The 1,138,832-nt window shown below is 39.9% G+C and overlaps 3 protein-coding genes, 6 long non-coding RNA genes and 2 pseudogenes across 14 annotated transcripts; 5 read left to right on the top strand and 6 right to left on the bottom strand.

Annotated features, from left to right (window-relative positions):
* Positions 1-146,989: 146,989 nt before the first annotated feature.
* On the bottom strand, positions 146,990-152,042 carry DKK1 (dickkopf Wnt signaling pathway inhibitor 1). 2 transcript variants are annotated; one of them, XM_078391348.1, is made up of 5 exons: positions 151,799-152,042; positions 149,860-151,373; positions 149,525-149,690; positions 148,322-148,459; positions 146,990-147,605 (listed from the first exon to the last, which is right to left on the bottom strand). In XM_078391348.1, exons 2-5 carry the CDS (start codon positions 150,079-150,081, stop codon positions 147,355-147,357), a joined length of 777 nt encoding a protein of 258 aa, XP_078247474.1. In that variant the 5' UTR covers positions 150,082-151,373; positions 151,799-152,042; the 3' UTR covers positions 146,990-147,354. The 2 variants fall into 2 exon arrangements, with proteins under 2 accessions (XP_078247474.1, XP_078247475.1); XM_078391349.1 differs by having other exon boundaries at positions 149,525-149,687; positions 151,799-152,039.
* Positions 152,043-181,927: 29,885 nt separating this feature from the next.
* On the bottom strand, positions 181,928-1,015,715 carry PRKG1 (protein kinase cGMP-dependent 1). 3 transcript variants are annotated; one of them, XM_072995266.2, is made up of 18 exons: positions 1,015,450-1,015,715; positions 859,219-859,385; positions 650,526-650,639; positions 465,820-465,925; positions 404,324-404,387; positions 362,256-362,333; positions 360,295-360,389; positions 294,995-295,060; positions 280,004-280,078; positions 242,160-242,256; positions 214,044-214,183; positions 211,072-211,161; positions 205,757-205,898; positions 204,000-204,163; positions 200,370-200,492; positions 199,536-199,598; positions 196,152-196,218; positions 181,928-188,851 (listed from the first exon to the last, which is right to left on the bottom strand). In XM_072995266.2, the coding sequence occupies exons 1-18, from the start codon at positions 1,015,713-1,015,715 to the stop codon at positions 188,753-188,755; spliced, it is 2,016 nt and encodes a 671-aa protein (XP_072851367.1). In that variant the 3' UTR covers positions 181,928-188,752. The 3 variants fall into 3 exon arrangements, with proteins under 3 accessions (XP_072851367.1, XP_072851366.1, XP_072851368.1); XM_072995265.2 differs by lacking the exon at positions 1,015,450-1,015,715 and adding an exon at positions 921,725-922,085; XM_072995267.2 differs by lacking the exons at positions 181,928-188,851; positions 196,152-196,218; positions 199,536-199,598; ... (7 more) ...; positions 294,995-295,060; positions 1,015,450-1,015,715 and adding an exon at positions 921,725-922,085 and having other exon boundaries at positions 360,291-360,389.
* LOC140706210 (U1 spliceosomal RNA) lies at positions 244,841-244,995 on the bottom strand (annotated as a pseudogene).
* On the bottom strand, positions 306,881-309,488 carry LOC144588423 (uncharacterized). The gene is made up of 2 exons (XR_013543990.1): positions 309,254-309,488; positions 306,881-309,217 (listed from the first exon to the last, which is right to left on the bottom strand). It is a non-coding gene; the product is annotated as an uncharacterized LOC144588423 (long non-coding RNA).
* Positions 442,073-450,590, bottom strand: LOC144588424 (uncharacterized). The gene is made up of 2 exons (XR_013543991.1): positions 444,343-450,590; positions 442,073-444,020 (listed from the first exon to the last, which is right to left on the bottom strand). It is a non-coding gene; the product is annotated as an uncharacterized LOC144588424 (long non-coding RNA).
* Positions 801,673-832,534, top strand: LOC144588425 (uncharacterized). The gene is made up of 2 exons (XR_013543992.1): positions 801,673-819,198; positions 819,255-832,534. It is a non-coding gene; the product is annotated as an uncharacterized LOC144588425 (long non-coding RNA).
* On the top strand, positions 922,117-928,620 carry LOC110083119 (uncharacterized). Its single transcript, XR_002301229.3, has 3 exons — positions 922,117-922,806; positions 924,911-925,014; positions 926,071-928,620. It is a non-coding gene; the product is annotated as an uncharacterized LOC110083119 (long non-coding RNA).
* A 57-nt stretch (positions 1,015,716-1,015,772) lies between the features above and the next one.
* LOC140705914 (uncharacterized) lies at positions 1,015,773-1,023,956 on the top strand. Its single transcript, XR_012085519.2, has 2 exons — positions 1,015,773-1,015,898; positions 1,023,797-1,023,956. It is a non-coding gene; the product is annotated as an uncharacterized LOC140705914 (long non-coding RNA).
* Positions 1,023,957-1,035,107: 11,151 nt separating this feature from the next.
* On the top strand, positions 1,035,108-1,053,892 carry LOC144588427 (uncharacterized). Its single transcript, XR_013543994.1, has 2 exons — positions 1,035,108-1,035,234; positions 1,041,413-1,053,892. It is a non-coding gene; the product is annotated as an uncharacterized LOC144588427 (long non-coding RNA).
* A 28,953-nt stretch (positions 1,053,893-1,082,845) lies between these two features.
* Positions 1,082,846-1,137,217, top strand: A1CF (APOBEC1 complementation factor). 3 transcript variants are annotated; one of them, XM_072995269.2, is made up of 12 exons: positions 1,082,846-1,082,944; positions 1,098,156-1,098,299; positions 1,099,081-1,099,215; positions 1,105,142-1,105,272; positions 1,105,705-1,105,943; positions 1,107,256-1,107,420; positions 1,112,191-1,112,288; positions 1,121,916-1,122,186; positions 1,125,468-1,125,652; positions 1,126,515-1,126,651; positions 1,127,982-1,128,115; positions 1,130,906-1,137,217. In XM_072995269.2, the coding sequence occupies exons 2-12, from the start codon at positions 1,098,201-1,098,203 to the stop codon at positions 1,131,052-1,131,054; spliced, it is 1,743 nt and encodes a 580-aa protein (XP_072851370.2). In that variant the 5' UTR covers positions 1,082,846-1,082,944; positions 1,098,156-1,098,200; the 3' UTR covers positions 1,131,055-1,137,217. The 3 variants fall into 3 exon arrangements, with proteins under 3 accessions (XP_072851370.2, XP_072851369.2, XP_072851371.2); XM_072995268.2 differs by having other exon boundaries at positions 1,125,444-1,125,652; XM_072995270.2 differs by lacking the exons at positions 1,098,156-1,098,299; positions 1,099,081-1,099,215 and having other exon boundaries at positions 1,082,855-1,082,944; positions 1,125,444-1,125,652.
* LOC144588527 (U2 spliceosomal RNA) lies at positions 1,094,026-1,094,166 on the bottom strand (annotated as a pseudogene).
* Positions 1,137,218-1,138,832: the final 1,615 nt, after the last annotated feature.

Raw genomic sequence — 1,138,832 nt, 5'->3', positions numbered from 1 at the left:
AGACAACAGAAGAAATCTGCCTAAGGAAAGATTTAAGGTGCCTGAGGCATAAGCTGGTTTGCCAGGCTCTGATGCTTGCCACAGAGACAATCCACACCAAATTTCAGAACAAATCATGATGATTTTGTTAACATCCAGGCCCTCCAGGAGGAGCCTCAGTTATGCCAGATCAGCTTCCAGAACATGAGGCTCCTTCCCTTCGGATCCATTCTCCAGCCCTCAGATTCAGGAGTGGCAGAGGCTGATGGATTTCACTTCAAATTTGTTGGTGAACCTTTTGACAAACTATGAAGGGATATATAATTAACGCAATAAAAGTTGGTGAAACCACAGTTTGGTCACAAAGATTTTTCTTAAATGGTTTCCCAACTGATTCATGTCCACTAAGCAAGAGTGAGCCCACATCTATCCTGTGCACACACAGCTTGAAAAAACTGCCCCCTAGCCAGCCAGCCTCTGCCACTCTGTTTCTATAATGGTGATGTCTGGTTGATGTTTTGCATGCTGTGTTAACTTTGTTTGTATAACACTCTAGACGGCATTTTGGGTGGAAGCAGGTTTCAGAAATCTTAAAACTACATAATTAAACAATGATTTGAAAAGGAAAACATCTCGCTAGCTATTCACAGTGGGCCAACTGTGAAAACTTTAGCTAGATGGAGCATTTATGTATGGAGGGTTTTTGTTTGTTCGTTTGTTTCTAACTTAATTGCATGGTAGAGATCAGGATATGGTGTTCTACCCTGTAGAAATTAGAAGGATTCTTCCTTCCCCAGCCAAAATCTGTCTTGACAATTGCTCCCTTAACCCAGGGAGGGGACTTACTGATGCAACTGCAAGGACATAGTAAATGGAGTACTGCAGACTTGGTACATTTCACATTAGAAAACAAAAGTGATGATTCAGCCAAATGGGTCTTTCAGGCTGAACTTTCCATTTGCTTGCTAATGAATGATTCAGTATCTATTTTTCTCCCTGTGTCTTTATAGCCAACATCCCTTTAAGGAGATGTTCCATTCCACAGCCCTGGCAAAAAAAATTCAATCTTACTTGATGCTAGTGTAAAATATAGACCCAGGATGGAGCCTGACAGCTGAGGCTTGAGGGCACAAAGAGTAAATGTAAAGATTATGTGGTACAAAATATGTAAACAAAAGCTGGCACCTAAGATAGATTTTGCAACTTGAATATTTCACAAGGCTGCCAAAGGGCTGTAATGGTCTGTATCATACTGAATAAGTAAATATAATAAATGAATGATGAGGAGATATGTAAAACTGGATAAGTGATGGCTCCTAAACTTTTGTTTGATCTCCATCTTGCACAAAATGTGACTTTTGTTGGGGAGATGAATTGTTTATACATCTGTAAATACTTGGGGATGTTTCCATTTCCACTCTTCTGATGATGATTCTGTTATTTCCAGATGGGCATGTTAGCACCAAAAAAGAGAAAAGAAAGAAATACAAAAAGGGGAGACACACTGCTGTACCTGTGGCATACTGGTACACCTTTCCTATATAATGATCCCAATCCATTATATGCACCATATGGATCTTATCAAAGAAATCAACATGGTTGGCTTGGACATCATGGCTCTTGGAGTCAGATATTCTAACTGACTGAATGTGAGCCCCTGATACTCACATGGAGATGCCCTTAAGTCTGTCCCAATAGATTGAAATGTAAGAGGATGATAAAGAGGTGCAATGAACTAAAAAGTACTATTTAGTGGGGAGTGTATTATATTGGACAAATCCTAACTAGGAGAAGAACCATCAGACATAAAAGCAAAACTTATGTTTGTCTAGTACGAACCCAATCTTTTTCCAAGTGTATACTTAGAAGCAGTGAAATGTATACCTAGGTATATGTATAGGGGTGTAACCATGCACAATCCCACCAGTGAGGCTAGGAAGATCCACAGGTGGATGAACTACCTCATCCAAAACCCTGCTTATTTTGGAAGGAGCCGTGCTTATTTTTCCTTCCTCTTTTTCCTTCCTCATGAGACTGAAGAATCTGCTTGGATGAGTAGCGAAACATTTCAACCTAACAAGAAAGAAGTCCAGTTGCCGTGATGCAACGTCCAGATAACCACACCTGGACGACTGAGAATCTTCATAGATTTGCATATAATTTGCTGACTTATTATTTTGTTGTGTATAATTAACCTACAAAAAGACAGCTGGAAGTCTAGTATTGAAATGCAAGTTTGAACAATGATCTGGAACTCATTTTATATTCTGGAAAGATGTTTCCAGAGTAGATTGAACAGTACTCTCTTTTGCCTTTTTATGCCCGTTAATTTATTCCAACTCTTGGAAACTATTTTAAATGGTAACTGAGAGTACATTTGCAATAGTTCTACTCCTCTTTCCTGTGCTTTCCTGTGAAAGAGAACGGAACTTACTAGCATTTGCGAGCTTCCATTTAAAAGCCACTTCTTTTATTTTTAAGTAAACTGCTTATCTTTAGGTCATTTTATAGAATTCTGTTAAGAAGAGTAAGGAACTCCACTTTTCTCACAAAGTTTCCCTTCTAGAATTATTGTTGCTGAAGCTTTGAAAAAGAACGCTCTCGCCAGAGCAACACTGAACAACTTGGAAGCACCATCATGTCATAGCAAGGGACCTCTGCCTGGATCATCATCATCTTAGAACAGCAGATCTAGAAGGGGCCATTGAGCCCAGCCCCTGTCAAGGAGGCTCCCAACCTCTGGCTCTGCAGCCAAAATCACTGAGCTCACTAGCAGTAATGCAGCACACGTGCATCTGCCAGAATGTGCCATCTCCCTGGGTCCACATTACTTATGAGGGAGGAGAAGAGGAAGGTACGTTTGTCATCATTTTTGTCTGCCCTCCAGACACCAAAGGCTGTGTGTTTATTAGCTGCATGTCTATCCGTGGATGAATTCAATAAGCAATGTCAGTTTGCATCTGAGAAATATCAGACATGTCATGCACAGTCCTGCCCCTTATTCTCTTGAGAAGAAAAGTGGAACTACCTTGATTATTTTCACAAATCCATGATCAAAAGCCAGAGTTATCCTCCTTGTTATGACTTTGGCTGTCTTAAATCACATTGGACTCCTTAGCTTCAAAATTGCCTTGGTCTGATGTGACAAGGAGAAAGGGGGTAGCTCTGTCTTCTGCCACCCGTCAGAGATGGCTGCCCTTTCTTAAGTGATCCTCAACCCACTTGGTGGTATCGGTATCCCTTCTGCACTACAGATAAGCTATGCATAGAACAGACAAAAGTCATAAAACTATTGTTCCTTGTGAAACTCTCCCAAGTCAGGCTCAGATAAGAACTCTGAGGACTTGCGAAAGTTTGCCTTAAATGAGAAAGCATCTTTTCAGTCTCCCCACTTATTTACACTTTATTCAACTATCCAAGCCAGAGTGTATGCTGACAGTTTCCGCCCTCAGATTACCCTGCCTCATATCCCAACTCTTACTTGGAAAGTGATGGTAGAGGAAGCAGTTTGCCACATTAAGTCTTGTAGCTCATATGTAAGGAGTGTGTGCACATTTATCTGTTTCCATCATAGTTCTGAGAACATAAAGTCTAGATACCTGCAACATGGAGTACATACTTAGGGAGCCCCAAGCATATACAGTTTAAGGTTATTCCATTTAACAATTTGATACTGTACATTAATTGTAATTAAAAACTGTATGTAGTTTGCAGTACCATGTCTTGAGTCACTAAGGTGGTAGATAGCAGTCTTAGAGTTATAAGGCATTTCAAGAGAAAGACTTCTTTAAAAAGCAGGAAGCCTTGATTTTTATTCCAGTTAGCTGTAGCTGGTTTCAGGAGGGACTAGAATTAGCCTATTTAAATTTGCCTTTGAAGCACTCCATTTCACTTGTCTATTCTTTGTGTTTAGAGATTTAGAAAAGAATGTAGTTTGAATTCCTTTTGCCTGATAATGGGAGAAGGTAGAAACACAAGGAAAGGGGGAAGCTGAATGAATGGTGCAGGCAGAAGAAGTAAAATAACTGTAACATAAAAAAGGAATGGAAGGCATAGTTACTTTTTTTTATCTAGCTGGCTGGATTTTACTTCAATTCTAGCCATGCCACCTGGTGCCTGTTTTAGTTAGCCTGGTTCCCTGGCTTTCATTAAAATAGAAAGCAAAGGTGTACCTACGGAGTTTTCTATGTAGAGAGTACTCCGAAGTGTTTTAGCGTACCTTTTTTCTGGGGGGTAATAGGGATTATAGAGAGAAGGGACATTTCAGTGGTGGAGACCTACAAAGTGTGTACAATGTTCGACATTGTGCCTGAGAACAACACAACGTATACATTCAGCAAGTGCAAACTGGTATCACTGTTGGAAGAAACAGTGAAAGACCTGGAGCACTGAGGGGTGAAGCTTAAGGTTACAGAGGAAGATGAATATATAGAATTCTCAAGCAGCAGATGCCAAAGGAAGAACTGGAGGTGGAAAAACAGCATGACAAAGCACAGGAGGAGAATACTTAGAAGTATTCTTTTTTCCCCTTTTGATGATAGGGACAATGCTCCAACATTGGAGCCATTCAAGAAAAACTTGGATAATCACCTGGCAGATGTGCTTTGATTGCATTCCTGCATTGAGCAGTGGGTTGGACTTGATGGCCTTGTAGGCCCCTTCCAACTTCACTTTTCTGTGATTGTATGATAGTGAAGGAAGCATGAGGGAAAAGAGTAACAGTTAGGAGCAAAAAACCCCACAAACAAAACCCAGAAGACACTCTTCAGCAGTGGAATTGCAAAACCACTTTCTGATTCTTGAAGAGGAGTCTGGTAGACAGCATGTAAAGGAAGACCCCGATGGCAGGACATGAGAGAGGCTGAAACTCAGCCAAGCAGAGTCATTGAACCCACCCACATCTTACAAAAAGAAGAGTTGTAGCAGAGGACACCCTACTGCATGGGATTGAAACTGAAATATGCCAGGAAGATCCATGGACCCACCAGCTATACTGTCTCCCTGGAGAAGGGATTATGGAGGTGATAGAAGAATTGTCATCACCCATAAAACCTACAGATGCATATCCCTTCTTCTCATCCATAAGACAAAATGACACAGCCAAGAGGAATTATGAAGAAATCACATTAGAGTTTGAAGGTCTGGGAAGGAAACTCAAGGACTTTAGGGGTCAGATTGTCCATTCTACCAGTACTCAGAAGAGGAATAGAAAGGGAAATCTTCCAGGTGAATGGCTGGCTACAGATTTGAAGCCAACTTGAGGGATTTGGATTTTGGGACCATGGGCTATGCTTCCTGGAAGATGGACTGCTAGCAAGTAATAGGTTGCACCTCACAAGGATTGGGAAGAATATGTTTGGTTGCAACATGAAGAACTTGGTGGAAGAAGTTGCAATAAGTGGAACTCTGGGGCAATGTGACCATTTTCTATTTCAGTTCTTGATTTCAAAGGAAACAAAAGCAGAGAGTAGTTGCAGATATATGCTGAATTTTATGAAAGCCAATATTAATAATCTCAGAACAATGATAAGTAAGGTCCCATGGCAGGAGATCCTAAAAGGAAAAGGAGTCCAAGATGGGTGGGAGTTTCATAAAAAGGAAATTCTAAATACAGAAGTACAATTCCAACAAGAAACAAAAAGATAGAAGATAGAAAAAAAGAGACCACTATGTCTTCACAAAAATCTCAGAGAGGAACAGGAGTAGGGGGAAGGACACATATAGGAAGTGGAAGGAAGGACAGGCCACAAAGGAAGAGTAAAGACAAGTAGCAAAGATGGCGAAAGCTGAGAATGAGATAAAAGAAACAAAAAGCGTTCTTCAGGTACCTTTGTGGTAGAAGACAAAGAAATAATAATAATGGTTTAACTATTATTTAACTACAGTGGGGTCTTGACTTGAGAACTTAATCCGTATTGGAAGGCGGTTCTCAAGCCAAAAAGTCTGTAAGTCAAGTCTCCATTGACTTACAGTGCATTGAAAACCGATTAATCCCGTAACAGGCCGTTTTTGTTCTATTTTGGTTTTTTTCTGGTCTGTAAGTCAAATCTCAGTCTGCAAGTCAAACCTAAATTTTGCGGCCAGAGAAGTCTGTAACTCAAAAAGTCTGTAAGTCAAGCCGTCTGTAAGTCAAGTGTCTACTGTATTCAGTGGGGATGGGGAAATGATAACAGAGGACAAAGAAAAGGCAGAAGTGCTCAATTCCTACTTTAGCTTGTTCTATCCCCAAAAGACAGTCTATGACACTCCTGCCATATGTGAAGTACACAACCAAATGCAAAGTTACAAAATGGGGTACTTTGGACTCAGTAACGCTATGAGCAAGAAGGATCTGAGCATGTTTGAGAAAAGAAGACCGAGGGGAGGTATGATAGCACTTTTCAAATACAGGAAAGATTGTCATAGAGAGGAGGGACAGAATCTGTTCTTAATCATTCCAGAGTGCAGGACATGTAAAAATGGGCTTAAGTTACAGGAAGTCCAGATTTTGGCTGAATATAGTAGAAAAAAAACAAACTCTGAACTGTTAGAGCAGTACAACAATGGAACCAATTACCTCAGGAGGTGCTGGTGGCATTCAATCATCTGTCAGATTTGCTTTGATTTAAATTCCTTAATTGAGCAGGAGGTTGAACTTGATGGTCTTATAGCCCCATTCCAACTCCATTATTCTATGATTCTATGAACTTAGTGAAAACAATCCCTGTGCAGCAAATGCACATTAGCACTGTAAAACTTGGGGTTTTTAAAGAACCAGCTGTTTCATGAATAACAAAAAAGAAAACTGTTTCAGGTCCTTTAAACCTAATAGTATTTTCTTTTCTTTTTTTAAATTTTCTTTATGCTGACATAGACTAATACCTCTTGGAGGATTGCTATTTTGTGGAGACAGATATTTTTCTTTGTTCAGAGCAGTATGTTTCATGTCCACAAGAGGTCAATACAGGACAAGGAACTAGTCAAATCACCCAGGAAAACCCATATAGGAATTCTGTTGCCATACTAAGACTATAGCTTGAATTGTTTCTAACTCTGGATTTCTATTTAAGAATGTATATGCATGTACAGTATATATACCCTGGTTCAGTCGTTAATCAAAATGGAGACTGTAATAAAGAAATCAGAAGAGACTCAGAAGGGCAGAGATTCAGGAATTCGAAAAGATGATGAAGTGTAAGGATTGTCACTAGAGACCAAGATCATTCACAACTTTGTATTTCTGATCACTATATATGGCTGTGAAAGCTGTACAGTAAAGAAATCTGGGGGGGGGATGAAATGTGATGCTGGATGAGAGCTTTGTGAATACCCTGGACTGCCAGAAAAACAAATACCGGTAAGTGTGTGTCCTAGATCAAATCCAGCCTGAACTATCTCTGGCAGCCAAAATGATGAAACTGAGGCTGTCCTACTTTGTTCACATCACGAGAAGACAGGAGTCACTGGAAAAGATAATAATGCTGGGAAAGTTGGCAGGCAGCAGGAAAAGAAGAAGATCACGTATGAGATGGACTGACTCCCTAAAGAAACCACAAGCTTGAGTCTACAAGAGCTGAGCAGGATTGTTGAGGACAACAGATTTTGGAGATCGCTCATTCATAAGGTTGTCATAAGTCAGAAGTGACTTAACGGCACACAAAAACAACACCAAACAACACATAAGGGTTTTTCCTTGGTTGTTTGATTAGTTGTGTGTCCTGCATTGACCTCTTGTGGACATGAAACATACATGAGCCAGATACAATAAATATCTGTCTCCATAAAATAGCAATTCTCCAGAAAACAGCAATATATATATATAGTTTATTAGCAGACTGTTAACACTATTGTGCTTACCGTTTGACAGCCTCCTATATAGTGCAGAGGAGCAGCTGTTGTGTCTGATTTTGTAGGTTTCTACACAACAATGAATTGGATAATAAATTGTATTATTGTAATAAATTGTATTACTGATCGGTCATAACTAAGCTGAAGAGTGATTTTGTGCATCAGTTGAAAGCATTCCTAAGAAAAACATCCTGTTTTGATCTTGCCTACTGGTTGTTTGTGTGGTCTTTAGTTTTTAAAAAAATGGTCTCCCAATCTTTTTGTGCTTTAAAAAGGCCTCCCCCATCACCTCTTCTGTCCAAGATTAAATTTAATCAACAGATCATATGTGGTACAGTGGACTCTTGACTTACAGACGGTTTGACTTACAGACTTTTTGAGTTACAGACTTCTCTGGCCGCAAAATTTAGGTTTGACTTGCAGACTGAGATTTGACTTACAGACCAGAAAAAAACCAAAATGGAACAAAAACGGCCTGTTACGGGATTAATCGGTTTTCAATGCACTGTAGGTCAATGGAGACTTGACTTACAGACTTTTTGACTTGAGAACCGCCTTCCAATACGGATTAAGTTCTCAAGTCAAGACCCCACTGTATACAAAGGTAATCGTCATGTTCTTATTTACATAAGACATTCCAGTTATCAATTTACCCTCTTGAGATATGCTCCATTGGTTTCAATGATGTTTGTCCTAGTGGAAGAGTCCAAGGAATAACTGAACTATTTGCATAAAATCGGGGAGGGGGGGTAAAAAAAATTCTTTAATAGCATGTCTGTCTTCTCAACAATATGTTTAATAATATGCTGTGATGGAACTGCCTATGCCAAAATTTTAGCCTATTGTTTGAAATGGGTATTATCTCCTCTGTATAGCTAAGCAAGCTTCCCCATTCATTTCAATAAGAATGAACAAATATTTATACCTAAAACCAGACTGCATGTTTGTCTCCCTCTCTGACATTACTCTGTCATATCTTCTTTGAGTTCACCACAGAGAGCAGAGGCACCAATAACCACATCCTTATCTCAGGTAAAACAAATTAGCACCTCAAGGCTGTGATGACTTTCTGCTTTGAATGGCAATTTATGACAGTAAGCAGGTTAAGTATTTCAAATAGTGCACTGTAATGCAGGAGTTAGCCATGTCTTTTAGCATGAAAAGAAGAGGCATGGCTGATTTTGACCTGACTTTGATGCAGTAGATCATAGAAGTAAATACTGTACACCCCCTCACATTTCATAAATATTTCAGTATGTCTTTTCATGTGATAACACTGAAGAAATGACACTTGGCTACAATGTAAGGCAGTGAGTATACAGCTTGCATAACAGTGTTAATGTGCTGTCCCCTCAAAATAATGCAACACACAGCCATTAATGGCTGAACCACTGGCAACAAAAGTGAGTACACCCCTAAGTGACAATGTCCAAATTGGGCCCAAGTAGCTGTTTTCTCTCCCTGGTGTCATGAGACCTGTTAGTGGCACAAGTCTCAGGTGTGAAGGGGGAGCAGGTGTTATCTTTCTCACTCTCTCAGACCGGTCACTGGAAGTTCCACATGGCACCTCATGGTAATGAACCATCTAAGGATCTGAAAAAAATGGATTGTTGCTCTACATAAAGATGGCCTAGACTATCAGAAGATTGCCAAAACCCTGAAACTGAGCTGCAGCACAGTGGCCAAGACCATACAGTGGTTTAACAGGATAGGTTCCACTCAGAACAGGCCTCACCATGGTCAACCAAAGAGGTTGAGTGCCCATGCCATGGATATGAGTGTCCATATCCAAAGTTTGGCTTTGGGAAATAGACGTATGAGTGCTGTAGAGGTTGAAGGGGTGAGGGGTCATTGCTCAGATCGTATGCCGCACACTGCATCAAATTGGTCTCCAGAGCTGTCATTCCAGAAGGAAGCCTCTTCTAAAGATGATGCACAAGAAAGCCTGCATACGGTTTGCTGCAGACAAGCAGACTATGGACATGGATTTCTGGAATCATGTCCTGTGGTGTGATGAGACCAAGATAAATTATTTGGTTTAGATGGTGTCAAGCATGTGTGGCAGCAACCAGGTGATTAGTACAAAGACACGTGTGTCAGGCGTACAGTCAAGCATGATGGTAGAAATGTCATGGTCTGGGGCTGCAGGAGAGCTGCCGGCACTGGGCAGCTACAGTTCATTGAGGGAACCATGAAAGCCAACATGTACTATGACATACTGAAGCAGTGCATGATCCCCTCCCTTTGAAGACTGGGCTCCAGGGCAGTATTCCAACATCATAACAACCCCAAACATACTTCCAAAATGACCACTGTCTTGCTAAAGAAGCTGAGGGTAAAGGTGATGGACTAGCCAAGCATGTCTCCAGACCAAAACCCTATTGAGCATCTCTAGGACATCCTGAAATGGAAGGTGGAGGTGCACAAGGTCTCTAACATCCACCATCTGTGATGTCATCATGGAGGAGTCGAAGAGGACTCCAGTGGCAACTTGTGAAGCTTTGGTGAACTCTATGCCCAAGAGGGTTACGGCAGTGCTGGAAAATTATGGTGGCCACACAAAATATGGACACTTTGTGCCCAATTTGGACATTGTCACTTAGGGGTGTACTCACTTTTGTTGCCAACGTTTTAGACATTAATGGCTGTGTGTTGTGTATTTTGAGGGGACAGCACATTTATACGAGCTGTTATACGAGCTGTATACTCACTGCTTTACATTGCAGCCAAGTATCATTTCTCCAGTGTTGTCTCATGTAAAGATATACTAAAATATTTATGAAATGTGAGGGGGTGTACTCATTTCTGTGATATACTGTATATTCTCCATTCGACTTTGAAGTGTCACTATGAAGGCAATGGGGATATGTCATCTCATAAGACCACTGCCTTGAAAAATGTATGAGTACATGTATAAACCCACAAGACATCTTATTGCTTAAGCAATGGAAGCAGGGCAAGCCTTATCATTAGGTAACATGAGGCACCTGTTTAATGCAGCAGATTTTGGGTTTCGTAAAGTGATCCACAGGTTGCTTACTTTGTTATTGTTGCATTGTTACAGCCACAGTTAGGGAAAGATGTTTCTAAGAACGGCTCTCTTATGTGCCAAAAAGCTTTATTACACATCTTGATTCAAGTGCCATTTACTACTTTGCCTCAGGGAGCAAAATGTCTTGGGCCATTCCTCATTAGAAGGCAGCTGTAGAGAAGCAACAATATCACACCCTACAATTTGCTAAACAAGAGTTTAATTTAATATTTCTTCTGTTTTATTTTTTTAAAAAATCAAAATGTTTCCTTTAAAAATAGACCAGAGAAGATGGAGATGGGTTGGAAATCAGTGGCGGTATTACATCTGTACCTCCATAAGTTGTTTTCAGGTGACAGTTCATGAAACCCATGATTGCCCTTATTCTGAAACAGAAATACCTCCTTGTTTGGCATATTTAATCCTGCTACTAGCAATCCTGCTTCTGTTGCAGTGCTTCACTTTGTATTTACAGCCATCCCAAACGGTCTGCAGTTTCAGCTTGTACTTAGTGGTTTTGCAGACCTAGTTGTCGTAACCTTTCCAGAGCCACACTTTTCCTAACAAAACCCTGTCTTATTTTTATCCTCTGATGAACAGCAAGTTGTTGTGTATTCTCACTGGAGAATACACAAACTGCAGAAGCTGTCTTTTTCTTCCACTGCGAGTTTATAGCTGTAGGTATTACACATCAAACAGGAAAGCAATGACATTTGTCTTTAAATATCAAGCAGTCCGTAATCTCCTCAGTCTGAAAGTTAATGAGACACAGATACCAAGTCCTGGAACTAGTTATTTTCTCACCAGTGGCAACTGAGTGTTTATTTGCCTGGCTCCAATCTAGCTGTTGTGGTTTCTGTGGGATCAGCTTGTGAGTCTGAGGAGCCTGGACACCTTTAGCGATGTTCCTCTGGTTCATATTTTATCTATGAAAATGTGTGGGATGGGGTGAAAAGGTGAGGCATTTACTGACAGCTCCATTTGAAAATAAACTTAGAAGCTTTGTTTCTTTATGGCTAAAATAAAACAAATGTACTTGTCAGGATACGTTTTCTAAATTTACTAGTGATAAGTCAAATTGATTAAATCTGACACAGTGTCCCAAATCCTGTTGCTTAATATAGTTGTTGTTGTTGTTTAGTCATTAAGTCGTGTCCGACTCTTCGTGACCCCATTGACCAGAAATTGTACTAAAACAGTCCCATTGAATCCAATGGGGATAGTTACAGGTAGAGTAGGCCCACTTGAATCAATGGAACTTGCAGAGTAGTTGACTTACCAAATGCCAGTGGATTCAATGGGCCTACGCTAGTGTGATTTACTATCCCAAGCAGCATGATTTTGGCTAGCATATGTCAAAAAGAATAGGAACTGTGGAGTAGGCAAAGTTTTGCTCAGTCAGCATTTCCAACTCAGGAAGTTATTAGTAACTGCTTTGAGCAACCCTATAGATCCTCACCATCCACTAATTAGCTGTTGCTTTTTTCTGTCCTAGTCTTCATGGAGCTACTTCTCCCAGATGAGAAAAGTACTGGAGACACAAATTTTACCACCTTCTCTTCCGGTACATTGCCACATGTTTTGTGCCTTTCGTGTTCCTTAGAACTTTTCAATGCCATCTGTCAAATCGCTGCTGCTAATCTATTGCAAATTCCACATTTGTTCATATTTTCTGCCCAGTCTACTTGTGCAGAACTTAAAACAACACCCCCTGTCTTTTCTTATTTGCTTATGAGCTCGACAACTGACACTTTCATTATCTGTTGACATTTCTGTTAATCTGGATCACCCTAGCAGAGCTTGGGTACTTTGTTCCGAATTTCATTTTTGTGGCTTTTCTTTCATCTGATGCCCATTGTCTTATGAAAGTGCTTTTGATTTTTTGTTCTCTTCCTAATAACTTGATTATCTTCTTTTGACAATATCTCCTCCTTTTCTTTCCTTAGGTGGTCTTTAAACCTAAGGAAAGCTGCCTTGATAAAGATACTTGAAAAGATCACATTTTTCCAAACCTGCTTCAGATCTTGCTCTTGTCAGTCTTTTCTACTTCTGAACTTTCTTCCATTCATCTTTTCCAGGAACAATACCAACAGCAGGAACAACAACAACAACAACAACAACAACCTTGTTTTTCTTTACCATTTTCCTGGACTTTTCTTCTTCTTCTTACCCCTTACGTTCTGAATATTAAGGACTGAATGTTACGTTTCACATTCCATTTCTTCTTTCTTCTCCATTACCATGTTTTCTCTCTGGTACTTTCAATGAAAATTTTAACTTCTTTTCCCTGATTTGTGAGGTATTATTCCAATCATCATTTTCTCAGTAGGTCTTCTGATCCATGATCATGTCCATATAGATTACAATGTGCTTTATTAACTTCCATATTGATATATATTAGCATATTGACTTACACACTACAGTTCTTATTTTTAGTTTCAGCTGTTATTTCTTTGACACTAACCTTATAAATTTTACCTGAATCTCTATGTCTTATTTGTCTGTTCTCAGAACTTTCTGTGAATATTTTTCCATGAACTGATTGCTCACTTCTTTTTATGAAGCAACCTAAGGGATTGCTTGGAATGACAACATAATAAGGATAAGCTAGACAAATAAAGATAAACTAGTGATGTACGTATATGACAGGATATGATATTCCATGGTAAATCATGGAGACTGAGATGATGGTCACTAGTACCTGGTCTGTGCTCTTTACACTAGAGATGAGCATGAATAAAAAGATGAATCCACAAATTTGTTCCAAAATTGCTAATTCATTGGTTTGTATTTTTATGAATCAGTGCCCTGACAAATATGAATCAATTCATTTTTAGTGATTTTTGATTTGTCAATTCATTGGGCTATAAAATGCACCTCAGCACCTAGAGATACCAGAATTGCAGGGAAGCTTCCTCTGACTCTCCTCTACAATCTGTCCAAGTTTGATGAAAATTGGGTTTCAGTTGTTCGAGTTATACACCCGCAAATGGGCCATTCAGGAAAGTGCCCTCACACACACACCCCCCCCTAGAGACACTAAAATTACAGAGAAACTTCTCATGAGTCTCCTCTACAATATTTCCCAGTTTGGTGGAGACTGGGTTTCCCTGAAACAGCTGCTAAAGGGCACTTTCCTGAGGGACCCACTTTGTGGCTGCATAACTTGTATGTCTGAGATCCAATCTTCACCAAACTTGAAGGAAGTGTAGAGAAGAGCCAGTGGAAGATTCTCATATTGCCTGCCCCCCTTTCTAACAAAAAAAATAGAGGGGGGGAAGTTGGGTTCAAGACTGGGTATGAGTCTCAATGGTGCCAAGTATGGATAGGTATGGCCCCAGGACCCCTAGTAGTGGCCCATCTTTGTAGTCTCAAAATTCTACGTAGAGTGTCTGAGGAAGTGGATTATAACTCACAAAAGTCCACATGACAATAAACACATTTGTGTGGCAGCTCCCCTTTCTCGTTTTTGTTATACATAAATGGCTCCCTCAAAAATTCTTCCAGTGGACAGGTGATATGAGTTGGTGATGCTCATTATGAAACTGTTGTCCCCACAGAGGTCTCTTGGAAGAAGAAATGTGACCCAACCTTTAGTCTGGGGATTCCTAGGATCCCAGGTGGAGTCTGGGCTGCCCAGAGGTACACAAAGTTTATTGTTGTAGGGTGAGAAGCAAATGAACTATGGGCCACGCATACTATGTACATACACCTGTTATCTCAATACTGCTGTTCATATGTCTGCCCACTGAAGTATGTCAGCAAGACTGTGGAAGAATATATTGCCTGCCAGCAAATGCTGAAATAGTCTTTCAAATTTAGTGATAACAAGTACAAAGAACTGCAAATCAGTGATGATGGATTAGATAATGTTTTTATGTTTTTTAAAATTGTTTTTGATATTCTGTAAGCCACCCAGAGTGGTAGAATATACCAGATGGGCGGGATATAAATCGAACAAATAAAATAAATAAAAATAAATAGATGTCATTGGAAAGATGAGTAAATTAGAATTAAATGCAACAGAAAATAATCCATTCAATCAAATCAAATAATCAAACTGGTGATGATGGTAACAGGCAGCATTTGTTCCAGTTAAGATCTAAAAGCAACTCTGAAGTAGAAGTTTTTAACACAGATAAATTATAGTGCCACATTTTCAAAGCTAGCCATTCCCATCACTGACAGCTGAAGCTTTCTATAAAAGTTCCTTACTGTCTCTACTTGTTTTAGTTATGAACTATTTTCACTTTTTGATGGTGAAATTTAAAAAAAAACAGGGAGAAAACTCTTTAAAATTTTATTAGTATTGACTTATTCCGATAGTATTCACCCTTGAAAGAATTTCATGTACTGTGAAAGTGTTTGAAATGGGCATATCTATCACAGTTGAGTGCTTCCAGAGTTGGTAGACTTTTTTCTTCTTCTTCATGATATTGTTAGAAAGAATATAGTTTATTCTAACTCAGAGTGGATAGACTTTAGTCAATAGTAATAAGATTTTGCTAGCATCCAAAAATATTAAATTTAGGACATGATTCAAAAGCCTGGACTTATAGCTGAATTTTCCTCTGCTCCTCCTGATGAACTACAGCTACTGTGATTTTATCTTTAGAGGAAATAAGTTAACTCAGAGATGTAAAAAAAAAACTGACTTTTTTTGACTGTAACGTCCAGAATATTCCAGCCAGCCTGGCCATTAACTTTCCTGAGTTAAACAAAATGTTATAACATGACACCTGGCCATGGGACATCTTCAAGCAAAAAGAAGGCTGAGCCTGGTATTGTGCCTCTTAATTGCAGCTTACTGAGCAGAATGGGTATGCTAAGGTGCCCATTTGCACCTAAGCAACCCCAGCAAAATGAAGGGCATCACCCTAAAAGAGAATGAAGAGGATACAGATTTGTGCAAAAGTGCATGTGCTAAGTTGCATATATAGATGCAAATTTAGAAATGCTTCTCCAGTCATTTTTAAAGACACAGCTACTGGGCCTGATTCAAAAGACCATAACTCTGATCTTTATTAGTATTGGAAGTACAGTCATTTCCCACAGGAAAAATCCCCAATAAGGAGCTAGGACTGTCATTTTGACTCCCCAGTCAGATCATCTGTTTGAAGAATGAGAAGGATTAATTCCAGTCCTCCACTCCTTAGCTGTTCACCACTTGGTCAATGTTAATGTTCAAAACCTTACAGGTACTCAGACTGTTTCTTTGGCACCTGACACTTGTATTGTGTCATTCCGAAATCAAGTCAGTAGAGGGTGTAGCCTGCATTTCTTATAAGTTTCCCTATGAGCTGTGTTTCAACACAGACTCTTTCAATAAACTAGGAGGGATCTCATTTGAAATTTTCTGTTCATTTCACTTGTCGCTTATTTACACTTCTAGTAGTATTGTCAGTTTCCCCTGGAATTGCACTGAAATTGGAAGTCTCATACCAAAATCTACATGCTTTAAAGGTCAGGGGAAACCACAGATCCTTTAAGAGTGGAACAGTTAGTATCATATTATAATCTTATGTTGGATGTTAAATGGGCAGCCCTTGGAAGCCTGGTGGTGGTGGTGGGTGGTGGTGGGATCTGGAGGCCTTGATGGCTTTATTAATGTCAAAACAGTTATGAAGCTGTAATCCAGACAAGCACGCTGTGAATGTGGCCTGACCTGCACAATAAAGCAGAATGCATGCTGTCAGCCAAGGGTGGCAGCCTGCCAAGGGCTTGACTGACCATCTGTTTTTAAACCTCCAAATGTGGTTTATTGACTGCCTGCTGGGCCACCGATTGTGACTAGGGCCATGGGATATGTCCCGCTTGATAGGTCATAATTTTAGTGGGCTTGCCGTAGTGTCATGTGCCAGCTGTAGTATTATGACAGGCTAGATGAATATAAGTATCTGTTCACAATAAATTTATACCCCATCTTTCAGTAAAAATATGTATAAAGAGAATCATAAAGTTGAAAGAACTGGAGCAATAAATTCAATTAAATCTTAATGTCACAACAATAAAAACAGAGCAGGAATGGAACACATTTAAAACATAGGCAATGTATTTCTGGTAAAATTCTCTTTGAACTTTGAATTTCTGGTAAAATTCTATTTTTTCTACTACTTCCCCCTGCTGTTAATCTCTTACATAATCCTGCCTCTTTTAATTTGGACGTTGTGGTGTCTCCAAACCATTTCCCTCAGGTTCTTTAGCCCACAGGTTCTCCTTCCTACACTTCTTTTCCTATTTATTTTACTTTCAATGGTTGGGTGCAATAATTTGTACTTTTTGTTTCTCAACACATGACCTAAATATTCGTGCTTTCTGCATTGTGTGTAGTTTATGACTTATCGGTATCTATTTGTTCACGTAATTTGTTTTTGCTTTCGTACTTCTTCAATATGTTACATACCATATAAACACTGTAACAGTAGAATAAGATTCTGGAAGTTATCACTTTACCCCCATGCCTGTTTCTTGGGAATACAATAGAACTGTTGCAGAGCTTTGAATTTCTGTTAAAATTCTCTTTTTGCATAGTAGAAGTACAGAGATCCACAGAGGAAAATAGCTGCAAGTTTCCCAGAATACACACCTTTCTTGTTAAGTGGCACTTAAAGTCTCAGTAACTGACTCTGACACAGTTGTAGGAAAAGGAATAAAAATGTTTCTTTAGTTACAGTTGTTTGAAATTGTTGTTGTTGTGTAGTCGTTTAGTCATGTCCGACTCTTCGTGACCCCATGGATACAGCACGCCAGGCCCTCCTGTCTTCCACTGCCTCCCGGAGCTGGGCCAAATTCATGTTGATCGCTTTGATGACACTGTCCAACCATCTCATCCTCTGTCATCCCCTTCTCCTCTTGCCTTCACACTTGCCCAACATCAGGGTCTTTTACAGGGAGTCTTCTCTTCTCATGAGATGGCCAAAGTACTGGAGCCTCAGCTTCAGGATCTGTCCTTCCAGTGAGCACTCAGGCTTGACTTCCTTTAGAGTGGATAGGTTTGTTCTCCTTGCAGTCCAGGGGACTCTCAAGAGTCTTCTCCAGCACCAGAATTCAAAAGCATCAATTCTTCGGCAGTCAGCCTTCCTTATGGTCCAGCTCTCACTTCCGTACATCACTACAGGAAAAACCTTAGCTTTGACTATTCGGACTTTTGTCGGCAAGGTGATGTCTCTGCTCTTTAAGATGCTGTCAAGGTTTGTCATTGCTTTCCTCCCAAGAAGCAAGCGTCTTTTAATTTCGGGGCTGCTGTCTCCATCTGCAGTGATCATGGAGCCTAAGAAAGTAAAATCTGTCACTGCCTCCATATCTTCCCCTTCTATTTGCCAGGACGTGATGGGACCAGTGGCCATGATCTTAGTTTTTTTGATGTTGAGCTTCAGACCATTTTTTGCGCTCTCCTCTTTCACCCTCATTACAAGGTTCCTTAATTCCTCCTCACTTTCTGCCATCAGAGTGGTATCATCTGCATATCGGAGGTTGTTGATATTTCTTCCGGCAATCTTAATTCCGGCTTGGGATTCCTCCAGTCCTGCCTTTCGCATGATGTATTCTGCATATAAGTTAAATAAGCAGGGGGACAATATACAGCCTTGTTGTACTCGTTTCCCAATTTTGAACCAATCAGTGTTTCCGTATCCAGTTCTAACTGTTGCTTCCTGTCCCACGTATAGGTTTCTCAGGAGATAGATAAGGTGGTCAGGCACTCCCATTTCTTTAAGGATTTGCCATAGTTTGTTGTGGTCGACACAGTCAAAGGCTTTTGCATAGTCAATGAAGCAGAAGTAGATGTTTTTCTGGAACTCTCTGGCTTTCTCCATAATCCAGCACATGTTAGCAATTTGGTCTCGAGTTCCTCTGCCCCTTCAAAATCCAGCTTGCACTTCTGGGAGTTTGAAATTACAGACTTGCATATACTACTTTCTTTACTGCACACAATTTAACAATCAACTGAACAGATCATCAGCAAAAACAACTGCCACCAACTGACAATAGGGAGGGATAGAACACAACAGAGAGGCAGGGCTGTCTTTGAATTTCAAAGGGTGGAAGGAATGATTAGGTAGTGCTGGATGAACAGACAATCATCACAACCCAAAAAAAGTCCTTCCTGGTCACTCAAAGTATAGACAGCATGCACTGTTGTAAATAAAACTCCAGCAAGAACTTCCATCTGAGCAAGCATGGACAGAATGACAGCAGTGCAAAAAGCCCTTCACCTAATATAAGAATGGTACTGAAACTGGTGAGATTCCCACTTCAGGAATCATAACTCAAAGGCCTTTATCCCATTTATTCTCTGTCTTGATCCAGACAAATGGGTATCCCCAGAGAAGATTTTTTTACCAAATCTCCTCCATGGATATCCATTTGACCGAATCAAGGCAGAAGATAAGTGTGGGGTGGGTCTTTTCAGGTGTGACTCCTGCACTGGGAAGGCACTTCCTAAGGATCTCAGGCAGGTTGAGTGGGAGTAGGAAATGGCTTTCCAGGTGATGTCCCCAGCCAGGTTCAACTTTACAGGTAAGTACCAATGCAGAGATTTGCACTCAGAAACAGATTGGAAGTAAGTGATAGCGTTTAAGCATTGCTTAACAAGCAATATTCAAATGATGGCAGAATAATCTGTTTCCGGTTGTTCGGCATCCAAAGTTTTTTTTTTTTTAATCTCAAATTCTTTTTGTTCTGAATAAATTTGTAGCTCTTGTTAAATTCTTTAAAAATGAACTGGAATGAAACTCCCCCCCCCACATCTGTACCAGCCAAATCAGTTAGGCTCAGCTGTTCCACGCATGGAGAAAGCCATGTGCCAACTCTAACTCAGCCCTAATTTGGCTGAATACATTGGGATCCAAACTCAGACTTTTAAGAGGACTCACTCTAAATGCTGTGCTTTGATTAACGAAACTGTCGGTTTAGTTTCTCCCACTTTTTAAAATATGTTTTCTATGAGTTCTTCCTTTGCAAAAACATGAAATAAATCAACGAGTCTTGGAAAATTGTCATCAAAAGCAAATTACAATTAAATTCTTTCATCAGTCCAAATCAACTGCCTCTGGGACCCTGCAGTTACCTAGGAAAATTTGGGGAGACAGGAATAACCAAGCCTGGGCTGCTTGTGTCCAGGATGGACATAATAGTCTCAGCTGGCAATGACACTTATGTTATCTGAACCTTCAATAAGAAATCAGAGAAACTTCCAGACCAGAGCTGAGAAATGTTTAGAAAAAACCAGGACAATGCCATACGGTCCTCAAAACAATACAAATGCAGGAACAGGCGATACCTTTATTGGACCATTAAGAAAATAAAACAAAAATTAAAACAAGTTAAACTGAATGTGGTTTCATTTAGACATAGAAAACCTGGAGACAAGAGGGAACATGCAGAATCCTGGAACATAAATGATAAAGGATTGTGCAGTGGTCTGACATCACATCCTGTGCAAGTTACTGCCCAGCTAGGAGAAGAATCATCATCATTATAGTCTGTCTCAGATTCTCAAACCAGACAGTCTCTCCTGAAAAATACCTTGACTGATGGTAGTAAAAGCTCCTGAGAGACCCAGTAAGACTGAATTAGTCTGGGCTTTTTCCACCTGGGCTTGGGGGAGGTAAAAGTTGTGCTTGTGTTGGAACCAGACTAAAACAGAAAATCATGTGTCCAGACACTTTGTCCAAGACTAGAATACTTGTAGCTAGCTGATAGTTGGTGCAATTCTTGGAAACTGAGGAGGATTTCTTCAGGAATGGTTTCACAGCCACCTCCTCGGTGTTTACTCTTACGTGAGTTCTTTAGCGAAATATTTTATTTATCCTCTGAATAAAGCCTTTGAAGTATGTTCCAGAGCTTGTTAGCTAACAGTTCCATTCTAGGCAGATCTACTCAGAAGACCCACTGAGTTTAATACAGCATAAGGTCAGTTATATCTCTATGCTACAATTTCATTAACATTTATTGGTGGTTGGTCCCATGGAATGCAATGGAGTTTACTCCTTGGCGAGCATGTATAGAATCATACTTTTAAACATAGACAAAACCATCCCTCCATGAGGAAAGAGGAAGTCTATAGTGGGGAATTTGCCACTTCCCCTTCCTTTGTCCTTTCCTCCAACTGCTTCTTCAGCTGGCACAGTTTCTTGGTCTGTTTGGGACGTGCCAGGAGACAAAAGTGGATCAGAAATCTGCAGATCATTGCTTTCCCCACCATCCCTCAAAGAGACCCATTGTTTGCTTCCCCACCAGCTTAATGCCACCAGTGGAGTTGCCATGAAAGTGTAACATTTTGGTGCTGTCTAGCAAGAGGTTCACCCCACAGTCTTCAGCTGCCTTGCAAACTGAGTGCTGTTTCCTCAGTACGTTCTTCTTGAGGTTATAAAAGAAAGTGAGAGCATATAAGTATTGCAAATAGTTAGCAGAAGTTCCTGGTTAGGGCATAAGTAGTTCTTAATGTTAAGCACCTCACTCTTACTGAAACTCACTGAATGACATGAAACTAAGTAGAAAAACGTGTTAGTGTCAACAGTGGCTCTCAGTGATACTCTCATTGATTGCAATGAAACTACATGTAGCAGATCGAAGTTTGTTAATATTAACCTAACCCATTTCTCTCTCTGAAACTGAACTGCTAAATTGCACAGTCAAACCAGGCAACCAACGTTTTGTTTAACTTTTTTGAAGCATTTTTTTCTTAAGTTGTGTTGTTGTTGCGCTACATCCAGATCGAATACCCTCTTTTGTACCCAAGTAAGGTTTTATATAAGGATAAGACTTGAATTCCCAGGCTTCCACACTAAACCCTTCTCTTAATGCTGCAGAACTTCTTGTACCCTAGGCGTTCTATTATCAGTACATCTGGTACATATGCAAGGATTCCTAATCTCAAAGCAACGTCTGTACTCTTCTATGGAAAGCATACCAATGGGAGTTCAAAGCCAATAACCAGCGGGTACAACGAAATGCCTGACTATTTTTAAGAGGGCATCTAGAAACCCCTGATACTCACTGCTTCGTCATGTGTGTGCATGTTCACCTTTTCAAGAACAATAGGAAAGAAAACTAATTAACTGAAATGAATATCATGAAAGGACAGTCTGATCTAGTGAGGATTTGTGTGATGAAGTAACTTGCAGTTCACGGTTGATACTTTCAGAGCCATTGCATTTGTCTTGCAAACTGCCACTCATTATCAAGGTGCTAGTTGTGTTCCTGGATGTGTGCTTGGACATGCAATCGGAATGCAACAGGACCTTGTTGATAAATAGCAGTTTGCCATTAAAAAGTGTGAAGTGGCTTCCTTTGTACAAGCATATAGGATTCCTGCCATTGTATGTCTACCATGAAAGTGGGGACTATGCTTACAGATATTCTTAGCCGACAGCTCCCATCAGCCATAACAACTGTAACCAGAAACATCCAGAAAACCACAGCTACCCATGTCTGGTCTTTAGAGTAGTCACATCACTGCATGGGCTTTTCTCTGTCTTGTTTATGTTTAATGTACTGCATTGTAAAGTACTATTATGATTGTCCAGTATCTGTGTTGTAAACCAGTTATAAAATGTTTTTATAATTTTTAAAACAAACTTAAAATTATTTTTAAAGCATTAACAACCACTGCTTTCTTGCTTTCTGAATGCATTTTTTTTAAAATAGTCTTTTCTTGATTCACCTGTGGTGCTGGTTAGCGAAGCCCTCTAGTGCCATATCTGCTTAGGATCAAACTTGGGAGAGAACAATGAAAGTTGCCCTAGAAGAACTTGTAAGAACTTGTAAAAGAACTTGTAAAATATAACTTTTTCACTGAAATTCCAAAATTACTCCAGCCAATATGGCCAATGCAAAGAAATTCTGGAAGCAACTGTCCACTGTACAATTCAGGACTAAAATTCATTGTACCAAAGTGAGAGGCTGCATCCTCTGTTGATTGGAAGGAATTAATAATGCAGACAAAATGTGACAATAAATTATTCAGATAGCCCAATCTTCTTCTCTGATGTGAAGGGTCTCTTTATTCGGGTTATTATGATGTGGGAAGATGCAGGCAAAGTGAGGTATCTTTTTCTGATGCAAGCTGTAACTGAAATCAGGCCAGACACAAGTACTGCTAGAAACAAGAAAAGTGATGCTTAATACCCCAAATTCTTTGAAATTTATTATGATGCAATTCTTTGGACAGCATCCTTCAAAGGCTTTAAACTTACAAAAGGCATTTAAACTGAATAGAGGTAGGACCTAAACTGATTGATTATGAGATGAAAAGGGTTGATCTAATGAAATCCCAAAAGAAAACAGCTTGTAATACCTTTGTAGTCCGTGCATTGCTGGGATTCTCTGAAAACTCCTCTTATCATCACAGTTCTCGGTCAGTGACTAACAATCAAAGGCATCTGGCTTCTGAGAGGGAAAAGCATCTGTACAAGGAATTGCTGAAAATATTGTGCAGTATATTAAAATGACTGAATGCCAGTATCACAAGAGAGGCTGTACCTTCTGCTGGTTGTGAGGAATTTATTCTTGTTTTTGTTCATATAGGGACATCATTGCTCGTAGCTCTGCACAGAAAAAATTAAAATGGAGTAGGAAATCTTTACTCCAAAGGGTGTACAACCTAAAACAGCAGTACAGCAAATACAGTAGAGGAAAGGATAGGGGGTAGTATTCATAGCAATTAGTACAAATGAGGTAATAATGTAAAGTACACAATTAAAACAAATATAAGAGCTTTATATAATAATAATAATAATAATAATAATAATAATAATAATAATAATAATAATAATAATAATAATAATAATAATAATAATAATAATAATAATAATAATAAAAATAAAAACAAGAAGAATCAGGAACATCAGAAAATGAGCAAGTTCTTAGAAGCAACTTAAACATATTAAGTGAGGAGGCAGCTCATAAGCATTCAGGAAGATGGTATGGAACAAGAAGAGAGAAAGAGGGAGGGTACATTAAAGAGCATAGCTGGCTGGAAAACTCACTGAGTTAAGCATCTGCTCCAGAATCAGAGGTTGAGAGTTTGACTCCCCACTGTGTCTCCTGCAAGTAGAGCCAGCCTATGTGACTTTGGACAAGCTGCACAGTCCTAAAATGCTCCCAGAAGACAGGAATGGTAAACCACTTTGGAGTATTCTCTACCTGGTAAACTCTGAAAACGGTTGTCATAAATCAGAATTGACCTGATAGCATACAAATCCACATTAAAGAGCAGGAAACCCTCAGGCCTGTAAGAAGCACGGAATTGAAGCACGGAAACAACTGGGCCTGCTACAAGAAACCAAGATTGAAAAGTAGAGGGAAACATACTGTGAAGAGCTTTAAAAGTAATAACAAGAAACTTGTAATGAATCCTGGAATTAATACACAGTCAATGAAGAGTCTTAAGAATGGAATAAATATTGTATGAATGACAGTCCCCCCCCCCCAAAGAAAATGTTTCGATACTGAATTTTGGATGGAAACAAGAAGATTAATATAAGTTTGTGGAAGACCAACCAAAAGAGGATTGCAGTAATCTGAATAAGAAATCACCAAGGCATGACTCAAAGATTCTGCAGCAAAAACAGAAGAGGCAAGAGGACACATTTCTGGCAACAGCTTTTAAAAAAAAAAAACAACTGGAGTGTGAGGAACAAATTAAAGAGATGAATCCCAAATAAAACCAAGACTGTGGATAGTAACATTGCCTACAGTTTCAAAAATGTGTATGAAAAAAGAATACTTCCTAGGAGGAAAAATAAGCAATTCATGTCAGCCAGATTAGGTTTGGAATATCCAAATTGGAATGTCAGGCAAACAATGTGAAATAAAGTTTTGAACACCTGGAGAAGGGTCTGGGGTCAAAAAGTTACCTATCATCATCATACAAATGATGCTGAAACCTATGGGACCTCAAGGGAAAATAGCAGGGAGTTCAGTACTCACTTCAACTGCAAGAGGGAAAGTAGCACACACACAAAAAAGGCCTCCCAAACATATACTGAACAGCCCAAGAAATAAGTTACAAACCAATTTAGGGCAGAGTCACAAAATCCCAGATTACTAAGGAACCTAACAACAACAAAAACAGGATGAACCATATCAAAGATGAAGGTTGACAAGCATAAGTGTGGAATATAAATATTTTGACTTGGCAATGAAAAGATTAATGATCTTACCAAAAATTAACTTAGTGGAATGTAGAAGACAGAACCCAGATAGCAACAAATCCAGGGTTAAGCAAGATGAAAGTCCAAACAGTGGCTGAAATCCAGTAGTAAGTCACAAGTTGAGTAGGCTCATTGCATCAGTGGAACTTACAGAGGAGCTGACTCACCAAATCTCCCACTGATTCAATACTTACGACTTACTCCCAAATTTCAGACTGTGAGAATAGATGACAATAAAGAAGCAGGACAACAATTTGAGAGAGAGACAAAGAACGAAATGGCTTTTTAAGAATAGGAGATACTGTGGGGAACAAACCAGAAGAAAAAGGAATGTTCACAAGAAAAGGAATATGACAACAAGAGCAACAGTAGACAGAAGATAGGACCAGAATGAGAAGAAAAGTAGAAGGATTCAAGGACAATAAATGGGGAAAAAAAATCCTCCGCTGAAGAGAAGAAGTTGACAAAAGTGAAGAAGAAGGAGAAGAAGAAGAAGAAGAAGAAGAAGAAGAAGAAGAAGAAGAAGAAGAAGAAGAAGAAGAAGAAGAAGAAGAAGAAGAAGAAGAAGAAGAAGAAGAAGAAGAAGAAGAAGAAGAAGAAGAAGAAGGGGCATGTAAGCTGGTAGAGGAAAGGGAACAACAGGTACAAGGTTAGAATGCATGAGGACAGATATATTTATTTTAAAAAGCAGCAAAATCATAAGCTGAAAGGGAAGAAAGGGGGAATGATAGAGTTGGCCTAAAGAGTGAATTGAATGCAGTAAAGTAACACTAAGGATTCGTACAGCTAGTGTGGATTAATGAACAACACTGCTATTGTTTAACTAAAGAAACAGGGGGAAACCCCTGTAATGAATACCATCAGCCCATATCTTAGTCCTCCTTCAGAGATGCTTAGCTGTCTGAGGACAGGCACAAAGATATTAAATACAGGTAGTAGAGATAGGCATGAATCTGAAAAATGGTGGTTTGTGATGATTCATTAGCCACGAACCACAACCTACGACCCACCATGAACCAACTAAAATACTGAACTGGTTTATGGTTTGGTTTTCAGTTTCTGCCTGGGGGGGGCTACCTGCTCCTGTCATGCTGCCACCATCATGCTCAGCATGTGGGAGATGGGCACATCCTCAGAGGCAGTGACCAGCTTCCCTGCAAGGAACCCAGGCACTGCCTCTGTGCATGGCACCTGAGCATCTGAGCACCCAGGAAGGCGGTGGCGATGGTGACGGAAGAAGGTAAGCGAGGCAACCAGAGCAATGGGAAGGGACAGGGGAGACCATCTTGTTTTGCTGAATGAAGTGCCAATGCAAAAAGGTTTGGTGTCTCATTTTACTTTGGCAAAATGGGATTGCTGTACCAAGTCATAAACCAAACCTCAAACCAACCTGCTTCGTTTTTTCTGGTTCACTGTTTGATTTGTGCCCATCTCTAATGGGGAGTAAGCAAGGGCTGAGGGTGAACAGGTAAGACAGTGCATGTAGAAAGTGGTGCAGAACAATGAAGGAGAGAGGAAAGAATGGAATTAAATAAAGAAACAGCAGAGGTCAAAGAACAGGAAGGGATAACAGAAGATAGTAAAGAAGGCAATACATCTGAAATGCCTCTACATCAGCAGAAATAGAACACCAATGAGGTGGAATGGATTATGAGCAACATTAAGAAATATAACAATCTAACAAGGGCTCTGTAGCAGGAAGATTGGAAACTGAACAATTTTAAGAGAAAGCAAGCTCAAGGGAGTGTCAACCAATATGAGTAAAAACATCAATCCAGTATATTAGATGGGAAGAAGCAATAAGGGGAGGAAAAAGAAAATCAGCAGAATCAGAGGAATCACCCACATCGATATCAAAATCCCCTAGCACTAAGGCAGGGTTATTACAGGAAAAAAAAGACCGTAATCAAAGTCAGATTTAAAAGTTTTTAAAGGGCCTGATGGATGACAAATAACTGTAAATCCACAAATACAGCACGGTGTAAAGCCTCGCTGTCTTAATCTCAAAAAGAGAGGAACAGTGCAGTAAGACAACAGAGAGAAAGGCAATGGCGCAACAGAATGCCCCACCCACAGATCTCTTGTGTTGAATCTTGCATTTGTACATCCAGGTTAGAAATAGAAAAAGAGGAAAGAAAAACTCTGGAAGTTGCTACAGTTAAGAAATATCTAGACTCAGTGGGCAGGCTGAGTGAATTGCTCTCAGGTATTTTAAAAAATATTGGCCTGTGGTCAATTCATTATCCCTATAATTTGTTTTTGCTGGAATATGCTGTTTTTTGCTTTATACGGGAATGATGTCACTGGCTGCAGCAGATTGTTGCTGATTAAAAAGATCCTCCTTTGATTTCAAGGTGTGTGTGATTTCGTCTCATTGCCTGTGAGTCATTCACACTCCGAAATTGAAGCATGAAATGATAATTAACCATCTGCTGGTGGTGGTGGTGTCTTTTCCATTGCAAAGATGGAGCTACACAATACGATTTGGGTCACTGTTTTTAACTTCCCTTAGTTTTCCTGTAAGAAGTTTCATCATTTGTCTGCATGAAAGATATGGACATAATAATACCACAAATAAGAATAGCATTAACCCCCAATAATTTTTAGGGTCACAGTCTTATAGAGGACCCACAACCATTTGGTAGAGAGGACAACTGCTGTGCAGTTAGAGATGAAATATGGAAAATTTGAGGAAAATATTTACTAATGAGTGTTTCTTTTTTAATTGTTGTTGTTGTTTACTCATTTAATCATGTCTGACTCCTCGTGACCCCATGTACCAGAGAACGCCAGGCCCTCCTGTCTTCCACTGCCTCCCGGATTTGGGTCAAATTCATGTTGGTAGCTTTGATGACAATGTCCAACCATCTTGTCCTCTGTCGTCCCCTTCTTCTGCCTTCACACTTTCCCAACATCAGGGTCTTTTCCAGGGAATCTTCTCTTCTCATGAGATGGCCAAAGTATTGGAGCCTCAGTTTCAGGATCTGTCCTTCCAGTGAGCACTCAGGGTTGATTTCCTTTAGAATAGATACGTTTGTTCTCCTTGCAATCCAGGGGACTCTCAAGAGTCTCCTCCAGCACCACAATTCAAAAGCATCAATTCTTTGGCAGTTAGCTTTCTTTATCGTCCAGCTCTCATTTCCGTACATCACTACAGGGAAAACCATAGCTTTGACTATTCGGACCTTTGTTGGCAAGGTGATGTCTCTGCTTTTTAAGATGTTGTCGAGATTTGTAATCGCTTTCCTCCCAAGAAGCAGGCATCTTTTAATTTCAGGGCTGCTGTCACCATCTGCAGTGATCATGGAGCCCAAGAAAGTAAAATCTGTCAGTGCCTCTATATCTTCCCCTTCTATTTGCCAGGAGGTAATGGGACCAGTGGCCATGATCTTAGTTTTTTTTATGTTGAGCTTCAAACCGTTTTTTGCACTCTCCACTTTCACCCTCATTACAAGGTTCCTTAATTCCTCCTCACTTTCTGCCATCAGAGTGGTATCATCTGCATATCGGAGGTTGTTGATTTTTCTTCGAGCAATCTTAATTCTGGCTTGGGATTCCTCCAGTCCAGCCTTTCGCATGATGTATTGTGCATATGCAGTGGTGCCCCGCATGACAACGATAATCCATCTCATAGAAATTGCTGTTTAACGGAAACATCGTCTAGCGAATACCGTTTCCCCATTGGAATGTATTGAAACCCATTTCATGTGTTCCAATGGGGAAAAATCCTCGTTGTTCTGCGAAGATCGCCCATAGGGAAGCCATTTTGCGAAGTGCCAATCAGCTGTTAAAATGGCTGCCCTGAGAAACATTGGTCCCAAAAATACCGGTTTTGCGAAATGCTGATCAGTGGCAAAATCATTGTCTTGCAAAAATCGGTTTGTGAAGCAATGACCTAAACATCGTACAGCGAAAATCGCCCATTGGAATCACTCTTTTGCAAATCGCTATAGCGAGCGCAAAACCTCATCGTCATGCAGATTCGTCGTTTTGCAAGGTCGACTAGCGAGGTACCACTGTAAGTTAAATAAGCCGGGGGCCAATATACAGCCTTTTCGTAATCCTTTCCAAATTTTGAACCATTCAGTTGTTCCATATCCAGTTCTAACTGCTGCTTCTTGTCCCATATATAGGTTTCTCAGGAGATAGATAAGGTGGTCAGGCACTCCCGTTTCTTTAAGAATTTGCCATAGTTTGCTGTGGTCCACACAGTCAAAGGCTTTTGCGTAGTCAATGAAGCAGAAGTAGATGTTTTTCTGGAACTCTCTGGCTTTCTCCATAATCCAGTGCATGTTAGCAATTTAGTCTCGAGTTCCTCTGCCCCTTTGAAATCCAGCTTGTACTTCTGGGAGTTCTCAGTCCACATACTTCTGAAGCCTACCTTGATTTTGAGCATAACCTTGCTAGCGTGTGAAATCAGTGCAATTGTACGGTAGTTGGAGCACTGCCCTTCTTTGGGATTGGGATGTAGACTGATCTTTTCCAGTCCTCTGGCCACTGTTGAGTTTTCCAAACTTGCTGGCATATTGAATGTAGCACCTTAATAGCGTCATCTTTTACGATTTTAAATAGTTCCACTGGAATGCCATCACCTCCACTGGCCTTGTTGTTAGACAAGCTTTCTAAGGTCCACTTGACTTCACTCTCCAGGATGTCTGGCTCTAGGTCAGCAACCACACTATTTGGGTTGTCCTGGATATCCAAATCTTTCTGATACAATTCCTCTGTGTATTCTTGCCACCTCTTCTTGATGTCTTCTACTTCTGTTAGGTCCCTCCCATTTTTGTCCTTTATCATGTACATCTTGGCACAAAATGTTCCTCTAATATCTCCAATTTTCCTGAACAGATCTCTGGTTCTTCCTTTTCTGTTATTTTCCTCTATTTCCTTGCATTGTTCATTTAAGAAGGCCCTCTTGTCTCTCCTTGCTATTCTTTGGAAGTCTGCATTCAATTTTCTGTAACTTTCCTTATCTCCCTTGCATTTTGCTTCCCTTCCCTTCTCTGCTCTGCTATTTGTAAGGCCTCGTTGGACAGCCACTTTGCTTTCTTGCATTTCCTTTTCTTTGGGATGGTTTTTGTTGCTGCCTCCTGTATAATGTTACGAGCCTCTATCCAAAGTTCTTCAGGCACTCTGTCCACCAAATCAAGTTCCTTAAATCTGTTCTTCACTTCCACTGTGTATTCATAAGGGATTTGGTTTAGATTATACCTGACTAGCCCAGTGGTTTTTCCTACTCTCTTCAGTTTAAGCTTGAATTTTGCTATAAGGAGCTGATAATCAGAGCCACAGTCAGGCCCAGGTCTTGTTTTTGCTGACTGTATAGAGCTTCTCCAACTTTGGCTGCAGAGGATATAATCTGATTACGGTATTGCCCACCTGGTGATGGGCAATATCTTCTTTGAATTACTCAAGCCCCTTCGCCATGACAAGGCAGCAATCCATGAAGGGTTTTTTAATTGTAGTACCTTTTAATATATAAAACGAGTGACTCTTGATAAGGTACAAGAGCAACTAAAATCATATCCTAACAACTTATTTTTATCTCCAGTGTATATAAAAGAAGAAATAAACTATTTTTACAAAATGTTATTTTTAAAAGTGTTAGCATTGTATCTGGAATTTGCTTACCTTCTGTTGTTCATGATAGAGTAATGATCCCACCCTAAGCTAAACATTACATCACAAAACTGAAAAAACAGTGGTGCCTCGTATAACGAGTGCACTGTTGAACGATGAATCTGCATTGCGATGCGGATTTCCCCATCGCTAATGCGAGGGCATGCTCGCATTACGATGGGGGAACAGCTGTTCTGTGGCTCCAAAATGGCCGCCGGAACACAAAAATGGGTGCTGGTACACCCAAGATGGCCGCCGGAACAAAAAATGGCCGCCGGAACACCCAAGATGGCCGCGGGAACAAAAAAATGGCTACTGGTACACCCAAGATGGCCGCCAGAACAGAAAAAATGGGCACCAGTACACCCAAAATGGCCACCGGGATGCTCAAAATGGCCACCGCTACACCCAAGATGGCCACCGGAACAAGGGAAAACATCGGAGAACGGTGAGTTTTGGGCCCATTTGGAACCCAAATGGGGTTTTTGATCCGTTTTACGATGTTTTCCCATAGCGAAGGTTAATCCGGAATGGATTAACCTCGCTATGCAGGGCACCACTGTACTGCACTAAAATGGCACTTTTTCATAATTTCCTCTCATATTAGCTAGCTAATTATATGTTCATCCTGGCATTTATTAGTAGCATTCACATTTTCAAATATCTTACAGCTGGGATTTTCCTGAACTCAACATGCCTTGAAATACACTTTGTGTGCCAAGTCTCAACAGGTTGAAAAACAACATGTGAATTGAAAATTAGACAAGTGTTTTCAAGAAATGGGTATACAATGGTGCCTCGCAATTGCCTCGGGGGACGAAAGAACAGCAAGTTTTTTGCGATCCCTATATGGTGCCTCGCAAGACTTTTTTTTCAACACCGATACTTTGCAAGACAAATAAATTTCATTCGTTTTGCGAGGTTCCCATAGGGAACCATAGGTTTTTGGGTTTTGTTTTTTTAGCTCTAATGGTATGATTTCAGAGATCTGCAACTGCTTATAGTACTGTGTGAAATTTCTTGATATTGTTCCCAAAGCCCCAATGACTACAGGGACCACTGAAGTGTGGTTCTTCAATAGGTGAGATGTTTCACTTGCCAGCTCTCTCTGCATTTTGTTAGTTTTTCCAATTCTTTATTTTCAACTCTTGCATCCCTCAGAATTGCAATGTCAATAATCCAGACATTTCTTTGTTTTGTTACTGCTGTGTCTGGTTTCTTATGTTCAAGGTGTCTATCAGTTTGGATGCGGAAATCCCACAAGATCATCATTTTCTGACACCTTCTCTACTTGATGTTCCCATTGGTTTTTGGACACTGGAAAGTTATATTTTTTTTTGCATAATGACCTCTGTATCCTAATTTTGCCACTCCTATCTAATTTTTTAATCTCTCTGTGCAATCTTTGGACATTCTTTGGACGTTGGCAGAGTCAACATTTGCTGCTAGTACTAATTCCTTGAATCTTAGCTTTCATCACATTGGTTTGGAGTGCTTGTTCTTGTGGAGCAAAAATCAAGCCTTCCGTTTGTTTCTTAATAGTTCTCAGTTTTAGCTATGTCTGGTGTGTTTTGTTCAAGGTGTCTATCTGTTCGGATTCAGAAATCCCACAAGATCGGGATGTCATCATTTTCTGACATCTTCTCTGCCTGATGTTTGGAAGCCGGTAAGTTATATTTTTTGCATAATGACCAGTACACTAACTTTGCCACTCTATCATATTTAACTTGTTTAATCTGTTTAATCTGTATCTTTGGAAATTCACAGATGAGGTGTGACACAGTTTCATCTTTTAATTGGCAGAGGCGACATTTGCTGTTAGCACTAACTCCTTGGATCTTGGTTTTCACCACATTGGTTTGGAGTGCTTGTTCTTGTGCAGCAAAGATCAAGCCTTCTGTTTCCTTCCTATCGGTCCCCAGTTTTAGCCATGCCCATGTTGAAATATGATCAAGCTTTCCATCAATATTTCTCAGCTGTTGTCCATGTAGTGGTTATTTTTCCAGATGTTTAATTTATTTTCAAATTGTTGTTTCTTATATTGAATCTTTGTTTCTGTTGTTTTCAAAATATTTTCCATTTTCACTGCTTTCAGTAATTTTTCTCTGCTTGTACTGATATAATCATGTAGGTTTCTTTTTTTCCTGCTCTGCTACCTGCTGTATTTGCAGTAATCCACAGCCTCAGATTTTTGGTGGTAAATATAATCTTTCCACATCACTTTTTGGATGTAGTGCATGATGCATGTTCATTAATTTCCATGTTTTTCTATCCAATTCTTCTAATTCATTTTGAGTCCAATCTATTATTACAGCTGGGTATCTAATCACTGGAACTGCCCGTGTGTTTATGGCTTTGATTGTATTTCCACCATTTAATTTTGATTTTAAGATTTTCCAAAGTCTTTTGATTTATTCTCTTTCTGTCAGTTCTTTAACTTTTGTGTGCAGAAAGTTATCTGCTTCTAGTATTCCAAGGTACAGTGGTCCCTGCATAGCGATGTTAATCTGTTCCAGGATTAATGTCGCTATCCGGATTCGTCGTTATGCGGGGGTGAAAACCCATAGGAACGCATTATACTCCATTTAATGCTTTCCTATTGGGGAAAAACTCACTGCTATGCGGGGAATCCTCAATTCGGCCGCCATTTTCGCCACCCAGTAAGCGAGGGCAGGGCACAAAAATGCTGCGGGTGGCCATTTTCTGCACCCGGTGGCCATTTTGGAACCGCCAATCAGCTGTTCCCCAAACATCGCAATGCGAAGATCGGTAAGCGAAACGCTTACCGATCATCGCAATGCGATGTTTTGCCTATTAAAACATTGCAATGTGATCGCATTAGCGATGGCAAAAAACCCGTCACTGTGCGGATTCATCATTAAATGGTGCGCTCGTTAAGCGAGGCACCACTGTATTGATAATTTTCATCACTTTATAGTGATTTTATAATATTGCCATTTTAACTCTATTCCATCTAGTTTTTGGATCTTGCCACAGTGTATAGACAGAGCTGCAGATCTGTCAATTCCAAATTTTATTTGTATATCTTCACTAAATATTTGCACTGTGTTTAGCAGTGATTCTATCTCTATGGAAATGTTGCATATACTTTTAGATCATCCATGTATAAGAGATGATTGATTTTTCCTGCTTGTTCTGAATTTTTTCCTGCTTGTTCTAAATTTCTTACCAGTTGACTTGCAAATTGCACACTATTATTATTATTATTATTATTATTATTATTATTATTATTATTATTATTATTATTATTATTATTATTATTATTATTATTATTATTATTATTATTATTATTATTATTATTATTAGCTGATCAACCATCACTTAATGTGTTGAATCAGTTAGATTAAATGTAAATATTTTTTTTCCTTGTGTGTAGATTAAGAAACTGCCCAGAGGGTCATACTTGTGAAGTAAGCCATATTTGTACAGTGGTGCCCTGCATGACGACGATAATTCATTCCATTAAAATCGCTGTACTGCGAAATCGTCGTCATGCGGGAAAAGAAAACCATTGGAATCCATTGAAAACTGGTTAATGCTTTCCAATGGGGAAAATACCTGATTGTCCTGTGAAGATCCTCTGTAGGGCAGCCATTTTGCGATCGCTGTCTTGTGAAAATCGGTCGGGAAAACAGCAGGGAGCAATTTTGCGAACCGCCGATCAACTGTTTTAAATCGTCGTCTTGTGTACAATCGGTTCACAAAGCACAGACCTTTCATTTCATCGTTGTTTAAACGAAAATCCCCCATAGGAAACATTGTTTTGCGATCGCTTTAAGTATCTTGTGGGGCACCGCTGTATTCTCAAAAGCTTTCATGGCTGGGATCTGATGGCTGTTTTAGGTTTTTTTGGGCTGTTTGTCCATGTCCTGGGTTTTTCTTCCTAAAGTTTCACCAGTATCTGTGGCTGGCATCTTCAGAAGACAGGAGTTAAAACTCTGTCTGTGTTCTAGTGAAGTGTGTGGGATAGCTGAGTATTCGTAGCTGTTGAATCAGCTTTTTGTCCTTTTCAGGACATTGGGTGATTATGGTGATCAGGGTGTTTTTTGTTATGGGTGTACAGTTGTGATAAGGGGGGAAGATGATCTGTCACTGTGTTTGATGGGTGTTGTTGGTTAGTCTTTTGTGTGCAGTAATCACCGGCCCTTGTGGCTGAGCAGAGTTTGATGACCTTATTGCAGGCTGTATTTTTCAGTGCTTTCAGAGGCTTTTCTGGCTTCTACTCTCAGGGCTAAATTCTGCTTTTAGAGTCCACCAGACATGGCTCAGAAAGCAGAGGAACCTTAAACTATGTTATCATTCTGTCCAATTATATCCTCAAACTAAACAAGTAACAGAATAGTTGAGGATAAAAATGCAATGGCTTCCTTAAGGCCACAAACTGGGGCTTGTGATAATAGCAAGACTCTTATCATGAACTTTACAGGTTACCACTTTGGCCAAGTATCAGCATCAACTATTTTGAGCATCTTATGGGGCCCCAGCAGAGCTCCTCAGCATTGAGATGGGATTGACTTACTCACTCATATTTGGACTTAACTGGTGGTACATGTTCCATAGCTAGCCACCATAAATTTCAATGCCATTGCAACCAAGGTTGATAGGCATGCCAGAGGATGACAGTTAAAGTAAGGGATCATTAAAAAGGTAAAGGTTCCCCTTGACATTTTAGTCAGTTGTGTTCGACTCTAGGGGGCAGTGCTCATCCCCGTTTCTAAGCCGTAGAGCCAGCATTTGTCCGAAGACAGTTTCCGTTGTCACGTGGCCAGCACAACTTAGACACGGAATGCTGGGGAAGCACTTAATTTGGAGACCCCCAAATCTACAGTTGGTCCTGATGATACACCAGTAACCCAAAGTTGTTTATTCCATGCAGACTATTCAGTGGTCATACCTGAGAAATGGCATATTTTCTTCCTGACTCTACTCCCAGGGCAGTTTTAGAAAACTTCATATCAGAGTGTGGAAGAGGTTTTTCTTTGGATTCTCCTCTCAGAGTCCACCAGCCATTGTCCATGCTAGCTGAGGCATTTTGGGAGTCACAGGGTAAAACTCTGTTCCATAGTACTATTCAGTTTTGACATAATACTTTCCCCTTCATTTGCAAAAAATGCCTTCCTTGGAATCTCTGTAAAAGCGCTCCTGTGGTAGACATATGTAACATCAGTTAGGGACCTTAAACACCATTGATCAGGAAAGACAATGACAGAAATTGACATTTTATTAATATGGAGATGAATGTGCTGGTCCTAGTAAAACAGGGAGTTCTGAAAGCTGAGCCTTGAGCTTGTCAGCAGTAGCTAAAAAGCCTTTGGAACATACCGGGCAACCTGCCACTGATACTCATTTTCTAACCCCATGTAACAGATTTGACACTGTCGTTCTTACTGCTTGTTGGCCACACATCAATATCTGAGGCATGCCTTTGATCTCTGAATCACATCTATACAAATGGGGACTCCATATTTGGGATGAAATGCGTGGGGGGGTTTGAATGGAGTGGTCTGGTGCCTCTGGTTCAAATACTACTAACCCAAGTCTGGAGAAACAAAACTTGTGGTGACTGATGTGGTCTGTGACATAAGCAGGCTGTTGTCTCCATGGGTATTAGTGTAGACAAACAGCCTGGAGCAGGACAGGGAGGCAGGGCTCTCTTGTTGCTGCACCCTTACTAGAAAGCAGAAGAGCATAACTGGAGGAATGTGTCTTCTATTACCATGGGAGATGTTAGGCAACAATTTTGCCATGCTTAAATGACTGACAGCCCCTCATCACTTGGAAAGCATCACTCTTATGGCTCATTTCTATAGCAGCAAAGAGATTGGTTCCTCTGCCGCTGTCTGACACAAACGTTACCATGATAACATTTCCCCCCTTTATCTATCTTCCAAATGATTGGGCTTTTTTTCCCTTCTGTATCAAATCTGCTACTGGAGATCGTCACGCAGCATATATGTGCTGCCTCACTTAATATGATAATCTTTAGTCAATTACTTCAACCAGACTGAACTGTCTTCATTATTTTCATTCAATATATATATATAATACATCCAAGAATATCATGAATTTCTTGACAGAAAATGGCCAAAATCTTATTGGATAGTATAAATGCAATGCACAGATTACAGTGTCAAACAGCGACTGGTTATAAAGCCTGGTTTGTAGTCATCCCTGCTCACCAATCACATGAGTTAGTCCATGTTGAGAGGTGTTAGGCAACTCATTAATCAGCAGCAGTTCACCATTGATATTTATGCTAATGCTTTTGCATTATTGTAACTAACCAACATGATTCCGGCCATTATTTCCTAACACAAAAAGGCCAAGAACAAACACAGAGCTACAAAATTTCTCCAGGGAAGTTTCACTTTGTTAGTATGTCTGGTGCAGTGTACTCTGTTCTGCCTAGGATTGCTTCCCAACTTTGGGTCCCCAGATGTGCTTGAACTAGAACTCCCAAATATCCTGGCCAGCATGAAGAAACAGCAGCACATTTCCTCTTACCTAGTTACAATGGCATAGTGTAACTTTCGAGGGGAAACTGTTCCAAGTTAAGAAATCACTTTAGACATTATCAATTGCTTACTGAGTTGTCATGACTCACTGCAACTGATAATGTCCACAGTGAGTTCTTAATTTGATGCAATTTGCTTCCAAAAGTTATCCCAGTTTGTATCTGTGCAACAGGATTTTGGCAAATGGATCTGCTGAATCTTCCCATTGAGAGAATTCCAGACTAGTGGTGCCACCTCTGAAAAGGTCCTGCATCTGCTAACTATGAATAGTGGGATAAAAAGAGGTAGATCCAAGAGCAGGTTCTCCAAAGCTGATTGGGGAGCTGAGACAGATTAATGGATTGGGGGGGTGATACAAAATTAAGTGCTAGACATTATGGTGATGCGCAATAGTTTATGAAAGGTTTATACAAATGTATATAGGACAGAACTGTCAACAATTACAAATTATGATAGTTGAAGGGAATCTGTCTGCATAGTGGTGGCATATCACACTATTCAGATTATGCAGCAGACAGCGTATTATTGAATTCGTAGCTTGCTTCACAAGGGAATTTATGTACAGGGTAAATGGACCCTTTAGGCTCATCTGGAAGTTCACTTCTAAACTCCTGGTACCATTTGTTTACTCGTGCTCTAGCTTCTATGGTTGTTAGTTTCCAAAACTAGTGGAAAACAAAGTTTAGGTATTTGTGCTTAATCAGAGTAGCAGACAGGAGTGGTTGATGCCAATACCACTTATTTGCAGAGAAAATCTTCACTGAGCCTAGCTAGAAATCCCCAGCCTTTAGGCCTGTCAATCTAGCACCTTTCTGAAGCACTACTCTAATTAAAACTAAAATCTTCCCTTTTGAACCTAAGTGCATAATCAAGCTCTTAACAGAAGAACCATCCTAATGCAGGGTCATCCACAAAGGAGACACAACAAGCTTTATCTGAACTCCTTGGCAAAGGAAAATTAAGGATTTTTGTTGTTGTTTTGCTTTGTTTTCTAACTTGCCTCTACTAATTAAGTAGCAGTTTAGTCACTTGCACTTTGAAGTTTCCTTCAATACCTGTCCTACATTAAGTCAACAAAAGGGGAACTCTTAAGGCAGTGAGTGGCTGGCTAACCCTTCTTGGCTGCCTAATTAAATGTAATTACTTTATTTTGTACCAGAGTTCGTTCTTGTAACACTGCCTTGTAATAATTTAAATTGCATGCGTGCTTCAGAGGGACTGTTTGACGCCAATGAGGAGACATTCCTTCTGTCCCTCCCTTGTCCTAGCATCAAAGTCAAAAGTACAAGGATGTCATCCGCCTATCTGCTTATTAACCCCACTACCAGAGAAACTTACCAGAGGTGTTGTTTCAGCTTAAGTGGACAGGATGTGTATACTGACCCTGTATTGCTAAATGGGGGGGGGGGCACGGGGTACCATTTCTGGGATTTAACTGAACCTAGAAAGTTTATCAAGAGACCAGCTGAAGCAATGAAATATTGTAACTGGTTCATTTGCTTCCTTTTTGGTAATGGTTTGAGCAATTAGCAAGTAAAATACTGTATCAGAATAAATGTGGCATTTTGAAGATACAGATATAGATATGTGCTCTCTCTATAACATTGTAAAATTGGGACATACTCTTAAATACTCCCCCCCCCCTTTTACATCAATATGTAAACAAGATTGTCCATACGGGGATATTGCAACACTATTTCTAATCTATTAATTAATAAAAACCACCATGAAGAGAGAAGTAAACTGCATTTAAAACTTCTAATTGCTTCTGGGGAGGAAGCTGCCTTGCCTTTTTATTGGCATATCAGTTTTGCAGAGTCTCTATTTTATTAAAAAGCACGAAAAGCATACGATTTTTACAAGCAAGATAAAAAGAATATTCGTCTTTTCTTCTGAATGGGCTTGGGAAATGGTTGTAGACTTGCTCCCTGCACACTCACTTTACATCCTTAGATGTTAGCAAGAAATATTAAATCAAAGAAATGTACTGATTATCATCAAAACAGTAAATTACAAGTCCTATTAAAAAGATGGATTTAATGAGCTCTGAAAAAACTCTCAGTAGCCAGCCAAAATTTTGATTCTGAGTTCAGTGATTTATCATACAGTCAATCAGTGTCTGACCAGCACTAATAATAGGGCTTGCTATTTAGTCTTTGTTGGCTAGTGAAATAAATAGCATCTTCTCTGAGTGTCAGAGCCCTCCCCTTTTGTTCGTGGTGCCAGCACGTCTGCCATGCTAGCAGTTAAAGCTAATATGAGACCCCAGTCTCTCAAACAGCATTCAAGTTTAAAGTGCAAGGGAAAGTGGAGAGGAGAGAGCCACATGCCTTGACTTGAGACACACCAGTAACTTGTGTAACACTGTGGAAAATAAAGAAAAACACTGGGTCAGTTTAATTCAAGGAACAAAAACGTTCCTTTCCCCATTGATGAGCAATGGTCATCCTGATCCTGGGTTACAGACTGGAGCCATATGTTACAGAAACATACTCCTTAAGTTAACATCAGGAATATAAACTGTGATGTAGTTCGTCCTCATGAAGCCATTAAGAGCATGTAATTTTTAAAAATCCTCGGACTGTGGGACTTTGGAAGGGGTCAGTCTCAAAATTTCTGCATTTGCAGCACCAATTTTTGAGCATTTCTGTAATATGACAACTGCTGTCTTGTTGCATGGATTACTTAAAAATGTAGATGTAAATGAAGTGGTTTTTAGCATTTTTGTAAGCAATCAGCTGGTCCTATTTTGCTTGCTGTGAGTCCATTTAGTGTCCCAAGACAAGAAGGCACTGGAAACATTCTGTACAAATTGCACGCAGCATGAAAAAAAAAGCATTTGATGTTTTGCTGTCACAGTTGAAGCGAAATTTCTCATAGAGGCTTGAGCATCTTAGACTCTCTCACCATCTTTTAAACATAAAGGAGAAATAAGTGGGGCTTCTCCCCCATGTGCTTACTTAAACCTATAAGCCATAAATGGGATCAGCCCTCTATTAAATGCATAAATATTGTTTTATATTCAATCCCATTGGTTATATAGAATTTTTCATTCCTAAGAGAACATTTGGAATACAGTGGGGTCTCGACTTACAAATTTAATCCGTATTGGAAGGCAGTTTGTAAGTCGAAAAGTTTGTAAGTCGAATCAGCATTTCCCATAGGAATGCACTGAAAACCAATTAATCTGTTCCGGCTGTTTTTGGTTCTTAGGTTGAGGGGCATTTCCCATAGGAACTAAGGCAAAGCCAGTTAATCCGTTCCTACCACTAGGGGCAGAATTTCTTTCTTTTTTTCCTTTTAACCTAAGATGACTTAGGTTTAAAAAAAGGAAAGAAATGAGGGAGAGAAGGAGGGAACAGACACCTTTTCAACAGAACACCCTGAAAAGCACATTTTCAGCCAAGACAAGTACCTTCTGGAAAAAACCAAGCACCTTTCAGACAACAGATCACCTTGAAAAGCACCTTTTAAATCAAGACAAGCCAATACAAGCACCTTTTGGGGAAAGGGGGGGCAGCAAAGGAGGGAGGGAACACCTTTTAAAAATCCAAAAATCAAAAATTAAAAAAGCGCCAAAAAATAAAAATACAGTCCGTACTGCACTGTACCAGGCAATACCAGGCAGTCTGAAGACTGTCTCCAAATCCACTCTCAAAACGCTGGGAAGAGCGAGGAAGCAGATAAGCACCCTCTTCACTGGCCAACGGTTAACTGAAAGTTCAAACTTCATGCTTTCCCCACCTCAAACACGTTTTTTTTGGTTTGTAACTCGAATCTAAGTGTGCAAGTCGAGTCAATATTTTTCTATCAGAGTGGTTTGTAAGTCGAAATGTTTGTAACTCGAGCCGTTTGTAAGTCGAGGGTTGACTGTATATGCTTAAATGATCTGGTGCAAGTATGCTTTCGTCCTATGAGGAGAGGTGACATTGTGGAAGCCACTGTAGCTACTTGATGAGGTCCTGGCATGTGCCAACCATATGACCAGACATATGGTTGGCACATCAACATGTAACCTCATCAATTAGCCACAACTTTCATCCTTTCCCTTCTACCCATGGCAAAAAGCAACAGTATTCTGGCCTTTATGTTGCTAGATAGATGATTTATTGTGTTACATACATAGTAATTATATACTTAGTTAATTCATCCCAGCTGGAGAAGAACCAAATAACTTTGAGCAAAATTTGGGAGGGGAGGGTTCTGAAATATATGCAGGGCAGGGTAATATGAGTGAGGTGGAAAAATATGACTGGGGTATTGGGCATTTTGCAAAAAGATTGTTTGCCCAAGCATTCTGTACACCATCATACTAGGTAGCAAGATATTTTCTGTTTTTCTTTTTAAAGAGTTCAGTATTTCTGCAGAAGAAACCAGGAAAGTACCCCAAATACTCTCTATCATGAATTCCGGACATGTAGAAATCCTAGAGGCTCTTTGAACTAAAGATAATTACATTATTTGAAAAATCTCTAGTTTATGAATGTGGGATATTGTGCTTCTGTATCCATGATTCGGAATGCCAAGAAATAGCCTGATGAGGCCCTCTTATGCTCATTACCATTTACAAAGTGACACAAAGCAAGGGAAAATCTCAGAAGCTGACTCCTTTTTTTTTCATCAGTTAACCACTTCTCACCCAAACGCAAAACAATTTTCAGGTCTGTTTTTTGACAAGTATGAATGGTAATGAGCACAATAGGATATATAGACTACCTTGACTGCAGGCATTGGTATTGGGCCATATCCTGGAATTTTGAATTGTAGATACAGAAGCACAATATTCCACATTCATAAACCTAAGGCTTTTTGAATAATTGCATTTCCTGGCTTTTTAAAAGTGAAAAATGCACTACACATAAACTTGATGTACCTGATATAGAATTGCCAGAGGATAGAGGATCACAGAAGATGAACACATTAACTGTACTATGGTTGCTAGGAGAGGACAGAAACAAGAACAGATAGGATATGGCTAGAGTCCCGCTGTGCCAAAATATCTGAAGTGCTGTTTTGGTGTATTCTCGAAGGCTTTCACGGCCAGGATATGATGGTTGTTGTGGGTTTTTCGGGCTCTTTGGCTATGTTCTGAACAACCTTCAGAACATGGCCAAAGAGCCCAAAAAACCCACAACAACCATGCTGTTTTGGTGTTGGAAGAGAAGCATATAGACACCATAGACAACCAGAAAGGCAGAAAAGTCAAACTTAAACTCTTACTAGAGCAACAATGAGTAAACTGAGGCTATTCCACCATGCAGATATATTGAAAATACAGAACTGAGCAGAGAAGACAATATTAGTGGGAAGAGTGGGAGAGGGCAGTAAGAAGAGATAAAGACCTAACATGAGACAGACTGTCTCAATAAAGGAAGCCACAGCTGTTAGTTTGCAAGACCTGAGCAGAATTTACTAAAAAATACAGTGGTGCCTTGCTTAACGGGTGCCCCGTTTAATGACAAATCCGCATAGCGACGAATTTTTTGCGATCGTTTTTGCGATGTTTCTAATGGGAAAAAATCACTTTGCAATGATCTGTAAGCTGTTTCGCTTACCGATTTTCGCATAACGATGATTTCCCAACAGCTGATCGGTGGTTCCAAAATGGCCGCTGGGTAAAAAAAATGGCCGCCCGCTGTGTTTTCGCCCGGATTCCTCGCTTACCGGGCAGCGAAAATGGCGTCCGTATGGAGGATTTTCGCATAAAGGTGAGTTTTTTGCCCATAGGAACGCATAAAACGGGTTTTAATGCATTCCTATGGGCTTTTTTATTTCGCATAGCGACGAATCCGTATAGCGACAATTTTGGCTGCACGGATTATCATCGCTATGCGAGGCACCACTGTACAATATTGCTAGGAAAGGGAGCAGTATGGGAAAAAAACAACCTAACATAGCGTGAGATGTTATCAGTTTGCAAGATGTGAGCAGAATTGTTAGTGATAAGACCTTTTGAAGATCATCAGTCATGTAGTCACCACACATCAAAAATGACTTAATTGCATAGAGTTTTATTTTTCTTAATTACCAGATAATTGTATAGTGGAATGGTTAAAATTATGACATGATATAGACATCAAAACTCTGTTAACACTGAATAAAACCATGTTGTTGTTGTTGTTGTTGTTGTTGTTGTTGTTGTTGTTGTTTAGTCGTGAAGTCGTGTCTGACTCTTTGTGACCCCATGGAGCAGAGCACGCCAGGCCCTCCTGTCTTCCACTGTCTCCCGGAGTTGGGTCAAATTCATGTTGGTCGCTTCGATGACACTGCCCAACCATCTCGTCCTCTGTCATCCCCTTCTCCTCTTGCCTTCACACTTTCCCAACACCAGGGTCTTTTCCAGGGAGTCTTCTCTTCTCATGAGAGAATAAGACCATCCCCAGCCACAAAGCAAAAGCAGTAATTTCACAGCTTAAACTAGTGAGCTTCTGACTATTTGCTCTCTATCATTATTTATATGTATGTTTCACCAGGAAAGAGTTAAAAAGTTCTCCTCCTGAAAATCAATTAATTTGATCCTGACTCACAGGGCCGAAAATTCAGATTATCCTTGACCTGGAGCTGATTTCCCTTTTGAAGAACTGTTTCAGAAGTCTGGTCTTAGAAAGATAAGCAGGATTGGTCTTTTCAATTTGTATGAGCTATTTTAAATCTGGGTATTTTTTGGAATGCTTGTTTCTAAAAAGGGAAGAAGAGAACAGTTTTACTACTTAAAAATCATGAAATTCCTTTGCCCGAACTTCCCCAAATTTAGCACAGAACAAGAGCAGAATGTCTGCTACATATGTGTCAAATTTGATTTGAAGTCCAGTTTCAAAGTTCTCACAGAAGCTTCTTCTTTGCTCGTAAGAAAGTCAGCCTAAAGATATCTGCACCTAGTGACTGAAGATACCACTGTAGTTTATAGGCACATTAAATTAACTAAAATTGATCAATCCATTATAGAAACAAACAAACCACTTTGGTTCTCCTGGTGTCACTGTCACACCAAGTTTCAGGCTTTTTGACTTCACAATGCTGGAGTTATGGCAAAGATAACTGCACATCTGTACAGAAACACTTATCTACTTCAAAAGAGCTTCCAGGGTTGTTTACAAAGTGCCAAAAATGAAAAACAGGATATAATATATTATACAATCTGAAACTCAAAATTAAAAGGCTAGAGATGTTCATCTCTAGCTTGTAATATTAAACTGGACATTTGCTGTTGCTGTCGTTGCTGAATCAAGCCTATTTTTATGTGATGGTCTATTTATTAAACAATATGTGGTAGTAATTCTTATGGACTTCTCTGCTCCTATAATAATCAAAGAAACAAATTAGCTAAATGCTGCTATGTAGAAGAAGACTGGTAGACTGTGGTCAAGACATGGATTTATGGATTTTTCCCTTAAGCTGCTTTCTTGGGGAAGCTTTGGTAAAGAACATATGGTCTCAATTATCATTAACTCTGTGTGGTTCCCACACTGGGATCGCCAAGAGTTAAGAAAGGAGAGAAGTCGCACTATTGAAGTCTTTCATGTGTATCTTTAAAAGCCTTGTGGCAGAAAGCAGAATATAAATGTAACACAAATGTGTAAACATGCATGTGTGTTTGTTTGTACACATGCATATTTACACATGGTCATGGACACACAGGAACCAACATAAATCAACACAGATAATATATTATAGGCATATAATATTATATATGTTGCATACTTTAAACACACATACAGTATGCTACATATATGATATATGGTCATATCGACCAGATAGGTGGGATATAAATAAATAAATAAATAAATAAATAAATAAATAAATAAATAAATAAATAAATAAATAAATATACACACACCTTGTGTATGTGTGTGTGAGAGAGAGGGGGCATGGAGAGATAGAAAGTGAGACTTCCCTGGAAACGTGTAAGGCAAGATTGGGAACCATTGGACTAGACCAACAATCTAGCATCTTGGAATACTTCCAGAAGACTGCTTTGCTAGTACTTTGCTTCAGTGAAGCTAAAGAAAACCCAACATAGCAAACATACAGCTATACACAAGAACAAAACAAAAGTCAGAGTCAGCAGTTCTGGAGATTCATGACTTTCATTTGCCCTTCACCCCCTGGGCCTTGAAAAGCTGAAACTTCCCTTCTAGCTCTCTCTTTTGCTTTGGCACTTCTACCTTTTGTTGTTGTTGAAACAAGTCCTTTTTTCAGTTTTGTCCCAAGGGTCCTAAAGCACAGTTCACCAATAGGGATGATCCACCAATACCAGGTTTAGCCTGTAGGGACCTTTTTCAAAACCAGAAGTAGACCTGCTATTCTATTGAGTTTCAAGGGAGGGAGGAATAAGTCCTTTACAGCCCTAATTCACATTGGAAGTGTGAAAATTTCCTAAAACTGTTTAAGTTTGCTCACTTCTAGTTAACCTTCTTCCCAATGAAATCTGGGGTACTTCTGAAATATCAATTAGAAGCAAGAAGCATAATTCTTCATGTTTAGTGTTTGATCTAGTTTGGCACTAAAATATTTTTAAATTGATAGCTGGAACTGATGGTTGTTGTAGTTTTTTTCAGGCTGTTTGGCCATGTTCTGGAGGTTTTTCTTCCTAACGTTTCACCAGTCACTGTGGCCAGCATCTTCAGAGGACAGGAGATAGAACTCTGTGTTCTGGTGTAGTGTGTGGGATTGTTGAGTATTTGCAGCTGTGGGATCAGGGTTTTTTTGTTCTTTCCGGAGATTGGGTGTTTCCTGTGATCAGGATGTTTTTTTTGTTATGGGTGTTCTGTTGTGATAAGGGGGGAGATTATCTGTCACTGTGGTTGATGGGTGTCATTAGCTAGTCTTTTGTGTGTGGTGATTACAGGTTCTTGTGGCTGGGTAGAGTTCATTGACCTTTTAGTAGGCTGCATTTTTCAGTGCTGGGAGCCAGGCTTTGTTGATTTTTAGACTTTCTTGAAAAGAACAAAAACCTGATCCCACAGCTACAAATACTCCACAATCCCACACACTACACCAGAACACAGAGTTCTATCTCCTGTCCTCTGAAGATGCCAGCCACAGAGACTGGCGAAACATTAGGAAGAAAAACCTCCAAAAACACGGCCAAACAGCCTGAAAAACCTACAACAACCATTGGTTCCCAGTCGTGAAAGCCTTCGAGAATAAAAAGCCAGAATTCTTTAGAACATGGCAAAAGCTTGTATACAGAGTTTTGCTAAGAACAACAAGAACAAGAACAACACAGAAACACAGTAGCAATAAAAACATTAGCTGGTGCAGTCAATGTTTTTGTCTTTTTTTACAGTGTTTCATATTTTAAAGTATTTTTATAACGCAGTGATTATAATTATTAGCAATTATATTTGAGATAGTAATAAACCTTGCTTTTCAGTATTATAAATATAAATCTATAGTCATAATGAAGTCCTCACGTGTCTGTGTGTGTGTGTGTGTGTGTGTGTGTGTGTGTAAAATACATCCCACTTTCTTTCTCAGTGTGACTTTAACATTCAAATAAGCAAAGCAAATGTTAAAGTCTTTACCCAGAACAGTCTCTTTGGTTTAAAGCTTATATTAGTCAGCACACATGGTCCAGTGCTTTTACTTAAATTCATATCTATTGACTTGCTAAATTTTACCCTTTTAAATTTCAATTGCAGTGTAAATGGGACTCATTTCACCAGGATCCTTTTATCACGCAGCACAAGCTTCTGCAGTAGTCGGGCATCACTTACCCAATAGTAATTTTCAGCACCACTAAATAACAGTTTGGAGTACTTATTATGGCAAACTGTTTCCATATCTTTCCTCTTTCCCCTGTGCTTTTATTAATCAATTTGTCATAGTACAATGAGGTAGTTTGAAATTAATGTTTGAAAACTTATGGAAATACTCATATAAGAAGGTGATAGGAAGTTCTCCCAATAAAAAAATACTGTGTGCAATTTAACCCTATTACATAAAATTCTACACTGTATAGATACCCTAAATTGAAAATCAAATAGGTTTTAGGAGTTGAGTTCAAATTCTTTCCTGGTGTTACACAACAACTCCTACATGTGTACATGAATGTTGACAATTCTAAATAGTATGAATGCTGAAATGTCCACAATAAGATTCATAGATGGTACAACATTATTGGTATAAAACTGGTATGAAATGAAACAATTACCAGTGAATGTTGAAGACAAAAACACAAAACCAGGATTCTAGCTGAACATTCAGAAAACAAAAACAATGCCTGCAGAAGAATGTTAAAACTTTATTGTGGACAATGAGAAAATCAAAATATTAAAGTTTTTTTTATACAGTATCTCATTTCAGTATTTAACCAAGATGAAAACTGTAACTAAAAACTTCAAAAGCAGGCTGAAATTTGCCTTTCTAGGAACTAGGAAAGAACATTAGCAGTAAAAATATGTGACTAGAAAACAAAAGTTTTTTTAAAAAAAAATAAACTACAATATTTCCAGATGCAGATGTTGGACACTGAAGAAAGATGACAAAGAAAAAATGATTCAGTTGAAATGGGTGATGTAAGAGAGTTTTATAGATGCCATGGCCTACCAAATACAAGGGTTCCAGATCAAGGCAAAACTGAACACTTACTAGAAGCTCTAGTGATTAACTGAGGCTGGCATACTTCAGGCATATCATGAGAAGACGAGACTCACTGGAAAAGACAATAATGTTAGAAAAGATAAAGACAGTAGGAAAAGAGGAAGGCCTAGTATAAGATGGAGTGACTCGATAAATGAAACCCACAGGCCTTAGAATGCAAGGCCTGAGCATAGCTATTAATGACAGAAATGTTTGGAAGCAATTAATTCATACCGTTGCCATTAATTGGAGGCAACTCGAGAGCACACAACATAAACATCATAGGTAGCATTCATCGCCAAGGGAAAATGTTTATATTTTCCAACATTCACCATCATCTAGGACCTTTGCCAGTGTTCTCATATTAATATCAATATTCAGTTTAAATATATACTGGTCACAATCCTGACTGGCATGTACACAGAACAGTGGGGATCTACTTGCTTTATTTACAGTGATGTTTTAGAAGGTGCCTGTGAAAACTGTCCATAAAACTCCCCTGAGACAGATACATTGCTGCCTCAAGTTATGACAATTTCAAGTTACGACCAGCTCTGCTGCAAAATTTTGCTTCGACTTGCGGCTGGAGCTTCCAGTTACAAACAGAAAAAGCAGGAAAAAAGGCAGGAAATTCAAATTTTTAAAAACTGTTCTGGGAGGGTTCTGCAGTGTGGTTTTGGGCTGGGTAGTGGGATTATGTTTCTATGCTATGATGGTTCTTTGTTTTTTGGTGTGTGTTTTCCCATTTCCGATGGGTCTTGGGGGCTTTGTTTGCTTTTTGGATTTTCCCCCCATTTCCAATGGGCCTTGGGGGGTTCCCTTGGCTTTGGGGTCCCCCCATTTATGATGAGTCTTTGGGGTTTGCCTGCTTTTTGGGTTTTTTTACCCCCATTCCCAATGGTTCTTGGGGGTTTGCTTGCTTTTTTGGTTTTTTTTCCATTTCTGATGGGTCCTGCGAGGTTTGCTTGCTTTTTGCTTTTCTTTTCTTGCATTTCCTATGGGTCTTGCATGCTTTGCTTTTTTGCAGTTCTGATGGTTCTTTCATGCTTCATTTGCTTTCTTTTTTGCTTTTTGCATTTTTGATGGGTCTTGCATGCTTTGCTTGCTCCCCCCCCCCGGTAGGAATGGATTAATCACATTTCCAATGGGTTTTGCAGTGATTTGTGTGTGTGTGTGTTTGTGTGTGTGATTTTTTTTCTTCAGCCAGAACAGATTAATTGCATTTCAATGCATTTCAATGGGAAATGGTACTTCGATCTACGACCATTTTGAGTTACGACCGGAGTTCCGGAACAATTAAGTCCGTAAGTCGAGGCACCACTGTGCTCTCTCACACTGGTGTTTGTACACACACACACACACACACACACACACACACACACACACACACACACACACACACACACACACACACACACACACACAAATTTTAGATTTGTTGTGAACATCAAAGGAGAGCGACTGCAAATGTAAGATAAAAGCTCTTCCTATTCACTAAGCATGCTCCAATTAAAAATAAAATAAAATGTGAATCTCTTTCCTGCAGAAGGTATGCCTTGGAGGCCCTTATTTCACAGCTTTTATTAAAGTTTACATGCTGTGTTCTCTGACATACCAGGATTAGTAAAGAGTCCAATCAAGTAATCCTCAGATTCCTAAGCACTTAATGCATCTGTTATTTCAAGATTGCAATTCCAAAAATGGCAATTTTGTGAGAAGCGCTGGAAAAGCAAAGCAATGAGAGTAACAGTGTGAAAAAAGTTTAAGCAATAGTTAAGCCCTTTAATAAAGCTTTAAGTACGGATGTGCACAGGGAGAGCGTTTGGAGTTCATTCATGTTGGGCTCTTTTGGAGGGACTCATTCGTTTTCAGGTCTTTCAGGTACTAGTCCTTTGGTTAAACTTGAAAGGGGCCTACTCTTTTGGATACTCTCGTTTCTAGTTTCCCCATCTGGGCTTTGTCTGGCATTCACCCAAGAGCCTTAAAGAACACTTCTTCAACAAAGAATCAGTTCAAAAGCCCTAAAGAACTCTTTAAAACTTCTTCATTAAGTTCCAGTTAGAATAGGCCCATTTGAAACAATGGAACCTATGAAGGAGTTGATTCACCAATTTCCCCATTGATTCAATGGGTCTGCTCTGGTGTGATTTACTACCATAACTGACAGGATTTTGGCCATTCTCTTCTTTTCCATTCTCTTCTTTTCCTTGAGTCCACCATCAGCAGGCAGCAATGCATCAAGCTGTGAAGGACACAGCAGAACATGGGGAGAATTTGGCTGCAATCGTAAGCATATATAGGAACACTAGTTCTGCAAAACAGTGGTGCCTCGATTTACAACCATAATCCGTTCCAGAAGATGGACGTAATTCGAAATGGTCATAAGTCGAAGCACTATTTCCCATAGGAATGCACTGAAATGCAATTAATCCGTTCCGGCTGAAGAAAAAAAATCACCAAAAAAAGAGTGCAAGACTGATTGGAAACGCGATTAATCCCTTCCGGCCGAAGGGGTGGAGAGAGAAATCAAGTGCGCAAGACCCATTGGAAATGCACAAAAAACAAACTGAGCAGATCAGAAATGTACAGAGAACAAAGGGGGCAGGTCAGAAATGCAAAGAAAACAAAGGAAAAAGCAAGGGAAGCATGCAGGACCATCAGAAATGGGGAACCCCCAAAAAAGCAACCAACCTCCCAAGACCCATCGGAAATGGGGGGAAATCCAAAAAGCAAACAACCCCCCAAGACCCATTGAAAATGGGGAAAAAACCCCAAAAAGCAACCAAGCCCCCAAGACCCATCGGAAATGGGGAAAACCCCCCAAAAAAGCAACCAAGCCCCCAAGACCCATCGGAAATGGGGAAAAAAACCCAAAAAGCAGACAAACCCTCCAAGATCCATCGGAAATGGGGGAAAAACTCCAAAAAGCTACAAAAAACCCCCAAGACCCATTGGAAATGGGGAAAAAACCAACCAACAAACAAACCCCCCAAGACCCAGCACAGCACAGAAACATAACCCCCCCAGCTCAAAACCACGCTGCAAAAACACCCAGAACAGCAGAAAACAGCCCCTTACCTTACCAGGCAGCCCAAAGTCTCCCTGCAAACACATGCACATACTCACTCAGAAGCGGAAGGAGGCAGTCCCAAGCCTCTGACAACGATGCACACTCTCTAACTGCTGGGGCAAAAGAACTACAAAGCAGCAGCCTCGTCACCACCTACAGTTAGAAATTTGAAATTCCCGCCTTTTTCCCCTGCATTTTTCTGCTAGTAAGTGGAAACTTCGGTTGCAAGTAGAAGCAAAATTTTGCAGCCGGAGCTGGTCGTAACTCAAAATGGTCTAAAGTACGAATGTTTGTAAGTCAAGGCACCACTGTATCACATCTTTTCAGGAAGGTCATTTATTTGCAGTCTCTATTATCATTTCTTTCTATAATAAACAAGCACTTATGCATCACCCAAACATGTTCCTTCCACATGTGACAGGAGTTCTCATATACACTGTATGAGTCTTTTCAGTTTTTAAGATCTTAAGATCTTAATGTCTCAGTCCAACCACCTTCACACGGATGCCTGATGAGAAGGCCTTCTCCGTGGCTGCTCCCAGATTGTGGCATGCTGTCCCTCAGGAGACTAGATACCCTGTTCCCCAGAAATAAGACCTAATCTGAAAATAAGACCTAGTAGGATTTTTCAGGATGCTCGTAATATAAGCCCTACCTGCAAAATAAGCCCCAGTTAAGTGAAACCCCACTCTCCAATATTGTGCAGCATTGTGCAGCAACCAGAAGAAGATGACATGACTGTATTTGAATAAACGTAGATTGTTGTACATGAAAAAAATAATTCCTGAAAATAATCCCTAATGCTTTTTTTTGGGGGGGGGAGCAAAAATTAATATAAGACTCTGTGTTATTTTCTGGGAAACATGATAGGTCCCTTCCTCTTGTCCTTCCAGCCACTGATGAAAACCAACTTTTTAAGAGGGGCTTTGAACAACTAATTGGGCAATTTTTAATCTTGAGTTCTGGACACTATCTTTCTGTGTATTTTATACAGTTATAACTGATTGTTTCAATACTAGTATATGTTTAATGGTTTTTAGTGTCATAATTTATTGTGTCAGTTTGTTTTTAATAACTTGTGAGCAGCCTTGACTCCCTTAACTGGGAGAAAGGCAGCATATGAATGACTGAATGACTGAATGACTGAATGACTGAATGAATGAATATCAGCCCTATTTAATAATATTTTGCTCAAGCATTCTTGGAGTATCAAACAATTTCTGAAATGTACTTGAGACATGCAGCAAATGACTGTATCAACAAGACTTCATCAACATAATGCTTTTGACACACACACCCAGAAGAGCAAGCAAACTTGACCATTCACTATCAACTGTTATTCATATTCTCAAAACTGGAATTCGTGGAAAGTTCTATACAGTCCAGAAGCTTAGGCATTGGCCCCCTCCATGTATTATTGTAATTATTCTATATTTTCTGTGTAAAGACTTGTAAATATATGCAACATTTCTTGGACTTCTTTAACCTTGCAGCATGATAGAGCTCATTTTGGTAGCTTTCCGCTTGTATGGTACAGTACTGAAGGACCACACCTATGCAATTTAGTGTATTGCATATATATATATTATAGATATCTTAAAATTCCTACTGTGATAAGTTCATCACAGTAGGAATTTTTAAGATAGCTATGATTATACCTTACAAAAACATGAGTGACAAAATTGATGTCTTCTTGAAATACACAGCATCACCATTTACTTGGTAATAATATTCTTGCTTTGTTACTTGACTTGATACTCAGTTGCACAGGTCAGTTGTAATTGATATTGCTGTGCAATAAAACTTCAATGGTGGGAAGACGCCTTTTGTATTCAGACTCAGCCTTTTAATTTTCTATGGTAAGAACTAAGACAGATCATTAACCAAGAGTTGCCAGCTGTGGTTTCTACAAGAAGGCAAACAAGCTCCTGATGCTAAACATTCTTTGGTGGGCTTGTGTTTAGTAACTCTCTGAATGGATTTTCATGAACTCATACAGAGCTGAGATTTCCTCTTAAATTTCTCTTGGAATGACACAAACCGCACAGCAAGGTTAAATTACTATAATTGGATTTAGACAAAATGAATTATGGAGAAAGTGGTGATACAGTGGAATAAGTTAAGAATAGGCCTTGATGTGTTGCTTTGATCAAATATCAAATCAAATCTGTGAAAACTGAAGCCATAACAACTCTCCTGAGATCCTAAAACATGATTTGCAGAAGTGGTGCTTTTGGATGAACACTTAATAATGAACTCTTTCTAATTTCCATGGTGGAATAAACAATCACTTTGAACAACATCGAGATGATTGTTGGACATCTGAGAATGAAATCATCTATTGTTAGTTATATTTGTCCAGCAGAGTTCATGTAAAAATATTTCTTCGCAGTAAAAGAGTCCAGTTATTGCCAAGTGTCCAGTAAATCAGATACAGAGTGCACTAGTCAAGCTCTCTCTCCTCAGAAGAACTTGACTAAATGTCCGTTGACAAAACATTTCCTGCTTTGCTGAATCTTTGTGGGTTTACCTCACAATAATACTTCGAAAAGAGGAACCTCTGCCTCTTAAGCAGCAGCAAAGAGTCACCATTTCAATTTCCAGCAGTGCCCCTGCTGTTGTGCTGCACCAGAGCATTGAGTTCAGTTAACTGCTTTGTTGAACAATTTCCTCTTGAAAAATTAAAGAACTGCCAAAGATCTTAGAATCAAGAAATGCTTGATGGAGATACAATGGTTACCTATCATGTTTTTCTATAACCATGACTTTATGGAGCTTCATGCAATACTTGGCCCTCCTTCTCTTCCCCTTTTCTCTCTTCCTCTCTTAAATCCATTGGACCTCCAGAGACAATTTGGTGTATGTGGGAGAAGGTGCAGTAGGAATCCATTCCAGTACTGGTGGGCATTCTGCCTCAGGCAGATATGGTTGAAAATGACCCATATATTTCCTTTTCTTGTGAATGGATGCATCCCCTTGAGACACCACCTTTTAATATACAAAATATATGCATGCTTCAAGAAGCAAACCAATTTTAAAATTTATCATAATCAGTGTAAAAATAAATCATAGATTATTTACCCAAACATTGTTCCCAAAGCATTTCCTTTTCTGTGCCTTTCTTTCCATCCCACTGCTTCACACATGTGTGGCTTTCAAGTTAATCTTGGCTGGTCCTGTTGGATCAAGTTAAATAATAATGGTGACAACTCAGTGATGCAAGAACATCTAGACTTTTTCCCAGTGTGTCTCCTGTAGCTTGAAATTCAATGAGTATGGTTCTTCTCCTTGGTGTTCCCAAGTCATAAACACGTGGTTTTCTTTTTGTGGTCGCAGGCCAGATGAAAGCCATGTGCTTGTAGTGGGAATAGCTAGGAAAAACAATTTTCTCATGGCATTCTATCAAAGGAGAGAAATCTGAAGATTAGCAAGGGAGTCTCAGACAAACATTTAGATTTGTTTTATTTTAGCTTATGAATGTGGGACTTATTTTTATACAGTTGTGCATTGAGCATGGCTGAATATAAGAAACACTCGGGCACTTGAGGAGTGAGTGAGTCAGCTCTCTATTTTTTCCTTCTGAAATGCAGAACTGGGGCTGAAAAACTGAATGTATCCTGAAGATAGTGGGTTTGAATCAACAACATTTCTCTTCCTTTCATCAGAGGAGCTTTGATTTCCAAAACAATACCGATATGTTACGAAAATGACTTTACTACATGCCATACCCTCCAATAATCTGCAGACAAAAATAGTGACACATGGGGGAATGTGCAAAAGGTGTGGTTGCACAACATGAGGATGTGGTCAAATGAGTGTGACCAGACACTCCAAAAGTGTGGTCAAATGTGAAAGTTGTTCATAAGGTTAGGGTTTGTTTGTTTGTTTTTTAAAGACAGTGTGAGGTCGAGAGCAGAATACTCATTTGATGTCTCTCCTAATTATCTTCAAAGAACCATCTATCAATGCCATTTTTCCTATCACCTAGGGGGGAAAGGAAGTATGAAATGAATAAAACATTTTAATTCAGAGGACAGAGAATTCCCATTAAAATGGGTATGTTTCAACATACCCTGCTTTGGTGAAGAATGGCCCACTCTTGAGTTCCCTGGAGAAAGAAAAGCAAGTTATAACGTTACATATTAAAGAATGTTGGGCTGAGACTACTATTACAATTGTGCGCTGCTGTGACTATTTTACTCATGTTGTGACATAAAGGACAGTACCAGCCACAGCAGACTTTGTGTCATGATTTTCCCCCCATTAGGTTTATGGATCTCAAGTTAATGGCATTCTGAAAGAAAAACAGTTGGCAACAGTACTTCAGTGTCAATCTTGATGCCATCTCCTCTGTGTGTGATTACCCTGTTTGTGAGGCCTGGGGCAGTGGTTCCCAACCTTAGGTCCCCAGATGTTCTTGGACTAAAACTCCCAGAAGCTTTCACCGCTAGCTATACTGGCCAGGATTTCAGGGGGTTGTAGTCCAAGGACATCTGGGGACCCAGGATTGGGAACCACTGACCTAGGACAACTACCCCTCAAATAAATAAAATTAAAAATAAAAAAGGCTCTGATATGGAAAAACACACAAAACTACAGAAATCTCTGAATGTTTTTAGTGCTTTAGAGAAGGCTGAAAAAGAAGGCCCCAAATCAATTTTCTGCATGTGCCTAGAATGTTAACAGCAAACACAGCATTATATAATCGTCATCATTTAGTCGTGTCCGACTCTTCGTGACCCCATGGACCAGAGCACGCCAGGCCCTCCTATCTTCCACTGCCTCCCGGAGTTGGGTCAAATTCATGTTGGTTGCTTCGATGACACTGTCCAACCATCTCATCCTCTGTCGTCCCCTTCTCCTCTTGCCGTCACACTTTCCTAACATCAAGGTCTTTTCCAAGGAGTCTTCTCTTCTCATGAAATGGCCAAAGTACTGGAGCCTCAACTTCAGGATCTGTCCTTCCAGTGAGCACTCAGGGTTGATTTCCTTTAGAATTGATAGGTTGTTCTCCTTACAGTCCAGAGGACTCTCAAGAGCCTCCTCCAGCACCACAATTCAAAGGCATCTATTCTTCGGCGGTCAGCTTTCTTTATGGTCCAGCTCACACTTCCACACATAACTACAGGAAAAACCATAGCTTTGTTTATTCGGACTTTTGTCAGCAAAGTGATGTCTCTGCTTTTTAAGATGCTGTCAAGGTTTTTCATTGCTTTCCTCCCAAGAAGCAGGCATATTTTAATTTCGTGGCTGCTATCTCCATCTGCACTGATCATGGAGCCCAAGAAAGCATTATATAATACATGATAATAAATAAATACAAATGGTTGAAAAGTCATTATTACAAACAAGCATGCAACCTATACAGAGCCTCTAAGTCTCTTATGAAGTACAACTCCTATCGGGGTTTACAGAAGGATTAGGAGAGTTGCCACAGTTGATTGACAAGATGCTGGTCATGTATTGGTGTTGTGCCTGGTCATCCATCTGGCACACACTCCAGCACCTTGTCAGTTAGTTAGCTGTGGCATGATTTCCGTTTGAGACCACAACAGAACTGTGGCACATACATATTAAGGATTTCTTGTGTTTCTGCCATTTCTATGTGTTTACTAATTGACAGATTTCCATTCCTATCCACAACATTTTATGTCCCCCCAGTCTCTGGAATACTGTCCCTGACCTCTTTAATAATCTCCTGATGACATCTCTGAGGCTCCTTCTCATCCTCTGTAAGGTGCATCCCAATTCTTGACAGAAATCTTTCTTCATGGAAGCACACACAATGGTCCAAGAAGCCAAAAGTTCCCCCAGTGTTTCCATCTCTGTTTCCTGTTGTTCATTTACAGTACTCGTGTCTTTCTCGAGGCTCATGACCTTCAACAGGCATGAGTGAAAAAATAGCAACGTGTGCCCAGAGTTCCTCCACCTTCTTATCCAGAACCTCATTGACATAAAATATATTATATGAAGAGTGTTTTAAAGACTTCTTGTGTTGCCACCATATTTATTTGTCTACCAGTTGAACTGCATGGAGAGTAGGGGATAAGGAAGCAACAGAAGTTTTGGAACAATACTGTTCCACAAAAGTAGCAGCTCCTAACAACTGAAATATGTGGTAAATAAATATAAATACTCAAATTGTTTCCTTTGGCGAGGTAGCAGCAGGAAACTATACCAGCAAGCTATGCCAAAGCCTGGGAAAAAAACACATTTTTTTATATTTCTAAAGAGCATATTTGCCAAACAACAGAGAAGGGGAATGTTATTTTCTGGACTACACCTGGCAGAATACCCCAGCTAGCATGGGCAATGGCCAATTTAAACCGGGATATTCTGTGAGTTCTGCTCCAAAACAAATAAGGTTTCCTTCCTCTTATCTACCAATATAGATCTAATACAGACAGAATTTCCTGGGATTTACTAATGAGGAAGAGAAATATCTCTAGAAGAAGTTCAAGCAATGTAGTAAATAGGTGGAAAGAAATTAATAAGACTTATGTTGTTTAGCTCGAAGAGACCAGCTGTATGAAGGAGCAGTTGAGGCCTGTATTTAAGATGCTTTAGCTCCTGGGCCTTCAAGGCTGTCTCCTTCACAAAATTGATAATTATAGTTCTCTGCCTAATGCTATGCTATCCTGAGCAATTACAGGTATTGAAGTCCCCATTAAGTTGCTTTATCATAAGTACGGGCCTGATAAGGGGTACATAAGTAATACTTAATGTCAAAATGCCATGTCACATTATGAATAATGTAGGTGAAATGCTTATCTATCCAATGTATGAACAAACAAGCAATATAATTATTCCCTTTGTTTATAAACTATGACTTTTCAGATCAAAGGCATCAGTCAATTCTCAGCTTATGTACTCAAGCAACCTTTCCTTTTCTCCATTTCCCACTAAATCTGTCATGGATCTGAACTGGCTTAAAGCCAACAACAGTGGTTCTAAAAGGACAGGGCAAATTATCTCTGGGACTTGGAGAATGCCATGCAGGAGCCTTCCATCAGCTGGAACAATTTATGGATTCAAGATCTTATTGGCTGTATAGTTTTCCTCCTATCCTGGGTGACAAGGATGACCCATAATGTCAGATGGAAGTTGTTGTTGGGTATCAAAAGCTAAATTGAAACAGCATGTATGTTTCATTATTGTATATCACTCAGAGATGGCCTGAATGAATGCCTTTGGGAGAACAAGACTTAGTTAAATAAATGATCACAAAATTTCTTGCTGCAATGCAATATTAAGGGCAAGACAAGCTCTCGTACTGCTCAACCTTCACACCACTTGAAAATCCATGCATCTTACTTTGATGCCTAGGGAGAACACCAACAATGATTAAAACTGTTTCCCCACACATCTGTACAATGTGATACGGTTATGTTATTTTGTATCATTGTGCTCTCTAGAATTTAGTCTTTATCTATGACTCTGTGGAAGTCTAGGGTTCAGGCTCTTAATTTCTTGATAGCCCCAGGAACATGCCGTGAAGCCTGCAAGTCCATTAGCTGGGGCTATTGGACAAGAAAGGGGGTGGCAGTAATTATCTTCCTAGTGTGGTTGTTGTTTCCTCATAAGGTCAGCCATACCTAGCACAGCTATGGGTTCTGTCTGTCAGGTCCACAGCATCTCCATAATATCCATCCAGTCTTATGCCAAAGAGTCAAAGTACTGACCAGTGGTTTTTACCTCCATTGTAAAAATGACATATCTGGTTTGGGTCCTGTGAATGACCAAAGCCACCAGTATCACCTTACAGTTGACCCACTGCACCCACTTTCTAAGGCTCCACAATTATTGCTCTTAAAGTAGTTGTATGGGAAAAGAGGGTCTGTTAGAACTTATAGCCATCTTATATTCACATAACTTGCCCTGCTTGCCGTTTGCTTAAATAATTTCATGTTTTAGTCAATTTTGCAATATTTCATAAGTATTTTTTTTCTTTGCCTCCATAGAACTTTACATTATAACTGTCCCAATGGATAAGTTTTAACCATCATTTACCATCATTATGTTTATCATCATCATTCAACTTGTGTTTATCGTGACTAGAGATGAGCTATTTGTATTCCTAGCCCTGGGAAGACAAATACAAACAGTGGCGCCACAGGTGCCATGGAGCTCCATTCTCTCCTACCAGAACTGGCCAGTCCATTCACCACTTGGTGCACAGTGCACTGCTCCATTGCCATTATGCCAATTGTAGAAGAAGAGTGGCTGGCTCTTCCCCGCCTCTCGACAGCCAACCCACTCCAGTAGTCAGCTATGCAGAGAGGCAGAAAAGAGCTGGCCGGGTTCCTTCTGCAAATGATGCGATGCCAAAATGTATCTAATGATCTAATGATGCGATGACGACAACAGAGCCGAGTCCCACATGCTGAACGGTGAGGGTACCAGCTGGTTCTGGGGGGAGGGAATGGACTTCTGTGGCACCAGTGGTGCCTCTATTCGTTTTTATATTCCTAGGGATATGAATAAAAATAGCCCATCTTTAATTGTGACACATCTTTTAATAATTTTGAATGGAATAGGATATATTAATCATTTATGTGAACAAGCCAAGTTAAATGCAATCTGCCTGATTATGAGCTGGTTTCACTCCTTTAAAATGGCTCTGCGTTCTGTGGTCTGTAGCACAGCAATCGGTTATTTTGTTGCTGTTGTTACGTGTCATCAAAGTGACCTCTGAATCATGGCAACCCTATGAATGAGCAATCTCCAGAATGTCTTGCCCTTAACTGCCCTGATGAGCTCTTGTAAGCAAGCCTGTACGTTTCTTTATGGAGTCAGTCCATCTTGTATTTGGTCTTCCTCTTTTCTTGCTGCCTTTTATCTTCCCCAACATTATTGTTTTTTCCAGAGAATGTTCTCATCTTATGCCCAAAGTAGGACAGCCTCAGTGTCAACATTTTTGCCTCCAGATATTGTTCAGACTTGATTTGATCTAGGACCTACTTGTCTTTCTGGCTTTCCAAGGCATCCACAAAGCTCTCCTCCAGCATTAAATTTCAATCAGAGAATCAGAGAATAATGGAGCTGGAAGGGGACTCAAGGCCATCAAGTCCAACCCCCATTCAGTGCAGGAGTACAAATCAAAGTATATCTGACAGATGGTTGTCTAATTTTCTCTTGAATGCACTCACCACCTCTTTCTTAGGTAACTGATTCCATTGTCTTACTACTTTAATACTTAAGAAGTTTTTCCTGCTGTTCAACCAAAATCTAGCTTCCTGAAACCTGAGCCCATTATTACGTGTCCTGCACTCTGGAAAGATTGCGAACAGATCCTGCCCTTCCTCTGTATGTCAACATTTCAAATATTTGTAAAGCTCTATCACAGTGGTGTCGAACTGTGGCCCTCCAGATCTTCTTGGCCTTCAACTCCCAGAAATCCTGGCCAGCAGAGGTGGTGGTGAAGGCTTCTGGGAGTTGAAGTCCAAGAACATCTGGAGGGCCACAGTTCGACACCACTGCTCTATCACATGTCCTCTCAATCTTCTTTACTCAAGGCTTAAGAAACCCAGATCTTCCAATCTTTCCTCATAGGACTTGGTTTCTAATCCCTTGATCATCCTTGTTGCACTTCTCTGAACTTGTTCCAGTTTGTCTGCATCCTTCTTAAAGTGCAGTTTCCAGCAATGGATACAGAACTGAAGGTACAGCCTAACCAGAGCTGGATAGAGTAAGTTCTCAAAAGCCCAGTTGAATAAAAAGTCTTTTTCACTGGCAAAACAACAAAGCTGGGACAGCCTAGACACCCTTGGAGAGTGTTCCACAGCACAGGGTGGAGGAAGACATCATCCATATGTATGAAAGTGTACCAGTGATCCAGAGATTATGCTTCATAGTATCAAAGCCTCTAATATATTTAGGACAATTTTAAAAAATCCTATTCCTTTCCCCTGCTTTGCTGGTTTTTTAAAAACAGAATTTCTCTAAACGTGAGCATCACCCAATGATTTATTCATCCTGAACTTTGCCTAGAAAATATGCCAAAATGTATCTAATGATCTAAACCACTCCATAGTTCGTGGCCTTTAAGGAGAAACCTTATGGGAGTGAAGACTTCAAAAGGTAAGCCAGCAGACCTAGGATGTTAAGGGTAACACATAGCCTAGCTTTGAATTCATAGCCACAGCCAGAATTCATAATTCAGGCATAGATACCAGAAGTTGCTCAACTAATCTAAATGGAGTACAGATCTCTAGTGACATACTGTAGAAGATGACAGTGCATGAGCTGTCTGCCTTTCCCAAGTCAATGGACAGCTCCCCAGGGATCTAAGTCAGGCTTTTGTCTGCACAGCGAGATGAGACTGTAAATGGTACCTTGACATCTCTACCTCAATTTGAATCTGCAAGCTTTAGCTTGCTTTACCAGCAGTCTGCATTCAAGAACATCACATCTGGCTCAGCTTTTTAGACAATTTGCTTCCTCTCCTGCCCCCAAGTTTTATAACTTCATCTTTGAGTGATGAAGAGTTCTAGAAGAACTTGAGAGCTTGCCTTGCTTGTAATTTTTTAGTGGTTCAATAAATGTATTACTTGACCCTGGAGTTTGCTTCTACAGATGGCTCAAGCAAGTACTCCCCGCTTTTTATGGAGAATATATCTTACATGTTTTAGTTAAATTCATGTATTAGCTACATTAACACACACTGATGGAGTAGCATGATGAATCAGAGCAGAATTATATTAGCAGCTACTTTACAGAGGCTAAAATCTTGTCGTTTAGTATAGTAAATAGGCCCATTGAATAAATGGGGATTTACTAAGTCAGCTTCTCTGTAAGTTCCATTAATTCAAATGAGCCTATTCTAATTTGATTTATTATGCTTAAGTCACAGTTACAGTAGGTCCATTTGAATCAGTGGAACATACAGAGGAGTTGACTCTCTAAATCCCAACTGATTCAACAGGCCTATTCTAGTGTGATATACTACACTAGGCAACAGGATTTTGGCCAAGTGTCTTTGAATGGATAAACATTGGTACAATGCTAACTCAAAGTAGTTAAGATTAGCATAGTTAAATTCAGCTTTGATACTCAACTTGGACTCAACAGAATTGAATCCACCTTTCAAATCTAGCTTTTCAAGACTATTTTCTTATAAGCACAACAGAATTTGACCTCCAATTAGTGAGCTAGGGGGAGAAAAACAAACAGAAAGACATCCTGTCGAAACTGAAAATAGCCTTTCAGGAAGTGATCTGACCAACTGATTACACTAGGCTCCAGAACTTAAAAGAGGATGGGGTGATTAGCAGCAAATACTGCACAGTGTTTTAATTCTGTTTTGTGTCCTTTGCTTTTATGAACTTGTAGAAAATATCTTGAAAGAAGTGGATTGTCTTGGGATTGGCATTCTTATCATTTAATGATTGCACTCGCTAAGATTAAAGGAGATGTCTCTATTAAGCATAGAAAGCATTTCTCCTGTTATGCATATGGAAACACTTATTTTCCATCCTATCGTTATGTTAGCTACAAATTTATACTGAAAGTGCCATACAGATAAGTCATTGGAACAAGAAAATTACTGCAGGTAGTATAAATCTTCAGCACGGGACTTTTCCAAAGATTATCACACCTATTGTTCAATAGTTAACAAACAACTGAAAACAATGAAAAACTTGCAAGATAATTCCTTTTCTTTTATATAATGAATTCTTCTCCACCACTGCTTCTGGAAAAATGCAAAACATATTGGAAATAACAAGCCAGAGGGAAATTAAGGCAATATAGATATTGCTTTTTATAGCTATTTTAGCATTTTATGGGCTTCTCTTTATTGTCCTTCAGCATTGGGACACATATGATAAAAACTGAACAACAAACAGCAGAAATATTAAAGCACTTAACATCAAAGTCTGTAGCTTTCATGATCTTTTCTTCTTTATCACTTTTTGAGATCTTTATTTTGAAAACTAGTGTTACAGTATTTATTTATTTTTATAACCTTACAAAAACCAGTTTAAATTCTCAGCTTAATCTATTAAGAAACTGGATACTAAATAAACATTATGCAGAGTGCACCATCTCCTCTATTTGGATCTAAAGGAACAGATAATTCTGATTCAAAGGCTTTTCAGCTGTGATACACATTTTCTTTTTTGTCACATTTTTCTGCATCCTATCCTAAGTTAGACCACATACCTAACCAGATATTTGCTTAAGTTCCATGCAGTTTCTCAGACATTATCACTTAGTATGCCATCATATGTCAGCGTGAACCAGTCTGTAATCTGGTACTAAGCTAACATCTGGCAGAAACTTTAGCTTTAGTGGCAGTACTTCTAGCTTCTGAGGTGACAGGACTTGCTGCTGTAGGTATATAGTGTTCTTTTGCTCTGGACAAGTTCACAGGACAATAAATATGTATTTCAGCAGACTTGATATAGCTGGATTCTCCGTCATTTCTCAGACCACAGGAAGTTAAGAGTGATAGCAGAATGAGGCTGTTATATAGAAGAAACCTCAACAACCCCAAAAAGTCAACTAGACTGGAGAATGAGAATTAAAAGTAGAAGCACCGAATTGAGAAGTACCAATATAGTCAAACAAAGACTGAATTGTCAATTAGGAAGACTAAACCCTGACCCAAAAACTTATATAGTTATTTAGGCCATAAATTACTAATGATCCAGAATAAGGAAAGCTATGTGGGAGGGAGGGTAATATGAATCCTTCAGCCTAAAATAATTCATTGTTGGATAGCAGCACAATTCTCAAGCCTTGCTCTAATCTCAGACAAGTCTTCAGCAAGTATCTTAAAAATTCATTGGCTTAACATGTCTGAGATGCATATTTGACTGTGCCAAGTTATTTTCCAGCCATTTCCTCACCAGTATTTTAACATGTGTAAGTGAAAAGTAATGTACGAAGTAGCTGTACATGCCATGAATTAAGACAACAGCACACCAATCTGGAATGAATCACAAAGAAACAAGTACCATTAATTTCAATTTGACAGTTCCACAAAGTGTATTCAGAATTGAATCAATAGCTTCCGAAGTGCATCAGTCCCATTTCAGCATATGACTTCAATGTGCCTCCAGACTTAGATGGACCGCCGTATGATTTTTGTGCCTCCGGAGCCTTAAAAAGGCTGTGGAACTTCTGAGCTCTTGAATATTTCCTGTGCTTCTACCCCTCCATCAATAGTGTTATTAGTGCCATAGACAAAATATGTATGCATCTAATGATGCATGGTAAACTGCGGATGTTTTTGGAGCAGACTGGTGCCATGCATCCCCAGATGTCATTTACGAAAACCAGATGTGCTTTGTATCAGTAAGACTTCTAACAACATCTATGTGAAGTTAAACTAAGAATAACTGAAGCCAGATAGGCATGCTTTGATTTAAATAAATCAAAGCCCATCACAGGCATAGTAATTAATAACCTAGGATGAGAGAAAACAGGAACAATAAGAGAAGTCCATTTAGCATACCATGAAGAAGTTAAAGCTATCAAAGAAGTCTCTAAACTAACAGAAGCAGCATGCCTTTTGTTGAAATGCATTGACTCTCAGTAGAAAGATAGGAACAAATTGGTGAGCACTGAAAATTAAGACCCCAAACAGTCAGCATAAATCAAGAATCAAAATTGCAATTATCATGGCATTTTCATCATGACAGCTTCAAAAAAGCAATTTTTCACTGGAATCAGTGTGAGCACAAATGCAACTGCTTTAGATAATGACATAGGACAAGGTCCTGAGCTGTATTAAGTTTCTTACAGTGTGGATCAAGCAGCAGTATTAATGAATCAAAGCTCCAGCAATTATAGCTAGAGAGAAAGAGGGCTTTGAAAAGTCCACTTGAAAATGCGGGAGGAGAGAGACATATCTGCTAATGTGTTTACTGAAATTCAAGTTTGAGATAGAAGCGAAAATTCTTATTGGCTTAAAAATAATGGCCTAATTGATAGTCCCAGCTAGAGTAGATCTAAAGAATCAATTGGATTTACAAAAGTGTAAATTCACCATTTAGTAGTTGGTTTAATGAGTCTTCAGTTAGTGGTACCAACTGAATATAGGTTGTTATGATTCAGATGATATAATTACAATGAGGCAAGATATTAACTGAAAAGTCTTATGAACATATTGAGTCATTGGTTCTGTAAATTTCTGTGTGCAGTTATGGAACCAGAGTAGCATTTTCCTCCGTTTTTGTTTCGGAGAGAAGAGTGGTAAGTGGGAGAGAAATATCCCCATATTTTAGTAATTTTGGTTGGTGTCGGCTTTGTATGTTTTGCCTTTATTTGCATGCTTGCTTTTCTTGATTTTGGGGAGAAAAGGCTATGCATGTGTTTTTTATTTTGCTATTTCCCCCATGTGTGTATGTGGGTGCTTTCTCTGTTTGACTGTTTTTTTTTTAAAAAAAACTCATTTGGTTAATTCATTGTTTGGGATTTTCTGAGGGGACTGTTTTGTTTGCTTCTGTGTGGGTGTGAGCTTTGTGAATGTGATAAACTAGTACCCGCGTAGATCTTATGTTGGTTTTTCCTTTTCATGTACTCTTGCCTGGTTTTGGAATAGATTATCGGTTGCCTTTTCCTTTCTTTCTGGAGTAGTTTTCAAGGGTTCTTTTAAGGGTTCTTCAGAGTTGTTTGGAGAAAACATTAATAGGAAACCAAAACTGAATGAGGCTTTTCCTTTCACTTACGATGAAAGGACCAGTGCATTACATTAAAAATATGAAAAATGAAAGAGCCACTCTTTAAAAAACCTAAAACAAAATAAATATGAAACTTTTCACCCCGCACATCTGTGCAGTGGTGCCTCACTTAGCGATGTTAATCCATTCCAGAAAAAAAATCGCTAAGTGATTTAATCGCTAAGTGATATTAAAAAGCCCATAGGAACGTATTAAAACGCGTTTAATACGTTTCTATGGGCTAAAAACTTACCTTAAAGTGAAATTCCTCCATAGCGGTGGCCATTTTGGGTGCCTCTAAAGCGAGGCAAAACAGTGGTGGCCATTTTGTTTTTCCGGTGGCCATTTTGGAACCGCTGATCAGCTGTTTAAAAGTTTGCTTTGCCATGATTGCTTCCCCGCAATCATCACAAAGCGAATTTTAGCCATAGGGGACGTCGCTAAGCGATCGCTCCAGCAATGGCCAAAAGTCCATCGCAAAGCGATTTCATCGCTCAACGGAGCAATCGCTAAGCGAGGTACCACTGTACTTAGAAGCACTGAGAAGTATCTAATGTAGTGTTATATTGTAATAAGTGCTGCTTCCACTGTTAGTCAATGATGAAATATAATTCTAAAGAAGCATAAATAAGAGAATCCAAGTAGAACCATGTCTGAGAATAATTATAGATAAATGATTTCAGGATTGAGTCTTACTGGTGAAACAGACATGTAAATAAAGCCAAGGTCTGCTTTATTTGTTCCTTTCTCTTCTTGTATGTGAGAAGTAAACAGATATCTGGACATATACATCTTCATGATATGGATTATGATTCTTAAACAAAAGCCCAGACGTTTGTTGATGCAGTGATGGTTCTTGGTCTAAGTAAGAAATGAGTGCTCACCCCACCTTTTTGGGATAAAACTCCCTCCTTGATCCAGTGTTGAGCAACCTATCTGCTTATGTAATCTGTCAATGTTTTCCTTGAGGTGTCTCAAGTGCACAAAAATTTTGCTGCCTGGGCTAAGGTATAAGATTATTCCCCTTCCCACTTTTATATAAAGACACTGGACAGAGTAGAACATGAATCAAAATAGTGGACACAAGTAGAAGCCCAGCATCCTTCAGTGCAGTTGAGAATTTCAGCCTACTTTATGGATTGGAAGGTAGACCTTATGTTTACAGTTTAAAATCAGAATACTTCAAAATCGAAATACTTTGATCAGTCAACTAGTGATGCAATAATGCAGTGATAAAAATTTTAATAGACTAATCAGTTGTGACAATGGTTAATCCAATAGTTTATTGTGACAATGGTTAATCCAACAGAGAAAGCCAGTTGTTTATTCTACTGTCAATAATATGGTAATAAACACTTTTGCTTAAATATGGTTTTAATGAACTTAAGTGCATGTAAAGTCTATATCAGTGGTTCTTAACCTTTTTGAAAGGAACGCCCCCTTGAGCCATTGAGGAAGTTATTATCGCCCCCTCCCCACGCTGATATCTTATTTATTTATTTATTTATTTATTTATTTATTTATTTATTTATTTATTTATTTATTTATTTATTTATTTATTAATTATTATTATATCCAATGACCCCTGAAAACAAAATTAAATTCCAAGAAAATGAAATGCCCCCCAAAAAGTAACATTTAGTTGCAAGTGAATTTTAAGACGCAAAAAGAAATATAAAAAGAGCATAAAAACAAACTGCAATGCAGGAACTAAAAATTTCAAGACGAAAACTCTGAAACTAAATTAAGATTGGAGGAAAATATTCATGCACACTGTAAAAAGGCTGCAGCCATCTTCACAGGTTTGGCTTGCTCCAGCGCCCCCCTACCGCCCCCCTTCTGCTCCAGCGCTCCCACGCTGCCCCTTTTTGTTTTACTGCCCCCCTGAAAAATGAAATCGCCCCCTGGGGGGCATTATCGCCCACGTTAAGAACCATTGGTCTATATAATGGATGCTACCGGTCAGGATACAGTTGCTGCTGAAGTGGTAGCTTTCTCACCGTTATAATATGTATATACCACTGGAATCAGTCTCACAGGAACCTCTGCTACAAGGTTATGCCTCTTGACACTCATGTATGCCATTGTAATTCTCTGTTGATACATATGGTGTGTCTCCTTCCTAGCAACACTGGGAGGACCCAAGGGAATAATGAAGCAGCAGCTTTTCTCTGCTTTTCAGTGGACACTTTGAAGTCTGTTACTTGTAATCTTTCAGAGCAGAAATAAAGGCACACATTTCCACAAGCACCTTAAAGGTCTGAGATGACAACAGATGATGTGATTTGGGTCAGTAAAGCAAAGAGATCAAAATGACAAAGCTATGGTATATTTTATGGTGATAGTGCTATGTGCTGCTGTTGGTAAAGGCTCACTTCAGTATTATATACTGGATTTGTCAGGCAATAATTTTAAGATGCAAACTTGCTAACCTTTGTGGAAAGCAAAAGAAAAATACTTTCAAGTTTGGAGTTGGTAAATTCAAAGAAGATCCATCAAATCCTATTTAGAAACTCATTGGCAATATCAGTGTATCCCTTCTCCTCCCATGGCATCCATAAGCAGGGTAACTCAACCTCAGATTATCTGTCCTGTGCCACTCACCGACATTGTGGGGGCAACACTGGCAGAGTGCTGCTATTCATCATTGTTTGTGGTTTTTAATGGGAGGAATGTGAAATGGAAATAATACTTTGATAGCAGACTGGCATTCTAACATCAGTCAGTAAGCAGAGCATCATTGCATCACTGTTTTACATGTTTAAACATTCAAATGTTTTATGGATGTTATTATGTTCTATAATGCTAGTATTTGCTTTTATATTAATATTGATGTGTTGGTTTATTGCGTAGACTTTATGTTTGCTCATTGTTTACTGTCTTATGTTGAAAACCAATCAGAGTGGTCTATAGTTAGCTGGGCAGTAAACAAACAAATAAGCTGGATCAGTCAAAGCTATGGTTTTTCCTGTAGTGATGTACGGAAGTGAGAACTGGACCATAAAGCAAGCTGACCGCCGAAGAATTGATGCTTTTGAATTGTGGTGTTGGAGGAGGCTCTTGAGAGTCCCCTGGACTGCAAGGAGAACTAACTTATCAGTTCTAAAGGAAATCAACCCTGAGTGCTCACTGGAAGGACAGATCCTGAAACTGAGGCTCCAATACTTCGGCCATCTCATGAGAAGAGAAGACTCCTTGGAAAAGACCCTGATGTTAGGAAAGTGTGACGGCAAGAGGAGAAGGGGACGACAGAGGATGAGATGGTTGGACAATGTCATCGAAGCTACCAGAATGAATTTGACACAACTCTGGGAGGCAGTGGAAGATAGGTGGGCCTGGCGTGCTCTGGTCCACGGGGTCACGAAGAGTCGGACACGACTAAACGAACGATGGTGGGAAAGAGAAGGCACCTATTTCTGAAGTGCCTCTAAAGGAAGAAACCCTATGGTTCTTTGTTCTCAAAACCCAGGGAAGGAGGCAAACTATTATCAAATTCATCCTCTCATCAAGCAACACATGAAGCTGCATCATAGGGAGTATTTGGTTCATTTAACCTCAACCAACTGACAGTAGTTCTTCAATAACTCCTGCAGCTATTTTTCTCTGCTCACTTACCCATTATTAAGGAAAGAAAAATCCATCAATTTTGCTTTCTCCTGCGTGTGGTTCTTTTTAAGTTTAAGTTCTTTGCATTCCACATGTGACATTTGTGAAAGCAGGAGTAAACTTTCCAAAAAAATCGAAATGAAATTGTCCTCTTATCTGTACTGGCCACATTCCGTAATGAACAGGACCATGTTCTTCTCGCCTGCTCTAAAGGTGTTAAAATTCAGCATATTGAGGATCTGAATACCTAAGCATTCAAATACGAACTTTTAAGAATTAAACACTTAAAGCTTGGGCCTAGATAGGCAAATCTGTAACTTTCAATTTTTTTTTCTAAAACATCATAGATTCTTCCCATCTTCCCATGACACAATATGTCAATTTAAAATATTTCTCAAAAACGAACTGACTCACAATGCTCTCCCATTGCTACTTACCACCATGGTGACTTGAGGTACCAAGGCTTTTTCATATTGCATAGAGACTCTCAAGGTTTACAAAGACACTTACCTGAAAACCTGAGCAAATATACCCTGCCTTACAAGTGTATTCATACTCTCAGATAACCTGTGCAGCTTTGTGTGGAGTAAGGGTGTTTGGCTGATTTTCAGAAAGCTCCCAAGATGGGGAACCCTGTCATATTTTTTGACCTTCCAGTCATGGACACTTGGTATACTTATTCAACTAAATGTATTTATAAAAACTTCTTCAGACCTTCATAATAAATGCACAAGGATTTTCAAAACAATCATGTGATGCTCAAATGCACACCTTAGCCCTCTCTGTAGTTTAGAGCTAAAGCAAAGCAAAGTGTGCTGTTTATATACTGCCCCATAGTGCTTCAAGCACTCTCTGAGCTGTTCACAAGTTAATTACACATTGCCCCCCCCCCCGCGAGCTGGGTACTCGTTTTACTGACCTCAGAAGGATAGAAGGCTGAGTCAACCTTGAGCTTGCTACCTGGGATTGAACCCCAGGTCGTGAGCACAGTTTTGGCTGCAGTACAGCAATTTAACCACTGCACCACGAGGCTCATTGCATTCCACATGTGGCATTTATCTATATAGTGTATAGTGTCATCTATATAGTGTATAGTCTATAGTTTAGATCTTCATAGACCTAACTCTCAGACAGTTGTGCCATTCTGTTATGAAAAGCATAGAGGCAGGTTTTTGTAATATGTAGAAAATAGCTGATGCTGACATTTGAAATTTGGCCATTCTTTGTAGTTTAAAGAAGGGTGAAAATTTAGTTTTATGTTTTAAAACTGGTGTTTGCCATCATATTTTCATTCATTCAAAAAGTAGAGGAATTCGAAAAAGGACCTTATGAAATATTCAGTTATTGCGTGTAGGTCTAGGAATTGCTTTAGATACCTGGTTTCAAACCATAAAACATTATTTTCCATTATTTGTGGCAGGTGAAATATGAAACAATATTTTAGTCAGCATTTTAGGAGACACAAATTTTCACAATGGGCTATTTGCTGCCACCTAGGGTGACTAGAAACTTACCTTTAAAAGAATTCCTAGTGGAGGTTTTCTTGCAAAGCTTCCCTGCCCCATCTTCCCAATGTGTTAAGCAAGCATACTTCCTATCTCATAATCTTTCTGTAATCTTCTGTAAGGTAGGCTACTTAATTTTATTTTTAAAAAGTGTCATGAATGCTTAGTTGCTCCATCTTTGCAGTGTTCAGTAAGCAGGCAAAGACTTTTGTCTTCAGGCAAGTCTTCCCTCAGTGTTTGACCCGAGTGTGATTTTTAGATGGATTGTTATTCATTACTCCATTTCTCAGAGCAGTATTGTTTGTTCCTTTTTAATACTTTTGTACTCATTGTTCTTAGCTTTAAATATTGTCTTTTAGTGATGTAAAAACCACTGATGTATACTCATAGTTTTCAGCTTTAAATATTATCTTTCAGTGATGTAAGCCACCTTCAGTGCCTTTAAGGAAAAAGGTGGGGTAAAAATAATTTAAATAAAGTTTTAAAAGTTCTCTAAATTATAGTGGCTGTTCAAGAGATCGGAGATCAGAAAAGTTTAGATATTATCCGTGATTTGGGGGCTAAATGCTTGCATATCCAGACTTATTATCTTTCTGGATTGGAAAAGCTCCTAAATTTAAAAGACATTCACTGTTTTTAATAATAATGACAATAATGTATATTTATATTGTGCTCTACACCAGAGTGTATCACAATAAAATCAGTAATGTACTAACATGCAACACAACATTTAATCACAACTAGAGATGGGGGTATTGGTATACAAATACCCCAGCACAGCTGGACATAATGAGGGTCCAGCCCCCTGAGACCGGACCATCCACTCACACATCCACTGCTGCCACCAGCTCCTCTTTCCCTTCCAATCACTCTGGAGCTCACGGTCAGCTATCCACTCATCAGCCTGGAGTGGATAGCCAACCGCGAGCTCCGGAATAATTGGAAGGGTGCCGGACCCTATCTCTAGTCACAACTTTTATATTGTGTGTGTGTGTGTGTGTGTGTGTGTGCGCGCGCCCGCGTGCAGTATATATAAGAACTTGTACATGAACATAAAACTCCTCAAAATAAGAAGTAACCAAAGAGAATTGACCAATTGCTAAAAACCATTTAAAAAGTTCAAATAAAATAATACAAAATAAGCTGCTATTAGCAGGGATCAGCTGGATGACAGGACCAGGCCTACCATGAGGCCTGATGAAGTGATTCCCTCAGGGAGTGGAGTGTATAGGATGACAGATTTGCTGGACACAACCCGCCCACCCACTCTGTCATTGTAGGCTTGAATTGGAGAACTTCCACTACCAGCAGTTCAGAGCAATCTATGTAATAGCCAGCTGGAGGGGGGGTTGTCCTCATAGCCAAAGCACAATGGGAGGAGCTGTCTGATTTCCCTGAGCACATCCACCATGGCACTCAGCTTTACGGACTCCTCAGAGCCAAGCATTATACACACTGATATCTCTGGCTGCTGGTAGGTACCGTATTTTTCGCTCCATAAGACGCACCTTTCCATAAGACGCACCAATTTTTTAGGAGAAGAAAACAGGAAAATATAATCTGTTTTCTTCGCTCCATAAGACGCACAGACTTTCCACCCCCCTTTTCTGTGGGAAAAAAGTGTGTCTTATGGTGCGAAAAATACGGTAAATTGTAACATTTCTTTATACAGAAGAAACTTCTTTGTGACCATCTGATCTATTTATTATACAACCTCCATTTTTGAAACTGATATCATTTAAAATAATTCATCCAATTGCCAAAAGCAGATTAAAGTGGGTTATCTTTTGCAGTTTCAGTTTCAGAACCCTTATTGGCAAACGGTACAAGAGAGTGAGATACAGTAAAATGTTAAAAAGCATATATGCCAGGGAATACCCAGATGACATTGTTAGGACTCAATGGTGTGTGACAGCATAATGCGACACCTCTGCAGGATGGAATGGATATATCTGGCTATTGTCTGGGTAAGTTCCTTATTAGCGCCAAGCAACAGGTGCCGGATTTTATCCAGGTCACCCCAGCTAGAGTGGGAGAAAGGGAAGGGGCTCAAGTATTACAGGCAGATATCCTGATACCACATAGAAAAAACAACATGTGCTGCAATGAATCAGTCGCTCCCTGGCCACAAGGGCACACTCTCAGCTCTGGATTATCCCCTAAATCTCCCCTGCACCAAACTGGATGGTACAGCATTGCACCTTGCAAGGGTAAACACCCAGTGGTCCTGGGGATGATCTAAAAAATAAAGATAATCCGGTCTCCTGATATGAGAGAGAGAGGAAGCTGGAAGTATAGCAGAGAGCAAATCTTTGGTGCAGCACTATGGTAAGTGTAGATAAAGCTCCTTCCCCTCTGCTTGAATCTTTCGAGTCACCACCACCATATTCTCCTCCTCCTCCTCTTCATTCAGCGGATTCAATGGGGAGATAGGCACACTGTCACGTCTGCAATTTCTCCCTCGAGTAGGACAAGGTAGTGTGAGAGGCTGACTGTGAGCACACACTACCACGCTTGTGAGAGTGGTGCAGGTGGCAACAGTGGCACTCTGCTTATCACCCCCAGCAGCAGAACATGTTTGACCGCCTTGGTGGGATAGATTTTAAGATACTAAATTTGTCTACCTGGATGGGATGTGAGTCTGGATAAAGCCTCTCCCAGCATCAAGGAACAGCAGTCTTGATTTCTACTTCCTCAGTGACGGTTTGGTTAACTGGACAGCAGAGAACACAGATTTCCCTGGGTTTCTGCAGGCCATATAGATAGCAGTCAAAAACTACATCTGCTATTTGACCCATGAGTTTCTCATCTATGATGTAAGTCAGAGGGCCAACACACAGATCACAAGCCATGTGTCATCCCCCAGGGCTTCTTCGGGGCCTTCAAGGCACTTTCACAAACTGTACCAACTGAAATTTGGCAGCAAATTGTACCACCAGCTTTCAGCAAACACAAGGTATGGGGAGAGTCAAGGCAAGGATTTTGCTTCCTTAAACAGCTTGTAACAGTTTACCATTGGATTTTAGCAGCAAACAGGAAAACACTATTTATTTTAAAAACAAACAAGTTCTTGTTATGTATGGGTTTCCCTTCCACTTTGCTGCCAGCTTTTAGAGATGGAGAGATTGCAATCCACAACAAAGCTTTCTGGGCAGGGACATAGCAAAAATCATTCACCCTGACTGAAGTGAGAACGAGGGCTCAATGGATTAAAGAGTTGGGCACTAGTGTAATATGTCACTTGTGCGTGCTCATTTCCCATAATGGTGTGGCATATTACTTGCTCACACTAAGGGTCCAAAGGGAATAGGGCTCCATGGAACATTGTGACACCCCTTCTAATGTACTTGGAACTATTCTAAATTTCAACGTGCAATTGATATCAGTTTGGGCACAATTAAAAGGCATATAGGAAGAGCTTTCCTAAATACAGAGATGTATTCCAGGCAAGAGGGAACAACAGCAGAGCTATGCACAGTGGTAATATTAATAGTGACTGTCATAAGCAACGGATCTAACTTTTAATCCTTAGTGCCCATATCGATAGGTAGACTATCCGTATGCTGTAGGAACAGGCTGATCACCATTAAAGGATTGCAGCAATATTACCAACAAAATCAGTTAAATTATGGCCTACTTCCTGGTTATATGTTATCCATATGGTGGTGGAAGAACATGTGTGATTTAATACTTCTATTGGTATGAATGGAAGACCAACGGAAGGAAACATTACTAGATTGTTGTAGGTTGTTGCATGCAACAATGAACTAAAAACATCAATGACAAAACAGATAATGTGTATGCCTTGCATAAAGAGTAATACACACATTCAAAATTTCTCATTATTATTGCCAGCAGAAGAGGGGGCAAAATATAACAATATATTTCATGTTCATCTGCACAAATTAAGGAACAAGTATGAAATTATGATGCAAACAATCTTTAAAAGACCATATGCTATGTGTGCTACTTCCTTAAACATTTATAGATCTGTTTCAAGCAGACCACTGAAGTAATATATTTAAGGAACAGGATCTGCATTGATATAGTTAAGCAATGCTCTTGCTATGGATGAAGATTTTAATGTAGTTTAGCGTATACTCAGGAGTCCATCAGTCACTGTCCAGCCAATCAATTATTGGAATGAAGCTAATAAGTCACTTTCATTTGGAGCTTATTACTGACTCAATAACATACATACTGAATTCTTGTCTCTCTGCCAAAAAATGGTAAATAAAATAGTCATTGGATAGATGATAATTATTTTCCAAGCAGCTTCTTTAAAAATGCACATAAACATGAGAGCAACTACATGCATCATCTTAATAGCAGCAAATACAATTCTTTAAAAATATTATTGGTTAAATATATGGAAGGAAAGAAGGAAGAAGACAGACATCCATCGGTTTCTCTCTCTGTGTGTGTGTCAACATGTCAACTGCAGACCCCTCTTCAAATATTGTAGCTCCTGTTCTTTCCAATTGGTATTTTAAAAGTTTTTTAAATGCACCTGATAAATTTAGCATAACATTTTATTTGGACCTCATTTGATCTCAGGCGTGCTTTAAAAAAGTATGTAAAAAAAGAAGCATCAATCTCTTAAACCTATCTATATAATAAAGCAGGTAGACCTAAATACATAGCAAAAGGATTCCAACAGTGGAAGCAATACATAACTTTAAAACACAGTATGATGAATGAGGACACTGCTTCACCTATTTCATGTGTGAGTTTCATCTGGAAAGCTTCAGGCTTGCTTTATTCTTTTCTGCTAAATCCTTATTCACTCATTTTCCCAGACAAACTACAGCCTTCTGAGTCAAGGTGCTGGAGGCTTCTAGGAATGAAAACAGGCATTTCAAATGGCTGCCTTTGAAGAAGATTTGGCAACTTCCACTAGTTTAAAACACAGCCACCAAACTGTTGGCTGGGGGCATGTAATGCTTTGCTGCAGCAACTACATGGGCTCCCAGTTTGTTTCTGGGCTCAGTTCAAAGTGCTGGCTATTACCTACAAAGCCCTATATAGCTTGGGTTCAGACTATTTGGAGGAGCGTATCTCCCCTACGAGCCTTCTGGTCTTAAGATCTTCTGAGGAAAAGCCATTCCTCTCGTTCCCCTTACCATCACAGGCAAGGTTTTCCTTTAGAATTCTTCTTGCATTGAATTCTTCTTCCCATCACCCACCTCAGAACACATTCCCTCATTTGCAAAGTTTCAAAGGTCTTTTAACTATCAAAGATACACAACATTCATGTGGAATTCAGTAGTTTAGTTTAGTGGTTTAGTTTTTCATTTTACATGCTATTTGTTCTGTCTTACTGTCAAAGTTTTACTTTCTTGAAAACCACAAATAATGTCAATAAATGGACTTTTCCAAAATTACATTCAGTGTAACCATTCTTCTCCCTATAAACATATTTAAATATCCCCCATTTTAGCATATGACATTGCATAGGAAAACCCCAAAGCATGTGGTTGGAAATGGCTCCTCATATTTTTTTTCTCTTTTAGAAGCTTTTTGTCACCAAGTAACACACTGAACTCCTTATGCTACTGAGATACAACACACACACAGAGACACACACACACACACAAATAACTCAGTATGCCTACTGGGATTTCTTAACTTGGGGCAATTTGTCTCCAAAAAGTTAGGCTCTTTGTGCTATGCCAGCATTACTAGGTAAGAGGATTTAGGACATTGTTTCATGTTAACATCTTACAAATCGCTTGTTTTGTATGACAGGAAACACACAATTTTCTTCACCTTGTATGACAGGTTTTCAAGTGTAAAATAAAAGGTTTGCACCACACAGACACAAACTCCTGGAGGATTTTATCTTTGTTTTCTTTTGTTGTGCTGGTTTACTTGCCCCCTTACAGGAGTGAAAAATCTAAGCAGTTGAACAGGGTATTGGAGGGGGGGAGAAGTTAGTAAGGTGTCCCATTGTATGAAGACACCCTTTTTCATCAAGGCAGTGGCCTTTGTTCTTCATCTGAGGCAGCAAAAGGCTTCAGCTGGCCCTGGCTATCCATTATTGACAGCAACAGCCTCAACTGGCATGGCAGCCATGGCACCTGGGGATTTAAGGAGAGTGCTCTGAAGAACAACTGTCACTTAGCAGTCCTTTTGCCACCTCCACTATTCAGAAAAACACATCCCTGAGCCACCTGATACTATCAACAGCACCTGGATCTGCTAAGGGTATGCCCTGTTGTTTCCAGAGAAATGAGAACAGTCAATGAAGGGCCTGTTTGGTTGCTTTCGTGAATAAAAAGGCAATAGACAGGAAAATAATCTCTTGGGGGAATTAGATAAGTGAACTAATTCAGTGCCATTTGTGCCACCCTTTTTATCCCAGGTTTGATTCCCCAACCAAAGCTTCCTCCATTAGTCCTGGACAGGTGTGACAGAAAGTATTTAGAGAAATGAGTGAAAATTAGCATTTAACATAGTCTATTTAGTTGGACACATTCTAAAAATAAATAAATCACAATATTCTTTCTCCACAAACCTCTACTAGGGAAGGGATATGCTGGAAAATATGAAGGAAAATCTCTTGAGTCATAATGTGGTTCCTTGTGATTTTATATCTCTCTTTTCTCTTCAGAGCTTGCTTGCAGAACTGTACAAAGAAAAGGCACCATTTTGATTCCCCCCCCCCCCACGGGCATTTAAGCTTTCATTTAGCTAGATTTTGTTTGACCTCTTTTGTTACACACCTTTTCCTCTCCACCCTTGGCCATTTGGAAGACCAGTCTTTCTATTTACCTTGAATAATCATTGCTTTTGGGAGACACCTTGAGGTAGTGTGATGGAACAGGTTTAAAATTTAGCCGAGGTAATCCTGTGATATAATACTGGAAGTCTAGATGTTTCTTGTCAGTTTAATGAAAAACTGAGAAGAGAAGAATCATTAAAATAAATGGAAATTTAAAAAGGGGTGGAGGAATATTTTCTGATTAAATTCTTACAGTTCTGACTAATGGGAAATGAAGTGAATAAAAATATAGAAATTAAAGCAAATGGAGTAACGAAAAATGTTCTTCTTGAAGACTCACATTTTGAATCCAACTTTGTTAGTGTAAATGTCTCTGGTTATAGTGTGCAAATGTAAAATGTATACTTTTTGTTATAAAAATTGAATCGTGGAGTTTTTTCAGTATCTATGGTATATTGCAAGAAGATACACAAAATGAAACAAGAAGCTTGATGAAGGGAGTGGGAGATGAAAGGAACACCTAACTCTGAAAGATGCCAATACTAGGGCATCATACATTTGTAAAGTAGCATCAAATATGAGTCAAATTAAGGTGCATGTACTTTAAATCTTTTCAAAACGTTCATATAAATTAAGAAAGTGAGATACCTATAGGCGGTTAGGGGTTTATATTTATGAGGGGTAAAGGTATGGAGAGAAAAAAAACTGAATATTAAACTCAAACAAAATGATAACCTTGTTGGAACTCAAGGATTACTCTGAACACCTGAGATTAGATACATATCAACATTCCTCATTAAAAAATTGGATAGACAATTCTGTCTTATAACATTCCAGAAAGAAGTTGCATATCAAAAGACCACTACCTCCCTAGAAATATCAGTAATACTAAGGAGACCCGCTGCCTAGTTTGAGATAAGAAGTGTAGGCAGGGTTTCTAGAAGCAGTAAAAGCATTCTGAAGAAGAAGAAAGCTAAACTGAGTTGTCATTTGGGATAAAGTGCTGGACACAATGAAAGGCAGAGCAACCTCCAATTCCCCCTTCCACTCTCCATGCGCTGCCTTTAATTCAGTCACCAAAAATGTCCTCAACCGGATGTTCGTAGATACTGCGACTTAATGAGACTGATGTAATATTTTTTCTTAATGTGGCTAATCTCCTGGCTCTGGCAATTATACAGACACAGAGGGGGAGGCTAAGGGACCACAGAAGAATTAAATCAAGACAGCTACCAGCAAGCTTCCCAATGAAAAGAACTCAACACGTGATCTAGTGCAATGTAAATGAACACTTCCGGGCAATTTTTAAAAACTCCTTAAATAGGCTGCTTCATGTCCGACTGTTAATTCAATAGTAAAGGAAGTGTGACAGCACACAGTAAAGAAGAAGGGGGGGTGCTGCCTCCTTTTGACCTCACATGATCAATGCTGGATGCCAAACAAAATGTTGTCTATGAAGAAATCATAGAGAAACACATGGCCAAGTAATTGTTAGCATCTCTGTTAACATACTGAGCACAGACAATTGGATGGATCTCTCCCAGTTCTAAACTTCAAGCGCAAGTTTATTAAACCCAATTTGCATTTTCTAATCTGGAATAGGTGATGCTTGTACTTGTTGTCACCTACCCCCTTAAGGCTACAAGGTCTTTAGTTTGGTATGTATGCCTAAAATACAGATATTGCTATAATTTGACCAAATGAATAATGATGCAACACATTTTGCCTCTATGCTTTTCATAACAGACTGAAATGGAAAGTACCTGGTACCCTTGTTTTGGCCTGCAACTCTCACAGTCCTTGACCATTGGGCCAAGCTGTCCAGGGCTCATGGTAGTTATCTTAAAAGACATGTGGAGGGTACCAGCTTGTGTACCTCGAGCAGCAATGACCCACCATTGATATGCAGCCAACTCTGAAATAACAACTGCTGGTTCTAGCTCAACCAAAGGCCCAAGGGGGGGTGGCTTATGTGTTCATCTGAAGAAAAGCCATTTAAAAAATAATTAAAAATATCGGGCTGTTGGTCTAGTGGCCCAGGGCGTTAGGGGCTACATTTACATGCTCAGGGCCTAAAAGTGGCCCAAATGATGCCCATTGCCCACCCTGACCTAAATAGGCTGAAATTAATGAAGACAAACTTTTCAGACATGCTAAGTAATCCCAGTTTCCTTGTCCATTTATCTGGATTATTAGTTTAAATTACTTTTTGTCCCAAACAAGCAATTGGCAAATTCTGAATTCTGGCAAATTCTTCAGAAACGAACTGATCGAAGTTTTAATCCGTTTGCACTGGCCAGATTCCACAACTATAGTTAATTTGCAGCATTGCAAGAACCATGTTGTATCTACCTGCCATGAAGCTGAAGAGTTGCTCAGAAAAATAAGTGGCAAACCTAATTCGTCAGTTTCATGAATGAACATGCAGGGATGAAAACTAAACTTCAAGTTGAACCGCCAATTGTCCTGGGTCTGGATATAAAAATCTTGCAGTTTGACTTATCTCGCATTTAAATTTTTTTCACTTTATTTTTTTTCCTATTCCAAACATGAAGGAATCTGCAAATTTTATTACATTCTTATCAAAAATGAACTGAAACAAAATTCTCACCCATCTCTACCTAATATCTTTGTGACTGGAGATGCTGGAACCTGGGAGGGCTTGGATGAAAATGAAATTCGCTGTGACATGAGATTCTCCCACAGCTTTACCCTGTACCCATTTAGAAGGATAAACAGGATAAACTGAATGTAAATAATCAGCAACCCCTAACGTACAATAGAGAACAAAAATTAAAAAGACATGCTTTCACATCTAGCCATGAGTCTCTAAAACAGCAAAAGCTTGCTAATGAGGGAGAAGTGAAAGGATAAAAAAGAAGAAAATATTGGGTATCCCTGTAAGAAAGACCTTTGAAAGACACACAGTGCAACCCCTCCTTTTTTAAAAAAAAAAAGTTCAATGAGGTTTCCAGTTCCGGAGTTCTCTTCTCTTTTCTGTGGGTAGCCTGCAGGTAAAGGGGCAGACACCAAGTTCTTAAAATCTTGCTTGTGTCTCCTTTAGCAACAGCAGACACACAGTCCCAGAGGCCTGCCTCTCAGTGGGAGATGTCAGCCAGCACTGCTTCCTGGCTGCAGACATAAAGGCTGGCTGGCTCCTGTCTCAGCAGTAGGCCTTAGGACCGGCACCAAGCCCAGAGACCACTTAGAGCAGCAGGCTCCATCTTTGTGTCATGGGATTAGGTTTTACAAATAAAACCATTAACTAGTTCTATCGTATTTTAAAGCATAGGAGTTTAGGTGGGGGGAAAATGCCTAACTTCCTTCTCTTCCCAAGACATCCAGTTCAAACTTGTTCCCATTAGACTGGACTCTGTATTTCTATATCTCATTTTGACGTTATTTGATAAATAACCTCCCTTTTTCCCCCCACAGCTCCAGGAGGCTTATTTCTCATCTTCCATGGAACACTAGATTTGATTTTCTTTCCCCAGCTGTACACACGTCAATTTGCCTTATCTTATTTGTTTCAGCCCACCCAATGCCATATTGTCAATTTGTTTCTCTTTCCCTCTGAGAGGAACTCCACAAAGCATGTTAATTTTCCACGCCTGCATTACCTTTTTTCATAATACATACACATTTGGGTACTACCTCATTAGTCAACAACTTTTAAATTCTGCACGGCTGCTTTTCTGTTGTTTGTTCGATATTACGAAAAATACACCCAGAGAAGTTTCACTAATTGGAAACAAACATATAAAAAAGCTTTGGAGATTTGAATATGTAAAAATGACACCTAGGATCCCAAGGGGTGGTTCCTCTTCCCTGCTGTACCCCCATAGATCACAAAAAATTGCTCTGGCGGACATTCGAGGGCGGGGGGGATTAAATTTATGTTATACAGGCAACTGTCCATCAGTGCAGAGGTTAAAATATATAGAATGGAATGTCATTAGGTTACTGTATCCACTTTTTAAAAGCAGGGTGGATTTGATTTAAATCTTTGTTTAACATTTATAATTGGATTTTTTGACCTTTTAAATTTAAATTTTGATTTTTAAAATTTAAACTATAATTTAAATCAATTTGATTGATTTGGCTATGGCCAAATGTGCCTTTTTCCATCTGAGGCAGATTGTACATCTCAGCTCCCTTCTCAACCAGAAGTCCCTAATAACATTGGTTTACGTGTTGGTCATCTCAAGGAGTGACTAGTGCAGTGCTCTCTACATGGGGCTGCCCTTGAAGATGGTACAGAAGCTGCAGCAAGTGCAAAATGCGGCAGCCAGGTTGGTCGCTGATACAGTTAAATCAGACCATATTTCACTTGTCATGGCCCACCTGCACTAGCTGCCAGTAGGCTTCCGGGCCAAATTCAAGTTACTGATGTTAACTTATGAAGCCCTTTACGGTTCAGGACCTCACTACCTGTCAGAGCGCCTCTTCCTCAGGTCATTCTCCCATCCCACTCAAACCTCCCAACCCTTGAATCCTGTGGGTGGTCACCCTGAGAGAGGCCCAGAAGTCGCCAACCAGAAGCTAGGCCTTCTCGGTAGTGGCTGTCCCACTATGGAACTCTCTCCCTATGGAGGTGTGATTGGCCCTAACCTCCTGAGCTTCCAAAAGCAAGTGAAAACCTGACACTTTATGCAGGCCTTTACAAACTTCACCCATTTGTAATATTAATTTTGTAGTGAGTTTATACTGGCCCATGGTTCACTTGTTTTTTTGTTTTTATATGTTCATTTTTTAAAACTGCTGTATATTTTTGTTGTTTCCTGGAAACCACCCAGAGTAGTGGCTTGTCCACTAAATGGGTGGAGTATAAGTTTAAACAAGCAAGCACACACACTTGGCTATAGCTTGTAAGGAAAATAAAATTTGATGAGAGCTGCATTTAATTATATCAGTTTCAATTGATGAATCAGTCTCTCAATTAAATTTTCACACACTTGTATATAAGTAACATATTGGTTTGCTAAGCTCTGCCAATGCACCAAAGCTGAATTCCCAAAGTTGGTGTTGTGCAATGCTAAATCACTGCTGTAACTGTCAGGTGGTCACGTGAGCAAGGAGATACCGCATGCATGAGCGAGAACAAAAATCCAGTGATTGCTGCCACAGTCTGTTGCATGAGCAGATCCTGGCCTCTGTTCCTCAGAAGGCATGTGTGTGTCAATAGCAGGCATCCTTTTCAGTGAAACATACCTTCTTACAAGAGAGAGAGAAGAGGGTGTGCCTCCTCAAAGATGTTGTTTTCCATCCGTGTTCTGTATTTGCATTTAAAATATTTCTTTAAAAGTGTGCCCTGCACTCCTTAGTCCACAGAATCCTACAACTATCTACTTAGAAGTAAGATGCACTATCTTCACTGGAACATACTCTCAGGTAGATCAGTACAGACCTACAACCTTCAAAGTTTTTAATCAATTAAGCTTACTGTCCAGTACAATTTTACCTAGAAGCAGCTGTATTGAACTTCATGTGACTTGATGCTAAGCAGACATGCATAGCATTGCAGCATAAGAAAAGCAGTTTCAGAGCTTGGAAGAGTGATGTTAATCTGGCAGCTGAAGAATCTCACAAGTGGCATAGCCATTAGCCACACTACCTGAAAAATTCCAAGAGAACAATATAAAATAAATACTGTACATACAATTGTAGTTTTGTAAAATTTAGCAGAATTATAAAAAATTACATTAAAAACATGATAAAACAACCCCTTCTTTCCAGTTAATAACATTGTATATCTTTAAAATAAGTAAAACCTCAGCCAGTGTTATATTAAAAGCATTATATTATCCATCTTAAAGCGCAACCCAAACATCTGGTCGCGAATAACTATTGCTGCAGCACAGAATTTGGCCACTTGTCTTGTAATATAAGGGGTACTGTCAGAGAGTAGCAACTGTACATAATCCTCCTCTGATCTCCCGGGAGATTTACAGATAATAGGAAGTAAAAGCTCCATACATAAATACCAATAGCAAGTACAATAAAGGAGAACTTGACCAACTGATTCGACTTTGTCACTATTACAAGGGCAGAGACAATCTGATGGAGGCAAACCTCGAAATCTTCCCTCCAGAAGCTTAGAAGGTAATACATTGAGATGAGATAGTACTGGCTAAATACGAGGAGGTGATACACTCAATGTATGCACAGCTCGATGTACGTACTTTTCGAGGTACGGACTTCTCCAGCTGCAAGATTTCCAATCGACTTGCGGCTGGAGAATCGACCTATGGACCAGAAAGGGGAGGCGGGGAAAGCACCAAATTCAAATTTGGCGCTTCCCCCGCTTCCCCTTCCAGTCCGTAGGCTGCCGATCATGCCTCTGGATGCCTTCCAGGGCTTCTCTGCCACCATGGGAGGCATCTCGGAGGTGCCCCCCTAACGATCATGCTTCGGAGGCATGATCAGCATCCGGGGGGGGGGCTCCGAGATGCCTCCTATGGCAGCAGAGAAGCCCTGGAGGGAATCCGGAGGTCCCCCTCGCTGCCGATCGTGCCTCCGGAGCTTCCCCCCTGCTGCTAAAGGCCTCTCAGAGGTCCCTGGTAGACGGGACCAGGCAGGGGAGGGCTTCCCCCAGAAGGACCGGTCTACCAGGTTTTCCCGGGCAGTAGACTGGGCCTACTGGGGGAAGCCCTCCCCTGGTAGGCCTGGTCCACCCTGGGAAAGCCTGCATCAGCAGGGGTGGGGGACCTCTGAGAGGCCTCTGGCAGCGGTGGGGAAGCCCTCGGAGGCCTCAGGCACCAGCGATGGTGGTGGCAGGGGACCCCTGGAAGGCTTTGGACAGGCAAGGTGTCTTTATTTTAATTTTTTGTGGGGGGGTTTCTTGAGCCGGTTACAGATTAATGGGTTTTTAATGCATTCCTATGGGAAATGGACCCTTGACCAACAGACTTTTTGACCTGCGTCCACTGTTCCAATACGGATTAATTCCGTAGGTTGAGGGTCCGCTGTAAAAGCAGATTTCTAAAGAAAGTTAGATTTCCCTAGCTGGCCAACATGGTCCTGTAGTTCAAAGGATGGGGAATGAGTGAAAATACCAAATCTGCAGTCCTTCTCCTCCTATTGTCATCGGTTGATAACAGTCATTAACAGTGGTCTTTGTGGTGGGTATGGCTCTGATCTTTCTGGGGACAGATAAAAGGGCAGCATGATAAATATGAGAGTGTACCTAAGGCCTCCACCCCTGTTGAATGAGGGATTTTTCTATATGCATATGTATGGCCTCCCTGACCCCTCTCTCAAAATTGCAGATGACACAAAATTGGGTGGAATATCTAATGCCCTGGAAGACAGAAACAAAATTCAAAATTATCTAGATAGGCTTGATTACTGGAATGAAAACAATAGAATGGAATTCAACAGGGATAAGTGCAAAGTACCGCACCTAGGAAAAGGAAACCAAACACAGTTACAAGATTCCTGCCTCAGCAATACTACAAGCAAGCAAGATCTTGAAATTGTCATAGATCACAAGTTGAGTATGAGCCAACAGTGCAATGTGGCTACAAAAAAGGCAAATGCTGTTTTAGGCTGCATTAACAGAAGTCTACTCCAAATCTTGCGAGGTACCAGTTACCCTCTATTCGGCACTGGTTAGACCTCATCTTGACTACTGTGTCCAGTTCTGGACACTGCACTTCAAAAAGGATGCTGACAAACTGGAACAAGTTCAGAGGACAACAACAAGGATTATCCGGGGACTAGAAACCAAGTCCTATGAGGAAAGACTGAAAGAATTGGGCATGTTTAGCCTTAAGAAAAGAAGACTGAGGGGAGATATGTTAGCACGTTTCAAATATTTGAAAAGCTGTCATACAGAGGAGGGGCAGGATTTGTTCTCTTGATCATCTGAGAGTGCAGGACACACAACAATGGGCTCACTTTACAGGAAGCCAGGTTTTGGTTGACTATAATGAAAAACCTTCTAACTGTTAGAGCAGTACAACAGTGGAGCCAATTACCTGACGGGGTGGTGGTGAGTTCTCCAACACTGGAGAATTTCAAGAGAAATTTGGACAACCACCTGACAGATATCCTTTGATTTCTACTCCTGCATTCAGCAGGGGGCTCAACTCGATGGCCTTAAAGGCCCATTTCAACTTCATGATTCTATTATTCTATGATATGTTATGTAAACAGAGTTTTTAAAAATGGATTTCAAGTGTGCTAAGTCTGATGCAAACCCAGGAGTATTTTGACATGCAACTGACCCCACAGACAGAGAGAGAAAAAGAGAGTGATGTGGCAGGAAGAGAGAGAGAAATAAAACTCTGCAAGATAGTGAGACACCTGTGGCCCTCAAGAGAAAAATAGTTGCCCAATTTTAAATCAATGATTGATTACAAATGTACTGTTGTTATGGAGTAAAGCGAAGAAAGTGGTCCCTTTTATACTCACTCTGGGGGGGAAAAACTAGCTACTGTGCTGTTTTGAAGTGGAACTGGGAGAGGGATGTTCTTAGCCTGACTGTCAGTCCAAATGCACTCATGGACTGCTTCCATCCATGTGTTTTTCCAGTTGTGGCCACTACTGCTGCTAAACGGCTATCATTTTGTACACAAACTTGTCTATCCTAATTTACTCATTCAGTCACTTGAGAAACCACATAATTTGAAGTCAAAGAATAGTTCAGCCTACGTATGTTGCTGCTGCTTGTTGCTGATGCATGTTGTTTTTGAAAATAAACCAGTTTCTAAAATTAAGATAATCATCTTGGATGAAAATGTCAGCAAGGACCTCCTACATCTTTATTCAAGGGGGAGTGGGGAGCATATTGCAGTTAAAGAATATGCAAATATATCATGAAGAGGCTGCTGCAGTTCTTTCCCCGAAGTTTTGTACATATCACGGCCTACATACAATATATATTAAAAATCAGGAGCACTCTGTCAAGCCACCACTTAGAGATCAATTCATGGTGGTCTCAAGCAATGTTTTTTTGTTCTGGAAGATTAAATAGACTAAAGACATATGTATAAATTTAAAACATCCTTTTCAGTTCTCTATACATATGAGCCAACTGAGAAATTTGAACTATTTCAAAGGCCTAGGAAGAGGAATTGTAGATACATCCTTTGTTTAGGCATATATTTTTAATTATCCTGCCTTTTACTATTCTTCTCCAGTTGAGTATGATCAGACAAAATAGATCCTGCTGGGCATTGTCATGCTTAATAAAAGTAAGGCTGAACATCTGCAAATTTGGCGACAGTGTGGCGCATATGATGCACCAGTGGCTCTGCTGCAGTCTTATTTAATTATAACACCACATGCAGCTGTAATAATGTAATTCTTTGTTTACATTAGTTGTAGCGCTTCTGCTATACTTTTGCTAGGCCAGGGTGCTAAGAATTTGCAACATGTAGCTCTCTCTATGATTAGGGAAACTCAAGTGTGAATGCTGGGGTGGGGTGGGGGTGGAGCAGATTAAATATACTTACTTCCAAGGAATTCAAACTTTCAGGAAAAGCTCCACTATTGAACCTGATAGGACCACACTAGCCTTACTCAGGTGATCAAATAAAAGGTTACTCTGGGCATGTGAAGAAGAGAGGGTGTGCTGCCCCTTTCTCCTAGTGGGGACCAACAGTTTGAATAGGAAACTGTGTGCTATGGATGACACCTCTGGAAATACCTGGGTTCCAGATCACATCAAGAACCCTCTACATGTTGAGGGAACTTTTTACACCTTTGCTTTCCACAGATGGAAAATGACAACAAGCAGAGGGGCAAGGCCTCTCATTCTGTTTTCAGATTAATGCTCTTTTGAACACCTAAATAAGATTACTTGTAAGCCAGGGTGAGAACAATGACATTAAGCCTGTGTAAGCCAAAGAAAGATAGAAGTCCTCTGAAGATGCCGATCACAGAGATTGGCGAAACCTTAGGAAGAACAACCTTCAGAACACGGCCAAAGAGCCCGAAAAACCCAGAACAACCAAAGATAGAAGTCCTGCTCTCTTTCTTCATATTAATATTACTGGCACAACTTTTAGGAGTAAGTCAGGCAGGTCCGTAGCCTCAAATACCACTGAATGTAGAATGAACTGATGGACACCTACTCAGAAGGAAGTCCCATTGAGCAAATACTGATTCCTAAGTAAGTGTGTGTAGGATTTCAGGTTTCTCATCAGAGGATTTCAGGTTACTGAATGATACAAACCACCTGTGTGTGTCCTGGAACTGCAAACATACCATACCAGTGAGAAAACATGTGTGCGTCCTCTCAGATTGCTTGTCTGAAATAGTGATGTAGTGCTAGCAGTGCTCACAGGATCCGAGTGTGGGAAATTCCGTGATCGCCTACATCAGAGCACTAACATATTTTGTTTGTCAAGAATGACAACCTAATCTGACCTTCACACCAATAAGGCTCTCCTCTTCCCTAAAGATGTAGCTACAATCCTTACTATAGCTGAAGAAGGAAATAAATTTGTTAGCTATATACATGGTAGAGAGTGATGAACTCTCTGTCTTATTTTCTTCTTTGGGGTGGTTTGTTTTGAATAGCCAATTAAGACTCATTAACTTTTCAAACTCTCTACCCCTAGTAGAAATGAAAACTACCAGAACTGAGTTGTTGAGTTTGGAATGCAACGTGCCCATAAGGATGAACTTTGAATCTGCAGTTGGCATTCTGGAATTTGGTGCTGGTTTACAGAGAGCTAAAGGTCATCAAGACAGGAGACAACAGCATGTTTGTCCTTATTGGCTCAAGACATTCTAGGTAAAAATGCTCCTCTGCTGCATATCACTCTGTCCCTCATGTGCTCAGGCTCTGTTTTGACATTATGGGTAACATGGCTATTATAGTCCTGGTCTGCCATTTTGTTTTACAGTTAACTGTTTCAATTCTAGTTTGTAAATGGAGCTATTTATTTTTTCCATTTCTCAGAAGTAATTGCAGTAGTTTCTAAAATCTAAATTCTATAACGCACTGTACAAAAAACAGTCTCTCCCCACCTCCCTTGAGGTCACCATGCAGAATTACAGTACCAGCATTAGCATAATGAGCAGCATGAGCTAGCATCAGCTGATACTACAATAATGTGATGCATCTCTTCCAACCCCTCCCCAAACCTAATTACGTGTAACTACTTACTACTAAAGATGTGATGAAATCTGTAATCAACACAACTGCCTGATTTTTTTTCCTAAATGCTTTTTTGGGTCACAGCCATGGGGACTGATGATAAGTGCCTGCACATCATGCCACTGCACCTGAATGTAGACATAACCAGTCTCTGATGATGTCATTCTGAATCACAGTTTTTACTTAGGTGCAGCTTCCACAATAGTAATAGCCAAGGCTTTTAACTCTCAGAGAACATTCTGTCTTGTACTGAAATACAAGCTGCAAGACCAATCCATCATGTTTTAAATATTTAATACCTGTAAGTTCCATAACAAAACTAGATTAAAAAGTATGACGTTACGGGTCAGTGATCACTGGGGCCTACTAAAAGGCAACATACAGGAATTTCTTTCACAGATTTGGAAACAGCCGTACATTCATTGGTAAATACTGACAGACCCAATGTATTTAATTTTGCTTGGGCAGGTATACTGCTCACCTGCTATCCAAACTATTGATTGATTTATTGAAAATATTTTTGCCCCACCTTTCTCCTTAAAAGGACAGATATCTTGAGTTCAGTTATTAAATTTGATCATTGAGTTTAAGAAAACCGATTCTCTGTTTTGCTGTTCATGCAAATGTGCAAGTCTGTATCTAATACAACACCTACTTAGACTGCACCTAAGGATCTTAATTTTATTACACTTTGGGCTGAGCTTTTTGTAAAAATAGACTGTTGCACAAGACTAGCTTGTACTATTATTATCCAGACCCTTTTACAAGTGTTGGAAATATGTACCCTGTGGAGGTCACTGTAAATGTGCAGCATGGTTTGCTGGTATAGTCTGGCCATTCCCTAATGTGCTACATGAACATGCAAGAGGTTTTGAACACCCCCTTCTTGACTTGAAGATGAATGAATTGGCTCAGCTTTAGGAATAAATGTGAACATTCTGTCCAGATATGGGAAAAGTTACTTTTTGGTACTGTAATTCCCAGAATGATCATGCTGGAAATAACTCTTCCCATCACTGATGGGAAAGTAGGAACAAGTAACTCTTCCCATTGTGGATTCTATGTACCTAGGTTACGATGCTTGAAATATTCAGATCTTTGACAGATTCTTATTCCTACTTGATGCTGAGATAATGAACATGTCATGACAAATGATAACGTCTGGCTCAGAGGCCTGAAACGCACTGCTAGATCCTTCTGGAGTAACATCCTTGAATCAATCTGTTGAATCACCATTGGGCAATTGTTTCAATGGATCTACTGTGATTCAGACTGCCAGTTGGATTTAGCCCATAATGTCCATGGCTTCTAATACAATACTTTCTACGCATCATTTTTGTATGATGCTATGTATGCAGGCTAGATAGCTCTGCAGTTAGGTTTTTGGCTACAGAACAAGAGGCTCAGAGTTAAATTCGCCACTGGGCCTCCTGGAGGAAGAGCCAGCCTGTATAGCCATGGGCAAGCTGCTGTCATAGAGTGTCCCAAGAAGAAGGGAATGGTAAACTACTTCTGAGTATTTTCTGCCGGAAAAACTCTGGAAAGGGTCACCACGAGTTCAAAATTGACTTGATGATGATGATGATGGTGGTGGTGGTGGTGGTGGTTGCTGTTGTTGTTGTTGTTGTTGTTGTTGTTGTTGTTGTTGTTGTTGTTGTTGTTGTTGTTGTTGTTGTTGTTGTTGTTATTATTATTATTATTATTATTATTATTATTATTATTATTATTATTATTATTATTATTATTATTACATATACATGCTGTTATGAATGAAACTGGATAAGCATCAGCTAGCATGGGTTCAAAGGGGAGATGTCTCCTGGCTTCAACCAAATGTGCCAAAACAGATGGGTTTGGGTTTAGCTGTGCAATTTGAGGGTAGTTGTGGGATGGAGCGAAGAGTCACTGGTCACTACTGGGGAGCAACAACACCCCATGGATCCTTTGTATTCTATTTGGCATTTATGAAATTATTATTATTTTTTAAAGATGATCAGTGATATGAATTGAGGAAAGCGGAAATCAGAACTAAGAGTGGACCGAGTTGCTAGCACCAAACATGAACCCTGCCAAGCCCAGGATCTCTCCTGGGCACTTCAGCCATTTAGGTAGCAGCTTGACTTGCAGAGGACCCAGTGATGAGTGCCAGTTCAAAGCTCATGGGAGAAGAAGATCCAGGAAAGAGTGAGAGCTAAGGGCCAAAGGTTGTCTGGCTTCCAGTGGGGGAAGGAATTGACCTTAGCAGCAGCTTTCCTACCATAGGAAATCTGTTGAAGGATGGGAGCCAGAGAAGTTTCCTGGAGGGTCAGGAGAATTGTGACTTTAGAAGATGAAACTTTGCCAAGGTGGGGGCTGGAGGGAAGTGAGAAGCACTTATTCTCCAATATATCACACTAGGCCCGATACGAAAGGCTACTATTTCTCTAGAATTGATGACATTATTGCTACCCCATGTTGGCCCATAGCAGCTTGTGTTTCCCCGTTCAGTGGAATGGTTCACCCACTGCCATACAGCAATCTGGAAATGCACAAATAATGCCCCTAACCCAGACAAGGATGAGGTTGGAGCATCCCCCAAGGGCCTGGGAAGGTTCAGATCCGTTTATTTGATCATGGACGGGTAGAGAAGGCTTCCATACATGCCTTCAAAGCTTATGCAAGGGAGCTAGCAAAGGCAAGTAATCCTCTTGAAAAGCTGTTTTTCAAACCTGAAAATAACCTGCAGAAGTAGTAATATTGCTTGCAAAGTCCCATGCAGCTCATGAAGGGTGTGACTACATTGACATACAATGTGAGAAATACTCTGGGATAAGGACAGTCTGATTCAGATTGTTTTTGTTGTTGTTGACCACATAACATAAAGCCTCCCATCCACCTGCCATCCATAGTTTCTACCTTCACTGCTGGAGCTTCTGAACTTTTTTTGTTAGCAGGTCCATTCAGGTGGTGTGATTGCTTGAGACAATGTGGACGGGATTGTCGCCATCATATTTCAAGCCATTCCAGCTGGCTCTGACTACAATAAGAGAGGTAGGGCAACAACGAAAGGGGCTGCCAGTTGAATCCTTTCCTCCCCATACATGCTGCCAGAGTTTGCTTTCATCATTCCTTCATTTTCCCTTCCTCCCTTGGCTTGCTAATCTAGCACTGGAGCAGCTAGTCAACCAAAGGAATGGGAGGAAGAGGGGAGGAAGTTTTAAAGCAGCTCTGCTCTAACTGTGCCTGCTGCAAATCTAAATAGCCAGAGCAAAATAGAGCTAACTTAAGAAGCTGCAAAGAAGTATGAAGTAAAAAATCCTGTCTCTGTGCCAATCTTCTTCTTTTCCCCCTTTGGTCAGCCCACTGGCCTAGTGCTAGGCCAGCAAGCCTTTAAAAGAAAAAGGGTGGAGTAGAGAGAAAGAAAAAAAATGGAATGGGAATTAAGGAGACGAACAAACAGACCCAGGCACCAGGTATGGAGAGGACAGGATGCAAACAGTTAACAAGCTGCAAACAAGGCTCATTTCCTCCCGTCTCTACTGACTCCTGACAAACTCTACTTCCCAGATGCAACTTCACAGCAGATCCATTTGCATCTTTCCTTCTGTAGTTACATCCTAACTCCTTTTGACAGTGGTGAATTTTGTGACTATTTATAACAACCTGCAGTCTTTAGAAGTACAGCTGACTGTCATTATAGGAAAGCCTCTCTTCGTATATGCATCATATATAAGTAAGCTGATCAAGCAAACAGCCCTGTCCTCTTCACAAAATGTGACCATAAAACACAAACATGACTTCTTGCTTTTCTCTCTGATAGCATATTTTACATCCACTAATTATTGAGAGTAGAGATGGGCATGAACCACTGGTTCAGCTGATGACTACACAGCTGATCTGCAGTTTTGACACCCTGCCCCCTCTAGCAGGTGCCCATTCAAAGGCAGTGCCCCAGCTTCCCTGCCCTTCCTCCTCTGGGAGCTGCCTCCAAATGGGTGCCCAATGGAGGAGATGTGGCACTGAACCATGGATCAGCTGTGTGACCATTGGCTGAACCACCGAACTGGCAGTTTGTGCCCATCTCCAGTTGAGTTTCCACATAATTTTTTAAAAATAGTTTATAAATCTTTGATTATGTACAGAAGCACACAACAAATTCACTGCATTTTCAGCAGTGTGCTCTTTTTAAAGGGTAAACAAAAAAAACTTTCTTTTCTTTAGCTGTACATTTTACTTTTTTCTGACAATCATATTTCACCTGTAACAGCACTGTGGGAAGGTTATGGTAACTATGAAGCACCTTGAAATAATATAGACAAAAGGACCCTGGTACACTTGTTCTCTCCAGCTGTCCACTCAATCTCTGCTTGGGAAGCAGAAAGAATGGAAACAGATGCCACAATTTTAAGAAGGTGAATTTGTAGACTGATTTCTTCAGCCAGGGAAGAAATTTCTTTCACTCAGGGAAAAAAAACACACGTCAAGAAGTAATCTGGGGAGGTGGGGAAGAAAAACATGTCAGTCCTTTATTAATAGAAGCATACGCTATAGGCCAGGTTCTTCCAGATGAAACTGTGGTGTTTCAGGTCTAGAATACAACTCCCATGATCACTTACAATTAGCCATACTGCTGGGCACTGGGCAGTTTTAGTTGCAACTTAACATGCTATCTGTAGTTTGTGTGACTGGTAGGGCCTTTACTGGGCTGAAGTATTTGTATATCTATCCAGCACCAACCAATCGTTCTTTCCGGCCTTTGAATTGAAAGACAGTCCTGCCTCTTTGCTGAATGTTTCTTTCCCTCTCTTTCCTTGGTTGGTAGCAGTTGTTTGTTTGCAGTTGGTCTGTTTGGTTGGCTGCTAAGTATGTGTGCTAAGAAAGCAGCAATATATAATTTCAAGCAACAGTAAGTAATTTTTATTGTTTTTACTACAAATGTCTCAGAGTGAGTTATTGAGATTTTAAATGTCAATTAATGAGAAAGGGGTGGACTCTGGGGAACATATAGCTATTCTCCTCTGTGAGTCTTTATTCTTTTACTGCATAGCAAAAAGGAATTTTACCAGAAATTCAAAACTCTGCAACACAGACAGGTTTGGAATCCAATATCATTTGGAAGGTTACCAGTTACCCCTCAAAACACACACACACATGCGCACCAACACCATATGATGCATCTACAAAGAGTTTGGATGCATTCAAAGCATTACAGATTTTTAGTAGTTATCTGGATAAACTATGGTTACAACTGTTAGCCAGGATTGAGACATGCCAAATAATCACAGATAGCTGAAAATAGAAGCAAATGCTTTCGGTTTCCCTCTTGGGGATGGACTAGAAGAAGACACGAGGCAGGGGTGAATGGCACTACGGCTTGTTCCCACCGCACGATCTGTAGCGTAGTGTTACTTGCATATAAACACAGCCGTTATAGCAGCTCAGGGTATTATGGGGTATTCAACTTGGGCTTGTTTCCTCGCTCCCTTTGGTGCCATCTTAATTTTCTTGCCTTTTGGGGTTAATCATGCAACATCTTTGTCCCGAATTTACATGCCTCATTTCCCAATGTGTGACACCTAAAACTCCCACTTATCAAGTGGGTTTTTAAAGCATGAGTGATATTCTGTATGATATTTCCTAGCAACCAATTATCGTACATTTAGAATTAATTACAATTTTGGCCTGTGAATGTTGCGGCAAAAATAAATGGAATTTCATCAGTTATCATGAGATAACACATGCAAAGGATAGCTCTGCGGCTTCTGTAGGGATGGATCAATGTTAGTAAATGTCTACTGGGTTATAAGTATGCAAAGCTGGGTGCATTGCTAGAATTGTTAATGGAGAGCATCTGACACAATTGTTAAGCTTGCCATCAAAAAAAGACCATAAATTGACTGTACTGCATTTGCTTTCACAGGCCTCTCTGCATTATTATGAAGTCATATGGCTAGACACCTTCAATTGTCCTTGTGACACAATACAGAAGCATAGCCATAGGGGATTTTGTGTTGTTGTTTTTTTTTAAAAAAACAAACTTCTAAGTCTTTTACCCAAGGAAATACAAACTAAAATGTGTCCATGACATTCTAGCTCTTTGCTAGAATTCATTTTTATTTTACGTTTCAAATCACTGTTATGGTTTTGGTTAATCTTTTCCTTGAAGCTCAATAACACTCCGTCCTGTTTCAACCACCTGGTGGTGTATGCTGAGGCACAGGCAACAGAAAGAAATGCAGAATGAAATTGAAACAAAGACACAGATAAATCAAAAACAGGTAGATGCTATTGCAGTGCAGAGCCATCTGGCTAGTGCAGTTCTCATCTGAAACACTTTTACAAAAAACCACAATTTTCTGCTACATGTGTTTGCCAATTTTTAAATTGTACATTTCATCCTTCTAGTTCTTATAGCACTTCACTCTATGTCCTTTCTTTAGAAATGCTGAAGCAAAAAATGTAGACCTGAAACCGTTTGGTGTTATATCAGTGGAGCGCCAAACTTGTTGTTGTTGTTGTTACAGAGCAATCATTTCCCTGAAAACTACCCTTTTCAGAAACATGGCTTTCCCAAAATGTTTGTTGTATGCTTCCATTGCATACAGTTGTTAATTCAAAGTTATTTTTTTTAAAAAAGCACTGAAATGGTTTTTAGTATATCCATACAGTGCAAAACTTGTTTAGTTACTGCCAACTGATTTAGCACTAGAATTGTTGTGATGTTTTTAATGCAAATGACAGCTATTATTTTCATGGCAGTGCAAAGCAATGGAAGGAAAGAGGCAAACATGTTCACTCCCACATCATGCTTCACACTGTACGTTTTGATTTATGCTCTTATGACACACCCAGTAATGTTCCAAAAGGAGCACAGAAACCATTTACACAATGCAATTAAGAGCAAAAGAAGTATAAAAGGAAACAGAACAACAACAACAACAAAACTGAGCACTGAAGGCAGAACAAAATGTGCTGGATGCTGATGCAAAAGGATTGGCCCTACCTGGGATTAGCAATAACGCAATACAGTATGATTGTGGGAGAAAATATCAAAATAATCAGTGAGGAACATGGGATAAACAGCAGGACAAGTGTCTTTTTGACCATGTCCTAAGCCAACTTGCCTTTAAGATGCACACTGCCCTAAAAATACACTGCATTCAATCCAGTGTTATTTACTTCTAAGTTAACCTGTGCTGTTAGTCTCAGAAACACAAAAATAATGAATAGTGTGGCCTCTCTAAAGAATGCAGTAAGGCCTTGCTGACAGAGGTCGGCATATATCATATGGGAAAGATGACTAGATGAGATGAGACCCCAACATTGTGGGTGACCTTCACAGATCTTCTAATAACATGTGCAGTCTGGGCCACCTCATCCCTCCCCTCCACTGTGGCATGCAGCCTCACACATATCCAGACCATGAGCTAGTGGTGTATAATATTGCTTCCAGGACAGGAAAAGCATCTGAGTTTGTTGCATGGTCGGGTCCTTGCATCCAGAAGTATTACACATTATACTTCTTAATAGCTGTACAGTGTATCAGACAGTTGGGTAAAACTGTCCACATGCATTTATACCTGATTTGTGCACAGGTGCTCAAATCCTACTTATCCCCTAGATACAGGCCATTTATATAGCTCTACTAGGGCTGAATGAATACACGTGTACTTAAGAAACTGATGAATACGTATTAACTCTCCAGAAGGATCTAAAGCATACCCTGCTACAGGATGCCTCGAATATGAACTATTTGGGTGTTATAGTGGTGACACAGGAGAGTCTAAGATATTTCTGTGAGGGAAGCTTGGAAGAGCATAGAAAAATGGGAGCTGAAAGAGACTCCAAAAATCTTCAACTAATGAAGACTGTGTGTGGGAGAAGTTGCATCCAAATTATTCATACACAGCATTCATTCAGCAATAGCCTTGAGGCTGAAGAAGGGCAGACTAAAACCTACAACCACCTCCTAGGTCTATGTACCAACAGATAGCCCTGAGATGAGGGTTCTTTATTTACTAGACTCTATTCCCTCCATTTTTGCTGTTGTTTAGAAGAGGAGTGGGAAGCCACAGTCCTGAGAGACCGCACGCTGGCTCCCTACGACCCCTGGAGAGCAGATGAACACTGTCCCCATCACAGCTGCTGCCAGTGAAATTGAACAGCAATTGTAATAACTCCATGATGCAAAAGAACATCACAGCATCCTTCTGCACCAAAGACCTCTGCAGTACAGCATTTCCCCCCCTTGGGCTGCAAAGAGAAGCAAATAAGTGGGGGAAAACCCACTGCAAGATCAGTAGTCATTTTGAAGTTACGTGCACCAGTAATGGATTCTGCAGACTAATAAAATAAAATTAAAAAAAATAAAAAATAAAAAATAAAAGGAGATGAGAAAAACAAAAAAGAGCATTGATTATCATGATGATTTATTACACTACTAGGTAGTGCTCAATCATAAAACCTAATAAAAACTACAGTAAAAACACTGCATAAATCCTAGGCAGCTGTAAATAAGTAAATGGTCTGACTCTCTTCCTGTTAATCTCTTTCCAAGATTCTATAAAAAGCTAGAGCTTGTCAAGTTGAATCCTGAAAACCTTCTAACTACCTTTCCACATCCTAAGGGATATAAGGTGTGAATTGCCTAAATGAATGTGCACATACATGTATCACACATGTATTATTTTAAGGCAGTAATGCAGTAATTTGTGATATAGCATAAAGTCTGTTGTCTAAAGAGAAACAAATAAAAATGCCACTTAGTAAAACAGATCTTGAGTACCTTTCATATCTTCTATTCCAGCAACGACGTTTCGCTAAAAAGACAAAGACCAATCAAAATATTCCAGCACTCATCAAAATACTAGATGGAATCAAAATAAATAATTAGATTTCAGATAAAATGATTTGGTTATTACCAGGTGATCTAGCACAAAACTAGTACATCTATACTTATGATAAGGTGATCTAGGGCTAATGACATATATGTAAATATATGAGATATATCAGAGGACGATGGGGGGCAGAATGGGCGGGTGTTCTCATGGTCCTGAACATCATGCCTCAACTGCCTATGTCACTAAAACACCATCTACACACATACCTTCCCATCGTTACAAGAATTAATCAACTGATCACACTGGGGAAAAATCCATTCGAATCATTTCAGCTTAAAAAAAGTAAAAGTCTCCAGCAGTGGGTGGGGGGGTGGGGGATGAGAGAAGCTGCATTGGGAGCAAAAAAGACTCATTCAAATTGGCCTTTGCATCATATGAACAGAGTTTTTTTTTAATCAACCTGTAGTATAACTGTGCAAATCCCATGGTATTTGATTGTGTAGTCACAGCCTAAAATAATGAAAAAGACACTGGTGCCCACGAAAATGTATAAATGGGACATTCTGAAGTCTTGTGAATGAACCCCAAACTCTAGATTTGCCAAGGTGACAGCATCCCATTCCCTGACATACAAATCCTGAGACCCAGAAGATGGCGTCCAGAACCATCAGAACCCAAATCCAAGACATCTGTCTTTACAGCACTGGGAAATAATGGCCAAAATCCTCTTACTTGGTTGCAATGGTGTAGCACAAATGGCATAACATTTGGGGTCGTACTACTGTTGAGAAATAATCACAGGCACAGTCAGTTGCATATTGAGTTGGTTGACTCAATATGCAACTAATAATGTTCAAGGTGATTTCTTAACTTACAGAGTTTGCCTCCGAATGCTACACCATTTGTGTAGATATTCAAGAAGATTTTGACCAATACAGATTTTAACATGTTGCTGTTCAACTCTCCGTCTTGTACTATGCTTGTTACTAGTCCATAGCATGCAAAGGAACCCTCCCATTCGCTGCAATGTCCTTCACGTTGTCTGTAGGCCAGTGAGTAGGGTGGGTGAGGGCACACAGTTCTCTACTGAGCCCTGTTAAAACCCATTCTTCATCACTGTATCTATACCAAAGAGTGAACTATATTGGGATACTGTAGATGTGTTAAAAACAATTAGAAGTTATTGGGCTTGTTTGTTTGTTTGTTTTTGTATTATTTTCAGAAGCTTAGAATGGGGTTCTATTTTAATTAGTTATCGGCCATCAAGTCAAAACTCACTTACAGGGACCTTAATTGAGCTCTTAAAGAAAGTGAGATATTTAAGGAGTGGGCTTTCCAGTCCCAATCCCACACTGAATTTCCCCGGCCAAGTGGGGAATTCAAATTTTATCTTCAGAGTCCAAGTCCTTCACTCTATCCACTATACCACCTGGGTATCTATTTTAGTACACAGCAAAAATAACAAGAAATTTTCTGTTATCTTAAAAACCAAGAAACTCTCCATTGCGCCTGAGGATAAGACAAGAACCAATGGGTGGAAACTTGGCAGAGGGAGATCCAACCTGGAAATAAAGAGGAATTTCCTGATGGAAACCATTAAGCAGTGGAACAGCTTGCCTCCCAATGTTGTGGGTGCCACATCACTGGAGGTTTTCAAGAAAAGATTGAACAGCCATCTGTCTGGGATGGTATGAGGTCCGGGATGCTATGAGGTCTCCTACCTTGGGCAGGGGGTTAGACTAGAAGACCTTCAAGCTCCTTCCAACCCTATGATGATTCTATGGTTAAGTTTTATTTGGCAGAAGCTTTCAGGGTATGAAGCCCACTTTTCAAGTGCTTCTGAAGAAATTACCTAAGGCCCACTGACGTGTATGGTGAATAAAACTTCTTAAACTTTAAGGTGCCCCAAGGCTCATCAATATTTCTGAGGCTTACTTCTGCTTGCTAATTCTTCATTGGTATTTAGAACACCGTCTAGATTTCTCAGGAGGCGGAGCTTGGTCGCAGTGAAGCCAGCAGCTTCTGGGAACAGCTCCCGGGAAAAGCTGGAACCACCCAGTCTAGGGTCCCTCTAGAAAGGGGGGGAACCAAAGGGGAGACCAGGAGAGGTCTCCCTAAAGCAGTTGGTGAGCCCCAGATGGGTAGAAGATTGGGCAGCAACTGGATTTTCTTCCCTCTGAAAATTCACCCGAGCATGGATCAGAGACGGGAGGCCATTTTATGGCAGAAAGCTGTGAGAAATTCCACCCCCAAATTCCCCGAGGAGAAGAGAACAAAATACGGTGGAAAATACACAATAACAAAGTAAGCCTTGATTTATGAATAACTTCATTAAGATGTAAAAGAAACTAGAGTGAAATATCTGACTGAAAGAAGAGAAAGGAGTGGTGAGTCGTGCTTGTCAGCCTGCCTCTTCAAAGCAAAACTGACTCTTAAACAGCAAGTTCCTAAACAGCAGGCTGACTCAAGGTCACAGATAGGCAGTGAGATGGAAAAAATTTGTGTTTCTGGAAAAAAAATCCCAGAGGAAATACTATTGAACAGACTTTAAGGGACTGAAATTTTGTGAATGCTGTTTAGTCTGGATTTTTCTCCCTAGTTTGTGTGGGACTTTGAAAATAAAACCTTGTCTTCAAAGCAGGAGAAATAAGCTTTTGGGAATAAAAAAGAGATGGTGAATCATCAGTGTGACTGACGACTGTGTGGATTTTGATAATATTGCCATAATATCTGGGCAAGGAAGGGAGGACACATTCAGGGGAGGTATATGACGATGGGTTTCGTTTGTTGACAAAATACTGTAATCTAAAAAATATTATTTATACAAACCATAAGTATTGGAAAGATGGAAATGACCTCCAAAAATTTTAAATATCGACTGTTGGGAATTTTGCCAGATAAAGAATGGCAGGTTACCATGCAAATGACAATAATAACAGGATTCCAGCAGGTAAATGAGCGCCTCAACCAGGTGGAAGACCTGATGAAAGGGAAAACATCAGAGGTTAAACAACAGTTAACGGAAACTGTACTAACTCCAGAACAGTCTTTATTAAGAGCGATGCCAGGTAACATAGACAAGATTAAGAGTTACCCTGTGAGCTATTTAGCTACAATAGTCAGAAAAGGTGATGTTAAAAATCAGATTACTGTCCTGGATCAAATTTTATATCCCCAAAACTGGAAGAAAATAGAGTCACAGAAACAAGAGAAGGGTACTGAGAAAATATGGAAAGTGGTAGAAATGGATACTTTTTCAGGCATGCTGAACGTGTGTCCAAGACAGAAGGAAATTGAAAGAGGGGATGTATTTTATAATTGTTCTTGATTTCCTGATACAGTTGGAATAACTTAGATTTAAATTAAAACATGAATATAAACTGATATTTAGGGGATAATCAAACAGTAAAACAAAGTATGAAGTTGTGGTTTTTTGCATTGAAAAATGAATAGATTAGATGCTTGTATACTTAACATGAATAGATTGGAAGATTGTATACTTTGTGTTCTCCTATCCTTAAAACCCTTTTCCCATCCTTTCCACTCCCTTTTACCTTCTGTATTCCCTACCCCTTTCCTAGTAGTTTAAAAATAAAATATTAATTTTAAAAAAAGAACACTGTCTAGATTTCTCAACAGATGAACCACACCCCTGTAAATTCTCCACGGCCTCCCCAATTCCCCAGTTCTGTGGTTGCCCAGAAAAGCTTCTGTAACTGGGCAGCTTCTGGCAGAATCAAAATTAGTGGTTAGTGAGTGGCCACAAATTGAAGACAGCAGGACAATATAAACCACAAACAAGAGATTAAAAATAATAAAGTACATAAGGGAATTTTTTAAAAAACCAACAACAGAGAAGCTGATGTGTAGGTGGTCTGCAAGTGTATTAAATTTCTTAGAGAACAAAAATGAGTGCAAAACTGATGGTGGTGATGGTAAGACAAGCAGGCCATATTGTTCTCCACTGAACCTCTTTGGAAGATTCTATTTGCATTATGCAAATTAGAGAAGAACACAAAAAAGAACCTATTGAGGACTTACATGAGAGCAACTGGCTCCTTTCCAACTGAGGCTGTCCCATCATGACATGGAGATAATTACGTATATAGATGCGGTGTGAAAAACTTGCTGGGATTTTAGGAAATTCCAAATCCTGTGCTCTGCTTTCATGACGCATGTTACAAAACTAAGACTCCTTTGCGTACAGCCAAGATGTATGCCTTACTGCTCCAATTTCCAGATTAGGGTTTGACTTGAAATGTCCTGATGTCTTTGATGGAACAACTAAAATCTCTCAGGCTGATGATGAAAGTACAGGAGACGGGCTATTGCGTTCTTGGCTTAGGAACCTTTTCTGTTGGTTCTCTGTCCTGCTTGATCAGGTACCCCAACAAGCTCCACACCCAGACATATGAGACGCCATTCTTAATAGCGCAAGCTCTGTCACCCTAATCCAGCTCTTGTTAGAAAGTTCTATTTTGAGTAATGAATACATCAATGAATACATTGAATTACTTAAAAGTTACAAACAAGGCAAGGTTTTGAGTTCTTGAGAACTCTTCATGATATTAAAAATAGTATAAAATTTAGGGCTAGGGGAAGGGGAAAACAACTCTTCAGAAATGGTCTGAATGCGATGCCTATTGATCGCAGAGGCACACTGTTATCCATGCTAGATAGAGTTTGCAGATACAGTATAACATGAGGGAAAATGTCAAGGTATCAGCTTACAGTTTTGTCTCTATGTAGACAAAAGCCCGGCTGGGACCCCTGCAGATCTGTACTTTTCAATGGGTGAGGCACACAGGTTCCCTTTGCTGGGTTACAGCAAACTATGCAAGAGAAAGTGAGAGCAGTCTTTGTGTCAGCAGAGTAGAAGCTCAAACGTAGGCATCACACTTGGTTAAAAAATTGATGATAGCCATATTGGTAATCATATCTGGTGGCCAGAAGCAATTGAATGCTCCCTGAAATGCACCCTAACATGGAAAAGCTTCCATCCATGACAATAAAATTTGTCCCAGCCAGCTTTTCATGGTTTTTAAAATAACAAATGAAGAGAAGTAGTGGTCTGGCCAATATTTGGACTATTTGCTCCTCCTGCTTCCCCCTCAAATTTTGCACCATCCTTGCTGGATGAAGAGTTCTGGAGAAAGGTCATTTGTTCCTAACTTTGTGGTGATCCAGCCATGGTGTTACTTAAGCAGCTACTTGGTAATTCCAGATAAATTGCATGCCCAATTCTTCTCCCCATCCGTAGGAAGGCACCTGAGTGCAGCCCAAGCTTTATGTTCCATCCCTAAACAGAAGTCTTTGGTTGCTAAGCTGTTCTAGTTGATGATTCTTATACTGTTGTGTCTGGCCAGCACTGAATAATTCAAGAGACAGCAGTGAATTTTCTAAATTTGATATTTCTGACACTTTTTGAATTAACTTATCTAGGTAACTTGAAACGTGATGGTACACTTCAGTGGACTTTCATCAATTTAGATGTGATGTGTTTCTGAAGGTCAGACTCTAGTAACATACAGGAATTATTTGCTGTTATAAAATGCAATCCATTTAACAATAGCAGTGATCTACTACTAAGTAATACCTCTTATTTGCCAACAGACAAAAAAAAACCCTCTTAATGTTCAGGACAGGCTTGCTTATTCTCGAATCTGAGGATCCCCATGAAAACACTGTCCATTTTCACATATGACTGCAGTTCTTGTGCTCCACCGGATGGACAGATGATTTACTCTTTACTCATAAAGTGTACAACCTGTTCATTATCCACAAGGACAGTATAAGTAGATAATGGAATACCACTGCAAAAAAAGCCTCTGAAATAGACTTTCAGAGGAGGTGGAAACGATGGAAATATTGCAAAGTTTTGAATTTCTGGTAAAATTTCTTTTTGATATGCAGCAGAAAAACAGAGACTCACAGAGAAGAATAACTACAAGTTCCTCAGAATCCACCCCTTTTTCATTAACTGACATTTGTAGAAGAAAGAATTTAAAAAAAATCTTTACTTACAATTGCTTGAAATTGCAGACTTGTGCATGCTGCTTTCTTTACTGCTCATTTACTTAGCAATCAACTGAAGAGTTCAACAATAACGTTAGAAAGAGCGAGGCAAACTACCCTCCCATAAGTTAAACAGGGGGATTGAAAGAAGCAAGAAGACTGAATAAGTGTATATAGCACTGTGTATAGTAAGGGCACTACACTGTTCTTCTGGGTGCAGTGGAATACACTGTCCTGTTCTCATTTAGCATAAGATTCAGTTGGCTGCCAATCTGTTTGGCTCCTGTGTATAAGATGTGGTGGAATCCCATGTTTTTAGTCAGTAAAGCAGTTGAAAAGGATAATGGTATTGATGATCTGTAGCTTTATACACCACACTTCTCCATGTCTTCTTCCTACTTAACTGGGGCTATTTGTGTGTAGAAGAAACACACTGTGTGAATTTGCTCAAAGCTTTGCCTAAGGATTCACATAATTATACTCCACATGGGACGGGGGTGGTAACAGTAAAGTACTTTTCAAAACCACATTGAATTGATTTATACTTACTAAATCATAAACAGGTCCATGGCTGGCAAACTTCACATTTGATCATAGGTTCCTCACCATGCATATGCATAAATACATACATATACATAACACTTAAAATATTGTGTTAGATCGTTATTCTGTCTTTACTTTTGAACTGTTTATGAAACAAAGAATTTGGAAGCCAGTTTCCAACCATTGTGAATAGAAGATAAAATTATATATATTTCACTTTTTGGCAGCTGAAGTTGGCAGGGGAAAGTACTGACCTAAGCCTTAAACACTTAATGTATCATTACCTAGAATTTCAGGTGTATGGGGCCGTGGTGGCGCTGCGGGCTAAACCGCAGAAGCCTGTGCTGCAGGGTCAGAAGACCAAGCAGTTGTAAGATCGAATACACGCGACGGAGTGAGCTCCCGTCGCTTTGTCCCAGCTCCCGCCAACCTAGCGGTTCGAAAGCATGTAAAAATGCGAGTAGATAAATAGGTACCACTTCGGTGGGAAGGCAACAGCGTTCCGTGTCTAAGTCGCACTGGCCATGTGACCACGGAAGATTGTCTTCGGACAAACGCTGGCTCTATGGCTTGGAAACGGGGATGAGCACCGCCCCCTAGAGTCGAACACGACTGGACAAAATTTGTCAAGGGGAACCTTTACCTTTACCTTTACCTATACAATACTTAGTTTGGGTGAGATTATGAAAGCTTGGTATCAAATCCTAACCAGGTCACTGTCAACATATGTTGCTGGGTTTCTGGTTTTTCCAACATTTATCAAACAACAAGCAAAACAATATATACAAATGCAAAAAATGCAAGTCTTGTGTGGCACCTTAAAGACTGACAAATATTACTTTGATGCATGCTTACTTGTGGATTTCAGCTTACTTCATCAGATGCAGGATAAGATACCTCTATTGACAGATTATCATATGCACACTTAGCCAATGGACATAGCACTTCATGCACCTGCGGGCCATGAAAGCTTCTGAAAGTCTTTAATCTTTAAGGTGCTAAAAGACTACCATCTTTGCTGCAGAGGATCAACACAGCCACCTAGCTGGACTTATCCAAAAGCTGTTGCCATTTTCAAGAACCACCGAGATTCCGTGGTTCATTTTATTTCATTCCTGTTGCTCACAGGTTTGAATGCATCTGTGTGACTTGAAGGAATAGATAGAGGCAGGATGTGGCTTCCAAGGGGTGAGATCCACCATTTGCCCTCTTTGAGAAAAGGCTTCAGCCAAGCCAAGACTTTAGGAGTGTCTCCTTTGGCTCCACCGTACAAGCCAATAATTGCAGAAAGAAAAAGAAAAAAGAAAACTTTGATCTCAGTGAGGTGCTAATTTGTAAGATCTGGAGGCTGTTAAGAACTTAGGAAGCAAGAAATCAGTACATAAACAAGGACCTTTATCTGAAAGGCTATTACTGATGCATTACTCTCTGGACACATTCATTTACGCAAGTATTTGAAGACAAGACAATGTGTCAATAAAGGAATTAGACCAGACACCTTGAGTCCATCAGGTTTATCTCAGTTTGCTGACAGGAACAGTAGGTGACATTAAATCACTGAAAATACTTCAAAGTTTCCTGGGCCTTAAGTTTCCCACAGAAGCCAAACAACATTTACAGCTTTGGTAGAAACAAACAATGTCTAGGGAGAGGCAACTGGAAGATGAAAGCCTAGTCCATTTAGCAAACACAAAGCTATAACATCCAGTATTCTTTACCCAGTCTTCATTCAATTGTTGCTGGCTTTTGAAAATTAAAATGATTTCTAACTTTCATCTTGACCATTTTGAAAGAAATTTCCCCATCCCCACCCCTGGAAACAAAGGATATGGCAAGTAAGGAAATGAATACGTTTAAAGCTACCCAAATTTCAGGGCTTTGTTGACTTGTTGTTTCTACAAACACTGTGTGTGTGGAAGGACATAAAAGGAGTGGATCGTTTTACAGGGGAAGAACTAGTATTTTCTTTAATAGTTCAGATTTCTGCAGATAATCCAACATTCCACCTAAGGCTCCCTTTTCTCCAATATACACTTCAGAATGCTTTGTGGCAATGCAGTAACTTGGGATAACACTCAAAACTCTCCACTATCAAGGTGCAATGCAATATCTCAGATAACTAAGAAAAGACAAATTGAATAATGAATTTGGCCTGGAGTAAGACCTTGTTTTCCCTAATGTCGTTGGTTCATGAAATTGGTAGCTTGTGTATTTATGTCTTACTAGCCAAAGTACCTCACTTAGAATACAGTGGTTCTTATAGTGTGTGACATACACAAACCTTCTAGTACTCTTGTGGGGCTTTCACAGAATCACAGAGTTGGAAGAGACCACAGGGGCCATCAAATCCAACCCCCTGCCATGCAGAAACACCATCAAAGCACTCCTGACAGATGGCCATCCAGCTTCTGCTTAAAAACCTCCAAAGAAGGAGACTCCACCACACTCCGAGGCAGCATATTCCACTGCCAACCAGCTCTGACTGTCAGGAACTTCTTCCTGAGTTTCAGGTGGAATCTCTTTTCCTGTAGTTTGAAACCATTGCTCCTTGTCCTAGTGTCTGAAGCCACGGAAAACAAACCTGTCCCTTCCTCGACATGACATCCCTTCAAATATTTAAACATGGCTATCATGTTCCCTCTTAACCTTCTTTTTGTAAGGCTAAACATTCCCAGCTGACTAAGCCGCTCCTCACAGGATATGGCTTCCATATTTAATCAGCATACTCTCTATTCCTTCATCCAAGTCATTGATAAAGAGGTTGAATAGCACAGGGCCCAGAACACAACCCTGGGGCATCCCACTAGTTACCTCTCTCCAGGATGAAGAGAAGCCATTGGGGAGCACCCTTTGGGTTCAGTCAGTCAACCAATTACAAATCCTCTGTAGGTGCTTCTTTCCAACCCCCTGTATGCCTGTAGCTGCCTCAGCCTGAAGTTGATCCATCTGTACTTAATGGATCAGAACCATAAAACAAGAGTAGATTGTGTAAGAAACTGAATAACCATTTCCAGAATGTATGACCACCACTATTCTGGTTAAGGTTCTGACAGGTATAAAGCAACCTTTTCCAAGCTTTTCTAAGGACATCATCATCATCCTTATCATAACAGAATGCCATCAAATCAGTTCCTGCTTATGGTGACCCTTTCCAGGATTTTCTAGGTACTGTACACAGTACCCAGAAGTGGTTTGCCATTCCATTCTTTGGTGGCCTTTCTGGAACTGTGCAGCTTGCCCAAAGCTACACAGGCTAGCTTTTCTCACAGGAGGCACAGTGGAAAATCAAACTCCCAACTTCTGGCTTCACAGCCAGAACATACACACCATTTATTATTATTATTATTATTATTATTATTATTATTATTATTATTATTATTATTATTATTATTATTATTATTATTATTATTATTATTATTATTATTATTATTATTATTATTATTATTATTATAGGCTAATAATAGAACTGCCCTGATTCACAAGATTTAGAGCCAGAAGCTGGGAGTTTGATTCCCCATTGTGCCTTCTGTGACAAATGTCAGCCTACAGCAATAATTTCCTTCCTGGCAGTAGTAACTCTTACTACTCTGTTTGTTTGCTTCCTGCCTTGCATGTTTCACCTCTGGAGTATCAGCTGCTCTGGACGCAGCCTTGGCCATTCTGTCTGCTGCTCTCTGGTCTCCAGCTGCAGTTTTTTTCCTAGCCACTCTTTCATAGGCTGGCTTTTAAAGCAATCCTTTCTTTCAATATAGAAGTTCTTTCTTTCTTTCAATATACAGTAATAGTTACAAACAAATATAATGACTAGTCTTTAAGGTGCCACAATATATTTGTCTTTTTTGTTTGTTTTTGCCTGATTTTCTTTCAAAAGCAACCATTGTCTTAAATACTAGGGATAACATGATTAGAAAGAACTGCTGCTTAGTGACGAGATGGCACTGTAGGCCAATGGTGATCAGCCTTTGATTTTCCAGATATTTCAGAAGCCCTAGCCAACAAGACTAATGGTAAGAGATTCTGTAAAATGAAAATCTGAAGAAGCTACTGCTGGACGCTGCAGACACATTTAAATTGATCAGTCTACCACTTAGCAACTGAAGTCGTACTACAGATTGCAGCTGGATTTTAATTGGTTATAATTAATTAACATCTGTTTTTTTAAAAAATGAATGACTGAGATGCAACCCTCTAGGGTCTCCTTAATGCCTATGCCTTATTTCAGGTGTCTAGACTTCTTGATCAAGGTGCTACAGTGGAGACACATACACATCATCATTATTATTATACATAGACTGATAACAGAATTGTCCTGATTCACAAGACTTAGAAATCTCTTACTCCCACAGCTCATGCTGCTGTTCCTTTCTTTTTGTTTTCTGCTCTTTCAATTGTCCTTCCCCTTTCCACTCCTCCTACCCCATCCCCAGATTTTTCTTTTCATCCATCAGGAGCATTCCAAGCTCACTCACAGCATGTGAGAAGAAGAGCAAGGCCCCATTGCATGAGGCCATCATCAACCCTCCACACTTTGCATCTCCACCATATTGTGAACATCATACACACATGCATTGCTGGCTAACATGGCATTGCAACAGGACATAAAAGTTAGGATGGGAAGGTACAGCAACATCTACACATTCCACAAAAGGAGGAAGACGAGGTGGTGGTCATGAAAATGGAGTTGGTATAATGCCATATCCTTTTCTTGGATGCTTGGCTCTTGTGCGGGGGGGGGGGGGATCCTCAAAACCTTGGCACTATGGGACTGATCATCTATACTATAGTACCTTGGCTATGAGCCCTCTCTAGAGATAGCCATTTAAGAAAGGAATCCAGTTCTATGTAGAGATGACTCTTCTCTTGTGGGAGTGTCACTGTCTCTGTTTTCTTTTCCTGTGGTGTCCTGTGCACGTTAAAAAAGACAGAAAGAATACAAGCTCATTTAGGAGAACTGACCATAGCAACAGTCCTGCAGAAGTATATAGGTGGGGAAATGGTGCATCCCCAGTGCCCTGTCTTGTGAGGCAACAACTTCACTGCATACATATGGAAGGCCAGCCCTGCCATCCATCCTGATTCTTGTTCTATCTTTCTCTCTGCTCTTCCTTCCTTGTATGTTTTGTTCAGTTTCCAGGTTAGCAGAGTTCAAGCAAAGAACAAAAGTTTAGGCAAAGGTGCTTAAGAAACAATCTGCACAGGCTTCCTTGAGCTGGCATCAGCCATCTTGGCTGCCGATCTTGGTTTCAGAGTCAATGCTTTGTGAATACCTTCAATGCTAAAGTGTTAAGAACTAGTTAAAAAGAAACATTAATTCAGATGCTTTTTTTAAAAGGTCAAGCCCCCCCCCCCGCCAAAAAATTCCTCAAAATCTTGAACACCTTGGAAAATTCTTCAACTGCCAACAGCTTGTAGTCCCAGCTGAAGATATTCAAATCTACCTAAGAACCATTAAAATTGATTTTGAAAGATTCTCAGTTCTTAGTGCATTATGATCATAAGATTTTCCTTCTTTAGATTAAAAGTTATGAGAAATTACTGCATAAAAATAGCTTTCCATCTTGGTCACCAACTTAGAAATGGGATGGAAAAGATACACCTTGAAAAGATAAACCTTTGATCTCAGTAAAACTCTGATGCCTTTTTTATTTTTTATTTTTTGGTAGAACACACCCAATTTCTATGAGAGCAGAGTTTCCTCTCCCCTGGCTGTGACATCACGTTCTATGTATGATAAGCTTCCCAGGCACATCTGGCTGGCCAGACAGAATGCTGGATTAGCTCCAGCATGAAGACTACGTTCTTAGACTATGAAACAGATAAACCCTATGATTTCATGCCTATTCCTATCCACCTACCCACCTTGGGCTTGTTTACTCTTGCAACATCTCTGTTTTCATTGTCTTTGCTTATGATCAGAGGCCTTAAAACAAAGGGAATAAAGGGAAAGGCGTTTCTTTGACTTGTGCCTTCCATTATGAAGAGTTTCGATACTGTTTTTTTTCTCCCTTGCTCACAAGTTCATGATGAAAGAGTTTTTAATAAGTGCTAAAAAATTAGAATTACAAATATATTGGTCTGACTGCAGTTCTAAAGGATCATTGTTACCCAATTGCACTATTAATTTAAAAAAAATTTTTTGCTGGATCTTGTCCAGGAATACTGTGTCACACTAATGACTAATGATTCGTAAGACTAAGGCTGCCATCCTATGTGAACTTCCTTGAGAAAAAGCCCCATTAACTCTGTACTACTTTGTTTCCATTCTTCCATTGAAAGATTGCCCACTAAAAAGAAGACATATCAAGGAGTGGTTATACCTCTGTCTGCCCCATCCTTAAAATGTAAATACGATGGGTTAACATGTAACTATAAAAACCTCTCACTCTCCCCCACATCTCCCAGAGATCTGCAGGTTTGTGATTGTGGACTACAACTTCCAGAAGCCCTTCGTGGCCATGCTGTCTAGGGAATTCTGGGAGCTGTGGTATAAAAACATGAATTTGCACTCCTCTACTGTGAACAGATATATTCACTCACCAGTATAGTTTCCCTTTTTTTCATTAAAATAAATCTAATAACTGCATTGGGCATTATTTTGCCCTCTGGTGTAAACATGGTGATTAAGCTGCAAACATGGAAGCCATCACTTGTTGCTAGTCAGTGAAGGATGAGGATGCATGTAAGAGAGTAATGAGAGATTGATACACGGGATGTGGCTGTGCTTCAGCACTTAATATAATGTTCAAAACACAAGGACATGCCTTAGTAGTAGAACCGATATTCCATACAGAGAGGAGCACTATTCAGTTGTTTTTAAAGTGTGCAAAGCTTATATATGTTGATGGAACACATTATCCCCACTTCCTTCATTATCTCTTTAATAATGGAAACATGATTGTCTGAAGTGGGAGAGGCTGTTGCACCTAAGTAGCCTGGGTACAATCTAGAACTCCAACAGGAGGGGAGATTGGCTCATGTGAGGCAACTAGCTAAGTACAGCAGTCTCCTCATCTTTATTCAGTAACTTACTGTGATTTGTGAAACAACAGAAAGGGCAGGGCCAGCATGCTCCCCTCAAAGGATATGGCCAACACATGCTTTATGCATGAAAGAGTAGGGCTAAAGTCTTGGTGCAGTCTATAGCAAGTTCTGGACAATAGGTAATTGCCCAGAACAGTTTAGGACCTTGATACATGGCGAAATGCCTTCTCCCACCAAGATCTACAGTACCCTAGTCACCCGTTTTAGCCAGGAAAGACGGCTGAGGGGCCTAACACTGAGAGAGGGCCAGAAAGAAAGAACAAGAAACCGGGCCTTCTCAGCAGTGGCCCCTCGATTATGGAACACCTTGCCACCGGAAATTACCCTGACACCCTCACTGGGTGTTTTTAAGAGTTTTTAATAGTCATTTAAAGACTTGGCTCTTTAGGCAGGCATTCCCTCCAGTCAACACTTCATTCTCTTTTCTCTTTAGTTCTCTTTTTCCTCCACCTTGAACATTTAAATTTATTGATTTAACCATGTGATTGTTTTACGATATACAGTGATGCCTCGCATAACGGGCGCCCCGTTTAACGACGAATCCGCATAGCGACAATGTTTTTGTGATCGCTTTTGCGATCGCATAATGATATTTCCTACGGGGGAAATCGCTTTGCAACGATTGATAAGCTGTTTCGCTTACTGATTTTCGTATAGCGATGATTTTTCCCCAGCTGATCGGTGGTTCCAAAATGGCCACCGGGTAAAACAGGGACGGATTCCTTGCTTACCGGGCAGCTGAAATGGCTACCATATGGAGGATCTTCGCTTAAAAGGCAAGTTTTAAGCCCATAGGAACGCATTGAAGGGGTTTCAGTGCATTCCTATGGGCTTTTAAATTTGGCATAGCTTTGCAGCAATTTTTGCTGCACGGATTATCGTTGCTATGCAGGGCACCACTGTATTTTGATAGTCATAATGATGATTTTATATGATTATATTTATGATGTTTTATAGCTGTTTGTAAGCTGCCTCGAGTATACTCTGTCTAGAGGGGTGGGGTAGAAGTCAAATAATAAATAAATAATAAATAAATAAATATGACAACCCTTATTCTACCTGAGTGACTCTGGAGAGACACTGCCTGTTGGAGCAGACCAAAGAAAGCACAATGGACAAATGATCTGTCCTAGTATATGCCCCTGTTTAGTGGTCCTTAGTCTTGTAGGGGAGAATGACAAATAATATAGTCATAAACAAACAAACAAAATAATCATAGTCCCTAATTTATCTCCCCCATTTTACTTTCCAAGGTGCAATCTTCTAATTCTAAACAGCTATGGCTGTTTTCAACTATATTGTGGACTACATATTTGAAAAGTGAGGTCTGCCTATCTTTTTAAGGGAGGGAAAAATAGTAGAAATCATTGATATATGAATCTCAGAATTGACATTTTCTGAAATTATTGGTACAGGCCTGAAAATTGTCTTGGCGTCAACCTCATTCTGTTTAACAGCAAGCTTAGGAAGTGAGGGCCCCCATGACTGCAGTCAAAATAGCAGTACAGGGAAGCAAGTATTAACATACCTGGGAAACACCGATGTTGCATAAGTATTAAAGAGAGAGAGAAAGAGAGAAAATACTCTCTACCCACCCACGTGAACAGGCAGTGCATGAAGACTTAGCATGTTCTGTAGCTACAGTACACAATGGAGGCTAAGAATTGGAACAGAAAAGCAGAACGTGGGTGTCGGCAGGTGGGGTGGAATGGAACAGAATGCCTTGCTTTGCTAGGATGACTGGCAAAAATGTGAACAAGAATAGCGACATTTTTCAAGAGAGTGGCTAGACCTTGTTGCTGGCTCCAGCTGTATTACTACAGTAAAGAACTGGATGTGATTGCAAGAAATGGTTCACTTCAAATCACTGTAAAAATGAATGAATGCTTAATTTTCCTTGCTCCTCTTCCATGAAGTCCTTCAGGGTTGATACATTTGTAGTCAGATATCTCACCATGTCACCAAATAGATGAGCATGGTTGAAGCGTGGTATCTCCCACCTAAACAAAGATAATAGACTGCAATACCTTCACAGCATGCAACTGAATATACACAAATCTGGTGTGACACAGGTTTCCTACCACTTTTGTCTGTTCTTTTAGCATATGTATAATTCCTATTTTTTTAACCAGGCTTGACTAGGACGTTCGTAGAGGACTATGCCTACTAGCCCAACCGCGCTCACTTTTTAATGGCTTTTTTTAATGGCAGTCATGGCTCCCGAGAAAGGGAAGCCCCAAATGAGGAAAAAGACAAAGCAAAAAGGGCAGGCACTGAAACATTACTTGAAACAGACAACCAGCACAAGCAGATCTTAAGCCACTGTCCAAACATTAACACCAGATTGCTATCTTACTGAAGGAGGGTTTGAAGGAATGATCCAACAGTTCAGTAGGGAGGCACAGTTCAAGGACCAGGCACTCAGGAAGCAAGTATAACAAGTAAGCACATGGTGCCCAGCAGCTTGCAGTCCCACTGAAGGCTTTTTAAAGCTGTGCTTCTGGAATCCTGCCTAGCATTTAGCTGTAGGTATTTGGGTAGGGGGGGGGGAGAGAACTCACTTGCAAGATTTGCCCCTTGCGTCCCCCTAGGAGGAAGAGCTCCCTCCCAAGAATATCACCTACTCTTGGGGAGGCTACTCTTGAGGAGTCCCTTGCTTCAGCTGAGCATATTGTGTTGGGGCTTTAAGACAGCCTTGCACTTTCAGTCTTCTCTACTCAGACTGGACAGGCGTCGCGCCTCCTCTTCTGACTCAGCGCCCAATTCTCTGTCATACACAAAGTTGAGCTCCTGGCTTCCCTATCATCTGGGGCCGTTGCCATTTCTTCCGCCCAGTTGGGTTCTGGAGTGTTAGGTTTGTCCTTGAGGGAGTCATGACAGGAGGCAAACGTGAGATTAATTCAAGCACTCAACTCTGACGAAAACAAACAGCCGGAAGACAGATGTACTATCATTTTCTAAATAGAACCTAGGTGTCCTGTTTGGTTTGACCCTCAAAGTCAAGGGACTTAAGCTTTTGTCACTCACACCCACAGATTTCTCCCAAGGCTGAGGACAATCATCACACTGTCTCTGATCTCACAGCTGACCTCAACAAGGATGATGTATCTTTTACTCTTGCGGGTTTCTTTTAATTATAATGATATGTGTTGGTTATTAAGGTGCCACAGGAGTCTTTGTTACAGATTTCCACAGATGCCCCTTTATCCTTCAGGAAACAGATTCTGGATTTATCCAGCATCTTGTTGTTTCTCTTCTAGAAGCAGTTGCAACAGCGATTTTTTCACTTTACTAATGGGTGGGAAAGTTTGTGGCTACCTTCCCCCCAGGGTTGCACTATTACTCCTGCAATCCATTACTATTGAGCATAATGGGCAGGGCTGATGGAAGCTGTAGGTCAAAACTCCTGCAGACTCAACTGCTGCTCACCCCACTCTGAACCGCACAGCCCAAAATTGCAGGAACATTGTCTCACGTGGAAAAAAGAACTGCTTGTACATTTTTTAAGTATCCTGCCTTATGCTCTTTCCATGGTTTTCAGCTCCAAATAAGACTATCTGTTTGCAATATTAAATGATATAAAAGTGACTAATGACCTGCCTTGGGAATTGTGACGATAATGTTTCCGAGCCATTTTAATGTTGAACTGTCTGGTTCAAACACTTTAGCTTTACTGTAAGGGCTTCCAATTTTTAGCAAAAGAGCTAATTAAACCCAAACGGCAAATATTTTAAAATGTTTCTTTTATTTTCCTAATAAGCCAATCTATGGGTTCCTATCCAGAGTTAAAATTAGCTGAGATACCCTCAAGAAGCAGATGGAAACTCCATAAAATCTGCCATAATAATTCAGTACTTCATAAAGGCACAGCATGTGACACAGGACTATCACGTACAACATGAATTTCCTACACAGAGCATAAGAATACTGTGTATAATCTATGATATATTATCACTAGAGATGGGTATGAACTGGAAAAATGATGAATCGGGGTGGTTTTATGGGTAGCCACAAACCACCCGTGAACCCTTGAAAAATGAACCGGTTGGCAGTTTGTTTTTCTGATTTGTGCTGGGGGGGAGGGGGACCTAATGCCTCCGCTTCCTCTGCCACCTGCTCACCACCTTTCTCCTCCTCCACCCCTCACCTTCCTACCCAGCTTTGCCTCCTCATCTCTCCCTCCTCCACTGCCGCCATCTTCAGAGACAGAAGCCCATCTTCCCTTTCAGGAGCCAGACCATCTGTTTCTGTACATGTACACACCTATCAGCTGCTGGGCCGCTGTCTCTGAAGACGGCAGAGAAAGAGGAGGAGGCGGCTGCAGGACCAGGTAGGGAAGCCGTGGGACAGCAGGGAGGGGGACAGAGGCATCCATTTTGTCAAAGCAAAAAGAAGGTTTGGCGCTTCGTTTCGTTTCAGCAAAATGGCTTGTATGAACCGAAACACGAACTGAATCATGAACCAGCCCAGTTTGTGGTTTTTTCCCCCATTCATCATTCGGTTCATGCCCATATCTAAATGTTACTACATCTATATGTGATTAATTACCCATATGTGTATTCCTCATGTGGGGATGACATGTGATTTCATGCATGCTTCCCATATAGAAATGATATCTATGAGTGAGCAACCCGAAAGGGGCTATCAGTTGGGTATGTGAGATGCTCATGGAATGATTTGTCAAAGTGTTTCAATGGCCAAGCAAGGGTTTTAAACTAGGTCTCCTGTGCCCTAGTTTGATCTTCTATCTGCTATACCATAGTGTTGTTCTCCTCTTCCCTGCCGATACCCCATTGGCTTAACTGCCAGCAAATATGGCACGCCCACTGCCATAGTTCTCTGGGTCCCTTCCCCTTTTCTCTCTCAGCCATAGACACTCCATGTCTTCAAGGGACAATACAGAGAATACAATATGAGCAGATGGGTCACATGCTCAATACATTTCCTGTTGGCTGGCTCTAAGGAAGACAGCGAGGCAAAGCTTCCAGGCCCTGGTCGCCCCTGCCCTACTATCAAATACCAATCTAATCTGGCTCATCCATGTTTGCACGCAGATTCCAGGTTTGTTGGTTTTCCCGCTAGGTAGTCTGCCATACTGAAAGCCCACAGGGTCTGCATAGTTTCAAAGCAGAGGATGCAAAGTATTTCCACAGAGCGGAACAGGTGTGCCTTTTCCACATGACTTGGCAGTGTTAAAACATGGTTTATGACTGCAGTGGAGGGAGACTAAGGCTTCACTGATGTAAGAACTAAAACACCGTTGCGTTCCTGATACGATGAGGAAATCAGCAGTCTATAACTGGCTGGGGCAATGGGATGTGGTGGTGGTGGGGAAACCTCACAATAATCTATGTGTGCTTTATAAAGGTATGCATGTATTTGCTGCATCTGTGTCATGGGAGTGAATGGAGTGAGTGGGAGTCAATGGATTTCAGCCTGGATGGACTGTGGGTGGAGTGGACCTCTAGGTGGACTAAGTATGAGGAAAATGGGCCTCTGTGTGGAATGACTGTGGGGTAAATGCCTGGAGTAACTGAGACCAGTATGATAGGAATGGCAAGGGGTTTCTTAGTCTGAGAGCCAGCCAGCCAGTCATCATGGGATGGAATTTAGCTGAAGTTTCAAAAGCTAGTGGTTTCTGAGACAGACTACTGAGCTAGCAACATTTTACTATGCAACATGTGGAAGACGTTCAAAACATGAGACATACATTTGCAAAATATTCCAATAAAGCAAGCCAACAAATACTAGGGCAGCCCGCTGAAGGGCAGCAGAAAGCATCTCAGGAGATCCCTTGTTTCAGAACCAAATAGATGTTCCTTTAATGTACAGCAGGCAGCAATGTTACCTTTTTTTAAAAAAAAAGTGAAATAATTACAGGATGGGGTGATTCTTACTGGGAAAAGAGCGTCTAGGGAAGGCAGGCTTAACTTTTTATTTCCTCGCTGTGGCCTGATCTGATGTGGATTGTGATGTTTGAAAAACCTTGGTAAAATAGCTTTGTAGATTTCATTACAAATTATTCCTAATCATCACTGAGTCAGATATTATAAGGAAGACAAAACACTTTTCTTTTAAAAAGAAAAGAAAAGAACCACTGACCAGTTCAGAATCTGACCTTGGTTCTTGAGCAGCCAGCAAACCCAAAATGCTGCTCTTTCATCGTATCAGATACTATGATATCATTTTAATTTGTGCATGTATGAGGGATATGAGACCACCAACAGAGATCCAGGTGCATTTGATTGCTGCTGGGAAGTAGCAGGCAGAATCAAAGAGCAATCAAAAAATGCCACAATTTATAAGTGTTGGGAGGCAGTGAAAAACAGGACTGCAATAAACCAAAATGGCAGAAGCCTTGCCTATACATCTAGATTCAAGCTCTGAATTATTTTAGAGAATAAAATTATGAGAAGGAGGTGGAACTCAAACTAAATAGGGAAGTGGTCAGGAACAGAAATATAGGTAAATGACACTGCCAGGTTAAAGGCACATGCACACACATACATTTTCTTTGGGGTATGGTGGAACTGAGCAACCATGTGTGACCCCCATGAAATAGTGGTTCAGCCAAAAAGAGTGGGACTAAGAATGAGCAGAGCTGTGAGTAAGACATTTGAATCAGAGAGAGTGGGAAAGCCGAAGAGGCCAGAGCTACTGTTGCCACTTAGGCCCTTGCCAATTTGATCTAGAGTTTTGAAGACTCTGCACATGGAGCTGATTCTTCCATTTTATGAATAATCAACCCAGCTGAGGAAGATATCTTGATTTTTTTGTCTGAATTTGTATTCAAAAGGACACTTGAACTTTGCAATTCTACAAACAACTTCTGTCTTGGTGCTGTTGCTAAGGACTTGGATGCACAAATCATAGCATTTTGTTGTTTTTATAACTCCTCATGTTGTCTGTCACATAACCACAAGAAGAAACTGTTTTTGTGAAATTGTGTTTGCAAGGTTCATCGATAAATATTTCAACAAACAGTTCCATGGAACTTAAAAGTGATACATATGATAATAATAATACTTTATTACAATCAACAGATCAGATGTGAATAACACAGAACAACTGCACAAGAATAAACAGAATCAATACAACTATAATATACATTATGTGTGGCAGACTCTTAGGGAAACAAATTCCATATATAATTGTTAGGAGCATACCCCTACCCCCAGTTCATACATATTCATATATGCATACATACCTGTATATATCTACAGGATTAAGGCACCATTTCTCGCCTGCAGACTAGTGCTGCGCCACAGAAGCTGGCCACTTTAATTGTTACTGATGGTCTGCCAGCAGATAACATGTATAGTACTCATCATCTCTACCTGGGATGCTTTGCAAAATTGGACGAATAAAAGTGTCACGGAATATGAGCTGGGAAAGGAACAAATGGGAATCAGTGCAGACAGAAAGATGAAGCCACATCATTGACATACTAGAATCTATGGAATACATGGGTACCAACTATTTATTGTTAGCACAAATAGGATCCAAGTAATACTATTCTAGCTGGGAAGACAAAATGCCAAAAAGGTTAGATCTGCAAACAACAATGTCAAGAAGATAGGGATTCTAGTTAGGGCACTGGGGCCTGAGCTAGCCTCACAGCCTGCCCATGATAGATGAATACAGAGTGTTAAGGAAGAATGCTAACTTCTTATTTCATCCGCACAGTCTCTCATTTCAATGGATCCCTAAATATACTGTGCACACGAAGAGAGGAGCAACCTACTATCAAGGGTCCTCTGGTCTCTTGTTGTGCTTAGAAAATTGAGGGTGCCTGGCACCTTAGAGGAGATGCCCAGCACTTTGCACTGTCAGCCCATAAATAAGGCATGTGGCTATTCCAGGTTCAGTAAACTTAAAACTATGGGTCCATTCAGTTCAAACCAGTCTTTACCCTATGTTATTTGCAATGTGCTATCTTTAACTCAAGATCACAGTTTTTAGTGAGTTGGACCAGAAAGCCATTCAAGCAGGTTGGAATTTTGCTGGCAGCTGGCAAGCTTTGGGTAGTCATTTCCTGTTCCTGTTGTTTAGCTATTTCGCCAACTGCAATAGAACTAGGATGGTAGGGGAGAGCATTCCCCTCCCCTCTGGAGTGTTGCACTAGGACTCTTAGAAGATTCCAGTTCCATGTCCCTTTCATCCACAAAACTCACCTGTGGTTCTGAGGCAGTTTCTCTCTTTGAATGGGGAAGAAGAGAGCCATGTACATTCCAGCCATTCTCAACCTTTTTTGTTTGTTTGTTTGTTTGTTTTTTGGTCACAACCATAAACACATCATGAAAGATATATAGGCCGAATCAAGATTGCATAAGTCACATAAGAAACCTTATACGGTGGTGCGTGAAGAACTGTTTCCAGTCTATGGCCCCCTTCAAACATTCCAGGACCCCCCAGGGGACCATATGACCCTGTTGAGAATTACTGAATGCCTCCTTGAACTCAGTGAAAGAAACGCAGGATACAAATGTAAGTAATAGCTCAGTGGTTTGAAGCACAGCGGTGAGGAGTTCAATTCCTCACTGTGCTTGGAGGAGAAAAACCAGCCTGTATAGCCTTGGGCAAACTGCACAAACCAGGACCCCCGTAGAAGATGGAAATGGGAAACCACCACTTCTGAGCTCTGTGCTCCTTGAAAACCTGGCAAGAGATCACCATCAGTTATAATCAACTTGACAGAACGTACTGATGTTATCATTGTTGTTGATGCTTCTGCTACTACTACTTACTACTACTACTACTACTACTACTACTAAATAAGCAGGGTTTGCCCATGTTTATAGAGGAATCACAGTTGCTAGAGAAGTTCATGGGTATGAAAAATTATGCCAATGTGATACACATGTACCAGATTAAACTGGCTACATACTCGCTTCACTTCATGCCTAAAATGTACCGTGGCAAGTTGACCTCTAAATTGTAATCCTTTCTAGATATTTTAAAAATACAAAACAGAATGCTATCAGTTATTTGCATCAGTGTAAGTACAATGGCATAAATCACAATGGCAAACTGTTGCTAGTTCACAAGTTGCTACTTATATTTCCCACCTTGTCCATAACTAGCAGCAACTCACTGCTAAGATTTAAGCTATTACATTTATGCTGGTTTAAATAATCAATAGGACTCTGACCATTCATTTTAATTGTCAGTGCTCCTGTGGAGATAACCTAATACTCATGTAATACAGGGGAAAGTTAACCTTTGTTCCTACTTCCCTGCCTCCTTGCTGCTTGGCTAGTGTTTCTCTATGGGGCTTCTGGAGGTGAAGTTTAAAGGGACAAATTTTCCTTACTTCAAACCCATAACTGAGAGTCCTATGGCAATAAATCAACCTATTTATCATCTGGCTTTGTTGTCCCTCTTTTACACAGCCATCTGTGTTTTTATCACCAAATCCAATCCTGTCAGCACAGCCATAAACCCCCCATCCACAGGACTGGTATCTGCAGTTTATCCAAAAATATTTTTAAAATTAAAGGAAAAACTCACAAATACATATTTCCACAATGTAGTTACCAGAACTGACCACTAGAGAAAGACAGATACCATGCTATGTACAGTACAGTATAGGGTTAGCTATACATAGGTTTCACAGTCTGCAGGGGTGTGTGTCTTGGAACTGTTCTCTCATGGATACAGAGGTCCTACTATACCAGTGAAAGTTCCTATTAAAAAAATTGGTCTAAGCTAAGATCCTATATTTAGAGAAATCCCCCCAAGTACTCAGTTCAGTATCCCAAGCACCCTCCTGTACTACTCTGGTTTTGATTCGCAAGAGTAATACTATGCGAGTCAACATGGAACCATCTCAAACTGATCTAACTCATATAATTCAAGGCGAGGAGCATCCAAGCCAGAGAGATTTCCAGGCTACCAATACCAACAGTGCACTGGTCAATTCAAAACCACAACCTTTACAGCCACATCCATCTAAGGCTTCATCAACAACTTACATCCTTCAGTTTCAAGCAATATGGAACCAAGCTACTAGCCCAAGGATACATTTCAGAAATTAAGTTCAGCATGTTCAGTGAGGCTTCTTCCTAGGGGAAAAATTATACAAAGGATGCTGTAAAAACATGCTCACAATTGCTAATTTGCACAAATCATTTGCAATTTTAACAGTCCCACTTGGATCACAACTCACCCCCTCCCCGTACATTCATGGGCCATAAATCAACAGAGTCAGTTCTTAGCTGAGGAAGAACCACAAGCCAATTAGAAGTTAAACTGTTGGGCAACCCACATCTAATTTAAGTCTCTACATTTTCAACGCTTTATTTTTACCATTTGAAGAAAACTGTAGTTTCACATAGGGTATAATCATGTTTATTTAAGGGCAACATATACCTCTGTGTGTATGTTGCGGGTGAGGAGAGACAGCTAGCTGGCAACTGGTTCAGCTAAAAGCATGCGGATATGACCCAAGAGAGATGGTTAGGCCAGTGAAATTAATGTACCAGGCTCTTCCGGATAATAGGTAGAGATAGATGCTACATGGATGCAAAACAGAGAACCTGGAATATAGACTTCCAAACATGTGCGTACAACTTGAAGGCCAATAGGGAGGGAATAAGCTTCAAAGGCCACCATACTGAAATACATACAGCCCAATTGTCCCAAAGGACTGGCCCATGACATTTTGCTGCCTGAGGCAAAGGACAAGATGGTACATTCATGCCATTGACAAAAGGCAACCATGAACCTTACTTCAACACTGCCAATGGGACAGCACCGCTGACTGCACTTGGCAGTATGAGAAGAGTTTGTGGAGCCTAAGCAAGACACAGTTCTTGTCTCCACAGGACTCAATTGCGTCCACACAAACACCAAAATACAATACACTGCTCAGCTTGTCATGCTGTTTCCTACATGTCACTGGAACAATTGCTAAAATATTGCAATACTATTATATTGTTGTAGTGCTTATTGAACTGTTCAGTGGCTGTGATTAACAGAGCAACAGTAAATTTGCTTAGTCAGAAGTAATTCTTAGTGAGTTCAGTTGCACTTACTCCTGTGCAAAGACTGAGAAAGAAACTTTAGGGGAAAAAACTACAACTCCCATAATCCCCTTTCTAGGATGGACCTAAAACCTGTGCATAGGATTTCAATCTAAGAATTGTGTAGTATAGCTCTTCACAAACCAGGATGTAGCAGTGTGAAATCAGCCTAGGTCTTAGGTTCTGTTTGATGCTTGATTGTGACAGCTATCGGAATAGTTTTATTCATAGTTGTGTACAGTATTGCATTCAAGGCAGATTCTTTACAAAAAAACTGAAGTGCCACTGATTTCAGCCTGGGGGCTTTTGTTTCTGTCCATCTTTTGAATAGAATTTCATCAGCATGGGCGAAATTGTATCTCCATTTATTCTCAATCCTGCATGGCACACAAAAGTGACACATGACCCCCTTATCCAGAAGACACATGCGTTCTAAGTCAGAAAAGCTGGACATAGCTTGATAAAGAAATAGTGAAAAGGACATGGGAAAACTAACTAACATAGTTATTGAATTACTTGTACCGTTGATAGAATTACATAGTTAATAACTTATATGGTTTTTAAAAGACTTCAAAACCACCGTTTGGTCCTAGAAAGAGTGCCAAGAGTGATGGGTTTATGACTGTCCTATCATCTTGACATGCATATGTTGTACACTGGGCTTTGTAGTAATCTTTCCTTCAAACAGTTAAGCCTATCCTATCAATGGATGTTGTTCTGTGCTGCTGAATGTGTATTGACAGTCTCATCTGTTCTCTGCTTTGCCTTTGAAATACATCTGAAGCTTCCTGTGTTGAACACCTGAGTCACTAATAATGGCAAGCCGCTGGATTTAGTTAAGAAGATTCTGCCATGAATATTTTTCTTCCATGCAAAGACTTAAGAACATCAGACCAAAATAAATGCCCTATTGTATACTGAGTTCCCCCCTCCGCCAGCAAAAGCTGTGACACCGTCTTCAAAGCAAGTATTCCCTTGATAAGAAGACAATCTGTTCTGAAGGCGACTTCAAACATGTTTCCTTCCCACTAGACTCCCAGCACCAAATTTTTGGCCCTCTTGGTTTTTGGACTTCTGTTCTCCTGTCTATTGGCCACACTGGCCAGCACTTTTGGGAACTGCAGTCCACAACCAAAGGTTAAGAATCACAGCTCCAAACAGTCATCATTTTCTTGAGAAAACAACATGCAAGCCCTGTAAAGACTATACTCAACTTTGAACAATGATGGCAGAATGGCTGCATTGTTACATCTCCTGTCTTTGGATTCTGAAGCCCATGGTGGATTGGGGACAGTTGCTTCTATCTTGATGCTGGTGTTGCATTATGATGTCGTATAGTGGCGAAGAGGCTGAGGTACAAACACAGAAGCCCCCAGGTTGAACCACACTGAAACATTTTCACACAGTCAATGCAATACCAAAATTCTGTACATATGTTGAGAATTATTATTGATTGAACTCAGCCTTGGGGTTAAACTTCATGCTACATTGCAAAATACAGCTGACATTTAAAAATTGCATAGGACTCGGCCAGAATCCAGCACTCTCTCTCTCTCTCTCTCTGTGTGTGTGTGTGTGTGTGTGTGTGTGTGTGTGTGTGTGTGTGTGTATGTGTGTTTTGTGGGGTGTGGGATCTTCACAAGTAATTCCCTCTACATTTTCTCTGGTTTAAAGTGCAAGGGAAGTGAAATCTTAATGTGTACTTCTATGGCAGAATTTAGAAAGAGATGAAAAAGTTGGAGCAAGAGAAATGGGGGCGGAGGGCAGGGAATAGCAAGATTGCAGTGCCAGCACAGTCCTACACATGCCTAATCTGAAGCGCGTCTCTCTGTGTTCAGTGGGCCTTATTTCCCAGAGAATCCTGCCTTAAGCTGTCTGCAAAATGGAGGGAGGGGGTAACCAGAAGGAAAAACAGATGTGGTGGGAGAATAATGCAGAGATAAATGGATATGAGATAAAGGTGGAGAGATACCTGTGGAAAGATAAGAACAGAGAGAAAAGTAAGAGAGATTTGCAGAGCGCAAATTACAAAAAAGAGAATATAACAAGAGGTGAGGTGCAGGCCTGTTGTGGAGGAGAAAGAAGGGCGCAGAGATAGAAAAGAAAACATTATGGGCTGAAAATTATATGAAGCATGAAGGAAAGAAGATTAACAGACATGTTCAGTATGGCTTCTAATAGCACCAAGAGCACAGAGGTAGACTGGGGACCGGGTAACACTGAATGGGTTAAAAATTTTGCTATGATGAATTTAATGGATAATGTAAATATATTATTGGCTTAACACAGCAGCACAGGCCTCTTGAAGTGGCCAAAGTGGCCTCCAGAGTGATTTGAGTTGTGTATTCTTTCTCCCTCCCGCTGGTTAACACAGCATCCTCAGCTAGGGTTGCGAGATACATGGGTACCAAAAGGAAGACATAAAAAGACAAAAAAGAGGACAGAGGAGGATGTATTGAATGTTTCATTTGAATCATTCCGGATTAAACCCGCAATCAATACAATTTTATTACAATAGCTGCCAATAAATGTTTCTTAGTAAACCGACCAAGAAACAGTCATGTTAAAAAAAAATGGAGGTGTTTTTTCAAAATACCAAAAAATAAAAGTTATTTAAACAGCCAATTGTACCCGAACCCACCCCGGCCTGGCTGCGGGATCCCCCAGCCGCTTACACTCTGCACAGGCTCAGAGGCAACCTTGCTAATCTGGATGCCCAAACAAGGCTCCGACACAGGCAGGGGGAAAGCAGCGCCGGCAAAACTGAATGAGGCAGCCTTGCCTCCCCCAAGGGGCATAGGTTCAAGGCTGGAGAGTGTGGGAGTTGGAGTTTCCGAAAGGGACTTTGAACACACAAAGTCTGGGCGCTCGCCTCCCCATTGATGCACTGGGGCGCTGCTTGCTCCCGCCTCACTCAGCGGGTGGCTTGTGCTGCTTGTGCTGCCTTTCTGGGCTCCACATGGGCTGGGCAGGCATGGCGGATCGCCGAACAGGCGTAGCAGCAGCAGGAGGGGCGAGGGCTGCGCTCCAGCACCAGCAGCAGGTAACAGGGGTGGGGGTGGGGGGAAGACAGGGGGAGGGGGAGTCATTCCACCTGTCCCCGTCCCATCCAAAATTAAAACATAAAATATACAAAAGCCTGACTTTTTAAAGGTTTTTATCTTTGCCTGCTGGATGGAGAACATTAAGCTAAAAAAGAGGACATGTCCTCCTTTTGCCTGATGTCTGGCAACCCTATCCTCAGCTTAACAGTATTTTTCTGCTCTGCCTGTATCACTAGGTTCCTTCTGTCTCCAGAGACAGCGAACTCTTTAACTCATCATCATTCTTGCACATGCATAATCTGTCAGACCTGAACTTTCATTTCCTCTTCAATCCCTTTGCGTTTCTACAGCCCCAGGTCTTGTCCACTCATAAAAGAAAACTAAATTAGGTTTACAGAATTCATGCCTTCTACGTATGCAGCTAATGCACCCTGTCTCTCACAAACCAGACAGTTGCTGTCTCCAGCCATAATACTTTAGTTCCGTTCATTACTCCTTGTCAGCCAACCTGCTCCTTCCTTCTGTGTTCTTCCAGTTTGCCCTTCAAGACACACTCCATTTATGTTTATAATTATATCTGCAATGAGCAAATGCAGAAGGCCTAGACAACTGCTTCTCACTATGTTGTATACACCAGATTTCTAAATTTAACATCAGCAGAATCTAGAGAATCTTAGTGTTTAAGGAAAACTAAGTTCCCAGCCCCTATTGTTCCTTTCTCGATGCCAAAGCTAAAGATTCAGGACTAACTCCCTATGTCCTTGTACATTTGTTTGCTCCCAAATATTTAAAATCAACATAGTTAAATACACGACTGGACAAAAATTGTCAAGGGGAACCTTTACCTTTACCTTTACCTAGTTAAATTATGGGACTACTCATTATAAATATGTGTGAATGTGTTTGGTGTGTGTTTATATATATTTTATATATATAATTTTTATATATAAAAATTTTGCTCAACTTTGCACATAAAATCAAAACTACTACTAGTAGTATTCTAATATTACGTATGATGATGATTCCTATAACTCTTGGGGTACTTTAATTCCCATTTAACTCTATTGGATTTAAACAATGTGTGTGTTAGAGAGAGAACTCTATACCTGGAATTGTTGAGTACAAATTCATATCTTTGTTTTGATATGTTATCTACCAGTTCTTATTGACAGTGTAAAAATAGTGTTCAGATGGGTTATTCTTGTTTGGAGAAGGCTAAAAAAACCCCAGCATAATATTATGGGCTTCACCTAACATATTTGAAATATCGGATGTTCTAAATGTTGCATTTAATTTGCAATGAAATGCAATGGTTGAAATCTAGCACTAAGTTGCAACTAGAGTAGGCCCACTGAATAGTGGGGATTTGGTGAGTCAACTCCTCTAAATTCCATTTATTCCAATGGCCCTACTCTAACCTTGGTTTACTGTGTTAAGTTAGAATAGGCCCATTTGAATCAATTAGAACTCACAGAGGAGATGACTCACCAAATGTCAATTGATTCAATGGGCCTACTCTAGTAAACAAATGCTAGCCAAACTCAAACCACAGTATTTTGGTGAGTGTTTGGTTATAATTCCTATAATAATTTCTCTCCCAAATAGTCCTTTACTGTACTCCCTCACATAATTTCTCTATAATGGGAACTACAGCCCGTTTTCCATCTTAAACAGGGCCAGAAAGGTTTGATTTAGTTGTTGACATTGCTTTAACCCCACTCTCCATTTCTGTTGTTTCAGAGAGTAACAACAGGCAGTACAGGTGTTTCTGTTCCTATTTTGCCCACCTCAATATTATTTTACGAAACCTTTAATTATGGGAAGAAATCAAGTACATTGTACACACACACACACACACACACACACACACACACCCATGTTGAATTACTCAGAATGTAGTATTTTTATGGAAGAAGAAATGGGATTTAACAAACTGTATTTCTGCTGTCTCTTTAGAACTATGGTTTTCCTTTGGAAATTAAATAATTAGATATTTGACCACCTGGATGCATTCTCCCACCTTAAATGGGATCAAGATTCTATTACACAGCCTGTGGCCAATTTAAAAGAGCTAAAAGAACAGCTTAAGCAGGTGGGTTACCTTTGGTTATTCATATTGTTTATAGTCTTCCTTCTACAAAGTAATTCACCTGCTTCTGCTTCTTTTTTCTTGAGTGAAATATTCTTTGAAAATTGTATATTTATTCAATGTGCTAAGAAACTGTGGCAGACATAACAGCAACAGCCTGAAGAAAGTTCAGCCTTGTCTCCTTGATCCCACACTCTGAGGGCAAGATGCAGTTTAAAATGTGCATTGTGCAAGTCTATCATAGGTTAGGAAATACTTATTTTAAAAGGGAAACCATTTACCACTTGTTCGTGAAATGAACATCACAACTGACATAATTAAGATTGCAGTCCTATTGATCACAGTGGTACTTGCTTTTAAAGAAATATGCATATGAACAGGATCCATGCCAGGAAGACCTTCCCTATTACTGCTCTTAAGGTCTGTCTGCTTATGTGCCATTCCTTTCAAGGTATCCTATGATGAAGAACCTGAAATTTTAGAAAGTGAACTGTAAACTGCTCTTAAAACATTTGGAAAAATTAAATCACCCAGAGTAGATACCAATAGAACTAATCCAATTTATGGTGACTGAATCTGCCAAAATCCTAATAAGAATATGCCAACAAATACTGGAAAACAGAATAATGGCCCACAGACTAGAAACTACAATATACATTCCAGTTCTCAGTAAAAGAGATTCCATGGAGTACAGTAGTTATGGTACCATTGCATTAATTTCATTGCAAGCAAGGTGATTCTCAATATATTGCAATATAGATTTTTTTTACACTATAAGGAAGAGATAGTAGAGAGTATATTGCTTTGGCTGCTCATTTCTACAGTGATGAGCAGGCTGTTTTTTAAACCCTATGTCGAAGGTTGATTTCTATCACCAAAATACTGTTAGACTTGGTGTAGGATAAAGTTAAGCCTGCAAAAACGTGCACAGAATTATGTCCCAGAAGTATGCATAACAGATTCTACAACTAGTTGTACAAGTGGCTGCGCTATTGATTGCACAACTGTGCCTTGGGAACTGCTTACTGGATAGGACTTCTGTTTTGGTTTGAATTTTGCAATGGCTTGCATTAGAGTTAGAAGGCTAATTCGGAAATACAGTGGTGCCTCGCATAACGTTTGCTTCGTTTAACGTTTTTTTCGCTTAACGTTTATTTTTTCAGAGTCAGATTGTGCTACATATAACGTTTTTCCCTATGGGCGATTTTCACATAGCGATTTTGGGACCATGCTTCGCTTAACGTTTTTGGTTTTAGGTCCCCTGCTTCACTTAACGATGTTCATTTTTTCAATTACAAAAGTGTCTTAACATGTTGAAAAATGGTTTTAAATGCTTGGAATCGTTAGTGCACCTTCTAAAATGTGTGCATACTTAATTTGGCATTGATCTGACTTTTCGTTAATTTTTTGTGAAGTTTTTTCTCCCCCATAGGAAACAATGGAGCTGTTAGATTTTGACAGCTGTCAAAAGTTGGGGGGGGGGGGGGAAATTCAGCATAAATTAACGAAAAGTCAGATCAAAGCCAAATTAACTTTTGCATCCGTTTTAGAGGGTGCAGAAGCTAATCCAAGCATTTAAAACCTTTTTTGACCCTTTTATGACACACTTAAATTTGCAAAAATTGACTTTGCAAAGCCATTGAAATGTATTGAGTCGGCTTCAATACATTCCAATGGAGGAAACATTGTATCGTTTAACAATGTTTCCTATGGGTTTTTTCGCTTAAGGACGCCAATCCGTGCCTATTGGAACGGATTAACCAGTTTCCAATGCATTCCTATGGGAAATGGTGTTTCGCATAAAGTTTTTTTCGCATAAGGTTTTTTTTTTTGGAACCAATTAAAAACGTTATGCGAGGCACCACTGTACTCTTTCTTCCATTGTATTTCAATAAGAATAATCTTTGAAATTTGAAGCTGATCTCCAGACTCCCATATAACAGGTATGTAGACTGCAGATTGCTTATCCTTAAAGCATTACCCCTGACAATTAGCTGGCCTAGTATAGGAAATCTGATGGTGTTTTTAAAATGCACTGCTGAAAGGTTTATGCTTATGCAAAAGTATGTCCCTCCTGAGAAGTGTCATTTTTTACCTACCACCAGGGACCTAACTCTAGTTTACAAGCAAACAAAAATTTTCATATGCATAATGGAATTCATACATTGATCTCATAATTTAATCTATTAATGCTCAAAAGGCGACTCCATTGATAAAAACCTAGGGGTTTGGAGATAACTTATGTCACATTTAATCCTAAAATTTATATCCTACTGTGTTCAGTAGGGCTTTCTCTCAGAGAAGACCACATAGGATTGTAGTCTTGGCTAAAAATGTGCACAGTGAATGTTTGTATTTTGTTCATTTCAGGTTCTTTTTCAAGTGTTTCTTGTTTTTTGTGTTTTTCATGCAGAGGTCATTTCATTTAACGTGAAAGGAAAAGCTTCTTTCAGGATCTTTCTTTTTGAGTTTTCCGTTACTAGTCCAAAATAAATCCTACAGAATCCTTAACAACTGTTCAAAAAATAAAAAATTGAGAGAAGTAAGGCAACAGAGAAGCTATCTACAATACATGAGAAAGAAAAATAATTATTGTCAGACCTATGCAGGCACTAGTTTATAGAGAAAGGAAGCATCTGGCAGAGTCGGTGCCCCAGTGCACACACTGCAGAGGTCACAGAAAGATTCTCCTCCAGTCAAGATGCCCTAGCACTACCAGTTCTAAGCACAGAGGGGGGAAAAGCCTTACTCACCTGTCAATCAATTCAAAGATCATGATACAAAAAATTAGGAACAAGAAAACAACAGTATGAGTCCAGAGGCAATGCTACCGATGCACATATGGGCCTGGGACAACAAAACAAAACAATCCCCTGCTCAAAACCAGACCAAAATATATGTTTTTAATAGAATAAATGCACAGTAAATTAGCCAAATAACACTTTTTAAAAACTGATAAAACAGGGAAGGCAGACATAGAAAAAAAACAGCAAAATGGAAATACACACACACAGTCTCCTTTCTCCAAAACCATGAAAAGCAAGTTTAAAAAAAGGAAAAAAATATAATCAAAACCCCTTCATCAAAACTACTGGAATCTGAGGCAGCTTCCCCTACCACTTGATACATTATCTTGTCTTCTGTCCTCTGAGTCCACCAGACAGCAGCAAAGAAAAATAATGCTACTAGAAAAAGATAAATGATAAAATAAAGAAAAGGATCCAAGTTGGAGGCACAAAGTTATAGTCAGAGAGGCAGCTTAATACAAGATGGAGGGAACAAGAGCTCATCAGCACACAGTAATCCAACCCACAGGAACCACTGAAGCAAAAGAGCACTCATCACTGGGTTCCAACCAATCCAGCCTCTTTTACAAATACAAGCGATATAAATACAAGTAAGTTTATTGTGGTCATATGATCCATACAGAAAAAGAGTGTAAAGTAAAAACGAGGACTATGCCGAAATAGGTGCATTGAGAGTTTTGGTAATCAAGACAAACTCCGCGCTCTTATGCATTACAGCTAGGAAAAAACTTTGCTACCTGCGCAAAGGGTTATGGTGTAGTAGGCAGTATTTTACTAACCAACTGGAAGGATAGCCGTGGAACTTGTTCAGCAATGGGCAGATTAGGTTATTCCTTATTTGTTCATAAAATGGGCAGTATAAAAGCATATAAACAAGAAATTCAGGGGACCTTTTTCCACATGGGCAGAATCTTTCTTGGTGTGGGATTCCTTTAAGTCTACCCTAAAGAAGGGCAGCCTCTTTTACAGATTCAAAAATCCTACTCAGGGGGGACATTCTGGACATTCTGATTGGCTGCTGAATGCAGTGCTCACAGTGTTATTAGATGAAAAATTTATCAGGTGATTAGACAGATAACAGTCGAAGGAAAACAAAAACAAAAGAGGGAAACACAAAAGAACACCAAACTTTCATGTATCCCTCTTTTGTTAATATGAAACACTTATGTTTTAGAGGTTCTAAAACCTCTAAAGGAATCAATGAAAAACATGAAAATGAAGAGGGGAAAAGAGGTTTGTATTTTCTTTCCTTTCATTAAAACATAAAAGGCGCCTAATCTTGGACCCTCACTAGCACAGTTTTTTCTTGGGAGAATTAATTCAGAAGATTATTTTGTTGCAGAGCAGAAATCTACAAACACTTACTTCAGAGGAGATTCATAACAAATGTAATGTAAGTGACTTCAGATTGGGTATGCATGTGATCTTAGGGAAACTGTATTTTGAAGCTAATTTTATTTGTTACCTTAGGTCCATAAAACAGTTTTGAAGTCATGTGGTTAATGGTACTGTACTATGTAAGTACAAAGGACTATTATTATAGGTTGTTTTGATTTGTTGTCTTTACTTTATCAAAGTAGTCTTTTAAGAAGAGCTACTTGTATGAAAATAAATGTAAAGGAGACGCCACACCCTCCCACAAAACCCCTCAAGAAAACTGAGGATAAACGATCTTTATAGCAGGGGAATAAATATATTAGGTATTTATAATTATAATAAAGGAAGCCCATATCTGGAATCAGAGGCAACCTCAAACATTTTCATGATGATATACACAACTATATTGCTATTAAAGCACTATATACATCCATTGAGTGAAAAGTTCAACAAAACCTAACATTTAAGTCCTAACGCAATCCCTAACAATGTCTTTAAAATCCAGTGAGAATGCATTCAATACAATTCACTGCAGAGATGTTAACATTAATATTTTAAGGTTAATGTTAACTGCCTTAGACAAAACTGCCCAGCTGCATTAGACAAAACTAAACTGAACCAAAACTATTTAGTTTGCTGCCTAGGCTTGGAAATATTTTTGAACTTTAGCTTTCCATGTTGGCTGGGTTATTATGGGAACTGTAGTTCAAACGACTGATTTTTTTTTTCAAGCACTCCCCAACAATAGCCAAGCTGATGGTTCCGGAAAGTCCATAAGTAGAGTATGAAAGGGATTGGTCTTCTGCACTGTTGATTCCTTATATGTAGTATTAAGTAGCAAATCATGGAAATTTGCATTGTCCCCTTGTGTTGACAGTGCGCATGGGGAGCTCATGGGTCAACAAAGACTAGCCCTGTCTCCTACTGGTGGTGTCACAAACAAGACCCATTGATACCTAAGGTAGAAATGCCTCCCCAGCATCTGTACATTTGGTTAAGATGAGGAAAGGCTGTAGTTACAGACCTGGTCTACTAAGAGTAAACACCTACAGGTAGATGCCTTCCTCACACGAGCCAAACACTGAAAAGGCTTGGATTGTTATTGTTTTCCCATTGTAGAACACAGTTGTGGGTGTGAATGTATATTGATGTTACCACCTTTATATAAAAATATACCTATCTTATTGCAATTTCAAAACAGTAATGTAGGAAACAACTAAGGGTATTTGCTTCAGATGTACTCGGCAGCAGGCATGTGAAGTGGGAAGATAAAAAGCAGGGAGTTTCTCCTATTGCCTAATTAGAGCTGCAGGGTGAGGCACAATGCCAATGTGGGCTGGATAGGGGTTACCGAAGCACACAAAAACACAGGCAACTCAACAAGGTACAAGAATCACCTGCTAACAACATTGCTTCTAGCTTTGATCATTTTGCCTTTGGATTACTCTCAGTAATACTTTGTTTTCTAATAACCTCCCTTTCCATTTCTGTTTAGAATTCTACTTGGTTTTCTTTTATTGTGTCAGTTCTTTTCTGTTTGCTCCACTTTGGCTCCTGAGCACCTTCCCTTTTCTTAATCCTTACAGTTCAAACAGATATTACATTACTCATGCTTTTCTTAAAAAAAGTTTTAGAAGAGCATGAGTTTTAGAAGTTTTAGAAGAGATAGCCATGCTAGTCTGTGCTAGCATATCAGGCAAAAAATAATAATATTTTAAAAAATAAAGAATACAAAAACATATCTGAGGAAATGACTTGTTCACAAAAGTTCACATTAAAATATAACAGTCTTTAAGGTGCCAGATGTTTTTGTCTTCTTTTTTTTACTTTTCTTTTTCTTTTTTTAAAAAATATATCTAATGCTGCTTATTTTGAAGAAAAATTAAAAAATGGATAGGGCCCCAGATTTTAAAAAAAAAACTATGTACCCAATCCAGATTTGGGTTCTCTCTCAGCTTCCTCTCCTATACACTGAGAGGTGTCCGCAGAGGTGCTAATTTATTGAAAACATGGAATCTGAATTTCAATTGTAGTGAAACAGATGAAGGAGAACTAGAACATCCCCAACACAATAACGCCGTGTTTCCTGAAAATATATCGGGATATGGTGCATGGGTGGGTGAAATAGTGGGCAACTTAATACAAGTGGAGGATTGTGAGTCTTTATTTTTATATAAGGAAAAGGGAGGAAGCAAAAAGCAACTCAGGGAAATATGCAATTCAGGTTAAGTCTGTAAACAAGTTTAAGTCTGTAAATTTGTGGAATCCCACAAATAGTTACCCACAGGTGAGCAGGTCTCACAAATTGTCTCTGCTTACACACATCAGGGTGGGATGTAGAGATCTCCATTCATCAGACTGTTGGACTGCAGTGCTCACTATCACTGGCAGGTGTGATTAATGGTGAGGAATGAGGTGTATTTCAGTCTAAGATCATCTAGTACCCTTCTTGTCCCTTCTTTAATTAATGTGAAGTCAGGAAACAAAAAGAATCAGACACCGTTCTCCACCCTCTCAAACTCCTTCCATGCATTGATTGTATCCAGAGGTTTCAAGAGAAGTGTGCAAATGGGGCAGTTCTCAAGGTTAAGTGATTCCTTGGCTGCATCTCCTATTGCCCATGACACTGAACATAGGCAATGTCTATACATGTAGACCTCTACAACTACACTGCAAGGAAACTCCCCCTAAACAGGGTGTGTGCCCAAAGGATTTTTTAGAATTCCTTCACAAACGTTTAAATCAGTTTAGATTTGAGCTACCTCTATCAATTTTACAGGAAAACCTGGTAAGTGTGACATGACCACTAACATTGGGACATCCTTCATTGTAGCTTCATTTGATTTTCACCCCTATGAATTAATGTCACCATTTGCTATTGTGTTACTCTTTATTTTTTCTTTATTCATTTTTACTCTCTTCCATCTTGTAGAATTTGTCATTTAATGTAATAATTTTGTATTATATTTATTTGTCGTTTTTATGTATGTATCTGGAAGCCGCCTAGAGTGGTCACAAGACCAGATAGGCAGGATATAAATAAAATAAAATAAAAATAAATACTCTGTTGTTTTTTGTTTTTGTTTTTTTGTAAACCGCCCAGAGTGGCCTTGGCTGCCAGATGGGTGGTATATAAATCAAATAAATAAAATAAATATAAAATAGTAGCTAACACGGGGAAGAATTTTCACCTCCAAATAGGTGCACATATGGCAACAACAAAACTTGAAAAGGTCTATATGAATAAATTCTCACTAACTTGTATATTACTAACCTACTAAGGAAAGGTGCCTCTAAGTATTCAAGTTTTTAGGGGGGAAACTCCTTGTTGCTGTAGCATACACAGCACAATCTACTCTGAAGCAAATCCTGTTGAATTCAATGGGCCATACTCTCAAGTACATGTGCTGCTACTCTTATGTAACCAGGGACTAAAACAATATTTATGCATACTCAAAGTTGAAGCTAATGATTGGTGAAGATACATCTGGCATTTCAACCACTTGCTTAATTCTTTGTGGGAAGGAAAACATAAATCTGTATTAATCTTTAGATAAGCAACATTGGCCAAAATGTTCTTTAGGATTAGTGTTGTTTTGCCTTACCTCCTGCTCTAATTCAGTATACAATAATTACAATATCATCGCTCACTGTCGCATAGGAAGAAGATGCTTGCATACACATATTTTTGGAGAACATGCCTATCCTTCTTCGCTAACACTGAATGAAACTTGCTTGTATAGTGGTGTGTAATTTATTATGCCTGCACCACTCTGGGTCAAGGAATGATTTGGTGTAGGGGACGATTTTGTGTATGCTTCCCAAAAAGGAAAGGGTTAAATCCAAGACCTGTGTTCTATGGGCAGAGATGTTTACCTGTGGAAGAGGGTTATCACCTGGTAAGGGATTCCCTTGACACCACAAGTCATCCCATCAATCAGGGTCCCATTCCTCCCCTTTTAAACATTTCTCATTTTTATTAAACTTACACCCTCCCCAAACAACATAAACCGAACACCACAATAAAACACAATTACATAATACACCAGTGCCACATCACCTTCAAGGCTAGCATTAATAATGCAGTATTTTAAATTTCATTCAGTGCATTTTCTCTCCAAAACTTCATTGTTTCTTCCCTCGATGTATACCCCTTCCCTCTCCAAAATACATATTCCAAGATTACATTCCATATTTTCTTAGAATCATTATTTTTATAGGCCTCTTCTTATTTTCATATCACATGTCAATTTTTCATTAATTGCCATATCCCATAGTTTTCTGTACCATTCCTCTAAATTGAGTTGGTTGTCATTTTTCCAGTTGCTTACAAAAATTGACCTTGCTGCCATAATCATTAATATTATTAATTCCTTATTTTCTTTCAATGATTGATCCTTCTTGACCAAATTCAATAGAGCCATTGATGGGGACATTTGAATATTTCGTCCAGTTATTTCCCTTATTTCTTTAAAGATTTACTTCCTTGTTGCAGTAACATACACAGCACAATCTACTCTGAGTGCTGCCCTCTGAAGATGCCGGCCACAGATACTGGCGAAATGTCAGGAAGAACAACCTTCAGAACATGGCCAAAGAGCCCGAAAAACCCACAACAACCATTAGATCCCGGCCATGAAAGCATTCGCGAATATATTTGCTTCCATTCTTGCTTTCTTATTTCACATGACCACCACATATGTATATACATCCCCTTCTCTTTTTTACACCTCCAGCATAGTGATGATACATTTTTATTTATTATATTCAGTTTTACCGGTGTTAAGTATTACCTTATACTGTAACAATTTTCTCTTATCCTTACAGATATATTCTTCATAATTCTTTGATCCCACATTTTTTCCCATTCTTCAGGGTCCCGTTTTCAGAGAGCTGAAGTCTGATCCAAAGCACGGATACCTAAATCTGGAGACAATCCAGCTAACAGTTGCATGAATAAATATGTTGAGCTCCCTGAAATCAATGGCACATAAGCTGAGAAGCATTCACTGTATTTGACAGGGGAAGTAAGAACTGTAAATGATTTATATCGCACACAAAAACTGACTGGATAGCTCAGGTATTTGACTGTGGGGCCATAGGTTGGAAGTTCAATTCCACTGGTGCCTCCCTTGGGTAGAGGCAGCCTGTGTAGCCTTGGGTACATTACACAGACCCAGGGCACCGCCAGAAGAAGGGGATGGTAAACCACTTCTGAGCACTTCCTACCTAGAAAACCCTGAAAAGGGTAGCCATAAGTCAGAATTGACTTGACAGCACACAATTATTACTATATGACACAAAAATTTCTAAAATAGATGAAGCACTTACAAAAGAAGTCATCTTGAGGGAAGCAGTTCGGGGCTTCCTGGAGCTCAGGCATTACTGTCTATTGTTTTGACTGGCAATATGATCTGATTTTACCCAGGTTTTATTACATGTTAAGGGGAAATGTCAAGGTGTAAATAGTCACAAAGGAAGTCAAGTAACAGTGTGTATTGCTTGAAGCCTGCAGAGCTATCAAGCAGGATGCCCCTATAAAAAGTTGTAACTGCCTTCAAAAAGACACCACAGCTGCGAAATAGCCCACACAATGTTCTAATATGGTTTGCACAACAAGGATAACTTATATCGGCTACTGGGGGGGGGGAACTGCATTTGAAAATATGCTGTTGTTACATGCTGTCAAGTCACTCTCAGCTTATGGCAATTAATGACCTCCAAAATATCTTTTCCTGTGAATCCTGACTTTTCAAGATATATCTAAATTACGCTAGCCTTAGTTTAGTTATTGCAGCTTCTAGTGAGCTCAGAGCTGATACGAACTAGAAGCCACTTGTTTGTCTTTTCTGTGGTATGTAGAATTCATGAAGCTCTTTCTAGCATCACATTTTGATCAAATCTGGGTTTTTCCCTATCATTTTTCTTTATTGTCCAGTTTTCTCATCCATATATAGTGCTTGAGAATATCATGGTATGGATGATTGTGTCCTTCGTCTCTAGTGATACATCCCAACACTGAAATATATTTTGTAGGTCTTTCATAACTATCCTTCCAAATCTTAAATATTCCAATTTCTGGCCTGCAGTCTACATTTTGATTGATGATTAAACCAAGGTATAGAAAATTCTTATCAATTCAGTTTCTTCATTGACAACATTAAAGTTTTGTGATCCTTCTGTAAACATTATTGTTGTATTCTTAATGTTCAACTGTAATCTTGCTTTGGTTTATCCTTCTTTAAACTTCATCAAGGGTCATTTCCACTCATTGCTATCTTCTGAAATAATATGGTGTCATTTGACATTTCCTGTTAGCCCTGCTAGCATGGCCAATGACCAGCAATGTTGGTAATTTTACAACATATAACAACATTGACAACATGGAAATCAACAGGATTCCTATTCCTAGTTTAAGTGAAGTGAAGTTTCAAGGCAATGTATCTCAAGCCATCCATAGAATTTAAGAATTCTGGGCAATGAAGAGGACTAAGCCCATTCCTTTCACTGGGCAGGCATCACTACAGGACTGGGTTGCTGTAGTATGCAAACTGAGTGTCCCATTGAATTCACTGGGCTGACTTCTGAACAAACACGAATAGGATTGGAGCTTTTGAACAGCACTTTTTTGGATCTCCTAGATTAGAATCTCTCAGCTGGTGTTACCAAGCTGTGTGTAGGATCAGAAGAGGACCAAAGCCTTCTTCATTCTCCCACATAGATGCTACACACAATGGTGCGTATTCAGTGAATTCTGTACTTCGTTATAACTCAACACAAGTTCTGAAGATGAACAGCCTGAAAGTCTGAAAGGGAGAAGAACATTAGACTTTTATCCAGATGCTATCATGCTGCAACCAAAGACATCTGTGGGATAAAATCATCACACCCCCACATATACCTGCAGCATTTTCCTACTAGCTGTTATGAAACATGGATAACTGAACGTTTGTTCATTTGTTCCTCCTGCTACTTATTTTTCTTTCCATTTCCATGCCAGTTTTCCAGTAATAATTAGCGTTCAGGGTGGCTTGTGTGTGTGTGATGTGCTGTCAAGTCAGAACCAACATATAACAGGGATGTTGGCAAGTCTTTGGGTCCAAGTTCCAACTCTGAATCCAAATCTTTGGTACCGAGTCCCGAGCCTGAAGCCCCATGTCTGAGTCCCTATTCAAAATAAGCTATTTTCCCCAGAAAAAAAGAGAGGAGATTGGATTCTAAGTCACAAGTTGAATCCAAGTCATGGGGGAGGGGACCAAGTTGAGTCTATGTTGAGTCACCAGTGTGTTTTAAATCCAACTTGACAGCGAGTCTCACAACTCAAGTCCCCATTCCTGACTTACAGTGACCCTAACAGGGCTTCCAAACTGAGATATTTAAAGAGTGGCCTCACCAGTTTCACACCCCATTGAGCTTCAGTGGCTGAGCAGGGATTTGAACCCCTGAATCTTAGCCCATTGCTCCATACACTATACCACAATGGGTATCCTAAGGTAGCTTATAAACTTAAACGAATAAAAATGGATAAAAATCACATTTAGCTAAAAAATAATAAAATCATAGAAACCTATTTTAGCTTCCTCCACTGCATTTAGGTATTATGAACAAAGGCTATTTATTTTTATTTTATTTTTTTGCATACAAGTCATCCCGAAGCTGTGTTCTTAAGTTTCTGTTCGAGCAAGCATCATGCTCTTACTTAAGAAGCTCAAGGATGTACAGGTGAATCTGATCTGCAGGCTTCAGTCCTGGCAACAGGCGAAAAGAGGATGTGGTTAGAAAAGGGATCACTTAATAGCTTTTCTGCCTGGAAGGAGCTGACAGTCACCACCCTTGAAATGATCTGTTTGCTTCCTTCTGTAGCAAGTGGTTTCCTGCTTCCTCTCTTCTGTTGTGTCTTCCTGGCACTCCAGCCACAGATCACTGGGAGAGGAATGGCATCTTCCCAAGACAGATAAAGGCCTGCAAAGGGAGGGGGGGCAGAGGAACCCTTCCACTTCAAGGCGGTGTCCTAACAATCACATTTCCTGCCCTTTGATTTCACCCTGACAAATGCTTGTGCAGCAAAGCCATTCGAATGAAATGAAACTGGATTCACTGGAGGAGCCTGCAAATGAAGCAGCAGCAGGGCTTCTCTGGAAAAGAATGTCAGTGTTACATAACAGCACTGATGTTACCTGTCTGTCATGGGTTTGGAGGGAAAGTTCCATCCTATGGGGAGTGGAAGGCGGGACATCAGGAGGAGGGGCTGTACTGTATAAATATGTGATGCCTGTGTGGTGAAGTGAGATGCTGAGACAGACTGTGAGACACTGGGTTGGGACGAAGCAGCAGCTGGGGAAGAAGAAGCTGTTGTGGGAGTCTGGGTGTCTGACAGGGTACTACTGTGTGTCAGAGTACCAACCTGATAAGTTCAGGTGTCTGTGGGTTAGCCAGAACTGATGGGTTCAGGGTCTGTGCTTTAAGTTAAAGGTTCTAGGTGAACCAAACTGTATGCTTGTGTGTGTGAGAATAAGCCACGTTACTTTATTTTATTCACCCGATTGTTTTATTTACCCTGTTTGTATTTAAAATAAACCTTATTCGTTTATTGTTTAAAAATCCATCCCTGGTCTGTGTGACTTATTATAGGGAATGGTTGGTGGCAGCTTAGTAACTGTGTGATAGATCCCAGTAGGTCTGGGTTTGTCACATTGATTGGTGTCCAGCGTGTGGGATACGACTGGTCCAGTTGTCCAGCGGTCCAGCAAAGCCTTGGCAAGTGTGCCCAGAGCAAGGGGGGTCTAGTCAGGGACAGTCTGAGGCGCGTAGGTAATCTTCTAGGTGTACCTCACGGGGAGGTGCACTAGTAGAAGAACGTGCCAACTGGGGAGACTTAGATTAAGGTGCTCTGAGGCAGCCTAGTTTTGGCGGGAAAAAGCTGAGGAAAATCTGCGTAGCAACAGTGAGCTAGCTTGCCAGCTGAGAGGCCCAGCAGAGGGGGGTAGGCTCTGACTCGATACTGTTGCAAATTTAGTGCTGAAGAACAGCAGCAATCTCTAGGAGAGCTGGTTCTGAGGCAAGAAGGAAAAAAAGTGGTCGTTTTATTCTGAGGCTTGACTTTTTAAAGCAGCCTGTTCTGAGGGGGGATTATGCCCTTGACTCGAAGCCAAGTAGCAGACATGAGTGAAGTGAAAGACCCCCAGATTGACCAAGGTTCTGAGGATGAATTTGGCTCAGTGCAAGGTGACAGCACAGGAGAGCAGGACCCAGAACTCAGAAAATTGCTCATAGCCCAACAGCATGAACTGAGGATGAGGCAATTGGAAAAAGAAGAAAGATTAGAGAGAGAGAAAATTGCTCTGGAAAAAGAAAGAATGGCGTTTGAATTAAGAAAACTGGAAATGATGAACCAGAACAATAATAACAATAAGGATTCTGAGGGAGGCCAATTGTCTAAGGCTGACCTGAAGAAATTCCCTGTGTACCACAAGGGAGATTGTCCTGAGGTGTTCTTTTCCTTAGTGGAAAGAGCGTTTGTGGACTTCTCAGTGAGGGAAACTGAGAAGATGACCATCATGCGATCTTTAATCAGTGGTAGCCTTGCTGAAGTTTATGCCGAGATGCCTGAGGAACTGATGAAAGATTTTGCAGAGTTCAAAAAACTGGTGTTTGCAAGACATGGGATAAATGCAGAGCAGCTGAGACAAAGATTCAGGTCCCTTACCAAGAAGCCAGAACAGACTTTTACCCAAGTGGGGGCCCAATTGGTGAGGCTGCTTGAGAAATGGCTATCGCAGGAGGGGACAGAGACCTATGAACAGCTTAAAGACTTGATAGCCCTGGAACAGTTCTATTCAGTTCTGCAGGGGGAATTGAAATTCCAGGTGAGGGAAAGGAAACCGAAATCTGTGGCAGCAGCCGCAGAAATCGCAGATTTTATCTCCCAAATAAGAAAGCCCTTGGGTGAGGGGAAATCTGTAGGTAAACCCAAAGAAACCTACAGCAAGTACTCTCAGGGACCAGGGAAAAGCCAGCAAGGGGGAGGGGCCCATGGTGAAGGGAAGCCCTCAGGCATGAAACCAAGCCCTCAGAATTTGGAGGGAAAACCGAAACAAGAGGAGAGAGAATCCAAATACACTAGAAAATGCTATTTCTGTCAGGGAAAGGGTCATCTGATCTCAGAGTGTGAGAAATTAAAGCAGCTAAAAGGAATGGTGCCTCAGAATTCTAGTGGGACCAAGCCAAAAGCTGTGTTCTGTGTCCAGAAAGAGCAAAGCTCATTGTCACAGAGGGAGCCTGTTGCCATGACTACTCAGTCTGGAACAGCTACCTATGCTGATCAGGCTGAGGAAAATGGTCCTCTTGGGGAGGTAAAGCGCTGCTTGCTGGTAAAAACAGATTCTCAGTTGTTTGAGACAGCCGGGGTGGACGTAGGAATACTTGACCGTCAGTATAGGGGGCTGCGGGACACTTGTTCCCAGGTAACCCTGTGCCATCCAGATATTATTCCTAGGGAGTTTATAATCCCAAATGAGAGCATGAAGGTGGCAGGGATTGAGGGGCAGATAATCTCTCTGCCAGTAGCAGAGGTACCTGTCAACTTTCAAGGCTGGAGGGGAGATTGGCGGATAGCGATTTCATCGACTCTGCCAGCAGCCGTGCTCGTGGGAAATGACCTGGCTGAACATGTGAAACGGGTGCTAGTGATTACACGCTCACAAGCCACCACAGGGACAGTTCAGGGGGGTAATGATGAGCCAGAGACGGAAGCAGGTGGGGGAAGTTCAGAAGCTGTGGTGGAAACCTTAACCACAGACAGCAGATTTGGACAGGAGCAAAAGGCAGACGCCACTCTCCAAAAGTGTTTTGAACAGGTGACTGACGCCCAGCTAACACCTGAGACCCCAGTGAGATTTCTGGAGAAAAAGGGGATTTTATATAGAGAAACCCTGAGGAATATCTCAAAAGGGGGAGATGGGATCAGGAGTCAGCTAGTGGTACCTGAAAAGTATCGCCCCATGATCTTACAAAGGGGTCACTCTGACATGTTTGCTGCACACTTAGGAGTGAACAAAACACAGCAGAGAATCACACAGAATTTCTACTGGCCTGACATAGGGAAGCAGATCAGGGAGTTCTGTAAACAATGTGATGTGTGTCAAAGGCAGGGGAATAACCGCGACAGGACCAAAGCAAAGCTGTGCCCTTTGCCTGTGATTGACACTCCGTTCAAAGGCATAGGGGTGGATATTGTGGGACCTTTGCCCAAGGCCACAAAGAGGGGGAATAGGTTCATTCTAACAATTGTGGACCATGCCACAAGGTATCCTGAAGCCATACCCTTGACAAACATCGAAACTAACACAGTGGCCGATGCTTTGGTGGGGTACATGTCCAGGATGGGATTTGCCTCAGAGATAATCACAGATTTGGGCACATCGTTCACGTCAAAGCTCATGAAACGCTTATGGCAAATCTGTGGAATTAAGCTCAGGGAAGCCACTGCCTATCATCCTGAAAGTGATGGGGTAACTGAGAAGTTCAATGGGACTCTAATGCGCATGATTAGGGCTTTCTTGGCAGAGAATCCAAACAATTGGGACCAGAAGCTGCAATCCCTTTTGGTTGCTTATCGATCAGTGCCACAAGCCAGTACCGGGTTCAGTCCATTTGAACTTTTATTTGGGAAAGGGGTGAAGGGGCCCCTTGATTTGATCGAGCAGGGTTGGGGGCAGATCGCCCAGGGTGACCCACAAGACGTTGTGACTTACATAGACACCTTGATGAATGACCTAAGGAGAAACCTAGAGCTAGCAGCAGAGACCCTGCCAGCTCAAAAGGTCAGAAAGAAAGCTTGGGATGACCAGGAAGGCAGGGAGAGGCGCTTTAACCCAGGGGAGGAAGTGCTTTGGCCTAGGCTCTGCAGAGAGAGCAAACTGCAGCTGGGTATCCCAGAAAGAAAATACTTGGGTCACAAGGTAGGGGGAGGAATGATAAAACCCCTGGAGGACAAAATAGAAGCTGTTCGTGATTGGCCCAGACCCAACACCAAGAAAAAAGTCAAATCATTTCTTGGGTTGGTGGGCTACTACAGAAAGTTCATCCCAAGGTTTAGCGAGATTGCGGCTCCGCTGACCGATCTGACGAGGAAGAAGGCTGATGACCGCATCCCGTGGACCAGCGACTGTGAGGCGGCGTTCCAGAGGTTGAAGAAGGCGTTAATCAACTATCCTGTCCTGCGTGCTCCAGACTTCGACCGGGAGTTTATCATCTACACCGACGCGTCTAACAGCGGGGTAGGAGCAGTTCTGTGCCAGGAGGATGAGAATGGTGACCAGCATCCAGTGTCCTACCTGAGTAGGAAACTTCAAAAAGGTGAGAGACATTTGGCAACCGTGGAGAAGGAGTGTTTGGCCATAGTCTACGCGATCCAGAAGGCCAAGCCTTACATCTGGGGAAGACATTTTGTTCTGTGTACTGACCATTCACCATTACAATGGTTAAAGACAATGAAAACCCACAATAGCAAACTTATGAGGTGGGCTTTGAACTTACAGGACTATGACTTTGAAGTGAAGGTGGTCAGAGGGTCAGTGAACTGTGTTGCTGACGCCTTATCAAGAAGACCTGAAGACTGAAGACGGCGAAAGAACATGGACTATATGTATATAATGAAAACAAAAAGTTAAAATGTACCTGGTTTTGAATTTGGTTGGTATTAATAAAGGTAAATTGATGTACTGTATATGGTAAAATGTTTAAATGCATATTTGCTATGGTTAACTTGGAGTGTAAGTATATGTAAGTATTATATGGTATGTATAAATGTTGTTGTGTATTTTATGCAGGTTGTTTTTTTGGTGAAAAGCACTTTTAGCTTTCCCCCTACAAAACAACTTATAAAGAGGGGAGGTGTTACATAACAGCACTGATGTTACCTGTCTGTCATGGGTTTGGAGGGAAAGTTCCATCCTATGGGGAGTGGAAGGCGGGACATCAGGAGGAGGGGCTGTACTGTATAAATATGTGATGCCTGTGTGGTGAAGTGAGATGCTGAGACAGACTGTGAGACACTGGGTTGGGACGAAGCAGCAGCTGGGGAAGAAGAAGCTGTTGTGGGAGTCTGGGTGTCTGACAGGGTACTACTGTGTGTCAGAGTACCAACCTGATAAGTTCAGGTGTCTGTGGGTTAGCCAGAACTGATGGGTTCAGGGTCTGTGCTTTAAGTTAAAGGTTCTAGGTGAACCAAACTGTATGCTTGTGTGTGTGAGAATAAGCCACGTTACTTTATTTTATTCACCCGATTGTTTTATTTACCCTGTTTGTATTTAAAATAAACCTTATTCGTTTATTGTTTAAAAATCCATCCCTGGTCTGTGTGACTTATTATAGGGAATGGTTGGTGGCAGCTTAGTAACTGTGTGATAGATCCCAGTAGGTCTGGGTTTGTCACAGTCAGGGCTATAGAAACAAAGACCCTGAGCAGCTGTCTTCACCTTTAACATGCTGTCAAAAGCACATCCTTCCAGCCCAAGTGTCACTCAGCTGAGTCATCAGCATAAGAAGTGCCCGGGAAAGAGTGAGGGACAAGAAAGGTGGAATCCATCTGGAAGGAGGTAGTAAGATCCCCATTGAAATACTTTTTGCTAGGTTTAGAGATTTTACAAAGGCAAAGTTCAGTGATAAACTGGAAGGTGCTACCTACCTCCACATCAAACTCCATCACAATTACTTTCAATAAAAAATAAAAGAGGTTTTTTATGTTAAGTGCTGTCAAGCTGCATCCAACTTACACTTATTATATTCATTCATTCAATTAGTATCCCACTCCCATTAGCGTCACAGCACTACTCTGGGTGTGTTACAACTTGTAAAATAGAAAACAAAAATAAAAATAGAAATATTAAAAGCAGCACCCTGTTTCTCTCAAATTAAGACCTAACCTAAAAATAAGCCCTAGTATGATTTTTCATAATATAAGCCCTACCCCAAAAGTAAGCCCTAGTTAAGTGAAAGCCCACCCTCCACCCTTGTGCAGCAACCAGAAGATGACATGACTGTATTTGAATAAATTGTCGTATATGGAAAATAATAAAACATCCCCTGAAAATAAGCTCTAATGCAAGGTTTTTTTGGAGCAAGAATTAATATAAGACCATGTCTTATTTTCGGGGAAACACGGTAGCAATAATTCTTAAAAAAAACAGATGGCACTGACTAATACCAGAGTGGATGGAGGAAAAGAGGAGCGGGAAGAAGAGGAGGGGAAAGAAAAAAAAAGGGGGTGAGGAGGGAACCTGATAGCTGGGCTTGGCGCAGAAAGCAATCTTATAGCAATCCTAATAGAGTTTTCAAGGTACAAGATGTATTTAAGGAGCAGTTTTATCACTGCCAGTTGGCTGGATAGCTCAGTGGTTTAGGTATCTAGCTGTGGAGTCAGAGGTTGGGAGTTCAATTCCCCTCTGGGCCTCATGTGAGCGGAGCCAGCTTATGTGGCCTTGGGAATGGAAAATCCCTACAGTACTGAGTACTCTCTACCTAGGAAACGTTGGAAAGGGTCAGCATAAGTCAGAATTGACTTGACGGCAGATGATTATTATTTATCACTGGCGCACACACCCCTCAGTAAATCACCATGGTTGAATGGGGACTCAACCCCAGGTCTCTTGATTCCCAGCCCATCACTCTTATCTGCTACACCATGCTGGGGACAAATTAGCTGGTTAAACTATATTCTGTCTCGGTAACACAACAGCAGAAGAGAGGTTAAGAATTCAAAATTATAACAAAGCACAGGATCCCTGAAGGCCTCAGAAGAAGCTGTACTTCTACAGCTGCTATATTTTTCCAAGTTAACAAGAGGTCTTCTCACCTTAAAGAAAAACAGAAAAAGATTTGCACCATAATACACTTCTAAATTCTATTATGGCATAACAGGTTGTTGGTTCATTTTTAAGAACATATAAGGCAATTTTGTTACAGTAGGCTAGCCCTTTAAAAACCTGATCTCCAAAATAGTAAATCTGTGACCCAATGTACACACCTTATAAGTTACTTATAATAGCAGGACGTAACGAGAGCCCCCATTTATAAGGCACCCTTAAGTTCTCTAAAACTCTAAACATGTGTGATAGCATCCTGTAAGAGCCTCAAATTACAGCCCCGGTGGAACATAAAGCTATGAGGAGTGTTTAAATGTGTCTATAGGCTCTAAACCACAATTGACACAGATAAGAGTGATTATGAGTCAAGCCGCAACTTCCAGTGCTCCTATACTCGAAATGATGCTTCAGTCTAAATGTTCGAAAATGTTCACTTCTACTGTCTCATGATTCCTCTTGCTTTACCAGACTTGATAGTGATTCTTGAACTGACTTAAGTTTTAAAAGACAGCCTTAATTGTAAAGTTTCTACTATGAATAAAGAGGGGCTTCTATTAAGAAATATTCTTCCTTAGTCTTGGAAATTTATGGAATATTTGCACAATCCTACAAAAGTGTAGGACAGGCTGGGAATTGCTGTTGTCAGGTGTAACACCTGTGGCAGAGATGCCTTTAAACCTGCTCACCCGTTTTTGTCAGATTTTACTACAGTATATTATCCTGGCACACTTAGGAGTTCTAGTACTCCTCCCTGCTGTTATAATCAAAACTAAAAAGTGTAATGAGCTTTAGTTAGAATTTTCCTAGCATGCAAATATAACTCTGCGTATTTGCAATTCCCATGTTCCTACTTACATGCTCATGAGGTAACATGAGAATCAATACTGTTTTACTGGTAGCATACATTATGGTTCCAGTTATCCCAACAATTGGAAGAACTATCAGGTATCAAGTATATTCAAAAAGGAATTTTATTTTGATTTCAAAAAGGTAATAAAACCAGTGTGTACAACATGTCACAATAGACTAAGATCATGCAGCACTCCAGGAAAAATTAAAATCCTGTATCGTGTACAATTAAGTGCCACACCCGAGAATTTACAGACACAGTAATTTACTGCAATTAGTCATTTGAAAAAAAAAATAGTTCCCTAAAGAAACATGCCTCATACTCCAGTTACAGAGACGGGAGGTTGCTGGAGTACTTTGGTGTAAACTCTGCAATGGGTCAGTCCTTGGAGGTGAATTTGCATATAAAATGTCCCACACCTCATTACAGTCTCTCAAGTTCATCAGGTTTTGCAAAAGGCTTCAGCAGCTAATGTCTCTGGCAGGTATGTAACCTGGATGAGTTGTTGTTTGTGTGATCTTTCTGAAGGCGACAAGTCAATCCATCCCCACAGTTACATCGCTGGAAGATCTCTAAGCCATGAGCACCTTTCTTGCGGTGTTTCGTGCACACCTGGCCTTCCTTGAGAACAGGTTTGCAGATCTTTGACCAGAAGTGACGGGCACAGCACAGCCCTTCAGCGCAGTCTGAGGAGCGGAGGCACACAGCACCTTCTTGCCCTTAGGAAAGAAGAAAAGAGAGATTACGCATTTCCTTATCCCCAGTCCTATTCCTTTTTTCCCCTTGAGTGACAGTGTAAGAAAGGAAGACTCAGCCAATGGTTTTTCAGAACATTTCTCCTGAGAAACAGCCTCATCTTTACTACCACATTCTAGAAGAATACACAGAATCTGTAAATAAGAGTGCTTGATTCATGCGAAAGACTGGTAGGACCCACAAGTCCTGGACAGGGTAACACAAAGCCAAGTGACAGCCATCTGTAACGCGCAGGACTTGTTGTGTCAAATGCTTGGAGTGCCTTCGCGAAGAGGCTAAACGTTGCGTATAGGGAAAAGGTATGTCGTATTGAATTGAACAAGCAATGCATGGTGCTACTCAAGAGTAGGTGGCATGAGCACACCACTCATTACAAACACAACCTTGTTGGAAAGGCACACCCACCAACTGCTTGGGTGTCCAAATACTGTAGCAGAAATATGGGAATATTTCCAAGGAGCTAACATACAGCTAAATGAACTCTTAAGCATGACTTAACCATCGGCAGTGAAACTGATACCATTATTGCTTCATAAGCCCTTCCTGCATAATCTAAGGCTAGCTGCTCCACAGGCATCTGCACCAGTTGAGACCTACCATGCTTTTTCAGCTCTCAACAACTGAACCACAAAAAACGTCTCCCTACCCCATTTTTAAAAACACAGCTGTTTCCTGTTACCTTTCAAATGGTGCAGCCGAGAGGAAGATGTTGTCCTTTTAGGGTGGAAGTCTGTGGCACCATGATCAAAATTCTCCATAATGTTCTCTTCAATCTCTCCAAGATAAAAATGATCATGTTCCAGAGGTACACACATTCCTATTTTTTTGGGGGGGGGGGGGGGAAGAGACACAACAAACACACATGAACATATTTTAACAATATGCCAAGATAACACTTAAAGATAACACTTTCCAAGCTCTGTTGATTTACAGCCTGTATTTACTGCAAACCTGTATTCTATCAAAGGTTTGTGCCTCTTGTCTGGACTTTTTTTTTTATTTGTGACACTGTTAAAAGTCACTTGAGAATGTTTTGAGGCTTCTCCTAATTCTGCATTCTTCCACCTGAATGCTCGCCACCTACAACTCAAGCCGACACCCATAAAGAGAAAGCCAGGGTAGAGAAGATGACTTAAAGACTCCCAGATTTCTTTCAAAAGCTGAATTTGAAACCAAGATCCATTCTTGATCCAACTACAGTGAGAAACCCTTGAATGGAAAGACAGAAGCTCCCAAATTCTACTGTCCCCTGTGTCCAATTAAGAGGATCAGGCCAAGACCTCTCCTAAAATCCTAGACAGCCACCACCCTTGGGCGCTAGCAAGACACAACAGACTGGCTGCCAGTTCCTTAAACACGACACCATCACCTATTTCTATCATTCCCGAAGCAGCATAGGGCACCTTTCTAAAGAGACACAACCTCCCCTTCACTCCTGACTTTGCTACAGAGAGAAAGAGGGCAGGTAAAGGGGTATCCAGATGATAAGAGCAGGTGGCCAGGCAGACTTTGCTTTATTCTGGCTCCCGAGAATCTCCCTTTAGGACTGCAGCCTGCTTTTCTTTCTCAGTTCCTGCCAGGGCTCCCTTGAACCTTCCTTAGCAGGAGCACGTGAAACAAAAAGAGGCAGCGGCGCAGAAAACTTCCCCAGCCCCGAAGTATGTGTGTGTGGGGACTTCACCTCCCCCGGAGAGGATACAGGACAGCAGAACGGGGGGGGTGGGGGGGGACCATGACTTCTATCCCAAAGCTATCGATAGGTCTAACTAGCAGAGGCAAGTTGCCATCTGACAGCACCGGAGCGTCCCGGGCGCTCTTCTGCTCAGCCGAGGTGGCCCTTCGGTCCTGGGTGCGAGACCCGCGCGCAGCAAGGAAGACTCACCGTTATAGCAGTAATTGCCCGGGCAGCACATGGCGTCGCGGAAGCAGCGCTTGCGGCGTCTCCGGCAGGCCAAGCAGGCGGGGGTGCCGTGGACGCCCCCGCGGGCCGAGTTGGGGCAAAACTCTTCGATGTTGCAGTCCTCGTCGCCGGAGCACGTCGAAAACTGCTTTGGGCGGGGGGGGGGGGAACGGAAGAAGCGAAAAAGGCAGGTGAGGAGTGGCCGCCACTGCTGTTGCCGCCGCCGCCCGAGAGACCAGAAGGCCCCCGCCCCATAGACCCCCCCCGTCCCCCGCCTCGGGACCCTTTCCCGGCCCACCAGCCGGCCCCCTCCCTACCTGGTGCGGCTCGCCGGCCGGGTGCTTGCCGCCGGGCGACGCGCTCACCGACGCCACGGAGCTGTCGGGCAGCGGGATCTTGATGGCGTTGGAGTGGACGGCGTTCAGGTTGGTGTGGAAAGCCGGGCTCGCCGGCGCGGGCGCCGCTGCCTCGGCCCAACAAGAGGCGGCCGCTAGCAGTGCGACGACGCGGCAAAATCCCTTGGCGCACCCCACGAGCATCTTGTGGCGCTGAACGGCGGGCCGCGGGTTCGAATTTCCCTCCGCGACGTAGGCAGCGAGCCGCCCTAGTCCTCGACGGCAGCGGGTCCTTTAATCCTGCACGGAATGTATCCCCTCGGTTAAGCGTCCCAGTCCCTTGGCGGCCGCCCTTCGCTCTGCCTTTATGTCCCCGGGGTCCCTGGGTGTTCCCGCCCCTCGTGGGAAGGGGGGGCCCAGGACACGCCCCGGGGGCGAGAAATGGGATTACGGAGGGCTCCTCAAACCGGGAGGAAGGCTTCAGCGGCTTCCCCCCCCCCCCCCGCAAAGCCCTTTGCTCATTAGACGGCAAGGGATTTTTTTCCTCACTCTTTCCGCCTCAAGGAAGGAAGGAAGGAAGGAAGGAAGGAAGGAATCGCCGGGCTCAGCGGAGTCCGCTTTGATTTAAACGCGCACACGCGCGATTCCACCCTGACAGCAACTTCTTTTCTCTCTCTCTCCCCCCCCCACCCAGCTTCTTTAAGCTATGCTCCGACGTACGTGTCTTGGAATGAAAAAGTCTCCGCAGGAATTTTTCCGGGGGTGGGGTGATGTAGGTGCGTCTGGTTGCCTAATCCGGGCGCAGACTGCGACCCACGCCGCCACAGCGCGGTTACCTGTGCACCGTAATAACAAATCGATGCTTCATGGGGGGGAGGATAAGAGCCCCCACACACACACACTCGACATAAGTCCCATCGATGCCGATGGGAGTTATATCGGAGTAAACACTCCTAGGACCTCAACTCTCGCCGTATGTAAAGTACTACAATCTGCTCCACCCCCATTTAACTTCCACCTCACACCGTGATCTTGGGCCGACTTGGGAGTAACTACTAGCCAACACACTGTGGTTGACCTCCAATTAAAATGGAGACGAGCGGCGCTTCTGATTCTCTAGGAATCGCCCATCCCTTCCTCGTAGTCCTAGCCTATGGGTATATTTTCTACAGACAATTCAATGGGGCCCAAGAGGGGATTACTATTTCCTACTAAGTGTGCCTTGGTTTACAATCAGAATATCTTTAAAAGAGTTGGGTGAAGGGACAAGTTTTCTTCTCGGTCAACAGTGTGTTGTTACGTGTGAGGTCAACCCTATGAAAGAGAAATCCCCCAAATGTCCGCTTCACAACAGCCCTGCTCAGCTCTTGCAAACTGAAGCCTGTGGTTTCCTTTAGGGAGCCAGTCCATCTCGCGTGTGGTCTTCCTCTTTTCCTGATGCCTCCAACCTTTCCCGGCATTGTCTTTTCCAGATAATATTTGTCAGCAAAAAGTGACTGCAAATAACGCAACAGGGTTAGAAAAGCAAGAAATTAAAGCTCTCGATGAACCGAGATGCGCCACGTCCGAGTGTGTGTGTGTGTGTGTGTGTGTGTGTGTGTGTGTGTGTGTGTGTGTGTGTGTGTGTGTGTGTGTTTTACACTGGGGTGGCCCTAAGGTCAGAGGCGGCAATGCCTTTTTTGCGCCTTCTGGCATAAACGGCTTGCCGCTCGCAGCTTCAGTAAAGGGGATCGAGAAGGGGCCCGCCCGCCCCCGCCTTCCGGTTCGCTTTGTGAGGCTGTGCTGTTGGTTAGCAGAACCGAACGATGAAACGGCCCCGCGAATGGGCCACTGCTAGGTTGCTCTGGCGTTTTGACAGCTAGCCTCTCTCCCCCCCCCCCCTTTATTTTTTATTTTATTTATTTATTTGTTCCACCCTTACCTTCAGCCGGGGGAACAGATTCACAACGGGGCTCGATTTCCACATCAAAAGAGCCAGGCCAGTGGGAGCAGAGGCTTCTAATTGCTCTTTGATCGGCGATTTAATGGCGAGGAGGAGAACAGGCGATAGACTGGCATTTGTTAATTGCTGATTAGAGAGGGCCTGAGTTGCTCTGTGGAATTTGAAAAGAAAAGGAGAAAAAAAAAATTAAAGGCACGATTGACCTGGCCTCTTGCCGGCTCCTCTCACTCCCCCATGACTCTTTTTTTTTTCCTGACCAAGATTTTTTTTTTTTAATTGTCATCATTGAAGCGGCGGGTTAAGATCAAAAGAGCGCAAGCTGCCTTGAACAAGAACCATTGTCACCCTTCAAGTCCTCTCAAACCGTGGAGCTTGATTAGCTCAGGTCGATAAGGAGATCCCTCTGCCCGGCAGCTTCGCTTGGAGGCGTGAGGAGCCGCTAATTGTTCTTAGCTGCGAGCCGAGATCTTTAGCGAAGTTTGGTTCGGCCGGGAGTTCAAAGAGGGGCAACTCTAATCGGCGCTAGCCACGCGATCCACAAACCGCTCTGGTCGTCCTTTCGGTTCCGACACTGGCGGGGGCCGGTTCCTCCTTTCCAAACCTTGGTCTCGCCTGTCTACCAGAGAGGGCCATCATCCCTGTCACGTGACATTGAACACCCACGTTACTCTTTCCTCTGTCTCAGTAGAAAGGGTCGTTCCTGGGGTGGCGAGGAAGAAACAAAAGCCTAGAAATGTATACTCTGGAGTAAGCCTACCGGGCAGGATCCAGTGGGAGATTTCTGCCGGTGGACTAATGGATTCCAGCAGTTTCCACTCTTCCCGTAAGCCACCACGATTCTCATCGGTTAACCTCCCATCCATCACCCATGAGCAGATTTGGGGGAGCTACTGGGGGATGGTGGGACGTGGGGACGCTGCGGGTTAAACCGCAGAAGCATATGTGCTGCATGGTCGGAAGACCAGCAGTAGTAAGATCAAATCCATGCAACGGAGTGAGCTCCTGTCGCTTGTCCCAGCTCCCGCCAACCTAGTGGTTCGAAAGAATGCAAAAATGCAAGTAGATAAATAGGGACCACCTCGGTGGGAAGGTAACAGTGTTCCGTGTCTAGTCGGACTGGCCACGTGATCATGGAAACTGTCTATGGACAAATGCTGGCTCTACAGCTTGGAGACAGGGATGAGCACTGCGCCCTAGAGCTGGACAGGACTGGACTAAATGTCAAGGGGAACCTTTTTACTGGAGGGAGAGGCGGAGGAGAAAATCTTGGAAACTCCGCAACTGGGACATTGGAATTCACTCCCCCACCCCTGGAGGGATTCGCTCCCAGGAAAGCAGGATCAGGATTGCGAGGTGTTAGGAGAAGCACCAGTCCAATATTTTGTAAAATGCAGATATTTAGATACTACCTTTGTATTTTTAGCCCTGGAGAAAAAGGGATAAGTCATAAAACGTAATTTAAATACACTTCTTTCTTCAGTGACACTGGAGGTTAGGGACGCCGGACCCCCATGTAATAAAAAAAATCTGTGTATCACTCTTATGCCCGCCAAAACGTAACTACAAATCATAAACAGTTGATTAAGACACACAGAGATAGCTGGCTGGATAGCTCTGTGTCTTAGGTAACTGGTTGTGGAGGGAGGGGTTGGAAGTTTGATTCCTCACAGGGTCTCCTAGGAGAAGAGCCAGTTTGTGTGGCCTTGGACAAGCTGGAAAGTCCCAGGATGACCTCAGAAGAAGGGACTAGTAAACCACTTCTGTGTATTCTCTACCTGGAAAAATCCGAAAAGGGTCACCATAAGTCACAATTGACTTGATGGCATGATTATTCGCCCACACACAAAGAACAGTTCTCTCTGTCAGGGTTCTCTTCCATAGAGTTGACCATCTTTTCCATACAGCGCCATGTGTAATGAGTCTTAAAGGTCCTTATGGACCTCTAGAGGCTGAATTAGAGCTGTTGTGTTTCCGGCCAAGTAAACCACTTCAGTGCATTTGGTACTGAACTCATGTTCACGGTTTTGGGTGGACAGGGAACACCATATTTATTGAAGATTGATTGACTGATTGAAAAAAAAAATCTCTGTATAACAAAACCATGCAGTTCAGACACATGCAGTTCAAGGGAGAAATGTATGCTGTTGTTCCAACATGAAGCCTGTTTGAGTTTCTCACTGAAAACTGGAGAGCCGAAAAGATTTGAACAGCTTATCCTGAAAGCACTTAACCTGGGATTGAACCCTGTTAGAATTAATTATGAACAGGATTGCACTCTGAGCCCACTTAAGGGCATGATATTTGAAAAATCATGGGGAGGGGGCCTTCAGCTAATGACGAGGGACTACTGGAGTGACAGTCCAAAATATAGGGTTGGGGAGCAAAGATTCCACAGCCACTCCACCAAGTTTTGGTCAGATGTGTAAATACCTTTAGGATTAGTATCTACTGAGTCACAGGAATGGCAACATTGCTTATACTTTTATTGGTGTATCATAAAAATTCATGAAGATAAGATATATGCCAATAAGGGTTTTAGTAACAATGGGTTGCTTTGAAGTCAAGTTTTGGGCAACCCTGAAGACCCAGTGAGGTGAAGAATCAAAATGTTCTACTTTCACTAATATATTAATACCTCTAAAAATATTCCTAGCATGGAATCAACATTATGAGAAAGTGTATCTTTCTTAGCAGAAAAGGAACTCACTCATTTTTAATGATCTATTCTCCCTCTAGACTACAGCACAAGTGCACCTTCAGCGCCAGAGAATTTGCGATCTATGTTTTGTTTTTTAAGTGTAGTACATGAGCTGGCTGGATAGCCCTGTGGTTTAGGTATTTGGCTGTGGAGTCAGAGGTTGGAAGTTCAATTCCACACTACATCTGCTCTGAAAAGAGCCAGCCTGTGTAAGTGCACAGTGCCAGGATGCCCCCAGAAGAAAGGAATGGTAAACCACTTCTGAGTATTCTGTTCCTAGAAAACTCTGGAAAGGGTCTCCATAAGTTAGAACCAACTTGATGGTGTGTGCGCACGCACAAACACACACACACATAGTGTGTGGGGTAGGGTAGTTACATGGGGAAAAAGTTTACAATATTTTTCAAAATTATATGGAAGAGTGAATTTCAGCAGGTAAGCTTGCATGACAAGGATGACTTAATAAATCCTGCTAATTAATGAACATTGAAAATAGATCCCCCCCCCAGCTATCATAATTCCTTAGGATCGAGATATGGCAACCTTATGTTGGAATTCATTTAGAAAGAACAGCTTATTAATGGTACCACCAAGGTGCTGGATTCCCCCACCCATCACGTGATGTTGTGTTTGTTATTGTCCATAGTAAATTTGGGGTATGTTTATGCCTTATGGCCACTAGTTATGGCCCCAGGCCAGGTTGACATGCACTTATACAGACCTTTTCAAGGAAGTAGTCCTGTTAAGAAGAGCCTCATGGCGCAGTGGTTAAACCGCTATACTACAGCAAAAACTGTGCTCACGACCTGGGGTTCAATCCCAGGTAGCTGGCTCAAGGTTGGCTCAGCCTTCTATCCTTCCAAGGTCAGTAAAATCATTGATCAAATGACTGAATAAGGCTGGCTTTTAGACACAGAGGTAGTTTACCAAGTCTCCACTTCTAGTGGTATTCTGGCACCCTGCATTTTGCCCATGGCTGGCCACATGAGGCTATCAGCTGCACACACTCTTGCCTAGTCCCTCTGTTGACACAGTGAGGATTTGAACTCCCAGCCTCTGGCTCCACAGCCAGGCACTCTGTAGTGCACTACAGTCTGTTGTACACATGCTAGAGCAGTGGTTCTTAACCTGGGCGATATCGCCTCTCAGGGGGCGATTTCATTTTTCAGGGAGCAATGGAATGAAAAGGGGTGATGTGGAGTGAAGCAAAAGAAAGGGGGGCAGTAGGGGGGCGATGGAGCGAGCCGCTGCCAGCTGGAGAACTGCCTCTTTCATTGGTAGGTTCTTTCATTCTTTCCTCCTTGGGCATTTGATGCACACTGAGGCTGGCTTCGCCAGGTGTGTGCATCTGTGCACTCCCAGTCTCTTTCTCATTGTCTCCCTCTAGCTTCCACCGCTGCCCCGCCCCTCCCGCTCCCGCCCCGCCTTGCCGGGGGGGGGGAGAGCTTTCCTTCCAAACCCTCACTGCCATCTGGCACCATTCTGTCTCTCCAGCAAAAAGAAAAAAAGAGCTGGTCTTTGACACCAGAGGAGGACCCAGGAGAGACCCTCTGCTCATAAAAAAGTTCAGTGGAAGCTTGCATGACTTGCAGATCCTTTCTCACGCTTCCTCTTGATTCCCATCGGAGTCCCCAAATGCTGCTTCATCCACTGCTCTTTGGTGAGGAGAGCGTGGGACCCTCAAAAACCAGGGAGAAGGCTCTTCATCTCTCCCACACACACCCTGAGCCGCAGTACAGTTGGCCAGGAAGAGATCCCACCTCAGTTCTGCAACGGTGGTGTGCATGCGCTCACATGTGCTGTGTTCATCGGCTCTTCTTGCTCCATGCTGCCCCCTCCCCTTCCTAATGCCCCCATGGCTCTCTTGGGAAAATGAGGACCTTCCCAGCTCAAGGGGAAAAACCCAAAGCCCAGAAATTGGGGCCAGACCCACTTTTAGGCCACACTGCCCCCACCCTATGAAGAAACTTCCTCTTGGGAAGCTTCCTGTCTGCAACTGTCCCATTCTGGATCCCACAGATTGCACAGATCAGCTCCTCTTCCTGCCCATGTCAGCAAGCAGGGGCCCTTTTCCTCACCCCATTTCTCATCCTCCTCCTCCTGCTGCCTTCAAGCAACAGCCAGCCTCTCATCCCGTCCGTCCTCCTCCAAGGAATTCCCCTTTCCTTCAATATTAAAGTTTGTGGAAAGGGTCACTACTTCCCTAGACTCCCTTTGTATGAGGTCTCAGTGGCACCAATGTGTCCCTTCCTTTATTTCTATCTTAAAAACATTTTAAACTTCATCCCAGCCTCTGGAACTCCCTGCCACTGGCGGCCAGGCTGGCCCCCATTCATTGCTTTCCTTCCGTGACCAGGCAAGGCCTTCCCTCAGTAAACCAGCTATCTCTGTGTGATTTTTAGATAGCTTGGTATTCATTACTGTTTTGATTGGATTTTTAGTACTGCCGCACCACCGCCCAATGGGCCCAAAACTCACCATTCTGCGATGTTTCCCCATAGCGGCAGCCATTTTCATGCCCTCAGTAAGCGAGGGCAGGGCGTGAAAACGCTGCGCGCGGCCATTTTGGGTCTTCCGGCGGCCATTTTGGAACCGCCGATCAGCTGATATTAAAAAAACGCTATGCGAAGATCGGTAAGCGAAAAGCTTACCAATCATCGCTAAGCGATTTTTGCCCATTGGAACCGTCAGTATGCCTTCGCATTAGCGATCCCAAAAAATGGATCGCTATGTGAATTCGTCGTTATACGGTGCGCTCGTTAAGCGAGGCACCACTGTATTTGTATTTATATTGAGGAAGGCTCTGTTGCATTCCATCGCAATGGTCTATGTCTAAAAGCAATAAATACACAGACTGAAACTTTTTACATGAGAAATGCTTGCTTTCAAGGTGAAGTCATAACTCCAAACTGGAATTCCAGGCAGAAACTTCCCTGTGGTGGGTTGTCTGTGTTGGTTTCTTAGTGGCAGGATGAGGAATATACACAATGCATGCCATTTATTATTTCATCTGCTCCAGGGCTGAAAAGAAAAAAAGCCCTGATTTTCAGAGGCCTCTCAAACCTGCTAGAAATAACTGTGTGACATAGTCTCCCAGCTTGTTGAGTGTTCATAAGCCTAACAAGCCTAGCTGAAGAGTTGCTCCTGCTTAAATAATTACAGCCACGAGCACTGTCTGTATCGAGGGCAGAAAATTTCCCTAGCGAAGGAAGACATATATAGTAGGCACCTACATGCTCAGCCAAGTCTTCGAGAGAACTTTTTGCCCAGAGGCTACCAAGAAATAGGTTGCTGCACTGGAACTTCTTGATGTAAAAAAAAAGGAAGCACTTTAATGCCATCTAGCTTCTTCACAACAGTCAGAACAAATTACTACCGTAGCAGGCAAATGAAGTGGGGAGCAGCGGCCACGAGACTACGCAAGTTGATTTATAGATCAAGTACTCCGAAGCAAAAGTAAATCCCTGGGAAGCTATTTATATTGCAGGAGAAAGAGTTGGGCAACAAGATAATTGGACAGAATTGTCTATTGTTTGCATATGCTAAACTATACAATATATCAATATCTATATCAGGACAACACAATCCACTATCCAACATAGGCCACACAGCTTCACAGTGCGGTTGAAAGCTATGGCTGTACACAAGGGTGGGCAATGCGTGGCTCTCCAGATGTTGTTGAACCCTCACCACTAGTTTTGTTGGCCAGGGCTGATGGGGGTTATTGGGCTCCAATACCCGGAGGACCACAAGTAGCAAAAACAGCTGAGAGTTGTATTGTACATTACAGATAAATGGGCGAAATCTTGTTGTGCATAGCTAGAATACCCTCACTGAATCAATGCTTGTTTTGCTTCATTCCTCATTGTTTCCCCCCATTTCTTTAGATTATTTTAGCTACTGCCTTCTTGAGATTATTTGTTGGGATTCTCCCTTCCCATCTTTTAAATCTTTTTCTTTATTGGATTATTTTTGCTGCCACCTGATGTATTCAAAGAGAAGAGGAGCCATCAAGCAGCAGAGGGAACTGAATTCTCCCAATATTCTTGTAGTTTTGGTAGGTGGCAAGGTTGTAATTTTTGCATCTATTTCCTTGCTTGCTTTTCTTTTCTTTTCTTTTTTTATTGGAGGGGGGTTCTGCCTCCCCCCCCCCCATTTTTATCCCTGTGTAGGTGAGAGAAATGTTTTCCCTGTTTCTTGCTGTGGCATTTCAGATGGTCATAAAGATGTGCCATATAGCAAGGTCCAAAGTTCTACCTTTGATTTATTTAAGATGACACATTTGTTACAATTATTTTCTTTTCTGTGCCTCATAACTACTGTAATTACATCAACAGAAGATAATTACTGTAAAATGTTAATGATATTAAGAGCCTCGTGGCGCAGTGGTTAAAACGCTGTACTGCAGCTAAAACTGTGCTCACGACCTGGGGTTCAAATCCCAGGTAGCCGGCTCAAGGTTGACTCAGCCTTCCATCCTTCCGAGGTCAGTAAAATGAGTACCCAGCTTGCTGGGGGGGCAATGTGTAGCCTTTATAATTAAAATTGTAAACCGCCCGGAGAGTGCTTGTAGCGCTATGGGGCGGTATATAAATCCAATAAATAAATAAATAAATAAATATTTAGATACTGTTATAAGAGCAAACAGTGCTATTAGAAGGGCAAATAGGTGTATTCTTTCTGGTTGAGTCACTATCTTTTCCTAACAAAGGCTACACATATTTTAGAGCTTCTTTGTGCTCTGAGTGTAATTGTGCATAGAATGGAACTTGAATTATAGTGTGTCTTCTTCTACATTTTGCAGTGAGCTCATGGATGTTTAAATGTAGGCACAGTGCAGGTATGTGATGATACGTGTCACTCTTGTTGAAGAGTTTTAAATGTTGGTTAAACTTCTCTAACTGTACAGCTTCAAATTCCCCAGTTCAATCCACCCTTCTTTCTCATTAACTGGCACTTCTGAAATCCAGATGCAGTAGTTACATTATCAGAATAGACAACTGGATGAAGGCAAGGCCAAAACAATTGCTAGAGAAATGATGTATCAAAAGAGATGGCCCACAACACTTTTAAATCAAATGCAGCCTCTTCTGTGGATCCTCCATAGTCTTTACTCTTCTGTCTTTTTCTCCCAGTCATCTTTGCTAGTAAACAGCGCTGACCCACTCTGCTACTAAAGGTGAAATGTTGATGCCATTTGGAAAGACAAAGTGGTACCTCTGTTCCATTTTATGTATCAAAGTCAACCATGTCTGCCACGGGAATCCTATTTCAACTTAGGTGACAGGATAGTGTCATTGGCTGCACATAAAAGCAGCAAGATAACTTACGGCAAGACTTATAGACCTTTGTGACAGAGTTACAGTATTACCAGGATGCACTAGGTGGCACTAACCAGAATTCCCCAGAGAGATGAAGACACCAGGCAATAAGACAGGGTTGATAGCAGAAAAGTTGTATTAACTCTGTTTGTAGAATATATACATACACATACAGCTTTGTCCTTGTTTCCAGTCCCGTAGTCATACACAGCAGTTCCAACAGAGTTCAGGCATAAATCAGGTTAAAGTCCTTGTAAATCAATTCAGCAGTCATATACCATATATTCAGTCCAGCAGTCAGAGTCCTTCTCCAGTATTCTCCATGACGACACAGCACCTTCCACGACCACTCCACCACAACAACACCACGACACCATGGAGTATGTGTGCTGGGTCTGCTTGCTTTATCCCAGGGTTAGCCAATCCTGGGATTTCTTCCTCAGCTGATACGAGTCTTTGTATTAACCCAGCTGCATAAATTCTTGCTTTACATAGCAATGATCCTTACAATTACTTATATTCTCTGACTGTTTTATACAAAACTGGATAAACAATTTCTCCAGGTTTATCTCAAACCTGTCACTTTGGTCCTCTAAACCTCTTGAATTAGGGTTTCGGTAAACCTTCACCTTTGGCCATGTTGGCTGGGACTGAATGTGCTGGAGGTCAAAATATTGGAGGGTCAACTTCCCCCACTTTTAGTTTACCAGGTGCAGGGCAGGCTTGCACATACGTCTCCATCCTCCGGTGTCTTTCCATGATTTCCACCCCACAGCGTCTGTCACCTGAGACACCTCCTTCACTCTCCAAATGGTAAGGGAGGTGGGATTAAAATCTCTTTTGAAGTGAAATCAAGTTGATACTATGTCCCCAAGAAGTGTTAAAAATCTATTGCTGGAATGAATGGGGACTATGAGGGACACATTTTTTAAAAAATAATCTTTGAATACTTGAGGTCTGAAACTATGGGCAGCTAAGGACTGGCCCTCTGGTTTTCTTGGATTACAACTCCCAACACTCCTTATCATCAATGGCATGGATGTTTATGGCTCAAAAGATTTGCAGGCCTAAATCTAGAGAGCTGGTTTGTCCTGTCCTCAATTCATGTATTTCTCTGTATACTCTGGGAGTTCAGTACAGTTTGAATTACTCACTTTCCTGAAACAGACAGTGGAGTGGGAATGGGGAAGGCACAGCATCAGTACGAGGATGTGACTCCAAGTACCCTTATTCCTGTATATGCTAACTGCTACCTACCCCTTCTTGGATACACACCTTAGTGTGTTGAAGGGGATTGAGTGTGTCAGTGAAGATACCATGATGATGCTGGACTCCTAGCAGGGTCACCTGAGGCAGAATGGTCACAGCTGAGACACCAGGTGAAGATGCATCCATCCTCTTCAAAGGTAATAGCCACATCAGCAGAAAAAAATGGATAGTTCCAGTGGTGATGGGCAGCAGCAGTAGCTGAAATGACACTGGGTGGAGGAGGCAACGGTGGTGACACTCAAGCTAACTTTTGTTAGTTCTGTGCAGGAGAAGGCAATGATGAACCACTCTGAACTTCTCTTACCTTGAAAGTAGGAGGCAATGGCAAGCCACTGCTGAACCTTCCTTATCATGAAAACCCTAGGATGACACAGTCCAAAATGAAAAAGAGATAGTGTTGAAAGATGAGACTTTCAGGTCAGAAAGTGCTTGATCAGCTACTAGAGAAGAACTGAGGGCAAGTCTGAATGACACAACTAAATTAAAACTGAAAGGACATCTAGTGGCGGGCATGCACAGAAGTGGAAACAATGCCTGATGCTGCACAACACATACAATTGGAACATGGAATGTGAGAACCATGAATCAAAGTAAATTGAAAACTGTAAAGCAAGAAATTGAACTTATAAGTATTGCAGTGCATGGTGTCAGTGAACTAAAGTGGACTTGAACAGGATATTTTAAGTCAGACAACTACAAAGAGTTCTACTCTGAAAATGACGAACTCAGAAGGAATGGAATGGCTCTAATACCGAGGCAAAATGCAGTACAGGCAGTTAGGAGCTATAATGCAAGGTCCAATCAAATAATATCAATCAGGCTCCATGGAAAACCTATAAACAACCATCATTCAAGTCTATGCTCCAACTACAGATGCTGGAAAAGATTAAATTGAAAGCTTTCATGCAAGCATCTAGGAGGAAACTGATCACACACCAAAACAATACATGCTTATAATCATAGGTGACTGTAGCACAAAAGAAGGAAACGAAGCAGAACCAAATGTTGGAGGATTTGGTCTAAGGGACAGAAATAAAGTGGGAGAATGACTTTTAGAATTCTGTGAAGCCAACAATCATGTATTTATTCCAAATATATGCTTGAAGCAACCAAAAAGACTATACACATGGATATCACCAGATGGTCAATCTAGAAATCAATTAGACTACATAACTGGAAACAACAGGTGGAAAAGCTCTATTCACTCTCATAAAACAAGACCAGGAGCAGCTTGTGGTACTGATTATGAATTATTAATATCCACTGTTAGAGTAAATCTGAAAAAACCACACCTAAAAACATAGTGCCAAAATATAATTTAAATAACGTTCCTAATGAATTTAAAGTCCACATAAAGAACTGATTTGCATTACTAAACTCAGCTGACTGTGAAGCAGAAAAACTGTCAAAATAAACCACCAGGAGGGGTTGAGATACCAAAAGAAATATTTCAGGCCACAGACACTGAACCTTCAAAATTCTTACAAGAATATGCCAACAAATATGGAAAACAAAACAGTGGCCCACAGACGAGTAACATTCAATATACTGTACATATTGATTCCCAAGAAAGAAAATGCTGAGGATGGCAGTAACTATGGGACCATCGCTCTACAGTAATTTCCCATGCAAGCAAAGTGTTGTGCAGTGTGTTGCAACAGAGGCTTCAACCTTATATGGAGAAGTGCCTGGTGTTCAAGCTGGACTCTGAAAAAGAAGAGGCACTCAAGGTCATATTGCAAATATCCACTGGATATTGGAGGGCACCAAATAATTTCAGATCAGTCTTTGCTTTATAAATTACATCAAAGCCTTTGACTGTGTGGATCACAAGAAACTATGGGCGGTTCTGAAAGTACAGTAATGGATGCACCTCAACACTTGATTTTTCCTAATGTATGACCTATACTGTGGACAAGAAGCTACTGTTAGAACAGACTATGGAGAGGCAGAATGGTTTCCTATAGGCAAAGATGTCAGACCAGGGTGCATTTCATCCCTTTACCTGCCCAGTCTGTGTGTGGAACATTTATAGACAACTGCAGTAGTTTCAGATGAAGGAAGAGTGAAAATTGGTGGAAGAAACATCAACAATCTAACATGCAGGTGACACCATCTCACTGGCAGAAAGCAGCCTGTACGGCCTTCGGCAAGCTGCACAGTCCCAGGACACTCCCATGAGAAGGGAATTGTAGACCACTTCTGTGCACTTTCTACCTAAAAAACCCTGAAAAGGATTGCCACAAATCAGAATTGACCTGACAGCATGCAATTATTATTCATTTGTACAGGTGTGAAATCTGGACAGTAAAACAAGATGTGCGAATACATTTGAAATGCAGTGCTGGAAGAGTTCTGTGGATATCCTGAACTGCCAGAAAGATGAACGAGTGGGTCCTAGAACTTATCAAGCCTGAGCTTCCTCTCAACACAGCTTTGTGCACTGGAGGGAATATCCTTCAGGATGTGGGCTATCAAAGTAACCTCTTCTGTTATAGTTTACCGTCCCACTGAACCTATATTGAGAATCCGATTAGAGAGAGTGTGTGTGTTTGCCGTGTGTAAAACCCGTTCCAACGACCCCTCCAGAAATTTGGAGAGAAACGTTGATTTAAGAAGAGAAAATCTCCAGCGCCAGGCGAGGAAGCTGGCAAGCCTTGCACTCAACTGAACCCTCACGGAGGATTTCCCCTCCGGCTTTGCTATGTAAACACAAGCCCGGGGCGCTGAGGCGAAGTCGAGGAGCGTAGCCATCACCCCTGGTATGAATATTCAGCAGTGTTATTTGCGTGTACCAATGAGACTCGTGTGAGCTCTGGTGTTTGGTGAAACAAGCAGGGGCCACGGGGCAAACGTCACAAGGAGAAAACGCCCTCTGCTGAATCAGGCCAGCTGCCAAGCTAGCGGCCCCCGAGCCCGGGCCACGGGCAAAAGGCAACCGGTGCGCGCGTCTGGCTCCCCGGGAAAGCCGAAGAAGCAGATGCGGCGCGCTGGCCGCCTGGAAGCCGCGGTGTGGCCGCCGCCGCTTCCCTCAATGCCTTTGGCGTCCGCGCCGTGTTTTCTCAAGCCCTCTCCGGGCCAGCGAGCGGTGCCCAATGAAGCTTGCCGGGGCCTCCCTTTGAAGCGCGGGAGATCAAACAGCTCAGCGACCCCCCAGGCCTTAATCAACCACTGAGCGCGGCTGGCGTTTCCACAAACGCGCTCCCGCGCTCGCGGGACTCGGCTCGCGGCCGCAGACGCCGTGCTCAGCACATTCGAGCCCGCCTGAAAAAGCCCTTCACACGGCTGTCAGCTCTGTTGCTTTGCCCCGGGTCGGCGCTCGGGCAGATGGGTCGGGTTTGAATGAAAAAGCGAGGCAGAGGAAAGCGACCCCGGCGCCTCTCCGCCACTCCCCTCGAGAGCCGGGAGGGCAGGAGCGCGGAAACCGTGCTCGCTTGGCGCCCTCTTGTGGGCAGAGTTCAAGGCCTGGTTCACACGTACGGCAGGTGGCCAAGGTTTTCCACTAGCGGGTTAAGCAGAGCCTTGTGGTGTGTGGCCATATACGGGGCAGCGGCCTTTCAAGGCAGACTCAGGGATTATGCAGTCTCAGGTGGAGGAGCAAATGGTAGCCTCAACTCACCCATGTCTGGAAGCCTTCTCGGGCGCATGAGGCAAAGAACAATAAGCCCCAAGCATCTCTCCCATTCTTGAGAGTCATGATAAAGTGAATGGCTAACAGTTTCTGTTCACCGATACCCCATTTGTGCTACCTGAGGCCACACTCGCCCAGTTGGCATATGCTTTCCCTCCGTTTCACGTGGTCCGCCAACAATTTCACCCTGCGCAATAAGGCTGAGCAGTATGACAACCTTGAGAAATCAGGCAGAGATTTAGCGTGAGTTACTTTTACGGGTTTCTGCTCCTGTGCCTTGATCTGCAGAAACAGCAGGTGAAGGCTTTGAAGGCATGCAGGAAAGCATGATCAGTTGCTCACATCTGAAGAGATAGCTGCTCTTAAAGGAATAAGACCAGGTTGTATAGTGGCCATTTGATGCAGGCCCCCCCAAAAAAGGACATGTATCTTGGTCCTGTGAGCTGGGCTCAAAGTGAGGTGGCAGTCTTATAAGGGATTAGAAGCAATCTGATCACCATGGACCCTGACATTTGGAATCCTAGTTAAAAACATGCCACTGTTTTGCAATAGTTTTCCATATTTTGCAAAACTAACCTTCGTTTCGTTTAGTCGTTTAGTCGTGTCCAGCTCTTCGTGACCCCATGGACCAGAGCATGCCAGGCCCTCCTATCTTCCACTGCCTCCTGGAGTTCTGTCAATTTCATGTTGGTTGCTTCGCAGACACTGTCCAGCCATCTTGTCCTCGGTCGTCCCCTTCTCCTCTTGCCATCACACTTTCCCAACATCAGGGTCTTTTCCAGGGAGTCTTCTCTTCTCATCAGATGGCCAAAGTACTGGAGCCTCAGCTTCAGGATCTGTCCCTCCAGTGAGCACTCAGGGTTGATTTTCTTTAGAATGGATAAGTTTGTTCTCCTTGCAGTCCAGGGGACTCCCAAGAGCCTCCTCCAGCACCACAATTCAAAAGCATCAATTCTTCGGCGGTCTGCTTTCTTTATGGTCCAGCTCTCACATTCATACATCACGACAGGAAAAACCATAGCTTTGACTATTCGGACTTTTGTTGGCAAGGTGATGTCTCTGCTTTTTAAGATGCTGTCAAGGTTTGTCAGTGCTTTCCTCCCCAGAAGCAGGCGTCTTTTAATTTCGTGGCTGCTGTCTCCATCTGCAGTGATCATGGAGCCCAAGAAAGTAAAATCTGTCACTGTCTCCATATCTTCCCCTTCTATTTGCCAGGAGGTGATGGGACCAGTGGCCATTATCTTAGTTTTTTTGATGTTGAGTTTCAGGCCGTTTTTTGCACTCTCCTCTTTCACCCTCATTACAAGGTTCTTTAATTCCTCCTCACTAAACTAACCTTATGTTGTGCTATGTTCTCCTCCACAAACGTGTAACTGATAGATCAAACCAGGGTTCCTTGCTAGTGCTCTAAAAGCTAACACCTATGTCAATATTTTGCAATTATTTTTGTAGCATCTCCCCCAAAATGCATAACTTGCCCACCTGGGGGGGGGGCTAATGACAACCAGGCTCTCTCTGGACCTGCTTTTGAAAAGCATTTGGAAGCTGGACTCTTGTGCTTGAGGTGGTGTATAAACCTGCCCTGAACCAATTTTGCTGGCTTTCAGTTTGCTTCCAAGGTGTCCTGGCCTGAATGGTTGAGGCCAGGATATATGAAAGCCCATACTGCAATTTGTATGTCTGCACTGTGAGATCCTCAGAAAGATCTGTTGTGTTATATCACTATCCCTGGAGCCAGGGGGAGTGGGTATCCAAGACAGGACTTCCTGTGAAGCAGCACTGCAATTAGTGAACTGGTAGTCTGGTTCCATCTAGTTGAATGTCTCATGAGCAGCTATAACTGTATTGTACTGTTCCAAATAGTAACTGTTCTCAGTGAATTTTTAAAAACATCTGGTTTTTTGGTGAGGCATAGATCTGCTTTTAAGGGATGTGGCGGTGCTGCAGGTAAAACCGCAAACGCAACGGACTGAGCTCCTGTCGCTTGCCCCAGCTCCTGCCAACCTAGCAGCTTGAAAGCACATTAAAAATGCAAGTAGATAAATAGGTACCACCTCGGTGGGAAGGTAACGTGTCTAGTCATGCTGGCCACGTGACCACGGAAACTATGGACAAATGCTGGTTCTGGTTTGGAAACAGGGATGAGCACTGCCCCCTAGAGTTGGACACAACTGGACAAAATGTCAGGGGGGACCTTTACCTAGATCTGCTTTTAAAATAATTGCTTTAATTTGTCTTTAAAAATTTTAATCTAGTGTAAATAGATTCAGGAGCAGAAAAGTAATAAATAAATGAAATGTATATATGTAATGAAATAAATTATTGCTGCAATACTGCATCATTATTTGGAAAATGGCTCTCTTCTTTCTTGATGTGTTAATATTCTAGAGCACTCTGCAGGTTCTCTGTGTTGTCCTTCATTAGCTGCTTTAGCAATTAGTTGCAAAGATTCATACTAAATACACTATATCAATTAAGACAAAAGTGGCAAAATTCCCTAGGCTAGTGTTCTCCAAATGTTGTGGAGAGCAATTCCAGTCATTCCTACTTTTGATCATATTGCCTGGGGTTGCTTGGTGCTGTAGTCAAAAATATCTTTGGAGCACTTTGTCAGAGACAGCTGATCTGTTGAGGTGTTTGGAAAGCCACAAATTTGTTGCAGAGGTACTGTTGGAAATCACCATGGCAGTTGTAATCATGATGTGTCCTGGTTAAGAGTGGAAAGAGGCCGGTGTTCTGGGGTGATAGTAATTGTAGTCCAACAACATATGTAGACCGACCAGTCTTCCTATTCTAAGATTTTGAGCTGATGGAAAAAAATAATAAGCAGCTAGCCATCTTCATACGCCTTCATGAACACATCTGTCCATCAAAATGTTAAAGCCATAGGAACACGAACTGGCTGATCAGGGGGCAAAACTCATCACCAGAACAGCTGGCAAACCTACACTTAGTTTGGAAAGATATAATGTACATAATGTTCCTTAGTAAGTGAAGATGCTGTTAATTGGAATATTTGCAAGTAATGCAGTGATCATCATTTGCAATAAATCATTTAACAAGTTTATGAATGAAGATGCTTGCCCTGTGCAGAATTACTGATCTTTCTATACTAATTTACCTGGGAGGGAGTTTAACTGAATTCAGCTGGCTTATTTCTGGACAGATATGTAAATAATTACACTAAACAAATGTCAAGAGGGGGAAGCTTAAGAAAACATACAGTTAAACTGCTCCAGTGAAGCCCTGCCTCGTTAGATCTGAGCCTCAGAATCATGGGCAATTTTTTTACTTTTATGTTGGGCAGAGTTAGGTCATCTGATCTTGTCTCTCCTAAACACATTGTGTGGATATCACTGATCCTTGGAGTCTCAGACAAAATGACATCCTATGGCTAGGTATCGTGGGGCATGTAGCCCTTTAAGGGGATTCCCAGGGTGGTGTAGTGGATAGAGTGACAGACTAGGACTCTGGCAAATAGAATCTCTGCTCAGCCATGGAAACTCACTGAGGGAGCGGAACTGGTAAAACTCCTTAAAATATCTCACTTACGTACCTTGAAAGTCCTTTTAAGAGTTGCTATAAGATGGTTCTGACTTGACGGCACAGATTACACAGAAAGTCTTTTGAGAGCGATGCCTTGTAACATCCTGATCTTGAACATGTTACATGGATGAAAATTCATTTCAGTCCACCATTACCTCTGTTTTCAAAATCAGCTGGTGATCCTTATTATCTGGATGAGACAGGGCGGTGGGGATTTGTGTTTGTTTCTGATTTAGCAGCACATCTCCTTCTAAACTGCATATTAAGCTCTGCAGCTTCAAATGTTGTTTGCAGTTTTTGGGAAAGGGGCAGAGGGAGAGCAGGCAAGCTGCGAAGTCCCAGGTGAAACGGACTGTTTGGGTTCATGTGCTCATCAAGGAATCCATTGGGTCAAAGCCAGCTTGTTCCAGCTGTAGGTGTTCATGCGAAAAATAAGAATGGTGGGGGAGAGAAACTTAAGATGCTGGGGCAGTTTAAGTCTCCACATCTCTTAGCTCAAGGTCTTTATTTCTAGTATTCCCTGTGCACCCTGGCTGATTCAGCAGAGCTGTGATTTGAGTACAGCCAATTGAAGAGAGCCCCCTGAACATATCTTCCATGTTTGTTCTCTTCTGGATATTATAGAATTCCCCCATTTCAACTGAAACATAGGGAAGAGAAATGAGATGTAGAATATGGAAATGTAAGCCTATTTCCTGAAAGCCTTACTTACAGAGCCATGGATTGATTTTTGTTTCATTTGTGCAGCCCCTATCCTATTCTTGTTACTCTGAAACAACCCAGTAAGGGTGCGCAAATTTGCAGTGGTCCAGTCTGATTCTGTGTCATGTTAAGACACCCCAAAATTTCTGAAATCACACTGGTCTAATACAAGTCAATTGCAGAATTCCTGATGAGTTATCTAAGATATTTTGCTTCAGATCATATGCTCCTTTCTGGCATCATTACAAGATGCAGCAGGCACCTAATCTATAAGGAGGGAAGGGTGCCACACCGTGGTGCTGAGATAAATGCATTCATAGCTAGGGGGTTCCATCAGGTCTTAATTTCCCTTGCACTGAGCCATGTTGCTTAATTCATTCCGATTCCTTTGAACAGTTTCTCAATATTCCCAGAGAGCACAGGCAATTCATTTTACTGATTTCCTTCAGTGAAGAAAGATAAAAATATCATTAAGCTTATCATCCACATGAAAATGGGTTTGAAAGCAGAAAAAAGGCAAACAATAAAACCCACAAAATTGCACCAGTACCCACTTCATCGAAGCAGTACAGATTATAAATGTTAATTTCCCTTAAGAGCTGGGTGTTTATTTCAAGAAATGCATTCCTTTAATTATCAAACTGTAATAACTGGCCACCTATATTGAACATTATTGTGAGTAGAATATCCTCAGATTCTGCAAGGAATGAAAGGCCAGCTAGCATCAAATAATTGGTGGAGACAAGAAGTCATTTTAATGTCACAACTGGTAGGAGGTACAGTGGTTCCTCATTTAGCGATGTTAATCCGTGCAGGAAAAAATGTCGCTAAATGATTTAATCGCTAAGCGATTTTAAAAAGCCCATAGGAACACATTAAAATGCGTTTAATGCGTTCCTATGTACTAAAAACTTACCTGTAAGCGAAAATCCTCCATAGCGGCGGCCATTTGGGGTGCCTCTAAAGCGAGGCAAAACAGAGGTCGCCATTTTGTTTTTCTGGTGGTCGTTTTGGAACCGCCGATCAGCTGTTAAAAATGGGCACTTTGCCATGATCGTGTCCCCGCGATCATCGCAAAGCGATTTTTACCCATAGGGGCCATCGCTAAGCGATCGCTCTGGCGATGGCAAAGTCCATCACTAAGTGATTTTGCCGTAAAACGGAGTGATCACTAATCGAGGCACCACTGTATGTGTCCCTGGATTGCCACACAACAGATTTGCTCCATTATGTCTTGGAAGAGGCATTGCAAGAAGAAATTTTTAGAGATAAGTAGAAATCACCTTCCTCCCGATTTCTAAAATGATTTGAAATCTAGGTAGTAATTTCATTATTTCAGTGCCTCCTTCTCTTTTTCAATATTCTAAATTGTCCTGTTGGTGCTGCATTCAGTGTTTATTAATATAAACAGGTATAGTGGTGCCTTGCTTGACGACGTTAATTCATTCCAGTAAAATCGCTGTAGAGTGAAAACGTCGTAAAGCGAAATAAAAAAGCCCATTGAAATGCATTGGAAACCATTCAATGCGTTCCAATGGGCTGAAAACTCACCATCCAGCGAAAATCCTCCATAGGGGTGGCCATTTTCCATGCCTGTGCAGTGAGGAATCCGTCCCTAAGCACAGCGGGGGGCATTTTCTTCAGTCGGTGGCCATTTTGAAACCCAATGATCAGCTGTTTTTGATCATCGTAAAGCGAAAATCGGTTCTCAAAGCAGGGAACCGATCATCGCAAAGCGGAAAACCCCCATTCAAACAATCGTTTTGCGATCGCAAAAGCAATTGCAAAAACCTCACCGTCAAGCGGATTCGTTGTTAAACGGAGTAATCGTAAAGCGGGGCATGACTTTACTGACAAAAGAACTGTATTCCAGTATCCTGTCACTGCAGGGGCCAATTAGATACTACAGGACACCCACAAGTAGAATATGAGTGAAATAATGTTTGCCTCTAGCAGTGAGGTGAGCTACATATGGGACCACCTGGTGGGGGCCCAACTTCCCATATCCGGTCCATTTAGTCCTGCCTTTTTCTTTTGGCACTGAGTGAAACCTGTTCACTTGCCCTGAACTTTAATTGTTGATGTAATGATTCTGGCATTTTATTTCACTGTTCTGTTGCTTCAGGTTTTGTTGCTTCGTGTTCTGTTGTGAACTTGAAACATTTAGCTGGTGTAATAGCTGAGACCACTCAGTGGATTGAGCCAAGTGTCAGAAATTCAGATCCTTTACTGCCCTCTGGGTAGAGGAGCTAGCCGAGATCACCCAAAGTGTATTTGATGGGGTTGATGTGCTCTGGCACCCCTGTAGCCCTGGGCAAGTTGTGTGGTCCCAGACTGCTACCAGAAAGGGGGTTGTAAGCCTTTTCTGAGTGTTTTATATCTAGAAAGTCCTGGGAGGGTAAAAGTCAGCATGAACTCAATGGCACAAAATTATCCTTAAACAGTTATTGTTCTAATTGTTTTAATTAATTGTGATTATCGTATTTTGTTGTAAACTGCTCTGACACCGTTTGATGTATAATTGACTATATATATTCTATATAAATACATTTAAGTACCAGTTCCTCAACAAATCATGCCTCCTGTCTGAAAAATCCTCACACCACTACCTCTCCTTTACTAGCCTATAACCCCTTTTGATAAAAGTTCAATTTGTAATTAAAAATCAGCATAAAAGGTAAAGGTAAAAGTTCCCCTTGACAATTTTTGTTCAGTCGTAAATCAGCATAACAGATACTTAAACTTATTTTAATTTTAAGCAGGCACAAATCATTTAGCTTGTCACAAAAAGTGAAAATGTCATTGACATTTTAAAAAAATAGCAGGAACTGGAATTTCTTGACACATCAGTGAGGGGGGGGGCATGTCCTCCTTAGGGAACCAATGGCAGGAAGCCTGATGACAATTGAAAACATGTTAGTGTTAGCAGCTGATTAGCAAGGTGCAAGTAGCATTACAAAATGCATGCCTAATCACAGGATTAGGCATATGCCCAGAAATGCAGTCAGCACCTTGTTAATGAGTGGCAAATGGTTGCCAAGACTTATGTGATTCCCTTCACACAGGCATAAATTGCCAGTAGGATTTAATGCATTACAAAGGAGGGTGTTGACTTATGTATTACAAGAGCAATATGTCTGTCTATGTGGGATCTTTTCCAGCTGAGGAGTGTTAGGAACACAGAAGCAGGCTTTGCCTTTCTATCAATAGTGCGGCCAAATGGACCATTCTATATTATCACTTTACAAGAATGCAATGATGTTATTGTGCCGGCAGAGCAGATCAACATACTCTAAGGCAATTCTTAAAATGTGGACAGCCCAAACAAACATTATAACTTTAAAACTGGACTTTGTATCAACACCAAATTTGGCACAGGTGTAGCAGACAGTCTGCTCTTGCACTGTGCCAAATTTGGGGATTTGGGGCAAAAAGTTTTTGAGTTCTCCAGGTCTGGAGAAGCAAGCGGGAAGTATGAGTCCCAATTTGGGGCACAGTCCTTTTAGGGAGGGCTAGTAAAGGAAGGTGATAGGTCCCAGGCTGCACAACATTGCTTCTCCTGGAGCCTCCTTAGCCATATTTATTATTTATTTTATTTATTTTATTTCCATACTGCCCATTTGGCTACCAAGGCCATTCAGAGCAGTTCACAACAGAAAATAGGACAATAATCAACATCAATAAACTAAAATAAAATGACATCAAACTATATAAAAGAATAGACATACACTACACATTATAAATCAATTATAAGCATTATGAACTTAAATATAACTCAGATACCTGTTGGTGCTGTTGGACTGGGGTAGGCTCCGAAGCTCCCAGTGGGTGGCCAAGACATCAAGGTTGTGATGATGTTGGTGTTACAAACAGCTATGATGTCACCTGTCCTTCAAGGTTTAGGCTGGAGTGTTAACATCCAATGGTGGTCGGAAGGCGGGACATCAGGGGGAGGAGCGGGGATATATAGGGGTGTGAATGTGTGTGAGGGGCAGATCAGGATCTGTGAGTGTTGAGAGGAGATAGTGATCAGATTGTGTGGAGATATGAGTCTGTGTGAGCTAGAGCCTTTCTTTATGTGATTACCTGATTTATTTGTTATACCAATCTTAATGTACCAATCAATAAACTTTAGTTATTTTGTTTGAAATCCATTCCGGCCTGAGGATACTTATTGCAGGGGATGGTTGGTGGCAGACTACTAGAAGAGTAACAGTGGAGTGACGTAGCGACCTTCCTTGGTGAGGTAGAAGGAGGCCGTTACAAAATTTTGGTGCCAGCTTGTGGGATACGAAGAGATCCAGTGAAGCCTTGGCTGAATCGCGCCCAGAGCAAGGGTATTTTAGTCAGGGACGTCCGAGTGGACGCGTGGGTGACCTTCTAGGACTTGTCTCAATGGAAGAAAGTCTAGTAGAGGGGCGCTGAAACTCAGACTGGGGACTACGATAGGGAAGCTCTGAGGTGACCATCTTTGTGGGAAGAGTGACCCAAAAGGCAGAGGCTGTGGTGGGGCTGGCCTGTCCTGAGTTTAGTGGAACTCTGAGGGGACAGAGCGGAAGCCAAAAGACAGCAACGCTGAGGGAACTCTCCATTTAGACAGCAGAGCCTGAGGAGAGGCAGAGCTGTGTGAATTAAGATTGGTACCAGAGACAGAGTAAAGAGAATACACTCTGTTTAGTAAGAGGCCTAGCGAAAGGGGCAGGAGCCCAGTTACTGTTTCTATCTGTCAGTGCTGGAAAGGACAGCGACAGTATATCTCACAGACTCAGAGTAGAGAAAAAAAAATAGTGTTCTTTTAAACTGAGGCTTGAAAGTAGAAAACAACCTTTTGGGTGAAAGATTATGCCCTTGACAAGGAGAAAAATGACTGAACAAAGCCAGTTTGAGGAGGCAGTTGTCTCTGAGGAACAGTTTAGTGAGGAGGATGGAAGAATTCTCTCAGTTCAGGGGCTTCAAGTGAAGAATTAGGAGACCTCAGAAGAATTGAGTTAGCGCAGGCTCATGAACTGAGAGTGAGGGAAATTGAGGCACAAATAGAAAGAGAGAAAATGGAAATGGAAGAGAGATTACAGAGAGAGAAAATGGTGTTTGAGCTACGCAGAATTGAGTTGATGAATCAAAATAATAATAACAATATGAATTCAAGTACTGTTGAGGGTCAATTGTCAAAAGCTGACCTAAAGAAATTTCCAGTCTATAAGAAGGGAGATTGTCCCGAAATTTTCTTTTCCCTTTATGAGAGAACGTGTACAGATTTTTCTATAAAGGAGTCAGAAAAAATGACAATTTTGAGATCATTAATTAGTGGAAGCCTGGCTGAGGTGTACACTGAAATGCCTATTGAGTTAATAAAGGATTATTCTGAGTATAAAAAGCTTGTATTTGCCCGTCATGGCATCAATGCTGAACAGCTTAGGCAAAGATTCAGATCACTCACCAAAAAACCAGATGAAACATTCACACAGTTAGGAGCAAATTTAGCTAGATATTTGGATAAATGGTTGGCACAGGAGGAAGTGCAGACATTTCAAGAATTGAAAGATATTATAGGGCTAGAGCAGTTTTATTCTCTTCTACAGGGAGAATTAAAATTTCAAGTCAAGGAAAGGCAACCTAAAAACTTGAAAGAAGCCACAGAGATTGCAGATTTTATAACACAGATCAGAAAACCAATATATTCTGAGGGGGAAATGTGAGGAAGACAGGGGAAAATTATAATAGATTATCTCAGGGACACGTTAGGAGCCAGCAGGGTGGAGGTAGCCATTTTGGAGGGAAGCCCTCAGAGCAGAAACAACAGAGAACTCAAAATTTGGAGGGAAAGGGAAAATTTGATGAGAAATACTCTTGGAACAGCAAAAAATGTTATTACTGCCAAGAAAAAGGACATTTGGTCTCAAATTGTGAAAAACTAAAACACAGGAAGGAAAATTTACCTCAGAATATGAGTGTAAACAAGCCAAAAGCTGTTTATTGTGTTCAGAAGGAACAGAGAACTCCCCCGCTGGAAGGGACCGTTGCCATAGCAACACCAGCACAACTTGATACAACAGCTGAGTGCTGTGATGAAAGTATCCCTCTGGCTGAAATAAAATACAGTGGTGCCTCGCATAGCGATCGCTCCGTTTAACGATGAAATCGCATTGCGATGGACTAAAGTCCATCGCAAGAGCGATCGCTTTGCGATGGCCCCTATGGGGACAACTCCCTTTGCGATGATCGCAGGGGAGCGCTCCCCCACGATCATGGCAAAGCCCCCGCTGGTCAGCTGTTCCAAAAAAATGGGCTTTCCGCTGCTCGCGGGGAAGCACTTCCCCGGGAGCAGCGCAAAGGCTCGCTTTTTAGAACAGCTGACTGTCGGGCGTTTGGGCTGCTAGCAGAGAAGCGCTTCTCCGGGAGCAGCCCAAACTCCCGCCCCTCAGCTGTTCCAAAAGACGGCGATTTGGGCTGCTCCAGGAGAAGGGCTTCTGCCGGTGCAGCCCAATCCCCTGCCTTTTGGAACAGCTGAGGGGCGGTGGTTTGAAGCCCAGACGCCCGCCCCTCAGCTGTTCCAAAAGGCAGGGGATTGGGCTGCACCGGCAGAAGCCCTTCTCCTGGAGCAGCCCAAACCGCCGTCTTTTGGAACAGATGAGGGGCGTGCGTTTGAGCTTCAAACCACTGCCCCTCAGCTGTTCCAAAAGGTGTGGGTTTGGGCTGCTCCAGGAGAAGGGCTTCTGCCCGTGCAGCCCAATCCCCTGCCTTTTGGAACAGCTGAGGGGCGGTGGTTTGAAGCCCAGACGCCCGCCCCTCAGCTGTTCCAAAAGGCAGGGGATTGGGCTGCACCGGCAGAAGCCCTTCTCCTGGAGCAGCCCAAACCGCCGTCTTTTGGAACAGATGAGGGGCGTGCGTTTGAGCTTCAAACCACTGCCCCTCAGCTGTTCCAAAAGGTGTGGGTTTGGGCTGCTCCAGGAGAAGGGCTTCTGCCCGTGCAGCCCAATCCCCTGCCTTTTGGAACAGCTGAGGGGCGGTGGTTTGAAGCCCAGACACCCGCCCCTCAGCTGTTTCAAAAGGCAGGGGATTGGGCTGCACCGGCAGAAGCCCTTCTCCTGGAGCAGCCCAAACCGCCGTCTTTTGGAACAGATGAGGGGCGTGCGTTTGAGCTTCAAACCACCGCCCCTCAGCTGTTCCAAAAGGTGTGGGTTTGGGCTGCTCCAGGAGAAGGGCTTCTGCCGGTGCAGCCCAATCCCCTGCCTTTTGGAACAGCTGAGGGGCGGTGGTTTGAAGCCCAGACGCCCGCCCCTCAGCTGTTCCAAAAGGTGTGGGTTTGGGCTGCTCCGGGAGAAGGGCTTCTGCCAGTGCAGCCCAAACCCCTGCCTTTTGGAACAGCTGAGGGGCGGGCGTCTGGGCTTCAAACCACCGCCCCTCAGCTGTTCCAGGGAGTCCCAGCATGGCTGGGATAGGCGGGCGGTGCAGCTCCCGGTGGCGGCGGGGGCAGGGGGATCTGGATGGCTTCCAGGCAAAGCACTGGAATCCATCCGGACCCCCCCCCACTCTCCCTGCCCCCGCTGCTGCTTGGAGCTGCCCTGCGCCTGGTTTCCCAGCCATGCTCGGACTCCTGGAGTGGGGAATCAGCTGTTTGGCGGTTCCAAAATGGCCGCCGGACACCTGAAATGGCCCCGCGCAGCATTTTCGCGCCCTGCCCTCGCTTACCGAGGGCGCGAAAATGGCTGCCGTTATGGGGAAACATCGCAGAACGGTGAGTTTTGTGCCCATTAGGAACACATTAAACGAAGTTTAATGTGTTCCAATGGGTTTTCCCGTTCCGTATAGCGATGTTTCCCCATAACGAAGGTTAATCCGGAACGGATTAACCTCGCTATGCGGGGCACCACTGTACTGTCTTCTGGTTAGAACAAATTCTCAACTTTTTGAGGCAGCTGGAGATAATATTGGGATTTTTGATCACAACCATTTAGCCCTAAGGGACACTTGCTCACAGGTGACCTTGTGTCATCCTGATATCATACCCCAGGAGTATATATTACCTCAGGAGAGTCTGACAATCAAAGGAATAGGGGAAGAGTTAATCGTTTTGCCAGTAGCTGAAGTTTTTGTGCGTTATAAAGGATGGCAGGGAAATTGGAGAGTGGGGATTTCTTCGCAACTGCCAGCCGCTGTTCTTGTGGGAACAGACTTGGCTGAACATGTTAAGAGGGTGTTAGTTCTTACACGTTCACAGGACCAAACAGAGACAGCTAAGGAAGTTACTGATGTTCAGGAGGTGAGAGAAAATGAGGGTAGACAAGAAGCAGAAGCAGTTACACTTGAGTTACCTAAAAGCAGTATATTTTCACAAGAACAAAAAGAAGATCTTACTTTAAAAAGTTGTTTTGAGAAAGTGACAGAAGTGCAGTTAACCCCTGAAACTCCAGAGAGGTTCCACATCAAGCAGGGAATATTATACAGAGAGACACTGACGAATATCTCAAAAGGGGGAGATGGGATTCGAAGTCAGATAGTGGTGCCTGTAAAATATCGCCAGATGATCTTAGAAAGGGGGCACTCTGACATATTTGCTGCACACTTAGGAGTAAACAAGACCAAGCAAAGGATCACACAAAACTTTTATTGGCCTGAGATAGGGAAGCAAATTAAAAACTTCTGCCAAAGATGCAATGTTTGCCAGAGACAGGGTAACAACCGTGACAGAACCAAAGCCAAGTTATGCCCATTACCCGTGATCTCTACTCCATTTAAATGCATAGGTGTGGACATTGTAGGGCCATTGCCTAAGGTCACAAAGAGGGGAAACAGATTTATTCTCACTATTGTGGACCACGCCACTAGATATCCTGAGGCTATTCCCTTAAGTAACATAGAGACCAACACAGTAGCTGATGCCTTAGTAAGTTATATGTCTCGGATGGGCTTTGCTTCAGAAATAATAACAGATTTAGGAGCATCTTTTACTTCTAAGCTCATGAAACGATTATGGCAAATCTGTGGGATTAAACATTTAGAAACTACCGCCTATCATCCTCAGAGCAATGGGTTAACTGAAAAGTTTAATGGGACCCTAATGAGAATGATCAGAGCTCACTTGGCAGAAAATCCAAACAACTGGGATCAGAAATTGCAATCACTATTATTCGCTTATAGATCAGTGCCACAAGCCAGTACACGTTTTAGCCCATTTGAACTTTTATTTGGGAGGAAAGTGAAGGGACCACTTGAGTTAATTAAACAGAATTGGGAACAGATCACAGAAGATGATCCACAAGATGTAGTTACCTACATAGACATGCTAATGAATGACCTGAAAAGGAATTTAGAGTTAGCTTCAGAAAATCTACATGCACAGAAAACTAGACAGAAAACCTGGTACGATAAAAAGGCGAGGGAAAGACAGTTTAGCTCTGGAGATGAGGTACTTTGGTTAAAACCTTTCAAAGGGAACAAGCTACAATTAAATTGGGCAGGACCATATAGGATTATTTCAAAAATGAATGACCTAAACTACATTATTGAGGAAGAAGAACACCAAGGCAGGAGGGTAGTTCATGTTAACGCTCTGAAACCTTACTATAGGGAGGAACAGAGAGTTTTATTCGCAATGAAAGCTGCTGATAGGGAGGAACATGACTTGCCTTATTGGGAAGGTAGGGGTGAAGTTAGGTACAACCCAGAGGAGGTGAGAATCAGCCCTGCACTCACCCTAGATCAGCAGAGAAAACTGAAATCGCTAGTTACCAAATATTATAAGGTCTTTTCAAACAAGCCTGGGTTAGCTAAGGGAGTGATGCATAGGATCCATACTGGAGATGCACCCCCGCAGGCAGTAACCCCATACAGAGTAACAGGACCATATAAGGACAAGGTGTGCAAGGAGTTGGATGAAATGCTCAAGGAGAATATCATTGTACCATCTTCTAGCCCTTGGTCCGCTCCGATAATTCTGGTTGATAAGCTGGATAGAAGTGTTAGGTTCTGTGTTGACTATAGGAAACTAAACCTTGTGACCAAACCTGATGCTTACCCTATGCCCAGACTGGACAACCTGATTGAAACTATAGGGGGTTGTCGATACATCTCTTCATTAGACCTAGTTAAGGGTTTTTGGCAGATGAGGATTGATCCCAGAGATCAAGAGAAGACCGCTTTTTGTAGCCCTTTCGGCTTATTTGAGTTTCGAGTCCTCAGTTTCGGCCTAAGGAATTCGCCAGCCACGTTCCAAAGGCTGATGGACCAGACTTTACAAGGGCTCAGTGATTTTACAGTAGCCTACATAGATGACATAGGTATCTTCAGTAACACCTGGGAAGATCACCTAAGACACCTAGAAGTAGTACTGCACAGGTTAAGTACGGTAGGGCTAACCGTGAAAGCAAGCAAATGCCAGCTGAGTAGCCCAGAAATAAAGTATTTGGGTCATGTTGTAGGGGGAGGAGTAATCAAGCCCCTGGAAGCAAAGGTAGAGGCAGTACGTGATTGGCCTAGACCCAATACCAAGAAAAGAGTAAGATCATTTCTTGGTCTGATAGGCTACTATAGGAAATTTATTCCTAGGTTCAGCGAGATGGCAGCGCCGCTGACCGAGCTGATGAGGAAGAAGACTGATGACCACATCCCATGGACCAGTGACTATGAGGAGGCGTTCCAGAAGTTGAAGGAGGCGCTAATCCACTATCCAGTGTTGCGTGCCCCAGACTTCGACCGAGAGTTTATCGTGTACACAGATGCATCCAACGCCGGGGTAGGAGCTGTCTTGTGTCAAGCTGATGACAACGGAGACCAGCATCCAGTGTCCTACCTTAGTAAAAAGCTTCAGAAAGGAGAGAGACACTTAGCTACCATGGAGAAAGAGTGTCTTGCCATTGTTTATGCGGTTCAGAAGTTATCGCCATACATCTGGGGGAGACATTTTATCCTTTGTACGGACCACTCCCCACTGAGGTGGTTAAAGACTATGAAAACCCACAATAGTAAACTGATGAGGTGGGCCTTGCTGTTATAGGATTTCGACTTCGAGGTTAAGGTAGTCAAAGGGACGATGAACTGTGTGGCTGACGCCTTATCCCGAAGACCAGAAGAGTGAAGACGACCAGATGGACTTTGTAAATTGGCTAAAGTGGTTTAACTGTTTATGAATATGGGTTTGTTGAAATGTTGTTCTGTATATGTATATGGAAATGAGTTATTGTGTGTAAGTATTTTTTGATGAACAGAACAATTTAAGTGTATGTTGAATATTGTTGATAAGTATTTGAAATGGAAGAAATGCTGTAATGTGTTGTGATGTTCTAGAGTGAAAAGATGATTAATGTGGTAAGTATTTGGGTAATGTAATTTTATGGAAATGTGTTGACTCTACTCCTAGTTGTTTTGGGAGAAAAGCAATCTAGCTTTCCCCCACAAAACAACTTATAAAGGGGGGAGGTATGTTACGAACAGCTATGATGTCACCTGTCCTTCAAGGTTTAGGCTGGAGTGTTAACATCCAATGGTGGTCGGAAGGCGGGACATCAGGGGGAGGAGCTGGGATATATAGGGGTGTGAATGTGTGTGAGGGGCAGATCAGGATCTGTGAGTGTTGAGATGAGATAGTGATCAGATTGTGTGGAGATATGTGTCTGTGTGAGCTAGAGCCTTTCTTTATGTGATTACCTGATTTATTTGTTATACCAATCTTAATGTACCAATCAATAAACTTTAGTTATTTTGTTTGAAATCCATTCCGGCCTGAGGATACTTATTGCAGGGGATGGTTGGTGGCAGACTACTAGAAGAGTAACAGTGGAGTGACGTAGCGACCTTCCTTGATGAGGTAGAAGGAGGCCGTTACAGTTGGGTCACTTGGGGGTTGCATTGCCAGATCTCAGTCCCCCGACCTCTTAGATGGTCAAACAAGGCTGGGAGGGAGGAGATGTGTCCCTTTGTCCTCCATCCTTGTTCGCACCTCTGCAGAGGCACAGAACATGGGGTCACAGTACTTGAGCGCCTCTTCCCTTGTCTCCCCTTCATCTGGCGTGGTTGACGATGACCCTGAGCCCTGCAATTCCTGACCTCTTATTCCCATAGTCACATACTCCTCAAATTGTCCACCTGTGGCAGCACGTCCCTGCTGGATAGGAAACCAGAAGACTCATTCTCTATGGGGCTTCCCTATGCTTCTGGGGCAAGGCCAGATGGCCTGCTAGGTGCACTCAAGGTGACGCCTTCACAAATAGTATAACCATGTCATTTTTACTTTCTTCCATATTTGAATTTTTGATGATCTTTTTCTCCTCACCATATCTCTGAAGAAATAGGCAGATTTAGGTAAGTCTGCATATATAGAAAAAGGAACCAAAAAACATTTACACCCACCTAGCCCTGACCGGTTTAGGGCCTTGATACTTGGTGGAACACTTACTCCCACCTAGTTCTACCCGTATCACTCATGCGGGTCAGGAGATGACGCCGAGGGAGGCCCAGAAGAAAAAACCCAGAAACCAGGTCTTCTCAGTGGTGGCTCCTCGCCTCTGGAACAGTCTGCCTCCAGAGATTCGCGCAGCTCCCTTGCTGGGTATTTTTAAAAACCAACTAAAAATGTGGCCTTCCCCCCAGTTAATTCCTGACTTCCTTCCCTTCTTTCTCTATTATGATTTATTTTGTTTGCTCTCTATCTTGTAGAATTCTCTAATTGTGTAAAAATTCCTTATATTTTTCTTGTATTTTGTGTTGTAAGCCACCGCCTAGAGTGGTTGCAATGGCCAGATAGGCGGGGTATAAATGGAATAAATAAATAAATAAATAGATTTACAGATGGATAACTGCCTCTAAACCAAGAGACAAAACTGACCTTTTGGCATACAACTACTCTCTCTGTATGTGTGTGATGGGGAACAAAATAAAGGGATACTGGGATTCCCATTTCAATGATAATGATCCAGAAGCCAGAAATGTGACATAAAGCAGCAACATTCAAAAGTAATTTTTTAATTTCAACTCTATAAAGTATACAACAGGCACTCGGCAATTACAGCTGCAGGGAAAATACAGAGCAAAACAAAAGCAGTTAATTTTATGATAAAAAGGTTTTTTTTCTTCAGTCTACATCAAAAGAGTGCAACTGGTCAATGACCATTTGATGAAAGTGTACCTTGGACAAATAAAATTAAATTCTTCTCTTTTATGTAGAATCTTCAGTAAGAAGAAAGCCAAAGGAAAAAAAGAGCCAGTAATATTATAAAGGAAACCACCAGTGTAAAAACAGCATATGTTGAAATATGTACGCTAGTAGGCAACTTTAAACTGAGTTCCCTTTGCTATTAAAGTCTGAAACATCAGTGTCTCAGTACTGTGGAGTGGACTGTTTGCAGAGGAAAAGGACTAAGAACACATTTTCAGTGTTTTGCTTTCCAGATATACTACTGAGAGTTTGTCTCAGAAACAGTTTGCATATACAAGAATGAATAGAGTTGGATCCAGATTTAGTTATACTTTCAGTAGATCCACTGAATTAATGGGACTTACATCTAAGTTCCACTTAGTTCAGTGGGTCTACTGTAAGAGTAAGTAAATCCACATCCCACCCATAGAAAGCACTGGTCCTGTTTTGTTCAGTGGTGCAACAAGAATCACCCCTTTTGCAGTCATTGGTTTCATAATGAGAAGAATATTGTTTGTGTTTGATGTCAGTCGTACAGTCAATATGCAAATCCTTGGTCTGTCTGGAACATTTTTGCAATGGAATCTATTATAAAATGTGTTATGTTAGAACTTTTACTGCACTACAGTTTTAAAATTTGCACAGCTTAGCAAAACAGGAATACCTGTATACAGACTGATAGTATGTCATATATTAATTTGACCTGCACATACATTTATACATTTCACAGAAATGACGCTGTATCTCATTAACAGATACACAGCTCTGGTACATTTATAACAGAAATAAGAGAACGACTTCATCATTTCTGTAATTCATCAATATTATATAATAAAGGCTTATAAACTGTTAGCCGAAAGAACTGTAAAACGCAGCAAGCTAAGAAAGGACAACATTTTGAGGTGTGTTTGTCTTTGTCATGCAGCATAACACCAAATTTTGTATTTTTTTAATAGGATGCCGTGAATTTAAGGCACTTGCAACAATGCCAAATAACCAGATGATGTCCTAAACTATGGGACAGATGGACAACGGTACAGTTGACATAAGTTTCAGTAATACTGACAAATATGACATTAATTCAAGTCTACGTTGATCTAAAAACATTACCGTACAAATAAGAAAATGAATGAATAATGCAGTGAAGTTCTAAATAAAAAGCTATATGTATACCACAAAATATCAACACGAAAAAATATCTATTTACATAAATATTTGCTTGTGGTCCTATTATTAAATAAGAGTTTTCTGTGGATAATGCAGCACTGTAATAAGCTACAGCTCAACTGTACCTTTAGAACCCAGTTGTAGCAAAGGTGTCCTAAATATGACAGCAATTTATTTTTATGCAAGTTCACCATCATCCCATATATTAAAGGACAGCTGAGGTCCCAATCCCAAAAACATTAGGGCGTCTACTCTACCAAAATGAATGGGTCTTACTCATGAGCGAGGTTCTCTAAGGACTGCAGCTTTAAATAATAGGTTGTCCACATACTTCTTTCTCTAGGAAGATTCTGCGAAAAGCAGACATGGTAGCTTTACTTCTCCCAGCTATAATGTGAAGCTCATTATACCTGGATTAGATTTCTTTCTGTGCTTGCCAGTGGCAACTGGTGAGTGTGGTGGGGTTAAGGACATTTACAACACTGCAACCTTAATTCACGTGTTCAATGTTAGTTCACATTACAGCTGGGGATAAAAAACTAAACCATAGGATCCCACTTCTGGACTGAGCAGAAAAAGTAAGAGGTGGATCAGTTGGAAGAAATCGTACATATGAATGTGTCAGTGATTTTATATATATTTGTATATGTGTGTGTGCGTGTGTGTGTAAAAATAAAATATATTACTTATAAATGCAGGTTTTACTAATATACATATGCTAGTTTAAGTTATTTAAAATACATTTGTTAAAGAAGATGCAGGCGAGTCATTATGAGAAAATAAATTTGTATTAAGTGCACACCACACTGTTATTCAGTGCGGCTCAAGGACAAACAGGAGGGATCAAGCATTATAATTCATACCAAGCTTACTCTAAAACTTTCCTTGCATAAATATTTTTTAATTAGTCTGTATGATCATTCTTTTTGGGGAGGGAATTGGGATGGCCCCATTATCTTCAGAACTGCTTTAGTGTACAGACAGCATGTGGTTTTGTATATAACCAGGAATGGACAACCGCAATGAACATGTTTTGCAATTTAGTTCACTCATAGGATACAAATCACTTGTCTTAGGTGAGATGCAGAAAGTGCTTTGTGGAAGAGATTTCAACTGTAATACAGAAAGGTGAGTTCTGATCATGATTGTTTCAGCCCTGATATCATCTGCCTCTATCAGATAGCACATAAATGTTTAGATTGTACATTTAGAATGATGTATTAAATTTGTTGTACACAACTAATTCAGAAACATAGCAAATGCTGTGTCACACATAATTAACAAGCAGCAGAAGTGATCAAGAAGTGGTGCAGCGCTTCTTGTTTCTTATTGATACAAAATTTAAAAGCTGTGAAACTAATTTTTAGGGACCTGAACTAACAGAGGTTGTGTATCCTAGAAAACAGCAAATGCATTTACTTATTGGACAAACTATTGCATTTTATTCAAGCTGTGGGTAACACCACAAATGTGAGGAACTGTCAGACCAAACTGAAACAGGATAGCTCTGAAATGGAGTACATATTGTATATGCTTCCCTGCACCTTTAAGCAAAGTAAGAATGATGAACAAATTTAGGGTAAAAGAGAAAGAAAGGGTTTAGTATGTGAAATCAAAGTAAATTTTCTTGTTATTTTTACACAGAGGACCCCAAGCCTTAAATATTTTAAGTTAGTATCCTGTTCAGTATTTACATGTACGAGGAGCTCCAGCTGTGGAAGTTGTTATAACAACCAGATGAGTTTCTGATTCCTTGCTACCAGCCACTCAGCCAGCATTTCATCAGCTCACAACAGCTGCTTCTGTAGCTGGAGAGACATGTCCATAAATATTGAACAGGATTCTGGGCACTGAATCCTTTATTCTTGTTTAACTTTTTACTAGACGTAATTTTTTAAAGATACTTTAAAAATGCTAATGTTTATTAAGCAAATATTCATTTAAGCTTATTTAGCTTGACCAGAATCCAGAAATTAAAATAAAACCATTTGTCCTGCACCCCCATCCTGGCCTACAAAAGCTTCATAGCTCCTGCTTATTTCAGCATTGGCCCAAACAATGCTAAACAGCTCATGAGAATCTGTGTGAGAGAAGTTGTGTGTCTGTGTGCTCATGTGTGTTTGCAAGTCAATACTTGGAAATGCTAAAGCACACTCTAAGTAGTGCTACAATGCTTGCTTTATAGCTGGATCCCAATAGCACTACAGACATCAAAACCTGACTCTACACACTGGAGGCCAAGAGCTAATCCTGGGCTGTTTCGTTGTGTGTGGTCATCTACACCAGTGGTTCTTAACCTTTGTTACTCTGATGTTTTTGAACTGCAACTCCCAGAAACCCCAGCCAGCACAGTTGGTGGTGAAGGCTTCTGCAAATTGCAGTCCAAAACTCCTGAGTAACCCAAGGTTAAGAACCAGTGATCTACACTGCTGGTTGGCATTTCATCATAATTTCATTTGGCCAATAGCATCACCGGTAATTATAATAACACAATTGTCTTGATACTTTTTTATCAGGAGTAAAGGGGGGCCAAAACATGCTCTAAACCAGGACTGAACAGACTGTGGCTCTTTAAGTCTTGTTGGCCCGTAGCTCCCTTACTATGGGCCATGATGCTTAGGGTTGATGGAAATGGTCACCCAAGAAGATCTGGAAGGCCACAGGTTCTCCATCCCTGTTCTTATATATACCAGTGTCAAATTTTAATGACTTCACTACCAAATGGATGTAAGTGCAAGGAAAGCCATGATCTGTCTTCTTCTCCAGAAAATTTACATTTCCTTTCCTAACATGCTACGACAGAAGCCTATTTGTATGGGGCAGGCAATGGAAAATATTGATTTGGGAACAACAACAACAACAAAACAAAAACAAAACACACACACACAAACAAAAAACAAAAAGTCAATTTAAAAAAGTAGCTAACTAGACTGAGGGTATATATAGTTTCTTGGAATAAACTCCAGTGAACATAGGGTTAATTCTGCTTAAGTATGATTAGGACTGTTGTGTAATGTTGTGAAACCAACATAAGTCAATCATGACTTACTTCCCACTGATTTCAAACCTCCCTTATAACCCAGTTGTATACATCAGTGGTCCCCAACCTTGGATCTCCAGATGTTATTAGACTAACTACCCAGAAGTCTTCAGCACTAGAAGCAGATTTCTGGGAGTTGTCGACAAGAACATCTGAGGACCCAAGGTTGGGAACTACAGGTACAAATGACTATCTCGCATTAAACCACATTGGGTTTTATGGGACTTATTCTCAGGTAAGTATTAGAGGATTGTCACCTATGTGCAACTATGGGTGTGATCTGGCAGCAATATAGAATTGGGGATGACCATCCTGAAAAAGATCCCTTTGCTAGCAGTGATCTCCCTTGAAACGACTTTTCCATGCATATAGGAATCTCTTCAGCCCAGCTCCAAAAAAGAGGAGATCTGGATCTGGACCGGGCACAGAGCAGTGTTGGGCTACTTCATGATTTCTTGTATATCCTCTGATTGCCAGAAAGCAGCTTGGGCTGGACTGTGCCGCAAATCGTCCAAAACACAAGTTATATCTCTATCTAATCACACCCTAACTCTGGATTCCACCCATTAAAAGCTCAGATACTGGAAGAGGCCAAACAAATAGCAAGGAAGCAGAAGCCAGGAGAACTTTGAATTCAATAGGTCTAAATTGTAAAGGGGAAAACTAGGGATGAAACTTGCTTTTGTTGGGTTCAAAAGAATGAGAAGGTTGTGACTTTTTAGTAATCATGTTTTTGAACATAATGAGAATGATGAAGGACTAGACAGATGGGATCACTGTCAGTGGCATTGAATATTATGTGACAACATATTGGAAGCATGGGTTGTTTGGTATTTTTGTTGAGCTAATAAAAAGATTTAATATATACAATATGGTTATTTTTTATAGTTTGTGTAAGGTGGAACTATATTGGAAATGGGCAGTTGATGGTAGGTATGGAACCCTTCACTGAGATTGCTGCCATTGCTTCACATTTTTATGATCTATTATTGTCAAAGTAGTGCAAACAGTATGTTGGAAGACACATGCCTAATGGGTATGGTTTACCAACAGTGGACCATTGTTTTCAATAGGGTATATTTAAGCATGTGCTTAATTTTCCCTTTGCAATGAACTGGGATTTTGAAGGGCTAAGTCTCACTTACATTGCACCCCTTATTTTAAGTTGATTGACACTTTTACAGAGAGAGTTGATATACTTAATTTTTGAAAGAAATTTATAGTCAGATAACAATGTTATGAAGAGGGTCTGTAAAAAAGAAGAAAAACAAAATGGCAGCAATGCTGTGAAGGAGTGTGTGTTTGTGTGTGTGTGTGTGTGAGAGAGAGAGAGAGAGAGAGAGAGAGGAGGTGTGCATTTGGATTTTAGTTGACAATATCTCTTGCTACATTTTTTCCTGAAAAATGACATTGGATGTATGATTATGTTGCAGATGAAAAATGTACATAGCACCTATATAATATGCAGTGAATCTTGCATGTTCCCTCATTGGGCTTTGAAAGATAAATATTATTTTTAAACTCAGTGTTAATGCCTATTAGACCAGTTGGCTGCTGTCATTTCCTATCTAGGACCTTTTTGACAAACATATTTTTTCTTTACATATCATTAATATATATGTGTAAAATGAATAGTTTTACAAATAACTTTCTACATGCTCTTATGTAGCTGTACCAACAAAATTAAATGTTAGATAAATCTTGTTCTCAGGTACATGTGAGAACTGGCCGACCCAGACTTGCTTTAACAGTTCAACAGAAACTGTAGCAGTTGTGCTTTTGTTTTCAGTTGAAGGGGTAAAAGCACATCAGAATTTTTTTTTAAAAAAAATGGAAGAAGGTAACATTCATTCTTGTCATGAATACGGCCTAAAAAGAAAGACAACATGTAGCATTGCTTTGACATGAGCTCCTTGATCTAGCTCTATGGTCCTCCTTGGTTTAATATGTTGGCCTACTTTAAAAGGCTCAATACGCTCATTTTGCAGTTGGGGAGTACCCCAGTTTCCATACTGTAGCCTCTACTGGGTAGAATAAGCTACAGTACTTAACACTCTAGAATAGAATTAGCAGTAAAGAAAATGGTCTTGCTGTTAGAACGATGTGCATCGTATTCTACCAACTTTCAAATTACAACGGGAGCATAGCAAGTTCATTACAGTGATAGAAAACACATTTAATTACCGATGAAAAAGGCTTTGCTTCAGGACCACCATGTCAACTGCTATGTTAAGTTCAAACAGAAAACATGTGAAGAGCACTATTATCATCTAAGCAAGAAGTCCTAATGCCACTGTAGTTACTGTAGCAGCATCAATCAAGGCATCATGGTGACCCCGAGCACTAATCCTTCCCAATTCCTTCAGGTCTGCTGGCAGCCATGTCTTAGGAAGCTGTCTTCAGCAAGGCAGAAGCAGGTAGAGAAATACATTAAAAGTCTATATCCCATCCTGAGTTGTCATCAGGTGGTGGTTCATCATTGTCCTCAGGGAAGCTATCAAAATTGCTTGTATCTGTTGGCGATGCAACCTGCCCAATAAAGAAAATTAAAACTGTTGGTACCATTTGCTGATGATGATTCACATGTAAGGTGCTGTATATAGGACCTTTAGACAGTTTCAAAACTATGGCTTCATTTTGCCACATATATCCAGACAGTTGTGAGTTTATTCTTTGCAGTCAGACATAAAAACAAAAGTATTAATATGGATAACATTTAACATATTACAACTTTATGTAGCTTTGTGAGCCTTTCTTCTTGATTTCTGTGATTTCATGGGTTTTTCCTCATATTTTCAGATTTGATGAAATAATGTACATTTCCTAATGGGTGTTGATGATCCTCTGACTAGAACATGCTTTCCTATGGCAGGAACATGAATCAAGATTGTCTGTGAGATACAGCAGCTTATCATGATAGTTAACAGCTTAGAAACACCAGCAATGTAGAAAGGATGAGCGAAATAGTGGGCTCATCAAGATACAGAACACGTTTTCCTCGTATGTAGTGGAAGGTGTAAGTAAGCACTAAAATTCAATGAAAGGGATAATAAATGAACATTCTCATTACATCTTGGAAATGAACCAAGTGCTGTGTTCATTTAATTGCGTAAAAATAGCCAGAACTAGTTTTATATATAATAGTGCTTGCAAAACTATTGAAGATGTATCAAGAACTATGAGAATATAACTAATCAGAAAAAATTGATATGGTTGGAAATAGTTGAGCTAGAAATTGGAAATGTGTGCCCTTTCAGATGTTACTGGATTGCAGCTCCTAATAGGTTGGGCAATAAGAGTCAGTGCTGGAATGATGGGAGTTGCAAACAACAACATCTTGGAGTCCCACAAATTCTCCATGAGCTGCCAGGAGTACAGAGAAAAATGCAAAGTATATATTCTGTTTAGACAGATGGAAGTCACTGATACAAAATAGTTAAAAAAAATCAATGGTGTATAACTGATCAACAGAGTCAGTGAAAACATGGAATCCCTACCTGCTGGTACTGCCGGTGAAGTATCTGTGTAATGAGTAAATGTGTAAATATATGTTTAATTTGTTTGACTGATTATAAAAGTACATTTCAAAAACAAAATGAGAAGAGAAACGTTGGACAAAATCCTGTTGCACTAAATTATGCCAGCATAAAATGGACAAGGCACCAGAAAACAATTAATATAAACTAAATAAAAGCTTCATTCCTCTTTTTTCAGTTTCTGAGGCTCCCTAGGGCTCTTGAGGAAGCCTTTGAGAGTCTCTGGAGAGGACGGTTAGAGAATCCTTTAATAGCCAACTGTAACTGTCAGATAGCTGCTGGCAAGATCAGGACTGCCAGTGGTGATATGGCACCATGTTTTTTTTTTAATTATTAAAGGCTTCCTCCCATTCCAGGTTTCCCAAAGGCTTCCCCAGGGAAAAAGGAAGCCATAGAAAGTCTGGGAGCCTGGAACGGGGGAGGGAATAGGAAACTTTTAATTAGTTACATTAAGTATTTCCAGCACTGGATCCAGTTTATCCCAGCACTACTTTACTCCAACAAGATTTTGCCCATTGTTAATTTTTTATAAGATAGAGGGGAAAGAGGAAGCTATGTGTTGGTTAAAGGCAAAACATCTTAGACTGTGGGGTGAATACTATCTTCTGGGGACAGGCTGATGCACAAGTGCTTGTCTGCCTTGACATAAGGTCTGCATATTTGTAAACAAAGCAAACAATGCAATGACATTATAAGTTTACAGTTCTCTCTTAATCCAAAGGAAGCTAAACCAAGCAGTGCTGCCCCTGGAACTTCTCACTCTCTGTGGAAGATGAGAGAGTGTTAACAGGTAAGACCCAACGAAAGAAGGGAACCTACTCTTCTAAGAAAACAACTGCATGAACAGCTATTATTTCCAGGATGTGCAATGGCTAGACTTACAACTGGGGTATCCAGTGTGGTGTAGTGAATACAGTGACAGACTAGGACCCGGGAGACCCAGATTCAAATCCCTACTCAGCCATGGAAACTCAATGGGGAGCAGAACTGAAAAAAAAAACACTCCTTACATATCTCACTTACCTTGAAAGTCCTATTAGGGTCACTGTAAGTCAGTTCTGACTTGATGGCACAGCAACAAAACACATGGAAGAACTACTGGTAATTTGAGAATATTTAAATACACTGCCTTACCAAAGGAAATCTGAAAAAACCCATGTACTGTGGGGAGGGGAAATGAATCCTATTACAAGCATCCTCGTGTACACACACACAGACACACACAGACACACACATACTTGCAGGATCCATCCTGGTGTGGGAGCTGTGTCCAGCAATAACTGGACTACTGGTGCTGATTAGAGATGGGGACAATGGACAAATCAAATTTGTTTTGATCCATTGTTCATCAAGGTTAACAGATCAACGAATACGAATATATGAATATTCTTCAACAAATCAATTGGTTTGCACTTTAAATGGCTATAACATTGGCCCCTGATGATTTAGAGACACCAAATTTGCAGGGAAGCTTCCTCAGACACCTTTGTACAATTCCTGAAAGTTTGGTGGACATAGGATCACGGAACCCCAAGTTATATAGTCACAAAGAAGACCCCCCCAGGAAAGCTCCCCCCAGTTACTTAAAGAATCCACAATCACAATGGAGCTTCCTATGTCTTTTCCCAACATGCCTGCCAACTTTGGTGAAGATTGGATATTGGAACTCCAAGTTGTTCACCCACAAATTGGGTCCCTCCAGGAGAGTTTACCACACGGCACAGAAGCTGTGCCCACGGCATTGAGGTAGTTATATTTAGCTCCAGCAGAATGACAGGTCCCTTTGGCAGAGGCATGCATGAGGTATGGAGTTTGTCTTCAGCTCAGCACAACATTACATTTGCCAGTGAAGTAGAGTTTGCCCTCAGGATGATGGGAGGAAAGGAGGTATTTGGCAGCACAGCAGGCTTTTTGGCTCCGTTGGGCACTGAGGCACATGGCAGCAGGAAAACAGGCTCTTTTGGCCCCATCAGGCACTGAAGGAAAAGGCAGCAGGAAAGCAGGCTTATTTGGCCGCATTGGGCACTGAGGTAGTTGGCAGCAATAAAGTAGCGTGTCCTGCCCCATCAGGTCACGAGGCTTTTGGAGCCTGATCAGGACTGCAAACTGAAGCTGTGTGATGGGGTGATGCCTGGACAGGCTTGAGTGGGGCTCAGCCTGGCCCTTTTGGCACGGGGATGCCTGGACAGGCCTGGATGGGGATTAGCAAAAGGTGACCATAGAGGTGTGTTGTTTGTTTCTGAAAACAAAAGGAGGCAAGCAACACTTATTAGCAGGTGAATTGCTCCACCTCATTGGGAAGGTACTACTAATGGTGTTGGCGTTCTGTGCCTAGTCATGCTCACCACATGAGGAAGTTGGCAGCAGCAATGTAGACTGTGTTGCCAACAAAGTGTTGGCAAAGCGTTGCCAACTGTGTGTTACCAACAAAGATAGCCCTCAGAGGTTTTGGAGGGCTTGGAAAGGCTGGCTGTCTTGGCATGGGTTGAAAAATGAGATTAGGTCTGCAATCTGAAGCTGCGCAATGGGGCAAGGGGTGACGCTTGGACAGGCTTGGATGGGGCAGAGCCTGGATGTGCTGCTACTACAGCGGTTAATCCACGGGGCCACTGGTGAGCTGTGCTAATTCGTTTGGGTAGTTTGTGCATGGGACCGAAAGCAGAGTGTGTTGCCCCATCGGGTGCTGCGGTAGTTGGCTCCAAAGTAGGCAGGAAAGCATGTCTTAATAGGCATTGGGCACTGAGGCAATTGACAGAAAAGTAAACTTTGCCCATTGGGCAAGAAAGTAGTGGCAGAAATCTTCAACATCAATACTGTAGAGGGTCAGAGTGTGTGTGTGTAATTTTATTTTTAGAGTGATGGTGGTGTAATTCTTTTACTAAAATGTGACCTGCCTGCCTCAGTATAATGTAATTAGGAAAAATCTCCCCCGACCTACTGTGGCAGAGAAGCCAAAAAAGTCCAAAAAGAAAAGTACTGCCAGCTAAGTCTCAGTCTCACAGACACACACACAGACACACACACACACAGACACAGACACACACACACACACACACACACACACACACACACACACACACACACACACACACACATACACATGTTTTAGAGGAAAAAGAAATGATGGATCCACCCACCCACCAAATTCCACCCCACCCACTGTGCCTGAGAGACACAAGCCTCCCTAAAATGAACTTTTGAAAACTGAATAATCCTCCCACCTAGACATGCACACATACACACAACCAATTTGGGGAAAGGAAAAAATGATTCTCCTAAAATAAACTTTTGAAAACTGAATATAAAGGAAAAGAGATTCCACAGTCACATGACGACAGTCCCCCCAGACAAAACACACACACACACACACACACACACACACACACTCTCTCTCTCTCTCTCTCTCTCTCTCTCTCTCTCTCTCTTCCAGGGGAAAAAGGTTTGATTGATTTAAATTTGAAATAAAATTAAGCCCTTCCAAAGAAGTAGCCTAAGCTACCTGAAATCCCTCCCCAAAGTCTCAGTAAAGTTGATGATGATTTGTATTCTTGAAGGAATTCCAACCACCATCCATGACAAAAAAAAGAGGCAAAATCAAAACACTGGTAGACCGTGCAACTTGGAACTGTGAAGCTCAATTTCTCAGCACCAAACTCAACCATCTGAATTGGGTCCTACAGGCGAATGGCTATTCCAAGAATGAAATCAAAAGAGCCATCAAACCAGGAAACAACACAGAAAACTCCTGACGATCTTTTTTCTCTATATCTCTTTTCGATCTCTATCTTTGTTCAGGTGTAACGTTTTTTAAAATTATATTGTTGCTTTTTATTGTAAGCCGCCTAGAGTGGTCTAATATGATCAGATAGGCGGGATAGAAATGAAATAAATAAATAAATAAATAAACGCCAAACTGAAGAGGAAAAACAACCACCCACAAATAAAGTATTTCTGCCATACATCAAAGGGGTCACGGACCGCATGGGGAAACTTTTGAAAAAACACAACCTACAAACAGTATTCAGACCCACCACAAAAATACAGCAAATGTTATGGTCAGCAAAGGACAAAAGAGACCCCCTCACCACTGCAGGAGTATACCGGATACCTTGCAGTTGTGGCCAGGTATATATTGGAACCACAAAACGCTGCATTCACACCAGAATCAAAGAACATGAGAGACACTGCAGACTAAAACAACCAGAAAAATTGGCAGTAGTTGAACATGCCCTGAAACAAACTGAATAGGAAATTCTACTTCAAAATACTGAAGTACTAGACAACACCAGCAATCATTATGTTCAACTGCACAGGGAAGCCATTGAAATCCATAAACATCAACAGAACTTCAAAAAAAAAGAAGGCCTAAAACTAAATAAGGCCTAGCTCCCAATACTGAAAAATACAGCATGCAAAAGTTCAACAAACTCTACCCAGCCACAAGGACCAGGGATCATTGCACAACAAAGACCAGCTAAAGACACCCATCAACCACAGTGACAGATAATCTCTCCCCCCTTATCACAACAATACATCCACAACAAAAACATGTTGCTCATGCTCTCTCCAAAAAAGGACAAAAGCTGTTCCCAAAGCTATAAATACTCATCTATCCAACAAACAGCAACAGAGCATGGACAGAGTTCCTACTCCAATCCTCTGAAGATGCCGGCCACAGAGACTGGCAAAATGTCAGGATGAACAACCTTCAGAACATGGCCAAAGAGCCCGAAAAACCCACAGCAACCATTGATGATGATTGATGATGAAAAAGAAAAATATAAGTCTCTGCTTTGCTACCGCAAAAGCGAAACCATAAGAGCACCAGTAAGCCAGCAAGCAGCAACTGTTCTCATGCCAGAGAGCATGAACAGAAGTGGGGAATGGATGGACGGGAAAAGCTTATATGAAGCGTCTGTAAAAGTAGATACACCTTTCTGCAGCGCTATTGGCTGCCGGACATGCCAATCCAGGATCTCTGTCCTGATTGGCCAGAGCTTCGAATTGGCGGCAGCAAGCTCAGAGAGGTCCCCAAAAGGGGTAATGAATATAGATGAATAAGAACGGATCAACGAATAAAACCTAGGAAATATCTGTCAAGCCATATTCGTCCTGATTTAAAATTTTACAAATATTGATCGACGAATATATGACGAATCAGCTATATTCGTCAGAAAAACTGATCCGTTTTTATATTTGTCCCCATCTCTAGTGCTGATCATCTGATATGTGTGTGGGCAGAATTAAAGACATCTTGAGTACATACAATGTGGGTTACCAGTCCTCTGATTCTGAGGATGAGTCACCAATAAAACGCAACATTGGGAAGCATTGACAATGTTACAATGAAAGAAGTTACCCTTTCCAGGAATACACATAAATGGTTTACCAATCTCTTCTTCTGGGAGTGCCCTAGAACTGTGCAGCTTGCCCAAGGCCACTCAGGCTGGCTTTTCTCTTGGAGGCACAGTGGGGAATTGAACTCCTTACCTCTGGCTCTACAGCCAGATACCTAAACTACTGAACTATCCAGCTAGCTACCACAAATAAGAGGGAAGGTAAAGGTTCCCCTTGACATTTTTTAGTCCAGTCATGTCTGACTCTAGGGGGCGGCGCTCATCCCGCTTTTCAAGCTGTAGAGCCAGCGCCTGTCCGAAGACAGTTTCCGTTGTCACGTGGCCAGCGTGACTAGGGAACACCGTTTTACCTTCCCACCGAGAAGGTACCTATTTATCTACTCGCATTTACATGCTTTCGAACTGCTAGGTTGGCAAGGAGCTGGGACAAAGCAACGGGAGCTCAGTCCATTGCATGCAGTTTGTGAGTATGAAATAAGTTTGATACGCTAAACAAAGTAATTTGTCTGGAAGTTATAGCAGAGCCCTGGGCATTGGTGTAAGATTGTAGAAGACTGGCAAGTTGCTTGACATGCTGATAAAGACTATGTTGGAGATGTAATAAAGACTATGTTGGGGAGACAACAGGAAGGAGAGAAAGAAGGAAGGCAAAAAGTGAATTGGCAAAGGGAAAAGAACAGGTGCCAAACTATAAAAAGGAACTGGAATCGACCTCTGCATGTCTATGTTCTAAGGTATGAATATGGGCTTCAACACTGGTGGGAGCTCTACACATGAGTAATCACTGCTTATCCTAAAAAACAAAGGTAGAAGGAGCCTCCTTTCATGGGAGCTCCATAAGCACACATGGAAGTTTAGATCTAACAAATATCTCCAGCATTTTCTTCATTCACTGTTTGAATTACTGACACAAAATGGAATAAAAGCTGTACTTACACTTGGTATTATAGGAGGTGTCAGCGTACCTTTTCTTAAACCTTCCCAGTTAAAGCCTTCAAACCACCTAAAGAGAAAATTAGACAAGGGTATAATAGGGCTCAGGGACCATTGTAGCAGGATCAAACAAGCTAATAAATGAATAACATTTAAAATCCTGAACATGCTGATATGTACTCGTTACTGGGTTTCTGGTTGGTTCTGTATCTTTTATTGGCATTTTTAGCTCAGTGGCATCAATATGAATAGTTTATTGTTCTAACTTTTCACTTTGTGTTCTACCTTCGGAGGCTTTGCCTTGAAAGGCAGGGCAGAAATATTAAATTCAATTATCGTTTGTTTATTACTGTTTTGTACGTAACATTTAGGTTTGAACATTACAGAAGGATCTGTATATACTGTACACAGTTTTACCGAACGGACTCAAACAAGGAGGAAAAGTAAAGAAGAAAGAAGAAATGGCTAGGATGGGATAAAGGAGATGAAACTAGTATCAAAATTGCAGTAGTCCACAGAAGGCTAAGCTTTGAAAAAGAAGCACATTCCAAGGAAAGAAAATGAGCAGTTGGACTGCTACAGCAGAGAGAGAGAGGCATGGAAGAAAATAGCAACAGCAAATAGTTATACGGGGAATCAGACATTTTAGAAAGTTTCTTTTCCTTGGTAGTGGGATTTTAAATTGAGTCTCTCTGCGGCTTGCAGAGATTATTGGGTTAGGTCACACAACTACAGATTTCTTTTCTCGACCTGCATTCCTGATCTTTTCAAGATACAAACAGATACAAGATATATGCATGGCAACCAACGGTTCAGTTCTCATAATTATTGCTATACGTGGCTTCCAACACGCCTACCTTGGGCATCTGTATTTCCATTTCCACTTTCTAAACAATGATCCCCAAAGTCAAACAAGAACTGTTATGATAATAGATTCAGTAGGTCTCTAGCACAGGCTCTGAATCTCAGCTGAGGCACACATCTGTGATACAATCTTACCCTTTAAGGTTTTCCAGCAGCAAGGTAAATGTGTACTGAGTTTTGCAACAACAGATTGACTGCTTTTTTTTTGTCTGAGATCATGAGTGTTTGTCAAATGGAGGCATAACCACTCCAAACATTACACTGGCCTCCCATTGCAGAGCAGGGATGGACTACCCATATATTTATTGGGCTTCATGTACCTTGCCTGTATACATAGGTAAAGGTAAAGGTTCCCCTTGACATTTTTAGTCCAGTTGTGTCCGACTCTAGGGGGGGTGGGTGCTCATCCTGTTTTTCAAGCCATAGTGCCAGCGCTTGTTCGAAGACAGTTTCTGTTGTCACATGGCCAGCGTGACTAGGAAATAACGTTTTACCTTCCCACCAAGGTGGTACCTATTTATCTACTCGCATTTATATGCTTTCGAACTGCTAGGTTGGTGAGAAGCTGGGACAAAGCGATGGGAACTCAATTCATTGGGTGGATTCGATCTTACGACTGCTGGTCTTCTGACCTTGCAGCACATGCTTCTGCGGTTTAGCCCACAGCGCCACCACATCCCTGCCTGTATACATACGTGAAGCCGAATGGATATTAAGTACAGTATTTACAAGTAATACACCTCACCTATTTTTCATTTCACTAGGCTAGTCACCCTTATTATTGTCAGGTTACCCCGACACAAAATTCACGGCTACTGGAGGCCACCAGAGGGGAATAGAATGTCAAATTGTTGGTTTCTGATGTAAGTGCCTTCTGATAAAGAGGGGCCTCCCTGTGGGATACCTGGCCTCTTTTTGCGTGGTGGGTGAGGACCTGACAGTGTTTGTGTGAGGCCATAAAATGATTTCTCCCTGCTGGAGAAGGGAAAGGGTATGCCCATCCATCAGTGACAAGTTGTTACTGCAAGACAAATGCTAATGAAGAAAGGAAACCTCCTGGGCTAGAGATACCCAGAAAAAGTGCCAAAGGAACTGAGAAAAACAAAACAAATGGCAATGCAGATGGAATTAACACTAGGGGAAGATAAATAATAAGATAGATGGTAAAAATCAAAATATTTCTTTTCTTTTCTTTTTCTCTAAGCAGTGCTTTCTAGATGCTCTCATTGTAGAAAATGAACAGAACAGAAGAACCCCATGTTTCCCAAAACAGATGCTGTACAGATATGTTAGGGTTGCACAGAAACACCAAAGAAGAATATGACATTTTCACAGAATTTAATCTAAATTTTTGAGTGTATTATACACTTAGACAGAAGGAGATGCAGGGTTCCTTTACTAAGTAAGAGAATAATGCTAAATTAATAGTGATGAATGTTTTCTTTAAGCATATGTGGACAAAGATACACTACCAGCAAGATAAAATCTGATTTTATCATAAGCAAAACCATATTGTCTCTCAGTTGCAATACATAATGTGGATAAAGGACCGCTCCTGCATGGGTGGTCTTAAAAGATTAAAAAAACAACAACACTAAAGGTGGCTTGTGACAGGAGGTGCCTCACCACTCCAAAATTTGAGATGAGGTGCACTTCATCCTAGTCCATGAGCCACCACTGAAAACAACTTTGTTAACTAACCTTGCACACACTCATTTTAAGATAGTTGAAACACTATCCAGAGTGAAACTAGTCAAAATGTCCAACCCATACAGTATTTGGAAGCTGATAGCATGTGTGTCTTTTAGTAAGGGTATTTCTTCAGAGGTCCATACCTGAACAATTAGTCTTGCAAAGGAAACCTGTGTTTACTTCCTGATGAGCAATCACAAAACTAATTTAAAAATTGTGAGGTGAGGGACATTTGTGCAATGAGAAATACAGGCCTTTTACCATTTACGGAAGCTCCATTTCTAAATGCAATCTGTGCATTTCACTAGGTTTGGTCCCTAATATCATACTGTTACAGGAGTTGTGGGTGCAGAGATGAAATCCACTGAATTCTTCGCAGGAACCTCCCAGGGGACTCTCAGGCCCTTTTCCCAGAGAGAGAGGAAAAACTACAACATAATATAGTAGTCTATAAATACTAAAATCAAAAGCTTAGGACTCCAGGTGGGCAAATCCTCCCCACCCTCCAGCACTTACATCGATGGTGCCCTCAGTGTGAATAGAATTTTAGAAAGGAATACGTCTTTGGCTTGAAACAAACATTTGCACTTGTACAAAAATGGTTCCTGCCTATCAAGAAGCACACACAGAGCAAAGTAGTTTTAAGCCCCTTACTGAGGAAACACATTGCTCACTGATTGCTCTTACTTTTGTCATCTTTCTTTTCCTCAGCTGCATTTTACATTGTAGGATCGCTGGGGCAAGATCTTGTTGTTTCTCACATCATCTATAAAATGCACTGATGGCACTAGAGAAATGGCAAAAAATATCTCACGTTTGAGGTGTACTTACTTGTGCTTTTGAATATCCTTGACTCCATTTTTCAAGTTACCTAATCTTTCCGATGGGTTGTCCCTGTTTAAAAGCAAACAAATCAGAAATCATATTTTATGTCCTTCCTTTACTAATATATTTACTTTTAAAGGACATATCCTGCCATTCTTCTCACAAACAATTTACAGTGGCTACAAGTCAGAATAAAAAAAACTTGGAATGGGGGAAAGCATTATCTGTAAAACACAAGAGAAAATTTGTTCAAGACAGTGTCAACAATATTTTACAGTATAATATTAAAAAGATATACCATATAGAACAAAATGTGATAGATGATAGCAGTGTGGACAGGAAGGCTGGAACTGCCAAAAAAGTAAATTTGACTGGTGTGGTGTTTTTGCCAGAAGCTGAACTAGTGAACCTTTAAGTGTATTATTTAACTACCATAAGAACTTCATAGAAAATTGCTATAGAGAAATAGCAGTCAATTTGTTTACTGTGGTTAACATTACAATAGTTTGCTGTTGGAAAAAAATATTGCCCATTCATTGTTAGACTCCCCCCACCCTGCCTTGAATCTGGGATACTGTTTACGGAAAAATTGGTTGTCTTTGTAGCTTTTTGGAACAACATCTTTAAATATAGTGTATATACCCCTTTTCTGTCTTCCCATTAATTTGACAAATAACAATGGTTAGTTGAACAGAATGTTACTGAATTACTCAGGAATCATGTAAAATATGTTGGCAATAAATACCTAAGAATAAAAAGAACAACAGAGCCCATCAAAACACCAAGAAGTATTATTATATTCCCTTTTTGACAAAGCTACTGAGGTATTTAAGTGTTTACCTGCATAGTTTTTTAATTAGGTTAGCAGCATTTTTGGCAATCTTCTTTGGAAATTCAATCATGTCAATCCCCCTTAGTATGATGTTGTATGTTTTCATGGGGTCTGGGCCTGAGAATGGTGGACTGGAAAATGGAATTAAAAACAAAAAGCGAAGTTAAAAATTGTTTCAAAATAGCATCACTTAAAATAGGGTAGTGGTATGAGTAAATACTCTTTCACAACAAATTCCTTCACAATCTCAGCAAAATTGTGCTATATTTTGAGTTTTACAATTCCTTCCCCAATTATATGATTAATATTTTCATTGGCTCTGGGCAACTGGACTCTGTGACTAATACTACTCCCATTTTAAACACGGCCAATCAGTGGTCTTATGAGTCCATTTAGGCACAGCTGAGCAATCATGGACTTCTTCATTACATCGCAGATTGCACAGTAATAGAAATGGCACTGGTGAGATTTCTCTTATTTGCCATGAAAACAATCGCAATGCAATTGTTTTTACAATTGTAGAGTGGCAAAGCAATCCTATCTGTCATCACAGAAGATGCCAATATCTGAGATTCCAGGGAATCTGAAACCTGGCAGGGCAGAAAAATGGAAGCAGAGCATTTCTGTTTCCCCCTACCTCCTTTGGTTCTCTGCAAATATCCTCCCACTGAAATGAGTGGAACAGAATTGCTTCAGATCCAGTGCAGATCAGCAGCCAGTTCAAGGGCTGCTGATGACATGGGACATGTACCCATGTCCAGAGACCAGGGTACAGCCAATGGTACACTGCAGAGCCAATACTACAATGTGAGCATAACACCTATGGTCAGTGTGAGCACTCTACTGGTAGAGCCCTGCATGATTTCCACCTTGTCATTGCACAATCAGAGATAGCCCAGTTGAAATGGAGGTGATGAATGCCTCACTGCACAAGGTCAGAAACAAATGTAACTGCTCACACAACATAACATTGGACAACCAAAACAAGCAAGATTCTGCCCCATAAGGGTTTCAGTCTCTGCACAAAAATGGATTATACCAGACTGTAACTAGACTGATGGATAGGATGGCTTGTAACACCCTCTCATCTGAAATACTGTCTTTCACAGCCATGTTTCCTGTATGTTTCAAGTGCTAGCACACAATTGTTCACAACGAGGAGTGTTGATAGAAACTGCTGCCTACTGAAAACATTTAATACATGCAGATTATCGAATGCACCTCTCGTGTTAATTCTGTTTAATGGATCACGTTCCTATCTATTTCTCTTTGCCACATGGAGTGAGTGGGATTAATGGGGAGGTCACAAGGCCTGTTGTACTATCTGAAGTCTTTATAGGATCTCTCCCAGTAATTGGCATACCTGTGTTTCCTGGGAGAAGAAATTTCCTGGATTTTTAAAATACTGTGGTGGAGGAACCCTCACAGGCCCTGACCTTGCACTTTGATCTCAAGAGCGCAAAGAATGTCTGAATTGACTGACATTCTAAAACAAGGCAGGGAATCTGTCACTTTCCATAACTTACCAGTTTCCAACTTGCATAAGCCTGAGCTAATGTGACCACTTGCTGGAGAATTTAGGAGTTTTAATCAACATATAGAGGGCCAAAGCCTTCCCACTTGCAGTGTAAAAAATCCAACCTAATCAAGGATGAATTGGGGTGATAATATCTCTCGAAGATGATTTATAAGCTGTAGCTTGATAGTGCAAAATAGGGCTATCATGGTCTTTATTTAAACAATGTATTTAAATTTATATTGGATGAATTAAATGACAACTCACACAACAATGACAAATTTTGTCCTCATCGTGTATTTCTGTCAAAACATAGTCATCAAGGTTAAAGTTCACAAACACTTGAATGTTCACTGGCCAAATTCCATAGAATTTTGAATATACTGGGGAAAGTTCAAAATATCTGGAATAATTTGCTTCTGCAGCACTTCTTAATCTATAAGTGCTTTATAGGAATTAATCATTTTGTGATGGAGGTTGTCAGCAATCCCACTTTATCCTGGCAAACTGAGGCTGAGGAGGGAAATGAAATGGATTCTTGACACATAAGTGATTTGAACCCAGGACTGTTAAACTTAAATTCCTTGAGATAGTCCATGTTTAACTTTAAAATTCTGTGGCTGGATTCCTTAGAATTAAATCAACTCGGACATGCTTATATTATTACTCTTTCAAATATTTTGCAAAGGGGTCACACAACTTCTTCAGATGAGCTAGATCAGGGGTCTCAAACATGCGGCCCGGGGGCCATTTGTGGCCCCCCAGATGATAGTTTGTGGCCCTCGCCTTGCCTGCCCCCCCAAAGCGCCCACATATCCTCTGCTGTCAAGAGTAAAAAACAAAAGCCTTGCCTCACTCGCCGGCTCTCTCCCAAGACAGCACCTCTTGCACCCTCCATCCAGAATTGCAGCCTGCCAGCCAGCCCACCTGTCTCTCGGCTAAGGAAACTCCTGGGCGGCTTCCTCAGGCTCTTGCTCCGCTTGGCGGAAAATCTGATGCAGCCCAGCCTCACCCAGACCCTGTCTCTAGCGCCCCCCAGGTAAATTGAGTTTAAAACCCCTGAGCTAGATCGAGATACTTGTACAACTAGAGAGATATTTTTCTTAGCCATTTAAAATTTAAACATTTAAAGTGATAATTTTTGGAATAATGTTAGGGCTGAATTGACACTATGATCTTTGACCAATCTGATAGAAGTCTTCATGCCTTCAGAAGTGAGGGATTTCTTAATAGTACTACTTTAGTTCTGGAATACTTTTGTGGGAAGTTGACTTCGCATTGGCTTTTAGTGAAGTCTTTCTTATTTGCCCATAGTTTTCTTTCAGGTTAGCATTTTGTCCTGTGTGATACTACTCAGGTTTTTAAAAAGTTGTTTTTATGCTACTCTACTATTTTCAATCCCCAGTGTGGTCTAGTGGATAGAGTGATGGTCTAGGAGTCTGGAGAACAGGGTTTGAATTCCCACTTGGACATGGAAAAACTCAGTGGGGGAGTGGAACTGGTCAAACCACTCCTTAATTATATCACTTTCTAAGTAAGTCCTATTGAGATCATTATAATTTGGTTCCAAGTTGACAGCACAGAACACACAGCCACTGTTTCTAATACATCTGTATGCTACTTTTATAGTTCATATTTTGTTGGTCTACCCTCAGATCCCCTGAAGAGGAGAATATGAAAACATACAGTGAATGAAGAAAATTCAGGGTCTCCATCTCTTCTAAACTTTGTGTAACTGGCTGCAATGCACTGAGCCTAACAGTTCTGCACATCACCATGAAGTCACAACGTGTGTTGTGGTTTAGCACAGCATATTACTGTACAAAAGTGAGATGCTAGAAACAGAGAGTCACAGGATTTAAATATATCTCCTTGTGTATCCTTGTTCAGCTTTCCCTCTTATGCTGGCTGTTCCAAGTCTTTTATTCATTAGAATGCTGACTGTGAACCAAAATAATAATGAGCAGTCTTAACAGTAAATTTTTAGACTTTTTTATGAGTGTGGTCATCATAGCATTTGCCAGCTCTGAAATCCTGTGCTTCTAATCAAAGTGACAAAGGCAGAAATATTCTCTAATTTGCTGATCTATTTTTATCACTAGCTCCAATTCAATGCCCATACCTGCCAGTCAGAAGCTCATACATTAAGATTCCCAGTGACCAATAGTCTGCTGAAATGTCATGACCTTTATTCAGGATGATCTCTGGGGCTACGTACTCTGGAGTTCCACAAAAAGTCCATGTTTTTTTTCCAAAGCCTATTTTTTTTGCAAAGCCAAAATCAACCTGTGAAAGAAAGTTCACATACCCATCAAGGAAGAGAAAATAAAGAGCAGTTATGCAGACACAAGGGCTTAAGAAGAAGAAGAAGAAGATGTTTAGCTTAGAATAAACCACTTCAGAAGGATAGGTTACATGGGAAAAATCTCAGAATAAGGATGCTGATTGAATGTTGGGTCACCACAGAAAATAAAAGTACAACCCTGAAGGAACATCTTTTCAGTTATAAGATCTGTAAAAACCAAAGTAATTCTCATTGTTCAGGTTGAAAAAAATGAATCAACTGTATAAACGGTCAAGGATTATATATTATTATATATCTAGGAACTAAGCCTGAGGTGTACAAATAATGGGAAACAATGGCTTCTATGCATCCCCCCAATGTTTAGTTTTTCCAAGGTTCCATTGGTAAGGGGCATGCTTGATAGTCACAACTCCAATAAACTTGGTGAATCGGTGTGATTTAGATTTGTGTTAATTCACTATTCTATTTTAGCTGGGACTGCCAACTGGATTTTGGCCTGTTTGTTACCTCTTCGCAATGAATAATATTTACAATAATGTCACAATTAAATAGCTATTAGGGTTTCAGAGACATAATTGAGACGTCAGCACTTATTGTCCTCCCCACATTTCATCATGTTTCTCACATTCCTCACAGTGGATAGGACTGTAATCCACAGAAACACTTGTCTAACTCTCTCTGACCTAGAATTCAAAGGAACAGAATTCAGTGCCATTTTTTCAGTTTAAGGTAAAGGTAAAGGTTCCCCTTGACAATTTGTCCAGTCATGTCCAACTCTAGGGCGTGGTGCTCATCTCTGTTTCCAACCCATAGAGCTAGTGTTTCGTCCGAAGACAATCTTCCGTGGTCACGTGGCCAGCACGACTGGACACGGAACACCGTTACCTTCCCACCGTGGTGGTACCTATTTATCTACTTGCATTTACATGCTTTGGAACTGCTAGGTTGGTGAGAGCTGGGGCTAGCGAAGGGAGCTCACTCCGTTGCATGGATTCGATCTTACGACTGCAGGTCTTCTGACCTGGCAGCACAGAGGCTTCTGCGGTTTAACCCGCAGCGCCATCATGTCCCTTTTCAGTTTACCCACATGAATTTAGGGAGGTTTGCAGGATGAATGGAATGGAATCTTCATTATTTTTAATCAGCACTAATACAAAAACATTTGGGAGAAATAATACAGTTTTTGAAGTAATACCAAAAGCATGATAAGAAGCATGGCAATAACACTTTTGTTCTTTTTTCAGATAAAATGAAGATTAGCATCTTTCTCAAATATTGGATACATGTGAAAGAAGTTTAGAAAATTCTGAGGATAAGGTCAAACGAACTTTGTTTTTTGTTCATCTGCAACTCAGAAACAGTATGGTTAATTTGTTTCTATAAACTTCTCTCTCCACTCACTTGTCCTGAACTACAGTGCTGAATATTGTCTTTCATCCAGAAGCACTATTTTATGGCCATTATAAACCTATTAGAGAGAACACTGTAGTTGACAAAGCTTTAGCTACAATGCACTGAGCTCGACAACACAATATTTTATTGCTTTCTGGAAGAAGAACATCCTGACCACTCACCAGTTTGGCATAACCTCGATGATCTAGGATGAGGTTTTCTGGCTTGAGGTCCCTATAAATGATTCCTTTGGAATGCAAGTAGGCAAAAGCTTCTACCACACATGCTGTATAAAATCTGGTTGTAGAATCTTCAAATGAACCTCTATAAAGAAGTGGGGGGGGAAGAGAAATTAATTATTCTTTATATTTATGCTTCATGCAAACCCTTCAAATGTTGATAATCTCAGACACTTTATTTTAGCAATACTATGTAACTGTTCAATAAGCAGGATGACAACTTAGTCATACTTCAATGGATCACACCCACATCAGGGTCACAGAGACTAATATTAACAACCTCAAATCTAATTGGCAGGGTCCAGGATCAAAACCAATGGGGCAGTATTAATGTTGTAACAGGCTGAACAGAACCATTTGGCATACACAGACCAGAGACATTGTCTCATAACGAAGGAAGACACCAACTTCGGCCGCAAGGTAAGAAGGACTCGATTTTCATGGTTTGAGGCTGCACAGTAGATTGTTTGAATACATTCATGATTTTAAGTTCACTGCACTGCTCGCCACTAACAGCATGAGGTCTTAGAAACTGAAAATCGTATTTCAACCATTTCCAGCAAATGATGTGTATGAAACCACCTGAAAGGTTTCCATTGTCAGGAAAGCATCTTTCATGTGTTTAATGACTTGACTGTAGCAGCTCAGTGGCTGCCACAGAAACCATACTGTGAAACAGCTGTAGGGTGATGATGGAATCATATTTCTCTGCCTGTTTGTTTAGTTGCTGAAGGCACATGGCTTTTTCTAAATGCTAAAGGCAAGTCCAAATGTGTTGCACTCATTTTCGTTTATCCCAGTGAGAATGAACAGGTGTGCTGATAATACAAGGTTATTATGAAAATATTCAACTGCCTCAATTTTCTCAGGATTTTCCTGGGAAGTCCAGGTGAGTCCTGCTTTCCTCCTTTGCCCATGAAATGTCCAAATCCTCAAGACCTTCATTTTTAACAACATAAAACCCTCACAGAACCAGAAATATGAGGGGGGAAAAACATTTGGTCTCATCACTTTCCTGTGATGAAATATTACATTGAACCTGCTACTGCCCTCCAGTGTAGTTAGCAAATGAGTGAAACCGTTGGTGGTTTGACTAACAAGGTGATAGCTTGATAATATAAAGTAATATATCCACCCCCAAGTTCTCTGTAAATGTTGCAGTTCTGATCAGCTCTACCTTGCCACCAGACAGCTGTGGTCTGTTTTGCAGAGTTGTGGGCAAACACAATAGCTATAGGTTGGGGTGGGGGTGTAACAGGACAAAATACCCATGCAAAGCAATGTAAAAACCTCTAGGTTCTGCAATAAAATTATTGCTATCTAAGGTGCCAAGCACTCTGTTGTTTTTGCTTCAACAGACTTGATGGAGAAGCAGTATGCATCTTACTGGGATGTCAGGTTTTTTTATTTTATTTTCCAGAAGCTTCTGGAAGTTGCCCTGGGTGCTACACAGAGAAAAGGAGGAGTTGGTAAAAGCTAAGAAGAGAAAATAAATTACAAGCTTATTGAAGTAGATGCTTTCTGTGAATCTTAGGCTATGGTTACACTTGCAATTTGAATCAATTTCTGTTCTGACTTTTTAAAAACCAGGTTCAGGTCACATGATATTTAAACCAGTAGCCCTGTTCACATGCACTGAACGAAAACCAATTTATTTCTGGTGATTTAAACCAGTTTTGGCGTCCACACTGCTGAAATCGACCCATTTCCACAAAACTGCATTGAACTGAACCAATTTTAGAAGCAAAGCATTTTAAAAAGCCCCTGGCTGTCAGCTGGGGAAAAAAGTCGCTTTGCAGCCCATATAAATCAGTTTCATCCTTGCACTGTGTGAAAGATAAAATCTAAATCAATTTACATGATGCTTAAATGCGGTTCTTACTGCCAATGTGACTGCAGCCTTAGTCTATCCTGAAAGAGGTTCCAAGCAATGATGAATTATAATGGTGTTTTGGAAGGCTTTACTCCACATTTATTGGTACTGAGACTAGGGTATTGTGCTTTGAACTGTTCATTCAGTGTTCAGGCCTATATCTTACTAAGTGAAATGGCTTTCACACTGAAGTAATATATTTGTGTTTATCAGGAAGCCCTTTTCGTGCAGCAATGTAGCTTTTAGAAGTGAAATAAACAACACCTAAGGGAGGGGTTTTTCAGTTAAAACAATTAGTGTTAAGAAGTGGATGCAAAACTTGGAAGGGAAGTATTACGAGAGAAATACCGCTTTGTTTTGAAATACAGTGGTGCCTCGCAAGACTACGTTAATTCATTCCGTGAAAATTGCTGTTTAGCGAAAACATCGTCTTGTGAACTGCGGTTCCCCATTGGAATGCGCTGAAATCCATTTAATGCGTTTCAATGGGGAAAACAGTCAACGTCTTGAAAAAATTGCCCATAGAGAAACCCTTTAGCGAAGCGCAGACCTAGCCGTCAAAATCGTCGTCTTGCGAAAAAAAGGTCCCAGAAAAACCCGTCTTGCGAAGCACGGACCGAAACATCGTCCAGGGAAAACTGTTTTGCAAAGCGCTATAGTGATCGCAAAAACCCATCATCTTGCAAGTAAACCATTTTGCGAGGTAATCGTCTAGCGAGGCACCACTGCATGAATTTTCCTTACACAGAGAATTACCATTCAAGGAGATGAGGGGAATAGCTGTGTTAGTCTGTTGCAGGAAAAAAAAACCCTACACATGAACAAACGTGAACCAAAAAAGCTTGGAGCATCTTAAAGAGTAAGTTTTGTCACAAGCTTTTGTAGACTGCAGCTTCAGATTGCTAGTTTGAGTTTCATGGGAAAAGACTTGGATGATATAGGGTGCAAGTCTGTTCACACTTTCCTGGGAGTAAATCCCACAGAACCCTAATGAAATTAATATCTGACGAGACTTGTCTAGGATGATTGCACTGTTATTCCATTTCCAGAGCAGTAGCAAATTTAACTTGGTTTCACATACTGCTGCTTTGCAGGTTCCTCCTCAAAATAACTTGCATTTGACCACTTTCTTTGGGTGGTCTAGGCACAACTTCATGGCCACACCCTCCTGTTGGTCAATCACTCCTTACAAATGTGCATATGTCCCTATTTTAATACAAAATTGTTGGAGACTAGGGCATATCAGCAAAACTAAAGTTACTGCTATCTACTGCTGTCTGCCGTGAAACTCACTGGAACCAATTATATTCATTATTGCCAGCAAAAATTAGAATTTTACTGGCCAGCTGCAGAATGGTTTTTCAAACTAAATAATGCAACTGCAGACTTTTGATAGTAATGTATTTATTGCCATATTCCCTAAATTCATTTCTTAATAAACATTTTAAACCTCTATACTAGACTAAAGTTTGGGAAGTATAAAGAATAAATTAGGCAATCATTAAGAGAATATGTGATATAAATTGTCCCTCAAGATATATACTGAAGTCGTATTTTGAATGTTCTTGTAAAGTTTTATTCAGATTTGTATCATGAGTTTCAGAGTTTCTTTTGGAACCAGAAGTGGTTTCATAACCACTTCTGGTTCACCAGTGGTTTAGAAACATGATTTCCTAATTTCAACTTATTAAAATGTAAGGGTTTTTGTACTTTTTTGGGGGGGAGGGTAGAGAAAAAAGTGTTTGAATGCTATCTGTTTCAATTATTAATTGATAGCTCAAGGGAATAAAAGATAAATCCTTTTTAAAGCTAGATGGCAGTATATACCATAAATGTGGGAGGCAAAGACTTCAGAAAGCACTTCAGAAGCTTTTGCATACAACAGTTTTCTTTAAGAAAAACACATTAGCAATTGGTTATTTGGATCTTCTGTTTTTACAAAATCTTTACTAAAAGTTTGAATTTATAAGGGAAAAACAGGAAATAAACCAAGAACAGCAAAGAACGATTGTGGACAAATCATTATCACATTCTCTTTGCTTTATTTTAGTATGCTATTAATATTTATGACATTGGCTTCCTTTAATTAGGGTGGCTTTCCACAACAACCTCAGCTGACCACCTTCCTCCCCCCCTTTTAAAATCTCTTCCCTCCTCCTCTTCCCTCTCCTCTTTCCCTCCATCCACTCTGAGATTTGTCAGTGCTTTTTAGGGTTATTGTTATCAGTTTTAATATTTCTATTTTCATTTGTGTTTTCTATTTTATGAGATTGTAACCCACCCAGAGTAGTACTGTGACATTAATAGGAGTGGGATACAAACTGAATGAATGAATGAATCTGAAGTTGGTTACAATTGTTTGTTTTCATTTTCATAATTTCAGGTACTATATATACTTGCAAAAGAACAGGTATCACTGATTTATGCTCTCGCAGAGCTGTTTATACATCTACTCAGAACTGAGTTCCAGCATTTGATAGAACTTACACCCAGGTACATTTTTGTATTGTATTGTTGTAGTGTGTTGTTGATTCATACTTGGTTATGCACTGCTCAAGGTTTATTAATCTGATTACTCCAGACTTTATAACTGGCCACGGGTTCCACTGGAAAACAAATATGTTTGAAGTTATGTGAAGTGATATGAATGCTTTGTTTCAGGTATCTAATCCATGAGGGTTCCTTCATATCTGTACCACCTTGTTTATTTTTAAGTATTTAATTGCTTTGCCTTATTGTTGCAAACCACATCCAAATAACAAAATCTGGATCCACCACGGCCTTTTAAAAAGCTGTTGTTGGTCTAGTAGTAAACTGTTAACTAGGAAGAAGCTTGGAAAGAAATTATCATGTGAAGAGAAAGTTAATGTTTATATAAATTCATCTTCAGTCACATACTGATTGTTAGGAAAATCCTGCACTATTATTCACAAGCTTTTTACAATATATGGAAGGAAACTGTGGAAGCCACCATGGCACCTCATTACAATAGTTTGATTTTGCTTCTGTGCAAGGTAAAAATAATAGTCTTTGGCCACAGTATTCAGTTTCTTGCTACCACTCTAGTCTCAAACCGATCAGTGCAAAGTGGATATTTTAGAGGTCCTTGATAGGATGCAATTTATTGGGAGGTGATCCATTTAAGTCATGCTCCTTCCCGTATTATCATATACAATTAGAGGACAATATTTGTGCCTTTGGAAAGGCATGGAGTAATGCCTTTCCAAAGAACCAGGACCAGTGATAAGTGAATCTGGCTTTCAGCCAGGATTTTAAATTCACAAAATTTAGCTGTGAGTTACAGAGTGATCATCCATGTGACCACATTCAGTACACCAGATGAATTTCATTTCACGTCAAGAAGAACCGTACAAAATTCTCCTACCTGTCCCTGAGAATTGTCCAAAGCTCTCCACCTAAACAGGCTTCCATCAACATATATAAATATTTGCTATCCTTGAATGTCCTGTATAACCTGTAATTGGAGGAAAAAGAAAACAGTAATTAGAGTACGTACTGGAATTTGAGATGTGGAAGTGAAACAATTTACATATTGCATGATAGGTATAACACTAATCTTCCTGTCTGGGGACAGGAGCTGTTTGAAGTGTGAGTCTCTGAAGAGTTGTATAATTGTGCCATTTATGAGCACCTGAGACTGTAGATTCCTAAACTAACTTGGAATACATCTCACTAAATTAGCAGGACTCACTTCTCAGCAAACCTGTATTTGACTGCAATGGAAATAGGTCACTCAACAAATGCCTGAATATACTTCAACATACTCTTTCCCCCACCTTTCCTTCCTGTGTTAATTCATTTTGTCACTTTCCTTATAATTTCTTCCTTAAAACAAATCTGGAATTATTTCCAGAAGTAACAGGAAATAATTTTGCCCATAATTTTTTACTGTTACAGTAATTCTCAGTGGAGGTTGGAAGTGAGAAATACTTTTTAGTAACAAGTATGAACAAAGCTAAATTTCCAAAGTAACTGACTGATATAAAAAGCAACATTTTCTAGATACTTACTAGAAATCACAGCATTTTGACAGAATCTTTCAAGATTTATAATACTGTCTTATCAATCTAAAGGGTTTTTGTTTTTAAAGGAAAAAAACAGAAAAGCAACTTTTTTCAACTTTGTAATAGAAGTCCAACTATCTATAGGAACTGAGTCAGAATTCAGAACTCATTTACATCTAGATGATGTCTCAGGTAGAAATGTAAGGTAAAATTAATGGCTAGTTGTCTGTTGCCTAAACAAGCAATGGGAAGAAAATAATATTAGCACCCTCTCCACACACACACTAGTAGGCTTCTCATTGTGTGCCTGTTCTCCCATTGGTTACAAGATCAGTTCATGCAACTGGCCAGCAATGTGAAGCCTGCCAGACCGAATGTGAACTTCCTTCCACACCATGCTTGAGCAATAAGATACTGTACTAGCCGATACATACATCCCACATGAAGAAATTACAAGGGAGGGACATCACAGTTTTTATTTTTCATTAGTAAAAGAGAGATGGGAACCATCAGTATAACCAATATATTTGCAAGTTGTCCATCATGGCTCTTCTTTAGAAACTACTATATGATCCTGCTTAAGCTATTTAACTGTGAGAAGGCAAAGGGGAATATATTAACATGCCTTCATAAAGACTGATAATGTTACTTTGTTATGTTCATTTTATGCAGGTGTTTCATAAAGCAGCCACCAACCCAATTCTGTAAATACTACATCTTTGCTAATAATATTTATATACAGTTTCCTATGTTTACTCTGTTTTGCTGTTATTTTGTAAATTTTATACTGGTTTTCCCCTTGAATTTACTGCAACAAACTCATATATGACCTATTAAAGATTTACACCTTGTAATTTTTTTATCTCTTTCCCTCCTACCTGCAACCCCATTACAGTTGTGCACCCCGCATTACAACAAATCTGCTTCACGATGACGTTTTTGCGATCACAAAACAATGGTCTAAATAGGGGTTTTTTGCTTTGCGATGACCAGTTCCCTGCTTTGGGAACCGATTCTTCGTAAAACAATGGTTTTTTAACAGCTGATCGGCGGCTTCAAAATGGCCACTGGGTGATTAAAATGGCTATCTGCTGTATTTAGGAATGGATTCCTCACTATACAGGCACCGAAAATGGCCGCCGTATGGAGGATCTTCACTGGACGGTGAGTTTTTAGCCCACTGGAACGCACTGAACGGTTTTCAATGTGTTCAGTGGGCTTTTTATTTTTGCTTTACGACGTTTTCCTGGAACGGATTATTGCTGTTAAGTGAGGCACCACTGTATAAGGTTCTAGCCTTGTTGAAATGCAAAATATTTCCAGGGGCTTAGTCTTGAAAGGAAAGTTAAAACTTAAAACTCATTTACAAATGACCTGCTAGAACTGATTTGTTAGTATAGATCAAGATAGCTGCCTGCATATTTTTTATCTTTTTCCTTAGGGAAAGCACTACAGGGACTGCCACAATGAGTGCCTGACACTTCAAAATGTATTACTGCACTACTAGCCATTTGATCAATAGTGTAAAAGAAAAAGAAAGAGAAGCGTGTTCAGTTTTCCCCCTCAGTAAAGCTGCCTGAATTTTGTCTATGTTTTAGATTCTCCTTGAAACAATCACATCTGATTGCACTGGAAAAAGCTGATTTAAATGGAGTGATTGTCTTTAAAGTCACCCTTTTGTCCATGTGAGAATTGCTCAAACTCAGTCCCAAAAGAGTGCAGCCCTACAAAAAGGTCCACCACAGGCATGGCTCAGAGTCCAGCTGGATTGCTATTGTTTGTATGCCCTGGGATTGCTAGAAAATAGCTCTCACTTGGACCATAACACAAGTACAGTAGTCCAAAATGCAAGTTCCCCATCTGATTGCATCCTAAGTTACTTAAATAAATTGATTACAGTATTTAATATTGCATGTCATACTTAATGAGCTGTCTCTACATCCTTCGATGCCTCAGAATTTTAATGATGTTTACAATAGATGATAAATAATCTGGAACTTTTTTCAGTCTAAGCTCACTCTTCATTTGCTTTATTCATGTGAACATCAACATGTCTACAGAGAAGGGTCCTGCTCATATGTGGACTGCATGTGAACAAAAATGCAGAGCCTACATGTGAGCAGGAACCTCCCCTTTTCTGACCCACTGGTGCTTATGACAAGGGATGAGGTGAGGCTAGCCTCTCTCCTGTAGCCATGTGGATAATTCCCAATTAGAAGTACAACTGAAAAAAAGGTTATGGTTACCAGCTTAATTAAATAGTGCAAGAGACCAGCTGAGAAGCATGCTCTTGAACCCTGGAGGGTGCATTTCTCCAGGGAAATTACCATACCTCACAATAAAGTCTGAATGAGCTCCTTGCATTATCTGCTTCTCTGAGCGTATGTGCTCTTGCTGTCTTGTGTCCACGATGTGGCGTTTCTTTAGGATCTTCATTGCAAATGTTTTTGATTCATCACTTTTCAACTGGACCTTGAGAAAAGTAGAAAGTTAGATGAATGGGAATCTATGATATCATCATTCCCAAAATATCTATAATTGAGAAATATGATTCCATTAGTATAATTCTGTTCTGAAGACCATAAACTAAATTTGTAATAGTCCAGGCAGTAAAACATCTTTTAATACACACAATTAGAATTGTCAAGGCCCTGCATATGACTATTTTGGGTTCAAACCATTACCCTCTTTGAAGAACTGAGACTTTTCCCTTTTCAGCGTTGTTGCCACCTTTGTATTTTACCTCCTCAGTTGTTCTGTTCTTCAGTAACAGGCTGTTTTGCAGTTAAAGAATGTTACCCTTCCATATATTGTGGCACATTTCCAAGCAGTGCTGAAGGATGCACCCAACACAGCTATCACGCCTGCTTTTCTCAATGTAAAGAAACAAACCAAAGAAACAAACCCCTTGCAGTTTCTCTGTACTCTAGAAACGTGCACCTGAAGGCAAGGAAACACCCCATACCACATTCTCAGTGCCTGAGTGGGCTGCAGGGCTGAGGTCAAAAATTCTAACAAAATGCAAGAAGCATTTAAAATAGCAACCTATTTTTAAAAGGGTGTTACTAAAAAATACATCACATCATCTAAAAAGATTGGGTTAGAATTAGGGATGTGAAGTGTGTTCACTAAGGGCCTGTCCACGCTGTGAAAACTGGTGTAATCTGGCTGGTGTTTAGAAGGTCCTTATCTTCAGTGCAATCTATTTTAACTCTTGGTACCCGTCCCCAAAGGCAGAGCAAAGAGCCATTTTGCATCCCAGTGAATCATCCCAAATAGAGATGGGAGCTTTGTATTCATATCCCCAGGAATATGAATATAAAGCACAGCACCATAGGTGCCACGGAGATTCATTCCCTCCCCCCAGAACCACTCCAGTCTACTCCTCGGGCTCCAGCAGCAGTGGCATCACGCCAACCACGGAAGTAGCCTGACTGGCTCTGCCCCACCTTCCTGTACAGCCAACCATTGAACAGCTGAGCAAGGAGGCTTATCGTCCTACCTCCTCACCAGAGTGGTCAGCTACATGGAGAGGTGCAGAGCCCAGTGAGTAGACCAGGCTGGTTCTGGTGGGGGGGAGGGACTTCTGTGGCACCCGTGGTGCTACGCACAGAATGACTGATTGACAGATCAAAAAGACACAAATAATTCAATTAATGCTTCTGATTGTAAAGGTCTGTGCAACAAGGAAGCCGATCTCAGCTTTGCAAAAGTGGAATTTGCACAAAAATCGATGTTGCAAATGTTGAGAAAGAGAAGATCTTGTTAGCTTGCATGCAAGGAAAAAAATGTTGTCATTGCCTTGTTTTCATGTATGAAAAAAGGCAAGTCTAATTAAGTTTCATTGCCACAATATTAAGAGGTCTGAGATGAAGAAAAAACCTTGCCTAGCATCAAAGTGATCATAAAGAAACTACAAGTTAGTTTCCCTGGGGAGGGCATTCTGAAACCAGGGTGCCATCACTGGAGAGCCCTTATCCCTGGTAGCCATCTACCTCACTTCCCTTGGCAGTATTATGGAGAGTAGTCCCCCTGAAAAATATTTCAAATAAGAGCAAAACAAGGTTTTGCATAATACACAGTGATTATCTATGCATTCTTCTTCTTCTTCTTCTTCTTCTTCTTCTTCTTCTTCCTCCTCCTCCAACTTATATGCCACCCATAGTGCTGGAGCACTCCCTGCGCTGTTTGCAATGTAATTATGCAAGGAACACTTTGGAATGAGTCAACCTTAAGCTGGCTATCAGAACTTGCTGGGATCAAACTCAGGTTGTGAGCAGAGTCTTGACTGCAGTACTGCACCATGGGGTTCACTATCTTGTTTTGCCTTAAATAGGTTACAGCTGCCAATGGAAGACTTTTTGTAGGAAGATCTCCTGCTTTCCTACCATGATCATAAGGGAGAGCTCTCCCTCCCAAGGACTACAAAACGTGGTGCTAAAACTATGCTTCTAAGGCCCCCAGGAGGAGCTGTATGTATGTTCCCACTGTGGAAGGAAACTGAAGAGGTAAGTCTCTCTTTCTCATGTGCTGCCTTGTTCCTTTCTCTGTGTTTGTAGTTATTTAAGGTAAACAAAAACACATTCATAGCTGTGTATTGCCTATTAAGTAAGTGTCCCTTTTGCCTTGGCATCAATATGATAGAGGGACATGGTGGTGCTGTGGGTTAAACCGCAGAAGACCAGCAGTCGTAAGATCGAATCCATGCGACGGAGTGAGCTCCCATCACTTGTCAAAGCTCCTGCTAATCTAGCAGTTCCAAAGCACGTAAAATGCAAGTAGATAAATAGGTACCACCACAGTGGGAAGGTAACAGCGTTGTGTGTCTAGTCACACTGGCCACGTGACCACGGAAACTGTTTTTGGACAAATGCTGGGTCTATGGCTTGGAAACGGGGATGAGCACCGCGCCCTAGAGTCAGACACGACTGGATGAAATGTCAAGGGGAACTTTTACCTTTACCAATATGATAGAAAGAGTCTTTCAAGTAACGTTAGAAAGAATGGATTCTTGCATCATTTTCTGATGAGTGACATCAAGCAAATGAACCATCCCCAAAGTAACCCAAAGTATCAGAGAACAAAGAAGAAATTCTCATTCAGGATAAAGCAGATCTAATTGCAACTGGACTTTCAGAATGTACGTGTATATTTTACAACAAAACTCAAGTGCTTCAGCCCTATCCTTCAATGGAACAAACTAATGAACAATCACAATCCACTGGCAAGCATACATATTAGAAATCTGAATGTTGATTCAGCTGCCTAGCTTTCACTTCTACACATAGTTCTAGAGAAGGGAAACAAAATAAAAGGGGCCATTTTTTTTCTCTTTATGCCTATAATCCTAGACTACTAGGTTTGTTGTTGTTTAGTTGTTAAGTCATGGATGACTCCTCATGACCCTGTGGACCAGAGCACGCCAGGCCCTCCTGTCTTCCACTGCCTCCCGGAGTTGGGTCAAATTCATGTTGGGAGCTTCAGTGACACTGTCCATCCATCTCGTCCTCTGTCGTCCCCTTCTCCTCTTGCCTTCGCATTTTCCCAACACCAGGGTCTTTTCCAGGGAGTCTTCTCCTCTCATGAGATAGCCAAAGTATTGGAGCCTCAGCTTCAGGATTTGTCCTTCCAGTGAGCACTCAGGTTTGATTTCCATTAGAATTGATAGGCTTGTTCTCCTTGCAGTCCAGGGGACTCTCAAGAGCCTCCTCCAGCACCACAATTCAAAAGCAACAATCCTTCGGTGGTCAGCCTTCTTTATGGTCCAGTTCTCACTTTCATACATTGTTACTGGAAAGACCATAGCTTTGACTATGCGGACCTTTGTCAGCAAGGTGATGTCTCTGCTTTTTAAGATGCTGTCTAGGTTTGTCATCACTTTCCTCCCAGGAAGCAGACGTCTTTTAATTTCGTGGCTGCTGTCATCATCTGCAGTGATCATGGAGCCCAAGAAGGTAAAATCTGTCACTTCCTCCATATCTTCCCCTTCAATTTCCCAGGAGGTAATGGGACCAGTGGCCATGATCTAATTTTTTTTGATGTTGAGTTTCAGGCCGTTTTTTGCACTCTCCTCTTTCACCCTCATTACAAGGTTCGTTAATTCCTCTTCACTTTCTGCCATCAGAGTGGTATCATCTGCATATCTGAGGTTGTTCATATTTCTTCCGGCAAACTTAATTCCAGGTTGGGATTCCTCCAGTCCAGCCTTCCGCATGATGTATTCTGCATATAAGTTAAATAAGCAGGCAGACAATAAATAGCCTTGTTGTACTCCTTTCTCAATTTTGAACCAATCAGTTGTTCTATATCCAGTTCTAACTGTTGCTTCCTGTCCCACACAGAGATTTCTCAGGAGATTGATAAAGGGGTCAGGCACTCCCATTTCTTTAAGAACTTGCCATAGTTTGCTGTGGTCCACACAGTCAAAGGCTTTTGTATAGCCAATGATGCAGAATTCAATGTTTTTTCTGGAACTCTCTGGCTTTCTCCATAATCCAATGCATGTTAGCAATTTGGTCTCTAGCTCCTCTGCCCCTTCGAAATCCAGCTTGTACTTTTGGGAGTTCTCGGTCCACATACTGCTGAAGCCTACCTTGGAGGATTTTGAGCATAACCTTGCTAGTGTGTGAAATGAGTGCAATTGCACAGTAGCTGGAGCATTCTTTGGCACTGCCCTTCTTTGGGATTGGGATGCAGACTGACCTTTTCCAATCCTCTGGCCTCTGGTGAGTTTTCCAAACTTGCTGGCTTATTGAGTGTAGCACTTTAACAGTGTCATCTTTTAAGATTTTAAATAGTTCAACTGGAATGCCATCACCTCCGCTGGCCTTGTTGTTAGCTATGCTTTCTGAGGCCCACTTGACTTCACTCTCCAGGATGTCTGGCTCAAGGTCAGCAACCACACTATCTGGGTTGTCCGGGACATCCAAATCTTTCTGATAGAATTCCTCTGTGTATTCCTGCCACCTCTTATTGATCTCTTCTGCTTCTGTTAGTTCCCTTCCATTTTTGTCCTTTATCATGTTCATCTTTGCACAAAAAATACCTTTAATGTCTCCAATTTTCTTGAACAGATCTCTGGTTTTTCCCTTTCTATTATTTTACTCTATATCTTTGCACTGTTCATTTAAGAAGGCCCTCTTGTCTCTCCTTGTTATTCTTTGGAAGTCTGCATTCAATTTTCTGTAACTTTCCCTATCTCCCTTGCATTTTGTTTCCCTTCTCTTCTCTGTTATTTGTAAGGCCTTGTTGGACAGCCATTTTGCTTTCTTGCATTTCCTTTTCTTTGGGATGGTTTTTGTTGCTGCCTCCTGTAAAATGTTACGCACCTCCATCCATAGTTCTTCAGGCACTCTGTCCACCAAATCGAGTTCCCTAAATCTGTTCTTCACTTCCACTGTGTATTCATAAGGGATTTGGTTTAGATTATACCTGACTAGCCCAGTGGTTTTTCCTATTTTCTTCAGTTAAAGCTTGAGTTTTGCTATAAGAAGCTGATGATCAGAGTCACAATCAGCTCCAGGTCTTGTTTTTGCTGACTGTATAGAGCTTCTCCATCTTTGGCTGCAGAGAACATGATCAATCTGATTTTGGTATTGCCCATCTGGTGATATCCATGTGTAGAGTCGCCTCTTGTGTTGTTGGAAAAGAGTGCTTGTGATGACCAGCTTGTTCTCTTGGCAAAACTCTATTAGCCTTTGTCCTGCTTCGTTCTGAACTCCAAGGCCAAACTTCCCTGTTGTTCCTTTTACCTCTTGGCTCCCTACTTTAGCATTCCAGTCCCCTAGAATGAGAAGAACATCTTTCTTTGGTGTCAGTTTTGTAGAATTGTTCAATTTCAGCCTCTTCAGCATCACTGGCAATCCTTGCTGCACCACAATATCCACCATAGCTTACCAAGCATCTTCTCTGAATCACAGGAAGAGTTTCTATTGTGCAGCACATGCCTCTAGAAACACCTGCTTTTCCCATGGAAACATTTCATGCAACTAGAAGGATCCATGTGGCAAATACTGCTGAGTATTATGATGGAATAAGAAGAATCCCTACATAGAAGTATGTTGTGACTGAGATAAGCATAATGTGGTTTGTCCTTCAGGCCTCTGTGATCCATATCTTAGTTACACAGAAAAGATGGGAGCTGAGATACATATTGTCCAGCAGTGTGGATGCTGCTTTCTCTTGTTACAACTCCATACCACACTGGAAATGTATGTTAGTGCTGCATATCCTATGAGTAAAGCTGATTGTTTGACTCTTTCCTCCCCATCTGGCATATTTTCTATCTGTGTGATGCTAATCAGATGAAAAGTCATAAAGTGATCTTTAGCTACATGGTGCAATGTTTAAAAAACCCTCTGCAACAGAACAGGATTCTACAAAGTGGAAATTGTCTTCATGACAGTTATTGGGCTTAAGATCATTCAGAGAAAAATGTATTTAATTTAGATTTTGCTTTTCTCCCTTACAGAAGGCAGATTACAACAAAAGCTGCCTTACTCTTCAATAGATCAGTTAATGTTAAGACAACTACTGTATTTAATAAACAACAACAACAAAAATATGAAGAGATGCATGGTATCTTAAAGACTAATATTTTGGGGGGGAAGACATTTTCATGGACTGTGGACCCATTTCTTCAGATGCAGGGCATATAGCCTCAGTAAACAGATGTTTATATATGTGTCTGTGAGAGGTAGAGAAAGATAGAGATGCAATAGAAAACAGATGATAGTTTTAAAGATTTTATAAGACTCCCCCACTCCACAACAAAGTACAGTCATGTGGAAATATCTAAGAATTAGTGGCTTTTTGCTGGAAGCTTATTAATAATTCTAAAAACATGAATGCAATCCACCTTTCTCTAAATCTGGTGAGATAGATACTAATGTCCTAACTATGCATGTTAGAGTTATGCAACAGTAGCTTCAACAGACTGAAATGAATTGGGTTTTTTAAAAAAATTGGATGAAACTAGGAAAAATCGGACCAAATTTTCAGCAACTCTTATCATAAGCCGCCTAGAGTGGTCTTAGTCGACTAGATAGGCGGGATAATAAATAAATAAATAAATAAATAAATAAATAAATAAATAAATAAATAAATAAATAAATAAATAAATAAATAAATAAATAAATAAATAAATAACACAAGCCCTACAGCAGTTCAAAAGGGGTACCAATCTGCCCTTTTAAAAACTGCATCAGGACTTCTGTTTCCAGCCAGCCAGTGCAGGGGAGACATCCTGTCTCCTGACAGTGCCAGGGTTAGGACAGCAGAGTCTTTGCCTACTCAACAAGTAGCAGTAACAGAGCCATTGGAGCTTCCCCCAAGGAAGAGTAGTGTCGCCACCCACCCAGTGCAGGGAGGCTTCCCAACCACATCAGCACTGGCTGACTGGTAACCATGTTATGGCCTGGGGAGGCAACTCCAATGGCTCAATTTTCACTGCATGTCAAGCCGACAAGCTGCTGTCCCAATCCTGGCAGTGTCAGTAGTTGGGAAGCCTCCCAGCATTGGCCGGGCAGCTGGACCTACACATCCTGCTTTAATGGGAGGAACTGTGTTAAAACAGTTCAAGTATTGTGAGTGGGTTCATTCCTGTTTGCAAATAATTTGCAATAGAATTTGCTGTAGGTTATTACAAATGCATAGTTTCTGCCTGTATTTATGCCACAGTGGTGAAGGTGCTTTGGAACAGCTTCCACCACTCATGGGGCCTTGTCAGAGGAGACACTTTCAATGTCTTTGGCACCTGCACAGAAAGATTTGTGTTGCCTGAAGGTTCCACTATAAGATTTAGGCTATCTTTTCTTGAAAATGTGTCTTCGGAGGTTTAAACTGGGGCATGTGTCTTCCTCCTAAAGGAGGGAAACAGGAGGCGTCTCCTGCTGGATGAGTGGCATCGTAGTGCAGCGCTTCTGACACAATGGCTCAGAACTAACACAGTGGGAGAGAGAAAGGTCAGTACCCACTCTTGTCAGAGTCCTTCCTCATTTTGTGTTCTTCATGAGAAAAGGGGCTGCTGAATCATGTCTTAATTGAATTCAATTTTCACCATAAAGTAAATTGACAATTATTGCTCTGAAAAGTAAAGATATTTTTCATAATCCAGACATAACAGATTACCAGATTCCAACTGGTGATTCACACTTGCACAAAGGAAACTGCACAGGCTGCAACAGCACATTGCTGCTTATTAATAGAGTGCTAGCTGTGTTCCTGGCCATACGCCCCGGAACACAACTAGCTCCTTATTAATTAGGGGCAATTTGCCATCGTGACTCATGTGGTTTGAGTAACACAAGCCAATTGGAATTTGGCCAAGAAAGGCAGACAGTGGTGAAATAATAGCAAACCTGTTCCAAATTAAGTGGGGAATGCCTGTTTTTAAAATGTTTGTATAATGTCTCTCAGTGATTTTCTGTTTATGTATTGGTTGCTTGTTGCTGAACTATTAAGCTGTAAAAAAAACAAATGACAAAAGAAAACAAATCCTGTTTGTAATGCCTGCATTACTAACATGGGTGGCATACTGGCTTTTGTTTGAAATTATTCATGTTGGCAGCTGTTTTTTTTTTAATTGAATACATAATTTTGAGAGAAGCCCAGGCAATTTGGCAGTGCTAAATGAATTGTGTAGTAAATGCAAAACTAATTTTTGTTGCATTTTCAAGTGCTGTAGACAGAAAGCATAGGACAGTAGTCTAGCATAGTACAGGATCAATGCAAAATTTCAGCATTTCCTAAAAGAAGACGTGTTCCTCTAGTTGAGCAAATAAAATTAGAAAGTAAAATTTGCAAGATGCTGTATACTTCTCATGAAATGAACATCTCATTATGTAAAGCAATGCTGTATCTCCCAGAGGTATTGAGACATAACTTTGATGGTGGGTTGAAAGCAACTGTTGTGGCAAGAATGAGGAACTAAAGGTACCAGAACAGGAACTTGATGCCTCTGATCCTGCAAGCTGCATATGTGGAAGCTGAGGCTGCTCACACCTAGCCAGGTAAATGAAGCTACGTTCTTACTGGTTGTCTGTATGGCAGGGAAGGGCAGCCAAAGGGGACATGAGTCCAGTGCCTGGATTCTTTTTCTTAACTAGACTCTGTCTGCTGGACAGAGATAGAGAGATAGCATACACGGCAGCACTCATTTGCACACATGATTATTTTCCAGATGGACATAACAGAGAATCTAGCAGATCAGCCCAGAGGTTTTGGTTTTCCCCCTCTACTGTTGGGGCTTCTAATTTGTTTAAAACAAATCAGTTTTCATCAATTCTGGTGTGATGGCCTGAATTAATGCAGAAAAGCCACTGTGTCAGCACTCATGTAGGGAATGGTGAGCAAAGACTATTTGCAAGAATTTCCTTTTTCTTTTTAAACACCTTATGGCAAAACTAACAAGATGAAGAAGCCTTGTTTATGGCTCATTAGGCATTTTTCTTTTAACTGCACCACCCACTAGACTATAAATACAGCTGTAAACAAGTTGCAAACAAGGCTTCTTCGCTCTCCCTGTGTGGCCAGTTAATGTAGAGAGACCTGGGAAAACCTGAATTCCCCGGTGCAATTTCATTGTGAATTAATGCAAGTGAATTTGCATTTCCCTTACTGAGAAGTTGCATAATATGTCCTGTTTTATCATAGACACAACTTCTAGAGTAGACTTAGTAAGGCACAGTCTTTTATAAACACTTGTGATAGGGAGGAATGCAAACTTCATATGCAAAAGCCTTTTTTTCTCAACATCTTTATGGAAAAGAACTCTGACATTCTGTATCATGATATTTCAAATCTTGTGATCATAATTCCAAATTCTGCAGTTGTATTAAAGCTGGGAATTATTATTATTATTATTATTTTGCCTAATCAAGTGAATTGTTTCTGAATGGGCATGTTTGTACCAGATGCTAGGAATGGCTGCTGGGAATGGAAGCTTTTTCGAAGTTTTTCTTTGGAAGGAAGAAAAAAAACACCCCCCAATCTTATTCCTTACAATCAAACTAAGGAGGCAAAACATTTTCAGACAGAACACTGACAAGCCAGAGGAGTACTTCTGGTGGGTCATAGCTTATCCCTGGATTAGAAGTTTCAAAAGAAGGGCAAATCTGAAGGTTTTACAGCATCAAATTTATGTGGTCCTCTCATGACATCTAAAACCAGACTTCCAAGGTATTTGCCTCACTCTGCCTAATGCTAGGAAAGTACTGCAGAACTCTCCTTCTTGGGCAATGAAATCTCCTTTCTGTAGACGTACAGCTTGAGGCAAGAATGATTATGAACTATCTAGCTACTGTTACGGATGCATTTCTAACTTATATATTAGGACACTGTAATATGCTTTACATGGGGGCACTGTTAAAGGTAATCTGGAAATTTCACTTACTTTAGATGTGGCTTTCGGATTTCTGGCAGGTGTCCTGTACTTAAAATCAAACTAGGGAGTCAACTTAATTCACTTGTTCAGAAAAGTGTCCCTCAAGTGATGTAAGACATCTATTCGTCAGAGCATGTGATTTTCCCCATCTATGCACTTTGCATTTAATGTGCTTTGTTTTATGACTGATCATTGGAAGGTTAAGTATAGGATTAATCTGCAAGCAGGGTGGATAAGAATAAATAATTTTTAAAAATCAAATTGATTTAAATCACAATTTATTTATTTTTCATTTAAATCGTTAAAAAAAACTCAATTTAAAAAAATTTAAATCGTGATTGAAACCAAATCCACCCTGTCTACAAGTCTGATTGTTGGATACATCCCTCTGAGGAAATCCCACTGTTGAAGAGAAAAAAGGTTAATCAGAAGAGATATATGTTCTCCTTGATTGATAGCCAGATAAGTTGAGAATTGCTTGCCTTGGAGAATACACTAGTATACCTTCAATCTAGGATGTTCAGAAAAGTCTGAGGAACATCAAATATTTTTGTTGTTCCTCCCGGATTGGTTAATTACATAATGCAAATTTCAAATATTGGAAAGAATCTCGAGACTTCTGGTTCCGGTTCGCCCAGGCAGCAGGCTTTTGGCCAAGCGGAGATGATTCTATCTTTATTTTATTTAACTCTATAGGGTTTTACTGTTTTTATTTACTTGAAGCTGCTACTCTACTTTCCAGCTGGGTGCAGTGAGCAAGCGTTATTTTATCTTTATTTTTACAAATAAACTCTATAGTTTTCATGGTTAGCGATAGTCTCCCTGCAGCCAGAACCGTACTTCTTCGTGAAGGAAGAGTGCAGATAAGGCCAGGTAGCCTTGTGGATATCTGGTGGATACCATCATCTCGGTCCTTATCAAGAAGAGCCTTAATATCAGCAAACAACAGAGGATTACAAAACTCCAGTCTGGGGAGGAATTAGACAGCGTGGACAAGTCACTGCTTCTTGCCAGCTCCTTCCTGAAGGAGGGAGGGGAAGAGAGGAAGATAAGAAGCCTCGTTGACCTGGAGGTGTACTGCAGCTGCTTACAACTTAGCCTGGCTCTGAGTTTCTACCCTGGTAACTCCTTTCAAGTTCTAAGCAGATTGAACTGCTTGGGCTCCTTCCTTGCTTTTACAAACTTGATGTCCAGATTCTACAAGTTTCGCCAGGAGGAACTCTTTGCAACATTCCTGGCCCTACTACTAAGAAGGGAATGACTACTCCTATAGTAGAACCAGAAGATATACTGGGTTTCACACTAGTGACCCCTGTGCTGCAATCTATTCAAAATAAATTGCTCCCACGCATTGTCCCGTTTTCAGAACTCAGAGATGCAGGAGCGAAGTCCTTGTGCCAGGAGCTATTCAGAATGCCTGATAAGGATGGTCTACCCCCTTCCCCTCCGAACAACAACCCAGATGAGACCATTAGGGCGTCTGAGAAAGCGGGAGGTGTAACAACCAAGAAACACTGGAAACAAACTAAGATCACAAACTTTGTTAATATCAGCGAGCAACCTACTCATAGAGTGGACTATAAGGAGCTTGACTTCCTTGGGAAGTCAAGTAGCCCCATAATTGACTTGCCAGATAATGTTGCTGATAATTCTCACCTGTTGAACACCATATGTCTATCGAGTGAATTGGATGCGGATTTTGGTCGTATGAGATCACCAGTCCTAAGCCCCTTACCAAATGCTTTTCTAGGTGGAACAGCCTGGCCAAATGCATTGAAAAATCCAAGGTACACTGGAAAGGATCGCGCCCTGGCAGACGCCATTGAGGCGGAAAAAACGCAGAACACTCTAGATCAGCCTATTCCAGCAAGGGGGTCATGCAACAACACTTCCATAAGAGATGATCCTTGTGCACACAACCAGACCCATTTATCAGAAATCAGGGAAAGAATCTCATAGAATTCCTCTTTCAATTGGTTCCGAAACTCATAGTGAGGTGATACTTTTATTAAATGAACTGAAAAGGTATAAGAAGTATTAAAGAATTCTATCTCTTCATGATGCAACATCTAATAAAGAAATTACCTCACTATGGTTGTAGGACCCATACTGGAGAAATATACACCACTGGAGACTTGACATCATCGACCAAAATAGGTAAAACTACCCAATTTGACTGTACTGCTATTCTTTACCTAATAATCCACCATTTAATATTGCTCCCAGCACTGACAACATAAAGACTAAGTGGTGGTTCTCTGGTTTCTACTAAGCATATAGTACATTTGTCCAGAGAGGACAGTTGTGGAGACTCAGGCTGTCTAAGGTGATGGATCAAAAGTTTCTAGCTTTCCAGTTCTCAGACATCTGTGGACTATTTCAGATGACATCTAACAAGGTCTACTGATGAGACAACCTTTTTTTTTGTTTTCCCCATCTCCTTTTTAAAATCACCGTTGTTTTTTTCCGTGTCTAAAATGACACTTTTTCCTAAAACAATTAAAGGAAAAATGGAGAGTTGTTTTATACTTGGAAGTAAGGGGGGGGGGGAGAGATCAAAGCGTTTGATCCCTGTTATCCCCTCCACGTTTTGCAAAGCGATTCCTAGTTTCCCCCTACATTTTTGTTGCAATAACCAGCTTTCCCTCCAGGTTTTGCAAAGAAAATGGAGGGGGAAAGCGATTCCTACTTTCCCCCTCCATTTTCATTGCAAAACATTTGGAACAAAAACGTAGGGGGAAAGCAGAAATCACTTTCCCCCTCCATTTTCTTTGCAAAATGTGGAGGGGGGGAAGCTGCTTTTTCCAACAAAAATGTAGGGGGAAAGCAGAAATCACTTTCCCCCTCCATTTTCTTTGCAAAACCTGGAGGGGGAAATCTGCTTTTTGCAATGAAAATGCAGGGGGAAAGCAGGAGCTTTCTTGCAAATGAATACATTTTGATTTAGAAAAGTGGGGGGGGGGTGTTTTATACATGGGGGCGTCTTATACACGGAAACATATGGTATCTCTTACACCAAGATACAGACAATAAGAGCTTAAGATCCAAACTTCCACTCTTCTTCCTTCTCCACTTTTTACACCCAGTTTGAGGAAAAGACAGTATTCTGAAAAGCTTGTACATTTTTTATGCCTTTTAAGTTTGCCCAATACAGTATCACCTCTGAACAGATATCGGATTTTGTTTTGTGTGACCATGGCTAATCCTGTTTTCTTCTTTTCTACTGATATTTTTGAATTATACACAGGAAATATGTTACATATCCTGCTGAAGGTCTCCTTGCTGGTCAGACAGAAGATCTATTTCTTCAAGGCATGGATTGAATAACAAGATACAGAGACAACAGTGCTTGATTTGACCTAGACTGCTCATAATGCAGGTCTGTGCACGTCTTTATTGTCTCTTGTTTTTTTTTGGGGGGGGGGAAGCTCTCTCATGCATAATGAACCACTAAAAGTAACCTTGGTATTCAAATCCAACACTGATATTTATGGCATAAATATATCTGAGGCATGCAAATAGAACTAAAGATTATTATTATTATTTGGTAAATTATCTGTGGTCTAATGACATAAGCAAAATGGATCCTTCGTTAAAAATAAATTAGCCAGTACGAGCAGAAACATGAAGAAACTCATTTCCACATTTCCTGAAATGCTTTGCTTCACTGAAGCATCTCATCACACCTACTGTGTAGCACAGTTTAGAAACTTATTTAGTCAATCCAAAAAGCCAACAATATGCATTCCTACTAAAACTGCTGCATTATGTTCATGGTTACCATGGCTGATATCTCTAGTAACATCATCACAACTATGTCTGCCAAATATACATATACTGTAGTTCTATGAAAAAATATTACTTCTTTCACTCCAAGGGACTGCTTTGGTGACCGGCTTTGCAGCTATGGTGATATCTTGTCACAAAACAAAGCAGTTAATCACACAAATCCCAACCAGTTCTGACGCACAAATAGGGAAGTCTAGTGATAAAGTAATACTGGTGCCCCTTCAAATATGGTTAACAAATGGAGCCAGACTCATGGATGAGAGAATGTTTTCCTTCTAAACCACAGTTTAAACTGAAATGAGATGGGCGTTCATTTGAAACCGTGGTTTCTGAACTTGACCCAGTCTTAGCCATGGCTGACATCAAGGCTAATAAACCACCAGGATACTCACAGGTGATCTGAATCAATCTTTTTCATGCTTTTCTACCTGCCGTGGTGCTACAAGGATAAAGTGTGAAGGAGAAGTTGCTTGTTGCTGGTTTTTAATGCTGTATTTACATTTGTTTTATGTTGTTAAATGTCAATCCTCTACTCCAGAAATTGTGCTTGGGATGGCATATAACTGTCATAAAGCAAACATGTAAACATATTTTATCCTTATGGGAAAGGTTTCTGCCTATTATTTTAAGCCCTTTGCATCTGCTTGCAATTAGAATACAGTTATGCTTTATGTCACTCATGAACTGTATGGTCCCAACTTCATCAAGCAATCCTATCACATGATCAAAAGACGTTTTGGTCTCTGGTGTCTCGGGCTAACTCTCCATCTTTTAAACCATCCAATTCTATTTCCTCTGTTACCTGGACTGATTATTTTACTAAAATTTTCTCCATCACATCCTCATGTTCTTCTTCAGTAAACATATCACAAGACCTTCCTGAGTGGTCCCCAGTCACCCCTGAAGAGATCCTCGAACTCATTATCTCACTTAAGCCAGGCAAAGCTCCTGGCCCCGATCTGGTGGGCAGAGCCCTTAGCTACTCTTTTTACCTTGATAAATCACTCCTCCAATTTTGGTGAAGTTTTGGTTTCAGATATCCAAGTTGTACATCCACAAAGTGGGTCCCCCCCCCCCCAGGAAAGTGCCTGTTAGCTGCTGGCTCTAGGTCCCTTGGGTACCATTTTATAGCCAAACAAATCACTAAAAATGTAAAAAAAAATTTTAATTGACTCATAATTTGCTGAATCACTAAAATTCATTGACTCATGATTTTTGGGGGACTGATTCATATTAATATGAATCAATGAATTGGCTATTTTTGAATGAGTTTCATGATTTGTTTTGTGCCCATCTTTAGTTTCTAACAATCCATGATATATGTATTTATATTTAAAAGAATACCAGGTTGGTATGGAAATAGCTCTGTATGCCTATATACTGGACAGGCATGGACAGAGTGATAGTATGACTAGTAGCTAAATGTTTGCATTTTGATTGTTTGGTGTGATTGGAATGTAATGAGTAGGAGTCTGGCCTTGGTGGACAAGTTTTAGACTACAGGGAGTTAAAGTGGACATTTGGGGAGAAAAAAGGTCTGTTTTAGAATCAGTTGAATAAGTCTGCATTAGAGTTTATTAGAAAAAGTCTGTCTTGAGATTCTAGAGTGTGTATGACTGAAAATTAGAGCCTGTGAAGAAGTTATTTGGATCTTGAGTTACTGAAAATACACATTTTCATTTTACTGTTGTTTTGACCTTGATCATTCACACTTTAGATCCTATCTTTCCTTTTATACCAATATATGTATAATATATGTTTTATTTGTTTAAATCAAACTCTCCTCATTATTTATTTTATGTATAATTAAGACTATGTTAAGCAGATAACAAAAAGAGACAACAATACATGAATGGGAAATATGACTATGTGTTACCAGTTCTGAGTAAAACAAACAAACAAAAATATCTTTTCAGTAAACACCTGAATAATAAAAGAAATCAGCCTGGGGAAGGGAAGCTCTGATTGTGGCAGAAGAGAAGGGGCAGCTCCATAATACTTGGCTGAGGATTTGATGGATGGTTATTCTTTGAGGTTAACACCTCCCTTAGTGGCATTAAGGAATGGTGGCTAGGTTTAAGGCACTAAAATTTGCCAAGGAGGTGCCTGTGACCTCCTGAGGACCATACATAAGTGCTTTAGACATATAAGGCTCTGGTTTTGTCTTTACACAGATTGTTGATTTGGGATGTAATGGCAGTCCACTGTGATTGTTCCTGTTTTTCTTTTCTTTTCTTTTTTTTTACTAAAAGGGAGAAGCTGTTCTTAGATTTTTTGTTTGTTTGTTTCTTTAAATTTTCTTTGCCTCAGATGCAGAGTAATTTGACCTGCCTTAGTTACTATGTATCTTGGATTGCAGGGGTTGATTCCATTTGCTGATCCATCTCAGGCAGTAGATTATTTGGGGTGAGAGCAGCCTGAAGATCCCACAGATCTAGGGAATTTATTTATTTATTTATTTATTTATTTGATTTGATTTATATCCCGCCCATCTGGTCTGGTCGACCACTCTGGGCGGCTTCCAATAAAGGTATATACTGTAAAACATAAAGATATTACAAGCAATCTGAACACATGCAATAATAAAACGAATATTGAATGAAAGAAAAAATAAAGAATTAAATATTGACAGGAGGGAAGGCCTGAACGTATAACCATGTTTTTAGTTGACTTTTGAAAGTGCCCAGTGTGGGGGCTGCATGAATCACCGGAGGGAGGTTATTCCAGAGGCGAGGAGCCACCGCCGAGAAGGCCCGATTTTGTGTCCTTTCCTTCCGGGCCTCCCTCGGCGTTAGGCTCCTCAGCCTCACCTCCTGGCTCGTGCGGGTGACTCAAGTAGATCATCACTTTGTTGATGCTAGCACAGTAACAACATCTATTTAAAAAAGTGATGAGATAAACAGCCAGTCAGATGAAAAAGAATGAGACATTGGTTGGTCCAACTCAGGCAGCACTATGCCTCATGTTAACTTCAAGTAGTAGATTTTCTGATTTGAAAGTCTGCTTTGGCTTCTTCAGACTCTGGTATTCTTGATCTCATCTATCTGTTTAGTCAAGTAAAAAAGCTTAACAATACAATAACCAAAGGTATATAATTAAAAATGAACTGATCCCTAAGGGAGAGCTAGTCTATCTTACCGACTAGAAAGAGTAGCTCTGAAAAATACTTAGTTTTGATTAGACAGTGATTAAAACAGATAAACAGAAAGGTAATTACTATATATTATTACAAAATAAATGGATAGACAAGTAATCATTATAGAAAGGATTATGTAGGGAAGATAGAGTATATAAAGCTCAAGATCTTTTAGACCTCTGTCACTCATCAGCAGTATCCTTGACTATTGGATTAGGTGTAGAAATTCAACTGGCATCATGGGCAATTATTTATCACCTTTTCTGCAGGGGATGAAAATGATTCAAGCAAATGAACTCTATGCTCTAGTGAGGTTCATAAATGTATGTATTATTAGTATCATTAGATACACCAGACCTGGGCAAAGTGCGGTCCGAGGGCCACATACGGCCCGCAAGCTGCTCCTGTCTGGCTGTGGACAGTTTTGAACATCAAAACCATGTACAGTGGTGCCTCGCTTAACAGGCGCCCAGTTTAACGATGAAATTGCATAGCGATGAGGATTTTGCGATCGCTTTTGCGATCGCTTTGCGATAGTCTGAATGGGGTTTTTTCGCTTTGCGATGAGCGGTACCCTGCCTCACTTACCGATCATTGCAAAATGATGATTATAAAACAGCTGATCGGCGGTTCTGAAATGGCCGCCAGGTAAAAAACATGGCCGCCCGCTGTGTTTAGGGATGGATTCCTCGCTTACAGGGCACCCAAAATGTCCGCCGTATGGAGGATTTTCGCTTAAAGGTAAGTTTTTACCCCATAGGAATGCATTAAACAGGTTTTAATGCATTCCTATGGGCCTTTTTATTTCGCATAGCGACGAAATCACTTTACAGCGATTTTTGCTGCACGGATTATCGTCGCTATGCAAGGCACCACTGTATAGCTTTTTGTCTGAAGTTGATCAATTGCTTATCTTTAACACACAACAAAAAAAACTCTTTAGTATTTTAACAAGTTTAAAATAAAAACAATCATAACATCACCGTTTCATTTTATTTTTAAATAAAGTTGGTTCGGCCTCCGAACACAGTTCAGATTTTTCATGTGGCCCCCCCCCTATAGAAATTAATTGCCCACTGCTAAGATACACTGTTTTGAAATACATTATCAAAGAACATACTGGCCAAAACTCTGTTGCTTGGTGTAGTAAATTACACTAGACTAGGCCCACTGAAACAATGGGGAATTTGGTAAGTAAACTCCTCTGTAAGTTTCATTGATTCAAATGGGCCTGATCTACCAGGAACTTACTATGACAAAGAAAGTCGCAGTTACAGCAGGCACATTTGTATTAAAGGAACTTATGGAGGAGTTTATTTATTACCAAAAAGATAACAGCATTTTGTCTTTTTCTTTTTGTTATCTTGTTGCTGCTAGTTCTATTTAGCTGATGCATCTTATTGTTAGGTCTTTAAATATGAACTGCTGAACAGATGACTTAACATGGGTACAATTCTGATGCTATTGGTGCTGTGTATTATTAATTCACCTGTTTGTAGGTTTTATGCCCATCAAAAGTTTTTAAATGTTTTAAACTAATTGTTAGTTGCTGAACTATCGATATTACGTTGTAGTGTCTTTATAATTTGTACCACATATTATATAGTTATTGTGTTATTATATTTATATATCTATTTTTCAGCAACCTTTTCTCAGCACAATGTATTTAGGGCAAATGTAGTTATAAATTCTGACTGGCGGGGAAACCCGACCAACAGAATTGGTAGAAAAACAAAAGGAGGAACAACCATTTTATCCCATACTCTGAGCTTGTACTAGTAGGACAGAAGAAATGGAGAAGCATCACTTTTCTTTTACATCCTTTTCTTTTTTTAAAATTTTCTTCCCATTGGTGGCAATAGGGTAGAAATTATCCATTCCAGAACTGTGGCTGGCGAGCATTCCTTGCCAATTGCAAGGCTTGTTGAGGGAACGGAGAGGCTACAGATTCTATAGATCCAAACCTTGGACAAAAAGCAGTCAAATGAATGGAATGGATTAATAGTCCAGATGTTACCTGCCTAATAACTATGAATACTACAAAAATGTAAAAAATAAAGTATATAAACTTACTCTAGCCAGCAGCGCACAGCAGTTAATATTTTAACAGAGGAATTGTTTGTGAACTTTAAAAGTTTCTAATATGTAAATGAAAGTGGCATAGCGCATACTTAAGACTAGCATGGAAAAGTATATCATGTACGAGGAGACAAGAAGTGATTGGAACAAAATGTAGAAGCAGACATCACTTTCTCCTCCTCCTATGGCAGCTTTCCAGCTCTTGAAAATGCTACTCGGAGGGTCAGGGGACTCTGCTGAATGGAATGAGCTGTGATGTGCAGTCCGAAAAATCAGGGGGAGGCACTTACTATAAGTGGAATCTTGTCATCCACTGAAGGCAAATCAGAGCTGTAACTAGCAAATCTGGCAGCTTGGGTCACATGAAATCTACCCCCCCACACACACACAGACATTTTAACATTTCTTGCTAGGAAGACAGGCTTGGAATTGTGAGAGTGCTTTGCATTTCTCTCTGTCCGTTCAATGTCATGACCAAGTGAAGTGGGATAAGCTATGCAAAATCAGCAAAATCATGGCACTTTGTTTAATGCTCAGGTATTTTTTTTAAAGATCAGATTATCCTGCATAGAAGTCAGGCGATGTCTGAGCAGACACAGAAATTGTACAGTGCAGAACTAAGTTATTCATATCAATTAAGTACTGTAAGTACTTAGCACCAAGGATTTTCCCTTATTTCCTACTTTTCCACTGCTTTTTGTACAAATAAAATTTTCCCCAACCTGTTCACCACCTCTTTTCATAGCTATGACACATTTATATTAAGCACATTTTCCTCTTGAAGTAGATTTAAAGTTGCACTTGAATTTTACAGATAGGTACAGCTCAGACATCTTTCTAGTGGGCATAATTCTACTTTGGTTAGTGAAGTGTGAATGTGCTTGTAGATTACAATGGAATGGATTTTGGTTGACAATTAATTTCCATGAGCTCAGCTCTGCCCAATCATCCTGTGATCAATGTCTGTCAGCATTTATAATAGCCAGGTAGCATCTGTTCTGTAAGCCCCCATTCTTTTTCCTTAGAATGTATCATCCACATTCTTGGACTTTGAGAAGCTATGCATTTGAACAGCCTAAAATAGGAGCAGCTGTTCCTTATAGCGACACGTAGAATACAGATGAGCTAAAATGAACACGTACAGAGATATACGAGTCCCAGCAGCTGAGCTTCAGGATTAACCAAAGTAATAAATATTATTTTCAAGTACAGGAACGTCACGTAGTTTAAGCAGTAAATGAATTTTTAAGTTTTGCACATTGTATCATTCATTTTTTTCCGTATAGATTTGTAGGGGGGAAAAACCCACAACCCACATATATATACCAATATCTTTATCATGTGCAGTTTTAAAAGTTGTGGGCAGTTTTTAATTTTGGGCAGGATGCAACAGCATTCCTCCTTGACAACCCCTTGTCCAATCCAGCTCCGCACATGCTTCCGGGGAAAAGTAACAAGGAGTTCTCAAGGGCATAACTCATCATGGGATGAACGTGTGCCCTCTGTCCATAACTCCAGCACCTCATTAATTTTGTCCCACAGAATTGGAAAAGAACATGTTATTTACCTGTAACTGTGGTTCTTCAAGTGATCATCTGTGAACTCACACCTATGAGGTCTAGTGTTGTGAAAATCAAGGTGAAATCCTGTTGCAACCAGAACAGTCCCACTGAATCACTGGAACATACAGAGGAGTTGACTCACCACATCCTCATTGATTCAATAGGTCTATTCTAGTTGCAACTTGTTAACCTAAGCAACAAGATTTTAGACACAGACAGATAAGTCATATAGAAGGAGCAGATGGAGAGGAGAGTGGGTTGTGTGAGTTCACTACTACCTGAAGAATCACAATTATAGGTAAGCAACCTGTTCTTCATCTCTGTGACTTATACCTATGGGAGCTTTCTTAGCAGAAACAAGGACAGCACAAAGAATGCATCTGTATGAACCTTGACTTCTAAACAATAATCCTGAATGAAGGTCAATGGCTTGGACCATGTAGCTGCCCTACAGATTTCCAGTGGAGCAGTCCTTTGGAGGGCTACAGCCAGCACAGCTGGAGAATTTTAGAGACACAAGTAGCTTGAGACCATTGATGTAGAGATTCCAGATTTCTGTTGATCATCTGGCCAAATTTGAAGGCCCTTGTATAATCTCCCCATCATGAGAGGAAAGCATTGTTAGTGATCCAGACTGATACACATGGTTGCTGGTGGGGAACACCCACAGCAAGGATGTGCAGAGACACCCACCACAAAACTAGACAAATGTGCTGTGGATGTGACTTAAAACTGTGTTTCATGGTGACCTTGTAAATGAACCAGTATATAGCTGCACTTTGAGTCTGCCGCCACCCCCTTCCTATTTAAAAAACAACAACAACCATTCTGCCCACCAGCCGTTGATCAGCTTATCGGCGGCCGATAGGCAGTCACCCCCCCCCCCCCCGGTGATAGCCTGCCTTAAGGGAATCCAGGCTGCCCTTTGCAAAGATGGCAGCTGCAGCTTCCCTACCCTAAATGAAGCCTCTGTCGCCATCTTTGCAAAGGGCGGCCAGTCTCCCTTTTTACATGCCATGACCGGGAGGCCAGATGAAGACCTGGACAGCAGCGATTAAGGTAAGGGGGTGTCAGTGGGGGTGGGGTGGGGTGGGGCCTAAAGTAGGGAGAGGAAGGGGCAGGGGTAGACTGTGGGGTTGGGTGGCTGTGGGGTGGGGGTGGCTGCCTATCGGCCACTGAGTAGCTGATTGGCGAAGAGTCCCAAAAAGAGAGGGGGCTGGTATAGGACCCATAGAATTCTGCTCTCAGGGTACAAATATAATGAAATAAAACAGCTGAGGACCTGCTGATCTGACAGCAGGCCAGCTGAAGCTGTGATGGATACAAACCCATCCCAGCAAGGGAGGTTGGAAACTATTTACAACTGTTTGAACTCTGGCCTAGCTTTGTGTGGGGATGGTGGGGATGGTGGCTGTGGGTGAAGAAGCCTTGGATCTGGCCCAGCTGAGCTCCTTCTTTACTCTTCAGCCCACCGTGTTTATAGTTCTTCTGTCAGCTGATCATAGCCAGCAAAGCAGCTGTGCCAGCACAATTTTTGCCAGCAGATCTTTGAGATCAGCCAGTACAAGAGCCGCTGTTCCAAGACATGAGGCTTCTGCCCGTTCAAAATCTACTACAGCCAGGAGATATTTTGAACTAGGACTGTACTGCCAAACAGCAAGGGAAGATTACTGGTTAGATGTTACCCTATAAGACAGAGGTATGTTAAGCATCTGTATGGCTTTTAGCATGCCATCTAACATTTTGTCTCTATTACAAAGAGAATTTAGAAGTACTTGGAAGTATTCCAAGCAATCAGTTGAAGTGATTATTATAAAATAATAAAATACTCTTAAATTACCACTAGAGAAAACCTGACTCATTTTGAAGCCTAAATTCATCCATGCTCAGTTTTCCATGATAGCCATTTCACAAAAGCACTTGTCTTAAGTGAGTAAGTCACTTTCAGCTGCATTTATTTGCAAAAAGTGCACTCAAGATATTAACTTCTAGAACCTTGAAAATTAAAGAAACAGTAATATTATCTTAGGTTAGAATTTGGGAGGTGTTAGAGTCATGTGGAAGTTCATAAGAATTTAAGAAGCACAACAAAAACAGGAAGTGAATGCTACTCATTTCCTCTTCTTGTAGGCATCTAATCTGCTAATGAAATACTGTATTTCAAATACTGTGTGTTGTATCCTATCTGCGATATGAGCCATTTTCAAACTGTTTTTTCTAGGGCACTTCTGAAAATGAAGAGGGGATTTTTGATATAAAAATCTGAAGCTGAAGTCAACTCTTCATCAAAGACAGTTTGCTTACCACCACAAATATTCCTGTACACCTTGGTGCCAAAAATGCCTACTGGTCGAACTCTTAAATTCACACAGGGCAAAGGGAAAGCCCAGTCCTTCCACAGGTAGAGCACATGTCTTAAAACATAGCTCAAAGTCCTCTAGAGAAGGCAAAATAACATGGAAGGATTTAAGGAAGGTAGCAGGGCATTTTCAGCTAAGGCCTTCATTGTGCTAACAATCAGAAGGCACTTTGCATCTGTTCCTGGTTGTCTCCTTTACTGATTTTCTGCGGTAAGAAAAAAAGTGAAATAACTTGCATGAGTAGAGGATAACATGCAAAGCCTTCAGTGAACACAGCATGATGGTGCTGTGAGAAAAATGCACTGGAAATCATTTTGACCAGGGCTGTCTTCAAAAGACAGACCCTCTTTAAAAGCTATAAAATATATCTAGTTAGATTGGGACTTCAGTTGAGTACCACCAACCTTCTCTGGTGTCTTTGGTTCTGTATCCTGTCTTCAACCCTCTATGCCTGCCACAAATCTTCAATCATAATACCCAGCTCCCGGCTCCCTTCTGACATTTGCCCACACCTTTCACTCTTGATTGTTGTCTTCCGTGGATAGTCCAGGTAGAAGATTCATTTCATTTTAGATCTTGAGTTACCATCTACACAGGCAGATGGTGTACCCTTTTTGCTTTACTAATGTATCAACTTTACACAGTGAGGAACATTCAAAATATATAATGGTCTAGGTATTATTATTGCCAGGCATACTGTTAAAAGTCACTGTGTGAAAATAGGCTTCCACAGGGAAGGTAATGTGTAAATCATGCCTTGGTCAACATTCAATAATAGCCAGTTTTATTTCTGTGGAGCTGTTTCTATTATAACAGAGCACTGGGCTATCTTATATTACTTTGTTTTATTTCATTTTTGGACATACATGAAACAGACATTGCTTGGAATAGCCTCTACTTGGCAGATTCAGTTGAGAGCTACAGTGCTAATTCTGGGTATTCCAATGGTTTGACTGGTGTGTTGTGGGAAGCATCCATGTTTCTGTTGCAATTTAAAAAAACCCAATGACCTACCTCCATATGATCCTAAGAGCACTTAGATAAATAACAATAAACTGAGGATAAGAGAAGCTAAAAGGATGAATTATTTTGTCTTTTTAAAAGGATAAGAGTACTTCCTTTGATCTTATAAAGCTTGTCACCACTATTCTTAAGCTAGGATGGAATTAGCATAGCTAGCTCCCCCAAGCAAAGTGATGGTACAGGTGAAGTCCTTGTCTTATGTACAGTACTTATCAACTCCCTCTTGGGGTGGCTCAGGACAGGGTCCCAGTGAAGGTCTCAGATTCTGGCCAAGTTCAAATGGCGGAAAGTGGTCTTTCAAATACCATGGGCCTACATGATTTAGGGCTTTGTTATTAGCTTGCTGGGTAGCTCAGTGAATTAATTACCTGTTTGTGCAGCCAGAGGTTGGAAGTTCAATTCCCCACTGTGCATCCCAAGAGAAGAATGAGCTGTGCAGCCTTGAGTAACCTGCATGGTCCCTAGATGCCCCCAGAAGAAGGGAAGGGTAAACCACTTAGACTATACCTAGAAAACCCTGGAAGGGGTTACCATAGGTCAGAACTGACTTGATAACACATAACTATTATTATTAAATCAAAATTAGCACCTTGAATTGAGCTAGGAAGCAAACCAGAAGCCAGTGCTGTTCAAAGTTGAACTATACGGGTTCTAAAGTGCATACCAGTAACCTTCTGATCAGTCTTTTTTTTTAAACTATAGTAGTAGCTTTCAAATACCTATACAGAGCAATCACATAAAGAATATATTTCAGTACTCAGATTGACAGATACTTATGATATGGATCGCTGTGGCCAAATCCACCTTCCTTAGGATGTAGGACAGACGTTCTATCAAATGAAGCTGGGTGCTCCTGGCCACAGCAGCCCTCAAGGGACAGCAAAAAGTCTAACAGCACCTCCAAACTGCAAACCTGCAAACCTTCAGAAGGAGGATCAGGTTTTGCACCCAAAGCAGGATTTTTCTGTTGACCAACAGAACTTTGTCTTCTTGGACAGAATCTCAATTGGTTTACCCACACCCAGTCCCTCACTGCATCCAGGCAGCAATTCAATACTTTAACCACTTCCTTGTCATTCACTGAAAAGAAGACATTGAGCTAGGACTCAACCTGAAAACTCCAAATGACTTATTTTAGAAGTTTCACGTGACTGTTGAAGCATATTGAATTCTGATTATCCTTACAAATTAATTGTCACGAGGATTAAGACTAATCACTCAGTGCCATATTCCAAAAGCATTCAATTAAAAAAAAAGGTCTAGATCCTCTGTAAAATGCCTCCTCCTCACCCCAAGTCCTGAATCACCTAAATAGCCTGAAAGGAAACCATGATAAATAGTATCATATGATGCTGGCAGCAGATTCATGGTTCAGCAGCAAACCACAGTTAATATTTAAGATGGCTTATCTTGATATGCAAACTCCTTCCAGCACCACATGGATCAGGTTCTAGGGGGAACTCGATGAAGGTTACCCTTTGGACCGAAAAGGGGGAAATACTGCATTCCATCTTATTCTCTTATGGCTATTGAGTCTAAGCAGTTTTCCTTCTTTACTGTCCCCTGGATCCATCTCCACAGATCTTGCAAATAAGAAATGGGATTTAACTAAAGAGGAGACGGAAATAGAAGCAAGAATAAAAATTATATTTCATTTATAGTAGCAATTTATCTCCTGGAGCTATATTGTGTGGATGAGGGTTCATCATTCCTCAGATTCCAAATCCAAATTGTGAGTCCTTTACATTCCTTGCCAGAAAATTAAAAAAAAAAGTTTATTTCTATCAGTTTCTATAAAATCCTTATGGATATTGTCAGTCATTGGTGCAGAAAAAAAGGACAAAAATAATATCCATGGAGAATGCATGATTGAGACTAAGGTTAGATTTCTTTCAAAATCCAGGAAACTCTATGAATAATAATACAACTCTTCTGGAAATGTCTATTAACTTAAAGACAATCAAATTACACAGGAGAAGACCCCATTACTGCCTATGACAGCTCACATTTTTCACTGCATAGGTTGTTATGATGTGGCTTATTGTGATGCAGTGTTTTTTTCCTGCGAAGGAAAACTTCAAAATCTCCTCAAATGTCACACTAATCTTTCCAGAATTGACAATTATTAAAATAAATGTTGGTCTCATTTAATGGACATGTGTCTGCATCTAAATTGGCTCAGGAATGCATTCTCAAAACAATCCACACTCACAGGGGTGTCTGGAGCACAGTCCGTGTACTCCTGCAAACCACATTTGAATCATAAATGCATTCTTGAGGGTTAGCAAACAAATACCAGCTCTGAATCACAGTTTACAGCCACACAACCGATTACCTGATACAAAGTCACACCTTGGGGATGGGAGAACTTTCAACATAAAAATTAAGACTGTGCTATAAATAACATTTAAGGAATGCTTTCTACTTGATCTGTGTTCTTCCAGAGATATGAAATCTATAGCTATACATTTCACTCTTGTGTGATATGGTGATATATTATAACATTTGAGTACTTTGCCAATAGCACATTATTTCTAAATATGAAACAAGCAGCAAATAGAAATGAAATGCTACTGGTTACATGTAAACTAATGACTGCAATGTTCTAGCTATCTTTCTGGATAGCTATCACATTTGTTTGAAACACTTAATCATTGCCTTTCTGCCCAGCAGGGATCCCATGTGTGTGAATCTATTCAGATTTGGCTTAACATATTTCATTTTACATGAAACACTCAATTCAACTGCTTTTAAAATTCTTCATATGCTTCAAATTTTCAAACCAAAATTTTCAAATCTTCAGTTGCTCTTTAAATTCACAGACATTTGGGTATGAAAGGTTTTGATGAGGAAATCTGGGGAGAAAAAGATCATGCTATGCTGGAGATTGGTTGGGATTTTTCCTAACTGAGGTAGGAGACATGTAATAGACTTACTGATTTACTGATTCATTTATTTTACTTTTTCATCTACACAGCAGTCCCTGGTGCTATTCTGAAACTCTTGTCCATTCCCTGAAGAATCATGGCTTATTCATTACTTATGCTTTTTTAATTGGAAGAAACCCATACTTTCATAAGCTTACTTCCCAATTTACAAGTTTTATTTGAGATTGTGACCTTTACGAAGTTCATTGGCTCATGGCTCATGTTTGTGTAAACTCTACAAGTAATTGTGGACACACTAGATGTGCACATCCGAGTCTCCATCTACCAATCAGTACATGTCCCGAGGAGACATTAGAAACATGACAGCTTGCTTGCCTTACTTTCATGGAAGGGATATCCCTTTATTTTTGCAAGGGCAGCATAAACTTATTTATTGCTCTGTACATAACTTAGGAACTCCTTTAAGAGTCTCACAGGTATCACGTATCAGGGAGTCGAAGATCTCAAACAGGAGTCATCAACTAATAATATTTCATATGTATATTTTGATACATGCAAACAGAAGAGATTCCATAGTGATTTACAGACAGTCAGACAGTCAGTCAGACAGACAGTCAGACAGACAACTGTGTGTGTGTATGTCTGTAACATGTTAGATACATAATTGATTTATCTGTGTAATTTATATCAGGCACCTTCACAATAAGCTTATATCATCAGGGTTGCTTAAAACATAGAAATGATATAATGCAATATATGGTAAATAGATTAAACATAGAAAATTAAAATGACACTAAAACATCAGCAGTCCCTTAGAAGAATTACTTTACCAATTTCACAATTCTGTTATAAACCACTAAATTATTATTTTGATAAAGAACAGAGCAAATATAAGTAAAATACAACATTGTCTTTCCTATTAAATCACATCAGAGATTGTGTGTGTAATTCTTTAATCTTGCTAATTCTGGCATAAATAAAAGACCATACTGATGACAGATAAATTCTGACTTATCAAAATAGTGCAAGTGGTTATTCAAATTTATTTTTCAGTGATTGCCAAGTTCATTACGATTATTTTACTGACCATTTTCTTTACAAACGTTCCTCCCTTCAATAATATTTTTCTTTTTTTTAAAATTCCCAATACCTTCTCTCAACAAGTAAATCCAAAAAGCATAGACTCAAAATACTTAAAGAAGGAAAAGAAGGAAAAAGCTGTTACCTACCAGCTCAACTCTTCCAAAACCTCCAACTCCAAGAGTGTCAATGATGTTGAAGTCAGACAGTTTCAGATTGGCAAAGAAGGCAGCTTCGGCTTCATATCTGGATTTTTTAATGCGAAAAAATGGAAATTTCTTAGAGGTGCATACATGAGTACCATGTACTTCTGTTCCTAGATGACAGGAGCGTTGAATGTTTATTGTCTTAAGTTCCATCTTGACTCTTAAAGTTTCTTTGTTTTCTCAGCCATTATTTTATTGGTCCCATTCCATTTGCATTTTTTTCCAAAACAAAAGAACCAAAAATGCCAAAATCATGTCTTGTAGTTCAAAGGCTTTGCACTGTAATTCAATTCAGTTATCAATTGAATGCTACATCTTGACAGCTTCTATTTGTCTTCTGGTGAGGGGTCTCTTTCCTGCCCCCCCCCACCGCCCCTTGGTGCCTTTCAGTATTTTGGAAAGATAAAGTCTTTCATATAGGTTTCCTTAGCCACAAACTGGCTGAATTTCTATAAATATTTATTGAAAGTGGCAAGATCATTAAGGTCCCTAGCGAGAAATCACAGCCAATAAGCTGAGATACTGATGTCTGTAAGGAATTATTTCAGATATACACATTAACATTTCAAAAAGAGAATTATCTTTCCCCCTACATTTTTCATCTTAGTATACAGATTCCATAGCTTGTGGTCCCCAAATTCAGAAGCTCTCTCTTTAGTCTCTGTATAGTGTGGCTTCTAATACAAAAGTACAGAGTGGTAGGTATGCATGCCATATGAAACTGACACATGCACACATGCCAAAAGTAAGCCTCCCATGGGTATACCCATGCCTATGACTGTCTTAAAATAGTGTCTTGTTGGGGGATACAATATTTTTAGAAAGGCTAAGAGGGTCAATGGAAGAACAGGTTCACTGACTTACTGAAGTTTGATCTGGGAAGTATTTGACTGCCAAAAACAAAACAAAACAACACTCTGGTGCATGTGCAACCTTTCAAAAGGAACTTTTGTTGTTCAAAATAGTGTAAAACAATGTTTGCTATGATGGGAAGAGAGTGGTTTCTCAAGCATTCTAATACAGTATTTATAGATGTACAGTAAGTTTACCAAAGGGCAAAATCAGGGGAACATTATTGTTGCACATTAAGAAATCTCCAAAGTTTATCTGTTGAAAGAGGAGCTGCACAAAACATACCCAGCATTTCTTAACTTGAGGCAATTCACGTCTAAAAGTTATGCATTTTGTATAACTGTGTAACAGGATTACAGCTTCTGCTGGAAACTGAGTTTACATCAGGTGTCCAGCTATGCAGAACCTTAATGCTGGGTGTAGGGTGGAGGTCTGGAAAACTTACACTTCAGCTTGGCTTCTTACAAAGGCAAAAGGGTAATGAATAATAATAATAATTATTATTATGAAAGGAAACAAGGCAAGAAAACAAAAGAACTACAGAAGCATTTTGCAAAATCATATTGCAATTCTGTTACTGCAAATTGTTCTGCAGCCAAATAACTTCAGTCTTGCTTTATTGTTTACAAACTCCTTTATTTTCCTTGGTCCTTTCGATAACCTTGTATCTATGACCACTGCATTACATCTGATCTTCGAAGTTAATCAGCACTGAGCCTGCAGAGGCTCATGGAATAACCTTGTTTGACACAGTTGTTTATTGATCATTGTACACTTGCCATGATGTGCATATTAAAGGGGTAAAAAGCTAAAAAGCTGCCAAATAAAGATTAATTTGCAAATCTCTTTACAAAGAACATATGGTGGCATGGTCTGAAATCTTGTCAAGAAAGATATGTCATTCATGTACTTCACAGGTCTATTTTTAACTCTGTTATTACATGTCCAACACATTATTAAGCTTTTGCATTTCCTCCCATATTTGATATGATGGTCTACCTAACGGTAATGGAAAACCACATATGTAATAACAACAACAATAACAATAATAGCTGCTGCTTTGAGGCTTTCGAATACACTGCCCTGAGAAGCCAGAATTCTGAGGGCATCCTGGGACTGTGCAGACTGATTAAAATGGTGTCGTGAGCTAACTGCTGTCACACAAAAGTCTTAGCCTGTTGACAATCTAGGCATGGGGAATAACATCTTCCATCTGCAGTCCAAATACTATTCAACATTAGCATTAGCACGCCAAGATAAGTTGCAGAAATGAGCAACCTCAGAGACATTTTGAAATTTTGTCTTTCCCCTGGAACTCCTCAAACGTTTCTTGAACAGGGAATGCCAGATTAATCTTGCTGTAAGAAAAATACGGTTCACATTTTGCTCCTTGACTTCAACAGCTGTCAACAAGAGAGAATTTCTTCATCATCCCAGAATATGGATGTGAAGATATACCGTATTTTTTGCTCCATAAGACACAATTCCCCTCCCCCAAATAGTGAGGGAGAAAGTATGTGCGTCTTATGGAATGAATACAGTAAATGGGGGTTCAACCACCACCACCCAGAAGCCCCCTACTGCCATGCTGGGAGGCCTCTGAACTAGCACCAGAGACTGCTTGCTGTTTGGACCTCACCATTCTGCACTGTTGGCTTTCCAGGATCTGCTTCCTGCAGCTCACCTGGAAAACCAGCAAGGCTAACAGGCCTATGGTAGCAGGTAGTGAAAATAGCCAAGGACCAAAGGGGAAAGAATAATTCTAGAAAGAACAGGGGAAACCACAAACACAGTCCCCCACTTAGGCAGTTGATTTTCCCACATTTGGGGAAATCACAGGGGTCAGCATATCCAGAGTACAATAGATGAGCCTTACCCCAGAAAAAGCACTTTTACAACAATGGTATCTCCCCTGCCAGGTATGAGTTGGAATGTCCCCTAAACCACCTGCCCCTTTCTGTGCCCTGTCCCCCAAAGGCATGGTGACCCCTCGGCTGCACCTCCTGATCAGAACAGGGCTGTGCAGCCCCAGTCCCGAAAGAGGCCAAGAGAGCTACTCAGTGTTTTGGGGTGCCCCTCAGGACCCCCATCAGGGGCTGGATGTTCCTCCCACAGTCCTCCAGTGCACAGATATTAGCATACCTAATATGTGGGGAAGGCAGGGAAAGCGGGGAAATTCAAACTTTCAGTTAGTAAAGAGGCTGCTTGTCTGCTTCCTTGCTAGTCCAAGCAGTTAGAGAGCTGGGAGAGAGACCTGGGACTGCCTGGTATTGTCATTTTAAAATGTGAAATTTAGTTTAAAAGCTGTTTGTTTGGGGTTAGTGCTTGGGTGAAAAGGTGCTCCGTTTTAGTTGAAACCTGCTTGTGTAGAAACGTGCATGCTTGCCTTAAAAATCTGCTTCTTTTACTTTAAAAGCTGCTTGCATTGGGTTAAACTGTGCTTGGGGGAAAAGGTGCTCCGTTTGAGTTGAAACCTGCTTGTGTAGAAACGTGCATAGGGGTACTTGCTTTAAAAGCTGCCTGCAAAGCCTTTCAGACCAGCGCCGATCAGCTGTTAGGTGGGGAGAGGGGAGGGGGAAGGAGCAGGAGCGAGAAGAGCACAAAATGGCTGACATCTGTCAGCTGCCTGCTGGCTTTTAGCTGTTTAGGGCTCTTTTTTGGCTGTTCTGGGGTCTACCAAGGCACAGTGAAGAGCAAGGCTCAGTCTACAGTAGCTGGTAAGTGACTTTCTTTTAAGTTTTTTAAAGTTTCTGACCTTCCCCCCCATAAAATGCATTAATTAATTTTCAATGCATTTCTATGGGAAATTTCGATTCAACTTGCAAACTTTTCAACTAGTTCTGGGCATCTAATAGAGAATGTATTTCCAAAGGGTGTTGCAGCAAGGAAACTAACTGTGCCTCCTGACTTCTAACTGGATTACAGTACCTGCTTCCTGATTTCAGCTACTATAGTTTGTATTCAGTTTTTTTGGCTCATCAAGAACATCGTTCATGGCTTTGTGTGGCCTAACCTGTTGTGCCTTGCATGCTATAAATGTTCAATTATGTCAGAAAATGGAGATTTGGTCTTATGCTGAGCATGTGCTACTGCTGGTGAATGGGATCAGGTTAAGCTTTGTGTTGCTGTTCTTTTGCATAACCTAAAGTAAATAAGGAAAACCGGCTGTTAAATAGTTTAATTCCACTATTTATCCTCCACACAACTAAAAGGGACCTCTCAATGCAGTGCCAAATCAGACAAACCATTTCTAACTTGAGCAGTAGCTGGGCAAAGTTGCACAACTATCTCATCTGTCATTGAGACATTTCTATAAGCATGGGGAGGAGGTGGATGAAAGGAAATGTAAAATATAGGTAGTGTGGTATAGGTCTTATCACTGGCTGATAATGGTCTATATTAATGCCACTGTTGATTGCTGTTTACATGGTTCAAATGTTATTCTGTTATAGTTTATTAAATATTATATTACACTATTTGGTTCAGAATATATTTTCCTTGTGTTCCTCCTCTAAAAATTAGGTGCGTCTTAAGGTCAGGTGCGTCTTATGGGGAAAAAATATGGTAATTATCTTCATTTAAGTATAGGCTGTATTGACAATTACAATGAAACAGCAGCCAAAATCTTGTTGGGACTGTATGCACATGCAAGAAGAATTACAGACATTGTCATGGCTAACTAATAAAATGCTCAATGTATTCCAGTCAGGCACCCCTGATGGAGGGCCCAGCACTTGCTAGTACCTTATCAGTTAGCCACAGCAACTTACATGAGATCTTTTGCATGCATGTGTAATTCTTTTTTAAAAAGCAAGGAATCAAAACTAGACATGAGACTTTTACATTTCTTTGACTTGATCCTCCATTATTGAGCAGGAAATCCCCCTAGCCAGAATTCCAGTGGCTCTGTCCAAGAAATTAAAGTCTTCACAGGAATTTTCTATTAAAACAAGCAGAAAGTGAAGAGTCTAGCAGCCATTATTTGCATGTGAGGAAGAAATAGGAAGTCGTTTCAAGGGCTAAATTTTTGGGATTAGAGTACCGGTAGTTTTTGAAAGGCACCATTTAAAAGCTGCCTGCAAAGCCTTTCAGACCAGCGCCGATCAGCTGTTAGGTGGGGAGAGGGGAGAGGGGAGAAAGACTACCAGTCCCCTAATCCCTTGCAGGTCCCACAGACTTTAGCTCTTCCCAGCCACTTCCTCTTTCTTCTTCATATACAGGTAATGGCTGACAGAGCCTTCATTCTCCACTCATGTTTAACTGAAAGCTCCTGTTAGTGGTTTACTTTTTTGGCTAAAGCCCCTCAGAATTCTAGCTGGAAGAATTTCTGCTTAATGCTAGGGGTGAAATCCAAGAAGAAAGACCCATGTCTAGTCAAAAGAGGTGTATCTTGGAAGAATTTGGGATGTACAGAAATTCTTACAAGAAGGCAACAGTTTTCACAGTTTTATATTTTGGTTCCTAGTAGAATCATGGCTGTGATATGTTTCTCACCAAAACTGCTGCAATGCTGGTGGCAGAACAGCTTGCACATCTGTAGAAATGCACCAAACATAATCTCAAATGTACTAAATCTCACTGACACGACAAAAATATCTTGTCGTCTCACAGCAAGGAAAAAAATTCTTATAATGTCTTATTTGTTGAGTGAGAATAATATAAGTTGGAAATTACTAATTACAGCTCTCTCCTTAGACTATCCAGCTGGTGACATAATTAAATAATGGGCAAAATCCTGTTGCTTAGTGTATCAAGTTGCAACTAGAGTAGGCATGAATCATAAATAAAACTGAAATTCTATCAATCCCTTAAAATTTAAAGCATTCAATACATGTAATGTACAACATGTTTAATTAAATTACTAACAAACTGCTTCCTTATAGCTCTGTGGGTGTACCAGACAAAAATTTGTATCCCATATGCATTCACACGAAGTGGCCCTAAAGCTGTGGAGAAGGCTTGGTATTCCAACCTTAACTACAGCAGTGCTCAGGATCAGGAAAGCACAACAACCAATTCGAACAACAACAAAGAAGGTGGTATTCCCTTTTCTTCCTAGGATAGTGAAGAGTTTTAAGTGGTGTGTAAGCAAGATAAAACAGGAAAGCATCCTAACAAAAAGAAAAGAATCAGGTCATCAATGCCAAGAATGATGCCAAAATATGCATAGCTGCTTTACTCATGTTACTTTTATACTCCCCCTCCCTTTTTCCTTCCATCTGCTACCTTCCTCCCCCACATCATCTAAATTTAGATTGCTCATTGGTGTACAGGTCACACAATCATTCCTGTGACAGTAGATTTATTGGCTCTGTGCCAAAGAGCAGGACACTGAAACTGGGTCATGCACAAACGAGATAGGCATTCCTATATACAGCTCCCCAAACATGTAGAAAAACAAAAACAATACTTGTAAAAATCGAACAAGCTAAAAATACCAAATAAATAAATACTGTAAATAAATAAATAAATGCACGCACGCGCGCGCACACACACACACACACACTCACGCACACACACACACACACATCCTCTTGATAAGAACTGTACAACAATTGTGTGTGTTTTGGTGAGAAGTGGTTAACCTGTGAAAAAAAGAGAAGGTTCTGGGATCTCCCCCTCCTGCTGTCTGTCTGTGAATGATAATGAGCAGAAGAGGGTATCCTGTGGACCAGTGGTCCCCAACCTTGGGCCTCCAAATGTTCTTAGACTACAACTCCAAGAAGCCTTCACCATCACCTCTGCTGGCCAGGATTTCTGGGAGTTGAAGTCCAAGAACATCTGGAGGGCCAAGGTTGGGGACCATTGCTGTAGACCATCTTGACTGCTCTCCTTGGTGTCATCAACATTCAGGCTGCCCTTAGGTATTTAATGTTTGGCATCCTTTTTCCTGCTGGCAACAGATTTCTAGATGTTTTTGAATCATGAACAACACAATATTCCACATTCATATACCAGAGGGCTTTGTAAGAATTGAATTTACATATGCAGAAACTCTGGAGTTAAAGACACATTCAGATGTCCTCCTGAGTTTAACCTTCCCAGACCCTGAAAAAAATTAAAATACAGTGGTGCCTCGCTTAACGAGCACCTCGCTGAGTGATGAAATCGCTTAACGAGGGGCTCTGGGCCATCGCTGGAGCATTCGCTCAGCGATGGCCCCTATGGCGTTTTTTCGCTTTGCGATATCGCATAACGAAGCGGGGGAGAACAGCTGATCGGCGGTTCCAAAATGGCCACCGGAAGGTCCGCGCCGCATTTTCGCGCCCTGCCCTCGCTTACCGAGGGTGCGAAAATGGCGGCGCTATGGAGGAACATCGCTTAACGGTGAGTTTTAAAGCCATAGGAACACATTGAACAGAGTTCAATGCGTTTCTATGGCTTTTAAAATTCCGTTTAGCGATGTTTCGCTATAGCGAAGGTTAATCCAGAACGGATTAACCTCGCTATGCGAGGCACCACTGTATTGTTTTGCTCAGACATCCCCTTTTGACCAATTTTGCCATCTCTGGTTCCCCATATTCCCCAAAAGCTCTTATTTTTTTTCCACTGGAGGACACAAGAGGGCCTTTCCTACACACACACACACACACACACACACACACACACACACACACACACACACACACACACACACACACACACACACACACACACACACACACACACACACACACACACACTGTATATTTAAATACCAAAGGCTAGTGTCTTCTTGCATAGCTCTACCAGGACAATGACAGCAATGTCACACAATGGAAGTGATGCAGGACAGATTGCTAATTAAAGCATTCCTTCTTCAATTTCAGGTTGTGTGTGACTCCTGTGCAATGAGATGAAGTTGCATGCAACCCAAAACTGAAGCAGAATCACTTTAATCAGTCACAATCTATCGTGCCCAGTGACATCAGTTCAACTGTGCTGGGACAGCTGTACAACATGACCTGGGCAATAATTTCTGGAGTACAATCATGACATCTCCAAGGCTCAGGTTGGGTATGTGTGACACTTGAACCTCTGGATTTTGTCTGCAACAAATAAAACCATTATTGTGAGAGTGAGCAGACTTAATCTCCCAGGCATAGGGATTTGAATAAACAAGTTATATGAGAAACCATATGTGTTGCCTTCCTTTCCTCCTCTATAAAATGGGGCCATTGCTTCTGGTGTTGTATAGCTATTGCTCATTTTATGCTAGTTCTGCTGGTTTGTGCTTGGGATGACAGCTTTTGTTTTAGGAAGTAAACACTCTGCACATAATTCTAAATCCTGGTTTTATATATTATCTCAGATTAAATACTTCAGTCTGCATGACAAACTGGAGTGTAGCTCATAGAAATGAAGTCCATCTGCTTCTACTGTTAATGACAAAGATATTCCAAAGGAATGTGCCAATGCAAACCTCTAATAATTCCCATCGTTATTGTACATTGCAAGCAAAAGGGAATGAGGCAAATTGTTGCAAGCTCCATGTTTATATTTCCCATCAGAGTTCTACTCAGGCATCAGAGTTCTATTCAGTCACAAAATGATAAATGAGATCTGAGCTTTGTAATTACCCTATTACTTTAGGTTTATGAATCTGGTTCTAGTAAATAAAGGAGATGTGTTGGGAAACATTAGACATCTGTGAAATAGCATCTTCTCTGCTAAACAACACAGCCTATTTTGACCTTGTCATAGATTGCTATGCAAGTAGGAATTATAACTAGTTGAGAAATGGAAAACCTAAAAACCAAAGATCAGGGGCAGAATGTACTTCCTTGTGGGCATTTCTGTATATGGTTCTACTGCCAAAATCCCAGCAATGTTTATGGGAAACGCACTGCAGTGATGCTGATGCTGCTAGTAAACAAGGCCATTTCCTGTGTGTCATGCTTTTCAGTTTCACAACTAGAATAGTCCCATTTGAATCTGTGGAAGTTACACCAAATTCCCACTGATTCACTAGACCTACTGTGGTGCAATTTGCTATGCTAACCAACAGAATCTCTACCACTTCTAAAGAAAATACCTTGAGGCTCACTTTCTTTTAAAGCAGAAAGCAATGGGTTAGTTATTGCAATGGCAAATATTCAGAGGAAATGTTCAGCTACCGAAATAAATGAAACAAACAAGCAAACAAATTCCCATTAAAAATCCACAATAGGTGACTTCACGAAATCCACACTAGGCAATGATGCTGGGATTCAGTCTGGCAGTTTGATGCTGCGATTCACCTCCTACTGTTTCAAAAAAATGAGTAAGGAAATTCTTCTCTAGCAGAGCAATCAGTTCTGTGTCTCTTTAATGTAAAATCCTGGCCCTAGCTAGTTCAAAACTGTCTCAGCCAAAGAAAATGAAGAAGAAGAAAAACACAATCCTGTTTATGTGTGTGAGAGTGTACCTGCATGCATGCACATGTTGTCATAGAATCACAAAATAGTGAAGTTGGAAAGGGCTCATAGGATCATGAAGTCCAGCCCCCTGCTTGACGCAGGAATACAAATCAAAGGATATCTGCCATGTGGTTGTCCACGTTTCTCTTGAATGCTTCCAGTGTTGGAGCACTCACCACCTCTCGAGGTAATTGGTTCCACCATCTTACTGCTTCTAACAGTTAGGAAATTTTTCCTGATATTCAATAGAAATTTGACTTCCTTTAACTTGAGCCTATTGTTGTGTGAGAGCTGGACCATAAAGAAGGCTGACCGCCGAAGAATTGATGCTTTTGAACTGTGGTGCTGGAGGAGACTCTTGAGAGTCCTCTGGACTGCAAGGAGAACAAACCTGTCCATTTTGAAGGAAATCAACCCTGAGTGCTCACTAGAAGGACAGATCCTGAAGCTGAGGCTCTAATACTTTGGCCATCTCACGAGAAGAGAAGACTCCCTGGAAAAGACCCTGATGTTGGGAAAGTGTGAAGGCAAGAGGAGAAGGGGACGACAGAGGACGAGATGGCTGGACAGTGTCACTGAAGCTACCAATATGAATTTGACCCAACTCCAGGAGGCAGTGGAAGACAGGAGGGCCTGGCATGCTATGGTCATGAAGAGTCGGACACGACTTAACGACTAAACAACAACAACATTATTGCGTGACCTGCACTCTGGGATGATTGAGAACAGATCCTGCCCCTCCTCTGTATGACAGCCTTTCAAGTATTTGAAAAGTGTTATCATATCACCCCTCTGTCTTCTTTTCTCAAGACTAAACATGCCCAGTTATTTCAGTCTTTCCTTATAGGGCATGGCTTCCAGCCCCCTGATCATCCTTGTTGCCCTCCTTTGAATGTGTTCCAAATTGTCAGCATCCTTCTTGAAGTGTGGTGTCCAGAGCTGGACACAATACTCAAGGTGAGGACTTACCAGTGCTGAAGAGTGGGGAACTAGCACCTTGTGGGATTTGGAAAGTATAATTTGATTAATGCAGCCTAAAATAGCATTTGCCTTTTTTTTGTAGCCACATTACACTGTTGGCTCATATTCAGGTTGTAATCTATGACAATTCCAAGATCCTTCTTGCTTGTAGTATTACTGAGCTAGGTATCCCCCATCTTGTAACTGTGCATTTGGATTCTTTTTCTAAGGTGTACTACTTTGCACTTCTGTTGTTCTATGTTCATTTTGTTATTTTCAGCTCAGTGTTCCAAGATCATTTTGTACAGTGGTGCCTCGCTTTACGATTGCCCAGCATTACGATGAATCCACTTTACGACGATCTTTTTTGCGATCGCAATTGCGATCGCAAAACGATGGTCTGAATGGGGGAATTTTGCTTTGCGAAATGCTTCGGGAACCAATTATTTGCAAAACGATGTTTTTCTAACAGCTGATTGGTGTTTTCAAAATGGCCACCAGGTAATTAAAATGGCTCCCCGCTGTGTTTAGGGATGGATTCCTCACTATACAGGCAGCGAAAATGGCCGCTGTATGGAGGATCTTCGCTGGATAGTGAGTTTTTACCCCATTGGAACGCATTGAATGGGTTTCAATGCATTTCAATTGGGTTTTTTATTTCGCTTTACGATGTTTTCACTTAACGGCGATTTTCCTGGAACAGATTATTGTCGTTAAGCCAGGTACTACTGTATTTTGTTTCTGTCTTCCAGAAACATTGTGGCACCTTAAAGACTTACTGCTACTGTATTTCCCCCCAAATAAGACAGGGTCTTATATTAATTTTTGCTTCAAAAAAACATTAGGCTTATTTTTAGGGGATGTTTTATTTTACAGTCATGTCATCTTCTGGCTGCTGCACAATGTTGTACAATTGTGGAGGCCAGGATTTCACTTAACTAAGGCTTATTTTTGGGGTAGGGCTTTTTTTTACGAGCATCCTGAAAAATCATACTAGGACTTATTTTCAGGTTAGGGCTTATTTTCGGGGAAACAGGGTATATTTTAATATGAGCTTTCGTGAACAAGGCCATTTCCTCAGACTTTGGATAGGATACAGTGGACCCTCGACTTACAGACGGCTCGACTTACAGACTTTTCGAGTTACAGACTCCTCTGGCTGCAAAATTTAGATTTGACTTGCAGCCGGAGAATCGACTTACCAGAAAAAAAACAAAATGGAACAAAAATAGAATAAAAACTGCTGGTTATGGGATTAATCGGTTTTCAATGGATTGCAGGTCAATGGAGATTCGACCTACAGACTTTTCGACTTGCAGCCACCATTCCAATACGGATTAATTCCTTAAGTAGAGGGTCCACTGTATTTGGTTTAGTGCTGGCTAAATGCAGGTGTAGCTTATTAAACAAACAAACAAAAAAGGAGTCAGTAGGCAACACCCAGTTGCCAAGTATGATTCTTTGTTAATTATCATGAGACACAATCTAAAAGGAGAAAAAGCAAATACTTGGCAATATGTGTTAATTACATTTGGCTATGAATGATACACTGTCTGCTTACAACTCCAAAACAGCTTCTAGGTTAAATCTTTGTTGCTCAGTTCACCCAAAACTGAAAGTGCTAAGGTATCTCAAATTACTATATCAAAGTAAATTACAGATAGAGAAAATATAATTAAAGTTAAATGCAGGCTCAGAATTAATTGTTTCCATTTCCTTCATCTATCTTGATTTTAAAACAAACACTAGAATAAGTAACTGATTCAAATCTTTACTGATCTAGTGCAGACTAAAAGTATTGTCCAAGGATAAAGAAAAGCAGAAAATGGTTGTTGTAGGTTTTTGGGTTCTTTGGCCGTGTTCTGAAGGTTGTTCTTCCTAACGTTTCGCCAGTCTCTGTGGCTGGTATCTTCGGAGGACAGCACTCTGTGCTCTGGTGTAGTATGCTTGGGAGTGGAGTATTTATGGCTGTGAGATAGGCTTTTGTCCTTTTCTGGAGATGGGTGATTAGTGTGTCTTGTTGTTGGTGTAGTGTTGTGATAAGGAGCAGGGATTATCTGTCACTGTGATTGATGGGTGTCATTAGCTGGTCTTTTGTGTGTAGTGATCCCTGGTCCTTGTGGCTGGGTAGAGTTCGTTGACCTTCAAAACATGGCCAAAGAGCCCGAAAAACCTACAACAACCATTAGACCCCAGCGGTGAAAGCCTTCGCGAATAGAAAAGGAGAAAATACTTAGGGCTGCAGACCCATATACATTCATCTGGGAATACGTTCCTTTGTGTTTACTAGGATTTCTTTTTCAGTAGACAGTTCCAGAACTGCTGCAAAAGTATTTGTTGAGAAGATTAGATAGTGGAGCCAGATTATTAACACATATATGATTGGATTACTATGATAATCAGTGAAAATGGATCGGGACTCAGACATTTCTCTGACCAGTCTTTTCCAAACTTTAGGTACAAAGGAAGTTAACCTAACTCACTTGTTGAGGAGAAACAGAAGGCAGGCTTTTGTTTTGATTCTCTACTGCAACTACTGCTTATTAACCATTGTGGAAACAATAACTGATGGACTAGATCAAGGTGGGCAACATACATCATCTCTGGGGTCCAGATATGACCCCCTTCAACACCCTTTTAAAAATTCTTTTTTAAATGTATTTTTTAAAAAACTGGGTCTCAAGAAGTTTTCTTATGCTCCCAGGGTCAATTTTGTTTTACTTTTAGGGAAGGCAACATCCCCCCCCCCCACACACACACACCCTCTAACATGTTTACATTTTTAAAATGCCCTCTTTAAACAAATAAATCCTCTAGTTTTTTCCAAGGAAAAGTGGGAGTCCGGGTGCAAGATCACATATAGGCATGGATGTAGCCTTCCAAGATCCAGGGATAGGCAAGTGCAGCCCCTAGATTTCTGGCAACTGTCCACCCCTGGACAGATGCATATGTAGGTGAGCTAAGAGCAGATCCAGTAAAGTCATGGCCTGTCCCAGTCATGTCAGTGTGTGTCTGTGCTGAGCATGACTAAGTGTAGACCCAATCCATTGACTGTAGAGCATGGTTCAAAGAACTGTGAGTAGATAAGGAGTTCTAGTCAGCAAAAGCAAGGACTGACAAACATAAGAAGTAAAGGACAGGGAGGTACAGCTCACACCATCACACTAGCTGGTTCTTTTGGCCTGTGCTTATACCACCCAGTATTTCGGCTGTACAGACATGTCAGACTTGATCTTCTTGAGGTTCTTTGATTTTGAATTCTAAACCGTAAAGAAATATGTATATATTTTTGTCCATTTTTGTCATGTGTGCATATTGGTACAGTATGTATTTTTCATATGTATGCATTTTTGTATGCACACATTCATTGGCATATTCATATATTTTTAAGTTGCACTCAGTCTTCCATGGACATGTTTAAAATATTTACATGTTGTCAAACTCATTTCTCTTTCTATCATGGAACATATCAGAAACTCAGAAATATGCAAATTTCCAGCTACGAATTGTGATCAGTCCCACATTTCAGTCCAGGAAAAATGAGTGATTTAGGTTAATCTGTTAAAAAAAAAAACCTTAACATAGCAAATTTCTCACCTAGCTGAAGATCCTCAACAAGCATTAGAGGATTTTGGGAAGGGGGGAATGAGGACCTATGGGCACCAAATATTTATGTGTCCCTTGTAATGACAATGAAAGGGGAAGCAAACTCCATGATTTGTCCATTTGGTTTCCTATTACTCAATAAAATAAAATAATTTTTAAAAAATATGTTTAATATTTGCATTTCAATTATGTTGCTTTCCACATCCAGTAATGTTTGCCCTTCTTTACACATATGCCAAAGAATAAAAAAGCATTTGATAAAAATATTTTTATTTCAAATGCTGTCAGTGCACTGCAATTCTAATATTTGCAAAAAGCACCTAAATGGTCAAGTGTACTAATTCTGAAAAGTTAATCCCATATTTTCTCTTTATGAAGTCTTAAGGGTATGTAAATATATTGCACACTGTTAATTACAGGCTATGAGCTTAACATCTGATCACTAAGCATGTAAATACTTCATGGGGTTCTTGTCTCCATCAGGAGACTGAAATATGATCTGGTTTATATTAATAAATGCTCACCACGGCAACAGCATTGCTCTGTTGAATATCTTGATTGCTCTTTTTGTTTGTTTCAGAAACAAACAAAGAGAAGGAAAAAATTACATATGATCTGCCTATCACACAATAGCTGTTAGTATGGTGTGTATTTATCTCTCCTGTTTTTCATGTTTTTTAATAACTATATATTGTTTGAAACCACACTGGGGAACAAAACATATTGTACCACTGAGATCTTTTGCTCTTGGAATAAATTGATATTAACATGTTGCATGGTCAAAGATTTCCCTTTAAAAATCAGTTAGAATCATTCCCTTGAGAATTATACTGAATTCATAGTATTTAATCTCAGGAATTCAGACTTTGGCTAGGGGAAACGGAATTCGCTGTCACACAAATTTAGGTGATGTTGCAGATATATAAGGACAACCGTAACATTTTATTCAGGATTTCTCTCTCACTCGATCATCTCTCATGTACAAAAGTGCCAATTTAACATCTCACAGCAACTACAAGTTGAAGGTATATTAAAATTATTTCTTGATGCTGCCCTTTTAATTTCTATGATCGTTCAGTAAAATTTTATAAAATTAAACTTGGACCCATATTTATTCAAACGTCAAATACATCAGCTCACTAGTAATTGCAAGTTCTTTATTAATTATAGTTCTTTGTATGAATCTTTAGGTGCTGATATGGTTTAGTGGGTTGGAGCACCTGTCTAAACTCCAGCCAAGGTGCAGGAGTTTAAATTCCCACTGTGCCTTCTAGGAAAATGTCAGCCAAAATCTCCCAGAGTAGTTGTGGTAGGTGGGATTACATGCCACCTGTGCAGCCTTGAACAAAGTGAAGGAAAGACTAGTAAACTACTTCTGGGTCCTTACACATAGTCCTAGATGGGTTACTGCAAATGGGAAGATTTAACAACACATAACTATTAATCTTAATCTTAACAACACATACTTATTAAACACACACTCACACACAGTTATCCATCGCTGATGCCCTTTGGTAAGTTTAAATCTTGCCATCTCCTTGTTGGGATTATTGATATCAAATAATAGGATCTTAACTGTGCAATTATTTCCTGTAATTAACTACAGTAAATTCTTCAGTGTTTTGAAGAAGGGTTAAGTCTAAAATTATCACTGCTTAATCTGCCCCCTTCTCCATATCCCATCAACTGGTTGTATGAATGAAAAAGCAAACAAACCCAAAAGCAATTACCTAAATTCAACAACAGACTCTTTGTATGGAGAAGTGGCACCCCCTAAGACGCAGACCCAGAGTCTCTGCTCCTCCTTTCAGAAAGAACACCCAAATTCAGCTATTTATTACCTGTGGTTCCAGGACTGCAAATTCAAGAGAAAGCACACTGTTGCCTTTCTCCCCTAGCTCAGGAATTATGGGCTGCTGGATGAGCTACGACATCGTTATCCCAAAGGGCCCACAGAAGATCAACAGAACTTCAACTGGCTGTAACACCCAGTTCAAAATCATTTTTGTTCTGACATTGTTAAAACAGATTCCTCTCCATTCTGCTTCTTTCCTCCCCTCCCCTAGCCCCCTTTTTAAAAAAGTTTGCTTTAGGGCAGAACTTGTCTCATTGTTTTTGGTAGTGTAAGCCACTCAAGAGTAAGTAGTAAGTGTTGGAAGAGAAGGATAAAAAAAAAAACAGAGTTGGCTTAAAGTGGAACCACCATCCTTGCATATATCCCTAACTCCAGAACTTTAGAAAGGTTTTTTTTAATTTACTTAAACACCCAGATTTTCACCAAGACAGCTTTGTAGCTAGCCATCCTGGCTGGCCGAATTGTACTCCAAAAACAACTTTGTCAAATATGGTCCACTTAGATAGGAAAACACATTTTTAATATATGGAGTATTCATGGTCCAAACCCTCAGCAGAGCATTTGTATGCACACAGTACTTATGAAACAAGTGACAACCAGTTTGGGATGCCCAGCCAAAGACTGGACTTGTTGCAACTTCTGCTTTCCTATAGAACAGCTACCTGTCAGGACTACAGGTGCTGCATGAGCTTCTTAAAAAGGGAGGCAAAAATACAATTTATAATTAGGTACATCAGTGGTTCTTAACGTGGGCGATAATGCCCCCCAGGGGGCGATTTCATTTTTCAGGGGGGCGGTAGAACAAAAATGGGCAGTGTGGGGCCGCTGGAGCAGAAGGGGGCGGTAGGGGGGCGCTGGAGCAAGCCAAACCTGTGAAGATGGCTGCAGCCTTTTTACAGTGTGAATGAATATATATTTTCCTCCAATTTTAATTTAGTTTCAGACTTTTTGTCTTAAAATTTTTAGTTCCTGCATTTGTTTTTATGCCCTTTTTATATTTCTTTTTGCGTCTTAAAATTCACTTGCAACTAAATCATTAAATGTTACTTTTTGGGGGGCATTTCATTTTCTTGGAATTTAATTTTGTTTTCAGGGGTCATTGGATTTAAGTGTAATAAATAAATAAATAAATAAATAAATAAATAAATAAATAAATAAATAAATAAATATCTATCATCACCGCGGGGAGGGGGGCGATGATAACTTCCTCAATGGCTCAAGGGGGCGTTTCTTTCAAAAAGGTTAAGAACCACTGAGGTACATGATATATCTTCTCTGTGTGTAAACACTGGTGCATTTCTACATAGGAGGAAAAAAAGATGGAGAACTGTAGCAGTTAATGTAATGAACAGGCAGCTTTGATATTATTCTTTTCTAAAAGATCAGACTTCCCCACCCTGGGCTCTTCCTGATATGTTCGACATCACCTCCCATCCTCACCGGCCAACACAGCCACTGGTGGCTGGATATTATGGCAAGTGTTATCCAAAACTTGTGGAGGGCACCAGATCAAGGAATGATTTGTTAAATACCTGGAACAATCTAGTGTCAGACGTCTCTGTGAAATAAAATATATCCTAGATTTCTAGTAAGAAAATACAAGGCCTTCTTAATATCTTGTTTATTTCATTTATTCAATTTATACTCTGCTTTTTGGGGGAGGGGGGAATTGTTCAAGGCAAAGTGTGACATACTTTAGCATATTATTTTCTTTTGGGTTAAAATGTCTTATGTCAAGTTATTTTGTAAGTTTTAAACTTTAAATTAATTGTAAAGGCACACAGCACTGTAAAATAGTAGGATGCTTTAAAATGTATTGAAATAGACAGAGGAGTAAGATAGTGTGCTAAATCCAATGTTAGCCCAACTGGAAAAGATCCACTGAAATGAATGGGATATTAGTTGCTGCAGAATTCAGCCCAGCTCAGTATTTATTTTAGATATTTTCAGGATAATACTAACATTCTAATAACACACTAGTTCAGCCACTGTTAGAGAAACAGAAGAGTGGGTTTTGTTGTTACAGCTTCCCAGCAGTCTTTTAAAAGGGGAGTAAAAACAGCTGATCAATACTTCCTATTTGATGGTGCCTTGAACCATCATTCAGATTTTTTGGCTTTCTTTGCTGTATTTTTCCTTTATTCTCTCTGAAACCTCCCCCATCTTCCTTGGACTCAGACGTTTCCATGACTGAGCCACATGTCCTGTTTTCTGGCTTGACTCTCCCTGACAGCCTGTGGAAAGTTGTACTTTAATCCTACTTGTTTATTCTGATGATGTCCCAATGCCAGACTCCTATTAGTTATGCCCACCAGTATAACTCAATTATTGCAAATTTCTATGCCACATTGCTGGAATTTAAGATGTCAGAGAAGGTATTTGCTGATATACAGTGGTGCCTCGACTTACAGACATCCCTACTTACGAAACTTTTGAGTTACGGAAAGCTCCGGCCGCAAAATTTTGGTTCGACTTGCGGCAGGAGCTTCCACTTACAAAAGGAAAAGGGCATGGGGAAAGGGCAGGAAATTTAAATTCACTAACTGTTGGTGGTGAAGAGGCTGCTTCTTTGTAGCTCTTTTGTCCCAACGGTTAGGGAAAGGGTTGCGGTGGGGGGTGAACCAGCGCTGGGAGGCTTGAGCCTCCTGGGTGCTCTGGCGGTGGCGGTGGAGGCAGCAGCCGCCCAGCGCTGGGAGGCTTGAGCTGGCCAGGGTGCTTTGGCCGCTTACCTCCCGCTCGCTCCTTGCCACCCTCCGCCATTTGAATTTCCCACCATGGGCCCACGGAGGGTGGCATGGAGCAGGCGGGAGGTCACCTGGGAGGCAAGCAGCCAAAGAAACCAGGCCAGCTCAAGCCTCCCAGTGATGGGCCACCGCTGCCTCCACTGTGGCCGGGGGCAAGCGGCCAAAGCACCCCAGCCAGGCTCAAGTCTCCAGGGGGCAGCGGTGGAGGTGGAACCAAGGCCGGGAAGAAGCAGTGGAGGTAAGGTGCTGCTTTTAACTTTTTACTGTTTTGGGTGGATTTTGCAGGGTGGGATTGGGCTGGTGGGGTTATGTTTACATTTGTTTTTAGACTTTTGGGGGGGGCATGCCCAGGGGCTTGCAGTGTTTTACTTTTATTTCTATTTTTTGGGGGGGTATTTTTTCCTTTGGCGAGAACTGATTAATCCGTTTTCAATGCATTCCTATGGGAAATGGTGCTTCGACTTACAGAGATTTCAACCTATGGCTGCCGTTCCAATACGCATTATTTCCGTAAATTGAGGCACCACTATACAGAATCACATGACTCGGTTCATAACAGCACACCTGTACAAGAGATATGGCCAGAGCAAAGATCCTGCAGATTTGGACCCATTAGTGATCCAGTAAGGATGTGCATTTTTTCTGAGGGCCAAATGTCATACTCTTCATGGGATAAGTGGTTTTCCTAGTATAATTTGAAAGGCAGCTGGGTTTGAAGGACTACCAATTTAACACAATGGAAGGGGGCAATCATCACTCTCTCATATCATTTTGTGATCTTGTTCCTTTCAAGCAGTTGTGAACTTAATGATTTTTTTTTAAATACCCTTCTTAAATACCATCACCCCCATTTAAATTGTCCCATACTAGTAATTGTATGGCTATGGGAATTCTTAAACAAAGGTAAAAGATAGCTTGAGGGGAAACAGCTCTTCACATTTAGAGTTGTTTTTCTTTAAAAGATCATCTTTCTACATTTCCTTACCATTAATGGGCACATTGTCAATCGAAACTCCCGCAGAGACTTAGAGGCTCTTATATTTCCGGATATTAGCAGTAGTGGTTTTAAATGGATATATATTTCTACAACGTAGAACTGGAAATGCACTTGAAAGTGCTAAAGTTCTTGAGGCTTTTTACTGTAAAATAGAGCTGCTATCTGATTAGCAATAATTTCTAAGCCACCATCCCAGTAGACTGAAATCTAAAAATGGCACCCAAAATGTCATGTACACTTATGGTATCTACCTGGAGACCACATCATTAGCAGCAGCAACAGCTGTCACTCTATCACAGTAGTAACAGTAGGATTTCTATACCACTTCTCCCTTGCACAAATCCCAAAGTGATTTATGCCCCCATGAAACAAATAAATAATTCAACAAAAAGTCAAACCATCACCAGTAGCTTATGTTTCAAACAGGAGGGAGGCATCTCATCCCATCGTTTTGATGTAAACACCCCACTCAGACCATAGCCTACCTCTTCATGAAACTTACTAGAAAGTTCCATATAGGTCATGGCTGGAGCAAGCTAAAATAATATTTGGAGGCCTGCTGCACTGTAAAGAGGTGATCAACCATAAGACGGGCACAATCTCAGAGAAGGCCCACCTCTGTATTACTGCCAAATGGGAATCTGTAGTTTGTGACACAGATATAAGTGCTTTCTATAAACATACCACATTGGCTGGTTGTTGTATGGGGAAAACTTTAACAGTCAACAGTGAAAAGTAATGGTTGTTGTGGGTTTTTCGGGCTTGTTGGCCGTGTTCTGAAGGTGGTTCTTCCTAACGTTTCACCAGTCTCTGTGGCCGGCATCTTCAGAGGACAGCCAAGAAGCCCGAAAAACCCACAACAACCATTAGATCCTGGCCGTGAAAGCCTTCGCGAATACAGTGAAAAGTAATGTTCTGTTAAAACGTTTAGTATTTTTTAAAAAAAAACATTACTCTTTTTCACAGAGTAGACATGGGAATGTGAAAAGATATCATGAACAGCATTCCTTACTCAATTGATGCACCATTAAACACAATGGCTGTTGGAATTAATGATTAAATATAGTAGGTATGCATATCATGTACACAAATCCCTGCGCTTAAAAGGAAAGATTCACCTTCTGACATGCAATTAGAACACTGCTGATCTATTTATCATGAAACATAAAAAGGAAGCACAATAAATGCTCTTAAAATGTCCTCTTTCCCTCACCCACAATTTAGTCTTGAATAATATCCTTCACTGTGTATCTAATTTTGCTGATAGCCCACTCTTTCTCCCGAAATCCTTTAACCTCCCCTTTGGCTGATCTCCGGAATAGTGCTTCTGAAAGAAAGGTGTTACTTGGAGATCAAATGGGGGAAAGATGTAATAAAAACAAACAAACAAGCATCTATGTTGTTATCTGCCAGCAAGTGATTCCAAATTTAACAGCAGTTTAAAGAATTAATGATCCCCCAGAAGGTCCTGTATTAACAGTTCTGCTCAAGTCTTGCAAACTAGAGGCTGTGGCTTCCTTTGAGTCAATCCATCTCATGTCAGGTCTTCCTATTTGCTCATTGCTTTCCCACTTGCTAACATCACTGTCATTTCCATTGAGTCTTGGCTTCTCATAATGTGCACAAAACACAATCACTTTGGTTTAGAGTTAGACATTGTAGCTTCTAGCAACACCACCGGTTTGATCTAGAACTCATTTACCAGTGGTGCCTCACATAGCGAGGTTAATCCGTTCTGGATTAACCTTCGCTATAGCGAAACATCGCTAAACGGAATTTAAAATGCCATAGAAACGCATTGAACTTCGTTCAATGCGTTCCTATGTCTTTAAAACTCACCGTTAAGCGATGTTCTTCCATAGCGCCACCATTTTCGCGCCCTCGGTAAGCGAGGGCAGGGCGCGAAAATGTGGCGCGGACCTTCCGGCGGCCATTTTGGAACCGCCGATCAGCTGTTCTCCCGCTTCGTTATGCGATATTTGCTAAGCGAATCGCTTAGCGAATATCACAAAGCGAAAAAACACCATAGGGGCCATCGCTGAGCGAATGCTCCAGCGATGGCCCAGAGCCCCTCGTTAAGCGATTTCATCGCTCAGCGGGGCGCTCGTTAAGCGAGGCACCACTGTATTTGGCAGTCCACGGTATCCATAAAGCTCTCTGCCAATACCACACTTCAAATGAATCCATTTTTTTTTCTTTTAGCTTTCTTCACTGGGCAGCTTTCATGTTTGTACACAGTAATTAGGAATAGTATCGCATATAGACGACTTTGGTCTCCAGCAGTAGCGACATTTTTTTCAAGTTCCTAGCTGCTCTTCAGAGTCTCAATAGCATTATGAAATTTAAGATTGGTCAACGATGTTTAAGAATGAGTTTAATGTATGGCTTCCATTTTCAATCTCAGCCCTGAACTTACACTCCTTTACAACTTACCCAAGACTGCTTTCTTACTAGAAATACTATGAAGTACTTGAAATGACTTTTTTTATTAAAGAGTGCTTTCAGCTATGGGTTTTAAGTGGATCTGAATGACTTCTTATACTGTACTTCTATATAGTAAAGGTCTCACTAAATGTGAACTCACATTGTCTACTATTAATATGTTGTGGCAAGTAAAACATATCCTAGAATACCATGTCGCTTTCTTTAAAACAAAAATATATGAACTGAAATTCATGATAGCACCAAAGAGGGAATCTGCCTCTCTTTCTAGACAATCTTTTGTAATACCTAAAAAATAAAAGTTTTCCTCCTCTTTTGCACATGGAATAGAACCACATAAATGTTCTCTGTAAACCATGTCTAAAAACAAACAGATGAAGATGCTGAACATCCTTAAAGCCTGACATATCCCCTTGAATTCCTAGTGACACATGAAACCAAATAGGTCACTACTGTTCAGTCTGTTTCAGTTGCTATTAAGATTAATGCTTCTCCATGCTAAGCCTGAGGCAAACCATACCTCTCTTCTTTCTAAAAGAAATATACCCATTTTTTTTCTCCCTTCAGTTTATGTCATCTTATAGGCAAAGGGGAAAAAAAAACAAGCACAGATCTTTATGTGTTGGTGCAAGAACAAACCATTTGAATGTATTTAGGTCTAGAATTAATTTTTTTGTTATGTAGAGATTTGCATTGTTCCAACTAGAATATCAACCTGTAATAAGCAGCCATCTTTGCCTATAGTCAGAAATACAGGTGACTAGGTTATTACCGGAAAACTTATAGGACTAGTGCATGAGCTTACTGGTAAGGCTTCCAACAGCTAGCATAGCACATATCTTAGTCACACACGGCCTGTGTCCTCAACATCTTCTCTCCATTTGTGTTGGTTCACATGTACAGTCCAGTACCTGTGCAAAATGCCAGACAACATGCACAGATGGGAGTAGGCAAGATTGTATGCACCATCTTTTCATGATGACTGTTCTTGGTTCTGCATCCAACTTCGGGAGAAACCCAAAGAATGCAAGCAGGTAACAGGTAAGGCAAAATGCAGGAGACCAGGTGTGTGGGGGAAATAGAAAGGGATGATAATAGTCTGAATGACAAGAGGAGGAAGTAGATGGCTACCACTCGAATAATACCAGCAATTTGCAAGCCTCTTTTCAAGAAAAAAAATAAGAAAAAAATTGAGGGCTGCTTTGCTCAGCCCTTTGTGTGTGTATATGAAAGGAAGGTGATTTAGAATGATAGTCAAACCCCAAACAACACAAGCCTCCTCCAGTTTATGATTTAAAGTCCAAACAAGCCAGTGGAGTTTATCTCTGGCTTGCAAAACTGCCTGCGTTTGATTTCCCTCTGGCCCCCTAGAACAGTGGTTCTCAACTTTGGATATGCCACAAGGGTTTTGGACCTGAAACTCCTAGAAACCCCAGCCAGCACAGCAGGTGGTGAAGGCTCCTGGGAACTGCAGTCCTTCAAAAACACCTGGACTGTAATTCCCAGTTCACCAGCAGCTTACCCAAGATTGGAAACTACTGCCCTATCTGTTCCCAAGCTCTGAGTATGCCCACCAGTTGTGTAGCTAGATCTCATAGTTTTTTTAAAAAAAACAACAACAACAATGTGGCAAGCTATGAATAATATATTGTTTGTTTAAAAATATGTTTTCATTGCCCAGGAATGTTGTTAAGTAAATCTATCTCACTTACTATCTTCTAGACAGCTGCTTCCGAGCAAAGAAAAGAAATAAAAACTGTCTGTGACAGCTTTCACATTCTAATTGAATAAGAAAGAACAAATAATAATAATTGTACACAGGCTAGAGAAATCAAGAGAGCAGTAGAAAACAATGCTGAGCAAAATGTCAGATGAACAGACAACAAACAGCATGGGAAAAACAAAAACAAAAGACATGCAATAAGAGGGAAAGCACTTAAATATGGTATTCCAGCTATCAGAACAGCCTGAACAATCTTCAAACCATTAATTTTGGAGCCTCTTTTGTGAGGGTTTTCATTTGGGATTCAATCATGGAGCCAGAGGGGTATTTTTGCACCCAGAATCCTTTTCTTCTGCCTTATGCTTTGCAAACTTCTACCACCAAAAGATTGTCTAAGACTAGCCTCAGTTTCCTCCATTTTAAAGCTGACACAACATGCTACATATGTCTTTAGTAATCTTCCAGCCCCATTGTGTGACATTTGGTGCTTTGGAAGTTGAGTATGCCAGCCGTGTCACCATGGAAATGCAGAGGAGTGAAATTTTTGGTGGAGCTTTTCATCCAGACAACTTAAACAGAGCTAATAATAGTTAGCTCAAGTAAGAGATGACTAAGTTCCAAGGAAATCAAGAGATAAATTAATAATGCCACATTTGTTTCAAGAAAACCTACTTAACAAACACTTGCTGGATTGAGGCTAGTTTTCTCTTTTAAAGTACATGGATCAATCAGAAATACAACACTTATTATTCCCATCGCATTTTATGCCCAGGGTGCTGAACAACCCAGATTATTCTTAGTGTTGCCATGTTGCAGATGTGGCTAGAACCACACAAAATTGGCCTTCCTGAGGCTTCACATTGAGTTTACAGATCAGCTGAAGTTTTAAGCATCTGACACATTTCCTATGCGCCAAATCTCTACCTTAGCTATATTATCCAGGTTTACTGAGAGTCAAGGTTATGCTTATTATTCTATTTTTATTTGCAGATGTTACAATACTACTGAGCTGTGTATGTAATAAAACTACAGTGGTGCCCCGCATGATGACGATAATCCGTCCCATTGAAATAGCTGTTTAGTGAAATCATCGTGAAAACCGTTTCCCCATTGGAATGCATTGAAACCCATTTAATGTGTTCCAATGGGGAAAAATCGTCGTTTTGCGAAGATCGCCCATAGGACAGCCATTTTGCGAGGCGCCAATCAGCTGTTAAAATGGCTGTCCTGCAAAGCATTGGTCCCAAAAACATAGTGAAGCCATTTTGCAAAGCCGCCGATCAGCTGTAAAAACGTCATCTTGCAAAAAAACGGTCTGCGAAGCACAGACCAAATCATCGTCCAGTGAAAATCGCCCTTTGAAATCACTGCTTTGCAAATCGCTATAGCGATCGCAAAACCTCATTGTCATGTGGATTTGATGTTTTGCGAGGTCGTCGTCTAGCGAGGTACCATCGTATTGTATATAGATAACTCACTAATTTCAAACTATAGCCCATAATAATTACAGCAGGACCCCCCCCCCCATCTGTGGGATCAGTATCTGTGGTTTCACTTATCCATGGTCTGAAAACATAAAAATATTAAAAGAAAAAACCCAGAAAAAAAAACTGTTGGCATGTATTACTGGAACTAGCCACAAGAAGGAGCCAGAGACCATGCTATGAATACTTGTTAGTGAAGAATACATAGCATGGTCTCTGGTGCCCTCTAGTAGCCTGTTCTGGTAGTACATGTGAATATATATTTTTTTACCATGTTAAATATACAGTGTTCACTATTATCTGTGGTTTTCAGTATCCACACGCTTGGAACTAATTCCCAGCAGATATGGGGTCCTACTGTATAGTAGGTATTTATAGCCTTCTTATAATTCAGAGTATCTGGATTCACATTAACAGTTTTTCCCTACATTTTATAATAAAAAGCATTATCTTGTGCTTATAAGATTTCAGTCCTTATTAAGTGAAGGACTCTGACTACATCTGAAAATTCAGATCTCAGTTCCAATTTTAATTTCTCATAATCAGTATATATACAATTCAAAGCACATTGTATTCATGGTGTTTTCTTGAAAAAGTATTGAGCTTTTTTCAGCAGGAATAAAAGCAATGTTTCTGGGAATATCTCTTACCAGAAGTAGAAAATGTTCTTTCAAACAAAATAACTCCTTAACATATGAGAAGAAATGAAACCATATGTGAAGACAACTCAGTTTTCTTTGCACCTGGTCCTCTAAACATCTCTAAGCTTTCAATAGCTTACTCATGAGAAGATCTGTGAAAGTCAATGAGACCCTTGAGTATTCATGAGTTTCATTATTGCATTCTTAACCCATACTTGCAAAGGTGAAAATCTTGATGTTGATTATGTATTAACTTCACACTGTAATATCATGTACAATCTTAAACAAGCTGCAGATTAGTTGTACATTGTAAGGAACATAATGAATATGCTCCAGATGTATGCATATGCACAGCTGCTAAAATAGCCATTGTATATAAATTAGGTCTGCACCAAATGCACTAAAGTAGATTTGGTTACTAACTATATATTTCAGATTTGCATTGAAATCTGCATATTTGCTGGAAAAAATATGTTATCTGATGAATATTTGGGTTGCCTTATGGAATTAGGTGTCCTAGGGATCAAGAAGTGCCAAACCGCATATTCAGATTTTGAAGCAACGTACATAGTTTTGTCTGAGCCCCAATAAACAGAAATACTGTATGATGATATATAGGGATATGCAGTACATATTTATATTTCTGAACTGCAACTCCCAGAATTCCCAAGGCAGCATCTCCAGTGGAATTCTGGGAGTTGCAGCCCAAAAATACAAATAGGCAAAGTTTGGTGACATCTAGAACTAGGTAGGTAGTTCTCATGGTTTTCCATCTCTATATAAAGACTGAGATAACTATTTCTGCATCAAGAAAATATTGGAGGAAGTGTGTTTTCTCATTAAGCCTGCTTGCCAGTTTTCTCTTTTGCGCTCATTTACTACAAAAAAAATACCTCACCCACATCATACTAGTTTAACTGAACAAACTTGCAAGCTGTTGTGGATCCTGACACAATTGTCACAGTTCTAAGAAAGCCAACACATCAACAGTGATAAACAGTTATATTTGCAAAACACTTCAATCCAGTGCACTCAGTACTGAGTGTATTAACAGATGATCTCATTTAATACAAATGGATGGTATTAAAATTCATAATAATGCCATCTAGCTGTTGTTTTTTAATGTCACTTTTACTGTGTACTGCTTTTAGGTTTATAGCCAGTTTGTTCATTTTGTAACTTTGTTTATTTGCATTTTTATATATTATGAAATGAAACGTTGTCAACTTAGTCCTGCTCATTTCAATTTCACAATTTTCCTACTGCATCTCAGTTTCCATGGAAACCTGAATTGGTATGACAACAGAGAATAAAGACATGAGGACAGTTCTTCAAGGATATAAATGATCTCAATATAGAATTCCATGGATTATATACCCGTCAGAAACAATCTTGGTATTTGCGTTTGAGTTATGTTTATTCTAGAAAATAAAATTGCAGATTTTTGTGGGGAAGAAGTAGAAGGCGCATAGCCTAATTTACTGGTCTGTTTGTATTAGTAAGTAAAAAAACCTTAAACTAGAAAGACAGGGTAGAATATTGGATGAGGAACACAGAAAGAAAAAAAAGGAAAAGTTTGTAGGATTATCTATAATGCATACATATAGAAAAATGTTAGATGGTTTCTGTCCTGATCCAGTAGATTGGACCTACTGAAACTAAAGAGGGATTAAGGTCTTCCCTGCAAGTCCTAGTAGCAAACCAGAGGCCACCATGGCCCGTGTGTGGACCACAAGCTAAGTAAAAAACATATATTTCTATTCCAAGTGTATCTTACAGCACTTCTAATTTTAAAAGCTATCATTCCATTGGCTCTGAAGAAAGCTACCTATCTGGAGTGGATGTAATTTCCATTTGTTTGTCATGGCCATGGTAGTGGTAATTAAAATACGGTAAGTGATAATTACAAGCAGCAATAATGAGACGTTTAGTCTGTGCTACATCCGAGAACTCTTCTTGGGTCAATAAACCCAAACTAGGACTTTGGTATTTTTTTTAAAGAAAGCACTGGCTAAGATCCGATTGTATTGCACAATTGTGTTAACAGCAATAATGGAAGCTATAAGAGCTTTCTCTTGCATACCTTGCAGTCCTTTAATTGTATTAAGAGAGTATGCAACCAGCCATGAGATCAACAACCAACAGATTGTGAAAAGCCACATCAATACATGTGCGGTATTCTGAAGACAGATTTGGGACATTGACTTAATCACACTGCTACTCTGTAATAGTTCAGTGATGTCTTTACGCTTCTGTTCTGGGAAAGTAACCACCGAGAGTGGCCATAGTAGCCAGATGGGCAGTTAACTAACTAACCAACTAACCAACTAACTAACTAACTAATTGGAATGCTTCATATATTTCAGAACTAATGATTTCATCCATTTCCTTCACACGTTAACAGTCTCTTTTCCATAACATTTAAACCTTACATGTATGAGACCATGGGAGAGCATATTTTACAATGTAGATCTGGAAGCTGAGTCATGCCAACTGGACTTCTCTCTTGTCAGGTTGAAACTTTTCACTACTCATCCAAATAGCTTCTTCCGTCTGAGGAGAGTTGGTAGGAGTGAAACCAATGTTGAGGATATATCAGGGATCTTCTACCAACTCTTCTCAGACGGAAGAAGCTACTTGGATGAGTAGCAAAACGCTTCAATCTAACAAGAAAAAAGTCCAGTTGCCGTGGAGTTGAGTCAACTCCAAAATAACTTCACCTGGATGACATACAAGGATGTTTTCTCCGACCACATTAATTTAGAAACTTATTCTCTTGCTGCATAAGTCTGACAAGTCAATAAAACATCAATTCTCCACATCATTGTGTTTATGGTTTATGCATATTCTAAAGCCTGAAATTCAGCCTTAGCAGAAAAACTAGAATTTAAACTCTAATGTGGAAAAGAGACTGCAAAATAGTAGTAGGAGTGGAAAACAAGGTTGTAACTAGGCTGAGACAACCAGGGCTTTGTCCCAGGAAAACAAATTTTTGGAAGTGCCAAAATCTAGATGTGAATTTCATAGAGAATAGGGATGGGATTTTTTTTTCCTGGACTACAAATAGCATAATTCTCCATTCTGGAGTTCCACCTATCTTACAGGAAGCTTACAAATGACTAGAATGTGAAGTACCTGGGAGAAAGACCTACATTGGAAAGTTCTAAGACTTAGCTAGGTTGAGGTCCACCCAAACCTCCTCTTCCTGCCTCAGTGATAGCTGGGAGGTGTTTTTTTTTTTCTGAGCAGGAAGGTGAAGCTTGGCCTAGTTAAATCTCAGAGCTTTCCAATTTAGGCCTTTCTCCCAGGTGTATTACATTCAGGTACAGTATTTGTAAGGGGCCCATGAAGCGAGTAGAACTCACAGGAGGGAGAATAATGAAATTATGCATGCTAGAGCACAGCAGAAAAGAATGTACATTCTGAACAGGGCATCTGGTAAATGTCTGCTACAGGAAGCACATTAACTAGTACATCCGCATTGTTGAGATACCAATGCAGTGGTCTTCCAGTATAGAGGGGGCAATAATTTGTTTCTTCTCCGTTATGCCTCACTTAAAAAAAAAGTCTCTGTGTCTTTTTCATCTAAGTCATCCATGTTCTTCTTAGCCTCTTTGCTTCTTCTCTTCAATCTTCTGCTTTAAATGCTGCTTCTCGTTTGATATTTTAAATCCAGGTAATATTGCTTCTTCATATTGTTTCATTTGCTGGCTTCTCTCTCTTCATTTTCATTTTATACTAATTATAGGTAAAGGTAAAGGTAAAGGTTCCCTTTGACATTTTCAGTCCAGTCGTGTCCAACTCTAGGGGGCGGTGCTCATCCCGTTTTCAAGCTGTAGAGCCAGCGCTTGTCCGAAGATAGTTTCCGTTGCCACGTGGCCAGCATGACTAGGGAACGCCATTTTACCTTCTGACTGAGATGGTACCTATTTATCTACTCGCATTTGCATGCTTTCGATACTAATTATACTTAGTTTCAAATGCATTCATGGTCAAATGGCTTTACCAGTTTTGGTGATTTCTGGAAACTAAAGACTCCCCCCACAATTTGCAGGCCCTCCCAACAGCTTGAACACAATGAGAAGGATTCCACAATGACCTACGGCCAATGATGTCATCAGCTGTGAAAAATCACTGAGGCTGAAAAATCACATCAGCTTTAAGCAGCATAGCTGCATGAGCAGGATTTCAGCCGTTATTTTAAATAAAAATATCACAAATAGGGTGGGGTTTTTTTTTGAGAATTTCTAAATACTAACATCAGAAGTTTTTGTTTGTTTGTTTGTTTTTTGGGATAATAAAAATATTTTTCTCCATGAAAATCTTAGCCTTGAACAATGCCTTTGAATTTCTTCACACCTCTAGGATGATTTCCCCCCTCCCCCCCCAACTCCAGTATGGTAGAAGCTGATGAATGCTTTATCTTACAACCCTTGTGTAACAGGGTAAGCATTATATGTCATTCACAATGATTACATTATTTATCAGTAAAAAAAAGTTTATACTAATGAAATGCTAATGGCATAATTATAGTGAGTTCTATGGCCTAGCAAGATTTTTGCCATTATAATGAATTCAAAGAGGTAGTTACAAATTCCATTCATGTGACTCTCCACTTCAAGCCAATCTTGGCTATCCCAGCCTTGCCTTCAGCAGTACTTAAAATGGCTTCCACCCCGAGCTAATTCACAAAAGAGTCAACTCAGGGGGATAAGACAGCAGTGTCTTCACACTGCTCAATCATTTGCATTCCCATCAGCCAGAAAATACTTTTTGTAAAGAAAGAAAAGCTCTCTTGTTGTTCCAACCATTACCATAATGAGCAATCCCATTACTTTCTGGAAAGACTGTTTAATTTAGGAATAAAGCACCAATAAACTCATTCAGCAACTCATTACAGCTTTCCCTTGAACCAGCTTAATTGGCCTTCCCCCACCCTCTTCACTGGCAAGTTTAGTGAAGTTTCATGGGTAAGGGAGGGGGGATACATTTTCAGTCCTCAATAAGAGTGTTTAGCCATTGGCACTTCTAAGATGCAAACATTGTTCTTATTTGAGTATTTCCTTTGTTTAAAGATTAAAACATTGTCTTCTCATTGCCTCTAGTGCTTTCTTTCCCTCTACCTCTCACTGTTCTTATGGTGTATACAGCAGCTTAACAACTGCACTGAGGAAAATAGCCTAGTACAATATAAAGGAGAGGGCAGTATGGATAGTTAATATATTTTGATTTGAACGTGTGACATCTAAGCCACAAAGCTCATGAGATAACCTTGATCCTGTCCAAACTCTGATTCCCACCTACCTCAGCTTAGAAGCTATGTTGTGGTTATAAACACAAAACAACAATGAAAGACTCACAAATATCCTGAGATCCTTGGAAGAAGCACAGGATACAAACCATGAATAATGAAAACAGGGAAATTCTAAAACCGCCACCACCACCATGCATGCAATGGAAGCAAAGATATTGTATAGGACCAAGATTAAACATCCAAACTATCCACAGCTTTAAAAGGGGAAATATTAAACTTTATAATGCTATAGGTACTTCGCAAAGACCGAAATTGCTATTAGTTATGCCTGCAGGCATAATTCAATTATATTAAGAAGTTAGCATAAGCATTTGCTGTTTGTGCACTGAGTCATATAACTGGGCATGTGAAAGCAAATGCCTACACTGATGTCTTAACTAAAACTAAAGAGGATATTAGTCACTAAAATCCTATATGTGTTTATTCAAAAGTAAGACAGTGGGGCTTCGTCTCATTTACCTGGGTATAAGATGACAACTTTAGAAATGCTTTAAAAAAAAAAACACTACACTCTGTTTTGTATTTAGGACATTGGCTTTTTTGAACAACAACAAAAAGATCTGCGGGAAGCTTCAGTCTTGAAGACAGGGCAAGCAAGGGCTGATAACCTGTTCTCTCCAAAGCCCTATAGTCTTTTACTGTTTCAGAATCACAGTTCTCCAGATGCATTCCCACTCACAGCTAAAGAGAGAAAGTGCATCATTTCTCTCCTCCCTGCAGGGAAAAGAATAACATGTCAACAAAACTAGTTGATAGGGAAGGGATAAGCAACCTCTTCACCCACCACCACACTGCCATTCAAGAGTTTTGTCTCCTGCAGGTGTTTTCCCCTCAAATACTGTTTTCCTACTGAGTGAAATTTGGCCTTGAGATGGGAAGAAGGAATCATGTAAAGATATTTGATTGTGAAGAGTGGTTTGAAATATTATAGCATAGATATTCTGAAAACATTGAACACCAGATGGCAGCTGAAGACAAAATACAGTGTATTGCAAGGATCAACTTCTTCATTTCAGTTCAGCAAAATGTTTAGGCTGTTCCCACACTCTTCAAAATTTACTCTCACAAACTGCACCGCTGCTCTGTGACATGACAAATCGGTGCTATCCAATGGCTTCCTGAGCCATCCACCAATTGTTGTTAATACGCTGTAACTTAATGAGAAAAAGAAGTATCTCCTGACATCAAAACCAAAGCTAAGTGGTGTATCACATAAACCCAAGTGAGAGATATGAAAAGGCTAGATTATGGACATGAATATACCTGCAATGCTTGTCACTTTGTAGCATCAGCATCCTCTTGTCGAAAGCCAATCATATGTGACTTGCAAATCACTGCTCCCAAGAGGGCAACTAGCCAATATGTACTGGCTAGGATTTACTCAGCCTGACAGCCAGTAAAGAATGAATCCCACCCAATCCTAGCCACCAGAGATAAGTACCCCCCCCCAAAAAAAAGATGACAAAGAAGAATAGGAATACTAGCAGGGGGATTCAGGCACAGCTGATACTAGATTAGAGCTAGTCATGGCAAGTACCGTATTTTTTGCTCCATAAGACGCACCTTTCCATAAGACACACCAATTTTTAGGAGAAGAAAACAGGAAAATATAATCTGTTTTCTTCCCTCCATAAGACGCACAGACTTTCCACCCCCCTGTTTTGTGAGAAAAAAGTGCGTCTTATGGTGCAAAAAATACTAACTTCCCACAATCAAGGAGTTTGCTACTACACCACTACTGAACCTCTGTAGCTTCATAAATGAAAAATGCATCTCAATTGCAGTGCTACCAAAATCCACTTTTTTCCCTTTCTGTCACCCCCTACCCCACACTAGAGACATAAAATTTCCAAAGATTTCCATTTTTTTTCCAGAAGAAAAAACACACTTCTAAGTGTTTTCATTTTATATTTTCTTATTATAAGAACTCTGATGTTCTTTAGAGATGTAAAATTTCTGAAAATGTCCTTTTTTCCCCCGAGAAAAGGGTTTTTTCCCCCTTTTTTTTCCAGGAAAATTTGAATTTTGAGGAAATTTTGCATTTTTCTGGTGCCACCACTGGAGAGAAAATTCTAGTTGTAATTCAATGAGTTAGACTCATTCAGCAAGATTTGAACATGCAAAGTGTTTTCTTTCTCTTACACACAGGATAATGCTGCGTAGTAAGAAATACCTTAGCATACATGGGTTTTTTTCTTTCAAAAGGGAAATGAAAGGAGTCTATACATATAGAGTGCAAAACTACGATCCACAACCCAAATATACCGCTAGTATGCATATATGTATACATACAGATATACACATAGATATATACATACATGATTTATTTTATTTGTAAATCTATAAACAACCTGGTATCCACGAAGATCTCAGGATGATAGGTACGGAGAGCATTTTAAAAGGACAAATACATTATAACAATATACCATTACAAATTTAGTGACAAAATCTTTTTTATAAGCAAGCAAAAACAGTCCATTAAAATCATAAACATTTATTAAGTTTGACACAGAATCTGAATGTGCGTGTCTATATTTTAACTTTATATCATAATGGTTGTTGTGGGTTTTTCGGGTTCTTTGGCCGTGTTCTGAAGGTTGTTCTTCCTAATGTTTTGCCAATCTCTGTGGTCGGCATCTTCAGAGGACAGCACTCTGTGCTCTGGTGTAGTTTGCTTGGGAGTGAGTATTTATGGCTGTGAGATAGGCTTTTGTCCTTTTCTGGAGATGGGTGATTAGTGTGTCCTGTTGTGGGTGTATTGTTGTGGTAAGGAGGAGAGATTATCTGTCACTGTGATTGATGGGTGCCATTAGCTGGTCTTTTGTGTGTAGTGACCCCCGGTTCTTGTGGATGGGTATATCATAACTTTCTGCCAGTAAGTTTAACATGATGTGTACCTAACTTTCAGAGTTAAAAAGTGAGTTTGAACGCTTTCTGAATTCACAGAAATTATTTAATATTTTCTAGTGCAAACTGACAAAAGGGCAATAGGATTATGCCATTTATCTTATTAGCAAGTGCGTGCCTTCCTTAACCAGAACTGTGACTCCTGCTGTTAATTCACAGCCTGATACTTGAAAAGATATTCCCTTGAAAGGCAATTAGTGGGAATCAATTAGAGGAACATGAAATGCTATCTTAGAGGAACTCTGCCACATGCCTTAGAAAGGAAAGAACAACTGAGAAGTACACCTTTATGAAACAGATCTCAATATGGCTTATTTTATATTATTTGTATTGTTCTCTTCAATCCTTCCCCCCACCCTTTTTTTTAAGTTGTTTTGAAGAGGCTAGATGAATTTGTCTATGGTATTTGGCTAAAAAATGGTGAAGGTTTAAACTTTAAAAGGTTCAGTGGCCGCTACATTGAAACCAAATGGTTATGTGGCTATTTAGATCTGCTTTATTAGTAAAGAATGAGAGTGCAACATAAAAATATATTCAGTTCTTTTTTTAAAAAAATGCAGCTTATGAATGTGAGATATAGTGCTTTTGTACCTATCATTCAAAAAGCCAGGAAAGGGCCCAATATTGCTGCACAATATCATGCCCACACTGCCAGCAGGAAAAAGGATGCCAAACTTTATATTGCAAAGGGCAGCCTGAATGTTGACAACACCAATGGCAGCAGTCAAGATGGTCTACAAGATACCCTACTCTTCTCAGTACTATTTAGCCATTGGGTGAGAAGTGGTGAACTGATGAAAAAAGGAGTCAGCTTCTGGGATTTTCCCTTACGTGGTGTCACTTTGTGAATGGTAGTGGTGCTGAGGGAATCCCGTTCAACACCTTTACCATTAGCCTGTGGGATGCCTCAGGGTTCGATGATTCACCATACTATTTCATATATACATGAAAAACCTGAAAGAGTCTGTCCAGAATTCTGTGGCCTGCTACTCCATCTGATTCTTAAGATCTTCCAGGAGGCCCTTTTCTCAGTCACTCAAGCCGCAGTGTGTGGACACCAATATCATAATTTGTCACAAGGTCTTATGTTATGTTATGTTGTGAACTGAATTATGTTGGAACTGACATAAAGCAATCATGACATGATGTGATATATTATATGTTATGTTACATGACATATCATGCTGTGTCATGTCACATAATGACATAGCTTAACATGTCATGCCATTGCATGCCATGACATAACCAGGCATATCATCATATATGTTATACTATGTGACATGTCATTGTGTGTCATTGTGACAAAGCTTAACATGACATGAAGTCATAGTGTGTCATGACAGAACCCGGCCTGTAATGATATATTATGTTATATTACATGACATGTCATGCTGTGTCATGGCATATTTTGACATAGCTTAACATTTCCTGATGTCATGTTCTGTCATGACATAACCCAGCATGTCTTGGGTATGTCAAGGTGGGTCATGTCACCTCGCGTGTTATAACATAGCTTAACATGTCATGACATATCCTAAGATGCCATTAAGCAATGTCATAACCGGGTGTGTCATGATATAACCTAGCATGGCATGGCATGGCATAGCTTAACATGTTGTGACATAGCTTAACAAATCATGACATCGTGGTACCCTCATGTATACGAATCTCATGATCCTGTTCCCCAAGTTTTCAGTGAACTTTCATAAACCATATAGGAAGTCCCATGTAAAAGTATGCATTTTGCTGAAGAGGCATACTTCGCTAAACAAAACAGCACAGCAACAATCCAATAAAACACACAGGGAGGCCAATGTGAGGAATTTATCTTTTCCAAAGTAACAGACTAGAGGCAACATCCTTATTTGCAACACAGGTTTAAAGTCTACAAATATGCATATATAACTACAGTGATGACCCCGCTTGATGATGACTCCGCTTGACAACAAAATCACTTTACGATGATTTTTGAGATCGTAAAATGATGTTTCTATGGGTTTTTTTTTTTTAGCTTAATGTCGATTCGGCCCCTGCTTTGGGAACCGTTTTTTCGCAAAATGACAATTATAAACAGCTGATCGGCGGTTCGCAAAATGGCTCCCTGCTGTTTTCCGGACCAATTGTTCGCAAGACAGGGATCCCAAAATGGCCACCCTATGGAGGATCTTCACTGCACAAGCAGGTATTTCCCCCAATAGAACGCATTGACCGGTTTTCAATGCATTCCAATGGGCTTTTTTTTTTTTTTTTTTTTTTGTATGATGACGATTTTGCTGTACAGCGATTTTACTGGAACGGTTTAACCTTGTCAAGTGGGGCACCATTGCATTGCTAGGAAAAGAATAGTAACCTTCACAGAATCCATGTATGTATATGATTCCAATGCCATTAAGATTATACATACATAAACCTTGATAAAACATGCAATGTTTCCAACTGTACAAAAATACTACAGAATTATCAACAATCTCTCAGATAACTTATAAATATAATAATACGCTTCAATTTAATCCATGCTATTGAGGCAATTCACATTAGTGCCTCTTAGGACTCTCTGCTTGTTCATTGAAAAAATCATAGAAGTCATTTCTGGTTTCATATAAAAGATTAAACTATAATGCACAGTTGTAAGACTTTCTATTAAGATTATTCAGGCTGAAAAATGTCTAAGTAGCAATTACAGCAACCCTTATCAATTTGCTGGAATGTGGATTATTTATATACAGATTTTTGAGAAGTAAAATTCTATTCCTAAATTATAGGAGTAGTCTGTTCAGCTCATCTGCTAGTTGGAATATTATTCAGTACTGACAGATACGTTTACTGAAACACTATTAATTATCTAGCCCTTCAGTATATACTTTGCTTTATATATTCTTATACTTTTCACAACAGTCCCTGGGAAATAAAACTGAAACTCAAATGGCAAATTCAAATAACTCGTGACAAGGAATGAGGCAAAGTTGCCCACTCCTTGCTACATGCAAGAGGGATGGCTAACCTTAGCAGATCCCACATTACACCAAGTCTACTTGAAGTAGCTACCAATTGCTCTCCACTATCCCTAGGAGATATCCTGTTTTTGTTGATGGGAAATCAGCTGGCTGCCTTTTCCCTTCCCATACCAGTCCCATTTTTCCCTTCCTGCACCACTGCCATTGACATGAGGGCAAGGGAAATAATTGCCAGGAACCCTGCTAGTCCAGCTTTGCCCTATCTCGAAATCAGCAAGCCAAGGAAACCAACAAGTCACATCTTGTTTCCTGTAAACGTCTAATCTTTATTTATTGAAATATCATCTAATGTGGTCTGTGCCTTAGGAAGCTTGTCTGAAAAAGTATTATTGTAATAATAAATTGCAAGCAGTGACTTTCCTTTTATTGTGTTTTATGGTTTTTTCAGGGACGTGGTGGCGCTGTGGGCTAAGCCACAGAAGCCTGTGCTGCAGGGTCAGAAGACCAGCAGTCATAAGATCGAATCCACGTGACGGAGTGAGCTCCCGTCGCTTGTCCCAGCTCCCGCCAACCTAGCGGTTCAAAAGCATGCAAATGCGAGTAGATAAATAGGGACCACCTCGGTGGGAAGGTAACAGCGTTCCGTGTCTAAGTCGCACTGGCCATGTGACCACGGAAGATTGTCTTCAGACAAAACGCTGGCTCTATGGCTTGGAAACGGGGATGAGCACCGCCCCCTAGAGTTGAACACGACTGGACAAAAATTGTCAACGGGAACCTTTACCTTTACTATGGTTTTTTTATGAGAGCAAAAAGGAGTGGTGTTTAAAAAGTACTGCAATTGGATTTTTCCCCTACTTAAAAAAATACAGCATAGAGTCAAGAATATTGAAGGACTATTAAAAAGTTAGAAAATTAATTGATACTTACTTTGCTTTTGCTTCAGCATCTTCATATGCTTTATTGGAAACATCATCCAGACCTCCAATCAAATGTTTGAAAGAGCTGTAATATAAAAGGGCATCTTTAAAAAAAAGGTTGCTAGTATAATCAAAGCATTGCAAACACTACTCATTAAGTATGTTATTTCAAGAAAGTTTCAAAATACAATGGAGAACCACTCCACCCTCCCTTTGAATAAATCAGCAACAGCTTATTGTCCACAGTCTGCCTCTTGCAGATAGAGATGTTTGCTCTCTTTGTCCATGGATCCATATGCACAGCTACAATGCTTCAAAGAGTGAATAAAAATAAACAGGCAAGACAGTATTTTCTATGTGATATTTGTTGATAAGCAACATGGAGGCCCTTTCTATCCATTCTAATGATGCTTCATCTCCAAACCAAACAAGTGGAGGTTTTCAGGGAGAATGGCTTCAAATTCCATGCCCCCTACGCTGAATCTTCACCTTACTCATCAAAGCAAACAATGAGTGTGTCTTTATCACACAGCCCTATTCTGATATTATGGTGATGCTGCTTCAAGTGTCACTGCTTTGTCAACAAAATGCTCAAAATCTGACCACTAATCATAATAGCAAGGAAACCAAATGAGTACCCAGCTCTCTGAGGAGCAAAGTATTGTTTGCATAACTATTTTGCAAACCACCCGGGGAAGTGCTTTAGCAGTATGGGGTGGTGTGTAAGTCGAAACAACAACAAGAACAATTACTTCCCATTTCAATTAATAACTAACTAAGGAACAGATCCTGAATTAAAATAGCATTTCAAAATAAAATGTGTTGGTTGTTGTTAATTATTGCTGGATTAAATAGTGTATTGAAACTTATTTTTCACATTGTTCATTTTGCAGAAGAAATTCAGATGTATTAGAGATATGGGAAGGCCTTAAGGTTAAGGTGAGCATGGAGAATATGCAGTCTGTGGGCTGTATAAAGGTTCCTGTCCATTTTCAATCCCTAGACCATCCTCAACTGCCATTGCCAGACAAAATTAGGTCCAAAACAAGGGGAATTTTGCTCATGGAATGATGATACTACTCTATGTAAGACACAGCCTTTCTATAGATAAACTGTCCTTTTCTGTTCTGTTCTGTATTGTTTTTAAAAGAAGTGAATATCCAGTTGCTTCTTGTTTTGTAAAAACCTAGCAAACTTTGTATTTTGGCAGGGTTGTGGTGACAGGCAGGCCCTGAGTGTTAAAATGAGGCCACAGAAACCCAACATTGCCTGCCCACGGGGAAGCTAAGGAACATGCTTCCAGGAGAGATACAGTTGTCCCACAAACTCTTGTCTTTAGGTGCCAATTAAAAACATTTCAGAGAATATTCTCTTTCAGGGAATAAGCAAGTGCTAAATTTGCCATTCACCATTCTTTGTTCATATGGTATTTTTAGGAAATATTTTGAACTATGATTTCAGATGTGCATCTGAAGAAATAGGTTGATGTTCATAAAAATGTGAGCCAAATAAAACGTGATACTATGTAACATCCCATTAGGCTCTCCGTTGTAATTTTAGATGTATGAAAACTGTAGATTTCTGATTCAGGCACAACTGTAACTGTTATTTTAATTTGGTGTGTGTGTGTGTGTGTGTGTGTGTGTGTGTGTGTGTGTGTGTGTGTGTGTGTGTGTGTGTGTGTGTGTGTGTGTGTGTGTGTGTGTGTGTGTGTGTGTGTGTGTGTGTGTGTGGCCCCCCTGCTCACCCCAGAATCCTAAATATTTTGATTTATACAGTGCATTGCACTGACACACACTATGCGTGGAAATTGCCCTAACAAACCACTATGCAGCTTTCTCCTCACCTAGAAAAATTCTTGCAGAGGCTCTTGTTTAGTGAGTATAAAAGTGCTGCCATAGAAATTAAACTTCAGCAACTCTCTGAACCAATTATACGGAAGTTGCCTTTTTGACTTTCTTTTCCAGTCCATGGTAAAATATAAGCCAAAAATACTACTGCATATAACAGAACCACAGCAAACGGATTTCACAGCTTTTGGCACGTGGAATTATATGCTTACTTTATTATCTTCTCTAGCCACTCATCTGCATTTTCTGCTTTACTTGCCATTCATGCTTCTTATTTTAAAAAGCACATACACATATCCCATTAAATAATGTATCACTGCACACCAGCACCTCTAGTTAATTAATAGCAAAAAGTGCATTTCAGCACTCTTAAGTCATAAATCAAATAATAATTTTAAGAACAATAATGGAGAGCATGACACTACTGATTAGCTAAAAGCATATAACAGAAGAAAGCCTGAAGTTAAGATATGAGAATTTGTAATAATTTAACATCCCCCCCAAAAAAACCCCAGTTAGCCTCAATTCTATATAAATAACACAAACCAGATACACTTGGAGGGGAAGTAGTGAGCACTCAAACACTAAAGGTATTCACACTTGTCATAAAACAGCTCTGACAATTGCTTTGTGTTTAGGTGAGAAGTGCTAAACTGATTTAAAAAAGGAATCAGCTTTTTGGATTTTCCCTTGAGTATGGTCACTTTGTGAATGGTAGTGAGCAGAGGAGGGGATCTGTAGACCATCTTGACTGCTGCCATTGGTGTTGTCAACATTCAGGCTGCCCTAAAGCTCGGCATTCTTTTTCCTGCTGGCAACAGGGGCATGATATTGTGCAGCAATATCAGGTAATTTATTGGTTTTTTGAATCATGGACACAGAAGCACAATCTCCCACATTCATAAGCCAGAAGGGTTTTTTTAAAAAAGAATTTAATTAAATAATTAAATGATACTGTGTTGCAGATGGCAGGAGTTAAGTATATATAATGGCCCTGTTCAATGAGCTGTGAGAAGTACAGCTTTTAGATAACTTTCTGACCATGATGTATTACTTGACTTAGACGGGCACATCCATTACAAAAGAAGACCTCCCCCAAATAGCCCACTCTCTCACAGCAGCTGGGTGAAAGGCAAGCATGGTGTGCTTTATAGTTCCCAGTTGCTTTACTCTGTTTCTTTGACTGGGGCTTTACTAGTCAACAGCTTCACTTGTCTCCTACACTGTGGAACAGGGCACTGTTACTTGGTATTTTAATTCAGGAAATAATAGGGTTGGAGCCAAACAAACTGTGGTGCCCAGGTTGCAAGAAGGAATAGGGGAAAGAATGCTCCAAAAGACGGAGCAATAAAGGAATTTTCCTAAGATATGCATGCCCACAAGCACACACAAACATTGAAAAAAGTGGGGGTGGAGAATAAATGGAGACATCACGAATGCATGGATAAAAAAAGTCTTAAAGATAGATAGAAGGTGGTAGAAATCACCCTCCATTTTGACAGGCTGTTTGGAGGGCACTGTTAACTGCAGAAAAGGAAAATCCTGAATAGAGATGCCAAGAGAGGGCAGACTAATAAAGGCCAGTCCCAGAAATTTAGGAGAGAAATGTAACAGGACTCTCTGGCTATATTCTCAATTCAGAGGGATGAAAAAGAGATGTCAGCTTAGGAAGACCTCTCTCAAAAACAAGGCAGGTCTTCATCAGTAGGCTTTTAGGCATGTTAGATTTCAAGCAGAAATTGAGACAGCAAAAAGACCCACATCAAGATGAAAATGATGCCATTTTATGCTTCTTTTAAGGATATTTGGGATGGTTTCCCTCTCTCTGACATCCTCAGACTGTGCCCTTCTACTCTTCCACAGAGTCTTCCAACCTGCTCATAGCCTTGCATATCTTGCTAATCAAGCCTTTATGGCCTTATTCCGCTCAGGAGTAGCAAAGTATCAAAACCAACAAATTAGCTAAGGGATCCATCTGGCTATTGAAAGGAAATATCTGAGGATGCTTTGATTTTTTTTAAAAAAAGAATTAATGCCTCTGGGCTGATTGTTGTCTTAAATCTGTGCATTTTATAAGCTTTAAAAAGCATAAAAGCAAAGTGTGCTGCTTGCATACCACCCCATAGCAATTCAAGCACTCTCTGGGCGGTTGACAATGAGCTGGGTACCCATTTTACTGACCTCAGAAGGACAGAAGGGTCAACCTCGAGCCAGCTGCCTGGGATTGAACCCCGGGTCGTGAGCACAGTTTTGGCTGCAGTACAGCAGTTTAACCACTGCGCCACGAGGCTCCTAAAAACCAGATGATTCAATATGTATTGTCTAGATCTGTAAATGTGTGTATTGATTTACACCTGTAAAATGAAAGTCCCTGCATGGGGCACTCATGCCTATATATACATTTTAATAGGAATATTTTGAGCTATATTCCTTTCATGTCCTCCTGAGGCACACTAGGAATCAAAAAGATATCTTATTTCAGGCAAAGATTTTAACATTCCCTGTCCTTACCCAGACAAAGGCCAATTACAGCAGCAGTTCTGTACAACGGGCACATATCTCAGTCCAGACAGAGATAATTTCTGCAGAGGTATTGTAGGAATATAGCCAGCTTAGTAACACTAGATATTTATGGGCCCCACTAATTGTCACTTTTAGATTCTATGAAATATGATTCACCACCATCACTACAAAGTCTATGAACTGCAAATCACATATTTGAGGATAAGATGGTTCCTTCTGTTCTTTCTCTTAGGACATTTGTGCTTATCACAAGAGTTATTTGGTAAAATGTGGGAAACTTCTGCTTAAAGGTTGTAGCTGCATTCTGGTCCAGTGAAGTGCATACACTCCTGGCAGGAAGCGGCAGCTGCCAGCAGGCGGGGTAGCCCCTTCTTCTGTCCTTTCAATTAGAGGTAGAGCATAAGATCAAAGGGTTATTTTAGTCAATCCTAGTTATGATTAGGTAATTAGTATCCTATGTTTCTCTTATAACATACTGTGTAATCATGCTAAGTAAATAAAAGAGTTCTCATGGATTTGCCAGTAGGCTCCGCTGGCTCGGACATCCACGGTCGAATCCTTTGTTCTCTCTCTAAGGCAATTAGCCTTCCTTTGTTCTGTGATCACCCACAGTAAAACATATTTTGGGAAGTCTTACGATTGAAATAATCTCAACCTATTCCATGCCATAAGACCTCCACATAAAGTCTTTTTGGAGTACCCTACAAATACAAAGTCTCACAAGATAGAAAAACAGAAAACATATTATTGTGAGTTAATTACGGTATTTTGATTGCTTTTTAAAAAAATCTTTCTGTCATCTTCCATCTATTATCCTGTGAAATCCATATGTATTGAAAATGGAAGTTGGTCCTGTAAGTATCATAGTCTGGAATCCTATTTGAGACTTTCATGTCTGTGAAATCATGCAAGTTGTAATTGTGAATCGCCAATAATTAACAAGGTTCTGGTCACATTCCTTATACTTTTTCCAATTTAGCAATTTCTTTCTAGTGAGCAATGGTTAACACTTAGTTAACACATTTCCTTACATTCCTCTAAGTGAAAGAAGTAAATACTTCAAAAACCAGAGCAAAAAAATACTGCTTTCCACATCCTGCCTTCTCAAAAACTGTCTACGACCCTGACATAGTTCCTTTTAGGCTTCAGTTGTGTGAACAGTTGCCTGGGTATAAGCCAGGTGAGCACAAATGGGACTCCTACTTGGAGTGTAGACTAGAATGTAGCTGTGATAAAGGGTGCCTTGCAAATGAGAAGCCCCCACCCCAATTTAGGTATAAGCGCTCTTTAACCCTGCTCAGTCCACAAGTTGTTAGCAGATTTTGGTGCGTGCTATTTTGGATTCTATTCTGGTATTTTTATTGTATTTCCTGGTTAAACACTACTGTGTTTCCCCGAAAATAAGACAAGGTCTTATATTAGGTTTTGCTCCAAAAGATACATTAGGGCTTATACTCAGGGGATTTTTTTTTCATGTACAACAATCTACATTTATGCAAATACAGTCATGTCATCTTCTTCTGGTTGCTCCACAATGGTGGAGGGCAGGGTTTTACTGAACTGGGGCTTATTTTTGGGGTAGGGCTTATATTACGAGCATCCTGAAAAATCATACTAGGGCTTATTTTCAGGGTAGGTCTTATTTTCGGGGAAACAGGGTATGTAAATGTAAATCAGCCACTCCCCTCCTCACAGTTTCACCTAAAGTTGTGCTTCTTTACAAAAGCAAGTGTTCCCACTTATACTGAAAACATTGCTTCTTAAAATTTAACCACAAGAGGACATAATCCAGAGATCACTATAGTTATTTTAAATATCCCTAAACATATTTTTTCAAGCTAGCATTTCAATGTAGTGTTGGCTACATGAGAAAAATGGCATGGCCACTTTTATTTTGTTTACTTTTGATCAGGTGAACAGATGGCAGTTATACCAGGGCCTGGACTGTATGCTAGAACAAACAGCTGATTCTGAAATGGTGGGTTTCAACAACTGGCAGCTCCGTTTCAGTCATGCATTGCGAACTACACTATTGGAAACAGCTTGATGGCAATAGCCAGAGGCTTTAAATGTGGGCCTAAGGGAATAGTGAGTGATTTTGAAATGCATTTGTCAGAATGGTTTATAGAACCTCTTGGCAGGAACGGTCAGGAGTGCTCTGGGCTATTTCCATGTGAATTCTGCCTTGGGAGTCCAAGTTTGTGCTGACTAATTTTTTTTATACTGTTTTTTCCCAACTTCAGATTTGTAACAAACATGGTTTCACCAAGGCACCAAACATCTCTAGTGATCTCTGCTCCAAAGATTATCAGGACACACTGCCAGTATAGCCCTGAACTCCCCACCATTTGGAACAGCAGAAGCTAAAGAATTCGATTGTTTTTATGCACTGTCCTACAGAATCAAGTAGCTGTGGGCAATAATGGCATGCTAAATTGAAAGGGGGGAAAGGGGCAACAACTGTGATTGCATACATTTTGTTGACACCAGAAGGAAATATAGTTATAGATGTAGCATAGGATGCATCCTTCGCTCAACTGCAAAATACTCTGATGTATGTCAAATAACATTGTTTATTGCTTAATAATCCATTATAGTACATCTGAAACTAATAATTCTTATCTTCCAGATGAAAATGGATGCTATAAACACTGTGCAGATAAATATTAAAATTTATCTCTGTACAGTCGTGTACAGTCGTGCCTCGCTTTACGATTACCCCACATTACGACGAAACTCCATTATGACGATGTTTTTGCAATCGCTTTTGCGATCGCAAAATGATGGTCTGAATAGGGGTTTTTCACTTTGCGATGATCGGTTCCCTGCTTCGGGAACCGATTCTTTGAAAAACGATGATTTTTGGACAGCTGATCGGCGGTTTCAAAATGACCGCTGGGTAAATAAATGGCTCCCCGCTGTTTTCTGGGACGGATTCCTCGCTGCACAGGCATCGAAAATGGCCGCCCTATGGAGGATCTTTGCTGGACGGTGAGTTTCCAGCCCATTGGAACGCATTGAAGGGGTTTCAATGCATTTCAATGGGTTTTTTATTTTCGTATTGCGACGTTTTCGTTCTACAGTGATTTTGCTGGAACGAATTAATGTCTTAATGCAAGGCACCACTGTAAATCAATAGCTTATTTCTCTGATTTTCCACAGTTATGCATAGCCATACAAGTTAGTCACAAAAGTCTCTTACATGAGTTGTTGGACAAACCAGGATGTGGTATTGCAAACCTTACCAGCTCTGAGAAAAGTAATAGATTTACTCCCTCAAAGAGTTTGTATTGCCTTGACACAAATATTTGGCTTAAAATTTAATTCTCTTCTGTTATTATATTTAACATTTGTGATATTTTGAATCTCTTTATGAGGATTTAGCTATGATTATTTCCAACAATCTCCAGCATTCTCAGAGCACATCCATTTGTCATCAACTCTGGGATCCTTACTGCTAAATAGTATCCACTTTATTACTGAGGTGACCATTACAGTGATACCTCGACTTATGAACTTAATCCGTATTGGAACAGTTTCTGTAACTCGAAACGTTCATAAGTCGAAGCACCATTTCCCATAGGAATGCACTGAAAACCGATTAATCCGTTCCGGCCGAAGAAAAAAATACCCCAAAAATAAAAAAATAAAACACTGCAAGCCCCATAGGAATGTGCTGGGGCTGCAAAAAACCAAAACCAAACCCAGGAGAGAAAGGGAGCCACAAAGTCTGGCCGAAGTGAATGGGGCCGGGGCCAGAGACCCGGCCGGGAAGCGCTGGTCTGCCTGCCCGCCCACTCCCTCCTGCTCCTCCAGAGCTTCCCTCACTCCGGTCAGCAGTCATGGCTTCCCCTTCTGCTGCCCAGAGGAAAAAAATAACCAAAAAATAAAAAAATAAAAAGACCATAGCAAGCCCAGTCGGAAGATGCTCCGTTGCTGAGGCTTTAAGAAAAAAACCCTCAAAAAAACCAAACAGAGCCACCTCCATTGCTGAGGTTTAAGAAGGAAAAAAAATGTCACAAAATACAGACACACACACACTCGCTCCTAAGCAGAGCACAGAAACAAACCCTCCCTACAGACACACACCACACTCACTCCAAAGCAGAACCACCAAACCCCACTCAGAACAGTTTTTTTAAAGGAGAAAACAGCAGCTTACCTCCCTGCAGACACACACACACAGGATCACTCCGAAGCAGGAGGCTCTCCCAAGCCTCCAACTGTGACACACCCTATAACTGCCGAAAGAGCTACAGAACAAAGAAGCAGCCTTGTCACCACCTACAGTTAGAAAGTTGAATTTCCTGCCTTTTGTCCCTGCTTGTTTTTGCTCGTAAGTGGAAGCTCCATTCGCAAGTCGAAGCAAAGTTGCGACCAAAGCTGTTCGTAAATTGAAAAGTTCGTAAGCAGGGATGTTTGTAAGTCGAGGTACCATTGTATTGATATTTGGGTCACTGTCTGGTGAATAGAACGGCCCACAGTTCGAGAATTTGGCCATCCCCACTCAGCAGGCATTTCATGTTACAAAGCACAATGGGCACAGTGTGGTTCTGCAAATATTTTTGGACCACCCAGCATTCTTCATCATTGCCTGTGTTAGAGAGGGCTGATGGGAGTTTCAGTCCAAAACCTCCTGGAATCCACCTGTTGCTATCACTAGGATATCTGAAATAGCACTAGGACCTTTCTATTGCTTAAAGCTGAAAAATATACAAATACATTGGTAATGAGTCACTTGCAATGTGGGTAGATCCCAAAATCATCCATTCTAGCATAAAACTTCAAAACGCTGAAACAAAAAAGAAAAATCTTGAAAGGGATGAAAGGGAGTATATATAGTGAATAAAAATTAGAAGTATCTGCATTCAGAATTGTGACAAAATTCATACTGCATAAATAAAACATGTGTGGTATTTAAAGATTAAATTAATTTGGTGTTTCGATATCAAGCGTTTACACTGAAGAGAATGTCACATTAGTAGGACACATACTGTTTAAATGAGATGGAATAAGGAAGCCATAAAACTGAGTGAGAATATCTTGTAGAGACATAAGGCTAGCTGACAAAATGATAAGCGCTTCCTTTAATTTGACAGGACATAATATACTGTAACATCTGCTCCAAAGGTCATGCCATGATTTTGACTGTGTTTGAAAAATAGCACCCACTTATGCCATCAACCACACAATAGTCAAGTGGAATTAGGCAGTTTCCTATCCATAAGTATGTGATAATGCTGGTTGAGGAGGGTCCAGGAAAGTGGGCCTTTGATGCCAGACTAGGCATGTCTTTACCTCCAAATAGATTCTATCTCTTTTTCAAAGGTTATACAGTACTCCATTTATTTATTTATTTATTTATTTATTTATTTATTTATTTATTTATTTATTTATTTATTTATTTATTTATTCATTCATTCATTCATTTATTTATTTATTTATTTATTCATTCATTCATTCATTCATTCATTTATTCATTTATTTATTTATTTATTTAGACCACTCCTGGGACTGGAATCCAAGGTTGGAATTCTCGGGGCTTGTTTATTAATTCATTATACAACACATATTAATTAATTAACATGTATTAATTTATTAAATAAAGTTGGTAATTAAAGAAATGTATTAAATAAATTTTGGTGTTTAGTCATTAAGTCAGGTCCAACCCTTCGTGACTCCATGGACCAGAGCACATCAGGCCCTCCTGTCTTCCACTGCCTCTTTGGAGTTTGGTCAAATTCATGTTGATAGCTTCGATGACACTGTCCAACCATCTCGCCCTCTGTTGTCCCCTTCTCCTCTTGCCTTCACACTTTCCCAACATCAGGGTCTTTTCCAGGGAGTCTTCTCATGAAATGGCCAAAGTATTGGAACCTCAGCTTCAGGATCTGTCCTTCCAGTGAGCACTCAGTGTTGATTTCGTTTAAATGGATACGTTTGACCTCCTTGCAGTCCAGGGGATGCTCAAGAGTCTCCTCCAGCACCACAATTCAAAAGCATCAATTCTTTGGTGGTCAGCCTTTTTTATGGTCTAGCTCGCACTTCCATACATTGCTACTGGAAAAACCATAGCTTTGACTATGCAGACTTTTGTCAGCAAGCAATGTCTCTGCTTTTTAAGATGCTGTCTAGGTTTGACATCACTTTCCTCCCAAGAAGCAGGCGTCTTTTAATTTCATGGCGGCTGTCACCATCTGCAGTGATCATGGAGCCCAAGAAAGTAAAATCGTCACTTGCCTCCATATCTTCCCCTTCTATTTACCAGGAGATGATGGGACCAGTTGTCATGATCTTAGTTTTTTTGATGTTGAGCTTAAGGCCAGTTTTTGCACTCTTCTCTTTCACCCTCATTAAGAGGTTCTTTAATTCCTCCTCACTTTCTGCCATCAGAGTGGTATCATCTGCATATCTGAGGTTGTTGATATTTCTCCCGAAAATCCTAATTCCGATTTGGGATTCATCCAGTCCTGCCTTTCACATGATGTATTCTGCATGTAAGTTAAATAAGCAGGGAGACAATATACAGCCTTGTTGTACCCCTTTCCCAATTTTGAATCAATTGGTTGTTCCATATTCAGTTCTAACTGTTGCATCCTGTCCCACATATAGATTTCTCGGGAGATAGATAAAGTGGTCAGGCACTCCCATTTCTTTAAGAACTTGCCATAGTTTCCTGTGGTCCACACAGTCAAAGGCTTTTGCATAGTCAATGAATCAGAAGTAGATGTTCTTCTGGAACTCTCTGGCTTTCTCCATAATCCAGTGGATGTTAGCAATTTGGTCTCTTCAGCCCTTTCGAAATCCAGCTTGTATTTCTGGGAATTCTCAGTCCACATACTGCTGAAGCCTTCCTTGTAGGATTTTGAGCATAACCTTGCTAGCGTGTGAAATGAGTGCATTAAATAAATAAATAAGTTCTAAGGTTAATGTCAATCTTAATGCTGGATCTTGCTTTGAGATGCTAAGCAATCCTAGAAATTCATTTACATGATTAGGTACCTATTTAAAATATACCAAGGCTACAATTCTATAATCACTTTTCTGAGAACTAGTCTCATTGAGCACAACATGGTTTACTACTAGGCACATGTATGTATGTATGTATGTATGTATGTATGTATGTATGTATGTATGTATGTATGTATGTATGTATGTATGTATGTATGTATGTATGTATGTATGTATGTATGTATGTATGTATGTATGTATGTATGTATGTATGTATGTATGTATGTACAGTCCTGCCCCACTGGACGATTACCCCGCTCTACTATGAATCCGCTTTACGTTGATGTTTTTGCGATCGCAAAAAAGGGCGTTTTCGTTGTGCGATGCTCGGCTGCGATCGCAAAAAAAGGGGGGGTTCGCTATGCGATGATGGGTTCCCTGCTTCGGGACTCTTTAAAATGGGATTGCTGAGTTTTTAAAATGCATTTTAGAACAGTTTTAAACTATTTTTATCCACCAGTTTTTAATTTGACATCTGTTTAATTCTTTTTTAATATTGTAATTTCCCCTTTCTAATAGCGTTTATTTGAATGTTGTAATTTGTCACCAGTCTTGAGGAGAAAAGAGGGGTATAAATATTTTAAATCAGTGGTTCCCAGCCTTGGGTCCCCAGATGTTCTTAGACTAAAACTCCCAGAAGCTTTCAGGCCAGGTTTTCTGGGAGTTGTAGGCCTGTGGACCGAAGGATGGGAAGCACTGTTTTAAATAAATATAACAAATAAATGTCAATCCGTTTGTCTCCTGGAATTATCCACGTAGCTGGCCACTGCAAGAAGACAAAGATTAAACTAAATGGTCTGATTCAACAATTTTCTCAAATGCACCTTCATTATATGTTTAAGAACTGTAGCTGTCTCTTGGGTTCATCTTTCTGACGGCAACACTTCCACCCACTTGACTAGTAGATCAAAGGAAGAATTGCTGGAAGTACTTCATTGACAAATTTCTTTAAAGCCTACAAGCTGTTCTCAGTCCTGTGTTTCAGTTCGTATCACTGGTTCTCTGTGGTACTCTGTCAGCAGTAACGAGGCCTTCTTGCTTTGAAAAGAAACCGGAACAACAGGTTCATACAACTGATGTTCAGAACAGCTGGCAGATCCGCTACTGTGTAGTATACCAACTGACCTATGTCAGGCTATTTTAAGTATTAACCTGTCTATCACACACATACAGTTTCAGATCATTATTTTTTAATCCCCATTTTTTTACTCTTCAAATTCTTGAAGTTTAAACACACACCTATATTTCATGCCAGACTTGTCTTTGCCTCCAATAGGATTCTATCCTATTTTTCAAAGTTTATACTTATTTATGTATTTGTTCAACCCACTTTCTCTTGAAGATTGGAATCCAAGGCAATAAATCTTGCAGAAGTCATTGAGGAAGTGAGATTTTCAATCTATGCATCAAACTTTGGCAAATAAGTTAAGCAATTACAAATAAAATCACAGTGGTCATTGTGGGTTTTTTGGGCTGTTTGGCCGTGTTCTGGAGGTTTTTCTTCCCAACGTTTCGCCAGTCTCTATGGCCGGCATCTTCAGAGGACAGGAGCTCCTGTCCCACCTAATAAGGCTTATTATGTGATTTATATAATCCTTATTTGGCCTATATTTCTTTCATATTGTGTTTATCAACAAAGCCAAAAAAGATGCTGAGAATGGCTGCATTAGAGCATTGACCCTTACAAGTGGCTGATCAGATTCCTTTGGGAAGTCCACAAGCACAGTCAGAAGGAAATACATCTCTCTTTTTGTCACTGTGATTCAGTAACTTTGATTCAGTAACTTACTGCCTGATCCGCCCATCCTGAGTAAAAGGCATTGACAGAGCCAAACTTCATGACTTGGTCTAATCCCCCCTTAAATCTGTCCCTGTTCTCAGTTTGTATAGTACTAAACTCTGTAAATTAATCAGAGAGGTTCTTGTTCACATAATGGAGCTCCGATACCAACAAAATATATTTAAATATGAGATCACAGATTTTATGATATAAATGGCTGTAAAGCTCCATCCCAGATATAAAGATCTAATACTGTGTGAGGTACAATCTTGAAAGTATTGGTGTAAGCTATTAACAAAGGCTTTAAGCATTTTTTTTTTACAAAGCTTAATAGGTTTCCACTAATCTGTGACAAGTTTCTCCAGTTAGCTTCATGTATATAACTAACTGTGATTTCAAAACAGATATCCTGACAACAAAGTCAAACTCTCCAGGGTCACAATGCAACCAGTGCATATGCCACTATAAATAGCATTAATGTAGTTGCACCCAACTGCACAACCTTGTTGAAATCTCTGGCATACAGGGATTAACTTCAAGTCTTAGAGGTTTAAAGTTCCATTTGCACCCTTTTGCTACTTCAAGGACATTGTCAGTATAAAAAAAAACCATATTAAACTGTTGCCCCTAGAATCATAAATGAATTACTGAAACATTAAAGACTAATTTTTCAACTAATTCCACCCATTTGTTTTAATTATGATTAAGTTCCAAGGCAAAATATTTGCACAGAATCTTTCAAATATAATATGAATAATTATTTGATTGGTTTCCCTCTATGAATACCTGTCCAATGTGTCTAATTGGGTTCATTACTTTCTTTGGTTCCCTATGGATTTATACAACACAACGGCTATTTTACATAACAGGAAACCTTTCTAATAAATGTGTCACAGAGGCTATTAATGACAATCCTGATGTCCTCATCTGTTTATAGAGGATACGAATGCAATTTCAGTGAGTCACAAATTGAATAGATGGCATATTTTCTTGGAAACACTTTATTGATTGAAAAGACAGAAGCAACCCATCCAATGCTTCCACTTTTTATAATATTAAACTTCAGTGCAAGCAATATATTGTGAAATATATGTTGTGAGCTGTTCATAGAGATGTTTACATTTGTTACACATAATTTCATTCAGCAGACTATAAAATATGTGGAACTTTCTTTCCATAACTGTTACCACTTTAAATTCTATGCATTATTGTACATGAATGAGTGTTTTTGCCCTCCATTCTTCCATATGTGCTTTAATTTCAAGATTTCATCAAAAGAGTGTTGGTGTCATTTAGAGTGCGAACAAAGTAAAATAGAGGGCAATGCACATCCAAAACATTGCAATCTATATGAAAACTCCCATTTGGCAACACAATAATGGAATGGCCGCATATTGTTGCAGCAATTAGAAAAGTAACTACAGTATTTGCCATTCCCTTTTTTTTTCTAGTTTGCATCTCCAGAAGGCATAGAACTGACAGAACAACATGGAGTGAGATATTGGGGGGGGGGGGAGAGAATATTTGAACAGTTAGAGATAAAAAAAATGAAACATGGGGATCATTTCAGATCCAAGAGAATACTATCCTCTAATTGGACTCCTGTATTGTAAAGATGAATCCTTAATAGAGTTGTGTATTTTCACACAAATCAGAGTCACTGTCAAATGCATTTTATAACTTAATGGGGGGGGTGTCTCCGTACAGGATTGGTAATGTTATTTTTTCCTCCTAAGTGTAGAAAGGTTTGAAAATGTCAGCTACTAATGCTCAATTACCATGAACATCAGTTTGAGTTATCAGTATCATATGCTAGGAAAACAAGAGGCATACTTACTCTCTGTCGATGACAAGACATGTAACAGCTTCAGCAGCAATAACATTGGCTGTCCTGACATCTTCCCTGAAAAGACAACAACATATATTTTACACACAGAATCTGCCAGTTGTCTCTGCAATGTGAACGTTAACACACTGATGCGCTGAGCAAATGACAATTATGACTTTGGGATTTATTCTACTATAATGTACTTAAATGTTTTTGAAGAAACATGCAGCTCTTTAGAAATGATTATAAAACAGCACAAACATAAGAAGCAGTTTTACTATGAGACAGGTTGCTCAGTCGTTTATATACCTTTTTACTAATTCATTTATCCTGGTTATTGGTGTCTGTGATTTTGCAATTCAGTGTGCTGAAAACAGACAACTAATTCAGCACCACAAGTCACATAAGAAAACACAAATATTTAGCTAATATAATAACACAATAACAACAACAACATAATCATCACATCATTTCTGTGAATGCAGCAAATACATCCTGAACTAAAACTACAAGTCAGCATACATAGATTTTATGCACACCTTTATTTTGTGTCTTCTTTCTTTGGGATTCATATCTGTTTTTGGGGTGGTGCATTGCTGCTCTCCTTATTAAAAATCTATTTCTATTAACATAATGTGCATGTTGGTTGAACTGCAGCCCTCCCTGCTAGCCTGATCAACAGTGAAGGATGATAGGAAGCCACCCACATCTGGAAAGCCAAGGGTTGTTCATGCTGACCTTGTGCCACTCACCACCTGCACAATAGGTTTGCAGAGTCAAAGTGTGAGAGAAGTTTCTGATCAGTACAGATGACAACTTCATCTGCAACTACATTTAGGCCTTCTCATTCTTCTGAGTTTGGCTGCATCTTTAGGAGCATCAAGGAAACAATTTGGGGGGGGGGGAAACTAATCACTGGTGTTGTGATGAAAAGCACTTGGAGGAGGGCAGGTCCTGCATGGGCAATTAAGACCCATTAGCTTTACAGAAGACTTACAGGTGGTAAATGTGAACACCAGAAGAAACGAACAGAAAAGTATCTGGTCATTACATTAAAAATATGCTAGAAAGTAATATAATTGCTATGCAGTCTGTTACAAAGAATCCAGTATGCACCATATCATTACCATAAATGTCAGTCTGTGCTCTATATAGTGTTATATAGATGTTTCCACATATTCGGAATCCACTCTTCAGATGAGTCTGGCGTACATGTATGTGTTTACGAAATGAAATGAAATGTGTTTAGATCCCTGCCTTCCATGCTTTACACTCATAATGACCTGTGAGAAGGCTAGGATCAGACTATGGCCGTCCCAACATCACTGTTATGGTGGATCAGGAACATGATATGAATTTCAGACAAAGGCATTCTCACCCCAACAATACATTTTACTGACTCACTGTGATGGTTACCTGATCCTGAGAAACTGAGTATTGTGCTATGTATTCACACACACACACACACACACACACACACACACACACACACACACACACACACACACACACACACACACACACACACACACACACACACGAATCAACACACACGAATCAACACAGCTTCCTACATTTTAGATTCTCCTTGGGGGTGTGGTTTGGAAAACCATTGTGATGAGCATTTATCTCTCTACTAAATCAGCATGTTGTTATCAATCATATTAGCAGTAATGCTTTTTAGAAAGGAACACATATGAATAAAATGTACCAGCAAACCGTTCCTGCTAAAGCTCACTGTAGGATGATGTGTTCGCATATTTCATTAGATATGCACCTTTAATGCTATTTCTTTCCCACCCTTATTAAAATCATTATATATAGTGCCTAAACAAAACTGATGAGATGATAAAGCAGGAAGGCACAAGATAGAATCTACACAAATGTTCATGTTTTAAAACACTGCATTGCAACAGATATCCCTCCATCAGATAGTATTTTAAGTCTTTCACACATAGTGGACACTACCAGATAATAGTATTTACTGATAGTTTAAAAGTGTGCTGCTTAGTTCAGAAACTAAAGACACACTTTTAAAAGATGACAAAAATAAAAGAGCAGAAATATTACCCTAAGTACACTATATCACATCTCCCCCCATTCTTACCTCCAGGTCAAAATTGCCACATCTAGGTTAATGCCAGTTTATGTAAATTGGTAAGGTGTGAGAAACTGCACCACTTCCAAACATGCAGCAAATTATTAATAAACCTTTTTTATTAATAAAATAATCTGAATGCTACATTAGAGACAATCATCATGCCAAAATCCCAAACTTCAGCATAAGAGAATTTGGTGAACACTGACTCGGAGATTTGTTCAGCTTCCAGACTGTAATCTTCATCACTACTTCCAGACAGGTAACCCCTTTCCTCAGAGTCACTTTCACTGTCTGAATAACCCATAATTAAATAAGTTTGCAGCCACCATTTTTCTTCCTGGGAAAAAAAGTTTCCTTTTTCCTCCTGCTCAATGAGACTCTACCTTGCACTCTGGACTGGCTCTGGAATTGTACAGACTTTCCAACGTCAAATCTCTAGGCTTGCAAAAGGTCACAGCTGCTTCTCTGAGAGTATCTCCTGTGTGTATCACTTGAAAATGTAAACAGGATATATTGCCGAGCCACAAAGAAGTACAAAGTTCATCTACTTGAAGATGCCTTCTCTCATCCCCAGGATTTTTCTTTCCAGGCCTAACACACACAGACCTTCTGTCGTCAACAGACTTGGCAGGAAACCCTTTATAGGAACATATCTGTAAATATGACACCTCTGTTAGTCCCCACACAAGACTGTGCCGAACCTGCGTGCCAAGATCTGCCCGGTCTAGCTCAGCAGTTTCCTATGATTTCTTAGGAAACAAATGCTCTCTTTTTTTATGATCAAGGTGAAGATGCCTGATATATCAAAATAAATGCTTAAATGAAAAAAACTGTAATCATTCAATCATTTCAAGAACTGTAAAAAAAATGCACTGTAGTTCTATAAATGAAGCGACTGAGATATATGAATGCTGTTCACCCAGGATAATTTTGGAGAAGAATAAATGTGACTGTTCACCTCTCGGTAACAGTTAGACCTTAGATATAATCAGTTTGATATATCCAGTGAATGTATGTGCCTGACATTTATTATTTTTATGGAGGGTGATAAAAGTTGTCTTGTCTTTGATTAACACCTTATTGCAAAAGTTGTCTGACGGCTTAATATGTGAAGTTTACAGGATTTCTATAATATCTAAAAAATAAATGTATAAATCATTTAAGGATTTAACTCTTTAATGGGAGGCCAGTTTAGGTAGGAAATGCAGAATACTCTATAGTTTTACATTTGAATTGTACATGATTTTTACTGGCATTCTTAGAAAATGTTATTACAGCTTTCCAGAAGTAGAAAAGGCTGGGTTAGCCATGCTTTTGGGTCCCCAGATATTGGACTACAATTCGGATTAATCCTGGCCAGTATGGCTACTGGTGAAATCTTCTGGGAGTTTTAGTCCAAGAACATCTGGGGGGCCAAGGTTGAGAACCATTGCTTTAGTCTCTTTAAAATAAATACAACAAGTTATTTGTGATTAACTTAGGACTCACTAGCTAAAATTCTGTTACATAGCATAGTAAATTGTACTTGAGTAGGCCACTGATCAATGTGGATTTAGTGAGTCAACTCCTCCAGATGTTCTATTGATTCAAATTGTTCTACTCTAATTGCAAATAACTGTAACAAAGTAAGGGTGCAGCTACACTGTTCAAGCTGTTCAAGGTTTTTGAAACCGATTTAAAATCATTTGGTATTTGTGTCAGTGTATGAGTCTTCTTGGATCATTTTTCATTCCGGTTGTAAACTATCTGGTATATTGGTCCAGGAGACTACACGGCTTTAAAAATGTTGCATTTACAAGTGTAGGTGCTCAGCTCCCTCAGCAGAAATGAGGGAGAGTGGGACTGGGATAGGCGACAGGGGAGTGAAGAACACCCCCCTTCAAAAAAATAAAGACAACCTCCCCCCCCCCACAAAAATGGATGAGTTGCAGGATTATTTAACCAGGTAATTGTGGAGGGAGCAGCTGCAGCATTCTCATGCTGTCTTTCCTTTTTTGTTCTTTCCCAGTTCACTTTCACATAAAGAAGACAGCTCTTTGTGGGCTTGTTCCACCTTCCATGAGAGCTCGGCTGAATTTGAGCCCCAAGGAGGTTTCCCCCCCCCTTTCCCCACTGTGTGGGCTGAGATCAAGTTTCCCTCTGGCAGTTCTGAAGTGGCATAGTGATAGATTGATACAGCAGTAAGATAGAAATGGATAGAAAAAGAAAGAGAAGAGTTCAGACTCCAGAGTATACAGTACTGAGTCCTGGCATCCCATCCCTGACAAATCTTGCAGACACATATTCTGACACAGGAATTCACACATGCCAAAACAATTTTAAAAAATCACAATCCGAATAAATTCAGAATAACCCCCCCCCGGGTGCTTATAAAAATGCTTTCCAGTTCAAAACACACACCATGCTTTCAAGCCCAAACAATATGTGCCTAGGTGTTCATCATAGATTGATATTTTTATATTGATTTCTAAACCTAATGCAAAAACATGTACTACAACATGTAGTTAAGTCCTAAATCATGATTAGAGTAGGCCCATTTGAATCAATTGAACATATCAAGATTTAACTCTTCAAAACCCCTTGATTCAATCAGTCTACTGTAGTGCTATAGTATTTTGGCCACTGATATCAAATAAACTAAAGTGTGACTTGATACCTAGGTGTGGTGTAGTGGATAAAGTAATGGACTAGGACTTAGGAGGCCTGGGGTCAAATCCCTGCTCAGCCATGGAAACTCACTGAGTGTGGAAACAGAAAGACAATTCCTTAAATATCTTACTCAAAATCTTTCTTAGGGTCACTATATGTTGGTTCTGACTTGGTGGCACATAACAACAAAGTGTGACTTAGTCTAGATACAGCCAGCTGATGTTAGTGATCTTTGCTCCATTTGGAATTTGCCCCAAATACCTTAAAAATCTTAACAATATTCTTTCCCTACGCAATACAGTAGGGCAAGCATTAAAGACATTGCAAATTGAGTGATAATGATATGGTAACAACACTGATATAATACTAGAGTAATTTCAACGTGAATCCATTATGTTCAATAACAAAATACTATCTACTTCACCACAGTGCCTTCAGAGAAATGTGAATAGGGTTTTTTTTGTGTGTGTGTGCCAAGTTTTATTGAAATAAAAGATTGTAGTTTAAACGTATACCATTTCAAAAAGAGGCATTGAAGGTTCTCAGCTGAATTCACATCCTCATTTGATAGAATATATATGTCAGTAGAAAGCAGAAAAGGGTTATGTCATAAGGGGAGACAGGTGGTTTAATGAGTACACACTCTGTAATACAGATGGGAGAAGTTGGATCCAGGATCTGTCCTGCATGGTTCACAGAAGCTGTTCTGGATGATTGAGGTGAGATGGAGTGGGGTGTAACTTTCCCTCAACACAGTCCACAATCCACCACACTTCTGTATAACATTTTGAGGGGGGTAGAGGGACTGTTGTGTGGCAAATGGTTGATGAATCTGGCTCAACCATGAAAGGTCAATACGTGCTGAAGTTCTTCAAACCACAGAGCTATAAGAGACATTTCAAGAACTGGCGACAAGAATAACAGAGGGCACTGTCTGTAAGTATGCTGTAAATGAGGTCATACATAATAAACCAAAGATTTATTGCTTAGTTACCATATGAAAGAGTGGAAGGAAGTAGTAAAAGAATTGGAAATGAATTTAATATTCATGATGCCAGAGTCTATAATTTATGGCACCATATGCTGTGTTTCCTAACCATTTTTAGTAACTGACACTGAAGTCCTTCTAAGTGTAGCTCTTCAAGTGAAGCTATAGTCTTCTGTGATACACAATCTGTGCCAAGCAGGTGGCTATGCTGAACTGACAATAATGGGTTCTTTTTAATTTACCAAAGCAGATTCAGATTATAGAGCAGACAGAAGAAAATTATGCAGGTGATATGTAATTCCTGGCCATCAGCCAGCCTTCAAGATCAGATGTTTCTAAAATGTCTCCTCTATCATGATTTCATCATGCACTTCCATCTAATTTCTATCAGAAGCTCCATACTTCAGATTGTTTTTCTTACCTCCCTTGCTGACTAAATCTATAAAAATTCCAGTGCCAGGTCATATTTATATTTGCTTTACATGTGTTAGTATGAACAGCTTATTTTGTGACTGGCAGATAATACTAAAGTTGACAAAAATGATTTATCCATGCTCCTCCTTCTTAGTAATCCTATACTACCACATCTGCATTCATTCATTTCTGCTACCTTGGTAAGTATAAATCTGCAATAAATTGTTTGTCAAATTATAATTATGCAGTTACATTAAAATGTTGTAAAATTATGTGGCCAAATATGGGAATAAAATCATCACGAGTGGCAGACTGTTGCTGATTAAAGACTTTTTGGGGGGAGGTGTGCATGGCTTGCATACAATGAGACTAAGTCACATGTACCCTAAAGTTGAAAAAACAAGTCTTTAATCAGTGACAATGAACTGTTGACAACTGCATCATTCCCATTATATAGGCAGAATCCATCCAACAGGATTTCAACCAATGTATCTTGTCGATGGGTAGCTTGTGGACTGAGTGGAAAGTAGAAATGGGCATGAACATTGGTTTGGAGGTTTGTGCCGGTTCGTACACATGGCACCACAGGTGTTGCACATTCCTATCCCCACCTCCCTGGCCACTTACCAGCTGCATCACACTCCTCTCCTCCTCTATTTCAGCTCTTCAGCCAGTCACTGGCAGGAGCACAGGCTTGCTTGTCCTGCTGCCTTGTTTGAGTGGGCTATCAGGTAAGGAAGTGGGGAAGGGAAGCCCATGCTCCTGCCGGAGACTGGCTGAACAGCCAAAGAGGATGAGGAGAGGAGTGTACGCTGGCTGGTGAGTGAGATAATCCAGCTGGGGAGGTGTGGGAAGGGAATGTGTGGCACCTCTGGTGCCAAACTTATGAACCAGTATGAACCTCTGAACAGAGATTTGTGCCCATCTCCAGTGGAGAGGACTCACCCCAAACTGAAGGGTAATTGCTCTGCTTGAATATAACCCATCTTTTTAACACAGGAGTTGTGGCTTCTTTTCAGTAGCTATTCGAAACATTTCTTAATTTCCTCCCCAAGGTGACACTGCTTTTTATATTCAGCCTTGTTGAAAACCTAATTGAAAATGCAATTTTAGTGCGCTTTCACTGTACCATAGTGGCTTCCTAGCCCCACCTCCTCCAGGCACTGCCTCTGAGTGGGCACCCACCGGAGGAGGCAGGGCTGAGAATCCAAAGTGCCCATGGAAAAGCAATGCATCCAGACCATTGCGCCATGCTGAACTGCAGAATCATGATTTGTGCTCATCTCTAGTTCTGAATATATCTGAATCTGAATTTGATAGTTCTGAATATCTGTAATAATAATTTACTCTTATAGATTAGAAAGCAGAAGGCTAGGTTTCTGCTTTCTAGAGAAAGAAATGAACATGAAACCTATTTCTCAACCATCCTGGAAAGATTTCTTAAGAAATGAAATGTAAAGACATTCTGACACCAAGGGAAGCAGGGTGTCTTCTGATTGGGGTTGCCATGGGTTTCCCAGGGGAGGTAGGCTGGGGTGAGTGCAAAACATGTGAATGATATCTGTATCAATGAAATCTAAAAGAAGGGAAAGACCCCACAAAGTATTTTTTCACTTGAGTTCTTTCTAATTGAAAGTTGGACACAGCTGCTTATAAATCCCCTAAGCATATGCTCCTAGGATATGCTCTGTGTCCTTTTCTGAACCCTCAACTTATCTTTACATTTTCTACATCTCACAGTATATTGTTTACTTATTATAGTTGGGAATAAGATTTAGGATTTGTAGATTCATATATTAATATGTTATAAATCAACAGGGAACTATATTAGGTTTAGACCCACTTGGGATATATCAAACAGGGAAATAAGATTTTGTTCTATACAAACAGCTACATTAAACTAATAGACTTTGTGCCTGTATGTGCAAGTGTGGTTTTCATTGGAGCTTGTGGTGTGTGTGTGTGTGTTGCGTAAAGTCTGCAGGCAGTATGAAATGTGGGTGTAGTAGAAGTAGGCACTTGGGAAAGGCTTCAAGAATGCTTCAGCAGCTTCTACTGAGAGATGAGGGGGAGGGAGAGAAAAAAAGACAGCATACAACTGCTATTATAACCCCTTCCTCCAACCAATTCTACTTTGCCCCAGCCAGGTAAACAAGGACAGGGTGGTCCATTTTACAAGTGCTGTCTGGAGCAGTCAGGGTGCAAAACACGTCTGTCTGTCTCTAACAGAACACTGGTGGGAAGTGGAGGCATCAGGCATAGGGCAACACACAAAGGCAAAATACAGATGGGCCCTGTTGAATGTGGCTTTGATGGAGGGTAGCCACACAGCTCACAACATTCAAGAGTCTCTGAGGGACATGCTGCAGCTTTGGAGTCTAGCTATAGAAAGACAAGGTCTGCTTGTCACAGACAAGGGGGCAAACACTGTGGCAGCACTGTACTTGGGAAGAAAAAAAGGGGATGCAGTATATGTGGGTGAGCATAGTCTTGGAATAGCATCTTAACCGAGGAGTTCAGGATGCTTTGCAGGATATAGAAGGCACATGTATACTTAATATAACTGAGTGAGCCAGAAAGGTGGCAGGACATTTTCTCCACAGTGTCCAGGATAGTGAACTGTTGCAGCGAAGGCAAGAAAAATTGGGATTGCCACTGCACACTCCACTTTTCACCTGCTTAAACAGCAGGCAATGGATATTAAGTATCAGGAAGGGGGGATAATGCAAGCCAACTTTCCATCACATGCAGCGGTAGCTAGTAAAGAAGGTCTGACTAGCCATGAGGGGTCACACAGAGCAGCAAGAAACTAGAAATATTCACAGCACCCCAAACGGCAGTACTAGCAGTTGTATCCTAGAGTCAACGTCCCTTAACCTTACAACCACAGGGCAAGCTTTCTGGGATACAGTCTTGAGAAACATGACAGGGGCCCATCCTCCGGAGAGGATGGACACGGCAGAGGCAGAGATAGAGGTATACACCCAAGAGCCCTGCAAGCCAAAAGAGAGCAATCCCAATCTTACCGGTCTGAGAAGGAGTCTGTTTGGGGAGGTCTGGCCAAACTGGCAGTGGGACTGCTCACCAACTAGTATGCCCAGTGAGAGAGCATTCCCTCAGACAGGGGACACTGTCAGTTTGCACCACTCACATATGGAATCTGGATCTGTAGAGGAACTTCTTTTCCTTAAAAACCTGCCACAGCTGGGTTTACTTATGTCCCCTTTAAGTGCTCTACTCACAGTATTCAGCATGCCATGTTTCAGTCCACTGCCCCCTCATTCTCCCTCTTTCATTTTTCCAACTGCTAAAGACTGTTCTCACACGCTCATCAGTGTTGTGCCCCATGCTGTTGGCACAATTCCCATCCACCACAGGCTATCTATCTGCTGCTCCAATCTGCCTGCCATGTTGCCCATAGTATTTGCCCACCCCCCATTGCAACCTGTCCTCTGCTTCCCCAATGCTGCTGGCATTTTCTGCTGGTACGCCCACTGTTCAGGGTTCTATCAGTTTGCCCACTGCAGTCATTTCATAATACCTCGGCACTGCTGGCTGTTGCTGCACACCTTTTTTGTTCAGCACAATCATTGGGAAGGTGGCAGAGGAGACAGGGAAATGTTTTAAAATGTTTTGTCTGTTTGAGTTTTTAAAAGGGGGGAAATTATTACTATGTAGTATTCATACAGACCATAATGAATTTCTAGATGTGCAAAAATTCAGAATCTTTTAAAACTCTGAATTCCAAAGGGCTGCAATTCCAAATTCTATATCCAGATTCCAAATCCAGATGTTGATGCCAGGGCACATCCACACTCAAGACATGCTTTTGCTACTGACATGTCTGTAGAATTGAATTCTATTCCATATTTTCAATGACTAAAAGAAAAGCCACTTCCCTTATATCTGTTTAATCAGATCTTCTTGGGAGTTGAAAGGTTAATCACTAATCATAATCATATCTATCTTAATTTGACTCATGCAAAACTAACATTTGGTGGATCCAACCCAATGTATATAACTGTTGTATGTTACCTGCATTCTACTTCAGGTGGGAGGAAAAGGAGGAAGTAATATTGATTTGTTTGTACACTAGAATTATCACTGAAAGAAAGAGGAATACCTTATAATTTTTAATCCTTACTGCCAAAAACACATTTCATGTTGTTAAAAACTGGCTTTTAAAAAATGAACTCTAAAGTGAAATGTTACTGATGATGTTCCTTCTAAAGTGACATAAATATTTCATGCAAAGAGCTCCACTCTGTCGTCTTAAAAATCCCAGCCAAGCAAGTGAGCTGACTTAAAAAGAAAGTACCCTGTTTCCATTTCCAGTGGGAGGTGACATTCATTCAACCTACAGGAAATCATGTTGCTGGGTGTATGATGTGAGTGCTAAGAGAGCAGCAAGGGTTGTCATCCACCATATTCCCAGAAGGAAAGGGACGGATTTTCATTCCTGTGTTTTACACAGATAATACCTCCTGACTGAATGTTAACTATTCTTTAACAGAAATATTAAAATCAAACATCAGAACACTCAATGTGTGGATTTTAAAGATTTGTTTATCCAGAAAGAAGTAAATATATTGTAACAAGCTCCATGTCTGCCAAAAGCCTCCCAGCTTGTTCTATCCCTCCCCCCCCTTTATCAGCAGTCCTTCCCTCGCCCCCAGTTTTTGTTCAGCCTTTCCTTCTCCTCCCACCATTCTCTCTATCTGGACTTTTTGTTCAGACCAGGCCAGCTGAAGAAACAAATAGCTCTCACTGTTGTCCCTTCTGTGCCTTAAGCCCATGTGTAGCTGTGAGGTTGTCTAAAAAAAGTAATACGCCAGGAAGGTTAGCGAAATCTTCCAGCTGCCTAAATATGGTACTGCACACTACCAACACATCCTTTTTGGTCTTCACCTACAAAATGTTACGTGACCTCATTCCCATGGTATAAGTGGCATGATCACTAGCATATTTACACAGAAGAAAGTCCCACTAGGGCCAACAAAACCTCTAGAGAATATATCTAGGATTACGGCCCAATAGCTGTTGCCATTTAATTAATGCTCTTGCACAGGCAGTGCAAAAATGAATGTTTTATCAAGGTGGTGAAGTTAAGTGTCTGGGATATAGAATTACATGACCATATTGGCCAGTTGGGGAAGTCTAACTTTCTTAAGAAATCTGCTTTTATCACCTCCTCATATTTATCCAATACTATCCCATCTAAAGCCACAAGGGCTTTTACACTACCAAGAGCCTCGTGGTGCAGCTGTGCTTACGACCTGTGGTTCAATCCCAGGTAGCCGGCTCAAGGTTGATTCAGTCTGCATGGGTCCTGAGTCAGATTCAGAGCTTGGGAAAGTAATTTCTTTTGACTACAATTCCCAGACTCCCCAGCCAACATTGTCGTCAGCTACGGTTGTCCAGATGTTATGAGAATTCTGGTTCAAAAAGAGTAACTTCCTGAGCTGTGATCAAATGCAGCTATTCTAGGCTGATCAAGTATAATAAATTCTGCAGGATATTTAGGCAAAGCATGTTCTCCAGTATTATTTAACTACTACCAGGAGTGAAGATAAATACATTACCACAGAGAAAGCGAGGCACCACTTAAATTATAATCCACTGGGAAGATGAAAAATATGGACCCACTAAGAAGCAAAGCCCTTCTTAGGAAGGAAGAATAGAAGTGTCAAAAAAGAACTGCGGTGAGGAAAATATAAGCATCATCCCTCAGGAGAACAAATGCACACAGATAATTGGGGGGTAAATTGAACAAAACAGAAAGATAAAAGGGAAAGAAACAGAGTTGTTTTTAAACGTGACCTTGTTCTTAAGCAGACATTTTGGAGCAGGACTGGACGATCTCAAGTGGGCCAGGGGTACAGTAGTTAAACTGCAGTACCACAGTGAAGACTTTGCTCCCAACCTGAGTTCAATCCCAAAGGATTCAAGTAGCCAGCCCAAGGTTGACTCGGGCTTTCAGTCAAGTTTAAGTCAATGGAAGCCCTTGGGATCGCTCTTCTTACTTTGTTTGGGTCATCTTATGCTTGTGAGCAGCTGTTTTCAGCTTTGAATTATATCAAATCTGATACAAGAAACAAACTAACAGATGAACTGAGAGCTACATGTGTTGCTCTCAAACTAATGGAGTATGAGCCAAGGTTTGACAAATTATCAGCATGCATACAACAGCAAAAATTACATTAATTGTGCAAAAGCATGCCAAATGCAAACTTTCACCTAATGCAGTGTTTGTAGTCCAAGACACTAATTTAGGAGTTACTTAACACATGTTAAGGAAGTTTAGTTTTCTTGTTTATCTTGCTCATCCTAACACAGGTTAACTTTTACTTTTACTAATCTACCACCTGTAGAAGAAGGATAAAGGACCCAGAGTAAGGCCTGCCCCATACAATTTTAGTCTGGCATATAATCATATTAAAACTTAGTGTGGCATATAATCATATTACACCTCTGGGTAGAGTGGGCGGCATATAAATTAAATGAATAAAAAATAAATAAAGTATCCCTTATCAAAAAATACACATACATAATTATTGTAAAAGTTTGTATAAATTACCAGGCTTCAGGCTATATGTACAATGTATTACTTTAATAAATTTTTAACTTACTAGAGTTGATTTTTTTCCCCAATAAAAATGTTTGTATCGTTGAAAGCTCCGTTATTGTGTTTTTCTTTTAAGACAAAAGATGATAATTAGTTCAGACAACTGTACAAGTTGTTTTTTCTAACCTAAAATCACAGTATATTCAGGTTTAATTGCAGTGCTGGCACTTTGAAATAAAGAAGTTGGTTTTGTGTTGCAGTTTGGGCACTCAGGCTCAGAAACGTTCACCATCACTGATCTAGGGTCATAGGATACTGCAACTCTCCATGTTCACCTTGGAGGGTAGCAAAGCTTTTTGCCAATTTGGCTGAACCGTTTTTTGGGGGTAAAGATTAAAATGGGACATTTGGAGTGTGTATTGTGTGTACTGAAAGTAGATCACTGGGGATTTTCAATCCAGAACATATAAAATCTTCAATTTTTTTTTTTCAAACAAAAGCCTGGAACAGGGAAAGGTGGAAAACTATAGCAGCCTTGGGAGACAAAATAAACACAAGGAAAAATGTCACTAATAATAAGGCAAAAAAGAGAAACATGGAAGTAAGGAACGAAGGGAGGAAGGAACCGGGATGGTATGAGGCATCCTGCCTTGGGCAGGGGGTTGGACTAGAAGACCTCCAAAGGTCCCTTCCAATCGTGCTATGATGATTCTATGAGGATTCTAACCCATCACCACAGTCCACCCTGACTCATATAAGCCCAGCAGGGCTGAAAAAGTTGCCATTCTTTCAGTCGACTGGATTCCTCTGATGGTATATTGAAACTCTGTTGGGCAGTAGTGCTGGCCATAAAATGGAGCAGAGGAGACCCCCCCCCCCTTTATTGACCTCGTGGAAGGGACAATAAAGAGGATTATGATGCAAAGATCCATTGCCCAATAACTGATACAATCAAAGGCACAATAATAAATTTATCTTTATGACCAATACAACCTATTCCTATAGACCATTAACCCTTGAAATCTATCAGACTTAAAAGGGAGCACACCAGTACTCTAGGTAAGCAGTTTCCATTCTCAAAGCCCCTACAAGAATGGCCACCAACTCATCAGATACATTACCATTCTCCCTAGTGAATAATGAGAACAATAGCAAGGTTTCATTAGGGACTATCTTTTGCGTTATTAACTTGCTCACCCAATCTTTTACTTTATGCCAGAGTGATTTGACCTTGGAACGGAAAATCCACAATGATCCTTTTCAGCCACAATTATTCCAACACATATCTGATATTTCCTTATTAATTATATTTCGTTTTATAAGGCACAACTGCCATCTATGAACTGGCCAATACTGTAGTCCAGTGGTTCTTAACCTTTTTGAAAGAAACGCCCCCTTGAGCCATTGAGGAAGTTATCATCGCCCCCCTCCCTGAGGTGATGATATCTTACCTACCTACCTACCTACCTACCTACCTACCTACCTACCTACCTACCTACCTACCTACCTACCTACCTACCTACCTACCTACCTACCTACCTACCTACCTACCTAGTCTCCCTCCCCACCCGGGTGCAAGGCAGTGCTTCACGGGGCAAGGATGAGGACCCAAGAGACCCTTTCCTTCCACCCGATCCACACTCAGTGCTGCCCTGAAGGAAAAAGGCGAGACGTGGCAGGTAGAAAGAGCTGGAACATCTGGCAGCAGCAGCAGCAGCACCGGATCTACTGCCAGCACTGCGGCTGCAGTCGCCTTCACAGGTTTGGCTCACTCCAGCACCCCCTTACCGCCCCCTTCTGTTCTTTCGCCCCCACACCGCCCTTTTCGTTCTACCGCCCCCCTGAAAAATGAAATCGCCCCTGGGGGGCATTATTGCCCACGTTAAGAACCACTGCTGTAGTCCATATTTTTGCTCAAGATTAGAATCTTGTTAAATTGTGTATGGGAAAAGAAACAGTCCTGAAAAGGAATTCTAAATCCGTTCACCAGTAGCATTTTTTAATTTATTTTACAATATAGCTGGAGAGAAAATACTATGACAGTGGAGCAACTAGCCTGTTTTATTTATGTATGTGTTCAAATTTTTGTTTGACTTTAATAAAAAAAATTAAATCAACACAGAAATAAGATGGCTGTGCTACCAGAGCCTAGACATCTCCATCTCTCTCAGTGTCACTCTCTTTCCCAAGAGGCACCGTTAATGACTTGCACACAGAAGAGGGAAGACTAATAAGCTTGAATGAAATGGTGGACTGTAAGGCAAGAAAAATATTCAGCATAAGCACTGATCAAAATCAATGAGATCATTGTTTGAAATTTTGGTATTAGATTGCTAGCAGATCAAACAGAAATTTATTTTGAGAATTAGCAGGTTCCTTGGGTGATTAACTGTTAAAATTTAGAAACTAGGCTTTGGCAATCCTAAACTGGCAGTTTTACACAATTCAGCTGTAAATCATCAAATATAAGTTGAATGGGACTTACTTCCTAGTCAGTGAGTTCAGGATCACAGCTTTCAACTACTGTACTAGATAATAATGGTAATGACATTGACAATAAAAGAAACATTACAGTCATCCTGATTCTGCTGCACCCATTTAACTATATTGTCGTAGCTTGTCATGCTAATGTAACCAAAATTACTCTTCTTTTATTTCAAATCTCTCCAGACGATATTATCACCAAATGTATTTACACAAGGCAAACAAACTCTCTTGGCCACTGATATCCTGTAAAAATTGGAAAGAAAACACAAAAGGAAAATAGCTCCACAAATGGCAGATATTTTTAGAATGATATACAGCTGGGCTTTTGAGGGCCAAACTGGACACTATATTCAATGCATCCTTACTGGCATGTACTGTACTTTTTAAATTTGTTGACAAAATAAAAGGAAAAAAACAAAAAGAATATGGGGGAAGCAAAGGACAAAATTCCTTAAAGACTAGCACTTCTCTCTCTCTCTCTCTCTCTCTCTGTCTGTCTGTCTGTCTCTCTCTCTCTCTCTCTCTCTCTCTCACGCACACACACGCACACACGTGCGCGCACACACACACACACACACACACACACACACACACACACACACACACACACACACACACGTATACTGTACCAATTAATGCTGGGCACAATTCTGGGCAGTTTACACCAAAGTAACATAAGCATAAAAAAATCACAAATAATATCTTTAAAAATAAACAATGTTTAAATGTCATGAATCAAAACACATTTTCTTCAGACACATCTGATTTTTTCCAATGGCATATCCCTTGTATTACAATATCAGTCATGAGCTTTTGCTGTCCAACCAGGTTTTCATTTTAATGTATTTTTTAACCAAAGGTGGGGAAGTGATTTGAGATAGTAAGTCAAACCCATAGCCACAAATCCTAGAACCACTGGCTGGTTGAATAAAGCTGATACTTTGACTGACCTTCCAGCAGGCTCTTGGGCTGAGACGTGACTTTGGCCCTCCCTGTTCACCACCTTGGCAAAGAAAAGATGAGGCAGAAAGGAAGCCAAGAGTGTTGGCATTTTGAGAAATATTTAAATCCTGAGGCCAGAAGTCAGCTGATTCTCAAAGCACTGGGTGCACTTTGCTCGCTGCTCACCTTCTCAAAGCACTAAGCTGTTGCTGGCTGAGTCCTTCCTCAGTATTCTTGCAGTGGCTTCTGAGTGTGATTCAACTTCCTCTCATTTTTCCAGTTGGAGAAATCAAATGGGGACTTAGATGAGTTCTTATCTGCAAAGGTCCTCCAACTTTATCCTATTTTCCTCCTACTTGTCTTACTCTGGAGGGAGCAGGGTGACAGGGACTGGATTAAGCATGTGGGATAGCATTTTCCTCCCCCTGCTCCAAAGTCTCCCATCACTGTGCTTTTGCAAGAGTCTTATTCTAACAAATGCCAGGATGTATCCCACTGTTCTTTCAGCCTAACTGAATGTTATGTTACTATTCTGGTACAGTCCCTGTGCAACAATTAACATTAAAGAAAAAACTTCAGTGATGGGAAAGTGGGAGGTGGAGCACAGAGCCTTTCATCACACCCAGAACACAGTAATACACCTAAAGATTCACTTTCCATCCACCTCAACAATCTGAATAGTTGAGAGGAATTCAAAAGCTCCTGGGCCTGAGCGAAGGCTCAGACTGAGGTAATAGTGTGCCTCTTGCATATCCCCTCAGCTAGACATTTTTGAAAGCTGTAGGACAGAGGGAGGGAGTTATGTTGTTGCATAGATTCTGGAATATTGGCCAGAATCCCATCAGGATTTTAATCTCACGTGTCTAATGCCAGCTAATTAACAAGATGCTGGTTGTGTGCCACTCATATGAACAGGTACATCATTAAATGACTGCAGCATGCCATCGTGAAGTGCATGATTTCACATACTCCAGAATAAGAGTTGAGTGACCTTAGAAGCTAAGGGTCTGGAGAAAGTTGGGAAGGAAAGATAGCAAAGGCACAGCTTAGACCTTGGTCCCTGTAATGTTAAGAAGTTAGTGGATCTCACATCTGAGAAAGTGCATGTCCCCATACAGCATACTGCACTCAGTATTTAAGGTCAACCACATCCCCAGAAGTGATGGCAATGCATAGGTCGCCCCACCGCCCCTGCAGGTTTATAGATGTTTGCAGTTCCCAATCTGCAGAATCATTGTTGTGTTTCATTTGGGTTTTACAGTGATCCAGAAATGCAGAACTAATACCAGACAAGAAGCAGGTTGGAAACTCTCCTAAAGGGTACAGAGTGGGTTATCCCCCATATTTGTGTGCTTTTATTTAGTATTGTGTCAGGGATTTTCCACACATGCCTATCAAGCACTACAGTTCAAGGGAGGACACTAGACCTCTCTGCAGAGAACTCTTAGTAGACCACCATCTTACAGATGCCAGGATTCCATAGAATGGAGGCACGACAATTAAAGTGGTATCAAATTTCTATAATCATATACCACAGATACACTCTATGTATCACAGACAGAGATGTCCCTTATCCTGTGCCAACATTACACACACACACACACATGCATGCAAACACACATGTACACACACGCGTGCATGCGCACGTGCACACACACACAGGCACGCACACACACACACACACACACACACACACACACACAGAAAATCTGAAAATACATCTGGCTATAAAAAAAGAAACATGCCTATGGATTATATAATAAAACATCTGATTTAGCACTAAATCTATTTTCTTTTTCATGTCATCTTATTGGTGTTTTATAGAAAACTGAATGATCTGTTTCAATAAAAGTTCATAAAAAGGTCCACAGTTTGTATTGCCAAAGCCACACATATCTGATCTATTTTTAAAGCAGTACTGCCCCAGTCCAGCTAAGGCTGCTGAGCAGAAAAATTCCTGTACATGACTCATTTAAATCCCGTTGGTTCCAATGGGCTTACTTCAAACATAATGGACTGATGCAGTGACCTGTGGACATTTGTGCTGCATGCAAGCTGCCTATTTAAAACACACTGAAAATTACAATGGAGGAGATTTGTACTGCTATATAAAATTTTATTTGTGTACATTTCGTGATTTTATCCTGTTTGTACCATAGCAGAGTGTAAGTGAGTGACTAATAAGTAGATTAAATACAAGTATATGAATATAATGTCATCAGTAGTAAGGGCAGGGAAAGTGGACTCTTGTTCCCCTTCATCCCAGTTCCAACTAGTGGTACTATAGCTATTCAAAAAGAGTCTCATGATACAGAGTCCTGGATGCTCTGCTTAATTTGATTTGAGCCTGTTTTTGGTTCTGTCTGTGGCATTTTGAACTTTTTCTTCTTGGCTTCCCATGAAGTTAGACCCCTGCAAAATATTTGACAAGCAGCTAGCACAGAAGCAGAGAAGAAGACTAAAAGGTTAGAGGAAAATAATTATGTAGTGCCAGAATAAATAAAGACAAATTTTAATCATCATGAAAATATTTAGATAGATGACTTCGGTGTTACCACTTCTGCACAGCATGCTAACAGTATTATAACTGCCAAGGTCTTGTCACTCTAGTCTCTGGCCTCCCAGTCATGATTCTTCAATAGATTATTGTCACGTTCCCCCAGTGTCCCCTGTTTGTTTTCCCTCAATCACAGGTCCACCTTCAGACACGATGTACTATTTACTCCCTTTACACGCTGCCACCAGTGGATCTTTATCCACACTGTACCAAATATGTTTCTTAGATCCGGGCTGTCAAATATAATAGGTTTATTTATTGTCAGATTGATAAATCACAGCAGTAAAGTCATAGATGTTCTTTTATTGTTCAGTCATTAAACTTGGATAGGATTACACGTTTGCTTGTTTGTATTCATTCACATTAACCACTGTAACAATATCTTATGACTGTCTATCTATTTTCTATTACTTTTCTCTCTTATCTATTCTCTAACACACATCAACTTTCCAATCTCTGTCTTAACATACTCCCAAAAACCTCCTCTATGTCTCCCCCTCAGTCTCCAACTGTTCTTCTGATTCCGCCCCTCCTGTCCTGCCATAGGCTCCTGCCCTAGAGCTCCATATGACGGACAGGCATGACTTGGGCATTCTGCCACAGTTATATATCCATAAGACTGACTCATAAATCAAATAAAACACCAAGGAGTAGAGAATGGAAACACTTCACAGCTCTAGCTTTTTGTTAATGCACAATTGCAGGCATCAAACAACTTGGTTCTATTTTTTAAAAAAGGTTCATTTCATGGAATAACAGCTTTTCACTGGATACATTTCAGGACACCCAACCACTTTCAATTGTGCCTGAAGCTCTACTTTCACTGTACAGTATTCAGTAAACGCACGAGGAGGGAAGAGTGCTCCAGCCTTGCAACTCTGATGTCCTCTCCAGTGCCCTCTACATGTGGAGCACCATGAGTCTGAAGGACAGATCTTCCAATGGAACATACTGCCACTTCACCCAGAGAGACCCCATGGATACAGGAGGTTCCCCTTCAGACTCATCATCAGCCTTCACATATAGATGTGTGATGGAAATGGGGACAGATAGGGCATATCTAGAGAGCTCACCCTCATTGTCTGGTTGCTGAAGAGGGGCAGGAATGCCTGAATATGTCTGTTCTGCTAGCCTCCTGATTACATTTTTAAATTAGAATTGGCAGAAGGAATGAGGCAAAATGTCAATTTAAAATAATAAGTAAAAATCAATCAATTAATCACTCTTTATTTATAGCCTGCCTTCCTCCTTTAAAAGGACTCATAATTAAGGGTTGCTTGGAAAGATGGTCATTTTCATTTGAATAAGATCAAGCAAATAATTCTATATGTGCCCACAGGCAAACTGTGCCTATATAAAGTACTTCTCAGTCTGCTTGTGCTATACAACTTTCTTAGAATATTTCATGGATTTTTGATAGTTATGGTAATTATTGTGGGATGTGATTTTTGTGAATGTTGACATGTCTTCAACTAACAAACATGGCCCAGATTAATTTGCAGATCAGAATACGATTATTCTTCAGAATTCACACTATTCTGAATTTTAAGTTGCAGTTCCTGATAGAAGAAAACACACTTGAGTGCATTTAGACATGTGTACTTCAGCAGGTACAATTATAAATGCATATTTTGTAGAAATACAATCAATGGTATGTATTTAAACAGTGCACAATACTCAGATACAGAAGGAATATTTTAGCCTTATCTCCCTTTATCATTACATCTGTTCCCCATCCAGATGAGGAAATGTGAAAGAATGATTTTACAAATTACCACACACTTAACTGGTTCTGTGGGTCTATGGCAGTGCTTTCCCTCTTCAGACTCAATGCATCTAACTTGGAGGGCACAGAGTCTGAACAGGGACAACTCTGCTATCTATGTGGGCACTCCATGTAGGTTTGGAACCTTGGAAAACCCTAACTCTCATAGAGACTCCTCATTGATATCTCTTCTGCTTCAGACTCATCACCCTCCAAATGTGGCAGGCTAATGAAACCAGAATTGAGGAGGTTAGGCTAGAGAGCTGCTCACTGACCACAAGTTTTCTGCATGGTTTAGAACACCTGACACGCTAATTTTCCATCCCTGGATAGCAATAATTCAAGAAAAATACAGATCTAGCAAGTACCTTGAAAAAAAAAAGACAAATATAATTAGTTTTGTTTTTCTAAAACTGGCCTGCTCGAGAGGGGGTGCCTTCACTGCACTGAGGCTATTGCCTTACAATCTCTTGAAAATATATCAACATTTGTACAAATACTGATATGAACTTTCATCTCAAAGCAGGTAGGGAACAAATCAAAATGCTTACATTTCTCTCTCTTCCACCTTCTCAATTTGACATTAAAAAAGTGTGTCAGAAGTGTGCCATTTGCAGCCTTCCATGTTGCTTATTAGCGGACCCCATTCAGTGCCTTTCTTTATTGTGTTTGGATTTTTTCCTCCTGCCTCCTGCTGAATGACTTAATTGGTGTCACAGTCACACAGTCATAGCCGTTTTGTGAAAAATGCTAGATAATGAAAGCAAAATCCATCATTTAAAACAAATTCCTTTAGTGCTCATGGTTTATTGATCAGTTTTGGTTCGCAGTCTGGAAACAGTGTCAAATGGCTGTCCATTCACTATTCTCTCACACAGCGTTCTGTAAAGGAAGAGAAATTCTAGCCTGAATGCACGACTGTAAGACTGATAATGAAGCAGCTAGAATTATCACCCCATAAAACAGTCTCTGAAGTTTTGAATAAGCAGAATAACATACCCGTCATTATTTGTAGATTCTAAATTTTTAATAGTTTATAAAACTGTATTACTAATAATTTAAAGAATTGACCTTTTACTTATTACATGTTGGGAAACTATGTGAAAACCTTACAGATGAGACATTGATTTATCTATTACAGTAGGCAAATCCTAACAGCAAAGAGCTTCAAAGTTTTCAAAGGACATGACTGATGACAACATGAGAATAATGGAGGTCTCTGTGTTCCACAGCCAAAGCACAAATTGCATACAATAGAAGGCAAGTTCAAGCTTACAACTGGTCAACACAGGTTATCAACACTACTCCATAAACTGGCATGAAGATCTATCCAAAATGTGATTATCATTTCTTATAGCAGGTACCTTGAGGTGAACAAGAACGGCCCTAGAAGTCTTATCTGCACCAATGTGCTATTTTTCTGGCCAGGGATGTTAGAACCTGTTGGTGATAGCAGGAAAATATACTCTCTGAAGGGCTAGCAGCACTGCGTTTGATTCTACCTTTACTCTGACCCAAGACAATTGTATTCTTTTTGGTGGAATAGCAGGAAGAAATTGTGAAGACAGCAGCAGTGGTCATTTGTTCTAAATCCTTAAGGACTTTGTGTGTAAATCCTTGAGAGCCTGTGATAAAGCTTCTGTACGTATATGTATATATGCTCAACTTTATGGATAATGGTTTTTAGGGTCAATAAATCAATAGATGCTGGAGATAAATAGTTAAATCCCCACTTTGGTTGTTGTAGATTTTTTGGGCTGTTTGGCCGTGTTCTGAAGGTTATTCTTCCTAACGTTTCACCAGTCTCTGTGGCCAGCATCTTCAGAGGACTGTAGTCAGAACTCAGTCTCTGCTCTGGTGCAGTTTCGTGGGATAGTTGAGTATTAATAGCTGTGGGATCAGCTTTTGTCCTTTTCAGGAGACTGTGTGGTTATGGTGATCAGCGTGTTTTTTGTTGTGGGTGTATTATTATGATAAGGGGGAGAGATAATCTGTCACTATGATTGATGGGTGTTGTTAGCTGGTCTTTTATGTGCAGTGATCGCCGGTCCTTGTGGCTGGGTAGAGTTCGTTGACCTTTTGCAGGCTGCATTCAATGCTGGGAGCCAGGCTTTGCCGAGTTTTAGATTTTCTTCTTTTTTGTTGTTGAAGCTCTGCTGGTGTTTGTGGATTTCAATGGCTTCCCTGTGCAGTCCAACATAATGATTGATGGTGTTGTCCAGTACTTCTGTCTTTCGAAATAGAATTTCGTGTCCAGCTTGTTTTAGGGCATGTTCAGCTACTGCCAATTTTTCCGGTTGTTTTAGTCTTTGATTCTGGTTTGGATGCTGCGTTTTGTGGTTCCAATATATACCTGACCACAACTGCAAGGTATCCGGTATACTCCTGCAGTGTTGAGGGGGTCCCTTCTGTCCTTTGCTGACCGTAACATTTGTTGTATTTTTGTGGTGGGCCTGAATACTGATTGTAGGTTGTGTTTTTTCAAAAGCTTCCCCATGCGGTCCGTGACCCCTTTGATGTATGGCAGAAATACTTTATTTGTGGGTGGCTGTTTTTCCTCTTTAGTTTGGTATTGTTTTCTTGGTTTGATGGCTCTTGTGATTTCATTCTTGGAATAGACATTTGCCTGTAGGGTCCAATGTGGATGATTGAGTTCAGTTCTGAGAAACTGAGCTTCACAGTTCTGACTTGCGTGAACTACCAGTGTTTTGATTATGCCTCTTTTTTGTGGGTGGTGGTTGGAGTTTTTATGTAGGTACCGGTCTGTGTGGGTGGGTTTTCTGCAGACCCTGTTTGCGTATGACCATGACATCTAAGAAAGGGAGTTGGCCATCTGTTTCTTTTTCCATGGTGAATTATATACTTGGGTGGGTGCCACTTTGTTTATAGAGTGGACCCTCTACTTACGGAATTAATCCGTATTGGAATGGTGGCTGCAAGTCGAAAAGTCTGTAAGTCGAATCTCCATTGACCTACAATGCATTGAAAACCGATTAATCCCATAACTGGCCATTTTTGTTCTATTTTTGTTCCATTTTGTTTTTTTTTCTGGTCTGTAGGTCGATTCTCCGGCTGTAAGTCAAATCTAAATTTTGCGGCCAGAGAAGTCTGTAACTCGAAAAGTCTGTAAGTCGAGCCGTCTGTAAGTCGAGGGTCCACTGTATTGTGGCCCCAGTGTGCACTGTACATATACCCAATTTGTAAAGAAAAACCAAACTTTAGGTTGGATGTTTCAGTTACAGAATTCCAGAAAATCTCATTGTGTGATCATAAGACTTTTCCCCCCTGAAAGTATATATTGTAGCAGATGCCAAAGATGAACCCAGCAAGGAAATTAAAATATAAAAATAAACCAAGAGCTCATACCAGTGAAGTGTCAGGAAAGATAACAAGACAACAAGGGTGATGGAGATAGTCATTTTTCTGCTACCATTGTCTCCATTCAAAGATACCCATGAGAATTATTCTAACTAAAAAGGTTTTTTTACAGTTGCTTTATAAATGGACTTCTTCATAGCATCCTTTGCCTGACTTCTGTAGATAGTTATTCATATTCATTCCAACACAGATGACAAAGTTACAGCTGTACCAAAAGATTTAGTTCTGCTATGTGCTCATCCACTTAAATTAGATACTGTATGGTCAGGAGAAGTACCATAAACTTCAACCTTGCTCATCCTGGATAATAAAAGGAGCCAGAGATAGACAGATTGACAGAGTAGTGGGAGCACTTGTTATGGGAAGATGTTTCTTGCGTGCTTGGAAGAAATTAAGGTGAAAACATTGTTGGAAAAAATTCTTAGACACCATTGAGAATTTTCATCCAATTCTAACATTCCATTTGGGCAAGATTTTCAAATGACAGCTTCTTTGCTCCAGTTTTTCCCTAGATGGCACAATGTCAAAGAATAATAATAGTGTGTCTTCAAGTCAATTCTGACTTATGGCAACCCTCTTTAGGTTTTTCTAGGTAGAAAGTACTCAGAAGTGGCACTTTTTCTGTTGGCATCCTGGAACTTGCCCCAAGGCCACACGGGCTGGCACTTCTGGGAAGCACAGTGGGGAACTGAACTCTCAGCTTCTGGTTCCATAGCCAGACACCTACCACACTGAACTATCCAGCCAGCTGAAACAATGTCTAGATTTATTTTAATCCACAGTCATTAATGGTTTTGTGACTGAGGCTACTTAAGCTACCTTGGAGGATTTTCTAGACAAGGAAATGGCTGGGGAAACTGCATCTTTGTTGGTTCTACTGAACATCTCAGCAGTTTTAAATGCTATCGATCACAGTATCCTTCTAGACGGAAGCACTTACGATGGGACATAGTGTTATAGAACTTCAGATTTTCCTGAGAGGGTAATCCCGGACGGTAGTGCTGGGGAATGTCCACTCAACATTTTGGCTTTGGGTGTAAGGGCTCTGACTTGTTATTTCGTATTTCACAACTCAGGGCTTTGCCTTGCTATTTAGCATCTGCATGAAACAACTATAGGAGACAGTTGAAGCTTTAGGGTTTCATGTCATCAACATGGAAATATCACTTAGCTCTCTTTCCCCTTTAAAGCTCACCTTAGGGAGGCTACGGAGATCTTGTACCATTGTTTGGAGATAATAACAGATGGGGTGTAGGCTAACGTATTGAAAATGAATCCACATTATACAGAGGTTCTCTTGGCCAGCACATATAATGTAGGTGTTGAGGTTAATTTAAGCTACACTTTTGGGAAAAAAACAGTCATGAGACTTAGGGGTGCTTGTGAACACAGTCCTAACGTTGGATATTCATTCAGGTCTCAGTGATGGCCAGGAGTCCCTTGGCCCAGTTAATGTATGGAAATATAAATCTGACCACTAGGAACCCATTGCCTGAGTTTCCAGGGTCAAAACATGAGATCAGGGTCAAATCTTTCATACACCTGGAGATGGGTTCTTGTGATATCATCAACGAAAGAAAGCAAAGGTTGAAAGCAGGAGAATTGCTTGTGGGCCGCCTGATATGGAAACAGGTGAGATGAATCCAGACTGAAACCACAAACTTCCCCCACAATTGTCTTGCAGACTGCAGACTACAGCTAACTCTATCTAAGAAGCTATACCTGGCCCCCCAACAGTGGCCATGAAACTTTTGGGACTTTAATATAAACATATAATTTTTTTGGCATTTATTTATTTATTTATTTATTTATTTATTTATTTATTTATTTATTTATTTATTTATTTATTGCATTTATACCCTGCCCATCTAGTCGAGCGACTACTCTGGGTGGCTTCCAACATATATAATAACAATTTAAAATATAACAAAATATTTTAATTTTTTTCCCCTTGAGTAATATGTTGTTTGGAATTAATTGTTATAATTGTATTTTTTTATGATTCTATACATGTTATATTGCTGTGTTCTTATCTATGTAAGCCGCCCCGAGTAGACATTGTCTAGAGGGGCGGGGTAAAAATCTAATAAATAAATAAATAAATAAATAAATAAATAAATAAATAAATAAATAAATAAATAAATAAATAAATAAATAAATAAATAAATAAATAAATAAATATAATTTTGGAACTACCCACGAGAACTTGGTGCACACAGCCTGAGAAAGATGAATTATCATGGAAAGCTCACTTTTTTGTTTTTTGTTTTTTAAATTTTCTTATCACCTGTTACTGCACAGGTATTATTATTTTTTGTGGTCAATCTATTTCTTCAAGGGCTCACATCCTACATCACACAGAAAAATTTTTTCTCAGTTTCCAGAGCCACTTCTGCCTCCTCATGGAAATCAGTGAAAGCATAGTAGTTCCTGAAATTCACCTGAAGTGCTGAGACCTGATGAATTGAAAAATAACTTAAGGGAAATCAAATAGAGGAACTCAGAATTGATGTGCCTTGTGAATGAAACTTCTTTCCTGGTATAGTCCCTAGAAGAAAAGCTATTAGTCAAAAAGATTAGGATTTTTTGATTGGGGACACTTATTATTTTTGTCTTAGATTATTGTATCATGAAAGAGCTCTCTCTTAAAAAGGCATCACAACATATATAAGATTTGCACTGAGATCTGTTGGCAAAAGTCAGTGTATTTTCCATGAAAGCTAATGCAATCTTTATAGCATTCAGTAATATCATTTGAAATTATAATTTTGAAAGGTGTTGCTAAAATTTTATATTCTGCAGGGGCAGGCAAAGTGCAGGCCATAGATTGTACCTGACTCACAAGTATTTTTGTGGCCCCAAAAGCCTGCTCCGTAGAGGCCCCCATTAAATATTTTGAAAGAATTATCTTTAATTGTTGGCTCCAAAGGCCTACTTTGGCTATTTCAGGAATTGCCGTTTTTACCTTAGTGCTGCCACCCCCACTAAATCCCAAATTAAAAACTAGACTTTCTAAAAAAAAAAAAGTCCATCTGGACATTTTTTCTTTTCTTTCCGTTAAGCCAGTTAAGACTGTGGAAATACATTATTGAGACAACCTGTAAGGACAGGAATCACATAAAGCATGGCTCAAAGTTTAGATGTACTGCAATTTGTTTATATATGTATATATGTTAAGCTACATGAGCCAGTTTAATGGTGTAGAAATACTATTTTTAGTCCCTCAGCATGAAACTCTTATTAGCATACTCCAGAGATTCATGTCTGACTCTCCCCGAACACTTATCTAGAGAGAGAAGGAGGGAATGAGAGAAAAGACTGAGAGGCACAGAAACTGGAGAGCACTTAAAAACACACAAAAAAGGATTTGTATATTTCCACAGGGCTTAATATCACCACTGTACAACAGCTACTACTCCCCTCATCATGCAGTCCTTTTAAATAGTGATGTGAAAACTCTCTTTGTTCCTCTTGATTAATAAAAACAACTATCTCCTGTCAGACTTAGGGTGAACTTTTCCAGGGTTTCTTAAGTATACCTTCTTCCGGAGTGTACCCTGAGACTGTGCAGCTTGCCCAAGGCTACACGGGATGGTTTTTCTCCTGAGATGCACAGTGCTGAACCGAAATCCCAACCTCTGGATCAACAGTTAGGTACCTAACTACTTTAACTATCCAGCCAACTCTCCTTCATAACATTCATCTTTTGCAATCTGACCTGTTGAGGACTCAAAAAACTTTCTCAGATCCTTTCCATTCTCTCAAGAATACCTGGCAGGATAGGTGAGCAATGGCAACAAATTGTCCATCATTCTCTGACACACTCACTCACCTTCCCTATCCATGATTCTCTTTGGAAGTTTCTGCCTCTCTCCCTCATATTTTTCTTCCTTCTTTTCAGAGACTAGAATATGGCAAGAATAAATCTCAGATGCAAGGTACAGTCTTGGGAAATCTTAGATGCAAGGCAGAGATCAGGGGTCTGGGGTCAATGTTTACCATATTAAATAATTCTCATGGAGCCAAATGTAATTAAAATGTTCTTGTTAAGGTGATGACCTTTTCTGTTTCTGAGATATAACCCTTTTTTTCAATTGCATCTATTTGCATTTCACATGGTCTGGGCAGTGTCGACTTATTCATTGCCTAAATGCAGAGACTAGCCTCCATTTGGAATCTCAGAAGAGCAAGTTCATATGGAACACTATACAACAATTAATAATAATAGAAATAGGGAAAAAGCTGAAAAAGTCATTTATAGATTTCCCAGACAACATTTCACAAAGATGCAACAAGAGTCCAGAGTAAGAGAAAGAGACATTTGAAAAAGAGAGGGGGGCTGGCCTTTAAGAAATGCTCTACAGTGTAGAATGGAGACCTTCACCCCAGCTATATTTAATAATGTCATAAGAATCAGCCTGTGCCCTGAAAGTATATGAGAACCAATCCTTACTGAATAATTGCCTAGCCTTGGGATGCAGAGATAACTGAATCTGGCTAAAAGATCAAAGGCTTTGACTGGAAGGAAACAAAACTCTATTATTGGGAAATCAATGGGTTTGCAAATCATGCTAATGAGGGGACTCTCACTTAAATTAAATATTAGGAGAAAAGTCTGGGATCAAAGACCGGCTAAGGAAAACAGATGCTGCCTGGATTAACTTGTACAAAATTAAACACCAAGGTTAAGAACATGGATTTCTCCTCCCCTTTTTATGTCCTGACATTAGGCAGAATCTTGTGCACCACAGAGGGATGGGAAAAGGAAGCAACAAAGGAGAGAGAAGCTAGCAGCTATTTGTGGAGATCTTCCTTCTGTAAATATTTTCTGAACTTAATACAAATTTACAAAATTCTGTTATGGATATAATACCCTTCTGTTTTGTAACATATCTGCCCTCTTGAGGGTGATGTGATGCAATTCAGAGAGCCTGAATCATCCCCATCTATACAATATGCGATGGTTCTGGTGGATAAAAAAAACCAATTCATTATTTCTGTTACACTCTGGCTAGAACAGTCTGAGACTTTTTCTGTATCTAGAGGATAATCCGTGTGGAACTATTCCACATATTTAGACAGATAATTTCTGAAACCTGGGCAGGAACAAAGCACTAATTTCTATTCAGTTTCAGATACAACTTAACTTACAAAGCTATGTTTGAAAAGCCCTTTATTATGTAACTCCATAAAAAGTCCTGAAGGCAATGTGATGCTATCAATATTACTCTTTAAAAAACACTTTATTTCATGTGTTCTGGCCACACACATCGTTGTCACACATTCAGTTTTATCCAGAGCATGGAAGTAGCAAGTTGAACTTAGTTACTTTTTGTAGTGAGGAAAAAACAAAGATATACAGTACTCTATATCAGAAATATTACGGCAAGGAGGATAACACTAACATTTGAGGATTACTATTTTCCACTAGCCTTTTTACAGGGGTTTTGGGCTGATGAAAGAATGAGACATAACACTTGAAAATTTCAACTGAAATGCTTCTAAAGTGCATTTATTTATTTATTTATTTGTTTATATTGCCTTTCTCCTGAAGGATCCAAGGCATCTTACAGTATTTAAAAGAAACAAAGTTAAAAGCCAAATAATACATTATTACACTATTGAAAAAGCATTAAACAAATATATTAAAAGTCCTAATAAGAATATTAACAATAGAACAATATTAAAAACACAGAAATGCTCCCTTGAAAAAATCTTCTTGGTCAACCAGCGATTTAAAGAAAAGCCTGCCTGAAGAGAAGGGACTCTGTCTGCTTGTGGAAGGACAGCAGAGATGGGGCCATCCTGGTCTCCCATGGGAGGGAGTTCCAGAGATTGGGAGCAGCAACAGAGAAAGTCTTCTCTCATGTCTCCTTCAAACACACCTGTGGCAATGGTGGGACTGAGAGAAAGGCCTCTCGTGATGATCTTAATACATGGTCTTTCACACAACTCAGAACCCAGGCCAATTAGGGCTTTATAGGTTAAAACCAGCAATTTGAATTGTGCCTGGAAATGGATCAGCAGCAAATAACTAGAATATGCACATTGTTACATCCTTAATGACCAATGTTATATTCACTTGCTCTGAAACTACTAGAAGGAACCAGGCCTTCTCAGCAGCGGCTGCAATGCTATGGAATGCATCACCCACTGATAAATACCAGGCTCCCTCCCTCCTGACCTTTAGGAAATGGGTAAAAAGCATATTGATTGAAGAGGCCTTTAGAAATATCTTATTCCTTTGACATCCTTGTGGGCCCATGAATTGAATTTATTTATTTGCCATCCAGGTTTCCTTCTTCTTTTTGGACACCCTTTTTAAAATGTTTATTGGTTTTCTTTACTTATGTCCTTGTGGGTGGGATTGGGTAGTTGTGTTTTAACTGTTATTAGCCACCCAATGTGGTGTATAGCACTAGATTGATGGGATACAGTGGTGCCTTGCAAGACGAAATTAATCCGTTAATGTCATCCTGCAATATTTTCGTCTTGCAAACTATGGTTTCCCATAGGAATGCATTGAAATTTAATTAATGCATTCCTTTGGGAATTTTTTTTTAAAGTCACTTACCAGTTAGGGAGCTGGGGAAGCACCATCAGAGGACTGCCCGGATCGCCACCTTAGGAGATCCCCTGGGGCTTCCCTTGCACCATCGGAAGACTGGCAGGGGTCCCTCCGAGCAGAGAGTGGTGCTCGCAGAGACTTATCCAGCACCATTTTCGAAGATTGGGCCCTTTCCCAAGGTAAGGCTCTGAATGGAATGAGGCTTTCTTTCTTTTATCCTTTTTCCGTTTGGAGCCTTACCGAAGGTAGGGGGAAAGGGTGCAATCTTCAAAAATGGTGCTGGACAAGCCTCTGCAAGTGCTGCTCACCGCTCGGAGGGACCCCCGCCAGTCTTCTGATGGTGCAAGGGAAGCACCAGGGTCCCTCCGAGCGGCGCTTGCAGAGGCTTGTCCAGCACCATTTTTGAAGATTGCACCCTTTCCCCCTACCTTTGGTAAGGCTCTGAACGGAAAAAGGATAAAAGAAAGCCTTTTTCCATTCAGAGCCTTACCGAAGGCAGGGGGAAAGGGTGCGATCTTCAAAAATGGTGCTGGACAAGCCTCTGCAAGCGTTGTTCACCACTTTCTTCCCCCCCCTTTTTTTCCGTTCAGAGGCTTGCTGAAGGCAGGGGGAAAGGGCATGATCTTTAAAAATGGTGCTGGGCTAGCCTCTGCAAGCACATTTGTTGTGCGAAAAATGGCCATAGGAAGAATCATCTTGTGAGGCACCAAAAACATTGCTGGACCCATTTGTCTAGCAAGTTTTTCATCCAGCGAGGCAATCGTCTGGCGAAGCACCACTGTATAAATGTACTGTATATATAGATACATACTCTTGAAATGTAATTTGCTAGCATTCAGTACCTCCCTAATATGAAATTCCAGATGTTTCAGAAAGGTTCAGGACATTATGCAGTAAAACTTCAGAACATTAAATCATGCCGACTAATCTTTTTTTTAACAGCAATATTACTTAAGAATGCTGAAGTTTGGATGGATAATTCCCATAGTATAGTATTGAAGCCTTGTATGTGGTCCTTCCTCTGGTAAGCTCCCATTGTCTGGAACTAGATTTGTTCCAGCATGGTTCCCTTGTAATTGGTCCATTTGTACATAGCCCCAATTCGCAATACAGTAAGAAAGACCACAGCTCCAAGCCCTCTCCCCCGATGTCAAAAAGCGCAGGTATAGAAATGCTATATAGAGAGCATAGTCTCTGTTTCCCTCCAGTAGCCAGTTCTGGTAAAATACCTTGGAAACACATATTTTGGGGGGAGGGCAGGGGTATTTAATATTTTCAGGTAGTGGAGAAATAAAACCATGCGTACCCATCTCACGGATACCATGGTCCTACTTTATCTCTTAAGAAGATACAGCACAAATCAAGTTAATCTGGTATTAGAATTTTGCTACCACGATGGCAGAATGTGGTAACAAATACACAAAATAGCCAGCAAATCTGCAGTCGTTCTCTGCCTCTCTTTCACTTAGATACTCCTGGTTTAGAACACATAGAGAAATTGTGTTGTATTCTCAAGTTTGCAAAATTGACAGCGTAATTCAGCAGAAGGTTACATAAAAATGTTTCAGATATTAGAACAAGAACTGTATTAAGCCATAACATGGTTTCTTTTTCTAAATTAGCTTGTATTTCTTTGTGCTCTTGTACTTAGATATTTGATAAAATGTCTTTTTGCAAGCACACAATAGCATTAGTATGAAATCTAAAAACTTTACAATTATTTGGGAACAGTAAAGCAATGAACCAAGAAGTTTAAAAAAGTCTCTCTGTTCAAAGTATTGCCAAACGTCTTATATAGTACTGGCTTCTCCAAAATGTCAAGCTCTTGATTATTTCTCACAGACAAGTGATACCTTTAGCTCTTTGGCTCCCTGAAAAGGCAGCTGTTTGCAGGTCCATGTGAGAAAACCTCAGGTTGTGCCCACCTGAGCCCTGAAGAAACATCCCAGCTTATACCTTAAAACACTTTATTAAACATATTATAGATAAAGACTAACTTGTTCTAGATGTGCAAAGACGGCTTTTGAAAGCACAAGTTTCTCTTGAGCCCATTGGTGTCTCTGTACACACCAGTAGCCACAATAGTATGGATTTCATTTTAACAGCTGTGAAGAAACTGAAAAATTAGGGAACATGGAATCCATCTTGCTTTCCCTGTAGGTGCCTGGGAAGGTTGGCTGAGAGTTCTAATGGTAACAAGGGCCACTTTCTGCTATGTCTTTAGAAAGAGGCCTTCAGGGTCAAGCTGGCTGGTTCCCTGCGACCACACTAGTTGGGAGATTATTTCAGCTGTGAGAGATACAGGGGAGGGGGGGAGAAAGTGTTCTGATCTTGAACTTTTGAGAGAACTCAAAGCCTGATGGGTAGATCATCTGGAAAGGTCTAGAATGGGATATTTCATGTATAGGTAGTGTTACTGAGAAGCTACAGGAGGGTCTCCTGGACCCACACAATCATCGCAATAGCTGCAACTACAAGCCCATTCATGTTTCCAATTTGGGCAGGGATAATCTCAGTAGTCTGTACTCTGGCATCTTATCAGATTTGACTTCTGTAATGTGCAACAGCTTGGGTTGCCTTTGAAGTCAATTAGAAAAACGTACTTATCATACAATGCAGCTAGGGGAGCAGAGGGTATGATCATATCATACAACACCTATTGTGAACCAGTAGTATTGGCTGCTGTTATGTTTCTGGGCCCTGCTCAAAATACTGGTTTTAACATACACAGTCTTATATGTCTCAGAACCACAATAATTCACAGAATCTCTCTCCCATCATGTACATACTGTACACTGAGATTATCATTTGAGGTCTTCCTCTGAGTACCTGCTTCAAGAGAGTTTTAGTGACAAGGGAGAGGACACTTTGTGCTATACTATGGAATATATACCATGGAATGCTCCTGCCAAAGGAAGGCCACCTATCTCAAATGCTGTTATCTTTTCCTTGCTAGTTCCAGGTAGTTGTCTATTCTCAGGCATCTGATGATAAGTGAGTGGTGAATTTTTAAATATCAGCCTTAGGCCAAGTATAATTCATTTTCAAGAGGATATGTTGTTTTGTATTGCATATTGTTCTCATTGTTTTACATTTCTATGCATCGTATATACGTGTTGCTGAGGGTCTTTTGTTATCAAAAAGGGGGGGGAAGGGGAATCCATGGAACCCAAGGAATTACACCCATCAACACAAACAACCTATATACAGTACATCCCAGCTTCAATACTTGACACCTCTGTTTAGAGGACTTCTGCCTGAACTCCTGACAAGCTATTGGCATTTAGATTGAACAGCACCAACCTTACAAGGGCCAGTAGTCTCACATTCATACAAGGTAGCTTTATATGTCTAACATACTGTAAAAGTGAAATAGAATGTAGTCCTCCAATAGCCAGGTACACACGTTGGATATGTAGCAGTGAGCATACAGACCTTTCCTTCACATTGTACCATGTAAAATATGGCTGCAACAGTGAGTGTTCATGTTTTTAGCACACTTGTATGGAGTGAGAACTAGGCCTGAGCTAAACTGATGAATGTCCAAACATGGAAAGCAGGTCTGTTCCAAAGTTAAATTGATCAGAATCTTATTGGTGTTTATGTAAAACCTATGCAACTTGTTGCTAATTGTGGCTAACTGACAAGGTGCTAGGGCATGTCTTGGTCACGTGATTGGTCACATGCTCGACTACACAATTGAGATTTGCCCCAGCTCTTCATTGATTAGGCAAACATAAATGCAAGTAACAGTCTGGCCACTGTTACTTTGTCTCAGATCTTGGAAATGTTATTTCTTTAAGAATACAGATCCTAGAACATTCCAGCCAACACGGTCTGTATTCGTGCTGGCTGGGGAAGTTTTATTTTTTAGCCCAAAAAGTAAAATTTCCAAGCTCTGTTTTGTTTTGTTTTTGATTAACGCGTTGAGGGAAATATGCATATAATCCCAAGTATATGCGAACCCAGCTCGCTTGGGGAGGGGAGAGCAACGTGTAGCCTATATAATTAAAAATAATAATACAATTGTAAACCACCTAGAGAGTGCTTTAAGCACTATAGGACTGTATATAAGAAACACACTTTGCTTTGCATTTTATATGTAGATTATTTGCCGCTGTCATTATAGGCATTTCTGCCCATGCACTTAAGCTGCAGAACTTTAATGTCATAATATATAATTGGTAGGATATACAAGTTTAATAAATAAATAAATAAATGTAGTTACTGTTGGTGTTGAGAATTCCCAGTAACTCCAGTGTGGCTACACTAAATACAGTGGGGTCTTGACTTGAGAACTTAATCCGTATTGGAAGGCAGTTCTCAAGTCAAAAAGTCTGTAAGTCAAGTCTCCATTGACCTACAGTGCATTGAAAACGGATTAATCCCGTAACAGGCCGTTTTTGTTCCATTTTGGTTTTTTTCTGGTCTGTAAGTCAATTCTCAGGCTGCAAGTCAAACCTAAATTTTGCGGCCAGAGAAGTCTGTAACTCAAAAAGTCTGTAAGTCAAGCCGTCTGTAAGTCAAGGGTGCACTGTAAGTGTGTGCCGTTTTGAAATGCACTGAGAATTAAGACTTTTTTCATCCATTTCTCTTGCTCCAGAGCTATAATTAACAGCACTAGACTGAAGGATTTCAAATAACTTTGTACAGGCTACATTGCATTCTGTAAGACTACAGTGACACAGATACAGATATTACTTTGATGTTATGTCCTAAAGCTAGCCATGAAGGTACAGTAAAAGAAATGAGAGATTTCTTAATTATAAGGCCAATGTCATTCATTTCATAGCTTAAGGAACAAGAAAAGAAAGAGTGTGATGTTCAGGAAAGCCAGATCATTCCTAGCCAAGAGGAGCAGTTCAATGGATTAAGAGAGAACTAGTTCTATAGAATAAAATGTTCAAAGATGGGTGCTTTACATTTTTAGCTTTATCTGCAGATATATTAAGCAAAACTTTAAAAACTATGTTAATTAGGTTTGGTTTAAAATTTTAATAAAAAAACCAGATTTTCAATTTAGTTTAATTAACCATTACATGCTTAATCTATTTTAATTAAATATTACATGTTTGATTTAATATTTAATTAATAGATTAAGTCTTTAAAACCTATTTTTGAGGTCTCTATTTTATTTTTCAATTCGGATTGATTGATTGATTGCCGGTCAAAAGACAGGTCATTCAGTTGTACCTGAGAATTTCTCAGTTCTTCATGAGAATTTCTAGTTAACAGTCTAATTTAATAATTTGTATCAATGCTTGTGAATCTTCACTTGGATTTTATTATTGTTAGCAGCCGGAATGCCATTTTCTTTGGCTGAAAAATTGGTGACAAAAGTTATAAAATAATTATTTTGCCTTTAACTTTATGGTGCTTTTTAAGAATGCCATGATATATACCGTATTTATCCATGTATAAGACTATACCTTTAGTCTTTAGACTAAAAATTTAGGGTCATCTTATACACGGAAGTAAGCTGAGGAGAAAAAAACAAGTGGAGGGGAAAGCAGGGATCAAAGTGATCCTGCAGGGCTTTGATCCCTGCTTTCCCTTCCACCTGCCAAGCCTTAGCAAAAAGAAAGCATGGATCAAAGTGCTCCAGGATCGCTTTGATCCCTACTTTTCCTTCTGCTTGCTAAGTCCCATGGGGCTTAGCAAAAGGAGGGGGAAGGATCAAAGCAATCTCGTGGCTGAATAAGGGGGAAAAGGATCAAAATGATTGTGCAGTTGTGGAATTGCTTTAATCCCTCCCCCCCCCTTTGCTAAGCCACACGGGGCTTAGCACAAAGGGAGAAAGCAGGGATCAAAGCCATCTTGCAGCACTTTGATCCTTTTTACCTACATTTGCTAAGCCCTACTTAGATTTCTTAATTTTGGCTTAGAAAAGTGGGGGGCGTCTTATACATGGGGGTGTCTTATACACAGAAAACTATGGTAACCAATGGGAATGTATACAGGCAAATGTATAAATATGGATCAAATTATAAGTACTTCTGCCATCTTGTGGTTATCACAAAGGGCAGCAAAAAGTATCTGGCCACCTTTGGACTGAGTGGCACACTGCACAGAGCTCTCACGTTCAATCTCGCATTTTGGGGGTTCAAATGGAAAAATAAAGACCATGTTCCATACAAAGAAATGGAAATAAAAACTAATATACATAATACAACTAATACACAGTCAGAGCTGATGCCAAAGGAGAAGATTTACAATTGATTCCCTCAAAGAATCAGAATTCTGAGTTTTCACATAGACACTAAGGGGTCAAGGAGAGTTTCTGAGTGAGAGGCAGCCACTCCCTGCAATTCTTTTGGCTGCAGTGATAAGTGAGGAACTTCAACCGGTGCGGCATATTTCTTGGGATTTGCCTCCTTCATCTTTAAAAAAACACACAATCTAAAGCCTGATGCTTATATACCGCCCCATAGTGCTTAAAGCACTGTCTGGACAATTTATAATTTAATTATGCAGACTATAAACTGCCCCTGCCCACTGCTGGGTACTGATTTTACTGACCTCAGATGGATGAAAGGCTGAGTGAACCTTGAACCAGCTGTGAGAATCCACTGGGATTGAATGGTGACTGTAAGAAGAGTTTTGACTGTACTATTCTACAGTATAACTACTGTATGACATGGCTCCTTCTAGTCGTCTACTAGGACTAATGTCCTTAGGACATTAGGACATTTTCTCTTCCCCTTTGAATTTTTTTTCTTTTTTCTTTTCTTTTTAGTGCAACGGTGTCTTGGTCGAAGATTGTAATAGCTAATTCTCACTTCTCTTTTTCTTGTGTTCTCTGGGCTGGAGGCAGGCAACTACTTTATTAAAAATTATTCTGATGACTCTGAATCTCTCTATAGCTATTTGCATTTCTTCATTCATGGGAATGTTCCCCCCCCCCCAAGGAGATCGAGAAACACACCAATACTGGCATGGACATGGGCAAAGCTTATGTTGATCACCAAAAAGGACACAGAATGGGTCAGGCCTTAAACTCTGTGCCTATATTCAGGCAGAGAGGGCCAAAAGAATAGTTAGGGATAAGGGGGAAACACAAAAACCCGTCTCCATGCTCCCTCTCCATCTGGTTAAACATACTTACAGAACCTGCTTTAGATCTTATCATTCTGCACTCAAAGGACTCCGTGACTTCCAAGTGGAGAAGGGACACAAGTATGGAGCCATGTGTGCGCCCCTATCCTCATCACTACCGCCCCCTTAGCTTATGAAATAGGAGTAATATTACATTTTTTAAAAAAAAATACCTAGTTTTGTTAAAAATTTATTTTAACAAAAAACGTCTATTACTCCACCCAATTACTCCCAGTCACGTTAACTGTGAGAACCTTTTTTCATACCATAAAAGGATTTAAGGATTTAATAAATAGAGTTCTATGACCAGTTATCTGAGTGGTGGAATCGGTAATGTAGACCCAATTCGCTGAATCCAGTTTCTGACACTTTGAAATGAATCCAAATTGTTATTTAACTTTAACATAAGCCTTCTTGATTCCAATGGATATACTGTAGTTGGGACTAAAATTGGATTTAGTTTACTAGTGTCTTAGATTCAATTTGAGTTGGGGGGGTGGTCACAACTGTTTTTAGCATTTTCACAACATGGGAATATAAAAATTTAAAAAAAATGGGAGGGGGGACTGTACTTGTTACGAATCTTACTCTGTCCCTGGAAGGTCAACATAGAAAGTTTGGCTGCTTAGCATATTACATAAAGAAAATGAGGCATTTTTAAAAAATGAGGCATTAATAACATGAGAAAAAAAATCATGTTTATACAACAATACACATATAAAGACATATATTAGTTTGCAAGATTTCTTTCTCCTATATGCTTGCCTCCCTAGCCACCCTGCAATCTACTTCTAATTACAGTACTGGATTGTTCTACCATTGCTCCTTCCAGCTTTATTTTGCTAGACTTCACAGAGACCAAAAGGCTGTGACAACTCTAAAGTCTCAGCTGTACACCTATCATCACTATTATATATTTCAAAGAAAGGGCTGAGGCCCTTTTTTTGCAATGATGATAAATGAGAAATACAATAATAAATGTTTCCAGAGGTTATATTACCAGGTTCTGCTACTATTTCAGCTGTGAAGGTTACAGCAGAACTTGGCAGTACAACCTTCATTCCATAAACTCACGTACTAAGTGTTCCAGACAATTTTCATAGTTAAAATTCTTCTCCCAGTAAACAACCATGACTCTTGACGCAAAGGTGAACTCAAATGTGGCAACAAAACACCACATTAACAAGCTGCCTAATGGGGATAGCAATTAAAAATTATAGTTTTATACCTCTGAGTATCACATATACTATCCGGTTTCCCCGAAAGTAAGGCCTAACCTGAAAATAAGCCCAAGTATGATTTTTCAGGATGCTCGTAATATAAGCCTTACCCCTAAAATAAGCCCTAGTTAAGTGAAACCCCGCCCTCCACCCTTGTGCAGCAACCAGAAGATGACATGATTGTAAGATAAAACATTCCCTGAAAATAAGTCCTAATGCGTTTTTTGGAGCAAAAATTAATATAAGACCCTGTCTTATTTTCAGGGAAACATGGTAAAATAAATACATTTTAATTGATCTAGATATTTCTTATTATATATAATCAATTTGCTTCTGAATTATGGAGAACCATAATGAAATTGTCAAGGTATCAGAGATATTAGAAGAGTGGTTTTTATTGCCAACTGCCTGCATCCCTGACAATGAGTTAGTGGACCTTCGACTTACGGAATTAATCCATATTGGAACGGTGGCGGCAGGTCGAAAAGTCTGTAAGTCGAGTCTCCATTGACCTACAATGCATTGAAAACCGATTAATCCGTAACCAGCCGTTTTTGTTCCATTTTGGTTTTTTTCCCCAGTCTGTAGGTTGATTCTCAGGCTGCAAGTTGAACCTAAATTTTGCAGCCAGAGAAGTCTGTAGCTCGAAAAGTCTGTAAGTCGAGGGTGCACTGTATCATGGCTGAGCATGGATTTGAACCCACATCTCCTGAACACTAGTCCATCAATCATCCCCGTTTCCAAGCCATAGAGCCAGCGTTTGTCCGAAGACAATCTTCCGTGGTCACATGGCCAGTGCAACTTAGACACGGAACGCTGTTACCTTCCCACCGAGGTGGTCCCTATTTATCTACTCGCATTTACATGCTTTCGAACCGCTAGGTTGGCGGGAGCTGGGACAAGCGACGGGAGCTAACTCCGTTGCGTGGATTCGATCTTACGAATGCTTGGTCTTCTGACCCTGCAGCACAGGCTTCTGCGGTTTAGCCCGCAGCGCCACCACGTCCAACTTAATTTATATATACAGTTATAATTTCTAGAAAATACTTGTGTTAGTACATTGCAGACTATATAGTACCTTAAAAATTAACCCATTTATTATGGCCTAAACTTTAATGGAGCAGAGCCTATTTCATCAAGTGTATGGAATGTTATTTTGCACACAGTTTGGAAACAGTAGTCTTTGAACTATACCATTACTTTTTGGATTACAGCACCCCTGTGCCACGATGGCTGGGCAACATCTGCCAGAAAATAAAATAAAATAAAAATCATATCTGAGCTCTAATTCTGGACTGGGATTGTTAAGAACTTAGTGAGACTTCATTATAAAAAAATTGTATCATTGACTATGGGCAACATGGGTTCCCCACTGGTCTGTACATTCCATTGATATCTATTCTGATTGTCAATGACTCACTAAGGCAAGCAGAAATCTTTCTTAGATCTGTTACTTGAGATCCTTTTAACTGGCAATATTTGGGATTCAACTGAGGATGCTCTGAACTCAAGGTATGGTCTCTAGTATTAAAGCACCACAGCCTCCAGAAACATTTTTTCTCTTCTCTTTTGTCCTCCCTTCTTTTGAAAGATAGTCAGTTAAATCATAACTTCTTAAGCCTTCAATGTCTCTACTTTTTTAAAAATTACAATCCTCCCACAACTCTAGAACATTTATGTTTCTTATAATCTACTCAACTGAAGCTCATGATCACATTGTAAATCCCTCCTCATATGTCCAACCTATTATACTCTCCCAAGATATTGTTGCATGGTGTTTGGGAATGAACTCCAAATACCTACAACTACCACCAGATGTATAATTAGGTATTGGCAGGTAATTAATGGTTCATGTCTCAGGAAAGTGGGGAATTGAATTTTCTTTGATATCTCAAGGATGAAGGAAATGGACTCTTTCACTCCTGAAATATCATGTGGAGGGAGATGATAAGCTCCTCCCACATGTTTTTAACAAAAACATAATCAAATATATTTCTGGGACATCTTCTTTGTCTTGATTTTAAGGAAGATTAACTGAAATAATTATTAAAAACACTAAATATGTCCATACAGCACCAGAAAAATATCTAAATCAAAATAAATTCGATTGGAAATAACATTAGACCATTCGGTGCACGTAGAGATCTGGAATGAGATGTCATGCATTTGGAAGGAGATGCTGAAATTGCTGCTTTAATTAAAAGAATGTGTGATTTGCTTACTAAAAGCATGACCTATCTATTTTTAAATAACATGGGCACAATGCGCCAAGCAGTGCCACTCTAGGTTTTAATGTGTTGCTCACACAAACACTTGGGAAGTGAACCGAACCCAGGCTATGTGAAACAAGCTCAGCACGACAGGTATAATTAGGCAGAGGGATATCCTGTCAGAATGAAATGCAGGGTTGAATTCTTTGTGAGTGTATGCAAATACAGTAAGTGTGTATGTGAGTACATGTGAGCAAACAAGAAAGCACGCAGTAGGGAGGGAAGGAAGGATGGGGGGGAGGGAGAGAGAGAAAACCCCAAAAATGATTGTTGGGAGGCATAGATTTGTGTCTTCTATGATTTGCCTTCCCTTCAGAAATATGATGTCTATTATTTAAAAGAAAGCATAACAGCAGAAAGTAGCCATTTATTTATTAATTTACAGCTTAAATTTTTAAATGTGTATTCTAACTTTAAACAAGCCTCAAATACTATATGTCAAGACTGTGTCAATTAACACAATCACACGTTTGTGTGTATGTTTTCGTGTGTGTGCATGTGTTTGTGTGTGTTTGTGTGTGTGTGTGTATGTGTGTGTGTGTGTGTGTGTGTGAGAGAGAGAGAGAGAGAGAGAGGAATCCCATTCTAAAGGTACCATAAAACCCTTTTCTGTGTTTGTCATGTTTATCTCTGTCTGCAATAGTTCCATTTTTATTCTTACCTCTATAAATGCTAGCTATGTTGTTATTGCAATGCTGAATAAATATTCTCCTGATCTAAATTTGTATTCTCTCGTTCCATATACTAATTGCTTCCATTTCCTGTTTCCTCAAAGGCCAGTCTCAGGATAACACTCACAGCATGACCAAAATCTTCTTCTTAGCTTGCAGTGGCCCTTCATACCTCAGGCAACTTTGAGAGCCACTTTCATAAGCAGGAAGAAAGGCTACTGGGATGCATTAACACTGGGATACATAAGAGGAGATGGGGAGGATGGAAAGGTAAATAGGTTCAGGTCCTTAGAGGTGTCAGAGCTATAGGGATGAGACAGAATATAAATACAGCTATACAGCAGGAGAATGATATGCTGTTTTGTTCCATTAATTCAGTATTAGAGATTTCAAGTGTTACCTCAGGCTGGGGAATCAATTGAGGAGACGCTTATTTTCTATACAGACTCATCCATACTCTTACCAACACTTGTTTGGCCCATCCTGATGACTGTAAGGACTGACATGGAATGACAAAAACTTTGAAGACGATGGCTGCTTTATTCACTGAATGTTTCTACTGGTCCTAAAAAAACGAGTTTATTCCACAAGATGCTCTTTGCTGAATAAATTCTTGTAATGATTCTCAACATGTGTACTCAGAAGTAACTACTACAGTGGGGTCTTGACTTAAGAACGGCTTGAGTTAAGAACATTTTGACTTAAGAACCGCTCTCATAGGAAAATATTGACTTGACTTAAGTACTTAGACTTGAGTTAAGAACTGAAAAAAACCCACGTGGGAGGCAGGGAAAGTGCAAAAAGTGAACTTTCAGTTAACTGTTGGCCAGTGAAAAGGGTGCCTGTCTGCTTCCTCACTCCTCCCAGCGTTTAGAGAGTGGATTGGGAGACAGTCTTCAGACTGCCTGGTACTGGACTGCCTGGACTGTATTTTCCCTGCCTTCCCTTAACCTTTCTTGACCTAAGAAAAAAAGAAACAAAATATCTCCCTCTAGTGGTCGACGGAGGAATAGCAGCTTCCCATTAGTTTCTATGGACGGAAAAGAGCAGATACGGATTAAATGGTTTTCAATGCATTCCTATGGGAAATGCAGATTTGACTTGAGAACTTTTTGACTTGAGAACCGCCTTCCAATACGGATTAAGTTCTCAAGTCGAGACCCCACTGTACTGGTTTCCACAAAGAAAACAGATACCAATAATGAAGTAAAATGCTTTCTAGAACAGGTTTATTGTATTTATTGTGTGAGCAGGGAACTTCAATTAAAATTTAAAGAAAAGCTATAAAATAAAGCAATGTGTCAAACATATCACAAGTATACCACATATCTTAGAGCAAATACTATGTGATGGTACAGGTACCAAGAATAATCCCATGAGAATATCACAGCAACCAATATGGCATAGGGGAAAAAGAGAATACAATACTGCAATTCATATTACAAGGATTACCTTGCATTCTCCACCAATATTATGTATGGATGACTGTGATATAATTGGATCATATGATATCAAGGATAACCATAGGAATTTGTGTGTGACATTCATGTAGTGTGGAAAAATGCATAAAGCGAACTCATTCTTTGGATGCATATTGCAGGCACCAATAGGCGTGGAAGAGATGCTTTCTTACTTTTTGTGCTTTTAGATGGCCCAGAGAATGGCCTTCTATAGATAGAACTCTACTTACATAGAGTTACTCTGTGTGAAGACTTGAATAAGGTCAGAATCTTTAAAGAACTATATGTAATAAATCAATTGGTGCCCAAGATGACACCAATATATTGATCTCACAGCAAGATTCAACATCCCAAACAAAAAAATTATAACTACGAAACTGGACCTTGGATCAGCACCAAATTGGGCATGGATATAGCAGAAAGTGTGCGCTTGCACCGTGCCAAATTCAGGTACATTTGGGCAAAGGATTTGCAAGTTATCATTTTTTTAAAAAAGCAATACTGCTTTTTACCTCTGTGCAGAAGCAACTGACCTTGAGTACAACCAATTTGAAAGAGATCAAATACATCAAAAAGGCAAAATTAGTGTACCTAGAAAGATAATGGTTAGTTCCAATCACTTCTCTTAATGGAAGGAATTCTGCAATTCATGCAATTCTAATGAACACATAGAAATTTGTGATTTTAAAGCAAGAAAAACAATTTCTATGGGTTTTCTCTTATAAATTATCAACATTCTATGCTGACTGAACTTTGGAGCCTGCCACTCAGAACTCCATTCAGTGACTGAAAAAAAAAACATTTAATTCCTTTCTGGTTAAAAAAACATTTAATTCCTTCCTGTGAAAATATTTTTAAAGGATGTTTTAAAACATAGAGATAATATTCAGCAACTCACTCATTTATGCTGTGAAATTATTGGGATTTTGGGGTTTATGAGTTTTTTGTTTTGTTTTTGTTTTTTTTGCTTTGTGGCTGGGGATGAACTGAAAGCAAGTTTTACCTGTGAGTAAGTTTGCCCAGTTTACTCACAGGTAGAGATGGGGTATCTGTATATAAATATGAATATTCCTGCACAGCTGGAGTTAATAAGGATTTAGCCCCTGGGGCCGGGTCATCCACTCACATGTCTGCTGCTGCCCTTGGCCCCGTTCATCCTTCCAATCGCTCCTGAGCACCATTCTCTTCTCGGATGTCTAGCTACTCCTGGCAGAGGGAGGGAGGATAAGTCTCCCTACAAGGCTGCCGAGTGGCTAGCTGAGCAGCGCTCCGGAGCAATTGGAAGGAAGAGAGGGGCCGCTGGCGCACCTGTGAGTGGACGGCCTGGCCCCAGCTTCCTGCCTCTCATTAACTCCAGCTGCGCAGGGATATACATACAGTGGTGCCCCGCATAGTGAGGGTTAATCCGTTCCGGATTAACCCTCGCTATGCGGAATCGTCGCTAAACGGGTAGGGAAAATGTATTGAAACGCATTAAACTTAGTTTAATGCGTTCCAATACCTTGCTTACTTACCCGTTCAGCGAGGATTCCCCTTGCCGGCAGCCATTTTCGCGCCCTCGCTAAGTGAGGGCAGGGCGTGAAAATGGCTGCCGGCAGCCATTTCCGGGCTTCCGGCGGCCATTTTGGAGCGGCTCCAAAATGGCTGCCGCAATACCCGATCTTCGCAATGCGGGTTTTCCCCATTGCGAAGATCGGGTATGTTTCCGTATAGCTATCCCGAAAAAGGGATCGCTATACGGAAACATCGCTATACAGTGCACTCGCTAAGCGAGGCATCACTGTATTCATATACAAATACCTCCATCTTTACTCACAAGTAAGGCAACAGAAGCCAAGGAAAACTGCAGTGTGAGGGGAGAACATTGGAGTAAAGTCTAGGGAGACAGAAGGGAAGTAACCCCCCCTTTCTCGCTCTATATGAGTTACTGAATGTCTTATCATTAAAAGCCCTGCTCAGATGTTGCAAACCAACAACATCTCAGTTCAGTTCTCTCTTCCTGCTGCCCCCATTCCAACTGTCTTTTCCATTAAGTTCTCCTCATACCTTGCAAAATAAGAACTGTGGCTTCCTTTATTGAGTCAATCCATCTCATATTAGATCTTTCTCTACTGGTTCACCCCAATTTTCCGAGCAATATAGTCTATTCTTAGTTCTGTACAGTATTTCCTTTATATGTGCATGGTAGGATGGGCTCTGGTTACTCATTTTTCCTCGAGTGAGAGTTCAGGCTTGACTTGACTGAGCACCCATTTTTCTGCTTTTATGGCTGTCTCTTTGGTATCTGTACCAACACCATATTTCAAATGAGTTGATTTTTGTCCCTGTCTTTCTCCCCTATCTTTTGTTCACATGATACAGATGTTTTTGACCTTGGTTTTCTGTGACATTCTTTGCTAACTTCAAGCTCTTTTTAAAATTATTTCAGAAAGCAAAGGGATATTTTGGAGAACATGCACATAACTTGTTCGTAGAGCTTTTGATCTAATATAGGTTTTCTTCCTCAGCCAGCCTAAATCAAAGAAAGGGACTGGAAATTGGAACACAGCTTTCCAGTCTGCATTTGGTGGCGCCAGCATGGTTCTTAGTTTAACCAAGAAGTTAAAGAGTGTGTAGGTTTATCCACTGTATGTGTTGTACCTACTCACACCTATTCTTCACCATTTCGTTAAGTCCAAAACAGCCCTTAAAAATATTTTGGCACATAAGGACTACAGCTACATCCAAGCTGTTCTCACTTCTGTCTTCTCACAGTAACCATAACACAGATCATAGGCTCTTCTTCTGGAATCCTCTAGCACTGAGTAATTCTCATGAGGGAAATTTCTGATTGAATTTGTGTGTAGCATATGAATATTTAAACTCTTGTTTTAAAAAGCCAGGAAATTCAATTCTTCAAGAAAACCTTTGTTTTTATGAATGTGAGATATTGTGCTTCTATGGCCCATGTTGCCAGGAGGAAAAAAAGATGCCTGGCTTTACATAGCAAAGGGCAGCCTGAATGTTGACAACACAAATGGCAGCAATCACAATGGCCTACAGCCTAGGTTCTTAACCTTTGTTACTCGGATATTTTTGAACTGCAACTCCCAGAAACCCCAGCCAGCACATTTGGTGGTGAAGGCTTCTGGGAATTGCAGTCCAAAACTCCTGAGTAACCCAAGGTTAAGAACCAGTGGCGTACAGGATACCATCCTCGGCTCATGACCATTCACACTTGTTCAAAAATAGCCCTGACAATTGCTTTGTTTTGGGATGAGAAGTGGTCAACTGACCAAAAAAAGGAGTCAGCTTCTGGGGTTTTCCCTTGTAAATGGTAGTAAGAGTGCACATGTGAGTCATGTGCTGAGTGTGTCCCCTCCCCACCTGGAAGTCTGATTTTTGGTGAACTCAAACGTCCTATTTCTACTCCATGGCTTTTTCTGACCTGTGCATTCCCCTTCATTGCATGGAAGTTATCGGAGCCTTGGGATGGAAAGGGGATATCTCTAGTTACTGAAAATCTCCTTCTGGTGGTAATGTCATCCAGCAGCAGTGCCATTACCAATGTTCCCTCTAAACTTTGCATGTGCGTGCATGCCCAGAGCTTCATCAGGGCTGCGCATGGGCAGCCGCTAGCCAATTGTTTACTTCCTATTTTGAATGAAACCCTGTCCACCCCCATGTGTAAGGAGTGAGTCTCCCACACAACAGGATAGAAAATTAGAAGGAACGTTGGTCATCCCCCTTCCACAGACACAGTTATGCATACAGGATTTCAGCAGCTGTGTAACAAGACAGTCTTTTCTGTTGTAGCACCCACCACGCAGGGTCCCAGTAATGGATGTTTCTTCCCTCATTTACAGAGTTACTTGTTAGCGAAGGCATTTTCCCGAATTACCACCCAGCTGATTATCTCTGACTGTTATCTCTATTTTTAATAGAAAAAGATAGCTAATCTCAGTCAAACAGACTGAATTGGCTCAAAAAGCTTCACAGGTTCAGCTTCCAAATCAAAAACTTTAAAATATCAAGCTTTTGTAAAAGAAACCATGTCCTGTCATCTTCAGGATTACAAATGGCATACTAACTACACTGCATATGGAAATCAGTTTTAATCTATGATTTACAGTGATCTAGTTTATTGATATTATTGTTTTATTATTTTCAGCAATAGGTTTCATTTTCTATGTTTTTATTATAAATGACTCTGGGATTTAAAAAAAATGAATAGGGAATACAGTACAATGTTCATAGATTTGATTCATTAGCTAAATCTGCTATGTGAGCCTACTGCCCTTGGCTTTTTCCTCACCTGCCAGGTCTGTACAGGCATTCAGAAAAAGAGTTTACAGACATGAGTCTTCAACCCAATATAAATTAAAGAACTCAATGATAACATTTTCTGCTCCTTATACTCTGCTTCACACTTGCATGCTTCCCAAAGCCTCTTGGAAGAGCTAAGAGACCTCCCAAACATTGTGGGATGGGCTCTGGAAGTATCTTGAAGGAAGGGGGAATGGAAAACTTGTCATCTGTGAACTTCTCTAAGTTAAATCATCTTAAGACCCCAGCCCTGCTTGGGCAAGTTTCCTCTCCCCCGAGCAGTTTTTCCACACATTTCTTGGAAACAGCTCTAATTCCTTCTTCCTTCTGAGACAGTCCGTGTTTTCAATTATGACTTAACATAATAAAGCTCTTCTTGGCTGTATTTGGAATAGACTTGGCCTTAATGTTCTGTTTTCTTCTTAAAGTATGCTGCTTCCTAAGCAGACTAACTTGTTTTAGAGAAAAAGGAAAGAAAATAAAGTCTGTGATTGAGTCAAAAGCAGTGTCACTCTGAGAATGGAACAGAAGGCAGCAGGCCACTAGCTCTCTTCTCCCCTTTTCACCAAATGCACCACCAGCAAGTTCCATTTTCATAGATATGACCCCCTATCTATGTACCTCTTTTGCCTCTGTTTTATTGCACGTGATGCTCACAAGTCCAGAGATGGTCTTGAGACCTACAATTTCTGTTGGCTGTTTGAGATCATATACCTGGTATGTCAAAGAAGACAAACAAGAATTTTGAGGATGCAATACTGAATCCAAACTTGTTTGTAATTATTTTATCTTCCATCAACACATCTTGTTTCAAACATATAGTTTTAACTTTTGCTTTGATATAACATGAATATGTCATCCACTTTTATAGAATGATATGCCCATAACATGTCTTGTAAAGACATTAGGAAAATATAAATTATCTTATAATCCTCTCCCTCCAGCCGACATTTTACACTATTTTTTTAAACACTCAACAACAGATAACAATAAACAAGCAAAAATGCCTATAGTCTTCCATAAAAATACAGATCTAACAGCCCCTGTTAGATTAAACAAGAAGCTCAGTCTAATATTTATTTTATTTATTTATTTTATATCCCGCCTATCTGGTCGGTTAAGACCACTCTTATTGTGGAAATGCACATGATCTTGCATGAAAATAAAGCTTTAAGTGTCATTTGAAATTTATTGATCTTTAAAAGAAACAGCCTGTCAAAATATGACTTTCTCAGAAGATGTTTTGGGGATAATGGAACAAAACAGCACAATATAACTTAATACTGCATGCCAGGTTTGAGATTTTGCCTTAAATGTGGAATCTGATTCTTCCAGGATCGCCTGTGGCACATATACACCTATCTGCACTACAGATAACATAAACACCTAGGTACCACAGTTCAGCAAGAGACTAGAAGAAAGGAAAAGAATACTGTATCCCCTTCTCATTTTAAAAGCACAGGATACTCTGGATAGGTCTCCTACGTATGGCTTCAGGACTGGTACCCCTTTCAATTTGCTCCAAAAAATGTTTTTCTTTTACTAAAAGGATTGCTTCTGGGCAGAACTCCTGCATACAAGTGGCTTCCCAGAACTGACTTCAAGAAAAGAAGCAATCCCATTTGCCCTTATCTTGTGTGCACAACAGGCAAACCTGACTTCTACATGATGGAAGTGCATTGATTGACTTAGTACTCTATCAATATTGATTCAGTAGAATTTACTACCATTTAAGTGGATATTAGATTTCAGCCTCAGACCTCTTGCACCTTCAAAGAGATATCCGATTAGGGCCAAAGAATGCAGTCTTTAACAGGCAGAGGTGCTTAAGGCCATCCAATATTCTGCTTTCTTCTAAAATGAATGATTCTAACTATGAGGCTTTGTATTGACTTTGAAATTCACTTTATAAAAAAGCTCAGCTTACACACACAAGATTGTAGGGAGCATTATTATGCTGTTCCTGAAAGAAGCAAGAATTACTCATGTATGTTGAACAGACCTATCTTTTATCTTTTAAAAGACTTTTGCCAAGATGTCTAATTTTTTAAAATCAGAAAGTCACTTAAAATTTGGCATTTTTCCCTCCTTCAATACATAGAAAGCAAGTTTGATTCATAGAACGTTTATTAACATGATTGTTTCCTCCAAGTATTGAATGCATTTTCATTATTTGGTGTTTTATGTAAACATGTTTTTTGAAATGCAAAGTAGCAATCTGAAATTCAGCACAGAAGGCATACAGCTGATAAGGCACAAAAGACTCCAGTTTTAGCGTTCACTGATCTTCCAGCTCCAGTGTATATTATATTCATTTGTTTGTTAATTTTGCTGCTATATTTGCTAATGTTGTTCAACTGGAATGATATTTTATTGTACAGGAAATTTACATAAAAATGCACAATTGTGCGTCCTTTCGAAAAACTTCAGTTAAGAGGATTCATGAAAAGCCAAACAATAATATTTTACTTTATTTTAGCATTACTTAAATCCAACATGGTTAGGTCTCAAGGAGCAGAATTGTGAACCTGGTTTATTCAAGACTTCATTTCCACACATCTCCAATTAATTCACTTTACCACTTGAAAAACAGGATGCAAAATCCCCATTCAGGTATGTCAGCTGGAAAAGTCTGCCAGAGACAGACTGTTTCTGGCAGCTGGTATGCTGAAACCTGGGCTAACTGATAACTAATTTACATAGTTTCTGGGCATCTTGGGCAGTGGTTTTCATTCAAGCACACACTGTGGTCTGGACAACAAAGTCTCTTCAATATTATTCCTATTGACTTGTATGCTCATTAAACTAAGTGGGTGAGTTAATGTCAGAACAGGCCAGCGTAGGACTCCAATGTAAATCATTCACAAAGCCAAAGTGTGATCTTGCACAATATTTGTTGCTTGAGTCAGCATCTAGAACACTGGTTTGCGTTAGCAGGTGAAATAATTCAAATAACAAAACAGAGACACAGGTAATGCTTCATTAATATTGTCAATTTCCCAAAAAAGTTAGTGAGAACTTGCATTACAAAGCTCTCATAGGCTTATTGCTGGGAGCAACATACTGTATTAGGAGAAGTCACAACTCACTGGAAACATGGATAAACTTTCTTAGAAAGACAGACAGTCAGAATATGGGAAATTGCATGTTTATAATAACTAAGTTGTCAACAGTATGTCACAAGAAACACAGAAAAAAACAGAACTTTACAAAAACTTGGTCTCCATTTATCATTAACTTTTATAAGTAGTCCTCGCTATTTAAATGCCCTTCAGGGAGCAGGGAGCAGGGGACCTATTTCTATGGTCCGCCCTCGAAGGCTACTGGATCCGGTTGGATTCCAGGATGCCATGAGAGGGATTACGGCTGACCTGGCTAGCGCTCCTGTCGACGCTCTGGTTGACAGCTGGTCCATTGCTGTCACCAGGGCTATAGACACAATCGTGCCCAAACGCCATAGAGCTTGGCCAGCACCCTGGTTTAACCAGGAGCTTCGAACGATGAAGCAAATGAGGAGAAGGCTAGAGTGCAGATGGAGGAAGAACCCGACGGATCATAATTGGATAGCTGTTAAGGTTGCAACTAACCTTTACCTGAATAAGGTAAAGGCTGTATGTCGATCATTCTTCGCTAACCGGATAAGCGAAGCATCAAACCAGCAGGCGGAGTTATTCCGTATAGTGCATGACCTATCCGGAATTGGTCCGGGAGATGGGCCTCCCCTTAGTTTCTCACTGGACCAATTTGCAGCATTTTTTTAAAGTCTAAAGTGGAGGCTTTAATGATCTCCAGCGCTCCACCTTGCCCAGTAACTTTCTATTCCTTTCAGCCTGTGACGCCTGACACTGTGGACAAGGTGCTTGATCGCTGTTCAGCTGCCACCTCCTCCCTTGACCCTTGCCCGGCCTGGCTAATCAAAGCAGCCAGGCCGAAAACAACAGAATAAGCCACAGCAATAATAAATGGGTCTTTCCTTGAGGGCAGATTTCTACCTGCCCTCAAGGAGACACTCATTAGGCCCATTAGAAAGAAACCTAGTTTGGCGGCGGATGAAATTGGCAATTATAGGCCCATCGCCATGAGCAAAGTGGTCGAGAGGGTGGTCACTGATCAGCTTCAGGCACACTTGGATGAAACAGATGCCCTGGACCCATTTCATTCGGGCTTCAGGGCGCGCCACAGTACAGAGATGGCATTGGTCGCCCTGTACGATGACCTGTTGAGGGAGGCTGACGGGCAAAACGTCTCTGCTGGTCCTTCTCGACATCTCTGCGGCCTTCGATACCGTTGACCATGGTTAACCTCCTGGGGAGGCTCTCCGAGTTGGGAATTGGTGGCCTGGCACTCGCCTGGCTCCGTTCCTTCTTGGGGGACCGCCCCCAAAGAGTACAGCTTGGGGAGAGTGTTTCAGCCCCATGGAGTTCCAATTGTGGGGTTCCACAGGGGTCGATTATCTTCCCAATGCTGTTTAACATCTACATGAGGGCGCTGGATGAGGTCATCAGGGGTGTGGAGAATTGTGTCATCAGTATGCGGATGACACCCAGCTCTACATCTCCTTTTCACCAACTGCAGGTGATGCCGTCCTGTCCCTTCAGCGCTACCTGGGGACCGTACTGCAATGGATGCAGGAAAATGAGCTGAGGTTGAACCCGGACAAGACGGAAGTTCTGAGGGTGGGGGCCCCCATGGCTGGTGGCCTGGGGGACTCTCTCTCATTTGGGGGGGGTGACCCTGGCTGTGAAGAGTGGGGTCCACAGTTTGGGCATACACTTGGACCCGACGCTCACCATGGAAACGCAGGTGGCGTCGGTGGTCCACATCGCCTTTTTCTACCTTTGGTGGATAGCCCGGCTGCGGCCCTACCTTGACATGGTGGTGCTCACCACCTTGGTGCATGCGCTCGTAATCTCAAGATTAGACCACTGTAACGTGCTCTACGCAGGGCTGCCTTTGAGGCTCATGCGGAAACTTCAGATGGTGCAGAATGCAGCGGCCAGACTCCTTACTGGAGTAAGAAAACACCAGCACATTTCTCCCATCCTGGCCGTGCTGCACTGGCTGCCCATTCGTTTCCGCACTGACTTCAAAGTTTTAATGCTTACCTATAAGGCCCTAAATGGTTTGGGACCTCGATACTTGGCGGAATGCCTGCTCCCACCAAGATCTACCCAGATCACCCACACAAGTCAGGAGGTGAGGTTGAGGAGGCTGATGCCAAGGGAGGCCCGGAGGGAAAAGACACGAAACCGGGCCTTCTCGGCAGTGGCTCCTTGCCTCTGGAATAACCTTCCCCCAGAGATTCACGAGGCCCCTACGCTGGTTACATTTAAAACCCAACTAAAAACATGGATGTACATCCAGGCATTCCCTCCTGTCAGCTCAGCACTTAACTCTTTTCTTTTGCTATTTATTATTTATTATAATTTTTTGCACTGTTTATTATTGGTTATGTCAATTGGCTCTGTGTGTTTTTAATGAATATATGTTTGCTGGTAGCCACCCAGAGTGGTAGAATTTATTTTAAAAATAAATAAATAAATAAATAAATAAATAAATAAATAAATAAATAAATAAATAAATAAATAAATAAATAAATAAATAAATAAATAAATTCAGTTTCACAGAAATGTATTTTGACTCTTTCTATTCAGGTACTTACTCAGAGTTCCAAGAAGCAACAACAACCTGTTTTGTTGATATAATTTGGCATAGTTAAATCTCCTTTTATGTGTTTGTTATGAATCATGTATACATCCAGCTTCGAGTATTTTATGGGATTAGCACAATATCCTTGTGTTACTGTTTTTACTATTTTACTGTTAATGTACCCTTTTAATTGTTTATACGCAGGGGGAAGGCATACTTTAAAACAAGAGTGTGGCCATATGTGGCGGAATGCCCACGTCACTCCTGTCCATCATATGGAGCTCATGTGCAGGAGCCTATGACAGGACAGGAGGGGCAGAGCTACAGTGACAGACAGCTAGACAGAAAGGGAGGAGATTGAATTGGGAGAGTGAGGATATTGAATTGAGAAAGTTAAAATAGATTGGAAAGTTGGAGTATTAAAGAGAATAGGAATATGTTAGAAGGAATAGTGAATAGATAGTCAAAGAGTATTGTTTAAGTCGTTATTATGAATAGGTATATGCAAGCAAATGTGTCATCAAACCCAAGTACTTTAATGAGGGATCTTAAACCATAATAAAAGAACATCTGTGATTCACATCTGTGATTTACCAATTAAAAGCTCAATAACCCTGTTGCATTGGCAGCATCCGTATGAGATACATATATTTGGTATAGTGTGGACTAGATCCACTGATGGCAGAGTAAACGCATCCAGAGGGTGGATCTGAGTGTTTGGGGAGAACAAACAAGGGACACTGAGTGGATGCAACAAACAGCATACCTAGCATATTCTTGCCTAGAAAAAAACTGCATTCAAGAGCACAATTTTAAAATAATAGGCAGATGGGAGATGCATATTGTCCCAATCTGCATTGAAGCCATGCATGCTTAATCTAGAGCGAAATAGAAAAAGAGCTTAAACTGTATGATGTGTATTAAAGTGCTTAGTGCACTTAACACCTCTGTCAGGATACACTTTACATAACAAAGCAGTGATTTTTAATGTGCAAAAGATGAAATAAGAACAGGAGATGGCACACGTTTTAGTCACAGTTCAACACAGAAGTTAAATCAAGCTTTTCTATTTCAGAGGGTCTTTGGCAGCGGTTCCCAACCATTCTGAGATTTGGAAATACTCTGCATCTCATTTCTTTTTCAGTTCCTCTGTTTGCCATATTCTTTTGTCCTGAAGAAACCTTTAGTGTATTCAGGACTTCAGAACAAGCCCTCTCCACGCTGGAGGTGCTCCTATTCAAAATATTTCAGAGTGTCAGATCTAAATGCTTCAATGGATATACACTGCATCAGCTGCTTGCCTGTGTTGTGCTGAAGAGGCTCCAGGTGCTTGCAGACAGAGTCTATCCAGAATCACAGTGCGGATTCCGAGCGAACAGATCCACCACTGACGTAGTATTCTCCCTCAGACAGTTGCAGGAGAAATGCAGGGAACAACAACAGCCACTCTTAGTGGCCTTCATAGACCTTACAGAAGCATTTGACTTGGTTAGCAGAGATGGCCTTTTTAAAATACTTCCTAAGATTGGATGCCGTCCTCGACTCCTTAGCATCATCAGGTCCTTTCATGAAGGAATGAAGTGCACTGTAGTTTTTGATGGCTCAACATCAGATCCCTTTGACATCCAAAGCATAGTGAAACAGGGCTGTGTCCTCACGCCGACCCTGTTTGGGATCTTTTTTGCTGTCATGCTGAAGCATGCCTTTGGAACTGCAACTGAAAGTATCTATCTCTGGACTAGATCAGATGGAAAGCTCTTTAATCTCTCTAGATTGAGAGCAAGGACCAGAGTTCAGCTGAAATGCATGCAGAACTTCCTCTTCGCAGATGATGCAGCCATTGTTGCCCACTTTGCCGAAGACCTCCAACAACTCATGAATCATTTTAGCGAGGCCTGCTAAGACTTTGGACTAAGTATCAGCCTGAAGAAAACACAAGTCATGGGCCAGGGCGTGGACTCACCTCCCGCTATTACCATCTTCATGCAAGACTTGGAGGTTGTCCATGAATTTGTGTACCTTGGCTCAACGATCTCTGACACTCTTTCCCTAGATGTCGAGCTGGTAAACACATTGGCAAAGCAGCTACCATGTTCTCAAGACTCACAAAAAGAGTATAGCTCAATAAGAAGCTGACAGCATACACCAAGATCCAGGTCTACAGAGCCTGTGTCCTGAGCACACTCCTGTACTGCAGTGAGGCCTGGACTCTTCATACATGGCAAGAGAGGAAGCTGAACACGCCCCACATGCATTGCCTCCGACGCATTTTTGGTATCACCTGGCAGGTCAAAGTTCCAAATAGAGTAGCCCTAGATTGAGCTGGGATTTTTAACATGTATACATTACTGAAACAGCGACGTCTACGTTGGCTCGGGCATGTTGTAAGATTAGCTGATGGTCGGATTCCAAAGGCTCTCCTGTACGGAGAATTAGTGCAGGGAAATCACCCCAGAGGGAGACCACAGCTGCGATACAAGGATATCTGCAAGTGGGATCTGAAGGCCTTGGAAATGGATCTCAACAGATGGGAAAACCTGACATCTGAGCGCTCAGCCTGGAGGCATGCGGTGCATCACGGCCTCTCCCAATTTGAAGAGACCCTCGCCCAGCAGGCTGAGGCAAAGAGGCAGTCATGAAGACAGCAAAATCAGGGAGCTGGACAGAGTACAGATTGTATTTGTCCTCAGTGTGGAAGGGATTGTCACTCTCGAATTGGCCTTCTCAGCCACATTAGACGCTGTTCCAAGTCCTCCATGCAGAGCACGTTACCATACTCTCTCAAGACTGAAGGATGCCTATGATGACTGCTCATATTGTAAATCTGCAAAATAGGGGAGTACGGTCCCAGCCAAACCATGCCATACCTATTTCAGTAGGAAAGGTAACCATGTGCTTATCTTTCCCTTGAAATTAATGCAATATAGACTTAACACTGTTGGATCATGAGTCAACATTTTGTATGTCAGCAGGTATTTAACATTTCTCCTGAATTTCATGGTAGGCCAGTGTGCTTAACTTTTGTTGGATTCTGACCCTGAACTCAATTAAACTAGATTCTATTGATAGCATCAAAGCTGGTGTGGGTGTGTTGCCATTTCACAACACCCATGCAAATATAAGGTTTAAATGTCAAGAATAAGCTGATCCAAAAATTATATAGCCTAGAGGGCATCAGATTCCAATAACATTTCCGAATGTATTAAACCCAGCTTAATATTAGTGGAAGAAACATCACTCCAGCAGAATTTTGTTTGGTTTCTACTAAGCAAGCAGCACAATGTTTGGTCTTGTGGTCCCTAGGCAGACTATCCCTTGTGTTCCCATATTGTGCGTAAGCCAGAACTAGGTTTCTATGAGCACAACAACATTTGTGCTGGATTTTGGCCACTGTAAGAATTAAGAATATCTACTTTGTGTAAATAAACAAATATATGTGACAAGTAAGAACATAAACAGGATCTGATGTTTTTGTAACCTGAGAAGAGTCAGTATTGAAGTTGTCAACCTACCCTCATTAACTGAGGTAGGATGTCTAAATTGTGTGTTTTTAATTCATGTTTTTAAAGGGAAGGCATTATCTGTTGTTTTCACTCATCTATTTTACTTAAACACTGGTCACTATCCTATTGGGATTTTACTCTGGACTAAGTGAAATTGCATAAATTGCAGTGGCAAATAGGAACTAATTAACAAGGTGTCTGGTGATGTGTTTGGTTGCATGCCAGTTGCACAAGCAGGAACACAATTTGCACCTTGTTAATTAGCTCCAATTTGCCACTGTGACTTAAGCAATTTCACTTACTCCAAAGTAAGAGCCCATTAGCAGTCATTAAGTCATTTCACTAATTTGTTCAGGGCAAAAAAAGCTGTCACTGTTTGTCCTATATAAGGTCAAGTGACAGACCTATTTTCATTCATGGAAACAAACTTTTAGAAGCATTAGGAAGTTCTCCACAAGTGCACACATGTGTACTGAGATTCCCTCAGAGCATATTTGCAAATTCATTATACAAAATGTCAGAAGGCACCTGCACATAATCACTTCTAAATAACTTGTTTGCTGTGTTTGAAAGCTGTATTCACACAGCTCTGTGTAAGAAGTAGCAATTCCTTAATTGCTAAAAGCCAAATGATTGTAAATCCATGGGCTTTCTTGATGTCAAACAACTTGCAAATTAATTTGATGTTTTCTATGATAGATCACCAGGAGTTGAACACCAGATTAGTTTCAGCCTGCTCTACGAACACATGAAGTAGGAAGAACACTGTTATGTGCCTCCTGCCCTATGACATTCAATGGGAGAAAGGGGGGGTGTCACAGGGTAATTGTTTTGGCTTTCATTATATTCCTTCCCCTTCCACAATGAGTGTTGCAGAGATGGATCAACTCCCTGGCAAGGGTATGCAGACAGGCAGCAGGTGCAGCAGGCAGTACAGAGTGGGTGGTGGTAGGAGTTTCACCACTGGCCCCAGCACTCTGCCACCTGAAGTGACTGCCTTATGTTGATCAGTTGCTGGTTTCGTCCTACTTAATTTCCACTTTGATGGCTCAGACACCTACTAGGAGATGACTTCATGACTGAAACAGTAACATGTTTTCTTCTTCTAATGACAGATTAGCTATTGTGTCTGATTTGACTCTGATTTCTTGCATGGGAAAGTTCTGTAGGTTTTTGTTGTAAACACTACCTTGGCAGTAGCCAATAGCAATTCTCTTAATATCCCAATGTTCTCCGAAGTTCCCCCTCACTTACCTTGTTTCTCATACTTTTTCTGGCATTACATGCCTGCTTCCTTAGAACCCAGATATCGGCACCTCTGGCAATGTTAGTTTATATATGTATATTTCAAGAAGATCATCTAAATAATGTCTATATTTGTTGATAAATTGTTTAGTAAATGCTGTTGCCTATAAAAACTGAAAATAATTTGCTAGGTCAACCGTGGATATTTCAATGAAAGATATATTATATATAGTGAAACTGTCTACTGATCTCATGCACCATGTTGATACATAATTATAAATTTACATTCAGATGGCATTAAAACATATAACCATCCATGCATAGCATAGGCTGAAACAAATGCCAATGAATCTTGTAAATTTAAACTTGCATTAGTTGTCCCTACAGGTGATTTGTAATGGGCTATACTGTCTGTGTATCAAATGAAGAGGAAAATAGGAAGACACAAGGCAGGGTCGTCAACATAATTCAACTATGCCTCTCTGGTATGTGTGTTGCCAAAGCCTGTGGCTTAAGAGGTTGAAAAACCAAACATGAGCCTCAGGAGCCCTACATCTAATGCGGATCCTAATTTACACTCAAAATGTAATGAAATGAACAGTCTCTCACTCTCAATTTTGTTGCATTTCTATGTATCCCACTTGTATTTCCTTCCTATCTTTGTTCTGAATTGGATTACAACATTCTCCTGTTTCTTCTTGCATAGAAATTCACATGTCTGAGTAACACACATTTATTTATGAATGTGGCCCAAACCACATTTATGAATGTGGCCCAAACCACATGTGGCCCAAACCAAAAAGTGCCACAGAACTGTTACTCCTGGCTTCTAGGAAACATATGCACACAATATGCAAATGATCTCACTGACTACAGATACAGTAGGATTAATTCATTTTTAATTTATTTTTCTCACTAAAACATTTCATTTTTTAATGTTTGAATGTTCAACTAGTTTGCATGCAGTCAATGGAACATGATGCTCCTGAATGCAGCTGTGAGCCTAATTTGATCTTGAAGCATCTAAGTCTACCTGTAGTCTACATTTAAATAAACTAATGTTGTAATCCCACATCTGGATTACAACATTAACTATAGAACACAATGGAGGACTACTGTTAAGATAGCTTCTCTCAACACAAGCCTCCAGCCTTCAAAAGACATATAAAAATGAACCACATTGCAGAGTTGCTAGATACAACAGGAGCGAAAGGACATGCAGTTCCTATTGCTGCCCATTCTGATACCTCCCTTCTCCCTCTTACTCTGAGGCTCTTCCTTTCACTGAGGTGTTAATGCATCCAGAATAAGGTAGTACAGTATGTCCAGAGATTCAATGCCTGCGCATATAACAAGCACAGGTTCCTCTCTTGGAGGAAAGAAGTTAGGGTAGCTTTCTAGAAACTACCAATCCCCTACATTGGAAAGCTGGACCAGTTGCTTTTCTACTGTAGTATTTCTTACAGCTAGAAAGTAGCCAGGCAGACAGCCACAATCTGTTTGGGAAGAGGATTAATCAGCTCTCACTCTCTACTGGCTGAGGAAGCCAGCCTGCCTCAATTAGAATTAGTCATGATGGCTAGATTTGCTGTGAGTCACAGTTTCCCATCCCTGCTCCCGTCCTGCCTGATTCTAAGGGGATTTTCTTGCTCTACATCTGCCAACATGGTGGTTTCCATACCCTCAACATTTCTGTTAAATATGCTTTTTTTTTTACTTCTGGAAACCATTGGTTGGTCCCATGTCTACTGATTGTTCTCTTTTGTATGTAAATGCTGCTGTTTTTGTTACATGTAATGGACACCATCACTGGAGATTTTGGTACAGAATTTATTATCTGAAAACAGAAAAATAATTTACTTCTATTTGTAATAAGATACTTGCTTCAACAGACACACTTGCACCTGCAATTTGGCAGATGGGTATCATCACCTTCTACATTTTGAGCAGAATTTGCCTTCGTGCTGTCCTGTGTCAATTTGATAAGAGCATTGCTTCAAGCTTGTGCAGGAGAATTTTCACATGATTTTTTTGCCCTTCACCTTCTTGAGCATGTACACCAGGCATACGTTTAGTTTAAAATGTACTATGCTTGACCTAGTAAATGTTTTAGATCTACAGAAAATATTCAGCAATTGTGAGTATGTATATTATTTGGAATCTTGTGTAAGTTTTGGGATAGAAGGTTTGTCAGAGAGTATATATGCTGACATGGCCTTGTGTGTCTGCACACGTGCATGCAGCTCAACCTCCCTCATGAGGCAAGAGAAAAGGGGAAATGTACTTTGTGTGTGTGTGTGTGTGTGTGCTTGGCTTGTCCTCCCTTTCTGCATCAGGTCAAGTCAGGGACAGGGATTTGAGTTACATGACTTGCTGTCAGGTCAGACTTAAGTCACACTGGTGACTCAACTGGGTTTTTTTTCCAATGGGTTTGACTTACGACTCGGAGCCTACCACCCCTCCCTGTTTTCCAGAGGGGGGCAGGTTATTTTTTAGTAGGGACTTGGGGCTTGGGACTTGGTACCAAAGACTCGGATTTAGACTTCAGACTTGGTACCGAAGATTCAGACTCAAACTTGGGACTCGCACCCAAAGACTTACCAGCATCTCTGGTTCAAATGATCACATACCTGAAATGATGTGAAAAGATTTATGTTTTAAAAAGCAGAAGTCCCAGAAGCAGACAGTATTCCAAGCTGATTCGCATTTCCCCCTGTGTCAGGTATCGACAGACAGAAAGCTAATATTTCAAATGATCAATCAAATAGTAAATGCTCATCCAACAGGCAAAATCATCACCCATACAATGGCTTCATGTCATGAAAAGGATGGAGACAATGTTTTTTAAAGCATTAAGGTGGTATAAAAGAGTCACAGGTGATGGGTATGCATGTGCTCCTTCCACAGTTGCCTCTGTCAAAAATGTTTTTAGAATGCTGTTTACTGGTAATAACGTCTCTGTTAAACAATTCTCCACTCCCTTAAGACTGAGAGTTCACCAAGTATTACAATGATGATGCTGATGATGATGGACCATGCGGATCATCGAGTCCTGTCAAGGAGGCACAATGGGGAATCAAACTCCCAACCTCTGCCTAAACCACTGAACTATCTAGCAGTTCATACATAGCCTGTGATTGCATGTATTGGAAGGCTGCAAGCAATCCTGAAAGGGACCTTTTGAAATGCATGCAACCCACACTTCTGCATCAAGTGACTGTTTGGGTAGATGAACCACCATCAACAACAACCCTGTTAGAACATCACATGCTGCAGTTTTGATTGCTTTTGATAATCTGACCAAAACAACTTCAAGATATCTAGAGCTGAGCTCTCAACTTTACAGGTTCTCAAACCTTAAGATCAGGTACTGAACTTCGGCTTTCTTGGTTGCCATCTACTGAAAAGTGGTTTGAGGTTTGCTTACTCAGCACCTGAACTTGTTATTACAAGAGGCAAAGGTCCAGGTTGCCAAGGAAACCCAGTAATACTAGCCATTTGGAGTGAAAGAAAAGCAATTGGCTTTGTTTGCCCTCAGTGATATTTCATGAACAACATTGATTGCTGGTATGAACACATTGCCATGGAGGAAGATGAAAGAAAAAAAAGCATTATTTCTATGATGCAAGCAGGCATGAGAAAAGGGTGAATTAACATGTATGAAATTATTCTTGAGGGAATCTGTGGCTTCTGCAAAAGTGCAAAATTTGCTGTAAAAATTGTGAGGTCAAGACTTTGGCTGATCTCTAATGAATTTATTCTCACTGTAATTGCAAGAGATGAGATAAAATTGTAGAATCAAGTCATTATAACACAGCTTCACTCCAGCCAACTGTCTTTGTAGTATGAAAGAAGACTTTTGTTTTATGCATGAGACACTGATGCTGGTAAAGTCCTCATAAATTCTCATAATCATTCTCATATCTATTAAATATGTAGCAAAACAGGCACCTCTTTTGCATAATTCCTGCAGTGCATTATTGTTCAGAGTTCATCTAATTCAATATGGTTGTAGTTATAATAACTGAGTGAGTTATAAGGTTATCTACAAAAAATGAATGTGAACTGTATTTGTAATAGAAAAATCAATACAATTCGGGATTTTTTTCTGCTATTTGTGCTCGGATCTGATTAAGAACAAAAGTATGAGATAGCTTGTTTTTACAGCATATCAACAATATATTTCCATCATACAAACATAATTACTTCATATGAGAAGTAACAATATATTCATGTTCACCTATTGAAATGTCTAGTTCATAAAACTACACTCTAATGCAGTTGAGGCAACATTTTTCAAAATGAATTATTTTCATTGTATAAAATGCAGTAGCTAAGTGCAAATGACTAAACGATGACGAAGTGCAAGGTTGTAGCACCATATGTCTCTAAAGTACTTACATTCAGCTGTATCATTTCCACAGTTTTTTATAGAAATCTATTCATTACCGTACCAAGTGACCACCACATCATTGAGCACAATTCAGACAGAAACCCTCTCCAACTTTTCTTTTCGGCATATTTTAATTCTAATTCAGCAGTAGACATTTTCCAGAGGGGTGGCCCTTTTGCACTGTCACCGAAACAATGTCCATAGCTTGTTCTGAACTGACTGAACAATAGTTCACCAAACAGGTTGTACTGTCTCCTGTGGCCTAAAAAAGGACAAAGTCTTTCTACATGTGTCAATCAGGTCATCAGTCCAAGAATATCTTTTTTACCCACCAGAACGGTTTTTTTTTTTTAAAAATTAATGGCCAATGACTAAGGTAGTTATTGCTGTCTGTACTTTCTATGTTTGAAGTCCTTTTGATCCCATTATCTACAATTCCTATGTACCCAAGCACATATAAATCTGTAAACTTGAGGTAACCCGTGATGCTGCATCTGATCAAGTTCACACTGTCTGGAAAGCTTATGCTGTAGTAAAGGTTTAAGTTGCCACAAACACGTCTTGTTTCTACAACAAACAGACAAACCCTATTCAGACATTCACCTGAACACACACAAGGCTGTTTGCACATATGCATACATGTGCACACCATGCCTTTGAATGCTGTCACACACCTGGCATTGTCACAGATCTCTGTATACTGAGCACAAAGATCTGCATAGCACTTTGTAAGTATGTTTGACTGACCATATTTACAAAGCTTTCACAATAAGGACAGTGATTACCACTGGTGAGAATCCTGTTGTGTAGTTACACTGGCAGAATAAAATGGTACAGCTTGCAGCAGCCAATTGCTGCTAATTAATGATCCCATGCTTGGATTCCTTATCTCATGTTTCATGTCAGTTTAATGGCTTGGCATAAGACACAGAGCTATACAAAAGGATTTTACCTATTGTCTGCATTTTTCTGTGTTTGAAATCTTTCCCTTAATTTTTTTTTCCCTTAGAAAGGTATAGTGATGTAAGGGGCAGCTGGGATAGGGGTACCCTCAGAGAGGGTGGACTTGAACTGATACATTACAAATCAATATTTTATAGTAATTCTATACATTCTCTTCTAGTAATAGTTTCACATATCATAAAGAAATATAAACAGTGAGTGAGAGGTAAAAATCAAATTCAGACAGATATATTGTTATTGATTATGTAGTTGATAGTCTTTATCCTGTTTTGTTTGAAATCTTTCTGATTGGAATATACCCATTCATGCAAGCATTCTGCCAACTAGAGGTAGCACTTGACAGATTTCTGAGAAAGCTGGGTACAATCTTACTCTTTCACACTACTTTAAAAAAGAAATTCTAAGCATATTTTAATGTACGCAAATTGCCTTTTCACCTTTGTCAATGAAATTCCTTCAACTTAACCAGAAAACAAGAATTATGACTGAGAAAACAAAGGAGAAATGAAATTAATGAGAACTGGCATTGCGGAATAATAAATACCAACACAAACTGCATGCGATGATTCTTCCTTCCATCCTAAATACCTGGTCTTTCACTAAAAGGAATCAATGTTTGTTTTTATCCTTCTACAATGTCCCCAATTAGTATACTAATTTAGTGAATATAGTTTTGTGGAGGGATGAACACAGAGTAATAGGATTAGAGGGAAGATCATTCTACAATGTTAGGGTCAGGAGGATGCCAGTGAAACATTTTGCCAGATGGGGCCGCCACTGTGAAGCCAGCAAGAAGGGCAATTCTAATTACTCAGAAGTGTTGGGATGCAAGTGGGAGACTTTCCACATGCATGTACTACATGACTGGGTAAAGTCACCTAACTGAAATCAGCAGCCCACACTAGGGGTTCCTATCAAATCACCAATCATAAGTTTGTTTAGGGCTGAGCAAGGCATTTCTTTTTTATATATCTAGGAGGATCTCTTGGCGTTGACAAATAAAGATGAGAATTCCCATCTTCCATAATTCATCTTGCAGCAATGGCCAGAAATGCATGTTCTTGAACCAGCCGCACAGTGTTCACTACTTCAGTATAAAGCAATTGTTCATAATCTGAAAAGTTGCTTTTGTATAAACATACTGACGCGCACACACACATCTCTATTTTAAGCATTTTTCACTTCACCTCTTACAAGGCTTCAGAAAAGACCAGTGCAGAGAGAAGAGAAAATAAAATAAAATAAAAGACTATACGTTATCATGAGATAAATCCTTTTGATGTATCGTTTTGAGGACTTATATATTTTGCACACATCTCAAGCGCTAAATATTAAACCAGAAGAGGCTAGGCTAAACCTATGGAGAACAAAAACAACACACCTTGCCAAATGGATGAATGCCGAAGAGTGTCTCCCACCAGGACAAGACTCTGGCTGGACCATCTGGAAGTCACTTAATAGACTTTGAAGCGAAGTAGGAAGATCAAAGAATAATCAAGTAAAATGGGGCTACTTGGGTACAGGACAAATTTTCTATGACTGTGGAGAAATTTGATCAATGCCTCACTACGTGTAAAAAAAAGAAGTTCTTGCAAATGGCTGAGATAATGCTATTGAAGTAGCCTGCTTCTGCTAATATTGAAGTCGCCTGCTTCTAGCAAATGGCCGAGATAACGCAATTGAAGATTATTAAAAATAATCTGATTACCTTAATATTTTAATTTCTTTTTAAATTTTACCTATATTTAATATCCATTCATACTTATAAATTGCACAATGCTCTTTGATACAAAGGAAGGAAGGAAGGAAGGAAGGAAGGAAGGAAGGAAGGAAGGAAGGAAGGAAGGAAGGAGGGAGGGAAGGAGGGAGGGAGGGAGGGAAGGAAAGAAAGAAAGAAAGAAAGAAAGAAAGAAAGAACTTCTATACAATCAGATTTCACATTTAATGAAAAGTATGTAAATCCATGCAGAAAAGGTCTACATCTTATAACAATTTCAACACGGATTTCATTATAATGTGGTCTTGATGTCAATAAGTAATTTTTAATGCTCCAGACAAAATTAGCTAAATTATTATTTGAAGCAATCTAAATAATGTGTACAGATAAATTTCAATACTTACCCCTGGAGTGCTTTTTCTCCAAACCAATCTCCTTTTCCTAAGGTGCGGAGAAAGATGGGCTCTTCGCCAGCTGAATCTTCACGAGTAACATTTACCTGATGAGAAGCAAGAAAAAAAAAGCGAAGTTAAAGAAAGGGTGTAATATGCTGGCTCTGAAATGGTGCACTCAGTAAGATCAAGAGCCATGAGCTGGGAAGGTCTCTGTTATATGCTAAGTAACAATGGTTGAAAAATTATAATCACTGGAACACAGAGGAGTTAAATAACTAGATAAATATGCCACTGAATTTTCTAGAATTATCTTTTGATGTAGAATGTGGCATTCCCAATCAGGTCCACTCCTTACAGATGACTAGCTACATATAAACAGAACTGGTACAGTCTCATGTTTCTACTTTATCCCACTCATCATATCTTGGAACTGGTTGGCTAAAAGCACTACAAATACCCAGTCACTTATTTGTTTTCAGTGAGGACGCTTTCGGGTATAAAACAAAAAGTGCTGTCTATTTTTGTGTATCAACAGCTCCTGTTGGATTAACCTGGATATTACCTTCCTTCTTACCACACATTCATTTCCCCTCTTTCCCAAACCAATCTGAGCTCAAAAAACTAACACCAGTTTGGGAGTTCTTTTCCTATTTCCATAGCAATTAATGGCTCCATTGTTTCCCGTGGAAGTGGAGAAAGGATTTTGTAGTGCCAAATGTGAAGAAGAAGAGACACTCCCTCATAGGTTCTCCATGAATGATAATGTATATCCACCCACCCTTATAAAATTAGTACTAGGGCCATTATATTATGTATATAGAGAACTCCACAACCATTGCAAGGTAGGTGCTTCTGTAGTTAACATGATTTGGCATTAGTAATAGTAATAATCCCCCAATCTAGATTAAGACAGACCCAGAAATAAGATAATTTGATCAGCTATTTATCTTGGAGCTAGTTCTGGCTGCTCAGATCTGAGTATGAACTTTGACAATTTCATCAGCATCTTTGATCTGTAACTGTGATTTAGTCACAATAACTGAAATCCTGATGCTTTGTTACGCATGTGGAAGCAAAGAGGATACGATTCAGTTGTTTCTAGCTGGCAATTAACACGTCACCATGGGAATTATCAGGGTTGGACACCTGTTGACTTGGAGCACTGTTAAGAATCACAGCAGGAATACATTATTTGCCAGCCAGGAACAACTGAATGTTATACCTTTTGCGTAACACAGCAACAAGATTTCAGCCAGTACATATTTAGGTACAGTGGGGTCTTGACTTGAGAACTTAATCCGTATTGGAAGGCGGTTCTCAAGTCAAAAAGTCTGTAAGTCAAGTCTCCATTGACCTACAGTGCATTGAAAACCGATTAATCCTGTAACAGGCCGTTTTTGTTCTATTTTGGTTTTTTTCTGGTCTGTAAGTCAAATCTCAGTCTGCAAGTCAAACCTAAATTTTGCGGCCAGAGAAGTCTGTAACTCAAAAAGTCTGTAAGTCAAGCCGTCTGTAAGTCAAGGGTCCACTGTATATCCAAGCTCTTAATATGTTGTATTTCAGAAGAAGCTTGTAATATAAGACCCAAGTAAATAAAAACCTTGGTTAACCAAACAGATCTCCTGGACATATATTGCTCTATCATAATAAAGAGCTTGTGTTTTTGTACAGTTCTAGGGATCATTCACAGAAATTGTTATTGGAACATATATATTGATTTTAACCATTACACAGTTACATTATCCTTCCAAATGAATGATATTACATTTCACAGTATAAGAGCAACAAGTGGGTTAAAATACAAAACTGAAAAGCACAGTTTTCATCACCAACATGAAATCGCATCTAATTAAATGTGAAATACTGCATTCCTCCTGGCATAGCACGAGAAAACATAATAGCAGGCATCCCCATAATATACATTTATTGCTTTTGATATCTGCTTTAAATTGAGTGCCACAAGAACTTACCTTGCCTTTGCTGATTATGAAGAATGTGTCCCCTCGAGCACCTTGTCTGATAATGTACTCTCCATTTTCATAGTGTGTCTGCAGAAAATTTTTAAAAAAGGTCAAGAATAAAAGGAATCCAGCTTGCAGCTTAGCAATTTTATAAAATAAACATTAGATATGCATCTGAGTTAAAGAAGGTCTAGGATCTTACGGAATTCAAGAATCTAAAGACATGGAGGAATAAAGCAAATAAAAAGAAGAAAACATCTCAGTTAAGCCTTTTTTTAAAAAAATATGGACCAAGAATACAGAACGAATATGCAGAAAGAATGATACAGTTTTGTGAAGAATAACTTGTCATCACTGATAACATGTTCATATGACCACCAATGAGCCAGTGTACATGGAAATCCCCAGAAGACAGAACAATATTGTTAGGAAGCAAAGGGCATATATTTTAATTAATCAGAGGTACCCTTGAACTGCTAACTCAGTAAAACCTTATTCTGGAGCTGATATAAAATTAGTTTATAATCCTGCCACTCTGTAATTTGTCTCAAATTGAGGAAAGTACAAGTAAGTCAGAGAAAGCATAGGAATTAAACAACTAATTGACCCAACTATATATACTACTGTTAAGGAAGGGTTCATAAAGGCATGAAAAAAATTGCTCAAAGTACTCATATATACCATAAATGCTACTTGCTAAAGATTAACACAGGTATTAGTAAGTAGGAATGCCACCAACAAAGTAGATGTATAAATGAAAAAAAGAAGTGGATGATAGAATAAATATTAGAGTTAATGAGATAAACATTAAAAAACAAAGACAACGTCAAATATACAGAGAACACTTGAAACAAAACTAGGAAAAGATGAAGAAAAATGGAGGGCGAAGCAATTTCCACAAATAGAAAACCTAGAGAAGATCCACACCTCCTTTACTGTGTAAAAAAAGATTGGGCAGTTAACAAGTGTATTTTAAAAACAATAATGCCCACTACTCATGGCTAGTAGTAACAAATCTCTGGTCCTTGATGACAAAGGTAAAATCATGGCGTGGAGTACTTTCACTGAAGAACTGTTTGAGAATTTTAAAAACCAACACAAATTATTGGATCAGACGTCAGTATCGTACTAGAAATACAGAAATATGAAAGGCAATATGGCTAAAAAAACAACAACAGCAAAGCTCTTGGACTTCATGCAGGCATTAAGGCTAATAGAAAATGACAACTTAGATGCTTCAGTGAATCTTTTAAATCAAATCTACAGAACAACAATCATTCCTGAAGCTTGACTGAGACTGACCTGCCAAAAGAAAAAGGCCAAAGCATGTAGTGATTACTGAACGATGAGATTAGTGAGTCACTTCACATGTTTATAGTTTTCATGTGGCAGAATTAAAATAAAGTCTTAAGAAGAGGTATGTGGCACACAATTTGGGTTCTGAGGAAGATTTGGAACTGGAGAAGCATTATTCTGCCTGCATGTACTGAGGGAGAAATACTGTGATATGAACATCGATACCTGTGCTTGGTTTATTGACTACAAGCAGGTTCAGCACAGCACACTGATGGTGTTCACAGAATTGGCAAGTTGAACTCACAGCGAAAAGCTGTAATGAAGGCTATGATCAGATGACAAAGCACAAAAGAAATACAATAAAAATGTATACTTTCATCTCTGCATTGATGCAAACAATGGCACCATTTTCAATGGTGAAGTTATCAACAACGTCCAGCAGGCAGACAATGCAGTATTACTAGCTGACAATTTAGCTCATCTGAAAAGCTTATTCAATAAAGTCATCAAAGACAATGGAGCAAATAGTGGCTAAAATCCTATTGTGCAATTTTACACAATGAAAATAGGATGATGTCATCATAATGCAACCAGAATATTTGATTTAAATTAACGGAAAGCTTCTTATTTCTCCACATTCAGATTCCAAGGCTCTTTATGAAACCTCTTCTGCCTTAGGAAAGCCTTTGGAAGCCATTAAAAAATCAGATTTTTTTGGACAATAGAACAGGGAAGAAGGCTTTAATAACCTCAAATAACTACCAAATTGCCACCAAAGGGATTGGGACCACAGAAGTAATATGGCTCCCCCACCATGGCAAGTCTCCCAAAAGGGAACCCTAGGGAACCTCAGAACTGCAAAGGGCAAGAGATAATGCTTGCAATCACTTTAAATAAAATATTCCTGTAGTGTGTTGTTGAAACCATCATATTTGTGCAGCATAAATTACCGAAAGAGGATTCCAGCTAATGTGTGCTCTAAAAATTAATGTTAAGATGATCATGTTCATGGTAGTCAACTAAAAACAAGCAGCTGAAAAAATGAAGTTAAAGATCCCAAATAAAATTGTGGAGCATGTTGACAAATGTAAGAACCCCCAGATTTGACAGAATGAAGAGTAGGATCATAGTTACACAACAAACATTGGAAAAGAGCAGTTTTCCTGAGATTGTACCCAATGTGCAACTAAAACTTCAAACTGACTTTGAGAATTGTGTGTTTTAGCAAAAGCTGCAATAAAAAGAAGCATTTGAAATGTGGATTTATTACTCAATGCAAAGAATTTCTTGGATCAAGAGGATGACAAAGGGAGATGTACTAAAGGAGATGAACAGAGATCAAGAAATCATATAGACACGTAAAATGCAGAAGGCTAAATACTTCAGTCAAATAATGAGGAACAAAGAGTATAGCAAATGCAAGAAGAACTTATTTGCTGAAGAACCTGGGAAACTGATTTGGATGCAACCAAACACCATTGTTTTGAGCTGCCACATCCAAAGTAAAAACAGCCATGATGATGTCCAGCCTCAAGTAGGAGAGAATAAAAAGATGATAACAGCCAAATTTCAGACTATAGTTTACCCAGTGCCCTTATTTACAAATCATAAGAAGCCAGAGATCGGTTGGGATCTTGGGTTTTTCATTTATGAGCACTCTTCTAGTGCATGCTGTATGATTGTTATTGCGTGGTTTGTTTACTGTGTTGCACAAATACAAGGAACTACTTTTCTCTGATTTGTTTCTGCCTTCTGTCCTAAGAAAACAGAGCAAGAGTCTAGATTTTGTTCTTGGTGTGGTGGAAAAGAAGCAAAACAGAAAACGCCAACCCACATTTGTATAAAATTATAAAAAATCACTTTGGTTTAGGCATGCCTGTTTCAAGCTTGAATACAAGCTGGGCTTATATACAATCCCTGGCTTTATATGTTGTGCAAATTTACCCAGTGTCATTACTTTAAAAAACAGACCAACTCTTAACAATCCTTCGAATGATGCTTGTGGAAATAACACTCTTGTATGCTTTTCTAATTAGCAATGGCCTTTAAGGATGGGTGAGCTTTCTCTGGCTTGCACTGAAAATTAGGAAACAGTCTGCATTTATTAATAAGCCAAACCCAATTTGGACACTTAATTTACCAACCCATCCAACTCAAAATTGGAGGGAAATTATTACACACACACACCCTACTGCAGCTCCAATAAAGACGTTTTCAAGGCTCCAAGTAATTTCTGATTTGGCTTTCAGCAAAATAGGACCCCAGTAGTGCTACTTTCAATTTAAAACTTCCCAACAATTCAGAGGCTTTTAACAAATTTAACAACAACATTTTAAAAAGGAGAAAAATAACATTTTAAAACAAGGAGCACATTGAATGTGTCAAAATTCCTGTTGAAAATGAACCCCAGGAAACACAACCACTATTTCTCAGCAGTTGCAAATCAGCACACTCCCATAACTACTTGGTTGCTTTCACTTCCTGACCCCTAGGCGTGGTCTCAGTCCTTTAAACAAGGTAAAGGCTTATTATTTGGAGCAACTGGGTAAAATGCCTCTTTTGCACTATAGAACAGATAAGTTATATCTCAAATTAATCTGGAGCAATAGATGCAGGAAAACATATTCAACTGGATAAGGAGGTCCCTAAATTCATTAATATTTAACAGAGTATTTGGTGTATATTTACAAGTAGCTCTGAGAGTGGCTTAAAAAAGAAATGCTATGAATGTATTTATATGATACATTTTGTGACATCCCATCCAGTGTTCCCAATTTGTTTTCCCCAAACCAAAGTTCACTCTGGAGACGCTTTTCTCTTTCATTCGTTGCCACCAGTGGATATCCCTTATCCACCCTTGCCCAATACTTGAATCAGACACTTGCTGCCAACATAACTTGTTTATTTAGACTGAATTTGAATTACAGATGTTCTTTCTAATCATTGTATAGAATCACTCATTAAAACGTCTTATCTTTGGTTACACTCTCAATTCTTCATTTGTTTTATTGATTTATTCAACCAATTTATTAATATCAATTCTCTCTAGTTCTCTAACTATATATCTATCTTGACTATTCAATTTCTCTCACTCTCCTTCTTTTTCTTCTCTCTCCCTAACTTCAACACTCATTCTCTCCAACTGCCTAACTGACTCTCTGCCTCCACCCCTCCTGTCCTCTCATAGGCTATGCAAATGAGCTCCCACTATGAGTGACAGGCGTGACGTGAGGCCTCCATCACACATTTATTGCATATTAAATTCTGTCTACCAATGATTGCAAGATTACAAACCTTGACAGGAAAAAAACATTTTCATTAAAAATAAACCTATAAACATAATAATATAGTCTGCAATGCTACACCTACCCTGTTTCCCCAAAAATAAGACCTAACCTGAAAAAAAGTCCTAGTATGATTTTTCAGGATGCTCGTAATATAAGCCCTACCCAAAAAATAAGCCCTAGTTAGGTGAAAGCCCACCCCACCACCACTGTGCAGCAACCAGAAGATAATGACATGACTGTATTTGAATAAATGTTGTACAGGAAAAACAATCACCTGAAAATAAGCTCTAATGCATATGGTGTTGTTGTTGGGTTTCTTAAAAGCAAAAATTAATATAAGACCCTGTCTTATTTTTGGGGAAACACAGTAGTTACCTGGAAGTAAATCCTTGGTGTATGACCTCTGTGTATGTACTGTATTTGGGTCTCAAGGACTGTGGTCTTTCACTGTTAATACTATAATGAGAAGTAATAAAGATTCTTTGTCCAAAAAGAACACAGAGAGAGGTAGGTTTAAAGCCATATATAGGAGTTTAGCTGAGCCCTCGAGTGAGGACTAAGACTAGGTGTGCACATGCTACTTTTGCAACAAGCCCCACACCTAATACCTCTACCTGCTCATTCTCCAACCTTCCTCTATTGAGAGGAAAGATCTGAAGAAGACCTTAATTTGCTGTTGACCTAAAAAAAGCAGAGTTCCCTAACACACTAAAGTTCCTTCTTCAAGTCTTCCAGCTCAACAGAGATTAGGGGAAGAATAGACAGGTATATATTGGTCATTGTGCCTGAGTGTCACCACATCTTCTTCCCACTTTTAGATAGCCTTTCCAAACAGGGTGAATGCTTGTACAGGATTACAGAGTGAGATTTTTCATTTTAACATTAGGGAGAAAAAATGACATGACATTTATTCACTTGCTTAATAATACATGCTTATAAGTGCAATTTTTTTAAAAAAAACCTCAGTTTGGAAATGTAAATTCTTCATTAATAGGAGAAGGATTTTGTGAAGGCCTTAGTTTAAGATATACATCATAATATTTTATAGTCATTATAAAATCTTATTCCAGGAACTGGTATAAAATTTCTTTCTCTCCCCTCCCCCAGTGTTCCTTTTCCTGTTTTGCACAATTCAACAATATTTCAAAGTAGAATATTAGCATAATAAACCACTAGCTTAAAAGTACAATCGCTATTAGCTTTTAAAATGTGTACACTAATTTCTTAGCAATAATACTATCTCGAGGCAACCAGTTCTATTGTTTCATTACTCAGAGTAAAAATACTTTCCTCTCCTGCATATAAATCACTCTTTGGTCCTCACTTGGTATATTTTTGCTGCTCTTCTCCTTTTCCTCATTTCCTTTCTAAGAGACATGTTACCCCAATCCTTTCAATGCCATACTCTTAATCATTTTGGCTAACTTTTTCTGAATTACATTCTTGCAATAACCTGAGACGAGGTCCTCAATATGGCAGACTACATATAGAATTACAGTGTTTTGCTGTTCCCCTGTACCCCATACTACTCCACACATGTTTCAAACTATTCCATAAGTGATGCTATGTGGCATGAAAATAATATACTGTACCAAATACTGTACATTACTTTTATTTTGCTAATCTTATAAACGACACTGAATTTCATGTACATTAGACATGCTGAATGCCACAATAATTCATTTATCAGTTAGTTCTTTTTTTTAAGGTCTCTTCCCAAACTATAAGGTAAAGGTAAAGGTTCCCCTTGACAATTTTTGTCTAGTCGTGTTCGACTCTAGGGGGCGGTGCTCATCCCCATTTCCAGGCCATAGAGCCAGCGTTTTGTCCAAAGACAATCTTCCGTGGTCACATGGCCAGTGCGACTTAGACACGGAACACTGTTACCTTCCCACCAAGGTGGTCCCTATTTATCTACTCGCATTTGCATGCTTTCGAACCGCTAGGTTGGCGGGAGCTGGGACAAGCGACGGGCACTCACTCCGTCACGTGGATTTGATCTTATGACTGCTGGTCTTCTGACCCTGCAGCACAGGCTTCTGTGGTTTAGCCCGCAGCGCCACCACGTCCCAAACCATACCTTACCATAATCAAATATTTTATAAACACAACTAGGATTTACAAGTGCAGGCTCAAGAGATATAGGATTTGTGGGTGAGGGTTTTTTAGCACAAGGGGATAAAAGGCTGTAAAATAAGATGAATCAGTGCATGTGGTGAACATTGTGCTGCTCTATTGCTCTTTCAAAAATGGGATCAACAATTTAACTACTAGCAACCTTTAACAACTGTTGCTCTCTTAAATTACTTGGGGTCTCTTCTTTGCTGTACTGAGTCTCTCACCTAGAGCCCTATGTGAATTTGCCTCCTTCAAATTCCAGTTCTACCATAATGGCTACCATGCCTTCATGCAGCTACCCAAAAATAATAGGGCCCCGTGGAGTCTTGTCATTAATAAGAGAAGCTCAAGGATGGTACAAATCATTAAAAAAGCCAGTGTTTCCTGGAATACTTAGTTGGACCTCATTAAGCTCAAATGAAATGTTTATCTCACACACCAAGGAACAAAACAGGGAGCATAATTTTCTCAGAAGTCAGCAAGTTTTATGTGCTATTTCTCTCAGAGGGGTTACAAAACCACAGTTCTTCCTTAATGAAATTGCCAACCTGAGTTTAATGGCAGTGTATATATATATAAACTGCTGGATTTCCTATATATAAACACACACACACACACACACACACAGAGAGAGAGAGAGAGAGAGAGAGAGAGAGAGAGAGGATATGTCTGTCTGTCTGTCTGTCTGTCTGTCTGTCCTATGGTATTGACCACTGTGGATTATTTGTTTTCCCCAGTCAAACAGCTATTCTTAATCATTCATGTGGTCTCTGTGCTTTTGTTCAAACAGAACCCAGAAGCAAAGTTAGATCTCTGCCTAAGTTCTCCAATTAAAATAAATTTGTTACCCACATAAAACTCGCACAGAATGTTTCACATTGAGATACAAAGGAAAAAGCAAGGGGAGCATGGAAGACCCATCAGAAATGGGGGGCAAACCCAAAAAGCAACCAAACCCCCAAGACCCATCACAACACAGAAACATAACCTCCCCAGCCCAAAACCATGCTGCAAAAACACCCAGAACTGTTTTTTAAAAGCAGAAAACAGCACCTTATCTTACTAGGCAGCCTTCTCCAATCGCACACTCTCTAACTGGTGGGGCGAAAGAGCTAGAAAGAAGCAGCCTCGCTGCCACCTACAGTTGGAAATGTGAATTTCCTGCCTTTTCCCCCTGCCTTTTTCTGTTCGTAACTGGAAGCTCTGGCTGCAAGTCGACGAAAAATTTTGCGGGCTAAGCTGGTTGTAACTCGAAATGGTCGTAAGTATGGACGTTCGTAACTTGAGGCACCACTGTAGTAGCAACTAGGATTCTAAATGGCTCGTTCCAGATTTAGCAGAAAGCTTTGCAATGGTATTAACAAGTGACTGAGTATTAAACTACTGCTGCTTTTAGTATACAGTGCAGTTTTAAAAATTTAACCAGTGTTGATCAGGGCATACCAATTTACCAAAAAAGCCAATTACAAAAGCACCAAGATCAAAGTACTGACAGTAAAACAATACTAAACTGAATACATATAGCCAGAACACTATTAATTACATCTGCTGGCATAATGTTAATCGTACAAATTTCAGCAGCAAATTGCAACCAGTTAAGAAGTTGACACTTGTGTTTCGCATCACATATTAGTTGTGTGACTTGGTATGCAACAACAACAAAAACCTAAGCATTGACTTCTGAACTGATGGCAATTCATAGCCAGTGTGAATTGTTTGAAGCAAAGGAAGTTTGTCACTTGTCAGTAACTGCTACAGTCTTGTGACTGCTTTAATGGGTTATTTTGTCACAAAGCTTGGGAGTTTGTTGTTCCTCAAAATTGCAGCAACGTTACCATTGGTAGTTTATTTTTTATATTACATGGAAACCTCCCAGAGTAGACCTGTTCTAGATGGGCGGTAAACAAACAAACAAACAAACAAACAAACAAACAAACAAACAAACAAACAAACAAACAAACAAACCACATTGGATAGAATCACATCAAATATTTGTCCAGTTCCAGGGGCCCATGACCAGTTTATCTAGGCAGTGAAAAGATCATCCCGACTGTCCATACTCAGAGGAAGCAGAACCAACTACCTCCAAGGCTAACATCAGAAAGAATTACCCAAATGAATTATTATTTTTCACAATCTGAACTAAATCCCTTGAGCAAAATAACCCATCCTGGCTGAGCAGCAATTAATTTCTTTTTCCTCAGAAACTAAAAGAGATAATTGGATAAAACTCATGGAAGAAATAAACATGTCAAGAAACAGTCAAAAGTCTTAGAGATTATTAAATCAGCCTAGCAATGACCCAACTGCAGACCCTATTCATACAAACATTTCACCAAACCAAATAGCCCATCAACTCCTCATTAATGGAAGATCTGAACATCACCATAGAAAAGGACAGGTTACTCACCTATAACTGTAGTGCTCAACTGTGAATTCACACATTTGCATTTCCTCTGCACCTGCCTAAAAACCTTCAGAATATTCTAGAGCTTGAAAAAAAATTGTTAGTTCACATTCTCCCTATTGTGCATGATCCCCACTCTGTAGCTAATCCTCAGTTCCCCCAGCCCAGTGCTGCTTGAAATGTGCACTTGTGTGGCAGACTGAGGGGAGTATGAGTGGGTTGTGTGAATTCATGGATGAACATTCGAAGAAGTACAGTTATAGGTAAGTAACCTATTTTTCTTCTCCGTGGTCTCTGTGAATCACACAGTTGAGTGACCGACAAGCTCACTTACCAGCTGGTGGGATGTCACATCAGAACAGAAGAAATGACTGTTCTGCCAAACAAGATGTCCAATTTCACCCTGATATCCACCTTTGAGCTGATCTGCCAGTTGCTTGGGGAGCATCAATTTATTTTTGCTGCTCTCAGTTAAAATGAGGGCAGATACCCGGCCCGAAGGGACCCCATTCTTATACAACTGAGAGGAATCACTGCAGCAGTTGAGGCCATCAGTCCAAGCAGCTTTTGAGCTGTATGCACCATGATGGATGCATTCAATGAGAATTATTTTATTAAAGTCAGAAACCTGTCAATTCTATCTGCAGGGAAGTATCCTCTTGCAGTCTCGGAGTTTAATATGGCTCCAGTGTAGTAAACAACCCTTTTTTGGATTCAAGTTTTACTTTTTCTAAGCTTATCTGAAGACTGAGATCTAACAGAAGATGGAGCATATAGGAGACATGTCTCTTTTCCTTGTCCTTTGCATCTGCTGCGACCAGCCAGTTGTCAATGGGAATAGTGCTATACTATGGATTCTGAGGTATGTAGTGACAGGGACCATACATTTGATGAAGACTCTGCGTATTGTTAATAAAGTAAAAGGGAGCTCTTTTAGATCTCATTGCCCAAAGCAAGGAAGAAACACTGATGGTCTGAGTGGATGGTAATATAGGCATATTTCAGGTCTCTCACTTCAAACCAGTCTCTCTGTTTTTGGAGAAGCAGTAGACTAGCTTCTAGCATCACTATTCTAAATTTCTTGGTCTCTATGTAACAGTTTACATTTCTTAAATCCAAGATCCTTTTTTTAGGACTGGGAAGTAATGGGAATACAACCTCTCCATCAGAGACTTGATAGGAACATTTTGTACGTATGCATCTCATGTGCCAGAGAGCCTCATGGCGCAGTGGTTAAACTGCTGTACTGCAGCTAAAACTATGCTGAAGACCTGGGGTTCAATCCCAGGGAGCCGGCTCAAGGTTGACTCAGCCTTCTATCCTTCCAAGGGTGGTAAAATGAGTACCCAGCTTGCGGGGGTGGGGGGCAATGTGTAGCCTGCATAATTAACTTGTAAACCGCCCAGAGAGTGCATGAAGCGCTATGGGGTGGTATATAAGCAGCACGCTTTGCTTTGCTTTGCTTTGCCATGAGAACCCAGTTCCAGCGACTTTGAAATTGACAAGCGTGGAGCACCCACTGTGAAAGATGTGGTACTGAAGAAAAATATTAAAACTTTACCTAAAGCCCTTATAGAGTAAATGTTCCCATCAGAATGCAATGAAAGGGAGGGGGAGAAGACCCCAAAACATGACAGCAATCCTATGTTCTTCTTCTTCTTCTTGGTGGGGTACTGCCTCTGCTATGGCTTGGAAGAAACAGTAGCAAAACAAGTTCTCCACAAACACTAAAATCTTCAGAGATTTCATTCCTTAACAATGAAGACAAGATAATTTTAATCTATTCTTTGGTAGTTTTTTTTTCTTGGTGCCCTTTACATTTCTGCTTTTCTAAGTTAACATCAAGTAAATTGTCAGTAAATGATCTGAAATGTCTCTTTTACATTGCTTAAAATGTTGTGATGCCATGGGTGAGTTAATCTTTATAGTTAAGCTCATAATTTAATATGAAAATCTCCCTCCCTCCTTCTCTCCTCAGAGCCTTGAGCCTTGTAATGGTAGATTCCACACACCTGGGAGTCTGGGAGATGTAGTTGTCTATGAACACCTGAGTGCTAAGTATAGACATTCGACATCCTGGAAACTATATTCCAGGGATTAGCTGCACCTCAGGTCAGGAAAGTGGGATGTGAAGTTTCCTGCCTGGTGACCGTACTGAGGACAGAGGCATTTGGGAAACTACATTGCCCAGGATTTCAAGTGCCAGGAACACCAGCAGTTGAGTTTTCAAGGTTTCAAGATGGAGGACTGAAAGAGAGGGTTCCAGTGAGGCATAATGAGAGCACATATTTCTGCATCTGTGATGCTCATAGAAATCGCCATGTTCTCTTCCATAAGCACTACTCTTCTAAATTGTACTGCTTATGTGGTTACTGCTAGCAGTCACTAAATCAAGAGCATTTCATAATGAAGCTCTCCAATGATCCCGAGTACCACTCCTGTCTTTTAGTCCCAGGAAGCAAAATCTACATAAACCTGCTATGCACAAGGGCTTTCCTTGCCCAAAGATCTGTACACAGAATATACATATGCAAATTCTCCTGCTTGTTTAGGACCCTCCAGTAACAGGGATCAGCAAATATAAATGGGACAATAAACACCTGGAATCAGAAGAGAATTCCAGAAAGCACAGGCAGAAAATTAAGATGCTTAGTTCTTGGAAGAAGAATCCACAGAAACAGAAGAGGTAATGGTAACAAGCATGAGGGTTAGAGAAAAAAAAAATTAATCAGGACGCATAATTAACAGGATGTGCATGATTGGGTGTATAGGCACAAGGGAAAGAGGAAGCTGGTAAAGCTTTCATGAAGTGTTTGTTGGTCTCTTTGTTTTTTGCTTGCCTCTGTCAGAGAGATGTGGGCATAAGGGTCATTGGTTGTGAGATCTGCCACCCCACTGATTTCCTGAGTTGGTTTTTCTCAGCTATTTGGAGGGGGTATACACTTATCTAACAGTTACCATATTGATTAATTCTACTGCCTTTCTTGGGATGGGCGGTGGTATCAGTGGATATGACTATTGTGGAAGATGTGCAGGAAAGAGTTATAAATGTGATACAGACAGTGTTTTGTGTCCTCATAGACAGTTTGTGACAAGAGCAAACAGGCACACACAGACAGTCAAATTTGGGGGTGAGGTGCCCCATCCTAGTCCTGCCCCTTCATTTCATTGAAGTAGCAAAAACAGAAGAAGAAGAAGAAAACCCAAGCTGAAATCAAAAACATTAGGAGTTCCCATAGAGATCAGATAAACCATTCACTTTGCTTATCTTACTATCTTACAGCATCCAGCCAAGCACTTCACAAAGGCTCACAAACTAGGCTTGAAGATGACATCTGTCCATCCTCTGTTTTTACATTCCAACATTTACTACATTTCTTTTATTGTGTCTAGTAACAACAGTTAAATCTCTTGTTCAACTATCAGTTAACCAGAACAGGATAATAATCACAGAGGGTCCCATGTAACAGTAATTTAAGATAACTGATTAAGGATTGATCATCTAGATAGGCCAGCAGAACATAATGCCACCAGAAAACTAATTAAGACTTTTTAGAATGACGATAAGAAATCCTGTCAATGTGCACCATATAGTGGGCAGATTGAATCCCACATGAACAATCAGTAGACAATCAATTAAGTGCAGTGAAAACCATAATCAGGGATATTTGCTTTCAAGTTGATAAGTTAATTCCTCCAGCTACTTGCAATCCATCTAGAATCAATCTATAGAACAGCTAGGGAAATAATATGTAAGCTGCTGTCAAAGACAGACAACTCTGAGAGGAGGCCCACTGCCTAGTGGTAGATATTTTTAGTGATGAATGCTCTCATACAGAGAAACATTTCAGTAGTACTCAAAGTAGTTCAGAAGGAGGAGAAGGAGGAGACTGATGTAAAGAAAGTCAGCCAAAGAAGTTCTTAAACAATAAAGCCAGTTCCTAAATCAAAAGCTTTTTTTGGAAGGATTTCTATGCTTCTGAAATTTCCTCCCTGCTTTATCTTCTTGCTGGAGCCAACATCCCAATTCCAAAACTGTGTAAGAGATAGTAATACGTTCTTAGGTTCTCAAGTGGACCACATTATAATAGTATTGTAAAATTCCACATAAGTATCCTTCTGTTAAAAATCATTGGAGAATTAGGTACTAACCAGTCCTGGTTAAGTAGCTGGCAAATGAGATTGCCAGATATTGTGATCTGCTGTGAGGACTAATGTGGATAATTTGACTTTCAGTGTATGGTTTCTTCACTGATTCTTATTTCTTAACTTATCTATCTATTTTCAGAAAGCAAGCTTTGCTATGATTATAAATCCATACAGTATATTGAACTATTGCCATCGAGAAGGAGATTCAGGGTATTGAAAGCAAGGACAAGCAGATTCAAGAACAGCTTCTACCCAAGTGCAGTATTGAGTTTAAATGCGGGGTCATAAGTTTTTGGTGGAATTTTAATTGCTGGGAGAAATGGGGTATATATATCTGTATGGTGAGTGTTGTGTATATTTTAACTTTTTTTTGTAGTGGTGTTGTCCAGTTCTACCTTGGGGAAGAGCACCTCATTTCGTTGCACCCACTTGTGAGTGCAATGACAAATAAATTTCTTATGTCTTATGTCTTATGTCTATATCCATTTCCACAAATATTAAACAGGAAGTTAATTTATTTACCCTAGAAAGAGTATGCAATACTGTATTTTCTTTCTTTCTTTCTTAAACTTTTATACTGTCTGCTTAGTATGAGGCACTACTTTGGGTGGTTAACGGTCAAATGAAAGGACATACAGTAATATAAGAATAAAAATAAACAATAAAAAGGATATAATAATAAAAATCAAATGAAGCCAAAACATCCTAAGACAAACAAACCAAGAACATCAAACCATAATTGGAAGGAAGCATAAACTGGGTAATCCATGCGAGGATGCCACTGAAAGCCTCTCTTCAGGGCAGCATCTTAAGCTACCTCTTAACAGTTGGGAGGGAGCAGGCAGATACAGCTCAACCAGAAGCCCATTCCAAAGGACTAGTGCCACAACCAAGAAGGCTTGATTACTAGTGGGTGTTTTCCTGGTCTCCATTTTGTCAACCCAAGAAGCATAGCCTGGGATGATCTGGTGGTATGGGTCAATGTTCTCGTGGAAAGGCGCTCCAACAAACTGTTGAGGGTTTTGTCTTTAAGCACCTAGACCTTTTACCTGATCCAGAACATCACAGGTAACCAGTGCAAGTAAGCCAGGACTCAGAAGACATGGTCAAATTTGCTCAACATCAGTATGACAGCCACATTCTGGACCTGCTGTAGTTTCCAAGTCAGACTGAAAGGAAGCCCCATGTAGAGACAGTTACAGTAGTCAATCTGGAGATCACCAGTGCATGCACCAATGTCTTCAGATTCCCCTTGTCCAGATAGGAGTGGAGCTGTCTGGGGTTTCTGGAAGTTAGAGTCCAAAAACACCTGGATTACCCAACATTGGGAACCACTGTAATAATAGGACCAGCTCTGACTTCCTTTTTCATAAACCACTTCTCACCCAAACACAAAACAATTGTCAGGGCCGTTTTTCAAGCAGTTTTGCATACACATGCACCTCATCCTCTCTTCCACCAACTGCCCCCACCTCCTCTAAGGGCTCCCTTATAGCTTCCAGACATAGTGAGGATACCTCCTTCTGCAGGTGTTTCTCCTTGGCAGCAAGCTCCTCCCCCACATGGGTGTGGTGCGCCTCTCCTTCACCTGTCTCATATCCAGCAGCCAATGGTGTTTCCTGGGTGTCTAGGAAGGTGTCTAGACACCCAGTGTCAACAGCTCACTGGAGTGCTAGCAACTATCCCCTGACACAGCAATTAATAATTTGATCTCTTTTGAAACCTGCTCAAACATTACATTTTATTTTCTTGTTACTGCTATTGGTCCCCCACTCATCTTAAAATGACTTGTTCTATAGCCTTTCTTAACTGAATGAAACAATCCAATTTATTTGCTTTAACACTCAAATATTTGTTCCAGGTAGGTCACCCTTTTGGCACCATATTATATTTGTGAATGCCAGCTAAGTGTATACTTAGCACTACAATGATTTTCCCTACACTTGAATTGATACTGCCAACTCACTCCAGTTAAGGAAACCTCCTACACACTCCAGCTGTGAATTCTGCTCTAGTTATAGAGATCTGGTAAATAAGGGGAAAAAATGATGCAGGCAGTTCGTGTTACAACCTCCAAGCCTACAAGGTCATCGTATCAGACAATATTTCCTTTCTAATGCTAGACATCTGTTATATCAAAGCTGTGAACCACTGATGAAGAATCAAGTATCATGATTCAGGGGATTAGGGCTCCCTTTCCTGTCTATAGCAAGGGCCCATGGAGAGAGTGTAAAAATGATTCAGTCATGTCTCACACTTGGCCTCACAGCTGGTGTAACATCTAGGAATCAGTAAGACTTGCATAACATACAGCACCATATGTCTGCTGCTTTCTAATAATAAACTTCTAAAGCTGCCTTTGACAGGCACAAGGTTCTTTATAAAAACAAAAGAGATTGCTTTAATCTGCCTATTATTAGTTCCTATGAGTATACTCCATTCTACATGAGGATATTTCACTATATTATTTTGGAGGTTTTAGAAGCTGGGTTTTCTGAATGCTGTGCCATGCTGCATCTAAACCCAAGCTGCAGTGATTTCACTTCAAATTAAGATTCAGGTGTCACAAAGTCCAAAGACTATGTGAGCCCCCTAACTCCAAAGCTAGTTTAGATGCCTCTAATATCTCATATGCAGCTATGTCAGGTCATCTGTCACATGGGACCTATGGAAGTGATCCTCCAGCAACGGTCTCAACTGCAAAAGCAGTAAGGGAAGTAACCTACTACCCAGCTCCAGCAAAACCAGAAATGGCAGTACAGTGGCAGCTCTAAGAGTAACAAAATTATTTCAACATGAGCTCTCATGGATTACATGAGCTCACTGGTGCTAGAATATTTATGCAAAAGCAGCTAGTCAGCAGTGAAAGATGTGCCTAAGGCCTAGGAAAACTAGTGAATAAGTAGCCTCCTCAAAGAAAAATGTTTCCTAGATTCAAGGAGCTTTATAGACTGGACTAACCAATTTTAAGTGGGGCATGCTGGGAAAGCTCTCCATGGCTTCTAATAGATGTTTCTGAGAAGGTCCTCAGCTTTAAGTAGAGATCGGTTTAGCTGGTGGAAATGACAGATTATTTGCTGCTTAAAACGCAGTGTCTTGTGTTTGCTTCCTACTCTTACTGACTTTTTGTCCCTCTTGACTCCTAGATCCCAGTCAACACTGTCCTCCTGGAAGTCTGCCTATACTTATCCTGCTCCTCTGTATTTAACCTGTTTTAATTTTTCCTGTTGTGCCATTGACTCTTTGTTGTTGTTCTTTAGTTGTTTAGTTCTGTCTGACTCTTCGTGACCCCATGGACCAGAGCATGCCAGGCCCTCTGTCTTCCACTGCCTCCCGGAGTTTGGTCAGATTCATATTCGTAGCTTCAATGACAATGTCTAACCATCTCATCCTCTGTCGTCCCCTTCTCCTCTTGCTTTCACACTTCCCCAACATAAGGATCTTTTCCCAGGAGTCTTCTCTTCTCCTGAGATGGCCAAAGTATTGGAACCTCAGCTTCAGGATCTCTCCTTCCAGTGAACAATCAGGGTTGATTTCCTTTAGAATGGATAGGTTTGTTCTCCTTGCAGTCCAGGGGACTCTCAAGAGCCTCCTCCAGCACCACAATTCAAAAGCATCAATTCTTTGGTGGTCAGTTTTCTTTATGGTCAAGTTCTCACTTCCATACATCACTACTGGAAAAACATAGCTTTGACTATGCGCAACTTTGTCGGCAAGGTCATGTCTCAGCTTTTTAAGATGCTGTCTAGGTTTGCTGTCACTTTCCTCCCAAGAAGCAGGTGTCTTTTAATTTTGTGGCTGTTGTCTCCATCTGCAGTGATCATGGAGCCCAGGAAAGTAAAATCTGTCACTGCCTCCATATCTTCCCCTTCTATTTGCCAGGGGGTGATGGGACCAGTGGCCATGATCTCAGTTTTTTTGATGTTGAGCTTCAGACCGTTTTTTGCACTCTCCTATTTCACCCTCATTACAAGGTGCTTTAATTCCTCATCACTTTCTGCCATCAGAGTGGCATCATCTGCATATCTGAGGTTGTTGACATTTCTTCTGGCAATCTTGATTCCGGTTTGGGATTCCTCCAATCCGGCCTTTCACATGATGTATTCCGCATATAAGTTAAATAGGCTGGGGGACAATATACAGCCTTGTCGTACTCCTTTCCCAATTTTGAACCAATCAGTGTTTCCATATCCATTTCTAACTGTTGCTTCCTGTCCCATGTATAGGTTTCTCAGGAGATAGATAAGGTGGTCAGGCACTCCCATTTCTTTAAGGACTTGCCATAGTTTGCTGTGGCCCACACTGTCAAAAGCTTTTGCGTAATGAAGCAGAAGTAGACGTTTTTCTGGAATTCTCTGGCTTTCTCCGTAATCCAGCACATGTTGGCAATTTGGTGTCTAGTTCCTCTGCCCCTCCAAAATCCATCTTGTACTTCTGGGAGTTCTCGATCCACATACTGCTGAAGCCTACCTTGTGGGATTTTGAGTATAACCTTGCTAGTGTGTGAAATGAGTGAAATTGTACAGTAGTTGGGGCATTTTTGGCACTGTCTTCTTTGAGATTCGGATGCAGACTGATCTTTTCCAATCCTCTAGCCACTGCTGAGTTTTCTAAACTTGCTGGCATATTGAGTGTAGCACTTTAACAGCGTCATCTTTTAAGATTTTAAATAGTTTGACTGGAATGCCATCACCTCCACTGGTCTTGTTGTTACACAAGCTTTCTAAGGCACACTTGACTTCAATCTCCAGGATGTCTGGCTCAAGGTCAGCAACCACACTATCTAGGTTGTCCGGGATATCCAGATCTTTCCGGTATAATTCCTCTGTGTATTCTTGCCAGCTCTTCTTGATGTCTTCTGCTTCTATTAGGTCTCACCCATTTTTGTCCTTTATCATGTCCATCTTTGCACAAAATGTTCCTCTAATATCTCCAATTTTCTTGAACAGATCTCTGGTTTTACCCTTTCTATTATTTTCCTCTATTTCTTTGCACTGTTCGTTTAAGAAGGCCCTCTTGTCTCTCCTTGCTATTCTTTGGAAATCTCCCTTCAGTTTTCTGTAACTTTCCCTGTCTCCCTTGCATTTTGTTTCCCTTCTCTTCTCTGCTATTTTTAAGGCCTCATTGGACAGCCACTTTGCTTTCTTGAATTTCCTTTTCTTTGGGATGGTTTTTGTTGCTGCCTCCCGTACAATGTTACGAGCCTCCATCCCTAGTTCTTCAGGCACTCTGTTCACCAAATTGGGTTCCTTAAATCTGTTCTTTACTTCCATTGTGTATTCATAAGGGATGTGGTTTATATTATAGCTCACTAGCCCAGTGGTTTTTCCTACTCTCTTCAGTTTAAGCTTGAATTTTGCTATGAGAAGCTGATGATTAGAGCCACCATCAGCTCCAGGTCTTCATTTGCTGACTGTATGAGCTTCTCCATCTTTGGCTGCAGAGAATATAATCAATCTGATTTCGATGTTGCCCATCTGGTGATGTCCATGTGTAGAGTCGCCTCTTGTGTTGTTGGAAAAGAGTGTTTGTGATGACCAGCTTGTTCTCTTGACAAAACTCTATTAGCCTTTGCCCTGCTTCGTTTTGAACTCCATGGCCAAACTTCCCTGTTTTCCCTTTTGCCTCCCTACTTTAGCATTCCAGCCCCCTATAATGACAAGAACATCTTTTTTTTGGTGTCAGTTCTAGAAGGTGTTGTAAGTCTTCATAGAATTGGTCAATTTCAGCCTCTTCAGCGTTGGTGTTTGGTCCATAAACTTGGATTACTGTGATGTTTAAAGGTCTGCCTTGAATTCGTATTGAAATCATTCTATCATTTTTGAGATTATATCCCATTACAGCTTTTCCCACTCTTTTGTTGACTATGAGGGCTACTCCATTTCTTCTACGGGATTCTTGCCCACAATAGTAGATATGATAATTGTCTGAACTGAATTCGCCCATTCCCGTCCACTTTAGTTCACTGATGCCCAGGATTGTCAATGTTTCTTCTTGCCATCTCCTGTTTGACTACATCCAGCTTACCAAGGTGCATAGATCTTACATTCCAGGTTCCTATGTAGTATTTTTCTTTGCAGCATCAGACTTTCCTTTCACTTCCAGGCACATCCACAGCTAAGCGTCCTTTTGGCTCTGGCCCAACCACTTCATTAGCTCTGAGCTACTTGTACTTGTCCTCTGCTCTTCCTCAGTAGCATGTTCAACGCCTTCCAACCTGAGGGGCCCATCTTCCAGCGTCATATCTTTTAGCCTTTTGTTTCTGTTCATGGGTTTTATTGGGGCAAAGATACTGGAGTGGCTTGCCAATGCCTGCTCCAGGTGGATCGTGTTTAGTCGGAACTCTCCACTATAACCTGTCTGTCTTGGGTGCCCCTGCACTGCATAGCCCATAGCTTCTCTGAATTACTCAAGCCCCTTTGCCATGACAAGCCAGCAATCCGTGAAGGGAAAATAAATGTGTTTCCCTGTACACATTTCCCTCTAGTTGCAGTCAATGGCAGCAGTCAGTATGTTCTATAGCAGTGGTTGTGAAGCTTGGGTAAGCCAGGTATTCTTCAACTGCAATTCCCAGAAACCTTCACCACTAACTGTACTGGTTGGAGTTTCTGGGAGCTGCAGTTTCACTTTTACTTCCTCTAGAAAGCAGAAACCTAGCCTTTTGCTTTCTAATCTATAGGAGTAAATGGGACTCTGAATATTAGGAATTATTATTACAGATATCTCAAAGTCTCAAATTCAGATTTGGATCTATTTGAAACTACAGTGGTGCCTCGCATAACAAGCGCACCACACAACGACGAATTCGCATAGCGATCCCTTTTTTGGGATCGCTAATGCGAAGGCATACTGGCAGCCCCAATGGGCAAAACCCGCATTGCGAAGATCGGTAAGCGTTTCACTTACCGATCTTCGCATTGCGATGTCGGGAAATCAGCTGATCGGCGGCTCCAAAATGGCCACCGTGCGACTCAAAATGGCCGCATGCAGCGTTTTCGCGCCCTGCCCTCGCTTACCGAGGGTGTGAAAATGGCTGCCGGATGGGGGAAACTTCACTAAACGGTGAGTACAGAACTAAGTTTAATGCGTTCCAATGGCATTTTCCGTTCCGTTTAGCGATGTTTCCCCATAGCGACGGTTAATCCGGAACGGATTAACCTCGCTATGTGGGGCACCACTGTAATTGAATATGGCATTATTTGGGGATTTCTGAACATTTACAAATCCATCTGCACATCCCTAATTCAAAGGAACATAAGAAAACTGAAACTGAGAAATTTTCAGATCCCTTCACACACAGTGCAAATCACTGAAACCGTGAATGACTGGCTACCAAAGTAATTTAGGCTTAAGAAATTTATTGATGTAACAAAATTAGAGTTCTTATGAGTCACTATTAATCTAATATGGAATAAAGAAGGAGGAAATACCACAAGATAAAATGTGAAACCAAAGATAATAACACTTAAAACTATTAGCAGTCTAAATCATATTTAACAATGCAAGTATAAGTTAGGAGTTAAACATGATTAATAAGACATATACTTCCATTTAGATGAAATACTTTACAGATTTCTGTCTCTGCTTGGCCATAACAGAAGACAGGGCATCATTCTTACAAATTCTAGTAGTCTGCACATTTCTCAAACCAGGAGAGTCAGCTTATAAGTGCAACTGCAGATTGTTAACTTCATTATGCCTGACAGGCCCAAACCAGAAGTTTATAGTGCAAATAGAAGAAAGTGAGGTCAGTGGGGTTGCAGCATTAGAATATTAAGAGTCAGAAAATGCCCCCCCCCAAGCCCAGTGTTGTTCCTAATTCTTGGACACACTTTACAATAATCACTCAAATATTTAGAGGTATTGAAAGTAGCTAATACATAGAAACCAATATATGCTCATTGGAAACTAAGTGAAAATAGTAAAACTGGAGAACATCCAAACAGAACTCCTGTACAAATGACAGCTATTTCAGGATATTGGGAAATTATGTTTATCATTTTTTAAAGATAATAAATGTGGTTTCTCAGCCACATTTTTCTTCTGTACATGTCCCTATAGAATTAAACCCCCTAGAATTCTGTAGTCTGACTCAAATAAGTGTGTAGAAGAATATAATGCAGCCTTAGTGACACAAATCTCCAAATATTTCTGCAACTAGACCAGGATCTAAACTTAAACTTAATATTTCTATGGGTGTCGGTCATTTCCAGCTATGGTTGCTGAAATCATTGCCAAAGCATCTGTTAAAGTAAATGGATGAGATCACACTTCTCCTTTAAGGAAACACTGATTTACTAAGGTGACTTTATTTCTAAACATTTTATCTCTGATCTCCATCTTAGATTTGAGTGGTGCCAAAGTTACATAATAGAAGTATTAGTTTTGCAAGTGACTGAAATACAGTAACAAGGATACTGAAGATCTTTGTAGGCTAATACAGTAACAAGGATACTGAAGATCTTTGTAGTTACACCTTTGTAGGTGTAACTTTGTAGCCAATGCAAAGTTACACATCAGAGGCTTTTCTCTGGATGACCCTGAATGTGACAAGCAAGTGAAAACTCATAACAGGGCTAGGATATGACCTGCTCCCTAAGTCTGCTTCCATAATACCCACTTTGATCAACTTTTCTCCTACTTCATCTTGATCCTTGAGGATGTATTCTCCCTTGGTGTGGCAAAGGTGCATGCCAGAGAGATGTGATCAAGACCATGGACAGTTCCTTCTATAGAAAGCTTTACTAATAGATACACCAGACTCACCAAGAAGCTAACAGAGAGCTTCGATGATAGTCTGGAGTTGTTTGCTGGCTTATATAGTTCTGTACAGAGAAATGTGGGAAAGAAAAAGGAACCAGTTTGTAGGTTAAATATTATATATTTTATTACACAGTAATGTGCCCTCGCAAGGATGAAATGCCTCCTGTGGCCTCTGGGGTGAGCTAATTAAAGGAGATACTCCTTGGCCTCAGGAGTTTTCATGGTGGTGGTGTTGAAATCCTCCAATTTCAATTCCAAAGTAGCTGAGGCTCTATCATGCCTGGAACCTGGGCTACTGACTCAGGTTGTCCTTTCTCTACTGTGACTACAGCTTGGGAACTGCCTTCTGGAGACCAAACTTTCTCCATCCTTGAAGCTGTCCTCTAACTAGAGTCAGAGTCAAGATCCTGAGTCATGTTAGCTTTCAACATGAAGCTAAGACCATTGTCCCAATGAGCCATTTCTCAGATTTTTAGTTATTGTTTCACTTCAGTACAACTTTCTTTTTACTTTGCTTTCTTTGCATGTTTTAGCAGATGTATTTTGTTTTAACCTGTATATATTTTGTAAAACATATTGAAAACAGACTAGAAGAGGTTGAAACAAACAAATACATACATAAATAAAATGTCTGGAATTTCTGCTAGGAACAGCAAAAGCCAAAGTCACGTATCTGTAGATGTCACTGGAAGCAGGAAAATATGGATCTAATAAATGAAATAAAGTTATTCTAAAATGTAGCTAACATATTAATTATTTCTTAATTCAAATATGAGATGTATTTTGCATGGGAACTATGCAATATCTCAGATCACAATTCATGTATTTATGCATACAACAAGAAACAAGCACTTGAAAATGAAACATTTATCACTGCCTACTACTGACAAGGAAGAGGGCTGGATATTACAGTATCCTCCTTACTCATAGCCTGTTTCATTTTAAAGGGCCTTTGGCAAAAATAGGTATTTTGAAATTCCTATTTAAATAATTTTTAAAAGTATTACTGAGGCAAAACAGTATTTTCTCAAACATTGTACCCTTCTGCTTAATCCTCAGCAGCACTTCACAAAATAAATTAGGTCACATACAGCAATCATACATTTTCACTGAGACAAAAAGATGAGGCCAATATGAAGCAAGATTCAGAGAGTTACAATGGTTTATACAGAAAGATTAACTGCACACCTGTCTAAGAGCTTCCAAAGTCAACTAATAAATCAGAACGATACAGCAAAATCACACTGCACAGCACTACATAAACCTTTCTAATGTAAGACGTAAATACAAGACGCAACGTTGCCAAGTGGCAAATCAAGCGGGGCACTGGGACAGTGTGGCTTGTACTGTAATGAAGGGCAATAACGAAACACATCTCTCAGAGTACCAACTCAGATTACTCTTGGGGAATTCAGCCTACATGACAAAACAAGTATATTGACCAAGCCATAAAGAAAGACTAGGACAACATGCTCAAGATCATATAATACAAATGGAGCTTAACAGAATGTTCAGTGGTACATGTTTTAAAACTCTGGCAGGCACAATCAGTGTGATAGCTGGGACTTTTTTGTCCTCTTACTGAAAGAATTAAAATACTATGCTCCAACGCTAGAATTAAAGACCTCAGTCGTGAGGAAGAACAGATCCTCAAAAAGTGAGGAAAAGAAAAAGCTGCCCTGGGTCCTTTTAAGGAGAAACGCAGCACAAAAACATTTTAAATCAATAAATAAATGAGGAGTAGAAGATCTGTGAAATGTCTTTGGGATGCCCCACTAGCAAGGATGCCCAGAGATAAACCTGACCTGGAGATGGCGGGAAAGGTTGGAGTCCTTTCAGAAGACCCCAACTTCTGCAACAGACAGCAAAACAGAAGGAGAAAACTGCCAGCTGGTAATAGAGGCGGGTGGGAACTTACATTTCTGAATAGCCAGCCAGGGGGAGGAGGAATAGAGGGGAAGGGCAGCCATTGGGAGAACAAAGGATTGCCTAGCAAGGCGACAAATAAAACTACCATCTCATTGTCACTGACAGCAACCATATCAAAGTAGTCTTAGGGAAGAGGAACAGTATCTTTGTTCTTGGCTACCTCAGCATCTCTGGCTGTCAGAACAGAGTAAGGTGACGGAGGAAAGTCTTCATGACACTCTGCAGGCAGGCCTGGGTAATTCTACAAGCTGAGGAGTTTAGCATCCTTTTCCCACATCAGATATGTTGGGGAAGCAGATCTGGAAAGCAACAGTCCTTTTCTTCCATTTTATTACTGTCCCTGCTCTTAAGTAGCCTACTGATCATGGAGTTGCTATTGCAACTAAGTCATTGCCAGATATATCATATATGAATTTATAACATTTTCTTTAAAAGTAGTGGCCATCATCAAATCCTGTCCCAGTGAGTTCTGTAAATTGATTAAGTGAGTAGATATAATATTCTTCACCATTTGTTCTAAGTTTGAGTAACTACTTGGCTTTTTCTATTACCTTCTTGTTCCTTTTCTATTACCTTTCTATTACCTACCTTAATTCAAAAATTGATATTGTTCTTTACTGATGTGTATATTTGGGTAAAAATGTAAAATAACTACGGATGTACTGGGGCAAAAACAGATGTTAAAGATAACCCATGATCAGAAGATTATACAGATATTAAAAAGGAATTAAAAATGGACCACAGCATTTCAATTGGAAGCAAAAAAAAAAAAAAAAAAAGAGGTCCAAAATACAATTTCTTGGATTAGTTTGCTACATCTCAAGAAACATGATTCTATAATTTTCACAAGATTAATCTTTTTGTCATGGTTCTGCTTGTTGGACAATGTTATATGCCAAAATGCTTAATTAGAAAGGTGCTGAGGGTATGTAATTGCTACTGAGTGGCAAAAGCTGTAAATTACGAAAGTCTGGACTCGTGGCCTGGCCAGCATTATAAAATTTTCAGACCTATGCTTGTGTCTTTCAACTTTCAACACTCAATTATTTGAATAACTCTATATTGATATTTATATGGATATACTTAAGTGTCATTTATTTAAATTTATAGGATCCTCAAAATTACCTTAAGACATTGACAGGGTGAAATGTGTCAGGAATTTAAGCTACAAGCATATGCTGATGATTTAGCAATTATACCAGAAAACCCTCTGGATAGCTTGGAAGCACTGGTGAGGACTATAGAAGAATTCGGAGCTGTGGAAGGTCTTAAAATAAATTACAAAAAAAAAATTATGACTAAGAACATAAAGAAAGAAGATGTGGACAAATTGGTAGAGAAAACTAATTCCAAGGAGGTACAGAAAGCAAAATATTTAGGAGTCACTGTTACAAAAAAACAAACAAAAAACAAGCAATCTGATGAAAGAAAATTATCTTACAATACAGAAGAAAATTCAGAGAGTTATGGAAGAATGGAATAAGCTACGAATCTCCATGATGGGAAGAATTTCCATAGTAAAAATAGTGATATTACCAAAACATTTCTATTCCAAAACTTATCAATTTTATTAAATTATAAATATTTTAAGGACCTAGACAGACTGACATTGAAATTTATATCAAAGGCCAAGAAACCAAGAATAAAACTTAGAATATTGCAAGACTTAAAAGAAAGAGGGGGTTCAGGATTACCAAATTGGCTATTATATTACAGTGGGGTCTTGACTTGAGAACTTAATCCACATTGGAAGGCGGTTCTCAAGTCAAAAAGTCTGTAGGTCAAGTCTCCATTGACCTACAGTGCATTGAAAACTGATTAATCCCGTAACAGGCCGTTTTTGTTCCATTTTGGTTTTTTTCTGGTCTGTAAGTCAATTCTCAGTCTGCAAGTCAAACCTAAATTTTGCGGCCAGAGAAGTCTGTAACTCAAAAAGTCTGTAAGTCAAGCCGTCTGTAAGTCAAGGGTCCACTGTACAAGTCATGTGCCATGGTCTGGATAAAAGAATGGATAACATTAGAAAATCAAAGATTACTGAGACTGGGGGGTCATGATCTAAAAATGGGTTGGCATGCATATGTATGGTATGGGAAATACAAAGAACAATCATACTTTGCAGAACATGTTCTGAGGAAGACACTAGGTTTAGTATGGCACAAATTTCAAACAAAAACTTACAAGAAAATTCCAATATGGGTTGCCCCAATAGAAGCATTCTCTTTGAAAACATTGAATCAGAAGGGAGCATTACTCACATACAAAGATTTATTAACTAAAGATCAGAATATAAAAGACAAACAAGATCTAAAGAAATTGGGATTAGCTACAGATTGGTGGTCAATGCTGAAATTAGAATCGAGATATAAAGAGGAAAAAAATATGGGCTTTTTGAGGGGAAAATACAGGTGGATGAATTATGGATTTATACTGATGAAAAAATAATTCAAAAATTCAATATTGGAATATTGTTGGGGTTCAGGCAATGAGCAGGCTGATGGGCTTTGTGGTGATGACCAGATCATGGATAGCAAAGAGTCTCTTAGCAATAGATTAAAGAAGTCGGCCACACACAGAGATGGATGTCTACCAGCAGTACTCCTGGTGGGTGACTCAGCAAGGAAGCAGAATGAGAAGTCTTTTCCGTCTGTGACATTCTGCTGTTCTGCCTCTCTGCCACCAGGAGACTGTCCTTTTATTAACATTACAAGGTCACAGGTAGTGACAGCATTACAGATAGTAAATAGGGTTCATATAGGACAATGGTTACATCATGTTATTAGGGTTGGTCTGGAGAAAGGCAATTAATCAAGCCCTCTTATTGGCCTAAGGAAAGGCCTCTATAGCAAGCTCTCTATGATAATGAGAAGGAGTGACAATGATGGCAGCTCCTTCCCTCAGAAGCAGCCACAGGATGCTAGGAGAGTTTTCCCTCACTAGAACACCCATGTGGCTTAGCAACCTTAGGAACGGTACCCCCACAGAATATGACTTGGAGGATGAGAGGGTGAAAGAGATGATGGTAAAATGGGTGCCAAATTTTGGGTACTATATTGATATTGATGAATGGACAAAGATGTGGAAAGAGAATCATAAAATGATTAAGCCAATGTACCTTACATCGCACTTCATCCCTGTGAGAACCTAAATATTTCATAGATGGCATTTCAACCCTGTGAGATTAGCAAAAATATCAGAAGGTAACAGTAATCTGTGTTGGAAGTGTAAAGAAAACCCAGGGACTTACTATCATATTTATTTATTTATTTTATTTATTTACAATATTTTTCAGCCGCACCATTGCCAGTGGCTTCTGTGATGGTCATGTGAAAAAGCAAAATAAATAAATAAATAAATAAATAAATAAATAAATAAATAAATAAATAAATAAATAAATAAATAAATAAATAAATAAAAATTGGATACAGGTTTGAAATACGGCAAGAGAAATTGTTCAACAAAAATTAAATTTTAAACCTGAAATGTTATTATTGAATATAATGCCAGAAATTATTGATAAGAAAATAAAATATAGTCTACTGTATATATTTACAGCAGCTAGATTACTCTGGGCCCAAAAATGAAAGAATGAAGAAACACCAACAATGGAAGAACTTTTAAAGAAGCTACTGGACATTGCAGAACTAGACACACTTTCAAAGGCACTACAAGAACAACCAAGAGATTTTGTAAAGCAAAGTTGGAAGCTGATATATATTTGGGCCCAGAAAAAGACAGGAGCTTAGGGGGAAATTGAATATATAGCGAAGTCAGTGCCCACCGGAATCCTCGTGAGGACATTTGAGGTCCAGACAACAATAAAATCTTCTGATCCATAGGGATAGGAAGGAGGGTTTCGGTTAATAGTAGTTTTTTCTGGTTGTTAGTTTTTATATTTTATCTTTTTGTTCTGTTGATTATATGTTAGATGGTTTACATTTTTTTTTAAAAAAATTACCTTGAGACATTGACAGGGTGAAATGTGTCAGCATTTTAAGCCATCAACATTTTTTATACCACCTAGAAATGTCTCTCTCTTATGTGGGTCTTTGCCTTAACCCTCACAGGGATTGCCCTACCAATGGCAAACCTTCCATCTGTAATGAAGTATGCTTCCATGCTTCACCCAGTAGCACACCTAGCTCAGTTGTGTCAATTCTTGATAGTTTCTTTCACGAACACATGAAGGGAATTACTGAAGTTCTTTCTCAACCTCCCGTAATTCCAGCTATTGAATTTTGCTTCTTCATTACCTGTTTTCTTCACTTAATCCCCAACAGGTACCCTCTTCCAAAGCCATGCTACCACTGGTTTAGACTTACAACATAATTCAAAGCACTTTACTTGTAAGTGACTTTACACAGGTTTGCACTGCTAGAACCATACTGATAGACAGGATTTTTCTAATCTGTGCACAGATCAGGAATACTAAATAATGCTTTTAGTAAGGAGGTAAAATTAAATTAATTAAATGGTGTTTATGTTCAGGTAAAATGTATGCAGGATTACAATGCATATTTTATGACTAGAAACATGGTTATTCTGCTAGTGACTGAAATCCTCCTGGTGTTCACAAAAAAACCTGTGTAACTAGCCATGACTAATTGCTAATTGATTAGGTGCCTTGTTACATTTTGCTGCACCAGGCACATGACTAAGACATGCCCTGGCGCTGTATCAATTAGTTGTAATTAGATGTGGTTTGTTGTGTAAACCGTATGTGGATACCAAAAGGATTCTGGCCACTGTGTATGCATTACCTTGAATAAGTTTAAAAAAAGAGATTTCCTCCTTAGTATTTATCAGCTCTAAGGGACACATGTTCTTTATCGATAGTTTTAAAATTTTTATTTATTTATTTGTAATAGAAACACATACATTGAACAAGTAATGCAACATATGTTATGATCTTTTAAAAAAGTGATCGGAGAAGAGGGTCTCAGATCTCATTTCACTAAAACTGTATTGAACTCAAAGCCATTTATGCATTGGCACAAAAAATGTTCTTTGTGATCTAAATCTGGCAGTGGTTAATAAATTACCATGTTAGCTCTAAAAATTGTTCAGATGGGATTTAAATCTGCTTTCACTTTTCCTGAGATTTAATTAGGCCATGTACACACAGTCATTTCATAAATATTATATTGGAACACTGAAATGCTGTAACTCCTATCATGATGTACCGCCTTAGCATTCGTTCACCTTTCTAATAATTAATGATGGATATAAATTACAAAGGGGAAGCGATATGGAGTGATGGGAGGGGAGGGGAAGAAATCAAGCACTCTCTCCCTAAAAACTCTAATTAGCTCCTTTATCTACCCCCTGTAGAATGCCTGAGAGTGTGTCTAACTGGGTGAGCTGTGAAGCTGATTTTTGACATGAACAGTGGAACCATTGCCAGGGCTAAAATGCTTCTAGAAAACATGTGGAACTTTTCCCTAGAAAGCTTCCATCAGCTCTCTCTCGCTATTAAGCTTCAGGCCAACTGTTTCTATTTTGACTGGCTTTTTTCTCCCTTTGTTTTATACTTGAATCATTTTATCCTGGTTTGATGGTAAGGAATGGACTTTAACAGACTTCCCTGAGACAGACAATAATCGAAAACTTGTATAGTTATGTACACGGCATACTTTTTAAAGGTGACTTCCAAAAGTTATACTGTTTGCATAACTGCAGAACAGGACTTCAGACAGATTATGTTTGCCTATGTGTTTACTAGCTGGCTGGATAGCTCAGTATATAAGTATCTGGCTTCAGAGCCAGGCACTGGGGGTTCAATTCCCCGTTTTGCCTCCCGAGAGAAGAGCCAACCTGTGTAGCTATGGACAAGCTACACAGTTCCAGAGTGCCCCCAAAGAAAGTAATGGTAAACCCCTTCTGAGTATTCTCTTCCTAGAAAACTCTGGAAAGGGTTGCCTTAAGTCGTAATTGACTTTATGGCATGCAGTCATTAGGCTCGATAGCTCAGTGAGTTAGTAGACATTGGGAGTTCTATTCCCCACTATACCTCTAGAAAAAAAAAGATACAGCCTGTGTGGTCTGGAAGATCTATTGGAGATACATCAAGTGCATAGAATGGTCTCAGAAGGTATAAGGGAAGGCAGAATTTTTAGAAAGATAGGAATAAGGATTGGGAAAAGACAAACTAGGGAAGGAGTTAGAAAGGTGTAAAGGGAAAATATTAAGGGGCTTTCAAGATTGAAAGCATGTATACACCTAACTTCTGGAATTGTAAGGGGACATATCTTATATATTAGAAAAAGAAATCAAGCAGAAATAAGGGATCACTAATTAGGGCATAGGCATAACAAGGTGGCTCTTAAGATAAATTGAAGCTAGATATGAAAGGGGTAAAACAAATAGTACTTAATTAAAGTATATTAGATACGATATTGATATAGACATGACAGAAACTGTGGAGATAGAAATGGTTAAACAATTAAATAAAGAAAATGTATATAAAATGCTTTAGACAACATTTATTATGCATTAGAAAACCTATTTAGTTATTATTGGTATAAAATACAAATTTGGCCAGTTAACTTACCTCAAATTATATAGATTTGAAACCAGAATTGCTTTTATTAGGTATTTTATTAGAGGATTTTGAGAACACTGAATATTATGAGAGCAATATTATGATAGTAGTCAACATTATACACTAAAATACACACATGATTGGTTCAAATTCTTAAAAATATATATAGATTTTGAAGAGACAACTAAGAAGACACCAAGATGCAAATATAAATAATTATAAGCAACCCATGTAATATGATGTTTAACAAGCACAATGAGAATCCAGTATAGTGAAAACTAATAAAATTTAAGTTTTTTTAAAAAAGATACAGCCTGTGTGGCCTTGGGCAAATTGTACAGTCCCAAGATGACCCCAAAAGAAGGGAACGGTAGACCACGTCTGGTAGACTACTACCTACAAAACCCTTAAAAGGATCACCATAAGTCAGAATTCATTTGGCAGCACACAGTTTTATTTTCTGTGTACTGCTGCATCTCCTATTAATTTCCATATTCAAAACTATTTTTGAGATCAATTTACATATGCGCGCACACACACACACATGCATGCACACATACCCACCCACCCACACACCACAAACATACTGTATTTTATATTGGTAAATAGTTTGTGAAAATTAAAAGAAAAAATGCACTAAAATTGATGCTAGGCACATGTCCACAGCTAAAGGTCTTAATGAACTCACAAAGGGTTCAATCAGACATCACTGGAAAGGATCACTTTAATGGGAGCAATCTCCCTTAAAACAACCCTTTCACCTACTGTGGAATTGCTCCAGCCTTCCCCCTCCCATTGAAACCCTACAGCTAGAACAAAAGGGTCCAGTTTGTGCATGGATTAGGGTCAAGCTGGAATGGATTTCCCCTGTGTGCTGTGATTGCCAGGAAATAGATGAAATTGGACCACTCCACAAAACAGTCCAAATTACAATATATTTTTGCAGACGATCACACCCTAAAACTTGCTTCCAAATAAACATCCATTGGATTAGATTTCATCTTAAATATCTCAGAACAAATTTTTTTTGTTTGCACAATCCTGAAGTCTAAAACAATAAAAAATTCTCTCTGCCAACACTTTAGAAAGTTAGTTTCTCTCTCTCTCTCTCTCTCTCTCTCTCTGCATTTTTATCCCACCTGACTAGTGGCAGAGTCATTACTTGGGGCAGCTAACAAAATGACATCAAAATAACTCAGTATGATAATAGAAACATTAATAGAAATACAGATAAGGCATCATACACAGCATGATCCCGGGGAAAAAAATTACAAGAGTACTTGTAATGTATATTCTAATGCAATTAGATCAACAGAATAAAATTATTGTGTCCTGAAATAATTCTGAAATGCAGAAGAAAGATATCCTCAAATGTTGGAATTGTGTTGGCCTTATTGAAAATAAAAACAACTTTCTGTAAACCATATACAGTGTTGCCCCGCTTGACGACAATAATCCGTTCCAGGAAAATCGGTGTTAAGCAAAATTGTCATCAAGCGAAAAAACCCATTGGAATGCATTGAAAACCGGTTAATGCGTTCCAATGGGGAAATACCTCATTGTCCAGGGAAGATCGCCCATAGAGACCCGTCGATCAGCTGTTTAAAATCACTGTCTGCAGAAGCAGGGGTCCGGAAAACAGTCATTTTGCGAAGGGAGGGAAGCCATTTTGCAAAGGGAAGCCATTTTGCGGAGCCGGAAAAAACATTTTTTTGCAAACAAACAGTTCGCGAAGCAGGCTCCTAATTGACGTAAAGCGAAAAAACCATAGGAACCATCGTTTTGCGATCGCTATAGCGATCAAGCAGGGTTGTCATCAAGCAGTGTTGTCGTCAAGCGGGGCACCACTGTATGTATATAACTTCACTTATTTTTGGACCAAGTTAATTGAAAGTAGCAGTAAACAGATCAATCCAAAGGGGGTTTGGGTGAAAGTTTCTCTCCATTGGAAGAGATGAGCTGGGCCAGCAGACTGGGTGTCTATGTCTGCTATGGGCCCTCATATGCCCCAGGAAAGCTAAAGAGGTGAAAACATGTAGCCATGGTATGTTTTAAAATAGGGCATTCTAGGTGTAAGTAAGAAGTGAAACACTAGCAGCCTAAGATCCAGAAATTCCAATTCTCATTGTTCCCCTGGTTGCGCCAATTTCCAAAGTTAAATCTTGTCATGGAACCTTGTGAAAGAATTTCATGTTGTTTTAAAAAAATACACCCAAACCAATAGGGAGATTTTGTGTTGTTATCTCCTGTCCTGATTGGCATGAGCAGGCAAGGCTCTGGATGTATCAGCACATCTGTGACTTCCCTCCCCATTACCACAATTATAGATTGCCATTTAACCAATCTTATATCAATTGACCTAAAAAAGTATAAAATGCATGCCTGAGGATATTAAAAACTGGATATCTGTGAGGTTTATTTTAAAAGAGTCTTGCTCCAATTTTTGTTCAGAAGTATTAGGTGCTCAGTGTCTCCAACTGTTGCCCTCATACTTCAGAAAAGGGTTTTTTTTTGTTTAATATTATGACAAAAAAAACCACACAAAGGAAAATGAAAGTATGGCGGGACTAATTAATTTATTTTTATGAGCTTTTATGGATACTACCTAATTCTTCAAACATAAATCTCACTTCTTTATAATTTCTTTATAATAAGGCATTAGAGAGTGGGGCTGCTTAATATATTATAAATATTAATAAACTGGGTTTAATCTGTTGTCTTGTACGTAATTATAAGTATAAATGATAAAAGTTTTTAATATTCCGTACTCTACAATGACCTCAACACAGCTTAGTCTCCATGAAATCTGAATTCCTAAAACTCAAGTCATCAAGACTTGTTCATTTGAAAATTCCTAGGACCTTAAGCTTATTAATATATTGAGTGTTCACTATTAGTAAATCTACTGTCACCTTGAAAGCTAAATAACTGGTGTCAAAACATTATTAACATTCCACTTAGTCCCACCCCCATATCATGAACACTTTATATAAGCATGTGACCCAGGGACTGTGCTCCAAGTGTCTGAAGAGTAGATTATATATTAAAAAGTTAATAATGAAATATATATATTTTAAAAAGATACTACAATACTCCTGTTTTTGTTGCTGCTCAAAAAGACTGTCTGAAAACTGCTTTTGGGGGCCGCTACTCAATATATAGCATAGCAAACATTAACGGTATTCCATTTACTCAACTACAGCAAGAACAAAAACACTCCTTTTCCCCCTAGAATAGGCTGCAAAAATCTTTGGTTTGCAATCATCATTTAGATGTTATTTCTACCTCTACACAGAGGCCATTCCAACATATGACTTGTCAAATACAGCAAGAAGGTCAATTTATATCAAAAGTTATATTCCACCTCAAAAATTCAAGCCCACGGCAGACAATAGTGAAATGTAGATGTACTGTATCTAAATGAAGTAAGTTTAGTAGGCTTACCCGCAGGAATGTGTGCTCAGGCATACACCCTTGAGTTTTTTATCAAATAGATATTTATTATTCTTGTACTTGGAGAAGTCCAAAAATTAATTCAAGAATATAAAGCAAACTATTACAAAATTACTTTCTGCTAATTCACATCTATTACAGTGTGCTAAATGAAATTATCTGGGTTTTTTTTTTCAACTCTAAAGGTATGATCCCACTACATAATACTCTTTTTGTCACCATATCTGTGCAATAACACCTGCACACTGAGATTACATAATAGACACTTTAAAGTAGCACTTTTGCTTTAGGGTATTAACTAACAGTTTTGAAAGAGAACTGCAGTGCAGCCATGCTAGATTATTCACAGAGTTTCATACGCAGAAAGAGGTTATTAAATTGTGCAACAGAGAAAGCCAAGATTATTTTTGCCTCAAACAGTGCCACTCAGCTGTTCTCATTCAGTTCTTAGACTAGCAACACAGATAAATGTAATTACTTCAGTAGATTTAAATATGTTTATTTTGATGAAATGTTACTGGCAGAGACATTTTTAATTTTTAAAAAATGTGCATTGAATCTAAAGAAAAACAAAAAAAGAAATATGGAAAGGAAAAGAAAATGAACGATAAAATTTTTTGAAATGGGGGGGATCCTTGGTTAATCAGACCTTGGAAAAATGCACTCGAAGGCACAAAGGAACAAAATATGATCATCCTCTCCGTTTAAGTCCATTTCTGTTTATTTCATTGAGTCCAACCCCTTGCTCAATGCAGAAATGCAAATCAAAGTACATACTGTATATCTGACAGATCATTGTCTAATTTTCTCTTAAATAGAACACTTACTATCTTTCTAGGTAATTAGTTTCATTGTACTGTTCTGACAGGAGGATTTTCCTGAACTTCAACCAAAATCTGGCTTCCTATAACTTGAGCCCATTATTATGTGTCCTGCACTGTGGGATAACTGAGAACAGTATCTATCTATCTATCTATCTATCTATCTATCTATCTATCTATCTATCTATCTATCTATCTATCTATCTATCTATCTATCTATCTATCTATCTATCTATCTATCTATCTATCTATCTATCTGTCTGTCTGTCTGTCTGTCTGTCTGTCTGTCTGTCTGTCTGTCTGTCTGTCTGTCTAATTTTATTTTTATTCCATGCCATCTAATGGCCTATAGGGGGGTCCCAGCAATAAGATATCCATAAAGAAAACAGACAAATCCCACCCAATCTGCTTCTTATTTGTATAACAGTCTTTCAAGTATCTAAAAAAGTGCTATCAGTTAAGAATCATAGAATCATGAAGTGGGACGGGGCCTATAAAGTCATCAAGTACAACCCTCTGCTCAGTGCAGAAATATAAATCAAAGGATGGATATCTGCCAGGTGGTTGTCTAAATTTCTCTTGAATGCCTCCAGTGCTGGAGCACTGGCCACCTCTCAATGTAATTGGTTCCACTGCCACAGTGGTTTAACAGGACGTTTTTCCTGATATTCAACTGAAATCTGACTTGCTGCAACTTGAGCCCATTTTTGTATGTCCTACAATCTGGGATGACTGAGAACAGATCCCGCCCTGCCTCTGTATGATAGCCTTTCAGGTATTTGCAAACTGCTGTCATATCTCACCTCAGCCTTCTTTTCTCAAGGCTAAACATTCTTTCAGTCTTTCCTTATAAAGCTTGGTTTCCAGCCCCCTGATCATCCTTGTCGCCCTCCTCTGAAATTGTTCCAATCTGTTGTCATCCTTCTTGAAGTGTGGTGTCCAGAACTGAACACAGTACTCAAGGTGAAGCCTAACCAATGCCTAATAAAGGGCAGCTAATACCTCACAGGACTTGGATACTTCTGCTAATGCATCCTAAAACAGCATTTGCCTTTTTTTAACTACATCACACTGTTGGCTCATATTCAGCTTATGATCAAGATCCTTCTCACTCATAGTATTGCTGAACCAGGTATCCCCCATCTTGTAACTGTGTCTTTGCTTTCTTTTTCCTAGGTGAACTACTGTGTACTTACTCCGCTTGAAATTCTTCCTGTTGCTTTCAGCCCTGTGCTCAAGCCTATTTAGATCACTTTGAATTTTCTTTCTGTCTTCCAGGTGTTAGCTATTCCACTCACTCAGTTTTGTGTCATCCACAAATTTGATTAGTAATCCCTGCACCCCCTGATCTGGGTCATTATTAAAAACATTGGACAGCACTGGGCCTAGGATTGAGTTCTGAGATACCCCACTTGTTACCTCCTCTCAGTTTGAGAAGGAGCTATTAATAATCATAATCCTCTGAGTACAATCCTGTAGCCAACTGTGTATCCACCTGATAGTTATTCTATCCAGTCCACATCTAGTTAACTTGCCAATCAGAATATCATGGCACACTTTGTCAAAAGTTTTGCTGAAGTCAAGATATATGACATATATATCATTCCCACAATCTACCAGGGAGGTTACCTAATTTAAAAAAGGGGTAGTGGTGGTGGAGAGAATGAGATAAGATTAGTCTGGCAGGATTTGTTCTTGAGAAATAATACTTCTTTTTATTACCACATTATTTTCTAGGTGTTTGCATAGTGACTACATTATAATCCGCTCCAAAGTTTTCCCTGAGATTGATGTCAGGCTGACTAGTCTCTAGCTCCCAAGTTCCTTCTTTTTGGAGAAAGGGATGTGAGCCCTCCTCCAATCATCCAGCATTTCACTCATCCTCCATGATTTTAAGAAAATAATAGACAGTGGTTCTGAGAGTTCTTTAGTCAGTTTCTTCAAAACCCTTGGGTGCAGTTTACCCAGCCCTGGAGATTGGAATTGATTCAAAGTAATAAAGTATTCCTTGATTATTTGTTTATCAATCTTAAACTGCAATTCTATCCTCTTCATTTGTAGTTCACATTTCCTGGAGGGTGATAGACTGTCTTTTAGAAAAAGACCAAGCTAATTTCTGCCTTTTCTTTGTCATCTGTTATCATTTTTCCATTCCCACTGAGCAGCTGAACCACTATTTCTTTTCTCTATCTCTCACTACACATATACCTGAAAAATGCTTTTTAAAATTACTTTTAAGGCCTCTTACTAACCTCAGCATATCCTCAGCTTTTTGTCTTCCTAACACCATCCCGGCATTTCTTAGCTATTTGTCTGTCTTCTTTCTTGGTACCTGTTCTTCCTTCATCAATAGCACATATACATCACCTAAGCTGAGTAAAAATGTCAAAATACAGCAGTATCATATCAACATTGTGCTGGAGAAGCTGGACATACTGGAGAATCCTTCACTGCATGGAACTCAAAGGCTCCAAAGTAGAAAAAAATCTTGGCAAGTTATACGTAATTTAATTCAACAGGGGAAATCCTCTTCATATTAGTATGCATTACTTATCAATTTACTTTATGTTGACGTTTACACAATGAACCAAAACATTTTATCAGTTTTTCAGTTTAAATATATTATAACATTATCTCAAGCTTACAGCTACTTGCAGGTAAACTAAATCAATCCATTTGTTACTTTCTCTAAGTATTTATTTATAGTTTATACAATTTGCATTCTCCTTCTCAAATTATTATTACTTTTTGCATAGCTGAAGAGTAGTAGGCTCTTTCAGTAGACTGAAAAGTAGTCATTTTCAGTCTAAAAGCCTTCCTTATTCACATGCTAGAAGAAAGTAGAAAAAAGACAAGAGATAAACACTAATAAAAGTTGGCTTTCAAAGGGAATTCCGACTATGATGTCAATAACTCCCCAAGAAATGGGTTCATAGATCAAAAAATCCAAATTATTTTTCTATCAGGCAATAAATGTGTGCGAAATCCGTAATCATGAGAAAAACAGAACAATATTTTATTTATAGGTGCTATATAATCAACACAGAGGATATATTTTAATAGTCATTATTTGTGCCTAGAGGACTTGCTAGCATGTAATTCTGCAGGTGCAACTGTAGTAATTAGGCAGGCAAATTACAAACAACATTCAGAAGTTGTGTGTTGTGAAATTAATATGTATTTAATACATTTTGAATGAGCAAGCACAAGTCTTCCCACATCTTCCAGGGCCCGAGGGTCATTAAAAATGTTTCATCAACATTCTAGCACCAGTATATCTTAATTGCAAAGGATTATATAAAGTCTAGCTCATCAAAATTCAATTGACAGGTGGCAGATCTACAGAGCACCACGAACGTATAAAGCCACAACTATGATCAAGAAAAACAAGGCAGTCATTCTGTTACAGTCACCTATCAATTTCAAGAACAATCAAGAAAGCAAAGGAAATGCTTGTGTAGATGTGTTGTTAAACTAATTATGCTTCAAACTAGATTAAATAATTGACTGAAAAGGAACATATTTGTTAAACAAAAACAGGTTCTGCCTAACACCGTAAGTTGGTCAGAACATCTGCAGCCACAGACCAGTCCACCAGGGAAACTTAGCCAAGTGGAAAGGCATTTGAGGACCGGTTCTCATGATCCTTTTCACTTGTAGCAGCCATGCAGTTCCACCAGCCCATCTGCAATATCACTACCGTTAAGTTCCACAACTGCATGCCAAACATCATATGATATTTAAGCCGAATGCTATTATTTTAAAAATAAAACCCGTTGTTACAATAGTAAATAGCAACTAGCAAGCTCCGCTTCACTTGGTCTATAATTGGCTTAAATTTTCTGAGCTTTGTTTCCTCTGCCAGTTTGAAAAGACCAAGCCTAAGGAAAGTGTCACTCTTCCTCCCGTCTTCTGAAATTCATTTTGAAAGGTGGACAGAAATCAGCTAACAGAGACTGATGATATTTACCTGGTCCTTAAGCTTCCAAATTTGCTAGCAGCATGATTCAGGCTGGCCATTTCCAGTGGCACCATGAGATTTGGGAAACACTGAATTAGTTGTAGGAATCCATTACTTCTAGCTCATTCTACTAAGCCACAGTAATGAAAATCTACAATTCACAAAAAAAAAACTATATGTGCTTTATGATTTAGGCCCATGAAACCTGGCTAGTGTTATTCCCTATCACCAAAGGATCAGGGCCAAGAGAAAATGCAGATTTTGAGCAAACAGACTGCTACTAGAAAGCCACGTAAAACAGATGAGAGTGCTCCAAAGCCAAAGGCCAGGAGTAACCCAGAGCTAAGTCAGTGCACAAATGGGGTCTAGAGGCCAGAATGCTACAGAACTGACTGGGGTGAATGCTTCCAACTTCTGCAACCCGCCTGACAGCTACTTGCTACAGGAATGGTAATCAAGACTAAAGCAGATTTGGATGATATGGTTAGCTTGACAAAGCCAGGGACAAAATAGCAGTAGAAAATACGAGAGCAAAGAGGCCATGTGCATCCTTCATTCTTTGAGGAGAGTGACAAGATAAAATGGCCTCCACTTTGATGGAATCCTTCTGGACTCTGAAGCAGGTTATGCAATATCCCAAGAAATCCACAATCAAGAGGTAAATGCTGCATTTATCCAGTTTAGAATCATAGAATGATGACCTTGGAAGGGGCCTATAAGGCCACTTGTTACCTCCTCCCAATTTGAGAAGGAGCTATTAATCATCACCCTCTGAGTATGATTCTGTAGCCAATAGTTATCCACCTGACAGTTGTTCTATCCAGTCCACATCTAGTTAACTTGCCAATCAGAATATCATGGGGCACTCTGTCAAAAGCTTTGCTGGTGAAGATATACTATGTCTACAGCATTCCTCTGTCTATCACAGAAGTTACCCAATCAAAACATGAGATCAGATTAGTCTGGCAGGATTTGTTCTTGACAAATCAGTGTTGGCTTCTATTTATTACTTCATTGTTTTCTAGGTGTTTGCATAGTGACTACTTACTTTATAATCTGTTCCAGAATTTCCCCCCCTGGGATTGATGTTAGGCTCACTGATCTCTAGTTCCCAGGTTTCTTCTTTTTGCCCTTTTTGTAGACAGCATTAGCCCTCCTCCACTCGTCTGGCACCTCACCCATTCCCCATGAGTTCAAGAAAATAATGGACAGTGGTTCTGAGAGTTCTTCAGTCAGTTCCTTCCATACTTTTGTATGTAGTTTATCCAGCCCTGGAGATTTGAACTCATTCAAGGTACAGTGGTGCCTCGCTAGACAATTACCCCGCATGACAGTTTTTTCGCTAGACATTGACTTTTTGTGATCACTATAGTGATTTACAAAACAGTGATTCCTATGGGGGATTTTCGGTGGACAATGTTTGGTACCTGCTTCGCAAAGCGATTTTCGCTAGACGACAATTTTAACAGCTCCCTCCACGCTCGCAAAACAGGTGTTTTCAGACCTAAGCTTCGCAAGACAGCGATTTAAACAGCTGATCGGCAGTTCACAAAGTGGCTTTCCTATGGCCTATCTTCGCTAGACAACGATGATTCTTCCCCATTGGAACGCATTAAACAGGTTTCAATGCATTCCAATGGGGAAATGCTTTTCGCTAGACAATGATTTCGCTAAACAGCGATTTCAGTGGAATGGATTATCATCAGCTAGCGAGGCACCACTGTAATATAATGTTCCTTGACTGTTTGTTAATCTTAGCTGCAATTTTGTCCTCTCCACTTACACTTCACATTTGTCTGGAGGGTCATAGTCTGTCCTTTGAAAAAGACTGAGCTAAAATAGGAATTGAGCACTTCTTCCTTTTCTTTGTAATTTGCTACAAATTTTCCATCTCCGTTGAGTAGCTGAGCCACTGTTTCTTTTCTTAGTCTGTTGCTATGTACATACCTGAAGAACGCTTTTTTGTTGCTTTTAGTGTCCTTAGCTGAGCCTCAGCTCATTCTCAGGTTTTTCCCTCCTAATGCTATCCCTGCATGCAGACAGTGTTCTTAAAGCCAATAAAGGGGGGGGGACATGGAATGTAGAACAGAAGAAAAGCTGAACAAATAATGGTGAAGAAGTTCAGGAAGTCCCAGAAAATATTATTCATAAAATGACAGAAATTAGCAGGAGTACTACACTGACTGAATGTCATCTCTATGTAATCAAAACTTCAAAAGTCAGTCAGAATGCTGTCTTCCATTAACCACATTTCTTGATGTGCAACAAGCTCCACATGTTACTGAGCTCCTGCTTCACATAAACCATTTCTTGGAGTCACGCCATGAGCCCTGAAATCAAAAACAGTGGGTATCGTTGTGGCTCGAAATCTTGTTCTTGCCAGAAGCCAGGAAATCTTTTTGATGCAGAGGAAGTCTCTGCAGGAAGTCTCAGCATGAGGAGACCCACAACAAGAAATTTTGTGAATATTCATTACATCTCTAGTCATCAATAAAGGTCAGGGCAGAAGCTAAAAAGATGTCTCTAATAAACTTCTAGTTTCAGCCTCAGGTCTGTATAGCTAACCTGCCAGAGTCGCACCCAGAGTTAAGTTGCAGGTATTTGGATTGCCGGGAAGGAATTCCTGATCTACATTGCAGCAGTTGGCCTACTGGTCCCTGTGGCAGAAAGAGTTTTCCCTCTAAGAGGTCCTTCTCTCAAACTTGACACGTGCAAGCCAGTGTTTCTATCCAGATTTCTGCCTTCATCCTGTGGTTTCCTCATCCTGTGGACAGGCAGATTGTCGTATCTCATATTCTGATTCAGGTCGACACAGAGGTCTAGGGCTATGAAGCCTGACAGTTCCTTCTCTGCCTCAGGTCATCCTCTCTGGAAGACTTGTGGGGTCATGAAAGCTGCTGTTTTGGGCCCATCTTGTTATTGGTGGTAGTGGTGGGGAGGAAGAGCAAGTTCACAATTTGAAGTCCCACATTATAGGATGAAGCACCAATGTGAATGTGGGTTGATGTTAGTGTCAGCCAACCGGCATTAATATAAGCTGACAGAAACTATCAGAAAACTATGATTGCTGTGGCTTCTAACGCTTATGTAAAAATGCTGATTTCACATTTCTCTAGAAACTAGGATCCCTACTGAAATAGAATATGCCACTTATCTTTTCTCCTGTCCCTTTTCCATGGTCAAAGACAACAACTGTACCATAAATATTATTACTTGAGAAGGAATATTCTACTTCAGCAGACACATCCCAGTGAAAAAAAATGGGATGGCTGGTTGGCACAGTTAAGAAATACTTTTGCAACAAAACACTTGATACTTATGTTGTTATACTATGCCCCAAATTTAAAACAAATACCTCTTCAAGGACATCAGCAAGCTTACTGAGTATCTCTTCAGGGAGGCTCTGGAATGTTGGTACACTGCAATATAGAGTAAAAAAAAAAGAATGTGTGAGTATTGATACTATTATTTCCAAGAGATTTTTACAGCCAAAGAAAGGTTCTACCAACTGAAACTGAACATGCAATGTCCATAAATTCATACTGATTAATATAAGCATGTTTGCATTCACAATCAAACCCTGGATGTCAAATTTAGATTTCAGCATCAGCATGAAAAGTATTTCTTTTACTACAGGCTGATAATAAAACGTCATAACAGACAACAGACAAATTCTATGTATCATTTTTACCTGTGTGATTAGGGAGACAAATGGAATATCTGTCTCTTGATAAAAGACTATTAAGGATCATAATATTAATGGAAATTAGCTTCTGCTCACATGCCCTTCAGGTTATACAGAAATATGTGTAAAAACACAGGACATAAAATAGTAACATGATTGCTGCACAAATGGAGCCTGAGTTCCAGACAAGCTACATCCCTGGTAGGAGCTGATGATCTTAAAGAAGTTAAATAAATTAGAACATTTAAGCCAATACATTATGCTCACTGAAAATATAAGGTATTTTCAATGGTGAATAAAGTTACTTGTTGTCTGATTCAGATTAGGAAAGGTCTACGGCAATGTTACACAATGTGATTATTGTATACAGAAAGTGAAATTAAAATACAAGACAAGAATTAAGGAGCGCTCTTCAGATAATTTATTCACATCTCTATTCCCCTACTGCCACTCTAAATAGAGAAAGACTGAACCAATACAGTAAAAATTTGCTAAGTAGATTGGTTAATTTTGCCCTTCCTTCATACGCTGAATCCCACATTAAAAGTTATTTTAAAAACGCAGTTTAACTGTATTATGAATAAATAATGATAAATAACTCGTGGCGCAGTGGTTAAAACGCTGTACTGCAGCTAAAACTGTGCTCACGACCTGGGGTTCAAATCCCAGGTAGCCGGCTCAAGGTTGACTCAGCCTTCCATCCTTCCGAGGTCGGTAAAATGAGTACCCAGCTTGCTGGGGGGGGCAATGTGTAGCCTGTATAATTAAAATTGTAAACCGCCCGGAGAGTGCTTGTAGCGCTATGGGGCGGTATATAAGTCCAATAAATAAATAAATATAAAATACTTCAACATTCCTTGATAGATAATAGATAAATATGGAACTGTCACTGAGGATGTCCAGAGAGAAAAGATCTATGCTCTAGTTCTGCTGGATTTGTTTAAATTAATTCCTTTAATTTAATTTAGTGGCATACAAAATTCTGTTGTTGAAAGAACAGGGCAAGAAACAGATTAAGTTCACAACTATGATGAGAACATGGGAGAGGGAAATGTTAAGTTTTATGTCAGCTAAGGAGCAAATAATTAAACAATTAGAAATGTTGACAAGGCATTCCCACATAAACAATATGCCAGAATTGTAAACTTGATACCATAGTAAATAGGAAGTTTTTAAAGAAGGACTACACTACACATGGGCCCAGAAGGCTTCTAAATGACAGGAAAATGGTAACATGTATATTTATGAAAAGCATCTTGATGCATCAGAGCCCAAGTGTTTTATTCAAAAACCAGTGAAAAACATACATTGCAAGAACGAATACATTTTGATTTTCCTACAGTATTTGAATTATTAATTTTAAAAAGTACCTATTCCTGGTCAACATCAGTACAGTGATATGTTAACTAAACAAATATTTGAGTTCAATTAAGTGCACTCATTTCAGCTTATAAAGTATGATTCAGGAGCACAATATCTTATTGTAATGTGAATCTGCATATAAACGAAGATCAGTCTCCTCAGATAATGTCGGAAGCCCTATCTAAGGCATTTGCTGTCCAAAGGAGAACAGTAAATACCTTCCTGCATACACCTAAATCCAAGTGCACAGTACTCGAAGATAACTAAATTATTTTGGTATATGAAGCACCTGTTTTCTTAGTGGAGGTTTGGAGGACAACAACAACAAAGAGAGAGGAAGCCCTGATTATTGAGTGATCTTCTTTGTAATTCCTGCCAACCACTGACTACACCAGCTTCTGAGTGCCAGGTCAAGACTTCACTCTGCTCCAAGGCCTCTGACTCTGTATGATCAGATGTTTAATGCAGCGGCTGCAGTGCGTTGTTTAGCTTTCTGTACTTGATCAATGTGTTTGTTATTTTATAGCAGCTGCTACATCTTACTGTGATAAAGATAACTTTAATTTTGGCGGTTTGAATTTTATATGCTTCAATACTATTTTCCATGCATTGTGAAAAATCCAAATCTGTTCTAAGATATCATTTCTACATGATCAGTGCGTCTCACGTAAAATGCAACTTAGAATCTACCAACGTTCCACTGTTGTTTGTGTTAAGAGGGGCAGACTGATAATGGTTGTATCTGCACTTCTGACCTTTTCTGCATGAGTATGTGAAAAGTGAAAATGTGAGCAGTCTTCTGCTCACATATGCTGAGCAGAAGACTGCTTCAAATTATTCTAGACTGTAGCATAATATCATTTTGAAGAGCACTAAAAAACAGCAGTAAGTAACACAGGTTGAGTTCCTAGAAAGATGACATGGTCAGAGAGACATCCTTTTTAGCAAGTAGCCTGAAAACAGAATGCTAAATGCTAGAATAACAGGGAGACCTGAGCAACTGGAGCTTCACACTTCTATATTCTGGTACCAGTATATAAGAATGGTGTTGGCACAAATCAGACTTTATGTTTGGCTTCAGGGGTTTCTGCAGGGATAGACTCTCCACTGTTCAAGGAAGTGTAAGGGAATCACATTTTAACTGCAGAAGCCAATAAATTATGACCTTTATCAATCTCTCAGTCCCTAATGGGATCAAGGAAAATGCCAAATAGACAGAGTTTTGCTACCTCCACAAAACACCTGATCATCATATGTGTGAGCAATGGCCAACGAATCCTTACTTTGAAATTTTGATAGGTACATTTTCTTCTGTTAAAATACCAGAGGAAGAACTTGCCTTAATAGTAGCCTGAGGAAAACAATGGAATACAAATATGGAGTCATTTTTAGGTACAGCTTGGCAGTAACTGCTTATAAATAGTGATTACTTCTAATTAATTCCTTCCTTGAACTAGCTAAGGCATAATTAAGCTACATGTTGATCCCCTAGTAAACTGAGAGATAATTTCACTCTTTTTGCAGCATAACTACAGCTGTTCTAGTAGTTTTTACACTTAAAAGGTATATGTTACCTTACTAAGATTTGTTTTGGACTAGAGATGGGGGTATTCGTATTCATATACGAATATCCCCCCACAAGTGCAGATAAAGATGGTGCAGTCAGTGGTTGGGGCCAGAACAACTATTCACGATTTTGCCACTGCCATGAGCTCCATGGAGCCTTCCTAGTGCTCCGTTGCTTGCGATAGATTACCCAGTCCTGGCAAAAGGTGGGATGACAAGCCTCCCTGCCAGGTCGCAGAGTGGCTAATCCATGGAGCTCATGGCAGTGGCGAAATTGAGGGCCAAACCCTCATTATCTGCACCTGTGGGGGGATATTCGTATTTGTATATAAATACGAATACCCCCACCTCTATTTTGGACCCCTACGCAATGGCTCGCAGCGTGCTAATTATACTTTCTAAAAGTAACTGAAAGTATCTATTTTAATTATACTCAAATAATGAGAAGGAAATAGGCACTTTTAAGAAATGCAACTGTCATGATAACTACTTGCTCAGTTTTTGAGAAGGAAGATGTGAAGAAAGCTTCTGCTCATATTCACTTCAATGTGAGATAAACTCCCCATGTTTTTAGGAACCATGATCAAACTGTAAGAGACCTTTGGGTAGTGTGGGCGGCATATAAGTTAAATAAATAAATAAGTAAGCAAACTTGGATTTCAGAATGGAGGTGGTCAATATATATTAGTATTAATGTTTCTGCATTTCCAAGATGAGAGTACAAATCTATTGTCTCTTAGACTTGCTGGAAAGTATAAATGTAGAGATTAAATAACACTAGTGCCAACAGGCAAAGTCCTTTATCAAAATGAGAAAAGAATTATCTATAAAGGGAACAAAACATCAAATTCTGACTGGTTATGTCTCATCTTAAATTCTAGCTTGAAACAAAAAAAAACAAAGCCTGTGGGTTATCACCTATTTCAAAATTAGTACTATTACTAGCTAGGCTACTTTTCAAAGCATGATAACATGGTTGCACCCTATTTTCATCTATTGAAGTATAGTTTCAAATAGTTTTCCTCTTAACTACCACGCCAAACTACATTTTCTCCCAAATTCTCTCTCTTTCTCTAACAAAAGTTAAATATGAACAACACTTTTCCATTGTTTTCCATTGGAATTGTTCAAGAAGTATTGGAGCTATTTTTCTTTCTCGTAGCTGCTCCAGTTTTAATTAAAAGGAGAAATAAAATAAATGTTCCATATATTTATAGACCCAAAGAGTATAAAATTACCCAGAAAAAGTGGTGAGTCCCCTGCCCTTGTTGAGATCAGGTGTGGCATTCGCTTTCCTGTACATGGGTGTGAAGGCTTCTGTTTAGTCTGAATTTTGCTAATTTTCATGTAGTAACATGCAACTATGAGGGTGGCAGCACTTTAAAGACCATCCCCTACATTCAAAGAGTTTGGGTTCGATCCCATGTGAACCTACAGTCCTTTATGCAGCCTGGAACCAGTGAACACTTTACTTTTCCTACTGTTGTGTCCAGTTTTAAAAAATAGCATTTTTAAGCATCATTAAGTTTCAGAAGCAACTTCTGATGCACAATTCCTAAAAGAAGAAAGTAATATTATTTATATTAATCCCCATCAAGAGTGATAACAAAACTTCAGTTCAGCGATGGCTGTGATATTTTTTTGACCCCATGGGAAATTAGACATAAAGCAGACTTTCTGCCTCTTGGACAGACAAAGGCATAGGACCTATTCCTTCCATGTGTAACGGCATAGATCTGCATAGGCTGTTCCTCAGCTGTGCTTGTATTTGAGGACAGATCTGATGCATTTGAGGTATGTTCTGAAAGCAATTTGCTTTTATATTCTGGGCACCTTTTAACAGGTAGCACAGTCTTCAGCGTCAGATGCTCAGTGATCCGTCTCAGAGTCATTCTGAACAAGCTGTTCCATAGCTTCCTCTAAAGTACATTTTCATTTCATAGCAGTTCCAGACTACTAAACATCTGATGCAGATGCAGCTGTGGGCAGTGTGCTTTACCCCATTTTTGTTTTTTCCTGGTTCCCCCCCCCCGTCCCACTACCCTACCCCAGGAGTAGTGACAAAGTCTTATGTTTCTTATTTTCCTTCTGTTCTGAAAATGGAAGAGGTTGTTTCTCACCTGAGCACCCATACAAGCTGCTCTGCATCATATTCTGACCACAACACGGCATGGATTTTTGCTGTTGTTGTTCCACTACATCACATTATGTGTGATAAAGAAGGAACCCAGTAGGAAAATGCAATAGATTTGTGTCCCATCTATCATCTATCCCATAGATTCTTAACCTGTGGTCCATGGACCCAGGTTAAGTCCATGGACCACTGGTTAAGGACCTGTGAGGACCCTGTGTCCTCACAGGGGGTCTGCAAAGGCTTGAAGAAATGTTATGATCTTTTGGAGTTAAAATAGAAAGAAAGAATTAATGAAAGAAAGAAAGAACACAAGAAAGAAAAGGAAACTTGGAACAAAATCTTAATTTTCCTTGCTTCTTTCTGTAATGCTTTTCTAACCTACTACCTTCATTAAAAACAAACAAAAGTAAAAAGTGGTTGTGAAAATAATTGTTTGATACCAAATAATTGTTTCATATTTCTGCACATGGTGAGAACATGCAATTGAGTGATGCTGACTGGCTGAGAGACAACACATGACTTTTTTGCTACTGCATAGACAGTCAGAAGCCACAAGAAGAGAGATTCAGTGCCAGTGTGAGTATTCAGACAGATTTCATAACCGTGTTTATTTTTCAATTTCTGCTAATAAAACCAATTGGTTATTGTCGGGTAAAATGACTTTTCGATATTATTACAGTAAATATCGTAACAATACATTTTGACTGAGCCTCAAAATGGATCACTGGTTGAATCTGAAACATAAAAAACTTGATGCTGTTAATAAGGGGGCATCCTGTTACAAGTAAAATGAAGCTTCTTCCAGCCATCTAAGAAAGTGCCACCATTATAGCAAGGAATATCTGTCTATGAGACCCTTCAAGAGAAAATTGATTCACTTTAGGGGTTTAAATCTTGAGTTAAGTCTTGGTGGTTCGCAGCAACAGAAGATATTTAAAGGAGGTCCATGGTAAAGAAAAGGTTAAGAACCCTGTATTTTCCATCATCATGTATGGGTGTGAAAACTGGACAGTAAAGAAAGATGACGGGGGGGGGGGGAAGCTGATTCATTTGAAATGTGGTGCTGGAGGAGAGCTTTGGACTGCCAGAAAGACAAACAAGTGAATCCTAGATTAAATCAAGACTTAACTATAACTGGAGGCAACAATGTTGATACTGAGGCTGTCCTACTTTAGGGACATCATGAGAAGGCAGGGTTCTTTGAAATAGACAATAATGCTGGGGAAGGCTGAAGGCAGCAGGAAAAGAGGAAGACCAAACACAAGATAGATCGAGTCCCTAAAGCAATGATTCTCAATCTTTTTTGGCCATGATCACAATATGAAGGAAATATAGACCAAAGTCACATAACAAACCTTATGAGGTGGTATGTGAAGAAATGTTTCCAGTCTGTTGCATCCTCCAAATGTGCCATATGGCCCCCACTGAGAATGGCTGCCCTAAAAGCCTTGAGTTTGCTAAGCAGGCCTGTTGAGGGCTCGCCATATTGGAGATGGCTCATTCATAGGGTCGCTGTAGGTTGGAAGTCACTTAACAACGAAATTTTTAAAATCTGTTGCCCATTAAAAAATCAGCATCAACAAACTGTTCATGACAGGTAGCTGAACTACAGGGGAACAATTTGTAACTCTTCGAGTGATGCTGTTGTAAAATGTCTGCTTTGTAGCCTTCAAGTTTTGTTTAACTTCTGTAACAAAACATGGTTCCTGGGGTAATAAAATGCCATGATCACCCAGATTAGAATTAAAATTTGTACTCTACCTCTCTAGGTGAACTGCACAGTCAAGCTGTCTTATAAATGATATAAAATATGATAGACAAGATAAATGATAAAGTAATATGTGGTTATAGGAAGGAAGGAAGGGGTTATGGAAGACAGAGCTAGCCTTTAGACACTGCTATCACTGAGAAAAGTTTTAAGAAGGATTCATTATACTGAATAGGAAAGCAATGTATTATGAAGTTCATAGATCTTTCCCCCTACACACCATAGTTAAATATTTTTAATTTCCAAGCAGATATGTTAAGTTCAAAAGTGGTCCTCATCACTGAGAGGTTTACACATAGCTGCACAAACCCTTCTGTTGAAACTCTGGTTTCACCTTGTAGTTCAATGCGTGCAAGCAGGTTTTGCTGCAGAAAAGCTGTAGCTTGAATAATTCCTCTGTGTCTATCTAATGTATTGGAGACTAAAGCATCTTCATAAGTTTATAACCTGAACAACATAAAGACCAACCTAAGCAAAATGTTCCAGTAACTGATACCCATATAGAGACAGCGGAGGAATACAGACTTTAAGATTTGCCCAAGGCAATAATTTACTGGCAGGAATCTCTGGCTGTATTAAGAAATGTCATCGGCTTTGCAATCTTCCCATTTGTTGGTTTCCGCAGTACAGATGGAAAAGACATTATTGATTTTCTGGGTTGTAACTCAAACATTTGCCCTCTGTGAATTTCTTCAAAATAACAAATGATTTATGTCAGTGGACCTCAACCAGCAGTACAGATATCATTAGTGGGATGCAGTAATAGTCTAGGTGGGACGCAGGGCTTTCATCAAACTGTCAAGAATTCATTTTCTGTTAATCAAATGTTCATACAGTGGTGCCTCGCTTAACGAGTGCACCGTATAGCGATGTTTCCGTATATACGGAAACATACCCGATCTTCGCAATGGGGAAAACCCGCATTGCGAAGATCGGGTATTGCGGCGGCCATTTTGGAGCCGCCGAACAGCTGATCGGCGGTTCCAAAATGGCCACCGGAAGCCCGGAAATGGCTGCCGGCAGCCGTTTTCGCGCCCTGCCCTCGCTTAGCGAAGGCGCGAAAATGGCTGCCGGCACCTGGAATCCTCGCTGAACGGGTAAGTAACGAAGGTATTGGAACGCATTAAACGAACTTTAATGCGTTCCAATACCTTTCCCCTACCCGTTTAGCGATGATTCCGTATAGCGAGGGTTAATCCGGAACGGATTAACCTCGCTATACGGGGCACCACTGCATTTCTTGTCTTTGTGTTTTATAATTACTTTCAATTAATGCTCATTATTTGTTAAAAACAGTAGTACAGGCAAGAAATAAGAAAGTTTAATTGATAGGAAATGAATTCTTAGTAATTGTTATGAAAACCCTGCATTGTACCTACATTTCTGAGTTCCCTTGGTGATAACTAATAATAGAATTATTATTTTGTTCATGTTTATTCCAAGTAATATCTAGGACATTTCTTATGTTCTTAAATCTAGATATAGCAATAGCATAACAGAATGTCTATCAACATACATATGTCCTTTTCAGACGTTTTGTTTCCTAGTTCTAGTTTATTATTATACGGTCATAGACCCGAAAATACAAAAATAAGCACATTACAGTATATAAAATATACAAAATAAGTAAATTGTTAAAATATATCAGCAGTATAAAACATGAGCCATGTATTGTCTTATTATAACATTTTACGAATTCTTAAAACTGTGAATAAAAACCTAGCCACCGACTGTGAGTAGCCTGTGAAATCTATTAAGGCAGAGGCTTAACAGACCTTCCATTTCAGGAACGTGAAGCTAGAAATGTCTTATACTAGGTTTCTACTTGACTCCTCTGCATAAAGCCATGGGTAAAGTCAGTAAATCCCCCTTAGCTTATCATTGTGAGCAACATAAAGGGGCATGGTTATGAAAAAGACTACTCACTGGCCTTGAGTTAGAGGGGCTTGTGCAAAGGAAGTAAGGAAGAATGAAAGCTCTGTGATATTTTTTTTCAACGGATAGTAACCAGAACCATACACAAAGTGTTGTAGTTTTTGCTGTCATTATAGTAAACATTGGAGATCATGTATTTAAATATGCACAATTTGTATACATTTACAGTAGTGCCTCGCATAGCAACGTTAATCCATTCCAGGATTAACGTCGCTATGTGGATTCATCGCTATGCGGGGGGAAAATCCCATAGGAATGCATTAAAATGGGTTTAATGCGTTCCTATTGGGGTGAAAACTCACCGCTATGCGGGGAATCCTCGATCCGGCCGCCATTTTCGCTGCCCAGTAAGCGAGGGCAGGGCATGTAAACACTGCGGGCGGCCATTTTGCGGATGCGGTGGCCATTTTGGAACCGCCGATCAGCTGTTAAAAAACCATTGCAATGCGAAGATCGGTAAGCAAAACGCTTACCAATCATCACAATGCCATGTTTTCCCTATTAAAACATCGCAATGCGATCGCATTAGGGATCGCAAAAAACGCGTTGCTATGCAAATTCGTTGTTAAACGGTGCACTCTGGCCAGATTTAGATGTCATCTATGACAATAATTATGACGATACAATTAACCTACTAATATGAGCTTACAAAGTAGCAAATGTTCACTAGATAGGATGAAGTTATAGCTTGCTGCTGATCTGTGAATTAATTTAACATTCATAGTATTAAAAATAGTAAAAATGACTTGTTAAGACTCATATAATTATGTACGTATTACTATATGTTACATGTTTACAAAGCCATGATTGGCAAATATTTAAGTCCAATGTTCACCAACCTGTTCAGTTTTCTGTTCATTGGCCATGCGACTATTATTCATCCATATAGGCAGCTATTGCATAGTGGCATTAAGATAATTTGAAATAGCTAGGACAGGTAATGTTATTCAAAAACACCAACATCATTTTGAAAATTCCGAAGCACAGGATAGAAGGTTTAAGTCTGCCCTTTGATATAATTAGAAGTCATTCAACACATAATCAGTAAAAACTGAGTAGAAAGATTAATTCTGCTGCCAGGTCATTGCCTTTGAATTAAAATATTTGTTTATGTGAAAGCTTCAAGTGAGGCCAACACATAGAGACTGCAAAGATCTAGAAATGTGGAATCTCACATAATTCTGTAGCACCAATCTTCTGGCACCACTTGCTCAAGACAAATAGTGATCCTGTTTCAGGAAAGAAATTATAAATATGCTTAAGGCACAAGGAATAACAGTCAGCATATGACTTATTTTAATATGTTCATAAATGTGAATACTCTCAAGTTGAGGTTGTCATGTTACATAGGGTGGACACTTTACTTTGTAATACATTAAAATATGTTTCTTCTTTGAGTAAGTCCTAGGATTTCAAGGTATCTTTGAGAGTGCTACTTTGGAAGTGCTATTTGGCATTATACTAGGGATCTATCTGACACAGTTTAGTATTGTGAAAAACATAAATGTGTAGCAGACAGAAATAGTTTAGCTAAATATTCTGCTTTATATGATAATCTACAAGGTAAATAATTTAGTAGAGGCAGGTTTCCAATCTAGGTGAGATTACTGATGAGTCAATAGCACTTCCTGTAATAATCTGAGAAGCAGCCAGCTAACAATGAGAAGCAACATCTTCCAGACTGTTAAGGGGTAAATGCAAAAAGGGCATTTTTACTGGACCATTACTGGGCCACTGGTGCTCTAATGCAAGTGAGGAAGCCTCGGAACATTTTTTTCAACTTATTCCCTAGCAATAGATTATATCTATTCACAGAAACATTGAGAAACTAAAATTCTCAAAGGTAGTTAAATATTTAGGTTGTGCTGACTGTTTGGTTTCTATGGGAAGGCTGTACCATTTGGATTCCAATTAGCTTCCCAATAATAGTGCTAATAATTGGTGCTCTGATCTACAGGATTTGAAAATGCCAGTTTTTTTAAAAAAAATCACAGATCAGTTATTCTCTAGGGGTGATGTGTTTGCTGTATTCAACAGTTTTCATTATAGAGGATTTTAGGGCAGTCCTTCCATTCTTCCACAAATATATAAAAATAACTAACCTTCTGATTAATAGGTGGCAGGTGAAATAGTCATGTAAATATGAACCCCACCCTCATGAAACTATAGCTCTGTGTAATGTGGAACTACAGTTATTAACCTTAATGGAACAAGAAGGTAATTATTAAGCTACTTTAAGTAAGAGATGGAGGTATGTCCTTAAAATTCATGGGGTTTGTGTGAAAATGGAATCTAGGCGGTCTCTGGGAGGCAGAACATAAATAATATTAGGCTCTAGAAGTAATTCCCTAAGGAAACATAACTGAATCAAACATCCTTCAAGAAATTAAATAGTCCAGTTGCAATAAGTTGTATTTAAAAGCAAAAAGCAAAGCGTGCAGCTTATATACCGCCCCATAGTGCTTCAAGCACTCTCTGGGCGGTTTACAAGTTAATTATGCAGGCTACACATTGCCTCCCCCCCCCCAGCGAGCTGGGTACTCATTTTACTGACCTCGGAAGGATAGAAGGCTGAGTCAACCTTGAGCCAGCTCCCCGGGATTGAACCCCAGGTCGTGAGCACAGTTTTGGCTACAGTACAGCAGTTTATCCACTGCGCCACGAGGCTCTCATGAGCATGTGCAATGATCACCATAAGTAATCTGTGATATTTAAGAACTTCAGTTGAGGTTTTGTACTTGTATGTATCAGTTTGTACAGCCCTTGCACTAAGTCAACCTCAACATTCTTTAAGTGTATTAAATCATTGTCATAGCAACAAAGCATCTATTGACTGTTCTATTTTATCTTGCCATATCAGCTCATCTTTTACTTCTCTTCATATACAAGATATGTTACAGAAATTATAAGAAGCAAATGAGAAGATCAAGAAGCAAAGTCTAGACCTGAACATTACTGCATTCTTGCTCTGTACCGTTGCACATATGTGATTTTAAGAGGAGGGCAATGCTTTATGTTAGATGCCACAGCTGATCTGTTTGTTTATAAAGGGAGATTACCTCCTTTAGGCTTTTGAAGACATTAGCAAAGAAGGAAGAATAGGCTAACAGGAAAAAACACAATAATCACACGCATGTGACACTGAGAATTAAAAATTTTCTTTAAAAATGTATGCACTAAATCGTAGTAGAAAAGTTCAAGGACTGGAAGTAGCTAATATTGAAATGGAATGAAATTGCATGTTTGCATTTGACAGTTGGATTCCATATCTGAATGATATCACTTTCACAGAAGAAAAGGAGAGAGATAAATTAATTAACTCTTATGATTACCAATGGGTACACGTCCATGGAAACATGCTCCCTCACTGGGTGTTTTTAAGAGCAAACAAGAGACCTGGCTCTTTTGGCAGGCTTTCCCTCCTGTCATCTCTTAATTTCTCTTTGCCATCTTGAATTATGTTATTAATGGCTTTATTTTATTATATTGCTTTTATTTTTATGTCTTATTGTTAGCCACCAAGAGTAGACTTCAGTCTAGATGGGTGGGGTATAAATTGAATAAATAAATAAATGGGTATAAATAAGAGGGTAACAGACCAAGAGTTTAACAGTAACATTTTTTATCACAATGGCCTTTTTTTTCCAAAGCTAATTTTGAGTATATTTTTAATTTAAGATACCCATTGCCTGAAATCCAGTAGCAAATCACAACTAGAGTAGTCCCACTGAATCAGTGGGGATTTGGTGAGTCAAAACCTATATAAGTTCCATTGATTCAATGGGCCTACTCTAGATGTGACTTACTAGTGGATTTCAGCCATTAAATTTCTTGTTAAAAGAGGGCTGAGTAATGATGAAAGAGAAGCAGGGAGATATGAGGATTTTTCAGAAATCAAAAAAGGGACGATGCCAAGAAATTTGGGAAGCAGTGCTGTGCATGATCATGCATTTCTGTAACACAGAAACTAAAGAAAACATTTGGTCTTTCTTTATGTTCCTAATATGTTACAGTACATCAATGTTCCAGCTGACAGATTAAGGAGCTTTGTACTTGAGGAGAAAGAATGGACTTTAATTAAATTTCAGATCAGTGCCAGTTTTTAATACACAAAATGACAGGCTTTAATTTTCTAATTCCTCCCCTTTTCTCTACATGATAATTAATTAGCAATTGTCCGGTCACTAGAATATTATTTCTTGCAACTCTTATTTAGGTATTTGATTTGTTCAGGTTCAAAGGTTGTATATGTGCTTCTGATAAATATATATATGTATAATCTTTTCAGTGCCTTCCTCTGAAAACCACTACTGTCAATCAGGTAACAGTAATTCAAAAGGTTTTATAAAAAATTTTCTAGGAAACATTCACAGTCATATTACTTGAGGAGGAAAGCAAATATGTCTGCTGGTTTGTTACGATAAGAGAAGATTAATAAAAGCAGACATAAAAGATAATGCACTTGTTTGCTGTTATCATTTAATAGAAATTAAATATTATGTTTGTTCCTTTGTACATCACAACTACAGTTATTTTCTAAACCCACTTGTGCACACATAGACACATGCACACCCACCCACCACAGAACACAACATAGTTTCTGAAAATATTTAACTTGGTAACAGTGAGTTTACTGTATATTGTAAAAGCCTCTAAAATTCATAAAGTTATTCAAGGGAACTTTGTGAACTAATCTCATACTTCAAAAAGCTGTAAAAAGAGGAAACAAAGCTCAGGTAAGATAAATTAATAACAATTGTGTGCCATCAAGTCATTTCTGACTTATGGCAACCCTTTCCAGGGTTTCTGAGGTGGAGCTAATTCAGAAGTGGTTTATTATTCCTTTCTTCTGGGGTACCTTGGGACTGTGTAGCTTGCCTATGACTGCACACGCAGGCTCTTCTCACAGAAGGCATAGTGAGGAATCGAACTCTCAACCTCTGCAGCCAGATATCTAAACCAGTGGTTCTTAACCTTTGTTACTCGGATGCTTTTGAACTGCAACTCCCAGAAACCCCAGTCGGGACAGCTGGTGGTGAAGGCTTCTGGGAGTTGCAGTCCAAAACTCCTGAGTAACCCAAGGTTAAGAACCAGTGATCTAAACCAGTGGTCCCCAACCTTGGGCCTCCAGATGCTCTTGGACTTCAACTCCCAGAAACCCTGTCCAGCAGAGGTGGTGGTGAAGGCTTCTGGGAGCTGTAGTCCAAGAACATCTGGAGGCCCAAGGTTGGGGACCACTGATCTAAACCACAGAGCTAACCAGCCAGCCTAGATAAATTAGACACATTTTCACAAGGTGGCACCATTTCCTGTTGAATAGCATGTACAGTATAAATTCACTTTATCTTTGTTAAATTGAAGATAAGGAGAGTCACACTTGTAAAGCTTAAAGCTCACTTCGTGCAAATATAATAGCAATTAGCAATACTGTTTTGAATGTTACCGATCTCAAATCTGCCATTGCCACAAGTTCAAAGGGAGGCCTCATTAATTGTTTCAGAGTCAATGATAACTACCGTGACACTGGTAGTGCTTTTAAATCAGGGTAAGTATTACTTAATTTATTTACAAATTTATAGTAGAATTTCTACATACATTTTTAGATAGATGATCCTCAGGTTAGTGCGCTACTATTGCAGCTAAATATACTTGTAAAGATAACATCAACAAGCCTGATTCTTTCCAATGTAGTAAAATCCAAAAAGTACCGTATTTTTCGCTCCATAAGACGCACCTTTCCATAAGATGCACCAATTTTTTAGGAGAAGAAAACAGGAAAATATAATCTGTTTTCCTCGCTCCATAAAACGCACAGACTTTCCACCCCCATGTTTTGTGGGGGGAAAGTGCATCTTATGGTGCAAAAAATACGGTAGTTTGTAATGATATTGCGGCACTATTCTCATTAATTGATGTTGTATAATCTTTGTTTTGTTTTGGTTTTTTTCTGCTCATATTAATCTGTTTACTGAAAGGTTTAGTTGATTGTTGTAAAATCCATTTTATTACTGAGAAATCCTCCTCATAGTCAACTTCAACAGTTCTATGCCTGGATGTTGGCATTTAGAAGATTCTGAAACAATGGTAACCTCATTTTGTCTTCCAATATTCACAGTAGAACAGTGGACCACGGCTGATGTGGCCACCAAGGCATCACTAAGAACATGTTGTATCTGAGTTTTTTGTTTTTGTTTTTTTACTATGGCTTGGTATATTAATGGGAAAGGAGGGATCGTGTATATCAGGCACCCTTTACATAGATTTGTAAATATCTCCCAGGGAGTTTTTGCCTCTGTTCACCCAAGAACACAACATTTTCACTTCTGTTTGCTGCAAGATGTGAACATATCTATTTGGGGCATTCCTCATCTGACTGTGATTATTTTGACTGTGGTTATCTTGAACACTGGAGGCATTCAAGAGAAACTCACAACCACCTGGCAGATATCCCTCGATTTGAATTCCTGCATTGATCAGGGGTTGGACTTTATAGCCTTATAAGCCCCTTCCAACTTCACTATTCTATGACTCTCTGATTTTGAAGACCTAAGGAGACAACTCCCACTCTGTCCGTATCACAGTTCTGCTCAATGTATCTGCTTGATGACTGCTGTCTTCTGTGACATGTACGGCTGCTGGAAAACTGCGTTTCAGGATACGCCACTCCCAAAGAAGTGGATGTCATTAAGCCTACCTTTTTTTTTTCACTGAATGTACTGTTCTCGACAATGAAACACAGATCTTCGTTGCTAACTGTTTATCCTCTCTCCTGGCAGGTGTGTTCTTGATGTAACAGAGTTGAGAACATTGCCTATATATTGAATTATCTGGCAAGGTAGAAGATGGGATATTTTCATATTTACTTTGAGACTGAGATCTAGTAGAACCTGAAGAGTAAATTTTACATTCTCTGCAAGAGTGGCCTGAGTGTCTGCCTCCAGCAACCGGTCATCTGTGTATGGAAGATGGTGATACCCCTTGCTTGAAGGTAAAGTGCTACTAGTGCTGCACATTTCATGAACATATTTGGAACTGTTGATAAACCAAAGGAGAGCACCTCGAATTGGTAAATCTTTAGCCCCATTGCAAATCAAAGGAAGAGGTGATGTCCTAGTCAATTGAAAATGTGGAAGTATGAATTCTTTCAGTCTGCCACTGTGAACCAATCTCCCTTTTTCAACAGTGGTAGAATTGACTGCAAAGCCACCATCTGAAACATTTTCATTGTTGACTTTTAAATCCATACTTGTACGTAATCGAGCATCTTTTTTGAGACAGCGAGATAATGGGAATAATAATTATTGTGTTTTTGATCCTTGGTTACTGGAATTATAGCATCCTGTTGAATTAATGTTATATCCTCCTTGAGGACATGTGATGGCTTGGTCATATGGGTATGTCCTGTAGGAGGAAGTTTAATATCCCGCCTATCTAATCAGTTAAGATTACTCTAGGCGGCTTCTTCCATAATCTTATTAAATAGCAATCTAAATTTTGGCATCAACACCTTTTTAAATTTTTTATAATACTGCAATCCAATCTATCCATGCCTGGTGTCTTTCCTATCTTTATTAATAATATCTTCTATTTCTTCTTCTTTCACTAGTTGATCCATTAAATCTCTATCATTCTCTTGGAATTTATTTCTTAATTTTTCCACATATGTTTTAATATGTTCAATTAACGGTTTACCACTTTTATAAAGTTTATTTTAAAAATTATAAAATACTTCTAATTTTTGTTTTATTAAAATCTTGTTTATTCCATTTTAATCTCTAACCATTCCAATTACACTGTTCACTCTTTTTTTGTGTGCAGCTCTGGGCGCATTCTAGAATTTTTATCACTAAATTCAAAATATTATATTTTCATATATATTAAATTGCTCTCAGTCCTTTCTGTTTTAATATACCGTAGTTCTTTTTTCTTAGCTTGTATTCCTGATAAAATTTTGATTTTTTTTAAATAAAATTCAGCTCCAACCCTCTTATTTCCTCCTTCAGCTTTACCATTTGTTTTTCTTTTTGCCTTTTTAAATTACAAGGTTCTTTAATACTTAAACCATGGCCCACATAATTCATAGCATCTCAACTCAAGCTTTCTCTAATGCAGCTGTTGAGTAATTTTTTTCTACTCATAAGATCTAGCTTCTAAGCTTCGCTATGGGCTGATGTTGTAAGTTACCTTCCCCTATTTTTCTACCTGAATTGTCTGAATGAGGAAATAATGTGGCAAGACATGTACGAACAAGAAGTTAACACCATCATCCTGGACTCTATACAAATTTTCTATGTTTTGATATTAGGTATGCAGATGGTTTCTGCCAAGAGGCAGAAAGGTTGGTCAGAGTTTGTAGTTCTGTTTTTACTGATAAACTGGATATGTTATTGTGACAACCCCAGACCTACTGGAGTATGCCACACTATAAATATGCTGCCACCAACCATTCCCTATAAGAAGTCACACAGACCAGGAATGGATTTTACTAAACAAAAGAACAAGGTTTATTTAAATAACAAACAGGGAAAACAAAATGATCAGGTAAGGATACTGTAACGTGGCTTAGTCTCAATCATACATACAACAGTTTGGTTCACACAGAACACTTTAAAGTAAAGCACAGACCCTGAACCTATCAGTTCTGGCTAACTATAAAGAAACCTGAACCTATCAGGTATGTACTAACTGACACACAGTTGTACTCAGTCTGACACACAGACTCCAACTCCTCAACTCCTCACACAAGCTCCAAATATATATACAGTACAGCTCCTCCCCCTGATGTCCCGCCTTCCACTCCCCATAGGATGGAACTTTCCCTCCAAACCCATGACAGACAGGTATCATCAGTGCTGTATGTAACAGTTATTTATTTATTTATTTATTTATTTATTTATTTATTTATTTATTTATTTATTTATTTATTTATTTATTTATTTATTTATTTGTGCAAATACTGAATTCTTTGCTGTTTCAGATGCCTTACTTGCAACTGTAATGATTTTGCCATTCTGACAATACTCTCATTGTAAGCTACAATATCTTCTGATGATGACAAAGCAATGCAAAAATTCAAAGTGTGCTGCTTATATACCGCCACATAGCTCTTCAAGCACTTTCTGGGCGGTTTTCAAAATAATTATGCAGGCTACACAGCCCCCAACACAGCTGCATGTGTGCTAGCAGAGCAGAGTTGTGATGGCCAATCTCAGCTCTGTTCGCACAACTAGCTTTGATAGCAAAATCATTTTGCTGGTTGAGATCAACCAGCAGAAGAGCTAAAAGGGGGTAGAGAAGGGGCAGAGCTATGCCTGATCCACAGTCTTTGCAGCTTCAAAGTTAGTAGATGTTTGGATGCAGCAAAACCTCAGCTGGTTTAGTGTCAGCTCATCCACCTCTTGGCATCTTTGCACCGAATCAAGAAAAAAGTTGCACAACAAATGCAACAAAGAATATCCATGAAAACGATGTAATTATATCACAGATTAGAACAACCCACACTATTTGAGTCCTTAATTAAATTGGTCTTCTCCCTTTTTGCCATGCTTCTGTAGTTGTCAGATTGCTGGATTGTGGCTTTGCATATGCCTAGAACAGAGCTTCAAATGTGAATAGTAAATTCTAATTAACTCATAAACCTGTGAAAAAGCAATTCACTAGAGTTAACTTGGGGGAGGAAATATGTTGTCACACCAGTCATGTGTTTCCTTCGCCTTTGCACTTTTAAAGTTCCTTTTTACAAAACAACATCTGAAAAGTAAGAGAATGACCTTTTTTGGTAGGGGGGGGGGCCTTTCAAAATGCCTCTCCAAATATTTCTGCACCTCCAAGTAACAAGAAAATATAACAAATATTTGTTAAGGTAAAAATGTTAACAATTGTATTATTTCACCAAAAGAAGTTTGTTATACTTGTGTTACTCCAAAAAGCCATGTGTTACAGGTAGACCCATGTTCTGACTGAAAGTCCACTCACACACTCCACTGCAGTAGGAAGAGGCAAGTGTTGTTCAAGAAAACATGTCCACTATTATTTCTCTTTTCCTTGGAGAACTTCTGTGAAGCTTGTAAAAACCACAGATATTCTCCAAGACACAGTTTAAGAATTACCGCTATATCAAAAGTGTGCCCTATAGAATAGAGAATAACATGAAGTGATAAAATAGCAACATGTTTTTCTGCCCCACTAAGACTGGCTAGACTGTGGATTGTTTCATTTGAAACTATTTAATCTGCAGATACTTCTTGCCTTCTGGAGATCAGCTCTGTTTGTGAGTCACAATGGTAATTCTTATTTCTACTGCTATTGTCCCTTAGGCCAGTGGAGAAAAAAAACCATGTGCACTAATGTCTTTGTGAAAATATTTCATGCAAAAAAACCCTCTAAGTATAATAACTAAGAAGTAATGAAATAAACCACTGATCACTGCCCTTTGTCAAGCAGGGGAAAAGCACAGTGACAGAGGGAATTGAAAGAAGGGGATGTGGAGTGGTAATACAGCCATTGCAGCAATTACATAGGCTGCCAGAAAGTAAAAGGAAATAATAACAATTGATTAGAAATCAATAGGTACCTGGCTCCTCCATTCCATTTTCAGAGCTAGAAGGGAAGGGGCCACCTGTATCTGCAGCAGCCTTTGTAAGACAACAGTAAATTTATTCAAGATCAGAAACAAGTTTGATAGTACTTAGAGATGGGTACGACTCACCATTTTGGCGAGTCGTCCCACTTCGTGAGTCGTCAAAAGTTGATGACTCACAAAGCACGAAGTTTCCCCCATGAAGCGATGAATAACAAAATGGGGGGAGGTTATTAAAAAAAACAAACCACCCACGGCCCCCATCCCCCTGCTGCCTTAAGGGAATCTAGGCTGCCCTTTGCAAATGTGGCAGCTGCAGCTTCTCTACCCTAAATGAAGCTGCAGCCAGTCTCCCTTTTTACATGCAGTGGCTGGGAGGCCAAATGAAGACCTTGGCAGCAGCGATTAAGGTAAGGGAGTGTCGGTGGGGGTGGGGTGGGGGCTAAGATAGGGAGAGAAAGGGGGTAGGCTGTGGTGGCGGGCGGGTGGCTGTGTGAGGGGGGGCTTCCTATTGCTGCCAATCAGCTGATCAGTGGCAGTAGGCAGAATGGTGTTGTGGTTTGGTTTTGTTTTTTTGGTAACACGGACGAATAAAAATGGGTAAATATTCATCCCTTCATATTTGTGGGGGTCTCTGGAACCCACAAATATGAAGGGATACTATTTAATGAATTGGGTTATTTTCGTCAAAAAAGCAGATCCATTTTTATATTCATCCCCATCTCTAATAGTATACAAAGAAAAGAATACAAGTCCTGCACACTCTCTCCTTGTTTCCATGATTCTTCTCCCATGATAAGCAACAAGTCTGAAGAGGAGAGATTCCAGTGTGTCTGGTATGCATGGAGGTTCTCTACAAGAAAGTAAACTTTGAAAAACCAAGGTTTGCAATTGTACAGTACAGGCTCTCCTTTTCCAACTGCCACTCTCTCTCTTCATGTATTTAAAGGAGGCAAAGGTCAGGAGCTGGATAGCCTAGCACACTCTTCTACTTATGTGTTCCATTTTCAACCACATTTATAATGCCTAAATAGAATTTAGAGAATACAAAGAAAGGCTCTATTCCTACTGCAAATCCTAATCACAAACAATTCCTGGACTGGAAGCATAATGGGGAGGAGGGAGGTGGGAGGAAGCTGATAGCATGGGGATGAAAGAGCATAGACGATCAGAGGAACATGAATAAGTGGGACAGGCACTGTGAACTAGTGCTTCTCAAACTTGCGTCCCCAGATGTTTTTGGACTGCAACTCCCAGAAACCGTGGCCAGCACAGCTAGTGGTGAAGGCTTCCCCAGTTTGAGAATCATTGCTCTAAACGAAGAGGTAAGAAAGTACAACTAGACCAGAAAATGAACATTTACTGCTGGTAGAAACTATTAACATCAATGCCAGTGGGGGAAAAAAAAGAACAAATGGACACATATGAGATATTGAAACACCAACATAAACTGAAAAGAATATACTACGTTGTTGTAGCTTTTCTACAACAACCATTGGATCGTGGCCATGAAAGCCTTTGAGAATACAATATACTAAGTTAATTGGCATTCTTTGAATAATTCGCTTTAAGGAACCTTCTATTGTTCTATCTGAAAAAAAAATTAGCTTACCTGACATTACTAGACTAGTTGTTGGCACACCACGATTGCTTCTCATTTCACCCAATATGGAAAGCTATTTTATGACAAAGAATTTTAATATATAAAGAATATAAACCAGAACATCCTGGAGTGAACTGAATCACTCACCTGATATCTACCGTATGTGATTTTGACCAAGAGAACAATGGTTGTTATTAAAATGGCCTACAAACAAATGGAAATGGAGCGACTCACACTGTGTGGAGGCATCCTGAAATCTAAAACCTTTATTTCTCTTTCAGTAACAGAATTAGAATCCATTATCCCACGATACTCTTTACTAACAATGCAAGCTAAATAAAATGAAGTACATGTAATTGGATACTACCACTAGTGATAATCAGCAAAACATATTATTAATAATACTGTACATTAGAATGATCCCTATGGATGGAGTTCAAATTATAAATACATCTGCCCACACAACTGTAATGAACCACTTACTTGATTTCCTTCTATAACACGAGCAAACATAATCATTTGACAGGATAATTTCATAAAATTAGTCAATTTACATCGTTTTTTGAAAACTGCCTTTTCCAAACAAGAACTGTGTTAACTCAGAAAAAGAAACAAATATCTCTGACGATAACATATAATGAGGATGCATATCTGAGGAGGAAATCTCATGGAAAAGAAAAGCAAAATGGAACCTGTGCCCACACAAGCAACCAGCCCCACCTCAACTCCACAGAGCCAGCAAACTTCTTGATCTTTTTATTTCTCTATGAATCTGAAATACAGTGTATCATTTCCACTTCATGAACTGCAAGTCATGGCTCAGTTATTTGCAAATACAGTTGGACAGAGAGAAAAACAACGTAATTTAAAATTACCACAGTTCTGCTTTGTATTTTAATAAATATGTACCATGCACTCTAATGCAACAATAAAAAATCCTCATTCTATATTATTGTCAATAATTGTTAAGATTAGTATGCCATCATAGCATAACCTCTGTGTTTAACCAGACTGGGAGAGAGATTCCAGTTCACACTACCAGGGATGAAATCTGAAACCTACATCTCTGAACTGAGTCCGCAGCCCTCACACTAAACTTGCATTAAACAAAGGTGCCTGACTCACATGACATGGTCATGCTTTTTGGAACTTTTCTCTTTCCTCTGCACCAGTCCTGGCTCTGTGGTGTGATTTCTTAGTGGTCTAATAAAGGAAATCACAAACGTCAGCTGGCTTTTGACCCTACTTGAATCTTCATCAGGCTGGAAAGCCACATGTTCTGCTCACGGGAAAAGGTAGGTATGTAAGAAAGGCAGGGGCAGTTTGTGAGGACAGAAGCATGGACATTCCAAAACATGTAGTTACCCGCCATAACACAAAGGAAGAAAAACACAAATACAAGATTCTGATCAAGGGCGTAATCAAGAATTAGAATTTCGAATTGTGGCAAATTTTAAAATGTTTGCTCAGAGAAGTTAATATTATCTTATTCAACCAAGTGGACACCAGACCACTCCGTAATCTAGGGGAACTGATAAATCTCAGCAGTAAGATGAAAATAAACTTTAAAGATTTAGTGTATTATTTTACTTTCTCCAGATTGTTCCATCTAATAAATGAGAAAGCAGCAGGCAGTGCCTCTGTAAAGCTCCCCAGGTCTTTAGAAAAATGTGTGGCATCCTACCACATTCCTGGCAGGACAGCACTACAACTGGAGGAGACCTTGGAGAAAGATCCTGTCGTGTGGGTCAAAATATTCTAAAGGTGCCAATATCATCCCTCCCCCCCCCCCGGAATTTCCTTTTACATTCAATATGGGGCTCCACTCTGCAACCAATCCCAGAGAAAGAGAAACCATCCTATGCAGTAATGGCACATTTAAGTATGTATATGTTTGGTGTTGTGTTTTGGGAATTCTGAGAGTTGTTCTCGGAATTCTGAGAGTTGTAGCCTAAAAACATAACTCTGTTCCCCTCTAAAACCTGCTTACTCTTTTGCCTCAGCTCTCTTCCCCTCAGCTCTCCAGCCAGTCTCTGATCTTTTTAGGAGACCTCCAAGTATGTATATGATATGCATGTGCTCAGAAGAGCTCCTGGCAGTGCCAGCTTCTTAAAGAGCACTCTGTGAACTTTAAAAAAACAATCAAAGTAGCAGCTGTCTTTGCTCTCACAATGATTCTATGCTTGGACAATATTTGGCATCCCTACTAGAATGTAGTTGAGCTCAAATACCGAAGGATGCTGGTAAGACTTCCATGAAATTCAGGCTGCATTTTATTATCTATTGATTTTCTGGCTCCTCCTGCCAGAACTGGTAGGGAGAAGGAAGAACCAGCAGCAACAGCATTAAAAATATCTCTGATAAACTAGTTTTTATTACTGAAAGAAAAAAGCCTTCAATTCAGAGCAAGGCAGAGTGATAAATAAGCCTATCTGCTTCTGACGCAAAGAAGGATCATCAGAAAACAGGCACATGGCACTATTTTTCTCTGTTCAGCTGTCCTTGGATCGTTCCGACCCTCACACCATCTTAGCTTGTAGAAAGAATCACAGAATAGTAGAGCTGAATGTGATCCCAGAGGTAATCTAGTCCAACCCCTGCCAATACAAACCATGATGCATTATTATCTAACCTGTGTAATACCTAGGCCCAAATAACTGGACAGTTCGCTTTGGTGCTTTATGATCCAACTGACCTTGGTCAGTACACTGTTGCTCTTATATCCTGAATATGTTTTATGCGCTTGAATTGGTTGCGTATGGTTTCCTCCTCTTAATCCTCTTCCTAATTCATTCTGGTATTAGTTTCTTTAGGATTTAGCCATGTTCCTGTGTTCTCAGCACTGTAACGAGGGTGGATCAACTGGGGCTTTGTCCCAGGCCACCAAAATTTCAAGGGCACCGAAATCTAGAAGTCGGTCAATTGGTCAGTATTAGGAAGGTAAATGGTATCCCCTTCTGGACCTATCCATTTCCCAAGGTTTCTCTTCCTCTTCCTTTAAGGAGGGAATTGCATTCTCCAACCTTCTATTTCTTTAACAGGGAAACCACATTCCTTTCTCGTCATAGGCTCATGTCCATACAGCTGGGTGGAGTGAGTAGGGGAAAGTGCTGATTGCCCTGGCTGCCTCGATAGTAAGTTATTTATATATGTCCTCAATCTGTTTTAAGTGTTGAATGTACTTGTAACTTCTCTCCATCACCAGATTTAAAAACTAACTCACTCTCTCTCCAATTCAAAAACATTTTAAAATCTGTCTATTTCTATGCACATAATAACTGTTAACATTGCTATTATTTTTCATGTAGCAAGCAATGTTTTAGCTGTTATTCCAATGTGGGGTTATCAAACAAGACAGTTTTCTATATTTTTAAGTGATTCTTTAAAATGGTTTTTTAAAAAAAGGAGCATGCTAGCAATGAATCACTAACAAACAACATTACCTGGTATGCATTAGTAAAAATCAGTGAGTAATGAGCAACATGTTATTTTTTTTTAAGCTGATATGAATACATCAGCTTTCCAAGCTCTGGATATTCTATATATGATGCACCTATAGTATTAAGGAAGACAGAGGATATCAATTTGAAATTGAAGCAAACAACTTGGAAGTCTAAATCAAATACAACTAGATCAAATACAAAAGCTTTTATAAAAGCTTTTGGGCGTACATCAAAGAAAGGTGGAGAAAAAAACTAAGAGAAAATCTCCAAATCCTTGGCAGCTAGAGTATGACCCCATCTTTCTCATTTATACTGTGAGACAGGTCACTTGATTGCTTACAGCTATTTCTCTGATATCTGAACACCTAAAGGACCAATATGATTTACTGAAAATTGCTGCCTAATTGAGCCACTTTCTTGAGAGGGAGGCTTCTTTGTACTGCTCCATCCATCTGTCCACTCAGTTGTCACTTACTGTATTTATTTGTTATTTCTTCTTCCCAGGATTGCTTCCACAGAAGACCACAGAAAGTATTTCTAGCTTTCTCACAATGCTGTCTTTAAAGACACTGCAGCATTATAAATTATCATCTATTGCTGAATATTTTTCATGAGCTCTTCAAAGTGAAAGTATGTGTGGGGGGTGGGGGGGATGGGAGACTTAAGACTTAAATTGGGGGGGGGGGGTCATTGAGAAATCAGTCATCTGAAGCTAGAAAAAGCCTGTAAAAAGAGTGGGCTGTCCTTTTGGCTTCTATCATCAACAATCCAAGCAAGGACATATTATTATTAGGCTACTATATCCTCCACTTTCAAAATGGTCTTGCAGACTGAGATGAAACCGGGACAAAATGAGAGTACTTAAATTGATGGTTTATGGAGAGTTAGAGCAGTACAAACTGGAAAATAAATCTTCACCTACTTCTCCCTGAACATATTTCTTCACACTTATGAAGTTCATATAACTACAAATCATTCTTTGTTATTACAAGAAGTAGCAAGCCCACACAATTACTCCCTCCCTGCTTCTCCTGATATCTGCTAGGAAAAGACAGAAACTATTGTTGACTTAACTGCAATTCACTGTTATGTACTAAATTCAACATTAGTCATATCTAGAAGTGACTCAATGGCCAAAATCCTCTCTGTTGCTATCAGACCCAAACAATTCTGCCTGGGGAGTAACACTTGACTGAATTCGGAGTGAACATGAAGCATCTGACAGCAGCATGTGAGGGTGCAGAGCTGCACTTACCTGCTTAATTAGCACCTAAGCAGCAATTACAGTGGAGTCTCGACTTACGGTCGGCTCCACTTACGTACTTTTCGACCTACGGAATTCTCCGGCCACAAAGTTTTACTTCGACTTGCAGCCGGAGAATCGACCTATGGACCAGAAGGGGGAGGCGGGGAAAGGTTTTCCCTGCCTCCCCCTTCCAGTCTGTAGGCCGTAGGCCATGCCTTGGGATCCCTTCCAGGGCTGCTCCGCTGCCATGGAAGGCATCTTGGAGGCCCCACCACCACTGATAGTGCTTCGAAGCCACTATCGGCGGCGGCAGGGGAACCTCCGGATGCCTTCCAGAGAAGCCTTGGAAGGCATCCGGAGGTCCCTCCCTGCTGCCGCTGCTGCTGGGAGCCACGCCGCGTCGGGCAATCCCAGCCATGCTCGGATCCCAGCGGCTCGGCTTCCAGCAGTGGCAGCGGCGGGGACTTCCAGAGGCCTTCCCTGCTGCCATGGGAGGCTTCTTGGAGGTCCCTGCCGCTGCCGATTGTGCCTCCAAAGCCCCCGGTAGGCCCCGTCTACTGCTCTGGTAGGCCCGTCCACCCTGGGAAAGCCTGCGTCAGCGGCAGTGGGAGAGCTCTGAGAGGCTTCCGGCAGCCACGCCGAAGCCCTCGGAGTCCTCCAGCAATGGCGGCAGTGGGGGGCCCCTGGAAGACTTCAGAAAGGTAAGTTTTTTTAAAATTTTATTTTAATTTTGTATGTGGGGGGGGTTGGGCGGGTTACGGATTAAATGGTTTTCAATGCATTCCTATGGGAAATGCATTTTCGACCTCCGTACTTTTCGACCTATGGAATCCATTCCCATACGGATTAATTCCGTAGGTCGAGACCCCACTGTACCTGTTCTGAAATGTAGAGTTTTCAAGATGGGCAGAACTGCTTGCACAAAGTGGTCTGAGATACCTCCCTGCATGAGGCAGAAGAATGTGCAGCTACAGGTTGTATGCACATTCTTCCTAGTTACTGCAATGAAAGGTACGCATTAGTCACAATGAATGTATTCAAATTTTAGCCAAAGGCCATTGAAACATTGAGTCAATACACAAAACCAATGGCAAGTCAACAAAACAGCATCTTCATAAGCATATATAACAAGTTCCAAAAACGGCTAGAATTTAAAATATACAGTATGTATATAAAAGACTCTTATAAAATAGAGAAGGACTCTATTTTTAAACTGTCATCCTTTAGTGACCTGAGGGGCCTTTGCTAGCCTAAATGGCCTTAGACACCATACGCTATTCAATGGGGTCTTTATCCATTTGATTAATCCAAGCTTGCCTTAGCTTGATGGCTAGCTGGCCAAGTTTGGCCACATTGTAAGTTGTTGCCTTATTTCTATCTTCTAGCAAGGTCTGGAGACAGCCCTTCCTGTCACCTCCATCCTTGTCCAAAATAATTGCATTGATGTAGCTTTCCAGGCTCTGTTTGTAAATTTTGCAGTCCAAGAGTACATGCTCCAAGGTCTCTATACTTCCTTCACTGCATACACACAGCCAATTCAAATATGGCATTTTCTTATATCTGCCCTCCAAGACAGCAGAAGGCAACATGTCCATACGGATTAGCATAAATGCCCTTCTACTTTCAGAATTTTCAAGTTCACTTACGTAAGGCATTGATGTGTTTCTACTGATACTGATGATGTCCTTTATATGTGCTTTAACTCTATTCAGATCATGCTGCCTTTCTATGTCTAAGATCCTTTGTTCGATCAGACTTTTGGCTTGGTCGTCACTCATAGACATTAGATGTGAGAATCTGTAGCACTCCAATTTGTTCTTGAACAGTTCCATCCACGGGGAGACATGGTTGTCCTTTAATATCAAATGGGCGAGCACAGAGTTAGTGTGGTTCAATTTTAACTAACATGCCAAGACAATTATCCAAAGCCTAGCCTCTATAGTTACTAGTCCTGTTTCCAGACAAACCATTGCATTTGATGCATCGGTTGGTAACAACAGTATGGCTTTTAAAATTTTAGTTTGAAGTTTTTCCATCACGGATCTGTTTGCTACAACACTAAAAGGAACACCGTAGGTCAATTGTGCCAAGGATTTTGCCATAGTTTGATGGCTGCTGTCACATTTCGACCCCCTTTGATCCCAAACAATTTTTGTATTGCATAAAGTACAGTGGTGCCCCGCTTAACGATCACCCTGCTTGATGACGAATCCGCTTCACGACAATGTTTTAATGGCCAAAATCTGCATTACGACAATCAAAACAGCTGATCGTCGGGTTTTCAAAATGGCTGCCAGCTGTTCAAAATGGCTCCCCGCTGTGTTCAGGATGGATTTTTCGCTGCACAGGGATCGGAAAATGGCTGCCCTATGGAGCATCTTTGCTAGACGCTGAGGTATTTCACCCATTGGAACGCATTGAACCAGTTTTCAATGCCTTTCAATGGGCTTTTTTATTTCGCTTGATGAGGATTTCGCTCTACAGCAATTTCACTGGAACGGATTATCATCGTCAGGCGAGCCATCACTGTATGTGCATTAGATACAACATACTTTATATGCAAGTTTTCATTAGTCACAATGTGTTTAACTCAATTTCAATGAGTCCACTCAAGGTAGAACGAACATTGGAAGGAGCCCTTTGTGTGAACCCATAGAACCATCATGTGTGCTTACTGGGGCCTATCAAAAGAAACCAGAATGAAAGTAGGGTCCAGATTTGTTAACTAATCACAGTTACAAAACACCTTGGATATTGAAATGGGTTACTACAGTGAACGATTTTGGTCTTATTAAATATATGGAGGGTGAAAGGGAAATGAAAAACATGTGAGTCTAATTTTCAACAAAGATTATTTTCTGGGATGGCAATAAGCTGCCATAATAGTGTGTATTTTAATTCATGCTATGGGTTTTCACACACTCTTTGACACTAATTTATACTATTTTAGTCTTTTCATTTATTGATTTTTTAAAAATTGTTTTTACACAAATGTGGTAAGTGGATTGTCTTAGATTTGACCCACAAGGGCGTATCTGACATTAAGTCTTAAGAACCAGTTTTAAGTACACCTTTTGAAGTTCTCTTTCCCCCTTCATTTCTCTTGCTGAGCTTTGCACAATTAGGCTAATTGCTTTCTCCACCATACCAAGGCCTGTTCAAACACTGTAAACTGTGTGAAATTACACAGTATTTGATCTGTCTATTAGTTTTCCCTTAAAGTCTTAACGTCTTATCATAAACCATAATACTTAAGAGTGACAATCCTTCAAAGCCGGTCTCAATAGTTACACAATACTCCGCTTCTAGAAATCCCATCCTTGCTGTGATGGCAATCTATAGAATTTGTGGATGCATACCTGCAACTTTACACACATTCACAGCCCAGTTCTTATTCTGACAGTCCTGATAACCAAAGATTCACATCACTATTTAGGTTTTAAAGAGTGTGACTGGCTAGATTTCAGAACTACAGTGATAAAAATGGATCAGAAAGCCAGTACCTTGTCGTTTTGCATGTACATACACAGATCTATTGAAGAACAGCTTATGTTTACAGTATAGCATTTCACAGAGTACCAAGCTATGAGGTAAGTGGGTTTAAACAAAGCCAAATTTCCCTTTTCTTTGACAAAAAGAAGTAACTTCCATCTTTCTTTAGAAGCCAAAAGAGTTTATGTGGTGAAAAGATAACTTATCATAAAGGTATTCATTTGCTTTCCTTTGAAATGAAAAGACACTGCATCTCAGTAAGGAAACTGGTTGTATTGACAAGGATATTTTTAAAAAAATCAAACATCTTAAAATCCTTAACATCCACAGATGTCTTATTTCCACCTACCACCTGTGAACTCTGTTGCACAGTCTGTGGCTCTCATTTTTATACACTAGAGTTCCATATAACAAAGCTGCTTCCTACCAGACATATCAATCCATCATTTCAGTAAAGCCCCAGTTTGCTCCACAGACAGACACGGGAACCATCAACTACCATGCCTTCTGTGAATTATTTGTTGTTTACTCACAGGTTGGTATTGGAAGTAACAAGGTGAGAGGCATGCATATGCATAATGAATAGGTATATTCTTTTTTAAAATGTTAGCTATTAGGCTGCCTACAAAAGAGTATATCATTAAAAATGAAGCTGGTCTCATATGCTTTCTGATACTGTGGGAGCGTGCATAGCCAATGCCTCAGAGATTCATCCATTTCAGTTTTGACAGCACAGGTTACTTTTGTTTTCATTGTGGAAAGAGGCAAATATATTTAATCCCCCTCATTTTCCTCTTCCTTTTCCTTGGAATGCAGAAAGGGAGAAGAGGACTGTATTTAGGATCCTCAAACTGTAGAACAGGAAACTGAAGCTGACAATACCAGGTCCCAATGAAGATAAACACATTTCACTTATGCAGGTATCTCTGGACTGGTAGCAAGTAAGCATAAGAGGCAAATACTGTATGTGTGTTGAAAACAGAAATAAAGAACCTGTGACATCTTAAATGCTGATAGCTTTATTTCAATGTGAGATTCTGCAGATTACTATCCACTTCTTGAGACTCTATTAAGGCACAAAGGTATGATGTTATACCAAGAACTACATAACTAGAAGTGTTCCACCTGGAACTGTCAACAAAATTATCTTAACCCTATGCTGTGCTATGACACAGAAGAGAACATGGAAGACTTCAACAAAACTGAATGAGAGAACACATTTAAAAGACCACATGAAAGCTGGAAATATAATAACAACGTGTACTTACTGCACAATTTTATACATATTTATTGAAAAAACAGTTTCGCTTCAGTCACTACATTAACACCCAGGTAGATGTGCATGAGATTATATTCTTAATTATGTTGTAGAGTTACAAATTTTGGTTAAAAAAATCCCACTAGCTGAGCAGCAAAAGTACAGGGACTCCCAGAGCAGAATTAGCTTTTTGTCTCCACAGAGTAGACAACCCCTTATTGTCTCACCAACTGGCACTTACAGTCTCAATAACTCACTCTGAGGCATTGGTTTTAAAAAAGGAATTAAAAGGCTTCATTTACTCACAGTTGAATAGACCAAATAAACAGCATACTGTACAAAAATGACTGCTTACAGTCATCAGGGCCTCAGCAGACTCACAGTCTGCTTCCAGCAGACTCCTGCAGACTACATTCACATAACTACAATAGCACCACTAACTGCATAACCACATACTGCATACGCTAACTGCCATGAGGCTGAAAAGAGAGGGTAAAAGACTCTCAAGCAGAGAGGTATGGGTCCCTCCTAGACAAATCTACTAGAAAGCAGCATACAAAGTTGAAATAACCCCAACAAAGTAATCAAAAATATATGCCATTAATGCTGCATGTAGGGAAACCTCAACATAAATTCTGATACCTCTGATCCATTCATTTTAAAAGCATTTTTAAATGTGATGATCTACCTTATTTCCTTATTTTGTCTAAGGGCCGGCATTGTGCTTTGACATTTATTTTCTGCTACTTAAATGTCTTAAACCTTTGCTTAACTCTGAACTAACTGTGTTTCACATTAAATCATATCCAAAATCTGGTACTGTATAATATTTTTCATGCTTGGATTCTTCAATCGTGGCTGCCATTTGCATTAAAGTGTGTGTTTCCTAGATGACTCTGAACTTTATAATGAGAGTGCAGAACCAGTGAAGACTCTACTAATCAAAATGTTGAATACAGTGAATATCTAATTTAAAATCACTGTACAGTCTGTAAATGGGCCTAAGGTATGTTACACAAATCCCTACAGACTTGTTAAAGAAAAGTTGTTAGTTTCCATTATTCAGATTTCTCCTGTATAAAACCACTGATGTATTTTTAAAATGTGCAAAGACAGACACAAACATTCTCACTAGTTCCTATTTCAAGGAATACTTGACCTCTTAGGAAGCCCACAAGAAAATTCCTGAGACAAAATCAGTCTAGGTTAAATGGTCCAAGTATATGCCAAAAGCCACTTTACATATTTTATTTTTTTATCACTCAGCATCAGTCTAGCAGAAGTCTATGTATTAAATTTCACACTCAAAGTAAAAATTGTCCAGTAGTAAGATGATTTTTTTAAAAAAAGATCTACAGATAAAAAAAAGTTCAGTGAAAGAGTTTGAGTGTGCCAATGAAGTTGAGAGCAAAGTTATCAGGAGGACAGACTCTGTTATGGGCCTAGACTCCTAGCAAGGTCACCAAACACAGAATGATCACAGCTGAGGCACTAGTCTAGGATGCATTCCCCATCTTCAAGATAGCTACAATGGAGTAAAAACCACAAACATTTAAAATAGCCTTTTCAGAATATAATTCTCCCCTAATATAATTTGCCCCCACCCTCCTGGGATTCCGCAAGGAGTGATATCCATGTACAGAAGGAAAATATGACAAAAGAGGTACAGGGATAACTAAGAGATCTAGGTTGCCTGCAATTCTGATTCAGATTAAAATTATCTGGAAGTGAAAAGGATAAAAAAAAACATCATTGTGTATATAATATTTAATATAATATTTATAAAAATCGTTGCAACTAAAAATAACCATGGCAATTACTCATAAAATACTCCATGAGCCCCTTTGGGGGGTTCTGACCCCCAGGTTGAGAAACCATGCTCTAGCCATACCGTCTGGAAGTCACTTAATAGATGTTGAATAGAAAGATCAAATAATCAAGTAAAATGGAGCTGCTTGGATACAAAACAAACTTTCTTTGACTGTGAAGAAATTCAATCAATGCAGCACTTATGTACATGTAATTTATGACCCACTAAGTGTAAAAAATAAGATCTAGCAAATGACCACTTTATCTGTCTCCTGAGAAACCTATATGTGGGACAGGAAGCAACAGTTAGAACTGGTCATGGAACAACTGAGTGGTTCAAAATTGGGAAAGGAGTACGGCAAGGCTGTATATTGTCCCCCAGCTTATTTAACTTATATGCAGAATACATCATGCGGAAGGCTGGACTGGAAGAAACCCAAGCCGGAATTAAGATTGCCGGAAGAAATATCAACAACCTCCGATATGCAGATGATACCACTCTGATGGCAGAAAGTGAGGAGGAATTAAAGAACCTTGTAATGAGAGTGAAAGAGGAGAGTGCAAAAAACGGTCTGAAACTCAACATCAAAAAAACTAAGATCATGGCCACTGGTCCCATCACCTCCTGGGAAATAGAAGGGGAAGATATGGAGGCAGTGTCAAATTTTATCTTCCTGGGCTCCATGATCACTGCAGATGGAGACAGCAGCCCTGAAATTAAAAGGCGCCTTCTTCTTGGGAGGAAAGCGATGACAAATCTTGACAGCATCTTGAAAAGCAGAGACATCACCTTGCCAACAAAAGTCCGAATAGTCAAAGCTATGGTTTTTCCTGTCGTGATGTATGGAAGTGCTCTGGTCCATGGGGTCACGAAGAGTCGGACACGACTAAACGACTAAACACACAGCAAATGACCAAGATAACAGTATGTTATGAGTGACTGAGTGTGTGTCTTTCAGAAAGCCCAGCACCCCAGACCTGAGAAGAAGATGGAGAAATCGCAAGGGGAGATGGGATAAGTGTGCCTAATACAGAGCTTCAAAAGAAGATGCAAGTTGCAGATAGAGACAGTTTCGTTATTAATAAGAGACCGCTGTGTGGGCAAAGGTTTAAGGTAAAGGTAAAGGTTCCCCTTGACAATTTTTGTCCAGTTGTGTTCAACTCTAGGGGGCGGTGCTCATCCCCATTTCCAAGCCATAGAGCCAGCGTTTTGTCCGAAGACAATCTTCCGTGGTCACATGGCCAGTGCGACTTAGACACGGAACGCTGTTACCTTCCCACCAAGGTGGTCCCTATTTATCTACTCGCATTTGCATGCTTTCGAACCGCTAGGTTGGCGGGAGCTGGGACAAGCGACGGGAGCTCACTCCGTCACGTGGATTCGATCTTACGACTGCTTGGTCTTCTGACCCTGCAGCACAGGCTTCTGCAGTTTGGCCCACAGCGCCACCATCCAGACAAGAGGGAAATGAACTGGAGCAAGAAGTCCAAATATAACTACAACTGGATATAACCAAATATGAAAGGAAGCATTCCTGCATGACAACAGATTGTATCTGCCCAGGAAGCCAGGGTCTGCCTCCCCGTGCCAGCCCAGGTTTAGCCCATTAACACAGCCCACAAGGAAAAGACCTATAAGGAGGATGACCCAGGAAGAAACAGGTGGGCTTCGGAACAGCGCTGGAACGACCCCCATCACCCTTTCTGGTCTGCCACCCCCCACACTCCCCCACGCCCCCCCACGGCAAAGCGCCGCTTTCAGGGGTGCATTTTCACTGCTGAAAAAAGCCCCAGGAGGCTTCCGAAAGTGGCGCTTTGCCGGGATGTGGGTGGGTGTGGGGTGTGGGGGTGTGGTAGGGGCACCACTGTATCTTAATTTTTTAATTTGTTCTTAATTTTACCTATGTTTCAAATATGTTCACAATTTTGAATTATGCAACACTGCAGTACGAATGGCAAAAGAAAGAAGTTGCCCGTGTTACTGTTGTCTTTCGTAAGAGGCAAGTCATTGATTTCTCAAACCATTGCTGTATTTAGTCTCCAAGCCTTGGGTCATTTTAAGGAGAAAGGTGGGGTAAAATATTTTAAATAAAGAAATAATTTAAATAAATAAAATATGGGAGGCTCAGAGCAGGTATACTGTACTCCCATCCAAGGAATTCCTATAACCCACAATCTAACCTGCCAAATAAATTATGCCATAACCACCAGATGTTTTGGACAGTAAGAAAAGGTGCTAAAAGCAAATGGCATGCATGTGATAAACTCCACAACAGGAGAGAACAGCAGAATCAGCCTTGGGCCTCGACGGTTCACTGGCTAAAGCTGCTGCTAACACCAACAAGAGAAACTGGTAAAAAATGGGAAGATACAGTATGACATTATCTCAGGCTGTCTTTTTGCAACAATGTTGATTTGGGTAGGTGACTTTTTGTATTTCTCACAGAAATCCCTCTGCCTCAAAGAGCAAATCTCTCACTTTCATTTCCACCCAAATTTAGTCCTCTCCTGCAATTTTACTCATCAAGTTTATGAAAAACATTGTGAATTCTGAGACTTTTTTTGCCAAAACACAAACCAAATGAAATTAGCATCCATCACGCTATTTATCACGGGTGACTATAACTCGTTTTTTTTTGTTTTAATGGAGCAACTTTCCAAGCATGAGACTCACAGCAGCTGGTTGAAGTAATTTGGTTCAGGGACTACGCTGAAGGAGAGACAATATCAGGCAGCAATAGGTGTCTAAATGGCATTAGTTTACAACACTGGGCATTAGTTTCAAACTAAACACTGGCTCAGATGCTATCCTTAGAGGAAAAGAAGTGCATTCTGTGCTCTATGTTGATAATTACATCCCACCCATGTGTTTCAAGTTATAATATAATATAATATAATATAATATAATATAATATAATATAATATAATATAATATAATATAATATAATATAATATAATATAATATAATATAATATAATAATGTTTCTTATTTGTAATTTTGTCTGGGAGATCAGGAATAGTATGAAAGCTTATATAGTTTTCCTTTTCCTTATATGATTTCCTTCTTCCTTTAATTCAATTACACAAAGGCACTACTTTTGCATCTCTTCTAAATATGGTTAATACTGTCTAGACTAGAGCTATGTTCTTAACTTTAGGCTGAAATGGGTTTGAACTCCTTAGTTACAAGATAGCCTGATTTGTGTTGTAATGCAATGAAATCATCACAGATGTAGTTATGGTCATTATGTGCTGCCAAGTCACTTCTAATTTATGGAAATTCTACGCATAAATGACCTCCAACATTTCCTCTGATAAACTACCCTGTTCAAGTCTTTCCAGTTCAGAACTACGTCTTCCTTTATTTAAACAAATTCATCTCATCCTACGTCTCCTCTAGGATGAGAGGCCAGTTTGTGCCATTTTGTTTAGTGGCTGAACAGGTCTTCGATGCTTCCCAGCCCTGCCTCCTCTGTTGGATGCAAACTCAGTGGCACTGCCCAGAGGAGGCAGGGCAGAGAAGAAAGGCCACTGCCTCCAAGTTGTTGGCCCTTTCCTTTTCATTCTACATTCCTTGGGAGTAGGATGGAAAGCAGGTGGGAGAAGGAACTCCAAGCAAAGCACAAGCAGCCCCTTCAGTTAGGCAGAAGAAGGAACCACAGACGAAGGCCCCTCTCTCCAAGAACTGCCGGAGCTCTCAGGGCTGCCTCCATGACCCTGGTGCCCTCAGTGTCCAACAGGGGCAGCAGCACATACTCCAACTCAGCTGCAGTGCCAGCACAAGAGAAAGAGGAGGCTCTAGAAGGAGTAAAGGAGTGGACCCTAGTGCCCGCCTCTACCGGCCATTGTTAAAAGTGTTCAGATTGGGGCTACGACTCATTCTGTTCTCCCATTTTACAAGACTGGAACTTGCAGGGACACCTGTGTTTCAACAGGGGCTTCCCTTGAAAGGACATTCCCTGGGAGGTTAGTGCAGGGAACTCAACACTCCCAGGAAGCTCACTGGGAGTTGTAGCTTCTACTTCTAGTGTTCCCATTTGGGGAAATTGCCTCAGTTTCACCATTTTTGCCTCCAGAGGCTTGGTTTGCTCTAGGACCCACTTGTTCATCTTTCTGGTAGTCCTGGTATCTGCAAAGCTCTTATCCTGCACAATATTTCAAACAAATCATTTTTTTCCTCTCAGCTTTCATACTCTAACATAGTAATTGGGAATACAATATTGTGAAGGATCTTGATTTCTAGTGACACTTAATTACACTTGATAATATCTTCTAATTCCTTAATTGCTGCCCTTCCAAATCTCAGTCTTCTTCTGATTTCTTGGCTGTAATCTCCATGTGGATTAATGATTGAGCCAAGGTATACAAAATCTTTAACAATTTCAATTTTTTCATTATCAGCATTACAGTTGTGTAGTTCTTCTGTAGTCATGACTTTTGTCTTCTTAATGTGCAGCTGCAATCCTGCTTTGGAACTTTCTTCTTTCACTTTCACCATAAATAATTTTAAGTCATTACTGCTTTCTTCCTGTAGATTGTGTCATCTGCATAGCTTAAATTATTAATTATTATTTTCACTCCTCTTTCATCTGAATCTAGGCTGGCTTTCTATATGATATGCTCTGCATTTAGATTGAACAGATAAGGGGATAAAATGCACCCTTATCTGAAACCTTTTCCTATAGGAAACTATTTTATTCCTCCATATTCTGTCCTAACAGTAGCTTCTTGTTCATAATACAGGTTAGTTTTTTTATACGGTCATAGACCTGAAAATTCAAAGATAAAAACATAATACAGGATATACAGAATAAGCCAGTTTATATAACATATCAACAGTATAAAACTTGAGTCAGGTGATTGTCTTAATATAACATTTTACGAATTCTTAAAACTGAGAATAAAAACTTAGCCACTGACTGTGTTATTAATTGGTTCTCTCCTGACAGCAGAAACTTCAGGTAGTCTGTGGGAGATATACTAGTACATTAACACATTATTGGATAGAGATAGCGGAAACGTTTGGACCTATATAAGCTGCATTCTAGAATGGTGTGTGCCAAGGACTCAACTGTTTCTTCCTCACAGGGCCATATCCTTTCTACATAGGGAATGTTATTAAATGCCCTTTTAACAAGGATGAGGGAAAGGAAATTAAACCTAGCCCTTGAGAAGACAAAATGTTACCTTGGTACTGTGATTTGGTATAGGTAGTTTGCTGACTTGGGGAAATTAAAATTTAAACCAAAGTACATTGCTGAGCAGGTCCTGTCTGCACATCCTAGTGAATGCTGAGGTCTATATCTTTAATACGTTGTACAAGCATTGACTTCGTACTGTCATAAGGCTGACTCAGAAAGAAGTCCATAGAGAAGCCTAAAAGATGTAATTTGTCTGTAAATCCCTTATGCCATGAGCTGGTAAAGACAAATTTTTGTAGATAGTGTGAATACCCACTGGTTGTGGGAGCATATTCCACCTTCAACCAGCATCGGAATGCATACAGCCAAGCTTGACATTCCACCGATTGGAGGCCAGCCTCTAAACGCAAGGCAGCTGAAGAATTCATTGCGAATAGGAGTCGCAGTGAATTTGATCGAGCACTTTCAACAGAGGGATTGAAACCATTTATCCAAATTGTAATGCCATACAGGAGCTGTGCAATAATTTTATACTTAACTACGAGCAGCAGGGATGAACTGTACACTCTGGACATAGTGGTATCATCTAAGAACTTCGCTTGTATTATTAGCCCCCTGCACTGCTGCTTGTCTATGGTGAGACCAGGAGAAGGTAGGTGAAAAGACAATTCCCAAGTATTTAAATGTTTTAACTTGCTCTATACGCTGGCCCTCAATAACCTGTTCTTTAATTTTACTATGCCTAGAGAAAACCATTATTTTGATTTTCTTGAAATTAACTGTTAATACATTGTTCCTGCGGTAACTCATAACATAATACAGGATATGCATGAGGACAATCAAATGATAGGCACATCTATTTCTATCAGAAAGCTTCTCATGATCCATACAAAGGCTTTGCCATAGTCTATAAATCATAAACTGATCTTCTTCTGAAATGTTTTGGTGTGCTCCAGCAGCCAGAAAATATTTGCAATATGACCTCAAGTTCCTCTTTCTTTTTGGAATCCAGCTTGAATCCATCAGACATTTCTATCTCTGTATAAGGTAAATACCTTTGTTGCAAAACCTCACACATCACTTCAATTGCATTGGAAATTAGACTAATGGGCCTATAGTTATTGTATTCTTTGGCATCTCCTTTCTTGGGGACTGGAATGTATTTTGAACATGAGCTGGTCACCCGACCATAATAAATAAATTCATTATTTTGAACATTTCCAGTGTGTGGGCTATTATTTTATTTTTCATATTTGTTGACATAATCTTGTTAGGACTTTGACAGATTCAGTCTCTGTGGCTTGAAATAGTTCCATTGGTATCTTATCTACCCCTGGTGATTAATTTATTTTTTGTGTTTTCAGTTCAGCCTTAATTTCATTTTCTAGAATTACAGGTTCTTCATCATAGGATTCCTCTTCAAAGGATTCTTCATTTATTGCTTCTGTGTAGGTCTTCTGTTTTGAGTTTGACCTTTTTATTTGATCTTGAGCAGACAGTATGCTTCCCTGTTGATTCTTCAGCATGTCTAGTCTAAGTTGAAATTTCCCTTTGGCTTCTTGGGTCTTCTGGAAAATCTCTTGTTTTTCTTTGTTTGTTATATTGTTTCTTTGCACTGATTATTGTCTCTGCTTTCAGGATTCTGGCCTTACCTCTGTAGCCTTTTGCTTTTGACCTGGCCTTAAGAACTTTGTTTCCTCCATCATCCATCTAGGTTCTTCTCTCTCTCTCTCTCTCTCTCTCTCTCTCTCTCTCTCTCTCTCTCTTTTTTTTTTTTTTTGCATTCCTCGCTAATAATACCTCTGGTTTCAATCGACAGTGTTTCTAGTTCATGGTCAACTGAGTTTAGTAATGCATATCTGTTCTTTATGTTCTTCTCCCTCACACTCCCTGATCTTTTCCAGTACCTTTATAGTTGCCCTCTCAAGTCTCAGTCTTTCAATTTCTTGGCTGCAGTCATCATTTGGATTGATGACTAAGCCAAGTTATATTTTGATTTTTGTTGGTCAATATTAAAGTTATATAATTCCTCTATAGTCATGACTATAGTCATGACAAGGAAATCAACCCTGAGTGCTCACTGGAAGGACAGATCCTGAAGCTGAGGCTCCAGTACTTTGGCCATCTCATGAGAAGAAAAGAGTCCTTGGAAAAAACCTTGATGTTAGGAAGGTGTGATGGCAAGAGGAGAAGGGGATGACCGAGGATGAGATGGCTGGACAGTGTCTGCGAAGCAACCAACATGAACCTGACACAACTCCGGGAGGCAGTAGAAGACAGGAGGGCCTGGCGTGCTCTGGTCCATGGGGTCACGAAGAGTCGGACACGACTAAACGACTAAACACACACACACACATAGTCATGACTTTGCTTGTATATAGATTAAATAATGGCCCTATAGTTAGTGCAATCTAAAAAAAGCAAAGCAAAGTGTGCTGCTTATATACCACCCCATAGTGCTTCAAGCACTCTCTGGATGGTTTCCAAGTTAATTATGCAGACTACACATTGTAACCCCCCCACACACACACACAAACTGGGTACTCATTTTACTGACCTCAGAAGGACAGAAGGCTGAGTCAACCTTGAGCCGGCTACCTGGGATTGAACTCTGGGTTGTGAGCACAGTTTTGGCTGCAGTACAGCAGTTTAACCACTAAACCACAAAGCTCCTCTAACATCTACTTCCTTTGAGATTGAAGTGTGTGCTGTACATTTCCAGTCTGTGGGCTACTGTTCTGTTTTCCAAATTTGTCATATTCTTGTGAGAATGCTGATATATATTGTCTCTGTACCTTGAAATAGTATACTTCCTACTCCTGATGATTTATTTCTTCCAATACCTTGGAGAACAGCGTTTAGTTCATTTTCTAAAACTTTTCTAAATATCTTTCTTTAACAAAAAGATCTGTCTTCCTTGCTTTTTTCTATATTTTTCTTTAGTGAATTGTTTCCATCTTCTCTTTTTATCTCTTGATCAAATAATGCATTCCCTACTGATTTTCCAGCATCTTTAGGTCTTTTTGATTTCTTGCCTCTTACAAAAGAAAGCTCTTTTTTCTCCTTGATATTATTGTTGTCCTCTTCAATGTCTTTGGAAGTATTACTATAATAGTTCCCTTTGTTCTTATGAGCAAGTCACTGAAAAGTTGCATTTAGGATTCTGATCCTATTTCTGTCATCCTTTACTTCTTTTTTCTTGCCTGCCTTTAACAGAAAAGCACATCTTGTTCCAATGTGTGATTCCATTCTTCTCGCACACTTTGCATAAAGCATTACATTTCTGCTTTTGAATCTGCAGCTGAAACATAGCCCTGAATGATGCTTCTGTTAACAGGCATTTCATGAAGTCTGATTGATATTGTTCCGTCAGGTCTGATTATAAGCACTCACAACAAGGATAGTGTAGCCAACCGAGCATCAGCCTAGGATTTGGGAGACCTAAGTTCAAATTCCCACTTGACCATGGAAACTCACTGGGGGGATAGTGGTACTGTAAAACCATCTCTTAAATATCTTCCATACCTCAGAAACACTACCTGTACTAGAGTTGCCAGAATTCATGGAACATCACACACTCCTGAGTCCTAGTTGAATAATTTATTCCCTACTAACATTGATAATATCCCAAGTATTAGCATTTCTTGCAGACGTAACACTGTTCCATACTGTAAACAAACTATCAAAGGAATGGGGAATTTTTCCCCAACATGTGGGGATGGGCAGTTTGTCTGAGTACATGCTATTGCTGGTAGCTCTGGAGACATTATATCTGTACAAGTTCAGTGTGAAGAAACTCTTTTCTATTACTGTCAAATAGCGCTTGGTTTCAAATTAAGGATGAACAACGTCTGTGAAGTCTGCATTTAAATTAATCTTGACAATCTACTAGAAAAGCTCTTTTAAATTCTAAAGCTTAAACACTTAGTATTGGTAGAGCTTTCTTCTTCAAAGAAAGAAAAGAAAGATAAAGACAAGATTTTATACTTATATTCTAGTTCTGAAAAGTCAACTGAAAATAATCAGGCAACCATTTGCTTGGGTCCATAGTTTTGGAAATCTCCTTAAAAGAAGGAACATTTTTTTTATTTTGTCTTGCCACCCAAAATAATGTAAACTACTAAGAAATGGGAGAAATAACAGTATAATGAAGCTTCAAAAGAGATTGTTGTTGTCGCCATCATCATCGCTGTCTTTGTGATCAAGATTCAAACTCATTATACGTATATATTTCAACAGTAAAACTGTAAGCTGCCCAAATGCACACAGAAATTGTAAATAGGGATATAAATGTATGATCACCAAGCTGGTGACTGATCATAGTCAAGTGGAATGTAGTGGTAACGCATGCATTCATAAAGGGACAATTTACACATGGGCTCTTAACCTACCTGGAGACTGTGCATGAGAGTGAAGGTTTTTAGAAATCCTACAATTGAATACAGTACACACATAGAGGCTTCTGATTTTGCCTATGCAATAAAATGCATATAGATAGAACTACTGGATTTGTGACAACTAGAATCAGAACGTTCAAGTGCTGCATAATAAAATGAAGAATAAAAGCCCTGCTGGTAAAGCATTTCTTTGAATGTGGACACACAAGAATTATCTTGGGTTTTCCTGTATTGAACAAAATAAAGAATGTGGACCACAATTATTGAAGAACTGTTCCACAGAGAACTCTTTTACATTTTTACTATGGGCATGTCTCCCATTGGATTCAATGAATAGATTGCTATGTGTTAGAATATAGCAATTTAAACATTCAATATAAGTTTAAATTACTTATTTCACTATTCATGATTGGTCATTATTATTGGTGTGCTGGAATTCTACACTTTCACTCTCACAATGGTTTCAAGGTACATGTGTGTGAATGAGAGATGCCTGAGCCACTGAGCTCTCAAAAAAAAATTAAGAACAAGGATTTTGTGATATTCTTACTTTCCTACTTAGAAATCCACGCAACAAAGCACAGCCCATTGCCATTCGATACATATTGTGTGACTCCCTGGAAAAGACCCTGATGCTGGGAAAGTGTGAAGGCAAGAGGGGAAGAGGACGACAGAGGACAAGATGGTTGGACAGTGTCACCAAAGCTACCAATATGAATTTAACCAAACGCCGGGAGGCGGTGGAAGATAGGAGGGTCTGGCGTGCTCTGGTCCACGGCGTCACGAAGAGTCGGACATGACTAAATGACTAAACAACAACAAGAGTTAAAGCATTATTTGATCTAAGCAGCATATAACGTAGAAAAAATGTTTTTAAAAGTGTTTTTGAAATACCTTGTCTTCCTATAGTTAAAGAGAATGATTTTTCATTGTCACTGGAAAGGAAATCAGCTGACACCATTCCAGCCAAAATTGGAAAGTTTTGGGAAGAGGATGTCTCAAATTAGACCCTTCGGAGCAAAGACTGTTTTCCCTTTGGGTTATCAAAATAGGCATATCATAGAAAGCCTTTTTGTTTGTTTGTTTGTTTGACTAATTATAGAGGCTGCAGTTAAAACTTTCAGTTAAATTATGTTGTATGACATTTAAATAGAAAACACTTTCTCTTGCAAACTACATATCCTATGCTACAATTTGAAACAAACTGACATCTTGGGACCGTTTCTAAATTATAAGGTTTAATACAATTTTTCTTCCTCTGTTAGAGGGAAATTTTATCAACTGAAGCAATGCAAAGACAAGACAACAACCTAATCAGTATACTCAAGTCATTCTGTTTCTTCCCACAGTTTTTCTAGCATTGACCAAAGACAATAATGACAACAGCAATAACAGAACCAAGAAAGTCATAACTGATCTGTCTATATATCCATGCTTTCAAAAAAAAAAAAAAAAAAAAAACACGGGTGCATCTGCTTGGTCAAAAATGAGAACTGGGAATAGGGGTTCAATCTTTATTACACTCCCCTTGAAAATTCAAGTTTGCAGCTTGTGGGTACTGCTGGATTCATCTCTGAATCTCAATGCTGAAGTCTAAGTGGTAGCTAGGAGTACATCAATAAAATCACAAACCTTCAAACTGATTCCAACTTACGTTGACCTCTTTCAGGGTTTTCTAGGTGCAGTCCCCTCTTCTGGGGACATTCTGGGACTGTGCAGTTTGCCTAAGGCCACACAGGCTGGCTCTTTTCATAAAAGGCACAGTGGAAAACTGATCTCCCTCCCTCTGGCTCTGTGGTACCCAACTCACTGAGCTGTCCAGACACCTAGAAGTAGATTAACAGAGTTAAAACTAGTGCACCAGCTGTGTCTGCCTCGGATGCTAGGACACATGCCTCAGTTACTACCTGAGTAGATTCGTGTACCTTGGCTCAACTATCTCTGACACTCTCTCCCTAGATGTCGAGCTAAATAAACACATTGACAAAGCAGCTGTCATGTTCTCTAGACTTACAAAGAGAGTATGGCTTAAGAAGAAGCTGACGGCATATGCCAAGATCCAGGCTTATAGAGCCTGTGTCCTGAGCACACTCCTGTACTGCAATGAGTCTTGGATCTTTTGTGCATGGCAGGAGAGGAAGCTGAACACCTTCCATATGCGTTGTCTCCCACACATTATTGGTATCACCTGGCAGGACAAAGTTCCAAATAGAGTAGTCCTGGAATGAGCTGGAATTTTTAGCATGTATATATTACTGAAATAGCGACATCTACGTTGGCTTGGGCATGTCATGAGAATGGCTGATGGTTGGATTCCAAAAGATCTCCTGTATGGAGAATTAGTGCAGGGAAATCACCCCAGAAGGAGACCACAGCTGCGATACAAGGATATCTGCAAGTGGGATCTGAAGGCCTTAGGAATGGACCTCAACAGATGGGAAATTTTGACATCTGAGCGCTCAGTCTGGAGGCAGGTGGTGCATCATGGCCTCTCCCAATTTGAAGAGACACTTGTCCAGCAGGCGGAGGCAAAGAGGCAGTCCCGAAAGCAGCAAAATCAGGGAGCTGGGCAGGGGGCAGACTGTATTTGTCTTCAGTGTGGAAGGGATTGACGCTCTCAAACTGGCCTTCTCAGCCACGCTAGACACTGTTCCAAGACCTCTAGTCAGAGCATGTTACCATAGTCTCTCGAGATTGAAGGATGCATACTAAAATTACTAAAATATGCTGTACACATGGCTGCCTTTGAGGAATGTTTGAGAACTTGAGATGATCTAAAATAGTACAACCAGACTGCTGAACAGGACAGTTATATGAAATATATAGCTGCTTTCCTACAAAAGCTTCACAAAATCTCTATCTAGAGATAGAGACAGGTAGTTAGGATTCCCTGGATTGTTTCCCCTTAGCCTTCCCTACTTGACTGTGTCTTCATCTATAAACTGATATTTCCAGGCTTGACTCCTCCTCCAGAAACTTTTCCTTCTCTCCCTCTCCCTCTGATCAAACTGGATGATACACTTAACATGATTTTAGAAGTGCTTCCTCAAATGATGAAATAAGTCTGTTTTCACAGCATTTGAATTCTTCAAATACATTTCATGCATTGAGCATGTTTTGTTCTATGACTTTGCGAATCTGATTGCTGTGATAATGATCTTGGAGGAAATCCACTGTGGAAAAGAAAAAAAATTGTAAAATCTGAAGAAATATTTATCCCCTTCATGCCTAATTTGAATATCATTCATGTAGTCAGTGGCAGCAAACCTATGTTTGCCCTCTTACGAATGGTTAGATCACCAATAAAACTTTCATTTCGCTGAGGAAAGGCTTATGTAGATGATCCCAAACACCAGTACCTTTATAGGTCAAAGTTTCATTTCACCACTTCAAAGTTTCCACTTAACTGCTGTACTCGTGAGAACGTGCTATTGTGTATCGTAGATCATACTGGCTAAATAGATCTAAGTGGTGCTGTGTCTTTGGGGAAATAATGCACTGGATTAACCATGCTGCTTACCTGTAACTGTGATTCTTTGAGTGGTCATCTCTGAAGTTACATTGATGGATTTCCATGAGCCCACACAGAATATTCTGGAATCTTCCCAAGAGGAGCACTGCCCATTCTATTACATGTGCCCATACCTATTCCCTCCAAACCCCTCAATTTCAAGTCCACCATAGATAATTCAAATCAAGGACATCAAAGCGGGGAGATGAGAGGGGTGTACAAGTCAACAGATGACTATTCAAAGAATCACAGTTGCATGCGAATCCTGCCAGTATCTCATATCCAGCATATAATGTCGTATATATGTAGACGGTTGGGCCCATGTGGCTGCTTTGCAGATTTCCAGCAATGGGTTCCCTCTTGAAAAGGTCACTCATTGTAGCATTCTCTATTTATTAGGTCTATGGTTCATGTTATATTATGTAATGGTTCATGTAATGGAAATGGTTCATGCATATTAATGTTGCTGAGAGGCGGAGCTGAGACAGATGCTATAAGAGGTGGAGCCTGAGTCAGTCAAGGGGTCAGTAAGAAAAATGTAAGAGTCAGGCAGAGGAAAGTCAGACAGAGTAATAGAGTGTGTAGTTTGGGAATTTCTGAGGTGTGATTAGCTACTGAAGATATTCATGAATCAATCTTTGTAATTAATAAACCAATGTTTTATTTAAAAGAACCTGAAGTGTGGACCTGAATCTTTCTGAAGTAATGGTGATATAGAGATCGCCTGGTGGCAGCAAGTGTAAAAGAAGAGAGTGTTTGCCTTTGTGTGCTCTGATTCTTAACGGTCAAGCAAGGAGCATGAGGGTGGATGCCACACTCATATAGCTAGAACGCACAGAATGGGCACAAAGAAGAGAGGGAATTGATTGCATTCATGCATTGAGCAGGGAGTTGGACTTGATAGCCTTGTAGGCCCCTTCCAACTTCACTTTTCTATGATTCTATGATTCTACGAAATGGGGTGTAAACAATAGTAATAGTAATAGTAATGGTAATGGTAATAGTAGTAGTAGTAGTAACAGCAACAGCAACAGCAACAGCAACAGCAGCAGCAGCAGCAGCAGCAGCAGCAGCAGCAGCAGCAGCAACAACAACAACAACAACAACAACAACAACAACAACAACAATAATAATAATAATAATAATAATAATAATAATAATAATAATAATAACCATATGTCATCAAATGCTCAAAACACAGCATGACTGCAGCTGCCACTCCACTTGGAAAAATATCTAGGTGAAACTGCTTCACCAAATATAATGAATTGCCCTTTATGTTTTTGCTCTGGAAACGCAGCATGGGAAAAGGATATAGCTGGATGGGACACTACTCTGTCCCTAAAAAAATTAAATAAGGAGAATGAAACGGGAAGGCACACGGCTTTGCTGACATCTTGCCAATGTCAGCACTACCAGAAAAACTATCTCCACAGACATAAGTCTTGAGTTCACAGTGGCTAAAGGTTGAGAAATAAGTCTGCTGAGGGCATCAGTCAGACTCCAAGGTTCATGGTTTTGGGGCAGAAATAAATTATTAAGCACATCAGCAAGACAGTGGGAGCTGAAATGGCTGCTGAATAAAGTATAAGTGATAACATCATAAGTCCATCACGTTTCAAGGATAAGGATAATTGAAGAAATGTCAAGATTTTAAATTTGGACAGTTGATTCAGAGAGACCCCTATTAATATCTGGAAGACTTTACACCTAAAAGAGGTATGTGCACTAGCCTCCCCAGACATATCTAAGCCAATGATGAGCCCGGGTGGGTATGGTAGTCAGTCACAGTCAGATCCTCCATGCTGTGAGATTTAAAGAGTGAGTATCAGGATATAATATTTTGCCATTCTCTTGGGAGCATAGATCTAACTTGGCTGGTTATTATTGAAACTTCCAATCAAAGAGTACGGGAAAAAATGGATATCAAGTCTGCCTCAGTATCATGGTCCAAAATCCTGCTGTGCATCTCCAACTATGCAGTGGGAATTAGCATCACTGTCAGCAGTAGAATGCCACTGATCACATGGTTCGCACAATGCCATGAGTTAGTGATCACCCAGAAACTGAAAAAGGAAATTTTTATTCAGCAGCAATCTGCTGTTGGCAATGGTATTGTTCTTGATGCACAGGCAAAACCTGCCCAACAGGATTTCAGTCAAATTGAGATTAGAATGCGGCTGCACTGTCCTGTCTTATTCTTGTGAGAATTCTTGTATCAACAGAAATGAAAGGAACATGCATGGAAGAGGAAAGGTAGATCATAGAGGACATAGTTTCAAATTTCTTTCCTTCTTTATCACTTGAAGCTGAATGGAGTTTACTTTTGAACATGACTTGGGCTGCATCCACCATAATGGAATTAGGTGGGTTTAAAAAAAAAAAATCTCACAATCCTTATTCACTTTATAGAAGAGGTTAATTTTCTATAATCTGGAAGTAGACAACATGAGTTTTGCTATGATTATTAAGTATTTCTGCAAGAGCCACTAGTTCTATACACATCTAAGCATGGGTTGGTCTGAAAATTTCTGAATTTCTAGCTCCCATGCATTAGTCACACGTACCAAACGGTCCACAAAGCTGATATCCTCAGTTGGAGAGAGTGCATTACTATTGGCTACTGGTTGTCCAGTGATGTGAAGACAACCTTGAGGGAAACCTTCGCCACTATAAGAATCTGAATTCTCCTCAAGTTAAGAAATTGTAGGGGGTATGGCCTGAAAGAAATGGAAAATTGGTGAATTTCTTGGTTCCTTGTCTGAGAAAGCATTCTCAGAGCAGGAAAAATAAAGAAAAACTCCACAGACTCTATTGGCTTCTGAGTTAATGAGCTCTAAAAGCAACAGAAGGGGAGGAAGCAGAAAATTGACTTTAAACTAGATCTCAGCCCAAAAAAGGAGGCGGTGTCTCAGCAAGAGGAAACAGCTAAATAGAAAGTAGTCTAGCTGACTTATTGTTGTACATTAAAAGAGCCAAACTGATTAAGAAGTTAAGTGAAAACATCTGGGGAAAATTAGTTTGGTAGTGTTCTTATGAGATATATCCTCCCAGGAGGGAGTAGATGGTGGATTGTGAATATGTCTTGATATGACCTGTGCCGAGAAGAAAAACAAAACTTCAAACGGGATTGTCTAAAACTGTGGAACAGCAGCTTGGGAAAAATAATTGCTGAGACTGTCTCAGGGTTCTGTCCTCCCTGGAGGAGAGAGTAGATATCTGATTGTGGGCTAAGAAGTCAAGAGGAAATATCAGCTTGGGTAAACAATTGCTGTGACATTCCTTTGAGGCATATCCTCCCCAGAAGGGAGTAGATATGGGACTGAAACCTGTGACTAAATCTCAGTTAAACAGACAGTTTTGGAAAACGATTTCCCAATCTATTGCCAGAGTCTAGTGGATAAAATATGTATATTGGCCAGTTAAGCAAGATCACCGTGGGAATTTTAAAAGGAGAAGAGTATATATAAACAGGGGGTTAGAGAAGCTAAACTAAAAATAAAATAAGCTAAGCTAAAATAAAACTCTGACTGTTTCACTTAACTTCACTTAATCTTGAGCTTCATCTCATGGTCAACTCTTAAGAGTTGCTTGGAAAAAGTATTGAGATCCATCTCCTGGCCACTTTAAGAAATGCAGGGCAAAAAGATTAACATATTTGGTTGTTCTGGGTTTTTCGGGCTCTTTGGTCGTGTTCTGAAGGTTGTTCTTCCTGATGTTTTGCCAGTCTCTGTGGCTGGCATCTTCAGAGGACAGCAACCTGTACTCTGGTTGCTGTCCTCTGAAGATGCCGGCCACAGAGACTGATGAAACATCAGGAAGAATAACCTTCAGAACCCGGCCAAAGAGCCCGAAAAACCCAGAACAACCATTAGATCCCGGCCATGAAAGCCTTCACAAATATATTAACATTTTTACTACTAAAGTGAATTAGAGTCTGTTAATGCAGTGGTTCTTAACCTTTTTGAAAGAAACGCCCCCTTGAGCCATTGAGGAAGTTATCATCGCCCCCTTCCCCGCGGTGATGATATCTTGTTTGTTTGTTTGTTTGTTTGTTTATGACACTTAAATCCAATGACCCCTGAAAACAAAATTAATTTCCAAGAAAATGAAATGCCCCCCAAAAAGTAACATTTAATGATTTAGTTGCAAGTGAATTTTAAGACGCAAAAAGAAATATAAAAAGGGCATAAAAACAAATGCAGGAACTAAAAATTTCAAGACAAAAAGTCTGAAACTAAATTAAAATTGGAGGAAAATATATATTCATGCACACTGTAAAAAGGCTGCAGCCATCTTCACAGGTTTGGCTTGCTCCAGCGCCCCCTACCGCCCCCTTCTGCTCCAGCACCCCCACACTGCCCTTTTTCGTTCTACCGCCCCCCTGAAAAATGAAATCGCCCCCTGGGGGGCATTATCGCCCACGTTAAGAACCACTGTGTTAATGCATCAAGGAAGGTCAAAGCAAAGAGAGCAAAAAGAAAGACCTATGTGGGTGAGATGTGGCCCTGTGGATGGTGGCTTGGGAAACTCCCTCATGTTTGGGGGGAGTGGCTCTAGCCACGAAGAGTGGGGTCCGCAGCCTGGGGGTACACCTGGACCTGGTGCTCACCATGGAAACGCAGGTGGCGTCGGTAGTCTGCACCGCCTTTTTCCACCTTTGGCGGATTGCCCGGTTGCGACCTTACCTAGACACGGGGGCGCTCACTACCTTAGTACATGCACTCGTAATTTCTAAATTAGACTACTGTAACACGTTCTATGTGGGGCTTCCTTTGAAGCTGATGCGAAAACTTCAAGTGGTGCAGAATGCAGTGGCCAAATTCCTTACTGGAGTGAGAAAATACCAACATATCTCTCCTACTCTGGCCATGCTGCACTGGCTGCCCATCCGTTTCTGCATTGACTTCAAAGTGTTAATGCTTACATATAAAGCCCTAAACGGTTTAGGACCTCAATACTTGGTGGAACGCTTACTTCCAAATAGTTCTACCTGTGTCACCCGCGCGAGCCAGGAGGTGAGGCTGAGGAGCCTGATGCCGAGGGAGGCCCAGAAGGAAAGAACTAGAAACCGGGCCTTCTCGGCGGTGGCTCCTCGCCTCTGGAATAACCTACCTCCGGAGATTCATGCTGCACCCTCGCTGGGTACTTTTAAGAACCAAGTAAAAACGTGGATGTATAGGCAGGCCTTCCCTTCCAGTTAATTCCTGTCCTCTTTCCTTTTTTATTCTTTTTCTCTTTATTTGATTTATTTTGTATTTTTCCCATCTTGCAGAATCATTTAATTAATTAATTGTTATAAATTTTTCTTGAACTTGTTATCCTTTATGTTGCAAGCCGCCTAGAGTGGTCGAAATGACTAGATAGGCGGGGTATAAATACAATCAATCAATCAATCAATCAATAAAGGACACTGCAGATCTAAAAACTAGGCCAACCAACCAGTCGCTTGCACATTCAACCCATGTGGAAGCCATGTATCAAAAGCATCACAAGAAAAATAAACCTGAAGCTATGGATGTGAAAAGAATTCCAGATACTATAGGGGAGATGAGTGAAATTCTGAAGTCAGTGGATGAAAAAATGACAATTGTGGGTCAAAATGTGACTAGTTTAGAACAAATGGTGACCAATTTAGACCAAAATGTATCCAGTTTAGATCAAAGGGTGGCCAATTTGGATCAAAAAGTAACATCCATACAGAAGGAATATAAAACATTAAGCAAAAAAAGTGGGAAAGGAGTTAACAACTATGGATGGTACAGCTGAGATTACACAAAAGCAAATCAAGTATTACTCGAGTAAATTATTGGATCAGGAAATGGCCACTATGGATCTGAGGACCCAGAGGATTCAAAAGATATTCAATAGCATAACACCAAAACATCAGAATAAAGGAGAATAAAAGATCTCAGACCAGAAGAAGAAAAAACCCTGATCTCCAAAAATTGTCATCCGGCTAAATGGGTTCGCCCCTGAAATTCCCTGGTCAATTTACAATGTGGAGAGGAGCCATTGTGCAGATACAAAGAACTATAGAGGAGCATCAAGACATGTCCTGTTGAGATTCTGTATTTTCAGAAAAAAGCAGGAACTAATGTAAGGTTTAAGAGAAAACCCAGAAAATCTGAAGTTAAATGGAGATGCAATTCAGGTCTTTAATGACTACTGCAATGACACAATGGCATTCCAGCACTAAATGAGGGGAGTTACAGCTATTCTGATGGCAAAGAACATAACATGCAGCTGAGGTTATCCAGTGTTGTTGAGAATTACATTTAAAGGGAAAAGACACAAGAGTGGCATGAGCCTCTTCTGCCCTGGATATTATGAAAGACTATGCCATGATAACCAAAGAGGAATGAGAGAAGTGAGTTAATAAGATGAAAGAAGAAGAGCAAGGTGTGCAGGTCAGAGAGGAACAACAAATAGATCAAGACTCGACTGATATTGACCAAGAAAAAGAGGCACAAGGAGCAAAATATAAACATCAGAAGAAGTGAAAAGCAAAAAGGAAAACAAGGTGAAAAAAAGTTGATAGTAATAACAATAATAAATGATGGTTGTAACTTTGCAATCTCAAATGGGGTATTTTGGTAAAAGCATAGAAGGTAAATATAGGGTAGCTAGCTAAGATCCAGAAAGTAAAGGGCTCAGATGATGGGGGGTGGGGGGGGAGAGAATACAAAGGAAAGAGATCTGGTAAAAAGAGGTATTAGGGATAAAATTAGTTACAGCAGAGTGAGATCAAGAATAAAGGGAATGACTAAAGATGGAATAAGCCCTCAATAATTAATACAATAAATTAACATTTAAGTAGTAGAAGTTTTTATGCTTTGGAAATTTGGTAATTTTCCTTTTAACTTTGATTAAATGGATAAAGGTTAGCTTTTTGTAAAATAATAGGGTGAGACAAAGAGAGGGTCTCAGGCATGTTATCAGGCTGCACTCTCCCTTCCCTGCAGTCAGAAGACTATGAAACCGAAGGAGGTTGATAGGAAGAAAGGAGGAAGAAAGAAATATAAATGTGGTAAGAGAGTTCAGACGGGTGAAGAAGAGTGAGGGATGGTGAAGAGTACAATGTATTCTACTTTATTTTGTTAGTGTTAGTATTATGTTTATGTGTATGCACAACTCAGGACTAGGAAATCAAATACTGAAAGGTAATCATGGTTTAACAAATAAAAGGTGCTAACATGGAATGCAAAAGGCCTAGGATCTAATGTGAAAAGAGCTAAAATTCAGAATGTATTAAATAAGCGGAAAGTGGATATTATCTTTTTACAAGAAATGCATCAAAAAAGGAGTGAATGAACTTCTAAGTACAGTAACTGAATTTAAGTCAATGAGAAATAATTTGGTACATGGAAATCCAGGGGGCTTATCCATCTTAATATCCAAAATATGTGAATTTAAAATTATAAAAGTAGAAAAGGATACAGAAGGTCAAATTTTGAGAATTCAGGGCCAACTAAAAGGTGAAGACAGCACCCTACTGAATGCACATGCACCAAATGAAAACCAGGAAGCATTTTTGAGAATGTACTGAATATGCTAGATAAGATACGAAAAGGTTATGTTATAGTGGCAGGAGACTTCAATTTGTCTATAGATACTTTTATAGATAGGACAAAAAATCCGAAAGAAGAAAAGAGGAGTAAAAATACAATATTGAAAAAAGTAATGAGTAAAATTGATTTGAAGGATGTATGAAGGGAAATAAAAGGGGATGAGAGGGAGTTCTTCTATTCAACACTACATAAGACTTGCTCAAGAACTGTTCATATATTTGTATCCAAGGACTTTTTAGCAAGGGAAAATAATATAGATATAAATGTTATACAAATATCAAATCATACTAAAGTGAGTAAGGATACACTATTAAATGTGATTATAGGAAAGTAAATGATGGGAAACTGATGCAAAAAATTATTGTCATAAACATAAAATAGATAAATTTCATAAAAAAATTTGGAAGAGACCAGGAAGATAAATGAAGAGGGGGGACAACAAACTAAGATAAAATGGGATTTCATGAAGGAAGTAGCTAGAGGTTATGTGGTAAAAGAAGCACTTTTTAGAAAATCAATTAAAAATACAGGAATTAGAAGACAATATTAAAGCAGCGGAAAATATATTTTAAGAACTAGAGTTAACAAAGCTTTATAGAGTTATAAGCAAAAAGGAAGGAATTAGAGCGAATTCATCTGGAAAGGATACAAAGGAATTTAATACAGTGGTGCCTCGCATTACGATGTTAATTTGTTCCAGCGAAATCGCTGTAGAATGAAAATATCGTAAAGCAAAATTAAAAAGCCCATAGAAACACATTAAAACCCGATTAATGCATTCCTATGGGCTTGAAACTCACCATCCAGCGAAGATCCTCCATAGTGCGGCCATTTTCGCTGCCTGTGCAGGGAGGAATCCATCCCAGAAAAGAGCAGGGAGCCAATATTTTTACCCAGCGGCCATTTCGAAACCAATGATCAGCTGTAGGAACACTGTCATTTTGCGAGAATCGGTTCCCGAAGCAGGGAACCGATCATCGCAAAGTGAAATTCCTCCATAGGAAATTTTGCGATCACAAAAACTTCGTCATAATGCAATTTCGTTGTAAAACGGAGCGCTCGTCTTGCAAGCCACCACTGTATATTCTAAAAGAGAATATTTTGCATTCAATAATAAAAGCTCTAAACTATTAGTGAAATCAACTCTGTTAAAAAAGATAACTATACAAGATTATAAGAGTGGAAGATGTAATAAATATATATATAATACACACACACATACGTACTAGCAATAATCCATTATTAGAGAAAGTTTGAGAAAGTTAAAGAATATAGAGAGAGTAATTTTAGGAATCTACATAATAGAATTAATATTAATTATTACCAAAGGTATTAAAACAGCAGGAAAAACACCCCAAATGGATGGACTTGGCCCAGAGCATTATAAAGTATTTTTTAAACTCCTTATATATTAAGTTAAACTCCTTATACGTAAGTTAAAAACATTATACAATCAAATTTTAAAAGGAGATGAAATTCCCCAATTGTGGAAAGAATAATTAATAGTTCTAATTTCAAAACTAGGTAAAAATCCAATGCTTATGGAATCCTACAGACCAATATCATTGATAAATCAATATGTAAAAATATTTACTGATATTTTGGCAAACAGATCAAATAGTTTTATAGGAAATGAGTTTATAAAAGGAAAATAAATGGCAGATTTAGTGTGAAGAGTGCTTAAGACAATGAGAGACCAAATGTAAGGCAGGAAGAATAGCACTGGATAGTTTGAAAGCATTTGATTTGGTGGAATGGGACTCATTAAACATGTCTGGTTAAACATTTAAGATTCTGTATTCATTTTAGGCATATATTTCAACAACTATATCCACAGAATACAGCAAAGATTCTAGTAAATGATAGGATAACAGATACAATATCTATAGTCCGAGGAACAAGGCAAGGATGTCCATGATCTCCAGTTTTATTTATATTAATAGATATGTTTGCAAATGCAATCAAAGAGGATGAAGAAATAAAAGGAATAGGATATGGGGAAAATAACAAGGTGAATTTATTTGCAGGTACTGTACTTTGTTATTAATTAAAAACTCAACTGAATCTATACAGAGAATCCAAAAACACTTAAAGCAATTTGGGGAAATAACATGATTAAAGGTAAACTGGAATAAATCATAATGCATACTACTAAAATATACAGAGGAAAAGATAATGAAGATGAATATTTTTGAGGGAAAGTTGAAAAATGATATTAAATACTTAGGAATACATATTGTTTGGAACTTACAAGATATGATTAAAATGAATCTGGAAAAGTTGAATAAAGCAATTAGAGAACAGATAAAGGAATTTCAAAAACAAAAAATTGTTTTAGTGGCTTAGTGTTATGTAAAATGAAAATTATGAACAAATTAATTTTTTATTTTGGTTGATACCAATGAAAGTTGAGCAACAACAGTTAAAAGAATGGCAGGTAATGATTAATATATATTGCAACAGTAATATGAGAGCTCGAATTAATAAAAATGTATGGTATCACAAAAAGAACATCATGTAGGTCTATGAATATTAAATTATATTATATAGCAAATCAATTGAGACATATTCCTGATAGTGAATAAAAAAATGATAACAGAGGGAGTTAGAATTTTATGGAAAGAAGGAATGATGGAAAACATATTTTTAAAAGAGAAAATCAAGGGAGAGATGAAAAATATAGATAATCCCTTCTTTAACAAAATACAGACTTTTGGAAAAATTATAAAGGAATAAGTCCACCACCTTCACCTTTGTCACAGATTGCAGAAATTTAAAAAAAAACAGATAATCTTAAAGGGAATCTTAAAAGATTTCCTTACTCCCTCATAATTCCCTTACTTATCAAGTAAAGGAATTATGAGGATAAAAGAATTGACAAAACAAATGCAAGATAGGGAACATATAAGAGAGAAATGGAACAATAAGCATAATATATAAAACGTTAATACAGGCAGAATATTTTAAAAAGTGTGTTAAAAGTTCTCTGTCAAGAAGATTTGAATGAGGAAATTAAAACAGAAAATTAGAGTAAAATGTGGGCTAAAATAATAATGCAAAATATGTATGTACGGATGAAAGAAAATTGTTACAAAGTAACCCGGAGATTGTATATAACACTGGTAAAGTTAGATATAATAAATAAAGATATACAGTGGTGCCTCACACAGCGAGGTTAATCCGTTCCGGATTAACCCTCTCTGTGTGAAAGCATCGTTGAACGGGGCAAGAAAACCAATTGGAACACATTAAACAGCGTTTAATGCGTTCCAATTGGGCTGAATACTCACCGTTCAACGATGCTTCCGGGCGGCTGGCAGCCGTTTTCATACCCTCCCCTCGCTGAACGAGGGCATGAAAATGGCTGCGATCAGCTGTTCGGCGGGTCCAAAATGGCCGCCGGAACAGCCGAAATGGCCGGCCGCAGCGTTTTCGTGCCCTTGGTAAGCGAGGGGAGAGCGCGAAAATGCTGCGTGCAGCCATTTCGGATGTTCCGGCAGCATTTTCGCACCCTCCCCTTGCTTACCAAGGGCACGAAAACGCTGCGCGCGGCCATTTTGGACCCACCGACCAGCTGATTGGCGGGTCGCAAAGCGAAGGTCGGTAAGCGAACTGCTTACCGTCCTTCGCTCTGTGAATTGTGCCCTATCTAGGTGCGATCGCAAAAACAGCACCGTTGCGCGGATTCGTCGCTCTACGGAGCGACCGTTCTGCGAGGCACCACTGTACTTTCATTATGTTGGAGATACATTAAAGAAAAGGGGGCATATATACATAGTGGTGGGTTTGTGAAATAAGGAAGAAGGAATGAACAATGATTTTCAAGGCGATAAGAGAAATACCATAATTGGTGTGGAGGTAAAAATGTCCCGAATGACTGCTTTGTTTAATTTCCTTTATAATAAGCAATTGAAGGGGGAAGAAAAGGAATTAATTATTATAATGGTGATGATGGCAAGGTTAATATTCACAAAAAACTGGAAGGCTAATAAATTACTGTGGAGGAGTGGTACACAGAAATTTGGAATATGGCAATTAATGATCAGCTAACTTGTGAAATTAAAATTAGAAGAGGAATGATGAGTGTAATGATTTTAAACAAATATGGAGTTTATTCTCGAAGGCTTTCACAGCCAGAATCTGATAGCTGTTGTAGGTTTTTCGGGTTGTTTGGCCATGTTCCAGAACACGGCCAAACAGCCTGAAAAACCTACAACAACCATTAAAATATGGAGTTTGTTTTTGGTACATGTGTTTGAGAAAGGGAAGGAGTGTACGCCAAGAGATGGGTCAATGTATTACTGGCGAGAAATAGGGTGATTTGAAATATAAGAATTAAGAACATGGAACTAGTCCTCCAGAGTGTGGTGTGGGTAGCACAGAATGGAGAAGAGGGATTGGTTATGTCATTAGTGGACAAATGACAGTGATTCATAAAATGGATAAAAGAAGGAAATTGTACCAAATGAAGACTGGACAAAAACTACATAAATCTTGCCATCAATTAAGTTACAATAGACATTGACTGAGATCAGTATCTATTATGATACTGAATAGAAGGGCTTGATCCAAGTCATGCTTTGAAAATATATAATAACATGGATTGTAAGTGTCAACATAATGAGAATAATAAGCCTCGTAATGAGACAGTATCTGTTGTTTCTGCATGCATGAATAATGGCAGCTATGAGGGTGGGGGGAATAATAATTGGTCTTCTAGGCAGAACCACAAGACAAAGAGAAATGAACATAGGATGAAATTGCATCTCAAATGGTACAAATTAGATTATAAAGACTTTTCTCAGTAAAGTTACAGATGCTGACCTCAAATTTCCTACTGTTAAGATTGTTCTGTTGTGATAAGGGAAGACTGATCTGTGATCTCACTCTGAGAACAAGAAATTGCTGCTGGGAAGAATAAGATGGTTTGTTGTCAAGAAGTGGTCAACAGCAGAGACTTTTTTCAAACTATTCTCATTGCTGTTCTCTAAATTTGTATTCAGGTACGGCATAAAATAATCTCTCAATTTGTTAATAAGGTTAGAAGGAACAGAATTCCATTTTCAATTTATTATAAACACACAAACAGAGGTAGTATAGGAATATCAAATTTAAAACTTTAGCAAAGCAGACAAGAAAAATGGTCTGGGTAATCCGTGATTCACATCCCCAATGAATGTGGAAATTACCACATTAATGAGGTGAGAAGACTTCCCTTTTCAAAGATGAAAAGTATCAGCAATTCTGTTTTGAGCAATGCGTTAAAAATCTGGTCCATGTGTGAGAGAAAACTTATACTTTTCCCATTATCTTTGATTCCCTTTTTTGGTCATCCCTTGTTTGCAGAAAAGAATACTGTACATTTTCTGAGTTTAAGGGCTGAGAATCCAAGGGCCTTCATTTAGTTCCTTAAAAAACTATTTGTAGGGTTTAACTCTAAATCAGACCACAAATCCAGACAGAAGTAGAATCAATTAAAGTCTCTTGGATGCAAATAGATTAGGTTATTCAGTTTTTCTTGTTAAAGCCCAAATAGCAGGGCCCCTATCACCTTTTGAAAATCTTGTTATGCAAACTAAAGAAGAGATCAAAGCACTAATCTCCAAGTTTTACACTTTATTGGTTGATGCCATATATAAAAGCACTTAGTTGAAAAATTAGATTGGGAAAAAGATTTTGACTTTGATAATATTTGGTGTTCCTAAAAGCATGGGCCTGCCAGGTTTCCACCTCTTCAGACATTAGGCAGCATAATTCTAAATTGCTTTATTGTTGGTATCTAACCTCTCCTAAAATTAATCACATCAATTAAAATGTACTGGAGAATTGGTAGCATGCCTAACTCTTACATTTTTTGGTGGAGTTGTTAATTGACTTCCCAATTCTGGGTAAAGGCCTTTAAGAGGATGGAAAAGATAACTGAACAACCCATCCACCTCTTCCCTTCATCTTTTATCTATTTTTTTGGGGGGACGACAATAAATCATTTAAAGCATAAGCAGCTGGTTCTGCCAATGGTGCTTGGAAGCACATCTACAAACAGTTCACAGCAGGAAAAGTGGAAAAAATGTTACTAAAGAAATGGAGTGTATAGCACTGGTGGAAAAATCAATACAAGGAATCAACTGCTCAAGAAATCTTCAAGCATATGGTTCACTCCTTTCCAATAGCCATAGTGACATTTTTCACCTTCCTTTCAGGCACATCTATGGAATGATATGTTTCATTAAGTTCCATAAGTCTCCTGACTGGAGGAAGCTAAGCCTCGTGATTGTATGTGCTCTCCATGTACAAATGGATATACACATCTAGATAGCTCAGGAGTACACCAGGCATAGCTTATGCCGGACACCTTCTGTCCTCAGAGGGTGGCCGAAAGGATTAACACACCTTTACAGAATTCACTCAGATCACTTTGATAAGTCCCACTGAAAACCCAACAAGAAAAAGAAGAGATCAGACCCTATTCTAAAAATATATTCTTATAAAAATACGCCTACTTTGTTCAATGGGAATTACTTTTTAATAATCTAGCACAGGGGTGTCCAACCTTTCACCTTCCCTGGGCCACATTAGAAGATGAAAAATTGGTTTGGGCTGCACATACATTTGGTTTGGGCCACATGGGGGGCAGCCCTAGCTGTCCTCCACAGCCCCGCTCCAAGCGCACTTACCAGCAGCTGCGATTTGAGAGGGCAGAGGCTGCTAGCTTCGACTCCGGCAGCTTTATGGGGCTGGGAGGTCCACCTATTGATGGGGATGGTGCAATGCAGTCATGCAGCCCTCCTGTCCCCTCCCCTCCCACTCCTTCCTTCCCTCTCTCCCCCTTTACTGTTGTGACATGCCCCGGCCATATTCTGGCCACAAGCGCCGGCAGTGTAACTTGAAACTTTGGAATTTCTTTAAAAATAAAAAATTGCACTGGGCCGCATTACGAGCTGACCTGGGCTGCATGCGGCCCTCGGGCCGCGGGTTGGACAAGCCTGATCTAGCACATTACTACCCTGTTTCCTCGAAAGTAAGACCTAATCTGAAAATAAGCCCCAGTATGATTTTTCGGAATGCTTGTAATCTAAGCCCTGTCCCAAAAATAAGCCCTAGTCATGTGAAACCCCGTCCTCCAATATTGTGCAGCATTGTGCAGCAACTGGAGGAAGATGACATGACTGTATTTGAATAAATGTAGATTGTTGTACATGAAAAAAATTAAAACATCCCCTGAAAATAAGGCCTACTGCATTTTTGGAGCAAAATTTAATATAAGACCCTGTCTTATTTTTGGGAAAGCACGGCATAACTAACAGACACTATAGAAAACGTGTCATGTCCAATTTGACTCCAGTGAGCATAGGCACACATAAAGCTGCATAGGATTATGTATAATTGTTCTTCATGACAATGACTGTTGAATAATTCCAAACTTTGAGATAGATTTAGTATATTTACACAGTACTTCCATTTCTACACTAGATTATTCCTCTTTTTATGGCTCTGTAAGACTAACATACAGGAACAAATTTGGAAGGAAATAGCTTTACTAGGCTTAGAACTGAAGGCTAATGGGAACACTGTTACCCAGGCAACATGAGTGGCTTGTTGGCTACACACAGCTGCCCGGTAGATTTGCGTGGTATCCTTTTTTCTCTGTAAATGTACCACATATTTTGATGATTTTTAATTAAAATGTAATTCATATTTGAGTACATTTGCTCAACTAGACTGTTCTATAATTATGTTATTTTCGTATTTTGTTGGGTACTTGATATTATTTTTTTAAAGCAGAAATACTTGAATATATTTGGAGAGCTTACATTCAAGTTTAAGGGATAAAAAGACATACTGGCACACTATTCTTCTTCTCTGACTCATTTGACCCATATTTTGTATATGCCTGCAGCAAAAGTTTTTATTTCACTTCCGCTTTGTAATGTGCTTGTGTATTGAAGATACAGAAACAAGTGTTTAAAGCTCCCAAACTGGCCTTAAAACTACTTAATTTTTTTTCTTTATTATTTCTCTAATAGTGCTTTCCTAAATGAAAGGTCTCTGGCTCATCTGAAAAATGCTCTTTATCTGTTTATTATCTTTGCTCTACAAACAACTATGCAGATAAATAATTTCAATGAGAAAAAAGCACACAATAATGAGGCTGAGACATCATTAGTTTTCCTTCCAGGTCTTATGACATGCATGTAGTTGAAATGGAAAATAAAAAGTGCTGGGTGAAAACAACTGCTCATTATATCTACTATATTCACTCAAACAAGAACAATCAAACAAAAACTCATGCAAAAACTGCAGAAAGTATGAGCAGAAAGCATAGATATAATTTAAAATAAAAAGTGCCATACCTTTTTAAAAATTCCATATACTCTGTATGCTTGATAAGGCCAGTCCTCATCATTATTGTTTGGAAACATTGCCGATCAATAGCCCAAAGTTTCACATTTACAAGAGCTGCAAAAGAAAAGAAAAGGGGTAATTTGTATTAGAATTTTTTTTAATTTAAACATTTTAATGAATTGCAGAGGATACTAATAATCTCTAAGAAGACAGAATTATTATTTTCTTTTTCCAACCTTAAAAAAGAGGGGAAAACTACTTGGCAATGGATAGCACAGTCTATCTTGAGCTAAAAATATTACATCACCATCATCATCTCTTTCAGAGATTTCACACCATATTTGGATAAAATTCTTGAGCAAGGGTCATATCCACAAGTAGTGATAAAAACGATGCAGTCATTATATTTTCAATTTGGTAATTTTTAAACATTCTATTACTCCTTCAGAAGACAACAAATTAATACAAGTATAACCCTATACAGATGGTATAGAGGTCAGTCCTTATGAGTTCCACTGGGTGTACTCCAAGTGTGGCCGTTATCCGATTTTCTGTTTTCTACCATTGAAGCAGCTTCTGAAAATGATAAAGTAGATTACCCCTCTCTCCTACAGCCCAAATTGGCATCTTCAAAATCTGCTCTGCACTCTCCAGAGTAGGTTTCAGAGTGGTAGGCTAGTGGGGAAATCCAGCTGTGGCATACAAGTTTGTCCTGTAACTTGGCAGTACATAATTCTAACATAATTCTAACATAGGTCTTATATGCTACTCAGAAATCAGCAGGACTTTGGAGTAGAAGAGCACATGAGGTATGCTGTAAGAATTTATCTTTCTCTCTCTGAAATAATAAATATTCCAGCTCCTGAACACTTCAGAAACACTCTGTGCCAGCCACTGGGGGTTTAACATACTTAGCTTTCTATCTGAAAAACTTGTAAAAGGTAACTACTATAGATAAATACTCATTTAACGACAATATGCTCTCAGATTTTTTCTTAAATCAAGAGACATCAGCTAAACACCTGTTGGTGGAGCTATGACACACAGCAAGGACGACATCAGCCATGCCATTGCCGTGGCTGTTCTGGAGCAATTACAAGCTTCCTAGAGTCAATCTCTTGAGATCCCCTTCATCCTAGGGCAGCCATCAGGAGCTGCAGAATAGGGGAAGGACCGATTTTCCATTTGTTTTAAATTGTTCTCCCTCTTGTTTTGTAGCTCCTGAAAGTTGACCCAGGAGCACTTTCGAACACTTTCAATTAGTTTTGGAGCTGATATAGACCAAAGAAAGGTATAGAGAAGCTCACTCCTGAAGAAGGCTTCGCCGAAACACATTGAGCCAGAGTTTTTTTAACGACTCATTTAAAGAAATACAGAATAAAGAGCTTGTTTCTACTTTCTACATCCTGAGACCTCATCTCTCATTTATAATCTGGACTTCCGCGGATGTACCAGTTCCCTTTGTTTTGTTGATCACTTGGAATCCCCCAAACGTGAGGGGGTAGGAAGCTTTTTATTGCTCTTAAACAGCTGCGGTTGAGCCATGGCTGATGGCATCACCCTCGTCGCATTGTGTACAGTTATGCAATAGAATTTAAGCCATAAAGTCAAAGAGAATACTGGCAAACAACCAGTATTCCCTTTCCACAGCTGTTTTCATACTGCCACAGCTAAAAACTGTATTTGCACTGCCATTTTAAAAAAGGCAAGAAGACTTTTTGTGAAATACACACAGCCTATGTTATTTTGGAGAGACAGTCTTGACAATGTGTTCCAATGTAGGCCAGCGGTATGTGTCATATAATATCTTGTGACTGCTCTTTTCATAAATAATAACCAGTGTTTGAAAGCTGAAGGAAGTTTATTTAAAACTCGCACATAGATAAACGTCTTAGAATTACACTCTGTTATGGTTTCTCAACAGATAGCTGAAATAACTTTTTCTTTCTTTATAGTTTAAGCACATATCGTTCTTTATATACTGTATGTCTGTATGGATGTTGTTTTTACACAAGTTCCAAAGAGAACAATTAAGCTTTACAGCTTCTTTACAGAGGAACCTCATTTTTCTCCTATCAGCTCAGCTCTTTGAACTACCTCGAAGCTTTTTCCTCTTAGACACTGACTTAATAACTGCTTCTGCAGACTAACACTTGACTGTTTCTAACAAACTCAGATTAAACTGGCTCTCTCACACACACCCTTCTTATAGTTACATCATCATCCCTATAGCCAGGCAGTACACCAGCCACTCAGCACACACTACCAGTTACACACGTTTTGCCTCTCCTCCTAACTGTTTCAACAGACTCTCCTGGCACAAATCCAACCTAACACTGCCAATCAAAACCCTTTCAGTCCCCTTGCATACCACTACCACCTGTATTGATACGAGATTCTTGTTACCCCAGTGGGGAGGAGGGCATAACCAAAAATGACGCTAGGCCACTTGCAGGTAACATTAATGGAAAGGTTTATTTAAATGACAGCACTCCTGTCACCCTTTTCCTTCTCCACTGAGTGCTGCAAGGTCAGGGTGCACTCCCCAGCTGGCATGTGTTTACTGGGCCACCACTGCCCTCTTCCTTCACCTCCCCCTTCCCAGTGAATGCTACAGGACTAGGGGATGGTGCTTGACTGAGGCATGCAAAGCAGCTGGCAGTGACAGCCACCTTGGGTCCTTTTCAAGGTGAAAGAAAGAAAGAAAGAAAGAAAGAAAGAAAGAAAGAAAGAAAGAAAGAAAGAAAGAAAGAAAGAAAGAAAGAAAGAAAGAAAGAAAGAAAGAAAGAAAGAAAGAAAGAAAGAAAGAAAGCTGGAGGCAGCATTACCGCTGCCTCCAGCACTTCACTACTTGAGGTGAACATCTTGACTTGAGTAATGGCCAAGCCATTCAAATTTGGTTTCTAGGACAGCAGATCTCCAATAAAAAGACTCCGAAATACTCTTCTTGAGATCCTGAACAGCCACAAACACCTCAAAAGTATATTTGTATATAGCATGCATTGGTAAGCCATGGTGAGTAAACTGGAAATTTCCAAGAGAATAATTACTATTATAATTATAACAAACAAAAATGGGAAGTGAGATAGATTAGTAGTAAATTTTAATATATAAAGAGCAAATTCCTCCATACAATATTTTCCCCAAAATAAGACACAGTCTTCTATTAATTTTTGCTCCAAAAATGCATTAGGGCTTATTTTCAGGGGATGTTTAATTTTTCATGAACAACTATCTACATTTATTCAAACAGTCATGTCATCTTATTCTGAATGGTGGAGGGTGGGGTTTCACTCGACTGGGGCTTATTTTTGGGGTAGAGTTTATATTACAAGCATCCTGAAAAATTAGACAGTGGTGTCTCACTTAATAGGCGCCCCGTTTAATGACGAATCCGCATACCGATTAAGATTTTGCGATTGCTTTAGCGATCGCATTGCGATGCTCTCTATGGGGAAAAATTGCTTTGCGGTTTTCCCCCATACCTTCCCCCAGCTGACCGGTGGGGGCAGGTGTTCCCAGCCCTCCTCCCGGCAGTGGCGGTGGCAACGAGGGTGAGGGGGTGGCTGGGGGAGAGCCAGGAGGCAGGGCAAGGCCTGGGTGTTCCGGTGGCCCTCCTCCCAGTGGCGGCAGCAGAGACGGGGGTGAGGGGTGTGTCTCCACAGGGGTGGGTGGAAGGTCTGCCTTTGCGGCCTGGTGGCGGTGGCGACTGGGGTGGGGGAGAGCCAGGAGGAAGAGCAAGCCCTGGCTGCTCTCCTCCAGGCATCTGCGGCGGTGACGGGGGTGGGGGGGAAAGCCAGGAGGAAGAGCAAGCCCCGGCTGCTCTCCTCCCGGCATCTGTGGCAGCAACGGGGGTGGGGGTGAGAGCCAGGAGGAAGACCAAGCCCCGGCTGCTCTCCTCCTGGCATCTGCAGTGGTGACGGGGTGGGGGGGAGAGCCAGGAGGAAGAGCAAGCCCCGGCTGCTCTCCTCCCAGCATCTGCGGCAGCGACGAGGGTGGGGGTGGGAGCCAGGAGGAAGAGCAAGCCCCGGCTGCTCTCCTCCCGGCATCTGCAGCAGCGACGGGGGTGGGGGTGCTCTCCTCCCGAGCCCTTGCTTGCCTGCCGCCCAAGGACGCCCAGTGTCTCCCGGGCTGGCTGGCTGGCGAGCGAGAGAGCGCCGGGTGGATGGCCCACCCCTTCCCACCCCGGGCGGCTGCCTCCAAGCTGGCTGGCTGGCTGGCGGTGCTTTGCCATGATCGGTTCCCTGCTTGGGGAACCGATCATGGCAAAGCAATGCTTTTTTAACAGCTGATTGGCGGTTTCAAAATGGCCGCCCACTGTTTTCTGGATGGATTCCTCGCTTAAGAGGCACCAAAATGGCTGCCCCTGTGGAGGATCTTCGCTCAATGGTGAGTTTTTGCCCCATAGGAACACATTAAACAGGGTTTAATACGTTCCTATGGGTTTTTTTTGTTCCGTTTAGCGATGTTTCCGGATAACAACGTTAATCCTGGAACGGATTAACGTCACTATGCGGGGCACCACTGTACTAGGACTTATTTTCAGGTTAGGTCTTATTTTTGGGAAAACAGGATGGTTTCATGAAGACTATTCCATATATTAAAAATTCACTGCATGTATACCAGACAGCCAACTAATCCACTGTTCATGGGTGTGGGTGTGTATGATACTGAAAAACAAGAGTAAACATATACTTTCTGAGAGATAAAAAGCAGGACAAAAATTCAAGCAATCTCACTCGCAATTTGGAAGCTGTCTGCATTACACATTTAGATTGTCATTTGTCTTTTCAGGCTTGGATTCTCAGTGCCCGGAATGAACGTGTGGCCTCCTGCATGGAGTTGCATAGCAAATGCTCTGAGCAGCCTGAAGGATGATAGAGTGAATACAAAATGAATTGAGGCAGTGTGCTGTCATGCGTTTGAGACCAGATTAAGTAGTCACTTAGAGTTTTGTCACTGAAGTTTGCCATGCCTGCTGCATCCATTTTATCTGCTTTTCTGATTCTCTAATCAATCACAAGAGCCGTCTAAATTTTCAATAATAGTAATAATAGAAATAAAATATTGGGGATAATGTCCTAGACAGCATTCATGTATTCTACAAAGCTCCTCAATAACTACCTCTTTGCTTTTCTGAAAGATTGCCAGTATTCAGATATATAAAAACATAATATGTGGAGGGGGTGTGGCTTACTGCTATCTAAAATGGCAGCATAACTAGAGAGCTCTTCTGATTACCAACTAATACAGTACACTGGTCCTCTGGTGTTTTTGGACTACAACTCCCAGAAATCCTGTCCAGCATAGCTAGTACTGAAGGAATCTGGGAGTTTTCATCTAATAACACCTGGGACTCAAGTTTGGGAACCACTGCACTAAAATGAGCATTTGAAACCACTAAAAATCAAAATAATTCTCCCAAAAAAGGGAGTTTTTAGCACTAAAAACAAGAATTAAAGGAGTAGCAGACAGAGCAGTTAATACAGGAGTTGCTGGGTTTTTTTAAAAAAAGATCATCATCCTTGTTTAGAAGCGGCCTAGCTGTGAAGAGACAGACAAAATGGCTCCTGCTGCAAATCACAATACTAAAGGAGGTGAGAGTAAAGCAGAGGCCAGGGTTGATACAACGATAAAAGAATTATTACAACAATTACGTAAGTGCAGAGCTGCAAAGTGCTCTGGCTGAAGCTTTGGCCCCAATAGACAGCAAGCTAACAATGCTATCAGAAAGGCTTGTTGGCATAGGAGAAAAAGAGAGATGAGGCCATAGAATGAGCACTGCAGAAGAAGGAGCACTGATGGATCTTCAGGGTATGATAACAAGCATACAAGACAAGTTTGGAGATTTTGAAAATGTATGGTTTCATGGTCTTCCAGAGCAGGAAGTTGAAACTGAGATACAGTGGTGCCACGCATGACAATCTGTTCCATAGAAATTGCTGTCTTGTGAAAACATCGTCTTGCGAAAACCATTTCCCCATTGGAATGCATTGAAACCTGTTTAATGCATGCCAATGGGGGAAATTGTTGTTGTTTTGCGACGATCGCCCATAGGGAAGCCATTTTGCGAAGCGCCGATCAGCTGTTTAAATGGCTGTCCTGCGAAGCATCAGTCCCAAAAACACCCATTTTACGAAGCGCTGATCAATGCCAAAATTGTCGTCTTGCGAGAAATGGTTTTCAAGGATCGCCATAGCGATCGCAAAACCTCATTGTCATGTGGATTCGTTGTTTTGTGAGGTCGTCGTCTAGCGGGACACCACTGTAGACAGACAGATTGACAGACAGACAGACAGACAGATCTAATTGACATAACAGTAATTGTCCAGACCTGAATTTGACTAAGAATGATATTGAGCAAGCTCACAGGTCATTGCGTCCTAAACAGCAAGAACAGGGACTGGCATCAAATATAGTAATCAGATTTTCAAACTGTGTTCAAATGCAAATTCTAAAGCAGGTTGAGCATTCTGACACTGTACAATGTGGGGAAGCAAAAAGTGACAACTTCCAGTATCTAACAGCTGAGAAATTAAAGAGAAAATTTCTGAAGCTACATACACAGTGCCTCATAGCGTACTTCACAGCTGGGGTATGCTGCCACTGAGATTACCCCTTCGAGCTGACCATATACCATAAAGGCAAGATTTCCATAGCATCTACAATTGAACAAATTGCAGGAAATCTGTGAAGCACCAGAAATAGAGCAGGGGCATTTAGCTGATTGCTTGGTCCTCTGCAGGAATGGGCTAATTCACTCTTTAAGATGGTGATCAGGAAATATTGGAGCGAACCAGCCCATCCCCAGAGCAGCTCTATCTATATCTTTCTTAGTTCCTGTCAGCATTTTTGGTGTAGGTAGGATACTGGATCAATTCCAGCATGCATGATCACTGGAACTGATACAAAGCAAGTTTGAATTGCTAATATCCTGTAGTGGCTTAATAAGTGAGCCAATTCAAGATACTGTCTAAGTAATCACTTCCTGTGCTCCTCAGCATAGGGGCAGGGGAAGTGAAACAGTTTTTAAAAAACTGTATAAGGGTCTATCACCAATGCGCAGCATTACTTATTTTAAAAGTCTCTTTTTTTCCCCTTCTCTTAAAGGGCTGGTTGGCAAACCACCTACAATCAAATATAGATAGTCCTGCCAAAAGAAGTGAAAAAGTAAGCACCAGCTATGAATAATGAACAGGGGAAATATCACTGAAAGAGAACAATAAGAATTGGTTATATAGATGAAACAACAGAAATAAGGATTTTTTTCTCAGAAAGCAAATAGCCTGAGATCAGTCAGGAAGAAGCATCACATCATAAAGAGAATTAAACAAATAAATCCTGAAATAGTTATGTTGCAGGAAAGCGTATCAAAGCAGATGAAGGAAGAACATTAAAGTGTAAAAACCTGTGCAATCAGCTTTTTATAAAAGGAACAGCAAAAATATTTCCAGTGATGATAAGAATGGGTAAAAGAGATAAATGTTGAATCAAAGAGGTTGGTTCAAAGACACAACTGAAGGGCAGAAAACCATGCTGGGAACTTATTGCACCCAAATAAAGTGACAAACACCTTTTTTTTTTTTTTGCTTAAATACCTAAGGAGAATCAAAAGATTTGCAGAAGGAGGAATAACAATACGGACGGAGGAGGAGTTTAATGTAGTATTCAATGAAACCTCAGATAACTAAAAAAATAATACGTTAAAAGAGCCCAAAGCATGCTCAAACAAAACTAAGCCAATGATTGCATAAGGAACAACAGGTGGGTGCTTGGAGACATGGAAATCCTTCTGAGAGGGACTATATCTTAACATTAATAGACATAATTCTAATTCCTCATTTACTGCAACTTTACAATAGTGTACTGAAGGGAGGAGACATACCAAGGTCATCGTTCATTTTATATATAGTGACAGTGCCTAAACACAATAGCGATAAAAGCAACACTAGGGCTTTTAGACCAATAAAGATTCTCAACTAAGATCTGAACAATCTTATGATGATACTAGCCAACAGAATAAACCCATTCATAGAGAATTACATTAACCTTGATCATACTGGATTTATACTGGGAAGATATTTAGCTGATTCCATATGACACACATTAAATATCGTTAACCATAGTAATATGACAAGACAGAAAAAATACATTCTCTTGTTAGATGCATTGAAAGCATTTGATAGGTTGGAGTGGCCCTTCCTGTTCTCCCTACTGCAAATGCTAGATTTCAAATTTATTAAATCAATTACAATTTTTATGGAGAATCCAATTCAATTGTTAGAACAAACAGCATTAACTAAACACCATTTAAATTACTGTACAAAGAGGGACTAGACAAAGTTGCTCTCTATCGTCCACTTGGTTTGTGAATGCATTAGAACTCCTAACCACAAAAATAAGACATGACAATGAAATTGAAGAGGGGGGACGGGGGTGTGTCACAAAATCAACTTATATGGAGATGATATTCTGTTGTTCCTAACGCAACCACAAAACTCAGAAAGTTGCAAACAATCCTAGCTGATTTCAAAACATTCACAGGATTCCAAATAAACCTTGATAACTGTAAACTCTTGTGTCTTAACAAAAGACTAGCAGAGCAAAAACAGATTCAGAAGACCATAAGCAGAACAAATACAACAGGTCATATCAAGAAATCATAAACCCATCATCAGCCAGATCAAACCAAAAACACAAAAATGGGCTAAATTTAAAAATGTCCATGCTAGGGCATAAAGCAGCAATCAAGATGCACATACCACCAAAGATAATATTTCTATTTCAAACAATTCTGCTAAACCAGGGAAAAATAAATTTCAAAAGTAGCAAGGACTGTTAAGTTTGTAATGGTTTTACAAACTGCTAAAAAAGACCTAGAATCATAGAACTTTTGGCTCAGACTTGCACTATGAGAAAGGAAAAAAATGGAAATACTTTGTTTAAGTATTATTCTACAGCATTTCAAGTACACTAGTTAATTAAGTTAATAAAAAACTGCAGCACAGGAGAGTGGGTAGAAACAGAAGCAAGAATTTACAATTACAATCAAAGGTGAACTTGTTTGAAGCTTGTACAAATAAAAATGTTAGCCGGTACAAATAACCCATTTTGGCAGCAATACAAACTGAATGGAAGCAATGGATCCATATTCTCGCTCTAGCTGGTCGCAATGACCAGATAGGCGGGGTATAAATGGAATAAATAAATAAATAAATAAATAAATAAATAAATAAATAAATAAATAAATAAATAAATAAATAAAATAGCTTCTTCACCAATAAAACCAATCTTAGATCATCCCCACCTCAGCGAAAGATGTAAAATGTACATTTACCACTGTACATAAACGGTGAGGAAGTGGAGAGAGTTGGTAGTTTTAAATTTCTGGGTACTTACATCTCAGAGGACCTCTCATGGACTATAAATGCCAACATGCTAATAAAGAAGGCACAGAAGAGGCTGTATTTCCTGAGAATGCTCGGGAAGTTAAATTTATCACAGCATTTACTTCTGTCCTACTACCGTAGCACCATTGAGAGTGTCCTAACTTATGGCATTCTGGCATGGTTTGGGAGTAGCTCTGTAGCGGACAAAAAAGCTCTACAGAGAACCATTAAAATTGCCCAGAATATCATCGGGCTCCAGCTACCAACCCTGGATGACATCTTCACATCCCGCTGTCTGAGGAAGTCACACAGCATCCTGAGAGACTCTTCCCATCCTGCTTATAACTTTTTTGAACTGTTCCCATCTGGCAGAAGATATAGAACAATTAAGATTCGGACCACACGTTTTCTAAATAGTTTTTATCCTAGAGCTATAATTGCAATTAATAATGAGCTTAAAGACCACCAGTAGTGAATAATTAGTTGGACTGTGTTACTTGGCCTGAGGTGTAGATGTTTGTATTTTTAGTGGGGGACTTCTAGTGGGTGGGGAGTGTTTGTGGAATGTTATGTGTGTGCATGTGTCTGGTCTCTGGGTGTCTGTGAATTTCGTTGTATGGTATACTGTGTATATACTTACAATGACAATAAATTATATTATTATTATTATTATTATTAAAACTTTTCCTTTAAAAATGAAGGAAAAAAGTTGTATCCTAAAGTAAAAAACCCTGTTTAGCAAAGGATTATGGCACTATGAATACAGGCAGAAAATAATTATAAGGGTCAAGACTCCAAAATATGCAACTGGACAGTTGATATGAGATATGTGGGAATGTAAGCTGGCTGGATAGCTTCGTTGTTTAGGTTGTGGAGTCAGCGATTTGGAGTTTGATTCTACTCTGTGCCTCTTTGACAAGGGCTCAAAGTTCCATAGGATCCCTTCCAGTTCTGCAGTTCTAACATTATGATGATTGAGGAAAATATGTACATTGCTTTTGGAAGAGGATGTGTCCAATAAAATACACAGTATCAGAAAATATGGTAACCACTGATTTCCTGGGTATGTAAATAGCTGTGTTTTGAGTTAGTGCACCATCCTAACTAACATTAACTTCTATGTAAGCAGTCTATTCTTACTTTCAGTAATCAGGTGTTTTGTGCAAGGTATGTGTAAAATTTGCACAAAGTATGAAAAAACACAATTTTGGCATTTTGGTCTTGTGTCAGAGCCAACTCATTAAATTATTTTGCATCCCTAATTAGCATCATGAAGGAAATACTAGACTGAGAACTAGCGCTTTGGCAGCATGCAGAGTTGCTCTCCCTAAAGACAAATCTTACTGATTTATTTTTTAATATTTTATTAACTTTTCCTGTTTTTCATATCTCCTTTCCAGAAGTATCCCAATAAACACTACCTATTTCCAGAAATGTCCACAATAAGGATTACTAGATTTTTTTAAACCAAACATGCTTTTACTACAGTAAAATATTCACCAAGGCAAAGAAGTGAATGACAATAACTAAAATCTGAAAGTATTTTACAAGTAATGTAAGTGCCAAATTAGATGCCTGTGACTGTGTTTACTATTATCATGGCGCAGCTTTCATAGTTTCCATCGTACAGTTTTTCAGACTAAAAAGACATGGGCTATAGATAGAGCTTTTCTCATCCATTTAATGATAAGCCAAGAGTGGGGGATTTTCTTCTATTTAGACAGGAGCAGAGGTATTATTCTAAACTTGCAGTGGTAACTTTGAATTGACTGCACTTATTTAGGCATATTATTTCTAGTTTGCAGTCACACATAGGAAAGAACAAGCGTATCTAATCAACATTGTGTATGTGACTGCAGTGTAATGCTGAGACAGAAAATACGTTTTACTTGCTACAGTAAGATTTGTGTGTACTTACCAATGGTATGTGAAGATACTGCGTATCTCTGTAAAACACTCTGGAGGATGGGAGTGGGAGAAGAGATAAGCCAGAAACTAAGTCATTCATGTCTTCTTGATCAGCAAAAGCCCTCTGAAATATTACATCCCTTTCTCTCCCAATCATAAACGACATCTTGGAGGGCCACCGCTCTACGGCACCTGCTGGGTTCACACCTGTTCATCATGTCTTTCACAGCAAAAGACCCAATGAATTCAACTCACTGTGTTTTCAGCACGGAACGCAGCTTCTACTTTTTTACTGTAACTCAATGCCATGTAACCAATCTGCAGACTGCTTATTAAAGGAAAATTAGACTGCCCTGTTATCAATCACATTTAATGCTTCCTATTCAGGCAACTGCTGCTTTGAATTGCAAATATATGAATGTGAAGAATAGTCCATCCTAGACCATGGAACATAAACAGATCAGGACTCATTTTGTCACTGTGCACAAAAACATATGTAACAACAACAACAACAACAAAAACTGCCAAATATCTAAAGGTTCTCAGAAGACACTTGTCTCAAAAGATGCTAGAGATTTTTTTCATCTCAAATTCTACAACACAAAACAGATAGGATGCATACATGTTTAAGCCTCAAAAGCAACATGGTATGTTGATTCAGTACTGTAGATGGGCCAAACATGTAATGCAGCAGCATAAACACACAAACATCCTAGCAAGCCTCTTTCTTTGCTGGAGGTTGAAAGCTTTCTCTTTTTCTCCTTCAGCAACAAAGGGTGGCTAGGAAGAAGTTGAGAGCAAGACATGATGGGGGAGTTGAGGTGTCCAGGACACCCTCAAATGATGTATTTAAAGCCATGGAAGGCTACATGTGGCCTCTGGTTGTATACACCATGCCAGAAAATGAAAATATTTTTAAAAGAATGTTATTTAAATATTGTCCACCATTTGTAATTTTAAATTGTTGTGGCATTCACCTCCTTTTCTCAACAATGCCTAGAATGATAGTGAACTGATACATCATTGTGGAATAGACAAAATGGTGCCCAAAATGCCAAGAGGATTGCTGCTGTTACTTTCAATGAAAACAATGATGGAAGTCCCAATGTATGTATATTTTAAAAGGATACACTACTACCATTGATAATTATGAGCTGATCTCTCAGAAACTGTTGGAGAGAGTCTTCTTCCCGGGGGGGGGGGGGATCAGTGAAAGGGTTCTTTTGCCCAATTTCTCTGCCCACAAGTAGGGTGCAAGCAATTTATACAAAGCTCTGCTGCTCTTTATACAGAGAACTGATTATATCTAATGGTGTCATTCTGCTGGTGCAAAGATTCCATTATTAAAATCCAATGCTTTCTTTGTATTTCTGTTTGAGCTACTGTTCAAACAGCTGACCACTTATGGCCTTATTAGGGTAGATATTGTCTTGTACTAATTGTTTTACAGCTGTTTGCTGAAGCTTTTTGGTTTGATTACAGTTGTGACTATCCAGCAGGGAAAATACACTTAGATCCATGGTGATCCACAGGTGTTTAAAGCAGGTCACTGCAAGTTTCCATGGGTTAAATCATTGTAGTTGTTGAGACAAGTACAACAAATTTCTTTTCATTCCTGTTATCGACTAACCACCACCATCTCTGGTATGACAAGGTGCTAAATGGTATTTTCCACCTCTTTTTTTAAAAAGTATTTTTTCCAAAGTGCCTTATCAATAATTTGTTCCAGCACTGACCTGAAAGTCTATTCCAAGTGTGAAGGAGATTAAACCAACTCTGCTGGCTGAACTAAAAAAATATGATCCCCCACACACCAAGCTTCCTGCACTGTGTAGTTATTAGTTTTTTTGCATCTTTCCATGCCAGATCCAATCCAAACTGTAAAGTAAATTACCAATGTAGATGCCTCCACAGTTTCTTCAAACTCCACCTACATTTTCTCCCCATCCTTTGTTTTACCAGGTTGTGATACTTCATGTCTTTTTCTCATGCTGAAATTTGTGCAATTTCCCTTTTCTCCAGTGACTTAAATATGTTTGTGATCCCGTCATACAAATCTGTAGCCGTTCGTATTTTAAAACACTTGTATTGTTGTGTGCACACTTTATTCCTCCCAAATGTCCTGTAAAGGAGTGAAATACCTGACATAAAAGCCATGTCTTCTCACAATGAGTTTTGAGAGATGAAAAAAACAGAAAAGGGAAAAAAAACCCACAAAGGTGTTACAGACACAGAAATTTTCTTTCCAGCTCACTCACTCACTTGATGTCATGGATCTACATAATGCACACTCCATAAAATGGAAGTGCATAGATGCAACTGTTGCACAAGCCTGTTAGAAGAAGCAAAACAGAACACTTTAGTTTAGGAGCCTGTTTTGAAATTACTCTAGAATGGATGGGTTCGAGATCTATGAATGATCTGTGATCATTTACATCTATGACTCTATATGGCATTGTAATCTCATACCCTCATATCTTTGAGAACGCATCACTGAATTCAAATGGATGTACTCAGGAATGTGCTATTATTGTTTCTCCTAAACATTCTTTCTCTTCTACATTAGACTGTTTATGGCTTCATTATGTCAATTATTGGATTATGTTTTTTATTGTGAACCATCCATAGTAGTGCTATGGCACTAGCAGGAGCAGTATTTTAAATTTAAACAAACAAACAGACAAATAAATAAATAAATAAATACATTTGAAGATCTATATAATATGAGACAAAACCAATAGAAATTAGATACTGAATAAAAAATATGATCGAATTGCTGCAGAGCCAGAGGTTGGGAATTTGATTCTCCACAGTGTTTGCTTAGAGAAGAGTCAGCCAGTATGGCTATATATGAGTTTTGCGGTGAGTGCCCCAGAAGAAGAAAATGGTAAACCATTTCAGAATATTTTATGCCATGGAAAGCTGGAAAGGGTCACCATAGGTCAGAACTGACTTGACAGCATATAATTATTTATTCAGCCTATTGGGGGGGGTTCCCTAACTCTTTTACATAAGATGCAAAGAAACCAAAAGGACTTTTTATTGACATGTGCAAAGGAAAAAAGAACTTTTATCTATTCTTTTTTTCCAAATTCCAAGGAAATGTTTTATGATGAGGAATCAAATATCTAGAATTCACAATTCTAGTAAATCAGTCATTCTCAACCGTTTTTTGGCTACGCCCCCCCCCCAGGAGTTCCTCTCAGGTTCCAGAGCCCCCTGTCAAACAAGGATACAACGTGAGATAAACATAACATCATTTATTATTGGACATCAAGAAAACATGAACATTCCAACATACTTGACAAAACTTTTAAAAAGACTGTATAAAATTAAACATCTGATAGGTCAAATGTAATCCTTCAGCTTGGTTTCAAGATATCATGCTCCAATTTAGACTATGACAGTTGGAGGTCACCTCTTGTTGCAATATCAGTACTCTTCCTGCATTTTGACAAGGAAACTACCTTGCTGAATCCAAAATCAACCAAGTATGTTGAGGGAAAGGCATTTAAAAATATTTTGGTGGTTCTTCCACAGTGCTGGAAATTTATCTGGCAAATCACTCTTGATCAAAAAATGTTTTTGGAACTGACTGAACTGATGATGTGCACTTAAATGACTCTGAAGATCAATCAAACTCTCTTGAATTTCTGCCTCAACTTCAAATGGATTCAAAATCCAATCCGCAATACTAAGGTTTATCAGGTCATTAAATTTTTCTAGCATATTCTTGTGTATCTCCTGGAGATGCTTCACAAAAATGGTAAAATCCTTCAGTGCCTCTGCAATTGTCTTCAAGTTTGGAAAATGTAAAAATTCCTAACATCCTATATTGTGCGAACAGACTTCAAATTTCATAATGAAAAAAAGCAATGACTTCCTTACTATCTAGAAGATTATTGTTTTTGCCCTGTAAGGTCTTGTTCAACAAATTAAGTTTCTGAAAAATATCTGCCAGATAAAATATGTTTGCCTTAGCATTAACAAGTTTTTCCTCATGCTCTTTATTAGATATGAAGGAAACGATGGTGTCCCAGAGTATAACAAAATGTTGAAGGCAATTTACTCCAAAGTTCTTAGATACCAGGTGCTCCCTGTGAATTATTCAATTAATAGTAAAGACAGACAGTATAACTCTTTTTAGATGGGCAATGAATCCTCTGTAGTGACCGACCGCAGAAGCAGCACCATCAGTTGTACCAGGGCCCCTGTTGAGAATACCTACAGTAAACATTTGTTTCTAATTTTTTAGGACAGAATGAGATTTGATGTTTACCATTTCCCTGTAGGATGATCATAGTTAAATTGCTCTAGAAATGTAGTAAATCCCCAATCTATTCAAACATTGTATATGATCTTTTTTAAAAAATAGTTTAATATAAATGTAAAGTAACCTTTATTTGCACTGTATCAAAATGAGAATGGAAAAAAGTGCCAGCATTTGCAAGGCTCCAAAAATGATGCTTAGCCAGGCAAATCAACAGCTTATTTTCACAGTCATTTTTACTCTACATCGAAGAATGTCAACATGATGGTAAAAGTATATGTAATACAAAGCAATCTCAGCTATTTGTAAAACACAAGCAAAAGGCTAATTCATTTTCACATTCCAGAATGGATTGCTCTTTTCTAAATCTATGTATGCATCTCAAGTTATCTGAGAGCTGCAGTTCTAAGGTAATTATTTTTATAAGGCTGAAACTACGGTACTTTAATACTAATACACAGTTACCTCCCTGTAGTTGTACTCCAGTGAGGCAAACCATTATAATGTCAACATTTTCTCCTTCAAGCAATAACTCAGTTATTATTTTTTTAAAAAAATCAGTTTAAAAGATTGTGACAAATCTGACTATAAATTTCAGTGGCTTTACTTTAAAATGAATATAATACATTTTCAGCATACATTCAGATATTTATATTAGGCCAATAAACAGTTTCACAGGGGTGAGTGGAGGTCACTTATCCTAGTTCTTGCTGCTTTTGCTCCTTATCTTCTTTATTGTCTCTCTATTTTGAAAAGTGGGTGGGACATCATTGGAAGCAAAGCTGTCACAATGCTGGTGCCTGGCCTGAGCCTGAATCCAGTGACATATGACACTTCGCTTGAATGAGGACCATTAAAAAGAATCCTGGTGCTTACAGGATAGAGTTTGTGCAAGTGGTGCTTTAGCTCAGTGGTTCTTAACCTTTGTTACTCGGATGCTTTTGAACTGCAACTCCCAGAAACCCCAGTCAGGACAGCTCGTGGTGAAGGCTTCTGGGAGTTGCAGTCCAAAACTCCTGAGTAACCCAAGGTTAAGAACCAGTGCTTTAGCTGCTCAGGGGGATCATGTCCTTGTTCTGAATGAGATTGTATATTAATCCCAAGGACAGAGCTGGTGTCTTATTTCTAAAATGCAAGTTGTTATTCACTGTCCTCCCTTAAAAATGTATTGTTTTAATTGTTGGGTGTTACTTTAAGTGTAGAGTATTACTTCTTAGTTAGTTCATAATTATCTTTATAAAATACACCCTAAAGTAGTTAAAATGACCCCAAAACCTCTCCCAAAGTCCCCCATGTTTTAGAAGTAGTGAGGCAGTGCTATTGTGTCATCAGTACCTCACAAACCAATACACGTATTATAGGTTGCATACTTCTAATGTGTATTTTCCAAGTTATGTCAAACAATCAGATTCGCAGCTCCAAGATAGTCACAAATTTGTGGTGGTTCACAAATTTGTAAACCCTACCAACACCAGCTGAGGCTACTGTGCCAGCTGCTGCCTCACTGAGGCAGAGCTCACCCTGGCTGTAGTTATCAATCCTCTGGTAGCACTAAATATCCTGTATTGCCATTGGTCATTATTTTCCCACTTATAGGGCAATCCAAATGGGTCTCTAGTATCCATATCTGCACGAGATCAAAAGCTTACTTCTATGGAAAGAACAGGGAGTAGGATCCTAATATTCACCCTCTACCTGATCATATCAGGCTAGAATGATTTAAGGTGATTTATAGTGTATGTCTGTGTGATGTTTTCACTCTCTCAGAATTCCCCATTCAGCTTTTCTCCACAACAGAACCTCCACTATATAGCTGCCAATCTCTTTGCTTTTCTTATTGGTCTCTGAAGTCGAAAAGGAGAACAGATTTTGCTGCATTTATTCATACTGATTTATTAGCCACAAAACCTTTTGCAGTTTGAACTATATGCAGTGGAGTCCCATCAAGTATCTGAGAAATATGCCTCACCAAGTTTGAAATAGGCTAACTTCTAAAAGCAAAAGTACATAGAAAAGCATTTGCTCCCCCAGGCCCCGAAATGAAGACGCAAGACAACAATTCTTTGGATTTAAATATGGGCCACACTTTATTAAGCCAAATTAAATGCCATCAAATAAACCAACTCCAAAATTGAGGGGGCCTGCGGTAGTGCGGGGAAATAACGCCAAATAATTCCTTATCAGTCAATGGGCGAGTCCCAGGCCCCAGGTTCCAACTGTCTAACGACCGGAGGAACCTGGAAGGCCTCAATTAAACACCCCGGACCTCTAGCCATCGTATTTGATGACCTTTGGTCCGCAAGTGGTCCAGCGCATCAACCGCCTTCGGCCCTGTAATCGCACGATCCGCAGAACCGTCAGAACTGACGCGCTGTTTGCTTTATGATAATTACAAAAGGGAGACACCGTGACAACCAGTTATTCCCGCACTACCCGCCAGTGTGACCGATTATAAAAAGCCACCATCAAATGCCAACAAACCCTTTTCCAGTGTGGGATAGGCGAAAAATCCCCCCATCCAATGCCAATCAGGATAGAGGTCAAAAATTCCTATCCGGCCCCACAACAGGCGACCCCAAAAGACACACTAGAAAGAGGGTGGGCGGGTGGGTGCCAGAATCGAAAGAGGAACAGACTACAAACTGGCACTACCTTAAGTAGCGCCGTTTTCCCGCCAAAAAGGTCACGTGGCCCGGGTTGCTTGCATCTCCCCGGGGCCCGGAAAGCAAAAAACACTGCGCAGTTCAATTGGCCATTGGCACTACTCCTGCGCGTGCACACATTCCACCAGTGAGTATTCTTTGTTAAATAGATGGTAGCACAACATGGAAAACAGGTAACAGTTCAACTTTCACTTGACAGCACAATGTAGTAGGACGGGGGCTTTCTAGTTTGATAAGAAAATGGAATGCACACACAATTTATTGTTTAGTCGTTAAGTCATGTCCGACTCTTTGTGACCCCATGCACCAGAGCACACCAGGCCCTTTTGTCTTCCACTACCTCCCAGAGTTTGGTCAAATTCATGTTGGTAGCTTCAGTGACACTGTCCAACCATCTAATCCTCTGCCATCCCCTTCTCCTCTTGCCTTAACACTTTCCCAACATCAGGGTCTTTTCCAAGGACATTTCTCTTCTCATGAGATGGCCAAAATACTGAAACCTCAGTTTCAGGATCTGTCCTTCCAGTGAGCACTCAGGATTGTTTTCTTTCAGAATGGATAGGCTTGATCTCCTTGCAGTCCAGGGAACTCTCAAGAGTCTCTTCCAGCACCACAATTCAAAAGTATCAATTCTTCGGTGGTCAGCCTTCTTTATGGTCCAACTCTCACTTCCATACATCGCTACTGGAAAAACCATAGCTTTGACTATGCGGACCTTTGCTGGCAAGGTGATGTCTCTGCTATTTAAGATGCTGTTTAGGTTTGTCATTGCTTTCTTTTAATTTCGTGGAGCGCAAGAAAGTAAAATCTGTCACTGCCTCCATATCTTTCCCTTCTATTTCCCAAGAGGTGATGGGACTAGTGGCCATGATCTTAGTTTTTTTGATGTTGAGCTTCACACCATTTTTTGCATTCTCTTCTTTCACCCTCATTAAGAGTTTCTTTAATTCCTTCTCAATTTCTGCCATCAGAGTGGTATCATCTGTGTGTCTGAAGTTGTGATATATCTTTTGGCAATACACAATAGTGAATTAGACATCTGCTGATTTGTCTGCAGATTTGTGGGTTTTTTACCATAGCTCCCAGAGTTCCCCAGTCTGCCTAATTGCCAGGAGAATTCAGGGAGCTGTAGTACCAAAAAACCCCCAACAACAACAACAACAAAACACACACAAATCCATTAACCTCTACTGTAAAGCAGCATCAGAAAATGCTTGGATAAATAATTGACCCACAGTGAGTTTTATTGATTGCAATAGAGTCCACAGGGAGAGGGATAGTAGAACTGCAAGAAAGGATACCTCATGAACATTATTGATCATTGGAAAGCAATCATGGAGTTAAAATGCAGTCAGAGGGCCAAATCACATTTCTTTGAGGATATGGATAGTCTAAACTCTATCCAAAGTGGGAAGCAAGTCATTCCCTCCCATTGCACAGGGAGCAGCCCCACAATTCAGTGCCCGCTGGAGAAGGAGAAAGTACGCAGAAGGAAAACTGCTGCTTCACAAATCTAAAAGGAGGAGGAGGTGAAAGAAATAGGTTGAGTGCTGCCAGCAGGCATGACAACAATGGCAGCATCAACATAAGAAAATGAGGTTTCATGGGGTTTCTCTAGAAAGCAGTCTGTATCACTTTACTCAGTGTCTGGATCTCCTCAGAGCCAGGCAGTGAAAAAAAAAAGAGTATGTGGCAACAGTTTTCAAGAGAAGAAAGGGCCCTCCAGATGAATTTGACACCCCTGGAATACTTTTGCCTGAAGTAATCTTCTCACCAAACCTTATGCTAGGGCTGGACCTGTTTGATGAAACCTGAACATTCAGTTCATCTTTGGAAAATTACATTCTTTATATCATGTGGTTCAGATCAGTGTGTCTCTTTTATCTGATGTGATGCAAGTGGCAGCCCATGAGAGAACCTTCTTAGCTGTGACACCCTTCATAGGGATGTCCATGGTAGAATTTTTAAATTTTGTTTTTGGGGTTTTTGTGCAACCCTCCTTTCATTTACCATGAAAAGGAGTGCCTCTTTCAGGTCATTTTGGATTGGCTTTTCCTATTCAGTTTGCAGAGAGGCAAGGAGAAGGAGGGGAAAGAACAGAGCAGGCTGGAGAAGGAAAAACACAACCGCAGCAGGAAGGAGAGAAAAAGGTGAGGCTGGTTTGGTAAGGATGTGTTTAGCTGTGGTAGGAAAGAGAAGAAAGGGCCAGGCTTTCTGGGCAAAAAGAGCAAAGGGAAAAAGCAGGGCTGGCTGGATAAGAACCTACATGGACTAAGCAAGGAGAATGGAAAAGAGTGAGGCTGACTGGGCAAGGAGGCCCCCAGTGAAAAGCCATGGAATTCTTCTTGGGTGGAGTAAGTGAAGGGAAAGTGTGACAGAAGCAGGAAACATAAAACACACGAGAGGATTATGTTAAGATGAACCCTATATACTTAAGAGGGTCTCTATCAAGAATCCACATAATAACCTATAAATGAAAATAAGAGTCTCCTTTCACTTTTTTTCTCTCTGTTTCATTTTTAAGCCAAGATCCCATCCCTACCACCATCTCCAGAACTGTCTTCTGAGTGGGCTTGCTGGATGCCCTTTATCTTTTCCTGTCAGCTACAGATGAAGTCTACCTGCCCCACAGGCTGTTACAATGATTACATTGTCTCAGTTCTTCTACAGTAATTCTGGTGCCTGACCACAATTTTAGAATAGTACTTATTTTTAAAAACTGTCCTCGAAGGTCTAACAGAGTAATTAACATCCTCACCCAACAGCATTGCAATCTTTTGTTTTGTCACTACAATATCACTAAATGTTGCTTAAATGTCGGCAATGCAATTTTTTTCTTTAAGGAACTGAATATTTATGTCATTTATTTATTTGAGACTTGAAAGGCAGCAGAGTTTTCCCATTCTCTGAATTTCTAAAAAGACATGCTTAAGTTTAAGTATTTAAAAATCATTGTGATATGGCACATGACTGCTTCTTGCAGTGTCTTTTATTAAAGGATTGCAATTCTGCTCCATTCTAGTAGCATTTACACCATAATACAACATACAAAATAAGATCAATGACAAATTATTAATACCGTGTTTCCCTGAAAATAAGACAGGGTCTTATATTAATTTCTGCTCCAAAAAACGCATTAGGGCTTATTTTCAGGGGATGTTGTATTTTTTTTTCATGTACATCAATCTACATTTATTCAAATACAGTCATGTCATCTTCTTCTGGAACATTGTCATAACTCTCCAAACCCCAATTTCTGGCCTGAATTTCTTGTGACTCCCTCCAGGGACGGGGGAGTGGCGGCGGCGGCAGTGATGTTGGTGTTAAGAGCGCAAACACAAACTGGCCTCAAACCCCTTCTGACACAGGACCACACGGTTTCTGTCTTGTCTTGGGAATGCACTTGCTTGTTGAGGGGGGAGGGGGAAGTATGGATCCTGCTGGCCCACATGGACAAGACAGAGTCAATCCTGGTTGCTGCACAATGAGTCCCTGGTGGAGGGTGGGTTTCGCTTAACTAGGGCTGGAAAATCATACTAGGGCTTATTTTCAGGTTAAGTCTTATTTTCGGGAAAACAGGGTAGGAAGTTTAGAAACCACTTGTTTTGTGTTCAAGAAGTAGTCCATAATTTAAAATGGCTGAACACAGAGTAAATTGATGACAACAAATTCCATAAACAATACATTGATCCTTCAATAATCCACCCACCCACCCAAGTACAGTACTTACTCCACCAGTCACTCCAAACATTATTTTTAGATAGTACAAATTAAATGTTAGTTCACTGGTGTTAGGATATTTCAAACCCTGGAACAGAAAATCAAAGGTCTTCAAAGCTAAAATAGGGCAACATTCTAAAGAATAAAATGGGAATCTTATAAACTGTCCGCTAGAATTTTCTTAATATATTTGCTAATATTGAAGATGAAAGAAAAATAAGATTTAGAAACTGGAAAATCTGGTAACTGGATCTGCCAGGTAGGCCAAAAATAAATGATCTCCTTACTAAGACGACAAAGGTCAGAGAATTGACAAAGCATCCAGTGCTTTCACGACAATATTGTAAATTTATATTGCAGCAGGATTTAGAAAGTTGTGCAATTATTAGTGCAAGATCTGCCGTACTTTTATACAAACCTACTACATGGAATCTGAATAAAAAAATATGTAGGACATGAAATGTAATGGGGTACTGCCAGAGATATATGCCATGCATAACTTTATGTCCACTGCAGCTGCAAAGGCTTTAGCTCAAGTGGAAAGGAGCAGGGTCAACAAAAATGCATGGGAGGATAAAAAGCTGTTTAAATATGTTATTTTTGCTCCCTATGGAGTGATGAAATAGCAAAGACAACCTTTAAAAGTCAGTCAGATTTTATTTACAGTCAACAGGCCATTACAAATTTCTATTATGGCCAGCTAAGCAGCCAGTAAAGCAACTAGAGAACTTATGAACCCTACAAAGTCAGAGATCTCTGGATATATTAGATGGAATGATAAGAATCACAAGAATGGTTGGAGCAGAAGACTAACTGGAGAAGATAATTTTGAGCAAAGATGAAGGCAGTAGGAAGAGGAAGACAGATAATTAGATAGATTTACTGAATAAACCTTCCTTGGTCTTGAGCTTAGAAGAGCTGACCAAGGCTGTTAATTTTTAGATGTCACCAGTTAAGATCAGCATACAGTGGTGCCCCGATGACCTCGCAAAACGACGAATCCACTTGACAATGAGTTTTTGCGATCGCTATAGTGCTTCGCAAAACAGTGTTTCCTATGGGCGATTTTTGCTGGACCACGTTTGGGTCTGTGCTTCACAGACCATTTTTCGCAAGACAACGATTTTAATAGCTGATCAGCGCTTCGCAAAATGGGTGTTTTCGGGACCGATGCTTCACAAGACAGCAATTTTAACAGCTGATCGGCACTTCACAAAACGGCTTCCCTATGGGCGATTTTCGCAGAACGATGACGATTTTTCCCATTGGAACACATTAAACAGATTTCAATGCACTCCAATGGGAAAAGCTTTTCGCAAGACGATGTTTTCACAAGATAGTGATTTCAATGGAGCGAATTAACATTGTCTTACAGGGCACCACTGTAAGTCTGAAGCAACTTAATGGCAAATAGCAACAACGACATGATATGAATTTGTTAGTTTCTCACAGGAAGAAAAAAAGAGTTAACTGACTTTCTCAGAGACAAACTACAATCTCTACCTACAATACAGCAGAAGCTGGGGGGTTGTTCTGATAGTGAGGACAGAAAAATAGTAAGGATTGTGGAGATGTACTTTGTAAAAATCAACAATCAACAATGTTCTTTTAATAAAATTATTGCATTTAGCACTGTTTCTTTTTTCCTACACTTAATATAAAATTAAGTTGCACTGACATCAAATGTACCTACAGGCCAATGTCTTGGAATCACACAAATACAGTTGAAAAACAGCAAAAATCAGATCAAATATCATAACAGCAATGATTCAGATTATTATTGTTGCCATTTCACAGAAAGGAAAATAATTCAACCATAGACTTTACTCATGTCCATCCATAGGCTTTGTATCTTAAGAGAGTTTTTAGTTTAATTTCAAGTCCAGCATTCAAAGTTTTAGAAAACTGAATGGACTCTTAGAAATATCAAGCAAAGTACTCTGCAGGTTAACATGACAGAGGAGAAAAAAGAACAAAGCATGAAACTACATCAGTAATTAAACCAGTGGTTTAATAAAATACACCTATGACTCATTTCACACACTAGCAAGGTTATGGTCACGCTAGCAGTGGAAGACAGTTGTGCTCTGGTCCATGGGGTCACAAAGAGTCGGACACAGCCTAATGACTAAACAACAACATAACTTCAAAACACTGATGTATGTGTGTGTGTCTCTCTCTCTAATTAATTATACTTCAATACAACCCCAAAATGCTTGATTTCTGTATTCTTTCCATTTAAAAAAAATACTCTTCTGAGATGTTATATCATTAGCTGGACAAATAGCCAGGAAATGGCTAGTGGAGTACACTCCCTAGAAAGCTTATTTAAGCAAGCAGACCAACATGAAGCCATGTGGAAATCCATTTACACAGTTAGATACTTTCACTTACAATCCAGCTCTGCTGGATACTTTAATTCATGAATAAGAATGACTAAAGAAAAAGGTATTGCCATAGCATTTCAGTGTTAAAGGAACTTAGCATTCAGCATCTTATAGAAATGCACTTCTTATTATTCCAGTACCTTTAAAAACACTCTTCCATCTAATTAGAGCCAAAAACATTAGTGAAGACAGAAAGAGGAAGAAAACAAGCATTGGAACATTCTTTCTCTGCATTTTACAGCTGCATCACGCATGGCAGAACTTGACACTCTGAGTACAAAGTTTACTGAAAGCCTAATAAGTTCCCCAGGGTTCTGTTAACAATCCTCTACTTCCTCATCTACTTCTGCCTCTTCTGATGATATAGCAGAATTGTACATAAACAGAAACATTTTACAAATACAGTATGCTTGGCTCTAGATGGTGAACAACACCATCTTAACCAGTAGACGACGATAATGTACGTATGCCAACAGTTCAGAGTAAAAATTTGATACAAAGAATATGACGCAGGGCAAAAAACAAGGAATGTACAGTCCAATTTCAAAACCTGTGTCTCCTGCACATAAATATTTAAGAAGAGACACATCAGAAATCACACTAGCAGACTGTTACAAAACAGAATATAATGCTGGAATGAAAACCTCCAAAGATATCTTGCAGCTGCCTGAACTTGGTGGCTACATGTCTCATGAAGAACACTTCACAGGAAGGCAGGAAACATGTCTATAACTCCCAGAGCCCATGCCTTCATTTGCACTGGATGGAGACATTATGCCCAACTCTGACGGCTCCATAATGGTGTTAATCTAGCCTTGTACATTAGCTAGATACTTTTCCAGGAAACCACAGGAAGTTACAAATCCAGAACTCCTGTTCCATACAAAACCATACCAATCTGCAAGCTAGAATTACTGTTGAATGCTAAACCTTGCTACTCTGCACAGCACAGCTCCTGTTCCATGTAGTTAATTTCACAGTGAAACATTCTCAGGCTTTAAATTGCTCCTTATTTCCAATCACTGATCGGAAATAATTGTGCAACAACAATGAAATAACAAGTCAAAGCTCAGAAGAATAAAATACCTGTAAGTCATTATGCCAAAATGAGTCTGGGCTCCATTAAGTTCTCTTTTAAAAAGAGCTGTCATTAAATTTTAAAAAGTGAGGGTGCTTTCCCTGTATTATTCAAGCTGCTCTAGATGAATAAACAAAACATTTTATTCTTAGTATGTTATTTTCATACTCTGATGGGAAACCACTCAAGAACAATTGTTCTTTAATTATTCTATTACTTAGACTGTAACCATCAAAACCAGATACTCCAGAGTTACATATGCAAATCTTGCTATATCCATTTATTTGTCAATATCAAGGCTCATTTTCAAACTAGCTGCAAAACATAAAAACTCTTCAAATCATTTTCTAACAAAATGAGCTTTTTGAATTGTCTGATTTATTATTTAATGGGATGAATTTTCCACAACAGTCCATCTTCTATGAGCTTCTATATTATTGTTCTCTGCTATCTAAAATCTGTTTGCTACTGTCTTAAATTTGAGGATCAGAGGCTTTCGCATCCTTACAAAGACAGAGCTATGAATACTCACATTCTAGAATAAACATCAGCTAAGTGTTTAGGCACAAGAGTTTGCTGTGAAGACTGTATAGAGAAAATATTTTACAGTATTTCATTTTAATGTTTCACCTCCATATTTGAACACAAAGAAAGGTAACCTACTAGTCTCATAAAGGTTTTACATCTGTTAGAAAAGAATATTCACTTACTACATGTGCCTATCTTCAGGCACATTATACATGTCTATATCTTCCTCCTAAACAAGGGGAAGGGGACCTATCAGCCATAGATATGACACATCTTGGTCTGAGCCCATGCCAGCTGGGGCTAACAGGAGCTGGAGTCAAACAGTATCTGGAGGGCAACAGGTTCTTTCCCTTTCAAGCAGACATAGGTGTGGATTAACATATTGTTCATTTTCAGATAAGGCAGTAAGAATCTATGCCTATGAAGAATCTACTTCTTCAGCATATTAACTGAGAGCACTTCAGATTATCATTTTGGATGCTAAAGTCAGAAATACAGTAAAACAATTAATATTTCTAACCACAACAACACTAAGCAGATTACCGCTTAAGCCACAGCCACATTCAGGCCGTCCAAGAATGAAAAAGTATGCAACTGCCAAAATGTTACTTATTCCTGAGAAGTCCCTGATAAGAGCTTTGCATTTCCATGTACATAACAAAGCAAACACAAATGTGATCTTAAGAAATTGAAAGACAAGCTTGTTCATCTAAACCCTTACTTACCATTGCTATCATTTCTATGCAGAAGGTATGTCTTAGATGCTGGGAAACTTTCAGTGCTTTAAGCAATTTTTTTTTCTTTAAGACTGCTTTAAACCTTCCCCCCCCCCAATTGCAGTTAAGTTTTGTCCTTGGAGTTTATACATTAAGGGTAGACTCTCACCCACCTCAGGAAAAATGAAAACAAAAAAACAAAAACAAAGGAAGATCTTGAACCAGGCTATGTGGTGCTGTTCAGGAGAGGCATTGTTGAGAAGACATTGCTGCTGGGCCGTTTGAAGTAGCCTAGGAGCTGCTGATCAACACAAGGTAACTGTGCTGTTCCATTCCCCCACCCCCCTACACACACACTATTGAAGATCTTAGGGTTGGAGCTGATGATAATGCTTTCATGCTTTCTGAAAATGAGAGAAGCAACTCCTAGCTGAAAAATTAGCACAAGGAACAACTAGCCTAATGAAGTCATAATGGTAAATGGAAAATGCATACTCTCTGTCCCAAAATAAATTTTCTCCCCTCATTTATCCATATCCCTTAAAGTTCTATCAAAATGTTTACTTCACAACATTAGTTCAAAACCCCTGCTGAAACCCCTTCTGTGGGGCAGGCAAATCTAGATTAAGACATCTGGCCAGAGGTCCTTGACCTAAGTATAGTCAACCACCTCTTTGGCATACAAGACCAGCTCCAATTCCTCAGCAGCATCACCCCAGGTCATCTCCTCCTCATCCAGTTTGGTGGTTTCAAGAGGTTCTGCGTCAGTATTCCTCTTGCCCACAGTATCTGATAATTCCTTCTTCTTTACTGCAATCTCCCCCACTCCATCTCTCCCATCTTTATTCCCTGCAGCTGTCCATTCAGACCAGCCTCCACCTCTTTGCACAGGTGGGTCCTATAAACTTCCTCCTTCTCTACCTCAGCCTGGCCAACTGGCCTCTGCACTTACCTGAGGCCCAGCGGGAACTATTTCCAAAGGTGCATTAACAATATTTATAAATGCCTCCAATTTGTAGTCTGATAAGACACTTGACAATCATGCAGGTACAGAGGTGCCCCACATAGCGAGGTTAATCCATTCTGGATTAACCATCGCTATGGGGAAACATCGCTATACGGATAGGAAAATGTCATAGGAACGCATTAAACTTAGTTTAATGTGTTCCAATGGCTTCTAAACTCACCGTTAAGCAATGTTTCCTCATAGCGCCGCCATTTTCGCGCCCTCGGTAAGCGAGGGCAGGGCATGAAAATGGTTGCGGTGGCCATTTTGGGTCATCCGGTGGCCATTTTGGAACCGCCGAACAGCTGATTTCCCGACATCGCAATGCGAAGATCGGTAAGCAAAACGCTTACCGATCGTCGCAATGCTATTTTTGGCCATAGAGACCATCGGTATGCGATCGCATCAGCGATCTCAAAAAAGAGATCGCTATGCAAATTCGTCGTTATACGGTGCGCTCATTAAGCGAGGCACCACTGTATTCAATTCAGCTTATGTATGGCTTATAACTATCACTCATGGTACATGGACAATGATAATCATGAGAGCAGACATTTTTGCCAAAATCCCCTGGGGGATCCCCCATGTTTTCAAGGGCAGTTTTGCAGTACAGTGGACCCTTGACTTACAGACGGCTTGACTTACAGACTTTTTGAGTTACAGACTTCTCTGGCCGCAAAATTTAGGTTTGACTTGCAGCCTGAGAATTGACTTACAGACCAGAAAAAAACCAAAATGGAACAAAAACGGCCTGTTACGGGATTAATCGGTTTTCAATGCACTGTAGGTCAATGGAGACTTGAATTACAGACTTTTTGACTTGAGAACCGCCTTTCAATACGGATTAAGTTCTCAAGTCAAGACCCCACTGTATCTTTTCTCTCCTGGCTTGCTATCCATTACACAAACAGCACCAGGTGTGCAACAGCTTCCCTGAACTGAGGAAGGAGAGCAGAGCGACACATTGCAAGGGTTCAATAACAGTGTTGCTAGCCTTACTGACACAATATGACTCCAGTAACAGTCTGGCCAATGACAGATTGCTGAAACAATCAAAGGGAAGGGAGAGGTTAAGAAGAGAGAAGGGAACATTTGTCCTAAAGATAAGTGCTGTGAAATCTAGTGGTTCACTCCTTGGTGTGAAAAATTGGAAATCTGCACTAATCCTGTTTCTGCAAAGGTCCTTTGTAGAGACCTCTGGGTAGTGTGGGCGGCATATAAATTGAATAAATAAATAAATAAATAAATAAATAAATAAATAAATAAATAAATAAATAAATAAATAAATAAATAAATAAATAAATAAATAAATAGTGAATTAGATTTTTTTTAACAAAAAAGCACAAACAATGCTAGAATGTGAAATATCAGATTCGTACCTGAAAGTATGTTCTTTCCTTCTTTTGCCACTACAGATTAAGAATGCATAGTTTACATTTAAGTGGATGTTCCCCTTCATTTACTGTGTCAAGGGCTTGTATTACTGGAGGTCTGTTTTCCCAGCTATTGACCCCATTCCTTATAAGACTCAATTCTGTACATTTCCTTAGATAAACTCTAGTCTGGCACTCAGGGGATAAGTCCTCCTGTTTTATTTGAAACTGTGTGGGTTGCATATCTAACATAAGCTGCTAATAAATGCAGACAGTGAATAGAAATCTACTGCTGCTATACAAAGACACCGTTCTGCCATTATAGACAATCTACTTTTTTAAAGGCAAAGATGACAAAGAATTGTACTCACTTAAATCATTTTCTACAATGAGAATACATGCAGAACAAGGTCTAAAGGAGCTCTTCAATAGCTAGCAAACTCTTTTATAGGAAGAAATAGGTCTTTAGAGGAAAACATATTTTCTCTTTAACAACATTTAATTGGGGTGGACTGTTATCAACATGAATTAAGGCTAAAATCCTATACCACTTACTGGGAATACATCAGGTAAGGGTACTTCTAACAAAGTATTTCTAGGATTGTGCTGTAGAACACTGGTTCTTAACCTTGGGTTACTCAGGTGTTTTTGGACTGCAACTCCCAGAAGCCTTCACCACCTGCTGTGCTGGCTGGGGTTTCTGGGAGTTGCAATTCAAAAACACCTGAGTAACAAAGGTTAAGAACCACTGCTGTAGAACACTGTCATGTTCTAGATATTGTTGGACCATTAACTCCCAGAGTCCCAGGCCACTGGCCATACTGCCTGGGCCTTCTGAGACCTGAAGTACAACTTCTGGGGACCAAAGATCAAAAATCACTGCACCGTAAGTAAGCTGCTGAGCTACAGCACATCAAGCTTTTAGTAACAGTTCCCACACACATAAGCATCTTTTAATTGTGGACTCCATAAATCTAAATTCAGCCAGATCATAAACAGAGCTTAGAGATACAGGAACAGGTGATACTTTTATTAGACCATTAAGAAAAAAATTGCAAAAAAGAAAAAGCAGCAGCAAAGTTTTCAATGATAATTCATCTTCCTCAGGCTGTGCATCAACCTCTTGTGGGAAGTTCCAAAATTATATGCTTTTATTAAAGTGTCAAAGTCTCATGGCTGATGTAGTGGCCAGGTTAGCTTCTTAAATGGAAACAGTTTCAGTCTGCAAAAGGGGAGAATGTGGTCTCAAACCTCTCCTCCACTAGTACTTTGGAATTCATCACCCACTCTCAAACTAAGAGAAGCCAAATCCTCTGGAACCTCACCCCAACCCCATTTCCTCCTTCCGCCTTCTTTTGAAACTCAAAGAACTTCTATTTGGCTAGGGAAACAAGGTGACCCAGAAGCATGGCAATCTTCCATAAGAGTAGGGATTAGTTTCATTTTAGACCTAACCTAAAAATAAGCCCTAGTATGATTTTTCAAGATGCTCGTAATATAAGCCCTACCCCAAAAATAAGCCCTAGTTAAGTGAAACCTCGCCCCCCCCACCATTGTGCAGCATTGTGCAGCAACGAGAAAATAATGACATTATTGTATTTAAATTACTATAGATTGTTGTACATGAAAAAAATAAAACATCCCCTAAAAATAAGCCCTACTGTGTTTTTTGGAGCAAAAATTAATATAAGACCCTGTCTTATCTTCGGAGAAACACGGTAGTCCTGTACGATTGCACAGATGACTTGCACAACTCCAACAGCAATATTGTTTCTGCATGCTTATAAGCTACACACAAATCCAGAAACAAAATTTTCATGTAAAACCACAGCTGTGCCTTTCAAACCTGTCTCACTCTTAATTTTCTCAAGAGCATTTCCATTTTCCTTTCTCTAAAAAGCAGCTTCTTCAAAGTAAATGTAAGATTCTTTCTCCTCCCTAAGATTTATGATAGAGCTCATCACTTCATATGCATGTTTTGCTTTCACAGACACCAATACATCTGTCTGTCTGTCACAGAAACACAAAACATCCAATGTCATTAAAATGATGTACAGATGCAGAGATGAGCCTCATATTCATTTCATATCTTTATGTCAATATTTTAATTATTTTCACATTATTAACACATAATACACAAATATGGATACAGAAAACAACAACAACTAAATTATTTCCATGCATGCATGCAGATGCTTAAAAAGTTGACTGCTGAAGGGCAATCATTTTGGAAACAACTTTTAGAAAGCGAAGGATTTTCATTAAATTAATCCTCACCAATTTTACAATCAACAACATCAACTAAAAAAAAAAGAACTACAGTTAGATTGCATCATTATAAACAACTGTAAAAAGAGTACCAGCATAGCTTATAGAGAATATGGGTCAATGCTGTTAGAAGTGAGATGATCTCATAACAGCAATATAGTTCACCCAAAAAAGTAACAGCTCTGTTCATTGCATGCTAGCAACAACACTAAATGCAATCCTGTGTGTTTCTTGGAAGTCGCACTGTGTTCAGATGGGCTTATTTATGACTAGGTATGAAAGAAGTTCCCATAAATCAGTACTGACTCGATGGCACACAATTATTATAGCAGGCAAGATAGCTCAGTGGTTTAGGTGTCTGGCTGCATAGCCAGAGGTTGGGAGTTTTATTCCCTCTGTGCCTCCTGTAAGTAGGGCCAGTGTGTGGCCTTGGGCAAGTTGCAGAATCCCAGGCTGCCTCCAGAAGGGAATGGTAAACTACTTATGAGTTCCCTAGACCTAGAAAATCCTGAATAATATAATAATCATATTCCATCAAATTAATTCTGAATAAGTCAGAATTAATTTGATGGAATATGATTATTATATTATTATGTTTTGGATCATAACCTAAGACACACACAGAGAGAGAGAGAGAGAGAGAGAGAGAGAGAGAGAGAGAGAGAGAGAGAGAGAGAACATATACCATGCATAAATATTATCTATGTGTGTAACAGCTAATAAGCTCGCCACAAAAGAAAACATAAAAACTTTTCAGAACCACTTTAGTATCGTAAAATCTCAACCTGCACTAAACAAATAGAAAACAAACTGAAAAAAAGAATTAGCATTAGCTTTTGTTATCCCGTAGTTTGTTGCTCTCTGGTAAACAATTCACAACTTGGACCCTAGCTGTGCTACTGGCAGTTATAACAAAAGGAAATATGTAAACTCCAGGTTCAGCTATATTTAGCCAAACCCAGGGTTACTGTTTCCAGCATCACAAAGTCCAATTACTGCTTTTCTACTGCTGCTATTTTTATGAAAAAGGCCATTCTTTGTGCATCCTGCAGTCTACAGTATGGAAAACCCAGAAGCTCCTGGGATGATTTCTTTACCAACAAAAAAATCAACTCTCCAGAAAGTCCTGGCCAGCTCAGTCTTTATTGTGTTTCAGAAAGATGGTGAAAACAAAGCTTTGAAAACCTGTTTCACCTGGTTAGTGCTTTTTAATATCATTGGTTGTAATTACTGTGTTAATCCCTTATGATGAATAAATTATATTTATTTTCAGTAAACTGTTTTGATACTTTCTGCCAAAATATCAAGTTCGAAACATAATTTATTACTTGTTTCTACATTCGTTTGAGAGCAATCAAGTGATATGCATGCATAAAGCATATCTGAAACAGCTCTTCTTTCCAGTGAATAAAAATTAATATCAGAAGAGAAATATGATTGCAATCATCATAGCTTACAACAATTAGTCAACAGTGTTGACAGCTCCTCTTCAGGGTTCCAGGTAATCATACTCTTTTCCGGAATACTCAATTTCAATTCCTCCCACTTAATTTTTTAGACACTCCCTGTCTGTCCAACATTAGGCAGTATTTTGTCATCTTTGAACATAGTGGGCTGAACTTTGGGAGTGGGTGACACACTACTAGGACTTTCATCAACTACTCTGTTTCTTCAAAGTGGGGGCTTTCTATCAGCTGGCTGATGTCAACCTCTGGCTTGTGTGTAGATAGTGCCCTTATGAATACATAAATGTATTTATTATTATACTTATATTCCTCCCATCTAGTCTTTGACGACTCTGGGCGGTTCACAACAAGTGGAATAAAAACAATTAAAATATAACAACAATTTAAAACAATAAACAATCATTCAAGATGGGAGGGGAAAAAAAGATCAAGTGATGTCCGGAGGGAAGGCCTGCCTAAATAGCCAGGTTTTAAGTTGCGATTTGAGTCAGAGTCATTGAGAAAGTCCAAGTCGAGTCACTGTTGCGATTTAAGACCAACTTGACAAGAGAATCCTGCAAGATATATATATGAATGACAGCTAATAATAATAATAATAATAATAATAATAATAATAATAATAATAATAATAATAATAATAATAATAATAATAATAATAATAATAATTTGCCAAGCCTCCAATTTCATCTTCCTAAGTAGTGTGGCAAATAAAGTATATGGTGGCCAATATACACCATTGCTAAACATCTGGCATTGTTTAATCGGTGCAAGGATTTCTATATTATAAATCTTCATGTATAAGTGAAAAGCCTGGTTTGGTCAAGTCAGGTCTTGTCTGCTGCCTCAGCTGTAATCAGTAGTCCCATTCTTGATTTTATATACTGTATATAAAATCAAGAATGGGACTACTGGTTACAGCTGAGGCAGCAGACAAGACCAAACTTGACTAAACCAGGCTTTTCACTTATACAGTATATATACGAGTTGGATATATATAACCGACTCAGGGACTTAATCCCTATCAATCCCAACTTGGTATTCAACATCGTTGGCAATGACCTTGAACCCAATGTATGAGGAAATGACTGAAAGATAGTGGGATTTTGTTTTTAACATACAGTGGTGCCTCGACTTACGAACATCCCGACTTACAACCATTTCAACCAGCTCCAGCCACAAAATTTTGCTTCGACTTGCAACCAGAGCTTCAAGTTATGACTGGAAAAAAAGGTGGGGGAAAAGGCAGAGAATTTAAATTACTAACCGTTGGTCGGCGAAGGGGCTGCTTCTTTGTAGCTCTTTTGCCACAACAGTTAGAGAGTGTGCGTCGGAGGAGGCTTCGGCCTGCCTGGTGCTGGTTTCTGCTTCTGAGTACATACAGGGTTTTGCAGAGTGGGTTTGGGCTGAGGCGGTTATGTTTCTGTGCTGTGATTTGTGTGTGTGTGTGTTTGGTGTGTGTGTGTTTTTTTCAGTTCCAGCGCATTCTGATGGGGCTGGCTCAGTTTGGTGTGTGTGTGTGTTTTCAGCCCCAGTGCATTCCGATGGGGCTTGCTCTGTTTGTTTCCTATGGGAAATGGTGGTTCAACTCATGACTATTTTGAGTTACAACCATTTTCTGGAACGGATTAGGTTTGAAAGTCGAGGCACCACTGTAATTGATTTAGATAGGCTTTTCTGGACTTTATTTTCTGTGGGTAACTTCTGCTCCGGCACTATCTTGGTAACATCCATTTGGGCTGAGTTCTATTTTTGTTGGTTTTGCAATCTGATTTGCAATTTCAGTCCTGGAAACTATTATTTTTGTATAATTCATGTACAAAATAGTGCCTTAAGAACAAAAAAAAGGACGGACGGACGGACGGACGGACGGACGGACGGATGGACGGACGGACGGACACACACACACACACACACACAGACCACCACTAGCTGCTGTAACTGTTGTTACAAGAGAGACTGTGCTCCCACTAACCTGTCCTGATGAACAATTTTGGCACAGCATTTTGGACTAGCTGAAGTTTCCAAACATTTTTTCGAATGCAGTCTCACAGAGAACATTATAGCAGCCAAAAAGGCATACAGGCAATACATATGCTTCAGTGGCTGGATTAGACTTTCAAGGAGTGGTTGGAGGTACTAGTCTCTGCCATGCAAAGGCACTCCTGAGCATAGCCATAACCTGGACATTCAGGTTCAGGGCTGATTACAAGAATGCACCAAGAGCGATGAACCTCTGTCTTCAGAATGTACCCATCCAACATCTGTTTCCTGATCCATCTTTAAACTGACCAGGGGCACCTCTGTCTTGTCTGATTAAGCTTCAATGTTCTTGCCTACATCTAATTCATTACTGAGATCAGGCATTAATTTTGAACAAGAACAACTTACTTTGATTAAGATGGAATTAAAGACAGAGTAGGGTATGATCAGCATATTGATGGAACAAAGCATAGTGGATAAAAAATAAGTGATTTTTAAAAAGAAATCAATTTAATTCATAATTTAAATAATGATTTGAATTTTAAAAAACTGATTTTTAAAATCTAAATCATCAACACATGATTTTTAAAATTTACATTGTGATTTAAATTGATTTAAAATCAAATCCATCCTTGCACCAAGCACCTGAACTCTGAACAGTTTCACCCCAGAAAACTCCCAGGAAATTCTATGAATACCTGTCGTATAAATCAAGCTGTGTGATTTATATTGGGGGAGGGGACACACAAGAAGTTGATTTTTCTCCATCTGTCTCTAAATAAGCCTTCCCACCATTTATCCCCAAGATATATTACTTCCCAGATATGGCAAGGACTACCTAGTTTAGTTAGAAAACATGTAAACCTTGAGAGTTTTAAAATTTTATAACATGAAAAATCTATTCAGTGTGTACCCTCAGCTGCAACAGTTTGATCACGTTAACATTTTGTTAAGTGAGGCACTTTGGAAATGTTATAAATTGTGAAGTACTAGTCAGCATTTTCTAAGAGTGACTACTCTGTGAATCTTCTGGATCTGCAATCTGATAAGGTCTCTAACTGAGACACTACTGAATAATATACTTTTTACTTTCCATCTGTTTTGGCATTTGAGATTTACAGAATCTTTCTTCCATTTTAATTACAGCTTTCTCTTTATATTTGACTTTATTTTTCCTCTGTGCTTTTGGGAGACGATTCTAGGTTTTCCTCCCCTCTCAAACCCTCCCATTCCTCACCATTTAATAAATAAAAACAGCACAAGATAATTCCTGCTGCAGAGTTGCAATTTCTTGTCATAAAAATGCAATTTTGGGTTATAGATATCTGTATCACATTATTGTCTGCTGTAAATAATTAAGAATCATAATTAGCATTTAAATTACAACACGGTGCTATTGTATGGGTGGGAAGAAAAGATGCTTTGAAAATGCCATGCCTATATTTTGTTTGTTTAGTTTAAAACTGGTTGTTCCCTCAAGGAATTTATTTTTGTCAAAATGCATGTCTACGAAATCAAACCAGAACAGGTAGGCTTTTAAAGATTCACATATGAAAAAAAGTAAGCATGATCCATTTGTCATTTTTAAATATATGCCATTGACAAAAGTGTCTAAAACATGCATTTCCTTACCCAGAAATGAACAACCTGATGACAAACAATTTGGACAACCTAGGTATGGAAAGTAAACCTAGACAGCCTTATCTGAACAACCTCATTTCAACATCTCCCGAGATTTTAGAGCTCCATTTAGCTTTTCACTTCTACAAAGGAACCCATGCATAAAGGGAAGCAATATAACATGGTGACAGAGCTTACACGTTACATAGAAAAGATCACAGACGGAATACCTTACATTTCCAGATAGTGCTTTGGAAAATTCTACTTTAAAGCTCCAGAGTACTACTTCTATTCATTATAGATTAGGTGAGCAGAAACTCTCAGTTACGGGACTAACCTATTCCACAGAGATTGGAGCACACTGCCTCCTTTGAGAAGTTCCCCTTCTTCTCTGGAGCCACTTTGATCCAACTCACTCTAAGTTGGCCAATTATGCCAATGAAATTAGTCGCCCACTCCATGAAGAGGAATCTGGATCTTAATTCCATTTTAGTTCCCCATTCTTAGTATAGACAGTACTGAGCTCAATTGATCAGGGGTCTGAAATCTAGGTAGTTTCCTTTATTCTGCTTTGTTGCTTTTAATTTCTGAGTTTTATGGAAATATGAGTTTTCATAATTTGTGGCTGCTTCCAGTTAATTTGTGTCTCTTTTTTCCTCTGCATCAACTATGTGTACATGCCCATCCTAAAAAATGGGTAACAGTAATCTCAATGAGATCGTGCACATGGCTAACAAAATTTGTTTTAGCTAAAGGATAACTGGTTAACAGGCCAACATTACACATAAATACAGATTATAAAGCTCTAGCCGCCTAGAGTGGTCCTGAGGGACTAGATAGGCGGGATATAAATAAAATAAATAAATAAAATAAATAAATAAAATGAATAAAATGAATTAAATAAATAAATAAATAAATAAGAAAGAAAGAAAGAAAGAAAGAAAGAAAGAAAGAAAGAAAGAAAGAAAGAAAGAAAGAAAGAAAGAAAGAAAGAAAGAAAGGGTTTTCCTTTAGCCCCCTCTTTCTGTGACAATATATGAGCTCATTTATTCAGTGGCAGAACTGCCACATATGGGAAAGGGAAGTTCTTTTTTACTCAATGTATGTTTACATGAGGGCATCTGATTCTCTGAAGAGAGTAGGAAAAACCACTGGGCTACTCAGGTATCATCTAAATCAAATTCCTTATGAATACACAGTGGAAGTGAAGAACAGATTTAAGGAACTAGATTTGGTGGACAGAGTGCCTGAAGAACTTTGGATAGAGGCTCGTAACATTGTACAGGAAGCAGCAACAAAAACCATCCCAAAGAAAAGGAAATGCAAGAAAGCAAAGTGGCTGTCCAAGGAAGCCTTACAAATAGCAAAGAGGAGAAGGGAAATAAAATGCAGGGGAGATAGAAAAAGTTACAGAAAATTGAATGCAGACTTCCAAAGAATAGCAAGGAGAGACAAGAGGGCCTTCTTAAATGAACAATGCAAAGAAATAGAGGAAAACAACAGAAAAGGAAAAACCAGAGATCTGTTCAGGAAAATTGGAGATATTAGAGGAACATTTCGTGCAAAGATGAACATGATAAAGGACAAAAACGGGAAGGGACCTAACAGAAGCAGAAGACATCAAGAAGAGGTGGCAAGAATACACAGAGGAATTCTATCAGAAAGAGTTTGACATCCCGGACAACCCAGACAATGTAGTTGCTGACCTTCAGCCAGACATCCTGGAGAGTGAAGTCAAGTGGGCCTTAGAAAGCCTGGCTAACAATAAGGCCAGTGGAGGTGATGACATTCCAGTTGAACTATTTAAAATCTTAAAAGATGATGCTGTTAAGGTGCTACATTCTATATGCCAGCAAGTTTGGAAAACGCAACAGTGGCCAGAGGATTGGAAAATATCAGTTTACATTCCAATCCCCAAGAAATGCAGTGCCAAAGAATGCTCCAACTACCATACAATTGCACTCATTTCATACGCTAGCAAGGTTATGCTCAAAATCCTACAAGGTAGGCTTCAGCAATATGTGGACCGAGAACTCCCAGAAGTACAAGCGGGATTCCGAAGGGCCAGAGGAACTCGAGACCAAATTGCTAACATGCGCTGGATTATGGAGAAAGCCAGAGAGTTCCAGAAAAACATCTACTTCTGCTTCATTGATTATGCAAAAGCCTTTGACTGTGTGGACCACAGCAAACTATGGCAAGTCCTTAAAGAAATGGGCATGCCTGACTACCTTATCCATCTCCTGAGAAACCTATATGTGGGACAGGAAGCAACAGTTACAACTGGATATGGAACAACTGATTGGTTCAAAATTGGGAAAGGAGTATGACAAGGCTGTATATTGTCCCCCGGCTTATTTAATTTATATGCAGAATACATCATGCAGAAGGCTGGACTGGAGGAATCCCAAGCCGGAATTAAGATTGCCGGAAGAAATATCAACAACCTCAGACGACAGAGGATGAGATGGTTGGACAGTGTCACCGAAGCAACCAACATGAATCTGACCCAACTCCGGGAGGCAGAGGAAGATAGGAGGGCCTGGAGTGCTCTGGTCCATGGGGTCACGAAGAGTCGGACACGACTAAACGACTAAACGAACGAACGAACGATCTGATTCTCACTGCAACCAGGAAACTAAATAAATAGAACTCCAGGGCTAAACGTTCCCTCCTCATACGAGCTAAAGGAGGGACTCTTGTTTTTAAATTAAGAGGACAAAAGGCACTGGGAAGACTGGATTTTAGCAAAGAAGAAGTTAGACTTTATTAGTAGGCATCCTTCAGTCTCAAGAGACTATGGTAACATGCTCCGAATAGAGGTCTTGGAACAACGTCTAGTGTGGCTGAGAAGGCCATACGAGAGTGACAATCCCTTTCACACTGAAGACAAATACAATCTGTCCCCTGTCCAGCTCTCTGATTTTGCTGGATTTGGGACTGTCTCTTTGCCTCAGCCTGCTGGACAAGGGTCTCTTCAAATTGGGAGAGGCTATGCTGCACTGCCTGCCTCCAGACTGAATGCTCAGATGTCAAGGTTTCCCATCTGTTGAGGTTCATTCCTAATGCTTTCAGATCCCACTTGCAGATATCCTTGTATTGCAGCTGTGGTCTCCCTCTGGGGTGATTTTCCTGCACTAATTCTCCATACAGGAGATCTTTTGGAATCTGACCATCAGCCATTCTCACGACATGCCCAAGCCAATGTGGACATCGCTGTTTCAGTAATGTATACATGCTAACAATCCCAGCTCATTCTAGGACTAGTCTATTTGGAACTTTGTCCTGCCAAGACAACATGGTAGACTTTATTATATATGTTTTAAAAAACCCTGCAAAATATGCTAAAAATCTTGCTAAATAAATATATTAACAAAAGGCTCCTTCCTTGGATTATTATTTAAGCAAAGGAAATATGTGCAAACATAATCTGAGTAAACAACATAGCAAATTAAACAGAACCATAAACTCACATATTGTGGTCCCTAAGTAATTTGCACCGCCTAGAGTGGACTTATAGTCCAGATAGGCGGGATATAAATCAAATAAATAAATAAATAAAATAAATAAATGGTGTTTCTCGTAGCTCCTTGTAGCCTGCTGACATGGTAGGAGCCACTTCTCCCCAGATTAACTACTCAGACTGCTGTGTAAAATATGCCTCCCAAACATGAACTGTCTAAATACCTGTGCATACTCTTTCAGTAGGAGGAGAAGGAGGAGGATGACTATCTCACAACATTAACCCTTTCCTGGTATTAGGTCAACCTCTAACATGAAGGACAAGCAACTTTTAGATGCTACATAATGACTTGGCTGGATCTATTGGCCTTTCATGTAGTTTGCCCATATGGCTCGGTTGCAGTATGTAAATGTAAAAACAAGAACGAACAGCCGAAGAGAACAAGATAGGAGTCAGGGAAAAGCTGAATAGCTCTACTCCATTTCTGAACACATATATATTACTTCAGCAGCTATTACTATATGCGCTGGCAAGTTATGCATTTTTATTTTTAAACAACAATGAATTATTTTCTTAGTATTATGGAAATAAAATGTTACATTTCTTAGTCTGTCCACATAACTGACTTTCGTCTGACCAAAATGTTTACAAAAACCAAATGGATCTGAGTGTATAAATGTCTTTGAATCACACCAACAATTATTCATTGGTTTTAAAGCATTTTAGCTCTCATAACTGTTTTCAACATTGCCCATTACTGGTAAAATGGCTTTAGTTTTAAAACGGATATATTTTTCACTGCTGACTAAAGCTTCATAGTGCAATAGTGGGTGATACATTAAAAAAAAAAAACCCATTCCTGAATAAGAAGCACTGCACATTTCTCTCCCATTTCAATGGACCCTATTCATAACCTCCAAACAAGACGCCTCCCCAAGTTAGTGCTATTTTTTTTTGTATTTATCACATTAACATGGCTTACTTTTGTAAAAGAATAATTATTCAATTTTCTATTGCATAATTAGAACTGATGGTTAGTACTTATAACCTGTTCGGCTATCACACAAAGTGGGTGGGAGGGACAATCTACCTTAGTTTCTTTTTTACTCTATTTTTCATGAAAACAACTTACGCTGAAATCAGTACAGGTCCCAAATAAGCATTGCTTCTGGGTTCTATTTAATCCCTATTTATATTGACACCCAAATCGGTTCCTGTAGTTTGTGTTTGTGTTGTCTTGTGTTCCTGTTTTGGCAATAACCCTGCATGTTGTTAGCAGCATTTTTTAGCAATCTGTTGAAAATACAAAATCAGGAAGTTGTAGGGGGTAGTTCAAGATTAATTCAAAACACCAGAGAGCAAGGTATTTCATTGTTCAGAATCACATATTTTATTTTGGTTGATAAATTCAAAGTGATTAGCAACTAAGCAGAGCATTATTGACTGAATTTCTCATTAACCAATTGAAAAGGAAGCTAAGTATTTATCTTCATTGTTCCCACTATATGGAAGAAAAGGTTACAGCTCTGAAAACACTGGATTGAATAAAGATTTGGTCATAATTAGACCAGTTTCATTCAAATTATGTCTGATTTAAATGATTGTCTGATTTCAATCAGTCTCTTCTAAGGATCATTAAGTGTGGATCCAATCCTTTATAAAGAGTCTTCTTAAGACATTTATTTATTTATTTATTTATTTATTTATTTATTTATTTATTTATTTATTTATTTATTTATTTATTTATTTATTTATTTATTATGGCCACTTCCTGTTTTTTCTGTGACTTGTCCCAAGACAAATCTCATCCCTGGACTGTTCATGGCTATGTCTCCAGTTCTGACTAATTTGACTTTGCTGCACTGGATTACAGTCCATTTATTCATTTATTTTTATTTTCCTGCTTTTATCCCACCCATCTAAATTCAGTGAATCTATATACTCTGGGAGGCTTACATTCCGAATATAAAACAAAATTTAAAACACAATATCAAACAAATAGAGATAAGCAAAGTCCAAGATGGTAAGACATACTGTAGGGAATTAAGAAATGGAAGGGGGGAAGGCCTGTCTGAAGAACCAGGTCTTCAGCTTGTTCTTAAAAACTCCCAGCGAGGGTGCCAGGTGTATCTCAAGGGGCAAAATGTTCCAGAGGCAAGGGGCCACTGCTGAGAAGGCCTGGTTTCTAGTTCTCTCCTTCCGGGCCTCTCTCGGGGTCAAGATCCTCAGCCACCCAGCCTGATTAAATCAAGTGACACAAGTAGAGCTAGGTGGGAGCAGGCGCTCTGTCAGGTATTGAGGTCGTAAACCATTTAGGGCTTTATATGTAGGCATTAATACCTTGAAATCAATGCAGAAACGAATGGACAACCAGTGTAATTCCATGAAAGGCTGTATCTTGATAAAAATAATCTTTATTACCTCAATGGAAAAAAATGGTTGCAGTGAGACTCCAAATACTAACACATTAAACACTGCAAGAAGTCTCTCACCAAGTGCAGAAGAACACTCTGCTTTCACAACACCAAGAACTGAAGCTGACTGAATTTCAATCTTCTAAATAATGCTTGAGATTCTGTTCCAATTCCATAAAGATTTGGGGAATGTTTCCTGTTCAGCTTCATTAATGTCTATGGAGACAGTTGAGATGAGTTTGTTGAACAAGGCTAGCACCCCATTGTGCAGGCTGAGATTTGCTGCTCTGCTTCAGATTGCAACAGGATTTGGGGCAGTGGAAGGCTAGCTATAGGTCAGGGCGGTGTATCCACATCTACACAGGGAGGTGTATCATCAAGCATGCTCTGATAATCCAAATGTTTTGCTAGTGATAGATGAAACACAGAAATGTCAGTTTTTCATTGCTTTTTGAATAACAAAATTGAATGGGGAGAAAATAAGAAAATAAAATACTTGTTCAAATTGGGTATTTGATTAACAATAAAATGAGGTCTATACCATCATTAATTTTTTAACACAAGATTTCCTAGAAATTGAAGTGGCTGCAAAAATTATTAGCAGCTGGCGGACACAAGGGCATCATTTCTCCCGTAATGCATCATTAAACAATGCTGTGTCATGATACAGCATTGTTTTAGACACGCTGTGGATGTGACTCACCAACAACAACAATGTATAAGAAGAAAAAGTTTGTAAAAGATTTGCCATTCCTCTTTCACTGATACCATCTCACCCTCTCCAAGAAGACTGGCATGTTTCCCATGTCCCAAATGTTATTATCTCAGCTTTACAACCTGCAGGTTGGGTTATGCCTTCATTTCGCGTGGTATTCTTAACAGGCTGATGGTGCACGTCCCTATATTTTTGTGCCTGGAAAGTATTGTTGGACTGAGAAAAGACTAAGTTCTCACTGAACAAAAGGCTGAACCATACTATTCAACCATTCCATATGGCAAGTATTTGTGAACAATTTTGGTAACTTTTGTACATTTACCAAATTTACCACAAATTGAACAAATAATTTGTATATTTCACAGTGCCATTATCATACTTAAGAGACAGAAAGAGACCAATGTGTAGCTTGCCTTCAGGTACTTCTATGGATGCAGGATTAACACACTGTTCCTGGGAATAGCAAAACAAGATGGTAACAACTTAAGTTAGTTGTCTGTCAAGTTGCTAAACCAAGTGGTAAACACTCCTTGGGGGGCTATGCTTCCTAGTAAGCTTCATCTTGTGCTCAAAAACTGATCCTTAAAATTTGCAGACATTTCTGAACTCTGGCCTTTCCATTATTTCTTTCACTTTCACAGGTATGGGAAGAGAGCTTAAAGAACAGAATGACAAAGAAAAAAAAAATCTCAGAGGGCAGCTATATGACCTCGTTTGCAACCCTTTTATAAGCCAAGCATAAAATCTATGATCATTAGATGACAAACTGAAACGTTCATAGCTGAGGCTTCCAGATTCCAGGCTCAGTGAAATCTGTAATGAGCCCAAGGATGTGCTGGGGGCGAGGGGGGGGGAAGAGAGTTCAAAAGTCTAACTGGTTTTTCCCCTTAACAAAAGTTAGACACAACTTAGAAAAATTGTAACATGTTTTAGGGAGTAATTGAAAATAGAATATCTACATTAGAGAAGCACCATTTGATCAAGGAGAAAACACATTAGGGCTTATTTTCAGGGGATATTTTATTTCTTTCATATACTACATTAATTCAAATACAGTTCAAATACGTTTATTCAAATACCATGTTTCCCCGAAAATAAGACAGAGTCTTATATCAATTTTTGCTCCAAAAACGCATTAGGGCTTATTTTCAGGGGATGTTTTTTTTTTTTCATGTACAACAATCTATTTCCATACGGAGTTTGTAATCATTGTTCAGTTCCTCAAAATAATGTAGTATTGGAGTAATGCATGTGTATTGTCCAAGCAAAAGCAAGTAACTTCCTAATGTCATAATAATATTGCTAAACATTTGCTCTGATATGTTGCTGAAAAATTCAGACAAAGATTTAGAACAATACACAACATATATTTCCTCATATTTCTGTTCAGAATTTTATTCTAAAACATGTATTTAAGTATTTCACACAGTATTGAATGTTTGAAGTTCAGCCCCACAGTGAGCAAATATAGAAAAGGGGGGGAAAAAGAAAAAAGAAAAAAATACAGAAATAGAAAAGTTTCCAGAAAATTTAATCCCTATTATGACAAATAGATTTTTTTTTTGTTCTCAGTATTTCTAGTACAGGTGATAGACTCAAAGTTCAAACCTAGAAAATAGCTGTCAAGAAGCCACTGGTAATGGTGCGGCTAAAAAATACTGTAAATAAAGTCCTTTAAAACTGTAGATGAGTCAATATGATTGCAAAATTACTGATTTTTTAATTTCAGGAAGCTAATCAGCAGCTCTTGGCAGTTGTTTTAAATTGGCAGCCAAAGATCTTGGAACAACTCTGTTGAACTTGGTATGGGGAGGAGGACAATCTGCTCCTGCTTCCATATTTTTTTAATTTCTTGCCCTAATGGTTGGCATGTTGCATTTTTTTGTACTTTCTTCTTCTTCCTACTGCTACTAGTACTGAAACATTGTTATATTTTTCTTATTTAAAGAAAAACCCAAAAATTTGTCTTTACAACAATTTTTCCTATTTTTTTCCTGTAATTTTTTGTAAAAATCTTTTCCTGAAATATTCATTGCTTCCCTATTGGTCAGTGACTACAATCATGAAACTGTCCAATTAATTGCTTTCTGCAGAAAACCATACAATCACTTGGTAGTATCACTGCTTGACAAGACCGGAAGACTCGTTTGTTTTAGGCTTATCTGGTGTCTGACTTACTGGGAATGCTGCATGGATACACACAGGAAGTTGTTTACATAATAAATAATAATCAAGTGCCATCAAGCAATTCTGACTTATGGTGACCCTTTTCAAGGTTTTCCAGATAGAGAATATTCAGAAATGGTTTTCTATTTCTTTCTTCTAGGGCACTCTGGAAATGCACAGCTTTCCCAAGGCCACACAGGCTGGCTCTACTTGCAAAAGGAACAGTGGGGAATCGAACCCCCAGACTCTGACTCCTCCATCAGATACTAAACCACTGAGCTACTCAGCCAGTTTTCACATTCCACCTGCAATCTGAGTTGCAGTTTGAGGATATATAGCAGGACCCACATATTTGCAGGGATTGGTTCCAACTCCCCCTGCAGATCCTGAAAACCACGGATAATAGCAAATGCCCCACTCCCACCATTGTCGCCACACTCATGAGGGGTGGCCTGTGCCAGCTCCACACACACACACCCCACTTACCTCCTGCAGCAGCAGTGGGCAAAGGTCACCAAGGGGAAGAGCTGCCTTTTCTGGCCGTGCTTTCTCATGAGGTGCTGTGGCCTGGAAGCGGCCCCAAGGCAGCAGCAGAAGAGGAGGGATCCCGCTCACCTGCCTTCCTGTGACTGAAGGCCCTGGTGAGTGGGCTGAAAGCGGAACCTGGGGAAGAGAATGAGCCATGCATGAAGGGAAGGGAGGCATGAGGGAAGGGAGCGGAAGGGAGTTGTGCATGAGGGGAGGGGAGGGCGCCAAGCAAGAAAAGAAAGGAAGGAAGACGCGCCCAAGTGAAGAGAGCCCCACACTCAGGATTGGGGGGGGGGGAAAGGTAGGGCCAGAGACAAGAGGTGGCCCAGGCCAGCCACACTCCCCTTCATCTACTTCCCACACACAGCAGGTGAAGGTGCTGAGCCATCAGGATTGGGGAAGAAAGAGAACTGAAAAAGCTTGGGGACTACTCTGGTAAAAGAAAAGAAAAAACTAGTAGAGACCCAGAATTCATAGTAGGGTCTCTGGCAGAGACTCCCTCTAGTGGCCAGTTCTGGTAAAACATGTGGGGTTTTTAAAGGATTTATTTCTTTAATACAGTATTTTAAATACAGTACAGTGTTTTCAGATCATGGATAAGTGTATCAGTGGATATTGATCCAGTGGATATGGGTGGGTGGGTGTTCCTACTGTACAGTCTAATAAGAAATAAATAATTGAAATCTTAGTGAATACACAGGTAGAAAAGTAATCTAGGACTTCCCAATTTAAAGCCTATCATTCTTTTCTAGAAACCATGTATCCTTCCTTATGTCTTTTGTAGTGAACTTTAATTACTGATACTGTAAGCTTATATCTGTTTGTCATTTAGGTATTTGTACATATTGCTATCAGCAATGGTAACCACCCATTCCATTCCTTTATGCATGAAAATGTTAATTAATATTATACACTTCAAAACTGGGATGACTGTTATTGTCACAATGTTGCAGACCATTCAATCACAGGAGTTCATGTTTCATATGATACATGCAATTAACCTTTGAGAAATTTAGCCACAAAAGGTAAGGAATCATCACAATAAATTAGACAAAATTGACATCTTATTTTGTGTATCCAAAGGCCATGTAAGAAAATAAGTACATTAATATTATTCCCCCTCTCCCCTGCAGAAATACGTTTAATCAGATGAGCTTGATCATTATCTGAACGATTAATCCAACTAGTTTCCAGAGAGAAGAGAAAACATGACAAAATGGTGCTGATGCCTATCAAACCTAGTCCTGAAAATGGGGGGGGGGGGGGAATGGACAGATATATACTCCATCAGGGAACAATCATATTTCTCTAATCCAGTGATATACAGTGGTGCCTCGCTTAACGGGTGCCCCGTTTAACGACGAAGCCGCATAGTGATGTAGATTTTGCAATTGCAAAAGCGATTGCATTGCGATGCTCCCGATAGGGGAAAATCGCTTTGTGATGATGGCTCCCCCCCATTTTTGCACAGCTGATCGGCAGGGCCAGGGATTTTAGCAAAGGCCCCCCATCAGTTGTATGAAAACGGGGCATTTGCGACAAGGGGAGGAAGTGATCGTCCCAGAAAAGAGACGGGAACCATCTTCTCTGCTCCAGCCCCTCCCCCTCCCCACCTTACAGCTGATCCGCGCTGCTCTTAGAAGCTTGCCCAGCAGGTAAATAGGCAGTGGAAATGCACTGGGGAAGCCTCTGAAAGCAGTGCTTTGCTAGGGTGGGGTGAGTGGGGGTGTGGCAGGGGCAGGCCACCCCCACCCCCCAGCACCCCACCCCCGTGCCCCCCATGGCAAAGCTTTCAGAGGTGCATTTTCACTGCTGAAAAAGCCCCAGGAGGCTTCTGAAAGTGGCATGAGGGGGGGTTCTGGGGGGCAGGCCTGCCCCTGCCACACCCCCACCCACCCCACCCCGGCAAAGTGTCCCTTTCAGAAGCCTCCTGGGGCTTTTTCAGCAGTGAAAATGCACCTCTGAAAGCCCCACTTTGCTGCAGGGGGGTGCTGGGGGGCGGGGGGCATGCCTGCCCCTGCCACCGCCCAATCACCCCCACCCCGGCAAAGCGCCGCTTTCAGAGGCTTCCCCAGTGCATTACCACTGCCTATTTACCTGCTAGGCAAGCCTGGGCAAGCTTCTAAGAGCGGTGTGGATCAGCTGTAAGGCAGGGAGGGGGAGGGGCTGGAGCGGAGAAGATGGCAAAATGGCCACCCGCTGTGTTTTTGCCTGGATTCCTTGCTTACCGGGTAGCGAAAATGGTGGCCGTATGGAGGATTTTCGCATAAAGGTGAGTTTTGTCCCCATAGGAATGCATTAAACGGAGTTTAATGCGTTCCTATGGGGTCCCCCCCGCATAGCGATGTTTCCGGATAGCGATGTTAATCCTGGAACGGATTAACGTCGCTATGCAGGGCACCACTGTATTTGGAATAAGTGTTTGGTAAAGGAACCAGACCCCAATTGCATCAAATATAAAACTGTCACTACAAGCCCACTGAGACATATAAAAAAAAAACAACGTAAGAGGTTTGGACCAGGATCATACTGGACATCAGCAAAATGTAGCAGTGTGCTTATGCAATAACACTTTTTCTCCTGGGTGGTGCAAACATTGCCGGTACTCAGAGATCTCCATTACTAGTACCTTATTTATCCTTGTGCATATGTCAATAAAATCAAGTGGCTTGTGCTACAGTGCTATTACATATTCAGTCTGACCAGGAAGCTCCTAGTTTTCAAGTAGTATCTAAAGGAGAAGATATAAAATAATGATACAAAAAAGCTACTAAAATTACCATGCAACTGAGATGTCTGAACTCAAACTTAGACAAGGAACTACAGAAAGGAATTGTAATTATTGATCAATATATAGCAAATGTATAAGAATCTGTGCTTCATGACACAGAAGTGCTTCATGTCTCCTTCTCACTCTGGAGACATTCCTAGCAAACATATTTGGTGCTAGCTAGAAGCAAAAACAAATAAACTTAAAAAATACTTCCTACCTTTTGGTGAAGTCTACCTGGCAGTTCCCTGATCCATTCCCAAGGTCACATTTTATCTATAACTGTGTCTTGTAAAGAGATCGGTGCCTATTGCTCAAGTTCTACAGATATGCTGTGCAAAAGTAAGTGAAATCAGTGCAACATCCAGAGTGAAAGAAATCTTAGAAAATCTCCAGCCAAGACATCTCAAGGTGGGTGGGTGGGGGAATTCTGTATTTTCTTTGGCCACTGAAAATGAGACATAACAAGATTCATATTCTTAATCCTCAGCACGAGCCTATCTCCTGCATCAGCTGCCTGGAGCAGAGATCTTTGCTGCAACTAAAGAAAGAACCGAAAACACAAAAAACAAACTTTAAGCTCAAACATGCAATCAGTCTCAAGCTGACAGACACAAATTCACCCTGTTTTTGTCTCTTCCATGAAACCCATGCAAACCATTGCTTTTTACCCAGCTTGATATTGTAGCCTGGAAGTGTTTTCTCCAGGCTCATTTAGAAACAGATGAGATGCTTTGCATTTACTCGCCTTAAAAGCACAAAGAAATTCAAGGGCATTTTGCAATCTAGATGCACCCTTTTCTCAGTTATTCAATATCCAAGGTAAGTAGTAGTTAAATAGAATAAAATAAAAACACTCTTCAATGTAACATACTTAATTTTCTAGTTTTTCCATCTTTTACTGTTTTTAGTTTTTACAGAGTGAGACAACTGCAGCCAGCCAAAAAGTAGCAGTACACAAAAAAAGACCTGATCCACAAATACAGTAATGAATTCCATATTATGTAATTATTAGAAAGTATTGTACAGTATTGAACTGATGTCAGTATTGAACTGACATCCTGTCAGTTAATTTATTAACAGCACTTGGATTTGACTCAGTCTCAAGCTGACAGACACAACTTCACCCTCTTTTTGTCTCTTCCATGAAACCCATGCAAACTATTGCTTTTTACCCAGCTTGATCATGACCTTCTGCTGATGAGCTCACAGAAACTCTGAGTGCTTTTCGCTGTACTTGTTTTCCTTGACTTTATCACTATCACCCGCCTTGAGTGCCATCACTTTGGTGAAAGGTGGGACACAAATCCAATTACATAAACAAACAGCTTACTTAACTAAGTTACTATGGAGCAGAGATGCAGGATGAAACAGTTTAAGCTTTTGCATACAAAGTTACGCTTGAATGAAAACAAATGTATTGCTCCTTCTTGTATCCAAAAAGTCACTTCTTCTATGTATGGGGAACACAGTGTTCAAACATTTTGTCTGCATTTCCTCTCTGTAATGTCATGAGGGTGGAACTATACCCCAGCCATAGAGGATCCTTCAAAAGTGATATACTGTTTCAATCAGGTACAACCTGTTAACGGATGCTGTATGACTACTGTGGGACTGTAAGTAGGATTCAATCACTGTAAAACCAAAACTAAAGATCATGGCAGTAAATGATGGAGAGAAGAAAGACAGAGAAATATTCTAGGATCATGCAACTGTCGCTTTCAGGTATCAAATAAAACATGAAAAAACATGCTCTCTGGAGTAAAAGATCAAGCATTATGATAAAAACAATTTTATGGCAGGGAAAAACACAATTCTTCCACCTCGTTGTGTAGTATAATTAATTTCACTTTGCATAGTCAAAGAAGCTGTATAAGCACCACCTGAGGAATGTCTCTGCCAGCTTAAAAAATTTAACTAGACATTTGCTGTGGCCTTCCAACACTATACTGACAGTCATAAGTGATCATTACTAACTTAAAAATAAGCAATTAATTAAAGTTAAGGTTCCCGCAGTGCTGAGTTTTGCACCAAACCCCATGCTTCATAGTAAATGCACAGCCCATATAAGGATCAGAAAAATTAACCTTAATGGATGTTGGATTTCACCGTCAGACCTCTGAAACACATGCATTTGTAAACTAATTTTCATTAATTCTGTAGTGGAACAAGTTATTGTTCTTTTATATATATAGGTATATTTAAAATCTAATTATTCTTGATAAATGCAGTAATTTATCAAACTATGCTCAAGCAGATTTATTTTTATTAATACTTCCAAGGGGAGGAGGGGCTGTCAAGTCCCATTTTGTTATTAACAGGGCAGATGAAACCATACTTATTATTATGTATGTCTAATCATAGTCAGCTAAAGCTGGAAGTAGGCATCACATGGGTACATTTAGAAATAAATCAATGCCAAGCAAATGCTTTTAGGTTTTAACCTTCATGCTATTGCAGCAGGCGATGCGTTCTTTCTTTGAAAAAGTGTCATTCGTGTCAAGCTACTGTGACATGAACATGTCACTGTTAAAGAACCCAACTTATTAAGAGTTTAGCTATTGTACATGCACAGATAATTCCACATTACCATTGTTATTTAGAAAATAAGTAACAGTAGCATTGTTAAGGACAAAGTATAATACTTTCATAAATCACTATGTTGTTTGTTAATTTCCAGCGAAGTACAACTGCATTAACTTGAAATTCCCTAGTGATCCTGACTAGTTTCATTTTCACCAAATGGCCATTGGATCGAGTTTTTGTTCAGAAAAATGAATAGTGAGATCACGCTAGTGGAAATGAGTTACATTAAAGAGAAAGAGTTAAAGGGTTTATGAGAAGATACCATGTTTATGGGCTGCAATCTTCCATTCATTGCACTTCAGATACTGAAGTAATTTTTTTTTCCACTTTATAAGAAATGCACAGTCAGACTTTGTGGCAGTCTGTAAATCTGAGAGAAAAAGTAGAGGGACGTCAGCTTCCACAGAACTAGGAGTGTTCACACAATTTTATAGTCTTGCTGATATCCAAGTCCTTGAAACAATGGAAGAATGAAGGTGTCTCCTAGTATGCTTTCAGAGTTGGACTGGCTTTTCTCAACACATCATCTTGACATATGGTGCTTTGCATTATCAGATCTGTCACTGGCAGGCTTAACAAGTATGTATTATTTTGAAGACTTCAGTTGGTTTAGCTTGTATATCAGTCTGAAGTTAGTGGAAACTTTCCATTACCAGTGAATACCTACTACCCATAGTCCAACTACCAGGCACACTTCCATTTAGGCCAGAGATCTTATTCTTGAACCTAGGCTTCTGTAAAGGCCCTCTGACCCCACCCCTAATGGAACCAGAAGCCTAGGGGTCCAAAAATTCCATCAGTTACTGGTGAAATTGCTTTTTATTGGATCGGGTGGTTCCCCATCACTGCACTAGTCCCCTGCATAGAGTCTGTTCAGTACTGGCCTCAGTTCCTATTGCTGAGGCCAGCTTGAGGTCACTTAGGTCTCCTGTCAACAAACAAGCCCAGTCCAGGACCAGGTGTGGCCCCTTTCACTGAGGGCCCATAAAGGCAGGCGACAAGTGTTGGCAGCCTTCGTGCTCTTCAGTGAGCCTCCTGTTCCTCCTCTCACAGTGGTATTCATGCTGCCAGAGCCTTAGCTGAGTGGTGGTGGGCATTGCAAAACCCAGTGGGCATCTCAGGTGCCATAGAACTGATGAGGGTGGAACACTGTTCTGTGGCCTCAGCCCCAGCACTAGGAAAACACTTGCCAGAACTCATCATCCTGATCCCAAGTCACTTCTATGGTAGCTCCAGCTCCTCTGCTGCAGACCCCCTCTTCCTTGGCTAAACTGTCACCCTCTGAGGAAGACCCCAGACTTTCATCCTCACTCTTCTTTAATCTCTTGATGGGCTCTCCTACCAACCATCAGCTTTTCTGTATCTCCTGGCTCCCTGGAGACACCTGGCCTTCCCAAGAGCCCTAAACAACAGCTCCACCAAGGCTCTCGGGTGTGTGTGTGGGGGTGTACGGCAAGGGCAGGTAATACACCACGGAAACCAGTGGTGACCCCCCTCATAGTGTCATATTTCAATATTCCTCCATATTCTTTCCTGCCTCTTTCTTGAACTTTCTGCGGTTACATATGTGCCTACTTCCCTTGCTCTAGCTCTTCTTGACTCCACAACCAACACCTTTTCAGAAAATGGTACACATTATTCAATAATATCTACTCATAGATGTCTATGCTGTGAGAGTGAATTACACAAATACAAAAAATCTGTCTACCGCATAGCGGCAAATGATCACACAGTAAGTTTTGAGAATAAAAATTGCATTTATTCATTTTGTTATTGCAACATTCTATTTCCCCCTAGCTAAATTCTTTTTTTAACCCTTCCTTGACTCTCCCTACTAGTTAGCTAATCCAGAAATCTGTGCTTCAAAGCCCTGGGGCACACGCAGCCTGGAGACATTCTGTACAGCTTCAAACATTGCAGATCACTATGGAATAAGTATGTGGCTCCAAATTGGAAACATAAACTGTGTATGCCTCCAGTAAATGTGAATCATTATATCTTTCATAGGCTGTATATATTGTTTCCTGGAAGTGTTTTCCCCAGGCTCATTTAGAAACAGATGAGATGCTTTGCATTTACTCGCCTTAAAAGCACAAAGAAATTCAAGGGCATTTTGCAATCTAGATGCACCCTTTTTTCAGTTATTCAATATCCAAGGTAAGTAGTAGTTAAATAAAATAAAATAAAAACACTCTTCAATGTAACATACTTAATTTTCTAGTTTTTCCATCTTTTAATGTTTTTAGTTTTTACAGACTCAGACAACTGCAGCCAGCCAGAAAGTAGCAGTACACAAAAAAAGACCTGATCCACAAATACAGTAATGAATTCCATATTATGTAATTATTAGAAAGTATTGTATTGAACTGATGTCAGTATTGAACTGACATCCTGTCGGTTAATTTATTAACAGCACTTGGATTTGTTACACATTTGCTATTTAAATTGTTACAGATTCTGTTTTTGTTTTTTTTTTCTCTTTTCTTTCAGGTCAAGCAGGGTTGCTTGAGGTACATATGTTGTGCGGATGAAAGGATTCCACTAAATGGCATACTGGACTTCAATGTGACCTTAACCGACTCTATTTAGCCTACTCTAGTCCAATTGAGCCGTCTAGCCAAGTCATAAGATTAGATTGCCCAGGACATGACATTTCGTTGCCTGTTTACCATGTTTTAGCACACAGACAGTATCCTTTCAGTCTGGAGAAAATATGGCTTTCTAAGGCTCCTCAAAAACTAGGAAATATTATATAAGGTAATGAGTGTGTTATCTTGTGATAGAATTAACATTATTGACAAGAGATGCCAAAATAATCCACTTGTTATGAAGCTGTTTAATAAATGGAAATCTCCATTATCCAGGATCCTTGCTTTTTCAATGTCTTATCACATTGACATTTATTAATCTGAGTTTCTTCTAGTTTGGAAAGCTTTAGCATAGCATTCTTAAACAGATTACTGTCTTGTCTACTGATTGTTATCTGCATGCCTTTGGCTGAAGTAGTTAAACAATATCACATCCCCCAAAAACTGGACTTCAATTTTCATAAATCTTCCTTAGTGCAATATATTTTGACAAGAGGAACTTTTTATTATCACTGATGATAACACAAATATATTTATGTATGTCACCTGTCTTATAGATAATGGAAACCATGTGAATCATAATATGACATAATCGACTTTCAAAGCCTCTTAACATCTGCCAATTGACATTAGTTTCATTATGACTACCATCCTACCTACCTTGTGACTGTACCAACACTGTATCAACAAGAACAGTGCTATTGGTAGATATTTTGAGCATAGCAATTCAGGAGCATGAAGCATTTTCTATAGTTCACTCCTACAGAAGGTGAACACATTCCAATAAATATGAAAATATGTGATCATTGTTAAAATAAGACATCTTCTCAATGCAGAGGTCTTGTTGGCTCAGTAATAATAAGAATGAGAAGGATTTTGAGATTGCTGATCACAAGCCAAGTCTGACCGAACAGTGTGATGTGACTGCAAAAAAGGCAAATGGTATTTTAAGATGCATTAAGAGTAGTATAGTTTTCAAACCCATGAGGCACTAGTCCTCTTCTATTTGACACTGGTCAGGCCTCATCTAGAGTACTGTGCCCATTTCTAGACACCGCACGTTAAGAAGGATGCCCACAAACTATAACAAGTTCAGAGGAGGGCAACAAGGATAATCAAGGAACTGGAAACCAAGTCCTGTGAGGAAAGACTGAAAGAACTAGGCATGCTGATCCTTGAGAAAAGAAGACTGTGGGAAGATACAATAGAACTCTCTACAAATACTTGAAGGGTTGTCATACAGAGGAGGGGCACGATCTGTTCTTGATCTCGACTATGTGCAAGACACATAATAATGGGCTCAAGCTACAGGAAGCCAGATTTAGGCTGACTTTAAAGAAAAACATCCTAATTGACAGAGCAGTATGACAATGGAATCAACTACCTTAGAATGTGGTGAGGTAGTTGGTTCCATTGTCATACTGCTGTATCAGTATTCCAACAAACCCTGGAGGCATTCAAGAGAAAATTTGACAACCATCTGTCAGATCTGTTTTGATCTGGACTTAGAAAGGTATTGGATTTAATGGCCTTATAAACCCCTTCCAACTCAATTATTCTATGATTCTGTGAGGTAATCTGCTAAATAGATATCTAGCAGGTTACCTTATAATTCATTGTTTTTAGTCAAAAATCACACCTAACATCAGCCTTGCCAACACAAATACTTCCTGATGTTTTATCCTGCAGTTAAAAAGAGGTAATTTAAACCTGATTGCTACACACTTTTTTGTAAAAAGCAGTAATTTATGGTCCATCAACATGTTCTGGCCATTTTTATTCTTAATTCTATATATGTGCATACCTATATACCTATGCATATAGCAACAGCTATGTTTACAAATATTCTACTGCCATATAAATGAAGATGTGCCCCTTGCAACATCCAGTCTTCCCTGAGAGAAAAGTTTGGGCAGAAAAGAAAGGCATGATCAATTCTGCAGAACCGAACGATCCCACCCTTACCCAGGTCCTCCCTTGGGAAAGGCATGGCAAAGGAAGAGAGTGTTTGTCCCTCCATTGCTTTTTTCCTAACCAGAGAAGGAAGAGAGAACTGGGGAGGTGATTTGACCTTGTGGATTCAAAAAAAATGTATTTGATATTTGTGACTGGTCAGAAACTAGACATATGGCAGAACCATAACATTGCTGATCTAAAGTTTATATCTTCAAGATGAAAGAAGGGTCTTTTTAAAAATGTTAATCTGAATTAAACAAAAAATGTAATCTAAGCTTGTTAAACACTAAATTTTTTTACAGCAAATATATATATAAACATTTGTAATCTATCCATAGAAACAAAGTTCTACTTTGGATAATACCTTTACTGGATCACTAAAAAGTCTCCAAGAAAATGAACGTTTGATGTCTCCAGATGTTTTCGTTAGGCAAAGTTGATATAAAATTAGTTCAAGAATTGGGCCAAACATAATGCAAATGGCTCTTGAAATTAGATTGCCAGTGAAGTTACACAGAATTTTGTTGATTCCATATGAGACCACTGCTTCAAATATGTCAGTTTGATCTTTTCCGTCTCTGCAGGCAAAAGCCTAGCTTGCTTCCTGTTTTATTAGCATAAGTACAGTTTTACTGCTATGAAGTTCACTTGATGGCAAACTTTTAATACATTTGCTTGCTGAAGGATTCTGGAGAACTTGAAAGCTTCTCTTAATGAAAACTTTTCAGTGATCCAGTAAGGCATTACCCTGAGAAAGTGGACTTGACCCATGAAAACTCAGATTAAAATACAGTCTTTAAGGTGCCATAACATTTTGTCTTTTTTCTTTTTATTTTCTTTTTGTATGATATCCAAACTAGACCTTCACTTAATTTATTACAACTTTGTCCCAATATTACTGCAATTTTTAATCTGCTTTGACTGTTTTGAACCCATGACAACTATATATACTCTGGCAAATCTGAAACAATTTGGAAACAAATAGATAAGTTATTTACAAAGTATTTCAAGGAAAACCCTTTATTTTATTTTATTTTCATATCCCTTTTTAATCCACTAAATGGGTATTTCTATGTTAAATATAATCTTTTTCTTGAGGGACTCGATTGTATTTTAACTCCAAGTTCAATTAACCTCTCACTGCTTAGGGTCAAACAATGGCAGATATTTAATAGCTGTAGTAGGATCAAGCAAGAATATACATAGGTCTAATTTCTGCTGAAGCAAACTCTACACAGCAATGCTAATGGTAAGGAAGCTTTCTTAAAGTGTGCTCGTGTTTGAACAAATCTTACAATTCAACCTCATAGAGGCACTTTGTCCACAAGGTTGGCTTTTTTCCTAGCTCTGTATTTGTAGGATGGTCAGTATAGGCTCTGGTCCTACATATACTGCAAGCCAGACAGAAGACAGCTGAACTCCTATGTCATTGTCTGCATGTGTCTTCTATGTGACGGTTCACATTCAGACCCTAAGAGTCAGTATTATATATCTCCTGTTTCCAACCGAAGTAAATGTGAGCTGCTACATAATGAATCATTTCAAGGTTCCAAACTTTTTTTCCAAGAGCATTACAGTGAGTGAGTTGAGAAGTTATCAGGGCATGCAGTACCATGGCTTGGTCTGCTGAAGTGATTTCCAGTGGAGTTGTTCATTTCTCTCTCTCTCGCTTGCTCTCCCTTCTCCCTTTAAAAAGGGGGATACATTTTCTTAAGAACACAGTAGTTCAGTGCTTGATTCCAGAGGGTTTCCCACCCACCCCTCTGTTTTCTTCTTTGCGGTTGATTCTAACAGTTATTACACGGATTAATGAACATAACACACATTGATTTTTCTAATTGAAAATGAGCCACCTCAGTTTATACAATCAATTTCAATTTAAATAGCTGCAGCTTTTGAAAAACACAATCAGATGAATTACAGTACATTTCTGCAGTCACCCTCTGCGGAATGGCAATAGATGCTACGTTGTGGACAATGTCCTATAAGGTCTAAGATTTTAAGACCTTTTTCTCCTGGGAATCAAAGGTAATTGCAGCTCTTTGAGAGAAAGCAGCAGGGCATAGAAAACTTCCTCAGCACACAGATGTGCAATGCTTTTTCAGATATGTGGGATGCTTCTACCTGCTGTGTTTCATTTCAAAGATATACAGAGATCTCCATTTACTCTCCCTTTTGGCTTGCACCAATTTTGTTTTAAAACCATTCATGTTTGCTGTAATAGGGCCTTACATGTTTCTGTCTGGCAGGTGCTGCATCTCCAACTGTTTTCAGAGTTATTTATATCCCTATCCAACAGAGACTGGGCTTGATTCCATCAAAACTGTGTTGATTATGATTCTTACTTGAGTGAAGAAAGGGTTCCCAATATTGACATAAGTCATTATAATCATTTACGTTAAGAACTAAATGGGGGTGGGTGGGTGGGTGTAAGAATTGAACAGAAAAATGATTAGCTTGATAGGGACCTCTTACTGTTTAAATCTTAGGATCCTTCTCGTGGCCCCCTAATAGCTGAGAACTAAACTATGGCAGGACTATACATCATAAGAGTAATGGTTCTGGACCTCTGCATGTCCCCGCATCGTCCTCCTTATAACCTGGGAACCTGTATTATGCTCCTGTTTATCTTTCCACGCTGAATGGGAAATTACACAATCTGTTCTTCCTGCACAAGATGGCACTTTTAAAAAAATTGTTTCAGGGATAATTTGTGCATTTGTGGGTGTAGCAGGCACCCTGTAGCCTCCGCCAACTCAGGCCTCCAGGAGTGGTCACTACTCTTCTTCAACAGCTGCCACCACGTATATTTAATATTCAAAAAGGACAAGTGTTTCTTCCAAAACAAAACTTGTTTATTGATATAATAAAACAAAATGAGTAAATCACAGGTAGGTAATCAAGTTGTAAATCACTGTTTCTCATTCATTAAATCACACAGACTTTTCCTCACTGACTATTTTGGCTCACAGGCCTTCAAACATGCTAATCACTAACTCTCTAACTCTCAATCTCTCAGAACCCTTTCTCACACCTCACACACCCCTTTTATATTTCAGCTCCTCCCCCTTCTGCACCACCCTCCATCCCCTCATTGTCTGATGTTCCACTGCCCAGCTGTGACGGACAGGTGAGAGCAGGGCTGAATGTTACAGTGGGCATGGAATTAAGAAGCATCAGATGGGTATTTTGCATCTTTATAAGTAAGCAACCTGCAATTTTGTGTTGTTAGCTGTGTGCATAGCTTAAGGATGAGAGGAGTTACTACAGTGGGGTCTCTACTTAAGAACTTAATCTGTATTGGAGGGTGGTTCTCAAGTTGAAAAGTTCTTATGTTGAATCTGCATTTCCCATAGGAATGTATTGAAAACCATTTAATCCGTATCTGCTCTTTTCCATCCATAGAAACTACAGTGGAACCTCTACTTAAGAACTTAATCCGTTTTGGAATGGTGTTCTTAAGTTGAAACATTCTTAAGTTGAAGCAAAATTTCCCATAGGAATGGACTGAAAACCAATTAATCCGTTCTGGCTGTTTTTTTGTTATGTAGAGGTGCGTTCGTACATTGAAGCATTAGTTCCCATAGGAACTAATGCAAAGCTGGTTAATACGTACTCTACCACTAGGTGGAGAATTTTTTTAACCTAAGATGACCTAAGGTTAAAAAAAGAGCAGGAAAGGTTTTTTTTCCTGTTCTTATTTTGGATTTCTGTTCTCAAGTAGAAACAAAATTTAGCAAATGGAGCTGTTCTTAAGTTGGATTGTTCCTAAGTAGAGACGTTCTTAAGTAGAGACCCCACTGTATAGTTGTTTCCTGCAAACCTGTGTACACCACAACAAAGAAAGGTACAGTACTTGGTATCCTGCTGTCATGGCCATTGGAGAATCCTGGAGAATTCCTTGTCAAGATAGCCTGTCTAAATTATAAATAAGGCGGTGGTGAGATTTCTTCCCAATCTTGCTGCTGGCCCTGACTTTGAAGAGTGTTCTGAAACTTTAATGGACACAAAATGCTGCAGCCAGATTGTTGACTTGAGCCAGTTACAATGGTTGCACTGGCTCCTGGTCCATTTCTGGGTTCAGTTCAAACTGATGGTCTTCATCTATAAAGGCCTACATAGATCCAGCCTAACTGAAGAATCATATCCATCCATATGAATTCCCCAGATCTCAACATCTTTTTTTTCTTTTCTTCTTCTTCTTCCTTTTTGTGTGTGTGTGGGGGGCTTCTCTTGGTCCCACCACCCTCACTGATTTATTTGGTGAGGACACAAGAGAGTCTCTTTTCAGTGGCTGTTTGCACTCATTCAGTGGCTGTAGAAATGCACTCTGCTGAAAAGTCAGGTCGGCTTCCTCCTTCTTGCCCTTCTGTGATCAGTAAAAACCTTCCTCTCTAGTCAAGCTTGTAATTGACTTGCACAAGTATATGCCATTATGGGTTACTGTACATACTTCTGTTCCCTGTCCTGTTGTGATTCTGCCTCTTGCTCTCTCTCTCTCTCCTATTAATCATTTTTCTCTTTAACTGAAAACATTGAGCTTCTGTCCTATACAATTCCCACCCTCTCTTCTGTCTCAAAGCTACCTATAATTTATTAAGTTTATAGCATTAAATATGAGGTATAACAGAATTCATGTATCAGATAGGATTTTAAAGAGGATTAGACTCCATGTAAATAATGAGGTGTGACAAAACTAAATGGCAAAATAAAATAGAAAAACTGATAAAGTTAAGGGGCTGGCATTCCACTTGTGTTTGTTAAAATAAAACACATTTTAAAAATTAAATGTATTCTGCTGTGTTTTACTTTCCAAGTGCTTCCTGTGCAATACATCAATCAACAAAAGGCTCAATCATTTTAGGAACTAGAGTATTTCAGAACCTTGGGGTATTCAGGTTTAAATCCCTTTTCAGCCACAAAATTCAATTTGGGCCAATTAATATCTCTAGGTCTAACATAATTCAGCTGAATTATTTTTATTAGATTATGAGAGACATAAAAGAAAAGCATTGAGGGGGAAAATGACCAGGATACAGATCTGAAATTCTGCATTGCAGTGTTTGTTCAGCTGCAAGTATCTTACTGTCTTGCTTTCTTGTAATAAGGTCAGCTACCTAAAACTGAAAAAATAAGCACATGAAGTGACCATTCCAAATTGCTTTGCTCTGAAAGAGCCATTTGGAAGACGGGGGGGGGGGGGGGGGGGAGAGACAATTCATTCTGATGTGCATGTACCCAGAGCTTATTCATACAAGTTGTTACAATGAGAAACTGAACTAAATGTAATTAACTTCATTCAAAATGCTCATAGACTCCCTTCTGCCAGAAACATCTCAAGCCCATGTCCTTAAAGCTGTTTCTTCTCACATGTGTTCTAGGGATGAGACTTCTGTGTTTATATACAAGGGGTAAAAAGAGAAGGGGGCCTCTTTTTTACCCCTATTTTAAAAATCATTTTGTTGAACCTCTAAACCATGAATATGCTGTATTAACAAAGTAGGGATATATGAAAGTTTTATGTTATATTTTGCTCCTCTCTTTTGTTTTAACTTTTATTTCACGCATCATCCATCAAATTATTGAGGAAGTTTTCCCCCCGAAAAAAAGTGTTGTGTGGGCTGTTGTCAGCAACCAATCAGAATTAGAACAAGGAGCGAATGGGAATTTTAAATTTGTGAAAGAGCCTGGATTGGTTGGAACACAGTAAGTACTCATAATCTTGACTTCACAGTCCTTCCTGATGGATGGGATTACGGGTGCCCTGCATCTTGGACTCTGCTGCCTACTGAGGTTGTCCGTCAGGACTTAAAGAAAAAGAGAAAGCATCAAGTGGTTGTGGAGAGAGGATTTTCACCATATAGTATTCTTGAAGCTTTGGTTGCGGAGGGAGCTTTGATTGCATTTTTGTTTGCCTTTATTTGCTTGTTTTTCTTCATTTTTGCAGGGGGGGGGAGGCTGTGTGTCTGTGTGTTTTATTTGGCTATTTTCCCCCATTGGGTGTGTGTGATTCCCTGTTTGGTTAATTTGGCTAATTTACTATGTATTTATTCCATTAAAATCTGGCTGCTTCTTTGTCTTTTTTCCATTGTGTTATCCAAGTCCATAGAGTGTCTGTTGCCCTGGGTTGGTAGCACTAAACTCATACTATTGTTTGCTCTTTTTGAATTTGTGGTTGTTCTACTTTCTGAAATGGTTGGTATGTGAATGAGGTATTTTTTGCATAGGTCTGATTATAATTTTTTCCTTCTTATGCACTGTTGCCTTCTTTTGGAGTAAATTTATTCTCTGTTGCTTTTCCTCTATGTTTTTGGAGCAGTTTTAAAGGGCCATGCAGGGCTTTTGGAATGCCAGAAAATTTCTTTCCCAACGAGACCCACCCCCCAAAAAAGGACTGGTGCACAAAAAATACAAAAACACCTCCCAAAAGAATCCGAATCAAAACAAAGATGACATTTTCCACCATGCAGATCCCTAATGCGTTCTATGTTGCAGTTTTGTTTGCAACTTCATATGCTGTCTGTAGTTTGTTTGACTGGGAGGAACTTTTCTCAGCTGGGGTGATAATCTATTCAACACTAACCAATTGTTCCTTCAAGCCTTTAAATTCAAAGAAAGACCCACCTCTCTGCTGGGTGCTCTTTCCCTCTCTTTCCTTTATTGGTGGCATTTCACACTCAATGCAGCTTGGCTGGCTAGCAGAGACAAATGTCAGCTGGGTTTGCCACCCATACATCCAACCCTTCCCCGTTCTATTTTCAAAGACAGATTTGGACAGGGAGTTGACAAATTATAAACACTAGATTAATTTCCTGTGTTGTTGTATTTGCAAAGGCTTTCACGGCCGGGATCTAATGGTTGTTGTGGGTTTTTCGGACAGAGTGCTGTCCTCTGAAGATGCCGGCCACAGAGACTGGAGAAACGTTAGGAAGAACAACCTTCAGAACACGGCCAAAGAGCCTGAAAAACCCACACCAACCATGTAGTGTTGGTGTTGTTTTCTTGTTCTGCTACCCTTGGAGCAGCGGACGTATCCTAAACCTCCATTATAATGGCAGCATGACTTCCAAAGCAAATAAAACAACAACAACAACAACAATAGTAGTAATAATGTGGATAGCTGAAACATAATTTTCAAAGATGTCAGAAAAAAAGGAGCAGATGTGTTGTTCTAGTAGGCATATCTACAACAGTAGAATTGACTGTGTCCAAAGTCTGTGTACTCTCCTTCACCAGAGATATCAATGTACAGGCTGGGATGGTCATCTGTCAGGCACACTGTAGACAAAAGATTCCTGTACTAAGCAGAAGGTCCCTTTTAAAACTTCCCTTTAGCTGTCATTTAACTTTAGATCTACTACTGACAGATGTGAAACACACAGTATATGTACCTTTCAACATGAGGTCAATGGTGCAATGTAACATCATAAGACAGTATCAAGATAAAGAGTCTGAGGTCTATACAACTTTTAGAAGTCTGCAAATTAAACTTTAAAGAACTACAACAGCAGAACTTTTTAAAGTGGTAAATATCGCCATTAGGCAGACATGAATTCATTGAAATTGTATCTTCACATTAAGTGAATGAAGTGTGAAGCACAAATGTCTATGAGCACTTAGCAACCGAGAAAAATGGCCCATGATTGGCATCTCAGAACATTACATGCATTATATGCTCTAGTGCTTCTGTCCAAACGTGTCATGGTACTGGAAACATGTTTCTCAACATCCCATTTTACTGACATTGCTTCTGCCCTACCATACAACAGGAAATCTGTCTAAAATAATACTATCCAGAACATATTTCCATATACTCTAGATACTTCCACACTGCTACAACTCAAAAAATTCATGTGGAAAATATTGAGACATTTTTATTTTGGGATTCAGCTGTCACACATCCACACCAAACATTATATAATAATGTCACACATATCTGTCTGTCAGTTTTTCTTCCTGAAAAATTCTGCTGCTATGGGCTAAAGAAGGATCACTGAACGGGCCCCAGAGAAAAGTTTCCAGAAAATCTACATCCCTTCATCTGGAAGAGAGTCTTCTCTCCAAAGCCTCTTCTTTTACGATCACCATGGGGGATGGGAAATCAATGATTGTCTGACATCATTCTCTAGCCCTCCCTTGTACCAATGTGGGTGGAACTAAATAAAGGAATTTGGAAAGCAGATAGGAAGAATAACTGAGTGACTCAGAGGAAAGACAGACTGAAGGAATGACGTGACTCAAAGCCAAATGGAGGATGCAGTGAGGACATGGTGTAAAGCTAGTAATAATAATTAAAAACAATACAGAGTCAAGCAAAGACCTTTCTCTTAAGGTAGAACTCTTTCCAGTAACCTGGCTGACTATCAGATATTATTTTTAAACGGGTTTGTATATGGTTTTTAAAAAATTGTAATATGGTTTATAAAATTATTGAAGCTGTTTTTAATATGATGACAGTTTAATTGCTTTTTAATTAATTAATTAATTAATTAATTAATTAATTAATTAATTAATTAATTAATTAATTAATTAATTAATTAATTAATTAATTAATTAATTAATTAATTAATTAATTAAGTTATTTAGTTATTTATTTATTTATTTTATATGCCACCCACTCTACCCAGAGATATCTGGGCGGCTTACAACAATTAAAATTCAATACAATAAAAGATAAAATGATTAAAATACAATTTAAATACAATTAAATTGTAATTTTTGAGGGTTTCCAACTGTGTGTATAGAGGCTATATACTGTACATTTTGTTGTTTAGTTGTTAAGTTGTGTCCGACTCTTCGTGACCCCATGGACCAAAGCACGCCTCCACTGCCTCCTGGAATTTGGTCAAATGCATGTAGGTATATATGCTGTACATATAGTTTGCAATTTACAGTATACAGATGCTGTATGTTTAGCTTAAGATGCACAACCATATTCCTGCTCTTGCATATATTAATGATTTCCTGCATATATTAACAGTTCTTGAATATATTTTTGGAACACAGCTCCTAAATGATTCAATATCCCCCCCAACCCTCTTTTTCATATCTTTTTGCAAGTCTAGCAGTCAAGACTCTTCAAGTAAAACAAAGCAGCAAATAATAGTTGCTCAATAGGGTGGGAACAAAGCATAAAATATTTAATAAGAAATAAAATAAATAAGAAAACTGTTAAGAACTAAGTCATCCTTTATTTTACAATTTGATATATTATTATTTTTCCTTGTGTTTCATTTCCATTGGCTTTGTTTTCCCTTATCTTAACCAAATCAAGAAGTAAATGTTTTCCTTTGCACTTAATGTAGAAATCAGGAGAGTTACAGAGTCCTCTGAGAGCAGATGGCAACATGTGCTGGCTGCTGGACTAAGAGGTTGGGCCGTCTTGAAGGGAAAGGTAGCAACATGTATAGAGGTGGACTGTGTCCATTCTTGTACATTTTTCACAGCCCAAGTACTGTCTACTATAGTTCCAGGCAGCAGTTTTCTAAAGTACTATGGGAAGAGAGGAGGAATCATCTTTTGTTTTTCTGTTGTTAGCTCTGTGGCTTCATTTTTGAAAGAAAAAGAGGTGTATGAACAGAAGAGAATATTAAATGGTGTGAGGAAAATCCCTGTTTGTTTGTACAGGCTTTGGGGATGCTTTAAGCTTTCAGAATTTTGTTTCATACCAGCATGTCATGACTGCACTATTTTATTGTACTCCTCTATTGATCTTTTGTGTTTTACAGTTTTGTTTTGTTATATCTGTGGCTATCCACTGTGGGAGGACTTTTGGACTGAAAAAAAATGGCAAACCATCCTAGGAATCCTAAATGATTAAATAACATGCCAACTCTGAAATATCTAACTTGGCCCTAATTTCCCAGATTAATAAAACTGGCATATGGAAAGAATTATTATTCTGTGCAGCACCATCCATTTGTGTAGAAAAATAATCAAAAATTAATTTGAATAATGTCCAGTTGTAGGTGAAAAGAACAACAGCCCACTAAAAAAATGACAACAGCTGCTTTTCCTGGCACAGATTTTTTTTCTAAACCATCACTGCTAATAATTCACTTGAGAGGACTTTGACTAATTTAATCAGGGCATTTCCCTCGTTATGATAAATATATCTTTATGGATCATGTTAGTTCAACATGATTGCTCTAGTTCAGTAAGTCATTATAATGAAACACTATTATACAAGCATAACTATGCCAGGTTAATAACAATTATCAAACTTTTGTTCTTCCTCTGATCTCTTCACTGCTGTAAACCTTTTCAACAGCACTCAACCAAGCCCCATGATACTATGTGAATCCAGTCTGTTGATTATTGATCAAAGATGTGCAAAAAGAAGGGAGGCAAAGACCTTTAACTTTTGGTTGCTGTTTAGCTGTTAAGTCGTGTCCGACTCTTTGTGACCCCATGGGCCAGAGCCCTCCTGTCTTTCATTGCCTCCTGGAGTTGGGTCAAATTCATGTTGGTTGCTTTGGTGACACTGTCCAACCAACTCGTCCTCTGTCGTCCCTTTCTCCTCTTGCCTTCACACTTTCCCAACATCAGGGTCTTTTCCAGGGAGTCTTCTCTTCTCATGAGATGGCCAAAGTATTAGAGCCTCAGCTTCAGGATCTGTCCTTCCAGTGAGCACTCAGGTTTCATTTCCTTTAGAATTGATAGGTTTGTTCTCCTTGCAGTCCAGGGGACTCTCAAGAGTCTCCTCCAGCACCACAATTCAAAAGCATCTATTCTTCGGCAGGCAGCCTTCTTTATGGTCCAGCTCTCACTTCCATACATCACTACAGGAAAAACCATAGCTTTGACTATGCGGACTTTTGTTGGCAAGGTGATGTCTCTGCTTTTTAAGATGCTGTCAAGGTTTGTCATCGCTTTCCTCCCAAGAAACAGGCATCTTTTAATTTCATGGCTGCTGTCACCATCTCCATTGATCATGGAGCCCAAGAAGGTAAAATCTGTTACTGCCTCCATATCTTCTCTTTATATTTGCCAAGACCTTTAACTACACCCACTTAAAAATACTTAGACTGGGGTGAAGGGAAGAGGAATATTTGCACTATTCAAGGGCCTGGTGATGTTTGTAGAAACCAGCCAGCATTTGGTAAATTTTTATCAACATAAATGTTTAACATTACAGCTCGGCGTCTAGATCATTACATCAACATACTGTAAGTGCTTCTGGGGTTGAATGACTAACATTATTTTAATAAATATAGTATGTATTTATAAATACATATAAATAAATATGGCCAGTCTGACCATATGTCCCTGTTTTTAGCTCCGGAGTATATTCCTCTGAGAAAACAGTCAGGGCCAGTAGTCAAGACAGTGAAAAGCTGGCCGGAGGGAGCAATGGAGCAGTTAAAGGACTGTTTTGAACAAACGAATTGGGAAGTTTTTGACCATCCTGATCTGGAAGAACATACAGCTGCAGTGTTAGGGTATATGGCACACTGTATTGACACGGTCACAGTGGATAAACGTATCCGGGTTTATCCCAATCAAAAACCTTGGATGACCGGGAAGGTTAAACGCCTGTTGTATGCTAGAAATAAGGCTTTTAAGTCTGGGGATGATCTAGACTACAGTGCAGCAAGAATGAACTTGAGGAGAGGCATTAAGCAAGCTAAGGCCGAATACAAGAGGAGAATTGAAGACTGCTTTCTCAGCAATAACATGAGGCAAGTTTGGCAGGGGGTTCAACAACTAACAAACTACAAAGCAAAAAAGGTTTCCTCGGGCGGAGGCATGGAGGTGGCTGAGGAGTTGAACAACTTTTTTGCTCGATTCGAGATCGATCAAACTGAAACTGTTCGTTTGCCATCATTTACTCAGCAGAGTCCCCCCTTCATTGTGAATGAGCAGGATGTGAGACAGACTATGAAAGTGGTTAACTCCAGAAAAGCAGCTGGACCCGACTTAATTCCTGGTCGGGTGGTAAAAGACTGTGCTGATCAGCTAGCCGGGATATGGACTATAATTTTTAATCGATCCCTGACACTATGCGCAGTTCCCGTCTGTCTCAAGGCTTCCGTCATCGTTCCACTGCCTAAAAAGTTGCCTACAAACAGTCCGAATGACTACAGGCCGGTGGCACTAACTTCAATCTTAATGAAGTGCTTTGAGCAGTTAGTTCGGAAATATATTATCTCCTGCCTTCCTGATTCCTTTGATGGGCTTCAGTTTGCTTATAAAGAAAATAGATCAACCGAGGATGCAATCAATACTGTGCTTTATATGGCTTTATCCCACTTGGAAACACAAGGGAATTATGTAAGAATACTGTTCGCGGACTTTAGCTCTGCTTTTAACACCATTATACCCCACAGATTAATAGACAAACTTAAAGATCTTGATTTTCCAGATTCTATCTGTCTGTGGATTTGGGATTTTTTAACAAATCGTCCACAAAGGGTTAAACTGAATGACTACATCTCTACTGACAAGATACTCAGCACTGGCACTCCACAAGGCTGTGTCCTTAGTCCACTACTGTTCTCCATTTATTCATCAGATTGCACCAATAACCATCCCAGTAATAGGATTATCAAATTTGCAGATGATACTACACTAGTAGGACTTATCTCTGGGGATGATGAGTCTGCGTATCGGGACGAGGTATTACAGCTATCCCGCTGGTGCAAAAAAAATAATCTTTTATTTAACATCCAAAAAACCAAGGAATTCATAGTGGACTATAGGAAAAAAAGAGCAGACATTCAGCCACTGTATATAGATGGAGTTTGTGTGGAACAGGTGGTTGAATGTAAGTTTCTTGGGACTATCATAACAAATGACCTGACTTGGAGTGCAAACACCGCTGCGTTAATCAGGAAGGCACAACAACGGTTGTATTTTCTAAGGATTCTTAGAAAGCAACAATTGACTGAGAGTTTGTTAATCACCTTCTATCGGAGTTCGATTGAGAGCATATTATCCTACTGTCTCTGTGTATGGTTCACGAGCTGCACAGTGGCAGAGAAAAAGGCAATTCAAGGGGTGATCAAGACGGCCCAAAACATCATTGGCTGTTCACTCCCCTCTTTGGAAGAATTGTATAAGAACAGATGTAAGAGGAAGATATCTAACATACTGAAAGACTCCTCTCATCCGGGATATCAGCTCTTTAAACTATTACCATCAGGAAGGAGATTCAGGGTATTGAAAGCAAGGACGAGCAGATTCAAGAACAGTTTTTACCCAAGTGCAGTATTGAGTTTAAATGCGGGGCCATAAGTTTTTGGTGGACTTTTTAATTGCTGAGAGAAAACGGGGTATCTATATTTGGATGGTGAAAGTTGTGTATATTTTAACTTTTTTTTTGTAGTGTTGTCCAGTTTTACCTTGGGGAAGAGCACCTCATTTCGTTGCACCCACTTGTGAGCGCAATGACAAATAAATTTCTTATGTCTTATGTCTTATGTCTTAAAATAAACATTATTTATAGTAATAAATAAATTTATTGACTAATAAACATTTTAGTACAGTATTCGAGACTAATGCGGAAGTTCCAGATGGTCCAGAACACGGCAGCCAGGCTATTAACAGGGGTGAAAAGATTTCACCATTTCTCCCCCCACCTTGGCCGTCTTACACTGGCTATCTATCCGCTTCTCTATTGATTTCAAGGTGCTATTATATACAAAGCCCTTAACAGTTTAAGCCCTCAATATCTGGCAGAGGGCCTTCTTCTGCCCAGTTCTACCCGTACCACCCGGTTTAGTCAGGCCAGGCGGCTGACAGCCTAACACCAAGAGAGGCCCAGTGAGAAAAAACTTGAAATCGAGCCTTCTCGGTAGTGGCCCCTTGCCTATGGAACAACTTACCTGTACAGATCTGCCTGGCTCCCTCGTTGAGCTCCTTCAACGTTGAACTTAAAAACTTGAACACATGGTTATACGGGCAGGCCTTTTCTACAGCCATTACCTAGCCTATCTCCCCTTTTCCTTTCTCTCTCTCTCTTCTTTTTCTTCTTTTCTTCCTTTCCCATCTTGGACTCTTAATCTGGATTCTACCTTAGTTTATTTTTATATGTAAACCGCCCAGAGTAGACACGTTTTAGATGGGCGGTACATAAATCTAATCAATCTAATCAATCTAATCAATCTAATCAATCTAATCAATATAATGCTGTAATATATCATAACTGGATAAATATTTGTGCTAAATATTATTTTATTTACCCACAATAATAACTGTATATTTCTATTAGTAGTCTGTGGTTCCTTATTTTATTATCTTAGCAAGAGAAGAGTAAAAACAAAGAACACCTAAAATGCCTTGTAGGGTTTTTTGTTTTGTCATGCTTCTCTGTCCAGCTGACCAAAGAACAGGAAAAAAATCATTAGCTGGACTATTACATTTTCTGAGAGGTAGTCAAGTTAGTCTATTCAGCAACAGCAGCAGCAGCAACATGTGGTTCTTTTCAGATCAATATATTTACAAGAATCTGCTGAAAGGCTTTGCCTTTTGATTCATAACATGATAAAACACTAAGATAGTAAAAAGAATTTAATCTTTCAGGTAGCATCTTACATACCACCACACAATACCAACCTCCCACCGTGAAATCAGTTTCCTCATGCTCTCAAGTTAGTCTAACATTTCAATTCCAGGCTATGAGCCATGAGATTGGTAGGAATTCCAAGCCTCTGTTTCGTATCCATTGCATTATTGCTCCTGTGTGGGAATAAATGATTACCTAGCCATCAGGGCTGTAGGGAAATTAGGATGAGGGTTAGGTTATGCAATTAAAAACACCTTCAGCAATTTTATAACTTTGAATTATGGCATTCACAAGTGTTTCAGCCACACATTTGTTGCCGTAAAAAACCATCATTCACTAATTGTGAACAACAACACCTAGGGTAGCATAGGAAATAGCCAGGAGGGTCTCCTTGATCATCGTTGTCGTTTAGTCGTGTCTGACTCTTCGTGACCCCATGGACCAGAGCACGCCAGGCCCTCCTATCTTCCACTGTGTCAATTTCATGTTGGTTGCTTCGCAGACACTGTCCAGCCACTCCTTGATCATAGGCCCCATGAACTCCAGACTATCATTTCTACTAGAACTTTATTATTATTATTATTAATGTAGGGAACAGAATACAAAGGTCAGTGAGACACTTTGCTCTTCCTGTCCTGACAGTCAATTGGGGGGGGGGGATTAGTTACCAGTCACTCTCAGTCCTCAGCTCAGTCCAGGTTCTTTTCATTGGGCTCCCAGCATCTCCATTCAAGGACTGGGCCCCCAGTTGACCCCACTGACCCCATAGAGGGAAGGCTGGTAGTATTGGACTGATGAAGATTCTCAAGTCCCAGCAGTTCACCCTGTCTCTGGAAGATGCACCACAGGTACCCATTGTTGGATTTCCTCTATCAGCACCACTTCTACATTGGAGTAGGTCCAGAGGATCAGGGCTCAGCTGGGCACCCAAACCAGGTTGGGCGATGACCGGCACACTCCCCATGTATGTTTCCCCTGTAGAGAAGTGGACCCACTCATTGGTACAGGGATCCTGCAGCAGCTGTAGCTGGTCCTCACCGAAGGTGCAGAATATGGGAGGGAGCTCCTCCAAGGCCTCAGCCAAGCTCTTTCTTTCCAAGTCTGAGGAGAGTGACATGCCCTTCCGCTCTTCCTCCTCAGCTAAGTCCAGGTCTCACCAACCCTCATAGCTTCTATCCCACCCTTCAGGTGGAGTTCATCTGCCACCTGGGCCCTCACTCTTGCCTTCTGCATCTTCAGGCCATCCTGGTATCAGGATCTTCTGTGAGGTCAGCTGGGGGGGGCAGAGGTCCAAGGCAGATAGCCCACTTGGAACAACCAGACTACCCCGCTAGTGCTCATATATTTCAGCAGGAATTATTTGTTCTTGTAATTAACACTCCTTCCAAAGCAGCACTCATTACCATGGCTACTACCTGAATTTGTATTAAGATGCTGAGTCATGAAGTTGCATAGTTGCAGGGTAGATGCTGGCAATGTACAGTAATATGCTGATACGTGAGGCTTCTAGTGTTATCAACTGCTCCAAAACTTTTGAGCCAACCCTCACATCTGAGTGGAGCTTTTGCAGATTACATTCCACTTCTTATAGACACTTTTGTTGCTGCTGCTACATGGTTTAAATGACCATAATATTGTAAGTGTTTAGAAAATAAGTTGTGGGACATTAAAAGTCCACTGTAGTATTATTTATTATTATTTATTTAATTTATATCCCGCCTATCTGAATCACACAGGATCACTCTGTCTGTCAAATGACAGACTAAAGAAGGCAACTCAGTGAAGATCAGACTTCTTATGTGATGTAGAATGACCACATATATAATAATGAGTAATTAGTTATATATCTGACACATAATAATCATGATCTGTTACAATGAGCAGGTATCAATATATGTATATGAGATCCTTCTCTCCTTTGAACTTAAAAACAACCTCATGAATGAATTTCGGCAAAGCAGCTTAAGGACACCTCCACCCACACACCCAGTTTCCTTTTTCCAACTGTTCAATTTAATAGAAAGCCTTTTTTCTGCCATAAAAGTGATGAACCAGTGTTTTATTATATCAAAGGTACATAATCAGTCATAGTGCCAATAGTGATTAAAGATCTGAATAGGTAAACATGATTATGATTTTAATCAAATGCACAGTAATGCAAATGAGTCCCTGTGTAGTCCCTGTGTTCTGATCTATTCAGCTCTGTGAATTGATGTCATCTCTTGTAGCTGAAATGATCTTGTGGCCTAGAGGCATTTTAGCCTCCAAAACTCTGCAGACAACATAAAATATTACAACAATATGTTCTCTGTGTAAAGCTTGGTGCTTGTCTACAACTTCTAGTCACCATCTGTGGTTGGAACTGCCTGTTGCATCTCAGCATGACGTATCTTCCAGGTTTGCAACCTATCAATCAGGATATATACTCAGAAAAGTGACTCACCAAGAAAACAATGAGCAGCCAAGAAACAAGTAATTCTCAGACAGTTTTCGTATTTTAACAAACCAGCTGTAGATAAGACAACCTGGTTTATTAAACTGCAGGATGCAGCTGCCTCCTCATCAGACAGTCACTTTCTGGTGTTGAAAACAATAAAGGGAGGGGGTGAGGCTACTGTGCTCCGCTGAGAGAGAGAGAGAGAGAGAGAGAGAGAGAGAGAGAGAGAGAGAGAGCTAATCACTTAGCTAAAAGCTCAGCAGGTATAGTTATGGTATTTCCTCCAAATGGTTCAAAATAACGAGACTAACTCTAGATACCGTGTAAAATTGGGGGAAATTACTTTTCTAAAATACATTTCCTGGAATTCCCTAATTAATATAACCATTTCTGGTAGCATAAGCCATAACACTGACTGCATATTTTTCTCAGTGTATCGGAAAGTTATCCTTTGGATATAAATCCAGCATTAGTGGAGTGAGAACCTCTACTGTTGCAGTTGTACAGAGATGCACTATTGTGCAAGTGGTTGCAAATGAGATTGTACAGCTGGTTGTACACCCAGTTATTCATCTGGTCTCTCAACCAGTAGCTCAAGTACTTGAGCAAAATTGAACTGGATCCAACCTTTGACTTATCTATAGAAATATGTATTCCCTAGAACAACAGATCTTGCATTGTTGGCTACAGGACTTGGCAAACAAGATTCTTGGGAGATCCTGGGAGCTGTGGCCCCCAAAAGTTATGTTTTCTAAATTCTAACTTGTGCTAATCAGGAAAGGGGAGAATAACATTAATAGAAACCACTCAATAAGAACAGAGGAAAAAGTGTTGTTTCTCCATTTTGATGGTTTCCGTTTAGATTATGGGCTGAAAAGCAAGAAATGCTGTGTGGTGCTGGTGGTGGAGGAGAAAGAAAAGTCATAAATAATATTGTTGATTCCAGAAAAAGCATAAGGTGGTGGGGGAAGGATATGGGACTGAAGCTGTAATTCTATGCAATTTTAATTTTTTTTTTTTAAAAAAACAGTAATCAATACAGTGGGTTTGTGCAAATCATTTTATTTCAACTTGATAACTCTTATGGGCACATATGCGGGCCCTTTGGTCCCCCCTTTGTGGCAGGACCAATCAAATCAGGCGCTCCTTAATTAACTATTTTGTCTTTTCATCCAGACCCAGATTTACAGTTGACAGCTTTGGAACACACCAATATATCACAGAATCATAGAATAATTGAGTTGGAAGGGGCAACCCCCTGCTCAATGTAGGAATCCAAATCAAAGTATATCTGACAGATGGCTGTCCAATGTTCTCCTGAATGCCTCTAGCATTGGAGCACATGTGAAAAGTATCTCAGTCCATGCTTCATGTCCTCCTTGTTCAGAAATTGTTAATCATAGTTTCCTAGTTTGTTTACAATGGCAAGCTAGGGTTAATGGCAATGTGGGACTTCCCAGTTGGTTTGCTTATTTCATCATGCAAACAAAGGTGCAGAGAGAGAGAGAGAGAGAGAGAGAGAGAGAGAGCAGCACATACAGCCACAACTCCCATTCATATTTGGCTTATGTTTGCCCACACAATGCACGTGAAACATATTTTTCAGCAAATATTCATAGAAACATGTTGTACAAGATGCTCTTAGGAATTTTTCTTCTACAGGCAAGAACCTATGATACTGCATATCATTGTGACTGATTTATCTCCTTTTCTCTTTCTGCCCTCATCACTATAAATGCAGTCTGTAGCTGGAAGCCACAATGTAGCTTTTGTTTACTCCAAATATAAGTTCAACAGGGCTTTCTTGCCAATCATTATGTATAAGACTCCAGTCACACTACACTGCACTCTCCCCCACAGATTTTTGTTGGAAAAGCAGTGAAACAAAATCAACCGCAAATATGATCCAATATGCCCATTGCTTTCATTCTGTAGTTACAGGACTGCAGAACCTTACCCATAACTACCAGCTCCAGGCATACATAATGTATTCAATCAAATCTCCTTTCTTTAGATCTTGAGACCTAAATGGCAGGCTTACTGGTTGCTCTGCTTAAAGTCCCTGACCCATTCAAGGGCTGCAACAAATCCCACAAATGACCTTCCCTCCACCCAGTTCTTGGCATCCAAATGCCACTTCATTTCAATGGTGAGCCTGTGGCAAACCTCTCCTCCTCGCACTTCCTTTACAAAGTAAATGTGATGAAAAATGACAGTCAGTTAGGTAGAAACTTCCATCATGGTACACACTGGAACAACAACACTGCATATTTTAATTCCACACATGGTAAATGAGAAACAGCAAACAAAGGCTGAGAACTACAAATGTGAAAATACATAAGAAATACTGTACAATGATAAGCCTGTCAGTATAGCACTTAATAGTTAAACATTTAGTTAACAAATAGCTAAACTATTTAACTAATATACTCTCTTTGCTTAATTTATGAAGTGTTCTTTTGACCAAATTTGAAAGTATCAGCTAAAGTTTAAAAAGACGAGAAAGCAAAGCTGTAAGTATTGTTGCTATAGGTAGGTTCCTTCCCCCCCCTTAATGTTCTCAGCATAATTATGTCAGAATTTCATCCACTTCTGATATTCAAACAGCATTCCTTTTCATCCCATAACAGTTTATTTCCTTCAGAATCCCATTCACTTCATCTACAGCTATCTAAAATAGGCAAGTGGTTGTTTCTTCTACAAGTATGGTAATACTGCTTTAGAGACATAAAAATCAGAGATTTATATCATTACATAGCACAAGTTCCCAGGCAATATGAACCTTGACATCTGCTAGTACAGAGATCAGATGAATGGGAACAGCTATATATTTTCCTGCTTCTTACATGTGCTTACTAAATAGACAAGGCTCTGTTGTTGTAATACAGTGTACAGAAATGAAATTTGTAAATTTTTCCTCTGTTTCTTTTTCAAAGCCAGGTTTTAGGCATCTAAAAGGGGACAGAAGAAGAAACACAACTCCCTGCCCATATAATAAGGAAGAAATAGAATCATTAAAATTATATTTAAAGCACTCCTTGAAAAAAATAATAAGGAAGAGAAAATAATTAAAATTATGTTTAAAACTCATCCATTACTTTAAAACAGGGATGATCAACTACAATGTTTTTGGTTTATGATACCCAGCGGCCCTTTGCAGCATAGCTAGTGGTGAAGAATTATATTCACAGCTAACCCTCCTTGCTGCAGAATATTCAAAGCCTATAATGAACATAGCTTCATTAAGATGTAATGTTAAACTGAGTTTCCAGTTTGCATGCTCTCACTTTCACTCTCCTTCTCCAACATGGTCACAGGAAGATCAGAAGTTTTGATTCATTTTTTTGATCTACATTATTGTTTAGCATCATGTCCAAATGCTAAAATGAGGCTAATTTTAAATCTCAGCTCAGAGTTGGGCTTGTGTCACTGAAAATACCTGTGATGCAGTGGTTGAACTGCAATACTGTAGCCAAGTCTTTGCTTATGTCCCGAGTTCAATCCTGAACGTTACACATAGCCATCTGAAGGTTGATTCAGCCTTCCATACGTCAAGGGTCAGTAAAATGAGTACCCAACTCATGGGGGTGGGGGGGCAAGCTGTTGTTTGCATAATTATATTGTAAATTGTCCGGAGAGCACTATGGTGTTTTATATGACACTAGACCACGGTATAGAGTAACATCCAGATGAAGACATTATTTATTAACTTCACAAAATCCCATATGGACTTTAACAGTAGAACTCTATACCTTTTATTACAGCCATACTATCCTTTAATACAACCACATTATACTTGATATTAATGAGAACAAACAAAGCCTGCTTTAGATTCAGATGTTACAACCCTTATATTAATTCACAAGCCAGTCACATTCTGTTCACTAAGGCTAACTTTCATGCAAATAGAATATACAATAAATGGGGCTGACTGAACCCAGTAAATGGAACTACAGATTCTCAATTAAGTGCACAGTGATGTGCTTTAATTTGTTGTTTTTTAAAGCAGAAAACAATGGATAAAAATGCACCCTATTGTCATGGCAATCAGAAATTTAAAAATATATTGAGAAAATGATAGAACAAAAGCAGCCATATGTTGTTATAGTAACTAAAGTGTTCTAAGGTAATTATATTTTAAAGCATTTATTCTAAGATATTAAAAATGGTTTTAAAATGGGTATTCATTGTTTTGTAGTCTTATAAACAATTCTGATTAAAAAAAAGAAAATGGCAAGCCTTTCAGAGTTCTACAGTAAAATTGTTTAGTGATAATGAAGGAAATAAAATATTATGCCTGGATAATTTATGTAATTTATGATTTTGTGGGGACTCTGCAAGAATAACTAACATTTATACTGCATCATTAATTCTAAATTAGTAACAGTTTGGTTACTCTAGTAATGACTGGCATATATCAGAAGTTCATATTTTTCAAAATATAGTAAACAAAATTGCTAATAAACTATAATTACATATTTCATTCTAGCATGTTAATTATCTTGATTCTCCTCTGAATTTGCAGAGTACGTTAGGGATCCTGATTTGTATCTTAATTCTGAATGGAATTTTCTCATTGACCTATAGCACTACCCTATAGTTTAGGGTTAAACATGAATCCTCCTCACAATTTTATTTTCATATAACTATACTATACTTGATATTAACAGGGACAATCAAAGCTTGCTTTAGATTAAGATATCACAACTAGAGATAGGGGTAATGGATTAGCCACTCCTGGCAGAAGGTGGGATGATGAGCCTCTCTGCCAGGTTGAAGAGTGGCTAATCCATTGCGAGCAACGGAGCAATAGGAATGGATCATGGTGCTCGCAGCTGTGGTGGGATCGTCAGTGGTCGGTCTGGCCCCAGGGGGCCAGACCCTCTTTATCTGCACCTGTGGGGGGATATTCGTATTCATATATGAATACCCCCATCTCTAGTCACAACCCTTGCATTAAAGCAAGTGAGAATTCTCTTGTACAGTTCTGGCCTTTATAGAAAAGGGTAGTACCTCGACACCGCATTGCAGTGTTCTACACACCAATGTGAAATGCTAACTTTGCTAGTGTAGTACTACTGTGGAAACATCCTAGGTAATCAGGAAAAAAGGCAAAGTCTCTTTAATAGTTAGAAAGAGAAGCAGAGAAAAACTAGTTGTCCCCCCCCCCCCCCCGGATTTGGTTATACAAAGGTTTATATATCTGTTTTCCTCCATTGAGAAAATTGTGCCTTTTGCCTAAGAGTGAAGACAGTTCCCAATAACAGCTGGACTTTATATTATAAAAATGGTGGGGGGGCATTTTTTTTCTTCCTTCCTTCACCCCAGTAACCCTTGAGAGTATCAGTATCTCAGTATCCAGTATACATAGAGCCTTTCAATGCCTGCAGCCTCCTTTCTCTTCCTTTCTCAAGGCAAGTACATGCAGACTAACATGGCCTAAATGTCATTCCACTCTCATTTTCTTTAGTCAGTGTCTTGCTCAGTGAAAAGTTCTGAAGAACTTGCACAGGACTTGTACTCCAAGGAAACATTTACAAAGTGGGAGCTCATTAGCCATGGGGGAGGGGGGGAACTAATGCCGCTTTAAAACTATGAGTAAAAACTTATTTCCTGTAGCTATATTTTCTCTCTAGCAGAGCAATCTCCTTACTCTTTCTGATTTTGAATAGAAAAAAAAATGAATAGAATGAAATAGTAAGAATGTATTCCACATCAAACATCAGTTCTAGGAATAAGTGTAGTGGGGGCACAGGGAATTGCGTTTTGAACTGAAAGTGACAGGTGAAAAAAGCAAAAATGCTGCTGAGCACCTCATTCAAGACTCAAGAGAAAACATTTCACTTTTAACATTTGGGTTGCCAGTCCATTTATATCATGGTGCTGTCAAGAAATGGATATGCTGCTGCAGCAGTAATCTGTTTTCCACTCACATGGGAACCGCTATCTTCCCTCACAGTCCTGTTTTCTCCAGACTTGGAAAGCGACTACATACTAGCTGCTTGTGCAAAACTGACTATCAAAACTCTTTTAAAAATTGTCCCTACCTGTCATCACTCACACCACTTGAGTTTACCACCTGATGGTTGCTGCTGCCGTTATGCCATTTAGTGACCTCTGCCGCTATTAGCAACAACCCCTGCTGTTAGTTTGCATGAAACATTTCAACCCTTTAACTCAGGTTCACAGTGGGGAGGCCCACAGGGGAAGCTGGATGAGCCCGCAGGATATATAGATAAGCAGATTTGAAAGCATGCCATCACCCTCATTTAGAATTGCCTGGCCTCATGCTAGTTCACTCTTCAAAACTTAGGGAAGAAATTCGATACATCTAATAGCAGAGGGGAGAGGTCTGTTAATAACAATCAACCATATATTCACCAGATGGCCTAGGGCTAGCAATTCCACCTTAACCCTCACACCTTGGGCTACGTATTCGTACAGGATTTTTCGGGTTAACCGCAACCACCACTTCATGTCACATTACACAATTGATCTTCTTCCATAATATTATGGGATATTGGAAGAGCTGGTGAGGGAAGGAGGTGGCACTTGTACCAAAAGAGAACCCCACAACTATGTTATGTGCATAGTTTTTGTATGGATGCCTTTCTTGAACAACATCATTATCATTACATTTCAGATTACCATCTCTGAAGAAGGAAATACGTTGTCCTGAGGTAAGAGATAAAACTGTTAAAACATTGTGAAGTATGAATAGGATATATAAATGAAATAATAATGTAATTCTGTATAATGAAGACCTGGCAACTACCATTCCTTCTGAGTTAGAAACTCAAAAACTGAAATCAAGTCTACATTCTTGGAACAAATACTGCTGCAGCTCTTATTTGTTACCAGTGCTGTTGTTTGTTACAATGTCAGGGGAATTTGGCTGTCTCTTTTCCAGCTTTAGGAATCTCAAAACGTAGCAGCTCCGATTTCACATATTGACTGATGTTATTGGCCATGCACATGTGTCTGTATCTCATATTCCAGAGAGGTAACTATAACAGCAGGAAGAAAAATACCTGCTGTCTAGCCCTGGGCAACAGCACAGGTAACTTTAAGGATTTCACATTGCTATTCCTCTACTTTTTTTCTTTGAGAAAACATTGTTTACCCCAGATTAACTGGTCAGACACTTGACAATAACACTAAGTATGGCAGAGGATGATAAAGTTCAGCTTCTTTGTTGTCTCAGATACAAAAAAGGAAAACAAAATATATGTTTTTCAAAAGTTAGATAGTCAATCAGGAAAACACACTTTTTCCTGCTCCATCCCAAAGCAGCACAAAAACAATTTTATTGCTAGTCAACAGATAATTGCCTTGTTTTAACTTTTTTTTCTCCTTGAGAACAGTGGAGTTGCTCAAAGATAGAAAAAATGAATTATTTCCCAAGTATGAGTGGTTTTTTTTTTTCACATTGCAGAAACATTCTAGTTTGATTCCTAAACCAAGTTATTCTTTTTGGCAACAGAACCTATTCTATTTAGGTATATACATTTGGGCTATAATTCAACAGAGTACCCAAGCCTCTGGTTGTCCTTGAACAAGGTGGTTTGAGAGAAGGCAGGCAGGGATTTAGTTAGTGTGTCCTCACCCAGTCTGGCTATGGAAGGAGACCGCAGAGTAGATTAGGATCAGTTAGATTAAGTTAGATTAGGATAGGCAAACTATTTCAATTTTTAGTCCTGAATATGAGCTAATAGTTCTGAAGTATACACAGCACTTCATGTATCACTGCCTTGTCATGGCAAAGGGGCTTGAGTAATTCAGAGAAGCTATGGGCTATGCCGTGCAGAGCCACCCAAGACGGACAGGTCATAGTGGAGAGTTCCGACTAAACGCAATCCACCTGCAGCAGGAACTGGCAAGCTACTCCAGTATCTTTCCCAAGAAAACTCCATGGACAGAAACAAAAGGCTAAAAGATATGATGCTGGAAGATGAGCCCCTCAGGTCGGAAGGCATCCAACATGCTACTGAGGAAGAGCGGAGGACAAGAACAAATAGCTCCTGAGCTAATGAAGTGGTTGGGCCAAAGCCGAAAGGAGGCTCAGCTGCAGACGTACATGGAAGTGAAAAGAAAGTCCAATGCTTCAAAGAAAATTACTGCATAGGAACCTGGAATGTGAGATCTATGAACCTTGGGAAGCTGGATGTGGTAAAAAAAGAGATGGCAAGAATAAACATTGACATCCTGGGCATCAGTGAACTAAAGTGAACGGGAATGGGCGAATTCAATTCAGACGATTATCATATCTACTATTGTAGGTAAGAATCCTGTAGAAGAAATGGAGTAGCCCTCATAGTCAACAAAAGAGTGGGAAAAGCTGTACTGGGATACAATCTCAAAAATGATAGAATGATTTCAATACAAATCCAAGGCAGACCTTTCAATATCACAGTGATCCAAGTTTATGTACCAACCACCGATGCTGAAGAGGCTGAAATTGAACAATTCTATGAAGACTTACAACACCTTCTAGAACTGACACCAAAGAAACATGTTCTTCTCATTCTAAGGGAGTGGAATGCTAAGGTAGGGAGCCAAGAGATAAAAGGAACAACAGGGAAGTTTGGCCTTGGAGTTCAAAATGAAGCAGGGCAAAGGCTAATAGAGTTTTGTCAAGAGAACAAGTGGGTCATCACAAACACTCTTTTCCAACAACACAAGAGCCGACTCTATACATGGAAATCACCAGATGGGCAATATCGAAATCAGATTGAGTATATTCTCTGCAGCCAAAGATGGAGAAGCTCTATACAGTGAGCAAAAACAAGATCTGGAGCTGACTGTGGCTCTGATCATCAGCTTCTCATAGCAAAATTCAAGCTTAAATTGAAGAGAGTAGGAAAAACCACTGGGCTACTCAGGTTTAATCTAAACCAAATCCCTTATGAATACACAGTGGAAGTAAAGAACAGATTTAAGGAACTCGATTTGGTGGATAGAGTGCCTGAAGAACTTTGGATAGAGGCTCGTAACATTGTACAGGTGGCAGCAACAAAAACCATCCCAAAGAAAAGCAAATGCAAGAAAGCAAACTGCCTGTCCAACGAGGCCTTAGAAATAGCAGAGAGGAGAAGGGAAACAAAATGCAAGGGAGATAGGGAAAGGTAGGCTTCAGCAATATGTGGACCGAGAACTCCCAGAAGTACAAGCTGGATTCCAAAGGGGCAGAGGAACTAGAGACCAAATTGCTAACGTGCGCTGGATTATGGAACAAGCCAGAGAGTTCCAGAAAAATATCTACTTCTGCTTCATTGACTATGCAAAAGCCTTTGACTGTGTGGACCACAGCAAACTATGGCAAGTCCTTAAAGAAATGGGAGTGCCTGGCCACCTTGTCTATCCTCCTGAGAAACCTATATGTGGGACAAGAAGCAACAGTTAGAACTGGATATGGAACAACTGATTGGTTCAAAATTGGGAAAGGAGTACGACAAGGCTGTATATTGTCCCCCGGCTTATTTAACTTATATGCAGAATACATCATGCGGAAGGCTGGATTGGAGGATTCCCAAGCCAGAATCAAGATTGCCGGAAGAAATATCAACAACCTCCGATATGCAGATGATACCACTCTGATCGCAGAAAGTGAGGAGGAGGAATTAAAGAACCTTGTAATGAGGGTGAAAGAGGAGAGTGCAAAAAAATGGCCTGAAACTCAACGAAAAAAAACTAATGGCCACTGGTCCCATCACCTCCTGGGAAATAGAAGGGGAAGATATGGAGGCAGTGACAGATTTTACTTTCTTGGGCTCGATGATCACTGCAGATGGAGACAGCAGCCACGAAATTAAAAGACGCCTGCTTCTTGGGAGGAAAGTGATGGCAAACCTTGACAGCATCTTAAAGAGCAGAGACATCACCTTGCCAACAAAAGTCCGAATAGTCAAAGCTATGGTTTTTCCTGTCATCACGTATGGAAGTGAAAGCTGGACCATAAAGAAAGCAGACCGCCGAAGAATTGATGCCTTTGAATTGTGGTGCTGGAGGAGGCTCTTGAGAGTTCCCTGGACTGCAAGGAGAACAAACCTATCAATTCCAAAGGAAATCAACCCTGAGTGCTCACCGGAAGGACAGATCCTGAAGCTGAGGCTCCAATACTTTGGCCATCTCATGAGAAGAGAAGACTCCTCAGAAAAGACCTTGATGTTGGGAAAGTGTGAAAGCAGGAGGAGAAGGGGACAACAGAGGATGAGATGGCTGGACAGTGTCTGTGAAGCAACCAACATGAAATTGACACAACTATGGGAGGCAGTGGAGGATAGGAGGACCTGGCGTGATCTGGTTCATTGGGTCACGAAGAGTCGGCCACGACTAAATGACTAAACGAAACGAAGGGATCAACAGACTAAAATAGATCCTCAAGCATCACCAAATGATTGACAGAAATGGTTCTACGCTCTGCTGGAAAACATAGGGAAGCAAACACAAATGTTTTCAGGGATACCAGTCACAATATTGAACAGAGAATGGAAAGTGGAAGAAGACTGCAGGGGTAGCTGTTTGGCTTGAGTAATGAGTGGAGCAAAGAGAAAAAAATTACCAGTACTGTATGGTTTATTTTCTATTGCTCCTTTCCCTGCCTCTTTTTCTGGGGGACATGTTGTGTAATAGAAATGTGACAAGTATTCACAAATATTTCTAAGTCTTGCTATGCTGAGACTCCCTGCTGAATCTTCCCCTTGCACCAGTGAAATTTTCTGGGTCCCCACAAAAACAATGCCCCAGTCTCATCCCCCCCCTTTTTTTGGTTTGCTTGAAAAACAACACCATACTATTCTGTTTAGGACACTGCCAAATTCTGCACAGCTTGAGAAGAGAATGTTTAAATTGACATTGACAGTGACATTATATTGCTCACTGAAAGAGTCAACAGAGTGAAAGTGAAAAATCCCATCTGCTGTATAGTTTTTGTCCTCTTCCGCCCATTGCCTGTACAGTATTGCGATTTGGAGGGAAGGAAATAGTTGCAAGCATTTTTTTTACAATCCCACTTCTTACTCACCCAACCGAAAAGCCTTCTCTTTGTTTTTATTTCCCTCTACTTTATAACCTCAGCTTTTCCTTTCTTTACTTTACTGAATCGGGCTGGGCAATGCAGATCTTGGAGTGGGAGGGGAAACAGGAATTTTATTAAACAATTTGTTGCTGACTCTGCACTTTCCTTCCCTGAACTTTACCCTACCAGACTTATCACAACAGAAATGTTATCTAGACTCTTATTGGTTAGTTTATGCAAGTATACGTCTAGAGGCATAAACTGCATCAGTGAACTGCTGGTACTTGTCAAGACTACACCTCCTTAAAGGAGAATCTACTAGGCGAAAGTGCTACTTTGTCCCCAAAGTTCCTTTTGAACCTTTAGCTGGATGAAACCTATAAGATGTGTGACTTGGTAACTATGACCAAGCTTCTAAACCTATATTTCCACCTATCCCCTTATTTTGGGACATAAATTCCTTTGGCTGTAAACTTTGAGACTTGCACATCAGCCTGACCAGGTAGTACACACAAATAACAAAAGTAGCTAGCACAGCTTCACAGCTAAGGTACTTTCTTTAGGCAACTCACTGTGTTTCCCTGCCCTGCCCAAAGACTCACACTTGGGTAAAATATCAAAGAGATTTATTTAGTACTTGTAATCCATGTTGTGTGCTAATTACATGTGTTTGTGCATGATAAAGTGATACAAGTGGCAACTCAGACTAGTGACAATTCACCACTGCCTTTTATGCCATTGCACTTATGCCATTATAAATAACCAACAGAAGTCTGACGATCGATGTAAAAAAATCCAAATTAAATTAAACACCAGTTTAAATCATCCAATTATGTTATGTTATTTTTTAATATAAAAATTAATGGATTATAATATCCTAGTACCAATCTCGGATTATGATACCATAAAACTGAAATCCACCAGTATTCTAAATAATAGTAATGGGTCACTGGTATGTATATGTGTGTATATATTCTTCTTGTTTCCTGGAGAACTGGAAAATTACAGGAATTCTGTGAATGCAGGAGAAATAGCTTACTTTAGAAAATTAATTCTAAACTGTTCATCTCATGATCTCATGACTTTTCTATGTAAAATTTGTTACATACTGCTTTAAGTTACTAGTGAACAGAAGGGACACCCATTATCACCACAGGCAGCAGGACTGTAAATGTAGTTTTGCCTTTTAGACATAGTGGGAGTGCTAGAGGATTCAGAAAGCATTTTCCTGCCTTTTTAAGTGACAAAATTGTTATACTAACAGCACATGTTTTTATATTACAATAAGCTAAACAACAAATTACTTCCCTGGGCTGCATCAGTACTAATGAGAACAGTCTGATGCTCAAGTAAAATAACAAGTAGCACTCCAAATAACATTTCAGTGGCTAGAAAAGTAATGGCTAGAATACTGTAGGTCAGGCAAGCCCACAGCTTCTGGGTGTGAACAACTCTGGTCTTGCAGTTCCTTTCTGGCTATAAATAACCTCCTTCTTTAGTCTGCTTCAGTCTTGCAAGAAGCAAACCCAGTACACTTAGCAGCTAAATGTGTTTATGTCCATTTATTAATATAAGTTTGAGCATGCTCCAGTCTGTGTTATACTTTGGTCCAGTGCTTGAAATCCTGTTTCACGGATCGATGTGTGCAGCTGGGATGATATCATCAACAGTGGCAAATCACAGCTGGTTAAAGGCAAATTGCCACTGATCAAAGGCGATTTCAGGGTGCATGTGGCTTGTACACAATGTGATACTCACATGCACCCTGAAACTGCCAAACCAGTGGTGATTTGCTGCTGCTATTATTACTGATGTACACACAGTGCTGCACAACAGGATTTCAGCCAGTATTTTGACCTCATGCTAATAGTATTAGCTGTTTTGTGTTCTACCCCATTTCTTTTCTGCTATTTAAGCAAAAGGCCTGATCCGCTATTGTATAATAAACTGAAATGAAATTAACACAGCAGGTCCAGTTTTAGCCCATGTACATTTGTCAAGATAAAACTAGATTATCATCATTTACACACATTTCACAACTTCTATGCATGCTTTATACACTTGCTATGGCCATACAAATAGAAGACCACATCACATCAGGACTACTTTTACTAACAACTAATAACTTGCCAATCTCATTTTTTAAAATGCACAACATATCTTATTTTAAAACAGGAAAATATAAGAGTAGGCAATAAGTGTGGCTGCCATAAAATGTTACACTATCCTCTTTGACAAGTACTTTATTCCACACTGCAACATTCTCTCTCTCTCTCTCTCTCTCTCTCTCTCTCTCTCTCTCTCTCTCTCTCTCTCTCTCTCTGTGTGTGTGTGTGTGTGTGTGTGTGTGTGTGTGTGTGTGTGTGTGTGTGTGTGTGTGTGTGTGTGTGTGTGTGTGTGTGTGTGTGTGTGTAACTTTCAGGTAGAAATATGATTATAATGAAAGGCAGCAGTCATGTACGCACTTACTTGGCAGTAAGTTCCATTGAGTTCAATGGGCACTGGCAGAGCTTAAAGCCTCCTTGGCATAACAACACAGAATTTCCTGCTTGTCTTAGTATTGGATATGGAGACTACTGTTCTGAATATATGCCTTATGCTTGTCCAAGTTGTGAAAAAAAGTGAACTGCTTGCTGTCTACTCCACTGCAGAATTGGTTTATAGGATCCTGATCAATGGGACTTACTTCTGAGTATGCATGCACAGTGGCTGAAATGGAGTAGTAAGTCACACTTTCCCTGGGGATACCAATAGGAATATCAGCACCACAGGTGTTTGGGAAAACCAGACTCTCCCCTCCCAAACCGGCAGTCCACTTAGCGCTCACCATGCACAGCCAGCATCATTCTCCTTGCACCAAGCTTCCCCGCCTCCTTGCACAACAGCTGAATGAGAAGAGCCCAATGCTCAACCATTGAGCAGTAAATTGACCTGCCAGTCTGGGGGGTGGGTCTGGTTTTCCCAGGTGCCTGTGGTGCTGATATTCATATTTGTATCCCCAGAGATATAAATACAGTATGAATATCTCATGTCTAGTCAATAGCTACATACGTCCCATTGATTCAATGGATTCAGTCTTACTACATGATTTCAGCAATTATTGTGCCATAATTTCCAGATTAAGAAAGCATAAATTGTTTCAAATATAGCAATAAATAACCTGAAACTATACATCTTGAGGAAGTTCAGCCAGCAGTGCATGTGCACTCACAAAGAGTTAAGTTAGCATTAATATGCTTGTGTAGAATTTACAAGTACATATAAACTAAGCACAAATGACTGATGCTGTTTCACTGCCATCTGTTTCCCACATATACCACATACCCTCCTGCCTCCACAAATTATATTCCCATGTCTGAGAAAGTCTTATAAGACAGCTATATTGGTTTAATTGGAGTTAATTTTCTCATAAACAAGGATGTGAGTTCTTTCCCAATATCAGCATACATAAAAGAAAAGGAAAATCTTTCTAATTTTTATCTTAATCATGCTTTAGGGAATAGATTGAATAACTCAGACATCTGCCACTTTACCTCGAGAACATTACACAGGATTTATGAAGAATATTTTATAGCTTTGGGAAACAGTTTAATGTTTGGCTACGAGAGTTCTCCTGATCCCACAAGATCTTTCTTCACCAGTGGGCCTTAGAAAAGGGCCTGCCACCTTACCACCAGTGTTTTTCCAGGCTAGCAAACAGTGAGACTCTCCCTCCTATCCTCTTTGTTCTGGAGTGCCCCTCCTGAATGCTGATAGTCCTTTGGAGGCTGGGAAATTTTTTTTCCCCATGCTGGCTTTGTTAAGGGGATGGGATGTTTTTTGCCTTTAGTTGGGAACCTGTTAGTATGTAGCCTTTTGTGCTTCTTAGTCAGTTTATATCTTCAGGTACCATGTAGGCACTGCTTTTATGCTTTTCACCAGTAATCATATATACTGTATTGTGTTTTATACTCCTGGCACAAAGTTTCCCTTCATACATGTGGTATAAATGGGGATAGGAAAGGATCAAGTAATGCTGACTTTTACTTTTTTGAGTCACTATTCTGAGTCACTATTCTACTGCGCTGCTTTAAGAAAAAATACTCTGTACGCTCCAGAACTGTGCTGTTCTGTGTTGATAAGTGAGTGTTACATAGAGAAGCCAGCTTTGTTATTTTCTGGTATGTACTTCTAATGTCCTCAAACATGTCTTACATTGCTTTTTGCCTTTTGATACTTTTTTGAACTTTTAAAACTTTTTTTGGCTTTACTTTAATAAAATACTGTATAATGTTCCCTCCACTCAAAGACCTGTTAATCTGTGATATTAAATCCAGCATTGCCCCTCATTTACCTGCTAGGGAGCCTTTTGTTTTACATATGAGTGTGTATTAGCTTGCAAGGTGGATTTACTAGTGCAAGTGCCCAGTTTTGTGAACCTGGATTACCAGAGAGCACAGCGATGTCAACTAGAAGCACATGCTAGGGAACTGTGGTGTCAGGCTGATTCTGTAGTCTCAACCACAGCTAATCCTTCTGCATTTCACCCACACATAGGATAAAAGGGAGATGTATGGCAGAGTGGCAACCATATCAGCTATCTTCCAGCTATTACAAACAGAGCCATATTAATGCAAGAGTTTTAGCTACTCTCTGACTCTTCTTGTATGATGAAACGGGATTTAATCCTTTAACATGCTTCTAAATTCTAAATGGGTGAGGAGCCAGAGATGCAGCTATTTGGTTGTGTAGAAAAACTGTTCTGCGTACACTGAGAAGCATGGAAAATATTTCTCTAAAAACCTTGATTTGCCAATTGCTCTTTACAGTCATTGCACCAGATCAGCATCCTCTAACCAACAACAAAGCATAATTCCTTACTAATCTTTCTCAGTCCACATAAATGCTGCTTGAAGAGTGAATGAACAATGCATATGTTGCAGGGAGGATGAAATGCAGATCAGCCACAATGCTCAGCTGAACAGATTATTACAGCCATTCTTTAAGGTAGCATTCTTGAACATGGAACTTTCTAGATGTGACTACAAATCCTACCATCCCCATTCACCAGTTCAATTGTGAGATAGTTAGCCTCTGATATCTGTAAACTGCCAAGCTGAGAAAATGCACTAATTCTACAAAAAGTAAAATGAAGGAGTAACAACAGGAGAGACAGTTTCAATCACAATAGGAATGGATTTGCTCAATATTTGCACACATTGAGTTTCAGCTACAGAAGCTGCAATGGCTGTTTGACAAGATGCTGGTTACATACGGTCATACACCTGGTTGCATCACCAGATGACACAATCAGACACATCTCATCAATTGGAGCTACATGCATGTAAATTGAACAAGATTCTGTTGTTGATGTTTAACTTTGAAAAATTCACTGCTATTAATTTAAACTAAACTGGATTTTGTGATATTCTAACTAAAATCTTAACAAATAAGGCCTTTTGTATTAGTAATGTTCCAGGCTTGGTCAGGTTGCCTACCTACATGATGGAAGACACATTTTTAGGCATTGGCTGCAAAACTTGTGTGCATATGGTAGTAATTAATTAACATTTTCATTAGTAAAGTATAATATACACAAACCACCATCAGCAGTTTTCAACTGAGAGGTCTCTATTTTGCAATCTAAAAAAATCACTAGTAATCATCTGGAAATTACTGCTTGTGAGTACTATGTTTCACCCATACTACACAGTAAAATAAACATCAAATTCAATATTTTATTATTACAGTGAATGTTAGAAACTTATTTTAGTACACTTAGAGTCAAACTTTTATCCCAGTGTCTCTGACAGTAACTTTTAACCATTCAAAACAAAAGAATGACAGATTTGGACACAGCTATGAGACAAAGTCCTCAAAATTTTTACTTTGAATCTGAGCTTTTTGGCACATCCAAATATAAACAAAACAAAATTTTAAAAGACTAAACAAAAAAATCTAGACTGATGCTTCAGAGTACCTTTTAAAAAAAAAAAGCGCTGTGTCAATGTAGTTTCTGGAAATTGGTGCATTGTGATTTGATCATTCACTTGAATAGACAGATGCCCATCACAGTTGGTAAAACAATTAAGCATCATCACTTTTTAAAAAGAAATCTAGTCATGTACTTTGTTCATGTACAGAGATAGGCGGATTAAACTATAAAATGTCTGGAGAGGAAGGAACATCTGAGAAATGCTCTGCTACACTTTTGTCCAGAGAATATTAAGACACAAATGTATTATTATCTTCTAATTGAACAAATTTCTAGCTAAGGTAAAAGTTTTTTTTCTTTTCTGACATGGACCTCCTACAGCTATGTGTCTTTCCAACAGTATAATAGGGATTCATTTGAAGAAAATAAGAGACCAATTTTTACGTTGGCCACAACTGAGAAAAATACCACTTGTGCCAAAACAATTTCTTCAGCAGTATGAAATCATGTGTGAGTTATAAGAAACAATGACCTTGGAATTCATTTGTAGATTTCTTTCTTCCTTTTTAAATCTCGGGAGCAATATTTTTAAGTGTCCATGCTAAGGTCTGTAATAACGTAACACTGGCAAGGAGGAACATTTAACTTTTATGAGACTATTAAGTTTTCTCTCAGTAGCAGAAACATTGCATAGACACATAAGCTATTAGTCCCACAATAAAGCAGAAGACTTTTTGTAAAAAAACAACAACAAAAAACAAACCAAAAACACACATCCCACAAACAAAACATTATTTAAAAGTCGCATTCAAGATCGAAATGCCTAAACCGTACTCCTAACTAGAGAGACATGTGCTTCAGAAAGCATATGAGAGAAGGACAACAATATGTCTGCTCCTTAATTAGTCAGGAAAGGAGAGAAGTGAGACTGCATTTCGGACCCTTAAAAGTGGCAGTATAACAAAGATGCAAGAGGAAGCAGAGGTCAGAGATTCAAATGGGCAAACAGCCTTCCTAGCTTCCCTAGTCCCAGATGCTCCTTGTAGCCATCTGGGCTGAATAGATGCTAAAAGGCAATACTTGGAGAACACCAGACCAACATACTGTATCTGCTTTCTTGCTTTCTCTAGCCACCCCTTCCCCAGCTTCTCCTTTATATATTTTTTCTCCCTCTCCCTTTCCCACGTGGACATTAAAGAAGATGTTTCTCCACTAATCTATGGGGATAGAGAATTGCCCTATTGGAAAAAAGTCTGGAAAGGAGAGGAGTAGCAAACCTCCACCAAGGACACCATTGCTCCAAAGAATTCCTTCTGTGAAACCCATTCTCCTTCAGCCATTTTTATCACGATGGCTTCCTCCTCCTAATTAAGCAAACTAAGAGCTTGGTTACATTTCACATTTACCTCACAATATGCAGCATTCTAAATGAAATCACTTCAGTCATGTGATATCTGAATCACTGCTTGAATTTACTTGTGCATTAGTGGCATCCACTCCACCTGTCAACTGTTTGGCACAATGCCGGGAAGCTGTGAGAAGCCACAGCGGCAAATGCCTCATCGGAAGGTGGTCCTCTCCACAATGAACAGGCTAGCCTCTGGGAAGAAGCGATTTCAAGCAGCAGCAGAGCTGCCTGTTATCTGTTTGGTGTGCCAAACAGGCACGTTTCAAGGTGAGCAGTGGCTCCAGCAGCAGTAATAGTAATAGCAGCAGCAACATTGCACTCAGTGGGGAACCCTACCTGGAGGCAAAGACAGGCACTGGAAGAACCACTGAGGCACTGATGGGCTGGAGTGAAGCAAGAGGCAGGAGACTGTGCAGCCACATAGCTTCCCACAGAGCAGCCAGTGGCAACGGCAATAAGGGAAGAAAAAGTGATGCTGCTGCTATTGCTGCTATGGAGGGTGGCAACATGGTGGTGGTAGCCGCTGCCACCTCCTCTGTATCTACCATCAGGGATTGAAACTCTGAGCAGTTCAGTGGTGGAGGAGGGATGGTGGCTCTAATGGGATCGGGCTCTAAAACACTCAAAATGCCTGGTGTGAGATGAGGGAGACATGTTGCTCTAATGGTCCAGGGAAGACATTTGTTTGTTTGTTTTCTATACCATCCATCTGGCAACCCAGGCCACTCTGGGCAGTTTACATAATATCATAAAATAGAGTATAAAGACAAACAATACAAAAGCGGACAATAAAATAAAAGAATCAATACAATATGGAGACATGAAAACAATATCAATAGAACATTAAGATAAAATAAAGAAAGCATGGTGGAGGTTGAACACTAGTGAGTTCTAGTTATTTTAGTGCTATTGTATCAGATGTCATAGAATCTGGGAAGGCCTGCCTAAATAGAAATGCTTTAAATACAGTGGTGCCTCGCATAGCGACGATAATCGGTGCAGCAAAAATTGCTGTGAAGCGATTTCGTCGCTATGTGATATTAAAAAGCCCATAGGAATGCATTGAAACCCCTTCAATGCGTTCCTGTGGGCTTCAGACTCACCTTTAAATGAAAATCCTCCATACGGCGGCCATTTCCGTTGCCCGGTAAGCGAAGAATCCGTCCCAGAAAACAGTGGGTGGCCTCTTTTTTTTTAACCCAGCGGCCATTTTGGAACTGCCGATCAGCTGTTAAAAAATCATTGCTTTGCAATGATCGGTAAGTGAAACAGGATACCGTTCATTGCAAAGCGATTTTTCCCCATTTAAAACATCGCAATGTGATCGCTTTTGCAATTGCAAAATCTTCATCGCTATGCTTTTCGTCGTTAAAGCGCCCGTTAAGCGAGGCACCACTGTAATTGCTTAAAGGTTCCCAATGAAGGCCCTAGGCAAATATCGGGCAGGAAAGTGTTCCACAGCTCTGGGGCAACCACCGAGAAGGCCCTGTTTCTGGTTACTATTTTCCGGGCCTCTCTTGGAGTAAAAAATCTGAGCTGTCCAGACTGCAAAGATCTTACAGGATGGGCAGATCTGGTCAGAAGGAGGTGTTCTGCCAGATAACGAGGTCCCAAACCATTTAGTGTTTTTAAAAGCCAGTTAAAAACTTGGTTATTCAAGAAGGCCTTCCCTCCAGTCAATTAAGTCTTTCTCTGTCTTTTTTTTTCTTTGCTATTCCATCTTGGTAATCCTCTATTTAAATTAATTGTTTTAAACTGAAATTTGTAATTTTATGATTTTATATATTTTTATACTGTTTTGTTTTATTTTGTAAGCCACCCCAAGTAGACATGGTCTAGAGGGGCGGGGTAAAAATCAAATCAAATCAAATCAAATCAAATCAAATAAATAAATAAATAAATAAAATTAGTGCTTTGCATGTTAACACCATTACCTTGAAGTTGGCATGGAAATGAACAGGTAACCAGTGTAGGGTGGCCAGGGTGGGGGAGATATTTTGATGCCTTCTCACCCCACTTAGTACTCTGGCAGCCCCGTTCTGGACCTGCTGAAGTCTCTGTGACAGCCCCAAGAGCAGCCCCAAGTAGACAGCATTGCAGTAGTCTAATCTACCAGTCTATGGACCAGTCTATGGACCAGGATGGTGAGGGACTCAAGGCAGGGATGCAGCTGAGCGATTCACCTTAGATGGAAATAGGCGGTGGGGACCACAGATGCTATCTGAGATTCCATTGATAGCTCTGGGTCCAGAAGTATGCCCAAGCTGCGCACCTCATCCTTCATGGCAAGAGAAACCCCCAGCAAAGAAAGGGAGACACACAGACCACAGATATTAGGGGCTCCCACCAACAGGATTTCTGTCTTGTCTGGATTCAGCCTCAGTCTACTGTCCTTCATCCATCTCAGCACAGTGTCCAGACAGTGCTCAAGGGACAGGATAGGATCCTCTGTAGAAGGATGGAAGGAGAGATAGAGCTGGGTGTCATCTTCATATTGATGACACGAAGCTCCAAAACTCCTGATGACCTCCCCCAGCGGCCTCATATAAATATTAAATAGCATTGGTGGGATGATTGATCCCTGCAGGACTCTGCAATTGAGAGTCCATGAAGTGGAGAGCATCTCCCCAAGCTGCATTCTCAGTCCTCCAGGAAGGACCGGAGCCAGGCCAAGGCCTGAGCTTCTATCCCCAACCTGGAAAGCCTCCCCAGGAGGATACCATGGCCGACTGTATCAAAATATCTCCCCCCACTTTCCCCCAGTGATATTTGACAGAGTATTTTTCTCCATATGTAAGTGAAGTATTTTTCTCCTTATTTGCAGAGAGGGCAGACAATATCCTCGAATGTGTCAAACTGGTCCTGCTGATGGTGGCCAAATCATTTCTACTTCCATATATTTTGTCTAAAGATCCAATTCAAAAGCCATTCAGAAGGTATTTAAGGTGCATATTTCTGCACAAAACGACCAAGTCAGAAAGGTACTCAGTTTGATCTCAAAAAGATAATCTAGAACAAATTGAGGAAGTCAGTTGATGTTGGTTGTATCTGCAAGAAAATGAATTGTGCAGCTCTTAGATGACTAACGTAATTTTGGTTTGATGAAACTAACTTTTATATGTCTCTATATAGCTTTATTTGTCAAAAACTTTCTTTTCTTAATATACTGTACTTAAAAATATATTGAACTCCCCACCCTCCTAAATTCCACCCCCCCATATTTCCTTGCTCATATCTCTTGTTCCCAAAATAGTTAGCATATAGTTCCAAAATAATTTTCCACATATTGTCAATACTGGTTTGAACAATGTCCACAGTATTATTCATATTCACAAACGAACTGCTGTTTGGTTTTGCTTGTTTGTCTTAGAACCATTTTGTTTGAAGTTTTTATTTTCTTCCACTAACAGGAATAAATTACTTTTGTTTACATGAACAGGAAAGTGCAAATCAACTCGTCACTCTCAAACAACATTATGGACATGCAACAACAAAATGACAGCTAAATAATCCCATGCTACATTGGAGCAGCAAATTGTTCATAGATAGATGGAGAATGTAAAATTGTTTCCTAATCATAACACATCCCATTATTTTTGGCAGATATTTTATATGAGAATTACCCCCTCTTGAATGTTACATTTCAACATATCCTCTTATAAACAAAAACAATCACCACTAATTTCGTACTTAATTTTAGGTGATCTGACAAGATCTACATTGATAACAAACCATTTCCATTCTTTCAGTAAAATTTGAACAAAACTGTATCCTTCCCTATGACTCTGTTACCATATGGAAATAAACAAACTATTTCACTTTGAGGTCCTTTTCATTGGGTCAGGAAAATAAGAATTATGCTGGGTGTATGGGAAAAATATCAAAAAAATCATATTCATGGCAGACTTATAAAGCCAACTCAAAGCTCACAATTTGTGAACTTTTTTAAGTTCCCCAGATCACTTCAGCAGGCAAGGTGTTCCTTCTTCTGAATGAAGGGGAAGGATGATTCAGTGTGGCATAGTAGTAAGAGTACTACATAAAACTCATTGGGTGACATTAAGCCGGTCACATTCCCTCTGCACTTCCATCTACTTCACAGTGTTGTTGTAAGGAAAAAATAGCAACAAGGAATGCCATGTACACCACTTTCAGCTCATTGAAGAAAAGATGGTAGTATATAAAAGTAACAAGTAAGATTAGTGTTTTGACATATTTGCATGCTACTCGCAATTTTTTACTGTGCAGCAATTGCAATTTTTAGCAACCCACAGTGATTCATAGTTGCCCTGCCTTGTTCCAAATCAGTGACACTTACATATAACATCTGTTACCTTTGTGTTCACCCCAAGGATTCTCAGAGCAGTATACAAAGAAAATGCAACAATAAAATGGTAACATTAAAAGCAGTGCTGCACAACAATTCTAGTGATATACAACAATGTTCTAAAAAGATCTAGGCAAAGAAGAGAGGTCACCTTTCTCCAAAAACAGCATAGATTTGAAGGCATCAGGCAAGTCTTGTAAATGTTCTAAGAATGTCAAGATGTGTTCCTTACGCCTAGTCCTAGTCAGCACTCCTAACTTGTATTTTGAATCAACTCTAGTCCCACTGATACCATCTGTTGAAGTCAACACAGATCATCTGTTTAGTTGAGCTGGATAGCAGCTCAACTAAAAGTCAACATGGGTTAAACAAAACAAAACAAAAGAGCACTGCTTCCATGCCCTGATAAAGTCATGAAAATAGGCCAATGAGTTCTAGGCCACATTTGATTCAGATATCAATAATTATCCTTAGAGGAAATTGGGCTTAACACCAGCTTAATGAGTGAAGCCCACTTAGCACCACTTCTGTGCAAGCCCCATTACATTCTGTAGAGCTCAGTAGGCAAAATACTTAAGTTGGATTATCACCATACTTCATCATGTTTGCTTTAAACGGAATTTTGAATGGCTCCAGCCAAGCAAACATAAATTAATCATCATGAGCACTCTCATTGACTGGAAAGTTCCATTGCTATAGTCTGTTTCAGGGATTTAATGTCATGCACTACGTCCTGGATTGTTTTACATTTCTATTAAGTCTCTAAACAGGTATTATGTTTCAGCATAAAGTGACTCTTTTTATATAAGTACTGGCTGTTCCCCACACCAGGTTATTCTCACAAACTGAAGCTGCAAATCACTGTAAGGATACATACCTTGTCCCTGCCAAATTTTATCCACAGCATGGTCACTCAAAATGCAATCCTGGGCATGTACACCAAGAGCTAAGTCTCAGTGCATTAAAACCCTGGTTGCACTAGGAGGCCTCCATTAGCACAAGAAATCTCCTAGTTTCTTTTCATAATCTCCTCCTGAAGCCCCTCATGCTGTCAGACAATCTGATCCAGAAGGTATCCCAGCTTCCAGCTTAAACTTTGTGGTGGGGACTGGGAGAAAGCCCCTGCCCCATTCTGCTGAAAAATGGGGTAGCCGTTCCACCAAAGAATGATGCAACTGAATCTGGCCAACTGAGTTTAAGAGTAGACACAGGATTGCAGTCTCAAAATATCTGCAATAACTGGATTACAACATACTTCTGTCTGACTCATTGAATGTCTACTGTCAGCCTCTACACATATGACTTAGGCTCTGACTACATTAACAAGACTAACTTTGCTGCAGTTTGATTCAAAACCTGTATTAAGACTGAATTCACAATCAGTGATCACATAGAGGCTGTGGATTGATTTGGAAGTTTAATACTGATACTTGATGTGATGTAGTTTGCATTTCGGCCCACAGGCCACAACCCCCCCTTCCTTCCTTCCTTCCTTCCTTCCGCCCGCCCGCCCGCCCGCCCATCCCAGATCCTTTTATGTATCACTGTCAAATTGCTTGATTTTGAAAGGGTTATACAGTGTTCCAGAAAAGGTGACAGAATTCCAAAGTTCATCTTAACATGTTCAGATATACCACATACCACAGGAACATCTTTTATTTCCTCTGGGTGGTTTTTTTGTAATTATTTTTTAAAAAAGTTTCCTCATCTGGCAGTGTGCTAGTGATAAACTAGTATCTCAGTACTAGTGATGTGGTGATACGGGTGCCAATCTCATATATGTAAAAAAAAATTTAAAAACTTGGAAGACGATTGGGAGGAAAGAGCTCAGAGGTGGGTGTTCCCATGGTCCTGAACATTCCACTTCAACTGCTTATTTATTTATTTATTTATTTATTTATTTATTTATTTATTTATTTATTTATTTATTTATTTATTTATTTATTGGACTTATATACCGCCCCATAGCGCTACAAGCACTCTCCGGGCGGTTTACAATTTTAATTATACAGGCTACACATTGCCCCCCCCCAGCAAGCTGGGTACTCATTTTACTGACCTCGGAAGGATGGAAGGCTGAGTCAACCTTGAGCCGGCTACCTGGGATTTGAAGCCCAGGTCGTGAGCACAGTTTTAGCTGCAGTACAGCGTTTTAACCACTGCGCCACGAGGCTCAGCACGTCACTGAAACACAACCGCAGACATGCCCTCATCTTTACAAGCACACATCAACTGATCACACATAAAAAAAAATCCATTTGAATTGATTTAGCTTGAAAAAAGCAGAAGCCCCCAGTGGTGGTGGTGGTGGTGGTGAGCCACTCTGGGAGCAAAAAGGACTGGAACAATTTGAATCAGCCTTTGGGTTGGAAGAGTAAAACAAAAAAAACCCTTCAAATTGACTGCAGCAAGTCCTGTGGTATTAATCATCATCATCATCATCTTAGAACTGCAGTTATAGTTTTAGTTAAATGTAATGCTGATATGACCAATCAATGTAAAACATCTTATTGCAAATAACTCTAAATGCTGGGAGCATTACCTGAACAACTAAATGAGAAATATACAGAATTCTACCATGATTATCATACTGCTTCCAGAGAAATCCAGTTGCTTCTTGCACAGAGGAATATTATGGGCAGTCAAACTTATGGTACTTATGGTAAAACAAACATGTGGTACTTTACTTAATTAAATAACATTTAATCCACTTCCATGTTCTTCTGTGACATATCTATAAATGACCTTATTCTGAATTGATATGAACATTCTATCCCTTTTTAAAAAAATCTGTGAAAGTTCATTTATAGATGGAACTCACCACAAGTTGTTACCTGTTATCCTCAATCATGAGCTGTCCTAACTAGCCTTTTACATTTCTGCTACAACGCATTATCCTGCTCCAACATCTCCTCCCAGCGAAATCTCCTTATATGTTCTGCCTGCAGGAAGCCTAGAAGCTGGCATGATAGTACCCTCCTGCATTTCCTTCTCAACAACTGATATTAAGAAACACTGCCTTGAAAATATGTTTGCAAACTGTACGGATTACTTGAAGGTGTAATTATAGGAAGTCTTATTCTGCAGCAGCATATATGTGCACATAACATAATGCCACACATTTCATGATGGCAGTAATGGTGAGTATGAAGAAGCATCAAGAATCTGTAGAAAAGGGGTACAATTCACGAAAGTATATAATAAATATAACCTGTTACTCATAAGGTGCCAAACGACTCGTTGTTAATGATGATGATCAAGATCAACACAATTATAAGACAGAGCAACTTTGTTATTTAATCATTCTGCTTTGTTGATCTTTGATTCTGATTTGTCATTATCACTACACATTCATACATTAATCAGCAGCTTAGTAGTTTCCTCCCTCAAAGATGATACTGTATATAACCTTTCTTTTTAAAGTTGCAATCTGTTTTGTGTTTCACTTACCGATCAATTCATTTGGTGATAAGTACATTAGCAATCCTCTTTTTGAAGAACTGTTCTGTAATACTGACCTTTAATTGTGGTTAAAAACAGAGAACTTCAGAGTGCCCACAAGCAGCAAATGGAAATAAAATTTTGTGGGGGAAATTCCATTTTTTTGAATGAAATTTTCATTTGATTTCTGGATTTATGAAAAAAAAGTGGGTCCCTCTACCATCACCCCCTCACACAAAAATCAATATTCAGTCTCATTAGCTTGACTTGTTTCATCTGGTTTCCCTCAGAGGGTAGCTATTCTTCTAGGTATAACACATATTCCATGAATCTGATGGTTCATTGAAATCCATGAAATCTTTTTCATGCATCTAATGATTGGGTTTTTTATGCAACAGTCTAGTACAGTTGTACCTCGGTTTACAAATGCCTCAGTTAACATAATTTTCAGTTTATAAAGGAAAATCCATTGAAAATAATACTTCAGTTGTTTGGGTTTTTTTGGCAGTACGAAGCAAGTTTCCCTGGGATGCATTGTGCCTGGAGGTTTATAGCGCCCCCCTGTTCCTATGGCAACCCATGTTTCGGTTTACAAATTTTTCGCATTACATAACATCTCAGAGAATTCATTAAATTCATAAACCAAGGTACACCTGTATAGCTATTCTCGCTTTGGCAATCTTCACATTACCATATTACCCATGTAATACCTACTGAATCACTCCAAAATACAGTAATTCTATATTATAATACCTGCTTGCTGAAAATATTCATCCTTCATCCTACCTACTTAGCAGGAGAATAACAGCTAAACTCAGAAGGAATAGGGAGGCTGACATCACTGCCCTGCTTAATCAAAGCACCCACAGAATTTGACCTTGCAAATCCTCACTCCACTACATCACTGCTTCTAGCCTAGAAGGTTGCCTTCCTAGATCTAATGCCTGCAAAACTTCCTGCTTAGGACTGGATTGTGTTGAGATGCACCAGATGCCATGAGAAAAATTCAGCACAACTTCTTAGGAAATCTTGTAGAATTAAAACTATTCTGGGAAAGCAATCAAATACATGTTGTGGTTCCAAAAAGCACAGATACTGTAGTGCTGTTTTCAAATTACAGGCACATTTTGAACAGAGCTGCACAACTTTTGCTCTTGAGAAGAATGAAAAAACAACTCCTAACAAAATTGAAGCTTATTAAGATTACGATAGCTACAAACCTCTAGCACTGGACCATGACCATAAAATTCCTTGAATAAAATTGCCAAGAATTAATAACAGAAAGTTACTTTTTCCTCTCCTGGATTTGTTCTATCGCTTTCAAACAAAGATTTCCTTATCTCTCTGTATGCAGTACAAATCAAATATAATTGAAAGTCAGGTACGGGGAATAGAATCCAAAGGAAAATCAGGAATTGAAAAATAGAAGTAAAAAAAAAAATAAGATTACTAATTTATTCAGTGTTATTTTTTCCTGTCCCCAAGGCAAGGGACATGCTGATTCAGTCAAATTACCCCCCCCCCACAGTCCTGGAGGAGGAAAACACCAAGAAGAAAGCAACTATATTCCATGTAAGTATTTTATAAGATAATTACTAAATCTGCAAGATGTTTTACTGACTCAGCAGTCACACTGAAACACTTCCTACTATCAAAATGTGCAGTTTCAAATTCATCAGTTTATTGTTAACCATTACTCAAAAATTCCATAACCATCATCCTTAGTGATAAGCTGGTTATCTGGTCAACAAAGGAGACTCTCTCTAACATATCAAAATTGGTGGTAATGAAATCATTGAACTTAATGGACATTATTTATTTATTTGTTTGTTTGTTTGTTTGTTTGTTTGTTTGTTTAAAATACATTTAAAATACAATAAAAATTCAGAACAATTAAAATACAGTTAATATATATATATAAATTGCCATCGGACCCACAGCTAATATATTTCAATTAAAAGCCTTCTGGAACAGGAAGGTTTTGACCTGGCGCTGTCATCAGTGTCGGCGCCAGACGAATCTCAGTCGAGAGGGCATTCCATAGTTTTGGGGCAGCTGCCGAAAAGGCCCTTTGTCTACAAGTTGTCCCCTCTTAACTCCTTGAGGGACGGCTCTTTCAAAAGGGCCCCCTGGCTAGATCTTAACTGCCGGGTAGGCTCATATGGAAGGAGGCGGTCCTTCAGGTATCCAGGGCCCAAGCCGTTTAGGGCTTTATATGTCAAAACAAGCACTTTGAATTGGGGCCGGGCAGCAACTGGTAACCAATGTAACTTAAAACAGAATCGGCTTCATATGTTCCCTGGCAGCCGCACCACTCACCAGCCACACAGCTCAATTCTGGACCAGTTGCAGTCGCCGGACCGTCTTCAAAGGCAGCCCCATATAGAGCACATTGCAGTAATCTATGCAGGATGTTACCAGTGCGTGTGTAACTGTCATGAGATTCCACTCATCCAGGTAGGGCCGTAGCTGGTACAATTTTCGCAGCTGAAGGAAGGCGCCCCTGGCCACCGAGTCCACCTGGGCTTCCAGTGTTAGACTGGGGTCCAGGAGCAACCCCAAGCTGTGGACCCTGTCCCTTAGGGGGAGTGTAACCCCATTCAGGGTAGGGAAATGGCCCTCCAGCCTGTCCGGTGAAGCACCCACTAACAGCACTTCTGTCTTGTCTGGATTGAGTTTCAATTTATTAACCCTCATCCAGTCCATTATCAGGTCCAGATACAAGTTCAGCACAGAAACTGGACATAAATTTTTCCAGTTGCTTGCAGCTTTATTCCATCGAATGATGGTGTTTAAACTCAGTTTTGGAAAACTCTAGAGTACTTTGGAACCATATATACTGAGAAGATGGTGAAGAGTAGACAATCATGCCTGATTTGAGTAATACTGCTGATGTTCCATGTCCATCATAGATAGTAAGCTTTAGAGACACCCGTAGCAAATATGGGATAAAATTCTATTGCATAAATTTACACTGGCATAACCTGAATCAAATGCAAGAAATATTTAATTTAAACTGATGGAAAGCTTCAAGCTCATCCACCCACCCATTTCAGATCCCAACGCTCCCTGAGGCTCCTCTTTGCCCTGGAGAAGCCTTCGGGAGCTGTGGGATAGGTGGGGGGAGCCTTTATCAGTGAAAAACTGCTGCCAAATTACCAGCTGCAGTTTTGTAGCTGAATTGCCTCTCCTGAAATTGGTAGAGCTAACAAATTACCAGCTGTAGTACCAAATCCTGGGGAGGCAATTCAGCTACAATTTTGTATCATTAAAGGATCCCTCTTGAGTCTTGAGGCTCCCAAAGGCTTATACAGGGCAAAAGATTGCTTAAGGACTCTCAGAATCTAAGGGAGCTTTCTGTCAGTTTAAATATTTCCAATGCCCAATCTGGGTTATGCCAGTGTAAATTTAGGCTAACAGGATTTTGCCCACAGAATAACAAGACTGGCCAACGTATCAAATGACTAGAATATGTCTAAAGTTTTTCTGTGAAGAGGACTTATGGAGGTGGAAAGGTTGACAAACACTGTTACATAAGTTATTTTGTGTATGCATAGCAGTGCCGAGATGCTAATTTGCAAGGTTTTATTTAGATCCTAATAATACATGGTGTTATGTTGTGTATTTTTTTTCCTTTCAGTCTTTCAGCTGCTAGACTTTTTGGGCAGCAGCCTAAAGGACCAAACACTACCCATACTGGTTGTTGTGGGATTTTCGGGCTCTTTGGCCGTGTTCTGAAAGTTGTTCTTCCTAACGTTTCGCCAGTCTCTGTGGCCGGCATCTTCAGAAGACAGCACTCTGTGCTCTGTGCTACCCTCTGAAGATGCCGGCCATAGAGACTGATGAAACGTTAGGAAGAACAACTTTTGTAACACAGCCAAAGAGCCCGAAAAACCCACAATAGCCATTAGATCCTGGCAGTGAAAGCCTTCGCGAATACTATCCATACTGATTTTATCTTTGTACAGTACTCTATGAGCCAGATTATTTTAAAAATTTATGTTCATTTCCAGGTTGAGGACTCAGAGCTAATATAGCTAGAACCAACAACAACTGCAATCTTAATATGAAATAATCCTTACATGGTTGCTGGCCTATAAAGTTTCAGACAGTGTGCTCTTTATGAGTCCTTACAAATAGATTGATGTGCTTTCCCAAAAGTAAATCAAAACAGGATAAACAAAAGAGTACACTCAAGTAAGACTACATAGGATTGTAGCCATGAACATGTAGCCCACGCAGTTGTTTAGGCAGTGTATTATTAAAAGAATAAACCCCAGAGAGTAAACATAATGAGACATCAAAAAAGGAATTATTTCCTTTGTTGCAAGTGATGATTTAGCCTAGGCTTACGTTTTCACATAGTCAACACTGTCTATCTAGCCAGTAGAAGAGATAAGTATTATTTAGAGGGTCAGGAGATATACAGTGTTTACTAATGCTGACACAATTCATTCAAAGAAAATTGTGTGAAAAATGCAGATTCAAGAAAATTGTTTGCTGTATATCAGTATATCATTTCTGAGAAAAGATGGTGCCCTAGCTTTAACACAGGAACTCTAGTATTATACCCTTAACACTGTAAAACTAAGAAAAGGCAAAGAATAAAAAAAAGGAAGCATGAAAAAGTACACCTGTTTCCATAGCAACAAGAGGCCCATGGGAGAACCCACACATAAATAAAAAGAATTGACTCCAGGGACTCTTCACACTGCAAGTGACATTTTGAAACAAATGTTACAGCACTTCTGTAATGTGCACATCCATACAAATCAGTATCGCAAATGAAAATTGGTCTTTGTAAGTAATGCTGCCCTTTAACTTTTAAAATTCTTTTCCAAATTTATGTACAGAAAAGGGTTATTGGTGCTATTGGTGGTGAATGGGGAATAAAATTAATCCAGAGCACATTGAAGCTTAAACTAGATTATTCTTTGTCTAGACATCCATAACTGAAACAATTAATTTGACCTGAAAGGTTATGCTACTACGTACTGTCATTTTAGTCTGAGAAATTAATATGGAAATTAAGTTACTCTTTATCTTCATTAAGCGACATGTACGTAGTTGATATTATGTATTATTTCTTTTTCTGCCTATAAAGTCACACAAGTAATAAATTAGGCTGACAATGTGTTATAAATGAGATTGCCAAAAGATGTTAAATGCCAGTGTGTTGTGAGAGAAAAATGCTTACTTGGAAGGGTAGGCTCGGCCCAGTACCAGGCAATCTATGCCATAATATTTAATGGAAAAGACACGCTTACAGTTGTTCAGTGCATTAAAACTGTAAGATTTTGTCTTTAGTCAGGCACAAGGATAGTGTAAGACACTGTATGACTACCTTTTCCTCCTCCTCCTCCTCCCACCAGATAGCAGAGCAGATAATTTTGTCCATCCACATCTTGCTTGAAGGGGTTTTTCTTTTAAGGCTATCTAGCCGCAGAGAATCTATATGACATTGTTACTTTGCCACAACAGCAGCAAATATTGTTTAAAGTAACCGTAGTCATATTTTATGTTTGTAACGTTCATACAGTAAATGTGATTGGCATGGCAAAGTAACTGAGTAAAAAGTGTCCTAGCCACTTTTTCTGAACAGTATCTTTAAGTCATTCCACCAAGTGTTGCCTTGAGCAGAGCTCAAATCCCCCAGCACGAAGGGCTCACCACAGCTTATGGGTGAGCCATCCCACATGATGTATTGGTTTTGTAGTTAGAAAAGACTGTAGCCCATATTTTTTTGGAATTTGTTTTGAAACCTGGATTTCATTGCTAGATGAGACTAAAAATCTGTTTAGTCCAGTATTCTTTTCAACAAGGGCAATTCTCCAGCACCTCAAGTATATTTAGGATGCCAACTTGCTTCTGCTGGCTATTCTTAAACCTAAGTTCCGGTTGCTTTTATTTACATGTCGATTAATTAGTACCAGTCCTATATCTCTGACCTTTTATTAGATAGGAAATGATTATTGAATTAGAGTGAGGCTCAGCATGTGGCTACCAACCAGATCACTGCATTTCTTTTCTGAACTCAGGATACCAATGGCAGGACTTCTGTACCTAATTCCAACAGTTACTATTCTTCATTGGATATGTCCCATGTTGGAAGAAGACCATTGTCAAAAAGCAGACACTTACTATGTCAGACTCCCAGTAAGATAAGGAGATGGAAAAACAGTGATACCGATGCATAGCAGCACAGATGGGTGGCATGTTGTGGATGCTTTAAAAAAGAACCTGTTAACAATAGTGGTTACAGTTTCTCTTGATTCAGTTTTCTAGTGGAGAAATCCCCTTAAAAAAACTGAAGTTAAAGAGCCTCTTCTGTATTTGAAGAAAACTACTTTAACAAATCAACTTCTAGTATCTCTTTTATATTGCACTTCTGAGAAAATCATATTGCTCTTTTTGGCTGCGTTAGGGTTATGATCATACAGATTCAGACTTAAGAGGATCAAAAGAAGATAATATGTATTGCAGAACATGATGCTACTAGATTTTTTAAATTTGTTTTCAGAATTGGCTTCGTTTGAGAAAGAGTAATCGTAAAACCAACTGAAATACATGATGTAAAGAAACTGAACTAGAAAGTCATTTACATATACTTTATTGTTACAGCATCAAGCCATACATAAAATTGAATGCAAAGCTTCAGGTACTGATATATACTGGAAAAAAAGCCAAATCAAATAAACAAAAAGCAATAAAAATACAAATATAACAATATAAGACCAATGTCTAAGGGTTTGGTTATCTATTCTGGCTACTATGGCATGCCGCTCAAAATTTCGCTACCAGTTCTGTAGTAGTCCGATTTGGATCAATTAACAATTGGCTAAAGTAGTCCGAGTCTGATTGGCTTGTCATGTCTTTTAAGAGAGGTGTAATATATTTTCCTCGAATCTTGTTATGCCTGTTACATCTGAGCATCATATGTTCAATCGATTCTGTCTAGAAAGTCATTTAACTAAGACTGCAACCCTATGACTTCATGCAGTTTATTACATGAGTATGAGCTGAAAACAGTATCATTATTTTTGAAAATATTGATAGTAGGGGTAAGAGATTGGGACATGTTTATAATCTTTGACAAAAATGCCTGGGTAAAGAATGTAATAATTGTGTTTGTGTGTGTGTGTAAATCTGCACTGAAATGAAGAGTTGTTTTTTTAGTACAGTGCTTTCACAGATACTATTCAAGGATAAGTAGACCTCTCTTAACCTCTACTAAGAAAGCTGCTTGAGAGAGGGCAGTAGTGTCAAAGCTCTGTACTCTTTCATAAGAGTACAGTGGTGCCCCGCATAGCGATGATAATCTGTTCCGGAAAAATCGTCGCTATCCGGATTCGTTGCTATGCAGAACAAAAAAGCCCATAGGAATGCATTAAAACCCGTTTAATGCGTTCCTATGGGCAAAAAACTCACCGTTAAGTGAAAATCCTCCATATGGCCGCCATTTTCGCTACCCAGTATGCGAGGAATGGGCGCGAAAACACAGCAGGTGGCCATTTTTTCCCAGCAGCCATTTTGGAACAGCCGATCAGCTGTTTTTAAAACATCGCTATGCGAAAATCGGTAAGCAAAACAGCTTACCGATCATCGCAAAGCGATTTTTGCCATTAAAAAGATTGCAATGCGATCGCTTTTGCGATCGCAAAAAACAAATTGCTATGCGGATTCGTTGTTAAACGGGGCGCTCATTAAGCGAGGCACCACTGTACTGGGAGGTACTGCCATCCTGCTTATCAGCCACTTTTTCTTCTATGTTCGGAGATACTGTTCAGTGCTAAGAACAAGTCACCTGACAACATAACATGAAAGAAATTCACATTTTGCAAACATCCTGAACCTTATTGTGGGTTGATTGATAGCATCAGAATCAATCACTTGTACCAAAAGATGAAAATCTCACATTTCCTCTTGATATTGACTTGCCAAGGAGAAAATGTGTATATTTCTACACACTTGTCTCCAAAAAAGGACCTGTCAACTGTAAGTTAATCTTGCAGAAGAGTCACATGCTTTCTTGTGATATATGCCAGGCAATCTACAATAGCAGTTGCTGATGGATTGGATTAGAGTCTTTTGATCATATGTACACTACAACAAATAACCCAGTTTTCTGTAGCTGGTAGATGCCTCTTCTGCCAAGCTGTCTTGTCACCACTGCATTCTCTGGTCCCAATCACCCTTTTGTTCTGAGATGGAAGAAGCTTCATCCAATGAGCATCATTTATTTCTCCAAGACTTTCTAGCCCAGAGGATGTAGCTTAATCCGAGACCTCAGACTCAAACGGTACCCATCTGAATCAGTCTTCACTACTCACACGAAGAAACCAGAAATTGTCAAAGATTAATAGTCCTTTTAAAAGCTCTTAAACTGTCCCAACATACTGTTGAGAGAGCTGATATTCTTGGATGAGTTCCAGCCAGCACTGCTGCATTAATCTCTCTGTGGTCCTCACAGTCCTTGGCTAGCCTGCTGGGAAGCTACATTGCCTAACATGAAGTTGGTTCACTAGATAGGACCCTGCCTTATCAAACATTGTTTCTCAGATTTGATCTGACCCTTCCAGGAAGCACCACTCCTGCAACCCAGTCTCCTAAGTCAAGTTATGGTGAAACAGTAGGGGAAATTTGATGAAATAATAATTGGAGTTTACCTAATGACAAACTGGATATATGTACATCTAAATTGTATTTTAAACGTACCACAATTTGCAAAGTGTTAAAACTGAGACTGTTTTATTGCAGAATTTGAGGAAACAGCAATAAAATAAGTGGCAAACTAAATACATCCAACTCTGGTTATTTAAATTCGACATCTAAATGTTAGTCCCATCTAATAAAGAGCCATTTAGTTCAATGTGAGAGCTTGGCAAATCAACAGTTATGTAAGTTACCACTGATTCAGTGGGTCTACTCTAGCTGAAACCAACAACTGGTTTATCTAGTTAACATTTCATTTTATCTAGTTCATTCATTTCAACTATTTCTGTATGGAGATGTCAGAAGTAACATGTTTAAACTAGGGATGTTATCTGCAATACACTAGTTTCAGGATTTCTTATCATTATATACTGTGAAGGCATACTTATGGTGACCTGTTAATTAGTGACCTCAAATGTGTCCTAGGATTAACAGCCTTGCTTAGGTTTGGCAAACATGCTTCCTGGTGGAAAAAAAAAATCCCCACATAAACTTGCAACCTGACAGGGGGAAAAACGTGGGAAGGGCCTACAGGTGGGATTGAAGGAAACAAAATAAAATTGAAGAAGAGACTTTCATATCCTTGTCCTTGAATCAAAGGCAAATCTCTCCAGAAAGTCTTCAGTTTTGAGACCCTGAATTCCTAAGCCCTTGCCCAACATTCTTCAACATGACATCACACAGGCTCTGATCTAGTGAGAGTCTACTGCCTATCTCCTTCCTGTATCAGTGGTACAGATTCCTACTTCATGATTTAATATTACCCTGCCAGTGGCATGCAGAATTATTTCAAGTGCATTTGAGTCAGTTTCAAGAACATTCTAATTGATTTAGTTCTTCATGAATAGCTTGCTCATATTAGCGATTTCATGTCTTTTTTGTTTTTGTTTTAAATTGCCAGGAATAGCTGTTAAGTGGGTGGCAAAGGAAGAATAGAAATAAATAAATATGTGTATAATTCTCATCTCTCTCCCTTGAATTTACCCTGAAATAAATGCCACAAATCCATATACACAAACACAGGGTTTCATTATGTGGTTAGCCCACTTGAGCCTACCAGGGTTTTGAAGCATACTTCCTTCAGAATGGTATAATGACAGTCAGTACAATAGTGCACGCTGATGCTTTGGTGAAACATTTCTTCAACTGTAGCCACGCAAGCACTCAGAATGCTGTAAGCAGTTCCAATAGCACATGTTTAATTCATAGGTTGGGATCGTTAATCACTAAATTCTTTAGGGAGTTCTTGAAGAACTTAAAGACCATCTGGAACAGAATTAAGCACATACTAGAGTAATATATTCACTGTAGAGCCACCTGTGGGGGGGGTTGATTTTTTTTTTTAAAGATGGTTAATGTGCAGTTCAGCAATTACTCTAGTCCCCCTCATAATCTAATTAAACTTTGATACTGTCTTCTTGCCTTTGCAAATACAAAATAAGGCAGAAACGGGAGTTATTAGGTTAATTATTAATTTTTCATTACCCGTGTATTAAATGGTGTTACATACAGCACTGATGTTACCTGTCTGTCATGGGTTTGGAGGGAAAGTTCCATCCTATGGGGAGTGGAAGGCGGGACATCAGGAGGAGGGGCTGTACTGTATATATAGGAGGAGCTGAGGAGAAGCTGAAGGAGAGCTGAGAGAAGAAGCTGGTGTGGGAGTCTGTGTGTCAGACAGGGTACTACTGTGTGTCAGTCAGTACCAACCTGATAGGTTCAGGTGTCTGTAGGGGTAGCCAGAACTGATAGGTTCAGGGTCTGTGCTTTATTTAAAGGTGTTCTGTGTGAACCAAACTGGTGTATGTATGATTGAGACTAAGCCACGTTACTGTATCTTATTCACTTGATCATTTTATTTTTCCCTGTGTGTGATTTAAATAAACCTTATTCCTTTATTTGTTAAAAATCCATTCCTGGTCTGTGTGACTCCTTACAGGGAATGGTTGGTGGCAGCTTAGTGAAACTGTGGCATATCCCAGTAGGTCTGGGGTTGTCACAAATGGCACTGCAATCAATTACAAAAAGGGTTTGTATGATTTTTTATGCTTCTTGACATAATTATAACAACTGCAACATGGATTCTGGAATAAATCCATGGAATAAAATTCCTTTTTGCTATTTTTGTAAGCAATAAACAAGGTAGTTCCCTGAGTATATATTATTGCTTTTGAATTACTATTGGGAATGTTTCCATACTTAATTTTGCAATATTGTTTATTCTAACTGCATATTGAAGTTTCAATCATAAGATAATTTATCAAAATCAACATGATATAGATTTTATTTATATACACACACACACAAACCAGCTCGTTTGCTATGATATGTTTGTGAATAATGATGCTCCTATGACAAATGCCACTATCATGATTCATTTTGTCCTGTTCAGTGTCATGCAATCCATGGTGGATCCAGATGACTAGACTGCAATTGCTGACCTGCATTTCTCTTTGGACTTTTTCTCTTAGGTGAGGGTACAATTAGAGGATGTTCTAGCTTGCGGCGTTATGTGGTGTGAGCTATTCTCCAGCAGTCAGACAGCATACAGGAGCCTTATTTTGCTCTGTGCCCAAGCTGGAGCTTTTTTGGTCCAGGACTACTCTCTCTTTTTTTTGAACTGGTCTGGAGAGATTCCTGGGTGGAAAAAAGTGTCACTTTAAGTGAGATCACTTCCGTCTCATCACAGGACCAAAGACGTGACCCTTTCCGATGCAGGCACAATGCTTTATTGCTGTATGATCACGTCCTGAGTCCCTTGGTGGAATCCCATTTTGCAGAGATAGCAAAATACATGCTGCAGCATGTTAGAACTACCTTTCCTTTGGAATCAATCTTTTTATTTATTTATTTATTTATTTATTTATTTATTTATTTATTTATTTATTTCTAAAGAATGAAAAGACAATCGAACATTTTACAAATATTAAATACAAAACTATTCCCCACTTTTCTCCAAATCACATATATATACCTTTAACCATCACCTTTTAAAAAAAAAATTGACCAACAATCTAAGTCTCTTTTCAAACCACATGTCTCCATTTTATCAGCATATTTTAATAATGGCTTCCAGTTTTCCGTGAATTTACTATGGCTTATTTCCCCTCTATATACTCTAACTTTATTCGTCATTTTTTCCATCAACAATGTATGCCATATTTTACTTGTGAATGCTTGCAGTGAGAGATCTTGGGCTTTTTTCCAATTTTTAGCTATTTCAGATCTTGCGGTGCCTATGAGATTTGCAATTAATTCTTTATATTGTAGTTTCTCATTTCCCCCCGTGAATAATGAAAATAACAATAATGTTTCATTAATCTCTATTTTTTGATTAGTCAGTGTTTCTATCCATTTAATTACCTCCAGCCAAAAAGTTTCTATTTTGGGGCAAGAGATCCACATATGTTCCAGAGTTCCCTTTTGACCGCAGTTCCTCCAACATTTATCAGATATATCTTTATTAATTCTGTGTAGTTTTGTAGGGCATAGATGCCATCGGTGCACTAACTTTAGAACCGTTTCTTTTGCACTTGCTGAAATAGATTTATATGGATATTTTTTCCAGATTCCTGTCCAAGTTTCTTCAGGTATATTAATATTTAAATTTGTTTCCCACACTGTTTTAGATCCTCCACCTTTTCCATATTCTTTTTCAATAATACTTTTATATATTAGTGAGGTTAATCCTTTCTTTTTATTTTTATCTTTTTGTATACAATATTGTTCGAATTCGGTTAATGTTCTTAGAAGGCCAGTTTTTTGTTGTAAGTGAGTAGCGAAACTTCTTATTTGTTTTATTTGTAGCCAATTGCTTTTTATTTGCTTTGTTTTCTCCTCTATTTGTCTGATAGTGAGTGGTTCCCCTGACTCGAATAAGTCATTAATTCTATATATTCCAATTTGCTTCCATTCCTTAAATTGTGCATATTTTTCTTTAGACTTAAAATCAATCTTAAGAATCAATCTTAAGATGCTTTTTCTACACTAATATCACTGAGATCAACATGACAGGGACCTCTGCTCCTGCCAATGTGTATTCAGAAGCAGGTATTTCTACTGGACTTTACTTCTTCTCTGATAATACAAATACAGTATCAGCATCTCAGTTGCCAAAGAGGCAGAAAGCAAGTTTCACTTGCTAGGTGTACTACTCTGGTGTGAATGCTGATATTTAGAGCTGTCAAGTCTTCAAAGATACTGTTTCCTGTTCTTTATTCTATCTGAAAACAATTCAGTGAAGTTTTGCAGGTGCCTTCTGCCTACAGCAAGCAGCAAAGGGTATAAAGGAAAAAAAGAACAACCGAAAAAGAACAACCGCCTCTTTTTTTCATGCAGCAAAAATATGATAACAAAGGCTACACAAAGTAAAAACAAGTAAGGTTAAATTTAGATGACAAGTGTCTATCCCTCTCAGTTTACAGCACTCTTACAAAAAGTTAAAGAAGTCCCCAGTTCCCTTGCATTCCACAAGGAAAAAGATGCTCTCTACTTTTCATGCCAGAAACCCCCTCCAGATTATCATTCTTTATAGAATTAATGGGAAAGGCTGGCATCAGACTAGTGGTTTCTCTCTTAAACGTATATGCATCCATATGAAATCTCAAAAGAGCCTGTATGCACAGGCTTACATGCCAAACTCTCTTATTATTATGATTGGCAACACCACATGGGGAAGCACCTCAACAGAAACAAGAATGTGCACATAGGCTAAATGCAACCAGTTTAAAAATGTGCACAGCTCTGGGCAATGCAACCCTGATTCCAGTCTCTCGCCATCCACCATGCAGACTAAAAAAATGAAGGTGTTTTATTCTAATCTGATCCTCTTTTTTCCATGTCATACACACATCTGCAAGAGTTGCCACAACATGCCTTTGGCCTCAGATGCGAGGACAAGATCCACTGTTCCCTTCCTGCCACAATGCACACTCATTAGAGTCTCTATAGTCATCTTTCCCACATTACCTCACTCTCACGAAATGCCTTGCAGAATGATGTGATGGAGGCTTAGCAGAACTCTGGATAATTGTGCTGGTCCCTTTTAAAGACAAATTTGCTCCATGTTTCTCTCTATACATTGCCAAAACTCTACTCAGTGACTTTTACATTCATTCCCTCTTCTGTAGCACAGGCCTCTGAAAAAAGATCCATTAGTAAAATGACTACAACAGCTTTCTTTTATTTTTAGTCTATTGTTTACCTTTACAACGAATCTATTTACAGAAAGCTGTAGCTCAAATATTCTCGGTAGTTTCTACTATCTGGAGAGGTGGTTATACAAGGGATAGACAATACAGCTAAACAGCGTAGGGCAGGGCTATCGAAGGGATTATCTGTCTTGCTATGAATCAGCCTGGTTATTAATATCTGCAGGAGAGACCCTTGTGAGAATATAATCTCTGGCAAGGGTCTCTCCTGCATATACTGGCAGGACTGTGTGAGAAGGTTTGCTCCTTTCTTTCTAAATTGTGGAATGCATTCCTGTCAGAGCTGACTAAGGCCATGATTACACAGGCAAAAGAAAAGTTATTTAAAATTATCAACCTTCACATGAATCAAATCAGCGGGCAGCAGGGACCCCAGGAACTGATTGTGCCAGCTTTTCATGTGTGCTGCTGGGTCCACAGTTTTATTTCTTTTATTTATTTATCCCCCACATTGGGAGGGACGGCAGGTGGCTAGCCATAAAGGCAGAGGGGAACGGGACCAGAGGATGAAACCCCAAGAGCTTCAGCTACTAAGAATCTCCCACCCCTTGGAGCAAAGGAAGGAGAAAAGGGAAGCCAAGTGCTTTCCCAGGCTCCTCAGGCAGGAAGAGAGAGAGAGAGAAAGATTGAAGGGGCATAAAGGGAAGGTCTAGAGGGAGAAAAAGGTAGGGGGGAGAAGCACATCCCAACCATAGTAGGCCCTAGGACCCACCCTGTTTATTATTTATGACTGACCTGTCCCTATGCTTTTTTAAGGAGGGGGAAGAGACTCAAACACACAACCCCACACAGGGGCTGCTGTTGCCAGCAGTCTCCCAGGTGGAAGTGCACACAGTGTTTCAAATACAGTAGTTATGTGATTTAAACTGAATCCATTTAGAATGGAGCTGGGGGGGATGTGAGTGTAGATAGGCCCTAAATGATTCTTTCTTAGGGTTTGGAAGGATGTCAAGACACATCTCATTAACTGACTCTCTTACACTGCTTTATTAGTAGCACTGTTTCCTGGTGTTTTGAATACCTTACTGTCTTAAATGCTTTTATGATGTTATACAGTATTGTTTTTGCTCTTTTTTAAAGCAGGGGTGGTAAGAGAGCGCTGTTTTCACCAGCCCAGCTAAAAGTGCCTAGATCTGGAGCTATGCAAAAATACATAGCCTATGCTGTCCATGTGAATGCATAGGCATTAAAATATATATTCTGTCCATCTCTACTTCTACTGAACTGAAATTTTAATAACTATAGTATGTGCCCAAAACTGACCTTACAAAGACATTTATTATGCATAAATCATAAAAACAAAAACACATATACAGACAAAAAATGAAGTAAAAATGAACGAAGAGGGGCAAGGAATAAAACAGTACTAACAACCACTAAGAAGAATTCCCAAATTCTTTATGTCTGAGAAGAATCCTTATGTCTGAGAAAATCCAGACATAAACTCTGAGGAAAGAAGATCAGTATGCAGGTAAGTATCCATACTGTGCTGAACACACACATCTGAATGTTGGAAGAGTTATAAGGTCCTCAGTGCACTGATTAATAGGGGATAGGAGTTTTTCTTTCAGTCTTGCTGTATCAATCATTTAGCTGCCATAAGGACACAGAAAATTAATTTATATTGGCTATTAGTTAATGAAATGAGTGGACAGTTCACTAAAATACATACACCTATAAAATTCAAACATTGTTCCAACACAAAGTTAATATGCACACATTTAAGAGCTGAAGTATATTATGTTGCCAACAACTCGCAAATTTATTCAAGCCTTTACTGAACTCATTGTAGTGTCCAGTATACCCAATATATCTGTGAATCTAAAACTGTGCCTTATGCAACAGAAAATTATGATTATTTTGCATAAGACACAGCTTTAGATCCATAGATATAGTGGGTATAGAAACCAGAGCTATTGTGCAGTGACTATGCCAAGTAAGACAATCCAGTTCTTCATTCCATCCATTCTCCAACTTTGTGTAGCATATTTATTGGCCACCATTAGAAATGCATAAATAAATGTGATGGGTTACTTTTTTTGTATTAATTTGATGTGTATCTAAAAGTGGGATAGATGCTCAAGCACTGAGAGCTTGAAGGTCCATACTTCGATGTCAACAATGTTTTAAACGTAAATACATCCACTTAGCAGAAGTAAGCAAATTACATCTAGCTCTGAGCTTAGAAAATGAGATAAATTCATTCTGATTAATCAGCTGATACAAAGTAAAAATTCCCCTATCAATCCACATCTTCTACAAGAAAGGTTGATTCCCAATTTTCAGTTCTAGATTGCCACATAACATTAATTTAGTGAGAGAAAATGAATCAAACTGTAATTTCCATAATATTATACCAAATATTCTTAACTGCTAGAGAAACTATCTGGAACACAACACCATTCATTTACAAAGGGGCCACAGCGTGAAAGATTCCAAAACAACTCAAGATGGAAAGTTCAACAGGGTGGAAACATCTCATTAGTTAACAGATGCCAGCAAAAAGGCTTTGTGGCATAAAGTAACATTAGAGAATACAAACCTTCCCTTATTAAGTGGACATTGCATCCACTTCAAGGAGCCACAATATGGTCAGGAACTCCAACAACATGTTTGCCAGGTATATTAAAATTATTTCCCCAAAGAACACATATTATCTGAAATATAATATTCATTTTTAATATGTTGAGCTTGTCCCAGAGTCATATTTAGATGTGCTCCTCTCTCCAAATCCCCTGATATCTCCACAACAGCTTTACTGAAATTTAGTTTTCTCATTTCTGAAAGATTTGTAGGAATTACTGTTTCAAGAGATGTAATAACATAAGGGCACATGAAAAATTGCCAGTCAGCAAGAACAGACCATGATACTTTATTTCCCATTGGCATCATCTGATAGAATAATCATGCAAAGACTGATCTTTTAAAAAAACCCGTACATTTTCTGAAAAGGCAAGATAGCAACATGGCTTTACTGCAGTGGAGACATATAGCAGAAAATACATGCGCTCCACAGTAAATAAGACAGTCGGATTGCATGAAACTCACAGAATTCATCACATAAAACTTTCTTCCAAAGAAGGCTGGATAATTTATTGCACTGCTTCAACAATGCTTCCCCATTTTCACTGTGGAGGCCCTGTTTCGTAGGAGGCCTTCAGAGCTGATCCTCATATCTTTTGTAGATTTGACAGAGCACAGATCTGGTAATGGAGTTTGGCAGCTGTGCCCAAGTATATTATCCCATGTTTAGAGGCAGAGATTTGCCTTGGCTAGGCCACGCTGCTTCCTACACCAACCTGTGAGAAGGCAGACCAGTCAGTCCTGCCATCACATAGAGGCAAGTTTGACTTGGCTAGCTTTACATAGAAACACTTGTAGGCTTGCATTCCTTAGTCTGAGTATACTGTCTGTGACATAACAAGCCGAACCAACTGGTCTTGTCTCTTTATCTCCTTACTTCAGAACTTGTTTACCAGACTGTCTGAGACTAAAGGAGACTTGAGTCCTTGGAATTCTTGCCTGTCTCCTCAGGAACCTAATCCCTGGCAGCTTTGGACCATGCCATTTGCCCCTGACCTTGCTGGTCACTATGGTTAGAGACCTTCCACTGTCCTTATCTCCACCATCACAAGTTCCATGAGAAACCAATCATGCCTAATGGTATATGGGTCAGAGGAGAATCAAACCAGACAGTGAAGGATTTTATATCAATGGGAAAATATGCCAGCAATTGTATTACTGCATCTTAATATGCAAAACATTACTCAGTGTTAGAAGCTGCTAAGTGATATTGACATTTAGAAAAGAGTGGCTTGATGTCAGATATGTACAGTCATTTCAGTGACATCCATCATCTATCTTATCCTCTCAGAATCATCCCAGCCATCTAAAGCAAAATGTGCTTTGCATCTGCTTTGCATTTATGTTCTTAACTGTCAGATACATGATGTATGAATATTGTCTTTTTCCCCGAAGAGATTGCCAATTATTTTCATTTTGTAGCCCAAAAGTACTGGATTATAGTCTCACTATATTTTTTCTATAATACAGTAGTCTCTATAGTTTCTCTATAATTTTAACAGTCACAGAAATTAAAAGAATAAAACTATGTGATGAATTTCATTCCACACAGTAAAACGAGACCTAGAAATCAAGGCTGTCATCCTAAACAATTTACTTGGGAGTAAGTCCCATTGAACCCAATAGGTTTTATTTCTGTCAGAATCTGATTAGGATAACTGATTCTCCCAGGAGTCTTACAAAGATTTATAGACCTCTCAGGCAAAGAGAACAGATTCTATGATTTGTCATAGCTGATATTATCTCAGTAAAGGGTTAATCCCAGAATGAAACCAGACAACCAGTAACAAACCATTGCAGATTCTTCTCAGCTGGGTATCTCGTTTTAAATGTCTTCATTGTTGCAATGATTTCAGGCAATGTCAGTATTTGTTAATTCTGTACAAGTTCTATTTATTCATATCATTTCTAGGTTCCTTATGAAAAAACATAAAAGCCAAAAATTATCAAAGACAGTCTTACAGTTGTGAAGCAAAACTATAGGTACATATGTTTAAATCCAAAAGTCATAAAGTTATTACAAAAACTGTAGGCTTAAAATACTTAAGAATCCATAAAAACTGAATTTAAATTCTGGATAAATACTTAAGTCAGAAAATACATCTCAGTTGTAAACTTATAGCTATGCAAAGTCCAGACAAGTACTTCAATCGTGTTTGAATAAAAAATGCAAAAGCATTAAAACACAGGAGCCCATAGCCTATAAAGGCAGAGAATACTTCTTTAGAGCACTTCAAAGTTCTTATGAATAAAATTATAAAAGCAAAAAAGCCTTGTAGCTTTCAATGAAAGGCATGAAAAGGTTTTTAAACTTTTAAAGTAAAAATATACAAAGTCAAAAGCATTACTTAGTTTTAAGCATGTTATTAACACAGAGAAAAATATCCAGTTGGAATAAATAGCTATGCTGTGCCCATATTATCTCCTGGCCACTCTCAAATTGTCTGTGTTTTCTGTTCCCTTCAAATAGAATGTCTCACCATTATACAGGAGTGTAAGAGAGCTCTGTATTTATAGCATAGTGCCGTGTCATTAGTTTATGCTTTTCAGCCTATTAGAAGCCTGCATGTTTAAAAGTCAGGAGGCTTCTTATCTTGAGCCATTCTCCTCCCAGGCCGAGTTCAGTTCAGCTTCTGGCATCTCAAAGGATTGGCTTGCAATGCTCATTGAGAGCCCAATGCCTGGCCTTCAAGGTTTGAGTGAAATTTCCCCTCACTTTATTAGACTGACATAATACACTGACAATACAATATATATGCATATTTCACTCATAAATATTGCATATTACTATATCATTTCATACTCTCTTCAAAACTATTATGATTAATCAGGAAGCTAGAGCTTCATAAAACAAACAACACCTTTGTTCTTCTCTATTTGCTTACTGTTAACAAGCTGCTTAATATATTCATCTTTTTATCTTTTTACACTATTTTGTAAACACTTCTATTGTACAATATATGGTTATCCTCATTTATTTAACACAGGTTTCCACATCTATTTTAAGGGGTTTTTAATATTTACATTATAGGTAAACATAACTCAAGCAGCAAAATAAAATGCATTTCCATTTTGTTGTTGTTGTTGTTTCTGCTCACATAATGTAAACTTTATTTACTTTTTTCATTGTGAAAACTCGCATGGAACTCAATGAGCTACTACTGCCTTGTCATTTGATCAGTTTTATGTACTTTTTGAACTGAAAACAACTAGTTGATTTATAAGCTATTTTCCCCAGTTGTAGTTTTTCAATAAGGCTTTCATTTTATGCGCCTCTCTGAGGCACATTTTAAAAGAACTTTTCCATTTTTGGGCAAAACTTTTGCACCTCAAAAGTAAATTTGTTGAACCCTAGTACTTCTAACCTAACACAAGATGATACCGTACATTTTTCTCATTGTAGCAGATCATGCTTGTACAACTTGTCACCTGCCAAAATAGCCAGCCCTTCATTTTGCAGCCCCAGGCGGGCAGCAGGAACTTCAGCTTAATGACTGTGCAATCCTAACCATCCTAATTATTCCACAAAGTTCAATATGGTTACGCTCTAAGAGTGTGGCTCAAGTCCCTCATAGATTGTTATGCAAAGAGAGAAAGCTGTATTTGGAAGATTATGCATTGTTTATTTTACTGACAACATGCTGATTAGGATAAATGCCTTAAACTCTGAGCAGAGGTCACCTTTCCCCATTTTTGAGGTCCCTCCTCTGTTCAAACTAGAGATCATTCGTACTGTTGCCTTATTGTGAACACTGTACATCAATGTAGCAATTTTGCACTGAATATTTATTTTGTTTGCAGGGTTGTATTTTCTTGTATGATAAGTCTGGATTGATTGACAGCTATATGAGAAATGTGTGCCAATCAAGACAGTTGAGAAGTATTAAAAAATTGTTCATGAATGGAAATGAGAGTTTATTGCTCTGTGTGGTACCTGGTTGGTGAGTTTCTACTTATAAATGAGAGAGTTTCTGAGAGTTAGGAGGAGAGTGAGAATGAGCTGTTGGTGAGATATGTGTATCATAGTGTGGTCTGTTTTTGTGAGATTGCAGATTATGATTGTAACAGCCACACTCACACTTCACAGAGTGGTTGCTACTTCACTTTAAAAAACCTCTGCTGCCACCAACTTATCCTTAAAAATCATAAAAGGACAAATGTAACTTTTCAAAACAAAATCTGGTTTATTGATTACAGAAAAATAAATAATAAATCACTGGTAAAGAATCAATTAGTCAATCACTGTTAATAAAAACACTGGCACACACAGACTATTTCTTCACTGACAGGCTCACTCACTCACTCTAACTACTAATCACTTTAAACTCTCAGCTCAAACTCTCATCTCCAATCTCTCCTCACACACGCTTTACCCCCCTTTTTATACTAGCTCCTCCCCTTAAGTTCCACCCTCCGTCACACCATAGGCTGCTGACTCACTGCCCAGCTGTGACGGACATGTGATGTTATGTCTGCCCGTTACAGATAGATTGAGTAAAAGCTTGATCTTGTTAGTACTTATATTAAAGCAAGTATATATATAAGAGAGAGAGAGAGAGAGAGAGAAGACAGACAGACAGAAACAAATATGGAACACTAAGTGTTTATAGCACAAAGTTGAAAATGAAGGTTTGAGCGTATGTTGAAGAAGCAGACAACCTGAAACCACATTCCTATCTTTTCTAATTCCCTGTCCACTGAACCTTCTTTACCCCTTGTGTTTTGTTTTCAAATAAAGCAGTTTTTGAAATAAATACCACTCATTATTTTATAAACAACAATCATACCATGCAACATCCATGTATACAACTGGTCGGTGCTATGATGTATGGTTTGTATAATAGCAACAAGTAAATGAAGCTCTGTTTAACACACACATTCATAAAGGACTTGGTTTTAATAGAGGAGAATTATAGCAGCAAAATTAAAGGGAAGACTGGCTGTTTACCTTAGTGGTTGACAGTGATAATCCAAAAGGAACCCGGTTTGCAAATTTAAATGACAACCCCAACTTGATGTAGAGGTTTGGGGATAGCTACCATTTGGACAGTAACACATACTGATAGTAAAAATGTGTAAACACCACAGTGACATTAACACAGCATTCTGGATTATCGTGAGGTAAGATGCATGTCAGTAAAGCATGAAGCCTATTCATTCCCTGTTTGCTCCACTCCACTACTGCTTTGTAGTGAGCCCTCTGAACCAGGAACCCTGGATTATTCCTCTCTGGGCTAGCCAAAATTACACAGTTTGTTTTTCATTTACAGTCTCACTTTAGACACAAGGCTAAACAATCTCTTCCTAGTTATTTTGCACTTGCACAAATGTTTGAGAGTAAAGCAAAAAGAGAAGAATTGTGGGCATCAACTGGCACTTAGTTCAGAACAACCAAGGATTCTTCAAAAAGATAGGTTCCTGATAAGTCCAGAAATTCCATTGATTCAAAAGGGCCTAGTCCAACTGACACTATTCAAAAGTAAGTAGCAGCTAGAGTAGGATTATTTGAATAAATGGAACCAATTAGAGTTGGCTCGACAAATCTCCATTGATTCTAAATTATACACTAGCTGCAACTGACTATGCTAAATAAAAGGATTTTGGCCAATATATGCTCAAATGTGTACTTTTCTGTTGTGCATACTATATGGTACATGTTTGCATTATGTATATAACATTTTATTATTCTGTATACAGCTTTGAAATTTTCAAATCTGAATGCTTTATAAATACAAAAAATAAACAAACAAATCAATCAATCAATCAATCAATCTATGCCTACTAAAGACACAGATTAGTATTCTGTTGCAAAAATGTGGAGGAGAAGGGTAATCACATAAATATCCGCCTCATACTGACCAGTGTGAGAACAGGGACAGGACGATAAGCGTGCCAGAGCCAAGGCAACACTTACATAATTGCCAGTCTGTGCAACTGGATACTGGCCATAATATTTAGAAATAGTGATGTGCATCATATTTGGCTCAATGACAAAACACTAACTGAATCAGGGATATTCATTTGTTTCTGAGATGACAATGAGCTAGTGTTGGGTTCAGGCAATGAGCAGGCTGATGGGCTTTGTGGTGATCACCAGATAATAGAAAATAGGACAGCAAAGAGTCTCTTAGCAATAGATTAAAGAAGTCAGCCACACACACAGATGGATGTCTGCCAGCAGTACTCCTGGTGGGCGACTCCTCAAGGGAGCGGAATGAGAAGTCTTCATCTTCTTCTTCTGTCTCCCTGTCCGCAGGAGACTGTCCCTTTATTAACATTACAAGGTCACAGGTAGTGACAGCATTACAGATAGTAGACAGGGTTCAGATAGGACAATGGGTACATCATGTTATAAGGGTTGGTCTGGGGAAAGGCAATTAATCAAGCCCTCTGGTTGGCCTAAGGATAGGCCTCTATGGCAAGCTCTCTATGATAATGAGAAACAGGAAGAATGGTGGCAGTTCCTCCCCTCAGAAGCAGCCACAGGATGCTAGGAGAGTTTTCTCTACACTACAACACCCATGTGGCTTAACAACCTTGGGAATGGCACCCCCACAAGCTGGAGCAGACAGCACAGGGACACTCACAGAAGCAACATCTCTACAAATATCATAAAGGTATTTGTGTTAATATGGCATTTGTGTAGCTAGATATTTTGAAATAAACAAGACATTATCCAAGTAGAATTGGGGAAAGCAAAATAAGAATTATCAAAAATTTATAAGAATGAAGATGCTGAGCTAGTACAAGAAAAGGATACTCCAGTGAAGTCTCAAACCTCACCCACACAGTGCAGTCTTAAAAGGTACTAAGGAGGACTTTTGAGTGAGATCACCAGGCTGCAGCAGCAACCTTCCTTCTCTGTAGTTGCAATGCAAAGGAGCAGACCTCCATTGGTTTAGCACAGGGGTCTCCAAACTTTTCAGTACGAGGGCCACATCATATATTTTATACATTTTCGAAGTGGAAAATGTGGCTGAAGGGGGGGGAAAGTTTTATAATGAATGAATAAATTTTATTTGGATCAACAAACTTGTACTTGTATACAATATTAATGGGAATGATGGAACTGCTTGTTTAATTTCAAAATATTGCTGAACTGAGGTTTCAAGCTTAAGGAGCCAATTAATAACTTACTGGCACACAAGAAATCTTACAAGATTTGCAAGAGCAAAATCATTATAGTAAAACAAGCATCTTTAATCCAGGCAGTGAACTGCTGCCCTTGGGTCTACCCCAGAAGAATATAGAGTCCAAGCCAAGCACCTACAGCCTCTTTCTCTGTCCAGGCGGAGGTTGGAAAAGCTATTTTTTCAGACTACGACACCAGAAACTCCCAAAGGGCACGAGGTGTGGCCATGTTGACTGCAGGGTTTGAGACATTGTAGTTTTAAAAAGAGTACTTTTCAGAGTTCTGCTGTATGGCAGAGCTAGTGTTTGCTTGTAAACAGCCTTTGAATAACTGACATGTGTACATGGCACAGTTTCTGAACTGAAATGCCAGGGAGAAACCATTGTGCCATTGTTCATGTTCGATTTGTTTCCCCATATTCCCTGCATGTTGGCTTTCACTTGCTATACAGTAGGAACACCGTATCCACAGGATCAGTACCCACAGTTTCATTTATCCACTGTCTGAAAATATTAACCTCCCCCCAACACATGTTTCTAAAATGAATTACCAGAACCAGCCACTAGGGAACCAGAAACTATAGAGTTAGTGTTTCTATATCTGCTCTTTCCAGGATAGGGGGGGGGGGCTTGAAACATATTCCCTGCAGATATTGTGGTCTTACTGATTTCTATTTATCACTGCCTGGCTTTTGGGCTTTTCCTTTTGGTTGTAAAAACAGGATGAAGACATTGCAATGTGAAAAAACTGTCATGGAATCTCTCATATCTATTTTCTGGCCATTTCCCCCCTTACACTTCTAGTCTACTCCAAGCTTTTGAGAATGTCACAGCATAGTTACCCCAAAATGCATTTCTCTACTTAAGTAAACCTGGACCCATGATAGCCAAAGTTAATATTTTCCCCTCCCACTCATTGCAATTGAACGGCCATTGGCCTCAATTTTAATAAGGTATTAAAATCAGGCCGCCAAAAGTCCCAAAGGCTTCTGTGAAAGGGTTGAAGCCAGACCTGCTCGGGCAAGCCGGCTCCCTTTCCCTTCCCTCTCCAGCGCAGCCACTTGCCTTCCACCTCATGTCTTCCACAAGAGCCCTCCTCCTGCCCATTTGTTTCTGTTGATGGCACGAGGAGGCACCAGTTGCTTTCTACCCCTACCTCTACCCAGCGTCCACGCCCACCATCGTCCATGTCCGGCAGCCCATATCCAGATAAATCCCAGCATTCTTGTGGTTAAAAAGCACACCTTCACTTTAGGATGTTACAGTTTGTCTTTCTCTTGCCTTTAGTTTCTCTCTTTTTGTTGTTGTTCTTGATGAGGTAGTACCACTGCCAAAATCCATAATAACTGCCTCTGGCCTTTGTTTTTGTCTCTGGGCTTCTGTTTTCAGGAGGTGGTGAGCACACCAACACTGGCAGTATTCAAGAGAAAATCAGACAATAATTTGTCAGATATACTTTGACTGAAATCCCAGCATTCAGCAGAGCATTGGACTCAATGGTCTTATAGGCCCCTGCCAACTACCTTATTCTGATTAATAATTCTGTCATAAATAATTCTGATGGTGCTATGTAACTCCTCAACACAAGTCACAGTCACTTATATCTACCCACTGAAAGGAATTGGACATTTTACGGAAATCTAAAAAATTTAGAGGGCTACACCTGAAAATCCATATTGTGCTTGTGAGTGCCAGTGGCCTTGGGGTCGCCTATCAATAATTCCATTGGCTTCAGGCTGCTGGTGAAATGGCTCTTTACTGAACAAGGTGCTTTGCACAGCGATTCCCTGTTACCACCCTCCTGCACCCTAGGGGATGGAGTTTCCCATACTATTTCATTGGAAACAATTCTGTACTGATCTCAGTTCTCTGAGGCAGTCCTTGTAATAAACAAGCCCCATTCAGGGTTGGGCTTACAGTTTTTCATCAAGGGCTGGTAGAGGCAACTGGTGGGTGTCAGCTGTCTCATCACTCTTCAGCTAGCCTCTTCCTTTTCTTGTACTGACACGTGTGTAACCAGCACCTCAGCTGAGTAGGGGTAGGTGCTGCCAGGCCAAATCAACAGCAAAACAAACAAACAAACAGATCAACAGCACAGATCAACCAAACAGATCAAATGCCACAACTGACAAAAGAGAGTGATAGAACATTAAGCAGAGAGGTGGGGCTCTCTTTGAACTCAAAGGCTAGAAGGAATGACTGGTTAGTGCTGTGTAGACCAGGGGTCTCAAACTCAATTTACCTGGGGGCCGCTGAAGGCAGTCTGGGTGAGGCTGGGCCACATCAGATTTTCCACCAAGTGGAGCAAGAGCTTGAGGAAGCCGCCCAGGAGTTTCCTTAGGCCGGCTGGGGCTCCGAGGAGGAGGAGGAGGGGCACACGTTCCCTCGTCGCCAGCCACAACCCCTCTGGGGTTAAAAAAACCCCTCACAGAATCGCCTTGCCAAGGAGAAAAGCCCCCACCGGTACCCATGAAATTAAACAGAATGGGATGGGCCTGCCACAAGTGTGCATGCGCGCACGCACACAGACACACACATGGAGGTCCGGTAATCTTCCTCTGAGGGGCCCCCACAAAAAAAGGCACACTCAGCAGCAGCAACTACCCCCACCATGACACTGGAGCAAACTTTGTGAGGCGAGCCCAGGCAGCCTCCAGAGCTGAGGCAGCTGAAGCAGGATGAGGAGGAGGAAGAGGAGGAAGCACCACCAGGTGCTGAGGCAGCCACTGGCTAGGCTGGTGCTGAGGGTGCCGAGAGAGAAAGAGAGCCAGAGAGCTGCTTCCCTGGAAGAGGCAGCGGCAGCGGCTGCTGTTGGCGGCTTGGAGGCACTCTTCAAGAACGGGCCTGGAGCGAGCTCTGCTCTCAGGCATTGCTCAGTGGCAGCTCAGGCGCTCAGGGAAAAGGGCCGGCAGCGCACCTCACTCACCGGCTCTCCCCTAAAACAGCACCTCTTGCACCCTCCATCTGGAACTGCAGCCTGCCAGCCAGCAGACAGGCCGGCTGGCTGGCAGGCTACAGTTCCGGATGGAGGGTGCAAGAGGCGCTGTCTTGGGAGAGAGCCGGTGAGTGAGGTGAGGCTTTTTTTTACTCTTGACAGCAGAGGAGACGTGGGCGCTTTGGGGGGGAGGCAAGGTGGGGGACACAAAATAGCATCCGGCGGGCCACAAATGGCCCCCGGCTGTATGTTTGAGACCCCTGGTGTAGACAATCACCCCACCCTGAAAAAGTCCTTCCCAGTCGCTCAAACTACAGACAGCATGTGAAACTATAAATAAAACTCCAACACTTATTTCATCCAAATGGGATTCCATTGAATTTCTAGGAAAGAGACATAGAAGATTGCCAAGAGAAGCTGCTAAGGTTTCCAAGTTTGAAACCTGCACTGTTTTAGTTCAGCTTGATTTCCAGATATAGCATTATCTGAGCAGATCAACCAAGTTTGCATTTGTAATATTTTTGATACGGCCTTATACCTTCTGCTGATAAGTGATTATCTTTGGGCAGTGACTATTGTAGAAGATGAATGTTCTAAAGAGATTAAACTCTCTCTAATGTTTAGAAATGGAAGACTTGAGGAATTAAGTTGCCTTAACCAGAATCAAATTAAGGAATCAAGTTCAGATAAAAGTCTCAAGCCAAAGCCCTGTTACTTGATATACCGTATTTTTCGCTCCATAAGACGCACCTTTCCATAAGACGCACCAAATTTTTTAGGAGAAGAAAGCAGGTAAATATAATCTGTTTTCTTTGCTCCATAAGATGCACAGATTTTCCACCCCCCTGTTTTATGGGGGGAAAGTGCGTCTTATGGTGCAAAAAATACGGTACATTCAAGTAACTCCTTATACCAATACCTGTTCACTCCGCATTTCATGCTCTGACATTTACTGTTTCCTCTACTATCAAGTTATTATGAAAGCAATTATACAGGCACATGCAAATACATTTTTGCTTTTCTTTGAAATAAAATTTAGAGGCACACTTGAGTCTCAAATATAAAATGCTTTGGCTTTTTAGTTATCTAAGAGTAAAGAGGGACTAGTGTTTTGGCAAGGCTTTATTGACATGTAAAATACTCCAGGAAAATGTGTAGCTTGTTGAGACGCTCATGGATCAGAAAAATGTATAAGGGCTCCCCAAGTGTTCCACAGTCCTGCCTTTTGCAGCATCAGGCACACAGAAAAGAAACCAAGTAAAGTTGGTTTTCTTAAAGACCTTGAGCGAGCATAGCTGGTGAGCTTTGATAGAGCTGGTGAATCATAAGTTGTGTAGCCCTCATCCAGACAACTCTAGAAAATGTGACATTCAAAACCTACTTCAATGGCAGTAGGCAGTACAAGGTAGATTCGTTCTGCTTTTATAGTCTTTCAACAGTGATAATAGAAGTGCTGCTCCTCTATAGCTGTAGTGTGGTAGCCATTACAACTGCAGCATGGCAACCACTGCATTTTGATCATTCCTTTTGGTCCACTTACAGTCCAGTGGACTCACAATCAGAGGCTAAAGTGATCTGGGTTCAACCTTTGTGGGAAACAAGCAACATACACAGCTTCTGCCATCTAGCAACAACACATACCCCCAGCTGCCACACTGGGTGATCATGGAACAAATGAAGGCTAATTGCCTTAGAACAAAGGAGTTGACAGCATGGATGTCCGAACCAGCGGAGCCTACAGGGAACGCCCTGAGAGCTCTTTTATTTACTTAGCATGATTACATAGTACATTGTTAGAATTCAGATAGGATAATAGTTACCTAATCGCAACTAGGATTGGCTGAAATAACTCTTTGATCTTATGCTCTGCGTCTAAGTGAAACAGCAGAATAAGGGGTTACCCTGCCTGCTGGCAGCTACCACTTCCTGCCAGGAGTGTATGCATGTCACTGGAACAGAACGCAGCTACAACCTTTAAGCAGAAGTTTCCCACATCCCCCCTTTTCTTGTTTTTTAAGCAAAGGCATAAATTCTTTCATATTTTTGTGAACTACATATAAATCTTTTCAGCGAAGGCCTAAGGGCAAAGCTTTGAAACAGGTAGTTATTATGGAAAAGAAGGTTGGTATACATTGAATAAAACAACAGCAACTTGTAAGGAGTATGAAGAGCATAATTCCATACATTAACACAGTGTGAAGCCATCCAAAGTGGGGCAGCCATGACCATAAACAGTCCCATCAGGAAGTATGTCCTGTTGTATGTTACTGGCAAGCTGTCTAAGCTGAGCAAGCTGATTATTTACTGAATTACTATTATCAGATAAGTTAAAGCAACAGAGATTGTCAAAAGACTCACAACCGATGTGATTATGCAACATGAGATAATCCAATGCTGCGCGGTTGTCCAAAATAGTGTCACGTAGTTGTCTTTGTTCCTGATTCAGCAGGGCAACAGCAGTGGAAGTGCAGTTAATGGCTCTAGCTAAGGCGCATGCAATGTAGGCAAGTTCGAGTCCCTGCTCAGACGCCAAATGTGGGTGGCAAAATCTGAGGGGCTGTTGGAAGGTTAGCTAAAGATGGGGCTAACAAGGGGTTCACAAACTTTGAAATTGCATCCTGGCAAAGATGGAGGACTTTAACTGGAGCAACAGGGTCTTTGTGAAGTTTATTCCCAATTTTATCCCAATCTGAAAGCTTAAAGTTGTCTCCTTCCAGGTACCAAGAACAAAAAGTACCTATTTCCTTCAGTAAAACCTCTACTTAATCAGATACATCATGAAGCAAATAAATCAAGTCTCTTTTATGTTGTTTTTGAAATGGTGTAAGAGTGTTTCCCATTATAACGAAATACTTACTCACCGGGATCCAAAAGAGGATGCGGGGTTAGCTGCTTTGATTGCCTCAGGCAATGTTGATGTCAGGTCCCTGTCAGGGCGCCAGATGTGGGTGATCACGGAACAAAGGAAAGCTAATTGCCTTAGAACAAAGTAGTTGACAGCATGGATGTCCGAACCAGCGGTGCCTACAGGCAACACCCTGAGAGCTCTTTTATTTACTTAGCACAATTACATAGTATGTTGTTAGAATTCAGATAGGATAACAGTTACCTAGTCGCAACTAGGATTGGCTGAAATAACTCTGATCTTATGCTCTACCTTTAAGCAAAAGGGGAGAATAAGGGGTTACCCCACCTGCTGGCAGCTGCTGCTTCCTGCCAGGAGTATATGCACATCACTGGAACAGAATGCAGCTACAACCTTTAAGCAGAAGTTTCCCACACAAAACCACAAAATGTCTTGTATAAAATAAAACCACATCAAAACAGATTTCTCATAGGAATTTTTTTTTCATTTTTATGACATCAGCACATGTCTATTTTGGTAGCGTTTCAACTGCAAATATTTTTTTCTTGCACACTAGAAGAAAGTATGCAACTGCACAAACAAAAAAACTCACCAGGAAATATTTCAGTCTCTGGGCTTCCCTATAGGGCACAATTTAAGAATAGCACCAGTGTAATGCTTGAGTGCCAAAGAATACTCCATTACATGCTAGCAAGTTTATGGTCAAAATCCTACAAGGTAGGCTTCAGCAGTATGTGGACCGAGAACCCCCAGTAGTATTAGCTGGATTTTGAAGGGACAGAAGAACTAGAGACCAAATTGCTAACATGCGCTGGATTATGGAGAAAGCCAGAGAGTTCCAGAAAAATATCTACTTCTGCTTCATTGACTACGCAAAAGCCTTTGACTGTGTTGACCATAACAAACTATGGCAAGTCCTTAAAGAAATGGGAGCGCCTGACCACCTTATCTATCTCCTGAGAAAACTATATGTGGGACAGGAAGCAACAGTTAGAAGTGCATATGGAACAACTGGTTGGTTGAAAATTGGGAAAGGAGTACGACAAGCCTGTATAATGTCTCCCTGCTTATTTAACTTATCTGCAAAATGCAGGACTGGATTAATCCCACGCCGGAAAAAAGATTGCCAGAAGAAATATCAACAACCTCTGATATGATGATGCCATTCTTATGGCAGAAAGTGAGGAGGATTTAAAGAAACTCTTAATGAGGATGAAAGAGGAGAGCACAAAAAAATGGTCTAAAGCTCAACATAAAAAAAAAAACTAAGATCGGGGCACTGGTCCCATCACCTTGTGCCAAACAGAAGGAGAAGATATGGAGGCAGTGACAAATTTTACTTTCTTGGGCTCCATGATCACTGCAGATGGTGACAGCAGCCACAAAATTAAAAGACGCCTGCCTCTTGGGAAGAAAGCGATGACTTGAAGGATACTTGAAGGACCGCCTCCTTCCATATGAGCCTACCCGGCTATTAAGATCTAGCCAGGGGGCCCTTTTGAAAGAGCCATCCCTCAAGGAGGTAAGAGGGATGGCTTGTAGACAAAGGGCCTTCTCGGCAGCTGCCCCCAGACTATGGAACGCTCTCCCAACTGAAATTCGCCTGGCGCAGACACTGATGATATTTCGGCGCCAGGTCAAAACCTTCCTGTTCCAGAAGGCTTTTAATTGAAATAACATTAACTGTGGGTCTTGATGATGGCAATTTAAATTTTAATTTGTATTTTAATCGTATTTTAATCATTTTATATTTTATTGTGTTGAATTTTAATTGTCGTAAGCCGCCCAGAGACCTTTGGGTAGAGTGGGCGGCATATAAATTAAATAAATAAATAAATAAATAAAATAAATAAACCTTGACAACATCTTAAAAAGCAGAGACCTCACCTTGCCAACAAAGGTCCGCATAGTCAAAGCTATGTTTTTTCCAGTAGCCATGTATGGAAGTGAGCGCTGGACCATAAAGAAGGCTGACCACAGAAGAATTGATGCTTTTGAATTGAGGTGCTGGAGGAGACTCTTGGGAGTCCCCTGGACTGCAAGGAGATCCTGGCGTGCTCTGGTCCATGGGGTCACAAAGAGTCAGACACGACTAAACGACTAAACAACAACAACAACAATGCTTGAGGCTGGCCAAGCTTGAGGGAGTTCACTGCTTATGAAAAGTCCACGTAGGAATCTTCATCATGTAACATCCTAATGAAGTCCTTCAGTCCTGTATATAGTCACATGACCTGAGAGAGTAAGACCTTTTTGTTCACTCTTTGGGGAGTTTCACTGTGCTTGCTCAGAAAATGTTCAGGCACAGCTCCCTTCTTCCCCAAGCTGGTGTGAAGTGGCCCTTGGGAAACTAGCTCAACATTGTAATGCACACTGCGACGAGGTTGTGTATCTGTGCCTGTGAGTGTGTGTTTGTGTGTGTAAGTTTGTGTGTATAGCTGATCTGTGATTCCAGTTCACGAATTGGATGAAACTGAGATACCAGCTTTAATTTTCTTTTAATGAAAACCACCAAATGCAAATTTAACCACAAAATGTCACTTTGGCTCCGGAGTTATTTCCAAAAGCCAAAGAAAAATTACCCTTTGGCTTCAGGAGACAAAATTACTGTTCTCATGTTTGCTTATAAAGCTTTGGTAAAGAGACTTTCAGTCATTGAAACTTTGCACTGCTTTAACCTGAAAACTATGCATACTCGATTAATGAGTCAGGGGCTGGTTTTTTGTTGACCGTATTCTGTAGTACACCAGATTATTATGACCAGAGATTTTTACAATCCATCTTTGGAGTTCAGGTTAAAATTTATGCTCTTCCTCTTCCAGTATCCCCTTTGTACCTTGGCAAACATATTTATGTTTAATCTATGTTGTCTTGTGAGATATATTCAGTGTTACAAATAATCACAAATGGAGCTTGCTTAAGAGTTGCACAGGCAGAAAGCTTTCCCAGCCCATCCATTTTCCTGGGGAAAAAATAATTAGCAGATGTATGGTCTGTGGAAGATTTAACAGAGGCAATTACATTCAAGTCTCAGAGTTTCTTGCCTACTACATGCTAAATAGGTATTTTTCTTCTCTGTTATTACTATTATTTTGCTTACTAATAGCTCTGGTGATAAGTACAGCTATTTGAATAATGATAGAGTACAGGAAGATTTAGGAAAGTTTCTGAGACAGGGAAATGCTAATATAATTCCTGAATTTTTGAAAGCTTAAAGATATGGTTCAAAATCATATTAAACTATACCTTTTAAAAATGTTCCTTTGAGTCAAGTCAAATTCAAGAGCACATGCACTCGAGACAATAAGCTATTAATGTGTAAAACAATAGCTGCCCATTAAGGTTAAATATAATTTCTGAAACAAGAATGGAGTGTTATGCTCTTTGACTACTGCCACAATAGTTTGCTAACATGTCAAGGACCTGGTGCAATAAGCACGTTGAACAAAAGAGGAATTACTGGAATGCTAGCACAGCAATTAATGTTGAGATCCTGAAAACTAGATCAGCAGGCTGAAAATTATTACACGTCCATCTTCACAAGACTTAATGAAATTTTGGAAGGGGAATGGGGCTCCATAAAGTGAAGAAAAATCAGTTATATCTCCCAGTAGTCCCTGTGGTGGTGTGGGGGCAAAGCATGTTTTGCATTATTTGTTTTGTTGTTTTGTGTTATTAGGGTTTGGGGCTTGTGTGTTTTTGCTTAATTTATATAAATAAAATAAGGTAAATGAGAAAAAAATATTGCACACCCAAAATTCAAATGATGTACATTGAAATCAGCTAAACACATTAGTATCCCATAGTTAGAGACCCAGCATATTAAAATCTTCTTTATTAGTTGCATTCATATCCTGCCTTTCCTCCAATTACCTGAAAGCAGCATACATGTGCTCCTCTTATGTGCTTTATCCTTGCAAAAATCCTATGAGGTACTTCAGGCTGACACAAAGTAAGTTGACCAAGGTAGCTGAAATTCTGTAGCTGTAGTGTGAAACTAGAGTAGGCTCATTGAATCAGTGGAAGTTACTAGAGATCGGATTTTTGAAATTCAAGGACTCCTAGAAGCTGCCTCTGCTGGAACTCATTCTTCCATGCACCTTTGTGAGTTGAGAGAATCTTCACGAGTGAAGAGTCCCAGTGCAGTGGGACACTTTCCTAACAGTTCAAAGAAGTGATGTGGGAATGTCATGGAGGTGAGGGGACTGTTTTACCTTCTGTCAATTTGAGATCCAACTCCCATAATTCAGTTTGGGGCTGTTCCTGCTAAATTATGGAAATCAGAGGGCTTGAATTCCAAAAATCCAATCCCTAGAATTTACAGAGGAGTTGACTCACCAAATTCCCACTGATTCAATAGGCTTGACTCTAGTTCTTACCTACTATGCCAAGCAATAGGATTTCAGCCAGTGAGTTTCAGGGCTCAGTAGGGAATTAAATCCAATTTCCCAAAACCTAATTCAATGCTTTAATGCCATCATATATACTTACTTTCTCAACACAAATAGGATAGTTTAGGCAGCTCAACACAGCCCACATTATGTTTTAGGAAGATGAAGGAATTCAAGGTGAAGGACAATCATGGTCTGAAGAGAAGGTGATAGAGGAATGGCTAAGTTGGCCAGTATCATATCCATTACCCTGGGGCTGGGTCCAGCTTTGTTCTGATGAATTACTATGTCAGAAAAGCATGAGTTGTTGTTGTGTCATTCCTACAGCTGCTCAGGTTGAATCTGGGGGGCCTGAATTGCTGCAGTAGGGAGGCTTTCTGCAAAAGGATGTAAATGTTCACTTCTCTGGCCCTTGCATGTAAGGACAAGGAATGAACATTTATTCTTCTTAGTCCATAAAAGAGTAAGGTTTTTAGGGGACATGCTGAGCTTGCTGTGATGCTTTGTTTATCAAAATGAAAGGACACTGGTTTTACAAAGAAACTGGTTTCCACAAATTAGAGAGAACCTGACAAGAAAAAGTGTGGCACTTGGAATCAAGAAATCTCAGAAAGCTTGAAAATTCCCAGTTGAGATGTCCCTCATCAGGTTGAGATAGCCTAAATCATCAAAAATGAATGGTTGACCAATATTCATTATATCACTACTCCCTGCATCAGGAAAACCTATTTGAGGGGAAAAGGCTTTCTGCTTCTGTCCAGGTTGAACCCTTGGGATACGGAGTGCAGCAGGAACAGTGGTGGCAATGTACAAGAGGGGGCAGTGTCAGACTACTCCTATCTATTGTTCCCCTTGTTTAATGGCAACCACAGAGATAGTGGGAAGACCTGCCTAAGGCTTTCTGGTTGAAGGCAGAGATGTTCGATATTTACTTGTCATTCGAAGCAATAAAGAAGCAGTCCAGCAGACGTTTATTCCCATTCTTGCTCCAGATTGTGAATTATTAGTGTGTTTGCCATTATTTGTCATGTTGCCAATTATTTGCCATAATCTGTGATCCCAGAAATAGCAAAATTTAATCCCAAAGAAGATGAAGGATCTGTAACAGCATCTATTCGTAGCAGACATTCAGAATTGTTTTAATATAAAAATGGTTTTCATTGTGCATAGGTCCATCGATCAAGTTTCTGGATGCTCAGCTTTCATCAGTCCTCCTGTTTGCACAGCACATACATTTTCAAACATTACTTAACCTGATCCTAAATCTGAATTTAAAAGGTAATGCCTACTCCTAACACTTCATCTACTCATGACATTTACCCACCTTACTCTTGTTTAATCAGATCTATGACCTTTTGAAGCAGCACTGTTCCTACAATCCACCTTTTGATAGCCACGGTAATGATATAGGCAATGACCAGGACTTTGAATTGGGCTGGGAAATGGACTGGTAGCCAGTGCAGCTGTTGTAGCAGATGTGTTGTATGCTCCTTAGTCAGTAGTCTGGCTGATGCATATTGAATCAGTTGAAGTTTCCAAGCGATCTTCATAGGCATCCCCATATAGAGGGCGTTAGAGTAATCCAAGCAGGATGTAACTAAGGCATGCATCACTGTAGCCAAATCAAACATCTCAGGGAATAGGTGCAGCTGGCGCAGTAGTTTTAACTGTGCAAAAGCACTCCTGGCCACTGCCAAAACCTAGACATCCAGCCTCAGATGAATCCAAAAGTACACCCAACATGCAAACCTGAGTTTTAAGGAGGCAAGAGGAGAAGGGGATGACAAAATATGAGATGGTTGGACAGTGTCATCAAAGCTACCAACATGAACTTGACCAAACTCTGGGAGGCAGTGGAAGACAGGAGGGCTTGGCGTGCTCTGGTCCATGGGGTCACAAAGAGTTGGATACAACTTAACAACTAAACAACAACATAACCCCATCCAGCAGAGGAACTAAATGCCTAATAAACACATTTAGGAATGCAATTCCAGTGAAATTATGGGATCCATATGTAAAGTTTTTCCACACTATTTGGGGACAAAAGTACTGTTACAAAATTTAATGTTATCTACTACTGTATACTTCTACCTACACTAGGATAATAAATACTACAAAATGCTGCAGCTAACAAATGAAATGATATAATTAAAAGCTGGCATCATCCATGATATATAGTGAGTTAGGGGGAAGATGAAATTATCATCTCTCATGTAATTTTTATATAAACATATTACTAAAGCATAATGTGTTTGCACGGCTAAGATATATTTGTTTTGCAGTGTGTCCCTTGGTTTTTAGGCACATTTGCCAATTTGAGCAAATATTTATAGCTATTAACTACTGTTGAACCAATTATCTCAGTCCTACACGAAGGAAATGAGAGAGGTTTAAAATGGGGAAATGCATTATGTAAAATCAATTTCTAACATTATGGTATATGTGATATTCTTTAACCTTTAGTTTTTTACCATTTCAAGCAAAAGCAATAAATTATAAGCCAGCAAATCTTAGAAGTACATTTATTTATATCTTGAAAACAGATTAAGCTAAAGTGAGATAACTAGCAAATATAATTAGTGCAGAACATACAAACATTTTTCAACAGTGGGATTTTCTTTCGGACTTTAAATATTTGCAATTCAGAAGGCAATGCTTCTGAACTAAAGAAGACTTCCAATTCTGCTCTGATTTTATAGGGGGTATAAATTTCTGAAAAGAGTTAAGCAAGAATATTCAGGAAATCATTGCTTATTGTTGCTGGTATTAACTCAAGACTGAAGAAGCAGAATAACAGCATTAGCAATTCAGATCCACATGTCATCACCATACAGACAAAACACTTGTGGCACACTGTCCAAATGCATGCAAAAATGATGTCTGATGCAATTTTTAATTCATCCTTTCTTAGGAAGAAATGGAATGATTGAAGAAATACAGTTCATTGTGCATACAATGTAAATCTGATATAACACTTATATATTTTGTTTTACACATCATGAAGGGCAGGCATGCACAAAATTCTTCACATCAGAATAATTCCTGCAATGTTACAGATCTCTCTAACTTATGGAGAATTAAGCATCTTCAATTTGCTTTTCTTGCATTCTTATTTAGATGCATCAACCTCCTCCAAACATTTCAGAGACAGACAACTCTGGAAGGTCTGGGGACCAATTTTCATTTCTCAGGACCTATTAGCATGATGACTCCAGTTACTTTGTTGTCAAAAGATATTACCAGCTTCTGGTAATAAAAAGAAGAAGGCAATCTCTTTTTCACTTTCAGGCAGAAACTTTTTAACATCCACCACCTTCTCCAGGAGGTAAGCTTCCTGGTTTGCAGTCTTTAGAAAGGAAGCTCTGGAAAATACTATACAGTTTATGAGGACCAAATGGCAACCTTCTTTACCAGGTGGAATTGAAAATTACTTTTTCCATTAGCTGATGCAACAAAACCACAGTTAGGGACAAGATATTTAGATTAAAAACTCACAAGAATCCTCTAGAACTCTATAAAGTATCTCCATCCAACAAGATATTGCTAGCATGGAAGATGGTTATGCCATCAGGGGCACCCTGTAGCACTTTCTGGAGTGGGCACTGCTGAAAAGACTGGATCATCTTCAGGAGGTTATTCTCAAAAGTAAATGAATGAATGAATGAATGAATGAATGAATGAATGAATGAATGAATGAATGAATGAATGAATTTTTATGTCACCCATCTAGCCAAGGCCACTTTGGTTTACAACATAAAAAAGACAACAACCACATTATGAAGTAATAATTCAGAGTAGGACATGTCATCTTTTGAAAAAGGGGGACTGTGGTTATAAACAAGGAAGTTTAGTGACAAGGACTCAATATGTACTGATGAAGTGATGGAGCATAGAGAAGCCACACTTGATTCACAATGAGAAAGAGGAGGATGGGAGATAAACAGCTTGTTGGAATCTTCATAATGTGTGAATATGGTGGAATCTGAGCTGGTGGAACTATATGAGTAATCAACAACTGAAGTGAAGGTTGAACCATTGAGCTGGCATAAGAATCTGTACTATGGTAGGGGGCAGTACTGAATGTGAGAGTCTGCCCGAGTGTGAAGATCAAAGGTGAGGCCTTTCTCTCAGTCCCACCACCTTCACATATGTCTTTGGTGGGGCCATGGAAAAGGGCCTTCTCTGTTGCAGCTCCCAGATTCTGGAATTCCCTCCCACAGGAAGCCTGACCTCATCTTTGCTGTCCTTCTGCAAGTACACGAAGACTTTTCTCTCCAGACAGGCTTTTCCTTAGTGACTGGTTGTCATTAGGATTTTTAAATAGAGTGTTGTGCCTTGTTACTTTGTATTTGTTTTTAGGGTGGATTTTATTTACCATTTTTTGGTGTATTTGTTTCTTTTTAATATTTATATACTTGCTACTTTTTAGCTTTTAAATATTGTCTGTTCACTATGTGGGTCCTTTTAAGGAGAAAGATGGGCTAAAATATTTTAAACAAACAGTGAACATGGTGGAGCTGTCAGTAGTACCACTGATAGAATAATCTGGCCCCATGTCCTCAGTATTTTTTTTTACAAAGTATGTTGGAATAAAAATCTTCCTTGGGAATACTAGTACACAGAATGCACAATTTCTTGTTTCTTTTCTACACTGTACTAAATCTCTGACTGTGTTCCAAGGGGAACTTAAGAAGCTTCTACAAGCTGAATTTCCGAAAGCATTTGCTACAAGTTCCGACAAAATCTCTGTGTTAGATATTCTGAACACAATACACCCCAGGGATCCTGTGTCAAATGCAATTATAATCTTCAGCCACTAAAGGAACACTGCAATCCGTGGCATCATTCCTGTTCTCTTGGAACAGCAGAAATATCCCAAGTCTGAAAGGCTGTTTCCCTATATTGCTACAAAGAGGAAAGTGAACATTCAGTTTCAATTAGAATCTTCAAGACAATGACCTATAGCTACATAGTGATACACTTCTTTCTCCGTTTCTTTTTACCCAGATCAAAATAAGTTCCTTAAGTTATTTTAAAAAGTTACACCTGCTCTAGGAATCATCTTTCAAAATCCTATTTTCAATAATCTCCAAATGCATTTGTTTCCATATGTCACTGGAAACATCCTTACCTTTACTATGCATCCTTGATCACTGACTAAGAAAATGTGCTTGAGATGTGCAGATCCCCAAGTTAAAGGCTGCCTTCATCATGTGTCCATTTTAAGACAGCCATCTTATCTCTGTCTCGGCTGCCCACCCAAAATATGGAGATAATAATACTGACCAATTTTACACTGCAACAGTAACAAGGTTTGCTTGATCCTTAGATATGTGAATGGAAGGAAGTTCAGTTGCCCCCCCCCCCAATTCCCTCTGCACAAAGTCTCTTAAAGCACATGAGCTCTGTCACAGGGGACTAGCTGGAGAGGTAGGACTTACTCCAAATCAAGGAAAAACACCTTGTATGAAAGAAGCTTTCTCCATACTAAGCACTGATATTATAAGAGTGGAATTAGTACTCCTAAGAAGGAAGGAAACTGCAGTAATTCCATATGGATAAGACTTAATTAAAGAGAATCATCCCTACCCATTTGAAGTAAATATCATTTTTAATAAGAGGAGATATATTGTAAATGGTTTAATAGCAAGGAACATAAACTATTTGATTCATATGATTTTTATTAATTTTAAACATTATTTCTGGAGTGTTTCCAATACTGTTGGATAGAATTAAATTACAACAAATAGCTTGAGGATTATAATTAAACTGGATTTTATAATGCAACCACACTGGCCCATTTTCCTCACAAAGATGTGCAGCCTTGGTTTAGCCCTATTCAGGGATAACTGCTTTAGCCAACCACCAAACAAGGGGGACCTGCCCCTGCCCCTATGCTTCATCATCATCTCTGTAAAATGGAAAGTGGCATCTGTAGAATAAAGTCTTTGATCACATGGCAGCTCCCTGATTTTTCACCATTCTTGCTCATGTGGGAAGAACAATTTGTTTAGAGAACAGAGTCTTTTGTCAAATATCCTTTAGTACATTTAATTAAAAAATGGAAATACATTTTGATTAAGGGGGGTTAGTGGTAAATATCTGATGTGGTGTAGCATCAGATGTCTGTACAACTGCTTGTTGAATACTTACTACAGTACTTTTATCCACTACTAGATCAGAGGTGGGCAATTAATTTCTATAGGGGGGCCACATGAAAAATCTAAACTGTTTGGGGGCCGAACCAATTTTACTTAAAAATAAAATGAATTTATAATGTATTAATCTGTGAATCTACTAATCCTAAATCACATTTCTAACTATATTAATTAAACAATATACAATGAGATGTAGAGAATGTAAATGTAATTTGAGGGTTCAGAAAAAGGCAGAGAAAATTGCTACAATGCAGGCTTGCACTAGAACACATCCTAATAGCAAATCCTCAGAGGATTTATAAACAGCTATGCCTACCTTTTAGTTGGAAGGAACCCAAGTGCAAAAATACCTTCTGGTGTCTGTGCCTACGCCTAGATTTCATGGGTGCAGACAGACATCATTTAGAGTTTTTTTGCTGTCATTCCAGCCCCTGCCCCTTAAGAAACCTATGGCAATCAGGGGATACTGAGTTATGTTCCCCCGCTACCATTGGTGCCAGAGTGTCTTTTAGTTTAATTTCTTAAAAAATCATTCCATCATGCCTGGGAAATAGGATTCACTAGCAGAAACCTATTAGTTTTTTTGCTTTCTAATCTATAGGAGTAAATTGAACTCCAAATATTAGGAACCATTATTGCAAATATTTGGAAGTAACAAATTCACATGTGGGTTATTTGGAATTATCTGAATATATTATTTGGTCAATTCTGAATATTCCCAAATTCAAATGCCCATCCCTACACTTAACTTAGAAAACTTGACAACATGTGATTGATTGATTTAATTTGGAGCATTTGTATATAATTCTGCAGGTCAAAGGCCCTTCAGAGTTGTTAACAATGTGTTTGGATTTATATATACCACAGTAACTTCTATCCTTGTGGCGAATGGAAGAAATCAGAGCCCAGACTCCACTATTTCACAGCAGAACTATGTCATGAGAGATGGATATGGGGTGGATCAGGGACATGTTGTGAACGAATTAAAAGGAAGTTTTGGATGCACAGTACTCAGAGTACTCCTGGGTCATGATTACAACTACAACATAGAAGTCTTCAATAAATAATTTCCGTAGTAGCAGACACCCAACAGAGATTCAGAGATGACAGTATTTCTGAGTCCAAGTCAAAGAAACAGAACAGCAGCATAAAACATGCGCTAAATTAGAAATATTTTTAAATGGTAAAGTTAGATTAAACTAGTCTAAAAGAGTCTCTGCAAATACACAGGTAATGGTCCACTGATCCTAAACTTCCATTCCAGCATCTGTTTGTGCTACTTGTGTGGTCTCCTCACAGTTTCATATGATGTGATCTGATTCATTGAAATATATGTATGGTTACTGAAACACTGTGTAGTCCTTGCTATCAGCCGGTGCAGCTGCCAGGGTAGAAGAGGCCCTGGAGCAAATGCCCTCTGTAGGATGGGCACACACGTACGTACTTAGTGTATCAAACCCCTGTTTCTCCCCCTGTGTGTCTTCCTGAAAGCACTCTCATCTACTCCCTGCTCATGCATTCGCTTTTCTGCTCCCCTAAGCTAACATGCTCTTTGCTTTTTCCCCCTTAACCTACTACTTGGCTTTTTCCTTCCCCATGTTGTCTGCTCTCACGCATAACTTCTCCTTCCCCAGTCCTTGCATATTTTTACCTCTTTCTTTAATTTTTCACTATCTACTTGATCCTTCCTCTCCTTCCATTACCAACAAACGGCAGCACATTTCTCCTCTCTTTACTTTTTAAAATTTATTACATAAAAAAAATTAGGTGTGCTGTGGAGGAAGCTACAGCCGTGCCTTGCGTCTTGATTTCCCTTGAGCACCTCTGGTCCCGCAAGGCACCACCCAGACAACGTTTGGAGAAATCAAAATGCCATGACAGCAGCTTCCTCTCTGGTGCCCTCCGCTTTTTAAAAACTAAAAGAGAAGGAAGTACAGAGACAGATAGAAGGCTGTCACTGCCCCCCTGTTAAAGTGAGGAAATTCAGCACCAAGAAGGGGAAAGAAATGAGAAGAGTAAAAAGTGAGAGAAAATGTATCAGTGGAGGGAAGAGTCCTTGCATGAGTGATTCCCCCACACCTTTCACAGACATATGTGGAGACTGCATTTTGTAGCCCCTTAGCAAAGCCTTGGACATCTGCCTAGCCATTTGCACTAGGGACTACTCTGATATCACACATATGAATGCCATATTTACAAGTGTACCATGGAAAACTGAGACACCTCTGTTTATGACCATCTGCTGGGTGTGCTACCACATATAAAGTTTTACGGAGGTAGATGTTGGAATCATATTTGACTATTTCAATTTTCTTTAATAGAGACAATGAAATATTACTTGTAGACAATCCATACAGCCTGTAAGCTGTGGCTACTAAAGATAAGTTGTCTAGAAGCACGTAAAACAATTCAGATCAAAATCACTGCATAAATGAAAGAAATGAGCAAGCATTTGATACTAGCAATCAGAATTCACCAAGGGCCTTGCAGTGATTTATATAGTTTAAGTTTCATTGACCCAATTCTTGTGCTTTTTAAATCTGAGACAAGATAATTTTCTCACTTTTTACTCTTCTCATTTATTTCCCCTTCTTGGTGCTGAATTTCCTCACTTTAACAGGGGGCAGTGACAGCTTTCTATCTGTCTCTGCAGTTCCTTCTCTTTTAGTTTTTAAAAAGCAGAGGGCACTACACACACACACACACACACACACACACACACCACACACAGAGAGAGAGAGAGAGAGAGAGAGAGAGAGAGAGAGAGAGAGAGAGAGAGAGAGGAGAATGGCTGAAATACAGTTCCTTAGCCTAGTAAGTTGCATTACATAAGGCTCACTGAATCCTCTTTAAGTTGTGTTGATTTAAATGGGTCTACTCCAGTTATGACTTATTCTAATGCATAGTTGAAAAGTTCCATGTTAGTTTACTATAATTCCAGCCTCGATTTCTAGTAGTTCACACATGCCATGGTTTTAAAAACAGATGTTACACCATGTAGTTCACAATTATGTTCTCAGTTTCAGAAATGGTTATGCCAATTTGTTAACGTTAAACAAGTGAATTAACATGGCAATCGTAAGCATAATTACTTGGAAATAAAAAGCTTTTATAATCCATTAAATTTAGTTTGAAGTGAGTGTAGTCTAGAGGTGATGAAATTTAGAACAAACACTTGTAGCACTACCGTACTTTACTGCACCCAGACTAGGTAATGATAGGAGTGAAAGATAGTATATTTTGACAGGACATCTGTCCTGCAATGCTGGGCCAGAATATGTTCAGATGAAAGACAGCATTCTAGAAAGGAATATTACTCAGTGGAATTCATCAGACAAACATATAGACACACAACCTAAACAAATCTGGAGTTAAGTGACAGTAGATAAAATATCAGATGGCTATCTACCACTGCTATATATTCATACCCTTGAGTAGGTGAGGGAAGAGGAACAGGCAGGAAGCTCTGACAAGTTTTCTGACAGGCTGTGCAACACTTGAGGTAGGCAAAATCTATGCACTAGGAACAGAGGATGAAAACCCTGTCAAGGAGGAGAGAGAGAGAGAGAGACTATAGCATCCACTATTCCTGTCTGTACGTTTGCATATAGTCAGTGGATAAGTAGGGATTTTGAGAGCAGCTCAGAGACAAGGTGCTCAGAATGACAAGTCAAGGTAGACTCAGAAGCTTTCACAGACCAAATCAAACCTTTATAAGCTGATAATTACAACATTATCATGCCATTATGCCAAGAACATAGCAAAACAGGATATGCTGATAATCATAGTGACTAGAATACAAAGAGTAAGAACATCACTGGAAAATTTGGCCTAGGAATTAGAAATGAAGTAGTAGAGTGAGTCATAGAATTCTGTGGAGCCAATAGTTTGCTTATTGAACATACACATTTCAGGCAGCTGAACAGACAGTGCTACAGTGGTTGAGCAATATACAGTACATAGAAATCAAATAGACTGAAAAATTAAAAGCAAAGGACGGAAAAGCTTTATTCACTCTGTCAGAAGAAGATCAGGAGAAAACTAAGATACACACCATGAATTATAACTATTAAAAATTATAAAAAACCGAAAAACACTAAAAGATTCATAGTGGTAAAATATAAATGAAACAACATGGCATATGTAAAGAACTGATCTTATTCTGTACTGCTAAGCTGAAATGGCTGCAAATTAAAAAAAAATTATGAATTCAAACCAGTGATATTTTTAGGGGAAAATACAGTAATATTTTTCCTATACTCAAAAGAAAAGCCTTGCTGGAGGACTGATGAACCCCTTAAATGGATAACAACAGGTAAGCAAAAATGAAAGAAAATAGAAACAAGGACAGGATTCAAAATACAACGTTTCAGTGACTTGTACGTGTGGCAAAGAAAACTATTCTAAAAATCATTGCAACAAAAGAGAAGAGAAGAGAAGAGAAGAGAAGAGAACAGAACAGAGAGAGAGAAGAAATATTTTCCAGGAGATCCAGGAAATCAAAGGTTTAAATCACTGGTCTCAAACATGCGGCCCGGGGGCCATTTGCGGCCTGCCGGATGATAGTTTGCAGCCACTGCCTTGCCTGCACCCTCCAAAGCGCCCACATGTCCTCTGCTGTCAAGAGTCAAAAAAAGCCTTGGCTCTCTCCCAAGACAGCGCCTCTTGCACCCTCCATCTGGAACTGAGGCCTGCCAGCCAGCCCGCCTGTCTGCCAGCTGGCAGGCTGCAGTTCTGGATGGAGGGTGCAAGAGGCGCTGTCTTGGGGGAGAGCCGGCGAGCGAGGCACATGGGTCTCTGGCTCTCTTGCTCTCTCGGCACCCGCAGCACCAGCTCGGCCAGTGGCCGTATCAGCACCCAGCGGTGCTTCCTCCTCCTCCTCTTCGTCCTGCTTCAGCCGCCTCGGCTCTGGAGGCTGCCTGGGCTCACCTCACAAAGTTTGCTCCTCTGTCGTGGTGGGAGTAGCTTCTGCTGCCGAGTGCGCCTTTTTTTGAGGGGGGCCCTCAGAGGAAGGTTGCCGGACATCTCTCTGTGTGTGTTTGTGTGTGTGCATGCACCCGTACCTGTGGAACCCCCCCCCCCCCATTCTGTTTAATTTCGTGAGTACCAATGAGGGCTTTTCTCCTTTGGCAAGTGGATTCTGTGTGGGTTTTTTTTTAAAAAAAATATGTTGCACCCTCCCTCCCCCTGGCTAGGCAGTCGCCGGCGCTCCCTCCCTTCTTTGTTTCTTCGTCCTGCTGGTGCTGGTGGTGGTAGTGAAGAAGGAGCCAGAGGGGGTCATTGCCAGTGATGAGGGCTCATGCCCCCCCTTCCTTGGAGCCCCAGCCAGGCTATGGAAACTCCTGGTGGCTTCCTCAGGCTCTTGCTCCACTTGGCAGAAAATCTGATGTGGCCCAGCCTCACCCAGACTCTGCCTTCAGCGGCCCCCAGGGAAATTCAGTTTGAGACCCCTGGTTTAAATCAAGATAGGAATGCTGAAAGATCAACAGGGAAATATTTTGTCTGATCAAGAAAAAATAAAGAGAAGTTGATATGATGCTGAAATGCCTTCTCTACTCATGTGTGACCCCAACAAATAACAGCCACTCCAAAACCCCTGTGCAAAGTCTGAGATTGCCACTTAACTTTTGAACAGGGCTGTTTCTCCTGGATTATCTTGATCACAAGCTATGCAAACAGTCTATGTCCCCTTTTATACTGCTGTTCAAGCACAGCCACAGCTGGCATGATTACCTCTTGTGAAATAACCAAAGATTTAAATCAAGATTAGGAATGCTGGAAGATCAACAGAGAAATATTTTGTCTGATCAAGATAAAAGAAAGAGAAGATGGAGTGATGCTTACATTCCTCCTCTGCTGGCATGTGCCACCACTAGACAGCACTCATTCTCAATTCCCTGCCTTAACTCTGGGATTGCTATTTATCTTGTGTATAGGGACTATTTCTCATCAATTATCCCTATCTTGATGGGACATGGCGGTGCTGCGGGCTAAAATGCAGAAGCCTGTGCTGCAGGGTCAGAAGACAAGCAGTCATAAGATCGAATCCACGTGATGGGACAAGCTCCCATTGCTTGTCCCATCTCCCACCAACCTAGCGGTTCGAAAGCATGCAAATGGAAGTAGATAAATAGGGACCACCTCGGTGGGAAGGTAACAGCGTTCTGTGTCTAAGTCGCACTGGCCATGTGACCATGGAAGATTGTCTTCGGACAAACGCTGGCTCTATGGCTCGGAAACGAGGATGAGCACCGTCCCCTAGAGTCGAACATGACTGGACAAAAATTGTCAAGGGAAACCTTTACCTTCACCTTACTATCCCTATCTTGGGATGCACAATGGAAACTGAACTCCCAAACTCTGGCTCAGCAGTGAGACACCTAACTCACTGAGCAATCCAGCCAGTGGAATAGCAGCATATGTGGCTATAATGTAACATGACTGCTGCCGCTAAAAGTAATACGTAAATGGGCTTGTTTGTTAAAATTACACAGAGAGAGGAATAAAAACAACCAATGTTACAAACTGCCAAATTCTTAATCATAGAAGAATAAGGCTTTTACTTTCTTTCTTTATATGCATTCAGTTCTATATAGAAACACACACACACACACACATACAGAGAGAGAGAGAGAGAGAGAGAGAGAGAGAGAGAGAGAGAGAGATGGGTGCTTCCTTTGACATAAGTCCCAACTTTTTTTCCACACCTACACGAAAAGGGACCAATCGCAACACTAAGAGCACAGCTCTGACTGAATTCAGCTCAAATCTCTATCTCACAGCTCTTACATTTATTCTTTTTCTCTCACCACCACCTCTTATGGTATATACAAAAACAGTATCTTTCCAGCCCGGAATCCTGGCAACAAATCAGCTCACAGTTCCCTTCATAAATATTTTTCCATACTTTTCGTCTGTTTCAACTGTCTCTCATGGCACACATCCAGCCAACAACTGTCAATCGAATTCCGCTCACTTACCAGCAAGGCAGATACAAAAATGCATACAAAATATATTTACAGTATAAAATTACAACTGATGGAAACAATATGGTGAAAACCTCTACAGAAGAGACACAAGAATGACGACTACCATCAGTGAAACTTTTCATGAAGAAGCTGCGGTGAAAAAAGTGAAGTTGGAGCAAGTGGAAGAAAAAAAATTATTAGGAGTATATCTGATACCAATGCAGCTATTTCAAGCTACATAGCCTTGATCTATCAAAATTCTATGAAGAATATGCCAAGAAATATAGAAAATAAAGGAATGCCCAAGAGGTGACAAATGGTGAATATGCATTTTAACCTGTACTGTGGACAAAATGCTACTGCTGGGATAAAATATGCAGTAACAGAATGGTCTTCAGTCTGCAAAGGTGTCAAAACACCTTTTTTGAATTGTTTTTTTTATATTTGAGTTTTTAATCTTAATGTTCTTAAAATGTGATATTTATATAGTGTTATTAATGTAATTGTTATATCTGTTATGAGCCACCTTGGGTCCCCTATGGGGAGAAAGGCAGCAGATAAACAATTTAAACAAAGAAATGAATACATAAATAAAAGAACAATGTATTTTTTATCATGTTGACAGAAATCCAATCTACTATAAAAATTTATCCTGTCCACCCTTTTAACTTGTCTCACAATTCCCTCATGCAACATAGAAAGCTACCAGAGCATTGATCCAACCTTACCGCCCAGTGTGGTAGAATATACCAGATGGGCGGGGTAGAAATCAAATAAATCAAATAAATAAATAAATTACCTGTTTGTACCGACTGACAACTTGTTTCTAGGGTTTGAGGCAGGTGTCATCCCAGCTTTGCTCAGATTTAGGAGATGCCAGGAACTGAATTCAGGACATTTGACATATAAAGATTGTATGAACTCTACTAAATGCCCTTCCATTTGCCATGTTATGGACTTAAAAAAATTAATTTTTAAAAAAGCTCTCTCTTTGTCATTGTGAGGAGGCTAAAATAGTATTTTTTTTAAAATAGTATTTAAAAAAATACTGTTTTCAAAAGTCCATTCATCATATACACATTTTTAAGAGGAGACTAGGTAGCTTTGGGATTCTGGATGTTACCTAGTCTCTGATAGCTGTATATTACTCCAACAGTTTATAGTTAGACTGGTAAATAAAATCATTACTAATGTATCAGGTTTCTGCCACAATATAATATTTTGGCCTCCTCTCATTTATGTAATAGAGTGCAGAGGCTATGGAGATTGAAACCATCTTTAATGCATCTGAAGTACTGATTGCTTTTCAGTAGAGATGTATAAGTTTGCACAAACATCATCAGGAAACAAATAAAGTTGTCAAAGTCTATTGGCAGGGAATTCTTGAAAATGGTTGGAGACAAACAAATGTTTTCCATTCTGATTACCATCAGAAACAAAAATGAGTTTTTTCTCTCTCTAAGAATGCTCCTAAAATTGCTCCTGTTTTTATTCAAAAGTCTATTTCGCTGTTTAATTTATTTGTTCCATATTCAGGAGGCTTTCAATATTCTCTGTTTTCATGGGGATTAAACTCCAACTTATCAAAATACCTTTTTAAAAGAAAACTGTAAATAACATTACATATCTTGTCTGTTAGTTCCAAGCATGGCAGTACTATATAAGCATACTATTGGTCTGTGTATGTATGTGTATTTTGCAAAGTTGTTTGTATCCTGAGCAGTTATACAATTTTTTTAGTGTTTCCTCCCCGCAAATAGGACTATTTCTGAAAATATGGAAACATTTTCAAAAGGGAAGATTTGAGGGTCTTGAGAATACGTTCTAGATCCTTTCACTAATGCTCCCTTGTCATCATCCAGGCATCCACAATATGTTATGGCTACTGATACCTGGATATACTCAAACACAGTTTTAGAAATGAATAGGCCTCTCACTTATCCAGAGAAAGGCATTTATGTTTATCTTGTTTTTCAAGATGGCCAGGCTTAGGGATGTTGCCAGAAAAACAATGAGGAGATAGTCGCAACATAAAACCAGCAAGGATCCGGAGGTTGAAGGCTACATATTTAGGCCCAGGAAGGCAACATAAACATATCAATAGATAAGGGAGATGGAATATACTTTCTTCCAGACATTGAGGCCCATTTCTGGGTCAGGTCAAAGGGGAATTGGGGCATCCTACGTATACTTATAGGCGACCAATAATTTTGTAATCCTTGCATCCATTACCCAATTAGGTTCAGTATCCAAACTGTAGGTTAATGATGACCAATAGAATTATAGAATTTATGGCTCTTTTTTGTTATGTTATAAAATATATGTACACTGTATTTTCTGGGTCTTTTCTGCTTTTAAGAGAAGTCCCAGCTGACTTTGTATTGCTTATTCTCAATAAAACTGGACTTTGGTTGAGCTGTTTGTGCCTTGCCTGATCCCTTGCTGGAGACCAAATTAGTGTTATTGGCCCATAACACTACTAATAGTGACAACTGTTAAAGTTATAGTCACTCCATTTCTTGCATTTCAGTTCCCTTTTCCAGGATACGTCACTCACCTACCCACTCAGGCGTATGTATAATAACTTGCCAACTATGGCAACACTCAAGCTAAATTCAAGTAAAATGTGTTATTCTTTAAGGAGATACTTATTTTGTGGTTAAGTATGACCACCTGAGAATTAACATAAATGAGGATTCTACTTGTATATCATCTATTTGTTCTGCATTAGTTTAGCTGCTGTGGAAAGGAAGTTCAACTGTTTCCCGGACCACACCCACAGTCATATTATGCCATAGCTGATTACACATTAGTTTCTCTTAAAAACCTTTTTGCTCCAACATCACATTCCAGTTTTAAGCATACACAAAAAAGTAAGATGGCATAATTTCAAATATTTCCTAAATTTCAGTACAAAAAGATGTGCTAAAATACACCTGATATTACAATACACTAGATACAGTGCATTGTATATGGGAAACACCTTCAATAAACTTCTCTCATGTAAACTTCAGAATTTAGTCATATCTTTTAACATTTTATTTCAAGGACCATACACTGCTTGTTACAACAATTTTTTTTGAAAAAAAGACTTATGTTCTGTTTTACATTCTGTATTATGTTCTTCAGCATGCATTAAGCCATACAGCTCTCACTTTTCAAGAATCCTTGTTCTTGAAATTGCATTTCCTAGATATAGTTCTGTGAGAGGGATCTGGAACAAAATGTGGGTGAATTTCCTGCCTCAGATGAATAAAATTCTTAAGAGTTCCAATTAGTCTTCTGGGAAAACAGAGTTCAATACAACCATAGAATAATGAAGTTGAAGTGCTTGAAGTTGAAGTGCTTGATGTTTGGCAGAATTTGCCTTCCAATAAATAACAGGATAGTCTTCCATTATTACTATACCATGCCTCTTTCAAATTCTTGTGGTTTGTTTTTCGAAGGATTAATTCACATCTTCTCATTGATTGGCCCATTGGTAGTAGAATCCAACTACCACCTTCCTTTTATTTTCTTCCCCAGTTATTTTAATCCAGGAGCTCTCAAGAGGACAGCTAAGCTTTCCCTCCTGTTATTCTGTGAAGGAATACTGTATGTGTGTGTAAGAAATATAGTGTAACTATATGTCAAACACACCTCCCTTTCTATTGTTTCCGTTCTTGAACAATGTATGTGTCCCAGTCCTTGAAGTAATCCCACCAAGTTTCAAGTCACATGTACCCTCCTGAACTAAGATTTCCAGTTGTTCTTGTTTGTTTCCTATAGCCTTAGCTATGTACTATGTACATAGACATTGTGTAATTTCTAGCTGGTTTCCTTCTTAGATATTTATGACAATTATTTTTGGGCCCTAGAACAGAAAACAGGCTGGCTTGGTCAATCAATCGTTTGTAGTAAAATCTGGCAGCATGCTCTGTCACTCTGAATTCTTTCAGAAGTAAGAAAAGGAAGCGGTATAGACCACCTGCACACCCAAATTATGTTCTGGGCTAGAAGGTCTCTAAGCAGACGAGAGCTAGGACAGAGGTCAGCTTGCCCCAAAATTTTGGGACTGGCCTGTTCCAACCACAATTCATCCATGCCTCTAATATTACACAGCAGAGTAAAAGAAATCTGTGGGAGATGTTTGGAATTTTTATCAAACAAGATGGCTTTCCTCCTCCCAATGAATTTACGTGATTCACTTACCAGTTCCCACTGAGTCAATGGATCTACTCTAGTTGGAACTAGCTATTTGATTTAAAGCCACACTGGACTCCTAACAGAGGGAGGCTTGTTATGGCCAAATCACAAAGCATTTTTTAGAAACAAGAGGAAACCTGTATAAATGCAGAAGCATATGGTATCGTTATAGACCACTAAAGAAATCATACAATCTGCTAGCTTTTTTGGATCAGAAAATCTTCTTCCTCAGGTTTCCACCAGTGTGTTGTTGTTACTGCAAAGAATTTAGAGTCCCAAAATTTTGTGGTAGATGGATTTTGCCAAGCATTTATCTTAAATGTCAGGAAATATGCAGGTAGCGCTGGAGATGTGGCTTTAAAGTTACAGATGAGGAAGCTGATGACTAGATATCACACCTAAGTTCTTCAAAGAAAGAAATGCAGGCACCATGCACACACCTTCACTTTTGGCCTTCCTCTGAAACTACAAGTTTCTATTTGGCTGGGGAATGGGAACACACACACACACACACACACACACACACACACACACACACACACACACACACACACACACACACACACACACACACACACACACACACACACACACACACACACACACACACACACACCACCAGAGCTCTCCTTCTGAGAATCGGGATGAAAATTAGTAAACGAAGTTTAGCCAATTGGGGTCAAATTACAATCAAATTAATATTACTTAGTGGTTGCAGTCCTGCTCCACTAACATTGAGAATCTATGTCTTCTTGTTGGTGCAGAGCGGGGGCTATTCTTGGTATCTTCATAGTGTAGGCATCCTTCAGTCTCGAGAGACGACGGTGACGTGCTCTGAATAGAGGTCTAGTGTGGTTGAGAAGGCCATTTCGAGAGTGGTCATCTTCATAATTCCATTGAAATAAAAAAGAGCCATGTGGTCATTACACACAACACACAAAAATCCTGGCATTGCACAATGCAAATGCATAAAGTTAAACTTAAAAAAAAACCTGATAGTTTTACTACCCTACCAGGACCTGAAAATCTGTTTTTTTATGCAGGTCTCCTAACCTTGACTAGGGATGTGAAAAATTACTTCCTTAATTCTGCATTCTGATCATTTTAAGTTATCTCAATTTTGCAAGACACCTTAGTGTGGAATTCTCAAGCTCTGCAAGATTCCTCCCCTCCAGCCAAAGCGAGATAAGAAGCACTCTTCCCCCCCCCATGAATAATAATCATGTGCCCTCAAGTCAATTCTGACATATGGCAACTCTTTTCAGGGGTTTCCAGGAAAAGAAAACTCAGAAGTAATTTACCACCTCCTTCTTCTGGAGGCACCCTGGGACCGTGAGCTTGCCAAAAGTCACGTAAACTGGCTCTTCTCCCAGGTGGTACAGTGGGGCATTGAATTCCCAACAGCTGATTCCAAAGCCAGACACCTAAGCCACTGAGCTATATAATCAACTTTTTCTCATGGAAGTCTTCATAATTTGGAGTAAATGTTCATTCCCTGGGAAAAACATAAATGTATACACATAATAAACACAAAATGGCTGTTGACTCTTTTTAAAAACGCAAACACTTTCTAATGTTTCTAATTTTAAAGTGCATGCAATTAATCAGCTGCCATCATCATTTTCTGAAATTGATGTTATCATTTTGTGTTACTGCATTCTTTGTTTAGTTTGTGCAAATATGTTCTCACTCTTGTTGTGTTTTTAAGAGCATCACAAAATAACTCACCTTATTGAGGGAGAAGGAGAATACAGCGGTGCCTTGCTTTACAGTTACCCTGCATGACAGTTTTTTCGCTAGACATTGACTTTTTGCGATTGCTATAGCGATTCGCAAAACAGTGATTCCTATGGGGGAATTTCGCTGGACAATGTTTGGACCCTGCATCGCAAACCAATTTTCACTAGACAATGGTTTTGACAGCTCCCTCTGCGCTCGCAAAACGGGTGTTTTCGGGACCTAAGCATCACAAGACAACTATTTAAACAGCTGATTGGCAGTTCACAAAGCGGCTTTCCTATGGCTGATCTTCGCTAGACAATGACGATTCTTCCCCATTGGAACACATTAAACAGGTTTCAATGCATTCCAATAGGAAAATGCTTTTCGCTAGACAATGATTTCGCTAAACAGCGATTTCAGTGGAACAGATTATCATCGTCTAGCGAGGCACCACTGTAATATTGTGTTTCCCTCCACTTGCCTACAAGAATGAAACAAGAAGAGTTTTATATCCTTTATTTCAATGGTTCCCAACCTTGGGTCCCCAGATATTATTGGACTATAAGTCCCAGAAATTCTGGCCAACACAGCTAGTAATGAAGGTTTTTGAGAGTTGCACATCTTGGGACCCAAGGCTTGAAACCACTGCTTTATTTGACTAAGCATAGAATTTGCCTGACCTCCAGCTGGTATTACCACTGCCTCACAATTTCCAGCTTCCAGTTTTCTGAGAATAAATTATTTTTAGTCTCTACCACCGATATAAATAATTTATTAAACTACTGCAGTATCCAGAATGACATGATCTTAAAACAGTGGCTATCATGCACCTTCAAACCATACCCCGCCAGCTCATTCACAGAAATGATTTTACATGGCACTCATTTTCTTTTCCAGTGATCTGTATGGATGGAAAGTAGCAGCATTCTCCATACTCAGATTTCTGTCACAGCATTAATTTTAATATCATGCTAGCACTTTCAGTGATCTGAACACTAGTCAGAAATAAGAGTACATAATTTTATTCTACAAGTCAATGCACCTGAATAGTAGTCTAGTGATGGAAAGTGGTATGACTTGTTCATTTAATGGTTTGCTTTTTCCATTTCTTACAGTTTCTCCTTATTTCCATACAAAGTAAAAACACATACTGCACAGCTACAATTAGTTCCCTCCAGCGTGAGTAATTTTGCAGTATACATTAGTAAGTTATGCCTCTCTTATGAGCCCAGAACCATGTCTTCTTTCTCTCCCTCTCTTTCTCTTTCTTCGTGTAAGAGGTTCATTACTTTCAACCAGAAACTGCAACAGCTTTAAGCAAAATATCCATAACGTACCCTTCATTTACTTATACAGCAGATCAGAATTTAATTAAATGAAATAATGAAACACTGAAGGGTACCATTAAATCATTTGATCACGGATGGCCAAAACTTGTTACCTATTTCAGCCAGCATAACACCAGCAGTGTAACTTTAAGCAGCAGATGGTTGCAAGTTAAGAAGTCAGAATAGGCATTTTCTATTGCACACCGAAGAGTCGGACATGACTTAACGAGTAAACAACAACATTGCACACTGATTGTGTGGCTCGTTCAGTTAAAATTTTGGTCTTGGCAATTCCTATTGCACAATTGCCATTATTAACTTAATAGCAATTTGCTGCTGAAGTTATGTTGTTCACATCATGCCTCTGGACATAAGCACATAATGGAATTCTGGCTTATAAACTGTTAAAGTTTTAAATTAAAGAGATAATAATTGGATACCCAAAGATTTTCAAAATGAGAACTCCTCTTTTTAATACTCAGAAATCAACATCCTGTTTATTATTTACAAATGCATAAAAGTCTCAACTGAAGAAGCTGCCACAGTGATCTGACAATGACCACCTGTGCACAAGAGTCACATAGCCTGTCACCCTACAGCAACTTCTGTACATACTGAACAGTGTACTGCCTATTAGCATATAGAAATTTTAGTTTTAAAGACTAAAGTTTTTAATATAGAAAGAGACAATACCATTCTTTTCTGAGCCAAAACTAGGATATTTCTGCACATACTTCTTGTCTCCTTTTACTTTACCTGAGAAGAACCAAAGGTGGCGTCAGTGTATGGAGTGTGCTCTACTGCAAAAACGTTGCATTGGGTCCCTGCTGGAACCATCTTGCCTCCAACATCAACTATGTAATGCTGCATGTGCCCATTCATCCTCTGGAGTTACTGAATGTGACAATGGCTGGAGCCAGCACATAACATATTCAGGCAAATTTTAGGGCATACTACTCAACTGACAGATACTGGCACAGGGAGGCTTACAACACTGATGTAGTACCTCTAAACCCACCGGCACTGCCATCTGAATTAATTTGGGATTGCTTCTGTCAGGTATGCCTTGGGATGGAACCAATGTAATTCAGATGCTGATGTCAGTAATTGCAGATTTACTAGCCGGGAGTTCTGTTCTGTGCTCCCTCTGGACACCCTCCTCGTCCTCCTCCTGTTCCTGCTGTCTACAGAGTGGTAGCTACAGCAGAGCAGTCTGACTAGCAGCACCAAATAGGCTTCAGGCCTGCATAGCTAAGCTGTACTAACTAGATGCCACCATTTGAATTATGCTGGACTTGCCCTCAGGGGTCAGGAGCAGAGAAAGCAATATTGAGATAGTGACACCTAAAAATCCAGGGTAAACAGAACCACAGACTGTCAATTGTGGTGTCTCCTTGCATGATCTACAACCCTGGAAGATCAGCATTACAGATTATGTGAAAAAACTCAACAGATGGGGAAATTATTTTCTTCAAAAAAATCACTCTTCATATCGAAAGAACAGTGACAGGCAGGACTGGGATCTTATTTATCCAGTTTCCTCAGGAAGAGAGGAGTTAACCTTCACTGTCTGCTCTGCTCTCCCAAAGGTTTCACCACATGTAGCTCAGCATCAGCCATCTTGGCCTGGAGCAGAATCCACCCTCAGCAGTGCTTGCCCTGGCTTTTCATTTCATTTGTCAATCCAAAACAAATTTGATTTGACAAATGACAATCACATTTCACCATATTTTATTTGTATATGTGTCTTGAGACTGTCAGTTTTTAAACCACACCTAAATGAAAGCAGATAGAAGACAGTCTTCCAAAGGATTATTACCTGTTTTATCACCAAACCAAGCAACTGGTCGTAAAAGTGGAAAATCAATCATAAACTGCAAAAAGAAAATGCAACTCAGAGTTCAGAGTTAAACCAGCCAGTACCATTCCATGTCATTTGCATTGGCTGAAAACTGACTATTTTTATTTTATATTATATTATTTTGCCTTTCCTGGGGCACTCACAAAAGAGCTATACATGCATTCAGGCAGTTAACTTTTGTTAATGACTTTGGCAAGTGAAAAAGTAAAACAAAACAAAAACAGGAGAAGGCAAAAGCTTAAGGCCTTTAAAAGGGAAATCTCACATGCCTGTAATTGTAAGCATAGAGGCTGTGTGGAGACCACCCAGCAAATTTTCAGTAACTGCTGGAATGGGAGTTGTCTTTTTGGCCCAAAATAGAAGTGCACGCATAGCCTTCGCCATGGCAGAAGGCCCAAGGATTGAGCTGAACATCTGAAGAACAAGGGCAGCTCCATGAGTGAAACAGAGTGGTAAAAGTTAAAGCCTTATCATTCTACACATGGTACAGTGGTGCCTCGCATAACGAGTGCACCGTACAACGACGAATTCGCATAACGATCCCTTTTTTGGGATCGCTAATGCGAAGGCATACCGGCAGCCCCAATGGGCAAAACTCGCATTGCGAAGATCGGTAAGCATTTCGCTTACCGATCTTCGCATTGCGATGTTGGGAAATCAGCTGATCGGCGGCTCCAAAATGGCCGCATGCAGCGTTTTCACACCCTGCCCTCGCTTACCGAGGGCGCAAAAATGGCTGCCAGATGGGGGAAACTTCGCTAAACGGTGAGTACAGAAGACATTGGAACGCATTAAACTTAGTTCCAATGGCATTTTCCGTTCCGTTTAGCGATGTTTCCCCATAGCGACGGTTAATCCGGAACGGATTAACCTCGCTATGCGGGGCACCACTGTAGCTGATTAAATTAATGCCTACAAATTACAGTTTTCCTATGGTCATATAGCAAGACTGAAGCTATAGATCCAGGTCTGTAGAGCCTGTGTCCTGAGCACACTCCTGTACTGCAGTGGGTCCTGGACCCTTTGTGCACGACAGGAGAGGAAGCTGAACACCTTCCATATGCGTTGTCTCAGACGCATTTTTGGTATTATCTGGCAGGACAAAGTTCCAAATAGAGTAGTCCTAGAACTAGCTGGAATTTTAGCATGTATACATTACTGAAATAGCGACGTGTATGTTGGCTTGGCCATGTTGCGAGAATGGCTTATGGTCGGAATCCAAAATCCAGGGGACAGATTGCATTTGTCTTCAGTGTGGAAGGGATTGTCACTCTCAAATTGGCCTCTTCAGCCACACTAGACACTGTTCCAAGTCCTCCATACAGAGCACGTTACCATAGTCTCTTGAGACTGAAGGATGCTTAACTGAAGCTCACCTTTCTTGCCAATTACAACACATAAGAATTATGACACAGATGTAGATTTCGGAATGTGTGTGTATATATATACAGTAAATGCATTGCTTCTACTAAATTACACTGTAAAAAGTTGGAAAAAAATATGAATTGACCACTGTAGAACTGAAGCACAAGTATATTATAGAGGTATAGATCACAAGGTTTCCTTGTGTCCTTTTAAGGAGAAAGGCAGGGTAAAAATGTTTTAAATAAATAAATAAGATTGCAAGAACTCAAGTGGAGAGATGAAGAGAAGCAAAAATACCAAACAGAAAGAGATATCAACTATAACCACCCATCATTCAACCATCTGTAAAGGATAACAGAGCTTAGAATAGAAAGAAGTTATGCTTGCTCTTATATTTCTAACCCTGCTTGCTGCCAGGACAGTTTTTCAGAAAAGCCACAGGCAATACTGTATCTTACAGACTTCTAGACACAAATACTGTATCTTCCAGGAACTTAAAAACTATTGTTGCTAGAAAGATATTAATTCAAGTAGACTAACAAGGTACACGAAGAACAGCAAAGGGACGAAAAAAGAGAGCAGCATTGCCTTTGGAAATTGAGTTTTTTTAATATATATAGAGAGAGCTACTAAATCAAGTTGCTGATTATTGACTTTAAGCTACCTAAACCCCTCTTAGGTAGGTTTATAGGATCAGGATATTCATTTGACTGGTTTCTGAAAAATGAACTGTTTTGGTGAGTGATGCCACAAATTAACAGATTAACAACAGGATGAAAATCAGAAATAAAATGTTTTTAAATGTTCAAATTCTTTAAGACATTACATTGTACTGCTGGCAAAAAAAACCCATATGATAAAATTTAGCAGTGTTTGCCATATTTCGTAAATGAAATAAACATTTCTAAAACTAATAAGCTATGCTGAGACAGGTAACTGGAAAAACAGGGATAAGCCACTATATTAAAAATTAACGCTAAACATCTTCAGAAAGCTTCTTCAGACCCTGAATGAGCTGGGTAAGTAACAAATGGTCCAGTTTTAAGCACATGAAGTATTCTAATTAAGCCACTCAGTCTGACTTCAGTAGAAGGTTTCACATGCTTCAAATACACATATAATCGAGGCTTAAAACTTCAATTTTCTGTTCCGGAATGTCCCAGAATGATGCAAATAGTTTTAATTGCATCTAAGACTTCCAGTGAGTTTGTCAGAGCGCATACTGGCATCTTCTTTCAAGATATATTAATCAATTGCTTCCTATGATCCAGTGAGCCTTCTTATGAGAATGGGCATATGAAGGCTTCTCTCCTTATTAATGGAAAGTTCATCTTGAAGAAACATTAATTTCAGCCCAGAAATATCTGTAAAAGAACTCGATAATGAGCTTCTGTAATCCATGTTTCAAGAAACCTTTATAAAACGGGTTTCTTGAAGCCACCAAGTAAACACAAGCAGACCCTTTCACATCTTTTGGAAATCAAAGAGTTCTGGAAAGAGTTTCAGTCGTTTTGAGGAGATGTAAATTCTGAGTGACAAACAGGACTCTCTAACAACTGCTTCCCAGCCCATGTGCTTTTAACCATGAACCAAGCTGACTGATACGTTACTTCAAAGAGATCCACATCGAAATCACAACACTCTGGAAACAGCTGCAAGGAACAGTATTATGATGGATTGCGTTTTGAAGATATTCACATTCTCCTTCAACTTCAACTCCTATAATTCAACTAAGCTAGAATTAAATTAGCCTATTAATAAGAGTGACCAGCATCCTACTGTCTCTAGGCGCACCGCATGTACTGATTTCAATGAAATGGACTTTATGAATTCTTTTAAGTCCATATGTAGACAAACCAAGGATGCTTTGTTAAACCCAATAAGGAATGTGTGGGGGTTTCTCGGGACCCTGAAAAGGATTTAATGATTTGTGTAAATGCAATACTGGAAGCTTACTTCAGGAGAGACTAGAACATTCAAGTCTAGAGCAGAATGGGAACCATGTAGGGTATACAGCAATGCAGTATATTTGAAATCTCCCTCTATCAGGAAATATGTATGTTCAGTTGGACTACACAGCTGGTCTGCTCCCAAAGTAGTTCTTTGGACCCAGAAATATTAGGCCAATTTGCTTGTCCCCACTTACAGAGCTGCAACTTAAAATTATTCTTGCCAATATGACAATAGTACCAAAAAGGAATGGTGCAACTTCTCTTGATGAAATGCAAGTGCTCAACCAAGTCCAAACAACTGGCTGGCGTTTGGTCCATAGGAACAAGCAGGACCCAGACTGTTCCATTTCCCATTTCAATGACCAACAACCCTAGAAACCTTCCTTTTAATGTTAATTTGTGTTCTATTTTTGCTAGGAAGCTCCACTGACAGGAGACAGTTTGCATCTGGGTCCCGATATTGCCCAGGCTGGTATTGCTGACATCAGGTATATTCCCCCTGCACTAAATGTTATACATCAAGGCTTAGTCTAGTTCTTTTGAGGAGGGAGCTTTTCACCACCAGGTTCAAAGCAACTATTGACCATCTCTTTGCTAAAAATTTGCAAGTCCTCCTTCTGGATATTATAAAAACAGTCCTGAGGGGTCATATACCATGTTTTCCCTGAAAATAAGACAGGGTCTTCAATTGATTTTTGCTCTAAAAACACATTAGGGTTTATTTTCAGGGGATTTTTTATTTTTATTTTTTCATGTACAACAATCTACATTTATTCAACTGCAGTCATGTCATCTTCTTCTGGTTGCTGCACAATGGTGGAGGGCAGGGTTTCACTTAATTGTGGCTTATTTTTGGGTTAGGGCTTATATTATGAGCATCCTGAAAAATCATACTAGGGCTTATTTTCAGGTTAGATCTTAATTTCGGGGAAACAGGGTAATTCAAGAAACAGTCTAAAGAGCATTACCACAGAGACGTGACTGATAAAGAAACTCTCACAGGACTATAAATGCACTAAACACAAAGCAGCTGCTAAATCTGAACTAGATGGTTCTGATTCATCTTTAAATACAACATTATAAGTCTGGCAGCAAGAATTATTTTAAGACCCCTGAAGAATAAAAATGTAAAAATCAGATTGTTGCCATTAGATCTTGTAAACAAAAACTACTCTTCATTGTTGAAGAGATTTAAAAAAAAAAAAGGGTTACCTGTATTTATACTGAGGTATATTGAACTGGCCTAGATTCCCAACAGATCTGGAAAGCTTCTTGAATAGGGTAACTTGGAAACCCATCAGTGATAACCACAAGGGAGATTCAAACAGTTTCTTTAAAGTGGGTACTCTACTCTATTTTGACAGCTTCTCGGAGGAATTCCTTCATGTTTTGTCTAAAATACTTATCCCTCACTTATGCCTCTCTTCAACAAGATCTTGAGTGGACAGGACCCCCTAAGACTTGGCACATCTCAATATTAGTTGCCATTCCTTAAAAAGGCAACGTGTAGGCTAACGGCACTGCTGAACCAAGACTTAAAAAGTCTCATGGCAACTTTGGCAAGTGGGGTCAATACATTTATCACTAGAGATGGAGGATTCATCTTCGTCTATGACACAGGTGTCCGGCCCAATTATTTCCCGCATCCATAACCTGCTGGTCCACTTACTATGTGGGTCAGGATGATGAGCTAGGGGGCAAGATGACAAGTCTTCCTACTCAGCAGACAGGCAAGCAAGGAAGTGGGGCTGCAGTAGCTGGGCTACTGCCATGATTGGCACACTGATGATGATGCTGGCCACACATACCATGGTAAGTGGACTGGCAGGTTCTGTGGGCAGGAGGTAATTGGGCCAGCCAGCTGTGTCAGTGAGACTTGTCTTTGTAGAGTAGACCTTTGGTCTAGATGGGTGGGATAGAAATCCAATTAAATAACGAAGTAACGAAATAACGAAATAACTTAGATAGATAGATAGATAGATAGATAGATAGATAGATAGATAGATAGATAGATAGATAGATAGATAGATAGATAGATAGATAGATAGATAGATAGATAGATAGATAGATAGATAGATAGATAGATAGATAGATAGATAGATAGATAGATAGATGGATGGATAGATAGATGGATAGATAGATAGAGATAGAGAGAGAGAGAGAGAGAGAGAGAGAGAGAGAGAGAGAGAGAGAGAGAGAGAGATCCTCCATCTCCGTGTATCACTCAATATATTTGATCAAGCAGGTTTTATGCCACACCATCACCCAACAGATGTGATCCACCATGTCTTTAATGTCACCCATCATGCTAACACATGTCCTCTCATCATCTGCTCACTGGATCCTCTCAAGGCATTCTACAGAGTGGAGCAGCAGTACTTATTTGAACCCCTTCATGAGTTCAGCTGTGGTGATTGTTTTGTTTTTCTCCTTGGAAAGCTTTTATCAAGGATCTTGGGCACATGCCTTTATCAATAGTTGGGAATCTCAATAAGTCCCATTTTGAAGATAAACCAGAAAAAAGTGACCTTTATCATCATTATTTTTTGCTGTTACAGTAAGCTCCTCACTGATTTGGTTTGCCTACTGTTGATGGGGTTACAGTAAATAAGAGAATGCACACAATAAACACCTATATGCACTATATTCTTCCTTTTCTCCTAAATCCCAGGGCAGCTATTCAAACTTTAAAGCAGTTCCCTAATCTTTCTGCCCATAAAGGGTTCATTATCAATTCTTCCAACATGAGAAAGTTTTGTTTAAGTACTCTACTCACAGTCCAGCAAGAGTGATGTGCATCCTCTCATCTCCTTTTATGTTTGTTAAGCTACTGGTACTTAGGAATCAATAAAATTAAGGACTTCAAGCAACTAAGGCTCCAGAACTGAGATGATTAAGCAGAAAGTTAAAAGCCTATATAGTTTAAACCTGTCACTCTTGCAATGATTGATGACAGTCAGGGATTTATCCCCTGGCAAATCGAAATTGCTAGGGTAGCAGTGAATGCTTGGGAAGTTACTTGCAGGGGAATACAAGTTATGGTTCATGAAGGTGATACAACGTGATCCTTCATCTAAATTTAAGTTTGCATTCCCTAACCTTGAACTTTACTATTTTTTCTTTCAGATATTCCAATTACCTCATTTTATTAGAAATGATGGAATCAATTCCATAAAGCAAGATCAGTCAAAAATCTCTTATTTTTCTTTGTCATTTCTCAATACAATTATCTTGAATAAATAAACAACTAATAACTGAAAGTAATGCTTCCCATATGACTTAAATGGGAACACATCTGGCCTCATATTCATCACTACTTTTTCTGCAGCAGTGGATTACTCATGGTTGTCATGTGTGACAAGAGGCTATAAATTGAAGATTGGTGCATGCATGTGCTGTACAGAATGACAGATATTTTTGTTCAGGCAGTTTAGACAAGTAGCCTTCCAACAATATTGCCTGACATGGAAATGCCAAATCTCCTGGCAACATAAACCAATTTTTAAACTCTAAGACTACAGAAAGTGTAGGGACACACATACACAGAGCCCTGGGGAGCCAACCTTCTTGAACAACAATCCATGCCCCCCACAAACTTTGCTGAAGGAGATGTTACTGAAAAGCAGATCAATAAGATGAGTGGACATAACATGGCTCATGAAGATTATTGTTCCCAAAAGTACAGTAGTTGGATCAGAATCTCACCCCCCCAAAAAATTCAATCTCTGTGAAAGAAAGTACATATAAAATGATTTATTGGTGGCATTTCTGGCTATCTAAGTTAACATGTTTAGACATTACTACTACAGTGCCATTGTGCTGAAGAAGGTGTGGTCTCAGAAGCTCCTTCATACACCGTTGGTTAGAGGGTCCAAAGATGCCTTTCCTGTGGATGCAGGTTGCAACATGAACAATCAGCACATACTGTAGTACCCAGAAGTACTCTTGCTGTCTGTGTTCTGTGTCTGTGGAAATCCCAAGGTAATAGAAAGATTTGGACAATTTGCTGGTTAAATTCTGACTAGATACTATCTGGGATTTTGTGCTAAGTTGGAAGTGACTTGATGCACATAACAATGGCATTTCTGCTAAAATTTTGATCCCTAAATTACATTCGTGTAAAGGTTCCTGCATCACCAGAAGGGAAGGATTGCCAGTACTTAAGGGGTTCAAACTCTGATCCTCAGCTCACTAGATTTGCCCTCAATTAGTCTTATTATAAATGAGTTGTGCAAGTCCCAAGTTCAAAGCAATAATTCATTAATTACCAAATGTGGGGGAACGCTTCTCCCCAAGGTTTTATTTATTTATTTATTTATTTATTTATTTATTTATTTATTTATTTATTTATTTATTTATTTATTTATTTATTTATTTATTTATTTATTTATTTAATATATACCCTGCCCATCTGGCCTGTAAGACCACTCTAGGCCGCTAAGCTGTTGTCTGTTCTTCAGTGTAGAGGACACACTCCTGGGATGACGCAGCTGCTTCTGAGAGGAGGCGTGGCTAGCCATTCTTCCTCTTTCTCATAGAGATAGAGAGCTAACTTCAAAGCCATTCTTTGGCCAATTAATTGGCATTATGTAACCAGTGTTCTATCTGAACTCTGTCAACTATCTGTATACTATCGACAATTTGGAAGGTTAATAAAAGGGAGTCCTCCTGGGGGCGTTGCCCAGAATAGTAGGCATCGAGGACTCTGCTGGCAGACATCTCTGTGTGTGACTGACTTCTTTAACTTCTCTCTCTAAGACTAATTGCTATCTTAGTTACTTGTGATCATATAAACTATCAGCCTTCTCATTTCGTTACCACAACAACCAACAATCCCTACCTGCCAAATGACATAACTAGCAGCAGCAGATTGCTGATAATTAAGGCCGCCTAGAGTAGTCCACCACGACTAGATAGGCGGGATATTAATTAATTAATTAATTAATTAATTAATTAATTAATTAATTAATTAATTAATTATAATAATAATAATAATAATAATAATAATAATAATAATAATAATAATAATAATAATAATAATAATAATAATAATAATAATAATAATAATAATAATAATAATAATAATAAAGAGTTCCTGCTTGGGTCTTGGAGCCTGTCCACCATATACCTAATGAGTCTGATTGTAGGCAAATTGAGTGAGCCTCTGGATCAAAGCAGAAAAGTTTAACGACCAGCAATTTCCCCCTTCCACTGACATCATGGCCCTCGCGCAGGGAAAATTTACAGAACATGTTTTAAATTGCAGAATAAAGCTTTGAAAAGTTAGGCTGACATCAGCGGTCACTTTGGTTCTGCCCAAATATGTACTTTAAGCCCATCTTCTCCCAGTTGAAGATATACAAACAATTTGATACACCAACATAAGAAATATTTGCAACTATCCTTGCTGTTGTTGTTTAGTTGTTTAGTCGTGTCCGACTCTTCGTAACCCCATGGACCAGAGCAAGCCAGCAATTATCCTACCCCATCCCATATATGGAAATAAGGAAAAGTTTGGAAAAGATAGTTTATATCAAACATAAGTCCTTTCTACTACATGACTTTGACACTGGCTGTTGTTTTGAACTCTGGCCACTTTAGTTCTGTGATGTTTAGCCTGTCCAATTGGTAATCAACTGGGTACTTGGTAATCAACTGGTAAGAGTGGAGGAATCATCTCACTTCCATGAACTCTTCCTGCCACTGCATCCTCATTATGATAATAAGAGTTGTACTGGTGTACTTGTGGCTGGATTCCTAAGCATATATATATAGTATGCTCTTTTTGTTTTAATGTGAATATGCTGGAAAGGACACATATGTTCATTTAAACCAACACGCAGCAGATGTATGAGCTACTTGTCTTTTAAATATGCTGTACTGGGTTTAGAAGTATATACGTCATGTTTCAAATCAATTCCAGTTTCCCCTGTATGTCTACTCAAATCATACACTTGCACAAAGCCCTAGTTAATGTCTTAATATAAACTTTACATATAGAAAACAGGGATCTGCAATAAAATACCAGATTTCCTAAAACTGTGAACAGGAGCTTCCAATAGGAATATTCTGTTCCCAGATTGGAACAAAAATCTTGCAGTGTTATTCAGGAGTGCTATGAGTTAGGATGGGGCTTCAAGAGAAGGAAAAGGGAAATGATACATTCCAAACAAACAAACAACCTCTTCATCCTTTTTCACAGCCTGCTGAAAACAGCTCACTTCCACTGGGGATAGGATTTTCTGCAATCCAGGACTTCTAGTTCCAGAAGTCACCTATCAGCTAAGAAGGAAACTCCTGGGAATGGGGTGGGGGAGAAGAAGGCAAAAGAGATGCATTGGAGAGAAGAGAATTACAGCCTTACTGCCTGCTGGGAATCACTCTATGAAGTATGGGAAGGATAGAGTCACTACCTATTAAATTTGTGCTTCCCAACCTTGGGTCCCCAGATGTTCTTGGACTACAACTCCCAGAAATCCTAGACAGCACATTTAGTGTTGAAGTCTTCTGGGAGTTTCAGTACATCTAGGAACTCAAAGTTGGGAACCACTGCATTGAACTCTAAAGAGGGACACTCTCATTGAACTACCCTTCCCATGGTGCACTGGGGCAAGTCTCAGGAAACAGTGGGACTGCTGGAGCATTCACCTTTTTTGAAGCAATGCATGTGAAATGAACAGAAAGGCAACAGAAAGACAACTCTTTTATCTTCTCTCTCCTTTCCCAGACTCAGAAGTCTCTTACAGGATTTTAGATGACTTTGAAGTCTAAAATTCCTAGAATTCACAAAATCCTGGTCCTAATCTTAACATCTATGTACATTATTGGTTATACTGTATGGAGGTAGGAAGAGGTTTCTGGCAGTACTTTGCTTTATCTAGCTGCAGGTGTATCTGCAACCAGGAAAACAGAGACTTGCAGTGCTACCATAAAGTTATTACCAATTTCAGCCTGATTCAGGATTATAAATAATAATAATAATAATAATAAGGAAGTAGACCCAGAGCGGAGTTGCTTAGCAGTTGATCTTCAGGAATTGAGGACTTTGAACTCCTTTAGGTTCAAAGGATTTATTTTAGAGATAGGCGTGAATCAGAAAAATGGTGATTCATTTTGATTTGTCATTTGTCGATGTCGATAAATCACGAATTATGACTTTATTTATAATTTTTTCTGATTAATCAATTCATCAATTCATTTTCTACTTTAAAGCTCTTTAAAACACTTAGAGACACCAAATTGGTGGAGAAGCTTCCCCTGACTCTATACAAGCCGTGCAAGCTTAGTGAAGTTTGGGTTTCGGATATCCATGTTATACATCTGCAAAGTGGGACCCCTCAGGAAAGTGCCCTTTAGCAGCTGGCTTGGGGAAGCCCAATCTTCACTGAATGTGGCGGGATTGTAGAGGAGAGTCATGGGAAGCGTCTCTGTGATTTTGGGTTCTCTGGGTGCCTGGGGGGAACTTTCCGGGGGGGGGCTCTTTGTGGGTGTATAATTTAGACATCTGAAACTCAAAGATCTCCAAACTTGGAGAAATTTTAGAGGTGTGTCAAAGGAAACTTGCCACAATTTTGGTGTCTCTAGGTGCTGGGGGGACATTTTCTAGCCTAACAAATCAATAAAAACTGCTAAAAATTAATTGATTTGTATTGGGGAATACAAAATGATGAATTAGCAATTTTTAAAATGAATTTGGTGATTCATTTTTTAAATTCATGTCCATCCTATTTCAGAATTCATATGTATGGTATAACATTGTTAGGCTGCAGTCTTTTACCAACTTACTTGGGGAAAAGTTGATGAAACTCAATGTGGTTTACCTGTGAGCAGACTTGTGTACTGGTTTAAATCACAGTTTGTAATCCTGAACAAACCACAGTTTGTCAGTTCCTACTTTCATTAAGGACTCAGTTCAGACAACATGGCCCTCCAAGCCATCATTTTGATAAATGGAAAATGCAATGCATGCATGTAACCATGAGTAAACTCATGCTACAATCAATAACAATTCTTTTTACTGTGGTGGCCGGGAAACGTTTTGCCAAAGGATGTATCTGGGATTGCCCAGATCACACACTATGTTTCATCATCTGAGTATATACTAAGGGAAAGAGAACAGTGATGTCTGAAGTTTGACTAGTCAAGAAGTATAAGTATGACGTTATTCAAATGTCATTTTATTTGGCTTCACTTTCACCACTTTCATCAGTTAGCAAACACAGGAGTTGGAGACTTCTTGAAAGCCAACAACCCATTCCCATTCTTCTATGTAACTGTTACTGTGTTAAATTTCACTTACTGCCTGGTAACCATGTATATGATTGCAGTTCAAGTCAAATACTAGATTATTAACAGTTTGCAGTTATGGAAACTGGGCAATATGTCCAAGAAAAATATTTCTGGGAGATAGTTTTTTAAAAAAGAATGGAAGGTCGTACAGAAGACAAGTCAATAAACAAAGAAAAAAATGCTCAGAGGATAAAAATAGAGTTAAGAGAAAATATTTATGCATCAAAAAAACAAGCCAGGAAGACTGAAGATGCTAGAGGCAAACAAGTAAGTTTAATAATGAGTACTGGAAGAAGAAATGAGTCAAGAAGGAGAGGAGCAAGACAAATAAAAGCTGAAATCCTTCCCAAGAGGCAAACAAAACCTAAAGTTACAGAGGAAAAACTTGGATTTCGTTAAGCGTAAATATCCACAAAGGGAACTGAGTTGCAATGTAATTGAGACAGTTTAAAACACAGTGTGCCTTTAAGGTGTTTTTGTATTGTTTGTTTTTTAGCTCAACACATGCAAAGGGAAAGAAACTAGCCTGCTGTATGGTGACTATCCAGAAGCAATCTTTTAAAAAAAGTAGTTGAACTATTTTGTAAGGTATTTTTTCATGAAAACCTAAGAGGACATAGCAATTAGATAAGTCCATAAGAACATAACTATGTAGTTTCTTTATTTGCCCTACACATTGGTCATGCTGAGTAGGAGAGAACTACTATGTATATTGTCTCCCTGCTTATTTAACTTATATGCAGAATACATTGTGCGAAAAGCTGGACTGGACGAATCCCAAGCCGGAATTAAGACTGCCCAAAGAAATATCAGTAACCTCAGATATGCAGTTGATACCACTCTGAAGGCAGAAAATGAGGAGGAATTAAAGAACCTCTTAATGAGGGTGAAAGAGGAGAGCACAAAAAATGGTCTCAAGCTCAACATCCAAAAAACTAAGATCATGGCCACTGGTCCCATCACCGCCAGGCAAACAGAAGGGGAAGATATGGAGGCAATGACAGATTTTACTTTCTTGGGCTCCATGATCGCTGCAGATGGTGACAGCAGCCATGAAATTAAAAGACACCTGCTTCTTGGGAGGAAAGCGATGACAAACCCAGGCAGCATTTTAAAAAGCAGAGACATCACCTTGCCAACAAAAGTCTGCATAGTCAAAGCTATGATTTTTCCAGTAGCGATGTATGGAAGTGAGAGCTGGACCATAAAGAAGGCTGACCACTGAATAATTGATACTTTTGAATTGTAGTGCTGGAGGAGACTCTTGAGAGTCCCCTAGACTCCATTCTGAAGGAAATCAACCCTGAGTGCTCACTGGTAGGACGGATTCTGAAGCTGAGGCTCCAATACTTTGGCCATCTCATGAGAAGAGAAATCTCCCTGGGAAAGACCCTGATGTTGGGAAAGTGTGAAGACAGGAGGAGAATGGGACGACAGAGGAGGAGATGGTTGGACAGTGTCACCGAAGCTACCAACGTGAATTTGACCCAACTCCGGGAGGCAGTGGAAGACAGGAGGGCCTGGTGTGCTCTGGTCCATGGGGTCACGAAGAGTCGGACACGACTTAATGACTAAACAACAACAACAACTATGTACCCCAGCACTTTTGTATCTAAGACTCAGCGTTAATATTATGCTTTTGGACATGAGGGCTTCACTTAAAATTACTGTGGCTAAAACCCATGATCTCCATGATTTAATCCTTTCAGTCTTTCACATTGGTCAACATGAATAACCCTTTGGTCCTATCACACACAAAAATTATGTGAGATAGTTAGGCAGTTTATGGAGGGAGTACTTTCCCTTTTCTAATGTGCATTCATGGCCATCAGTATTATTTATTCATCCAAAACCTAAATGCTTAGAAGAAATTATTCCATCTTGTTCTTTACAGGTCATAATTTTCTAATAATCTGCAAATGGTAGTTCATGTTCCACCGACAGGGCTGGGAGTGGAGCTGGAGTGAATCTAGGCCTGGGAGCTATAAACCTGAATCAAAAAGCAGTAGGAATTGGAGGGCAGATTAGGATTAGGCATTGTACTTCTGTTTCTTTTGGACAGAAATTCTCCAGGTAGACTACTGGGAGCTGCAAGCCAAAACAATAGTTTAAAGAGGAACTTTACTCACCTCCAGGTGAGCAACGTACAGTATTAATTGATCTTTCAAGAAGAAGAAGGAAACTGCTCCCCCTAGTGTCAGGGAGTGGTGCAAGGGTTCATTTGATTCTCAAGGGAGAATGGAAGAGGTAGTCTCACCGCCTATTTAGCTCTATAGAGGGAGCCTCTCAAACAATTACTTGTCTGACGCACCATTAAAACTCTCACGAACCCTTGCATTACTCCCAGACATCACTGGGAATGCTTTTCTCCTTCTTGAAAAGCCAATATAATGGTGTTGGAGTCCTGCATGGAGGTGAGAAAAGCCCCTCTTTAAATAAGAGTTTTTGAGCTCCAGCTGCCAGATTTCTGTCTGAGGGAATTCCCAGGAAATTCTGAGAGTCTAGAACAACAGTGAACAAGCCAGGAATCAGGAACAGAGAACAAAAATGTAAACAGATAGGCTCTAGCTCAGGTGGGCTGTGTTGCTCAGCAAGATCCAGTGACAACAGGAAGCCTCTTAGATTCTTCTACATAGGAAGAATTGTAACAGACAGCCTGGACGGTCACAAGTCAGTACAGGTTTGGAAGATTTGTGATGAAAAGCCATCAAGGACAGTTCAGTGATAAATAATACAGAACAGTCCAGTGATAGATTGTACAGAACAGCTACCTACCATTCATCATACTTTATTGAGAGTCTATGTTTATGCTTTTCACCAAATGAGACAACCGCTAACTGGTCATGGCACCTGCAGATGAGCTGTACCAAAGCTAATGAGGGTCACGCCAGGAACACCAGAACCATTTTCTTTTTAGTTTTCTAAAAGAAGGAGTGGGGGATAAAGTCACAAGGAAGAAACAGCACAGGCTACACCTGAGAACCTTTGCTGAATGAACTGTGGCACACACCACTTGTTCAGTAACACTGTGCTCTCAGACAACAGCTTCAATGCTGCTAACATGGCTTGCTTAAACCACAGGTTCCTCTTACATTTTAATCTGAAAAATTATAACTAGGTATATAAAGGAAGAGACAGCAGGATGAAACATAACAAATAAGCAAACTGTTATTCTTAGTTAAATTATTTATTTTATTTTTATTTATTTATTGTATTTATACCCCGCCTATCTAGTCATTTCGACCACTCTAGGCGTCTAAAATTATCAGAATTTTATTCGGCACAAACAATTCAATCTGAACCTATCTTACTAACCTATTGGCATACGAAACTTTCAGCAGTATGTATATGTGAATATAATATGAAATGAGATATGGTAATGATTGTAAACAATTTCTGTCCCTATAGATTTATTGATTAACTCTTACAAAATGTTTTAAGTAGCTTGGAAAAGTGGCATACAAATATGATTACAATGATAATAACAACACTGAATACATTTATTATACTTCAAAATTATAAGCAAATATGTTAGATTTATTTACATCCAGAGAAGTTTCAGTTTTCAAACAGTGCCTATATTAGAACTAAAATTGTATTTCCTCGCCATTCTATGTACTTATATAACATAAAAAAGGATTCGTCAACTTAAAAAATAATTTTAAAAAACTTGACTCTGTTTCAGTAGCATCCTGTACGGATCTGAACATTTGTGCTATGCATATTAAATCATTGACATTTGTTATCTTCTAGTGCTTTAAAAAAAAACTGCCTTTTTGCCTCTGTCATTCCTCTGAGTTACCAAGCTCTGTACTCTAATTTGAAAGCCACATAGAAGATAATGAAAGTGTACACCATATTTGCCAGCTTGTCTGGCTGTCATTCTAAATTCCTTTGGAATTTTAGGTGGCTGCACAAAGATAACATCATGATATTATTTTCATTAATTGGTGAGGTAGTATAAAGTGTTAAGCTGACATCATGTTTGGGGAGGGAAAAGGTCCAAATAGAAGCCAGCAGTTCTAAGAAACCTGAGGTGAACCATAAACACATACTTGATACAGTACTTTCTCACTCACTCATTGCAGTCCTATCATACTTTTCCAGTAATTTCTAAAACCGTACTACAGGTCAGTGATGACTTCATGCTTCTTGGCTTCACTAAAAAGGTGAGAATATTTTAAGCAAGGACATCTTACAGTAGTTAGCAAATGGTTTGTGCATGCAAAACTCAAAAGGATAAATGTGCTATGGATCTCTTACGTGTGTTTACAACGGTCATGGAATAACATAGCTCTAGAGCTTTATAAAGTTTTTTTAATCCCTTAATTATTCCTCTTAAAAACGGTATCCCAAGCTTTCCTAAGCATGCTTTCCATGCCCACTGTGTTTGGGGAGGGGAAGAGTTGGGATTTCTGTGATGAATAGGTGATGAGGGGATTTAATTTTATTTCAGTCCTATATACTGTTTTCTAATACTATTCATGACAATCTGCATGATGCAGGAAATAGAACTCTGATTTGGGATTTGAGAAACCTATTTATAAATCCCTTGGTGAGCTGTAAAGGTCACTTGATGGCCTTGGACAAGTTGCAGTCTCTTGTCCTAATCTTTCCCACAGTTTTATTTTGACAAATCTAGTTATGTGAAACAGAAATGGTATTTCAAGCAGAACACTGCAATGCATTCTGAGCCCTTGACATCAGATAACAAATAAACTACATCAGTATGAATTTTTACCAGTTTAAAAAGACCATGCATTTTCAATACCTTTTACCATATGCAACATACAAAGAAAATACCGTATGTTATTTGTTCTCAGCAGTCTCATTCAGAAGTTAAAGTTAAACCATAAGGGACCCTCAGGTTTTGCAAATGCCTCCTATCATGACAGTAGACAGGAAGCTTTTGCTTCAGTTTTTAACTACCTGCTTCATTTAATATTATGCCAAAACCTGAAGAAACTACTGTCAGTCTTATAATTTACAGACTTCAAGCTATACTTTGTGAAGCTAGCATAAGCAACTTTAAGATTAATATATTTGCGAAGGCTTTCACAGCCAGGATCTAATGGTTGTTGTTGGTTTTTTGGCCTCTTTGGCCGTGTTCTGAAGGTTGTTCTTCCTAACGTTTCGCCAGTCTCTGTGGCTGGCATCTTCAGAGGACATAGCCGTCCTCTGAAGATGCCAGCCACAGAGACTGGTGAAACGTTAGGAAGAACAACCTTCAGAACACGGCCAAAGAGCCCGAAAAACCCACAACAACCAACTTTAAGATTACCCACATTTTATGGTTTGTAGGAAATGGTAAACTGTACTTGTAAATGGAAGGTGATACAGAATGTCCCAACACTGCCTACCGATTACATCTAAACTCAGATGTAATTGGCAGGGTATTCTGTCCATAACATCTGTTCTTCACAGGCAGGGCAGTTGAGGGCCTTGACCCTGAAGGAGGCCCGGAGGGAAAAAACAAGAAGCTGGGCCTTCTCAGCGGTCACCCCCTGTCTGTGGAACAATTTGTCTATGAAGATACGCCTGGCACCCTCGTTGGACGGGTTTAAAAGAGAATTGAAAACTTGGCTCTTCCATCAGGCTTTCCCTGAGATTTAAGTTGGGGATATCTCTGCTTCACTTTTATCATCCTTTTTGCCATACTTTCATCATCTTTTCTACCATCTTTATAGCCATCTGTTTTAATTTATCCCACTAGTTATTGTATCTGTTGAATGTTTGTATTATTTTATTCTTATTGTGTTTTAATATTCTGTTGTTTGTCTTGATGTTGTTAGCTGCCCAGAGCGGCCTGGCTGCCAGATGGTGCGGGGTATAAATCTAATAAAAAATGAGGATATAAAATTTTCACAGATTTTCCCATCCCTGACAGAAATCTTTGTCTCAGGGCATTAAGCTAGTCAGTCAAAAAAAAAATTGTCAACCACTCTGAGCTTTTTCTTTCCTGTATGACAATGGGGGGAAAACAATTGGTTTTATTTAGTCAGAAGTATCATTAATAAAGATGTTTTTTGCCAACTTTTTGTCTGTGTGTCTCCAAAATTAATACTGCAGTGTTTTCACAGATAAGTGATTATGTGGGAAAAATGCAGAAAAATGCTTGCAGTCTCATACCGTAAGATTAACAAAGTCTAATTTAAGGACCAGTATCTGTCACACTGACATATATATTGTCTACAATTTACAAAGAATTAAGATTTTAATTCACTAAATAGTGCTATTAGTTTTCCTGTTTGAACCTTATTTTGATCTCTTTGATACTACATTCAATAATTCTTTAAAGGTGTTTTCAAACAACAGATGCTCTATAAATTTTTGAATATATTATTCATAAGCTGCTTGTTCTTTAATTAGTTTCCTGTCTGCCTACAAATTCTTAGTAACTTGTTATAAGTGTTTTGACGTAAGGATCACAGGTGTAAAACATTTCTGATGTCAGCATAAGGTATTCTGAAATGAATGTTTGAAAATAAATGTGTAACGCATCAACTATCATTTAAGAAAGGCTTATTCGCAACTTAAGATAAAACCCACAACTTGGAATGACTGGTGTTAATAGTTTTTTTAAATGACTTTATGGGGTGCACAGATGTTACCCTAAAACTGAAAACTGATTTTTAAAAGATACTTTAAAGGTGCAAGAAAAATTAACATATTATTTAAAAACTACAGCTGGAGATATAGTTTACATGATAGCCACTTATTTGGGTACAAAAGCTACTGTTGAAATAACAAGATAACAAGGCAAAAGAAGCTTATTCAGTTTTGTACCAATTTTCACAAAAAAGAGTGAACACTGACATAATGTGAACAGACAAGAAGAAAAGAGAGAAAAATGGAGTGCATTTAAAAATGATATTGTGTTTTACCGATAACATTAATTAACAAAGAGATATCACAAAACAGATCTGGAAACCTATGTTAAATAAATGGGAACAACAATATATTGTACAATAGAAACTTTTACAGTGTAAAAGAAGAAAAAACTGAATGCTATTTTAAACTGTTTAATAATAAGTAGAGAAGTGAAAAAAGTGTCATTTGTTTTATAAGGCTTTAACCTCATAATTAATAATAATGGAGTTTGGAAAAGGGTATAACGTAGTATATGTTCTGTAGTATTTATGGCTATAATATACATTTATATACTTCATTGACAAGTATACTGCATTATACTGGCCAGTACTGCTCAAGGGAGTGGGATGTTGAAATGGCCAAACCTTGAGATCTTCAGCTTCTGGACTCTCCAGATCCCCAACTTCACTGAGTCTGAGTTGGCCAGATCCTGCAACCTTCAACTTCTCAGCTTCCCACAGGCTTGCAAGTCCAAGCCTTAGGAACATTTTGTTTTGACTACCAATGCAAAACAGGGGATTCTGTGTTGGATTTATATATAGGGAGAGACAGCGCACTGTTATTGAAAGGGAACAGAAAAAGATACATGCTTTGTTTTCATGGAGTGAGAAAGAAAATGGAACTGATGGTTTGAGAGCACTGAAAAGATAACAGGGCTGCACCAGACTATGGATATCACATTGCCATAGATTCTAACTGGCCAAGGCTGGATATAAAAGTCATCCAGAGCCTTATGTTTAAGGCATTAAGTCTTATGTTTAAGGCTCAATAATCATTTGGTATTTCCCTTTTGTAATAACTCTGATGCTCTTTCATGTATTTTTTTCAATATTACTTTATAACAGTTGTCCTTACCCTAACTGACATATTTTTCTTTTCCCCTATATCCTCTTTCAGACTTCTTCACTAATTTCTTCATTTAAATCTCCTTGCCATATCTCTTTCAAAGCTATTGTTTTATATTCATCCTCTACTAACATCTTATATATTTCACTTATTATCACTTTTCTTTGAATATTATCATCAATCTCTTCTGTTTTCAGTAATTTCTTCAATTTTAGTCATCCTCCTATATTCTCCTTCCTTTTTCCCCATTCCTTGGTCCAGTTATCTGTCTTACATTTAACCAAGTAATTCCTTCTTCTCCTAGTACCTATTTTATTCTTTCTATATTATACATCTTCTTATTCCGGTCCTTAATTTTTATAACTTCCCGTTCTAACAAAACCTAATTTAATTTCTTCTTCAACTTATCTGGAAAACTGCATAATTCCACCATGTGTGTCAATGGGGAAATATTTGAACTCAATATAAAAGCGTAGACAACTCAATGGGTTATCTATGCTTTTAATAACATCTTTTAAATTTTCCTTAAAAACAAGTTCACCATATTTTCCTTAATCTTGTAAAGCTCAAAATCAGTCCAGATTATCCCCTTACTGCTTGTTATAATTTCTGGTGTGTATCTCCACTAATGAGCTATATAATATAATTTAATATCTGGTATACCAACCGCCATTCTTTTGTGGAACAAAATAATTTTTTATTTATCCTCGACCTTTTGTTTTCATTACAATATATATTAATCACATTCTGCAGTTATTTTAATTCCTTATCAGCTATCTTTATAAGTAGCAGCTGCTAGCAATTTTGAGTTCTTATTATTAATTCAAAATACTCTTTTCAAATATATTGTTTCTTTGAATTCTTTCTTTTTAGCTTGCAATTGCCTCATTATTTTAGTATCTCTAGATATTATAAAGAGCCTTGCTAATTCTTTACCATTTTCTTCTGTCTATTCCATTCTCCTTGCTGTTTCCTTAAATTATAAGATTCTTTTATACTCAGTCCTCATGTCATAAACTTCATAGTATCCATATTAGTCCAACTTGACCTCCTCCTTCCTCATTAATCTTCAACATTTCTTCTAAATTCTTTTTCATATTTTCAATTACATCATGTATTTTAAAGCTTTTGGAACTATATTGATTTTTTACTTTTAAATGAAATATTTAGAGAGTTTTAAAAATTCTTTTTAAATATATGAGTTTGTAAAACTTGTCACAGATTATCTGGTTTCATTCTGGGATTAACCCTTTACTGCGAATAACATCAGCTATGATGAATCATATATTTCTGTTCTTTGCCTGGGAGGTTTATAAATCTCCGTAGGATTCCTGGGAGAGTCAGGTATCCTAATCAGGTTCTGACAATTGGGATGGTTTAGTGGGCATGCAGAGTTACTCCCCCCCCCAGTTAAGTCTGAATACGGTACATGTATCACTTTTCTAGAATGAGTGCTAGAGATGAAACTAGAAGACAGAAAGTAAACAAATCTGTTGCTCCTCCATATTTTCTTGCCTTCTTATTGGCATTATGCACTATGAGGGGAAAAAGCAGAAGTGGTTGTCAAGGGAGAGCGGGGATAAGAAGAGAAAATAGAGATCAAAAACATTAGCTTTCAAAGAAGCTGTGGTATGACCACTGCTAAACCAACCCTCCCACAAAACCTGTCCCATTTAAAATATTCATTTTCTAGGAAAGATCCTTGAACAACTTGGGATGGTGTAACTTTTGCATGACAGTAATTAGGGGTGGGAAGCCTTCAGACTATTTGGGACTTGTAGAAATAGGGTGGCATTGTGCGCCATCTTGGCTCTGTCTGGAAATGGTAGAGGCCACAAACTGTCTAGACAAATGTTATGACTGCAAAACACGTTGATAGGCTATGCACAGAAGAAATTACTACTGAGCAGAAAATCTGTCCCCTGCCTTGATACTTATATTACAGAAAACAGAGCTGGGCTTTTCTGCACCCGAACTCTGATTTGTTGAACTGGATGGATGAAAAACATCCTTCTCACAAACAGCAGCCAATGAGGAGCTTGGCCATTATTAGCAGTGCCTTTCCAGAGATACTTCTCCATGTCACAATTTTCATTCAACTTTTCTTTTCCACCCCCACAACACTTGCAAAAACATTTAGGATCATTGTATTAGTTTTTTCTTGAGTGTTTTGATTCCAATTAGATTCAGAAAATTTGACCAACTCAAATACAGGCTTAAATGCACAGATATAAGAAGGAGGAAGAAGCACTGAGATTATAGAGAAATAGAGATGAGGTGAAAAGGAATGGCAATCGCTACTTTCTCTGTCAATGTCTTCCTTAGGTGATCATTTCCAGGCAGAATTGTTAGTTGCCGTGAAAGAAAAAAATCTCTTCCATTATCATGGGCTGCAATTAAGATTTTTTTATTTAATTATTACTAATTATTATTAGTAGGTTGAATTTCAGTGGCTTAAGTATCTGGCTGCAGAGCAGGAGTCTGGAGTTTGATTCCCCACTGTGCCTCCTGAGAACAGCTCCAGCCTGCATGGCCTTGGGCATGCTGCACAGGATGCCCCCTGAAGAAGGAGCTGGTAAACTACTTCTGAGTATTCTATACCTGGAAAACCCCAAAAAGGGTAATCATAAATCCAAACTGACTTGACAATGCACAGTTATTAAATCAAGAGTATTTGCTGATGGACCTTGGCATCATTCTTCCTTCTTTCAGGACCTCATTGAACATCTTCCTCCAGCTCTCAAAATCCTGGGCTGTCAGTGAGCCAGGATATGCTCCTACAGTGGGTTTTATTTGTTTCCTTTCCTATATGCCACTTCCAAAGCAGCATTCTACTTCCCCCCACCTTACATTTTCTGGTTTACTTTGAAGAAGGATGTAAACTAAGAATAATAGAAAAGTGCCAGCAGAGTTATCAGAGTTTTTTTTTACTGTATCACACTTCCTTTTGCATAGCATTACATCTATTTAATGTACCTTACATATATTTCTATAGCTTACAAACAATTCTCTAATATTCTGTTTTGGCTAACTGGGCATTTTGTTGTATTTTTCTAGTACTATAGACTGTTTCCCTGAGAGAAAATTTTAGAAATTTGCTAGGAAACAAGAAGTAATTATCCTGATGCCATGTTTTAGTTTCCTCTTAAAGCGGGCATAGGCTTCTAATTAGCAGGACAATTTAATCTCTCAACTTTCTCAACAGTGGTAAAAAAAATGAGTATTACAGTGCAGCCATGCTGCTTTATTAGAAGCATAGCGAATGGTCATATTTACAACATAATTGTTTTTAATACTCAGATTATGGAATGCATGATCTTTTCAGTAATTATTTGGAACCATTTCAGTCAACAAATATCATGCCTATTGCATGCAAAATTAGAAGTTAAATCATCCACCTTGGTTTCTCCTTCCTTTTTTTCTATGCCATCCAACATATTTTCATAAACAGACTGATGTTATGTAACTTTTGTTTTTGCTTTGCTCCTTTTAAATGGATGCAGAAAGGCTCATACAAGCGGAAATGTACCAACAAACAGCTTTGGCCCACTCAGATGAAACTGGTTAGTCTACATCTCTGAAATGAACGTGGCTAGAAAAAGATTGTGCAGCTACCTGTTAAAACTTCCACCCCCATTACTATCTGCAGTCACTCTTAACCTTTTTCCCACTGCTCACACTCCCATAGCCACTATTACTGGTTACTGTTTCTATCTCATTTTAAATTTGTTATATATGTGTGTGATTTAAAATGGCAGCATTTATAGTGACACTGAGAGGGGCAGCAACTATTATAGAATAATGTTTGAACGGTGGTGCATGGAAGTGCCTCTTTTTCCACAATCTACGAGCCACCCATGGCAACTGAGAATGTCTGCAGGACTGGAGCTGAGCTGGAGTACATACAGTACTTAGAAATATGTCCTACCTCCCACTGGGAAACAAAACTGTCAAAAGTGACTGTTATTATGCAAAATATAGCATAATATTCCACAGATTTAAACCTACTGGTGTTTCTTCTTACCTAACTATATAGAAATGCTGATCAGAGCAGCAAACATTGGCTTCAATTTGTTATAGATGGTGAGTTATGTAAAAAAGCATTTGCCAAAATCCTCTTGTGTAGTTATGCTGGTGGACAGGAAAAAGTATAGCCTGGTAATGACAAATTGCCACTAATTAACAAAGTTACTATTGGGATTCCTCCTCACATGCCAATTCTGCCATGCAACCAGGAATATAAATGGGGACTCATTAATTAGTAGCATTTTACCATTGCAAGTTATGCCATTTTTCTTCCTCTTTCATAACTACACAAGAAGATTTTGGCCTGCATGTGCATGTATATGTATGCAAACATGGCAACAACCACATGGAATGTTTAACTCTAGAGCAGTGGTCGGGGAACAAGGGTAAATTAACCCATTTGTGGTAAAAATGAAAATCTTGGGGGTAATGAGGATGGTGACAGCAGTGCAACCATCCTCATTAACCCCAGGCATTTTATTTTCCACGATGTGTATACCTACAAGGACCTGACGCAGTGCAGTGCGACGTCAGGTCCTTGTGTATGCGCGCTTGCCTTGCTGATAGAGGCAGGTCCTGGAAGCATTGGAGGAAGCCTGGGAGCCAGTCCACGTGCTGTACCACTGCTGTGGGCGAGCTCTGCCAAAACAAGAGGCAAAGAGAGCAGGCGAGCATGCAACTTGGCAAGGAGGGAAGGTACTGCAGCCAGGCTTCCTCACTCTCTACAGCGCACGACTACCCCTGCCCCACCACACCACCTCCGCTCCCTTTTCTCTTCAGAGCAGGTCTGAAGGAGGGACAAACATCCATAGGGGAAGGTTTCGGCTACAGGTGATTCCTCATAGCTCTCCCTTGTTGCGCCGCGTCAAGCAACAGCAGCCGAAGAGAGCGAGACAGCGAGCGCTGGGAAGAGTCTTTGGCCATTGGCACCCAAAGTCCTCTCCCCCCCAGCTTCTCCCGCGCTCCGTCACGCTGCGCTTCCCCTTTGCCCTCACCTTAAAGCGCATGGGCTGCTGGGGAGGTGGGGTGGGGACGGCGAGGGTGCACATCTACATGGCAGCCCCAAGAAGAATTTGGAAAAGGGGCAGCAGCAAGAAGTGTGGGGGGGGGAGCCCAGCTTTCCTCCCTCTTCCTCCTCCTTTGTCTTCGTGAACCTGGAGGCACTATTCGCAGGTGGCAGGCATCCCCCCCCCCCTTCGGGGAAAAGCACGAATGGCTGAGAAGATATAAAAAGGTGGAGGAGGTAGTTTGAGAAGGGAAGTCCTGGCTGTTTATGCATGAACTCCTCAAAACACCTCAGGGTCACAGAGGAAGTGGAGTCATGTCCCCTGCCATTCCGCTTTCCCAGCCTTTTTCCTTTTTGCTGTCCCCAAGGCCCCTGAGGAAGTCATTCGGGGGTCGGGGATGAGAGGGGAAAGGAAGTTTCAATGGGCTTCAGTCCCTGTTTCTTGCAAAAAAGAAAAAGCGAGCTAAAGTAGGTGGAATTCTCCCCTATTTCCCCAGACAATCGCCGTGTTTCCCATTCCTATCTCTCTCCCTCCCTCCTCATCTCACATGGCCGCCCCTCAACAGCCCAGTAAAGCCACCTTTAAGAACTCCTCGTGAATTAGCTTCAACCGCAGCATCAAAAGCGAGGGTGCCTGCCACGGCTTTCCCTCTCAGCTCATTGAAGCTATCAAAGTAATTTTGAAAAGATTCAATAAGATTTTGAATTCAAATAATGTATGATTCCCATCCTTTCAAAGCAAGGGAGTAATGTCAGCATACATTATTATTTTTTGTGGGGGGGGGGGGAGGTAAAAAAGTTCCCTGACCTCTGCTATAGAGAATAAACAATGAAATTATCTACTTTTGATTATTAGGTAATGACCAACTCATTGTACACATACTGTATCTAGAAGCTTGTTTTTAGCTGCTGTGAATTACTATATGGTGATAATACTAATAGTAATGCTAATGTTAATGCAAATACTAGTGCCAATACTAATACAAATAAACAGGCTTTGACAGATCTACTCAGCAGAGTAATTACATTAGGAGCCTCCTTTTTCTGGCACAGGGATCATAATGGGTCTTTGAGACAACTGTTCATGTAACAGATTAACCACATTCAGAAGTCTTTCAGATAAAGAGAATACTTGTTTAATTAGCTTATCAATGTTATTTGGAGCATCCTCCAGACCAGATTAAGAGTTGGACTGCAGAAATACAAGCTAGAGTTTAATTCTCCATTTTGGTCTGCAAATGCACGTACACAATAACACATCCTTAACTGAAAGGATTCATGTTTTAAGTTAGCCATTTCAATGCCAATTACTTGCAAATGCATATATGTAATAACAATGGCATTATCTTTTCTCCTCAATGTTCATATTTATAATTAAAACTAAAAAGTTGCATTTCAACAGCTTTCATTAAAGCTCTTTTTAAAATAAAACATGTCTCATTGATACATTCAGAATTACAGACCACTAAATGGAAGAGTTCACCCCAACTAATAATAATTATGATTTTGATTGTGACATCAAAACAAAAACAACCTTACTTAATTTTTAAACTAAAAATGCTACACAGAGAATTAAAATAAGCATCTTTCTGGCAAAAAATGTGTATTATTTCCAATTTTAAGGTTTGTGCCAGAAAACATCACAAATGGTCAATATTTGAAATTACACAAATACAAAACACAAATATTTGTATGTGGAGGTGATAAATTTTAAAAACCCAAAAAGGAAAAATTGTCAAAAGCAGTGGGATGAATTACAGGTTATATACACAAAAATAAATGGCATGACTTTACGAGTATCAATATACTAATCAATATACTGAAAACCTGGCGGTTGATTCTACACATTTACTCAGAAGCAAAACTCATGGAGCAAAAGAGGTGTCACACACAAGAAACAGTTACAGGGTACTGCCTGAACTATATAACTTCTCTCACTGTTGTCTGGGAGTATGGGGCAATCCTTATATAGCCGGAAAGACACAATGTATATACAGAAGATCAAACTAGCACCAAAACTGGGGGAATCCCAAGTTTTGCATATGCAAAAAAAAGCCTGTGGGGCAACCCTCAAACAAACAACTCAATTAGTTTTTATTATCTTCATTTACTACAAAGTGCTCTGCTTGGGGTGAAGTGGAAGGGGAGAGAAAACCTGAGCAACCTGGAAAGAAGGCAAGACTGGGATACTGGAAAGAAACATACCTCACTAACATATTTTAATGTAGTGCTCACTTGTCACCATAATAACCCGAACAATTTGTGCACTGGCAGTTCGGGCTCCTCTTCTGATTGGGAAATTACAGAGTCAGGGTGGTGATTCATGAAGATAAATAGGTAATTTTGTAAATAATATCGATCATAACCTTTCTCTTCTATTCGGTCTTTTGTCCTGACAGCAAGAAAATTATTTGAGTAATGAATGACACCGGAGCTGAATAACTATTTGTTATTAACAGGAAACAGATTACTATCATATTTTTCAAAAACCAAAGAATAGCTCTCCAGTACCCGGGGGGGGGAGGAATGGCATACATGTAGCAACACCAAAATAGGCACCCATACCCTACAGATATATATCTACATGTTTACAAACACAGCACATGTGCAGACAAGACATGGTCCAAAACATCAACATCTCATGCTCTCCAAAGGGCAGGATGCTAAAATTAACAAAATTTCTGAGATGCAATTGCCTTTGAAAATCAAATATCAGTCACAGAATACCTTTGAGACAAAAAGCAATTACCGGTATTCACATTCTGAATGTCATTACAATAATGTTCAAGCATCATCATTTCTACTGGTCAAAATGTGAGAGACAATACCAATTGGTGCCTCAACCTGCTTTCTAGACCATCTTATTTGATGCACAACAGACATATGTTTAATCTCTGCAAGTTCCAGACCAGTCTTCCTCAAATTGGTGTCTTATAGGCATGTTGTGCTACACCTTGTATGATCAACACATCTGGAGGACAACTGGTGAGAGCCAACTGATCTAGAACACAATGAGCACCTTGCTAATGAACAGCAATTTGCCACAAAGATTTGTGCAACTTCCCTTATGCAAGCATAAACTGGTAATAGAATTCTGTCCCTTAGTTCTGTCTTTTCTTCTACATATAAGGTTCAAATGTTATATTTAATCCTTAAAAGATTATCAGAATTTTTTCTCTTTAAAACTGAAAATAATTTGCCTTTAGAAATTATATTAAGTTTTATTAATGACTTGAGCTGAACAAATAAATGAATAAATTGAAGAACCAATTATCATGAATGATAAGGGAGAAGGAACCTTGGATACCGATAATCTTTGAGATCACTTCATCCTGTACATTAAAACTAATCAGTATATAAAAAAATTATAAGTCATGTGCACAGCTGTTTTTCGTTCAAAGCACATTTCCCACATATGCTCAATACCTGACAGCTATAACAATCTAGTGGAGATGCCATATTTTTCTACCATTCAAACCAATATGGTTTGCATATTTCGTGTAAGCTAAGGGTCAAACTACAGATCACTTGTGATTAATTCATTCTTCTTCAGCAATACAGTTTCCACAGATATAAGTATCTGCTCATTCCAACTTGTAAATGAAGTCCACGTTTACCTACCAAGTAAGTACTTGGACAATCAGACTTGCAAATAAAGCTCACATATACCTAACCAAAGCTTTCTAGAATGCAAAACACTAAGACAAATGAAAGCATATACAGTACCTTCACCATCAGATGTCTCCCACTGTTGAAGGAAGTAACTGATCCTAATGTGCTAGCTGTATTGTAAAGTTTGATCCTAAGTATGACTTAGCTAAGTTTAATATACTTTATTATACTCTTCTCTTAAATGTAGTGTTTTTGACCTCTAAAACGTGCTACTGAAAAAATTAAAATATCTACATTTTCTTTTCTTGTACAGCTACAGCATCTATATTGGTTTACATTTTTAAATGACAGATACTAGAAGAATTATTCCATCCCACGCAACAGAGTTTTACCAGGAGCCAGCAAGCTTTTTAATAACATGCAGCTGTGTTTCAGGACTCAACTGAGAATTTTTTTTCATCAACACTTAGACAATACACTGCAGATTCTTTCAGAGCAGAAGAAACAAAACAAAACTACAATATTATTGATCAAGTACTCAGACTTTTGACAATTCGTTTAATCCACAGCTCATTTTCTAAAATTCACCTCACCCCAAAAATGAGCACAGATACATATTGATACAGGAGCCTAAAGAATTTTGCTATTGCTTCCAGCTTATTGGGAGGCCTTGAATTCCTCATCCCTGGTGCTGGAGGCCTAGCCTAATATTTTAAAAAGGCAGGCATGGGAATTGAAAAGGAGCTTCATTAAGACTGATGAACTTTTCAAGAGTACAGGTTTTGTTTTCAAAGTTGATTGCGTAACCTAATTGTTGTTTTTGTACTGTTGATATTTCCCACTACCATCTGCTTTTTTAAAGCTGCAGCAAGTAAGCCGAATAATCTTTCAAGAAGAACAAACAGATGTTCCAATCAGACTTTTAGAGGCAATAGTAATAATTTTAATTTATCAGTCTGTAATGTTTCTTAAATAGCTCAGTGCACTGGCAGGAATTGGATGCGTTAATCTACATCTAGCTGAAATGGCTTCAGATGCTAACTGGTGACCTGTCAGAACACTTGGGAGGGGGTATAGTGCTAATTACAATTATCACTGCCATTCACTTCTTTACGCATTAATGAGGGAGAGAAATTACACTGTAATAACATGTTAGTATTTTAAATGACGTTGTGCACAAAGCCATTTCTTACATCAAAATATCTGCATATGGGGTTGGCAAGGAAAAAACATTAATAAATATTATCTGTCTTACCCCAGAATCTGCCCTTTCCAGAAAACAACATCCCTGACTTCACCCTGCCTCAGTTTAATGAGGAATGAATGTTGCCATTAAAAACCGGAAGAAACACAAAAGAACATCTCGCAAAGAAGGAGAATAAGAGACCTGGTGTGGGATTTATAGATATACTACCAATGGCCACTAATATATGTTAACAGTTTTTGGTCAGTTTGTTTGACCTAGCTACCTAGAAATAATATAGAACTGAACAACACATATAAAATTGAACACCAACGTTCTTCCACCAGCGTACTGTCTTTAATTCTCTGGAAGCACCTTCAGCTGACCTATTAAACTGATCAGCTGCCATAGAAAAATTTAAAATGCATTCACTTATTCTGTGTATGAAATACACAGAATAAATTTTTGAGGCTTTTCCTTGTTATGCGGCATCATTTTGCTTCTGATTTATGGATATGAATCAGTGACCTCCAAAGGGTCCTACCTTTAACAGCCCTTCTCAGGTTTTACAGACTAAAGGCTACAGCTTTCTTTATTGATTCAACACTCTTTGTTGGTGGGGTGGTGGTGGACTTAACTACCAAGGAACAGACGTTGCAAAATGGCATAGCTCTAGACCACTTTCTGTAACATGCAGATTTTGGCTGCCACACAAAATCAGAATTTCTGCAGTATGTCAGTGGGATTCTCCTTAAGAATGAGTTGAAAGAAACAAATATGATGAATGTGTTTATATTGCTGGCCTGTTTTATTGGTTTTAAAGATAAGAATATTTTCTGTTCTTGACAACAGTAGTTATCAGTATTTACCAACATTACTTCAGCATTAAAACCCCAACATGCCTTACTTTTGACGGTGGCTGTCCGAGTGCAGTTGTAGAGGATAGCGAGTTCCCCAAATACCTTGCCAGGCCCCATAGTGCACAGTTTCACACCTTCCTTTGTCACTTCAACCTTTCCATCTGTGAACAAAGAACACACATCTATATTAGAAAGATTCCATGTTGTTCAATTTTTTCTCCTGTATAACGTCCTTAAAATATAAGCATGAGCCTCTCATTGCTACTGAAAAGAGAGCTAAACATTGCAATGGTGATAAACATCAGTAAGAGGTTTTTACTATTTTTCATTCTTTAATGAACAGAGTATACACGGATGCGCCTTCCCTCGCACGTATATTTTTCCTTTGTCTCTCTTGAAGAATGGTTGGCAAAACATACACTTCCAACTCATGGTTTGTTGGACTGCCACTCCTGACCATTGGCTAAACATGCCAAGGCTGATGGGCACTGTAATCCAACAATATCTGGAGGATCATATTTTACTCTTCCCATTTTGAAAAAAAAATGATACATGAATTCAAAGGGACAACCATAGAGTAAAATGAGTAACTAGAAATTACAGATAATCTCACCCCATAATCTTAATCTTGAGAGTCCTTTTTCTATAAATTAACATAACTCTAGTAATTCCATCTGTTTCTAACTCACATTGTTTGATCTGACAATGTGTATTAATATTTTTTTAAAGGAAGGAACATCCAGAAACAATAGCTACATCTTGCAGTCTGCTGTGGGATCATTCTGGAAGACTTGCAGACAATCTGTTCCACCTCTCCTTAACCCCAATTGCATAATATACCCACTCACTCCATTCCCTCCCCATCTCTCAGCATGAAATCCAATGGTAGTCTAAATATGGTAGACGCACAGAAATAAATGTGTTATGTTAGTCTCAAGCAGTATACATTCCTTTGAATGTTATGCATTTCCTATAATAGGAATTAATAAATATAATCATGACCTTTTCATGGGTAGCATCTCCTAACTCATCACATCTATCCCAGTACAACTACAGTTCAGTTAGAAATAGAGATGGAGATAACTCACCATTTTGGCGAGTCCCCCTTCGTGAATCGTCAACTTTTGATGACTTACGAAGCACAAAGTTGCCCCCATGAAGTGATGAATAACAACATTATTAGTCAATTCATGGGGGGGGGGGTATTAAAAAAAGACACTCACAGCACCACCAGCCTTCCTATTTAAAAAAACACCATTCTGTCTACCTGCTAACGTTCAGCTGATCAGTGGCAATAGGCAGCCACTCTCCTAAGGGAATCCAGGCTGTCCTTTGCAAAGATGGCAGATGCAGCTTCCCTACCCTAAATGAAGCCACAGCTGCCATCTTTGCAAAGGGCAGACAGTCTCATTTTTACATGCCGTGGCTGGGAGGCCAGAAGCAGACCTCAGCAGCAGCCGTTAAGGAATGGTGGGGGTGGGGGCTAAGGTAGGGAGAGGAAGGGGATAAGCTGTGGGGTTGTGTGGCTGGGGGGTGGCTGCCTATCTGCCGCCGATCAGCTGAACGGTGGCCAGTAGGCAGAATGGTGTTTCTCTCTTTTTTAATAGGAAAGGGGTGTTGGTGGGGGTGGGGGTGGGCTAAGGTAGGGAGAGGAAAGGGGTGGGGGTAGGCTGTGGAGTTGGGTGGCTGTGGGGGGGTGGCTGCCTGTCTGCCACCGATCAGCTGATCAGCAGCTGGTAGGCAGAATGGTGTTTTTGTTTATTTTTTGCAATATGATGGATGAATAAAAATGGGTAAATATTCATCCTTTCATAATTGTGGGGGGTCTCTGGAACTCATGAATATGAAGGGATGAATATTTAATGAACTGGCTATTTTCGTTGAAAAGCCGATTTTATATTTTTCCCCATCTCTAGTTAGAAATCTCAAGAAATTCCTAGCCTGTTACAGCCTTGCCTTCCTGCAGGTGGCATTTGGTAGACTTGTTGGCCAGGTTAGTAAAGAGAATTTTAAAAATCATCCCATTTCCCCAATCCTGGCCACACTGCACTGGCTACCAGTACATTTCCATATCAGCTTCAAGGTGATGGTCTTAGTCTTGACCTATAAAGCCCTGAACACAGTTTGGGACCTCATTACACAGTATAACACTTACTTCCAACACGGAATGCCCATCCTACCCATATCTCCTAGCCTGGGCAGCTGAAGGCATTGACCTTGAGAGAGGCCTGGAGGAAGAAACAAAGAACCGAGCCTTTGAAATGAATTACCATTGAAAATTGGCCTGGCCCACTCTCTGATTTCCTTTGAGATGCTTTAAAAAGGAAGCATCTTTTATTCCATCAGGCATTTCAAAATCTACCAACTAAGATCCTTGAGAGTATCAGACTTTTGCCCAGTTGCCGCCTGTTTTTAGTTTTGTTTTAAATGCTTACCACTCAATATAACTTCTTAATTTAATGCACTTGATTATGCCATATCTGTTTTTGTTATTGCTATTGTCTGTGAACTGTCCAGAATGACGATTGGTCAGATGGGTGATCTAAAAATCCCTCTTCCTCTGTATTCTCTTTCATTATCCCATAACCAGCCACACCCATGCTGTAGATACCAAAATCCTTTCGTAGTGAATCCCATATAAGAAATATTAGATATGGATCAGAGGATTCTCTTATGCATGCCTAGGGAAATATTTAATGACCTCCCAAGTCTAAGGGTGCAGCTAAATTGACAAATAATGTGCAATATGCTCTAGCATTGGGATGGTCAGATCAGCATTCTTTTCCCTTTACTAAATAACGCAGAAGTCAATGCAAATCAGGCAGTAGTTCCCACACCCCAATCCAGTTTCTTCAGTCATTGTTGGGGTTCTACTTTTCTGGAATCAAATATATTTTTATTGGCTCAGGTGCTGTGATCACTAAAGCTGATGTGGAGTTGTTTTGTGGAGGAGCTGTTTTATTTGAAGCCACTCCAGCCTGCTACAGCACAGAGGCAGGTCAGTGGGGAAACTGGCTGCCATTTGAATCCTCCCGTCACCACACCTAGTGAGTCTGCTTTCATCTTCCCTTCTCTTCCCATTTCCTTCCTTCCTTCCTTCCTTCCTTCCTTCCTTCCTTCCTTCCTTCCTTTGTCTTGCTTTTATAACACATGGACAGCTAGGAAATCAAACAGGGAAAAAGAGCAAGAACCTGGCAGAGAGAAAACAGGAAGTTATAAAGTGGCTCTCATCTAGCCATGCATCATGCAGATCTGGACAGTCAGAGCAGAGCTAGCTTAAAACTTCCTCCTCCTCTTCTTCCTCTTTCTCTGCGGAGTCCTTTTTTATTTTTTTTCCTAACAAGCTGGAAATAAGGCTGAAGTGAAAATGTTTTCCTGTCTCTCTGCAAATTCCTTGCTCTTGTTTCTCTCTCTCTCTCTCTCTCTCTCTCTCTCTCTCTCTCTCTCTGGTCACCCAGCTGTCCTAACAGAAGGATAGCAAGCCCTAGGAAGGAAGGAAGGAAGGAAGGAAGGAAGGAAGGAAGGAAGGAAGGAAGGAAGGAAAGGGCAGAGGGAAAACAAGCAGACATCAGCATCAGGTGTGAGGAGAAGAAAATTCAAATGAATATCAAGCTACATATACAAGTAGGCTAGTTTTTTCTGCTTTCTTTGCTGACTCCTGTGTGGTTAGCTGAAACAAATTAACCCTAACCTTTCCTCCTACATGTGTGCATGAACTTCAGAGACATGGTAGCACCCAAAGAAATGATTGACTTTGCCAATTTTCAGACAGATTGGTCCAGGGGTTTTTGTGCTAGCCACCTTTAAATGTTGTCTTTTAGAACAGTGGTCCCCAACCTTGGGCCTCCAGATGTTCTTTGACTACGACTCCCAGAAGCTTTTACCATCAACTCTGCTGGCCAGGATTTCTGGGAGTTGAAGTCCAAGAACATCTGGAGGCCCAAGGTTGGGGACCACTGTTTTAGAAGACCATTAACATGTTTGCTTCTTATATCATCTAAGTGTATGAAATTTGGGCCATGGAAACTTTGCTCCCAGAGGGGTGTCCCTGCCCAGTTACAGGTAGATAAGTTTCAGTCTTGCCACATTTTAAGATTAATAAAAATGCTGCTCTTCTAAACTATAGTCTCCTCTGTGATTCATGCGACTTGCTCTTGCACCAAGTTTTACGCGGAAGGGAGAAGTGGCATAAGTACTCTCAGAAATAGTAAAGACAGACATAAAAGAAAACATGAAGACAGATCAAACATACTAAACAAACAACAAAGACTGAAATCAAGATAAAATCTAAATATTAAAATCTGGGGCTAAAAGGGGGAGAGGTAAGTCAAATTCCACTGCCTAATAAAAGCATTATTAAAACAATGGTGAAGAAAACACACACATTCACTCAACAACAACAAACTCAAAGAATAAGAAAGAATCAGACTGGAGTGAGAAACGGGAAAGGAAGACTGAATTTTGGGTACTGATAGGCTGAAAGAAGGAGGCACACAAACTACAGTAGAAATGAAACTGCCAACAGACATATTTTAAAAATGTTCCTGCTGTTAATTCACTAGAAAAGAGTACAACAGCATGCAAGATAATGGCAACATCTGTTCCCCTGAAGAATCTTGACTGGACTATTGATTGCTGGTGATATTATTGACCCAAACTGGAAGGTGCAGGTGTCAATGAACAAGTTCCTTCACCTTCCCTCATCCTAATGTCTTCTTTTTATGGTGCTTTTTTTGCATCAGTTTGGAAAAATCTGTTTTTCTTTTTCTCACTAAAGCAATTCAAACAAATTCAGACCTGATTTGGATTTGTTGAAATCAGTTCCATGGCCCAAGACAAAAGGTATAATCACAGAAAGTGGTGTCAGATAAACTTTTGGATTATCTAAAGAAACTGTCTAAAGAGCTAGAGGTTTCTTAGTTTTGTTGAAACACCACAGTACAATTAATAAATGTATCAGATAACGTTTGTCAGTAACAGGCAACTTCAAGAGTATCTCAAGATCAGTTAGCATCGAATCTTCCACAATAAATTTTGAGGGGTATAGAATACACAGTCATAGGTATGGCATTGCCTATTCTTCCCTACACTGAAAATGCTAAAAAAACAGAACACAGGACATCCAGCATGCCCTACACCACTAAGCTTTTTCCTATCACAAACAAATGTTTTGATGGATGTTGATTGTTGTGATGTTTAAAATCTTCCATGACTTTTATCACCATTAATATTATGGTGTTGTGATTTTGACACCATGTGTAGATACATTCACACTCACTAACATGAAGACTAAATAAAATGAAAGGTAAGATAAGGGGAGCAATAAGGCAAGGAGCAGATTATTTAATTATTAACAGTAATGGCATTTAAAGATGCTGTTCAGGCCATAAATATTAATTATTAATGATGAAACACTAATACTGAATAATACTGTAGTCATTGTTATGATGGCCATAACAATAATATTAATACTGAATGATAGTCATTATTATGGTGGCCATTTTCATTGAAAAAGGACCGGATAAAGATTCTCATGCATTTTTATGCATTTAATTTTGTGGGAGGATGTGCTCAGTTTTCTTGTATAGCTTACCACAGTTCATGTAAGGCACGGCAGGCAAAATACAGCCATCGGCTATATAGAGGCATAAGAGACATTTCTGCATTTCCTCTATGGAAGATCTGAAAACCGCTTTTTTTAAAAGGGTGAAAAAGCTCTCTTTCAGCTCCTGGTTTGTACTGGGAGTCCTCTGATGTTATCTAGCCCAGAGGTAAGACCATTCTGGAAAACCTATGCATTTCAGACAGCAATTTTGAGAGATGGCTTGGTATGCTATATCAGGTAATCTGTGTTCTCTGAATTATGTCTAATCAGTTGAGTTTGGTGATGCTGCTGGATCTTGTCTCAATTCAACCTACGTAACCATCAAAAATTAATATAGAGAGAAAGCATACATCCTCTTGTCTTCTAGAACAAAAGCAGAGGAAAGAAGCAAAAAACTGCTTTTGCGTTATGGCTAGAACATTTGGTACTTTTAGCACATCAAGTTCATCCAATTAAAAATTAAATAATATCCTTAGCTATATTGCACTTGGGCTTCTCAACAAATTGGACTATAAACCAAACAGTTCCATCACAATGTTCTCATTTATTGTGAGGATATTTCCCCTCTCAATAATTAAATGGTAATTTTCTGTTTCCTGTGAAGAGAGGAAAGAGAAACAGATTGGTTCAACTCGAAGAATGTCAATCTCCATGTAATTCCTGTAATGGCTAATAATCAAGTGCTTTATTATTAGCTTCCATTTTTGCTCCTTTTCTTAAATGAAAAACCTGAGACCATTTTAATTCACAAACATCTGCAAGAGTTGCATTCAAATATTGTGATCAGAAGAAATTATAAACAATTCTGGTATGCTGTGAATTGTCAGAAAACTTGGTCATTGGCACGCATTGGCCAGGTGCTCCTACTTGCAACTGGAGCTGCTAGTTAGTCCACAACTTGTTTAGTGTGATGTCCAAACCCAGCCAAAATCATACTCCAGCTTTCCCCCCCCCCCTCTAAAATAAGTACAGAATTACTTCTCTGGCTTTTGAGAAGGGACAAACCAGAGTGTGAGGGAGAGCAGAGCAAAGTGCCAGCTCCTGATGAGTGTCGATGAGGCAACTCACAGTGCCAGTTCCTGAAAGGTTCTGATATCACAACGAAAACCAGAAATAAAACTTACATGATTTGTTTAACTGCTGAACAGCATGCACCCATTGCCCCTAGCTTATTACGATACATGAAGCGGGTTGTGCCTTATAAATCTGGTTTGCACATCATCATTCTTTTGGGATGAAATGTTTCAGGGTTATTATTCTGTACACACCAGTGTCGTACCCGCCTACCTACCTGCCTAGCTATGAAATGCTGCTAATCTTAAAACAGGTACACATATAATCCAATCCACAATGTAGTATGCAGCGTAACAACTTTATATTGCTGACTCCCTCGTAAACTGCTTTTAAAAACTCTTCCTATATGTATGGTTATCCAATTAAGTCTTATTCTGCATGCCATTTCCCAGTTCCGATCCCAAGACAAAGAAGAGAACGTTTTTAGTGATACCATTCTCACTATGGATCTCTGTTCATGGGGAAGTTCATCAGTCCTTTATTTCTGTGTTACCGGTGTATGCTTAGTTTTTAAAAAAATGTTTTATATTTTCCACATTGTAAACCAGCCAAAGGTCTCTGCTAGGTGGCATTGGGATACACCTTTATACGTGAAAACAAAAACCAAAGAGAGGATTTATTTTATCTCTGCTGGCTACAAATAATCTCTGAGCTGTGTTAGACTTGGTGGTTCACAGATAATGCAAGACTTCTGCCAATGTTATTGTGAACTAGGGTGACATCACGCAATAAAATCACATTAGCAAACTCTCAAAATCTTTGAAAAAATCAATTTCACAAAAAAGTGACGGTACTTTCAAATTTATCCGTGTGCTAAAACTCACAGAAAATGTAATGCCTACACCTCAGAAATATGTTATCCAGTCTCACATACCAGCTTCATTTAAAACTTTGCCCACCTTTCCTTTGGCATGTAAAACCAGTTTATTACTGGGTATGAGACAAAGACCAGATGCCTCAATGTATACTTCTCCTTCTTTTTCTTTATACCTGAATGCATTTGTAATTGCCTCTCACAATTGTTTTAAAAATCATAAATGTGTTTATACTTTGCTTTGAAGTAGAGTACTTTGATAATCTTGACATCAACCCAACAAAAAAGAAGCACAAAAAATAAAACAAATGTGGACATTCTTTTGCAGTATTGTTTGAAGCAAAGACAGCTACCAGGCATTAAGCTTTTGCTACTGTACCAACACAGACATATGCAAAATTATATCAGCATGTTCAGAAAGTCTTTCCCACTTCACAGAATTACTCACTTACATCAAGCACCACGAGGTACCACATATCAACAAAACAACAATATAATAGAAACAGACAGCTGGTAAAGCATTAGTAAAGCTTGTAAGGCAGTCTAAACAAGGCAGTGTTTGCCATATGGTGAAATGCTGTCAAAAAGGATGCCAACCTAGCATCTTGGGACAAAGTTAGTTCCAGATGGCGCCTCTGAGGTGTTTTCTCTTGTCTTGCCCCACACCATCACCACAAATGTAGTCATTATGACCTTACTGTCCACATTCTGCCTCTAACCATACTATCTCATGCCCATTTGGATCATCCCCTAGCCCGGATCCCCAGTTTTCATGTTAAAAAAACAAACACCACAAAGTAAGTATCTACTCCTCATAGAACTGGAGATATGAAGCAAAATATCCAGACACTGTTTTGACCAATTGTCTCTTTAAAAAATGGCGATGTGTGTGCATGGTCTTAAAATTATCCTGTCCCATTTCCCAGGTACAGGGGAAAGTCTAATTTGCAAAGAAATGAGGCTTGGGTTGCAGAACCTCCAGCAAACATAGAAAGCAAGGATGTCCTAGGTGGAGGCATTCCAAAGAAAGCCAAACAGCCATCTGTCAGTTATACTTGGATCCCTGCACACAGCAGGGGATTGAATTCAATGGCCTTAAGGACCCCTTCCAACTCTATTATTCTATGATCCTATGAATACATTAGGGTGTGGTGTATTAATTAAAATACCTCTGCAGAGCTGGAACAACACTTGTAGTATCTTAGTACTTTTTAGTATATAGGTGCAATTAAGACTGCAGTTTTTGCTGCAACAGGTGTGGCATAGCAATATTACACAGAGCCTTGAAAGATTTACTTTCAAGGTAGTATATAAATCCCATGTAGACTGGGAGATTCCAGATGTTGTATGTAGTCTTAAAAAGAACTTTACTGCGCTTTGTTGTTAGGAATCCTACTGTCTAATTCAAAAGTCAAAACAAAACCCAGGGCAACACAGAAAGGAAGGGCAAAAATTTTAAACATTGGCAATTTCCTGAAATGCAGTCATTAACAGAAAGTTGTTGGGAGGCAGCACAGACATTCTAGTATACACAAGCTGATTAACATATTATGATGTAAAGTCAAACTGGAGAAAATTAAACTAGAATATTTTCTAACAAAATAAAACACCTCATCTGTTATGTATGACTTCACTTTCTGATACTTTCCCCCCTGCAAGGCAGATGATAGTGTATTACTTGCTGTGGCACATTAAAATACCACATTCATGGTATTTTGCAGTGTTTGTATCAATCTATATGCCCTTTTTGTCATCAGTAGAAACCAATGGCAAAGAATGACAGTAATATAATGTGAAAATCATCAGAAGCCTCTATGAAACACAAAATATGACAGAGGACAGAACTTAGAAGGTAATCCTGAGGGACTGATCTGGCCTCTGGTGTCCCCAGGGGATCTGTTTTGTCTCCTATGTTCTTTAACATCTACATGAAACCACTGAGAAAGATTATCTGGAATTCTGGAATCACCAGACAATCACCGGTATGTGAATGAAACTCAACTCTATCCTTCCCTGCCATCTACATTTGAGGAAGCTGTTTCAGTTCTAGATCAATGTCTGGTGTCAATAATGGACTGGATGACGGTGAATGAACTGAAACTTCATCCAGACAAGACAGAGGTGCTCCGGGTCAGCCCAAAGGCATATCAAGGAATATGGGTTCATTCTGTGCTGAATGCGTTATACTCCTTCTGAAAATACAGAGGTGCTTCTGGATACATCTCTGAGCCTGGAGGCCCAGGTTTCTGCCGTGGCCCGGAATGCATTTGCACTACAATGCTTGCATTATGGCTCTGTCAAAGCAGTGCTTGGTATATAAATGATACAAAGTATATTGATAGAAAAAAATGCAATTGTTAATGCATAATATTTACATAATATTCCATGGCTGGCTGCTCAGATTTAGAGCACTAGAATATGACAACCCTACATAGATTAGACACTGAAAAAGACCTTTGCTTCATATCATAAAGTATATGCTGGTGTTGGTGATACCTAAAATATTCTGGACCTTAAAACCATTTAGAGCTTTTCCACATCAAGACTTTGTAAGAGAACAACCACTGTAGCTCTTGTGGGAAAAGTGTAACATGACCTTGTAACCAAGTGCCTCTATAATTCTTGTTACTGCATTCTGGATCAGTGACAATTTCTAAATATTCTTCAGAGATAGCCACACAAAACACATTCCAATAATTTAATCTATGTGTAACTAAGGCATATGTCACTGTGACCCAGTCTGATTTTATAAGAATGGACGTAGTTGGTTCACCAGCCTAATCCTGCAGGAGTGTTTAAAACAGGGGAAATTATAGCACCTCTGCATAGCTGTACAATTGTGCTTGCATAACTAAATACTTCACTGCTTAACTTTTCTAAAAAATTGATTAAAGATATCAGACTCGTGGAAGCTGAAATATTTTATTTTGCAATGTAAAAACCCTTAAATACATATGGGCCAACCACACAAACTTTACACAAGAACACTCCATCACCCATATAGACACTGAGGATCATATGTTTGAATGTGACATCACTTAAACATTCTTCCTGTGCACCACATAAGTAATGGAACAGGTTCTAGTTTCTGTCTTCACATGTCACAGCATCTTATGCACATGTTCTGGTTCCTTTCCTGACTTCATTTAAACAAGAGGACACGATCTCTTAGACTAGCTCCCTTCCCTGGCAAAAGGAAAGGGGCTCCTGAACATGCTTTATGCATTTGTGCTGAAATTGTGTGTCTGTCTGCAGAGGTACTGTTACATTACTGCCATTTTCGTTTATTCTTCCTTCATTAATTCTTAAGCAGCATCCCAAAAGCCCACTGATGTTTCAAAACCATTTCACACATGACATATTGATAAGAAGTGAGTTCACTTATGAAAACTTAATGATACACATCATCCCTGGGTCCTGAAAGTTTTAAGCAGGAAACTTTTGAATTTCAGCCCCAGAGCTATATCCTTGAAGGGACACAAAGGGAGGGATTTACTTTTATGAAGTCTAGGGGGGGGGAGACTTAAAATACATAGAGGCAACAGGAGAGGTGAGTCTCAAAATCTGCAAGTAGCTGCCTCAGGGCACACAACAGAGGACTGACAGTATCTGGGAACACACACACACACACACACACACACACACACACACACACACACACTTAGAGTTCACAGGCTGCCTGGTTTTAGCATGAGGGTAGTTTATTGTCGAGTTTAGACATTATATGTTGTAGTCCCAACCGAAGGGAGAAAATGTTTACAAATGATTACAAATATGTAGGAAGGACTCCCTATACCCAAAAGACCCCGTCCAAACCAGTTTGCCCTAGACAATCAAAGGATAACTATAAAAGTGCTGTACAATGGTGCCTGCACTTACTACCATAATCCATTCCAGAAGATGGATGTAACTTGAAATGGTTGTAGGTTGAAGCACCATTTCACATAGGAATGCATTGAAATGCAATTAATCCATTCTGGTCGAAGAAAAAAAGTCTCTCTCACACACAAAATCACTGCAAGACTCATTGAAAAGGTGATTAATCCCTTCTGGCCGAAGGGGGGGGGAGAGAAAAGCAATCAAGTGTGCAAGACCCATTGGAAATGCACAGAAAACAAACAGAGCAGATCAGAAATGCACAGAGAACAAAGGGGGCAGGTCAGAAATGCAAAGAAAACAAAGGAAAAAGCAGGGGAAGCATGCAGGACCCATCGGAAATGGGGGGAAACCCCAAAAAGCAATAAAAAAACCCCAAGATCCATTGGAAATGGGGGGAAACCAAAAATCAAACAAACCCCTCAAGCCCCATTCGAAATGGGAAAAACACTCCAAAAAGCAACAAAAAAACCCAAGACCCATTGGAAACGGGGGGGAAACCTAAACAAACAAACAAACCCCCAAGACCCATTGGAAATGGAAAAAAATGCTCCAAAAAGCAACAACCCACCAAGACCCATCGGAAATGGAGGAAAAAACAAACCAACCAAAAAACAAACCCCCCAAGACCCATCACAGCACAGAAACATAAACCCCCAGCTGAAAACTATGCTGCAAAAACACCCAGAACAGTTTTTAAAAAGCAGAAAACAGCACTTTACTGTACAAGGCAGCCTGAAGCCTCCCTGCAAACACACTACGCGTGCTCTCAGAAGCAGAAGGAGGAAGTCCCAAGCCTCCAAGGACAACACACACTCTCTAACTGCTGGGGCGAAAGAGCTACAAAGAAGCAGCCTCGTTGTTACCTACAGTTAGCAATTTGAATTTCCAGCCTTTTTTCCCTGACTTTTTCTGTTTGTAAGTGGAAACTCCGGTTGCAAGTACTGTAGAAGAAAAATTTTGCGGCCGGCGATGGTCGTAACTCAAAATGGTCATAGGTAGGGACGTTCGTAAGTCGAGGCACCACTATATTTGATTCTCCCCATATATTACAACTAGTATACAATTATCTGTTGTACACTTTTTAAATTGCATTTTGTATATTTTAGCCAAATAATATGTTTTATGAGCTGGTCACCTGACTTCAATAAATAAATTCATTCATTCATTCACTTATGGTGGTCCTGCTTGTGGAGGAAAATAAAACTGGTGCAAAGCCTAGGTAGGAAGACTTGACCTGCTGAAGTCCAGGGCAATTTTGATTTAATAAAGTACGCTATGCAGTAATATGTGAACTAAAAGCTATAAACTCTCCCACCCATAAAAGTATGTTGATGTCATGGGGAGTGTGGAATGTCCATACTATTTATTTTTCTAAAAGAGGTTTAAATAATATTTCTAAACATGAATCAATACTTAGATTGAAAAGTAAGCAGTGGCTGGATAATGTGGAGATTAAAATATATATGTGAGTAGTATTTGGTGTATGTTAGCACATACAAGCATGCATCTATGTGAGTGAAGTGGATGGAGTTAAAATGATGGCAAGCAAAGGAGCTTCTTGTCTTCAAACAAACTGGGAACCCGATTTCCATGGGTCATGGCCACCCTTAGCTGAACTATGTTCAGACATCCAGTTATTCTGCCTGGTGAAATCTTAGGCAAACAACAGAATGCTCCCAAAGGATTTTTCTGCGCCAGAATCATAGACAACAAAATGGATATGAGACTAAAGACAAGTAACTTCACAATAATATGCATCCTGTGACAGATTTGGTTTGTATCAATTTGGTTTGAACTGTAACAACCAAGGAAGAAAGGGCACCCTGGTGTTCTAGTGCAGTGGTCTCCAACATTGGGCCTCCAGATGTTCTTGGACTTCAACTCCCAGAAGCTTTCACCATCACCTCTGCTGGCCAGGATTTCTGGGAGCTGAAGTCCAAGAACATTTTGACCCAAGGTTGGGGACCACTGTTCTAGCGGATAGATGCCTTCAATTGGCTATTTAGTGTGAAGCCAAAAGATCTTAAAAATAAAAACAACACACACAGAGGAGATTTGTATGACAGCAAACTTCAGTCTTGGTAGAGAAACAAATTCCACATTTCAGCTTGTCCTTGGAGGCATCTTGTTGGATGCAGTTGCTCTCATGTCAGGCGTGTGGGTTTCCCATAGACAATTATCTGGTTGCTGTGTGAATGGAATGCTGGACAAGTCAGATTTTTAGTCTCAATGAGCAGATCTAATGATCTTATGCGATCTTTGCTACCCGCACTGTGCCCACCAGAATCTGCTCGTTAATACAAGATACCTAACCCTGCCTAACAGGAAAGCCAGCAAGAGAAAAGCAAGAACTTCCTTGTGAAATAATGCAAACCATAAACTTGATTTTAGTGATATCCATGTAACTACAATCACTCCTTGAACATTTTAGGTCCCTTAAAATGCCATTAGGATCACTGTAAGTCAGAAATGGCACATAACAATCACAATCTCAGTGATAATAAGCAATAATTAATAATGTTATGATTAAAATTAATCTTCCCATTTTATTTGGAAATCAAGACCAGAAGGCAGTGATTGCCTTCTTATTCTAATATAACACCTTGAATCATACTGCTCATTCTTATTTGTAATCCAAAATTACAAATAACCAGACAATTTAGCACAATATTTATTTATAACTCCAGTCATCTACAGCGATTTAGAACTTTTTAAAAGCAAGGAACCATGACATGATAATCCATCAGAAGAAATACTGCCAGATATGTATATTTGATTATATTAATTCAACATGAATTCTCTTCCATTATTCATTTCATCTTACAGTGAGATCCTTGTGCTAACTATTCACATATTAAAAGTTTAGTAGCCCTACATCTTGTTTTCTAGGGGGAAAACATTCTGAAACTGATGATGAACAAAACCATATCCCTCATTCTTTTGGAAGTGTTTTAAGATGTTTATGGTATTCAAGAGATTTGATTTATTTCTGAACACTCTAATAAAGACTGTGAAGACAAGATAGATACTGCTCATCTATCCTAAACAGCTGTGGGGTTATACTTAACTAACATCCCATTCTTTTTTTCCTTCAGTGTTACAGACTTCATTTTCTGGTTTTTAAATATTTCTAAAGCTTCATCAAAACCTCACCAGACATTAAAATTATAACCCCATGAAATATTACAGCTGACCAACTATGGCAAATGTGATTAATTAATTTCATAACAATAAAGCACATGTTTGGTATGCAATGCTCTGGACAAAAATGGAAGAACACATTACAGTCTCTCATTACTGCTGACAATGGAGCATAGCTAAAGGTTGTGATTATCTCTTTGTCAAGGACAAAAAGCATGCACCTCATTTTTATGGGCAATCATGTTGGCAGTCCACTATCTTTATCTTTTGTTCTTTTGTGCAGCTTCTTTGATACGGAGAGATGTAAGTGTGGCCGAATAATGGCTAAAAGCACCTGTTTAAAAATTGTACCCATGTCCTATTCAATACTTCAAAAAGCTTCCAATTTATGAATGTGGGATATTGTGCTTCTGTATCCATGACTCCAAATGCCAGGAAATGGCCTGATATTGCTGCACAATATTATGCCCAGGTTGCCAGCAGGAAAAAGGATGCCTTATATAGCAAAGAGCAGCCTGAATATTGACAACACTAGTGGCCAAGGTTCCCTCTAAGCTGGGCGTGTGCACACGTGCACATCATTCCACCTCCCTCTGAGAAGCTTTCTTCCTCCTCCGCACAGCAATCATAACTGGTTCTGGTTGTGATGGAACCTTGTGCGCGAGGGGGGGGGAGGCACACATGTGTGAAGTCACACATGTGCAAGGTGGAGCCCCACTCAGCGGGACTGAAAATTAGAGGGTATGTTGCCAGTGGCAGCAGTCAAGACGATCCACAGGATCCCTTCTTGTGCTCACTACCATTCACAAAGTGACACCATGCAGGGGAAGATCCCAGAAGCTGACTCATTTTTTCATCAGTTAACTACTTCCCACTCAAACAGAAAGCAACTGTTAGGACTGTTTTTCAGCAAGTGTGAATGGTAATGAACACATCAGTGTATCCTTTAAATATAAATTATATATAAAAAATATCTTTTAAAAAATTATAATATCATAATACATTAATTAATACATTACCATATAATAAAGCCAATGGACAGTGTAATAAATGCTCAATAGATTCACTTCTGCTCCTGACAGATAATTCTATATTCAAAGTCATTGGAGAAAAGCAGAAAAGACACAGCAACAATGGCAGCACAATTCTTTTCACACATAATTTAGCAGTTAACATGCACACAAAAGAAATTTAAAAAATAGTAATAATCTAATTAATCATTAGTTTACTATAAATTTATCAACGTTTATCTATGTCAAAGAAATAAGCAGCCATGTCCCTCTATTGAAAAGCAAGTAATATAATCTTGCAACATGTGAAAAACTATTTTAATGGCATATGCTTTCATAGACTCAACTGAAAAATTACAAAATGTATCTGATAAGTCAATTATCATTCAGCCCTCCAAAATAGGGATGTGGTGGTGCTGCGGGTTAAACCGCAGAAGCTTCTGTGTTGCAAGGTCAGAAGACCAGCAGTCATAAGATCAAATCCGTGCGTGAGCTCTCGTTGCTTGTCCCAGCTCCTGCCAACCTAGCAGTTCAAAAGCATATAAAAATGCAAGTAGATAAATAGGTACCACCACAGAAGGAAGGTAACAGCGTTCCGTGTCTAGTCATGATGGCCATGTGACCATGGAAATTGTCTTTGGACAAACACTGGCTCTATGGCTTAACAAAAGTTAAACAAAAGACACTGACATAATGAAAAAGCAATAATAGCTAATAGATAGCTAATATTAATCAAGCAGAAAACTTATCAAACAGTGGCTGTTTAAAACACTGATCTTTGAATGTCTGATCTAAAACCAAGAAGACAATGTCAGTTTAAATGAATTCAGCGTACACTGAACATATTTTACTAATCAACCTCTTATGCCAGTAAAGCTGTGATAAACTACACTGGCAGTTAACCCAATATCTTCAATATTTAATATCTTCAACATGTATTTTTTTAATATTTTATTTCTCATTTTGACTCAGTAGCTAAAATCCTGTTGCTCAAAGTGTAAGAAAATTCATAACATTCAGTCCATTTCTAGTCAGCAAAGAAAGAGTCCCTTCCATGATTCACGGGGGGGGGGGGTGCATGCACGCTAAAAGACAGCACGCATGTGCACCCTCAAGAATTGTAGTGGGGACTCTTTCTCTGCTGACTAGGAACGGACTGAATGTTAAACTTTCTTATATGAAACAACAGGGTATCAGCCAATATGATTAATCATGGAATTTGACTTTGGAAACATCATTTAGAGTCAAACAACATAAGCATCCAACAGTGAAAAGGTTGACAGATTGCTTGATTATGGGGTACAATAAATACGAAAAGGCAATATGTTTAATAATGCAACATATAATTGTTTAAAATCAATCACTTGTCCTGAGCTAAAGTAACTAAAGTAACCATGTTACACCATTTATCAAATGCTTCTGAAGGTATTTATATCATTCCTATTTGAGTTAAATGACTTGTAGTAAAACAGAATGATTTCATAAACAAAACACTGACATTTGACATTGCAGCAAAATAAAATGAAACAAACCCTAAACATTAACAATGAACTAGAAGACTATGATCATCCCAACAATAGTATATAATCTGACAGTGCTGAAATTGATTTAACTCACACAGAAGTAGTGAATATTTGTTCCCTTCTCAATCCCTCTCCCTTCCTACAAATCAGATACCTATGCATCAGACAGAATTGGTGGCAGGAGGAGTAAATAACCAGGATTTTCTTGGAAGAAAATTTATGAAATATACTCAGTATGTACCCTCAAAATAGGAGTAGTGCTACTGTTAATATGTAGCCATACTTTTTCTACTAACATCTGCACTAGCCTTCATATCCAGCTCAGCCACTGTTTAGGAATTTCAAAAAAAGAGTGAAATTTACCTCGGATATGGACAGAAATCACCAAATTTGACTCAAGGAACAAATGTGATTCTCAGTTTAGAAAGCTGAAACTTCATGCCTTCTACCAACCATCATTAAAGCAACCTCTTTGTGTTTGGAGAAAAAAATGGATGGCATTTGTTAAAGCATGGAGATGCTAAATGTCAGACAAATTGATGTAGGGAAGCTGTTATTTTATCTCATAGAGGCCCCATCGAGATAAAAATCACAGGTACAGGGAAGTCCTGGATCCAACAGCCAGCTAATATAGATTTTGCTATGATCTGTGCTTTTCAATATATGGGAGGGGCAGGGACTTTAAAACAATCCCCTGTGGGTATGGGAATCCTACTGTACTTAGGAAGGTATCCAACTTGCAAAGGCTACAGATTCAGGTGCTCCAAATATATTCGTATCTATATTACCTCCCATCGTCAAGGAGGTGAATTCCTAATCCCCATGAACAGAAACAGCAGATAAAACTGGGGGTATGACTAATATCTGGATCACAGCCTGAATCCAACTTATGGTCCCAATTATGGTAGACTTGCTGAGTAGGTGAAATTCGCATTTACATTTTGGATCACTGCTCAACATGAGATTCAACATGTGGAAAATAGCAATCAGATTTGAGCCCATGTCGTCAACTTACATTCTCCCTTCTGATCTGAACACACAAGAGGATTCACAAAAGAAAGCCAGCTTTCTGAAACATGCAGGTTCCAGTCAATAGGGCATTAAAGTCCAAAATGTGCACTGATTAAGTAGGGAACTTTTTTTAAAAAAGCAAAACAACTGCTATACTTCTAACTGCTTACATTGCTTTCCCCTCACAACAAATTGTGAAGTAAGCTGCAACATTCTGGCCTATCTGAAGATCCTGCTCCATTTTCAAGAGCAGCATAGTAGGATTTGTCTATATACTGAGCCCTAAAGGAAGGGAGTCCAGAATGTTAAGAACACAAAGAGGAATGGAAGTTATGAAACCAAAGGAGCTGGTCAAGATGAAACAGCAGAGGAAAGAATGGAGGTACGCTGTCAGATACATTGACAGCAAAGATGAAATTCTGTACCTGCACTGACTGGTCTTATAATGTAGAACTTCATCCTCAGCTGACACCAGCCATGCTTTCTAGCTGTAAATAACGAAGTGATTGCTGTCAGTATAACTGCATGAAAGAAGTAGCATGCTTACTGCTAGATGAAACATGGCAAATGAATGCAAGATGTCACATTCCATTGTGAATAAAGAGAAATCTGTCTCTCTCTTATAAAAAACAAAAACAAAAATTTTCCTGGTTTATGCACTGGGCTTCCTGTCACTTCATGAAAGCTCAACCTTCAATGAACTCTTGGTTTCCCCAGAACTAGATTTTTTTAAAAAAATTCCAGTTCACTGTTTATCCATACCTGCAGAGCTGTGTGTTCTAAGTATTGTACAGAATGACACCTGAGGTCTTCATTTATATAGCTGCAAGAAGGTCAGAGTTCCAGTGTCAAATAGGACAAAATGAAGGCATCTTTGAGGTGTGCCGGGAGAGCCTCTGGACCTGAAGAATCAAAGAAACTCTCATTCCTCCAACTCGCTCCAGAACAAAAAAAAACTACTGCTGGTGTTAGTGTGGTTTATCTTCCTCTCATTCAATTTCATGGATGGGAAACTTTGTGAGCTTTCAAAGCCCCCAACTAGGAAGGAAAAATGGAACTCCCTCTCCCTTGGTAGAAGGAAAGAAAGTTTCTTAATTTCCAATTCTCCCATTCCATAGGACTGTTATACCCATGATGTGAAAGAGAGAGGGACTTACACTACATGCTGCTCTGCACTGGACCACCCACCCGCTTGGCTCCTTATTTCCTGTCTGCCATGTGGGTAATCAGTATCAAGGCACTCAAATAACACTCATACAATAGTGTAGTAAGTGTAATATCTAGTATCTTTTACATGCTTTAGCAAAGAACATGTCTCTTTTTGTTCAGTTCTCCTGCCATATGTAAAGACTGGCATGCAATCAATCGCCATATAGAATTATTCAATAGGAAGCATATACACATGTTACATCTGAAAGGCTCTCATGGAATATGTCAACAATGCTCTTTTATTTTTAATCTATAAAAATCAATGTATTATTTCTCATTGGAAGCAGATCCTTATCTCATTTTTTAAATTCTTTCTTTCCATCAGAGATTATCCAAATACCACATTGTTTGTAAATACTGATGAGGGAAGTCATGCCCAGCTTCCAGAATAAATCCTAATGCTTCTGTGCAAGGGGTGGGATATATTAGGCAGCATGCAAATAGTAAGTGCCTGAATTTCATGGTTCAAAGTAGGAAATATGGGCTAGTGAAAAAGATCTGACTTTGAAAAGGGCCAAAAAGTGATGGCTAGACAGCTGTGTCAGAGCATCTCCAAAAAAAACCAAAAAACAAACCCACAAGTCTTCTAGGATGTTCCCAGTATGCAGTGGTTAGTACCTACCAAAAGTAGTACAAGGAAAGACAACTGGCGAACTGGCGAACTGGCATCTGGGTCATGGGCTCCCAAAGCTTACTGACACATGTGGGGAGTGAAGGTGAGCCATTTGGTCCAATCACACAGAAGAGATACTGTAGCTCAGATTACTGAAAAACTTAATGCTGGTCATGGCAGGAAGGGGAAAGAACACACAATGCTTTGCAGTTTGCTACATATGGGGCTGTGCAGCTGCAGACCAGTTAGAGTACCCATGATGACCCTGTCTACCACCAAAAGTGCCTACTGGACCATGGAGCAATGGAAGAAGACTGCCTAATGTGATGAATGGAGTTTTCTTTTAGATCAGGTGGATGTCCATGTGCATGTGCATCAATTACCTGGGGAAGAGATGGTAGGAGGATGTACTATGGAAAGGCTAGCAGAGGCAGTGTCATGGCTCTTGGCCATGTTCTGCTGAGAAACCTTGGGTCCCAGCATTCATGTGGATATTACTTTGACACATACTACCTACCAAGAGGTTGTTGCAGACCACATACACCCCTTTATGGCAATGGTGTTCTGGCAGTGGCCTCTTTAAGCAAGATAATGCACCCCGCCGCACTGCAAAATTTGTTCGAGAATGGTTTGAGAAACATGACAAAGTGTTCAAGGTGTTGTCTTGGCCTCCAAATTCCCCAGATCTTAATTTAATTGAGCATCTATGGCATGTGCTGGAACACCAAATCCAATCCTCACAATTTGCAGGACTTAAAGGATCTGCAACCATGAGGGGGACAACACACCTTGTTTTTAAGGTGGATCATAATTCCTGAAAGCATCAGGGAAGACAACATATTCCAAAAACAAGGTACAGTGAACCCTTGACTTACAGACGGCTTGACTTACAGACTTTTTGAGTTACAGACTTCTCCGGCCGCAAAATTTAGGTTTGACTTGCAGCCTGAGAATTGACTAACAGACCAGAAAAAAACCAAAATGGAACAAAAACGGCCTGTTACAGGATTAATCGGTTTTCAATGCACTGTAGGTCAATGGAGACTTGACCTACAGACTTTTTGACTTGAGAACCGCCTTCCAATACGGATTAAGTTCTCAAGTCAAGACCCCACTGTATATGGTGCCCCTACACATAGGACTAACAATACAAGAAAAACCTTGCTAGCAGTTCCTTTTGATATTTTGTGGCTTTGGAAATCCAATTCCATTTTTCACTGGGAGGAAGAGAGAAATGCCATACAGAAACTTTATCAATTCCACCCTAAAGTCCGGTAAATTTTGGTGAACTTACCAGATAGTAAAAAGCCAATCAAAGTCAAACTAATTCCAAATTATTGTTACCCCTGTTGCGTTTTGCAAGTAGATGTTATTCTTGGTTGTAGTCCAGCTTGACTAATGTCTAAAGTTCACATAATAGCCTCAGTGGTGCTGGGCAGCTTTCCTAGGTATCATCAAAAATTCACCAAAAAAAGAAAAAAAAAGAAAAAGAAAAAAAGGAAACCAAAGCCATAGAGAGCCCTGTGGTCCTTTACACATTATTCAAAATTGAAACTTAATTGGAGTTAGTCAAATGCTAATTCCATAATAGGTTTGCTGCTGATTTGTTTATGCATGCTTGATTTGTTTAAATAGCTGTCCAAGGCACCAGAGGCACTTGCCCCCCCTTTTTTTTTTTTGCATGAATGCTAACGAGTGACTAACACTGACAGGAAATTGAAGCTGTGAGAGATAAGTAAAAAGATTTTTTTAAAAAAAAACCTTTAAGCTTCTGATGAGCATTTAGACATCCACAGCTTCAATGTTTCTTAGCATATATACTGTCAATATAAACAAATTAACTGCAACAAAATGTCAACATTTATCTCTCTATACACGTGTAAATGTTATCTCAGCCCGCCTCAAAATTATATTAGTAGATTGGAAAGGAGGGGGGAAAAAGCTCAGAAAATCTGTTTATGTAAGGTTGAAGTTATGAAAAAGGACAAGAGAGCAAGGGAAAATCAATGACATGTATCTCTGCAAATTATTCGTCATGTATGTGTCAGAAAGAGCCACATTATAAAATATATATTAAGTGAAATGTTAATCTATGCACCTTTGCACAATAAATGTCATGTAATGACTTAGCTGTCAAGGGGGAAATAATTAACATGCCACTGTACCATTTTGTTTTGCTGTGCTATCTCAGAATTACTAGATAAGAAACATTGCTTGTGGCAGCAATTTTATCATAACTTACTCAGATTTACATTTTTTTGTAAATCCACCTCCTTATAAATTAAAGCAGCAATCAAAACAGGCTCAAGAAAAGTAACATTCCAGTGAAAGCAATTTCTGATAGCAATTTGAAAAAAAAATGTGAACATTAGAGATGACACTTCTGAATTTTACTTCAGGGATCAAAGACAATGTGTTGCTATAAATATTTCCACATAAAACAAAGAGACAGAATCAGACAGTGTCAACTGCAGGCAGCACCTCTCTGAATGTATGCACACCCACGCAAGATTTACCCACTGGTAGCTATTCGGTCCCCAATGGATTTTTCTCCTTTTTTCCATTTCAGGAGTGCTGAGGTAATGCAGCTTCTTGGAGAAATTCTACCCAATATTCAGATAACTCCCTTTTTTTCTCTGTGCACTGAAAAAGGTGCTCATTAGAGACAATGTATTTTTTTCTTCCTATGTGCCCAAGTGGAGATACGTGTCGTATTCCAATAAAGCATTAAGCTTAAAGACTGAAGGATGCCTAATCAAATCAAAAAATTAAATAGACCTTCTGGCATTTTGAATATCACTTAGGAAACAGACTTATGAATCCCTAGACTGAATTGATGTTGATGGACAACGGTATATGGATCCTTGAATCCATTCACTAGGGATGTAAATTCTGGCTTGTCTCATGCTTTTGTACTAAGGAGAAAGAACTGAACAATTATTCTCTCATGCAGAGATATGTATTTAGTGGCATTCTTTACAATTCTGGCATAAATTTAGCATAATCACACAATTTATGCAAATTTTGCCTATTACACAAAATTACGATAGTTCCTATTCTGCTGCAGATACATTTAAGGACTAGAAGCACCCGGGACTGATTGTAGTTTTTTTTTTTTACCGTCAGTCAGTCATGCCAGCCTGCCATGTGTGTGCTGTATTTCTTAAAACAAAATGTCATTACTTTTACAAAGAGATGTTCTACCCATATTACAAACTAAAAACCCCCCACTCCTTGTCTACCTCTCACCTGCAAGCAAATAATCACCTGGGGCTTCAAAATTCTTTAAGTTGTTAATTAACTTGATATGATATCTTGTAAAGACATCTTAAATCAATTAGAATTAAGTAAATATGCTTTATAACTGTGCCTTTCACCATTCAAAACGCTACTTCTAGATGACATTTCTTCTGTGGAAGAAAATATCTACTTGTATGTTTCGACATTAGAGCTAACTACAGCTGTGGAGAAAGTGAGGAGGGGTCTGGGCAGTGCTGAAGCAGACTTAGAGAGCCCCACTGATATTGTTCTAATCCAATCCAGTCCCTACGACTACTTCACATGGAAAAAACGATTAAGGTTGGGGCATCTGATCACAAGATGTCCCAGGTAGTTTGGCACTCCCATGCAAGCAGCATGTATAGCTGCCAGTTATTCATTTGAATAAAGAAAAAATAAAGAAAAAGAGAGCAGGTTGTTTGAAACTAAGAGCCCATTTCTATAAATATTTCCCAAATGGGAAGTACTATGTGTGAAAATGGTAATTTGAACAGTGACATCAAGTACATGTCACATCGCGCACTGCTCTTTCAGGGTATCCCTACAAATATTTGATGCCCTTCCCACCAATGAGGCCTATTCCCTAAAGATGACTGTGGTGGTGCATAAGTATTCTCTTACAGGGTGAATGGTCGTAAGACCTTGGAAAAGTTATGTTTTGGTATTCTAAATTCACCAAGGAGAATAAGGTACAACAGAAGAGGGTGGTCAGCAATGTTCCCTATAAGGTGTGCGCGCACGCAAAACTCCACTGGCACTCCACAGTGGCAGCTGGTGTTGATGCCAGTTTGCTTCTGCGCAGTGGGACCAAAAATTAGAGGGAATATTGGTGGTAGGATTCTTCCTGTTGTTTCTATTGCATGTGCAGACTAGATCTCAGTAGCTGACTTCATGGGCAATGCTGATACATCTGACAAATCTCTGCATGTGCTATCTACTCTTAGAGTCCCACCGTCAAGAGAGCAACCGGCATCTCAAGTAACCTAACTACCATGCCAGGTGAGTTGAAAAATGAGCTGTACAGCTCTTAATCTGGCTCTTTCAGGAAAAAGACTTGTGCAAAAAGTCTCTCTTCCTCCTGTACTTAACCATAACTGCTACTACAGAGAGGAAGGGAACTATAATTATACGTGCTGTTGAGATCAACAACTATAAATTAGGAAATCCAAGATTCAGATCTTATAAACATGGCCACCATGACTGAGTATAAGGCACTTGGATGCTTTGCCTCACAGGTCAAACAGCAGTTGGGGGACTTCCATTACACTTAGAAAAAACACAGGGGAAAAACAACAACCTCTAGCAAACCCAGTTTTTTAATGGCACATATAATTTCTCCTCAGATTTCTCATCTCCACATTAGTGCTAAACACTGCCATTATGTCTTCAGTCAACTCGAAATCTACACCAAGCAGGAACAGCACACAATCTATTGTTACTCCCTGTCCCTACACATACCACGTCCTATCCTTTAAAAATCTCCTAAAGTAACTTAGCTTTTCTTGAGCCAGCATAACCTTTGTGTATTGTCTGCTACTACTGCCACTTTCTCTGATGCTTTATTGCTGTGTCCATTCCTTTCATTTTGGCCTGTGCATTTTGCTTAGTTTGAAAGTATTCTAGGCATAGTTTATAACATGACTTCCAGGTAGTTCATAGCAAATGTTAACTGACAAGAGAAGAAACAGAACAACAACAAACCCCACCGCCTCGACCCCCACAAATAACAGATACTAAGAGGACAACAGTCCATGAAAGGTTATGACAAAATTTGTTAGGCACTCAATGTGCCACAGAACTCTTCCTTGCTTCTTCATGTAACACAACTCAGGTACAATAAAAAGAAAGACTTCTGACAAACTACCTCTGCATCAGTTCATCTACTAGAATCCAAAAACAAGAGTTGCAGTTGGCTTATAATACCGGTTCGTTTGCACAAGATGAGCATGGTGACTCAGTCATAACATAGCTGTTAAGCAGAAGTGTGCATATGCGTGCTTTTGCACTACAGTTCCCAGAACAAGATACACCGGTAATTAGAAGGATGGTAACAAATTGGAACAAGTTCAGAGGAGGGGGCTGGAAACCAAGCTTTATGAGGAAAGGCTGAAATAATTGGGTATATTTAGCCTTGAGAAAAGAAGACTGAGAGGTTATATGATAGCACTTTTCAAATATTTGAAAGGCTGTCATACAGAGGAGGGGGCAAGATCTGTTAGCCATCATCCTCGAGTGCAGGACACACAACAATGGGCTCCAGTTAAATGAAGCCAGATTTTGGTTGAATATCAGAAAAAACTTCCTAACTGTTAGAGCAGTACAACAGTGGAACCAGTTACCTCAGGAGTTGGTGAGTGCTCCAACACTGGAGGCATTCAAGAAAAACTTACATAATCACCTGGCAGATATGCTTTGATTGTATTCCTGCGTTGAGCAGGGGGTTGGACTTGATGGTCTTGTAGGCCCCTTCCAACTTCACTTTTCTATGACTCTATGAATTCTGGAATCTGGAATCCACAAACAAAAATATGTACAACTCTGCCAATTAGGTTTTGCTCCTAAGTGACTTCTGCTGCACTCCTGGTGAGAGCTAGCAATCAGCAGCAAAGGATAATAAGTAGGAGCTACTGACCAACACATTTCTTTGCAATTTTCTGAATTCTCAATATTTTTAGTATTTTTGGGTACCTGGAGTTCTCACTTAGCATTAATGACAAACACATCCAATACACATGTAGGTGTATGCACATACATCAGAGAATAAGCAGCAGAAACCATGAGACAGCATTTTGCAATAGTGCCTTTTAAAAAATAATTGTGATAACAAACTATGAGACAACTTGTTTTCTAACAAATATAATGTTCAAGGTGGAATTATGTATTACAAGAAAGAGGGAAAAAAGCAATCCCAAGTTGAGCATTGTAAGACACAGATGTAGTAAAACATCTCTTACATCTTGATACTTGCTAATGCTTGATAATCAGTGACACAGACCAGGAACAAAGTTTTATGTATTTGTCTAATTTATTTGGGATTTTAAAGTCAACTAAGTTTTTCACTGAAGATAATCTTGGGAGATTCACCACCTTTCTTGTTGATCAGAAAGATCTTGTTGATCTTATTCTTACACGCATACAGCAAAAGCTTTCTATTGTAGTTCAACAGATTATTAAACTTGGGAGCATAAACAGAGTGACAGACATATGGGCAGCACCAAGAGTATATATGTAATTGATATGGGAAAACTGCATCCATGCTAGCAGTACTGGCAGATCTCTGCAGTAACGTCAGAGCCAAACTGTCTATTAAAGGGAACACATGACACATTAGAGCATGCAACCTAAATATTCAATCATTTCACCCAATGGACATGGAAATATACAAAATGTAAGGCTCTAAATTCTCCTTCAAGCCAAACAGAAGATGGCAATCGGTCTCCTCATCAAGTTTTGGTGAAGTGCAAGTTTTTTTAGTTATTCTTTCTGAAAATTCCTGCAGAATGTTTTCCCCTCACACCCCATAATAGGGGTATGAACAAGCTATTGGTAGGCAAACAAGAAATAAATACATACTTTACCTAAGCAGTCAGAGTCCAAAGTCTCTCTAGGGAGACCAAGTTCAGCAGCCCACATACCACTAGAAAGAAAAGGTACTGGCAAAAAGGGAATGAGTCAAAGAAGAGAAACAGATGAGGGGAAAAAGGGTCGTCAGGGAAGAGTATGTTGAAACAGGATAATCATAGAGTCTGAGCAGAGTTCTCTAACTAGAGTAAATCTATGGGGAGGCAGACCAGGAGTGATGAAATATGGAAAAGTTGCTTGACTGTTCTTGTTTTTGCTGTTGGTAATTTTCCCCACAATATTAAAGAAGCTCTGCATAAACAGGCAAGAAAATTTGCTTTATTTTCCTTTTTGCATATAATTTATTTTGTGAGTGTGTAAAACATTTTTAAAAAGAGAGAGAAAGTGGGGAAGGTTAGATGTATTGTTCTTATGAGATCAACAGGAAATCCGGAATGGGCTGGAAATCTCTTGTCAGAAAGAGTGTCATCATAACAAGAAGCTTTAGATCAAATTAATGAGAACAAGGAATTCAGCCAGTATACTTTATGTTCTCAATAAAATTACAATATAAATCCATCAAAACCCTGGTTGAGAGAGCAGGTTAAACCCTATTCTCTTCTTTCTGGTGGCTAAGGATATGAGTTGGATCTAGAGAGAGCTGTCAGAAATTCTATATCTAGTCATATGTGTTATTCAGTATATCAGTGCTTAGACCTCAGAAATCTCTCAATTGGAAAAAGGAAAAGAGGTTGACAATAGTAGCTCCCAAGAGTGGCACTAGGCCTCTACACAGCTTACTGCAAACAGCAGAAGTGGCGTGCTTATGTTATACCACAGACTTTGGTGCAAGCCACTACTTAATCTTCAATAATCTGACCTGGAGGTTTGGAAATTTCAAGGATAGGTATCCTTGGCTCTGGCCTACGCCTGAGCATTTAAAAATCTTCATTTCTTGTTTCTCTGCAGTTGATGTAAAAAGAAAATATGTAGGGAGCTACCATGTACTAGGGAACTTTTTTATCCATCTAACCAGCACAGCATTCTCTAACCCTGTCTCCATTATTCCTATGACCTACTAATTGATCCTTTAAAAAAGGAACAGATAAACAAACTGAGGAGACCAGGGATTGAGTCAGAGCATTTCCTATGCTCTACCATTGAGTGAGACTCCCGCCCTAAATATGAGATTGTCCTTTTCTGAAAGGTCAAGCAAAACAATCAAGTTTATGACTCTCTAAGGAACTATTGGCACCTTCTTCCTTCCTTTCAGACAGTCTGGACCTAACTTGCATAGGACTTTATAAATCATAACCAGCACTTTGAATTGTGCCCCTGAATGGAAGCTCTTGTAGGAGGGAAATTATCTATAGGAAGGAAGAAAATGGCCAAAAGTTAAAACAAAAACACAAATCCATGGGTAGACACCTTCAGTTTTTATTTCTTTTAAGGCACAGCTTGTACAGAGCTTGTTAAGGCTACTTTTGAGGTTACAGCTTCTAAAATCCCACAAACAGTAAAATGGGGCTATGAGATTCTGGAAACCGTAATCCAAAACAGCAACTTTCCTAAACTCTGAGGAAATCTTGAATGAGATAAGAAAAACAAAATGTAATGATGAAATCAGAAGACCTTTATGGCAAACATATGCTCACTTTAACTCCTTGGCGTGCTGATGTCTATGTAAGGATGGAGACATCCACCCATACAGCATAATCCATAATTCTCAGTGCACATACCATGTTTCCCTGAAAATAAGCCTTACCCCGAAAATAAGCCCTAGTGAAGTGAAACCCTGCCCTCCATCAGGGACTCACCGGGATCCTCCCAGGCCCTCAAGAGAGACTTAAAACTTCTTCCCCTCGTATCCCACTTCCCTCGCTTGCAGAGGAGCTGGGCAGCCGGGGCGGAAGGAGCTGTGTGCCGCCAGGAGCTTGCTTCTTGGCTGCTACATTCCCAACGGCTCTTGGGGCTCATGCCTCTGCAGTGTGCGCGCTTCCCCCCGCCACTCCAGCGTGCGCCCAGGTGAGGCTAACAGAGCACAAGGTTGGAGGGGGGAGGCGATTTCAGAGCTCCGCCTCCGCCAGCCAGCCAGCCCCCCGCCCTGCCTTTATTTTCCCCCTCCCCTCTTTCTCCTACTGTAACTCTTTTAACCCTCCTCTTTTTCGGCTCCCTCTTTGGTGCTGCCGGCAGGGCCACATGTTGAAGCAGCCACCGCTCTTTCCTCAGCGGGGCTCACAGGCTGCAGACCCTGCCCCCTTCCACACCAACGCCTCCCCCTTCACTGCTGCCATTGTTTCCCTCAAACACAAACCCAGTGCCTGCCAGCCCCAACGGGAGCCTCAGCCCAGGCACCGCCACTGGAGGTAACCCAAGCCACCACCGCTCTGGCAGCAGCAGAGGCACCCCTGGAGGAAGTAGCACCAGGTACATTTAAAGAAAGGGAAAGAAAACGGGAATGAATTAATAATAATAATAAATTAAATAAATGATGGTAATTGAATAAATGTAGATTGTTGTTCTTGGGAAAAAAAATAAAACATTTCCCCAAAATGAACCCTAATGCATTTTTAAAGCAAAAATTAATATAAGACCCTGTCTTATTTTCAGGGAAACACAGTAATATAATTGTGCAGTACAATGTGTAAGAAAATTTCATTTAACCAAGGTTGCCTCACCATGTATTGTTAAGACAGCAGGATCTGTGTTTGGCCTGGTACCATGTTGGCATGCTAACAATGCACCTGAGAGGTCATTTAAACAAAGCACCTTCTGAAAAGAACACCTGTGTGTGTCTTCCAGCAAAATCCTGCATCATATTTCTATTTGGCTTCTGAGGCCATTAAAGCTTTTTTTTTTTTTTTTTTTTTTTTTTTGGTCAGGAAAGTAGGTTTTAATCAGACTTGAGAGGAAAAAAAGTAGAGAACAAATACTCTTTCTGTTTCAGGGGTACTTCAGGAAAATAATGGAAATATATCATCATTACAGATAAGCTATTGTTTATATATTACCACACACAAAAAGTTTAACAGTGTATCATAGCAGCACCATCTGGTGACTTCCATGATCACAGTAGTATTATGAAGAGTGGAAACAACTTTTCAGTTTTATAAACGAAGCATGTTAGGAAACAACAACCATCAAGAGAATCTAAAGGCTTTAGAATTATTTACACAGATAAATATGCCTCAGTCAGAGCCAACCAGGGCCATATTATACAGGAGACCAGTGATAGCGTCTTCTAACAAATATATATTTATATAAAGTAATAGGGTTTATGGCACAATTATTTGAAAATAAATTCTAAGTATAAATTATAAGTAGCGTGACAGCTGTGACAATATGATCATTTCCACAGAACTCTCAATACAGTATTATATGAAGTGATGCATCATTTGTCGAAGGTAGCAGAACTGATACAGCTACATTTTGGCAAGCTTCAAAGGTGTTGCTGGTATAGAAATATGCACTCATGATAACTGGCCTTTCCATTCAAATGGGGCAAGTGAGCCTACTTACTTCATATACAGTGATGCCTTGCAAGACAAAATTAATTTATTCTGCGAGTTGTGTCATACTGCGAAAATTTCGTCTTGCGAAGCACAATACTAATGGTTGTGCGATTTAAAACAAACAAAAAAAGGGGGAAATTTCATCTTGCGAAGCACGGCCATAGAAAAATTTGTCTTGCGAGTCACCAAACAATTGCAAAACACTTTTGTATTTTGAATTTTTCGTTGTGTGAGGCATTCGTCTTGCAAGACATCACTGTACAATATAATTGTATTTGTTGTATACAAATGAGAAGCCATAGCAAACGATATAGCTGGTAAAGTGGCATCACAGTGAACCAATACAGTGGTGAGTTTAGCAACATCCCATGCCCTGCAATTCATGGCCAAATCCTGACATCAGGGAGTGAGCTGTGATATTATAAAGGGTTACAAAGGTGGAAAGAACATTCACTGATGGTGATGATGATTGGTTACATTTATATTGTACCTTTTTAAAAGACAGCACTCAACACAGCTTACGAACTTTTTAAAAGAATGAAACAAATAAAATCATATTCAACTAAAAATAATGAAAACATATAACCAGGCCCCACCATAAAACCATAAACATTAAGTGAAATACATTAAAGCCATTTAAGTCACAAAGGATGTATATTAAAAAAACAACACAGCAGAGAAGGATGATCAATGACTTAGATTGTGTTGACAGGATGATACGCCTCAACAAGGAATTTTAAAATCCCTGTAAGATTCCTTGCTACCAGCAAACAACAAGGCGAAGAGTAATCCTTCTCATCTTTGTAAACTCTAACAAAATTTATTTAGTGATTTTTACTCTGAGAGACAAAATATGCATGCATGCACATACACATGTACACACAGAGCAGGCTCAGTGGAGGTGGCTGATTGTTAAGGAAGATCCAAACAATTTATCCAGTGCTTCAAAGCAACAATCAGGTTCTCACTAATTTGCACAACTGTGCAAATGTATATTTTAGTGAAAACACCCCTGACAGTGCAAAGACTTTAGCAAAACTATCAGGAAATCCCTTTCTATGCTTGCCATCAAGAATGTTGCTCTTCCTATCTTGGCCTACAGTGAAGAGATGAAAATGTTTACATCACTACATATGTGTCTTAGAGGCAGGGCAGCAAAGAGTTGATAGGGTCTAGAACTGCTTCTGGGCTGACTGATTATGAAAACAGAGTCTAGTTTTATTAGGCTCTTACGTCCATGAAGGTAATCCATGTAAGCCTGGCTAACAACAAGGCCAGTGGAGGTGATGACATTCCAGTTGAACTACTGTATTTAAAATCTTAAAAGATGATGCTGTTAAGGTGCTACATTCAATATGCCAGCAAGTTTGGAAAACTCAGCAGTGGCCAGAGGACTGGAAAAGATCAGTCTACATACCAATCCCCAAGAAGGGCAGTGCCAAAGAATGCTCCAACTACCGTACAATTGCACTCATTTCCCACGCTAGCAAGGTTATGCTCAAAATCCTTCAAGGTAGGCTTCAGCAGCATGTGGACCGAGAACTCCCAGAAGTACAAGCTGGATTCCGAAGGGGCAGAGGAACTAGAGACCAAATTGCAAACATGAGCTGGATTATAGAGAAAGGCAGAGAGTTCCAGAAAAATATCTACTCCTGCTTCATTGACTATGCAAAAGCCTTTGACTGTGTGGACCACAGCAAACTATGGCGAGTCCTTAAAGAAATGGGAGTGCCTCAACACCTTATCTATCTCCTGAGAAACCTATACGTGGGGCAAGAAGCAACAGTTAGAACTGGATATGGAACAACTGATTGGTTCAAAATTGGGAAAGGAGTACGACAAGGCTGTATATTGTCCCCCGGCTTATTTAACTTATATGCAGAATACGTCATGCGGAAGGCTGGACTGGAGGAATCCCAAGCTTGAATTAAGATTGCCAGAAGAAATATCAACATGAAATTGACACAACTACGGGAAGCAGTGGAGGATAGGAGGGCCTGGGGTCACGAAGAGTCGGACACGACTAGACGACTAAACGAACGAACGAATCCATGTAAAGAAGTCCAGAATCCAGGTAAATCTCAACTGATCGGGTAATTTGGTGACAGAATACAAACTCCACATTTTTCACTGTTCTGATAGGAAACCACAGTGTTTTTCACCCTTTGCACCAGGGCTCACATCTGCACAGCCTTACTAAAGCGCACATTATAGCTTTCTAATCCCTACATTGCCACTGAGATTGTGGAAACCTAATCAGAAATTCATAAGGATTATTTTTTCTCTAGAGCTCTGTTGCTGCTGCCAGGACTTGTGGAACAAGATGGCTCAGAGGTCACAATGCTGGTGTTCCAATTCCTGCCTTGCTCCAAATGACATAGTAAACTAAAGTCCATGTGCCAGCTGCCTCCACAATCTAATACCCTCGTCCCTGATTTTTTTTGGTATGCAAATACTTATAGATACCGTCCTACTGAGACAACAGCCCTGACATGAGCTGAGAACAGGGAAAGATAGGTGCTCAGACTTTAAAGCCTACCCCAAATCAAACTTGTTCCACTTGTGGCATTGCTTGTTTTGAGTTTCTTCCTGCTGCCTGGAAACTTGGGGAAGCACAACAATTTCTGACGCCCTAAGACCTGGCAGCCCTAGGTGTTGCAATTAAGGAAAAGTCTTTCTTTCTTTCTTTCTTTCTTTCTTTCTTTCTTTCTTTCTTTCTTTCTTTCTTTCTTTCTATCTATCTATCTATCTATCTATCTATCTATCTATCTATCTATCTATCTATCTATCTATCTATCTATAAGGAGAACAATATAAACAAAACACGAATCTTAAATTCAGATTATGTTTAGCAAATAAATAGCAAGAAGACTACCAATAAAACAGTTACAGTAAGTCCTTATTAACTGCCATTTAATACTGTGATGTCATGATGATGATGATTTTGATGAAAGTGGTATATAACTTTCAAACATTCAAAGCAGTTCATGTGCATTATCTAGTTCTAATCCTTATAACAACACTGAATGCAACAGCCATACTGGCAGTTGATCCATTTTTTTGCTACAATTCAAAGTGCTAGAATTTGCTCAGAGGTACCGATCCTTCCAGACAGACATTTCTCTCAGTTCCAACAACATACAGTATCACATGCATTTGGCAGAAATTTAAGAACACACCTTCTCAATAGCTGCAATCTGTTACAATGCAGGGATACATACATCTCCTAGGAGCCGATTAATATTCTTCCACAATAAATCTGAAATGCCTTTTGCAACTGTTGCTGAAGAATGAGTTGATGTGGGCGGGAAAGAGGTTTAATTCAGCATACTTGCAAACACATCAAATGTTCATTCAGAATGGCTGCTCCTCCCATTTGTTCTTTGAAGATAAGAAAATGGATAACGCAATCTATCAAACTATCATTCATCTAGGGACATTATTGATGTTTTGATCAAACAGAATGCCTTTCAAGTGAAGCTAATTTTTTAAAAAAAGCTTCATTAGCAATTCTGTGTTAGATGCTTTAACAACCAGATGATCTTAGAAGATGGTTTACAATGAGAATGCACTGGTGTGGATGAGTACATTCACAAGGCATCCATCATTAGTTTAACATCTGGACATATAACTAGTCAATTATATTTTCCATTTGTTTCAATTTAGGATGGCAAGAAGAGGAACACAGATGATAATATGTAACTCAGGTGTAAACAGTATTATATATTACAGAGAAAATGAAGTTAACTCTAAGTAATATTTAAATCTACTTCATAGTACAGAAATTGTAATAACTGCCTAGAAATGACACACACATATGTGTTAATGTGCCTATTTATATGCAACTCTAAGATTAAGGGATAAACACTAGAAAGGTATTTATTGCATATAAGTACATAACATGAATTGTTTAATAATGCACATAAATATGTCAAGAATGTTCGAATGCAGTCGTTCCAATATCCCACCAATGACTAAGTTGAAGAAGTTAGATGTAACAGCAAAGAAACAAAAATACCTTTTTTTACCAAGAATGATTTTTTTTTTTTTTTTTTTTTTTTGCAATCGTTCTCTTACAGTGTAATGGCTACACTTCTCATATACAGAAAGTTTAAAGTTTAATATGCAGTAGCATTGTTGCAAATAAAGAAAAAACAGAAAGAAAAATGATTCTAGGAGTGGTCAATATTAAATAATTCCAGAAGTGGTCAATATTAAATAATTCTAGGAGTGGTCAATATTGTATTAATATTTTTTAATATAAATGTTATGTAAATCTCAAAGATACTGGTCAAAATCTTTTTGTGCCGTCACACAGATGGTGTAATTTTGGAAGGGAACTGCCTATTCTATATTGAGTCACATGACTCAATGAGCAATAATGGAAGGGCTAAAGAAATTTCTTAACTTACAGCAGTTGGCTTTTAAAAGTTATGCAGTCTGTGTAATTGTACGGCTAAATTTCAACCAGTATGCTCAAAAACACTGCGCGTCACACTTCCAGAAGGTCATGGTAACTGAAGGAGAATGCCTTCTTAGTGTTATAAAAGCCCTGTATCCCACGTGGACTACCATTCTCCAGTCGATTCCATTTTTTAAAAAAGCTAACATTGAAGAGTACTGAAGGAATATCATAAAAGTAAGTGGCAGCAGACAGGATCTGCATGTTGTTCTTTAGTCGTTATCACTAACAGGTTTGGTCTAACAGATGGAAAAATAAGAGACAAAAAGGAAAAATAAGCTAGATTTTAGAGTCCTGATGTGCCCTTCTAGTCCCAGTTGTGATGGGGGGAACAGCAGATATTAACATGTGGTTCAGGGTGACTTACTCCTGGTGTTACGCTGTAGCAGGAAATAGCCTCCTAACTAAGAAGAACTTCTCCTGATGTTTTTGTTTGTTTGTTTGAAATATTTTACCCTGCCTTTCTCCTTAAAAAGGACTCAAGGCAGTTTACATCACTGAAAGACAATACAATATTTAAAGTTGAAAACAACGAGCATACAATGGTGGTTTACATTAAAAGACAATTTTAAAAGCTAAGAACAATTAGTATATAAAGGCAGCTTACATCATCAAAAGATAATATTAAAGCTAAAAACAGTAAGTGCACAAATATTAAAAAGGAACAAATACCACTCAGAAATGGTAAACGTGAGAAGTACTAAAAACCCAGTCAAAGCAGTAATGCATAACAGTCCAACTAAATATCACACTCTGGTAGCCAATCACTGAGGGAAGGCTTGCCTGAAGAGAAAAGATCTCCACAGGATTCTTTGTGCTTTTTTTTTTCCTGCTTCTGCATCATTCCACTATCAATGAGCTTAGGCTAACGGAAAGCAACAATATCAAATGTTATTTGCTATCAGTTTCTTTTAACATACAGTAACTTCAAATTCAAATACTCAAATCCATGACCTGTTTTTATTTGATTTGTAAATATGAACCAGAGTGGAGCTTAAATCTAGGCATTTGGCATTTTCAAGTGTTGGCATGTATCAGTTGGCCACTTTACTCAATTTTTTTGCCAGGTAACTCTCTAGGATACTCTTTGAAAGAATTTTGCAGTCCAGCCTCAAAAAGTGCCAAGACAACTCTCAATAAATTAGCAAGCAAAATAAATTAAAGATTTATTTGCATTTGTTCCTCATTATGCTTCTGAGCAGCATTTTGCTTCATCATTCATAATACTCAACCATATAGGCTGTATATGCATCTATGCCAGGTGCATGGGGGGGGGGCTAGTCCCATCTCTTCCACTGGATGTTTTAATCATAGACAGACTGAAAACTTACTTCCTCACAGAAAATGGATTGCCAACACTTTGACAGCTTTGCTCCCTGGAAAGTTGAAATATCTATGGGTCAGCTATCAATCAGAAACTTCACTGTCACAACCAGAAAATATTATAGACTTGTCTTATATGTGTAACCCTTATTTTAAAAACTAACATTCATTTTTGTTTGTTTGTTTTGCCAAAGAAAAAATGTTGCACTGGTGGCAGAAGCTAAAAAATATGTATTTTATATTGTTCCAGTGTTCAACAAAAACAAGGATGTTCTACTCTTAAAATCTTCTCCCCAGTTAAACTAGTAAATAACTGGTATACTGTACAAAATAATGAACCAAAACTATTTAAAGTCCTTAGCAATAGAGGGGAAGATCATGACTTGGTGGGAGTTTTTTCAATGTTTAAATGAAAAGAAACATGGAAGAAATGAGTTTCATTGCAGTCCCCTGTGCTATTTGGTATAGAAATGAAGTCGGGCAAATGAACCCAGCACTTGGAAAGTGAATTTCACTGTCACTGCTACAGTAAAAACAGCTATTATACCAGACACTACTTCTGTGTGACAGTTTCTGCTGGCAAATACAACTGAACAATCTGTCCTCTTCCACAAGCCATGCCAACAAGTCTGGAAAAGAATAATATCAATCTACCTACCTAACACATGGGAATATTCTGAACTGTTTTGCACATCTAGAGGACTCTGTAAAAGTTGACATTTGATAAAGTCCAGTACATGAGGCACAGTGTGCTGTTTGGATTCCACTAATTTTTTAGCCGTTTCGGAGCCTGAAATATCGAGGTACCTTCAAATCTCTCTGCCACTGTGAACAGTACCTAGAGATGAACAGGCAAGGTTTAACTGGTTATTGTGCAATGGTATGTGGGAACTGTTTCTTTGTCGCAAAGGATTTTCCTATCTACATACAGTGATCCTTTCTTTTATAATAGCAGAAATGTCATTTGTTGATATTACAGTCAAACCTAACCTCTCAGTTGATTCTTAAATTTATAGCCTGCAAACCAACAATGCACCAGCATTACCAATAGTTTCCCTTCGTTTATATGTAAGTTTCTGTCATGTGCACCTAGCACGATGCGCTAGTGTTTGTACAGGGAGACAATGAGGGAGGTTGGCAAAATTGTAGGTGAAAAGAAAAATAAGAAAAAGAAAAGGCAAAATATTCTGGCACTTTAAATTTATTTCAGAATTTGTGAGCTATCGTGGAACAAAATCCACTTCAGACAGACAACTATAGATGTGGCTTTTGTTCCATGGAAATTCACACTGAAATAAACCTGTTAATCTTTAAAATACCACAATAGTCTTCTTCTTCTTCTTCTTCTTCTTCTTCTTCTTCTTCTTCTTCTTCATTTCTTGGGGGGGGGGGGAATCTTGCTTCTTCCAGCGGAGAAAATGAAAAATCACTTCTAATTTTTTCCAACATGCTTCTTTAGAACATGGGAGATGTTGGTTCCTCTTAAGAAAACTCCAAAATGTGGCTTGTAATATGTCTGGACAACAATGCAAAATGTTCTTGACTCCTGTAAAAATAGCTAGAGCTTCATTATGAATCAGGACATTGTTTCATTTTAATTAAGATCAATGAAAAAGGCAGTAGATAAACCAATACTATTAGATAGAATGCGGCCAAGGAAAGGTGAAGTCCCAAAAGTTGAGGGAAGATGTAATGAAAGCAAATCTCTGTTCATTGTAGCAAATGAATATGGAGTCAGAAGTCAATAGCTTCTTGCCAATGTGCAGTGGTTCAACATGATGGCAAATTAAGCTCCACCATGACCTTTATTCAGCACATGGTTCAGGAGTTCTACTGTGTTCGATGTATCTTTCAGGAAGATAAAATTAAAACTGAGGAATGCTAGAAATGCCTGAAGTTTCTCTCTCTCTCTCTCTCTTGGTTCTAGAGTCTTCAGTCTTTGCATACTTCTCATCCATTCTTATTCATTGACTCTTTTATTTCCCTCCTCTGTTTTATCACTTCTTTCATTTCCTCTGGTTATCTATGAAACTCTTTTGAGCCAATATTCATTAGAAATATTCTTATTTTATTTTATTTTATTTTATTTTATTTTATTTTATTTTATTTATCCTGCCCTTCTGGACAATGTCTACACATTTTTTAAAAAGTTCTTAAGCTCATTTATTTCAGCTAGGCTATATATAATTGCCTGTGGCTTTCTTCTTTTCCAGTTTTCTGCCTTTCATTTTCTTGTTCACATTGTTTCTATCTAAATTAGATTGCCAGCCCAGTAGGTGGGGTCTTTTTATGTGCTTTTATGTGTTTTGTACAAGAACTGAACTTGGGGCCATTTCACTAATAATGCTATTATTCATCTTCCAGTTGCATGTTATAGCCCACAAAATTATATCTTATGTAAGACTGAATCTTTATCCAAGGAATCAGAATTGTATCTCAAAGCCTATATATGGACAGTCTTCAACACTAGAACAGTCTCTTAAGGAAGCAGAAAAACATGCAAGAGTTTAGAAAAAGAAAAGAAAATTGCAGAGGCTGTCAAAGGCCCCAAACCCCATCCCTCCAAGCCATAGAACTTCCAGCTACCAACCAACAAGAAAACTGGTCGAGCAAATCACGCTATCTCAAGCAAAACAGAAGAAAGCTACCAGACTCAGCTAGCTTCCTCTTACATAGCTGAAAAATCACAGTGTCTTTTAGTTAGGAATGACTGAAGATTCATTGGGTCCAAATTTTTAGCAAACCAACCTGATCTGAAAATATTTATCTTTCATTTTTCACCTTTTCTTAACGTTGTGGTACTGTTCTCAGCTCAAATGTACCAGAATGCATATTTTAGGTTAAAACATTTAAAACACAATTTAAAAGTAAAATTAATTTACAGATAAAATGTATTTTTATGAAAGTCATCGTTTTAAATGATCCAGTTTCATGCAGTTTAAATAAAATTATGTTGATGCTGAATTAGACAGAACAAGCTCATGAAAAAATACTTTAAAAAGTGATTGATATTATCTTGCCATCCCTAGTCAATACAGCGATGTACCAATGTGTATATGGTGTTTTAGCAATACACACTAACAGAAATGTATATTTGTAAAACACTTTTTAAAAAGAAAGAATCCAGATGCACACAAAGACATCAGTAACGCAGATGGCAGAAAATATTCAAATAAACTGAAGAAAATGGAGGTTGCATGAAAAAAAAACCTATGCTCTAACCTCAGAATAAACTCTAGAAGATTTCCCAGTTAAACCAGAATCTGGGGAAGGATAAACACATGGGAAGGGATGAGATGGGAGAAATCTATTCATTCTGACCATAACAAAATGAAAGAGCCTCCTTTAAAAATAAAGAAAAAGGAGAGAAAAAGGCAAAACTGGAAGAGAATGCAGAGGAAGGCTGAGCATGAAGTAAAGGCAAAAATGAAAGCTAAGATATCAATACAAACTTTAGTAAAAGGTAAAAGGTAAAGGTTCCCCTTGACAATTCTTGTCCAGTCGTGTCCGACTCTAGGGGGCGGCGCTCATCCCGCTCTTCAAGCCATAGAGCCAGCGTTTTGTCCGAAGACAATCTTCCGTGGTCACATGGCCAGTGTGATTTAGACACGGAACGCTGTTTACCTTCCCACCGAGGTGGTCCCTATTTATCTACTCGCATTTGCATGCTTTCGAACCGCTAGGTTGGCGGGAGCTGGGGCAAGCGACGGGTGCTCATTCCGTTGCGTGGATTCGATCTTACGACTGCCGGATCTTCTGACCCTGCAGCACAGGCTTCTGCGGTTTAACCCACAGCGCCACCACGTCCCTAATACAAACTTTAAAACTGGTTAAATGGGGGGCAGAAAGGGAACTGAAAAGCCACTACCAGGACTTCTATACTGCAATAAATGGGACTAGCTTCTAAGTGTAACACCCAACACAACGCCCATGTACTTTTTTTTTCTTTCTAAAGGGTGATTATGCCCGTAACTTTGTACCACTTAGCTTCATGTCAAGCCATTTCTGATTACAAAATAAAATGTAAGAAAAGTGGGCAAGAAGAAATGCACAGCATTGTGAGCAGAGACATTTCACCAAACTGATACATTCTTAACAATCTTTATCCACTTTAAAATGTATATCCTTCTGGTGCAGTACTTCCCCTTGAAAATATTTTTACCATTCAACAGGTGAAATCCTGCTGTGCTGCAGCTATTCAAAAGGCAAAGCGTTTGAAGGCAAATTGCTTCAAGTTAAGAAGTCTCCGTAGACATATCTGCTCCACACTGAGTTGCACAATTCAATAGATAATGTCTATAGAGATTTTTTAACTTATGGCAATTTGCCTCCAAAAGGGACACCTTTTGCTTTGCAGCACAAAAAATATTTCAACCACCGATTTGGCATGGCTTTTCCTCAATTCACTTTTGTGTTTTGTTTAGCATGCTCTATGGATTACACAGCAGCACTCATGGAGATCATAATTCATATTTCTTTCTAGCCAGGAGTATGTGAAATTATCTCTTTAAGTGATGATAGAACTAATTGTTCTGAAAGTACCCGATGGGATACTATAACTGATTACTGGGAAGTGTGCAGAGGATGGAACTATGCACTGCTTCAGTACTAATCATTCCCATATCTGAAAGCTGAAAGAATCCAGAGAGCATTGTTCCTGGAATAGGTTTGTTTTTTAATGACTTCTGACAGCTGGCATTTTTCATGCTGTTATACACCATAGAATCGCCATACACTCCTTGTTTTTAAAAGGTGCTGTGCTTATCATCATCTTGGGGATTTGGAAAATTTATCCCTGCCAGCTGCTGTGTAGCAACAACAAAAGAGCCAAAACAGAAAAAAGGTGTCAGAATACTAAGACCAAATGAGAAACAATTCCTACCCTAAGAACAAACAGACATTAAAAATTGAAAATCTTTACCAATTCTATTTTTGCCTGATTATTGCTGCAGTTGCTGTCCTCTTACCTAATAAATCAAAAGAGAATGGATTCCACAGAAAGGTTAATTACCAAAAGGAAAAAAAAACTTAAGAGGGAATAAATAGGCACTGTCACTCCGGTAGATGTACTCATTACCTATTGAAATAAATAGGAAATTTCATTTTTTTTGGAGAGCGGGACAAATTACTGTGGCAGATTTCTTTCTGTGTGAGCTTTCATGGATCAAATCCACTTCCTCAGACATATGCAGTCCTCATGCTATGCTATCTGTATTTTTCTACATCCTTATGGTAGTTGAGGTCATGACCGCGTAAAAATATTTTACTCATTTTTATTTCTTTCATGTCTTACTCTGTTTCCAGCTCATCTTAAGAAAAACCTCATGAGATGCCTTAAGTTGGAAAATATTTACTCAAAATATCTAAAAAAAAAAAAAGTAATGTTTGAACAAGAACTAGAACATGACTCTTCTACAGCCAAACCCCAAATTTCTTCTTAAAGCTCCCAACTGGCACATGAAGCAAAGTTAACAGGGCCTCCTTTATTGCAGACGGTCTTATTGAAAAGAATTTCTGAACAGCTGTTCAAATGCTTCAGCATTTAACTTGGCTCCTTCCATTTTTACAGCCTCTCCAAATGCATGTGTAATGGAGGAAATTCAGGGGAGACATACACCCAAGGAAATTCCAAATTCAGTTTATTTACCTTGGCTTTCTTCGTACTGTTTCTTACATATAGATAGTACTAAATTTGAAAAATGGGATAGAAAAGTCAAAACCAAATGCACATCACTGTGAAGAGACAATAAAGAAAATATACATTTGATAAGCAGTAATGCTCTGCAGTTATGAAATCTCAACTCTAACATCCCAATACTTACCAGAATTAAATGAATCAATTAATGCAAAATCTGGTAAACATCCAGGTTTTTAGATAGGCAAACTCACTGCTGTAGTTTCAACAATGTGAAAAATGGCTCGGAACTTTTCAAGATTTTTGTATAGCGAATCAATGAGAAATAATAATACAGTAGCTTTACAGTAGCTCCAGTACTTTACAGCCCACCTCCTTCTTACTTCAACACCCACAATAAATCAGAAGGCGGCAACAGAAGGAACAGTGAGCTGGCACTTGAACTATGTGATATTCTTCCTCTGACTTTTTGTGAAAATGTCCCCTCCTTGTAACTACAGAAGTATCTTGAAAGTACAGGAACACCACAAAATAAACAGAGTAAACTTACTTTTGAACTACATATTCTTGAATCCCCAGGGAGAATGAACTAGCATTTGAACTATATGATATTATGGGAATTATATTAGAAAATAGTTTTTCAAGATCTAAAAAATAATGAAATTATCTTGCATTATGTTGTTTATAACTAATTACCACTAAGCTTTAGTATGATCACTAACTAGCTCATTAACTAAACCCTCCCCAAATGTAGTTTGTAATCCCACTTCAAATCTCAGTTTCAAACCACATGTTGAGAAGCTTAATAAGGATTCATCATGATGAATCAGTACAATTAACAATGAATCATGGTTAATAGCAATAAAGGAAGGGGTGACTGATGCATAAATCTTTATTTGATCATCAAGCTAAAGCTTGAAAGGAGCCTATACAGTATTATACAATCAATAGCCATCATCAATGAAGAGTGCAGTGTCACAAACTTAGAAGCACTAATTGATTCTAGTGGATGCTAGAAACCAACTGTATTAACCTTCATCAAGAAATGCTGACCTGCTAAAAATGTTCATTTTTACTTTCCATATCATTCAGTGAGTTTTAAGGACACTTCATTTCCTCTGTGACTAAGGGAGCTAAGTCACTCACTCTTCCTTAATATTTCCTGCTAGTACAATCTTAAATGATATTAGAAGAGAAACCGACTCTTCCTCTGTGGATCAGCAGATCCCACAATAACAGTCTCACAACAACACTTCCATTAGACACCCAGGCATTCCTAAGTCTTTCCACATTTTATATGTGTGGCATGGGAACTGCTTCTGCTTAAATTTTTCACATCCCTCAAGGCTAATGCCAGAAAACATGGGCCATTGTGACAAAATCCACACTGCAGCTTCATTCTATACCAGTTGTGCCCCTTCTCCATTAGTATCTGAAGGAACTGCCCGCATGATCCACAGCATCTGTCATTATCTTTAACACCTAAGAAGAAGCAACTCTGCAACAGTTCATATGACGCAAATACAAAGTGAGAAATGAACTAAAGACCAACAGACTACAGTACTGCTGTTCTCCTCCTACACAGCCAACCAACATTGTGCATAAGAATGAAACACAAAATTCAAGTGCCTCGTTCCTCACAAAATCAGTGTCTCTTTGCACTTTCATAATTCTGTGGTATCAAAGAAAGCCTAAGTGTGTGGAACAGTGAAGGCAGTTTAGATTTGGCTGTCACAGCATGAACAAAAAACAACTTCTTTGTCTCTGTCAACCTCCTAGCACTAGAACATAAAAATTCTCTACGCTGCTATCAATCTGACTTGGAGTGCATTCTCCTCTATCATTGCTCCAGCCTCCTTCCTTGTCACTCCATTAGTCACATGGTGACCTGTGAATGCCATGAAAAAAGAAGGGCCATATAGGTTTCAGGTTCCCATTGTCTCTGGATAAGTGACTTTATAATATATCACTAAAGCACGCTGTCAGAAAGGCTTAGCAGACATATGACAAAAATATATATCAGAAAAAGACTAAAGCAAAAATAGGCCTAACACTTGTTTGGGCAGCTCACCAAGACTTTTGTGGAAGTGCAAGTTTTTAAAATACAAAATACAAGGTTTTGAGGGGTTCTTTACATCAAAAGCGCAGGTTTTACTCCTCCAAAGTACAGTACAGTATTTTTGGTTTGTTTTGCACTTTATTTTTGCTGTCTTGCAAGAGTTAGAATGCTTGTAGCAGTTAGGTTTTTTTTTTTAAAAAAAAATTGGTTTCTCAATTGTTTTGAGTCTAATGTCATGAATCTCACTGCCTAAGAAAGAAATGTACCAGGAGGAAAGTGCTATTTTCTCTTCACAGCAAGATTATTATATCTGATGGGTTTTTCATCTGAGAAATATTACAGGAGATCATGTGGGATTTCTTGAAAGTTTATGGTCATTTACCTGAGATTTATTCAGGTCAGTGGGCCTAATTTACAGTAACTACCCCATTTAAATGCCTGTCTCTAACATCTAATAATTATGTGCCTACATTTATGACTGTCCTTTAGATTGGCGCCATCATGATTTGATTTCTCCAGTGGTTTTGGTGAAGTCAACGAATCCTATAAAATTGTATTCACCATCTGCCTGGATAAAAAATTACCACTTTCTGAGAAGAAAATGTATAATGGTGTCACTAATTATGCTTAAAGACGCATATAAAACTGCTTTATATTGATTCAACTCGACTAACTGTTTCATTCAGCACAGTACTCTCTAAACCAGGGTTCTCCAAACTATGGCCTGTGGGCCACATCCAGCACACCTTGCTTCTTCATCCAGCCCAGGCATAGGAAGAGGAGGGAAGGGAAGAGGGACCCAAGCGACCCCCTACCCCTGCTGTCTTCAAGCTTCGCTCCTCTTCCTATCTCCACTTGGGCAAAGGAAGAGGAGGGAAGGGGGACCCAAGCGATCGCCCACCCCCACTGTCTTTACAAAGACAGCGGGGGTGGGGATGGCTTCTGTCAGGCTTTGCTCCTCTTCCTATCCCCGCTCAGTCATAGGAAGACAAGGGAAGGGGCACCCAAACAATCCCTCACCCCTGCGGACTTGGGTTCCCCTTCCCTCCTCTTCCTATGCCTGGGCGGAGATAGGAAGTGGAGCAAAGCTGACAGAAGCTATACCCTACTCCCGCTGTCTTTCTAAAGACAATAGGGATAGGGGAATCACCTGGGTCCCCTTTGCCTCCTTCAGCCCTCGAAAATGATTAAAATATATTATGTGGCCCTCATATTGAAAACTTTGGAGACCCCTGATCTCCAGACTGGAAGGAGCCATCCTGGATTTCCGAAAGGGATACTTCTAGTATTTTCCAGAGAAGTCAGAGACTGAATCTGAGACTGTCTTCATGGGATGCATGTGTCTACCACTGAGCTGTATCTTTACATCATGATATTAAACACACAATGATATGTCTCTCATAATGATAGAATAGAATGGTTTCACATGGAATCACATCTTACCCCAATGGAGTGAAACAGCGATAATTGCATCCTACAAGAAAAAGAAGGATCTAAGTTTGTTAAGACACATTCTGCTGGTTTTACTCAGACCTCTTCCCTAGATCTGTGTTCACACCTAAATTCTCAGTTTTAAATTTTCCACTGTTTTCTCCGTTCTCAGTTCTGCTGCTTTTAGTAACAGTCATTAATGGAAATAGAACCAATTAAGTTTGGTACCAGATACCTATCTGTTTTGCAAAGAATGTAATGTTTCCCCTTGTATTCATATATTTTAATCATTTCCAACATGACCAAGAAACAGGTACTTCAACATTTTATTTCTGTAGCTATGTATTCGTTGCTAGGTAACTATGTGTGGGTAAAATTTGAGAGGCTGTGTACCCAAAATGTTGACTGCAATTTTAACAGTACATACATGTACACACATACATAAACACACATGAGAGTGGGAGAGACTGAAAGAAACAGAAAGATCCTAAACATAATTCCTATAAAATGCTTTCTCCTGAAATTGCAGCATAATAATGCCTTGACTATGATTTTTTTTTATTTAAGAAAAGAAATCATGTCCTGTAACTAGTCACAAATAAGAAATAACTCTCTGGTGGTTCAGTATCAGGATTAATATGATACAGCAACTCTATAATGTACATTAACAATGTGTTTTGAACACTGCACACAATGAAATGTGCTCAGAAGTATTTTGGAGACAGCATTGTCCAAGATACAACATGGAGACAATATTCTTATGGCATATCCATGGCCATAAGAAGGTATAGATTTTTCCCTCCACATCTTCTAGCCTCACTGATGCTATTTTAAGCTCAGAGAAAGATCTGACATCAGATCCTCTCTCCTAATCTTTTGATCCACTGTGGAAGTTTTATTGATGGGACTCTTCCTCCTTGTCATAATTCTGACCTCATGGGGGCCAATGAGGTACAAATGAGGAGAGAGAGAGAAGATGAATCCACTGAAGATGGAATAAAAGATGTGCCTTAGTAATGAAAGGATTTGCAATGGGATGGCTATGTGCAGGTAAAAGAAAAAAATGCAGCTCAACAGAGGTGAGACAAAAATTGTTCTGTCAATACTTCTACCTTGCATCAATAAAATGGCAGGGCGTTAGATGAAATAGAAAATTACAAAAGAGTGCTCTTTCTATTATGTGTTTGCCCTCAAGATTTGCTTAATTCTATAATATTCAGTAATATATTTTAACAATTATTTTGCCTTGTTCAACTACTGCTTGACTTTGTTCTATCCCTTAGTATTTCTGTATTAAGAAAAATAAAGAAATTCCCTTCAGTTTCTAAAAGTACAATAGTACAAGGGGCAAGTGCTTCACAATCTTCTCTTACCTAATGCATTGGCCCAGCTCAGAGGCCATGGTCAACTCACAGTTTATTTTACTGACGATAAGGATTCAATCAGGTACAGGAACCAAGTGAACTGGCAGATGAAATTTAGCTGTATATTTTATTACTATAATACTACAGTTTTTTGGCCAAGAAACTTCAGGCAGTTTCAACACTGGCAATGGAACAGTGTCCTCTATTACTCCTATCCACAATACCAGATTGGGGCCCTAAATGCACAACTGTTACAAGGTAATAGAGAGGCAATAGATGGGCAGGTTCAAGGCCAAAGGGTTATCCCTTTCAGACTTTTCATGTTACAGACAATGCAATGGGAGCTGGAGGGGTTTTTCAAGTTTAGGAATTCTGTAAGTGTTCAATAATACCAAAGAATATTGGCCTCTCGGGGAACTGTTCAAGGTGCTGAAGATCTAATCAACCTTCTCAGGTTTAGTTGTCAACTTGTGAGTTGATAACCAGATGTTTTTTGGTGGTCTTCTCCTCTTGCTATTTATTTCCAGGGTGCTGTGGAACAATACTAAATTTACTTCTTTTGCCCTTTTCCATTTTCTCCACTCCATCAAGCCTGAATATAAATAAAGAAAACTAGGAAGCTTGTATTCTATAAATACAAAGATGGAGAGAAGTATAAAAGAACATACTAGAGAACAATTGGCTAATCCTATCTCTACACTCCTATCCGACATATGCAGTACATGTAATGTAGGTCATCTTGCTTATTTCAATGGCACAACAGGTATCTAAGACATCCATGGATTTAAAAGCCCAGATAAAACAGATGTGCTGCTAGCTATATAACATGAGACTGTGTGGGTGAAAGCAAATAAAGGTAAATCATTAGATAATTCTGGCTGAGAAAAAGCAACAGCTGAAGTGAAGCTTCATTTTAGGGAGAAAATCTCTGATATAATATCTGAAGTGTAATATCCCCCAAATATTTGTGTAACCGTCTCAACCATTGTTGCTTCCACATTATCAAAAGTTACAAGTAATAAGCCAAAATTTCAGTGAGACCAGGATACATGTTGCTGAGGAGCATCCCAGTGAAAATTTCTCCAAATATTAGCAGTCGTTATTACAGATATTTGGAATGATCTAATCAGATTTGGTTCACAGCCTCATCAGTAATCCTGATGTTAAAGGCCTTGTTTCTGAAGTGTTCACTGCACCGGCTTTTCTTCTAAAGGTTTTGTTGTTATTTCCCTGTATAAAAAACATCTTCTTGTGTATGGCTTTGGCTTCACTAGAATTGACACTCAGAAAACCAAGATCACTGTTGATGAATGTGATTAAATCCTCACCAATCCTTTTAAATCAAAAGAGCTTTCTTTTAATGATATGCGGGGGGGTGTTATTTCTTATTTATTGAAACCTCATGCCTCAGAACAAAGTTTTATCTAAATGCACTGCTAATTTGTTTTATTAAGAAATGAATGTAATATGAGTATTTTAGAAAGAGGGCACATGTCATAATTTTCCCATGAGCAGAATTTAAACAAAGATACTGTTTTAGCAGGACACTTGATAACATGTAATGTTATTAAATATTAAAGGCCAATGTCATTAATTATAAAAATCATTATAATACTTAACAAATTAGAAAATTAGAAACTCACATATGCAGCTTCATTATATATCTACTTACTGCTATTTGAAAAGCAACAATCAGTGTTCTTTTTATCATTATGAACTGTATCTGATGGATTACCATGAGAGACAAAAAAAAAAGAGAGAACCCCTTATTATATATTGTGGCAGTTTTCTGTTGAGCAAAACTTAACAGCAATTAAGCTGAATCACAGTGCTCTCTAGAACAAGATGCAGTCATGGCCAAAAATATTGGCAACCTTGCAATTCTGTCAGAAAATGCAACCCTTCTCTCAAAAAACTGTTGCAGTTGCAAATGTTTTGGTACTCATATGCTCAATTCTTTGGTTTGCATTGAAACAACACACACACACACACAAAAAACAGAGAAGAAAAGTCAAATCTGATACAATTCCATACACAAACCCAAAAATGCACTGGCCAAAATTATTGACACCCTGTCTAAATTGTAAGAAATAATTGCTTTTCAAGCATGTGATGCACCTTTAATTTGTATTTAGACATACCTGTTGCAAGTAAGAGGTGTGGGCCATATAGTAATCACACTTGCAGCCAGTTAAGATGGAGAAAACTTGACTCAACCTTGGGGTTGTGTGTGACACTGAGCATGGAGAAAAGAATGACGTGTAAAGAGTTATCTGTGGATTTGAGAGGAAAAAATGTGGAAAAACATCGACAATCTCAAGGCTAAAAGTCCATCTCCAGAGATCTTAATGTTCCTGTGTCCACTGTGTGCAATATCATCAGGAGGTTTACATTCCATGGCAACTGTAGCTAACCTCCCTGGATGTGGACAGAAGAGCAACATTACTGAAAAATTACAATGAAGGGTTGTTTGAATGGTGGATACAGAACCCAAATTAAATTCCAAACAATTCTAAGCTGATCTGCAGACAACACGGTACAACAGTGTCAGATCGCACTATCCATCGCCATCTGAATGAAAAGGGATGTTAAGGAAGACGACCCAGGAGGACACCACTGCTCACACAAAGGCACAAAAAAGCAAGACTGGAGTATGCCAAAACCTATGTGACAAAACCACAATCCTTCGGGGAGAACGTATTGTGGACAGATGAGACAAAAGTAGAGCTTTTTGGTCAAGGACATCATGGTACTGTTTCCAGAAAAAGACAGGAAACATTCAAAGAAAAGAACACATTCTCTACAGTCAAACATGGTGGAGGTTCAAAGATGTTTTGGGGTTGCTTTGCTGCTTCTGGTACTGGATACCTTGACTGTGTGAACAGTATCATGAAATCTGATGATTACCAAAGAATTTTGGGACACAACTTAGTGGCCAGTATCAGAAAGCTGCATCTCCACCAGAGGTCATGGGTCTTCCAGCAGGACTATGTCCCAAAACACACTTCCAAAAGCACTCAGAAATGGTTACAAACAAAGTGCTGGAGAGTTCTGAAATGTGTAGCAACGAGTCCAGATCTGAATCCCACAGAACACCTGTGGAGAGATCTCAAAACAGCAGTTGGAACAAGGCATCCTTCAAATCTGAAGGCTGTGGAGCAGTTTGCAAAAGAAGTGTGGTCTAAAACAGTGGTTCTTAACCTTTCTGAAAGAAACGCCCCCTTGAGCCATTGAGGAAGTTATCATCACCCCCCTCGCCATGGTGATGATAATCTTATTTATTTATTTATTTATTTATTTATTTATTTATTTATTTATTTATTTATTTATTTATTTATTTATTTAAGACACTTAAATCCAATGACCCCTGAAAACAAAAGTAAATTCCAAGAAAATGAAATGCCCCCCAAAAAGTAATATTTAATGATTTAGTTGCAAGTGAATTTTAAGACGCAAAAAGAAATATAAAAAGGGCATAAAAACAAATGCAGGAACTAAAAATTTCAAGACATAAAGTCTGAAACTAAATTAAGATTGGAGGAAAATATATATTCATGCACACTGTAAAAAGGCTGCAGCCATCTTCACAGGTTTGGCTTGCTCCAGCGCCCCCCTACCGCCCCCCTTCTGCTCCAGCGCCCCCACGCCGCCCCTTTTCTTTTTACCGCCCCCCTGAAAAATGAAATCACCCCCTGGGGGGCATTATCGCCCACGTTAAGAACCACTGGTCTAAAATTCCAGGAGAGATGTGTAAGAAACTCATTCATGGTTACAGGAAGCGATTGATTTCCGTTATTTTTTCCAAAGAGGGTGCTACCAAATATTATGTTAAGGGTGCCAATAATTTTGGCTAGTACATTTTTGGGTTTCTGTGGGGATTGTATCAGATTTGACTTTTCTTCTGTTTTTTGGAGAGGTTGTTCCAACGCAAACCAAAGAAATGAGCATGTGAGTACCAAAACATTTGCAACTGCAACAATTTTCTGAAAGAAGGGTTGCATTTCTGACAGAATTGCAAGGGTGCCAATATTTTTGGCCACAACTGTATGATGGCCAGTCTGTGGATAATGAAGGATAACCAGCTGCTTGATTGGGAATCTGGTCATGACCCCTAAGAATAAACACAATCTCACTGCAACAGCTAAACAGTCCTTTTCATCAAGACACTGCTGTCCTTAAGAATCACATTGATAGATATTTTTCTCAGGGTTCCCTGCTGACTTTTCCTAATTCAGAATCTGCTTAAACATACACAACTGCATTCTTTGGGGCACCAAGACAGATAGGGGTGCTTCTCACTGGATGTTTTAAGAAATAAAAATGAATCATTGGGAAAACCTTGTGAGAGGGCACTTTCTAGTGAAGATCATTGGTCAAAAAGTAATTTCATGAAGTTAATCAGAAAAAGTGCCACATCCAAACAAAAAACTTCTTTTGATTTTGCTAGTCAGTAGTCCCATATAATCCACTGCTATGTTCTTCTCTAAATGAAGTATGTGAAGCTACTATTAGAAAGCATGTTGTCCATAGCTTGTATGAGGAAAAGCATTATGTGTTTGTAAAAAATATTGGCCATGGCACAAATTTACTCTCTTGCAAGTGTCAGCCTAAATCCTTGAAACTTACTGCATTGCAGTGACTGTGTTATTATCTTTGTGCAGAAAGAAACAGATCAGATGAGAGATATTTCACAGGTAAAGAAAATGGCAGGTTAGCAATGACAGCTAACTATTCAACAGCTGAAAGAATCATCCTCCCTCACTTAAGGGCTGGCCAGCTTTGCCTCCTGCAAAATTTATTTCAGAAACAGAGCAATCACTGTGTGTTGCCATATAAATAACACAGCGGCAATCTCTAGTAAGAATATGGGGCAAGAAAGTGCAGACTTTATTCCCCTATTATAATCCAATGATATACAGACAACATACAATTTCACCACAGGATTGAAGCCCAATTGAAATGTGCTATGGGGGTGGGAGGGCAGAAACAAATGTTATAGGAAGTTTGTGTTAGAACTGAATGCACATTAATGTTGGAGAGTTGGAACTCTGTCAGCCTTTCCTCCTAGAGAAATCAGACTTCAGTGTTTAAGCCCTAAAGACCTATCTCAAACAGAGCAAGCTGAAAATGAGAAAAGCTCCTGCTGTGCACTCAGATATTTTCAGCAATTAAGGAACTCACTCTTCTACTGACAGTTTATCTGAAATGTCTGCTTTTGCCCCGGCTGACTAAAATTGCTTCCCCATGTTGTGATCCACAGAATTGACTTTATGGTCAAACCAGTCTCTCTCAACTTGTATCAAATGCCGCACTTACAAGGTAAAGTTGCTCTCATTGCTAATGCACAGCAGCTGTAAATAGTTTTTTTATTACTGATTTATAACAACTATTTACATCCTACCTTTCAGGATAGATTGTTGTCCTGGGGAGCTTGAAAATAACTTTAAAAAAAAAAAGACCCAATAAAATCGCAATACAAAATACCAGAGATGTACTAAGAACACCCAGGAGGCTTTTGATGCTAGATACCCTGTATACAGGTATATCCCCAGCAGAAGAGAAAAGTCCACCTGGAAGAAACTGTGATGTCCTGCTAACCTGTTCTTGCCACTCTCCTGAAAGACATGTCACACAAGAAATGGCAACAGATGGTTGTCAATAGGGTGAGTCCCAGCTGGGGTAGGCCCTGCCATTCTTTTTTGTCTTGTTTCCCTTCTCTCCTGGACTCTTTTGCAGAGGTCGGTTGGTAGTAGATGGCCCTAGGATTGTCTACTTGGAAAACCACATGGATGCCAACAGCTGAAATTACACATTTGAAATAATAGACAACAAAGACGGAGCTGTAATTTAAAGGGGCACTCATTAAAATTAGATCATTGAGGCTTGCTGGATCTAGAGATCTGACATTTAGAAACAGAATTTTAATTGTTTTCTGAGTAGTCTTTTCCTTTTCAATGTGTCTAACAGAGGTGGGTGATCTGGGCTGGATTGATGGCCAAAAACACTTGTCTGGCAGTCCAAGGGCCACGCCTGCACTCCCAAAAGCCCAAAGCACCCCCAAAGAAATGAAAAAAAAGGCTAAAAAGAAGTGATGTAATTCAATATGAAACAAAATCAGCAACATGCTTTATGGGCTACAAATCAGCACTTTGAATTGCATATGGAAACAGATCATCAGTAGAGATGGGCACAAAATATTTCGTGCCCTTTCATCAAAAGTGATCTATGTGGCAGCACAGCTATTGCACGTTCCCTTTCCCTTCCACCTTGCCAGCTCACTCAGTGACCTGCCAGAGTGTGCTGCTCCTTCCCTCCCTGTTGCGCAATCTTTCAGTGCCTACAGAAGCCCGCTGTTCTCTTCTCTGCCTCCTCCAGCTACTGGCCACTCAAAGGCAGCACTACAGAAATCCATACCCCATCTCTCTATCTGAGTGGCCAGCTGCTGGAGGAAGCAGAGAAGGGAATCTAGGCTCCTGCCCAGACTGAAAGATCACATGCCAGGGAGGGAAGGAGCAGCGCATGCCAACACATCAGTGAGAGAGCTGGCAGGGGGAGTGGGAGGGGAATGCATGGCAGGTGCACTGCTGCACAGACAACTTATGATGACTGTGATTAGAGATGAGCAGAGAGGCCCATCTCTAATCACAAGCCAGCAGAGTAGATGTAACACTGGAGTTGCATACTTCTTGTAACCAGCCCTAGTCAGCAGTTTGGTCACAACATTTTGGACAGCTGAAAAGTCCAAAGCTTCTTCAAAGCCAAACCAGTATAAACATATCATGATACTCCAAACAGGACGTAATTAAGGCAGACGTTATTGTATCCAGATCAGAGAGCTCTGGGAATAGCGAAAAACTGGGAGACCAGTTTTAATTCTGCAAAGGCATTCATGGTCACTGTGGAATCCAAGTCACCCAAACTACAACTTTAGGAGGAATGTGATCAATCTAACACATGAATTCTTGTTCCTTAGTCTAGTTTTTCACTGACCAGGAGCACCTTTGGATTACATTTTAATTACTACCATCAGATATGTCTTCCTCAGATTTTGATGGAAAGGAAAAAGAGAATTGGTATCATCTGTGTGTCTGGAGACACAGAACTTCAAATCTCCAGACAACTTCCACCAGCAGTTTAGAGATAAACGATAAGCACAATGGATGCAATACAAGCAGTTTGACTTTCAAGGCCCTTATGCAGGGAAGTACCCAATATGTCCTTGTGCCAAGATGAGTGAGACTTCCATTCCATTCCACTCACCTTCCACAAATGCTGGTTCACAGGGACAAATGGGAGACCCTGAATTATTGTACAGACAGAATGCTCAACCAGTATCTAACAAGATCCTTCCCTTACATATCTGAGGCTGGCTTTCTGCATCTTAAGTAAGTTGCAATAGAGTTGGTTCTTTCAAGAAGGTACTGTAATTACTGCCGCCTAGAAGAACTTTTTTGCAACTGAAATAACTGAGAATATCTTTCTGCATAATATCCCTTGAGGAACACTGGGAGGATCAGATAAAGTGTCTGTCTAACACTTTAAACTGCACCTCCAGGATTTTAAAAATATTTTTAGCTTAGGATGGATTGAACTCTGAAAAAGTGGTTCATTTTATCAGAGCTTGGAAAAGAATCTTAGAATCCCTTAGAAACTCTCAGCCAACATAGTGGGCATCCACGCTGGGTGGCAGATATTGGAACTGTAGTCCAAAAAAGTAATTTTTTTTCCAAGCTGTTTTTAATTTCATTTATTCAAGCATATACAAGGGTAGGCATTATGTAATACTGACTGCTGGCATAGAATTAGTCCCCAGTGAAGACCTTTTTGGGGAAAACTGTTATGTAACAAGTTTCAACCCATATATTAAACCTCCGTGGACATTTTTGTAGGAGCCTTTAGAATGCAACACCTGTCTCTAGGTTTACAGGAATTAAAATGCATCTCATTTGAAATCTATCCTCTGTAACCATGTTCTTATTTCTGATTTTCCTTATAAGTAATTATATATTTCACCTTTTAAAAAAATCCATGTGTCTTTCTCACTTTTAAAAAGATTGAGAAATAGGAAGCAAAGGCTAGGAAAGCCAATGCAGCTTCAGAAGTAAGCAGTTCTCTTGGAGACAAAATCTCGGGGTCTACAGATTTGTGTTTCTGGGCTGGGGAATTCTTAGAGAATTCTGGGAGTTGGAGTCCAAAAATGAGCATACCCGTACTTTCTCCCTCCTGACATTTAATACCTAGCTTGATTTACCCCGATCCTGAAAACAGATATGCTTCCATTTCAAAACCAATAATATGTTTTCTGATGCAAAACAGATTCACTAAAATTTTCATTGGCTTCTTTTTTTAATGTGTTGATATCTTAGTAAAGTAAATCTGGCAATAGCTAATCTTTTTTAGTCAAAGTGTGCAGAGCAGGTATATTTGTTTTCTTCTGATCAAGGGAAAAATATGAAGACAAAGTGACACAGAGAGAAGAAAGAATGATGGCACACATGACATATCTATAAAAGTTCTATTATGAACTCATATCCCCTCATCTTTTATAGTATTATTACATAGTCCTGTCTAGATCAAAGCCCAAACGTGATTTAAAATAACTTTGTTCACAGGAGATTCAGTAAAAAGTGGCAAAAATAGCAAGGAAAGATTTGGGGGCAATCTGATCAGCGTAATTAGTATACAATTAGTTTTTGTGAAAGGAAAAGGATTTCTATAATAGCGATGCTTACATCTCACAGCAGTACTACAGGACATTACACAATTTTTTTAACAATTTAGTGGCTGTTACAATAAGCTACTTTGGTGCATTTCAGTACAACTATAATCATATTTCTTTTTTTAAAAAATCATCTCCTTTAATGTACATTTTATTTAAAATATGCTTCTCTGACAGACGTGCACTTTTATTTCCATAGTGCTTATTATATCTTTATTTTCACAATTAAAAACAATGATACCTATAATTATAATCATACACAGAATATATAGAACATTTTCTGAAATTTCAAATGATTTGATGGTTTTGTTTACTCAAAGATGCTGTAATACTACATTTATTTATTTATTTATTTATTCAATTTATATGCCGCCCAAACTACCCAGAGGTCTCTGGGCGGCTTACAATAATTAAAATTCAATACAGCAAAAGATAAAATAATTTAAATACAATTAAAATACAATTAAAATGCAAAAATATCAAAGATGCCATGAAACACATTTGGTAAAGTGAGCTCCAGTCTCCAAAAGTTTACGCCTCATAAAACTTTTAGCCTTGAAGGTGCCACAAGACGCTTCATTGCTTCTGCTTCAATGAGTTAACATGGCTGCCCTGCGGGAGATTTCTACAAAAAGAAAACCTATTCTGCACATTTATTTGCACTGGAATGAAAAACTCTTTGAACCCTAGCCATTTGGACTTTTCCCAATGGCAAAAAAAAAAAAAATTGGACAGACATATAGTTGCATAGCCCCTTTGTAGACTGTGATACAGTTTCAAATACTTCATTGTCTGATATCTTCTGCTAGTCCTTGTGCAACACTCCATGACCAGCACTAATCAATGAGCTCATTCATGGTTGGACCTCTTTGGATTTTGTATTTTGTCTTAGTAGTGTTAACATCATCACAAGTTCTCTAAATTAGACCACTAAATATTATTATTCCCAAACTGCAAGTGAGACTGACAGGAAAATGTTCTGTTGAATCCGTTTTTCAACTGTAGCTTCACCAGCCATTCCTATATACTTCCCTTATTTATGGTATTCATGCTTCACAGGAGCCCTTTTCAGTCATTATCAAATCCAGGATCATTATCAGGGTTAAAAGAAAGGGCCTAGCCCTAGCTCTAGCCCTTTCCTTTATCACTTTCTCCTCAATAACAATAATATCGTATTTTTCCATTTATAAGATGACCCAATGTATAAGATAACCCCCCCTTTTCTAACCCCAAATTAGAAAAAGCAGGGATCAAAGGGTTCCCTTTTTGCTAAGCCCCGTGCCTTGGCAAAAGGCAAGGAAAGCGGCTGTCAAAGTGACTGCTGCTTTTCCTTGCCTTTTGAGAAGGCACGGAGCTTAGCAAAAAGGGAGGGAGCAACGACTCCCCTTCCTTTTTGCTAAGCCCCCCGCCCCCGCCCCCTTGCTTTTTGAGAGGACATGGAGCTTAGCAAAAAGGAAGGGAGCAAAAACTCCCCTTCCGTTATGCTAAACTCCCCGTGCGCACCCTTGCCTTTTGAGAAGGCACAGAGCTTAGCAAAAAGGAAGAGAGCAATGCCTCCCCTTCCTTTTTAGTAAGCCCTGTGCCTTCGCAAAAGGCAGCGGTAAAGAGCTGCCTTCTGTGTATAAAACGACCCTCAATTTTTGCTCAAATTATTTAAGAAAAAGGTGTCGTTTTATACACAGAAAAAATATGGTAAGTCTGAAGAGGAAGGTTTAACATACATACATCCCATTCAAGCAAGTAAAAACCTATCTTCTTCGGACTGCTTGCCTTGAGAAAGTGATGGTGGAAGGGGGCAGCATTAGGCATTCCCTTCTAATTGCTTCCCCCTCCCATCTGATGTGGCTTTAGAACCATATATTGCTTGTCTATTTCGTTTCCAGTTTGCTACCAACATAAATTCAAGGTGCTGCTTTGATCTATAAAGCCCTAAAAGGCTTGGGGCCAGCATATCTTAAGGACCACACTCTCCCATGTATGACTTCCCAGCATTTGAGATCTTCAAGAGAGGCCCTGTTGTCCATCCATGAGTTAAGTTGAGATATGGCTTTTTCTGTAAAAGTACCTCAGTTATGGAACACCTTCCAATGGGATGTCAGGATGGCTCCATCTCTTAACACTGCTCATTGATGCAGTTTCATATGGATTTTTATATGCAGAAGTTACCATATTTTTCCATGTATAAGACTATAAAGGTAAAGGTAAATTTTTAGACAAAAAATTGAGGGTCATCTTACACACGGAAGTAAGCTGAGGAGAGAACAAAAACAAGTGGAGGGGAAAGCAGGGATCAAAGCTATCCTGCAGCGCTTTGATCCCTTTCCACCCACCCTTGCTAAGCCCTACTTAGATTTCTTAATTTTGGATTAGAAAAGTGGGAGGTCTTATACAGGGGGGCATCTTATACATGGAAAAATACAGTATTTTAAATCTGGTTTTCTAAACGGTTTATCTGTTTTTTTTTAACATCCTGACTTTTCACAGCGGCTCATAAAGAATGTAAACTATTTTTAAAAGAGCACTTTTTTCCATCTGTATGCCTCTCATGGTGAATCTTCACAGGCTAAGAAACAATAAACACTTTAAATAAAAAAATAATAAATTTTCAGATTTTATTTACATGGCTACTTGGGTATTCGGGGAGTTTCATCACTGTATAGAACAACAGGAGTATTCTTTCAGAATCCTACTGATCTCTATAAAAACTCCTGCTAAACTGTTAAGCTGCCAACAACAGGTTCTAGAGACAGTGTGACACAAAAGAAGTCCTTCAGTGGCTTGGGAATCATTGCAGAACAGCCAGTGAGCAGTATACTGCCTCCATGCTTTTCCTTATGTTTCCATTGTATATACCAGGGTGGGCACCAAGTGGCTCTCCCACTGTTGTTGGATTGCAACTCCCATCATCCCACACCTCTTGCTATGTGGGCTCAGAATGATAGGAATAGCTGTTTAAAAACACATAGACAACCAAGAGTTGCCCACTTCTGCTATATCCACTTACCTTGGAATAAACCATCTTAAAATCAGTGAAGTTTTCTGTATAGAAGTCTTATAAGGACACTCTCTCTTCATTGCTAAGCACTAATTTGTTTATTGCATTAGGTTTAAAAGTCAGAGCTAAACATTGACGAGAGTGTGTCCTTATAAGACTGCCATAAGAAAATCACCCAACTATTAATAGGCCATTGTTGGTAGGATGTAGTTAGGATACTTATTTTTAGTAAGTGATGGGAGATGTTTGTCAGCAAATTCTGCCAATCCATCCTGGCAGGATCTCAAATAATAATGAGCAATGTTGCCATCCTTAAATCTTATTTTCCTCTATGCATATGTTTTATATTTGTAAAGCTGTATAACTTATGGGTTTTAATAACAAATAGTTCCCTTCTACATATTGTTCTTCTTTGATTAAGAATAATAAAGCAACAGATACTGTACATTTGACATCAAAGCAAAGCATATTAAAAATACAATCCCTCTCACCACACCACATCATGTGGTGATGCAATCTGCATCCTCCTGTCTATATCCTAGGTTTTGATCTTTTCTGGGAATTAATGTTTTTGACAGAGAGGGAGAAAAGAAACAATCTTTCTTTCTGATAAAAGAAGATTGAGTAATCCTTCCATTTCCAAAGACTTGTTTGGATTAAGCCATAGGACTCCCATTAGTGTCAATAGGGGCCATGCTAGTTAATCCCACACTGTTATTTGAAAATGAAGGCGCCGACACACAAGAACATAACATCTAAAACAGAATCAAATTCTAACAGAATGTACAGTAATACCTCGATTTAAGAACGCCTTGGTTACTGTAATTTTCGGTTTACGAATGGAAATCCATTGAAAATAATGCCTCGGTTTACATTTTTTTCCCTACAGTATGAAGGAAGTTTCCCCAGGATGCATTGTGCCTGGAGGTTTATCGCCCTGCCCCCATTCCTATAGCAATCAGTGTTTCGGTTTACAATTTTTTCGCTTTACATAACATCCCGTAGAACGCATTAATTTCGTAAACCAAGGTACTACTGTATCTAGGTAAGTACCACAATTTTATCTGAAAAGTTACTTTATGACCTCCAGAACAATCAGTTTTTGCAGTTGCAGACCCATACCTGTGAAGCCCATAAATTCTAGAAGTATTGTAGTAAGAATGGTCCTGGTTGTGTAAAATAGTCCTCTTTATCTAGATGTCTGTCTATTTCACCCTCATTGCATACGATAAATTCGTGATTAATGCTTTTTAATTACTCGGTAGATTATGACAGAAGCACGTATCACATTCCAGCTGTTGGACGAATACTAACATTCGCTGGATTAATTCTGGACAGAGAATGAAGGGCAGTTTTAAAGACAGGTGGCAAGAAGTGATGTGGAAAATATGCAGGGATATATTACTGCTGCTGAAGAACTGATAGTGCTTCAGGAACAGTATTAGCATTGTCTGGGTATCTGCTCTCCCATTCTGGTTTCATTTGTTACATGCTATCGAGTTAGAACCGATGTGTGGCAATCCTAATATGGCTTTCAAGGTAAGTGAGATATTGAAGGAATGGTTTTATTAGTTCTACACCTCAGTGAGTTTCCATGGCTGATCCAGGCCCCTTGAGTCCTTGTTCACCACTCTACCCACTACACTGCACTGGGTGGATACTCATGAAGAAAACATTTGTGTATAATCCTATTCTTCGGCTTAACTGCCAAATGCTTCAAAGTTATGCACGTTGTTCAGGCCTACTGGTGCATGGGCCAATGTAAATGTTTCCTCTTGTGCACATCCAGCCATCCAGCTGGTCCCATGGGAAGACATGCACCTCCAGAATGGACATGACCCTTCTTTCTCACCCGAGGTAGACTCTATACATTTACAGCCCAATTTGAACCAGCCCACTGGCTGCGATACAAAACACGTCAAAATGTGGCCTTTGCTTTAAAAAAAGTGTTTCACAAAACAGTCATGTGCATTTGACGTGAGTAGAATATAATCATAATTGTGAACAACCCAATATGCAAAACGGATCCTGTTTTGATCAAAGCAAAGAGGTCTGCCTAGTGCAGGGTAGGAAATGTGGTGCACCAGATGCTGGACTGAAACTTCAGATGGATGCCCTTTCTAAAACCAATAGTAAGGGATGATAGAGGTTTACTATCCTATATCTTGAAAACCACAATTACCAACCTTCATAGTCTACCTTGTCAAGGATAATTTCCATGTTGAGACAGAACCAGGCCTGTGGTGATCAGCAGCCATGCTGAACAAGTGGGCAAAGTGCTGATTCGTACAAGATGTGTATTAGAATATGAAGTATGGTCTGAGTGATGTAATGTCCTTACTAATTGGCCATATGTAAATGTATATAGATATAAATGTGTGGGGCATGTGAAGAAGATGTTGGATCTCTTCCTGATGAGTGCTATGCTGTTATGCTGTCAGATTGTATTGTACATACTTGTAAATATACATGGTGTTGGGAAGAAGCTGCCTCTGTGTATGTGTGTGTGTGTGTGTTATTCTACTGGACTGACTTAAAACTCTGCTAAAATGCTACAAATTCTACCAACACACCCCTTGCCTTTTATTCATTTAGCCAACAAGATGCCTCTGGGATGCCCAAAACAACGTCATTATTATGCCCTTAGAAACAATAATTGGGGGTGCATGAAGACTTTGGAAACCGGGAATACTTAAGACCCAATTGCAGCTCGCTTGTCTCCTATAATCCAGTTAGATAAAACAACCGAAAGCTGCAGCTTTGGTGACTCTGGCTGTATAATTAAAATGGAGGGGGGGAGGTATTCCTTGTTTCTGCCAAGGCAATGTTTTACATATTTTCCATTATTTCCTGTATGATGAAAGATAGTTTGCACACGGCCAAACAAAACAGCTTTCTCAAAGTAACAGCTGTTATAACTGCAACTTGGATATTGAACCCACCACATAGCTTTGATAAAACCTGGTCAACTCTACTGCTTATAGACTTTCCAAAGAAGGTTGGGGCAGGGAGTAAGCAAAGAAGGTGTTTATTAGGACTGCATTTTAATCCTCCTTTCAGAACTGCTGAAAAATACTTCAGGGGAATGGGTTACATTTTGTTACTGAACTGATACTATTTCTCAATCGCCACCACTTATGTGAGCATATCTACCATATTAATTCAGCTTGTCAAAACCCTCAACCTCATCCCAGTGCCCTCAAATCAATAGCTTCCTTTAATAGGCAAACTCTCATTGGTTCTGACCACTAGCCCCTCCTTCACTTTGTGCACCAACCATATACAGTATTCTTGAAATCATACTAGCATAGTCTATTCTGATTTCATGAATGAACTTCAGGTTCTCTTTTCAGCTCTTTCTTCTTATTGTGTGTGCTGTTCCTGCTATGTATTAAACCAGAGTTCCAAGCCACAACTAAACTGTGGGACTCCAGTTTAACATCAGTTAACTAACTGATACAATAAGCCTAATAACTTCATCTTGGCTTTATTTGAAGGGCCGATTTTGGCCAGATGTGTCTGAGTTTTAAACACCACCATGTTTCTTTTACTTTTCTAAAAATGATCATGACAATGATAATACAAATTAATCTCTTTTTCACATGATGATGCTTATAAGCTCAAGTGTAAATCGTTTACAATCAAGCTAGCAGAGGCTTACGGTATTTTGGTCATGAACATTAAAAAGGGAACTAAATACAGTGGTACCTCGACTTAGGAACGTCTCCACATGCAAACGATTCGAGTTACGAGTGGCTCCGTTCACAAAATGTTGCTTTGACTTGTGAACACAGCCTCGACTTACGAACAAAAACCGAAAAAAAACCTTTCCTGCCTTCTTTTTTTTTTTTTTTGACCTAAGTTCATCTTAGGTCAAAATAAAAAAAAATAACACCCCCCAGTGGTAGAGTATGGAATAACTGGCTTTGCATTCGTTCCTATGGGAACTAATGCCTCTGCCTACAAACAGCGCCTCGATATATGAACGAAAAACAGCAGGTACGAGTTAAATGGTTTTCAATGCATTCCTATGGAAAAGTTTGCATCGACTTACAAACTTTTCGACGTACGAACACCATTCCAATATGAATTAAGTTCGTAAGTCGAGGCACCACTGTATTTCTGAAACAGCTCCCTTTATTCTCAGAGAACTGAACACTACTTGCTGAGGATTTCTCAATTAAATGTAAATGCATACGGAAAAAGATTAAAAGTGAAATGAGTGTGAGAAGATGCACTCAAAGAAGGTGATGCTCTCATTAGCATCTAAATTGCACTATAATTCACAAGGAACACAGTTGTTTCTTGATAATTTATTGCTGACTGAGCAAGTGCTATGCAAATGAATAACCTCAGTTATTCAGAGTTTTCCCTTTCTTTATGAAATGAATATTCATTAGTAGCTCATATATATTGTCAAACCATTTATTTAAAGCTTCCTTTCAATGAGTATTCTGTTCAGCAAAAGCACTCACTGGTTTGATTTAAAAAAAATCTTTCACAAAGACTATATTTCTTTTACCGGAGGTATTTGCTGCAAATCTCACACAGAGCTCTAGAACACTTGGAAAGCAGCAAGAAAGCAGCATGGAAGTATGAGAGTATTATTTAGACTTGATGTTCATGCCATACTGACTATGGGGGGAAATGCTAAGATTTAACAGTTTAGTGCTAGAAAAGAATGCTTAAATCCTAACACAGATGCAATAAAACCTACAGCTAAAACAACTATCAGTGTGCAGAAAATGGCAGCCAAAACTATGAAGTGATAGGAATAACCTTTCTTTTCAAATACACTTTCTTTGAGTGACTGGCTGCCTAAGTGAGGTTTTTAATGTATTGCTATACCTTACTGCTCTAAATGTGTTTTGGTGTTGCTTATGCTTTTGTATGGTATTTATTTGATCCTTTTTAGTATTTGTATGCTCACTGATGTTAGTTTTACTATTTTCTTGTAATTATGTGAGCCACTTTCCTTTTAAGGATAAAGGAAGGGTAAAAATATTTTAAATAAATAATTAAATAAACTGTCCTTTCAGGAAAAGTTACAATGTTTGAGGCATTTTAGGTTAGAGGAAATGTGAGGAAGATGATAATGTGGATATACAAAAGTATTGATGGTGGGGAAAAAGTGGACATTGACTCTCCTAATACTACAACCGGCAACTCCCAGTTTAGTGGAATTATTGGAGTTTCAGGACAAATGAAGGGAATCATATGTTCACATAGTGCATAGTTAAACTCATCCAAGATTTGCTGGCCCAAAGTTTGCTGGTTCAAAGTGTTCTGATGGCCCACCTTGGTGACTTTAAAGAGGAACAAATTCATGGTAAAGTGATGAACAGTGATCTCTGTACAGTATATTACCTCCAGAATCACAGGAAGCAGAGCTGAGCAAGCATCCCATGATTCAGCTTAGAAACCAATACAGAAATTCATATTCATGTCTGTTCTGGATTTGATCCAACCAACCCAAACTAAAATTGAAATCCAGAAATGAGATCATACACTCCTGTGCCTGAAAAAAGTAAATGGCTGAAAAATTCGGGGCATTTGTGTTATCTGCTTTTAACATGTGGTTTAATATGCTTAAAGCTTGTTAATAGGTGGGTTCCTTTTTTGCACTATGGGAAAGTTTATGGGTTTACTTCAAAATTAATGCTTGTGCAATAAGGCTTCTTCTGTAAAACCAAGCATGACCTTAACATCCATGTGGTATAAGGGGATGAGGGAAGTACTACTGTCAAAGCACAATTAAAATAATGCTAAAATTAATAATACAGATTTACTCAAATAAGCAACAAATGCAAAGATTGAAGAGGGATGGGACTAAATTGGGAAAGAATTAGGAAGGTGGATTGCTGATTTGCTACTGACAGAATTCAGAATGACAAGCACAAGCTGCAGTAAATAAAAAATGACTGCTAAACTTCAAAGAAGTTCTTTCAAAAACTGTGATCAGAGAGTACTGGTAGGATTTTTTTTATCTGGAAGCTTGAGGAGTAGAGAGAGAGAGACAGAGAATAAGTTACAATATCTAACACATTAAGATTCACACACAAGAAATTGCTATCCCAATAAACAAATCAAAAACAATGAAGATGAGTTTATGATATTCATATCAGCAAGACAGAAGTTTTGGAAATGAAGAGACAGAGATTGAAATTCTGTTGTACAACTTTGTGCCACACAAGGCTGACTGTCTTTCACTGCTCACATCACCAAACAGTTCTGAATTGATTCCATATACAATCCACTTTGGGCCTAATTTGGGCCAATCCAAAAGGGCTGATTTAGCTCAGGATTCAAACCCTTATCAGCAGCACAGCACCCAGGAGCCATATAGCTCAGCTCTCTAACAAGTGTTCAACCGGTTGCTAGAAAACACAAACAGGAAGGCATTATTGCACTCATGTTTTGTTTATGGGCTTCTCCATAGACTACAAATATGTTGGTCATTGTGGCAACATGCTATTGGATTTGACAGGCCTGATCCAGCACAGAACTTCCTATGTTTGTCATGTGATAATAGAGATGTTTGGAAATCGGCTCTTATCCCAAGTACATTTTCCCTCATTTTTAACTCTCGAGACAGCAAAATTTCTATTAATCTGTAGCTAATGAACCAACAAAAAGAAGAAAAGCATCATAAATCTCTCTTCCTCCAATACTGTCAGAAAAAAACAATTTATTTTTAAAAAAAGAATTAAGAAAACATCAACTGACTTAACGGTGCTCAGAGTTTCAGCAACGACAACACTATTACATGAACAGTTTGGCTTTTACACAGAGAAATGGCAAAGCTAGCCAGGTCCAGTGTTCCCTTAGGCAGGAGCTCAGCTATTAATCCACATGTTCAGTTGATTTTTCACTTTTACCAGAAGTCATATATCCCTTTAGCTGTTGCTGGTTACAGTGCTTTAACAGTAATTCCATGCTTGAGAGCTGAAGGGTGAGGGGAAACAATTTATATTGCCCTCTGCAAACCCCCAGATATTTTATTATTCTCAGTAGCATTTTATGAACAACTTTTGTTTGTAAGAATTTATTGCCTTTCCTTCCTACTGCTGCCCCTCCAGTCCCCTTCAGCAGGGCTGGAGGAACTCCCCCCAACAAAGGACTGCATTCTCACCAAAGGGGAATGGTGCCAGAGCAACTGACAGGTCAAAGGAGAGCTGCCCACAGGTTACTTCTCATTTCCTTCCTTCCTTTCTTGTCTTTGGCTGTTGGGGTAGAAAAACTGGGAGCTGGAACACCTTCGCTTCCTGACCAAGTGTGTATGTTTGGCTCCTTCTCTTGCAAGTATCTGAAGTGGACATTTTGCCAGGGACAGCACCTCTCCAGATGCCACTGTGTCAGACAAAGTGCAACACTAAGTGTGTACTTAGCATCACACTTGGAGTTGCAGAAAGTGAAAAAATAAAGGACAATCAAACTCTTCTAAAACAGCCAAATCTGATCATAATGCCACCCAGAGCAATGAGGATCTGAAGGTTTCAAGAGTACTGTATCCCCAAGCCTTTGAAATATCCTACAAGTTTACTATAGGGACGTGGTGGCGCTGTGGGCTAAACCACAGAAGCCTGTGCTGCAGGGTCAGAAGACCAGCAGTCGTAAGATCGAATCCACGCAACGGAGTGAGCTCCCGTTGCTTTGTCTCAGTTCCTCGCCAACCTAGCAGTTCGAAAGCATGTAAATGTGAGTAGATAAATAGGTACCATCTCAGTGGGAAGGTAAAATGGCGTTCCCTAGTTAGGCTGGCCACGTGACAACGGAAACTGTCTTCGGACAAGCGCTGGCTCTATGGCTTGAAAAGCGGGATGAGCGCCGCCCCCTAAAGTCGGACACGACTGGACTAAAAATGTCAAGGGGAACCTTTACCTATACCCTTTACAAATTTACTGTATTTGTTTTCTCTATCTGCAAATACATCCACCTGTAACTGCTCGCCAATAACTGTCCCATGCTCTATTTAGGCTTACATTAATCTAGCAGTTGTTGCCAATTATATGCCAGCCTCCTTCTGTTTATTTGCTGATGACAGAATGCATTTTCATAAGGCTAGTAGTTGTTAAGGGAAACAGGGAAAGGCTATTAAAAATACTGGATAAAGAGAGAGATGTAAGAGGGCAGCAGATATGGAAAAATGCTAGGAGGGGAAGGTAACAGAAGGCTGGTTGCCCCAACCTACCCTCCTAATTCAAATTCAAACAGCCTGGATTCCATCCCCCTCATAAAGTGCCACATCTCACATTTTTTGCTAGGTTTGAGTGTGTGTACTTAGGACACAACAGAGATTCTGTTGACTTCATGTCCTTCATCACAAGAAGGCAGGGGAATTTTTAAAAAAAATCATGACAACTACCACAATTCCACAGGAATTCCCCCAATCAGAATTCACACATCTGTAGCCAAAAATCCAAGTCCTCAGAACAATGTTGATACACACATCTGAGGTGCAGCATGTTCTCCTCTGCAGCCACTGCAAAGTAGGTAGGGCTTGCTAAGCTCCATGGGAACTACAAGTGGATGTGCAACTATTAGATTTTTAGGAGAGTCACCAGGATGAGCCTAATGAGCAAAGAGAGTACCAATACCACAGCCGCTTGTGATTCCCATAGAGTTTAGCAATCCTCACCCACTTTCCCTTTGCAAAGGCTGCAGAGAACAGCAATGCGGCCCCTCTTGGGTATGTATTAAAACCCTTCTGACAACTTGAATTCTGGCTGAAGGAATTCCTGGATAATTGTCATAGCTGTGGTGGAAAAAAAAAACCACGTCTAATCACTACTAGCAGCTCTTAATACTGTTAACCACTGTACCCTTCCAGGTAATCTCTCTGGGACGGGACCTGGAGACATTCCTTTCCAGTGGCCCCAGTCCTTTCGAGACAGATAAGCTTAGAAGGTCATTCTGGGGAATTTCTATGAACAAAGAGTTTAGAAAGTATTCTTACATCCATAGTATAAATGTCATTTTAAACTCTTCCATCCATACACAGCCATACAACCTGATATTCCCCCATTAAAATAAGGTTTTATAAGCATTCCATAACCATCAATAAGAGAGGATACATGGATTGTAGGCACTCTACTAACAAGTATCTTAGTCTTTGCCTACACAATGAAAATGTCGGCTGCCAGCAAAGCAGGGTGAAGATTGCACATGTATGTTTCCAAGGAATATCTCTGCCAGCAGAGAACACCATACAAGCCCTACATCGTAGTTCTTCACCACCACCTGAAAGCTACATTCTCTGTGAGAAAATTCCTTGTGTACGCTAGCTGCTACATGACTCAAACATACTAGGTAGGAAGAAGGGTCATATATACTGAGCAAACGTAAAGTACTGTCCCTCTCCTATGAAAAATACGAAAAAACACAAATCCGCAATACTTTAGGCAGAACTGAACGCAGGGCAGAAAGACCTGTCTTCAAACCAACTTAATGTATTAATACCAAAATTGATCATCACAGCAGCAGCAAAAATGTAATAAAAAGGGTGAGTGAATTATTGCTGGCCCTCTGTCATTCCTAAAAGGAACAGGATACTCAGTGGGACAAAGGTTGTGTAGGCTTCAAGCAGAAAACACACTGAAAGAAAAGTCCAAATAGAATATTTGGATTTGACAATTCTAGCACTAGAAAAGTTTCAGTATCTCATATTACAGCTTAGGGAAACTGCAATGGCAAATGTTTTTGCTTATGGCAACTACTGAACTTGAAATATAGATTAGTCGCACTGCATTCTATTCAAAAACCTTTTTTATTAAAAAAAACCCATAGGAAGCGTAACAAAATGTTACAGTCATACAGGGAAATAAGGAAAAAAACATACTTTGCACAGTTTGGCTCTGAGCCTTTTCTAAGCAGATGATGTTGTGCTAGTGAATTAGATACTTTATTTTCATATTGTTTTTGTCATAAAATTCTCTTTAATCGTGGAATACAAAGGAGCCATTTACAATAGTTTGCAGCTTTCACAAAGAAGCTATGCCAAATCCCAGTGCAATTAATTATTCTAAGCTCAGCTGTATCTTGGGTAACACTGAAATTTTAAAAGTCACTGCATCATGAAAAACATATGCACTGTATATTTATGCCAGTCTCCTAAGCATAAGGTAATATGGTGTGAAACAGCAGCAAGTTTGTGTCATAAAATAAGCCTATTATATGCTCTGACCTGTTTGTCAGGCACTCATCCTTGCTAAATCAATCTCCTACTTTTCTTGCAGAACAGGCACAGAGACAGGCTTTTATTTACATGTACACATAAATACACATGTTGTCATTCTTATGTGCCTTTAAGATAAAACCAACTTATAGTGACCCTAAGAGAGCATTCAAAGTAAATGAAAAATTAAAGAAGTGGTTTTACCAGTGAGTTTCCATGACGGAGTGGCAATTTGAACCCAGTCCTCCAGAGTCCAAGTCCATTACTTTATCCACCACACCACACTGGGTATCCATGAATATAGACACATATGTGTGTGAGAGAATATGTGCACTTTTGCTCAGTTATATTCCCACTCTTGTCACATTCATATAATATCCTTCCTGGGAAGTAAGCATATTTGGACAGGTTTAAGTTGCAGCTACTTTACAAGTGTGGCTAGATCAACCACAAAATCAAATATCCATCCTGCATTTTCAAAACCTTTAGCTCCTTGAGGAATAAAAAGTGGAGTGTACACAGAAAGTTAACTTAAATAAAAAGGAAATTATTGTAATCAAGTTACAGTTTCATCTACAGATAGAGAATAAGCAGGTATTTTGCATAGCTCTGTGATGTCAAAGACTTACATTGGCTGAATGCTTATCAGTTTTATAGGATTGTAACCTGCTTAGTGTTACATACAGCACTGATGTTACCTGTCTGTCATGGGTTTGGAGGGAAAGTTCCATCCTATGGGGAGTGGAAGGCGGGACATCAGGAGGAGGGGCTGTACTGTATATATATGTGATGCGTGTGTGGTGAAGAAGGGAGACGCTGGGATGTGACGAAGCAGCAGCTGGGAAGAAGAAGCTGGTGTGGGAGTCTGTGTGTCAGACAGGGTACTACTGTGTGTCAGAGTACCAACCTGATAGGTTCAGGTGTCTGTTGGTTAGCCAGAACTGATAGGTTCAGGGTCTGTGCTTCAAGTTAAGGGTTCTGTGTGAACCAAACTGTATGCATGTATGAATGAGAATAAGCCACGTTACTTTATCTTATTCACCTGATCATTTTATTTTCCCTGTGTGTTGTATTTAAATAAACCTTATTCTTTTATTTGTTGAAAATCCATCCCTGGTCTGTGTGACTTCTTATAGGGAATGGTTGGTGGCAGCTTAGTTAACGTGTGGCAGATCCCAGTAGGTCTGGGTTTGTCACACTGATTGGTGTCCAGCGTGTGGGATACGACTGGTCCAGTTGTCCAGCGGTCCAGCAAAGCCTTGGCAAGTGTGCCCAGAGCAAGGGGGGTCTAGTCAGGGACAATCTGAGGCGCGTAGGTAATCTTCTAGGTGTACCTCACGGGGAGGTGCGCTAGTGGAAGAACGTGCCAACTGGGGAGACTAGATTAGGGTGCTCTGAGGCAGCCTGTTTTTGGCGGGAAAAAAGCTGAGGCAAAACTGTATAGTAACAGTGATCTAGCCTGCCTGCTGAGAGGCCCAGCAGAGGGGGGTAGGCTCTGGCTCGCAACTGTTGCAAGTTAAGTGCTGAAGAACAGCAGCAAGCTCTAGAAGGCTGGTTCTGAGGCAAGAAGAAAAAAAAAAGTGGTCGTTTTATTTTGAGGCTTGACTTTTTAAAGCAGCTTGTTCTGAGGGGGGATTATGCCCTTGACTCGAAGCCAGATGGCAGAAATGGGTGAAGTGAAAGACCCCCAGGTTGACCAAGGTTCTGAGGATGAATTTGGCTCAGTGCAAGGTGACAGCACAGGAGAGCAGAACCCAGAACTCAGAAAATTGCTCATAGCCCAACAGCATGAACTGAGGATGAGGCAATTTGAAGTGGAGGAAAGATTAGAGAGAGAAAGAAGGGAGGAAAGGGAAAGGCAATTTGAAATGGAGGAAAGGGAAAGAGAGAAACAAAGGCAATTTGAATTAGAGAGAGAGAGAATGGAGAGGGAGGAAAGATTGGAGAGAGAAAGGATGGCGTTTGAATTAAGAAAACTGGAACTGATGAACCAGAACAATAATAACAATAGGGATTCTGAGGGAGGCCAATTGTCTAAAGCTGACCTGAAGAAATTCCCTGTGTACCACAAGGGAGATTGTCCTGAGGTGTTCTTTTCCTTAGTGGAAAGAGCGTTTGTGGACTTCTCAGTGAGGGAAACTGAGAAGATGACCATCATGCGATCTTTAATCAGTGGTAGCCTGGCTGAGGTTTATGCCGAGATGCCTGAGGAACTGATGAAAGATTTTGCAGAGTTTAAAAAACTGGTGTTTGCAAGACATGGGATAAATGCGGAACAGCTGAGGCAAAGATTTAGGTCAATCACCAAAAAGCCAGAGCAGACTTTTACCCAAGTGGGGGCCCAATTGGTGAGGCTGCTTGAGAAATGGCTATCTCAGGAGGGGACAGAGACCTTTCAACAGCTTAAAGATTTGATAGCGCTGGAACAGTTCTATTCAGTCCTGCATGGGGAATTGAAATTCCAGGTGAGGGAAAGGAAACCAAAATCTGTGGTAGAAGCAGCCGAGATCGCAGATTTTATTTCGCAAATAAGAAAGCCCTTGGGTGAGGGGAAATCTGTAGGTAAACCCAAAGAAACCTACAGCAAGTACTCTCAGGGACCAGGGAAAAGCCAGCAAGGGGGAGGGGCCCATGGTGAAGGGAAGCCCTCAGACATGAAACCAAGACCTCAGATTTTGGAGGGAAAACCAAAACAAGATGAGAGAGACTCAAAATACACCAGAAAATGTTATTTCTGTCAGGGAAAGGGCCATCTAATCTCAGAGTGTGAGAAATTAAAGCAGCTAAAAGGAATGGTGCCTCAGGAGTCGAGTGGAACCAAGCCAAAAGCTGTGTTCTGTGTCCAGAAAGAGCAAGGCTCATTGTCACTGAGGGAGCCTGTTGCCATGGCGACTCAATCTGGAACAGCTACATCTGCTGATCAGGCTGAGGAAAATGGTCCTCTTGTAGAGGTCAAGCGATGCTTGGTCGTGAGAACAGATTCTCAGTTGTTTGAGACAGCAGGGGTGGACGTAGGAATACTTGACCGTCAGTATCGGGGGCTGCGGGACACTTGTTCTCAGGTGACCCTGTGCCATCCAGATATTATTCCTAGGGAGTATGTAATCCCAAATGAGAGCATGAAGGTGGCAGGGATTGAGGGGCAGATAATCTCACTGCCAGTCGCGGAGGTACCTGTCAACTTTCAAGGCTGGAGGGGAGTTTGGCGGATAGCAATTTCATCGACTCTGCCAGCAGCCGTGCTCGTGGGAAATGACCTGGCTGAACATGTGAAAAGGGTGCTAGTGATTACACGCTCACAAGCCACCACGGGGACAGTTCAGGGGGGTAATGATGAGCCAGAGACGGAAGCAGGTGGGGGGAGTTCAGAAGCTGTGGTGGAAACCTTAACCACAGACAGCAGATTTGGACAAGAGCAAAAGGCAGACGCCACTCTCCAGAAGTGTTTTGAACAGGTGACTGACGCCCAGCTAACACCTGAAACCCCAGTGAGATTTCTAGAGAAAAAGGGGATTTTGTATAGAGAGACCCTGAGGAATATCTCAAAAGGGGGAGATGGGATCAGAAGTCAGCTGGTGGTACCTGAAAAGTATCGCCCCATGATCTTACAAAGGGGGCACTCTGACATGTTTGCTGCGCACTTAGGGGTGAACAAAACACAGCAGAGAATCACACAGAATTTCTACTGGCCTGACATAGGAAAACAGATCAGGGAGTTCTGTAAACAATGTGATGTGTGTCAAAGGCAGGGGAATAGCCGCGACAGGACCAAAGCAAAGTTGTGCCCTTTGCCTGTGATTGACACTCCGTTCAAATGCATAGGGGTGGATATTGTGGGACCTTTGCCCAAGGCCACAAAGAGGGGGAACAGGTTCATTCTCACCATTGTGGACCATGCCACAAGGTACCCTGAAGCCATACCCTTGACTAACATTGAAACTAACACAGTGGCAGATGCCTTGGTGGGGTATATGTCCAGGATGGGATTTGCCTCAGAAATAATCACAGATTTGGGCGCATCGTTCACATCAAATCTCATGAAACGCTTATGGCAAATCTGTGGAATTAAGCACAAGGAAACCACTGCCTATCACCCTGAAAGTAATGGGTTAACTGAGAAGTTCAATGGGACTCTAATGAGCATGATTAGGGCTTACTTGGCAGAGAATCCAAACAATTGGGACCAGAAGCTGCAATCCCTTTTGTTTGCTTATCGATCAGTGCCACAAGCCAGTACCAGGTTCAGTCCATTTGAACTTTTATTTGGGAGAAGGGTGAAAGGGCCCCTTGATATGATCAAACAAAATTGGGAGCAGATCACCCAGGATGACCCACAAGACGTTGTGACATACATAGACACCTTGAGGACTGACCTAAAGAGAAACCTAGAGCTAGCAGCAGAGACCCTGCAAGCTCAAAAGGTCAGAAAGAAAACTTGGGATGACCAGGAAGGCAGGGAGAGGCACTTTGACCCAGGGGAGGAAGTGCTTTGGCCTAGGCCCTGCAAAGAGAACAAACTGCAGCTGGGTAGCCCAGAAATAAAAGACTTGGGTCACATGGTAGGGGGAGGAGTGATAAAACCCCTAGAGGCCAAAATAGAAGCTGTTCGTGATTGGCCCAGACCCAACACCAAGAAAAAAGTCAAATCATTTCTTGGGTTGGTGGGCTACTACAGAAAGTTCATCCCGAGGTTTAGCGAGATTGCGGCTCCACTGACCGATCTGACGAGGAAGAAGACTGATGACCGCATCCCGTGGACCAGCGACTGTGAGGCGGCGTTCCAGAGGTTGAAGGAGGCGCTCGTCCACTATCCAGTGCTGCGTGCTCCAGACTTTGACCGGGAGTTCATCATCTACACCGATGCGTCTAACAGCGGGGTAGGAGCAGTTCTGTGCCAGGAGGATGAGAATGGTGACCAGCATCCAGTGTCCTACCTGAGTAGGAAACTTCAAAAAGGTGAGAGACATTTGGCAACCGTGGAGAAGGAGTGTTTGGCCATAGTCTACGCGATCCAGAAGGCCAAGCCTTACATCTGGGGAAGACATTTTGTTCTGTGCACTGACCATTCACCACTGCAATGGTTAAAGACAATGAAAACCCACAATAGCAAACTTATGAGGTGGGCTTTAAACCTACAGGACTATGACTTTGAAGTGAAGGTGGTCAGAGGGTCAGTGAACTGTGTTGCTGATGCCTTGTCAAGAAGACCTGAAGAATGAAGGCGGCGAAAGAACATGGACTATGTATATATATTGATGACAAAAAGTTAAATGTACCTATTTTTTGAATTTGGGTTGTATGAATAAAGGTAAATTGATGTAATGTATATGGTAAATGTTTAAATGCCTAATTGATATGGTTAACTTAGAATGTAAGTATAAGTAAGTATGATATGGTATGTATAACTGTTGTTGTGTGTTTTATCCAGGTTGTTTTTTTGGGAAAAAGCACCTTAGCTTTCCCCCTACAAAACAACTTATAGAGGGGAGGTGTTACATACAGCACTGATGTTACCTGTCTGTCATGGGTTTGGAGGGAAAGTTCCATCCTATGGGGAGTGGAAGGCGGGACATCAGGAGGAGGGGCTGTACTGTATATATATGTGATGCGTGTGTGGTGAAGAAGGGAGACGCTGGGATGTGACGAAGCAGCAGCTGGGAAGAAGAAGCTGGTGTGGGAGTCTGTGTGTCAGACAGGATACTACTGTGTGTCAGAGTACCAACCTGATAGGTTCAGGTGTCTGTTGGTTAGCCAGAACTGATAGGTTCAGGGTCTGTGCTTCAAGTTAAGGGTTCTGTGTGAACCAAACTGTATGCATGTATGAATGAGAATAAGCCACGTTACTTTATCTTATTCACCTGATCATTTTATTTTCCCTGTGTGTTGTATTTAAATAAACCTTATTCTTTTATTTGTTGAAAATCCATCCCTGGTCTGTGTGACTTCTTATAGGGAATGGTTGGTGGCAGCTTAGTTAACGTGTGGCAGATCCCAGTAGGTCTGGGTTTGTCACACTTAGTTTTACCCTTCCCACTTTTCAGCTTCATTTTTGCAGGCATGGGGAAGTCTGTATTGAATTTCCTGTGAAGAAATGTTGAGTCTTGACTATGATTTACTAATATTTCTGTGTTTCAGCTTTCATGCTGCAATTGCTCAGTCACAACGAGTCTCATATAATACAAGCATTTAAATGACAAATTGATATCACTATACATGATTAACATCTACTGAAGCATTATATTTTTTAAGTTATCAAAACCAAAATTCACAAAGCAAATAGAAACACAAAGTGCACTAGAAAGATTCCCACAAGGATCTGATTATGACACTGCAACACATTACTGAATGATAAGATTTAATTTGCTAATTAATATCCCACAGAGAGAGAACTATCACTTTCTTCCATAGTAAAAACACGAGATCTGTAATTTTCCAGAGCACAGCAAATTTCATCAAAAATATGTGTGCAGCCAGCCGCCTTCCATCTGTGTCACACCGTCTGCATATATAATATCGTAATTCTGTTCACATCATTGGGTATCATGTCACTCTGCATTATTCAGCTTCTTCATTCTTGTCTAGCACATCCATTGGTTCTAAGAGGTAGTTTTGCTGGAACATCAAACACCTTATTTCACTCTTGTATAACTGCAAACCACTTGAGCAGGCTCCACAAGATTACTGGACATAAGCAGCTCTTTTGCTACATACTGACAATTTTCAAGGGACTGGAGTTCTTTACGTGGGCACATATTTCCTGTTTTTCACACTTTAAATAGCATCAGATTGGAGTATGCCATTATCAGAACTTGCAACCAAACCTGACTCATTGATGTAAACCTGTGCACCTGGCCACAAAATTGAAATCCAGTCTAATTTGAGCAATTTCCACCTGTTATCCAGGTTGCCCCTCTTCTAGGTAAGGTCTGTGGCAGGGTGGATAAAGCTCAATGATTTCTTTAAATCACAATTCAATTTTTAAAAATTGATTTAAATCAAATTCACTCTAGAACGGTTCAACTTCAGCTGGATCTTGAGGTTAATTCCAATGCCCTGCAGCCCAAAGAGGTCATGCAAAAAGTGGAAGTTCATGAGGAAAGTAACCAATAGACCCAATATTATAGATGCACAAGAGTGCATCTATGATATTTTGCTGTCAGAGAAGATCAATATTCTACAAGGCAATTCTAAAAATGGGGGCAGCCCCAACAAAAAAGTTATAACTTTTAAACTGGGCCTCAGACCAGCACCAAATTTCGCACAGTTGTACCAGACAGTTTTCTCTTGCTATGTGCTAAATTGGAGAAGTTTGGACAAAATATCTTCAAGTTAGGATTTTTTAAAAAAGTAAAACTGTTTTAAACTCCCCCCCCCATTCAGAAATAGGTGACCCCAAATGACCCCAGATTTAAAATAAATCACATATGTTAAAAAGACTAATCTTTTTTATATTGAAAGAAAAGTGTAGTCCTCACCCACTTTTTTATTTGGAAAGAATCCAGGCTGCAGAGGTTGAAATACTGATCCTGAAAAGAAGCTATCAAAAGGGGAAAACAGCCACTGTGTCATACCACCCACTGAGAATGCATGCTATAGGCTTGCTAGCAAAAGCTTCACAATGTCATTAAATCTGTTACAGCCCTTCAAAATATTTTTGCACAGAGACTATATCCCAGCTATATCCCAGCTGTTCTTGTTCTACTGTCACCCAGTAACCATACTACAGATCATGTGATCATCTTCTGGAATCCTGTAGCACTAGGTAATACTACATAACAGGAAGCTGTTGGAGGAATTTCTGTTTAGTGTATGTGTACTGAAACCCCAGTTTTAAAAAGCTGGGAAATTCAATTATTCAAAAAGCTTCTGGTTTATGAATATGAGATATTTTGATTCAAAACACTGGGAAATGGCCAGGAAAAAGAATGACAAAGTGCATCCTGAATGTTGACAACACCTATAGTAGCAGATTGTCTACATAGGATACTCTCTTATCCTCACTACCATTCACAAAGAGATACCAAGCAGGAGAATATCCCTGAACCTAATTCTTTTTCTCATTAATTAAGCACTTCTCACCGAAACACAAAGCAATTCTCAGAGCTGTTTCATGTTTCATCCCCCCATAACAATGCTTGCTTGTTTCACCATCACTCAACTATGAGGAACTGTAAAATTCTTCTTGTCAGGATGATGAGGAATTTTCTGAGGTTTAACATAGTTTTATTTTTCATAAATATTTTGTCTTATAGTTTAAAAAAACCAAAATAGCTCATAGTATGAAGAACAAAATTACACAATTTCTCAAAACAAGGATGAATTTAATTTTATTTAGGACATGAGCACAGGATGGTGTGTTGTTGTTGTTGTTATTGTTGTTTTGCATTTTCCTAACTATTACCAATCCTTCTGTGCTTGTTGTCTATATTTATTTGCTTCTCAAAGGGAAAAGATGCAGATTACAGTGATTGTTGAGGGGGGCACCGGTTTCAGTAGATATATGCGATCAAAAGGATAAAAAGAACACTAATGGGGTCACGAAGAGTCAGACACGACTAAACGACTAAACAAAACGAGAGTTTGACAAATAAATAGTGGGGAGGATACCAGTGAAACAAAAAGGCAGGTTTGAGGAACCATATATGAGAAAACCCAAGTGAAAACAGCATAAGATGGGCCATGTAAGGGATCTACAGAAATACTGGAGAGAAAAGAAGGAACAGGAATCAGATTGATATATTTACTTTATTCCAAGATACAGTAAAGGGGACAAAGGGTACCTCACCTACTAGCTGATCACAGACACTTGGAAACTCACAGCTCTTCAGCCTTCAGTTACGAATTCAGAATGGGAAAATCACCAACCCAGATTACACATATGAAAATGCACTATACTGCACCCATAAAATTGCTTTTGAATTGTCCGTGATGGGAACATCAAACAGAAACTAATCTATCCAGAGCCAAAAATAATGTGCTTATATGAAAACAACAAAAATAATGATGATAATTTGTAATGAGACTTTAAAAAATGAGCCTCTTCCTTCTACTCCAAGGAAACTGAGAAACATAGAAGAGAACTGAGGAAAGGAGGCATGAGATGGAAACTAGCTAAGAAAGTGTGTATGCAGATATTGCACTTGATCAGAAACGTTACGAGAGCCTCAGTTAAATGTGCAAGGGTTTCTACATGTCTCTAGAAAAGAAAAACACCTGAATCCAGGAGTTAGCAGCCATATTTTCCTACAAGACATGAATCCCCTGAAAGACAAAGTATCAAGTTCTAAATTCAGTATAAGTTTGTGGAACACACGGAAGCTAATCACAGCATACCTAAAGCTATATCTGGCAATCCAAAGTAATCAATATATTTGACAGACAAGGCAGTGAGATGTTTCAAGTAAGCATGAAAGAGAAGGAAGATCTCCAGCCCTGCAAATACGTACGGGTTGGTCACCAGGTAAGAGAGAGTGTTGGGAAGGTTCATAAGAATCAGGCTTGAGAACCAAGCAAATCTTGGCCTAATTTGAAGTTCTCTCACAGTGTGTTTGTATGTAATGGCCAAAATCCTGTTGCCAGTACAGCAAATTGCATTAGAGTAGGGCCATTTGAATCAATGGAACTTATAGAGGAATTGACTCACTAAATCTGCATTGATTCAATGAGCTGACTCTATGCAATTTACTATCTTAAGCAACAGGATTTTGGCCAATCAGTCCTACACTGAAAGAGAGCAAGAAAGGGTATTGGGCAGATGAGCTCAAAGGAAGTTACAGATTTTCCCTGAGCTGGACTCAGAATGGGGCAGAATGAATGGTGTCATGCTAAGGTCAATCTTGGCTCTACTTCGTAACTTCACAAAAGTAACTACCAAACACTTTTTGGAAAAGTAGGCCAGAAGCACAGCCAAACCATTTCCTAGTTCCAACTAGAGTAGACCCATTAAGTCAATTGATTTACATAAGTGTTGATTTACCATTCAACAAGTTTTTTCAGCAGGGCTACTCGTGGCGCAGTGGTTACTGTAAACCACTGTACTGCAGCCAAAACTGTGCTCACGACCTGGGGTTCAATCCCAGGTAGCGGCTCAAGGTTAACTCAGCCGTCTATCCTTCCGAGGTTGGTAAAATGAGTACCCAGCTCACGGGGGGGGGCAAAGTGTAGCCTGCATAATTAACTTGTAAACTGCCCAGAGAGTGCTTGAAGCACTATGGGGCGGTATATAAGGAGCACGCTTTGCTTTGCTTTAGCAGGGATTAGCAACTGGATTTAGGCCAACATGTTCCCAGGAAAATAGGGACATGGAAGGATAAAATACAGTCTTAACTGAGGATGTACTCATGGGAATCTATGCAAACTACTATAATTCACTAATTTTATATTTATTTTCCTCCCCAGAACATACTTTATTATCTACTTAACACTTTTAGCAAAGATGTCTGAGTAATCTCATTTCCTCTTCATTTTATTGTGGGCTGTTTGTTTCCATCTGCCTGATAAATGCTTATCATTTGGAGTGCAATTCCAGAGAGAACAGTTGTTCTAGTACTTGTCATGTGAACTACTATGATGCTCCATAACAAGATGGTGCAATCAATCTACTTTATGCCTAAGAATGCAACATTTTTTAGAGTTGTTCTACCAGTTAGATAGCATTTCTACAATGCTGATTCCTTCACTACAAAACTGTTCCACATAATATGTAACATGAAGCAAGGGAATGTTTCTTCAGTCCTTTTTTCCATTTAATTTGATTTTCTTTCAAATGCATAAATGTTAGCCTTGGCAGTTTTAATTTTAGGAACTAAACAACCGATGATATGATATTCCATAGCATTTCTTAAAGACTTGGGCCAGTAAGAGGCCTTCTACTGAGTGGAAAGTCCTGTCAGTATAGCAGAACTATTATAATCTTCTTTCAGATTGTTTTCATACATCTCAGTATTTCTATAAGACAGTTTAAAAAGAGAGGTTACCTACCTGTAACCATAGTTCTTTGAGTAGTCTTCTGTGAATTCACACATATGGTTCTTGTCGGTGCCTGCGCTGATGTTCTCGGAAGATTCTAGAGCTGAAAGTAACAATTTTATGGTGTGATTTCCCCCCACGAGGCACATGCTCCTCCCACTCACCACTCCTCTCAGTTCCTAAATTTTGTCCACCGGGCAGAAAGTTACAGAACAATTAAGTTAGGATACCCATGACGGAGAGAGGGGAGGAAGGGTGGATTCACAGAGGACCATTCAAAGAACTATGGTTACAGGTAGGTAACTGCTCTTTCTTCTTCGTGGCCTCTGTGAATGCACACATATGGGTGACTAGCAAGAAGCATCATGACATGCTCTGACATCCAGCCGGTAGTGCTTGACAAAGGTTGAAGGTGTGAACCATGCTGCAGCATGGCATATGTCAGGGATTTCGGTTCCATGATGGAAGGCAACCGAAGTAGGCAGTGCTCTAGTTGAGTGAGCTGTCAGGTGCTCAGGTGGTGACTTGCCCAAAAATTGATATGCCAGAGAGATAGTGTGGACTATCCAACGAGAGATGGACTGGGGAGAGGCAGGAGCTCCCTTAAGAGGGCCATGAAAAAAAACAAAGAGTCTCTTAGACTTCCTGTAGTCCTTTGTTCTGTCCAGATAAAAAGCAAAAGCTCTCTGTGCATCAACAATGTGGAGCATGTGCTCTAATGGAGAAGATGGAGATTTAAAGAAGGACGGCAGTATGATGGGTTGATTAAGGTGGAAATCAGACACAACCTTGGGGAGGAAAGACACATCAAAATATAGGGTCACCTTGCTGGGGTGAAACTGGGTGAAAGGTGGGTCAGACTGAAGGGCAGCAAGTTCACTGCCCCTCTTGGCAGAAGTGATAGCCACGAGGAGTGTTGTTTTGAAGGTAAGGAGCTTTAGACTTGAGGATGACATGGGTTCAAAAGGTGGACGCATTAATGCATTTAGTACCAGCTGAAGGGACCACTGAGGTACAATGCATTGAAGTGGTGGTCGAATGTCATTCAGTCCCTTCAGAAATTTCTTAACAATAGGGTGTGAGAAAAATCTGGCAGAAGGAGAGGTGTCTGGTGGTGGTGGGCGACAATGGCGGAGACATATACCCTCAAGGTAGATAATGACAATTCAAATTCAGACAAATAAAGAAGAAAGGAAAGTTTTTAAGGATACAGGTATGGCAGGTAAATTATGTTGATTGGTATATCTAATGAACGATTTCCATTTGCTCTCATACAGGGATCAAGTGGATGGTTTACGGGCTTGAGCTAAAATGGCTGTCACTGCGGGCATATCCTCCAGGCCATGAGACTGAGAGAGGTTAGGTCTGGGTGGTAGACCATCCCTTGGTTGAGTGTCAGAAGGTCGTGGATGCAAGGAAGACAAAACAAGTCCGCTGACATCGATGTCAGGTGAGTGAACCAGGGTTGTTTGGGCCACTTCGGAGCTATGAGGACTGCATTCGCTCTGGACTGTCGAAGTCGGATGATCACCCATTGGATGAGTGGTATCGGTGGAAACATGTAGAGGAAACCTTTGGACCAGTCTATCATGAACGCATCCCCCACAGAAGCGCTGTCTATCCCAGCTTGGGAGCAGAAAGCTGTGCATTTGCAGTTGACCCTGGATGCAAAGAGATCAATCAATGGCGTGCCCCAACGCAGAGTTGGTAGAACACAGTGTCGTTCAGGGACCATTCATGCGTCCTTGTTGATAGACGGCTGAGGTGATCTGCCAGACAATTGTCCTCCGTCGCAATGTGCACCGCTATGGGGAAGATGTGGTTCTGGTAGCACCATTCCCATAGTCAACAGCAAGGTACAAAAGGGAGAGTGAATGGGTACCTCTCTGTTGACATAAAATAGTGATGTCATATTGTCTGTTGGTAGTTGAACAACCTGACCCTTGATGATGGGGAGGAATGCATGAAATGCTCTGATGGTTGCTAGTCATTCCACATGGTTGATGTGAAGAGATCATTCTTGTTTGGTCCACAGGCCATGGATGTTGGGATGGAGACAGTGTGCTCCCCATCCCGAAGGGCTGGCATCGGTTGTGACCTGCACTGTCGGCTGAAGAGGAGAGAAAGGACGTCCAATGTGAGGGTTTGGAAGGTAAGTCCACCATGTCAGTTGGTCGGCCAACTCCTTGGTAACAGTCAGTTTTTTGGACGGAGTGTCCACTATGGGATCGAACAGGGAGAGAAACCAGGACTGGACAGCTCTCATTTTGAGTCTGGCATGCTATACCACCGAAGTTGTGGAAACCATAAGTCCTAGAAAGTGTTGTACGTGGTGTGCTGACACCTTCTGCTGGGGGAGGAATGGTGCAATCGCCTTTATTTTCAAAATTCTTTCTCGTGGGAGGAATGCTCAGGCTTGAAACAAGTTTAGTTCTGCTCCGATGAAGATGGCTGTTTGCTTTGGTGTCAAATGAGACTTGGACAAGTTGATCTTGAGCCCGAGTCTTCAAAGTGTGTTTAAAGTGGTGTCTCTTGCTGCTGTGGCATTATGGTACGATGTCATGACGATCAGCCAGTCGTTGATGTAGGGATAGATGTTTATGCCCTGAAGTCGAAGAAAGGCTGCGACCGGCACCATACATTTCGTAAATGTTCTTGGGGCCATAGATAGACCAAATGACAGGGAACAAAATTAGTAAACAGTATTGTTGAATTGGAACTGGAAGTATTTTTGATGAGCGGAGTGAATTGAAATATGAAAGTAAGTGTCCTGTAGATTGATTATGATGAACCAGTCCCCCTGTGAAAGTAAGGAGATAGTAGTGTCCAAAGTAAGCATTCGAAATTTACAGGGTTGAATGAAATAATTGAGGTATCTCAAATCAAGGATAGGATGGAATCCCCCATCTTTTGGGGGACAGTAAAATATTTTGAGTAAAACCCATTGTGCCAATCAGATGGTGAAAACGGGACAATAGCCTTCTTGCAAAGCAAGGGGCAAACTTCTTCTTGTGGGAGGAATGGAGAGCAGAAGAGTAAGGTGTAGACTGGATATGCCCCATAGGGGTAAATGATCAAATTCAATTGTGTAACCATGGGCAATGATAGAGAGAACCCATTGACCATTGGTCACATTTTGCCATCGGTGAAAATATGGGGCCAATCTAGTTAGAAAGGGGGTTTGAGGAACTGGAGGAAAGTATAAGATTTGAAACGTCTCATTAATATTGCTTACCCTTCCTTTGGTTCTTGGGAAAGGGTTGTCATTGACGGGAATGGTTGTGGGGATGAAAGGAAGGCAAAAGCGGTTGTGGGGTCGGAAGAGATCTTTCAGGTTGTCGAGACTGATACTGCTTGTAAGGATGAAATTGCTGGTATTGATATTGGGAATAGGATCTTGAGTACAGTTGATGATTCCAGTACTGAGAACGTTGTAAACAAAGAAATTGCTGGGTGGAATAGGATTTCGCTGTTTTATGCATTTTGTGGAAGTTTTCCATGGTCTCATCAGTTTTATGGTTGAATAAGCCAGTTCCATCAAAGGGAAGATCCTCGATTCTCATTTTGTTGTTGTCTGATATCGTGGAGGACCTAAGCCAAGCATGGTGTCAGATTGAGATAGAGGAAAGCAGAGTCTTAGAAGCGGCTTCTGCCACGTGTCTGGCTGCAAATCTTTGGTGTTTGGCCAGAGCTATGGCTTCAGAGTGATTAGATCAGTTTTTATTGATTCTGGCGCTGATTCGAGGAGGGGAAGTACCTTATTCCAAAGATGATGGTAAGTTCCCATCGCGGCTTGGTAATTAATATTTCTTAACAAGAAGGATTGCAAGGAGTAAATCCTTCTGCCCAAAATGTCTATTTTTGCCCCTCCTTGTTCATCGGGGTAACTTTAGATTTATTGTGTCCTCTGGATTGGCTAGATTTCACTATTATAGAATTTGGTGGCGGATGTTTATTCAGAAATTCGATGTCGGTACCATGGGTTTTGTTCGACATGAGATCTGCATTGTGGAGGGAGGTTTATCCCACATGTCTTTAATCAGCTTTAAGACCTATTTATTGAAAGACAAGCTAATTGGTGGGGACCTCTCTTGGATAATATCATCAAAGATAGGGTCTACCTCTGGTGATGGTGGTTCCTCTGTGTTTAGTTGGAGCGCCCGAGCCATCCTGGACACAAATTGAGAATAGGACGAGAAGTCCTCTGAGGGGGAAGAAGGGTGATTATCCTTGGTGTCATCAGGAGGAGTAGGGGGATCCAGAGAAGAGTGGCAAGAAGGAGCAGATTGGTCATCATCAGAAAATGAGGATGAGCCAGGTGGTAACGGGTAATCAAAATGAGAAAAATGAGATGAAGGTTTGGGATGCCGAGGATGTTGGATGTCTGCTGATTCTACTATGTCAGTTGTAATATGTATGGATTGTGGTGGCCCATGGTGGTCACGCTTCTTCAATGTCGATGTTGATTTAGATCGTTTATCAGAAGGTTTAGTCATGGATGATGCTGCAATCGACACAGATTTATTGGACCGGTGTCGACTTCTAGGAGAAATAGGCTGAGAGTGATCCGAGTTAGGACGGGCTTGTTTCTGTTGTTTGAAGGGACAATGTTCAAGGTGTGACTGCCAAAAGGAGGGGTCAAAAAACTGGAACAGCATCTTGGGGAACGGGAAGAAGTCTCCATATGGTGCTGAGGGTACTGTTGGTGAGAGATGCCTTTGTTTCTCTGGGCGTTTCCTGGGAGAAGGAGGAGGAGTGTCGGAATCAGAAGCCAAACTTTCAATTGCCTGCCCTGATGTAGGGTTGGAATGGGCCAAGGCCGGGCTGGACGGACGCGCAGCAGCAAAGAGGCCAACGTTCGGAGTCAAGTTCAATGTCATGGCAGGAGGTGTAGTTTGTGAAGCCTTGTCTTGGTCCCAGGTGAAATCATGAGCCTCTCTCGGAGACTCCTCTACGATGGGCGAGGGTAGACAGGGCTGAGGGGGATTGGTGTGAGAAGACTTTTCCCACTTAGATTTCTTAGCAGTTGATTTAGGTTTTTTCTTTACAGAGAGATCATGCGTCCTGGCAGATGACAAAGCCGAAGAGGACGGTCTCTGTTTAAGGGGCTTGCTTTCCCCCCGTTGCTTCCTTTGAGGGTAAAACTGACGCTGCCGACTCAGGGACGGACTGTCCTGAAGGGAGCCTTTCACCCAATGTACTGGAGGATCTTACCACCTCTGTAGATGGAGTAGGAGGATTCATCACTGTTTACCAGAGGTAATATTTTAGCCTCTGTAATCTCTGCTTACGTGCTGGCCTCGTGAGCTTATTATAGGCAGCACAGGAATGCATTGGGTGCTCCTCACCGAGACAAAAAAGGCACTTGTTGTGGCCGTCGGAGAGGGCAATTTTGTTAGAACAAGAAATGCACGGTTTGAAAGGTGCTGAACAGGCCATAAGAAGGGGATTAGAGATGGTGTAGAAAAAAGGAGGAGGGGGAAGGGAGGGGGGAATCAAATATGGGAGGCGAAAAAGGCAGCAAAAAGGAAAAGAGGGAAGAACCAAGTGAACAATAAAAGAACAGAGAGAATCAATAAAGAAAAGAAATCACTAGTTAGCCGTGTAAAAGGCGTTTGCGAAAGCTCAATGTTTCTGGAGAACCATTCAACTTGATGGAAAAAAGGAACTGAGAGGAGTGGTGGGAGGAGCATGTGCCTTGTGGGGAAATCACACCATAAAGTTGTTACTTTCAGCTCTAGAATCTTCCGAGAACGTCAGCGCAGGCACAGACAAGACCCATATGTGTGCATTCACAGAGGCCTTGAAAGAAGAATGCAAAATGATTGCAAAGCCAGAGCATGGAAAAAGTGTTACTTTTTTAAGCTATAACTTCCAGAAGTCATTTGGGATTATGAATGGCCATGCTGGATGAAGGATTCTAGAATCTGTAAACCAAAAAGACAACTTTTTAAAGGTCTGTATATAACTAACTTTAAAATTGACTCATTTCCCCTCACATGCACACTTGATCCACTTCCTCACAGAAGGCTCTAAATAGAAAATTTCATTAAGTATGAAAATCACATAACTTTATTATTCATATACATGAAAGGCAGATGTATACTGGCTTCAGACAAAGATGAACATGGAGATAAATCAAATGTATTTGTGAGTTCCCCTGACAGAGAGGGTGTAGCATGGGAGTTGTACTTCAGCATGAAAAAATTGATAACAAAGAAACAAGGAAAATAGGCATTATTGCAGGGATTTCATCTAAAATAAGAACATTACTGAGGATGCTAGTACAGCTCAAACTAATCATCATCATCATCATCATACTTGGGATTAAAAATTTCCCCCTTGGAGGATGTATCTTGCATGGACAAGACAAACTAACTTGGGGAGACCAAGCCCTTGGAAGATGAATCAACTCTAGTGTGAGAGTGAGACACCAAGATTAACCAGGGATAGGCTGATTGCTCTAAATAAATAAATAAATAAATAAATAAATAAATAAATAAATAAATAAATAAATAAATAAATAAATAAATAAATAAATAAATAAATAAATAAATAAATAAATAAATAAATAAACAAACAAACAAACAAACAAACAAACAAACAAACAATTAAAAATGAAAACAACCCACACAATGCTTTTCTTTGTTAATAGCCTGAGCAAAAGCGCAGCAGATTGTAGTTTCTAATTTTACTCATTTGCATAAACACAAAAATGTTTTTTGCAAATGCATAGAATCTGTCCAAGAGCAATGTAAAGAAACCTTGCCGCCTTGATTCCTTATTTAATGCACAATCATGTATTGCATCATGATTTACATCTCTACCTGGGTGCTGAGATATAAAGAAATTTTGATAATTTACACCTCATCAACAAGACAGATTAGCTTTCTTGAGACAGTCAAGTTCACACATATTTCATTTGAATCAAGCAGCAATGACAACTTGAAGCAGTCCTTCCAGAAGTTCACAAGTTCATCACAGATCTGATGGTATTAGCCCTAGCTGTAACTGTGGGTTAAGAATGAGTTGACCTGATGCATCTATTCTAAGTATGGATCCAACCGATTATTATTTTAACTGATCCCACACTAGCTATCTGTACTTTCCAAAACTGTTTATTTAGATTTTAAATTAATTTTGTTCTGCAATGCACATTAAAAAGCAAAACAAACTGCTATTTATTTTCAAGTACTTCCCGTGCACTGGAAAATCAGCTGTTATGAATTAAAGTTTATTTTACATGGGTCTGACACAGTACAACAAAAGCTGTAATTCAGTACCACTATGTTCAAGCACATCAACAATTTTTCTCTCTGTATCAATACATTCTGTATTAACAAGGCGGCCCAAAATCAAAACATAAATTTGGATGTAAGCCAATTTCCATAATTAAGCCAATGTTACTGTACTTTCTTTTGCTCTTTGAAGCAGTATGTGTGACACATTATTTCATGTTTGGCTTTACACATGGTACATAAAGAAATAAGCATCAAATATTATTTAGTTTATGTTTCAAATCTGTCTTTGAAATTTCTGAGTCACAATACAGAGCTACAACTAACTGTGGTTTGTACCAAAGGCATTACTACTTTGCCCTCAAACAGCAGCAAAGGAGAAGGCTGCTAACATACAAAATAACTGGGAGAGAACAACAAGTACACTAGTTCTTATGAGATTACAGAAAACCTCTAGAACAAGGATGCACTGTCTGCACGGGGACTGGAATGAATAGACACAATCAGCTTCCCAAAAACCCCTATGCTTGAACAGATGCCTTTGTGCCAGTAGAACTCCACTCTGCTAACTGATCTTAGATATTTGCCAGCAGAGTTGCTGGAACAGCTCTGATATGTAAGACCTGCTGGCAAAGAGCCATAAGTGTGGCAGATAAACAGCAAGGCAAAAGGGGAGCCAAGTTATGCCAGATCCAGATCTTCGAGCTCCCAGGGAAATAGACAACCGACACAGCACAAAATTAGGTCACTGTGACCTAATCCATAGCAGAGCTACCTTATCAAGCTGCAAAGAAGGCTGGTTGCTAATTTCCTCCTCTCTGCTGATTCCTATATGGTCAACTACAGCACTGGTTCTTAACCTTGGGTTACTCAGGAGTTTTGGACCGCAACTCCCAGAAGCCTTCACCACCAACTATGCTGGCTGGGGTTTCTGGGAGTTGCAGTTCAAAAACATCTGAGTAACAAAGGTTAAGAACCACTGAGCTACAGTGAATTCAGCCAGGGAAACCCAATTTCCCAGGTGCAACTTCACAGCAGATCTATTTCCACTGTTCCAACAATGGAATTGTGTCCGCAGTCCAGGTACATGTGGAGTGCAACAGTGACCCAACTGTACACTAAAGCATGTCTTCCCTCTTGAGCCACGAGTAATAAATCAGTATATGTATGAAACTGATGCCATACTTCAAAATAAAACTTAAGTAGTTTCTAAAGAAGCCAAATACACGCTCTGCTCTTTTAAGTGAGTTTCTTTAGGAATAAAAAGTACTGTAATATTACTGAGAATTTGATACAGACTGTTGTACTCAAAAAAGAACCATAGAAAAAATAGGATATAAAATTTATGTGCATGCACAGACAACCAGATTCCATTGGGAATCTGATTCATCACATTAGAAAATGGCTTCCTTCTTCGTGGATCAATTCAGAGACAAGCTGCTTCAACTCACATCCTAAACCTGGGTTGAGATTATGAACTTCCAAGGGTTTATATTTCCAATTTGTTGTTATATACTCTCTTCTTTTGGTCAAAACTAGATAGCATTAGCAGGCTTAGTACTGTAACCATTTCAGAATGGGTTAAGTCCATTGTACTACAAAGAGCTTGGTATCAAGAAGTTATGTTGTGTGCCTGAAACTTCAGACACTGGAGCTGATTTGACCATCTTGAGATTCCAGTCCAGCCCTCCCTCACCATGACACTATTTTTGGTGGTTTCCTGTTTTCATAGGGGGTTTTCCCATTCAAAAAAAGCTGAACTGCTTTTCATTGTATTTTTAATGAGAAATGTTGGCAACATTTGATGTCTTGACTGAATTGGAAGCATATAGTAGGGAATTAATTTGTTCATACACTACATCTACAGTACACAGAACAGTTGAAGCAGACAGAAAAGGTACATAAAATAAACCTCAATAGATAGAGGTACAATAACTACGAGGAAGATTAACTGGCCATAATCAAGAGAAGCGAGGCTTGAAAAGGGGCTGGAACAGACTCAAATGGAATGGATGTCTAATTCTAAATTAAAAGCCTCATGCCTCTGGCAGAAGTTGAGAGAAGACAAAAATGTCACAGAGAAGGGTTAAGAAACTGAGGAAAAGAAAAGAAATTTCAAAATTGTATTTCAATAGCTTTTTTAAAAAGAAGAAATATCCCCTTTCTTTCCTCTCGTCTCCTCTTCACATCTCTCCTCTTTGTGTGCTTCTTATAGTAAAGATAATATTTCAGTAACAGACAGTATGCATTTTCAAAGACTGAATGAACATCTGAGTCCAGCCTTGGGTTTCAACCTTGAAGGAAGCTTACAAATTTGTCTAAAGAGAGTCAGTTCTGCTCAGACTGCAGACTCAAAATCCTCTGCAAACTTCTAATGTTATTTTAGAGGCCTGATTTAAGTACGACAGAGTCTGGATCCAATCTTTAATTTTGATAGATACCAAGACAAAGAAAATATAGGAATTCAGAAAAAAAAATCCACAAAATATTATGAGAGAAGATTCATTTTATTAATCTTTGAATAAATAAATATCAACTACCAATTAAATGGATCATATTGTCAAACCGCCTCCATTTCTCTCAAGGATCAGTAAGGCTACTGACAAATTCTACATACCAATATAAATTATTCAATTTATTGGATGAACCTAGGTATAATTTGAAAGAGTGTTTTAAAAAACTGAATTTAATGTTGTTATGTGGCACTAAAAGCTAGCAAAAAACTGAATATGGATACTAAAATCATTAACACAAACTCTGCCATTACACAAGCCCTTCTTCTGTGCAAACAGTGGGTTGTGTGAAACAGTATGTTTACAACTCAAATGTACACGGTTCAGGTAGGAGAAAAGCTGAGAGAAATAAGATTGTGGCTCCTATATATTTTATTGCACACCTTAGAACAACCATTCTCAATACACATCTGGCACATTTGAAGGGGGCCACAGACTGGAAACAATTCTCACATACCACCTTATAAGTGGACTTAAACAGTCCTGATTCATCCTGTATTTCTTTCATACTGTGTTTATGGCTGTGGCCCCCCCCCCCAAAAAAAAGATTGAGAATGGCCGCCTTACTAACTGTTGAGAATCTGTTGCTGCTGTCCAAGAATATACCAGAACTTGTTCCCATCAGTTTCAGTATGCAGTTCTCCACATCATGTGATTCATGAACAGCATTCCCTACCCTAAAATAGAACATCTGTTATTTGAACTTGTGGGAAATTCTACCGAAACAGTGTAATTCCTGTGTACCTTTTATCAAACAGATTTTTATACACAACTCAGTCTTTGAGAATAGCATACAAACAACAGAGAGAAAGGGAAAACATGTGCAGCTAGCCAGATATAAACTCTGAAACAATGTGATTTAGTTTCCCTGGCAAAATTACCAAACTCTTAATAAGATAAGGGAAGAAAATGTGGTCAGACTCATTCATAGGGAAAAAGAAAATATTTTCATGTAAGCAATATTAGGAACGTATGGAACAGTTTACATCTAGTTCATGACAGTTTCTTGTACACTGGATTAACAGGTAAACTACATAATAAACAGATAATGATCTAACATCATTCTAATATTTTTTAAAAATGCACAACATTTGTATTTATTTTCATACATAGCCTTTCCTAATAATCATTTGTAAAATTTTCTCCAAAAACACAAATTTTCATAGGCAATTTTTCTAACATAAACTAACATTTTCTACCATTTTGTGTACATTTCCTAAACCATGAACTATATAATAAAATTCATTTTAAAAGACAGCTCTGTTCCTATTAGAGACAGAAACAAAATTTGCATTAATAGAATTTTAAAACCTATTGACTCCGTTGATGGTCTATTAAAGTAAGAATGCACATATATTTTAATTTCACATAACTGGAGGCAAGCGAACACCAGATTTCTTTGATTTCTTTTCCTTCCCCCACCCCCACCCCGTTTTTGTACTGAAAAATAATTGTGCATCCTTTAAAAGGGTATATTTGGAAACTATAAACAAAAAATTCCTGCTTTGCTGGCAGCCCAGGGACCATACTTCACACACAGAAATCATGAAAATTTCCTCCGCAAAACTAGTGATCTGATCCACCACTGAAAAAACAAAACAAAATGGTAGTACAACTCTATCAACTTTCTTGCTTTCTCTGCAATTATTTAAAACCTAATCCACCTTGTTTAAGCTTATTTAGTGGTTAATTTTAGTTTGCAGGATTTATTTCTATGTAAAATTGTATTATTTAACCATAATCAACTTAATAGAGTCAAAAAATTTTCACGCTGGCAATTTACTTCTTGGTCTTCCTGGTTAACTGGGAAGAACTAAGTGGAAGTGAAGAGTCTTGAATCAATTAAGTCAATTAAGATTTAGTTTAAAATTACATGGTAATAAAGGTTGTAAACAACCATTAATCACTAAATCCCAACTGCAGATAAAATGGAAGGCATTTTGGAACTGTGCCCCCCCCTTTTTTTAACAGTAGATTGCACACTGGTTTTGGGGAGACGTGTTTTTAAAATGGGGGAGGATTGTGAGAGCCATGAACATTGGTTTGGGGAGGTCATGAAAGCCATCCTTGCTTTAACAAAATTCAATTAAAATGTGTGCATTGAGAAAAGTGTGCATTAACACATGTGTTACTAGACCATACATGAATTTCCAAGCTAGAAGGGGCGGAAATTCTTGCAATTCACTATGAAATGAAGATTGGTAGAAAACATAGGTGAAATCCATAGAAACACACTGAAATCATGACTGAAATATTCACATTCCTAACTGGTAGGACTGGTGGTGGCAATTCTGAGATAGTTGTTGTAGGTTTTTCAGGCTGTTTGGCCATGTTCTTAAGGTTTTTCTTCCTAACGTTGGGATCTGCTTTTGTCCTTTTCAGGAGATTGGGTGATCCCACAGCTATAAATACCAAACTATCCCATAAACTGCACCAGAGCACAGACAGAGTTCTGACTCCTGCCCTCTGAAGATGCCGGCCACAGAGACTGGTGAAATGTCAGGAAGAAAAACCTTAAGAACACGGCCAAACAGCCCCAAAAACGTACAACAACCGTTGGATCTCAGCCGTGAAAGCCTTCAAGAATATATTTTGAGATAGTTAAGACTTCCTGGCGACATTTCACGGTCCCTGGAGTTCCCTAGAATGAAAAGGATCCCAAAGGAAGCCTATTAACCAAAATATGGCCACAGTCTTACATCACATAACTTTACTGGGTTTCAGCTATTATGCACATTGTACTGCAATCTATCTGTAAAGCTCCACTGTGAGGACATCTGGATTTAAAGATGGCCTTCAAATATACTAAATAAATAGTAAATGAATTTGCCTTCAATCCAGGTTCCAAGCTTCAAGTCTTCCAATGAACATATAAGGTACGTATATATTTGCTGCTATCAGAACATAGTTTTGCTATTTGGAAGTTGAGTCATGGCAACTGGACTTCTTTCTTATTAGTCTGAAATGTTTCACTACTCATCCAACTAGCTTCTTGGATGAGTAGTGAAATGTTTTAACCTAATAGGAAAGAAGTCCAGTTACTGTGACTCATCTTCCAGATAACCTCACCTGGATGACTGAGAATCTTCACAGATAGTTTTGCTATTGTTTCTCTCTCTCCCCCCCCCCCAAGAAAACCAACAAAAGGAAGGAAGGAAGGAAGGAAGGAAGGAAGGAAGGAAGGAAGGAAGGAAGGAAGGAAGGAAGGAAGGAAGGAAGGAAGGAATTGTTGCTAGTTCAATATTCAGTTTTTCCCACAAGACTGCTGTTCTAAAGACATTAAAATTAGGTAGTAACTTCATCCTTGTCTCAGCACAACTAGAAAAACTTAAATTTACTCTTCACTCCCAAACTAATAGAAGTAAATTATATCTAGGCTTTATTCCACTCTGTTCCTGAAATAACAGACAGAGAAATACTCAATGATGTCCCATTTCAGCAGAATTATCACCATATTCACACGCTTTTCTTCGAAACAATATGAAAGTACCACTTCATCGGAAAATTAATGTTCATAATTCATATATATGGCAGCAGCAATAGAAAAAGTCAAGCAAATTAGATGTTATCTTTAGATGAAGGAATTTAATTTTTCAAGTATAACTTGCCTCTGACGGTAATTTGTTTTCTAGATACATGGAGATTTAATTGTTTATCTCTTCGTGATCTACTTCATGAATTATTTCAACAAAGTGACTACAGCAATCACAAATGGGAAATTTTTGCCCTCTGACTCAGACTTGTTGAAAAAGCAAGGTCAGCTAATTATACATGAAAGATAGAGCTGCCTTTGTAATCTGCACAGTGGATGCAAGTATAAATATATTGTTCGGGGGAAATAAACTGAAACCACACCATAGACATAATATAGGATTAGTTTATCCCATTTTATATCATATGCTTATTTTAGGATTTTACACACAGAGAGAAATACTAGACTTTTTACCCTGTTTTTCACAAATGTGCACTGGCAAATCCTTAAACTTCAGTGGCTTAAGAGATTCAGTTCCAGAGTCAAAATATAATTTTGAGAACCATCATCAAATTTCACTGTTATTCAATGCAAAAGCCATTTTTGTCCTCTTCAGGAAAAGAGCTTAAATTTTTTATCTGTCTCAAGCAGCATGGTGGCTGATATGGCCTGGAACAATCTAGGCAAACAAAAACAGCTGAACACCAGTGATCTTCTGTGTGTGCTTAGCATTCAGTTGTAATACTAATAGAAAACATGGCTTGTTCCACACTGAAATTATTTTGAATTGTCAGGATTTTGCAAAAAGTTTTGAACGTTCTAAAAAATCTTTGTCGTCAAACTCTTAAAATAAGATGAATATTATATGCAATATAATATAGGACAAGTTTCTATAACTGCAATATAATTCAGGTTTCTGTAACTGTAATTCTTTGAGTGGCCACTGTGAACTTACTTACAGGTCATGGAGCGTTCCAGCACTGAGTATCTTTGGGCATGACTTCTGCCCGCTCTTTACATCATATATATGCTCTTGTGCATCTCAGTGAACTTAGCTTAGTTCCACAGAATCTTAGAATCATAGAATAATTGAGTTAGAAGGGGTCTATAAAGCCATTGAGTCCAACCCCCTGCTTAATGAAGGAATCCAAATCAAAGCAGATGACAGATGATTGTACAATTTTCTCTTGAATGCCTCCAGCATTGCAGCGCTCACCACACCCCAAAGTAACTGGTTCCATTGTCATACTGCTCTAACAGTTAAAAGGTTTTCTGCCTAATTATAGCAGCAAAACATGAAAGGTGAGATGGGCAGGTTGTGTGAGCTTACAAATGATCACCCCCCCCCAAAAAAAATCATAGCTACATGTAAGCAGCTGTTCTTCTCTTTGGTCTCTGTGACTCATACATCTGGGTGACTGATCAGTTAACCTACTGGGGGCTGCTGGACATCAACTCAGAACTGAAGATAAAACTGCTTTTACAAATACAGCATAATTTCTCACCCAACCAGCCAATCTGCAGTCAGACAATGAGCCTCCTCATAGAAAAAGCCCTTGCACAGTGTTTCCCAGTCTTGGCTAACTCCGGTGTTTTCGGAATGCAGCTCCCAGAAACCTTGGGTAGCACAGCTGGCGCTGAAGGCTTCTCGGAATTGCAATCCAAGAACATCTGAGCTACCCAAGGTTGGGAACCACTGCCCTAGTGGGCTGGCTCTTCCCTGTGGGGGCAATGGCACCATAGCTAACTGATATGCCAAGATAATAGCAACAGCAACCCATTTTGCAAAATACTGGGCTGAAACAGGCAACAATTTCTGGGAACCAAGTAACAGACAAACACAACCCAGATCTGGAAAGTCTTAGTCCTATGAATACAAAGGGAAACAACTCTTCTAACATGCAAAGTGTGTAGGGTGGCTTCCAGCTAGGAAGCAAAATGTTTTTTAAGCAGGATTAAAACAACCCAGATAGCACCTCAGGCAAAACGGACATATGTCCCAGAACTACTTAATTTTAATGGAAAATTAAGTAGCAAGGATCCTTTGCATGGACGTAATAGCCAACAAAAAGGTTACTTTAAGGAAGAGGAGCTAAAGATCGCATGCAATCATGGACTCAAAGGGCTTATTAATAAGTTGAAACAAAATGATAATTAAGGACCATGAGAAAGGATTAGGTGGGGCTTTGAAATCTACTTTACAGCTGATTTGCTACAATTGCTGCCAAATAAAATCTTAGAGGGGAAAAAATTAGCCTAGATTGTATTATAGAACCTACGTTTCCTAACATGTGGTCCCTGGACGCCCTCAATGTCCTCACAGGCTTGAAGAAATGTTATGATCTTTTGCAGTGAAAATAGGAAGGAAGGAAGGAAGGAAGGAAGGAAGGAAGGAAGGAAGGAAGGAAGGAAGGAAGGAAGGAAGGAAGGAAGGAAGGAAGGAAGGAAAGAAACTTAGAACAAAATCTTATTTTTCCTTGCTTCTTTATGTAAAACATGGCTTTCCTAACCTACTGCATACATTAAAAACAAACAAAAGTAAAAATTGATCATGAAAATGCCAGTTTGATAGCAAATAACTACAGTATTTGATATTTCTGCACACGATGAGAACATGCAAATGAATGACACTGAATAGCTGAGAGACAACATGTGAAATTTCTTGCAGCTGCACAGTCAGAAGCTTCAGGAAGAAAGTCAGAGTCAGTCAGTGTCAGTGTGAGTAAGTGTTAAGGCCAACTTCGTTGTTATTGTCAGGTAAAGTAACTTTCAATATTATTACAGTGAATTTCATAACAATACATTTGACTAAGCCTCAGAATGGATTGCTGACTGAAACTGAAACATAAAATAACTGATGATGGTAATGAGGGTGCATCCTGTTCAAAGCAAAATGAAGCTTCTTCCAGTTATCTTTAAAAGCATCCCATTATAGCATGGAATATCGGCTGGTTGGCTTCACACGTATAGGTCATGAAGACAAGAAACTACCACAGTATGAGATTATTGTCCAACAAGGCCATGAAACCATCAAAACTGAGATCTCGATACTAAACAGTATCAAAAGTAAGGAGCATAAACTTCAGGAAAGTAAGAAATTGATTTAAAAAAGACTGCAACTGGTTGTAACAATGAGTGCCTCATTTGAAGTTTCTCAATTAATACCAAAAAAATGGAAAACCACACACAACAGCTGAAGAACTTATATTACCTGATGCAGAAATCATGGGTTTTGTACTGATCAATGAGAAAGCTGCCAATGACCTTTCCTTAATACCTTTGTCAAATGACACAGTTAAGAAGTGAATCAGCAGTTTGTCAGCCAAGGTCACAGAATAAATATTAGAAAGAATTCCCAGGTCTCCTTACTTTGCACTGTAACTGGACAAAAGCACAGACATAACAAAGTGACCTCACTGTGCTATGTTAGATATGAGCATGACAGAAATGTTTTCTAAGCCATACTGTTAACCTCCTTGTTGGTACTGTACATGCTACAGCTGAAGAAGTATTTAACAGCTTAAATGAGTGTATAACATTTCATGACATGGATAGGCTGGAATATGTTGGAATTAGCGCAGACAGGACACAAACAATGTCTGGAAAGCTTACTGGACGTATAGCCTGGATTAAGGAAATCATATTTCTGGTGACTTGTTACCATAACATAGGGAAGCTCTAGTTGCTAGGAAGACAGCAGAAAAACAAAAGCAGACCTAGAATGAAGCAGTTAAAATTGTCAGTTTTATAAAACGGAAATCACTGAATTCAAGAATTTTTGAACAGCTTTGCTAAGATATGGACAGTGAATGTTTTCCTGTTTCTGATGAAAGCAAAAACTAGATTAGAGATCCATTTTCAGTTAATGTGTATGAACTGTTAAATATTGGCACAGTATGTATGCTGTTCCTAATACTGCCATTTTTTGTAGCTCTGATGGTGTTATTTCTCAGATCTGCAATTGCTTGTACAGTGGTGCCCCGCATAGCGAGGTTAATCCGTTCCGGATTAACCTTCGCTATGTGAAAACATCGCTGTACGGGGCAGGAAAAGCCTATTGGAACGCATTAAACTTAGTTTAATGCGTTCCAATAGGCGCCAAAACTTACCCCTCCAGCGATGTTTTCGCTGGTCCGGCGGCCATTTTGGAGCTGCCGAACAGCTGTTCAGCGGCTCCAAAATGGCCGCCGGATGACTCGAAATGGCCCCCTGTCAGTGTTTTCGTGCCCTCCCCTTGCTTACCGAGGTCGCGAAAACGCTGCGGGGGGGCATTTCGGGTCATCCGCGGCCATTTTAAATGGCCGCCGGACGCCCCAATTGTCGCAAAGCGAGTGCGGCGATTGGGGCAGCTCCGTATAGCGATCCCCAAAAAGGGATTGCTATACGGATTCTTCGTTATACGGTGCGCTCGTTAAGCGAGGCACCACTGTAATACTATATGAAATTTCTTGATATTGTTCCCAAAGCCGTGATGACTATGGAGACCATTGAAGTGTGTTTTATCCACAAGTGAGATGTTTCGATTGCCAGATCTATGTACAGTGGTGCCTTGTTTAGCAATGTTGATCTGTGCAGTAAAAAATGTTGCTAAACGATTTAATCACTAAGCGATTTTTAAAAGCCCATAGGAACACATTAAAACGTGTTTAATGCATTCCTATGGGCTAAAAACTTACCTGAAAGCGGCCATTTTGGGTGCCTCTAAAGCAAGGCAAAACAGTGGTCGCCATTTTTTTTTCCAGCAGCCATTTTGGAACCGCTGATCAGCTGTTAAAAAATGGGCGCTTTGCCATGATCGCATCCCCGTGATCATCGCAAAGCGATTTTTACCCATAGGGGCCATCGCTAAGTGATTGCTCTGGCGATGGCAAAAAGTCCATCGCTGAGCGATTTTGTGTGTAGTGATTCCCTGTCCTTGTGGCTGGGTATAGTTCGTTGACCTTTTGCATGCTGTATTTTTGAGAGCTGGGACCCAAGTTTTGATGAGCTTCACACTTTCTTCTTTTGTTTCAGGGCATGTTCAGCTACTGCAGATTTTTCTGGTTGTTTTAGTCTGCAGTGTCTCTCATGTTCTTTGATTCTGGTGTGGATGCTTCGTTTTGTGGTTCTAATATATACCTGGCCACAACTGCAAGGTAACCGGTATACTCTCTGCAGTAGCTGAACATGCCCTGAAACAAACTGGACATGAAATTCTATTCCAAAATACTGAAATACTGGACAACACCAGCAATCACTACGCCAGACTGCACAAGGAAGCCACTGAAATCCACAAGCACCAGCAAAACTTCAACAGAAAAGAGAAAAGTGTGAAGCGCAACAAAACTTGGTTCCTAGCTCTCAAAAATACAGCATGCAAAAGGTCAACGAACTCTACCCAGCCACAAGGACAGGGGATCACTACACACAAAAGACCAGCTAATGACACCCATCAACCACAGGAACAGATCATCTCTTCTCCTTAACACAACAATACACCCACAACAATGCACACTAATCACCCATCTACAGAAAAAGACAAAGGCCTATCTCACAGCCATAAATACTGCACTCCCAAAGCCAACTACACCAGAGCGCAGAGTGCTGTCCTCTGAAGATGCCGGCCACAGAGACTGGCGAAACGTTAGGAAGAGCAACCTACAGAACACGGCCAAAGAGCCCAAAAAACCCGCAACAACCATTAGATGCCAGCCGTGAAAGCCTTCACGAATATAGCGAAAAAGTAGTGGATAGTAGTACATACCTTGTTACAAAAAATACTGCTTTGTAATGTTCTACTAACCCCAGAATTGTTTTTACTGAGCATTATACCAGATAATATAGATAAGACAAAGAACTATCTAGTTATATATATAGTTACTGCAGCCAGAATTCTTTATGCTAAGAACTGGAAGAAATTGGAGATACCGAAACAAGAGGAACTCATTGAGAAGGTATGGGAAGTGGCAGAAGTGGATATTCTATCAGAAGTGTTGAAAGATTGTCCAATACAAAAGGCAACTGAATGATGGGATTTATTATATAAATTGCTTGAGTTACCAGATAGTGCTTGAATAACATAGAATTAAACTAAGACATAACTTGGAGGGTAAACTTGTAGAAAGGCAAAAAGTCGATTTGATCTCGCAACATGAACAAACATATTGGATGACAGTACATTTTGTGTTCCTCTTCCCCCTCTTTTTCCCTGTATATCCTCCTCTACCTTTTGTACTAGTTTTTAAAAATAAAAAATAAATTAAAAAAAGGAATCTGCAGCCTATTGTCATCCAATCTTCAGTTGTAGAATTTTGAAGTAAGCGATTAAATTGCACTGCTGTACATTGATGGAGACTGTTAAATACTTTAACCAAAATCCGGGCAGTTCATCTGTGCCAGGCACATTCCAATTTTTCATAGTCTTTATATGTTTCTTGATGATTTCAGTTGTTATGACAATATCACCCATATGTTTTCCTCGAGTTTCTTTAATCCATGAGCCATTTTTGTTACAACTGGTTAGGCTTTCCCAAATTTCTTCCCAAAATTTTAGACTATCATCTTTACATGGTCCTAATTTCTTTTGCTCTGCATTTTCTCCTACTGATTTATAGAATAAAAAATAATTGGTTATTTCACATTGCTGTGTTCTTTCTATACCGTTTCGAGCATCCATCATATCTTTTACTTTTCTTTGCTATAGCTGTTATCCATTGTTTTAATTCTTCCATAATTTCAACAATTGTTTCCCTTCCTGTAGGGAATATATTTTTCATACTCTGGCTTTTACTTTTTCATTTTTAAATTTTGATTCTTTCAAGTGTTTAAAGTTGTTAGTGTCTTCATATAATTTATTTTTCTTTCCAGCCAAATTTCCCATTTTGGAGTGCCAGGGGTTTTCCGGTGTTTTTGCAGCGTGTAACAAGGTTCTATGGTTATTATGGTACCTGTGTTATACATGAGCTGGTTCATTTCTTTTAGCATGCTGGCTGGAACTGTTCTGATTACATTTGCATCTGTCAGTATATCTTTTACTGGTTTACTTTGTAACTGGTGCAAAACGGAGACCCTTTATCTTTTTGCATTTTAGCTAACATGGGTTACTATTTTTTCCTTCAGTGATGTCTGCCATTCTGTCAACTCAGTGTTGCTGGGTTGTTCCATAAGTTGTTCTTCTATTGATCTTCTATTCATTTTCTTCCATTATTGTGTCTACTTCTATCCTCCATTTGTCTTCCATACTATGGCCACTGTTCTGTGTTGATTTTTCTTTTGTCACCTTTTCTAGTTCTTGCAATTCCAGTTCATAAAACACATTACTCTGGATGACAAACCTTCTCTGGTCCATTAGTCACTGTTCAGTTATGTCACTATCTGGGTGTTTCCTTTTCCAAATTTCCATGATTGTTTTTTGAAAACGGTGGGCTGTTGGGTCTGCCTTGTCAAAGCATGTCACAATTTCTTGATTTTTGGCAGGAGTCCAAGTTTCACATTTACATTGCTCCAGTAGCTTTGCAGCAGCCTATCCTGGTTCCTCAACAGGGCCTGCTGAGTCCTATGGCACATCTGTTACCAGATCCAGGGGCTATAGCTATAGCATCTGACACAGTCCTTGTTGACCCAGTTCAGTATGGATTTTAGTTTATTTCCTCTCATCATAATTGATGGCTGGTGGACACAGTTGACTCGTCTTTCAGGTAGCAACACTACTGCCAGGATAGCTCTCAACCTCACAGAAGCACACAACAAGGCCTGTGCCCATGGAGGGATGTTGTTTTAAATTTGTATGGAATGATTCCAATAAAAATATAATAGGAGTAGGTGAATTAACAGATTAGCAACAAAAGATATTTAAAGGGGATCTGTGGTAAAGAAAAGGTCAACAACCACTGTTATAGAATATAGCAAAAATGTAAAATATAACAAAAATTCTAATACTGTGTCAATATCCACAGGCAAAGGATGCTTCTTTCTCTCTCTCCTAAGAAAACTGTGAATAAGAGTCAGTTTTCTCTCATACAATCTTTGAATCCAAGGCTTATGGGCTGATTGTACTACTTCAGTCATCAAAGCCAACACATTTACATTGCTTTTAAAAAAAACCTATTTGAACTTGTTGTGAATCACTGCAAACACTGAATACATGACACATGTGTAAGAGCAGATTAATTTGATGGGGAATCATGTTTTTTTCAAGGGACAGCAAGTTTTTTTTTACTCCTGTACCAAAGGTCCATTTATTTTTACACAGATGTGGATTGATTCATTTAAATTGATTTCCCCTATGTGATGCCTCTGTCCATGTCAATTTTTAAGTAGCCCTCTTGCTGGCTGACTTTCAACAGCTCCTGCTGTTGTTGTGTTAAAAGCAGGGGGTGGGGAAGACGTCCAGCAGTTTTCAGAAGCTCCCTGCCACTCACCTTTTCCCAAATCTTTTTCCAGTCCTGGGGTTGGCGAGACAGATAAGGCAAGATCAACTCAAGGAAGCGTCACTTCACCGAACTGGCACACAAACTCCAGAATCAGCTGCTGAAAGGCAGGCAAATGGGCAGGCATAATGCTGCCACCACTGCCTCTCTCTTCCCCCTTCCAGTCAGCTAGTTTCAGCCCATGTCTCCTCTGCCCCGACTGTGTGTATTAATGTGTTCTGTTTGTGTGTTTGCAGTGTATGTCAGCCACCTATTGTTGCTGGGCTTTCCTGCACGTGTCAGTGCTAACAAGCTGCCACTGTGTGCAAAGGCTTTTCTAGCATCAGCCTGCTTGGCTGTTTCCTACTGCACTTCCCTCCTGGAGGAGCGCACACTCATGATATACAGACATGAATGTATGCCTGCCTGCCTCTCTGAATTCCAGCCTTGGGTTAGAGAACTTGTCTGGTGAGAGTATCCCTTTAAAAACACCAGATTAAACGTTTGTTTCAAGGGAACACAAGCTGCAATTCAAACACAATGGGACTGCCACGTGTCTTATTTAAATTTACACTGACACATATTCCAAACTATTGCTTTAATGTAAATGAGCCCCAAGATTTTCCATGCTGTGAGTCTGAGTGAGTGTAAGTTTGGATGGAGAATTTTGCCCACTTGTCAACAGTGTGCCCAGTGCAGAGGGGGAGAGGGTTCTGCCAAAATCTACTCAGTTTTGCAATGTGCTGGATAAGTCTCTGGACAGGCATAAGACCCACATGTGTGAGTCAGAGAGAGCACAAAAGAATTAAAAACAGCCTGTAGCAAGCTGGTAAGTCATAACCCACTTGAGACTTTATAAGCTTCCTGATTTTGCAGTCTGCCTGGGACTGTAAAAAGCATCCTGTCAAGGACCTGTCAGATAACACACACAGCCAGTTATAAGTCATGGCTGGGCTACATTTGACTTGGTAGACTGCTACCTGCTTTATAGACATCACGAGATGGTTACAATCCAATGTTAGCAAAAGTCAAAAAGAAGCATAAGAGCAGTCAAGCATGAGATTAATCAAGGCTGGAGAGCAGCTATGCTTGCCTGAATGCATTTGTGGCCTCCCATCAAGTACTATCAAGCCTCAAGCCACCTTCAGGCTGTAAGTCTCCTCATTTTTCTGACAGCCTTTCTTTCAAAATAGCTTCACCATTTAGCCTTTCCTTTCTAGACATAATAAAAATGCAGCATGAAAATGTGAAAAAAAGAAACTTAAAGCACTAATCCTTGAAATAAGCTAACAAAACCCACAAAAATGAGACAAATGGTGTGCTTGACACAATGAGTAGTGCTGTATCCCTGGTCTGTTGTTGTTGTTGTCGTGTTGCTGTTGTTATTGTTGTTGTTAATTGGAAGGAACAAGTGCATCTTAGACATGTGGTTAAGACATGAAGTGGTTTACTGCTATTTTGTATGTTACACCAGCATGGCATATCACCAGCTAACAAACTTAAATTGACCGTCCATTTTCGTGTCACGTGTCACTGCAGAGACAGAATGTATTTGCTGCATTCTTACTAGTAAATGAACTGGTTTAATTAAAAGTTTTCTGTTGGCAGAGTGAGTCTACACACATAGCTAACCTTTACTAACATTTTCCCCATACAATTAAGCACAGGGCTCCTTCCACACTAGGAATATAAGGAATACACACTAGATTCTTCACTGTTGGTGGTTTAGTCTGATGCTTTGACATCCTCATCAAGGAAATTTCAAACCCTGCAAGATTCCTGCCTCCAGACAACAAACAGCAAAACAAAGAGTGCTACTTCTTCCTTATCAGTCACCTTGTAATTTCATCAAATTGCCTCAATATGACACTAGCATGTTATCCTTTTCCTTAGCACCAAATCAGTGTAATTTTCCATAGAAACGGCAACTGTAGAATGCTGACACCCTCTGATGCTTCTAATTCTTATCAGATTGTGTAGCAAAGTATAAAACTGAATCCTGTGGCAACTGTTTATATTTCTGTACAGTTCCAGAATATTGAGATGGTAAGGAGAAGGCATGATGTACTGTAGAAAGGATCTGCTGCTGCCAGAAAGTATGCAGCAGTAAGGTTTAGTGGTGCCTCATTTTCACCCAGAAAGGTTCTGTTGTGTAGGTGTCTCTCTCATAAGCAGCAGCATGCTTTGCTTTGCTTTTTGTACAACCCTGCCAGAAACTTTGCCAAGCAACAATTAGTGAAAGATTCAATTCCTCAAAAAACCCTCTGTTTTACAAATGTAAGAGATTTTTTTCTGTATCCATGATTCAAAATGCCAGGAAATGGCCTGATATTGCTGCACAATATTGTGCTTTGGCATTGCCAGCAGGAAAAGGCAGCCTGAATGTTGATTACACCAATGGCAACAGTCAAGATGGTCTGCAGGATACCCTCTTGTGCTTACTACAATTCACAAAGTGATACCAAGCAAAGGAAAATCCCAGAAGCTGATTCCGTTTTTCATCAGTTAACTGCTTCTTGCCCAAACACAATACAATTGTTAGGGTTCTTTTTCAACAAGTGTGAATGGTAATCCCTGTATTCTTCACTGTGCCAAATTTGATACTGATCTGAAGTTCAGTATCAAAGTTACTTTTTTTTTGGTTTGGACTGCAAAACACTGTGTTCCATTTTTAGAACGGCCTCATAGAATGTTGAATTGCTCTGCTTCACAACAGCATGTTTCACACACATAGTCTGTCACCTGCCAGAAGCCCAGCAAAAGAACAGAAATGAAAGTAGATCTACCTCTTAATACTATCGTTCATATCTATCCATCTTGATCCACAAACTCTTCTGTGTACTCACAGTATGTGTTTGATATTCTCGTGTATGACCCTGTATTATTTTATAAAAGTCCATTTTAAACTAATACTTTGAGGTCTTTTCTTGTTTTTTTTTTGTTTCTCTTTTCCTTGTATTATTTGCTGTCCTCTCATCCCACTTTTTCTTTATAATGTAAAGCAGTGCCTTCACAGGAAGAAAAAGGTAGATATAACAGTAAATGCTTAAGTCAGGGATCTGGTAGCCTTGTCAGACCTGGTCTCTGGATTAGTAAGTGCCTCAGAAGCAGACATCATCAGAGGAGAAATGGAAAAAGTAGAAATGTGATACACATAAAGATGAAAGACTGTAAGAGTGAAATGTTTAAAGAAGAACTAGACAAAAAGGAAAGAAAAGGGAAAATAGACATGCTGACAGTGAAGCACAAAACTGGCAGTACAAATGGATGATGGGGTGAAGAGAGTTATGGCAAGGGAGGCACAAAAAGATAGAAGGTAAAAATGTCACATTAAAAAGCCAGATACGTTGTGTACTTTAGTACAGTGCTAGTTTCTGTACACATTTTAAAAATATGATAGATTGCTTGTATACGTCTCCCATTGACCCAATTGTGTTTGTATGAATCATTGAAATACTGGATACCCATTTTATTCCAGAGGAATAATTTGTCCACTCTCTCTTCATTGCTAGATGATACAGACCAGAGAAATACCATTTTTTAAAACTATGAAAGAGCAGACTCCTCACATATCCCTAAATGTAATAAAAACCATCATTTCTATCAACAGAAGCAAAATAGATATCACTATAAGCTCTGTCCATTTCTTATGAGCTGGAAAGGTGATGAACAATTTGCTGGTTAAAGTTTGGACTGCAGTTTTACATTAAATTAATTTCAGTACTTACTGAAATTTGATACTTTTCAAAAACATTTCACTTTCAGTTGATAGGACAGTACAAATTCTCATCTACAGAATAAGAAAGTTATGTAGGGCAATTAACCTGACATTTATTCTCAAGGCAGCTTTTTAATAAATTAACCAGATGACAAAGTGGATGTGCATACTGTGTAATATGCTCATCACTACCATATCCTTTCTTTAAAATTTAAATTTAGACATAAACTCAGAATTGAATGGAGCACTCCAAGATCTTAACCGGTAAAAGTGTCTCTGAAAACACTGAGGTGGTGAGAAACAACGCCTGGTAGATTGTATACACGTATAAAGCAATGGCAAAATTAAAAGACATTCCATTTTCCTTTGTCCACATTTAATGCTATGGTTCAAAAGAATTAGGGCTGACTGTGATAGAAGGGAAGAATAAAAACAGCACTTACAAAATCCATGTCCAGTTTTACACAAAAGATCAGTGTGTCCTAGTCTGATTAGCAACCAGACTAGTATGAACAAGTGGTTGTTACTATCTTGCAGGATGGAAAGAAGCGGTGGCCATGCTGAATAAATCAGCTCACAACATCATTGAGCACATATTGCTGAGTAGCTAATGCCCATGCCACACACAGTAATAAATTGTGATATAAAAAACCAAGGAACTAACTATGGCAAAGAAGCAAGCCTGCATGCTTTCCTCCTCTGTTGTATGCTTGTGGCCGACTATTGGTTCAGTGGAAGTTAAGCCACATTTAAGCACAGGAAACTGCATGTGTACTGTGGTATGCAATACAGTGGCTCTATCAGATATATACATTTTCACATGTTTCATCATCACAGGCAAATATGAAAAATCATAACATTCTTATCAGTGAGGAATTTCCTAGAGGTTTCACTAGAGATCACACATTGGCAAAAATTATGTTCTGCACAAAATAATAATCGTATTTGTGTAAAATCACTTTTAGTGCAAAATTGCAAGAATTGAGTCAACTTCCCCACATCAGAACGATTGCTGCTATATTTATGAATTGAAAGCAGTGAATGAATTACGTACTGGCATCATTCTTAACAATCGTCTTTCTTTCTATGCTTCCTGTTTGTGGATGGGCTTCTTAGAAGGAAATTAGAGGCATTTTACACATTCATACATACATACACACACACACACGACACAGCCATATTTTTTTATTTTTCCCCACCAAAAAGAGTTCCACAGAGAACCAATATAGAATGGACTTGCTGGAAAACAAGAGAACTCTTCAAAAACAGATTTGTTGGTTCTACCCATCCCCAAGCACCATGCAGTGTTTTAAACTTGAGTTTTGGCACATTTCCCAGAACAGCCACCCACCTGCCAGTGTCATCACATTTTGACATGGATCATTTCAGAGGGGGGGGGGAGGAGAATTAATATGTCTATGTTTTAGACTGTACTGTATCATGAAACAATTCACTTGCTGGATCAACCAATGCTAAATAACATTTGCTGTGGCACAGGCTAGCCAAGCCATGCTCCGAAAAATTTAATTTGGCAGGTGTTCTTGACAATAGACATTTACTTTGGGAGTTCCCTTTGCCATGCAAATGTAAGCTTTAACAATTGTATTTTTTATTGTTTCTAACAGGCATCACATTCTGTCATCTAAGATAACATAAACCTCTTATTAACCCATATTCTCCTAAGGAAAAAAAACATATACCAAACTGCTTATATCATTCTTGCAAAAAATAAAATCTGGGATTGAACTATGTATCCTAAAACTTCAAAGCAAAATCTCCCTGCTTTCCGGATATATATAACAGAAAGACATTACCATACAGATATGCCTTACAAGCAAAATCTAAAGATCAGTTTGTCAAGAACAAGAGGAGCAGGTTAAAATGACTGACGGAAAAGGTAGGACTACAAGAACTGCCATTATGCTATATTTATTTAATAAAATCATCTTCTACATTTGCTACAGAAAGTATATTTGCAGTCTCTTCTTAAAAAAAACCAGTCCAGAACTTCCCAATCATTTGTTTACACAATGGCCTTTTTTGTGCATTATATCAATCTACTTTTTCCTGCAGTTTTACTAATAAAGAAACCAGACTTGCAGGGGACCCATGCCTTGAATTTATGTTTTTGCATCACAGCAAAGCTATGTGCTCATTGATCCATGATTTCTGCCTTGCAGTTCTGATGTTTCCACCTTTATGATGTGTTAACCTGGCCCCAAGGGTCAATTGAGAAAGTTAAGATGGCTTGATAGCCTGAAGAACTATCAACACCTTAATGATTCAAAGTACCCCAGATCCATGTTTCCTGAATTCACACCTGAAAAGTCTTTGATGCATGGAGAACAAAGATGCCAGGGAAAGCTAAGGGATGACTATCTGGAAAAAAAAGAGGTTAAAGGAGGAGTCGGAGTCAGGATGATGCTGAACAATGATAACAGCCATGTAAAGTATCATTTGTAAGGGAGAGGGCTTGCTTTAGCCCTCAGCAGAGTAACTATGTCCTTCAAGAAAGGATTTGTAAGTACTGAGCCATCATGAAGCTGCTACTCATGACAGAATTGTTTTATTATTTTCTAATGTGATAATAACTTGCTTGATGTTCACTGTCAAAAAGCCTTTTGCCAAATATTTGAGTTTGTCTGCTTTTGCATATTTTTACTTATTCCTCCCAAAGCTTGTTCTTTGTTTGCCTGATTCTTATGCCTTTGCAAGTCTTGCAAGTTTTGCTTTGCTTTGCTTTGCTTTATTTTCTTTAATGAAGCCTTTAGTCTGGATACTGTTTTTAAGAGAAACATAGGTTAACTAAATCCCATAAGCCTTGCCATAACTCAACCACTGACGACCTGGTATGCCTCTGTGGTTGATTATTGTGTTCTGATTTGTAGGGGTAGGGGCAAGTCTACTGATATACTATATGGCAATTCCTGCTCTGGGGTTTCAGGATTAAGTCCGAAGTCTAGAATGATTTTCCTTAGCCTGGAGAGATAGTCCCTGGTATTTCCACTGGGACAGGCTCAGAGAAGAGGGGTCCGATCACAATGTCACCCTCATGTATGTGCCAAATGGATAAACCCATACAGGTTCTTCACTATGAAAACATGCTGCAAAGCTAAATCACTTTGATGGCTGCGAGGAAATGGGTTTTGTGGTACTTGTTTTTCCAGAGTTGCCACAGGTGGCATTTCTCTGCCTGGAAAAGCAGATTTGTTTCGCCTGCCAAGATGTCTCTTCAAGGTTACAGTCCAAGAGTGATAAACACTGGATTCCATCTAAATTGCTTGCCAGCATGGGCACAAGAGAGAGAACTTTGGAAAATTAGAAGTTCGAGTGTGGGTTTCTGAACAAAGAACTTTAAACTGATTGGACACCATCACGATGCAGAGACTTTGATTTAAGTTACAGAAAGTGGGGGGCAGAGAAGATGAGTGAGTCTGAGAAAGGAAGATGGAGGTGGGAGTGACAGTTTCACAGCCTTCAGTGATTGATTGGCAGACTTAACAATGGTAATGTAGGGTAGAACTGTAATCAAGCAGTAAAGCAATCAGGTTCTAGTTAACCAGAGTTATTATTTTATTGGGGTTTGCTTCTATAAACTTAGCTAATCCTTTAGAGCAGTGGTCCCCAACCTTGGGCCTCCAGATGTTCTTGGACTTCAACTCCCAGAAATCCTGGCCAGCAGAGGTGGTGGTGAAGGCTTCTGGGAGTTGCACTCCAAGAACACTTGGAGGCCCAAGGTTGGGGACCACTGCTTTAGAGGCTTTGCCTTCTAATAGTAAAATCAGTATCTCTTTTGAATACTTGTATGTTTTTAAACCTTTTAAAATATATTTTTTGATAAATCTTATTTTATATTTTACCCAAGTGTGGTTCTTGGGTAACCCTCAATCAAGGGTTTAAGTGTCTAAAGGAAGTGCCTTAGGCACAGGGCTATGCTGGCTATTTTTGATATTTGGGTGTACTACCTGGTCAGGCTGGTGTGCAAGCCTTAAGTACATAGCCAACAGAATTTTATCCCAAAATAAAGGGATAAGTGGAAATCTAGCATCAGAAGATTGACCATAGTTGCCCATTCACACACATTCTAGGTTTCACCCAGCCTAGGATTCAAAGGGTTGTGGAAATTGGGGACTAGAGTTGGCACCTTTCCATAGTGGAATAGCACCATTTAAGGAGGGGCATTCCTGACAATGGTGCAAGACATAACAGTGTATTGCAGCTAGCCTATTAAATGAGCAATGTAAAAGCAGACATGCCTGTAGAAAATTATTCATCTGCAAGGTAATCAATGGAAATTTGTAAAAAAAAAAAAAAAAAAAAAAAAAAAAAAGACCTGAGATATAAAATAATGTCTACCATGCTAGGCAAATACACTGCTGTGCCTCTAATATTTAAAAAAAAAACAAAAACCTCACCATGGCTGAAGCGAAAATAGGCAAGGAATGGGCCAGGGGTGTCAGTAATTGAAGGAGCGGTAAGGGGAGTGGCACGGTGTTTGAAATGGGGACAAATTGGATTGGTACAAACCAACACACCTGCCAATTTTCAGCTCTGCTGGGCAGGGCGCCACCTCTCGCATGTGTGACTTTGTTCCTGCATGGGCAACTCCGCTCCCTCCTGCATGCTGAGTTCCGTTACAACTGGAGCTTAACATGATCACTGCGCTGATGGGGAAGACAGCTGCACGGAGGGAGGCAGAGGTGTGTGTGCACATGCACGTGCACCCAGCTTATAGGGAACCTTGGCACAAACCATGAAGAGGACCTGCAGCACAATCACCAGTGTGGATGGAAGAATTGCTTAAAATAAGAGTTAAAATAGATTGCATTAAAGATAAGGACCTTTTAAGCACCATCTGGACCACCTCCAATTTCACAGTGTGAGCAGGACCTTAGTTGCTGCTGGAGAATTATGTGCAGAATATTCTTCAAATTGGTGCACCTTCATCACGTAAATTCAACATTTTCCCACTCATATCCAGCGGGCAGAGACTGGCTAAGTGAGTACAGAGAAAGATAAATATGTAATTAATAATATACCATTTTTTCCTCTGAAATCCGTCTCAAAAACGTCTAAGTAAGTAGGAGCCCTATATCCACAGGAGGTCAGTTTCATAACCTAGTGTTGATACCTGAAAATGGGGCAGGGAGACAAAGGTCACAAGGGGGTACCCTTGTATGTTCTATGTGGCAAACCCCAGAAAAGTGAAACTGCAGATATGGATCCCATGAAAACAGTCGTCCTGCTGTATATACCATTCTACTCTCTTAGAAGGTGCTAAATTGTTATTTCCGCACTGAAAGGTTACACCAAAGAGTTTTTCACCATATTTGCTTTTAACTCTAGATTCAAATGACTGCCTTGGTTATTTATTCTAAATCATGAGTAGAAAAATGTGGTCCTTCAGATATTACAAACTATCTTTGCTGGAGATAATGGCACTCACAGTGCAGCAACATTTTGAAGGCCATAGCTGCTTACCCAGATGTCTTTCACAATTGTCTAAATTTTCCTTAATATCAGTTTAGTGTATTTACAGCCTATAACAAGTGAAAACACCATTTCATGGGCAATACCGAAATCAGATTGATTATATTCTCTGCAGCCAAAGATGGAGAAGCTCTATACAGTCAGCAAAAACAAGACCTGGAGCTGATTGTGGCTCTGATCATCAGCTTCTTAAGAAAGTAGGAAAACCCACTGGGCTAGTAAGACCCTGGAAAAAACACTGGAAAAGACCCTGATGTTGGGAAATGTGAGGGCAAGAGGAGAAGGGGACGACAGAGGACGAGATGGATGGACAGTGTCATTGAAGCTACCATCATGAATTTGACCGAACTCGAGGAGGCAGTGGAAGACAAGAGGGCTTGGTGTGCTCTGGTCCATGGGGTCACAAAGAGTCGGACACGACTTAATAGCTAAACAACAATCAAAAACAAAGTAAGTAAGGTATAATTCTACCAAATAATACTAAACAAAATACAACCATAACAAATCATTAAACTCAGAAATAATGTATAGATTTCTGAAGACTCTACTGGCTTTTAAGAGACTAATATTTACCTTGAACTTATGTCTGAGCAATGTTCATTTCCAGAGTTTTGTTTTACTGTTTCATTGCTACCATGTTGTTTTTGCAGTTCATTCAAAACCTTCTACATTTTATCTCATTTTTCCCATCCATAGTGCAAATGAAAATTGCTGACCTGTCATTCAAATGTGTTAAAGCCATTTCAAAATGGCAAATTTTACCCTTATGTTTTTACCTGTTGGTTCTACAAGTATGATTTTGTCTATTTTCTTTCCTGGCATTTGCCTCTGCTCAATAAAATAGTAGCAACTCTTCATCATATTTACAGGCAGTGCAAAGCAATATTTCTCTCTGTCTAGTGCAAACATGTATCTAGAGCATCTGCCCCTTGCTTCTGGAAAAATTGGAAGTCAGCAACTTCCTTCAGGGTCCTTTGGTCTCATGTGATCTAAATGTTATACCAAATTTTGTCCTAGTTGTTACACACAAGTAGAGAAAGAAGAGGTATGGAAGTCTGAGAATCATAATATTTAAGAGAGCATGACACAAATGATAAGCCTCAAGTGACATCTCTTAGATTTTCAAGTAAAAACAGGATACTTTCAAATAAGGAGGAGGAGGAGGAGAACCTAGGTTTGGAGTTCACAATGTGGTTTGTTCTTCTCTGACTGCTTTTAGCAAATTTCACAAAGTCTAGACAGCATCTCTAAAGAGAAATGAGTCCATAAACTTCCTTAAGCAAGATCTATAATTCAGGCTATATATTTTTCCTTGCCATTATTGTCTTGCAGCTGACACCAGGGCCGTGTAGACCTTCTGTCTGGAAAAGCATAATTTTCATAGCAACGTCTGCTATTAGCAATGTGTGTGGCCTTGGTAGAAGGGACAGAGTCGAGACGTCTAGCACTTCCAAAGGAAACTGTTGGTAATAATTTTATATGCTTATGGAAATTTCCTACATTTGGCATAAATGCACATCTTCCTTTAATATTTAGAGCAAACCTCATGTAAAAAAAAACACCCCTAAGTCTCAGTGGAGTGAGATGAAAGTTAATTTAGCACTTTTAAGGGATTGAAGTAAATAGCACTATGGCATCATTAGTGGGAAAACCATGATGGTATTTCTGTGAAAAAACATCCCATGATAGATCTCTGGCGTCTTTGCTCCAAAAAGCTCTGGTGCTGAACAAGAAGGATCAATTATGCTTTTAATTTTTTTAATCAAATAAAGTGTCCAAATGGGTGGGATTTGAGATTTCTGTGCAAGAGTTTCTCCTGACAAAAATGTATCTTAACCTACTGTGTCCAAATACACATAAAATCTAAAATGACAATTTTAGTCTAAGGTACCATAAAAAGAGATACATTTATGGAAACAAAGGTATAAATCAATCAGCTAACCCAAACATGTGGTTGAACCGGAAAAATCAGCAAAAGCTGAACATGCCCTAAAAAAAAACTGGGCATGAAATTCTATTTCAAAATACTGAAGTACTGGACAACACAAGCAATCATTATGTTAGACTGCGCAGGGAAGCCATCGAAATCCATACACATCAGCAGAGGTTCAACAAAAAAGAAGAAAGTCTGAAATGTAACAAGACCTGGCACCCAGCACTGAAAAATACAGCCTGCAGAAGGTCAACAAACTCCACCCAGTCACAAGGACCAGAGCTCATTGCACAAAAAAGACCATCAACCACAGGGACAGATAATCTTTGTCTCTTATCATAACAATACATCCACAACAAAAAAACGCTGATCACCCTATCTCCTGAAAAGGACAAAAGCTGTTCCCACAGCTATAAATACTTAACTATCCAACAAACAGCAACAGAGCATGGACAGAGTTCCTACTCCAGTCCTCTGAAGATGCAGGCCACAGAGACTGGCAAAACATCAGGAAGAACAACCTTCAGAACACGGCCAAAGAGCCTGGAAAATCCACAACAACCAACTGCATTTAAACTTAAAAACTGAACTACACACTGGCTGAAATCCAGTAGTAAATCACAACTAGAGTAGGTTCATTGGTTTACTTGGGATTTGGTGAGTCACCTTCTCTGTAGGTTCCATTAATTCAATGAGAACACTCTAGTCGCAACTTACTACTGGATTTCAGTCAATATGTTAACCACACTGCATACAGCTCTGTATTTTATTTTTGCTTAGACAAAGTACATTTGGCCCCAATGTGTGAGAGTGAGAAAGGCCTAAACCTTCTCCCTCCCCCCCCCGCCCGCAGAATCCCATCTCCCCAATATAGAGGATTTAAAACAAAAAGCAAAAGCAAAAATCTTACTTGGAGGAAGAATGCAATTTGGAAAGCTTAAAAAAGAAACAACTCCCATCCATTCTGTACTAATAAGAGCTGGCTTGATTGTCAATGCTATTGTCTATAGAAGATCTGCCAGTGTCGCTTTCTCCACTGTTGCTGCCCAATAGCTGCTTTCAAGAATTTCTCTGACCACATCACCACTAAAGCTATCAATTCTCTTCTGTTGATGCAACCATTAATTCTTGAAGATGATGGATAACAGTATGGTGTCTCAGCTACGACCATTACATCTTGGGTTAACTTGCTAGGAGTCTAGACTTGTAACGGAGTCTAGCCTGCTAAAAGTATTGTTTCTATTAACTTTTCTTTAATTGTCACTACTTTTAGTTGCTTTGTGTGTCATTTTTGACAGAAAGCTAATATAGACAGCTAATAAAATAAATTGATTTGTATTCCTGCATTGACCAGGGGGTTGGTCCCTGGAAAAGACCCTGATGTTGGGAAAGTGTGAAGGCAAGAGGAGAAGGGAACGACAGAGGACAAGATGATTGGACAGTGTCATCGAAGGTAGCAACATGAATTTGACCAAAGTCCAGGAGACAGTGAAAGACAGGAGAGCCTGGCTTGCTCTGGTCTATGGGGTCACAAAGAATCATAAATGACTTAACGACTAAACAACAAAATAAAAGGGCAAAAACACAGAAGCCCAAAAATGTCAGGATTTGCCGCAATACCCTAGGATGAAGGCTGCAAACTTACTGAACCAGTCTGACACAGCAGGCTTCACCTCATAAAATATAGGATGACACTTGTCTTTTCCTGTAAGAAAAGGGTTGCCAGTCACCTAATATATTCTTCATTGTGTTGCTTTGAAGCACACTGCTCTTGTTTCTCTGGGACAAAAGCAGAGACATAGCAATCACATATCAGAAGACCCGGGAATTAAATTTATTTGACCCACTAGGCAAATTATTTCAGCTGGAGCCACTGTTGTTCCCCAATGCCTTTGTACTAAACTTTCATGACAAAAAGCCATCCGTATATCTCTCATAATGTGGTAATTTGCAACAGATTATCCATATTCTGGAAGAATGTATTTTCCTGCACATTTACTCGTCTAACATTTTCTGCAATAATGACAGATTATGCTAGAAAATACCATTAGAAATAATAACATTAACTCTATTTTCTGCCTTGAGTGCTATGTGTACACTTTTATTAATACTCATTTCCTTGACTCTTATTCACATGCCCTGATACTTACACAATTCAATGTCATTAGTTTTTAATATCTTTAAGAAATTAATAGCCTATTTATATAGATTCTAAACAACAACTAGAACACTCTGTTCATTACAGAGGAATGCTAGAGAAACCCACTCTGCAAATTCTAATGCAAAAATGACCCAATCTGCACCTCCTAAATTAATATGTACAGTATATAAAATTTACAGCAGAATCTTAAGCATGTTTGTTTAAAATGTCACTGAATCTGATGGATGAAATCCTATCACATTTGACATAGCAAAAAGTTATACCTGTGAAATTCACCGAGTGTTACACCTAAGCCATCCACGCTGTGTGCCTGATTGCACAATTGACTGCACAACTGCACAGGCGGAACTGCTTACTGGATAGGACTTCTGCTTTGGCATGTCTTTCACAGCAGCTTGCACAACTTCACATTACACAGGCATGGTTATGTAACAAGATTTTGGCCAATGAGACTTACTCCCAGGTGACTGGGTATAAGATGACAGTTTTAGTTAACTACTTATTCTGGCACTTAGCACATGCTCTTAAGTATATAAATGTGCTGAGGTACATTTTTAAATTGTGCAGTTTAAGAGAAACACATTCAGGAATATCTATTTTGAGGGGAAATATATATTTGACATGTTTTTTAAGGCAAAGAAGTAGAATACCTATGAGAATATAGTGTATATTAGCGTATTAACAAGACAATCTGGATACATATCAAAGAGATGCAAGTAGGAAACAGACAGATTTGCCCTCCTTAGCTCTCAGTTTCTACATAGTATCAGAAGAGATCTTTTTCCTCTGTTGGGAAAACTCTTCATTCAGAACTACGGAGTGACCAAAGTGCTGTTTCATATATAGAGAGGGAAGTTCAGCTTGTGAGAACTCCTAATATCACAGTAGGATCCTCAGATGAGGCCAGTATCTTTAATGCTCTGGATCTACATTAAACACTGTAACCTTCAGCACTTGCAACCAACCCAGCACTGACTACAGTTGATCTTACCATCCAGCAGCAAAAACTGAATTCTTTGCTCATACTTTCCCTTTACTGCACATCCAAAGCTGGTTAAGTCCACCTGAATTCAGTTGGACTTTCTCCTAAAAACGTGCATAGAATCTTTGGGGAACTCTGCTCCATTAGCAGCAACCATCATGGAACCTTTAAAACGAGGATGAGTGATGCATCAAAATCCTTTATGATGGCTTTTAGTGCAGCTGTCCTCAGTTGTTGTTTGCTCATGACTTAAGTTTTGTCTTCAGCAAGTGAAATGCACACTTGATCAGGTTGAAATCAGGTGATTAACTCAACCATTGCAGAGTACTCTACTTCTTTGCCTTAAAAAACTCCAGTACATTTTGGGTCACTGTCCATCTATAAATTCAAGTGTCATCCAGCCAACTTTGCCGAATTTGGCTGAATTTGAGCAGACAATATATCCCTATACATTTCAGAATTTGTCCGGCCGCATCTATCACATCATCAATAAACACTAGTAACAAAGTGCCATTGGAAACCACGCAAGCCCATGCCATCACATTGCTTCAACTGTGTTTTACAGATAATGTGGTATGCTTCAGATCATGAACCAGTTCAAGCCTTCTTTGTATTTTCTTTTCTCTTCCATCATTCTGGTACAGGTTGATCTTAGAGTCAGCTGTCCAAAGAATGCTGTTCTGAACTAGACTGGCTTTTAAATATACTGTATTTGGGGGCAAAGTCTAATATAGCTTTTATACCCTTGAGGTTTATTAATGGTTTTGTACCTTTTGGTGAACCCTCTGTATTTGCTCTTGTGAAATCTTCTCTTTATGGTAGACTTGGATAATGATATGCCTACCTTCTGGAGAGTATTCTTCACTTGGATGGATGTTGTGAAGGGATTTTTCTTTAACATGGAAAGGAGCATACGACCATCCACCACTGTGGACATCTAGGCGTTTTTGTGTGGCACAGCTTACCAGCTGTTCTCTCCCTCCAGCCCCAGAATGTACAAAACTGTTGATCTGGCCTCTCCTAATGTTCCTGCTACCTCTCTGATAGATTTCTTTTTTTTTTCAGCTCAAGGATGGCCTGTTCCACTTGCATTAAGAGCTCCTCTGAATGTATGTTGTGGGCTCACAACAGCTTCTAAATGCAAATGCCGCACCTGGAATCAGCTCCAGAATGTTTACCTACTTCATTGATGATGAAATAGCAAAGGAATAGCCCACACCTGTCCATGAAACAGCTTTTAAGTCAATTGTCCAATTACATTTGGTCCCTTGAAAAAGAGGGAGCCACATATTAAAGAGCTGTAATTCCTAAAGCCTTCCTCCAATTTGGAAGTGAACACCCTCAAATTAAAATGAAGAAGTTGCACTTTAAGCGTATATTCATTATTTAACTGTAGCTCGAATTTATTTTGGTAGACAGCCTAAATAACAACATTTGTGTCAGTGTCCATTTATTTCTGGACCTAACTGTAGATGTTCCTTCAGGTTCACATATTGCTGAAGTTGTAATCTTGAATAAACTATATTTGGAAAAAAAATTGATTACCAGAAGGTCTTTGATTCCATGCAAGCCTCATGACACTCTTACACAATTAGGAAGCACAAACTAAATCCTACAGTTAAACCCATCAGTCTCCATGATGCTGCAGCTCATTTGCATGTTTTCTAGACATATTTTTAAAGGGTCTGAATCCTGTGTTTAGAGAGGGTTTTAAAAATTATTTTAATTACTAGTTAACTTAATAACAAATCAATGGCTTCTGTGTAGGATCTAGTTCAGGAACACAGTCTTTTTGAAGCCCAAGTATGAGATTAAATGATTAAATCCTGTGTAGCTTGAACTGAACATAATCAGAGATTTTTAGGAGGCACCCCCAACATAATATCAAGATCTTCTTTCAAAAAAGGGAAGTTTTCTATAAAAAGCATGTAATTTCTTTGTCATTAATATTCCCCGCAACTTTGTTCTATGGCATCATGCAGACCTTGCCATTAAATGTTCATCACATACAGTACTTAGATTGACCAGCACAATTGATGATACTTAAATAATATAAAATATTGCTGTTTTTCTGTAAGGTATGAGAGCAAGCACTTACAGGCATCTGTACATTTCCAGGAATGATGGTATGACTCAAAATGTCATTCCATCAGGTTTTTACAACCCAAATAAACCACATTAGCTGAACCAAGAATTACTTAATATCTCTTGGCAACTGATGAGCAGTGCTGGAAAGCAATTTTAAAAATTAAACACAGCTGGAACTTTTAAAGGCCACACCACATTTTTCTTCACAAGTTAAATGTTTTGCTACCTGGTACTGATCTGATGTTGAATTTTTTGGCTAACCTAAAACAAGGATGGAAACTTCTGATTCTGGGCTTGATAGATTTGGGGAGTGGGAGGGCATCTGACCTGTACTGTATCGCCAACCAGTAAGCATCACTAAGCTCTTTAAAGCTCAGGACGCTGTTGCATAGAGCTGAGTTCTGGTTGGCCACATTACTGCTTAGTACAGAATTATTATCCTTATTGTTTGCTATCGCTAATGTTTGTCCATAAACATCTATACACAATAGTGATACACAATATTTACCATGAATTCTTTAAAAAAAGTTTTTAATTGTGAGAGGTGGTAATTAGGACGGTATTTTTTGGATCTTCTGAGTTACAAATACCACTCTGGGAATTCTGCTTGCCTTGAAGATATCTTATAAAGACTTCTACATGATGCACCCTAAGAGAAAGGCCTAAAATGAAAAGCTTTGAGGCTTAGGTAGGCCAAACGTCCCATTTTTGCCCCTCTGCTGGCTGGGAGTTTTCTGTATGAGAAGGAAGATTGGGCAGAGCTTGGCCTAGCTAAGCCTTAATGCCTTTTATTCATGCTATACTCCCAGGTGTGTCACATCGATATGTTTTGTAAAGTATCTGCAAGGTCAGTAGAACTCCCCAAATGGAGAATTAGGGTATCTGTAGTTCAGAAAATCCAAAATAAAAAAAACCATCCCTAATGATAATGGCAAAGCAGAACATCTAAAATGATGCAGATATCATTCCGTACAGCAACTTGTGTTCTTGCTTATCCGACACTGAATTAGAAGATACAAATAGGAGCATTTGCTATTATCCAAGTATCCCATATCCTACAGAGGATTAGCAGCATTTAACATTTAATCATGCAAATAAAGCTAGATAATTAAGCACCTGCTCTCTTAGAGATGAGCTCCATTTATTAACAATTCAAAAACTACTATACATTGTTCAACAACTGAGTGGCAAGTAACACTTGTGAAGTAAATATGAAAGTAAGGAAAATATATTTCTAAAATGGTGCAGGGAGAAAAAAAAAACATTTTCCAATCATTATTTATTTATTTATTTTATTCATTTAAAAGATTTCTATCCTGCCTTTCTCCCCAATGGGACTCAAGGCAGCTAGTGGCTTCCTCCCTGAAGCAAGGTATTGTATCTATTGCAATCCTTTCACTTTCTATCTTTTTAAAAAATCCTTCTTCTATATTTCATTCTTCCAATTCTCAGCATACAGAATGGGCAGCAATTATATAACCATTATTTTAGTCACCAATACCAAGGCAAGCACCACTTGGTTTCTACATCTCCAATTTCAAACGTCACATATATTTTCCCAGAGACAAAAGAGAACAATAGATAGATCTATTGGGCAATCTAAGTAATGGTATCACTCTATCAGCTGAAAACAGAATATCGTAGGACCATGGTATCCATGGCAGACTGATGCAATAAAAACATATATGTATTGAACACTATACAGTGGTGCCTCAACTTACGAATGTCCCTACTTACGACCATTTCGAGTTACAATCAGCTCCAGCCACAAAATTTTGCTTCTACTTGCAACCGGAACTTCCACTTACGAACAGAAAAAGGCAGGCAAAAAAGGTGGGGAATTCAAATTTCTAACTGTAGGTGGCAACGATGCTGCTTCTTTGTAGCTCTTTCGCCCCAGCAGTTAGAGAGTGTGAGGAGGCTTGGGACTGCCTCCTTCTGCTTCTGAGTTTGTGTGTGTGTGTGTGTGTGTGTGTGTGTGTGTGTGTGTGTGTGTGTTTGTAGGGAGGTTTTGGGCTGCCTGATAAGGTAAGGTGCTGTTTTCTGCTTTTTAAAAACTGTTCTGGGTGTTTTTGCAATGTGGTTTTGAGCTGGGGGTTATGTTTCTGTGCTGCGATGGGTCTTGGAGGATTTTTTTTGTTTTATGGTTTCTTCCCCCCATTTTCAATGGGTCTTGGGGGGTTTTGTTGCTTTTTGGAGTGTTTTTCCCATTTCCAATGGGTCTTGGGGGGTTGTTTGTTTTTTGTTTCTCCCCCCGTTTCCGATGGATCTTAGGGGGTTTGATTGCTTTTGGGGGGGTTCCCCATTTCCAATGGGTCCTGTATGCTTCCCTCGGTTTTTCCTTGGTTTTCTCTGCATTTCCGACCTGCCTCCATTGTTCTCTGTTCATTTCCGATCTGCTCTGTTTGTTTTCTGCGCATTTCCAATGGGTCTTGCATGTTTGATTGTTTTTCTTCCTTTTTCCCCCTTCGGTCAGAAGGGATTAATCCTGTTTCCCATGAGTCTTGCAATGATTTATTATTATTTATTTTTTGTGATTTTTTCCTTCAGCCAGAATGGATTAATTGCATTTCAATGCATTCCTATGGGAAATGGTGCTTTGACTTAGACCATTTCCAGTTATGTCCATCTTCTGAAACAGATTATGGTAGTAAATCAAGGCACCACTGTACACTGCATGGTTTCTGGCTCCCTCTAGTGGCCAGTTCTGGTACCTGTACCCTGGAAATAAATATAAATACATTTTTCTGGTTTTTTTTTAAATTTAGTATATTTAGGCAATGGATAAGGGAATCAGCAGATACTGATCCCATGGATAGGGAGTCCTACAATATTTGGACCATGTTCCTTTATTTATCATACTATATACCTTCATGTCCATACTACCATCAGTGCTAATGAATGTTGCCAACTAAATTTATGGTAGGAGTCTAACTGAAATTCATTTGGATATTTTGCAAACATATGAATTTTATTTATTTAATTTATCTATTTAAAATATTTTACCCTGCCTTTCTTCTTTAAAAGACCCAAGGTGGCTAATAGTCAGAATTCTATCTTAACACATTGCCATATAAAAACACCGTCTGTTTTAATTTTTCTTCCTTTCTGAACAAAAGGAAGGCTTTTCAGAGACCCTGTATAGCTGTATTCTCCTGTTAAGGTTGGAGGGAAAAAGGAACCATTTCAATCAGCTTGTTCCTCCTTTGACAAGCTAAATAGACATTTCTAAATACACAAGTAACAATATTATAAGCTTGAGAAGGGACTCTTCTAGAAGCCAAAATAAAATGAATACACTGAATACCATGAATGGAATTTAACTAGACTGTTCAGAGCAGAGGCTATGTTTTCAATTCACATTAACATATCACATAGACATTGCCTTACACAGCAGCAGCTTTCAGGGGGCTCCCAGCAGGATCATTTCCAACTCCCACCTGGAGATCTCTGATACTACTTGAAGGTCTCCTGTCCAAGAACCAATTTAGGCATAACTCTGCTTAACTTCCCCAGTCGGATGAGAATGGGCATGTTCAGAGTGGTATACTTTAAAGTATATACTTTAAAGTGGTACACTAAAGGCATACTTTAGGCTTATAGAATCTCTCTTTTTTTTTTTACACTCAAACCTGCTGTTGGCTAAGAGGAACTAGGTGCAAATTTGTTCAGATTTGGTGACCAACGCAATAAGTTGGTTCAGGAGGTAAAGTCAATCAGCTGCTACACCTCATCAGCCATGTGCTACATATGTAAATGAAAATCTACATGTGATTTACTTCAGATCAGTTCCTTACATGGCAGGAACACTTTGTGGATCTACTTCAAACTGCAAAGAGATCTACCAATAGTCCCCATTCCATTTCTGGCCATCCTTGTTGTGTAGCACCAGGTAAACTGTTGCCATGTAAATATTATAAAACAAGAACCATTCGAAACACTTTTTTGAAATCTCTAAATCCAATAAATGTTACATTCCTAAAATCCCTGCTTAAAAGCCAGCCTGAAAGCAAGGTATTTGCCTGACAATAGAAGTACACAAGGGAGAGGGCCAACGTGCCTTCTATGGGCAATGCATTACGAAGATGACAATGGTGGGACTGACAAAAGAGACTCCCCAGAACACCTTAAAGACCAAGAAGGCTCATATGGGGAATGATACAGCCCTTTAGGTGGCCTGGACCTAGGTTGTATGTGCTTTATAACCTGCACTTTGAATTGGGCCAGGAAACAGGCTGGCAACTACAGTGGACCCTCGACTTGCAGTCGGCTCGACTTACAGACTTTTCGAGTTACAGACTTCTCTGGCTGCAAAATTTAGATCCGACTTGCAGCCAGAGAATCGACTTACAGACCAGAAAAAAACCAAAATGGAACAAAAATAGAATAAAAACTGCCAATTATGGGATTAATCGGTTTTCAATGCATTGTAGGTCAATGGAGATTCGACCTACAGACTTTTCGACTTGCAGCCACCATTCCAATACGGATTAATTCCGTAAGTAGAGGGTCCACTGTACTGAAATTCTTGTCATGGAGGAGTTATGTGCTCCCTGTAACAAGTCAGCAGTTTGGCTGCAGCATTTTGAACCAGCTGAAGTTTCTGAAAGCTCTTCAAAGGAAGGTCTCACATAGATATACTGCAGTAATCTGGACAGGAAATACAGTAAATAGGATTTGCGTCACCCATAACTAGACCAGACATCTCAAAGAACAGGTGCAATTGGTACACTAGGTTTAACTGTGCAAATTCACTCCTTGCCACCACTGAGGTCCAAGTCTCCAGACTTAGGGACGAGGCCACGAGTCTAGCCTTCCCAAATCCAGCCTTCTGCAGCACAAAAAACAAAACAAAACAAAAACCCTCAGGTAGATAAAGCTGAGAAAGATTATCCCACCCCCACTCTCAACATAAACAGAAATTGCTACAATAATCTTTGCTGAAAATTATGTCCAATGTATATAATTGAAAGTATGTCATTAATGTATTGATCTTCATATTGCAGCAAAATTGGCAAAAACAAATTTTACTTATATCAGAAGCAGAGAAACTGACCTCGTCACACCTTTGGCAGAATAGTTTAAAAAATAAGCCAATGTGCACAGGCATTTCAAATTCTTTACCTATCAATGGTAAAAGCTATTTGTTGTGCATGGCCGACTTCATGCATTTTCAAGTTCATTTTGATACTGAAAGTGCAGAGATGGTTTTTGCAATGAGCAGAAATGTGGGAAAGCACTGAACATCTCATTAAAATAAATATTGTTCAATCCAGATTTGGGCTACAAATTAGCCTACCCTGTCTACTGTGCTTTGAAAGTACCACTTTCAGGTACTTTCAAAATGTTTTTGCAGCCAAAGAGTCTATAGGTCACTTCATATTTAATTTTTTTTCAACTGCATTCATTTTAAGTGTACAGCTGAAATTATATACAAACACATGGAACTTTGTAATGCACCTGGCACATGTTATATACAGTGGTGCCTCAACCTATGAATGCCCCTACATACGAACAATTCGACTTACGAACAGCTCCGTTCACAAAATTTTGCTTAGACTTGCAAACGGAGCTTTGACTTATGAACAAAAAAACCACGGAAAAAGCGGGAAATGGACTTTGAACTGCACAGTACTGCCTAGCACTGCAATTTTAAAATGTAAAAATTGGTTTAAAATGTGCTTGGTTTGGTTTAAAGCAGCTTGGTTTTAAAGGTGTTTTGTTTAAAAGGTGTTCATTCCTTTCCTCCCTCCTTTTCTGCCCTTTTTAAACCTTAGGTCATCCTAGGTTAAAAAAATTTCTCCCCCTACTGGTAGAGGGGGAGAACCGCTTTTACATTAGTTCCTATGGGAACTAATGCTTCGACTTACAAACGGTACCTCTACATTAGAACAAAAAAACAGCCGGGGCAGATTAATTGGTTTTCAGTGCATTCCTATGGGAAATGCTGATTCGTCTTACGAACTTTTCGACTTATGAAGACCATTCCATTACGGATGAAGTTTGTAAATCGAGGCACCACTGTAGTTAAAATTAAATTGCCTAACATAAGATCAACTTGGGGGATCCAGTGGCACAGTTAGTTGGGAAACCTGTGGAGCCACAGATCAAGAGCTTGATTCTCCACTGTGCCTCCTGGGATACGAGCCAGACTTTGCACCCTTGGGCAACCTGCCTCTTCCCGGAGTGCCACCAGAAAGAATGAATCGTTAACCACTTCTGAATACTTTATACTTAGAAAACCCTGGCAAGGGTTACCCTAAATCAAAATCAATTTGATGGCATACGATTATTATTTATAAAGAATTGGCTACGGGAAAAGATATCAGGTAGCATCCAGAACAGTTTTTCCCATCCTAATGCCTTCTGGGTAAGTTGGTCTGTAATTTCCATTATGCCAGCCCACACAGATATTATGTAGTCCAATACATTTGGAGGCTACTAGATTGAGATGACACCCCTCTTTCCTTCCCAGCCCTCTTAACATATTGGCCAGTTTCTCACTCCTGCAATACAACAGTGTTAGCTATTCAACAGAAAGAATACGCTTTCACTCAATTCACTATCCAACAGGGTAGATAGGACTTATGCTGTAGTCACTGTGGCTATAGCAATAAGCCAATGTTCGAAATGGCACAAATACTGTATGTCAAAGCCACTATCAAGAAATAAAGAGTGGCCACATACAACTAATCATACAAAACCTTGATCCATCCTGTATATAGCTAATCATTAAAGTGTGGCATAGCTGCTGAGAACAACATTGCAATTATCTTCCTACACCACTTCCTACTTCAGATAAACCGTAGGCTGGCATCATATCAGTCTATAGTTTATCTGAATCAGTTAAATTATTATTTATGCCAACTATTTCCTTTTCCAAAATGAATGGAGATGAACTGGAACCCAAAATGAACTGGAATCCAAGATTTAAAGCGGGTTTCAGACTGTGGTTTGGAAGGGAACCATAGTTTGCACAATCCATAGTTTTCCTGAGATCAGGAAGGAATTGAAGTGTATAGTTGGCTGTTACATGAGAACAGCGCCATTGTTACAGAAATTTACTACAGTCTGTAGACTCCTTTGTGACTGGTGTTGAAAGCTGTTTCATTCTGTAGACAGTTATCAGGCCACAGAAAGCAATAAGGTGAAAGATCAGCAAGAAATCATTAGCCTCTTGAGAACCTTAAGGGCTAAAAAAGAAATATTACGGATCAACAAAATAGTTCATTAAATTTCCCTATTTTGCTAGACTTAACATTTATTAAATGGTACAAAGAGCAGCTTTTAATTGTATAACATCTTTGAAAGGAATCCATCCCCATTCCCTCCATTATTTTCTATTCTCAGAATACCTAGAATGCCTTTTATGCCTAGGTAAGAGACACCTACAAATCCTAAATTGGAAAAATGCACTCTTGAAGGACAATGAGCCCTTGATTCCTGCTAATGAAGTGGAAAAAACTTGGAGGCCTGAACTTACGGAACACAGTCAAAGGGTAAACCTAGTTAAAGACTAAACCAAAGTCTCTCATCTTCTTCAAAGATAAAATTAATGGCAATCATTACAGCATTAATGTTAGAAATAAGAAATAAAATCTCATTTCCTTGATGAGGTACATCAAATATTATGTTTCAGTCCAGAACCTCACAAGCCAATGGCAGAGAGCCAGTGAAAAGTGCCACCCTTTAAACAACTAGTCCCAAACTGATTTTTACTTCTCCCAATGCTCAGAATAAACCAGCTAACTTTTTCATGTCTAGTAAAATATTGTAGTTTTAAGAGTTTCTTCAACTTCAGGACAAGTGGCTGGATAGTGAGGTGGAACAAAAGGATGGGGAGTTTGAGTCCACACTATGCCATACAGGAAGAAAAACAACCTGTTTTGTCTGTGGGAAACAATGAAATTTCAAAGCACTCATAGAAGAAGGGAACAGTAAAGCAGTTTTGAATATGCTCTACCTAGAAAACCCTGGCATGGACTGACAGCACAATCTCCTCCCAAGTCTCTGTCTCTCCCCAACATTTCCTCGAAGAAAGTCCTGGTCTTCCTCTTTTATCCTGGCTTTCCTCTCCCCCTCTCCCTCTTGCAAATGGCTCTCATCAGCCAGCTCCCTCACAGGCACCTGCCATTCCTCCTTCTTGCCTACTAGGGGCCTTGGGAGCACTGGTCTAAGCTAGGGCAAGGCTGGCAGCAACACCCTCACATACACATTCAGTTTTTCGTGAGGTTTCTGAGTTAAGAAGAGATTTCTCAGTTTTGGTACTCTGGCCATAAGCTGCAGTAATCAAATTCTTCAGACTAAACATAAAGACAGGTGTCACGAGAAGCAAACAGAACATTGGCTGTACAGTATTCAGAAGATCCTAAAGAGTGTGGCTTGAAGGATCAGAAATGAACAGCAGCAAATGTCATTGCCTTCTCCTTTTCTCACATCTTTCATGGAGGAAGGTTAAGAGGTTTTTTTTCCTTCCTTGTTTGTGACAAACCATAGTTTGTCATTTTGTCAACATCCAGAAGCTATGTTTTACACATAGTTTGCTCTCAAGCCTGCACCACATACTAGAATGCAAACCATTGTATTTTTCTGAGTTTTGAGAGTCCCCATCCAATCTTGTTGGCACTCGATGCCACAATCTGAGGCAGTGACACCCATTAAGCCAAAATGTGCCCTAGCCAACCTTTAGGCTGCCTCAAAAGATTTGCAACAGTTAAAAAAAGAGTAGCAGGTAAGCATACGTTTAATACTGGATTGCCCATTAGGTTTGCTCTTTCTTCCACCTTTCAAGTGCCTGTCCACTTTTTAAAAACATTTCAAATATCTAAAGTATATGCTAATGTCCCTGATTCAAAAAGGTTTTTCTCAAAGTAGCACAAAAGATTAATACCTCTGAAATTATGAGTGCATATGTCTAAGAACACTCGTAGCTAGAGATGGGGGGTATTCATATACGAATATGAATACCCCCACACAGCTGGACTTAACGTGTGAGGAAATAGGAGGAAACTGGGACTTGTAGTCAAACAAAGATGGAGTCTGTTAGGTTCTGTGTAAGATGAATTTAAAAGCAATGTAAGGTTCTCATGAGACTGTTGTGGAGAGTTGCTTTGCCTGGCACAGCGCTACGGATGCAAGACCGAAGAGTCCCAGAGGAAAACGAAACAGCATACTGCTTAATTGGGGAAAGATAAGCCACCTGGCTTTGGGATCTTCTCATGTGAAATCTGGGCTGTGAACTGTGTTAGTACACCGACTTGGACTCAATTGGTTAACAACCGAAAGGCATAAGAAAGAGGGATGTCTGAAGACGTGTAGAAAAATGGTTGTTCATGTATGTGGTGTTGTTCTTGTTTGATTTTGTGAATGTTGTGGAATGTGAGAGGTTTGTTGTTGAAGGAGAAGAAGGGGGAGAAATAGCCCAGCTTTTCTAGATGCTGAACATGTAGTGAGAGCAAAGATAATTACTTAATTTAGGTTCTAGTTGTTCTTATTTTACTTAGAAATAGTAGACTTATTTAATTGTTGTAACAGATGGATATGCCTAAAGCTTATGCCTTCTAAAGCTACAACTGTATTCTAATGAAACTACTTCATTTTCTTAATAATAAATATTTTTCAAAAGAGGACTGGTCTCTTGAAACAGCAGGACTTTACATCTAAATCCAGTGTGAGGATTTGAGAAGGTCACTAAGTTGCTACTGGAAATTGAGAGGTCCTAAGAAAGCACAGTCAATAGTTTATTGCTTTGAAAGCAAGCAAAGGTTTCTTTTAAGGTCAGGCTTGTCCATGGGGCTTGTACCATGCCCTTCTGAGGCCTAAAGGACCTACCTCAGGCAATAAAGGTGGTAGTTTTGCACCCACAGTGACTCCTTGACCAAGATCATGATCTCTATAGGGAGACTGATCGTGACAAACAGGGTCCGGCCCCTGGGGCCAGACCATTCTCTCACGTGTGCAGCAGTGGTGTCAGCCTCACCCAGCCTCCCAATCGTTCCTGGAGCGCCGCTCTCTTTCCGCTCATCTAGCCACTCAGCAGCCGCGCAGGGAGACTCATCCTCCCTCCCCCTGCCTGGAGTTGGCTAGATCAGTGGTCCCCAACCTTGGGCCTCCGGATGTTATTGGACTTTAACTCCCAGAAATCCTGGCCAGCTGAGGTGGTGGTGAAGACTTTTGGGAGTTGTAGTCCAAGAACATCTGGAGGCCCAAGGTTGGGGACCACTGGGCTAGATGAACGGAAAGAGAGCGGCGCTCCTTGAGTGACTGGAAGGCTGACCGAGGCTGCCACCGCGGCCAGATACATAACTGGAAGTTCTGGCCCCAGGGGCCAGACCCTCATTAAGTCCAGCTGTGTGGGGGTATTCCTATGTACTCCCATCTCTATTCATAGCTATTCAAATTTTGATTTTTTTTAAAAAAAAGTTCAGCAGTAGTTCAGGGATGTAATATTATGCATACATCCAAACAATATTTTGAATGGTGGGATTTTAATATGGTTTGATACAAAGAGCTAATTAAATACATGTAAATAAATAAATATTTGTTCTCCTAAGTATGATGACACTGTGTTGAGCTAGATGTTGTGAGGAGTAATCATGTTTTCACTAACTTATGCTAATCTTAGGTCTCAAGCCTAAGTTAACAGAGATTCTGCCACTGAATATTAATTAAAATGACACACCTTGTGTCCTACATAAGTTGAGAAAGAAAAGAAATAGGTCAGCATCTTCATTTACCTGCATAACAGTAAAGTATCTGAAAGCATTTTAATTTATGTCTACACAGGTTTCCAGTAAGCATAAAAGTTCAATTGGTATTTCCACATGCTGAAAATTCTCTTTGGATGGAAAGGAGATACATAGCATTTAACTGTTTTTCTTAGATTTAAATAAAGAACAACCCTTTAATTTGTTTTCTTGGGGGTTTACTTTTGTTTTGACACCTTTCTATGTGAGTTTGTATAAATTTAAGACTATAGCCTATTGTAAAGAGTTGGGTTGGAACTGGTTCTTTGTAGCAAGGTACACATACCAGATAAGAAATACAACTATTTTCATCTCCCATGAACTCCTCCTTTATTTCACTGTGTTACTTCTGTTGTATTTGCATACTACTACTTAAAAAAGTCAACCTGCAACTGTTCATATTCCTGTTATTCCACCCCTCAAAATAAAGAGACTTTTTAAAGAATACCCTTAAGCAGAGAGACTTAGCTTTGCATAATTCTTTCTCACCATGTCACAATTCCTTGGATTGCAGCCTATGTCTAAGGCTACACCACCTATAGCTTCAATTATACAAAATATAACTAGCATGCAGTGCTGTTTCCAATGTGTCTGTGCTTTATTCACTGAGGGGAGGAATGGAGATGATATGCTGTCTCTGGGTCTGTTTCATCCTCTATGTCAAGGGTCCCCAACCTTTTTCACTGGCAGGGGAAGGCGGGCACTCCCCATGCTCGTGCGCATGTGCAAACGGCGGCATGACACTTGTGCAGGCACTCAGGCACATGCAGAAATGGCGGTGCAGCGCTTGCATGAGTGCACTGGAGAAGCACACACATGTGCAAATCAGCTGTGTGGGGGTGAGTGCATGCAGGGAGTCTGTCTTCGCAGGCCGGGTCAGCTCAGGCCATGAACGAGCACCAGGCTGCAGACCGGGAGTTGGGAACCTCTGCTCTACATAACTTGTTTACTTGCTCTCCTTCAGCCTCTGTGCTCTGTTTCCACTCTTTTTCAGAGAGATGGGACATACAACTGAGGAGGCAGTATGAAACTCTTGTTCCATCTCCTCATCCTACTACTTCAGGGGTCCTCAACCTTCTTCACCCAGTGTACTGGCTGGGGAAGGCAGGACAGTCCCTGTACTTGTGCGCAAACTGTGGTGTGTCACATTCCCGGGGTTTCAACAGAAAAGTCCGATAAGCCAGTACAATATTAGAAGTTCAAAGAACCCAGAGCTGATACCAAAATGCCAAAGCCAAATCACAAACCATAATCCGAGGTCAGGGTCCAAATCCAAATCACACAACGTAGTCCAGGGTCAGAGTCCAAAGCCAAGGGTCAGGAGAACAAGGTTCAAGGTAGTCAGGAGCATGGATACGAGCCAGAGATTTGACTTGTTGCTTCCACAAACTTCCTGGCCGTCTGGGAGCTGATTATATAGCAAAACAGTCATTGAACTGCTGGAAGCCTTTCATCCTGTCAGTACTCAGGACTAGCTGACCTGATGTTTCTGTGAGCAGCATTTAGGCCAGTGGTTCTTAACCTTTGTTATTCAGATGCTTTTGAACTGCAACTCCCTGAAACCCCAGTCAGGACAGCTGGTGGTGAAGGCTTCTGGGAGTTGCAGTCCAAAACTCCTGAGTAACCCAAGGTTAAGAACCAGTGATTTAGGCGATCCTCTGACCTTTGTGTCATAAGTCTTTGCCAAAGTCTAGCCCTTACCCTGGATACTGGGGGAGGAGAATCTGGTGGTGATTCAGCTGTCTGTGCTTCTAATCACTCAGCATTCTCCTCAGCTGTAGTTAGCCCCTCAGGTTCCGGATCTTCGGCTGAACTCATGACGTGGTGCGGCGCTTGTACGTGTGCTCAGGTGCTCGTGCACATGCAGAAATGGCAGTGCGGCGCTTGCATGGGTGCACTGGAGTGTGCACACATGAGCAAATAGCTGTGCAGGGTTGAGTGCATGCAGGGGGTGGGGCAGGAGGTTTGTCTCAGCAGCCCGGTCTGGCTCAAGCCATGGACCGGCACCAGGCCATGGACCAGGGGTTAGGCACTTCTGCAGTACATGATGCTTATCTCCCTCTGGGCTAGAAGGACGCAGCAGATGAGCCGGTGGCAATGGTGAGAGGAGCAGCAACAAGGACAGCAGCATTCAATTTTGACACCTTTTTTTGAGTCTAGGTCCAAAACAAAGACAGCATGTACAACAGTTACAGTACTGAGATGTCCAATCCTACAGCACTTACATTTATTTAATAGATTTCAACTCTTTACCTCCTTGCATCTTCTGTCATAATTCTTCCATACTCAAATTTTATCCAGTGAGGTGTGCTGTGCTAGGAGTTCATGCCTAGTTTATGATTATTGGGCACATTTAATGAGCCTGGTGGATGTGAATCTGAATTGACCCAATCCTAGACCAACCTCTGTGCCAAGTGAACATCATCAGCTTATAGGGATGGGGAAACTCTGTCTCACAGAAGATCCTCATCTGGTCTGTATCTTCATGTACTATTATCACATATCATTGATCTGAGATAAGAGATATTTAAAGTCCAGAGACTGAGCTCTCTGGGAAATCCTATTCTGCTCTGTAGCCTGAGAAGCTGTTGCATGAAAATGAGTTGCATTTTGCTATTTGGAAAGCTGGTGTATAAAACTGAGCTGCTATGGAGGAATGATTTGGAGGGCCTGAAGGAACGCTGTTGGGATAAGTAGAACTACACCCCACCTTCAGCTGATAGTATTGATTTTGTCAGCAGAACAAAATAATTGAATTATTGCCATAATATACTCAGTTATTATTGATGACCACCAATGAGTACTATATGTGTGATTACTGAAATTCTAATTCAGCTAAGGAGGAAATTCTAAGCATCTTTACTTGGAAATAGTTCCCATTAAACTCAGCACAACTTACATCTCGGTGACAATTCAAAATAACGGGCTGCAGTTCTCTTGCTGTGAGATTGTTTGCAGTGGTTAGACCTTCACTGTTGAACTAGGACTTGGTAATCCTATGTTCTAAACTTACATGTCTGCGTAGTTCACTGGTTGACCTTGGACCAATCAGTCTCTACCTCAACTTACTTCACAGGATTGTTCTGAGGATAAAATGAGGGCCTATGTGTGTCACCTTATGTTTTCAAATATAATAAGCAGTCCTTACCAATATTCTCACAACAGTTCTGAATGATAGGGTCAGCTGCATGTCAAGGTTTTTCCTTACAGTATGTCAATTTTTCTGAGAATGCTGCTGAGTGTTGGTTCACAAAGGCAAGCAACAAATACATTTCACATGGATATCCCTGGGCATGAATTATGCAAGTGAAAGTCAGGGCAAACAAAAGCCATAGGCAGCCAACTTTGATGGCCACTGCGTAGTAAAGAATAAACCAAAAAACTAGCCATCATTTTGCAGACTATTGTCTGCCACAGACTTTTCACAGCTGATGAATTATCCTGATGAGACAAGATGTGTATTATCCTGATGAGACAAGATGCTGCACACAGCAGCGAACAGCTCTGATTTGGCTATAGGGAGGCAAGTAGCAGCTGCCTGAATGTATGAGCTGTCTCTTCAGTATCCTCATCCTCACCCTTATCAGTTGTGCGACATCAGTACTGTGGGCAACATACAGAATGGAGGCATTGTACTTCTTGCCAGTCTCAACTGTGACGTAATCCAAACTGCAATCTACTGCTGCGTGCACACACGTTCATCAGAAAATTACAAGCAGAAGCCTCAGCAATTCAGCAACGTCCACATACCGCAAGCAAAAGTTTGCTGTCCTGCTCCCCTGAAGAACTGAGATATTTAACTAATAAATATCAAAGTACGACCCAACTGACACTATCTAAAAGTATTTTCAAATCCCAATTAACTGTTTAAGTCCAAAGAAATCAATATTATTTTAACACGTTTTTCACAACATACTACTCATGTGCGCACACCTTAAAATACTCACTTTGTGCGCACCTGTATCCTAAAATATACCCTTGTACACAGTTTGGGTTTTTCATCCTAAAACTGATGCATAATTAGGAAAAGCCTGAAAACCAAAAGATAATCACACTGCTATCCGTGTATTAGTTCAAGAAGTGTGAACAATATCAGTTTCTTTAAATATGTTGGCCAAATAATTTGCTCCAGCATTTTTAGGAAGCATGTTTTCATTTTCTTTCTTTTCTCTATAGAATGACAGCTAGTGAGCCACATACACAATAATGGAATTGTGCCCTTATTTTTAGTGGGGGACTTTTAGTGGGTGGGGAGTGTTTGGGAAATTTTATGTGTGTGCATGTGTCTGGTCTCTGGGTGTCTGTGAATTTCGTTGTATGGGTATACCATGTATATACTTACAATGACAATAAATTTTATTATTATTATTATTATTATTATTATTATTATTATTATTATTATTATTATTATTATTATTATTATTATTATTATTATTATTATTATTATTATTATTATTAAAATTCTGCTTAGCCCTAGAAGGGAGCTAACTGTATGCTTCATTTACAAACCATTTTTACAGTCTCCATGAATTCTGAATTGATATGGTTTTGTAACACAGGATTTTTTATACAAGGTATTAAACAGGTGATATAGCATGCAAGTACATATCCATGTTCATACCCATACATATGCACACTCACACACTTGTTCACTAAACATGATGGCTGAAATTCTCTTACTTTATTATGCATATGGAAGACAAAAAGCACAATTCAATCCTTCCTGGCCAGCAGTTAAGGTGTTCCCACTGGGATTTTCAGATGCATACCAGGCCAACACATGCAACCCTGAGAATCCCAACAGTTACTTGTTCATTGCCAGCTAGATATGACTGAATGTTACACCTTTTACCTTCAGCATGCATAACTAAGCAAAAGGATTTCAGACATCGTATTAGCCCTTTATGGAGTTTGGGGCCAGGATATGTGAAAAACCAATTCTTCTCTTTAGATTCACTATACATATAATTTGCAATGAATATCCTTGTAAAAACTGAAGGGCACATTGCAATTGCACTGACATTTTCTATTATCATTGGAGGCCCACTGTGTAAAGAGGTTAGGTTAATACTCAATATAGGGGCTTTCTGGTACAGCACTCTGAACGAACAACTCCCTCTTAAAGAAAGATAGGTTCACTCCCTCCGTACTCTATTTTAGACTGTTGCAGCAGTACACTCATTTAAAAAAAAATCCTTTGGGATTTTAATGCCAATTGATGATATTAGATGCCCTCTAATATTACTACTAGACTCCTTAAAGAAAGCCAGTCTTGAGCAGGACTGTTGAGGATAGAACATTTTGGAGATACTGTAACTCATTCATAGGGTGGCCATGGGTTCAAGGGCAACTTGACAGCATGTAACAACAACATTACTGTCACTGTAGCCTTTGGATTTATTTTATTTGTTGCTATATTGCTAGATTTTCATTTCATGATGTTAAAGATCTTTATTATAGATAGCCCTGGAGCACCTGTTGAGTGGAGGATATGATTCATGCATGTATTTTGTAATACACTGTAATGTTTAGTGCATTAAATGTTCTTTCCAATTTAAATCCTATTTACTTAATGCAATCAGAATATCAGGCAGTTGCTGTGTATATGTGGCAAATAGCTGTCTTCAGAAGAATGGGTTCTCATTTTCAATTAAAAAGACAATTCATGTCCATGTGCACTGATGATGGCATTTCTCTCCCTTTAATGACGTTGGGACAATTCATTGGTACCTCATAAGTTAGGTTGCTTTCCAATTCTGGCACAGACCAAACTGAAGTGTTTTGCCAGCAATAAATTACACCTTTTCACCTTCTAGAAACCTTTCAGCTAGAGACCCTTCATCAACATTTCCCTCGCAAGGCCAGTTAATACGCAAATCTGTCCTCCTGTGTCTGTCAAATACAGCTGGCTTGCTGTATTATTCAGACATTGCTGAAAAACCTGTTCCACCCCTATCACTTGTTGTCTGGATCTTAGAATGGCAGTTTATAGAAACTAGTTAAGAACGTAGCAGAATGACAAACAGACAGTTATTTTATACAATACAAACGTAATTGCAATTCAAGTAGAGCAACCCTGGAAGCAAATATGCCAACTCTGTTGGAATTAAACTGTCCTGGATTTTTGTCCAGCATGTCCCTTTTCTTAAGCTCTGTAAATTCTCAGAACACTTTGATGGGAATGAGTGTTTTTGAAGATGGGAACAGTAGAAACCTACCATTCTGACCTTGTAGAGTTCTAAACATGCCTAGAGAGGGAACTAGTATAATTATGGTACCACTACAGTATAGTGCTGCCATACATTTTGAACAAGCACAGTAAACAGGATTCCAGATGCAAAATCAAAAGACAAAATACAAAATTTTAACTATGAAACTAGACCTCGGATCAGCACCAAATTCAGCACAAATGTAAAAGAAAGTCTGCTCTTGCCCTGTGCCAAACTTGGGTATGTTTGTGCAAAGGGTGTTCAAGTTGTGAGTTTTTAAAAAAAACCACTGTTTTACCCCTGTGCAGAACCAAGCAGCTATTTTGGCAGCAAACAGAAAAGAGAGGAAAAACATAAATAAGACAAAATTTGCATACCTGGAGGGAAAAACCTGCATTTTGACCTCTTTCTTTTTATCCATAGGTATTTGGCCATTCCTGGCTCTAATTCAGAATCTTTAATTGCTGCTTTTTAACCCTTAAACCTCCTCAAACCATTCCTTTTATAATGAGAATTCTGAAGGAGTTATTTGCATAGCATTGCATTCTGGCCAATCAGAATGTGACTCCAGTCAGCCCACAGCTCCATTCTAAGTGAATGTTTAATCCTGTCATGGCCTTCAATGTGAAAGAAAACTTCCTGGCCACACATTCTTAGCCTGTGGAAATATTTTAAAAAGTTGTTTTAAAAACCAGATAATGATATACAGCAGCTCATTCATTTAACCTGTAAAATTACTGGTTTTTTTCCATTTGTGGCTTTGAATGCATGTTTTACACAGTTTCCTCATAAGTTAATGGATCTACATGATTTTGTATGATTTTTAGATGCTATCCTCCCTAAACCGATGTCAGATCATGGATCCTATTTGCACCCACAGACTACACCACAGATATCATGGGTCCTTTAGCACATGGCTTTGCAGTGGTGTAAAAACATGGATCTGATCCATGGATCCCAATGAATCCATATGATTTTTATGTAGGATCGTCACCAAGCCACTGTCCAATCATAGTTCCCATTTCTGTCCACACACTAAAACACAGAAATTGTTGGTCCTTCACAACATGACTTTGCAATATGCATAGGTTCTGAGGTAGACTGCCTCTCAACCAGGAGGCTCCATTGCAATAGGCTTGAAGGCAGACTGCCTCTTAATGTTGTTTATAGGTTTCTCGGAAATATAAAATTAGCCTCTAAAGAGGAGAGAATATATATATATTATATATGTGTGTGTCAAAGTGGTTTGAAGGGCAGTTTTGGACTTAACTAAATAGTGAAGCAAAGGATATCCTTTGCTTCACTATTTAGTTAAGTCCAAAACTGCCCTTCACACCACTTTGACACAGAAGGACTATAACCACATCCATGCAGTTCTCTCTTGTCTTCTGCCACAGTACAGATAATATGCTCTTCTTCCAAAAACCTCTACCACTGGGTAGAGGGATTCCACCCAATTCTATATAAGGGAAATTTCTGATTGGAGGTAGCACATCTATATTTAAAATTTATTAACAGTTAAAATAGAAATGGGGGAATAGTTCATGCCTGAATTGGAATTCAAATACAGAAACTGACATTCTGCCTTTGCTATTGCAATGGTTATGCACAATTACAGTGCAATCTAACAGGAGGCTTTGCTATCTAAGCATCAGTAAACATTTTGATTCAAAGTTACAGTATGTTTTTGAGTAACTCTGATTATTTCAATGACAACAAATGTGGTGAATCCAAAATGGTTGTTGAAACACAAAGCATTGTCAAAGGGCAATTACTTAGAACTATTAAGATTCCAAACCACCTTTATGAACTATTTTAAAGAGGCACGATACACACTGACTCAATGTGGTTGTTACCCAAACTCCTGCAATTTATCCCCTACATAAGGATGTTAATGTTTTTAAATAGTGAAAGAAGATACGCCTTCATAAATTGTTCTTTACTTATTCTGTTGCATTGTTACAGGTAAAGGTTCCCCTTTACATTTAGTCCAGTCGTGTCCGACTCTTGGGCGCAGTGCTCATCCCCGTCTCCAAGCTGTAGAGCCAGCATTTGTCCAAAGACAGTTTCCGTGGTCATGTGGCCAGTGCGACTAGACACAAAACACTGTTACCTTCCCAATGTGGTGGTACCTATTTATCTATTTGCATTTACATGCTTTCGAACTGCTAAGTTGGCAGGAGCTGGGACAAGCGACGGGAGTTCACTCCGTTGCGTGGATTCAATCTTACGACTGCTTGGTCTTCTGACCCTGCAGCACAGAGGCTTCTGTGGTTTAACCCGCAGTGCCACTACGTCCCTTTGCATTGTTATATATCTGATTAATTATGAATTTACCTCCCACTAATGAGGATTCACTATCTGCCTTCACTATTTCCTGCCTTCACTATTTCTTGCCTTCACTACTTCCTGGTGCCTAAGCAATATCTATAAATTCATTCATTCATTCCACTTTTATACCACCCTATTAAGTGTGAATTGTGGTGCTGGAGGAGACTCTTGAGAGTCCCCTGGACTGCAAGGAGAACAAACTTATCCATTCTGAAGGAAATTAACCCTGAGTGCTCACTGGAAGGACAGATCCTGAAGCTGAGGCTCCAATTCTTTGGCCACCTCATGAATAGAGAAGATTCCCTGGAAAAAAAAACTGATGTTGGGAAAGAGTGAGGGCAAGAGGAGAAGGGGACAACAGAGGACGAGATGGTTGGACAGTGTCACCGAAGCTACCAACATGAATTTGACCAAACTCCAGGAGGCAGTGGAGGACAGGAGGGCCTGGTGTGCTCTGGTTCATTGGGTCACAAAGTGCTGGACACGATTTAACGACTAAACAATAATAAAGTGTGAGGATATACTCTTGGTGTTTGAAAACAATAAAGCAAACAACAACAACAACCAGCAGAATCAATAAAAGAGCATAAACAGCACAAATCTATTTTTTGTCTTATACAGTACTTCTGCTGTGGTTCTACTTCACAGCTCTTTCCATTTGCTTGTGGCCAAATACAATTTGAACAATATGGTCTAATCTTTGAGGATTTGAAGGATCTTGCCTTAAAGCCTGTAAGCAGACATAGACTCTCTTCAGCCTCATGAATCACCAGATACCTTCCCCCAATCCCTTCTCAGTAGAAGCAGAAAAATAAGATCAAGAATTTATTTCCTAGTAAGACAGATGCTATATTTCTGAACACTCATCTGTCATGATACCCAGTCCACATCCCTCTTTGAAAACATTTAAACCATAGTGCCTATATGCATTGATACTTAATATTGTTAGCAAATTGCTAATAGTAGTCATTTATTATATCTTCCAGTACTGGAATATACCATGCAGTATCGACTTTCCAATGGTTCATTTCTTGAGTACTGTATTCACTCCAAATATACATACTGTCCTGTAGTGTATGATAAGATCTAAGGAACACTGTCTTCTACCAACTCTGCATTTTGTTTCAGACTAATGTATGTGTCTTGGGCTCTTTTATCCTGTACTGAATAAATACATCACACCTTTGTGAGTTTCCTGTAAGCTCTCATCAGTGATTGTTCTCAAAAAGCCAGAAAATGGAAAATATCCAAATATAAAAAAGATGTAACCAACTGGATGGGGAAGCAAAAAGGAAGGAAGGAAGGAAGGAAGGAAGGAAGGAAGGAAGGAAGGAAGGAAGGAAGGAAGGAAGGAAGGAAAAGGAATGAATACAGTACTTATAAACATGGGTGAAAATAAAAATGAGGCTGCAGCTTTCCAAGCTGTTGCTGCAGGAACCTATATGTTTATGTTTACAAAGGTGATTTCACTGTTCCCAGACCTGCCTGTAGAACAGACAACCAGTGTGACACAATGTATTTTTAACATCTTGTGAATATGTTTAGTTAACAGTTTTGCTAATACTGTGTGTTTTGGATAATGACAGATTTACAGAGCATAATTCAACATTTGCATCAGTTTTACCACAAGTAAAAAAAAATCCTCCCACTTTGGTCTCCTAGGCTTTTGGAAGTCTTATATACAGTACATGCTAAACTAGCAGGAAATCTATTTTGCAAGAAAACGTTTCTAGAGTTGCTTACACTTGGCCAATTCTATTGACTTTCTGTCTCTGAACTAAACATAACATGACCCGGATAGAAAGTAAGACTTGTCTGCACTATAAAGCCTGCCAGTTCTGATTCTTACAGTCATCTGAACATTTGACACATCTTCAGTAGACTTAAGGTTGGTAGTCATTTGCCAATGTACTTCAGTATTCTCACTTTAAAACAAACAAACATACAAACAAATAAAAACACAACTTTTCCAGCCTTTTCAGCTCATTTTCTTTACTCCCATCTCGACCTTGACTTACTACTATATCTACACAGGGTGTCTCCATCTCAAAAGTCAACAGTCAACAATCATGCAACACAGCATGAAAGAGAGAGAACAGTTTTCATGAGCACAGCAAGGCAGGTAGATTAGCAACAGCAAAGATGCTAAAAGTGTTATTTTAAAATGTATTTCATATAGTTCGAAATAAAAGGAAACGCTCAGATCAATAAAGTCACTGTAATGCTCTCCTACTATGTAGACATAAAGCATCACAATGATGCGGCTAAAGCTAACTTTGCAAGTTGCCAACAGGGTCCCAAAATTAGATAGAACACACAGAACTAATCATTTGCAGAAAGCCCACTAACATTCTGCAGTCAGTACAAAGGCTTTTTAAAGGCAAATTCAGTATTAGAAAGCATTAGAAAGGACATCTGAGAATGCCTTTGCATGAATTCATTATGTTGCCTGCATTTAGAATACAATATGCTGTAAAAGCAAAAGAAAGCCCCAAAGGGAAAAAACATATGGTTTAAGTGATACTATATGTGCTTTGTTGTGCAACCCAGCTAAAGTTCTGTGAATGGATTTATCTCCTCCATGAAATTCCATTCATCTGATGTTCATACTGGTAAAAGAAGCAGGAATGCAATTTTTACCAGTTTTCTACTATGTACAGCTCCTTGCATCTCAAAGAATCAGCTCCAGAGGAGTGGTACAGAATTGGTGCAAGAAGAAGGGGGAAATCAGTGAAATAACCTAGCTAAATAGCCTACAGAATGTCTCTGCTGTATTGTGGTCTTTTATGCAAAAGAAAGAAAGTTTTCTGTGCAGAAAATTCTGTGCATTTTGAATAAAGGTGCAATTTCTGTAAAAGCAAAAGAAAGGCCCAAAGAAAGGAAAAATTAACTTTATGTCCTATTCATGCTCTTTCAATAGTCATCTATTCTAGAATATGTCCATGGTTAGTTTTAAATGTACAGTTCTTTAGCTATATCATCTACATAATAACTTTCCTGTTCTTCGGTTGAATATTATAGGCCAAATATTATTTGTGCAGATTCATGCGCCCTCTCAAACACCATTTTTAAAGATACATAACCAATGGTTCTGGGTTCCCCAGATGTTCTTGGACTACAATTCCCAGAAATCCTTGCCAACACAGCAAGTGGTGAAGCCTTCTGGAAGCTGCAACCCAAGCACATCTGGTGACCCCAGTTTGAGAACCACTGTGTTAAACTACATTTGTGTACAATCATTATATTTAAGAGCAGTCTCCTTCTCACTCCCCCAGGATTCTATAGTCTTTCCTAGATGTAAACCATCTTCAGGTACTTGCTATGTACAGCTGTTTAAAACACACACACACACAGCCAGGCCAAATAGTGCTGTCAAATCTACTGCCTGTTGGACTTGGGTTATCTTTTTTCCCTGGCAATATAACTTACTTCCAGCAAAATGCCCCGAATGCCATTTTTTCAACAAACCATAATGTAGAGAGGCAGAAGCCTACTGGCTTCATTGTGTAGGGGATTAAATTCTCATAGAGGTCAGGAAATACAGGAAGTGTATTGCAGCGTTCTCTATTTATTAGGTCTATGGTTCATGTTATATTATGTATTGGTTCATGTTTGTTGTGTGATGTAATGGTCCATGCATATTGCTGAGAGGCGGAGCCGAGGGAGATGCTATAAGAGGCGGAGTCAGAGTCAAGGGGTAGATTGAGTAAGTAAGAGAAATGTAAGAGTCAGGCAGTAGAGAAAAGTCAGAGAAAGTAATAGAGTGTGTAGTTTAGGAAACTCTGAGGTGTGATTAGCCACTGAAGATATTTATGAATCAATCTCTGTAATCAGCAAACCAAGGTTTTATCTAAAAGAACTTAAAGAGTGGACCTGAATCTTTCTAAGGTAATGGTGATTTAGGGATCACCTGGTGGCAGCAGTGTTAAAGAGGAGAGTGTTTGCCTTCGTGTGCTCTGAAGCTTAAAGGTCAAGCAAAGGGGCACAAGGGTGGACGTCACATGTGTATTAAAACCTAATCTAAAAAATTCCCAAACAATGTGACATGAAGGAAGAGGAGCTAATCAGTAAGAAGAGATAATGGGAGCCTTTCCATTCGTTTTCTTATAATAGAATCCAAGTCTCTTTTCATATATAAGATGACTGAAAAGTTCCTACCAATGTAATCAGAGTATCAATGGTGCCATTAAAACACTGTCTTCATGAAAGGGGTCTAAATCTGATGTGAAACATGTGGTAACATCAGGTAACAAACACCCCTGCCCTCTTTGTACTGAAAACATGTATTCTCTGTAACAGCTATTTAAGATTTGTAAGGCATGTGTGTGGACATTTCAGGGCATGCTGCTACCTCAGGTTCACTGAAAGAATTGAGTACAGCCAAACACATTCTGAAAAGCATAGGCAACGTCCTTTCTCATACGCAATCACCCATATTCTGTATCCATATTGCTTTCACTTATTGAAAAGAAAGTTCTGTTATAATCAGGGGTGCTCAAGGAATTCAGTCTTTGTGAATTTAGATACAAGTGGAGCATGTGTGGGTTGGAACTTAGCTATTCATTGTTTCACCCAATGTAGTATAGTTCTCAAAACAAAAATGCATCCAAGTATCTCAAAGGACATAGGACAAAGGATATGCATCTCAAAGGACATATTTCACAATATGTCCTTTGAGAGAAACTGTTTAGATATATGGATATATTTAAATGTAGATATTTATAAAACAGTTGGACCAAAAACCTGCTGCGATTTTATGCACAGAAAAGAAAAACCATGAAAGCTGCTGCAGTTAACTAACAGGGTGCCAGGTGCTTGCCAGGTACACACCCAGTCACACACGCAGCATCGGCCATTTGCTTTCTAGTCACCGAAAAAGCCCTCTCTTGTGTTTTCACCAGAAGCAATTGTGAAGGTGGGGGGGCCAAGAGAAGAGCCTCCTCTAATTCTCTTAACATTTACAGGGGCTTATTTATTTATTTATTTATTTATTTATTTATTTGTTTGTTTGTTTGTTTGTTTGTTTGTTTGTTTGTTTGTTTATTTATTTATATCAGAGCATTGCACAATTCAAAATATGGCCTTTCAGCCTGGGCCCAAGCTGTAGAGAGCTTTATACTGTAGTTCAAAAACAGCTATTTTAACGGGGTCCAGAAATGAGTTACATGCTCCCTATATCCAGCTCGGGTTAGGAGCCTGCTGCGGCATTTTGCACCAGTAGAGGTTTCTGAATCATCTCCAAAGAGGTTTCTTAATCGTCTTCAAAGGCAGCTCCACTAGACCATGTTACAGGAATTCAAACGAGATGTAACTAAGGGATGTGTCACTGTTACCAGATCAGGCATTATCAGGATCAAGTGCAGCTAGTGGACAAGCTATAACTGTGCAAAGGCACTCCAACATCCAAACATCCAAACTTGGGGTTGAATCCAGAAGTACATCCACACTGTGAACCTCCGCAACCCCATCCCTGTTCCCTTAACTGCCTTTTGATTGAGCAGGAACACCTCTGTATTAGGTTTCAAGTTGTTCATCCTCATCCATTCCCTTACTGATTGCAGACACTAGTTTAGGGTTAGAGTAGCTTCCTCAGATTTAGCTGGAAAGAAGAAATAAGAGTTGAGTATCATGAATATACTGATGAGACTGAATTCTGGATAATTCCCCCCCCCCCCAATGGTTCCATGTAATTCTTAAACTTCACATGGGGAAAAAACTGACCCCCACAGCCAGCACCCAGGGAATGGAAGAAGAGCCCCCAACACCACCTTATGAATCCGTCCCGCCCATGCCCCCAAGCATCATGTCAGAGATACAACTCAAAAGGATGCCATTGTTGAAGGCACTGAAACCCACTGAGAGGGCTAGTAGAACAAACTGGGAGAGACTTCCCCCAACCAGCTCCTAGTGTAGATCATCCACAAAAACAATATCTATCCCATATACCTAGATCAGGGGTCCCCGACCCCCAGTCCACAGCCCAGTACAAGGTACAAAGGCTTCCTGGAACTGGGCCGCAGAGACAGATCTCCGCCCACCCCCCCCCTGCATGCAAACATGGTGGGCATGTCGCACTCACGGAAGGGGTGTGTTGCGCTCGTAGAGGGGCGTGTCGCCCTCATGGAGAGGCGTGTTGCACACATCCACCTGTGAGCATGACGCCCCCACAAGCGTGACACGCCCCCACGAGTGTGACACGCCCCTCCGTGAGCACAACACACCCACCCATGAACATGACACACATCCCCCACGAGCACGGGGGTGCCCCTGCCCCCTGCGCACAGAGCCCGCATCCCCCAACCAGTCCACAGTCCCAAAAAGGTTGGGGACCGCTCACCTAAGTAATTACTTTCCTCCAGAACCTGCCAGGCATAAGACATCACCACACGTTCAAGTACCCTGCCCTTGTCTCCCTGACAACCTAGATAAGTTGTGTTCATAAAAAACAACCCTGCATTACCTATTCCAGACACAATATAAAGCTGAATATCATTGGGGGTTGTCTTGCCACTGATCTGACTGATTTTCTTCATTTCTAGCCATGTTTTCAGTAACGCTGGTCAGCTCCTCAGACCTTTTCTTTAAATCAACAGACAATTTCCTCCTACTTATATGGCCTAGTGTGTCAAACTATTTCAAACACAGGGGCCAGCCTTCGAACACAGGGACTAACCTTTGCTTATAAGGAATTTAATCTCCCAATAAGAAAGTATGTTGGGAACTCTGCAGAGCTAACTGCTTCTTTTAAATTTAAAAAACAGAAATCTTGAGAATTCGTACCATGTCCTCCTTGCATGACATAGGCTACAGTGAGCAAAATATGGCACTCCAGAAATTGCTGGACCACAAATCCCAGTAGTTTTTAGCAGCATCGCCAATGGTGAAGAATGTTAGAATTTGATCTCCAACAAAATATGAAGTGTTGCCTCGCTCAGCTCTGACATAGTGAAACAAGAGACACAGCACAGATACCTAAGGGCCTCTATGTTAATTAAGCACGAAGGGAAGAGCAAGAAGAACAGATGACATTATGAAAGTGCTTTTTAGAATACGCTCTGACTTCTACCTAGATCCACACCAGAAATGCTGAATTCTCTCTCATTCCATCTTCCTGGACCTAAAATTAAAAGTGGCCTAATAGTTTAATTCAAGGAAAGATAATCTAACTATATCACACTGGGATTCCCCTATGCTGAAAATTTTAAGATATCTTTATTTCTCCTGTATAATAATAAATCTGGAGAGCAATGATTTGATTTACCTCAGAGAACCTAAGCATTCCCTCATGTAAATTAGCATCAAAATGAGCCTTCCACTACAGAACTTGTCTATAAATAGACATTTCCAGAGTAGATCATTCCTTGAGAAACTAATTGTATTAACTGCTTGTGTGAATAACAACCCAGCTCTCTGGCTTACGACTTTGATTTAATAAACCTGAGATAAAACACTTGCATTGTACTAAGCCAGTGGGGCATTATCCCACAATCTAATTATATCAGATAAACATAGGCACTGTCTACCACAAGTCCTTTGCTGATTTAGCTAAATGACCACATCTAGCAGTCAACCAAATGTTAAAATAATGTATGCATATTTTTGACTTCTCTATTTTTGCCCTTGATTGTTCTTATCTGTTAATGATCAGAGCAAACAAGGACAGAAATATGGAGAGAAGTAAATATCAGCAGTGCCTAACATGTTACCCTACTGTTCCCATGTCAACTGGAAGCATAAATGTAGATGGAATTACCTATCTGATTTCAGTTCTTCAAGATGTGACAGCTGCTTGCCATTTGGAATAAAGGGCAGGAGACAGAAAATATTTGACATAGCTTATTTGAGTCACTTGCTAATTTTGTTATAAGCATGTTAATGCCAATTACTGACCTTTGATGCTTATTATTTGATGGGCAACATAAAGTTATGCTTAGCAGAAGTATACAACATCCACATTCTTGAGTGTACCAACCTAGGAGAAAGGGCCCACTTACTTCAGTGGGACATATTTTTTAATAGAAGTACAGCTGGACAGTGTCTGCAAAGCTACCAACATGAATTTGACACAACTCCGGGAGGCAGTGGAAGATAGGAGGGCCTGGCATGCTTTGGTCCATGGGGTCACGAAGAGTCGGACACGACTAAACGATTAAACGAACGAAACGAACACTGGATTAGGGGACGTGGTGACGTTGCGGGTTAAAGAAGCTTCTGTGTTGCAGGGTCAGAAGACCAGCAGTCGTAAGATCGAATCCGTGAGACGGAGTGAGCTCACATCGCTTGTCTCAGCTCCTGCCAACCTAGCAGTTCGAAAGCATGTAAATGCGAGTAGATAAATAGGTACCACTACGGTGGGAAGGTAACGGTGTTCCGTGTCTAGTCACGCTGGCCACGTGACCACGGAAACTTTCTTCAGACAAACACTGGCTCTACGGCTTGGAAACAGGGATGAGCACCACGCCCTAGAGTCAGACACGACTGGACTAAACGTCAAGGGGAACCTTTACCTTATACTAGATTACTATCTCTCTCTCTTTTTACTTTTCTACAGACACAATGTGGGACATATTAAAGATAAAAACAATGCAACTGTACTACATAAAAATCTTTACTAGTATTTTTTTTCCTTTAGAATATATTCATTTTTTTAGGAACTGCTTTCTATGATTCTTCAAGTTAGCCATATTTTCTCCATACTTAACAACTTGGAAGTATCTATGGAAAATAAGCTAATCTAGTGCATATAAACATCCTCCTCCTTCTTTGTAACTGGCTAAAATATTTCACTTCCTTCTCATTGAAGACATTTGTTTAGATTAGACGAAAGTTTCTGTTTTTCCTCTGTACTTGAAGGATGGCTGAAGTTCTCAAGCTTTCCTTTTGGAAATAAGCATGTTTTAACACCATGCCTAGCATCATACTTTTGCTGAGCAGAAACCTCCTTTAGCATATAATTGTGGAACAGTGTCATTTGCACAGGTGTTGCCATTGTAAAAATGGCAATCTCTATGAAGAAAACCTCACCTTCCATTGGCAGCAATTGTGCAAGTGGCATGACCCCACATTGCTATGTTTGGCAGGAGTTCCTGCTCACTGGAATCTCAAATGGACACTAGGCAATGGGACTTAAGTATGTGCAGAAATTCGCTGCATAAGATCCAGTAACTATCACCCAGAATGGCCCTACATGTATTTCTGTGCTCACCCAGAATGGCCCTACATGTATTTCTGCATTGTCTTCTTGTTAATATATTTTATTCTTATATTTTAGGAAATGGATTATAAGGATTAGGCATTACCCTTTCTGTCTTGGTTTAGTAAGATATGCAAGATCACCCTTGTGCTCTTGCATATCTTATGGCTCTTGTGGCCATGCTGGTAAAATGTGGGCTAGACAATGCTATTGTTAGATGGATTTATAGCTGCTTGGTGGGCCATACCTAAAAAGTGCACACCCATGGCTCATCATCATCCTGGACAGAACTGACAAGTTCGGATACATAGGGTGTTCTCCTGGGCCCAGTTAAACTTTATAAAAGATTTGGATGAAGGAGCAGAGTCCCACAAAATCTACAGATGATGTAAAACTCAATGGGACAGCCAATGTGCTAGAAGACAGAATCAGGATTTAATATGACTGGAGAACTTAGGCAAAAAAAAGAAACAATGAAACGAAAAACACTACCATGAGTTTCATGGGGAAAATATAAAGTTGTACATTTAGGCAGGAAAATTCAGATGCAGAGATAGAGGACAGGTGATACCTGGCTTGTATGTGTCAAAAAGATCTAGGGTTTTTAGTAGGCCACAAACTAGACATGCGTCAATAATATGATATAGTGGGCAAAAAAAAGCTGATAAAATGCTAAGCTGCATCAACAGAATGGTACTGTCTAGGATCAAGGAAAGTAGTAAGAAAGCTGTCAGTTCTGCTTTGTTGTTAATCTTAGAATCTTGGAACAGCAGGGCTGGAAAGGACCCTACAGATCATTGAGTCCAGCCCTTGGGGCATAATCTTGGGAGGTGAATGCTGTGGGAATTTGAAATTTAAATACAGCATTATTTTTTGATATACAGTACTTTTCAGAACTAAACATACCAAGACCTATTGCTCACATACAGTTCTGCCTATACTTTCCACTTCATTGAATTTACGTCTCATAAAGGTAAGTATCAGGGCAAACAAATTAAAATGAAAACAGCTGAAACAGCAGTAAAACACAAGGGTGGCCTATGTGAACGTCTGTTTTGTTCTACTTCCACATCAATTAATGACTGTTGTTATCTTCTGCTCTCTATGTAGGTCATGCTTTATTATTTAATTTACAGAAATATATCTATCCTTTTAGAAGAATGGAAGGCTGAGAAAAACAGCAACTAAATTAACATCTTTAGAAGTGTCAGTCTCTGATAAATACATACATTCTATTTCTTAAACAGAGGTGAGGTTACCTGGAAGTTATTCAATAAATAGATGAATTAACAAGAAGGTGAAGCTAAGTAGCACAATCACTTTAGGTAACCGAGACTTAGTATAAAAAGCAAGTGAACTGGAAAAGTATATTAATAAATCTGTTACCTTCTTCGCTAATTACTATTAGCACACTAGTCATTAAATGCAAGGAATATTGCTGTTGCATCAGGACAATGTAAATTGATGTACAGTATTTTTCATGTACGTGTTACTCTATTTCTCGTTCACCTAGAGCAATGTATGCTAGCAATGGACATTAGCTAAACTAACATAATACACTATATGAAAATCCCATTTAATGAGCACAATTTGTCTCAGTATAGTAATATAATTAAATACTATTCTGCATTTATTACATTTTTTCATGCATCATGGAGAAAGTGTGCTGCTCATATACCACCCCATAGTGCTTAAAAGACTCTCTGGGCAGTTTATAACTTAATTATACGGGCTACACATTCTCCCCGCAGCAAGCTGGGTGCTCATTTTACTGATCTCAGAAGGACAGCAGGCTGAGTTAATCTAGAGTCAGCTGCCAGAATCTAACACTGACCATGAGAGTTTGGGCTATAATACTACAGTTTAACCACTGCACCGTGAGGCTCAGATAATATGATGATCTCTTTTCTTAGGAACTACAGGTACGTATGATCGAACCTGGCTGCAGTAAACGTAAGAACATCAGAAGAGCCCTACTGGATCAGGCCGACGGCCCATCTAGTCCAGCTTCCTGTATCTCATACTGAACCCACCAGATGCCTCTTGGAGCACATAGGACAACTAGATAACTATCTCCTGATACCACTCCCCTGCGTCTGGCATTTGGAGGTACATTCCTTTTAGGCCTGGGGATTATACATCCCCATCATGGCTTGTAACCTGCCTGAAACCCAATTGAAATGGATCCAAAAAATCCGTTTCATCCAGCAGCGCCTTGCGCTGCCCAGCCACTTCCTGCCCCAACACTTTGCCCAAATAAGGGAGGTTCGCCACTGGTCGGTAGTAAACCACCAGCCTTGGGTCCAGCTTAGGCTTTTTTAGGAGTAGCTGAATTACTGCCTCTTTCAAGGGCCAGAGGCCATAATCACATCCTGTGACAAGGAGTTCCACAGACTAACAAACGTGCATGAAGTTTTGCACAGGGTGTCTGGTGCAATTTTTCCATATTGATCCACAACTCTTGATCCAATAGTACAGTAGGGGCCCCCCATATCCACTGGGGATTGGTTCCAAGCCCCCCCATGGATACTGAAAACCACAGATAATAGCAAACACAATAGATACCATGTTTTCCTGAAAATAAAACAGGGTTATGCATTAATTTTTGCTCCAAAAAGTATTAGGGCTTATTTTCAGGAGATTTTTTTTCAAAGGTACAACAATCTACAATTATTCAAATACAGTCATGTCATCTTCTTCTGGTTGCTGCACAATGGTGGAGGGCAGCGTTTTACTTAACTGGGGCTTATTTTGGGGGTAGGGCTTATATTATGAGCATCCTGAAAAATCAAACGAGGACTTATTTTCAGGTTAGGTCTTTTTGGGGAAACAGGATAGACAGACAGACAGATAGCATGGTAAAAGGGGAAAAAACAAGAATTACTTTCACATGCATTACCAGAACTGGCCACTAACTATGCTATGTATCCTTCATTAACAAGTATTCATAGCATCATCTCTGCCTCCCTCTAGTGTCCAGTTCTGGTAATACATGTGAAAATAGCTTTCTCTAGATTTTTTAAAAAATATTTTTAATGTTTTCAGACTATGTATAAGTGAAACCACAGATATTAATCCTGTGGATACAGGGGTCCTACTGTAGAGAAATGATGATAGAAATATGTTGGCAAAGAAATAACTTCATGAGGGTGGGGACTACTAACCAAACATTGATGCACAGGGAAAAGACTATGTCTTATTTTCTCAGGTACACTGCAATACCAGGAGTAGTAACTAACATTACAGAGATAGTGAGGGGTGGCCTCAACAGCTTCTTTAGTGAAGAGAACATTGATCTCTTGTAGCAAGGAATAAGACAGGTGTCAGACTGTTCATAGATGGAAGGTGATCAAATTTTATTTGACAGTCACACTGTGCCTCAAAGATCCACAGGGTCCCTTCCACCCATGCAGTTCTGAGACTGGTGATCATTAGTGATGGAGTTTTTTGCTCAGAGATGTTGAGGGAGTCTGGTACCTATGATGGTGAATTCAGTAAGAGGTGGAAGTTATCTTGATTTTGAACAATCTTAGTACTTGACATGACATTCATGTTGATGGTGGAAGCATCAGTGCAAATATGACAGTAAAAACCCACAGTTGTTTTCAGCAGATTTTCGTTTGCAATCCAAAGAACACTGCTTGGATTGATCTGTTGAGGTAGAACATTTTGTGAAAGACTATTGAGGTCCTGGTACTGGAACTGGTACTACCTAATTAGTAACAATAGTGAACTTAATATTTGTGCCAGTTCAATTGTTGAGCCTGTGAGGTTGAGGGAAAGACCCCCCCCCCATATGCTTGGCCATATGTCCCAGTTTACAGTCCGTCTGCTTTAGCCAAATTGGGGGGGGGGGAGGATCTGGCCATAGAAAGGCATGTCCGTTTCTTTCACCCTATCACCTTGCAACAGTGTAATGGAGCAGAGCCAGGATTTATGGTACGAGGCAACTCCTCCCAGGAGAGCTTTAGCAGTCAGCTCCATGGCAAACTGCATTAATTTGCTGTTTTGACATATTACTAGCCCCTCTAAAAAAGATACTGCAACCAACTTTTTGTCTTCCACAAAATATTCTATCACAGTAGCCGTATTGTCGCATAATTTACAAGCCCAACTAAGTTTCTGGAGGCCTAGTGTGAATAAACTTTGCAGTCAATCAGATCAAAAGAGTGACCAACTTTATCTGGAGAGGAGATGTCCTCTTTCTGGTGCAAGAGGTTGCTATTACACAGTTTGGTGGTGGGAACTGAACAGGAAATCAGCAAGCATCCTCCTGTAGTTTGCAGAAGTTTTTGAATGGCACACTGAAACTGGTGCAGAGGAGAGCTTATACAACCTTCTATTTACAGTCTTCAATAAAAATAAGAACATAGGAAGAACCACCAGAGTGTTGCCTGGTACATGGAACCCAAAGGAGACAAGGTCTTCTTCTGGAGGCTCCTGTTAGTATAAGTGTGTTGAGACATTTGGTCAAGCAAATGAGTAACTTTGAACCTGCCATGCTACTCTCACATTTCCCAGCATTGCAGAGCATTGCACTGGTTACCCATCAGATCAAGAACATATTATAAGGTTCTTGTTCTGTCATATAAAACATTACATTTCTTTTGCCCTAGCTATTTAGTGGAACTTGTTGAGTGGCATATTCCTTTTAGGAGAAGTTGCTCTGCGGATTCTGGGCTCTTAATAGTCCCTTGGACTAAGGTGGCTAATTCCATAGGCATCCTTCAGTCTCGAGAGACTATGGTAACATGCTCTGCAACGGAGGACTTGGAACAGCGTCTAGTGTTTTGATGCTGTACGCGAAGCTGGAGTGTCCTCTCCTGGGCACGAAGCCTGGGTAAAATAATATGGAGGATAGGCTGTTACCCAACCAGCAAATCCCCCCTCTCCACATCACTGAAATAGTCCAATGGAAAGGCAAGAGCCAATACAACTGGTTTGAGTGACGTCGCAAAAGTATACATAAATTTATACAAGTACTTTGCAATCAACATTAATAGAATAAATTGCGCCAGATATAATAAAAAATGCTATCTGTACCTAGAAACTTAAAAAAATAAGATTAAGTAATTCCTGCCTTGGAATCATGATAAAAATTCCAATAAAGCAAGACATGGTGAAGAGTCTGTCTTTCTTACAAGGAGGACAGAAGACAGCACTTTCCCATGAATCAATAAAATTTGTATTTGCAGATACTGAGATCTGTTAAATAATCAGCAATTAATTGGCTAATTCCAGACTTAGAGCATCTTCTCATCTGGCCGCCAAATTATGGAATTCTCTTCTGAAATACCTTCGCGTGGAACCAGGGTTGGACAAATTTAAATGAGATCTAAAAACCTACTTGTTCAACCTGTAACCATAGGGTTGACTATGGAAATGGGCAATTATTGGGATAGAATTACTGTATTTCAATCATTATATTGTTATTATAGTTATCTTGATTGTTTTCTTACTGAAAGATAATTGTTTACTACATGGTTTTATCACTGTAATTATTTTATGGTTGTATTTTAACTGTTTTTATCATTGTAATTATGTTATGGTTGTATTTTAACTGTTTTTAACTACTGGGATGCGCTCTGGTATAGTGTACAATATAAATAAATATTATTATTATTGTATTCTCGAACGCTTACATAAAAACTCCAACCACCACCCACAACAAAAAAGAGGCATAATCAAAACACTGGTAGACCATGCAAATCGGAACTGTGAAGCTCAATTTCTCAGCACTGAACTCAACCATCTGAATTGGGCCCTACAGGCAAATGGCTATTCCAAGAATGAAATCACAAGAGCCATCAAACCAACTAAGCACACCTTAGACTTCAATATTGCTGGGGCTGGTACCAAGGAAACCTTCATTGTCTGAGTTACTGGTGGTAATGGTGTTGACAATTAGATGATGATCAGTTGAGGAAAGGCTTAGTGCACACTCTTCTAGGAACAGTACTAAATAGATTTACAACCGAATCTTGTGTGCCTATACATGTCACAGCAACTTCAGTAGGCCCATACCCCATTGTATCTAGCAAAACACTGTATTATATATGCCTCATGATGAGGTTAGTGCCAATGAGAACTCTGGGTTGTTTTTTTTCAGTAAGTTCTACAGCTTCATGATGTGGAGAGAAACCATTTCTGTCCTATCATTTCATTTTGGTTTAGAGAAACCCCACTCTCTGTTTATTACAACCCTATTCTAGACATCCAATTAATTAAGGAAAACCAGAAGGCATAGTCACATCTAAAGCATTAACTACAACGTTTGGTTTGGCTGCCAGTTGTACTAGTCGGGTTATTACCACTGACATTTTTTCCATGTAGAGACACTAGGAGAATCTCGTCTAGCACAGTGCCCTTTTCGCCAGCGTATTGTACATATATTCACAGGCAGATACCTAGAAAATAGCTTCTTTCCAATACTGTACACTGTGATCTTAATAATGCTTCCTTGACTTTGTAAAGGTTTGACCTCCCTTGTCATTTGTATTGCAACCTGAACATTAATATCACAGACTGCTGGAACATCAGCCCACAGCTGACCTTGCTTTTAGGCTGCAGAAGTGTGGTTCTTGTAACTATAGAAACTAAGCCATCAACATTTCATCTTTAATTCATTTGATTAATTTGAATGCAGAAGTATCAAGAAATTGAAAATTAAAGTTTGGTCCGTCTCAAGAAAGCAATTCAAATGCTAATAGCAGCTACCTTGCCTCGGGGGGCTTGGCATCCAGTTCACTGATACTTAATTACAATACAAAATTATTGAAAGATGTCTCAAAATCGACGAATAGTAGAGTGTCTACTATTCCAAAATCTGTGGCTTAATCTTATCAGAAACATACAAGATTACATTAGACTTCCTTATTCTAAAATGCAGTCAGGCTCCAGACACTGAGAATAAAATTCAAGCTGCAATTTGAAGATCATCCCGGAAGCAAATTATGCATGCATCCAGACTCGAGTCTGCCTCTGTTTTGAGACTCAGTAGAATGTCTCCTGATTGAAAATGGAGTTAGACAGATGAGTCTATTTCCAGTCAATGTCAGCCTCATAAGTGTTCATTTGTAAGACTATTCTGGTGTGATCTGACCATTTTGCATTAAACTGCAATTTAGTTTCAAAAATACATTCAATGCAGATTTAAATATGTATTTTAACATATTTTTTCACAAGACATGCATTTCTAAATATATAATATCCAAAAATACAAAATGCTGGTATATTTGCAATCTGAAAACTGCATCACAAAATTCAGAGAAATCAAAAGTCTGAAAAATGTGCTGTGTCTTGATATACTTATTAACATGGGTGATGCAAGTCCCATTGGTTTACTTCAAAATATAGATGGAATGAAATCCTCATACAGTACATCCCTACTAGAAACTGTTTTTCACTTGTCATCTGAAGCCTCTACACCAGCTACAAGGAACACATGCAAGGCAATGAGCAGGATTATACTACCTATACATCAAAAGTATGTAAATATAATTGGGACCATTGACTTTTCCAGAATTCACAATCAGACATATGTAGATATACAGTACATACATTTCAGTTCATTAGGACAATCATGCTTTCATAAATTAGCAGAAATTCAGTAATTATCCGCAACTAGAGCAGGCCCACTGAATCAATGGATCTTATGGAGGAATTAACTTACCAAATCCCTACTGATTCAATCAAGCTACTGTAGTTACAACTTACTACAGAGTTTCAGCCATTCTGTGGAACATGTGTGGTAAACAAAGAAAGACAGGAAGGACAGTAGATAAAAGCAGACTCTTATTTTTCTGCACTTTCAGCATACAACATGATGAAGACCCAAAATCTTTTCAGTTTCTCTAGATATCCAGTAGTATAAAGGCCCTCATGTATTTATAAATGTTTTTCTTTCCCTAGACTACACAAAGTATACATCTGTTTTCAAGAATCCAAGACACTGAAGTATAACTTATATTATAGATAGAAAGGAAAATTCTTTAAGTGTTGGAAGATGTCTGACTGCTTTCGTCTTTGACATTTTCTAATTAGAAGTTTGCAAATTAACTTGCTTCATTTTGTGATTTACTATCAGAAGATAAACACAAGCTTTGTTTGCAAGTATGATTGCTCAGGCACAACGATCCATCAAAAATGAAAGTATGTAAATTTGTGGTTTTGGACTACATTTCCCAGAATAACCCAGGCAACATAGATCCTTGCAGAATTCTAGAAGATGTAGTCCAAAAACACAAATCTGCACTCTTCTAGTAAAAAATCACATCTTTGGAATACTAACATGGTTTCAGTTTCTAATGACAAAGGACAAGTTGCCTGCCTGTAACTGTAGTTCTTCAAGTGGTCACTTGTGAATTTATACATATGAGTTCCTTCTGTGCCTACACAGACATACAGTACTGGGAAGGATCCAGTACTTGAAAAGTCTGTTAGTCCACAATCCTCTCCACTTCACATGGTCCCCACTCTGTAGTTAATCGACAGTTCCCCCAGATCTATGTTAATAGAAACATGGGCTAGCGCAGCAGACTGAGAGGAAGATAGGTGGATTGCATGAATCCACAGATGATCATTTAAAGAACTACTGTTACAGGTTTGCAACTTGTCTTCCTTCTTTGTGGTCTCTGTGAATCACACATATGAGTGACTGACAAGCTCACTTAACAGCCAGTCTGTAATCTGAAACCATCTTAGGTAGGAAAGACAGATCAGGAAACATAATCATTACTAGTTTTTCAAGAGGTTAAATGGCTTGAGTCCAAGCTATCTCAAGGATCATGACTCCCTTTATGAGCCTGCATGAGTGTTAAGCTCATCAGGAGGGCCTTTGTCTCAGTCCCACAAAATTCACAGGTGTGTCTGACGGGGACACAGGATAGGGCTTAGATTCCTTAGATAGATAGATAGATAGATAGATAGATAGATAGATAGATAGATAGATAGATAGATAGATAGATAGATAGATAGATAGATAGATAGATAGATAGATAGATAGATAGATAGATAGATAGATAGATAGATAGATAGATAGATAGATAGATCTCTTTGCTGAAGTTTCTGAAACTAAAAACAAGAAGACAAAAATGCTGTGGCACCTTAAAGACTAACTACTATATTTTATAGTAGACCTGTCCATAAAAGCTCATATTAAAATATAGCAGATAGTCTTTAAGGTGCCACAGAGCTTTTGTCTTCTTTACTTTTTATTTTACTTTTGGTTTTGCCTGACATGCTAGCACAGATGAACATGGCTGCCTCATCTAAAGCCACTTCTGAGTATTCTCTACTTAGAAAATGCTGAAAAGGGTCGCCATAAGTCAGAAGTAACTTGACAGTACAAAATTATTTTTATTATTAAGATACAGCTTCCCATTTCACTGCATAATTATATCACTGATTCATTCCACCATGTATTCACTCTCTGGTTAACTAGGAACATTTTAAAAATCAAATCTGCTTGCATCATTTTCTCTTTCTCGCATGGAGGTGTGGGAATCACTGCATCAAAAAAAAATTTCTGTGTTGTTTTAATGATGCATCGCATAAAAGAATGCTAATGCAGCCATGCATACAAATGCATTCAGATTTATTCAGTGCATTGTTTTGTCAATGTGCACATCTACCATAGTTAAACAAAGCAAGGAACATGAAGAACCCCAAATGTTGTTGCACACTGCATGATGCGCTATATGAAATTCAGATTAAAAAAGCAACAGAATGATGGCCATCCTAATACATATGATTGGAGATGGGGTTATTCGTATCCGTATACAAATACCCCTGCACAGCTGGACTTAATGAGGGTCCGACCCCTGGGGCTGGACCGTCCACTCACATGTCCACCGGCGCTAGCCGCCTCAGTCAGCCTTCCAATCGCTCCTGGAACACTGCTCTCTTTCTGCTCACCTAGCCAACCCCAGGCAGGGGGAGGGAGGATGAGTCTCCCTGCACAACTGCAGAGCGGCACTCCAGGAGCGATTGGAAGGCTGACCAAGGCTGCTGCCACTGCCAGATGCATGAGTGGATGGTCTGGCCCCAGCCCCAGACACCCATTAAGTCCAGCTGTGTGGGTATATTCATATTTATATACAAATACCCCCATCTCTACATGTGATTCTACTTTAGATAACTCTAAACTTGGAAAGAATTTTAGGAAACAGCCAGAATCATTTTGCGTAGCTATATCTGCAAAACTGTTTGCAAAACTGACACTAAGGCAGTTGCATCCAGGAAGCAGTTATGTGGGGGTGGTTGTGCAACCAATTGCACAGCTCTCTAAGCAATCAGACGCTGCCTGGGCATAACTCCCCATAAACATGCGGTTGTACCATTATGCTACACTGAGCACAACAAAATTTCAGTTGATAAGAAATTTCAAGAAGTATCCTCAACCTGAAGCTATCTTGAGTGGTCTGCTCAGTTATCCTCAAGGATACCATAAAACAGATTACTGCCCAAGACTGAGCAGGAATGGCACCTCCTGGCACTTCTACCCAAAGTAGATGAGATCATACAGTATTGGCTTAATGCATGCATGCATACATTCAATAAATCATTCATTCAATCAATCAATTTATACCCTGTCTATCCACTATAAAATAGTGTTTAAGGTGACTCATGAAGTTTTTAAAAGAAATTTTTAAAAATAATTCAATAGAAATATTGTAACAAACAGTACATTTAATGGCACCTAAACCAGGTAGCTTAGCTTTGCTAATTCCAGCAAACAACAGATAAGATTTTTACTGTACAACTGATGGACCTCTGAAGCAAAATGATGATCTACTGTAATCAAGACTATAGAATTTTTTTCCTAATGGCATTCTGCCTATTATACGGGATCAGCTAAAGGTTTGTTCTCATGTTTAGTGAACCGTTGGTAGCTGAAACAATTTTATATAGTCCAGACTGACACTCCACTGCCACAGGCTCAAAGTCTTTTGCAAAATCAGAAATATTTTGAACAAGGTTATAAATCTGGGAAATTATTAGTACATTATGTTAAATGAGCCAAGGGGAAGAATATCATTCAATTTATTCAAGTGAAACACAGGATTAAGATTGAAGGGGGAAAGCAATTGCAAATTAATTAGTGAAATATTACACAGAGTTTCACACCTGAAGTAATATTCCAAAAGGCCAATTGAGAAATGTTCCTGATAAAATTCTCTTTATGGATGTAAGTGACTGAGCCAGAAAAATACTGAACACATGCATAACTCAGGAAGGGATCACTGCAGCTATGGACAGCTCCTCAGTAATAAAAATGCAGGTCTGGATTGATGAAGAACACACTTTTGTCAGGTACACAAAAATGAGATCACTAATACATTAACGCAAAGAGATTATTAATTCGCAAATTCCACCAAAGCCATTTGATACTAACAATAGACAAAATCCTGGATGTGAGCCTCCTTAGGGATCTTTTTGGAAGCCTCCAGACATAGGAAAAGAGCCTTAATAATAATAATTTTGAAAACCTACTTCAAAATCACTGCCAGCAGTCCCAATCCCTGAGGAACAGATCCAGCAGTGTTTTTTTCCATTAAAAGTCTACCCCACCCCACACCGCAATATCTTGAGGCTTCCAAAGATTTCCCCAGGGCAAAAGGGAGCCTTAAGGAACTGCAGAACCAAAAGAGGAAGTTTTAATTACTTTAAATTAGAATAGGAAGTTTTTAATTACTTTAAATTAAATGCTTCCAGCACCTGATCCAGGTTACACCAATGCAAAGCCATCCAACAGGATTTTATCCATTAGTTTGATTTCTAAACCAGGGTGTGGATGTTTTCATTGTTAAATCTTACTGACAAACTGTTACCGATGCAGGATTTTAAAATCATAGATGCCATAATGGCTAGTTCAGTGATTTATACAGAACTAGTAAATCAAGAAGCTTACATTTAAAGGAAGGCTCCTGAAAGAAAACAAAAACTTATGGTTTAACAGAGAGGCCAAGTATCTTTTCAGATCTTCCTGGAGATGAAATTTCTTGATGTGTAGAGGTGTTTTGTGTTTTTTTAAAGCAAAATGCATTCAAAATATTTTAGTACATTAGCAATAGCCTAAGGCAAAGCAACAAATGTTTACTGTATTGTTGACAGTGGGGGGGGGAATCAAAATTATTGCAAGGCAAGACCCTCTGTAAGTTTTGAACTATAAGTGTCTGGGGCCCAATATCAACTACAATATTTAGAAATTTTGCAGCAATAATATCAAGCACACAACATCTGTGTTGGATTAATGGGAACTTGTTGGCCAAGTAGCAAACTAGGGAAGAATACTAGCAGACTAAATTTAACCTCTGTTTTTGGAAGATCCACTAGAAAGAATAGAATCTTTGAAGCAAATACTACAAGAATATATTTATATATTTATTTATTTATTTAACTTATATATGATGCCCACACTACCCAAAGGTCTCTGGGCTGTTTACAACAATTTCAATACAATAAAAAGATAAAACAATTAAAATACAATTTAAAATAGCCATTAGACAGGTTAGAAAATTAGTTTTCAAAAATCCAAGTTATTATGTTTAAACATGTCAATAGCAGAACAAAATGAAAATTTAAAAGTGTCTCATTTAGAATTGTGCTATTCAACTTTTAAGTATTTAGGAATATGGGCAAAAAAACTGAAATCAATTAATTTATAGAAATTATATTTTTAAAAACCCTATTCAAATGGACAAAAGAAAAAATCGAAAAGTGGGCCAGTTCAAGTTTGTCAGTGGTAGGGAGAATAGTCTTAATTAAAACATATATATTACGAACATTTTTATTTTTATTCCAAAACATACCTCTACAACAGGATATATATAAAAATAATTTTAAAAGGAAATTTAGAAAAGTTTATTGTGGGAAAGGGAAAGAAGATAAGACCTTTTAAATGGTATTAAATATGGATAAGGGGCAAAAGGAGGATTAGGGATACAATATTTGCAAAAATATTATGAAGCTTTACAAATAAATCAAATTACTAAATTTATACAGACAGAAGAAATTCAAGAAATCCCTGACTGGGCTGAAATGGAGGACGGTGGAAAAATGGATATTGTAAATATGTATATTTACACAACAAAATTATTTAGAAAGGGAGAACAAATACAGAATCTTTTTTTAGACATTAAGACTATGGCAAAAACATATGAAAACTTTTGCTCCCTCAGTATCCCTTATGTCCTCTAGTGCAGTGGTTCTTAACGTGGGCGATAATGCCCCCCAGGGGGCGATTTCATTTTTCAGGGGGGCATTAGAATGAAAAGGGGTGGCGTGGGGGCGCTGGAGCAGAAGGGGGCGGTAGGGGGGCGCTGGAGCAAGCCAAACCCGTGAAGATGGCTGCAGCCTTTTTACAATGCGCATGAATATATATTTTCCTCCAATCTTAATTTAGTTTCAGAGTTTTCGTCTTGAAATTTTTAGTTTCTGCATTGCGGTTTGTTTTTATGCCCTTTTTATATTTCTTTTTGCGTCTTAAAATTCGCTTGCAACTAAATCATTAAATGTTACTTTTGGGGGGCATTTCATTTTCTTGGAATTGAATTTTGTTTTCAGGGGTCATTGGATTTAAGTGTCTTAAATAAATAAGTAAGTAAGTAAGTAAGTAAGTAAGTAAGTAAGTAAGTAAGTAAGTAAGTAAGTAAGTAAGTAAGTAAGTAAATAAATAAATAAATAAATAAATAAGATATCATCACCGCGGGGAGGGGGGCGATGATAACTTCCTCAATGGCTCAAGGGGGCGTTTCTTTCAAAACGGTTAAGAACCACTGCTCTAGTGCAGTGGTCCCCAACCTTTTTAGCCCCGTGGACTGGCTGGGGAAGGTGGGACACCCCCTGCGCTTGTGCGCATGCACGTTGGAGTGTGTTCTGTTGTGCAGGCACATTCACACACATGTGCAAAGGGTAGCCGAGCACTCGTGCAGGCTCGTGCACATGCGCAAATGGCAGCACAGCACTTGTGTGTGTGCGTTCATGCTCACAGATGCAAACAGGCTGTGTGGGGGGAGTGCATGGGGGTGGGGGGGAGGTCTCTCTCCGCAGCCCGGTCCGGCTCAGGCCATGGACCGTCACTGGGCCGCGGACTGGAGGTTGGGGACCTCTGCTCTATTGGATCACCCAAACTTTAAATCTCATGAGAAATATGTGCAATTTAAACATTGGAAACAAACTGGAATATAAAGAATTAAGGATTTCTTTGAATCAGGGGAACCAATTGCTGTTAGACAAATAGAAGAGAAAACAAAGCAAATAAAAACCAATTGGCTCCAAATAATAATAAAAACAGCTTTGCAATACAATTATATCAAAAATCTGGCCCTATAAGACCATTAACAGAACTTGAACAATACTGTATACAAAAAAATAAAAATAAAAGGATAGGATTGACCTCAATGTATAAATGTATGACTGAGAAAGAACATGGTAAGGGTAGAAGAGCCAAAGCATACTGGGAAATGAATTTAAATATTAATATGCCTGAGGAGCTTTGGACAGGAATATGGAATAAATATCCATATAAATCAGTACCAGCTAAAACAAAAGAAACGGTTCTGAAAGTTGTTCACAGATGGCATCGACACCCTACAAAGCTACATAAAATCAACAGGGATAAACCATACAAGTTGGAGAAAATGTGGACAAAAGGGAACTTTGGAACACATGTGGATTTTTTTGCCCCACAATAGAAGTATTTGGGCATGACATAATCAATTGGACAGAAATACTGACTAATGAAAAAAAAAGATTGCTAATGAAACATTACTATTATTTTCAGCATTTACAGGAGGAAATGAAAAGCTACTTAATAAAGACCTAATTGCAAATATTATAGGGACGGCAAGGCGTGAGATCGCTAAAAGCTGGAAAAATGCCCCAAATTAGAAACATTTGAATAGCATCTGGCAAATGCTCTTGATGGAGAAACTGACCAATAAGATCAGAATATACAGAGAAATAAAGCAGTCAATTTTGTGAAACTTGGGAATCTTTATTAAAATATGTCATTGAACTAAATGAGAAGTTACATGATTTAGGAAGTAATATAGATTCCTCAGATTGTTGTTCGGTAGAATGACATGGGGATTCAAGTTTAAGTGTAATTTTGTTAAATGGTGTGAACAGCTGATGTTTAGAATGTTAAAACATTTAGTAAGGAAGATGAATAGTTAATTGTATTATCTGTTTGTAATGTGATTGTCTAAAATAAAGTTTTGTTATTTTCAAAAAAAATGTGCAAAAGTTTGCTATCTTATAGGAATTTGCATTCAGAAGAATTTTTAAAATGTTGTCTAATTCATCCCAGAAGGACAAATCAAGTCATGATTTACATCACTATATTCTACAGTATTGCTTATCCAGGCAGAGACTCAAAGAAGAGAGAGGAAGGACTAAGTTATGGATGAGTAAGATCTTTTGAACGGCATGCACAGCCACAGCTGAGCTTCAAAGAATCCCCACCTCCCCCAGCCTAAATGTTCTGAAGCTGTCAAGGATGTTACCACTCTCATACCCTTTGTTCTCCATGAATGTAGATTATAAGCTCTCTGGACAGGGGTCATGACACTTCTGTACACTGCTGACAATGACATTATATAAAATTGCAACCAGACACAGAGTAACCATTAATGTAGAAAGACACAAATGGTGTTGAATATCCTTAGAAATATTTTTAAAAGAGGTAGAAAACCACTGGAAATGTAAAGAGAAAGTACCATGTTCTTCATAACAGTAATACAGTGGTGCCTCGCTTAACAATGATAATCCTTTCCAGGAAAATCACTGTTAAGCGAAAATGTCGTAAAGCAAAATTAAAAAACCCATTGAAACACATTGAAAACCGTTCAATGCATTCCAATGGGCTAAAAACTCACCGTCCAGCGAAGATCCTCCATACGGCGGCCATTTTCGGTGCCTGTATAGCGAGGAATCCGTCCCTAAGCACAGCGGGGAGCCATTTTAAGCACCCGGTGGCCATTTTGAAAACCCCATGATCAGCTGTTTTTGATCGTCGTAAAGTGAAAATTGGTTCCCGAAGCAGGGAACCAATCATCGCTAAGCGAAATTCCCCCATTTAGACCATCGTTTTGCAATTGCAATTGCGATCACAAAAACATCATTGTAAAGCGGATTCATCGTAATGCGGGGCAATCATTAAGCGGGGCATGACTGTAATCACCATGTCGAATCAATTTTAACTTATAGTGACCCTTTTCAGGGTTTTCCAGATAGAGAATACTCAGAATTGGTTTACTAATTGGTTGGTTTCCTTCTGGGGGCACCCTGAGACTGCAGCTTTCCCAAGACCACATAGGCTGGCTCTACTCACAGGAAGCGAAAATCAAATTCTCAACCTGTGGCTCTGCAACCAGATACTTAAACCACTGGATCATTCTTAAACAATGCTTCTTGCTTTACAAAAAACAGTGTCTTTTTTCCTCATAAGGTTTTGGGCTGTCACCCTGCTAGTCAACCAAGTTTTCCTCTTTAAATCATGAGACTGAAGTAGCCTTGCTCCATACCCAATTGCAGCCTCAGTATGGAGAGGAACTTCATCCCATGATACACACTCCTTTTCGTTCAGATACAAGGTCTGTCTTTCATACTGCTTTTAAATAACCAAAAGAAGAAAAAATCCTTACACAAAAGAAAATGAAAGAAGCTTCCCTGGGAACTGATTCCACAAGGATGAGGACACTGCAAAGAAGGCCCTACCTTTGGTAAAAGATTTATGGGCCTCCCTCCTAGAAGAGCCTCATCTGTGATGATTTAGTAAACTAAAACTGTTTATTCCCCATGCAGAAACAAGTGAACCATAAACACTCCCAGATTTAAAATAGCTCATCTAAGTTAAAAAGACCAATCATGCTTATCCTGAAAGAGAATGGTTGGCCCCACCCCCTTTTTTATTCGGAAACAATCTAGGCTGCAGAGGCTGAAATATTGATACTCAAGAAAGGCCTATTAAAAAGGGAGAAACAACCATTTTGTTATAAGACTAAGCATGCTTGGAACAGGCTTACCAGCAAGAATATCCCAAAGGAGATACATTAATCCAGCTTAATGGGCCAGGAAGGGAGATGTTTAGAGGACAAGGAAAAGTTGCAGAAACAGTCAAAAGACAAATTTATGAACATGGGATATAATGGTTCGGTATCCATGGTTCAAAATCAAATAGCACTATTCTAACTACCGGTTTTAATATAATACTTGTTTAATTCATTTTAATATCTGTATACTTACTGTTTTTAGCTTTTAAATATTGCCTTTTTAATTATGTGAGTCATCTCGGGTCCTTTTAAGGAGAAATGTGAGGTAAAATTATTTATTATTTATTATTTTTAAATAAATAATAAATGCAAAAGGCAGCCTGAGTGTTGACAACATTAATGGCACCAGTCAAGATACAGGATATCTTCTTGTGCTCACTATCATTCACAAAGTGACACGAAGAAAGAGAAAATTCCAGAAGTACACCACTTCTCACCCAAACGCAAAGCAAGTGTTAGGGCTGCTTTTTTTTATAAGTGTGAACAGTAATGAGCAGAAGAAGGTGTCCTGTACACCATATTGACGGCTGCTATTGGTGGTGTCAACACTCAGGCTGCCCTTTCCTATGTAAAGATTGGCATCCTTTTTCCTGAAGGCAAAGTGGGCATGATATTGTGTAGCATTCTGAATCATGGATACAGAAGCACAATATCCCACATTCATAAACTGGACTTTTTAAAAATAACTTAACTCTTAATCTTAGGATGGCTGGAAGAGACCTTATGAATCATCAAGTTGTAGCCCCTGTCAGGGAGGCCCAGTGGGGAATCGAACTCCCAATCTATGGCTCTGCAGCCAGCTACCTAAGTAATTTTCTGCTAAGTAGCTCTCTGCTAAGGAAGCGTGGGAAGCTCTCTGGACCACTTTGTTTGTTGGCAAAATACAGATTTACAACAGGAGGGAAAGGGAAAGGAAATCCTTACTGCACTGGCCTTAGATACAAAGCACACTGTTGAATTCTTGTTTTGTAATCTTCAAAAATCAAGGTAAAGGAAGTTACTTTGAAAAGATAAGCATGTAATGTAAGAATAATTTTATGCCTCAAATAATTGTAAACTTTTTGGGTCTGAAGTTAAAACAGTGGTCTGTGGTACACAACAACCATAAGGAATCAATATATTTTTGCAAATTATTTCTTCAGTTTCCTTAATGCTTTGGTTTAAACTTTGACACCACTGTAAAAAAAAACTTTGATGAGACAGACTCATTTGCATTTATTTACTATTACTTATACAGTTTTATTACCATTTACATAGTATTAATCAAGAGTCATGTTTTGGAAGAAGTGCCACATCTGGCAAAGCAATTGGGACTTTCATTTTAGGCCTGGGCGACCTGTGGGCCTGGTTATAGCAAGATAGCAGACTTTTATTTCCTAGCCAGACTTGGCAATCCTGCACTGCTTCTTTCTGATTCAACAGACCACAGATAAAATAACATCCAAACACGTCTTACACTAAACATTAGATACTAGTATTTCAAACTTGGATTGTGTATTGTGTGCCACAAAAGGTGAGCTGTGACTGCTGATTGTATGATACAGGTGCCAAGCGTGCCCCCTACAATTCAATTACACTCCAAACAATCAATTCATTGTTTGAAAGACAGTCATCCAACAGAACTGAGCCCAGTTCTATAGCCAGCTTTATCAGCTATATAGAGATGCAGAAGCCGCTATCAGTTGATCCCACCACATTGCACATGGCCTGCGGTAATGAGATACCATGAATAAGCTTTTTCTGAATGTGCCCTTTGCATTGATCTGATCCTTTTTCCTGTGTTAATGGCTAACACAATTCAAATACATTATGTCTAACATTTATAAACACGGATTACATTATCAGCTCCAAATAATGACGTTGACAAAGTCAATAATTACTTTGATCAGAACACACATTTGTCCAGCTTATTAAACTTGGATATAAAATCTCACATGACAAAAGAAATAGACTATAATCCATCAAAGTTCACTCCAAAATAAATTCAGTGATCTTAAAGGTGCCACAAGACTTTGGGAGTTTATTTCATTCTGTTTTCTTACACTTCATAATACAGCGATTCAGACTGGTTCAAGGCAAACCTGTGGTTACACACCTCCTAACAAACCCAAATATTTTTGATTTTAGGATGGGGGATTGTTTATCCCCTAAATCAGCCATTCTTAACTTTTTTTTTTTTTTTTTTTTTTGCTGTGGCCATAAACACAATATGAAAGAAATATAGGCTGAATCAGGATTGTATCCGTTGTATAATAAACTTATAAGGTGCTGTGTGAAGAATAATTTCCAGTCTGTAGTTCCCCTTCAAGTGTGTCAGGGCCCCCATTAAGAATGGCTGCTCTAAACTGATGAAACTCTGTTTCCTAAGGTAATTGGAAAGGCCTTCTATTATCATTTCCAGTAACATTTTAGCATAATTTAAGGGGTGGAGGTGAGGATATATGGCTGCTTTTGCTAGAGAAAAGTTACTTTGACATTACACTAACTGCATTCAGAAAACAAACACGAAAGCATAATTAAATAGTATCTGTCCAATCATCTAACTGAATAAACAGCCCATGCAATGGACGCCACAGACTGCCAAATGCAAACAGTTCTAATGAAAGGAGTTTTCAGCACATTGTTTATAGAGTCTGGTTTGATGTTTTATTAACACATACTAGCAACAAACCAAACCAGAGACTTCTGAATCTTTTACCAATGTGTCTGGCATTTGTACACTAGTTTATTCATTCAGTTATCCACAATCATATTCAAATTGTATACTCAGTCCTTTGCTTAATATCCAAGGGAAAAAAGAGCAGGAAAAATGTTCTATAATTTGTTTAAATAAATAAACAACAAAACAGGTAAAGTCTCATTTATACTGCTAATACCCATGCAGATATTACTGAACTTATCTTATTGATGCAAATAAGCACATCTAAGGAGCTGTGTCAAGGGGCAGATTTTAGCCATTTGTTTGGGAAAATCACAAATAATCATTTCACAGAATTAAGATTTATGGCCAGGATTTATTCTATAAATCAAGTTATTAGAGCAATGAGAAGAAAGACCACAATCTCTTCGGGAGTATTTTTGTAACCTCATTTTATATTGCTTGCATAGCAGTCTACTCGTATGAAACTATTGCCATGGTTAAGCCATTTGCAAGAATACTATGTGTATCATCATTGTCACTAAAAGCTAAAATCCTACGTTCTTTTAAATGAGCACACATTATTTACCTAGGAAACCTAAATATTTGGCTCCCTTGCTGACGCTGGCAGATAGTAAACTTGAATGCTTTCCAAATTGGTGTGTGTGTGTGTGTGTGTGTGTGTGTGTGTGTGTGTGTGTGTGTGTGTGTGTGTGTGTGTGTGTGTGTGTGTGTGTGTGTGTGTGTGTGTGTGTGTGTGAGAGAGAGAGAGAGAGAGAGAGAGAGAGAGAGAGAGAGAGAGAGAGAGGTAGAGATTTCTCTCTGCTATTTCAGAAAAAGCTAAGACACATAACAGCCTTTAAATTCAAAACTATATGAATTAGCCCAATTTATAATTCAGAATGCAATACAAGATAGAAACACACAGCCATTTATGAGATGTTCACCTAATAGCTCTAGCCATAATGCAAACATTATTCTTTTTCACTGTTGGAATGCAGCCCAATGGTTGCTTATGGAATAAGAAAAACTCATGTTCAATATTTGAACATTTTTTTGCTATGCACTTAAAGTGTAAGAGTTCAGTAAAACTTCATGGGGGGCATGTTTTGCTTCAGGCTTTGTAGTTATTAAGTTGTTTTTATTGTTTTGTTACCTTTTTATGTAGCAAAGGTTCAATTTCCAAAGAAGAAAGCCTGTTGGACCATCTCAGCATGTTAGCAAAAGAAAATGAAAAGATAAAAGAAGAAATGAACAAAATATTATAGCTTTTTAATGACTAACAATTATGTTTCCGTATGGGCTATGAAAGCTCACACTGAAATAAAACTGTTAGTCTTAAATAGCTATAATATGTTTTTCTTTCTTTTTTTTCTTGTGTCAACTTATTTGTATTTAAATTTCTTTGTATACCACCTTTATATATTTCAGAAAAAATAATTTAAATAAAAAACAACAAAACAGATAATGTCTCATTTATACTGCATATATTTTGACCCTACTTATAGGGGTGGGGAATCTTTCTGACAACTTGTACCCAAATTGGTGATAATCTTCTAAGAAATTGTCTCACCGGCCCATGATAATATTGAGCAGCAGACCATTTATTATTAGTATTCAGAAATACCAGGCACATTTGATCAAAATTACAAAAATATTGTCTGGTAACAAATACAAACTTTAACAAAAAACCTAAGTATCTGTTAAATATGATGTTCCTAATATTGTCATTTTTTGTAGCTCTGATATTATTTCTGAAATTTGCAACTGTTTCTAATACTCTGTGAAACTCCATGGTATTGTTCCCAAAGCCCCAATGGGGGACCACTGAAGTGTGTTTCATCCACAAGCAATATGTTTTGATCAACAGAATTTTGTCAATTTTTCCAATTTTTTTATCTTCAACTCTGGCATTCCCTAGAATTGCAATGTCAATGATCCAGAATTGCAATGTCAATGATTCATTCTATTATTAGGTCTGGTGTGTTATGTTCAAAGTGTCTTATCAGCCTGGATCTGGAAATCCGACAAGATCTTGACTTCATCATTTTCAGACACCTTATCTACCTGATGTTCCCATGTTTTTTGGAGGCTGGGAAGTTATATATCTTGCATCATGACCAATACATTTATTTTGCCACTCTATCATATCTAATTCTGTAATATTTGTGCAATCTTTGGACATTCACAGATGTGAGGTATGACACAGTTTCATCTTTTTCTTGGAAGACAGCATTTGCTCTTAGCACTAAAGTCAGATAACTAACAGTTTTGAGGCCCCTTTTGAAAATATGAGACATCTTTATTATAAACGTCTTCCTGTACAGGAAGATCTATTGTAGACATCTTCCTGTACAAACTATCCTGAACACCACACAAGAAGACTTACAGAGATACTTTGACTAAAAACTAACCTAAACAAAAGTTATGGCATGTAATCTTGGAGGCATCATGAACCACTGCCATATTTAGTTAATTAAAATTTCCCTCTCCTACAACATTCCTAGGCTCTCTTAAGATCCTTTGGTCCTGGCAAAGACTTTGGGGATAGTGGGATGAGGCAGGCAATCTTAAATGTCCGAAGATTGCCACTGCCAGTCCCAGTGGCTGTGGTGGGAAAACCAGCAACACAGTATTCCAAGGAAGGCTAGGAGCCTTGGTGGGAAAGGATGTGAAACTTTTTATTATCCAAATAAGTCTGTGGCTGATGACATAATCAGGGCTACATGGCATAACTTTATGCTACTTGATTTCAGCCAGCATTGTAACATACAGGTTAGGGTGTAAAGACCCAAAGTCTTTGATATTCTGCAGGCTCCATGTCCCTCTCCTGTATTACACAAGTTGAGGCTATCTCTTTATAACAAAACAATGTTACGATTCCAACAGTATGGACCAGACAACAAAATGTGGGAAGAGTTTAGCACACACTGTCTTACTGCTCATCAGAGGCTAGTCTCTCAAACTATTTTTCCTCAGAACATTTTCAGAGCCACAACAAGTCTTCCTAGACCCCCCAAAGCACTGAGCTAAATCCAACCGTTAATCACAACCAGGAGACCCTGAATAAATTGGATTTACATAAATGTTGAGACCCAGTGTCAGATTAAGACTCAGACGATCTGGAGTCAAATTCCCCTTGTTCATGGAGTAATGGAAATTTAGTTAGTTAGTTAGTTAGTTAGTTAGTTAGTTAGTTAGTTAGTTAGTTAGTTAGTTTAGTTAGTTAGTTTAGTTAGTTAGTTTAGTTAGTTAGTTAGGTTAGTTAGTTAGTTAGTTAGTTATAGCCTGCTCTATATCAGGGTGGGTTAGAGAGCTGTATAAAACATGGATGTACACTCAGGCCTTCCCTCCTGTCAATACTTAACTTTCCTTTATTCTTTCTTTATTTTATTATTTGCTTTTAGTACTATATTTCTTACGGATTATTTATGTAAATCTCTGTGTTTTTATTGTATATCTGTTCACTGGAAGCCGCCTAGAGTGGTCAAATAGACCAGATGGGCAGGATATAAATCAAATCAAATCAATCAATCAATCAATCAATCAAACAAACAAACAAACAATTTTAAAACATAAGATGTTTAAAATATTTTAAAATAAAACACAAAATTAAAACATTCTAACATTAGGGTCATTATACTATCACCATAAGGCAGATAAGACTTGAGAACACATAACAACGTCAGTTATGTTGTAACATGTTACATGCATTCAATAGGTCTAGTTCAATTAGTTTGTAATTAGCCAAAGATTTGATTTTTTAAAAAAATTGTCCATATTCTAAAATGTTGAACATTTTTGAAATAATGAACTGAAAATTATAAAATACAGTGCCTTCAGGTGTCAGATAGATTATACTTGACCACCACCACCAGGAGTCTCATGGAAATTTATAGACCTCCTGGTGAAAAATCAGAAGCCTGTGTTCACCATAGTTGGGCCAATAAACGGTTAACTCCAGAATGAAACCAAACAATCTTTGACAATCATATCAAAATTCATCTGAGTATCAAAGTATAAGGCTGCTCATTGTTACAAGAATTCTAGGCAACATCAGCTTGTCTATTTCTATGAGCTTTATCTACATTGTTTCTATGTTCTATATGTACAAAATACCCCAGAGCTGAATAATAATAATCTTAGAACTGCAGAGCTTGCAGGGAACTTATGGATCATTGAGTTCACTCCCTGTCAAGGAGGCACAGTGAGGAAATGAACTCCCAACCAAAGCACTGAGCTATCCAGAAATTGATGTAACATCCAAAAATCTTACAGGTATGAAGAAAACTGTAGCCAAAATAAAAATCCTTCCATTTCACTTGTAAAAAGATGCAAGGTTAATACTTAAACTGTAAGCAGATAAAATTCATGTAAAAGTGAAGGAACTTATAGCCTAAAAGAGGTAAGTATACATCCAGAATGCATTTCTTAAAACATTAAAATTCTTAAGAAAAAAAAGCATTATCTTTATTTTAAAAGCATGAGAAAATATCATAGCTACTAAACGTAAATACATAGTATGCAAAGTAAAATGCTTGCTATGATGAGGTAAATGTCCTCGCTAGACGATGATAATCCATTCCACTGAAAGCGCTGTTTAGCAAAATCATTGTCTAGCGAAAAGCATTTCCCTATTGGAATGCATTGAAACCTGTTTAATGTGTTCCAATGGGAAAGAATCGTCATTGTCTAGCGAAGATCAGCCATAGGAAAGCCGCTTTGCGGATCGCTGATCAGCTGTTTAAATCGCTGTCTTGCGAAGCTTAGGTCCTGAAAACACCTGTTTTGTGAGCGCAGAGGGAGCTGTCAAAATCGTTCTCTAGCGAAAATCGGTTTGCAAAACAGGGACCAAACATTGTCCAGCGAAATTCCCCCATAGGAATCACTGTTTTGCGAATCACTATAGCGATCGCAAAAAGTCAATGTCTAGCAAAAAAAAATGTCATGCGGGGTAACTGTCTAGCGAGGCACCACTGTATTTATAACTCTTTAAGTTGTTTTCCTTTTCTCCTAACTGTAAGCAAATCTACAGGGTATTCACTTTTTAAGATCTTAGTAAATAAATTTTAGAATGTAGCATATGTAGGAACGAATGTATTCAATATCTTGGTTCAATCATGAGTAAATATACTGGTCTACCACCCACAGGCTATCTGAAGTTTTTGTTGTTCAGAGAGAATAAAATAATAAAAGAGTTAGTGGTTAAGTTTTTATTTTCAGCTATGAGAATTCGTAAAATGCTATAGCAAAATTTTATATAATTCTATGTATTTATACGATGTATTTATTTGATGTACTTATAGTTGTATAATCGGGTTTATAACTACATAATGAAATTTACTAACTTACTAAGATCCTAGTGGCTCCAACAAAAAAAAATCTATGGAATTTTTTAATTGTATTTAAAGTCTTTGCGACTCTAGGAGTCTGTAATCTGAAACCTGGCAAATTGCCATTTACTTGTAATTTTTGTTATGGCTATTGATTTTATAAGCTTTAGAGCTCTAATAATTTGTGATTCTGAGCCTCTATAAAAATGGAACATTTACAGTGGCAAGGGGTTAGGATGGTAGATTCTTGTACGCTTAAAATGTTACAATCACCAGTAGAGTGTGCTATTGGACTTAAAATCGCCAATTTATAATAAACAATTTCATTAAATGATAAACAATAATTCATTTAACCATGACATCATTACAAATATCAGGTTACCTCAGTTCAGTTCCCTGTTAAACTGGCAGACATAAATGGTAAAACAGTGTCATCATTTCAATGACCTTGTTCTCGGGCAGGCTGGAAACATGCGTGTTGTTTTGAAAACAACTATAGCCAATGTAAACTATTCTGCTAGCCATACTTTTAAACCATACTTGTTTTTCACATTAACCTCTTCTACATCCCCTCTAATTATTTTTAACACCTTATAAATGCAAAATTTCAAATGCTGACACAGGCGTAAAAAAACCAAACATTTATTGCATATGGCTTTCCCCCCCTTGGGTGGTTTAAAATGTCCAAAGAGCCTATTCATCCCTTCCATACCACCGACTTATCTGTCATCTCTTCTCTTCCGTTTCATATCACTCAGCCTACTGACAACTACAGCTAAACAGAGAAAAACAGAAGGTATCTGATGAAAATCTAGAATTTTGAAGAAAACAACAATATAAAACAAAGAAAACTTTAAAGGTATGGATAATGGCATGCTCCCTTCAGATTTAAAAGAGCAAACTAGATGTACTGATAATTGCATAAATACACATAATTTGCACATTTTTCATATGCAAACAGCAGGTTATGGAATCCTGAACAACCTTGTTATAAGACTTAAACAAAGAGAAAAGAAACTTCTCTGAAGCAGCTATTTGATTCTCAAAGAAATGTGCCACTGCCACTGATAGATACCTGCTTTGAACTTCAAGGAACTGCAAGGGGCAGGTGACTACAGCTATCACATACTGATCTGCCCATTTCTTGAATGGAAATTCATGTAACAAATCCTATTAATATAATACCAAAGATATAGACTTGACACAAGACATACAGTAAATTTGTCCTAAAAACACTTACAGCAGCTGTTATAGATGTAACAAGCATTTTTATCTTCTCTAATGCCATCAGCAAAAGTGCACAAAAGTTCTGTTCAGCAACAAAACAGGTCCATGGCACTCAGTCTCATAACTTTAATCCATTTGATGCTTCAAAACTCGAATTGAAAGGCAAAAAGTAATTTTCAGATGCATTCATGATAATCTTTATAATAAAAGTCTTTTGCAACAAGGAAAGCTGCAGATATTGGCAAATACATTTAAAGTGTTTCTTTCAGCCATCATCTATTTTCATAGCAGCTAATTTTCCTTTCATATAGCCTCCGAGATCAGATTTAAGCCTCAGCTGCTCGCTAATGAATTGCTGCTATTATTAAGTATATAAAGCATGTGGTCATGTTAAAGGAAAAACCATCATATGGTTTTTAATTTTTAAAATCTCACTATCGATCAAGGATTTTTTATGCTTCTTGGCAAACCTTAAAGCATACTGCATATTTACATGTTTTCTTTACCTATGATATTATTCCCAAACTTTCAAGAGATAAAGGATCACATCTGCAGTCAATGTGAAACTTTTATAATCGGGTGTTTAAAGTAACATACTAAAGGTTAGAATGAACCCAGTGAAATACTACAATAAACAAAACAAAACAAAAAGACCACTAGTTCTTTGTATGGGAATTCTCAACCTTTCCCATCTTAATCCCTCCCCCTTCCACCCTTATCTCTTTCAAAAAACCTGAATCCCACTGTGATAAAAGCAAAATCCCTACTTTTCCTGAAAAGGACACTTCTGCATTTACAGGCATTCAATTGTTCATTAATTATTAACATTAAGTTGCTCACTGGAAGGACACATACTGAAGCTGAGGCTCCAATACTTTGGCCATCTCATGAGAAGAAAAGACTCCCTGTGAAAAGACACTGATGTTGGGAAAGTGTGAAGGAAAGAGAAGAAGGGGACAACAGAGGATGAGATGGTTGGACAGTGTCATCGAAGCTACCAACATGAATTTGACCCAACTCCAGGAGGCAATGGAAGACAGGAGGGCCTGGTGTGCTCTGGTCCATGGTGTCACAAAGAGTCGGACACGACTGAACAACAACAACAATGGATGGGGGAATGGAAGCACTTCTGGCTTCTACTTACTACTGGCATGCCAGAAGTTCAATAATAATAAACAATTCATGGCATGCAAGATCAGTAGATGAATGCAAGAGAGTGAATTCTTCTTACTCATTCTTATGAAAACTCCATATCCTACCTAGACAGTTTTTATGTACCACCATTGGCACATAACCAGTGATTTTTTAGAACATCTAGTCATTTTAAGCCTCATTCAGATAGGGCATTTTAGTATCCTAGAGGTCATGCTTTTGCAGAAGTCACAAAGAACTCAGTCTGCAATGCATATCCCAAGCATTCCTCAAGTACCCAAAAGCAAACAGCTGAGAAGCAGCCTCTTGAAAAGCTTCTAGGTAGGTACGGAAGGGCATGGCTGTCCATGAAACAGTATATAAAAGGAGGCAGAAGATGCGCCCTGTGCGTTCTAACCCTAACGGAGAAACTGATGTCATGAAAAGGAGCGGATGATCTTGTGCTGTAGACATCATGGTAGGACACCAAGAGACATGATTTTGGAATGCTCAGGGAAAACAAAAGAGGCAAATAAAGAAACAGCAGTAGAAACTTTTGAACTGCTCCTCGCAGACAGAAGTCTTCACTACATAATTCATGGAACATATAAATATATATTGCTTGGTCACTGAGCCCAGCTTGATTAGTATGACAATGGATGGAGGACATTTTTTCATTCTAAGGGGTCAGTCTGATAATCAAAAACCTAACATACACTGGCATCATTCAACAGAAGGCGGCAAATGTCCCACTCCATCCTCCTCCCCCACTGTTCTTTCTGTGCTAGTGTAGTTAGGTGGATAAGAAAATTAGGAGGCAATGTATCATGTAGAAGAAAAGTGCCTGCAAGGACCATTAAAGTGTCATGCTCTACTTGACTTTACTGTGCCTGACACAAAGGAAAAATATTCACTGAATCACATTTCCCACATTACTAGGATAAAATTTTGGCCCATTATCTCTAGGTCTTTTATTTATTATATTTATTTATTTGCATGTGAATAAAGACAGCTGTTTTTCTCAAGGTTCATACACTGGTATCACAATTCGAGGGCTGCAAAACAAGTTTTTTGTACTATTTTAGAAATGACAATTGTAGTATATTTAAGACGTAGAATTTGTCTTGGATATACTTTTTGTAATAAAAGTGAGGTCTGTCAGTAGCTTGAAATGAACATTCCAGTTCATAGATTTTCTGCCTCCGAGTGTTTTCCAAAATGCCCTATTATAAACAGAGAACTGTAAAATCTGAGCTCTTGCAAACTCAAGACTATGACTTCCTTTACAAAGTCAAGCCATTCATGTCTAGTCTTCCTCTTTTTCCCCATTTTCAACTTTTCCTGGCATTATTGTTTTTTCTAGCAGGTTTTGTACCTGCGACAGCCTCAGTTACATCATTTATGCTTCTACAGATTTCTAGTTGATTAGCTCTAGGGCCCACTTGTTCTTCTTTCTGGCACTCCAGAGTATTCATTCACACCATATCTTTGCTGCCCGCTTTCTTCACTGTCCAGCCTTCTCACCCATACATAGTAATTGGGAAAACATATTGTGGATGCTCCTCATCTTGGACACCAGGGACATGTCCTTATACTTGATCTCTCCTCACATTTTCATTGCTGCCCTTCCAAGTCTCAGTTGCCTTCTGATTTCTTGGCTGCAGCCCCCAATGGACTGATGACTGGACTAAGATATACAAAATCTTTAACAATTTCCATTTACTCATTGTCAACATTAAAGTTATATAACTCTTCTGTAGACATGATTTTTGTCTTAATGTTTAGCTGCAGTCCTGCTTTTCTACTTCCTTCTTTTTATATTATTATTACTTCCACCAATTTTTACTCCTCCTTCGTCTGAATCTAATCCAGTTCCAATATGATATATTATGCATCCAGACAAAACAGATAGAGAGATAAAATGCACATTTGTTTGACACCTTTGTGTACAGTAAACCATTTTGTTTCTCCATATTCTATCGTAACAGTAGTTTCTTGTCCACAACCGGACAATCAAATGTTGAAACATATCATTTCTATAAGAACAACCCATAACTTTTCATGATCCACAGAATCAAAGGATTTGCTGTAGTCTATACACAGTATATCACAGAAGTGAGTACACTCCTTCACATTTCATAACTATTTTAGTGTATCTTTTCATGTGACAACACTGAAGAAATGACATTTGGCTACAATGTAAAGCTTGTCTAACAGTGTAAATATGCTGTCCCCTCAAAATAGTGCAACACACAGCCATTAATGTCTAAACCACTGGCAACAAAAAGAGTACACCCCTAACTGACAATGTCCAAATTGGGCCCAAGTAGCCATTTTCCCTCCCTGGTGTCACGAGACCCGTTAGTGTCACAAGTCTCAGGTATGAAGGGGCAGTAGGTGTTATTTTATTTACTTATTTATTTAACTTATATGCCGCCCACTCTAGCCAAAAGTCTCTGGGTGGCTTATTGCTCTCAATCTCTCAGAGTGGTCACTGGAAGTTCCCCATGGCACCTCATGGTAATGAACTAGCTGAGGATCTGAAAAAAAATAAATTATTGCTCTATATAAAGATGGCCTAGGCTATAAGAAGATTGCCAAAACCCTGAAACTGAGCTGCAGCACGTTGGCCAAGACCATACAGTGGTATAACAGGATAGGTTCCACTCAGAACAGGCCTTGCCATGGTCGACCAAAGACGTTGAGTGCCCGTGCTCAGCATAATATCCAGAGGTTGGCTTTCGGAAATAGATGTTTGAGTGCTGCCAGTTATTGCTGCAGAGGTTGAAGGGGTGGGGGTCAGCCTGTCAGTGCTCAGACCATACGCCACACACTGCATCAAATTTGTCTCCAGGGCTGTTGTCCCAGAAGGAAGCCTCTTCTAAAGATGATGCATCAGAAAGCCCACATACGGTTTGCTGCAGACAAGCAGACTAAGGACATGGATTTCTTGAACCATGTCCTGTGGTGCGATGAGACCAAGATAACCTTATTTGATTCAGATGGTGTCAAGCGTGTGTTGCAGCAACCAGGTGAGGAGTACAAAGACAAGTGTGTTGTGCCTACAATCAAGTGTGGTGGTGGGAGTGTCATGTTCTGGGGCTCCAGGAGTGCTGCTGGCACTGGGGAGCTACAGTTCATTGAGGGAACCATGAATGCCAACATGTACTGTGACATACTGAAACAGAACATGATCCCCTCCCTTTGGAGACTGGGCCACAGGGCAGTATTCCAACATAATAACAACCTCAAACACACCTCCAAAAGAACCACTGCCTTGCTAAAGAAGCTGAGAGTAAAGGTGATGGACTGGTCAAGCATGTCTCCAGACCTAAACCCTATTGAGCATCTGGGGGGGCATCCTGAAATGGAAGGTGGAGGTACGCAAGGTTTCTAACATCCACCAGCTCTGTGATGTCATCATGGAGGAGTGGAAGAGGACTCCAGTGGCAACCTGTTAAGCTCTGGTGAACTCTTTGCCCAAGAGGGTTAATGCAGTGCTGGAAAATAATGGTGGCCACACAAAATATTGACACTTTGTGCCCAATTTGGACATTGTCAGTTAGGGGTGTACTCACTTTTGTTGCCAACAGTTTTGACATTAATGGCTGTGCATTGCGTTATTTTGAGGTGACAGTACATTTACACTGTTATACAAGCTGTATACACTGCTTTACATTGTAGCCAAGCGTCATTTCTTCAGTGTTGTCACATGAAAAGATATACTAAAATATTTATGAAATGTGAGGGGGTGTACTCCTGGGATATACAATGGTGCCTCGCATAACGAGTGCACCGTTTAACGGTGAATCCGCATAGCGATGCGGATTTTGCAATCGATCGCTAATGCGATTGCATACCGATGTTTCTGCGCATTGCAATGGGGGGAACAGCTGTTTGGTGGTTCCAAAATGGCCGCCGGAACACCTAAAATGGCCGCCGGAACACCCAAAATGGCCGCTGGAACACCTAAAATGGCTGCCGGAACACCCAAAATGGCCACGGCCGGATGGGGAAACATCGCAGAACGGTGAGTTTTGGGCCCATTTGGAATGCATTAAACGAAGTCTAATGCGTTCCTATGGGTTTCCCCGTTCCGTATAGCAATGTTTCCCCAAAGCGAAGGTTAATCCGCAATGGATTAACCTCGCTATGTGGGGCACCACTGTATTGTATAGAGAAGGAAGCATGACAGGATTAATAAATGTCTCAGGTCTGTTAATAATATAAACTCTACCAGCTGAATTACTGTTCCTTACTCATGGGGCCACCAACATGAATTTCATCCAACTCCAGGAGGCAGTGGAAGGCAGGAGGACCTGGCGTGCTCTGTTCCATGGGGTCACGAAGAGTCGGACATGACTAAACAACTAAACCCATGAGGTTTAAGGCACAGATAATACAACTACTAGAAAGAGTAATCAAAATGAAGTTGGCATATTTTAAATCTGATTATTAATGCACATTAAATTATTCTTCATTTATTACGTGATTTTTTGTGTCACACACATACGCAAAATGCTACTACCACACAATCAAAGGCAAATTAGCTTTCCAATGTGTAGCTGAGATCACTGGCTTTCTATTGACCTCACTCAATTTGCCTTCGGCAGCAGTGACACATAGACAAATTAAAGAGCCAAAGCTTTTAATGGCACAGAGATAAAAGGGGAAGGGGAATAAAGATACCTCCTAAATGTCTATGTCAGGCTTCTAACAGGGTCACAGCCAAAGCAGGGCCAATAACAGGGTAATGCCAGGTGCTGCAATATTATAAATACTATATGACCCCAACATTTGTACTGTGTGAGACAATGCAGTTTATTTCTTCTGTAGCTCATAAATAGTACATTTCTGTGGATTATGCTGCATGTATCAGCCAAGTTCTTTCTTCTTTTCAACAACAACTGCAAACAAAGCCGGAGGTATAAAGAAAAATCAAAGTGATATGTTTCCATCTTACATTATTTTAAGCAAGCCTTTTTTTTAAAGAAAAGAACTATGGTTAGAAAAAAATTAATGGTTATGGAAGGAAGATATATAATGCAGTCTACGCTCTGTATACATTGGTATAAATACTGTTATTTTCACAAAAGAATGAAAGTGCACTGGCTTATATTAAGTACAATGCAAGCTATGGCATCCGTTAGCAAAGACCTATAACACAGTTACACAAGTTTTCCATCAACTACTTTTATTTAGCCACATACGAAGTAGTAAGCATGGAATAATTTGTACAAGTCCCAGGTCTGCTAAAACCACCCACATATTGTATGTCACAATCCAACACAAAATTGCATGTTAAGTAAATTGACTATACTGTGAATTAGCAAAATGCCAATGCAGGAAGTCTATTCACTTCTCCCTTCACATGAAAATATAAATAAATAAGAAAGGCACAGCTTTTCCAAGATCATGATTAAATGAGCCCAGACATGATTCAAAATGTGAAACTGCACATATATACAGCATTTTAAAAAAATCAGAGTTGTTAAACTGGCTTTTCATTTGTTTTATGCTCTAACATATCAAGAACACAGATATGTAAGTAGGTAGGCAGGCAGGTAGGTAGGTATCATTTATAGGCCACCTATCTCCCAATAAGAGGACTCAAGGCAGCTCACAGTATTAAAAATAGGATCAAAAACACAATAAGTTATATATTTAAAAAACGTTAAAACTATTAACCTGATTTAAATACAATGAATGATGTAAAGTACGGAATGGCAGGTATTGGAGGAAAATAAATGTTAACGATTTGCTTTAGAACTAAAGAACTAGGCTGGGGGTGCATGCAAAATGCCATTAAGTCCAGGTTTTTAAATTACTGCTCTGAACCACTGGCCTTGGCCCACATTATCTTTAGGTCAGAACATGACATGAATTCCTGACTGATTTACCTGCTCACAAAAAGGAAACAACAAACTATGCAGTCAAGCCTTTGGGGATCCCTATCCCCACACCAAATATGCCAGGGCAACACCACATAAATCCATAGGACTCTTTCTTGGTTTTGCTGAAAAACAGCTCTTGTATGTGTTTTGTTATGAACCAACTCAATACCTATATTGCGATGGAATATAACAACACATTTGCTGAACATTTAAAACAGGAGTGGACAAAAGACATAGGCTTTTTGGACTACAAATTCCATAATTCTAAATTATAGATGTTCCACCTGACAGACCCACATCTACAGGCTCCTGAATGTGGCTCACCTGGAGAAAAGACCTAACAAGGAAGGTGTCAAGGTCTAGTGCAGGCCTAGCTCTGCTCCAGCTTTCTGTGAAGAAACTAAGCTGCCCTACTGCCAGTAGCTTCCTTTTTGTAAAGGAAGGTATGGTGCAGCTAGGCCTAGAGCAACGTCCTGGAGTAGTGGGTGGTATATTTGGCACAAAATTTCACTCATGAAAACCTCAGAGGAGTGCAATTCTGCTTGGGAAATAAGAGGCATACTTCTCATGTGCCATGTTTCTTAGCAGAATCTTTGAGGGATTTGTGGAGGCATCAAGCAAAACTTTTGTACCATACACAGACCATGGGAAGCATGTGGCCCACAGGTTGTTTGTATTGCCCACACCTTACCTAAAAGGTGATATGAAGCTCAAAGGAAAGCTTAGTACATAAAGTGTTTCACAATCTGTAATCCTCTGATTTAAAAGGTGATATAAGGGCCATAGCAAGCCTTAGTATTTTGTAATCTATGATTATCCTCGGCCACATATTGCTATAATATAGAAGATTATTATTATTTTGACAAGGAGATATTGATGTTAGCATACTGGCATTCCTAGGAAGTGACTTATATAAATAATATTTATGTTGCTGCTAAATGTTCTTCCCTTGGTTTTGATTATAACTTTGCAATAAAAGCATACTTTGGTATAAGCAAAAGTATAGAATTATAGCATATATTGAGAGTGGAATATTATTCTCTTCAGTGAGAAAAGTACTATTCACAATGAGAACTTCACAATTAAAAAAATGCTGCCATACTAGACTCTGTTAAGGAAACAGAAATAAAGGTGGTATACTATGAATTGGTATAGTTGTCACCCCTCCCCATGACCTTCATCGTCAGCTTTAATATCTGTAATCTGTATTGCTTCTCTAGGGGGTACACTTTTGCAAGGCCACATACACTGACGGTTCAATGTGCACAATTTGTATGCTCTTTGTCTTATTCTCGTTTGCTTTAAAATCTATAATGGAAGGATTATGAATGTTGTCATAATTCCACCCGAATTTTAAACCAGCAACATAGCAGACAGATTACCATATTTCTTATTTAGCCCAGATTGCTTGTTGTTGCATAAGTATAGAGTTCTCAACAAGGCTTGACATTCCAGGTAAGTTTATTGAGACTTATTGGGTGTCCTCAAGTGTAAGGAAAATCAGAGCAGTGATTATGGAATGGTTTTATAAGTCTGCTCTGTTTTTCTTTAGAGGAAAAAAGGAGTGAGCCTAGCTAATTGCTCACATCGACTAAGGCTTTAGCATGCATGTGTTGGAGTATGCAGATCAATTGTGTCCCAGTATGCAGTGGATCATTCTGCCAATCACTCAATTCTACCATGCTATTGGGGCGGCATTGTGCTATCTGATGGCTCTCTCTCCATCCACACTTGCATCCATGGCATCGCGCTTTAGGGGGTAGTTTACCCAGTTTAGAAACATTAATCAAAACTAAAGAAACTTGCCTGGAATATGTAAGACAAATACCTTCTTTATTTTTCACTCAAATTTTGACCTTTGCTACTAAAATACTAAAGTCTGTAGTTACGGTAATAAACCTTTATGAAGTTATTACAAGTTAAATCCATGTTTTTTACTCTGTACTTAATTTAGTTAATTGAAGATAATTGGTCAGAACACAATGATCTCTAACATGGTAGCAGAGGATGGTTCAAGTGGCCAAATTCTGTGCGGCAGCAATGGTTATTCGTAATAAAATGTTTGGGCAGGTGATTTTAGATGGATATATTTTTAATATAACTCTTTCTGAGGTTTTACTTACATTAAGGATACATGATATTATTAACTGGAAATAAGTGGTTGTTTTATCATATTTTAATGGAATTTTATTACCCTGACTGACTTTAAAAAACTATAATTATATGTATCTATTTTATATTGATTTGGTTTTATTGGTCTTTGACCGTAATAAAATATTCATTCATTCATTCATTCATTCATTCATTCATTCATTCATTCATTCATTCATTCATTGTGATCCAATTACTCTTCCATTGCTGAGCTATGGGTCTAACAACAGATTGGTGATCAATGCTGAAATTAGAATCAATAGATAAAAATGACAAAAATATCGGCTTTGAGAGGAAAGTTCAGGTGGATGAACTATGAATTTAGACAAAAGAGAAAATAAAAATGTATTCATACCTATTAGAGTATGATTTAGAAGATAAGAGTGTGAAGGAGGTGAAGGTCAAAACTTTGGTTATAATATTGATATTGAGGACTGGACAAAAATGTAGAAAGATATCTGTAAGTTGATTAAACCAGTTAATCTTAGAGAAAATAGCCTTAGAATGTTTCACAGATGGCATTTTACTCTGGTAAGATTGGCAGAAATGTCAGAAGGGATCAGTAATGTTCACTGGAAATGTAAAAAAAAAATCCAGGGGCTTATTATCATGTATGGTGGTCATGTGAAAAAGCAAAAAAAATTGGTTACAGGTTTGGGAAATGTCACAAGAAATTGTTCAGCAAAAATTAAGTTTTAAACCTGAAATGTTATTGAATATAATGCCAGAGATTATTGACAAAACAATAAAATATAGTCTACTGTATATATACACATTGCAGCCAGGTTACTCTGGGCCCAAAAATGGAAAAATGGAGAAACACCACCGATGGGTAAGCTATTAAAAAGCTACTGGATATTGCAGAACTAGATATGGTTTCAGAGGCACTGTGGGATCAACTGAGATACTTTGTAAAGGAAAGCTGGAAGCTGGTATATAATTTGGTCCAGAAACAGACAGGAACTTAGGGGAAGAAATAGTCATGGCGAACCAGTGCTCACTAGAATCCTTTGATGCTATTTAGATGACCAGACGATAGCGAAATCTCTGATCTATATATATAGTATGGATGTTTAGCTTTGCTGTTTTTTGTTATTTATGTTATTTTTGTCAGGTATTATTTTGTTGTGTTGCATGTTTTATATGTATTAATTTTAAAAATATATGGTGAGGACTTGATGAAATTTTTGCTCCAGTTGTCAAGCACACCACCATTTGAATGCTTCTAAGCCTAGCTGCTTCCGGAAAAAAATGCATGTTGAATATCTGGATGTGAAAACTGCATTTTTGCATGGATAAATTGGAACTATACATGCAACAGCCTCCTGGCTTCACAGATCCCAAGAACAAGGATCTAGTGTGTAAGCTTCAAAAGGAGGGGGGGTCTATGGCTCAAAGCAGATGCTGTTAAGCCAAGGTTTCATCAAAAGTAAAGTGGACCCCTTCACACAAAACAAAGATAGCAGACTCGTATACATCCTTACATATGTGGATGGTTCATTGTGAAGATGAACGAGACATCAAAGAGATGGTATCCAACCTCAACAAATGGAAGTAAAGCGACTTGGACAAGCCAGCTATTACTTGGGGATACAAATCGACGGAGAAGATGGTGGTTTTCTTCTGAGCCAAAGGGAAAAGATTCTTGACTTGGTGGAAAGTCTTGGACTGCAGGATGCCAATCCTGTATCCACTCTGATGGAAACTGGCTTTCATAAACAGAGAGAACCAAGTGAACTCTTGCCCAACCACCATGGCTACAGAGAAGTCATAGGAAAGATGCTGTATCTTGCCATGACAAGACCAGATATTGCGGTGGCGGTGGGCAGTCTTTGTTGAAGGAACAACTCACCAACACAAAGAAACTGGACTGGGATTAAGCAGGTGGTGAGATATCTAAAGGGTACTGCACATTTGAAGCTTAAATTACCATCTACAGAAAATTCTAGACTAGTGGGGTTTGCTGATGCAGATTGGGCAGAAGACATAGCTGATTGTAAATCCACTAGCGGGTATGTATTTTTCTATGGGAATGGACCAATGAATTCGATTAGCCGCAAACAAGGTAGCATAGCTCGCTCTTCTACAGAGGCGGAGCACATCTCAGCTGTTGCAGCTTGTGATGAAACTGTATGGCTCAAACTCTTGCTTGCAGACCTCAAAAGCAGATGAACCTACTCCAATTAGGGTTTTTGAAGACAATCAAAGTTGCATCAGACTTTCCTTGTCAGAAAAGACAGGTGGGCACACAAAACACATTGATGTTAAGCACCACATCATGAGAGAGATGCAAACAGAGAAATTGTTAAAATTTATTTATTTTATTTTATTTTATTTATTTATTTAATTTATACCCCGCCTATCTGATCGGTGAGGACCACTCTAGGCGGCTAATTGGAGTATTGTCCCACTAAGGACATGACCGCCTTCTTTATTTTTCATTCAAATTTTGACCTCTGCTACTAAAATCTGTAGTTAATAAACCTTTATAAAGTTATTACAAGTTAACTCCATGTTTTTGACTCTGTACTTAATTTAGCTCATTGAAGATAATTCTCAGAACACACGATGATCTGTAACAGTATGAACTCTTTCTTATTTATTTATTTATTTATTTATTTATTTATTTATTTATTTATACATACATACATACATACATACATACATACATACATACATACATACATACATACATACATACATACATACATACATACATACATACATACATACATACATACATACATACATACATACATACATACATACATACATACACCTCCTTCCTCCTTAAAAAGGGCCCAAGCTGGCTCACATCACTGAAAGACAATATTTAAAGCTAAGAACAATGAGTATAAAGAGGCAGCTTACATCATTAGAGGACAATATTAAAGCTAAAAACCATAAGTATACAAATATTTAAAAAGAACAAATACATATCTGAGAAATGGAAACCACATGTAGTATTAAAAACTCAGTCAAAGCAACAATGCATAACACAATCCATCTAAAATTCACACTCAGGTAGTCAGTCACTGAAGGAAGGCTTGCCTGAAGATTAATTGTTATGTATTGTCTTGTTATGTATGACTTGTTACGTACTACCAAGTTATATCTAACTTAATAATGACCCTAATAGGGTTTTCAAGATATGAGAGATGTTTAAGGCATGTTTTTATCATTGCCATTTGCCAGTGAGTTTCCATCACTGAGCAAAGTGTGGACCTAATGCTACTGATTCTTAGTCTGTCACTCTATTTTCTACATCATACTATCTTTCTGACGTATGAACTAGATCAGCATATTGCCAACACAGAACATTACTAAGCATAGTGTACCACAGAGTTGCTCATTTTGCTATTAGTGCCTTTAAAAAAAGTCTCTGCTTCCAGTCATAAAAGGGACGTGGTGGCGCTGTGGGCTAAACCGCAGAAGCCTGTGCTGCAGGGTCAGAAGATCCGGCAGTCGTAAGATCGAATCCACGCAACGGAATGAGCACCCGTCGCTTGTCCCAGCTCCCGCCAACCTAGCGGTTCGAAAGCATGCAAATGCGAGTAGATAAATAGGGACCACCTCGGTGGGAAGGTAAACAGCGTTCCGTGTCTAAATCACACTGGCCATGTGACCACGGAAAGATTGTCTTCGGACAAAACGCTGGCTCTATGGCTTGAAGAGCGGGATGAGCGTCGCCCCCTAGAGTCGGACACGACTGGACAAAAATTGTCAAGGGGAACCTTTGTACCACAAAAATTAATGCAGACAGGCAGGACCAGAAAACCCTGGTTGCATTAGGGTGTACTGTATTGCTAAAATGATGGTTTATCATGTCAATGAACCTGAGCGATATGGTTGCCCCTCTCCTTTCCTCTCATACACGGGGAGATTTTGCATTAGCTATGACGATAGACTACTGAGGCAAATTTTAACTGCAAGGCCCAAAAATCTCACAGAATGGTTGAAATCTGCAAAACAATTGAAGAAAGCAAATGCAGTGTCCATTTCATTTAAAAAGAACAGCTGATAAATAACCAGAAGAGTTAAAGTTCAACATCAATCTAAACTTTACAAGGCAAACATATATTTCTAGTACTGTATTCCAATACAGTATTTTAATTCAGAAAAAAGGCTATTATCATTTAGTACTTGAAGACATATTTGCCCTCCATAAATTATATTATTGTCCAAGATTCACACTTCCTGGCAAACCGGACATTTGGGGATGATTCCTGTTGCAGAATGTTCCACATCAGTATTTCAACTTGACACATGTAGAGCCAGGCCACTGCCTCTTCTAAGAGAGTACTGTTTACTTTGGCTAGCCATGACTCTTTGAGGCTTCAAGGACCAAGTCCTACAACCTTTGTACTGGAGATAAACTAGGGATTGAAACTGACAATTTCTAGACATGTAATATAAGCCCACAAGACTGAAATGACAATGCTACTAGCACATAGCTATCCTTAATCCGCTTCTAAAATAATTATGTATTCTGCTCTACTGGCAGGCTGATTGAGAAAGATGAAGCAGGACAACACCACCTGGGAAAACAGAGACAATGATGTCCCTGTACAGGAGTTTTGGCTATTCTGGTGGATTAAGGATATAGTACACCAGACACTCCTATTTAGGTTTGTCAAAGAATGTCTCATGAATTTTCTTCTATATCAAGAGATATAGTGTAGTCCAAATTATACTTCTAGCCCTATAAATTCCTGCTAATCTACACATGCTAAGCACTGGATTTACATTTAATAAATTTTTGTTAACAATTAGACATCACTGGAATGTAATTTTGATGTAAATCCAACTTAGTACATGTAAATTAGCTTCAAATGGACCATAAAGAAAATTAAACACAACCACACTTAATTGCCTATTTTATTTTGGAAGAAAGTCGTCTCCATTATGTGACTGAGGCAGGTATCATACGCAAGCAACACATCTTCTAAATTCCCCAAGCACCAATGCTGTCCTTAATAAAGTTCATTATCAGGTGTAGGCAGGAGTCTTGATTTTCCTAAAAGTGGAAAATAGTGAGCAGTAGATAAAAGATCACAGAACTTCTTTACCTCATCTTGCCTTGGAGGATTAATAGGCTTAAGGCCAAATCAGACACATTGTTAATTTTGTAACTGCAATTAAACATTCACATTTTTGTTACATAAATAGGCCAAAGGTAGTGCAGAAAAGAGATACTACGGAGATTAGAAGTTTAATTCTTTTCCTCCTTGTGACAGTCTCAAAAAAATACTGTCTCCCAAGCATTATTTTAATTCCCTTCGCCTAAAATTGTTCCAAGGGTGTTCACACTTCCCCATAACAGATTAAACTTTTTTGACTCACAACCTCTGCAGAAGAAACTAAAAATCTTTGTACTAATACATGTAATATAAGGCCACTCCTACGTGTTCTTGTGAACCACTCTTACAAAAACTTCTTTTTGTTATGTACATTTCAACTATTTTATTACTGTATTTTAAAAATCCTGTAAAATGGGGTTGGTGAGGCAGAGAGAAGAGGACTAACAAGAAACATTCTAGTTTCTCTATTTTCTCCTATGAACATTAATATGCCCTTATTTAACTGATCTGCTTAATAAAAAAAAGCTTTGTAAGCATAATGCTCTCAAAGGTACAGGAGATAATATGGTGCACAATATGGACTATTAATACAAAATGAGGGAAACCACATCATTCTTCCTGCTTTCTTTAAGAGCACAAGGCTGGTAAACTATTTATATGTCAGAACGTCTTTAAAAGAAAGCTGCCTTATTATTTTTAATCAGAAACGTATAGTACAGCATGCAGTCAACACTCTGTTAAAAATGCTCAGTACATCTAACTTTGAACTCTTTCTGCCAAAAATGTTTCTCATAGTTTTCTAGAGATTCATGAGTGAGTTTGATGTTTATGGAACACAAACATCTCTGAAAAGATACAATATCTTCCCTACTGATAGTCTCTTAAAATACACTGCTTCAGGGGGCTGCTGGCTATATGATGAATTGTAAGGCCTGGCAAATGTCTTGCATGAACCAAGGGTGTACCATAAAATACACATCTGCAACTTAAAGGAATCCCATGGTGAAAAAAGAAGGGTTCTTTGACTGACAAATTGTGTGGAAAGGGTATCCTGAAGCTAGCCCTTTTTGTTTCATATAAAGTTTATGCTGCCATCTTGACATCTTTTCTTTCTCCATACTGTATGTTGGAATTCTAACCTTTAAGCAAAGCAAAGAACAAGAAGGTAATATTTTAGAGGAAAACAGGGAAAACAGTGGGCAAAATGTCACAACCGATCAGAAGAATGTGAATATAAGCAAATCCTAAACCAAACTCTTGTGTTGCCCATAGTTCCTTTTTAATCCTTTGCCAACATTTGCAGGTTATTTTCCTGACTAAGAGACTGGCCTTTCCCCCACAGAGAAATTTAAAGCCTGCTTTTATAGGCCTGCCAATAGAAACTACTGAGAAATAGTACTTGGCCTCAAGACAGAGCATCTCTCTTCAGGTTCAGTGCAATGTATTGGGGAAATAGTATTATACCAATGTTTGATTTTTCTATTATGCACACTTTTAGACAGGCCTTCCTAGATCATGTTCCTGCAGAATGGCAGTTATTAATAATTAATCAGGTTTCCAGGCAATACTTTAATACTAAACTCATTAGCTCCTGTTTCAATTGTTTCCTCCAGAACTTGAACCACTAAGTGTTCATTAACCACACTTGGTGTTTAGTGACACTTCCACTAGAGTGGATTAGCTATCAAGCAAATACAATACTGAGTTGTTTCTTAAATGCCCCCTCTCACCACTAGTCAGGAGGAGTGTATGCTTGAGTTTAAATAAATTTTAAAACACAGCTAATCAGTGAAGTGGACTCCCTTTTTTTCAATGCAAGACGTTCAAGTTACTGTGTTCCAGCCTATTCTTCAACAGCACAACATTCTGTACAAATATTCTCAAAAATGAAGATCTTACTTTGTGATCCTGGCACATATGCCGTACTGCTGTTAATCCTGCTATCACTGCTGTAATGTCAAAATGTATTTAGCATAAGAACAGTGAAACAATAATTATCAGGGTGTAACTCTCAAGAGGAGGAGGCTCTTGAGAGTCCCCTGGACTGCAAGGGGAACAAACCTATCAATTCTAAAGGAAATCAACCCTGAGTGCTCACTGGAAGGGCAGATCCTGAAGCTGAGGCTCCAATACTTTGGCCATCTCATGAGAAGAGAAGACTCCCTGGGAAAGCCCCCGATGTTGGGAAAGTGTGAAGGCAAGAGGAGAAGGGGATATCAGAAGACGAGATGGTTGGACAGTGTCACCGAAGCAACCAACATGAATTTGACACAACTACGGGAGGCAGTAGAAGATAGGAGGGCCTGGCGTGCTGTGGTCCATGGGGTCACAAAGAGTCGGACACAACTAAACAGCTCAACGACAACGACAACAACTCACAACTCAACCCACAGCTGGGACCCATTTGTCCGAGTCACATCGTTGAGTCCCTATGGGCCTCCCTACCTTCAGCTGTCCCTGCTGCCTACCACCACCACCTTCAGAGGCAACAGGCCCAGCTTCCGTTCCACAGAAATAATCAATTAAACTCTAAGCCAAGAGCAATACACAACAAACAAACAAGAAAAACAGAAAGCTAACTAAAATGCCTAGGACTTACACACAAGTGTAGCATCAGCATAGTCTCAGAGCTTGGAAAGAGTATATCACTCATGGCATAACAGGAGAGCAACTGAGCATGACACCTCCTAAAAGAGAACTCAGCCAACTAAAGTAACTTCTAAACTTCTTTTTATACTTAATTCATCACTTTCTAGACTTTTCAAGATGGTCTACCAGTAAGATTTCAAGTTCCCTCAAATGTTCACAAAAATCCCTTCACCACAGATGAAGTCATCCCCAAATTAACACAGTACTCAGCCTCGAAGTATTAGCTCAAAAGATAAATCACAGGTGGTATTTCCATTCCTTTGTGAACAAAAGCTGTCCCCTTGGTTCATGCAAGACACTGAAAATAGGCTGAATTTTCCAGAAAAGTTTCCCAACCCATTTTCTCCAATTTCTCAATTTCTTTACACTGTCTACCACCAAAACATTTCAACACATAAATATGGCAATCCAAACAAGTTGTTTATACTTTTTAAGTTAATTGCAAAGTAGACATCATCAGTCTTTAAACACACTACAGTGGTGCCTCAACTTACAAACGTCCCGACATATGACCATTTTGAGTTACAACCAGCTCTGGCCACAAAATTTTGCTTCAACATGTGGCTGGAGCTTTGAGTTACAACCCAGAAAAAGGCAAGGGAAAAAGGCAGGGAATTCAAATTGCTAACAGTTGGTGGCAAAGAGGCTGCTTCTTTGTAGCTCTTTCGTCCCAGCACTTAGAGAGTGTGCGATTGGAGGAGGCTTCAGACTGCCTGCTAAGGTAAGGTGCTGCTTTCTACTTTTTAAAAACTGTTCTGGGTGGGTTTTGCAGTGTGATTTTGGGCTAGGTGGTGGGATTATGTTTGTATGCTGTGACGAGTCTTGCAGGGTTTGTTTGTTTTTTGGTTGTTGTTTTTTACCATTTCCAATGGGTCTTGTGGGATTTGTTTGCTTTTTAGTTCTTGTTTTTCCCCCATTTCCGATGCGTCTTGTGAGGTTTGTTTGCTTTTTGGGGTTTCCCCCCCATTTTTGTTCTGCTCTTTTTTTTTTTTTTTTTTTTTTTTTTTTTTTTTTTTTTGCATTTCTAAAGGGTCTTGCAAGGTTTGTTTGCTTTCTGCTTTGCTTTTTTCCCCATTTCCGATGGATCTTGCACGGTTTGTTTGCTTCCGGGTTTTTTTTTTCATTTCCAAAGGATCTTGCGTGGCTTGTTTGCTTTCCTTCCCCCCCCCCCCCTTTGGCTGGAACGGATTAATTGCATTTCAGTGCATTCCTATGAGAAATGGTGCTTCAATTTATGACCATTTCAAGTTATGACTGGAGTTCCGGAACCAATTAAGTCCATAAGTGGAGGCACCACTGTATTCTAGTTCTGGCATGAGGCATGAGATCAGCTGTACTTTCTGCAAGTTTTCTGCAGTAACAGTGGTATCCTGCCCCTGCTCCAGTTAAGCCCTGGAATACTTATTTTATAAGCATAATGGCTGCTGTCTATTTGCAAAAATGAGATTGCATGCATTACAGACTGATTTTTGTTTTTCTTTTATGAAAGACAGTGAGAAGTCTCTACATATATGGGCTGAGTTAGTTAATTAATCACAATCAGTAGACCAGCAATGAAACTAAACAAGACAGTTATCTTAGTTACAAAGCAATATATAATGACATAGCTCAATGACATCAGTTCAAGCAGAGGGAACGAGAGAGAAGTCAAGTGTAATCACCACCACCATCACAAAAATCATTCCATCATTAAATAATGAATTGCTTCCTTATTGTCACTACCACTTACATGATTTTGGCTTCTACTAACAATGTGTGTGGAATTTCATTTGTCAGCACTCATTTAATATAAAATTAAACTGGCCGTTATATAACCAACCCATATGCTCATGAAACAAATTGAACAAGCAGGAACCCAAATGATATGGCTCACCAAAAAATCAAAACAAAAACAATGACTGTTGATAATTCTAGTGACTTTCCCACTCATAAAAGATCACACAAAACTCATTTCTTTTAGTGTTCACTAATCTCTTGCTGAAATTTACGTATTTTCTACCAGCCAACTTTGAAGCATGGAAGATGTTTCCCTAATTTCGTTTTTAATCTCATCTAACATAACTGTGGATGTTCTCATCAATGTCTAATCCTTTTTCTGAATCCTGTTAATCTCTTGGAGTCAACGACATCTTGCATCAATGAACTTTCACAGGTTAACCATGTATTACCAAAAACAAAAATTAAAATTAAAAAAAAACCTAGTGCTTCCTAACAGCTTTTGAATAAGACAACTCTCAGTTTTACTAGATAACTTTATGTGTGTCTTTTAAGATACAACATGGGAGTGCCCACATTAATTTCACTGTACAATGGCTGTTCAGTATTTTGTATATCCTGATTGTGTTATTTATAACTGGACTTCCAAAGAATCCTGCTGCCCATTTCTGTAATAAAACTGAATTAGACTTATCATCCTGCATCCAATAATATCACATACTGTAAAGGAAGTAAGCATTCCCAAGGTGAAGGTCACACGATGCTTGCCATATTTTTGGTTAAATTTATTCAGATGCTTCACAAAAAAGAAGCAGTGTTCTACTCTGCAGAGAAAAGTACAATTAATGACATACTTTTTGAAAAAAAAAGAAAAGTACAGGCCATGGAAGAATTGCAAAATATAAGTAACAATTAACACTGCTATTAAAACAACTAATACTGTAGAGTTGTGTGGTCCTTACACAATACAAATGCAGGATAAATTGATACTTGTATTAGGCCACTACAAAAAAATCAAATAAACAGTACAAACTTTCATGGTTAAAATCCACTTCTGGCCATACACTAATATTCTGTGGACAGTGCAGAAAATGTATAAATGAATGTGCCAAAGATTGTATTCGCGAAGGCTTTCACAGCCGGGATCTAATGGTTGTTGTGGGTTTTTCGGGCTCTTTGGCCATGTTCTGAAGGTTGTTCTTCCTGACGTTTCGCCAGTCTCTGTGGCCGGCATCTTCAGAGGACAGCAACCTGTGCTCTGGTGTAGTTGGCTTGGGAGTGCAGTTTTTTTCTGAAGGTAATAGTATTTTATTCTCTCTAAATATACTAATTGCACCTTCCTGCATCAATGTGACCAGCAATGAGAACTCCAGTTCCATAAAGTACAACCCCAAACTTGAAAGGACACACATATAACTGTGTTAGAGATAAAACCATTTCGATCTTCCCCATGCAATTAAAAAAAAATTCTGACTGGGTAGTACCGTATTTTTCGCTCCATAAGACGCACCTTTCCATAAGACGCACCAATTTTTTAGGAGAAGAGAACAGGAAAATATAATCTATTTTCTTCGCTCCATAAGACGCACAGACTTTCCACCCCCCCTGTTTTGTGGGGGGAAAGTGCATCTTATGGTGTGAAAAATACGGTAATCATACAACTACTGCAGTTCAACCCTCATGGTCACGCTATTTATGTGCTGAATCTTTATAGCTGAGATGCACTAAATGGTGTTTAAAAGACGTGTCAACTGGCATTACCACATGTGAACATAATATGGTAAGATGAAAAGGTATTTGCTAAAAGGTATATTTCTACTCTCAGCTGCTTATTTATATGCTACTGAATTATCTGATACATGGATCACATTAACAAGGTGTGAAGGAGTCAAAGAGGAGAGTGTGCCATCCCCAGAAGATAAAGGAAAGGAGGGAGGGGGGAAAACAGAGAGCGACTACGGAGGCAAAAAGAGAAAGAAGCGGGAAGTTTGAAATGAGCTTAGTGGAAGAATATGAGGGTACGAAAGGGTGGAGCAAGAGTTGTCAGTTTGGGAGGAAAGTATAAGTAGCCAGGGGGAACGCCGATTCGAGGTAGAATTCGAGCTGTGGAAAAGGAAGAGAGAGCTGGAGAGGCTGAGAGAGTATGAGAAAGACTGAGGAGCTGTTGAGGGACTTCCCTAACCTAAAACCTAAGATCCCGTGCCAAAGGAGAGTGGGGAGACGAAGTATGAAACCCTCGAATGGGTGGTAGTAGTCTTCCCCAAGAATAAAGGACATGGACAACAAGTAATAAGACCGGACTCACGGTATAACACCCCTCCGCTGGAAGGTGACTGGGCAAGGCACCCATGCTGCGGCACCATTTGCGCAGTACGGAGCGCACCCTTGCGGAAGCCAACAGATGCCGAGAGGTTTGGCCCAGCACCCCTCTAAGTTCAGCTGATGGAAGACCCGATTATGTGATGGACAGTTATGGCCTGTTGCCAGAGTTGAGTTTCTTTGACCCCATCATGAACAATGTTGATCTGCCTGTTATTAATAAAGACAAAGTTGTTAAATTAAGAAGACGTCTCCTGTGGTATTTCCCACGCAAAATGAGGAGTCATCAAAATTTGAAACTGAACCCATTCACACAAGGGTAAAATACTGTATTGTATAATAGGTTATTTTAAAAGAATGGATTAACTTTAAAAAGTTTAAGAACCGTACAGTCATTTCTCACATACATACTTCCTCAGTCAAGCATTGTGTAGAATGACTCAGAATGAATATTTTCTCTCCTTTCATTTTGGCCCCAAGCAATCCAACTTAAAATATGACAAATTAACATATCTCTGCAATTATATAGATTTCATATTTATCTAAACGCATGCACCTCATCAGACTTCAGAATGAGATCCCGGTTAAGAACAAGACACGAATCAGTTAAATTAATGCTATATCTTGGTGACTGATATTTTTGTTGGTCATCAAAAGCTACATCAATAGAGAAGATATCAACATCTATGAAACCACAGTTGAAAAAACAAAATAATTGAAATAATAACTATTAAGAGTTCTCGTTTTTCTTGACACTACAATTACCAGAGGAGGAGGAGGAGGATTTTTGGCACCATCTATATGTCAGGAAATGGAATGAGATGATCCACTACCTTACCTTACAATAATCAGATCAAAGATGAATACTTTCCTCAGACCACAGTTACATTAATGAAATAAATTAAGATTTAGACCACACTCAATCCCACTCAGGCCCATTGTAAGTGCCATCAGCTCCCCAACATATGAATTGGTCAAACACCTAGCGACCCTCCTACAGACCCACATTAGACAAACCTCATCCTACATCAAAGACTCAGGACATTTCATAAGCAAGATCAGCATCCTAAAACTCAACCCTGGGGACAGACTGATCAGCTGTGACGTAGTATCCTTGTTCACTAAGGTACCGATAAAGGACACCCTGACACTCATCCAGCAGATATTTCCAGAAGACATCAAGGCGCTCTTCCAACACTGCCTAACGATCAGCTATTTCCAGTGGGATAATGGATTCTACGAACAGACAGATGGAGTGTCCATGAGCAGCCCCTTCAGCCCAGTTATAGCAAACTTCTACATGGAGCATTTTGAAAATCTTGCCCTGGCTTCGGCACCTATTGTCTGGTTCCGATATGTGGATGACACCTTTGCAATTTGGAGTCACGGTGAAGAAAAATTGGAAGAATTTCTCAATCATCTCAACAGCATCCACCCAAATATACAATTCACCATGGAAAAAGAAATAGAGGGCCAACTCCCGTTCTTAGATGTCATGGTCCTACGAAAAACTGACCTCCGACTGGGACACAAGGTCTACAGAAAACCCACCCACACAGACTGGTACCTACACAAAAACTCAAACCACCACCTACAGCAAAAAAGAGGCATAATTAAAACACTGGTAGACCGTGCAAATCGGAACTGTGAAGCTCAGTTTCTCAGCACTGAAGTCAACCATCTGAATTGGGCTCTACAGGCAAATGGCTACTCCAAAAATGAAATCACAAGAGCCATCAAATCAAGAAAACAATGCCGAACTGAAGAAGAAAAACAGCCACCCACAAATAAAGTATTTCTGCCATACATCAAAGGGGTCACCGACCGCATGGGAAACTTTTGAAAAAACAAAATACCTACAAACAGTATTCAAGCGCACCACAAAAATACAACAAATGTTACGGTCAGCAAAGGACAGAAGGGACCCCCTCACCACTGCAGGAGTATACCGGATACCTTGCAGTTGTGGCCAGGTATATATTGGAATCACAAAACGAAGCATCCACACCAGAATCAAAGAACATGAGAGACACTGCAGACTAAAACAACCAGAAAAATCTGCAGTAGCTGAACATGCCCTAAAACAAACTGGACATGAAATTCTATTTCAAAATACTGAAATACTGGACAACACCAGCAATCATTACGTCAGACTGCACAGGGAAGCCATTGAAATCCACAAGCACCAGCAGAACTTCAGCAAAAAAGAGGAAAGTGTGAAACTCAACAAAACTTGGCTCCCAGCTCTCAAAAATACAGTGTGCAAAAGGTCAACAAACTCCACCCAGCCACAAGGACCAGTGATCACTACACACAAAAGACCAGCTAACGACACCCATCAACCACAGTGATAGATAATCTCTTATCCTTAGCACAACAATACACCCACAACAAGAAACACTAATCACCCATCTACAGAAAAAGACAAAAGCCTATCTCACAGCCATAAATACTGCACTCCCAAGCAAACTACACCAGAGTACAGAGTACTGTCCTCTGAAGATGCCGGCCACAGAGACTGGCGAAACGTTAGGAAGAACAACCTTCAGAACACGGCCAAACAGCCCGAAAAACCCACATCCATCTAGACCAGAGTTTTTGAATTCCATTTAAAGCCACATGGTAGTCACATGGTGTTTCTGTTGGTGTGTGCATTATCTTGTGAGAACTTTTAGTCCATTTTTAAGCTGCGTTGTATATCATTTGAGGGGGGTGACTACGTGGGCTTTTAAAATTATTGCATTTGTGGCTTTATCCTGCACCCATCCAACCTCTTGCTGGCCGCCTCTCACAGCCACTAGCTGCTGCTGCTATGATATTATGTTTACCACCAGCACCTCCCTTCCCAACCTTCTTTCAAGCCTCTTTTTATTTCTTGCATCTGGTATAGCAATAGAACATAATGCCACATAGAAAAAAATGTAAAAGGTTTCCTTGCAGCTGATCACATGTGCAGAGACAGAATCTCTCCTTTCCCCTCCTCTTCTCCAGCAGCTCTCTCTCTCTCTCTCTCTCTCTCTCTCTCTCTCTGTGTGTGTGTGTGTGTGTGTGTGTGTGTGTGTGTTTCCCCCCCCCATTGCAAGCCTTGTCAGTTTCAGCCCCCTCCCGCTCAGTTTGGGCTGCATAATTTTGCTTTAAGCCTCCAACACACCTCCTTTGAAACTGGAGACTAGAAGAAGAGGGGGAGGTCAGAGCTGTTATTTTGCTTTTCATTAAGGCTGCAGGGTTTAAATTTTTTTTTCCTATCTAGAATCTGTTCTTTTGTTATACCAGGTGCAATGCAAGAATTAAAAAAAAAAACAGAGGTGCTTGAGCAAAGGTTGGGAAAGGAAGGTACTGGTGGGAAGGCTGTGATGTCAGTCTTTATTTACACCAACAGAGGCATTTACATTTGCCAAAATGATTCAGACTGAATCGATCCTACAAATGAGTTAAAATAAACAATCCTCTTGCTGCCCAGTAAAAAACTTACTTTCCAACCAAAAAAAAAAGTTTCTTGGGGGGGGGCGGTCCATGCCTCCACATGCATCATATAAGTCACCTTTTAACAAATCAATTTAAACCATGTTAAACCCAATTCAAAATTCAGATACAGTTGTTGTTTTTAAATATAACCAGGCTCTCAAGAAGTAAATGTACATCTTTAGAACATGGGGGAGGGCCAAACAACAGTCAAAGCTAGGTAGCACTGAAATGAAATACTTGGGTCATAGAGTTGGAGGAGGTCTTATCAAACCCCTAGAGGCCAAGATAGATGCAATCCTTAAATGGCCCAGACCCAATACCAAAAAGAAAGTGAGATCCTTTTTAGGTCTGGTAGGGTACTATAGAAAGTTTATACCCTGCTTTAGTGAAATTGCTGCACCATTGACGGAGCTAACGAAGAAAAGGAGCAGTGACCGTGTTTCCTGGTCCCAGGACTGCGAGGTGGCGTTTGGTCGGCTGAAAGAAGCTTTAACCAACCATCCTGTGCTGCATGCTCCTGACTTCAGCAGAGAGTTTATCATCTATACCGACGCATCCAATGCCGGTGTTGGAGCGGTGCTGTGTCAACAAGATGACGACGGAGACCAACATCCTGTGTCATACCTAAGCAAGAAGCTGAATCCAAGTGAGAAGAACATGTCTACCATTGAGAAGGAGTGTTGGGCCATCGTTTTTGCAATTAATTTTATTTATTTATTTATTTATTTGATTTTTACCCCGCCCCTCTAGACCATGTCTACTCGGGGCGGCTTACAAAATAAAACAGTATAAAACAGTATAAAGATATATAAAATCATAAAATTACAAATTTCAATTTAAAACAATTAATTTAAAGAGAGGATTACCAAGATGGAAGAGCCAAAAGAGAGAGAGAGAGAGAGAGAGAGAGAGAGAGAGAGAGAGAGAGAGAGAGAGAGAGAGAGAGAAAGACTTAATTGACTGGAGGGAAGGCCTACAATTAAGAAATTGAAGGCCTACATCTGGGGTCGTCATTTTACCTTGTGCACTGATCACTCACCTCTAATGTGGCTAAGGACAATGAAAGCCCAGAACAGTAAGCTGATGAGGTGGGCGCTTCTCTTACAGGACTATGACTTCGAGGTTAAGGTGGTCAGAGGGACTCTGAACTGTGTGGCTGACGCCTTATCCGGAAGACCAGAAGACAACGGATGAACTTATATGGACATTTAAAGTATATGTAAATGTAAATGGTTATATTATGTGTTGAAATGTTGAGTGTGTTTTCAATGCATTATTATATGTGCTTTTATTGTTTAAAGTAAGTAGTGGTAAGTATAGGTATGCTTAGAAATGTGTTATTTTATGTGTGTTATTGAAATGTTGTAGATAACAATGTAATTTGCTTGCTGTTGTTTTGTGGTGAAAAGCACTATAGTTGTAGATAACAATGTAATTTGCTTGCTGTTGTTTTGTGGTGAAAAGCACTATAGCTTTTCATCACAAAACAACTTATTAAGGGGGAAGGTATGTGACGGCTGCGATGACGTCACCTGCCTATCATGGTTATGCTGGAACCCATCTGCCTATAGCAGAGCAGGAGGTGGGACTCCAGGAGGTGGAGCTGTGTATATAAAGGGGGGGAGTGAATGATGTGAGTCAGTTGGGAGTTAGGAGTTAAGAGTTATGGAGAGTGAGAGTTGAGTTAGGGCACTGTGTTAGTTAAGGTCTGAGAGAGAGTGTGTATGAGGGGATACTTGATTATTACTGATTGCCTTTTTATTTTAGTTGATAAAGTGATTGACCATTCCTTCTGTTGTTATCAATAAAATACAAGTTTTTATTTTTAAAATCATACATTTGTCTGAAGAGTCTTATGAAGGAGTGGTTGGTGGCAGCGTAAATAAAGTGTGGATGAGAGAGTGTCCTGACCGTTGTGACGTGGCAGCACCATGACAGCCTCCAACAATGTAATATCAAAGGCACATTTACTTATTCATCTGCAAATGTGCTTTATGCCATCATTTGCCAGCAGTGCCTTTCATATTTAGCATAAGGCAAATGGGACTATCTCTATGCAAGAGAATAAAGGGGCACAAAGCTGACATAAATGGTAACACATGAAAGTATGTTTAATTTCAAGCTCCCAGAACACTCTATTATTGATCTGAGAGTGACTACTATGGAAAAAAGGAATTACAAAGGGAGATTGGAAATGGGGCACAGATGAAATAGGTTTCATCCACAAATTCCAAAGTATGTCTAAAGATTTAACTAAAGATCATAGATTCTTAGCTCAGCATAAATACTAACAAGTAGTTTTATTTACAATATTGTATATAAAATGCATTGTTCTTAGCCTCAGAATCAGAAACTGGCTCAGAAAAAAAAAAAGCCAAAACCATTTCCTGGTCCAACTTGTTTGCATGTAAAGGACAGCTTACACTGACCCGATAGCCAGTTAAGTATTCTAACTATGCCAAAATGCTTTTGTATATGTGTAATATAAACCTGTGGCTCGGAGTAAGTGGACTGTTAGTCTTCAAGGTGCCTCAGTTTTCTTATTGATATTAAACATGCCGAAGCACACTAACACAGCTACATCTTTGATATCTGAGGAAAGGCACAGTAGTATCTACTACTACAGGCTTTTAAAAATACACAATTATCCACAATTATAAAAAGACCAGTTCCAAAGGCCTTGAAGCACAACAATTTACTGTATTTGTAGCCCATAGAGAATTCATTTATTATCTTACATAGCCTTGAAAAATGTAACCGTTCCTCATTTGTTTCCCATGTTCAGATTCACTGAACAGAAGGCATTCTGGTTTTTTTTTCCCCTGACAATCCAATTCATATAGGTTTGTTCTTCCACTGTTAGTTTGAATGTGTATCTAATAAGTATTCTGTTCAAGAATCACAATCATTAAGCCTATTTGAACTGAATAGGAACAGTTGCCCTAGGTGGTTGTGCAATGGAGAGATGACTTGTCTATACTGTTCTGAATATGAACATTCAGTAATTGAAATGTGGAGTATGAGAGAAATGTCACCTGTTTTCTCAGATATTATAGCCTTGTGGAGGAAACTCCCTCCACTTTTACTCTAATATGGAAAAGCCGAACAGAGGAAAATGAGTAAGATAGATGATTGGCAGAGCAGGTTGGGGCTTCAAAAGCATATTCTTGCACACCTTTCTAATAAAGCATGTGTTGTTCTCACACATGCACCAACAGATCCATGGTGATATAGCAACTCTATAAAAAAGCAAGCATGTGTGGGTTATTAATGTAAATATATTTAAAGCTCACTTCTGAAAATGCATCAACATTCTGACTTCCAGCGACTGATTTACTAAGCTACCTTTGCAATAGAAATGTCAAATTGAGGCATATAGTGCTGTGCCAATTTTTTCTAAATGCTTTCATTCTTTATTATTTCAACCCTGTTTCATGAAGAAGCACTCCCTGATTCCACGCAAATGGATTTGACTTCTAAATCTCACCAGAACTGTTTATATATACAAGGCCTTCAAGTGCATGTCAAAATATGCTGTCTCTTTTTATACCAGATTTCAGGGACTAATGCAAGATCTGTACAACTACTTCTTTCATTTCATGTGGAATTTATGGTAGTTTTCTTATCTTTCAAGCTTTTCACATGGCATTAACAAAAACGTGAAGAATCTTTTCCCTTCTTTTATTATTTGTTATTTGTGCTTGTGTTACAAGAGACATACAGTCATGGCTAAAAATATTGGCACCCTTGCAATTCTGCCAGAAAATGCAACCCTTCTCTCAGAAAACTGTTGCAGTTGCAAATGTTTTGGTACTCACATGTTCATTTCCTTGGTTTGAGTTGGAACTACACAAAAAAACAGAGAAGAAAAGTCAAATCTGATACAATCCCACACAGAAACCGAAAAATGCACTGGCCAAAATTATTGGCACCCTTAATATTTGGTAGCACCCCCTTTAGAAAATATAACTGAAATCAATTGCTTCCTGCAACCATGAATGAGTTTCTTACACCTCTCTACCGGAATTTTGGACCACTCTTCTTTTGCAAACTGCTCCAGGGCCTTCAGATTTGAAGGATGCCTTCTCCCAACTGCTGTTTTACGATATCTCCACAGGTGTTCTATGGGATTCTGGACTCATTGCTGGACATTTCAGAACCCCGCAGCGGTTCATTTGCAACCATTTCCTACTGCTTTTTGACGTGTGTTTCAGGTCGTTGTCCTGCTGGAAAACCCATGACCTCTGGTGGAGATGCAGCTTTCTAACACTGGCGACTACGTTGCACCCCAAAACTCTTTGGTAATCATCAGATTTCATGATACTGTTCACACAGTCAGGGCATCCAGTGCCAGAAGCAGCAAAGCAACCCCAAAACATCTTTGAACCACAACGTGTGACTGTAGGGACTGTGTTCTTTTCTTTGAATACCCACCATTCAAACAACCCTTCGTTGTAATTTTTCAATAATTTTGCTCTTCCATCCACGTCCAGGGAGGTTAGCTACAGTGCCATGGGCTGTAAACCTCTTGATGATATTGCACACAGTGGACACAAGAACATTAAGCTCTCTGGAGATGGACTTGCAGCCTTGAGATTGTCGATTTTTTCCACACTTTTTTCTCTCAAATCCACACGCAACTCTTTACACTTCATTCTTTTTTCCATGCTCAGTGTCACACACAACACAAAGGCTGAGTCAACTTTTCTCCATCTTAACTGGTTGCAAGTGTGATTACTATATTGTCCACACCTCTTACTTGCAGCAGGTGTGTCTAAATACAAATTAAAGGAGCATCACATGCTTGAAAATGAATTATTTCTTACTGTATATAATAATATAGTATATTATTATAATATATTATATAGTATATTTCTTATTACAGTATTTCTTTAGATAGGGTACCAATAATTTTGGCCAGTGCATTTTTGGGTTTCTGTGTGGGATTGTATCAGATTTGACTTTTCTTCTCTGTTTTTTTGTGTTGTTCCAATGAAAACCAAATAAATGAATATGAGAGTACCAAAACATTTGCAACTGCAGCTGTTTTCTGAGAGAAGGGCTGCATTTTCTGACAGAATTGCAAGGGTGCCAATATTTTTGGCCATGACTGTAGAGACATAGTTTGAAACTTTAGTAACCAAAACATATTTTGTAACACCAACCAACATAACTCAGTTCGTATAAATCTTGGCAGTAGACTGCATCAAGTCAAGCAGTGAGCACATGGATTTGCTGTTGTGCATCATTTAATTTGACACACAACCGCAAATACCTAAAATGAATTGCTGAACAGCTCAGGGGTTTAAGCATCTGGCTGCAGAGCTTAGGAGTTCGATTCCACACAGTGCCTCCTTGATAGGGACTGGACTCGATGATCCATAGGGTCCCTTCCAGCTCTGCAGTTCTAAGATTGAGACTAAGATTTCTTAATTTGGAGCAAACCACTGCTGAGACTTCTGCCCGCTGAGTTATACTATTGTGAATACAGTGGTGCCTCGCATAGCGAGGTTAATCCGTTCTGGATTAACCTTCGCGATGGCTAAACATCGCTGAACGGGACAGAAATGGGCCCAGAAATGGGCCGAAAACTCACCGTTCAGCAATGCTTCCCGGGTCCGGCAGCCATTTTTGCGCCCTCGTTAAGCGAGGGCAGGGCGCGAAAACGCTGCACGCGGCCATTTCGGGGCTTCTGGCGGCCATTTTGGAGCTACCGAACAGCTGATCGTCGGGCTTCGTTTTGCGAAGATCGGTAAGTGAAACGCTTACCGATCTTCGCAAAGCGAGTTTTGCCCACAGGGGCCATCAGTATGCGATCGCATTTGCGATCGCTGAGACCCCATCACTATGCGATTTCGTCGTTATACGGTGCGCTCGTTAAGCGAGGCACCACTGTACATGATACTGTACAATGGCCATTATCACTAAACATTATCACTAAACATTGTTGTAAGCCACCTAGAGTGTTCGCGATGAACAGATAGGCGGGGTATAAATGGAATAAATAAATAAATAAATGCATTGCTAATAATATAACTTCATAATGTATGTCTATAAACATAAACTGGAAAGTGCTGTATTCAGGATGTTGCTTTTTCCATCCCACAGATGCTCCCTCAATTATCTTGTATTGTGCCTCTTTATGAGGGAGATATACAGTTCGTCAGTTTATCTTTAAAGAAATGGCAGGTGGTTTCTGCTGCCACTGAACTGTTAGCAGCCTTCTATTATCAGCCATTGAATATGGAAGTAGCAAAGGAAAACATGCGGTGGAAATGACTACTGGTGCTTTCTTTTCCAGAATACATAGTCTTACTGTGTGGCCATTACAACTGCTCTCTTGGCATGTATATAATTTTTTAACAAAAAAATATCTTTTTAAAAATCCTAAGTTCATTTGATTTTCCTGTTCTTCCCCATAGAGTCTTTCTTTCATAGTGTTTCCATTATATGATATTGACTGACATGGATTGTTTTAAAGGTGACCATCATATTAACATCGTTCGTTAAGAAGTTTACAGTTAGAAGATGATGATGATGATGATGATGATGATGATGATGATGATGATGATGATGATGATGATTTATTTAATTTATATCCCGCCTATCTAGTCACGGTGGACTACTCTAGGCGGCCATTATTTAAGTTATTGATTATACTTAGATGCAAATTTGTTTCTTCAGATTAATTCCTTTGTTAAATACATCATGCTAAGAGAAAGATCAAAAGAATACAGACTTCTACTTTCAAAATATGAAATAACACATTGGTCCTCATTAAGAAGAGACAACACTCACATATCTGACAGCTGTTAACCTAGTGCAAGGCTGGCAGTATCAAAATACAGCATGATCTATTCATAATGACCTTTGTGAGTAGTTTAATTAAAAATAATGACTGCAGAAAGATGAACATGTTTAGCTAACAGGCGCATACAAATAAAGCTGAACATAACAATGAATAGATGCTTTGCATTAAAATTACAAACAAAAGCTCTGCCAGCTCTAGCTTCAACTTGTAATTTAGTTTTTAAACAAAGCAAATATTATGGTATTTTTGCAGGGAAACGCAAGGTAAAAATTATTGCCGTATGACAGGAAGCACTTTTTAGTACTGTATGAAATATTTTTTCAAGTACTTTATAATAAATATAAATAATATGCTTTGAAAAGTTATTGGAGAATTAATTCGATGTTTTCATGCAGTCTCTAGTAGATATTTACTGACATCACACAAACACACACACAAACCTTCCAAGAGTTTATTCACTAGGATATGGTTTCTAAGTAATCTTTGGGTACTGTTCCGATTACTGTCTTAGCAGATGCCTGAGCAGGTACATGGGAATTTAATAATTCCACAATTGCAGAAACCTTAACAACTTGATCTGTCAGCTTCTTGGAATCAATGCCACTTCTTGCAATCTTTTTTCATTCCTATCAGAGCATTGCACAATTTAAAAATATGGATATATATGAAATATAGGTAAAATTGAAACAAATTAAAATGTTAAGATAATTAAACTATTTTTGACCAGAAGCAGGCTACTTCTAGAGATATCTCAGTCATTTGCTGTTGCAGAGACTAAAATTGGCAGGTAAATGAGAAGGGCTTTGGAAATACATGAGGGGTAAGGACATTCCCAAAGCTGAATTGGCAAATAAAGTGGCCAAACCTTTTGATAACATTTGGAGAATACTTAGAAAATATCACTCATAAGTCTCAGATACAATTTAAATATTGTACACTAATCTGTGATACTTATAAACAGCTGAAGAGCAATAAACCCGGAGGAATAGGATAATCCAGTACAGAGCAGATATCTTAAGCTGACACTGTTAGCAGTCCCTAAGGGCAAAAAATGGGATCTTTGCTATCCTTGCTAATGAGCTACTCAGAAAGCTTGAATTCTGCTCTGCTCAAAAGCTGAGTTTACCTGCCTATATGTTTATCCTGATTCTTATTTCCTTGACATACTGGATTCCTGCCAGGCCATGATACCAGACAGTCACATCTCTTCCTCCCTAAACTGATGGATCTGCAGCCTCCCTACAGTCTAGCATTACTCATTTTACCAGATCACATCATTAAAGTACTAGTGGAACATAATCTTTCCTCTCAGTCATGACCACATCTGCTCATTGGTGTTGCCATTGCACAGTTGTTCCTGGGAAATTCATTTGGTGCAGATGGCTACATACCATGCTGCCATTTCCATGCACATCTTGGTTTTATAAAAGCTTGGGATATGTTGGGGGGCACATAAAAAAGTAAAATCATGTGTGTGCGCGTGTGCGCACACATGCCTGTGAATGTTTGCACACACAAAAATAAATGACAGGAGAGAGAGGAAAAATTGAACAAGTTAGTCATAACTGATTCAGTCTCAGCAGAACTAAAGTGTGACTACATTAGTCTGGTATAATATTGATTTGCAGTTATTCATATGGTTTACTACTTTTATTGAAATACAGAAATATAAGCACTAAAATGTAATGACAAAACTTTAAAAAGAGAATTAAGTGATTTGTGGCCAAAGTAGACCAGTTCATAAGATAAACATAAAAACAAAGTTCATCAGAAAAACAAGGTCCAGGAGAACAGTAATAAAGGAAAATACTAGAACTCTCTGTCACTAACATATGGGTGAAGGGAAAGGAAAATTTTAGAACTTAGACAATATAAATAATGAATACAATGAAAAAATACATTGATATGAATATTTTCCTTTTATATGTTATGTATTCTTGCAAATATATCACTGTCCTCTGAATCATCATCCAAAAATGGCACCATTAATAAAACAAAGACAAATTCACTGCATACATGTTAAACATGTTAAGACAGAGATAATAACAAACAAGAATAACGATAGATTCAGATGGGGATTCTGTTAGATAGAACTCATTTACCAAAATGAAAAAGTTTTCCCAGTAGAATAAATAGGGTTCTCATTAACATGTACAGGGAAATGTATCTGTATTCTAATGGATAGGTTGTTTGCAATCAAAACATTGAGGCACTTACTAGAGACATGCAGACTTGATTCAGAGCTTTACTGAAAAGGCACAATCCCTAGATGTACAGAAAAATGCACAGTAATAAGGCAAGGCATAAATGAACGCTGAAATACCATCTGGTATGTTCGTTAAGAGATATCACTCAGGAGATGGAAACTTCCTCACACATCCAGTGACGACAACAACACCTGAGAGAAGGCTTTGGCGGAAGGGGTTCATTAAAGTAACTATTGAGGAGGGAGAGAGGCACTGCTGCACACTTGTCATGCGCTAGAATTCGGACTGCATCCAGACACTCCATTCTCATTTTGCCTTTAGGAACAGAGGATTCTCTAAGATATTATAAGTAATATCCAGGAAGGACAACAGTTATTGCCTGCCCTGTTGGGCCACAGCGGCTCAAAGACTATTGAACACTACTACAATATCACTTCTGAAACCAAGATCACACTTTAGCAATTATTTGATTACAAAGGCTTATCAACAATTTTAGCAGACTCAGGTCTTTGGCAGTCTCTCAACTGGCAGATTTGTAGCCTTCTTTTGTGTGAGGGTTGGCTAGAATATATGCGTTTTGATCCCTTTGTAACACATCACAAGACACCCAAGTATCTACCTTACAGTTTCACAGGGAGTCTGTAGAGTACAATTTCCAGTATGCTGGAATTGTTACACTAAGGAGACACAGCTATGGACATCATAAACCTTTCAGCATTCAGAAACGTTTAGAATACAGTATCTGTATGCTACATCTTTGGGTTTTGTTAGTTCCAATGCAGCAACTGGTTACACATGCCATGAAATGCATCCAGATTTCTAAAAAACATGTAAGCAAAATTCCCTACTGACTTTAAAAAAGGATCATACTAATCTGACTGCTAATTTTCACTACAGTTGAACAATAGATTGTAATGCTTTAAAATAATAATTTGAAATCTGATCCTAACATGTATGCACCTGAAAAGACAGAAGGAACACTAGATGAGTATCATGTCACTTTTGCTCGCCCCTGGTCCCAGAACCACTGCTAGCTACTGACCCAAGAAATTAGCACCATAGAACATGAAATGAATCTAATATGCTAAAACATTAAATAAATCTAATACGATAAAACAGGTCACTTGCAGAGGGAGCCAGATATACTGTAGGAGCTTCCTTCTGAAAGTGTTCCTAACACAGAATAAGTAAGCTAATCAAATGTCTGCTCTACTGTGTGATCTGTGAATAACATCATGAGTAAATTTTTTTAAAAAAAATTCTGCATATATTATGGTACACAAATAAAGACTCCAGAAAAAGTATTAGATGTATATGTGTTAAATACATAGTTGCTTTAATGCAAGTAGCAAATAAAACCAAGTGTTAGATCCTAACCATAGTTGTTTCTTATCTTCTCCACATATGAATTTACATTATTAGCATATTTAAATTTTAATTTCCACAAGGCACTTTGGAATATAAACAAGTAAACACAGATTAAACCAGAATTCATTTATAATGCCACATATTATTCAGTGCACAGAATATCTACCAGCCCAGTATTTCCCCATTCTTGCTCTGAAAGATGCTCTTGTCTTTGTAGACCTACAGGTCTTTAGTGTCACACTGCGAAATAAAAAAGCTGTCACGTATGAAGAGAAAGGAAAGGGACAACTTATTATCGAGGCACTAGAGCTGTCAAATAAGCATTGTAGAGATGCAGGCTGCTAAGTGATTGTGGTGTTCAGATATGGTGAAGATGTGCTGAGCACAGCTAGTCAATCACCAGTTATGTTCTCACACAACAACCACTTCGAAACCCCAACCTCTCACACTGTTTTCAAGGCCCACCGGCAAGTATTCTCCTCATCATACACTATCTGTACACCATCTTCTTGATTTAAGCCAACATTTTAAACCAATTTATTTTAAAAATTAATTTCTTAAGAATTGGTTCGTATATACGGAAAAAACAGCCACAGCATCATAAAAACAGGGTAGATTAAAACACCCCTCTCAGCAGAGATTGCTGGAGGATAGGAAAGATTTTATTATCCAGAGATATGCCAATATTTCCCCAATATCAGTGAACAGGAAGACCAAACTTCCCCTTCTCTTCACAATGAGATGGGGATGGAGACAAGAGTTACACACACATGCAAATGTATGTGTGCATATGTGTACGTGTGTAGGATTCTTGTATCTTCATACTAATGCATTACAAGTAAATATGTGTTTAAAAAAATCCAAATTAGACCCCCTTGATGACAAATAAAATATGAAAAAAATACAATGTCAGGAACTGTACCGACAGCCAGTAAAATATACAGAATCATAATGCCAGAAATTACACCAGATCTGCTTTTTTAAAGTGCTGAAAATAATAAAATTTGAATAATGAATGAAAGGTACCTGGTTCCTGCAGAAGGACAACACAAAACCATGATGTGGTTTCTCATTTGAAGCTAGGTTTGAAAAAAACTTCTATTTCAGCCAAACCGTTCAGAGCACGAGTGCAGAAAATCAGACTGCTTAGTGTGAGCATAGACATTGTAAGTTTTTTTAATGAGAAAAGATAAACAATAAAGACTCTTGTTATCAGGAACAACTCATGGACTAGCCAGGGATAGATATCTGTGGGGGGCATCTTATAACAAAATCTGGGAGGGGCTGTTCAGGTCACAAGTCACTTATAAATTATTACCAGAGCAGACATGACCAGGATAAAAAAAAAACCTATCAGAATATTAGTATCACCTCCAACAATGATGAAATATTCCATGTGTAAACAAAAAGGCGGGGATGGGAAAAACTGCAGCCTCAGTGCCATTTTTGTGGTCCCAGGATTCTGTGGTCCTCAGCCTTAAACAGCCTGGAAGTGACTTCATGATGCTCAGAGGGTCTCCAGCACCATTGGGACCCATATCCCTCAAACAATTTGATTGTATATGTTAAAAAATCAACCACAAGAGGGCACTTGGAGACTTTTTCAGTCAAAAACCCTATGTATTTTTTTCATTAAACCCAATTTAAAGTTAATTAAGGAACACTGAAGAAAACTTTACAGCATATAACCATTATATTTAGTTTTTTTCAAAAGGCATTACACTTTGCAGATTAGGGAATACAACCATCTGGCTGATCTCAAATCTCAAAACAGCCTTTGGACCTTCTGAAGTTGCCCGTCCCTGTGCTAAGGGCAGAAAAACATCTATCTGCTGAAACAATTACTTTCAAAGTATCAGCTTTTCAACATACCTTCCATGACATATACCAGCGAACCCACATCTCCCTCTTTAATGATGCAGCTGTCCTTGCCATATTCCACTGGATACATACAATCCACAATCTCCTGGATCTGTGACAGTTCTAGATTCTTCATGAAATCATTGTCAAGGATCGCTTCCTTTATAAGTTCCTTTGACCTAAAGAAAGTAAAAAAGGTATTTGTACATCTGAATCAACAGACTCATAAATAGTCAGCATTACTGTCATAGCGCTGAGCATATCTGTTGTTGCTTAAATGGAAAGATTTTAATGTTTTCACAAAATCTAAATGCAGCTCCAAGGTGAAGTGAATAGCAGTGAAAAACATAATACACACCAATTGTATGTCAAACATTTATTTTAAAGATGTACTTCAGTGTTTATGAACTATTAGAAGAATAGTTTGTATTACTATTTGATCTGAACACATCAACCACCAATTGAGCAATGAATTTGAGAAAATATACCATCTGCAGTACTTCGTTGGAATTTTTTTTGTAAAAGTACTGCAGTCCAAAATCCCATATATCACTATATGAAAAGCATTATTATGGAGATACTGTCTCCTAATAAGTCATAAGCTGTCTAGGCATGTTGACAAAAATGGGGGGGGGGGGTATTTAAAAAGTACTCCAGTACTCTCCCTTCTCCCTCTATCCAACTCTTTACTGTAAGGACCTATGATTTAATCCTTTATATGTGCAATCAGAAGTAATATCCACTGGGTTTTATCAGGCTGACTCTTGTATAGCATTTACAGAAGCATCCCCCTTTTTAGTAACTCCAGCTATGTTAGATTACAAATCCCATCACTACAGTTATCCATGTTACCTCAGGATAATGTGGTTGTAGTCAAAATCTGGTAAGTTCCAGACTGATGAAAATTGTTGTAGTGTTGCAGCCTTCATGGAAATGTAGCAACCTTTTCCTTCAAAGCTTTTCCCAATATACAAATATCTAGATTCCATATAAAGCTTTAGGTAAAGATTCCCCTTGACAATTTGTCCAGTCATGTCCGACTCTGTGGGGCAATGCTCATCTCCGTTTGTTTAGCGTTTGTCTGAAGACAATTTTCCGTGGTCACATGGCCAGTGTGACTAGACACAGAATGTCCTTACCTTCCCACCATGGTGGTACCTAGTTATCTACTCGCATTTTTGCATTTTGCATGCTTTCGAACCGCTAGGTTGGCGGCAGCTGGGACAAGCGACGGGGGCTCACTCCGTCACGTGGATTCGATCTTATGACTTCAGGTCTTCTGACCTTGCACCACAGAGACTTCTGCAGTTTAACCCACAGTGCCACCACGTCCCCTTTAAAGGGACTGAAATGTTCAGATTTTATTATGAACATGAATTCAATAGATATTTTAGAGTTAGTAGATCTGGGGCTACTAACTCTAAAATATCTGTTGAATACTGTCATTTCTCAATGACCTTTTCAAGAATCCCTGTAGTTCAGTACTTTTACAATGCTGGTAGGAATACTTCTACTGCTTTTCATAATGTCTTACAAAGTTTTTAATGAAGCATCAGCATAACACTTGAAGGATTATCTTTTACTCTGAGTCACTCAGGCACAAATGTTAACAGTGCTCTACTCATCATCTTTTACATATTGAATTTCCCCCCAGAATGTCTATCAAATCTATCTTTATCCATCTGACAATACAAGTAACATAAAGATTACTGATAATAATTGCTTAAAAGCTACTTAAGGGATTTTGTGCAAATGAGCATTTGAAACTGTAAACTTGAACACACTTGAGCTTACAGAACATACCTGTTAACATTCAAAAGGTAAATGCCACCATGTATCCATGTGTTTGTGAAACTCTTTTAATTACCAAAAATATTTTTAATTACTATTTACATGCTGAACATACATTTAGTTAAAATCTGAAGGTCCTTTTAGACACTAAAGTGTAAGAGAGGATATGTCTGTATCATTGATACTTCTTGTATAATGTATAAACCCAAACATTTATCTTTTCTTCGAGTTTGGGGGCAGGTGAGGGTAGGGGTGAAAAATCAGGCAGGTTTAATGCCATGAGAATGGTTATCAAAGTCTCAAGCTGAGGCAAGTTTTTATATATTCTTTTACATCACCATATCTATGCATGACACTGTTGGGCCATCCCCCCCACATCCCCAGCCAATCTTCCACACATCCTCATCCAAGTAGAAAGTGGCACTTCTGCATGGGAGTTGGCTGGCTTGCATCTATGGCAGATGATGGCCATTTTAGCTCTTCTCAGTTCAACCCACTGTTCATTAATAGTGGTGACAAAGTGAAAGACTGGGAAAAATAGTCCACTTTTGTGCAGGGCATTATGGTAAAAATCTGAAAACTAAACTGCTTTAGTAATTGGACTCAGTATAAGAAAATGTTTTGCATGTAAATCCATTTCAGCAGCATCTTTATGAGAAATACAATGAGTTTATTACATGCATAGCTGAACCTGTATCATCAACATTAAAGGGAATTTTAAACAACTGGCCCTTTAAAAGGTCATATTTAAGAGACAGGGGAATTGTATTTCACCCTTAAAGAGAATCAGGATGATCCTTGTTCTTCATTCCATCAACTGGGAATTTTGAATCTCTTTATCAATTGTTTCATGTGTTGTAATCTTTATGACAGCTGCCTTTCAAGACCTGTTTCATGTGTATGAAAAAGTGAAAGTCCAAGGTTCAGGTTTAGGACTCTAGGGAGCAATAGGGTTAGGGCTGGGGTTAAGACTGTGAAGAAATGGGTAATTGGTGTTATTCACCAGTGTGCTGTCAACATTTTTTTTACTATAAATGGCCTTCATTTGTTGATAAGTCTCAGCAAGATACATACTGTACATTCTGCAGTTAACATCTCAATAGCACGATTTAATGCATATTGACACACCTTCCAAGGTAGCATTGACTGTAATAGCTACCAATTTAATTTGCATTATAATATCAAGCTACCGGACAGAGGGGGAACAAGGAGCAAGCAGAAACGATGGTATTGGCAAACAAGAGTCCACAAACAATGAGTGTCAGAAGATCAAAGAGAGAAGAGGAGGAAGAAAAAGGACGAAGACTGCTGACAGCAACAGGCAAGGAAGCTGACAGTAAAATGTGAGGTACTACAGCATGACATTCCACCCACTGACATGAAGTGTGTCGGGCAGAATAGGAGCTCAGCCATCTAAGCCAGCAGCTAACTAACAGGAAGCCAGCATGGTACTACTGAGCATCTCCCAAACCTTGGAAAAGCTCAATGGGCAGCTAGGGTCATTGCTACAGTCTGCCAAGGGACCACAGTTCCTGGTGAGGATCCAAACACAGCACAGACTATTCTGGTGCTCTCTGTTCAGGGCACAGGCTGGCCCTAAATTCAAACACCAATCCAGATCCCTTTGCAGAGACGTTGTGAGGCTCTGGAGCGAGGAAATAATTCAGAGAGTATACAACTCAGTTGCTCTTTCTACCTTCTGGGGATATGGTTCAGCTCACAGGAATTTCCTATCCTTCCCTGGCAGCAGGAGCTATGGAAACACTCTGCCTGCATTGAAGTGCTGGAATACTTGGTCCCACATAAGTAGCAAGGGCTGTCCTCAAAGATAAGATGCAGTCCTGTTCTTTCACCAAGCAGAGGACTTCCTAGATCCACATGGTTTTTTTTTTTTTAGGGCAAAAAGAACTATTGTGGGCTGAGGTAGGTGGCTCCCAGGCAGGTAAACTGCAGGAACCCCACCACCTTTTCAGCTCTCTGGACCTTGATAAAGAGGCTGAACAAAGTATACTGCTCATGTTACAAGGTGGTCTTACCTGAGGCCTCCTTTGCAATAACCTTTTAGGGGGCCTCCCAGGTGGGACGGTTGGTTTCTGCTTCCAAACAAAACGTCTCTAGCCAGGCTGTTCTGTTGCAAGTCTTGGTGCTGGATGTGAGGATGATCATTTGGCTGAGGAAATCCAAGATGGACTAGCAAAGGCAGGGGACTCACATCTAGCTCAGAGCTTGCCTGTGGGGGCCAAGCCCAGTCTTGGCAATAAAGAAGCTGCTGGGCTGTCAACCCAGGGAGATCAGGACAGCGTCAGAATCCAACCTGTTCACTAGATGCCAATTCATTGGGATGTTGCAGGCAACATTGGCAGCAAGAGTATTTCCCCCCCCCCCAGAGCAGTCTGCATCGTCGTAGTGCTTTCAACTTGGGGCAGCAATTAAGGCAGCTCTCCTAGGTTTCGCATCTGAGCATGTAAGAGCTATAGGCTCTTATATTTGAGGTCTGGGACCATTAGTGATAGTTAATTTTCTCCCCAGCTTTTTCAGCAAGGTGGTCTCAGGAAATGTGGTGGCCAGACATGGTATTGTGCACTAGGTCAGAAAATATACTGCAGGCACCAGCTGGGGGCACCACCTGGGGTTCAACATGATCCACATCCCCTGGCTGGACAAGCACAGCATGTGATGCCTCTGCTTCAGAAACAGCTGACAGCAAGAAATCCATCAGATGTACTGCTCTTATAATTGGAAGAAAATGACCAACCAGAAGGGAAAGCTGAACCTGTTGTATATCATCAAGACTGAACTGCACTTAATCAACAGCAACACCATTGGGTAACGTGGTATTATCTCTTGGACAGGCAAGCTTGGTGAAGGGCTCAGGATCCCAGGAAACTGGACACTGCAAGGCAGAAGACTGCAAGGGCCAATGGATGGCTTCCTGGGGTGACTGTAAACATCCACCTTGTTATCTGAGGAATCCCCTGAAGAGGATGGTCAGGTCTTTCTAGCTCAACAAAAAAAAAACATTAGTTCTGTTTTCTTTGTTTCTCGGGGGAAATTTTATTCCATCAAATTAAGCGAAATCATTCCTGTGATTAGATGTTATGGCTAATTTTGTTTTGTTAAACCCAGCTAAGAGTGTTGTCATTGTTACATTCTGTCAAGTCACACACAACTTGCAGAAACCCTGATAAAGCTTTTAAGATATGTGAGATGTTCAAGAAGTAGACTTACCATAGCTGCCCATTTTTGGTCATCAAAAATGAGTGCGCCATCCTAGACCTGAGGTCCATTTCTGGTCTGGGATGGCTAGCAGCTGAATTAAGTCATTTCCCATTGCTGAAATAAGTTTCTAAATGTTCTCCTACTTGTATATCTGTGCACTGTGAGTAAAATGCACATTTTATACAATAAAATGACACTTTTAAAAGTTAGGAGTGAAGCATTTTGTGAGCTCTCTCTCCTCAAAGACTTTCCTGTTTGTTGTTTTGAATGCAAAGAGAGAAGACAAAGAGGAGTAAGGAGTCTAAGTGGAAATGTCACTCCTCAAAATGCTGCTTCTCAAGACTTCAGAGGGTGGCATCTTCTGAAGCGGAAACAGTGACAGTTTTTTTCTGCAGAAAGTTCAGAGATAGGCAGTCAGGATAAGCAAGAACTTGCCTAGTCACAAGAAGGAGGAAGTTCCTGTCTGAACCACAACTCTAATAGAAAAGAAGAACTTCTTAAATTACAGGAAGGAGGAAGAATCTATTTGAAACAGAGATCTAATAAGAAAGATGTGACTCATATGATGCAGAAGAAGAGAAGTGAAATGGTGAAAAATGATAGATTAGTAACAGAAGTCAAGGAACTATTAGTAGAAAAAAAATCTAAAGAGCTTTAAAAAGAACTTAAAACAATTAGGCTCATCAACAGAAATACAAATGGAGCAAAATATGCAGAAGGCAGTGATATAAAATAAAGCAGAAGTATATAAGTCAATATCTGAGGTTATCTCCATTCCTGGAGAGATCTGATCTGAACACGGTAATACATGCCTTAGTTACATCATGGCTGGGTTACTGTAATGCACTCTATGTGGGACTGCCTACAGAAAGTGTCAGGAAACTTCAGCAGGTCTAAAACACAGCAGCCAGATTGCTAATTGGGGCTGGTCACAGGATGATATAACTTTCCTGTTACAGCAGCTCAACTGACAGCTGATCCATTTCTGGACAGAATTCAAAGTGCCGATTCTAATCTATAAAGCCCTAAATGGTTCGGGCCAAGCTATATCAAGGGCCACATCTTGTCTGCTTGAGTCTTAAGATCATCAGGAGATCAGGAGAGGTTTTTCTATCAGTCCCACCACCTTCACAGGTACGCTTGGTTGGTACATGAGAGAGGGTCATCTCAGTTGCTCCTCCCAGACTTTGGAACTCTCTGCTACAGAAGAACAGATTGGCCCCATCTTTACTGTTCTTCCACAAGCAACAAAGACCATTCTCTTCAGGCAAGCTTTCCCTTACTGACTGGCTGTCTGAGTGGGGTTATTTAATGGATAGTTGCGGCTTAGAGCTTTGAATACATTTTGGTGCTGTGTTTGTTTGCAATCTTTTAATGTGATATCTGTTCCATCCTTTTCAGTACAATATTTGTGTACTTACTGTTTTTAGCTTTCAATTTTTTTAATGTAAGACATCCCTATTCCTTTTTAAGGAGAAAAGTGAGGTAAAAAGGACTAACTAACTAAATATCAGTTGAATATACTGAGTATGAAATTGAATTAAGTTCATAAAATAGTTAAAGCTAATGCTAGAAAATATTAGCATGAAATCAAGTTGACTAAAATTGATAAATACTTGACATATTTGGAGGATAGAGGATAGAGAGAAAATTTGAATCTGAGTGGATTTCCAGAAGGAGATGCTGAAGAAGTTGCAATAATGGAGGGAAAGAACAAGATGGACCTACTATTTCTGAAGGAGAGATTCAAGAGGACCAATGTCTTTGGATCAGTCTGTCAGCCCAGAGGGAGGTGTAGTTGCTTCTTAAATATGACAAGAAATCAACAAGTTGTGAAAGAGATGTATATGTGAATTTCTTAATGGACAATTTATGGTGATTGGTCTTGTAAATTACAGTAGATAAATATGATTGGGTTGTTAACCTGATGAATTGGTTAAGAGTAAATACTAGTATATCAGGAGGGAGGATAGTACAGTATATGGAAAATAGACAAGGGAAAGATGAAACCTGGTAAGCTACCTATAAAAGAGGGGGAGGTAAAATCTAAGTTTTTTTGTTAGATATAAGTATTTTTAATAAATTAAATAGATACAAAGTTATGTGTGAGTTAGATTACTAATAGATTATCCTAAGAGATTTTCTAAGTAAATAATAGCTGGTGATAGTAGTTAGAATTTACTGTATAGGAATTGGAAGTGTGATTAATAGATTAAGTTAAAGCACAGATAAAATGGAGATATCATTTAAATAGATTGGCGTAGGTGGAGATAGAATAAGGAGACTTTGGATGGCTTATCATTGGAAGATATAGATATATACCCTGTTTCCCTGAAAATAAGACCTAACCTGAAAATAAGCCCTAGTATGATTTTTAGGATGCACGTAATATAAGCCCTACCCCCAAAATAAGCCCCAGTTAAGTGAAACCTCACCCTCCACCATTGTGCAGCATTGTGCAGCAACCAGAAGAAGATGACATGACTGTAAAATAAAACATCCCCTGAAAATAAGCCCTAATGCATTTTTGGAGCAAAAATTAATGTAAGACCCCCTCTTATTTTGGGGGAAACATGGTACTTTGTGTGTGTGTGTGTGTCTCTCTCTCACACACACACACACACACACAGAGAGAGAGAGAGAGAGAGAGAGAGAGAGAGAGAGAGAGAGAGAGAGTACATGCGATACGAGTTAAAATAGCCAAATAGACTTGCACAGCAAGTGAAGCAGTGGTAAAAGAAACAAAGGGGTAGATTGGGGAACTGTAGGCAGCTGCTGGCTGGAGGATGGTGGAAGGTTCCACATGCACACATGGGTTTGGGCTCAAGCTATAATCAGGATATTGGAGCCACATTGGAACAAGGAGGAAGAAATAATTATGTGTGGTGGTGACAGGTTAGGGGAAAGTTTGGTTAAATTAGCTAGGGTTGGGGTGATGTTCATGATTGCATTTGGGGTAATTGGAGGAACTCTCACAATGTGGTGCCAGAAGAGAGAAATGGTGATAGATAAATGTAGTTAAAAGATTAAGAATATCAACTCCAAATGTTAAAGGTCTGTGGAGTGTTACAAGAAGCAAAAGAATAGAGGTGCTGCTAAATAAGGACAAAGCAGATATACTTTTACAACAGACTCATCAAACAAAGGAAGGTGTAAATGAATTGAAAATTGAAACTGAGTTAGTTTGATATGTATGAAAAGGCTTATGGAAATTCAAAGTTAAGAGGAGTTACAACCATTAACTCTAAGAAAAATGTATTTAAAGTGAATAAGATTAAAAAGATAATAAAGGTAGTTATGTAATGTGCAATGGGGAAAGAAGGATATACTTTAATTCACTAAATGAAAATCATTTTCTTTAAGGAAATGTTTAAAGAACTGGAAGAAATACATAAGGTAGTTATAATAATGGCAGGAGATTTTAATATGGTCATGGAAAAAGAGAAAGATGAATCACATCCTAGTAAAGAAGAGAAAAATAAGAATATTATAGTTGTGATTAGGATGATAAGGAAAACTAATCTGAGAGTTGTCTGGAGAGAGATGAAAGGAGATGAAAATAATTTACTTTTTACTGTTCAGTTGAGAAAAAATACTCTAGAACAGATTACAGTGGTGCCTCGCTAGACGATGATAATCCGTTCTACCCTAATCGCTGTTTAGTGAAATCATTGTCTACCGAAAAGCATTTCCCCATTGGAATGCATGGAAACCTGTTTAATGTGTTCCAATGGGGAAGAATCATCGTTATCTAGCAAAGATCGGCCATAGGAAAGCCGCTTTGCGAACTGCCAATCAGCTGTTTAAATCGCTGTCTTGCGAAGCTTAGGTCTCGAAAACACCTGTTTTGCGAGTGCGGAGGGAGCTGTCGAAATCATTGTCTAGTGAAAATTGGTTTGCGAAGCAGGGATCAAACATTGTCCAGCGAAATTCCCCCATAGGAATCACTGTTTTGCAAATCGCTATAGCGATCGCAAAAAGTCAATGTCTAGCGAAAAAACTGTCATGCGGGGTAACTGTCTAGTGAGGCACCACTGTATATGTTTGTCTTTGAAGATTTGATTTCAAGAGTTACTAATACTGAAATAGGTATTATTTGCTATTTAATACCTATTTCAGTATTAGTAACTCTTGAAATCAAATCTTCAAATTGTGCTTCGCTGAATATGGATATTAAAAATAAATGTGTTTAGGTTCAGAGGTTCATGCCAGTTTGTTTTTTAGCTAAACAGATGTTTGGTGGTTCCAAGTTCCAACTCCATTCAAAGGGAGTGCCTAGAGGAGGCAGAACAGGAAAACCAGGGCACTGCCCAAATACCTGTTCAACTGAAAATTGAACTGGCATGAACCGCCAAAATTGTTGATTCTTGCTCCTCTCTAAATGTAATTATAAAGAAACTAAAAATGGAGGGTAGATACAGGCATTTTCAGCCAAATAATATAATAAATAAATAGAAAAGGAAATGATGGAAGTATGGGAAATTAATGATAGAGCGGGCTGCAGCAAGGGTATGTTTTATTTATTTATTTATTATTTATTTATTTAACTTATATGCCGCCCACACTACCCGAAGGTCTCTGGGCGGCTTACAGCATTTAAAATACAATTAAAAGGCAAAATAAAAGGGCAAAATAATTAAAATGCAATTAATATATTCTAAAAATTGCCATCAGACCTACAGCTGATATTATTTCAGTTAAAAGCCATTTGGAACAGGAAGGTTTTGACCTGGCGCCAAAATGTCATCAGCGTCGGCGCCAGACGAATCTCAGTCGGGAGGGCATTCCATAGTCTGGGGGCAGCTGCCGAAAAGGCCCTTTCTCTACAAGCCCTCCCTCTTATCTCCTTAAGGGATGGCTCTTTCAAAAGCCCCCCCGGTTAGATCCTAACTGCCGGGTAGGTTCATATGGAAGGAGGCGGTCCTTGAGGTATCCAGCGCCCAAGCCGTTTAGGGATACTATATGGGATACTATAAGAGTAATGATGAGAGGAGGTAGTATTAGGAAATCATATAATCTAAAAAGACAAAGAGAAAAGTATATGCAAAAAGTTAAGAAATAAGTTTGCCTGAGGGAAAAGATAGAACATAGTGATAACAACATTTTATTTAAAACAAGCAAAAAAGAAAGAGCTGGATAATATTGAAATAGGAAAAACTGGAAATCTTTCAGAATTTATTTCAAAAATTATACCTTGGAGGAAAAGCTTTGCTTAGGCAGAATTAGAAAATACAGTGGTGCCTCACACAACGATGTTAAATGGTTCCAAAAAAATCAACATTGTGTGAAACATCGTTCTGTGAAACACCATTTCTCATAGGAATGCATTGAAAACCGGTTAATCCGTTCCAATTGGAACGGATTGCCATCGTTCAGTGAAAATCCCCATAGGAAACATCATTGGGTGAAATAATGTTTCCTATATTGGAATGTATTGAAGCCGACTCAATACATTTCAATGCCTTTGCGAAGTCCTTTTTCGCTCCTGTAAAAGTGTCTTACAATGTTTGGAAGCTGTTTTAAATGATTGCAATGGTTAGTCCACCTCCTGAAACCTATGCAAACTGATTTTGGTGTTGTTCTGAAACTTCGTTAATTTATGATGATTTTTTTAATTTTCTCCATTGGAAACCATTGGATGGTCTGTCTAATGGTTTCCAATGGAAAAAACAAAAAATCATCATAAATTAACGAAGTGTCAGAACAACACCAAAATCAGTTTGCATAGGTTTCAGGAGGTGGACTAACCATTGCAATCATTTAAAACAGCTTCCAAACATTGTAAGACACTTTTACAGGAGCGAAAAGGGAGATTGGGAAAGGGCTCCTTGATCTCCGTTTGCCTTTTAAAGTTCTTCCCGATCTCCCTTTTCGCTCCTGTAAAAGTGTCTTACAATGTTTGGATGCTGTTTTAAATGATTGCAATGGTTAGTCCACCTCCTGAAACCTATGCAAACTGATTTTGGTGTTGTTCTGACACTTCGTTAATTTATGATGATTTTTTGTTTTTTCCATTGGAAACCATTAGACCAGGCTTGTCCAACCTGCGGCCCGAGGGCCACATGCGGCCCAGGTCGGCTCATAATGTGGCCCAGTGCAATTTTTTATTTTTAAAGAAATTCCAAAGTTTCAAGTTACACTGCTGGCACTTGCGGCCGGAATGCGGCTGGGGCACGTCACAATGGTAGGGGGGGGAGAGGGAAGGAAGGAAGGAGCAGGAGGGGAGGGAAGAGGGGGGCTGTGTGACTGCATTGCGCCATCCCCGTCAATAGGTGGACCCCCTGCAGGCCCCATAATGCCACCAGAGTTGAAGCTGGCAGCCTCTGCTGTCTGAGATCGCAGCTGCTGGTAAGCACGTTTGGAGCGGGGCTGTGGAGGATGGCTAGGGCTGCCCCCCCACCATGCGGGCCAAACCAAATTTATGTGCGGCCCAAACCAAATTTTCATCTTCTAATGTGGCCCGGGGAAGGTGAAAGGTTGGACACCCCTACATTAGACAGACCATCTAATGGTTTCCAATGGAGAAAATTCAAAAAATCATCATAAATTAACGAAGTGTCAGAACAACACCAAAATCAGTTGCATAGGTTTCAGGAGGTGGACTAACCATTGCAATCATTTAAAACAGCGTCCAAACATTGTAAGACACTTTTACAGGAGCGAAAAGGGAGATCGTTGTGTGAAAATCCCCCATAGGAAACATCGCTGTGTGAGGCAGCAAATTTAACAGAAAAAGGCATCGTTGTGTGAATTCATCATTGTGTGAGGCACTCGTTGTGCGAGGCACCACTGTATATTAAGAGAAATTTGGTGAATAGTCTTCAAGGTATAGCTAGACATTTAATGGAGCAATCAATTAGAGAAGAAAAGATAAAGGAAATTATTCATAAATTAAAAGGAGGAAAAAGACCAGGAATGGGTAGGATGGACTGAAGTATTATACAACTTTTAGAAAAACAGTGGCATCTAAAATAAAGTATTTTTTAATAAAATAATGGAAGTGGGAAATTTAATCATTTTGAAAACACTCATTAATTATATTAATTCCAAAAATTGCTTATTTTCATATGTGGTGGGAATGTGAGAATATATTTAAATTTTGGCAATTGGCTTTCAAGGAAATAAATGAAATAACTAAGTCAAATTTAGGGGTATGTCCTAAAATAGTGCTTTCATCAATATTTGATAAGGAGAAATGTACTTGGACAACTAAAGAATTAATTTCAAATTTATTAATGGAGACAAGATCAATGGAAGCTACAAATAGGAAAATAAAATACCATTTTCAATTAAATGAATGGTATAAAGAGGTACCAACATGAATTTGACCAAACTCTGGGAGGCAGTGGAAGACAGGCGGGCCTGGTGTGCTCTGGTCCCTGGGGTCACAAAGAATTGGACATGACTTAATGACTAAACAACAACAATAAAGAGGCTTGGAACAAAGCTGTTAATAATAAGTTAATGTGTAATATTACAGTAAAAGGATTGATAAATTAGAATGTTTTTATTGATATTTCAGGATAATTTATTGATTTTGTACTAATAAATGGGAAGGGATATATATCTTCGCAAGAGTAAATGCAATTTAGGAAGGAGATTGGGGCTCCATAAAGATAGGAAAAATCAGTTGCATCTCCAAATGGTCCCAGTGGGAGGGGGGCATGTTTTGTACAACTATTTTTGATGTTTTGTGTTATTATTTTATATTTTAGGTCTGTATGTTTTTAATGTATTCTGTAATTATTTAATTTTTTAAAAGAGTGTTGTCATTGTTACATGTTGTCAACTCACAGCTATGAGACATGTGAGATATTCAAGGAGTAGACTTATACCTGCTCCTCACTGAGTTTCCATGGCCAACTAAGGCTTTGAACTCAGGTCTCCTGAGTCCTAGTCGAACAATATCCACTAAATCAACTGCTAAATGACAATCAACACTTATACACATACAAATGAGTCAATAGATCTCTTCCAGCTGGTATTAGTAATTGGATACTGGCCTATATCAGTAAACTAGCGTTATCATTTTTAATGGGGCCAGTTCAATAGAGATTGTAACAGAGTTAAACTATGACATCAACTTAAAATTTTCCATCTATGTTTTTTACAAACAAATCATATTTGGATAGAACTTTGAGAGTACACAAATCACATCTCCACCTGGTTGGGAAGAAATCAGATTGTAAACTATAGTTTAGCATTGCTTATGTCAGGGGTCCCAAACCCCCGGTCCGTGGCCCGGGGCTGGTCTGTGGCCACGGCAGGATTGGACCGTGGAGACAGATCTCCTGCCCCTGCACTCCCCCCGCATGCATGGCCTGCCACCCGCATGCACAGGTGCCCCTCCCACCTGCAAGCACGTCCTTCCCCTCCGTGCATGTGTGTGAACGCACTCCTCCCCTCCACAAGCTCGCCCCACCTCTTCGCACATGTGCGTTAGCACACTCCACCCCTTTGCGCATGCACACGAGTGCACTCTGCCCCTCTGTGAGTGTGCGCCGCCCCTTCACACGTGCACACTCTTCCCCCTCCGCAAGTGAACTCCACTCCTCTGTGCATTCATGCAGGTGCGCTTTGCCCTGCCACAAGTGCACCCTGCCCACCTGCGAGTGTCCCACCCCCACACATGGACCCCACCCCCCCAACCAGTCCGCAACTCAGAAAAGGTTGGGGACTACTGGCTTATGCAACAACAGCCAGCTCTCTTGAAAGGAACTGGCTTCCAATATACTTCAGAACTTTTCTAATTCTAATTGTTAAATAAAATGTTACAGGCCCACTTGCCACATTTAGACGAATCATCCTTTGGATAATAAAAAGTATCAAAGGAACAGGGGAGGGGGGCTTCTTTGTGACCACATATGGGGGGAAAAACATTTCAAGACTGCTGCCCAGCATCCACAGTGCTATAGTGAAGGCCCACCTTCTCCCAGCTGATAGGATAGTGGCTTGGGGCCTCAGACTGACCTGATCCCTCTACAGTTTCTTTGCACCTAAAGGGAATAACTAAATTAACATTTTTCCAACAGTTAGCACAGCTCTTGCTTTTTGGCTAAATCAAATGGCCTTAGTGATCATGAAACAACCAGTCACCTGAGAAGATGCAATTAATGACTATGATGGCCATTCAAATGTGTCTTTTCTTATTCTTCGCTATAATACAGAAGCATCAACCAAGATTTTACTAAATGGTATGGCAGTGGAATACAAATATATACAAATACAAACATGAGATCAGGTCCTTCATTACAGTTTAGTCTCCTGGATATATCCACTTGGAAGTGAATCTATTAATGCTGTTGTAACTTACTATTTGGTGCTCAGTGTTATGTAGTGGATAGAGTGATGGACTAGGACTCTGGAGACCAGGCTTCAAATCCCCACTTGCCTGTAGAAACTCACTTGAAGAGTGGAGATGGTAAAACAATTCCTTAAATATCTCAATTACCTTGAAAGCCGTGCTTGAAAGGTTGCTATAAGTCGGTTCTAACTTGGTGGTGCATAACTAAGTAACTTACTACAGTGGTGCCTCGCTTAATGAGTGCACCGTTTAACGAAGAATCCGTATAGCGATCCCTTTTTGGGGATCGCTATACGGATCTGCCCCAATCGCCGCACTCGCTTTGCGACGATTGGGGCGTCCGGCGGCCATTTTGGAGCCGCCGAACAGCTGATCGGCGGCTCCAAAATGGCCGCCGGATGACCCGAAATGGCCCCGTCAGTGTTTTCGCGCCCTCCCCTTACTTATGGAGGTCGCGAAAACGCTGCGGGGGGGGCATTTCGGGTCATCCGCGGCCATTAAAATGGCCGCGGATGGCCCGAAATGCCCCCCGCAGCGTTTTCGCGACCTCCATAAGCAAGGGGAGGGCGCGAAAACACTGATAGGGGGCCATTTCGGGTCATCCGGCGGCCATTTTGGAGCCACTGATCAGCTGATCGGCGGCTCCAAAATGGCCGCCGGACGCGAAAACATCGCTGGAGGGGTAAGTTTGGACGCTTATTGGAACGCATTAAACTAAGTTTAATGCGTTCCAATAGGCTTTCCTTGCCCGCACAGCGATGTTTTCGTATAGCGAAGGTTAATCCGGAACGGATTAACCTCGCTATACGGGGCACCACTGTATTTACTATTTGCTCATTATTTATTTTAGAAATTTGTGTCCTACCTTTCAAAAAAGTTTCCAGGACTACTTACACACAATCAAAGTAGAATTAAAAGGTCTAATATGATCAAAACATATCTACACATTCACATACACACATGCCATCAAATAAATACTCTTAGAATCACCACCACAGACATGATATATTTAAAAAAGTACAAAACTTTCCTTCCTTCTTTTCATTAGTCTAAAAAGATTAACTATGATCAGTGATAGAGAGCATCATTAAATACTCTACATTTAGACAAGAATTTCAGACTAGTATAATTGGCACATTATTTGCTTACAGCCCCGTGATTGAGTAGAGTTAATCTTCTGGTAATAGATATATTATATAGAGCATAATTACTGTTTATGCAACTATCTTTTGAAAACATGTGAACAATATAGACTTTTTAATTGCCTGTAGGGCTCATGGTATAAGTCACATACAATAAACATTATGACAAAACTTAATTAGCATCTCTTTCAAAATCAGTCTCTAAGCATAAAGAGAAGGGAGCAGAACCTCAGGACTGCATTGAAAACCTGATGTATAGTATGCCAGGGACGCTCAGAATTTAGCAATTTAAGACACACATAAGGAACATCAACATACAATATACTCAAATTTTAAATGATCTTTTGCATGACAAAAGCCTCATAAAGAAGTTTTAAAAACAGCACAAATACCAAAGTCTCCATTTCACTTTAACTGAGGCAAATACTGTAGTAAAACAGCACTGGTATAAAGTTACCTAAACTCAGTTGTAGGAATCAACAAACATGTTGTTTTCTAATCCACTTGGGAGCTCTTCTCCTCCACTATTTAGCACAGAAAAAAAGACTAACTCTTCCTTATCACACTGTTCTGCCATCTCAGGGTTGTAGAACAGTGGTTCTTAACCTTTGTTACTCGGATGTTTTTGAACTGCAACTCCCAGAAACCCCAGCCAGCACAGTTGGTGGTGAAGGCTTCTGGGAGTTGCAGTCCAAAACCCCTGAGTAACCCAAGGTTAAGAACCAGTGTTGTAGAATATAAATACTGTACACTATTCACAAACCTGGAGATAAAAGAAAAACTAGTCCAAGTCAGGATTCCCCAAGCTAATATCCAGTCTGGTTCCCATGGACATGCTGACTGAGGATGATGAGAATTGTAGTTCAACTATTATGGAGGAGCACCAGGTTGGGGAAGTCTTATCTGAATGAACAGTTATTTCTGACGTTGACCATTCTTGACATTAAAAATGAGAACAGCCAGCATAGACACTTCCAGTGAGGCTTTTATTATGAAACCACACTGCCTCATTCCCATAATTTTACATTATTGAGCAGCCATTCTCAATGGGGCCTATATGGCTCTGTAGGGGGCCCTGGCCTATTTGAAGGGGGCCACAGACTGCAAACAATTCTCCACACACCACTTTATAAGATTTGTTATGCGACCTATGCAATCATGTGTCGGCCTATATTTCTTTCATGGCCATGCCCAAAGAAAAAGGTTGAGAATGGCTGATCTAGATGATATGGTCGTCCATGCACAACCCTCCCACTTCTATCTCTATTTTTTCCCTTGTCACTAAAAACCTTGAAGAGGGATAGGTAGAAATGTTGTGATGAATACCTCTACACACCACCTCTTTCAAAGCACTGTACAGAAGAAACCGATTTAAATAAAGGAGGCAGAATGGTTAAGTATACCACATTAAGCTCCCAAACCACATGAATTTTCAGCTGCTATCATTATGTAGGCAAAAATGGCACAGTAAGGTATTCAGTGTTGTGTCAGTTCTAGCTTTATCACTGCCTTAGAACTCCATAACTCCGTGGTTTAGGTGTCTGGCTGCAGAGCCAGAGGTTGGGAGTTCAATTCCCAATGTGTCTCCTGTGAGTAGAGCCATCCTATGTAGCTTTGGGCAAGCTGCACGGTCCCAGGATGTCCCCAAGAGAAGGGAATGGTAAGCTACTTCTGATTATTCTCTACCTGAAAAATCATGAAAAGGGTTACCATAAGTCAGAATTGACTTGACAATACATAATGATGATGATGGAACTCCCTGGCCCTAAGTTATAGTTTTTGCTATTCAGTCTGGAGAGAGATGATCGGCAGAAAGTGTGAGATGATGACAGATCCCCATAATTACAGCTGTAACGTCCATCATTTTACACTAAATTCCATCACAAATATTTTTTTCTGAGGAATAACTTACAAGTCTGAGTGCACGCCATTATCTGAGGAGAAACAGGAACATTTTCCCCCTTAAACTGCTTTGTAGATTTAATAGCATAACCTCAGCCATGGAAACTCACTGCAGGGGTGGGGATGGCGGCGGTGGTAAAACCACTGCTTAAATATCTCACATACCTAGAAAACCCTATGTGTGACTTGAATGCACATAACAATATTTTATGTAAAGTCTAGAGCACAGATGTAACATTTCCAGAAATTTGAAAGCTGTGGAAAAACTAATGGGGACAGGGCAGGAAAAGAATTAGTGGAGGACAGATATTCTGGGGGGACTCTGGACTCTATGCAATATTTATTCACATCAGATTTCCTTTTCTGTTTTTACAAGCTACAACACTTCACATGTAACTTAGCTTAGGAAACTGGACTCTTTGGTACATTTATGAAATTTAAACATAAAAGCGAAGTTTTGTACAAGCAAAGGTGTGAAAATATTCTGTGCTAAACAGCTGCAAACTACTAAACGCCTTGTATTGGAACTCACAAGGAAGCCATAAAGCTCCCCGCTCCCCATACTCCTCTCATAAGGACGGCAGCACCCACTTAGTGCAGAAATACATCTTGGATTTGTGCATGGCATATGCCTATCAGTAAGCACAGGAAGTACTGTGCTCTAATTCCGTAGACTGGTCTACAGAGAAATCTTAATATTACTCAATTCCTAGCATTCTAAGTGAATAAAACCTTGTCTTAAAAAGCATTTCACTCATTCCTAAAGGGAAAACGCTTCAACTGAGTATTTCTCTACTGCTTCCAAATTTCTACTGGAAAAGCTGAACATTTTTCCTTATGAAGATAGAGAGGAAAAAGAAACACACACCCAGCTCCTGAACTGTCCTCCATTTCACAAAGGGTTGGTGTTCTTTACACAAAAAAATCCCCTATAAAATGAGTGATTTCAAAAAAGAAGAACCATCTCTGCATAGAGACACAAAGAAAAAATGGGAAGATATCAGCAATCCCAGCTCTGAGCATGCTTGCAGGAATACAGAATTTACAGAAGTACAAAACATCTTTAAGAACCTCCATTTATCTCTAATAAAGAGTAATCCACACAAAATAGGTAAATTAGGACTGAACAGGTTCAGTAGTTGGAACACCTCTCCAGCTAACACCCACACTTTATTTCCCAGCTGGCCGGAGTAGATTCGTTGAATCTAGACAGGTGGGGTAAAAGCCGGAAAAATAAATAAATAAACAAATGAATGAATAAATAAATTTCCCCCATAAACTCTTCTCCTTCCTGCATGTCTTTTCCCATTTTTAAAATCTTAAATGATTTAACCATCAGTTCTTTTCATGTTTCAATACATGACTGAAAAACCTTTTTACATTCCATTTGGTTTTATATGATTTCTTAGTCTTTATTCACTTCTTTATGTTGGTTACCCTTCCCAATCCAATGAATTCTCAGGTTCTTGAAATAAATCTACATTTCAAATGCATGTATCTTCTTTTTAGCTGCCTATGTTGATGTCATACAATAGAACAGAGAATACACCTGCTGTAGAATAATTGCAAACTCTTTTGTTTCCCCTCGTATTTAAGAACAACGCTTTGTTCCACATTGAGAAACAAAGTTTTGTTCCATATTAGGAAATGAAATATCTCAGCATCTGATCAGGAGATCCAATTATCATGGGAAGTTGAGATGTTCTGTCTTAAAATATGGTGATTTACCTTTTACATCCTCAAGGGGGCTGATAGATCTTTAGGACTTTCTTTGAACACTCTTTAACAAATAAGTACAGTGGGGTCTCGACTTATGAACTTAATCCGTATTGGAAGGCAGTTCTCAGGTCGAAAAGTTCTTAAGTCGAATCTGCATTTCCCATAGGAATGCATTGAAAACCATTTAATCCGTATCTGCTCTTTTTGTCCATAGAAACTAATGGGAAGCTGCTATTCCGCCTTCTGCCACTAGAGGGGGATATTTTTTCTTTTTTCCTTTTAACCTAAGATGACTTAGCTTTAAAAAAAGGGAAAAAAAGAGTTCGTAACTCGAATCTAAGTTCGTAAGTCGAGTCCATATATTCCTATGAGGGTGGTTCGTAAGTCGAAACGTTCGTATGTCGAGCCATTCGTAAGTCGAGACCCCACTGTAACAATTAATAAGAATCCTGGTTCCTATAGGGATGTCATTGAGAAATTAATATACTTATAATAAATAAAGACAAGGTCAACATTTGATAATCATTCAGCAGCAATTAACCGTACTGTTTGTCTTTGACTCATTAAAATAAAATAAGTAGCTGTCATGTAAGCCATCAAAAAACTGATACTCAGGAGCCAGTGGGAAATCTGCTTATAGATTTTTTTTACAATCACAAGTCTTTCTTTGTAGGTGAATATGCCCATGAGGTCTATTCAGAGAGCCAGAAGGATCAGGGAATTAAATTATCTGAAAGGATTTCAACCATTCAGTGTGGCAGAGACCTTGCAATTATTTCCCTTTTCTTCTCTGACTTCATCTGAAATCACTGCGAAATTGGCCTCATCCAGCCTAGTATCTCTCTTTGAATTGCAAAGTGTTTTTTTTAAAAAAAAGAAAATGAATTTTTTTAAAATTGAAACACACACACACAAAAAGAGAGAGAGAGAGAGAGAGAGAGAGAGAGAGAGAGTATATATACACACATGGAATAACTGCTGTCCACCGATATCTGGTATTGCCCATCAGTGAAAAGGCAGATTCAAGGCAATCTTGGGACCCAAACATTTCTATTATTAGTAACAGCTGTGTTTAGAAGCCCTGCAAAATTTGTTTCCCCAGCCACAAGCCCATAAGCATTCATTTTTGCATGTTAGCCATTTGTGACGCATGCACAATCTGCAAAAGAAAGAGAGAAAGAAGATGGGTGTTGTGGGTTTTTCAGGCTCTTTGGCCATGTTCGTACTTGCCAAGCTTATCACCTTTTGATAAGTACCACCATGCAATGAATTTACAGCACAAGGTATTTTCTCTCAGCTGTGAGCCTCTTCATGAGCAAGAGTTTCTTTTCAATGCTATAAGCTGTAAAAAGTCTACTAATTGGCATTGGACATCTCAAGGGATGTAAGATCTTACAATACACCTGATTTACTGAAAAGACCGGAGGCAGCTCTCCTTACCATCATTTGTTTTTAAACCTCAAGTACACCACCACTTGCACACTTTGTTAGTTTACAAACTATGAGTTAAATTGTAAGATCCCTGTCTGCCAGATCCAAGAAAATAACAAAAGAAAAAAAAAGAGTATGTTTCAGACAATAGTAAATTGTAACATATCCTTTGCTCATTCCTTGTAAACTCTTTCACATCCATTTGGACAGAGCAATATGAACTGTCTCTTTTTTTAAGATGACGGCTATTTCAAAACTACTTCAACAAAACTTTGAAGAATCATCTTCCATTTTGGAAGAACAATTTGGCACTTTCTGTTGGATGAATTGTAGCACATATAGCTGAAAATGACACAAATTAGCACAAAAATGGACCTGGAATTGTTCTTATTAAAATACAAAGCCAGCATTGGTGGAAACATGTCTATCTGGCTGCAATCCTAGATAGTCCTTCTGAACTACTAGGTAAAGGTTTCCCTTGACATTTTTTTTTTTTTTTGTCCAGTCGTGTTTGACTCTAGGGGGTGGTGCTCAACCCCGTTTCCAAGCCACAGAGCCAGCGTTTGTCCGAAGACAATCTTCCATGGTCACATGGCCAGTGCGACTTAGACACGGAACGCTGTTACCTTCCCACCGAAGTGGTCCCTATTTATCTACTCACATTTGCATGCTTTTGAACCGCTAGGTTGGCGGGAGCTGGGACAAGTAACGGGAGCTCACTCCGTCGCGTGGATTCGATCTTACGATTGCTTGGTCTTCTGACCCTGCAGCACAGGCTTCTGCGGTTTAGCCCACAGCGCCACCACGTCCCTTCTGAACTACTAGAATTTACTTTTAGGATGGCATTGCATGTGTCCGACATAATGTGAAGAATATCAACTTTAAAAAGCAATCCTGCATCTATTCTGAATTTACGGTCTACCAATTTCAGTGGAATTGATTCTGAAATGTCTGGTTGTAACTTTGCAGCCTTAGGTATTATAAAGGAGAGCTTTAGTGTCTGTTATCTTCAGTTCTTCAGTTCAGCCATTCACAGCTGTGGGACACTGTGAAGTGGGTTTGAAAGGTGTAGAAGGAGTGAAAATCTTTAATGTTGCTTGAATCAAAGAAGGGTGTTTTGAGACAGTATGAATGCTGTTGGAATGTGAAAAGGATACTGTGAGAGATCTTAAGTCTGGCATAAATGTGAGGGGAAATGTGACAGAATTCAGGGAAAGTTAGATGCAAACATAAAAGTCACTGAAAGTATTAAAGGCATCTAACTCTGAATGGCTTATTATTTGGAAGTAAACACTTGGATAAATGGTAAGTTACTGAAAACTACAATTAAAAGTGAGAAACTGACAGCTAACAGCACAGTCCTGTAAAAACCCTGAATTTCTCTCTTAAGGGATAAATTTTGGGTAAAGTAAGAAGTAGCTGAAAAGCAGAAGGGAGGAAAATGATAATACATTTTCATAGAAATCCAGTATTTCCTGAGGTAAATGGAAGGGGGTAATAATTAGGGAAATGTAGAAGGTTATGACTCATAAGAAAGTAAAAGAACTTGGAGTGGCAAAGCAGGTGAAGGGGTAGGTGAAGCAGGCATGGATTGAATAAACTTCACACACCAAAATCGGAGGACACAGTAGAAAACCCGAGAAGAAGGAGATGAATCCCAGAAGCTGGGAGACAAGTAGCTGCAATGTTAAATTAACTTTTCTGTAGTCTATGTTGATGGCACAGTGATCATCACTAACTGCTGCTGAAATTATACAGTGCATTTAAATATGTTCATAAGCATAATCAGGGAGGCACCCAGTGGAAAGTTGCTTTAAGTAAGGTAAATTAATTAGGCCACATCATGGACGAATCAAACAAATGCAAACTAAGGTGGAGGAAAACTGGCCTCCAGAAGATCCATGAAAATACTGTTGCTGATGCCTTTTCCAAACAAATGGAGATGGAAAGATCACGAAAAGAAGAATTTGTGGGTGGCTTTATAAATGTACAAACCTGTGGTAGGCATAACCAAATTTTTTATAAATAAACAGGTAACCAACCTGAATAAGTAGACAAGATTATTAATGCCTGTGGTTCCTTAAAAAAGAAAAATTGTCAGAATATGTTGTGATAAACAAAAAGTAACTGGGGTGGGGGTGTAATTGTTGGCCAAAATTCTGCTGCTTAGTATAGTAAATCACACTAGAGTAGGCCCATTGAATCAATAGGGATATAGTGAGTCAATTCCTTCATGAGTTCCATTACAGTGGGGTCTTGACTTGAGAACTTAATCCGTATTGGAAGGCGGTTCTCAAGTCAAAAAGTTCAGGTCAAATCTGCATTTCCCATAGGAATGCATTGAAAACCATTTGATCCGTATCTGCTCTTTTCCAACCATAGAAACTAATGGGAAGCTGCTATTCTGCCTTCGACCACTAGAGGGGGATATTTTGTTTCTTTTTTTTCTAAGGTCAAGAAAGGTTTAGGGAAGGCAGGGAAAATACAGTCCAGGCAGTCCAGTACCAGGCAGTCTGAAGACTGTCTCCCAATCCACTCTCTAAATGCTGGGAGGAGTGAGGAAGCAGACAGGCACCCTTTTCACTAGCCAACAGTTAACTGAAAGTTCAAATTTTGTACTTTCCCTGCCTCCCACGTGGTTTTTTTCAGTTCTTAACTCAAATCTAAGTATGTAAGTCAAGTCAATATTTTCCTATGAGAGTGGTTCTTAAGTCAAAATGTTCTTAACTCGAGCCATTCTTAAGTCAAGACCCCACTGTAATTCAAATGGGCCTATTTGAACTGCAACTTACTTTAGCATAGGCCCATTTGAATCAGTGGAACATGGAAGAGTTGACCCACTAAATCCCTATTGACTCAATGGGCCTACTCTAGTGTGATTTATTATGCTGTACCACAGGATTTAGGCCATTGTGTAACGATTATAAAAGCAAGTGTCATAAAGGAGTGTATAATAATAGGTAATTAATTTGGCAACCGTTAAAAAATTTAGGGTCTCATTGCTCCATATTGTTTAAAGTTTCAACTGCAGGAATGATTTTAAGTCGTGATATATGTTAGGCCAGGTCGAGAGCCTGTCATATTATTGGATCTTTGGCTCAGCCAATCACAGCTGTTGGAATGAGCGCTGAGGAGTGCAAATGGAGTGAGAATTCGTTTGAATGTTCTCTGAGTCAGAGAATGATTTTTCCTGAGAGTTTTAATGCCATAGTAGTGAGACCATAAAGAGACATTAGTGATCAACCATAATTAGAGCTGAAAGGACATTAATGTTGGAAGGACGTGCTGCATGTTTGTTAAAATGAGCATCAAAGGAATCCAATGCCTAAAATGCTGAACGCCAATCACCAAAGAAAGAAAACTAATTTGCATAATTCCAGAGGTGAGAAAAGCCACCTTGGGTTTCTTAGCAGAAATAAAATAAAATAAAACTTCTGGAACTGAAACAAGAAACAGTGTGATGTAATAGTTAAAATATAAGATGGGGAATGTGCAGATCTTGGCTCCAAGCTCCACTTTGCCATTAAATTCATTGGGTGATATTTGCACCAGTCATTTCTGAGCTATGTCTCAGGGTTTGTCCTAGGTTGAATTGGAAAGGGTTTCATTGAAAGAAATGTAACATATCACTAAATATGTAATATGGGAGAGGCCTCCATTGATTTAATCATTTCTTATTTTTATATGGTAGGTTTGCCATAAAAATTAAAAGCAATAGCTACAAGCAAAGTCATAAAATTAAATGCAACATAAAATCTAGTACAATATTAAATAAGTAGAAAACAATAATACCAGTATAACAAAGCTCATATCAACACCAATATATAACAAATCTTAATACCCCATCAAGAAAAAATGATAAAGTATAAATAGATTTTTTAAAAATATGTTTCAAAGCCTAGGAAAATCGAACACTATCTCTGGGGTAGATTTCACCCTTTGGGAATGGAATATTTTTGAAAACTTCTCTCTTTCACCTGATGTTCCTGCCTCCTTCCCCTTATTTGAAAGGTGAATAAAACCATGTGGTATGATTTAAAACAGTCACTCCACAATTTGTTTCTGTGTAACTATTTGCACCTTAGAGATGAATAACCTGTACAGCAAAAGGCTAGAGAGATACACAACAGTGTTGTCATTACTTTGAACATATATTGTTCTGTATATATACCTTAACATCTGCTTCTATTATTACCCAGAGCTCCTGCTTCAATTAAGTTTAATCATTTACCCATTCCTCTCATTACAGCTACCTTATTATTAAATAATAATTAAGAAATTCCATTATGAGTCTCTTATTAATCTTGACATCAGTACTATGCGGTATCTTATTGCTCAGAAATATTGCCCAGAATCCTACGATCACAGCAGCAAATAGATGCTAATTAACAAGCTGCCACCCACATATGCAGTCATATAACTTGGTACATAACTACAGTCAGAAACAGTAACTTATTAATTAACAGCACTTTGGCAATGTGATTTTCAGCTATGTGGTTTATCCCATTACACTTGTGGTTTATCCCATTACATCATAAACCCATAGTAGGATTCTGGCTAATACTGTACTTTCATATCAGTGCTAAAAGAAATCATAGCAAATATTTAAAGTGTTCTGGCCCACAAGAGAAACAGGAGTCTATAGGGATTTTTAAAGTAAACGTCACTTTGCAGTTTTAAAAGAAACAGCTAAATTGTACACTGTTCTCAGTTAAGACTAGCAGCTGTTTTTCTTCAGTGCAGACTGTGAGATAGTGATTTCTTTATAACACTCTCTACTAGCCATAATTATGCAGAAAAAGATAGCTACCTTACTTAAAAGCTTCTGGGAGGCTGCACTCGTGCTTAATAACACTTTGATGTCAAGAGCTAATCTCCCAGCCATTTTAGGTAAGTTTTATAAAGCAACCAGTCAGTGAATAAATATAGATTTGTTTAACACATGGAAGTTATATAGCATTGTGGTATATAAACACAGAAGTGGGTGTGTGCGTCTGTGTCTGTGTGTGATGGGAACAATGGACTTTCTGAAAATGAGTTTATATATATGGGAATCCCACAGTTGGAACAATGTAACGGTCCCATCAAATTGCCAGCGCCAAACAAAAGACAGATTCTCTTTTTCCTTCCCTCCATAATCATCCTTATTACATTACTAGATTCTAAATACACTTTGGTGGAGGACTTTTCGAATTTAAAAAATACATCACCCAGAAACAGCATTTTGAACAGCATGCTTACAAACCACCATTCTCATAATCTCTGAGCATTTACCATGCCAGCGGGCACTAGGTACCTGATGGCTGGCATAAAGAAACATCCTATAATAGTACTGTAATCAGGACACATGGCTGGCTCTTTTGCCAGACAGACTAAAGGCAGCTGATTTTGGATTTTATGAAAGAGTGGGGAATTTTTAGCCATTTCCACTGCCAAAAATTATATATATTATTTATTTAAAATATTTTACCCCACCTTTCTCCTTGAAAAGGACCCAAGGCAGCTTACAACAATGAAAAACAAAATGTAAAGTTGAAAACAATGAGTCTACAATGGTGGTTAACATCATTAGAAGACATCGTTTAAAATTTATTTATTATTTGAATTTACTGTATATCCCCACACCATCTGGCAACCAGGCCACTCTGGGCAGCTAACAACAATATAAGGAATAATATTAAAAACATGATTCCTCTTTTGGCTCTTTTGGATGAAACCAATGCCCTGGATCCATTCCAGTCGGGCTTCAGGCCGCGCCATGGCACAGAAACGGCATTGGTCGCACTGATGGATGACTTGCTGAGGGAGGCTGACAGGGGCAAAATGTCCATGTCGGTCCTAGGTGAATGGGTCCTAGGTGAATGGGTCCTAGGGTGAATGGGTCCTAGGTGAATGGGCTGAGGCTGAACCCGGACAAAACAGAGGTCCTGAGGGTCGGTGGCCCCTTCACTGGTGGTTTGGGAAACTCTCTCTGTTTTGGAAGGGGGTGACTCTCACCATGAAGAGTGAGGTTTGCAGCTTGGGGGTCCATCTGGATCCGGCACTCACCATGGAAACCCAGGTGGCATCAGTGGTCCACTCTGCCTACTTCCATTTGTGGCGGATTGCCCAGCTGCATCCCTATCTTGATGGTGGGGCCCTCACCACCTTGGTCCATGCGCTTGTAATCTCAAGATTGGACTACTCAAATGCACTCTACATGGGGCTACATTTGAGATTGATGTGGAAGCTTCAAATGGTGCAGAATGCAGCAGCTAGGCTTCTTAGTGGGATGGGAAAACATCAGCATATTTCTCCCACTCTGGCTGCCTTGCACTGGCTGCCTGTTCATTTCTGCATTGATTCCAAAGTGTTAATGATGACATAGAAAGCCCTAAATGGTTTAGGACCTTGATACCTAACGGAACGCCTTTTCCCACCTAGATCTACTCAAATCACTCGTTATAGCCAGGAAAGACGGTTGAAGGGCCTGACGCTGAGGGAGGCCCGGAAAGAAAGAATAAGAAACCGGGCCTTCTCAGCAGTGGCCCAACTCTGGAACAGTCTCCCGTCAGAGATTTGCCTGGCTCCCTCATTGGGTGTTTTTAAGAGCCAACTCAAGACCTGGCTCTTTAGGCAGGCCTTCCCTCCTGTCACTACTTGATCTTTACTTTTCTATCTTTATTTTTCCATTTTACTTTTCCACTTTGATCTTTACCTTTCCATCTTGAATGATATCATTATTGTTGTTTTAAATTGTTGCTTTTGTTTTTATGCTATTTCTACTGTAAGCCGCCCAGAGTAGACGTTGTCTAATTGGGCCGGAAATAAATAAATAAATAAATAAATAAATAAATAAATAAATAAATAAATAAAATTAGTACATAACAAGTAGGGAAATCAAAACGGATGGCAATAATGGTGGTAAAAAGAGTGATGGAGAGGATGGCAAAAAGAATGGTAAAAAAAAAGGAGGTCGAGATCCTAGTGCTCTGGGAAAGCCTGGCAGAAGAGTCAGGTCTTCGGTGCTTTTTTGAACCCACCCAGCTAGGGTGCCAGGTGAATCTCAGTAGGCAGGTTGTTCCATAGGTGGAGGGCAACCACCAAGAAGGCCCAGTTTCTTGTTCTTTCCCTCTGGGCCTCCTTTGGGGTCAATGAATAAAGAGGCATTTTACATTATTAACAGGGAATATTAAGGCAAAGATAAATAAGTATACAATTTAAAAAAATGCTATTCTGAAAAAATGGAAAACACAAAAATGGAAAACACAAGCAGTAATAAAAATCCAGCCAAAGCAATAATGCAGAGCAATCTATCTAAAAATCACACCCAGGTAGCCAGTTACTGAAAGAAGGATTGCCTGAAGAGAAAGAAAGGTCTTTGCCTGCTTCCAGAAGGGTTACAAAGATGGGGCCAGTCTGGCCTCTTGTGGGAGGGAGTTCCAAGGTCTGGGAGAAGCAACAGAGAAGGCTGCCTTCTGTGTCCCCATCAGACACACCTGTGAAGGTGGCAGGACCTAGAGAAAGGCCTCTCCTGATTATCTTAACATCCGAGCCAGCTCATAATGGGAGGTACAGTCTTTGAAATAGTTTGGGCCCAGGCCATTGAGGGCTTTATAGATTAAAACCAGCACTTCAAATTGTGCCCGGAAACTGACTGGCAGCAAGGGGAGCCGCAATACCAGGGGGGAAGTGGGGTGGTTATGTGATCCCTGTAACCAGCCCCAGTCAGCAATCTGGCTGCTGCATTTGGGACACAATGAAGTTTACTGATACTTTCCATCAGCAGCCCCACATAGAGCTCATTATAGCATCACAGCCAGGAAGTAACTGGGGCATGTATCACAGTAGCCAGATCAGATCTCTCGAGAAACAGACATAGCTGGTGTACTAGTTTCAGTTGTGCAAATGCACTCCTGGCCACTGCTGAAACCTGGGCATCCAGGTTCAGAGATGAATCCAGGAGCACCCCCAAGCCATGCACCTGTTTTTTCAATGGGAGTGTAATCCCATCCAGTACAGGTTGCATCCCTATTCCTTGATCAGCCTTTTGACTGCTTAGGAACACCTCTGTCTTGTCTGGATGACGTTTCAATTTATTCGCCCTCAGTCCAGTCCATTACTGACATACCTTGCCCACCTCAGACAGAAAAACCTTTCTGGCTGGCTTTACCAAGGTAGCTTTCAAATCAGAAAGGATCTGAACCATTTTATCTGCAACGTCCTTAACAAACAACTCATGGCATAATACTGAAGGTTCACTGTGTTACAACAGTGCAACTGCTTGGCACTGTATGCTCTTATCTTTAAACTGTGCGATATCACTAGCTGATACATTGCTAAGTGAAAAGGCAGAGCTTAGGCATGCTTCACTATACAAGTTGTGGCAATCATTTTCTGGGATCTAATTTTGCTAAGATTTGCAAGCACCTCTCTCGTCCTCTCTTCATCTCCGTCCTCTCCTCCCTCCGCTGATTGAAACTTCAGAAGACCAGCATAAAGGAGGCATCCAATTTTGATGATGGACAGCTAAATTGTTATTGGTCTTGGATAACAAACGTTTGTAAAAAATCTACTAGGATGGCTGATAAAGAGGATAATGATACTTGGAAAAGCAGAAGGTATAGCAGATGTGGTGCTTAGCAGGAGCAAGGATCTGGCAGTATGAGAATCAAAGCTAGTTTCCCTTTGAGCCTGATTTGTAACAAACAATAGTAGCATATAAAAAAAAAAACAAAACCAGAATCTGTGCACACTGGATGAAAGACTGTGGCATGCAGACCTGGCATATTTCCCCAATTAAATACTTATGCCCTTTCCCTTGCTCTTTTCTACAACAATATTAATACATCTATTAAATGATTTGCGAAATATAGCTCAGAAATATCTTGTTCACCAGAGCATTACACATGGAAAAAAAAAACTATGGCCAGAGAACATAATCAATAGGATGGAATGTTAGACTTTGACAACGTCCATTCCTTAAAATGACGAAAGACCCTGTTCTGCCAGCATTATACCTGGGCATCAAATACCACATCCATGCCAACAGCTGACAAAGGAAAAGAAAGCATAACCTGAACTTCTGTGCCACTTTATTATTACAGAAGGCCAGAAATTAGAAAGTTATGCCCATTGAGGGAAAACACTATTTCAAACAGCAAAAGGTACCACATGTTTATACTATGAAATAAAATTATATATTGAAAGGAATACTAAGAGAAATTCTGCTTTTTACATTTCATATAACTGCAGCTTGGGTAGATATATTCTGTAGATCAGTTCTCAACAGAACTTGCCACACTGCCTGAACAATAACTGAATGGGGAATCTAATCTGGAAAGTTTTATCATGCCAGCCATGCCAATTTCAAGTTAGATGAGCAGCCCATTCATATTGAATATAAAAAAAATTGTAAGTGAAACTATACAAAAGTAGGCTTCCTAATGCTAGGTCTGAGACCATATTGTCTCTTTTAAGTGGATTTAGAGCTACTGTACACTTTTTGAGGCTTTCCTCTCTTCATGGTTCTTCCTAGGGTAGAAACAACCTTACATTATAATGACTTGGATGCTAAGACAGGTTAATTTATGGAAGGAGCACTTTTCATCCTTCCATCCAGCAATCTTCCCTCTAAAAGCCACTCTGGAGGGATAAAGGTCCATCCTGAATAATATGTGGAATGTGGAGAGTATTTGGGAAGGCTCATACTGCCCTAAATTGTGCTTAGAGGTCGCAATAACAATCATTTTAAGTAAAGTTTTGGTGCTGCTTATGGTTTTTTAGTATGTTATGTGTTTCATCCTCTGTAGTATTTATATACTTGTGCTTAATTCTAATACTGTAATGTCTTTTAATGATACTGTATAAGCCTCCTTTGATCCTTTTATGGAGAACGGTGGTGTTAAACAAACAAACAAACAAACAAACAGATAAATAAAATTACACTTTTCCCTCCGAGACAGCAGCCATCTGTGCCCCATCCCAACATTGTTCAAGACTGCACTCATTGTCCACTCCCTGAAATGACTGGTGGACAGGTGACAAAGAAAGAGGTGACAGGAAAACATTCCTTCCATCAACATAATTATCTCTGGATCCAGCCCATTATGTTTCCTAGAAAACAGTCCTGATTTTCCCCCTCAGCTTATTCATAACTGTGAAAAGAACATCAAGCAAACATTTAGAAATGTGTAAATAGCCTCTTGTCTCTGCCATTTTCCTTTATACTAAAAATTGAATCATTTAAGTGCAGGCAGAGATAAAGCGAAATTATTCATCTGTCACCTTTAATCTCAAAGGATATTTCTACCTTGCTGAATTAGGTCCTTAATTATTAAAGTGTTTGTAACAACACTCTTCAGCCCTGAAGTACCCTTTGGTATGAGAAAGATTTGCAAGAAAACTTTAAAAAAATTAAAACGATAGCATGGCTTTTGGTCAATGTTATGTTTTGTCAATAGCACTTACTGAGAACTGGAAAAATGCCGCAAAACAAACTGGTGTATGTGTGTGTGTATGGCCGGAAACAGACCTTAGATTGTGACTGGGCCAGGGAACTTTGTAACTCACATAAGCTTCTGAGTATCACAGAATGAGCTTCTCTCACTTCCAGGATTAGGCAGATTAGCTTCCTTTGTTTGGTGTGTGGTCTTCCAGTGCGGGAAATACAAAATGCCTCTGAGATCTGGTTTTCCAAACACCAAAAAACTGTCTCAATCGTCTCTCTGCACGATTAACTAAGCTGTAATTGCAAGCAATCTCTAAGGTCTGTTTCTGGCCTGTATGTATGTGTTTAACCATGTGCACATTGTATAATTTTCACAACTGTGCAGAAGAGTCAACAGCGGGTATATAAATTGTGACCGCTAATGTAACTTGGACCTCCTGCGATGAAATGTATAAATGGTACTTACATCTGGAACTCAAGCATCTTGCCATGGGGAAGAAGCATGAGATCCCACTTCACTAGGAATATGGAAACTGGACCTGTGGGCTTTGCAGATGGCACAAGATTTTACTCTTTGATTAGGTTGTCTACAATAAATCTTGATGCAACAGGGTTCTATCTTGTCTCGTGTGCCTGATCACAGGAACAACAATTTGGTGACTATTAGAGATTTTGGTATAGACAAGAGTCTCTTTCCATTTCTACTGTAATGGCAGGTGAGTGTAGAACATAATATCTAAACTATAAAATTTTAAGAAAAGAAATGCAGCTTAAAAAATATAGAAATTGCCTCATGTTTCTAAATTACAGCAGTTTCACAATAATCTGAATTATTTTTCAGTTGGATATTATGAACACAATAACTTGAGTTTAAATGAATACAACAAAGTTGGTCAAGAATTTTAAATATTTATAAGCCTTATTTTATGATAGCCTCCCCAACATAGTATACCCCCCAAAAAAACTGATAATAGAACAATACGAACAATAAAAGAAAACAAATCTGAAATAGTAGAAAAAATCACATGGTATCATATAAAGCAACAAAATAATCTAATCCCAATTTTAGATCAACTGAAGTTCTGAAAAGTTTGATCTAGTAGACTGCAACTGGAAAGAGTTTTCGAACAGGAATGACACCACCAAAGAGACCCCATGCCTTGTTTCTGCAAGTTTCTTTTACAGATGGTCCTGCAACCAACATACACACAGAGCGCAGACAGGGTGCTTTGGGTTTAAAAAAAAAAGGCTCTTTCACATAATGTGAACAAGAGATGGGGAAAGTTCCTCTTTTGAACAATGGATCCTAGAAAACCCCAGACAACACAGTTATTGTCCATACTGGCTGAACAGGTTACGGGAGTTGTAGTCCAAAAAATGAACTTTTCCCATCTCTGACTTAAACACAAACCATTTAGACCTTTGACAGAACACAATACTTCAAAATAAAATTCACTTATGTTACAGATGCCTAGGCTCTATCTCCCATATTAATGATTTAGCATAAAAACATATACAGTAACAGCAAATATTGAACTGACCATGATGATTAATTAACATTAACTAGGCAGGCTGATGAAAAGCAAAACACTTTCATTGCACAACTATTCTCCACCTCTGGTGTTCATTTTGCTAATACAAACAACGCCACACTTATATATTTCATGGTACTGATCTATTAAAATAGTTTGAAGGTCGACAGTGATACCTAGAGTATGACCAACATTTGATATAAAGCATATTATAGTACACCAAATAATGTCTTTAATGTCTCCTCAAACACTGCATTTATTTTCATCTCATCTCTTCAGCAATACTGTCCACCTCCATCAAACCTAATTTTTTTCATGTTTGGGTCACAAAAATACAAACCAATTTCTTTTCTCCTTGGTGGCTTTTGTACCCAATCCACATCAGATAGTGTAAGGGGTAATAAGCATTGGAAGATTGCTTTTGTGAGATGAAAGGGATGAGAAGAAGATTTAACGCCAGCGCCCTTCGATGACAATTAATTTTTCTAAGCTACTATCAGAGTTATACTCTGTGGTTGCCAAGCTGCAGAAACCAATATAGTTTCTGAACCCAAAGACGAATGAATTTGTTTTCACACATATATTTTATACATACCTTGACACCTGCCTGTAGTAATTCAGAATGTTAACTGAATTCAGCATATATGCCATTTTTAAAGCAGTATGATATAAACACACACTTATAAAATTACAAGTAATTTTACTTGCCACTAACATAATTATTTTCTCCATAGGGAAGATCTACTACACATTAAAAAATATGTCTATTTTGCATGACATTTTTATCCCATCCAAGTGCAATTCTAGATTTGAACTGTTCTAATATCTGTGTTTTTAGGGTACCATGCTCAGCAGATTTACCTGTAAATAAGGCCTATTTTATTCACTCAGGTTTACTTCTAACTTGTAGATTTACTTATTTATTGTCATAACCTTACAAATTCACCCATTCATTCACCATCCTTTCCCATCATAGCCAATATGCGAAGTGAGATGGGATTCTGACAGTTTGAGCCACAACTTGCACACTCCTGCACAGAGGGTTAGTCAAGTTTATGGTCTAATAAAAAGCATTGTTGTAAAATATTTACATATTTAATGGTGTACACCTGTGTATGAGTCTGCCCTTATATCCATAAAATCTAATAAGGAGCCTCATGCTGCAGTACTGAAGTCAAGACTCACAGCCTGGTTTGATCCCAACAGGCTCAAGTAGCTGGCTCCAGGTTGACTCAGCCTTCCATCCTTCTGAGATAGGTAAAATGAGTACCCACAGTTTGCAGAATGGAGGAAGGCAATGTTTAGCCTGAATTGTAAATTCCTAAAGAGTGTTTTTAAGGGGTACGGGGTGGTATATAAGCAGCACACTTTGGTCTAATAAGGGATCTTTTTTTTTGAACAAAAATTAGTGTAGTCCTGGCTCAAATTTTCTTGGCTACTACAAGCTCAAAAAAAATCACAAAGTACAGTTTTATTCTGGACATACTGTAGCAAGTCCCATGGTGCAGTCTTAAACCGCAGTACTGCAATCAAGCCTCTGCTCACAACCTGAGTTCGATCCTGATGGATTCAGATAGCCAGCTCAAGGTTGACTCAGCTTTCCTTACGAGATCGGTAAAATGAGTACCCTGCTCACTGTGGGCTAAAGTATATAAGCAGTCTGCTGCTTACATAGCACCCCATAGTGCTTAAAGCACTTTCAGGGCAGTTTACAATTTAATTATGCAGACATTGCTCCCCTCAGCAACTCAATTTACCAACCTCAGAAGGATGGAAGACTGGGTCAATCTCAACCTCAGGTCATGGCCAGTGTCTTGACTGAAGTATTGCAGTACTATAGTTTAACCACTGCACCATGAGGCGCTATTACGTATGTAAACTGAAATAATATCAAGAACATATTGGGAGATACAGTGGTTGAAATGCCTGTCTAATAACGCAGTCCACTACAAAATTATCTTGCTGAAATCAAAATTAACACGAACTGTTCAGGAGCATGGCACATATCTCAGTAAGACTTCCTCCAAGAATGTGCCTGGATTTTGCCATAGGTCTCAATACAAGAAAGCCCCCCCCTCTCTGTTTTTTTCTCTCTCTTTGTGTGTGCACGCCTTTGTGTATATACACATATAAATACATGAAAGTATAAATCTATATATTATGTATGCATGCCTTGAATCTGCACCCACCTTGACTCCTATTTTAAAAAATCTTTTAACATATACCTGTTTTAAAATCTCATCACCCACTGTCTGCTGATATTATTTAAATCACAGCCCCAACATTAAAAGTTTTGGTACATTCTCACACATTAGTTTCCTAGGAAACTAGCAGATGCTTTGGGGTGAGAAGTCTTATGCTTGTTGGTGTACTGCATGTTCACTATTATCTTCCATTTGAAAATCCTACAATGATGAAGTTACCAATCTATATGCTCTGCTGTTTGTGTTTTCAATAACTGAAAGAAATTTCCACTAGGTACTTTTGTATTTGTGCTATATAGGAAAAGAGGCAGGAAGGTATCAAGAACTGCAATGTCTTCCTCGTTATAATGACTTCCAGTGCAACCTGCTGCTATAAAATCACACAGAAGAGCTTCAGAGTGTTTATCTGCTAAATTTAATCAGACCTACAATCAGCCCACCTTTACGTGGGATTTAGTATGTCAAGTACAGTATTTTATAGTAGCTGGTGTGAGTTCCACATATTCCTGAACCACAGCATTGCTTATTAACCACTATTTAGCTAAGTGTATTGCAATTACACTACCAACATGAATATGATCAAACTCCATGAGGCAGTGGAAGACAGGAGGGCCTGGAGTGCTCTGGTCCATGGGATCATGAAGAGTTGGACATGGGTTAACGACTAAACAACATAATTGCAATTAAAATGACACATACCTTTTATACAGTAGAAATACAGAAGAAAACATGAAGTGTATGTATGTGTAAGTTTGTGCAAGGCCTGTGAGAATTTTAGGAAATGCCTTGTGCCCTTAGCCTTCTGCCTCTTGTTATATGAAGTATATTTTATAATCTGGCCTGATATTAATGCTTACAGAAATATTTCATTGCAGAAGGTTCTACAGCAATGCAGTCGCTCAGGCCAGAGAATCTCTGCTGGGTTAAGGATATGTGCCAGATCAGTATATTTCCAATAACAATGAATATGGAAAATACACATTTCTTTATTTTATTTTGCCACTGCAGCTTGTACTGTCAAAACATTTTTTTTCAGAAGAGCCTATGACAATCAACAATACACTTGCTCTAAGGGACAGACCAAAGGCTGCTGGATTTGCTTCTAAACACAGAACAAATTGAGATGACATTGTTTATATGATGAACAGACTGGGAAAGAAAATAGATGCATAAGATGCTATACCATGGGTGGGTAGGTGGTTGGATTCTACTTATTATCACTGTTTTAAAATTGGCATTATAGGCATTCCCACCATCTCATTTTAGAAATCACATCTCTGGAAAGAAAATTTTGCTCCTTAACAAGACACTTCAAACACTCTGTAACTTTCTGGAACCATAAGGTTTCTGGAACCATACTGTTAAAATGTTTTTTCATGGTTATCTAGTCCAACCCCTTTCTCAATGCCAGACCTACAAGGACGAATGCAAATACATTATACTGTATCTCACAAAGAGCCATCTAGCTTTTTTTTTAATCATGCAAGCTGATGACAAAGGCAGCAAGCTACAGGAGGCACACCGTAAAGGGCAGGTCTCTATACTTGATATACAGGCAGTATGGAAAGATCTGAGATAGCTTTATGTCTGCCAACAGCAGTAAGAAAAGAAATAAACATTCAGGAAAAATAACTTATTTTGTCTCTTAAAGTTTCTCTGGCAACACTGCTGTTGTGGTTGTACCCCTTATATGGAGACAGCAGCAGCAGCAGAGCAGAAAATCTACATGTAGCATCTCCTAAATGATGTACAGATTCAGTTCTTTTTTCAGTACTAGCCTCTTGTTTCCAAGGTAGTTGGAGCTTACTGATGTTACTTAGTACAGTGGTGCCTCGCTTAATGAGTGCCCCGTATAACGAAAAAATCGCATAACGATGGCTTTGTTGCCATCGCTTTTGCGATCGCACAACGATCTTGCCTATGGGGAAAAATCGCTTTGCGATTTTTCCTCATAGGCATCATTTTCCCCCATCCGGTTTTTTCCCTCCCCCCCGCGGCTTGGATCTGACCCATGGCGGCTACCTCAGCCATGGCTGGACTCCCTAGAGTCCGGCCATGGCTGGGGTAGCCACTGCGGTTACCCTTTAAGCGGCGGGGACAGGCTGGGGGGTGGATCGGGGAGCTTGAAGCCTCTCCGCGCCGCCTACCCAGGTCGTTCCCGGACTTCTGGAAGTCCGGGAACAGCCTGGGTAAGCAGCGCGGAGAGGCTTCAAGCTCCCCGGTCCACCCCCCAGCCTGTCCCCGATGCCGGTAGCCTTCCCCGCCGCCTACCCAGCCCGTTCTCGGACACCTAGGTGTCCGAGAACGGGCTGGGTAGGCGGCGCAAGGAGACTTTAAGCGGCGGGGACAGGCTGGGGGGTGGATCGGGAAGCTTGAAGCCTCTCCGCGCTGCTTACCCAGGCTGTTCCCGGACTTCCAGAAGTCCGGGAACGGCGGGGGTAGGCGGCGCGGAGAGGCTTCAAGCTCCCCGGTCCACCCCCCAGCCTGTCCCCGATGCCGGTAGCCTTCCCCGCCGCCTACCCAGCCCGTTCTCAGACACCTAGGTGTCCGAGAACGGGCTAGGTAGGCGGCACAAGGAGGCTTTAAGCGGCGGGGACAGGCTGGGGGGTGGATCGGGAAGCTTGAAGCCTCCCAGCGCTGCTTACCCAGATCGTTCCCGGACTTCCAGAAGTCCGGGAACGACCTGGGTAGGCGGCGCGGAGAGGCTTCAAGCTCCCCGATCCACCCCCCAGCCTGTCCCCGCCGCTTAAAGGGTAACCGCAGCGGCTACCCCAGCCATGGCCGGACTCTAGGGAGTCCAGCCATGGCTGAGGTAGCCGCCATGGGTCAGATCCAAGCCGCGGGGGGGAGGGAAAAAACCGGATAATCCGTTCCAGTTGGAACGGATTAACCGGTTTTCAATGCATTTCTATGGGAAATGGTGCTTCCCATAACGATGTTTTCACATAACTTTTTTTTTCTGGAACCAATTAACATCGTTATGCGAGGCACCACTGTATTAATATTAAACCAAGAATGATCAGATTTCTCTCTTACGAGAGCATAACTTTCATTTTTGAACAAAAATGTCAGCCAATTCATTTCAAATTATATCTATTTCCCAGTGTGTTTAGTGTAAGTGAACAAAAGCTAACAATAATGAAGACATGTTGGACGCTCTCATACTGCATTAATGCCTGGGCAAATGCCAAGTCATATTACTTTGCAACTACTTTTATAGTAGAGAACATTTTTTTCCTTTTTTTAAAAAAAAGTATATGGTAAATATGTATGCTTGATACCTAGGCATGAGAGCGATTTGAAAAACCTTTATGTCTGCACAGAAGCCAAAAGGAAAACAACAATAACCATGGGGAACAATTTATTTTGTTTCTTCAAGGTCTCCCTGGCAAAACTAACACAGTGGCATGCAGCAACAATATTCCATGGATACACTGCATATACATTGTTCATGCCATTTTATAATATAAAAGTAATAACAAACGAATATAACCTGGTATTCATGCAAGAGCTCGCTGAACAGCTCAGTGGTTTAGGTATCAGAGTAACTGAATGATTTACTTGGATTAGACAAAAGGGGTTAAAGCCACATGGTTCTCAGGCACATCCCAAAGATGGGTGATACTTCTATTAATATAATAATAATGTGCCATCAAGTCAACTCTGACTTATGGTTACTTTTTTCAGGATTTTTCACATAGAGAATACTCAGAAGTGGTTTACCATCTCCTTCTTCTGGGGGCAACCTGGAATATGTAGCTTGTCGAAGGCACAATGGGGAATTGAACTTCCAAGCTCTGGCTCCACAACCAGAGATACTTAACTCACTTAAAAACAAACAAACCTAGGTTTCCATTCTTATGGGATTTCATCAGTGACAGCACCATCTGTGGACGGTGCAGAAGAAAAGAGAGTTCCAAAAAGCACAGCTAGGTGTCTATGCCAGTTGCAAAATGATTACAGTGGTGCCTCGCTTAACGACATTAATTCGTTCCAGCAAAATCGCTGTGGAGCGAAAACGTTGTAAAGCAAAATTAAAAAGCCCATTGAAATGCACTGAAAACCATTCAATGCATTCCAATGGGCTGAAAACTCATTGTCCAGCGAAGATCCTCCATGGGGCGGCCATTTTCGGGTGCCTGTAAAGTGAAAAATGACTCCTAAACACAGCAGGGAGCCATTTTGTACACCCAGTGGCCATTTTGAAATCTGACAATCAGCTGTTTTTGGTCGTCGTAAAGCAAAAATTGGTTCCCGAAGCAGGGAACCGATCATCGCAAAGCGGATTTTCCCCATTCAAACCATTGTTTTGCGATCACAAAAACATCGTCGTCAAGCAGATTCATCGTTAAACGGGGTAATCGTAAAGCGGGGCACGACTCTAGTTTCAAAATTGGAAGTCCAACAGAGGTATCCCCTACCCTTCCTTCTGAATTGGTTGGTTATACTTCCCAATAGGTGAGAGATTAGTTGTACTGGTTAGAAGGGAAAAAAAACATTCAGGACTTCCCTAGTGGTTGTTTTACACTTTAGAAAAGGAAAAGTACTTGTGTGGAAGAAAATGCAGGAGATTCCCTGTAGGATCGCTGCAAGTGTTTTGTTTTCTTTTTGTTTCACATGTGAAAGACTGCATACAGTGTGGCTATAAAGTGTAAGCATTTGCTTGCACATTCCCCATGCCTATCTGTCAGCCCTTAGGCCAACCACTTCATGTGAATGAGGTCACATTAATATTTCATTATAAATATAGGTCTAATAAAGGTATTACCCACCCTTGTTTTCACATCTTGAAAGTACAACCTCGCTAGAGAATTCTATTCTTCTTGTACAATGACTCTTTGAAATATTCTTGATATGAAGAATGCTTGTTTGTTAAATTCGTTTTCATTGAAATAAGCTGTCTCAATATGATGAAACATGTGAACGAAACCCATTCCACAGGCTAAAAAATTCTGCACTTCCAGCCCAATGGGACAAGGAGTAATTTCCACCATCAAGATTTCTACATTTTCCACAAAATGCCTTCACTTAAAATTAGTGTCCTTTCCCTAAAGGAGGTTAAGAATGCACACACATGCAAGCACACACATACACATATCATAAACACAGATGGGCTAATTATTTAGAAAAGCAATTGGGCCAAACAAAACGGCTGATTTTTCTAAATTTTAAAAGTCAATTCAATAAGAAACCAGATACTACGATGTTTCACAAATTATGCAAATTATACAGTGGCTGAAATCCTACTCCATAACTTTAAATTGGTACTTTTTGGGGGGAAAAAAATCCTAATCCACCCGCCCCCTCAGATCCCAAGGCAATGATGAAACCCCTGTAAAGGTCGTGGGACAGGGGCCAGTCTAATTTCAGAAAATGGCTGCCATTAGGATGACTTTACTGGTGGTGGAAATTTTCAGAAATTAAAGACTCCCTGCCCCGCTGCCACTGCCAAAATGTTGTGCCTGCCTTCATCTATTTCCTCTGGTGAATGGCAATGAAATAGGTCTGGATTTTTGGGGCTTGGGTTTTTTCCTAAATTATTTTCTTCAGATTATGCTGCAGTGTCTTGTAAACAATGTGTTACCACCATCACCTCATGGATATGTATGCTAAATAAGTAGGTCCAGTCCTATGACCGAATGCTTTGCCCTCTGGAATGGCGTAGGATGGGGATCCAGCAAAGAAAGCACACCCATTAGCTATTTATTCTGTTTGACATAAAATACGCATTCCCAGCACAGTTTGTGATTTCCACAGGGACATAGTGTGCAGTTTTCAACAGCTGTTGTCCATCAGAAAGGAAAACATTCTTTTAAAAAAAATCATAGATTTTTTCCCATAGTAAAAAGAAAAGCCCTTATAAAGTGTAGCCTTTGTTAGAAAAACAGTCTTGAAGCACGCTGTCTAAAAATAATTTTCTGTAATACAAAGAGCAGCAACAGAGTTCATCTCAGGCTATGTTACAAGACTAATCCATTAATAACCACTTTTTAAATGCTGTATTTCACAGAAACAGACACACACACACTCCTTGTGATAGGAATATTGTTTTTCTTATTTTCAAATAGATATATGAGTGTATTTTGAGCCATTACTCCCAGAAGCCTATGTTTCAGGTGGCAATTCCATTCAAACTAGTTTGGAAGTACAGTAAATCCCTTTTGAATTCAATGAGGTTTCATCTAAGAGTAGAGATGCATAGGACTGCACACTTACTGACCTGATTTTTTTTAATTGTATATCAATCTTACACAACCTGACTAAGGATGGTGGGAGCTGCAGAGAAAGACCTCTGGAGGGTAACAGGTTGTAAAGGGCCCAGCTTTAAGTTCACACTTGGAGTCAGACTTAACAACAACTTTTCAATGACAGAAAAATACATTCATTAGGGAAACTGAAGTGGGTTGGTAAACCACAGGTGGAATCGGGGGAGAGGAACATCGTCATTATTAGATATTTTTATCACATATTCTCCTTAGATTGCTCCTAATATAGGTAACTGGCAATTATCTAAAATTCATGGCTGTAAACAACATTAATATAAACAGCAATGTGTGTTGCCTTCAACTGGGTAATTATACCTTATTTGTATAAATTCTCCTCTCCCAGACTCCAGCAGGAATTTTGCAAAGAACAGCCAGACCAAAGAACTGGCTAGATTTATCATAGAAAGCCATGCAGATCCCCTTGTCAAAAAAGGCATTGGGGAGGACAGTACTGGGGGAAATGGGGTGCATGTGTGTTGAAGTGATCTCCAGTGTCATAATCACCTTCATCATAGTAACAATAATGTTATAAGTTCTTTCCAGTTTATGATACTCCAAACCAGCCTTTTGTAAAATACGCAAAGCAGTTTGCCGGTCCCTCCTTCTCATGGTGCTCTGGGACCGTGCCACTTGGCCAGAAACATACACATGGTTAGATACATAAGCCCAATACATCCTATGGGTTATCTTGGCTGGGTCCAATCCCAGGAAGCACACTGGAGATTCAAACTCCTAGCCCCTGCCTCTGCGGCCAGGGGCTCCAAGCCACTGAGTTCTATCAGTTCCAAATCTACAGCTTCTCGTGAATAACAGCAAGAAAACTCTGCTGCACAGATACACCAGACAGACTAGTAAGGTGTAGACATTCCAAATTGTAGGGTAAGAGGCAACCAGTGTTAGAAAAAATATGGAATGCATTGTCTTAACGTTCCAGGCTTCAAACTGGGGGGGGGGGGGGGAATGGCTGGAGTAAAGTATCAGTAAGAAATCCTACAATTGAGCAAAAGTTTAAAAATCGTATTCTAAAATTTTAATAAAATGCATGTGTGTGAACATTATCAGTTGAATGGAGATACAAATCCTTTTTTCCACAAAAATTTGCATTGAAACAGACTTCCGCAACCAATGCTCTATAATCCCTATTATCCTTTCAGCATATTGCAGTCCAATGCATCTGAAGTGCACCATGTGGAGATGACTGCTTTAACACAGAGACACCTTCTGTACTGATCTAATCTGTAAATATGTTTTGTAGCCAGTAAAGATTTGAGTATCAGTTCTATTCTTAGATGAGTTGGAGTAGGAAAGGATGCCGAAGGGATTACAAATTAAAAATTAAACTGAAACCATAGTTGGCTCCCAAAGTAGACTTAAAGCCAAGTGAAGCCAGATAGGAAAGGCGGTGTATGATAGGTGTAGGGAAAGACAGATGTAACTCATTCATTGTTCATGGCATTAGCAACCACCGAGGAATAGCAAGCCAAACATTCCTCTGCACAGATAAATTTGCAGAGCTTGGAAATTTCCTTTAAAGAAGAATTAATATAATGACATGGTAAATCCATCTATAACTGAACAGTAGTAGGACAGTGTTCCTTGGAGCCATTGCCGCATTACTGATGTGTTTAGCATGTCATTACATCCATCCTTGCGAGAAGTTAACATTAAGCTCTAAATTTTCAGAAAGCAAAGGAACAGCCATGCATTCGTATCCAAATAAAGACTTAGAACACTGACTGACAAGAGAGAGAAATATGATCTGAAAACACAGCGGCAGTCCTAGCCACTCCCAACCAAGAAACTATCAAGAAGATGCAACAGCTTTCTTGACCCAAGGCTTCATATATTTGCAAGAACACTGGAAGCTTAAAGGATAATGTGTGGCTTGCTAGAAGCCAAAACAAAAGCAACAAACTTTGCTGAATCAATTAGCCCTGAACAACATTTCTTTTGAGACAAGACCGCAATTGAAAGAATCCATTCCAGTAAACTAGCCCTACAGATTGATCATTTTATCAGTACCCTGACTAGAGTAACCATGGGATGGTACAATAAGGAGCAGTTTATCCAACCATTAGCATGGTGGCCATCATTTTAAGGGCACAGTGATGTGACCAAGCTTCCTATAACTGGATGCGAAGGGCAGATCTGTTAGTATAAGGTGGCAGCCAGTAGTCTCAATATACAGGGGGACCAGGACCAATATGGTCAGCTGCCTATAAACTTATATTCTATACTCCTCTCCGGTCATTGAGAAGATGTCCATCTCACAGGTTGAGAAAGTCCCATGTTCCATCAGACAAGAGCTAAAGTGCTCAATACTGTCCTGCAGGGGTTAAAACTCATTTCTTTCTTTCATCCCTGAGATCTGAACAGATTCCTGATTTCAATACCAGAAGAGCCAAGCACTATTCTTAGGCTTTCTGTTCTCATAGCTTTCAGTGCTCTTTATAAGAATAATAAAAATGCATAGTTCCCTGGCACTAGAAATCTATTGAACACCAACAGCTTTTGGCAATGTTCATACGTCCAGTAATCTAAGGCACTAACAACTCAGTAAATTATTCCTAAAAAGCACATTTATGTGGGTCTCTTATTCTGACAAATGTCTGGTATAGACTTGGAGAGCAGTTTGCTAACACATGTACTGTTACAATAGTTTACCGCTTTAAAAACAAGCCTAATGATCCTTGACTTTGAACACTCCATCTCTCTTTGCTAAGAGGCTGAAACTTTTGAATGTTTCCAAGTAACCATGTCATTTCTTTAATCTGAACTGAGAACTGTGGTTAGCATTCACTGTGGTTTGAGGAAACAAGCCAGTACTTCAGGGCTGTGAATCAGCTGAGAACAGAGCCATAGGTTCCCCTATCCTGCTCTAAACCACAGCAAGTGGAGACTGTGCATAGCAATTCATTATAATAAAACGTAATAATGTTGGACTGGAAATACAAGCAAGAGCTTCTGATGTTCTGATGGCTGTCCTGGAGAAGAAAAGGGTAGGGGGAGCATATAAGGCTGAAGAATTGTAAGTGTAATGAAACATATCCATTCTGAACATAGGATGGTCCTGTGTTGAAAGCAATTGCTACTGCATTCCCTGAGACACAAGGAAAGATGGTTCTATTGAATTATGCTGTGAGCTTTTCTGCAATGATCCTCAAGCCTGTGCCCCTCATTCCCTCCACATAATCATGAGCAGGGAAATATGAAAAAGCTGTTAGAAATATTTTGCTATTGGGATTATTAAATAAATACTTGATGACCAACAAAGTTCTAAGAGCACCATGAATTGCAGCCATGTTCATATCAGCGGCTGCAAGAGCAAGGGAAGAATTGCTGTTTTGACAATGGGCAGACCATTTTGAGGAAATTAGTAATACCAAGAAAAGCTGAAAGTAGTAGGAAAAGAGGAAGAAAAACATGAGATGAATTGACTCAATAAATGAAGTTGCAGCCTTTAATTTGCAAGGCCTGAGCAGAGCTGTTGCAGACTAGACCTCATATGGTCACCATAAATTCAAAGCAATTTCATGGCACCATCACCGCCATCATTTCAGATCATTTGCTGTCCTGTACATATATGTAGACTTTGTTTTTACACACTGGTTTGTCATTAAGATTACTCTAACCTATTTGGTTTAATTTCTAGTCAGTTGATTGTGATATATGAATACTAACTATCCTTAGCCCCATACACTACATGAGGTAAACCAAAATCCCAAGGTTCCCGAATAAAGGAATTTGCTATTCAAAGAGATTAAATATACTTTCAGTGCAACCACTGTGAGACTGCTGTAATAATGTAACCGAGTATTAAAATCATTGCATTTATAGCGTACAGTATCCTTGTTTTTGAACTGCAGACAGTATCTGAAACCTTCAGTTTTCAAGAGCTAGGCACACATTTCCTCTGCTCATAATTTTTGGGACAAAGGGGGAAAAGATAAAAAGCAAATATTATAATTGGCTCTTTTTGATACTATTTAAAGAGTACAACCTCTCATACTGTTCACAGCCTCCGTCAGTTTCTAAGGTCCTGCATGGTGCTGCTCCCAAAATTTGGAACTGCGGTGACACCAGAAGACTGCTTTTCTCCACACTTCTGCTTTAAAGCAGGCGGTGCATGGAAAGCGTATACCCTGGTTAAACTATCCTGTAGCTCAAACTGATTTTAAAAACAAGAGTGTACTCCCTACATACCTACCTTGGAAGCAAAAATGCAAAGAAAAGTGATATTTTAGCCATACAGCAGTGGTTCCCAACCTTGGGTCCCCAGATGTTCTTAGATTGCAACTCCCAGAAATCCTGGCCAGTACAGCTAGTGGTGAGGATTCCGAAATCCACAGTCCAAGAACATCTGAGGACCTAAGGTTGGGAACTATAGTCATACTGCAGTCGACAAAGGTGGCAGCAGGGGAAGCAAATAAAGAGATGGGTAAATATAGCCTATGGATTGTGTCATCTGCCTTTGCTATAGAGCTGGCAGCTGTAATGTCTGTTTAAGTGACAATCATGGTATTTAAGTATAATAGGCAGATTTATGGCATAATATGTTCATAATGGAAGTGTTTATTTATTTTTTTAAAAAATTAATTTCTCCCTGTCACCCGTGTCCCAGTTTTTCCAATAATTCTCATTAGGCATAATGTGTTTGTGTGCTGTATAACTGCTGAATGCATTTTCATATTTTAAAACCAGGAATGAAAATAATACTTGTCATTGGCACTGATTAGATGAAGCTTATTTTCATCAAAAGTTATTTGCAATTCTATTAAACATTCATCCTGCATATAAAGCATCCCATTTTGTCAATCTTAGGCCATGAGATAATGATTAATTACATATTCAAATGATCCTATCAGGAACAATAAGCAACATTTAATCAGTTGTCAGTAAGTTTATTGGTAGGGGAAGAGGAACAATATATCACCTCTTAACCTGGACAGGTAGCATTAGGAATACAGATGGGGCATTTTTATATTACTTTCATTAGTTTTGTAGCAGACATGGTGGCCAGGTAACTGCTGGCAAGCAAATTTCCCCATCTAGTTTGAAGAGGTTCAGGCCCCACCTTAGTGCTGTCTCCAATGCCAGTAGAAAATTGGAGATTGAAGATAATGGGAAGGATGCCCTTGATCACGTTCAATGAGGGAAGCGGATGTGGGGTAGGATTATCAGATCAGCAGCATCATATTCCTTAAGATTTCAAGGCCAAAACCTGAAAACAGAGCAGACCTTGTGGGGCCTTTTGATGTTAGAGAATTGGGGCAAACAAGAGTGGGTAGTGGGTGTTTCCCCCCCAGATTTTGTGCCACTGATGCCAGGCCTTGTGCAACAAGAAACATGATGAGTCGTGATGCTGGTGCTCCACTCCCCGCTTTGCATCAAAATGCACTGCTCTGCCTCAAATGCATCACTGTGCATCACATCACACAGTGGGCCTACTCTTGAGATGCTAAAAAGTCAGGAGCAAGATCGCAGGGGAGAGGTCCAGTGATGTGCATACCTGGGCCCGGCATGCTATTTAGAGCAAGACACACAAACACAGGTGTCTCTCTTTTGTGCAGAAAACCTGTAAAATTGCCAGCTCCAAATTTAAAGCAATCTTACACAAGAAATGAAATTTTGCCCTCCTTCAGCATACCCGCCCTGCGAGTCATCTTGTCACCTGTAGAAGCATGACAATTCCTGAGGACTTCAGCTGGTACCTGAGGCCTGGGAGCACTAATAGGTTAGAGAAGACCCCCTGCACAGTAAATCCAGCTGAAGTGCACCTTAAAGCAAGCTTCCCCCACTAAAGCACCAGTTCAAGAAATGCCAGCCAGTGGTTTGCCTGGGAACCAGATGTTGTGCAGTGTGGGCCAGCCCCTGTTGCCACAGACCCTATGGAGCAGTGTGGGGTCATCTGTATCCTCACCTGAAATTACATCGCAGCATTGCTATAGTAATGCCACAGTTCAAATGCACTCTCTGTATCTTACTTAGGTTTGAAACCAGGGTAAACGTAAGTACGAATGGGAAGAAAGCTCACCAATATTTTTCATTTATGACGAAGATAGTATTAGTAACTGAGGTACTGCATGTTGTATTACTAACCTGCGATACCCCATTTTGGATCGCTATGGTATACATTGTGTTGATTTTAAGGAAATACAGTATAACTAAACTGAACTGAAAAACAACTCACTGAGAAGTATCTAAAATGTTTCTGCCAACAATTCAAAACTAAGTTTGAATTTAAAAAAAAGTAAAACAGCACTTAACCTCTTCTGTATGTCAGTGCATATAAAAATGAACCATAGCTTGACTTTTTATATGAGCAAGTCTCATCTCACAGTTCCTATCTTCTGCTTCTGATTTATCATATTTAGAAAAAGTGTAGTTTCTTATACTATTGAAAATACCAAATAAGTTTGTGTTTGCTCTGTAAATGCAAACAGCGGTTTGAACTTGGCTTGCAATTCTGGCATCAGGATTAATCACAATTTATTTATTTATTTATTTATTTATTTATTTATTTATTTATTTGTTTGTTTGTTTGTTTGTTTGTTTGTTTGACTTTTATCCTGCCCATCTAGTGGCATGCCACTACTCTGGGCAGCTAAAACCAAAGCATAAAAACATCAACAACAACCAGACCTCTCATCAGAGAGAAAATACTAAAAAAAGAAAAAGAAAATACCCAAAATGAAAAATAATTTACCAGTTTGGATATTATACCAAAGTAAGGTCACAAAGTATTAGTGCAATCCTACACATACTTATGTGGAAGTAAGGGCGGATGAGCTCAATGAAACGTTCTGAGTAAGTGTGCCATAGAAAGACAGCAATTGACTCCCAACACGCAAGCGGCAGAGGAACGCACCTGTAAGCCCTCAGTATATTTTGTAGCCTCAGACCTACCAAGCAGATGATCATTTCCTATAACTATTATTCCATTGCTGAGAATTTTAGCTCACAAGCAAGTAACTACTAACCAACAGTAGTAACAAGCCCAACCAAATGTTACCCATATCTACAGAAGCTCTTTTTATGATGCCATCTTCCTGGAATGGCAAAAAGCAAATGAGGAGACCTTCTCAAAGTACTTGGAAGGTTAGAAAATACAAATAGTGACCTTATTCAGCTTGGTGTGTCAGAAACCTGGCAGGCTTCTGGCATACAATGGGGAGGTAAGAAAGAGATAGCGCATGGAAGGAGAGGAATGAGGATCTTTTGAGGATACACAACAACCACATATTTTTTCATGATGGAGAAAAACAGTGAGACATAAACTTTTAATTTTTTTTCTAAAAGAAAGCTCAGGCAAAAGGTTCATTTAGTATTTTGGGAAGAAGAAACAGAAAAGGCATGAACTGACATCACAGTAGAGAGAGACAGAGAATGGATTATGAAGAAGCATTTCTGTTCCATGACAGATAGATGAAATAAAAGCACAGTAAAAAAACACAGATGCTTTTATTTGAAACATGCAGTAAAGATATGTAATGTGTTTCACTCTTCATCTTGCACAGAGGCTCCCACAGTTGCTGAACTATTTGTATTTGGATGGATGGATAGAGAGATAACTATAGGTAATAATTCACTCCACCACCCACCAAACCTATATTAATATAGTCACTAATCAAATGAAAAATAATAGATTACCAGATGATTGGAGGAGGGCTAATGTTGTCCCTATCTTCAAAAAGGGCAAAACAGGGGAACCTCAGAACTACAGACCAGTCATCCTGACATAAATCCAAGGGAAAATTCTGGAACAGTGTATAAAGCGGTCACTATGCAAGCATTTAGAAAACAATGCAATAACGACTAGAAGCTAACACAGATTTTTCAAGAACAAATCCTGCCAGACTAACCTGATCTCATTTTTTGATCAGGTAACCTTCCTGATAGACGGAGGGAATGCTGCACACATAGTATACCTTGACTTCAGCAAAGCTTTTGTCAAAGTGCCCCATGATAACTAGGAGTGGGCTTGATAAAACAACTGTCAGATGGATACACATTTAGCTGTGGTATCGTACTCAGAGGGTGATGATTAATGGCTCCTTCTCAAACTGGGAGGAGGTAACACTGGGCCCAGTGCTCTTCAGCATTTTTATTAACGACTTGGATCACAGAGTGTAGAGAATGCTAATCAAATTTGCGGACGACACAAAATTGGATGTACCAGCTAATACCACGGAAGACAGAAACAAAATGCAAAATGATCTAGATAAGCTTCAGCAGTGGGCTGAAAACAACAGAATGAATTTCTTCTGGGATGAATGCAAAGTACTGCATCTAGGGAAAAGAAACCAAAAACACAGTTACAAGATGGGGGATTCCTGGCTCAACAATATTATGAGCAAGACGGATCTTGGAATCATCATATATCACAAGCTAAATGTGAGCCAAAAGTGTGATGTGGCTACAAAAATGGCAAATGCTATTTTAGGCTGAATTGGTAGATGTATACAGTGGACCCTTGACTTACAGACGGCTCGACTTACAGGCTTTTCAAGTTACAGACTTCTCTGGCTGCAAAATTTAGATTCGACTTGCAGCCAGAGAATCGACTTACAGACCAGAAAAAAAAACAAAATTGAATAAAAATAGAATAAAAACCACTGGTTATGGGATTAATTGGTTTTCAGTGCATTGTAGGTCAATGGAGATTCGACTTACAGACTTTTCGACTTGCAGCCACCATTCCAATACGGATTAATTCCTTAAGTAGAGGGTCCACTGTAGTCTCCAAATCCCACAAGGTACTCATTCCCCTCTATTCAGCACTGGTTAGGCCTCATCTTGAGTACCCAGTCCAGTTCTGGACACTGCACCTCAAGAAGGATGCTGACAAACTAGAACAAGTTCAGAGGAGGGTAACAATGATGATTATGGGGTTGGAAAGCAAGTCCTATGAGGAAAGACTGAAAGAGCTAGGCATGTTTAGCTTTGAGAAAAGAAGACTGAGGGATGATATAACAGCACTTTTCAAATACTTGAAAGGCTGTCATACAGAGAAGGGGCAGGATTTGTTTGTGATCAACCCAGAGTGCAGAACATGCAACAATGGGCTCAAGTTACAGGAAGCCAGATTTCACTTGAACATCAGGAAAAACATCCTGTTTGAGCAGTACGGCAATGTAATCAATTACCGCAAGAGGTGGTGAGTGTTCCAACACTGGAGGCATTCAAGAGAAATGTTGACACCCAACTGGCAGATGCCCTTTCATTTGTATTTCAGCACTGAGCAAGGGTTTGGACTCAATGGCCTTATAGACCCCTTCCAACTTGAAGAATCTATGATTCTATTGACTTAAGACTGTACAATGTTTCACAACTCCTGACAGGAGTATCAGTGTCAGCTGCAACGTTCCCACTGAGGCAAAATATGCAGATTTGTCATGATTGGTACCTTTTTAAAGTAAAAGATGCTGACTTTATACATTGTGATTTGACAGTGCCCAGTCTTCAGAAGTGTAACGAAGTCCAGAATAAAAATGTTTTGTTGTTACATTAGACTCTCTTGCAAGAGAATAATATAGCATGGACATTGTTTTGGGGAATTCAGATGTAATAAAGTCCAAAATGAGGGTCAGAAATTACTGACAAGGGTAGTCTAAGTTCCATTTTAGAATCCATATCAGTCTCCTTCTCTCCATCTTTCCTTCGTCCTGGCCTGTTGATTAGTTAATCCCACAGCACCTCTCAGCTCAGTGATTTTACACAGAAAGCCAGACATTTACAGGGGAGGAACAGAGGAAATTAAGAAAGAGCTTTTTCTAAAAGGTCCTGGTATTCAGTCAACTGCTTGTGCAGTCTGTTTAAAATTGAGACCCAGCACTGATCAGGCTATTTGCCTTAAAAGGGCAAAATATTTGTGGAAATAAACTTCAGCAAGTTGGAAAGACAGGAAAAAAGCAGAGAGATGCAGAAAGGGGTGGACTGTGAAGTCTAGAATAGCTTCGTCACACTTATGAAAGCCCTACTTCTTAATCATGCAAAAGTGCAGGCTTCTCATAACTCAAAGATAAAACAAACATTATTAGATGCAAGATGACACAACTGAAGGATTAAAAGAACTTCTGGAAATAATATGTTGTATTTGCATGGGGTTGGAAATTCTGTTTGCAGACTGAGAGAAGATATAGGTGAATTTTAGCTTGCTTAATTCAAGCTGGTCCGCACACACGCACACGCATATATATACTCCTCCCATCACTTAGCAACAGTAATACGAGGTAATGGTTGATATGTGGATCAACAATCAAACAATTTTGGATTCTACTCAAAGGCAATATTTTCTCATACAGCTACTTCACACCAACAACTGTTTGTACATATGTGCATATACAGGAATTAGCCTTATGAAGAGCAGGCCACCAGAGCCATGTCTTTCTAACTATAGAAGAGAGTACTCTACACATTAAAAGCTATGGTCTTTAACCTAGTAAGTTTACATCCAACACCGTACTGAGTTACTGAACTTAGTGAACTAAGTAATATCTCTCTATTCTCAATCCACAGACAACAAAATAGACACCTTATAAATCAATCACCTCTCCCAACCAACATTAAATATGCACAGACCAATACGAAATTATACAAAGAAAAGTGTAACAAACAAACAAAAACAAATCATCAAGGTTAAGTGGGGCAAGGCTAAGACACCTTAGGTCTCAACCTGGGACTGGATGCCTGTATGGTATGCGGTCCCTGGCAGAAATTTCAGGCATTAACCATGTGAGCTCAGTATCCAATCCGTTGACAAGTATGTGTCCATACAAAACAAAAACCCTCCACATTAAAAATCAGGGCCATAATCATGCTGGTGTCACTGAGTGCAGAACAAGAATAGTGTGAGCTGACTGTTGTTTGGTCTTGCCTCAGTTGTGCAATTGATCACATAACTGTGTGCCACAAAATTCAGAAGCCACTTGTGTAATTGCTCTTTTAGGCACAATAAAATGCAACAGAATTCTGATCAGGATGTTAAGAGAGAAGGTTAGGCTCAAATTTTAGCCCCAAAAGATAGCTTATAATTTTATATAAAACACACACACACACACACACACACACACACACACACACACACGCACACGCACACGCACACACACACGTCAGAGCACATAAACTATGTGGCCATCACCTACATTCTGAAGTAGTATTGTCCTGTCATGTCAGCAAAAATTAGGACACTTTTTTCCATCTTTCTTTCATAAGCAAATGTTTCTCAGTTTATATGTCCAAACTCTGGCACATATGCCTGGAGATGCTGTTGTGATGCATATCCTCTTTTCCAACTTCCATGCAAGATCTCTGATGAATGACACTATCAACCATACCAGGATTAAAGTTTGCACTACTAGCTTTGGACTCTCAGTTCTGGAAAGAATAAAGTACCCACATGCCATGCAGAAGACTTCCTATCTACTCCTTATATTTCTATTTCAGTACAATGATATTAACAACCTTTATCATCTAAAATTGCCACTCACATCTAACTTTATCATAAATGTTTCAAGTTATGTTGGTCTATTACAGTAACAAGGAGTTCTGTAGCATCTTAAAAACTAACAAATTTAGCAGAAACTCTCATGGACTGTAGCCTACTTCATCTGTGGTACACATAACATCTCATGAATCTAATGAAGTGAATTACAGCCCATGAAATCTCCTGCTAGAATATATTTGTTAGTATTTAAGTCGTGGCAGGATGCATTCAAACTTTCAGAAAAACAACTTAGTAATGAAGGGAAGCCTAAGGTACCTGTGACAACCTTTAGATGCAGGTCTGCCAAATCCATCTGCTGACCAAAGTCTCAGGGAATTGCTATGCTTCCTGAATCCCCAGCTGAGTAAACTAATCTCAGGGTGAGGAGTACTGGAGCACAGAAAGTTTTGTTTTTATGAGTGAGTTGGTTTTAAAGCCTTGGCACACATCTCTACCCATTCCTAGCTGTCAGCAGGGATCACTGGCTATCAACACATAATGGTGTCTGCCTGTGTCCTGTGCTTGCACAGTAATGGGACAGCAAAAAGCCAGAAGCAAGAGGTGGGACAGGGGAAGCTGGTGGGTGTACACCTTTCAGCTCATTGTGCCATATGGAGCAAGGGAAAAAAAGCAAAAGCAAAGCGTGCTGCTTATATACCCCCCCATAGCGCTTCAAGCACTCTCTGTGGGGTTTACAAGTTAATTATGCAGGCTACACACATGAGCTGGGTACAAGTTTTTCCAGCTTTGGAAGGATGGAAGGCTGAGTGAACCTTGAGCCAGCTACCTGGGATTGAACCCCGGGTCATGAGCAATTCTGGCTGCAATACAGCAGTTTTACCACTGTGCCACAAGGTAGGGTGTGGAACATTAGTATTGTGGCTCGTGTACCACTGGCGGCAGCAGTGCAGGGCCTAGAAAAAATACCCCCAGTAGGCTGATTGGTGAGCCTTTTACAAGCTCCTATAACTCCTGGAGTAAATCACAATACACAGACAAAGGCACATTGGATGCAAACGTCAGTGGAAATAACAAGTACATCAACTTCCGGGTACATTTTGTTTCCTGCCCTATAGCCAAAAACCAGGCCTTGCCGCCTCCCAGCTCTGTGTCAGATTTCCTGGTCAGATAAATTTTACCTAGAATCTCAGCCCACTTGAATCCACTTCCATAGTTAGCTGCCCCATCTTGGTGACTTCCGAAAGGCCTGCTGAAATCTCAGCAGTCAGGATACTGCTGACCTGGCAACCCTAAGAGAGTGTGAGGTGCACACAACGAAAAAGAAGGAAAATCAGGTCAATCCTTGTGGCTCCCCCACCCCCAACATGCAGCAGACACTCACTCTAGGTGCTTCTTTCCAGCTGGTTTCAAAGACTATAAATCTCATCTCTAGAAGAAATGTATTTGAAAGGTTAGACTAAAAACAAGAGCAACAAGCAAGGATAGGCTTCTCCATCCTCTCTGACTCGCGTGTGGCTGTCCCTTTAATTCTCACTTTACCGCTCACATTTAAGTACTGTATTAGAGTTGCAAATCCGTGCTTTACACTTCTGTCTACAGCAATCATAAGGTGCAGTACACCTGAGAGATAAAAGTTGGTGTGAGTGAGAAATAAGACAAATAAAAAGAGACTCTCCCGTGTGTGCACTGCCCAGTATCTGGCACAGAGCACATCCCTCTTCGAAGAAGATGCTAAGAGAAAGAGCAAAAAGAAGGAAGTTGCAATAGCACCATTCACACTCTGTTAACATTCTCTGCTGGTGCTAAATATATGAAGCCTGTCACTATAGGCTAGAGATCTCCCTTCATGCTGAGTCAAGTTACCCAAAACACCAGTTCCACCACCTCACTGACTACAGTCAAGGTGGCTAAAGGAAAAGGGAGAGAAGAGATGGCAAAAAGACCAGCAGTCAAGTGTTTAAGCCTGTGGTTGCTAGGATACTGTGAAGACCCTCTACTGCTAAGCAGACAAGGAAGATGTTTTTTTTTAAAAAAGCCCTATGCCTAGGCCTTATGAGCAAACAGTAACAATAGAAAGATGCTGCTTCCTCCTGCCGGGATGCCTGTCTCCAGCGAAATCACATGCACTACAAACATGGAAACCGCTACTCAGTAGACTGAGGGGGGAGACAGATTATTCACATTCTGGAAGAGTAAGCACTGGGCCTCCAGTTAAGGGTCTGTCAGTTCGCAATTTGGAAGCCAATTTTCTAGGACACAGATCTTTTCTAGCCTTTTCTGCTGCCCCAGAGCATTTGGAGGTTATCTTATCAATATCCTAATGATCATATTGGTCATGAGCAAAGGTCATAACATAAAATAAACACTGCATAGTTCCTTCTTTAGTAAGTAGTTATTTAGGCAAAAGAGATTAAATGCAAACATTTCTGTTAATAGTGAGGTGAGAAACATTGTCAAAATGTTGTGAGTTAACCAAAGCACAAACATTCTTCATGTAACAATAGAGTCTGTAATTTTGGAGACCAGCAGGTATTTCTATTAAAAGGATGAAGCTATTATGCAGTATATATTCCATTATCTTAATCACAATACTCTCCTTCCTAAGAGACTTGGAAATCTTCACACAGAATAAAGGCCAATGTTCCACAAATTATAACACTGTCTCGTAATCGTACTCTACAACTTTGCTAAGAGACCTCCCTTCCTTGTTATAGAACAACTGTCAATTTTGTGGTACTTTCCCTAAATGGAAAGTACCAGCAAGTTAACATATTCTAAACTGACTATACCAATATTATCATTCTCTGTACAATACAGTGAATTAAATCTCACATTAAATTTCCTGCAGCTGGTTGTGAGTTGACTGCGTACTGCTGTCCGGAATGAAAGTCAGATCATTAGAACTAAATATAAGTTCAGTTATAGTTCTATACTTCTATATTACTTCTGTTTTGTAAAGGAAATAGTCATGTACTGCACAGACCTCCCAGTATAGAAACATTAATTATTCAGATATCTTAGCTAGACTGACAAGGCCCACCCAAGATATTTTGCTGACTGAAGTGTTGAAAAAGATTGTGCTCTCCCACTGCATATTCAGAAGCAAAGTGGGCCGGCCATTTGCAATCTTTTGTCAGAAATAACAGTGCGTCAGCATCCTCTATCTGCCACACTTGAATGTAGCAGGTAAGCCCGGAAGGGGAAAAAAGCAGGCCTCATGACACACAATTTTCTCCTCCAAAATACTCTTGCCACCTCACAGTGCTTGTTGCTTGAGGTGACTGCCTCACACTACCTTGTGGTATAACTATAGATTATAGGCTGGCCTAACTATTCAGGTAGCCATCTCAAAGAGATATGTTTCAAGGCCTGTTCAACTATGTTGGAAGCAGCAAACAAGCTCAGGTTCACATATCCTATGTTTGGCTAAATTTCTCCCATTAAAGCCTTTTTGGCTTGGAAACATCTCTAGAATAGTCCAAACACAGCTTTTCCACTTTATGCACTGGAGGTATACCTATACTTCTGATAAGACAGTCTGAATATCTCATCAAGGGTACACTATGGAAAAGAACAAATGCAGTACAGAAAGAATTATGAACAGCTGCGCTTCATGTTCCCTCTCAGAGTTTTCTCAGTTCCATTAAATGCTACTAAATCCAAGAATGTTTAGTGGCATTAAGGAGGTTCTGAAACATACTTTACTTTGTCCAGAGTTTCTTTTGCCATCTTTCTATTCCTTTCCTGCTTACACACGCAAAAACAATCAAACCAACTCTAATCTTACACAGCTCTTTCTCCATCTCTGACAGATAATTACACTCTCCTTGTGTAAATACAAATACAATTATCACAAACACTTTGAATCTCTCTCTTCACCTCTCATTCATACAAATTAGACTGTAGTTTGGATCAAAATTTTGAATATAACCTACAGGTACATAATGAGGACTTAGAGAAGCATGTTACTTTCTATTTGTTTAGCACTTCAGGCTTAGAGGACAAACTCCAGACTCATCATAAAACATCTGCAAAGCACCCCAAATAAAGAGCAGAGGCAATTTTGCAGAACAAAATCAACTGCCTGCTAATGGCTCTGTAATTGTGCAATAGGTTTCAATAGGCATTGTGCACTCAACTGGCAAGTAGATTCCACTAAAATAAATTCCATTTATTTCTCATGAAGCATGATAAGTGGAAGTGAGCTACATTCTTCACTATTGTGTGAGGAAACAGGAATACTTGATTTTCTATACAATATAGCAGAATTTGTTGTCCATATACTACTGGTACAGAACAAAAGTTTAATAATCAAAACTAAACATATACTTTATGTATGATGGCAAACTTCAAAAGGTGTCCCCAGTTTTGTTCTTGTTGTTTTTTTGCAGCTATGAAAAATATAATGTAATGTCACATTTGTAAACATCCATTTTCAGATATAGGTTTGCAACTTACTGAACATGCTAAACATAACCCACAGTCCTTTTAAAATAATGCTGTCATGTGACAAAAAAGAAATGCAGCTTTTAATAACCTTTCTGTAGAAAAGACTAGGCAAACCTAACAGGATTGCAGTAATCACGTGTCACAAAAAAAGAGAGACAAACTGATCTACTTTATGATATTCATACCTATATGACTCATCACAATCCAGGCTAGTGAAATGCTGTCTTCATTAACCAGTTAATTGCCTCTACCGTAAGGGAGAAATGGTGCTCATAAACATTAGTTTAGATATAATGAGGTCCCCCTCTGCTTCTCTTTTTCATTACAGGGGAAAGAACAATCCCTAATGGCAAAAAGAATCTGAGTGTTAACTCTCAGAAAAGCTTGATAACTCTACTTATGCCCAGCAAAGGTGATCATGTCAAATGGCTAATTGGTTCAGCTCTGGACAAAATCAAATAGGGAAAAGATAGGCCTTCACACTGTGTTCACAGAGGTTTATGCTTAGGCTACATATTGCATCCTCTAGAAGACTTGTACAACTATATGTACATATTTCATTCACCTTACATGAGTTTCTAACATCACGTTTAAATTGGTCCAAAGAAGCAATACCGGCAAAAATATCTATACCCGCAACTGTTAGGATGCTACCAATAAATAAAACCATATGGTGCATTTTGACATGAGCCACAAACTACTTGTGCCTTTTTCCTTGTAATCATGAGAAATCATACCTTTTAATGATTACTGGGAAAAATACACAAGATTTATATGAGCATCATAAAAGCAAATTAAGTGCATATAAAGGATACTATATGTCTTCTTTAGAGATTTAGCTTTCATTATTTTAAAAAAAGCAACTTGTGACAGTCGGCATGAAAGAGAACAGATGATTTTTCTCAAATTTATTTCAAAGCTTCAAAACAAGATTTATTATAACTGTCTTCTCAATGTATCCTTTCTGAACAGGTGAGGGAGCACAATAGGAAAAAATACTGAAAGTTTCCCCTCTCTCTTCAAGATGTTTAAAAAACCACAGAAAGGATATGAGGAATTGTCAAGGCAATCCCACAAATGGGCCTTGTGTTCTGTCTTTAAGCTTTTCCTGTCTGTCATAATAGATCTTTCTGATTTCTCTTCTAGTTCTGAGGAACGTAAGACATGGTGTGTCCATTCACTCCCCAGATTTCTGTTCCTCCTTACTCTCTAAGCTGCTGATAACAAGATCTCCCCCAGGAATTTGTTTTATGGCTGGTGTTTTATTTCCTCCTCACTCTTTCAGCACTTTGTCACAGCCTCTCTTTCATCCTGTGGTACCTTAAATTTTATTGCTCAATTATTTATTACTATGAAGCAACTCATAAATCCAGAAGGTTGTCATCTGCAAGGGGGGGCATACGATATGCTTTGCATGAAGAAGATTCTCAAGTTTAACTCCCTGTAGCTCCTGGTAAAAGAAACAGGTAGCAAGTGATCACCAACACTCTGGAGAATTCAATCCAGCCAGCTGTATAAAGCAGTAGCTCTCAACTTTTTGCCCCGCAAATGTTAAAGGCTTCTGTTTCTTAAAGCCCAAGCCAACACTGCCAACTGTCAGAGATTCTAGGACATGAGCTTCCAAATATATAGAAGGTCAGAGGTTTAGAACTACCAACTTAAAGCAACTTCCTGTGTATTGTGTCCAAACCTGATACGATATGGCATGTTATTTGGCTTCTGTAAGAGGCCGGAGATGAATTCTGCCTCCTAATCCACTCCAAGAGAAAAAAATTCTAGGTTCTCTTCTATGTGGTCCTAAATACAACTGACAGTAAATCCAGTTAATTGACACTTTTGTCAGTTTACTGGATTTATAACAGAGGTGGAATGTTTTAGAAACAAGCCAACAAATGTTATACATTTTTTGCATTCTCTGGAGTACTCTTCCCCTCATCAGAACAGTAGCCATTAGGCATACAAGGAAGTCATTTTGTCACATTTGAAGAAAGAAAGAGCTAGTACAGGAGTACTATATATAAAAAATAAATGAAATAAATAATAATCCTAAAACTGCAGAGATGCAAAACAAAATGATTTTTTACTCCATTCTCTGAGCTTCATTGCCCAGGTATTCTCAGAAATAGTGATAAAGCATTTATGGTGCTGTATACTTCGTGAGTTTCAGGTCTCAGTGGAAAAAAAATGTAAACTGGGGGATTTGTTTTAAAAGGCGTTTATGTATTGCGCACTCTCAGTAGAACATTATACCAAAGGGAAAGAAAAAAAAAGCACTTTGTTTTGTTTTGTTTCTTCAGCTATGTGGCTCTTTATTATGCATACTGACAATTTAAGAGCATTGTTTATTTCAGGCTCTTTGAGAATCCTAATATGGGATTATCCTCATTAAAAAAACACTAAATATGTAAGACAGTTTAATGCACTTTCCAGCTGACCATGTGGCAGGCCCATTGTTTGATCCCTCTAGTATACATCCAGATTGACTTAATTTACCTCGAAAGCTAATGGAAGAGATTATTCACATTATTAAGCAGCAACATGGCAATGGTGGAGTGATTTAATAACTGCCTTTCTAAACAGTGAGCTCTTGCTGCAAACTGAGGGCAAGTTCTTAAATCTGGGAATCTTTTTGAAACTTTTGTTGGAGGACTTTAACATCCAGAATGAAAATGATTGAAATGTGTTTACATATGTGTAAAAGATGGAGGGCCAGGGAGAATATAAACTCACATGTGAACTTTAACATAATATTGTGTGACTGCAGCATAATTTTTTAAAAAAACTCTCATTTTTGATACCATCACGGACATCTGCAAGAATAATACAGAGTTGAAATCTCAAGACCATTTAGTGTGTCTTCTGTCCTCTGCTACATTTAGTAGTCTGTACTGCACATTGGATGGATTTCTCTAACTTTCTATTTGGATCTCTGTCTAGAGTAGCACAATCATTTTTATGACTGCATGTATGGAAAAGAAGGACCAAGTTATTGTGGTACAATCCTGGATTGATCTATTTATTTACTCAAAGGTATGATTACGAAAAGGTATGGTTTTGTATGTGTGCTGTATATTAAGAACACATACTCCGGGATTAATTGATTACAGTACACCAAAACACAGAATCATAAAATCATTGAGTTGGCCATGACATCCAGCCCCCTGCTCTAGTTGAGAACTAGAGCTCATGCTATATAAAATTTTGTTTGGTAAATGAATGTTTTCGGGCTCAAGGAACAACCTCCCTCTCCCACGATCAACAGAGATTTTAGGAGAAATCTAAAAAGCACCTTGTATGTTCAAGTATACTAGTAACTGTTTCCTCGACCCTTCAGTATTGCACATTTTCATGACCACATTTTCTCAGAGGTAAGTCAAATTGAATTCACTGCATTTTACATCACTGGCTAGCTCGGTGGGTTAGGTATCTGACTAGTTCCCCACTGTGCATCCCACAAGAAGAGCCAGCTGGAGTAGCCTTGGGTAAGCTGCATAATCCCAGGGCATCCCCCAAAGAAGGGAATGGTAAACCACTTCTGAGTACTCTATACCTAGAAATCCCTGACAAGAGTCACCATGTGTCCAGATCTACTTAAGGGCACTGTGGGTTTTTAAATAACCTTCTCTTGGAATAATCTCCATGGAACTCAGCTGGACTTACAGCTGACTAAACATGCATAGGATCACACAGTCTGTCTTCTCAGAGCAACTACATCCACGGCACCTGACTACTGTTGCAACTCACACAGCTTCCTTCTTTTCAAGCACAGTCTGGATTGTTTTTTCCTAATCTAGTAAAGCAGGCTCGCACTCTGCAGCGGTTACACCGCTTAAGTTCTCACTCTGTCTGTCAGAAAGAGCAAGCAGACTCCTCCTCCATTCCCCTCCCTAAAAAGCCTTGTCAGTTGGACTGCCTCAGTAGGCTTGATGAGCTGTGAAGTGGACTAGACTTCTCAGCAGAGACTGAGAGATGCGAGGAAGAAGCGATGATGGCAAAGAAAGAAGTCCTGCACTGGTGATGCTGCACCCTAGGGATGCCAAAATGATGTGCAGGAGAAAGAGGGAAAGACTATCCTGCAAGCTCATGAGGACAAACATGGGTAGCACACATCCAAGCGCGTTCTCTCTCTCTCTCTCTCTCTCTCTCTCTCTTTCCCAGTCAGCAGGACAGCCAGGAAGGATAGAAAGATCTCCCCAAGTGTCCTGTGTTCCACAAATTGCTGCACAGAATGGGGCTGTCACAGCACACATTTTGCATGCTAAAGAAGAATTTCTGCTATGTGTGTCAGTAATAAATGAAAGAACTGCAAAGTGTATGCAGAGTGCCCTTCTCTCACACAACCAACAATCACAACAAGCTTCTCTCTATATACATCTAGGAGTAATAGGCAAGACTGCTGAGACACAAGCAGATTTGGCCCCGGGCAATTTTTTTGTTTTGCTCTGCAAATTTAAACTCCAGCCTGCTCTGCTTCTGTACCTCCTCTTCTACCTTACAGCCCTTTCTCACACACAATGAAAGACCTAAGGACTGGCAGACAAAGCTTGGGATAAAAGAGTAAGGAGATCCAAAGCCTTCTACTACCAAGGACCAGAGGAACCGCTTGAGGGTGACAGGAGGTCTAAGGGATCAAAGAAAAGCAAAACTCTTCCCCAAAATGAAAGGAGAAACTTCTGTGTCCTGAGGTGGACAAAGGCAAAACTGCTCCTTCAGATTTTGACATGGCACAGAAGGGAAGGGCTTGTACAAATCTTTCTGTTCTCACTGGGAAATGAAAGGGGGACGTGGCTGAGTGGAACAACTCTAACTGGTACACATATACACCAGCTCCGTAGCAGCCAGCATTGCAGGTTTTTCTTTAATTTTTTATGGTGCAAAGCAGTTTTGTAAAAAGCTACTAAGTCATGATACATGCCACAGATTAATCACTCCAGACCACCTTCTCTCTCTCTCTCTTAAAATGTTGTATGAATGATAAAAGAAAATCCTCAAAATAATTTTATTTGCCTGGTGCAGAGAGAGAGAGAGAGAGAGAGAGAGAGAGAGAGAGAGAGAGGAATCCAGGTTAGCAACAACACCTTCTTCTGTTTAAGTAAATAAATACCTAGTGGATGGAATTAGTGCACTTTCCCCCCATCCTTATGTCAGGGAATACTGTTCACACAGTTCAGACACGAGTTGCTAGTTAAATTCAGGGCAGAAGCCACAGCAAAAACAGAATCTCAGACAGAAAAACATACCACACTGGAGGAGACCGTCTGAGAAGGCTGTTACTGCTCTGTTAATTTGACGGGGCGGGGGGGGGGGAAGGAGGGATAGAATGAGAGGGGGCAACCCACACATTTTCACACTCTAGGAACTCTCTTTTTTTAAGGACTGGAGAACGTTGTCATCTGAAAACGACACGGAAGAATGTCTATGGTGCAGCTGAAGGTGGATTTGGAAATATAGGCAGCCCCAAAGAGAGAAGAGTTTAGGGCTAGGAGGACATAAGGAAGACAAAACATGTGAGGGGAGGGGGCGAAATTTCTGTAGATGAGAAGAAAAAGCGATGGAAAGCAGAAGGCGGCGCACAAGGATCCACAAGGCGAGCGCGGATGGGCGACAAAAGAGACAAATACAAGGGGAGCGCGAGCACACCACAGGGACGCCACACGGACACAACGCTTAACCCCTCGGCTTACTGTGGGCTCTTAGGGTAGAAAGGCAGGGTGACATGGCTGAGGTCCTGGATATCAAAAGCGGTGGGCTCGGCGGAAATGGCCTGCCTCTTGGTCCTCTGCTCGCCTTGCAAGGTGGTGGTGCTTTGCTGCTGCGCCTGTTGGGTGGCGGGCCGAATCACGGAGCGGTACTTGTCCAGTTCGTTCTGCAGCTTCTGGATCAGTTCGTCTTTCTGGTCCAGCTCCAACTCCAGCTCGTCAATGAGGGCATCCCGTTGCCTCAGCTCCTCGATCTTCTCTTGCAAGGCGTATTGTAAATCCCGCAGCGTCCCCATTCTTAACCACCACCACGACCACCACCACCTCCTCCACCACCACCACCGCTGCCGCCTCCACCACCACCACCACCACCCCGGGTCTCCTGCCTGCGCCCCCCTCTCGGCTGGTTGCAACTTTCCCCCCCGCCCGCTCGCCCGCCCCACAAAGTAGCCTCCGCCTCCTCCGCCTCCGCCTCCGCGTGCCGCTTGTCCCACTTCAAGCCAACTTTGCCAATTGCTCCCCCGATCGACCTGCCGCCGCCGCCGCCGTTGCTGCAGCTTTTGCTCTCGCGGGCGCTGCCGCCAACCGCGCCGCGGAGCCCTTTTTTAACGCGCGCTTCCAGCGGGGCTCGCGTCGTCCGAGCGGCGCCTCTTTGCTGCTTGGCGGGGCGAGATCAGGGCGCTGCTGAGGGAGCTACGCGACGAGGCGGAGAGGACGCGGCGACAGCATCTTTTTAAGGGTGCCCCCCTCGGTAGCGCTCGTTCCACCGGCGGCGGCGGGGGGGGGGGGTCTCTCGGCGCTGTTTTCGACCGGGCTGCGTCAGGCGAGACTGGAGAGAGCCGCGGCAGCCAGGAGACGGTGGGAGGGAAAGAAGGAGGCAAGGGAGGCGAGCGAGGGGCGCCTGCAGCATGCCGTAGCACATGCACTCTCTCCCCCCCCCTACACACACACACCCCGTCACTCTTCGTTGGGCTACCACTCGGCTCAACTACATCGCCAGAGGCTCTCTCCTCCTCCCCCCCCCCCGGCCGGCCGCCGCCGCCACCCTGCGCCTCAGCCAGCCGGAGGTAGGTAAAATGGGGGGGGGGGGGTGGGCTTGGTGGCTCGCTAGGCGCTTCCCATTGAAATGGCGCGCCGCGTTTGCGAAGGAATTCGCAGCCTTTTTGGATCACTTTCGTTTGCGGGCGGGGGAGGGGCGGTGGGGGGGGCGCCGTCGAGAGCCCGGGGAGCCCCCGCGCGCCCTTCGCCTTCTCCCCCACTCCCGCGCCCCGGAGGAGTGGTCACCGCGTGGCCAGCCCTTCCTCGCCCGGCTTCCCCAGGCAGTCTCTGGAGCGAGCTGCGGAAATTCCTCCACCGGGAGAGAAGACGCACAGACCCTGCTATGGGTGGCTTGTTACTTAAAAGATGATGGGTGGATTTATTGAGCAGGTACCACCTCTGCGCCTATGCTGGCCCCTTACAAAAGCAGAGGTGTGGGGGGAGGCTGGTTGCCTTCTCTCAGTATTGACGACAAGGCACTCTGCACATGCCAAGAGGCACTCTTCTGTAGGAAGCGCTCATAAGTACATAAAGGGTTGCTCTCTCCAAATTCTCCTTAAATGTTTCTAGTAACAGCATTGGCAGACCATCCCATCCCAGCCCTGCCCAAAGCCCCTTCCAGGTGTAAACCAGGCTTTCCTCTGTAGCACAGTCAAAATATATTAAGTGATATAGACCGAGACATGCAATTAAAATATTCAACCTAACCCCAGGCCATTTCAGCTTGCCTGAAGCATCCTCTAGGGTTTCCCATCTCTCTGTTTGCAACAAGGTGAACTTTCCAAATTTTTTGAGAACGTAAAGAGATGGAGAATAATTAGTTTTTAGCCATCCACTTTTCTCAGGACATGCACGAGGTGTGTCGTACTTCATTACACGTGGGTAGCAAACTTCACTGACCCACAAAGTCATTGCAGCCCTAAGAAATGAAGCAATTATCCAAGACGAGGAGCCATTGATTGATTGGGGGGGGGGAGGTTCAGAGGAAAGCATTTAAGATTTTAAATTGCTTTAGTAGGGTCTTCCTCTTTCCTGCATTCAGGGTGAGGGACTGAAAGTTAAGAAGAGCTTTGCCTATCCAGATCTTCCTGGGGCTTCATACCAGGAAAGGAAACGTTGTACAAGCACACCCTGCTGAAAAACAAGGCAGGAGAATTGTGTGCATTGAATCTTACTCCCAAGTCCTTATGAGACTCGTCATGCAGCTTCCAATTTCCATCTTCATGCGCTTCTTAATCCTGACAGTTCTAGCTAAAGGGTAGATGAATTCCACCACATGGCTAAAAGGTGTCATTGCTCTTCAGCACACTTGAATGTTCACGTTATGCAGCGGAATCATTAAATATACAGGTCCAGCTTAGGGAAATAGAGATGATGTAAGTATTCCTCTAGCTTTTCCCAATGCACTTCTCCCACATATGGGGGCTCCTAAAAGTGTGAGCATAGGTGCCAGTGAAGTGTTTTTCCATCCTTTGTTAAGCCACTCTATGTGCCTCTGTGAATTTAAGAGAAGAAATGAGCTGGGGGGGGGGGGAATGCTGAAGCCTCCAGTTCAGCAACAGTACAGTAATCAAGTGTAGCAGAATCAATCTGAAGGTGGCTTCAAAGTTAAAGACAGAACTATAATCTAAAGCAGATAGAGTCGCTGATGGCAGAAGAGATATCTATGAGTCGTCATTAGCCACAACAGCTAAAGGTGGAACCTCTGTGTACTAAGGCAGTAAGCTCAGATTGCTAGATGCTGTGGATGAGCAACAGGAGATGCTTTATGTCTGCTTCTCTTGTTTGCACGTCCACGGTGGCATTTGGTTAGTTGGTGGGGACACTGCTGGATTAAACAGGCTGTTGCCCAGATATGTGAGTTCTGTGCTGTCAAGTCGGAACTGATTTATAGCGACCCTAATAGAGGTATCAAGATAAGTGAGATATTTAAGGAGTGCTTTTACCAGTTATAACCCCATCCTAGTGTGTTTCCATGACCAACTGAGGATTTGAACTCTGTTTTCCAGAGCCCTCGCCCATCACTCTATCCACTACACCACACTGGGAATCCAATGCTCAGATATAGCTATAGCTATGTTTTTGTTTTTCAAATGTTAGAGGTAGGCATTTTCTCTGCCTTTCTCTTTTTAGCTGGTTAGTGCATCAAGACGGACTGGTGCCCTGGAAGGATGACTGCAGCCGTTGTCTCCCAAAGACCATAATGCAGGCTGCTGTGTCAGTGCATGCAGACAGAGGTAATACTCCTTTTGATGGCAAATTTAGGGGCACAGCTGCTGAATCCAAATAAAATGCCCCTAGTGAAGAAACAGACTCTTCAAAAGAGTTGAGTTGACAGCTTCCCTCTTAGCTTTATGAAGCACAGAAAGAGAACGAGGCTCTGCGCTTTGGTTTCATGGAGGGATCCTCTCATGTGGGCTGAGGTGTGTGGATCTGCTCTATTAGACTGGAAAGCTGACATGGATTGAGAAAGATTTATGACCAGGAATGGGCAGCAGTCTGCACTCCTCTTAACATATCTATCTTATACAGAAAGAAAGGTGATCCATGTGGGTTTTGCATTATGGTGGTACAACCAGAAACCAATGAAAATTCAGAAGAAGGACTGGATTCTGGGACTATGGTTGTCTATTTCTATTGGTCGTGTGTTTCTTTTTCCCTTGGAATGTTAAAACAAAAAGAGATTTGGATGGAGAACTAGTGGAAGGAGAGATGCTTAATCATTTCCTCTCCACCCCAGTGTTTATTCTTCTCCAAATCATATCTCAGTAGGTTTTACTCCTTAAAGAAATAAGGCTTCTTTCCTCTGTGTGTATGCCAGTCACCATACAAACACCTGAGGTTGCAGCCCCAAAATATATATTTTTTATTTAAAACTTGGGATGGGGGAAGGTTATTATAATAAGTTTGGAGGGATGGTGTCAACTTTGGTCAGCTGTTCAGAAACCACACACTTCTGGAATATAGCAGCCAGACTTTTTATTGATACCAGCCTCTTTTAAAACTCTCTCAGTGTTTTGAAAAGAGCTGCACTGGCTTCCAGAATGATTCTAGCTAGAATTCAGGAGGCTGGAGTTCTATAAAGCACTAGTGGTTTTGACAAGGATGTCTATAACAACATCTTATTCAACAACAACCTGCCTATACAATATACTAGTCAGGAAAAGACAGAGACACTGTTTCAGCTGACCTTCTGTAGATGGCAGCAAAAGACAGTGGCTTTACCAGATGCAGGGCATCTCACATTAGGTATTGTACATTGTGTTTTATTTCTCCTTAATATTCTCCCACAGGAAGAAAAATTATGGAAGAAGCAGTGGAAAAATAAGAACAGGCTGCAAGTGGAGAACAATGACATGTGAAGCCCCATAAAATCTGGTGAAATGAGGCAAGATGATGGTGCGTTAAAAGCATCATGTGAATCTGCTCAAGATCTTTTCTACACTGAACTTTTCTACACTTGTCTCCAACAGCAAGGAAGGTTCCTCTGCCAAGTCCACTTTATTTCAAGGAACTTTCCACGAATGAAGATGTTGGTGTTTCAAGATTACCTTTTTCTACTTTGAAGTTTCTTCAGATTCTCTTTGGATGGTTGTTAGACTCTGCCTCATTATTTATAAGATCTGGTTTGTTTTTTAATTTGTTCGCTGCCTTGAATACTATAGGAGCAGAAAACACATGATTTAAAGGAATAAACACTTCCGTGTCTTCTTGGTAGAGAAGCTGTGGAAAGGATTCTGGTGAGAGATATTTGAAATGATGGGTCTGTTCTATAAATAAGGCTGGGGAACCTGTTGCCCTGCAGAACTTCGGTGAAGTCAGTGGTGGGAGGAGCATTAGAGTCCAAAGACATGTGGAAGACCACAGGTTCCCCAGTTTCTATAAATAAATGTTTTATGGCTACTTCGTAGAATCATATAGTTGGAAGGGGCCAATAAGGCCATCGAGTCCAATCCCCTGTTGTTTTAAAGCTGCACTGAGATGTCATAGTTCTAGCATAGGGGTGGGCAATTAATTTCTGTAGGGGGCCACATGAAAAATCTGAACTGTGTTCGGGGGCCGAACCAACTTTACTTAAAAATAGGCCCCCATTAGGTGGGTAGTAATAGGCCCCCAATTTGTGGGTAGTAATAGGCCCCATTGGGTGAGGCCCTGCGGTGAACGAACTACAAGGCTGACATAGTTAACTCCCTAAATTTTTTAGAGAGTTAACTATCTGACCGTTGTAATTCGTTCACTGGGGGGGAGAAAAAACCCCCGACACTGAGCTAACTTACCTGTCCTCCGTTCCTCTGCGGCCTTCCTCTCTGACTGTCTTCTATCTCGCGCAGGTGATGTGATGCGTCATCACGTCGTCTGCGCAAGGATCGAGCCTCTTGAGCCACAGACTCCACAGCCTATGGTTCAAGAGTAACAGTGAAAACTCGTGAGATCCAATGCTGGGATCTCGCGAGTTTTGCTTACTGCCATGCTGGGTGACCAGAGCTGGAGCGTCGGCTCACTCAGCGGCGACAGGCGGGCCGGACAGGAGCAGTGACTGGCAAGCCGGAGAGGAACCGCGACCGGCGGGTCAGACAGGAGTGGCTCATGGGCCATATGTGGCCTGCGGGCCGCACTTTGCCCAGGTTTGTTCTAGCACATGCAAGCTCTGGGGATTTTGGGGGGGGAGAATTTAGAAAAAGGTCAAGTCTTTTTGTGTGAATGTCAGTAATGCGAGGTTTGTTTTGAGCTTTGCACTGATTGCTTTTAACCTCTGGAAGTACTCCAAGTGCTCCTCTTAATAGCTTCCCAAGGAAATACATTATTACCCCGTGGAGAAAAAAGTATTTTATAAAAATCTTCCATGAGCATTCACAGCAATTTTAAACAATCTGAATTCATTTTCTAAAATCCTTCTAATAATTTCAAAAAGCATGTAGAAAAAGAACAGCCCAGGAGACACTGACCAAAATCCCATTGTTAAGCACAGTAAGACATGACTAGAGTAGGTTGTTTTGAATTAAGGGTATTTAGTTGACTTACCAAGTTGCCACTGATTTAGTGGGCCTACTGTAGTTACAATAGTACTACGCTAAGCAACAGGATTTCAGCCATTATACAGTCAAATTTTCCAAAATGTTCCATGCAAGCCCCTCACAAAAGACTCCCGAGTAACCTTAGCAGTCAAAATAAGAAGAGAGATCCTTTTATGGATCAACAATTTGTTAAAAAAATAAAGAGCAAGAGATAACACTAATCAATTTTCACAACAGAGTGCAATGTCCTGAAATGTCCTGTATCGAAACCAATGTGCATTGTTCTAAATCAAATGGAGTAAACACCACATTAATAAGGATGATAAAGTAATCAAATGGAGAAAAGTGCCAAATTAATCAGTTTAAACTGTGTGTGTTTGCAAAAGCTAATATTACAAATATACTAACAAGAGTTGCTTGCATAACCTCTTTGCTGATGTCAGTCTGCTCACAGGTAAATATATTTTTATTCAGATGGGATTTTGACCTGCAGATCTCTTTTGAGTATGTTTACTCAAAAGTAAACAATCACATGGTCTCTGACTGCTTTTTTACATGAACTTAATTAAAATGTTTTTAAGTCTTAACAAATGGTTTTAATTTTTATTGTTGCCATTGCTGTTTAGTTGCCTTGGATGCTATATGCAGAAAGATTATATGTGAATTGAATTCCGCCAACTAACCAACCAGCCAACCAAGATACACGGAAAGAAGTCTTTGGAATCAAAGAAGAAAATGTATTTCAGAACATAATTCCGTACAGCTGCTCTTCCTGATACTAAATTCATGTTCAAACTAGACATTAAAAAAGATGCAGCATCTCATTAATTCATTTTCCTTCTGATAATGGGTTTTTCTCAGATGTACATGACTCAGTGTTCAGACTTACACATTAAGACAGAGTTTTCCTTCCAGTCATGAAACAAAATGTACTTACTGCAAGATATGTTGGGGGGAAAATTGTGCTGTGATGAACAAATGGCTTTTTACAGCTTGAGGGAGCACCTCTTCTAAATATATGCTACACATATTCTCTAGTCTGAATGTTGGTGCTGGGAGTAAAAAAATGGCCTGAGAGTCAAGTATTATGTATTATATTGCTAATGGTGTATTTCAGTGAGAAGGTACATAGCATTTGATGAGATGTGTGGCCAGACTCTGAGGAAAAGTGAAGGCATTGCTTCAGGGCTTCAGTCTGGATCATCCTAGGAGGAGTTAGAATAGGGTAGTTCAGGCAAGGCGACACTGTGCAAGCACATTGTTTCAATTCAACTCTCCTCCTCTGCATTAGTGTTATGTAAGCCTTTTTGGAGTCCTCCAATGACAGGAAACTGAGAAGGTGGCAACCAACACAAGTACGAAATGATGACATCATTTTGCGTTGGTTACAGGAGACCAAAGTGCAAGTGCAGTCACATGCTATGTCCTAACAACTGCTACTGGTAAGAAAAGAATACACACACACACACTTTGATTCAGATTCTTGTTTTTTTTTTCTGTTTGCCATCCCTCCTCTGCCAAAAGGGCCACAGGCCAGCAGTGTCTTTTCAGTCAGGCAGCAATATGACTCAGACTTGACCTACGTAACAGCACAATAAGCTTGACAGCTATTTCCTTTATGTGTGACAGAAAGACCAAAGACCGAAGTCTTGATTCATAATATTTAAGGAAGCTTTTCCTTGTATTAACTCCTGTTTTGGGACCTCTTTATTAAGACAGCTTTCATTTTCTGACATTTCTCAAGTGATGCTTCCCCCCACCCCCCTCCGACAAAAAAACCTCTTTTCCATTACAAAAATTAACATGTATAGTTTGAGTAAAATCAAGATATTCCTAGAACACAGGTTTTTGGAAGGACAAAAAAAGCCTTGAATCTTGGCAATTGATGGACATTTTTCCTCATAACAATTCACTCATCAGCTACATTATTTAATGGCTTGTGAAGATCAAAGGTTTCCAATTAATGCTGTGGTGTGCAGATGGAGAGCTACTTGACTCCAGAAAGATTTATAAACACTCTCCACCACAAAATCAAACCAATTCAACCTTCCAGTTCCAGAGACAAAGTACTATGGGGCTACAATTCTATGGAAAGTGGTGTATATATAGCAACTTAACATTGTTTGCCAGACAGCTGCCTGTCTATTCAGATACACTCAAAAAGAAATAGATCTTATAAAAGTAAAAATCTATGCTTTGTGCTCATCAAGCAACATCTAATCTCTCCTTCCCCACACCTGATGCTCAAACACTGAACAATAATTGCTGTCATAATACTTCTCAACAAAACTCACAAAATCAAAGGTATTTGTTGAAAGGGGCATATGTTATCTCATTACTCTATCTCCCCCTCCAGAATAATCATGAACTGATTAATTAAAACATCATGAAAACCACATTTTCTGTTGAGGAGTCTCCTGAATATTAATTAACAAAAAAGCCAACAACATTATTTTCAATCAATAATCCCATAAGAGTTATAGAAGGTCACAACTGTTATGATATATGAAAGATCATATACCCATCTGGTGCTCTGTAATAGCTAATTGACAGCTCTGGGTATAAAAACTTGCACGCATAGAACTCAATCCAATCCATAATTCTCATGCAATTAATGACCCATGGGATGCTGAAGTTTTAATTTTCAGAGAGGGCAAAAGTGATCATATGTATAACAAAGAGGAAGGTAAAATGGCTCGGATTATTTAAAAAGGCTGGCTTATGGAGAGTCATGGAAGGAACATCTCCTACATCCTTTCTCCTCCATAGCTTCCCAAACCCCTTAAAATCTTTTGCAGTGGGACAGAACCCCATTGCAAAATTTGGGTGGGGGCATGTGGAATTGATCAGTGAGGAGAATTACTCAAAATTGGGAAAGACCACACAATTATGAATGATTTCCCCTTTAACAAGCAGATGTGTACACTTGTAGAGTCAATGCAAAGCTGGCCTTGGCATGAGAGAACATGAAGTCTTGTGGCTGTTGTGCAAACTCTACCATGTACACACATTCATTGAAGGGCATGATTTCACTAAAGGTCACTTGGTCTTTTTCTCAGAAGTTTAGCAGTTGTCACTTGTTGACTTATTTCCTGGTGCCTGCCTGTGTTCTGCACTGGCAAGAGTAGAACACCTGTAGCAACTGCTAGTGATGCTAAAAACATCCTTGTCCCTGCAACAAGCACACTTTCCATATATTTTCGCAGACTTCTGAGACAGTTCGCAAACAGATAGACAGATGGACAGGTGCAAAGGCACATAGATGGACAGAAGGACTGAGCACTAGTAGTTGACTGAAGACCTTTTACGACTACTGCATCATGGATTTCCCCCCCCCTCCCAATTAGGGGAATTCAATTATCAAGATTAATGCCACATTTGCAATTGTATGGGAATGAATCTTGTATTTATCATGTCTGGGAAATAAATGCTTTGCGATATCTATATCTTTGGTATCTGTAAATTAATATCCACTATGCTTCCGCCATCTCTGCTTTCAGAGATACGTAATGTGTATATGCATGTGTATATGTGAGGGGACACAAATGCAGAGATCTGAAGCTTTTGTATTAAATATTTCCTTCAACATCCTCACCTATGTTGCTGAAGACTTGTAATATTTAGAAACTGCTGCTTAGTAAAATCTGTGGAGGCATCTGAGATTCACTTCAAATTCACTGCAGATTCTTCTTTTAAGAACAAAAAAATCAGGAAAAACTGTTTAGAGACAGCACCATATGAATGCACAATTGCTCATAGCCTATTCCTGGGCAAGCTACCTGTCCAGGACAGTTATTCTGCTACAGGGAAGATTTCCAATACTGTATGTAAAAACAGATGGCTTGCAAAGATGGTGGGGAGTGGAGAAGAGAGAGGGAGACCAAAACTATGCTAACAATAGGCAATAAAGACACCTGCTGCAGTAACTAAAAATAATGATGCACTGCTCTATAATTGGTATTATACTTAGCTTTTTATATCTCATTAGATCCATAACAGCAAAAATGAAGAGTACATCATGCAATTTGAAACTGAGACATTACTGAATTAGCAAATAAAATTATACATTCATCTTTATACATTCAGTTCTGCTTCTACTCCTCAATTTGTTACTGTGAAAAAAGAACAATAACAAACAATGACAATCTTTGTTTTTATCTAGCCATCGCACCTCCTAAATTAGTCATCTCAAAGGGCAGAAAAACCAACTGTTCTCTCTGCATTGGTGAGTAAGAAAGGCCATGTTTCAGCCTAGATGAGTTTGCAAGGTAGCAAGAGAACAGGGGTGCAGCTAACCACAGAAAAGCAAAAACACCTCTCATGCAAGCAGTTTGACAGAACATTGCTTAATATGTTGTGTAACACAAAGGTATAGAGAAACTGGCAACATTTTGCTGAAATTTTGAAACAATAATTTTTGCAAAGATGAAGAAGGATTCATGGTTATAACGCCCCATTTGTTGGATGTGGCATTTTGCTTTTGTTATTTCAGGTACAAAGCCCAATTGCAAGGGGGGAAAGCTGAAAAAAATGAAATCATGATTCAGTCAAAATTACAGAATTATAACAGGTGAGCTTGTTTTGTTTAACTTTTATACTGCCCCACTTACTACTCTGGGCAGTTAACACTTTGCTTCAATCTCTGCCATTCAATCCGTGTATGAGGGTTGTGTCCATATTTATTTATTATTATTAAGAACTGCTAGACAGTGCAGTGGTTCAGATACCCAGCTGCAGAGCCATAGGTTGAGAATTTGATTCCTCACTGTGCCTCCTTGACAAGGGCCAAACTTGATTATCCTAGATCCCTTCCAACTCTACAGTTCTAAGATGATGATGATGATGATTGTTGTTGCTGTTATGCTACAGTGCAGCCTTTCTATACACCCATGGAACCTGAAACAATCTTATTATCTATTGCATAAATCCTGACCGGAACAGGAATTAATCTTTCTCTCTAGGTTTGGCCTTATTCCTAGTAAAGCATCATCTGGGCCAAAACATAGTGCAATACTGTACTAGAAAGCCACGAGTCCTTCATTAGCCATTCTGCCCTGGTTGGCAACACAGGATGTTTCAAATGTGCCAGAGATATTCCTAGCCACATGTCACCATATGATCCTGCCAAGAAAAAGAGTCCTTCCTTTGAAGATGATAGTCCAAAGCTAATGTCATTAAGATCTTTATCCATGTTTGTATGCAGTATAATATTCATGCTGAGGAACTGCTCTGTATAAATCTCTCTGTTCTCCTTTCAACCTTCAAATAAATATTGTACAGATATACAATTTAGAGCAAAATCCTAATAATATGATCCATGTGCTACTGCTAAAGCATCACATGTGCCCAAATCATCAGGGGATTGGACATTTCACTTATATAACATTAAACAATGTACTGGCAATGCAAATTCTGCCCTAAAAAGACAAATATAGATGATCAATAGTGTTGCAACTGACATTTGTAGATCAGTGTAAAAGAGACAGACATCAATATGCTGCAATAAGCCGGGAGCATTTCTGTTAGCTTAACTCAGATTGCTGAGATGAAAGAAATTTTAGAGACAGGTACTGATTTTCACACTGGAGATAATTAAGCCAGACAATGAAGTTCATGCATTCAGAGGCCTCATGAGTTACTGAGCATAGCATGTTTTGAAATGCTTTTACTAGGTTATTTCATTTTGAAAATTAGCTTTAAACACTATTACATGGGGGGGGGGGGGGAACAAGACTGCTTTATTCTAGCTCACAAGAATCCCCTGTTGGTCTGTTCTGGGAGACCTACAAGCATAAGCCAGCAGATTGTGTAATATGACTTAGAACAGAAAATTGGGTGCACTCCAAACAGTGTTGCTAAACTGCCCCCCCCATCATCCTAAACAACTGTCTATGCTCACTGGGCCTTACTTACCAGAGTTCAACATGTAATCTGGACACAGTTCTCTCTAATGGCAGCTAGTTGTCTGAACAGAAGAGTGGGCTGAAGTGATGGCCCCCACTCAGACCATGCCCCGAATGGACTTCCACATCTCTTCCTTAGAATACTCGAGCTAGGCATAGTTGGGAAGGGGTTAATCAAGGATCAACAGGGAGTTGGAACATTGGAAACTGGTTCTCAAAAGGAAGAGGCCTTTCTTGTCTTTCTGCGTTCCAGTGCTACTGAGATCTCACAAGAGAGAGCAGCCAGAGGCAAGAGTGAGCAGTTTTGGCACATACAGCAACCTATTGTACCCCTTCTTCAAAGCACGACTGCACCCCTCCTGCTGCTGGAGCACCAAAACTCAGTGCTCCCTTGTCTCATCAGTTACACTTCTTCGCCCCATCAGTATTCTATTGCATAATGAAGGGCTCTTCCAAATGGAGGGAAAGTTCCATGCTTCTCTTCCCTTCCCCTCCCCATTTGTCCCTGTTCTTTGTGAAAGAGTACAAGACTTGCAAGGTTTGGTATTGAGACTGTAAACTAAAGCATCTTGAAGGGGGGGGGAATCAAACCAAAACCCAAACGGAAAAGGGAAGGGAGAAAGAAGAGGGAGGGAGAGGGAAGGGGGCAGGCAAGAGTGAGGAGAAAAAGTAAGGCAGCAGAAAAGCCAGAGGGGCAGGAACTGCAGTAGCAGCTTGCTCCTCAACACAAGCTCACCCTCGGGCTGAGCACTGTGCATTCTCTGCCAGAGATGATGTCGGTGTGCCTGGCTAAGGAGGAGTGTGGGAAAATGGGACAAGTTGTCTGCTTGGACTCCCAGCATGGACAGGTAGCACAGAGGAAGAACAGTCTAATGGCTGGACTTCTTAAAAAGCAATCTGCTGTCATATGGAACAAAACTAAACTAAACAAACCATACCTTCAGGAGGAGACAAAATGGCTTCCAATGCCATGGATTCTGTCACTAGAAAAATGAAAGCAAAACCAAACCAATGTGCATCATTTGGAGGGCAGGAAAAATACTGATACCATTAGTGATGAACCAGGTGCTTTTCAAAGAACAAATGCTCCATCTTCAAGTTTCCTCTGTAGTTTATGTAAACGAGTTCTCTGAGTTGTTTATCTTGGACTTCACTCTTAATATATGCTGCATCTGAACTAAACCCACAGTCTCAATAACAAACGTGAACTTTCAGGCTGCCAGACAGGAATTTATCCTCTGCACCATCTTCAAGCCCTAATTCTAAGATCATGTAGCAGGGCGAAATCCCAGTCTCACAGGGAAGTTTCTTGGCAGCCTCAGCCGAAGATATTTTGCTGCCTGAGAAGCAGTAGAAAATGGCAACCCCTCACAAGCTAAGATAGGATTTGAAGTCAGTTTCCGTATTGGTACAAGAGGTAGAAAAGCCCTCAATCATATCTCCTTTTCTCAGTAAAAATACAAGTAACAATATCTTTGTTATTTCATTATCCTTTATCTAAAATCTATCGCCCGAGGCAGCCGTTTCAGTGTCCTTGGCCACAGCAGAGCTTCCTAGTTGTACTGAGGCATCTGAGATCAGGCTTGCTGTCTGCTTTGAGCAACAACGATGAATTTGTTGCTGAAGATAATCTTCGTATCCTAACTTGGCTTTTCCTCTTACGCTTGGTTTTGCTTTTTGGCCCAGAACATGAAGATGGTGGTGACAGTTCTTCAGAGACATATACAGCTTGTTCTTGGGATAATGTACTGTGACAAGGTCCGTCTTCGGCCGGGGGGGGGGTTGAGTAGTGAAGGCGGGAAAAAGACAGGGAGGAGAGTCCATTTCTTCCAAAGTAACAACTTTATTTGAATGTACACTTAACTCAACAGGATCAAACGGATCCTTCAACACTTCATCAGTTAACACAGTATATCTCTTTGCCTTTACGATGGCCGGGTTCAACTCTTCCCTTACCAAGGGGCCGGGCCGAACCGTTCGCAATCCGTTAATGGTTGTAGTGGGGCACTCCGCACGGCAGATATGGTCCCACAACAGGGATGTCGGGCCCAATCCCCCTCTGGAGGCTTCTGTTGAAACTCTGGGCCCGGGCGGATAATTCTCCGGCCCCCACCAGGGTAGCTCACCGGGAAAACTGAGACCCTCCATTCTAGGGGCTCATATGCACAACCGCGTCCGCTAGATAAAGAAGGCTCTGGCAGCAGTCCCCCACCTTTCTGTATATTAGGGAAGCCTTGGGCCAAGTCCGCCTGGCTCTTCACGTCCATTAACCAATCGGTCTGCACCCCTCTATTCATGCATCTGCCCAGCTCGCCTTCCCCAAACCAACTAAACTCCCACGCGTTTGCTCCTTCCCCTTTTACCTCCTCCCACATGATCAAGTCCAGTTCAGCTCCTCCCTCATCAACCACTTCTGTCGGTCTCCTTTGCAATTCTTCCTCGTGTTCTATCTCCACTAAGATCCCCTCAGCACAACCACTCTCTTCTTTCGGGTCTTTCTCTTCTGAGGACGGCACACTCTGACCAACACCTTCACATGTACATTTTAAGTGGTTCCATCCAGATTTCTAGGCATATTGCCCATAAGTTGTGGAACAGCGTTCTGTATCTAAAGGAGCTGGAACTGTCTGGCTAGCCCTGTGAGTTAGGTGGGACTAAGAGAGTATGTTCAAGGTCATCTAGTGAATGCTGTGCTCCAAGTCCTAGTCTAGCACTCTAGCCACTACCTTTAATCACTATCATGTTTCTCCAACACCCCCCCCATCATCATTAGGTTGCAGATTTGCAATATTAGTAGTGAATGCATACAATATAAATTGTAAGAATTAATGCAGCATGAATTCAGTAGCTGTTATTGCTATATTTTATTCTATTTCACTGCCAAGACAGTTTAGGGCAGCTTCAGTTTGTGTGTGTGTAAAACACTTATTTTGCTACTGAGACGGGTGCTCTAGGAATGCTTATTTCTCTTGACACAAAGGGAATAAGTCAAATCTTTATTAATCCACTTGATTCTTGCTTATTTATCCCTTCAACAATTCTTTCCTGCTTTATTTTATTCTGATTTTAGCTGTGCAAAATTGCATGTGTTTTAAAAACAACAACAAATTATTTTATTGTATCATTATGTTGGATTTAGTGTTCTAAGCTAGCTTGGATATTGTTTAAGCAGAAATAAACTGAGAAATATAAATTTTAATATACATGAATATTTATACATTTGTTTGCAATGGCCAACCCCCTTGAGCATTTTGTTCCTTTAAACAGCAGCTTTCTAACATCACCCTTTGATAGTATGTTAGCTGATCTCATGCATAAATATGGATTATAACACAGCTGAGTAAAATATATCAAATGTATTTGCACACTAGCTTTCAACTTACCACTGTGGCATTGTTTACTTTCAAGGCATTATTTACTATGGCAGCTAAGATCAAACATCTGCATGCTACGTAACTCATCTCCAAACACTAGAAATGCCATCTTCCATTTTTGGAAGCCTATTCTCACAAAGTGCAGTGGAAATATATGTGCTGCTGCTCTAAGATGATACAATAAAATAGTTCAGAATAACAGTTTAACCCCCCCCCCCAAAATGCCACAACAGTAAGGCAATTAGGAAGTGGGAAGATATTAATGGATACCTTAGTCATTTTTCTTATTTATAAACTCATTTTATATTTTACTGGGGGGTGCCCCTTTTGGCTTCCTGTACAAATAGTCTTAGCTGAGCTATCAACAACGAATGTCTGGAGTTCTGGCTACTTATATGATAGCCTTCGAAGGCTAGCAGCACATCTTATCTCCTGCTGCCAGTAATATACTACTGTACTTTGCTATAATTTAAAACCAACTTTGCCTAAGCATGACACAGGAAGTCTTCAGAAGAGCTGATTTGCACTGGAAAGTAGATTGGTTATAATTTCATATTATGTTAGGGAGATCAAAACTGCAATCTTTTATTTCAAAGTGTTCTGGGATGACAACATCAAAAAGAAAAATGTAAGCCTTTATATACAAGGCATCTGTGCTCTACTTGCTGTAACTGAGAAATGCATTGAATACTTGTCTCTTTCAAAATTCCAGTGCCTGGAAAGACACACATTTCAATTTAAGGAACAGGGTAGTCTAAGCACGTATTGCACCCAAAACTTTCTTTAAATGGACACCGCCAAGCTCATAAGCCAGTTACTCAACATCTATTCCTGGTTTCTTCTTAAATTCCAACAACCTAATTTAAAGCTATGGAGGTGTCTTTTTGTTACTGTTATTAAACAAGTGACACAGTAATCCTGCTGATCTATGGCAAACAACGACTGTTACACAGAAATCCCAATACATCTTCTGTCCATCCTGGTATATGCAGTCAACCACCTGACTTCATGATATTGTATCTCTCTGTGACATCACAGCAGCTAAGCCAATGTTTTATTCCTGACTTTGCCATGGTGCTGGACTAAGAATAGCAGATGAATTGCTGTTGCTAGGCAACTGTCTCTGCTGTTTGAGAACAAAAATGGGTAAAGATAATTCAGGGCCACAACACCCACATGTACAGGGCTGCTGCTGGTGTTTGTCACAGAATTACTCTCTTTGACTAAGTTAAATCACTACACAGGAATAACAAAAATGGAATTGAAGGCCCCTACCATGGGAGACCTCCATGTCTTTATTAATCACATCTTTGCAAAAGATATGTGTCCCGCTCTCCCAATTCCCCCTTGCATCATCATCATCATCATCATCATCATCATCATCATCATCATCATCATCATCATCATCATCATCATCATCATCATCATCATCATTATTATTATTATTATTATTATTATTATTATTATTATTATTATTATTATTATTATTATCATCATCATCATCATCATCATCATCATCATCAGTCACCACCACCACCACCATCATCATCATCATCACCACCACCATAAGTGGAAAATAGGAGATGTTGTAAAGATGACTTAAATGGCCAAATTGTTAACCTGGGTAGTTCTTAACGAAAATGTATCCTAAGTCTGCAGGTAATTCTGAGGTCACTCTTTACCCTAGAATGTAAAATTCTAAATTTGACAAGATACAAGCATAAAAAGTCTACATAGCTGCATCAAGACCCTCCTCTGTCTTGACATACACCACCTCCACCTTCACTTTCTTCTTAAGACAACAAAAAGTTGCAGAAAGTGGTTGCAATTAATATCAGTGAAAGGTTATTGTCTCTTGTTCGGTTACTACAAGATAATACAGTGCAAATAAAACTTTCTTTGAATGGATCCTTGACAGAATCAGTTCACATTAACAGAAGAATGAAACAAGGTTGTATTCTGGCCCCATTTTTTTAGTTTTTATATCAATGACATCATTAGGATATCTTCTCTCTCTCTCTCTCTCTCTCTCTCTCTCTCTCTCTGCTTTCAGTAAGGAACTTTACTGCTATGTTTTTGTTTCATGATGATGGTTTTGATTTGTCTTAACAGAATAGATTTTTGGGGAACACTAATTAGTTTGGTGTTTATCTGCAAAAAGGAAAAACAGTCTAAACTGAAGCCATGGTGTTTGAAAACAGACCTCAAATGAGCCCTAAACATATTTGTTTTGGAACCCATTGGCAGAGAGGGGGACTTGAGTTGTGAAACTCGCTGTCAAGTGTTACGTTGCACCAGTAACTTAACTAGGACTCAACTTGAGACTTTTTTTCAGTGACTCAGGACTCGGAACCCATCCACCCCTCCCTTCTTTTCTGGGGAAAGGAGCTTGTTTTTAATAGAGATTTGAACTTGGGACTCAGGAGTTGGTACCAAACTCTCAGGCTTCACTTGGGTTTCGGATCCAAATACTTGTCATCACTCCCGCCCATTGGCAATTTCAAATATTTAGAGCTGAATTCCGATATTAATCTTATACAGAAAAGAAACTGTTGTGTTATTAAACTGACTCCTAGTAAAACATGGTACAATATAGTTGTAAAACTGTAGTGTTCTTCCTTCTTTTTCTTTAACTCCAGAGACAGCCAGCTACTTAATTTTCATAACGTTCCTTATTTTATACCAGTCTACATTCTAACTCCCATCTTACAGGAGCTAAAGTCTGGAGTAAGAGAATTAACCTTTCAGAGATCCTTCAAAGTAAGGGCTCGACTACACATCATAACAACACACCTCTTTCTGCATTGGACACTGACATTTCAATTAGTAGCCATTCGCAGCCTTTCTCCTCCGCAAATCTGCCTAATCTGCTTTAAAGCCATCTGAGCTGCCAGCTACCATGGCATTTTTGTGGAAATGAATCTTCATTATGTGCCATGTGAAGAAGACCTTCATTTTGTTCCTTCTGTTATCTCCAAATATGCAGCTCGTATCACACAGATGGAATGGCATGTTTCCCACAGAAATGCAGTTTTCCTCACAGATCCCCATCCCGGACATGTGATTAAGCAAGAGTTCTATCAAATATGATGGAGCTCCTTTTTCACAGAGATCTTCTTGGAAGTACTAGCTCCCTTCCCTCATAGGATCACACATTTTGAAATTATAAAATGCACTAGTCTGTTGAAGATATCAAGCAAATCAGATTAACAGTGCTTCCTTATTTCTTTGCCTGAAACAGCTCTGAAGAAACATGCAAATCTGCAAAGCCAAAGTGCCATCTCTCACCAGCTACTACACACTGTATTATTAGTGGGTGTGTTGCTGATGTAGCACCAGGAAAGGACAGTGTTTGCAGAACCCTGTGGCTTTTCGTAAGGATAGGCTAACCAAATGGAGAATAGATTTACAATGGATTCCTGCTATTCAGATATAAAGTGCAAAATCCATGCCATTTTTCCTAAATACCAATGTTCTGCTATGAATCTAAAGTATTAAATGCTTGTTCAGACAGTGTATGTATTGTCAGCTTTCTAGTAAGTGGATGCCCTTTCCCCCTTTATTTAAGTAAAACACACAAAAAGTAAAGTCCCCTCTTTCCTTTCTCTTAGGTCTTTGTTTGTTTAGCATTGTATCTGTTTCCTTAAATGGTCTACAGCTTTAATGTGTATCTCATTCATTAGAATCTTTCTTTGTTAATGGGCTGGTCATGGTGGAAGAAATATCGGGTACTAGACTCTTAAGGTGCACTTCTGCCCTCTAGTGTCTAGTTTTGCATAAAAACATAATCCAATCCTGCTTTTAATTGTTCAATGAAATATTTGACAATTAAGGGAATAGGCATTTATTCTAGAAGTGCAATTCAACGCAAAAATCAAATGATTTATGACATTTATCTGACAATATTAATTTCCTATATATGTTTTTAGTGCTAATTACCTTTTAAGCTCAGTGGTTTAGGTATCTAGCTGCGGAACCTGAGGTTTGAGAGTTTGATTCCCTGTGGTACCTCCAGGGAGAAGAGGTAGCCTGGGTGGCCTTGGGAAAACTGCACAGTCCCTGAATACTACCAGAAGAAGGGAATGGTAAACCACTTCTGAGTACTCATTACCTAGAAAACCCTGGAAAGAGTCAACATAACTCAGAATTGACTTGACAGCATGTGAAAGTACCTTTGAAAGGCATGTTGCATATTTGCAAACAAGTTGCATTTCAGAACTGTATGGTTCATTAGGTTCCATACATGCACAAGATTGAAACCATAGCTCTCACGTTGCCTCTCTTAACCACACCTGATTTCCTCACTGAGACATTCCTCCACCTTTATAACTTCTAGATCAGTTCCTGGTCCTCTGTTTTTCCTGAAGTGTTCTGTAGCTTTAATAATTCAGAGATTACGTTGCTAACTGAATTTTTCACAATATGTGAAGTTTTCCATTCTGATTACAAAGAATCTGATCTCTAAACAACAGCTTCAGAGAACCCACAGATTTTGAAACAGGCAAGGATAAAGAACATGTGATTTCCAAAAAAGTAATTTGTAAACTTTGTTGGCAAATTCCATGTTAAAAAACCAGCATAGCTGCTGCTTATTTTTTTCTATGGTTGACAAACTATATTTTACACAAAGGGTTCACATGATTTGGGGATTCTGGACACTGCCTAGCCGTTTTGTTGCTTTTCAGGGAGGCTTTCCACTCCGACCCCAGTTGAGTTGAGGTGATTTTGCATCTCCATCCAGTTACTGTTATTTTTATTTTCAAGATTTATCTTTTGCTTAATTTCGTCAGTGCTCTGCTGTCTTATGTCTTTGAGTGGTTAGCTTGTTACATGGTTTTTATTATATTATTTTATTATGATTGTATATTTTAAATAAATAAATAAACAGTAGTAATTGTGTAGTAATATAAATCATTTTAAGGAGGTCACTTCACAAGCCATTCTTCAATAGGTTTCACAGCTATTACTAAGACTGAAAGTTTGCACTCCAGTGTGATAAATGGAATTTCCCTAAGTCATTACCAAATATTAGAAGTCCAGAACCCATTCCGTATTATGAAATGTTTAAACCTAATTTATGGTATAGTAAGGATGCTTCAACATAATAAAGGTTGCATTGGTTTAGAACAATGTAATAACCTACTGGGACTGAATTTTCTATTATCAACTTTCCAAATAACTGTATGTGTTTGGTGTTGTGATGGATTGGCATTTTCCTAATTTCCTCTCTTTGGAAATCCAGGAACTCCATTATTCCCCACTTTAAAACAGGGAATTCTGTGCTGTACCACCATTAAGGAATGCTTGAGGACTTCCCTTTTTTTCACTATCATGCAGGACTTCCCTTTTTTCACTATCATGCACTGTTGAATTACATACACTAATTTAATTAATGCACCTTGTAACAGTCTGGGCTACATCTAAGTTTTGTCCAAACCCATTGAAATCATTGGGACTTATGCTAGTTGTATTCATTTTAATGGTTTTACTTTATTTGGGACTGAGATTGGACTTCGCCCTAGAAGATGATGCAGGATGGAAGAGTGAATTGATTAAAATAATTTTCTCTTAAAAGAATGAAAAAAAATTAAGAATGTTGCTTGCCCAGTTGGATCTAAGTGTACTCATTAAAGAGTGCTTGTAATCCAGCCACATTTAAGAGTGTTTACCATTGTGGAGAGATAGCTATGGTGAAGCAGCTGGCATACTCTACTGCACAAGTGCAGATGCTAACACATATTTTTAGCTGGTCTCCTCCAAAATAAAGTGATTTTGCAGAGGGCTGGCTATCAGCATCCAGCATGCCCTGGCAGCTTGCACCTATGGATTGGGTCAGCCTGTCTTTCCTCCCCGGTTCTCCTTGTTTCACCTGCTGCTTAGGTATGAACCACTCACTGTTTGAAGTTTCCTGCAGTGATGCTGTATCAGGAAATGTGATAGTGATGTATCTCAGGATATGATGGGAAATATTAAGAGAGTGAAGGCACCATAATTACCCACTAAATGGCTGCAGTGTTTTTGTCACCTGCTGTTACTGATATTGTTGATAATCTAGCCAAGGGAAAGTTGATGGTGGAACAGGACAGCCAGTATTAGGAAGCCAACAGATAACATTCTTTAATGGGTTTCCCACAATCTGGTGCCAATTCTGGTGCTATCCCTGGTATATAGAAAAATTGGGAGCATAGGAGGCAGATATCCCCAGCCATTAATGATGCAAAGAATGGCTTGTTAATTTTTTTCAAAAACAATTTGGTTATTTCCATGGACTGGCTGCCTAGCATGAATGTGTGAGGATTCAAAGAGTAGGGGATGATGGAGACACATGGACTGCCTCTATGCCTTATGACTTCACATGAGGTCCCCAGTGTTTTAAAGATTTCTATTTACAAATGATAAAAATACCACTTCAGATCTTGCTGCTCAGCATGGCAAAAGCTGAGGGCTGAGAGGATTGTATGCCTGCGTAAGACTGTCTGTTTCTTAGTGATCCCACATAAACCATTCTGGGATGAATGGTCTAAAGAATGTGATAAAATACTGTTTCTGTTGTTATTGGTGGTTGGTGTGGTGATGATGACGATAGTGGTAACATAATGAAAATAACTTGTTGAAAATGAAAGAAGCATCTCTGAAAATAATATGAAGCAGCCGCCATTTCACTAACATGTAAAGAATTAGTCCACAATCTGAATTTGGCTAGGATGAGGCTAGAGATCTTGGCACATAGTCAAGTCATCACTAAAGACCATGCCCTCTAAATTTCATTTTCATGTCATTCCCATTACCCTTCCTGCCTAATTTATTTAATAGAGATAGGAGGGATAGCCGAAAGCATTCCATCATGGCCGTGGATACCCCTGCACATGTGTGGTTCATTTCAGTTTCCCAGAAGTTACTGGGTATTATGTCTGCTGTTATGTCAGCTGCCCAAGATGTACTACAAATGCATGAGAGTATCCAAAGCCTGAGATTCTGTTGCAGCTTGAGGGAGTGAATGGAATGGATCTTCACTCAGAGCATCACTGATACCAGCAAAACAGAGGTGGGGAGACTACCCTGTGGAATAGAAAGGCCACAATGTGGATTTCACTTTCTGGAAAGGTCTAGATATAAAGAAAATCATCTCACACTTAACATCAAAAAAACTAAAGAACTCATAATTGATTTTAGGAGGAAGAGAAATGTACATTTACCACTGTACATAAACGGTGAGGAAGTGGAGAGAGTTGGTAGTTTTAAATTTCTGGGTACTTACATCTCAGAGGACCTCTCATGGACTATAAATGCCAACATGCTAATAAAGAAGGCACAGAAGAGGCTGTATTTCCTGAGAATGCTCGGGAAGTTAAATTTATCACAGCATTTACTTCTGTCCTACTATCGTAGCACCATTGAGAGTGTCCTAACCTATGGTATTCTGGCATGGTTTGGGAGTAGCTCTGTAGCGGACAAAAAAGCTCTACAGAGAACTATTAAAATTGCCCAGAATATCATCGGGCTCCAGCTACCAACCCTGGATGACATCTTCACATCCCGCTGTCTGAGGAAGTCACACAGCATCCTGAGAGACTCTTCCCATCCTGCTTATAACTTTTTTGAACTGTTCCCGTCTGGCAGAAGATATAGAACAATTAAGATTCGGACCACACGTTTTCTAAATAGTTTTTATCCTAGAGCTATAATTGCAATTAATAATGAGCTTAAAGACCACCAGTAGTGAATAATTAGTTGGACTGTGTTACTTGGCCTGAGGTGTAGATGTTTGTATTTTTAGTGGGGGACTTCTAGTGGGTGGGGAGTGTTTGGGGAATGTTATGTGTGTACATGTGTCTGGTCTCTGGGGTGTCTGTGAATTTCGTTGTATGGGTATACTGTGTATATACTTACAATGACAATAAATTATGTTGTTATTACATCTCTACTTGTTGATCCATTCCTGATGTCAGAAAACATGTGTTTTGAAGTGTAATTAACTCAGTTTGGATATATTTTTGCTTCATTCTAACACATTTAGACCAGAACAGCTCCTCTTCAAACCTTTCCTTAACACACTCAGGATTGTCTGCCTGTTTTCATCCTTTCAGGTCTTGTACCTGCGCTCCCTGATGCATTGTCTCATGTGCTCTCTTGATCTCCCACACACATAGAGCCAGAACGGAGGAGGTTATGGTTCATGCTACCAGAAATTCAGACAACCAATTTTTTAACAAAAGAACTGACACTGCATTGCCTGTGCAGTGGGCCAGTCACTGAACTATCGTCGTTTGGAATTATTGTCTTTTAATAGCAGGGTGAGAATACTGAAGCCAAACAATTTTTCAACTGTCAGAGCTGATTGTCTGTTTCAAATATTTCTTGTGAACCAGCCACAAGAAATATGACTTGCAAATCACTGTTCATAGAAACTATTTTAATCTGCAGAAACACTGTTATCTTGAAAGATTGTAATCCTGCCACCTTTAAGAGTGTTTCCCATTGTGGAGAGATAGCTATGGTGAAGCAGCCAGCATACTCTACTGCACAAGTGCATATGCTAACAAATATTTTTAGTTGGTCACCTCCAAAATAAATTGATTTTATTTTGGAGGTGACCAATGTCATCTTAGTTTTCACTCAATAGCTGGTTTAATAGCTGAAGAAAAGAACCAAGAGGTGGTGATATAAACACAATATACATAGAATCCTTAGATAGATAGATAGATAGATAGATAGATAGATAGATAGATAGATAGATAGATAGATAGATAGATAGATAGATAGATAGATAGATAGATAGATAGATAGATAGATAGATAGATAGATAGATAGATAGATAGATAGATAGATAGATATGTCTCACACCTACAGACGTACTCTTCAGGAATCCTGTATGGACATCAACAACTGTGCAGCTGTGCATTCTCTTCTTGGTATGTGCAAAATAACAAGCAGTTGGGGATATATATGGATATTCTCCCTGTACACACATACCTGATCCTTGTGATTTCTATTGCACTCTTTTTTTCTTTTTTCTTAGCAGAAACATTCTGCACAAATCTGTGGCCATCAGTGAATCTATCTTTTCTGCTATCTTTGTCACAGACTTCCTAGAATGTGTGCAGGTCTGCATGAGTTTTCTTCTTTGGCATATGTAAAAGACCTCCAGCTGGGAAAGACCAAACCAAATGAAAAACATTCCTAATCAATAAATGGTGAAAATGTTTGCCTTTATTGGTCAAAACAGAAAGAAGTGGAAGAAACGGAGGGAAGGCAAGAAAAAGGAATGTTTTTTTTTAATATTTAAGGAACAATACAATTGGACTTATTTCCACAGGAAAGCTTCAATAAAGTCACAACTCACCCAGTAATACTAAATACCAATTTATATTACTTCAGCAAAAGCAGTTTTCATGAAGGAAGTCTTTGGCCATTAATCATCTACAGATGCGAATGATAAATTACTGGAGTACCTAAGCCGTTGGTAAGCTGGTACTACCAGTGGAATTCTAAATTCACTAATTAAATAAGCACCTTTGCAATACTTCCCACATTAATGTACAAACAGGAGGGATGGCTGTGCTGAAGCGAAACAAATGCCAAAATACATATTAAAGTGACCCTTTTACTAGCCAATCAAAATTTCGCAAAAGCATGAATATGCAAGCTTTCAGGAGAACACTGTCTTCATGAAGCAGATGTAACAAGTGAGCAGAGGGGAAGGGGGGAAGAGAAGGTTGGATGTTGTCCACATGTCGTTATAGGACGGTAATGGGGTCGGCTGCAGACAAAGAGCTGGGTCTCATCAGCTGATAACAGTGTTTTGTCACAGCTGGAAACTCAAAAACTTTTCTCCTTTCATCTCTAACAATACAGCTTTGAGTTCAAAGAGAGGGCTTAACATTGTGTAAGATGAGAGTTATTCTCATGCGTCAAAGTCAAGAGTAGTTGAAACCTCACAATTGTAACTATCTCTCTAGTGGGGAATTTTCTCCTCTTTTTTTGTTATCGATTCTCCAAGCAAAATTTAGCAAGTAGCTTGATTTTGCCTCATACCAGTGGGTCTTTTACTCCTTAAACCACGTGCTGCTAATCTGTCAGGCCAGTGTCTTCAGTTTTTCTCTATTTGTATAATAATAGCAGCCTTCTGCAACATCCATGTCCACTTTGTTCCTGGCCCTCTGCAAACCTGCTGCATCAAAGCTCATAGGGCTATGACACTCAGAAAGCTAGACTGCAGATATTGTTAGTTAGAGCCCCATTTGCTAGACCCATGGCATCCACTGGATCACTGCCATCACAGTAAACCATGCAGGGCTTATCTTCCTGTTCTTCATGCATCTACTTAACTATCCTCACCTCATGGAGTCTGCATGTTGCAAAAAATAAAGTCTAACTGTAATAGGTGAAGAACTGAACATTGATCGTTCACATCCAGCATTTTGCCCACTGCACAGACTGGGAAAATCCCAAGGATCAAAATAAATCATAATAATTTAAATCCTACTGACTTCAGCAAAAGAGTAAAGCATGCCTGTATCTCTTGCAATGAAATGAATAAGACAACTTTTTAAAAAATTAGCATCGATTGCCTCATGCTCTTTGCTTGGAGTCTCTTCTGCTGGTATATTTTTGAAAATGACTAGTAGTCTCCACAAGAGAAAAATCTTGTAGAAAGAGAAAGAGAGTTTATTTTTGGTAATATCCACAAGTGAAAATTATTTCAGAAGGAAGACAAAATTAATTAAAGATTTCATTTTGAGTCTCACTTACATCTGAATTAAGGTTTAATCCATCGCACATGCAATCAGATTTCAATATTTCACCCATTTTCACAAAAATTTGGACATTTTTTCCACATTTCAAAATTTACACATTTTTGGCATGCATTTTTGAAGCCAGACACTCTTTTTTGGTACCTTTTGTGCAGATGTAGTATTTGCAGTATTTGCAGTAGACGCAGTAATTTTCCTAGCATTTTTCATCTGATTAAAGTGTCTTTGGGCATATTTCAAATAAATGTGTTTGGATTTTTTTAAAATACACATTTATGTGCACACTTTCAAATGTACACATTTTCATATGTTTTAATGAATGGCTTTGCAAATTTAGAAACCTATGGACTTCAACAGTAAACTATTCTCACTCATGTTTAGGTTCATTAAGGGCACATTGACATTCACGATGAAATACAAACTAAACAGAATTCTCATCCATCTCAATTTCCTGTTTATATGACTTCTGTATAAGGTGTTCAGAAATAGTAGAAACAATTGTCCTTGTCTAATACCAACAATGTTAGAGATAGGGTCATTTAAGACTCTCATTCATGCACACAAAAGTAATCTGAATGAAAAGTACACTTTTAAAAACAATGCATTAGATTGTTGAACCTGTATTTTAAAATTCGATTTCAACTTAGGCAATGATGTGGACTGCATCACCTTCATAAGAAAAGAGGAAAGAAGTGGAAACATATGTAGTCTCCTGCTAGCTGTGAATTTTATTGGTTAATTAAAGATATTTACACATTAGCACCCCTTCACAGATTGCTGCCTTGTTGTGGCGAGGGGGCTTGAGTAATTCAGAGAAGCTATGGGCTATGCCATGCAGGGACACCCAAGATGGACAGGTTATAGTGGAGAGTTCTGACCAAACGCGATCCACCTGGAGCAGGAACTGGCAAGCCAGTCCGGTATCCCTGCCAAGAAAACTCCATGGACAGAAAAAAAAAGGCTAAAAGATATGACACTGGAAGATGAGCCCCTCAGGTTGGAAGGCATCCAACATGCTATTGAGGAAGAGCGGACAACAAAGTCAAGTAGCTCCATAACTAATGATGTAGTTGGGTCAAAGCCGAAAGGACGCTCAGCTGCGGACACGCCTGGAAGTGAAAGGAAAGTCCGATGCTGCAAAGAAAAATACTGCATAGGAACCTGGAATGTAAGATCTATGAACCTTGGGAAGCTGGATGTGGTCAAACAGGAGATGACAAGAATAAACATTGACATCCTGGGCGTCAGTGAACTAAAGTGGACGGGAATGGGCAAATTCAATTCAGTTGATTATCGTATCTACTATTGTGGGCAAGAATCCTGTAGAAGAAATGGAGTAGCCTTCATAGTCAACAAAAGAGACATAAGACATAAGACATAAGAAATTTATTGTCATTGCACTCACAAGTGGGTGCAACGAAATGAGGTGCTCTTCCCCAAGGTAAAACTGGACAACACCACTACAAAAAAAAAAAAATTAAAATATGCACAGCACTCACCATACCAATATAGATACCCCATTTCTCCCAGCAATTAAAATTCCACCAAAAACTTATGACCCCGCATTTAAACTCAATACTGCACTTGGGTAAAAGCTGCTCTTGAGTGGGAAAAGCTATACTGGGAAACAATCTCAAATGATTGAATTTGAATGATTTCAATACGAATCTAAGGCAGACCTTTCAACATCACAGTAATCCAAGTTTATGCACCAACTGCCAATGCTGAAGAGGCTGAAATCGACCAATTCTATGAAGACTTATAACACCTTCTAGAACTGACACCAAAGAAAGATGTTTTTCTCATTCTAGGGGACTAGAATGCTAAAATAGCGAGTCAAGAGATAAAAGGAACAACAGGTAAGTTTGGCATTGGAGTTCAAAACTAAGCAGGGCTAAGACTAATAGAGTTCCAAAAAATAGGAAGGAGAGAGAAGAGGGCCTTCTTAAATGAACAGTACAAAGAAATAGAGGAAAATAATCGAAAGGGAAAAACCAGAGATCTGTTCAAGAAACTTGAAGATGTTAAAGGAACCTTTTGTGCAAAGATGGACATGATAAAGGACAAAAATGGGAGAGACCTCACAGAAGCAGAAGACATCAAGAAGAGGTGGCAAGAATACACAGAGGAATTATATCAGAAAGTTTTGGATATCCCGGCCAACCCAGACAATATAGTTGCTGACCTAGAGCCAGACATCCTGGAGAGTGAGGTCAAGTGGGCCTTAGAAAGCCTGGCTAACAACAAGGCCAGTGGAGGTGATGGCATTCCAGTTGAACTATTTAAAATCTTAAAGGATGATGCTGTTAAGGTGCTACATTCAATATGCCAACAAGTTTGGAAAACTCAACAGTGGCCAGAGGACTGGAAAAGATCAGTCTACATCCCAATACCAAAGAAGGGCAGTGCCAAAGAATGCTCCAACTACCGGACAATTGCACTCATCTCACACGCCAGCAAGGTTATGCTCAAAACCCTACAAAGTAGGCTTCAGCAGTATGTGGACCGAGAACTCCCAGAAGTACAAGCTGGATTTTGAAGGGGCAGAGGAACTAGAGACCAAATTACACTGGGGTCTTGACTTAAGAACGGCTCGAGTTAAGAACATTTTGACTTAAGAACCGCTCTCATAGGAAAACATTGACTTGACTTAAGTACTTAGATTTGAGTTAAGAACTGAAAAAAAACCACGTGGGAGGCAGGGAAAGTGCAAAATGTGAACTTTCAGTTAACTGTTGGGCAGTGAAAAGGGTGCCTGTCTGCTTCCTCACTCCTCCCAGCGTTTAGAAAGTGGATTGGGAGACAGTCTTCAGACTGCCTGGTACTGCCTGGACTGTATTTTCCCTGCCTTCCCTGCACCTTTTTTTGACCTGAGAAAAAAGAAAAATATCCCCCTCTAGTGGTCGAAGGCAGAATAGCAGCTTCCCATTAGTTTCTATGGACGGAAAAGAGCAGATACGGATCAAATGGTTTTCAATGCATTCCTATGGGAAATGCAGATTTGACTTGAGAACTTTTTGACTTGAGAACCGCCTTCCAATACGGATTAAGTTCTCAAGTCAAGACCCCACTGTACTAACATGCTCTGGATTATGGAGAAAGCTAGAGAGTTCTAGAAAAACATCTACTTCTGCTTCATTAACTACGCAATTTGCTAAACCCATGTACTGTATTTCCAACTTTAATTATTTAAGACACATTAATTATTTAAACCTCTTTGTTGCATTCAAGGAAGTTATTAGGAGCCAGCTGTGGTTATTAGGCTTGGCAGACAGAGCAAAGTGCTGCCTCAAGAGGGTAGACTATACCCGGAGGCAGAACTGCTCCATGATGACATTTGTGGATTACTGAAGGGATGTGGGAAAGCATGGTTTTCATCATCAACTAAAGAAGATTAGGCAAATATTGTAAAGGGGAAAGTGCATTACCTTTGTTTGCCGCCTAGTATATACGTATACTGAGTCAAATGTCAAAATGTTGCTTCTGGACTACAACTTCCATAATCTTACATAATGGCCATGGTGGTTGGAGGATTCAGGGATTTGTAATCCAAAACATTAATGTTTTGAAGCTCTGGATCTTAAAGCTATTCAGCCAAGTTTCTGGAAAATCTGCCAAAGTTGAAGAGGAGCACAACACAATGGCTGAAATCTGTTGCTTAATGTCTAGCTACAGCTAGAGTAGGTCCGTTGAATCAGCAGAACTTATGGATGAGTTGACTCACTAGATTCCCAGTTATTTAGTGGGCCTACTGTAGTTGTGACTTATTACTCTAAGCAACATGATTTCAGTCAATATTAAATTTGGACTTTCCAAATGGAAGTCTGAGAGCCCAGTAGACAAGAAAACTATATACCGTCATTATATGTGTCAGTAGCAGCCTCATCCATTTGGGCCATGATTGTTCACACATACATAGTCAGAGTGGTCTGAACATGCATACCTATGCACTATTAATTAAAGATTGGTTGAAAAGTGGATTAATACCCAACAATATCTCTTCTTCAATAGGTTTATACCATGTATAACATTTTATGGATATCCTAATTTAATTATTGGTTTGGCAATTTTACAAGTATACAGTGCACAAAATCTTATGCCAGTTTATACTTGTGCAAGGGAAATGGCAAAGTCTCGGTTGGAAATTGTCAGTCGTTAATCAGGAATTCCTGGGCACATGCCAAGTTGCATGATTGGATACCTGCCCAGGAACACAATTAGCACCTTGTTAATTAGTGTCAATTTGCTATCAAGTCTTACACAATGCCCCTTGCAGAAGTATCAATGGGCAAAAGGATTCTGTCCACTGAATCTGAAAACACAGAATTTCTCATAATCAGAATAGACAGAAAATATGTAATGACCTCCTGAACTGTATTTAAATATGCATGCTTCCTCCAAAACTTTACGTTTTCCTGATTTGAAGTAGCAGCCAACTTTGTTAATTCAGTCATATTTCAACAATGCAACTATAAAAATGATCAGATCTCTCCCTGCCCACCAATTTTTTCACTCGTCTCCCCAAAGTGGGTCATGACTCAAAAAAAGGTTGGAAACCACTACTCTTGACACTCCAAGACACTGTGAGAAACTTCCTGCCCATTTCCTGAGCAGTCCTCCAAGAAGAGAGAAGCAAGGTCTCATGCTACTCAGAATGGCAGGGGACTATTATTTTCAGGTTGAAAACCAAAACAGACCACTTAAAACCAGATCCTATCCACTTTTTTTAAAAAAAATAAAGAAAAGTAATACTGCAACAATAATGCTACTTGTTGCAGTCCAGGAAAGTAACACTGTGATTCCTTTATTGTTGAAAAAAGTAATACAGTATCACCTCATTGTTACTTAAAAATGAATGGATATCTTTGGGTTTTAATACACTAGCTCTAAGTTCTGCAAAAGAAAAGAAAAAGACTCCTCCCCCAACCTATTCTCAAAGTCAGACAAGATTGCCCACAAAGGAGTACTTTTACACGAGGGGCCAAAGAGAGCTTTGAAGGACAGACAACAGAACAGCAAAACGGGTTCCTTGGGCAACCCAAAGCATCAGAAGCTGCCATACAACAGGCCATTTGTTCATCTAGCCTTATACTGTCTACTGGCAGGGTCCTGGCAAATTTCTTTCTCATAACCTGTTACCTGATTCCTTGGACAGAAGCCACCAGCGGTTGGACCTGGGCCATTTCCCATCGGAAGACTGGGCTCTACCAGTCAGTTACAGTCCCTCCCCCTCACTTCCCAACGTTGCTGCACAAAAATATTCAGGAATAGTTTTTTGGGGGGTGGGGGGTGGGGAGGCATCCTTCTCTCCAACAGCTGTTTTCATCTCTTAGGGGCCCCACTTCACACTGTTAAAAGTCCAAGTTTAGGTTACTGAACTTTTCTGTCTCAGCAGACATATTCCAGAATCTAAATCAGATCCTCCATATATAGCACTCCGACAGCAGTAGAAGTATTTACTGCATTCCAGCTCTGTTTGGAATCCAACCTCAGAGAGTTCTCTCTACCTAACATTTGTGTGTGCGCATGCATGTGCCTACATCTGTGTATATTTTCCAGCTGTGCGGATTTAACACAAATTCTTCTCTGGGGTTTGAGCTGATAAAAATACCAGTGCCTGAACAGTAAAGCTTTTCATTCCTTTTGGTTCTGCCAGACTTGACACTGCCTTCAGTTTATATCTGTGCAACCCCGCTGAGAATGTGGCCCTCTCTGTACTGTAGCTTGTGTAACACACACACACACACACACACACACACACACACACACACACACACACACACACACACACACACACATATTTCTATGAAAGAACAACATGTGGTCTCAAATTTAAAAGCACCTTTTTCATTCATAGATTTTTGTGACTCTTACCTAAATATTATGGCATTCCTTTTCAAACTGCTTCACTCTTCTTACAAATAATGTATTTTTAAACGGGATAAAAGTCTAACACAGATGGTTAAAACATGTTTTACAAAGTAATATCACCTTGTTTTCCCATGCTGTGAATTATATTCAGTGCCAGTGAATTTGCATATCATTTAAATATTAAAGTTTTACATGTTAGCAGAAGAAATTGGACACATAATACTGTTTCCCCCAAAATAAGACCTAACCTGAAAATAAGCCCTAGTATGATTTTTCAGGATGCTCGTAATATAAGCCCTACCCCCTAAATAAGCTCCAATTAAGTGAAAGCCCACCCTCCACCATTGTGCAACAACCAGAAGAAGTATTCATGAAGGCTTTCACGGCCGGGATCTAATGGTTGTTGTGAGTTTTTCGGGCTCTTTGGCTGTGTTCTGAAGGTTGTTCTTCCTAACGTTTCGCCAGTCTCTGTGGCCAGCATCTTCAGAGGACTGGAGTAGGAACTCTGTCCATGCTCTGTTGCTATTTGTTGGATAGTATTTATAGCTATAGGAATGGCTTTTGTCTTTTTTCAGGAGATAGGGTGATCAACATGTTTTTGTTGTGATAAGGGGGGAGAGAAAAATTATCTGTCACTTTGATTGATGGGTGTCGTTAGCTGGTCTTTTTTGTGCAATGATTCCTGGCCCTTGTGGCTAAGTAGAGTTCACTGACGTTTTTGCAGGTTGTATTTTTCAGAATGGGGCGCCAGGCCCTGTTTAGTTTTAGGCCTTCTTCTTCCCTACTGAAGTTTTGTTTATGTTTATGGATTTCAATGGCTTCCCTATGCAGTCTAACATACAGATTGCTCATGTTGTCCAGTACTTCAGTACAGTATTTTGAAATAGAATTTCATGTCCAGCTTGTTTAAGGGCATGTTCAGCTACTGCTGATTTTTCCGGTTGTTTTAATCTGCAGTGTCTCTCATATTCTTTGATTCTGGTGTGAATGCTGCGTTTTGTGGTCTTGATATATACCTGTCCACAACTTTTAAAGGTATCTGGTATACTTCTGCAGTGGTGAGGGGGTCCCTTTTGTCCTTTGCTGACTGTAACATTTGTTGTATTTTTGTGGGGGGTCTGAATACTGTTTGTAGGTTGTGTTTTTTCAAGTTTCCCCATATGGTCCATGACCCCTTTGATGTATGGCAGAAATACCTTATTTTGGGTGGCTATAAAGGCCTAAAACTAAACAAGCCAAATATTTCATCACTATACTGAATTAATTGTGTCTTAACTTTAAGATTTTTTTGTCAGTCACACACATCATCCCTTCTAAATATCTGTGCTTATGTAATTAGGACAGTGAAGGGGCAAGAAGAAGAAGAAGAAGAAGAAGAAGAAGAAGAAGAAGAAGAAGAAGAAGAAGAAGAAGAAGAAGAAGAAGAAGAAGAAGAAGAAGAGCTGATAATATCATTGTGTTTTTTATCCAACCAATAATTATACCTTCTTAGAAAAAAAATGCCACAAGCATGCTTCACCCACTTTTCTCTCCTAGCAGTAAACTGGCCGTATACTAAGTTCCCCAACTATTGTGCCTAACCAGAAATGACAAATGTTTCAGCAAAATTACTACAAAATCCTACTTGACTGATCTTTGATATGTTTAATTTCTCCCTGTACAGAGTGGTTTGTCTCTTTCAGCCCCAAACGGTATAATTTTGGTTTGGGTGTAATTCAAGTACATAACCATAATAATAATCTAGCGTCCACATCCATAATCTAAACATGTTCATGTTTCTCCAACAGATGCTACTGCTTTAATCTACTATATAAACTGGTTTTCTTTTTCTTCTGAAATGTTAAGGTCGGGTGTGAAATGTTGGCTAATTGCCTGTATTTAAATCAAATACTTTTATTTAGAAATATTAAACATACAATGGTGCCCCGCATGACAACAATAATCTATCCCATTGAAATCACTGTTTAGCAAAATCGTCATCATGCAAAATCCGTTTCCCCATTGGAATGCATTGAAACCCATTTAATGCGTTCCAATGGGGAAAATACCTCGTCGTCCAGTGAAGATCGCCCATAGGGAAGCCATTTTGCGACTGCTGTAAAAATGGCTGTCCTGTGAAGCATGGGTCCGGGAAACACAGGGCAGCCATTTTGCGAAGCCGACGATCAGCTGTAAAAATCGTCATATTGTGAGCAAACGGTTCGCAAAGCATGGACCAAATCGTCATCAAGTGAAAATCCCCCATTAGAATGACTGTTTTGCGAATCACTATAGCGATTGCAAAAAGTCATCATTATGCAGATTCATTGTTTAGCAGGGTTGTCGTTTTGCGAGGTACCACTGTATTCAGTGCATTGGTTCATGAAAGCATATTCACATTTAGACCGCAATGCAACCTAGCTAGTTGCATCAGCCTCATGGCGCAGTGGTTAAAACGCTGTACTGCAGCTAAAACTGTGCTCACGACCTGGGGTTCAAATCCCAGGTAGCCGGCTCAAGGTTGACTCAGCCTTCCATCCTTCCGAGGTCGGTAAAATGAGTACCCAGCTTGCTGGGGGGGGGCAATGTGTAGCCTGTATAATTAAAATTGTAAACCGCCCGGAGAGTGCTTGTAGTGCTATGGGGCGGTATATAAGTCCAATAAATAAATAATAAATAAATAAATAGTTCACAGAGAGGGCTAGCATTTGTGCTAATGTCTGGAAACATGGCAGCACCTATTTCCCTGCAGTAGCTCTAGGAATTCTTTCCAGGGGTCAATACTACACTGAGGTTTCAGGCTATCACATGTGAGACTAAACTTAGTAAATACGTTCTTTACACCAGGTTCCCGTGTCACTGGTGCATCCTAGAGATGATGCACATGTGCGTTATGTGTGGTCATGCATCTGACTTATAGTGACCCTAAGAGTTCACTGTATTCAAGTGAAATATTTAAGAAGTGTTTTTACAAGTGCCAGCCTCCCTGAGCTTCCATAGCTGAGTGGGTAGTTGAACCCAAGTCTCCTGAGTACCTCAGTTTATTACACCACACTGAGTACCACAAGGAGATGCTGAGTACCAGAGTCCAGAGTACCACAGACACAGCTGGATAGCTCAGTGGTTTAGGCATCTGGTTGTGTGGTCAGAGCTTTGGAATTCAATTTGCAACTGTGCCTCCTTGACAGGGTCTGGACTTGATGATCCATAAGGTCCCTTCCACCTCTGCAGTTCTAAGATGATGATGATAATAATTTAAAAGACAGAGGAGGCTGGGCTTTGAGAATGATGTCATGTGAATGCCCTGTAAAAAAGAATAGTAATGCTGCAGAACCATCTAATATGGAAGTAGGTTCCACTAAGTTCAGTAGTACTTTCACTCTACTAAATAGGGTTGCTGTCTTAAAAGTGCAAATGTGCATTATGTTCTGTGGCTTTATTCCTCTGTGAGCTAAGGGAATGTATGCATAAGAAGAGCCATTCTGCACATATTTCTCTTGCACAGACAGAAGTACTGTCATAATGTGAGATTAGAAATACAAATGCATATATTAAGTTAGGAATATACATTGCTATACGTGCACACACTAGAGATTTAACTTTGTAGTAGTTTTCAAAAATTTGCATGTGTGATAATACAGATCCATATGATTTTCATGTGTATATAGGCCAGAAACTTGTTGGTAGATGTATATATGGGCTGGGATTCTACTGGTGATTTACATGTGTGTAAGTTAAATTGTGCAATTCCAGTAAATTGCCCATAACTAATGAGACTTGGTTGTGTTACTAGGATGTGCCTGTTGTCAGGTGTGTGTGCCTTGTAAGGTGACTGGTGCCTTGTTAATTAGCAGCAACTCACCATGATACCAGCTACCATAAATTGTCCCTTCCTGGGCTCCGAGTTGCCATATACCTTGTTAACAGAGTTTTAAGCAAATTCCCCTCTTGCTTGTTTCCATAATCAGTTGGCCTAAAAGTGACTCTCCCATCCCTCAACCCTTACCTGGCACACTTCCGAAGCATCAGAAGGATCTGCCTCCAGTCTTAGTTGTGGACCCTAAAATTTCAGAGCTGACCTGTTAACCCCAAGCAACACAGAATGAGTGGGTTAAACTCATGATCTGCGCTACTGTTCTTTTCAAAACATTTTGCTTGCTCGTTTGATTGATTTTTATCCTCATTTTCTCCCCTAGTGGGGACCCAAAACTGCATACAAAAATTTAAAACCAACAATTAACATAAGTAAACCAAGAAGAGGGCTAACAAATGACATAAATGACATAAAACTAATAGTTATGGGTTGACACCTGAGAACATGGAATGGAAACAATCTTGCAGGAGGCAGTTTTCATCACCACCTCTGATCAACAACCGGTTCTGAACGTTGTTGTTCAGAATAGCAAGAGATGAAACAATGTCTGATGAGATGAGTCTAGAGCCACATCCTGTGTCATAGAAGAGGGTTCCCATTCCACAGGAATGCATTTAGGGGCTGTATTAGGCAATTCAGTGGGAAAGAATTAGTGTCCAACACACTGTTTTCTATTTGAGGCAAAAAAAAAAAACTAGAGAAAAACAAGTTGGACAGAGAAAGCTGCAATGACCTCTTATCTGTGTGTTATTTAAATATTTCACAAACACGTTAAAGTAATGGCGCTATTTGGACTAACCTTTTCCATTGTACTTTTGTTAATTCTCAGAATCTGGGATGAGACTATATCTCACTCTGATCTTAGATCTGAATGAAAGAAATGGAATGGGTAGTGTATATAGGCTTTTGAACAGCCCAATAAACAAAAAAGTGTTCTGCAATATGTCAGTGTTACTATCAATAACTTGCACTTCCTGTGGAGTTGCTAATATGATAGTAGCACTGGAGAAATTAAAGTGAAAGGTTTGGTATTTGGGCATACACTCCCTATTGCTCTATAACATCTTTTCCCTCTAGACTACCTTATTTGCGTTATAAAACTAAAGAAGTCTGCCATTTTATTAACCCAGCTTAATATTTTCCAGTAAGCCAAGTGGAAATCTATGAACTTTAAATAACCTTCATAGAGCCATCTGTTCTACATATTGTTAGTGTTCTGCTATCACATCGTCTTTTGTATTACAGGCCTGGTTACAATCAGGTATATTTATTACTCTGTACTATTCTTGTACATTATTTATGCACAGATAGCTCTATCTCACCCATCATGTAAGTTCAGTAAAATGACCAGGAGGCTGAACATTGGAGTTTTTTTTTGTATAGTTGGACATAAGATTTTCATTTACTGATGTCTTTGTAAAAGATGGAGGTTTATGATCCTATTACCATAATGCTACTGTGCAGTTAGCTGTCTAGGAGCCAGTACTTCAAAGTGAATTACGCCACCAGAAGGTGCCTTGAATTAAATGTAGTATAAAATCATGGATGGGGCAGATGTCATTCACATTAAGAGTTTGAAACCACTGCATTTCTGAATATAGCTGTCTCTTTAACGTTTAGGAGAAGGCTAATGAATATTTCAACTGTGAGTATCAGAGTAACATAAAAATGTTCCCTCATTGATTTTTTTATGCAACATTAAGAAAAGGAATGAGCATATATCATAACCTGAAAGATAAGCAATCCGTATACATTTCCTTTTACTGTTAATCATATCTGATAATGTTTTGCTGATATGTTAACCTCAGCTATTAGGAGCAGAAAACTGCCTGAGGTAGCAAAAATAGAACCATGTCTCATTTTATCAGATCAACAATCAAAATAAAGAGATTTTTCAGGTCCCAAGTCTGAGAAAACACAGACGCTTCAACTTCTGCTTTTCAGGTGAGAAACATGCCTGACAGCATAAGAACTGGTGCTTAAATGGGAATATCAGATTCTGAGAATCCAACTAGAAATGTTTTATAATGCATGTTTCATAAGATTAAAATATCCATCCGACTCACAGTGGGGTTATTTTAGAGATACTTTCAAATTAAGCTTATGTTTGCCTTCAAACAACCAATCACAAAACAAAGTATGCTAAATGTAGGGTGAAGAAATGAGGAAACCACATCTGGCAGACATCTTCCATCACCAGAAGCACTTCTGAAAACATGTTGTTTAATTTGATTCTATGGATGTGACATAGTAGAGCTTAGGGCTTGTAACTGAACATATTAGTTTAAGGATTTGGAGAGTTGTCACCCCCCAAAATTTACTTTTCTGAGCTTTGGTCCAAGCCTAATGAATTCATGTGAATTACAGTTGGCTGATGTGGAAATGCCTCACCTTCTGCTTGCTTACTTTAATTTCCTTTCTGCATGTTCATTTTATGCCATGTCCCCTCCAGAAGTTTGCGTTCTTTTCTTTTTAAATAATTAAATCCCATTTCAAACTTTGTGTGTGTGCGTGCGTGCGTGCGTGTGTGTGTGCACACGCACATGCATGTTCATGTGCTCTGGGAAAATAAATATCCTCACTTCTGCTTTCTCTGGGGGTTTTTTTTCTGTCCTTTTAAAGAAAAAGCAAAACACCAAAACCTCTCTCAAAAACACCTCTCAACTGGGAGAAGGGCAGGGTATGTCCTAGAAGACCGTGTTTGTTACTTGAGAGGCCATATCCCACAATGAGGGGAAGAAAGTCAAAGGAAGGGTTGATGTTTAACAAAAGGGGCCAAAGCAAAAGATGGAGTGGACATTCTATAGACATTATGTCTATAGATGTAGACACTTCAACTACATTATGTGAGAATTAGAAAGCAATCACTATGATGTAGGACTAGAAGGGACAATCAAGATGGCAATCAAGATCATGTCCCAAAGATCATGCACATATGATCCACAGTTAATTCATATTATACATGTTCCTGAGTAAGCGGTGAGCAAGTATAGATCAGCTTTGCTATTCCAGAGTGATGAAAACAGACCAGCCAGATGATCCAAAATGATATATATTGATGAAAGCAAAATAATAATTTAATTTAATTTAATTTGTGATGTATATGCTGCTTTTCTGTTTCAGAAGTTATGCAAAGGTATTGGTGATAACCTTACATGGTTGCAGCAAATAACTCAGATACAAAATAAAGGCAATAAGTAAACAAACAAACCAGAAAACAAGCTTAATAAAAGCATTTTAACATAATATTTACATTAACTCATTCTTTTCTCCCATACGTGTTTGATGCAATGCATTTTAATTGCACATCAGTGCATGTCAGTATAATTATTAGAAACTATCTTCTGATTTTCAACATAGGAGTCATTAATGGCCATTAGTTCTTGTGCCCGTAGTGGTCCTCCTGAGCCTAAATAATTCTTTCACATCTACTCTATAAATAACTGCAATAATGAAGGTGAAGGCTTACACAGTCCAGTTTTGTACCAATGTGATTCCAAGCCAGTGTGCTTAGCATTAGAAGTTTAGAAACTATAGCACTTTATCAGTCACAGAAATTTTGGTGGCGACTGTTAATACCATTCTCCAAGATGGACAACTCTTCCAGCCACACAATCTCTGTCTTGTTTGGGCAGAGTCTCAATTTGTTCAATCTGTTGCCCTTATTCAGAAAATCCAATGCCTTTCTTGCAGCTGATGAAAAAGGAATAAAAAATCATATGCAGTATACTAGATCTCTGACTCCCACATCTTTGGATCCCATCTATATCTCTTGCAAATGAGTAACTCTTGAAATGATTTGGGAGTAAAGGATGCTGTCTATATTTTTTCCTGTACAGTATCTGGCTTCTTTTGTGTATTTTATGCAGCTCTTTGAATTCTCCTGTCACTTCAGCAGTAATAACACTTTAAAGAGACAGAGGAAATGAAAACAAAGGCAGTCAACAGGCTTAAGAAACCTCCGTTACTCTTCCAAGCTCTTGTCTACAGGCTTATATCAAGTGAGATATCCATGAGGCTGTCCCATAATGTCTTTTCCATAACTGGAATCAAATGTTGATATAATCACTTATAAAGAAAATATCATGGCTGCCATTAGCATCTGAAACTAGTTCTCAAAGAGAATTATTTCACAACATGCAAATTTTGTCTTCTTCTGGAATAGCAGCTGCACTGTGGCAATGTGCCAAATTAAATAGCCATTAGTTTAAAGAGTTAAGCAGAGTTTGAGAATTTCATTCCTCACTGTTCCACCCAGGAGATGAGCCAGCCTGTGTAGCCATGGGCAAACTGCACAGTCCCAGGGTGTCCCCAGAAGAAGGTAAAGACAAACAACTTTAGAGCACTCTTTATTCAGAACAACCTGGAATTTACTTGATAGGTAACAACAACAACAACAACAACAACAACAACAACAACAACAACAACAACAACAACAACAACAACAACAACAACAACAACAACAACAACAACATGGGAACTGCTGGTCATCTTCTGCGGGATTACTTAGGTTCTTTATTTGTTGGAATTCTTGCAAAAAATAGATAAATGCTGAAGCAGGAGATCACATCCAGCATAGAATTCACACTTATTTTCCTACCCAGTTGTGCATACTCAGGACAAATTAAAATTGATGACTGATACCTTAAATGTGAAGGGATCTTCAGTATACCTTCTCACTCTTTAAATCTTATACCCATGGATGAAATGTGGAGACTGTAGTAGAAAGGGGGGGAGGATCATGCAAGACTGAAGTCTGCCCCTCCTCAGCATGTAGGTCTTGTTCACTGTAAGCTCCCCTATGCTGCTAGGGCACTATTATACATATATACAGTTCAGCAGCAGAAGGTACCTGAAATGTCAGCAAGCAGCATTATTGTGGATGGGGGTCCATATAAATTTGGTAGATCAGTTCCAACCTTCAGTGTGTCATGACATTTGGTGTTCCCATGCAATATGCTCCTTGCTTTGACTGAACACTGTTGCTTAACCCTTGAGGATAAGGATGGAATTTGCTAGTCCTTCAGAATAATGAAGAATCAACATAGTACTACAGTATATCAGAGTACACCCCCTCACATTTCATAAATATTTTAGTTACAGTATATCTTTTCATGTGACAACATTGAAGAAATGACACTTGGCTACAATGTAAAGCAGTGAGTATACAGCTTGTCTAACAGTGTAAATATGCTGTCCCCTCAAAATAGTGCAACACACAGCCATTAATGTCTAAACCGCTGGCAACAAAAATGAGTACACCCCTAACTGACAATGTCCAAATTGGATCCAGGTAACCGTTTTCCCGCCCTGGTGTCATGAGACCCGCTAGTGTCACATGTCTCAGGTGTGAAGGGGAAGCAGGTGTTATCTCTCTCACTCTCTCAGACTGGTCACTGGAAGTTCCACATGGCACCTCATGGTCATGAACTATCTGAGGATCTGAAAAAAGGAATTGTTGCTCTTCATAAAGATGGCCTAGGGTATTAAAAGATTGCCAAAACCCTGAAACTGAGCTGCAGCATGGTGGCCAAGACCATACAGCAATTTGACAGGACAGGTTCCACTCAGAACATGCCTTGACATGGTCGACCAAAGAAGTTGAGTGCCTGTGCTCAGCATCATATCCAGAGGCTGGCTTTGGGAAATAGATGTATGAGTGCTGCCAGCATTGCTGCAGAGGTTGAAGGGGTGGGGGGTCAGCCTGTCAGTGCTTAGACTATACGCCACACACTGCATCAAATTGGTCTCCAGGGCTTTCGTCCCAGAAGGAAGCCTCTTCTAAAGATGATGCACAAGAAAGCCTGCATACAGTTTGCTGCAGACAAGCAGACTAAGGACATGGATTTCTTGAACCATGTCCTGTGGTGTGATGAGACCAAGATAAACTTATTTGATTCAGATGGTGTCAAGCGTGTGTGGTGGCAACCAGGTGAGAAGTACAAAGGCAAGTGTGTTGTGCTTATAGTCAAGCATGGTGGTGGGAGTGTCATGGTCTGGGGCTGCAGGAGTGCTGCTGGCACTGGGGAGCTACAGTTCATGGAGGGAAACGAAATAACATCTACCTATGGTTTCTATCAGGTCATCCAGGCATGGCATCAGCCTTGGTGACATGGTTTAATTTCCTATAGTCCACACAGAACCTGCTGCTCCCATCAGGCTTATCTACCATGACTATAGGCGCAGCCCAAGGACTCATGGATGGGGCAATTATATTGGCTCTCAGCATCTCATTGAGTTCGGTGTGGATTTTATTAACATAGGCCCAGTTATTTGAAAAGGGGTAACCGCTATAGGCTGGGCATCCCCAGTATCTATTCTGTGCACAACCCGTTTTGCCACTCCTGGTTTATGCGAAAACACAGCTTGGTATTTTTGCAAACGAATGGACATTTCCTCTTTTTGATCTTGGGTAAGAGCAGGGCTAAGAACCACATCTTTGGGGTTATTTTTAGACTCCCCTCTGCCTTCCCAGCATATTAAATTATTTTTTTCTTGTAAGTCTTCCTTCACAGAAAATAAAACTCTGTTTTCCTTTTGGTAATATGACTTTATCATATTTACATGGACTACTCTATGATTCTCCTCTGCCCTCTGGAGAATACAATTGACCGAATTCATTTTGGAGACCATGGTCTATGGTACTTCCCAAGCCAACTGAAGTTAATTCCCTTTTATAGGTATTAACATCAGAACTTCCTCTCCATGATTGAACGTCCTCTCTCTAGCATTTTGGTCACACCAAGTTTTCTTTTTATTTTGGGCATCCTTCAAATTCTCCCCTGCTATTTCGAGGGATCTTTGTAATATATTCATCAGATAGTCTAAGTATTCTACTACAGAATCAGGGTCCATTTCTTTATAATCTTGCCAGTTCTGTTGTAGCAGGTCTAGGGGCCCACATACTTTTCTGCCAAATAACAGTTCAACCAGACTAAATCCTGTGCTCTCTTGTGGAACATCCCTATATGCATAGAGTAGGGGTTGTAATTTGTTGTCCCAATCATTAGGGTTTTCCGCCACATATGCCCATATCATCCTCATTAAAGTTCTATTGAACTTTTCTATTAGCCCACTTGTTTGTGGATGGTAAGGGGATGATGTTATATGAGAATTACCACAGCCTTGACACAGCCTCTTCATTGATTTAGAGGTGAAGGATGTTCCTAGATCTGTGACTATCTCAGATGCAAATCCCATTCTACACATGTAACTGATTAACGCATCTGCCACTGTCTCAGTCTCAATATTGTGCAAAGGTAAAATCAATAATAGATAGGATGCAATTGTTTCCCATTCTGGTGGCTTGTGGTAAGGGTCCTACAAGATCCAAACTTAAACATTGGCTTCACTGGGTTATTTTGTATCCCACCGCTGGACACCAATTGTGATGTTTACCGTGTGCCCCTGCTTGTTTCACCAAACACAGAGCTCACAAAGGTATACTACAACACGTCTTTAATATGCTGCCACCAGTTGATCTCTTTATCAACCTATATTTCCTATGAAAGACTGAGGTCCATTCACTACTGAACTTTTAAACAGAAACAGGTTTTTGATTACAAGTTGTTTTAGGAATAGTTCCGAAGCACATTCTTAATGTTATCACAATGCTTCAGTGTTTTACTTTAACCTCTTCTATCTTAATTAATACAGGTCACACTCTGACTAATCAATCCTTACACACACACTCTCTGCCTCAAACTGCAAACTATCTTCTTCTCTCTGAACTCCCTCACTCTTTTCTCTCTGACACACCCCTCCCCCTGGTTTCTCTGGCTCTGCCTTCCAACACCTCCCATTGGTGCAGGCCAATACCATTATATATATAGGAAGACAGGGTAAACAAACAAGACTAAAGTGTCTGTAGCAGAATGCCAAAAAGTGATGTCATTCCTGCCTGTCCATCAGAGAAGCTCAAGGGGGAGGAGCTAAGGATAGGGCAGGAGGGGCGGAGCCAGGGGGAGTTAGAGAGAGACAGTTGGGGATCTGGAATGAGAATTAGGGTTTTAGCAGTAAGAAGAAGAGAGTTAGGGATTTGAGCTGAGAGTGTTAGGAGAGGGAATTGAGATAAATGATATTGAACAAGCAGGAATGAAGTTACAAGTACCATAAGAGAGATATTTAGTAAAAGTACATAGTAGTTTGAAATAAAAGTGAGTGAACCATAATCAAATCCATGTTAAGACCTGATACAGTTCCTACTTGATTTACCTTTATGATTCACTTATCAATAAAAGAATCTTTGTTAATTCAACCTCTGTCCTATGTTCAATAACCCTTTGTATTCGCAACACACAGTATAACATAATTGGTATTAGAAAATACCTGGTGGCAGCATGAAAGGAAAGGGTGTGATCTCTTGTGAGGGCCAAAATAAACAGAGGCAACAAGGCAGATCACCACAGTATCCAATCAAATCTATTGTTTTTCACTTTTGGAATATTTTTTTTTGTCCCAGCCAAAATAATCCAGCCCATGCAGCTTTATTGATGAACAAGTTTTTAAAAATCTGCTCATAATTTATAATACTATCTCTCTGATCATTTTAGTTGCTTGATTTCATCCTTCTTCAGCCAGGGTGACAACATATTAGGCACAGTATGGAAGATATGTTTTTAGCCATCTGTGGCCCAATAATGGAATAATACTGTCTGAAGCTACCAATATTCAACAAGACTAGGATTAATTGTAATGGTGCTGATAGCAGTTTGCAGGGGGGCTGATTTAGGCAGTGTAAAATAGGATCAAGTAAAAGAAATTGAATGTCCTTTGCCCATCACTGCCATTTAGATCCAATTTGAAGTCTCCTGTGTGGCTAGAGTTCAGTAACAGAACTGTAAACAGAACTTGTCGTTGCTTTGTAGCTGCTTAGACCCATGTTGCAATGAAGTGCTGTGCTTTGCCCATTTTAATTTTTGTACTGGGCATTAAACTCACTGAGGGATTAGTTTAACACTGAATTAAATCCACACATTTTCCTCTTTAATCGTCTCAGCTGGTAAACATCTTTCCACCCAAATGCTGCAGATACTAATTGTTCATCCCTAGATGCCTGGCCTTGGACTCCATGCCCTTTAAGTACAGGCCTTCCAATACTTTTATGGTGCATAAAACCATAAAATCAATTATATGTGATTCCCAGCTACTTTTCTGTATATTAGTGAGGTGCTTAGGTTTCAATGCTTGGAACTCAAGAACAGATTTTGTTTAAAGCAAACATATGAGTGTACCCATCTGGAAGTGTTTTGTGGAGACTGCTCAGTCATTGCCCAAATATATGAGTGTATACAAGTTAGTAGAATCCTGTTGTGTCCTGGTCATGGATATTGTTTCATTAAAGTGACACAATGGATCCAGGGTGAAAAATCATCAGCCAGAACACTGACATCATCAATATGTTCCTACCTCTTTCACTAGGATCTCATGGATATCTCATCCAAGAGTTCAAGTCATTCTCCTTATGCTGCTAAGCTAGCAATTCTTCCTTGTCACCAGAATAGTTTTTGCCCCAGAGGAATTCACACTATAAACTTTGGCTTCTCATAGCAACTGCCCAAACACTGTCAAAATGAAAAGTGTTATGGATGAAAGACAATGCTTCTGTTAGATGGATTGGTAGTTGGTTAACAGGCTGTACCCCAAGAGTGCTCACTAATATTTCTTTATCATCCTGGAAAGAAGCAATGAGTGGGGTGCTGCATAGTTTTGCCTTTTCTTCTCTGTTGTTTATTGTTAATTCAGAGTTGATGGGATGCTCACCAAATTTGCAAAGGGTAGAAAACTAGGAAGAGTCGCCTATACTGTATCTAAGAAAACAGAGTGTAAAGTTTTTGGATGACTGTAACAACTTGGAAAAGAGACCAAAACAATAATATGAGCTTTAAGAGGCTTGCAAAGTTCTACATTCGCCAAGAAAAAGGAGTTGCAGAAATGTAGTACAAGTGCTATCCGGATTGGCAGTCATATATTTGAAAAGAATCTAGAGATCTTACCAGACCGCAAGGTAAATATGATGAATCTACAGCAATGTTCCCTCTAAACTGTGTGGCTTTGCAAGTGTGCAGCGCTGCATCAGGTGTGTGCAGCCAAACCAGTGTTGCCACCCATTTGCTTTTGGTCATGGCTGGAAGTCAGTGCACACAAGGCAAAGCCTCCATCCAGCACTTGAGAAAATCAGAGAGAATATTGGTCTATAGTGCAATGCAACAACAAAAAGAGGCATATACAATACTCACTTCAACAGAAGTACAAGTTCTAGCTCAAGGGAAGTAATAGTACCATTCTGTTCTGCTTTGGTTGGACCTCACCTGCAATGCTTGATGGCCTCTGGCACCACAGTTTCAGAAGGATATTGACAAACTGGAATATATTCAGAAAAAGGGACCCCAATGATAAAGTATTTGGAAACCAAGCCCTACAAAGAATGGTTGAGGGAGATGGGGGTATTCAGCTTGGAGAAGAATGAGAAGTGATATGATAGCCATTTTCAAAGATTTGAAAGGCTATCATGTGGAAGATAGTACAAAGCTGTTTTCTAGGTTCAAGCTACAGGATAGGCTCGAACAATAGGAGACCTGATTTTGGCTAAATATCAGGAAAAACTGCTTAAATGTTACAGCAATACAGCAATGAAACCAATTACCTCAGGAGGAGGTGCATGCTCCAATACTGGAGGCATTCAAGGGAAAATCGGACAATCATCAGATCTGCTTTGATTTGGATCTGTGCATTGAGCAGGGAGTTGGACTCAATGATCTCATGGGCCCCTTCCAACTCAATTATTCTATAATTCTATGTGGCTCCAGTGGGTATGACCCAAACCAATATATTCAAAACATATGGGAGATTAAACATTCGGAAGAACTTCGTGGTGATAATTGCTATTCAATAGTGGAACCAGTTACCACAGAAGGTGATTGTGTTTTCTTTCTTGAAAAAGACTCTGGAGAGCTGTCTATCAGGGATGCTTTACCTCTGGATTCCTGCATTGGTAGTGGATGAACCAGATACAGTAGCCCTTGGGATCTTTTCCAACACTACAATTGTGATTCTATGAAAACCCTCCCCTAAATTTTGCAGTCTAACAAGACGGAGGCACTTAAACAACAAAGGGTAGAGAACCGTATTTTGATAACCAGACATACCAAAGATACCATCAGTTACTAAGTAGTGACTAGTTTATTCCACCAGCTGAACAGAATTTCCTGCAGACAAGAGAAAACGCTGAAGGCAAATACAATGGTATGTTTACGTTGTTTCTGAGTGCTCTTGGTGGATAAAGGGACCAAGCTGTAAGCTGAGTGAGCTTTGCATTACAGCAGGGTAAAGCAACCTGCTTTAAGTGGCATCACAAGAAGAGGATACAGGAAGGAAGGGCGCTTTTTTCCCTGTCCACGAGTATAATACATGCTTAACAACAGCTGAAGTACGACTGTGCCTGTTTTCGGAACGGATGTCTGGTACATAATCCCTACAATCCTTCTGCTTACTGATGAGCCTCTTGCAAATGAAGCAATTTTTAAAACCAGGATGCCTTGAAATGCTATCCCTCTGCATGCCGTCTCACAGCTATACGGACAATGAAGGTTGATGAAAGTGGAAACAAACATCAAATCCTATTCACCTTGTGTGCCCTCTTCTGGCTTTGACAGAGCTGTACTCAGTTTACAGGCTTCATCATCAAGTAGGTCTCTAGAGGCCAGGAAATCCAGGGTTCTTAAACCTTGTGATGGGAATTCTCTTTAGATAAAAGAACAGGAGTATGGAACCAAGGGAAATGCACATGAGGATTCATTTTAAAATTAACTGGGGATATATATACACACACATGCATACACACACTCAAGATTTATCTTATTAAAATGACAAAATAAAATGGACTTGAGTTTTAATGTTCTGATCAGTAACACTGTACTCAGAGCTATAGGTTCTGGCCAACAGGTAGAACAGAGAAAATCTGATTATAATATGGACAAAGTAAAATCCATAGGCAAAACTCCCCCCCCCCCCATGTAGGAGCATGTTTTGTTCCCCGATCCATCCATAAGCCACCTATGGCATAGTCACAATCTGTATATCACCATCCTGATTTATGTACTTGGGATTGCCATAAATCAGCAGCAGCAATGGGCAGTGACTGCAGGGAATTGCACTTCTGGCTCCACCAACAGAAGCCTGCCAAAGATGCGACCTATCTGTTCTCCTGTCTGTCCTGCCCACCCTTTCCCCACTAACCACTGCCAAGGCAGATCTGATTGTGCCTGACAGCCTAAAAGTCTCTGACAATTCTCCTGAGGGAAGTAGTGAGTGAGCATGTCTCTGTAATAGCAGAGAAAAGGCAGGGAGGGATGGCACCAGTCTACTAATATTTGATTCAGCAGCATTGCTATCTGCTACCCTTGAATGGGGGAAAAGATTATTAAGCAGAGGAGTAAACCAAAAATGGGCACAGACTTTGTACAGGAGACAGAACAGCATTTTCTTCACATTATAATTTGTCTTATTATAACACAGTATTTGGGAAAAGAAAAAGAAAGAATACATTATTAAGAGACAAAGGGTAACCTAAAATGATAAGTCATGAAAGCACATGTTGTAACCAAATGCCGAAGAGGAAGGAATAGTCTCCATTTAAGATATTTATGTGATACTTTTTTGTTCAAGGAATGTCAGAGTGGCTTCCATTATTATTCCTGATTAATAATGGTACAATATATCAGATGTAAAAGTGTTATTGGACATACCAATGATAGGCCTCCGTACATTCAACACATTTTGTTGTTCATAACAAATTATTTTATTCTGAATACAAAAAATGCAAAAAGGCATTAGGACAACATAAAGAAATACAGAAACTCATTTATTACCGATGCAATCTGCATTCAAAGATATGCAGGCTTTAGTGGTATCCAGATATGAGCAAAAGCCTTGTGTGTCAGCACAACTCCTTTGATCAGCTAAAAGAAGAAGCCCTCACAAAAGGGGGGAGTGAAGGGGAGGAGCCAAATTATGCTAGATCCAGACTCCTCTTAGCCCAAATTTATAGCCAGTGTACTTCATGGTAGTCCTATATAATCTCCACACTCCCCAGACTAGGAGGGGTTTATACTCAACACAGCCTCAGTTGGGTAAGCTCAAACAGCACTCAAACAGTCCTTTTGATTACTAGGTACTGCATGCTATATTATTTCAACAAATATTATTGTGGAATAATTTGTTTTTAGCCTGCCGGGGCTTTAAAGTAATCAGAGGAGGCCTTTCTCAACAGCCCAGCCAAACTCACATATGTTTAGTCAGGGCCGTCTCTGTCAACGCACCCATGTTGTGAAACTCCATCTGCAGTAGGCAAAGACCTTTCTCTTCAGTTAAGTTTTTCTCAGTAGCCGCCTGCCTAAGAGAGGGTTATTTTTTTTTTTAAAAAAATCATTTTTAGAATGGTTTTAAACTGCTTTTATCTACTAGTGTTTAATGTGGTATCTGTTTCATTATTTTTAAATATTGCAATGATTTATTGTTTTCCTTTGCTAATATTGTGTGTCTTAATGTTGTGTGTCTTGTAATCCACTCGTCTTGTAGTCTTCTTGAAAGAATGGTGGGGTACAAATCTTTTAAATAAATAATAAACTCAAGTAAACAGCATAAGGCAGCAGTGTAGAAGGGGGGGAGCAGTTTCCACAGAAATCCTCAAGACCCACCTTGGAAAAAATACTTCCCCCAAAAAAGTGGACTTCTGCTTCTGCAGGTATCCAGAAGCACTGGTTTCTCTGCATGGGGCAGCAGTCACAAAGCCTCCCAAGACAAACAAACAAACAAACACACACACACACACACACACACACTCAAAGACCCCAAGAACAAAGCTAGATTGATTCTTCAAGAATCAATTGAAGACATGGATGTTCCGGCAGGCCTTCCCGCCAGACAATTCCTGACGTCCCTTTCCTTCCCCTTTCCACTTGTTTTTTCTATCTTTGCAAAGTTTTTATTATTTATGCCATCTTATATATGTTTACTTTTATTATCCTTTGTTTGTTAGCCGCCTAGAATGGTCCAGAGTTGACTAGATAGGCGGGATATATATAAAATAAAATAAAATAAAATAAAATAAATATCCTGTTTTGATTTGTCATCCCCAATTTTGGCCGTTTTGGTCATTTCTGGTGCAATCTGTGAGGATTGCTGGAGGTGAAAACTGGATCTCCAGTCCAACCACACCTGTCTAGTTTTAAAGAGATGCTTGTTATTTAAAGAGGGATTGGATAGGAAGTTGTATATTCCCCCCCTCCCACCCTCAGAAACACACAGAGGAACCTTGCACTTCATTGAAATCTAAAGTTTGAAAGACTTCCGTGTAGGAATGAATGAAAATTGCAAATCACTAAGAGTGCAATCCCAACTAGCCAAGGTAGCCTATTATTATTATTATTATTATTATTATTATTATTATTATTATTATTATTATTATTATTATTATTATTATTATTATTATTATTATTATTATTATTATTATTATTATTATTATTATTATTATTATCATTATCATTATCATTATCATTATCATTATCATTATCATTATCATTATCATTAGTAGTAGTAGTAGTAGTAGTAGTAGTAGTAGTAGTAGTAGTAGTAGTTTTATTAGTTTTATTATTAGTTTTATTAGTTTTATTTATATGCCACATTTCTCCCAACAAGGGACCCAAAGCGGCTCACTACATTAAATTCATAGAATTTAAAACCACCATAAATTAAATATTAAAAGATAAATTAAACAATATATGATATAAAAATTAAATTAAAAGATTAAAACATTAAACCATGGAAAATATTAAAAATATTTGCTGAAATCGGGTTCAGGGATTCAGTTGTAATTGTTAAAAACCTGCCTGAAGAGATGGGTCTTTAGCTTTTTTTGGAAGGCTAACAGGGAAGGGGCCATCCTGATCTCCCGAGGGAGAGCGTTTCATAGCCTAGGAGCTGCCACAGAGAAGTTTGTCTCCCGTGTCCCCATCAGCTGTGCTTGTGCTGACAATGGGACCAAGAGGAGGGCCTCCTCTGCTGATCTTGATTGCCGAGAAGGTGAATCTAAGGAGATACGGTCCTTCAGGTAGCCTGGAGCCAAGCTGTATAAGGCTTTATAGGTAATGACCAGCACTTGGAATTGGGCCCAGAAATGAACTGGTAGCCAGTGCAGTTCTTGTAACAGGTGCATTATATGCTCCCTGTAGCTGGCCCCAGTCAGTAGTCTGGCTGCAGAGTTTTGCGCCAACTGAAGTTTCTGAACTTTCTTCAAAGGCAGCTGAACGTGATTATCTAGCAAACCAATAGTTTGCTGACCCAGGCTACGCTCAATCCAAAACTCTCCCAGCCTAAAGTTGTTGGAAATTGGTTAGGGCTATCTTCAGCTGGGCCTCTCTTAGAGCCCATGTCGTGGCTGTGTACCTAGTCAGGTTGTGGAGAAATTCAAATTGTTCCTCATCCCAATCTTTCAATGTTGTATTTTTGGCTCTTAACATAAGATTGCTCTCTTGGCAACTCTCCAAGTTTAGAAAGGTGTTTCTGCCAAAAGCAATATAGTCAGCCCAGGGCTGTAGTGCTAGTCTGTGTACAGCCACAGGCTCCCAAATTTATCTCTCCAGTAATGTTTATATGATAACTTTGGAGATTTCTAGATATACGCTATACACATTTGTTGTCATTATGCACCATTGCTTAAGGCAGGGTTTGTTTCAAAGTGATGAAGAAACATAACTTTAAGGGTCATCGTGGGGGTCTAATGTCAGCAACAATGTTCCAAAACACCACATTTGGGGGGTTAATAAAGTACAGTATCGGCACTAGGAATACTTGGGCTTCAGAATAAATCCAAGCAATTTTGACTATAACCAGTTCATTTTTCTGATGCCCTTCCTGCAAGCAGCAGTCCAACGGTACAAACTTCACAGACAGAAATGCAGAGAATTATGAACTGCCCAGCTGGTCAAGAAGCTTCCATGAATGATTCTGCTGCTGTTTGATTCTGCTGCCATGCAGGCAGGCAGGCAGGCAGGCAGGCAGGCAGGCAGGCAGGCAGGCAGGCAGGCAGGCAGGAAGGCAGGAAGGAAGGAAGGAAGGAAGGAAGGAAGGAAGGAAGGAAGGAAGGAAGGAAGGAAGGAAGGAAGGAAGGAAGGAGAACCCAGATAGAATCTTAGGGTTCAAATCACATAAGATTCAAGATACAGTAAATGGCAATTCCATCTCCCAGTATGGCTTTCATACTGTTAGAGATGGTGCCCCATAAACTCCCGGTGATGATGAAACTGTTAAATAAGTAATATACAATTGGATTCAGGTTAGCTTTGAAATAAAGCTTATCTTGATGATCAACGCTGTGCACAACATGTTGAGCAGATAGAATTGAAGTCAAAAGAGAAAAATGGGCATCTCTACTATTTCCTGTATTATTTATCCCAAATGTTGTTCTTTTTCATCTCCTCCTCAGTCACTGCTGCCCTCCAGTGTGAAATGCTAGAAGACCAATCACAAAAATGATTCAACGTTCCTCCTGGGAGACTGCTGTGTCACCTACACTTCCTTTGTGATGCACTGGCAGAACTGAAATTCTTCCCTGCTATTGTGTAAAAATGTGGTGCTTCACCTTAGCTTCATACATCAATTTCTCTAAGTATTATAATCATTCATCTCATCTCCAGGCAATACTGAAGTCACATCTGTCAGCACCTGTATACAACACAGAGAGAAAGTCTGTCAAGGGACTGAGAAGACTTTTTCTAGAGGAATTGGGACAAAGAAAACAATACATGAGGAAAATTCTCTGCACATCCCTTGATTTCACTGCAATGAATTCAAAATAACTACCTCTATTCAGAACCTTGCTAATACAATTTGGAAACACTAGACAGTTGACAGACTGGCACTGAAAGTGCGATAGATGGAAATCACGTGTATTAATCTTGTAAATATTCATGCACAGAAATGAAAAGTATTTGCTTCATTTACATGCCAAGAAGCTCAATAGCTCTGCATTCCTGATTTCATTGTTACAGCAATGCTTTCTGGGAACTGAAATAGTCATAGTGTGGTCAGCCCACTAAATGTGATCTGAAGTTCATCTCCTGCCAAGCTCAGCCCAGTTCCCCTAATAGGATGGCACCTTGGCTCCCTGTTAAAGAATCTTCAGTAATAGGCAGTCAAGGAGGCAGACCACTTTAGCCCCTCTGCACGTACTGATCTGATTTTGGATGTTAAGCAGGTTCAGATCGGGATGGGGTTTGGAAGGGATACGACGCGAAATGGAGGGATCTCTAATTAGGGCTAAGAAAAAAAAATCCATCCTGGAATCCTGGGGAGCTATTACTACCAGTCAGAGTGGACAATACCAATCTAGATTAACCAGTGGTCTGACTCTGTACAAGGCAGCTTCCTGTGTTCCTGTCTGGGACAGGCAGTGACTGAGTGGGACATTACATGCTTTACACATGTAAATTACTAGGCAGAATTCCCTAGCTCCTCTAGGAAGAGCTACGAAAGAATCCTGCCTGAAACCCCAGAAAACCACTATAGTTCATTGTTGACAATACTAGGCCAGGAGGACTGGCGGTCTGACTCAGTACAACCTAGCTTCCAGAGTTCTCTCTGTAGCATTAGGATAGCTATCTATACATTACCAAGAAGGAAGAAATGAATCACCAAAAAAGGAGAGAAAAGAGAGTTTTGTTGCCTATAATCAGTGCATGCTAGTTTAGATGTAGAAATGAAGACTGGGAAAAATATGTCCAGATATCAGTGAAATATTCACACCAGCTCAAGGGCATTGGCATAACATGGACTGAATGCCTAGTTGTGCACCAATTGCAAGACTTAGAACACAACTCAGAACTCAGTTCTTGAATGGTCATCTAGTGCCTGTTCATCACTCTGAGTTATGCCACTGCACTTATACCTGGATAAATATTCAGTTGCATTCTGGACATTAATCATTCAAATAGGAAATGCATAATGAAGTAGTTTATGACCATTTAACTTGTGTCCTGACCACTGTCAACATGCATTTTCAAGGGCCCTATTCAGCCTTCTGATTTTTTTTTTTTTAAAAAGTCTTCACATTGGCTACAAGGACACTCTGCACATAATGCTGAATAGGCAATAGGTAGATTCTAATGCTTGATCCTCCAGATGTTGCTGGACTACAACTCCTGTTATTAGCTACCATAACCAATGCTGAGAAATTCTGGGAGTTTTAGTTCAGCAACACCAGACAGCTAAAAGTTGCACATCCTTGATTTAAGTAAGAAAAGATGTGCTTAGTCAGTACTTTGCCTTTAAGGCATATGAGAGTCCTAGTGGCATTGGTACCCTGCAGAGTAACTTCACTTTCTGTAGACTGTCACATGTCCTGCAATTAACTCCTGGCAATGAAAGTTCTGGTTCCAGAGCAAAGAATGATGTGAATAGATTCCATATAGCTCTCTTCTAGTTTTACCATTCAAGGTAATGACTACAATAAGAAGTAAATGAAAAACCATTTTTATACGGGATAGCACAGGAAACCAACATCTCCTTTTAGTTTTATGTATGTCTGTACATGTGTGCTCATCAGTTTTATATCTGTCTGCTTATGTATTTCTTTCCTTGTAGACCTCTTAAAGTCCCTCATCAATAAAGTCAGCATACATCTGGGAATACTCAGGCAGAGGGGAAGTTAATAGTCTAAATTCAGTCCATTGATGACCTCCCATCTCTGGGAAATCCAACCCCCACCTCTTTCCCGTAGCAGACAGAGAAGAAAAACAGAACAATGCTGATGGGTCATGGAAAGTTTGTGCTTTTTTAACCTCAGTAGACATGTTTACACCAAATCTCCTCCACCTGCTGTTCTCTTATTTATGTAGTGGTTGTTCTCACCCACATAAATAGCTCACAGGTCGAAGGATGGAGACGCTATTTCATGGTGAACTCCCCATGCTCGGTCCACAAGCTTCTGGGTCTCATGCCGATTTAACAATTGTGTTAACTGGTCAGCAGCCAGTGAATTCAAAGACTGGCTACTATTGACTGTTCTTGCTAAGCTATTCAAGTCACATGTGCTTTAGATCTTAGTTCTGCAGCAACCAGGGAATTATGTACCAGTGTGTAGAGATGGAATTGGGCAGAGAGTATAAGAAACACACTCTCCCTCCCTGCCCCCGTCTCATGTTTAATTTAAATACATTTAGAAATCATTGGCCAGTGTCCTGTTCTGTGGCTCTGCTAGCATAGCAGGAATACATCACAGGCAGTCGCATATTGCCTCTAATTGAAGAGTTCCAGCTTTGATTTTGAATTGTGCATGATCTGTGCACAATGAGATGAAGCTGAACTGAGGCAGGAACTCTTAAATTATAGGCAATCTGCTGCTGCTAGTGTCATCACTCCTGCTATGGCAGTGGACTTATGGAACAGGATACTGCCCAACATGCTAAGTAATTCAAAGGAAGCAAAAATGGGGTAAGCAATAAAGAAGAAAAGAATCAGCACATACAGTGGGGACAATTCAAACAAACAACCATACATTCAAAGGAAAGCATGGAGGGCCCACATGTACCCAGAAGCTTAGCAAAGAATAAAATGTATCTATGCATCTGTTGTGATATGCCTGTAGATCAGTGGTTTCCTACCTTGGTCCCTAGATGTTCTTGGACTACAACTCCCAGAAACCCTGGCCAACATAACTAGTGGTGAAGGTTTCTGGAATTTTAGCCCAAAAATATCTAGGGACCCAAGGATGGGAACCACTGCTGTAGAGCATTTTCTACCATGTTTCAAACATATCAGAAGGCCACAAAACTGAGTAACAGAGCAGGGATGAAAAACAAAATAGACATAACACTCATTGGAATTTGAACCAAACTATGCGGTGTGTGTGTGAATTCTGTCTGTAACTGTAGGACCTACTCATCCAGCTCAATACTGTGATTCATACACAATTCTCCCAATGTACAAGGTTACACTAGAGCAACTGACTGATTTCCTAGTGCCTCTGAAAACTATTTTTTACAATTTCCTTGATGGTTCTCTATTTTTAGATACATAAAAACACTTGACATATTTCAGTCTCCAAAGGTATTTCACAAAGGCAGTATTCAAAAGAACACCTCATTTATTTCAGGATTTAATTCTGAGGAAACCAACATGCCAAAGAGGTAATATTTTTACACTGAAACATTATAAACAACTTATTCAATTTTATCCTTCAGGACAACTAAAGTTTTAAACACAGCACTGAATTCCAGTGAGGTGAGACTCGGCTTGTTTTAATCTCAGATAGTATTATGTTAGATAATATGTTTCTTTTGACTCTTGGTCTTATCTGACATGATATGCTTTTCATTTTAGGACTCCTCCCGTCCCCAGAAAGCAATTAAAATTTATCTGAATTAGATAATGCCTTCAGGGAAGAACTAATCGGTGTCATTTCTTTTGGGGTCTGAAAATATATTAGCCAGTGGCTTTTTCCAATTACACATTTGTGTGCTTTTACTTTTTCTTTTTTTACACTGTAGTCTCTCTCATGGGGCATTCTTGGCAAAGATACTGGAGTGGAATTGCCGGTTCCTACCCCAGGTGGATTGCGTTTAGTCAGAACTCTCCACTATGACCTGTCCGTCTTGGGTGTCCCTGCACGGCATAGCCCATAGCTTCTCTGAGTTACTCAAGCCCCCTCGCCATGACAAGGCAGCAATCCATGATTGGCAATCCATGATCCTCCTCCATTGCTGAGGAGACTGAAATTGAACAATTTTATGAAGATTTACAACACCTTCTAGAATTGACACCGAAGAAGGATGTTCTTCTCATTCTGGGGGACTGGAATGCTAAGGTAGGGAGTCAAGAGATAAAAGGAACAATAGGGAAGTTTGGCCTTGGAGTTCAAAACGAAGCAGGGCAAAGGCTAATAGAGTTTTGTCAAGAGAACAAGCTGGTCATCACAAACACCCTTTTCCAACAACACAAGAGGCGACTCTACACATGGAAATCACCAGATGGGCAACATCGAAATCAGATTGACTATATTCTCTGCAGCCAAAGATGGAGAAGCTCTATACAGTCAGCAAAAACAAGACCTGGAGCTGACTGCGGTTCTGATCATCAGCTTCTCATAGCAAAATTCAAGCTTAGACTGAAGAGAGTAGGAAAAACCACTGGGCCACTCAGGTATAATCTAAACCAAATCCCTTACGAATACACAGTAGAAGTGAAGAACAGATTTAAGGAACTAGATTTGGTGGACAGAGTGCCTGAAGAACTTTGGATAGAGGCTCGTAACATTCTACAGGAGGCAGCAACAAAAACCATCCCAAAGAAAAGGAAATGCAAGAAAGCAAAGTGGCTGTCCAACGAGGCCTTACAAATAGCAGAAAAGAGAAGGGAAACAGAATGCAGGGGAGATAGGGAAAGTTACAGAAAATTGAATGCAGACTTCCAAAGAATAGCAAGGAGAGACAAGAGGGCCTTCTTAAATGAACAATGCAAAGAAATAGAGGAAAATAACAGAAAAGGAAAAACCAGAGATCTGTTCAGGAAAATTGGAGATATTAGAGGAAAATCTTGTGCAAAGATGGACATGATAAAAGACAAAAATGGAAGGGACCTCACAGAAGCAGAAGACATCAAGAAGAGGTGGCAAGAATACACAGAGGAATTATATCAGAAAGTTTTGGATATCCCGGCCAACCCAGACAATATAGTTGCTGACCTAGAGCCAGACATCCTGGAGTGAGGTCAAGTGGGCCTTAGAAAGCCTGGCTAACAACAAGGCCAGTGGAGGTGATGGCATTCCACTTGAACTATTTAAAATCTTAAAGGATGATGCTGTTAAGGTGCTACATTCAATATGCCAACAAGTTTGGAAAACTCAACAGTGGCCAGAGGACTGGAAAAGATCAGACTACATCCCAATCCCAAAGAAGGGCACTGCCAAAGAATGCTCCAACTACCGGACAATTGCACTCATCTCACACGCCAGCATGGTTATGCTCAAAATCATACAAGGTAGGCTTCAGCAGTATGTGGACCGAGAACTCCCAGAAGTACAAGCGGGATTCCGAAGGGGCAGAGGAACTCGAGACCAAATTGCCAATATGCACTGGATTATGGAGAAAGCCAGAGAGTTCCAGGAAAACATCTACTTCTGCTTCATTGGCTATGCAAAAGCCTTTGACTGTGTGGACCACAGCAAACTATGGCAAGTCCTAAAAGAAATGGGCGTGCCTGACCACCTTATCCATCTCCTGAGAAACCTATATGTGGGACAGGAAGCAACAGTTAGAACTGGATATGGAACAACGGATTGGTTCAAAATTGGGAAAGGAGTACGACAAGGCTGTATATTGTCACCCTGCTTATTTAACTTATATGCAGAATACATCATGCGGAAGGCTGGAGTGGAGGAATCCCAAACTGGAATTAAGATTGCAGGAAGAAATATCAACAACCTCCGATATGCAGATGATACCACTCTGATGGCGGAAAGTGAGGAGGAACTAAAGAACCTTGTAATGAGGGTGAAAGAGGAGAGTGCAAAAAACAGTCTGAAACTCAACATCAAAAAAACTAAGATCATGGCCACTGGTCCCATCACCTCCTGGGAAATAGAAGGGGAAGATATGGAGGCAGTGACAGATTTTACTTTCTTGGGCTCCATGATCACTGCAGATGGAGACAGCAGCCACGAAATTAAAAGACGCCTGCTTCTTGGGAGGAAAGCAATGACAAACCTTGACAGCATCTTAAAAAGCAGAGACATCACCTTGCCAACAAAAGTCCGAATAGTCAAAGCTATGGTTTTTCCTGTAGTGTTGTATGGAAGTGAGAGCTGGACCATAAAGAAAGCTGACCGCCGAAGAATTGATGCCTTTGAATTGTGGTGCTGGAGGAGACTCTTGATTGTTCCCTGGACTGCAAAGAGAACAAACCTATCAATTCTAAAGGAAATCAACCCCGAGTGCTCATTGGAAGGGCAGATCCTGAAGCTGAGGCTCCAGTACTTTGGCCATCTCATGAGAAGAGAAGACTCCTTGGAAAAGACTTTGATGTTGGGAAAGTGTGAAGGCAAGAGGAGAAGGGGACGACCGAGGATGAGATGGTTGGACAGTGTCATCGAAGCAACCAACATGAATTTGACACAACTCCAGGAGGCGGTGGAAGATAGGAGGGCCTGGCGTGCTCTGGTCCATGGGGTCACGAAGAGTCGGACACGACTAAACGACTGAACAAACAAACAAAGTCTCTCTCAGGGGCATATGCCATGTTGCTGAAATTTAGGGTCATTTGTATGAGACTGGGAAATTAATTGTGGAACACTCTGACTAGCAATTGTTGAGGAGGAAATCATACAGCAGTCCTATAGAAACCATATCATAAATTGCATGTCTTAGAATAAGAGTCAGCAACTGGGGCCCTCCAGATTTTATCTGAACTACAACCACCGGAAGCTCTAGTCAACATAGCCAATTGGGAAGAAATAGGTGGTCAAAAATATCTGGAGGGCGATACTTGCCCACCCCCACTCCCCGTGCCTTAGCACATCTTAACTGATTTGCTGTCTCTTTTAGGTCTAAAAGTGTATTGTACTAATTTTAGCAACAATAAATATGGATAAAAATAGGGGTACCATTGTGTGTGTGTTTATAACCCTTCTATTCTGACACCAAGGAGCACTGCCTAAATTAACCACCTCACACCTGAATCCACTGCAAGTTGAAAGAACTTCTTTGTCTGCTCTGTTCCTTTATTTTACAGTAGTCTTCCCTGTACCAGCCTATGAATATAGCATGTTAACTAAATATATCTTCTTTCTTAAAAGAGCCTAATGATTAACCTTACAAAAGATAAACAGGCCAGAAAAGTGACATACCGTACATTCATATGCAATGATATGCATCCAAAAACAGCATGAATGCCGTAGATGAAACATTAAAATATAGCAGTTAATCTTTAAGGTGTCACAATATCTTTGTTTTCGCCTTTGGTTTTGTGTTTCTTGTTGAAATAGGTGAAACGGATTCCTCCCTTCTGCCTAGCAATCCTGTGTATATTCTACACAGCTGTTCTGAATACACTCCCAAGCTACCACAGTCTTTTGTTTTAATCCAGTGTGTCTGGGTGTACATACTACAACCATAGGCCTGTTAGGGGCTGGACATTTCATCATAGGATGGGAGCACCCCATTTTAAATAGCAGTTGGGCTTGATGTTGTCTGATGCAATAGAAGTCACTGTGGATTGAATCCATTTTTCCCCAGCAGCATAGATTTGGCATAGGTGGTGCTGGCCCTACCATTAGACTGAAGAGGATCACCTCAAGCTGCAGGTTTGAGGTGTCATGAAACAGTACTAAAAGGTTTATTTATTTGATTTATTACAATTGTATTTTAACTTCCGGGAAGGGGAAGAGAAATTTAAGAGATTTTTCTGAACATTTATTTATTTATTTATTTATTTATTTATTTATTTATTTATTTATTTATTTATTTATTTATTTATTTATTTATTTATTTGATTTTACTACTCTGGGCAGGTTACAGCTCGTAAAATAGAAAACAAAAATCAAACTAGAAATATTAAAACCAACAGCAATAACTCTTTTAAAAAAAAAAACAGAGGGCACCAGCTAATCCCAGAGCAGATGGAGGAAAAGTGGGGAGGGAAGAAGAGGAGGGGAAATTTTTAAAAGGGAGGGCAAGGTGGTCAGCTGGAGTCAGTGTGGAAAGCCTCAGTGAAAAGCAATGTCTTGAACTGCTTCCTAAAAGTCCACAGGAAGGGGACTAGGCAGATTTCCTGTGGAAGCTGGTTCCATAAAGTTGGAGCCGCCACAAAGAAGACCCTACGTCTTTTTGTGGATTTGTTGGTCTCCCTCGGGATGGCCAGCTGGAGGAGCCTTGACTGAGATGATCTTGTGGGTCTGGCAGATGATATTAAGGAGAGACACTCTGACAAAGTAACATGGGCCCTAGGGACGTGGTGGCGCTGCGGGCTAAACCGCAGAAGCCTGTGCTGCAGGGTCAGAAGACCAAGCAGTCGTAAGATCTAATCCACGTGACGGAGTGAGTTTCCGTCGCTTGTCCCAGCTCCCGCCAACCTAGCGGTTCGAAAGCATGCAAATGCAAGTAGATCAATAGGGACCACCACCTCGGTGGGAAGGTAACAGTGTTCCGTGTCTAAGTTGCACTGGCCACGTGACCTCGGAAAATTGTCTTCAGACAAAACACTGGCTCTATGGCTTGGAAACGGGGATGAGCACCTCCCCCTAGAGTCGAACACGACTGGACAAAAATTATCAAGGGGAACCTTTACCTTTACCTTTACCTAACATGGGCCCTAACTGTGGAGGGCTTTGTGTGTGATGTAATAACTCAGGAGGTAGAAAAGGATAGATGGAACAGTAAGAAAGGCATTCCAGTTGACATTGAATAACCTTTTTTGGAAGCATTAGAAGTTATCACTGATAATTTTTATCCAAAGTTAATATGTTCTGTTGGTTTGGAATTTCCTCATCTTCTTGTATGGATCAAGGAAGGAGACCCTAGCAGACCTGTCGAGAGTGGGGGAATTCAGTTTTAGAATCATAGAATAATGAAGTTAGAAGAGTCCTATAAGGTCATTGAGTCTTGTAGCATTTTTCTGCTTTCTTGCTTATTCAGCATAGCCAGTTTTTAAATCCTCCCACCTCATATTAGAGTGTCTTCCATGCTGCAGTTCTATGCTGCTCAAAATGCTATCTTGGCCAATAAAACAGAGACTAGGGTGATGCATTTTGCTCATTTTTTAAATGGAATGAAAGATGTGATCGATTCTAGCAGTTTATCGCAGCACTATCTTGAAGCATCTCCACATCATTTTTATAGCTTATGGATAAGCATACTTTCAGAAATTCATAACAGAGCTATGAAAACCTCTGTAGGGTGAACACTGCATTCAAAGGTAATATCTCAAATTCTGTGAAATCTCGCCAGCTGCTATGACTTCCCCCAAGGGAAACTCCTATCGCTTCAGTCATTCTGAAGTGGATAGAAGAAAGCATTTTACTGTATACTCTTGGGAGCCATCTTACTTTATCTGGCAATAGGACAGGATGAAATTGTCTTTCTATAATGTCTGCAAGTATCTACCATATGTCCACTCCCACTGGAATAATTGTGTAATATTAATTACTCAAGTGTGTACAGTCCCTACTCTCATAACAATGAGACACAAAACAATGCAAAAATCCAGAGCAGCAACTCAACAAAGTACAGTAGTGCCTTGACTTATGAACGCCCTGACATATGAATGTTTTGAGTTACGAACAGCTCCGGATGAGGAATATTGCTTTGAGTTACTAACCGTGTCTTGACTTACGAACGAAAAAGAAAAAACAACCGTTCCTGCCCTTTTTTTAACCTAAATTCATCTTACGCCAAAAAAGAAAAAAGAAAAAAAATTCTCCCCCTAGTGGTAGAGTATGGATTAACCAGCTTTGCATCAGTTCCTGTGGCAGTGACAGTGAACCTTTTTGAGCCTGAGTGCCCAAACTGCAACACAAAATCAACTTATTTATTTCAAAGTGCCAAACTGCAATTAAACCTGAATGCTGAGGTTTTAGTTTAGGAAAAACAACTGCTCCCGCACTGCAAGGGTTAAATGCTTGTTCCCACCACCCATGAGCGGTATTAACAAATAAATACTTACTGGTGGGGCAAATTTGCCTTCCAGTGGGAGGGAGTTCCAAAGGCTGGGATAGTCTTTGAAACACAGCTGCATCTTTGATAGTGCAGGGATGGTGTTAAAATACTTGTATATGTTGTTTTCTTAACAGGCTCCTTATAATATCTTTTTTATGGCAAGGGCAAGAAAAAAATTCCAAAAAGAGGCAAAAAAGCGTCAAAGGCTTCATTGTGTGACTGTGCCCATCCTTATTCATTTATTACTTTGATTTCCCCCCCAGGTCAGGGCTTAGGAAAATTCCTTTTGGTGCAAATGCTGGAAGATAACTTTTTGGAGCACCGCCTAGAATCCTGTCAGAAGGCCAACATGGGGGGATTTAACAATCAGAGGGATTGGTGGCAGGGGATACATTAATAGGCCACAAATTTTAAAAAGATCATGCAAAATGCAAGCTTTTGTGGGTGAATCACATGATCAGAGGGACTGCTGACATCATCTTCAGGACTCAGCCAATCCCGAGGGTGCTGCTGCTGCTGCCATGGGAACCCAACCCCACTCTCCTGGGTCTTTGTGACCTCACAGAGCCCCACCTCTCTGCTGGCAGATAAAAGGGACTTGCTGGGCAGGAGACCAGAGGGGGGAACAGTGGCCAGAGGGCAGTCTGGCAGAGAGAGTGGCAGTGGCTGCAGGGGACCCAGCCTTTCTGCCCAAGGCAAGTTCTCTCACGAAAGCAGATGAATTTGCTAAGTGAGCTTGCGAGTTAACAGCTCGAGGCTAGCGGAGATCCATGGCTTGAAGCTGGCTGATGTCGGTGATGGACCGGGGGGAAGTTGGTGGACACTGGCAGATAGAAGCTGGTGGAATCTCCCTGCAGAAGCTGGCTGAGGCCACAAGGTGGAGGCTGGCAGACGTTGGCGGATGAAGCTGGGGGACTTTAGCCTCCTGAAACCAGCTGGCAGAAGCTTGGTAGATATCGGTGGATGGAAGCCTGGGCGTGCGTGTGAATGGCTGGTGGAGTGAAGGTGTGTGTTTGTCGGGAGTGGCTGGTGTGTGTGTGTGTGTGTGTGTGTGTGTGTGTGTGTGTGTGTGTGTGTGTGTGTGTGTGTGTGTGTGTGTGTGTGTGTGTGTGTGTGTGTGTGTGTGTGAATGGGCTGGCTGGCATTCCATGGGATGTCACTGGGGCGTGTGTGTGACCCAAGCATTCGGGAGCTGGTGGAAGCTGGCTTCAGAAGCGGAGTGGAAGAGATGAATGGGTGGATATTCCTGGTGGAAGCCAGTGGATGCTGGCAGGTGGAACTTCAGGGTGAAGTTGCTAGAACATTGGTCAGTGAATACACCTGGGTTGAAGCCGGTTGATGGCAGTGGATGAGCTCGCCCCTTAGTTGTCTCTCTCTCTCTCTCTCTTGTAGAACCACTCTTCCCCAGGGGGATGCGAGTGACCAGAAGGCAGGCATCCTGCTGGAGCTGAACCAGGCCGTTGTCTCCACTGAGGATACCCGTTTAGCCTCTTTTCCAAAACCAATAAAAGAATTTTCCGGAATGGTTTTGAAGCGCTGTCTTGTTTGTCAGGGCCTGTCACGGGATTATTTTCCCCATCTCCTCATTATATCTGGGGCCAATGCCTGGGGTGGGTCTTTGTGAAGTCATGGTGTGGGGCCTTGTGATGTCACAGGAATTGGGAACATAATACAGTGGTGCCCCGCACAGCGAGGTTAATCCGTTCCGGATTAACCTTCGCTGTGGGAAACATCGCTGTGCGGGAGGGAAAAAGCCATAGAAACGCATTGAACTGTGTTCAATGCGTTCCTATGGCTTTCAAACTCACCGTTCAGCGAAGTTCCTCCATAGGCGGCAGCCATTTTCGCGCCCTCCCCTCGCAGAACGAGGGCGCCAAAATGGCTGCCATCAGCTGTTCGGCGGGTCAAAAATGGCCGCCGGAACAGCCGAAAGGGGCGGGGGCGCAGCGTTTTCGCGCCCTTGGTAAGCAAGGGGAGCGCGCGAAAACGCTGCCGGAAGCCCCAAAATGGTTGCGCGCAGCCATTTCGGGGCTTCCGCAGCGTTTTCGCGCGCTCCCCTTGCTTACCAAGGGCGCGAAAACGCTGCGCCCCCGCCCCTTTCGGCTGTTCCGGCGGCCATTTTTGACCCGCCGAACAGCTGATCGGCGGGTCGCAAAGCGAAGGTCGGTAAGCGAGCAGCTTACCGACCTTCGCTCTGCGATTTTCGCCCATTGGGGCCATCGTTGTGTGATCGCTTTAGCGATCGCAAAAGCGTCACCGTAGAGCGAATTCATCGCTCTACGGTGTGCTCGTTGTGCGAGGCACCACTGTACTGTATTTCTCCATGCATGTGTGAGGGAGTGAGCTAGGCATTGTGGGTTCCCTGTCTGAGCTCCTAAGCAAGTATACTATGTGTTGCGTTGCACAGACACAGGAAGCCAATGAGCCCTGGTGCCATTCGGAGAGGGTTGGAGTTGGGTACCCAAACACTATGGCCACCCCGTAACAATAAATGAGACTCACTCCTTCCCTTCCACCACTGCTCCTCACATTTGTTTGCCTGGCCTGGAGATTCAGGGGAGCCCAGCCATTTCCTGGCACAGCAGCTCATTCTCTGAGACCTGGCAAGCCTCATCTTCATCATCAACACCATGAGCACTCCATGGACATCTCCCTGCAGAGTGCAAGTGGGGAGAAAATATGCCACTTTGAAGAAGCTTCCAGTCCAACCTCTCACATCAGTGCCACAACCGAGGAAATGGAGATGGGCAATGATTTGGAGATGAGCATACATTAAAATTCATGTGGATCCATGCCATGGATAGATGGCAAAAATACACTGGTACTGCAAAATTTGCTGCTTGAGGGCAGTGGCTGCCTCTGAGTGCCTAGTGCAGTGATGGTGAACCTTTTTTGATCCCGAGTGCCCAAACTGCAACACAAAATCAACTTATTTATTTCAAAGTGCCAATACTGCAATTAAAACCTGAATGCTGAAGTTTTAGTTTAGGGGAAAAAAAACTGCTCCTGTACTGCAAAGGTTAAATGCTTGTTTTCCCCTCTATGGGTGGTATTAACAAATAAATACTTACTGATCCTCCAATCCCCCATTGGGCTGGACCGGTAATGGTCACCATTGCACCCTTGTGCTGGACCACTGCACCAGCAGAGGGGAGTGCCAAAATCTGGGATAGGAGGACGGGTAAGTATTATCCCTATGGCGACTTATAGCTCGTGTGCCCACAGAGAGGGCTCTGTGTGCCAGCTGGAGCACGCATGCCATAGGTTCGCCGTCCCTGTCCTATGAGAACTAATGCTTTGACTTAAGAACCGTGCCTTGACATAAGGACAAAAAACAGCTGGAACAGATTAATCGGTTTTCAATGCATTCCTATGGGAAATGCTGCTTTGACTTAAGAACGTTTTGACCTACAGACACCGTTCCAATACGGATTAAGTTCTTAAGTCAAGGCACCACTGTGTTTCCAAGCTGCTCTTATTGTGAGAGGCAGCTCACAGGGCTGTACTATCTCTTAGTTAAGATTGTGCTCTAAGGCCTGATTTGCACAACATAAAACTATCTTCTCTTTTTAGCTAATGTAATCAGTTTACACAAAAGTAGTATACACTGTCCAGAATTTTGTTTGTCAAGGCATAGAGTAATGTTATGCCTGTGCAAATTTTCTGAGTGTTACACCTGTTGGATCCCATGGCCATCAACAGCATAAAGGGCCCGTGGAAGTGTTTTCTTTTTTTCTTTCTTTCTTTCTTTCTTTCTTTCTTTCTTTCTTTCTTTCTTTCTTTCTTTCTTTCTTTCTTTCTTTCTTTCTTTCTTTCTTTCCTCCCTCCCTCCCTCCCTCCCTCCCTCCCTCCCTTCCTTCCTTCCTTCCTTCCTTTCGTATCCACCCCATTAGTGCAAATGCATTACTCTTGGTGGTTTACAATCAACTAAAACAACAAATCTAAATAAAAACAACAACAAAATAATGGTCAACACATCAAGTGGCAGAAATATAAAATGAAATACAGCTTGGGCATATAAAAATATAGAGCAGCAAGGAACAGGTCATGCCAAAAAGGCCTCTCTGTAAAGCAGTGTTTTCAAAGACTTTTTAAAGGAGGAGAGGGAGGGGCCCAGGTGCAGTTCCACAGGCAGTTGGTTCCATAGATTGAAGCCACCACAAAGAAGGCCCTACTTTTAGTAGAGGATTTCTTGGAGTGGCTACCCAGAGGGTCATGGTCTGGGAGGACCTAGTGGGTTGGGTGGATGACCTCAGGAAAAGGCGTTCCCACAGATAACATGGTCCTAAACCATGAAAGGCTTTATAGGTGATCGTCAAAACCTTGAATTGGATCCGTGATGCAACAGGTAACCACTACAGATAAGCCAAGACTGGTGAGAGGTAAATAAAATTTCTCCTTGGCGTGTAGCATTATGCCAGTATAACTACTTAAGAGGATTTCAGCAAGTGCTTACTCATGAGTATACTTATAATCAACAAAAGATGCAGAAGCCTCTCACAGTGAGAGGAGCTCGAAAACATACTTTGCTGATTTGCTGCTCTGGATTTTTCAGTTTTCACATTATGCGTTATTCAACTCACTAAAGGAGTTACAGTAAGTTGAAAAAAAGGGAGAAAATATAATTATCCGCTTGTAACATATGATCTCTGCCTCCAACTACTGCCAGACATCCAAGTCCTATTCTTTTCACAGCCATCCATAGTCTAATTTTGATGGCAGACCTGTAGTTTAATGTATTGTAGAATATTTATACCAAGTGTGTGATAAAAGACAAGGAATGAGATCAGAAAAGATTATCTCACTTCCTGCCTCTGGAGGATTAATGCGATTACAGGCAGGTACAGATGAATGAAATTGCCCTCTTGCAAAATGCTGAATGGAAAGCTCTAAGGGAATATTGATTCAGAAAAGTGTAGTCAATTAGACATGACCTCATTATATCTAATTCCCTACTGTGATACCTCATCACTGAAAAATGGGTCCTTTTCTTGCAGCAAAAAGGGTAAATTGAGCTTGCTAAACACATTTCCTTATTTTAGAGAGACTTAATAAAGCACCATTCCTTCTTTGATGTAGCATAGACAATGTGGAAATTATACATCAAAAATTTAGCAATGTATTTTGGACTACTACTGTTTCTCAGTGTTGCTTCACACCTAGATACATTCCTGGTAAATCCTCACCCTTACAGCATTGTGTTAATATCACATGGAGAATCGATTTTGCCACATGTTCTTATGTCAGGAAATAACTGCTTAGAGAATATTCTACAGTACATTAAACCACATTAAAATGGATACTGAAGCTATTTTCATATAGGGCACTGCAGCAGGCATAACTTCTGTTATGCAGCAGGAATAACACAGCACATGATGGTGATGAGACCTAGTAACGTACAGACAAGAATAAGAACAAGAATAAGAATAAGATAGGGTGCTTGTGGGAACGAACTTAATATGTACTAGTACAACATCAACACTTGAGAGATCCATCACTTTATCCTTTATAAGTAGTAAACAATAGTCTGGTGGAAAGATAGCCAAAGGAGATGCAAAGATTCATTTGTTAGAAATACTTTAAAGACACAGACTTGTTCACATACACAGGCATTCCCAACCTTCTCCCCAAAATAGGATCATGTTGGGGGGGGGGGGAAAGGTATTCATGAGTCAAGCTATACACAATACACACCTAATATCAGCTGCAGTACTGTATTTTCTTAAAAACACTGTGATTAGAGAAAAGAGGTGCAGTGATTAAGAATGTTTCTCATGGCTGCTTAAATCTCTACCCAGACACATGCTGCTTCATGCTGAAATTTCTTCTTGTGATCTTGTATCCGTGAATTTTTGGAGGAGATGAAAAACATTGGGGGAAGGAGGGACTATCAAACAATTTTTCTACGTGACTCAGATCTTATTTAAATCAGGTCCCACAGGTGTTTCATACAATAAAAAATTAGGGAGCCATGTACTAGATGAAACCAGATACTTGTCTATCCAGCCATCTGTTCTCATAATGGCTAACCAGATTTGTCTAATTGTCTTTTAAAGTCACTCAAGTAAATGGATTTATTATACTGTAGACATCAAGTTTATATCCGACTGGTGGTAAGCCTTGTCAAGATTTCCTAGGCATAAAGTAGTAAGAAATGATTTACCAGTCCCTTTTTCTGGGGGTGCTCTAAAGCTGTCCAGCTTGCCCAAGGCAAAAACAGGATGATTCTTCTCTCAGGAGGCACAGTGAGACTTAAACGCCCGACCTTTTGCTCTGTAGCCAGGTATGCAACCCACTGAGCTATCTAGCCAGCTTCCAGATTAGTAGATGTCATTATATCTTGTGGCAATGAATGACATGTTTTAACTATACTGTAGGTGGAAAACACATGCTCAGAACTGTTTGGAGAAGGTTTCCTTTACAGGACGACAGGAGAAGAGGCCTGTATGTATTTAGAAACATAGTTCATAGTCCTGGAGTGTGTACCACATCCATACAACCAAATCACTGCACCCAAACAAATATTTCATTTAAATGGATCAATAGGAGAAAAAAACAACTGGTTCTTCTGAGGGTGGCTTTACTCAGAAAGAAAGACTATTTGCGAAGTGAAACACTGGAAAAGGAAGGCAGAAACGAGAACAGATTCTTGGATTGGTAGTTTCCCTGTCTCCTGCATTTATTCTGCTCTCAAGTACAAACTTTCTTTTGTGTTAAATTCAATGAACAAAAAAATGATCAGGAGAATTGATCTGCATTAAGGGCCTTTTCACGTTCACTGAAGCTCTACAATGCAAGGAAACTGCTGCTGTTATGAAACACACACTTAATCGTTATGACATTTAGACAGTGTGGATGTTGTGTGGTATCCCACATTGTGCTGAGCTCCAGCTTCTCCCATCTGTGAACTGGATGTACATCACTTTATTCATCCATCACTTTCTCACAAGGTCAGAAACAGGCATTACAGGAGTCAAATCTGCTCTCTGCTAATTGAAGGGCACCTATTTATTTACTTGTTTACTCCATTAATCTCTGCTCCTCATCTAAGAAGCTCAGTGCCGCATAGGTGACTTACAGATTTCATGTCCAAAAGTATGTAGAAGGAAATATAAGTTGTAAAGTTCGGGATGGTAAAACTGCATTTAGCTTTAATGTGCTTTGGTAACTCTTGTGCTGCAGAGATCGCTCTGGCTTCCGGAACTGGGGCATGCTGACTGTGGTTCTTCCATCCATCTCCATATTCCTACCATCACCACCCCAATCCATCTTTTCAGCCATTACAGCCGAATAGGGCTTTAATCCAGGACTGATAGTTTAACCTCCTGTGGGTCCGTATCAATGTATTTTAGGACCATATGTTTTGGTTATATGAAAGTAAAGGGATTTGAGTCTTTGGTATGCATCTCTAGTGTATATGCCCACTGAACTAGTAGTGTTCAGTGGGAGTGTTGGTAGTTCAAAACCTCACTACCTCATGGGAAAGAGGCCAGAATGTGTCACACACACAGAATTATGCACCTTGCCACCTTCGTGGCCTTCAGCAAGCTGTACAGTCCCAAGGTGCCACCAGAAGGTGCTCGATGCCTAGAAAATATTGGACAGTTGTCACAAGTTGAAATTTATTTGAAACACATAATTATTTATTAGTAAGGCCTTTGAACAAAATGGGCATATCTGCAATGATGCCTGTATAAAACCGCACAGTCAGTGGCACCAATATGTTGTTAAATGGCGTCAAGTTGCTTCTGACTTATGGTGACCGTATGAATCAATGACCTCCAAAAGATCCTGTCATCAACAGCCCTACTCATAATCTTACACATTAAAAGTCATGTCTTCCTTTACAGAGTCAATCCATGGTCTTCTTCTTTTCCAACTGTTTCCAACTTTTCCATGCATTATTGCCTTTTATCATGAGTCCTGTGATATCCTGTGAGAATCAAGGCACCAAGAAAAAAAAATCCCACTTGGTTTGAAATACAAGCTGGGATATTTTTCTTTCTATTTCCTTTCCCTTTGTTGATGGTAGAAACTTAGAACTATATTTATGAAGTCAAATCCTGATCAAGTCCCAGCATTCTTCACTGTTGTCTATGCTATCTGAAGGGAGCTGCAGTTCAGCATCTGGAGGGCCAGACTCTCCAAAGTGCTGATGTAAGCAGGCACGTAGAGTATGCAGTACATCTGTGCCTGCGTTCTCTTAGCTTGTTTGGCTATTACTGAAATGATTTGGCACACTTGACAGAACCCTGTACACACCAAGAACTTTGACCTGAGCTATGATTTGTGGCATCTCTTACAGAGGACATTTTCTTGGACAGTTTTTGGAGAAAAAGAGCTTTTGTTCCTTTTTCTTTCGACTGATCTTGACCATTACTAGCACAGGTCAGCACCCTTGACAATGCCTTAGCAGCCTAGCTGAACATCGCATCTCACAGAGCACCTTCTCTTGAATGTAAAGATGTATGATTTTGTGTACACTACAGATCCATTTTGGATGCAGAGAGCAAGCTTTTTATGTGAGATTCTCATCATATATTAACAGCTATATCAATTAGATAATATCATTCTTTTGATGGGGAAGTTTTTAAATTTGTTTTTGAAAAGAAGAGTTTCCTGCTCTTGATGATATGTACTATGGACATCTGGTATCAAGGACATAGAAATGTGAGGTCTTTCTTCTGCTGAATGAACGTACTGTGTTTGGAAGTTCAAGCAAATTAGAATCTAGGAACTGGGAATAAAGAATCTACTTCAACATCACCTGGTAAAGTAGGTTTTCTGAAAGCAGAGCTTCTCAAAGACAGAAAAAAAAGAACAATTTATCTTGTCTGAAGCCTCAACACATTCCCACAACATATATCAAACCTTAACTTCCGCTGCCATCTTGTGGCTAAGCATAGGATGACCTTGTGAGGAAGTTTTAAAACAAAATATCTATGTATTACCGGACAGTCATCTGCATATTCAAAGAAAAACACAGGAGGAAAGGAAAAAACAGAAACAGGGAAGAGATAAATTGGGAGTGTAGACATTGCAGCAGATTTTACTTAGAAGAGCAACACCTGCTAAATATCACTGCCACATTCTGTCAAGAGAGGCATTCTTTACAATTCCCCCCTTAGTTAAGATGATTACAGACCATTGGCATTTTGAGTCTCAACACATTTTTATAGCCTTTAAATACACATTCACCATTCATCATTTCCAAAGCTATGCCCTTTCACATTTCATTTTACGAGGAATAACTTTCTGGCAGGACAAACTGATGGTACAGCCTTCCTGCGAAAGTGGTGGACTCGCCTTCAAGAGAAGGACAGGCATCCATCAGAGAATTCCTGGTGCTGGCATGGGGTTAGACGAGATGAGGTCCTTTCCAATTCTGTCATTCTATGATTATAGCCAGACCAATATTATCCCAAGCAGTTGTGGTACAAAGACACAGATAGGTCTACATTAAGTCACAGGGGACGCTTTGCAAATCCCCAAGAACACCTAAGTATGCAGGCCACACCTCTGGAAATGTAGCTAAAGCAAATATATTTGTTATTATAAAAGAACCAGGCTGGTAAACAACAAGTAAATTAGATAGATTCTCACACCTCTGGCCTGTATCCAGTGTTGTAATACAAATAAGTGCATACTGCATTAACAACATTACACTACTACCCTGTTTCTCCGAAAATAAGACCTAACCTGAAAATAAGCCCTAGTATGATTTTTCAGGATGCTCGTAATATAAGCCCTACCTAAAAAAATAAGCCCTAGTTAAGTGAAACCCCGCCCTCCTCTACTGTACAGCAACCAGAAGATGACATGACTGAATTTGAATAAATGTAGATTGTTATACATGGTAAAAAATAAAATATCCCCTGAAAATAAGCCCTACTGTGTTTTCATGAGCAAAAATTAATATAAGACCCTGTCTTATTTCCGGGGAAACACGGTAATAAATATAACTTTCATGAATTTCACGCGATATGTTCTTTTCACATGTGCTGTATCCTTGCTGGAATGGGTGCCCATGTTGGTCTGTAACCTGGTGCTGCCAAAGCAACAAAGAACGTTGCAGCAGTTAGAAAAATAATCCAATCCAATCAGTTTCTGGGTGCAATTCAAAGTGCTGGTCTTAACCTATAAAGGCCTAAATGGCTTGGGGCCGAGGAGTGCATCTCCCTCTATGAGCCTGCCTGGGCTTTAAGATCATCAGGGGAAGCCTTTCTCTTGGTCCCGCCAGGTGCACTTGGTGGGGACACAGGAGTGGGCGTTTTCTGTTGCTGCTTCCAAGCTCTGGAATTCCCTCCCATGGGAAGCTAGGCTGGCCCATCATTCCTTATCTCCTGTAAGTAGGCAAAGATCTTTCTGTCCTGGCTGGCTTTTCCTTAATAACTGGTGCTCGAAGAGGGGTTTTTAAATGAATAGTTGTACTCTGTTGTATTAAATATGTTTTGGTATTAATTTTATTACTAAAATGAAATGAATTTATTTATTCATAAATAAATCCATTTCATTTGACATAAAAGTGGATTACAATAAAGTTAATGCCCTATCCAGTTTGTTCTTTATGTGTGTTTGTATGCATGGCACATGTAAGCATTTTAATGTAGAGAATGGGCAGGTGAATTATTGTATACGGCCCAGAATTTACATTTCCCAGCAAGTTGTTCCACTTAGGAGGAACTGCAGCTGCTCATCCTTCAAGCTCTCAAATCCAGCAACTGGGAAATAGCAACCCATCTTCTACCAAGCCCAAAGGCATGCACACATGTGCACACATAGCATGACTTAATGATTTCTTATCTAAAAACAAGTTCTGATTCCAAGCTGAGTTAGGAAAGCAGATGCCCACTGAAATAGCTGGTCCTAACGATGCCTCACCCTAGAATGCATAGACCTGTTTATATTTATGCCTCTATCCTAATCTCCCAGATTATGGAAGTGCTCTAGGGTAAACATGCTTCACATCTAAGCATTTCTTCCTGATGAGCTCATTTTGTATATGCATTTTGCTTTTGTAGGGGGAAGCTTTTCTTCATGTGACTCCCCATTCCACCCCCACCCCTGTATTTTAAAATGTGACCAACCCTAGGAAAACTGTACCACATGATTTCTTGAATGCACGGCTAAAATCCAGTTGTTTAATGTAGTAAACCACACTAGAGTAGGTAGTGGCTAAAATCAGTTGTTCAGTGTAGTAAACCCAATTGAATCTCTGGGGATTTGGTGAGTCAACTTCTCCATAAATTCAAATGATTCCAATGGCCCTACTTTAACTGGGGTGCTAAAGTAAGTCATAGTTGCAGTAGGTCAGTTTGAATCAATAGAGCTTACAGAGGAGTTGATTCACCAAATCCCCAATGGTTCAATGATCCTATCCTAGTGCAACTTACTATACCAAATGACCAGATTTTGGCCAGTAAGAAGAGTTGTAAAAATGCTGCATGAAATGTGGTTATTGCAAGTACTATTCAGGTATTACAATTCACATGTGTTCACCATATAAGCAGGAGGAGTGTTCTGGTCCAGCTTCCCTTTAAGTATCGCTTATGTTGCCCTCCTACACTTAAGAGGGCAACATGTCTGAAGGTGAAAAGAATCTTGTATCCATAGAGGTTTGCCCCATGAATTAGAACCTTTGTTTTCTTGGGTTTTAATTCAAGGGGAAAGCTCCTATAGATAAAGAAGACCCTCCTTTTCAGACTCATCCCTATCCACAAGTAGAGAGCCACAGAACCAGAGGGATAGGCCTAGAATGCCCCCCCCTTCACATTGTGAATGTACTTGCTTTCTAACACTTGAATAGGGTGAGGCCAGTTATTCCCAACCTTGGGTCTCCAGATGTTCTTGGCCTACAGTTGCCCATAAATCCTGACCAGCACAGCTAGTGGTGAAGGCTTCTGGGAGTTCTCGTCCAAGAACATCTTGGGGCCCAAGATTGGGAACATCTGGACCAGAATATCACATTTAGCTACATCCAAGCAGGTAATCGGGTAATCAGTTTATCAGAACTACTAGTTCCAGAGGTGTGTGTGAATTGTCTATGTGACTTTTCCATTTCACTTACTTGTAGACAAATTAGGAGAACCATTTGAATAAATTTCTCCATTGGGAGAAGTAATTATCCTAGTTTCTCAGATATAGGGCTCAATAGTAAGGCAGCTTCTTTCTTTCTTTCTTTCTTTCTTTCTTTCTTTCTTTCTTTCTTTCTTTCTTTCTTTCTTTCTACTTCAACAGACAGCAGCTACAACTATGTTGGCATTCTGGTCACTATTTTGCATTTTCTGTCCCAACAATGTTCGCAGGCACGGAGGGGCATATTTTCATAAATTCTGCAAAATGTCCCCCTCCTTTTTTTAGGGTGGGAGTGCAAGAAAAAGAAATATCTCCAAAAATTAATTTTTTGAGAACTGCTGACTCCCCTGTAGGTTGTTCCATGAAGGAAATGTTTCTGCTCTAGAGGACAGATGGGACAAATGTGGTCTTCCCAAGTTCTTTGACTGCACCTCTCATCAACTGTATCCAGCAGAGACATCAGGGAAGAACTATGAGCCTGATCACATGAGCCAAATGAACCCCAGTTCTATAAATTATTTTCAAAGTTCTGTTTTACCAAATTGCAGTCACTTGTTATATATGTTTATTGATTTATTTAAAATATTTTTACCTCACCTTTCTCCTTGAACAGAACCCAAGGTAGCTTACAACACTGAAAGACAATGTTTAAAGCTGAAAACAATGAATATACAATGGTGGTTTACATCAGTGGTTCTTAACCTTTGTTACTCAGATGCTTTTGAACTGCAACTCCCAGAAACCCCAGTCAGCACAGTTGGTGGTGAAGGCTTCTGGGAGTTGCAGTCCAAAACTCCTGAGTAACCCAAGGTTAAGAACCAGTGGTTTACATCATTAAAAGATAATATTTAAATCTAAGAAAAATGAGTATAAAGAGGCAGCTTGCATTATTAAAAGACAAAATCAAAGTTAAGAACAATAAGTACATAAATATTAAAGGGGGGCAAATGCCACTTTGAGAAAAAGAAAACACAAAAAATGGAAAACACAAATAGTACTAAAACCCCTGTATCAGCTTGAACATTCCCGTTTGTTTTAATGTTACTGATTCATATGTTCATATTTGAAATGTAATGGCCAACTACATCGTGGAACTGATTTATTTTCTCTGATGTTTCCTGGGCCAGTGCAGCCCCTTACTGTTATTTTTAAAAAAATCTGTGGTGCAATAGAGAGGTCCAAGCCTTCTCTGCTCCACCCTTTCTCTTTGCAAAGAAACATACTTTGCTGGAGCAGAGCATTAAAAAGAGACAGAGGGAAAGCAATCTTCCTCACCCCGACTCCTGAGCACCCTTGTCCTGAACACAGGACAAGCCTGTGGAGAAAAGATTGCAAACAAGAGATTGGAAGTTGTGAGGAAAGATCTGGGGGGAGGGCGGATGGGGGGGGTGTCAAGTAGCTTTGGACTGTGACTTTTTCCTCTTTGATTTGCACACTCTGGATGGGCCTGGATGAGACCCCCCGCCCCCGCTGGCTGCTGGTCTACACACTTCATCCACCCCATCCCATCGAGCAAAGGAGAGGAGGAGCAATCACAGAGAGGTGGGATGGTGCATGACATCTGTAGCAATCGCACTGTGGTTTACACATGTTGTTCTTGTTAATATAATTTGGTCCCTCGTCCCCACAGCACCCAGAAACCTGAGCCCTTTGCAAAGGAAATAAATTGATAGGATCATGCACACATGCTATACCAGTACAGAATGAATTTATATATCATCGGTACAAAATAACACAACTCTCCCAGCGAGGGGAAAATAAATTGCAGATAAACTGCTGACAAGGAAAAGGAATCATTCATGGCTGTGTGTCGTCTGACCGGAAATTCTGAAACAATCTAACTGGGGTATAACTAGGGTTCATTTGGCTTGTGTGATCAGGCCCTGTGGGAGTTGTCATCCTATAGCATTTGGAAGTTACACAAGTAACCCTCTCTGTGTTGTAGAGATCCAAAGCTATGCTATGTACAAACATATCTTACATCTTCTGTTAAGGCTGCTCACAACACCAACTTAAAATCAAAATTCATAGACAGTTAGGATACATGCAAAGGAGATAAAATCCCCGAACATATCTTGATTAGTCATCAAATGATCAGCTGCAACATGTCCACTTGAATGGAAGCAAGGATGTGGCCTAAATATATATCTAGATCAGTTATTTTATGTCTATAAAACCCTCCTCTGTTCCACAGTCTTGAGACAGGGATGGAAAATGTCCTATTTCTTTCAAAGGCTGCCCTTATACGACCTCCCCCCCCACACACACAATGATGGTACAAAGAAGCAGGACATTCAATCAAGATCTTAATTGGCAAGAAGGTCGTTTCAAAGGCTGTCAGTCCCAGAAGAGGAGAGATATGAGGCTTTAATTAAAACAACATCTTGAATGGGACCTGGATGTCAACTGGCAGGCAGAGTAGCTATTGTAAAATTGACTAACTGTGTCCAGCTCCATATTTTCTTAAGGGCTAAGCCTTTGGCATTCTGTAGCAATAGAAAATTCTGAGTTGTCTTCAAGGGCAGCCCCATTCAACCATGTTGGCATTGTTAAGCTCAAATGGTGTGGATATCTGTGTAGATGAGTAGGGACAAACCAACTTCTTTTCTCTAAGAAGGGCATAGCAAAGATGTTGTGGCACTCTGGGCCAGGTGGATCCAGAAACACAAGCAAAGAATAGTTACTCTAATCTAGATTTTATCTTTCCCCCAGATAATGTGGCAAAAAGTGTAGAATTGGACTTTGTAGGGGCCTACTTTTGATCCACATTAAAATGGACAAAAATCTACATAGAATTTTAAAAGGTATATAATATCAATATGGCATCATTTTACTCCTATTTTCTTCAGATGGCTATAATGTGTTTTAAATGACTTTCAATTAAATTGTGCATTAAATAAAATGAATTACAGTTATAAGGGTGTCTTATCAAATCTGGTTTTTTAAATATCTGCCATCTGTTCTGTTTCAGGTGGTGGTGTATTCAAATAGCATTTTCAAATTTCTGATGAAATAACATTTCATATTTCATAATAGCCAGGAACTTGGAAGTTATCCGAATATAGGATAGTCATAAATAATAAATTAATTTTTAAAACAGGTCAACGTTCATTTTCTATATTCCCACTTAACATGGATTTTGTGTCTGCGCTTTCAGGATCAGTAAGTTCTAGTTCATGCATTAAATTTTCACTTGACCTGCCTTCAAGGTATACATAGCACTGTGTGCAGCTCAGAGCCCCTCTGCCATTTTTTCATTTTTCCAACTAAACTGTAAGGGAGGTTAAGATGAAAGATTGCTACTGGTCACCCAGTGAGTGTTGCAGCTTAGGAAGGAATCAAAATTAGCTCTGCCTAGTCCAAAAATGACACCGTTTATAATACCATACTGACTTGCAAAATATCTAGTCACCAACTATTCATACATATAGCAGTCTAGTCTCGAACCAGAGGGACCACATTTCAGAGGTACAGAACATGCTTATAATAAAAGAGGCCTATGCTGTATCCTTAGCATCTTCAATTTAATAAACCAGAGCTTTGTGGATTGCAAATAGTTCTCTCTGTGATACTGGTTAAATGGATAAATAGTATGAGCTACCACTATGGACTCCCCACTCCATCAATCTCGGCAGATTAAGGATATGTCTGTCTTGTCTCTCTACTTCATATCTAGGTCGACTTTCTTACCTTCCATCCTTGGTTTAACATCTATTCATTTTGCTTCTTCCATTTAGATTCCGACATGCTTCTGCCTTTGGCTCTCACTTGCTTCTCCAGCTCTCCCTTCTGTCCTTTCATTATTTACTGAATAAAGTAGTTATTTGCATTTAATTGTTTCAAATGAAACTCCTTCCTGGATTCAGTTCTGAAGTCTTGATCTTGTTTTCCCTTTCCACAAAACTTACAAAGATGTTCTGTAAGAGGCCCTATTGTTGCTGTCATGTGCCATCAAGTTGCCTCCAACTCATGGCGACCCTATGAATAAATGCTCTCCAAAATGCCCTGTCCTCAGCTGCCCTGCTCAGCTTAGGGCAAACTCTAGCCCATGGGCTCATTTAGGAAGTGAGTCCATCTCATATTTGGTCTTCCTCTTTTCCGGCCCCAATGTAACCCAAATTGTGTTCTTAATTTAGCTATACTGTATATATAAATTCCAAATATATATATAGCAATATATCTATAATTTATACCCACCTCTGCTGAATTCACAGTAGCTGGTCCTCCACCAGCCAGAATCTCAAAGTGGAAAGCACTTGTATTACCCAAGTAATCAGAGATTGTTTTTCTGGAGAGGCTTACTCCTTTGATATGTGGTTCAGATGATATGTATAGGATGTAAAGGCCAGTAAAGCTGGTGGATTAGATGACAAGTCCTCCATTCCCCTATTCAGCATTTTATTTATTTTGTATTATTTGTAGGCCACTTCATACATGGCTATTATCCCTCAGTCTGGGGGAATTCTAGAAATTGTGATTTAAAAACCCCAACTTTCTCAATCTCTGCTAGAGACAAATTCCAAAGAACCATGGTAACATCACAATCTTCTTGAAGAGTGGCTAATCCAGAACGTCTGTTCCTTTCAAACAGTCCTGGCATCAAGAGCCAATAGTGCTGAGCAGTCACTAATATCTTGAGCTATCATGACATCCCACTGCCTACCTTTAGACCCAATAAAAAACACTGGCTACAGCCAGCCAGGCCTAGCTTTACACTCACTGCCAGCTGTGGCACTCACTGGCTTTGGAGTTGTTTTGCTGCTGTGCTGGTCTGCCAAACTCAAACAAGAGGAAGGTTACACAAATAGAGAGAAGACAGCACACCACCATACCTGGAGACCTACTTAGCTTGAAAAGCAACTGGAAGGGAAAGCTCTATCAAGTTTCTTCCAACCTCATGCAACAATATTCACACAGATTACACCTATAAAGCATCTCCCCACTATACACACACACTTTTTCAGATCCATGGTGGCCCTAGAAATAGCTCTATCTAGATACTGTCAGGCTGAAGTGGCAAGTTAAGTTACAGAAGTGCATATAATGTGCCACCTTTCCCAAACATTCACAGGAAAGATAGATACTTCTTATAATTTATTTATTTATTTATTTATTGGACTTATATACCGCCCCATAGCGCTACAAGCACTCTCCGGGCGGTTTACAATTTTAATTATAAAGGCTACACATTGCCCCCCCCAGCAAGCTGGGTACTCATTTTACCGACCTCGGAAGGATGGAAGGCTGAGTCAACCTTGAGCCGTCTACCTGGGATTTGAACCCCAGGTCGTGAGCACAGTTTTAGCTGCAGTACAGCGTTTTAACCACTGCGCCACGAGGCTCTTAAATAATTGCATTATTTATGCGAAACAGGCTTTACATTTGCACAGACTGATCTTGTGTACACCAACACATGTATAAGCATGTATCAAAAGGGCTTTCTTCTGAAGGGTTCTCAAATCATAGAATGCTTTTCCTTCAAAGCCCCTTTCTCCTCAGCTTTTTGGAAAGGTGTTAAGATACATCCCTTTAATTTCTCCTTTCAGATTGTATAGTTTGAATTCTGTTTGGATGTTTCAGATATTATTTTAAGGTTTTTCTATCTTACTACTTTTGTTTGCATTGTCAGTACATCACACTATTCAGCATTTTTGTGGGAAAATGTTATATAAATATTATTAATGAACTAAGAAAAAATCTCTAGGCACCTATTGAGAAGGCCCTTTCTTGAGTTCCCAACAAATGCATAGCACAATAATGCTGACTTTGCCATGTACTCCTGCGATGTGGTAGAAAGAGTTCAGCAGTTACGTTGTTGATTACTAAGGCCATGGGTGGCACCCGGGGGTAACATGCATTCAGACAACCTCCTGTTCTTTCAGGATCCCACCCCCTCCAAATGTACCTAAGTTGCCAGACCATACCTCAGTTGAAGCATCAGTGGAACTCATTCTTTCCTGGCATTTGTTTCCCTCCCCTTTCATTTTAATCTTCTACAACTCTGTATTACAGTAGAATTTAAGAATTTGCTGACCCATGATTACATTTTATTTATTTCTGTTACCTTGCAAAATGTATTTGGCTGTGGTTTATTATATGAAAGAAATATAGGCCAAATCAGGACTGTATAAATCACATAACAAACCTTATGAGGTGGCATGTGAAGAATTATTTCCAATCTATGGCCTCCTTCAAGTGAAATACATTTATTATTTGATTCAAGCTGACAGTAATATGAATGGTAGCTATGAAGAAAGGAGGGCATTGTATTAATCACAAGTGGGCAAGGTGTCATTACAGTATGCTTGGTGCCCCATGATTATTTTTGTACTCCCCCATAAAGGTTTGGGACAAAAAAAAAAGCTCCCTGCCTCTCTGCTTGATAGATAGATAGGCCCAATTTTCTACCCTTCTGAAAAACTCCAAAAGAAGCAATATTGTGCTCAAGCAAAGTGAATGCCTTCTGTTTTAGCCCTTAGCCTCTTGCAAATAAAACTGGTTACTTATTTACTTAGGGTGTGATTAGATAGGAGGTTGTTCCAGAAGGCCTAAGTGTTTTATATCAGCCCTTCTCAATGGGGACCCTAGCACATTTGAAGGCGGTTACAGACTGGAAACAATTATTCAAACACCATATTATAAGGTTTATTATACTGTACGACTTACACAATTCTGATTCGGCCTATACAGTATTTCTTTCATACTATGTTTATGGCCATGGCCAAAAAAAAATCTGTTGAGATTGGCTATTCTATATCGTACCCTGGCACTTTGAATCGTCTGACATTGTTGTTCACATGTACATATTTAATTAACCCGAGAAGTTGCAATGCAGGCATCCACAAAACAGAGGATCAGATAAGATACATGCTTTCCTGTGGTACAGCACATTCTATTCTGTCTTCATCCCCACCCTCTTCCCTGTCACCTCCTACTTTTTTGTACATTTTACAAAACCACATGGTGCTGAACTGACAAGACATGGACACTTCTGAATTACTGCGGCATCACTAATTTTAGGTAATGCTAAACTAGTAACTTAAAAAAACTAAACAAAATCCCCCACCAAAACTGATTGTAGAGGTATGAGCCTGAAGGAATTAATGCTTAACTAATACACTCTGCCCCAATGAAGATGTTACCTTCAATGTGATCAGGACATGTCTCCCACCAATGTAAGTGATCACGCAAGCCCGAAAGTGAGAGAAAACAATGCAAGCAGAAATGCTAACATCCATCCATCCATCCATCCATCCATCCATCCATCCATCCATCCATCCATCCATCCATCCATCCATCCATCCATCCATCCATCCATCCATCCAACTAACTAACTAACTAACTAACTAACTAACTAACTAACTAACTAACTAACTAACTAACTAACTAACTAACAACTAACTAATTATTTCCTGGCCAAACAAAATGTACCAAATACCCATGGGACAAGACTGGGGCTATTTGCAATTACTGTACATTTAGTTTATGTAGTTGACTGACATCAAGATTGAGTACTGCAGGACAAATGTCTGTCTACCTGCATTCTTACTTACTCATTTTTCCAGGGCTGATGCAGCCTGACATGGGTCCTGAAGGCAGAAAATTTTCCCCAGGCCCACCAAAGTTACCCATTCCATATTAAATAATAAAAGCAATCACTGGCAGAACTATCCCAAGACTTTATGTTGCCTGAAGGAGCACATCAAAAATATGGTTCTCTCCTCCACCTGTTGGCTGACCTTGGATGCATGTCAAGCACCCAAGGCCAGCCTCATGATTATGGCATCTGAGGTGGACTATACCACAGGCACTTCTCCTCCTCCTGAGAAGTAACATAAATGCTGCTCTTTCAGGACAGAATCAGCCGCTTCCCTTTGACCAACGACTAGGCTGAGCCTACCTCACCTTTCCCATTTAGGTGGCAAGTTCTCTCTTTGCCAGATGTGCTGGGCCATGACCTCACAATAATTCACATTATTTCAGCATAGGATGAAAGCTGTCACAAGACAAGAAAGACACTTCTAACTAGAACTTGTTGGGAAAGCAGAGAAAATCTCACTAGGATGAACTCTTCAGGCAAAAGGGTGCTCAAAGAGAATTTCAATGAGTCCTGTCCTGATTTTTATGCCAAACTGCTGAAGTTTATGTGCATGCGAACACACACACATGCATCAAGGATATCCTTAATAAAATGAATGCCTCTTGAGCTGGGTGGGGGAGGGACTCCTTAAGGTGGCTGTTTTCTATCCCAAACAGCAAAGTTTATTTATTTAGTTAGCTATTTATTTAAAATATTTTCAACCCACCTTTCTCCTTATAAAGGATCCACGGTGGCTTACAACAAAAGTTAGTATTTAAGTTAGTGACAATGAGTATACAGTACTAAAAGGATCACTCAATACAAGGCCAAAAAACATAAGCAACACTAAAACACATTGTACAACAATCTGTTTTTTAAAACCCGCTTGGCAGCCATTCACACTTAACATTCATTAACAACTTTTATTTCATATTTAAAAATAGTAGAGAACCTGTTGTTGATTACATGCATCCCTCAAGACTCTTATACTGAACAAACCAGCAACAAAACTGCATTTTAAAAAAAGGAGTATGCACAAACTTTGCAGGGGGATCTTTCATCTTATATTAGGTTGAAGTGATACGATATGTGCAGTAGCCAGATTAGTTTCTAGTCTTTGGAGACCATATAACACCGACCTTGAACTAACTGCACTGGTTTCCAATTTACTTCTCAGCTTAAATCAGTGTGTTTTTTGATCCATCAAGACTACGCTACTTGTGTTCAGGACAACTGGGATATCACTATGTACCTGCTCACAGTCTGAATTTCTCAGTAGGCACAAGAGCCTAAGTTGGTGGATCCACAAGACAAGGCTTTCTCTGTAACAACACCCTGACTTGTAGAACTTATTTCAATGGGAAGTTAGCATAGTTCCTTTGTTGAGCTTCTCTTGGGCAACTAAAACTGTATTGTTTCCAAAGTGTCTTTAGGACTGGTTTTCAGAGATCTGCTTTTAAACACTGTTGTACTGGCTTCTAAATGCAAGGGCCAGAACTCTATTGTAGATATACAGTATACCAACAGAAATGTAATGGCATAAATCATGGCAGTGATTTGCCACTATTTATTAGCTGCATCTTGCATTCCAAGTCATGTGACTTGGTGTGCAACTAAGAATGCAAGCAAGAATTCATTAACAAGCAGCAATTCACAGTTCACCGCTACGGTTTATGCCATTCGCTTGACGCCATCATAAATTCACAATAGGGGATTCTGGCCAATGTATTTAATCTAATCCATTGTAAATAACTTTTGGAGCCCTGTTGGGTGGAAAAGTGATAAACAAATGCTTTCAATTAATTAATTAATTAAGTATAAAAGTTTAATAATTAGGTAGACATTTAATATGAAGAATAATGTTTCATCATACAATTATTCTGTGTTTTTGAAATCTTCATTTCTCCTTTGAATAACTTATTTCAAAATAGTCAGTTTGTACATCCGCCCTCACTAAATATAATGTTTTTCAGGATAATCCTTTTAAACAGCTATATAGCACATATAATACTACATATAGGGAACTTTTAATTTTTTTCAATATAAAAATATTCCTAAATACTGTAAGTAAAGATGGAACTACAATAAGAATGAAACATGTCTCACTCTATACTGCTTGCTTTCTTCTTCTTGGTAATGTGTAGCATAAGGCAACTGGGATATCACCAGATGGCATGTTTTCTCCTCTCCCATGCAGGACCAGCCTGACCAACAGGGAGAGGAAAGCAACTACCTCAGGTACCAGGCACTGTGCCAGCACTGGCAGTCACCTGCCCATTCCTCTTTTTCAAGTAATACAGCGCTCTATGCCACATGCCTTGCTTTCCACCTACTAAAGCAGATTAGCAAGAGGGCCTTCTTTCTGGCTATTATCAAGCTGCAGAATTATTTGCCAATAAGGAGGTTTGCCTCCTCCCTATTTTCCTGCCACAGATAGAACCTTTTTGTTTAGGGAGACCTTCAGCAAGAAATATCCTCAAACAATTTGATTTCAGCTGATACTGTATGCTGGTTCGCTCTCCTTAAACTAGTAATTTCAGTGATTTCACAGTGTTTTCATTTAATTTAAATCCTACAATTAGTTTATTTTAATATGTGTAACTTTAGCATATTTAATTTCCATAGGTTTTTTTTTATCAATATTGTTAGTCACCTTGGGTCCCAAATTGAGGAGAGTGATGACATGCAAATAAACCAAATAAACAGAGGATGCTGTATAATGTTCGGTGAGATTCATTTTCCAATCCAGTCAGATTATGCATGTCCAAGGTGGGGGGACACTCAGCTAATGATATATTTGGGGTGCAGCCTTTTCTACTTGACACAGCTTTCTACTGGTTAACTTTATCAGGCTGTTGACTTCCCACTGACTATATGAGGATATGTGAGTCTTTCCCCCAAATTATTCCACCTTTCTCACTGAATTAACAAGTTATTTTAAAAAGATATCATGAGACAAACATTTGCTCTTGTTAGACTATTTGGAGTAAATTTCTAAGGCCACAATCCCCAGTCATTAACTGTTACATAAGCTTGTTGCTTACACAGCTTTTATCTAGCCTGTCATTTTTTATTTTTTTTATTTTTTTGCTGAGCTACCAACAGTAAGTACAACCTGACGAAACTTGAAAAAAGAGCCTTCTTCCCCACACACTGAGGAGAGCACAGGCAGGAAGATCTGCCCACAAAGACCTTCAAACTATACTGAGGTGATATCAGGATGGAAGGAGGCACGATTCCTATTAAATGCATTGCCTTGTGTTTGATCAGTGGTTCTCAATCCACAGGTGGGCTGGGACTTCTGTGGATTGAAGTCCAAATCATTTGGCAACCAAAGAAATGGGGGAATCACAGTGTTAAATCACAACACAGTTGTCCACTGTAGCCTCCTAAACACTGTTGGCCTCCATTACCCATTAGCCCCGCATAGCCAAAGGTGAAGACTATTGGGAGTTACAACTCAACATGATTTTGAGGGCTGCACTCTGCTCGTTTCTGTTGTGGTCTCTTGTCATAGCAGTAATCACAGCTTCCACTTTAACCCCCCATTTTTTTTAATATTTAAGGGAAAGCACTGGCTGCGGCCACCCTGCCCACTCCCAAATAAAATACAGTACTTCCTCTAGGGCAGCTGTGGTCCAAGCTACAAAATGATGATAAGATATCACTCGTTATGTGGGTTTAAAAGCATACAGTACTATGCCTTCAATTTTAAATTCAGAAAGAAATGCATTTCAGCTACCGGGAGTCTGAAAATAAAGAGACAGAGCATAACTTGAAAAATAATATAGAACGTCTTTTCAGAAGAAAGATCAGTTGATTACACTTTGAAACAGAAACATGTGGAAATGGTATGTAAACTAGAGAATGCCTTGATAAAAGCTATCATGTATGCTTATTGTTTTTGAAATACCAGAAATAGTAAGAGATAGCGCAGTACTATCATATGCACAAAAGGCCATTCCCCTCACTCACCAGTACATGGCTGATCTTTGGAATTTCATGCCATGTTGTATGATAACACCCAACTATGTAACATACTGAAAAGAACTAATGCAATGGTATGCAACTAAAATATATCACTGTGAGTGTCACAAATATTTTTCATATTTTACTTGGATGTCTAACATAATTTTCCACATTATTTTCAACAACATATTGAGTCCCAAGTTACATGGACGTGACTTTTCCTTATTATATTCTTACTCCGAAACTCTTAGCCTGAAAGATGGAGGTCTTTCGAAATGATTGTTTAAAAATATTATAGTCATTTAGCTCATGTATTACCTGACTCGGTGAGATCACTACTTAGGTGATTTATAAAACATGAACCTTATATAAACCCAAACAGGAACACAATGCCCACCATCTCTCCAGATACCTCACAGATATCCCAGGATGCCTCTTCTAAGAAAATATATGCACTTGTCTACAATGAAAGACATTAATTGACCTATGTATAGTACACTTTTGACCAATATCTATGTCTTTTGTGGGAGCCAATTCATCAATTTCAAAGCATTGCCTGTTCTTGCTGGCCAGACTAGGAGATGTGGGTGCATTTGCTTCCCCTCTTCTGGTAGAGCTTTCAGTCTCCCCAAGCCCTTCATCGAAAATAAATGAAAGGAACCTTCTTATTCTGGCTCCAAACTGGCATATATGAGTGTTCCAATCTAGGGGCTTCTCAGTTATCTGAAAGAGCTTGGAATTCAGTAGATCCAAGGCTGCTCTAACTTGCCCCCCCCCCATTCTTCAATGGAAACACAGTTGGCAATAACCCTACCAACAGAGCTTTCTGGAGATGCACTGGAGGCTTTTAGGGCAGACAGGTTGCCCTACCAGTGGAAAGGGTCTGCCCTTCTAAATCACTCCAAGGTGGCTTTCAGATTTCTTTGTTAAATTCATGTCATTAATTAGAGAATTTGTATTTAACTGCATTGTGCCTCTAGTAAATATAATCAGCTGTCATTAAGTAGGAGCCAATTCACACACACAATTTTTTTAGCTCTTGGTGGCTGGCAAATAAATATGTTAACAGACTCCATTAATAAACACAGTGTATTGGTTAGTTATGCGCTATATTTATAGAGATTATCCAACAACGATTTCCAGGCAGCACACAAATGTAAGATGTTCTAACATAATAATAAAATACAGTAAAAGAACATCAACACCCCAAAAGTGCAGTATTAAATGTTACCAATTTTATTGCCTCAACAAAAACATGTAGAGACAGAAAAGCAATGAGTTAAACATTCAGACCCTTAAAACACAATTTTAAAAGGCCTGTAGGAGATGCTATGAGGTCATATGATATTATGTTACAACTGTGGTGGCTTATTTGTCCATAAGTGATGAATATGCATGGTGCCCTGGGCTGTATACTGTATTCTCATAAACTGATGTTCCCAAAGATATAGGGGCGGAAAACTGAAAATAATTAGCAGAAGTGATTCCTCTACTGCAGTGTCCCCAACATTGGGCCCCCTGATGTTCTAGGACTACAACTTCTAGAAGTCCTGGTCAGTGCAGCTAAACATGAATGGTTCCAGGCAGAGAAGGGCACAGATCACTGATTTAGCAGTTCATGCCAGTGTGTCCTTCAGATGATGGCAGTTCATGCCATCTCTCGTTTTGGAAGTTGCAGTCCCAGAACATCTGAGGACCTAAGGTTGGGAACCACTGCTCTAGAGCTAGTAAGCATTGAATGTAGTGCCACATTAGCAGCACAAAAGTGGTGGCTCTTGAGAGATTGCTAGATTACTGATTTGAGAACCCCCAAGCAGTAGGGCCAATTGTCAGTGATTATGGGAATGGTAGGCCAACACTGTGTGGGAGGGTGAGAGACCTCCACCCCATGGCACATGGACTATTATTCTGAACCTGGAAACAGATTTCGCAGTTCCGCTACAGCAGTGTTTCCTAATCTTGTTTCTCCAGATACCATTGGCTGAAAACTTCCAGAAAGTCCTTTGTGAGAAAGGTGACAACCATGTCAAACAAGCTCCCAGATTGAGAAGGGAGCTAATAGCCCTGGAGTTAAATCCAGCTCCCTAAACTGAAAACCATGAGATTGTTGAGAGTGCAAGAGAGGCAATTACAGATCAGGCAGGAAAAGTTAAAGACACAGGGGACATAGGAAGGAAGGAACCAATAGTGACAGAGAAGGTTGAGTGGGGAGAAAGCCTGGGAAAGGGGAAAGGAGGAGGAGAAAGAAGAGAAAAGGAGGGCAGAGTAAGAGCATGAGGGGGGGAGATCGGGAGGAGAGATTCAAAAGGAGTTACCGGGAGACTGGGAATGGGTGGAAATGATTGATCCCTGGCCTGAAGAATTGGTTAGATTATGTTTACCTAGTAAAGAGGCTGAGAGGTGCCAGACTGGAAAGGTAGCTAGAAGATGTCTTATTGGGGAGAAAGGGAGTTACAACAAAGGAAAGGAGTAGGAAACAGATTCATATGAGAGGATGGGAAAAAGAGGGGGAAGCAAAGAATGTACAGAGTGGGGTTGGGCTCGTCACCCGTGTTGTGGCAGCATATGCCTTCCCAAATGACCACCCCTGAGAACCTTGACTGACAAGGAGCTATTTGTTGGAATCCCACATTAAAAGTAGAGAGGGAGTTGTATGGAAATAAGGAAAAGACTGCTGAGTCAAACCAAGTGTTACAGGATAATGTTCCAGTTGAAGTAGTAGTGAAGCAACCATCTGTACTGGCAAATAAAAGTTTTGTTGTTGCACCAGATGTCTCTCTGCCTTTGAATCTGGGACTATAGAATTCCCCAGGTATTAAAGATGAAGCGACTAACACCCTTCCTCTGGGAATTGAAGTCCATCAACAGCTGGGCATCCAAGCTTGGGAGTCACTGCTCTAAGGTCTTGTAATGAGGAGGAAAGCATCTCCATGTCTAGCATCTGTTTTGTTTTGGCTTCTGATGCAATTGTAAAGAAGCCAAATTACTTGAGGTGCTTACTACCCAAGCAGATTTTAGCATCTCTCCCCCACACCTTAAACAACCAGCTGCCATATTGCTGAAATATCAGATCAGGTCCTATTATCAGATTCAAGCTCTTCGCTATACTTCTGAAGCAATCTGGCCAAGCTGTATATTACCCACTGCCAGAGGGCCTTTGAATCAGGCAGCAATGTATTTGGCCTCTGAGAGGAAGGAAAGGAAGGAGTGCTATTTCAACAATTTAATTACATATTTTAAAAAATGCCATTCTTTCAATAGTCACACTAGATCCCTGCACCCAGGGATGGTGATAGGAAGGATACTGGAACATATTTTTTAAGGCTATGGGCTCTACCAGACCATTCCATGTATCTTTTCACCCCAGGTTCTAAATCTATCACTACTGTATTAACATCATTTCCTTTCCTTGTATTATATTCACCATATTCACCACTATTAATTCACTGATTTTACCATCAACATTTCAGCAAAGAAATCCAGGAGTGAAAAACATTTCAGCCTGATCTTAAGCCTGTTTACTCATGTTTACTTACTTCATAAACAAATCCTATTAAATTTAACTGGACATACAGTGCTGTCCTAAGCATGCATGGTTAGGAATGAGGTCCTCTGCTTCCAGTGAGACTTACTGCCAGGTGGGAGTACCTTTGAGACTGCGGTCTTACAGCTATAGTAATCCCGCAATACTTATGCACACATAGGTTTTAATTTTGAAAAGTGGTCCATGTAAACCATAATCTCAGGTATCTGGAAGTTATGCCATGAACGGAATGTTTGTTTTTAAACAAAAATGCTTGGGAGCCAAAAGTTTGTATCTGCACAATATGGAGCAAGAAGGGGAGAAAAAGAAAGCTGTGTGAGGTATTGTTATTAAAAGACATTCTATTCCTTTAAATCCTCTAGTGCATCTCTCCCACCCTCAATTCCAACCATTACTATCTCCATATATTATACTTGTCATAACTCCCTGCTACAGTGAGTCAGTGTGCTGAAAATATACTTCATGGCTTCTATTTGAATGCAGGACTCCAAACGCTAAGCAGAAGACGAGGGAGTTTACCCTCTGTCCCAGTGTAAACCACAAAGAGAGAGGAAGTAGGGACTTAATCATTGCATGGAACACTATAAGGGAGAAGAAAAAAAGGTGGTCTTGACATCTGATGGAACAGATAAATCTCTCTCAGTGAACAAAAGCTAACACTCTATCTTCCAAAGTTTCCCAGTCTGGAAAGAGTGGAGAGAGGTGAAGAAGTGTGGCATTCCTTGCTTTGTGAAACCTCTTTCAAAGCAGTTTCCAGTGGGAATATCAGGCACATGGAACCCCTAACTTCAAAATCCTATATTTACAAGGGCAGTTTAATTTTAACACAAGACCTACAGTACTCTCTTTCAAGTGAATCTCTGGCCTCAATAGCAGGACTTTCAAAAATTGCAGAATAACTCTAGTCATTAAAGGTTGTTTTTTTAAAAAAAAAAAAGAATGGTGAATTGCAGCAAAGAGGCCAGTGCAACTTTTTTTTTTTGTAAAGCCACTAGTGAACTGGATGTATTAAAAGAGACTGACAACCTGCCCCAACCCCAGCCTCACCTCCCAGACTCCAGCCCTTCAGGAGAGGAGGAAGACACCATAACCAGAAATAACCTGAGAAACTACACCAAACCCACCCATATTCAAACCAAAGTTGACACTGCAAGGAAGCCAATTTTTAATCACACCCTTCTGGCTTTTTAAAAAAAAGTATGGGATGTGTCTCACAGTTTTTCTAGAGACCGCCGGGTAATTTTGTTGCTCATGTAACCTCTTTCTAACAGTAACAACACTTCACTGTTCTGCACTCAGCCACCCTCATCCTCTTCTCCGTGTCCTCTCCTCTCCCCCATCCCCAAACAGGCTATCTTGCCATTTAAGCAGCTGAAGCATAATCATTCTTTCAAGCACATCAGCCCCTGTTTTTTGGTCATTTCTTTCAACAGCCCTACAGAGAGTGGCCCGAATAAGCCCATTAGGGAGACAGCAATGTTTAGCTAATTTAAAAGGTATAGAAGGATGAAAAACTTGTTCTGAAGGAAATGGGGTCCTGATTTTTCAAAAAGTGTTTAAAACCAATTCTAATGCATCACGATGGCACCCCCTTAGAAGAGGGATTATTCTCCTGACCAAAGTGGGATGTCATGTTTTAAGCAATGTTTAGTGCAAGATGGGGAAGGGGGGGCAGCACTAAAATATAGATGTTTTTCTTTTTTCAGTAGTATTGTTTTATTAATGGACAAATCAATAAAATAGTTTGGTATTTTTAAAAACTAAGGGGTTTCTTTTAGAAAACCAGTGGATATCGCAATTATGATTATTTCTGAAACCTTCAGTGTGAAGGGCACTGTATAATAGGCTAGGTCCTCACCTTTTAGGCAAGGAGCATAGTATTTAAAAATAAGTGACAGGAAACGAAGCAGGATTGGACCACCATCACCTGAGAGTGAAACAGAAAACCCACAGTCTGAGGTGACATGAGATATTTTTGCTGTCTGGGCCCCAGAAAAAGTCACAGCCCCCTCCCATTCTACATATAGCCTACTGGGTAGCTGAATTTTTCCTCCACCCTGGGGATGACGCAGCGTCTTCCCCCGACCACACCCGCGAAGGTAGGAAGCTAGTTCGCGGGATGTATAAACGACGGCTCTCTCCACCCAAAACCATGGTGCCGCTTTCCCCCATCTGTTGCCTGAGGTGACCCCTCACTTTGACTCATGCTGAGGCTATTGCCAGCAAACAGGGTTCCTCTTGACCAGCGGGGGGGGGGGGGAGGGGGAGGGGAAGGCTCCAGGGCTGCCAGCATAACTCAGAAGAAAACTGGATGAAAGAAAGTGGACGGCGTCTCTCTCAGTTGCTCCACACAGCATCAGGCCTTGGCGCGCTGGCCGGTCCCCTGCCCCCCCCCATTCCCGCCTCCGACCATTGCCATGGGAACCATAGATCAACACTTTGCCAACAGGGCGCGCGCGCGCACACACACATACACACACACGAGGCAACCAAGGCAGCCTGGGTGGCGACCCAAAAGCCGGGCTCACAAACCGGGCTCGGGTGCAGGGGCGCAGCATGCAGGAACACCCCTCCTCCTCGGCCACCCTCGCCTTGTCGCGGAAATTCCCCCCCCTCGCCACCTAAATAAAAACTTTTTCCCCGCCTGCCTTCTCCCCCCCCCCGCCTCAAACTCAGCTCGCCTCTGGAAACCTGCCCCATCATCCCCATCACCCCCACCCCTCTCCGGAGACTTTGCACGCCTGGTACCTCGGTTGCTCAACAGCACCCGCGGCCCGCCCTGCTTCCCTCCCTCCCTCCGTCCCTCCCTTTTAAGTACGCCGATCATTTGAACGAGGCAGAGGGGGTAAGAAGCCGAGGGTGATGATGATGGAAAAGGAGCGGGCGGGGTGGCGGCGGCGGTGGAAGAGAGAGACGCAGTTTAATGGGATATTCAATATCCTGCAACATGCATTTCGAGCGCTGCACTTCCCGAGACTTAAAAGCTCATAATGTGCTCGGCACTTCCTCCTGCTAATGTCCACAGGGGGTTTAATGCAGGGGCCGATCGATGGGGCTTCTCGGGTGTCCGGGACTTACTTACTTTCTCTCTGCAAAAATCAGCGGCTGACAGACGGGAAAGGATCAAGAGGGGGGGGGGCGAGTGAGTGAAGGGGTAAAAGTGGCCGGGGCGCCTCCTTGCCTCGCCTCGCCCTTTGCCGAGACCCAGACGGTCTCCCCTCTTCCCCTCCCTCGCCCCCCCCCCCCTTCCCGGCCGCGTCCCGAGTTTCCCACTCTTCCAGACCTCCCTCTTTTCCCGCGGTGGGAGCCGCGCATTCTCAGGGCAAAAGGAGGAAGGGCAAGCGGCTTCCACCGCCGCGACTGCGCAGCCGTGGAGGCCGGCTCCACCAAAATAGCAGGGCAGGCGGCGTTGCCAAACGATGGGGTCGCCAAAAGCGGTCTCTCCCTCCCTCCCTCTCTCTTTCTGCGCGCCCTGGCCGAGGATGAGTTTGCAAAGGGGAAGAGCCGGAAGGAGGCTTTCCCAAGCAGCACGAGAACTGTTGGAGGAACTTTGCACAAACCCCCCCCCGCTCCGGATTTGACCCTGGAAAGGGAGGAGGGGAGGTGGGTGTTGCCAGGCCCGCTCTTTCTACTTTTGGACCCCTTCTGGCACAGCTCCGAGTCGGCACGTGATGGGCAGGGCAGAAGGCGCCGCTGCCCCCTCCCGCGCAGCCCCGTCACCCCTTTGGGGGGGGAAAGCTCGTTCGCCCCCCTCCCTCAGCTAACCTTGAAGGCGGGAGGACAGAAGCTCGGCCAAAAGAAGACATCCCCCCAGGCGTGGGGGGGGGGTTCCTTGCCTTACACCCCAACTCCGCCCTCACTTGGCCGCAGCCATCCAGCTTTGAGGAGCCTCGGGGGCTGAAAGAGACCGGGGTGTCGGCTGTGACAGACGCGCGCGCGCCTATACACACAAACACGCGCACACGTGTATGCCCCCCTGTGGCCCTCCATACCCAACAGACCCCCCCCCCCGCTCCCGCCTCTCCGCTTCTACCTTTCGGATTTGGTGAATTTCCGAAACGCCTGCCGGAGATCGTGGAAAGAGCGATAGGTCTGGGGCTCGGCGGAGATGCCTTGCGCCCGAGTGGTGCGCGGTCCGATGTGGGTGGTGGGCGCGGGCAGGACGGACTGACACTTGTGCAGTTTCCGCTTCAGCTCCTGGATCTCCTCGTCCTTCTCCGACAAGCGCTTCTCCAGCTCTTTAATCCGCTCATCTTTCAGCAGCAAAAGCTTGGCAAAGTCCCCTTCCAGCTCACTCATGTTTCGGGGAAGGGGAGGGAGCCGAAGAAGCCGCCGGAGGAGTGAGGGGGTGGGGGGGGGAAGAAGCCCACCGACTCACACGCCTGTGACCCTTCGGCGCTTCAACTTCGGGATCCCGGAGGAGCGGCAAGGGAGAGCCGGGGCAGCGGCGGCGGCAGCAACAACAGCCCGGGCGAGCGCGGAGTGAGTGGAACCTCCAAGAAAGAGAGAGAGAGAGAGAGAGAGAGAGAGAGGAAAGGGAAAGGAGGAGGGAGGGAGGAAAGGGGGGGGGGGAGAAAGTAAGTCCAAAGCAGTTGTGGAGAGATCTGCTGTCACTAATGGGTGGTGTGGTGAGCGGCTTCCTTCGATCCACTTACTGCTGAATGGGCTGTAAATGGAGGCAGCAGGATGAGAGGGGCTGAGATCACTGGAGGGAAGAGAGTCTGAGTGCTAATCTGGAAACCTCCTTTGGGATTTGGTGATTATCTTTCATTGAGAAAGCAATTAGAGCTGTTCTCCTGCCGCCGCCGCCGCCGCCTGCTGCCCTTGATGCCTACCTGCCTGCCTTGCCTTGCCTGCCTCCCGGATTCACTACTGGGGGAGGGCGAGGAAGTTGCGGGGAGAGGTCTTATGAGAACAGCCAACCCCTCTCCCTCCCCATCCCAGTGCCAGCCTCATCAAACTCTTGAGCTGGTTCATCAGGACAAGAGTGCTTGCTCTCTCTCTCTCTCCATCACCCATGTGCCCATAAATACACGTGCTAGACAACTCTCTGTGAAGTGGTACCTGGTCCAGCAGGAGGAGGAAGAGGGGGGGAATACACTCTGCTGCCCCCCCAACCTCTTATGCCACTTTACAAGGGATGGTCCTTTAAATAGCATCCATTGTTACCCTGAGGACTGAAATAAAGTGACACAACTCCTGTGTAATCAGATGCTCAGGTTTGGGTTGTTCTGTTTTGTTTTATTTTTTAAAATTAGATGCCCTTCATACATTATTGATTGTTCTGGGGTGGTTTTTTTTTGGCACCTTTGTTTTTCCTTATGCACAACCTACACAAATCAATCTCTCTTCTCGCTACCTCAGAATGATACTTAGCATCTTTCAAAGGCTCCAAATACGCCACTGAGGTGGGTTCTTATTCAACAGTTTTTTCAACAACATTGAATATTACTGTTTGCACATTGTTCCAAATTTTTCATCAATGTTGATATTACTGTTTGCACATTGTTGCTGAGATCTGATATGTGGCTGGCTTGCCTAGTTTGACAACGTAGCTAAGAAGATCACGGCCTGATCTAATTGTTTCTTTCCAACAGTTGCCAGCCCAGGGCCTCTGAGGCGTCTACAAGCAGACCTAATGGCTTTCCTTTGTGTATGTCTCAAACATCTACTATTTGGGGTACATATTCTTGAACATGGTATCTCACTTAGCATTTATTTCAGGTTACATTTATAGCCCACTTTTCCACCAGTAAACCCATGGTTGCATATATGCCTCTGCTTCCTTTCAACTTCCTCCCTTTGTCCTCAAAACACCCCTGTGAAGTAGATCAGGTTGAAAGAGAAGCTAGCTGGCTCAAGGTCATTCTGTGAGTTTCATGGCTCAGCAGGAGCTATAAACTGGATCTCCAAGTCCCAGGGTGACACTTTTGACCATTACAACCACACTGGCTTTCTGATGACCATGGTGGCTTGGTGATAGCCATTGAAAGACTTATGACTCCATAAATTTGTCAACTTGTTTTTCAGAGTCAACTGAGCAACAAACCATCACCACAATACATATATCAGCTTCATGTTGCATGGCATAATATTGCCTTTTGCATTAGACTATACTTTACATTTCGCACTTCTTAATATATTGAAATTGTTCCAGTATTATGGAAGATCAGGCATATTAATGGAGCACTTTCCCCATACCATTCATAATATTCCAAACTTTGTCATATCATCCATTTTCCTACTTCTAAAATTCAATTGAAAAGCCCACAGATTTGGCCTGTGTTCATTAGAATGATGCCCAGGATCAGTTTTCATGCTCTATTTCCACAGTTTTCCCTTTGCTACGATACTGTTTCTAATACGACATTATCATCAGTATTCCAAATTGTCTGATTGACTTGGCTTTATATTCTTCTTTCCGGTTCAAAAGGGTATAGAAGGATACGGGCAAAGGAAGCCTGTGTTGAATTGTGGAGGTGAGGCGCTAGCTTGTTCACTTAATCCCAAGCACTAAAGGTTTAGAATGACCAGGGCAGAAGGTGGCAGGTCATGGAGCACCTTTGCCAGACTTTTCAGTTGGTGGCTATTCATATTTTAAACCTCCCTGTTAGAAGCAATGCTTGTACTGTCTCCCTGCCATAGCTCCAGGATCAAGCCTATTCTGGGGTAGGGGGATTAAATGGCTTTGGATCTAGGAGATCCAAACCTAACTTAGCCTTATTCCCTAAGTGACCCTGTTTGAGGTTCTCATGCCACCTGCCACTGGCAGACACACTGCTGGGAGTATGCAGTAGGTGCTCCACATCAGTAAAGCCCTACTCTCCTTCTACTCCGCTAGTATTCCGCCTCTGCACTAGCAGAGGGGCACTTCCACCATATCTCAGCCCCCTCCAGCAAAGAATAACAGGAGGTTAAGACAGCACAGTTAGCTCCCAGCAGTTCTCTTTTCAACCATTTCCCTAATAATTTCTGACACTCAGTTTGCCTTTTTCTCTGCTGCTGCACACTGAGTTGACATTTGCAGTGACCTATCCACCATGACTCTTTCTTGAGTAATCACAGCCAATTCTCACCCTATTTGTATATCTATCTCTGTGTGTGTGTGTGAAGAGAGAAAAGAGAGTGGGAGGGAGGGAAAGAAGATTGGATTATTTTTACCCCAGTGGGCACCAGTACATATGCAGGGACACAGAAGAAGCCTCCTCAAAGAGTGGAAAGCATTGTGAGTACACTTGGGCATCTCCCCTGTGCAACAGACTACAGCCTTCCAATCCTTCAGTTCCAGAAATGTTGCACTGCCAACTAGCTGATACGCGAAGTGACCCAATGGTCCTTTTAGAGCCACAAATGACAATAATTTCTAACATATTAAATTGTTTTTAACTTTTACCTATATTTCATATACATTCATATTTTTAAATTGTGTGACTCTCAAAGAAAGAAAGAAAGAAAGAAAGAAAGAAAGAAAGAAAGAAAGAAAGAAAGAAAAAGAAAGAAAACTTGTACCAAGGGCCTGTCCACACTGTGAAATTTGGTGCAATTCAGCCAGTGCTTAAAAGGTCCTTATTTTCAGTACAATATATTTTAAATCTTGGTACCTGTCTGTGAGGACTGAACAAAGAGCTATTTTGCATCTCAATGAATCATCCTCAAAAGATTGCATGCCCAAGCTCTGTGCCAGAAAGATACGGGGCAGATCTTAAAGGGGAAGATGGATTGTTTTAAGTAGAAATACAAGCAGTCAATGTATTTTTCCCCGTGCCAAACAGTGCTATCGGGGAACCATCTACCATTACTAAATGCCAATGTGGATAGGCTCAGAGTCTTATTTCTCATTTTGTTGCCCCTTCACATAGTTAAGAGATATCTTTTTTTCAGTTCTCAGTCTGCTTTGGTATCCATAATCAGTCATTGTGTCATCCACAAACTTGGCAACTTCACTACTCACTCCAGTTCATTTGTGAATGACACAGCTTACATTGCTCTTCTGTGAATACTGTCCATTTATTGTTGCTAGCTGCTTCCTGCTCTTTAACCACATAAAACCACTCCACTGACAGCTAGTGCAGCATCCTGTCAAACTAGGAAACCCAGACTCTCATCTCCACTCAGCCATGAAATTCATTGAAATTAGTAAAAGTTCATAGCTACTTTAAAGAAACGTTTCCCAAGTCAGGAGTATTTCAAAGTTGGGGAAGAGAGAAAAGTTAACCTGGTCCTAAAATGATAGTGGAGGGGGTGCCAGGCATGCTTCCCGGGCAAGGAACACGAGTGGCGCATCCTTGCTGAATAGGCTCTTTCCTTCAGTCCACCATTCATGTTATGGTCCAGAGGCAGCCAGAAGAGAACATCCAGTGCAGCCCTTAGCACACTGGCAGCTTGGCAGGGTCCAGTAGATAGAGGGTTCTAAGCCACAGAGAGCTTTCAGACTTAGGTATAGTGTAACAGTATTGTTGAGAGTATTGGATCAGGGGGATTAGCATTCAAGCCTGAATCACGAGACTTACTAAGTAAGGATACACTAGTCACACTCTCAGTTTGACTTGTCCTGACAGGATTATGGTGAAGAAAAGCGGAAAGGGAGAATGTTACATGCACCACCTTGATCTCATTGGAGGAAAAGCATGGCATAAATTGGATGACTGACTGACTAAATGAATGAATGAATGAATGAATGATATTGAATTCATGGCTAGAATAGGATTTGAATCAAGAGTTGTGATTTGTTTAATTAATTTTATTTATTTAACATATTTTTACCCCACCTTTCTCCTTAAAAGGACCCAAGGCAGCAGTCTATTGACTGTTAGCCAGTCAATACATTGATGATCATGGATGACAGAATGGTGAAGGATAAATAAACCAACAGCTGACTCTTACTTCACCACTGGCAATGCCCTCCATCACAGCTAGATGGTGAGATATAGTTTGTGGGAAGCACTGAACATTTTCAAGCATGTCAAGTTCTTTTCTTCACCTCTGCTTCATGCCACCTCGGAAGCCTGAAGCAGTACAGTAGTCTCCCATGCCTAATGGTAGGGGCTGGCTCTGATGAGTAAATACTATTCAGAGTACTGTAACTTATTTTGTGGATATACAGCTTTTATATTTCCCAGCATTATCATTCTGTTGCTTACTGAGCCAGTCACTTTCTTTCTTGGACAATGTGTTATATAGGACTTACTCTCAAGTCTGCAGTTCTGACTGGGCCATAGTTGCAGAGACCCCTGGCCTTCTTGAAGGTATTCCAAATGTGCGCCTTTTATGTAAAAAAGAAAGAAAAGTAAATCTCTTAAATCTTTACTTGTGGAGAGATAAAGAACAACATGCAAGCAGTATGATGGTCTAGTTGCTTACTAAGAAAATATGATCAATTAAGAGCATACCTGTGTTTATGTCCTGGTCATTCTGCAATTATTCCCCACCCTCTTTGGCGTCCTCCCAGCCAAAAAATATCTGGCTATGTGCCTGAGGCCTGAACATGTTTTTAACCTAGAAATAAGTTCCACTGAATTCTATGGGCTCTGCTCCAAGCAACCGTGTTTTGATGTGGGCTCTTAGTTCTTCTGATCACAAGCCATTTATGGGCACAAGCCATTTAAGCAAATCCAATCCCCACTCCTTGCGCACAGACTTTGGCCCCCTGCTAATCAGTGTGGTTGAATCACTGCATGACCGATAGGAGCTCCTTGCCTGGCTTATTTATATTTTTGCATATTGAGATCCCATTCTGTATTAAGGTATCTCCTCCAGGGTTGCGTACTGACAATAAAACAAACAATTGAAAACTATTTAGCAGATGAAGCAGAGGACAAAATTCTACAACCGAACAAGCCACAGCCAAGCCATGCTCACTCAGCATCAAAAAGCGTGGATGAAGAGTTTTTGAACTCGGCACCCAAAGCAGGTCAGTGTCATTGACCACTCAGCCCTGAATCCAAGGACATTCCACAGCCAGGAGACCACAGCAGAGGAAGACCTCTCCCACATCTCCATATGATGTCAATATGTTGTTGACCATGGCAGCCATGGTGTTTGTAGGAATCTGGGAGTTGTCATCCAAAAACCAATGGTTTCCCATTTCTGCTGTGCTAGAGCAGAGCTGGGCAAAAGACAGGCCATGGATCCCAAGCAGCCCCCAGTGGCGTCTTTACAGCCTTCTGCACCTTTGAGCTCTCCAGTCCTCCTCGAATCCGGATTTTAAAAACAAATTGAGAAACATTTTGTTTTAGAAGGCCAGTTGTAAACTCTACAAGTTATTGGGGGCTTTCCCCTTATTTTGAGGAAACCCCAGCAATCCTGGGGGCACTCGACCCACCCCCTCAATTTTTTAAAAGTATTTTTTGGGTTTTATTGCATATAAGCAGACATTTTCAATTTTATTTTTAAAAAATATTAAAGCCCATTTTTCAATTAACAAAGCCTCGTTGTTGCAACTGTTGCAGAAAATTAAAATACAGTAAAATGATTTTAAAATTAAAACTGAAAATTTCATTCTTTGTTAACATGCCTCTCTCCATAGCTCATCCTTCTTGAAAGCATGTTTGTCAAGTTGCTAACTGAGTAGATCTGAAAGATTTGAGGTTGCCCACTCCATGGTGGAGAAATCACCCACGTTCACTGTGTAGTTTGAGGCAGGCTGTCATGAATGGGTGCCCTGCTCACTGGCAGTACGGATTTCCTCTCTCTGTGAATTAACAAAATCGTGACAGGCTTCTAAATTTTGTGACATTTCCATTTCAAGGGAACATGTTGGAAAGGCAAGATTACTTTGAAAAAAAGAAGCCCTGCTGTGTGGTGTCACCTGAGTGATGATGCTACATTGAGCACTGACTACACAAGCTTCTTCCGAATGCATTTTTCACGATCACCATTATTGTTATCTGAGCTTGGAAAGGTTACTTTTTGAATGAAAGCTCCCCAAATCTCCTAACTAGCAAGGCCATGTGCATGCTAGCTGGGGATTTGGGGAGTTGTGATCTTTACAAGCAATTTGCTTTATCTTTGTGGTATTTAATAGGGGTGTGAACTATCTTCAGAACAATTTGTAAGAACAAATTGAATCAAGAGACAGCTTTCAGGGTGACCACTGGGCAGATCAAAGAACCCAGAAGCACTCAGGAGTGGAAGCTCCCCCTTCCCAAGATTTATTGCATTACATCCAGCATTCATAGCTTTGAAATGCTAAAATAAAAAAGTGTAACAGAATTACACATTCAGAAGAATGAAACTAAGGAAGACACTGAGTTGGCACCAGTGGAGAAGAATCTTCACTTAGCACAGAATCTTTCTTGCCTTTCCTGTTACACAGCCATTGATTCAATTATCAAAGCCTGATGCTTAGATATTTGTTTTTTCGCTCACCTGTCATTCTGTGCACACCCTCATAGCCACAGCTACAACAAAAGATGACAGAAGGAAGAAGAAATGGGGCAAAGAGAAAAAAGGATGGTGTGAGGGTTCGTGTTGTGGCTTCCCTTTTTCTTCAAATAAATTTGCAGACTTTATGGCTTAGAAATTGGGGTTATATTTATTGGATTATTCAACAAGCAACCAGTGTCCACAAACGTATTCCAACCATTATCTCCCTCTAACAACGTGTTAAGAGGGGGTCTCCAAACTTCAACTTTAAAGGGATTTGTCTCCTGGGTGTTCCAGGGACCCGGCCATTCCAGGGAGAAGTCGGCTCTTTAATTGTCCGTTCTCCCCTTCCAATAGGGGTACTGTATCCTCGTCCCAGTCATCAGTCCAGATCAGGTCTCGGGAGGGTGTGTTCTCTGGCCATAGTCTCCCGAAGGTCCCCTCCCGTTGCTGCTCCATCATCAGCCATTCTATTCTCTCTCCTCTCTCTCTCTCTACTCTTTCCTTCTCTTCCCTTAGCTTCTTCCTCCACTCCCTAGTTTCACGCTCACCCCAATAAGAGGGCTTAGGTGTATCCTCACTCCTTCCCCAGGCATCTGCCTCTTCTCTTGGGACCCTCAGCTTTTCCACCTTTCCAGTCCATGGGTCCTCTAGCCATATCCACTCCCAACCACGAGGCAAGCTGTCCTCCTCCTTTCTTATATATCCCAGCCCTGCCTCTACTTCTATCTGGGGTTGTCGTTCTCTTCCCACCAAAATATTCCCGCCTTCTCCAACGGACATTCCTCTCAGTTTCTCCTCCATGCTCCCCGAGTTTTGCTCAGGTGGTCTAATCTTCCTGGGAGGGGGAATGGATGGTGTTTGCACCTCCTTGTCAGCAGAGAGCGGGAGGGACAGCACTCCCGTGAGAGGGGCCTTGCTCTCACCGTCAGCCTCACAGACGGAAAGGACAGAGGTGGGGTTGTTTGGTTTCTTCCAACTTTCTCAATGGAAATGAAATTCTTTCTTTCTTCTAGAATATATCTATTTGCCGTTCTGATGAACAGTAGAAGAGAAGGCTGTGAAGGCGAACTGGATGAGGTGAAACTCCAAGTTTACCTCCAAAAAAGAAAATCTTCGGAAGAATAGCCTTCCTACGCTGTCTTTTTAAGAAGGAATAAAAGAGAAGTGTGCCTATTGTGCTTTTAAAGTTCCTTGTTTGTTCCTTTCACTGTGGTAGCCTTAGGAAGCTTCTCTGGTTGCTGGTGAGATTTAGACTTTCTCCTGGAGATTGGAAAAAAAGTGGAGAGAATAAAACAGAGCACCCAGCTTTGGAAGTTACTGTTGCTTTGATTAGGTTCCCTTATATCCTGCCTGCAGCTCCGTGTCACTAGTTACACCATTTGCTATGATGTGTCCTAGTCATTTGCATCTCTCCATCTGCAGAAATGGCCCCCTCCCAATTTGGAAATACACAAATGCTATCAGGACCTGGATCAGTGTCTGACTTGTCAAGATCATGGTGACATTTATGCATTTCCCAATCTCCAGGAGGGCAACCCTCCCTCAGAACAGCCTCCCATCCCACCCACACCTCCCAAACCTTGATGCTTATATGTGGCCACCCCAAGGAAGGCCTGGAAACCTACAACTAGGAACTGGGTCTTCACAGTCCCTTACTGTGAACTCTCCTCTGTTGGAGATGCATGAGGTTCCCATAACCTTTGGCTTTAGAATGCAAACTAAAACATGGCTTTTCACAGAGGCCTCTGAAATCTTTACCCTTAATTCATTTAACTGATCAGATGGGCGGGGTATAAATAAAATAAATAAATAAATAAATAAATAAATAAATAAATAAATAAATAAATAAATAAATAAATAAATAAATAAATAAATTAGTGGCATTCATATGTCTATACACAGTTGGAAGTGAGATGGTGTTTTCTGTATATAGTTAGATTAAGGAAGGGTTTCTTTTCCATTTACTGTTTTAGTTTACTATATGTTTTTATTTAATTGTATGTTTACTTTCTGTTGTAAGCCACCCGAAGTAGTAACTTAACACTAGATAGGCAGGTAACGGTAAAGGTTCCCAGTGACAATTTGTCCAATCGTGTTTGACTCTAGGGGGCGGTGCTCATCCCTGTTTCCAAGCCGTAGAGCCAGTGTTTGTCCGAAGACAATCTTCCATGGTCACATGGCCAGTGCGACTTAGACACAGAACGCTGTTACCTTCCCACCGAGGTGGTCCCTATTTATCTACTCGCATTTCCATGTTTTCGAACCACTAGGTTGGCGGGAGCTGGGACAAGCGACGGGAACTCATTCTGTTGCGTGGATTCAATCTTACAGCTGCAGATCTATAGACCTTACAGCACAGAGGCTTCTGTGGTTTAACCCGCAGCGCCACCAGGCTAGGTTGAAGTAAGTAAGTAAGTAAGTAAGTAAGTAAGTAAGTAAGTAAGTAAGTAAGTAAGTAAGTAAGTAAGTAAGTAAGTAAGTAAGTAAGTAAGCCGCCCAGAGACCTCTGGGTAGTGTGGGCAGCATATAAATTGAATAAATAAATAAGTAAGTAAGTAAGTAAGTAAATAAGTAAGTAAATAAACATACAAACAAATAAACACACAAACAAACAAGCAAACAAACAAACAAACAAACAAACAAACAAATATTCCAGGGGACATTGCACATGCCAAGTATTCAATTAGTTTTGGGTTTTAAAAATCCCCTTTTAAGTACTGTGATTGCTAACATGGCGTGCGTGTCTTATCTGGACTGACTTGTAGCAACCTTAATTGGGCTTTCTATCTAAGTCACATATTTAAGGAGTGGTTTTACCAGTTCCACCCCTGTCTTCTGGTGAATTTCTAGGGCCAAGCAAGAATTTGAACGCAAATGTTCTGAGTCTTCGTCCGTCATTCTCCCTCCTTCCCTCCCCCACTGGGAAGTGTAGCATAATCAGTACCCAGCAGCAGGCCATTGTAAAAAGTGCAGCAGGGAACAATGTAATTTTAATAATGTCTACTCCGTAGTACATTAAGTTCAACAGAATTTACTCCAGTGTAAATTAATATAGGATCACAGCATTAAGGAATCAATCATATTCAATGAACATACATATTACCAGTTGGAAAAAGGTTCTGGACTGAACAGTTTCTACTTTATGTATTTCTGATGCCAACAACTCAGAGACATGTGTAGAACTGGGAGACATATCCACAGTTCTAGTGCTTGAGAAGAAATTATTCCCTTTGTGGTTGTTTATTTGAAATATTCTTGGGCTATATAGCAACCCCCTTTCATGTGAAAGGCTGGCTGTGGCCCTGTGACCATCACTGTAAATACATTTCTGTCCTCGTTGAAAAGGAAAGTAAACAGAAGTTCCTGATATTTATTTGGGTGTTACAGCAGAGGCAGGCAACTTGTGGCCCTTCAGATGTGGTTGGACTGCAGCTCCCAGCGTCCTTCAGCAGTGGCTCTGCTGGTTAGAAGAGATAGGATTGGCACTCCAACAATACATGGAGGCCTAAAAGTTGCCTATCCTTCAGTCACAGATTGAAAATGGAATACTGTACTCAGGGTAGATTCGCATGTTTCTCTCCTAGAACTGTGGCTGAACACATGAATGAATAGTCTTCCATTGAATGTTATTGTAGCTCACATGATTCTAGATAGAGATATGTCTGTGTTAGGGATTTCTGAGGGTTACCTCACAAATGGATGCTATTGCTTAGTACTTGCAGCCACAAACACCGAAGGCTACAGGTAACCATGCTTATTAATACATCTGCTTGTTGACGGCTACAATTAAAAAAATATACATTGCATATGACCACTAAGAACTGTGTGAGGATTTTCTTGTTATCTTGCTTTCTCTCTATGAGGAACTTCATGGCATCAGCGAACAATGCCCATAGGCATACAAATCAGTGTGAGTTACATTTCCAGGATTTGTACAATGCCTTTAAAAATCCCTGCTCCTCTTATTGCTGCCAGCTGGCAAAGAAGAAGCCAAGTCATGTTGCTGTTTTCAATGGACCACTTAATGCTTGAATGTTTTGAAAATAAATGCAGCCAATTAGTTTATGTTTGTGTGTTTTTACAAATGAAACAAAATACTACCCCTAAACAAAAGAGATGGATGCTACTAAGCATAAAAGTGGCATAATTCTTAAGGCTTGCTTAATCTTTAATTTTTTCAAAAATCAATAACTTAAAAACATCCGTTCTGGAAGGAACCCTCAGAAGCAGTTAAATGGAAAGCCCAATACTTTAAAAGCAATTTGGTTTCATCATGAAACTATGAAATGAAACTATATTTATAATATCTTGTACCACAATGCACAATTAGCATGACATTTGAGTCTTATTGTGTGATGTTATCATCATGCTATTTCCTACCAGTCACTCATATGCAGCATCTATTTTTCATCAGTTGCAAAAGTTTGGCTTCTTACCACTCTACCGTATGGAGTACCATTTTGAAAATTATCATCTGCTGGGCAGATTAGCTGACTTATTTGGGAGAACATGGGCAAACATCTTTTTAACAAGAGCGTGGACTTTGTATCAGGCCACCCAGGAAGCATGAGTTATGGCAGGTATGGAGAACATTTTAAATGCCAGGACCTAATTTCAAATTTGGAAGAGGCTTGTGGACTGCATTGCAGGAGTTATTAAAGGGCAAGGGACCATCCAAGGCAAAGTGGCTGAATTCAGATATATTTCTTATCAGTGTGGGCATCTTCCCACCAAGGATACAAAGCACAGCTCATTGCTGTGTACGTAAATTGTTGTTATGTGCTATCAATTCACTCCTGATTTACAATTACCTGTACTCTAACAAGTGAAATGTTCAAGGAATTATTTATCCTTGTCATGGCCAAGGGGGTGATTTGAACCCAGGTTTCCTGACTCTTCATGGTTAACCTCCACTATCAACTACCAGGAATGTTCATGGATAAAACAAAAGAAAAAAAGTTTCTTTCATTTTGGATTCTTTTGGTTGGTGCTTATTTTGTTTTTCTATTTTTTTGTGTACTGTTCCATATGTTTTACATGAAAAGGGAAGCCAAAGGGGTTTTCATTCATGTTTCCTATTCGTGTTTTCATGTAACCCAAAAGTTCATGTAACCCAAAAGTTCATAAAAACTACTCCAAAAACATAGACAAGGCAACAGAGAACCAATCTACTCCAGGCAAAAGCACATGAGAAAGACAAATCATCATTAGACCTATGCAGACATTAATTTATAAACCATTACATCAAGTCATTATCAGCACCATAATCAAAGCAACCATACAACCTCAGTGCCACACATCTAGCACTACGAAGACCCTCTGGGCCTAAGTGGGGTACAATAGAAAAAAGACAAGGAAGTGCTGGCTGCCAAACACACAGAGATTCCACTCACTAAAGCAACCAGCAGCAACAGCAAGAAAAGTAGAAATGCCCAAATAGGTGTCCACCAACAAAACACTGCCACCCACACAACCCCACAGTACAGAGTCACAGTCACAAAATTTACCCCCTAGCCCACATATCCCCCAAAAGCAAACAAAACAGTCCTAATCCCCCCAAATACACACATTTAACTAAATAAATACACAATAAATCAAACAAATAATGCTTTAAAAATCAGTCAAACAGGGAAAGCATCCACCCACACAGCAAACATTTTTGCAACATAAATACACATGAAAAGCAAGTAAGGAAATCAAAGCAAAAAAAAAATTGAATCAAAGCCCCTCTCATCAAAATCAAAACTGCTTTAATATAAAGGAATTTCTTTTTCCTCACCATATGATGGGTTGCCTTGTCTCTTCTCTTCTCTGAGTCTAGCAGGTGGCAATAGCAGTAGCAGCAGAAATAAAGGACCTCCCAAAAGAGAAATTGGGGGAGGGGAGGGATAATCCAAAAAAGCATGCTGGCACAGGCAGGCAGCTTACCTGCTTCAGAAATAATCACTCCAACATTGGGGGGGGAGGTATCCCCAAAAAGAAAAGAGAAAAAAAGATTTTTTAAAAAAGAGAGGGGGGATCCAGGATAGAAGCACATCAGGTAGGCAGGCAGGCAACAGTCCATGATTGGGGGGGGGGGGTGTACCAGAAGATCATCACATAGTAATCCTACAAAGAATGACTGAAGGGGGGGAAAGCATTTCTTATGCGGTTCTAGTCATTTTATAGATTCAAATTTCCAGTCTCTTTCCTGGACTTCTTGGTCACTGCTAATAGCCCTTGAAACCTTATTGGATGAAAGATTTCTCAGGCAATTTGGCATGCAAAGGATGAAAGGGCACTGAAAAGTGACATGAAAGAAGCATGAAACTTCCAAGTGCCCCTCTTTTGTAGACATGAATTACTTGTATTTACGAGGCTCTCTTTCAGCAGTTTGTGGAAGAACATGAATTAAATGAAAGAAAGCCTCTTTCAGATTTGGTGTTTAGACACAAAAAGGCCCATCCTTACCCATTACACCACACTGGCTCTATGTATGTCTAGTCTGGTCCAAGAGTTTCCTAGCCAGCAAACCAAAGCTCAGTTCTTTGCAATGGTGTCCCAGGATTTAAACAATCACTTAACTCTGGTCACTGACTGGAGATAAGCAAAAGCTAGCAGGTCAGATGTGGGCTGAGGGTTCTTGGTCCCTTGTCTATGTATGCCCTAGCTTGCAGATGATCACCACTGGGACAGCTGTTCACCTGATCAAGCATGTAGAACAGATGAATATGTTGCACTGTGGCAGACATACACTTCTGGAGTGAAAGTATAGTCAAGGAATCCTGGAAACTGAGGAAGAATAGAAATCTCTAAGATGATTTTCAATAATGTTACCAAATTCCAATAGGAGTTTGTGATATTGAAATGGTAAAAAACAGAAATATGTGTAGAGTCTGTGGGTATTCTGGTTTTCCAGGTCATGCAATGTTTGGGGGAAAAATACTTTTGTTGGTTTACAGCTCCCAGATCTCCCACACTGGCTGCAAGATTCTAGGAACTGTAATCCAAAACAGTAACTTTTCTAGTCTCTGCATTCCTGTATGCATGCATATATCCAAAATATTATTAGGCCACTTTTGAAGGCTTGTTGTTGTTTAGTCATTAAGTCATGTCCAACTCTTCATGACCCCATGGACCATGGCATGCCAGGCCCTTCTGTCTTCCACTGCCTCCTGGAGTTTGGTTAAATTCATGTTGGTAGCTTCAATGACAATTCCTTTAACATCTCCAATTTTCTTGAACAGATCTCTTGTTTTTCCCTTTCTATTATTTTCCTCTATTTCTTTGCACTGAATGTTCAAATGAAGAAGGCCCTCTTGTCTTTCCTTGCTATTCTTTGGAAGTCTGCATTCCATTTTCTGTAACTTTCCCTATCTCCCTTGCATTTTGTTTCCCTTCTCTTCTCTGCTATTTGTAAGACCTCGTTGGACAGCCACTTTACTTTCTTGCATTTCCTTTTCTTTGGGATGGTTTTTGTTGCTGCCTCCTGTACAATGTTACGAGCCTCCATCCATCAGGCACTCTGTCTACCAAATCGAGTTCCTTAAATTTGTTCTTCACGTCCACTGTGTATTCATAAGGGATTTGGTTTAGATTATACTTGACTAGCCCAGTGGTTTTACCTACTTTCTTCAGTTTAAATTTGAAGGTTAGTCCCATACAAATGTTTTATTTTGAGACACAACAAGGTGATGTACAGTTATAATGGGAAGCTGCTCAGGGCCATTTATATTCTTAAGGCTACAATGACTAGATAGTTTTTTTCTCATACCAAACATAAAGTCAATTAGAAGAGAGTTTTGTAACCGTGGTCCACCACTGTCAAAGCTTTTATAAATTAATATTATCACTGCATAAATGAATATTATCACTGCACAAGAGTGCAGTGATGTAATTGTGCAGCAGAACAAATCAAAGTTCCATGGGACAATTTTAAAAGTGGGGGCACCTCAGATTATAACTTTGAAACTGGGCTTCAGATCAGCAACAAATTTGAATCAGATGTAGCATGCAGTCTGCTTTTATGCCAAAATTGGGGACAGTTAGGCAAAGGTTTATCAAATGATGATTTTTTCAAAATAAAAATTTTCCCTTCTCCATGCAGAAAAATGTGACCTTGAACATCCTCAGGTTCCAAACAGATCTAATGAACTGAAAAGGCCAAACTTGCTTCTCTTAAAAGAGAATGGTTAGCCCCACCTGCTTTTTTTTCTTTTCTTTTTTTCAAATTTGGAAGGAGTCAAGGCTGCAGGGGATGAAACAGTGATCCTTAAAGAAGATCTTTCAAAAAGGTACAACAATGACTTTGTTATAAACTGATATGTATGTAACAATCAACAAGAGCATTTCAAAGCAGATATATTATTGCAGCTTTGTGGCCTGGAAAGGGACATGTTTGGAGGGCAATGAAAGGTCTTATTTACACACACACAAACACACAAACCAAAGGCTTGCTTAACTAAAGTATTGGTGTGATAGTCCTTCAGAAAGGAACATTTTTCCATGTATTTTCAGGGAATTAGCATACAATTTTGTAAAGCATATTCAAAGGATTTCTGCATTACAAAAGCACAGAACAATTGTGTTTGTCTCAGTCTAGAATGCTTTCAGGAAATGTTTGCTCAGGATTTCTGAGACCAGGGTTGTGACACAAGTCTTCAAAAGAGAAATCAGCTCCAAGTCAGGGACAATCTGAACTTTTGAACCTGTCAATCAGGACCCAGTTAGCTGACTCTCAAGGGGAGAACTTTTTAACTCATTCCTGTCCAAAAAGGGATTCATGCTTGTAAAGGGTTTCTATGACTGGTTGTAAAAATATTAAAAAGATGTTTTAAAAAGAATAGAGAAAAGACATTCAGAAGTTCACTTGTTCTAGTTATGAAATTACTGGTTTTGCTATGTGGTTGAGGTTGGCCTTACTCAGTGCTAGCAAGGCTTTGGTGCCTATATTCTGTCCCAATTTCAACTATTCCACCGATTCTGTCACTATACAATTGTCTGGTAATTAAGGAGGAAAAAAAACCCTCCAAACAGTCTTTTCTGATGTATGGTACCTGTATAAATTAATGACCTCCAAAATGCCCTGCAAACCAACAACATCTCATGTTAGGCTGTTTTGTTTTCGTACTACCACCCCCCTTCCTAGCAATATTGTATTTTCCAGTAAGTTCTGCTCAGGTATTGCAAACAAACAGCTGTGGGTTCCTGTATTGAGACAATCCACCTCATTTTATTTATTTATTTATTTATTTATTTATTTATTTATTTATTTATTTATTTATTTATTTATTTATTTATTTATTTATTTATTTATGTTTACCACCATTCAGACTTGATGATAAATAGCCATGACAATTTCTTTCTCTTTGGGATGAGAAGTGGTTAAGTGAAGAAAATATGAGTTCACTTCTGGGATATGCCAGAGGTGTTTTGTTGTAAATGGTAGTGAATAAAAGAATGTATTTATAGACCATCTTGACTCCCATTGGTGTTGTCAGCATTCAGACTATCCTTAGCTATATAAAGCTTGGCATACTTTTCCTTGCTAGCAACGCAGGCACAATATTGTGCAGCAATATTGGGCCATTTTTTGGTATTTTGGATTGTTGATACTGAAGCACAATATTCCACATTCATAAACCAGAGGCTTTATGAAGAATTGAATTATATTAATTTTTTAACCATAAAACTGTAAATTAAGGAATATAATTTTTTTAGTCTTGGTGGGATTAAGTATGGCCCTTTGTATAAAAGGTGGCTGGTAGAATGCATGTGCCACACACAGGGAAAGTGTTAAGCCCTGTCACCTGCCTTCCTATGGAGGGGGGGGAGCACAATTGATCCTTAAGATTGGTCTTGGAGGCAGTGCAGTGCAGTGGTTAAAGTGTTAGATAACCATTGTGGAGAACAAAAGTGCAATCTATACTCTGAAGCTCCCTAGAATTAGCTACTATGTCTCAGTCTGTTGTGCAGATAAAAATGGGAAAACCCAGTTTACTGCTTTCAACTGTTGGAAGAAAATGTGAGATGCAAATAGATAATGTTGAAATGTCAAAAACTCAGATAAAAAGAGGTAAAAACAAGGTGAAGTAATATTTGACAAGGCGATTTGAGGTTCTATTCAAAATAAAGCCCCTTTTCCAGTGGATGCCTCATTTGGATGTGTTTCTGTGGAAGAATATGTAGAGCACAAAGGTGAAACATGGTCAGCTCTAAGTTACACTTTTGCACAAATCTGTGTGATAGGGTTCCTTTCCCCAGTTCTATCTGACTTCAGTTTTAATGAGTGATTTCACCTAGTAGGAAAAAAAAATAAAAGAAAAGTTTATAATGGAAATTAATGTATGTTACATAAGCTATGGTTTTAGGTAGAATGGCACATTCTAATAACTTTCTATTTTCTCTTCAAACACTGCTGTTGGGAGAACTGGGAAAGGTTGCATCATCCATTCCCTCCCTTATGGTTCTCCCCTGCAAATTCCCCTGGGCAATTTAAAGCATTTCCCTCCTTCCCTCTACCCCCTGCTCCGGCAGCCAGCCTCTTGGTTGTAGTGGAGAATTGGCAAGCTGAGAAGAGGTTAAGCAATACTCCCCCCTCCCTTGATTTTAGCCTGCAAGTGCCTTTCCAGCCTTCTGACTCCTGTCCCTTCGGCAAATGTGTGTTTGGCAACAAGCATGGGCTGATGGGGTTTCTGTGTGTGTCTCTCTCTCACACACTCACACTCACACTCACACTCACACACACACACACACACCATTGGTGCAAGGAGAAGGAGGGTGGGAGTCATTTCAGAAGTGTTGCTCTCAAGCAATTGCTTAAAAAACAAAGTGGAGAGAAGGCAGGAGACTTATTTAAAGAAAGTTCAAGTTACTATTTAAGGAGCACTTATTAAGGGGAAAAATCTTCTCATGGGAAAAAAATCTGTTCTAAAATGATGAGTTGAAAGTGTTCCTAACTATTTAAAACATTCTTACCTATACAGTATTGAAAATAGTTTCTTCAAAGTCTACAAGACTCATCTCCATCAGACTTAAATATTTTAATCTTATTTCTGAAAATCCCCAATCCATGGATGCTTTCCAGTCAAAACTGAGCATCCTTAAGCCCCACTAACTTCAGCTGAAAGACTAAACTGGTGTTTAGCTCTTTCCTATTTATAAAAGAGGTGGGAAAGCCTCTGGTTTTCCCAAGTGAAAGTAACCCTAGAGGCATATAAATGTTATATTGCATGTAACTGCCACTGTTAAGCAATCTGAAACTTCCTTTGGTCTTAAAAACAAAACAAAAGGCACTAACACATAACAGGAAAACAGCTCCCTCTAGTGTGTGAATGTAACTTGTTGGGGCCAGCAAGAAAATGGCATGTAATATGACCAGAGTCCCGGAATACAAAGCTAAAATGGTATGTGATGAAAGGTATTTGACATTGCAGTGATCTAAGCAGTTTCCTTAGCTTTATAATCCTGCCTGCTGTTTTAAGAGATATTTTCAGAGCAAGCAATGATTTTAAGTGATGTGGCCAAATGGACGGTGGATTTGGTAACATTTATTTTTGTTCTCTTTTATATGAGCCCTGTCAATCTAAAAAAATAAATATTAGGACAAGAAAGGTCTCTATCCCCAAGAAAGTTAGAATCTCTCCCCCCACCCCAATTTCAGGGGAAGAAATAAAAAGGAAGAGAAGAACAGGCATAACTGAAGTCCTTAGACTTAGTTTCTATAGGCTTTTAAGCCAGAAGTTTAGTGGAAATTTTGGGTTTTCTGATAAATGATTTGAAAGCAAAGAGAAATAAAACGATCATGCATGTCACAGTCAAGTTTCACATTTTACTGAGGAAAATCACCTAGTTGCTCAGATACATTATATAAAGTAAGAGTAATTGACAAATGAAGCAAAGTGATTTTTAAGCACCCTGTTTCCTAATTATACTCAATACACTTTTAATATATTTATAAGTTCCTCTTAAGTATCTTTGCCAAGATGAAAGCCCACTGTTTTCAAGGCAATAGGATCAAAACTGTTCCAGTGTAGATTATACCTCTCAGCATCTCCTGGCCTCCATGAGCACAAGGTTGACTGAAGGATTCTGGGAGGAGTAGTGCAAAAGATTTTCCCAAGAGGTGGATATGAGAAGTCCATGATTGGTGTCACAATGTTCCAACCCTCAGGAAGGTGAAGCATTTCATATGGCCTGGGACTCATCTGAACAGTCACCCGTAGATGTTTCTCCTAACTTATGGTTTATTGGCAGATAACCAATACTGGTAGGGGAGAGGCCATACCGCAGGTAGATACAGGTGAGTGAAAATAAATTCTTCCATCTTCTCCATCTCTCTTTTCCGACAGGTCAGAGGTACCTTATCCATGCCTCCATCTGCTGTATATATTCTATATATTGAGGTCCCCTTCACTACATCTGCCTATGGATCAGGCTGGTCTGGAAAGTGGGGGCAGGCCAGGTGCATGAAGTAAGTGGATCATATATTATTCTCAATACTGACTGCTACCTATCACACAGGGCTTGGAAAATTAATTATAAAAGACTTTGGCTAGTATCCTGTTTGATTTAATGTACACAGAACAGCGATCACACAAAGTGGTATTTTTCAGGTTGTTTGTTGCGTGGCCAGTTGCATGATTAGTTACACAGCCTGTTCATGACTAGGGACGTGAGAGATGCTCCTGAAGATAGCCAGGGGGTGGAGGAACACTTGTGTAATGGCTGTTCCGCCCATGTTACATCAAACAATGCTGCCCATTATTTTTAAAGATTATTGTAAAAAAGTAATCCATTTTTATTACTTATTATTATCTCATCATAAATTAAGGTGGTAAATGATTTGTTAGTAATTCATGGGTACTGTGTCACTTTAAAATCTCATTTTTAGAAACTGGCCCCAAAAAACTCTGATCATTCCAAAGCACATCCAGAGGATGGTGAGGGAGGTAAAGGGGAAGTTAAGAGGGACTTGGAGATTGCAGAGAAATTAAATTTGGGCAGTTTCTGCTACCTGAACAACCCTTCCTGACTAATTCAATCAGATACAGGTTAAAAGAGATGATGTTTTAGACCAATTAAGTCACGAGGCCCAGATGGCATCCACCCAAGGGTTATTAATAAGTTGGTGATCTTTTAACTAAAATATACAACTTGTCCCTTAAAATGAACACAGTACCAGAGGACTGGAGGATAGCACATTTTGCACCAGTCTTTAAAAATGGAAGGAGGGGGGATACAGGAAACTACAGGCTGGTTAGCCTAACATCTGTCCCAGGGAAGATAAAATATATAGAAGAACAAGCCTTGCTGAGGGAAAATCAGAATGGCTTCTGTAAGGGAAAGTCTTGCCTCACAAACATTTTAGAATTCTTTGAAAAGGTCAACAGGCATGTGGATGTGGGTGAACCAGTGGATATTGTCTATCTGGATTTTCAGAAAGCATTTTACATGGTCCCTCACCAAAGGCCACTGGGAAAACTCCACAGTCAGAATAAGAGGGCAGGTCCTCTTATAGACTGAGAATTGGTTGAGAATTAGGAAACAATGAGTAGGTGTCAATGGGCAACTTTCACAATGGAGAGAGGTGAAAAGCCATGTGCCCCAGGGATCTGTCCTGGGACTGGTACTTCTCAACCTGTTCATAAGTGACCTGGAGACAGGGATAAGCAGTGAGATGGCTAAATTTGCAGATGACACGAAACTTTTCCAAGTGGTGAAGACTATAAGGCAGTGGTTCTTAACCTTTGTTACTCGGATGCTTTTGAACTTCAACTCCCAGAAACCCCAGTCAGGACAGCTGGTGGTGAAGGCTTCTGGGAGTTGCAGTCCAAAACTCTTGAGTAACCCAAGGTTAAGAACCAGTGCTATAAGGGATTGTGAAGTGCTCCAGAAGGATCTTTCCAAACTGCAGAATGGGTGACAAAATGGCAATGTAAATTAATGCACATTGGGGCAAAAAATATAAACTTTACTTATCAGCTAATGGGTTCTGAACTGTCCATGATAGATGAGCAAAGAGATCTTGGTGTGCTGGTGGACAGCTTGATGAAAGTGTCAATCTAATGTGTGGTGACAGTTAAGAAGGCCAATTCCATGCTAGGTATCATTGAAAAAGGGGGCTGAAAATAAAACAGGCAACTTTATAATGCCATTGTACAAAATGCCCGTAAGGCCACACCTGGAGTATTGCATACAGTTCTGGTCACCGTACCTCAAAAAAGACCTAGTGGTACAGAAGAGAGTGACTAAAATGATGACTAGGCTGGGGCACCTCCCTTATGAGGAAAGGCTACAGCATTTGGTGGCTCTTTAGCCTAGAGAAAAGGCACCTGAGGGGGACATGACTGAGACATATAAAATTATGCAGGGGATGGATAAAGTGGATAGAAGGACGCTCTTTTCCCTCTCACACACAATGCCAGAGCCAGGGGACATCCACTCAAATGAAGTATTGGGACAGCGAGAACAGATAAAAGAGGTTTTTGTCTGGAGGTGTGTTTGGGGTCGCGAAGGCTTTCATGGCTGGGATCTAAGAGAGCCTACCCAGAGCACAGTTTGCTGTCCTCTGAAGATGCCAGCCACAGAGACTGGTGAAACGTTAGGAAGAACCACCTTCAGAACACGGCCAAGAAGCCCGAAAAACCCACAACAACCATGTGTTTGGGGTCGTTATCATGCTGGAATACTGCCCTGCGGCCCAGTCTCCAAAGGGAGGGGATCATGCTCTGCTTCAGTATGTTACAGTACATGTTGGCATTCATGGTTCCCTTAATGAATTGTAGCTTCCCAGTGCCGGCAGCACTCATGCAGCCCCAGACCATGACACTCCCACCACCATCCTTGACTGTAGGCATGACACACTTGTCTTTGTACTCCTAACCTGGTTGCTGCCACACACGCTTGACACCATCTGAACCAAAGAAGTTTATCTTGGTCTCATTGCACCACAGGACATGATTCCAGAAATCCATGTCCATAGTCTGCTTGCCTGCAGCAAACTGTCTGCAGGCTTTCGTGTGCATCATCTTTAGAAGAGGCTTCTTTCTGGGATGACAGCCCTGGAGACCAATTTGATGCAGTGTGCAGTGTATGGTCTGAGCACTGACAGGATGAACACCCCACCCCTGTAATCTCTGCAGCAGTGGTGGCAGCACTCATACGTCTATTTCCCAAAGCCAGCCTCTGGATATGATGCTGAGCACAGGCACTCAACTTCTTTGGTTGACCATGGCAAGGCCTGTTCTGAGTGGAACCTGTCCTGTTAAATCACTGTATTGTCTTGGACACCATGCTGCAACTCAGTTTCAGGGTTTTGTCAATCTTCTTATAGCCTAGGCTATCTTTATGTAGAGCAACAATTCATTTTTTTCAGATCCTCAGATAGTTCATGACCATGAGGTGCCATGTGGAACTTCCAGTGACCAGTCTGAGAGAGTGAGAGAGATAACACCTGCCTCCTCCTTCACACCTGAGACTCATGACACTAATGGGCCTCATGGCACCAGAGAGGGAAAACGGCTACTTGGGCTCAGTTTGGACATTGTCACTTAGGGATGTACTCACTTTTGTTGCCAGTGGTTTAGACATTAATGACTGTGTGTTGCATTATTTTGAGGAGACAGCACATTTACACTGTTATACAAGCTGTATACTCACTGCTTTACATTGTAGCCAAGTGTCATTTCTTCAGTGTTGTCACATGAAAAGATATACTAAAATATTTATGGAATGTGAGGGGTTGTACTCACTTTTGTGATATACTGTATAATCTCCAAGTTTAAAAGGAAGGTACCTCAAAATGCCAGATGCAGGGGAGTGGTATCAGGAGACAGGTATCTAGTTGTCTTGTGTACTACCAGAGACATCTGGTGGGGCCACTGTGAGATACAGGAATCTGGACTAGATGGGCCCTTGGCCTGATCCAGCAGGGCTCTTCTTATGATCTTATGTTCAGAGTAACATTCCAGAGTAAAAAGCAAATTATACCCAAAAGGTGACATTCAGTAGCAAGTCACAACCAAGAGTAGGCCCATTAAGGTGATGGAACTTATGGAGAAGTTGAGTCACCAAATCCCTGTTGATTCAATAGGTCTGCTCTAGTTGTAGCTCACTATAAGATTTCAACCATTAAATAGCATGTTAGTGCTATTGTGAAAATATATATAAAAAAGATTTTTTTAAAAAATTGAACTTATGATCCCCAAAGAAATCCATTACAAGCTACAGCATTGCTAGAAATGTGTTCTGCCAAGCGGCGCATCCATTGCAATCTGCATCCCATCTCAGTGATAGAGAATTAATTTTTCTTCTACTGAATTCCTATTCTGCCCTTGTTGAGGTCAGTATACACTTGGCCTAGTTTAGCAGAAACAGTATCAAGCCCAGTTGTTATTTTAGGATCTACACGGCATAATATTTCATTCCTAATTGCTCCTCAGAGAAAGATCTTACACAGTCTAAGTAGTACACGAACACCATCACAATTTTACTTTTTGTACTTGGCATTTTATGTTTGCTTCTAACCTTAATAGGTCATTTTAACCCTGCATTGAAATTGAGCTTGGTTTCTTCATTTGAAGTACAGTATATTAAATTCTACTTCTAATGAAACTGAAAGTTGGAGAGAAGAAGAAAAAAAACAGTTATGTGAAATCACCTGATGCACAAAATCAGAAAATGGCATCTTTTGGTTCTTGGACCAGTCTCATTCTGAGGCATTTTCAAATAAAACCATTTTCAAAAATACTTGCATTAAAGAGCGTCTAAGATAACAGTACAGTAAGTTCTCGCCGTTCAAATGTTACTCACATGCAAGGCCAGCCTTCCTGAAATCCTGTTCTACAGCTTTATGCTGCACAACATGGATGATATCATCAATTGTGGCCATAGCAGAGCCATTTGATTAAAAAAAAGCAATAAAAAGCTTCCTGGACTGGGACTCATGGCAGTGATTTTACATTGTTCCCCTGCTGTTCTGTAGAATGCTGCCCCAGGATGTGAGGGGAGCTCTATGAAGTTTTTTATTACCCCAAACAGCCACAGAATGGCCATGGCAGATGATATCATCCTTGATGCACAGTGCAGCTCTGTCAACAAGATGTAAGCCAAAGTGAGGAAACTGGTAGCGGCTCACCAGCTATTCCCATCTCTTGACTAACAGAGCTATGTGTGCTATACAACCTGTTGTGCACCTCCTAAACCACTCTGCTGCCTTTGCATTCTGTTGCAAAGCTTGGAAAAGTTACCTTTGGGGCTTTAGATTCCAGAACCTCCCTGGTGTGCTTAGTCAGGGAAACTGGGAGTTTTAATTTTAAAGAAAACTGTGTCAAGCCCTATCCTTTTGGGAGTACTGAGGTAAAATTCAGCTGCCAGTCCAACAGGCTTTTGTAACTGAAATTAAGGAAGACACCATCTTGTCTTTTGCCTCAAATAGCTAAAACCCTTGCGTCATTTCTGATTGTGGTCCAAATTGTATTCCTTATCATGGATGAATCCAGAGTCTGGACTCCAGCATGTATGGTGCTCCATCAGGCAGTGCATGAAGTCATAGGTTGAAAACTCAAAATTGTCAAACATTGAGTTGCCTCTAATACTATACATGATTGGTGAGGCATACATTATTCAACTCTACTCAGATTCCATAAACTCTTTCCAGTTATTCTGAGTTCTTGCTAAGCCCTTTTGTTTGCTACCTGTAAGCATTCAGCCATTTTAAAATTCAACTGGAAATCTGGGAGCCCTGGAACACACCAGAACCAGGAGTTGGAATAGTTATTGGATTATGAATCCCAGAATCCCCCAGTCAATAACTTTCCCAAGCTCTGACTTTACCTGGACGATACTGGAAGTTGCAGCCTGAAACAGTAACCTATCAGAGTATAGGGGTGACTCCATGATGGATCCAGCAGCTTCACAGAGTTATCCAGGTAGCACTGGCAGACCATCTTCTACTGGCAATATTACAACTAGCTAGCTACCCTTTCATATGAAAGGGAGACTGCAGGCAGTAGCTCTCAAAGCCATACCAAGAATCGAGGAAGGAAGAGCCCAGTGCCTTTATTTCTCATTGGGAACTCCCCCTAACAAAAAAGAGATCACTTTACAGTTTGGAAACACACGAACATTATTCATATCGGGGCTATGCAATGCACAGAACAGCAACAAAACAGAACAGTTACCCTTCAAGGTACCACCCCAATAAATCTTTTGTATAGCTTCAGCAGGATGTTCAAGCTATCACTGGGTTTTATGGGGCATTGTGTCAATGGACAGTTACACAGAGAATTCTGTTTATTTGGGAATCCTTCCGCTTCCCCAAAATATACACCAGAGATCTACATCAGCATCTGGAAAAGTATTCAAATGGTCTTTGTCCATTTCCAGATCAGCTACAGGCTGCTCAGGAAGCCCCTAGTTGCTATTCTGTCAGTTTGCATACCCCTGTACATGACAGTGAAAACCAAAATAACCCTTGGAGATTCCAGTTTGCTGAGCATTGTGGAGGGCTTTTAGACCATCTTCACTGGACTCTGTATATTCCCACCCAGCCGAGTAGCCATTTTGTATCCTGGCTTAGGGAAGTGAGGGTGCTACATTGTTAGCTGGATTGGCCATGTTCTGAAATTTTTCTCTCTCTCCCCTTTTAGATGGCTACACTGAGTTATTACTCCTAGTGAGTGTGAAGTGGATGGTTGATTCTCTTGTGCAGACCTTGATACCATCATAATAACACCAAGGACGATCTTTCTCCCACTCCCCATAATTTTCAACTTCATTTTATTGTTAAATGCCTCCTGCTGGCTGGTGCAGGTGGATTTATGCAAAGGTGGGAGCTGGACAAGAAGTAGAGTGTATGGCTCTTGGAAATGGAAGGAATGAAGCTGGTAGAAACGGAAGGTCCGCAGACCCTCAAAACTAAAGATGCTGTGTGGCACCCTGAGGTGCCTTCTCTGCATGTGCGTGCCACCTCTCAAATGACAGCTACAGTTTAAACTTGTGAATGGATTTTTCTTCTCTTGGATTAGCCCTATCACAGACTCAGGCAAAGAGCCAGTATCCCCTTTTCTGCTGCTGCTGCAATTTTGCCTTCACTAAGTACTGACTTCTCACAACCTTTTAAAAACTAAGAGTATTTTTAATGAAACTCAGCAAAAAATTGGTTTCCTTCTATGATACTTCATAAGCCTTGTGTCACAACATTGACACGAAGCTTAAGTAATGTCATCACTGAACAGTGATATATGTAGTTGCAATGTCCTGCTGTCTATGAAAATAATAAAGTTTTTAAATCAGGAGAAGGGTTTTTTAAAACCTTAAAAAGTAAAAAAAAAAGCTCATTGAAGATGCAAAATTAAACATAAGAACAATGTTTCAAACTGTCAGCTTCTTCTGTCTGTAACCATAAATCTTTTTGCTACGTATGTATATTTTAAATAAATAAATAAATAAAACCTTTGCTGAAGAAAAGTCATTTTCTTTTTTTATAAATGCAAACATCTCCAGTTCCCACAAACACATCTCTTACTGTATTTAGCTCTAAACTCTATCTCGTAACTAGCACTCACTCAAATACATCATCTCTATGTACAATAGAGAACCTTTCCTACCAGGAATCACACTAACCAATCAGTTCACCATTCCATCCACACACAGTCTTCCATACCTTTCAACTGTTTTAACTGTCAGTCCTGGCACACATCCAACTTACATACCGTATGTCAATCAAACTCCGGTAATTTACCATGCATGCCTTTATACAAAATATACTTACAGTGTAAAATTAACACACACACACACACGCACACCACCCCAGATTTTTTTATTTTTAAAACAGAAAACAAATACAAAAATACAAATAATAGTGCTTACTATACATTAAATTCTACCGTGCACCCCATACCCACGGGACACCATTGAACAATATTTTTATTACAAATTTCCTTTCCAAAATTGTATAGACTGTTGTTTAGAGCAGTGGTCCCCAACATCGGGCCTCCAGATGTTCTTGGACTACAAATCCCAGAAGCCTTCACCACCACCTCTACTGGCCAGGATTTCTGGGAGCTGAAGTCCAAGAACATCTGGAGGCCCAAGGTTGGAGACCCCTGGTTTAGAGGCTTTCCCCTTTCCTTCCACTAATACAAATTCAACAAATCTACCCCAAATAGCATAAAAATATTGGAACTTATTTCCTCTCTTTTCATCTTGAGTTCAATAGTCAATATATCATTTATGCAATGTCCCATACTTCACCATACCAATCTTCTAATTTAATATCATTTTTGTCTTTCCAAAACCTAGCTATTAATATTCTAGCACTTGTCATAAAGATATGAAATCAAACTATGAGGCATATTTTTGCAAATCTGAAATTATTGTAGGACTAAGCAAGGAGCTCCCTTCACGGATTGCTGCCTTGTCGTGGCAAAGGGGCTTGAGTAACTCAGAGAAGCTATGGGCTATGCCGTGCAGGGACACCCAAAACGGACAGGACATAGTGGAGAGTTCTGACTAAATGCAATTCACCTGGAGTAGGAACTGGCAATGCCACTCCAGTATCTTTGCCAAGATGAACAGAAACAAAAGGCTAAAAGATATGATGCTAGAAGATGGGACCTTCAGGTCGGAAGGTGTCCAACATGTTACTGAGGAAGAGTGGAGGACAAGTACAAGTAGCTCCAAAGCTAATGAAGTGGTTGGGCCAAACCTGAAAGGATGCTCAGCTGTGGACGTGCCTGGAAGTGAAAGGAAAGTCCGATGCTGCAAAGAAAAATACTGCATAGGAACCTGGAATGTAAGATCTATGAACCTTGGGAAGCTGGATGTGGTCAAACAGGAGATGGCAAAAATAAACATTGACATCCTGGGCGTCAGTGAACTAAAATGGACAGGAATGGGCTAATTCAATTCAGATGATTATCATATCTACTATTGTGGGCAAGAATCCCGCAGAAGGAATGGAGTAGCCCTCATAGTCAACAAAAGAGTGGGAAAAGCTGTAATGGGATACAATCTCAAAAATGCTAGAATAATGTCAATACGAATCCAAGGCAGACCTTTCAACATCACAATAATCCAAGTTTATGCACCAACCACCAATGCTGAGGAGACTGAAATTGACCAATTTTATGAAGACTTACAACACCTTCTAGAACTGACACCAAAGAAAGATGTTCTTCTCATTCTAGGGGATTGGAATGCTAAGGCAGGGAGTCAAGAGATAAAAGGAACAACAGGGAAGTTTGGCCTTGGAGTTCAAAACGAAGCAGGACAAAGGCTAATAGAGTTTTGTCAAGAGAACAAGCTGGTCATCACAAACACTATTTTCCAACAACACAAGAGGCGACTCTACACATAGAAATCACCAGATGGGCAATACCGAAATCAGATTGATTATATTCTCTGCAGCCAAAGATGGAGAAGCTCTATACAGTCAGCAAAAACAAGACCTGGAGCTGATTGTGGCTCTGATCATCAACTTCTCATAGCAAAATTCAAGCTTAAACTGAAGAGAGTAGGAAAAATCACTAGGTTAGTGAGGTATAATCTAAACCACATCCCTTATGAATACACAGTGGAAGTGAAGAACAGATTTAAGGAACTTGATTTGGTGGACAGAGTACCTAAAAAACTTTGGACAGAGGCTCGAAACATTGTACAGGCGGCAGCAACAAAAACCATCCCAAAGATAAGGAAATGCAAGAAAGCAAAGTGGATGTCCAACGAGGCCTTAGAAATAGCAGAGAGGAGAAAGGAAACCAAATGCAAGGAGATAGGGTTACAGAAAATTGAATGCAGACTTCCAAAGAATAGCAAAGAGAGACAAGAGGGCCTTCTTAAATGAACAATGTAAAGAAATAGAGGAAAATAATAGAAAAGGAAAAACCAGAGATCTGTTCAGGAACATTTTGTGCAAAGATGAACATGATAAATGACAAAAATGGGAGAGACCTCACAGGAGCAGAAGACATCAAGAAGAGGTGGCAAGAATACACAGAGGAATTATACCAGAAAGATTTGGATATCCCAGACAACCCAGATAATGTGGTTGCAGACCTTGAGCCAGACATCCTGGAGAGTGAAGTCAAGTGGGCCTTAGAAAGCTTGTCTAACAACAAGGCCAGTGGAGGTGATGGCATTCCAGTTGAACTATTTAAAATCTTAAAAGATGGCGGTGTTAAGGTGCTACATTCAATATGCCAGCAAGCTTGGAAAACTCAACAGTGGCCAGAGGACTGGAAAAGATCAGTCTACATCCCAATACCAAAGAAGGGCCAAAGAATGCTCCAACTACCGGACAATTGCACTCATTTCACACGCTAGCTAGGTTATGCTCAAAATCCTACAAGGTAGGCTTCAGCAGTATATGGACCGAGAACTTCCAGAAGTACAAGCTGGATTCCGAAGGGGCAGAGGAACTAGAGACCAAATTGCTAACATGCGCTGGATTATAGAGAAAGCCAGAAAGTTCCAGAAAAACATCTACTTTTGCTTCATTGACTATGCAAAAGCCTTTGACTGTGTGGACCACAGCAAACTATGGCAAGTCCTTAAAGAAATGGGAGTGCCTGACCCCCTTGTCTATCTCCTGAGAAACCTATATGTGGGACAGGAAGCAACAGTTAGAACTGGATATGGAACAATGGATTGGTTCAAAATTGGGAAAGGAGTATGACAAAGTTGTGTCTCCCTGCTTATTCAACTTATATGCAGAATACATCATGCAAAAGGCTGGACTCGAGGAATCCCAAGCCGGAATCAAGATTGCCGGAAGAAATATCAACAACCTCCGATATGCAGATGATACCACTCTGATGGCAGAAAGTGAGGAGGAATTAAGGAGCCTTGTAATGAGGGTGAAAGAGGAGAGTGCAAAAAACGGTCTGAAGCTCAACATCAAAAAAACTAAGATCATGGCCACTGGTCCCATCGCCTCCTGGGAAATAGAAGGGGACGATATGGAGGCAGTGACAAATTTTACTTTCTTGGGCTCGATGATCACTGCAGATGGAGACAGCAGCCACGAAATTAAAAGACGCCTGCTTCTTGGGAGGGAAGCGATGACAAACCTTGACAGCATCCTAAAAAGCAAAGACATCACCTTGCCAACAAAAGTCCGCATAGTCAAAGCTATGGTTTTCCCTGTAGTGATGTACCGAAGTGAGAGCTGGACCATAAAGAAAGCTGACCGCCGAAGAATTGATGCCTTTGAATTGTGGTGCTGGAGGAGGCTCTTGAGAGTTCCCTGGACTGCAAGGAAAACAAATCTATCAATTCTTAAGGAAATCAACCCTGAGTGCTCACTGGAAGGACAGATCCTGAAGCTGAGACTCCAATACTTTGGCCATCTCATGAGAAGAGAAGACTCCTTGGAAAAGTCCTTGATGTTAGGAAAGTGTGAAGGCAAGAAGATTAAGGGGACGACAGAGGATGAGATGGTTGGACAATGTCATTGAAGCTACTAGAATGAATTTGACAGAACCCCGGGAGGCAGTGGAAGACAGGAGAGCCTGGCATGCTTTGGTCCATGGAGTCACGAAGAGTCGGGCACGACTAAGCGACTAAATGATGACGAAGCAAGGAGCTATAGTGTATGCCCAGGGCAGAGCAACACCATAATAGAGCCTTTATTTCCTAATCAAGAATTGTAGTAGTAAATCACAACTAGAGCAGGCCGTTTGAGGCAATGCAACTCCCCAGACCTCCACTAATTCAATGGGCCCACTCTAGTGGTGACTTATTCTTGTATTTCAACTTGAGAGTCATACAGGTAGACAGTAGTTTGAACTGAGGAAGAGGAACATTGAAAGTAATACAATACTGTGTGAGCTTCAGGTGCCCATGAATGTGAGTTACAGAAGAACCCAGGTAAAGCCCAATAATCCTCCTGGATGCTCCTACCACAGAGGGTCTAGGGTGGACTCAGACTGAGATCACCTAAGCTGTCTAAACAGTGATACAAATATTTTTCTTTGTAGAGGAGTGATTATCTTTTGAGCTTTGAGGAAATAGGTCATACAGTTAAGGAACTGCACACTCCCTGGTCATAACTATTCCCCCTGTGTTTTAGCTGGAAACACAGAGATAACATAATGGACCTGGGACAGAGCAGGTCAGAATATTTTCTTAAGGATTTAGCACAGTTTAGCCTCCACCTGTATACCTTAGTGCTAGTTACGAGTAAGTGGGTCTTCCTGCTTTACAGTTATTCTATGTTATATTAGAAACCATGAAGTTTGAGTCACAGGCAAAGCAAGATTACTGTACTAGAAAATTCTTGAGTGTAATTGCTGGTTAGCTATTATTTTATATTCTGCTCTATAAAACACTGCCATTCATGGAGCTGATGAACAGCATAAAGTCGAAAATGTGTTAATTGGCCTTTTAGATCTGGCTCTCATCTCTGCGTGATGACTTGTAGAACCCCACCTCATTAATTCTGCTTCTGTTCTTTTTTAGAAAGCTCAATTATTTTGCAAGAAAACTTCCAATCAGCCTAAACTGATTTCATCTTTATTTTGTTGTTTGGTAATCAGAGGGTTTTGTTTTCAAAGCAATCTTTTCTGCATCTTCTTCTTCATGCACACATGAGAACTCTGGCCATTTGTTTGTATATATCCACTTATTCTGTTGTAATTCTTCTTTTCCACTACGCTAAAAGACTGCTTATAGATGAAAACTCTGTAGCCAAAGGGATTTAAAAACAATAAAATAGTAAAGATGCTACATCCTTATAATAATGTGGCGTTGCTCTGTTTCTTAAATTGTAATTTTCCTTCCTTTCAGATTCATATCCCAGAGGAAACCAATTCCCCTTGGACTCTGCTGAATCCACACTTATTCACATCACTTAGAAGAAAGACCAGCTTCCAGGAGGTCACTTGTAGTCCACCATCTGGTGGTGCAGTAGCCATTTTGACTTACATTAGAGAATTTACTGTCACAACAAGGGTGGTAGCCAACAACTTGCATATATTTAAAATTAGGTTAGGTAAACTTCTGACTGGTAAGGCTATAAATTGTAATACTGTACTCAGTGGAGTGGAGTAGATAAAGTGATAGACCAGGACTTGGGACACATGGGTTCAGATCCCTGCTGGGCTATGGAAACTTATTAGGGTATGAGGCAACTGGTAAATCCACTCTTCAAAAGCCCTCTTAGGGGGAAATAACTGGATTAAATATTCAAATGCCCCCATTAACGGCCTTATTGAATATGGTCAAGGAGGATCAATTGCTGAAAGAAAATAAGGATTTAATTTTAATAATGGTAACGGTAGCAAGGTTAATATTTGCAAGAAACTGGAAAAATGATAACCAAATAAATTTAAAGTAATGGTATAGAGAATTATGGGAAATGGCAATTAATGATAAACTGACGTGATATGAAAATAAGAAGAGGTTTATAAAAAAAAAATAATGATTTTTGGAAAACATGGAATGTATTTCTGGAATATGTATTTTGGAGAGGTTGTGTCAAACTCTAGTGAGACTTGGAGAAATGGGAGGGAAGAAAAGAGTTTATACGTAGGGAAGGAAGGTAGGGATAGGTATACGCCAAGGGAAAACAATGAGTTTTTGGAGAGAAAGTGGATTGAATGAAATCTGAAAATATTATTAATCCTAGCCCTGAGGGTGAAGGTGGCTGGCACTGGTGTATTATGTAATTGTATATTATTGTGGTGGTAGGTTTATATTGTCTATGTTTGATGTTTTTTTAATAAAATAAAATATTTTTTTTAAAAAAAGTCTTCTTAGGCCAATACAAGTAAGTTGTGACTTGATGGCATATGACACCCACAAGCCATTATTGCGTTATGAAGGAAGTCTTGTAGTTCAGGGCAGTATGCTCCTCGGTATCAATTATTAAGTGATAACAGTATGGAGGACTATTGTTCTCATGTCTCACCATGTGCTAGTAGAGGCCATAGCATAGGCATCAGCAGCAGTGGAGGATAATGACTCCAGTGCCAGTGGAGTGGTCAGTCTCCTTCAGCCAGCTGGCCAGCAGTTCATACTCTCTTTTATGATACTCCACTCCATTCTCTTTACCTTCCTTGGTCTTCCATTTTGTTTGTCTGACTGACGCTCAACATTCCGTAGCTACTAGAGTTGTGTACAGGTTGCCTACTTTGCTCTAAAGGCCTATTTGTGGCTTCCTAATGTATTCTGATTCATTCCAAGGAAATTTGCACCCCATCCAATTTGATTTGTGCCTTGGATCTGAATCAGTTTGTACATTTAGAAAGCCAATGGAAAACCCCAATGGCTATAGCTCTTTTGCCATCAATGTACTTGGAATCTGGAGGCCTGACAGATGCTAAAGAAAGGAGCAAATCTGCCAAATTTCAGATAGCTAAATTTGTGAGTTGCCATACTAGGCATCTTTAAAGTTTGGTATTTTAAAAAATCGACACAATTCAGTTTCTAAATTTGCTTTCCTCCAAGCCTTTTACCTCTAATATCTCGATAAATCTTACAGGAAGCATAAATCTGGTTGCAGCCCAGGGTCTGGACTTGCTTCAGGCCACTCAGTGATTTTATGCAAGGGATGAACTGGAGATCTCTTTCTGAGCAGTGCAATTCTACTACATCTGAGATGTCTCCTCTACACAGCAGCAGTGTGGTCTCTTCTTATTGGATGGGGGTGACAGATGTAGCAAATACATCATGTGGTCTTAAGAACAGCTGGAATGTTGAAAAAGGAAAGGACTCTGCTTCGGTTTCAACCAATGTGGGATGAGTCTGAGGCTACAGGTCCTAATACATCAGTGAGCTGTGCAACTGCTTTTGCCTACGAAGCCACTGCCCGTCCCTCCTAATAGAGGATTAACGCTGACGGTTGGTACTGATTAGTTGTTGAACAATAAGACAGGAAACCAATGCATTGGTTCAGTTCTCTGTCCCTGAAACAGGCAGCTGAGTGCCTGAATGCAATTGAATAATGCAGGGCAAACAGAATAAAATCAGAGCTGAAAAAAAAAACCTTTCTCTAGACTTATGTAAAGCTCTCAGAATCCTCCAGGCATTATAAGTGGTTGGGATTCTGTTGTAATTCAGGAAAGTACCTTTTTCCATCGTTAAATAAAACCAAGCATATGGGTGATTTATACAAAGTTTCCACTACACTGAACTGCAGAGTGCAGGCAAAGTTAAAAGAGGGGTTGCTCCTAGCAATGGTCTTTTCATGTTTAAATGAAAGAGCCAAAACTGTTAGATCTAAGGTTGGAGGCAGCCTTTGGGACCTTGACTCCTTGTTGATACTCATAAATCAGAATGAGATGTCCAGTGTACTGTCTAGTCAGGTTAAATTGAATCAGTTTCAGTTCCTATGACCTGAGGATGTGGACAAGGCACTTGCATGCTACAAAGACACCACTCTTCTCTAGACCCTTGCTCATGATGGCTCTTAAAATCAGCAAGGAAATAAATGTGGAATGGACTATTCCTCTCTTTAAAGGGACCATTATAAAGCCTATTCCGGAGAGACCAAGCTTAGCAGTGGATGATCTTAAACATCGTTGTTTGGTTAACCTATTGTATATTTATTCTGTATGTTTTAGTGGGAGTATTTGAGGACTGTTCTGTTTCTTTTGTGGGGCTCTGCGGACTAGGGAGTAAATGGTAAACCCAAAAGAGGCTTTCCTTTTCATGTAAAATAAAAGGGCCAGTGTGCAAAAAGTATGAAAACAAAAGAGGCACAGGCCCAAACAACCCAAAATAAAAGAAACGTGGAAATGTTCACTGTGCACATCCCCAAAGAAGGGCAACTTGTATCCAAAATAACACAAAATTGTCCATGCTGGATCAGGTTGCTTAACTTCAGTGGGAAGAAAGAAAAAGAAAAGAAAATTGAACAATGTGGTTTTAATAATAAAGGCTCAGTAAGATCTAAGAAACTGTAGATAGCTTGGCTTTCAGAAGTGTTGATGAGTGCCTAGCAACTGATCTATTGTATTGGAATGAAAAGGCGAAATATTAGCAAAAGAGAAATAAAACGTTCTTTTAACGTAAATGTGGTGTCCGCCCAGGTCATGAATAGTAATAAGCTATTTTGCATGTACCAATGAGAGTGCTGGAGAGGTGGAGTCACCAGATATAAGAGTTTCTGCTGGAGGAGGAGTGAGAAGATTAGAGTTGAGAGTGAGTTGAAGAGTTTTGGGAGTTTGGGTGGGAGAGTGGTGGTGGAGAGTGGATGAAGGAGGATGTTTGTATAAGAGTTAACAACATTGCTTGATCTATCATCGTCTATAACAATAAACAATTTCTATTTTGTTCTTTTCAAAATGACACATTGCCTGGATCTCTATTATTAATATTAAACAATGTTGATGTAATCAACTGGTGGCAGCTGAAAGACACATAGCATGAGCTCTTAGTTTGGTAAAACCTTAGACGGCTTGGCTCTCAGAAGTGTTGATCAGTGCCTAACAACTGATCTACTGTATTGGAATAAAAAACAGAAATATTAGCAAAAGGGAAATAAAGCTTTCTTTTAACATAGCTTATGTTAACAATCTGACCTCTTTTTGTTTTGTTTTATTTGTAGGAAATTATTTTCATAAACAGGAACTACAGAGATTTAAGACCTCTTCATCCTGCATTTATTAGTTCCCACCCTTTTCCATTCTGTCTGACATCTGTGGGCAAAATCTGCCTGGAAGATCTACAGAAATCTCATTATAATTCTGATGAGCATTTGTGGACTGGCTTTAGCAAGACAGAACTCTCCTAGGGAAACAGTTCTTGTTTAAAATTGAATTCCATTTTATAAAGTGCCACAGCTCATTTCATTGCAAAGAAGAATGATACGCTTTAACATACAGGTTTTATTTATATAATCATTTATTGAATCACCAGGATTGTGTGATGATCCAGGACTATAAAAAAGAATTCTAGTGTCAGAGATTGGTATTAATGGTTCATGTGGCTAATTAACTAGCATGAATATTGCATTCAGAACCCTCATCACTAGGGGGAGGATTTCTATGACACAACATATTTTTTGCGCAACCTATGTTTGAGCTTATGAGTGAGTTTGGGCATGTTTATGAGTAATCTGTTCAGAAAGGTCAGACTACTCATAAATGTGTTTGAAATTGCTTATGAGTTCAAATGCAGGTGGCAGAGAAAATGTAAAATGTTATAGAAATCCTCCCTCTGCCATCACTATTCAAGTACCTGAAATATGGGCATCGTTTTTTAAACCTCCATAAGAAATGAGACAAGTAACAGTTGCAAGGCGATTTCTGACCTACAGCTACCAAAATCCCCATTTGCCATGCTGGCTGAGGAACTGGGGGATTTGTAGTCCCTCCCCAAAACTTACTTTTTCCAAGCTTAGGTATGAAAAAGAATACAGATTTGCACAATCGATCAATAGGTAGGCGGTGTTAAGCTCTCAGAAAGACCAGCTCAACTGACAAATACAAACACTCTAGCATTTGGCACCTGCCTGCTCAGCAGGACAGTATGTTCTCCTGGTTGCTTCCTTAGCCCCGGGCACCAGGAGCCCCATGCCAGAGAACTCACATTCCAAACTCAAGTGTAGGTGCCACTGCTTACTATCTCTGTCTGGTTCTGACAGCTTCTGGTGTAAATATGGCATGTGAATTTTTTAAGAAGTCAAGACAAATGCATTGTAATTTATATATATCCCACTACTTAGTCCTGCATCTTCAGCCCAGCGCAGTTATGAACGCTGCGCTCATGCTAAAGAACAGGTGCTGCTGTATTTTGCATAGATCCATTGCTTTGTATCTGACGGCTTTGTAGTAAAAGTGCCTGAAAAGAAATGCTTGCAGGCATACAGGGTTGCCAAGAAAGAATGCTGGGAATAGTACCAAAACAGCAATATTTGATAACTCCAACTGTCTAAATTTAGAATAGAAGGTCTCGTTGTAATTAGGTGATGTCAAGAGCTTTGTATGGATTTCTACATGGAATCTTTCCAATTCAAAATTTTATGTAGTTGGAGCAAGGAGCACTCAGCTGCCAAAACTCAGTTGGAATCTAGAAATCAAACAGAGGAAAAGCGCTGCTGAGTTTTAGATATATTTCAAGTTAGCTCCTAGTTCAAAGAAAGCAAAACTAGCAGAGAGAGGGAAAAAAAAACTTGCACATTTGTGCTCTTCAAAGAGGCACCTTTCTACCTTCTTTTCTTGGTCTATAGTGAATTGCCAAAATTATATTATACGGTAAAAGGAAATCCAGAAAATTAACTCTTGAGCATCCAGATCCATGTTCGCCAGGCAGTACTGTCAATGAGCAGTGTTAACTATTCTGGAAATTTAGGACTCTAATGTTAAAATACTGTATATATAAATAATACAAATTGTGTGGCAACTGAGCTGTTCCTAGTTGCACTATACATTGATCAATAACAGTTGCAGTCACACTCTGTGTCATTTATTTATTTATTTATTTATTTATTTATTTATTTATTTATTTATTTATTGCATTTTTATAACACCCTGCTTAGTGAGAGTCCAGTAGATCCAGAACTCGGTAGCCAGACTGGTTGTTGGTGTGAACAAATTTGATCATATCACTTCGGTTCTGACATGCCTCCACTGGTTGCCTATTGTGTCTGGATCAGGTTCAAGGTTCTGAGACTTACATATAAAGCCTTTCATAGTTTGGGCCCACATTACTTGTCGGAGTGTCTTTCCCCAGTATCATCTGCCCAATCCACAAGATCATCTCAGGTGAGGTTTCTCTGGGTTGCCACCCCAAAGGAGGCCTGTAAGTCTTCTACAAGAGGTAGGGCCCTCTTTGCATTGGCTTCAAACTTGTGGAAACAACTTTTAGAGGAGCTTCATCTAGTCCCCTATTTGTCCATATTTAGGAGGCAACTAAAGGCGTGGTTTTTCAGGGAAGTTTTCCACATCAATCCTAGCTGACCTCTCATTCTTTTTCAGACAACTTGGTTTGCACTGTCTTCCTTTAACAGTGATTTGCTAATTGTTTTTAGTGTTTTTATATTAATTTCCAGTTTTATACAACATTTTTTGTAAATCATTTAGAGGGATGCCTCGGCACTAATGGGTATATAGATCAAATAAACAAACAAACAAACAAACAAACAAACAAACAAATACATACATACATATGCATACACACACACACACACACACACACACACACACATACATACATACATACATACATACATACATACATACATACATACATACATACATACATACATACATACATACATACATACATACATACATACTCCTAGTGGTCGTACAAAGAATCAACCCCTCCCATCCCACCTGAAATATTGATGCATACAGTTAATTGGCAGCATTCAGTCATACCAAGGGCTGCAAAGTTAGTGCATCTCATTCCATGACACTGCAAGGACACAGGAGGAGTTTGGCTCTTGCAAAGTCACAGCCAGCAAGCCCATCCCATGTCACAGGGGATAGCATAGGTATCAGCAGCAATTGCAACATGGTGTGTGTGTGTGGCAGATGGGCTATGCAGAGATTTCTACATGACTTTCAAGGCCAATTGTGAATTTCAATAGCAGCAACAGCTAATGTACAGTATGCAAAGAAATGAAAAGATAAAAGTGCTTCTGTACATAGATAAATGGCTGATCCTGAAGCCATGAGAATAACCCAAAAGATCTAGGGTCAACAGTTTATAAGTACATCCAGAGCTGAAATCTGATAAACCTAGGACTCACAGCCCGAATGATGGCAAACTTGCCACCATGAGCCCAGAACAATGTCACAGAGCTGAATAACATGGCTCAATATTTAACCTGAAAGACTAGGCCCAGAAACACTGCTGGGATGGAAAATGTCTAGTAGTGTAATGAGATGGCCTACCAAGAGGACTGAGATGAAAAGGCAACAAGATAATTTTGCTAGGTTGTGGTTTAAAGTGGTCAGGAGGGCAGGCCTATCAACATGCAATATCTTGGAAAACAGGGAACTCCTGTATGTGCAATCAGGCAGGATTCTTTGATTCAGGCCTAAGATAACTACTAACGACCTTGTTGCAATATTTAAAGAAAGTAGAGTAGTCTTCCGAGGACTGCCTGGAGCAACCTGGTTAGCTGAATCTGTTCAGACAACTTGTTCAAGACATTTGCAAAAAGCCATTGCAACACTGCTATGAAGGTTTACACACAATTTGATTGGACTTTGTGGGGTATTTTGCCTATAAGAATTCCTCTAGACCGAGGCCAGGAGCTAAATGCAGAGCAGACCCACTGAATCAATGAAATTTTCTGTATGTATGTGGTGACATTGATTCAGCAGATTGAGGGAATGTGATTTAATCCCATCAAGGAAAGCAAATATGTTCAGAGGGGGAAATCATCATATGAAGAGCTCAAATATGATTGTGGGTACTTGGCTTGGTGTTCTGCTCATTTGTGCAAACCCAAAAAGTGGATTGTCACCTTGGGAGTTTGATTCCAATCTGCTGTCACTGATTAGCTCTGTGGTGCCTCTAGATCAGTGGTTCCCAACCTTGGATAAACCAGGTGTTCTTGGACGGCAGTTCCTAGAAGCCTTCACCACCAGCTGCGCTGGCTGGGGTTTTTGAGAGCTGCAGTCCAAGAACAATGAGGCTACCCAAGGTTGGGAACCACTGATCTAGATGAAGCTTTTATTGTGCAACTGAAGTGCTTCATTCATGGAATTTTAGAGATGTCCAGATACCTTTAGCTCATCTCCTTCTGTTTTCCCATTGCTTTTTCTGTCTTTTCTCTTGCCACAGAACATTTGTGAAAGAAACAAGATGGCATGGCAGCACAAGGACTTTTAAGTGTGAACGAAATGCGGCTGTGTGGGCAAAAATCAAAGTCCAAAATTCAAATTCAATGTCAGGGCAACACCTTTATTAAACCAGCTTAAAACAGTTTGCGATCTTGCTGGATTAGTAATCCTTCAACAGGCTTGGCATTACAAAAGAGGGTGGGGAAAGAATGAAGAAAGGGAAGAGCGGAGAAAAACAAACAACAGGCCAGATCTTAAAATACTTATGACCCCATTCTGTCCCCGATATGATGGAGGGAGGAGAAATTGCAGATATTCAAGCACAGAACTCTCAGAGGACCTAATGCAGCTGTGGAGTTGCAGCAGGAAGGAGTGCCTCTTCTAGCCAATAGCAAAGAGCAGACTGTTAGATGTGTATGACAATAGAACACCCATTCTGAAAACACTCCTAATTCATCTTATCCTAGAGAAGTGCTCCCCAAACGTGGGTACTCAGATGTTCTTAGACTACAACTCTGAGAAATCCTGGCCAACACAGGAGAAGAAGTCCTTGGGGAGTTTTAATCCAAGTTTGGGAATCACTGTCCTAGAGAGATTGGGAACTCCCCTAAGAAACATTCGTCCAAGAAGGACTGGGGTAAAAGACCGACCATTTGTGCTAGCTCATTAATTTGAGCATGATGTTCTGAAGAGGGCTCTATAACTGCATGGGATGAAACAGAGTTCCCATAATCAGGATCCCAACCTTTGATGACAGCTGTTTTATTTAGTACTCTGATATCTGTACCAAGTACAAATTTAAGGTAAGAATTGGCTAAATTTATATTTTCCAAGAATTCTTCACAGGTAATATGGACAATAGAGTGTCAACCACCGTTGAAATCTCCACTTAGCCATGAATCTTACTTGGTGACCCTCATCTACATCATAGTGCTGATTTGAGGATAAAGAAGACAGAGAGAGAGTCCATTTGGGAAATTGGCATGAATCTCACACGTATGCAGAGGATTGAGTTTGTTTGTTTGTTTGTTTAGGTATGGGGCTTACCCATCAGATGTACACTTTTCTGAGCATGCACCCTAGCACCATCAGGTACTTTCTTGGAGGGTTTTCCCTCGCTCTTCTGTCACAAGGGACCAAGGTCACCTGACGTAGAGCCGAGCCATGTACTTTTGCCTGCCTTCTTGGGGCTTTGGGATTGGGCCCACGGTTTGGAGGTGGCACTTGCTTGCTGCCCAAGCCATCCTAACTGTCTCTTCCATCTCCAGTGGAGTTTCTGAAGCAGGGTAGGGTTGTGGCTGATTCTTTGGAAGTTCAGAGCCAGGGAGTGGCAAGGCTGACCTATCAGGCACAGCTTTAGGTCATCCCGTTATCCTATTGAAGGGTTCCAAGCTGACCAAAATTAGGGTGGACAGGTCTAGGTCATCTACCCAGTCCTCCTCCTTTAGATTCATTTCCTGTGCCCCTGGATGGCCTTGCCTCTTCCAGTTCACTCCATTTTTACACCCATGGCACTTCACCCTGCACTGGCCCCATGCATCTCTCGTGGCAAGGCTCCCTTATCACCTGGCCCTCTCCTTGGGTAGTCCTCATCCTTGGGGTGGGCAACGCTCCTTCTGGAGCACCTGTTCTCCATAGACGGTGGCATGCTGGTGAAAGATCTCCCTGGCTGGAGCCTCAGGCTGCCCTGTCTTCTCCAGTCTGGCCAGTGTCACTAGAGGCCAATATCCCAGTAAGGAAGCTTTTATTGGTCCTGCCTTGAAAGGAACAAGGCTACAGTGGAATATAAATGTTTTTCCCATTCATGACAACTAAGTATGACCATGTTCTGAAATGCTTAGTAAGCAGATGCTGCAATCCAAATCAAACTTACCAGGGAATCAACTCTATTAATGTCAGTAGAACTTTCTTCTGAGTAAATCATCTTGGAAATTCACTGATTATATAGATCATGTGAAGAATATATCCAGTACTCAAGATACTTAATCCAAGTTTTGCAGGTATCCAATCATTGTTTCTAGTACTTTTGTCACATTTCATCCAGAGCTTGGGAAACTTTTTTTTTTTTGGACTTCCATTCTCAGAAGTCCCAGCCAGAATGGCAACTAATTCACTGGGGATTCTGGGAGTTGTAGTCCATGAAGTAACTTCTGCAAGCTCTGCTGAAGACTATTACTATTAGTAAACCTACAATTCAACACACACACAGACACAGACACAGACACAGACACAGACACACACACACACACACACACACACAGAGCATTCATCACCAGATCAGTCATAATTCTGTTGGGCTTGAGGCCATTTCCCATTTCTCTGTGGTCTTAACCCACTTCATGACATATAAGAAAGTCATGGTTGGCTACCTCCAGCTGTTGATTTCTTTAAAAGACCTCATACAGTGTGCACTTAATAAAAACCAACAGACCTGAAGATAAAACAACAAATAGTTTCCCTACATTATGCACTTTGCTGATGCATGATGAAAAGAGCATCAGTGCCTGCTTGGCTTTAGATATAAAGACACTGTCAGATATACACGCCTTCCTATGGTATCAAAAAGCAAAGGACAGTAAACAATTTAAGAATCATCTGACAAGGAAAGCTTTGAACTGGGTATGGACTAAGATCCAGGAAGAAAATTGCCAAAAAGTTCCTGAATGGTTCTCACCAGTGGATGCATTCACACAACCAACATTAATGGAAAAGAAGAAACTCTTGAGGTATAGAGATTTGTTAAAAGGGGACCTAAGTATGAAATCGAGGAAAGAATTAGAAGAACAAGGTATAATACTTAATTGGTGGGCAAAAAAGCAAATAGATTCAAGATATACAAGAGACAAATCAATAGGCGTTTGTAAGGAACAGACACCATTAGATAAGGTACGTCTGAATGTAAAGGAAAAACTGATCAAAATGTTGTACAATTATCTATTAGAATTAAAAATGCAAGATGAAATATTTAATGTATGATAAAATGGGCCCAAAATGTGGGCCACAATATTAACTTAAAGTCATGGTCACAAATATGGGAGAACAATATTAAGTTAACAAAAGCAATTAATTATAAAGAAAATATGTATAAGATGTTTTATAGATGGTATATGACTCCTGAAAAATTATCAAAAATATATCAAAGTACCTCTGACAAATGTTGGAAATGTAAAGTAAAATAAGGTAGTTTTTATCATATGTGGTGAACTTGTAGGGAAATTAAGAGCTTTTACAAACTAGTCCATGAGTTTTTACAAAAAATGTTATCCTCTATACAGGTAATTCCATATGAACCTGAACTGTTTCTGTTGAATATAATACGGTCTGGAGAGAAACCAGAGTATGGACTGCAATTTTTCCCTGTAAGAGTAGGTGGAAAGTCTGTTTCAATTTTACTCTATGCAGACGATACCTTGCTAATATCCCACACACAAATAGGTCTTAGAAGATTATTAAAACAATTTAGTAATTATTGCAAGGAGAACTCTCTTAATGTTAATTATGAGAAAACCAAAATTATGGTTTTCAGTAAAAGACCTAAGGTACACAGATGGACAATGGATGGGAGAATATTGGAACAGGTAACCCACTTTAAATATTTAGGCGTGATGTTTTATCAGTCAGATTCCTGGGCATTTCAGATTGATTTTACAAAGCAGAAATTCGAAAAAGCCATGTTTGGCATACTTAGATTCTGCAGAACTAGAGGAGGACAATTGATCCCTCCCACTCGAGAAATTTATAAAACCAAGTTACTCCCCCAGATTCTGTACGGTGCTGAAATATGGGGAATTGGAAATTTATACCCATTGATATAGGTACGCTAAGCACTCTAAAAATGGCCTCGTTCTATAAGATTATTTCATCTCCGCCTTTAAATCTTCCTTCTTATTTTGCCGGTTTAGTGAGCTTCGACTATAGAAAAGCCTTCACTCAGGCATGTCTTGATATGCTGCCGCTTGCTAGCCTAAAAGGGCATTACACACAAATTCCATACTATGTTTGTTCTTGCGATCAAAAATCAGTTGAGGACCTAGTACATGTTGTGTTTCACTGTTCCCTATTCGTGACCCACCGTGAAAGGCTCTTGAAGCCTATTTTGGAAAAATACAGTATCCTCGAAGACCTGTCCAGAAAATGCTTATGATCCTACTCTCAGACAGAGATAAATTTATTACATTTCGAATGGCAAGGTTTATATCTATACTTATGAAAATGAAACTCGTAGCCCCCACAACTACTAATCAAGCAGTTATTTAGGTTCATGTACCCTTTGGGGCCCCTTTCTGCGACAGATGCTTGTTATTGGCACCAGATATTGTCTTTCAACTGCCTTCACTTAGTTTTGCCTAGGGTATTTTTTAAGATGTTAGAGGTTTTTAGCTGTGATAGAAATTTAACCTGGTTTCAGTTCCCCCCCTCATACTACAGTGTATTGAATTGTACTGTATTGTATTGTTTTTATTTGATGTACTTTGAAACAGCCTGTGTGCCACACAATAAACGTGTGTGTGTGTGTGTGTGTGTGTGTGTGTGTGTGTGTGTTGAATATAATACCAGACTCGATAGAAAAAGAAAAAAGATATTTGATCATACATGTAACTACAGCAGCAAGACTTTTATATGCCAAATACTGGAAAAAAGAGGAGACTCCCACAATCTAGGAGTTAATAAAAAAGTTTTGAAGCAGCAGAGATGGAGATTTTAACTGAAGTATTAAAAGACAAAGAAATTGTTGAGGCTAGAAAAAATTGGGAACCTTTATATAATTGGATGACAGATGAGGACATGAATGGATTAAAATTATAAGAAAGAAGATATAAGATATAATTGCAGAGTTTAAAGGCTTAGGAGGGAAATGGCAAGATAAGTGTGAAGTAAGTTTAGTAAGAAAACATATCAGCAAAAGTAATAATCATATATATTGTTCGCTATCACGTTCTGTATTTTTATATTTACCCGAGTACCCTGTTCTAAACCCCCTACCCTATGATCTTTCTTTACCCACTCGAAAATTAATTTAAAAAAGATTAATGTTATTTTGCTTCTTAAAATATTTTTATATATTTGGGAGTGGGGAAGAAATACGAGTCAAGTAAGAAACTGTGTGTCCAATAAAAATGTGTTAAATTTAAAGCAGAGAAAGATACAGTTCAAACGCACATTTCCACGCCAGTAAATTCAGATCTCACACTAAGTGAAACCAAGGATTTTCATTGTCCCCTGTGTAATCTTATATAGATCTTGGGAATGCTGGCTGTCTTTCAGATATAAGTCTCACTAAATGCACTGCAGCTAACTCCTAAACAAAATGTACATGGATTTCAGGATTATACATACATGCATACCTTTTCCCGCCCTCTACATTATAGCTGCAATAGTAAAAGAAATAAATACTCTTCTTAAAAACTAGGTTTTTAGAATAATCTTTATTGTCTTCTTGATGTAATTGTTTGATTGACTTTTTGCACTTAATTTTGTAAACTGTGGTAAACACAAAAATACCAGATCTGAGACCCATTTTTATCCCCAACTTCAAATAAGCGGTATGTATTCAATTAAATATTTAAATTTGTACTACTCTTTGTTGTTGCTTTTTAAAAACAGTTTTTCTCCTTTAAAAGAATCAAGTTTTTCAATTTTTGTTGTTGTCTTCTGTATCTCTCTGCACTCCCAAGCCAACTACACCAGAGCACAGGTTGCTGTCCTCTGAAGATGCCGGCCACAGAGACTGGCGAAACGTCAGGAAGAACAACCTTCAGAACATGGCCAAAGAGCCCGAAAAACCCACAACAACCACAAGCATTTATTCTCGGCAAAAGAAGAAGAAATCAGGGGAGTCTACAGAAAGCAATGACTTTGTGAACTATTATTTCTGTGGTTATTCCTTGATGAGAGTTCACCGAGGGGGGGGGAGAGGGAGAGAGCGAGCTCATCTGTGGGTTAGTTTGTATATTTGTTTGTGTGTGTAACCATGGTTTTGTTATTTGCAATGAACCAGAGCTTTCAGCTTGTTGTATTTCAAGAAAATTAAGACAGGGACTGCAGGAACCTAGGAAATCAGCTGCCAAGATGCTCAGGTAGGGCGAGGCTTCAGAAACATTGTATAAATATTACAGTAGTTCTTAACCACCACAAGTTAATTTAAAGGGAAAGAAAATCACACAGCTCAGTGAAACAACAAACATTAAAAGAGTTGACAATTGAAAGAAAATTTAACAGTTCTCCATTTTAAAATCAATGGGCTAAATCCAATTCTTAGTCTCAACTGGAGTAGAACTATTAAATCAATAAGACTTTGGTGAGCTAGAAATACCTTCAATTGATTCCATGGGAGTATCTTAATTGGAACTGACGACTAGATTTGGGATTTTGCACCCTACTAGTAAAGACTAAAAGCGATGAACAAATGTTACTCCTCATGCAGGAAAATGTTCTTTGGTTAGTCTGCTGTAACATTACTTTGAAATGGAACATAGTATTTATTTATTTATTTATTTATTTATTTATTTATTTGATTTGATTTGATTTTTACCCTGCCCCTCTAGACCATGTCTACTCGGGGCGGCTTACAAAATAAAACAAAACAGTATAAAAACATATAAAATCATAAAATTACAAATTTCAATTTAAAACAATTAATTTAAAGACAGGACTACCAAGATGGAATAGCAAAGAAAAAAAAGAGAGAGAGAAAGACTTAATTGACTGGAGGGAAGGCCTTCTTGAATAACCAAGTTTTTAACTGGCTTTTAGTAGCTCTCTTCTTGGCTCCAAAAATAATGTCTTCCAGGCAACATGCACGGGTGTTAAAACGATCAGGAGAGGTCTTTCTCTTAGTCCCACCAGCACAAACTGGAACACTGGTGGTTTGTGATGGTTCATGGTTCTTGGGTAGCCACGAACCATGAATTATCATGGTCCACTCCCAAAAAACAAACCAGTTCACAGGTGGTTTTTGGTTTGTGCCAGCAGACCGCCCAACTGCCTGCTCACCCCCTTCCCACTGCCCCCATTGCCTCTCTGCCAACTGCCTCCATTGCTGCCGCCGCCACCGCCACCATACTCAGAGACAGTAGGCCAGCTTCCCTTCCAGGCCCTATCAGCTGAACAATGGGCACATGCGCAGAGGAAGTGGCCAGTTCTGGGAAGCTGGGTCGCTGCTTCTGAGTATAGACTTCATATGTAAGTGAAGCCAAGTCTTCTGTCTCTGAGGATAGTGGCAGCAACTGCAGCACAGGAGGCAGCGATGGTGGCAGGACCAAGAAAGGAAGTGACAGGGGAAGGGAGTAGGTGGGAATCCATTTTGCCAAATCCGAATGAAAAACGCTGAGGGGGGAAAAGTTCAGCACTTTGTTTTGGTTTGGCAAAACAGGATCACCAAGCCAGGTTGCGAAGTGAGCCATGAATCAGCCCGATTTGTCGGTTTTTCAAGTTCATGGTTTGGATTATGCCAGTCTCTAGTCCCACCACCTTCAAAGGTGCATTTGGTGAGGACCCGGGAAAGGGATTTCTCTGTTGTTGCTCCCAGACTTTGGAACTCCCTCTCACAGGAGGCCAGACTGGCTCCATCTTTGCTGTCCTTTCGCAAGCAGGCAAACACTTTTCTCTTCAGGCAAGCTTTCCCTTAATGGCCGAGTGAGATTTTAAATGGATGGTTGTGCCTTACTGCTTTGAATGTGTTTTTGGTGTTGCTTTTGCTTATAATCTTTTATTGCGGTATTTATTTGATCCTTTTTAGTATTTGCATACTTATTGTTTCCAGATACAAATATTGTATTTTAATGACGTAAGCCTCCATCGGCTCTTTTTAAGGAGAAGGGCAGGGTAAAAATATTTTAAATAAAATAAACGACATGTAGCACTTGTAGCATGTCATTTCCAAGCTCCAATCTAGGATCAGTGTGAAATACATGGAGAGAACTATGTGCCCATCTCCTCTACCCCTTTTTAGGGATACTTAACATGCAGGAAAAATGGAAACCAAGTCTTTCAGAGTGAGTCATAGCACAGAAGGAAATCCCAGCCTAGCACATTCAGAGCATTGCCTATATCTGTCTACTCAGAAATTAATCTCATTTGGTTAAATTGGACTCATTATTTGATAAGTAGCACATAACTGCAGCCTCCAATGTACACCAAAATATATATAACAATAATTAGTTCTTGAAGCCTTGTATTAGAAGGATCTGTTTCCAGTTACTGTCTACTCATTTTCACCAAAACTTTTCATGCTAAAAACCAGCAAGCGTTTCCTACATCTCTCAAAAAAGTTTTTTTTTCTCGGATCAACTTTATGGAAAAAAAACATTTTTAATGAACATGAAATGTTTGTCCAATGACTTGGGCTGCCTTTTTTAAACAACAGTTTGGAAAAGGGACTGGAAAAGTCTTCCCATTAGATGTGGGATTTTTTAATTTAAACTAACCCTTTTTCAAAAAGAGGGGGAAACCCAAGGAAACATTTAAGACCTAAACCTGGCTCCTATGTTTAAAAACAACACACATATGTGGTTTGTTTGAAAAGTCAACACTTGAAAATAGTAGCATTTCCCAAACATCATTATGCCATGGCAGTAGTGGCAAAAATGCCACTCAGTCTAACATCCAGATCAAAAGGAGAGAACAAATTCGTATGGTATGAAGACCAAAAAGTTGTTTCATAATCACCAAGGGCTGAAGGAAAGATGCAAAGCAAACATTGACAAGGAGAGCATGAAATAACACTGCTGTACCCCCAACAGAGGTAGTTTGTCTGTGTCCTGCAGTCCATTATATTAAATACTTGCTGCACCCATTGGCTGTGGACATAGCTAAAAATAAACGTCGCTGGTCTCACATCGCAAACAGCTTTTAGTCAGTACTGTGCTAAATCCATAATGATAAACCAACAATTCTCCTGAATGTTCAAAGACGTTTAGATTCTCCTTTAAACAGTAAACAATGTGTCTTGGGATTTTCTTTTTTAAACAGATTCACTTCTAAATTCTAGTTCTTTTATAATTAAGTGGATAAAGTTTGAGCTGTTGCCAATGGCAGACAATATATCACAGAGGTTTTTTTTTCTGATTGGCAATTGTGGTGTTGCCCAGATGGCCTTACCTGGGACATTTCATAGATATCTACACTAAATATTAATAAATTGATTTCGGAGACATCCTTGGTTTTGGACTGATGAGCATCTTTAAATTAGAGACAAGGGAAATATGGATATTACACCTCAGATTGTATATGCTTTTCATTGCAATCCCTCTTCACACATCTAGCAGATATTGTCATAAAATCAATACTGTGTTTCAGAAATTTATGTGGGGTTCCGCACCATCTCAAACCTCCTTGAAGAGAATGCCACATGCATTCAGTGAAGGTTGGCTTTCTTGATCTCAATTTATATCATCAGGTCAATTTGCTAACTTATATTAATTATTGGAATTACTTCCCACAGCTGAACTATCCACATGTATTATTTTTGTGTTGTGCGCCATTCTGGGTGTCTTTGGAGTGGGAGTGGGGAGGCAAATAAATAAATAAATAAACTTTGAGAACTTCCTGGCTGGTACCTCTCTCCAAGTGGACCACTTCAGTGTCTACACATGTTTAAACAGACCGTATTTCTCCAACAAAGTGGGATGTGTTGGTGCTGTGAGTTAAACCGCAGAAGCCTCTGTGTTGCAAGGTCGGAAGACCAGCAGTCATAAGATCAAATCCACGCGACAGAGTGAGCTCCCGTCGCTTGTCCCAGCTCCTGCCAACTTAGCAGTTCAGAAGCATGTAAAATGCAAGTAGATAAATAGGTACCACCACGGTGAGAGGGTAAAGTCGCGCTGGCCACATGACCATGGACAAGTGCTGGCTCTATGGCTTGGAAACGGGGATAAGCACTGCCCCCTATAGTCAGATATGACTGGACAATTGTCAAGGGTAACCTTTACCCTTACCTATTTCTCCAACAATATCTGCAGCAAGAGGACTATGACACATACTATCACAGCAGTTTCAGTTTGACTCTTTTTCATGCACTAAATCAATCAATCCCCTTCATGGATTGCTGCCATGTCGTGGCGAGGGGGCTTGAGTAACTCAGAGAAGCTATGGGCTATGCCGTGCAGGGCCACCCAAGACGGACAGGTCATAGTGGAGAGTTCTGACTAAACGCAATCCACCTGGGGTAGGAACCAGCAATTCCACTCCAGTATCTTTGCCAAGAATGCCCCATGATCAGAAACAAAAGGCTAAAAGATATGACGCTGGAAGATGGGACCCTCAGGTCAAAAGGCGTCCAACATGCTACTGAGGAAGAGCGGAGGACAAGTACAAGTAGCTCCAGAGCTGATGAAGTGGATGGGCCAAAGCCGAAAGGACGCTCAGCTGTGGACGTGCCTGGAAGTGAAAGGAAAGTCCGATGCTGGAAAGAAAAATACTGCATAGGAACCTGGAATGTAAGATCTATGAACCTTGGGAAGCTGGATGTGGTCAAACAGGAGATGGCAAGAATAAACATTGACATCCTGGGCATCAGTGAACTAAAATGGATGGGAATGGGTGATTTCAACTCAGATGATTATCATGTCTACTATTGTGGGCAAGAATCCCGTAGAAGGAATGGAGTAGCCCTCATAGTCAACAAAAGAGTGGGAAAAGCCATAATGGGATATAATCTCAAAAATGATAGAATGATGTCAATACGTATCCAAAGCAGACCTTTCAACATCACAATAATCCAAGTTTATGCGCCAACCTCCATTGCTGAGGAGACTGAAAATGAACAATTTTATGAAGATTTACAACACCTTCTAGAACTGACACCGAAGAAGGATGTTCTTCTCATTCTGGGGGACTGGAATGCTAAGGTAGGGAGTCAAGAGATAAAAGGAACAACAGGGAAGTTTGGCCTTGGAGTTCAAAAGGAAGCAGGGCAAAGGCTAATAGAGTTTTGTCAAGAGAACAAGCTGGTCATCACAAACACCCTTTTCCAACAACACAAGAGGCGACTCTACACATGGAAATCACCAGATGGGCAACATCGAAATCAGATTGACTATATTCTCTGCAGCCAAAGATGGAGAAGCTCTATACAGTCAGCAAAAACAAGACCTGGAACTGATTGTGGCTCTGATCATCAGCTTCTCATAGCAAAATTCAAGCTTAAACTGAAGAGAGTAGGAAAAACCACTGGGCCACTCAGGTATAATCTAAACCAAATCCCTTACGAATACACAGTAGAAGTGAAGAACAGATTTAAGGAACTAGATTTGGTGGACAGAGTGCCTGAAGAACTTTGGATAGAGGCTCGTAACATTGTACAGGAGGCAGCAACAAAAACCATCCCAAAGAAAAGGAAATGCAAGAAAGCAAAGTGGCTGTCCAATGAGGCCTTAGAAATAGCAGAAAAGAGAAGGGAAACAAAATGCAGGGGAGATAGGGAAAGTTACAGAAAATTGAATGCAGACTTCCAAAGAATAGCAAGGAGAGACAAGAGGGCCTTCTTAAATGAACAATGCAAAGAAATAGAGGAAAATAACAGAAAAGGAAAAACCAGAGATCTGTTCAAGAAAATTGGAGATATTAGAGGAAAATTTTGTGCAAAGATGGACATGATAAAAGACAAAAATGGGAGGGACCTCACAGAAGCAGAAGACATCAAGAAGAAGTGGCAAGAATACACAGAGGAATTATATCAGAAAGTTTTGGATATCCCAGACAACCCAGACAATATAGTTGCTGACCTAGAGCCAGACATCCTGGAGAGTGAGGTCAAGTGGGCCTTAGAAAGCCTGGCTAACAACAAGGCCAGTGGAGGTGATGGCATTCCACTTGAACTATTTAAAATCTTAAAGGATGATGCTGTTAAGGTGCTACATTCAATATGCCAACAAGTTTGGAAAACTCAACAGTGGCCAGAGGACTGGAAAAGATCAGTCTACATCCCAATACCAAAGAAGGGCAGTGCCAAAGAATGCTCCAACTACCGGACAATTGCACTCATCTCACACGCCAGCAAGGTTATGCTCAAAATCATACAAGGTAGGCTTCAGCAGTATGTGGACTGAGAACTCCCAGAAGTACAAGCGGGATTCCGAAGGGGCAGAGGAACTCGAGACCAAATTGCCAACATGCACTAGATTATGGAGAAAGCCAGAGAGTTCCAGAAAAACATCTACTTCTGCTTCATTGACTATGCAAAAGCCTTTGACTGTGTGGACCACAGCAAACTATGGCAAGTCCTAAAAGAAATGGGCGTGCCTGACCACCTTATCCATCTCCTGAGAAACCTATATGTGGGACAGGAAGCAACAGTTAGAACTGGATATGGAACAACGGATTGGTTCAAAATTGGGAAAGGAGTACGACAAGGCTGTATATTGTCACCCTGCTTATTTAACTTATATGCAGAATACATCATGCAGAAGGTTGGACTGGAGGAATCCCAAGCTGGAATTAAGATTGCAGGAAGAAATATCAACAACCTCCGATATGCAGATGATACCACTCTGATGGTGGAAAGTGAGGAGGAACTAAAGAACCTTGTAATGAGGGTGAAAGAGGAGAGTGCAAAAAACGGTCTGAAACTCAACATCAAAAAAACTAAGATCATGGCCACTGGTCCCATCACCTCCTGGGAAATAGAAGGGGAAGATAAGGAGGCAGTGACAGATTTTACTTTCTTGGGCTCCATGATTACTGCAGATGGAGACAGCAGCCCCGAAATTAAAAGACGCCTGCTTCTTGGGAGGAAAGCAATGACAAACCTTGACAGCATCTTAAAAAGCAGAGACATCACCTTGCCAACAAAAGTCCGAATAGTCAAAGCTATGGTTTTTCCTGTAGTGTTGTATGGTAGTGAGAGCTGGACCATAAAGAAAGCTGACCGCCGAAAAATTGATGCCTTTGAATTGTGGTGCTGGAGGAGACTCTTGAGAGTTCCCTGGACTGCAAAGAGAACAAACCTATCAATTCTTAAGGAAATCAACCCCGAGTGCTCATTGGAAGGACAGATCCTGAAGCTGAGGCTCCAGTACTTTGGCCATCTCATGAGAAGAGAAGACTCCTTGGAAAAGACTTTGATGTTGGGAAAGTGTGAAGGCAAGAGGAGAAGGGGACGACCGAGGATGAGATGGTTGGACAGTGTCATCGAAGCAACCAACATGAATTTGACACAACTCCGGGAAGCGGTGGAAGATAGGAGGGCCTGGCGTGCTCTGGTCCATGGGGTCACGAAGAGTCGGACACGACTAAACGACTGAACAAACAAACAAAAATCAATCAATCAGGAGAAAGCCAGATTTAAAAATTGGGAAGAAGAATTTTTTATGGAGAGTTTGGACAGATGGAACAATTCTCATTTTGGAACACTTGACTGGATATATGGTGATAATTTCTTGCCATTTTCTAGTCTGAGAGCTAGGTTTGACTTGCCAACCTCGGCTGACTGGCAGTATTTAAAACTGGAGCATTTGCTGGTATCTAAATATGGCCCAGTAGCACTAAGTGCCTCCTACATTCTTGGAAATGCTTATTGAAGCCATTCAAGAACAGAAACCCACATTATTTCTCTATAATTATTTGTTGTCAGTTAATAAATATGATACACAAGGTCTTAAGGATGAATGGAATAGATAAATGGATCACTGTGTCTTTCCTTAGCAGTGGAAGGCTGCATTATCCAGAATAGCTAATGTATCCGTGAATCTCAAGAGACAGCAAAAGATCATATTTAAGGTATAATGGACACAACAATACCTTTTCAGGAAAGGTCTGAACAAGTCATCTAAATGCTGGCACTGCAATTCTCGTGATGCATCTCTCAAACATATGTTTTGGTCATATCCTGTCATAGGCTCATGGAGGGTCATTACATGTATTAATTCTGTACTGGACCATTCTTTGATCTTCGTCAGTGCTTATGCGCTCCTAAACTATCTTCCCACTTCCTGGAAATAAACCACTAGTTGTTGTAAATGGACTCTCTGTGCCCTTACTGTTGCCGGAAGACTCATATTGCGACACTGGAATGATAAATGCTTTGTAATTCAATGGATAGAGAATCTTATAACTCTTTCAACATATGACTGATGGGCACATAGCCAACTATTGCAGATGGATATATTTGTAGATGTTTGGAAGCCCTTTACAGAAGCTTATGTGTAGAAAAGGTGTTTGTTTCTTTGTTTTGTAAAACATTATTATGCGTCTACATCTATTATGCTAGCTGAACAGGTCAGTGATTTAGGTATCCAGCTTCAGAGCTAGAGGTTGGGAGTTGTATTCACTACTGCATCTCCTGCAAAAGCACCAACCTGTGTGGCCTTGGGCAAGCTACCTAGACCCAGGGCACCGCCAGGAGATGGGAATAGTAAATCACTTCTGAGTATTCTCTATCTGGAAAACCCTGAAAAGAGTCTCCATAAGTCAGAATTGACTTGATGGCACATTATTATTATTAGTTCTACTATATTTCATTTTCAGCTGTGGTCTTTGTTCATTTATTCTTAAATTTTAATTAATAAAATATTTGGGGGGAGGACCTAAAAATAAAGACTCTGGGAGGCATACATAAAACCACAGGCTGGGTATAATTTGTCAGTTGCTGAGTCAGTTGATTGTCCATGTGACCCAACCAAGTTATAAAAGAGTTCTAACACATATCAGATGCAAATGCATGAGTGTAGAGTCAGCCATGCCTGCCATTACTTTATTCACCAAGCTTCTGTGATAGGCAAATAGATAGCTTTAATATTGTAGGCAGGTGTTGCCCAATTCCCATGAAAATATTTCTTTCCTTGCAGCCCTCATACTTAGAGACATTTCCCAATAATCACGGTACACAGGTACCATGGGGATTTCAAAATTCACCCCCAACAACATGTAGAGAAGAGAGATGCACAGATTGGTGTTTTTGGACCAGAACCCCTGGAATTTCCCAAGCAGCAAAAAAAAAAAAGTCTGAATAATTCTGGGAGTTCTAGTCTGAAAACACAAAACTAAATACATCTAGTAGGGAAGATGACAGTTGTCATCCAATGTGTCCAGAGGGGGTACAGGCACAAATGTCCATGGCTGGAGCAAGGAAGGGCAGGCCCCCTCCTGTATCCCAATGTCAGTATTCTTTCATCGTCTCTCATCAGTACCAGACTGTGGAAAGTGATGAGTGGATTGTATTATCAACAGTTTAAAAACTGCAGTCAGGTAATGAATCCCAAAGTACCATTAATAGACTCCGTCCCATCCCCAAATTATTTCTGCAGACAGGCTTGATTTGGGGTTGCAGCAAACTGTAATAATGGGATACAGCACTTCCTCTGGCAAGCACCCACCCAGAAGCCATACCCAGTCTTCCCTGCCCCACCTCCTCCTGGCACCGTCTCTCAGTGGGTGCCCACTGGGGGAGGCAGGGCTGGGAAGCATCAAACACCTGTTAGGCCAAAAAAAAAATGAAACAGCACAAATTGCTGAACAAACAGTTTGTGACCGTCTCTACTAGCAGCCACTTTTCACACCGGCAAAATAACGCTTGTGTGCATTTTTTAACTATGCCAATGTTCTTTTGGAACTGAACTTTGGAAGAAAAGAAAAGCTATCATAGCATCAGAAAAGAGTCTAAAATTCTTGTAGATCTGATGTGTGAACAGCTGGCAAGTTACACTTGGCCTATTGCACTGGAATAGGTAGATCTGGCCCTAGTTCTTTGTTATCTCCGTGAGTAGATAATCTGGGGTACAAGCAATATCTAGCTGACAATGTCAATCATTTTCAAGGATCCCTTCACTCTTGTAATGCCCCAGAGACCCCAGAGAGGTCCATCTCTCAAAGAAACAATACAAGAGGAGCTGCCATTTCCCATTCCCAGGCATACAATTTCACCTCTGCTAACATGAATGCTCACAAAGCTGAAGTTGTGCACCTGTTCATTTCCCCTCCTGATGGGCCTTCTCCACCTCCCCCACTCAGGCGGGTGCAAGCACAACAACACCAGAGACATCCAAACAGGTCATTTGGCAGCTCTCCATTGCCCGAATGCCGTCTGTGGCTATACTTGGTTCCTCCAGGAAATCAAGGGTTGCACTTTTGCTGAAGGGCTTAATGAGAGAAATGGGGAGCACGTAGGATGCCTTGGGGCCTTTACTGAGTGCCCTCCTCATCTTCCTTCTCCCCATCATTACCACCAAGACCCAAAGCTCCAAATCAAGCAATACTACTACTATTACTCCTACTGTTATTATTACTACAATTACAACACCAACACTACTACCACTGCTAAGTGTTCAATTAATCCCCCCACACCTAACAACAGCAGTAGCAACAACAAAAATGCTTCCTTTGTGGGCTTCAGTTCTGTTTAGGACTTCCAATGCCTACTCTGTTTTTTAACATTTAACTGTTCTTCTGATCCCCGAATATTCACATTGATGTGAAAGTATCAGTCGCTTTTTCTTCTGCTTTGGTGGCTCCCTGGCTTTGGCTGCAGCACCCCTGCCATTCTCCTCGCCAGTCCCACTGGGAACCAGACACCACTGGGATAGAATGCATTTGCTGTGGTAGGAGAACCGATCCCGCCGAAACTGGCCTGGAAATTCAAATAGTAAACTGAGTCTTTTTCTTTAATGTTCTGAATTCTTTTTCAGCTCTTTTAGAGTATTTTGGACCTGCTTATACTTTATGGGCTTTCAAAAGCACACACACACATAGAGCAGGATCTGCCTGAACAACGACGTGTTGTGTTGGGCAACATATCCATTTCAACTGCTTATATTACACATTGTAAAACATTTCTGTTTGGAGTGGGACGCCATCTATTTCGTGCCTTAAAAAAAGATTATTTTTTTTCTTTTTTAAGGATCTAAACGTTTACATTTTCTGCTGAGGTTTTCTTTTTTTCTGTGAAGATTCAGGCTCACTGTTTCACAAGGGTTCCTCTTTTTTTTTAGCTGCTCAAGGAAATAAAAGGAGTGTTTGAAATCACTTTACCATTCTTTGACATACACAGAAGAGAGGAAATCTGTGAGCCAGCTCACAGCTGTAGTGTCAGCTGCCAGGGCCACCTCTGCTGTTAGGTAGTCTGAAGTGGCTGGTTAGGGGTATCAAGAAAGGTCAGAAAAAGGTTATTGACTTAATTTATTTTAACTATTGGGGAATAGAGAGGGGCCTGTGGGATTTTTTGCGTCAGATGTCAGAATGGCTTGGCTCATCTTGGGTGCTGTCCACCAGAGGCAGTTTGCTGCTTCACCCTGAACAGCAATGAAAGGAAGGAAGGAAGGAAGGAAGGAAGGAAGGAAGGAAGGAAGGAAGGAAGGAAGGAAGGAAGGAAGGAAGGAAGGAAGGAAGGAAGGAAGGAAGGAAGGAAGGAAGGAAGGAAGTCCTGTCAGACAGTCCTGTCAGTCCTGCCAAACAGTTTGTCCCATAGAAGGAAAGCAATTCCCTCTAGTCAGTGATATTAATGTGACACAGATGGGAAAGATGAGGATTTCATTTGATTGAAGTGCCTTTTTGTTGTTTTTGAATCAGGGCTTATCAAAATTTGACTGTGGGATAAAGTGAAACTGAGGAGCTTTGGCCAGCTCTCACCACAATCCTATACATGTCCGTTCAAACACAAGTCCCATTGAGTCAAATAAGATTTGCTCCAAGCTGGCTGTGTCTAAGATTGTAATCCAATGGTGCATCCACCCATTCCACAGAACCCCATAAAACAATGTGTGTCAATACTCCAAGTGTCACTTTCCTTAAATTTTGAGCTTAGCTGTGTGTAGGCTGTCAACAGTGCAGTTTATGCAAAATAGTTAGCTAGCAATATTGTTTACTTGAGTGAACAGAAGCATTAAAGCACACATTATTTTATTTGGCCATGATTAGGGTTATTGAGTAGTGGCCCACTGACTCTGCTGAGGCTGTTGGAAGGATAGTACTGAGGGACTTCCCCATTGTGTTTTTTAGACTCGGTTCTATGTCCAACTGCGTTCCATGTCTAGTCACGCTGGCCATGTGACCACGGAGGACTGTCTGCGGACAAAACGCTGGTTCTTTGGCTTGGAAATGGGGATGAGAGTCGGACACGACTGGACATATTGTCAAGGGGAACCTTTACCTTTACTATGTCCGACTGAATGACCACCTACTATGCAAAAGTGAAGAGCTTTGGAGAATGGAAAGTAAAGAGTCTACACACAGGGATGGAAAACATTTAGCCCCTCCACAGTTGTATGACTGCAACTCCCATCAGCCCTAGCCATCATTTCAACCAATGGTGAAAGTTCAAGGGAGCTGCAGTCAAACAATGTCTGGAGGGCCACAAATTATCCACAACTGATGCAAGGCGAGCAGAAAAGGAGAGCAAAGTAACAGAAGTATGCAGATTTGTGTTTTTGGACTACATCTCCCAGAATTCCCCAGGCAGCAGCTCTAGGAGTGGTAATTCAAACAACACCAATATGCAGACTTCTACTGAATAATTTTCCAGTAAAGTCAACACAACAGGGTTGGGAAACTATAAAGGGGTAAGTGGACAAGTCAAATGTGTGGAACATGTCCAGAGGAAGCAACAATTTTAATCTGCTGCTACTGTTTCTGCTGCTATTGGTCCTGCCATTATCATCACCACCATAATCATTAGCATTAATTATGTGTGTGATTTTTTTTCTTAACATTATTGCATTATACATTGTAAGCCATCTCAGGAGGTTGGACTTGACGACCTTGTAGGGTCCTTCCAACTTCACTTTTCTATGATAAAACATGGGAAGATGAGCTATGAATGTAAATAATAGTTGTTGAAAATGGCTGACTATAGGTTTTAGAATGCTCCATCATAGCCACGGCTCTTGGTCTCTTCACAGTAAACTGCCCATGTATTTTATTACCATTCCTTGCAGAACCACACAAGGTTGCTTCCTGCCCTCATCTTTCTGTGTTTTAACCAGATCAGGACTGCTGTGGAAGGTCTGACCCCACATTTTTCTAATTTTATTTGGCCTATCCTGTAATGGCTATTTATCACATTGTATATATTATATATCTTGTATATAGTACCTGTTCATTTTTCCTTATAGCTAGATAACTCAATATTAGTCAGGAAAAAGTATGCAGAGAAAACCTTCCTCCAGCACTACTACAGTTCCGATCAGAGTCAACCCTTCACATACATACACCACTGGCAGAGACAGAAAACTTTTCTCTTTTTGTGACTTCCAGAATAGTCCAACCAACATAAGAAGTGGTCTTATTGACTTGGCTATTCTAGGAGCTGTAGTCCAAAAAAAGTAACGTTTCCCAGTTTCTGTCTATTGGTGCTTAGTCACAAAATATGATGTAGCACACAAGTACCAAAACTGTTCAAATGGCATGGCCCCTAGTTAAAGAACTCTGGTCTCTAACCTAGAGCACAATCTTATCAGTGCTTTGTTATGTTTGGATGCCACATATTCATTCTTCTTAAAATTAACTGTCCAAGCTCTGCTTCTGAGTGAAGAAAAGCAAAGAGAAGTTACCAGCTGGCAATGGTAGGGAAAAGTACTTCTTACTCTTTAAGCAGAGACTTCTAACTTTATTTTAAAATTGTAACTTTCCATGTTCTGTTCAGACGTTAATACAGGAAAACAAATACAGACTGGAAGGCTGGAGGAGATGACAATGTCAGGAAAATTTAAAGGCAAAGGAGATAAAAGGAAGGCCAAATGTGAGGTGGGCTGATTCAAGAAAAGAAAAATCCAGTCTTGAGTTTCTAAGAGCTCAGCAATGCTGTTAAAGACAGGACCTTTGGAGGTTACATTGTGTCATCATAAGTAGGAAACAACTTGGTGACACAAAAGAACAAATATTGTTTCCTCAGTGAATTTAAGCAAATGTGGAAGACTGGTGGTTTCTGGCTGCAGCTGTCTGACACTGGAGAAAGTTCTTGCCCAGCTTTGTGACTGGTGTATACTGTACATCTTCCATGACCCCCTGCCCGTGATGCAGCCCACCCCATGAGGGAGAGTGCAAGCAGGTATGCCCTTCCTGACCACCTGGTACATTAGCCATGCTTCTGTGCACCCAAGCCATCCATGCCTAGCTGGGTGGCATAGCAAGGTTCTGCCGATATGGTAAAACTGAATAGCGTGAAAGTGAAAATGGCTGAGCTGGCTTCATATCTCCTGGGCTGCTTTTCATCTTCTCATGTTGGATTTCATGCATCTGGCATTATTTGGGTGGGCCCTCACATTCTGGGTGGGTAGGGTTAGCATAGACGGAGCCAACAGACCCTTCCCCCACCCCCAGGGTGCATTAAAAATGCAGATTTTAGCTTTTTGTGGTGCAATCACAACAGAGTTCCCTCCCCCCAAGAAACTCTGCTTCTCTCCACTTTTATCCTCAGAACAGCCCTGTGAAGTACTTTTGGATAAAAGCTGATGAGAGAGACCTGATATCACACAATCAGCTTGATGACTGAATAGGGATTTGAACACTGTTCTTTACTGTGGTCAGCTAACATTCTAACCACTTGATACACTGACTCTCACCACTTGATCTTTTGCATTTGCAGAAAGCTCTACAAATCCATCATGTTTTTCTAGGTCACAACGTCATTTCACTTAGAAGTAATTGAGTCTTGGGAATATTTTGTTGTTATTGTTGACTAATTTTAAAGCTAGAACAAAAATGACATCATTTTTCTAAAAATGTGTTTAGGGCCTGAAAACATTTCACTGACTTCAGTTTTCCTTTTTAAAATTTCTTTAATATGAATAGGTCAAGAGTTGGTCTGTGCCACAGAACACAGGCAGAAATGGCTACCAAAAGAAACAAGCATTGTGTTCTTAGTAAAAATGAAAGGGACATCATCTTCAAGCTGTCCTGTTTGGAAGAAATGTGGATAGGAATCATGTAGCAAAATATATTTTCCCCAAGCGAAGATTATCTCCCTATGGGAAAATCGTATGTTAGGGTTAGATATGGGTAAATGCCCATCTCCTTATAACATTATCACTCCAAGTACACTAATGTTTCAGTTCTACATGTCTGAGACATCAGTTATGCAAACAAAGCTGTGCTACTGAGGCAAACTTGTGTTAAAACAAATAGATGATTTGTTTCTTTCTCTTAAAGATGCAGCACTCCTTCCTACAGAATCATCATCTTGTCTAGTGAGTCCCTTTGGGTTTCTTCCCATGCAAGTCAGGGAGTGATAGCATAAGTTGAGAGTGGGGAGGTGACAGGCTCCAGGCATTCAAGCCACCATACAATAAAAACAGGATTTGTTCTTCTTCAATGCACTTCACCCAGATAGTTGTCTGGCCACCTGAAGACACAAAAGCATAGAAATTCCCAGATTTTAGCAGGCAGCTCAAGGTCTAGTAATACTGTACTCTCTAGTGAGAAAGAAAAGGCCATCTCATAAGCTGAAGTACTGCAATCATTTTCTTTTTAAAAAATTCATATTCTTTCCTCATCCAACCGGAGAGTAGAAATGTTAATTTGGGGAACTACAGTTCCCAGTGTATCCCATATTCATTTCAGGGAATTACAGTGCAAAAATCTAACTTTTCACATCTCTGCGTGGAGCATAGAGCAAGAAAATTTAGCAGTCTCTCTCTCTCCTCCCACTCCCAGATCTTTATTTCTCGGTATGTAATTTACCTCTATATGAACAATTATGCTAATTTCCCATGCAGAAAAGTAGTGATTGTGAATTGAGTAACAGAAACTTGCCACCTAAAACGGACCATAGGCTTCTTCATGTGGTAATTGGCTGTTGCGATCATAGAAATAAGTGTCTTAGACATTTTTATACCAGGATGAAAAAGGCAAAGTGACATACTCCTTAGTTCCTTAGATAAAACCAATTATTTTCTTTAAAATATGTCTGAAGGAGATCAAAGCCAGAGGTAGGAGTAAGAAGCCCCTTCCTCAAATTGGCCTCTAGAGCAACCACTTGAGTTTAACTCACAGTAAAGCTGGTCCTGCTTAAAATATCCAGATGACCTTTCTTGAGAACAGAATGTACAATGTACATTCCGGAGCTCTGACAAATGTATTGCAGTGTGATTTCCCATTATAATGCTTCCCATTATATTACTCCCCCCTTCAAAAGGAAAAAAAAGCATATTGCAGCCTTGATTTTTCATCTATTAGATAAACGAGATAAAAATTGTTTATTTAACTCCAAGGGCCATTTCCATAATATTTTTCAGCTCCTTCGTATCAGAAATCGCAAATGGAACAGACCTATGGGAAGGACTGGAGGAGTATCTGTGATGGAAGAACCACAATTTCCTACGCTCTCATGGGCACAAGCAGGAGGAAGGAATGAGGCGACATTTTTCCACCCTTCACTTTTTTGTGTGATTTGTTTAAAATATCCTCCCACTGCCTTTAAAGGGAATAAAATCTCTTAGGATAGTTCTAGGGTATTTGAAAACAAATACATTGGAAGAATAGAAAAACGCCACATCTCTCTCCCTTCCATTCAGTTGATGGGAAACTGTCTAGGCTGCAGTTGTATTGGAGCACTGTGACTCAAGCATAAGACGGCAGTGCTAAAATTCAGCAGGATTAATGGTACCCAACTCTATGTTAGATCATGGCATATTGGTCTGTTATTACTGTGCTGTCTAATGTGAAATACCCCAGAACGAAAGGAGGAGCTATAGCTTGCTAGTACAGAGACTGCAAGACCCTACCCAGTAGTATAGGAATAAACTGTCTCAGTTTGCAGTCCTATGTGCAGTTAGTAGAGAGTATATGAAATTAGTGAGACTTGCTCCTGAGTAAGCATGGTTATGACTGCACTATAAGCCTCCATGAACATATCCATGAAGATAAAATCCGAGAGCCTCTAATTTTTGAAAGTCATCTTCTTCTAGGGATGAATTTATTATCACAGTGTCCTGTTCAGCAATTAACAACACTGTCCTCTTCATAAAGTACAATGCAAGACATGATCAAAGAAACAAAAGTCTCGTGTTAAGAAAAGAATAAGTTCTGCTCACTTTGAGTTTCCATTATCTAATCTTCCAACAACAATATAGTCTGCTTTTCTAAGATTAAAGAAATAGAGGCAATGAATAAGCTGCTGCTGAGCCGGAGCTTCAGCAGCGTGGCTTACCTTTGCTGCCTTCCCTGGAGGATGTGAGATCTCTGGTAAGTCTCACATGAGCAGCTTTGGAAATGGGGGGAATGATAGGCTACTTAAGGGCTGTTCCCCCCTCTTTGCTTCCTCTTTCCTACTGGCATTGGCAGAGAGAAGCAGACTTGCTGTTTGGATCTTGACCAACTATGTAGTGGTTGCAAGGTTCTCGCAGCTCATCAGTGGATCCCCTCGGTTTGGCTGTTTACCTATAGTTCCTTTAAATTTCTTTAATTTCATTACAGTATTAATATTATTGCTTACAGTCTGCATATTATAATAGTCGATTGATCATTGATTGGGTGGTTGCATGTCAAAAGGGGGTGCAACACCAATGCTTGCATGAGCTGCACAGCCACACGAGCGGCATTCCCAGTCATAAGCAGTTATTTTATTGTTTAAATATAAATAAATAAATTAACGGGATTAAGGGGACTCAGTAATAATCAGTAATAATAATTCAATTGATTATTTGTTGGCACTAGACTAAAGGAGTGGTGGTGAGCGCGCTTAGCCATTAGGCTTCTAGAGAGCAGTGCGCCTTTTTCCTACTATCCCCACCTTCCACTTCCCGTTGCTTCAGTGCCAAGCATCTACTGGCTGCCTGTTTTTGAATTACAATTGGTGATTGACTGTAGACGAGTTCTGGGGGAGTGGTTGGAACAAATCTTGATTATTTTAGGCACTGATTGAGCAGATAATAATTTTGAATGATTAATTCATTAGAGTAATTTCAGTAATCAACCAAGTACTAGGATTGTAATTATAGAGTATTATAACTGAGATAAAAAATTAAAAATAATAAAATAAAATAAATAGGAAATTAATAATAATAATAATAATAATAATAATAATAATAATAATAATAATAATAATAATAATAATAATAATAATAAGAATAAGAATAAGAATAAGAATAAGAAGAAGAAGAAGAAGAAGAAGAAGAAGAAGAAGAAGAAGAAGAAGAAGAAGAAGAAGAAGAAGAAGAAGAAGAAGAAGAAGAAGAAGAAGTTTTAATAATAAGACTCCAAGGGAGCTGCATGGTGGCAAATTCCTGGTAGCTAGATCCATTTCGTAGCCCTACTTAGGTAAGCCCGAGGTCGCTTCACAAATAAGGGGCTTGGATACAGAGGTCTGGGTTTTTCTTCAGGGGCCTAGGGATAAACCTAGATCGCAAAAGGGCCTTGAGGAAAGGGAAAGGCAATAGGAAGGGGAAATAGTCAGCCAAAAAACAGCCAGTACCGCAGGTCTTACCACCCCAGTCCTCTTCAGACGAGGAGTCATGGCCTGTTTGGGAACAGCTCCAGAGTAAGATTGCAGCTCTTAAAGCCGCCAGGTCAGCTCAGACAACCCCTCAAGTGGCTGAGGCGCAGCCATGTTGGTCAGCTAGGGAATCAAAGGGTCATCATAGAGCTAAGCTCAGGGCTCTGGCTGACAATTTAATGACCAGATTTCCTGTTTTAGAAGCTGAGCAGCAGCTTGAAAGCACAGCTGGAAGGGAAGCCGAGGTGTATCCTGGCCTTATATGAGTACCCATGTAGGTAGTTGGGCTGCTCCATTGGCACAACCTCCAGCACCAGCCTCGGTAGCTCCAGCAGTTGCCGTGGGAGTTTGGCTGTACCCTTCAGTTCCTGACATGGCTACAATACCATGCCTTTACAAGCTTTGCCATTTGGGGATTGTGCAATGCCCCTGGAAGAACGCTTGAAACCAGCGACCAATGAGAAGATTTTACATGGAGAGTACGTTGATTTGTTTGAGTTATTGAACAGAAACATAGAAAAGAAGGATTTAGACAAGGAAGATGAGAAGGACAAGGAGAGGTGTAGGCACAAGAGGCTGAAAAGAATGTGGTCCAATTGGCTGCCCGGCTTCTTGATCTACGCAGGGGTGGTAGTAAGGGTGCAGCCTTAGTGGGCTTTGTCCCTATTCCAATATTTAGACCTTATTTATAGGTCTTACATGGATTTTCTGGGGCAGGCATCACTTTCTTATGGCGTGGCGTTCCATATGAGAAGTGCCATTCACCCCAATTTATGTTGGGATGAGCCACTGGCTGGCCTCTGGTTACAGTTGATGACCCCGGCCAGGCCCAATTTAGGCGACAGAACCAATAGTGGGCATTTGATTAGGAAATCAGCTGTAAACGTGACTCCCTGTATTAGCACAGGGCAGGTGGTTCAACCCTGCCTGCTCTGCTGGGAGTACAACTCAAGGGGAGTATGCTCCAAGAAAGTGTAGGTTTAGGCACGAATTCACGATGTGTGGAGGATAATACCCCAGTGTTAAGAGTATGGAACTTATAGAGAGCTAAGAGAGTTAAGAATGAAACAAGTTATTAATAAACTAATGAATACATTAAAGTCTGTGAAGAACCTGTTTAAGCAAACTGTAATCAATAAACCTGTGTTGTTCAACGTTATACTCAGCTTGGGCCTCAATCTTTCTAATTAAAGGGTGTTGACAGAGGTCAACTGGTGGCAGCAGAAAGGAGAGAATGTGTCGTGGGTCTCAAGCTAGTGAAACAACCTCGGGGCATGCGAAGGGTATCTTTTATTTATTTATCTTTGCATTCTTTAAGACCAGCGCTGAATCACCTCAGTGGCAAGCCAATACAGTGGTATGCCACTTAATTTTTTAAAAATTCAGCTTTTCTGTGCCCTCTCAGAGGGAGGGGGAGAGATAGGAGGGACATGGGAGGGGAACTTTTTTGTTCTACTTTGTTTCTCTTTAAAGGGAAACACAAATAGGGTCCCTTGAGGAGCAGTGTAGTTTTCTGCCTTGAAATATCCGGAGTTCCGATTCTTGCATGTGGATTGCAAGGATTGCCCCAAAGGGCACACCACACCTCAAAGCAACCCTCTCCAGTCCAAATCAGCTAAGGATAAATTGGCCGTCTACTCACACCCTAAGTCTCTCAGCCATTTGCCATAGGAATGGGCTTGATTTCACAGTCATGGTGCATGATTTTTAGACCCTTCACTATCTTAGTTGCCATCCTTTGGGCATATTCCAGCTTCTCAATAGCTTTCCTAAATTGTGTTGTCCAGAACTGCACACGGTATTCTAGGTGAGTTATGACCAAAGTTAAATAGACTAATTCTGTAGCTTCCCTTGATCTGAACACTATACTTACATTAATTTAATCTAGAATAATTGCATTAGTTGAGCTGTTGTTGTTGCTTCTTTGTTTTGCCATCACAGCACACTGTTGGGCCATGTAGCTGTTAAAACCAGTAGATCTTGTTCACACATAGTCCTGCCAAACTGTGTGTTACTCATCCTTTATTGCATATTTGATTTATGTATTTATTTTGGTTAAAAGTAAAATTTCCCTTTTATCCCTGTTGAAATTCATTTTGTTTATTTGTTTCTCTGTTTGTTTTGGCTCAGTTCTCCAAACTGTAAAAGCTGTTTGAATGCTGATGCTGTCTTCTGTGATTAGCTACCCCCACCCAGTTTGGTGTCATCTATAAATCTGATAACCACCCCCTCTTCTCCTTTAACCAGGTAATGAGTGAAGATGTTGAACAACACATGGCTCAGGACAGAACCCTCCTGCACTCTGCTGCATATGCCACTCTCAGGATACTGTCTGTCAACCAGCTACAAATCTGCCTAACAGTTACCAGAATAAATTGAATTAGACCCTGCCCACAGATAGGGTGGAAAACTTAATGAGGCTCTCTATGGATGGCTCTAATAGAAGGAACATCATTTCATTATAGCCAGAGCCATTTCTTTCCCCCTGCTAAGATCAAGTACTTTCGTTTGTATTCTAGATTCTCACTGAGCAAAATGGAAAGCCTGCCATCTGTCCAGAGAGCAACAAGCAAATTTAATGCTATAAATGATTACCTAGGAGAAAAATTAGCTTTGTAAAGGTAGACATCAGACAGCTTGAGAAGTTGGAACTTTTCTGAAGTGCTGAAGACAATTTGCAAGGTTACTTTAATAAGATAAAGTAGATTGAATTAAAATTCTATATCCCAAATAATATCTTCTCAACTAATCTAGCTGACCAATTTCTGAACACTATCCTTCTCACCTGATGCACATTTATTCTGCCCCACTATTGACTTTTGTCTTGTGAATTTTGTAAACACATGTAGCTTGTGTAGACAGTGAGTGAGCTGCAGTGACCTAGCTATCTGGTCAAAGGGCTACACAGAGCACAGAGATAGGACCAGTTAAAGTTTAACTTACAGAACTGTAAACCAACCTGGGGTTTACTGAACCTTTGGAGTTTGATATGATGATTGGAGAATAACCCGAGTGACACGTCGCAAATTCAGCATAATCAACGAGAACCTTTCCAGGTGGTGGTCTCTGAAATTGCTCAGGTACAGTCCATCTGCAGTGTTGACTTTTTTAAAATAGAGGCTTTAATATTTGAAATGTTTCCTACTGTTTGTTCTTAGAATTTAAAAGGGGGTCTTAATTTCAAGCTTAACTGAGTAAGAGAGGCATTTGAAAGATCAAGACTGAATTAGTAGGTCTGCAGTTCTACAGAGAGTATTGCTTATGCATTTTGTACCCATTTCCCCCAGTGCTGGCCAAAAGCTCAGAACTGTGTAGTATTGCTATCAGAAGCTATAAAATATATCCCCCACACACACACTTTATTTTCAGGATAGCTGGAACAGATATGGTAATGTCAACATCTAGAAAGACGTCTTCTTGTCGCTCTGCATGGTTTACATTGTTTGCCTTCCCTTGCTTTTTACTGACAGGATTAAGTGCTAAAGATATATACATCATACAGTTTTATGCAAGCAATGGTGAGAGGGGGAGCCATGAAAGAAACACTGATTGCTTTCATTTATAAAGAAATGAATGAAACATTTTTAAAAGGTGCTTTTGTCCTCCCTCCATTCACTTTCTACAGTATTTGTTAAAGCGCAACTTGTTAAGGGTAATCATTACATGTGCCTGAACCTTTCGCTTACAAAATAGTCACTCTCTGTTACAGACACTATTTTTTAGTCTATGCCTGCATCCACGGAGGTCTGGTTTGAAAGCAAGCTCCACCTCCAGCTACCCAAGTTTTATGCTTAGATTACCCTGCCATAGTCTTCTGCTTAAAAACAAGGGATGCAATACCAGATACAAGCTGTGTTTGTTTTTCTAATCCTGTTGGGTTGTTTCTGGCTCAACAAAGGTTTTTCTCAGATCTTAAAAAGATAAGATAATTACCAAATTAAATAAAGTTGCCCCCCCCTCCGTGTAATTCTCCATTTCAGCTTTTAATGAAAACAAAATGATTGAAGAGGTAGGTTTCAGGTCAATTCAGATGGAACTGTTTCCCCACCTCCCTTTTGACTACTTGGAGCTCCATGATGTGAACTGAGTACAGATATTACTAGGAATTCTGTCCATGAAACTCTTATTTTCCAATTGTGTTTTTAAAAAATCAGCTATTTTAAAGGAATTATTTCAAAAATGTCAAAAAGTGTGGAAATGCTTGAGAAATGATTTCTTCCTGGAATTTTTTTTTAAAAAAAACCTACTAGATAATGCTGTCACTCAAAGCTTCCAAGGTGCAAGCCTTTTTTTATAGGCACTAGTCTGCTTTGGAAATTAGCTGTTTTTTCCACAACCTTTCAGAAACAGTGAGAAAGCACTTTAAAGAATGATCCTCTGGATTGATTTTTTTTCTATGTGTTTTCTAGTGTGTTAGTGCTAACTTTGAAAACCTTCAGTCTAAGAAGCTTTGGCTGTCTGAAGTCCCTGCTGGTAGAAAGGAAAACAAACTTTGCAAATGCAGGAGTAGGTGATACCTGTATAAACCAGTAAAGAAATCATACAATCATACTGCTAGCTTTTGTGGATCGGGATGCCCACTTCATCAGGCTTGAAGCAGATGGACTTTGCTGGGTGTTTTTCTTAGATGTCTGTTAGGAAAGATGCAAGGAGTTGTGGCTTTAAAGTTATGGCTAAGGAAGCTGTTGATTGAATATAATACCCCAGTTCTTCCAAAAAAGACTGCCAGCTGAAATCCAGCAGTAAATCACATTTAGAGTAGCTGTAGCATTCTCCATTTATTAGATCTATGGTTCGTGTTATATTATGTAATGGTTTATGAATATTCATGTTGCCGAGAGGCGGAGCCGAGAGAGATGCTATAAGAGGCGGAGCCTGAGTCAGTCAGTAGAGAGTAAGAGTCAGACAAATAGAGTGTGTAGTTTGGGAAATTTAGGAGTGATTAGCTACTGAAGATATTTATGAATCTCTGTAATCAATAAACTAAAGTTTTATCTAAAAGAACTTAAAGAGTGCACCTGAATCTTTCTGAAGTAATGGTGATTTAGAGATCACCTGGTGGCAGCCAGTGAAAAGAGTGGGGTTTGTTTGCCTTCGGGTGCTCTGAGGCTTGAAGGTCAAGCAAGGGGCATGAGGGTGGATGCCACAGTAGCCCATCTAAATCAATGGAAGTTGCCTAGGTGTTGATTCACCAATTTCCCACCGATTCAATGGCCCTTGTCTAGTTGTGACTCACTCCTGAATTTTAGCCAAAGAATCCCAATATTTTTTTAAATCAAATCTTATAACCAGAACCCTGTTGGTTTTTTATACGTAAAAGATGCAGGGAAGATGCAGCAGCTAGTTAAAGCTAATCACCATTGTGTTGTTCCCAAATATTGGTCATGAAGATTGGGACAGACTTATCCCCAGCCTTTTACGAGACCTGACTCACTCCATCCCAAGTCTATAACATTATCTATCAACTTCTTGTTCCCCATTAAAAAAAACTACAATGAAGGGGGGGGGATGTAAATAGCTAGGATTCATGGGGGTGTGCAGTACCATCCATTTGGGGGATGTGGTACATTTTAACAGTGCAGGCGGAATCCCAGTAGACAGTGGTTGGTGTTTGCACCACCACATCAAACAGTGGGGGAAAAAAAGAATCAAAATGGTGGAGGGAGGAAAGACAGGCCGAATGTGTGACCTATCAAAGCCAAGGCCATATAACAACCATCCTTCCCAATCACTGACACACTCTGTTCTAATAGTATCATACTTCAGTGAAGTTTAGTAAGCTAAACTGAATGAGAAGAAAAAGACTGTGCTAGAAAACAAAAAGGCTAATCATCAGCAACACAAATCATGCTTTTGCTCAACATGCATGGTGGCTAAAAGTGGGTATGCAGACCACTGTGATCTTGTCCGAGGCCTACCTGTGATTAGAGTGCCCAACAAGAACTCTTGGGGGTTCATTGGTGACTTCACCGTTTGCTCACCTTTCGTGCCATAGTACATTGGTGTACTACCAATACTGATTTTCTCTTTTGCCAGTTTAAATGGTGGATCCACTTTTTAACCCTACATATAAAATAATAAGGACTTTTTGGTGTGTTGCTGCACCCAAGGGTAAGCAGAGGCTCTTTGATCTGCCCTTTAGTCACCCTAAAAATAAAATAAATACTGTACCTCTAATCTGATCAGGTTTACACATTGCACATGACTAATTTAAAACCATTTGAAGGCCCAAATCTTATTATGTAGTTACAACTGTGGAAAGCAACTGGAGTAACTTGCATCAGGTTCTTGTTGGCAATTAATGCATCTCTACTTTGATTTTAAGATGTATGCCATTCATCTTGGTGGTGCATGCCAGAAAATCCAAGTGGAGACTCTTTAATTTATCCAAGAGAAGCTACATCATTTGCCTTCTACAGGCAAAACTATGCAATGAGATTTTGACTATCAGGGCATTTTTTAAAAAAAGATTAAAGTAATTAAAACATTGTTTTATTATCTTCCTATCCTAACTCACCAAACCAGATGCGTTCATCTGCATATGAGGTCTCCTGGCACACTTTTAAAAACCTTATTCCCAGCTTTTAAAATATGGCAATGGGACAGAGGAAATACCAAATGAGGGCATATTTGAATCTCAGCCCTACAGAATCCCCCAAGTTAACTCCTGCACATGTCCAAGGAATATTTCTTGACATATAAATAGAATGTGAACAAATGTGATTTATTGTGGAATTGCATTTTTGAAGTGTTCAGATATTGTAAGTGGTAGAAATTTTTCCCCCACATTTGCTTTATTTCAAGATGAAATTAGGTCTGCTCTTTGACTCATTTCCAAGTTTAACGTGCTTTATCATTTCAAAAGGGCTTTTCTACAAGTGTCTCTGGGAAGCCAGTATTTTAAAGTAAGTGGCTCTATTGATGTGCAGAAGACAAACACTGTTTTTTTCTTATCTTATTCATGGAAACAGTAACTAAGCTTCCAAAGAGTGCTGGTAACAAGCAACCTCCAGCCGCAACTGCACACCTGGAGGGAACGATAATACACTAGAAATCCGCGTTTTCATCAGATTAAGAAATTCCATGATTTCTATCTTTGTGTTGTGCATTGATCTTTGAACAGGAAAATGTGCCTGCAGAGAGGAGAGGAGAAGATATCCACTAGGTACATAACAGTCAACTGTTAGCTACTGAGAACCAGCCATTAAAGTATGAGTACGATAGTTAGCATAGCTTGATGAATTTGGTTGTTTTGGCAACATCGATGGTATTATTCAGCCATATTAGTGTGAGCCCAAAGAAGCTGTCACCTAAGACAAGTGCCATGAAATGAAATGGCAGGAACACAATGATACAAGCAAAGCTTCAGTAAAATCACCTCTTTGGAGAACTCCTCCTTAGATCCCTAGGCTATAGGGCCAGCAGCCATGTTGTTCTAGGGGATGTTGAGAGTTATAGTCCAGGAAGGAATTTGTCTAAACTCTAGATAGAAACAGTGCATGCAAAAGATCCTAGTTTCAAGATCTGTCTTTCCCCTCTTTACAAAATGGTTTCAGGCTAATGCCATCTGATTCATGTGTTCCTAAGTATGAGTGGCAAGGTCAAGATAGAAAGATTGATGAGTCTGATGCACCCCAATACCCATAGGATAGTAGTGTTATATAAAGCAGTGCTGTAATCAAATAACAACCCCCCCAAAAAAGTGATAAAGCTCTGTTAAATGTCAAATTAATTACATATAAAAATATGCCCACAAATGAATGTCATGTGGAACAATAAGTAACACTTTCCCCACTCTTTACATGGGGAATGGTTTGATTTCATGTCTGTGGTGCTTAAGTGTGAACAGAGAAAACTCAGTGTGTTGGATGACGTGTGTGACTTTTCAAGAAGACCCAGGTTCAAATACATGTTCAGTCATGAAGCTCAATGGATAACTTTCAGCCACTCACATTTTTTTTTCACGATAAAAGATAAAATTAAGGGAGAGGAGAACATGCTGAACTTCATGAAGGAAGGGCAGGATAAAATAGATGTGACATAAACAAATGATATATCCCTTTTCTTTGGATCAGGAATTCAGGAACCAAATTAAAGACTATCCCACAAGATGATTGTGGTCCTGAAGTAAATCAAATAGTTATATATATATTTATAATCACAAAGTGTCACTCACAGAGGAGGGTACTGTTGTCCCTCTACATGATTTGATTCACTGTTCTTGGGTAGATTTCTTCCAGCCAGGAAGATAATCAGGCATGCCAAGGACAGGATCTCATGCAGGAATGCACCGTGTGAACTGATCTACATGAGGGTGATTGCAACCCTTCCACAATCTGAATGAAAGTGTATGTTTTTCTTAGTGTGTTAAAAGCAAGGCATGGGGAGGATGTTTCAGTTTTCAAATGTTGGGAAAATGTGGCTTCAGATGATGTAATTGTCTCAGTAGGGCTTCTCCTTCCCTTGAATGATTCAAAGATCTGCTATATTTGCAAAGTAATTTAGACTCATTTATGTGTATTGTTGACTTCCACTGCTGATTACAGCTTGGAGAGATATTTCCAGAAGATAGAACTGAATAGATGCCTAGACAAAGGCAGCTTCTATTCTGCTAAGATTTGATTTTGTTACTTTTTGCATGAAATGATTATGCTCACATCATATTAAAAAGGTAGATTAAATAGGCTTCGACAAAAACAAATTTAATACTGAAGGCAGTCATTTTGGAAACACTTTTGAATGGCAATGAAAGAATGCTCTAATTTTAAATATCCAATAGGAACCTTTACTTATTGTAATTCTGTGCTGGCAGTTTAGAGCTATAATAGCAATAAGAAATAACACTTTCAAGCAATGTGATAGTGGGTAGTAAGGTAAAGGTAAAGGTTCCTCTTGACAATTTTTGTCCAGTCGTGTTCGACTCTAGGGGGCGGTGCTCATCCCCGTTTCCAAGCCATAGAGCCAGCGTTTTGTCCGAAGATAATCTTTCCGTGGTCACATGGCCAGTGCGACTTAGACACGGAACGCTGTTACCTTCCTACCAAGGTGGTCCCTATTGATCTACTCGCATTTGCATGCTTTCGAACCGCTAGGTTGGCGGGAGCTGGGACAAGCGACGGGAGCTCACTCCGTCGCGTGGATTCGATCTTACGACTGCTGGTCTTCTCACCCTGCAGCACAGGCTTCTGCCATTTAGCCCGCAGCGCCACCACATCCCCTGGTGGGTAATAGTCACCTCCAAAAAGTTTTTCAAAGATACATAGAAGGCAGAAGAAGTTACATGCATTTGAAATGGTAATACAACTCCTGAAAGTGTGCTCATTCTTCTGACCATCAATTGCTGTCCAAGGGGTGTGTTGGAATATAGCAGAACTTCACTGGTGAGGAGACACTTACAAACCCTGAGAATCCTATTTTACAGTGGCAGTCAGCATTCCCAGCATACTGTATGCTATAGATGTAATGCTGGTGGCATTTCTGCGGTTGTACAGGGATAAAAGAGTAATGTAAAGACAAATCACAGAAGACCTTGGATCCACTAGGCCAGTGGTACCATTATTAGACTACAACTCCCAGAAATCTCAGCCAGCTGAAGGATACCATGGCGGAGGGTATCAAAGGCCACAGAAAGGTCCAGGAGAACCAACAGGGCCTTCCTGAAAAGGTGCACTGATGACATAGGTGGCTCATTCTATAGTTGTATTCTTGGCAGATTTTAGTAGCCAATACGGGCAAGGGTCTAAGAAAGAGATAGTAACTTTATAGCATTCATGTTTCTGGTCTACATCCTTAGGCCTTCCTTACTGAAACTGATCCAATAAACCCTGTACCTTGGACATCTCTATCTGATCTACTTGGATAAGTGAGGAGTCAAGGCCCCAACAGATAGATTCAGTCTTGGGCTGCTAGTCAGTTGTAGTTCTCTACACTTAGGTACACAGTATAAAAATCTGTAAGTGCATATAAAATCTGTGTGTATTTTAGAAAGCAGCTAGAATACATATACGGTAAAGACATATAAAACACATATGACCAATAAAACAATGCAGGCATCATAATCAGCTGTACAAATAAGGGACATGTTTATTTTACATTTATTTATTTTAGAATATTTTAACTAGCTCTTCATCTTGAAACATCACAAAGCAGATACAATAAAACAGATACAAGACAGAGTTTTTAAAAGGCAATTTGTTTTACCATTCTTAGCATTACCTTTAACCACTTTTTGCAAAATATTTTGAAATTGAAGATAAAATATAGTAAATACATAGTTATCAACAAACAAAAATTCTGACTTCTCCTTCTTCCTTTTTAATTCTGTGGAAAGTGGAAGAAGACCATTCTTGTGTCCCAAAGCAGGGTACAACCAATAAAGAAAAGGAAGTTGCTAAGGATTTTGGATCATGCTAAGTCACACGCAACAGAGTAATCTCTGAGACTTTCCTGTAGTTGGACCATTTGTGGTTTGCTTAAGAGACCTAGTGAGTCTGTAGAACAGGTGAGATCTAAACCAAGATTTTAAGATATAGTTCACTTTTTTGGCTAAGCTATTCTACCTACCCCGATTAATCACAGTATCATAATACTGTACTAAGACATGGTAGATTAGGCCACGTTTTGTTTAGCAAACAAACATGTTCGGTTTAAAGCTTCATTTAATTCTTTGGAACAAAGAAATATCTCCTTTAGCAGGTTTGCCTTTTTGCAAGGTATAGTATTCTGAATACTCACTTTTTCCCAGAGCTGTATTTTTAAAAAGGAGTTCTCCTGAGGTTACTCATTACTTTGGGACAGGTCCGGTTGGTGTTATTGTTGTCATTGCTTGTTCTACAATTGCCTTGCTTATTGTTGTTATTATGTGCCATCAAATGGCATTTGACTTATGGCTTCTCAAGGGATGTGGGTTTTCAAGGGATGCAAGATATGTAAGGAGCAATTTTATAACTGCTGTTGTTGCTGTCTAGTCATTAAGTCATGTCCGATTCTTTATGACCCCATGGACCAAAGCACGTCAGGCCCTCCTGTCTTCCACTGCCTCCTGGAATTTGGTCAAATTCATGTTGGTAGCTTCGATGACACTGTCCAACCACTGTGTCCTCTGTCGTCCACTTCTCCTCTTGCCTTCACACTTTCCCAACATCAGGGGCTTTTCCAGGCAGTCTTCTCATGAGATGGCCAAAGTATTAGAGCCTCAGCTTCAGGTTCTGTCCTTCCAGTGTGCACTCAGGGTTGATTTCCTTCAAAATTGATGGGTTTGTTCTCTTTGCAGTCCAGGGGACTCTCAAGAGTCTCCTCCAGCACCACAATTCAAAAGCATCAATTCATCGGTGGTCAGCCTTCTTTAAGGTCCATCTCTCACTTCCGTACATCACTGCTGGAAAAACCATAGCTTTGACTATGCAGACCTTTGTCAGCAAGGTGATGTCTCTGCTTTTTAAGATGCTGTCTATTTATTTATTTATTTATTTATTTATTTATTTATTTATTTATTTATTTATTTATTTATTTATTTATTTATTCCTTCCTTCCTTCCTTCCTTCCTTCCTTCCTTCCTTCCTTCCTTCCTTCCTTCCTTCCTTCCTTCCTTCCTTCCTTCATTTTATTTTATTTTATTTTATTTTATTTTATTTTATTAGATTTATACCCTGCACATCTAGACAGTCTACTCCGGGTGCATAACAAAATTTAAAAACAATAAAACCAATAACATGTCTAGGTTTGTCATCGCTTTCTTCCCAAAAAGCAGGCGTATTTTAATTTCATGGCTGCTGTCACCATCTGCAGTGATTATGGAGCCCAAGAAAGCAAAATCAGTCACTGCCTTCATATCTTCCCCTTCTATTTGCCAGGAGGTATTGGGACCATAATCTTGGTTTTTTTGATGTTGAGCTTCAGATCATTTTTTGCACTCTCCTCTTTTACCCTCATTAAGAGGTTCTTTAAATCCTCCTCACTTTCTGCCATCAGAGTTGTATCATCTGCATATCTGAACTTGTTGATATTTCTTCTGGCAATCTTAATTCTGGCTTGGGATTCCTCCAGTCCAGCCTTTTGCATAATGTATTCTGCATATAAGTTAAATAAGCAGGGAGCCAAATACAGCCTTGTCTTACTCCTTTTCCAATTTTGAACCAATCAGTTGTTCCATATCCAGTTCTAACTGTTACTTCCTGTCCCACATATAGATTTCTCAGGAGATAGATAAGATGGTCAGGCACTCCCATTTCTTTAAAGACTTGCCATAGTTTGCTGTGGTCCACACAGTCAAAGGCTTTTACATAGTCAATGAAGCAGAAGTTTTTCTGGTACTCTCTGGCTTTCTCCATAATCCATCGCATGTTTGCAATTTGATCTCTAGTTCCTCTGCCCCTTCAAAATCCAGCTTGTACTTCTGGGAGTTTTTGGTCCAGATACTGCTGAAGCCTACCTTGTAGGATTTTAAGCATAACCTTGCTAGTGTGTGAAATGAGTGCAATTGTACAGTAGTTGGAGCATTCTTTGGCACTGCCCTTCTTTGGGATTCACAGATTGCTGCCTTGTCGTGGCGAAGGGGCTTGAGTAATTCAGAGAAGCTATGGGCTATGCCGTGCAGGGACACCCAAGACGGACAGGTCAGGTCATAGTGGAGAATTATGACTAAACATGATCCACCTGGAGCAGGAACTGGCAAGCCACTCCCGTATCTTTGCCAATAAAACTCCATGGACAGAAACAAAAGGCTGAAAGCCTTTGGTACCAAGTCCTGAGTCTGAGTCTTTGATACTGAGTTCCAAGCCCCAAGTCCAAGTCCCTATTTAAAATAAGCTATTCCCCCCCCCCAAAAAAAGAAGGGGTGGCTGTCCTCTGAGTCATGATTTGAGTCTGAATCATTGGGGGGGGGCAGGGAAACAAGCAAGTCTGAGTAAAGTCACTGGTGTGACTTAAGTCCAACTTGACAGCGAGTTCCACACTTCGACTGATCATCCTATTGTGCACCACTGCTGTGTTTGACTTAGCTCATGCTGTCTAGCTAATCATTGTGTCCAGAGAGCAAGAGAAGAAATACTTAGAATGGCCTGTGAAAGTTTAGCAACTCCCAAAATGGCATCTCATAGCATACACTGGCAGCCCTACCTAGGTTGCCTCAATCTCTTTGCTAAGTACAAATTCACCCAAGGCTAATTTGTCAAGGCTATGCAAGGTTGGGTGCAGCTTTCCACAGGCAAGACAGAGCTTTTATGTACTGTAATCTGACAGGGGAGGGTGACTGCAGTGACAGTGGCAAAATTTCGCTCTTTGGTGAGGTAAGCACCAAAAAGAAATGAGAAAAGGAAAGGAAACCCTTCTCAATCAGAAAACAATGAGCCAAAGAACTGCAAAAGACTGGGCCCAGCTTGTATTGTGGAAGGAGTCCAGAGTTTGGAAAGTTACTTCTGACAAATGATAAGTAACAGCTAAAGTTGCTGTTACTTTCACATTAAACTACATTAATTCCACATGTAGTTTTCTTTTTATTAAGACACATCCAGACCGGGAGACCTGGAGCATTCTGATTAGTACTTAAAATGTTCTTATATTTAGTCCCATCTATTTTATCTCTCACTTGAACGATCCTTCCATTCACACTGATTGATGTTTCCTCTCCCATGAGAAGGGGCCACGCAGGTATTTAGATTGCTCCAATTTGTCCTCTTTTTGATTGACACTCCCTTTCCCACCTCCTCCCCCACCTTTTCAGCCAGCCACAAAGACTTCCCCTTTTTTTTGTTAAATAAATTACATTGACATAGCAAAATATATCTACCTTGCATGGTGTACATAATACTGCCAATGTATTGCGTTTATCTAGAATAGCGCTGCATCAATAGGAAAATAAATTTTTAAAATATAAAACAGTAGAGTAGATGAAACTAGAGAGAGTTCTCCCATCATTCGTTTCAATGCCACAACCCACCAATTATGTGACTGGGTTGTCTTCTCAAACAACAACACCCACAGCTCTATGTGGTTGTGAACTAACCATCCACATGGGCTACAGAATGGGATAATTATGAGTGCTCTGAATCACTAAGCAGCAGCAGCAGCAACAACAACAACAACAACAACAACAAAATCCGCAACCTTATAGCCAAAAAGGGCAGAACAGCTCTAATAAGAAGTGGGATGGATTGTCTAAGTCAAAAGGTATTGATGCCATAATTTGATTCCAACCAAACAGCACCAAAAGTGATTCAAATTGTGAGCCATGTGCCCACCTGGATGTGCCTTTAGAATAGAACAGATACTACACTTGATCTTAGCCAAAAGGCCGAGAAGGATGTGCCTTTAGTTTAAAAAACAAACAAACTGAATGCTACAACTCACTCTCTTGTGGCACAAAATACCCACAACAGAGCATAAAGCAGCAATTTGAAGCACATAGCGAACCATGCAGTGCTGTATTTCTCCTCTATCATTTAATAAGGCAACACCCTGATAACATTCAGAGTAACTTTAAAAATTCACAATCATATAAAAAAGCAATGTGTTTGTTCCTTTTTAAGATAGAAGCACATTACAATAATATTGTACACCAGTTATGACTTTGTTATTAGGAAAACAATTAATTAGAGGTAACCAGTTATGGGTACCCTGTGTGGTGTAGTGGATAGAGTGGCAGACTAGGACCCTGGAGACCAGGATTCAAATCCTTGCTCAGACGTGGAAACTCACTGATGAAGTGGAACTGGTAAAACCACTCCTTAAATATCTTACTTACCTTGAAGGCCCTATAAGGGTTGCTATAAGTCAGTTCTGACTTGAGGGCACATAACTAACTATCTAACTAACTGACCAGTTATTTATAGTTACTGCCTTACCTACTGCTTATCTCATCCCTGAAATATATAATTACACACTTGCAGGAGATTGGACCAGACTGGAAGGCTCCAGCAACGAAGCTCTAAGGCTTCTCCACAGCATCTGTTGACATTAGCAAGCCTGGGAAATGGACATTCTGACGGTTCTTTGCTTAATGGTTAACTGGGGATTCTAGTCCTCTGGGAGCAGCCAGTGTTTGAAAGGTGAGGGCTCTGTGGCTGCCCAGAATGTCCAGAGTAGTCTTCCTGATGCTGGTGCCCCCACTCCCCAAGTTACAATTAGGGACAAAAATAAAAATTGTCCTGGAAAACTGATCTGCTTCTGACTCCCCTTTGGGAAAGATCAGAAGACAACATTTATTCGAATGGAAATGCAGACTGGGGAAGCTCATCCATTGTTAAAGGCCAGCCCAAAAACATAATTCTATAAATGCAGACATTGCTGTTACCTCTGTTTATTTCACTTGGAGACCATTTTTGGCAGAAAGGTGAGCTTTACACTTAATACATAAATAAACACATTGCTGCATTTGTTTCTTCAGAATAATAAGAAATCCCATCCCAGCCTCCATAAATTCATATGTGCCGTCATAAAAGTTGTACATTTGGGAGAAGGAATGAGTGGCCAATCAGGTCTTGATAGACTGCAGTTTTCACCATTGCTTTCCATTGATTTTGCTGGCTAGACTACTAGCAGATGCAGTCCAGCAACATTTGGAGCATGAAAGGTATTGCCACAGTCTCCACACCTGCTGTTCATGCCTAGGCTCTTTCCACACAGCTCAGTCCCTGAAACCAGGCAAGAGTTCCCAGTTACCCCTACAGAGCGTAATGAGGTTCACCTGTATGAAAAGAATGTCTAAGCTGATGCTCCACAGAGTGTACATATAGTAGAAGCACTAGGTACAGTCCTACTCCTACCTCCACATGTTCACTGAATATTACTGAGACTACATAGAAAAGAGTTAGAGTATTGTCAATGCAAATGCAAAGCAACCTTAATTTTGGAAGTTTGAACTCTATGTGCATGCAGGTGCATGTGAATGCATGTACAGACACACACACACACCATTTATTCCATGGGGCATTGGAGTGCAGATCCCTTCACAAGCATGTTGCATGTTAATACAAACAAGGTTAACCATATCTACTTACAGTATTTTAAACCTTAGTGGCATATCTTGGTTGTATTTTGAAGGCACATGATGGAGGGAGATTCTCTACACATTTATACACAGCTCATTTCCTTGCATTTTGTTGCTTGTTTTCCCGACAGGGGCTGCTCTTTCTTCCAGAGTACAGATTTGTTTGGCTAATCTCCTGTCACTGTAAAATACAACACTGTCATTTAAGGGGAAAATTCTTGGTTAAGTTACTTTGTGTTGAAAGTTTTCCCAGGTGATAAACAGATATTTTTCACTAAGAATGAGGGTGTTTATTCTGCCAAAACGCTTAGGCCAGCCTCCTCCTACTCCTCCATTTAATTGTTATTTCACCTTTCTCCTCAGTCTTCTCCATTTGGTCAGCTTCCAGTGTTTTGGATCACACCTCTTTATTCCCCAACCAGCATAGCATGATAGTGCTTGTAATCTAACATCTATTAAAGGCACCAAATTGTGCTTAGGATAATTACAGCTCCCAAATTAACAAAACAATCTTCAGTTCTATTTTGTTTTATAATCACTGAGGCCAGAATAACACAAGCCACTGCTGTGAAGTCAAAAATTTGTTCCTAAACTTCACCACGTTCGTTTACAAAAGAGAAAGCCCCATATTTAAAAAAATAAATAAAACATTCAGGACACAGGAGAAAAAAGATAGGTGTCAGGGTGGGGGAGTGGTGATAATAGCATGTCTGAAGTAGATGTGCCGTTCCTAACAGCTACAAGCAACGTTCTAGGCACTATGGCATCTTGTATGGACGTTTTTAAAAATGTAAATAATATAATTGGGAGGAGGTGATAATTAACAGGAGCAGAATTTAACCTCTTCCTCCCCTGTTACAGTCCTGAAGAAAAATCCTTCTTCCTGAAACTCATGTTTGTTTTGGAGTGATGTCTCTCATTGACAAGAAATAATAGCTTCATAAAAGTGATTTTCAGGAGGAGGCTACAAGAAAAGAAATGTTAAATCCAATCTGGCTTCTATATCAATCAAGATCAGACTGTTTCCCCTTCCTAGCTCCTACTGATGACCTTTGGAACCCGCATGTTAGATATGAAGACATGATTAATGTTGCATCTGGTACAGCCCTTAGGCTTCTGATACCAGCATGACATGGAGACAATGCCCTTGAAGGAAGTTGTGAAGAAGCTGAGATTAGCCAGGCCTTCTCAAATTAACACAGCAAGAACTGATGTGAGCCATCTGGGTCAGAAAGATAGCAGGGTTGGAGAACTTGTGACACTCCAAATGTTGCTGAACTTCACTTCCCATCAGACCTAGCCTGTCTGGCTGATGAGACATAATAGAAGTAGTGGTTCATGTTAAGAGATCATAATCAAATCTCAGAACTAAGGGTATTGCCTCATTTTTATTTCTATGGATCAAACTGAATGATTTCTTTATCACTGTTCCTGCAGAAATTCTTTCACAGTTGATGAAAGGTACCTATTTGCCATATCATGTATTCTTTTGTGATTGGCCACTCAAAGGCAAACACAGGCTTAATTTCATAGTCTGATTGTTGAAGTACATAATCTCTGGGGGTGGACCCTTTTGTGAAACAGAAAATGGGTTGATCAGAGGGAATATGGACTGTCTTTAACATCTAGTTTGATCCCACATTCCTCCTATCACATGGAATGGATCCATGTCTCCTTGAACTCCTCCTTTGTTCTGGCAAGCAGTGCGGCTACCAAGTGGTAAAATATGTATTTCCCACAGTATTTTCTTATCAGAATGGGAAATGTTATGAAAAGAAAATCATTCTGGGTTAACAGCTCCTCCAATTTAGATAAATTTGCCAATCTGACTACATTTCATGAGTCTAATCCCAAATGTGCTACTTTACAAAACCTTTGTTATTATTATTATTGACCTTTAGTGAAATTATTGACATGCTGGAGGAACATTGCCTACACAAATGGGTCCTAAAGTTTGTTCACTCTCTTTAAATATATATAAATATATAACTACAGTATATTAAATACAGTATATTAAATATGTAATGCAACAAATCAGGAAAATCAATATCTAAAATATCTGAATTTCAGCCTTTTAATTTTCCTCTGGAATGTGATCTGCTAGTTATTTCTTGCCCGAAGTCCACAGAAATCCATTGAATTCCCGAGGTTCTTCCTTTATTCTTTTTATTTTGTTGAGGTGTTGGGTCTTCTTATTTTGTTTTCTAATTATTTTGGGTAATTCATGTATAGCATCCTCATTGATATTATGGAGCTTTCTTTACAGAAATATTAATTTACTTAATTTATTTTAAATTTGATTACAGTGAGCACCCCTAATTAACCTGATTTTTTGGTGATAATCACTCACAATGGAATCAAATCAAAAATCCGGGGATGGATTGGCCGGCACACAGAAAGAAGCTGCCCTCCGCTCATTAATTCAGCGCACAGGATATAGTTTGCTTCAGGTAGGACTCTCCCTGAAACATGGCTACTACTATCAGACTGCTAATTTCAGATAAATTAAGTAGCTTAGTAAGGATTTGCTCAAAAGCTTTTGCAACAAGTTTTCTACTAAAGAAACAATTAGGATCTACACTCAACCCCTGCCATTTGCATAGTGGGATCAGTTCAAGAAAATACCAGTGCAACCATACAAATCTAACAAGAGACAAATCCATACGTTTCAATTTATCTCCATTTATGTCTCTTTCCCTACCCTCACTCCTTTCACCCAAATTGTCAGGTAATTCTGTCTTATTTTGGCTTCCATCAGCAATGATGATTGAAAAAATGTCCATGTGGCAATTTGTATGAGTTTCTGTGAGCATTTCTCTCAAAATAATTGTTTTTGTATCTAACTTTGTCTAATTGCAGTACTTACAGATTCTCTTTATATAAATCTTTTGTATATGTTTTCTTGTGTGCACATCATCCCAATATACACATTTTAATATGCTTTTTTGTCATGAGAATTGTATGAACAGCCTTCTAGGAAATGCAAATATCAAAAGATATTTGTATTCTTTTTCGGATATCTGCATAGAGTCACACAGTATCAGCATTTCAGGTCTGAAGCCAAGGTCAAGTATCCATGGTCAAATTATCAAAATGTGAACTGAATGAAATTCAGTGAACTGAATGAAACTGAATTTACAAGTAATGGTGGCATAATCAGCGCAAATTATGCAGTGCTAGTATTGAATCAAAGGTAATGGAATGATACACCTTTTGTTTTTGTCAACACAGGAAAATGGGCAACGAAAGTATGGAGGGCCACCACCAGGTTGGGATGGACCACCACCAGAGCGAGGATGTGAAATTTTCATTGGAAAATTACCCCGAGACCTCTTTGAAGATGAACTTATACCATTATGTGAAAAAGTAATGCTTTTAAATGTAGCAGGTTTTTTGTCTCTTGCATGTATTTTAGGAATGGGTTTAGTTGCAAGAAATTTGACTAAAACATGAAACGTTTGTGGCTAAAAAGCAAAGTAAGAGTATTTGCAGAAAAGTCGAGACTATGTAGTGCTACATGCATTAGAGCAGGGGTCTCCAAACTATGGCCTGTGGGCCACATTCGGTCCACCTTGCCTTTTTATCCGGCCCGGTCCAGAATCTAGGACCTTTTCCGCCCAGCCCCTGCCTCCCTGCCTTCCCTAATAGTGCCCTAACACACATGTTCTTGCTTTCTAAGCCTATCCAAGCAGGAGACTCCGGCATTAGAGTAAACATTTTTTGCTAGACTGGGGATAACTCAAATAGGAAAACTGTAACATGAGAAATTGCCACTGTGTAACTCTGTGCTTGGCACCCAAAGTCAAATGTTTGGTTGGCTTTACTGGTTACTTGAAAGCCAGGGTCAAACTCTTGGTGGACTGCATAAATGACTAGCTTCCCTCTTGCAAGTCTAATTGTTAAACCTAAGGAGTTCTTACAAGCCTAAACGTTTGCTTGGAGCTCCTTGGAAGAAGGATCCAAACAAATACATAAATAAAATAGTTACGATGATGTGCATTTCAAGTACAGGCTGTAGTTGGCCAGTTTGCAAATACAATTCTCAAGTAAGCTTCCTGCCTTTAAAACTGAGGATGCAATCCACACACACAACTAAGAAAGTATTACCAAGATAATTTTGAGCACATAGTGCTTAAGGGTGATTTCACAACTGATACTACAAATAGACTTGAATCTATCACTTCAGAGTGTTGCTAATGTGATGTAGAAGTGGAAAGAGAGCATTTTAAATTGGATGCAGTTATGGTTCAGATCCTGCTTTTTCATCTGCCTTTCTGGCAATTTCAGGTACAGTATTAATTCAAGCACGGATGGCCTTTCACTCAATTAACAGGATCCCAAAAAAATTTATAATAAATTCCACTACTTTATATGAATGCTTGAGCACACAGTATTTTGCACATCTGATAAAATGAGCTAAATAGATTCTTGTCTACTCTTATCTTCCACTGTACTGAATGTCTTTAAGGTGCTACAGATTCCTTCCTTCCTTCTTTTCTTCCTTCTCAAAGCTATTTATAAAGGTTAGTAGTTGTTCTATTGCTTAGGCTAACATGATATATTAACATTAATCTGGAAATGTTAATTCATTGTGAAAAGGATGGGAAATGCATGGCCTTGTAGATGTTTCTGGCCTTGCATGCCCTGATGGTATCCCAGTTTCCCCCGTCATCAGAATAGCTCACAACAAACAAACATTTAATTGCAAAATTCTGGACACAGCTTTATTGGCTACAGCCGTATCCACTTAGCACATCATCTGAGGCAGATCCTCAAATCAGGCCGTCTGACTCCCAGTCACTGACCACCACCCAGGCCAGAGAATGACCATATCTGGGGCACCACCCAGATGCTCAACCATTTGGTGGGGCACCCCTTATTTGCAATAGGCACCAACCTGGCTGGCCCCCTAAGCCAGGCAGACTGTGACTGGCCCCACTCCGAGAACCTTTAGGGGAATCCTCTTACTGTAAGTTATGTATCTGCCAGCCCAAATCCACCAATTGGATCTGACTCAGTGCTTCAAACTGACAACACCAAGTTATGACAATAGCAAGTGTAAAGATACCCCTCTTTCTCTCCCCTCCTCCTTCCACAATTGTTGCCTCTATTTACACAGGAAGGGTTGGAAGGTTCCCGAGAGAATGGCCCAGAGCCCAATGAGAACAGTGCTTTCATGATGCAGGGGCAGACTGGAATGAAAACTCCTCCAATCTGCTCTGCTACTCCCCCAGTCCCACCTTCAGCCCTGCTGCTTCTCACCCGGATGGGCCGGCCGGGCCTCCTCTGATCAGAGGAGTGCCATATGTCCCGCTGCTTCTGGTGTTGTTGTTCCCTTAGTCCCACTCCCTGCAATCACCTGCTGAAGAGCCAGGGACTAAATGATGGAGCTTCTTCTTATGGGAAGAACATATTAATACTGTATTTATGAACTGTCATGTTCATTCTGATTTATGGCAGTCTTTCTCAGGGATTTTTAGGCAGAGAGTATACCAACATTTTTTACCATTCCTTTCTTCTGGGGGGGGGGGCATGGATTTGTGCACCTTTGTCCAAGGCTACACGGGCTGGTTTTACTCCCAGGAGGCACAGTGGAGAATCGAATTCCAGATGTAGATATTTTGTTAAAAGTTCAATGTGTTGTACACATTGAAGCTTCACAGATAAAGCAACACCAGAGTTCAGTGCAGCATGCTCCCAGATAACTTTGCACTCGTGCCCAACAAATTTGATTGTGAGATTTTATTAGTGGGTTGCCTGTCTTAAACATTCCTTTATTTATCATGGAATTTTCAAACAGAGTATAAATAATAGAAAATGAGGATATCTCTCTATCACCCGACTGGTATGTTTGAGAATCCTAGTTTGTCAGAATAATTAGATGAAAGGAGCCTAACCCTGTACCCTTTTATCATCACTCTTTACACACATTCACCGTTAATTCTAAAGTGATGTTCCTACTGATGTGGAGAGTTTCCACCCAAGGAAGAATCCTGGGACAGTAGGGTTGTTCCTTACATGTAAGGTCTCCACATGAGTAGGACACTTATTTTCTTCTTCTCCTCAGAGTTGGCAGTGAATGTGTATGGAAAGTGACAACTGAGGGAGATAGTGTTAAGTATTCCTTCTCTTAGCATGTTGACAAGCCACCGCTCTCTAACTCCTGAATATGGCTCCAATCTGTTTGTTTTCCATCCATCCATCCATCCATCCATCCATCCATCCATCCATCCATCCATCCATCCATCCATCCATCCATCCATCCATCCATCCATCCATCCATCCATTAGCCTGAGGGATATTCTGAACTGGATATTCTGAAATGGTGAGTGAGGTGTTGCCCCCCCCCTCACTTGGACCATGAGCTAGCAGTCTTCTCTGTCTCTCTTTGCCTCTATCTGTCACCTGTAGGACATTTCCAAAGTCATTGGCACTAAAGAGACATTTCCTGAAACTGAGCTTGACATACTGGGATCTCTGCATTTAGGAGACTGAGTTCTATAGCTGGGAATTATTAGAATTCTGTCTTCTGAAAGAACAGTCTTACTTCCCTTATTCACACGGTTGCTCCCATTAACATCAGTAAAACCATTTGTGACAGCAGTGCCTCGAGGTGCATGCCTTGGTGAGAAGGGCAAAGTTTTTTTTTTTCAAAGACGACAAGCACAGAAAAGCCAAAGTGATGGCTGTGAACAGTAACTTTGACAACTTATTTACCCACAAAAAAGGACCACCAAAAATTAGCTGCTCATTATGCCTTGAATTTATTAAACTAGATCTGCAGGAAGAAGATGGCTGCACATTGCATTTTTGGCATTATATAGACTAACAGTTGAATTCTCTGAGTGCCCCCAAATATGTAGCCAAAGCTACCCATTGCAGCCATAAATAAGGGAGGGATCAGCAAAACGAGGAAACCCTAAGCAGAAATGTAGTAAATTTAGGTTTGCAGGGGAGAATTCTAACAGATAGGGGCCTGAAACAGCCATTGAGGATTCAGCATTCTCCGAATGCTGATCGAATGTTGGGGAAAAAATGAAAAATAGAGGTTAGGGTGGTTATGAATTGGTGCTGGTGGAATGGAAGCGGCCATACAGCAACATTTTGTGACTGGTCCATCCTTTCCAGCTGAGCTATAAGATCAATATCTGATACTGTTTGCTATTTGTAGTGCACCACCACCAGCCCCTGCCTTGAGACATAGCTGACACCAAGTGGCACAGAACACATTAAGACAGGCAGAAGGCTGGAAGAGACCTAGTCAGGATTTGGTTTATGTCAGAAGGGGGCCAAAAGTGGCCCTTTAAATAATGTTCCCATCAACCTTAGCGAGTAGAACCATTGGTGATTAATGATGGGAACTGCAGCCTAAAAAATGCCTTGTGGGCCACACTTTGCTCATCCCTGCTTTATGCAAAGGCAGGAATGGGTAAACCCAGACATTTCTAACTATGGTGGCTTGTGAGTTTTTTTGGGCTTTCTGGCCATGTTCTGGAGGTTTTTCTTCCTAATGTTTCGCCAAGCTCTGTGGCCGGCTGTAAAACCTTAGGAAGAAAAACCTCCAGAACTTGGCCAAACAGCCCCGGAAAATCCACAACCATTGGATCCCAGCTGTGAAAGTCTTCAAGAACACATTTCTAACTATGTTTAACCACAGTAATGCTTAATCATAGTAATTCTATATTGTGATTCTCCAGTTTGTAGCCCCTACCTCTGTCCCTGTTTTGGGTCTATAATATAGTAGTGGGGTTAGCAGTGATGTTGATGGTTTCTGGTGTTTTATCTTCCCTTAAGAATTGCTTCTGTGATCACCAGAACTGTTGTGAGCTATACCCCATGTTTGCACAATAGCCCCACACTGCTGTTCATATGCTACCACTGGCAGGAGGTGAGAATTACACCAGCATGCCCCAGCCAGCGACTGCCTGCTCCCTCTTCCTCTTTCCCTCAAGCAACATTTGTTTTTGTTTTTTGTTGGGTTTTTTGGGTGCTGTGGTTTAGATTTGCATAAGAATTGACACTGTAAAGTTCAACACTGTTTATTCCCATTTGTGTAAGAGTTTCATGTTTATTCCATGGTGGACATATTGTGATGAACATAACTGGAACTGTACATGTTGTGTCAAAAAAAAATGAAACACTTATGCAAATGCTAGTGTAGTACTCCTTATAAAATCCCTAGGAATTCTGGGACTCTTGTATGTGAATGAAAAAATGTTTTCTTGTAACCATAACTTACACATGCAGTTAGCTCTCGTGAAGAGATGCAGGTCACGTCGGACAAAAACTATTCTGTTGTTCTTCATAATTTCTATGTATAGGGAACCTCTGTGTTCCAGTTCTGAAAACATTTTTGAAAATATTTGGGCCTATAATGTATATCATGTTGGGGCTGCTTCCATATCTGAATTTCACTTGTAAGAAGGCTTCTACATATAATTCCTGCCAGCAAAATAAAAGCACAGGGAGAGAGAGAGAGAGAGAGATGTTTGAGCACAAGCTAATATAGCTAAATGTGAGGAAACTACAAACAGTTTGCCATTTTAGTGTTAGTTTAAGCAGCAACAAATGCCAAGAATACGAATCTTCTCTGGGGTATAAGGGTATAGTTCAAGATCGAAAACATGGAGAGAGGAAACATGTAGAAATGTGTTTTCTTGCTATTTCCCTGGCCACACAGGAGTACGTCAGCATTGCAGACACTGCTTAGCTACCTTTGTCAAACATTTTCCCACCTGTCAGGGTTCTATAAGGACAGCCCAGGTGTTATGCATTGCCTTTTATTCAAGATCTTTGTGAAGAGCTGAACTGGAATGTGTTTTAAGTCTGCACCTGGATAGGATGCAAGTGGCTCAGTAGCCTGGTGCCCCTTTTTTGCTCTCTATGCCAATGGAAAGAAATTTTAAAAACACAAATCCATGCAAGAAAAGATAACTTAACTTTGGATGAGTACACTCTGAGGTCCCCAAGATGAATACAGAAGCTTAGACAATATGTTATCGGAGGGTGTTAATAGAGGTCATTTACCTTGCTAACAAGCTCGGCCCTGCTTGCTCAGCATGGGCTGGACTTTGACATATGGTGCTTCTGTTTGTTTTGACTTGGTGCATAGGTCAGAAGGTAGATCTCAAGTAAAACATGCTCTGCTTTAGACTCAAGGACAATGGTCAACTGACCCTGGAGTGAAACACACACCAGCAAAATTGCCAGAAAACAAAACCTTATGCAGAGAAGGCAGTATAGAGAATAGTTTCCAGCGAGGTATATAGAAAATCTGCTTTTTCTTTTCCAGATTGGTAAAATCTATGAAATGCGGATGATGATGGATTTCAATGGAAACAACAGGGGCTATGCTTTCGTAACATTCTCCAACAAACAGGAGGCTAAGAATGCAATTAAACAACTGAACAATTATGAAATCAGGTAAGCATAGTTAGTTTATTTCTATATAATGGATGTGCAACCCACATTTTGACCAATGCTCTCCCAGGGCCTCCTGATATTTTAAAAATTCAATGAATACAATAGAAGGCACACCTTCAAACCAGAACAAAGCACAAACTAATCAGAAGAACGTAGGAATCTTCCTTCATTGAGTTAGACCATCGGTTTGCACAACTTAGTGCATGGTGTGAGAAACTGTTTTGTTGCTGAGTAAATCATGTTATTGCTAAGTCGTTAATAATCTTATTGCCAACTAATTGACAGAGAATTTTTTTCACTTTTTGGCTGGTTTAAATATCCCTTGTCAACCTATGTTGTTGAGATCATTTGGCATGGCAGTATGAGTTTTAAGGTTTTTCAAAGAGGCGAAATCTGTTTCACTGCAAAAATGGAACTGTTGTTTGCATGCAGGAACGGTCGACTCCTAGGGGTTTGTGCCAGTGTAGACAACTGCCGTTTATTTGTAGGAGGAATCCCCAAAAACAAGAAAAGGGAAGAAATTTTGGCAGAGATGAAGAAAGTTACAGATGGTGTTGTCGACGTCATTGTGTACCCCAGTGCAGCGGATAAAGCCAAAAACCGTGGATTTGCCTTTGTGGAGTATGGAAGCCACCGGGCAGCGGCTATGGCAAGACGAAAACTGCTACCAGGTAAGAACGTATTAAAACGCCATGATATTGTGCAACATGTTGTATGTAAAGGACAGTAAGTGGTCACAAGTCTGCAAGCCAGGCAACCCAGCAGACTGAGTGGGATTTAAAGATATACAAGCCATTATTGCTAGAAGTAGGTGAATAGTTGTATGTATACAATAATAAGCAACATTCATGCCCTTTGAACCTTCATGTGCAAAAAAAGAAAAAAAGAATTTGAGGCTGCTCAGAGTCCAACGAGATATAGCACAGGAAGTCCCAGCCCAGAGACTCCCATGGTATCAATGTTTCCCCTCAGGGTAAATAAGAACTTCAGGGAGGCAACTTTGATTTGGAGTACAGATAGAAAGCAATAAAAAGATACTTCCCAGTGCCATGGGCCTAATGTGACTCACCTTCCCCTCACAGCTATTAACTTTTTGTAAAAAATGGAATATTCTAGTCTCTCACACCATGTCTAGTTTGATCATTAGTGGAGGGATGGCCTAAGCAGTATTATGGTTAATAAATCCTCAAGCCTGACACAATCCAAGCTATTTCAATGACCACATCTTCCTTTATGAGCCTGTTCGGCAGTTAAGATCATCAGGAGAGCCTTTCTCTCAGCTCCACCACCTTCACAGGTGTATTTGGTGGGGATGCGGGAAAGGGCCTTCTCTGTTGCTGCTCCCAAACTTTGGGACACCCCCCCCTCGCCCCAGGAGCTAGGCTGAACTCATCTTTACTGTCTTTCTGCAAATAAGGACCTTTCTCTTCAGCCAAATTGTCTCTCAGTGACTGTTTGCCTGAGTAATTTTTTTTTCCAAATGGATGGTTGTGCCTTACTGCTTTGAATGTGTTTTTGGTGTTGCTTCTGTATACTGTTTTTAGTTTGATCTTTTGTAGTATTTACATACTTATTGTTTTTAGCTAGAAGTATTGTCTTTTAATGATGTCAGCTGTCTTGGGTCCTTTTAAAGGAGAAAGATAGGGTAAAAATAAATAAATAAATATTCCCATATGTCTACAAAATACAGTAAAATTTAATCAAGTTCAAAATAGCTTAAGCATGGGTGTTTCCCAATCAAGCAACCCTGCAAATGTAACTCTACAAAGAATTAGCAGTCATGTCAAACTGGTAGTTGTCAGTCCATAATCTGTAAGAAACTAGAGTCTTTTCTTGTCCATTGCTATTTAAAGCCAACAATAGTTTCACAACAGTAAATTCATTTTAAGAATACCATCTTCACTCCACTGAAAATATCTTCTGCTCTCCTCATTATGCTTCTACCTCCAATTTTAAAAAAATTAATTGTGGAATTTTTTACAGGAAGGATTCAATTATGGGGGCATCCCATAGCTGTAGACTGGGCAGAACCAGAGGTTGAAGTTGATGAAGATACAATGTCATCAGTCAAAATCCTCTATGTGAGGAATCTCATGTTATCAACTGCTGAAGACACAATTGAAAAAGAATTCAACAGCATTAAACCAGGTAACAGAAAGGAAGATGCATTGCTTGGTCAGACTTTGTCAGTAATAAACCAAAGGAAGAAATAATTGAGGCTGAAATCTTTTTCATTTGCAGAAATTCTGGGAAAGGAGACATAGGTAAAGGTAAAGGTTCCCCTTGACAATTTTTGTCCAGTCGTGTTCGACTCTAGGGGGCGGTGCTCATCCCCGTTTCCAAGCCATAGAGCCAGCGTTTTGTCCAAAGACAATCTTCCGTGGTCACATGGCCAGTGCGACTGAGACACGGAACGTTGTTACCTTCCCACCGAGGTGGTACCTATTGATCTACTTGCATTTGCATGCTTTCGAACCGCTAGGTTGGCGGGAGCTGGGACAAAGCAACGGGAGCTCACTCCGTCACGTGGATTCGATCTTATGATTGCTGGTCTTCTGACCCTGCAGCACAGGCTTCTGGGGTTTAGCCCACAGTGCCACCACGTCCCTTAAAGGAGACATACCAGCCATTAAATTTTGCACAAAAAAAGTATTCCATACATTGTGCAAAAAAGTAAAAATAAAAATAAAGGTCACAGTTTAGAAGCCTCAACAAAAATGCTAATCTCTCTTTTCCTTCCTCAAAGAAACAGTGAGCTTTTGTGTGACATAAGAGTATTTTTTAAAAAGTTATTATAATCAAATTCATTACATTTGGGGAGATGCAGTAAGCAGAGCGACAGAGAGAAAAAATGCACATTTTAATTGTCAAAGTGGAAATCATCCATACATTTTGTTTTCATCAAATTTGGTTTTATTCTTCTTTCTTGGTGCTAGGTTGCTAATCACTTTAAATGCCATATAATCTAGAATAGTGGCAAATGTTTGTTCAGGAATTTCAGACCAGATTTGGAACATTTAAATGTCTTTATTTAATTGTATTCATTGTGGTGCTGTATTTCAGACAGTTAAGTCCATTCTTTAAGACCTCCACACCCTAGCCACCTCTTAGTGTTACTAGGTTAGGTATTAGACTGTAATCTGCTCCAGTCAGCAGTCTGGTTGCAGCATTTTGAGCCAGCTGAGGTTTCTAAACTATTTTCAAAGGTAAACCCATATAAGTACTGTATAAGGATACCAAGAATTTTTTATGTTTCAGGTGATAACTGCTCATATCCTTGGCTGCTGGCCTACAGAGTTCCACAGGGTTATATTCAGAGATTTGAACAGTTGGACTACAATTCCCGGAATCCCATAGGAATGACCATGTTTGCTGTGGATATTCTGAGCTCAGAGAAATAATACTTCCCATTCTTGGTTCTACAGTAGTTGACCCTCAGGCAACTAGATCTGTTTCTAGGCAACTAGATTTTAGTATCTAGCAGAGGAAACCTTTGGCCATCCATATGTTTTGAACTTCATCTTCCAACATGCTTGGTTGTCAGGGATTGTAGAAACTGTAATCCAGACTAAACCCAGCTTCCACACATTGAATCTGTGTAAAACCACAGGGAGAGGTCATGTGGAGACAAAGTTCAATACTACCAATAAGAAGATAATATTTCAGGGAAGAATCAGTAATGGGCTAACAAACTAAACCATTATCCAAACAAGAAAAGAAGGGCATCTGGACACAACAACCAATGTAGAAATAAGGATTCAGCCTCTGCTTGATCTAAAAACACAAGTTCTTAATTCAGAGGTTCTTCTTTACTGAGTTTTACATCATGACTGGACTACTGCAACAATCTATACAAGGGGCTGCTCAGAAGCTCCATTTTGTTTGAAATGCAGCAGTCAGTCACTTAACTGAGTGTTAAGGGAATGTTGCCTGTGGTTGAAACAACTGTGCTAAGTATTTGTTTCTGGCCTCAACTCAAATGTCTGATTATGATCTTTAAATCTGTTGGGTCAGCTGCTTTCTCCCACATGAAACTATTTTTTGAGGGGTGAAGAACTTGTAGCCTGCCAGATGTTCTAGGGACTGCAATTACCATCATTCCTCACCATGGCTAATGCTGACCAGCAATAGTAGCAGTTGTAGTCTATGAACATCTGAAGGGCCACAAGTTGCTCACCATGAATTTCCACTTTCCCTCATGTCCGTTTCAGTGCTCAGCTAAAGTATTTGCTCAGTCTTCTTTCAGGATGTCATTGAGATGCACTGAAAATATCAAATAAAATTAAAATCAAACAAATCCTGGGGTGGAATCTTAAGATATTTTATCAGGTACTATAATCTTGTCTTTAGTATGAGGTGGTTGGGGTCTTTCTTTTTCTCTTTATTACTGCAAAGTCCTGTTGTCCCTGGTGATTATGATGGTGGGGAAATCTGATCTGATTTACATCGTGCCTCTCCTCCTGGAAGTCCAGAGCAGCTTGGGTGCCTGCAGGGTCCCAGTAGCAGAATGTCCTCTGGGAACTATATTACATCATGATTTAGCAATCAGTTCAATGTTGGGACATCTTGGAGGTGAACAATGACTCTATTTTATCATGTTTGCAACTATGCTGTTTCTGGTTTTTGTTGTTGTTGTTTTAATACTGCTGTCTTTATTGTGTCATATTTTACAATTTTATAAACTGCCTTGAACTATAAGAGGAAAGGTGAAATATAAATATACAAAACAAAAATAGTAAGAATAATAATTGTGTACAGTCAAGTCAGTTCTGATTTATGGTGACCCGTTTCAGGGTTTTCAAGGTAGAGAGTACTCAGAAGTATTTTACTGTTCCCTTCTGGGGCCATCGAAGAACTAAACCAGCTAGAACTCAACATATTCAATAATGTATGCTTGGAAGAAAGCCAAATTCTTTTTGCTGTTGTTGCCTTTGTTGTTGCTGCTGCTATGCAAACACACTGTCTCGGCTGACATTTTAGCACACTGAAGTCCCCAAAAAGCATATCAAAAAATATTACACATTAAATCAACAGTGTATTCATCCATCAAAATGGAAATTACCAGGCATTAAGACCTCAGCTCCAGTGCACAACACTAAAAACTGAACAATTCTCCGGTGACTTGTTATAGGCCCAAAACTGGGATACAGAAACAGAATAAGCAAAGCAATTATTCTGAAATCTGTGCTCTTCATTAAACATATAGCTTCCTTCAGATGACTTTTTCAATCAACCCTTTTTTTTCTTCAAGATGTATGCATGATTATCCAATATTACATTTTGTGTGGATTTATGTTCCTTATCTTCTACAGCTCAGCAACAAGTTAAAAGTTAGACAATGTCTAAGCCATGGCCAATGTGAGAGATTGGTACCACTGGACAACAGAAAAGATTGCCTCTCTCCTCAGAATGGGACCATTTGTGCCAAACTCCTAGAAGGCTGTTGGCCCCTTCTTTTTCTTTGCTGTCGCTGCCTTCCTTAAGAAAGGGGGAAGTGAAAGCAGCAAGAAGCAGCAGCCTCATCTTGCCCTTGTTTTCTGGGCAGTACTGCTGACAAGGCCCAAAAAGAGAGAAGTCAAGGCTGGTGGGGTGAAGCAATTATCTCAGGTAGTAGAATGCCTCAAGTATTTCTCCTGCATTTCCTGGACATTTTTCTCTGTTGAAAGACAGAGCTGTGTGTGCATTACATAATCTATTCTACAGTCCCTGAGATAAGCTGAAGTCGGAGGTGCGAAATGGCCAGCCTGCTGGCTGGAGCATTCTGAGAATTGAAATCCAACAACAACAAGAACAAAAAGAAAAAAAAACACCTTAATTAAGATTCAACTGCCAATCTGGTTTATTTCTGTAGGTCAAATAGGGTAGCAGCATAACCACATTGTTTGGCTCAGGTGACAACATATCTTGGGCTTGGGCAAATGGATCAGCAGCAATGAAGAGAATGTGCTCCAATACATAGAAAGGGTGTCTGGGCATAATCAAGGCAGCCAAATCATGGAGTGAAAATAAGAAAGGTCTTTTTTGTTCAAATATATATGGAAGGTTACAATTGCCCATCCATGTGAAGGGAAATGCTTTCTCTTTCGGATAGAAAGAGGCCAGGAAAATTCTGGGTCTGTCTAGTTACGTTCTATACTTCTTTAAAGCCAGATGCTTCTTTGTGTTTCTTGACGTACTGTTAATTGAAGAGCCTCTGTTCGTAGTGATATTTCCCATATTCTGAAGGTTCATCCTGGTTTTTTTGAGCCAGTTTCATTTGATTTCCCTAGGAAGCATCATCCTCATTGAGGATGACCTTGGTTTTATGCAGAAATGTTTAACAAGTTCTTATAGAATGAAATCTTGTTGCTCAATTTAGTAAGCCGGAACTTGAGCAGGCCCATTGAATAAGTGAAACCTCTTTCCTTCACCAAATCCATTGACTCAATAGGCTACTATAGTCGTGACTTGCTATGCTAACCGACAGGAATTCAGACATAATATAGTTGTTGTTTACTTATATGTTGAACCCAAGTCTTCCTTATGTTAATTGCCCACGAGATGAAATCCAAAAGCAATCCAACTACTTCAGCGATCCAGGCAACATGCTCTCTGTGTATGCTGGATGTTCTTCTTGGAAAGATGTTGTCCCTGACATCATACCCCTTTCTAGCAACATACACTAGTGACAGGCAGATGAACAGATAAGAAGAAACACAAAACTGCAGATTTCTTACCCAGTATAAATAAATACAAATAGAGCAGCTAAATAGTTTGTGGTCTGTAGTGCCAGGACCTAATATTTACTGTAAAATAATAATAATAATAAAATATTGAGTAAGTATAGAAGATCAATACCTAAGGGCAGAACAGGAGGAGTGCTTATTTTTCGCTCTAGCAATATCCATGGCAGACCTAATCTCCAAATTTGTTTTACAGGGTCAGTGGAACGAGTAAAGAAAATCAGAGACTATGCATTTGTGCACTTTAATAACCGGGAAGATGCACTGGAAGCCATGAAAGTCTTAAATGGGAAGGTAATGCTGGATTAGTTTTGTATTTGCTGGAAGGCATGGAAAGAGTTGCACATATATGGCATTGAAAGGTTTCAAACTGCTGTGCCCATGTGTATGTGTGTGTAAATCAAAATAATGCAGCATTAATATCAGAAGTCTTGCCAGAGGGTTTGACCTGAATGGTTTTGGCATACACTGCAGTGATTTTTTTGTCACAGATACAGTCTATTGTCTCTTGAGATGCCTCCCTGCCACACAATTACAGTAAGACTAAAAGGATGGCCGCTATTTGTATTTCTATAAATGTTCAAATAGGAAGTACGTACAAACATAAACCATTCCACTTGGTGCAATTTGTTCTGAGGAATAACAATCCATTTTTGTCAAAAGCAAGGGCTGTTGATACACATTTATTAGAACTCTAATACCTCAAAAACGTGATAGTTTTGAGATATTAGTGGTCCAGTAGGGGTACTGTCCACCTCTGTGTGTTTTTTATTTTGCATGAGAACCATACAGGGTGTTTTTGTTTTATAAGGTTCTGTGTTCTGACTTGCCTCCTTCCCTTCTCTCAAAACATTTTCAGTCATCACATGGAATCTCCAGATAGCCAGTGCAAGCTCTGCTAGAAAATAGTAGCCACCTCAGAAAACAGATTATGTCTGTCAAGAGAGGGAACAAATTGTTCTAGAATTCACAGTTGTGGTATTTCCCTGATCCAGCTAGGGGGAAGTATCTGAGGGAGTTTTTTTGCCTCAGGAATTAAGGATATTGGTGGCTTTGAATACAATGTTCTATAACTTGAATAGGTGAGGAGTACCATTTGCTAGTTTGCTTCAGATGGCAAACATGTCTCAGGGAAATCTTTCTTGTAGTATTTAACTATGGTACAGAAGGCCCCAATTTCATGGAGAGTATCTGTAGCAGGAATGTCAAAGTCAATGGTGCTGACATAGAAACTGCTTGTACTTTCAGGGTTCTGTGTGTGATTAGAAGCTTTCTAGAGTTAATTCCTCATATACCTGCTGTTACATGGGACCATGACCAATGGATCTCCAGTGCCACAAGTATGAAGTACAACAGGCACAGTATAGATGACATTGTATTGTAGGGAGCACTGTTATATAAGGAAGTATTCTTTTAAGTATGGTATATACCGTATATCACAGAAGTGAGTACACCCCCTCACATTTCATAAATATTTTAGTATATCTTTTCATGTGATAACACTGAAGAAATGATACTTGGCTACAATGTAAAGCAGTGAGTATACAGCTTGTATAACAGTGTAAATGTCCTATACCCCCAAAATAATGCAACACACAGCCATTAATGTCTAAACTGCTGGCAACAAAAGTGAGTACACCCCTAAGTGACAATGTCCAAAGTGTCAATATTTTGTGTGGCCACCATTATTTTCCAGCACTGCCTTAGCCCTCTAGGGGACAGAGGTCACCAGAGCTTCACACATTGCCACTGGAGTCCGCTTCCACTCCTCCATGATGACATCACATTGCTGGAGGATGTTAGAGATCTTGCACACCTCCACCTTCCATTTCAGGATGCCCCACAGATGCTCAATAGGGTTTAGGTCTGGAGACATGCTTGGCCAGTCCATCACCTTTACCCTCAGCTTCTTTAGTGGTCATTTTGATGTGGTCATTTTGGAGATGTGTTTGGGGTCATTATGTTGGAATACTGCCCTGCGGCCCAGTCTCCAAAGGGAGGGGATTATGCTCTGCTTCAGTATGTTCACAGTACATGTTGGCATTCATGGTTCCCTCAATGAACTGTAGCTCCCTAGTGCCGGCAGCATTCATGCAGCCCCAGACCATGACACACCTGTTACATAACAGCACTGATGTTACCTGTCTGTCATGGGTTTGGAGGGAAAGTTCCATCCTATGGGGAGTGGAAGGCGGGACATCAGGAGGAGGGGCTGTACTGTATAAATATGTGATGCCTGTGTGGTGAAGGGAGATGCTGAGACAGACTGTGAGACACTGGGAGGGACGAAGCAGCAGCTGGGGAAGAAGAAGCTGTTGTGGGAGTCTGTGTGTCTGACAGGGTACTACTGTGTGTCAGAGTACCAACCTGAAAGGTTCAGGGGTCTGTTGGTTAGCCAGAACTGATGGGTTCAGGGTCTGTGCTTTAAGTTAAAGGTTCTAGGTGAACCAAACTGTATGCTTGTGTGTGGGAGAATAAGCCACGTTACTTTATTTTATTCACCTGATTGTTTTATTTGCCCTGTTTGTATTTAAAATAAACCTTATTCTTTTATTGTTTAAAAATCCATCCCTGGTCTGTGTGACTTATTATAGGGAATGGTTGGTGGCAGCTTGGTGTAACTGTGTGGCAGATCCCAGTAGGTCTGGGTTTGTCACATTGATTGGTGTCCAGCGTGTGGGATACGACTGGTCCAGTTGTCCAGCGGTCCAGCAAAGCCTTGGCAAGTGTGCCCAGAGCAAGGGGGATCTAGTCAGGGACAGTCTGAGGCGCGTAGGTAATCTTCTAGGTGTACCTCACGGGGAGGTGCGCTAGTAGAAGAACGTGCCAACTGGGGAGACTTAGATTAAGGTGCTCTGAGGCAGCCTAGTTTTGGCGGGAAAACGCTGAGGCAAAACTGCGTAGCAACAGCGAGCTAGCTTGCCAGCTGAGAGGCCCAGCAGAGGGGGGTAGGCTCTGACTCGATACTGTTGCAAGTAGTGCTGAAGAACAGCAGCAATCTCTAGGGAGAGCTGGTTCTGAGGCAAAAAGGAAAAAAGTGGTCGTTTTATTTTGAGGCTTGACTTTTAAAGCAGCCTGTTCTGAGGGGGGGGTTATGCCCTTGACTCGAAGCCAAGTAGCAGACATGAGTGAAGTGAAAGACCCCCAGATTGACCAAGGTTCTGAGGATGAATTTGGCTCAGTGCAAGGTGACAGCACAGGAGAGCAGAACCCAGAACTTAGAAAATTGATCCTAGCCCAACAGCATGAACTGAGGGTGAGGGAAATGGAGGAAAGATTAGAGAGAGAGAAAATGGCATTTGAATTAGAGCGAGAGAGAGAGAGGATGGAGAGAGAAGAAAGAATGGAGAGAGAGAAGATGGCGTTTGAATTAAGAAAACTGGAACTGATGAACCAGAACAATAATAATAATAGGGATTCTGAGGGAGGCCAACTGTCTAAGGCTGACCTGAAGAAATTCCCTGTGTACCACAAGGGAGATTGTCCTGAGGTGTTCTTTTCCTTAGTGGAAAGAGCGTTTGTGGACTTCTCAGTGAGGGAAACTGAGAAGATGACCATCATGCGGTCTTTAATCAGTGGTAGCCTGGCTGAGGTTTATGCCGAGATGCCTGAGGAATTGATGAAAGATTTTGCAGAGTTTAAAAAACTGGTGTTTGCAAGACATGGGATAAATGCAGAGCAGCTGAGACAAAGATTCAGGTCCCTCACAAAAAAACCAGAACAGACTTTTACCCAAGTGGGGGCCCAATTGGTGAGGCTGCTTGAGAAATGGCTATCGCAGGAAGGGACAGAGACCTATGAGCAGCTTAAAGACTTGATAGCCCTGGAACAGTTCTATTCAGTCCTGCAGGGGGAATTGAAATTCCAGGTGAGGGAAAGGAAACCGAAATCTGTGGCAGCAGCCGCAGAGATCGCGGATTTTATCTCCCAAATAAGAAAGCCCTTGGGTGAGGGGAAATCTGTAGGTAAACCCAAAGAAACCTACAGCAAGTACTCTCAGGGACCAGGGAAAAGCCAGCAAGGGGGAGGGGCCCATGGTGAAGGGAAGCCCTCAGGCATGAAACCAAGCCCTCAGAATTTGGAGGGAAAACCCAAACAAGAGGAGAGAGAATCAAAATATACCAGAAAATGCTATTTCTGTCAGGGAAAGGGTCATCTGATCTCAGAGTGTGAGAAATTGAAGCAGCTAAAAGGAATGGTGCCTCAGAATTCTAGTGGGACCAAGCCAAAAGCTGTGTTCTGTGTCCAGAAAGAGCAAGGCTCAGTGTCACAGAGGGAGCCTGTTGCCATAGCTACTCAGTCTGGAACAGCTACCTCTGCTGATCAGGCTGAGGAAAATGGTCCTCTTATGGAGGTGAAGCGCTGCTTGCTGATAAAAACAGATTCTCAGTTGTTTGAGACAGCAGGGGTGGACGTAGGAATACTTGACCGTCAGTATAGGGGGCTGCGGGACACTTGTTCCCAGGTAACCCTGTGCCATCCCGATATCATTCCCCGGAAGTTTATAATCCCAAATGAGAGCATAAAGGTAGCAGGTATTGAGGGGCAGGTAATCTCTCTGCCAGTAGCAGAGGTACCTGTCAACTTTCAAGGCTGGAGGGGAGATTGGCGGATAGCGATTTCATCTACTCTGCCAGCAGCCGTGCTCGTGGGAAATGACCTGGCTGAACATGTGAAAAGGGTGCTAGTGATTACACGCTCACAAGCCACCACGGGGACAGTTCAGGGGGGTAATGATGAGCCAGAGGCGGAAGCAGAGGGGAGTTCAGAAGCTGTGGTGGAAACCTTAACCACAGACAGCAGATTTGGACAGGAGCAAAAGGCAGACGCCACTCTCCAAAAGTGTTTTGAACAGGTGACTGACGCCCAGCTAACACCTGAAACCCCAGTGAGATTTCTGGAGAAAAAGGGGATTTTATATAGAGAAACCCTGAGGAACATCTCAAAAGGGGGAGATGGGATCAGAAGTCAGCTGGTGGTACCTGAAAAGTATCGTCCCATGATCTTACAAAGGGGTCACTCTGACATGTTTGCTGCACACTTAGGGGTGAAAGGGCCCCTTGATTTGATCAAACAAAATTGGGAGCAGATCACCCAGGATGACCCACAAGACGTTGTGACTTACATAGACACCTTGATGAATGACCTAAAGCGAAATCTAGAGCTGGCAGCAGAAAACCTGCAAGCGCAGAAGGTCAAACAGAAAACATGGTATGACCGCAAAGCTAGAGAGAGGCACTTTGACCCAGGGGAGGAAGTGCTTTGGCTTAGGCCCTGCAGAGAGAATAAGCTGCAGCTCAAATGGGCAGGACCATATAGGGTCATTTCCAAGATGTCAGACCTGAACTACCTAATAGAGCAGGAGGAGAACCAAGCAAGGAGGGTGGTTCATGTGAATGCCCTAAAACCCTACTACAGAGGGGAACAGAGGGTTTTATTCGCGATAAAAGCAGCTGAGAGTGAGGAAGTGGAATTACCCTTCTGGGAGGGTAGAGGGGAAGTAAAATACAACCCAGAGGAGGTAAAGATCAGTCCTGCACTCACCCAAGACCAGCAGCAAGAACTAAAAATGCTGCTTAGTAAATATCAACAGGTGTTTTCCAACAAGCCGGGGATAGTGAAGGGAGTGATGCATCGGATCCACACAGGGGATGCACCCCCGCAGGCAGTATCCCCATACCGAGTAACGGGACCCTATAGGGACAAGGTGCGGAAGGAGCTGGACGAGATGCTGAGGGAGAACATAATCGTCCCCTCTTCTAGTCCTTGGTCCTCTCCGATAGTCCTTGTGGACAAGCCTGATGGGAGCATTAGGTTTTGTGTCGATTACAGGAAATTAAACCGTGTAACCACTCCTGATGCCTACCCAATGCCCAGGCTAGACAACCTGATTGAAACCATAGGGGGTTGTCGGTTCATCTCATCATTGGACCTGGTAAAGGGATATTGGCAATTAAGAATTGATCCCAGGGATCAAGAAAAGACTGCCTTTTGCAGCCCTTTTGGTCTCTATGAGTTTCGAGTCCTGAGCTTTGGTCTCAGAAATGCACCAGCCACATTCCAAAGGCTGATGGACCAGACCTTGGCAGGGCTCAGTGACTTTACAGTGGCCTACATTGACGACATAGGGATCTTCAGTAATACCTGGGAAGATCACCTGATACACCTGGAGTTAGTGCTGCAGAGGTTAAGTGCAGCAGGGCTAACAGTAAAGGCCAGCAAGTGTCAGCTGGGTAGCCCAGAAATAAAATACTTGGGTCACATGGTAGGGGGAGGAATGATAAAACCCCTGGAGGCCAAAATAGAAGCTGTTCGTGATTGGCCTAGACCCAACACCAAGAAAAAGGTCAAATCATTTCTTGGGTTGGTGGGCTACTACAGAAAGTTCATCCCGAGGTTTAGCGAGATTGCAGCTCCGCTGACCGATCTGACGAAGAAGACGGCTGATGACCGCATCCCGTGGACCAGCGACTGTGAGGCGGCGTTCCAGAGGTTGAAGGAGGCGCTAATCAACTATCCAGTCCTGCGTGCTCCAGACTTCGACCGGGAGTTTATCATCTACACCGATGCGTCTAACAGCGGGGTAGGAGCAGTTCTGTGCCAAGAGGATGAGAATGGTGACCAGCATCCAGTGTCCTACCTGAGTAGGAAACTTCAAAAAGGTGAGAGACATTTGGCAACCGTGGAGAAGGAGTGTTTGGCCATAGTCTACGCGATCCAGAAGGCCAAGCCTTACATCTGGGGAAGACATTTTATTCTGTGTACTGACCATTCACCATTGCAATGGTTAAAGACAATGAAAACCCACAATAGCAAACTTATGAGGTGGGCTTTGAACTTACAGGACTATGACTTTGAAGTGAAGGTGGTCAGAGGGTCAGTGAACTGTGTTGCTGACGCCTTATCAAGAAGACCTGAAGACTGAAGACGGCGAAAGAACATGGACTATATGTATATAATGAAAACAAAAAGTTAAAATGTACCTGGTTTTAAATTGGTTTGTATTAATAAAGGTAAATTGATGTAATGTATATGGTAAATGTTTAAATGCCTATTTGAAATGTTTAACTTAGAATGTAAGTAAGTATAATATGGTAGGTATAATTGGTGTTGTGTGTTTTATACAGGTTGTTTTTTTGGTGAAAAGCACTTTTAGCTTTCCCCCTACAAAACAACTTTTAAAGAGGGGAGGTGTTACATAACAGCACTGATGTTACCTGTCTGTCATGGGTTTGGAGGGAAAGTTCCATCCTATGGGGAGTGGAAGGCGGGACATCAGGAGGAGGGGCTGTACTGTATAAATATGTGATGCCTGTGTGGTGAAGGGAGATGCTGAGACAGACTGTGAGACACTGGGAGGGACGAAGCAGCAGCTGGGGAAGAAGAAGCTGTTGTGGGAGTCTGTGTGTCTGACAGGGTACTACTGTGTGTCAGAGTACCAACCTGAAAGGTTCAGGGGTCTGTTGGTTAGCCAGAACTGATGGGTTCAGGGTCTGTGCTTTAAGTTAAAGGTTCTAGGTGAACCAAACTGTATGCTTGTGTGTGGGAGAATAAGCCACGTTACTTTATTTTATTCACCTGATTGTTTTATTTGCCCTGTTTGTATTTAAAATAAACCTTATTCTTTTATTGTTTAAAAATCCATCCCTGGTCTGTGTGACTTATTATAGGGAATGGTTGGTGGCAGCTTGGTGTAACTGTGTGGCAGATCCCAGTAGGTCTGGGTTTGTCACATTAATGGTGCTGACATAGAAACTGCTTGTACTTTCAGGGTTCTGTGTGTGATTAGAAGCTTTCTAGAGTTAATTCCTCATATACCTGCTGTTACATGGGACCATGACCAATGGATCTCCAGTGCCACAAGTATGAAGTACAACAGGCACAGTATAGATGACATTGTATTGTAGGGAGCACTGTTATATAAGGAAGTATTCTTTTAAGTATGGTATATACCGTATATCACAGAAGTGAGTACACCCCCTCACATTTCATAAATATTTTAGTATATCTTTTCATGTGATAACACTGAAGAAATGATACTTGGCTACAATGTAAAGCAGTGAGTATACAGCTTGTATAACAGTGTAAATGTCCTATACCCCCAAAATAATGCAACACACAGCCATTAATGTCTAAACTGCTGGCAACAAAAGTGAGTACACCCCTAAGTGACAATGTCCAAAGTGTCAATATTTTGTGTGGCCACCATTATTTTCCAGCACTGCCTTAGCCCTCTAGGGGACAGAGGTCACCAGAGCTTCACACATTGCCACTGGAGTCCGCTTCCACTCCTCCATGATGACATCACATTGCTGGAGGATGTTAGAGATCTTGCACACCTCCACCTTCCATTTCAGGATGCCCCACAGATGCTCAATAGGGTTTAGGTCTGGAGACATGCTTGGCCAGTCCATCACCTTTACCCTCAGCTTCTTTAGTGGTCATTTTGATGTGGTCATTTTGGAGATGTGTTTGGGGTCATTATGTTGGAATACTGCCCTGCGGCCCAGTCTCCAAAGGGAGGGGATTATGCTCTGCTTCAGTATGTTCACAGTACATGTTGGCATTCATGGTTCCCTCAATGAACTGTAGCTCCCTAGTGCCGGCAGCATTCATGCAGCCCCAGACCATGACACACCCACCACCATGCTTGACTGTTGACTATAGGCACAACACACTTGTCTTTGTACTCCTAACCTGGTTGCCGCCACACACGCTTGACACCATCTGAACCAAAGAAGTTTATCTTGGTCTCATCGCACCACAGGACATGGTTCCAGAAATCCGTGTCCTTAGTCTGCTTCTCTGCAGCAAACCGTATGTGGGCTTTCTTGTGCATCATCTTTAGAAGAGGCTTCCTTCTGGAACAACAGCCCAGAGTCCAATTTGATCCAGTATATGGTGTATGGTCTGATCACTGACAGGCTGCTCTCCAACCCCTTCAACCTCTGCAGCAATGCTGGCAGGGATCATACGTCTATTTCCCAAAGCCAACCTCTGGATATGACACTGAGCATGGGCACTCAAGTTCTTTGGTCAACCATGGCAAGGCCTCTTCTGAGTGGAACCTGTCCTGTTAAACCACTGCATGGTCTTGGCCACCGTGCTGCAGCTCAGTTTCAGGGTTTTGGCAATCTTCTTATAGCCTAGGCCATCTTTATGTAGGGCAACAATTCGTTTGTCAGATCCTCAGATAATTCATGACCATGAGGTGCCATGTGGAACTTCCCTTCACACCTGAGACTTGTGACAGTAACAGGCCTCATGATACCAGGGAGGAAAAATGGCTACTTGGGCCCAATTTGGACATTGTCAGTTAGGGGTGTACTCACTTTTGTTGCCAGTGGTTTAGACATTAATGGCTGTGTGTTATGTTATTTTGGGGGGACAGGACATTTACACTGTTATATAAGCTGTATACTCACTGCTTTATGTTGTAGCCAAGTGTCATTTCTTCAGTGTTGTCACATGAAAAGATATACTAAAATATTTATGAAATGTGAGAGGGTGTACTCACTTCTGTGATGTACTGTATGTTGGGCTTTAGAATCTGTCATTAAAATACAGACTTTTCTCAGGGCTGACCCAGATGATTTGGTTGCCGGAAACAACAAGATGGTGCCTTGCCAACTCTCCCACTCCTCCCTGATTCCACAAAAGTGGGTCAGACCAGCAATTGTCTCTTATCTCAATACTGGACACAGAACTGCATCTTTCAATATACTTGAGAGCAGCAGGGAAATTGAAGGGGTACAGAACAGCTCATGTGGCACATACAGTCCTGTCTATTCCATAGTCTTCAGCACCCTCTGCCTGAAATGTCTGCCTCACTCTGTGTATTGGTGGAGCCAGTTCTGTCTGTTGTGTACCAATGAACCTTCTTTCTCTCACACACCTCATGTATCTCTTGTTGTTTTTAAGGTACTGGATGGCTCTCCCATTGAAGTCACATTAGCCAAACCAGTAGACAAAGACAGCTACGTCAGATACACCAGAGGCACAGGAGGGAGAGGAACAATATTGCCAGAATATACCTACACGTTTGGGCATGTATATGACCCTGCTGCGGCCTACCTGGGTGCTCCAGTATTCTATGCACCTCAAGCCTATGCTGCTATTCCTAACCTTCCTTTTCCTGCCGCTAAAGGGCATCTTGCCAACCGGGGCATTCTTAGGCCTCCATCTATTCGAGGTAAATTTTTTAACACCAGTCTTGCCTCATGCAGTGGTGGCAATGAGGGTGACAGTATCCAGAGGAGTTCTGTAATTGACCTCAGAGTATAGGCAGTTTGCAACCAGCATTCTTGCAGACACAAATCCATGTTAGAGTTTGAAGATGTTCTTCAGTGCTTGGAATTATGCTTAGAAACTAAAAGAATTCACAAATGTAATTTTTGACAACTACGGCTCTTAGAATTCTCCAGGCCAAGGGTTTCTGGGAATTGTAAACTAAAATTTCTAAGCACCAGAAACAGTTCAAACTCATGACAAGGTGGCCTATGTTGTTATTTCATCTATTTTATCAACAATTTAACTATGTAGATGGCAGTGGGGGTCCACACTGTGACATAAGCGGTGGAGTTAGTTCATACTCAGGATTTAACAGCCTTGTAGGAGCCTCTTTTTAGGATGATGCTGTGTGTTATTCTACTTCTTCCAAATGTGGGAAGCCAGCCTTGATGCTTTTGGTGGCCTTTCTTTTCACTCTGAAGGAATCATCAAATTTTGTCTTCAAATTTCTGTCCTGAGGGCACCATGTGGCAGAAGCTGGGTGTACCCTGGATGTATAAACAAACCCATATTTATTGTGCAAGAGTCAAGACAATGGCAGTTTCAAATTTGGGCAAGCAGTAGAAAAAGCAATGCCGTCACTAAGTTGATTCATGTCATTTTACTCCTCCTTAAATGGGTACATCTCTCATTTGATTATTCAAATGAGTCCTTCTAGCTTGCTTTATTTTATTTTTCTATCTTACATAAACAAAACCATCTCTTTATCTTCATGGTCTTGCTTCCTAAGCTCCATATATAAAATACTTGTGCATCTAATTAATAATATGTCAGTTTTAATCAAATGAGAATAGTACTGGATCCCAAAAAAGTCTTCAATGATTTTATGGCTGAAATCCAGTACTAAGGGTACAGCTACACTGACAAACATAATTAGAGTGATTCCTCTTTGGTGCAGCCTGATTCACACTCTCCTTTGTAGTTGCATTCATTTTTGGTGATCTCATGAAGACCAAAAATTGCTGCAGTGCCAATGTCCACACTGGCCCTTATTCTGATTTGATATGCACTCACAAACCATGCCCCCCCCTTCTTTGATACAGTACCACTCACCTGGTGATCCCCAGTTCTCCTTTGCAATCTTTTTAAAATCTGTGTATAGGTGATCTAGTGCTAAACTAATGTATCAATGCAGTGATAAGGTGATCTAGTGCTAAACTTGGTAGTTATTTTTTAAATAAAAATAAATACTTTGAGTTGACTAGGGAGAAAGATTTTAGATATGGGTATTCCTGATATCCTGATATCCCAAAACATCATCTGATATCCCAAAATATCATGCCCCAGCTTAATACATCACCACAACGGCCAGAGTCATGTCCTTTGTACTTTTGTAGAAATATAGAATATTACACATAGAAAACACTGTATGAATCATTCCAGCTTTAAAAAAGTAGAAGCCCCCAGACACAGGAGAAAAAAACTCTATATCCTAAGCAAAAAAAGCCAGGCTGAGTTGTACTGGATGTTGTGTTGTGTCATCACAGAAAATACTTCAAATCCACCTGTGCAAATTTCAGAGCAATCTTTAAAGTATTTGTCAATGCAATTGCAGACTTAGTTGAAACTAAACTAAGTCCATTGAATCAATGGAGACTTGGTGAATCAACACCTATGTAAGCTCCATTGATTTGGTGAGTTTACTCTAGTTATGACTTACTGCCAGATTTCAGCCATAATATGATTTAATGTATGACTGAGATTTTGTTACAAATAGTTCTCAGCCAACATCCAGTAAAGGCAATATCTGTGGCTGCTTCTATACTTCATCTATGTAGAATTTAACTCATCTCACATGGGTTGATGGATCATGACTTATGAATGGTTTGGTAAAGGAACAAAGCAGACGGGCACATCTTGATCACAGTCAGCATTCCACTTGTTTGTCCTTGATGTACTGTAAAAGATTAGGAATGTTCCAGGAAAAACATTTGATTCCTTAGATGCAGCATCAGATTATTACTTGATGTGTTTATGGGTCATCACAGGCAGACAATGTTACACCGAGACAGAACTTTTGTACCACTTCCTGTCATTGTATTCAGTGTGTACATCCAACTACTGTATGTGTCATGAAATGTTGAGAAATCTGTGGATAGCACTACAAAAATGATCTACGTGAAGGTGCGAATCATCCCAAAAGTCTTTAGCAAACGCAATCCTAATGTGATAGAAATGAAGCCAGAAAAACATCCAAGTTAAGGGTGAAAACTGGGGTCAAATACACACACCAACACAGACAGGCTGGCATTTACGGCTGTGAATGATGACCATCTAATTTGTAGTGATTGTTCTTTATCCATTAAATGGAAATCAGTTCAGAAATGCCCCCACCATCAAAGTAATCTGTACTTGAATTTGATTGAATGCCAAGACTCATTTTAAGCTGGACAGAGAAGAAGGTGAGAGGGTCAGTAAGTTAGAATTAATACATGTTCTTCAACCCCTGCATTTTCAGGCATTTCACAAAATGAAAATTGGACAAGACTTGCCTTCTATTAATAAAGGTGTGGCTGGAATTCTGTGTAGAAGTGACACTTTCGGAAGGATAAATCTGTGGGCATACATTGCAGCAGGCTACGGTCCTCAGGCTCACATGTTTTCTAGAAGGAGGCATTTTTTGAAACAAAGAAGTTGAGGATGCCTGAACTGGGCAAGCTGAAATTACTGCAGCTACTAAAAATAACCAAATGCCCTCAAGGTGCAATCAAAGTTGGAACAATACGGTTCCGACGGTACTTGCACATATCCATGAGCATTATTGCCCTGCACTTGAAAGGCAATAAAGGGATTTTGTGCTCAGCGCATTGCTCCTTTTCAGTGAATTATGTTCAATAAACACGGAGCAGTAGAGACAGCGCAAGAAATGATGGCACCTTTGGTGGAAAATCTAACAAAATATTTTGCCACTCTGCTTTTCAGTGTTGCAAAAACCTGTTGCTTGAACTGGGCAACTGCATCCTGAATAATAACAGCAAGTCGGGCCACCGCTCGTGGAATTGAATCGGTTTTGTTTTTTTTAAACTCTTGCCTGTCTGCCCACCCCACCCTGATTTCTGTGTCAAGTGTTGGTGTGTGGTGTTACGTCTTCCAATACAGTAAAAATCAGGGAGATTTTCCTGTGATTTGATTCAGTTTAATGCCTTCTTACATTCCTAGAAATTTACATGAATGTACCTGTAGGGGCTGCTGGAGTTAGAGGACTAGGAGGTCGTGGCTACCTGACTAATCCTGCCTTGGGTCGTGGGTACCAGCTCAAAGGAGAGAAAAGAGGCGAGGACAAACTGTACGACCTTTTGCCAGGAATGGAGCTTACGCCAATGAATCATGTCAGCTTAAAACCTCAAGGAATTAAACTTGCTCCACAGGTAGGTCGAACCCATTTAGAAGAAAACATCTCGCCTCTTAAACTACTGCATATATCTTTTGGTTCCCTCTAGATAAGAAGGAAAAAATCATTACGGAGGCTCATCGTTTTGTTCTTACATCTGTTATTCTTTTATATGTTTGACTATTAGCTTCTTCTGCTCGGTTTCCCAGAGCTATTTCTTTAGCAGAAACAGCCTTCTTAATCCTCATGCATCAGGATGGGACATTTTAGATTTCCAGAGTCATAGAAGGGAGTTGGTAGGAGATATCCCAATGCTTGATTCTATACATATTCATGTATGTAATATACGTGGCCAGTATACTATATAAATTAATATACTGGCCATCAAAAGGCAATAAATGACTCTCAACTGATATAAATAGCAATCAACTGTGTATTAGCGGTAGCAATAGAGATGAAAAAAAATATTTCAGTGCCACTATCCCAAAGTGCATGAAAATCATTTTGATTTATTTAGATGGGTGCCAGACAAAGATTTCTGGGAAAGATGTTCCACATACAAGCTGACAGCACAGAAAAAATCTGGTCTTTCAAAGGTACCCGATGAAGCACCCAGAAGAAAGCACCAGCTGAAGATATCATGAAGTGATATTTGGAAAAGGTGGTTTTTGAATTCCCAGAATCCCCCAGCCTGCATGGCCACTGGGATTCTGGGAGATGTAGTTCAAAAATGTAGCTTTACCAGGTCCTAAACTGTGATAACAACAACATCGGTACACCAAAATGTCTTGGCAGTACAGCCTGGTTTGTTTGTGTATTTGTTTTCGAAAGGTAGGCAATGACTTTTGAGACACAAAGTAGACGTTTCAACTTCACTAAATACTTTTCCCTCAATTTAGATCCTGGAAGAGATCTGTCAGAAGAATAACTGGGGACAGCCTGTCTATCAGCTTCATTCTGCCATTGGACAAGACCAAAGACAATTGTTCTTGTATAAAATCACTATTCCTGCCCTTGCCAGTCAAAATCCTGCAATGTACGTAATGATGGCACTTGCTTGGTGAAATCTTTGGGCTGGGGATGTTCAAAATGTATAGTTCAAGATGTCCCAATCTGAATTTGCTTAATACTGTTATAAGCATAAGGTTAGGTGGGATTATTCAGGCAGGCCCTTGGAAAGTACTGTAATGTGGTCTGTTGTTGAAGAAGGTAACTAGGTAGTTGCTGGCTATGGGCTACCATTGTGTTTCCGATTTTATTTCTAATTTATTTTAGGTGTAGTGTTTTAAAACATGCTTTGTATTTAACCTCCATTTCATCATTATTTCTTATGTGTTTTTAAAAATTATCCCTATTATTTATTGGCCAAGATGCTGTTGTGCCGCTACGCCTGCATAATTGACAGTTGTGAAAACAGTTATGAAATCTGGACCAAGGGGGAAGTTAAATCGAGCGAGCAGTTCTGCAGACACAGTTGTGCAATTGACTGCCTAATCAAGTCACACCATCAGGCATACAATGTGAACTGCCTGGGTGTCACTCCCAGTGAAGCTCTGCAGGCATGAACTTTACACTGTGTCAAGTACAATATAATTTCAGCCATCCTATACAGTGGTGCCTCGCTTTACAATTGCCCTGCATTACAACGAATCCACTTAACAACGATCTTTTTGCAATCACAATTGCGATCGCAAAATGATGGTCTAAATGGGGGAATTTCACTTTGTGATGATCAGTTCCCTGCTTCGGGAACTGATTCTTCGCAAAATGATGTTTTTTGAACAGCTGATCGGTGGTTTCAAAATGGCCACCAGGGGATTAAAATGACTTCCCGCTGTGTTTAGGGACGGATTCCTCACTATACAGGCAGCAAAAATGGCCACCGTATGGAGGATCTTCCCTGGACGGTGAGTTTTTACCCCATTGGAACGCATTGAACAGGTTTCAATGCATTTCAATGGGGTTTTTATTTTTGCTTTACAATGTTTTCGCTTAATGGCGATTTTCCTGGAACGGATTATCGTCGTTAAGTGAGGCACCACTGTAATATTGTTATTGTGATGGGAAGTAAGGATAGGGCAGTAGTTCTCAGCCCTTGGTCCTCTAACAATTTTGACAGTCAGGATACCTGATGGCCATCCATGTTGGCTAAGGCTTCCGGGAGCTGAAATCCAAGGTTTAGGGCAAGGTATAGGACAAAGGTTGTGACCCATGGGGTAGATAGTAATTAATTCAAGAAATAAAACAAAATCATTCCATTATATGTTGTTATTTCTTTTTCTTCAAGGAATGCAAAGTATGCTTCCCAAGATGTGTATCATAGGAAAATGAAATAGATTTTTTAAAAAATGTAACTTACTTTGCAGGCATCCCTTCACACCACCTAAGCTGAGTGCATATGTAGATGAAGCCAAAACATATGCAGCAGAATATACTTTGCAGATATTGGGCATTCCCACAGAGGGTACAGAGACACCTGCGGCTACAGCAGCTTTTCCAGGTATGTAAAAGTTGTGCAGTCATTGGCTTGGCTGCAAAGATATGTTAACTTAAGCAAGTACATGGAAGGAGAGTTTCCCATTTCTGTAGCTCTCTGCACCCTCTCGATAGCCATTTGAAAGGTTTAGGACCTGTCCAGAATAATGTGAAATGGGAAGGGTGAGTGGAATGTGAGCACTATAGAAAGAAAAGGAGACTGAAAAGTAGGAAAGAGGTAGGAAAAGACCTGAGGCATTGTTAGGACCACCGTGAGGAGAGTTCAGGGACAAATGGCTCATAAACAGAAGTTGGGATAAGATTGTCCTTCTTTGGAAGTGAATTAGAAGAATGAGGGGTAGCAACAAGTACAGTGATATAAACGTCAGGTTCTGCAGGCAAATCCAGCCAGCCTAGGTTCTGAATCCTGTTCTATGGGCTTCACCAGAAAACCATGCCCTCTTCTTCATAAAAATATCATTTGGTGGTTTCGGGGGAGGGGGGGGCTTCTAAAAATTTGAAATGCCACTCCAAAGCTTTGCTGCTCAGAATAACATCTTTAAATTAAAATATGCTGGTATTTTTGTTCCCATAATTTTTTTCTTTGCCCCTGTTGCCATCCTAAAAGAAAAGCAGAATGATGGGGATTCTATGTAGGCCAGGTATGTATCTTTCAAAACCAGAAGTGGACTTGTGTGCATTTCCAGTTCCTTGTCTTTCCTCTCATTTTTCACATATTTGATGGTCCCTGCACCCTCTAAATTATCTCAGGGCAGAATATTGGCCCTTAACCCTGCCAAGAATACTCATCCTGGGCCAAACTGTAAACTCAAATGATAAAACTTTTGGCACTGCTTTTATTCTTCTTTCAAGTTGTTTTCTTTCTTTTACATTACTGGAAGTCTCCACTGGTCACTTGGGTTGATTAATATGGAATCATTCAGGAACTTCAAGACTTTTTTAAAGAAATGAAAATCCATCTAGCTTCCTGCCACAGAGAAAAATCAATTTGTCTAGGCTTGTTCAAGCTTCCGCATTACATAAGACACACTGATGTTTTATTGAACTCAGTGCCACTTACTGCTTAATTATAATGACCTTCACCTACCATTATATTATTGCTTAGAAGGCTGAGGAATACATTTTGTGTATTCTAATTCAGGTATCTCTGGCTGTCCAGTAATCTTGCAGCCTCTTAGGGGAGCCAGCATTAATATAATATGCATCCTTCTAAGCAAAGGCTCCCACTCTCCCCCTCTGGAGGGGAGATGTCTGGATATTCATTGATGAAACAAAGCTAATTGAAAAAAAGTATTTAAGATACATCTGGGAAAGATGTCATCTTCCCAGTACTATTAGATGAACACATACTGTATGCTGGGTTGAATCCAGATTTAGGCTAATGCAATTAAGGCTGATGGAAGTAGAATTCCCCACCCTCATCTCCCCACTGAAACCCCTTTAGCTCCCTCCCCAACAGTACACAGAGATTTGGGAGGTCCCATTTGAATGCTATAATGCAGAGAGGAAAGAGTACCCTGAACATTTGGGGTAGAGCTTTGATTAGGGTGCCCAGTTTGTGTGTGGGAGAATTTACCCTTCCTTCCTTGATGACAGTCTGCCCCAATCTGAAGGATCTCAAACCCATCTGTATAGCATGAGAGGTGAATGACGGTGAACAAACCTAACTCTGACTTTCTCACTAATCCATTTCCTCCTTTCACAGCCCCCGCTTTTGTCAGTAGGCCTTCACTCCTAGCCAAGGTCAATTCACCTTTCATAGTGTTAAATTTGTGTTACCTGTTCCAGTGTAATGTTCTACATAAACCACGATTAGTCAGGCTTTGCCTTTCTACTCACATGTGAAGGAAATGATCGAAGTACTTCTTGTAATCCAAGTTACTGGCTCTTCATTGCCTCTAAAATGTAAAGGCAAGCAATGACCATGCCTTGAAATCTCATTGATTTTGAGAATGAGGATTCATTGAAGCGGCCAAGGGGATTCACTGAAGCAACCCATCTAGAGGCGAACTGAGGCAGGTGAGGCAGCTGAGATAATCTACTGCCACAACTGGGTACTTCAGAATTAGAGCAGAATTTTCGATCAAAGCACCATCTTTCATATTTAGTGTTCCCTGAGCTGAAAAACTGGCCCTACCACGAGTCTCGGCTTCCTACCCCATACACTTGATTTGGGGTGTAAGTTTTTTAAAAACTATTTGTTTGCGTTGCATTTAATTTATTTCAATTTCCTGTAATTTCAATCTCAGGGAGAGGCATTTTGTGAGATTTTCTGCCTCAAAATAACTTGGCCAGACAGGGCCCAGTTCTGTTTCCATATATTTATTCTTTTAAAATAAAATGTAAAGCACAGATTTATACACATCCACTCAGAAGATATGTAAACCCATGTAAACAAGTGGAAGATTATAGTCATAGCAATGAGAGAATAGAATATAAGTAGTAGAGGTTTTTTATTTCTCATGAACTCAAATAGTCATATATTTGGCCTGTAATAGTCTTATATGTATATGTACTGTCCACTCCATATATTGGGTACCAGTTTGGGGGGAAAGATAGGACAGAAAGCAAATAAATAAATAACTAAGATGTACACACAGTCTCTCTCTCTCTCTCTGTCTGTCTTACAAATCTATTATTAGTTAGACAAATAGACAAATATGGCCAAAACCACACACTCAGTTCAGAGTACTTAGAAACCAGCATTTTTGTCATTCTCAAAAATATAAATCAAGAATTATTGCCAGTCTCAGCAGCTGTGCTAAATTAATCTTATTTCTGCATTTCATCACAGGATACATTCCTAACGCAGCTGCTACGGTGGCAGCCACTCAGCTCAAGCAAGCGGTGACTCTAGGACAAGATTTGGCAACCTACACAGCATATGAAGCCTATCCAGCATTTGCAGTAGCTACACGGAGTGACGGATATGGAGCTTTTTAAAAAGATACTCCTCTATATTTAAAGCAGTGTTCTACCCCCACCCTCTGCCTTGCTTTAATCAAGGTGTGGCAGGGGCTACATCAGGCTAATGATTAAGCTGAGTTCAGTGATTTAGAATTAATAATTGGGCAGATTCTGATACAGCATGGCTGGGGATTTCTTTGCTTTTGGATTAACAATGTAATAATGATAAATAATGATAGGCATAGATACCTGTTTTTTGAAGCCTTCAAATGTTTTTCCGATACTCAGAGTATGAGGAGAAGAAAAGGTGCATTGTTTGGTTTGTGTTTATGAACAATGAGCCTCGGTGGCCATTTTCAATAGTATTTTTTAAATGTGTAAATACTTTGGAAGCTGTGAAACTATTATATTTCTCTTATTCCCTTTTATACAGTTGAGGATCTTGCATGTGATGGAATGAAAGTTTTACTCTTAGGACCAATAATTTGAAAAAGGAAAGCTCTGTTAGCTTGTTGAAGCAAAAACCACAATGACTCTGATGACACCTGAAAGACTAATGCGTTATGTGTTTGTTGTTTTGTAAGGTTTTTTTGGCGTAAGGCTACCAAGTATTATTTGGTAGTACTCTTCTCTGGACTGTAGTCTCTCTCATCTGATGCTTCCGGCACATCCGAGGACGTGGGGGCTACAGCTTATGCAAGCTTAGGCCAAATAAAACCTGACAGTCTTTAAGGTGCCACAGAACTCTTTGTTGCTTTACAGACAAGTAAGATGCAATGTTAAAACATTTAAATGCATTCAATATATCTGTTTAAAATATCAGCAGTGGCCACTGAGGGAGTAAGAGGCTAAGGGTCACCCTTTGTTTCCCAGTTTACGGCAATCTTTCCTGCAAATCTGCTCTTTCCTTAGACCATGAGTTCCCAAAGGAAGGGTTTAACTCTTCTTCTACAGCTGTCCCAGTCACGGCCCTATGTAACAATTAGATACATTGTTAGCATTATTCGTGTCCCTTGGTGTCTATTTTTTTAAAATATTCACATTAAAAAGAAAGACACATTTCATGTAACAACAGTAGGTTTCATGTGTCACAGGCTACAAGCCATGACAATCACAGGCTACAATCCATGACAAAATTCAATACTTCATCCATTTCAATTTGGTTTTACATCCTGTTGAATTCCTTCGGACCTGTTCCCTGATAAGTATATAGAACTTCAGAAAATATGTGCTTCGCTCTATTGAAGTAAACTGATTCACTGACTTTCAGAAAAGTCTGTACTGTATTGGATTGGGCATATTTTGCACTAGAAAACTAATACAGTAGTGAAACCCATACCTATCCAGCCAGAGGTAAACCCCACATGATTTTTCCCCTACTCATTGTCTATGGGGTTGCAGCCTTAAAAAGAAGGAACAAACAATATTACTGCCATGTACAAAGTATTAGTATTATGAGAATCACAGGTTTCATTGTTTTTTTTAAAAAAAAATCTGAAAGAAAACAGTGGCTATTGTTGATGTTGGGAAGGGGAATTCAGTAAAAGTGGGCAGTGATATTCGAAGACAAACACATTTATTCCCATTTTCAGTTTCAGATCTTAGGGTGTGTTTTTAACAATTATATTGAAGTTGATGGCTTTTAATATCCAAGGAAGTTATGCTGCATAATCCTATGTATCTTTACTCAGAAGCAAAGTCCACTGTGTTAAATTACACTCGGTTGTGAGTGCCACAAGTCACTTCTGATTGCAATATTGGGTTCATATTGCTTTTGTTTTCACCCTTTGTGTATTTCTAAGCCAAATAGGAAGAAGCCTTCATTACACAAAAATTACATTTGGCACTAAGCAGCACAGTGTGGTGTGTTTTTTGTTTGTTTGTTTGTTTTTTATGAGCAGTCGTCCTTACTGAAAATTGAACAAATTATTTTACACTGGTTGATTTGAGCATGGATTTCATGGAGGATAAATTGCTTCCTTTTCTTGATGTAAAACAGCTGGGGGAAAGACAATCAGTTTTGGTGTCTTTGAATATTAAGCCGAAATGTAAATACTGCTGTAAAGAAGCCATCTTCAATGCAAAAAAAAAAAAAAAAAAAAAAAAAAATCACCCATGCATTCCACTACTGAGCACGATCTAGTGTTGGTTCTGTCTTGCTCATTTTCACTATGTGTAAAATATATTGTGGAAAATGTCCCATATTATTGAAAGTCCAGTGATTTCCTTTTCTAGTTCCGTAGCATGCTGGGGAGTGAGGGTAAGGTGAAGATCAGACACTTCCTAACTCTTGCCATCTCAAAGCGATTTTTTAATTAAAGTAAAGACAATCTTTTTGGCACAGATTCAGTGTGCCATTTATTGAATATCCATGTTCTTGGCTATCATGTGTGTCCAGTTCTTGCAAACAGATGATTTTACTGATAGAACAGAGTCTCCCATCTTTCTTTTCCTTTTCCTTTTTTTTTTCAAAGGAAGAGCATTGATTGTAGGCAATGTCCGCCTCTTGCAAGCCCTGCAGAGTGAAGCTTGTAAAGTAATCCTTTGATGATCTCTAGTAACTAAGATAGAAAATACTGAGGTAACTGATAGTATCTTTTAGACTACTAACTGATTGATGAAAAATACTAATAAAAATAGACTTTTTACAGATGTCCCCAAATAAAGTTGCAAGGAAGTCTGGTGTCAACTATAAATGTAATGACAGGGATCAACAGAGAAAGCCTCTGACCGACTCTTCCATAACAATAACAGTAGCGTTGGGAGTATGTTTTAAAGTTTAAAACATACTCCCAAAGCTACTGGTATCATTGTGATAGAAGCACTTTGAGTTACCACCAGTGGTTTAAAATTTAAACCACTGGTGGTAACTCAAAGTGCTTCTGTCACTATGATGCCAGGCTGAGTCTTATGGCAAGATATTCTGCTGATGTCACAGGCCCAAACTCTCTTCCATTGGTAATGTAAAAAATTAGTGATGTGTTAGTGGGCCAATGTGAACATTGAGAAAAAGTTGGGCATCACCAACTGCTAAAAATGCTGGTCAACTAACAATCACAGTCACAATTTGAGGATGCCTCCACTTCAGACACAGAATTTTAAAGGCTCAAAGATTTATCATGTAATTTAAAATAGAAACTGAACATAAATCCCAGACAGCAGTTTTCCTCTCATTAGTCCTCCTGGGAGCAAGCAGAAACCAACCTCAGATAACTATATGAACTCTCTGCATTATTCCAATGCTGTTCAGACTACTAAATATCACATTTTGCAACTAGATATGCTCATCTTAAAGACAGTATGTGGTACTGAATATAATTCCATAGGCATTTTCTTTCAGGAGCCTTTTTAAACATTTCATTGTTTGATACTTGTATAAAAAGAGAGAAAAATACATACACTGAAGCCACTGGACTCAAGGGATTAAACAGTTGATAATGTTCCTTCAGCTCTATTTTCCCCCTCCTCAGCTTTGAAGGTGTCAAGCTACCAAGTCAGATCATTGGGTCCAATAAAAGCCATCTATTCAACTGGTAAAGGATCTTAGGGATGTTCAGACAGAGATTTTTTTCCCCTATCTTTGTTTTTGTTTTGTTTTGTTTGTTTATTTGTTTCCAAGTTGAAAATGCCAGGAATTTTAACTGGGCCATAATACCTCCAAAGCAGCTTCCTTTTTCCTAACCTAGGTGTGGGCAACTGCTGGCCCTGTTGATGGATAGTGGCTTCCATTTCCCCTCACCAGAGGCTGCATTGCCAAAGGCTGACGGGAGCAGTAAAGTCCACAACATTAAGGAGGGCCACAAGCTGCACACTCCTATACTAAGTAATCATCCCATCTGTGCTTTGCAGGACCAGCGCACCTTTCTCTGTGATTATCTGAAGACTGTTTTGTCCTTGCAAGGGGCATTCATTGTGGGCAGTGGAATCATCACATTGATTGGGAGTTACTCCCTGTGCCAGCTCGATTTTAGAGGTAATGGCTTTGTACTTGCAGTGGCATAGAAAAAGGATTGAGGGGGTAGAAGTAACAAGTTATATGTAACAGCATTACCAGTGACATATTTCTATTGAGTGTAATGATGCATATAGTTGCATTTAAAACTAATCTTTTCTATGTAATATTTACTCATTATATTTTTCAGACTAGTCTTATGAGGGCAAATTCTTTTTTTATGTTTTTTTTCTCTTTCAAATCTTGTACCATTTTCTTACCATTCTTAATGGACTTTCTTTTCCTCCAAAGTAACAGAAAAGTAACAACTCGTGTAACCGGATACCTTTAAAATTCTGGCAAAGTTAACTGCAATGTATTTATAAATTTCAGGATGATTTATCTAACCATTTTTTTAAAAAAAGTAATTTTCCAAGCTCTGAAAATATCCAATGGTGAGCTGATACTCTGTGTCACGAAGGTTGTTATGGTGAGATCTGATTTAATGGAGTATCCTTGTATGCTTTCAAACTAAATCACTTTTGTTAAATATACGCTTCTGAAAAGTTCATAGAAAACGTTAGAAAATCTTAATATCTAATGTTAAATGTACATTTCTTAAACATATATTTCTGAAAAGTTACTTAAGACTGTATTTGTGAAGGCTTAAGACTGAAGACTATTGTTAATAGAAAGTGTTAACATCTAATGTTAATGGAAAATATTTTTCTTTGGTTGAAATTGTTTCCCACTTTTCTTTGTAAACTATGTACTCCTGTAAATACCACAAAGGTATTTATAGACGGTGAGATAAAACAAGTGCCAATGACACAGAAACAGTATTAAAAAGTGTGTGGATAAAAGCACTTATTTTTTGTACCTGTAGTAGTGGTTGGTCTCTGTATAGAACTGCAACATATAGCTCTAGTTTCACTAGGAAGAGCCAGCTGAGAAGATTTTTCAGCAGGCATCTCTTGAATGGTGAAGCATGAGTTTAAAAACAATATATGTGAGATTAAATTCTGAATTTTGTTAATCAAAATTTTGTTAATCACTAAATTTCCTGAAATAATAAAGAAGTGACTGTTTTTCTAGTGTTTGGCTTCAATGGCATCTTTGAAATCCTTATTCTTCATAGCCTAAATGAATTAGTTTATTTCTGATCTGTATCAGGTTCAGATATATTCTACCTACAGCTTTGGAAAATTGCTTTCCAATGACAGCTGCAAGAATTCCCCAGTCAGTTAAAGCAGGGTGTTGTTTTAAATAAAACAACAGCAACAAGCATTTCTAGACTCTTGGTTTTACCCTAAATCTATTCCAACATATTTGTTCATTGTGTGAGCCCTCTGGATCTCTGTTGGAAGAGGAGTGTCGAAAGGTTCCAGTTGGTGTAAGAAAATGGACTCAGGACACAGGATTCCAGGTCTTGATACATGTTCATTTCATGATGTTTGGGGAATACAGCTGCTGCTCCATTGAGCTCATCCTCAAACACCCACCCACACTGGAACCCAGTACTTTTTTGTTGTTGTTCAGTACTGCAAAATCCAATGATTTGTACCATCTAAAAGGACGCTTGGTGTTACAACCCATGGGTCCGTATATCAGTCTGGGAAGTTCAAATTAGGTCATAGAATCATACAATTTTAGAGGTGGAAGAGACCCCCAGGATCAGGTACAAATTCCCTTTTAAAACATAGATTGAACAAATTCTCCCCATCTCTATTCCAGCCATCACTTAACACCCACTGGAGGGCTTAACATCTGCTCCTACTTCCATGGTAACTACGTTTGCTACCACTCATCTGCATATGAACAGGCCCTTCTCTAATGATACTTAAAGCCATGCAATCCAGCCTTTTGCAGATGAAAATAGGAACTCTTGTATATTTATAATGTACTCATGCTCCTAACCCGGGGTCACTGAACAAGTGTGCTGCCCTCTCTCCTCTTATATGCTGCTAGAACTAAACCAAACCATACTGTGTGATCCTGCTCTATAAGGCATTCATTTACTCTGCCCTACTCTATCCTGCAGTGGTTTCTGAGACAGCTGAGTTAGTAAATTTTCCAAAGAACAAAACCAAGCTAAACTTTAAGGATGCCTAATAAAATGTTTATTGTTATGTTCAACTTGGAATAGCTACCATTTCAAAATATTCAACAACATTTTTAACAGGCACAGAGAGAAAATGCTTCTATAGAGAATGCTACAGTTGATAAAGACACTTCTGTTGCTTACTTTAGTTAGACTCAAAAATAAAATCTCTGAATAGTGTCTCTTCACATATCACCGAGATATAACACCATACTGTCGCTGATAACAACAGCATGGTTGAACTACGAATTGCTCCCAAACAATGAACAAAGGCCCTGCGCAATCAATGGTGATAACAAAGGATAGCCCATAAACATTCTTTACAAAACTAGCTTAGGACTGTCAACAGACCCATTTCTAGCTGGATAACTTAGTGGTTTAGATATCTGGCTGCTCAGTCAGAGTTTGATTCAAAACTGTGTCTCCTGTAGGTAGAGCCAACCTGTGTGGCCTTAGGTAACAGAAGAAGAGAATGGTAAATCACTTCTCTACCTGGAAAACCCTGAAAAAGGTCACCATAAGTCAGAACTGACTTCACAGCACATTTAAAAAAATTTTTTTTCACTTAATGCATTGTTTTATGTGATACATTTTCTTCATATTTTTATGCAACACCAAAATGCATGTAGGAAATGTGGTGTTCATAGTCGTCGTTTAGTCGTTTAGTCGTGTCCGACTCTTCGTGACCCCATGGACCAGAGCACGCCAGGCCCTCCTGTCTTCCACTGCCTCCTGGAGTTGGGTCAAATTCATGTTGGCAGCTTCGATGACCCTGTCCAACCATCTCATCCTCTGTCATCCCCTTCTCCTCTTGCCTTCACACTTTCCCAACATCAAGGTCTTTTCCAAGTGTTCATATTATTGTGGTATTTTTCCACTACGATTCCATTGCAGAGCATCTGTTATCACCTGTTGACAACAAAAGATCAACCTGAGTGGAGGCCACAGTTGCAAACAGAACAGACACAAGAGCAAAAATGCCTGTTCCTCATAGGACTCAGCACGTTGCTGATCATGCTCTCAAGGGAGAAGAAGGATGTTTAGTCACGCTAACCATGCAGACTGTGCAGGCACAGTTTCATAATATACTAATTCATGATCAATATCAGCTGGAAGAACAGAAAAATGAACGTCAATGGGATCAAAGCCAGGGCTTGTTGTACTGAATGCAAATGACCAGTTGACTAATGTTGAGATTTGAAATTGGGGAAGAACAGGTTAAGGAGGATCTTGGAATAAATAGCTAGAACAGGGAAATGGTGAGCAAGAAGCTTTTATCCTCTGGAAAGTGACTTGTAGGGAAAGGTTTTATTTATTTATTTATTTATTTATTTATTTATTTATTTATTTATTTATTTATTTAGATTATGATTATGACTATGATTACGACTACTAATACTAATACTAATACTAATACTAACACTAACACTAACACTAACACTAACACTAACAACAACAACAACAACAACAACAACAACAACAACAACAACAACAACAACAACAACAACAACAACAACAACAACAACAACAACACAAATCCTACAGTCTCCATTCTGGGAGTTCTGCCTGTACTTCACCAAACTACAGATTTGAGGATCTAATAGGTCTGGATTCAATGCAGGTACCAAATTGCTATAAAGTACTGTATAGGAATGAAATCTTGTTGCACAACTACACATATAATACATCACACAAAGCTGCAGAAATAGAAGAAAATTCATGATAATGTGGAAGTAATACCCAAGAAGTGCTTCTGTGGATGTGTCACACAACAGCTGTAAA

The sequence above is a fragment of the Pogona vitticeps genome, chromosome 3 (genome assembly GCF_051106095.1).
Source record: "Pogona vitticeps strain Pit_001003342236 chromosome 3, PviZW2.1, whole genome shotgun sequence".
Taxonomy (NCBI): Eukaryota; Metazoa; Chordata; class Lepidosauria; order Squamata; family Agamidae; genus Pogona; species Pogona vitticeps.
Note: the sequence above shows the minus strand (reverse complement) of the source record. Positions and strands in the feature narration are given on the sequence as shown.

Coding starts and splice junctions, on each gene's coding strand:
- DKK1 (XM_078391348.1), bottom strand. CDS start 150,081: ATGCTCGTGGGGTGCGCCAAGGGATTTTGCCGCGTCGTCGCACTGCTA. Junction 149,691..149,859: donor CGGCCGGCGAGCCGCACCAG/GTAGGGAGGGGG, acceptor CCCCGCCCAAAG/CAGTTTTCGACGTGCTCCGG. Junction 148,460..149,524: donor GGGCAATTACTGCTATAACG/GTGAGTCTTCCT, acceptor CCAAAAAAATAG/GAATGTGTGTACCTCTGGAA.
- A1CF (XM_072995268.2), top strand. CDS start 1,098,201: ATGGAATCAAATCAAAAATCCGGGGATGGATTGGCCGGCACACAGAAA. Junction 1,105,944..1,107,255: donor AAGACGAAAACTGCTACCAG/GTAAGAACGTAT, acceptor AATTTTTTACAG/GAAGGATTCAATTATGGGGG. Junction 1,122,187..1,125,443: donor TAGGCCTCCATCTATTCGAG/GTAAATTTTTTA, acceptor TTACATTCCTAG/AAATTTACATGAATGTACCT.
- PRKG1 (XM_072995265.2), bottom strand. CDS start 922,035: ATGGGGACGCTGCGGGATTTACAATACGCCTTGCAAGAGAAGATCGAG. Junction 214,184..242,159: donor GTTTTGGAAGAGTTGAGCTG/GTAGGTAACAGC, acceptor ACTTTTCTCAAG/GTCCAGTTGAAAAGTGATGA. Junction 205,899..211,071: donor TGGACAATTCTCAGGGACAG/GTAGGAGAATTT, acceptor ACTTCTTTATAG/AGGTTCATTTGAAGATTCTA.